General features: G+C 31.5%; 11 protein-coding genes and 6 long non-coding RNA genes across 21 annotated transcripts; 8 read left to right on the top strand and 9 right to left on the bottom strand.

The window, feature by feature from the left end:
- The first annotated feature begins 227,474 nt into the window (after nt 1-227,474).
- On the top strand, nt 227,475-791,898 carry LOC143190579 (muscle M-line assembly protein unc-89-like). Its single transcript, XM_076394969.1, has 7 exons — nt 227,475-227,675; nt 533,386-533,591; nt 556,891-557,026; nt 634,771-634,904; nt 675,045-675,161; nt 695,400-695,532; nt 791,694-791,898. Exons 1-7 carry the CDS (start codon nt 227,621-227,623, stop codon nt 791,762-791,764), a joined length of 852 nt encoding a protein of 283 aa, XP_076251084.1. The 5' UTR covers nt 227,475-227,620; the 3' UTR covers nt 791,765-791,898.
- LOC143190997 (uncharacterized) lies at nt 485,763-486,838 on the bottom strand. Its single transcript, XM_076395630.1, has 2 exons — nt 486,630-486,838; nt 485,763-486,540 (listed from the first exon to the last, which is right to left on the bottom strand). Exons 1-2 carry the CDS (start codon nt 486,646-486,648, stop codon nt 485,894-485,896), a joined length of 666 nt encoding a protein of 221 aa, XP_076251745.1. The 5' UTR covers nt 486,649-486,838; the 3' UTR covers nt 485,763-485,893.
- On the top strand, nt 508,913-509,539 carry LOC143190998 (uncharacterized). 2 transcript variants are annotated; one of them, XR_013004375.1, is made up of 3 exons: nt 508,913-509,093; nt 509,154-509,330; nt 509,396-509,539. It is a non-coding gene; the product is annotated as an uncharacterized LOC143190998 (long non-coding RNA). The 2 variants fall into 2 exon arrangements; XR_013004376.1 differs by lacking the exon at nt 509,396-509,539 and having other exon boundaries at nt 508,949-509,080; nt 509,154-509,277.
- Nucleotides 560,512-565,212, bottom strand: LOC143191799 (uncharacterized). Its single transcript, XR_013004625.1, has 2 exons — nt 565,085-565,212; nt 560,512-560,718 (listed from the first exon to the last, which is right to left on the bottom strand). It is a non-coding gene; the product is annotated as an uncharacterized LOC143191799 (long non-coding RNA).
- LOC143191795 (uncharacterized) lies at nt 723,060-723,738 on the bottom strand. Its single transcript, XR_013004623.1, has 3 exons — nt 723,601-723,738; nt 723,306-723,393; nt 723,060-723,246 (listed from the first exon to the last, which is right to left on the bottom strand). It is a non-coding gene; the product is annotated as an uncharacterized LOC143191795 (long non-coding RNA).
- LOC143191796 (uncharacterized) lies at nt 724,265-724,639 on the bottom strand. The gene is made up of 2 exons (XR_013004624.1): nt 724,499-724,639; nt 724,265-724,442 (listed from the first exon to the last, which is right to left on the bottom strand). It is a non-coding gene; the product is annotated as an uncharacterized LOC143191796 (long non-coding RNA).
- Nucleotides 746,370-746,881, bottom strand: LOC143191986 (S-phase kinase-associated protein 1-like). The gene is made up of 2 exons (XM_076397449.1): nt 746,656-746,881; nt 746,370-746,573 (listed from the first exon to the last, which is right to left on the bottom strand). Exons 1-2 carry the CDS (start codon nt 746,879-746,881, stop codon nt 746,410-746,412), a joined length of 390 nt encoding a protein of 129 aa, XP_076253564.1. The 3' UTR covers nt 746,370-746,409.
- LOC143190580 (uncharacterized) lies at nt 771,361-772,074 on the top strand. 2 transcript variants are annotated; one of them, XR_013004282.1, is made up of 4 exons: nt 771,361-771,536; nt 771,590-771,697; nt 771,771-771,876; nt 771,943-772,074. It is a non-coding gene; the product is annotated as an uncharacterized LOC143190580 (long non-coding RNA). The 2 variants fall into 2 exon arrangements; XR_013004283.1 differs by lacking the exon at nt 771,943-772,074 and having other exon boundaries at nt 771,771-771,888.
- A 17,467-nt stretch (nt 791,899-809,365) lies between the features above and the next one.
- LOC143191794 (uncharacterized) lies at nt 809,366-815,125 on the top strand. The gene is made up of 3 exons (XR_013004622.1): nt 809,366-809,801; nt 809,879-810,323; nt 810,375-815,125. It is a non-coding gene; the product is annotated as an uncharacterized LOC143191794 (long non-coding RNA).
- Nucleotides 815,126-914,626: 99,501 nt separating this feature from the next.
- On the bottom strand, nt 914,627-920,117 carry aqz (aaquetzalli). 2 transcript variants are annotated; one of them, XR_013004281.1, is made up of 2 exons: nt 918,510-920,117; nt 914,627-914,755 (listed from the first exon to the last, which is right to left on the bottom strand). XR_013004281.1 is itself a non-coding variant. In XM_076394968.1 (1 exon), the coding sequence occupies exon 1, from the start codon at nt 918,973-918,975 to the stop codon at nt 918,604-918,606; it is 372 nt and encodes a 123-aa protein (XP_076251083.1). In that variant the 5' UTR covers nt 918,976-920,117; the 3' UTR covers nt 916,510-918,603. The 2 variants fall into 2 exon arrangements, 1 of the variants encoding a protein (XP_076251083.1); XM_076394968.1 differs by lacking the exon at nt 914,627-914,755 and having other exon boundaries at nt 916,510-920,117.
- On the top strand, nt 919,912-926,170 carry LOC143190575 (uncharacterized). Its single transcript, XM_076394964.1, has 11 exons — nt 919,912-920,390; nt 920,446-920,611; nt 920,820-920,944; nt 921,005-921,235; nt 921,296-921,507; nt 921,564-921,704; nt 922,430-922,592; nt 922,679-922,902; nt 922,971-923,222; nt 923,279-923,509; nt 923,571-926,170. Exons 2-11 carry the CDS (start codon nt 920,457-920,459, stop codon nt 923,631-923,633), a joined length of 1,797 nt encoding a protein of 598 aa, XP_076251079.1. The 5' UTR covers nt 919,912-920,390; nt 920,446-920,456; the 3' UTR covers nt 923,634-926,170.
- A 13,731-nt stretch (nt 926,171-939,901) lies between these two features.
- Nucleotides 939,902-968,734, top strand: LOC143190576 (uncharacterized). The gene is made up of 6 exons (XM_076394965.1): nt 939,902-940,099; nt 960,584-960,735; nt 961,122-961,271; nt 967,125-967,298; nt 967,351-967,409; nt 968,528-968,734. The coding sequence occupies exons 1-5, from the start codon at nt 939,958-939,960 to the stop codon at nt 967,402-967,404; spliced, it is 672 nt and encodes a 223-aa protein (XP_076251080.1). The 5' UTR covers nt 939,902-939,957; the 3' UTR covers nt 967,405-967,409; nt 968,528-968,734.
- Nucleotides 968,735-973,735: 5,001 nt separating this feature from the next.
- LOC143190577 (uncharacterized) lies at nt 973,736-986,008 on the bottom strand. Its single transcript, XM_076394967.1, has 7 exons — nt 985,975-986,008; nt 978,445-978,577; nt 975,536-975,672; nt 974,214-974,283; nt 974,064-974,153; nt 973,936-974,001; nt 973,736-973,871 (listed from the first exon to the last, which is right to left on the bottom strand). The coding sequence occupies exons 2-7, from the start codon at nt 978,554-978,556 to the stop codon at nt 973,855-973,857; spliced, it is 492 nt and encodes a 163-aa protein (XP_076251082.1). The 5' UTR covers nt 978,557-978,577; nt 985,975-986,008; the 3' UTR covers nt 973,736-973,854.
- An 82,437-nt stretch (nt 986,009-1,068,445) lies between these two features.
- LOC143190574 (RING finger protein 44-like) lies at nt 1,068,446-1,069,452 on the bottom strand. Its single transcript, XM_076394963.1, has 4 exons — nt 1,069,289-1,069,452; nt 1,068,983-1,069,146; nt 1,068,653-1,068,844; nt 1,068,446-1,068,592 (listed from the first exon to the last, which is right to left on the bottom strand). The coding sequence occupies exons 1-4, from the start codon at nt 1,069,386-1,069,388 to the stop codon at nt 1,068,515-1,068,517; spliced, it is 534 nt and encodes a 177-aa protein (XP_076251078.1). The 5' UTR covers nt 1,069,389-1,069,452; the 3' UTR covers nt 1,068,446-1,068,514.
- A 14,220-nt stretch (nt 1,069,453-1,083,672) lies between these two features.
- Nucleotides 1,083,673-1,097,414, bottom strand: LOC143190573 (uncharacterized). The gene is made up of 6 exons (XM_076394962.1): nt 1,097,284-1,097,414; nt 1,092,458-1,092,621; nt 1,092,217-1,092,399; nt 1,090,063-1,090,296; nt 1,089,955-1,090,004; nt 1,083,673-1,084,437 (listed from the first exon to the last, which is right to left on the bottom strand). Exons 1-6 carry the CDS (start codon nt 1,097,366-1,097,368, stop codon nt 1,084,425-1,084,427), a joined length of 729 nt encoding a protein of 242 aa, XP_076251077.1. The 5' UTR covers nt 1,097,369-1,097,414; the 3' UTR covers nt 1,083,673-1,084,424.
- A 3,640-nt stretch (nt 1,097,415-1,101,054) lies between these two features.
- Nucleotides 1,101,055-1,122,362, top strand: LOC143190572 (uncharacterized). 2 transcript variants are annotated; one of them, XM_076394960.1, is made up of 10 exons: nt 1,101,055-1,101,311; nt 1,103,225-1,103,429; nt 1,103,516-1,103,686; nt 1,111,166-1,111,432; nt 1,111,487-1,111,675; nt 1,111,731-1,111,841; nt 1,116,239-1,116,448; nt 1,116,505-1,116,657; nt 1,121,188-1,121,415; nt 1,121,471-1,122,362. In XM_076394960.1, exons 2-10 carry the CDS (start codon nt 1,103,259-1,103,261, stop codon nt 1,121,552-1,121,554), a joined length of 1,584 nt encoding a protein of 527 aa, XP_076251075.1. In that variant the 5' UTR covers nt 1,101,055-1,101,311; nt 1,103,225-1,103,258; the 3' UTR covers nt 1,121,555-1,122,362. The 2 variants fall into 2 exon arrangements, with proteins under 2 accessions (XP_076251075.1, XP_076251076.1); XM_076394961.1 differs by having other exon boundaries at nt 1,101,065-1,101,153.
- Nucleotides 1,122,363-1,127,436: 5,074 nt separating this feature from the next.
- On the top strand, nt 1,127,437-1,129,936 carry LOC143190825 (uncharacterized). The gene is made up of 3 exons (XM_076395391.1): nt 1,127,437-1,128,232; nt 1,128,517-1,128,656; nt 1,129,933-1,129,936. Exons 1-3 carry the CDS (start codon nt 1,127,732-1,127,734, stop codon nt 1,129,934-1,129,936), a joined length of 645 nt encoding a protein of 214 aa, XP_076251506.1. The 5' UTR covers nt 1,127,437-1,127,731.
- The last annotated feature ends 23,497 nt before the right edge of the window (nt 1,129,937-1,153,433 follow it).

Genomic DNA, 1,153,433 nt, shown 5'->3' with positions numbered 1-1,153,433 from the left:
TAAATAGAATGCACAGCTTTCCAGGGATTCTGCCCTATGTCAGAAATGGCTTTTAGCAATTTTCCAGATATTTGTTTAACATTGCTATCATTACAAGTTTTTATTAGTAGATTATTTTGAGTCACTGGATTGTCCTTTTAAATATTCTACTTTTACAATATATAATGTAAAAACTATAGCAGCATAAATAACGAAAAACTGATGGGAGTCTCTTGTGGGGGCTTAAATAAGAGCAAAAGGGTTTGTAATGTACATTTTACATAGGCTAACAACAAACTACTATACGATACGGTTTCTAGTTGTTGTTTAAATTGTATGTCTTTTATAATTGATTCTAATATGTCGGGACATGTTACTGAGTTGTTGTACTGTTGTAGTACGTTAATAGTAATCAATAATATTTTTTTCCTTTCTTATATACATATATATATATATATATATATATATATATATATATATATATATATATATATATATATATATATATATATATACATCTCCGTCTAGCTTATACGTCTACTTATATATATAGTCTAGCAACTGATGGAAAATATAAGCACATTTAAAATTAACTGCTCCAAGCCGTGTCCCTCCTTTCCTCTCTCGCAATATATACCGGAAATAATTCCTACATCTTGTGTGCATTTGATCTCAAACCGTGCATTTGACTGAAAAGTGTAATTACTATTTTAGTAATTAGTAAATTACTATTTTCAGTCGTTAGTTTTTTAACTATCGACTGTTTCAACTGTTTTCAGTTTATAGTTCCCAATGCTAGAAATAAACAGTGTCATTTGGAGGATTAGCAAAGGAAAACTGAAGAACGAAAGTACAGACAATACTCAACTATATGTTTACAACTAGAAGACTACGACGATATCTCTATATCTAGACAACTAACACGTACATCATTATGGTCTTTTGTTTAGGAGGTAGGTGTTATATCACGCAACTTTTGAGTGAGACATCTAGAGAAAAGCAATTTATTTTATGTTCGAATAGATAAAAACCCTCATTATAGCTTTTGAACAAGTGGCCTCTCCTTCCTTAAATGAAATAGTCTTTCAAGTAAATTAATAGCGTTAGCGTTTAATACTCTACTGATACATAACTTACATGCGTCCCATTATCCACCAATTTTGTCTACTCAAATCCTGCAATTTTATTGATTAGTTAACATACATACAGAGCATTAATAAACTAAAAATTAAGAAATATTTGTATACATGTAAAATGCTGTTTTCATCCAAAATCATTAAATGTAAGGATATATATAAGAATATAGAGGGATTTTAGTAAACATTATTGTTCGGCTTCGAAGAACTGATTCGATTTGTAAATTATGCGCCATTTATTTTTTGTGTCGTTTTTTCTGTCCAATTTCGACTATTCTTTTTAAATCTGGTGCCTATTTCTTTTCCCAAGGCAAGAACAATGGTAAATTGTTCCCGCCTAAATCCCAGCAATCCTTCGGCTTTCGTTCGGCCGTTTCAGACATTTTTTTGCCACCATTAAAAAGCAGTTTCATGCCCGGCTTTGTTCGAATTGGCAAATATAATTACAAGCAATAAATAGTTTGGTTTTTTTCTTGTGTTTCAATTTACAATGGAATGTAGTATTAGCTTATGGCCATTGCTAAAGAGAATTCGCAGTTCTTCTTTACTAAATACAATTAACAATATTAAACAATCAAATTGTTGCTTTGATTAATATTATTTTTATTGTAACTATAGCGCAGGTCAGTGTTATTTCTTATCTTTAACGTTATCATTATTCTTTCGGTTTTATTATGTCAACTGTATTGTTGGTAACCTCAACTTTTCAGATCTTTGCTTAACATTGGTATCATCATAAATTCGTTAGTAGATCATTTTGAGTCACTTGATTGTCATTTTAAATATTCCCCTTAGCCCAACCTATATATTTCAGCAATCCGCGAAAGTGAATAGTGAATTTGACATAACTTCAACCCTTACTTGAGGAGTAGCTCGCGATTTTAATATTTTGGTTTAAACCGCTTGATAAACTTTAATTATTGTCACTAATGTTTTAGAGGATTTTGTGAACATTTGACAGCAGTGTCAAAATTCAGTCAAAGTGAATCGAATTTTATAATGTTATTCAGTTCCCGAAGCATCGGTCAATATATATATATATATATATATATATATATATATATATATATATATATATATATATATATATGTAAAAATATAGGTATCATATCTATATTATATATTATATAATATATATATATATATATATATATATATATATATATATATATATATATATATAATATAGATATGATACCTATATTTTTACATATTATAGGAACAGCATCAAAAAGTTCCAATAATATAAAATATAATATTACTTTATTATTATAACTTAATTATCTCATTAATTAATCAGTTATAATTAATTAATATATGTACACAAAACATATACTGAATTATTTAGTGGATTGAATGGGATACTGTATATGGAGTATAGCTTAATATAATTGAATAGTGAAAATTAAAGACAAATTGTATAATAAATTGTCCTTGGGAGTATTGTCATAATTTTTTTTATTGTAAAAATGTATTTATTAAGAAAAATTAATACAACATGTATTAATCAAAATATTGGCAATATGGCAATGTCATTTTTCAGGAACAATATTGGTTTATCAGATATTCTTCACATCTCAATTCAAGATAATCACTTTGCTGTATTCACAATCAACATTTAGAAACTGTATGCCAGCCAAATCAGGCTGCATTCGATCTGAATAAAATCATGTTGCATTGGAATTATAACGCTGTATTTATTCTTCACAACCCATGCATCGTGTGGCCGAAATTTGTCAGGCAAAAGAATACCTTCGTTCTTCTTACTCGAAATATTTTTTTTGAAATAAAGCGTCATTCAATTTCTTGAATTGATATTGGAAAAGATCTGCAATAAAAGCTTGATGCGGTTTGAGCAATACATCTTACAGATCCTACCGTATTCATATTAAAACTGTATGAATATGAATATTCCGTTTCGGTGTCGATGTAGAGGGCTTCCCTAGGCTTTTACAGATTACTTTTTAATATTTCGATGTTGTTGTAGTATATTAACTTTTCATAATCAGTTACAATACACTATAAAAGTCTCTTTTTGCCTCAAATAGTTCTAATTGACGAAATGATCATTTACCTAGTAGAACGAATCGTTTTGGATAGTGCCCATCGCTTGCAAACATTTGGAACAGTTAATTGGTCAACTGCTAAGAAGACTGAAAGTGTTTTGCGAATTTCAGTTCGGTTTTCATCCGCCAAGTCCTACAGTACATTGTATTCGAATTTTTATTCCGAAAACATTTTTATTCCTATTTATTATTGGCATCAATATCATCACTTTTAAATCGATGAAACCTAAACTGAAAATTGTGATCGACAGAGCAGCATGGCCATAAGTTTCAATTCAACAGCATTAATTAATACTGCCATATTCGCTGAATTTTATTGTATCGTACTTTGATATATTGTCTAAAATCACACACTGCTTTGTTTCGAGTAAATGGGGCAGTAATCTTACTGTAGTATGCTGATCAGCAGATATAATTTCAAACAAAGATATCAAGTAATACTTGATTTAAGCAGAAGTGTTTAGAACAACGGGAGGTAAATGTATAGAAAAATTAAATTTTCTTAACAAATGTTATTGTTTGACTAGTTTTTTTATTATATGACTATTTTAAATCCAACAATAACCTTTCTTAAACAAATATAAATTTTATCTATTTACGTGAATATCTATATGAATAAAATATTGTCAAAACACCTTTTGTACCACTCAGTAATCATATTCAGTTTTTCTTTATCTTTATTTATCTATTTATATTATCACTCTATAGTTGACTTTTTTCATGATTAACATTTAACACATAGGCTCAAAAGTATCGGGCCAAACACACAGATGGCTCTAGTTTTACTGCATATACCGCTTTTTCAATTAGTACTAACATTCAAGAGAAAGCCGTTACAATTTCATGATATTCTACTTACAAGTTTGTAAGTTATTGTGCTAAAAGTGGCACTACTTTTGTTATTTTCTTAAATTTTTTAAAAAAGTTTAAAGGATTAAAAACAATTTCTTGTTTTAATTTTACATTGCCTTTTTATGAAAGAATACAACGTTATATCGAAGCAATCTTTTGGTCATCATTTTTAAAAGTATTATAGGAACTCCAATCCGTCAAAAACAACAATAAAACTTTAGTTTGCTGACTTCAAACGTTGTCGTTGATCCAGAACGCAATGGACGTTCAAATGAGGTGATAACACCAGAAAACATAAAAAATCCACAAAATGAATGATTCCAAAGTTGCCTGAATTAGCTAACACCGTAAGAATGTGAAAAAAATGTGTTAGTTTGAGATGAGATGATTTTTTGTTAGTTTGATGAATGAGAAAGCTCTGTTCAAAGTGAGTGCCGCTTTCGCTCACTGTTGACTCTGAGCAGATTTTGGCCATATTTAAACGTAACAAACCAGATTTTTTGCATCGGTATGTGACAGTAGATGAATTATGGATGCACCACTACACTCCGGAATCAGAACGATCCTCATCTGAGTGGACAGTAACTGGTGACAGGCCTATATTGAGGCAGAAGATAAATCATTCTACAAAAGTGGTACTCAAATGTTAGCGGCGCTGGAGTGATTGTGTGGCTCTTTATGGTTATTACGTTGATTAGCTAATTTGGAGGAAAAATACGCGTTTCTTTGTTAAACCCGGGACTTTTCAACCCATGTGTTATCTGCTGTATACTCCTCTTCTACACCACCGCACCGCGATTGTTTAATTATGATATCCTATTATTTTATTATAATCTGATTTATGAGTGAGTCTGGCAACAACGCAATTTTATTTGGAACAACTACTCGTCCTTGTGTGAGTAACTATATTTAGAATTATTTTCCTTCAGATTTTCAATACGACATGTTCTTGTCTTAGATACTTCACTATCCAATCATGTGCCTAATTTGGTTTCACTCATTTTTTCGAGCTTATAGCAGATAAAAAATCACACTGTTAGAGTCGGTGTTGCCACTACTATTCTTATTTCAGGTTAGAAATAAAAGTAGTTATAAAAATATTTTTAGATTATTTTAATAAATTGCAATATATTTATTTAAATATATATATGTTATTATTAAATTCTATGCCGATTCAACAGAAGCCATGTTCCAATTGAATAAAAAAACACAGAAAAAGAGACCTTGTAATTTGAATACGCGCCTCGCCGGGCCGCGTTCTTTTTCGTTTATTCTTTTTATTCCCGGTATTTATTTCTTTTTTTCGCATTAAAAACAATACGAAATTGTTCTCGTTTAGAACCCACCAATTCTCGGTCTTTTGTTTGGCCGTTCCGGCCGTTTTTTGCCACTAGTAAAAAGCAGTTTTATGTTTGGCTTCGTTAGTATTGACAAATATAATTACAAGCAAACAATGAGGCGGTTTAAACAGTTTAGCCTTAAATTGATTAGGATAATTTATTTTTATTATTTTGCTTTGTACAATCATTTGATTCAGTTCTTAGTTACTGTTCCTTTTACGAATAAACGTAAAAGGAATTACAGTGTATTTGAAGTTTTATTCTAATTAAAATACTGTAATTTTGCACTGCAAGAAAATCCAGGATTATTAGAAGCTTATGTGTATTCCGATAGTTTTTTTAAATTAAAAAAGTCATTTATTGAGAACAATTAGTACATGTATGTTGTATTAAACAAAAGGGAAACTTATTGTACCGAAGTCAGCATTGTTATCTTACATCATATATCATCATTACTATCATCTTCAAAAAATCAATGTTCAATGAAAAACAATCAATGTTCCTCACCTCCAGATCCCCTCAACTTGAAGAAATAAAAATATATTTACTCAGTTAAAAACTCGACTGAAAGAGATACAATCTGGTGTCTATCACAAATTTGATATTTTAATGCGGTTCTACATGCCAAATTTACGGTGTCTTTTACAAGAGTATATTGTACAGTCAAAGTTACAGCCTAGTAGATTGGGGGATATAAAAGGTGCGCTCTGACATGTTTTCAACTCTAATAGTCTCCTAATGTTAATATAAACAAAAAATATTGATTCCTAAGGCCCTCATATATAGTATTTGGTGATGCATTAATAAAATAATTTAAAACAAATATTCAAATATTATTGTAGAACATACATTTGACTTTCGTAATAAACATGAAACTGTAAAATAAATACAAAGACTGACAATCATATATATTACTACTACCGGCCACTGAAACAAGGAACACATATCGTACGATATGCGATAATAGTTTAAAAAACTAACCTATTAACCTATAGTATTAAAGCTCATTTTAAAAACACACCTGCTTTTACACACAACACACAAACTTTTACTTTGCATGTTCCATCAGTGAAAATTAATAGTTGCCAATTTCCCAGATGGAGGATGCTAAATAACTTGTTACGCATCTAGACCAACGCCTAACTTGCAAGAAGCACCTACTAGCTGAACAAACACTATTGAGCTTCAACAAACCCTAAAAAACTATAAAAGACTTACGAAACATAATATCTAACATGTGTTATTAAAATTGAGAATGTCAAATCTAAATATTGTACTACTAAAGCAAGGAAGTAAATATAACATAAACTTAACATAGCCGTTATATCTGTCCTAAAACTCCACGCTAACAGTATTCAAAACAAAAATTCAGTAACAGAATTCAAAAGCAACGCTGCTAATGAAATTCATTGTCCGTCCTCTTCTTGATTTCAATGATCGAAATAAAAAGTGTAGAATACAAATCGGACCTGACAGGGTAATAAAAGTGTCTGTAGGGTCGCGTTTACTCGCCGATCGCGCCTCACGACCTTCTTCCCCCTCTGGCTGATATCCCCTGCCCGATCGTCTTATTGCATACTTCGAATTCCGCTACAGAACACAGTTTTAACTTTTTTCGGAATGGAATGGCGGTCTAATAGGGTCGCGGGGAGGGGGAGGTTTACGGAGTCAGGATGAGCACCGAGGCTGTATTGGAAGAACGACGCTTACGTCGGCTATTTCTCGTGCAGGACTGCAGGAAATTAAACGTCGAAAGAAATTAATCGGGTTTAATAGCGGTCGAGAGGATGAATTTGTGACGACGATTTACAAGCTGAACGGTGACGCCTTCGTTGTTTCATTCTGAAAATAGGTATGGGTTATTTCGTTTCGTAACAGTTACGATTTTGAGACTAAATAATTTTTATAATTAAACCTTTGATTAAAATGTTCATCTACCATATTAGGTACTAACGAGTGTTTTGATCATAAAACGAAGCTGTTAGTACGGGTGACTTTTTTGGTTTTATTGATATTATCAGTTTAGTGTCTCCCTAAATCTTTAACATTGTTAGGGACTATCAATATAGACCAGAAATATTACTGAAAACCGAAGCTTTGTCTCCTCTGTCAGTTGCGCATTTCAAGGAAATAAGGCATAGCCAATCCATATTTATAATGCTTAACATTTAAAAACGATTAAATAAATATATTAAAATATTAATATAGTGTATATATTAATTACATTAATAAATTAAAATGAAGTTATGTGCAGTTTTAAATTATATTTTAAAATAAAGACCGATTTTCTTGACTAAAAAATGTGTACAAGTTTCGAAGCAAGGACACATCCCCCAATGAATAGGGCAAATAATGACTTCTCTTAGCAGTTAATACATCTCTGTATTTCACTAAAAAATGGGGGACTGACAATGGTTCCTTAATATTGGGACATTGAGTTCTCGCAGTTCGATCCATTAGAAAGAAATAGGTAAATTGGTAGCCCGTTTAATTTTACTTGCAAACATCTCTTTCCTAGAGAGGTAAAAGAAGTCCTTTTTAATGGGTTTTGGCTTGTTCTCCTCGTCTAGTATGACCAAGTCAAGTTGCACTAGGCTATCTATTTTATCTCCGAAGGGCTAGCAAGAACGAATAATAAAGGGGAAGTTGCAGTACAAGGACTGCCGCACCCAGCATATCACCAGGCACAGCGCCTTCTGGTTATCACTTGTTTAAATCAAATGGAACACAGTTTCGAAATTTGGAAGAACGGATCGGTGATTGGTTCACTGCCAAATCAACATCGTTGTTCCGATAAAGTATATATGTTGCCATAAAAACATATTTTGATTAATATATATCGTACTAATCCCTCTCGATAATTACAATAGTATATTAGGTTAGTATCAAAATATGATCAGCACCAAACAATTTCATTTTGAAAATTCGGCCGCGTCATCAAAAATGGTTAGGCGTCCATTATTGATTTGATTATAACATATATTCAAACGCCGTTAAACCTTATTCCCGGCTATGGAAAATGGGATTAAACGAGCGACTATTTGGATTCCACCATTTTCTTTTGTTATTACTAATGGGGTATTACGGTCCACAAATCTCAAAATACTGTGTTTATCAAACTACCGAAGACCCTTTTCGAATATGTTTTTAAAATTATTTTTTTTAGTTTTGTTTCAAACCACCGCGGGCTACAGACGTACCTTTCAGAACGCTCTGTTGTAAAAAAAACATATGTGCTACTGTTAGTGTCATAAAAGTGCCGGTCATAAAAAGTGTAAACCTAGTCTCAACCACTATAGATAGACTCTCAGACAGACATTTTATTGTCAAACAGGGTGACGAATACACTGACATACAGCCCATATAATCGAGTGTTCCGCAGGGCAGTGTTATCGGCCCATTGTTTTATCTTATGTATAAAGCTGACCTTCAGATCTCACGCAACACTACTGTTGCAACATATGCTGACGATACAGCGGTTTAATCATCACACGAGAATTCAATATCAGCCACAAAAGCCTCCAACTTAACCTTAACAAAATCGAATTGTGGTTGAAAACGTGGCGTATCAAAGAGAATGAGACAAAATCTACCCATATGACATTCACCCTTTGCAGAAGAACGTGTCCCACAGTAAAATTGAATAATCATAAACTTCCGCAAGCAGAGAGCGTTAAATACTTGGGAATGCATTTTGATCGACGTCTGACTTGGAAAAAACATATATTGACAAAACGCAAACAGCTTGGGCTTAAACAAAACCAAATATATTGGCTAATAGGGCGTAAATCTAAATTAACATTAGATAACAAGGTTTTGCTGTATAAGTCAATACTTAGACCCATCTGGACCTATGGTATTGAACTGTGGGGTACTACTAGCAAATCAAACATAGATTTCCCCTAGAGGTTCCAGAATAAAGTGTTGCGAGTCATCGTCGATGCCCCATATTACGTGTCCAACAAACTGATTCAACGCGATATCCCCATAGAACCCATAACGAGTGTGATTCAAAGTGCTAGTGCGAAGTACTCTGAAAGACTATTAGTGCATGCTAATGCACTCGCCAAATAGTTAAATGTGCGCGATGACAGTGAAGTGCGTAGGCTCAAACGCAAACTGTCATACGAACTGGTTAATAGACATATAGAATGAAATTTAATAATTTCTAGATTACGTTAAAATAGTCATTAGAATAATTTAGGATAGACTTTGAAATAAGTTAGAATAGTATCTAGAATAAGATTTAGATTGTAAATTGTACGGCAGATCTCTTACTGAAGTGATCTTTCATATGTTAGGAAAGTTATATTATATAACAGAAATCAAACAATAATACCTATTGCCCACGAGCAGATTGTTGACGTTCCAAGAAATTAATTAAAAAAAAAGAATTTTTGAAAATTTAAATTATTTTCGGAGATATAGCTGTTTTAGTAGCGCAGCTTTAATAAATGACATGTTAAACGCGGTTTCCTTGAAACTACTTTTTTTTGAAATGGTTGACATATCTCAAGTTCTTTTTTATCACTTATTTGGTCTGAGCCCTCTCTCTGCATTCTTCTAAGTATTACTGTACCAAAAATGTAAATCTGCAAATTTTGGTTAAAAAAAATGGTAAAAATTAGTTAGTTAGTTTAAAAATTAATCTTAAAAAAAAGCCTTAATTTGTGTAAAAAAATTGTAACATTGTGTTAAATATAAACGTTATTAATTTTGTATGAATTTATGATAGCTCTCACAGAAATTTTCTAGTTTCTCCTATCCAGTAGTTTTTTACAGCTATTTTTCGACACTATTATTTATGTAACATCCTTAAAGTAATATTTTTATATAGCGAACCACTCGGAAATTTAAGAATTCTGTTATTATGTTTATCAAACAAAAAAATAACAGTTGCAATCTTGCAAACATTTTTTAAACATATGGATCATAAATATTTTGTTTGTTTTTTAATTCTTTTGGAAGATACCTAATTAAGTGAATTCCTCTAGACTAATATATCTCCTTAATTAAATTATTTTATAAAGAAAAACAAGCATATACAAATCAGCAGTCCGTTTTTTAAAATCGGTTCTAGTATTTCAAATATTAAAAAAAATCATTATTTTACAATTTTTTCAATTGAGTCTTTTATACCGCTTGGGATCTATTTCACGCATTGGGGCCCAACACTAATGACTCGTCATATTTTCATCCCAATATCTTTCGTGTCACCTCTCGATTTTTGCTATATCATGATGTAACCGCTCTCCTTGCCAGTCGCTTGTGTCGCCCAAGTTTTGTGGAAAAAATATCAAGCTGCAGAAAATGTATTTAGAGAGATATTTGAACTCCAACCAAATTTTGCAACAAATTGCCGGTTACGTTCTTATAATTCGGTGATTTGTGACAAACGATCCCCATTATGCTGTTTTATCAGGCAACATTGTAATAGCCATTACTTTTCAAATTTCTGTTGATCGCCGGCGATGAAGACGAGTTGAAGGAATTGTTTGCACTTATACCTCGATATATTTGATGATATTTAACTTATTAATTCGAAAATTAGAACTAGAAAACTAGAATGTTGATACACGCATTGAAGATATGAGTCCATTATATCAAACAAAATTAAGAATCATTCTCATCAATCCAGAGGTTACTGAAAATTAACGAAATTATGTAAATAGTCGTAATAAGTATAATTAATATTGAAAAATTATTGAATTTGTCTTTATATCACGATGAATTTTAAGAAATACTTTACTAGCTTAAGTTTTATTATTATTTCAGTGCCAGCCAAGCAACTTGAGAGATATTAAAACAAAAGAAATCCAGGTTACCTAAACGACAAGTGTATTGCTAACATTTTCTATTTAATTGTTCTCGACTTTTGTACAGTCCTGCCCTCATAAGTATCTGATAACAAAGGGCCAACATCAAAGGACACCTCTTATTACTTCAAACCATACGCCAGTAACTTTTATATTACATCTTGTTAAATTGATTTTTCCCTCATCTTCGGTTTCATATCGAAACAATAAATGTTCGTTCTCTGGGCGAACAAAAAAATATTTTGCCCGGATCAGCTCGAAAAAAAGGGACCCCGCCACGGACATCCTTAATTTGAAAGGACCCCCGACTTCGGAAACCAGCGGCAATAATTTAAAAATCTCCTCTTTCGGGTTTTATTAAGTGCCCTTTATTACGTTTCTTTCCTTTCTTTTTCCCCAAGGTCTTCGTCTCGCTCGCTCTCTCTCTCCCTGCCGTTCGCTGCCTCGCTCCTCGTCGTTCCGGGTTGCCTACTTTTTTCCCGCTCCTGTTTCTCTCCATTTCGAGCGACAAAAACGATACGAAAATGTTCCCGTTCTGATAGCCACCGTCGACTTCTATCCGACCCGTCTTCATATATATATTTTTTTGCGAGCATAAAAACTGGTCTTGTGTTAAAAGGCATCGGAAAAATCCGATTAAAAGAAACGTTCAGGAGCGAGTAAATTTTTAAACAATTCGAATATTACAAATATTATTAGTGACGCCAAACTTTTTGTTTAATGATTGTTTATTGTGAATATTTTTAATGAACTAATAGTCTTTATTGATTAGTACATAGCATACACTTTTTTGGGAAATTTTTTACCAACAATTTTTTGATAAACCAAGATAAACTTTTTGCCGAATCTATTTGGAAATTATAATGTTCTCTGAGGCTACTACTTAAGATGCAGCCAAAGAGTATCCTATAAATATTCACGTATAAGAGGTAACTTAGAAAGACCTAAACAAAACTTTCGCCTTGAATGTCTTCGTTGTAAATAACAAATAGCAAGATCTAGAAGTAGAGAAAATTATTATATAGTCTACTCAAAATAACAGTGAACTCACGTCATCAATATATGTAATGTATTGCCTGTCGCAATTTGTTAAACCGTTTTAGAATCAGACAATATTTTCCTTTTCATTTGGCTGTAGTTAAATAGAGACACAGTTATGCCTGATACGTTCGAACATGCAATAAATTATTACATATAAATAAATATTATTTATAATAACTACAGGTTACAAACCAACAAGCGATGTTTAACGCTTTGTTTATTTCCATAAATTTCAAATTGCTGCTTATTATTACTCTGATTGAAAACTCCCAAGTCAGGCAGAACGGATTGTGTCTCTAATCATCTGCTTCGAATAGGAACAAGATAACAAAAGGCCTCCATTTCCCTCTAACCAGTAAAATTTGTTAGAGAGGTAAGCATTTTTAGTGTTAAATAGTAAGTTGCTGCGGCTTTTATTGAAAATATTCTTTAGCGTGTTTCAGCTGAACTGAATATTAGCATGGTTACTGAAATATCTCAAAAATGAAAAACATAATGTTGAATTCATCGAAAAGAAGCCGTTTTTACACGAAGCGGATAACGAATTAAAATCACCTCGATGTTAGCTCTATCAGAGGTCTAATATATGAAATGCATAAGAACAGTGAGAAGTTTTTTGAGTATAAACATATCTTTATATAATTATATTAGAAGAAACTGTTATTCTGAGAAAAATCGAAGAGGTCGAATGGGAGGTATCTGGAGGAGAGGATGATTATTTCAATTTGTATATTTAGGTATGATATTTATTTCAGAATGGTACCAATACATCCAATGGTCACTCATGGCATCATCAAAATAAAAATAGTATTAAGATAGCAAAAGTTGACGGAAAAAAGTAAACATAGAGATAACAATTGATAAGGTTTTATTAATCATAACATTTATTAATAAGTCTTTGTAGATATTTTGTTATTCATGCTGGAATGGTTAATAAGACTTTCGGTTTGGATGAACTAGATCAAACACTTTGAAGAAGAGATTGATAAATGCTGGAATCGTAAACAAACGTTAGATAGATAGCATAGATAAATTAGCAGCTTAGTTATTGATTTGAATTAAGTTTTATGGATATGGAATTATGATTCAGTGCTGACAATTTCCAAAACAGGGCAATAAGAGTGGAAACAATTAAAGGTGAGTATGTAATAAATGTATGATAACTATAAGAAATCTTGTTGTAGAGTCTAAAATATTTATCTGCAAAGATGTGTGTGTAATTGTCCAGAATATACAGGTTAAAATGTATGAGGGTAGCAAGCATAGTAATGGTTTTGCGGATATGGCATATGCATTAGGTAAAATGCTGTGATTAATCCTAGTTTTATTAAGAGATATGTATACAGATAGTAATAGCTCTCCGTAGTTTAGGAAATATAGAGTAATATAAATATGTCTTAACAAGGAAACACTGTACTCGGGGAATTACTTGGATGTACAATTGTTAAATAGGTAGATTGGGATCAATTTCACGCATTAGGGCTCAACAGTAATGACTCGTCATATTTTCGTCCCAATATATTTCCTATCACCTCTCGATTTTCGCTATATCATGACGTAACCGCTCTCTTTGTCAGTCGCTTGTGGCGTCCAAGTATTGTGGAAAAAAATCAAGATGCAGAAAATGTATTTTGAGAGATACTTGAGCTCCAACCAAATTTGGCACCAAATTGTCGGTTACGTTCTTATAATTCGGTGATTTGTGTGAAACGATCCCCATTATACTGCTTCACCAGGCGTTAACTTTGTAATAGCTATTAGTTCTCAAATCTATATTGATCGCCGGCAATGAGGACGTGTTGAAGGAATTGTTTGAACTTATACCTCGATATAAATATATATTTGATGATATTTAACTTATTATATCTTGATTGAATCTTGATACACGAATTGAAGATATGAGTCCATTACATCAAACAAAAATAAGAATCGTTTTTATCAATCCAGAGGTTACTTCAAATTAACAAAATTTTGTAAATAGTCATAATAAGTATAATTAATATTGAAAAATTATTGAATTTGTCTTTATATCACGAAGAATTTTAAGCAATACTTTACTAGCTTAAGTTTTATTATTACTTCAGTGCAAGCCAAGCAATTTGAGAGATGTTAAAACAAAAGAAATGGAGGTTACCTAAATGACAAGTGTATTGCTAACATTTTCTATTTAATTGTTCTCGACTTTTGTACAGTCCTGCCCTCATAAGTATCTGATAACAAAGGGCCGACATCAAAGGACACCTCCTATTACTTCAAACCATACGCCAGTAACTTTTATATTAAATTAATTTGTTAAATTGATTTTTCCGAGATTAGGCCTCCAAGGGATATCACTACATAAAAAACACCCCTATAACTCTAACTCATAGGTGGTATGGAAGAGTTCAATGCAAATGTAATAAAACACAACCCTAACTTACAAACTATTTTAACTGTATAATTAATTAATATATTAATAGTTTTAATTCCTTCGATATTACATGTGTTAAATAGTACATTTACTAAAGTTAAAATAAATTATATTTGATAACAATAATTTTGTTGAGTTATATTCTTTTTATTATGGAACAACTGGGTAAAACATAAGAGCGGCTTAGAGCGAAGAGCGCTACGTATCATTAATGAACAAAATGTGAGCTTAAAAATATTCTAAATTATGAGGTCGTTTTTGAAAAATTTTAAAAAGGGCAAATTGAATTAGAACGATATGTTCTACGTAAATCTATTATAATATAATGTTCGATGGGGAACGACAAATTAAGATTTCCGTCGTATAATTAAGCTATTTTCACAATGACATGTTTTTACAATAATGGCGAGTACAAGTGTATATAATGTCATTTTAAAAGAAAAAGTAAATTGCTAATTATTTATTTTTATATAGAGCTGTTCATATATATAGATGGGAACTAATTTTTAGCATTTTTTAATATAAGTAGTAGGTTTTTTTAATAACAAATCCTTTAAAACTATACAAATTTTGACTAAAGTATTTTGGGTACAAAGAAATACTTACTAAACATATATTGATATAAAGGAATGTTGTCCAGGAAAGTCCAAATATGTAAATATATCAAAGAAAAACGAAATATTTTCGAAAATCAAATTTAGTAGCAATGTTGCATTTGGTTTTGCCAGAACTACTTTTTTTAATGTTCCTATTTAATTAATTGTTTTGACCCGTCTTCATATATATATATATATATATATATATATATATATTTTGCGAGCATAAAAACTGTTCTTGTGTTGGAAGGCGGAGGCATCGGAAAAATCGGATTAAAAGAAACGTCCAGGAGCCAGTTAACTTTTAAATATTTCGAATATTACAAATATTATTAGTCACGTCAATATTTTTGAATAGTTAAATAGAGACACAGTTCTGCCTGATACGTTCGAACATGCAATAAAACTAATATAACTAAATATAAATAAATATTATTTATAATAACAACAGGTTACAAACCTAAAATATCCTATTCCTTTGCTTGAGGTAGAGTTGCACCTGTTAAATAATTTTTTGTAATATTAGCTTGAGTTATATTATTTTTATTATGGAACAACTGGGTAAAACCTAAGAGTGGCTTAGAGCGAAGAGCTCAACGTATCATTAATAAACAAAATGTGAACTTAAAAATATTCTAAATATTGAGGTCGTTTTTGAAAAATTTTAAGGAGGATTGAATTAGAATTATATATTCTACGTAAATATATTATAATATAATGTTCGATGGGGAACGACAAATTAAGATTTCCGTCGGATAATTAAGCTATTTTCACAATGACATATTTTTACAATAATGGAGAGTACAAGTGTATATAATGTCATTGTAAATGAAGAAGTTAAAATTGGTAATTATTTATTATTATATATAGCTGTTCAGATTCATAGATGGGAACTAATTTTTAGCATTTTTTAATATAAGTAGTAGGTTTTTTTAATAAAATATCCTTTAAAACTATATATATTTTGCCTAAAGTATTTTGGGTACAAAGAAATACTTACTAACCATATATTGATATAAAAGAATGTTAATATTATGAAAACGGTCGTTGGCTGTCAACGTAGGCAGAAACTAGAACAAAAAAAACCGGGAGGTACTAGAGGAATTTATATCAAGCAACAGTGAACACCCTTATCTTGACCTATAGAATAAAATCCAATATTTTATAAAAATAATCTCGATAAAAAATTAACATGCAAACGTAATTAAAGTATATGATATAAATATATAAGGAACTTTAGTTAAAAAGATATTTAAAATTGAATTTTAGGAAACATTAAAGCTAATTGAGAGAAATTAACAGGTTTTTTTAACCTTGAAAGTTACTTTCCTAAGTCAAAATTTGTAAATATATTAAAGAAAAACGAAATATCTTTGAAAATCAAATTTAGTAACAATGTTGCATCTGGTTTTGTCAGAACTGCTTTTTTCAATGTTCCTATTTAATTAATGGTTTTGATCTGTTTATTTAAACCGGATCAGTTTAGTGTCTCTAGCACTTTTGTTTCACATATAGCAGTGTTTTAAATTAGAAGTTGTATCGGTGATAAACCATTCTGTTAATGCTATAACTAAGGTATTAAGTCAGATATCACAAATCTTCTTAAAACATATCTGAGCCGACTTAGTTTGATTGCTTTGGCTTTGAGTTTTTATGAGGCATTGACTTAATTTCAAAACTGCTGTCGCTTCTTTAAGATTTTTAATGCCCTCCATACATGAGGTGTTCTGTTGAGATTTGGTTGTATGATATTAAAACATTATAAAAAATATGCAATTGATTATTATTAATTATTCAACTAAATCAAGAGATAAGTTAGGAATAAAACCATTTTATTAAGTGAGATGATATAGAATATTGTAATATTTTTTAACGTCTAAATGCCCAGAAAACGAAATATTTAATTGTAAAATTAAATACGGTTCAGTTTTGACATTTATGCAAATAAAATAACAGATTTCAATTTCCTACTATGAAATATTCAGTACATAGGTAAGCTAATATTGGAATGCTATCTATAATTGTTTATTCGATAACGATTACTTATCATGGCCAATCTAATGCCTAGGCCCCTCAAGCACCTTTAAAACTGACTTATTATCATGACGATCTGTCATATCCCAGTGGTTGATTTCGGTTTCAACGACTAATTGTGGTTCTTTTGGTTAAATAATAAAGAACCGCCTGATGGACCAAAAGGGTCGAAGACAATGAATTACAAGACTTATTGGATGGAAACTAAGCCAAAGCACTTATAGAATTATCAGGCATCTGAGCAGTTGATACATTCAACTATTTCAAAGGTTTCAAATGAGACCTGTAAGATCCAAAAGATAGAAAAATTACTACCACACGAATTGACTGAACCATTTAAAAATTGCGGTCTCACCAATTGATAGATAAGAAAGAGTTTTCGAGATTTTATAGTTTAGTTTAACTGGCGATGAAATGGATATCTACTATAAGATTCTCAAGGGCAAAATGCAATGGGTTTGTCCAGACGAGCCATTTGCGTCGATACCAAACATGAATATTCATTGGTATAAAAACTTGGTGAGTATATCAGGAAGGTGTAGTATATTAGGAACTGCTGGAACTGCTGTAGCTGTTGCTACAGTTGTTTATAGACGTCAGTTGTTACGAAGAAAGCAGCAATAGCCAGTTGACAGTAAGTCGTAATCTTGCTTGACAACACCCATCTATACGTTGTAAGATTTAAATGATGCATTACACAATAGTTGTAACGGTTGGAAAGCCCACATATTCTATATTGCCATACACATCCTAATCACCAGACATGGCGTTCTCTTATTACCACTTATTCAAATCTATGTAGTATGATTTGGCTGACACATAGTGACACACAAAGTGCGAAAATGGGGTGATAATCGGATAATGGTCAAGGTTACATCGTCCTTTTGTAAAAAATATGGTAAATAAAATACAAATATTCAAGAAAACGTAATAATGGTCACTATCTTGATAATATATTCAACGGTAATTACAATAACATTAGGCATCAACTACGTCAACAACATACTCTTCGAGAAACTCCAAGAAACTATATAATTCCAGGTCAAGGCGCCGGCCTTTGTATTCAAAAAAATCACAGCATTTCCATCGCTTGGTCCAGATATATTAAAAATCATCGTGGTCCGGTAGATTGACAATATTGCGCCAGAGCGCGTGTCCCCACTGTTAGAAATATTTCAATTTTCTCATTGCTTAGGACATCATGAGACTATCTTATCTATAACCAAACTTCTGATATCGGCATAGTGTTAGTCTTAAGTAGGTAATCGAGGAGTAAAATATACTCCGTATTAGTTATTTAAATAAAGGGTAGTGTTCATAAGTTTTATATTAAGCTATATATACCATACATATGTATATATAGTAAAAATGACCTTTAAAAATACAATCAGAACATGACATTAATTTACGAAACATTTTAGGAAGTAAAAAGAAAAATAAAGCATAATACTAAATTTTTATATTATAGTCATTTATATATTTTTAAATGTAATATTAATTTTAAATTATAAATTAGAGGATAAAAAACAATGAACTTTAACTATGCCATAAACTATTTACTAAATTACCAAATATTTAAATATACAATACTACTGTATTATATATAAATAAAATTTTACAACAACTTTCTTACAGATACAGTCCTTTACACTTCTCACACTAATTACTAATTATTTATTAGTTGCTTGCCTTTATTGTTTCTAAATAAAGGCAAGGTTAATAGATTTCTTGGAATATATATATATATATATATATATATATATATATATATATTTCATGGAATATATATATATATATATATATATATATATATATATATATATATATTTCATGGAATATATATATATATATATATATATGTGTAGATATATTAAACTATTATCTTTTATTTCTGCTTTTTGCTTCTGTGATATTTTGGCCAATTACTTATCCTTAGCAAGCGATCATACAGCTGTAGCAAGTATGATCCTTTTCTAAATAGCTACCTTTTTAGGATTAATGGTATACAATATTTTCCTGCACTTCTACGATGCCTATAAACTGGACGATTAATTGAAATTACTTAAATATATAATCTTCTATTATCTTGTCAAAATTCTATTGTTGAATATTATTCACCCTAATAACATTTTTAACAAAAAAAAATATATTGCCAGACAAATTAATTTTTTGCCTTTAATTCTTCTTGACTTATCGTACCCTACCTAAAATTCATTCGTAAGATAATAAACATATCGATAGTTTTTTGGAAAATACTATCTTGATGATCATTCCTTATACAGTGGTATATAAGCTTCTTGACTTCTTGTCTCTGAGAACTGCTTTAAGCAATATTTTTTTTTATCATCAAATGACTTTCAACTTTCAAAGCCTTACAAATTCTTAAAACATAAATTATATTAACATCTAAAATATTATACTACTAAGTATCTACTAAAATCATAGATACTAATATCATCTCTAGATACTAAAATCATTAAATTGGAGACACAGAGAAGCAAGCTCATGGTGAAATCTTTCTTTCTTTTGTTACTAAGTATGTCATATTACTAACTTGACATATTAATTTACTTGCACTGCAAAATTTAAGTCATTTAATTATATTATTCTATTTGTAACAACTGAAACTAAAACTACCTTCGACGCTCCATATTTGTAATCATGTTAAAACGCTGAAATGTTAAACTAAAAGGCCTTCTTTTTAAGTAAAAGGAACATCACAATATAATGTCAGAAAGTCTTGTTAAATGTATTGTTTTTCTAAAATGAAATACATCCATAAAGCAAATAATCTAGCTGTAAATTTGGCGACATCGACCTTTAGTATTTGATTGCACCAACGAATATACGAGTAGTTCGGAAATTAGCGGAATCTCAGAACCACGATGATTTTTAATATTTACTGATATTACGTCCTCCACGGTATCGCTGTAGTACCAGATATACAGGAAAAATATTAATATATTATGTCAATAATATTAGTAAATGAAGAGTACATAATAGATTCCCCCAAACTACCATTTATTTCAATCAATGTAGAATTAATTTAATTAAAAAAAAGCTTTGAAGGTCAAAAATTGTCCCAAGGCGTTTATAAGCTGACAAAAAGAATTTTTTAGCAGTGGAGTTATATAAACTGACTGAAACACGACGAGAACTTATAGCTTCTCAGCTGCAATTATTGAAATAAATCCATATTTAATAAAAGACCAGCAAGAACTTTTCCAATAGTTCGAACCGAAACCTAAAACTTTGTAGTCGTTCCCGCAGCGCTTTTTGTCCATCCCATTCAAATATCAGTGCAATATTCCCGAACGCAAAAAGACGTAAATAGCCCAGCAACCTCAAGAAAGGCTGATCGCAATAAAATCTCAATAACAAGTTTCAAGCTCAGTATGTTTGATGTGTTTAGATTTATATTTATACCGCAATGGAAAAACGGCCAAATAAAACCGTATGTAAGCCACAAACGAAATGTCCTATCAGCAAAACGTCCCCCCGACTTCGCAAACGACAACCGATCTCGTTTGGACCGAGGGCCCGTGGAGACGTGGCGGTGTGGCGGGGTGGCGTAAGGGGCGAGTCGTGGGCGTTGGTCGGTGGGGCAATGTTCCCTACATCAAAGTCGTGGTTTTCTTCTTTTTCCGTCTAATCGGAGGACATGGTTTATTGCCGTGGAAATATGAGAAATGTGGGCGCGGAAGGTCTTTAAAGAGACCGCAGGATTGGATATTGACCGGCATATCGAGTAACGATTCGAGAAATCGTCGTATCAAAGTCGGAATTAAAGCAATTTGTAATTTGGCTCCGCTTGTTGTCGGCCGACGACCGACCGTTGACTGCGAAGCGATCGTATGACCAATGATAATGGATTCCTGATAGTTTGGATTATTGTTAGAGGATCAAAGGTTATTGTTTTGTCGATATCAAATATCTTTTTTTATACACATATTGACATTAAGCTACTAAAGGTAATATTTTGATAACATTTTACGTCAACGAGTATGTTCCAAATATAGAATAATCGATAATTACTGATACCTTCCAGGAATAGAAATATTTTTTAATTGTATATAATCATAGAGAGAAAAAACCTAATAACAATACAACAATTTGGGTTTATTAACAAGCATTCAACAATTGACCAGGTCCACAAAGTAACAGATGTTTTCGAAAAAGCCTACGGAATAAAAATATATGCTCAGCTATATTCTTAGAAGTAGCACAACCCTTCTATAAGATTTGGCATGAAGGCCTTGTTCATAAACTACAGAAAATATTACCAAAACAACATACCGAACTAATAAAATCGTACATTACAGATAGAATGTTTAGAGTTAAACAAGAAGCTTACTCTACAATAAGGGAAGCTAAAGCAGATCTACCACAAGGAAGTGTACTGGGGCCAATGCTTTATCTACTCTACACTTGCGATCTACTACAAATGGAGAATATTACGATGGCTATGTTTGCTGATGATTCTGCGATTATAGCTGTCGGAGACAAGAGTGAAGAAGAAACACGAAAATTACAATAGGCACAATATTAATAATTCGACACAAGCTTGGAAAATAAAAATTAACGAGAGTAAATCTGTGAATGTGCAGATCATCTACAACCAGAACGTACAAGTACCAATAGCATTAAATAATACTATCATTCAATATAGCAACAACGCTAAATATCTCGGAATGAATCTTGATGCAAAACTTCGCAGCAAGCAACATATAAAGAAGAAAAGAAAAGAACTGCCACTGAAATATAGGAAAATGTAACATAAGGGCTGATTGGAAGAAAATCACAATTATCAGTACATAATAAATTGTTATTATATAAGCAAATACTAAATCTTTTAGAACAAAATCCTTAGAAGTTTTGCCTAGGCATACAAATACTAGGGCTGATTACCTATATCGAGACCTTCAGATACCCACAGTCAGCCAATAAATGAAGAGACTTGCAACAGGGCTTGAGAAAAGACTCCATTCCTATGAGAATATGGATACCACCAGAGCAGGACACAGGCTCAAAAGAATCAAACCATCTGGTTTTGTGTAGTATTGTATAGTAAGGTGCAGTTAATAAAAAATACAGCAGTGGCATGTATAAACACAGTTTCTGAAATAAAACTTAGAAACTGGTATATATATATATATATATATATATATATATATATATATATATATATATATATGTATATATATATATATACATATATATATATATATATATATATATATATATATATATATATATGTATATATATATATATATATATATATATATATATATATATATATGTATATATATATATATATATATGTATATATAAAAGGGTTATTTATATTTCTAAATTAATATTTCCCATTTTAAAGTGTACTTTGGTTCGTTTATGTCGTTTTTTTGAAAAAGTTTTGAACGATAATGTAAAGGAACTAGTCGGTATTGCCGTCTCTTTTTGATTGTAGAATTTGTCGCTTTTGCGAATACAGAAATAATTGCCATAAATGGCAACATTGTTGATGTTTCTTCGGGGACTGTATTTGCCAGATCTGATATCTTAACATGTCCTAGCGATGTTAGAACTTATGCTCAATCTAACGTATGGCCTTTGAATTTTTCCTTGTACGCATTGCACGTTCTTTATAGCTGGAGCTGGAGAAGTGAGTGCACAATAGAAACAGAATATTGCTTATTTATAGCCCAATCCTAATGAGGCACATTCATCTTATTGTTGGGATCTCGCGCGTTGTCTCCCTTGATCCCATTGCTAGTAAGGCATACTTCATCCTAGTATAGTTTGTCATTGCTATCAGCTACCGTTATTTTCATTTGTATAATGATTGTTCGTCAATGTCATTGAATACTATTGACAAAGATTGTTCTTACAGCCTTGGTTACTCCATTATTGTTAATACCTACAATTGTCGTCGTCTTTTTTTGAGATTGTCCATATCACTTTTTATCAGTATTTGTCGATACATTTATTTGTCGGTAGTATTATTTAACAGTATTATGGTCCGCCACAATAATTAATTACTCATTAGTTACCCGTACGTTTAGCTGCCAGTATTTTAATTGTCAGTACTGTTATATTTCAATATTAACTGACATTAGAAATATCTATACTAATAATCACTGATCATAACTCTGTTATATTTGAAATATATTTTTAGTTCCACTTTCGTCATTAAAAATTGTTTGCTCAGGTACATTTGTATTATGTTTTCAAAACTATCACCCTCGACATCAAGACGCTTTTCGCACGCTTATTTGCTTCATTTATTTTGTTATTTGTTGTGTAAGTAGTTGTTATATCATTTATTTTGATCTCTGCTTTTATTTATTTAAGATGCTATATTTTTTTTAATTGTTTTATCAAATATAATTTTTATTTTACGACCTGGCTTTAAAAATAACTCTAAAATAATAGTTAAGGGTCGTTAAAAAAAATGGAGTTCCATATTCCTCCTGCTCCATTGCTAGCCTGTGCTTATTTTCTGCTTCACTCTTCTCATATTGAGATCTATACCGGAGCATGTTCCTTGATGCTTTACTCTGTAATCTTTCTAATACTACTAGGTTACATAATATTATGTTAACCAATGTACAAACCGGAGTTTGCTGTCGAGTTGTTTCCGTTTACTCTCATTGAACTTAACCATTAAACTTAATAGTTGAGGTAGGATGAGAAAATGTGGTAAAATTTATGTGGACGTCTCTTTTAGTTTTTATATTATTCCATTATGCAAGACTTTGTTAAAGGCTCGACTTATGTCCAAAATGGTAGCAGAGAAGTATATTCAACTTTCCAGGTATCTACTGAAGAGATCCAGAGTATAATGTGTTTGTTATATTGTTCCATGATCCTAAAAATTTACAAATATACATAATTGCAATTACTATATGAACCAAAAGACATTTCACAGCATTGTACAGAAGTACATTAAAATATATGTTTATGAATAAAATTAGCTCATTGGCTACGGAAGTTTTCGCAATTGAGTCCCTATAAACAGAGTAATATATAATTAAGAAATATCCAGAAACGTTGGTATATTTTCTCGTATTGTTAGCTGATTTTTTAAAAATATTGAGTAGTTGTTACTGAATTTTAAAAAGTAAAGTAAATATATTCTTATTTGCGATTAAAGTCATCGACACATCTAAAGGATCGTAGTCGAATTTTATTTACACTTCTAAATTCGAACATTTTACTTCAGGCCTACAATGATGTGAACTTACAAATTATTGGAAGCGCTGACCGATTAGAACTAAACTAGGGCTCGCTACATGTTTCGGTTGTTGAGATAGGTCACTAAGCCGAAAGGTCGTCAAGAGAAACAAAATATAACTATTCAATAGTTTTAAATTATAATATCTGGTAAATCAAAGATGAACAACTAACAATGATGTAATTTATTCTAAAACAAAAATAAAATGTTAATTTTGAGACGGCTTATATTTAGGGTGGTTTATATTGACAACCAATAGTTTAAAATGGGATGGTCAACAATTTACAAAATAAATAACAGCGAAAAGTTAACAGTTGTAACAAATAATTATAATATAACAAATAACGAAATTATTTTAATATATTTTTAAACTCTATAAATTATAATTCATTAATATATTATAACAATTACTAAATATTGTAAGAGATATAATTTAACAAATTTGAGTTAAAATATTTTAATCAGTTAAATAGTTAAGAATGAATACATTCTTATTACGATATAATTAAATCAAAATAATATAAAAAGGTTTTTATTGACATTGTCAGGTTCTAAATTAATTATGTATTTAATTAATGACTTATTTTATATGCAACTTTAATATTCTCTTTTAATAAAAAATATGCTTTAAAATTAATTTACTAATTGTATGTAGCAGTTTTATACTTATTGATTTATATACTGAATAATTCGTTTTCGTTTCTGTTTTATTTTCAGTTTGTACCATATCATGTCATAAAATCTTTTATATTCATAAATTGTAAGTATAAAATTTACTATTATAAGATGGAAATCTGGATGCCAACTATGTTAATTAATCCTAATTTATGTACCACTTATATCAATGATCACTTTTAATAAGATTTAACTTATCTTTAGTAAAAGTTATATGAATTGAAATGATTGTATGAGATACTTGTAAATATTTTTATCAGTTTTTCACCATAAAACGGAATTTATTGAAAATACTGTATAATATATATTAATCAAAATATTTTCATTCATCTTCCTACTTTACAAAATGATAGTGAAACCTATGTCTATCTATGATACTCAGTTTTACAGGAATAATTCTCTATATTTGTACTTTCGGATTCCAACTGTTATTAAGGATATTCAGAGATTCGCAACTAGACATGAGGAAAGACCTACCACTACCATGTTAACGCCGAAGTCCTGCAATTGTTGGACAGCACAGAATTAGATTGCAGGCTCAAGAGAAACAAACTTTGTGAAATTGTTTAGTTGTATAGGAAGTGTACAAAATAGTAAAAAAAACTTTAAAAAAAGTGTTACTAACTTTAATTATTTTAGAGAGCAACTAAGGGCCAATAGGCCCTAATATATAAGTATCTGGTTTTAAATCACTATAGAGATAAGCGACAGGAAATAAGCCCTATATTTGTTGAGTACGTTGGATGCTGCAGCATTCCGCATTTGAGCCACAACGGTGTTTTCTTTACAAATTTAACAAGCGTTGTCATCTAAAAGGACGATCTTGCTTTTATTACTCGCTAGAGCAATTTGTTCCAGTGACATTTATAGATATCTGCAATGATAATTCTGCTTGGTCTTAGCAGCTCGTAATATAATACGCCTTGTTGATGCTCAGTAAGACTGTGTGACCGGAATCAATGGATCTGGATGGCTTTTCTGAATCAACGCATGACTTTTTGTCCTTCGGATTATCGCGGATCCAGTTTTTATCTGCAGAAATAATACGCTAAAGGAAAGTATTATTATTTTTGCCCTTATATATGTTATCTCTTTCATGTTACGTGAATTTCTGGTGACAATTATTCGGTGATTAGCCTCTGTACTCGTATATACCAAATAACTTCATAATACTAAATGAGAAACTCAGTTTATACAGAGAAGTGTTAAAATCCTTTATATTTTATTAATAATTAGATAGAATTACTAAAAGAAGTTAAAATAAATATAATTTTGAGCATTCCATGATTAGCGGCTATATAATAATTGATTAACTCTGAACCTACAGTTTAACGTGGGCTCCGAACCACGGTCTTCGGCATTAAGCCCACCAGCCAGTGACAAACTTAGAAATCATCCCAGAATTCATCCGATCTTACCCTGCCTGCTTAATGGCATGACATCATTTTCCTTGTCGGGTTTTGCATTTTTGCTTAAGGATAATCACAAATGTTAAATAATTACAAACATAAATTTGCGACGATGTCGATCTATCGTAACAGTAAGAGGATTGTCCTGTCGCCTATATAACTGCGCCAACCAAGCCAGCTGTAAAACTATTATTTTGGATAGAAAAAATGTGAAATGCTAAAGCCAATGAATTTAACAGTTAGGTTAGGTCTTTTAAGAGTTGTTGGCATATTTATTTCGTATTTCTGCAAGCAGATATAGTCAAAATAAACACAAGAACCGAACAAATCATTGGAATTTTCAGTTTTCTATAAGAAAAAAAAAAAACAAAAAACAAACGCACGATGTTCAAATTAGGTCATAACTTCAGTGTGTTTTGTACTGAAATATTTTTGTTTAAGGAACACCTTGTTTCGTTCCAACTGCCAGTACGCGGTAGGCGGACGTCGAATATAATGTCAACATCTCTCAATATATTTTGTCTGTTTTGCTGTTCCTCTTGGCCCGAGCGATATTGTGTTTCCTACATAAAAACGACGTCGACAAACTCGCTACTCCCGCTTTAAAATCAACCATGCCTACTTTCATTCGCTACAATCGGAACCTTTATGTTTACTTTCAGCCCGTTCTAGTCTTTTTCTGTGTTCGTTGTGTTTTTTTTTTTCGGCTGTCGTCATCGTCGTTCTCTTCAGCCAGTCATTGTTTTTGCTTCAAGGGTCTGAATTCGTTTGGTAATTGATTGTCTTCTTGTCGAAATGTTATTGTTATGTCAAGTGCCACTGAAAGCGTTTAGTTTTTTCTTAAGCGAGTTACGTTATATTGATATTGTTTCCGATAGAACTACATAAACCTAATATCAAAAACAAGTTAAAAATAATCTTTCATTTTTTTTTCAGTACTATAATAGATTGAAAAAAATGCAGGGTGACTAAAATTAGTTTAATTTAAGTCTATTATAGATATTATCTATAATATAGAGAGAAAAAGCTTACATGCTAATTTGCGAAAATACATTGTTTAATCGGGGAAAATCACAATTATAAATACATAATAAAATGCTACTAACCCAAGCAACTACTGAAGCTCATATGGACATACGGAATTTAATTATGGGTATATTCCGCGGATACTAATATAAGAAAATACAAGTTCTCCAGATCAACGTACTGAGAAGTATTGTAGGTGCACCTAGACACTACAGAACTGAATACTTACTCCGAAACTCAGGATATCAAGATAATTACAAGAGTATATGAGAACAGACTCCATTCCCATATCAATATCGCAGTAATATAACTCTTGGATAACACTAGATTAGGACACAGACCCAAAATAATCAAACCATTTGATCTTGTAATGCGTTAAGTTCATTAAAAATTTGTCATTCTGTAGTCTAGATTTTAAAAAATAGGAAGAATCAAAATGAGCATTGGTGTAGTAAGTTAATATAGATTTGCTATAATATTTCGTAAGTCATTTTCGGATAGGAAACCTAATCTTAGCTGATAGTAAATCTCTAGACTAGCGATAGAATATTCCGATTAGCATATCTTCTTCTATTTTCTCATCATCAGTCATTCTTGGTTTCAAGATCGGTGATCCCTTATTGAATTACTTGATTAATTCATAAAATAATTTTCTGGAATGCTGGTTTAGTAGGATCAACAATAAGTTCGCTTTTGAGATATGTTAGTTTCTGGGTATCTTTATAAATAAATGTAAACTATTTCTTAATTACTTATATTACCTATGAATACAGTTGCAATACAATAGAATAGTATAAATTCCCGTCTTCGGTCGGGAGATGTCGTTTCGGGTTCGGGGTATGATTGTTTTGCGGATAACAGAGACCCTGGGTTACGACTGGCACTATCGTAGTTTGTTTACTACCGAGATTTCTGTGGATGGGTAGGGATTTTATCAAGCTGTTGCCGTGTTCTAATGTTCCTCTGGGCAACCTTACACTGAGCATGTTTATGAAATTTTTCACAAACGGGATGGCTGATTCGAGGTGTGTATTGATGTTACTTATAAACCATGGGGCATTCAGTAACGCGCGGACCTTTTTGGATTGGAACACTTGTAGTAGTTCAAGTTGTCTCTCAGAGACATACCTCTATCACACCTGTGCTCCGTTGAAAGATACTGGACGGACTAGCATTTTATACGCGTCGCTTTCTGTGGGATTCGAAGTTTACTTTTTCTGCAGAGTGTTGGAAATACTAGGCTGTACACGCCATTTCCTTTGCAAATGGGATAGAGACTTTATCGATTTGGAGACGAAAGGCGCGGAACTGCTTCTTGTGGTGGAACAGAATAACCTGAGTTTTGCTCGGGTTTATCTGTGGCCGCCAGAATTTTTACCACGCTCTTGCTTGGTTCAACTGTACTTGGAGTCTCTTACGGATAGCGTCGGAACGGTAACCGGTTGTGAAGAAAGCGGTATCATCTGCACAAAATGATGTGTGGGAAAGTTTGTGGAGCGGGAAATCAGCCATCTAAAGGTTGAATATGGCTGGGGCTAGTGGAGCACCTTGCAGGACTGCTGCGGAAATAGGTTATGAGAGGAGACCGCGTCACCGATCCTCACTTGAAAGGGCGTACCGTGCAAATTTGAATCTATCGGGGATATTGGATCATTCGGTAGACCTAGCTGTTTCGTTTTAAATATGAGATCGTGGTGCCATACTTGATCGAAAGTTTTGGAGACATCTAAGAAGATGGCTCCAGATTTTCGATGTTTTATCAGTGCCTGGTGGATTATTGCTGCGACGCGGGCAGCTTGATGGATACATGAGTGTTTGTCTGAAGTTTTCATTCGGGATTATGTGGTCTGCGTCTGTAAAATCGTTTAAAGTGTTTAATATCGCTTTTTCGGCAAGTTTGGATGCCTGCGAACCTCTTGGTTCGTCCTATTTAAGGTGGTGCGTATCCCACATCCAAACTGAAACTACACGTGGTTCTACGATCACTTTTTCTTGGAACCAATACTCCGCTTATACGGGTTTTTGCTTACCAAAGTAAACTAGAGGCCAGGCCGTGACAATAAAATATTCTGCCAGAGAGATCCAAAATACCGCCATAAAGCTATAAAAGGGCAGATGTTATGAAATGGTATTTTGGGAAACACATATAAGAATTTTATAATATATATAATATATATAATTTTATACACATATATAATTTTATAATATATATATCATTCTAAATAATTTTTCTAATTTATCTCTTTGACGTCCTAAACAGTCCTCTTTCTTGTTAATATCACCACAATAATGAAAGAATATTTTAATTTTAATCTTATATTATATAATTTTCCTCTCAAATACATTGGGTATAAAACAGCTTCTCTTTACACACCAGTTTGTTATTCGGTTTGAAATGCAGGACTTATATATTCATCTATTATATACTCTACATAATGATTCCCAGGTAGCCAGTGTTAAATTATTGTTATAATCCTAACAATACAAACATGTAATCTAAATATTATTGGTTATTCTATTAGGTTCAATAATTTATAACCTTTAAGAGATGAATAATCTTAATGATATTAGATTGTATATATTCTCAGTATAAAAGCTATAAATAAAGAGTGGTTTTAAAAGTTCTCAAATTCTCTAATCACTTTACGTCAAAATGTTTTCTTCCTTAGGTGCTTTCTACTTTAAGGAACCCTAAAATTTTATGTCGTCAAATATTTTGATGTCCGGACTACAATGTAAATAAAAAGTTACATAATTAAACTCAGATATATGAGGACAAAATAAACTTATAGAGTGTTCTAGAAAATATAAAATTTCAGAACAAGATTAACAATAGTAGCTTTGACCTTTTGATAAAGTAATTACTTTTTTCGAGCTTAAAATTTTATTTAAAATATAATTCTTTTTTAATATGAAATATATTTTCGCGTTTATATTTTCTGTAATTTTGAAATGTGGGATATAAGGAAACAATATTAGAAGTGAGTGATCCTTAGTGATCGCTCGTGAATGTCAAAGCAATCAGCGAAATGAAAATTAAAATTTAGTCGCTCATATATTATAAACATATATATTTTGTAATTTCCCGTGCTGAGTGTCAATTGGGATCTTCAGGTCAATATTGTTTTTCTTTAATACATCTCCGTTTAGTCCTTGCTTCTCAAACTCTCTTAACCTGTTTTTTATTCGCTCATTCATTGTAAATTCTCCAACCAAGTGAGCTGTTTCTCTTCTATGTATTTTTTCTGAGGGTTTTTAAGATATTTTGTTAATTTATTGTTACCGATTGTGAAATTAAATGTATAGATCAAGATTGTATTAAGCCTATAAAATGTAATATGTAATTTTAAAAACTATATGAAGGGGGTAGTCCAATTTAAGAATGTCCTCTTAAAAGGTTTTTTAAAATGTTTTGGAAAATAGCTCGTGACGCGGTCTCTAGAAACAAAACTATTTTCGATATATCAAATTCTACCGAGCCATCTCTATCGTATTTGAGAAAGAAAGAAAAAGAAAGAAGAAATTGTTATATCTCTAAACTAAAATAACCCTTTAATAATAAATTTAATATTCATTAAAAAGTACGGATACATTGTTTTTCCATTTCTAGCACTAATTTATTTTCATAGCATCATTTAAATATAATTTCAATTCTCAAACATTTGAATGAATTTACTGGTTCTATCCTTACTTTTTTAGAGTGTATTTTTTTTCTGGATCTGTCATCACCATAACGTTCTATTATGGTTCTATAAAATTCCATGATTCATATTACCAGTATACTGTCGGTAAAAGCTCCTCCTTTCAATCTAAACTAATAATACTCAATTCGTCAAACGGCAAATACAATGGTTCAACACCCATTCAATCCGTACATTTATCAGCGGTAAAGGGTGCTATCCAACGATGCAAAGATTGAAATTGAATTAAATTCTCGAACGTGAAGATATTTTACGGTTACGGAGACGTCGACGGGGATCAGATTGAAATTCCGAGAGGGACGTAAAACTTTATTGGCGCGCAACAAAACGGCATTAGACATTTATAAAATCAACACATCCGGTCCGTGGCCGTATCGCTGCGGCTTGTTTTTCAGGATCCGCGGCAATTTCGGCGCGAAATCAAAATTGAAATATGCATTCGCCAACTATCGCGCCGCGCCTAGCGTCAAAGGGCTCTCACTCCCCCTTTCATATTGAGATTGCCAACTGTTTTTGTAGCAAACAACGTCGGGCCGCCTTATCGTATTAGGAACTCTCCAGCTTTTATACCTTTAAACTATGTTTTCGTAGAATATTGGTATCGCTATATATACGGTTGGTAGGAATATAAAGGAATATTTTCAATAATCGAAGTTTTGTCGTCGCATAAAAATGTTTATGTATCTGAAAGGAAACGTTTCTTCGTGAAATCGGAATATGTATGGAATCAGATATTAGCTAGTTATAACCGTTTTTTAAGGATCAATAATTCTAAATAATACTATTTGTTGGAAATAATTCGTGGAATCTTTTATAAAAAAAAAATTCTGAGCTAAACAATTTTATTTATCCTACTGCTGTATTGATTTTCTTAAAAATCTGTAAAATACTTACAGTCCGCTAATTCTTTACTTAATCAACATAGCTCTCCATGAATTATTTTATTGAGACGCGGGAAGATCTCAGAGGGAGCTAAATCTATTTCGTGATGTTTATATTCATTTACTGTGTCATCTTACAGTGTTGGTTTATCACTTTGGAGTTAATCGAACACAATTTCTTTATTTTATTTCTTATTTCAAGTCTCAGAGGAGCACGACCTTGGACAATTTGAATGTAACCGAATCTACTGATAAAGCGGCGAAGAAACTATTTTAATATTTATTATTTATTATTTAATATTTAATACATTTGCCCATTATTTTGTTCCATAATAGGATATTTTGTTCATCCGTTCAATTAAATGATTGCCTACCATTCCGGATTTTTCAGTAACTTCTGACAATGTAAGAAACATCTTGTTTATGTATATTTATAGCTTTAGAATTAGAAAACTTTTGCAATATGCTTCCATGACTGAGTAGGTTAGAAATTAAAACAAAATTAAAAATATTGTTAAAGGAAATATATTGATTTAGCGCATATTAAATAATTTATAAAGTATACATACAATTAGCTAAAGAAATGATAAATGAGAAAATTTTAACAAACCATATTAAGAAATAGAAAACTCAGTTTGCTGACATATTAATTATTATCATATATATATATATATATATATATATATATATATATATATATATATATATATAATACACAATATATATTTCCAAACGTGCCGTAATTTTGTTAATAATATAATACACCGTAAATTGGATGTTTATATTAATTAAACTTTGCTGAATTCCTCGCCGGTTTCAACCCCAACCCCGAAGATTAATTTATTAATATATAATTAACATTTAAATATGAATTAAAGTGGAATTATTCCGCTCTTTGTCCATGGACGGGCAGGTACGGTTGAAATTAAAGAGTTTATAATTATCTTGGAGGAAATTAAAGGCATTCCGCAAGGCTGTAGTTTGCAAGGTCGTTGGCGGCGAATTAGAGGGCGGGAAAGGGACCGGCTATGAATTCGTCGCTCGATGTTTTTCAGAAACGGTCGACAATTACGGAATATTAAGGGAAAATGCCGACAACTTCCAGCTACATAATAAGTAGTTGCCAGTTAATTGTTCTCCTTTTACACATCGTAGAAAATCGTTCAGGAACTGGAAGTTTCCTTATTTCAAACCGCCTTAACCCACAAAGGAAAAAGTAATTTTACCATAAAGTACTTTCCATTAGTGGTAGTATCTTTAGTTAATTTTTATATTTCAGGATTTTACTAAATAAATAGTTCTACTACTTGTACGTGAATTTTATTCTCCAATATTTAATCCGGTTCAGGGAAACAAAATTGCGGACTCCTATCGATATTGGAGAACCTCTTCGATAGCTCCCTAGTATAAAAGTCTTTGGGACCCTTTTATTTCTTTGTTAGCACATTTTGCCTTGAATGCTCACAGCTGACTATTTCAACTTTACTTGGATGTTGTATTAATTAATTAATTCAACTATTTACAAAGAAGTAAATTAAGACGATGGTTTTAACTTGGGCCTTTCAGTTTTACCTGACGAAAACTTTTCTAGCTTATTATAGAGATTAATTAAAAATTAAATCTCACTCTATATGTCTATTAATTAGTTCGTATGTAGTTTACGTTTGAGTTTATGTACTACACTGTCATCGCGTACATTTAACTGTTTGGCGAGTGCATTGGTATGCACTAATAGTCTTTCAGAATACCTCGAACTAACACCCTCTATCACACTCATTATGGGTTCTATGGAGATATCGCTCAGAATGCGTCATCAACAACTATCATGTTGTTAATAGTAAGAGAAACAGATTTTTTATGTCGGGTAAGAATTTGAACGTAATGTCGCTTATTATTGTGAACTTGAGACTTATGTTCTCTTTAATAGCTAAACTATTGTCTCCCTGATTGGAGCCATTTTAAATGAATAAATCTAGTTCAAATTTCATAACCATTACAGATTAAATCTTCTTGATGGGGCCTTTGATACTGAAGCTCTCCTAATAATGTTATCCTGTTTAAGCAAATATTTATCACCGCGAAGTGATTAACCTATTAAAAACACTGCTTCTTTATGGTCTGTTAGTCAATTAATATACCAGAAGGTTGGATATGTCTTAACGCAGTCTTCCTTGTTGCGATTGTTTTATTCCAGGTGAAATTGAAAGGGAATAGAATTTTGAAGTAGCTGGTCTCTCGACCGGGTGTTGTAGCTAATATCCATCAAGGGTTTCGCAAAGGCTGACTGCGCTGTATATATCGTCGTCCACATCTTACACACATTGATGTATTTGATCTGTGTACTTATTCTCATAGTTTGAGGCTAGCTGTGATACATTTTGTAGTTATTACATTTTGACAAATGGATAATGAATAGCTATAGGATGAAAAATGGAAGAAAAATGCTATCCTAAGCCAAAATAATCGATTCTGAATGCCATATTTTATAGAATCTTCATGGTATCTGAACAAAATCCTTAGAATATTAAAGAAATCGCACCAGAGTTTATTAAGCAAATTGGACTTTACTCACTACACATGTGGTTATCAGATTTGTTTTTGGTGCATTCCAATTTCTATAGAGAGCATGTATTGTGAATCTGAGATCTCCTCGATGACCTTTATATAATATATTAAGATCTGGAGTACTATCGAATATTTTTTCTTGGGAATGAAATTGCTAATATGTTCTCTAAATCATATTTTGATCATATCAGAGAACATAATAAATATATCAGAAGATATCGATAGGTCGATGCGGCTTAGATCTGTGGACAAATTCAGTTAGCTCTCCTAATATGCTATTAAAAAGTTTTGGATTTTGATAAGTAACACTGGACCTTTCGCCATCGCAACACACTGAAAGATTTCATTGAAACTCATTGAAAAAACTACATCAATAACACAGGTCGGTAAGAGAAAAGCTATTGGAGTAATTACAACTGATTTTGGTAGGCTGGAATTTTATGGAATTAAGGATTTTATCCCTCATGGTGCAGATTATCAGTATCCAAGGCTTCTGCGACGTTTGCGGATATTCCAAGTTCTGATGAAGGTGTCGTATAACGTGTCAATTTCTGAATTAGAAGATGACAGTTATAAGTAGTTTTTGCTTGAATCGGGAGTCAAAAGCAAGAATTTTTTCTAGAAAGACTTCGTGAGAAATACTTCTCTCCCTAGCTTACCTAATAGGGTGAATTGGTTTATTGCAATAATATTGAAGGTTTAATGGATGCATTTAATATTAAACACGATACTATAATAATTTTTAAATAATTTCTATGCTTCCATTTCTGTAAGTCATTCTGTACACCTCAAAAAACCTACAAGAAACTATAATTCATTATTCGCAAAATATAATTTGAAGGTCATGACTGTCATGTGTGCTGCTGTTTTAAAATCTCGTGCTTATTTATCGAACAACAAACTGCGTTTCTGTTAATTTTTGTATATGTGGCATAGCAGACACTGTGCCCAAATCACTATACCAAAACTAGTTGATCATCAAAGGAGCTTAAAATCATCCTATGAGAAAAATTATATAATTTTCTAATTCAGCACACCCAAAAAATATAAAGATTACGTCAGAAAACCTAAACAGCCCATAGAATGTTATTTCATACGTGTGTATTCCTATTAATCTCTCCAATATATATCGAAGGTTCACCATATTTGAGGGGAATTTAATAGGGCGAGGGGTATTGATTACACATAATAAATATAAATATAGAAAGAAAAGAAAAGATGTTATGCATTAATATATAAACATCTCTATAGTCACAAGAGTAAAATTATCGCTACTTACTTGCCTTAAAATATCATTGTAATTTCCTCTACGAGAACTTTATTAAGAGAATTGGATGGATAGAAGGCACACAGTTAAATAGCTCTTTATGATGAACATTTCATATCGCCAAGTCAAGAAGCAGCTGAATTTGGGGGATCTTAAAAATTCTGGCAAACTGTTTCAGCATTTAAAGATTATCTTAAAACAGCTTCTCTTTCTGTATATAAATTTTTCTGTTTTAAATAACCGTTATTTGATAAATAGACTAATATAAGTTATGAGTTAAAGAACTGAACCTCAAACGATACTGCAGGCTCAATGCTATTCCAAAATTAAAGAACTCCTCGGTTTAGACAGATTTCTCATCATATTTTCCATTCTAACATAAACACGCCCACTTGATTTTCAAAAACCAGTACCGTATTGGTCGTGCGCTATAATAACATCTTTGCAAATATCGCCTCTACCTTCATCCACCACTTGGATTTTGATGATTTTCTGAATAATGTTTTTATCCAAAGTTCCATGTTATAACCAATGTGGAATAGTTTCTCAAGTTTTGGTGACTCAAAATTCCAACAGTATACATCTGAGCAACTGAACTACTTCAATTCGCCTTAGGTGGCCGTATATTCCGAACTGCAAGCCTCTGTCCAAATTCCAATAGAATATGTCAGATCAGAGCAACTTCGTTCCACTTTTGGAGGCGCTACATCCCCAACTGTGATGGTTGTTCCGGGAAACTATGGACTAGAGGTGAATTTTAAAGCATGTAAGTTTCATAATTATAATAGTTTATAGCTGTGGCACTAAAAGCTCAACTGCAATACAAATACTTAACTTTATCAAAAAATGTTATAGAAATTGTGGAATCATTGCCAGTCCAACGCCAACCTGTCTTTTTTCTTAATTATCTGTTCCTTTTTTTGATATAGTAAGTTGATTCTCCTTAATTGAAAAAATGAAAATTTTAAAAAACATCTTTACGATCTCATTAGAATCCTACCGCCTGAGCCAGTTATAACATCATAAAAAAATCCTTGTTCAAATTACATAAAGCTACGTAAATGACATTCTTGGCCTTTATTGAGGACCATTTCATCGCGCTATTGCGTAAACCCAACAATAATTATAAACAAAACGTAGTTCTCGGAGCCAATGAAGTGATAAACGAGCCGGAGGCGCGAACAGCGCCGCCTAACGGCCGGTTTGTTTTATTGGCGACATTTATTTCCCAGATAAATACCGGTTTACACGAAGAGGTCCCTGTGCATATACATTCGCGTTTATACCGTACCGCCATCGGCTTATTCCGAGGCTGAATAATATAGGCGGCCGTTGAAAGCGAACGACGGTGCTGGCGACGGCACCCATTCATCTTGCCCGTGTGGCAGGAAACGTTGGCCCGCACGAGCCTTTCGTAGTCGGCCTCACCAGGACCTCGTACTAAAAAAAATCTAAATGCCGAAACGGGAATTGCCCTTTATTTTGTTCCTAAAATAGAAAATGTTCGGTCTTCCCTTCAATATAATGAATGACAAGATTTTCTACATAAATGCTGTCAATGATAAGAAACCTTGGGCTTATCATTTGAAATATATAGTTTTTGTTAATTACATCTTACACTTGATATGCTTAGTACTTGCATTAATATAGAAGCAATGCGAGAACGGGTTTAATACTAATTAATACTCAGTATACATTTCCCAAATTAAAATAATACTAAACTGCTTAATGTAAACTAAAAAATTCACTTATACATTATAAAGGTAAATTAATTTATGGTAACTGATGAACGGGAAACTGTTTTGTAATGCAAGGCTTACTGCCGTGTACACAGCAGTGGAGAGTTTCGCATTTTTGGAAGAATGTTAATTGTCGTACAAAAGGGGTCGTGAGAATGGAGGAATACAAAAAAGTACCATATTTTTCAAAAAACAGACCTGTGATGGTGGTCATAAGCCGATATTAATAGCCAACTGGCTAATTGGTACCACGAAGTGAATTGGAGGCGACGTGGTATACCAAAATTATCTCGAATTGAAAGGCGACCATAAAAATTAATTTGAGCGAGTGATTGTAGTGGGGCTAGCATACCTGGGTATTTTCCGAAGGGACAGTCTAAGTGGGATAAAGTCCTCGGTAAACTGTTTCACCGTCGGCGCTCTGGTTACCGGCCTGTTCGAAATTTAGAGCCCGGGTTATTGATTAATTATTGTTTGGCTCGGTATGAAACTAACCGATGAGGCAGGATATTTTCATAGCGAAAGAAGCAAAATCTCTCCTGACTTCCTCGATCGGGGTATCCCTTCTGGTTGCTGGTGGAGATAGCTGGCTGGGTAGTCATTTTCCTCCTTGATTTACCCAGGCGGATGTCTAGGGATCTAGTGCAGGGATAACTCGAGGTTTCTGTCCGTGTCTCTTTGATGGTAGTCGCTTTTCGCACTCTATAAATTTGGCACGGTCTTCCTTTTTGCAATTGCAAAACTTGGCTGGCATTTTTCTGTCGTTTTTACAGGATTTGGATATGGTCAACAAATTAGTATTAAGAGATCTCTTTAAATTTGAAGCTTTTTTTGAAAAATCGATATAATATAAGTTATTCAAAGTATTGTCCATCGATAGCTGCTAAATTTCCCCATCTTTCAGTCTATTTACTGATTCAATCTCGAAAGAACGAGGTCCACGTCCATCTTTTGAAGATATCCACGAATCGACTCATTTTCTGGTAACTTCATAAGAAGTAAAGCGCTGCTCACATAGGCCACGACTCATATGTACGAACAAATAGTAATAAGAAGGAGCAAGGTCTCGAGAATACAGCGGGTGACGTGGCAGCATTACCATATTAGTGTCTGTTAGTATATTTTCCCGGTTTTACGCAGAGCTCGACTCAGATGCATCCATTGTAGTCGATAGCGATCCCAATTGTTGCTTTAATCGGGTAATGTCCGCAAATTCTCGTCTTCAATTTTTTTGGCTGTCCAGAAATCTTCTTACCTTCGTCAAAATCGCAAGTTTTAAAACAACGAAACCAATATTCACATTTTTAAATCGATGGTACCCCTTTGCCTTAAGCTTCAGACAGCATTCGATGACCTTCAACCACCTTTTCCTTCAAATTTCCTTCAAGTAAAAAAGTAACTTGCCTCATTTATTTGTGATTTACTCGGTATGAGTTTATACATTTTCAATGGCCAGATTTTTTTGTTCACACTTCAAATATTGAAAAAATGAAATCTGTCACTAAGGCTTCAACATAAACTTTTTTTTATACAGAATGTCACTATTTGTTGTAAATCCTTTATAATCAAATTTTTAGGGCCATTAAGAACTTTGCCGATAAATTATCATGTTCAGTACCATATAGCAAAACTTTTAAAGATCATGTATTGGTATAAAACATTTGTTTTAATACTCTTTTTCCTTGCCTAAATAATCCTATTCAAATGTATTCCAAACTATATGTACTATATAATTATAACCCAGAGTGAAATATATATAACTAATAAAGTTGATATTATAAAAATGCGTTTTTATTGCAACAACCCATACTGTTGGGTTTTCAATAGGTCCATAAAGGTTTTCTAACAGTTTTGCCATGCTGTTAATTTAGGGCCACCAGAAATGGATTGCCCAGGATCGATTTGTCGATGGTAGCTGTACTGTGTGACTGTAATTTTAAAATAATATTTGGGTTCATACATGATCTATACGTAAATATTGTTTGAAATATTTCTGGTATTAGCTTTTTGTAATCTAGCCATGATGAAATCTTATAGATACTTACGGAAAGCTTGTACTTGATTAACATTTTTCTTTGTGTTTAGTATTGTTGTTTAGTCGAGAACAGCAGTGAATATTCAATGATTTCAGCTAGAAGCCCATTCTTTTCTGTCTTGTTGGCATCCAAATCTTTTTTGAATTTGGTCTGACTTCATGCAGACTTGTAAATCTGAACCCATTACATTAGATTACATTTAATTTTCCATATTATTTGTTAAATGAACATAAGTATAATATTATTAGACACTCATATAAAAAAGACAAAATAAATATGTATTATTTAACTCGATATTAAGTTTGAAAGACTCTTTTATAGGTAGCTAAAATAGTAAATACTTATATTAGAATGCACCTCAGGGTAATAAATTGCCAATGTTCAAGTTACACCGGCTGATTCGCGCATTGCAAAATTGTGTCACTTTTACCAACTTTTTTGTGCCCTTTAATGACAATGCACAATTGGTTTATTGTTTCTACCGATGCATACCTACATTAGGCAGCTTTTACATAATCGATATACATTAGAATATCTAATTGTAATACAACATTATTATAAAATAATTTATAAATAGGGCCTGTATTCATGGAAGCCTCATATAAGTAATCATATGAAATGAAAATTTCAATATAATAAACTCTATAGTGTTCATCCCGTAATATATTGTCAGTTAATATTCAAACTAAAATCGATAGTGTTTTCAATGTTAATGATCATTGATTTTTTATAGGCGCTGAAAAGCTTATGAACACAAAATATACAGACTTAGAATGCGATCTCCCGCGTATAAAATTGTGCCCAAATTATGCTATGCCAAGTCAGCAGAGGTCGCGCAAAACGTGTTTATTTAATAAAGGGGGATTAAAAAATCAGAAGAAAATTTATTTATATTACAGGGGAAATTAAAAAATCAAATTTTAATAAAATATTTTATTTAAGTATTAGTGAAAATTTGTTTAAAATATTTTATAAATACATAAAAAAACAACATTTAATATGATAACTGATAACTTATTCTATAATTGTATATTAATTACTGCCGTAAATATTGTAAAATAAAAATCTATAAAATAAAAAATAATTTGTCGAAACCTCCTTTTCTTTTTTATGTATTTTTTATGTGGTGTTTAATTGGGCCCTATCCATAAGTTATGCGGCCATGCAGAATTTTTCATTTTTTCCATTTGCTATCCTGTTTAATTTTTTCATTCCCTAGAACAAGCAACACTTAATTATTAATGTAATGGTTTTAAAAAAGAGTGTCATTCGCTGGCATAACAATCTATCAACAATTTCCTCTAAATTTTCTTTGGCACATACTTTGGGCAATACATAAAAAAATCTAGAGATGGTTTCAAAAATATATGAATTGAAGCAAGTTCTTGGTACCGTAAGACATTTGTCATACTAGAGAGGTTTAATAAATTCTGCACCGGTATCGCTTTCCCGATAAATAATTTTTGTCCTACAATCTTAACATTTAATTAAATTTACTAATTTTCTGGCAAGGAAACCAGATATATATGTTCTAATATTCCATTCTATTTTATTTTTTTATATGTGTGGGAAGTGTTATGGAAGGCATAGATGATAATGTGTAGGCTGTTGTAGATTGGTTGCCAATTACGTCGCTTGTAAAAAAAATTCGGAAGTTATCTAAACCTCCTTCTGAGTCATCCTCTTCACAGCTAGCTCCTAGTAATCTTTGAAACAAAAAATTGTTGGCAATGACGGTTTTAAACGCCCAGACGAAATGGCCACGTATCAGGGAAACTTCTCTAATCCTGTAGCTTCTAATATTTCCAAAAAAATTTCGAAACTATTCATATAATAAAAAGGTATTAGACACAATTACTTGTACTTTTTGGTGTTGCATTGTCTGGCTCCTGGCTACCTGAAGTTGAAGGCACACGTTTATCTATTTTTATATAATCTATATAGAAACATAATATAATTTTAAGTACAGAGGTATCTCTATTTTGAAAAAAATTGTACTTACTTTTTACACTATTTAGGTTTCAACTGGGAACTGCATCTTTGTTAAGCAGTGGTCTACCATATTTGGGTCTATAATCTTCTGAGAAAAAGAGAATAATAATTATGAGTGCATTTAAGCTATCTTGACAATTGTTGGATCTTTGTTTGTTTAACTTTTTCGACTTCTAAATCTCTCGATGTTTGTTGAAGCCTTTTGAATGTTAAAATTTGTTTTATTCAAGTTTCAACAAATAATAATATTCTTAATAACAAGAGATTCCTTATTAACCATAAATAAAATGATTTTTATATTTAAATAGAGTGTAATGGTTAAATAGTTGATAAAGATTGATTGGGACATCACGATATTAATATTTGGTGGTCATTAGTCCTTTCCACTTCACAATTAAGTCAAATTTATAAAATACAAAAATAATTTTACGTCATTATGTATTACGAAATGAAAATGTAATTTTGAAACAGTTGGTAAAATAAATAAATAAATAAATAGCAATAATCCATTTACTTTAGTATATTATGGCACTGTTACTTTCGGAATGTTAAAATGCGATTAATTATATTTGGTATCATTATTCTTTTCCTCTCTTCTCGCTGTCACATCTGATTCTCAGTCAATAATTCCAAACTATACTAAACCTTATATGAACGGTCAATATAAATTTTGTAAAATCATTTCTAATTTTCCTGACATTTGAAAATAGGTACGGAAAATATATCAACAAATGCGTGTGCGTGTATCAATTTTACTAACACCAACCTCTTGGGGTTTTTAGTGAGTTACAATATATAATAAGTAAATAATAGCTTGTTCTTATTTTACCAGTCGTGTACAAATTTAATAGAAATTGATGGAAATCTTTCAGGTTTCATTGATTTTGTATAAACGAGTATCTCCATATATAGAAATTGTTTACGTATAATTTGAATAAAACGAAAACTGTAACGAGATTAAATTCAATCACACTCATCAAATGACGCTCTATTAATTAATATCCGAACCGTAAATAGAGTTTTCAGCGCTAATAAACAGTAATATTACATTATCTTCAGCGCCTTTGAACGTATTAATATTGATTAACTGCTGAACTTTCTATAGGCTCACGCTCTCCCCAATATAACTGTCTATAATATTTCGCGAAAGTTCCATCACTATATCGTGCGAACTTCCTCCTCCGTTCCGAAGCCCGAGACAATTCTTTGTCAATTTAATTTCTCGCTCTTCCCTCTCTACATAAGAGTACGGCTGTCGAATCCGAAGCACGTCCGAGCGTTTGCCATTACACCTAACCGTTATTAGTTTAACACATTAAGCCGGAGGGCGGATGGTCGCCCACAGGGCCGCCCCCGTCGCCTCAAAGGACGCGTTACCGAACGTAAAGGGCAAATATAGACCATCAATTAGTTAGGCGACCCGGACGGACACTTATTTTGGTTTGGAGCCCGTCGACAAAAACAAAGAGGACCGTGGCGGTGTCGGTCCGACGTCCTGACCCTCCACCGGCGGCCATATTTTACACCCGTGCCATAGCAAATAAACCTGGACCTTTTCGGGTATATAATTGCTGGTTAGAAATTATTGCCGGTCCGATCATTCGGGAGTATTATGTTCTACTGATTCTGTCACCGATTCGTGGAACATAGACAAATGTACGATCTTAATGAGCCGTCGTTAACTTCGATGGCATACGGCATTTCGAATATAATTATTATTAATATTAACTAGCGATAGTCCGGTGGTCAAAATGCGATCACAGTTATTTAGGTGAATCATATTTCTCTCATAGTAGTTCAAAAATAATCATTTTAAATTTATTTTACTTATTATTGACCCACCGGCCTCATAGGCTATTTGGGGTTTATTCCTAGTATATATATATATATATATATATATATATATATATATATATATATATATATATATATATATATATACTATCTCTCCTAACTAGACTTAAAAAAATTAAAATTCGTAAAATTCAAAATCGATTGGTTAATGTTTATGTTATGAATCTGAAAAAGCTGCTTTAGAGAAAAGATATACCTTGTAAATAAAATGATTATAAATTTCTTGTTATCCTAGAATTTTGTTAATCTATTTTAGAATGAAACTTTCGCATGTGTCGTGTATTTATTTCACTGCTGGCCTTTATAAGGTCACACTACTTTCAATTGTCTTTAATCGAAACCTACCATTACTATTTAATGATTCCGACAACACTGTAATAACCAAAAGTAATATAATAGCTTAAACAACAGTGTTCAAAATTAAACGACAAATTCATAATTATCAACAAATTCACCAAAAGATAAATAATTAAAATAAAAGTTCCACCGGTGGCGGCAATAATCAAAGCATCAAAACAAATCATAAATTAGGCCTATAACTAAATGAGACGACAGTAAAAGACCTCTCTGACTGCACGACAGTAAAAGAGACTGCACAAGCGCACAGTTTTCACAACTCGCGTCCTTTTCTGTACGCCTTCCGTACCACAGTCTTAGTTGTGGTTAAATGTCATTTTTAGGTTAATTTTGTATTTACATTTTGTTGAGGTAATATAATTATTTCATAGGCAAAATTAGCAGCAGATAATGCGAAAATAAGTGTATAAGGTATGAATTATTAGTAAAATATTATCTGTGATACATATATTCCGTCTATATTGGATATTCCAAATTATACTGGTTGTGTTATCATTAGTGAAACAAAGTTTGTTCAGAACAACGCAAAAAAGAATTCACCTGTAGATATGTAAATATTGTTTTTTTGTGAGAAAACATTAACGTCAAATAATGCCTTGATAAATTTTATTGGAACTATTCACAAAATTTTATTTTGTTTTATTTTGTAGCGCCACCGATAAGGTGGAAAATAGTGGTCACTGGTCACTGTAAAGGTCTTCTAAAAATTTAAAGAATATTATAAAGGTTAACAAATTTTAAAAACAAGATTGACCATGCATGAAGCGTTTTTCATGTATTATCTAGATGCCTTTTTGGAAAAGAATAATAGATATTTTTTTTACGGCACATCCGAAAACGATGATCAGTTAGCAGCTAGTGGAAGATATTTAAAGCTATAACATTTTCACATGACATTGTCTGTCATAAAAGTACCGCCGAGTATGCTAAAGGCCCAGTTTCTTACAAAAAATTGTTTTTCTTACTTGGCCACTTTAATTATTCACCAGAAACCAAACATAAGCCTAAAAATCTCTCTAACGAAAAAGATAAAATTGTGTCGACCCAAAAATCTCCCATTCCTTTTAACTTTAAATCACCAAGCCAAAAAACGGCCACGAGCAGCAAGCAGCGCTCAAAGAGTCCGAACAACAATTCAGTTCGGCGAAAGATGCACCCAGAAAGATAATGATGCGGAAAAAGCTCATTAAACCCTTATTTTGAACAAAGCCTTGCAATATATATATTTTTGACGACGGTGCTTTTTTCCTCCTAGTTCCCCTACCCCGACTGTCGTCCTTAACTTTATTTTCCCATGGTGCACTTTTAAAGTTCGCTGTACATTAAGAATCGGACGAGTAAGCGAGCGGGAGAACGGTCGGACCGTCTCTCGAGTGCACCATTTTTTTATTCATTTTATATTCTTGTTCTAACGACGCTGATATTAAGTGGAGACAGTTGAAGGAATTGAGATAAAGGACAGTTTCGAACTGGGAAATGTCTGGATTCTGGCACGGCTTTTTCGTTGAAGGAGGAACATTTTAATTTTGTTATATGTTCCCTTTCTTTTCGTTAAATGACTTTAAAAATGATGTTTTACAATTTAAAATCTATATATAGCAAATATAGCCAATAATATACATTTCCTAATAGTTGGTTTCAAAGCTTCGTATGTCATTTATTTACTCAGCCAAACGTCATTGAAAATGTAAATTCCGAAAAGTTATTTTCTCAATATTTTGTTTTTTTTTACGTCCAAAAAGTCAAAAGTGCGGCTCATATACATAATATAGTGGAATATAAAGGTCAAAAAATTGTTTAAATTAAAGTTAAATATTTTTTAAGAATATTGAGTTGCCAAACATCAATAGTAAACTAAAAATAGACCATAAAATAATTTTGAACCATATGTATAAGATATCATATCGAATTATAAAAATAAAAGAATGAAATAAAAATGAATATTTAATAATAATTATTTAAATTAGTTGGTATTATTGATTTTAAACAGAAGAAGTTTCATACCTTCATAATAACACAGGTCTGCAACAAGAAAATTGTTTGATTACTATAAACTGATTTCTATGTCGTTTGGTATGCTAAAAACAAAAATAATACGACAAAAATCAGGATAGCAGAACTTATTTAAGATTCATTACGGAACAGTGAATTCAATTCATTCATAGTTTCATCAGAAGACTAGTCTTAAAGCAACTTGCCCTCTTACAGGAAACCTATAAAATCTTGGAATTGGTTTCTCGCAAATTAAAATATCAAGAACATGGTTAGCGGGTGTGCTGTGATTTTCAAATATTGTACATGCTGCTCGTAAAATAGCTGGGTTTAACAAATTCCATTGCCATTGTGAATTGGGGATCTATGGGATGGTAAAAACCGAGAAAATTACCGTGCAAAAAGAGTTGGCCAACGAGGGAGCTTAAAAGAATTTACAAGAAACATTGGAACCTCCACATAAAATTCTTCTACCACCGCTGCAACTAAAGTTGAAATTGATGAAGCAATTCATAAAATCACTTCACAAAGATGGAGATTACTTCATATATATAGTTCTAAAGTTTGCAGGACTCTCGGAAGCACCAATAAAAAAAGGTGTTTTCGTTGAACCAGATATTGATGGCTTATGACTGCCCACAATTCATAACGACCATGACATATCCTCAACAAGAAGCGCGAATTACTTTTAAGGGGGAAATAGAAACATTTTTAGGCAATCATAAAAACCATAATTATAAATATATCGTCAAGAAAGCATTTCAAGCTGTAGGTTTCCTAATAAGTCTAATACATATTTTCGTGAGATTGAAGAAGACCCGGAAAAAAACGACTACTATCCCGAAAATTTGGAAGATGTTTTGATGGTGAATGATTTGGCTAGTTGATTAAAGAGATGAGAATAGATACAAAGGAAAATGCAGTGTCAAAAATGGATGAAAAGGCTAATACAAAAAGAGGAGCCTTATTGAGCAAAAGAGGAAGTGGAAGGAAAGTGCATGTACAAAGTTTTCAAATGTTTTTTATCTAAAATAATCAGATATTTGTGTATGATGCTATTGCTGAGTTGATGTGACGGAAAATCGAAAGTCGTTCAGTGCAAAAACCATTCCGTCTGCTTTTTAAGCACTAACTATAGCATATAAGACCTCGTAGAAATATTGAACATAAGTGTTTCTGTGGTGTAATTGTTAGAGCGTTTAACTGCCAAACGGAAGTGGCTGGTTCAATTCCCTGCGGGGAAAATAACTGTTAATTGTTGTTTAGTTAGAACATCTGTCAAATCACCTAGGCAAGGTAGCAGAGCCCGGTGCCTGAAGCGCTCCTTATTTTGAAACAATTGTTTCTTTATTCCCCTTTTTCCTTATATAGGCTGAGCCTTTACTTGGCCTACCTATTGTAGTAAATAATGTGTTAAGTAAAATAACCACGTACTTTATTGAGTAAATATCTAAAATATCTAATCCTAAAAGAGGAAAATAAAATATTTTAACAAAAAAATGAACCGACGTCAAAAAATAAATTAAGGAACTCATTAAAAATTAAAAAATAAACAAATTCAGATTTTTAACACAAAAAAAACATTTCAAAATAAAGCATATACATAATAATCGATGTGATAACTACCTAAAAATAAACAAAATTCTTATTTAGCTTATCTACTACATTTATTTTATATTCTACTCTATACACACAATTTAGCTTAATACCTACCTAAATGTATCTATTTACAATATTATTTTAACTTCTACCTGATCAGTAGGTCAAGTCTGTATCGAGCCAAAAAAAACAAGAATAATAATATAATTTTGTGACATATACAAAAATTAAATTACCAACGAAACAAATCTAAATTAATATGACTGTTTCGGTAAGGCACAGACCTAAAAGTAATCGGTTGGTAATAGTTAAAATAATATTACAAATACATAAATGGGTTTAGGTAGGTATTAAGCTAAATTTTGTGTATATAGTAGTATATAAAACAGGTGTAGCAGACAGGTTAAATAAGATTTGTATTTATTTTAATTTAGTTATTACAATTACTAATACGTACATATTTTGTATAGAATTTTTTGTGTTAAAAGTCTTTATTTTTAATATTTAGTGAGTTCCTTATTTGTTTTGGTTCAATATATTTATTAATAATATTTTATATCTTCTACTTTTTGTATGTAAAAAACAAAGCACGACTTCAATACAAAAAGTTAAATGTGAAAAATCCAAAGAAATATTTAGAAACTATATAAACAATTGATGAGGTCCTGTTTTATCTCTATCTCATTGATGACATTCTTCTAACATCTTACTAATTGGTAAAGGGGTTTATAGAAGAGGGGGTCGATTCTGGTCGGCTGAAATTTATGAAAATCACGACTCGAAGCCCTCACTAATCTGGATTTCGAAGTATTAATATTAATTCCATAAATCGGAAAGAAGCAGCACCTTCGTAAACGCTTTGATGTGGCTATTTTTAGAGCTTAGTGGATATTAGAATATCTAAAGGGTTGGGATATTTATTTTGGCGCTCGATGTTACGGTCGATATCTTATACTTGAATAGAATTATATATTCACGGGTTGGTCTTTATAATTCAATATTCTATTTAAGAACTAATATTTCTGCCGTAAAAAATAATATTTAGGCGGTGTCCATATTGAAAATATATTAATATTTTATATATACATACATACATATACATATATATATATATATATATATATATATATATATATATATATATATTCGAACCGGCGATTATTTAAACAGTAAAACGACCATTGTTTGGCACTGCCACTGCGTAAACCAAACCAGCTAAGATATTATTTTTCTATGTGTTATACATATACAAGTTAGATTAATTGTCAGAATAATTTTCCACTTTAAGCTAGGGTATATGGCAATCGTTTTATATTCTCTAGGCGCGTTTAATATATCAATTATTTGAGGCCAAATAAGTGGATTAAGAAGCTCCGTTAAACTAATTCGTGGGATGTCGGGATTTGTATCTACAATTTTAAAGAAAAAACAAAACAATTGACAAGTTTATGATTTAGTTATAGCAGATCCACAGTGTCTTACAAACAACCATTAAACTATTTGATCGACGCTTTTTGTAATTATGAAAAAATAAAGCAAACAAACATCAATAACAAATGGTTACTGTGCGCTATTACTTAGTCCAGAGGTAACTGTTATACCTAAGGAAAAGAATATGCTTTTGATCAGACTATGTCAGAATTGTATATCAGCGTTTTTGTTACAAGTTTATTGATTCCTAAAGCGATTTTGTGATCTTCCTCTCAGATTACGTGGCATACATTCTCCAATATATTATTGCAACTTATTATTAAGCTTCTGTTGTCCATAGATATTGTTCCACATGACTATTAATCTGGATGTATAAGGAACCCTTTTATTATTAGACCTGATATTTACAAGAAAATGGTTAAATGTTATTATTCTTAAGTAATCGGTATTATTGTTGACTAAAATCCTCGAAAAAATGTGGCATGGTTTAATATTCAAGAAATTAGTATATACACTACTAAAATCCTGCATACTTGAAACAATCATATTTGGAAAACCGATGAAAAAAGCCACAACCAAAGTTCCCCATTCCTTCCGATGCTACTCAATATTTTCATGTCTGATATTCTTTTTTTTTATTACTCTTCGTGAGTCCACTATCTGCCCTATGGCAATAAGTATTTCTTATATCTATATTATATATACATGGCATGTAGAAAATCACTTCATTAAGCAATCTTCTGTATAATATATTATCTTAATTAATTAGTCCTATTCTAAAGCTTATTGTAAAGTCTACATATGTCCAGTAATCAGATCAGATGGTGTTAAACGTTTTAGTCTACTCACTTCACTATCACGTCGCATATTTAGCTGATTAGCGAGTACATTGGGATGCACTGACTCTCTTTCGAAGTACTTCACACAAACACGTTGAATTACACTCGTTATAGGTTCTAGAGGAATATCGTGTTGTATCACTTTATGTGAAATATAGTACGGAGCATCAACAATAGCACGCAACATCTTATTTTGGAACCGCTAAATGATGGGTATGTTAGATTTGCTAGCGGTACCCCATAGTTGGATTCCATATGCCCAAATGGGCTTGAGTATAAACTCATACAGCAATACCTTGTTATCTAATGATAACTTGGATTTGCGCCCGATGAGCCAATACATTTGATATAATTTTAGTCCCAGTTGTTTTCGTTTAGAGAGTATGTGCTTCTTCCAGGTTAGGCGTCGATCTAAATGCATACCAAGATATTTAACATGCTCTGCTTGGGAGAGTTGACGATGATTTATATTCATTGGTGGACATGTTCTTCTACGCAGGGTAAACGTTATATGCGTGTATTTTTTTCATTGACTTTAATGCGCCATGTCTTCAACCATAATTGTATTTGCTCCAGATGGGTTTATAGGTTTATTGATACTGTGACTGGATCTTCATGGGTGCTAAGATTGCTGTATCGTCTGCATATGTTGCCACAGTAGTTATTTTTGCGGTGGGCAGATCAGCCGTATACAGAAGCTACAGTACTGGACCCAGTACACTACCTTGCGGAACTCCTGAATATATGGGATTTAATTCGGTATGTTCATCGGTCTGACATTCTTAAAATTAAATAGATTAAACGAAATAAACTCGTCCATACACATAATTCTCAAACTCCAAGCGCAGCTGAAGATAACAATCATATAACTCAAATTTTGGGAACTACAAATTACATTTTACAACAAATTAATCTCTAAAATCCACGAAAGTTTATGATGTATCAGGAGCACTATTTGCCCTTCTATATAGGTAGAGTATACTACCATTCTCAATTAAAATCCTTACTTATTAGGTACATTCCTTTTTTACTATGTAGTTCGCAAGTATGGTCTCAATTTCTGAAACTCACTGAGATAAGAAACTGTTAGAGCAAAAAATAAATCAAACACAACCAAATACATCGAGGAACGGGGGTGAGATTATTCTCTAAGTTCACAAATTCAATCAACCAAAGGTCCATAAAGGGAACTTCCAGCATCAGTAATACGTTAATTTCGGTGTATAAACCATAAAAATAACCATTTTTTGATTAAAAAAGGACTTCATGCAATTGCTAAGCCATCATGTCCAGAAATTGAAAACGACCTTGGCCTTTCTTTATTCTTTCAGAACATGGTTGTATATACGATGGATGTAAGCAAAGATCACTTTCTATCACTCTGTAAAATTCATCATTTCATTGATTTGAAATGCATTCGCAGTTAATTCGTGTGGTAGTCATTTTACCTCTCTTTGTATCTTCCCCGTTACGTGTGGACGTTTGAAAATAGTTAATTAATCAATTTCTAAGCTATTTGGAGATTTTAGTTAGGTTTACATTCAATAGATCTTACAATTCGTCATCTTCAATATCTTTTTGGACTCTAAGCCGTACCTTTTTAATTAAAACTAGAATGTGAAGGAAAAACGTAGCTATACATTTCTGAAAGGATTTGGTGGACTTCAGAACAAACCACAAAAGTGATGGATACAAAACATATCATTTTTAGCATTAGTGCATGATTAGTGCAATTTTAATTATAACTTAATGTATTACTACATTTCATTTTTACTTAGATTAATTCGCAAGCAAGATGAGTTGCGAGATAAATATATCAATATGTAGTTCTCAATTATAAAATATAGTTAGTTGAGTTATACTTTACATTAAAGGTATACACTTTATATATAAGTGCGTATGGTTTGATTCGTTTCAATCTTTTGATTTCCTGCGCGTTGTTCAGTAGTTCTATTGCTTCCACGTTAGTATGATTAAGTAATCTTCTTTCATGTTTCAAGGCCAAATCACACCTATTCAATTCATCATTGAAATGATCGATACAAGATGATACATGAATTTTCACCAGATATTTATCTGATATTTCCCGCTTGTGAACTTTACATAATTGCACTGAAAAATAATACCTGTTTTAAGAGATCACATAATGGAAAAACATTAAAATTATAGAAATCAAATACTGTACATATAATACAAAGATTATTGATGAAGAGAATTGAAGTGAGGTTTAAAATTCAAATTTCCTTTTTGCTTCATTAGTTAAGCCCTCTTGCCGTTAGAATAGTTTGGAAAATTAGTGTAATATATATACTTTATAATGCTACTAATAAATTTTAAATATAGGTTTTACCGTTATAGTCTTAATACTTATCTAACTATTATGTTATAAGTTATAACATGCATTGAGAAAATAATATTAAATAACTGACACATATTATAATGTCAACAGAGTGTCAAAATTTCGAATATAATAGCGAGAATATTTCAAACCTCTTGGATTTAATCTAACAAACATTTAGACTTTCAATTATATAGATTACTTCTCGCAAATAGTTCAAAAATAAAAACTTTCATTTAGCTTCAACGATATTTAACAAAGTTTTATTAAGCTATCGGAAAGATATCATCCTCTTAAGATTTTCATTCAACGCAGAAATACATATCAATCACCTTAAAAGTTTTACGTTTATACGAAACCTTTGAATCGACACCGAAGACCGCGTAAAAACAAGCAAAAGGAAACACGGGAAAAACAAAGAGAGAAACACGGATGGGAACGGGCGAAAAAACAATTCGACGGCTTTACCGGCTCGTTGATAGATTTCGTTTATCTCGAATATCCTTATAAAGACGTATCGGAAACCTAATATCATCTCGAGAAAATATCCAGCTTTAGGAAAACAATAAAGAGGCCGTTTCTAAAGGAAAAAGGCCATTCAATCACCTTCGTCGTGTTTTATAAGTTTAAATCATCATGGTTTGACACGTTTCCGACATCCAAACATCTGCTCGAGCAGACTACAAAGCAATAGCTATCAATATTAATGAAAATATTATATGAATATATTATTGGGCGAAGTCCGTGATATAAAAATTGATAATAAATTACTAACATACTTTAAGAAATTGTTATAATCCAAGATATATTACGTAATTAATTATACAGCTTATAAAGTCTGAACATCAATAGAATTCACTGGTGATACGGGAAGACTTATATCACTAATGTAGTATTTAGTCCGGGTTGCAAAGTAACATATCGACCCAAAAAGTTATGTTTCCATTAAAAGACTTCAAATAGTCCGTGATATAAAAATTGATAATAAATTACTAAAATACTTTAAGAAATTGATATAATCCAAGATATATTATTTAATTAATTACACAGCTTATAAAGTCTGAACATCAATAGTATTCAATAGTGATACGGGAAGACTTATTTCATTAAGTATATATATATATATATATATATATATATATATATATATATATATATATATATATATATATATTATATAATCACTAATGTAGTATTTAGTCCGGGTTGCAAAGTAACATATCGACCCAAAAAGTTATGTTTCCATTAAAAGTGTCCAAATAGGCTAATTTCTGGTTATTATATCAGTAATTCTTAGGAAACGTTAATTGTTTGTAACTTACCTCTTATGGGTAAGTTTTGACTCTTTACTGCTAATTAAACAAAATCTTAGTAAATTAATTCATTCGTTCATGAGGAATAAACTCTAGACATAACAGGTCAATTGAAAAGACCCCTGTCTGGCACATAGATGACGCTACCAGAATCAAACATATTTTTTATATTTTTTAGTTAGCCCTAACCATCAAAAGCTTCGTGTATAAACTTGACAACTGTCGGATCATTAGTTTGTGAATTATAGCATTTTGAGTGAATCAACTATTATTGTGGTTAAAATATTTTTGAAGGGAAAAAATACGGTTGAAGCAAAAATATGGCTTGGTGCCGAATTTCCGGATATTGCCCCAGGAAAATCAACCATCAAGGATTAGTATGCTAAGTTTAGACGTGGTGAAAGCACTCAAAGAAAATAAGCACCGAAGACGGTGAAAGCAGTGGGGGCTCAAAAGAGGTTGTTACCGACGAAAATATAAAAAAATTCACAAAATGATTTTGAATAACCGTATATTGAAACTGAATAAAATAGCACACACTCTAAAGATATCAAGTGAACGTGTACATCATATCATTCACGAATATTTGGGTATGAGAAAACTCTGCGCAAAGTATGTGCCGCGCGAGCTCAGTTTTGACCAAAAACAACGACGAGTTGATGATTTGAAGCAGTGTTTGAAGATGGCCAAGCTTAATAAATCCAAGTTTTTGTATCGATATGTGACTATGGATGAAACATGGCCCCATAATTCACCCTGAAATCCAATCGACAGTCATCGGATTGGACTACATACGATGTACCCACTCCAAAGCGTGGGAAAACGCAACTGTGAACTGGCAAGTTTATGGCGTCTGTATTTTAGGATGCGCATGGAATAGTTTTCATTGACTACCTGGAAAAAGGAAGGACCATCAACAGCGACTATTATTTGGCGTTACTGGACCAGTTGAAGGACAATATCCATATCCTGTTTATCGATATTTTTTCAAAATATTTAAAATTGTTACAACCAGTCGGCGGCAGTAGCAAGATTGGATAAACATAATGAGAGATGCAGCTAGCCTTTCTTAACATCGGTTAAAGAATACTAACGATGTATATTGGATAAATACTGTTTTGCACAGAAGTCTTCCAAATAATATTCAGTTTATTAAAATTTTATGTATATTGTGGATAAATTTAAAATATAATGTTGAAAAATAAGTCTATAATTTTGTACATCAGTTACAGTACGTAACAAGATTTTTAAAATCTATTATATTAAACTGATACATTAATAATATAAAATATAACCCTGGAGTAGGAAACAACGTATTTCAGACCAGCATAAACATCTCTGCAGGGGTTGGAAATATATTCCTGGTACTATCTAGCTTTTTTCATTAGAACCGAGTTTATTCTTGTAAAGCAAGCTGGTTTTTTTTCCAGCGGTATTTTATGGGCGCTAGTGGAAACGTATGTGGCAAGATAATTGCGTTGTGGTTTAAGGTTTAACATGTGTTTTTTTCCTGATATACCACCTGGTGTATTATACTCTTAAGACTCCTGCGAGACCATTAATCGTAATTAAAACGCACACCTCTAGTAGTAAACGCTCAGTAAATATACAGTTAGAATTATTATGCTTTTTTGAGATTAACTGTTTTATTTTTAGTTAAATTGCTGGGATATTATTGCGGTAAACTCATTGGCTAAGGAAATATGCTACTGATGCTAATATTATGGTTTTAGTATGAAAAAGCTAATTTAGGTTTTATTGAATTTTGATTATATTAATATTCATCTGTGTATATGGAAGATAGACAAATTGCCTGTTATCATCTGTTATCATTTGCTACATACTTGCGTTCTATGGTGCTCCTAAATGCTTTGGAATTTAAAGATGTTTTGTTACATTGAATTTAATCTGGGTAAGATATTTTAACGGTGGTTTCTTTATGATACATTTTTTTCATTTATTATCTCCTCGACATATTTCGTTTCAGTTTTCATTCAATGATTCACTGGATTTATAGCTTATCAAGTGTTATTGTAAAAAATTGATGCAAGGCTATTTAATATATTTCAAAAATATAAAAATATATTTCAAAAATAGAAATATCTCAGTTATTTGGCAGAAAATCCAAATTATTTGTATTAAACAAGTTACTAGATATACAAGGGATGGGTATGTTGCGTGAGAAGTAATATTAACATGATATAAGTTGTTCAGAATGAATTGTTGAGCAGCATTATCGATGAGGCCAGATTCTACAGGAACTGTTACTTACACCGAGACATTCGGATTCCAAATTTTGTAGATGTATTTAAAAGGTTCATAACAAATTATGAAGTAAGACCCGTCTCCAAAGTGTTGGAAATCTTAGACAAGACCGAACTAGGATACAGATTCAAAAGAACTACATAATATTATCTTCTGTAGTTGTGAAGTGCACTAAATGACAAAGTCATTGAAGAATACTATTAACCTTTATTTTATTAGAAACTAAGTAGGTCTTCGTAGTTAAGTATCAAGTTGTAAGTTACTGTAGAAAAAAATTGTAACTTAGTCGGCAATGACTACTAATAATATATTAATAAAATTAAAGAAATAAAATACCATGGGAATAATAAATCATAGAAATTGTGATATTATATATTATTCTTAAGCTAATTTTTCAACCTGGAGCGGACCATTTACATGTATCTAGTTATTGCAAGAATCTGAAACTGCGAACTGAAACTTTTGATTTGGTTTGATCACGATAAAGTACGTTCTTCTTTTCCGACTCCATCTTCGTTGGATATCTTGAAAATATAGTTTAGAAATTTCCTAAGCTATATATTTGTTTAATGTTAATTTAGAATTGAATGAATGTTATCCTGAAAGGAAAAATTTGAAGGAGGCAGATTTTGGCAAATAAAACTAATTTGTGTTTTAATTAAAAAAATATGTACCTTTTTAAATCATAGAATGTAGCAATTATAGGATATTTGTATAAACAGATGTTATCAGTTTAAACGCAAGAAATTCATAAAGAAAATCTCGGTTTATTAAAAGTATTATATAAGTTTTAATTTGGAAGTTCATTTTGAATAAAATTTTCAGTACAATGTGAAATTAGCATTTTATGAGCTGAGAGTGAATTATCATTTGATTATGAGTCAGTTGGATTGGAAAAAACAGAAGAGCAATATTACTGAACAAATGCTGGATTATATGAACTGCTCGAAAGCTGTCTTGTTAAATTTCAAGTTCAACGAGCCTATAATTTTCTTTTGTTGGAGGTAGCCAGTTTATAACAATAAGTATTTTTACCTTTGTATTTTATGATATATACATAACTTATAATATTTGATAGGTAAACATTAGCTCTTACTGTAACAATTTATTAAATTAATTGGATTAATTTTATTGGCTTGTTACTACATTGAGGCAAAATTTAGAAATAGACGAGCAACCTCAGAGGAAAATATGTATAAATATATAGAGAACATATATTTTTAAATATTTGTGGGGTTAATATAGACTAATGGAGAAAGTTTCAAACTAAAACAAAAAGAGTTATAAATTTCATCCTAGCACTGTAGTGTTAAAAATAAAACATACTTTTTTGTATCAATATCTAATAAGATCCAAAAAGTTTTTATGGACATATGACACCCGGCTACGACTGTGCTAAAAATAGTAACAGAAAAACAATGCAAATAATTAGAAAAAAAATTAATATCAGAATGTCTTAATATACAAATATTTTTTTTCTAATATCGATTAGGAATTAATTCACATTATTTCTTATATATTCGTACTGTTTCAGTACTTTTGTTTTTAGAGTAATAAAACTACTGTTGCGATAGTCACGGGTTCGAATCCTGCTGGGGCATGTTCCTAAATTTATATTTGTGATTGTCCTTAGGCAAGAGTGTAATATCCGGAAAATGATCCCAGTCAGGCCAGTAACCAGGTTGGTTACTCGCCAGTCGGTTGGCTTAATGCCGAGGACCGTTCGTAGACTACGGAACAACACAAACCCTCGTTGGTATAAAGAGACGATAAAATATTTTAAAATAAATTAAAGAAAAATTCGTAACAGAAATGAAAATCTACGTAAAATATACAAAGTGACACCCAAATTTATTTAAAACCCATTAGAAATGTTAAGAACTTACCCTTCGTCTTATTGTCAGAAAACTTTATGTGAATAATATTAAGGTTGAGAAAGAAGCTATTTTAAAATAATTTAACAACTTTTTATTAATCCATTATACTCGCCAAAATTATTTGAATATATTCTACCATAAATATCTAAAAAAAACAGAAGTACACAATTTTATTCTAAACTTCATGAAATTTAAATAATGTTGTCCAAAAACGCCATTGAAAGAGCTGTTCTCATAATATAACTATTCAAACAAATCAGATTAACCGAGTAATAATTCACATTTTAGGCCCTGTTTAAAACCATTCCTTTCCGCCGCAATATCCTCGGACTCGGCCGGGACGCGGTCTGTTTAATTAAAACAATTTAAAACAGCACAAGAAACAAAACAGGAGCGAGAAAAACATATAATGAAGGGAACGGCGAGGTTAAAAATGTGAGAAAAAGCATCCCCACGGCCCTCATCGTCCGCGTAGCGTCATATTTCTTAACGACTTTCTTTTGCTTTGTTGTTGTGTGATGTTGACTGAAGTTTGTTGACGCGTAAGTTTCGTCTAAAAGAGGTTAGAAATCGACAAAGTATTATAAAATAGAGAGTTTGGTCTCTTTCTTCTGAAAGCAACTTCAATTTTTTTATAGTGGGAACGATAGCTGCCAGACAAACAAGTAAATTATTGTTGTTGTGTTGGAAGTAGTCAATTAATGAGGTTTGTCCATCACGAATAGCAGAAAATAATGTATAGTAACTGATAATAAATAGACATTTATTTTAATCATGATAAATTTTAGTAATCATTAAATTTTTTTTTTTAGAGATGAGTTGTACTAGAACTTATTGAGAATCGAAATATTAAACAATATTTTTCTATTGGCTCTTTGGTTTCCTTTTATACAATGTAAATAATTATACTTCTTACACATATATTGAACTTAGTCTTGCTTGCTAATCATTATATATTTGTTTCTTGGAGTTCATGTTAATATTTTTACTTTGTTTCATTTTATTCATCAGGCCAAATCATCGAAGTACTATAGGATCAGTTTTTCTATATCACGCCTTTTTCCTGCGTATTTCGAATATTGTAACAGATAATTTATCTATATGTTTATCTATATCTATATGTCATCTGAAAAGTCCCCGGCCTACCATACTAAAACAATGTTTTTGGCAAAATTATTTTTTTTATTCAACATAATTCCCTTCAGGGATGATTATAGCGACCCTCCAGCTTATCGATACCATTTTTGTAGTACTATTTGTCCATCGTCTCAAAATAGGCCTTGGTTTCGGCGATCACCTATTCGCTCGACGAAAATTTCTTCCCAGTGAGCAATCTTTTGAGATCTGGGAACAGAAAGTAGTCACTAGGGGCCAGATCTGGACAATACGGTGGATGAGGAGGACGCCATAAAATTGCCAGCCGACCGTTATGTTTTTCCACGCTCTGGTGCGGGTTCATCGTATGCAGTCCACTCGGAAGACTGTCGATTGAACTTCGGAGTGAAACGATGGAGGCATGTTTCATCCATTGTCACATATTGACGCAAAACCTCGGGTTTATTACGCTCCATCATCTTCAAACACTGCTTAGAATCATTAATTCGTCGTTGTTTTTGGTCATAAGTGAGCTCGCGCGGCACCCACTTTGCACAGAGTTTGCTCATATCCAAATATTCATGAATGTTATGATGTATATATAGGTTATATCTTTAGAGTGTCTGCTATTTTATTAAATTTCAATTTACGGCCATTAAAAATCATGTTGTGGATTTTTTTTGTTTTGTCGGTAACAAACTCTTTTTGGCGTCCGCTGGATTCACCGCCTTGGGTGCTCATTTCACCACGTCTAGACTTAGCATACCAATCCTTGATGGTTGATTTTCCTGGGGCAATGTCCAGAAACTCGACATGAAACCAAGTTTTTGCTTCAACTGTATTTTTCTCTTCAAAAAAGATTTTATCAATACGCAAAATTCCTTTCCATCCATTTTTTTCACAATAACAAAAGTTGCTTCACTCAAGATGCTGTAATTCACAAACTGATAATCCGACATCTGTCAAATTTATAGATGCATCTTTTGAGGGCTAGGGCTAACTAAAGAACATATGGATTTAATTTTCGTAGCGCCATCAATGTGTCAGGCCGGGGACTTCTCAATTGACCTGTTACTTTATACAAATCATAATAGTATTTAGTCGAGCTATTTTTTTTATTATTTCAACTGTGTTAGATTTGGCCCAAAATTTGTTCCCAAAATTTGTTTGTAATATATTTTAAACACCATTCATTGTATTTACACATATTTCCTTTAATCGTTTCAATAAAACTTTAAAACTTCTATTACGTTTGCAGATTTGTCTAAGCAACAGAGCAATAGATCAAGTCCAAATAAACCCTGGTAGGTAATAATCAATAAAAAAAATATATAAAAATGATTTTACCATTAATTTTGATACAATATCGAGCCCGACGAAATGTCGAACATCTATTTCTCTAGACTCAAATTCCCTCCTAATCCAGATTTATTTAACATTCCTCGCTGATATCCTCGTATCTTTATTAACTTCGCTATGCCTAAAATCTAAAAGTATTATCTTAACAAGATTAAAAACATCTGTTGAACAAAAGCTGAAGCAGTTCGCTGTAACTCTTTCGCCTGAATAGGATTATGTTGCCTAACAAATAATCCCCGCTTGATCCGTATACAAAAACGACTCTAAAATATCGGACAGAGATGGAAACAGTTAATCTGATTGGTCGTAAAGTAGGAAGATTTGGTAGTTAATAGAGTTCTGGGGCGAATAATTTTTGAAGACGTATATTATTTACGGTTTATACGTAAAAAGTTCGATCGAAAGGCTGTTAATATTCTTCATTCCCCGAATATTAAAATATATCTATAAGGCATTATTCTTGCAAAGTATTATTTAAAATATATTTACTGTTATAGAACCAACTTGTGCTTAATTTACTACAAGGACTCCTGGGTATTGTTGAATTATTTAAAATGGAAAGGATAACTTTGCATAATACAGCTACAAATTATCTGATAAGCCCCCTTTAGGTAATATACAATGTTCTTGAAGTAATGACAAAAAGGTTATTAAGAATATTAAATAATATAGAAGCAGGGGTAGAATCCAGAGGCGTAATGGGCTAAAACGGACTCATTTCATCAAATATAAATGTGTTTGTTTTTAAATTGGTTATATATGAATATTTAACATAAGCTCTACTAAAATTATTCTATATTCTCTTTTGATATATTTTTTTTGTCCATATACCATAAAATATATATCTTTAGCTTAAGTTCAAACTATAATTACATGGTTAATTCTAGTGTTGGGAACTATCGACTGATATTGACTATCAACTGTTTAGTAATTGACTACTTTTACTATCGACTGTTTCAGTCGTACCTTTAGTTACTATTTTTTGATCTACATGTTTGATTCGACTGATTTTTAACGTTCAGGCTCTGTCGTTCTAGCCGCGACCTTGACGAAAATATTCCCAATTTATACTTACATAGACTTATATGTAATGCATATAGCTTTATGATTTTTTGCTACTTTTCTTGTAAATAATATTATAGTGTTGTTACAATATATTAACATTACAGCACTTTGGTACGATATCTTTCAATATTATTAATGTAATAGGGTAAAAAGATTAAAATTGGGATTGATAAATAGTAAAATATTTTGACAGTTTTTATGGCAATAATAGGTAATATTTCGATTACTCTCTCGATTTTTGGTAAAAAATATCTACGTTCAACAATATATAAAGCATTTAAATACAATTCAAATAAAATTATTTCATTCAGATCACTTTTAATTATGTCAAGGATTTTTTTTATATGGTATATGTTTAATTTTTTTTATAGTATTTATGATTATATATATATATATATATATATATATATATATTTATATATATAGATATATAAATAGATAGATATATAAGAAAAGGGGGTTTCGTAATCAAAATTGTAACATGTAATTAATAATAGTAAATTCAAATATTTTTAAATATATTTTGAACAAATTATTTTGTTAATTTTAGTTTTTTATGATATATAAGACAATGTTGAATTAGTTTGTTAGATTAGGTATTGCTTTTTATGTATTTTGAAAATGTTAACTAGCTTAACTAGCTAGCATTTAAATAAACTATTTTATTAAAATTCTAATTTTTTAATTTCCCCTCTAATATTAACTAAAAATAACTTGGCTACAAAGTGATAGTGACAAAGAATTATATAACGCAACAAAATTTAAAAGGTTTACTCTGGTTCACAACTAATAAACACAATAACATAATAATACTAAAAATGGCAATGTAAAATTCTTTTTTCCTTTACATCTCCTGTAATTACTCATAATTGACATTAATTGAAGCCTGATATAATTATTTTAGTGTTTGATATTATGCATATTCTGTTCATATCGTTGTAGTCGTTTAAAAATTATAATTGTATTATATTATATCAATGGTAATTACTATTTTCAGTCACTATTTTTTCTGTTATCGACTGTTTCGACTGTTTTGCGACTATCGACTGTTTTCAGTCGATAGTTCCTAACCTTAGTTATTTCTAATCACGTATTAGGCCTATAAATTAATCATTAAAGGATTTAGAACGGATGGTGTTACTATATACTAAATTGTAGCTGGTTCATTTGTAATCAATTTTAAGTTGAAGTCTAGCTCATAAGCTTCATTTGTCAGTAAGTGTCATTCCGTTGAAGAGTGAAGACATTTTTTTGCCGTTTGAACTTTTTGCAAAAATGGTATTTGCGGGAAGCTTTATTTTTTAATTAACATTGAAGAAAAAAGCGGCTTAAGATCGTAAAATGCTGTGTGAAACATTATGGATTTCAATATGTGAATACTGATTTCGACGTTATAAAAGTGGTGATTTTGATACCGAAGATAAAGATTATTCTAGACATATGTCAGCTTTATATACGATAACAAAAATTTTCGAAACCCATATGTATTAATTCGGGACATTTAGATAAACTCATTTGAAGTGTAACCCAGGAATATGGAGCCGAGCAAGTCACTTGATATGGGGGAAGTGCAGACGGAATACGTTAACATTTCAATACCTACCTCCGAAAGGCCTCCGATGGTTAAAATAACCAGATATATATCGAGAAGCGTATTGATCTTAGAGACCTACGGGAAAGGTGATTCTTGAGAAACTAGTGAATTTCCATTTTGATTTTTAGAATTTCTAATCGGGTTGCGAGATGAAAAGTTAAACTCTAATACTTTTTCAGTACAAGGTACCCAAGAGAAGGGCAATACGAGATAAATTGCGATGTATCCGTTTGATTATACATATTCTTTGCAAAAAATGCACGAACCTTCAAATAGTTGTTAAACGATGTCCACACAACAAATACTACCAACCTACATACAGCCGTGAACATAATTACACATAGTTTCCGCACAGAACATGCAGGTTGACGCACAGCCTTCAGAATCTTCGAACAAATTATATAATCTTCATTAAACGGTTAATGTTCATATTCTTTGCAAAAAATACACGAGCTTTCAAATAGTTGTTAAACGATGTCCACACAACAAATACTACCAACCTACGTACAGCCGTGAACATAATTACACATAGTTTCCGCACAGCACATGCAAGTTGACGCACAGCCTTCAGAATCTTCGAACAAATTATATAATCTTCATTAAACGGTTAATGTTCATATTCTTTGCAAAAAATACACGAGCTTTCAAATAGTTGTTAAACGATGTCCACACAACAAATACTACCAACCTACGTACAGCCGTAAACATAATTACACATAGTTTCCGCACAGCACATGCAAGTTGACGCACAGCCTTCAGAATCTTCGAACAAATTATATAATCTTCATTAAACGGTTAATGTTCATATTCTTTGCAAAAAATACACGAGCTTTCAAATAGTTGTTAAACGATGTCCACACAACAAATACTACCAACCTACGTACAGCCGTGAACATAATTACACATAGTTTCCGCACAGCACATGCAGGTTGACGCACAGCCTTCAGAATTTTCGAACAAATTATATAATCTTCATTAAACGGTTAATGTTCATATTCTTTGCAAAAAATACACGAGCTTTCAAATAGTTGTTAAACGATGTCCACACAACAAATACTACCAACCTACATACAGCCGTGAACATAATTACACATAGTTTCCGCACAGCACATGCAGGTTGACACACAGCCTTCAGAATCTTCGAACAATCATATAATCTTCATTAAACGCTTAATGTTCATATTCTTTGCAAAAAATACACGAGCTTTCAAATAGTTGTTAAACGATGTCCACACAACAAATACTACCAACCTACATACAGCCGTGAACATAATTACACATAGTTTCCGCACAGCACGTGCGGGTTGACGCACAGCCTTCAGAATCTTTGAACAAATCATATAAACTTCATTAAACGGAACATTAACACAGAACATTAAAAAAATGGTGAATGGAGCATACCGTTGGCAACACTTTAACGGTGTGGAGGTTGTCGTAACTAATTGTTTATACCCGTAAAATCTGTTTAATTAACACATTTTATTGCAAATAAAATCGCTTTCAACTTTCTACACGTTTTTCGGTTATAATCGGGAAGATAAAGACGTGCAACATATGGCATTATTCGATGAAATCATCGATAAGAATCGCTACGCCTAAGCCAAACAATCCGTGGAAAATTGCCATAATTTGGGCAAATTACAACATCCCTGAGCATGACAGCTCTTGGCCATATGTTGCAAGACAGATGAAAACTTACTTAGAAGCACTAAAGTGGGAAGTGTAACATATGAGTCGTGACCTATCTGAGCAGCAATAATAATTTAAATAAAAAACGCTGTACCAATTTCTAACAAAGCCGGTTTTGTGGCGCAATACTTTGCTGCTGGGCATGATCGTACAGTTATGTTTGAGATTGTTTAAAATATGCGAATGTTCTAGGCAAGAGTGTAAAATGCGACAAGGAAAATGATAAGTAAGCTGGGTAAGACCGGATGCCTTCTGGGATAATTTCTAAAGTTGGTCACTCGCCAGTCGGTAGGCTTAATGCTGAGGACCGTGGTTCGCAGCCCACGTTAAACTTTAGGCCCAGTCCAGGTAAACCCATAGTTATTTGGATTTATTTCAATATACATTATGTAAGTCAAGGAGCTGGCATGGACTGTATTAGCAAACAATGCATTAGTATGTTAGGTTTTGAAATGTTGTATTAGGAGCTTTGAGTATTAGTTGGAACCTCGGATTCAATAGTAGCAACACTGCTACGTGTTAACGCCACAAATTTCGATAACGCATATAGCATAAAAAAATTTGAATAGACTATACGCTAATTTGTTCCGTATACATTGTATATTATTAAAATTCAGTCCATAATTATTGTACTTCATCAACATCTTTTCCCGACCCCAAAATATCGGAGAGATTCTTAATTAAAATTAATAAATCAAAATTTAATCTCAATTGAAAATTTTCTGGTTTCAATTTATACACACACTGAATCTTATGGAGTTGTCGTATTAAAGTAGTATATTAGACAGAGTTGATCATTAAATATTGTAACTAATACTTTCACATAGCTAAATATAACTTGGTAATAGATAGCAACGTTGTTTTGCCATGTAATTAATTTCTAGTGTAGAAAAAAACTAACCTATTGAAAGTGTGTAAGGATGTCGTATATGGGTGAAAAAGACATGGAGCGCTGTGAACGATGAGGTAGTATAAAAATAACAAAACACTAAACATTAATTTTTTTCATTTATTATAATTTATTTTAAGTAATAATTATTTATATCATTAATTCATTGCATAATATTAATCTCTTAATGCTACAGCGTGAACAATATTTTTTGTTAGTCCGTCTTTAGCTAATAGAAACAAACTTGATGTTTTACCCACTCGAAAGCATGCAACGTATAATTATCCGTGTGAAAAACATGTTGTGCTTAAATCTAATCTAGAAACAAACATTGTTTGGCCTTGGGATTTATTAATGGTCATTGCAAATGCCAATCTAATCAGAAATTGAATACGCTTAAATTGAAATGGTACATCTGTGGGTATAATAGGTATTCGTGGTATTAATATATTTTCACCTCGAAACTTGCCATTTAAAATGGTGGCTTCGATAACGTTTTTCATTAATTTTTTAATGACCAATCGTGTACCGTTACACAGCCGTTGCACATAACTTACCAAGTAATAATAATTGATATTATCGAGCGGGATAAAAAATGATAAAATTATTAAAATGACTATTAAAAAGCAGGGGCTGGTTATAGAAAAGTGAAAACTTAGGGTTGTAAGTATTTTTTAATTCCACAATAATTTTGTTTTTTTAAATTATGAAAAAAAATGGGATGGTTACCTAGGGGTTTGAAAAATAGATAGTAGCCGATTCCCAGACCTATTTAATATGCATAAAAAATTTCATTAGAATCGATCAAGCCGTTTCGGAGGTGTGTGGGAACGAACATTGTGACGAGATATAGTCTATTTTTTTTAGTGATGCATCATGGATATTTGTGACGTCGAAATATTGCAATGTTGCCACATCAACTCTGAGTTTTAGTTCATTTTGGCTTTGACATACAAAAAAATTCTAATCTAAATTAAATAACTGAACAAAAATATTATGAAATATAATTTAATTTAATATTATAATAAATCTAATACATATATTATCGAAGGACTTAAAACTACAATTAAGACACAGCTATAATAGTTTGTATGTTAGATTTGTTTTATTTACATTTAACTCTTTTCCACACCATCCATGAGGTAGAGTTTCAAGGCGCGTTTTTTTATGTAGTGGTATCCCCCGGAGGCCTAATCCACCTTTTTATTATACAATTAACAATCAATTGTATATCTGAGAAACGCATTTTACTTTCACTCGAGAGCATATTTACTTTTTTCGTTTAGTTCTTGTTTGCCTCAATGGACTGTTTACTTGTCAAGTCATCTTGGTATCACTGTATATTTTATTTTTTCTTCTATTATCTGTGTACACCATTCTTCATAAAACTAATCACTAAATTCTGTTTAATGCATTTACCATATCTACAAAACCTAATGTTCATGTTTAATTTTGAACAGTTATTACAATAACAATCACATCTGTACACACAAATCCTTCAGCCATACAACACCATTTTCTACAGTTATATTCAATTAATTATGTGTATACATTTAGTTATTTCCACTCTCATCACTCTGTCTCAAGAATTGCTAGCATTGCACAGCATTATCACATATCCTGAAAGCTTCCTTCAGTTACTTTCACTTTCCCACTCATTGTCCAATTCAATCACTGAACTGCTAATTGCTAATCTGTCTGAAACATGTTCACAATTCCACCATTTATCAGTTACTTCCTCTGTATGTCTAATCGAGTCCATCCAAATCCTAAGTGTTATGGGGACAATGCTTCCTTCCAAATATCCAAACAATTTTGATGGAATATCCTTCTCGACCAAAAATATGTCTGCAATTAATTATTAATAAATATAATGATCAACAAAACTTAAACGAATGCTATTGTAACTTTAACTTTTTTCCATCAATTTTTGTTGTCTATACACTTTTTTTTATACCGTCTTGCCAAGAGTGCCACAATGAACCAATTTGAAATATTCAAGTTTCATCAAGATACACAAATTCAAATAGTTTATCTTCCTTGGTCTTATTTTATGCCTTCAAAAATTTAATTATGTTTATCTTTACACCATTTATACCCTATGCCATGTAAGAGCGTATAAAAGGATGTTTTACATCCCTCAAAAACTGCCTCAAATGTCCCTAATTATTTTGTGTCCACTTTTCAGCCAGACAATTTTTTCTAAAATAATTTTATGAAATTATGTTTATATCGACAAAATAGCTTGTGTACTTACTGTTCTTATACTTTCCGTATATTTGGTCTCGAATAGAGCCAATATCAAGATAGTCAAGATTCGTTACCGACTTTGTATGTAGACGGGTTTTCTTGGGTGAATCTAATTTATTACTCTTCATTTTGTAAGCGATGTTATTCACAGTACTCACAGTACTATTTAGCTCGGCAGAAACCCGCATAAAATTGTAGGGACTTATATTATAATATCAATAATTACCTCTCTAACGGAATTTACCAGCAAAAGGGGGCCTCCATTATCTCATTCCTTTTAGAAAAAACGTATTAAAGCCGCAATCAATTTGTGACCCTGAATATATTACGCAGCGACTTGAATTATCAAAATAATCAATGGGCTAAAATACTGTTTGCCGGTTTATAACCTGCAGTAATTATAACTAATATTTCGAATAATTTAGCGTAACAATTTTGCTGACAACCAGACGGCGACCAGATGTATCTATCTGTCAGATGTATGAAAAAATCTTGAAAGCAATAGTGATCAGAGATTTTAACTCTTACCTATAAATTATTGTGGCTCTATAATTAACTGTAGTTTTTAGATTTACTATAATGTTAAAATAAATTATATTTCATAATGTTTCTGTTCAATTATTTTATTTAGATTAGAATTATTTTGTATACCAAGCCAAACTGAATTAAAACTCAGAGTTAATTCGGCAACATTGCAATATTTTGACATCACAAATATCCATGAAGCATTACTAATAAAACTTTGAATTGACTATATATTAATGAATAGATTAATATTTACTCAAAATTTATTATACCAAGAATTACTCAGCCCGTGTACAGGTTTACTTTAATTAAACTATTCATGTTGGGTATCCGATATACTAGCAAAGTTACGAGAAACGAAAGAAAATAATTTCGGGCAACGCCGCCAATATTTCACGGAAAAAATCGAACGCAAGACGAAAAAAAATGGCAATATAACGAGTTTCATTACCATCGTACGTTTCCTTCATTCTGCTAACGCCAGCTGTCCCAACCCCTCAATTCCCAATTGGATTCTTCAATTTCGAGATGAAAAATCTGCCGGATCGAGGTCAAATCGTTCCTCGCCCACCGTCCCATTAAAAAAAAGAGCGGCGGAGGGCGAGGGGGACGAGGATCCAACCTCAACCGATCTAATTATCCGGCATCCAGGTCTGGTGGCGGCATCAGCAAAAACGGCCGGTTTTAAAGGAAAAGCAGACGGGAGGAGGGAGAAAAAAAAACGTAATAATGTTTTATTAGACTTGGAGATGATGATGACGAGGAGAACGATGACGACGATGATAATAATCCGGAGCACTCTTTCGGTTATCGGCTATTTATGCACTTCGATTCGATCGAGTGCTGGAGGCTGAGAATTTATTAGCGCCGCCACTATATCATTACCATTTTCAATTTGGCGGAGTGCTCCACCGCTGAGGCTCGATCATTCGACCATTATAAAGGCTGCTTCTTCCAGGCGCATTTCGAGACCGGCACCGTAATGGGGTCAAACCGCACCGGGTGGTTTTGCAGGCTCTCCCTCCTCCCCCCTCGAATCTGTCGGTCGGCCTGTTCCCCGCCGGCGCGCACACTTCTTCGCGGGCCCGGCCCAAAAACTTTCCGATCTCATGGAATTTTTATTTTTATCGGTTCGGTACGGTACCGAGCCGTTAAAGCTCTTAAAATTCGGATACGAAATTATGCATATTTTAGGACGGTTTTAAGTGTCGCCGGATGTATGCGGGGGTGTCGAAGGGGGGAGCGGAGAGAGCGAGCTCGTAATCGGAGATGGGTTGTGTGAGCGTCTGCCATCGTCCGGGTGGCGAACAGTAAAATTACTTTTATTGGTGCATTTTAAAACAGCAGAATGTGTATCATACATTGACAAATATTGTATCGGTTATTAATTACTGATATTAATATTAATTATTATACGGTTTGCTTAATAAGATCTACACTATATATAATTACAATGGTTCTATTATATAGCCGTTCCTTACAGGTGACAATGATAGATATTAACAAATGGAGATTTTAAACCCGTAATCTATTATAAACTCGGAGCGGAATTTTTTTTCGTTTTTGACTGTTGTTTTGACAAATTTTTAACTCCTGTATAATATTTGTGATTATTGTACTTATAAATGACAAAGCCATTAAATATTCACAGTTAGGAACCGATTGCGTCTCTAGTCACTTATTTGAAATAGAAACGAAGTAATAGGGGCCACTTCTTGCCAGTAAAATTTGCTAGAGAGCCAAATATTGATCAATTAAATATTAAGCTGCTGCATATTTATCATTAAGCAGGCCACGAACCAAGATCATTTTATTCGAACTCAAATTTTTGATATGTATAAGGAAAATGAGTAGTTTTTTTGTATAAAAATTATATAAGAAAAGTATTTAGAGAAAACTGCTAGTCCTGGAAGTATCCATGGATAGAAAGTAGATATATTAGGAAACATAGGCTTCAAATGGTGTCAAAAAGGTCAAATGAAAAGAAATTGAGACATTAAAAATACCACTTTTAAAGCATAAAGTTAAGCAAATTTATTTACTTGAATTTAAGTATTTAGACGACACTTAAAGATAACGAAAGTTGATGGGAAAACGTAGAGATAGTAATAACTTTGGTCTTGTTACTCATAATGTTTTTTAGTAATTGAATGCAGATATATTATTATTCACAATGAACAAAGGCATGGCTCTATTTCATGAGTGGTGTTAGTGTTTTTTCCGCACCACTGTATAGTTTCAACTGCATCAAGCAGACAGAAAAATAGAATTGCAGAATATTTAACAAGTGTTCAATAGATAGAAAATTATTAATTTGGTAACTGCTTTGAATAATGTTTCTTATAATGAAAATGTTAAGAAACATATTATATCAGGTATAAACTTTTTTCGAGCTCTTGTGGAGATCTATAATAATAATAATATATAGCAGCAACTAAAAATATATATACTTCTTAAAAATATAATACTTCTAATAAAGATACGTAATTTAAATTTAAATACTTTTTTGTATTGGTGTTTAAATTCCTTCTTCAAAATTTACCATTTATTCCAAATACCTCTCTCTGATATATTTTGTACTTAGTATTTCAAATACTTACAGCTTCTAGACTCATTTAGGCATCTCTCCTCTCCAGAAATAGTAACAAATTAGGTAGTTGAAAACAGGTAAAAAATCCGAATTTCTAAACCACTAGATCCAAAACTAAAACTTTCTCGGCCATAGAATAGATTGGCCATACTTGGAGGAACCGTTACCTGAGATAAATGGAGCCATATTGACGTCGTTCTATGTTCTTAGTTGTAAAATGAGTTGGTTGCCAGAAAGCATCACAATAGATGATCTTACAATGCATGCCTTAAAAGAAAATTACAAAAAACCTTAAATAATACCTGTTAGAAACAGGAGTGCTAGTAGTAGTAATAAGAATATGATGATTTTACAGTTTTTTTGGACAGGAACAGTGACCAACCACAGGCATCAAAAATAAAGCTAGAGTTAATGAGCTTCTATTATTCTTCTTCTTCTTCTATATGGCCATATCAAACTGCTTTTCATCCATGACCACTATCCAAATATAAAATAATTGGGACCAGTAGAAATATTTTTCGGCAGATTTGATTAGTTGTGACATCTCTATTTCTTATTGATAGGCTGGCTATTCTATAACATAACTTTGTATTTTGAATTTTATTGTTTCAAAGCAATAATTCACCGTGTTGTCCATCTACTTGATAGTTAATGTATTTTTAATAATTACTTTAGTTTGTGGGCGTAGCTCCCATCTGTCCATACGAATCTGTTGCTGATACTGGGGTGGTATATTTCTTGAGCCTCGCGTGCTCGTGTCTTCCTGCTCCACTCAGCGCCATTGCCAGCTCGATTATATATTGCGCAGGTTCTCTCTCATACTTTTTGTTATAATTTATTATTTCCTGCTTTGTTGGCCGCCCACCGAAATCCAAAAAAATATAGTTGCTACTTATGCTTTGAGAAATATTGAGCATGCTTGTCAAAGCCTTGTTCTGAAACCTTTCCAAAATGTCTATATAGCTGTTACTTTCTGTGTCCCATAATTTAAAGTTGCAGATCCAGATCGGCTTGAGGATGTACTTGTATACCATCACTCGTTGTTTAAATTGAAATATCGACCCGGTAACCAAAACAGACTACGGAGCCCGCTCTCAAGTTTCCACTTGGTCCAGATAATTTTATTGCATAATTTTACCGATGGACAGATTTTTCTTCTTGAAGTATAAGTGACATGAGTGGACTTGGTTTGGTTTGCCTTTATTCTATGTTGGTTAACAGTCATTCTATCCTCACTAGTTGGAAGGTTCTCAGTGTAAATCAGATAGAATACCGATCCAGGACGCTGTCCTATAAGACACTCAAGCGTATTTCGTGCAGAGCAGAATATTCGTCATTACATTTGATCATGAGACTTCTTCGATTAAAGTAGGATAAGAGTATATGAACATATGAATAGGGAAGCGCCTAAATACTTGAGTTATGTCCAAAATGGCAGCAGAGCTCTATAGTCTTTCATGATACTCACGCAATCTAAATTGAATCTCCGGAATTAAATCTCCGTCTTTATGTTTAGAATAAGGTGATTTAAGGAACTCTTCGACTTTGGTTGTGTCTTCCTGATCGGACAAGAATGTCTAAATGCGTTGTCTTCTACAACTTGTTGTGGAGCCTGGAGAACTGAACAAGATATAATCGGAATGTTGTCAAGCAGAAAATATTTAAATATGTTATAAGATTTATTGGTATTTGAAGCTACTAATCTATAAAAAGTCAAGTACACTTATTTCAAAAATTTTTTAATTTTTATTATAGATTCCGTTAGTGTAGTAATTGCTGTCAGATGTGCTAAATATCCCTCTATTAGGCAAATATTATCCGGTGGTTCGATCCAAATCGTTATCCACCAAATTTGTTTTTCAGGTGTGATAACTCAAGGGGGTTTAAATCTAGTAAATAAGCCTGACGTTCAAAAAAATAATTTTATTAACTGGTTTTGCCGTCAATTTATTGAGTATTGCGCGCAATTGCGTTAGTGATCTTGATAAAATCAAACTTTTTCTCCCATAAATCAGTAAATAAAAACAAATTACAGTAACCTTAAAAACTGACGTCCAAGACATGAACTCGGCTCGAGATTCATCAACGTTTTTGTTATCATTGGGTTTCCTGTTTAGATTCTAGATCATGTTAATATATAAAAGCCACATTCATAGTAATGGTATGCTGTATAACATTACTATTTTTAAATTTACATGGGAATGTATTTTTGGGTGTTTGTTTTGCTACATTTTTGAGCCTTGAGTTATACCCTTGTGAGTATCCTCCTGATTTTTTATGTTCATTGAATAAAAGCCTTATTTGGATTTGTACAAAATAACGGCATCCAGCTTCTAGAGTTTATAACTAAATTAATTACATAGTTAGGTTCTATTTGAGCAGAAAACGAAAAAGAAACTCTCTCACACACACCGATTATGTGTTTATGCAACGAGAGGTGACGCTCGCCACAATTAAATTTCGAACAAAGTTGGACAAGCCGACTTGAGACTAATTTTAATGTGCGGCACGTGGATCCGGGAGATGTCTTGGGTTTAGCGAGCGCAGATGCAGGAAACTTTCGGAAATGAATAGTGTAGTTTTCAGAGTGGGCGGCGTGGGTGGCCTTTACACTTAAGCGATAATTGATTAATTCTCCGTCTAGTTTCGGATAGAAAACGAGCTGACGTTACCAGAAAAACCATCTTTTTGGATTCGAACACGACAATTCGCTTATTGAAATCATTAATTTCGACCGGTTGTCAATCTATCAAAATATGGAATGATGAGGGATCCTAATTAATAGTTGTGCTTTGTTAATGTCTCTCTAAAAATACCTTTAACAATTATCTGATTGCCTAATGATATACGTACTTTTAACATACATAACATAACACGGAAGATCATTTGTATATTACTATGCATGAAATAAATAATGAAAATTAAAAATGAATTAACTATCCAAAAAACATTTATATGAAATAAGTGTACATCGGTATATTTTGTGAATGTTGTGTGAATTATTTTGAAATATATATAGGCGATACGGAAAATAATATCAATACCATTCAATATATTAGATCTTGTTGGATGTAGGTAACACTGCTTACGCGTAAATAATGCACCGCGTATATATGGCCAGTTTACATGCAGGTCTTGTGGGTTATGTTTCAGTGTATTATACAATTTACTCTATCATGGTTCAAGCCAGCGATCGGTGAAATATGAGAACCGTTAGACATCGATAGAGGCCAAATCTGGATATTCGGTTAGAGGAGGTGTTTGTGGCGAAATCATTTGAAACAAAAACATAATCCGCGAAGAGGAATAGTGGGTGAAACTCAAAGTAAACCGACAGAGACCGATGCACACTACAAAGGATTGTGGCCAGATAAGATAAAATCACCACGAAACTCAACACTCACTTGAGTAATACAGCTTCCATTACAATACGGCTTGAGTTCTACGAAGTTAACATTGGCGAAGGGGCTACTGTTACGTATACTTTTATAATGGAAGCCAACGCTAAGCCGCGAAAGAGTTGGTGCAACCATAAAACCAGTACACTTGATGATTGGAAGAATGTGGTATGATCCGATGAATCGCCGTTTATATTATTTCCTACAAAAGTCTGGGTTAAGATGATAGTTATGTTACAGTGAAGCATGGAGTAGGTTCCATTATAATTTGGGCCATAATATCGTGGTATTCAGCTAGGCCTCTCATTAACATCATTGTTTGAATTACTGTGAATGAGTATTTCGATATCCCCATTGATGAAATTCTTACCAAAACTAACAAATAGTGCAGCCAAACACTGCCATATTCAAATATGATAATAGTGCCTATGACATGACCAGAAAGGTTCAGTCTGGGTTTGAGTAGAATTAGAATTTCATTAAATATTTTTCCTGGTCAGCAGAATTGCCAGACCTCAACCAACTTGAACCGATATAGAGAGTTTACAGATGAGAGTGAGGAGTAGGGTATAATGGGACAATATTCCGTTGTAAATTAATCAGAAATTCCACGAATTTATTCCGTGAAGGATTGTATCTGTTCTAAAACTAAATTGACGTTCAAAACCTAATTAATAAATAAATACTGTTTATACATTAGGTGATCATATTATTTTGTTCATCTATTTTATCATATCATGAATTGTTCTTAAAATAAATTCACGTAGAAAATATTTTATCCCTCCCGGGATATATAGTAAGAATATACTAAATCTCTGTTAATTTTTTCAGGATCACTAAGCTTGGTTGTGGTCTCGTCATTCCCAGTGATCAATTCTGACCGTTTCTATCTCCTGATACAGTCGCGTGGACGGTAGACAGTCGAATTAATGATTTCACCAGGTTCGAGCAGCTCATGGCGAACATTTCCGTTACAATCCTACCAAACACGTAATAAAATAGTACAATTGTTGGCATTTATGTCGGCGTATATAACAGTTTGTAAATATTCTGCTAGCTTTGGCCACGATTTGGATCCACAGAAACCATTTATCACCGCTTGAAATTATTCATTTCAAAAATAATTCATCAATAAAAACGAAACCTATTTTCAACTATTTCAACAACTTAAACTTTCGTTTTTTTCGTAGTTTAGATGCCTCGTCACTAAAACTGCCATATCTGCGAAAATAATTTAAATTTTGAAAAATCCTCTTATAAGCATTAAAGAGTTAAGCTTTTAAAATATATTTTTTCCGAATTCCTAGACTAGAATGCCTTCTTAAGAATTTTACCGATTTTTTCAGAGGACTGTTAATAAAAATGCCTTACATTTTTTTCACTTTTCCTATGTAAAACATCAGTATCAGTATGAGATATTTGTAATATATTTGTTCTCGATTTGTTCGAACTTGTTTGAATCGGATCGAACTAATTCTTAGTATCAGGCTATTTAATGATATGCTTGTTACTTGTTGATTTAGTTTTTGACTTTAAATTAAAATGCTAAAATTACAATAAAAATTATTTCCACTCATTCGGCGAGAGGAGAACTCTATTTTAAAAGGAATATTCTAATTACTGGTTGTAAGAATTGTTTTTTTAACCTTATAGGAGGCTTTTCCATTTTATAAAATTATTCATTTCCCAAATGTAGTTTTGTATACGGTGTAGGTAGTTCTCGATAGTTAAGGCAAGATGTATGTCTCGTTAATGCTTTCTAATTAACAGTTATAAAACGAGATAAATCCATATGTTTATAGTTAGCCCTAGCACTCAAGAAAACGTATATAAATTTTGACAGCTCTCGGATCATTAGTTTGTGAATTATAGCATTTTGGGTGAATAAATTTTTTGTTATTGTGGAAAATAGATAAAAAGGAGTTTCGCGTGTTGATAAAATATAGTTTTTTGAAGGGAAAAAATACATTTTAAGCAAGAACTTGGCTTGATGTCGAGTTTCCGGACACGGTTCCATGAGAATCAACCATCAAGGATTGGTATGCTAACTTTAGAAGTGGTGAAATGAGCACTGAAGACGGTGAACGCAGTGAACACCCAAAAGAGGTTGTTACCGACGTAAACATTAAAAAGATCCACAAAATGATTTTGAATGACCGTAAATTGAAAGTGAATGAAATAGCAGACACTCTAAGAATATCAACTGAACGTGTGCATCATATTATTCACGAAAATTCGGATATGGGTGCCGCGCGAGCTCACTTCCTACCAAAAACAACGACGAGTTGATGATTCGGAATAATGTTTGAAGATGATCAAGCATAATAAACTCGAGTGTTTGCATCGATATGTGACAATGGATGAAACATCGCTCCATCATTTCACTCCGAAGTCCAATTGACCAATCATCCGTGTGGACTGCGCACGATGAATCCACTCCAAAGCGTGGGAAAACGCAATAGTCGGCTGGCAAGCTTATGGCGTCTGTATTTTGGGATGCGCATAGAATAATTTGCATTAACTACTTTGAAAAAGGAAGAAACATCAACAACGACTATTACATAGCGTTAGTGGACCGTTTCAAAGACGAAATCGCCGAAAAACAGTCGCATTTGAAGAAAAAGAATGTGCTGCTTCAACAAGATATGCACCGTGTCAAAAATCTATGAATTGGGTTTCGAATTGCTTCCTAATCTACCATAGCATGACTGTCGTATATAAATTAAGATGGGTATTATGACGATGCTTGGAATCTTCATTTTTTTAAGTCGGTTTCTTTCTGATCGGAAATCTGCCGAACTTATAGAATAAATTATGAAATTGATAAATTTCAATTATATACATCTGCATAAAATATGCCATAAATCCATGTTTTCGAATAATAATATCAAATTATTTCATTGTGGTTGTATAAAACATATAAACTTGTAGCATGACAACTTCACACATCAGGAATAGCAGGGACAATTTTTATGTACCTCACGTTCCGGCGGCTCATATATTCGGGAATAATGTCCCCCTTTTTATTTTCTGTTATCTCTCAGGCAGTCAAAGATTTGTTATCAGATGAAAACTGTAAATATTTATTATTAAATTTAAATTATTATAATATTATCTGTACCTTTTTAGCCTAAAAGGTTTGATTCATGGCCAAATGAAGTAAACGTTTCAATGTCATGCTATGCGATAACTAATAAAGTTGATATAAATTAACGAAAAAAAAAAGACTTCAAAATTATGGTCCTTAGGAAAATATTAGTGAGACACATAACAAAATCAAGGATGAATTATTATAATAATTTTCATATTTTAATGGGAGACATGGATATTTCAGAATAGTATATTGGGTCATTTATAGCAAAGTCATAATAAATATAGAGTAAAGACAACACAAAATTATTAATTACATTTTATCTAATTAACTTTTTTTAGAAATTAGCCTGAGAAATGATACATGTTAGATCCGATTGCTGAACGTTATGGCCACATATTATTATGTCTTCCTCTCAATCACTGCATATTTAATCCAAGTGGATCGGTACGGTGTATTGCAAAGAATTATTACAATAGACATTCAGGTCAAGAATGATAATCCAACCAGAACTGTGTGTTGTAAACAATATCACCTTCGGTTTGAATGAGCTCAATCAGACACATTCAAAAAGAAATTGGAAAATGGTACAATTGTGAGCAATTTTTCGATAGAGTGTAAACAAACAGCTTAGTTGTTCATTTGAGTAGTGATTCTGAAAGTGACAGTGTTTGGATAAATCTGTATGAATGTTGATTTTAATGTTTCAGCGCTCACAATTACCAAGACATGGTGATGAAAAAAGAAACAACTAATGGTCAGTACTTAATTAATATATTTTAACTGTAAGAAATTGGGTTCTAGATTATGAATGCTGCATATAAAACTTGTGTGTGTGTGTTGTACAGAATATACACTAACATTTAATTAAAATGTATGAAAAGAGTAATAATAATAACTGTTTCACAGATATGGTAAATGCACTAAGGAACTGAACAGACTAAGGAGAATTTCAATAATGTCGAATTGACATTGCAAGGAAACAAATTGCATCAAAGGAAACAAGAACTTAGCGTACAAAGTATAAAATACCTTACACAGATATACAGTTATAAATTAAGTGGACTAGGCCTTCGGGGGATACCGCTACATTAAAAATTTGCGACTAGAACACTACCTATGCTAGGGTGGAAAGAGTTAAATGTAAATATAATAAAACAACTCTAACCTATAAAATATAATGGCTGTATAGTAAATATAGTAAAACTCGAGTTGATGCGACAATATTGTGTCATCAATTCGGATCATGTATATTCACTGCTATTTTGAATAGACTATATGTTATTTTATTCGACTGACAAACATCTTACGTAAAATATCAGCATTATATTTTTTATTTTTTTGAAAATATTTAGTTTTGTACTCGAACATGTACATCTGCGGAACGCATTACTTTTCTTATTTCATAGAAATAAATAAGCTGCTGAAAATCGTCCTTTCTCCGATGATTTCAACTTGTTCAAAGAGTTATTGCATGAAGACTCAACATAAACTAAAAAAGAAATAACGGAAAAATTGAATGTTATCCGAATAGTAATTTAAATTAAATCTTTTTATTAATTGCATCTTACATAGATATACTTGGTACAATCTTAACTTACAAATCAATTTATTACTACTGTTCTGTTGTACTTGCATTAATATTCAAGCAAGGTGAATACGGGATTAATACAACAGTATGTATTTACCAAATTAAATTTCAACTAAGCTACTTAATCTAAAGTTAAGAATATACTTATACACCATAAAAGTAGATTTTTAAAAATTTATGATTCCGAAAGGCCGAGAAATCGTTTTGGGATACGACAGCCTTATGCTGGTTTTTACTGCCGTGTACATAGCAGTGGAAAGTATCCAATTTTTGGAAGAATGCTAATTATTAATAAATATCGTAAGAATATCGAAATATAAATTGGTGTCGAATTTTTGTAGAACATTACCCTGATTTGGAAGATGGCCATAAAAATTTACTTGAGGGATGCCATAAACCTTTTCTGATCACAAAAGGAAATGACTATAATGAAGGGCTTCCGACCTTGGGATTACCAATGGGACAGTCTACCTGTGGTAAAGCCCGTGGTAATCTGTTTCACCGTTGCCGCCCTTGGAACCAGCGTGTTATTAGAGATTGTTACATGAGAGATCGGATTTTGAAGTACGAGAAATTCAGCGCAGATTTTTTAATTGTTTAGCTCGGGATGAAACTGGCGAGAGCAGCAAAACCTCTCCAGATTTCCTCTATCGGCGTCTTTTGTTATTGCTGGTTGATTACAATGTTTATTGTCTCCTCGACCTCAATGTTTATTGCAATAATTCTTTACCATAATATTTAGCAATCGGACCTACCATGTATCTTTTCTCAGGTTTATTTCCAAAAATTAAATAATATAAAGTGCAATTAAATATTTCATTTAAATATATATATATACAAACGGTTTGTTTTTGGTGAACTTAAGGTTATATATTTTTGAGATATTTTAATGACCGTGCCCGTTCTAATATTCATTGCTGCTACAACATGCTAAAAAACAAACCGTTAAAACAAAGTTTGCTGGTTTATAACCCGTAATTATAATATTTTGAAAAAATTTTTAGACGTTAGACAAACGGACTACTTTAGCTGGCTTATTCGGTTACATGTTCGAACTTGCCAAACAGCATTCTATCTTATTCCAAAGATAATAAAATGGAAATGAAAATATAATCTGACTGTGCAATGAATTTACAACTTTCGACAGCCATATATTGATGACGTGCGTCAATACTGTTGTGAATAGACTATATTCTCAATATTTATTTAACATTAAGCTGTTGGGCCACCATTTTCCATTAAATCAATGCTGCAATTCTTCTGGGATTAACTGCGTATAGTGTCTGAATAGATTCCAACGCAGTATGGTCTGTACTATTCTTGTACAAAACATTCACCATTTTCTTCAATGATGTTGAAGATTGTGCTGGCGAGGGAAAATATTTGATGATATTTTTATACTGTTCAAAATATGACTCATCCTTTTTGTAAGTGTGTAACAATATGTCGATTACAGTAAATAGTTGATCACTAAGGATGTCGACGTATCCATTCTCACTAATACGGCCAATAGCTTGAATGAGGGGACCAGTTTAATATCAATACCATATTGGAACTCAAATCATAACGGAACCTCCATTGACTGTAGGAAGCAAGCGGTCCAGATTGTTGTTTTATTTCGGGATTAATGGCACAGAAATCTAGCCGTTTGTAGAAAACAATAAAAATAATGATTCATCGGATCATATCATAATAGGTCAATTGAAAAGTCCCCGACCTGACACATAGATGGCATTACTACAATTAAATCCATATGTTTGTTAGTTAGCCCTAACCATCAAAAGATGCGTGTATAAATTTGACAGTTCTCGGATCATTAGTTTGTGAATCATAGCATTTTGAGTGAAGCAACTTCTGTTATGGTGAAAAAAATGGATAAAAGGAATTTCGCATGTTGATAAAATATTGTTTTTGAAGGGAAAATACAGTTGCAACAATCGATGCCGAGTTTCCCGGTACAGTACCAGGTAAATCAACCATCAAGGATTGGTGTGCTAAGTTTAGACGTGGTGAAATAAGCACCGAAGATGCCCAAAAGAGGTTGTTACCAATAAAATATCTTTAAAAAAATCCACAAAATGATTTTGAATGACCGTAAGTTGAAATTGAATGAAATAGCAGACCCTCTAAAGATGAACGTGTACATTATATCATTCACGAAAATTTGGGTATGAGGAAGCTCTGTACAAACGACGAGTTGATGATCGGAGCAGTGTTGAAGATGATCAAGCGTAATAAACCCGAGTTTTTGCATCGTTATGTGACAATGGACGAAACATAGCCCTATCATTTCACTCCGAAGTTCAATCGACAGTCATCCGAGTGGACTGCACACGATGAACCCGCGCCAAAGCGTGGGAAAACGAGGCAGTCGGCTGGTAAGGTTATGGCGTTTGTATTTTGGGATGCCCATGGAGTAATTTTCATTCACTACCTTGAAAAAGGAAGGACGATCAATAGCGACTATTACACAGCGTTATTGGACCATTTCAAGGGCAAAATCGCCGAAAAACGGTCGCATTTGAATAAAAAGATGGCAAAAAAACATGAATTGGTCCTCTAATTGCTTCTTTATCCACCATATTTCCAGATCTGATCCACAGAGACTATTTCCTGTTCTCAGGTCTCAAAAGAATGCTTGCCGGAAACAAATTTTCGTCGGATGAAGAGGTGATCGACGAAACTGAGGCTTATTTTGAAGGAAAGGACAAATCTTACTACAAAAATGGTATCGAAAAGTTGGAGGGTCGCTGTAATCAGTGTATTACCCTTGACGGGAATTATGTTGAATAAAAAAAAATTGTCAAAAAAAATGTGTTTTACTGTGGTAGGCCGGGGACTTTTCAATTGACCTGTTATTTATTCTATCTTCAAATGGTTAGGTTTTGTGATCATTCACTACTCTTGCAGCTTAATGTAGACGTCCATCATAAAGGGGTTCACAATCGCAGCCCTTTCATGTGTCTTAGCTTTGTAAAATTTGTGTCGTTCATTTTTTTATTGAAACAATAGTATCCAAATAAGCATTGTTTTCCACTGTCCCTTTTATCGCAGTTCTTGTATTGTCTGGTCAAAATTCCCCCTAATTTTCTTAGATCTCCGTTCATTAAGTTTATCTTTCGCACACTGTTTCTCTTCAGCGATGGTTCTTTACTATTGCTTGTATTAATCCTCGCAGAACAAGGCGTATACACTGAAATATGATCTCCAAGAATTGGCATGTGAACTGAGAAATACGTACACTTCTCATTATTTACACAGAAGTAGTTACCTACATGCCATAGTATAAAATTACGGGTGACATTTTTATATCATCATAAAAATGATTATAATTATTAGGTCAACATAGTGTTAAGTCCTTTAGCTTGGAAACAAATTAGAAATATATTTACTAGGAAGTTAACAAACCGAGCAATAACCGTAGATGTTACTTTTGCACTAATAAAGACCCGGTTGTCTCTCAAGTGTGCTAAGGACGTTTGGAACAATATTAAAAGAAACAATTCACTAGATTATGGTCATCGCAGATTCCCTTTAGAAACCGTAGCATTATTAAACAATAATCGTAAAGGAACATGACGATTAAAGCAAAGACGCTGGCCATCATTTCATATAAGTGCAACCAAACGGGCGACTGAACTTGGACAATTAGAGAATGGCGTGCATTTCGACTGTCAACCGGAACGAAGTCGGTATATTTTCAGACCCCATTCCGGTGGCGATTTTGTTGAAAAGTGTACCCTCGAGTGCCGTACAACATAGACGCTTTAGAAATTGCAATATTCTAATGGTTAAATGGATAATTATTGCAATCTAAGGATATAATCATCGACTATTGACTTTAGAGTTTTAATTCTTTGTAATAATTATTATATTCAAATGACTGTGACATATCTGGGTACATAATTTCCTAAATCTATAACTGTATATTGGATATACAGGGTATATTAAAATGAACTGTGGCCAGATAATAAAAAACTACCGCTGCAAAATTAAACACATACAATTGACAATGCAGAATGGAATATCTATGGAAGGGCTGAGATTGAAAAACCTATTATACAGAATCTATGTTACCTAACCAAAAGAATGTATTATGATCCGATGAATCATCGTTTACATTTTTTGTTATAAATGGACAGGTTTATGTATGGAAAATACGAAGAAATCATACGATCCGGGCTGCCTGCTTCTTACTCTTACATGAGCATGGGAAAGGCTCGGTTATGATTTGGGCGGCATTATAGTGGTATACAGCGGATCCATTAGAGATGTTCCCCTTAGGGCTCTTAGTCAGCTCTGCACCAGCTATCAGAAAAGCACTGTTAGGAATTGGATTTAAATGGTGTAAAATTAACTCACGAAGAGATCTAAGGAACTAGAAGAGGAACTTCCAGATATTCCTTTAAAACAATATAATTTTTAAAACCAGTTTCAGTTTAATTTTCTTTAATCTGATTTGAAAATCGGCTCAATCAATTCATTCAAAATAAATAAAATTTTTAAAATTCGATGTTCCAGAATTAAATAATTCAAAATGTTACTTGATAATTATAAATGAAACATTTTCGTTTTCTGCAATTTACTTTTTTAGAAATAGGTTTGACAAATCTCCATCTCCATCGTATGTTCATTCAAATCAAATTATTATAGGATGTGGTAAGACAATACTACCAGCAGATATAAAAAGATATACTAGCCAGAACTGTTTGGATATGAAGAAATATGGATGTTTACAATAACAATATTCAGTAGGTTTAAAATTGACAAACGGTGGGATTGTGAAATACTATTAGATTGGAAATTAGCAGGGTTGCATTTAACCTGAATGGTGGTTTAGATAGTGACACTGACTGAATGAAACTTTCTGAATGTGGGATTATAACTCAATTACCAAAACAGTGCGATGATGGTGGACAGCTAAATGTGAGTATATAATTAATAAAGGATAACTGATGAAAATCATATTATAAAGTGTGAAATATTAAAGTGATATAAAGATTTAAATATGTTATTAATAAATGTAAATTACATTATCTAGTTATGCAATGGTTAATTAGTCCTCCAGGGGATACCATACGAGGTTTGGAAAATAGTTGAATATAAATATAATAAAATAACTCTAACCTGCAAAATATTTATACTGTGTAATTAATTGTAGTTTAAGAGCTTTGATAATATATTCTTTATATATACTATAATGTTAATGAAAATTATATCTTATAATATTTTCGTTTCATTATTTTATTTATATTATAATGTTGTTATATACCAAAGCCAAAATAAAATCAAAATTAAATGGGGCAACACTGCGACGCTTCGACGCCATAAAATTAGACAACTTCAGCTCACTTTTTTATTGGATAGACTGTATATCTGTTTATTATCAATTTAACAAATCACTTTGGCTGCGTTTATTTTTATATAACGACCATTCTCTTTAGTAGCGGTCAACAAGATTTACAAATGGACTAGAGATTGGAAAATACAGCTTAATAGCTCCAGCTCTGTCCGATTTCTCTTTTTCAAACTGGAAACATCATGTCAGACAAGAAGCAGAGTAGATTAGATTCAAAGTCAAGCAGTTGTACTGGCTCAATCAAATAAGCAATCATAAAGCCTATTTGCAAACCAACTAGTAATCCAACGCACCCAAAACGAATTTCTGCGATTAATTACCAATGCGTATCGCTACGTAACCAACGAAGAGCTGCACTCTAACCTCGGAATTAAATGGATATACTAAGTGATCCAAGATTTCGTCCTAAAACAACACGCAAGAAATTAGAAGCGAACCAAACCACACGAACTAGTTTAGTGTATAAGTGTTTCTTTAACTTTAGCTTAAGTAGATTAATTTTATTCTAATTTGGGAAATACATACTGATGTATTTATCCCATACACGCCTTGCTTGTAACAGGTCAACTGAAAAGTCCCCATCCTGACACAGAGATTGCGCTACTAGAATTCAATCCATATATATTTTAGTTAGCCCTAACCCTCAAAAGGTGTGCGTATAAATTTGACAGCTGTCGGATCATTAGTTTGTGAATTATAACATTTTCAGTGAGTTTTGACATCTGTATAAAATATTGCTTTTTATAGGGAAAAATACAGTTGAAGAAATAATTTGGATTGATGCCAAGCTTCCAGATACTGTCCCAAGAAAATCAACCGTTAAGGATTGGTATGCTAAGTTTAGACCTGGTGAAGTGAGCACCGAAGGCGGCGAATGCAGTGGACGCCCAATAGAGGTTGTTACCGACGAAAATATTACATATTAAATATTAAAATATTCAAAAAATCCACAAAATGATTTTGATTTACCGTAAATTGAAATTGAATGAAATAGCAGACACTCCGAAGATATCAACTGAACGTGAACATCATACCATTCACAAATATTTGGGTATGAGAAAACTTTGTGCAAAGTGGCGGCACCCACTGGATAGCCACCTGCTAGCTCACTTTTGACAAAATACAACGACGAGGTGATGATTCGGAGCACTGCTTGAAGATGATCAAGCAAGCACAAATCAGTGAAAACGATGCCAAAAATCCATTACTTGGGTTTCGAAATGCTTCCTCATCCGCCGTGTTCTCCAGATTTGGCCCCCATCAACTATTTCCTATTCTTAGATCTCAAAGGAATGCTCGCTGGGAAGAAATGTTCGTCGAATAAAGAGGTGATCGCCGAAACTGAGGCCTATTTTGAAGCAAAGGACAAATCGTACTACAGAAATGGTATTGAAAAGTTGGAGGGTCGCTATAATCAGTGTAATACCTTTGAAGGGTTGCACAAAAAAACTAATTTTGGCAAAATAACGTGTTTTACTATGGTAGGCCGGGGAATTTTCAATTGACCTGTTATGTTAACGCAAATGCAACGTAAAAGTAGTAATAAGTTAATGCGTAAATTAAAATTGTACTAAGGATATCGAATGTAAGATGTAATAAAAAATAATGATGGATTAAAAAAATATATTGTATGTGTACTTCATATATTTATATATGATATATATTTATATATCATATATTTTAACTAATATTTACTGTTATTTGTTATATCTCATTTAAAGTAGAGTCAGCCAGGGTTCGAGTTACAACGTATCAAAACTATTTTCTAATTAGATCTAGCCGTACGTACGGTTTAAATCGACCTAAGAGATAAACTAAATTCAGTCGTTGAATTAGGGTTGTACACCATTCAATCCTTGTCCGTCGCTTCAGGCCTCCGGCCCCACTAGGGACAAAGGCCTGGGCGGACGGAAAAGTGAGTGGAGAGACATCCACGACTATTCCCTGGAATATAGCTGTCTGGCAGAGATCCCGCTGCAGTGTGAGGTCAAACTAACTGGATTAAAGTCGGGAAGTATTGCGGCGGCGGAGGCTTTTGGGAGTTGTTGTTCACCAAGATCGACATCAAGCACGCCGGCGATATTAGGGATGCGCTCCATCGTTTCGAGATTTTATAGGTTTAAGAAAGTGAGTATCAGTACTGTTATCAGTATGAAACAAACATAGTAGAATAATACAGTTTTGTTGTCAGAAATATGAAGGATTCTCTATGTTTGTTAATGCACTGTGGGATCCGCCAGAAGTCTTATTGGCTTTTCCTTCGACATAAAATTTAATAATAATCAAACACCAAATACTATTATTATAATTATAAATTCACAATATCCAATCTGTGAGTTATACAAATATTAGAAATTTCGTGTTGAACATATGTTTATTTATTTATTATAGTTTATTGCATTCTAGTAAATTGACGCTAATGAGATAATAACTTGTTTTTATCCTAATTTGTTATGCTTGAAAAAATACCAAGCTCTTGTTCGACGACACTTTACTGTTTTTAATGTTCACTCAGATTTACTTATATCCCCACTAAACAGGATCAATAGGCTTTGCTGTCGTTAAACTTCTTACTAAACTATAATTATCTAGGGTTGAAGAACTTCTACGTTGATGTCCTGATGGAGCCAGGTTTACGTCTTTGTGCAGATTGTCTTTAGTAAATGAATATCAACATCAATAATTATATCAATCAACAATAATTCGCGGTACGTTGTTTTAAAATTTTTGCATAAAAGTTCCATTGCTTTGGCTGATAACAAAGACTTATTGATAAAGTAAGACTTTATTTTATTTTGGCAGCGCTGAATACGACGGTCACTATTTATATTTCGGGAAGTCGCAAGACCGTTGTCATGTGAGTCCATCTGACGGTTCCATCATCAAGTTTGACATTTTTGACGATATACGTACTCAGAACATTTTGTCGCACGGAAGCTATTTGTTCATTTTATATTTAGTTGAAATTTTCGTCTCGGCAAAAAATGGAACTGAATCGTAAACATTTCCGTGCGATAATTTTTTACGATTAAGAGTTCATCAATCAACTTAATTTGACATTTGGCGATGAAGCTACATCAAAAACCAACGTGTATCACTGGTTTAGTGAATTCAATCGTAGCTGTATTTCGCCGTTCGACGAGTTTCGTGAAGGTCATCCAAAATCGGCTGTTGTGCCAGAAAACATCGATGCTGTGTGCGAAATGGTTAAGCAAGATCGTCATGTCACCTATTGTGAGATTGAGGCATCCCTAAGCACTAATCTCACCAGCATATATGCCATTTTACATGAACACACACAATTTGACAATCGCTCAAAAAAAAGGCTCGTGTCGGTTGGTGCAAAGAAATGCTTAAGGAATTCAATGTGCTTCGAAAGACGTTTATAAAATCGTGACAGGTGACGAATCATAGATATATTCGTATAAACCCGAAAGTAAGCAGCAGTCGACTGTATGGGTGTTACAAGATGAACCAAATCCAACAAAACTCGTTCGCGCACGAAGCACTTAAAAAAAGGTTTTTCTTCAGGAAAAGGTTCTAGGGTTCTAGAGGACTGTAGAACAGTAAATTCTGCTACAATCCATTCTGGAATGTTTCAAAATTCTGAATCATTCTTGTACACAACCATTTGTTTATTAGAACTTTTCGGTGAAATAAGGAAAATATACAAAAGACGCCGGATTGTTCTTCATCATGACAATGCTACCTCTCCTCACACATCGGCTCAAACAAGAGTCTATTTGAGCAGTTAAAACATCGAATTGATGGGTCCTCCGCCGTACAGCTCTGACTTGGCTCCCAATGACTTCTTTGTGTTCCCATCCGTGAATAATAAACTGCGTGGTCAACAATTTTCATCACCGAAAGAAGCTATTGAAACGTTCGAAAATCATGTTTGAAGATACCTCATTCGGAATGGAATAAATGTTTAGAAAATTGGTTTAAGCGTATGCAAAAGTGTATCTATTATCGTGGCGAGTACTTTGAAAAACAATAAAAATATATTCGCAGCTTAACTATTTATTTACTTTTTTTTATTCCCGAAATATAAATAGTGACCCTCGTGTCTATAGTGTATACAAAGTTACTGTGAACATAGGTCATCAATATTCTTAATATGATCTATATGACTTTGTGGCGAACGCCACGACCCTTTAGGCCACCACGACCGGTGGATTGGTACCATGTATTTCCATGCGATAAAAGACCATCACGACGACGTCTCGTTCTCTTTTGTTTTCTCCATCCCCTTGTAATAGTACCAGTTCCACAGCGCTACCGTACTTCCTCTACCTAACCTAATATCCTGTCAATTCTCCCGTCGACCACATGTATAATTTAATATTAAAATAAACAGTATTTCTTCAACCAGTGTTTTCAGTTCTCGTGCAAATTCCTTCCAAAAATTGTAGTGAGTGTTCTGACAAATAATCGCAGCGGCAGCCACACATTTCGACCGACTGACCGACCCGACGAACATTCCTACAACTTATTTATGATACTTGCTTACAATATAAATAGTTTACTGATTATTGAAAATTCAGGGAATTCTGATTGAATTCAATTCAATATAAATTATGTTGGTGACTGTTAGTTCTTGAGAATAAATTTTGATATGCTTTAATGTACAGGCATACATTATTTTAATTAATGTTATGTACAAAATACATTCATGATCTTATGTTGAAAATACGATAAAATAAGTTTTAGTAATACAGTGTGGTCGATACCGTAGGTAGCAGCTAATAGTCCTTTAAGATCCAATCTGTTTTGCAGCTTGGTCAAGTAAAATATTGAAATGCGATGTATAGTTTGGAGTAATTATTCTACTCCTTTCTTCCACACTTGCCGCTAGTCAATTTAAAATAATAAATACAAATGAACTGATCTATACAATACAGAGAATCAAATCATTATCTCATTGTTTTCCTGTTTGAAAATTAATACGATAAGGAATTCCTACATTTCGGCCTGTTTTTACGAACGTATTCAGTCGATAGCTTTTTGACTATCGATTAGTTCGATAGTTTCGTATGTCGATAGTTGTCGATAGTGTGATAAACGCCGTTGATATTTGCGTGGCTAAAACAAGTAAAGTCATGTAAGTAACTTCGATTTAAGACCAGAGAAATATGGAGAGCGAGAGGTCCAAGGCGAGAAACTGGGAAATGAGAAGGAATCGAACGGTGCACACCCTAATTCGACGCCCGAATTTAATTTAGCAGACCAGTTGGCTCAAACTGGCTGCTTGATCTAATTAGAAAATAGTTTCGATAAATTTGGAAACGGCCCTCGGAATTCGTCCGACCCAGTGACATTTCCTTTTGTAATTACGTTTCGCTGAATTATTCATGGGCTCTCGGAAATCTCTTTGTGATTTTTTCCATTTCCTCTCTTCCTTGTAGTATTTCGAATTTAAAATTTTCGCGGATCGGAATATTTTTAAATATTTTGAAATGATAACCGGTAAAGGATATGTCGAGCAGTTTTTTTGTGGCAGGTCGTCTTACTGCTAAGTTAAACAATTCCCCAAGTATATATATATATATAATAAAAAACAAATTTTAATGGGACAGCCGAGGGGTAACTTATTTTCAAAAATTTATATACAAGCATTTTTATTAGTGTTAGGAACTATCGACTGAAATCGACTATGTATAATTGATTACTTTTTACTATCGACTGTTTCAGTTCAATTTTTGGTGGAACTGATTTTAATACTTTTTATCAGAGACTGTTTCAGTAGCTATATTCGGTTCGACTGATTTTGTTACAATTTACTATCAACTGCTTCAGTCGTGTGCTTTTAGTTACTATTTTTGTTTCTACTAATTTCATTCAACTGATATTTAACGTTCTGACTCTCTAGTCCTAGCCACGAACTTGACAAAAATATACCCAATTTATGCTTACATAGATTTATATTTAATATATATAGTTTCATGATTTTTTTTGGTAGTTTGCTTGAAAATAACAATATATTTTATATTAATATAGCAGAATTTTGGAACCATGTTTTTCAAGACTGTTAATGTAATAGGGAAAAAGATTAAAATTGTCAATGATAATTAGTTCTAATTAGTTAGTTCTGTTTTCTATCATTAGGTATATTTCTAATTTTTATTTAGTATTTATGGTTATTGTCCTTCTTCAGTTTTTAGGTTTTATTTAAGATCTCTTGTACTGTATTATAGTATATTATTCGAAAATAGCAATTAACATATTATAATACGGAAAAACATTTGTGGGGTGAAGAAATATGTACATATCCGTCTCGCTTATATTACCATTGGAAAATATAAGCAAATATAAAAATGACAGCTCCAAGAAATTATTTCCTGTCTCACAATTTATAAAGGAAAGGATTCGTGCAGCTTCGTCTGGCATCACAAATTGAATAAAACAGTCGAATTGTGCATTTCATTGAGAATAATAATTACTATTTTCAGTCGCCAGTTTTTTGACTGTTTCAACTGTTTTGAGTCGATAGTTCCCAATGCTAATTTTAACGAATTTTACTCCATAATTACCTTAGGGAATTACATTAAAATTTACGTGCATTTATTTATTTACTAAATTACATATTTTTAATTTCTAAAATTCAGTTTCAACTACGCGATATTTTAACTTTAAAGTCCTCCTGTGAGACCGCACTGTTAGAAATATTTGAGTATTCTCAGTGTTGGTCGTGACGCTGCGATTGAATTTGTATCTTAATTTTAACCAAATTTCTGATATCGGCATAGTATTAGTCTTCAAAACGTAAAATACACTCTGTATTATTTTTTTAAATTAAATGATATGATATGTTCATAAATTTTTTATTGACCTATATATACCATACAGGTTTATATATAGTAAAAAATGACCTTTAAAAACAGTAAGAAGATGACATTAATATTAAAATGTTAATTATAAAATTAAAGGATATAAAACAATAAGCCTTAACTATGCCGTAAAGCATTTAGTCTACTACGACATATTTGGAAAATACAAATGTATAAATAAAATTTTACAACAACTTCCTTGCATTCCTTATACTTCTCATACTATTAAGTAATTAATTACAATACAATAGAAGTTGCAATAGATAAAATATAATAGAATTTTCCAAATTCCATTCCAAAAAAGGCTAGGTTAATATATTTCATGGAAAAAAGACTTGCCCACTAAAAAAACTACCACCATATTTTATATATGTTTCTTATTAGATCTGCTTTTCTCACCTTTGATATTTTGATAAATTACTCTTCGTTATCAACAAATCATACAGTAGCAACTACAATACCTTTCCAAATAGTTACTTTTTAGAATTAATGGCACGCAATCTTTCTATGCACTCCTGAAATGCCTATAAACCGGACGATTAATTTAAATCACTTAAATATATTATTACCCTATTACCTTGTCAAAATTCAATGCTAATATATTACTCTGTGGCTCATATTGGCTACTTGTACTTGCTTTAGTATTGACTCGAATAACATTTTTAACACAAAAAAATATACATATATAGAGGGGCTCAAATTAATGTTTTGCCCACAACTCTTATTACAGTCTGCCTAAAATTAATTCGTAAGATAATAATGACAACGATACTTTTATGGAAATTACTAACTTAACAATTACTCATTTTAATGTTGTATATTAAGCTTCTTGACTTCTTAAAACTCCTAGTTCTCAGAAAAATTCTTTAAGCAAAAATATTTGTTCTTTATCGTCTTGTGATTTTCAAATTTCAAAGTTTTACAAATTCTTAAAATATAGATTAGATTGTTTAACATTTGTATTATGGATCCGAAAAAAATGCTGCCGAAATTCGTTATGTATTTATACCAAAATCGTCAATCTGAGGACACAGAGGAGGCAGTTTGTCTTATTACAATCTTGATGCACTTACTTTCACTGCAAAATTTAAGTCACTTAATTTATCCTATTTGCACAAACTGAAACTAAACTTACGTTTCACTTTCCATATTATTTTAAATATTATTTTTAAGTAAAAAGGAACGTAAAAAAATAACTTTATTAAACGCTTTAATAGTTAAACAAATAAATGGCCAATATTAAACCAGAGTAATACGGTTTATCGCCATTTCTTTGTTTTGTTGCCAAATCGAGAGGCAAGAACAAGTACTTGTACAAGAACTTGTACCAGTATAATATATTGTACTAAATAGTACAAGTCGTATGTACTCTATTATTATTTTTGGTTCTACAACAAAAATATAAGTTAATTAAATGATTTTTCTAAAATTAATTACATGCTAAAGCAATTAACCTAACAGTAAATTTAGCAACATTAACTTTTAGCATTTCGGCCTCCCTGCTCCCAAGAGGCGCCGACCGATATGCGAATAGTGCCGAAAGTAGCCGAATCTCTGGACCACGATGGTATACTCCGATAGTGCCGCAAAACCGCGGGAGCTTCGGCTTGGTTATTAGTAGCGTTGGGAACTATCGACTGAAAACAGTCGAAACAGTCGATAGTCAAAAAAATTGCGACTGAAAATAGTAATTACTATTTTCAGTCAAATGCACGGTTAGACTGTTTTTTTTTCCATTCGTGATGTCAGACAAAGATGTACGAATTCTTGTCTGTATAAAATGTGAGATAGGACAGGACGGAGATAAATGCTTGGAGCAGTTAATTTTAAATGTCTTTATATTCTCCAATGGTAGTATAAGCGAGACAGAGATGTATATATATTCATACACGTGATAACTTTAAAAAAGAAAAGGAAAAAAAACTAATTTCTATTATCATGTAATAAATATAATTTTAAAAGAAGTAGGATTACTTTTATACTGAATGTTCTGCGGATGTGTAAAAAGGAATAATAGCGCCACAAATGTTTTATTGTGTTTTAATATATTAATTGTTATTTTTAAATAACATAAGTATAATAAATTTAAATAGTACAATACAACTTAAACAAAACCTAAAAATTAAAGATTTTCAATAACCCTAATTACCAAATAAAATGTAAACGCATACCTAATCATTGAAAAGTCTAATCCAAGGTAAACCTAAAAATCGTACAATAACTAACAGACCCTTTTTAAATAAAAGTCTTATTTACTTTTGAACGGAAATATTATTAAATTACTGTGAATATTATTATGTTCAACTTTTCTCCCGTGAGGCGATTTCTTCGATCGTTAATTATCTGCCCAGACTTCGAAAAAACTCTTTCTCAGGGGACAGATGTTGCGGGTATAGAGTAATTTTTACGTGTAACTGATATAATTCAGGTAGTTTCATTTTATGGGTTTGCCAAAAAACCAATGGGTTTTCTAAACTCCCAATAAATGGAATTTCCAAATACTGCTAAATCTGTAAAGTTGTTCCAGTACTTGTATTAATTACTTCTGTCATTCTAGCCATTTTTTTATCAAAATATCTCCAGATGTCAATACATTCTTGGTCACTAGTTTTGTTTTGAATTTCGAGTTGTGGAACTATATTTGTATTTTCTGAAGTTAGAATCGAAGATACCTCTTTTGTAATAACTTTTTGTATCGCCTCAGCATTATTTGCAATACCAAATCCTGCTTTTTTAAATCTAGGATCTAAAAATGTGGATTTCCTGCATATCGTATTCATTTCTAAAATTACCAGTCTTCTATTTATGATATTTAATAAACAATTTTGTCGTTTTTTCCCCATTTACTTATTAAAATCCTAGATTTGATGGAATGTTGCAGTCCTCTTATTAACTGTATAATTAAAGACATCGTTGGGATATCTTTCACCAGATAATTCGCCATTCTGTTGAGATAGTCCATTCGTTAATAGTAAAAACTGTGGTGCTCTTCTTAATAGTCAACAAAATAAATTGCTGAATATTAAAGTAGAATTTTCCGATCAGAAAATGTACTTATTACAATTATTTAATATACTTTATTCACCTCTTTACGGTTAATATTTTTAAAAGAAATTTGACAACTGCTACTGTAAAAAGTTCTTCAAATATTTTGGATCTATACAATTTCTGAAACCTTTGGAACCTAATATTAGTTTTCAAGATTTTAGGAAAAAAGTTTCGACAAACAAGAGGCTTGGACAAAAATTGTGAAAGTTTATCAAAAAGGTATTACCTATTATACCAGTCAAAATTATCTTACAATTTATCATTTAAAATTTAATTTTTTTGCCTTCGAAAACTAGCGTTCCAAAATGCTGCTATATTGATTTACAATATATAGTTATTTACAAGCAAAGTACAAAAAAAACATAAAACCACATAAATTACGTATAAATTCATATAAGCAAAAATTCGGCGCATTACTTTCAAGGTCGCGGTTAGGACGGAAGGCCAGAATGTTAAAAATCAGTCGAATGAACTAGTTGATCCGAGAGTAGTAACTAAAACTAAACGACTGAAACAGTCGATAGTAAATAGTAATAAAATCAGTCGGACCGAAAATAGCGACTGAAAACAGTCGACTGAAAACAGTTACTAGTAAAAACAGTCGAACTAAAATAGGGACTGATATAGTCGATAGTAAAAAGTAGTCAACTATTGAACAGTCGATAGTCGATTTCAGTCGATTGTTCCCAACACTAGTTATTAGTTATAACCTACATTTCTCATAAGAAGACGATTGAATTGTTTGTTATATTGAATTTAACGATTATTTTCATCACGTACAAAATTAAATGCCGATCTAACTAATTCGGTAGAATTTTATTTTTTATTGTATTGAACTATTATTATAATGTGATTGTATAAAATTATATAGTATTAGTAAGTAGTATTAGTGGCGACCATTGAAATTGAGCGGTACATAAAATAGAAATAAAAATTTACATAGTTATCTTCAAAATTGCCTGGTTAATAATAGTAATTTCCATTGTTAAAATTTTTGAATATAAAAAATTTCCATAGCGCTATCCATAACGACCATTTCCATAGCGCTATCCCACTTCCTTTTTGTAACCTAATATACTGTCAATTCTCCCGTCGACCATTTGTATCACTCAGTATCAATCAGTGTTTTCTGTTCTCGTGCGAATTCCTTCCACAAAATAGTAGTGAGTATTTGGACAAACAATCGAATCGACAACCACACATTCCAACCGACCGGACCAAAATCCCTAAACAACTAATTGACGACTATAATCGATATATAAGCCATAATCGATTAACTACACTACAATGTTTTATTACTATATATATTATATATTATATTATATAATATATCATAGTTAGTGAATCAGCTCCAAGACCAAATTTTGCTGAATCCCTATTAAATTGCTTCTGTTTACACCAAATAAGTTTATCCATGCGGACCTTTTGACAAGTAATTCTTTCTAATCATTTTAATGATATAGTCGACGTTTGATTTTCACACAGTAAAGACGTGTTCGGAGAGACGGTGAGTGAAACGAAACAAAAGTGCAACATCTGTATCACAAATGCGGCGTTAAGAAAAAGTCTAACAATAAAATTTTAGACTGGTGAAAAAGTGAAAGTGCGATCGGAAAAAAGGTCAGTACAGTAGGATATAAATGCAAAATGCCATAAAACGTTAAGTGTCGAAAACTCAACATCTAGACCACAAATGCAGCGTAGGATAATTTGAAACATAAAAATAACAGTATTATTTTAACAATACGTAAAAAAATATGTAGAAGAACACTGCACAAAAAAACAAATAAAATGGAAATATCGACGTATCACATATTGCAGTTTTGGATCTAGAGAATACAACTAGAACCCAGAACGAACACTCTACAATGTGTGGATGAATGATAATTTGGCGCGAGAGAGTCTTGAAATTGCATTAACCAATATGCAAAAACAAATAAATGTCCTCCAGCTACAACTAAATAGACAAAGCTCCAAGGGCAAGAACAAAACAACGATAAACCACCAAGCCAACAAAAGTAGTCCAATTGTTATATATGAAACAGATAAAGAAAAATTGCAGAAAGAAATAGGCAGGATAATGGTTAAAAATAAAAAAAGGAAAGCAAATAATTCTCCAGGAACCTCACCACAGCAAATAAAAATAAAACAAAATGATGAACAAAATAAAGAAATTAGAATGCCCAGACCACCCCCAATTATCGTAAGTAATGTGTCCGACTTTGACTTTCTTTACGAAACACTGAGGTCCAAACTACATAGTATTCAAAGCAACGGTACTAAACAATGGACGAATATAACTGAACGCCGAATATCGTACAGCATTCACAAAAACAACAGATTGATTAGAGTCGCTGATGGCACTCTTATGAATACAAACAAACAAGAGACATCAAAGTTATGTCAAGAAGGTTTCCATCAACAGCTAAAATGAAAAAATTATCCCAGAACTAAACAAAAATGGGCTTAAATGCTTAAATGCGACAAATATGGAATTAAAAATCGAACCTCTAATAAAGTCGAACTTGAAACCGCAATGCAAAAGATGCCAATTGCATGGACACACACAGAAATTCCGCTGAAGAGGAACTGGAAGTGTAAAATGTTCAGGTAAACATATCACCAGAGTGTAGAAAACCCAAAGAAGCTAAGCCGAAATGTGTAAACTGCAATGAAGCGCATCCGACAAGTTATAGAGGATGTGTGCTAAAACACTACAAGAGAGGAGAAATAGAGTAGCTAAGTTAAACATCAAGAAACAATGTGCGAAAAGAAACCACCGAAAAAATATAACACCGTTAATGGTAAAATGACTTATGCCCAAAGTATAAGTAAAAATAACCAAAGAGACATAAAGGAAGATGAAGCAACCGCCAACGAATTGCTACTTAAACTAATAGGAAAGCTGGACAGATACGAAAAAATGATCGAATATTTTTTCGAAAGGATTGAACCCTAGAAATGAAAAACTTTAGACCTGTGGCCCAAAAACCCAAAATGGCAAATAAAGATATCCGAATAGCAATTTGGAATGCTAATGGAATCCAGCAACATCAGGCTACCCTACAAGTATTCCTAGATATGCAAAAATATATATTTACCTAATATCAGAAACCCATTTAACAAAAGAATCCTGTATAAAATTTGGAGGATATACATTCTATCATACCATACATCCAGCTAACACCGCAAGAGGAGGAAGTGCAATAATAATAAAAAGGAACATTTCCCACCATCAAGAACCCGGGCTCAGTACAGCAGAAAATCAGGTAACAGCAGTAACTATTAAATCAAGCAGATACAAGGTTACAATAGCGGCAATTTATTGTCCTCCAAAATACAATCAAAAAAGGGAAAATTATTTGAATGTCCTAAGCAACATGGGAGAAAAATTTATAATTGAAGGTGATTTTTTGCATACAAAAAATAAAAGATGGTGATCCAGAATGATAACAACTAAAGGTAATGAACTGCATAAAGCAATCACTGAACCAAGATGTAGTTAAATGTCAGACTAGAAAACCAACTTATTAGCCGACAGATCAAGAGAAAACCCCAGATCTGTTAGATTTCTTCATAGTAAGAAACATAACATCCAACTATATAAAAGTCGAAGAAAATTTTGAGCTAAGTTTAGATCATACGCCAGCCATCAAATATAATAAGAAAAGAAAGAAACCCAACGTTAACAAACAAGAGAACAGGGTAGGAGGGATTTGCTGAAGAATTGAAGCTAAATGTACCCTTCAAGACAACCGAACAATTATATCTTGGAGCAAAAAAATTCGTAGTAGATATTCAACAAGCTGCTTGGAATAACACTCCAGATATTAAGAGTACAACTAAAGGAATTAGTTATCCAAAATAAGTGAAGGACTAAAACACCTAAAAATAAAAATAGTTTAAACAATATAACCCAAAGACTGAAAAGAGCAATATTGGAAATTAAAAAGAAAACTTTAAATGACTATCTGAGAAATTTAACAGATGATAAAGAAACTGATTACTCAGTCTGGAACAACACACCGAACTATTTAAATCATATATTACTACCAGAATATTTGGAGTCAAACAAGAAGAAGCTTACTCTACAATAAAAGGAGCTAAAGCAGGTGTACCACAAGGAAGTGTACTGGGACCAATGCTTACCATGCCAGTCTACTCTACACTTGTAGTATACCACAAATGGAAAATATTACGATGGCTACATTTGCTGATTATACTGCGATTATAGCTGTCGAAGACAATAGTGAAGAAGCCTCACGAAAATTACAACAGGCAACTGACAATATAAATAATTGGACACAAGCTTGGAAAATAAAGATTAATGAAAGTAAATCTGTACATGTGCAGTTCACCTATAAACAGACTGTATAAGCACCAACAACATTAAATAACTCTATCATTCCATATAGCAACAACGCTAAATATCTTGGAATGAATCTCGATCGAAAACTTCACTGGAAGGAACATATAAAGACGAAAAGAAAAGAACTGGTTAATTGGAAGAAAATCACAATTATCAGTACATAATAAATTGCTATTATATAAGCAAATATTGAAACCTCTATGGTCATACGGAGCTCAATTATGAGGATGTTCTGCAAAGAGTAACATAAATAAAATACGAATTTTTCAGAACAAAGTCCTGAGAGGTATTGTGGGTGTACCCAAATACTATAGGACTGATTACCTACATCAATACCTTCAGATACCCACAGTCAGTCAAGAAATCAAGAGAATAGAGCAAGGGGGCATGAGGAAAGACTCCATTCTCAAATGAATATTGAAATATTACAACTTTTGGATACCACCAGAACAGGACACAGACTCAAAAGAATCAAACCATCTCATCTTGTGTAGTGTTGTTTAGTGAGGTGCATATGTTAAAAAATTCAGCAGTGTCATGTATAAACATTATTTCACCTGAGACTGAGATAAGTTATCATAAAAACAAATTGTAGGTTAGTCGGAAAAGACTAGTAACAAAGTAATAATTAAATAATAAAAAATATTATAATTTGATTTGAATTACCTTTTTTCCAGTCGATACATGCATTTTTATAGATCTGTAATACAATGTGGAATCCAAAGAGTATAAATGAATTTTTTGTTACACTCCATCGACAAGTAGAAATCCGGCGGTGTTGCTGTGTTTAGTACATGCTTCAAAGGGATAATAACTTCATTACGATGTAAATTATATTCTTTAGATAGATATTGGTCCGAGGTCATCAGATTTGGATTAATCCAATAATTATAATATCAGTATCATCACAAGTGTAGAGTAGTTGAAGCATTTGCCCCAGTACACTTCTTTCTGGTAAACCTGCTATAGATTCTTTTATTGTAGAGTAAGCTTATTCTTATTTAACTCTAAACATTCTAGCTGTAATATAAGATTTTATTAGTTTGGTGTGTTGTTTTGGTAACATTTTCTGTAGTTTATGAACAGGCCTTCATGCCAAACCTTATCGAAGGCTCGTGCTAATCTAAGAACATGACAGAACATACTCTTTTACTTTAGTAGGGTTATTCAATAACGTCTGTTAAATTACATGACCTATTGTTATTGTTGTATAGGCCAATTCTTGAATGCTTATTAATAAATCTAAACTGGAGTTTTGGTATTAGGTTTTTTCTCTATATGATCGGTTTTATTTTTTTCAACAAAAGTTTTCAAAATCGTTAGATATTACTCGCAACAGTGGTACAGGCTTTTATTTCGTTTGGTGTAGCTCCAGGTTTTGGGATCATTATAATTTCCGCCATCTTCCAAATGCCTAGGTTATGTTTTAATCTAAATACTGTATTGATCAAAATTACAATTATTATTCAATTTATTGGGGTGTAGATGGAGACTAAAACGACATCCAGTATGGTTCTTTTTTTATTGAGTTTTTCAGAAATTGTGGTGTAATTTTTCATGTGCGATATTATTAAATTAAAAAAATAAATAAATATTTATATTATTAATTTGAATTTAATAAGCTTCATAATTCACTTATGCAACTACCACAACCACTGTGAATTAAAGCCTTACTCCTCCCACTCTACAATTTCGATGTCTCTTGAACTATGGACATCAGAGCGGCACACTGGACATACTGTATTGTGCTGTAGTAAAAAAAGACGTTAATATAATTCAACAAATTAAAAGTTAAATTACGTACATTAAGCCACTCCTGGATGCAGCTATCATGAAAACGATGTTGGCACCGTAGCTGCATCACACAGTGTCTTCTCCTAAACTTATCCAAACACACAACGCAAATCTTCTGTCCTCTCGGAAACGTCTTATCCTTTTTAGTATGCTTTACTTTAGGTACGGTGGGCTTAACTGCAGATGGGCCACTTTGACTCGTATGGACGTCATTCGTATTCCTGCTCTGGAAAATCAATTAGCTAAATTGTGTTGTTCCTGCACTAACACGTAGGGAGTACTCACTACAGAGAACTGTGGCAGATGTGGAGGTGGGACATATTCCACTTGAAAATCTGCTAGCCGATAATTAATCGGTAAGTAGATCATTTGTGGTTGTATATATTCCACTTGAGAACTTGAAAGGTATGGAGAGTTCTGGATTGGAAAACTACTGGTGTCACGACGAGGTGTAGGGCGCCGATAATTCTGAAATGGCGGTAGCTGTTGAGGATCATTTATCGCTGAGGGGTTCCTTTGTGGTGGTATATATTCCTCCTGAGAACTTGATAGGTGTGGAAAGTTCTGGATTGGAAAACTGCTGGTGTTACGACGAGGTGTAGGACGTCGATAATTCTGAGATGGCGATGGCTGTTGGGGCTCATTTATCTGTAAGGGGTTATTTTGTGGTGGTATATATTCCTCTTGAGAACTTGATAGGTGTGAAGAGTTCTGGATTGGAAAACTACTGGTGTCACGACGAGGTGTAGGACGCCGATAATTCTGAGATGGCGGTGGCTGTTGAGGCTCATTTATCAGTAAGGGGTTCCTTTGTGGTGGTATATATTCGTCTTGAGAACTTGATAGGTGTGGAGAGTTCTGGATTGGAAAACTACTGATGTCACGACGAGGTCTTGGACGCCGATCATTCTGGGATGGCGATGGCTGTTGAGGCTCATTTATCAGTAAGGGGTTCCTTTGTGGTGGTATATATTCCTCTTGAAAACTTGATAGGTGTCGAGCGTTCTGGATTGGAAAACTACTGGTGTCACGACGAGGTCTAGGACGCCGATCATTCTGGGACGGCAATGGCTGTTGAGGCTCATTTATCAGTAAGGGGTTCCTTTGTGGTGGCATATATTCGTCTTGAGAACTTGATAGGTGTGGAGAGTTCTGGATTGGAAAACTACTGGTGTCACGACGAGGTCTTGGACGCCGATCATTCTGGGATGGCGCTGGCTGCTGAGGCTCATTTATCGGTAAGGGGTTCCTTTGTGGTGGTATATATTCGTCTTGAGAACTTGAAAGGTGTGGAGAGTTCTGGACTGGAAAACTACTGGTGTCACGACGAGGTCTAGGACGCCGATCATTCTGGGATGGCGCTGGCTGCTGAGGCTCATTTATCGGTAAGGGGTTCCTTTGTGGTGGTATATATTCCTCTTGAGAACTTGATAGGTGTGAAGAATTCTGGATTGGAAAACTACTAGTGTCACTACTAGGTGTAGGATGCTGATCATTTTGAGATGGCGGTGGCTGTTGGGGCTCATTTATCGGTGAGGGGTTCCTTTGTTCCGGTATCGTAGCCTCCTATAAAATCGGTTAAATAAGGCATACTCCACTTAAATTGGTGCGTTGTTATTGTTACCGGTTGTTGTCGAGGCAGATGTAGGGGTATTTGTGACAATGTACGTCTCATATCGGATATTGATCTAGGTCTTACAAAATGCATAGCCAAAAGACGCCTCATCTCGAACGGTAAATCCGGTCTCATTTCTGTAATTGTTATAAGTGTTTCGAAGAAGTCTGTACATGGCTAAAAATTAGTAGGAATAAATTTTCATTTGCACTAAAACCATATTTTAAAATCTCTCTAAAGTAGCAGCAAACTTATGTTAAAATGAGTTTTATTTGTCTATATTTTCTCGATATTTTTAAAACACACACTGAGACACGTAACATTCATTATTAAGTATATCATCATTTTACGTCCTGGGTTTATATAAATAACCCTGCACTTAAAATCAATATTAATAACGACCAGACAATAAACCAATAAAACAATTAACCAGACAATAGTTTACACCTTGTTTTATTATAGTTAGAAATAGATACAATACTATCTGATATATTCGAACATAAGACCCAATCAGTCTACAAAAGTCGTTCGGTTGTCAAAAATCAACAATATTCTTCAAAACTTTGGCGATAATAAAAGATTATAAATCCACAAATGTTGTTTTATCTTGTATTCATAAGTTTCAAATCGCTGGTTAATATTTTTTATTACGCTGACTGAAACTACCGAATCGAAATAAATAATCAGAAACAGATTACGTTTGTAGGCAATAACCTCGAACAGGAATAAGACAATGAATGCCCTTTCTTATCAGCGAAAGGCTTTAGAGAGGTAAGTATTGATACTATTAATTATTAAGCTGTTTCATTTTGTTAACTGCCAGTAAGGAAAATATCCAGAGAAAACTTATGGATTTACTGCTGTTCGAGGGATATAAGCCATCATTTCAAAAACTATTAGGTAACACAGTAATTAAATAGTATAAAGACAACCCACGAAGAGGTCCGATTCAACTTTCAGACGTTGCTCTTAAAGAATACAATTTTTAAAAGCATGTAAAAAAATTAACGAAGATTTCTTATTTCTTATAAAATTGAATAATACAAAAGTTAATTGAAGAATAACATTTGATTAGGTTTTGTACATCACAATATTTTTGTCATTGCAAATACCTTGTTGTTTATGCTAGAAACAGGAAACCACAAAAAATATCAAAAGAAGTGGTCAGCAAAGGCTCTAATTAAGGACGTGCTTGCAAAATATAAACACAATTTTGAAGATACCATTTTAAAGAGTGAAATTAATGTCACTTGGTAAATATAAATGAAGTTTATATGTGTTTTTATGTAACTTATAACCTTAGAAATAGGCCTGAAAAGAGAAATTCTGAAGATGGATGAATAATTCAGCCACAGAGTGGCTTCCTCCCTATCTCTGTATATTCATTCAAATCGAGTTGTTACGGGATGTGATCAAGTATTACTAGAGTAGATAGGCAGGCCGAGAAAGATATACAGGTAAGAAATGTTTGGGTACGTTGAAGGGAATGCCTACAATAATATTGTTATTGACTTGAATAATAGCTCAAAAAGTGACATTGGGTAAATAAAACTGGGATCGAGGAAATGGCATCATGATTCAATGCTGTCAATATCAAGACAGGGCGATAAGTTTGGAATCGACTATATAAGAGCATATGGTTAATATAGGATAAATTTATAAATTCATATTGCAGAGTGTCAAAGATTTCTGTGCATAGATATGTGTGTAATTGTTTAGAATATATATGAACTTTTGATTAAATTTTACTCGAAAATAATGAAAATTAATGTTTCGCAGATATAGTAAATGAATAATTTAGAACATCAGTATATTCTAATGAATCAAATTTTATTTAAAAAAATATACACAGGTAGCAACAGAAGAAACTGACTAGAAATACAATGATATCAAAATGGCATAATTAATTATTTCTATTTTGTGACACTTTTGTATTGTCATTGTCTTATTTACATTGTTTTATTTATATTAAAATGTTCTTATATATCGATATTAAAATAAAATAAGATGCGTAAAAGGTCAGCGTTAAATGCAGAATCCTTGTACCGTTTTGATGCCATCAATTGAGATGATGCGAGTTCACTGCTACTCTCGATAAAAAATACTTACGTAATTGGGCTCAACATTAAATCTGCTAGTTCTCTGTGGCGGCGGAGGCTCTGGTTCACTAAACAGCCAAGAAATCACTGAAAGTTGTAAGATGTTATTTTTGTGTATTATTAAAAAAACACTTTAAAGTTTTAGAGATCTTTCCAACCATTTTCAAAATCCAAGATGCGCTATATTTTAATAATAATAAGTTTATGTAAAATGAAGAATCTATCAATAAACCGGCTCACTGCAAAACGAAATGCACCAAAATCGAACAAAGAGGAATTACTGATGGGCCTGTGAGACAAAATAGACGGGGCTGAAACACTGCTAACTCTTACCTGGTAGATTGTGCGTAGATTTTACGGCAGCATTGAAACGTAAGATACCCATTTTTTGTATTTGGAAAGATGATAAAACGATAAGTGAACGAGCTAAAATACAATTAAACGATTTGTTTTGTTGTATTTTAGAGTCTCCTTTTCTCAAACTAGGGTGTACTGTTTAGCAATTTAGACCAGGCCCCATGAGGATACGAACCAGCACTATCACAACGTTAGCAGGGCTGACCTGTCGCCTTGAGCACTACGCCAACCAAGTCCACTATTAAACGATCTGATTTAATTTTAGTAATATTGTTTAAGATTTCGCAACTTTAATTAGTCCTTTATTATTGGAACTATTAAAGCACCTAATAGAGTCGTGGCAAGTTTTCATGAACGATTAAGAATAGTATTATTAGAAAAATTGTGATGCATTTTTAGTAAGGAAAATAAATTAATATGTCGTCGAAACAGTTATCTCAATATAGTTGAACAAAATTCTGTCTTTTTGCTTATACCGTAATATAGTGAAAACCGAACAGCAACAAAAGTTTCGTTTTTGTATATCATTACGGTATATCATTTTACTAGAGGTAATTGTAAAACTGATTAAGATTTTTCTGTATATTTTATTGGAAATAAGTTTTAATTCAATTCAGGTTTGGCAAGTAAATGCATTAGGTAACAAAAGTAAATTAATACATTAGTTTAAGAGATGAAATTAGAAATTAAAAAATATTTTTAACAAAAAAATCATCTTAAAACCTAAATAATCAACTCATAATCAATCATATCATCAAAAATTAAAAACAATCAAACTCATGTTCTTAACACAAAAAAACACCTTTTAAAATAAAATAGGTACATAATAGTCGTTGTAATGACTAAATAAGAATAAACAAAAATCTTATTTAACCTATCTACATTATTTTTTTACTTTTTACCGAGTAGAAGGAACTTTTTTTGGAAGTCGGTTAATTTTTTTAGTTAAAAATATTTTATTTTTATGGTAATGATGCTCTGAATAAGTTGATAATTAATTTTCAACACGACGACACCAGTCTCAGCTATAATCCATGACTTCATTCAACTCAGATTTTATTGCATTTTGGTTACCGATTTGATGGATTTTCATTACATTTATTAACTTATTTTATTTTCGCAATAACATAATAAATTATAGGAAAGACACTTAAGAAGCAAGTTTAGCATTTCTAATGGTTGTGCCTCTATTGGAATGTAAAAATTGATTCATAACTTGATAAATAGTTTTTGTATTATTTTGGGCTCGGCATCGACTGCAAACAGATAGTAGTTAAAATAATATTGTAAATAGATAAATAGGTTTAGGTAGGTATTAAGCTAAGGGGTGGATTTATATATAGTATATATATAGTATATTAGTGGAATATATAATACGTGTAGTAGATAGGTTAAATAAGAATTTTATTTATTCTTGTTTAGTTATTACAACGATTATTATGTACACATTTTTCTTTAAACTTCCTTTAAGTCAGTTCAGCAATAACATCATACACAAATATCTGATTATTTTTGATAAAAAATATGTAAAAATTTTGTACGTGTCTTTGAAATTTGTGGTTTTCCCTCGATTTCCCCTCCTCCCCCAACAGATTCTAATTTGTTTCCAATGGGATCAACTCGGAAGTACACCCGTTCGAATAAAAAAAAGAATTTTAAAAACTGATATATAACGGATAACGGAATATAATAACGGAATGATGGATTTCCATAATTAACGGAAAAATGGACGAATATACATTAAAAAAATATACTATCAAAACGATTATTTAAACGATATTTGCAGTTACTAAATAGCTCTATTACGCTATTTTAAGCTAACTTTAATTTCTCGTTTTTTGAGCAGAGCTATTGGTTCCTATGTAAGACACAGGACAAATCAGAAAAATCGATTAACATTCTTGAGAAGCCGTAGAAGATAAATTAAGAAAGAGCCAGCTGAAAGGGTAATATTTTAGAATATTACATAAAATAATTGCATTTAGTAATAGGAAAAAATATAACAATAAAATGAGACATCTACTGCTTTCAAGGTCCAAGGCTAACAGGCAACTAAAGAACAGTGTAATTTTATATAAAAATTTACGCAAAGGAATTATTCTTTCATCGAATAAGATTATTTTTAAGATATTTAACCAGTAATGCTACCAGACACATAACTATATGATACTTCATTTTCCGAGTGTATTATCTATTATTTCAATTATTTTCTTTTTAAATCTAGGTATTGAATTGAATGAATTGTGTTCCTTACTAGATCATTTTTATTTCATTAATATACTCTAAAATCAAAGAACAATTTCGGAATTATATTATATCTTTGTAATGCATGGTGAGATCCGTTTCTGTTAAATTATGTACAACCCGAAGTACGATTTACAAGGTGGGAACCGAAATTGGAGCTTGGGTTGTAATCCCAATTTTTTTATAACAAAAATGTTGCCGGAGCTTACTTTGTTAGGAGTTTAACATTTATATAGATTTGGGTTCGAAAGTTGACCGTAAGGGGGCCAACCAAAAATATATAGACACCATAAAAGATGAACTTCGATATATGCGGCAACATCGCGCGAAAATATTTCGGCTCGGTAATTAGTCATAGCTTACATTTGATTATTCGTTACATAAAATAATATGAAAGCTTCAAAAGGAGCCGATTGTTTTGTATTATTGATTTGTATCATTCCGTACAGAAATGAATATTGACAAAATCTATTAGGTTGAATTCTGTTTTATATTGTTTTAAACTTTATTATAAGGTGATTATATAATATTATATCTTACCAGTTGTGATCATTGAATTTAAGTGGTATATAAAATAGAATTAATTAACATAGTTGGCATCATTACCAGCTTATAATAGTAATTTCCATACTTGCAATGTTTAAAAATAAAAGATTTTATGATATGGTAAATACAAACTGAAAATAAAACAGAAATGGAAACGAATAATCCAGTATGCAAAACCAACAAGTATAAAACTGTTACATACAATTAGTAGATTAATTTTAGAGCATATTTGTTTGGGACGAGAAAATTAAATTTGCATATAAAATAAGTGTTTAATTAAATAACTTATTAATTTGGAATCTGACGATGTCAATAAAGACCTTTACATATTACTTTGATTTAATTATATCATAATTAAGGATTAAGAATGTATTCATTCTTAACCATTTAACTAATTAAAATATATGAACCCAAATTTGTCAAGGTATTTCTTTTATAATATTTAGTAATTGTTATAATATATTAACGAATTATGATTTATATAGTTTAAAAATATATTAAAATAATTTCATTATTTGTTATATCCTAACTATTACTTATAATTCTTAACATTTCGCTGTTATTTACTTTGATGTTATTTATATGTATCTAAATTTTTGCCTATGTAAATTGTTGACCATCTCAACCAACTATTGCTTGTCAATATAAACCGCCCTAAATATAAGCTGTCTTAAAATTAAAATTTTATTTTTGTTTTAGAATGAATTATATCATTGTTAGTTGTTCATCTTTGATTTACTAGATATTATAACTCAAAACTATTCAATTATTATATTTATGTTTCTCTTTCGGTTTCGCGAGCTATCTCAACAACCGAAACATGTAGCGGGCCCTAGTTTAGTTCTAATCGGTCAGCGCTTCTAATAATTTTTAAGTTCACATCATTATATGTCTGTAGCAAAATGTTCGAATCTAGAAATGTAAACAAAATTCAACTGCGGTCATTTATAAATTAAAGAATGAGAATATATATATATATATATATATATATATATATATATATATATATATATACATAGTATAAAACATAAAAATATATATATATATATATATATATATACATAGTATATAAAGTCGCCTTTTCTGTCCCTATATCCCTATGTGCGCTTAAATCTTTAAAACTACGCAACGGATTTTAATGCGGTTTTTTTCAATAGATAGAGTGATTCAAGAGGAAGGTTTATATGTATAATACATGCATAATATACTAAGGCAACATTGCTAATTTTAGAGGTTTCTAACGTGATGTCGTAAATTAACCTATTTTTTTAGGCTTATTTAGCAATTAGCAAAAACGCTGCCTAACCCTACGAGTTAGATCAAATTAATGTACTACAGTATTGTACACCATAAAAAGGTCTACAAAAAAGTCCCTGATGGTATATGTTTATCTTTTAGGGATAACCCACATTAACCATTTTGTTTACTTTTTACGTGAGAAAATGGCTTATTTACGAAGCTATTTTAAGCAATACGGCATTAATCCTTATCGAATTAAGTACCTTAAATACAATGTGCAATTAATATAGATCAATATGGTTCCTTACAGCATGTAAATCAAACAAATATTTTCGGAGATATTACAAATTTAAAATTTGCGTTTAAAAATGTGTAATGTAATAAAAATTGTATGAATTTAGATATTCCAAAGATAGCAGGAAATCTTCATAGTAAGTATAGAGGAAGAGGAATTGTTTTACTCCAAATTTAATGCGTGCAGGCCAAGGGCAGTAATGAATGAACCAAAAATACTGGTGATATAATGATTATAATAATAATGATTAATATTATAATATAATAATAATAATGATTATAAAATAAGATTCTACAATATGATTTCTTCGAAACAAGTATGCTTATGAAACTAAGAATATTGCCAATTTCTAATAATAACAATAATACAATTTTAAATAATAAAATATTAAGCACAGTCTGCCGCAAAATTAACTTATTTAGTTTAATTATTACGGAAGAGAATTTGAAATTACCACATTATATATATATATATGTATAGATGTATAGAATAAACATTGTTAAAATATTAAGTGAATTATAAATACAGTAACAAAAATATAAATATTAATTTTTTCTATTCAGTCATCGTTTATTAGTCGCTAATTCAAATCTGATAATCTCGAACCGATGTATATTTAAAACATATCATTTACGTCGTAATTAAGCCATTGCCTTTTTGAAGCATTAAAAGAACGATGCATAAATCCGGCAACAGTGCCGGATTTCGACTTGTCGATAGAGTGTCAGAAAAGTTTACTACATACACGTTGGACTCCATCTTGTATTGCAAATGTATGAAAATGTATGTATTTACATTTTTCAAAATAAGTTACTCCTCGGTTTTTCCCTTAAAAGTTGTTCTCTTTTTATTGCTAAAAATCTGATTTACATTTATCATATATATGTGTGTCAATTTACTTATTAAACTTTTCTCAATTGTTCATCAATCATACAATTAACTTTGAAATATTATACCTTTAACATCTTTCTTTCTAAGCCGCAAAACAATGTCTTTTCATGAACTGATTTTAGTAACGTACCATTTTATTTTTAAATTGTTCTCTTTACTCATTTGTGTGATAAAAATTATTATCCAAATAAATCACGGTGGAATTTCAAACGCTCGGCCATCAGCATGAAAGTAGTATGAAAACATGTCAACTGACATTGACATAATACTATCGAAAACTGTTATATTTACTGATGTTTAATATGTTAAATGTCATGTATTATAATTAGCGGTAACTACTGGTAACAATGCAAAGTATTAAGATAAATAATTCTCAGTTATAATGGTACACACATTTCTTTACGTAAAATTACAGTTAATTACAGTTGACAGTTATCATATTGAATCCGTCATAGAATCATTTAGTCAACAAACATAAAACGCCAAATATTGTAGTTTTCTCGTTTATTGATTTTATTGTTAAGCGAGAGCTTAATAAGATAATTAGTATTATATCAATATAGTAATAAAACTGACTTACTTTTGATGGTAACAATTCCTATAGACAACCAGAGAGGATAATCTATGGGCGGCGCCATATTCACTATTTAATTTCAATTCACCGAAGAATATATACCGAAGAAACAACAACATAGAGAGATATAAGACAAACTGTGTACATCTGCGTCCATAAATATATATTTAGAAGCAAACTAGGGATGCAGAAAAAATATCGATATCGATTATATCGATATTTTCTGAAAGAAATATCAATATTTTTTGGCCGATATTTTTCGGCCGATATATCGCTATTATTTTAGCCTATATTTTTCGATATTTTTTCAAAATAAATTAAATATAAAATTTAATAAACCCCTAAAATTGGTTCCAAATTTTTTAAAATATCGATATATCGAAATCTCATTATTATTTTTCGGTGACCAACAGCCCTAAACCAGGCAGTACGAACCATGCCAATAATCCCTAAAAACTTACCTTAACACAATAAAAATGCCTGAGTTTGCAGCAAGTAGTAAAAATATTTGTAATACCCTTATTAAGCGAGTCCCTTCCGTCCCATCTGAAAGAGAGATTCAAGAAAAATAAACTTATATTACTGTTATTGAATTATAAAATTGTTAGTAACATTAATGGAAAATTGTCAATAATCGGTTAGAACTGATTTTTTTCACATATTAGACCCATATCACAGTTTCACATTTTCATATGTCACTAAAATAGCAATATGACTTCTATATTTGTATCTAAAGTACTAGAATAAACCATCAATAAATATAAATTGCGACCTGCCAATAAAATTTTTATTATTATACCTTCCATTTATTTCGGTCCTTTTAATACAATCTGTTTCGGTTTTGTGAAGTCTTATATTTTAAACTTTACCATTATATTTACCTGGCAAATATAATGCAATAACAGTTGATAAGGGAGCCGCTCCAATATAATCGCTCCTACAAAAGGAATTTCCATGAAAACTTGTAGTGTACAAAAGAGTAATGGTTTTTAATAATATAAAAAAGAAAGTTAGTTTTATATATATTTTTACATTATGCATTAATGTTTAACACTTATTTGTTCTTTACTTTATTGATTCTATAACAAAGATAGAAATATTACTCGTTATTTGTTTATTACTATAATTTACATAATTTACTTATTAATATAATTTGCAAAGTTTAGGGGGCCTCTCTAATATAATCGCTCCTACGAAAGGAATTTCCATGAAAACTTGTGTACCAAACGGTAGTATATATGCCTTTTAATAATATAAAAAAGAAAGTTAGTTCTATATATATATTTTTACATTATGCATTAATGTTTAACACTTATTTGTTCTTTACTTTATTGATTCTATAACAAAGATAGAGATATTTCTCGTTATTTGTTTATTATTATAATTTACATAGTTTACTTATTAATATCATTTACAAAGTTTATTATAAAGCACATAATTATATTTAGGGAACCGCTCTAATATAATCGCTCCTAAAAAAGGAATTTCCATGAAAACTTGTAGTGTACAAAAGAGTACTATATATGGTTTTTAATAATATAAAAAAGAAAGTTAGTTTTATATATATTTTTACATAATGCATTAATGTTTAACACTTATTTGTTTTTTTATTTTATTGATTCTATAACAAATATAGAGAGATTACTCGTTATTTGTTTATTACTATAATTTACATAATTTACTTATTAATATAATTTGCAAAGTTTAGGGAGCCGCTCTAATATAATCGCTCCTACAAAAGGAATTTCCCTGAAAACTTGTTGTGTACCAAACGGTAGTATATATGCTTTTTAATAATATAAAAAAGAAAGTTAGTTCTATATATATTTTTACATTATGCATTAATATTTAACACTTATTTGTTCTTTACTTTATTGATTCTATAACAAAGATAGAGATATTTCTCGTTATTTGTTTATTATTATAATTTACATAGTTTACTTATTAATATCATTTACAAAGTTTATTATAAAGCACATATTTATATTAATTATTATTCTTTATATGTGCATTATGTTTATATTTATATATAATACATATAATCTATACATACACATCCATATACATAAATTTTACACATTATTACTGTTATTTATTACATGCAAAAATGTTCGAAGTCAAATTTCCAAGCTAATGCTCCATATAAAAAATAGGATTTTGTCGGTAATTAATCTTTACAGTTATGTGTTCCATATATGCCACTTTATTTTCGTGAAAATTAATATATATATATAAAATTATCGATGGCCACATGTCCTGCAACATTCATATCTTATCTAACTACTCAAACTGAAAAATATTTGATCCCTTCTGATGCTGATTAAAATAGTTAGAGTAAATTTACACAAATTTTACATTTTTTAGAGAGAACAAATTGCTCTCAATTATCGAAAGCTATATATCGTCTATTGTTTTTGTTGACAAGGTATTTAGATTTTCTCAAGCAGCTCTTTTTTAAATTTGATGCCTGGTAAACACAGAACATCTAAGAGAAATTGTTCTTGCCGAAGAACTGATCATTTTACTAGAATTAAATCTAAAGTTTATTAATATTTTTTTGTAAATTGATGTTAGATTTATTCGGAACGAATACATCAAATTTGTAAAAAAATCAGTGACTCAATTATTGCTGAGGTATCTGTTCAGCATACAGGTGGAAAAGATCCCAACAATTTGATCAAAAAAGACTGTAACTAAGGCATGGCTTCAAAACAAATTAATTTTGACAATATCGTGTTAAAAGGTTCAAATAGACATTCTATAAATATTTTTTATTAGTCTCTTAGAAGTGTGAACGTAAGTGCTATTATATATCCTATGGTACTATTATATGTATGATTATAAGTTGTATAACAATTGCTGTACAACTTATAATCTAAATATTATTCTAAGGACTATTCTAACTTATTCCAGATATTCTTATAGAATCAGTTCCTCTAGTAATTGGCGTTTGATACTAATCACTACATTGTCATCGCGCACATTTAACTGTTTGGCGAGTGCTTTGGGATAACACACATTATGGGTTATATGTGGATATCGCGCTGGATCAGCTTGTTGGACATGTAATATAGGGCATCAACGATGACTTTGCTTTGATACGGTACGTTTTCAAACACAATTCGACTTTGTTAAGATGAAGTTGGAGGTTTCTTGTGGCTGATATTGTATCCTTGTGTATTATCATTACACCGCTATATCGTCAGCATATGTTGCAACAGTAGTGATTCTTGAGGTCGGTAGGTTAGCTGTATACTATAGATATAACAATACGCCAAGAACACTTCCCTCCGGAACACCCGAATATATTGGGTATAGGTCAGTGTATTCGTCATTCTGTTTGACAATAAAATGTCTGTCTGTGAGGTATGATTTGAGCAGTTGAAACTGCATATGGGGTAAAAGCTTTCTCATTTTAACATGCTGTCCAGTGTGTCACACTTTGTCGAAGGCCTGATATATATAGAGAAACCTAGCGGAGCAATATTTTTTAGCGTTTAAGTTTTTTTTTGATTTGGTTGACTAATCTATGTATATGTTCTGTTGTTCCGTGTTTACTACGGAAGCCAAATTCATAGTTTGGAATAATATTTCTCTCCTGTGCGATTATGTTGAGTCTCTTAATATATAGTTGCGGATATTTCAGACGGGTACTGATCAAATACTGTTTTTTACTGTTTAGAGAAAACTTCTGCTTCATCTTTATCATTCCTAGCCCAGCTATTCTTATCAATAATAATGGATGGATTATGTTGTTGAGGTTTTTTTATTTTCTTTTGTTACTTTTCAGTGATAAGATTCCGTTGCATCAGTTGGCTTTAAGGTTCCTAAATAGTTTTGAATTCCCTGATTTTGTTCGTTATTTATTAGCTCTTTCAGCTCTTTTGTTTGCCTTGTTGTATTTTCTTTTGTTTTCCATTTCATGGAATACACAGAAGAGGATATCGACAAATGGTAGAATAGTGAACAAGTGTACAATGGATTAGAAATTAAACATTTAGTGATTGACTTTAATGGTGATTCCGACAGTGAAAGTTACAATGATTGTAAAATTTGTGTCCGGTCATACGTAAAAAATATACATGAGAATAGTTTTAAGTAATTAACCAATTGTTTTAGAGGTTATATGAAAAGTACGCAGATAGTAATAGAACAAGCAAATGTGATAAGGAACGTTAAATTGAACACATTATCTATAAAATAGGATATAAAAATGTTAAATAGATAGATTATACCTCCAGATTAGGATTCTTTATAGTACTTTACTGTATAGGTGTCGTGGAATTAAATAAAAAACATAAAAAATATAAAAACAACCCTAAACTACAAAGTATTGTGGGTTTAATAATTAACTGTGGTTAAGTTCCTCGACAATATATACATTAAATGTAATATTAAATATTAATTAGTGAAAATTTAATTCTTTCGTAATGTAACAATTATTGTTTTTAGATGTTAATTTGTTTATTTTATACAAATATAATTTCTGGTGAGTAAATTACATATTTAGTGAAGGATAGTAATTTTTGCTACTTTTATTTGTTAGGCAGGTTCCTATCTAAAACTGAAAGATATTCCTAATTTAAACTATGTAGATATGAATATGAAGAATGTCACTTTTATATTATTTATTATAAGTAAATTTTATAGTATTTTTCTAAGTAATAGGAGTTTTGGTGAGCTTACTCTTTTGTACCTAAACGCTACCTTTATTGAATATTCATAAAATTAACAAACACGGGACAAAATGGAGTCAATACCCATCGTACATGATCGAAAAATTTTGTCCCACCATTACCTACACCTTTTAATAGTTAAATAGTTAACAGGCTTTTACTACAGACGTTACAAAATAATTTATACCTCCAACAAATTTCTCGAATTTAGAAAGAAAATATTTTTGCAAATAACTACTCCTTTCAATTCTTGGATAAAAAAGGACGCAAAATGTTAATTAAAGATTAATAAATCAAAATGTCTAATTCTAGAAAGTTATGTTGCAAAGACATGGCCAATTTAATAAAGAGACACCTTAAAAAAGAAAATTTTGCTTTATTTTCATTTTGTACATCTTAGAGAATTTTAATAATCTTTCATATTTAACAGATATGTAGTATTCGTGTTAATTATTTGTTTCTTTTTGGTAGTTAAAATATGATTTCAATGGTGGAAACCTGACTCAATATTATTAGATTACCAGTAAGTACAACAAACCAGTTATTTTATCAAGTGGCAGCCATGGTTGCAATGGATAGTCCAAAGTAAAAGTACAGCCTAAATAAGGAAAAATAGGAATAAGAAACTATATAATATTTTAAATATATATTATAAAAATATGATATTCTAAATAATATTATAGACAATTGACAACAAGTCGTTCAGTATCGACGCAAATCGCATTTTATAGACTAATTTGGTTACATCTTCAGTCGCGTCAAACAACGGTCTCTCTGCTTTTAACTAAGGTGAAATGAGATGAAAAAAATCCTCTTCAAGTTTGAAACGAATTTGTACTGCCCTAGGAAAATCAACCATCACGGATTGATATGCTAAGTTTATATGTGATGAAATGAGAACAGAAGACGCTGAATGCAGTGGATTCCCAAAAGAGGTTGTTGCCGACGAAAACATTAAAAAATCCATAAAATAATTTTGAATTACTGTAATTTGAAATTGAATGAAATAGCAGACACTCTAAAGATATTAATTGAATGTGTACATCATATCATTCACGAATATTTGGGTATGAGAAAGCTCTGTGCAAAGCGAGCTCACTTTTAACCAAAAACAATAACGAGTTGATGATTCGGAGCAGTGTTTGAAGATGATCAAGTGTAACAAATCCGTGGTTTTGCGTCGATATGTACTGTCACATATGGATGAAACGTGACTACATCATTTCACTCCGAAGTCCAATGGACAGTCATCCGAGTGGACTACACCGGACATCGATGAACCCGGTCCACAGTGTGGGCAAACACAATAGTCGTCTGGAATGATTATGGCGTTTTTATTTTGGGATGGGCATGGAATAATTGTCATTGACTACCTTGAAAAAGGAAGAATCATCAACAGCGACTATTTCATAGCGTTATTGGACCGTTTTAAAGACGAAATAGCCGAAAATCCGCATTAAAAAAACAAATAAAGTGCTGTTTCACCAAGAAAATGCACCATGTGACAAGTCGGCTGAAACAATGGTAAAAATCCATGAATTAGATTTCGAATTATATCCTCATCCACCGTTTTCTCCAGATTTAGCCCGCAGCGTCTATTTCCTATTTTCAAATCTCAAAAGAGTGCTTGCTGGGAAGAAATTTTCGTCGAATGAAGAGTTGATCGCCAAAACTGAGGCCTAATTTGAAGAAAAGGGCAAATCGTACCACAAAAATGATATTGAAAAGTTGGAGGATCGCTATAATCAGTATATTAAAGGGAATTATGTTGAATAAAATAAACTAATTTTGCCAAAAAAATGTGTTTTACTATAGTAGGCCGGGGACTTTTCAATTGTCCTGTTATATCGATATGATTAAAGTTTTTCGTGAAAGCACTTTTATGTGAAATATCATCAGTTCCAGGGGCCTTTCTGTCATATAAGTACTGTTGGAGAGAAACGATTGCAGATACACCTAATTCCTAAATCCATTGGACCAGGCCAGAGTAGTTCTTTCCGCATCTCCGTGGACGTCCTAGCGGCGGGAATCCAGCGACGAGAATTGTAACTAAATATTAATCAAATCATCCGGAGTCACAGATGCCGGGCAAAATTGTCGGGACGTCATAAACAAACTTATATCTGTCAAATTTAATTAAAGTGGGAGAACGTCGGCGAATTCGGATCGCGCATATATCACCAGGCCCGCTTTGGCGTTGTGTCGTGTCGAGCCTGAAGTTTCGACGCCGACGCTTGATTGTGAAGGCGTTACTACGTCCATAAATTGCGACGAACTATCAGCGAACCGTCGCGCAAGACAAACCGACCTTACAACAAATTAGTCCTCGATATCAGATTGCGTCATTAGTGGGTTAGGATTGTTTCTTCGCCTTCGTATAGTGCAGATTTTAAAAAAGTATCGCGCACCAATTAATTAACATTCTTTTAAATTAAATCAGTTCTTATTCTATCGTGCTTGTGAAAGGGAGTGCACTTTCGAGCACTTATTTTGTCAATAATTGTATATCTTTTGGAGATATGACACTGTTATAACCTGACATTTGTAAGCTGAGTATTACATTACTAGATATAGTTTTTTTTACAAATGACGTCATTTAGTGAACTGAAATCAAACCAAGCGGTACGTTAAGTTAAACTACGAACTCAAGTCATCTGAATTGATGACTTTAAAACGTCGCAATGTCATTTTGATTTTGACATTCAACAACATTCTAGTCCACAAAACATTGAAATATAGAATGGGAACTTAAATGGGCAAACCCGTAGCCATGATCTCAGTGTACTGCACACCGCTAGAGGGTCGCCGATAAAAAGATTACAGATTTCCTTCTTCCGGTTTGAATTATAAATGTTATAAAATATAACGTGAGCGTTTGTCAAGTGAAGATCTAAGTTGAAAAATCGATCTAAGTCGATAAAATTTCAATGTTTTGTGGTTCCAATCGTTTTCCCAAGAGTTTTGCATTAAGCCAGAAATGGCTTGATAAGGTAAGAAATGATAAACTTAAGGGGCTCTCTTAGCATTATTTATATATGCATATAAGGGTTTACCCTTTGCATTTTTGAGCAGAAGATTATAGACCCAAATCTGGCAGACTACTGTTTAACAAAGATGCTGACCCCAGTTGCAACCTAAAGTGTGTAAAAAGTAAATACAATTTTTTTCTAAATAGAGGTAACTCAAGACTTAAAGTTATATTATGTCTAAATATAGATCATATAGAAATACAAGAACATGTGCCTTCAACTTTAGGCAGTCAGAAGCCAGATAATACAACACTACAAAGTATAAGTATGTATAACACCCTTTCAATATTTTGTTATTTTTTATAGTTTTTGATTTATAGAATCCAGAGGTCGGATACTATCTGCAGTTAATGTTAGTCAACAACTTATGTTAACTCCAAAAAGCGCAGCATTTATACAAAGTAGTTTCTGCTTCTAAAGAAGTTAATAGAATAGATAGTACATACATAGTACTACAGAAGAGAAAATTCGTAATGATTAGGCCATTTCAGCAGGATAGTTTCGAAATTTTTTTTTTGGAAATATTAGAAGCTAGTGGATTAGAGTGGTTTTTCCGACACCTGACCATTTCGGCTCGGCATTCAAAAGCCTCATTATAAACAATTTTTTGTCTCACAGGTTACCAGGAGTCAACTGTAAAGAGGATATTCAGAAGGAGGTTTGGATAACTTACGAAATTTTTTTACAAGCGATGTGGTAACCGGCAATCTTTCTACAACAGTTTTTACATTATCATCCATGCCTTCCATAAGAGTTCCAGCACATATTAGAACATTACTTTAATATTTAATATTAGAACATTATTGTCTTACTATACCTGGAAATTGTTTCAATTCATATGTTTTTGAAGCCATCTCTAGAATTTTATATATATATATATATATTGCCCAAAGTATATGCAAAAGCAAATTTAAAGGATATTCTTGATGAAATGTTATTTAATATCCAGAAGGGGAAATATAATAAGAAAAGTAATAACTAGGTGTTGCTTTAATATTAGGCTAAAGTAAACAGGATTGCAAAGGAAAGAAATGAAAAATCTTGCATGGCTATATATCTTACGGATAGGGTTCAATTAAGCACCTATAAAAATACATAAAAAAGAAAAGGAGGTTTCGTAATCAAAATTGTGACATATAACTACTATCCTGGACTTATTTTATAGATTTTTATGCTATAATATTTACGGCAATATTTAATATACAATTAGAAAATGTTGTTTTTTATGTATATATAAATTATTCTAAACAAATGTTAACTAGTATTTAAATAAAATATTTTATTAATATTGTATTTTTAATTTCCCCTGTAATATAAATAAACTTTAATCATATTTTTTAATCCCTCCCGTATTAAATAAACCCGTATTGCTCGACATCTGGTGGCATGGCAGATCATAATTTCGAATTGAAGTATGTATATTTTGTGGTCTACTCTAAATAAAATAACTAAACAATATTACTGCTATCAAATATAATATAATTTAACATCATTGTACATCTAATGCATATATTCTCAAAAGACATTAAAAAATAATGAAACTAAAACTTAAATAAAGTATAGAGCAATAACAGTTTATAGGGTGTTTAATTGTATTTACATTGAACTGTTTTCCACATCACCTGTGAGTTAGAATTTTAGGCGCGTTTTCTTTTTGTAGTTATATCCACTGGATGCCTAATCGACTAATTAACATTTGTATATCCAAGTAATAAATACTACTCTAATTATAGAACATATTTGCCTTTTACGCCTAGTTCTTGTTTCCTTCTGTACAGTGTTTCCTTGTAATGTTGTTTTGATATCACTGTATTATTCCTTAGTTTGTTATACTACTACCTGTACACAATTTTCTTGATAAAATTAAATTTAACCACTGCAATCCCCCTTATACATTTGCCATATCTGCAAAACAGTATTAATTCTCTAATCACATATTTTAAGCAAAAGCTCATATATACTAAGAACAATTACAAACATATTTGTGCACATTATATTTCACCCTCTACAATAAGATTTCCTAGTGTTATTATATATTAATTACATACTCACCTTTAGTTGTTTCCACTCTCATTACTATATCTGGAAAATAATCAGAAGAGTATTATAATCCCGTATTCAGGGAGCTAATAACTAAGCAGCTGAATAACTAGCTAAGCTTAATTGTCAATCTGTCTAACATTTGTTCATGATTCCATTATTAATTCTTTTTCAGTATATCCGATTGAGTTCATCCAAGCCTAAGGTGTTATAAAAATTCCTGTTTCCAGCATGAAGAACAATATATCTCGACGACTATTAATTACTGACTATTATATACTAACTATAAATAGAGGGTATGACTAATAAAACCTAATCAACTGCTATTCTCGCATTTACCTTTTGCCATCAACTTTTGTTGTCTTGACGCTATTTTTGTTATCATCTTTCTATAAGTGACCATTGAATATGTTGATCTCATTCGGAAATATCCATGTCCCACGTAAATGCACAGATTGAAATAACAAATCTTCCTTAATTTTGTTATATCCTTTTAGAAATTGTATTCTTTTAAAAACAATACCTGGAAGTAATAAACAATATTAAAAGAGAGAGAGATAAGAGTTAAAAACAATATCAAAACCGCAGCAGCTTAGTACTTAAATGTAAAAATGCTTACCCGTCTAACGAAATTTACTGGCAAGAGGGGGCCTCCAATACCTCGTCCCTGTTCGAAGTAACTGATTAGAGACGGAATCTGAGAGACTTCGGCATTTTGTGTCGGAGTAATAATAAGCGGAAATTTAAAATTTATCAACACAAGCAGAGTTTAAACAACGTTTAATGGTTTCTAACATGTAGTTATTTTTATTAATATTCTGAAGATTTTGCAGACGTTTGACAGCCGAACCACAAGTCCAAAAAATAGCGTTGTCATATATAAAACGTGCTGTCTTCAAAAGATCAAGCTAAGCTGAACCTAATTCCCTTTAAAATACTGTATACAACTGACCACGCGGATATTTACTAACCTAACTCTTTCATGCTATATACTGCGTGTTGCATTATAGATTATGTGTTAATTTACAGTAATACTGTGAATTATGTAATAAAATAAGTTCTGTTTAGTTATATTAGTAAAACTAAAACAACAGTTAATTTAATTTCATTTTTACTTAAAGAGTTACTTATATTTATTTGTTGTGTATTCATTAATTTAAAATATCGAGTCTTCGAGAGCGAACAGGAAAGGCTAATCGACTTATATGCAGAAATAATATATAACTATTGGTTAAATGGGGAAACTCTCGGGGAATAATGTAGATCTAAAAAACCATATTGCAAACATACGTGTCAGTGAAAATCGAAAACAACACAGTGAACGTATTTACGCTAAAAGATATATATAACGAGAGGCAACACGAATATGACATTAAATTAGACTATTCCTAACATGCATAGTCGTCATCAGCAATATGAAAAAAGGCCAATCGACCTGTCATTGCTACACATCAGGAGAAGTCTGTGTAACATTGCCCTGTAACAAATTGGGTATTTGTATCAGTGCCTGATGAAATTTGATTTATGGGTGACAGCCACCTCTCTATGCAAACACATCGAGCTGATGGAGTAGAGATAAAGTGCGGCATGAATTGCAAATATTTGTGACTAATTGTGTTTCTAATAAATTATAAAGCGACAACTACGTTATAATTATTAAACTAAGGAAACTACCATATGAAGGGCATTTAAGAAGTTCAGAATATGTGCCAATCAAACTAATAACATTCAGCGATACCGCCAGCTATTTAATCAATAATTTATTAATATATGTTCAAGATTACAAAGCAAGCGATTATGGTACATTAGGTTTATTGAAGCAAAACTTCCTAATTCTGTCATCTCTCATATAGATGGAATAACTGATATCCATAACATCGATACCGCATGTATTTTTTTATCACCTTGTACTGCGCATTACGTGTCATATACAAGAATTTATTAGAGACACCATGCGTTTTTTGCGTGCATACTCTCTAGCACATCAGTTCCTGACATATATACGTAGTCCAAACCAGGATGAAATAAAAATTTTGTTGTTGTCCGAAATCGTTTATAAATTTAAATATCCACCACTCGGCATGAGAAATGACGGTTGAACAGGACAGCGTTTGTGGAGTCTGCTAGTCTTTCAATAAATACTTAATGGGAAACAAATAATACAAATTAATTGATATGATACTTCTTAATGTATATGATAAATATAATACATTTTAGTATAAATTTTATGAATTAAGATTTAAAATAATTTATAACTACTAATAAACCAAGCAGCGCAATAGCTCTCTTGTATAGATGTGCATATTCCATCGAGTCGGCTTTAAATAGAAGATAGTCAATCAAAATACAAAACGGAATGAAAAAACATTCCTTTGTTCCAATGTATCTGGATGCCCGGGTAGGAAATTCACTTGTTCGCGATTTATGGCCGATGATATCGATACCTCTTTAGAACTGGACGAGGGTGTTAGCTGATCGGTCCAGGGTCGGAAAAAAAGGTCGGAGTGATTTGTTAAGCTTTGTGTAAGCTACAGACGATAAAAATCAGTCAGGTTTGGGTGTTGGGCTACACGATTTTCCTTATTTTATCAACTAAATATAATGTCATAAATCTTCGAACCTTTGGATCATCATAAAGCAGATAGATAAAGGCTATTGTTGACAAAATTATGGTTCTTCATATATATATATACATTTATTTTTATACTTTTATTGGAAATATTTTCAGGGTGTTACAGCTCCACTTAATATTAATATAACCACTGTGGCTAAAACTTCTCAAAATATAAAAAACAATATATCGGTGGTTTCACTGAAGAGAAAGCGATTACAAAGTGGTTGACTAGTCAATATCAACTTAATGTTAGTTCTATTGAGATCAAATATATGATATGTATAAAAAAATTCGGTGGTTTTTCGAATATAAACATAATTTAATAAAATGTTTTGAGAGAAAACTGTTAGTCTGGGATGCATCCAAAACTTAGCTGCATTGTGCTGAATATTCAGGTGTTTGAAGGATGCCAGTCATCCCTTGATATTATGCTAGGAAAAATATGATTTAAATGGCGTAAAGATAATCAAAGATGAAATCTAATACAACATTAGGACATTAAAATTATCCAATTTTTAAAAACATATAATCAAATTATATAATCAAGTGATATCTTATATAATTTCGTATTCCTAGATGAAACCTGAATATTTCAAAATGGAATATTGTGCCACTCATGAGAAGACAATAACAAAAATAGACAACAAAAGTTGATGGAAAAAGGTAAAATGTAGAATAATATTTGATTAGGTTTTATTAATCTTAATATTTATTATAATAACTCTTTGCATATAGTTATATTGTTCGCTATCCAGAGACCCGGAAAGGCTGTATTTAAGGAATGTCTTGTAAAATATAAATTAAAGTAAATTAAGATTTGGGGATATAATTTTGAAAAGTAAACTATTAGAAATTGTTACTCGATAAACGTAAATTAAGCATTTAACTGTTCTATATATTTATTTTTTTCAGAAATAGGCTCGAAATAAAAGAAGAATATGGTCCTAGTCTTCCTCCACTGCACATTCAATCTAATCAAATAAATATGAGGTGCAGCAAAGAAGTGCTACAAGTGATACCTTCAGTCTAGATGGATTCCATTGGACACATAGAAAAGTAAGAGACACGTGGTGGTATTTGAACAAATACTAGATGGTTTTGAAATTAACAATTTAGTTACAGACTTTAAGTAGTAACTCAGAAAGTGACAGAGGCTATTTTACAGATATGGCAAATGTATTAGGGATAGTGTAATGATTTATCTAATTTTGTGAAAGAGCATACACAGATGTAGCAAGTAGAAAAAACTAAGGTGAACCTGATTTGAAAAGAAAACCCTTAAACTAAGGAAACAAGAACTAAACGAAAACTATTAAATAAGCTCTCTAATGAAAGTGAAATACATTAATTAGATAAACAATCGTTAAGTGGGTGGATTCAGCATCCAGGTTTACCACTACATAAAAAATGCACCTTGAACTCTACTTTATATCTGGTGTGGATAATATTTCAATGTAAATATAGCAATTAACTCTAGCCAGCAAACTATAGCATCTTGCCATATAATTAACTGTAGCTCCATTTACCTAGCACCATGATAATATTTTGTATTTTAAACAAATATATTTTTTCTTGCCTGAATATATAACATTGTATACGTGACATGTAGAATATAACAGCAGTAGGTAGTGCTCTGTGTACATATGTGGTCCATTAATTCATCGATTAATTAGATTGAATGGTAGTAAATATTTCAGTCCACGCACTTCCCTGGTATCACTCCCATTTAGTTGATTCGCAAGTCAATTATGGTGCACTGACTCTCTTTAACTTAACACAAATTCCTTAAAGTATACCCGTTATGGGTTCTAGAGCGATATGTTATATCTCGTAGCTCTAAACAGATGACAGTAAAAGACCTCGCACTCCATGCCTATACAAGTTTCTATTGGTTAGGACTGCACATGCGCACTTGTTCTATCTAACCTGACAGTTCTCAAAATTCGCGTCCTTTTCTACCACGCCTTCCGTATCATAGTCTTAGTTGTGGTTAGATGTCATTTTGTTAACTTGAATCAAATTATCAATCAATTATGAAGAAAGAAAGACAATTTGACATTGGATTGGTAACTGTCCAGTAGATCCAAAGAATGCTTCGAACCTTAGTGGAGTATGGTAGAGTTCAGGCATGATAATCCAAGCTAACTTCAGCTTAAGGCCACAAAAGGTGAATTAAAAGTGCTCAAAGGTCACTATCATTAATAATCAAGAAGCATTACATTTGAAGGTGCAAGGTCAACAAAGGCCGAGTGCAATTGCCGTCAACTAACGTAGTCTAGTGGTATTTGCTCGGAAGCTTGCAATTCAATATCAACAAAGGCGGACTGTAGTAGCTTAGTTTCTCAGCCGTAGATTAGTGGAATCTGTAGACACAAAAACTTGGAAACTATTGCCTACGGGATATACTATGGAAATGTGGGTAAAATCAGATCTATTTCGAAGATAGTTAAAGGAAAACTAAGGCAAAAAAATACAGGCGATACACATAAAATACTAAAAAAATTTAGCTATAATGTCTTCATACGAGATAGCGAGCGTGTGTGTGGCCTTGTGGCCACCAACCGGCCCCAATTTTGTCTAATTGAGGTATCTTTGATGATGCTAAGTTTGTTGCGTTGTCTGCATAGATCGATATAGTAGTTATATTTAATAAATCGACAGTATATAAATGACGCAATACTAGACTCAGTACACTGCCTTGTGAATATACTGGATAGTATAGGAGTGTCAGGACATTAAAGTAGTAAAACCCCTTAGTGGAAATCTAAGAGAGAAGATCTATCCCTAATTTTTATGGCGTTCTGTTTATAGTGCTGGTAAATTAACATATTGTCTGGATGAACGCCATCAGACAGGCAGAAAAATAAATAGACAAATGGTGGATTCGTGAAAGTGTTAGAGGTTTGAAATGAACAGTTTAGTTATTGACTTTAAATACTAGCTTAGAAAGTGACAGTGACTGAACTTTTGGAATAGGATATTATGATTTAATGTTGATAATTACCGAGACGGCGTGATGAGAGTAGAAATAACTAAATATCAGTATAAAATTAATGTAAATTGACTGTAAAAAATCGCATTGTAGAATGTGAGAGTGTGCTTGTGAGTCTGTGCATAGGCATGCATGTAATTGTTGAGAATATAAATGAGCGTTGGGTTAGGATTTATGAGGAGAGAACTAATACTAACTTATAATGTATAATTTAATGAAGAGAAATGCACATAGGTAGTAAGAGGAGAATCTAAGGGGAAATAATACTAGAAATAATAGAGAACAATTATGTAAAGATATGTATAATAAATGATATACAGATAGAAATGATACCAAAATGTCTTGACAGAGAAATGCGGGAACGAAGGAAACGTGAACAAATTGTAAAATGGTAAAAATGCTCTCTAATGAAAGTAAAATACATTTCTTGAATACCCAACTGTTAAGTAGGTTGATGAGGCTTTTAGGAGATAATACTATATAAAAAAACGCGTCCTGAATTCTACTTCATAGTTAGTGTAGAAAAGGGTTTAACGTAGATATAACAAATCAACTGTAACTTACCGTATAATACGTCTTATTAACTTATTTTTAGTCGGCTGATACTACTAGATGTAACATAATGTTAAAATAAATTATATTTCAACAAGTTATTTTTGTATCAGCATTTTATTTACATTAATATATTTTATCATAGGCAAAATACATAAAAACCGAAAGGCAGCAACATTGCGACGTGGTGACGTAATGATTTTTAATGACATGTATAGTCTATTTTATTTTAAGACTATACATACTCCACTCTTCACATATCCGTCACCTTTTTGAGTAGTAATCTAGAACTGGTCACCTAATTCATATAGTATCGGATAATTATGATATTTGTAACTATGTTTCTTTGTCTACTTACTACATACTAAATATAATAAATATCCAAGAATGAGAGCAAAATCTTTGTTCATTCAGGCCTGTATTTATTTGGATTGCCAGTCTATGTTGATTTATTTTCGAAAGAGACTAAGGTAGTAAAACTCTATCCTTAATTTTTGTGGCATTCGTTTTATAGTGATAGTTAATTAAATTTTAATAGCAAATCAGTAGTTCCCCTTTTTCAGACCCCAATAATAAATTAACCAGATAAAACCTTTAAGAGAACGGGTTGCTCTTTTAATTTCGAAACCGTATTTTACGAGTATTGTCGTGTTAAAAACAAACGTAAAAGCGTCGGATCTCCAGTCCCGATTCGGTCTATTGTTAGCGCACGAGCGCTGAAAACAGCTCTTCACCAGACGAAAGCGTCGCGAAATCGAGCTCCTTCACCGACGCAGAAGATGAAGCAAAAAAAAACGAAGACTTTAAACTAAGATACATTTATTGGAGTCGAAAAAACGACCAATCCGAAAATTAGAAACGTGGCGCAACAAAGCAGGACGGAAAACAACGGAACGACAAAAGAAATAAACGAGAATCGGCGGGAGCGAGAAAGAAACGGAATGGGTGAAGAAGGGGAGGGGGGAACGACGTAAAGGTTTTTCTAGCCAGGAAATCAGGCTCTATTTAATTTAATTTACTACCTGAACAGTCGGACAAAAGGACAGACGAAAAAAAAAGTCCGGTGAAATAGTGACTGTATCGGGTCTTTCATCCGGAGTGCTTTTGTTCCGGCCAGAAAGCAGCCATGAGCGTTTGTTTTATGGTCCCTTTTGAGGTCGGTGTTCCTTAATGTGAAAAATTACGATGATTAAGGAACAATGAGAGCATCTTCTAGCGAGTCCTTTTTCTTACACAGCTTAATATACAGATTTAACGTCGGTTTATTGTCCGGCTGGGTTGACTGCTTCATTTTCAATTCTTATTAGGTGCAAAGGATGTTTTATCGGCGTCAGATCTTATTTTAAACCCGCGCGGGCTAGAATAATGAATTTTATTTGGGGAATTTATCGCCGTAATTAATAATGAGGCGCGCTATTTCTTTCCGAGTCGGTCTTTTGTTTTATATTTTTTATCGGGACATTTTATTCCTGATAAAAAGTTGAGTGTTTACCGCTTAGAGTATTCTAAGCTAGCTCATTAATATATTTTTAGCATTGGATTCTGGAAGCTTCCTTAATGTGAATTACTGATTTTCAATATATAGTACTTCCAAATCAAAGCCAATCAAAGTAACTCAGCACGTTATCAATATATATATATACGAGGGTCACTGTTTATATTTCGAGAATAGGGAAAAAAGCTGCGAATATACTTTTATTGTTTTTCAAAGTATTCGCCACTATGATCGATATACTTCTGCATACGCTTAAACTAATTTTCAAAGCATTTATTCCATTCCGAATGATGTATCTTCAAAACATGATTTTTGAACGACTCAATAGTTTCTTCAGGCGATCGAAATTGTTGACCACGCAGTTTATTCTTCACGGATGAGAACAAAAAAAGTCATTGAGTGCCAAATCAGAGCTGTACGGCGGATGACTTTTCAATTCGATGTTTTGAGTGCTCAAATAATCTCTTGTTTGAGCCTATGTGTAAAAGCTCGCATTGTCATGATGAAGAACAATTCGGCGTCTCTTGTTTGTTTTCCTTATTTCACCGAAGGCTTCTGGCAAACAAATGGCACTAAACTATTAGCGTCCGTGAGAAAAAATATTTTGAGTACGTTAATCGTCAAAAATGTTAAATGTTACAATGGAACCGACAGGTGGACTCACATGACAACAGTGTTGCCAATTCCCGAAATATAAATAGTGACCTTCGTAATGCAATGTTGCCGCCTTAGATTTAAGTGCTGGTTTATATTGACTCTGACAACAAAATACTGATGTAAATAATGCAAAAGTAACATTATCTAATAAAATTTATTTTAACATTGTAGTATGTCTAACGCGTATATTTCCCCCGGACTTAAGCTGCAGTTAATTTAACAGCCACAATAATGTGTAAGTTAGAGTTGTTTTATCAAATTTGCATTAACTTTTTTTCCACGCCACCTATGAAGTTTAGTTCTAAGCATGCTTTTTTATGCAGTGATATCTCCTGGAGGAGTCTACATAATTAACAATTGTACATCCAAGTAAGGTATTTTACTTTATCTAGAGAGCATATTTTCTTTTTTTATTTAGTCTTTATTTTCTTGGTTCCTGTTTCCTTTTTAAATCATTTTGATATCTCTGAATTTCTCCAGAGTTTCATCCATTACTGTCTGAGTACATTTTCCTTCAAAAAATTAGATTTAATAGCTAAACATAATATCGTTTAGCAAAACAGTTCTTCTGCCCTCTTAAATTTTAGCATAATGCTGAGGTATATTCTAAGCAATTACACAGATATCTATGTACATAAATATTTCACACTTTTCAGCATCATTTTCTTCAGTTATCTTATATTAATTATATACTCAGTTTAAGTTGTTTCTACCATTATCACTCTCTCTCTCTCTTGGTAATTACCAGCATTGGCCATAAGACCTCGACAAAAAAGGTTCATTCAGTCTATTTTACTATGAGAATCACTGGACAAGTATATTTTCACCAAATTGTTAATTTCTAATGTATCACTTTTTCGACTCCATCATCTTTCCATGAAGTTTATCCAAAACGAAGATGTTATAGTAAACAATGCTGTTTCATACAAAAATACCATATTTCAGGCTTATTCCTGAAAAAATTAATTATGTAATATATAAAATAATATATTAAATTAATATTTAATTTATTACTTTATACGCAGCTCCAGCCTATTTCCACCATGAATAATAATATATCTATAATAAATTATTAAAAAACATTTTAAGCAACAAAACCAATTACGTTTAGCCTCTTCGTGGATTATATCTATACTACTTAAATCCTATGTTTTCTAACAGTGTATGAAGGAAGGGATTACTTACATGCCCAACGGAGCTGCATAATCCTAAGTTTTCTACATATAAGTAAACATTTGTATTAAATTATATTTATATCGAAAAGACTACTTACTATTTTTAGATAAATTTAATATCGAATAGGGCTAATATTAAGGAGATCTTGATTCGTCACTCATGATTAGTGCTCATATTAATATTAATTGGGGTTGCAGCACGTTACATTTTCAATTACCATTATCACAGATTTTAAACAACAGTTAGGAATGTAGCAACGCCAAATGAACAAAGAATTCGCAAACAAAATTCGCTCAGAGGTTGACATAAATTTTACGATTTTACTGCATTATTGGAAGAACTATATTAGTGCATTTACGTAGTTAAAATTGTATATAAAATATAATATGAAATATATATAAAATGGAACCAATTATTATTTTTTAAATTTGTTTAATTTACAGGTCATTAATACTAAATTATATTTCACAGAAAATATTTGACAAAAAAATGGAAAAATGGGTTCAGATAGATCCTAGTTGGTAAAGGCTGGAATATATAAAAAAGAATGTATTTAAAATGAAAAAGAAGCTAAAAATAATATTCAAGAGAAGTAAAATATGTCTGAGGAGACAGCCACTCAGACAATAAGAGAACCTAATATAATATGCACAATCCCCTAATTAGGAAGGTACCACTTTATCTGCTATCACCAGCTTATCCCCGCGGTATCAGATTATCTTTTTGTCCTAACCTATTTCACCATGCCTAAATACCCTATTTCAACTAGCGTCCTAGATTCTTGGTACCAATACATCCTTTTTCACTAGCTGACCTAGACGAAGAAAAAATAACACAATGGACCAGTTGAACAATTCAGCTCGTCTACCTACGGTTTTTCAACATAAATATTACAAGCTCTGCATGTTTTTTAATGAAAATGTCTTTATAGTTCTTACGAGTTTTTTTGCGTTACCTTAATCCAATCTTTTTAACACTGTTTCCACTCTGCTGAAGTACCTCCAAAATATTGTTTATTGCGATAGCGATTTCTTTAAGCGCCGAAATATATTGAACTATATATTTCTCATTAATATACGGGAACAAAAAATGTTATTTGGTACCAAATTAGGGTTGTGTGAAGGATCATTTCGACATTTTGGTTAATAAAATAGACAGTTGTTTCAGCAGAGAAAATGTCATGATGAAATATTTTTCATCAATGCCGCTTCTTCCTTCGTGTTTCAAGAAGCACTTTTGATACAAAAAAAATCAAAAACCTAGTTTGTAATCATTAATTATAGTACACCTAAATACTATAGTTAATTTTATAGTCAAAAAAGTTTATAGGTTACAGTTATAAGTTCTTGTCACTATTACTTTCCAGAGTTTTGCATACGTCTGACAACGGGACGACTTTGACAGGCTCATTCGTTTACGCATTCGAACTAATCAGATTGTGTCTTTTTAAATAGAATAAAATGGGAAGGGAAATATTGTCTGATTCTGAAACGAATTTACACCTTGATCACGTATATACAAAAAAATTTTGAATCGACTATAGTATTTTTATTTATTAATGATTTATTCTGGTAGTACATTTGAAATAATATTATATAAAAGTTATATTGCTATTTTAGCGACATATCGATATGTGAAAGTTTGATCTAAAAGTAGTTGGAGAAAAAAATCTATAAGCTCTAAGCCACTATTGACACTTTTCCATTCATAATAATACACTCAATTCTATAAATTCAATAACGGTAATATTAATTTATTTATCTTTAGCTAATTGAACCTTAGGGATTTTCTCAATGAGGGCAATAAAATTATTTTTATTGCTTGTTGTAAATGGAGGCAGTTTTATTGTGTTAAGGTATGTTAAGGTCTGAGGGATATTTGCTAATTTTATACTATCTGGTTATATAAATATGGAAAGAAAGCAGATATACACAGTTCTTCTTAGATCTTCTTAGATTGTTGTTGTTTTGTTTTATATTCTTGAGTGAATTGAAATTAAACAGTGAATATGCCGTCGTTCTTGCCAATCCCTATATGGATTTCTTTTGGACAGTTTGTCATTCGAGGTAAGTCAGTTCCATTGCGTTGTTGATATAAATCTAATTTTATTAATAAGTGCGGGCTTTTAGTAATTTTATTTTGATCACTTTTCAAATAGCACTTGAATGTGACGATGATTGGATCTTTACAAGGTCAACATAGTTCCTTCGACACGGTATCAACACCTGGTCAAAACTCAGGTGTAAAGAGTAAATAACTAAAATAGTAAAAAAACACACAAATACAAATATGTTAGCTTCTATTTGTAGAATTTAAATTTAAAAATCTCTGGTATTTCGCTTTTGCTGACTCATTTTTAATTTCTACAGCTTCTCACGAAAGTTAATCTATTGTTCTAATTTAACTCGTATCACACATAGAAACTAACATTCATCCAACAAATTAAAAAAAGGACTTCTATTGACTGTATCATTATATCATTCATATTAACACTTAAATTAATGTACTTATTACCTGTAATATTCGCAAGAGCTTTGTTACATTAGCGAAACTTAAATTGACTTAATACTTAATAACTATAAAATTTACAGAAAAATCTTAATATCTTTTACAATTACCTCTATCAAATTGATCTACTGTGTCTTCAGAACCATATCAATTACAATCAGTTCTTAAGCAAAAACAATTTTTCTTTTCTGTTCGGTGTTCATCTTACTATTCAAGCAAAGACGACAGACGTTTCTTGTTATTTGCGAAATTTGTTCATAAATATTATGATGGCATGTTCACGGACATACTGATTTGTTGTTTAACAATCTTAATAGTTCCACCAATAAGGAGATAATCAAAAATAATCCAAAATATTAAACAATACTATTAAAATTAACTCAAATTATTTAAATGTCAGCTTGGTTGTCTCAGTCGATGGTGACAGGACGGTCATCCAACTCCTTAATAGCCACGGGTTTGAATCCTGCTGGGGTATGGTCATATATTTTAATGCTAAGCAATATGTCCAGTTCGGATACTAGTTAGCAACTAGGGTTAGTTTTCAAAAATGGATTCTAAGGTACATCTAAAAAATCATTTAATTGAGTTTTAACTCATTCGCTTTTGGTTTTATCATCTCTTCAAATACAAAAGATAGGGATTTGACTTCTTATGTAAAATTGCTCTACCGATATTTTACGGTAGAGTGCTCCCAGATTTTACTCACAACGTAAAACAACATGTCCGTGGTGGATTTACGTAAAACAGAAACAGCGAATAATCTACGGGCTAGAACTGGAGCTGGCAGCGGTTCGTATAGATTCAATGAAAGTAGAATCTAAAGTACTTGTTTACATGGTCTGTCTCAGTTAGTGAACTGTGACTAGTGAGTCCAACAGCTATTCTTGTTTACTTAATTTTGGTGCACTTTGTTTTATTAAAATATATATTGTTTGTGTTTATATGCAGTGAAGTATAAATTTTTCTTCCTACATATAAGCGCGGATAGCCGTCTCCGTATTCGTCAAAATGATTAACAAATATTCAGTGAGCCGATCAGTTTATAGATTCTTCATATTACACGGAGTTCCTCCTATACTAATGGTGATATTTAGAGAAGACTTTATTAAAAATATAAAGCACTTTGTATATTGAAAATGGCTGGAGGCATCTATAAAACTTTTTACAATAATATACAAAATTAACATCTTATACCTTTCAGTGATTCGTAGCCTGTTTCCGTCAATTCCGCTGCCGCTTTTCTCGTATCCGAGGGCAATTGAAAATGGCCCATATGTTACTGAGGTAAATAAAGCATGTATAGTATATCCAAAAAAGCAATGAACTCACGTCAACTCAATTAATATCATTAAAATAGCCAAAAAAGTTGCCGTAAATAACATCGAGATTTTACTTAATTATTTAATTTATTTTAGCTGCGATATATAAAAATGTCATGAAATATAATTTATTTTAATATTACAGTACATCTAATAAATATATTAATGAGTGACTTAAACTACAGTTAATTAAATAGCCACAACATCATATTGTCGGCTTGGTTGGCGCTGTGGTAAAGGCGACAAGACGGTTTTCCTACTGTTGCGATTGTCGCGGATTCGAATCCCGCTGGGGCATGGTCGTAAATTTATGTTTTTAGTTGTTTAGCATTTGTGGTTGTCCTTAGGCAAGAGTGCAAATTTCGACAAGGAAAATGGAAAATCCCAGTCACTTCAGTAACCAGGCTGGGTAAGACCGGATGTCTTCTGGAATGATTTCTAAGTTGGTCACTCGTCACTCCGTAGGCTTAATGCCGAGGACCGTAGTTCGGACCCCACGTTATGTTCAGTATGTTCAGTCCAGATAGACCCTCGTTGGTAAAAGGAAACTAAAATATACAAATAAAAAACAATACCAAAATATTTCGTAGGTTAGAGTTATTTCATTATATTTACGTTTAACTCTTTTCTAAACCCTTTCATTCTCTTTCTGGAGACTTCATCCACTTAATTAATAGTTGTACATCTAATTAATATATTCATTTTCATTTACTTTTTATGTCTAGTTCTTGTTCCTTTCATGCTGTGTTTTCTTGAATCATTCTTATATCACTATTTCTCTTCAAACTTTCGTTACTATCTGTTTACATTTTTCAGATTTGATTTAATCACTGCGTTCTCTTTAACGCATTTGCAATATCGCGAAATCAGTTAGTTTTCATACTTTCCTAGTACATTTTAACTAAAGGACTTATATATTCTGTATAATTACACACTTATCTATAAACATAAATCTTCCACGCTCTACAATACAATTTTCTACAGTTATTCCTATATTAACTATGTACTTTCCTTTAATTTTTTCCACTCTCATCAAACTATCGTGTTATTTCCAGCAATGGATCATAATCTTACATCAAGAAAGATTCAATCACTGTCACTTTCTCAGCTACTATTGAAGTAAATAAGTAAGTATTTCCACCATTTGTCAATTTCTTATTTTGGGTCTCTGATTGAGTGCATCCAGACCGAAGGGTGTCATCGTAGACAATTCTTTCAATATACTCAAACGGTTCTTGACTGCATATCTTCCTCGTCCTACATATCTGCCATAGTAACTCTTTGTCACATACCATTACAATTCGATTTGATTTAATATTCAGAGGTAGGGGAAGCTAATCCGTGGCTACATTATTCATTGTCAGCTGATCTACTATGTATGATCATTCAGGCCCAATTATAAACAAGTACATTATATAAAACAATATAAAATACAATTAAATTTCATTTATATTTTTCAAGTTACAATTATCAAAAATATTATGATATACGAGACCTAATCAAATGTTGTAACTTTTATTTTGTTCCATTAGTTAATTTTCTAATTAGTTGTCTTTTTTATCAGCGTCTTACCAAGGCTTAATGTTCCATTTTCAAATACATATAGGTGTACAAAAAATTAAATAAGAAATGTCCGTCAATTTAATTATATCCTTTTAAAAGCAATGACTGGAAGCATTGGACCTCTTCGTGGGCTATTTATACAAATTAAATTCTATGTTTCCTAACAATATTTGAAATGATGACTTATATCTTTCAAAGAGCAGTATATCCTTAATTATTCTCTGGATATTTTCCATACTCAGAATAATCTAAGAAATAATTTTATTAATTAATGTTTATATTTATAAAACTACTCACCGTTTTACCAGGAGCTTAATATATAATAGTATTAATACTTACGTATCTAACGCATTTTTCTGATAAGAAAGTGACGTAATCTGTTTTTGATAATTTCTTCAAATATATTAAGCCTTTAATTTTATAAAAAAAAACACGCAAAGCGCCAATTTATGACTTCTTAATATCATCAATATTGTGAATAATTTTGCAAATATTTGACAATCGAACGACTTTTGTAGGCTGATTCGGTTTTATCTTCACAGTATTGTGTTAACTATAAGAAAATGAGGAACAAAATATTGGCTTGTATTAAAACGAATCTAACTTCAATAGGTAATTCATTATTCATCTTGATGATGTAAGTTCACTGCTATTTTAGATAGACCATAAAATGGAGTTCTTGTGCGGGAATCAGAAAATTTACTCTAACTAATTTTTAGATACTTCACGAGTACCTACGACACCGTCGAACGATATCACAATTAGCACCGAATTATTCGCCGGAGACACATCATTGTTTGGCAATTTGGTATCTAGGACCTACTTCAATCGATCTCGATTGTTTATTGCCACAAATGAACGCCTTGTGGGCAATTGAATCCCAATATTATCATCAATGGATGAATAGTTGGTACCTTATGCCTTTTATCCCTCTTAATACCAGTACCTTTCCAAACCAGAACACCCCAGACCTACCAAGTCTGCAAATGGAAGATATACCACCTCCACTTCCAACACAACTCTCTGTAGTGAGTATTCTCTACATGTTAGTGCAAGAACAACACAATGTATCTTATTGGTTTTCTAGAGAAGGAATAGGACTGAAGTCCATATGTGTCAAAGTAGCCCATCTGCAGTTTGGCCAACCGTACCTCAGGTAAAGCGAACTCAAAAGGATAAGAAGTTTCCGAGAGGACAGAAGACCTGCGCTGTATGTTTAGCTAAGTTTAGGAGAGAACACTGTGTGACACAACTACGGTGCCAACACCGTTTTCACGATAACTGCATCAAGGAATGGCTTAATGTACGTCATTTAAGTTTTAATTTGTTGACGAATATTAATGTTCTTTTTAACTACAGCAACATACAATATGTCCAGTGTGCCGCTCTGATGTCCATAGTCCAAGAGATGCCGAAATTTTCGGGTAGGAAGATTAACTTTTAATTCATAGAGGCTATCGTGGTTGCAGAATTGAATTTTGGAGATTATGGGTTTCCAAAATTAAAAACGTTTTTAACCTTCAACAATATAGCACCTGAAAAAATACCCCACATTTTCTGACAAACTTAATAAAAACAGTACTTTTCTGGATCTCGTTTTATTTTCCATGCACACCCCTATAAATTGTATCACAAGTTATTTTATTATATTTACATTGAACTGTTTTCCTCCCCACCAATGAGGTAGAGTTCTAGGCGCGTTTTTATGCAGTTAGCCCTATAGGTCTAATCCACTTAATTAACAATTGTATATCTGAGTAATGTATTTTAGTTTCATTAGAGAGCATATTTACCTTTTACGCTTAGTTCTTGTTTCTTTTGATGCAATGTTTCCTTGTAAAGCCATTTTGATATTACTGTATATGTATCTCCTTAGGTTGTTCTGTTACTACCTGTATACATCTTTCTTGATAAAACTTGATTTAATCACTGCGTTCTCCTTAATGCATTTGCTATATCTGCAAAAGAGTTAGTAATATTTCCCTCATACATTTTTTCCGAACATTCGTGCATATTCTGAACGATAACATAAATGCACATAAAACTTCCTCACTCTATGATACAATTTCCCACAGTTAAAGTTTATTAGTTATATATAATATAATTTTCAGCATTGCATCATAAACCAACATTCATAAAGATTTATTCAATCACTGTCACTTTCATAACCACTACTCAAGTGAATAACCAAGCTGTTTATTTCCAATTTATCAAAAACTTACTAAAAATTCGACGATTTGTTAAATTCTTCTTCAATGTATCTGATAGAGCTCATTCAAACTGCAGGTGTTATTGTCGGCAATGCTTCTTTCCATAAATTCAGACTGTTCTGGTTTGAATATCCGTCTCGACTTGAAGGATCTTTGGTCTGGACGTGTGCCCGCCCTGTTAGACACAAAAACCATCGTTCACTCATCGGTTTGTCGCGCTCCTTCGTAAACCTAGGAACAGTAAAAGCTCTTCTAACTACCTTTTACAATGCAAATAAACGCGGGACTAGTGACTGAAAGTATATAATACAACTCTGGCTCTCTCTGTGGCCATTATGTTTCTTTCCTGAGTCTTATTCCCAAAAAAGTAAATTACATTAAATGTAATTAAGTATTTTATTTATATTTACCGAGTAACAATTTCAATAGTTCATTCTTTAACATGGCTTTCTCTAAATTTACTTTATGTACTTTAAGCCATTCCTTAATTGCAGCCTTTGTTGATGCACTTTTGGGATCTTCTACACCAGTGTAATATGATATGGTGCATTATCCATAACACTAACTAATGGTTCCTCCAACTTCTTTAAAAGCTGAATTTCAAACAACTACAAACACAGCACCGCAAAAAACTAATTTTGCACCAGGAATAAAACCATTCCTGTTTGCAGCATGAATAACTACATGTCTGCAATTAATTATTAAAAATTGTTATGACTAACAAAACTTAATCGATAGTAATTAGTTATATTTGAGAACTGTGTTCTTTTAAAAGTAATCTCTGAAAATTCCATTAAATTCATTCGCGGGTTGTGAAGTGGATGAAGGGATGTTATACATCCCTCAAGTATCTCCATATCTTTCAGATTTTTATGGACACTTCCCAGACTAACAATTTTCTCTCATATAGTTGTATTAAATTATATTTCGACAGAAAAAACAACTTACTATTTTTATACATTTCCTATATTTGATCTCTGATACAGCTAACATCAAGTTGATATTAATTCGTCACTCGTTTCGTATAAAAACGGGTTCTATTTGGTTGAATTTAAGGTTATATTGTTTTTTATTTTTTGAGATATTTCAGTGGCAGTGCCCGTACTAATATTCAGCGCAGCTGCAACACGCAAAAAATATCTTACTTCCTTCGGTTGAGAGTTTCTCGAATATCTTTCATCGCCAATGTTTATTCATTATATGACATTAGAAAGTTTCGTTGGCCCAGTATAAATCAGTGTCACCTCGGCGACAAATGAAACAAAGAATCGTCCCGCGTTCATTTGCATTGCAAATGGTAGTTAGACGAGCTTTTGCTGTTCCTAGTTTTACGAAGGAGCGCGACAAACCGATGAGTGAACGATGGTTTTTGTGTCTGATAGGGCGGGCACACGTCCAGACCAAAGTTTTTGCTGTAATTGCTCCGGGGAAAGATTTCAGATAACTTCCGTCGGTTTTTCGTCGCAGCGGATGAAAAACGATGAGCACAATTGCGGAATTTTACGCTTCCTTTTCAATTATGGGCTTTTTTTGTTGAAAATAGATTTTTTTGTCAAATTCAAGTATTTTGGTTAACACCTATATATTTTTATCTTTTATACGTATTTAATTAGCTTTGATGGCATATTTATATACAGCTTTAAGTATATTTGGCTAATAGAAGATTACTCAATTTCTGATAATAATGCACATTTATCTTCTTCTGCTATATATTAAATGGTTTAGCGAAAGTTTGCCCTCGTTTTTGGACGAAAATGGGAGCATCGGAGTGCCTGATTTTGGTACGATGAGAGCTACGGGGGAGGAATTTTTGGGCTTAAAATGTTTGTATAATATGCGCTACAAGTAAGTAAACTCTAAAACAATAAAACGAAATGCATCTAAATCAATCAAACAAGAATATGTATCAGATAGGTGACACAAGATATACAAACAAAATATCTACAGTCAATTTCCGTTGGATTTGACCTACTCATATATATTTTAGATTAATTTTGGGTATTATAGTATTATTGGAACTATGAAAAATTAATGACAAGTTGGGGTACAGACCATATACTATTAATAATTATGTGATAATATAAAGATACATTTTACATTTTTTGTAGGAATAAGTAGCTATATGTATCCGCTTTATGGGAAGGTTATTCAGCTGTGAATGAAAAACATGACATATAAACATTTCATGCTAATATACAGTAAGAAATAGGAGAATAACAAAAATAACATGTCCTGTGTTCTCAAGGGATTTAGATTTTCGCAAACAGCTTTTTGAAATTCGGAATATAGACAGTAATCAATTTAACTTGAATTTTATGAATGTAGATTAATTTGAAATATGAAAAACAGATCAGCTGGAACAATTTATGCTCTCTTAAAGACTCATGGTATGGATCTGGAAATATAGTATATCATTGTACTACAGTTAGTTGTAAAGGTTATTAAGATTGTTTTGTACATTTTGTTAATATCAATTTTTAGATTTCTTTAGGAAATTCATGTCGTATTTAATTATTAGTAAAATGGGTGTTGCAAAAAATATTAACAATTAGATAAATACTTTGTAGTAATTTAATTTCCTTTTTGTAGGTGGATTTAATCAAATATGGCATAGAAATACAAAATAAAGCAGGAAGTATCCGTAAGTGATTGTAATAAGTAAATTTTACTTGCGAAAGGGGATCTGAGAAACTGATGATATAATATAATATAGTCAGTGAATATGATAGGTATTTCGATGAAACTGAAAGTCTGCAATTTTAGGTGATTGTAGGTTATTTGATTTTTATAAATTTCCAAATAAATCATGGTGTATTGGTTTTAAAAGCAAATCTTTATATACTTATTATAATCTTAAAATTTATTTTAGTGAACTAATTAAAGCATACTGAAAAATTAAAGTAAATAATTAGGTAATTTATATTGATGGTCAACAATTGACGTTTAGTTTAAAGAAATTAGGCATTAAAACTGTACTGTTTCTTACTGATTTTAACTACTTGTAGCAACTTTTTATTAATTTTGGTCACATCAGAACTCTGGTTTTATCAAAATTAAAAACCCTATTAGGAGTCAAATTATGCTGGTCATAGACAACTACCATGTTAAAACCTCCAGCCCGCAAGACTGCGGTATTTTCTGTATATGTTATTGGTAATTCAGAATATCTAGCTGTAAACCCTGTTACCAAGTATTTTTCAGGTTCAGCTTTATGAGGGTTGAAAGGGTTAAGTTAATTTTTTCTTACAGTCAACTGGTAAGCCAAACCATTGAAATCTTTGATCGTGACGCCATATAGCCTACTTTCCATAAAGAGTAAATATTCTACTAACTATTGTTCTTCGCGTAATAAATGTCGGTGTCCATGGATCTATCGCACCTGTATCTTTCGTTTCATTGATGTTTTCGTGACATTTTTTCACTTTCCATCTTGTCGGTTGGAATGTATGGTGGTCGACACGATTGCTTATCGAAATACTCACTACTATTTCTGTAGAAGGAATTCGGACAGTAACAGTAAACACCGGCTGAATAAAAATTTGTTTATTTTTTGTGTTAAATACTACATGTGTCCAACAGTAGGCTGGACAAGATCCTAGGTTTGGTAAAGGAAATACGGAAGCGCTAAGTATATGGTATTGTTACAAAAAGTAGAGAGAAAAGAGAAAAAAACGTCGTCGTGGTGGTCTTTTATAGCCAGGAACCGCATGGTACCAATTCACCAGCGTTCCCATCCTTTGAACTTAATGTTAATGTTATGCCTAAGGGATTGTAGCTATCATTACATAGCTTTCCTCCTGGTGTGAAAGTTCTTGAACACACCCGCAATCACGCAATCAATCACCCAGAGACTGCTTATAAGATGGGGATCCAATCTTGGTCAGGAGTTTCACGGGATCAGCTGCCATCGAAGAAGAAGCAGGACGTAGTTTGTCTTGGGGCGTTCCGATTTCATTTGGGTCACCTATAAGTATGGTGCCTTACGTGTCCCGTTTCCTGTTGCAAGGGTGTTCATGCGTTGATGTTATGCATGGTGGGCTTCTGTAGTCTGTGTCCGTCGACCTGGGAAACGTAGACTATGTGATGTTGATTGGTTCCTCGCCCTATCCTTCCATGTATGTGTCGAGCACATGGATACTGTTTTTGATACGGTAGGATCACGTCGGTGTCACCAATTGTAGGAATATTCATTTTGTTTGTCGGAATGTTCGACGGGGGGATGAACAGGATATTTGGTTAAGTAAAGAAAGTACGGAAGCGCTATGGATGTGGTACTGTTACAAGGGGTAGAGAGAAAAGAGAAAGAGTCTGGCGCAAGAACGAACGTGACTAGTCGATTGAAAACTCGTGTGAAGCCTAGTACACCGTCTTAGTCGTCACACCGCATTCCCATTATAATCTGGGTCATGGGTTTTAACAGGTAACGAATCCAATAATGTTGAAAAATAAATTAAAAAAGAATAGTATATGATATTAATACAGTATAATTAATCCGAACCAATGAAGACAAAACACATGAAAAGCAACTGATAATCCTCTGAGCATTACCAACTGAACTATTTAAATATAACACGATAATTTATTCAAGCCTTTCACCATCCCGCGGTTGCATAACAGTAACATTTCCGACCATACTCATATCCGGTCTCGTCAAGAAATTACACTAGCGAAGCTCCGGTAAAAACCTACCTCACAACCGCAGCGCCGCCTTCACAGGAGAAAATTTAATATGCGCCCGGCGTAGAGGGCTTTTAAAAGTGCCCCAGGTGGTGGTGAATGCAGCTCGTCGATTTTCCCAAAGTAACGGACACTTTGCGAGCCTCATCCGGACCGCTGAGTTATCACCGAACGCCAGAAGAGACTTTAGAGGACCAAACGGGGCTAATGTAAAATGAGAAATTTTCATCGCCAGCTTACTTAGGCGGGTTTGGGGTGGAGTTCTCGTTTACTCGATTTTTTACTGTTTTCCTCGTAAATACAGGTGTGTGGGGGAGATCAGGTTATTTATTAAGTGGAAATATAATGAAATTATTCGGTCATAAACTAAATTGGTGAATGCAAACGTAGAGCGGTTCATTAAAAAAATTGAATAAGTAAAATATAAAAATACGGTGTGATATTGGAGATTTATAAGTAGTGATACCAGGGTCAAGCAACTAAGAGATCAATTGAAAAGTCCCCGGCAGTAGTTAAAATTTTTTTTCCTAAATTAGTTTATTTTATTCAACATAATTCCCTTCAAGGATGGTATACTGATTATAGCGACCCTTCAACTTTTCAATGCCATTTTTGTAGTACGATTGGTCTTTTGTTTCAATCAAAATAGGCCTCAGTTTCGGCGATCACCTCTTCATTCGACACACATTTCTTTCCAGCGAGCATTCTTTTGAGATCTGAGAACAGGATATTGTCTCTGGGGCCAGAGCTGGAGAATACTGTGGATGAGGAAGCAATTCGAAGCCCAATTCATAGATTTTTGTCATTATTTTCACTCACTTGTGACACGGTGCATTGTCTTGGTAAAGCAGCGCTTTCTTTTTCTTCAAATGCGGCCGTTTCTCAGCGATTTCGTCCTTCAGCGGTCTAATAACGCTATATGATAGTCGCTGTTGATGGTCCTTCTTTTTTCAAGGTAGTTAATGAAAATTATTCCGTGCGCATCCCAAAATACAGAGGCCATAAGCTGTTGTTGTGTTTTCCCACGCTTTGGAGTGGGTTCATCGTGTGCTGTCCACTCGGATGACTGTCGATTGGACTTCGCAGTGAAATGATGGAGCCATTTTTCATCCATTGTCACATATCGACGCAAAAACTCGGGTTTATTATGCTTAATTATCTTCAAACACTGCACCGAATCATCAACTCGTCGTTGTTTTTGATCAAAAGTGAGCTCGTGCGGCACCCACTTTGCACAGAGCTTCCTCATACCCAAATATTCGTGAATGATATGATGTACACGTTCAGTTGATATCTTCATAGTGTCTGCTATTTCATTTAATTTCGATTTACGAAACGAAAACGAAACGACGTCGAACTTACGTCGAAAGTGGGAAACTAGGCATCAAGGCAAGTTTTCGTTTCAACTGTATTTTTTCCCTTCAAAATGCATTGTTTTCACAATAACAACAGTTGCTTCACTCAAAATGCTATAATTCAGAAACTAATGATCTGATAGTTGGCAAATTCATACACGCACCTTTTGAGGGTCGGGGCTAACTAAAGAACATATGGATTTAATTCTACTAATTAAACGCCATCTATGTGTCAAGCCGGGGACTTTTCTATTGAGCTATTATTACTAAGAACAGAGAAACTAGAGTTAGACAGTTATTAGAGTTATTCGTAAAATAATCTTTAAACAAAACAGCATTTAACAGGATGCTCTTGAGATTGTTATAGAAGGTCCATATTTCAGTCTCAACTAAAATACCTCACTCAAAAATACGTTTTTTTACTTGCCAATCGATGAATCCGTCATATTAAAATGGTTTGATTTGGAATTTTCCTTCAATTCGTGCAGTAGCAATCCCTCTTTTGGATCTTTCCCAACGAGTCTAAAAATTCAATATAGCTTGATTAATGAATCAATGAACTGCCAAACTATAGGAAAGATTCTTGCGAACTTGAGCAAACCAAACCTGCAGTAACTTTTGCAAATCGTTGCCTTCTTTTGGTCCTCCAAATCTTTCCTTGACATTGATTTCCAGATCATCGCTTTGGAATTAGTGAAACCCAACGTGACAATTATCATATGACGGAGCAACCAAAAGTTTTCAAATTTAAAGATTTAACAACAATAATTAATGTAGAATATAAAGCTTTTCATTTTGAGCCAGAGTCAGTTCACGTGTGGAAGTACTGAATAAATAAATAACACTGTTTGTATAATGAGAACCCATTTTTATGCAGAGAAATATCTAAACCATAGAATTTAACAGATGTTTACATTACTAATTTACATTTTCACCTATAGGTGTCGCGGGCTAAAATACATGCAACCACCTAGTACATATGATGTATTAGAAGTTAAAGAGATTAGTAGAGTACAGCGGGTATACCATAAAATCATTACCGGTGTTTTTGGAAAAAAATTACATATTTTTCAAGAAAATAAAAAAATATATTAATATAAAATGTTGGCAATTTTAATCTATACATCTTCTCCAGCTTTCAGACAATTTATTGATGCCATCCTAAAAAAACTATTTTCACTTTAAGCAAAAACAGTAATCGATAATGTGTCCCAACCCAGATTTTATTCAACGCTTCCTTGACCAGTTTTGCCTTATGAGACCGTATTACCCAACCGTTTTTATGAACCCGTTGTGAACATTTTTTGATCAATAAATGGCTCAAATTGATCATTTGTTACCACTATTAACCATTTCACTAGGCTTTAACAGTTTGTAATATACCACGCCTCTCCGGTCCTAGCAAATACAGGGCATTTTCTTCCGACAACAACGATTTGGCCTTGGAGATTTAATGTTAATGCCTTAATGTTTTCAAAATAGATTTGCTTTGCATTACTCATTTGTATTCAATGTTGAAATTGTGTCCGATCATACCCTTGAAGCACTATTTCATAGACGATTTTTCGATTTTTTATTTGCCTGCCCCATCTTCCCAGACTGAGGCTTGCTGTTTCTGGAGCAAGAAAAACAGCAGGCCACCAACGGTCAAACTTGGTGAAGACATCATCCAGGTCACAGATACAATAAAGTTTCTGGGCGTGACAATCGAAAGGAAACAGCAGTATATACAAGCTATTAAGGAGAAAAACTGAAAAGGTGTTGAGCCGGCTTTGGGGAACACTGCGCAAAAGAAGCAACGCCAGGGCATCAGAGGTCATGCGTCAAATATACGACAGGGTTATAAAACCCGCAGTATTATATGGCGCAGAAATATGGGGATACCGAGCCTCGATGGGAGTAGCTAAGATGAGTAAGAGTAAGATGTCCATATGGTGGGCCGAGTACGCAAACGCACAAAACAAGCACATAATGCAAATCGAAACAATCTTGGAGAAGGAGAGATAAGAAGAAGGTGGCAAATATATTGGAAGCAATCCATTAAAGGAAGAACCCTTTACAAATACTGCCAACAAGTAGGGACATGAAACATAGGACTGAGTAGGAAAGCTGCGCAACTGAAAACAGGCCACGCAAATATGCAAACTTACCTGCACAAATTCAAACTGAAGGAAACCGATGGACTGTGCGAGTGTCGTACAGGACCAGAAGACACTACGAATATCTTGGAGACATGCGAAATCGGAAAAGGATAGATGCCCGAAACAGGCATCGGACAGCCGACGGGAACTACCAGTTAAGAAAAGTAGACGGGATAGTCGATGAGGAAGCTGTTACAAGGATCAACGTTTGGGCCGAAACGGTGATTGATTTTGAGGAAAGTGATACCCAAAAAGGCAGCCAAGAGGAGACAAATGCTGGCGCGCAAGAAAGTGGCCAAGCTACAGATCAGGGACTCAACATGACAGAGAACTAAGCGAATAAAAAGCGCAATAACGTCGCGACGGTACCGAACAGGCGCTCGGAGACTTATCCGCGAACCATTTCGGGGATTTATGTAGGAAAGACCAGCTCAGAGCTTTAACAAATACCAGGGCCAAAGACAAATGGTGTACAATTTCAAAATGTCCCATCTTCCCATCTTTTGAATTTTCTTCATTACTCGTAATGGATCGGTAATCGTTCTAGAACTACATTTATTGCTTTTGCAAATTACTTTTTGAGTTTATCTTTTTGATTTTAAAGTTAGAACTGCTGATTGTAAGTTTCTACTAGCAAACGGTGACTTGAAGCTTAATATTAGTAGTATAAAATGTGTCAAACTATATCGTTGCATACTTATTCCTTGTGACATCTGTTAGAAGAACCGGCAATGACTTTCCGGTACACCTGGTAAAAGTATTTATTAGTTATTTAATTGAAATATATTGGTCACAGTGTAAATACAAAATACGTTAAACCATGTAGTTTACTAGAATGCTGGAATAGAACCAAAATAGCTGTATGATTAGTTTATTGTTGACGTGCTGCATTTTTAGATCAGACCAGTGACATTTCGACTTAATTTGGCTATTTTTCTGTTTTGGTTATTCATACATAAATATTTTCATTTCCTACGTAGTGATGTATATAAATATATAAATTATATATATAAATAAAAACTATAACAATATGTTATTTAAAAATAAAAATAACGGTATTTTTCTATCAAAATAACATGAAATCAGAATCATTTTAATTTAAATAATAGACCAGTTCAAAATAGACTATAACATATATAGTCTGTTTTGAACTGGAATAGTCAGAAGATCAAATATTTAAGAAATAAAACAAATATTATTTTAAATATTATTGAATATATTTATGTATAACTGACATATGATTATATTTTTTGTTACATGACATTTTAAATATACACTATGGAGAATGGAGAATAACAGTAGTAAATACTATTTTAGTACACTTTTGAATATTGTGATATCCATGTTCTAATATCATATTACCAGGCATTTTTAACGACTATTACCATTAGAAGGATACTAACACGAAATTATCAACAAACGAGATTTTTGTTTTCTTAGTGACAATTATTAATTAAAACATTATTAGTTGTTTCTGGAACAACAGTTTAGTATCGATATAGAATGATAGTTACATAATATCTTATAATTAATTCAACATATTTCAGTCCAAAGATGAAAAAAATTCCCATTAATATCTCTGTTAAGTCTACACACACAAACATTTAAAAACAGAATATTTAAAGGTATTATTAGGATTGGCAATTATTTTGAATACGCTTAACGTGTATATATTTTTAGTTCATTAAAAAAATACAACAAACAGAATATGACGACAATAATTTCTCATTTTGTTCTTTCAATATGTGGAATCGATCACATCCAAATTCAGGCCACACTAGCAATATATTCAAAAATCAACGTAGGATAATTTTATTTTTTCAGATTTTTCCATTAAAATGGTAATTCCGCAAATTGATATTGCGTTATACGTAAGTAAAATAAGTTTGTTTCGGATATATATTTATGAAATTTTAAGAATATATTACTTTCACATCCTACAATACCATCTTCTACAGTTATATTATTTTAATTATGTACACCTTTAGTTGTTTTCACTCTCATCACTCTGTCTCATGAATTTACAGCGGTATCATATATCCTGAAAGTTTCCTTTTCACTTTCCGGGACACTGTCCGAGGCAGTCACAAAACCTCTGTATGTATTATCGATTTCTAAATAATAACTGGGGTTTCCTCCAGGTTATTTAACAACTGATTCCCTGCATGAGTAACAATATATCTGCAATTACTTATAAATAAATATTATGATCATCAAAACCTAATCAAATGCTATTCTAACTTTTTTACTTTTTTCTATTAATTTTTGTTGCCTTTACACTTTTTTGTTACTGTCTTGCCATAGGTGCCCCAACGAACCATTTTGAAATATCCAAGTTTCATCAAGATACACAAATTAAAATAGTTTATCATCCTTGGCCTTGTTGTGTGCCTTTAAAAATTGAATTCTTTTTAAGGAAAAAATCATATGCCCTGTAACAGTGTATGAAAGGATGTCTTATATCCCTCAAAAAGCAGCCTGTCCCTAACTCTTTTATGTATACTTTCCAGACTTGCAATTTCCCCTAAAATAATTTTATTAAATTATGTGTATATCGATAAAATAGTTTGTGTAATACCCACTGTTCATATATATATATATATATATATATATATATATATATATATATATATATATATATATATATATATGAGTAAGTAACATATTCTTAAAACTTTATAAATATATATCTGACATAACCTTATTTTGCTTACGTATAACGCAATTTCAATTGTATATATGGCCGTTTATAGTATAGAATTAATGTATTCTGTTATATTTTTTTTATTATTACTTTCATTTTATAGGGAGCTTTTGAGTGGAATCCCGTGAAATATATACACATTTCTAACAGGATTTTGATGTAATAGTGCATTTTATTTTGTTGTCAAAATTCAAGATGTTTGGCTCGTCACAAGAGATCTTGGCTTTATTTGGGATATTCGTAGCAAATCGCGTATAGCGTCTGAGATATGAGAGTTTTATATAGTTCTTGTTGGTAGCGATGTATGGTGGATGGGAGCAAGAAAATGAGAAGCCGTTTTTGGCCTGTTATTTAAATTACCATTATTGAAATATATACAATTTATTTATATTGTGTTATTATGATTATTTATTATACAAAGCAACATATCACAAATTGAAACCAGTTAAAAAAAAGATTGAATGTTTTTCTTTATGTAATATTTAATATATTTGCCTTTGATTTGTTACAGTATATCATTTTAATATATTAATTATTTTAAAAGGGCCATACATCAAAGTCAATTTCTTTTTTGGGGATGATAAGAAACTTGATATTAGCATATTTATTGTGTAAATAGGTTGTATCATTTGATACCGATTTTATATTACATAATAACTCTCTGTTATCATCCCGTATCCATGTTTCTGAATCAGACCATTTGCAACTTACAAAGCATCCCAGAATATGTCCAGCCATACGCCTCCTCTTACTGAGATGGTTATATATGCTATAGAACATATTTGCCCTGTATGTTTCTAATCAACGACTATCGCAGCCCCATTCATCTCATGTTTTTGCTTGTTAGCGTAGCCAAATATAATTTCGGTTTTAAAAATTAGAAGTTTTAACACCCATTTCACTAAAAGAAATAAACGTTTTTTAAAAGAAGCTACTCTAAAACTTAGCTTTTAACAAAAGATAAAAACGCTTAACAAGCTATTTAGGCAAGATATAAATAAAGGCATATATAAAGGCAGAAAGCCTTTAGGCAGTAGCTATTTTCAAAATATTTGCAAGTTTTGCCTATCACAACGCTAATATATATAAGGCTATTTATCAATTATATCGCAATATTGTTCATGAAATTTCAAAAAGACTAAGTCGCAATTTCAAATATTTTCTTTTTCAAGCCTTTTGTTTTTTTCTTATTATATAATATAGTCTACTTTTTATTAACGAGGGGTAATCTGCATTGTTTATCTGGATTATATTATTTTGTTGTGTGTGTATTTCTTATAACTCAAATAAGGACATTTTCTAAAATATTAATGAAATTGCTTGAAATGTAATAAGTTGATACAATTATTGTTTTTAAACATTATTTTTAATTTTTCATAATACTTTATACAAATGTTATTTCCTCTTTGTCAATTCCAAGAATATTAATTCTACTTTTGCTACTTTTCTTTGTTAAGCAGGTACCGACCCAAGACGGAAAATTTATACTATATAGGTATGAATTTGGAGAATGTCGCTTTTATATTAGTTATTACAAGATTACTTTGTAACATTTTTCTGAGTACTAGGCATTTTTGTCGAGCTTACCTTATATACCTAAAGGCTGTTTTACTAGCTTTAGGGAATATTTGTTAAAGATTAGCAATCACGAGAGAACGTAGGACCGATATCTGTAGTACCTGATGTAAAGCTTTTGATACCACTACGGACACCTTATTTCATTCAAGCAGTTGACAGGTTTTTATTACAACTACCAAATATATTTGTTGCTCAAAAAATGTTCTTCCCTAACAAATACTAAAATATATTAATAAATTATAATATATAAATAATTATAAATAAATAAGAAATATTGTACCCTAATAAATACCCCTTTTAACGCTTGAATAGAAAGAGACACACAATTTTAATAAGATGTTAGTTGAAAAACCACTAATTCTCGAAGGTTATGTTGGTAATAGATGTCAAATTGTACTACAAAGCATCTTAAAACAGAAAATTATGCATTATTTACATTTTGCACGTTTTAGAGATTTCCAATTATCTTTCGTATGTAGCAAACTGATAATATTAATTGTGTTTGTTCTTCATGAAAGTTGAAATATAACTCCATTGATGGAGATTTAACTCAGCACTACTTAACTTACTTACTTAACATTACCGTCATTAGCATCCAGTCTTATCTAGCCTGATTACTGCCGTGACTGAGATGGTTATTCCTTGTCGGATTTTCCAGTATTGCCTATGACGACATTTACAATTACAAGTGCCAACGTAAAATACATCCACGCCCCAGCAATATTCGAATCCGCGACTATCTCACGGGTAGGAGAATCGTACTGTAGCCTTGACCACTGCTCTAACCAAGTCGGCTTTCTGTTGTTTAACCAGTTTTTCGTTGTATAACCTAATTACTTCAAATATGTCAATTTCAAATAGAAAAACCGGGCGGTACTGTGCTTAGAAAATCAAGTGAATTCAAGAATTCATCGGAAAATTTAGAAATTTAGGTATTTCGTTTACTCTGGTATTATATATCGATTTCAGTAGCTAATCCTATTGACATGACAGTGGTTTCATCTGTGGTTGCTATGACTTAGATATTTTAGCTAGAATAGGAAAAACAAATATAAATTAGCAAAAAATAAAATAAACAATAATATATTTGCATTAGGATTGTCATTTTATCAAGTTTCCTTCTGGAGATTATTGTAATTTGAAATTAGCATATTTATTATGTACGAAGGAAATAAATATAAGAATAATCTTTTGTTTCACTGAATATTTTTAATAGGTATATCTCAATAAATATTATATAGCTCAGAAAGTGTTAATTGCCCCGAAAATATTTCTTTTAATTAATATTTTCATTGATCCAATGAATTAAAAATTATAGTTATTTTCTAACGTTTACTTATATGATATTTGCAATTACAAACACGTATTCATACATCAAAATTGTTACAAAATTAAAAATTCTAGCAAACACTATATTCACTATAAATAAATAAGTTACTTTTCAGGGAAGCTATTCTAAATTTTCACATTTAAATATATGAACAGGAACTAAAGAAAATCCTTTAAACAATAGCTATATTCACTATATTCACAAGTTTCCCCTGTCATAGATCCATAAGGCACTTTATCAATTAAATCATACTATTCATGCAAATATCAAAATAAAACCCCGTTTATTTTGTATTAATGCAATAAATACAAGAAAACACTTTGTGTTACTAACTATTTACGATAAGTGCTTATCATTAGTTATTATATAGGTATAGCTTATGAGATACTTTTTACCTGAAAATTATTGAATGTTCTATTGCTATATGTGAAATAGCTAATATTTCTCTAGTTATTTTCTAGCATTTATTTAATTTAATTTATTTCTAACAAGGTAAATTCTGTTACAAAAGATTTAACTCTTGCTAGTTACTTTAGCTCTTCATATTAGAAACTTTATAATTTACAAAAAGATATCTTTAAATTATTATGTCGATGAGGGAATCAAGGATTCTTTCACCTTTTTTCTTCATTCTTTCTTTGGCCGGGGAAAAACAATTAAGAAAATTAAAACCAGTGTCATTTTGGTCATGCGTATAACGGATTTCAATAAATCAAAACCTAGCGAGTTAAATATCCATATAAGAACCACCAGCAAAATTTCAATGTATACAAGGGTGTGTCTCCATGTGTGAACGTGTGCGTTTCGGGGTATATATGTTTGTTTGTATCTGTTTCTGTTTGTTCTTGAAATAATTGCCTTGCGGTGGAAATGCAAACAGCAGTCCCAACCTCGCCCTTAATCCATCCCTTTCCGCAGGCCTGCTTAATCTAATAACTGCACTGGCGTCGGCCTGATAAATTTTCCTCACGTCAGCTTATTGTGCCCGTCTGGCTATGCATACCGCCATGCGAGATAATTAGCTTGCCTTTTTTCCCATATTTACAACGTTTTAACGGTTTATTAAGTTCGAATGCTACGAGATAAATGCGTTTTTTCATTTTACGACGATTCATATATTTGAATGAAAGTTTCTTTTTGGATGTCAGAAGTGGTATGACCGGTTCACTGTATAAACCCGCAGATAACATGGTTCAGGACAGGAAAATGACCTATAATAAAAGCACTGTGTAAATTAGTTTTACTCAATGGCTTCAATCGCAATAGCAAATTTAAAACTATTATCTTTGATTTACAGTAATTTACGAGTTAGGCGAAAGATACGAATAAATAATAAAACTGAGAAAATAGATAAAGATAAAAGAAAGAGAAGAACTGGATAACTAGACACATAAAAATTAATAACAGAAATTGATAAACGGAGTAAATAGATTAGAATGAAATTATAAAGAGCAAATTGCAATACTCTGTAAACAAACTCAACATTTGATGAAATTCAGGTTGGACTGTACAAAACAGAGTAAAACCAATTGATAAAGAATGACAGAGAATCTGACTATTGGGTCTTCGTCCATGAACTATTATGAAGCTGTAACGTCTCTTGGACATGGTAAGATATAGCAAATTCAACACAGATGTGAACCCACATGACCTGTATAAACATTGCGATGTTGCCTCAGCGAATTTGAGTTTTAGCACATTTTAGCTTTGATGTGTGACACAATTCTAACCTAAATAAAATAATGAAACAAAAATGTTATGTATGAAAATTTATTTTAATTTTAACATATATTATCAAAAAACTCAAAACTATAATTAATTATACAGCCACAATTTTTTATAGGTTAAAGTTGTTTTATAATATTTACATTGAGCTTTTTCCCACACCAGTATGCGTATTTACGCTTAGTTCTTGTTTCCTTCGATGCAATGTTTCCTTGTAAAGTAATTTTGATATTACTATATTTCTCCTTAGTTTGTTCTATTATTACCTGTATACATCTTTCTTGATAAAACTACACTTAATCACTGCATTCTCCTTAATGCATTTGCCATATCTGCAAAACAGTTAGTATTATTCCTCTCCTCAAGCATTTTAACCAAACGTTCATGTATATTCTGAAGAATAACATACATGTTCATAGAGGTTTCACACTCTATAATACAATTTCCTACAGTTAAAGTATATTAATTATATACTGACCTTTAGTTGTTTCCTCTTTCATTACCCTGCCTTGATAATTATCAGCATTGAATCATGAGCCACCATTCATAAAGTTTTATTTAATCACTGTCATTTCGAGAAACACTAATCAACTGAATATCTAAGCCGTTTATTTCCAATCTATCAAAAAGTTGCTAACGATTCTATTATTTGTCAATTTCCTGCTCAAAATATCTGATCGAGCTCATCGAAACCGAACGTGTTATTTTCGACAATGCCTCTTTCCATATATCCAGACAGTTCAGGTTTGTTATCAACAATCAATTGGATTAAATATGCAGTGATAGGGAAGAAGACTCTATGGCCATAACGTTCAACAATCTGATCTACCATGTATGATTCCTCAAGCTTATTTCTAAAAATGTATATTACATAAAATTCAATAAAACATTTCTTTTATATTAACCGAGTAAAAATTTCAAATAGTTTATTTTTAACAGGGTTTCTTCACAACTTATTTTATGTAATTTAAATAATTTCTTAATTGCAACCTTTGTTGATGCATATGTTGGCATCTTCTCCACCAGTGAACTATAATATGGTGCATTGTCCATAACAATAACTGATGGATGTTCCAAGTTCTTTAAAAACTGATTTTCAAGTCACTGCAAAAACATGTTATGGTTCGTCACCTTTGGATTTAAAAAACAGTAATTCTGCACCAAGAATTATTCCTGTTTCCAGCATGAAGAACTCTATGTATGCAATTAATTATTAATAAATGTTATGACTAATATAACCTAATCGTTAGTTATTTCAATGTTTACCTTGTTCCATCAACTTTTGTTGTCTTTACACTATGTTTATTATCATCTTGCCATAAGTGACCAAATTGATATAATTCTTCCTTGATTTTGTTGTATGTTTTTATAAATTGTATCCTCTTGAAAGCATTGTCTGGAAGTCCCATTAAACCTTTTCGTGGGTTATCTTTACACCTCTTAAATCCTGTATTATCCAACAGTGTAAGAAGGGATGTTCTACATCACTCAAATAGGTGCATATCTTTTGGATTTTTATGGATACTTCCCCAACTAACGATTTTCTCTGAAATAATTACATTAAATTATGTTTCGATTGAAAAAACTACTTACTGTTTTCATATATTTGGTACATTTCATCTCTGATACAGCTAATATCAAGCTGATCTTGATTCATCACCTGTTTCACATAAAGACGGTTTCTTTTAGGTGAATTTAAGGTTATATTGTTTTTTATTTTTTGAGGTATTTTAGTGACCGTGTCCGTACTAATACTCAGTGCAGCTGGAACCGGCAAAAATATTTTCAATAAAACAAGCAGCGATTTGGAATTTATTAAAACAAAGCGTTAACACAATGTTTGCCGATTTATAACTCGTTATATTTTATCATATAAACATTATTAATTATTATATTATTTATAATAATATTTTGAAGAATTTTGCAGGCATTTGTCAAACGCACAACATTTGCAGGCTCATTAATTTACATGTTCGAACTTCTGAAAGATCACTATATCTCTTATTAGATAGAATAAAATGAGAAGGAAAATATTTTCTGACTGTAAAACGATTTACTTTCGACCGGCACATATTGATGACGCAATAATGGTCCACAAAAATACAACAATGTTGCCATTTATGGTAGTTAATATATGTTTATATATGTTGTATATATATATATATATATATATATATATATATATATTAATGTATGTTCGTCGATTTTTCCGTCAATTACGGACCGATTTTCTAAATTATTTCCTCGAAAGAGTGCCCTTCCGAGGTGGTCCCATTGGTAGGTCCGAGGTAGTCATTTTGCTTTCTAAGCACTAACCATATTAGATGAGAAATCGTAGAAACACGGTAGGCAACACGGTAAGTGTTTTTAAGGTGTAACAGTTAGAACGTTAAATTCACACGCGGACATCGCGGGTGCGATTCCCGACAGAGCAGGAACTTTCTTTTCTCTAGTTTTATTGGAACATTTACAACTAGGCTATGTAGCGGACACCAAGGCTTAAAGCGCTAATTATTTTCAATCATTGTTTCTTTATTCATAGTTTTCCTCATACGGGCTGCACTTGTACTTGGCGTATCCATTGTAATATTAAATAAAATAAATGCGTAATTTATTGACTAAGTATCTAACATTAAAAAGAGAAAAATAAAATATTTTTACAAAAAGAAATTGAGCGGAATTCAAAAAATAAATATCCTTATATGTACGTAATAATCATTGTAGTAACTAAATAAAAATCAGTTTGAAGTCGGTACCGTGCACAAACAGTTAAATTAAATTAGATTTGTTTTATTCCTTTTTAATTTCGTGTTTATGACATAACTGTATTTTATTATTTTCGTATTGATTGGTTATTACCATTATTACGTAAATATTTTATTTTAAAACGTTTTTTTTGTGTTTAATTCCTACGTTTAATTATTTTTTACATTGTGATGACTTCCTTATTTATTTTTTGAAGTCGGTTAAATTTTTTTTGTAAAAATATTTTATACACTACCTTATACCGATTTCTAAAAGTAAAAGTGTACTTTTTAAAATGGCAAAAATCTAAATAAAACTCATATGATATTTGGGTAGTACAATTTCACAGAATCATATGAATGAATGATCATATATCAAACATCATAGAACGTAAATCAGAGGTATGAATGAACATTGAAGCCTAACCTCATACATATTGATATTTTTGATTAAATTTTCAATCGATTCCCCTAGGTCGCCTAATAATTCTCGACGAAAACATCGACTTTTAATGTAAACAAGTCGTACGCAAAGAAGGCGTTAAAGTTTACGAATTCCATTAATATTTATCAAGCAATTTTTCCCTTCACCCGTAGCATATTTATTAGCGAAGTCACGCTTAGTTAGGCACGAGCCGATAAAGGAATTAACTTTTTCCCCTTTAAATCGGATTCGGAATGGTTAATTTGATTTGCTCAAACGGAATATACAGATTCGGCTACTTTTTTTGGCTGAGGTGTATTGGTCGATATATCTAAAGACCCAGAGCTCAAATCCTTACGTGCATTTGAAGGGGAAAAAATTCTCATTCACTTTTTATTGCATTAGTTAGACTAAATTTTATAAATTATTCAACAATTTTATTTCATAAATAAATTAGTATAAATTTAATCGTACAAATATTCTTGATTATTTTTAAACAGCGCTATAAGTAACTTACGAATGCTGTAGGGAAAGATTTTGACAGGTTTTGCGAACAAATAACGCTTTATTAAGAATATTCCCTTAAAAGGATTTTTCGCAATGGTAGCATGTAAACCACGGCATTTAAAAACAAAACAATCACGTCTTTCGAGTAATTACTGTTTCGACATTTCACTTTTTTTACCAACGAGGCTTTATCTGGTCTGGACCTACTCTTTAACGTGGACTCCTAATCAAGGATATCGGTATTAAGCCCACCAACTGGCCAGTGACCAACTTAGAGACCATCGCAGAAGGCAGCCGGTCTTTCCCAGCCTGGTTACTGGCGTGATTGGGATGGTTATTTTTGTCGGATTTTCTACCATAGTTTATATAATCATTTTCAATTATAATCACAAATATAATGTACATCCACGCCTCAGTAGGATTCGAACCCGCGACTATCGCAACAGTAGCAGGGTCGGCAGTCTAATCTTAGTATGGCGAAAAAGTTATTGGCATATTTTGCGTACAATTTGTGTGTTCTAGTTTGTAGTAGTTTGTAGTTCTGTTTGTTCTAGTAGAAATTTGAAGAAATCAATTTTTTTATTTATCAATAAAATATTGTTTTTTTTCGGATAGCTATAATTTGGTTAAAAAAATTATCTACATTAAGAATTCTCTCTTTTTTTAGGTTTCCTATTACTAAAAATGTTACGAATTTACCAATTCTTCACTTTGTTCTCTTTGTGTACTCTTTGTAACATCTAGTAAAAAATTAATTTTAAAAATAGTGCTAGTCATTTCTATTTCATTTGCAAAAATAAGTACACTTCATGCCACTCTTTTTTTATTTTATTGTAAAATCTTTTTTTTACCAATTAGATTTTATCTCGACTGGAGCTGCTACTTTACTGGTTCTTCGTTGGCTTCTTTTGTCACATTTTACACACCACAACGCGGGGTAAAAGCCTCACTACCAACCCCATTTGAATTACCAATTTCCGCTGAGTGGCGATAATAGAACGATTATTTTCAACATATATTGTTAATATATGTGCTCGTTATTGTGGCGTTTATTTCTCCATAATACAATATGGACGTCTACACAACACAATGGTTAAAGCATAACTGAACTAAACGTCGCATAACCAAGATGACGAGCAATTAAAATGATAGCGGGACTTTTGCCCCACCTAATACAACCACAATAACAACAACAAACAATCACAAACATTTTCTGAGACGCCATAGTAATATAAAGTAGATATTTTTTTACATTGTATAAATGGTGTGAATTAACTAATTCCTTGTCCAATAAATCGTCTTTTCTGATTCGTTATTAAGTAAAAAATCTTATTTTGGTGTTAATATAGTAAGTACTGGAAACTATTCAAGATATTCTGAGGTAAGGATTAAATACTTATACTATATCTTCATCGTCTATCATATATTTAATTTTTCCTTTTTTGTAGCCCTATAATTAGTAAATTGTGTTTAAATCTGTTACGTTTTCATTTGGGTTTTATCTAATTGCTTTTTAATTTTTTTGATGATATGCCTGAGCAAATATGTACAGCGTATTAGATGACCGAACAATATGATTAGATACTATGACCTCCTCCAACTGATTGGATATGTGGAAAAAGGGATTATCTACAATAACACTTTTAGGTGTGAATGAACTCCAAACACATACAAGAAGAAATTATGATTAAAAGCTGATAATTACCAAAACAGGGTAATAAGAGAGGAAACAACTGAAAATAACTTTATAATTAATACTGTATAACTCGTATTATAGAGTTTAAGTATTTATATTGATGTGCATAGATAGGTGTGTAATTGTTCAAAATATGCATGAATATTTGATTAAAATATATACGGGGAGAATAAATACTAACTGTTTGCAATTTCGGCAAATGCATTAGAAATAATGCTGTTATTAAATCTAATTTTAACAAGAAACATGTACACAGATAGTATCAGAAAAATCTGAAGAGAAATACCGTAATACGAGAAAAGTACTAAATATGATAAGGTAATTAGACAACTCTAACATACAAACTATACTGGCTGCATAATTAGCTGTCCTTTAGGCCCTTCGATAATACACATATTAGATGTATTACAATGTTAAAATAAATTATATTTTATAACAGTAAGTCGACGGTAAATGCGGCAACATTGCAGTATTCTGACGTCATAAATTTAGATGACGTTAATTCACTGTTTCGTTGGATCGACTATATCATTTTATATTTGGCAATTTCTTAATTTATACAATATTAGATGTGGCGAGAAAATGGGAGTGCTGCATAAGCAATTTTTCTCAAAATACTAATATATTATCATAACAATATAATAACTTGGTTTGCCATCCCGAAAAAATTAATCCCAAAAATATTACATCTCCTTATCATCTCGAAAGCTTATTCGGGATAATCCCGACCCCCAACGAAACCATCTTGGTGTCGGAGCATTAACCCACCGTCAGCTGTGACCTTGATGAAAACCGCGACCTCTTAAGCCCGGTTCACAACATCCCGATTACTCCGACCCCGTAACGTCGATTGGCCCAATTAGGTCGCCTGTCCGAAATCATTAATCCTCAATAATAACAACGTTGCCATTTGCATACAGTCGCCTAATCTTGGTTCGATTCCGTCGTTAAGTAGTGCCTGCTGACGGGCTGTAACGGCGAATGGTGAAGGGTGGCGACGACGGGGGTAGGTGCCGAGCAATGGGACCGGCAAACGAGGAAGGGGCCAACATTAATATTTATCAAGCCAACGGAGCCAACTTGGATCCCTCGGGACCAAATTTATTAGTCGTCATGAGATTTTGCATTATTAATTTTTGCGGTGAAAATTGAGCAATTTTTTTTCTTGTGCCCAGGCGAAATTGAATATTCGATCGGGGAACAATTGAAAATTGCTGTTTTTATTATTTCTTCGCTGTTTCGTCGTTTATACATTTTTCGTGAGTTCGAGACTTGATGAAAGGTAATTGACATTAATATTGTACGAGCAATAAAACTTATGAGAAACATATGTTTAAATCATTGCATTTTCATGAGTATAATTGGCAATGTTTAATAAAGAATATTCATAAAAAGAAATGGAGAGGGGATGGGTAACATAAAGTGGAACACCTAACGCGTAAACAATACTTATTTGTTAATAAAATGTTGAGTCAACATTTGTCATTAAACCAGCTGACATTTTCTGCAGAATAAATTCGTAGAATACTTGAATAGTTTCTAATGGAATGATATCCCATTTTATGTCGAAATATCCGCCAATTACTTCAGCGATATCGGAGATGAAATCTACTCCTCACTCTCTGCTCTGAAAGTTTTCCTAGTGGTTCAATTATGTTGGAGTCTGCTGGTTGTATCATCAAATCATACTGAAACCTTTTAGCTGCCTGCATGGGTGTATGCTCATTTTGGAATATGGCAGTTTGCTAGTTATTGTAACAATTTCATAATGATTCATAATGGGTCAATTATGTTGTGGTTTGGCATTATCATCTTAGAATATTGAAATATTTCGCATTATTATCAATTATTCATAGGAAGGACCTCATTAAGGAGGTCAATGTGTTCATTCGCAGTAACCTGGGTAGTGATTTGAATAACAGAATCAACTTAATACCGCGATATTGTCGCCCAAGTCATAACAAAACCTCCCCCCATGCTTGACTGCAAGCCCAGTTAGCAGTTAGTCTGGTCATCTTTTTACTGCTTTGGGACCTGGATGAATTATTGCTACTACGATCTACTACTTCCATTTGCTTCTGTTCATTAGCAATCAGTGCTGATATGGAAAACATTTTCTAAAACGAAACGATAAAGACATTTATGTCAGTGTGTGTTATGCTTTTATATCTATTTAATTTAAACTGAATTAGGAATAATATATAACTACATATAATAGTGTACAGGTGTTTATAGTTTTTGAGAGAGAGCTTTCCCTCTAGTGGTATAAAAGTATTTATATTTATTTCTAACTTCCTTCGCTGAACTACTCGCCTTTGTGATCCAAATCTAGTTTATTTCCAATTTGTCTCTACCTTTCACTTATAACAACCACCTCATAAAGAACAACACTAAATATTATTTTATAATTGTAAAAATATGATTTAAACTTCACAGTTTTTGCTAAAAATTTACTAATAGTCGTTCCCTCATAGGCGGTTTTCAAATTGCCATAGGTTTTTAAAACCATGTACCAACTTTTATCAAGCTTCAGAAGTTAATAGAATCTGAAATTAGATTTTGTTAACCAGTTAAATATTAACATATAAATTCATGTTTTTAGAACTTTCTAAAAATATTTAATGTTATTGTCTATTAGGTAAAGGAGCATAGGTCGATACACTCGATGATGATAAAAATGACAGTGAATTAAAAGGAAATCAATCATAAATCGTCTCAATCATCGATAGGGAAGCAGCTCTGATGCCATTTTCTTGAACCACGTGACTCAGAGGGAAAATTCTAACGAAAAACATATTATACAAAGAATGTATTATAAGAACAAAGGCTAATACAAACAAAATAAAACAGGAGCTATTATATTTAGTTCATAAAAGGCATTGCGAAACAATTACAACATTATAGATAAATACCACATTGTTGGTAAGATAATCGGATATCAATTAAAATAGTAGAGACACATGAAAGAGTCATAGCTGAAAAATATTTTATGTAAAAATGGATAAACTTATGAAGACAGCAGTGTTGCCTTTTTCTACGTAAAGATGCTTTTATTATTATATGGTTTATATGGCGAAGGGCAATATTTCTCTCTTCTATGATTTAAATTAGTTCGGTTCGACGTATATATAAGTATTAAAAAATGTGGTAAAGCATCATGTAGTGTACACAAAATATAAATGATATAAGAAATTGAGCGTAATACGTTTAATTAAAATAAGTTATAATAAGTAAATAAGTCCATAAAGAGTTATGAACATTGTTTATTATTTGTTAATGGTAAATAAAATTTATAAAAAAATAAAAATATTAAAAGCAAATGGGTCCTTTGAGCTATACACATATTCAATTCTATATAACATAAATATTTGGTGAGCTAAAATCTCGTGTTAAGAGCCCCAACAAGCATTATACATATATTGCAACAGTAAACCTTCAGAACCTCGATCAGGTTCAATGCTTTTCTTCATATCCGCCAGCTATCTATGAATCTATAAACTATGATTATTTATTTAACTTTGCTTTTTCCGTTTTCCATGTTGATTATGCTAATTATGACCAATGGAATGCGGATGAGAATAAAATACTATAAACATTTTCATTTTCCATTTCCATACAACATTTGACCTTTGACCGCTATAAGCATGCTTCAATTTTATTTGGATTATTTACCTTATATTTCACTTATATTTTCATATTTATTTAAAAAATAGTTTTGTGCAACAGTTTTGTTTATCAAGGCATATACCCTATAGTCTATCCAAAGATTTTGCCGTATCATATTCGAACATTAATTCAGTTTGGCTACGACATACAACAAAATTCTAAATTCTAAATAAAATAATTAGTCATAAATATTGTTATCAAATATAATTTATTTTAAGATTATAGTAGATCAACTGGATATATTATCGAATGACATATTAATAATAGTATTTAGGTTAGGGTTATAATTGATTATACTTACAGTGAAATGTCTTCCATACCACCTTTTCTTCTTCAATGTATCTTATCGAGTTCATCCATACCGAAGGTTAATAACACTAACCATTCCTGTATCCATCACGAAGTACAATATATCTGCAATTAATTATATAAAATGTATGTAATTATATATTATGTATAATAAAACCTTTAATGATGATTAAAATGTTTGCCTTCTTCTATCAAATAACAGAGAAATTTAACAGAAATATCTGGAAGTTGCACTAGACCTTTTACTACTTTACTTACTTTACTAGAGCATGAAAAACAACTCACTATTTTTATACATTTCATAGATTTAATTTCTGATGATGACGTTTTTTTTTTCGGTGAATTCAAATAAATTTCGGCGTTGGAATTTTCAGTCAGTTTAATGATAAACATCGATTCGAAATTTATCAAAACAACGTCTGCCGGTTTCTAACCTCTTACAACTATTGTTTTGTAGAATTTTCCATACGTTTGACAACCGGACGACTTTGACAGGTTGGTTATAATAATAGATTGCATAACTGGAATAAAATAATAAGAAAAATATTGTCTGGTTCTAAAACCAATTTGCAAATTGCGGCATCCAATGCATAAACTATTTTGATGACGTATGTACAAAGCTTCTTTGAATATATTATACCTTTGGCCACAAACCATTCGTCTGAAGCAACCTGTTTGTAACTGAAATAATAATTTAAAAAATAATACTAGAAACTTAGCCGATGTGGTTGGCGCACCACAAGGCGACGGCGCAAGGTGACGGTACTCCTACAGTCACGGGTTTCGAATTCTGCTGGGCATGGTTTGTAAATTTATATTCGTGGTTTTTTATTATTGTGATTGTCCAAAAGGCAAGAGTTCAAAATTAGACAAAGAAAATGTTCCCAATTACAATAGTAACTAACGAGGCTGGGTAAGACCTAAGCCTATCAAAAAAACCTGGTCTTCTGGGATAATCTCCAAGTTGGTCACTCGCTAGTTAGTAAGTTTCATGCCGAGGACGTGGTTCGGAGCCCACGTTAAGCAGTAGGCTCGGTCCAGATAAATTCTGGTTGGTAATTAAGAGACGTTAAAATATAACAAAAAATAACAATCAATTTGAATAAATCTTGTGTATTATTGACGGAATATATTTTAATAATATATTTTAGAATGATCAACATAATATTTTCTACATTACTAAGGAATATCTAAGAGCGTATGTTCGAAATCGAGTGAACCTAAAATTAGTCTCCCAGATACGCTCTTGTAAATCCAGTCTCCGACTGCGCGGCCGCTCTTGGCACGTTTCCTTCGAGAGAACTCGCAAGAGAATTTCATCGGTTCGCGACCGGACGCCGTACGGAAATCGTTTACAATTTGGGAGGCTTCACACTGATTGATTGGCTAATCGAGACCCGTTCGTGATCGGACAACGAAATAAATTTTCGGATGTGGAAATGTAATCCGTGTCGGAGGCCGCTCATTTCATCCGCGGCCTCCGCCAATTTCTCTTCCTCCTCCCCGAGATAGCCAGCCACTCAGTCGATGACGCAACAGATAAATTGTTGAGTTTCAATTAATTAGCGAGCGAGCGAGCGGTAAGGGTACGAAAGACGGAGAGGGGCAGACTGGCGAGCCCTCGACCGGCCTTGATGTGTTTGACGTTTGGATTTTGCGGCTGGTTCGACGTGGACGATGGCCTCGATTTTCGAGAGATGTCTGAGAGCGTTGTAAATATTAGCGCATGTTTTTTTTAGGTCGGAGAAGCACGTTCGCTCTCTGCTCTCAAGTTGATGTACTAGAATGTGGAAGAATTGCCTTAGGCCCGATATATAATTGTGAGGGGTTTTTTCATTCGAGTTCAGTTACTTATAATGAGAAAATATTATTCCTGTCAATTACGGATTTAAAACATGATGTTATTGTGTATTAAATCGCATTGGGTATATTTGTAAACAATTTCATGTTTCAAGTCTCATTTAGAGGTTTTACTGTTCAGTATGTGTCATTTCGTCGTATAAGTATGAACAAAAAAAATTTATGTGCGTTGAAAATATTTGAATTTGCACCGAGTAAATCGCATTTGGGGGAAATTTGCGTTTTTAACTTTAGTTTGAATAAAGGGACGGATGAGAATCATCGAAGATCGTATGGCAACCATGCTTCATTGATTTCAGTACGCGAATACTGATTTCAACGTTTAATTAGTGGTAGTTTTGATATCGAACGCAAAGATGGTTCTGGACAGCCAAAAAAAATGAAGACGAAGGTTTGAAGGAATTACACGCTATCGACGTCTGAGTCGAGCATTTGGCTAAAACCGCAGGAATTTGAATATGTTATAGACTAGTGAAAGCATACTTCAAAAACAAGAATCGGAAGTGACACACCACACGTCGAGTTCTTTAGACATTACCCCTTCTATCTACTACATGTTCTGGCATAAGTCTGGACCTGTCTGCGCAGCGCTTCACTTCTTATCAAAATACTAAAAATAGCCGATTTCTGGATGCTCCCAAAATATATATCGTTCTTTCGAGATGGCATCCTTAAATTAACTGAGAGTTGGAAACATGTAGCGGCTATCTATGGACAATACGTTGAATAAAATATGTTGTACCGATATTTTGCTTATAAAATAAAACTTCACATTATAAAAATATCATTTAAAATTAATTTATAGGACTTATGTTTTACCTTATGTTTTATGAAATATTATTTGTACTCCTTTTACCAGCTAAACCAGCTTACCAGCTTTCTATATAATAAACGCGCTTTAAAGATAACGATATTTGTACAAAGATTGGTTGGAACAAGTCATAGTCAAAAGAAATTACGCTTGATATATTTAGGTTATGCAGCAGGACATTAGATTGAAGTAATTACAATACATTGTTTATTTAAAAATAAGATATATATATAGTCTATTCAAAACAGTATTGACGCACGTCATCAACATGCCTATTATAAGTTGTAAATTCGTTTTACAGTCAGATAATATTTTCCTTTTAGTTTTATTCTATTTAAAAAGACAGACAATGCCGTTTGAACAAGTACCCGAAAGAGCCTGCAAAAGTTGTTCGTTTGTCAACCGCCTGTAAAATTCTTCAGAATATTATAATTACGGGTTGTAAATCGCAAACGTTGTTTTAATAAATTTCAAATCACCGCGGTTTTTATTGAAAATATTTCACGTTTCAGCTGCACTGAATATTATATTGTAACTTCCAGATATTGCCTTATAATAATTTGTATATTTAGATGATACATGAAAATTTCAGAATGGTACATTGGGTCCCTCACGACAAGATGATAATAAAAATGATGATCAACAAAAGATGATGGAAAGAGCATTATTTACAACATTTATTAATAATTCATTACAGATATATAGTTCTTCATGCTGGAAACAGGAATGGTTTTACTCCTGGTGCAGAATAAGTGTTTTCCTCCTAAGTCTAAGGGTAACTAACTTGGAGAAATGAACAATAACTTGTTTTTGCAGTAGATTGAAGTAGATCAGTTATTGTTACGTACAAGGAAGCATATCATAGTACCCTATTGGAGAAGATCGTAACATGCACATCAACAAAGGCTGCGATTAAGGAATCGTTTAAAGTACATAAAACAACTTTCGAAGAATAAACTATCTCAAATTGTTACTCTGTAAATATAAATGAAATATTTAATTGCATTTTATGTAATTTACCTTTTTAGAAATAAGCCTGAGAAAAGATATATGGTAGATCAGATTGCTGGATGTTATGGCCACAGAATATTACGTCTTCCTCTCTATAACTGAATATTTAATCCAATTGAGTTAATATGGAGCAATACAAAGAATTATTACAATGGACATTCAGGTCGAGGACAATATTCAAACTAGAACTGTCTGGATTTATCGATAGAGGCATTGTCGAAAATAACACCTTTAATGAGCCCGATTAGACACATTAAAGAAGAAATTGGGAAATGGTAGAATCGTGAGCAAGTCTGATAAATTTGAAATAAATAGCTTAGTTATTCACTTGTTTAGTGTTTCTGAAAGTGAAACGTGATTGAATAAAACTTTAGCAATGTTTGTTTATGATTCAATACTGACAATTAGCAAGACATGGTGATGAAAGAGGAAAGAACTGAAGGTCAGTATCGAAAGAAATATAGAAAAAGATATTGTATTATAGAGCGTGAAAGCTTTATGAACATGAGTGTTATTGTTTAGAATATACATAAACGTTTAGTTAAAATTTGTGAGGAGAGAAATAATACTAACACTTTTGCAGATATGGCAAATTTATTAGGGAGAATGTAATGGAAAAGGTAGTTTTATCAAGAAAAATGTATACAGGTAGTAACAGAACAAACTAAGAAAACATATACTAATATTAAAATGACTTTACAAGGAGACATCACGTTGAACGAAACAAGAACTAAGCGTAAAAGGTAAAAATGTTCTCTAATGAAAGTAAAATACATTGCTCAGATATACTTTTGTTAATCAGGTGGATTGGACTTTCGGGGGATACCACTACATAAAAAAACACGCCTGGAACTCTACCTATACCAGTCTGGAAAAAGTTCTATGTAAATATAATAAAACAACTCTAACCTATAAATTGTTGTGGCTGTATAATTAATAATAGTTTTAAGCTTTAATACTAAAATAAATTATAATACATAATATTTTTATTTCATTATTTTCTTTAGATTATAATTTTGTTATTTTTATTTGCGACGTTTTAACGGGTCACCTGTGTAAACTGCTGTTTTGAATTGACTATAGATAATTCAGTTTCAATTGTCTACTTTGATCATAATGTTAAGGCGTAGTCATAATTTTAATATCAGTAACAGAAAACAGGTCGGTTGACCAGAATGTTCTCATACTAAATTTGATAGACTTATTGGATGAAAAGTTTAAATGAACATTCGGGTTCCATGGTAAGTTATTAGTCAACTGTTTCCAGATATTTATATGCAACGGAAAAGATGAAAGGACTGGGAAAATGAGTACCAAACGCTTTAACTGAAAATGGTGTTGCAAACCAACCAGAGTCTTCTGTGGCGTATTCTGATTGGCGATGGAAAGCGGTTTTACTGCGCTGTCTAAGTATAAAAAGCCATAATACGGGAGAGCCATTTACATGGATATTTATACAATTCCAATTATATTATTAATTAATGTTTAGTGGATTAATTATTTATTAATTCTTTTAGAGGATTTAAAAGAATTTACAGAAAACAGTGTATGTAATATTTTGGCCAAAAATATGATCTAGCTTAAAAACCCTCTACATAATCATATACAGAAGGAAGTGATATTATACCCACACTCACATAACAAAAGCTAACAAAAGCGATTTTGACAAGTAATTCCTTATCGCTCTGACAAGAATAGGTTTTAGTAGGGCAGGCAAAAGATTTGGTGATAATAATACGAAAACCCAGTTTACAAAGAAGATATAACCGTTGAAGAGGAAATGCAGGTGTCTTAAGAGTGACAGAAGGAATTGGAACAAAGTTAAAGATGTGTTACAGGGAAAGAGGCAAAATGTGAAAACAAAAGGATGAACTGGAACTAAGGGCTACAAAAAGGTACTATTAACTAAATACAATACCTAAGACGGGAAGAAATACTTAATAGGGTATTTGGAGCATCACGACGAAGAATGGATCAAAGCTCCAGATAATAGCTGCTGCCTAATGAGGCATGCGCAGAATATTCAAAATTTAATAAGTAATATCTATTTTTTTCTTGAAAATGCTTATTTTACTGTTCTATATATGCTTTTAAAAAAATTATATTTTTGTATATTGACTTTATTATTATGACTTAAAAAACCTGCATGTTTTAAAATAGTCGCGCTACGTTCTTAAATTTTCTGAAACTAACAGTTCGTCTTTGAGAAAATAAATGATTACAAATGGTCCTATTATACTTTGTCTTATGGATATTGAATTTATTTGGATTTTTTAATTTTTATTTATCACGTAGAAAACTTGTGTTCATTTTCTAATGCAACCTGGTCAAGTTAGAAGTATAGCCCCTTCAATAAAGCAGCGAACTCATGACTTCTGATTTGATGACGTCAAAACGTGGCAATGTTGCCGCATTAAATCTGAGTTTTAAATTATTTTGACCCAAGCTTATTTGATTAATATATTTAAGAATATTGCAAACGTTTGACAATCAAGCAACTTCTTTAGTTTGTTACGTTTGCATGTCCGAACTTAAGAGTTAGTATTATGATTCTTTTTAAGTGAAAACATCTTGATGATATAGGTCACTATTATTTTGAATAGACTATATAACTTTTCTGCATATACCGTTCGATTACATTTGGTATTCTATAAAACATTTTAGTTACGGTAGAAAAGAACATCGATCTCTGATAAAATACATCGTACGTGCACTCAAAAGAATAAAACCGCTAAAAGGTTTGCATTTAACTGGAATCTACTTGAGACATACCGCCTGACAAATATCACGTTCTGTTAGTCAAGCAATATTCATTTACCGTACTATTTCGACGCAGACTTATTATTAATCTCCAATAAATGGACGAAAATTTTCTGACCAAATATTTGCGTTGCTTTCCAATAATGACAGTCTGATTGTCGACATCTTCGCTCTCGCCAAAACATAATTCTGAAAATCTGCACGACACACAGATCGAGAACGAGCGGAACTCAATCCTTCAACTCATCCCGTCTTAATTAATTTTCTCGGCGATTTGTTACGTCATCGACCGGATGCTGAACGGAAAATGACCGATAACGTTAATTGTGATTTGTATAGACATTCGTAAAACTATTCTCGATAATGGTATAAAATATTAAATTAGATCGTCTATTTTGTAAAATGCCGAGCAGTTAGTTAACACCTTGCTTTTTATGATATAAAGTAATATTACTTTTAAAATCACGGTAAAAAGATAAATTTCAGCTTCACTCACTATTCTATTACATCGAAACACAAACTGTTACCAACAAATCGCTAAATTATAGTTTGTTTTGAGAACGGTGTTAAAATAATCGGTTTGTGGAGAATTTTCCAATTTGTGGGAAAGTTCATGTTCGTTCGGGTTTTATTGGGAATGGGTATTATCGATGGTCCGGGTGAGAAGTTCAAAACACTGAACTTATTCACTCTAGTAGGTTTATAATGGAAGTCTTATGTACCTTTAGTGTTATTGAATTTCAATAGTTTGTTTCAATCACAATCAGAAATAATTTGAAAGAGCTTATTGTATAAGAGTTCATATAAAGTTTGGATATAAACGATTCAGGTCACGTAAAGTAATATTTGAAACTTTTTTAGAGAAAACATATTAATTTGTCCGATTTACTGGAAGGTATGAAAATTGATATGATTCTAGAGGCATAGTATTATAATTTTAATCAGATTGGTGTATTTATTATTATTGAAATGTCTAATTTAGATCAACAATTTGGATACAAAATTAGTCTTTATTTTGATTAGACAATAAATGAGGTAACTAAAAGAACCTATATATAGATATTTCCATCCATATAAAGATAGAACATATATGACCTACAGAAGAAACTTTAACAACAGCAAATTTGTAAAATGTGACTATATGATATTTTATTCTTTGAACCTTTTATTAATTATTTTGATTGTTTACGTTACAGACCTGAGGCGATTACGATTTTGAAAATAAACCAACTTTTGATCATCTGTCATTATTCGATGCAGAAATTGCTTTTAATCACATCTCTGAAGCAGCATGTACTTTTGCTTCTCTTGGATTTTCCCTAGTCGTCTTGGTTGGGTGGCTAATTGTCGTTTCTTGAGACTAATTTAACGCTTTTTTGGAATTGTCATTGATTTCTGGATAGGTCCTCAGCCAATAAGTACTTTCGCATATTTACTTCGTTCTTTTTCTTGCACATCGAAATCAACACTTTAGAATTTTTGAAGCCACAGCTAACATATTTTTAAGTTTAAAGCATGCTCATCATAAGTTTCTATCTGCAAACGATGACTTCAAAGAGGATGATGCAATGTGCCTTTGCCAAGTCATCAAAGCTTTTCAGTTAGCCCTAACTATCAAAAGATGCGTGCATAAATTAGACAGCTGTCGGATCATTAATTTGTGGATTATAGCATTTTGAGTGAAGCAAATTTTATTATTATGAAAAAAATGGAAAAAAAATTTCGCGTGTTGATAAAATATTGCTTTTTGAAGGAAAAAATATAGATGAAGCAAAAACTTGGCTTGATTCGGACACTGCCTCAGGAAAATCAACCATCAAGGATTTGTATGCTAAGTGTGGACGTGGTGAAATCAGCACCGAAGACGGTGAATGCAGTGGACTCCCAAAAGAGGTTGTTACCGACGAAACCATTAAAAAAAGTTCACAAAATGATTTTCAGGGACTCTAAATTAAAATTCAATGAAATAGCAGACATTCTAAAGATATTTTGACAAAAAATAACGACGAGTTGATAATTTGGGGCAGTGTTTGAAGATGATGAAGCTTAATAAACCCGAGTATTTGCGTCAATATGTGACAATGGCTGAAACATGGCTCCGTCATTTCACTCCGAAGTCCAATCGACAGTCATCCGAGTTCGATGTCATCCAGCACACGATGAACCCGCTCCAAAGCGTGGGAAAATGCAACAGTCGGTTAGCAAGGTTTTGGCGTCTGTATTTTGGGATTCGCATGAAATAATTTACATTGACTACCTTGAAAATGGAAGGACCATCAAGAGCGACTATTACATAGCGTTATTAGACCGTTTAAAGGACGAAATCGTCGAAAACGGCCGCAATTAAAGAAAAAACAAAATGCTGCTTCATCAAGACAATGCACCGTGTCATAAGTCATTGAAGATGATGGCAAAATCTATGAATTGGGCTCCGAATTGCTTCCTCATCCACCGTATTCTCCAGATTTGGCCGCCAGCGACTATTTCCTGTTCTCAGATCTCAAAAGAATGCTCGCTAAGAGGAAATTTTCATCGAATGGAGGGTTGATCGAAGAATCTGAAACCTAGTTTGAAGCAAAGGACAAATCGTACCACAAAAATTGTATCGAAAAGTTAGAGGGTCGCTATAATCAATATATCACCCTTGAAGGAAATGATGTTGAATAAAAAAAAAAACGGGGCTTTTCAATTCACCTGTTGTGTTAGACTGTTAAAACCGGCAATCACTCTCCGGTACTCCTAGTAAAAGCATTACATCTTTATATTCGTTCAAAGGGAGTTTTTTGTCCGACTCTATATTTCAAGGCACTATGCACATAGCTGGTATATTCTGCCCTCCGATCTTGTCGTTTGAAGAGGCCTTTTGGTGAAAGAGCAATCGAATTTCGTACGGCAATCATTTACAATTAGTGCGGTTTCATGCTGATTAATTAGCTCGTCGAGGCCCCTTCGTGATCGGGAAGCCTAAACAAATTCTCGAATATGGAAATGTAATTGTGCCGACGGGCACTCATCTTGTCCACGCCGCTTGTCGATGCCTCTTTCGCCGAGATAGCCCCCGATCGATAACGCAACAGATAAATCGTCGATAAAATTAATTAGGAAAAGGGAGATGGGTTCAGCGCTATCCGTCCTTGATCTGTTTGTCGTGCAAATTTGCCCAATTGGGTTACAACGGGAACTGGAGTGCTGACGACGGTGCTGGAAATTGGGACAAATATTTGGATAGATTTTTTCTGGCGATTATTTTCAGATTCCGTTAGTTAAAATTTGCAAAATGTGAAGAATAAAACTATGCTGTATATTTAATTAGTTACAATGAATTTCAAATATTTTTTATTAAAACCCTATAACATTTTTATATTCCATTCAATAATTCAGTTTTTTATTCGTTTTTATTTATTACTAATTAACGACGCTACATCCTAACATCCGGGCATTACATAATTCCTTTACAAAAATGTTTTTACCATATTTACAACCATATTTATAGACCAGGTCAATAGAACAGTGAATTCACGTCATCAAAATGAATGATGTCAAAACATTACAATATCGCCCGATCAACTTTGCTGCCTTTGACATGTAACAAAAGTCTGTGTAAATAAAATAATTAATTCAAAATAGTGTTATCAAATATAATGTATTTGAACGTCATAATACACCAATTAATAAATTAAGGATTCTGAAATAATATCAATTTTTTGCGATATATCGATATGTCGATGATGTAGGATTTCTCCCTCTCCACCATTACGTGAATTTTGCGTCATTTGGTATCGACGTTTTTGTTCGATCATGTATCGATATATCTTTATTTTAATGTCGAAATATCGATATATTACTCCAATGCCGGCATTCCTAGAATATATTGCCGAAGACCTTAAACGACAGCTAATTATACGAGTTTTTGCGTCGATAGATGACAATGGATGAAACATGCTCCATTGTTTCAGTCCGAAATCCAATCAATAGTCATCCCAATACGATGTCCTCCAACACACGATTAACCCGCTCCAAAACGTGGGAAAATGCAACAGTCGGTTGGCAAGGTTACGGTGTCTGTATTTTGGCATGCGCATGGAATAATTTTCATTGACTACCTTGTAAAAGGAAGGATCATCAACACATAGCGTTATTTCACCCTTTGAAGGACGAAATTGTTAAAAACTGCCGCATTTGAAAAAGGACATGCTGCTTCACGAAGACAATGTACCGTGTCACAAGTCAGTGAAAACGATGGCAAAAATCCATAACTTGGGCTTCGAGTTGCTTCCTCATCCACCGTATTCCCCAGATCTGGCCCTCAGCGACTATTTCCTGTTCTCCGATCTCAAAAGAATGCTCCCTGGGAAGAAATTTTCGTCGAATGAAGAGGTGATCGCCGAAACTGAGTCCTATTTTGAAGCAAAGCACAAATCGTACTATAAAAATGGTAACGAAAAGTTGGAGGGTCGCTATAATCAGTGTATCACCCTTGAAGGGAATTATGTTGAATAAAAAAAATGTGTTTTACTATGGTATACCGGGGACTTTTCAATTGACCTGTTATTTTAATTTCCAGTGGTAATGAGATTAAAACGTCTTTTGTCCAAATAAAAAAAGACAGATTATCTTAGTGACATGAAAATATTTTCCATATATTTTTAACCAAACTAAATGCATTATTATACAATAAATATAATTATAAAATTATACAACAGTTTTATAAAATATAATAATTAATACGTAATTAATTAGATAATGAAACATTAAAGAAAATAATCTATTTTGTATTGTCTAGATGTTTATTATTACAGTTTCTTTTATGTAATAAAATTTAATTGATTTTTATTATAAATAAAATTCATATCCGAATCGATTTTTTAAATAACATATTGCTCTAATATTATGACATAAATTTTGGAAACATTTGATCGCATCTTTGAGATATTAATCGATTTATCTTGAGGGCTTTTGTGAGTAGTTTGAGGAGAGATTTCGATTGGATTATATTAACGCCGAGTGGCAGCTTGTTGATTTAACCGAGACAAGAAAGGTCTTCAGTGTTTCTCCGTAGTATCCATTGTAATTGCGAAATAATCGAGAGCTTATGACTCATATTGCTATCATAATATTACCAAATAATTAAATATATATAAAGTGTAGATTATATATAAAAAGACCTATAAGCAATATATAAATAGGTTTTTGTTTGTTTATATTTCTGTTTTTATATAAATATTTTAAAGATATGTTTGTATTTTCAAAAACTATTAATAATATTTTACATGGAGTCATTTTTGAATCATTCATTTCAACCTCCCAATGTTTTTGAGGTATGATTAGGCGACTAGTTATATTGATTTGTTTAGTAAAGTTGCTTTTAGCAAAGCTGAATGTAAAAGTCATCTCTGATTTTAGATTTATTAGATCTATTTTGTTTAACGGTTTAGTTTTATAATTTTTCAGTATAATATAGATCTAATAGCTCGATTTTGTTTAAAGGATTATTTTAATTACTCTCTTATGCATACTACAAGTTTGTGAAAAAAAAAATGTAAAATGGATGTATTTTTGAACGTCTCTCCTTTTCGGTATAGTTCATTTTCATATTTCTTATGAAAATGTTATCTTTTCGTTCACTAAAAATTATTGTCAATAAAATAAATTGTTGATGTGTGACAGTGAGATATCAGAATCAGGTGTTAAATTTAAGATAAATATGATGCTGATTCAGATCATACTTTAATCCATGTACTTGTACCAATGGCAACGGGTAGCTGTTGTGAACGAAGTTTGCCATGTGTATCAACTTAATTTTAATTTTAGATATAGTAGTGACACTTTTAGTTCTACCATTGATGAATACACTGCGCTATAGAGTACAAGAAGATTTATCATTTTTGATTCAAAATATGTGTTACATAGCGCGTTAAATAAAAGTATTTTTGCGATTCCATAAAAACTTTCTCGTGTTTTAACTATTTGAATCAATCGGAATATATATGATACAAGATAATGTAGGTTGATGTTGCATCGGCCATCGTTTCGCAATTATTCAAAGCATTCCATGACAAAATTTGTTGTTGTTCCGGTAATGTATTGCAGTTCAAAGTGTAAGGCGACCAAATTCCTATTCCACTAACTATGAGCTATTGGAATTAGGAAACATCCATGCTTTTAAAGACACATGAAAAGAGGAAGAGCGGCTTCTGGTTATTACAAATTAGCCTAATCTGATATTTCTGAACAGTCTACTGGACAGAAGTTTGCAGTTGATGACGTATCTACCAAAGGAAGATTGCATACACCAACTGCTCAGTCGGTGAATATTGAACTATGGGACGATCTTACTTATTTCTTTCATCTTTTTTCAGTTCTAATTCTCCTTAGGAGGGTCCTAAAGACATAAATATTAAGAACATTATGTAGACAATTAAATGAGTGTTTAGTCTTTGCGCACTGTAAATATTGTTTAACAATTGCATAGGCCAGCATATTCAATTCAAAAATGAAAATATATCCACTGAATCTATATCCGTTTTGGCTTTGTAGAGTGAGGTTTTAAAAAGTGTTCCTTCATCGCGGTTAGTTCACCTTATAACTGGCCTATAAGTTTTATTAAAGTTTCTAGAACAGATGCTTTTATTCTGTAAATCATATCACATCCGGTACATTTCTAACTAACTTAGTGTTGAAGCCTCACTGACATGCTTTCCTTTCCAGTACGTGTCATTGCAGCTTAAACAAATGTTACAGTGCATTGAAAATGTTTGAGGCTGTACCGAGCAATTAGCATTTGCGAGATATTTTAATTGTTTACTTCAATTTGAAGAAAATGGTGGTTTCGACGTGCCATTACTGGTTTTGACGTTTTAAGAGAGGTAATTTTGATACAGAAGACTGCCAAATAAAAATTGAAGACGATGATTTGAACGCATTAGGGCTTATTGTAGATGATAGGCATCATAGGGACTTCCTGGTCTTGCATAAAGATTAATGACAAAGACGAATATCCATGGATCCAACCTATTTGGTGGATCAGACTTGTATGGTAGAGTATGAATTACAGTTAACAATCATTTCTTCAATTCAACTAACCATACTTTTTTCAATTCTTCTAACAATATTGTTTCAATGCCATCTTCAATGCTTAATAGTTTTAACTTTAACAATGCTTATTTCAATGATTTATTCAATCAATGCTCATTTCAATTATTTCTTAAATTCTAACAATGCTTTCTTCAATTATTTCCTTATCAATGCTTTTTTTGTTGAGTACATATTTTCAATCAATGCTTCTATCAAAAATGCTGTGAACAATACTCTTCAATACTTTTAATACTGCTGTCTTCAAATTCTTTCTTTCTCGATTCTCATTTCAAGGCTGTCTCGTTTTTTTGGGTCTGATTTACCAGCTGAGAAAGTTTCCTTACTGATGTTAACTCAATTTATGATAGAGGATTGCCCGTGAAGGCGCCTTATTTGGGGTAGGAGAACCTTTGGCGGCTTGGAGAACTGCTTTTGGGGGGATAGTCTTGGGAGTTACCGGACTGGCAACGCATCCGACAGGACAAAACGAACCGTCTTATTTCTGGTATGTCAGTTTCCCGATAAATTTGGGTATCGCTCCGGTCGTCTCTAGTTGTCGATGCAACGTGTTTGATCGTTGAAGATCCTCCCTCGGGTTCTCCCTCTCTCTGGTGATGGACAAGGCTGGTCCAAGAAACTCTTTTCTGTACCCTGATTCGTTCAGAATACCGAGTTGCGAAATATTCTTCCAGCTAGGAACTTCTTACGCCGATAGAACATGTGCGTTTCGGGAATTTTCTTGATATTTATAGTTATAGGCACCATAAGGAGTCCTCTACCAGGTCTACTTCTAACATGTTTCATCTAGCTTCGGTATTTGAACCTCCATTATCCGTAACACTGAACAACAAACCGATGGGATTCCTTTTTGTTGGACACGTGTGTTCTCTTTATTCGGTACCTTTTTTGGTTGGCTTAGTTCACCAGATATTCAATACAATGAGATGTTATATTTTGTCTCAAGTCATAATTCTTTTCCCACGTTATAAATATTACGAAAATCAGTTAAAGGTCTAATGAATTAGACCACTAGATTATACAACAGAAAAAATTCTACAATTAGCATAAACTTAAATTGACACGAATGCCCCAAAAATAAATAATAAAATTGCGTCACAACAACTATTATACAATATACAATAAATCTTTGAGAAAACCTGGCCATTAAGAGGTCACAAAGGACAATCATTAACTTACTGGCACAATCTGAATTCCGATCTCCAATTTGCATTCTGATCGCCGGTGTCAGTATGGCGCCAGCATCGCCGTCCGCTTACTCTGGAAAATAAAATTTCAGAGTCGGTTAAATTGGGATTAAGCGTCCGGCTTGTCGGGAGCGCGACGAACAATGGCGGGAATGACGATTCGCCGACAGCTGTCCACTACATCGACCCATATTCCGACAATATGGCTCGGATGGGGGACACGTCGGAGTGCCGACGGCATTACGTACCCCGACGCCGGCAACACAATTAATACGAATATGGTCGTTTACCCGTTTATTATTTTAAATCAGTCAGCCATTCGGTCTTTGGTCGAGTCCAATTAGTTTGCCAAGTTGAAACAAACTTGATTAGAGGACACTTATATTAAAAATTCGTTCTTTGTGACGCTTTGTTAACTTTATAGATAAGAAATTTTAAAAAATATATAATCTACTCTCAGGTAGAAAGTCCTTCGAAACTATCGAACGAAGAAATGTGTTACCAATGAAGAAACTCTCGATATTATTTCCTTTTTAAATCGAAACATATCTGAACTACTATGCGCCTATTACTGCATATTAAGTTGCATGTTGAAGCCTTACTCACACTTCACTTTTCAGTATATATCATTTCGTCGAAATGCGAACAAAAATGTTTTCAGTGCGTTGAAAATGTCTTAGTTTGTAGTGAGTAAATCGCGTTCCCGGGAAGTTTTTCTTTTTGACAAAGTTTGGCACGACGTCCTAATACACAAAGCCTTCGAAGCAGGTTTACCCGAAGAGCAGATAATTTTACTGCGTTCCTTTTTGTCGGATAGATCCTTTCAAATAAAGATCGGTAATACACTCTCCAGTTCTAAATCAGTCAAAGCAGGAGTCCCCCAAGGTTCCCCATTAGCCCCAGCATTATTCAATCTCTTCATGTCAGACATCCCAATGAAGAAAGATGTGCAAGCCGCCCAATACGTGGACGACACAGCTTTCTTCACAAGTTCCCGTTCTGTAGATGCCGCTCAGAGAAAACTTAAAATTCAATTTAATGCCACAACCCAATGGTTAAACTTCTGAAGGTTGCAAATCAATCCCCAAAAAACCCAGGCCATAACCTTGCACAATCAGAGAGACATCCGCGCCTACTAGCTGAGAGTGGAAAAAGTCTCAATCACGTGGCGACAAAAAGCCACATATCTCGGTCTCATCTTTGACCGTAGATTCCTATGGTCATCACAGATAAATAAAGTAATCTCCAAAGGCTACGGTGTCGCCACAGTGCTTAAATCTCTCATCTGTAGAAAAAGTAAATTGTCTCCGATGATTAAAGTTTTGCTTTACAAAGCTGCTTCTCAAACCCGTCATGTTATATGGATCTAACACTTGGTATCGGTTTATCAGGCCGGAACTAGTGGAAAAGCTTCAGGTAATGCAAAATAAACTTCTCATGCAAACTCTGAACGCGCCATGGTTTGTCAGACATACCCAAATTCATCGGGGAACTGACGCGCAAGAAATAAGGCGGTTCGTTTCCTCATTACTCAAGAAATTCCATGCAACCTCAGCTCTTTCCAACAATTCCCACATTTGATCCCTGTCAGAGACGTTCCCACTCAGGTAACCCCGAAGACTATCCGCCGAAAAACGGTTCTTCATGCCGCCAAAGGTACTTATACCCCAAAATAAAGCGCCTTCACGGGTAATCCTCTCTTATAAATTGAGTTAACTTCAGCAAAAAAAACCTTTTCAGTCGGTAAATCAGGCCCAAAAGAAAAAAAAATCAAGGAATTTTTGGGAATTCCTTAAGAGTCCGAAACGCACATGTTTTATCAGGGTGAGAAATTTCTAGCCGGAAGAATGATTCCCACCCAGATATTCTCAGCGAATTGGGGTACAGGAAAGTGTTCCTTGGAACAGCCTTGCCCACCACCACCAAGAACCCGAGGGAGGAGCTTCAGCGATAAAACACTGTGCATCCACAACGAGAAGAAAGTCTGACAGTAATTTGCATAAACACCGAGGAAAAGAGTGTTATTGAAAATGAGGAGAATAAAGTATTGCTGAGAGAAAGTATTAAATTGTTTGGAGAAGAAAGTATTGAATTGAATGAAGAAGAAATAATTTAATGAGTATTAATTGAAGAAACATTGATGAAATTATTGTATTAATTGAAGTATTATTGAAAGCATAGAATTCCTGTCTACATTAGCCAATCCGCACTTTTGTTAATAATAAGTACGAGCGATTTGAATCATAATTAGTGTTGGGAACAATCGATTGAGATCGACTATCAACTGTTCAGTAATTGACTACTTTTTACTATAGACTATTTCAGTTGCTATTTTTGGTTCCACTGTTTTTACTAGTAACTGTTTTCAGTCGACTGTTTCAGTCGTTTACTTTTAGTTACTATTTTCGGTTCTACTAGTTCATTCCACTGATTTTTAACATTTTGGCCTTCCGACCTAGCCGCAACCTTGAAAGTAATGCGCCGAATTTATGCTTATATATATTTATATGTAATAAATGTGGTTTTATGTTTTTTTTTGCAGTTTGCTTGTGAATAACTATATATTGTAAATTAATATAGCAGCATTTTGGAACGCTAGTTTTCGAAGGCAAAATATTTAATTGTAAATGATAAATAGTACGATACTTTTGACTGGCATAAGGTAATATTTTGGACTAGTATAATAGGTAATACTTTTTGATAAACTTACAGGATTTTTGTCCAAACCTCTTGTTTGTCGAAACATTTTTCTTGAAATCTTGAAAACTAAAATTAGGTTCCAAAAGATTTCAAAAATTTTTTACAGTAGCAGTTGTTAAATTTCTTTTAAAATATTAACCGTAAAAAGGTGAATAAAATATATTAAATATTTGTAATAAATACATTTTCTGATAGAAAACTCTACTTTAATGTTCAACAATTTATTTTGTTGGCTATTAAGAAAAGCACCACAGTTTTTATTTATTAACGAATGGACTATCTTAACAGAATGTGTTCAGCTTTTAAAGCCCATTGAAATAATGATCACCGTGTTATCTGGTGAAAAATATCCCAACGATGTCTTTAATTATACGGTTAATAAGAGAACTGAAACATTCCATCAAATCCAGAATTTTAACAAGTGAATGGGGTAATCAATAAAAGACTGGCAATTTTAGAAACCAATACGATATGCGGGAAATCCACATTTCTAGATCCTAGATTTAAAAAAGCAGGATTTGGTATTGCAAATAATGCGGAGGCGATAAATTATCACAAAAGAGGTATCTTCCATTCTAACTTGAAAAACACAAATATAGTTACACAACTCGAAATTCAAGACAAAACTACTGACCAAGAATGTATTGACATCTGAAGATATTTTGATAAAAAATGGCTAGAATGACAGGAGTAATTCATCCAAGTACTGCAGCAACTTTATAGATTTAGCAGTATTTGGAAATTCCATTTATTAGGCGTTTAGAATGTCCATTGGATTTTTCAGTTACACGTAAAATATTCCTCTATACCCGCAACATCTGTCCCCTGGGATCGAGTTTTTTCAAAATCTGGGCAAATAATTAACGATCGAAGAAATCGCCTCACGGGAGAAAAGTTGAACATGATAATATTTACAGTAATTTAAAAATATTTTCGTTCAAAAATAAATAAAACTTTTATTTAAAAAGGGTCTGGTAGTTATTGTACGATCATTTTTAGGTTCTTCATGGATTAGATTTTTCAATGATTAGGTATATGTTTACATTTTATTTAGTAGTTATGGTTATTGAAAATCTTTAGTTTTTAGGTTTTATTTAAGTTTTACTATTTATATTTGTTATGTTATGTTATTTAAAAATAGCCATTAATATATTAAAACAGGACAAAACATTTGTGGTGTTATTTACTATTCCTTTTTACACATCCACAGAACATTCAGTATAAAAGTAATCCTACTTCCTTTAAAATTATATTTATTACATGATAATATAAATTAGTATTTTTTTTTTCTTTTTTTTAATGTTATCATGGGAATGAATATATATACATCTCTGTCTCGCTTATACTACCATTGGAGAATATAAAGACATTTAAAATTAACTGCTCCAAGCATTTATCTCTGTCCTTTCCTATCTCACATTTTTTACAGATAAGAATTCGTACATCTTCGTCTGTCATCACGAAGAGAAAATAACAGTCGAACCATGCATTTGACTGGAAATAATAATTACTATTTTCAGTAGCTATTTTTTTGACTATCGACTGTTTCGACTTTTTTGCGACTATCGACTGTTTCAACTGCAATCGATAGTTCCCAACGCTAATCATAATACTTTTCCCATGACGTACTAATTAATATCTTTTAAATGTATATATGTATTCTTTATTATCAATTAAATAACTCGTCTGTGGGTATTAATTTACTCAAGGAAGAGAGAAAATAAATTGTATTTAATTTACAACCTATTCTCTCTGGCATGTCAACAGTTAAACCGAGGTCAAAAAAGAGAAGGTTATATGTCCGGCTGTATATTTATTTTTATATATATTCACCGATTTTTTCGTCAATTTTGGACCGATATTCAAAATAATTTTTTTATTCGAAAAAATGTTCTTCCGAGGTACTTCCATTGGAACTAAGTCAGGATCTGATAATAGAATTCGGGAAAATCGAGGGAAACCCTCAAAGTTCAAAGACACGTACAAAGTTTTCACATGTTTTTTTTTTATCTAAAATAATCAGATATTTGTCGATAATGTTATTGTTGAGCTGATGTGATAGAAGACACAATTCCTCATCGGTTAGGAGTTAGAGGATATTTTTAAAATTTTATTGGGACGTACATACGATTAATTGTATACTTTAGAGTTATTTAAGTAAGATGATGATGAGAACAGGGACCGGACCGCTATAGCCTTCAGAGGCTTTTGACGAGTTTTTAGTAAAGGGTTACTTACCAAAGTCCTTCAGTGCAAAAGTCGTTCAGTTTGCTTTTAAGCACTAACTATATCATACGGGAAGTCGTAGAAATATTGCAGGCAACTGCCTCTATGTGTAGTGTAGTGGTCAGCTCATATGCAGAGGTCGGGGGTTCGATTTCCGGCGGGGGCAACGACTCTTTTTGTTGCTCTAGTTTGGGTAAAGTTAGAAGAAACTGTGTTAAAAATCTAAGTTTGATTATTGTTTACTTTTTAGTCAGATCCTTATTGATTTTTTGAAGCCATTTAAATTAAAAAAAATTAAATAATTACTTATTTATATACTATAATTTGATATATTATGTAGTCTAATAGCTGTTTGATAAAAGTGGCCAATCATTTTTCAGTATTCACCCAAACCATCCGAAAATATTTGACAAGCAACATGTATGTCGAGGCCTTGTGACAGGGATTCTATTGATTATAGTGACACTGACACTTTATATGGGAAAACAAAATTGTTGTTTAAACTATTTTCCTTGGAGTTTTTCCATGTATCCTCACCATATAAACCTTCCATGTAGTTCTACACGCACTTCAAGTACAAAATTAATCAAATCGCTCCAGACATTCTCAAATTTTAGCGAACAATCGTGTTAAAAATTAAAACTACCATTGGCGAATAATCAGTTTATTTTGTTACTGAAATATCACTACGGAAATATCTTAGCCGTTAAGTGCCTCGTAGTCGAACCCAGCCTGGCCGATCTCACCGGGGATTCAATAAAAAATTGCCGCCACGGGGCCCCTACTTTTCCCCGGAACGATTCAGAACGCCCAGAATTATCATCCCAATCCCTGAAACTTTATCACCTCGCCGTTATCGGCCCGGTCGTGGGGGCGGCGGGGGTAGTTGAACGCTAACTAATTAAAATTTCCGTATAAATAATCTTCGGGAATACATTTCTTAGAGCGAGAGACGCTAGTTCTTAGGTTGCTAATTTATTAAGGAAGTTCGGGATTTGGGGGCTTAACGGGAAAGATTTGTAGAACGGCACCGAGTGCTTATTTCTTCTGGTGCGGGGGAAACGTGAGCCTGTGGGTCCTAAAAAATTATATTCCCGTAGTAGTTTGTCTGGTTAGAGGTAAAGTTCAATCGTAAATTAGTTGGATAGTATACTTTGGGGACGATCTGTTGATTTATCGACTAAGGTGGAGCTTCTGCGGGTGTCCTACCGGAACTTTAGCAGAAACTATATTGAAATAAAATGGACATTTAGTGGTAATATTTAACAAATTTTCCATTGGTTTGCTCGAATATAGTAATTAAAAATAATTAATTTATAAATAACAAGTTCACGAAAATTCAAATGCAATTACTAAATTATATTAAGCCCTATTTTATTCTAAAATAAAGAAACACCTGACAATGATTAAATAACCGCGAACACCCTAAAGAGTTGTTTGCAGTATAATTTAGAATAGTTTACAAAACGCTGTTCCTTAATATTCCATCCAAAGGCAGTACATTTTTTTTCTTAAGTTTAATAAAGTAGTAAAATAATTTTGGCATTTCACATTATTTTTAAAATTTTAGTCTTTTTTCTAGCAACTAGACTTATTATTATCTATAAATTTAGGTATAAGCTTTTTTGCATTCAAAAAAAAAACATTTTCTAGCATTCAGAATATCTCAGAGGAGATAATATACATACAAATAAACGAAGTTCATCAAATATAAATATAGTTAAGTGGTAATTAATGTGCGCCACATTTAAAGAGCATTTTTAAAAACAAAGAGAAGTATCTCTTATAGAAACACATCTATTAGTAACATTTTTGAAGATTTTTGTTTGAATGAAAATCGATTTTTTTGCTAGACAATATAACAGCATAAATAACAACATAAATTACAATAAGTCGTATAAGTAGTAATATATCTACAATTATAAATTCAGATTTAAAATATTAAAGATGATATAAAACAACAGTATTAATTGCTTGGATGTGGTGAGACATGTTTATTGCTGAAAGCGTGAAATATATAGTCTATTCAAAGTTTTTTTACTAATGCGTCGTGGATATTTGTGACGTCGAAACATTACAATGTTGCCGCATCAACTCTGAGTTTTAATTCAGTTTGGCTTTGACATAAAACAAAATTCTGATCTAAATAAAATAATTGAACAAAAATATCATCGAACATAAATTATTTTAACATTATAGTATATCTAATACATATATTATTGAAGGACTTAAAACTACAATTAAGAACACAGGTATAATAGTTTGTAGGTTAGATTTGTTTTGTTTACATTGAACTCTTATCCACGCCATCCATGAGGTAGATGTTCTAGGCGCGTTTTTTTGTATAGTGTTGTCCCCTGGAGGCCTAATCCACCTAATTAACAATTGTATATCTGAGAAACGTATTTTACTTTCATTCGAGAGCATATTTACTTTTTACGTTTAGTTACTGTTTCCTTCAGTGGTGAGTTTACTTGGCAAGTCTTGGTATCACTGTATTTTTATTTCTTCTACTACTACCTGTGTACATTCTTGAAATAATTAATCACTGAATTATGCCTAATGATTTATCATATCTACAAAAGAGTTAGTGTTTATTCTCTCCTCATACATTCTAACCTAATGCTTATGTTTAATTTTGAACAGTTACAATCATATCTGTAAATATAAATCTTTAACGCCCTACAATACCATTTTCTACAGTTATATTCAGTTAATTATATGCATACCATTAGTTGTTCCCACTCCCATCACTCTGTGTCAGGAATTTCCAGCATTATCACATATTCTGAAAGTATCCTTCAGTCAATTGCACTTCACAACTCACTGTCCAATTCAATTACTAAACTGTTCATTTCTAATCTGTCTAAACGATGTTCACGATTCCACAATTTATCAATTACTTCCTTTGTATCGGGTTCATCCAACCGAGGGTGTTATGGTTGACAATGTTTCCTTCCACATATCCAAACAGTTTTTTATGAAATATCCGCTATCAAACAATTATTCGTGGAGACGCTGCTACATGATATCTCAATTATCCATTATGACTTATTATTTCAATGACTAAAAAAGTGTAAAAAAAAAGAAAAAAAAATTTGATGCCGATGACAAAGAAGAATGGTCTAGTAATTCGACTAAACCTGGCAGTTTTCTAAACAAATAAATTTAATTTCTTAAGTTCTAATTATTAAATGACAGATGGAACTGTTGTATTTAAAACAACTGTCAGTCCTAAAACAAAGAAAAGAGATATATTAAAAAATCAATTCTTAGTATTCACTGACACAGTAACTAAATAATCGTAAATACATTCAATTCCTGTTTTCTTACAATACTTCCTAATTTACATTATACTGATTCTTAACCTTCCATCTAAAAGGGATAAAATTCAATAATAAATAAATATTAAAACAATTTATTTTGGTGATTTGGTGGTTCTTTTATTGGTATAACTGTAATATAATAATGTATAATTCTTATATTGGTAATAATATAATAACGGTTATACTTGAATGTTGTTTTACTCTGATTTTTTTAAAAATATTTTAAATTCTCCTTTTTACCAACGACGGTTTATCTGGACTGGATCTACTGTTTAACGTGGGCTCTGAACCACGGTCCTCGGCATTAAGCCTACCGACTGGCGAGTGATCAACTTAGAAATCATCCCAGAAAACCTCCGGTCTTCCTCAGCCTGGCTACTGGCGAGACTGGGATCATTTTCCTTGTCGGATTTTACACTCTTGCCTAGGACAATCAAACATAAATTTACGACCGTGCCCCAGTAGGATTCGAACCCGCGACTATCGCAACAGTAGGAGGACAGTTCTGTCGCCCTTACCACTGCGCCAACCAAGTCAGCTGAATATTTTTTAATATATAATTTTATTGAACAATTTTGCTGTAATTATTGAAATATAGTTTTGAAAATTTATATTTTGAAATTGAATTACGCAAGATATTTTGCATATACTTTAACATACACCTCTATGCACTCAATTCAGAAAGCCTGTAATACCTTCAAAAGATATAATATCATCTAGAGCCACAGACATACAAATCCAGTTAATGATCTATATGTATTTTATTTGATATATGGTGCACCCAAAGAGAATTTTCAGTTTTTTATGTTATAGATGAGAATTAATTATTTTGACATTTCTTATATCAGTTTTCTCTTAGTGTTATTGTGTTATTAGTAATATATTATCTTCCTATATAATAATGATAGAACGCTCAAAATTGCTCTTTCTGCATTCAATAATTTTGTATTTTTATTCGAAATAATCTCCTGCCGAATCCCATCAAACAATTCCAGACACTTTTTCAAACTAGAATGTATATTCGCATAGAAGATTAAGTGAATAAGGAAACTTGCAGACATTAGATCACTAATCCAAAACTGATATCTCAGTTATTTAGAATTTTGTAGATTTCCATCCAACACACTATAATATTTTAAGATTAATTATTTTAAGATAGATATATTAGTAAGAATTGTGTCAAATATGAGAAGTTATTATATATATCCCTGAAGACATGCGGTCTTACCCAGCCTGGTTACTGGCGTGACTAGGATCATTTTCCTAGTCGGATTTTACACTCTTGCCTAGGAAAATCACAAATTTTAAACAATTACAAACATAAATTTACGACCATATCTCAGTGGGATTCGAACCTGCGGCTATCGCAACAGTAGGAGGACCGTCCCATCGCCTTTACCCCTGCGCCATCAAGCCTGCCCGGAGAAGTTTTGCCAGAAAATCTGTAAATTTAAAGCAATAAAAGTCTTATACTAACTGTACACAGTAGTAAAAGTACAACAAACTAAATACAGTACCTTTACTTTTTCTATTCTAGCTTAACAAACATCCTATATTTTCGACATTCAATTTATTTCATTTCTTACATCACTTCCTTTATATATTAAGATATCAAATGCAGACTGCAGATTTCTCCTCTGATTTTTTTAAAAGTTATATTTTTATGTTTTCTTTAGTGTAGTTGTTAACTCAGCGAACCAAATTTTATTATTAGCAACAGCATAGATATCTGAATGTTTGCATTAGATAAATATATAAATATTTTTATCGACCTGAGTACTACTACTCGGATATTTTCTCTACTTCTTTAATTCTATATGCTATGTCGACATAATTCTTTATCGAAATCTATAAACATTTCTTCGATATGCAATTCGATATAGATAACTTCAAATATAGTAGTATTACATATTTGCATCATTTAGTATCTAATATGACCTGAAAAAAGAAGTATCATAATATAGTTAGTGAAACATTTTTACATTGACATCGTAGGTAAATTAATATAAGGAGAAATTAACAGATAAAATTACATCAAATTCAAGGCTAAAGCATAAATATGTTGAATGTAATAAAATATTCTGCATATATCTCAGAGGGCAGCTCTAATATTTTGTTTTTCTTATTAAAAATTATTGCCATATCTTAATTGGAGAAATACATATCTCTTTATTTTATAAACTATAGTTTTTAAATTTAGTAGATGTAATAAAAGTCACATATATCATAAAATTAATTTAAAAAATATATATAAAAATTTGATTATTTTAGAACAAAACAACGAATTGACAACAAATGAATAGATAATTTTACTTATATCAACACACAGTCGGGCATCATTAAACTTTAATTATGTACCATATACAACGGTATTAATATTTGTGCGTTAATTAAGTTTGATGAATGCATTGCAAATGAAATGGGATACAGTTATAAATAACCTGTAAACAGTGACACCTGATGTATGGCCATTTTCAATCGACGGATCGACCTGTGAATTAATTTAAATTCGATAAATTTGCATTCCATCAAGGGAATGATTACATGTTTTATGAAACAATAAATGTATTTAACACTGTTTTATTTTTGTTACCACTGTAACAAGTATTATAACAGAATGCTTATTATAACAGAAATAAACAGAATGGAAAAAAAGAGGACCAGAAACATTCAGTGGATGTTAGAGAATTAATGTTAACTGGATATAAATGGATTTGTTGATAAAAATATATCAAGGTAATTAATACTGTTATTAAAACGGCAAGTTGTTCTTGTGTAGTATTTAAAATACAATCGAAGAACATAATTTCTCAGGATATATGTATTGTGATTGGAGATATATTAATATAAATGGAACATTGTTTGTCCTGTAAATAAAGAAACATATATATACAAGTAAAATAATATCTTAACAGTTTATCATTTAAGTTTATCTGTTGAAAAAATCGGTAGTTGATCATAAAGTCTCCTTGACGAAATCAAGGGGAATATCATGTTGTATTGTTTTATTGAAATAATATTTTAAAAAAATATTTAAAACATAAATACTAAGATTTTTGGTGCCGACATTTTGATATGTGTAACTATTAATAAAAGTGCATGCTTTATTACAAAATCTTTCAAAACTATCAATAGGTCAACCTTTACCTAAATAGGTGATATTGTTATAAGGTAGTAGTCTATGTAATAGGTCTTCGTCTACAAATAGTTCAGCTCACTGGATGGTGAAGGTATAATATTACCTCTAAGATGCATGGAAGAAGGCTATAAAAACTATATTGAATATCTCTGTATTTTCGACAATCATTACTTATTTTCTTGTTGTTATTGATCCAATTTAGCCAATGGTGGAGCTTTCACTTTTTCATTTTAAGATTACATTAACGGCAGGATAAAGGAGGAAGTTGGCTAAGGTTAAGCTTATAATGGTAATTAAAAGAAAATAATAAATATAAAAAGATGTAGATGTTTACATAATCGCTTTACATATTGTCAATCTATCCATCATGTTTTTACCTGGCATAAGCGAGTAAGGCTCAGTTTGCCTCCTCAAGAGGATCGCAATTCAGAAAGGTAACGGGATAACAATCCTTCTGAATTCGCTCATCAGCAATACTGCAGGGTACTTTCACCAATCAAGTAATCATTATATACAGTGTTAATTCGATTGATTCAAGTTATTCCATATTTTATCACAGCTTTATAAATAAAACAACTTCAAGTGTTACTAAAGAAGTGTCCCCAGAATTATCTTTAAAGCTGAGCACTTAATCATAAGTGGAAAGATATATATTTCACAACTTTTATAAACTCTAAATTCTCTGTCACTTTTCTCTTCCGCTTGGTTTCCACTAGAATAGGTTTATGGTAACAGCTATATGGTAACGCTTGTCGCCTTCAATAGAATCAAATGTCAGCAATGATAAAAGCACGTGTTGAAGTGAAATAGAGTCCTGCATAACCCTGTCCAACCTGCTAAAAAATGATGAAAAAATCTAGTTCCTACAGATAATCAAATAGGCAGTATGCCATGGTTACAATTGTCGGCCTGGATATAATCTAAAGTTGCAAGAATTAGTTTCAATACCAAAATGAATAACTACTGGTATACTATTCAATTCAAAATAAAATTGTCATCCTGCTATATGTTGTAATGGTTTCTGGTAAGCAATGTATTTTGCAAATAGGTTGGTATGGCTCGTTTTATGTCAAGTGACTTATAAAACCTTCTTCCTAAGCACTCTTTTAGTTATGATACAGTAAGAGTAAAATGGGGAAAATTGCAATACTGCAGTGGAAAAAATCTAGTTCCTACAGAGAGTAAAATAGGCAGTTTACCATAGTTACAATTGTCGACCTGGATATAATCTAAAGTTGCAACAATTTGTTTCAATACCACAATGAATAACTACTGGTATTCTTATTCTATAACCGATACATTGTTAGTCTTACCTTGGATCTAATGGATCAGAACGTAACCAACGTAACCGATTGGAGAATATTTCTGAAGAGGGAAAGGTACTTAAATATGGTGCTACTTCATAGATGAAGAGGTACGTTATTAAAATAAATGTAAAATATGCGCAATATTATAACGCAGTCGCATTAATCTTTTAATAGCATCTACTGGAGAAATTTTTTGATATTGAGTTGGAACTACGACAATATTTCATCCTTTGATTTCTGCAGGTTTATTGCCTACAAATCATTTTCTGTTATTTACTAAACAGGTCGTAAATACAACTTTTATATAAATTAATCAACTACCTTGAATAAAGATGAGTTAGGACATATACAGACATATACATCAACAAACAATAAAGATGTAATGTAACGATTATATTAAGCGGTCGCTATATTGCTATCAAGCTTCAAAAACCCTAGGTTTTCAATATTGATATTTTACTAGGCAACTAAGAGCTCGATACTCCCATTCACAAACATCGATACCTCTTTTAAAAATATATCCACACTTATCGGCCCAAAAAACATCGACATATCAGACAAATACATAGGCGAAAAATTTCCTTATCCTTATCAAAAAATGTCAATATATCGATATTTTTTCGACATCCTTATTCAAAGGTTTCTTGACATGAACAAGTATATGAAACACTAAATACAAAGTATATTAGCCTAAGGTATTTGTAATAATTTATATTTTTAAGAAGTAATACTAATAAAAGATATGTATTTGTATTTCAGTAACTTATTTTATTTCCAAGCAATTTAGTTAAACAATAGACAATATTATCAAAGTTAATTTAGTTAATTTTTTTGTATGTATCGTATTAAATGCAATTGTGGAAAAAAATTGGATATTGAATATTAAAGCTAATACAATGTGGTATTATCACCGTTCATATCCATCCAACTAAATGGATATGTTATTATTATTTACACCCGGGAGTTTTTTATAAAATGAAAGCATAATACGTCGAATTAGATTTCACCAAAAAAGGGTTGAACGTTAACGCGACATTTTCTTTTACCCATAATCCCATTAACATTTGTCGGTTGGGCGCCAGACTCGGTACGACGTCAGGTTTTTATGAATTTTTTAAGCCAATTTCCATTTTTTTCTCGCACCCTCGACGCCGAAAAAAAAACTAATTAAGAAGACTGTTTCGTCGCGGTGAATTTCGGTGGCGCGATGAATGGCGAGCCAGGCCTGTCTCGACGATTCCGACCTATTAAACGTTATTTATAAAATTAGATGAGCGCAAGCATGTCGCTTAATTTCACAATTAAACGGGTGGATAGTCGTAATGGGGTTATAAACAGTAATGTTGATTGTGCGGCGACTTTAGAAATTGCTTACTTACTCTTCAGCCTTGCCGTTAAATTACTTTGGCTTTGCCAAATCTTCAAGGTAGTTTGATTAGTTAGTGCGCCTTAATGGAAACAGATCAATATTGTAGGTTTAAAGTTTGAAACGTCGGCATAAAATTCCTCTGTCTAGGCAAATAATTTTGATTATTGATTCCGAACCGAAAAATATCGGCCAATAATTCGTCTTTTTATGTCTGCTAACATGTGTAATATAGTCTATCCAAAATGACAGTGAACTTGCGTCATCACTATGAACACTGTGTTGCCTATCCCAATTTGTAAATTCGTCTTAATATCACGCAATATTTTCCTTCTTATTTTATTCTCTTTAAAGGAGACACAGTCCTGTCAACTATAAAATTAATCGGTGTTGTGGCGCTTGACTTATTATGATACACTTCAAACCACCGCTTAATATTTGCAATTACTTTGATTGAAAATGCCCAAGAAAATAAAACGTCAGCCAGAACAAGATTACATTTCTAATCAAAAACTTCGAATGGGGGCTCGTTCTTAGCAGTGAAATGCTTTAGAGAGGTGATTATTAGTTCTATTAAATATTAAATTGCTGGGTTTATTAGTGGAAATGATTTTATTATGTTGTGCGCTGATTATTAGCATGGATACTGGGACTAAAATTTCTCAAGAAAATAAAAACTATATTGCGAAACTACATTAATATTACTTTGGTTCTATTCAATTCAAAATAACATTGTCACCCTGTTATATGTTGTAATGGTTTCTGGTAAGCAATGTATTTTGTAAATAGGTTGACATGGCTCGTTTTATGTCATGTGACTTATAAAATCTTCTTCCCAACCACTCTTTTAGTTATGATACACTAACAATAAAATGGGGGAAATTGCGATACTGCAATGGAAAATATCTAGTTTCTACAGATAGTAAAATAGGCAGTTTACCATAGTTACAATTGTCGGCCTGGATATAAACTAAAGATGCAACACTTAGTTTCAATAACAAAATGAATAACTACTGGTATTCTTATTCTATAACTGATAAATTGTTAGTCTTACCTTGGATATAATGGATCAGAACGTAACCAACGTAACCGATTGGAGAATAATTCTGAAGAGGGAAAGATACTTAAATATGGTGCTGCTTCATAGATGGAGAGGTACGCTATTGAAAAAAAAGTAAAATCCGCGAAATATTATAACGCAGCCCTATTAATCTTTTAATAGCATATGATCATCTAGTTGAGAAATTTCTTGATATCGAGTTGGAACTACGACAATATTTCATTCATTGATTTTTGCATTATGTCTGCTAACATGTGTAATATCGTCTATACAAAATGACAGTGAACTTGCGTCATCACTATGAACACTGTGTTGTCTATCCCAATTTGTAAATTCGTCTTAATATCAGGTAATATTTTCCTTCTTATTTTATTCTAGTTAAAGGAGACACAGTCCAGTCAACTATAAAATTAATATACTTCATCGTCTGCAAAATCATACAAAACATTGGTGATTAATTAAACATAAAAAGTTATGAACCGGAACCGATTTTGTGGCGCTTGACTTATTTTGATACATTTCAAACCGCCGCTTAATATTTGCAATTACTCTGATTGAAAATGCCCAAGAAAATAAAAAGTCATCCAGAACAAGATTACATTTCTAATCAATAACTTCGAATGGGGGCTCGTTCTTAGCAGAAAAATGCTTTAGAGAGGTGATTATTAGTTCTATTAAATACTAAATTGCTGGGTTTATTAGTGGAAATGTTTTTATTATGTTGTGCGCTGATTATTAGCACGGATACTGGGTCTAAAATTACTCAAGAAAATAAAAACTATATTGCGAAACTACATTAATATTACTTTGATTCGAGATTTGTAACAAAATATCGAGAGAAATTTATAAAATTCATAAAAACAGTGAGTAGTTTTTTTCAATATAAACATAATTTAATATAATTATTTCAGAGATAACTTACTGTTAAGTGTTTACGTACCGCTAGTTTGAAAAACGTCTATAAAATACTAGGGTATATGCAGCTCTTTGGGGGTTATTAGTCATCTCTTCATAGGCTGTTAGGAAACATAGTATTTCAATAGTGCAAAAGTAACCCACGAAGAAGTCTAATAGAACTTCCAGATATTGCTAAAGCTTTTATTTCAATTGGTATACATATAAATATTTCAAAATTCACATTAGGCTTAACTTAGAATACTAATAAATAATAAAAATAACATAATATAATTAAATAATATAATAATAAGACTGTTCTAAGAGTATCTAATCAAGATGTTGTAACAGAAAATGCTAATTATATACGCAAAGTCATCATCGTGACACATTACAAGAGTTTTGAAGGATCTATCGCTGTACTTCGCCACTAAACTAACTTAATGCATTCGACACGGCGATATTGACAGAAAAATTGGTAGAAAGTTATATAAAATATTTTGAATAATATTTATTCAATCACTTCATCTAAATAAATGACCTTGTAAAGTGAAAAAAGCCGGCTTGGTGGAGCAGTGGTAAAGGCGATAGGATGGTTCTCCTACTCTTGCGATAGCCGCGGGTTCGAATCCTGCTCGGGCATGGTAGTAAATTTATGTTTGTGATTGTTTAAAATATGTGATTGTCCTAGGCAAGAGTGTAAACTCCGACAAGGAAAATGATCCCAGTCACGCTAGTAACGAGGCTGAGTAAGATCGGATGTCTTCTGGGATGATTTCTAAAGTTGGTCACTCGCCAGTCGGTAGGCTTAATGAGGCTGAGGACCGTGGTTTGGAGCCCACGTAAAAACTGTAGGTCCAGTCCAGATAAACCCATAATTGGTAAAAGAAGACTTTAAAACATATTTTAAAAAAAGTGAAAACATTGCGATTTTTTAATGAACCGGCCTTATCAAAATTTAAAAAGATATTAACATGGAATTCAATTCCCTGCACTTTTACTAAATTACCCAGAGTAACTGAAGCTTTTACTACACTGACAATCTGTCAATAGTTCCAGAAATGATTGACAACAAGGAGTTGCTTAGACACGCTTTCGTGGATATCAAATGATTTCAGTTGAAAAATCATGATTCAAAAATAAAATATTTATAACTAAGTTAAATTGTTTACCTACGTTACCTTAATTTAGTTACGTTAAATTTTGTTACCTAAGTTATTTAGGATATAATTTGCAACAAAACCAGCTAATTAAGAGTTTTTTTGAGAAAGCGGGCCGATACTAACACGAAATTAAAAAAACTGTGTATGATGTGTCAAATATCTGAGTAGTTACGTACGGAATGTTCTTGTACCAAAACATCCACCAATTGCTTCAGTTGTGTGGTAAATTGACTCCTCATTCTCTACTCTAAAACTCTCCATAACGATTCAACTGTGTGGAGATCTAGCGGTTTTGCCGATGAGAGATGTTAATGCTATTCTGATGCTCCTCAAGCAAAAATTAACTTTCTTAGATGTCTGAATCGGCGCGTTATTATCTTGTAAGATAGCGGTATTTAGCAACATATGAAGAACTTCATAAAGTTTATATTAACCTCTTGATTATCTAGAAGCAAACAATCCGAAATGTAGGCTAATTTTAGAGTATTCCGTAGAGAAACCCCACGGATTGTAGAAAATGAAGTAAACGATGATTCATAGAACCATATCATATTTCCCAATAATCAATTGTTCCGGTTTTAAAATAGTTGAACCTATTCTGTCGTAGCCCAACACTGGCTCCGTTATAAAGGCTTTCACAATCACGCATTTTCATGAATTTTTTCTTGTGTTAGCTTTTACCGAATCAGCATTATTCAAGGAAGAGATTTGCTCTCACTTTTTGAGCGGTGGTTTTGTGTTATCTGCCACAGTCCTTTTTACCTTGCCTTTTATACGATGTTATTACTATGGATACTATAGATCCTTAATAAATATTTGAGATAATAGACATTTCACCGACCGTTTGTAAATACCATAAATTGAAAATAAAGGAGATAGACGATACTTGTTTTTCACGTATATTGTTAATTTATACACTTTTTTCTTTTACAGCTGTATGTACCTTCTGATAAAGCTTGCATTAATTTGTTCCCTCTTCAACAGATGTAAAATGTAACTTTACATCTGCATACTACTTTTAATAGTTTTCTACCGGAACTTGCCAATTCTTTAATAATAAAATATCATTCTTCAATAATTCCAACAATATAGGAATAAAGAAAGTAACACAAAATCTTAAACAACCCAACTTAAAATTAAATAATTTCGACTAATAATATTTAACATACCCATTTTCCGTTTAGCTAGCTCTTCAAATATAAAATTTAGAGATGCATTTTCCTAGTTGAGATTGCTCTGCCGGCATTTCAGTTACGGCGCTGCCAGATTTTGATTTTAAAATTATGCATTGCTGGTTTTAGGTACCCATGTTTTCATCAGAAAGAGAGGCAAACATTTCTTCTGTAATCCGATTAATATACAGATAATACTCTAAAATATAATCTATACGATTTGACATGCACAAAAGTGCAAAAAATGTACTATATTGCCTGGTGATTAAGTTTTATCTTGCGTATCCCCTATATAACAACGTGCTTTAGGGTAAGTTATATGGGTCGGTGAATGGAGGTAAAACGAAACGAAACAGTGGTGTTTACATTATGTGACCGTTATTTATTGAAATAATATAAAAATGTAAAAATATAAATGATAAAACGGATGACAGAGGGTTACCTGGAGACGAGGCTTGGGTAGTTGGTAGCGGCACGTCTAAACCAAACGATGGTCGAGTACTGAATGATTGGAAATACCCTTCAATCACATCCTAGATAAACGTCTCGGGGTTGCCAGCTATTCGTTATCGGATTCTAGTTGGCGCCGCTGGCACCCGCCCGTGTTCAACATCTGGGATTATATTTCTGGGTATTTTGTAGACCGTTATTCCACGATGTAAAATTCGACATGCCTCCAGGTCGCTACAGTGCTATTAAATTATGTAACCCAATTGACTGAATTAACTGGATAACAAACAACAGGTTGAAGACACGCCACCGAAGCGGCACTATCGTTAGAGTCCGTTGACATCGAACCGCATATAAAAGTTCAATTAATGTCATTTTGTTCAATTTTTTCTTCATTAGTCACTAATGTTTGACGGCACGTCATAATCGCATTAAATGTTTATTTTTGGGCAAAAATGGCACGCAATATAATATCAGTTTGTCATTATTTACATAAATCTTTATTCGTTATACCATTAAAATTAGGCCTACCTGATTGCATTAAAAAATAGTTCCTGTCCCTTTAGGTTTAACTAGTTTTGAAGAATTCAAAAAACCATTTTTTTAAAATTTTATTAAATAATACAATATGCCTAGAATTTTCCAAAATTTTAAATTGATTAGAATAAAATTTTAGAGAGAGAGACTATTCGAAATTTCTGCCTATCAGGTCATGTTAGCTTAGCTACATTAACTTTTTACCAATTGTTCCCTGCCTTTCTTGCTTGCCCTCAGTTTACAAGGGCGACTAGTACTAAATATTTTAATTGATTACTGCTTCTTGAACAACGAGATTTCTTTGAGGTCCTAAGTGTTTACGTATATTTACCGAGATTTTAATTCATTTATTTACATATTAAATGAGCAAAGTTATTAAATCTGATCGAGCAACGGGTGGCCAGATAAAAGACAGACCGTGAATATTTCGCAAGCACGTCAGTGAAAACACCTCAAATTCAAGAAAAGGAACGCGTGACAGAGGACGGTACTCAACAATTTTCCATTATAGACATTATTTATTTTGTGACATTACACTTTTGTGAAGTGTTTTCATATAGCAAATAGAAATGAAGTCATACATGACGTCCAATCTACCACCAAAGTCACTTTCTAAAAATTTAAAATTCGTTTTACACTCTGAGCCGACTTTTCCTTCTGATTATACTAATCAGCATTACTCTAGTTATAGAGTAATGCTGATTAAGAGACAGAAAGCTATCTGATGTGTCAGAATATTTAACCGAATCAGTATATAAATTTTTTTTTTGTGGTAGCGGGCGATAGTGTTAATCAAAACACTAATAATCATAATTATATTAATTTCTTACACTGTGATGAAATATTGGATTTAAATTGTATAAATATTGTCCACTAAAATGTCCAATGAAACTTTAAGACACTGCCTTTAAAAAAATACAATTTTTAAAAACATATAATAAAATTATTAATGATTTGTACCGTTTCAGAATCGATGTGGATTCAACTTACGCAGAATAATAATACAAAATAGCCTGACTAGTGAGTCAGTTATGATACAAGTACATATTTTGTATGTCCAGGAATATATTTTCAATTAATTCATAAGTTTGGAACATACATGTGTGACGTGAAATTATTTGTTGCATAAATAGAACGTTTGGACTTTTAACATAGCGCCACCTTTTGGGTTCTTATTCAATCAAGCTGATAAATTACCTTAAATCGCCATCTGTTAGGATCTTACGAACTCATAGATTAGGCTAGAAATACAAAATTTAAATTTGATATCGCAACACAACTTCCTACAGTTATGCTATATTAATTATATACCCAACAACTAGACAGTTAATTTTCAATCTTTTTTCAATTTATTCCTCAGTGGGTGTGATCCCAACTGAAGGAGTTATTAATCATTCCAGCTCAACAATTCCAAGAAGAACAAGAACAATATATCGGCAACTATTAATAAATATTATGACTAATAATACTTAATCAGTTGTACTGTGTTATTGACTTAACACTTTTTATTATTTGAACTTGACTTGACATGAGTGAATCAGTTCATCTACCTACGCAAATTGAAATAATGAATCCTCTATGATTTCATGATATACTTTTAAAGATTGTATTTTTTAAAAAAGTAATGTCTGGAAGTTCCATTTGATCCCTCGTAGGTTATTTTGACACCATTTAAATCCTTTATTACCAATAGTATACGAAGGAATATTCTACATGCCTCAAAGACCATATGCCATAGTTTTAGACTATTTATGGATTCTTCTCAGAGAGTTCCCTCTGAAATAATTTTATTAACTTATGTTAATATTATAAAAACTACACTGTTTTTATTCATTTCATATATTTGATCTCTGAGAGAGTTAACTTCAAGCTGATCTTGATTCGTATGACTACTGTTTCTTTTCAGTGAATCCAAGATTATATTTCTTAGTTTTTTCCAGATATTTCAATGACCATTCCCATACTAATATTTAGTGCAGCTGCAACTAAATATTTAACCGCTAAAAATACTTAATTTTAAAATATATATTACATTATTAATACTCTTTCAGGACATTGTTAATATATTATTAATACAAAATGTTAATAACAAAAAAAAAACATTTTGCAATTTACAATGTAACGGTAAAAATGTTTACCTCTAACGAATTTTACCGACAAGAGCGGGCCTTCATTATATTGTTCCTGGTCCTCGAAGTAACTGATTAGATTAGATTAAAGATGCAATTCAATGTTATAACGACTCTTGCAGGCTCCATCGTTTACGAGTTCGAACGTATCAGAGAGCATTGTATCTCTCTTTAGCTAGAATAAAATGAGAAGGAAAATATTGTCTGATGTTATAACCAATTTACAAATTGCGGCAGGCAATGCATTAAACATACTGATGACGTATATTTACAGCAACTTTGGATAGACTGTAATACATTCACCGCCTGGACAGCCATTGGCCGCACAGGGTCACGTCACTGTTTTCCTGGCGGCCGGTTGATTAAAGATCCACCGCCGCTTATAATTGGAGTCGGACGCACGCCGCCACACCGGTAATAATTAAAATTCCCGCCCTATATCGAGGTGGAAATTTCAATTAGGCCCGTCACTCGATGCTTCAAATCGCTCGCCCGACCAACAAAGGGTCCTCGACCATACATCGGCGGCCAATTATTCAGTTTTATCGACTGGATGCGGTGTGTTGCCGCTGACAGACGATCCTTCCGGTCGTCGTCGCCGCACGACACGGACACACATACACACGGGCGAACGTCGCGAGAACGGGACGCAAAAAACCGTTATTTTTATACGGATGGTAATTATCCACTTCATTTGTTAAGTGCCACTTTGCGCGGTGGATTTTCGCGATTTGACCAATTTGTCCTGGGATTTTTTTTCGTTTTGTTTGACGCGATTCGTTTGTTTGAACCCGTCACGTACTGCGGCGATCTGATCCTGACAGACGCAGAAAACCGATCGGCTTCATTTTTATTCATCGGGGTTATTTGGTTAAAAAGACACCCTATGACAGGACATGAATTGGCAATTAAATAATGATCTAAATTTCGTATTTTATGGGATAAGAGTAGGGAGCTAGTAATATTTTATGTTATAATAACATTTTAATAATGTGTTTGGGTTTCATTATAGCATAATAGCATAACAATACCAAAAATATTAACTCCTATTATTAACTCCTGGGTAATAATCCAAGTTCAATCCATCTGATTATAGGCCCATCAGCCTGATTAGTTCACTTTCCAAACATGCCAAAAAAGCGATATTACACGCTTTAAATTACATTTACAACATAAACCCGACCGAACAATTCAGTTTCCGTGCCAAACACTCAATCAAACTGCTCGCGTCGCAGCAACAATTGACCAGACATTAGAAAAAGGTCGAAAAGCTTGAGCCATCTTTTTAGATGTTTCCAAAGGTTTCGACCAATTTTGGCACGACTGTTTAATTTTCAAAGCAAAAAAGCTTGGTCTACCGAATGACCTAATCTCCCTGATAGATTCATACTTGGATTGTAGGTTATTTCAAGTGAGATGACGCAGTCTCTTTTCGAAAACAAATCTCCGCAAGAGATCCGCAAGGTGTTCCATTAGCCTATGCCTTGTTCAACCTGTACATGGCTGATTTCCTACTCCAGAAAGATCCCCACACATCATTTTATGCAGATAACACGGCCTTCTTTACTACCGGATACAATCTCGACGCTAACCGCGACTTACTCCAAGTCCAACTGAACCAGGCGATTGCGTGGTACAAATTCTGGTGGCTGCAGATTAACCCGAGCAAAACTCAGGCTATTTTGTTCCACCACAAGAAGTTCCGCGCCTACTGCCTCCAAATCGATAAAGTTCCTATCCCCTTTCTCCAGATGGTATCATACATCGGTCTTCAGTTCGACCGCAGTTTCAAATGGTCAACACAAATCCAGCGCGCTATCTGCAAAAGCAATGGCGTGTATAGTCTTCTCTTCCTACTCCTCTGCAGAAAAACTCTCAATACCTCAGACAACTTGCACTACTTCAAGTGTTACAATCCAAAAAAGTCCACGCCTTACTCAATGCCCCATTGTTTATGAGGAACGTCAACAATCACCTCCAAGCAGGCATGCCGTTCGTGAAGAATTTCCTGATCAGCGGGTGCAATAACAGTAGCGATCCATAGGGATCAACTGTGAGGCAGTTTCGGTTTAGTGAGTTGGTGTTGATCTCGGTAGAAAAATTTACGTATATATCTATATTTATATGCAAGACTTGTTCTTTTAATAATATCAGGAGAAAGAAAAAGAGAAAACATACTAGGAAAGCCGAGCATTTATTAAAATATTAAATGTAAAAATTAACAATTTATTTAGTCTGTCATTCCACAACGTGTCGGAATTCAAATCAAATAATTCAATTGTAATAAATAAAGGTTGTCGGCGACGGAACGAAAATAAAAATTTTACGATGCCGATCTCCGGTGGTAGTTCGGCGGGCGTAAAACTTTCCCCATTATTGCTCTACGTATTTCTATTCGGCCATGCCGCCCCTCGTACTCGTACTGAGCAAAATTACCCGTTTATCTCCTGCACACAATAAACGGAACGAACGAAAAGAAAACCGGGACGTAACAAGAGAGGGAGGGGAACAAGCGGAATTCTCTCGAATCCGAGATGTCGCGGCGCCCCCGCCAAAACGTAAAAACTTCCCAATAAAGGAAGTTCGTTAATAGTTTCCGGATCTCCATTGCAAACAAGATATTTTCCGGGGCAGCGCCGATGTCGACGTTGGTGATTAGAATTTGCCGGGTTATTAATTAAACTTGATACAATATTGGCGCGGACGTTCGAACTTGGGTACGGTGGGTATTGGATTTCTACCGTTGATTATATAACAGCTGATGGCGACGGGCAAGTTGCTATAGTTGCATGGTTCTGACAATTATGAATGCGCTCATTGTGCGGCGGGATTTCGGAGATATGCGGAATATTTCGAAGATAATTGTTATCCAAATCGTTCAGCTAACGTTATTGGTGCAGAATTTTTTTTAAGTTATAGGACTGATATTAACATACTGTTATGTTGCTATTTGAGTAGAACCTCTTATTACCAATATTAATGACTTAAATATAATTGTATCAGATATGACTATTTTTTATACAGTTCATATTTTTATATTAATAAATAGAAAATATTAATCGGTATTACTTTCGAATTTTAATGTACGTTAACATTAAATAAATTATTTGAATAGATATAATAAACATCCAGAATTCAAGCTGCTAAGTACCTCATGATCAAAGTTAATATATTTACCAATGTTTATTAATGTCAATGTAATGATGGCTCAATCATAAGATGAAAGAGAATAAAACCTTTTGTTATAGCTTAGGGAAGTTATTACTCAGCGCACAATAAAAACGGCGACATATAGCCTATTCAATTTTTTTTGGTAATGCATCATGGATATTTGTGATGTCGAAAAATTGCAATGTTGCCGTATTAACTCTGAGTTTTAGTTCCGTTTGGCTTTGACATACAAAAAAAATTCTCACCTAAACAAAATAATTGAACAAAAATATTATGAAATATAATTTATTATAACATTATAGTAAATATAAAAACTACAGTTAATTATACAGCCCCAATAACTTATAGGTAAGAGTTAAAATATATTATCACTATTGCTTTCAAGAATTTTTCATACATCTAACTGCCGGTGGCCGTCTGGTTGTCAGATGTACGCTAAATTATTCAAAATATTGGTTATAATTATTACAGGTTATAAACCGGCAAATATTATTTTAGCCTTTTGATTATTTTGATAATTTAAGTGGCTGCGTAATATATCATATCACTTTGTTTGAAAATGTCGAAAACAATAGATATCCAGGTTCACAAATTGACTGCAGCTTTAATAGGTTATTTCGAAAAGGTACGAGATAATGGAGGTCCCCTTTTGCTGATAAATCCGTTAGAGAAGTAATTATTAATGATATTATGTAATGTAAATCCCTACGATTTCATTGAAAATGCTTTTTTTAAAGAAAATATACAATGATACCAAGATGACTGGACAAGTAAACACACCATTGAAGGAAACAAACTAAACGAAAAAAGTAAATATGCTCTCGAATGGAAATAAAATACGTTTCTCAGATATACAATTGTTAATTAGGTGGATTAGGCCTCTAGGCGGATACCACTATATAAAAAACGCGCCTAGAAACTCTTCCTCATGGATGGCGTGGAAAAGAGTCAAATGTAAATAAAACAATCTAACCTACAAACTATTATAGCTGTGTCTTAATTGCAGTTTTAAGTCCTTTGATAATATATTTAATAGATTTACTATTGTGTTAAAATAAATTATATTTCATAATATTTTTGTTCAATTATTTTATTAAGATTTAATTTTTCTTGTATGTCAAAGCCAAAGTTAACTAAAACTCAGAGTTAATTCGGCAACATTGCAATATTTCGACGTCATAAATATCCATGATGCATTACTAAAAAACTTTGTATAGACTATATATATTAAACACAAAGTGTCTATCGCAGAGTAAGCACTTTGTAATTTTAAAACGGTAGCAAATACATAATAATAAAACTAAACATTAAAAAACCCGTACACATTCTAAATATAGACCAAGATAATCGATAAATATACCTGAGAGGAAGTGTTCAATATAATTATTGCCTAAACTATTTCAGAAAGTTAAATCACTTTTTTACTATACACCTATAAATATTATGATTTATACCGATTAAGACACCAAATAATCCATCAAATTCTAAGCCGCTGTTCTTCCAATAAGACCTTGTCTCTCCACTGTTTTCCAACATGGTAGTGGTTACAATAATGCGAAAAGTTTTTAAAAAACAATGACGTCATTAATGTAGATTTTCAAACCAAAGAAAGTAACTATATGCAAAAAGAAGTTCACATATGCATCGATGCAACTGTGTTTGCTGTTTTTAATAGTTTTTTAAAAACCTATAAATCAAGGTAAAAATCGAAACATTAGTTATAACTGCCTAAATTTTAAAGCCGACTAAAGTAATAGTATATCGTAATATCCTAAATAAACATTGCTAGTAATTATAAAATAACTCTGAAATATGTTTTAGTAACAGGGCTAAGAGTATGAACTGGTATAATAGACAAGAGCTTGGGGATTTATCACACTTGTCCATACAATAATGCTATCGACATATTGATATCTTACTTTGATATATGGCTATAAGATATTGTGACTAGATATATATAGTAATAAACTGGCCTTTAGATAATCTTAACATTTATTTAACTAAAATTAATATTATTTTCACTAATAGTTACATAATTTATTATTTTAATAGAAAAATATATAACATAGCTAATGCGTTCAATTTCACATTGCAGTATGACAAAAGCAAAAAGTGAATTGATCGATTTAGATGTTGGGCTAATTTCGTATAGCCAGTCATAAAAGTGTAAAAGTGCAATAAAGTGGTACAAGCTGAAGACCAAGCTACTTTTAATAGAATTAGTAATCAGACGAATCAAAATATCAAAGTTATAGTCTTTGATATTTTGATTCAGAATTTCTTTCAAAAATATGTAAGTGAATTAAGCTCAGAAGCAGACAAAGAGTATTCGCCATGGAAAGCAACTCGAAAATTTAAGAGATCAATTATTGGAGTACCGCCAATTAAAAATAATCGAAATGAATGGGTTTAACGAAACGGTGAAAAAGCTGAATTGTTCACACAATACTTAGCTAACATATTTCAACCTAATGATATATAATCTACCATGGATACATCTCCTGTCAACATGATGTACATCTAAATCTAATTTTTCTATTGCAAGTTGCCACTGAACATTTCACCTGGATTATTGAAAGAACTGCCACGAAAAGAAATAATCATGTTAACATGTTAACATATATATTTAATGCCTGTTTAAGACTGAAGCATGTTCGGAATGCTTTAAGATGACACAAATAATTATGCTTAAAAAACCTGACAAACCTGCAGAACAAGTTCAATCTTACAGGCCTATTGGGCTGCTACCTGAAATATTAAAACCATTTGAGAAACTAATATTTAAACGTGTTAAAAATTTTGTAATAATACCAGATTTCCAGTATGGTTTTCGAAATCACCATTCAACAAATCAAATGCACAGAGTAACTGCGGCTATTGCAAACGCGTTTGAGGAAAAGAAATACTACCCTGCAGTATTCCTGGTTGTCTCGCAAGCTTTTGATCGGGTTTGGCATTTGGTATTAATCTGTAAGATGAGCAAATTTTTATCGCGTAATTATTGTCAGCTGCTGGAGTCATATCTTTTCGGAAGTAAATTTAAGGTAACGCACGAAATGGCGTCCTCTACATATAAAACTATTTCGGCTGGAGTTCCACAAGGTAGCGTCTTAAGACCTCTCCTATATCTACTCTACACTGCTGAAATTCCAATAACAAAAGAAGCACTACTTGGAACCTTTGCTGGCGATACAATTATTATGGCAAACGACATATCTTTGCCTAGGGCAGTAGAAAATCAAGAAAATCTACAAATGGACCAAATATTGGAAAATTCAACTTAATAGCTCCAGATCTGTCCACGTTAATTTTGAATTGCGGCGAAATAACAAAAATTCAATCTCACTCAACAATCACTCAATGAAAGCTCAAACTCAAATCATCTTAAATTATTTAAATTGGAAACAGATTAAATTGGAAACATCACGTTAGATCAAAAACAAAACACATCAGAACTAAAACAAAACAACTCTACTGGTTAGTCGGAAGATACTCTCAACTTGATCTAAAATCAAAGAGGCTGATTTATAAGACAATTATAAAGCCAATCTGGACCTTTGAGTTGCAAATTTGGGGCTGCAGTAAAAATTCAGATAAACTAGTCATACAACGCTGTCAAAAGAAGGTTATTCGATTGATTACCAAAGCCTATCGCTACGTAACCAATGAAGAACTGCACGATGACCTGGAAATCAAATAAATTTGCGAAGTTATCCAAGATTTCGCATTGAAGCACGAAAGAAATTTACTAAATCATATTAATGGATGCTGGACAGCACGAAGGATGTCAGGAGATTGAAGCTAACCAAACCATACGAACTTGTATAAAATGTATACCTTTAGTGTAAACTATAGCTGGAAGTTATTATAATTTTATAATTGAGGAATACATATTGATGCACTTTCTCGCACTCGTCTTGCTTGTGAATTAATCCAAGTACAAATGAGTAGTAGTAAAGAATTAATTTTTAATTAATATTATACCAAGCGCATCTAATAGAGATGTTATAAAAAAATGGTGGCAACTGATAGATAATAGTTTCGTAAGTAATAAAATTGTTTAATTGGTTATCTGACTTCGTAAGAAAAAAACTGTTTTAAAAATTGAAATATACTACAAATTATATTTTGTTATTAGGGCATTCCGCTTGAATTTCAATTCACTTGTACTATACCCATAAATTGTTTATATAGATTATTAGTGGTTCAATGTTGATTCGAACTTAGTCATATACTTTACTCAATTTAACGTTATAGAAAAAAACATAATACTATTAGCAACATAACTTAAATTGGTGATGGAGTAACTAAATAGATCTACGAGGGTTTCGATTAAAATTTTCAGTTATTTAATGAAGAATTGCCTTATTATCCTTGGATTTTGATCAGTCAAGTAGGTGGGTATTTCAGTCTATATGTAAGAGTATATATAAGCTTGAATTATCATGATAATGTATTATCCCTCGTTATCTTTTCGAATTTCTCAAAGCACGAAGCACTTCTGCCAAACAAGTGGTTGCGACCATTCAAAATTCACCTTTCTACGTAGCTACGTACCTCATGAGTTATTAGATGTCCAGATATTCCTAATAAACAGGTGACGATTTGCTTCTAAATGTCTCGAGCATGAACAACTGTTGTTGGATTTGTCTCTTAAAAGACCCATAGAGTCTTTTGTGAATATATTTTGCACAGATTTTGATGCACCGCGATTGTATTTATTGACAATTTCTCCACACCTATTGACACAAGCATATGACGAGCTTTAAACATAATTTGCTTTCTTGCACATGATTATTGGAAGACCTTCAGGATTTTGTCTCTGAGCAAGCTGCAGCCACGGTGAAACTCGTTATACCAATTGTTTCTCAATCCAGTTTCTTTTTAAATAATTCTCGAATAAGAAAGTGATTATTTTGTATAAAAAAATCTTAAAAATTATGTTATAGAAAATCGAAATTATAATAGCTTAATGAAAAATTATATTTAAATAAATTATATAAAACATATATGTAATAAATAAATTACATGGTTGTACCCTCATTTAAGGATCTAACATAACATTTAGACAACGCCCTTAACAAAAGACAAAAGACAAAAAAAGGATAGGCGAGAGTTCAAGATGACGTCAAAATCGGACGGCAAGGCAAATTTAAAAAGTTTTTAATAAAGGAAGTTCGTTAATAGTTTCCGGATCTCCATTGCAAACAAGATGCTTTCCGGAGTGAGCCGGTGCCAAAGGGTGATTAGAATTTACCAGCTTAATAATTAAGCTTGATACAATATTGGCGCGGATGTTCAAACTTGTAACTGTTCCTGAATATCTTAATTATGTGTAGAATGAAACAGCAGCATAACAATGGGAGCTAATTTCAAACGGTTATGTTACAGCGGACCCAATAAATGTTAAAATATATCGTTATATTTGTCGAATAAAGTATAACAATGCTTACATTATTGGAAATTTATACAAAAAAATTAAACTAATTTAAATACATTTTAAAAATTTTGTTACTCATATTTTATATATAATTTATTATATTATTATATAAGTAATATGTTAATGCTTGTGTTTTTTATTATGATTTTATATTTTTAATTTACTTTATTTTGTGATTTTGTATTATAGTCTTTCTTTACCATCATGATATCAAACATATGTATATGTCATGTATTTATACTATATATCATCCTATATTTGTAATAGTGCGACATATGACTTATATAAAAAAGCAATTTAATTAATTTTTTTATCTATAAAAATATATGGATAATAATAACAACACAAATACTATACTATAGCAATTAAATACTAAATAAATTGACGTTTAACAACTATGGAATATTTTTTATTAGGCCCATATTTTTTTATGTTCGAATATTTGAAGCCATTAACATTTGTCTCGTCACTGACCAAACTTTCACCATTCGTTCAATTACCGGGTACCCGGGTACCCACCTATAGCGTCCATTATTCCACCAGCAATGGCTGTATCAAAAACACGAGAAGAATTATCCACTGTGTTTGGCTTTCATGAAAAAGTTACCCTATGTAGCTAAGGGACAAAAAAAACAAGGTAGTAATTATGCTATCATCAATGTATCATGAAGCTAAAATTAGTGATAGTGCAAAGAAACAACCCGAAATTATTTAATTTTATAACTGGTCTAAAGCCAGAGTAGACAAGATGGATAAAATGCTTGGTAGATATACTACAAAAAGATAAACTCAAAGGTGGCCTATAGCATTTTTTTACAATATCCTCGATATTGCCTGCCTTGCATCATATATTCTCTATTATGAATATAATAAAATGACGACTATTTTATTGGCAATTGGGCAGAGAACTATTTACTCTACTCGTTTAAAGTCGTTCGAATAATGCACAAATTGTGAGGCATTTCTCAACGAAAGTGGCGATTGAATCTCTTCTTGGTCGAGCTATCAATCCGAATGCGCATCAGCGAACATCATCTGTATCATTGACACCTCAGACGCAACTCGATACAACTGGGAGGAAAAAGAATACTGGTGTATGTTATGAATGTCTCCAAAGTGAATTTAAAAAACGTCGCAAAACTAGAAAAATATGTTCGGTATGTGAGAACCCTAACGAACACTATATTACAACCACGACATGTGAAGGATGTACGAAATAATTTAGTGTACTTCAATTTTTATATAGCACTGTATCATAATAAATAAAATAATGTAAATAAATAAATAGTAAAAGAATGGAAAACGATATTAATAAAATAAAATAAAACGGAGTTATGCATTTCTTACTTACTATTTTTGTTATTGTTTGTAATAAGAATTATTGTTTAATTATTGTTTAAATTAAAAAAAATACAAACTGTATTGTCTATTATCAATTTAAAAGTCAAATGAACTAAATACTTTAACAATTAAAATTAGTGGATACCCGGGTACCTGGATATTGAACGGGCGGGGTCCCAAGTTTAATAGTTAATAACTTTTATTAATTAATTGATTGTTAAAAAATTCGACGAAAAATGGGTGTCAAATTACTTCAATTTTGGGGATCCACACAGCCATGAAAAAAATTAAGGAGAAGTTGATATATTTTACCTGCGGATTGAAATGGATACCCGGGTGCCCGGTCATTGACCGGATGGTTAAATATTACATGTCAATAATATAATCTTCAGCTAATGCTCATAAAAATCTATTTTCCATGTCCATTTTTTTGTACATTTGATATGAATATATTTAATTTGGTTGGATCAAATTAAACCAAATTGGAACATAGTTAACTAAACATAGAACATAATAATATATTATTCAACGTAATTGTTTCTCTGGCCCTTTTGTTCTTTATTATATATTTCTTGAACGCTCTCAATCAAATTAGATTTTGTAATGCAAATTTTGCTACAAAATATTGTTGCTCTTTGAAGATCTATTGACACTTTTCATCCACCAAAACAAGAACACCTAAATATTATTGGTCTTATAACAGTGTCCTGTTCAGCAGGGTCTTCAATTTATTGCATTAAATGTGTATAGTCGCTGGTAAGAAATAACAATAAACATTTCATCTCAATTAAAACATCAGAAATTACTTCCTTAAGACATAATTCAACCAATTTCTTGATTCTTTGATATTTTGCTGCATATTCCTTGTTTGATACAAGTCGTAGATGCTTTTAAACATATTTGTGGATATGATTTTATTTTTAAGATTTTAATATGGAGAGCATTTGGAAGATTTTGATAAAGGACTTGGCGCAATGCTTTCATTTACATTCGATAAAGGATCCGTAAATAAACAGAGCCTGTGTAAATCAGTTCAATATACATAGACTGTAAGTCTCATTATTTAAACTATTATTTAAGCATTACTATTCTACACCTGGGTCTATACTCTGTCTATAGTAACAATGAAGAGACTATGTAACAAGCACGAGTTTATTAAGAGAAACTGCAGAATCATTCGTAAACAACTAAAATGAATAAACACTACAAAATATCTTAAAATTATAAGAAAAACTAATGTTGGGAATGATCTTCAATTAAATCTCCAACCAAAGTATAGTAGCAATAAAGAATAAATCTGTTATTTCTTTTCAACCAGGTTGTTGAGCTAGTACCAAGTTAGGTTATTGTGAATGACAGAGACCCTGGGGTCGACACGAACCGGATATGAATCGTGAGAAAATAGCTGATTGGACAGCTGTAAGGTACCAAGGGAGATACTTACACTGAACATATCCGTAAGGCTTTTCTCGAATGGAATGCCTGTCTCGAGATGGGTGTTCACGTGCTCCATAAATTACTGTGCATCGAGTGACGCGCGGTTTTTGTTGGACTGGCACATCTGGAGTTGTGTAAGTTGTCTCTCAGAGACAGGATCGCTGGAGGACTGGAAAGAGGAAGTTGAATTTGAGGTATGTGACTTTCTGGAGACAAGGAATATGGATGATCGCCAGGTTAAGTTGGACTTGAAGTCTGTTTCAGATGGCATCGGTACAGTATCCGGTGGTGAAAAACGCGATGCTGTCGATACTCTGTTCGATTGCTTCGGGAGAGAGAAAGTTAAATCTGTTAACCGTGCCAACTTTTATACTTCCAGCCCTCTGGTGTTTTTGAATAATATAAAAACATGGCCCAAAATCGAGTTTTAGAGACAACTAGGGGATACTTCTTGGAAATTATTTCCATATAATCGAAGTGTTAAAGAGTGAACTGTAAAATGAAATTATTGTAATATCAGAAATACATTTGAAATTTTCCACAAACCTTGAAATAAAATAAGTAAATTATATAAATAGGAATGTGGAATAAATGAACATTTGATTTTATTAAAGAGGTAGGGTTATTTTATACTCATAATATACATCGATATTACATCAATATTATCAATAACAATAAGGGTAATGTGAGATGATCGATCCGAAATCGATTAGTTTACAGGCTAAATATATGCCAGTAATAATAGCTAATGGTGTTATAGACTGCAATCAAACAACAGGAACAGTGTAAGCGTTTCCTCCAGTCAAAAATCGATTTGAATTAAATTTGATACGACGGGATATGACCAGGGCGCTATGAACATGGCTATCCTAATTAATTTAGGCTGACATCTAGACACACAACGTTGACCTGATACGTTTATTTTGTAGTAAAATTAGTAGCTTTGCTAAAAATTAACGACATTTTCAATTGTTCATGTTTTATTAAAAGTATGTACTATTATACCTAAATATTAACTTTAATAATTTAATTATGGCGTCGTGTTATCTGTCCATATATTTTCATAGTTCTTCTGTAGATCTAGAGTTATATTAAAAAAATAGGTGACAACTATATAGTCCCCTTTTTTTATTCCTTAATTTCTGTTTGATGGTGGAAGTTCATTATATCGACCTCTGATAACTCTATTGATCTATATATGGATGGTACTATTGTTGTTTTTAAATTTTTAAAACAAATATTAATAGTCATTTAGGGTAAATGATGTGGCTCGGTGAATGGAGGTAAAATGAAATGAAACAGTGGTTTACATTATGTGACCGTTACTTATTGAACTCATATAAAAATGTAAAAATACAAATGATAAAACGGATGGCAGTGGTGTTACCTGGAGACGAGGCTTGGGCAGTCGATGGCGGCACGTCTAAACCAAATGATGGTCGAGTACAGAATGATTGTAAATACCCTTCAATAACATCCCAGATAAACGTCTAGGGGTTGCCAGCTATTCGTTATCGGGTTCTAGTTGGCGCTGCTGGCACTCCGCCCGTGTTCAACATCTGGGATTATATTTCTGGGTATTTTGTAGACCGTTATTCCACTATGTAAAATTCGACATGCCTCAAGGTTGCTACAGTCAAAATTCTAATTTCGTTATATCTTTACTTTAATATGATATAAAATATTCATGACACTAAGGTTCACATCAAATTTCAAGTAAATAGGTTCAGTAGAACTACAGATCATGATCAACCACCTCAAAAATAGCAATTTTGAAAAAACAAACGCAATTATTATTTGAGATAAAATTACCGACTGTCTAATCCATACAAATGTACTTTATGTTTATATTTTTTCAAACTGCGACTCCTGCTTCATACATTGGGTCCTCCTCTACTCCAAGAAAATGTTTTTCCGAACTATTCCCTTCCAGGCAAGCGAATCTGGTCAGCTTTGAAGCCTTAGAAACAAATAGATTTTTTAAATATCTGTACTAGAATACCCCAATAGACTAGAAATAAACAAGTTCCATGACGAGGAAGAATAATGTTGAAATAGAACAATACCGAAACCTGTGGAAATTAATCGTTAGGAAGATTACCCATTATTGACTGGGGCACAGAATTGAAAAATGTTTCAAATATGAATCACTATGCTAAGAGAAGTCGACAAAATGGTTTTACTAACCGCAAAAACTTCCGATATTTTAAAAAATATTGTTGCTATATATTAAGTAGTGCTGCTTATATTTAAGTAAGTTGCATACATAGGTATACAATATAGATTACTACCAATAGTAACAATTAATCGACGATTTAGAGATCTGTTTAGAGTTACACAATGTTATGTTCCAATATTCTATTAATAGGTTCTCACATCTACATTACTGCCCTAAATCATATTTAGAACATATCAGAAAGCGAACTAATATCAGAGTCAGAGTAGCGTTAGAATGAGGGCATTGTTATTAAATAAAGATATATTGATGAACAAAAACAAATGGTAAATATTAAAATAAATACTTATTTACAATAAATAAATATACTAATATAATAACTAAACATTATAATAAATACTATAAAAATACTTTACTATGTGGGGTTACTACGCAGCATTTTTATATCAGTAAATTCCAAGAGCAACAAACATAGCCGTCCGTTAATTAGTTAAATCAAGCAGCAACATTTAACATCACAAATTCTTCCGAAAGTGTTAGAAAACAGCAGACATAACTCATATTAAAATATATCAGTCTTGTATTTTATAATAGTCAATCACACATATAAACAAATTTTAGCGATAAAGCGTTTAGTTTGAATAATTATATGTTTTTGTATATCTATTATACCTATATACAAATTTCTTACGAGACAGATAGTTCTATGTCTCTCAAAAACGTTAGAACCTGAATACAATCTGATTTACTATATAATCTTTAATATACAACAACATCTGGAACTCTATCCAAAATTCTGAAACAAGTGATGGTTAGGAGTCCAGGTTATCAAGTAGATAATATGGATCCTTTAGTGATGATTTAGATATCCTACGATAATTCAAGGATTCAGAGATGGCTTCACCTCCTTAAGAACGGTGTCCCTCAGGTCTCCGTACTCGGTCTCATCCTCCTTAATATAAAAATTAATTAAATGTTGATCTTCTATGTCCTAGCCCCCATATAAGTTTGTTTGCAGATGAGAACTTGGCCTACTTCTCGGCCCGTGAAATAAAATTGCCTTCGAAACCTCTCAAAACACGAAGTCATGCACAAGAAATGTAGAAATTATAACTATTCCAGGATTTATCCATTCTCTTTAAATACAAATCTTTTAAATACATTTGATAAGCATTTCGCATGGAAACGAATATAGACTTAAATATATCAAAATCTGTCTCATAGGTCTTATGGACTCTACCATAACATAATCGTAGATCTGTATAAATCTATTATCAAATCCATATAGAAGTAAATAAATCCAAGTAGATCCAAATGGACGTTTCACGTACAGTAATACCGGCCCTCCGGACCCTTGCTCCTTGGAAACCTTCCAAAATACTGCCTGTAAAATTGCTCTGGAGGGCTTCTAACCCAATCTCCAACGTTTCGCCTCAGTTGAATGTCTCATCTAGCAACAGAATTTTGACATAGATTTTTGAAAATTAAATTTAAATTATCTCCTTTCAGCTTAAACCCCTAGCCAATATTGTACACCGATGCATATTCCTTAACTTTCGCCTCTTTGAAACAAATCGCAATTTTCACTGTAGAGCTGTTTACCATTTGGAAATCACTTGAAGGTCCCTCAGAAAGCCCTTGCAAGAAAGAAAATTATGAATATTTTTTTTAAAGAAAGAATACTTTTTTCGACAAATTAGTTCGGCAATTTTTTTAAAATAGTAAGAACTTGACTGTTGACACTTTGATACGATACGATGTATAGAGGAGAGACTCGCAAAATTTCTATTTAAAACAGCAGTGCTCATCATTATGTGCATGTTGAAAATTGTAAATTCGTTTTAAAATCAGACCATATCTTCGTTCTCATTTTATTCTATTTAAAAAGGGTCAAAACGTCTGCAAAATTCTTCAAAATATTAATTATAATAACTACAGGTTATAAACCATAAAATACAAAAAAAATCCTTTTTAATTTACACAAACAGTATTAAGTATTCTCTGGATGTAAACCGGCAAATGTTATATGAACGCTTTGCTTGTTTTAATAAATGTTATACCCTTGCTTATTATTACTCTGATTCAAAGTGCTGAAGCCAGGCATAACAGATTGCGTTTTTAATCAGTTACTTCTACGAAGAACGAGATAATGGAGTAAAAAATTGCCAATTAAATTATTTAAATAGGTAAGCATTTTTACTGTTAGCTCCTGTGCTTTTTATTGAAATTATAAATTTTTTATAGAAAAAGAGCGTGTTGCAGCTGCACTGAGTAGTAAGGACTGTAATGAAATTGAAATATTGAAAAATTAAAATATCTCAAAAAATGAAAAATATAGTCTTAGATTCACCGAAAAGAGACCAATCAATATGCACAACTCATGATAATGATAATAAAAAATAGTGTTAAGGCAACAACAGTTAAACGTTGGAAAAAATTCGTTGTAGATTATTGGTCTTCATGGTGCAAACGGGAACGGTTAATAACACTTTCGGTTTGGGTGAAGATAGAAGATATTGACAAATAATGGAATTGTGAACAAACGTTAAATATATTGGAAACTAACAGCTCAGTTATTCACTTGAATGAAACTTTCCGAATATGGGATTATGATTCAATGCTGCAAATTTCCAAGACTGCGCCATGAGAGTGAAAATAATTAAAAGTGAGATGTAATTAATAAACAATAACTGTGCGAAAGCTTATTGTATAGTATGAAGGTTTTATGTGTACAAATATGTAAGTAATTTTTTGTTCCACAGTATATATGAGCATTTGGTTAAAAAGTGAGATATAATTAATAAACAATAACTGTGGGAAAACTTATTGTATAGTATAAAAGTTTTATATGCACAAATATGTAAGTAATTTGTTTCCCAGTATATATGAGCATTTGGTTAGAATGTGTGAGCAGAGAGAGAATACTAACTGTTTTTCAGATATGGCAAATGTAGTAGTTTTATCATGAAAGATGTTTACAGGTAGTAACATAACAAACTAAGGAAAAATATAGTGATATCAAAATGATTTTACAAGGAAACACTATACCGAAGGAAATGAGAACTACATGAAAAAGGTAAAAATAATCTCTAATGAAAGTAAAACATATTACTTGGATATATAATTGTTAGTTAGGTGGATTCGGTATCCAGAGCATACCACTACATAAAAAAACGCGTCTGGAACTCTAGCTCATGGCTGGTAAAGAAAAAAATATCAATGTAAATATAATAAAACACAACCCTAACCTACAAAATGTTATAACTGTATAATTAATTGTAGTTTTAAATCCTTTGATAATATATGCACTAAATATAGTGTAATGTTAATATAAATTATATTTTATAACAGTATCTGTTATGTTACAACTTTTTGATCAAATATTAAAACTTTGTATTTTTAACAGTTTAATTATTTTATTTGTATTAGAATTTTGTTGTTTGTTAAAGCCAAAATGAACTAAAAGTCAGCGCAGATGCGACAACATTTCGACGTTTTGATGTCATCAATTCAGATGACATGACTTCACTTCAGATTTGAGTAGATTATAGATAGTTTCAGTAGGTATTCAGTGGTCCTCAAAAGTGTGTCGAAAAAGGCAGTTTAGAGAAAAACGCATTTAAAATGTTTCGTTTTTAAATGCCGAATTAGATTTAGATTTTAAATATCTATATCTCCGAAATAAATCAGCTTTGAAAAATCTTTTAACGTTTAAATGGTTAAACATTCACATCTAGCCTAAAATACCCATTGAATGCTGTCGAAAGTAACAGTTGATGACGTTTTCGTTTAATAATTCGCCCCCGATGTTAAAAATACAGCTATTTTAAAAGTAAATAAATTCATTAATATTAGGCCAGGAGTAGCAGGATCACTATATTAAAAGAGAGATCAGATTATAATTCCTAACCGTTAATAAAACATATTTAATATCGTTAAATATAATTTTCCTTTTGAATCGTTTAAAATTCTTATCGCGACACGAAATTAAATCTTCCCCGTATAATACAATCATCTCTCGTTCCCGCCAAGAGCAGGAATTCGTTGCAGGAAAGAGGAAAAATGAAAAATAGCATTGTGTTTCGACGGTCGACCGTAAATATCACCATACCTCACTTTCAAAAACCCCGACACCCAATTACTCATCTCCCCGTCGCTCTCGCTCGCTCTCGTTCACCGGCGCCACCGCCTCCGCCATTCGGCTCGCCCCCACCTCGAAAAAAACTTTGACAATGTAATTTAAAAGAAATTAAAACTCTTTCTCGCAAAGCCGGTAAGAAGTTGATATTATGGCGCGCGGATTTTTTCCATAATAAAATGATTCCCTTCTCTTGAGTCACGCGAACGGAATAAAACCTGGCGCGATGGAGAGAAGAAGAAGAAAAAAACGGTTGATTTTTAACTCGCTCAGGAAACATCTCCCGTTCGTCGTCGAGTCATAAAGGGAGGGGAGTGAATAATATTTAGCATTCAGTAATGCTTCTTAAAAGTTTTACGTTTTCGTTTGTTTACTATTGTGACGTTAAGGCGCGATTTAATTTTATTGTGCACGTCAGTACGCTGAGTAAATAACGTCCGGAGTAGCGGACGCTTTTGATTGTAGCTGTAGAATTTTTTACAACACATTATTTTGGATGACATCTACCCCAAAATTTTCTTAAAGAACATTGGAAAATAATTTATCGTTTTAATAAACATAATTAATATTAAATTACCAGTCTATTAAAGACGTCATTAGCTCAAGTATTCAAAAATTGGATATATATTTTTTTAAATTATTTACATCTGACATTAAATATGCTTAAAAAAAACTTAATTTGCAAAATAATTTATTCCTACTGTTCTGTTTTACTTACAGTATTACAAAAGCATGGCGGGTACGGGATTAATATATCAGTATATAGTTCCCAAGTTAAAATGAAACTAAAATATTTAAACTAAAGTTAAAAATATACTTATACCTTTAACAAGTTCGTGTGATTTGGTTCGCTTCAATCCTTTAATTTTCTACGTGTTGTCCAGTAGCTGTATTGCTTTCACGTGACTGTGATTTAGCAACCTTATTTCACGTGTCAATGAGAAATCTTAGATCAATTTCTAAATCTATTTGATTTCTACGTCATTGTGTCGCTGTCGCTTGTCGCTGGTTGCATATCAATAAAAAGTATAGGTAATTAATCGTAAAACTTTGTTTGGTCACGTTTGATTACTGGTTGGTTTAATGTCTTAATGTAAATACATAGCCCCAAATTGATTTTATGATTGACTGATAAACAATCTCTTTGATTTTATATCAAGTTGAGCGTATCTTCTGACTAAACAGAATAGTTATATAACGTTAAGCCTAAGCTTTTCTGCTTTTTGTCTAACATGATAACATATTGCAAGATATTTAGCTGACGCTGTTTAAGGAATCGGTCATCCGTCAAGTGATATAATCAAGATTTTGTCATTTTGCCGTTTTCGTTTCGCAAGATTTCGCCAACGCAAAATTAACATAGACAGATTTTGAGTTATTAAGCTGTCTTTTCCAGTTTCTAGTCCTAGGCTCCTCTAGTAGCCAGCCTCCAGCCTTTAGCCTGGTCCTGTGTAGATCTTGTCGACCTCTACATATACTTTTTCTACAGCGTTAGATAGAGATACTATACAAAGCATTATCATACTAGACAGAATATAATTTGCCATGATCAGCGTCGTCGGCAGATTTTCCAAGTACTGTTTTTGTTGTTGTTGGGTTATCAGCAGTATAGAGCTGATACAGGTGTGCTCCCAAGCCACTACCCTGTGAAATTCCATTCGAAGTAGGTTTGAATATTGAGAATGCCCCTTCATGCGAGATTGTAAATTTTCTCTCGAAAAGATATGATTCCAACAGTTGAAGTAATTCCGCGGTAGAAATGTTATCATTTTATAGATTAATTCCAAATGCTATACCCGATCAAAAGCTTGTTATAAATGCAGGGATATTGCAGGGCAGTATCCCCTTTCTTGGAATAGCTTTTCAACAACCGCAGTTACCATGTGTACTTGATCAATAAAATAAAGAGGGCTATAAACCGATATCGGTAGTTATCGGATTTAAATCATGAAGAATCGCCATAGTGTACCATTATATCCATGTATCTTTCATTGGTTCTTCGCTTTTTCATCAATAACTCATCAGATAGTTGTACTGTCTTGTTCTATTGATTTACATTAAGTGGCCAAATTATTAGGGACATTATTCGTATTTTTGTAATTTATTGACTGATATATATTGATTACAATAAATGTTGTTTTTAAGGGTTATTTTATCTTAAATAGGTACTGGTACTATTATTATAGTGAAGCGTCAACACAATATACGTGCTTTATTTTTCAATACTGTGACGATTCGTCTCATTCGGTCATTTTCAATTAAGCACGGTTGATGTCTTTTCTAGTTATTCTAATCACCTTTAGCCGACTTTAGTATCTAAAAACATCAAAATCAATCAAAAGGTAAATAGTGCTGTGTACGAATTTATATTTCATTAATGTTACAACCCGTTTACATCAAATTTTCAACATTAAGATGGGTAACGCTTTGGTCTTCAAGAAAATGTAGAGAGCTATAAGCGTTGTAAGTTGCATCCCAACTATTCCCAAAGAGAGATAGCAGCTATTGCTGGAGTTTCAAAGTCTATATATCGTCCATTAAAATAAAAATAGAATTGATAATAGGAAACCTATAGAAAACCTCTTCTAAAGCTAATCGTATTGGTAAATATGACAGAAAATTAATTACCACACCTCGTACCAGATCGAAAAACCAGAAACGTCTGCATCGAAAATCGTAGAGAGCGTTGCTCATTTAATTAGGGTAACAAACGGCGACCGTGTAAAGTTTTCGAAGATGACAATGTTGGCATTTGCTTTCAGATTATCTGACCGGACGGTGGCCTTCCAAAAAATAAGGCTTAACACAAGTTATTTTGCCAGGCGACGTCCTGATGAATGATTACACGCCAATTGCCTTGTAGAGTGAGTTAAACACCTGGTTATTGCCATGGTGTAGTCTGTTAGCTCAACCAAGGACAATGAAACTGGACCAATACAAGCGGGTATTACCTAGTTACTAACGCAAATCAATGAATTATTTTCTGATAATTATAACTATATTTTTAATCATGATGCGACACTGTGTCACAAAACCAGAAGTTTCATTGCATATGTGGAAGAAAAAAATCACTGTTTTGAATCCCATGGAAAGAAAATGGGTACTCGCAGAAGGGTGATTTCAAAAGACCTGATTACCACCAAACGGCACTTAATTTAAACTATCATCAGAGAAATTCATCACATCAGACTCCAGTAAGTTGCGAAAACATGTACTGCGGGCATGCCCCAAGGCATAGAAGTGCTTATTGCAGCAAAGAGTGGCATTTGTGGATATTAATATTAATTAAAATCTTCAATAACATTACAATTACTAAAACGGAGATTATAAAACTTTTTTCTAGTTTTCATGATCCCAATGATTACATACAAAAATAACAAATATATTGGAGATCCCCAAAAATCATTTGACACTCACTGTACTTTCATCAGCCTTCTGGCCATTCAGTTAATTGAGAAAATCACCGCAAGTTCAACAGCAGTCTTAAAAATATATCCAATGAGGATTTTTTGAGAGTCTTCAGATGCATATTATGAAATAAAGGACCTGTTTGTGTTTCTTTTCAAATGCCTTATGATCTTTTGATCACAGTAACACTAGTCATCAAAACTAGCTCTTATTTGTTATAACGGCCTTATTATATTCTAAAATATATAATACATTTTAATATTCTAATAACACTAATAAATATGTTATTTTAATTGTTTAAATGTTTATTTGGATAACAAGAAATATGTATATATTGTTATATCAAAAAACATTAATCTTTCAGAGATTTTTAGCCAATGGAAAAAAAGCAGTTACAAAAATTTTACAGATAGAAAAAGTAAAGAATCGGGCTGAGAAGTTTTACAATTATAATGTAATTTAAACTTTTTTCTAGTATATTATTACGTATTTTTGTCTTAGCCAAACTTTCGATATCACTTTATTCTGGAAAAGTAATGAACAATAAGCAAACGCTAGGTTGTAGGATGAAATTTGTCAAAATTTCAAATAGTTTAATTTTTGTACAATACCATTTAAATGTTTTCTGTTCATTCTTACAAATTCCTCTATTCGAAAATATAAAATTATAAAGCGTACCAGATTTTGGAGACTTTGGACTGTAACAACTTTACTTTTGGACGCCACGTACGTAATCCTTTTGAATTATTTAAGGTACGATGTTTGTAATTTTGCTTATTTACATTTGCTATTTTACTTGAATTAGAGCTCAGTGTAAGTAAATTTGTGGTGTGGTGGAATTGAACAATTTTATTTATAATTAAAGGAATCGTCGATTTTAAGTGAACTTGGAATATCTGAATGTTACTTAAATAACGACTTGGATCGGTAGCAATTAAAAGAAACATTTGATCTATGTTTCGTTTCATTGAAAGAAAAGCCGCAGGTAATTGTGATTTATTTTTGGTGAAGCTTTGGATGAGTTTCTTAATTGTGAAATTTTATACTGAATACAAAATATCCAGGAGCAACAAGTCACAGAATGAAAGTGACAAATCAAGTATGTAATCATCCCAGTCACGCAGGCAAACAGGATGGGTACAGGCGGATATACTGGAAATGAACAAAATAATATGAACACCTTAACACCTATATTTATTTTTTAATCAGGTATTAAGCCATCATTTGCTTTTAAAACAGCTGCAATCGTTCGCTGAATTTATTTGTAAAATATATTAATTATTTTCAACGGAGTGTTGTCCCATTCCTGACCAAGGCAGGCTGAGAAGTTCATCATTGGATAGTGGATCAGAAGACTAACTGAATACCGCAATATTGCTGCTCAAAGCATCACCGAACCTCCCTCATGCTTCAGCAGAAGCAAGCAGCCCGGATGCGATAGTAATACACTATTTAAACGATGATTCATTCACATACCACATTATTCCAATCATCAGGTATCCAGTTTTATAATCGTTGCACAATTTTTTTCCCAGCTTAATTTTAGCTTCCGCTATAAATGTTTAAGCATTCACAGCGCTCCCATGAATATTAGTTATGTGGAGCTTGTGCCGTATTGTTTACAAAGAAACAGCATATGTGTTTCCATATATGCTGCTATTTCCATGGATACTGTCGCTTGTGAAAAATCCAACAACTCAGCTGTTTTGATCACAGATTCTCCTGCTGACTGTGCACCAACTATTTAGCTTCTTTCGAAGTCAAATATCACACATTTCCTCGATTAGTTGTTTTAAATATAACCTAAAAGGCTAAGCATCTGAGCAGAGCAATATATACATGTTATTTATATTGAAACAATGTTACCAGCACAGAACAAGTTGTACCATACTGCATGTTGTCTATCCGCCTTACGTTGTCGTTGGTCATTAGTCAGTCGGAGCGCTTAATGCTGATGAGCCAGATTCAATCCAGATAAACACTACAATGTAATATAATTTATAAATAAATATATATATATATATATATATATATAACAGATCAACGTCGGGTTTGATAAAACACTAATAACTCGAGAATGTCTGGACCGATTTTCATTATTTTTCACTATTATATTTGTCTACACCCCAAATAGCAGAATAAATATTAAAATCATTGGAAAAATAACAAAAAAATTGAATAAAAGAAAAAACATTTTCCCATACAAAATTTTTGTGGATTTCGTACCTGTCAGACTTTTAATGTTTATCCTGTCGATATGGTAAACTCGCCCCTCAAATTAAAGAACGTATTTAAATATAAGTACATTCATAAAAGATATGGAATAGTGTTAGTTTCAAAAGGATTAAGATATTTATTGCTTGACAATTATATGTGTACAATTTTTTTTGATAACTTCTTTATTAGGTATGCTTAGTAAAATTTTAATTATGATTTAATTTATTACTACATTTCATTTGTACTTGGATTAATTTACAAGCAAGACAAGTGCGAAATAAATACATCAATATGTATTCCTTGATTATAAATTTATAAAATTATAGTTACTTAAGCTATAGTACACATTAAAGGTAAACACTTTTTATAAGTTCGTATGGTGTGGTTCGCATCAATCTTCTGATTTCCTGCGCGTTGTCCATTAATTGTATTGTCCCACGTTGGTATGATTTATTCATCTTCTTTCGAGTTTTAAGACGAAATCTTAAATAACTCTGTAAATCCATTTGATTTCCAGGTCACCTTGGTCATTAATAGAAGAATTTTGTTTTGTCTTGACTATTTGATTTAAATTTCTATTGTAACCCCATATTTGCACAACATAGGTCGAAATTGTCTGATAATCAATCTCTTTCATTTTAAATCAAATTGAGAGCATTTTCCCACTAACCAGTATAATTGGTTTATTTTGGTTCTAATGTATGTTTTGTATTATGTCTAACATGCTGTTTCCAATTTAATTTACCATCAGGACGGATGTCGAGGTATTTAGCTGATTCTGCTCGTGGAATCGGGCCTGCATTCAGTGATATAATTAGGTTTTTATTATTTCGCCTCAATGCAAAATTAACATGAACAGATTTGGAGCTATTAAGTTCAATTGTCCACTTTCTACTGGCTTAAGTCCAAATATGTCGTTTGTAAAGAAAATTGTGTCATCAGCAAAGGTTCCAAATGGTGTTTGATCGTTGTTGGGAGATCAGCAGTGTAGAGCAGATACAGGACAGGTTCCAACCTTGTGGAACTCCAGCCGAAATAGTTTTAAATATCGAGAACGTGCTTTGAACGATTCGTGCGAGACTAAATTTTCTTTCGAGAAGATATTACTCAAGCAGTTGACAATAGTTACGCGGTAATAATTTACTGATCTTGCAGATTAATCCCAAATGCTAAACCCGATCAAAAGCTTGCGAGATATCTGAGAAAAATGCAGGGCCGTATTTATTTCCCTCAAACGCCTTTTCAATAGCCGCAGTTACTCTGTGCACTTAATCGATAGTTAAGTGGTAATATCGAAAACCAAACTGGAAGGCTGGTATTATTACAAAATGTTCAACTGATTTAAATATCAGTTTCTCAAATAGTTTTGATATTGCAGGTTTGTCAGGTTTTTTGAGCACAATTATTTGTGCTACATTAAAGCATTCCAGAACATGCTTCAGTCTTAACAGGCCTTAAATATATATATCAACATGATTATTGCTTTTCGTGACAGTTCTCTCAATAATAAAGTTGAAGTGTCATCTATTCCAGGTGCCAATTGAGGATTGAGGTTATTAATTTCAGTGGCAAATTTTAATGGATACATTAGATTTATATCTACATCGGGTTTATAAAAAGGAGATGTATCCATTGTAGATTCTATATCTTTTGGTTGATATATGTGTAAAAATAACTTTAAAAATTTTAAAATCCGGTTATCATTTATTTTGGCCACTGTTCGTGCGAGATCCGAAATATCAGTTGCTTATCCTGGAATAGTGAAACATTGCTAGATAGGAAATTGCTGTTAAATCTACAATCATCATCTGGGACGAATGCACAATGGTGCACGAACGCCCATTGAAAGTTCTTGATTGAACCTAAAAGATCTGCGTAATAACTCGATAATTTTTGACACCGCAATTTTACTATCTGGTGATTTACGCCAAACACTTCCAGTCATTCCAAGATCGATTTCTGATGAAATAAATGCTTGCCTCAAATCACAGGGTCTATGGTAAAGAAACTTCAGCTGACATAAAACATGAAAGTTGCATTGTTATTATCGGTAATCAAGCGGATTCATTTAATTTTCTTAGAATGTTTGCAATTTTGTCTCATCTAAAGAAGAGCTCATCACCAAAATATTTCTGAGAATCACTGCTAACCACAAAAATAACAGATGGTTAAGTGAGGGAGCAACTTTAGCGAGAATCAAATCTTTGGTACTTTGCATTCCTTCAAATCTATTGACTGTGTAATAAACGAAGGCGAAGCCACTAATTATCCAAATAAATTTTTAAACTCCTTGGGTATCATTGTCTCTTTCTGGTCTTAACTTGAAAATTCATGTTTTCTTATGTTCAGTTGTACGAGCATACGATCACATGTCGGTAAACCATCCCCTCTAATTGTTCTTGTGCTTAATAAAAATACAAACAAAAGTATATCATAAACTGCTTCAACAGAGATAATTAAAACGATTGATATTTGAACGAGTTGATTTTTGCAGTTATATTGTACTTAATAATGTACTGAACTTAATATTTATTTTATATTCATTGTATTACTTCCATAAAATCATAAATTTAGTTCAGCTAATAAGTAACCCTAGATTGGTTTACTCTTAGGCGGTACGAAGTATGTCGGGTCAGCTAGTTTTATATATAAATGATGCACCCAGGTTTACGGGTCACCAATATTGAACGAAGAGCCATGACACTAAGAATCCGATTAATAATCCAAAAAATTACACTGTACACCACTAGGATCAAAAAATACCATAAACTAGCAGCTGCATAAATAAAGAACAATTTCCGCAATGTCCGGACCCTTTTTTCCAGCTTCCACCCGCGCCTTCACCACCCACCCTACCCCTAACCTCGCTGCCCCATCGTCGACCGTCGCTGGTTTTCTTTACGTCCTTGGAAAAGGCAAACATATTAGGGAGTTTTATTGTGGACCATTATGCCGCAATAAAAATCGCCATTTGCATGTTTTTCCTTCGGATCGAGCTGGTGCGGGTTTTTCCTGGAGGAGAGCGTTCACGGGGTCGAAAGGCCGGGCCCCAACCGACGTAATTCAGTGTAACCGGTCTCGAAAGAGTGATGGCACGGCTTTAATTTGATGTAGGAGAGTGTTTCTGATTTCTCCCTCCGTTTTTATTTAAACGTTCGGCCTCGTTTTAATGGGTTGATTTGGACGCGACCCTCGCCTGCGACTGGCAAATATTTGCTTACTTTGTTTATTTTTAAATAACATTTTACCACTTTATGTGTCCTAAACGTTTTTTTCTAAACAAGAGGTATTGAAGAAATGAAATAAAACTTCATAGAATTAGTTGAAAGATAAATCAAGCAAAAATATATGTATGTAAATTTATGTATTGCACTTTTATACGTATCATCTAAATATTTAAAAAGGAATTGCTATTCTCTAGTCTCATTAAAACTCGAGAAGAGCTTGACCTGTGATCCTGAAATTAGCAGTATACCGCTTCTATACGGAAATGGATTTTTTTGCCAACAACCCTCAGTTATAACTGGGTAATGATAATCGTTGTCTATATTTTAAGGCATTAAAATTATCACAATCGTTTCCACTACCAAATCCAATATACCTATTAGTTTTTGGGATAGGAAATGATGCTAGCAACTTCTTGGCCAACATTCAAAGTATAACAAACTTTTAATAATTATTTCCAAATGACGTTGCTTGACGAGACGCATATTGACCAGGAACATATCATAAATGTTTTTTGGTAACATTCAAATTTGTATCAGAAATACGTTATAACGATATATTAAACAACTGCTAGTACAATAATACATTACCACTATCAGATGCATATTATCAATCCTTAGAAATTTGTTTTATCGACAATCCGAATACGGAAATTGACAGGCATTATGCTAACCAACCAGCAATGAGGCAACCGTCTAAGACTGAACAACGTCTAAGTATTGCAAGCGATCTATCGCCAGAACATCACCCGATCAAAATTTCCACCTTCTGCATCGGCTTTTGTTACTGTCGGAAAAAACTTGCAGATAGTTGATACGATGTTCACTCGGAAGTTCGGGGGTTCGAGTCGGTATTCTTATATATTTAAGAAAGCTTTTAATGGACTGACGGGTATTACGTTTTGTAAATACATATTTATTGCATAGCGCACATTTTTAGGATATATTTTCCTGCCGTCACCTTGCTCATTTATAACATGGAAATATTATGGCAGATTGAGTGATTATTGACACTATTTGTACACCCGTTGATAGGGTAAGATTCTTGAAAATTTTAATATATCGACTTAAAGGTTTTCTCAAACATCCTTTAGTTTTCAACAGTCTCTTTCTTGGCAGTACCGAGATTAGAAGAAGTTCCGAAATCAAATTAAAACTTTCATTTTCCGAACAACATTGGAAACCGCGATTACCACATCAGAGGTAGACTCATAGTCCGTTATATGAAAGACAGCTTTCCAGTTTATGCACTTAAGAGGTCAAATGAAATGTCCCCGGCCTGATAAATAAATGGCGTTAGTGGATGCCGCGCGAGCTCACTTTGGACCAAAAACAAAGACGAGTTAATGATTCGGAGCAGTGTTTGAAGATGAACAAGAGTAATAAACTCGAGTTTTTCATCTATATGTGACAATGGCTCCATCATTTCACTCCGAAATCCAGTCGACAGTCATCCGAGTGGACAGCGCACGATGAACCCGCTCTAAAGCGTGGGAAAACGCAACAGTCTGCTGGTAAGGTTATGACGTCTGTATTTTGGTATGCGCATGGAATAATTTTTATTGACTACCTTCAAAAAGGAAGGACCATAAACAGCTACTATTAGAAAGCGTTATTGGACCGTTTAAAAAATGAAATCGCCAAAAAAAAAGGCTGCATTTGAAGAAAAATAAAGTGCCGCTTCATCAAGACAATGCACCGTGTCACAAGTCAGTGAAAACGATAGCAAAAATCCATGAATTGGACTTCGAATTGCTTCGTTATCCACCGTATTCTCCAGATCTGACCCCTAGCGACTATTTCCTGTTCTGAATCTATTTCAAAAGAATGCTCGCTGGGAAGAAATTTTCGTCGAGTGGCCTACTTTGAAGCAAAGGACAAATCATACTATAAACATGGTATCGAAGGGTTGCTATAATCAGTGCATCACCTTTAAAAGGAATTATGTTGAATAATAAAAACTGACTTTGTCAAAAAAATTTATTTTATAATGGTAGGTGTGAAAAGTTTACGCTCTAATAGATAGGGATGTTTCTCATCATTATCATAAGTACGTAGATCAAGTCACTGTACAAATTGTAAACACACAATTGTAAATTGGTCTGCAACGACTACTAATAATATATTAATAAATTAAACTTTTGCTTCTACAAAAACTCTTTATATTAGTGCTCAGTTCAAAAGTATCAATTTAAATCAATTTGTTTATGATTTTAAAATACCAAAATTTGTATTCATCCATGATTATCGGTGGAGTATATTACCATATATATATTCGGAAAGCGTTTCCATTCAGTAACATCCCGCTCTCATTTAAACAGAAAAATTAAGTTTTTCTTTAAAATCCTCTATGAAAATATTTGAATTTTGGAGTAACTTGTCTAGAGACGATTTTTATGTAGTCATATTTTATGTTTTTATGTGGTTATTGTAACATTGGGTGACTCTTTATATCTCCGCTTCGGTGTTCTAAATAATTCTGGTCATAATCACTGCAATTTGAGAGCAATGCGGGAGCAGTACAATATAAATTGAACAGAATGACGATTTTAAATATTTTATGCAATGTACTGAATAGCGACATATAAAAAAGAAAATTCGATATGTTAAAAGTTTTCGCAGAACGTAGATTTCCGCCATCGGTTCGATGCACAGCAATCAGGCTCATTCTTCGCGAATCGGTATTCCGTAGGTGGTCCTGGTCGGACCCCGAGCCCGTCGACGCCGGCGAGGTGCGCCGATACCGCAAAACACATCTCCAGAAATCTATTTAGCGACTTCTGAATGCGACTCATTATTAGTTTACAATCGAAACAACTGCGTGATCTGCATATCGGGACGTCGGCGAGCGCCTTCGGCCCCGAACGCCAGACAGAGAGGGAAGGAGACGCGAGTCTGGCAACGACGCCGAGCAAGGCAATCGGCGGCCGGTGGGAGTGGCGTCCCAAACAGCTAGACGGCGCGTCGTGACGCAGATCGCAAGCGACCGCGATCCGCGAAGCAGGCGTCCGAAAGCGAAACCGACCCCGCGATCGTCGGATGCTGTACGCGATTAACGCGAGCCGCTGGTGAGCGTCGATTCTTCCGCGTCCTCCGCGTTGATACAAGTGGTGGCTGGTTCAGTGCGCGAAATGGGCACTTTCCGAGGTGGTCTCGTGTTGTTTGTGTTGGTCGCTCTCTTCTCTGGTAAGTTCTGCCAGAAGAGTCTTGTTCAGTGTTCACCCTTATGTCGGCAACTTTGTTGCGAAACTTAAACAGGAATAAATATTAAACATCAATTCTCCCCTACATCGGATCGAAACTGGATTAAAATATGGTTATATAAAATATGTAACTAACCCATAATTATTTTTTCAACTACCATGCAAATCATAATTTAAAGAACTATGATACACATATTATAATTCTTATATAATTAACTTATCTCCAAATAATGTTTTTATCAACAGTACAATAAAAGTAGCCTAAAATAGTTCATACACTAATAAAAAGAGTTATGTACAACGTATTAAAGTTTATTTTGTATAAGAATTGCAATTACTAACTAAATATAGAAAATATGTTATAATTTCAAGAGATTAAAGAAATATGATACATATATTGTATTATGACTAGGTACGTGCAATTATTTCTTAAATTCTAAAATAATTGCTACTTATTAGCATATGCAACTAAATGGTTCATGAATAATACAATACAGTTGCCTAAAATTGTTTGTGAACTAATAAATAATATATAATATAATATATTAATGTATACTTTTCAAAGCAGTATAAGTTATTTGTGAAATATACGAAGTAAGTTATAATTTCGAGAGTTACGATGCACTAGTTATTTTGCAAATAAAATTACTTTTTTTTTAAAATTTATATATATATATATATATATATATATATTAATATAATATCTAATATATAAATATATGTTTATTTCTTAAGTGCCAGGTGAATTATAATTTAGTGAGAAATGATTGGCATATTGTATTATGATACAATATATAGAATAATTTTTTATTTTTTTCTTAAATAGTACTTGTTGGTATATTTGTAACTAAATAATTTATTAGTAGTGCAATAGAAGTTGAGTAAATTATTTTTAACTATTGAAAATAAATCACTTATAATATATTAAAATATTTAAATTTTAATTTCATGGGATATTATACTCTGGTTGTTAATCAAGTGAACTTTTTTATTTTTAGACCTAATTCAATTGTCTTTGTATATTAATGCGAATTAAGCACTTGGATCTAAGTTAAGGATGGAGCAAGTTTTAAATGACAATCGCGTGTACACATATCCGTTTAGCTCATCATTCTCACATACTGAATTTTATAGTTTATATATAAGTCGTTATTTTTTCCACAACTTATGAAAATTTTTATAAAGATATTGATTTTATAAAACGATTCATATATGTAATTATTAATGAAACTATATGTTGAGATGAAATCCGATATTATATATTTAAATTTAGATTTTAATTAATATCTCTACTTGATAAATTCTACTTTACAAAATATGTTTATACAATTTCAACAGTTTAAAACGTTGATGGTTCTCAAGACATTTTGATATATGAACAATATTTGAGTTATAGTCGTTGCCTTATAACATAAAATCAAAATAAAATGAGTAACATATTTTGCTTCTTCAATGACCCAAAATGCATAAATCGTTACTTTGAAATATATGGTAATAAAAATATACGTCTACAAATCTCCTCAAAAATTACTTAAATATTTTGAAAGCTCTCAAAAGCACATTAGTCCTGCTTATTTTAACCTATTCTCAAAGTCTTATTAACATAAAATCAAAATAAAATAAGTAACATCTTTTGCTCCTTCAATGACCCAAAATGCATATATCGTTACTTTGAAATATATGGTAATGAAAATAATCGTCTACAAATCTCCTAAAAAATAGCTTAAATATGTTGAAAGCTCCCAAAAGCACATTGTTATTGTTGGATAAATATACTAGGAAATCTATGAATTATATGTTTCCTTGTACTAGTTTTCTTTATTTTATTGTTTGCTGAAAAATAGACTTGTTTAATGTATTGCCTTTCAGATAATTTTTAAATAATAAATATACTAAAAAACATTTTTACTACCAAAATTAGACATGTTGAAAGCAGGTTCATTTAAAATTATTCTATATTTAGTGACATCTACAAATTTCTGCTGAAATTGCTCGTCCCTTTCCGCCGCAAAAGTTATAGACCATAACAACACTGACTAGAGACGATTATCCCAAAGTTTGCACCAACTGTTTTAGAACCTGTTTTGGCCAATTTTATAACAACAGATTAAAGTTATAATCAAAATATAAGCATTACATAACTTGTTCGAATATACGAAGTAAGTTATAATATAAACATTGGCTACAATAGTAGGCAAGTCAACTAACTGATAACCAAGAACTGAATGCTTATTTTTTCAATAAGGAAATAGATAGAAGTATGTATTACAAGTTAATGTACACGTAATTTAAAGACATATGAAACACGTTATACAACATATACATTGGAAAAAATATAATATTTGTATATCAATGATGAAGTTAATTTGTATTAGATACATTTATGTATTTTATCTCTCATCAGAATCTCAGTCAACTCTCTCTTGCCAGTACCATTTATGCTACACTTGTACATATTAACCAAAAAATTTAAATCTATACCATAAAAAGGCAATTCATAACAAGTTAACATGTTAACATGTACTGATGTAATAATGCTGATGGTGTCTTTTAATAATGTTTGTTGGGTTTTCATAAAATCATTTGTACATTGCTTATCTGTCGATATTGATGCATGAACACTGATTACAGTTTAGCGAGTAATACTTGCGGTAATAACTGATCAATCTTCTATGTTATATAATAATTATTATTAGGTATACTCTGGTTCAAGCTACTTACTTCCTGTTAAAATACAGAACAGTCATTGTTGAAATATAATTCTAAAGTATAGATTTACAGAACTATATAATCAATAATAATAGTCGGGTAAATAGTAACTTCACTTAGAGGTGCTAAGAACAGATTATTGTTAATGGAAACTTACCATCTATATATGGTACTATTATTTATTAATTATTATTATAACCAGCTCTATATCTTTAACAGAACCAATTATAAAGTTTATTTGGCTTTATATAAGTTTATTATATTGAATTTTGCTCACTTTTTTGCTACTTCCTACCTGGGAACTGATAACGTAGGTTTTGATATTTTCAACAGTCTACAACGACGACCGTTTTAAAATATTTTAATATAGGAGTACAATTTGATTTATTTATAGTTACTGTGTGAAATTAAATTAGGAATATTTTCTCTACTCTTCTGAGTTGAAATAATTGCTCGGAGTAGGTTGACCGAATAAGTTACTTGCAATAACCGTTTATCATTTGTATTCACAATATGAGTTCAGCATCGTGTTAATGAATTATACATTTCTGTTAGATAGTGATCTATGTTACTTAATACTATTCCATGATTATATTGTAATACATTGCCTCATATATCAATTGAAAGAGGTAATTATCTCGGGAAAACATATCTGTTTAATCCAAAATAACTTTTTTCGAAATGAATCCGCAGTGAATAATTGTTACGTTATAGAACGGCTATATTTTCATGTTTTTTTTTGTTTCTCGATGTTTCTGTTTTTAACCTCATTTAAGTACAATTAAGGTGCTTTGTTATTGATTATAATTTTCACTTCTAAATATGTCTGAATAATTCTTAATGGCAGAGTATTTACATTTTTTAAATAAACAAAGCTTTAAATAAATAATTTAAAGCACTTTACAAAGAATGTTCTTCACACTCTAACAAGTCTATCAGCTCAATACATTGGCTAAAGAGTAAATAAAATAATTAATCATTTCATCAATAAATATTCACTGCCTTATAAAATTCAAAAGACAATGAGAAACGTTTTTTACTATTTCAAGGATACAAAAATTATGAAACTTATAAATGATTGCTCTGATAATTATAACAATAAATATATTCACAATATTGGTAAAAACACAAAAAGACGCTAGTCCTGATTCATGCATTCTTTTCTCTAGAACACAGCCCATTTAACTTGTTATAATGACCTGTTATGATCTGTGCCACCTACAAAGCGTGGATCATCTTATAAAATTTGAGAAAATATATAAAATCATGATTCCCAAGATTGAACAAATTTTCTGATGTAGTATTTCTTTAAAAACGAGAAATATCATGGTTATAATATAAATAAATTTAAAAATGTGCTATTTTAATCGTCAATGAATAAACAAATTTCGTGTTGTTGAAGATGTGTTGACACAAAGTGGTATTTTTATTATACATATTTCATAATAACTGAATCCAACATATATATTAATGAAATGAAAACTTTGAAACTAACTTATAAAATAAAATTAGATTATTAACTATTCAGTAATTAACTGAGAACTACAGACTATTTACGCAGAGAGTAAATGAGAGCAAATAAAAAGGAAGGGATAACAACAGTTGTATAATCATCAAATTAATCTTCGAAAGATAAATGATTTATATGTTCACCACCACTAGAACTGATATAGTAAAATTAAATAAAGACTTGGATACTTAAACTTTTATAAAATATTTCATAATATCATAAGATAGTTTAATTAGTTTGTAAAGACATTTTTTTAATAAAAAAAATAGATTCAGTTATTTATTACGCACAAGTTAATAATACACAAGTACGTTAAAGTATATTAAAATAATTTTTGGATTGGTTTTTAATGGAAACTAATTAATAATAATAATTAATAATTATTATTATAAATTTATCAAATATGTGAGTAAAAATAAAATACTAGGGAGTCGTTAGGAAGGTCTTGCCAATACCATTAACGGCATATATATATTAGCTGAGATCTGAAGTTAAACTTTGAACAGGCGATTCATAACTTATTAACCATACTTGTATGTAATCTTGTTATGATATTGGATGATGATGATAATAATGTCTTATAATGATGCTGGTCTTATTTTGTAAAATGATATGTACAACCTTTACTTATATTATTATATATATATTGGTGATGTACTAGCGAAATAAAACGTATGATAAATATACCCTATCGATATTAATGTATCTATGAGCAATTTGCTATCTTGTATAATAACCATTATCAGTAATATATCAATGAAAATTTTCAAGCTTTCCACTTAGTTTTAAAATAGAAAATGGTGGTTATTGAGTAATAAGTCTAAAATAAAAGTTTAGAGAATTAGGTTATCTGCGAACAATAACCGAAAAGATAGTAACATCACTAAAAATTGCTAATAAAAGGTTATTGTTTATAAACAAAAATTTACACTTTTGGTAGATATAGGATACCTTTCATGTGTGGTATTATTATTTTTTTATTATAATTAGTCCTATATAAGTAAGATGATTACTTTATATATTTCGGAATTAGGCTAAATTATAACTTATATGGCAACGAACAACATATATTTATACAATTTCAACAGTTTAAAACGTTGATGGTTTCCAAGAGATTTTGATATATGAACAATATTTGAGTTATAGTCGTTGCCTTATAACATAAAATTAAAATAAAGTGAGTAACATGTTTTGCTTCTTCAATGACCCAAAATGCATAAGTCGTTACTTTGAAATATATGGTAATAAAAATATACTTCTACAAATCTCCTCAAAAATTGCTTAAATATTTTGAAAGCTCTCAAAAGCACATTAGTCCTGCTTATTTTAACCTATTCTCAAAGTCTTATTAACATAAAATCAAAATAAAATAAGTAACATCTTTTGCTCCTTCAATGACCCAAAATGCATATATCGTTACTTTGAAATATATGGTAATGAAAATAATCGTCTACAAATCTCCTAAAAAATAGCTTAAATATGTTGAAAGCTCCCAAAAGCACATTGTTATTGTTGGATAAATATACTAGGAAATCTATGAATTATATGTTTCCTTGTACTAGTTTTCTTTATTTTATTGTTTGCTGAAAAATAGACTTGTATAATGTATTGCCTTTCAGACAATCTTTAAATAATAAATATACTAAAAAACAGCTTTTACTACCAAAATTAGACATGTTGAAAGCAGGTTCATTTAAAACTATTCTATATTTAGTGACATCTACAAATTTCTGCTGAAATTGCTCGTCCCTTTCCGCCGCAAAAGTTATAGACCATAACAACACTGACTAGAGACGATTATCCCAAAGTTTGCACCAACTGTTTTAGAACCTGTTTTGGCCAATTTTATAACAACAGATTAAACTTATAATCAAAATATAAGCATTACATAACTTGTTCGGTACTACAGTATATTAAACATTAATTCACGAGTACATTATGTACATATTTATTTCATCGTAAAGTAATAATTACAAGTTTTATTGTAATTAAAACGGGATATTTGTATTTGACTGTTCTTCAAACTTTTCGCTTCGCGTAACAACACAGAGGAGATGTTTGCCTTAACGTACTGTTATTGTTTTATTTGCGTCGTATTCGCTGATATCGGCCCCAATTTGGAATAAAGAACATCTCCCCGAGCGGTTTTCGCCTCGGCATATAGTTTAATTAGAATAATTAATTATTTATCTTAGCCGGCGATATTTGAAGTTTCGTTTCGCAAGAAGTGTGGCTTACATTATTCATTATTCGGGTGGGCGGACTCGTTATTTTCCTTTGTGTTTTAGAATAATAATTATATATTTCGGTACAATTAAGGTATTATCTGACAAATTAAGTTAGCATTAATTAGGAATTTGCTCGTTACTTATTTTACGTCGGCCCACATTTATTTTGCGTATTTCAACACCATATCATTTATGTGATCAGTCGCCATATACAGGATGTAATAAAATACATTTTATTAGGTGACCCGCCGTAATTCCTTCGGCCTTAGAATCAATTAATGTGGCGTTGCCATATACCAGTATTTATTTCTATTATTAATCGTTAATTTTTTTAGTTTCTATTATCTTAGACGAATGCCAGAGACAGTGTTGCATGCGCAAAATATATATTTTTTTTAAATTACTCTTCGTGAGTCCACAATCTGCCCTATTGGCAATAAGTATTTCTTCTGTTTATATTATATATACATGGCATGTAGAAAATCACTTCATTAAGCAATCTTCTGTATAAAATATTATCTTAATTAATTTGACTTATTCTAATACTTATTCTAAACTCTACATATGTCCAGTAATCAGATCAGGTGGTGTTAAACGTTTTAGTCTACGCACTTCACTATCACGTCGCATATTTAGCTGATTAGCGAGTACATTGGGATGCACTGACACTCTTTCGAAGTACTTCACACAAACACGTTGGATTACACTCGTTATAGGTTCTAGAGGAATATCGCGTTGTATCACTTTATTTGAAATATAGTACGAAGCATCAACAATGGCACGCAACACCTTATTTTGGAACCGTTGAATGATGGATATATTAGATTTGCTAGCGGTACCCCATAGTTGAATTCCATATGTCCAAATGGGCTTGAGTATAGACTCATACAGCAATACCTTGTTATCTAATGATAACTTGGATTTGCGCCCAATGAGCCAATACATTTGATATAATTTTAGTCCTAGTTGTTTCCGTTTAGAGAGTATGTGCTTCTTCCAGGTTAGGCGTCGATCTAAATGCATACCAAGATATTTAACATGCTCTGCTTGGGGGAGTTGACGATGATTGATATTTACTGGTGGACATGTTCTTCTACGCAGGGTAAACGTTATATGCGTGGATTTTGATTCATTGGCTTTAATGCGCCATGTCTTCAACCATAATTGTATTTGCTCCAGGTGGGTTTGTAGGTTTATTGATGCTGTGACTGGATCTTCATGGGATGCTAAGATTGCTGTATCGTCTGCATATGTTGCCACAGTAGTTATTTTTGTGGTGGGCAGATCAGCCGTATACAGAAGATACAGTACTGGACCCAGTACACTACCTTGCGGAACTCCTGAATATATAGGATTTAATTCGGTATGTTCATCGCCTTGATTTACAATAAAATGTCTGTCAGTGAGATACGATTTCAGTAGCTGATAGTCCGGATGAGGGAGAAGTTTCTTTAGTTTAACCTGCAAGCCCGTATGCCATACTTTGTCAAAAGCCTGAGATATGTCTAGGAAAGCAGCCGAACAATATCTTTTGGCATTTAGGTCAGCGTTTATTTGGTTTACAAGTCTATGCACTTGTTCTATAGTCCCATGCTTATTGCGAAAGCCAAACTGATGTTCTGGAATAATTTTTCTTTTTTCTATTATATAGTTTAGTTTTTTTAGGTATAATTTCTCGAAAACTTTCGAGATTATTGGTAATAAACTTATAGGTCAGTAGGAGGTCACATCTTCTGGTATTTTTCCTGGTTTAAGTATCATTAATATTTTAGCTACTTTCCAGATACTAGGGAAGTAATTAATTCGTAGCATAGCATTAAATATATATGTTAATAGTTTTATAGCCTTTTCTGATAGTTCTTTTAAAATTTTGCCAGTAATTAAGTCATAACCAGGAGCTTTTTTAATATTAATCTCTCTCATTATTGTATGTTTAACTTTTTTGACCGTTAATTTCTCGTGCGGTAAATCCATTTGAAATGGCGAAACTAGAAAGCTAGTAATTTTATTTTCGTCATCTTTATGTAGCTGAGACTGGAAAGGTTTAAAAACATTTTTTAAGTGTTTTGAGAAAATGTCGGCCTTCTCTTTATTGCTTCTCGCCCAATTATTTTCGCTTGTTTTAATAGGTGAGTTATGCTGCTGGGATCTCCTAAGCTTTTTTGTTGCTTTCCACAACGAATAGTCTGTAGCCTCAGTTGATGTCAAGTTTTCTAGGTATTCTTGAATGCCTTGGTTTTGTTCAATTTGAATTAGATCTCTCAGCTCTTTTATGGCCCTATTAAATTTTCTTTTATTCTCTTCAGTCCTTTGCTGTTGCCAATTTCGTCGTAACTTTCTTTTTTCTGCTATCTTTTTCTGTATTGTACATGATATATGTGTATTTTTTCTTGGAAATGTTTCACTGTTGGGAGTCGCGGAATATGCTGCCTCCTGTATATTTTTTGTAAGATTTATTGCTGCTGTTTCTATGTCCATTTCAGTTTGTAACGGTAAGTTTAGAGAGATATTTTGGTCTAAGTTTTCTCTAAATGAGGGCCAGTTAGTTCTTTTATTGCACAGAGAAGGGGGTTTATCTTTGATGGTAATTTTTGAAGAAATTGTTACTATTATTGGTGAATGATCAGAAGACAGGTCGAAACATGATTCTGCCTGACACTTTTTTGGATCAATATTTTTTGTAATACAGAAATCTATTGTATCTGGTTTTTTATTTCTGTCTGAAGGCCAATATGTTGGTTCACCAGTAGAGATATGTTGTAAGTTATCTTTCCTTATGGCTTTGAGCAGTTCTCTACCTTTTGAGGTTATTATTCTTGAACCCCACATTAAATGTTTTGCATTATAATCTCCTCCTGCTATAAATCTATTACCTAGCGTACTGAAGAATTCTTGAAATTGTTCTGCCTTGTTGTTATGTTTGGGTGGGCAATAAATCGCAGAAATTGTTAATGGTCCATGGGCTTCCTCTATGGTTATACTGGTGGCTTGCAGGTAGTCTTTGCGGAATTTTTCTTTTTCGAAATGCTTTATATCATCTCGAATTATTATAGCTGTACCTCTATGTGCTTTATCATCAGGGTGATTTGTATGATAAAGCTTATATTTAGGAACTTTCAGATAATTCTTGTCCGTAAAGTGTGTTTCGGAAACCATCATAATGTCAATATTTTGTTCATTTACGAACATTTTTAGTTCCCTGGCGTGTTGTTGGAGCCCAGTGGCATTCCAGACGGCGATTTTGTAACTATTGGTTTCAGGCATTAGGCAAGTTTGCTTACGACGGTTGTGAGTAGACCAAGCATCGTACTCATTTGATCCATTAGTTTGGCCATCATATTTTCTAATCTTGAGATGTTGCTAGTTTCAGTAGGTTGAGATATTGTCTCTCGTTTTTGTGCTGAACCATTTTCAACTATTTGGGCATAAGTTATGTCTGGTTGACTTGTTCTGGTGGGTAGTGGTAGATTGGTAGTAGTGGATTGTTTTTGTTGATGCCTTTTTTCCCTTAAGGCAGAATAGAGTTTCTGCTGTAGTTGCTTGTGAACTGCGCAACCCTTGTAGTTCGCTGGATGATTTCCGTTACAGTTAACACATTTCACTTTTTCATCGCGAACTTTACGAGTACAATATCCTGTCTTATGTTCTCCTGCACATTTTACGCATCTATATGATTTGCGACAGTAAGTCTTTGTGTGCCCGTGCGCTTGACACCTTGTGCATTGTGGTATAATTCTTTTTATATGTGGTGGTTCGCATTTAATAATATTATTTTCCAATTTGGTGATTTCATACACCGCCTTATTATTTCCATTAGGCTTTATGTCTATATAAAACATAGGCAGAGGTTTTTTTGTCGTGTGATGTCGTATATTGTGAATATTTACGACCTTTTTCAGCTAGTGCTACCTTGATGGTGTTAAAGTCCGTCCCGTGATGTAATCCTTTTAATACGAATTTAAATGTTCTCTCGGATTTTGGCCTGAATGTATGGTATTGGGTGTTTCTTTCATCTAATTCTTTTATAAGAACTTTAAAGTGATCCGCTTCGAACAATTGGATTTTAATTGTTTCATAGCTCACTGTTTTAATTGTGTAGTTCGTAGTAATGGTTTTCAATAAGTCATGGATGTTTTTTATTATTCCTACCTTATAGACTGTTATTGGTGGTGGTTTGGGAACAACTTTTTCAGGGCTTGGTTGTATGTTCCCTTCAATTTCTTCCGACAGGTTGCTAAAACTGTTTTTTGTCTCTATCGGTTTCTGCAACCAATAGTCACTGATTCTTGTTTGTTTCCTCGCGATTTCTTCTTCTGGACTTCTCAATCGTTTTTTGTTAATGACTGTAGTCCATTCTGATGGTGGAGTTTGCGTTATTGCTGTTTGTTCTAATCTTATATCAAAGTGTGCAGGTGATTTGGTTGAATCGATATGGTTTGCCATTTTTTAATATTTTAATATTTTATTTAATTTACTTTCAGAGGATAAAAAAATTAAAATAAATACATTGTTTATTTCACGCACTTCATTTTTCACTTACGTTATTTTAGCACTAGTTTTTTACTATAAATACTATAAATGAATTTCAAAAGGACTGTTGTAAAATAAGATGAAATAATTTTAAACACTAATAAAAATGAGATGCAGTCCTTTTGTCTGGTCACGTAAACACATATTCACTACACTTTAGGTCCACTCGCGCAAAATATATGAGAAAAGAAACTTTCATTAGCATTTGTAGTCGTTTGTCTACCATGTGTTTGTTTTCCAGTAGTTTCGTTTTGTATGTTGAGTCACTACTCGCTTAAAGTCAGCGGCATGTGTTCTGGCATATGAAATTCGTATTCTGGTTTCGTCCGAATACTGTGCTTTTATTCAATATCCGTTACGCATACCCGGCTGTAATTTCGACGCCTCAACTGCCTCGACGATGGCGTTTTATAACACAAAACACACAAACAAAGTTTTGCTTGATCTTGGATTGCAAAAAAAACTGGTAATTGTAATTGAATATGAAAGAATCAACCCAAAGTGTTTTTTAATAGATATAAAATCCACTAGTGCTCTAAACGGTTTATGTCAAGTTAAAGAAACGGTATAAAATAATCATTTCGTGGAGTATCTCAGTAAACTGGCGTACATTTTGCTAAAAGATTCTTTGAAATTTCGACAATACAGAAAGATACTTTTTACTGAATTATATCACTTTCCTTGAATAATACATGGTATATGCGCTAAAATCATAACAGAACTTATTTGTTTTTTTGTTCATTTAGGCGTTATCTCATGTTAATTTGTTTATTAAATACAACTAGTGACTGCCCAATGGTCGCAATTCCATCAATGTTTATAAGTAAAGAGAATAATTTAAAAATGATATGATATGATATGTTACTAAGACTTGTTTTTATAAGATTTCCAACTTAACACCAGAAATATATATGATATATAAAATTAACTAAAGTAATACATATCTGTATATTAAAACATATTAATATATATCTTAACTATATCAAGTGCTAAAAGTCAATAACATTTTTTATATTCTTAATTACATTTAATTTCCATTAAGTTTCAATAATCAACAAAGTATTGATAAGTTGAAATTACTACACCGCTTCACATTAGAATAAAATTATCATAAATTAAGTCAGATTTTTTTTTAAACTGTGATAACAACTTCAGAGCATCAAATATAAGTATATATGGTATTTCTTAACTTTTATGTTATAAGTGTTAATATGGAACAACAATTTTCAAATTGATACTTTAGCATGTATATTAAAACAATGACATTTATGTGTTCATATAATCTTTATCTTTATCTATATTACCCACTTAATATATTATATAATACTATATATTATAAAATATATATATTACAAACAAAAAACCCGAAATTATTGAGTTTTATAACTGGTCTAAAGCTGGAGTAGACACGATAGATAAAATGCTTGTTAGATATACTACAAAAGGTGGCCTCTAGCATTTTTTTACAATATTCTCGATATTGCCTGCCTTGCATCATATATTCTGTATTATGAGAATAATAAAATGGTTATTAAAAAATCGTATGAACGACGATTATTTTATCGGCAATTAGGCAGAGAGCTATGTACTCCATTCGTTGAAATTCGTTCGACCTAGTCAAAATATTTTACTATTTATCATTCCCAATTTTAATCTTTATAATTTAAATCACAGTTAATTATTCTGCCACAATAATTTATACGTTATAGTTGTTTTAATATATTTACTAGTGTTTGGAACTATCGACTGAAATAGACTATCCACTTTAGCAATTGACCTAGTCAAAATATTTTACTACTTATCATTCCCAATTTTAATCTTTTTACCCCATTACATTAACAATCCTATAAAATATTCTACCAAAATGCTATTATATTAATATACAATATACTGTTATTTGAAAATAAACTACCAAAAACATCATAAAACTACATATATTACATATACAATCTATGTAAGCATAAACTGGGTACATTTTTGTCAAGGTCGCAGCTAGCATGACCGAGCTAGAACATTAAAAACCAATCGAATCAAACTAGTAGAACCAAAAATAGTAACTAAAAGTACGACTGAACCAGTCGACTGAAACATTTACTCGTAAAAACTATTAAAATCAGATTAACCAAAAATAGCGACTGAAACAATCGATAGTAAAAAGTAGTCAATTACTAAACAGTCGATAGTCAATTTCAGTCGATCGTTCCCAACACTAGTAAGAGGAATACGGTACAACAATTGGTATGTTGAAATTTGTTTGCCTGCTCTGTTGGATAAAGTTATTGGATTGATTAATTTAGGAGGCTTGGAATAATAATTCTTCTCTATTTATCTGGAAGCGAACGTCAAGCGTAGAATATTTTCTTTACTCATCAGATCACCCAGCAATAACTGTTGTCAAACTTAAAAATATTTATGAAGTTATCGGTTCCCATATGAAGCAGAGTATATTTATATTTGTACTGGCAGCTAGCTGAACAAAGCTTTTAAATTAAAAGTGAAGGGAAAGGTTAATTGTGTGAACAGCAATTTCCTTGAACCTATTTAAAGTACAAATTGTGTAAACTTATACCAGTCTTATTATTCCCAATATATTGTAACTTGAGTCCCGTGTTTATATAAACAAAACGCCAATATGTAATTTAATTGTCGATTCTTTATTTCAATAATAAATGATGTATTTAAACTCTTACCAATACACAAGAGCAAAGAAACAGTATCAATTACTTTGATTGATTTAGGAGGCTCGGAATAATAATTGTTCTCTATTTATCTGGAACTGAACGTCAAGTGTAGAATATTTTCTTTACTCATCAGACCACCCAACAATAACCGATGTCAAACTTAAAAATATTTATGAAGTTATCGGTTCCCATATGAAGCGGAGTATATGTATATTTGTACTGGCAGCTAGCTGAACAAAGCTTTTAAATTAAAAGTGAAGGGAAAGGTTAATTGTGTGAACAGCAATTTCCTTCAACCTATTTAAAGTACAAATTGTGTAAACTTATACCAGTCTTATTATTCCCAATATATTGTAACTTGAGTCCCGTGTTTATATAAACAAAACGCCAATATGTAATTTAATTGTCGATTCTTTATTTAAATAATAAATGGTGTATTTAAACTCTTACCGATACACAAGAGCAAAGAAACAATATCAATTACTTTGATTGATTTAAGAGGCTTGGAATAATAATTATTCTCTATTTGTCTGGAAGTGAACCTCAAGAGTAGAATATTTTCTTTACTCATCAGACCACCCAGCAATTACCGTTCTCAAACTTAAAAATATTTATGAAGTTATCGGTTCCCATATGAAGCAGAGTATATGTATATTTGTACTGGCAGCTAGCTGAACAAAGCTTTTAAATTAAAAGTGAAGGGACAGATTAATTGTGTGAACAGCAGTTTCCTTCAACCTATTTAAAGTACAAATTGTGTAAACTTATACCAGTCTTATTATAACCAATATATCGTAACTTAACTCCCGTGTTTATACAAACAAAACGCCAATATGTAATTTAATTGTCGATTCTTTATTTAAATAGTAAATGATGTATTTAAACTCTTACCAATACACAAGAGCAAAGAATCAGTATCAATTACTTTGATTGATTTAAGAGGCTTGGAATAATAATTATTCTCTATTTGTCTGGAAGTGAACCTCAAGTGTAGAATATTTTCTTTACTCATCAGACCACCCAGCAATTACCGTTCTCAAACTTAAAAATATTTATGAAGTTATCGGTTCCCATATGAAGCAGAGTATATGTATATTTGTACTGGCAGCTAGCTGAACAAAGCTTTTAAATTAAAAGTGAAGGGACAGATTAATTGTGTGAACAGCAGTTTCCTTCAACCTATTTAAAGTACAAATTGTGTAAACTTATACCAGTCTTATTATAACCAATATATCGTAACTTAACTCCCGTGTTTATACAAACAAAACGCCAATATGTAATTTAATTGTCGATTCTTTATTTAAATAATAAATGATGTATTTAAACTCTTACCAATACACAAGAGCAAAGAATCAGTATCAATTACTTTGATTGATTTAAGAGGCTTGGAATAATAATTATTCTCTATTTGTCTGGAAGTGAACCTCAAGAGTAGAATATTTTCTTTACTCATCAGACCACCCAGCAATTACCGTTCTCAAACTTAAAAATATTTATGAAGTTATCGGTTCCCATATGAAGCAGAGTATATGTATATTTGTACTGGCAGCTAGCTGAACAAAGCTTTTAAATTAAAAGTGAAGGGACAGATTAATTGTGTGAACAGCAGTTTCCTTCAACCTATTTAAAGTACAAATTGTGTAAACTTATACCAGTCTTATTATAACCAATATATCGTAACTTAACTCCCGTGTTTATACAAACAAAACGCCAATATGTAATTTAATTGTCGATTCTTTATTTAAATAATAAATGATGTATTTAAACTCTTACCAATACACAAGAGCAAAGAATCAGTATCAATTACTTTGATTGATTTAAGAGGCTTGGAATAATAATTATTCTCTATTTGTCTGGAAGTGAACCTCAAGAGTAGAATATTTTCTTTACTCATCAGACCACCCAGCAATTACCGTTCTCAAACTTAAAAATATTTATGAAGTTATCGGTTCCCATATGAAGCAGAGTATATGTATATTTGTACTGGCAGCTAGCTGAACAAAGCTTTTAAATTAAAAGTGAAGGGACAGATTAATTGTGTGAACAGCAGTTTCCTTCAACCTATTTAAAGTACAAATTGTGTAAACTTATACCAGTCTTATTATAACCAATATATCGTAACTTAACTCCCGTGTATATATAAACAAAACGCCAATATGTAATTTAATTGTCGATTCTTTATTTCAATAATAAATGATGTATTTAAACTCTTACCAATACACAATAGCAAAGAAACAGTATTAATTATTTTGATTGATTTAGGAGGCTTGGAATAATAATTGTTCTCTATTTGTCTGGAAGTGAACCTCAAGTGTAGAGTATTTTCTTTACTCATCAGACCACCCAGCAATTACCGTTCTCAAACTTAAAAATATTTATGAAGTTATCGGTTCCCATATGAAGCAGAGTATATGTATATTTGTACTGGCAGCTAGCTGAACAAAGCTTTTAAATTAAAAGTGAAGGGACAGATTAATTGTGTGAACAGCAGTTTCCTTCAACCTATTTAAAGTACAAATTGTGTAAACTTATACCAGTCTTATTATAACCAATATATCGTAACTTAATTCCCGTGTTTATATAAACAAAACGCCAATATGTAATTTAATTGTCGATTCTTTATTTAAATAATAAATGATGTATTTAAACTCTTACCAATACACAAGAGCAAAGAATCAGTATCAATTACTTTGATTGATTTAAGAGGCTTGGAATAATAATTATTCTCTATTTGTCTGGAAGTGAACCTCAAGTGCAGAATATTTTCTTTACTCATCAGACCACTCAGCAATTACCGTTCTCAAACTTAAAAATATTTATGAAGTTTTCGGTTCCCATATGAAGCAGAGTATATGTATATTTGTACTGGCAGCTAGCTGAACAAAGCTTTTAAATTAAAAGTGAAGGGACAGATTAATTGTGTGAACAGCAGTTTCCTTCAACCTATTTAAAGTACAAATTGTGTAAACTTATACCAGTCTTATTATAACCAATATATCGTAACTGAACTCCCGTGTATATATAAACAAAACGCCAATATGTAATTTAATTGTCGATTCTTTATTTCAATAATAAATGATGTATTTAAACTCTTACCAATACACAATAGCAAAGAAACAGTATTAATTATTTTGATTGATTTAGGAGGCTTGGAATAATAATTGTTCTCTATTTGTCTGGAAGTGAACCTCAAGTGTAGAATATTTTCTTTACTCATCAGACCACCCAGCAATTACCGTTCTCAAACTTAAAAATATTTATGAAGTTATCGGTTCCCATATGAAGCAGAGTATATGTATATTTGTACTGGCAGCTAGCTGAACAAAGCTTTTAAATTAAAAGTGAAGGGACAGATTAATTGTGTGAACAGCAATTTCCTTCAACCTATTTAAAGTACAAATTGTGTAAACTTATACCAGTCTTATTATAACCAATATATCGTAACTTAACTCCCGTGTATATATAAACAAAACGCCAATATGTAATTTAATTGTCGATTCTTTATTTCAATAATAAATGATGTATTTAAACTCTTACCAATACACAATAGCAAAGAAACAGTATTAATTATTTTGATTGATTTAGGAGGCTTGGAATAATAATTGTTCTCTATTTGTCTGGAAGTGAACCTCAAGTGTAGAATATTTTCTTTACTCATCAGACCACCCAGCAATTACCGTTCTCAAACTTAAAAATATTTATGAAGTTATCGGTTCCCATATGAAGCAGAGTATATGTATATTTGTACTGGCAGCTAGCTGAACAAAGCTTTTAAATTAAAAGTGAAGGGACAGATTAATTGTGTGAACAGCAGTTTCCTTCAACCTATTTAAAGTACAAATTGTGTAAACTTATACCAGTCTTATTATAACCAATATATCGTAACTTAACTCCCGTGTATATATAAACAAAACGCCAATATGTAATTTAATTGTCGATTCTTTATTTCAATAATAAATGATGTATTTAAACTCTTACCAATACACAATAGCAAAGAAACAGTATTAATTATTTTGATTGATTTAGGAGGCTTGGAATAATAATTGTTCTCTATTTGTCTGGAAGTGAACCTCAAGTGTAGAATATTTTCTTTACTCATCAGACCACCCAGCAATTACCGTTCTCAAACTTAAAAATATTTATGAAGTTATCGGTTCCCATATGAAGCAGAGTATATGTATATTTGTACTGGCAGCTAGCTGAACAAAGCTTTTAAATTAAAAGTGAAGGGACAGATTAATTGTGTGAACAGCAGTTTCCTTCAACCTATTTAAAGTACAAATTGTGTAAACTTATACCAGTCTTATTATAACCAATATATCGTAACTTAACTCCCGTGTATATATAAACAAAACGCCAATATGTAATTTAATTGTCGATTCTTTATTTCAATAATAAATGATGTATTTAAACTCTTACCAATACACAATAGCAAAGAAACAGTATTAATTATTTTGATTGATTTAGGAGGCTTGGAATAATAATTGTTCTCTATTTGTCTGGAAGTGAACCTCAAGTGTAGAATATTTTCTTTACTCATCAGACCACCCAGCAATTACCGTTCTCAAACTTAAAAATATTTATGAAGTTATCGGTTCCCATATGAAGCAGAGTATATGTATATTTGTACTGGCAGCTAGCTGAACAAAGCTTTTAAATTAAAAGTGAAGGGACAGATTAATTGTGTGAACAGCAGTTTCCTTCAACCTATTTAAAGTACAAATTGTGTAAACTTATACCAGTCTTATTATAACCAATATATCGTAACTTAACTCCCGTGTATATATAAACAAAACGCCAATATGTAATTTAATTGTCTATTCTTTATTTCAATAATAAATGATGTATTTAAACTCTTACCAATACACAATAGCAAAGAAACAGTATTAATTATTTTGATTGATTTAGGAGGCTTGGAATAATAATTGTTCTCTATTTGTCTGGAAGTGAACCTCAAGTGTAGAATATTTTCTTTACTCATCAGACCACCCAGCAATTACCGTTCTCAAACTTAAAAATATTTATGAAGTTATCGGTTCCCATATCAAGCAGAGTATATGTATAATTGTACTGGCAGCTAGCTGAACAAAGCTTTTAAATTAAAAGTGAAGGGACAGATTAATTGTGTGAACAGCAATTTCCTTCAACCTATTTAAAGTACAAATTGTGTAAACTTATACCAGTCTTATTATAACCAATATATCGTAACTTAACTCCCGTGTTTATACAAACAAAACGCCAATATGTAATTTAATTGTCGATTCTTTATTTAAATAATAAATGATGTATTTAAACTCTTACCAATACACAAGAGCAAAGAATCAGTATCAATTACTTTGATTGATTTAAGAGGCTTGGAATAATAATTATTCTCTATTTGTCTGGAAGTGAACCTCAAGAGTAGAATATTTTCTTTACTCATCAGACCACCCAGCAATTACCGTTCTCAAACTTAAAAATATTTATGAAGTTATCGGTTCCCATATGAAGCAGAGTATATGTATATTTGTACTGGCAGCTAGCTGAACAAAGCTTTTAAATTAAAAGTGAAGGGACAGATTAATTGTGTGAACAGCAGTTTCCTTCAACATATTTAAAGTACAAATTGTGTAAACTTATACCAGTCTTATTATAACCAATATATCGTAACTTAACTCCCGTGTTTATATAAACAAAACGCCAATATGTAATTTAATTGTCGATTCTTTATTTAAATAATAAATGATGTATTTAAACTCTTACCAATACACAAGAGCAAAGAATCAGTATCAATTACTTTGATTGATTTAAGAGGCTTGGAATAATAATTATTCTCTATTTGTCTGGAAGTGAACGTCAAGTGTAGAATATTTTCTTTACTCATCAGACCACCCAGCAATTACCGTTCTCAAACTTAAAAATATTTATGAAGTTATCGGTTCCCATATGAAGCAGAGTATATGTATATTTGTACTGGCAGCTAGCTGAACAAAGCTTTTAAATTAAAAGTGAAGGGACAGATTAATTGTGTGAACAGCAGTTTCCTTCAACCTATTTAAAGTACAAATTGTGTAAACTTATACCAGTCTTATTATAACCAATATATCGTAACTTAATTCCCGTGTTTATATAAACAAAACGCCAATATGTAATTTAATTGTCGATTCTTTATTTCAATAATAAATGATGTATTTAAACTCTTACCAATACACAATAGCAAAGAAACAGTATTAATTATTTTGATTGATTTAGGAGGCTTGGAATAATAATTGTTCTCTATTTGTCTGGAAGTGAACCTCAAGTGTAGAATATTTTCTTTACTCATCAGACCACCCAGCAATTACCGTTCTCAAACTTAAAAATATTTATGAAGTTATCGGTTCCCATATGAAGCAGAGTATATGTATATTTGTACTGGCAGCTAGCTGAACAAAGCTTTTAAATTAAAAGTGAAGGGACAGATTAATTGTGTGAACAGCAGTTTCCTTCAACCTATTTAAAGTACAAATTGTGTAAACTTATACCAGTCTTATTATAACCAATATATCGTAACTTAATTCCCGTGTTTATATAAACAAAACGCCAATATGTAATTTAATTGTCGATTCTTTATTTAAATAATAAATGATGTATTTAAACTCTTACCAATACACAAGAGCAAAGAATCAGTATCAATTACTTTGATTGATTTAAGAGGCTTGGAATAATAATTATTCTCTATTTGTCTGGAAGTGAACCTCAAGTGCAGAATATTTTCTTTACTCATCAGACCACTCAGCAATTACCGTTCTCAAACTTAAAAATATTTATGAAGTTTTCGGTTCCCATATGAAGCAGAGTATATGTATATTTGTACTGGCAGCTAGCTGAACAAAGCTTTTAAATTAAAAGTGAAGGGACAGATTAATTGTGTGAACAGCAGTTTCCTTCAACCTATTTAAAGTACAAATTGTGTAAACTTATACCAGTCTTATTATAACCAATATATCGTAACTTAACTCCCGTGTATATATAAACAAAACGCCAATATGTAATTTAATTGTCGATTCTTTATTTCAATAATAAATGATGTATTTAAACTCTTACCAATACACAATAGCAAAGAAACAGTATTAATTATTTTGATTGATTTAGGAGGCTTGGAATAATAATTGTTCTCTATTTGTCTGGAAGTGAACCTCAAGTGTAGAATATTTTCTTTACTCATCAGACCACCCAGCAATTACCGTTCTCAAACTTAAAAATATTTATGAAGTTATCGGTTCCCATATGAAGCAGAGTATATGTATATTTGTACTGGCAGCTAGCTGAACAAAGCTTTTAAATTAAAAGTGAAGGGACAGATTAATTGTGTGAACAGCAGTTTCCTTCAACCTATTTAAAGTACAAATTGTGTAAACTTATACCAGTCTTATTATAACCAATATATCGTAACTTAATTCCCGTGTTTATATAAACAAAACGCCAATATGTAATTTAATTGTCGATTCTTTATTTAAATAATAAATGATGTATTTAAACTCTTACCAATACACAAGAGCAAAGAATCAGTATCAATTACTTTGATTGATTTAAGAGGCTTGGAATAATAATTATTCTCTATTTGTCTGGAAGTGAACCTCAAGTGCAGAATATTTTCTTTACTCATCAGACCACCCAGCAATTACCGTTCTCAAACTTAAAAATATTTATGAAGTTATCGGTTTCCATATGAAGCGGAGTATATGTATATTTGTACTGGCAGCTAGCTGAACAAAGCTTTTAAATTAAAAGTGAAGGGAAATATTAATTGTGTGAACAGCAATTTCCTTGAACCTATTTAAAGTACACATTGTGTAAACTTATACCAGTCTTATTATTCCCAATATATTGTAACTTGAGTCCCGTGTTTATATAAACAAAACGCCAATATGTAATTTAATTGTCGATTCTTTATTTAAATAATAAATGATGTATTTAAACTCTTACCAATACACAAGAGCAAAGAATCAGTATCAATTACTTTGATTGATTTAAGAGGCTTGGAATAATAATTATTCTCTATTTGTCTGGAAGTGAACCTCAAGTGCAGAATATTTTCTTTACTCATCAGACCACTCAGCAATTACCGTTCTCAAACTTAAAAATATTTATGAAGTTTTCGGTTCCCATATGAAGCAGAGTATATGTATATTTGTACTGGCAGCTAGCTGAACAAAGCTTTTAAATTAAAAGTGAAGGGACAGATTAATTGTGTGAACAGCAGTTTCCTTCAACCTATTTAAAGTACAAATTGTGTAAACTTATACCAGTCTTATTATAACCAATATATCGTAACTTAACTCCCGTGTATATATAAACAAAACGCCAATATGTAATTTAATTGTCGATTCTTTATTTCAATAATAAATGATGTATTTAAACTCTTACCAATACACAATAGCAAAGAAACAGTATTAATTATTTTGATTGATTTAGGAGGCTTGGAATAATAATTGTTCTCTATTTGTCTGGAAGTGAACGTCAAGTGTAGAATATTTTCTTTACTCATCAGACCACCCAGCAATTACCGTTCTCAAACTTAAAAATATTTATGAAGTTATCGGTTCCCATATGAAGCAGAGTATATGTATATTTGTACTGGCAACCAGCTGAACACAGTTTTTAAATTAAAAGTGAAGGGACAGATTAATTGTGTGAACAGCAGTTTCCTTCAACCTATTTAAAGTACAAATTGTGTAAACTTATACCAGTCTTATTATAACCAATATATCGTAACTTAATTCCCGTGTTTATATAAACAAAACGCCAATATGTAATTTAATTGTCGATTCTTTATTTAAATAATAAATGATGTATTTAAACTCTTACCAATACACAAGAGCAAAGAAACAGTATCAATTACTTTGATTGATATAGGAGGCTAGGAATAATAATTGTTCTCTATTTATCTGGGAGCGAACGTCAAGTGTAGAATATTTTCTTTAGTCATCAGACCACCCAGCAATTACCGTTCTCAAACTTAAAAATATTTATGAAGTTATCGGTTCCCATATGAAGCAGAGTATATGTATATTTGTACTGGCAGCTAGCTGAACAAAGCTTTTAAATTAAAAGTGAAGGGAAAGGTTAATTGTGTGAACAGCAATTTCCTTGAACCTATTTAAAGTACACATTGTGTAAACTTATACCAGTCTTATTATTCCCAATATATTGTAACTTGACTCCCGTGTTTATATAAACAAAATGTCAATATGTAATTTAATTGTCGATTCTTTATTTAAATAATAAATTCTGTATTTAAACTCTTACCAATACACAAGAGAAAAGAAACAATATCAATTATGTAAAAATAAAGGAGGTCTAAAAATACAAACCTTATATTAGCCCTTGGAGCAATCTGGCATCCACTGTATAATTAAATACCACGTAATATTAACAAGCATTAGCCAAAGGTTTAACTCAAATCGCCACACTTCCATAAAATCCCATTAATATTTAATTGAATAATTCCCATTTGTGTTAAGGTCTTTTAATATCAGCTTAAACCTATTCGTAGATTACCGTTTCGTTTCTGTCTGATTTTAATACCCTTTCGGTGAATTTGGTTTAATTTTAAACACTATAAACGAGAATACACCCCCATATTATTGGAATTAATTTAATGACACGTAAAGAAAGATTAGCTTCGATTCGATTAGCATAGCGTTTCCATTGGCCAAAGCTTATTTTATGTTTAGAGCTCCATATTATCATATTCGGCTCTAGTATAGCTTTTTAACTAAATACTTTCTGGGAATGATGTGATTAAGTCTAATAGTAAGTGTTATTGTTAAATGATCATTAAGTTCTATTTACTGTATATATATTTACTTATTAGGTACGGTGTAAGGTATAACTCAATTAGAAACAATTATTATTTATAATCACAAATAACTTAATTTAACTGTTTTACTTCTATATATTTTGTTCTTGTATTAGCCGTTGCAATTTCTCTGTTCTATTTTTCTAAAAATGGATGCACTCCGGTGGCTCATTTGAAGCTTAAAAGCTTCATTATATTTGAATCAAAAAACATTTTTATAATGGTGAATATACTATCTAACAGATCAATTGAAAAGTCCTCGGCCTACCATAGTAAAACATATTTTTTTGGCAAAATTAGTGTTTTTTATTCAAAATAATTCCCTTCAAGGGTGATACACTGATTACAGCGACACTCCAGCTTCCTCATTCGACGAAAATTTCTTTCCAGCGAGCATTCCATTAAGATCTGAGAACAAAAAATAGTCGCTGGGGGCCAGATCTGGAGAATGCGGTGGACGAGGAAGCAATTCGATGCCCAATTCATGGATTTTTGCCATCGTTTTCACTGACATGTGACACGGTGCATTGCCTTGGTGAAGCAGCACTTCCTTTTTCTTCAAATGCGGCCGTTTATCGGCGATTTCGGCTTTCAAACGGTCCATTAACTATATGTAATAGTCGCTGTTGATGGTCCTTCCCTTTTCAAGGTAGTCTATTGGACTTCGGAGTGAAATGGTGGAGCCATGTTTCATCTATTGTCACATAGCGATGCAAACACTCGGGTTTATTATGCTTGATCATCTTCAAACACTGCTCCGAATCATCAACTCGTCGTTGTTTTTGGTCAAAAGCGAGCTCGTCACCCATTTTGCACAGAGTTTTCTCATACCCTAATATTCGTGAATGATATGATGTACATGTTCAGTTGATTTTTAGGGTGTCCACTATTTCATTTAATTTCTATTTATGGTCATTCAAAATCATTTTGTGGATTTTTTAAATGGTTTCGTCGGTAACAACCTCTTTTGAGCGTCCTCTGCATTCACCGCCTTCGGTGCTCATTTCTTCACGTCTAAACTTAGCACACCAATCCTTGATGGTTGATTTTTTTGGGTCAGTGTCCGCAAACTCGGCATCAAGCCAACTTTTTGCTTCAACTCTGTTTTTTGCCTTCAAAAAGCAATATTTTAACAACAGGCGAAATTCCTTTTTATCCATTTTTTTCACAATAACAAAAGTTGCTTCAGTCAAAATGCTATAATACACAAACTAATAATCTGACAGCTGTCAAATTTATACACGCATCTTTTGAAGGTCAGTGTTAACTAAAAACATATGGATTTAATTCAAGTAGCGCCATCTATGTGTCAGGCCGGAGACTTCTCAATTGACCTATTAAATAGTTATTATGTGATTATCTATTGATTACGACTAGAGGCAAAACATTCTAGTCAAGTGCTTCTAATCCAATAAAATTACGAACATTGTAATGTGTTTTAGAAAAGTCTTTTGAAACATTGTTAAAATTTGGGGTAGCAGTTTAACTACGGATAATACAGAATACTTTTGCCATAAAACATACATTTGTCAAAAGTATACATAGAGTTTTGGAACATAATAATGTTTCTGACTCTTTTTTTCTGCAAGACTGCCGTATCGAAATGGACTCTGCATCTTCGAATATTTCAATATGAAAATAGTGAAGTATCCAAATGTTTTAGACAGCATATTGAATGGCAGTATTTTATGTATTTACTATTAGAGTGATATTCTTGTTTGTTGTTTTCTTTAACTTATGTGGCATTGCTTCCTGCTGAATATTGAGTATATTTTTTAAATGCCAGTAAATTGTTGTGTCAACCCAATTTTTATAATTTCAGTTCCCCTTCTGAAGTATTTTTATCTATTAACGTAGCAACTCTATTTTTAGTGGAATATATGACCATTTTTGTTAGATATATTAATTTAATATAATTATTATAATATATTAATTTCATTTATGATAATATTGGTGATAAACAATAAAAAATAAATAAAATGGTAGGAAACAAACATGAAAAGATTATTGCATTACAAGTACTCTTAATATATAGATTAACGTTCTTGTAGCATAACCAAGTGGTTCTTGTTACCTCTTAGCTTCCACTAACTTTTAAGCAAAATATAAAGCATTCTATACCTTATTTAGAAAAAAAGAAGAAACAAGTTGATTCATATGTTTAAAAAAATAGCAATGGCCAATATGAGCTTTTGTCTATATATTCTAGTATTTGGTTTAATTTATATGAATTTAAAAGCTATTACATTTTAATTCACTTCTTATTGGGGAAGTATGGTTATTTGTTTCTTTTTTCCGAACTAGCGTAAATATCATTATTAGCTGATGACAATGATGTAATGACAATGTTTTCTGAATGTTCTAGCCGCAAGGTCCATTTCGACACAGAAGTGCCTGAGGAATTCATTTATTTTCCCTTCACCAGACATGTCCAAATTATTGTAATGAATATTTGAATTTATTCCTTAAATGGGCACCTATTGTTGCATTTTAATTGAATGACTTCACTTCTTACATAACCCTGGGGAATGTTACACAAACATGTGGAATTTGAAGTATAGATATACTGTTTTATTAGACATATAAATTATTATTATTTTATATTACAGTAGTTTAAAAATAACCTACTCAAAAAAAATGTAAGAAGTATACCGTTGTTGTGTTTACCAGACGTCAACTTCGTGTTCACGTACTTGTTACTTTTGCGGAATATTATTAAGATCAACATTAAGATTAACGAACAAAAAAATGCAGACAGAAAAATTAGAGGGATTTAGCTCGGCAATTTAGAGAACGAATTACGTGGATTATTAATTAATGAGGGAGATTCATAATTACAGAGTAAGGCTGCGGCCGGCTGGCCCGACAAGCCGAATTATATAGCCGCGGAACTTAATTTACTTTCAAGTTTTCTAATTTTCTATTGTCAAACAGTTCCGATTTAGTGAAGCGTAACAAATTTTCAACTTCGGTATTATACAGTCGAGGTTAATTCGTTCTATTCTAAGACATCTCGATCGTTTCTCTGTATTAATTAGTATAGCGCTTTTTGTCAGCAAATTATCAAGAATATTTTTGTATTTGTTTAAAATATGGTTTACCAGCATAAAATATAAACGTAATAATTCGGAATAATTTGCACTTGGGAACAATGAGTTCAATCAATTATTCGTCATTTTCGATGTTTTCCTATATTTCTGTAGTAAAACGTGGGGTAAAACTCCCGCTATCATTTTGATAGCATATGACTCTACTCAAAGAAAAGATAAGTAAGTTTGGTTTTCATAAAAAGTTTATTTGTTTTTTTTGTTATGATTGAAAAATTATATCGGCTAAATGGTGAGCGCGATTCGCTATGAAACTTTCGGCTATCTTTAAAGCTTTTTTCATGACCAATATTATCTTTAAGATGTTGAATCGTTTGGGACTTATTCACTTAAACTTTTGATTTTAAAAAACGCCATAAATTGTCTGATGCTGTTAAATCCGGAGATCTGGCTGGCCATGCTAAATCGCCACTTCGCGAAATTAGTCTTCATGGAAAAACGTTATTCAATAATTGAATTATTGAACGAGGTATGTTTGCTGTGGCCCCATCTTGCTGAAACTATATGCCCTCTAGTCCTTGGACTTCCATGTCGGGTACAAGAAAATTTCGTATCATGTCTTGGTACCGTTCAGCAGCAACAGTAACTGCAACACCTTGATCATTTTCAAAAAAATAAGGACCAGTATGTTCCCAGCATGAAAACCACATCATACAGTTGTTTTTAGTGATTGCTATGATGTTTGATGAATTATTTGAGGATGCTGTGTTCCCCAAAACCGACTGTTCTGCTTATTGACGTGGCCACTGAAAGGAAAATTCAATTTTACCTGACAGCCTTAGGATTGATTTATTGTACTCAATTTATTGATCAGGACCTTTTGGTAGCAATTTTTCGACTAAAAGAATTTTGTACGGGAACATTTCCAAATCAGTTTTCATAATTGGCCTTAAATTGCGTGCAGAAATGTGTAACTGGGAACAAGGTGCCCGAATTGATGTTTCTGGAGACTCTGCAACACTATCGCGCACCAGATATACATTTTCAGCGTTACAAGACTTTGGTTGCCTTACAGAACGAGGCCTGTCTGCTGTCGTACCGTAGTGTCGAAAATTCGCATGCAAATGATAAATTGTGGTTTTGTGAGGCACTGGACGATTAGCATAGTTTTGACACAATTTCCGCTGAGTGGCAATAATGGAACGATCATTTTCAATAAATATTGTCACTATTTTTGCTTGTTCTTGTTTCTTGTTCTTGTTCTTGTTTCATAATAAAACTTGGACGTCTACACAATACAACGGTTAAAGCAAAACTGAGCATACAAGTACATAATACATACATAAGTACATAATTAAGATGGCGCCCAATCAAAATAGTAGCTGAACTTTTGCCCGACCTGTTATATCGATAGAAGAATTATCATCATTATCAATAAATAGTCGGCGGTCGGAGAGATGCTCTACTTTTCAACCAATGTTTTGCGGCAGATCGAAAAATCTTCACTAGATTCGGCTACTGTGGGCAATCCATTTTTTTATGGAGCTGTTCGTTGTGTCTTCCACCAAAATATTCTATTTCGCCAAAGAAGTATGTGACGAAATCTTTCATTCTTCACTCGACAGACATGTAACCATTGTAATCCATGTCTCTGAATTTATTCCTCAACTGTGTTCTGCTTGTCGCATGTTAAACGAATAATTTTCAAAGACTGTAAAAGAGCGTATCAGCGAATATATCAGATCGGTTAAGAAGTTTACAGCATCATATTGAAGGCTGTGACAGTTTTTAAAAACTTGCATCAACTGGCTATAGCATTCCTCTGATAGATTTTTTTTTATTAAAAGCGTTTAAATTACATTGGTTCACCTGTTTCTATTTTAGTACCTTGTTAATACCAGTAAATATAGTCTGTAAATATAATGGGACTAAATGTACTTTTATATAATGGATTTTATATATGGACTTTTATCTGTAATTTTTTCGGTAATAAATTATCAATTATAACAGTAATTTAGCATTTAACTATTTCACCTTATGTAAAATATAAAGATTATATAAAGTTAGAAAATATGTAGTGTGTTTAAACCGCATAGCTTCATAACTGTTTTGGTTTTGGTTCATTCTTGGAACTCTTCCTTCTCTAACTCAACTAAACGAAAATTTTTATAGATAATAATCTTAAATACAGAGAGAGAAGTTAGATGATATTCTTAAGAATCGATTTCAAAATGTGTGAATTTATGATCGGTCACTGCTGTCCCAATCTGCAATTTATACAACATACCATCACGATTAAATGACAAGACGTTTTAAAATTAGTTGTTTCGTTAAGAAGCATCATTGCTATTAAGGGCTTACATTTATTCTGACCATCATCTCCCTTTAAAAATATAATACAATATATATTTATGACTGCGGTGACAGATGAGGTCATTTCAGCTTGGAAAAAGGGGAGGTTAGCGGTGATGCGGTGCTAAATTCTCAGCATGTCGACAAGCTCGCGAATAACCGCGTTTTCAGAAGAACTTGAGCTACGTCATTGTTTGTGGAAGGATTGAGATATGAAGTGCTAGATTTCTGGTGTATCAGTTTCTCTCTGAATTCGATTATATCTGATAATACATGGAGCATTTGAGCACTCCGAGGAGCTTATTTTGGAAAACTTGAAGCCGTTCCTCCTGGTAGTTCTAACAAACTTGAAGTAGACATTATATCCGTAGAGGAATAAGGACCGAATAAAAATTTTGTAAAATAAGCATTTTATGGAGATAGGAAGTCGCTAGACGGGCGCATCAGAGAATATAGCAGGTCTGCTATCCTTGAAATTTTCAGGATTGCTTTCTGTCTTTGAGAATTGCTTTCTGGTTTTGGAACCGTCGGTCGAAGTGGAGACAGTAGGTCCGTGACGTTATCCAGCCATGGAATTGTTGCGGTGTCGATTTTAAGTTGCGAGACACGCAGTGCGTAACGCTTCTTATGGAAAATGATGATTTGGGTTTTCAGGGGGTTAATTTGCAACCCCCGAGAATTTGAACCAGTTGACCGCACGATTAAGCTGCTTCTAAAAATGTTCTTGAATACTAACCTCCAGGCTAGAGGCAGTGAAGAAACAAGGGTCGTCAGCGTAATAATCGACGTCAATGTGCTCTTTTTCGGTAGATCTGAAATATACAGGTTAAATAAGGTTGGGGCCAGCGGGGTACCTCGAGGTACCCCAGCGTGGATTTGTTTTCGACTGAAAAGTGTTTTCCTGATCATGACATGGAAAGATCTGTCCTATAGATAGGATTTGATGAGAGTGGTTAGGTCTTCTGGGATACCTGCGGTTAGCACGCATTTTGCGATTAAGCCGTCGTGCCAGACCTTGTCGAAAGCTTTGGTTAGGTCCAGGAGGACCGCTCCAAGCTTCTTTACGTTGGTCAAGACCGTGATGGATGTCTGCGGCCAGACGGGTGGCTTGATGGACGTATGAATGGTAAGTGCAAAAGCAGGATTGTTAGTCAGGAATGATATTGTTTTCCTTTGTAAAAGCGTTGAAAGCGTAGAATGGAAGGTGTAGAATAGAAGCGAGATGGAGTAGTGAGATGGAGATGATTTTACTCATTTATTGGGAATTACTGCTATTTGTGCATATTTCCAAGACGCCGGGAAATGTTGCAGCTTCAGACGGAACTAATGATGTTTGCCAATTCCGCGATCTGCTCTTATACGGGAGATTTTTTTGTGCGATGCGACCATAGTCTGTAGAGACTTTGGAGACACGAAATAGTTGAGAAGAATGGTTGGGGTGTCCGGTCTTTTGATGGAGTGAGATCGTGCCGAAGGAACGATGTTAGTTTGGCAATAGTTAATCAAACCATGCTAAATCGAAGTAACAATTGAGAGGCATTTTGATGATGAGTACGTATGAGCTATATGCAGTAGCCTTTCATTTGTGATACATCAGCTACAATAGTATGTTGCTCATTCAATTTATTTTATTCGCTTCAACGGGCATTTGCTCCAAAACTTTCATTCGGTTTTGAATCTCGTGACACACTATACCTTACTGATCACGCCACATGCACAGTAAGACTCTATGATAGCTCTCCTGAACTAACCCATGACGTTTTGTGTTTGGAATTCTCAACCATAGTAGAGAATCTCAGTTCTCTGAGTAGATCTTGTTGTCATCGCTTGTGGACAATACGCTAGGAAAAATTGTTCTTTTTACCTGGCAAGTATCGAAACCGCGATGTTGAACGTTCCTTTATATTGATAGTTCGCCTTTTCACTAATAGATATCGCCTATCAAAATACACGGTAGCATCATTAAGTAGCATGTATTCGACCCAGTTAGTCACTTGCATGTGGCATTCCCTGAAATCGCAAACCTGGAAGAAACCATTATCTTCTTAATATCGATAAGCAACAATCAATCAATGCCCATAAAGTCAACAGTACCTCGGTGATCGCTATAATTTTCTAAATTTATGACACAAAAACAACGATTTACAAAGATTCAGCCCCTGGTCTTTTTCTTGATAGCTACAATTGATGTTGAATTCTTAAGATGATCATCTTATGATCAACATTGTGACTATTGTTTTGTTCACATTATTTAATTACAATATTTCGACTTGTCCATTTATGTTTCCTTATATTTCTATATATATATATATATATATATATATATATATATATATATATATATATATATATATTGCGTTATCTTTGCAATAGATATCTTCATATTTCAACATAATGTTTTAGAGGAATTTCTTTATTCAGTCGAAAATTAGTCTACTCGTAATGTCTTTCATAATATTTTTACTACTCGTAATATTTTTGACATTACGATAATAAATACATTAATATAACTGAATATAAATACAATATTTTATGACGTAATACTGCGTCTATTAAAATATCTAAAATTAACACTCCGATCTTAGTATAATTTAATAATATTTGCCAAAAAGTCTATAATTTATACACCAACCGAAAATTAGTTTCCGTATGAAGTCTGAATACTTCTTTCGTCGTCTTCGAGGCGACATCGTCGAAATCACTGCTTATTACATTTAATGAATTTACTCTGCCTCACTGTTGTTTCGTATTTGCGCGTATTATTCTGATGCTAATGCTCCGGATGAGGCTGACTTCTTAAGGACGTCGAAAAGTTTTCATATAGTTTCACGTCCAAAATAGAATTGTGCCCTTTGAATTTCTATCACGAAGCAAGGAAGGTAGAAAACTGGATGTATGAAGTTAAGCTAAGTAGATTTAGGAAAGTATGGAGACTGTCTCCATATTCGGTTAATAAACAAAGTTGTCTGGCGTCAAATAATTTCAAATATGCTTTGTGTCTTCTCGGAATCAAACAATTAATAACAAATAAATGCAGATACGGGAAATATAATTGGTAGTTAGTCTAAATAATTCCTGTAAAATTAATTAATGTGAAATGTAATGTAAAAAAAACACACACAAATATAAAAGTGCAACAAAGCCCACTGATGCCTATTCCAGAAGAAAGTATTGATGCCGAAATTGGATCAATCTTAAATAAAACAGAAATCATAATAACAAGTACGTGAACTTAAAATATATTTATAGTTATTACAATAGTACTTGATAATTATGTTTTAATATTCTAACCCGACCTTTGCCTATCATAAGTAAGTAATTCTATTTTTCCAGACAAAGTGAATATATCATCTTACACAATATACACATTATAGTCTACTCAATATTTATGCATCCATTCGAAACATTTGATTGATTTTATGTATTTTTCTTCCATTTTGTCATGGAGAATATCTGAGGAGCTGAATAACTGAATAACTTTAGCACTATCTATTTTCGCCAGTGTATCGCTATCAGATGTTTCTGGTGTTGAGCTGATCGAGCAGTTTTTTGACAGACATTATTTTTCTTATTTCCTGCTGTTTCAGTTTTTTACACTTCTGTCCTTTTTTTCTTGCTACACTTTCATATTTCTCATTCTGCTTCTTCTCGGCATCTATAGTTTCTTGTTTATGCCGTGATGTCCTGACTGTCATGGTTTTGCTCCATCTAGTCGTTGTTAAAGGTGCTCATTAATTGGAATATAAATTAATTGACTAAATGGGGATAGACGGTTTTCTGATCGCGATTGTGGATCGTAGTTGGATTGCGGATTGTAGTTGGTCTTTCCCTGTCTGTGGAGTTCGGAGATGATAACATGACATTTATTAAAAGTGTTGAGAAAATGTTTTCATTAAGTGAATATATTACTACTTTTCAAAATCCATTTTCTTCTGTATTATAACTTATGTTTCGATAACCCAAATTTATAAATAATTCATAAAATTAAAGAATATTTTACTTAAAAGCTCAAGTTAATATTTTTTTCTTTTTTTAGATAAATTTGTTGTAGGAGCGTCACTTCATCTCCATTTTTTTCATGACCGACTAATACCGACTTTTGTTTCGGTATTAGATCAGAACTAGTGGTAATTAGCTGAGAATATACGTCAGGGGACGAAATTTGAAGAGTGTAACTGAAACTCAAAAGATACTGAAGAAACTAAATGCAGAATTAAACTGTTTTCGAAAATTAAGAATAACAAAATTGGCACTTAAATTATAATGTTGTTATAATATTGGATATTTCTAAGCAGATATCCGTTTCAATCCCTACAGCCTATGTACATAAATTATATAATATATAACAGCAAAACTAAATTGTAATAGAGCATTAACCAATTAACATAATTTGTACTAATGTATAAGTTCAAAATAATTTTCAGACCCATCATAACACACAAGTGTGTTATGAAGTGTGCAATTATGAAACAGATCCTGGGTAAAGTTAGAAGAAAATTTACAAACTATTATCACCAACTGATGCGACTGAAATAGGCCATTAAAAAGACGACCGGATAAATAAGAAAGGTGGCTATCACAACCCATATATTATTATATTTATATATAATTATTGTTACTTATATTTCCATATATTTCGCCCCACCACCACTCAATTCGGTCTCTGTAAAACTGTCATAATAGGGTAAAACTGTCTTAATAGGGGTTTAAGAAGAAAAAGAGGCTGAAGAAAAGTATTTGGTTTAGTTTCTTTAGTTTCAGATTTTGGGTTCCAAGAAAGATTAGAATTACTACTAGGACTGGATTATGATTATAGCAAAAAGTGGCAGCTTTTTCCGCTCAAAATCTCTCAAGATATTATTTGATGTCTTTTGTTGATATTTAAAATACGCTTGGATATATTTATTTTAAACAATATAAAAAACAGACTACTACATCTATTAACTACTATTAACATAAATGTAAAAAATTTACTTAAGAAATCTTGGCTAAAAAATGGCTAAAATCATATTAACAAAAAAGAGAAACAAACAGAGATATATACAAAGAGAGAAATTATAAATTTACATGGAAATAAAATAATACAAAATTGTTGAAAATTGCTTATAAAATACACACCTGTCATAATTGTATACCATAACTAAAAATAGCCAAATATTTTTAATTGTTAAATAATTATATATTTATTACTAGGAAATTACTTTTCACACTAGGAAGCAATTATAATTCCGAATCACTCCATAATTAATACAAATTGCCTTCGCATCATATTAGCTATACTTAATGACTAAAAAATAAGAGTCCTTGTTATAAGAGCAGTTTTAGCAGTTTCACATTCCTTTTAGTTATTATATTGTCTATGCACATTTAGAGCTTCGTTCATGTATTTGAAACATATAGCTATCCCCTAATTTTAAATCTATAATATAATTTATGATCTGGTTTTAAAAATTAGCTCAGATATATCTGTAGAATCAATGACGCAACACAATATTCTCTTAAAAATGATTACTTTTCCCTTCAGGAGGAACTTCTCTGTAAAAAATGTATAAAAATGGTAGTGGCGAAGGGAACAGGACGGCCATCCTAGTGTTGCGATAGTGGCAGGTTCGAATACTGCTAATACATGGTCTTATGTTTATTTTTGTGATTGTTTATAAATGATATTATCAGGGATGATATAGAAGTTGGTCGCTCGCAAACCTAGTTGGTTAAAATTTAACTAAGATATCAAAAAAAAACTTAAATGCTTTCTCGAATGAAAATTTGTTAAGAGTTCAAAGCAATTTATAAAAACTTCGAATTATATTGATTTTATGCAAAGGAACATTTACATGTTAAACATCAATAGATAGAAAAGCGGGAAACATTTTTCAATATATTCATTAAATTAAACCTTTGCCAAGTTTGATTTCTCTTTTAGTGTACCTATATTTAATGATATGTATTACAAATTTGAATATTGCTTCACAAAATACAGTTTGTTTAATCTTCTGTAAAATTACGTTTTAAGCATTTTTACGATTGAGAAAAACTAGAACACTCGAAAATTATTTACCCAAGAATTTTCATACTCCCATACATTTTGTTTGAATACAAATCATGGAATCCTAACAAGCAAAAATCTACTTTTACATTTCCTTTAGCGTTTTCCACTCGAGACGCCATTCAACAATAATATTTTATCGGTAGATGTAATACTCAATTTTCGTCGAGATACTTTTCAAATAAAACTTTTACGGTCGTATAACGATAGGAATATCAGTTCGTTTGGCTGTAAGAGAAAAATTCTAGTTTTCTGTTTGAATAAAAAGACGAGGGCCAGCGAAAAATTTCGAAAGAAGAAAAAGTTTACGGTTTTCGTACTGTTCATTCAAAGTTTGATATATACAGAATTTTATTAAATATTTATAAGAAGAATAAATACTCTGTTGTTAAGAACCTGCTAAGTATTAACTATGTTAATTAAATTACTACTCTGGAGCTAATAACTGCTTTGAATTTTAATAAAATAATTAAAAAAGCTCAATTTTGACACTTTTTTTCTCCTTTTTGGATACAATGCATTTGTACTGAATAGCACTTGCCACTGTAAAATATTTTTTGATTTCACTGTGATATTTTCACTGAACTCGAAACGATGTATTTATACAAATTAGATAAGGCTTCTTATATATTAATTAGTCTGCAGTTTATTTATGAAAGGTTTACTTATGTAGGAATAAATTAGTACAGTTGATAATAAATATATTACATTATCTGGGACTACACATATACTCGATACGCATTTTCTTGTGAAAGCAGATTGTGTAAAAAAATAGATGTGAAATTTGGAGCATTTGAAATAGCGCAAGGCATTCGATACAACGAGAGTGCACATGCCAAGAACCAGACGAAAACTTTGACCTTTTAAGTTGATCTATTGAACATGTCTGATTGTATAAATAATCAGATAAATATTGAGAAGCGTGTTAAAGGTGAATATCAGTGTACTTATGGGCGTATATAATATATTATGACAAGGAAATCACCAATGGATGGGTCTTACCCTTCTTAGAAATGATTACTAAACAGGCTGCTAGTTAATTGTTAAGGAGAGAGAAATAATACAAAAATTGTTAGGTCAACCTACCTTATCCCCGATGCTTGTGCCTGGGGTACCTAGGACAATAGGATAAAATACGCTGTATTCATCTAATTAGTCAGGAGTTTTAAAGTAAATGTTTGTTTCTGCAATTCAAGTTTAGTTAAATAAAACAGTTTTTTAAATTCAAATTTGGTCGCAAAATGGCAGAAATGCGCAACAATATTTGAAGTAGAGAATAGAGTCCTATGCAGATAAATTATGTGAACAAGAATGTAAATTCATTGATATATTACCCTGATATATTGTTGATTCAAAATATATTACGGAGGACTAATGCTGGGTAAGTTAGTATACATTACTTCTTTTCATTTATTTTGAAAGTAAGTTTAATTTGTGGGAGAATAACTGCTGAGTAAAGAAAACCTACATAGATTTTCGTAGCTAGATTACCCGTTATGGTTTCAATCAAGCATTTTGTCACTATAATATAATATTTTTCGTTAGAAGAATAGCGATACAAGTACGAGGGTCTTAAATATATTTTAATCCGCGATATTTACTGGCGAAAATGCAAAGTATAAATGTAAACTACCATAAAAGAACCTAACTTAACTATTAAATCCTATGGTTTTGACATTTTCCTGCATAAAATAACAGTTTTACATTTAATGCTACCCACTTATTCAATATATACAGACCCTAATCTTGAAACTCTCAAAATCGCATTTTCAACCTTCTCAATTTGTGTTGTTTAACTTGATGGCATTTGCTGCCGAAAGCCGTGCTATTCCATCATATCCCAATTGTCGGTTTTGGTATCGTAATTTTGGTATGTGGTAAATAAAATTTAGTAGATTTTTTTCTTCTTTGAGTAAATTAATGGACAAAAAAGATTTTATTTATTTAAACGTATAATTTAACAAATTTATGAAAACAAATGAAACAGAAATGTATTCAAATCGATACGTATGAAGAACAGAATTATGAAATTAATTTAAATGAGTAACTAAATCGAATACCTGGTTTGCTAAGGCCGATTCCGTCCACGTACCCAACTTTTGATTATATAAATAACTGATAAGAACTCTGTTCGTTTTAATATGTGTTTGTTCCCTTTATTCTGACTGATATGTTTCTTGACAATTAACTATACTGTTTCAGTACTTAATACAAGTGCTGAAAAATCCCGGGCGTAACAAAGAAAGTGCGGTTTCTTTTTGTTCAAAACTGGCTTTATTAATCATCGTAATCTCCATCAAGACCAACACAATCATTCCAACGCCGCTCTAACATTTCAGTACCACTCTACGATCACGTTTGAAGTCAGCAAACCAAAGTTTTACTGTTGTTCCTGATGGAGCCCTTATAACACATTTCAAGCTACTGCTTCGTTTTCACGGAATCTTCTCCCGTCAAGAAGCAGTGTAAAATAAAAGCCCGAAATTGTTTTTGATCCATTGTTTTGAAAGTAACAAAATTAGTGTCGCTCTTAGTACAATAACTCACGTACTTATAATCAGAATATCATAATATTTTGAAAGCTTTCTTCTGAAAGTTAGTACTAACTGAAAAAGTGAATAAAATAAATTTAGCGCCATCTACAGGTTAGACCCAAGCCCATATATCATTATTGTTGTTGACCCATACTTCACTGATGATGGACCATGTTTTATCGCTGACACTCCTCCCTCGAATTCTTGATGGTGACTGAGAATGCTGGTTGAAGAAACCCTTTTCTGTATTTCCATTAGTTCTAAATATTGAGGAGGGAAAGAATTCTGCTGCTAGGAATTTCTCACGCGAAAGTAATATGTGCGTTAAGGATTGTTAAAAATGCTCGAATATTCAACGGTCTAGTGTCTTCTTGAGATTTACGGGTATAGCCACCATAAATGGTCTTCTATCAGGTCTAACTTCTTACGCGCTTCACCTAGCCCCGCCACCTGCACCCCGCTATCCAGAACATTCGACCACGAACCGATACGACATACTTTTGGCTAGCCATGTGTTTCTCTATGCGGTGCCTTTCCTACTATAACTTGGCCCCACCATTGACCCAAGTCAAAATTATTTTCCATTCTACTTCATAAAACTTGTCAATAAACAACAATAAAAAAATTAATTTATTCTTAAACTAAATAATTAAAAAATAAAAGAGTTGCAACAAATGGTCTGGAAGATAAAATCGTAAAGCTTATTGGGCGGAAATCTAGCCCAAACTCTTTAGACGACTTAATAGTTGACAAATCATTTAGATCCATACCATGTGATGCTACATGTGATGAGATGGCTTCAACCGGAGCGAAAATACGTACCACACGAATTGATTGAATGTGTTATTTCGATTCATTTCAATATCGCGGGTGCTTACCAATCGAAAATGAAGAGTTTTCTATCGCAAGAAAAGTGGAAAGTATTCCAATTGCGAAAAATCATAGATTAGTCCAGGATGGGCATATACATCTACTCCGAAACGGAATATTAATGACCATAAAATTTTTCTATGCACATTGAGGGGTGGGCAAGATGTAACTTATTACGAGCTAATAACATCGAATTAAACTATAACCAGAGATATCTACCGACGGCAATTGAGTAACTCGAATGAAGATTGTTACAAAAAGACTATGAATAGCGAAGCACAGATGCAAAAGTCTATCATGACAACACTCGGTCAAACGTTACAATAATTGTAATGTTTAAACTGTAGGAGACATCTCAAATGGAAGGTTCATCCGCGCCCAATGTACTCGCCATACATATGGCACTCTGATTTCCACCTGCTCATATCGATGCAACATAACTTGCCTAATAAAGTGTTTTAAAATTGCTTCCAAACGAACATCGGTCTTTGAATATGTTGCTCGAAGAGGTGAAAGAAGGTGTAGAAATTGATGAAAAATATTTTGGTATATATAAATTGTACGAATTGTTCTTAATACATTTTCTTTCACAGTAAAAGCATGATCAGAATAATATTCATAATAATAAAAACATAATTAATAATAATATTAAATAATAATTAACAATAATAAATAAGGTTTTATATTGTAGTTCAAACACATGTTACTTTTATTAACAAATTTAATATACATATTAAATTACCATAGCAGAAGTACAACAAATATATTAAAAATAAAAATGCTTTCATATTCTCCTGGCAGGCTATCTCAGTCAGAATTAATAAAGTTGATAAAATCAGGCGAGTTAATAAAGTGACTTATTAAGTATGACAAATAAGAAAGTAAAGCATACAATTAGAACAAAAACCGGACTGAAATATTTCGGTTATTTAATCATGTGGAAACCACAGAGCTCCGGTACTTTTTTCTTCTCGACATTTTCATCTTTTTCTTCGTCGGAATGATGGAGGCTTTCCTCTCGGGCAGTTTCCCCATCGGCTTTGGCAAATTAATTGAAAGTTTTCTTGACAAACAACTTTTTTCCGCACGAGAGAGAAAAAAAGAACGATTTTTTTCGACGATTACGCTATTTGTGTATCAAGCACCGACGCGCCGCCGAACTTTCCTCCAGAAGCCGCCCGAATGGAATTTAATCGGTTTTAACTTTGTAACGAAGTGAACCGGAAGATTTTTTGTTGTTTTTGTTCCTTCGCGATTTTTGTTTGCCCCCCTTGGGGACACGGGAAATATGAGATCATTTCCGGTTTCGGGAGTAATTTGTAGACAGCAAAATTCTTCGGAATTCGTCTTGTTCTGCCAGTTACCACAGATATACGTTTTGTATTTCAGGATTACGATAACGCATTGTTATATCTTCCATACTATTTTATATATCAAGGGTTAGTGAAAATTTTGCCTACTTTATTAAATTTAAATTTTTAAATAATTTTAGCCGGCTTGGTGGCGCAGTGGTAAAGGCGGCAGGGCGATACTGTTGCGATGGTCGCGGGGTCGAATCCTGCTGGGGCATGGTCGTAAATTTATGTTTGTGTTTGTTTAATAAGTGTGATTTTTCTAGGCAAGAGTGTACAATCTTCTGGGACGACTTCCAAAGTAGGTCACTCGCCAGTCGGTAGGCTTAATACCGAGGACCGTGGTTCGAAGCCCACGTTAAGCTGTAGGTCCAGTCACTAAAAAATCCAAGAGGTTCACGTGACTAAAAACAATATAACATTTAACAGCCTTAAATATCTTTAGGACTAAACTTTTTGTTCTATATGCGATAAAAACAAGTAAATTTCAATAAAACGAAATACGCCCAAATCAAGGAATCATAAATACTCATCAGATTGGTGAACAAATATTTTAAAATCTAGTTTCATTGGGTATAGTCGACACGCTGCCAGCTCCAACACTTTTAAGGAGCAATTTTGCATAGGACATCTTATATTTGAAATGACATTAAAACGGAAAGAGATTAATTTTAAGATTAACATTTTGTTTTAATTTTGGTTATTCTCGTATTGTTGGAACCATTAAGGAGCTATGGTAAGTTTGAATAAAAAGCAATTAATAATAGCATGATCGTGTTAAATTACATTTTACATGTTTTCTAGAAAAAACAAATTAATGTGACCGATTTGTCGGAAGGTTTACATAAAGCAGCTGTAAAATAATGAAATAATTCATTCTAACATAAATTAACAAATATTTGAGAATAACAAGAATTGGTTGTTCTCTTTGTTTACAAAACATTTAGATTTTCGATGTCTAGTAAACAGAGACCAGCAAAGAAAGTGTTTCTTCAGGTTATGAGCTGATAACAATTGATATGATTCTGGAGGCATAGTATATAATTGGAACAATAATATTAAATACGTTAGGCATCAAGGGTTAAAATGAATGTTGCAAAAAACAATTATATAGTAGTTCCATAGAATATTAATTCCTCATTTGTTTGTGGGTTCTTAGTTCCCACGTGGGACATAAGATAAACTAGAGAGCAACGAGCGCCATAGGTGATAAATTAAAAATGAGCTACCTGCAAGGCGATATTCAAGATTTACATAAAACCAATAAAATAACAGATTTAAACGAGTACATCTACTGACAAGGAAAAGTTTAAAGATCGAAGTGTAGAATAAATAAACAAGGATACAATTATATTTAAAATATAGGTAAAAAAATTAATATTTTAATCTTCCGGGTGTGTTTTCTGTTTCAAGATTATATGTATCAGATAATGAAAGTATGCAGTAATTAAAATAAAACTGTTTAATGATAGTACTAAATTAGAAAATGTACGAGAAATGAACGAGTATATCAAGTTTTACTCAAACTTGAGAAAATTATTACTAACTAGCTGACCCGGCCAACTTCGTACTGCCAATGGATATTGAATATAGAATATTCCTCTGATCGAAGCTGGTGTTGGTTCAAACGGATCTCTGTCAATCGTTCAGTCTCAATTTTGACATACATGTCGACTGCAAACTGATGAAAAAGTTGTCGACACATCCAAGTATGATTTACTTCGCCTTCACGGATCATGAGTCTGTATGAATAGAAACTCATAGCACTAACTTTTTTGTTAGTTTCAGCACCTGCAATCAAGAATGATAATTTTTTTATTTATTACTTAGACGAACTGAATTTAAAAATATTATTTAATCATGTTCAATCTAGTTACCTGTTACTTGATTTACCATTTTTATATTAAAATGGTATTCATCTTCCCCCTGCCAGAAGATCAAAGGATATTGTAACGTATCATAAGTCTTGTGTGTTTCAGATACACGTCTTAAATCAATACTCCGAACGATGAAGCACAATATCTCTAGATTGTCAATTTTCTCCCACAATAACGACAGCCACTTCGTTAATGGTGGGTGAATTAAACCTCCATAAGATCCAATGCTATTTTGAACATGTTTACTAAATTGTTGTTGTGATGAAGAAACATTTATAATTCTTGGACAATGGTTCTCTTCACTGTTGGATTATGAGCACAACGCTTATCAACTTCCGCATCTGAATTGCCCATAAAATAAATTTGTAAAAATAGATCATCTGCATCTAGTAGTGGTAACAGCGCCCCCAGTAAGTGATAAATTTGTCCCTGTCTCTGTAATTTTTAAAGATATGTCCAGTAATTATATCTGATATATATTTTAATAGAAATTTTAATATTATAAAAAATTTTTTGTAATACTTTATTGTATATTAATAAGTAACAAAGATAAGAAGATACATAGTAAATAAGATAAAATGTTATTGTATATCTTGAAAGTGGACATGAAATTACCCTGTATAACATGTGTAGCGCCAAATGATGTCATCTAGAAACAGCTGTTATATTTATGAATGTTGGCCAAGAAGTGCTTGGAATCATTTCCAATCCCAGAAACTAAAGGACGTAAAGGATCTGGTAGTGGATCCAATTGTGGCAATTTTACATTGCCTCCAGCACAGCATGATTCAGTAGTTTCACCACTGTATTTTAACGCCTTGCAATATTTACAAATTATTGTCATTTCCCCAATTGTTACCAATTTGTCGGCACAATAATCTATTGTCGCATCACAATGGAAGGCAGCTCGTTCCAGGATCACAGGAGCAATGTGTCTGCAGAATCGCTCAATTTCATTATGTCGTGCTCGCTGTTGTATTTGATGTGCACGAATTCGTTGCATTCTAAGTCTATCTACTTCATTGTCACTCTCTAAAGAACGCAATTCTGATATAGCAATACGACTAAATAGTCGAAGAAAATCTTGATCTGTCTCTCTCTGGTCATCAGTGCGGTTAGCACGTGAGGTAGCTCTTCGCACATTTGATTGACTGCGACGACCTAAGTCAGATCGTCTTCTCCTCGGTATCGTTAATTGTAATTAATCAAAGTGAGAAAAGTTCTCGCGCACTTAGCAGTAAAATGTCACTATCACAAAAAATCAACAAAAAAAAGAGCAAATAATTTTAAATGTCACTATTACAAAGGATCACCGAAGTTAAGAAAATTCTCACTCACATAGCGGTAATCGTCACTCAATAAGATAGAAGGATGCACTCTGTGTCTGAGGTATCAATCGACATAGAAGACGAATCGACATATTAGTTGGTTTTCAAATATCAAATATTATGGTAGTGGTTAGAAATTTTATTTATGACCAAAAGACATATTAGTTGGTTGTCAAATGTCAAATATTTTGTTTGCATTCAGGAATTTAATTTGTGACAAAATTTAAGATTTATCAATATATATATAAAATAATATGATATATAGTTAACAACTGTAATTAACTAAAATTAAGTTTATTTTTTACCTCCTGAGAATAAAGGTATTCTACTTAGTTATTCACTTTAAACTATTATTTCTATTTGATTTCTGAACGACGGGGGATACATCAATTAAAAGACAAAATTGTTTTTATTTAATTTCGAGCATTTTTCATATTTATTCACCTTTTAAACCTTCCATGGATTTCCAAAAATGAGTCAAGACCAAAAATTATCCAAATCGGTCCAGGCGTTCTCGAGTTTTAGCGAGACTAACGAACAACGATTCATATATATTTTTATATATATAGATTTGTTTTTTGTAGAAAAATGTTTATCCAGTTGTGTGTTACATGGTTATACAGAAACATTACGGGAGTCAATTTTGTATATGTATTTGAATTTGCCTCTTTGAGAGTCTGAATGTCACCAACTTAGGTCACAGAAATATACGAGGAAATGAATTTGACGAGCGACATGAAGCGCGAAGTGAAGTTCACAAGAATCGACGAAATCAAAATGAATAACGTAGAATTATAGAATTTAATCTCCATCGAGATTCATTCAATTATAAAGTGGCAATTAATTACATTTCACAGGAAATCCTTATTATTGGATAAATAGACGTTATGAGTCTATATTGTAAGGCATTAAAAATTAAAGATGAAGCCCGGATTGCGTTAAGCCTGTGGCTAAGTGAAATTTGAGCTACCAGCTGTATGTAACCTGATTTTCAGAAAGAAAACCTCGCGGTGTCTAAAGTACTTTCATTTCATTTGCTGAATTTAGTTCCATGTAATTTCTGTTTTCACATATGAAAATCGTGTTTATCCAACACTGAATAAAAAACACCTACGGAGAGATTCTCAACAATCTTCAGAAATTTCACAATAGAAATAGAGTCACTAAAGAAGGATATAATTTTTTTGTAATATGCTTTAATACTAATTACATTAATGTCAAATAGCAGATTTCTTATCAAACAACAAAACTTATTGAACAACGTAATCTATTACGAATTATCTCTGGTTATATCTGATGTACCGGAAAGTATTTACCGGTTTTTCTAACAGATATTTCTAGGTTTAAATATCCAATGCTATGTTATACTGACATCATGATTCACAAATATACATCTTATATTTTTCAAATGTAACACCACTATAAATTTATACCTTTTTGAAAATATCAAGTTTTGTGCCTGAAAACGTGCATTTGTAAAGCATGCTGTGAAATTCTTCTACAAAGTTGTGATCGGAATTCATTACTTCATCGAATAGTGATGGGTGATGAAAAGTGGATTTATTTTGAAAACTATAAACGTAAAAAAATCATGGTTATCACCTGGTAGAGTCGGCCGATCGAATTCAAAGCCAAATTGTAAGACCTGTATTTGGAGGTACCTGAATGCCGTGGTGCATTACGAAATATAAAACCTGGTGAAACAGCTAATAGTAATCGCTACCGACAACGATGGGCCGAATGGGCCCGAAAACACAGCAAAGTGATTTTAGAGCAGGATAACTGGTCATCTTATAAACTCAAAACCGATGGAGGAAGCTCTTGTATGAGACATAATATCGCACGCGTCGTACACTCTAGACCTTATCCTACTTGACTATCAACGTCAGTTGAGAAAAGCGGCAATGACTTCCCGGTACACCTAGTATATAAAAAATACTTATTTTGGACTAAAATTGCAGCATTCCTAAATTTGATTAATAGACACTAAACAGATTTATTTTAACCTTTCTCCATGTTTACCGAATGCTTAATAGTACACGTCTTCATCAAAACATCAGCACGAGAAACAAAGCGCACATAACACGACACTGCAAATACGTTTTCGAAATGAACAGAGCAAACGTCATTGTTAACATCTCAACTCGGGACCTTCATGGCGGAACCGTTGATAGAGCCATGACGTTTTCGGGAATTCGGGCGATAATGCACCATCCCGATGAATATTTCACGAGAATAGACTATTTGCGAAGGAGGCCCTTAATCCGAGCGACCTAATGATAAAATTATCCGAAAATGCGCCTACGCTATCGACGAATGTGCCCGTTGCACAAGGCGCTAATCCAATCGTCCTTTCGGGTCCTTCCCGGAGAAATCCGCTTAATTATTGATGGCGGTTTTGTCGCCGTACGTTGCCGTGCAAAATCTAAAATTAACGATCGCGCCGATAAACGTAAACCATCGTAACGCCGCATTTAATGCACTCTAACTTATTATTACGTTAAGCAATTACGGTATTAATAATATTGGGGCAATAAACCATGCAATGGTTTACGATAATAACACTAAATAAATAAATAAATACACTAAATGGCTTAGGTTGATGTTAAATCTTCAATAGATCAAATTTACTATTTATATCTTGAGTCTAAATATATGAATACGTAAAATAAAATAAAATAATATAACATCGTAATAATTAAACCAAAGTACTAATATGTCGGTAAATCTCTAATAAATAGATCAGCTTAGCGAAAATTTTGCAGGGTGGCTTGATATTTGGCAACGTTAAAATTTATACCGAGGAAGAATTGGGAGGCCTAATGTTTTTGTATAATATGCGCTATAAATAAATATATTCGAATAAAATGAGACACGCCGAAATTAGGCAACCACGAATATTAATCAGATCGGTGGCGCCAGTATTTTAAATAAACCCAGCGGTCGCGGACAAGAAGGTCCTAGGAACGAATCTGGCTGGTGCGAAATTTTTAAAATAAAATAAAGGATATGCTTTGTTGAAATTAAGTGATAGTTTGAAGTCGCTAAATAATATTAATATAAATAAATAAATTTAATATATAAAAATTAATAAATTATATATATATATATATATATATATATATATATATATATATATATATATATATATATATATATTTAAACAGTTCCGGTCAACGCGCTCCCAGCTCCAACTTTTATACATAGATTATTCGTTGTTTCTGTTATAAGTAAATTAGCCACCGACACACAATTTTTAAACAAAAATCTGGCAACATCGTACCGCAAAATGCCGGCGAGCAATTTCGAAAACAAATCCTTAAATTTTACATTTTAAACGATGATTAAACAGAAAAATAGTGATTAAAACATTATTAAACGAAGTTATTTAATTTTAGACAGTGTTATTTAAGATTTTGTATTTCCTTACATTATACCAGTATTTTTGAAATTATTAAAGAGTTATGGCAAGTTTTATGCAAATAAACTATTAAGGATAGTATGGCCATGTAGAGTTATATTTTATATTTTTTGCAGACCAAACAAATTAATATATACGCTTTATCAGAAGGTATATACAAAATTTCATTCCAACATAGATTAACAAAATTCGAAAATAACAAGCATCGTCAGGTTTCTTTGCTCACAAGACATTTAGATCTTTGAAATCAGCTTTTGATTTAATTGTGATGTTAGATGAAGAAAAAGAAAAAAAAACAAAAAAAAGTTATTGCTTGAGAATTGTTATTAATAAATATGGTTCTGGAGACAATGTCATTGTAATATGTTAGATACAATTTTAAAGATAGTTAAGAATTTTCTGTATATTTTAGTGGTATAAGCTTCTGGTTAATTTTCATTTTCGGTGTCATTAGTAAATGGATTTCTTCATTAAATAGTTTCGTCTTTCGTCTCATAAAATATTAGCCGTTCTAAAATAGTTTTATAGAAATGTAATTTCGCATTAGTTGGTGAGTGAGTTGTTAGTTCCAACGTGAGACATAAAACAATGTAGAAAGCAACAGATAAGTGAAAGCCATAGAAGACAAACTAAAGATTTCGGCATTAAAGAGTAAAGTAAATAAGCAAAGAACAATGTAATATTATATAAAAAAGAAATTCTTTGCCTAAGAAATTATTTTAATCAGTCTGATGTATTTATTGTTTTTGTAATATAAATTCTACGTAACAAATATGAATAAAATATAGACCATAAAATATCAATCAAACATTTATTACTGCATTTATTATTCCATATTTATTTTTATAACATGAAAGTAAAGAAATATGATGTATACTTTGATGCGCTAAAGTTATTACAGATAATTTGTTATAATGATCACTGGTGTAGTAATGTACACTTATTAATATATGTTAAATGTTAGTAATGTAGTTTTTTGAATTTCATAAAATATTATATAAATAATCAGTGTCAATGAGGTTTGGCCAATTAACTTTCACTAAATTTAGATAAATACGATCAGCTTTAGCTTTAAAAAATCTGGCGCCAAACCTCCTATAGGGAAGTAAGTTAATAAATATCTTGATAATACCTATTTCAAAATTACAATAAACTGTTACATGTAAATTTCTCACAAACTAGTATTATTTTTACAGTGAGGTATGTTTCTTATCATCATCATTCTATAGCCACGCCGAAAGAGTTAATTAGAGCTATTAAAACTGACATTAACCCCAGGAAATCACCAGGCTACGATATAATAACCGGATAATTACTGCAAAAGCTACCAAGAAACGGAATTACAAAAGTCACCAATTTGATCAATACAGCATTTGGATTAAAACATGTCCCAGACATTTGGAAGATGGCGGAAATTATAATGATCCCAAAACCTGGGAAGTCACCAAACAAAATAAAATCCTATAGACTTATATCACTGCTGCCAGTAATACCAGAGGTTTCTGTAAAATTCCTGTTGAAAACAATAAAACCGATCATAGAGAGAGAAAACTTTAATACCAACACACCAGTTTGGATTTATTAACAAGCACTCAACAATTAATCAGGTCCACAGAATTTTTCAATAACAGATGTAAAAAGGTATACTCAGCTATATTCTTTGATGTAGCACAAGCATTCGATAAGGTTTGGCATGAAGGCCTTGCTCATAAACTACAAAAAATGCTACCAATACAACACACCGAACTGTTAAAACCATACATTACAACCAGATTGTTTAGAGTCAAACAAGAAGAAGCTTACTCTACAATAAAAGAAGCTAAAGCAGGTGTACCACAAGGAAGTGTACTGGGATCAATGTTTTATCTACTTTACACTTATGATATACTACAAATAGAAAATATTATGATCGCTACATTTGCTGATGATACTGCGATTATGGCTATCGGAGACAATAGTGAAGAAGCCTCACGAAAAATACGATAGGTTAGTAACAATATAAATAATTGGACACAAGCTTGGAAAATTAGAATTAATGAAAGTAAATCTGTACATGTGCAGTTCACGTATAAACAGACCGTACAAGCACTAATAACATTAAATAATACTATCATTCCATATCCATTCCAACAACGCTAAATATATCGGAATGAATCTTGATGCAAAACTTCTCTGGAAGGAACATATAAAGAAAAAAAGAAAAGAACTGGAATTGAAATGTTATGTCATGTCAAAGTCAAATGTTATGGAGGTGACAGTATGCCAATTATGTTCTATATTTATACTAAGTATTTATACTATAAGTATTGTATCATTTCGTTGAAGGATATTGCTAATGTAATTTTATATAAAGTAGTTTTAAGAAATTTATTCTTCCAGAGAGAAAGAGAGCGAATAAAAATTAAAATAATATTTTTATTTAATTTGAGTGAAAGCTCGGTATAAATTAAGCCAGTTTTAATTAAACATATAGAAGGGTTTAATCAACTACATTCCTCAAACATGAGAAAACCATAGAAAATTGTAATCGGTTGCAATGAATGCTTGTGGTTTCGAAATTGGCAAAAGATACAAATTAAAACAGGACTTTGCATGTTCCTTTCAAGATATTGGATAAAATATTACTGAAACTATTGAAAAGTTAACAGACTGTTTCACAGGTGAAAATCAAACGCTACTGAAAACATAAGGAAAATTTATAAATAAAATAACAAAATATGTAGCATAGTAAGTAATTTTTTCTTATCCAAATTTTTTATTTGCCCACTTAATTCTACAAAATTTTAAAGTTAAATTGCAGAATTCATCAAAAATATTGATATTATTTTTTTTAAATTTCCGACATTATTTAAAATTTTTCATTCTGTTTCATTTTTGATCGAAATTTAATGTCATGTCATCAGCGATACCGGCGACTGATTAACCTGATTAATTCCGCATATTTCACCCTCGACGTGCAGCCCACCACCACCTGATGTAGCGATGATCGATGATGTCAGCGCGTAGCATCAAAAACAAATCATATGCAAACGAAATCAGTGTCCGTAGCGTCATCCGGTCGGTATCAAAAAGGCCACCCTGCCGCCGCGCCGCACCTCCGCCCAGTTTCCTGCGGGTTTCATCACCCGCCCCCGCTCCGCTCTCAACATCGTCCACAATTAAAACGGCAACGCCGCTCTGGTTATTAAAAATGGCGCGAATTCATTATACGGCGAATATTTTACTGCCGTTCGTTTGTCGGGACACGATGCTCACCTTTTTTTTTCGTTGTGGCGGCGTGATGCGGGCGAAGGAGAGCGCTCGGCAATTTATAGATCAGAAGGTTAGAGGGGGCGAGAGGGGTTGTACGTGCGAAATTTTAATTTGGACATCATCCATATTCCCACCTGTCGAGCTGGTAGGGGCCATCGACGGTGGCGCCGCAACAATTGAATTACTCTAATTTCTGATGGAGGTGTTTTTTTATGCGCGCCCACAGCGGTCGTGAGGTGAGGAGGGAATTACGAAGGCAAATGGGGATTCTTTGAATATTATATAATCTCTTCGGTGAAAGCTTAACGCTAATTGCGCAATTTCGTACTTGCGAGAAGAGATCTAATTAAATATTGTATCGTATAGAGTGCTTTTGGAGTTTTTAAGTACAGGCCTATAAATTAATTTTAGCGGATTACAATACGTGGAATTACTGTATATTAGTCGCTTCGGATACATTTGTAACTAACTTCGTGTTAAAGCCTCACTGACAGGCTTCACTTTTCCTTTCCATCATTTAGTCGCAATGTGAACTATTTTTTTTTTCACTCTGTTGAAGATTTTTGGATTTGTATGAAAAATTTTGAGTTTGATTTTTTCAGTTTGATGAAAAAGGCTACTAAAAGTCATCGAATGCTGTGCGAATCTTATGGCCGCCATACTATATCGGTTTCGACGTATAATTACTGGTTAAAAGTGGAAATTTTGACACCGAAGACAAAGAACTACCCGAATATGAACAAAGGCAAAACAATGTTATTCTTCAACATGACAACGCTGGACAATAGCGGGTTTGCAATAAACCAGTGAAAACATACTTGGGAAGATTGATATGGGAAGTGCCCGCTGAATTTTTCAGACTTTGTTCCTTCTGATTACTACTTTCTCCTACATATCAGTTGTGACCTGTCTATGCAGCACTCCTTATGAAAATACCAAAAAAATGTCTCGATTCGTGGACAGCCCCAAAATACATCGTTCTTTAGAGATGAAATCAGTATATTACCTAAAAGTTGTGAAAAATTAGAGGCTGTCGATGGACAAAATTTATATAAAATGCATTGTACCATTGTTTGTTTCACAACAAACAATCGTTTGAAATTAATATATAGGCTTAAAAAATAATTCTTTTAAGAAAGTTTAGGGTTTCGGTGAATGGAGGTAAAACGAAATGAAATAGTGGTGTTTACATTATGTGACCGTTATTTATTGAAGTAATATAAAATATGTGCAAAATACCAAATAGATAAAACGGATGGTAGCGGTGTTACCTGGAGACGAGCATTGGGCAGTCGATGGTGGAACGTCTAAACCAAACGATGGTCGAGTACTGAATGAATGGAAATACCCTTCAATAATATCCCAGATAAACGTCTCGGGGTTGCCAGCTACTCGTTATCGGGTTCTAGTTGGCGCTGCTGGCACCCCGCCCGTGTTCAACATCTGGGATTAGATTTCTGGGTATTTTGTAGACCGTTATTCCACGATTTAAAATTCGACATGCCTTAAGCTCGCTACAGAAGTTTTAAGAAACATATTTATTAAAAGCGAAAGTGGAAATCGAAACGTAAATGTAGTTTTAATACAATAACGTAATGTAGTACATTAAAGTTGTATAGCGTAATTTTTTGTTAATTTCAAAAGTATTGTTATTGCTGCTTACAAAAAAGTTTAAAACCCAAATGAGTTGTTATAAATTTAATCACGCAAATATAATTCGGTCGATTATGTATACTAGAGTAACGAAACTGAGATATTGATAGCTTATTATATTCGATCAAAATTAATATGTTTAAAAACATTGGCTAACAACAGTCTATAAAATTAAAATACAAGCTGATTTTTTTTGGTATTAAGAAATACTTTCATTTAAAGGTTCTCAGTCCAACTACTATCAGCTCGCTCTAGATTGCTACTTTGTTACAATAGTAAAATATTTTGTGCTTATATGCGGCTATTTCTTATCGTCATTTTTATATTTTTGATTTTCCTTTTTATCAAACAATGTTTAGTTGAATTAAAGGCTGTTTGCTAAATATAATATTGACTCCGAATTACGATCTTCCTAGAGTCTTATCCAATGTAATTACTGCTTTGGTTAGGGTGTATCTTCCATGTCGAAATTTACTTTCTTGTCTATGGATAATAATGGTTTTCTACGGCACGATGTGATTGTCAACTGAACTTTGATTCGATTTATATTGCGAAGATCAATTTCGTAACAGTCAACCAAATATCATGACCATGTCGAATGACGGCAAAATCTACAAAAAATGTCGTATCATGTATTTATTAGGAAAATAAAAGAAATACGAATCAGCAATGTAAGAGAGGATTCATTGATTAGTTATAATGGTTTTCTAAATCAACCAACTAAATTCGGAATTTCTGCAGATGTAGTTTGAAATCTAATTTTATAAATATACTTTGGAGATCAAAATGAAATAAATAAATATTTTTACGTGATTTACAAGTTTGCTTTACAATTTCAGAGGTCTTACGTAGGATTACCAATTTGATAATAACGCTCCAACTAATGATGAGCTACGTGTTGAATGTCTGGCTATCTGTTCTGATAAAAAAATAAGAATATAGGTTATAGATAGTATTTAAACAAGAAGAAAATTGAACCCACACAAATCACAATAAAAAAAACAAATCTGTATCATCAAAATGGCTATAACAATACAAAGAACAAGTGGTCTGAAAGAGCAAGGTCTGGAGAATACGGCGGGTGGGACACCTTCCCATTTTAATGTTTCTAGGTATGTTTTCACTGGTTTTGCAGCATGTAGTCGAACGCTGTCATGCCGAAAAATAACACTGTTGTGGTTTTGCGATTGTGCTCAGCTTAAAGGTATCATTTGTAATCGATAGCGATCCCCATTGATGGTTACATTAGGGTTTAGCAGGTCACAATTTAGCACAACAAGCTAATGCCACCAAACACAGGGCATTAACTTGGAGCCATAGATATTCGGATTTGCCTTTAATGTTGATGATTTACCAGATAGTCCCCATGATATTATTTGCTGCCCATTATAGTAATGTACCTGCTTTTGCCGTTGAAGCAGCATATCACACCTGACTAAACGTGCTTCAATGGCTCTTGTCTTCCATTAGCACAGCAGAAAATATTCAAGCTTGTATATCATTCCCATGATGTTCAAGCGATTTTAAATAGTTTTTTGGGTGACTCTCAACAATATTGCACATTATTCCTGAGTTTTACACATATTTTACATAATCGTGTAAGGCCATCAACTCCACCTCTTTTTTTTTTCGATAAAATTTTTTGTCTGTCAATGAAATTTGTCGGTCTTTGGTGTCACAATCACAACTTTTAAACGTTGAAACTAGTATTCACACATTCAGATCGATGGAATATAATTGCGTTAAGATTCACATAGCATTCGATGATATTCAACTGCTTTTTCTTCATATTAATTTAAAAATGAAGAAATTCTCACAAATGCAACTCAGTGATGATGAGGCCGGTTAATGAGGCTTTAACATGAAAGAGGTTACAAATATACCCAATACGATTTAATAAACAGTAACACCATTTTTTGAAAATCCTTTAAAATTAACTTATAGGACAATTTTTTTAAATAATGTCAAAAATGACATTCCTGAAAATGATGTTCTTTAATTTTTTCTCATAAAATGTTGGCAAAAAGTTATTCTTTCTAATAAATACTACTTTGATGGACAAATATATATTTTGAAGGGCTTTAAGATGTTTCGTAAGAAAACAACTACATTCTTTAAGTAAAAAAGTAACTAGATATAAACCAGATTACTGGATCAGTATGATCCTCCTTTCTGTCCCTTACATACCGTCTTGTTATTTTCAAGCACCTTTTTTGTACAGTAAGCTTGGCTAAATTTTAATTTGGAAAACATATATTTTCACCTGTCGAGACCATTGTTGCAAAAAACGGAATTACACGTTTTTGACGAGAACTTCTTTAGGCCTGTCCAATATTAGAACCGAAGAATGAGGAGGTGAAGGCAGAAAACGAGAACTTTCATCTTATTAAGTAATTATTTTGGCTTGGAAAATAAAAGACCGATGGAACTTTAATCGCCTAATTTCGTTTCCATTTAATGAAAATGTACCAGCATAGAAGATCGATCTATATATATGAGGTGTGAGAAACAAAAACCAAAGTTTTCATATTATGTACAGTCGCCAGGGCAAGACCAACGTTAGAGGGAAAATGCATCAAGATTTCTCAGTCTATACCTCTCGATATTCACCAAATTAATAAAGATGTACTTTTACTTTTGTAAAGATATAGGTTTAACTTTATCAGTAGGAATATCTAAGCTATTGACAACTCTTGTCCATTTAGACTCCTACTTCAATCGCTACACCAATTCAATCAATAATTGTTGATATAATAGAAAGTAGGTTTATGATGTCGAGTAATGGTCATGGTTTTCGAGTATATCATGATGAAACATATTTGAATCCCATCAAGTACAGAGAGTCATATTCCTTGAGCTTTGCAATTGTAAAGTTTCCTCAGACCTAATTTGGATCACAATCAACAATTTACAAATGAAAAATCGATCCATTACATTTTTCCCTTATTAATATATGTATAGATCTGCTGATAATATCAGGTCTTATATAAATGTTTAAAAGGGGTATCATGAGATATCATATGTCGCTATAACTTGATGCTAAATGACTTTTCCGACGATTAGCCGGCAATGGCAAAGTTTATAATTAATATTAAACTTCCAGGGATAAAAACTAGTAGACTAATTCTAATCCTTCGTCAATACAAACCAGTAGTAATTTTCGATAAGCTTGAGCTCTATTTTTCTGTTCTCTAAAGTAAAAGAGAAAAGCCGTTTTCAAAAGCTTCATCGAATATTTAACTAAACTTTTCTATTTAGAAGATTCTGTGGAGTGTCACTTATCAAATGTTTTATACTACAGATTCATTTAATCATTATTACTAGATATAGGTGAATTTAAAGACAGCTACTTGGGAAAATATTAGGTACCAATATAAGAATACGCAACGGTAGCATGTGTCTTCATAAGAAGCAAAAGAAAATGAAAGTATTACGTGAAAGTACTACCGATTGCAACTCAAACATATTAGATTGTTATAAATGACAAATATGTTGTTGGTTTACATACTGCAAAAAAAATCTAAAGGCTGTTTAAATTTTGTAACGTAATCTTTATGTTTTTCGGTATGCTGAATCCGAAAATGTGAAATGGTGAAATCTCTAGCCTTATTCTTTATACTATCTCCTAAATTTCCCAACAACAGACAAGGAATATAATGTTTATATTTTATAAATCTATGAAAAGGCGCCTTTGTGCTGCATCATATTGGATGATATAATTGGGTGCAAACTGCTTCGAAAATTAATATACATGATTTAATGCTTAGTTTGATCTGAATATTCTAAAAATTATGCTAAACAAGCTCTTTCTATTCGAAACCTTAGTTGCAACTGCCAGATCTTGTGGAATGCATTAATCCTCCTATTAAATGTTTTGAGTTTAAAAGTCATCACGTCAAAAAAGCATAGCACATTAGAACCAAAATAAAACTATACTGGTTAGTCGGAAGATACCCTCAACTTGATCTAAAATCAAAGAGATTGATTTATCAGAGAATATTAAAGCCAATTTGGACGTATGGGTTGCATTACAAATTCAAATCAACTAGTCATGCAATGCTGCCAAAACAAAATTCGTCGATTAATTACCAATGCCTATCGCTACGTAACCAAGGAAGAACTGCACGATGAATTGGAAATCACGTGGATTTGAAAAGTTATCCAAGATTTCTCCTTAAAACACGAAAGAAGATTACTAATGCATACTAACGCGGAAGCAATACAACTACCGGAGTACGCGCAGGCGATAAGGAGATTGAAGCGACACAAACCATACGAACTTATATAAAATGTATAGCTTTAGTGTAAACTATAGCTTAAGTTAAGGCTTAAAGTAAGGTTATCTTTAAGTTAAGGTTATCTAAAATTTGTAAATTATGCTAATTATACCTATTTTTAACCAAATTTATTATATTTCTAGTGTCATGATATATGAGAATTGTATATACAATCCAACCCTTGCAGTAACCGAAAGCTCTGTTTTCGCTCGAGCATCAATATATTTGACGAAATAACCACTTAATATGATCCCGTGGCAATAAAGGCCTTATTTTCCACGAAATCCTCGTACAAATTGACGGACGATGTACTGTTACTCCGCCTCCATAAAAGGCCAAACCCGAACCAAAACTGGATAAAAAAAAATAAAAGCGGCATTCGGCCATTTTTTATCCCTGAAATATGACCTCGTTGCTCCCCCATCCTCCCTCATCCGTCGTCTGTCCGCTCGTATATCTAAACCTACTTTGCTTCCACTCGGCCGTCGTATTATACCATAAAAAATAAGTGCGTGCATATATCAGAGACTCGGAGTACGGGAAGGCACCTGCATCAAGTCGGTTTAGGAGTCGTGAAGCCGACGTGAAAGCCGAACAGTGAATGACGTGGGATAACTATAGATCATTCGTGGGGATGGCGACAAAAAATCTGTCGAAAATAACGTTGTGCTGGAGAATAATTATTTAACATGATTACAAGGAAACATACAAAGAGATTATAACTAAAATATGTGTTGCTGTTGCAAAAAAAAAGTTTAATATTTGATCTCGTTTAATAATTAATCACGATTGATCTAATGTATATATTATAGAGGGACTTAAACTGGAGTTAATCATATAGCCATAATAACCTACAAAATCTGGAGTTGTTTTATTTTATTTGCGTAAAACTTTTTCTGACATAACCTAGGAGGTAGAATTCTAAGCGTATTTTTTATGTATTAGTAGTCCCTGGAGCTCTAATCTACATAATTAACAATTGCATATCCAAGCATTGTATATTACTTTAATTAGAGAGCATGTATTACTTTAATTACTTTTGGCTTCCCCTTTGTTTCTTTTATTACTACCTGTGTATTGATAAAGTTATTTTTCGTAGTACAACGTAGATATAGGGATCACAGACATAGAGAGGATATATAAAATAAAAAATTGTAATATCACAAACAGGGTGGGATAAAAGTATAAATAGTGTATATGTGATTTAAAAATCAAGACAAATACAAGTCAACAAACACGACCATTACGAAATAGAGACTCTATAGAGACAGCACATATTAGCGGCCATACCCAAGTGGTAATGGTTATTTGGTCAGCGACATCTATTTCAGCATAGGCTAGACTCTATGAAGATAATATATTTCTCGTAAAAAACCCGGGAGTCTGTCATCATTTTCTCCAGTTGAGGAATTTCTAAAGCTTTGCCACCCGTTTATAGTTCTAACCTGGTTGAATCGTGGACAGTCGTCCATTATGTATTAGATTGAAGTAAGAGCAACTTGACAAAAATCACAGTGATCAGACGGGCTCGAAGTTATCAAAGGACCGTGACCCAATAACAGTCGATTCAGAGCTTCTGCATGGTGACCAAGGGAAGGAACGTGAAGGGAGGAGAAAACATGAAAATAACAATATATTCATAAAGGTGGTAGTGTAGGTCCAAGGAGGAAAATTGAGGTAGTTGTATGATAAAGCTAGATTATTATTTATATATTTATTACAGTTATTATATATTATATATTACAGTTAGTATTAATTCTTGATCTCTTGATTCATTCTAGCTGAATGCTGATGCAAATTCTAAACAATTTCACACACAACTTTCCCACACTAAAACAGACTTATCTACAATTATTCTATATAAACTGTATACTCATCTGTAGCTGTGTCCATTCTCATCACCCACCCTTTCTTGGTAATTTTCAGCATTGAATCAATCCCGAAGAATATCCCGCAAGTTTCAATTTTAACCGTCACTTTCTGTATACCTACATATAGTTAAATAATAAATACACCTTAATCAACTGAACGTGTACATCATATCATTCACGAATATTTGGGTATGAGAAAGTTCTGTGCAAGGTGCTTGCCGCGCGAGCTCACTTTCGACCAAAAACAACGACAAGTTGATGATTCGGACAGGTGTTTGAAGATGATCAAGGGTAATAAACCCGAAAGTTCAATCGACAGTCATCCGAGTAAACTGTATACGATGAACCCGCTGCAAATCGTGGGAAAACGCAATAGTCGGCTAGCATGGTTATGGCGTCTGTATTTTGGGATGCGCATGCAATAATTTTCACTGACTACCTTGAGAAAGGAAGGACTATCAACAGGACTATTACATAGCGTTATTGGACCGTTTGAAAGAAGAAATCTCCGAAAACGGCCCCATTTGAAGAAAAAGAAAGTGCTTCTTCACCAAGATAGTGCACCGTGTCACAAGTCAGTGAAAACGATGGCAAAAATACATGAATTGGGCTTCGAATTGCTTCCTCATCCACCGTATTCTCCAGATCTAGCTCCCAGCGACTATTTTTTTTCTCAGATCTCAAAAGAATGCTCGCTGGGAAGAAATTTTCGTCGAATAAAGAGGTGATCACCGAAACTGACGCCTATTTTGAAGCAAAGGGTAAATCGTACTACAAAAATGGTATCGAAGTGTTAGAGGGTCGCTATAATTAGTGTATCAACCTTGAAGGGAGTTATGTTGAATAAAAAAAGACTAATTTTGCCTAAAAATATGTTTTACTATGGTAGGCCGGGGAATTTTGATTTGACCTGTTACGTCATGAAGGATCAAATGACGAATTTAATAATATATATTTTTAGTTCTGCTGGTGACAAATAGATGATGCTCTATGTACATATTGACTATATGAACTATATGAATTCGTTAATCCCTCTTTTTCCCAGAATTTCAATGCAATAATTGTCTTTTCACGATTTCATGATTCACATTTCACGATCGATTTAACGATTTACAGATGTAAACTCAGTCAATAATATGATACCGTGAGATGAAATATTGCGGTTTATATTGATATTTTTAAGAATTCCATCGATTTCTTATACGGTTGGCTCACCAAGAATAGATTCATCTCTAACATCTAAATTTATGTAACGAAATCTATCATTTTGACTTTGGATTTTACTAAAGCGCTCATCACCACACAGAATGCTAGAAATATGCGAGTTTAAAGCCATCTAATAAAAAAAAAACGATATTACTTTTTCCTCGTCCTTATGTATCGAAATATTTTTTGCTAGAGGAACTTTTTGCTGTAGATACGAACAAAAACGAATATTTCAACCGTTAATTCAAAAACAATCGCCACCGAAAAGTAACCCGAAAGTGGAAAACTTCCGTCGAATAATCCGAAACATTCGACGGCCTAACCCTCGACAAATTTCTCCTTTGACGCCGCCAGATTCTTTATCGAATATTTTCATTGCCTCCCGTTTTCGTTCTCATTTGCCGCCAGCCGGGCTCATCCACATGGCGAAGCCATTAAATGACTGGGATCCCGACCGACTTGATGCAGGTGCTTTCTTGTGCGCCCTGAATATGTGATGTATCCACGCGCTTATTTTTTATGGCATAATATGATAAAAGAGAAGTTAAAGTGGGTTTATGTAGCTTGACGACTTTAAAGTGAAAGGACGAGATGGTGGTAAGGAGACAATATCTTATTTTTCAAAAAATATCGATTTAAATTATAGACCATTAAAAGGATGACCATGTCTTCCAAATTCACTCTTACCCTCCAATGTGATGGCGTGTGAATTCCAACAGTACAGCAAAAGCGAATTATTATTCTAAGAGCATAATAATGTATCGATAGACACCCCCATTGACTACTCCTTTCAAAGGATGTTGATTGAGAAGATTGATTATAAGAGCTCTAAACAGAGAATAAATCGGGGTAGATCGAATGGCTAAAGATCTTAAGCTTAAATAAAGAGGAAGGCAATATTACCTAAATAAAAGCAGTAATGCGAAGTGACTCCGCAGGGCAATGGATGGAAAGAACTTGCCATGTTTTGAATGTTTTTTCTTTATTTATTTATTTAAAACAACCATTAGGGATTCTTTAATTACATTAAAATTGGATCTTTTTAATAAATCAATTAGCAAATTTCCAAATTAAATTAATATGTGATACTTAACAAGTCAATTGAAAAGTTCCCGGCCTACCATAGTAAAACACATTTTTTGACTAAATTAGTTTTTTTTTATTTAATATAATTCCCTTCCAGAGTGATACACTGATTATAGCGACCCTCCAACTTTTCGATACCATTTTTGTAGTACGATTTGTCCTTTGCTTGAAAATAGGCCTCAGTTTCGGCGATTACCTCTTCATTCGACGAAAATTTCTTCCCAGCGAGCATTCTATTGAGATTTGAGAACAGGAAATAGTCGCTGGGGGCCAGATCTAGGGAATACAGTGGATGAGGAAGCAATTCGAAGCACAATTCATGGATTTTTGCCTGACTGACTTGTGACACGGTGTATTGTCTTCGTGAAACAGCACTTTCTTTTTCTTAAAATGCGGCCAACACTATGTAATTGTGGTTGTTGATTATCCTTCATCCAAAATACAGACGCCATAACCTTGCCAGCCGACTGTTGCGTTTTTCCACGCTTTGGAGCGGGTTCATCGTGTCGGATGACCGTTGATTGGACTTCGGAGTGAAATGATGGAGCCATGTTTCATCCATTGTCGCATATCGATGCTAAAACTCGGCTTTATTAGACTTGATAATTTTCAAAACAAAAGTGAGCTCGAAATCACGTTCAGTTCATATATCATATGTTCATATATCTTTATAGTGTGTGCTATTTCACTTAATTTCAATTTACGGTCATTCAAAATCATTTTATAGATTTTTTATAGATGTTTTCGTCGGTAACAACCTCATTTGGTCGTCCACTGCGTTCACCGTCTTCGGTGCTCATTTCACCACATCTAAACTTAGCATACCAATCCTTGATGGTTGATTTTCCTGGGGTAGTCTCCGTAAACTCGGCATTAAGCCAAGTTTTGCTTGAAGTGTATTCAAAAAATCAAACCCTTCATAAGCAATATTTTATCACACGCGAATCTTTTTATCCATTTTTTCATAATAACAAAAGTTACTTCACTCAAAATGCGATAATTCACAAACTAATGATCCGACAGCTGTCAAATGTATGCATACATCTTTTGGTTAGGGCTAGCTAAAAAACATATGGATTTCATTCTAGTAGCGCCATCTATGCGTCTAGTCGAAGACTTTTCAATTGATCTGTTACACTAAGATCTTTACTCACAATTTGGCCCTGTATTCTAGTAAATTAACTGCACTAAAGTTAACATGTTATGCACAACCCATACATAATTCTGCTTTGCATTAATACTGTTTCACTAAACCTATATGCTTCATCTTGAACCTTCTTGTTAGGTATAGCATGAACAAGAGTTGGATAGCCTTCATGTCCACATGGTTGAACAATCTTTATTCGGGATTATTGGAAAATTTGGCGATAGTTGGGTCGACAGTAGTCATTTGACGGTCTCTATGGATAACTCTGTTTCGTCAGTACCAGGTTGCATCAACGATATTCGTCAGTGCTCTATTCCGGAAAAGCTGGATCACTTGGTTATAGCTCTTTCTAGCATAACCGTAAAATTGAATGCGATAAATTCAAAATGGTTTCAGGATTTGCAAATATAGGAGCGGTTTATTATATATGAACAGCTTGGAGATTCCTCCAAGTATCTACTGCATATTCTTCAGTTTGATGTAGCTCTTCTCAATTTTTTAACATGAACGTTAAAAGAGTTTAGCCTAAGGTCCAAGATACTTAGCTGAGTCACACTGTGAATCTAGGTATCATTTATTATATTAAGTAATTACCGATTTAATTTATTAGTAAAATATATCTGTACACATTTTAAGTAAGTTTATACTTACTTTCGTTTGTCCTGTTACACCAATTTTTAGTCAAATTGTTAATGCTCTCAACGGAGGTTTGGAATTTCTCAACAGACTCTTTTTGATACTTTCCTATGATAACTAGTGGCCTTCAGTGTTGTAAGCAAAAGTTCTGATTATTTCAAATTCATGCTGATTTCAAAGAGTTAATTGAATATAACTTTTAGTACAGTACCTTGTGGTGCTCTTGCTCTAATTACTTTTATTTCGGAAGAAACAACTACTCAATTCAAGTATTCTTCTTATAAGCAAAATTGTAGAAGTTTTAGTATTATTGTGGTAGATTCAAGTTCAGTTTGTAAAACAAACCTTCGTGTCACACATTGTTATTAGAATATATTATTAGAATCAAAACGGTGATAGTAACAACGATATAGATTCATATGATGGTAAATACTGAGGTTTATCTGGTTTGGGAATCATTATTACCACAGCAACTTTCCACAATATAGGAACATTCTTCAATCCTAAGGATGTGATCATAAAGTTGTTTTAAAATTTTATTTGAATACGATTAATTATGGCAAAGCAAGGAATCCCATATGAAAACATCCTCCATTGCTTGGATAGATGAATCAGCTCTAATGAATTCGACAAAAAAATTAATAAAACCATTCCAACAGAATTATTTCACTCTATATCAAATATTTTCCGTTTTTATGAGGAATTTTTATTCCATTTTATTTCAGTTCTCATCTCCATACGAAATAATGATTATGCGAATCTCGATCTTTCATTAAAACGAAAATAATTTTTTTAAAAATCCGTATTGTTACCGTTACCTTTATAATACGTAACGTGTATTTTTTTTTGTTCGTTTAAATCGTATTAGGCATCGAACAACAGAGTTTAATTAATGGAGATTTGCCAGGGAGAGAAAAAAAACGCGATATATGAGGGAGAGTTAATTTCTGCGTATTGGAGGGACTTTCACCGACAAAAGTATGTAAATAAAATTTGTGGCTTGGAAATTTGTATTTACCAATCTACACATTAAATGGGGGTTTTCGACGTTTCACGTGTTGATTAGGGCGCCACAAAAAAAACGGCTAGCCTGCGGTTTTATTAAAAATAAAATACGGGAGGGATACGTTTTTAACAATGGTTTTATATCGGTCGGCCGTCTTTAGTCTTTCAGACCCACCGGCTATTGTTGGCAAATGTGTTGATTCGGTAAAAAAAAACTTTTTGAAAACCCGTACATAATTCAATCTTCCGACTTCATTCGTTTGCTATTAAAGATACAGAGCAAAAAGTCTGTTAAACTGTTAAAATGTTTTGCGCAAAATATATAATAGGGGTCAAATAATTAATACCTATTTTGTGAAAATAATTATTACACAAGTTTAATCACGTCATATTTGAAGAAAGAATCAGACAGTTCTCTGTCCCAAAATAAAACAAAAATTTGATACTTATATATACTTATATTAAAAAAATACTTATATCAGTTACGAGAGTTGATTTGGATTTTTTAAAATTTAGTACACTAATAATGATAAGTAATTCAGTAATAAAAAATAGTGGATTTTTCAACACTGTTACGTTGAGGAAAAGATTACTACTCAGAATTACAACAAATTTTGGGCTCTATATAGTGAAAGTACCGCAATAACATGTAGGTATTCACACACTTTCATTCATTATTATAATGTGGAATATATGTCATGCTCTAGTACTGAAAATGATAGCGTTCAAAATAAAAAGTTCAAAAATATCAGCAGTGACGGTATTAATATGTATCCAAATCATTACGTTTGATCATTTTTGTATATTCGTTGTTGGTCGTTTAAGTATTCCTAAACCGTTTATCCAACTGTGACGATATTTTGGTGCGTTGTTTCGCGTACATCCGCGGAGGTAGCTGATCCAAATAATATGTATGAATAAAAATTATTTTGAGTTTATATTTTGTATCATGGATACAGAAATTGCTAATTTTACGATTGCATTATACTAATTATGTATATGCAATTATGACTATGTGGTTGCGACTTAGGAGCTGTAATAAATATGACTAAGAATCTTGTATATCTCTAAATATATATAAAACACAATCACGAGGCTTCAATATAACTGAATCGTTAAGGGCTGTTATCACCGCAATTTTGAAAGTGCTTAATCACCACTTTTAAAATGTTGAAATCAGTCTATTTACTCAGTAAAAACACCATTTAGTACCTATTAGTGGTGTAGGTTCAATATATTTATTATATATTCTTTCCATCTCCATGTATTTTAGAGCATAGATTGGGGAATATATTTCCGTCTCCAGCATCATTGAAGTAGTAGGCTTTTCATTGAATTTTCCATTGAAAAATATTCAGATACTTTACGAATCTGTTCCGCGAAGGATTGCAGAAATTTTAAAGCAAAAGGCGATTCAGCACCTTATTCATGAATAGGTATTGTTTTTATGAAATTTGTTTAAATTATGTTATATTTCCTGCGGATCCAAAGAAGAATTGACTACTTTTTAATCCACCATTATCAAAAACTTTTAAATATACTGTCGTAATCATATAACATATAACAACTTATAACATTGTTGTATAACTTATAGTCTATTCAAAAGAGTAGTGACATGGGAAACATTGTTTTTATTTTAACATGATAGTACATCTAATACATATATTATCGAAGAACTTACAAATAATTATACAGCCACAATAATTTATAGGTTAGAGTTGTTTTATTATATAAACATTGAACTTTTTTCCACACTAGTATAAGTAGTGTTCTGGCGCGATTTTTATCTACAGGTATCCCCCGAAAGCCTAGTACACCTAATTAGCAATTGTATATCTTAGTAATGTATTTTACTTTCAATAGAGAGCATATTTATGTTTTACGCTCAGTTCTTGTTACTTTCTATGCAATGTATCCTTGTGAAGTCATTATAATATTACTATATTTTTCTTTAGTTTGTCCTACCTGCTATGCTACATGTATACATCTTTCTTGTTAAAACTACATTTAATCACTGCATTCTCCTTAATGCATTTGCCATATCTGCAAAACAGTTAATATTATTTTTCTCCTCATATATGGTAACCATATATTTATGTATATTCTGAATAATAACACACATGCTCATAAAGCTTTCACTCTATATAATACAATTTACTACAATTAAAGTATATTAATTGCATACTACCTTTAGTTGTTTTCTCTTTCATTAAGTTTAATTCAATCATTGTTACTTTCAGAAACACTAATCAAGTTAATAAGTAAGCTGTTTATTTTCAATCTATCAAAAACTTGCTCAAGATTCTACCATGTGTCAATTTCGTCTTCAATGTGTTTGATCGAGCTCACACAAACCGAAGGTGTTATTTTCGACAATGCCTCTTTCCACAAATCCAGACAGTTCTGGTTTGAATATCCTTCTCAACCTAAATATCTATTGCAATATCCCATATCAACTCAAGTGGATTAAATATGCAGTGACAGGGAGGAAGATATTATACTCTATGGCCATAACGTTCAGTCATCTGATCTACCATGTATCTTTTCTCAGGTTAATTTCTAAAAAAGTAGATTACATTAAATGCAATTAAATATTTCATATATTATAATGAAACAAAAATGTTATGTACTATAATTTATCGAGTAAAGATTTTAAATAGTTCATACTTTAAGATGATTTCCTCGAAACTTACTTTATGTACTTCAAGCCTTTCCTTAATTGCAGTCTTTGTTGATGCATTAGTTGGGATTTTCTTCACAACTCTACTATATATATAGTAGTTATGGTGCATTGTACATAACAATAACTGTTTTTTATGTTTCCTTCAAGTTCCTTAAAAGCTGATTTTCAAACCACTGCAAAAACCAGTTATGGCTCATTTCCTCATTTTAGTCGCCTTTGGAATTTTTTTTAGTCCAGCATGAAGAACTACATAACTACAATGAATTATTAATAAATGTTATGACTAACAAAACCTAATCGATAGTTATTCCACTGTTTACATTTTCCCGTCAACTTTTGTTGTCTTTACACTATATTTATTATCTTCTTGCCATGAGCGACCCAATGTACCATTCTGAAATATTTATGTCTGAAATTGTATTCTTTTAGAAGCAATCTCTGGAACTTCCATTAAACCCCTTCGTGGGTTATATTTACACTACTTAAATCCTGTATTACCCAACATTGTATGAAGGGATTTTCTACATCCCTCAAATAGCCGTATATGATTTGATTTTTTATGGATACTTTTCAGACTAACAATTTTCTCTGAAATAATTGTAATAAATTATGTTTCTATTGAAAAAACTTACTTACTATTTTATACATTTCGTATATTTGATATCTAATACAGCTAAAAACAAGCTGATCTTGATTCGTCACCTATTTTGCATAAAGACAGTTTTGGTGAATTTAAGATTATATTGTTTTTTATTTTTTGAGACATTTTAGTGACCGTGTCCGTACTAACAATCAGTGCAGCTACAACGCGCAAAAAATATCGTCAATAAAAACCCCGGTGATTTGCAATTTATTAAAACAATGTTTGCCGGTTTATCTTTTGGTTACATGGTCGAAGTTCTCTAACAATATTCTATCCCTTTTTAAATAGAATAAAGTGAGAAGGATAATATTGTCTGAGTGTAAAATTAATTTACAACTTTAGACAGACACATATTGACACACGTGTCACTAGTGATTTGAACCGACTATATGTAATGACACACGTAAGTTCTGAAATTGGTTAATTTACTACAACATGAATCAAACATTAATTACTACCCCACAAAATCACGATTAACTTTATTATCGAACCTACTTTTCCATCATTCTAATCACCGGCGAACCGATAAACTCCAACAAAACAACACTCGTTACGTATTCGCTCCGAACCCATTACGCTAAAAGTACGTACGTAATATTCTATTTTCCCATTTCTTTCGCTCCCCTCGCGTCCCGCTCTTCGTTAAATCGACGCCACGTCTCTCGGCGAAATAATTCCGAGGCATTTTCCGCCTCTCGAACCCCCTCGCCTCATCTCCGGGGGTCATGCGGCGGATTTTTACGATTATTGAATCTGGAGAGTATTGCCATTCGAGGTCGGAAAAATCCGAAACCGAACGGGGCGGGGGAACGCGAGAGGGAAAAAGAAAAAACAAACAACACTACAAGTCCGGTTTATATTTTTATTATTATTTACTTACGACATCGGGGCCCGATACCGATACGTCTCGGAATGAAATTCGGTACGTGTGTATCGGCGGGATCACGTATTTACGTTTAAAATGTTGTTTGTTATTGTGTCGCGCGGATTATTTGAAAAGTTCGCGAAAGAAGCACCGAAAACAGTAACAGCTTCGATGCCGTCCGTACGTTTTTCTTTTTCCTTTTGGTTCGGAGAAAATATTGCCTCCATTAACGGTGCTAGCCTGTTTCGGTGGAGGGAGAGGGGAAGGAAAACGAAACGTCAAAATTGTTTCGCGCGTTGCTTTTTTATTTCCTTATTTTTTCGGTCTTATTAGGTATTATAATAACGCCCACAAATCGGAATAACAGGAAGAGATTGTGAGAAATGCTGTTGTTATCTAAAAATCAATATTTAAATTTTTCCTAAGTCTCTAATATTTTTTACCCTGGTATTAATGTGTCAAGCTACAATTGAATAGAAAAGCTATTAGAAGTTCTCAATTTTTGAATATTAATCTAAATTATATAACATTTGCTTTTCACCTAGCTGCGCTACCAAGCCAGCTTGACCTTTTTTATTTGAACTAGATTTACTGCTCGACGAAGGATCCGAAACACAGTTTTCGACATTTTGCTTAAAACCTATTATAGAAGGTATACGGTCTCACCAAGCCTGTTGCACTGATTGTCCGATTTTGCACTGTACTTTAGATAACAATTAAAACTATAAATGCGAACGTCACGTTTAACATATCTATATTGTAGCGGAATTTTAACTTACGAACCTGAGATTACAACAGCAGTAAACATGTACTGTCGCTTTAAAAATTCTCACTACCAAATGGGCTTAAAGATTTTTTAATCACTTAATCTGTTTACTGTTTCCTGTTTTTGAAAAAGAACTATATCAAATACTTGCATGTATTCTGATGATTTGGCTACTTTAAAAATGCGTTTATTGCGAAAAATTGATACAATACATATTAAAACAATATTTTCATATAATTTCTACAACTTTCTCCCATCTTTCTCACATCTGGCTATACCATGTCGTAAGAACGATATTGGTTTCATAGTTTTTTAGAATTTCGCAACCGTGTGCCAGCTAAATCATGTTGCATCGATCTGAACAACTAATTATTAGAAAGTGCTATATCAGGTAAGTATGCTGGGTACAACAGACTTCCCATCCGAGCTGTAACCTATAGCCGAGAGTTATTACGTAAGAGGATGACTTTGCTATATGATGACTCGTTTTGCAACGATGCTCCGTACTATGTTCTAGATGAAGTTATACAACGCTATATTCCTCTAGAACCAAAAACGAGTGTAATTCAACTTGTTTGTGTGAAGTATTCGAAGGAGTGTGGATGTATCCCAATGAATTCGCTAATCATCCAAATGTGCGAGGTGACAATGAAATGCTTAAACTAAAACGTCTAACGCCATCCGGTCTGATTTTATATAGGAGATCACTTCATGAAGAGATTTTCTACATGTATATATAATATAAACATTACAAATACTTATTGCCCTCTGGACAGAATGTGAAACCACTAAGAGTAATAAAAAAAGTTTACTTTGTTTCGATTTATCTGCGTTCTTTTACTAGCCCAAGACTCGTAACGTAATCACTACATAGTATAAAACAAAGTCGCCTTTTCTGTCCCTATATCCCTATGTGCGCTTAAATCTTAAAACTACGCAACGGATTTTGATGCGGTTTTTTTCAATAGATAGAGTGATTCAAGAGGAAGGTTTATATGTATAATACATGCATAATATACTAAGGCAACATTGCTAATTTTAGAGGTTTCTAACGTGATGTCGTAAATTAACCTATTTTTTTAGGCTTATTTAGCAATTAGCAAAAACGCTGCCTAACCCTACGAGTTAGATCAAATTAATGTACTACAGTATTGTACACCATAAAAAGGTCTACAAAAAAGTCCGCGATGGTATATGTTTATCTTTTAGGGATAACCCACCTTAACCATTTTTATTGTTTACTTTTTACGTGAGAAAATGGCTTATTTACGAAGCTATTTTAAGCAATACGGCATTAATCCTTATCGAATTAAGTACCTTAAATACAGTGTGCAATTAATATAGATCAATATGGTTCCTTACAGCATGTACATTAAACAAATATTTTCGGAGATATTACAAATTTAAAATTTGCGTTTAAAAATGTGTAATGTAATAAAAATTGTATGAATTTAGATATTCCAAAGATAGCAGGAAATCTTCATAGTAAGTATAGGGGAAGAGGAATTGTTTTACTCCAAATTTAATGCGTGCAGGCCAAGGGCAGTAATGAATGAACCAAAAATACTGGATCGATTTTAATCATGTTTTCATTGAGTGACATAGGCATATATATTTTATGCCCGTGCAAAGTCGGAGCGGGCCGCTATATTTTTATATACAACGTTCATATTTTTTCTGTAGTGCATTGCACCCGTGCGAAGCCGGGGCAGGTCGCTAGTTATATAATAAGGTTAAATGCCTGTCATAAATCAGCTTTTAATTTGCCTTCTCTATTTGGTGATAGGGGACAGATTCTGTTCAAAATTACACTCATTTCTATTATACATATATTAATGTTGTAGCGACCTGGAGGTATGTCGCATTTTACATCGTGGTATAACGGTCAACAAAGTACCCAGAAATATAATCCCAGATGTTGAACACGGGCGGGGTGCCAGCAGCGCCAACTAGAATAAGATAACGAATAGCTGGCAACCCCGAGACGTTTATTTGGGATGTTATTAAAGGGTACTTCGATCATTCAGTAACCGACCATCGTTTGGTTTAGACGTGCCACCATCGACTGCCCAAGCCTCGTCTCCAGGTACCACCGCTGCTATCCGCTTTTTCTATTTTGTATTTTCTACATATTTTTAATTGCCAGTAAATAACGGTCACATAATGTAGACAACACTATTTCATTTCGTTTTACCTCAATTCCCCGAGCCATATCAATTTACCATAAAATATTATTGTTTAAGAAACTTTACACTCTATCAATTATATTTACATTTATTGAAACCTTCATATAAACAATAAACACACAACTTTATAAATAACAATATTTGGGCTTGTATCATTTCCTCACGAATCTTTCACCATTTTTGAATCAAGTGTGTTCTGTCGTGTTGAGATATAAATTAATATAAATGTTTAAAAAAGTTAATACGTCTGACATAATCATTAATATTAAACAATAACCAGAATAAACAAACTCCAACAAAACGAAACAGATGTCAGACCGTAGTCAATGCCGTCACGAAAAAATACAGCCTCACTTTATTATCCGTTTTGCGCCGGAGAATTATTATTCCAGAGATTTCTCTATAAATACAGAGGAATTTTCTTCAGAAACTGTACAGCGTCCCATCGCTCACTCCCGGCATGATACATTTCAGACCCTTTCGACGTCAGCGACAGAAGCCTTCTGCCTCAACAAATAATCTGAAATATGGCGATAAATCAGTGAGAACGGGGCCAAACGTGGCGCTAGAGCAGGGCAGGAGGGGGGCGGACGAGAAGGAGGACGAGGAGAAAAAATGATTCACGGAGGGCATTAAAAAATGCTTTTCGATAAATAAAAGTGAAGGGTCGGCTGTCGGACGGCCTAGTAACAACAATGAAAAACAAAGCGACGTATAAGGAGGTGTCAGGGCGGTTTTCTATTCGAATAAATGAAAAATTGTTGGAAATCTAAAACTTGGTTATATAAAAACTTCAATTCGAAGTTAGCCCTTCACTGCTCTTGCGATTTTTATGAAGCTTTGCAATTTTATTATAATTTTTTTATGACGTAAAGTGAGTCTCGCTTGATGTAAATGTTAGAGTTTTAGAATTTAATAGTAGATGATTAATGGAATTGATACATAATTTTGTGAGCCTGTGCTTCTTATTATACCTCAGGATGTTTCAATTTTACGATTTCACTTAAAATCAGTTCATTAGCATCAAGTTTTACCACAGCAACAACGGCTTTTAAAAGAGTCATATTCATATAATTAAAATAAGGCATGGTTAAATTTAAAATGTTTCGATAAATAATATTCGTAGAATTCAACACCACCACACAACATTTTTTTTAAGCGAATTTAGATTGAGAAATGGTCTCTAAAAGTCACTGAAAAAATAGTTCAAATGGTTAATAAAATATATGAAGGTTATTTTATACAATTAATTTGAATTCACAAAGAGTTATTAAGGATAAATCAAATTCACGGGTTGACCAAAAAGTTTTAATATATTGAAAATTATTTTTTACAATTTTCGTCACATATACTGTAAAAAAGACAAATTCTTTAAGGTGTAACTTTCCTAGAGAGTTCTAGTAAAGTGTAATGGGTATAAAATTACAAGAATCAATATTGGAAATTTGATTTCCTTTACTTATAGTAATTTTTGTTGTTGTTGGGTTTTAATTTTGTTATTTCCGAACAAATAAGACTAAAAAAAATCGTAATGTTTTTATTTATATAAAGTCATGTTTTCAAAAGGTGGGAATTTTTATATACACTGATATTCTTTGGTAGAATTTTATTAAAATCGATTAATTCTATGAATCGATTAGTATATAAAATTTAAAATAAGTAATCCTTAATATATATGCGTTATTCTGGAATTAATTGGGCTTCACAAAGAATTATTAAAGAAAAATCAAATTAAGGGGAATGCCATTACTGGTTTTTTAGTAGATGTCACTAGGCAAGTATGTAATATTATGATTTGACACATATGTAATTTGTTCGATTAACATCGAGTTTCAATGTTATATATGTTTAATTTTGCCAAAGTAATACCGTCAAAGATTTATACCTCTGCATTTGCAGAATTTTAAAAATCAGTCGAACGAAATTAGTAAAACCAAAAATAGTAACTAAAAGTACACGACTGAAACAGTCGATAGTAAATAGTAAAAAAACCAGGCGGCCCGAAAATAGCAAATGAAAACATTCCAGGTAAAAAGTAGAAAAATCAGTTGAACCAGAAATAGTGACTGGAACAGTCGATAGTAAAAATTAGTCCTTTACTAAATAGTCGATAATCGTTTTCATTAGTAAACTTAAATATATTTTCAAACGCCCTATATATGCTCCTATTCTCAAAGACTCAGTTAATGTCCTTGTAAAAGTCAATAATCCAAAATGTAAATCTGTATATAAACCTCATTAATAAATGTATGTATTTAATTTTAATTATCGTAAATGCTAACACAGTTTCTGTCATAAGGATATGATATCAATATAATAGATCCATTATTTGTTTACTTTATAACAGACTCAAAAGAAAATAGCTGCACCGGTTAGTCGGAAGATACCCCCAAGAACTAAAATCAAAGAGATTGGGGCATATGGAGCTCAAATATTGAGTTGCTCTAAAACGTTAAACTAGCCATAGTAATAAGTAAGTAAAACCAGAGTTGTTAAAACAACATTTTTGGGCTCACTGACAATGCAATAACCCAAGAGGCTGATGGGCTGTAAGAACAAATAACAAAAAATAATGCAATAACAATAATAACCTCGAAATCAAATCGATTTACGAAGTTATGTAAAATTTAGCTTTAAACATGAAATAAAATTATTAAATTACAGCCACGTAGAAAGCAATAAAGGTACTGGACAACTGGCGAGAAATCAGAAGACTGAAGCGAACCAAACCATCCGAACTTATATAGTATATAAATGTTTAATTTTAGCTTTAGTTTATGTCGCTCAATTAAATTTTAGTTTGAGAATACATACTAATATACTTATTTCACACTCGTCGTGTTCGTAGATTTGTGCAAGAGAACAATAGTACAGCAGTATAAATTAAGTTTGTAATAAACATATTCAATGGAAGATGCAATTTTTTAATAAATTCGGTCAGATTAGTCATGAGAATTGGTTATAATAGGATATTCTGTTTTAAGCTGAAATACCTACAGTTTTATCAGCTGCTGAAACTCATTAAAACGAGCATCGCAGAAAAAAAGCCCTTTACAGAACAAGAGACAAATTTTTCTTTGAATTGCTAGCGTTCGCTTACATGTTGCGAAATCGTTTATAAGTACTAAAAACCTAATTTATTTGAATTTTTTACGTCCGCCATATTCAGCATAATACACTTTTATTAAATATATATTATTATCTTTGATAGCATATGGCACATTTATTAAACCTTTCTACACAGCAGTGAGATAATAGTTCTCCCAATTTTATTTAAACAAACATTATTTTCTAGTTAAAAAAAAAGGAACAAAAAATGACAAAACGTAATCAAGAAAATTACAAGAAATCAAGGATTAAAATTATGAAAAATTCTAATAAATTACCGGAAGAAAATTCCGGACGATTTTCCGACGGCGTTTTCGTTAAAGCGGCTCCGTTCCAGTCGGCTGCCCTCTATTTTTGTAATTTTGTTTTTTAATAATGCGTCGCGGACGACGTTAGTTTTCCGAGCGCGGCTCGGGGACGGCCACGGCAACCATCTAATTTGTCGCCGGCAAGTGGCTTGCTTAGTCCGGAAAAATTGTTAAAATAATTTAATTAGAGACCAACGGAGCCGGCATACGAAACAACGAATGTAATTAAAGGATTTTAATGGAGGCTGCGGACAGATTAGGAGTCTAATTATAGGGAAAGGAAATCAAATTTCCAACATCGATTCTTGATATTTTAAACTAATTACACTTTACGAAAACCCTCTAGAAATATTAAACCTTAAACAGGTGTATTGGAAAAGTCATGACCCCTTTTTTTTTTAAAGAAACTACCTAATTTTCAAGGAAAAGGAAAATGTTATTTATTCATAGTATTGGCCACTTAATTCTATATAGTTTGCTTATCTTTCAAACAATTTATGAACGTCATCCAAAATAAACTGTTTGTTCTTGAGCAAAACCATTCATCGAACAATTTTCTAACATCCTCGAAATTGGTGAAGTGCTGATCTACAAGCGCGATGGGAGATGTGATTAAATATCAAGAAGTATTGTTTCAACATAAGATTAAATATCTGATGAACAATTCAGCTTTCGCGCTCACCACTCATCTGTCCATCAGGCTACCCACGGCTCTTGATGGTTCGGTTGGCATTCCAAAAACCAGAAGGCAATCCAGCAAGTTTCAGGGATAGGAAACCTGATATCTTCTCTGATCTGTCCTTCTAGCAGACTTCCCATCTCCATCAAATGGTTATTTTACAAGATGTTAATTCGGTCCGTACTCCTCTATAGATCTAATATCTACTTCAAGTTTGTTACACCCAACCAGGGGAAACGGTTTCAATTTTTCCAAAATAACCTACTCAGGAGAATATTAAACGCTCCATGGTTTGTCAGAAATAATCAAATTCATAGGGAAATTGACACTCCAAAAATCATAAAAACACTTCATATCTCATTCATTCCACAAACAACAACTCAGCTCTTCTGAAAACGTAACTTCCCTCTTTTTGCGCGCTTGTTTGCGAGCTGGTCGAAATGTTGGGAGCTGAGTACCGCATCACCACTAACCTTCTCCCCTTTTCCAGGCTAAAACGACCTTATCCGTCGCTGGAGTCATAACTTTTGCCCCCATACGACAGTATCCAGTCGTGTGTTAACTGAAGTTCGCGAATCAATAGAATCGCCGGGTCCTCGTGCCCAATAACGGCTGTCTGATCAGGAGATGCCATATTCCCAAATTTAATGCAGTAGCAATAGCGATCCACATGAGTCAACTGTGAGACGGTTTCGGTTTAGTGTATTGGTAAGCCCAGAGTCAGTCCCATATAACCCGGTCCAACTTTTCACTCCAGGGCAAATCTCCGCGACCAGGTATGCGTCATATATTCCACCGCCTGGTTTTAGGCCAGAACAAAAAAAAGACAGAAGATTAAACAGATGGGGAAAATGTATCAAGGAAAATGTGGAAGAGTGTCTGAATGATATTAGATTACACTTGGACTTTTCAGTGAGACCTTAATCTTTCATATTGTTCCCACCAGAAAATATACAAAGTAAATACTCAGTTCGAAAAAGAAGAGGTTTAACATAGTATATTGAACGAATAGTTACGCATTTAAGATCTCTTTAATTTTAATATAATAATTAGTTTAACATAGTTACCCAAATTAGCAAGGAACGTTTCACTCTATATCATAAATTTTACGTCACAAAACGTAAAAAGTTCTTACATTTGGTTGCAGTCCTCTATTATCTATGGCAGAAAATATATAACAAATAATATATTAAAAAATAAAATATTTAAATGCAAATCACCATTTTCCAAATATATATTGGTTAAAACTTAACTGTCATATGTGTCAAAAACCATAGCGGAGTTCGTTTATATTCGCTTAAGAATATGGGTGCGTTATTGGCGTCACATATTCGAATATGACAAAGAGATCATTTGGTGATCATGCTTTCTCTAGAGCAAGTGTTTTGCTTGCATGGGTTGTTGTGTAGGGAAAAAAGGGTGAAGGATGATAAACATCCTGATCTCCCTTTAATAACTACCTATAAAAGTTACTCCAAACATTGGTGGATAAAGAATTTACTGCTCAAATCCCATACATTGACAAAAGTCTTTTTGACTTTTGCCTATTTCGATCAATTCAATTAATTTAAAGACAACCTCGCCTTTTGTACTAGATGTGTATCATAATACCAACAAGTTTATCTCGATGAATGACGAAGGTGATGGCAGTTCTCTTCCATTATAATCAATGTTTGGAAATTCTTTTAATTTTTTCTGAAGTTACTGACGATCCTAATATACGAGTGGTTCGTAATAATTTTAAACAGGTTAACTATAAAGAGATGTGTTGAAATGTCGACTAACATGATAAATCATATCAATAATGCGGAACTAATATTTAGCCGCTTCCCATTGGCCCAATAAAATGAATTAATCAACCGTTCGTATATTTATCTGAATTGGTGTTAACGGACAAGCCCCGTTCTCTCCGGGGCCGTAATGAAGGCGGTCTATAGGGCAGGCCATGCCGCCCTTTTCCAATATCTGCCTGCAAATTGGACGATAAAATGACGGAACTGACGTTAATTACGAAGTACATAATTGCGGACAAAAGGAAATTCGACTCGACACATAATGTTCGATTAATAACAAAAGTAACACTGGGGGGGTGGGGGTTGTCTCTTTCCGCTGTTTGCCGCCCGTTCGCGTTATGCAGATTCGTTTCGGCCGATTAAATCGATTTGGTTAGCGACGGCCGTAACCCCAATGAAAAGAACGGGCTCTATAATTATTGTTTGTCAATGTTGGTTTCTATTTGTTGCCGACCCGTCGGCAAATTTACATAGTCATCATTACCGTTAAGCAGAAATTGCAGCTGAACCATTGTGCTAGTTCTCTTGTTTGTTTTAATAACAAGGTCAATTAGTTTACAAAGATTAGCTTGTTTGTGAACCCGAAGATTTTTAAAAATAAAATTCGGGTTTTATATTTATGTTTGGCCTTTGAAACTATTTACGCTATGCACGGCGTTAGTTTAGGATCACTAGTGATAAGTATTATAGGATCGCTAGTGTAAGAGATATTTTTAATTCTTCGTAAATAAAATACAAATATTTAATAAAATATTATATTGATTAATGTCTTGACATTTTAGAAGGTACTATAGTAGTGACTACAACAAAACCCATATATAAACTGAGTCAACAAGGATATTCTTTGAAAGGAAAAATCTGCGATTGGCGAAAAACGGCGATATCCCATATATAAAGTGGCTTCGAAACCACTAGATATCGCTACAAGGAGGGATATGTAGAGCGGGAAATTAAAAAATATATATTATAATTATTATTTTATAAAAGTACTGCTATTTACATTTCTACGGCCTGGTTCTTATATGTTCTAATTTAAAGGTTCAGATTCGATTATTTTGAAAGCAGCTGTAGAGAAATATATATTATAATTTGTTGTTTCCAGATCTCCGAAATTATTTACAAATATGGTTTAAAAAAATTTACTTATTTCTAATTATTTTTTGAGATTTTAATGTGGACTGAACAAATTCTGCTGATTCCAATATTGAACTGATATGATTTTTTTCTTGATATATTAAAGTAAAGGATTTTTTATTAAACGCTAGTTAGGCACTTTAATTGAATTATGTACATAAAGTATAATGAAAGACTTAATATATAAATAAATTCAAATTAGGAATTTCAACTTCATCCGGTCTGAACTGAAAAAAAAACATTATTTACATTATACAAACAAAAAAATTCACGACCTTTTAACAATCGTATCGGAAAACACAACACTTTTTTTTTGTTAGTCAATTAGCCAACATGGTTGTCGCAGTGATCAATGCGACAGAACAGCCCTTCTACTGCTGAAATGTATGTTCAAAATTGTTTATAATTATGTAGGCAATAAATCCAGTCCAGACAAACCGTAAGTCGTAAGAAGGAGACTCAAAAATATAACAAAAATACATACAAATAGGGATACAAAATATTTAATCTATAAGATAAACAAAAATATATCCTAAAAATTTAAAATCAAATGGAATAAGTACTTAAATCTATTATATCTGCATTTTAAGCGCACATAAACTTGGTCACCAGGCCTCCCAGTTAAGTCATCCTTCTAAATCTTATTTTTTGCCTTACTTATCATTCCCAGTCACGGCGCCTGTCTTTGTATCCAAATAGTGCATACCTCGGAATTACCATCAACCGGTCCCGATACCTCCTCCTCTCCGATTAGCGAATAGAACATGAAAATTTATTTTCTACTGCTTTAAAATGTCTGGCTAAACTGTCAACAAAGAATAGTTTTTGCAAATTCTCAATTTGCCATGAAAGTGCAATGAATCGAATATTAAATAACCAGAGAGGTATAGAAATGACTGTTTGAATGAAGTACAACTTTTTTGAACAGTTTTTTAATGGTTTGTCCATTGACATAAATTATTATTGTGCATACGGTGGGATCAGCAAGATCTAAATCACTAGTTAGATACTTATGCTATCCCATTATATTACAATTTTCAGGTTTGAGTTCAAAGATTTTAAAGTGACTTTTAAGTGAATGGCAAAGAATGGCTTGAAGGACCAACAAAGTTTCAAGACAGCGCATTGTATATCTTATTGAACAAACACCAGCTCAAACTGTTAAAGAACTTTCAGACAGCTTAACTGTTGATGAGTCGACCGTTTCCGGACCTTCATATCCTATAGGAAAGATACAAGGTATAGAAATGGCTACCACACGAATTGTTTCTACATCGCGAGTTCAATGCTTATTGTGACTGGTGATAAAAAAAGATTGATCTATTACAGCAATCTCAAGCGTAAATAATCTGTTGCAACTTGAATATGAAATTCTGCGTCACCCACCGTACTCACCACACATGAGACCATATGCTTAACACTTGTTCAGATCGAAGCAGCATAGTTTGGCTAACACACGGTTCAAAAATGTTGAAGTAATGGGAAATTGATCGAACCATCACAATGGGGAGAAATTTTACAAAAAATTATGGAAAATTCCAATTTTCGAGTTCGTCTGATGGTGTAACATTAAGCATCATTTGGAACTTATTTTTCTGCTGTAATTAACTTACTTACCCCTCGGCTTTCCCATTAAAAGTTATTTTTTACTATATATATACAGTAGAAGATAAGTACCATGTCATAACTATGGCAAGTCGAGATGCACTCGATTCAATAACAATAATTTGATTTATTTTAGCTTTTTCGTAATAAAAAAAAACTTTTGATGAGAAAGCCTACTTAAAATATAAAATAAAATAAAATAAAATATTTTGGCTTTCGCTTTATTTGTAGTTTTTAGAAGCTTAAAAATAGATAATTACATTTGATTACTAAATCCTCGCAAATTGTTCATTGCTGCTTTAATTTTAACTCTCGAAATCGACCAAAAGGAGGACTTCCATTTCCAAGCAACTCGAACCAATCGGGAAAATAAATTTGTTTGTTTTTCCTAGAGCGAGATAGCCGTAGATACTGACGTCGCTCCAACCACGGGAGCGATATATCACGATGGGCGTATTTTCCTCCGCAGCCCGGGAGAACTGTACAAGGTGAACAATTTTAATTTAACACTTATTTTCGCCTGTCGCCAGCGTACATCACCGCCGCCGTAGCCGCCACCGAGATAAATTGAAGTTAACATATTTCCGACGTCGTCACCGCGAGAGACGCCGAAGAAATTCTTAAATCAATTCAACACCTGTTCTCTGGAATTGATGTATTTTTCGTGGAGGAGTTTTTTCCGTACGGGAACGTCTCGAAAGGGGACGGCAGATTGGAATGGCGGGGGATGGAGGTGGCGATGGTTCGACCGGGTGGAGGAAAACGACTTTTTCAACGTTCATATTAAAATTGAAACGAACAAGAAAGAACGTTTGGAAATGATGGCGTTCCGATTTAAGTTTTATTCAACTTGATACTAAATTGCCGTGTCACTCTTGAGAAGGGAACGTCGTTTTTTTGATGACATTTCGTTTCACTCAATATTCAATTAAGATACAGGATATTATTAGGTAACAGGTTAATTGAAAAGTCCTCGGTCTCACACATGTTTTTTAGTTAGCACTAGCTCTCAAAAGATGCATATATAAATTTGACAGCTGTCGTATCATTAGTTTGTAAATTATAGCATTTTGAGTGAAGCAACTCTTGTTATTGTGAAAAAAATAGATAAAAGGGAATTTCGCGCGAAATGTCGAATTCTGAAGCAAAAACTTGGATTGATGCCGAGTTTCCAACAATCAAGGATTTGTATGCTAAGTTTAGACGTGGTGAAATGAGCACCGAAAACGGTGAACGCAGTGGACGTCCAAAAGAGGTGTTACTGACGAAAATATTTAGAAAATCCACAAAGTGATTTTGAATTACCGTAGGTGCCGCGCGAGCTCACTTTTGATCAAAAACAAGGACGAGCTGATGATTCGAACTAGTGTTTGAGGATAATCAAGCGTAATAAACCCGAATTTTTGGGTCGATATGTGACAATGGGTAAAACGTAGCTCCATCGTTTCACTCCGAAGTCCAATCGACAGTCAACCGAGTGGATTGCGCACGATGAACCCGCTCCAAAGTGTGGGAAAGCGCAACGGTCGGCTGGCAAGGTTATGGCATCTGTATTTTGGGACGCGCATGGAATAATTTTCATTGATTACCCTGAAAATGGAAGGACCATTAACAGGGACTATTACATAGTGTTATTGGACCGTTTGAAGGCCGAAAAGCGGCCGCATTTGAAGAAAAGGAAAGTGCCAGTTCACCAAGATAATTCACCGTGTCACAAGTCAGTGAAAACGATGGCAAAAGTCCATGAATTGGGCTTCGAATTGCTTCCTCATCCACCGTATTCTCCAGATCTGGCCCCCAGCGACTATTTCCTGTTCTCAAATTTCAAGAGAATGCTCGCTTGGAAGACATTTTCGTCGATTGAAGAGGTGATCGCCGAAACTGAGGCCTATTTTGAAGCAAAGACAAATCGTACTACAAAACTGGTATCGAAATGTTGGAGAATCGCTATAATCAGTGTATCACCCTTGAAGGGAATTATATTGAATTAAAAAAAATGCCAATAAAATGTTTTATTATAGAAGGCCGGGGAGTTTTCAATTGCCCTAGTATTGTCACAATTGAAACATAATTCAGAAAATTTCATTCACTCACTATCACATTCTGAGACACTATTCAAATCAATAACTAACTTGCTAATTTCTAATCTGAAACTAGTTCACAATCCCATCATTTGTCAGTTTTATCTTCTGTGTTTGATCAAGTTCATTCACAACAAACACTAGTTATTGTATAATCCTTTCCACATATCCGAACAGGTCTTGTTTGTATACTTTCCTCGACCTGCAAGTCTATTGTGGTTGTTCTCTGCCACATCGAATAACACTTAGATGTAACCGAATATGCAGTGCAGTAACGATATCTCCTGTGGCCATATCATTGAGACATCTGAACTATTATGTATTTTGTTGAGGCCTATCACTAAAGAAGTTAATTACATAAAACATAATTCTACATTATTTAGCAAATAATAATATGAAACACTTTATTCTTTAATATGGTATCTTGAAAATATAATTTATGTTTTACAAGCTATTCATTAATTACAGCCTTTGTCAACAACTTGTTGGAATTTCTGTTTCTAAATATTGTTCTGACTGTTGCTTCTTTTAGTTAATTTTGTTTTCTTTACACTTTTTTAGTAGCCTGGGGTGGCGTAATGTACCACTTTGAAATACATATATATTCCTACTGTATTCCTTCCTGCACACAAATAGAAATAACAAGTCTCCTTCCGTTTTATTATATGATTTTAAAATTGTATTCTTTTAAAAGCAACGACTGGAAGTTATATTGGACCTCTTTGTGGATTAGTTTTATACTATTTAAATCCTATATTTACCGCACGATTGATGTTGTTCTTACTGTTGCCTCTTTCAGTTAATTTTTATTTTCTTTGCACTTTTTTAGTAGTCTAGTGTGGCCTAATGTACCATTTTGAAATTCATATGTATTCCTGCTGTATTCCTTCCTGCACACAAATTGAAATAACAAGTCTCCTTCCGTTTTATTATATGATTTTAAAATTGTATTCTTTTAAAAGCAATGACTGGAAGTTATATTGGACCTCTTTGTGGATTAGTTTTATACTATTTAAATCCTATATTTACCGCACGATTGATGTTGTTCTTACTGTTGCCCCTTTCAGTTAATTTTTGTATTCTTTACACTTTTTTAGTAGCCTAGTGTGGCCTAATGTACCATTTTGAAATACATATGTATTCCTGCTGTATTCCTTCCTGCACACAAATTGAAATAACAAGTCTCCCTCCGATTATATGATTTTAGAAATTGTACTCTTTTAAAAGCAATGACTGGAAGTTGTATAGGACCTCTTTGTGGATTAGTTTTATACTATTTAAAACCTATATTTACGTCACGATTGATGTTCTTACTGTTGCCTTTTTCAGTTAATTTTTGTTTTCTTTGCACTGTTTTAGTAGTCTAGTGTGGCCTAATGTACCATTTTGAAATTCAAATGTATTCCTGCTGTATTCCTTCCTGCACACAAATTGAAACAACAAGTCTTCCTCCGTTTTATTATATGATTTTAAAAATTGTACTCTTTATATTTTTTTGTTTTATACTATTTAAAACCTATATTTACGGCACGATTGTGTTTGACTTATTTTCCATTAAGAGCTCCAAATCTGTTTTCTGTGTTCAAAAGTTTTCTGTCGATACTTTCCATAATAACAGTTATCTATGAAATAATTGTATTAAATTATGTTTATATTAAAAAAAACTACTTACTGTCTTCATACATATCCCAAAAGTAATCCTGACTAGAACTAACATTAAGGTATGTACATTTTCTTTTCGGTGAATCCAAAGTTATATTATTTTTCTCTTTTTGAGAGAGTTTTAATCATAGTGTCCATACTAATACTCAATATAGCTCTACCATAATTAAAATATTTCCAGTAAACAAGCATAATGCATTTTATTAAGACACAATCGGTTTTTGACTAACTATTTATTAGGCCTAATCTAGAGTAATCACAAATATTAAGCAGCGATTTGAAATATATCATAAGAAACAAACTTCTAAAAGAACAATACTGAGTTTCACCTCTTATCATTAATGTTTGAAAAATTGATATGAATTTCAGATGTGACAACCGGACGACTTTTGCAGGCTGGTTCAGTTACATGTTCGAACTTATCAGACAGCATTGTGTCTCTTTTTAACTACAATAAAATCAAAAAGGAAAGTATTGTCAGATTCTAAAAAGACACAACACAACACAAATTTCGGCAGGCAATACATTAAACATATTTATGACGTCAGATCGCTCTTATTTTGAATATGTTATGTAATACGGCCCAAATTATCCGGCCATCTCTATAAAAACTACCTGCATGAACGACTACCTAAATTAATGACTGGGTCGTTGGAGTCTGTTTTCAATTGAGAACCCACACTATTTTGAATTGCCGTTCGATCAGTCGCTTCTTTTTTTCGTTAAATAAAATAATATTTTCAAGTATATTAATATCTTTTCTGTTCTAAACCACTCTCCATAACTGGAGCAGCCAGTAGGACTCCGGGGTGATCGTAAAGCTGTTCTCTTTAGAAATAATTCAATTTACTGGAATCAAATTAATTATTAGAAAAAAACAGGATGACGTTGAATTGGTAATCATACCGCAATTACTAGAAGCATTTTTTGGTGTAGTGTAGTTAACTGGGGTTCAAACAAAGTTCTCGCAGCTGAAACTGTAAGGTCACAAAAGTTGGATTGAAGGTGCTCAACGACCCCTAGCTAATAACTATTCCAAGTAAAAAAGACACAAGCTTAAAAAAGAGCCCTAGTCTGTGGATTCCCAGCACATATATCACAGTTCAAGAGGTGTAAGACTTCTAAAGGAGGACTGAAGTTGCTGTGGGTTAACGTAGTTTACTGGAACATGAACAGAAGCTTACAGTTTAAGATGACTGACCACCAAAGGTGGATGGCATTAGGTGACTATCTTAGCTGCAGACTATTGGAATCTAGTATCACCAAAGCTGGGAAACCATTCTATATGGGCATGCCATGGAAATTTGGGCAGAAACATGGCCATTTCGAAGGTCTTCAAAGGCAAAATGGCGGACGGAGTTGCATGCGATACTCAAGAATATTATTGCAATAATTATAAGCTGTCTAGACGGGACAATGGCCATGCCTGTCCTTGTAGTCTTTGGTTTAGGAGGTAGGTGTTAAATTGTGCGACTAGTATTACACTGCGATCTGAAGGGACCATCAGATTGTGTTAATAGACGTCGGGATTGGTCCTACCAGTTTTACCCTCAGTATCCATAAAATAAAAGTTAATGATAATAGTTTTTTTGTTTAATTCCCATTCACAAAATATAACTTCTACATATACGTATTATTATAAATATATATTGAATATTGCATGTGTTATTGTATATTCTATAAAACGTGATACATATCTGAACATTTTTTGCTATTAAAATAAACACGAGCCAACTGACATTTTCTATAATCGAATATCGCGATATATTTATTTAATATTCGTCAGTATTGTATTTGAATATAATGTTTCTGTTGTCGGCCACCGTTTCGAAGTCGATTTTATTCCGGGTATTTCGTTTTCCATTTTTCCTGCGCCTATCGAACCGAATAAAAACGAAAAACAACGGCCGCGCAAACAAACAAAAAATCACACGAAACCAATCGGAAATAGAGAGATTGGAGCAAAATGGAGGTATTATTCTGACGTTTGGTCTTTGAACCGTACTCGTCGTCTTTGTTTTTAAATTGGTTCGCGACCAGACCGTTTGATATTTGAAATAAAAGCCGCTTCCTTGATGTATACGTCGATGAACTACAACAGTTTTGGCATACATGGTTTTCAAGTTATTTATATCAGTCCAAACTTTTAAATATCTATCAGCGTATAGATGCTTTTATGTATAATATGTATGTGTGTGGATTTGTCACATCAATTTCTTGGATTTTTTAGTGATCAAATCTATTGCTTAACGTGGCCTATCGATTGGCGATTGACCAACTTGGTCAATTCCTTATCGGATTTCAAACTCTTGCCTAAGAACAATAATAAATATTAAACAATCACAAACATACATTTACGATCATGTCACAGCAGGATTCGACCCCGCGACTGTCGAAGCAGTAGAACTAATATCCTGTCTCCTATACTGCTTCGCCAATCAAGCCGGTAAATAAGGGTATAATAAGGATGGTAAACTAATTTAGTCTAAAGTATTAGCACCATAAGATGCTAATGTATGAAAACCTGAAGATATGCTGTGTCCTTTTCAGAGTAGTTACTACAGCAAAAGTTTTCATAAAAGCGGCACGTGGATGGAAACTTCGTATAAACAATAATATCCTCTAAATGTGAAATTGGTTAAATTATTGTGCAAAAATGTTGTTATATAAGAACAGCATCCTTCAACGGCAAAAATCAGCAAAAGGTACAGCGTTTAGACGAGCATTGTCATGTAAAGGTATTGCTGGCCTTCTCGGCAAAACATTATTAAATTTATTTATTTGACATCGATAGAGATCCACAATTACAGTTTCGTTCCATTTTAACAGCTCATAACTCGCTAACTATTAATTACATTAATACAATTAGTGCGGTGGTCCTCTTTTAGAGCTGAGTTTTCGTCTACTGAGTTTTCCAATTCAATTTCTTCGAACTTATTTTGTACTCCAGAACATCCTTTGTCATATCAACCAAAATTGAAAACTACCGGCATCACCATAACTTTATAAACAAACTTTTTAGCTTCGGTAGCAGAAAAATTTCTTGAAAACAAACAAATGTTATTATTACGGAAAATAGAATTTTGAATATTCTATGATTATCGTCTGAACAATTCCTTATTGAATAACTCTCAGAAACATTAAGAAGAAAACTATTATTTCATATAGAAACGTGTCAATGTCATTTTTCAGTCAAATTAGTTATTTTGCCTTTGTTTACCATTATTCTTTGTATTTTTTTATATTTTCCCAATAGATGTCGCTGAACAAAATACTTGCAAATACCTAATATGTGTTTTCATACAATATAATTGATTACCATGCTCTTCATGGATTTGATTACTAAAGCGAGCATTTTTCAAACAAGGGAAGAGCAGACATTCTAGGATTTTTTACGTAGACCCACATAAGGGTGTAGAGCAAAATATATCTGTTAATTTTGCTGCTATCTCTTATAACGATGCAATATTTGGGCACCCTACGTAACTCGTTGTTACTCTGACCAACTAAGACCAACTTTGAACAATATACAGAGAGAAGACATTAACATGTAACATGAAACTCTTTAACATGATCTTTTATTGAACAGGACCACTTTGAACATTTTAACACAAGCCTCGAAAAAATGTATATATAATAATATATTTAGATGGTGATGTGACAAGGGATAAAATAAGGGAACAAGATGTGGCACTAAAACATATCAAATTTCCCAGTACATAGCTTAAAAATGCTCATCAAAAATTAAAAAAAAAACGTAAATTGTGCAGTAAAAATTGATAATAGCACAAACGCCATTTAGTATTAAAAGAAATTTGCATTGATTTATTTTGAAATTTTCTAATAAATATATTTTTAAACAAACTGTACAGAATATTGCCAAAGTTATAATATCTATTTATCTATTTTATTCCAACTCACATTCATCGTATCTGAAAAACAAAAGAGAAAAATTAGTTAAAAATGTTTCAGGATAACAATAGTCTCTTTATAAAACTGTATAGACTGGTATACAGTTTTATAGCATATGTCTATATTATGAAGTGAAAATAAATTTGTTGTTCGTTAAAAAATTGTTTGTCCGAATATAATATAACAATGAAATTACTTTATTGTCCTTTTTATATCAACATAGAACCCCTTTCATTTAATTTCTATTAAACCGGACGCTAAAACGACAGGACCGACATAAATTAGAAACTATATGATAACGGACAAGGGAAAATTATACATCAGTTTAATGTTTTAATTAGTATCAACGATAATAGGATACTTAAAGCGTTTAGTATATCAAACTATCTACTAAACGTTTACTGTCTCCAAATAAAATTTTCTTATTCATATAATTTAGATATTACATTTTTTTAAAATTAATTATTACATAGTTAGTAGTCATTTTTGACTAACCTACAATTTGTCTTTATGATGACTTAAATCTAGGTATATAACTAGGAGGATCCATCGGCCCTAACTCAGTCTCTGGTGAAATAATGTTTATACATGTTACTGCTGTATTTTTTATTATATGCACCCCACTACACAACACTACACAAGATCAGTCAGTTTGACCCTTTTGAGTCTGTGTCCTGTTCTAGTGGTATCCAAAAGCTTCAATACTTCAATATTCTCATGAGAATGGAGTTTTTCCTCATGCCCCTTGCAATTCCCTTGATTTCGTGACTGACTGTGGGTATCTGAAGGTTTCGATGTAGGTAATCAGTCCTATAGTAATTAATTGCGCCCACAATACCCTTCAGGACTTTGTTTTGTATTTTGTTTATGTTACTCTTTGCAGAACATCCCGATAATTGAACTCCATATGTCCATATAGGTTTCAGTATTTGCTTACATAATAGCAGTATATTTTCCTATATTTCAATTCCAGCTCTTTTGAGTTCTTCTTTATATGTTCCTTCCAGTGTAGTTTTGTATTCATTCCAAGATATTCAGCGTTGATGCTATATGGAACTGCACATGCACAGATTTCCTTTCATTAATTTTTATTTTACTAGCTTGTGTCCAATTATTTATATTGTCACTTGGCTGTTGTAATTTTCGTGAGGCTTCTTCACTATTATCTCCGACAGCTATAATCGCAGTATTATCAGCAAATGTAGCCATCGTAATATTCTCCAATTGCAGTATCACAAGTGTAGAGTAGATAAAGCATTGGCTCCATTACCCTTCATTGTAGTTCTTGTTTGACTCTAAACATTCTGGTTATAATATAAGATTTTAATAGTTCGGAATCTTGTTTTGGTACCTTTTTCTGAAGTTTATGAATGAGGCCTTAATACCAAACCTAATTGAAGGCTTGCGCTACGTCTAAGAATAAAGCTGATCATACTTTTTTACTTTCGTAGGTTTTTTCAATAACATCTGTTATTTTGTTGACCTGGTCAATTGTAGAATGCTTGTTAATAAACCCAAACTGGTATGTTGGCATTTGTTTTCTTCTCTCTATGATCGGTTTTATTCTTCTCAACAGGATTTTCCCAAAAACCTTATATATTACAGGCATCAGTAATATAAGTATATATACTTTTATTTCGTTTCGTTCCTTCCCAGGTTTTGGGATCATTATAATTTTCGCCATCTTCCAAATGTGTGGGATTATCTAAAATAATGAAGACACTGCTTATGATGGTATTTATATAATAGAATCGACATTTTTAATCAGTTATATCATTACATTTTAATGCTTTCAACGTAGAAAATACTTTTTAGTAATTTTGCGGTCTTAAATTATTACTATATTAACTTTCGAACGCCACTAGAAAACCCTGTTCAATTTTCAGTTAAAACTATGGACCATAATTCGAGTTCTATGAACTCAAATATCCACAAGCTACCTATAAAAGAAAAATAATAGTACACTAGTTCTACTATAATTATATTGTAGATAATTAAATTTATTTATAACCTCTTCCATAACGAGAGCTAACACTTAACGTCTATATGAAAACGTAATAATGGCAAATTATAAAGCACTTTTAAAAGCTTCAAATTTCCAGTTTTCAGTCGAAGCTCTAAAATATTAGCGTATATAGAAATTTTTCTCTTTGACTGAAATGTGTAAAATGTTCAAGCTAATCCATTTGTAATTTTCAGAGATTTGTGAATACAACCATACGAAAGCTGATTTCGTAATCAATCCGTTTTTTGAGCAACATAATGATAGCAGGTTAAAAACTTCATATGTACTCGATTTGCAGAACATCATATATTTGTAATCGTCTACATCAAAAAATGAGAAATTATATAAATATGATGCTAAAACAAATATATTTAATAATGGTGATCTCTATTTTTTAATTGAATTAGTGATTAGTAACTAAATCCTATGAAAAAAAAACTATCTATGATTACATAAATTAAATATAATCAATAAAAAACGAAAATGAAGACTTATTGGACACAAATTTGGTAATGTGCTACCAGAAGAAGATACTTTTATCAGCAAATCTGTGAACAATGACTCATAATTTACATTTAAATATCGACGGAAAACAAATTCGTTACAATACTTATTGTGCAGGTAAAAAATCAATTGAAAAGAATCTTCTTAGTTAATTCAGCAAACATTTATAATATTAAACATAGCGTGTTATACTTGAATGAATAGGAAATAAAGATATTGATTTCTTTAATATATTATCTAGAGTTCAGTTAGGTTAAAATAAATGTATTATATATTAGATTAGAATAACAATTTCTCAGGAAATCAAAACAAAAATATGAGGAGAGGCTCCGCTCTCATGAGGCACACTCAAAAGTATAAACCATCTGATCTTGGATGAGTGTATTTAACAGAAGAGAACATAGCATCATTAAGATTAGTTGCCTAGGAAATCACCAAGCTACGATTTAATAACAGGAGAATTACTACAAAAACTACCAAGAAATGGAATTATAATACTCACCAACATGATCTTTGAACAGGCTTCAAAAATAATAAATAAGGAATTCAAATTAAAAAGTAAAAAATAATCAAACAGATTTTTAACTATATATTAAACTATATTAAATAATAACTATATATTAAAGATATTAAATATATATATATATATATATATATATATATATATAATAATCGTTGTAATCATCAAATAAAAATAAACAAAAACCTCATTTAACCTATCTCCTACACGTATTTTATATTCTACTATATACACACTATTTAGCTTAATACCTACCTAAACCAATTTATTTCTTTACAATATTATCTTAACTACTACCAACTGCTAACTTTCAAATTGGTGTCGAACCCAAATAGTTATATTAAACTAGATTCATTTGTTCGTAATTTAATTTTATGTATATGTCACAAAATTATATTATTATTTTTGTATTGAATGGGCTCGGCATCGACTTCAAACTGATCGGATGGTAGTACAATTTTTAAAAGTTAAGTTTAAGTTTGATTATTTTTTACTTATTAGCGGCTTTCTTATTTACTTCTTGAAATTTTCTTTAATATCTTATATTTTTAATGTTAGATTTTTACTCAGTAAATTACACAGTTATTTTATAAAGTACTTTAATGGGTAGGTCTAGTAAAGGTGCAGCCCTTATTAGGAAAAATTGGAATAAAAAAACAATGATTGAGAATAAAGAACGATTAGAGCAAAAATAGCAAGACTAGCACAAAAATTTAAAACCGTTGAACATATATAAAAAGAATATATAATCGGACATAGAACTTCTTCCTTTTTTGAAGTCAGTTAATATATTAATAATGATTTTTAGTTCCTTAATAGTAACTTGTTCTAAAATCCTACTATATAAATAGATGAGTGTATCACCTAAAATACATTCTAAGATAGCTGAGCGTATTATGTATTCTCATTCACAGCAACCAATTTAATAGAAAAGAGCCCGTGTTCTATCGCATTGCCGATCTACAACAAATATCTCAATTTAAAATATGCAAAGGACATTAGCATTTTGCGCTCTGCGTGCGCCATTACTTCTCACTATTTCTCCGGATCTGTTTACCGAATGCCTCCATCTTTATACACCCGTAAGCAGAAAGACCGTATCCATGTAGACATTAACATTTTATGCGGTGGGTTACAATGTTGTTTTTAAATTTTCCTCGAATGCAAATGACGTGAACTGGATTACAAAGGAAAAAATCTGCTTAAAAAAACGTGAGTGGGAAAGGGAGTGCGAGAGGGAGGGACTGGGACCAGTGATAATGGAAAAATTTAAATATTCATAGAATTTCTGATTGTTCCTGAGTATACGAGTACGAAATCTGTCTAGTGTCGTCTGACCAGCAGCTGATATTTTGTAATGGACAAGCTGTTTTGTTTTGTTTCAATGTATTACACAAATATTTTTGACAGGTTTTTGACAAGCATTGTCGTGTTGAAAATTTAATCTGAATTTATATAAAACATGTTTACATATCTCTGCAAAACAATGCTATAACTTTTATTATATTTTATATGTAATAATAATAAGAATAATTACAATTAATGTAATTAATGTAATACAAGATGAGCTCCATGTCATAACTATGACAACCCGAGATCCTCCCCATCCGGTAACAATAACTTGATTTTAATTAGCTTTTCAGCAATAAAAAGAGGACAACTTTTAAGGAGAAAACCGAAGGGTAAGTTATTTTCGAAAATTAATATACACGCATTTTTATATATTTGCAATAGAAGCTGGGGTCTAACGTGCATATACTACATTTTTCTGACACTCTATTGACAAGTCGGAATCCGGCAGTGTTGCCGGGTTTATGCATAGTTCTGTTTATACTTCAAAGGGGCAATGACTTAATTACGACGTAAACGATATGTTTTTAATATACATCGGTTCGAGATTATCAGATTTAAATTGACGCCTAATAAGCGCTAATTAAATAAAATATTTTAATTTTTATATTTTTGTTTCTTTAATTATTTATTACCTTAATATTTTAACAACATCTATTCTATATATAATGTAGTAATTTCAAATTCTCCTCAGTAATAGTTAACATAAATAAGTTAATTCTACGGCAAACTGTGCTTAATATTTTATAATTAAAAATTTCGTTATTCTTATTGTTAAAAATTGGCAATATTTTTTTTTTTTCGAGGAAACCATATTGTAGAATCTTATTTTATAATCATCCCATTCTTAATTATTAACTTAATATTCTTATATGATGGTAAATAGTTACAAGTGACATTTTATATATTTTTTTTAAACAATTAAGAGGTTTTACATTATATGTATGTAGTTAAATTAAGTTAATTATAAATTATATAACATTTTAATTTTTAATTTTCACCATTTAGGTAAAAGTAAGGAAAAGAAGTAGGAAAAAATAAACGTAATAACTATGCATTATGGGCATTTAATTTTTGTCTTAAAAAATATGATTGAAGTGCGTTGAAATAATTAGTTGCCGAAAGGAATATATTGACAAACTTATTTGGTGCAAATAAAAGCAGGGATTCGGCAGAACTAATTCTTGGAATATATAATAACATTAATTTATAATATAAAATATGATATAATTAGTATTAAAATATTATAGTACTGTTGGTGGAAAACATAAATAATATATTTTGTATATTACATATTCCTAATATATTATGGCAATAATTAATTTTAATTTGTATATAATTACGCAGGCTTAAAAATATTACAATCTGTGGTTTTGCAGTTATGTAAATTAATCGTTGGTCTAGAAGGAAACAAAAATTACTTACGGTATAAAATTTAAGCATATCTCACTGAATATCAGTCAAGAATTAAAGGTCATTTAAAATTCTATTCTATTCTATCTCGCCATTTAAAATTAATCAACAAATTAGAGGTTACTAACGTTTTTAACGTTCGGTAAATAGGTTTTTCTCATTGTCAATTGCTTGTCTTTTTAATTTTTGCTAATAGCCTAATATAAAAATTTACAAATATACATAATTGTAATTACTTTATGAATCGAAAGACATTTTATGGCATTGTACAGAATTAAAATATATGTATATGATAAAAATAGCTCATTGGCTATGGAGGTGTTCGCTATTGACTCCCTATAAACACGGTAATATATAATTAAGAAAAATCCAAAAACGTTGGTATATTTTCTCCTGCTGTTAACTGATTTCTTTAAAATATTGCGCAGTTGTTAATGAATTTTAAAAAGTAACAATATATAAATTAGTAAATAAATAAATGCATGAAAAGTGAAATTCGTTAAAATATATTCTTATTTGTGTTTAAGGTCATCGACACATATAAAGGACCGCAGTCGAATTTTGTTTACACTTCTAGGTTCGAACATTTTACTTCAGACTTATAATGATGAGAACTTTTATGGAAGCGCTGACAGATCAGAACTAATCTAGGGCTCGCTACATATAGTCAATGAAAATTATTCCACGCGCATTCCAAAATACAGACGCCATAACCTTGCCAACCGACTGCTGGGTTTTCCCATATTTTGGAGGGGGTTCATCGTGTGCACTCCACTCGGATGACTGCCGATTGGATTTCGGAGTGAAATAATGGAGCCACATTTCATTGTCACATATCGACGCAAAAACTCGGGTTTGTTATCATCTTCAAACACTGCTCCGAATCATCAACTCGTTGTTGTATTTGGTCAAAAGTGAGCTCGCGCGGCACCCATTTTGCACAGAGCTTGCTCATACCCAAATATTCGTGAATTATATGATGTACAGGCCCAGTTGATAACTTTAGAGTGTCTGGTTTCATTCAATTTCAATTAACGGCCATTCAAAATCATTTTGTGAATTTTTTTAATGTTTTCATCGGTAACAACCTCTTTTGGACATCCACTGCGTTCACCGATTTTGGTACTTATTTCACCAGATCCAAACTTAGCATACCAATCCTTGATGGTTGATTTTCCTGGGACTTCAACTGTATTTTTGCCCTTCAGAAAGAAATATTTTATTAACACGCGAAATTCCTTTTTATCCACTTTTTCACAATAACCAAAGTTGATTCACTCAAAATTCTATAATCACAAACTAATGATCCGACAGCTGTCAAATTTATACACACATCTTTTGAGGGTTAGGGCTAACTAAAAAACATTTGAATTTAATTTTAGTAGCGCCATCTATGGGTCAGGCCGGGGACTTTTGAATTGACCTGTTAATGAAATACAAGTAACCAAGGAGTTTTTAAATACAGACACAGTCTTCAATATGACGTTAAAATCTTTGTGTCTCATTAGCTCTGTGATAACGCTCACTATTTTCTCTGAAACTGATGTGGGAGTTTCTAGAAATCTTCTTTAAGTAGTTGGTATTATAGGGCCATATGGCTTGAGAGTTAATAAACAAAAGACCAAAGTATTGAGAATCTCCTGCTGTTACAAATCTCAACAGCATCTAGTTAGGGTAACTGCAAGTGTTAAGGTATTTGGTATAACTAATAGGAGATGAATATGCCATCTTCTATTAAGGTAATAGACCGAATCGGTCAAGCTGCAGGAGATTTTGCTTTTCCACGATGGAGCATATCGAGGAGAGAAAACATTACAACCAAAATTAAAATTCGGTCTTTTTTGGACACCTATCTCGCCATTGCTTCTATATGGCTTCGACAGTCTTTCAAGAGATGTTTTAACTTAATTCTACATATTTCTCTCCGAGATCGCATTAAAGGTGAAGTTATTCATTTAAGATCCGACAATTAGTTCACAGTTAAAAAACAAAGTCAGATACATGGATTGCAATGGTTTAGTAATGATTATCATATGAAAGGTGAAGGAATACCTTGACCTCTAACTGTGGCGAGATTCAGTGAAAAATAAAAGTCCTGCGGCATTAATAGCAGTGTATTGGTTGAGAATAAATATTATCAATGCATATGATATAAGATTCAAATAGAATTTAAAATCACAAAGCAAGTTTTTGTCAATGCTTAGTGGATATTTATAGATGTTTTGTGTCTGATTAAATATACTACTAAGTTTGAGCTTGTAATTTTTTTAGTTCTTTCTCAAAACTTATAAAACTGCATTAAAATAACTCTTATGGAGGACTTAGATTTATAAAATAATACAGCATATTGTTAAAATAATCCATACTCATTACCATACATTACCATTTCTTTAGCCTTCGATAAAATAACCTATTTGAAGTGGGAGTATGAAGGAAAACTGAAAAGAATAATAATAAATATTCATTCTCCATTTAACGACCAATGACTAAATAATGCTATATCGAAATAGTTATTATAGAGTACAATACTAATGCTCCTAGGTAGTATTACTAGGTAGTATTATATTTTGACCCAAAATCTTGAAACAGTAAGATTCCATGGAGAATATGTGACTAAAAATAATAGAGTCAATTAATTTATTCAAAAGAATAGTGGGTACTGAAACTGTTGTAGCTTGTATTTGTAAACATATATTATATAACAAAATATAACAGATATTATGAAGAAGATGTGTTGACCGTAGTAAAAGACTGATAAACTAATGAAATCTGAATTAATCCCGTAATCGTAGTTTGTTTTCTTAAATTTATATACGAGGGTAGTTCAAATATGATCGAGACAAATACTCTGACGCGTTTTTTTACTCTTGAAAAAAATTATAAAACTTTACAGTTTTTCTAGGTAGTTCCCCTCACTAGTTACGCATTTTGTCCTTTTCTCCGGAAGTTTTTTTTTGATGCCGGTATCGCAGAATTGCTTGGGCAACTCGGACAGCTATGTGCGCACGAACGTCATCGGTGTCGAATCTTTGACCTCCGAGGGCTTCTTTCAGTGATCCAAACATGTGGTAGTCGCAAGGTGATAAATTCGGACTGTAGGGGGATGTTATTACCCTCCACCCTAATTCCGATATTGTATCAAACGTGAGATGCGCGGTATGAGGGCACGCGATACCCTGGAGAAAATTCGCACTTCATGCTGGAATGCTTCTTTGCTTCGAACTATGAGCGGGTTTCACTAATGGTACGTTGAGTGGGTAGTAAATCGACGTAGAGCACGCACCGCCTGTCCCAGAACACCGTACACCGAACCTTACTCGCTAACTAGATTGTCTTTGTTTTGACTCCTTCCTCCTTCTTTCACCGCTCTTTAGACGACATCTTGCTTTCGGTAGTGTAATGGTGTACCCATGTCTCTTTTGTAGTGAATATTGGCGTAAAAAAATGTCCCCCTCCGCCTCGAATCGCATCAGCAAGCTGCAAAAAACTTTCAACCGCGTAAATTTTTGCTCGAAGTTCAACGGTTTCACGGAAATCCTTGAATGTTTTGACCCATTTAAATACGGCAGCCCTACTCAAGCACCCACTACCAAACTGAATTCGCAAACGCAGAAAAATTTTCGTCTTTTTAACGCCTACTCCCACTAAAAAACGAATGACAATACATTGCTCTACGGCGGTCAGCACTTGACATTCACTCATGGCCATAGCACGCGCGTGAAACATGCGTTCCCAGGGAAACTATGCTACACTGTTCATAATGGAGATATTTTTGTAAATTGTGTAATTAATATTCACATGATATTAAATTGTAAAATTATCTTACTACTCAATGTCAGATTATGTATTAGTTAGTGTTAAATGAAATTGCGAATAATTGAAAGCAATTCTATATATTGCGTTCACATTATTTTGCAGATATTTTTTCTTAATGTCTGCTTATAAATATATTAATATCTCAACATCTCTCTCCCTACCACATGTTTTGATCAAAACGCAAAACCTATAAGATAGATTACTCCAATTTTAATGTTAAGTTTTAATTTTTATGGATATCTTAAAACCCTGTAATATCCCCAATAAGAAATAATTTCATTAAAATTTGCAAAAATATTCTTAATGTAATATTTTATTCAACTGAACAACATTTGACGGAATAAATAAAAAGCGAAACGAAGTTTCGACGTATTTAAGATGGAAAATCTTGCGTCAACACGAACATAATTTAATACTGAGGCCGGTTCAGTGAACCGGCAGATTTTCAGACGACGAAAAAGGCACGAAATTGACAAAATCTCCCCCAGTCGGGGGAATATTTTATTTTCCCTTTTCGCGCGAGTTAATTGAAAGAAACTAAAAGCTGTCAGAACATTGGCCTTCGTCAGTTCGCGCTTGACAAGCTGCGACAAAAAAGAAACGGGACCGACGAGCTCAAATCAGTCGGAATATGTTGTTGGATTGTTCCTGAAAGTTTGGTAGGCCTGATTCAATTAAGAGAATGAAATATTTTGATTTACTTTCTTGTCAGCTGTTTATCCGTCATTTATTTTATTTTAAATCCTATTTTAGTCGCTTGTTTTTATTCATAGAGTATGCACAGGGTATAGAAAATATAATATATAGACTTGATATATACACAACATTTATTTGTCAATAAGGGGTTGAGGCAATATTTGCATTTATAAAAACTAAAATTCTTAACGGAGTAGATTCGTAGAGAGTCTGAATAGTTTCCAATGGAATGTTGTCCAATAAAGTTGGAGTGGCGATTGTGCAGGCTAGAGATGTTTAGCGATATTCTGGCGATTTTAAAATAAGACTGAACCTTTTTTGACGTATTTATTGGATAATCATACATACAAAATTATTGGATATTGGGATATTCGTCCGCAGTAATCCGATCTTGATTGCCACGATATTACCGCTTAAATCATAGCGGAACTTCCCCATGATTGACGGTAATCACTTGCAGCCCTTCACAAAGCACATTACCTTTTGGATCTCCCTCGTACACTATTTTCATCAAAACAGTATTAATCAAGTGAATGCTAAACTATGATGACATTTTTGCTACGGTAGATTAATGTTGTCTTGCCAAATTTTTTAAAAAATATTCTTCGATTTCTGTGATCATTCAGATAACTTCTCTTTTGAAACTTTAAGCAATTGAACTATTTTAGTCACAGATGCTCTCGTTAACCCAACATCAACCATTTGCTTTTCTTCAAAATCTGAGAGATTACAACAATGTATAAGTCTTGGCATTGCATTCTTTACACGATGTGTTAAGAATATGTACTGTATTGCAAATGTACTCCAAACAGATTACAAAATAAATTCGCGGAGGATTATCTATCCATTTGGATTTACGAATAGATTCGTTGTTTTCGAGTTGTTTATTTCTCTCAATAATCTCACTGGGGAGCGTCCATTGAAGATAATCTAATATGCCGGATTTATATGTAGAAGCTAAAATTCTATTCCAAGATAAAATACTGTCTAAAAATTAGAAATACAACAGTTAAAAACAAATTAAAGCAAGTTTAATTTTCTTCCGAGATAATTCTGAGACAATAAATTAATAGAATTATTCTATCCCGATTTTATTAAAGCCGATTGAATGCAAAATTTAACAGAAAACTCCTTCTGCAAGAGATGTTAAAATAACATGTTATTTCTATTCAATTTAGGGGATGCCACTTCTTTGATGTTGAGACACCACCCGAAATTATCCAAAATATAGCAGATTCTCAAAAAGCTTTCTCTACTTTTTGAAAACTATGAGCGCTGCTTGATATTCTAGGCGGTTCGTGCTTTTGATTGGTGGGCGAATAAACAATCATGAAAACACTTAAGTTGTCATCCTAGGTCAACATCTTCAAATGGCCAGTTTTTCTTTCTTGATGGCTCTGGTGCCAAATTCGTGCGTCTACTGACATGTTAAATGATTTTTCCACGTTAAATAAAAGCTTGCATGTCCCAATATGCTTGCAGAATGTTTCAAATAATATGTTTATGTAACATTTAGCTTACATCCTTCAATTTTTCTATATGCATTTTGAATTAGGTGTGTTACAGACATAGTCTAACAACTTTAAAATTTATTATTGTTATCGTTTGCTTTTGTTATTATGTATCGTATGTATTATCTACTCGAAAAAAGATCCTTTGAGTATTTCCACAAATTCAAAAATATAATTAGGCGAGGATTTGTTCTATGATAATCTACAAATTTGTGTTAAAAAAGTAATACATTGTACACCTAATTGAATTATGCTAGCAAACTAATTTAAGAATAATGTATATGTAGTATTATTTTTAAACGCCTCACGGATATTGGGTACTGGATAAACATAAAATCGACAATCTATGGGGTGATAGTCACTGTAGGCATATGTCATCTCTTGGGTACTTCGGAATATCGATTCTATCACATTCTTCAAGTGCTTACGCATTATTTTTAGTCTGCTCTCATTGCATAAATTATCAACTAGCCTAGCCTGTTAAATATATCAAATCTTAGACTTAATTTAGTAACTTAATTTAATAGTAGCATATAATTATTTTATTCTATTTTTACAGGTAAGTCACTTCCACGGCCTCTACAATTCGTGCTAAGCCATTTACCTACGTTTTCATTTAAAACATAGCTGGTAAGTTTTTTAACAAAAATTGATCATATAGAAGAATATGTCATGGCTGCGCTAGGTTAAAATTTTAGAAAAAAAAGAGATTATATGTATTTAGTTTTATTTTTATTTTTTAGGTTATTTTTAATTTTCAAAGTTATTTTTAGCAAGCAAGCAAAGGCAAATTATTTTCAGATTACCCCAAAAATGTTTTCCTATTTTTATGTTTCCTATATATGATTAATTTTAATACCGTTAATGTTTAAGTTTATGTTTAAATATATTTTATTTATTATGAATATTTGCCGTAAAATATTTGCCTAACGCGTTACACACTATTGAAATTCAATGTGTTGTTATAGTGAGCATTTTGAACGAAGGGTTTTTGTCGGTTTTAAAAATTATAACCTTATGGGAGTAACAATTGGTCCAGAAACTCGTGCGTTCGCTGTTAAAAGTAACTACGGCCGGATTGGGCGATGTGAAATACGAGCTTCTGATATTTCACAAGGAGCTGGAATTACTCGTATAGCAAACTGAATATCGGATATTTCTTGTTTTCAAGCGAAAGAAGACTTGCTATATCGAGCAAGAATTGTTGAAAAAAACATATGAATGCCATTGAATGGAATCACCATACGATTTAAATTACCTGAAAGTTTGAACACAATTTTCAAGTTCTGCTGAACGAAAATGTTTGAATTTTTTTATAAATAAACTGATGAATATAACTTTTTCATATCCGATAACTGGAAAGGTAGGAATCATATCAACCAGACTACAATATTAAAAAAACCTTTTGACTGTTGATGACAATGAAAGCCCAAACTAGAAATGTCAATAAAATTAGAAGTTAATGAAGAAGTTGTTTGAAATTGTTTTTTAAAAAGTAGACATGTTTAAACTAAATTAACATGATGTATTACAAAGTGTATAGTGGAGGATATTCTGAATATTTCAAAAATATGTTAGAATAAAATTGTAGATATCTGAAATAGGAATAAAAATAAGAAAATCGAGTATTTTAATTTGGAACATTACTGTTCGTTTTTTACATAAATTAGAAAAAAAATTAAATAACACTAATTTTTATATTTTAAATTTTTTAAAAGGTTTAAGGAGGAAAAAAAAACAAAAAATTGAAAGTTAATCTTGCCTATTTTATATGAATATAATTTTTGCAGTAACTGTAAAATACTAGTCCAATCTGTAAATCAAATTTTCAACAATTTCTGCAATATTTGTGGTAGGTTATCGGTAATAATCAATCATTTTTTGGTTTGGTTTGGTAAAATAATCTGGCGATGTTAAATAGAAGAATAACAATGACCTGGCGACCACTTCACAGAATTAAAATGCCAAAAATCATGCGACCTCTAAGCAGTGAATCGATTGTGATAGGAGTTTAGGAGGACAGGAATGTTAGAATGTCTTGTTAAAATCACATCTCCGCGTCGAAGTGATTAAATTCAAGAATAAAGAATCACGGCTACATAGCAATAATTGTAATGTGTTGAAATTTATCACTAAGTAATATTTTCTTATGAATATAAAGGATCAAACTTGATACGGGCTTGTTCACAGAGCTTGTGTCTTTTCCTGTGATAATTTCTAAAATTCTAGTGATACTTTCCAGTATTTACTCCAGAATAATCGAATGGGTATACATAACTAATGTGGTATGCGTGGGTGCTACTTTCTGTACCTTTATACAACGCCTATAACTTCTTCTCTTATCTTTGTATACATGTTACTGTTGTAGCGACATTGAGGTATGTCAATTTTACATCGTGGAATAACGCTCTACAAAATACCCAGAAATATAATCCCAGATGTTGAACACGGGCGGACTGCTAGCAGCGCCAACTATGAAACGATGACGATTATCTGGCACCCCCGAGACGTTATATGGGATGTATTTGTATTGAAGGGTACTTTCGATCATTCAGTAACCGACCATCACGTGTCACCATCGACTGCCCAAGCCTCGTTAACAGCTAAACCCAGCGCCGATAACTTTCATTTAGTTGTATTTCCTTAATATTTTATATCGTCAATAAACAACGGTCACATAATGTAAACATCACTCTCTCCTTTTGTTTTACCTCCATTCACTGAGCCATATAATTTACCCTAAACTGTTGTTAGTGTAAATGTAATATGAAAATATTCTCTGGCTAATTATCATAATGGGGATTATTCAAACACATGTCTGTCCATGATGAAATGGCCAGCCTAACTAAACATAAATCATGTGATATCCTAAACGTCTATATCCCTAAAAAACATCCTTTATTTCGTAAATGATGATCGCGTCTAAATAAACTGCAATTGTTAAGTTGATAGGGTACAAAATATGATTATTAAGCTTGTAATCAATCGCGGGATATCGCAACTACCCTACAACTATCAAATAGCAATTTTCTTATAAAAATTTTCAGCCAATCAACTCGCGCTGTTATCATTTCAAGCCACCCGCGGAAACCCGACGTTCTAAATGAAATTTATTGTTTACTCTCACTCGGCAAGTACGACCACATCCACCGAACAACGTCGACGCCGCGCACTGGATCCTCGCATCCTTGTCGCTCACGGCTCACGCAAATTATCTTCGGTCCTATGCAAAGCGGAAAATAGCACGCGGAACGACGACGAAGTGAAATATCAAGCGGCCGAGTCCCGTCGTCGATGTGAGGTAAAAGTATTTCCAACGTAAACATTTTATTTGCATTTAGAGTCGGTCTTTTCTGTTCGCGTATTGAAACATATTTGCTTTTTAATCAGCGCTAACGATGTAACGTCGCGTTCCGTTTAGTTTTTGTTTTTAAATAAAAGCCCGGATGCAGTTTTCCGTCATTTTAATTCACTTTGAAGCAGTAAACATCATGAATAGGATGCGCTTATTTATTTAAAAATAGTCCTTGTTGGTTAATATTCTCTTTTTATCGATTTGTACTTTATTTATGGGGAATTGTCGAAGTCACTGTTTCACAATGTTATGCCTCATAACACTGATATATACGTCCGTGCATAACAGTGAGCTCAGGTCATTATGACATATGACGTCACAATATTGCAATGTTGTCGCATCACCTTTAACTTTTGTGTATTTATCATCATCTTCGACTACTAGTTTTAGTTACTTCGACATTTGACGACACAAAATTTGAATGCAAATAAAACAATTAAAAAATAATAAAGCTATCAAATATAATTTATATTAACATTAAAATTCATATTATATTACAGTACATTATACGATTATTCATACAGCCACAATAGTTAATAGGTCAGGGTTGTTTTGTTATATTTACCCTGGACTTTTTCCTATACTACCTATGAGGTAGATTTATATAGATATATTTTGTCTACATTAAAGACCATACTTTTCTTTATCATATCGTTCTTGTTTCCTTCGATGGTGTATTTACTTGGCAAGTCATCTTGGTATAACTGTATTTTTATTTCTTCTGCTACTACCTGTGTACACCATTCTTGATAAAATTATTCACTGACTTCTGTCTAATGCATTTACCATATCTCCAAAACTCTTATTATTCATTATCTCCTCAAATGTTCCAACCAGGAATTTCCAAAATTGTACAGCATTATCACATATCCTGAAAGTTTCCTTTAGTCATTTTCACTTTATAACTCACTGTCCAATTCAATCCCTAAACTGTTAATTTCTAATCTGTCTAAAACATGTTCACAGTTCCACCATTTACCAATTACTTCTTTTGTATGGCTTAGAGAGTTCATCCAAACCGAAGGTGTTATGGTTGACAATGCTTCCTTCCACATATCCAAACAGTTTTTGGTGGAATATCCTTTTCAACCAGCAATATATCTACAATTAACTATTAATAAATATAATGACCAATAAAACTGCCGAGAGTGCTGCAATGAACCATTTTGAAATATTCAAGTTTCATGAAAATGCGCAAATTTAAATAGTATGTTGGTCTTATTTTTATTCCTTTTTGGTCTTATTTTATGCCTTTAAAAATTAAATTCTTTTTAAAGTACAGTCTGAAAGTTCCATTAAACCTCTCCGAAGGTTAACAATTTCTTATTTACAAGCTTTGTGGATCATCTTTTTGGGATCCTTTCCACCAGTATACTATATTGGGATGTGTTGTCCAAAATAACAACTCAAGGTTCCTTCAAGTTCTTTAACAGCTGTTTTTTAAACTTTGATTGGGACTTATTTGTAACCTATATGCAAATATTACCATTTTTTCAGAAGGATGACCTACCTCTGCAATATGACATATAATGGTATTAATAATTACCTCCTTAACGAATTTAACTGGCAAGAGGGGCTCCTCGTTATCTCGGTTTCTGTTATAACTTATTAGAGATACCAAGCCTATTTCTGACTGTGACTACTTATTGGCTTTGGCATTTTCAGTCAGATTAATCACCAAAATTAAGCAGCGTTTTAGTATGTATCGAAACAAACCAAAACAATATGTGCCAATGTAGAATCTCTAATTATTATCACTGTCGATGATATCACTATGTCCAAGAGTTACTAAGGAAACCAAAATCGCATCGAATAATCCCACGGCCAAAAATCTAACTATTTCAAATACTTGGTATAATTTGGTATAGATGCTGTAATTTTAAAGTATTAAGCTAACCATTAAGTCAAATGTGAAGTGTCAATATAAAGATATATCAATTAAATCAACTTATCTATCAAGTTTGATGGTTTAGGCATTTTTCTACATAAATTTAAACCTTTCCATTTAGTATTATTGAGTCATTTGTTATACAGAGATGGTAATCAAGAAACATTAAAATGTATTAATTTGAAGACATTAAAAACGAACGGTCTAGAAAGCAAAACAAGCTTTATAAGAAATTAGATACAGTTTAATTTATAAAATTAAATTAGCATTTAATTCGTCAAATAGTTCGTTAAAATATTTTTACACAATAAGATAAAAATCGTCACTGTTAAATTGAATTTAATAGCAATCAGTTGAATCTAATAGCGATAATTAGTATGTGACGTCGCACCATCATCGTAATATTTTTGAAAGTATTTTATGGGCTTCATCAGCCAATATCTTCATATCAAACAACAACTCAATAGCGGTCTGTATGTCTCTATATCTGTGTACTTTCAACTCAGTATTACGAAATAGAAAATTGCTATTTTATATAAAACATTTCTATGGAACTATCGAATTTAATAGTTAGGTTAGGTTGTTCAACATTTCTATATCGGTTCTTTAATAATAGATCTCAGATATATATATAATAAATGCGAGAACGTAATTTTTAAAAATATACAGAAGGAAACGGATTATAGGCTAATGTAGTGGGAAGCAAGTAGTAGAAGCAAGTGGTAGTTGGAAAGTTTCTATATGACAAAAATTTATGTGCAAATGATAATTATTTCGCACACTATTCTGACCGGATTGTAACATTATTATATAACAATACGATAATTATAAATTTAAAAGGTTTTTGAGGAATCATGAATTAAAATTCCGAATAGAAAGCCCAAATTTCTAGCGCAAATGCAACCTCTTCATTAAACATTGTTCCTATCCAACTATTTAATGTTCAATCATACTTCATAAATACGACACGCTATGATTTAATTGGTTCCATCAGGAGATGGCTTATTTTTTAATTATAAAATACAGTAATATATTCAATATTCTATAAGTAATGCTTTGCGAGTTCAAGTCATTGCGATATATGTGAGTATTATTTTCATTGACCAAGATTTATCACCTACACTGGAATTACAGTTTTCGATATTAAAATAACCATTGGCTACATACCACCTTAAAGGCTATCTAGGAAAACATCCGGTCTTATTCAACCTAGTTACTGATAAAGATAAAAAAATTCTTGTCTATGGACAATCAAAATTATAAACTATCATAAGTATTACATTACAGCGATCCGATTACAGCAAGGGAACCATTCCGTAGTCCTAGGCATGTTGGTTTCCATGCCAGTGGACAATTCATATAATTGAATTGTTTAATAAAAGAAAATACTTAATAACATAAACCGTAGCTTGGAAATTTAAAACTCTATGTTGTACTAAACTTAAATTTCCATAAAATTCTGCTAACCCAGGCAATCTAATCAAAACTGAAAAACCAACTAATCTTTCGAACGATGACTTTAACATCAGCCTTAGCGCTCAATGACATCACATCAGAAACAGAGAAAAAAACACCGGAAAGGAATAATGTGGTCGTAGAGAAGGAAGTCTCCTGGCCCTCTAGGCTAACCAAAGAATTTAAATTTAAATCGGTTCTAGATAGAAAAATTAATTCCGCAAATCCGCTTCCCTGGTATTCCGGCCTGGACCGACGCCAGCGTACGACCCAGAAAAGTCAAGGGCCTACGCTAGAGTGTCGACACGGAATTCGATTACGGAAAGGCCGGGTTCGAGGGCGGGCAGGAGGCGGCGGAGGCGGGAAAACGATGATTAATGGAGTGACTCAGGCTAGAGTTTTAAAGTGAATCTGATATGGAGCATTTCCCTCTGGCGAATCTTTTCCAGCGCTCTGGTTTGGCACGATTTATTCGCTAATTACCGGGACAAAATGAAACTGCAATTTTTCTCTACTTTTTTAGTGACAATTCCGAATATCGATCTAAGTCTTCTGGAATGAAAGGGTGAAGTAGAAAATTGCGATCATCATATTCCATCGTTCAATCCATTAAATTAAAAATAGACGCTCTCATTCCGTGGATATTTGTTTTTTAATAGCTGTAGTTGGAAAAGGTTTCTTCCTAAAGGCCGGTCAGTGTTTGTTTGTCAGTTTAACCTATAACTTATTATACGACCACAGTCAAAAATCATCATGGCTGCTATTGAACAAAAAGCTCAAATGATATACTATATTATCAAAGCATTCTTTGTTAGAATCCCAGCATTGTGTGTAAATGGCAAGGGTGTCTGTAAGCAACATTCACCAGATTTTCACTAGATAGTAATACAATCAACCAAAACTACTGTTTGAACGACTCAGCAGTCCAGAAATGCAGTTTCATATATTTAGAGTTGTCTGCTTGCTGCAGTTCATGATTATTCAATTTTTCTGAGGGGCATTTTCTTCTACAAACGGTGAATGTCACATGGGTCATGTCATTTTGGCTTTGATACGCCACGTTTTCAACCACTATTCGACTTTGTTAAGATGATCTTGGAGGTTTCTTGTGGCTAATATTAGATTCTCGTGTGATGATTAAACCGCTGTACCGTCAGCATATGTTACAACACTAATGTTTCTTGAGGTCGGTAGGTCAGCTGTATAAAGTAGATATAACAATGGGCCAATAACACTGCCCAGCTGAACACCCGAATATATTGGGTGTAGGTCTGTGTATTCGTCACCCTGTTTGACAATAAAATGTCTGCCTGTGAGGTATAATTTCAGCAGTTAAAAGTGCGTATGGGGAATCAATTTTTTTAATTTTAATTCTTCCTTAGAAAGAAATTTCGTATCAAGTTTCTTTCCAGGTATTTAGCATTATTACTGTATGGGATAATAGTATATATTATATTTTTTGGTATATGTTTGGTAATAGTTAGATTACAAATGAATTCAATACGCTCTGATTTACTTCTGTTGGCACATATTCTCCATGTATGAGTCGCTGATTCCTTATTGTCTACAATAGCAAGTTTCCCAGTGTCAGAAAATGAAGCCATACTAGCAATTTCTATTTTTGGTATGTTACATATAAAGTACAGAAAAGAAAACATTTTCTTGATGCACACCTGCTTTTGTTTTTTCTTGGTTTTTACATTCTTCTTCTTGCTTATCATGAAACTTCATTGCCAAGATGAAGGAGTTTAACTCGAGTCCCTTTTACCAGACTTTTCAAGGTCAAGAACATAGCCGAGCAAACTTTTCTTTAGTAGATTCATTCAATATTGTTCTTTATTCTCTGGACCTAATCAATTGCTGAGTGTTTGTTCATATAGATAAAGTGATATGCAGATATTAGATATATCTATCTATATAAGTTTTTAACAGGAGACTTTCAAACACTTTGGATATTAGTGATGGCAGTGAAGCTGGTCTATAAGATAAGATAATTTAATTAACAAATTGGAAGTTTTTATATTCTTAATTACTTCTGTCATTTTCCAAACATCCGGGGCATATTTTAATCGGAATAGTGCAAGTTGAATTAAGTTAGTGGTTTTTATATTTGCTTTTGTTTTTGGTAGGTCTTTCAAGACTTATCCGGTTATTAAGTCAGTCCGTTGTTTTTTTTGGATCCCACTCTTCTGCATAGAACAACCCATAGAAAACGATAAATTATATTTCCTTCCTTTTTAAATGGCGATACTTTATTGTGGAGTCGATCGGTAGAGTCAATCAAGTCAAAACAACAAAAAAATCTAGAATATTCAGATTCTGTGTTATATTAATAGTTCTATACTAATGATAATCAAATTTATATGTTATTTTTGGTGCTTTAACATACATTTGTTCTAAAATATGGAAGAACATGTGTAAGGGCAAAATGAAAGGTTTCATTTTTAAACGTTATAAAATCGAAACAACATCAATTTTATTTATAGTGAGATTGTAAGCTGCCAATTTTGTAACAGATTATTTTCAACGACATCGCATATGTATCAATATATTCCAAAATTTAATGATAACAAGAACAGCGAATATAATGATTTTTGTTTTCTTGGAAGTAGACAAGTCATTGATGAAGTTTGTCCATCAAGAATAGTATCAAAAATTGTAGTAACTGGTAATAATTAAACATTTATTTTAAACATAATATATTTCAGTAGTGATTTAAATTTTATTTTATAGGTAAGATGTAGCTATGGTTTGTTGAGAGTGAAAGCCAAAGAATGTGAAATTCGTAGAATCACAGGAGAAGCAATTAGACAGCATTTTGCTAAGATATAAGAACAGTGTACAGTGATACTATGAAATAGTTAAATTTGCTAACAAAAGTAGATGAAAGAAGAAAACGATGATCAAATAAACAAAATATAAAACTATCAACGACACCCTAATGATCTAATAACATGGAAAATATAATGCATTATTATATAAGAGTATAAGTAAATAAATTATTGTTTTGTAAAAATAATGATGAATTGTTGCAGCTCAAAAGTACGATAATCCATTCATTTTAGGCTAGTAAATATACAATATGTTAATTGAAAGCTCGAGGTAGTCAATTCATTAATGGGGTGTGTGGATAAAGTATAGTAGCGATCATAGTTGATCATATTTGGAGATTTTTAGAAGAATATCACTGCTTTCATATATAGTGGTGGCTTTTTCATTTGATTTTTAACTATATTGGCTGGGTTTGATATAAACTATTTTGGTTTTTTTATGGTAATATTTATTTATATGGTTCTTGGAGTTCTTGTTAATTGGTCAAATATGCAAATTAATTTAAATATGTCGTTTTTATAATAATAGGAAGGACTATAAAAATTACTTTTTATTATTTCGTTTTATTCAATACTTTTTTTGAACAAAATGTGTTATTTCCAAAATTTTATCACTTTTATTTACGTCTTGAACCTATTTGCCTGCTTATATATATTTTCGACATTAAATCTAATAATCACGATAAAAAAATGTAAGTAAATAAAGCTCTATGTACGCTTGCCCCAAACTCGGATTATTCTCTGTTTTAAAATTATTTGAAGCTCAATACGCGCATGCGCCAAATCCGGAGATATTTGTAGATTAATGTATCCAACTGAGATTGACCGGTATTCCGGCCGCGCAACCTTCATCGTACGCCTATTCCAGCATACGCTACGTCTCCGCGGCCTTCGCCCGACAAACAATACTCTCGCGAAATTGGATTAGAGGAAGACGCGAGGAACCCGCCGCCAGAAGCGTCGAGTTGAGGGTGTGCGCGACGTGCAACGGGCGATTCGCTAGCAATGCGCGAACGAAACGATGATTAATTGAACGAGTTTGGTTGTTGGAGTTTTAAAGCGAATCCGATAGGGTATATATTTCCGGATCGGGAATCCTTTCTTGAGCGCTACCGACGCCGCCGCCCGCGTCGCCTCCGTCTCCGACACCGATTTATCCGCTAATTACGGAGCGTGAAGAAAATAAAAATGTTCCCGTTATTAATGATCGTCTTTATTATGCGCCTTTGTTAGCCGGCTACGATTCGGAAGGGGCTTATTCGAGTTTTAGAGGCTAATGAAAATGCAAAATGATGTACGGATTAGTCGAGTGAATTAAACGTACCCCTTTTCCCATGGAAATCCTTCTGGACATATTTTAACATTGAAGGGACACTGAAACTTAGTACCTACATTATTTAGCACCTTACATACATATGTTAGAAAAATGAACTAAATAATGAACTAAATTTTGTAAAATTTACTGAATATACTAAGTAATATATATTCTTCTTCAACCACAAGAAACCTCTAACTTCATCTAGAAAATGTCGAATTTTGGTTGAAAACATTCCGTAGAAGATTTGTAGAAGGATTTAAATTTTTACCCCAGTGGAAATGAATAATTATGTACTCCCGCAAGCAGACAATATTAAATATCTGGCAATGCATTTGGATCGACGTTTAACATGAAAAAACATATAGTGACATAACGCAAACAGCTTGGGCTTAAACTAAACCAAATTTATTGGCCGATCATTATTACCATTGGGCCACAATGTTTTGCTGCCCATTTGAACTTTTGGTATTGAACTGTGGGGTACTACTAGCAAATCAAACAAAGATATTCTTGGGAAGTTCCGGAATAAGGGTTTGCGGGCCATCCCATATTACGTCTCCAACAGGATGATTTAGCGAGATATTCCCTTAGAACCCATAACAAATGCGATTCAAAGTGTTAGTAACAAGAACTTTGAAAGACTCTTGGTGCATCCCAAGACACTCGCCAAACAGTTAAGTTTCCGCGATGACAGTGAAGTGTGTAGCCACATATAATGAGATATTAGAATTTCTAAAACAAGTTGTAATAGTTTTTAGAATAAGTTAGGATATACTTTAGAATAAGTCAAAATATACTTTATAATAAGTTAAGACATACTTTAGAATAAGTTAAGATATACTTTAGAATAAGTTATAATAATCTCTAGAATAAGAGTTAGATCATAATTTTGTACAGCGGATCATTTACTGTAGCAATCTTCTACATGTCAGTACAATATAACTGTATAACGTAAATCATAAAAAACTACTTATTACCCACGGATAGATTGCTGAAAATCCGAGAGCTTAATTTTAACAAAAATCCTTCTATATTTTAATCGGCTTAGCGAGCATTTTGTCTTTCTGTTTGCGGAAAAGAGCCACAAGGATATATATAAAATTTGGCATGTTTCAAGCTTATATGCTCCAAGTAATTTGTATCTAAAATTTTTGTGTAATACGTGCTATAAATAAATAAATTTCAATAAAATGAAATAGGCCCAAATCAAGGAGTCGCCGTCAGATCTGTGACACAAAATTATAAATAGCCTAATACAATTTTAATTCCTCATTTGTTGATGAGTTGTTAGTTCCTGCTTGCAGTTCCTACTATTAGTAAATCTACCAAGCAGTAAATTAATGAAAGCCATAGAAGGTAAATTAAAGATGAAATGCTTGCATAAAATACATTGAATAAAATAACAGCTTGAAGTAAATACATCTACTGACAGGAAAAAATTATAGCTGCAGTTTTAAAGAAGATTGGAATAAATAAGTAAAGAACAATGCTATTTAATTTCAAAATTTAGGTAAAGAAATTATTCTATTAATCAGCCTAGAGTATTTATTGTTTGTTAATTTATATTGTAGGTGAGAAATATGGATAAAAGATAAATATTACATGAACACATAAATGAAGTAATGACAATACGCAGCAATTAAAATGAAACTATATATATAATTTGCATATATGGAATACATAGGTCATAAAAGACAATAAAGGAAATTATGAATCATTAGCAGTAATTTTGTCAACATTTTAAAGCACTGATAAATATTAATATATTTAACGATTAATTTAATGTTTATTCTTTGAGCCTTGTATTGTTACTATTTACTTCATAGACCTACATTTTGAAAAGTCAATAGCTCATTTAATAATTGTAAATATATTCCTTTATTATAAGTCGTAAAAATTTAATTACTTGATATTTTTTCGTAATTGCTTTAATGAAGATGCTAAAATCAAATATCAATTTTAAAATGTTTTTATTAAATATTTCGTGTTTTAATATACAAACGTATGTTACTTCATATATTTTTCCATATTTATATTAATGAAATAACAGTAACGAAATATTATATTTGATGCTCCGAAGTTGTTGCAGTTCTGAAAATTATTTTATTTGTGATACATTTTTAGTAAACTTATCAATACTCTAATATATTGATTATTGAAATTAATGAATTGAATGTTAGTTTTTGAGATAGTTTCCATATATTTTAATATGTTTTAATATACAGACATTACTTTAGTTAATACTATATATCAAATAAATTTCTGATTTTATGTTGAAAATATTATAGAAACAATATAACTTTTATGTTATATTCTTTACTCTGTTATCTGAGAATTTACTTAATATATCGTACTAGACTACTCAAGACTACTTTTACCAATGGGGGACCAGTGGTATGTATTAATGTTTATTATAGGGATTTCGTTTACATTAGAATACAATTGAACAGAATATCGCTGATTATGCCCTATCCTGCTTTTTCTTCTAATAATAATATATGCTTGCTGATTATTTTTTCTCTTCAATTCATGACGTGTTGTAGATATTTTCCTTCCTTTTGGACATTTTGCAAAACATCTGTATAAAATAAAAAACGGCTGAAAAGTTCAAGAGTTCAAGAGATTGCGTTGTTAGGTTGTCCTCCATTAAGTCTTGCAATTCATTATCTTCGGGTTCTTTCAACATTCACCACGTTCTCTGTCATTGATATCAACATCACCACTTTTAAACCATTGAAGCTAGAACTTACACCGTTAACATAAGTTTATAAAAGTATTTTATAAGTTTTACCAACAGATTTAACAGATCTTTGGATTGATATTTCGTATGTTCGCCAAGAGTACAACCCAATACTGTAGAAATTATAACTTAAAATATTTTGACTTAATTTTCAAGCATAGGAATAGTCGATATATTCGAACCAAAAAGTATGGCTGATTATGAATTATTTTCACTATGCTAAAGTGCAAATAATACGATAATAATAGTAAATAAACGATATCATGTCAATATTATTATACTAGACATGATACAACTTCAGCTTCAGGTATCTGGCCATTTTCTCAATTTCCGGCAACGTTCTGTTATTTTTATAATAACGGGGTATATAAACAGTAATAATGTTGAAATGCAATCAGAGAAATTAAAACTTGTATAAATTCGCGTGGTCCAGTTATTTCACAACCCCATTAGCATAATACAAATGCATGCACACGAAAATATATAATATATAGTTTTAATTTAACTGCAATACATTTTGGCAAACGTTTTATATTATTTGTATCTGCATAAATATGCATTTAAATATTATATGCCTATTTATATGTACGTCCTTTTATAATTAAAATAATGATTGCCTTAATTTGCTTATCTTTTTTAATGTTTTCTAGTAAAAGGGGATAAGGCAAATATTTGAATGAATATTTGAGGTAATATTTGGCAAGTTCGAAATCAGCGTAGATCAATTTCTATCTTATACAGAAACGGCAAAACACCAGAGATAGAAACAAAACACCATTTTGTTTTAAATAAAATATTATAGCAAAGCTATTATCTATAGCGGGCCATTTTTAGCTTTAGAGTCAGTACCCTCTAAGGCTTCCGGAAACCCTGGGATATTTCTGAGTAATTAGAATGTAACTTTTATGTTATATCGCACTAATCATTCTAATCAAAATCTCAAAATCAAAATCATCTCGAAATCATTCTAGCGCGCACCTTACTTTTCGCTTTTTTTCTGTTTCCCTTTTTAGAATAGGTAAGTATTAAAACTTATTTCGTATTTAAATATTATTTTTACTATACTAGTGTTGGGAACTATCGACTGAAAACAGTTCAAACGGTCGATAGTGGCAAAACAGTCGAAAGAGTCTATAGTCGAAAAACTAGTTAAAAGCACGGTTCGACGTTTTGTTTTTTAATTTGTGATGTTAGACGAAGATGTAAGAACCCTTTCCTGTATAAATTGTGAGAGAGAAAAGGATGGAGATAATTGCTTGGAGCCCTTTTATATATGCTAATATTTTTCAACTGTAGTATAAATTAGACGGAGATGTATATATTCCTCCACAAACTAACTTTAAAAAAGAAAAGGAAAAAAATAATTACTGAATACCACTGACATGCAATTAATATCATTTTAAATGCAGTAGAGTTACTTTTATATTTGAATGTTCTGTGAATCTGCAAAAAGGAATGTAATTTTTCTGTGGAGTGGAATAATACCCCACATATAGTTTATGGTATTTTAATATGTTAATTGATATTTTTAAATAATATACTATTATATATATAGACAATACGATAGAACTTAAACAAAACCTAAAAGCTAAAAATGTACAATGACCATAAATATTTAATAAAAATTAATCATATAGCTAAGTATATAAAAAAAAAATGAATCCATAACATAACTAAAAATGCTCACACAGTAACTACTAGTGCTCTTTTAGATAAAGTAAATGCTTTATTTATTATTGAAAGGAAATGCTTTTCAGCCAAAATCAAAAGGGCAATCGAAATATTACCTACTATTTCCATAAAACAGTCAAAACTATATTACTACTAATTATTCACAATGTTAAACTTTTTACCCAATTAATTAACAATCGAAAATAATGAAAATGAAAAAACAAGAAATGAAAATTATTGTTCCAAAATGCTGCTATATTAATATATTACAAGCAAACTACCAAAAAAATCATAAAATTATATATATTAGAAAAAAATCTATGTAAGCATAAATTGGGTACATTTTTGTCAATGTCGCGGCTAGGACGACAGAGCCAGAACGTCAAAAAATCAGTGGAATGGAATTAGTAAAACCAAAAATAGTAACTAAAAGTACACGACTGAAACAGTGACTGAATACAGTCCACTGAAACACTGACTGGTAAAAAGTACTAAAACCAGTCGAACCAAAAATAGCGACTGAAACTGTAAAAAGTAGTTATTTATTAAACAGTCGATAGTCGTTTTCAGTCGATAGTTCCCAACGCTGGTTATAACCTTCAAACTGAAGTAATTTAGAAAAAGGCTACAAGTTTATTCTCTAAGAAATGTGGTTCGGTTGAACATGTAATGCTTCACCATCTAAAGAATTCAGTACGGACTATCTTTAAGTTAGGTGATATTGTGACGTAGTCTGAAGGTATCTATCAGTATATGGGCCTGTGTATTATAAATTCTTGATAGGTGAACAAATTCCTAGGTTCATGCTTGGATCCGCTTTCATCGAATTCTATTTAAAATGCATGTTTCCATTTTTAAGAAGAGAACATAAATCTTAATTTTTTTAGGAGATGCTATTTTATATAATAATTTAATATTTGTATCATACCCTATTACATAAATTTAACTAAATCATGTATTAATTTTTATTAACAATAATAAAGTTTAAGCTATTTTTACCCAATGTCCGAAAATTATTTAGTTGTAAGCTATACATTAAAACAAAAGGGGCACCTTTAAGTTTCAATACGCATAGTGTGTTTTAATTGTCGAAATATTTGCATTAATAATTAAACTTAATATAATTTAACAAAACATAACAAAATTTTTCATCCATATCCAGGTGAGATTTAAACTTTCCATTACATCGAGGAGGCTATTCAAAGAACAGTAGAATTACATATTTCAAACAAAACAAAACAAATTTATTTTGTTATGCGACTATATCCACTGTTTAGCATGGGCTACAAATCATGGTTTTCGATATTAAGCCTACCTGCAGGCCAGTGACCAACTTTGATACCATCCCAGAAGACATCCTGACTTACGTATCCAGATTATTACAGTGACTTTTCCATTAAGACCATTCCGCAACAGAATTCAGACCCACGACTATTGCAGTAATAGGAAATATAAATATTAGTATAAAATTTCTTAGTCTGGATGTCGATATAAATTTAAATTTATGATGGTTTATACCTGCTATTACTAATGTACAAGACCATTAATCACCTAAGGTATACTAGAAAAAGGTGATACAAACATATATTTAAAAATATACGATAAATAATATTTGACATCTCCAAATATATGTATAGACAAATTATCTTAAAATGTAAAATATAAAAGGATATTCCGTAAACACTTACATTTCTGATCTTTTCTACGTTGAATGAAAATCATGAATTTGCGCCCTTTACCTCCATCCAAAACGCGAAATATTAACGGTTCAAGTACCGCACCAAACAAAACCGACAAAAAAAGCGGCATTTTCCCTTCTCTCCGATTCTCGCGTTCTTATGAGCCTTCTCGCTGGCTCCCATTTCCATATTACTAACCTGGAAAATATACCCCACCCGAATTTGTTTGCCTACAGGATGCATTTACTTTTGAAGAAGAACGAAGGATTTTTCAATGTGAATTCGTTTTTACCCTTCATACTTTTGGCCAGAATGGACAAAGCGAATTCGGATGAGGGGTAAGAAGGGACTAAATGGAAGTGAAGTGGGTTTCCTTAAGTTACCTTGGACATTAAGATGAATTAACTTTATTTATTTTTGGATAAATAGGCACTTATATCAACAAATATATCCCAATAAAATTCAATTCAATAAATTCAAATAGTTAATCAAATGAAATGTCTTATATTAATATTAATTAATATGTTGGTTTCAATATGGCCAATTCAATATAACAGTGTTGAGCTTAAGCGATATTATTTTTAATGCATCTAATTACGTGGTTATAGTTTTTGATAAATGATTACTATCAACTAGGTGTTTGATGCATATTTTAAATAACATTTTCATTGTATAAATTAAATCCTTTTAGAAGCTCAATTTCTAAAAATCCAGTACTAAGCCTTCATTGTTATTGTTTTATATAATATATATTCGTATATTAACATTTTAATAAATAACCGATAAAATTTAACAAAAGTTTTGTAATGGTCAATAATGATACATCGGTAACAGCTAAATGCTCGAGTAAGTGACTCCACGGCGAACATATTGTTTAAAATATTAATATTTCACAACAGTAAAGCGGCGTGATATTACCGATGTCATAATAATAAACCATTAAAAAATAAAGCCTTTACAGCGAAGCTAATAATATTTATCAATATATATAAAAGTCAATTATATATAGCCGGCTTGGTTGGCGCAGTAGTAAAGGCGACAGGACATCCCTCCTGCTGAGCCATGGTGGCAGTGTGTTTTTGATTCAAGTTTGTGATTATTTAACATTTGTGATTGTCCTTAGGCAAGAGTGTAAAATTCGACAAGAGAAATGATGCCAGTCACGCCAGTAACCATGCTGGGTAATTCTTCTGGGATGACCTCCAAGTTGGTAACTTACCAGTCGGTAGGTTTAATACTGAAAACCATGGTTCGGATCCTATGTTGAACAGTAGGATCTGTTCAGATAAATTATAGTTGGTAAAAAGGAGATCCTAAAATATACACAAAAAATGATATTCCTAGATACCAATACCAAAAATTATTACCAAGATGCTTTGTTGGCCACAGTCTGATTAAGATGTTAGCTTGAAGTCAAATGGTATATATAGTAAAATTTTTAATTAGTCTTTAGTCTAGTTAGTCTCTTACTTAGTATTATCTATAGGTAGGTCATAGGGCATTAAAACTATAAATATGTATGTTATTATAATAGTTACTCTTTAGAATATTTGACGTTAATGCTCCTGCTTATTGTTATAGTGGTCATTTAAATTTCTGTAAATAATTCAAATGCGATATTCACATGCATTATTTAATTTCGAGTCTCATATTCAGTTGCTGTTTGTAACTTTATTAAGCATATGAAGACTGACTATATTTTTGTTTCATATATATTAAAAAACAACCCTGCCTGATACAAGTTAAAGTGTCCGTATTTTTTAAAATCAGTTCTGCAAAGATTTCACATTAGAAGACTTCAGTATGTTTTCTAGTTCACAAACTATAATACCAACTCTCCAGTGTAATTTCATAGGTTTTCATATCAATAAAAAATGTAAAAAAATATAATCTAAATAAAAAAGATGTATCTATATCTTAACATTTTAAATCAATATTATATACTTGCGTATCTTGTCAACGGAAAAAGCAAAAAAAACAACACAGGGCAACAGGAAGATGAAGGTAAAATTGTTGGCTTGGTTGGAGGAATCGTCAAGGCGTCAATACTATCTTACTGTTGTGACAGTCGTCTAAATTTGTGATTGTCGTTGTTATAATTGTGCTAATTCTAAAAGGCAAAAGTACAAAAATGATCAAGGTCGCTCCAGCAACAAATTTGGGTGAAACCGAATGTTTTATCTCAAAATCGCTACTCATATCTTAGAAATTTATTGGCTAGATTTTATACTTGATCAAATATTGGAAAAATGCATATCTTTAAAACACTCTCTACTAAAATTGACTACAGACTAGATTTGGTCGAAACATTATCAATGTATTAAATGCTTCCTCTGAGAACCCAGTGGGAATGAAAACCCGAAGAAATAACTCAACTTATGTCTGTGCCTTTTTAACCGAATAGGTGAATTATCAAATAATACAAGTTTGAAAAAACATTAATTTCAGTTTTTCTCACTAGATTACTAACGTTAATTATCAATAGAAGTAGTCATTATAAATAGAAGGATTTGGGATGAACAGTTATTGAAACCTTTGATTTACCTTTGCGTCAATCCACTAAAAAACATAAAATAATCACGTTTTTTTGGAATTATATTCAAGTAAACAATTTGCTTCAATGAGAAAATATGCTTATATATATCTTAATAAGATGTTTTTAAAAGCGCCTTCGCCATAACTTAAAATCAATTTCTTGTTTATCTGTTTTGTATTACTTTTGTGTTTTACTAATTAAAATGCAATTTCTATTATTTCGCAAATAACTTCCTTGGTATATAACACAATTCCAAGATGACACTACAGCAATACATAGACAAAGTTTTCTTTCGAATCGCTTCCACCAAAACGAGAAAGTCCATTAAACTTTTCTTTTCTCCCGGTCAAAACAATAAAATACGTCTCGTAAGTGAAGATGTTTCTCACATAATAATTCACCGCCAGGCACTTCGAAATACAGTCGTTGTTCCTCCTCGGGCCGTCGCGTTTAATCAAGCCGAAGTGCCGAGGCAATAAAAAGAGCCCACTCAAAATCCTAGCGCCGCCACCATTACCGCCCCGATATCTCCGCCACGTCCCCTACGGGGTATGTTTTAATTGTAGGCGATTAAATGTATTTCATTAGTGGATCTTCCGGGCGGAGACGACGACGTCGTCGAGCCCGAGAGGTTCGGGGATGATGATGCGCCAGCTGGGAGGAAGGAGGAGGCTGGCAAAGGAGACCGGATTTCGGCGGGATCAAAGAAATTCCTTCACTTTTAGTGCTTGAGGCCGGTCGGCTATATACGCGCCATTAAGAAAATTACACATACTGTTAAGCGCTCTGCTGTTATTGGCGGATAATGGCGAGAAATTCGATTACTTAGAGTTTTCGGATCTCATTTCCGGAACGGTTTTTTTCTCGGTAAGAATGATACGCTAAGATGTGCAATTAACGAAATTAAACGATGCCGTAGCAACTGGAAAGGTGAAGATCAGATTGTTGGTTTTATTATGCAAAGCAAATTAACGTTGCTTTTTAATTTAGATATGCGAAAAGTGAATTTTTATTGAGATCATAAAGTAAACATTCTTAAATTTTTTATTTTTATGCAAGCAGGTGTGTCACAGTCATCAATCTTAAGGTTCTCCTGATTCTAGATAATGATGGCTTAGTCAGAAAATTTTAGACAGTAAAACTATTTGATCTGGTTCAGTGAAGTTATAAGTAAAACTCAATGAGTATTAAAAAGAGTGGCATAGGTGTTAAACCCATAGTGTTTATCGTAGAATAAGTACATTTTTATTTTAAAACCGTAGCACATTAGGATAAAAACACATAGCTCATAAGTGTTAATTTACTAGATTGGTATGATAAACAAAAAATAAATGATTTTACATATATTTATATATTTATTAAGCTCTTGTTGGGATTAAACCAGGAAGAAATTACTCAGTACCATACTGGGGAATCAGATCATTAATCACTAACATTAATTTTTTTTAACCGACTTCAAAAAAGGAGGATGTTGTATTGTTCGGATTTATATATTTTTTTAATGTACGATCGCCGAATTATCCGTCTATTGTGGGCCGATTTTCAAAATTCTTTTTTTATTCGAAAGAGTGCACTTCCGAGGGGATCTCAATGGAACCAAGTTAGGATCTGTAGGGGGAAAGGCGGTAAATTGATGGAAAACCTCAAATTTCTAAATCATTCATCAGATCAGTGTACAATGTTATTTCCGAACTAATGTGACGGAAAATCGGAAGTAGTTCAGTGTAAAAGTTCAGTTTGTTTTTTAATCACTAACCACAACATATGAGAAGTTGTAGAATTATTGCGGGCAACTGCTTCTATGGTGTAATAGTTAGAGCATTCAACTCTTACGCGGAGGTCACAGGTTTTATTCCCGACGGGGGCAACGACTTTTTGTTATTCCAGTTTGGTTACAACATTTGTCAAATCACCTAGACTATTTAGCGAACCCCGGGGCTTGAACCGTTCCTTAGTTTCAATCATCGTTTCTTTATTCCTATTTTTCCTCATACGGGTTGGAACTTTTCTTGGCCTGACCATTGTAATACTTATAATAAATATCTAACACCAAATAAAGATAAATAATTATTTTTAACAAAAAATTGAACAGGCTTCAAAAAATAAGTAAGGAATTCAGAAAAAAGTTTAAAAGAAAATCAAAAATCTAAAGATATCAAATGAACGTGTACATCATACCATTCACGAATATTTGGGTATGAGAAAGCTCTGTGTAAAATGGGTGCCGCGCGAGCTCACTTTTGACCAAAACAACGACGAGTTGATGATTCGAAACAGTGTTTGAAGATGATAAAACGTAATAAATCCGAGATTTTGTGTCGATGTGTGGTAATGGATGAAACCTGGCTCTATTATTTCACTCCGAAGTCCAATCGACAGTCATCCGAGTGGACTGCACACGGCGAACCCGCTTCAAAGCGTGGAAAAACTCAACAGTCGGCTGGCAAGTTTATGGCGTCTGTATTTTGGGATGCGTATGGAAAAATTTTCATTGACTACCTTGAAAAAGGAAGGACCATCAACAGCAACCGGACCGTTTGAACGACGAAATCGCCGAGAAATGGCATTTCAAGAAAAGAAAATGCTGCTTCACCAAGACTATGCATCGTGTCACAAGTCAGTGAAAACGATGGCAAAAATCCATGAATTGGGCTACGAATTGCTTCCTCATCCACCGTATTCTCCAGATTCTGGCCCCCAGCGACTACTTCCGGTTTTCAGATCTCAAAAGAATGCTCGCTGGGAATAAATTTTCGTCGTGTGAAGAGGTTATCGCCAAAACTGGGGCCTATTTTGAAGCAAAGGACAACTCGTACTACAAAAATTGTATTGAAAAGTTGGGGGGTAGTTATAATCAGTATATCACCCTTGAAGGGAATTATGTTAAATAAAAAAAGCTAATTTTGCCAAAAAATACTTATATAATATATACTTATATAATATAATTATATAATATTATAATATTTTGCTATGGTAGGTCGGGGACTTTTCAAAAGATTTGTTATGATGCATTATCAATTGGCATTTTTATTATCACTGTCATGTTAAGAACAAAAATTTTAAAATCTATTATCCTAAAATGATTTAATTATATAAACTTACTACAACATATATTCTAAGAAAATACAGAACGGCATTATTCACGAATTACGTATAGGACACCTTATGATCACTAATCAAGGCGGACGTGGTATTTGGACCGGGCGATGGAAATGCTGAGATAGATTTTGGATATAAAAGCCGGTATCTAGAGTGGAAATCATATAGTTTATTAGAGAAGTCTTTCGAAGAGTATCTTGTTGTTTTTTATAGACGAATGTTATGGTAATCACCGTTGTAATAGCCTGTATATTATGAAGGCAGTTACCGTTATAATGTTTTATTAAATATGTTTTATTTGCATAGAAATCAAAGTATCTCTTACAATATGCTAAATAATTGCTCATAATAAAATTATTCTAATTTCCGTTTAATGTAAATTCCGTGTGCCATTTAAAACTTTTATTCGACGTCGTTTTTAACGCAAATGACTATTATTCAACTGTTGAATGTCGTGCCTCTCAGGCATAACTATAATTATAGCTTCGGTTCGTCGAAATAAATCAAACTTTGACTAAAATATCGCACATTAAACGCATTATATTCAGACATTATTCTAAGCAATAACCTCGGCCCTCGACAAACAACGTTACGACCGCACCGTCATCGGGGCTACAAAGTTATCTACCAAAACGGACTGAACGCTCCATAAATTTTATTGCACCTTCGTGACTTTTCGCAATCTCATCGGAAAATTATCATCTGCTAATAGAGTTTTGAACTGTCACGCAATATCTTTTTCTCGCTCGTCCTATCTCTCTCGCTCCCCGTTAACCGTAACCTCCCTGCTCCCCCTCGTATCTCTGCTCCCCCTTTTGGTTCCCACCGCTTTCGCTTTTACCACTGTCGCCGTCGATGTTCCCCTCACCCCGTCGGGCTGTCCCCCACGGTCTATCGATGGTGACTGGTCCCTCAGCGGGTCCCACTTTTTCTGTCTATTCGCATTTGTTTTCGGGTTAAACATTAATCGATTCGGCCATTAAAGCGTTTTACTTTTTTTTGTTCCATTGTAATTGATTGGGCTAAATGTACCGTACATACAATTTACTTTATATAGGCAGAAATGCCTTCATTTTATTTATTTATCAATATTTTTATTTGACAACTTGTCGAATAGGCAGTGATGTGTCGGCCCATAGCCTGACATATATGTTTCTACAAGTCAGTACTAACTATAATCGCTTCGGAGTGAACATAAATATAGCAAATATAGAGCTTTCGATAAGGACGCAGATTGATTGTGTGTCAGTTAGTAACGAAATTTTTTATTACTTAGGATTGTATATCGATAGTGACCGATCCCTAGGCGAGGCCCTCTTTTTCTGTCTATTCGCATTTGTTTTCGGGTTAAACATTAACCGACACGGACATTAAAGTGTTTTTATTGTTTTTCTATATTCAATTGTAATTAATTTGGGGCAAATGTAGCGTAGATACAATTTTCTTTTTGTTTGGCAACTTGTCAAATAGGCAGTGATGTGGCAGTCGCATTACGTAACATATTTGTTTCTGCAAATCAGTAGAACTACAATTATTTCGATCTTAAAACACAGAATGAAACACAGATGGACAAACTATTTGTGAGTTATTAACGAAATTCTTTATTATTTGAAGTTGTAAGCTATTATTTTTGAAATATATCCAGTGAATCTTAATCAACAAATTTTCAAATCACTTGAAAGTAGGGACTACTACACGAATTGCGGAAAACTCGATTTTGAAGCATTTCAGAATAGAGTGTCACTGTAGTTAGAAAGTTTTCTTTACGGTGTAATGAAACTTACGATGACAAGTGGTTCTACTAATTGGATTGTTCAGAAAAGTCATCTATTTTATACCGTCGCGGAATATTCCTGAATCCGTGAACTTCAGTAAATCGTAGTGTTTTACGAGTCACTAAAACCGATTTAAACTAATATTGCAGATGTTTACCGACGTCAATTGAACAAATTGAACACATTAGTGAGGTGACCTCATGCAAACTGATCCTCTTGCACGGCAACTCTCTGCCCCACATTGCAAGAGTTGTAAAAGGTACATATCAGCCAAATATAGCACCTTTTCAATACAACTTGTTTTCAATGTAGGTTCGGCTGGCACACGGTTTCAAAAATTCCGAACTAAAGCGAGAATATTTTGATTAATATATGTTGTACAAATTTTTCTCAATAAATATCTTTTCAAAGCAAAAAAGACGTGTATACTAGTACCCAATACAAACAAAATTGTGCTTGTTTTATATTGAATCATCATCGGAACTAAAAACAATATCGGAAAACTCTCAAATGAATAACATGGCCTGTTTCAATATTGTCCTCGAGAAACTTTTTTTATCGGGTACGGATTTCTTTAATTTATTACGCCTTAATACAGGACCGTATCCGAAAGTAAATTAGGTCGCTAATAAAGGCCCTTTCTCGGTCCACTGTTCGGCTAACTCGTCCCTTACGCCCCCTCGGTCCGATACCCTCTCTATTTGGGGGGAGTTCGAGACCGTGCAGGCGGCTTACCATTCGAAAAAAGAGGGAAGATAAATCGTCAGGGTAACCGTAACCGAAATTAATTAAAAGTTGAATTAAATTACACGTTCTTGATTTGCTTTCTTTCTTCTTTGATTCCGATGTCATGTGGAAAAGTTTTCGCAAAAAGAACCAAAAAAAATCTCCTACTTTTTCTTTTCAGCTTTCGATAAGTTCTTGGGGGATATTTGAGACTCCATAAAATTAAATTAAAACCATTTATATTGTTTATTTTGGAAAGCAACTTAATTTTATAATCAAATTTATTAGGAAAAGTAACACAACTAGAAAGTTCATTAAAATGCATTATATTTATCGTGTGATTATAATCATCCACTCACCCGGTGATCACAGGCTAGGTCATCACGTCAAATAAAATACTAACAAACTTGCTTAATGGCTGAAAATAGAAAGTTCATATTTGCCGTCTGGAATGCCAATAGCCTCCAATAAAATGCCAGGGAAGTAAAAATACTCTTAATTGAACTCAATATTAATACTATGATGGTTTCCGACGCATTTCAAAGATAAAACTATCTGAAAATTCCTAAATATAAGCTTTATCATACAAAACACCCAGATGAATACGCATATCCAGGCATAGCCATAAAAATTCGAGAGCATGTAAAACATTTTGGAAGAGAAATATTTAACAAAGATTGCCTACAAGCATCCAGCATAACTTTATAAGGACCCCATGGACTGACAACCTAAACATAAATTACAAACTGGAACATTTTCAAGCCTTCTTTAGTACGCTAGGTTTATTGCCGGAAGAGATTATAACGCCAAACATCAAGGATAGTTACCTCAAAAGACAGAGAGCTCCTGAAAGCAATGAAAACAGATAACTTACAACATACCTCTACTGGAGAATCAAAATATTCGTCATCAGACAGAAATAAGTGATACAAGAAAGTGTCGGGCAGAATCATGTTTGGATTTTTCTTCTGATAATTCACCAATAATAGTTTATTAAAAAATTATCTTCATATATTAACTTCCTTCTCGGTATAATAATATAATTAACTGGCAGCTATTTCGGGAAAAATCAGACACGACCATCTCATTAAACTTACTGTTACAAATCGAAATTGATATAGAAACCGCAGAAATTAATATTACAAAACATATACTGGAAACAGCATATTTCGCGACTCTTAAGCGTGAAACTTTTCAAAAAAAAAGCATATTCACATTAAGCATATTTCGGGAAAAAAATTTCAGAAAAAAGAAAATTGCGAAAGAAATGGCAACAGCCAAGAACTGAAGAAAATAAAAGAAAATTTAATAAAGCAATAAGAGAGCTGAAAGAGTTGAATCAAAATGAACAAAACCAAGTTATTCAGGTATACTTAGAAAATCTGACACCAACTAAAACTACAGATTATTCATTATGGAAGGCAAAGTTCAAAAAGCCCCAGCAGCATCACCTTCCTATTAAAATAGATGGAAATAATTGGGCTAGAAGCAATAAAGAAAAGGCAGACGTCTTTGCAAAGTATTTAAAAAATATCTTTTAACCCTTCCCGTCTAAACAAAAATTAAATTACTAGCTTCCTATATTCGCCTTTTTGAATGAATTTCCGTTCTACCTACAACAAAAATAACCACTGTGGCAACATACGCATACGACACGGCAGTCTTAGCCCCTCATGAAGATCTTGCTATAGCATCAATTAACCTACAAACACACATAAATCAAATACAAATGTGGCTGGAAACATGGCTTATAAAAGTCAACGAAACCAAATACAGACATATAACTTTTACGCTCCAAAGAAGAAAATGTCCACTAGTTTATATTAATAATTGTCAACTACCGAAAGCAGAGGATGCTAAATATCTTGGTATTCACTTAGATCGACGCCTAACTTGGAGTAGGCAAACATTCGCCAAACGGAAACAATTTAGACTGAAAGACAAGATATTATTATATGAATCTTGAAAGAACTCTTAGATATCTAATTAAGGCAATGAAGAACTAATCGTCTGCAAGTTGTCTTGGTTCGCTTCGATGTTATATTATATAAAGAACTGTAAATAATTATAATAATATAAGTATTAAAATATACAGTTTCTTTAATTTACAACGGAGTTATTTGTGTCAATTTGGTGATTAGGAATCGAGACGGCGATAAGGATAACAGATATCCTACTATAAGAGACTCAGTCAATCTCTGACGTCGAATTTAACTTGTTCGTTAATCGTACGAACCAATGCATCAAGTTATGTACAATTTCGGAACCTGAGAATTTTACATGGTCTTACGAGCCGAATTTTGGGTAAAGTATTTGGTCATATGGAATCTAACAATGTGGAACCACTAGAATGTCTGATGGATTTATCATCATTCAACGATTCCAAAATAAAGTGTTGCGTGCCATTGTCGATGCTCCCTACTGTATTTCAAATGAAGTGGTACAACGTGATGTTCCTCTAAAACCAATAATGGGTGTAATTCAACGTGTTTTTGTATGAAGTACTCCGAAAGAGTGCCGGTTCATCCCAATTAACTAGCTAATCGCCTAAATATGCGAACTAACAGTGAAGTGCTTAAGCTAAAAAGTCTAACATCATCCGATCAGATTATTGGACATATATAGACTCTATAATAAGCTTTAAAATAAGACTAATTAACTAAAATAGAATTTTTGTACAGGAGATCACTTAATGAAGTGAATGAACTCATACCTCAAAATGTAATCTCACTACCTGTGCAGTACTCTTAATTACTTTTCACTTTATCTATCTTAATATAGAACATATAGAAGAAGGAATATTATAACAGCATACACACGATGAAACAGAATACCAAATCAACTCATTTTGAATATTCATTTATGATTAGTATGGGAAGAATAGAATTATAACTTGCAAGGGTAATATAAAGATAGTATTGAAGGTAGTTGCTTTTTTGTCAGTAAGGTAGATTGGAGTATTATATAATCATTTCAATACATAAAATGTTAAACAATATATTACTTAGTAACTAAAGATAATTAATAGGGATTAACAGGTCATGTATGAGAACACAATGGCACTAACTTGAAAACTATTTAACACAAGAAAAATATATGGGGGATCCTGAACCTATGATGATTCTGCCAAGACTATAATTATAAAAAACATACCTTTGGTTTATCTTGAATGACTTACACAATAAACTTCTCTTTTGCCTCCGGCTCCAGGTACCTCATTCGTCATGTGTGTAAATGTCACAGATAGCTTTTCATCTACTTGACCATATTTATTGCTAACACTTTCTCGCATCAACCAATATTTTCATTACATTTAAAAACTCCTAAAAAAAAAGGAAAGAAGTAAAATGTTTATTATCCATATACGATATAGTATATTTTATTTATTACAAATTTTCTCCGAGAATCACAATTGTCACTTTGACGATTGTCGATGGATCAAACCTCCTCCTTTGCCACCTGACGGTATTTTATCAGGTCTGATGACAATGTTGCGTCTCTTAGATGGTATAAAATTCAATGTTATTTTGAATATTTTGACTAAATCGTTATACTGATCAAAAAAATTTTCGAAGTTCTTGGCCAATAGTGCGCTTCACTGCTGAATTGTGTTCCTCATCCGACTGATCCATAATTATATTGGTAAGATTCATGATCTTCATCCGGGAGTAATAACAACGCTCCTAGTAAATGGTAAATATCTTCTTCTTGTATCTACAATTGTTTGAGGTTTTGTTAAATTATTTCTGATACAAATTTGAACATTTCCAAAAACTTTAATGGTATAATATATTGATAATGGGCATAAATGTATCCTCTACAATATACGTTGCACCAAAAGACAACAATTATATTAGAAACAACTATTATAATTTTTTATGGAGGCCAAGAAACATTACCTATGCCAGAAATTAATGAGCGTGGATCTGGTGGTGAAAGTTTACTTATCCGCCAGCATAATGCAACTCTGTATTTGAATGCCTTACAATATTAACAGTTATTATTTGATGTACACGAATATTCTAAACCTATGCACTTCATTTCCAGTCTCACTCGAACTCAACTGTAATATACCAATACAAGTATTATCATTTTCCGTCTTTCAATCGTCAGCAGTGTTAGCACGTGAGATATCTCGTCGCACATTTAATTTACTTCGAGGACCTAGGACCGGTTTTCTTCTTCTTGGTATTGTTAATAATTAATTTTAAGTTAATTATTTATATGGTTAGTTAATCTTTAATTAAAAAATTTTAAAATTGTATTGAAGAATGTTGATGAACAAGTTTGTTAGAATGTTGAGGTTAACCTTATCTTTATAGCAGTTATGAACTAATTTAGTCGTAAACATAACTTATTGATACTGATCAAAATTGGTAAAATTAAATATAAGTAAATCAAAATCAAAATCAAAACAGTGAATTTGAGGGTGATGGCAAAAGTAACATCTTAATGTGATTTTATTTAAGTGTTTTTAATTTAGACATTGAACAACATGAATTGAAGTGTATTAAAGCAATATGTATGTTTACTTGATTGTTATTTTAACTAAATAATGATATATACACTTTTTATAGTTTACAAGGCTAGAATTACAAAAGTAAATGAATAACAAGGATAAAAACACATATTGAATTGTAAGATTTTATTCGGATTTAGCAAATATTCATGGAGTGTTTTATAGTAACACACAAAAAATTATGGAATTGGAAAAGTTGTTTTCAATTTGCTTGTTAGAATTACCCTACGAATCTTTTTAGTTGTATCTAATCTATAAAAGTAGTTAAATTATTAGTCAAGACATCACTGTACAAAACATGAACTCATTACCTATTTTATTTTAAATAGAAAGGCTCTTTGTTCCGCTTTTCTATCTTTAGAGTAGTAGCTGTTAGATCATTACGGTGTCGTTAACAACTAATATTGTGTTTTTATAAAACGATTTGTCAAATGCAATTTTTGCTATTATTATTGAAGGACAAACTCCATTAACGAATTGACTACCTCTAGCTGGAGGCTGACATACTGTAGATGTATTCTCATAACGTTAGTTTAAATAATGGATTATACCCAGGAATGTTTTCTTGCAGAATTGACACACTAAATTCTGTCTATAAATGTAATATTTATTTTAATACGTTTATTCAAAATAATTTAAATAAAGTGAAAGGATACTTACTTTTGGACTTTCCTTTCGTTTTTAAAACAAACTATTATGGCTTTTATTATTAAAAATATGCTCTCGGCGATCTATCCCACTCGCAAGCAGCCATAGAAAAACAGGCAGCGTCAAAAATGGTGATAGCCCGGCGATTATTCCCGATGGCAAATTACGAGTTTACCCGAACGCACAGGGTCTACAGTTTAACGAATACTTGTGACAACATACAAGAATGTTGATACTTTGCAACAATGAAACTACTATTTCTTGTATTACGATTTTCTTCGCGACTAATTCATACTGTCTCACTTTGTAACCCTTCCCTGAAGTTCGATAATACACTAAAATATAAATCAAAATAATCATTAGTTATAGTAAATTAGTAATAATAATTAATAATAAACTGAATACTATTTATATTAATTAAAAGTATCGTTTTGTAAATATAACGAAATTATTAATAGCAGAGATAATCAACCCAAAACATTGTAAACAAATAAAAACCCGAATTCATATATAAACGACATTAACAATCGGTTTCGCCTCGTCTAACCCTTGTTCCGTCGAATATTAAATATCAATATGAAAACAAACACGGATATAACCCGAAATCCTTCACCGCGTCAATATCAAGATCGAAAAGGGAAAAACAAAAAACACGGCAACATGTAATTTAATTCATTAAACTTTTAATTAATTTCATTGCGGGAAAGCTTGCGATTTATCTTGCTCTTTTTGGGATGGGAACCTTTTTCCTGAAGGGAAAAAGGTACAGTGTTGCCGTGAGGTTGTGGGATGGAGGGGGGGCATCGGTTGGAAACGGGAAGGGGGTTCGGTGTTGGCCGGGTGAACGCTATTAGTGACGCAATTTACTTTGTGACGTGGACTTGAATTAAGGAATAATAAATTAGCGGAATTCTGATTGCGAAGACGATTACCGTCTGTCGCAAAAAAATAAGTTTAATTGCTTTTTAATCTATATTCGATGTGGGTTAATGAGTGTAGTCTGTTTCTGAAGTTTGCTGCAAGATTTTTATGGATACTGCAACAATAAACTCTTTTTTACAAAAAAATGCTACAGTCGTTATTAAATACCCGTCGAAAATTTTAATTGATTTTATTGATATATTTTTAATTTTATTAGGCTCTCAAAGATTATACATGTTTTGGACATCGAACATTTTCAAACTATCAAATACAACTATGTGTACTCCTCCGGAATAAGAAGCAATCCAAAGAGTAATGAAGTAATAGTTGTTCTATGAGTGATATTACACAGTTCTAAATGATTACAAAAAAGGCATGTTGAAAATTTTTTTAGTGATCTGTTTATGCCTAACTTCACAGCTGAGCCTTTTGAGCTGTCAAAAGGTTTAGTCCCGTTGAATCGTCCTGTCCTATCTCTGCCTTTGTATGATATATGCGGACTGCTTTAATATTGATTGATGAAGACTTGACAAATAGATTCCGAGCCAGTTTTTTAACGGCCTGGTTCATGGTGTCCATTTCTAAATTTCAATGGAGATCAATTTTAGATCATTATGGGGCAGCACCAACAGCACTTTTTAATATAATGCTTGGTTCTGAAACAGCTAAATTATTCCCAGCTCGCTCTACTTGATACAACCGGATATCTAAGTGTCATATCTCCATATGGGCCATAAGGATTTGCTTATTCAGCGATAATTTATTATATGGTGACATGGCGAAGTTTCTCGCAAATAGCCAATACATTCTTCCAAGTTTAATATCTAGTTTTTTCTTATTTGCTCTTCGTTACTGATACAAACTGATTATTAATTGCTTTGCAATTGTTATTGTTTCACTGACATGTGCAATTTCATTGCACCAGCATACGAAATAAGCTAAATAATTGGTGCCAACGCATTGCCCTGGGACACTCCCTGTTTTATTTCTTTCAATTCCGAATAGGAGTCGTGATATTTAACAATTTTAACATTGTTACCCAAAATATAAGACTTTAACAATTCTGAAAACTGCCTGGGTTACCTTCATTAATTTAAAATTAGGTTTTTCATGTCACACTTTATCAAAAATCTGCTCCATATCTGTAAAAACATAAGAACTATCTAAAAGATAGTTAAAATAGAATAATTTCTAGGAGGGTGCCATATTAAGAGGTGCCCTATCATTAATATATTACAGAATCTTTTTCAGTTCATCTGTGCAATACAAAATAGTATGTGGTAGTCGAGCAGGCCCTAGTTTAATACTTCTAATAACAACAGATCTGGTAGCTTCTAGGTTCTAATAGAATTGTTGACGTTTCCACAGTACATCACTTGGTAGTTATTTTTTTACTCGAGATGCCCATATATGAGAGGACTTTTACCTACCGAGTGAAGAGTTTATAGAATTTAGTTATTTTAAGATCCTTGTTGAGGTTTCCAAAGATTATGGGTAACGAAAATATGGATAGATATGTATATTGTCCCTACTAGAACATATTATGTCTAAGTATCAGCAAGAAAATTCGAAGAAAATATGTACAGAGGTATGTTAGAAAAATATAGTTTTCTCATCATATTATTTAATTTCGAAATAGTATTATAATTTTTCGATTCACCGAAATTATAATGCTGTATTATATATTTCTAAGTCACAGAAAAGCTTAGCGCCAGCCTATTTCTGCTGATTTAATCCTACGATGTACTATTTTAAGACCAAATATAGTTTAACTAAACTACTTAGATACTGAATTAAAAAAATTTTTGTACATACAATTACTATTGTCATTTCGATATTATCCTATGTGACTAGTGTACTGTAGGCCAGAAGAAATATTTTAAAGATTTTGTGTGAAATTGTTACTGGTGGTTATGTATGTATGGTATATTAATGGTTACTCTTCCTTGTAAGCGATAATGATTAGGATATTTTATTGAAATTTTATTATGTAACTTTATTTTGATGGGTTGTAGGCTCCATTTCTTTTACCTGAGACTAAGGGTTAACTAAAGACAGATGTCAACAAAAACTGGTGTGTTAACTGAATGGTTGGTTGGCTAGATACCATTGAAGAGTGTTGTCCAAGACTGGTCTTTTTATCACTTGGTTAATCACCTGGTTGACAGCAGGCTGATTAAGACTGATTTCGATTAAGACTAGTCGGTTTACAAAATAGTGGTTTTACATATATTTTGTAGTGTACGAATTTACTTTTAAATACCACTGAAATTTCAATATCAGCGAAATATTAGACGCAATGAAATAAGTTTTGGTTAGTATACCATATTCTACACTCAATTCAACTGAAGCTTTCTTAATATACAATTTTTCGCAGTCTGATTATTTTAACATAAATATAATATATTTATATTTTAGCATATAGATATAATGAGCAGCAAAGATGATATTGTATGCAAATAAATTTGAAACAAGAATTGTTGTAAATCTTTTTCAACATATTTCAACATATTTTTTCAGTATATTTATGTGAAAATACTTATTTTTGTAAAAATAATAATGTTTATAGCAAATTGCAAAATTACTTGTAGAATTTTTATGTGTAGCATAAATATTGTTCTAGATAATATTTGCTTTTAAAGAGTGATATCGTCAATTTAAATATACAATTGGTGTATCTACCAAAATATTCAACATAGGTTTTCATTAAAAAATTGTATTTCTTTTTAAGTAATAACCTAATAACTAATTTAAATGTGAAGAACATATTTCCATTATATCATTTTGCTGTCAGTAAACAACTTCATTAAAAAAAATTCATTATTTCTATCATTATAATCTATAATATATTTGCACAATGATGTGAGAGGGTCTTGTTTTCATTTTAACAGTGAGTATCTAATTTAGACTTTTATCTGTTCAGCACATCTAACAGCGCCATTTAAAGGTAGGACATATATTAAAGAATAAAAACAATATCTTAATGGTGTGTAGAAGTAACATATAAAGAATAAACATACAAGAACAATTTGAGTAACTTTTAATTAAATAAGTCTAGATGAAAATCGTCCCATTATTAGGTTCTATTGTGGGTATGTGTAAATTAGATCGTAAAATCATATTAAAAGTTTGATAGCTGCGGGAACATGGGAATTACGGTTGGAGCCCTATGGAATTTAGTTACGGATATTAATCTCCGTACCTTGTATAGGAAATCAGAGATATCACCCATCAACTGGCACGACATCCATATGAAAGTGTCATTAACAGGTTTACAATCTCGCCGAAACTAGACCCTAAAACATCCATTACTTCGCCATTATACCGCGCTATCATACAGCGTACACTAGTATGTCTCTAACGTCCTCCGAAACCCCTACAACCGCCCCCTCGCACGCAAAACCGAATCCCCACCGCCACGTTCTTACTTTAGATTCCGGTGTTGTACATCCGCCCCCCTGCGTTCCGGCCGATCGAATTTGTAGATGCTTTTTAATGCTGTTTAAATATTCATAAACTGATAAAATTTGTACGTGGCTGCGGCTAGAGTTAAGCGCATCGACGAATAAAGCGCGGATAATCAGATTGCTGCTTCGCACAAACCAAAACGTGCGGCTGAAACAAATGTTTAAATAAAAAATATATATTTGCGATGTGTGTAGGTTCTACGAATGTTCTGTGGTTGTGGTTTCCAATCGCAATGAAAAGGAAACTCGGTTAAAATGGAACGAAAAGTGAATAATTATGTCAAGTATTTGAATTTTTGACACGTTATCTGTTTTACACCGTTTTATAATGACTAGGCGTACAATTATTTGACATGGGCTGCGAACGATTTTTTGTAGTTAATCTTGATTTGCCTTTTATGGATTATTTATTTTTTCAGAACAAAGTTCTGATACCGACTGTTACCCAGGATCAATATCTTGGTAATATAACTCTTGGATAACACCAGAAGAAGACAAAAACTCAAAATAATCAAACCATATGATTTTGTATAGTGTATTTTTTAAAAATATTTTTTAAAGTCTCCTTTTTGTTAACGAGGTTTTATCTAGACTGGATCTACAGTTTAACGGGGGCTTCGAACCATGGTCCTCGGCATTAAGCCTACCGACATCCGGTCTTACCCAGCCTGATTAGTGGCGTGAGTGGGATCATTTTCCTTGTAGGACAATCACAAATATACATTTACGAACATGCACAGCAGGATTCGAACCCGCGACTATCGCAACAATAGGTAGACCATCCTGTTGCCTTTACCACTGCGCCAACCAAGCCGACCTTGTACAGTGTGGTTTGGTGAAGTGCATTTAAAAGAAAAACTGCAGTGTTAATACATAAACATTATTAGATCAGAGACTCAGATAGACTATGGGTCCTTCTAGATATATTCCTAGAGTTAAGTTCTTGTAAAGATAAAGTCCCAGTGTAGCAAATAAATAAAATATTTTCAATAATTGGTGAAGCTTACTCATTAGCTAGTAACGAATTATTCTTTAGAGTGACTCTCATTAATTCTGTCCGTCAATCATCAAGAATGTGCTCCATATCTATGCATGAAAATGTCATTATTTTTAAGGCTATCCAAGATTCAAGTTATTTCTTTCTTCGTAAGTACCAAACTGCTGCTTAGCAGGGCCGTAAGATATCTAACGAAATAGGCTGGGTTCATGTAGGTTGGCGGTGGTTTGTCAAAAATGACTGGCTAATAAACTTGTGCAAAAGTTTGACACTAAAACATAAGTTAACGTTTATATGAAAGTGATTATGTTTTAAGCAAAATTGTGCTAAAAGAATATAGGAAGTCTTCTGAAGCAGCGTGGAACAAACAATAAACCGATTGAAACTATCATAGATTGATATAGACAGCAATTGCTGTAGATACATAACAAAATTTTATTTGAACATATCAAAGGTTGCTTGAAATCATTTCAGAAATTCATGAAATTCTACAACAAAACATACTAAACACAATATATTGTTCCTTTTCTGGTTTTAGATACTAACGATGGACAACACCATGAAAAAAGCTGGTTTGGTTTGCACTGTGGTCAAAGCGACAGAACGGTCCTCCTACTTTTAGTATAGCCGCCGGTTCGAATCCTGCTGGGGCCTGGTCGTAAATTTATGTTCGTTAGATCACAACTTAAAAAATGTGTGAAATCTTGGTCGGAAAATGATCCCAGTCACGCCTGTAACCAGTTTTAGTAAGACCAAATGTCTTCTGGGATGCTTTCATGCTTTGGATTGTCACACGGCAATCGGCCTGAGGCTTAATGCTGACCATGGTCAGAGCTCACGTTGGGCAACAGGTCTAGTCCAAATACTAGTACCAGTGTACTGCTAGTTTGTGTGAAACTGCGTATTACTATATATTAATTAAAATTAACAAACTTCTATATATATATATATATATATATATATATATATATATATATGTATATATATATATATATATGTATATATAGAAGATAATAAATGGTATTTGTCTTTGAACTATCTTAAGAGACACTGAATTAAAAATACTTTAATGACGTATCAGAATAAATGACAATCTGGGGTCAAAATAATGTATATATATATACATATATATATATATATATATATATATATATATATATATATATATATATATATATATATATATTAAATAGGGAGGTTTTTATTACGAGAGAGACAATATAAATTAAACCCTATATTATAATGTATGTAGTGTTTTTCAATAAAGGTTGGCTCGATGTTAGCATTATTCAATCTCTGATGCCAAATCACCATTGTAAGTTACGTGTTTAAGAACTGCGTATTACTATATATTAATTAAAATTAACCAATTGAAATTTTGTAGCAAATAATTTTCCTATACAGTTACTCAGGCTTGTGCATTTAATATCAAAAAGCCCAAAACACTACCAGAACTGAATTAACTTAAATAACGAGAAAGAAATTTGCTCCATAAAATTACAAGTCGAAATACACCTAAAATCATATTTTTTCCCCTATTATGTTTCATATGAAGACAAATATTTAGCAATCGTAATTTATGTTAGCAGAAACATATACAACACAACGCAAAGTGATATTACTGTTAATATAATGAACGTACTCTAACAGAATCGTAACAAGAACTTTATTCTGTACATGCAACAAGCATTTGTTTTAGGTAATTAGGTTTGCTGCGCATTTCATTTTAATTAAGTTCACTTTATTCAAAATTGTGTTAAGGGACTGAATTCTATATTAACTCAAATAATAGTTGACGAATTAAAGATACATAAACAATATAAAATATTAATTAAACTCTATGTAACTTAAACAACATAAGTTAAATTGTTTAATTGAAATATTAATTTGGCTCAAATTTAATTTAAACATTCCCTTAACATTGACATGACATTGAAAACATGACACCGATTGATACGGATTATAATTATGTTATAATGATCATAAAATTCGATAAACTAACTAAAGGTGAAATTTGTAAAAAATAGTTGCTATTTATGATAACATTTGATTTTACGTTTATTTCTGGTTTGATATTAGGTGTTTGCATGTATTTTTATCGACAGTGATAGGTATTTGTGAAACTGCGAAATACCAATCTATATAAACAAGGGTTTTGACATTTCTCCAAATAAAATAATATTCTTCCATTTAGTGTTGTAATTTATTCACTGTACACAAATGCAAATCTTGAAGCGCTAATAATTGCATTTTACACATTCCCTACTTTTATGGATTAATTTTAATTTCAATCCCAACTAGTATACCAATTATCGGTTTTCGTTTCAAAGATTTTAACTTATGTGATTTTATTATAAATAACAATATCCAATATCATGGAGTTTCAAAAAATGTCGAAGTTATTAAATTGCTAAAATTGTTGAATGAAAATTCAGTTGAACATCTCAACAAACTCTTAGACAGCGTAGCAGCTCATGAATTACATGTTTCCAGATATTTACTACGCGCAATGGATTTAATAGTAGTTTTACTATTACGGTTTCATTTCTTGTCAGCCAAAAAGAAAGAAGCATTTTGTGACGCAGTGTGCTGTGTGGTGCTACATGGTGGTATCAGAAAGGCGTAGTGTATTACCGAATGAAACTGTTATTTCATATATCTCTCTACATGAATTGAACAAACTGATAAGGTCTAGTGTATGACGAGACAAACAATGGCAGGTGTTGCCTGATAACGCTCGGTCATACGTTACAATGTCTGTGAAGAACACACTATTCCCACTTGAATAGAAAGTTCTACTGCAACCAATATAATCTTTAGATATAAGGACTTATGATTATCACTTAACCAAATCGAAGCATGGCTTGACTAGTAGACGGTTTCGAAATCTTGAAGAAGTGCGGATATGGATCGATGATTGGATCGCTGTCACACTGTTTTTGCAACACGGTATTGTCAAGTCTCTAAAAAGATAAGGCATAATTCTGGAAAACAACATAACGTATTGATTAGTGTATATTGTACCTATTTTATAATAAAATATTATAAATGCGATTTTAGAGTGCAAAAATGCATGAGTAATCAATTTTAGTATTTTATGTTCCATAAGAACTTAACTAAAATCCTATGAATAAAATGAATTTTGTTTCATTTAAAGAATTCTTTTTATTTTCAAGTAATAAAAAGTATTGAATGTGTTTTAAAAATATTGTTTCTAGTGCGGAAAATATTATTGAAGCCATATGGTGGCTTGATAAGCGTTATGATGAAAGTCTACTATGAATATATATGGCCTTTCAATCCGTGACTATCGAAACAGTAGAAATACCATCCTAACGCCTCGGTATTGCCAAAAGAGTAAGGTTCATTTTGAAATGAAACATTAATTCCAGATTCGTTTTAAATAAACATCTTGCGGTTATATTTGAGCAATGATAAACTTTTTCAATTAGTGTCACAAACTAATAATTTGTTTTAATAATATTTATATTCATTATAATCCTAAACATTATTTTAAAAAAATGTATGTTATAATTCATTATACATCCAATCTAAATAGAACCATGCTACTTATATCAAATTGCACTATTATGAATATATTATAACGCTATATTTATTTTACATTATAGTTATTCTAAATCCTTCTCTCAAAATTATCTCAAAGTTAACAATAAGTTTCTAGATATGGTTCCAATGGTAGCACATTCTCAATACCTATACGATCAGACACTTTCAGGTCATCTCTTTACCCTTTTCTATTTTTTTACTTTTTATGTATACAGTATCCTTATTCCAGAACATCAGTTTGCACTTCGCAATAAGCATGGGACTATAAAGCAAGTTCACAGACTTGCAAACAAAATAAACACTGACCTAAATGCTAAAAGATATTGTTCGGCTGCTTTTCTAGATATATCTCAGGATTTTGACAAAGTATGGGATACGGGATTGCAGGTTAAATTAAAGAAACTTTTCCCTCATCCAGACTCTCAGTTACTAAAATCGTATCTCACCGATAGACATTTTATTGTAAATCAAGGCGATGAACATACCGAATTAAATTCCATATATTCAGGAGTTCCGCAAGGTAGTATACTGGGTCCATTACTGCATCTTCTGTATACGGCCGATCTTGCCACCACAAAAATAACTACTGTGGCAACATGCGCAGACGACACAGCAATCTTGTCATCCCATGAAGATCCGGTCACAGCATCAATATACCTATAAACCCACCCGTATCAAATACAATTATGGTTGAAAACATGGCGCATTAAAGTCAATGAAACAAAATCCACCCATGTAACGTTTTCCCTGCGTAAAAGAACATGTCTACCAGTGAATATCAATCATCGTCAACTCCCCAGCAGAGCAAGTTAAATATCTTGGTTTGTATTTACATCGACGCCTAACCTGGAAGAAGCACATACGCTATAAACGAAAACAACATCGGCAGAAATTATATACCGCTGGCAAATCTAATATATCCATCATTCAATGGTTCCAAAATAAAGTATTGCGTGCCATTGTTGATGCTGCGTACTATATTTCAAATAAAGGGATACAACGCGATATTCCTCTAGAACCTATAACGAGTGTAATTCAACGTGTTTGTGTGAAGTACTTCGAAACAGTGTCCCAATGTACTCGCTAATTAGCTAAATATGCGAAGTGATAGTGAAGTGCGTAGACTAAAACGTTTAACACCACCTGATCTGTTTACTGGACATATGTAAACTTTAGAATAAGCTTTAGAGTAAGTCTAATTAATTAAGATAATATTTTATACAGAAGATCGCTTAATGAAGTTGTTTTGTGCATGCCATGTAAATATAATATGGACATAAGAAATACTTATTGCCTATATGGCAGATTGTGGAATCGCAAAGAGTAAAAAAAAGTATCCTTATAATAATTTATTATATCACATTTTGACATTTACTGAGGTTCTGATTCTCCTGACCATTTTTATAAATTCATATACAATATACACCGAAGAGTGAAAATATTGAATATTATATACTTGTTAAGATTATTGTACCATTTTGGCTAGGACATTCCATTTTACCTGCAGTATTAATGATTGTTCGGGCCCATTCCACTATTAGATATTTATCAAGCGATAAAATTATTAAAAGTCATTAAAAAATAGCTGCTTATCTTGAAATGTGTAATTATTTTGGCGAGTTTCTAGAATATAAATAAAAATAGTACATAATGCTACTTATAGCTAAAAAAATTTATATAACATAATGACTATCGAAGTAGTAGGAGTACAATCATGTCGCCTCCACCTCTGTTCCTACCAAACCAGCAAAATGCATTTTGAAACGGCACAGAAGGGAGCGAAATAGATGAGACAGTAGGCATCTCAAAAGACCGCTTTGGTGAAATTTCGGACATGAGAAAGCTGTCTGCTCACTTACAGCAACAAGCGCAACCGTGAGACCGCTTCAAAGCAGTGTTAAACGCTATTTAAGCACAATCCAAAGAAGTTTCTTACCGGACTTTACCCGGGGAGTGTGCTTGATTGATTCTGATTTTGATGTGTGATTCGATTCTGAATTCAAGATAGAACGGCCTCATATAACGAAGAAAAATGTGCTCTTCCACCATGATAACGCACGGGCTCACAACTCTCGCCAAGGCCAAATTGGTCTAATCGGGCTACGGATTGCTGCTCATACACCGTATTCTCCAGATTTGGTATCGCGCGACTATTTTTTCTTTGTAAACTTGAAAAAGTCACTCGCCTAGCAGAAATTTGAGTCAAATGAGGTTATCGCCGCCACGGAGGCTCTCTTTGCAGACCTCCAGGAAACGTAATTTTCAGGCGGGTTGGTTTCAGGGCAATTGGATCATTGCTGGGTCAAGTGTATCGAAATGAGCGGAGACTATGTTGGGAAATAAATCGATATTTCTCCAAAATTTTGATAATATAATAATTTTTAGTATATGATAATTGATAAACATTTTAGCTTCTATTTGAAATAAATTAATAATCGCTTTCTAATTATAGACTATTCGGATAAAATTTCGCGAGAGTAAGGCGTCCTAGTATTCCTAACTTAATAATAATGATCACCGAACGAGCTCCAAGTTTCACGTTTCGAACGGAAGGGGCCCCCGTCGAAGAAAGGGGCCCTAATGCATCGGACATTAACAAAAGAACGTTCGACTAGAGAGAAAAAGGGACCGTATTTTCAGCCCTTAACGACCGCGTAACGTCGTGACCCGTCTTAAATTGGTCCGCATATAAATTGAGCACAGTGTGGCGGCACCGGGGGGTATGGTAGGAGGGGATCCGATCTGGACGGACGATTGTTTGCAGAATCATCTGGGCCCGATAACAACGGATGCGGGAAGGTTGCCATGTAACGGACCGTGTTCCTGCCCCGGGACCAGGAGTCTTTTTTCCATCTGGATGAGCTACGAACATCGATGCTACAAGAAGTTAATCAATCCTTTGAATTACTCTTTACAGGTTTATCGTGATTCGGAACGTGATTGTTCCATTTACATTAAATTCAAACAATTACCATTTTTATGCAGGAATTAATACTAAATTTGATTTTAATCACCTTTATTTACTTCCTGTTCTTACTTTGTCATTGCATAGCTGCTGAATGGATATATATATATACATAGCTTGTTGAATCTTTAACTTTTTAGATACTATCGATTCTCTTATATTTAACGTATGATGATATTCCGTGTTGGAACGTTGCAATGACATTATTATTACTACTGGACACTCAATATTTACAAATGCTTTAAATATGTTGGCTCAATATATTTATATCACAACCTAAAACCTTCAGCCTTGTGTTTATACTCTGACAAAAATCACTATTCGGTTTTGGCTGATTCTTTACAATTAGTTATTCTGCTTCTGTTCTTGATAACCATTTTTAACCTTTTTCTTTCTTCTTAATTATGATGATTGTTTCTGTTCTAACTGCTCTGTGGCCAATTCCGATTCTCACTCTGATTCACAATATGGAACCATCGTATTTTATCGCTGAAGCTTCTCCATCGGGTTCTTGGTAGTGGCTGATAAAGCAAGTTCAAGAAATCCTTTTCTGAATGCCGATTTGTTCAGAATTTAGGAGAGGGAAAGTTCCTTCCATCTAGAAACTTCTCATGCAGATGGAACAAGTTACAGTTATTCCACGATCTCGAGTTTATCGTTATAGCCACCATAAGGACCCACCAGGTCTAATTTCTTACATGCTTCGTCTAGCCCTGGCACTTACACCCCATTATCCGGAACACTCGACAACGATACGATCAGACACCCTTTTTACTAGCCATCTGTTTTTTTTTTCGGCGACTTTCCTATCTTGGCCTGGCTTCACCAAACATTCAATACAATATGATATTTTATATTTTCAAGTCATTTAAATTTTTTAAGTCATAATTCTTCTCCTATGTCACAAATAATAAAACATATTAATGACCTAATAAATTAGACCCTTAAAATGTATCAAATAATTTGCTAAACTTAAAATAAACATATATATTAAAAGTAGATAAAATATCAGTAGGTCAGCTATCTTTTGAGATTTCTGGCAGTAAATGTGAAAACTTTGACGTTTGCGAACCTCTTTTGAAGCCATCTTTACACCATTAAGAGGTGATCGGCAAGTACCGAGCTATTCTATACATTTTTACCTCCACATATGATACACATCTCCACATATAATGTGTGTGTATCAGAAGGACTTTATTTCCATTGGCGGACATTGGAAGACATTATCCTCCTTGGCGTGAATTCTTTTCTTCCAGGATTCTCCCGTCCTCGACCAGTATCTTTTTTTCAGATTATCTATCATTTCTGCATTAATTGTTTTATTAATTGATGAGGCAAGATTTTGATAAAAAAAATGTCGGTTTCCCCCGATTTTTATTAAAAGAATAACATCGTATTTAATATCCAGCTAACAAAGTTTAATATAGGCGTTCACTTAAGACATTGCCACCATAAGTTTCTACTACGTTTTGATGACCCCGTGTTATTTGATTGACTCAACTGAGAACGCTAAAGCAGATTGTTACTATTAAAACCCGATACATTGTAGCTTAATTGAATACATATCACTAGAGATATGCGACTTTACCATCATTTATGAACAACCAAAATTAATTGTACCTCAACCCAATATAATATTGTATTATGCCAATATTGAAAAAGAATATAAAATAAAACGAAAACTTGAAATTATGTAATGCATAACGTAATAATTTGGTATTTCAATTTCCTTACATTTACCCAATACAATAGCAGTGAATAAGTGAAGTCATTAAGGTCCGCTATTTAGCTCACGGAGAAATACTTGAAAACTTCGGTCTATCGAATAGCTGAGCGATAATATTGCCACGTAATCTCGTCGAATTTACTTTATAATAAACTGGATTTCGACGGCAGAATGGCACGACAAATGAAGGACCCAGTACCAGTTCAACACGTAGCGCTTACGCAATAAATCCTAAGCCGTTGAATTATCGATAGATTTGGCAATGCCACTTATTTGTGATTGTTCTGGCGCGACCTCTACAGAAAACGAACGAAAATTAGAAAATAAATCTTAGTCTTGGGCCATAAATGGCAAGCGGTATATCTCGTTCATCAATATATGTTCAGATTAAATATTTATACTTTTTAGCGCTAATATTTTCAATGTATAATGTTAAGTAACATAAGTAAGTTTTTAATATTGTATCATAAATTTGTTAATACGTTTTACCTTCGACAGGTGATTCATTGTTGTTAATTATTATGAAACATGCGCGGAATTAGAAACAAAATACATTTGAATTATTTATTTGATATAAGATTCACATGGTCGATGGGAATGAATGTTAATGATACTCAAGGAATAGGAATAGGAAAAACAGAGATATTTCGTTATTCTGGCCTTTCATATTATCGGAGGGCATGACACCATATCCCATAATCACTATCACCATATTAAATTAATTACAGTTATATTTATATTATATTCAATCTTAATTTTTTTTAAAATAATTAAAAAATTATTTGAACTTTAAAAGCTCTAAGCATCTCGCAACCTTAATAAATGATTTATTTGTTCTTTAAATATTATCTTTTTAAACTTCAAAATATTTTTTATGTATTTTTATATTCAATTTTAATGTTGAGGAATTACTCTGTATGATCAACGAGCTGTGATTTTGATAAGGTATGTTCACATAAATCATATCCTGTTATATTTCTATGAACTTTTACTGTTTCATCATCAGTTGTTTAGTTTATAATATTTATAATACATTAATTTAGTACATATAATTGAATACAATTTGCAATATGATAATAAACATTAAATAGAAACGCACCTGGATGGAATGTTCTCATATATCTTATTACGAAATGTTTTCTACGCTATTCATAAATCAGTTATTTGTCGATTACTGCCAACTATTTATAATCAAATTACAACAAAGTACAACAAGAAATGAGCTATGAATAGATATGAACAATCAAGAGCTAGAGAGTTATAGTAGAGCTATAGATATAGTCTATTCAAAATAGCAGTGAACACACGTGATATGAATTGATGACGTCAATGTCGGCGTATCAACTCTGAGTTTTGGTACATTTTGACTTCGACATATAGCTAGAGTTGTAGGCGCGCGTTTTTTATATAGTGTTATCCCCAGAAGGCCTAATCCACCATATTACGTTATTAGTAATTTATATTGATTAGAGCACATATTTACCCTTGATGATTAGTTCTTGTTTCCTTCGATGCAATGTTTCCTTGTAATGTCATTGTGATATTACTGAATTTCTCCTTCATTTGTTCCGTTACTGCATGTATACATCTTTTTTGATTAAACTAGATCTAATCACGATATTTTTCTTAATGCATTTGCCATATCTGCAAAACAGTATTATTTTTCTCTTCATATATCAGGTTCTTCATTCCTAAGGTTAGTGTATATCCTGAACAATAACACGCATGCACATAAACCTCTTACACTTTTTAATACAGTTTCCTACAGCTGAAGTATATTTATTATATACTGACCTTTAGTTGTTTCCTCTTTCCTCATCCTCTCTTGGTAATTGATAGCATTGAATCTTAAAACAACATAAAGTTTAATCAATCACTGTTATTTTCAAAATTACTACCCAAGCGAATAACTAAGCTGTTTATTTACAATCTATCTTGCTTGTTCTATGTCTGGGTGTCTGATCGAGCTCATCCTAACTGAAGGTGTTTTTGTCGACAATGTTTCTTTCCATAAATCCAGATAGTTCTGGTTTGAACATCCTTCTCGACCTCAATATCTATTGTAATAATTCTTTGCAATACCCCATATCGACTCAATTGAATTAAATGTGCTTTGATAGGGAGAAAAACATAATATTCTGTGGCTATAACGTTCAGCTATCCGACCTACCACGTACGTTTTCTCTTATTTAAATAGCTCATTCTTTACAATGGTTTCTTCAAAACTTATAACAGATAACTGAAGCTGATTTGCCACTGCAAAATAAGTTATGATTAATATCCCCAGGATAGTCATCCTTGGAGGAAAACACTAAATCTGCTCCAGGAATAAAACCATTCCTGTTTCCAGCATGAAGAACCATATGTCTGTAATTAATTATTAATAAATTTTATGACTAACAAAACCCAATTGATAGTTATTTCAACGTTTACCTTTTTCTATCAAGTTTTGTTGCCTTTACACTATATATGTTATCATCTTGACATGAGTGACCCAATGTGCCATTCCGAAATATCCATGTCTCATCTAAATATAAAAATTGATATAGTAATTCTTCCTTGACGTTTTTAAAATTCCTTTATTCCTTTAAAAGCAATGTCTGGTTCCTAGTATAAACTAAAAGTTCCACTAAATTATTTTTACTTTTAAACTAGCTTTATTTTTTAGTTATCTTTACATAACTTAAATCCTATATTACAGACATAACAGTGTATGAAGGGATATTCCAAATCCCTCAAGTAGCTGCATATCTGTCGGCTTTTATGTATGCTTTTAGACTAACAATTATCTCTGAAATAATTGTGTTAAATTATGTTTCGACTGAAAAATTTACTTACTGTTTTTATACATTTGTAGTATAGTATATTTGTTCTTGGATATACCGCTTACAACAAGTTAATCTTAATTCGTTGCCCGTTTTGCTTAAAGACGGTGTCTTTTTGTAGAACTTAAGATTATATTATTTCTATTATTTGAGATATTTTAGCGACGGCGTGCATTTTAATATGGAATTGCAGCACGCTAAAAAATATTTTCAATAAAAACCGGGGTTTTTCGGGTTTTTATTTTGCAGGCTCATTCGGTTACAAGTTCGAGCATGTCAAACAGCATTCTATCTCTTTTAAAATAGAATAAAATTAAAAAGAAATTATAGTATTTCTGTAAAACTTATGTAAAACCTTCAACAGGAACATATTGATGACGTGTGTTCACTGCTGTTTTGAATAGACTATAGATACTCACTATTTGTAGGAACAATACCCATTGTATTCTGCCTCTCTTGCAAATAGAAAACCGTCGAAGTTTATCGAATATCAGTTGGAACCATCTAAAAATAGCCATTACTGGATCAGTCCACGTGAACCATCCAAATTGACACCAAAGCATTAATTCGTGGGCATAAAGTCCCGCTGTATTGCGACAATATGTAGTATATTACAAGCAGCTAATATCAAATTAAACTGTTTTTATTCTTTTAATTAAATAAAAATAAAGTAATATAAATGAACGTCATATAAATCATAGCTTTTAATTATATTCAAAAGTATTCTGTATTAAACGAGATTTAATTATATCAGACATTTGCTGTACACTTTGATAAAAAAATAAATATGGAATTATGTTTCACGCGCCGGATTGTTAATGGGCCGCCGAAAATTCGGTTTTATTCTAATGTACATTTAATCAAAGCGTTAATTTAATGGAGAGAATAAAATATGAGCGAATATTTGCACTGACCCAGAAAAAATTTCGAATACGCTGTCGCTCGAGTATTCGCATCTCATCTCTCGATTTGAAAAAATTTCCTCGATTTTTTTAAGGTTTTCTCCAGCGTTCAGATACGCGTGCGAAAGATTCTATTAAATTTATATCGCATCTTTCGCAAAATTAGTCCTTGAAGCAGAAGGTCGACAGAAATTATGAAGGGTTTTATTATCGTTGCTAAGTCGAAAGGCTTAATTAATTCTGTTTTTAGTGTATTAAAATTGGTACTTTTTGATTGATGGTATAAGGCACCCATAAGAAACTCTCGATCAGGGTTATTCTTTGTGCAAATTTGGAAAATTAGTATTGTTATAGTATTTTGAGATATAACCAAACCAAATCGTTAGCGTATTCTGCAACACATCATGTGATTGTCACAGGTGTCATTGGTTTTGCTTCTTCACATCTTCCCACTAATAATACAAACCTCATATCTATATGTTAATTGGTTGCTAAGCCGATTCATTACTAAGTTCATTAAATATATATAATTTTGCCTCCATTTTTAAAGAAAATGGGGAACCTGAAGTTGTAAATTTTACAACTTGATGAAAGCTTATTTCGAGGAAGAATATTTAGGCCTATTTTTTTGTGTAATATGCGCTCAAGCAACCAGGAATAACTGTCATATCGGTGATACAAGATATTTAAACAAAGCCAGCGGTGCGGGCTAAGAGCCCCTTAAAATAACATTCTAGGATTGCATCTCGCTGGCGCTAAAGGCTGCCTTCGAAATTTTATAATAAAAAATAAAGTGCTTTTTAAAGTTGGAGATTGTCATAGTAGATTTAACATTCATTGCTAGTCACAATACATCATAACATTTTTTTTTGCCTGACAAGCAATGAAATAGCGGTGTTGAAGTGGTTCTAAATGGCATTTTAAGCCAATTCGTGCAGTAGCCATTTCCGCCTCTTTTGAATCGTACCCATCACATGTCTACGTCTGGAAATATGTTGTGTATAAATAATCAAATGTAAAGTTTTGTAATTTAAGTTGTTTGAGAGCTGTCTCACAGTTCACTGTCCTCTAACTTTCTTCTTTCTACAAACCGTTAATTTAAACTAAAACCGACAATTAGTAGTCAACATTACCATGTATTTCTAAAAAAAATATATTACAATTCGGTAGCAGATTTCTTTAAATTAAACAACAAAAGTTGTTTAAAAATGAATGGTTCAAAATGCTACTTTGAGTGTTCAGTTTAATGTAGCTATCATTAGCGTCTGTTTACTAAATCGAACTATGGGAGATCGAAAAATATATATTAGAAATAGAAATTATGTAGAGAATTAATTGTTTAATTAATGTTTAAATTGGTATATTTAATAACTAATTATATTTATGAGTGAATCCAATTTTACCAATAGATATAATGATTGATGATTAATGATGATTAAAATACATTCAAGTACTTAATACTGTTTTTTAAACTTTCTATCATTATTGAATGTGTATTTAAATTTTTACTATTATTATAAAGTATGTATTTTGAAAGTGTTAAGGAACAGAAAAGTAACTAGTACATGAAACTACTTTACACATTCGCACATAAGCGCATCCAGTAAGAGGAAGACGTCGGTTTTTATTTAATATCTGCGGGAGAGTGTGCCAAACAACCACTAAAACTTTTAAAAAGCAACTGAGCTCTATGGGAAGTTGCCAACCTTTTAACCAGGAGAGACTTCGCCTAACAACTGAAAGCAAGTTGGATTGGATGGGTCGACAATAAAATATTAACTTTGAACGAGCAGATGGCTCGGTTATTAAATTTGTTTTTGTTTCAGTTCGGTTGGTATGGGCGGTCTGGTAGGTGTGTTATTTTCAACTTTGTTGTCTTCAAGTTCTCCTTGAGAACAATATAGCGAATGTGCAAAAAGGATCATAATATATTATACGAATGTACTTATATTACAAAATGTATCAAATGATTAATGTTGTTATAAAATATACAAGGACCTTTAAACTTAATTCATTTGATTAGTAGCACCTAAACTGATATCTGTGTTTGATTTAAAGATTTCAGTGGTTAATGACAAGATTAATTATTCAACGAGAACTATAAAAAGCAAATAAGAGATATGCTCAATCTATAAATAAGTATATTAATATATGTGATTAATCTTAGAGAATACATATATACATAATAAATTTTATAAATAAAGTAAATGGTTAAAATAATAAAAGTTTCAGAGAATAACATATCGTGTAGTTACATATTTTATCGAATTAATAGTAACTTTAAAATGTATCAACGGTTTACTGCGAATTGTTCATAATCTATTTTACTTGTCTTATATGTACCACCTATATAAATTATGTAGTTTTTTTTTCTGAAAATTTTCATTAATTAATTCATATATTCTAATTATTAATTATTAATTAACAATCATAATCCCGTAATTTGTACCTTTTTGTGTATATATTTGACTAAAAAATACACTAAAAGACAATAAATATACTAACAGGTCACAAGAAAAGTCGCCGGTCTGGCACATAGATGGCGCTACTAGAATTAAAAACCATATATTATTTTATTTAAACCCATATGTTATTTAGTTAGCCCTAATCCTCAAAAGATGCGTGTATAAATTTGAGAACCGTCGGATTATTAGTTTGTTATAATTCACAATTGCACTCTGAGTGAAGCACCTTTTGTTATTGTGAAGAAAATGGATAAAAAGAAATTTCGCGAGTTGGTCGAATATTTCTTTTTGAAGGGAAAAAAATTAAGTTGAAGCAAAAACTTGGCCTGTTTCCGAGTTTCTGAACACTGACCCAGGAAAATCAACCATCAAGGATTAGTATGCTAAGTTTAGACGTGGTGAAATGAGCACCGAAAACGGTCAACGCAGTGGACGCCCAAAAGAGGTTGTTACCGACGAAAACATTAAAAAAATCCACAAAATGATTTCGAATGGCCGTAAATTGAAATTGAATGAAATAGCGGACATTCTAATGATATCAATTGAACATACACATCATATCATTCACGATTTTTTTGAGTTTTTGTGTCTATATGTGAAAATAGATGAGACATGGTACCATTATTTCACTCCGAAATCCAATCGACAGTCATCCGAGTGTAGTGCACACGATGAACCCACCCCAAAGCGTGGAAAAGCGCGACAGTCAGCTGGCAAGGTTATGGCGTCTGTATTTTCGGATGTGTATGGAATAATTTTCATTGAGTACCTTGAAATAGGAAGGACCATCAACAGCGACTATTATATGCGCTATTGGACTGTTTGAAGGACGAAATCGCCGAAAAACGGCCCCATTTGAAGAAAAGAATAGAAAAGTGCTGCTTCATCAAGACAATGCACCGTGTCACAATGCAAGTGTGTGACAATGCAAGTCAGTAAAAGTGATGCCAAAAATCCAAAAATTGAATTGATTCCTCACCACCGTATTCACCATTTATCTCCTGATTTCACCCTTCAAGGGATTTATGTTGCATAAAAAAAACTAATATTGCCAAAATAATGTGTTTTACTATGGTAGGCCGGGGACTTTTCAATTGAAATGTTATGTATATTTTATAAAAGACTAATTTGATTTTATTGTTATACTGTTTCCTGTGAATAAATGTATATACTTCGAACTACTATGTTATGAAATACAATGGAATGTCTTTCTTTCAGTTAGCTCATTTTTATTATGACTCATTTAGCTTTCATTCACCTATAAGTTTCTAGTAACCTCCAACTCACCAACAAATGATGGATTAAAATTCTATGAAGCTATTTCGTAATTGTTAATATTGTTTCCAGCATTCATTTTAACTTTTGATGTACCAATTAATGTATTTATTACCTGCAATGTTCGGTTAGTGCATTCTTAAAAAATGTATTTACTAAAGAAACTTGAAGTGAATCAAAAGCTAATAACATTAACACGTATAGAAAAGTGTTAATAATCTTGACAGTTACGTCAATGATACTATGTTTTCACAACTGTATCAATCACTTTCTATTTTAATATCATTTCAAATAGGAAACGAAATATTCTCCTTCCGATTTAAAGTTGCTTTGCCGACACTTTGAGGTACAGCGCTGCGAAATTCTGCGACATAACGTCAAACTATACGTCCGTGGTCAGTTTACGCATAACAGAAACTTCAATAATCTACCGCTAAAGAGCGGCCACATCGAATTCGGTTAAAACCACTGAATATAGAAACAAACATTTTGTTTATATATTTTATGTCACCGATCTGAGAGCTATTCCTAATCGCTTGATTCGTTTTATTATAATTTATTTATTTGTAGCCAATATAACACTAAAATTTTAAGTTTACAAATTTTTTCTCCGTATAAGCTTTAACCTTGCCAAATTTCATCCCCACCGGTGCCTCTGTTTTCTTCAAATAAGGAGGCAAAATTTTTGCTAATTTGATAAATAACATATATAGAGATTTAAATCATACTTATAAAGATACCTATATTTTAGGACGTATACATTTTGAACGCAACAGAAAATATTTGGTTAAAATTTAGTTGTAATACCTTAACTTAAATAGGATAATTTAAAACAATATTTATCTACTATTTTCAATTCTATAAAACGCCCAATTAAAAAATAGAATCATCAAATGCATACTATTCTAAACGAAACAATAGCATAACGTTAATATTTTCATACCTTTGTTTAATTAATATTTGTGGAAATATTTGGGAATGTGCAACTAAATATATTATAGTTCAAATAAATAGATTCTATATAATTTACACCGATTTTTTGGTGTTAACATTGTAGTGATTTTTGAACGTGTCTGAACAATATCGAATAAAAATTAAACATATTTGTCCAATTAATTTTGTTTAAATAGTATCATTCTAAGTTTTTAGTAGTGTCAGTAATAATGAATGTAAGGTCATCTAATGACGAATTTTATTAATAATAGTACACTAAATTGTTCGTTGTTCTGACCAGTACTGATTCTGGACAGTTCACCTATAGTAACTGATATAAAAGCTAAACCCACCATCTTTTTTATCACGAAATTATCCTTCAATGCTAGTCGTCATTCAATGTTATATGATTTTTATCAAAAATTTGCAAATATGTCTTAAATATGTGATGTTGACCTTTACTCAGAAAATCTGATTGGTTTTTAACAATTATTTTATTATTTCTAGGAAAGAAATAATAACATTTCAATTTACATCATTAGTCAATAAAGTTTAAGCGTATCTAATGCAAATTATAATTTAATGGATAATTACATGTGATCTCAAATACTGAAATACGACTTTATGTCGTATAAAATATTCATAAATACTTTATTAGAAGAGATATGTACAATCAGTGGTCTATAAATAAGCAACTATTAAGATATCTCATAATTTCCTCAATACCGTATGCCAATGAATGACAGGGAATAACTAAAAATCCCACTGTAAATAAATTGACTGTCAAGGTTTCTTCATTCACAACGCTTAAGAGAAGATGTTTTTTTTGTTGTTATAATTAGCTATATAAAATATAACAATATAACAGCAGAAACATTGCAACTACAAGTATCCAATTGGCTCATGGTCGGTATTTGGCGCAATCAACCACAAGTGAAATGTTGTGAGCTAGAAAAATCGATTAATAAAATCACTTTAAAGCTTTTTGAAGCCAACTGAATAATTGTATGAGAAAAGCCAGCCACAGGGAAGGTAAATGCTATCCTCTTCACATCAACAATTCTTAACCGTTTTGTAAGGGGTGTAATAAATACAGTGATGAAAATCTTTTGTGAATTTTTCTCCCATTCAGTGTTCTGAAGTTTAATATTTTTAATTATCACTTGGCTCGTATATGCTTCCAAAATTCGAAATTTCGTAAATGTATAGATGAAGCAACCGATATTAAAGACAGTAAGCTGATCGAATCTGTGTTACCTTGTGAACCTTCGATACCTACCTTATATTACCTTTTGTTATTAACTTGTCCAATTAAAAAATAATTAATCTCTGATTCAGATGCAGTATATACAGTGCATCCAATTCGAAAGCTCAAATATTAAGTTTATTACAAATACGATAAAAGTAATTGTAGATAAGTATTTTTACATTAAAATATCCTCCGGATGTTCTACGTCCTTTCTTAGACACTAATCGAATAACGCATTTTCTGAATTAGTCCTACCCTAACATCTAAAGTTTGTTCATTTACTTAAATTTCTAAATGAAAGTGATTGATTGATATTATTAGTTTAGTTTGGTCTCCCCAACGCTTTAGCATCTTTTAGAGACTATTAACAAAGACCAATGCTAAGTACCCTCCGATAGTTGCGTATTTTAAAGAATTTTAAACCAATAAGCTAACTAACAGTTACAATGTATAGAATTAAAAAAAAATACAATATAGATCAACAACCAAGCCTACACAACAAACCTCGGGCAGAACAAATATCTATTCAGTACAAGTATATATTCTTTAAAGGGGTTACAGGTTTTCCTCTTTTAACAAGTTCCACTTAAGTTGCACTATCTACTATTTTGTTTAGTTAGCACTAGTTTATTTAGTTGCTATCTATAAATATATAAAGATCCTTATAATATAAATAAATTAAAGTGAATCTTGCCACTGAAGATTAGGTTATTTTGTATAGGCTGTCTATGAAAAACTTCCAATAGCCTTTCGCAGATTCAAGTTATTTTTTGAAACAAAAACGTTTTCCTTTACAGCTTGATGTTACTGTGTTACGTAAAAATGGAAATATATTTTTTCTTCGTAATTATGTGAAGAATAGATTTAGAAATATCCTACACAGTTCGATGTTTCAACCGCCACTATTAATCTGATTTTGCTATGTCCTTCAATTGCAAAATCTATTTATCGCAATACGTTACGAGTTGATCAAGATTCCTCCCGACTCATATCGTTCTCATTAAACACTCTGTATATAAATCGGGATCAATTAAATGTTCTTCGCTGTTCAATAAAACTAGGTATTTTTTTAATAATCTATTATTAATAACAGAGCTGTTATATCTTTCGACACGTCCATAGACAACAGAAACTAGAATCATCTTTGAGACGGATATTCTCGAATAATAAACGGAATGTTAATTACCAGGCGACCGTTTCAGTAAAAGGTAGGCTCGTATAGTCACGAATCAATTTCGCTGTGAAGTATATTTGGAAGAGGGTGAGGCAAGTGTGGGGAAAGGATAGGGTAAGGTATTTTTCCTTCGGGCCCCGATCTCCCCTTATCGTGGGGCGTCATGGAGAGGAGAGACGCGTTTCCACGCATTTCATAAATAAAATTTGATTCCCTAATTTCGATCGATGCCGCCTCTTACAAATAACGATATCCTTGCGGGATGCCTGCATATAAGTAGGTGTCAACTTGACGAGACGACTTCCTGTATGGGAGGGAGGCTTGTTATCGCCGGGCTGTTAGACGTTAATTGAGCGCTTTTGAGATTTAACAAGCGGCGTAGGTTTTTTTTTATTCCACTAGATTAACATATCGAATTTTAATGATAAAAATACTTGTTTTGATGTAATGGGTTGTTTAGTAAGTTAGCAGAAATTAAATGGTAATTTCCGCTAATGGATATAAAAAACCTGATCTATATTTACAAAACCTACATTATTTTTCAGTATAAGTTCCTCGACTTCAATGTACTTATTATGTCCAGAAAAGAAATAATAACATTTCAATTTACATCATTGGTCAATAAGTTAAGGGTATCTAATGTCAAATCTAATTTAATCGATCTCAAAAAAAAACCTTGTGACCTCAAACACCGAAATATTTAAATAAACCTACAATCTACAATCGGTGGTCTATATGTTAGCAACCATTATGATATATCATAAATTCCTTAATGCTATATGACAATGAATGACAGGTAATTATCAACTTTAGAAATTGACTGAAAATCCCACTGTAAATAGACTGACTGTCAAGGTTCCTTCATTCACTACGCTTAACACAATATGTTTCTTTTGGTTATTATAACTAGCTCTATATAAAATATAAAAGTAAGAGCAGCAACATGGCAACTGCGAGTATCCAATTGGCCCATGATCGGCATTTGGCACAATCAAACACAGGTGAAATGTTGTGAGTTAGAAAAATCCATTAACACAATTACTTTGAAGCTTTTGTGAAGTCAACTGAATGATAATTTACGCAAATGGATATGAAAAACCTGATTTATATTTACAAAACCTACGTTATTTTTCAATATAAGTTCCTCGACTTCAATGTACTTATTAGAACATTTGGTAAATTACAACATAATTTTATTAAAATTTAAATTCAATTTTATTAAAGAAAATTATTGATATTTAAAAAGAACCAGCTGAGAATTCAGATGCGACTAAATCTGACAAACAAACTGAATAATTCGTATTTTAGTTCACTGATATTAACGATGATATCTTGGCCAGTTTAATCAGAGGCGTCTTCTGAATGAATAAAAATTTTTATCTTTTATATTTGCCTTACTTTTCGAATTACTTGCATCCTTTATAACTCTGAAAGACAACGATAACAATCTAAATGTGTGTGTTTGTTTTTGTCAAAAAGAGAGTCAAAATCTTCCCCAATCCGATTAATATATAGAGATTTAAATTATAATTAGAAACCCGCTTGGTAGGTGCAGGGGTAAAGGCGACAGGAGGGTCCACCAACTCTTCCGATAGTCGCGGATTCGAATAACGCTGGGGTATGGCCGTAAATTTATATTTGTGATATATTTAATATTTCTGATTGTACTAGACCAGAGTTTAAAATCCGACAAGCTTTGGTAATTAATCGTAGAACTTTGTTTTGTAGCCATTGGCTTACCAGTTGGTGTGATGTTTTAGTGGAATCTTATATTTGCACCTCATAGGTCCAAATTGGCTTTATGATCGAATGAAAAGCCAATCTCTTTGAATTTAGGTCTAGTTGTGAGTATTTTCCGACTAACCAGTAGAGCTTTATGGGTCTGATCTGCTTATGGTCTAACATAATATCTTGGAACAATAATACATCATTTGTTTTTAGGGATGCATAATTTTACATATATTGGGTAACTTCACACGATCCACAAATGTTAGAATGTAATTATATCACAAAATAATTAAAATATTATATATAAATAAGACTAAGCTACCCAAAGGGGACAACGATTACATATATATTTCGATATTTGGTCGCTTTTTTGGGAATTCATTGTAATATAAACGCAACTCTTACACCACTAAATATGCTAGGAGATCGATATAGTCTTCTGAGAGAACTATTGCAATGACGGTGTAGTCTGAATCGTCTGTTCAAGAAGACTCAACTTCTTTAATATTTATATATGTTAAGAAAAAATAGTTTCAAGTATATTAATAATTCTTATTTTAAACTCTACATATTTGATGACATCTAGATAGTAATTAATTTTCTTGAAATAAAACCATTGACTATTGAAACACTACGTTTTCATTCCAAAACAATTAATAAACTATATTTTGTACGAAGTTAATTTAATCGATGGTTAAATTCGACTGTGGCTAATAGTAAGGCGAAACGACCAAAATTCGCAAGTTTAGTTTTTGTGAGGCTTTAGTGAGGCCGATGCCAATCGATAGAGAATCGCCGCGGACCACCGCGTCTGCCTCGCCCCCGGCCCCGCGGACCTCTCCGCACCACCCCCGAGGCCGAAACTTTGGCAATTAATATTACATACGGGATAACCGTTTTCAAGCGGCTTAGAATAGTTTGCTGACATAAATTTTCACCGCAAGCGAAATAACTGCGGACCAGTGGACGTTGATAAAGGCGGGGCGGAGGGGGTCGGTCTCGGGCCGCTACTAATGACCTTCGGAAATGACCGGGGATGCTTAACGGGAAATGGGGAAGGACCCGAACACCTATGCGGTCGCTTTGGTCTGGACGGGCCCATTTCCGATAGCTCCGAATTAACTTTGTTGTGGAAAATGACGGGAACGAATTTACTATTATTTTTCTCCTGTTAGAGGCTACTTAAAATTTTAGCATAGTAAATTTAAATTCGTATATATATTCGGGCGATAAAGACAGATAATTTACAACATATCTCTACTGGTGAACCAACATATTGGCCTTCAGATAGAAATAAAAAACTAGATACTATAGATTTCTGTATTACAAAAAATATTGATACAAAACAGTATCACGCAGAATCATGTTCCGACCTGTCTTCTGATCATTCAACAATAATAGTAACAATTTCTTCAAGAATTAACATCAAAGATAAACCTCTTACTCTGTGCAAGAATAGAACAAACTGGCCGTTATTTAGAGAAAAATTACACCGAAACATATCTCTAAACTTACCGCTAAAAACTGTAAAGGATATAGAAATAGTAGCAATAAACCTTCCAAAAATGTACAGGAGGCAGCATATTCCGCGACTCCTAACAGTGAAAGATTTCCAGGAAAAAATACACATATATCATGTACAACACAGAAAAAGATAGCAGAAAAGAGAAAATTACAATGGAATTGGCAACAGCAAAGGACTGAGGAGAATAAATGAAAATTTAATAGGGCAATAAAAGAGCTGAAAGAACTAATACAAATTGAACAAAACCAAGGCATTCAAGAATACCTAGAAAACTTGACACCAACCGAGGCTATAGACTATTTGTTGTAGAAAACAACAAAAAAGCTTAGGAGATCCCAGCAGCATAACCCACCTATTAAAACAAACGAAAATAATTGGGCTAGAAGCGGCCGACATAGAATAAAGAAACGGCCGACATTTTCTCAAATCACTTAAAAAATGTTTTTAAACCTTTCCAGTCTCAGCTATATAAAGATGAGGAAAACAAAATTACTAGCTTTCTAGATTTGCCATTTCAAATAGACTTGCTGCACGAGAAATTAACGGTCAAAAAAATTAAACAAACAATAATGAGAGAGATTAATATCAAAAAGCTCCTGGTTATAACTTAATTACTGTTAAAAGTTTAAAAGAACTATCAGAAAAGGGTATAAAACTATTAACATTTTATATTTAATGCTATGCTACGAATTAATGGCTTCCCTAGCATCTGAAAAGTAGCTAAAATATTAATGATTCTTAAACCAGGAAAAATACTAGAAGATGTGACCTCCTACCGGCCTATAAGTTTATTACCGATAATCTTGAAAGTTTTCGAGAAATTATATATAAAAAAGTAAAACTATATAATAGAAAAAAGAAAAATTATTCCAGACCATCAGTTTGGCTTTCTCAGTAATCATGGGACTATAGAACAAGTGCATATACTTGTGAACAAAATAAACACTGACCTAAATGCCAAAAGATGTTATTCGGTCGCTTTTCTAGACATATCTCAGGCTTTTGACAAAATATGGCATACGGGCTAGCAGGCTAAACTAAAGAAACTTCTCCGTTTCAGTTGCTAAAGTCGTATCGCACTGATAAACATTTTATTGTAAATCAAGGCGATGAACATGCCGAATTAAACCCCATATATTCAGGAGTTCCGTAAGGTAATGTACCAGTACTGTATTTTCTGTATAAGGCCGATCTGCTCACCACAAAAATAACTACTGTGGCAACATACGCAGATGACATAACAATCTTAGCATCCCATGAAGATCCAGTCACAGCATCAAAAACCTACAAACCCACCTGGAGCCAATAAAATTATGGTTGAAGACATGGCGCATTAAAGCCAATGAAACAAAATCCACGCATATAACGTTTACCCTGCGTAGAAGAACATGTCCACCAGTGAATATCAATCATTGTCAAATCCCCCAAGCAGAGCATGTTATATATCTTGGTATGCACTTAGATCGACGCCTAACCTGGAAGAAGCACATACTTTCTAAACGGAAACAACTTGGACTTAAATTGTATCAAATATCAAATGTATTGGCTCATCGGGCGCAAATCCAAGTTATCATTAGATAACAAGGTATTGCTGTGTGAGTCTATACTCAAGCCCATTTGGTCATATGGAATCCAACTCTGGGTAGCGCTAGCAAATCTAATATATCCATCATTCAACGGTTCCAAAATAAGTGCTGCGTGCCATTGTTGATGCCCAGTACTATATTTCAAATAAAGTGATACAACGCTGTATTCCTCTAGAGCCTATAATGAGTGTAATTCCACGTGTTTGTGTGAAGTACTTCGAAAGAGTGTCGGTGCATCCCAATATACTCGCTAATCAGCTAAATATGCGACGTGATAGTGAAGTGCGTAGACTAAAACGTTTAACACTACCTGATCTGATTACTGGACATATGTAAACTTTATGTTAAGTTTTAGAATAAGACTAATTAATTAAGATAATATTTTATACAGAATATTGCTTAATGAAGTGATTTTCTACATGCCATGTATATATAATATAGTCATAAGAAATACTTATTGCCATAGGGCAGATTGTGCAATCACAAAGAGTAATAAAAATATATATATATATTCGGGCGTAATCTTTATAAAATCTAAATTTTTTATACCCCTAAATTTTTATTTGTATCTTTTCATCGTGTAGCATTAAAAACTACATACAAACCTAAATTTTTACCGTTCCAACAACAACCCCTATTTTTTAACAGAGATATTACTAATTTTAATTTTTTTAACCCTGGTCCATAACCGATAGGTATCTACCGATTTCAGATGACAATAAAAGGCGAAAGCACTGCGGGCTGCTCATGCACATTCATTCGAAGCTAGCTTAACAAATTTCACAGCTACGCGTTGTTTACAGACTAGAATGGTTGCTAGGATGCATGTTTTAGGTTAATTAAATGGTAACAAAAAGTTATTAAAATTAAATAATTCTTTATTATTTAGTAGAGAAAACCGGCAGCAATCATTACGAAAACAAGAGTATGTTGCAGCATTCAGGTAAAATTGAAGTAAAATATCAAAATATAATAAAATATACAATGTAAATAAATATCAAATTTGTGTAAACTTGTGTAAAAAAGGTATATTGCAGAGTATGAAACATTTGTGTATGTCTGCAGTTATCTATAGTATACTCCTGTGTGAGCAAATATGACTTATTGATTAAATCGTAAGACAAGGAAGAAATGAAAAGAGTATTTCAAGAAAATATATACATAGGGAGTAGTGGAAGAAGCAACTGAGAACGGTGATTGAATTGATTGTACTGATTGTACTGTACTGAATTGATATATATATATATATATATATATATATATATTGAAGGCCCCTTTTTTACTAACGGGGTTTCATCTGGACTGGACCTTCTGCTCGTGAACGTGACCAACTTAGATATCATCCAGTTTCACCCAGCTTAGTTACTGGAGTGACTGAGATCATTTTTCTTGTTGGATTTTACACTTTTGCCTAGAACAATCACAAATATTAAACAATCACATACATAAATTTACGACCATGCCTCAGCTGGATTCAAACCCACGACTATCGCAAAAGTAGGTGAACTCTACTAGATCTTATAACTTGAATGCATCATAAAATTATTGACATTTTATTTAAGCATGTTCTTTTTGGTAATTTATTGAAATATCTGCAAAATCAAAAAGTTTTATGTATAACATATATATAAATGACAATTGTTTTGCATTCTTATCTTTACTACAGCCTTTAAACAAATGCTGCTTGCAGGTTATTTAACATAAATATACCTTTGTTCCATAGCTATTTATAAAATTAGTGCTAACAAATTGGAATAATTTATTGATAATCCATACTTTATACACTTATTTATTCTATATTTTACTTTCTACCTTACTGCACGGTGTAAGAATGAGACCGAAGCCGGTCTCTCTAGCACAATGAGCCTTCTTTCACTCCCTGTATACTTTTCGGGCATAATTATTGTTTGGGCATCGTCAAGATACAAGAAACAACGACAGACTATTTAGTCGTACTATGTTACTCCTTTCGAATGATTTCAAACACTTCTCATCATTTTACATTCGACGTACGCCGGCGCTTGCTCGAAATCCTCGCCACCATGGTGTAATGTTAAAAAAGTGTAACTGATAGTGAATAGGCCCATTTAAAGTTCAATATCGGCCCGCTGAAACATTCTCATATCAACTGTAAGATATCGGCGGCGCAAAAGATACTGTAGATGAAACCGGATGCATAAATTTACCGACCAACTTCTGCACAATCATTAATTCGCAAGATGCTTTAATTGACGAGATATTTCCGAATGTACACACACAATACATTAATCATGAGTGAATGGATGAAATAACAAATCCAACAGCAGATAATGTGGTTGTCAACAAATTGAATCTCAAGATACAACAGTTATTGCCAGGGGACTTGGTGTCATACCCATCTATTGATACATTGCGATGCCAATGAGGCCGTGAATTATCCAACAGCATAATTAAAATCTGAAGCATTTTTTTTAGAAGAAATCTTGGGTCTGAAATTTTTGTGAAATATGTACTACAAAAAAACAAATCCCTCTAAATCGAAATGCGCCCAAATCAAGCAACTCAGTATAGCTTCCAGATCGGTGGCATAAAAAATAAACAAATATTTTACGCTCTATTTTTCTTGGATATGGCTGACTTGCTGCTAGCTTCAATTCTAAAACATTTTTCGTCTTTTCTGTTGTACGTAAATTGACCACGGACGTGTAATTCTACGTAGTGACTGGTAAATTTGGTAGTGCGGTACCGTAAAATGCCGGTAGAGCGATTTTAAATAGGTGTGACTTAACATATTATCAAATTATTTTTATAAATATTAAGCAGTGTTGATTAAAATTTTGTATTACTTGTGATTATTGCCAAAACATATTATAGTAGTTATGATTTACCGATTAAGAAAAGTAAGATGATGATGCAAACCTATATTTTACATTACTTGCAGAGACAGCAAATTAATGTGTCCATTTGTATCGCCTGGTATATTCAGCTGTAAAAGAAAAAGGCGACATATGGGAAAATTTCATTATAATATAAATTAATAAAATTCTAGAATAACAAAAAACGTCTGTGCTCTATTTTCAAGGTATTTAGATTTTCGTAAGCGGCTTTTTGAGATTTATAGTACATAAAATAATTATTTTAAGAATTCCAATTTACTTGTTATCTGGTGAACTCAGGACAGTCAAGAAAAATTATTCTTGCTTAAGAACCAGTAGTAATTGATTAGGTTCTTGAGATATAGCATATCATTTTATTAGAAGTAATTGTAAGATTTATTAAGAATTTTCTGTATATTTTATTGGTATTAATTTCTAATCCATTTCAGATTTCATTAGAAATGTATTCCATGAGAAAGTCATAACCAAATATTCCATGTAATAAATATACTAACTTGCGCACTAAAAGTAAAAATAGATGTTTTAATTTCTCATTTGTTGGTGAGTTTTCAGTCATCATGTGGGACAGTAGTCAGAGGCAAAGTAGAAGGCAGTAACGAAAGCCATAGAAGACAAATTAAAGATGAGCGATCTGTAATGGTAAGATTCAAGAAAATTATATAAACTGATGAAAAAAATATGACAGCTACTTTTTTAAAGATTGAGTAATGGAATAAATAAATAAAGAACGATGCTATTTGATTAAAAAATGTAGATAAAGAAATTATTCCTTCATCAGATAAGCCAAGAATTTAATTATATTTATTATTTATCTATATATTTTTTTGTTGTGAAAAATATGTAAAAAATAAAAATTATATTAACACATAAATGAAGTGATGAATATATGTAGATAAAGTGAAACTAACTTCATAATTTCCCTAGATGGAACACATGAAACCAATAGAAAGTATTATGAATTAATAACAGTAATTTGTTAGTTATTTTAAACCGCTAATAAATATTAAGATATTTAATGACTAATGCAATAAAATATGTAACCACATGACAATTAATTCCTTGAAACTTTTATAAATTATTTTAGATATTTACTTTAAAGACTTAGGTTTTGATAAGTCATTAGTTCGTTTAATGATTAATTAGTTCTCTGAATTCTTCATTAAGAACATGTCAATAAAATTACATGTAAAAAAACCGTAAAAAAAAATTTTTGGCGCCGTGAGTGCCGATTTTCACTGTGTGCCACTGTTTCACTGAGTGCCACTTCAATACAGTGTTTGACACTGTTTAGACACAATCCGAAGGAGTTTCTGGATCGTTTTGTCACTATTGTCGAAACATTTATCCACTGGTACAAGGTACGCACCAAGGAACAAGGAAGATTCGAAACAAATTTATTTAAAATATTTTAAAATATATGTTATAATGAAGTATAGAATATTCAATATAATAGATAACACAGCTCTGCCCGAACATTGGCTTTACATTTAAAAGGAGCACAAAATAGTTCACAAAGATATCCAATTAGTGCATATCACAAATATTACGGATTTTAGGTATCTCAAGACAAAATATTTGGTCAATGGTTAACATTTAAATACTATATATGAAAAAATATACATGTTTTACTAAACACTAATTTTGTTAGAAATTATTCATGATTAAATATAACAACTAATTATTAAGCTAAAAGTTATCGAACAAGCCAATAACATTCACCAAACATTTATCAGTAACGATCACATAAAAAGAAATCAATTAATATCATTAATCCGGGACAATCTCGTAGAATCCAGAGACGTGTTAATTAGAAAGGAAACGAAATAAAAGTAACCAGAAAGTCGGCCAAACCTTTTCGGACTTTCTTAATTGGAATTAATGATTGAGCTGGTTGGTAAAACTCGCCCCTTTTGCCGTTAAAACGTTAAAACATCCCGTTTCAAGGTCGGACGCTGACAGCGCCCGCCCTCACCATCTTTCAGCTTCGCTAACCGACCCCGCTCAGCGTCCTACACCACCCCCCTCGACCCGCGGACCATTCGCAGTCCGTGCCCGAAAACGAAACGGACAAAAGAGATTAATTATTTTTGCTTGTCAGGTGATCCGTTTAATGTTGGCTTGTTGGTCTTTCGCTGGCTCTAACTAACGAATTTTCACTTTACTTCTGCCTCTGTCTATTCGATCATCTCTCTTTTTACCATCTCGAACTGGTTTCTGTGGGTAAAAGAATAATAAGACTCCTTTCCTTCAGATTCCGTATTTACGAGTTCAGCGATTTTGAAGATAAGCAGTTTGAAGAACCGATCAGAAATAATTTAATAATGGATTGAATTGTAATGTTTAGTTAGTTCAGCTCAATTATTATGAGCAATATATACAGGATATAGACAAAATATTATGAATAAAATATAATATAGTACATTTTGTTGCATGTTAATAACACTGCTTACATATAAATAATATCGATGCGCCTGTATTGCTCAATTTTCATGAAAAACCCTAAAGCAATCCTGTGATACGGACTTCCTTCTTACCACAGTCAAGCATGGAGAAGATTCCGTTATAATGTGAGCGGCTATATCGCGGTATTCAAATACCGTCATTCATATTACTGGAAGGATTTCTGCGAATGAGTACCTTAATATCCTCCTTTATGAAGTTATTACTATAACTATCATATTTATGGCAATCACTTCCATATTCCAAGATGAGAATGCGAACAAACCTCTTCACTGGCCATAAAAATCAATATACCTTAACATTATTGAGCCGTCTTGCGGAATTTTAGATCGGAGAGTGAGGAGTGGTTTTCCTGGAGATGGAACATTCCTCATTATGAAGCAATTAACGGATGTTTTGATACAAGAATAGAACATAATTCCATTGGAAATATCTTAAGCAATGTGCTATGAAGAATTGCAGATATTACTTTATTTTTATATGATACTGTTATTTTGAGAGTTTTACTATTGTTTGATATATATATATATATATATATATATATATATATATATATATATATATATTTAAATCAGTAATAGAATAAATCACTTAAACTTAATTTAATAACTCCTATTTAATTTATAATTGATTTAATCCTTTGATTTTGAATTGAATTGAATTGAATTGTCAATTGAATCAGTAAAATTACCTTTAAATATCGTTGAATTTATAAGTTTACTAATCTAATTAAAATTAGTTCTCTACTAATCTAAATAAATTTGGTCTATTAATATGTTACCTATATATAATATATGTATAATATTGATTTTAGTTTTATTTTATAATGCATTTTAATATCTATGCTCTTGCAATAACTAAATAGTACTTGTTGAATCAAAAAGCTATAACTGGGAAGATCATTTTGAACGATTTAGAACATAGACTGGATTTTATTTAAAAAAGAATTCATGTGGCGTTTGGCATCATAAATTGGAAAAATAATGGAAAAATTGTTAAAAAAATTAAATAAATTGTTATAACCCTGTTATAACCATGTGATTGTAACCATAATTGATCCATTTTTCATACGTATCAGTAACAATACGATACAGATTCTTTCTTTGAAATACTTCACACATGATCAAATGCCTTTCAGTGCCTCTTGGCTTCAACTCATATGACACAAAATATACATATTGGGTCATTCGAATTGGAAATGGTTTATTGTGTGACTTCCAACAATTCTACATTCTTCTTTCATTTTATGTGGATGTCACTTGGACGAAATGACACATGCTGAAAAGTGAAGCTTGTCACTGTTGAGTATGAAATTGGTTACTAATGTACACTATCCCATTTAATACCCTGTTACATCAGGATTTACTGAAGGATTTGCTGTTAACTAAAATTAACTAAAAATCTATGCCATACCAAATATTTATTATATCGAAATTATATCGACCTTTAAATATATAGCCTTGTAATTTATTAACAGAGATTACACTATATAATAACGAATATGTCAAGATTACTACACCGACAGGGAAATTTATCTCACCTGTTTCGAACACGATAAATTTCAATCATCGATCGCCCTAAAGAAGATCGACTGCGCTCCTCTTTCCGCTTCAGGTAGGCGTCTGAGTTATCTCGAACGTCGAATAGATCCTCATATTTGGAAATTTGTTTCGCCCAAACGAAAATACAACGCAATAAGTATAACATCACCTGTTATGTTCGTGTTCCTTTGTCTTCTTCGACGTGACGCTGCCGAGATTTTATATTGGCACGAGCGTCGTTTCCATTTTATTGCAGCCGTAAAATGTGCATGATACGAACTTTTAATATTTGAAAATACGCGCCGAACGATGCGACTTAACAGGTTCGAGAAATCGAGCTACGATACGAGTGTGTTTCTTTTATGTCGAATTTTTAATTTGCTACCGTTAGAAGCTAACGAAACTGACAATATTCTGAAGCAAAAACGGAAATTGTGTTCGAATTAAAGCTTACAAAAAGAGGATATAATTTCGTAAGTTCATTTTAGGACCAGAATTTGTTCAGAAATAGTCAACCTATAGTCATAGAGTAATATAGAGAAAAATTCTCGAGAAAAGTTTCGCTGCGTCCAATATCTAGATGTGGTTGTTACCGCCCAATCAAGTAATTTAATGGATCAGTTGAAATCTATATTATAGGATTTTGCAAATAAAATATTTTGCTTGAAAACATTTCATTACACGGCCCTATGCATAGCACCCAAGTCTTATAAAATGAAAAACTACTAAGGCAAATACAATTCAAAATTTTCTCCTCCGTCATTTTCATTTTTCATATTTATTTAGTGCTATCAAATAATAGTTCTATCTTCGACTTTTAAAAAATTCACACTTGTTTGTTGATATATGTATATTTATAAATCCATGAGCTCCAATAGATCCAAAAAACAGTTTCCAAACTATCTTGATTCAGTAACTTTAAGACAATATATTTATAAGGATACTTACTCAAGATATTTCTCTTCCAAGAACTGGACCTCCACAAAATAGTAATTACATTTTTCAGTTGACGGCACTTTATCAAATAAAATTTTATATTATTTAAGTACTGAATCGTTTTGCACCAAAATTGCTCTCAGAGTATTGAACTTACTGTTAATCATCCATAAAATGTTTGCATTCGGAAGTTATTCTTTTAGCGAAGCTGCAGTTACCATTAGTTTCTCAAATAGTTGATCCAAGAATAGAAGTGTATCTCCGATTGCCTAAATTTGTTTAATAGCTGTTTCGGAAGGGGATTAATCAAATTAATTAAAACAATCTCTTTTTTAGTCATTATCACGTTACGTCACGTTAGGCATGTAACAGAGAAGATCAGACTCAAAATCAACGAACTGTACGGGTTAGTCGGAAGATACTCCCAACTTATACTGCCTGGAATTTACCCAGGACAAATCAAAGTTCTTCGCTAAATTACCAATGCTTACCACTACATAACTGACGAAGAACTACCCGATGGCTTCTAAATCAAATGCATTTACGTATATATCCGAGATATCGCATTAAAACATAAAATCTAAAAGGTCACTAAATCTCATCAATATAGAAGCAGTATCGGACTGGACATCGCACAGGAAACAAAAGACTGAAAAGAACCAAGCTGCATGTTTTTGTATAGTGTAAAAATGTTTCATCTGAATTTTGGCATAATTAGTCTATTTTTTTTTGGGAAATATATATTGTATTATAAATTTATCCCAATAAACATAAGTTGAAACAATAAACCTAAGTTATTTATCATTCATATAATAATATTTCTCAAAGATAAACATAAGTTATTAGATGTCCTTCATTTTGTTTTATTTGACGTCGATATATATCTGCATTAAAATTTTCATTTAGATTTAGTAACTTTGAAAATTATACCTTACCGGCCCCCCCATATACACTGTAGAATTTTAAAGCCATGAATACTCCTCTTTGGAGTCCATGTGGATGGTTCTCCTGTAGTGACATATGACTTTTTCTACTTGGGATTGCCCACGTAGATCCACTGTTCATCGGCAGACACAATCCAATACACGAAGCAATAAAACCTAGATGTTAAAAATATATAATAAAATAGCCACTTTCTCTCGTTCTGTGTCGTTTCTATCGCAGGTAAATACCTCCATACACAGTTAATTCCTACTGCTGATGTTGTTTCAATGTTTTTGAGAATATGAGCAGAATTTAAAATATATAATCATCAATAACTCTAGCGTTTCTTAACCATCTGTATCAATCAAAATCTTAACTAACAGCAGAAGTTTCTAAAACTATTTCGTGCTTTTCAGCAGTAGATTTCTTAAAATCAAGCAACAAAGTAATTAATTCCAAATGCAATTTTGAGCATACCATGATTATCCTTGGTAAATATTTTGTAACTAACTTATATATATATGAATAGATGATATAGATAGAATGATTTTATTTTATGAGAATAAATTTCAAAACCATCGAATTTCACAATTGTTTACATCAATATTCTCGCATTTTCACCCATACATATCGCTTATAAAAATAGCGCCTAAATAATATTAGCCTTGCTGAAAACCACTACAGTGATTGGACCCATTTGGAAAATAATTGAAATAAATAATTTAAAGTTAAGAAAAATTATAGTTAAAAGCGAAGTAATTTCCTATTAAGAAGCTATTGTATCAACAGAAATGCAATATTTTCTTTATTGCTACCAAAAATATCTATTTAAGAATATCTAAAATTGCTGCATATTTTAAAGAACGCCTTAAGTATCCTAAATAACTGGATTATGCACTAATGCAAGTTTTCTTCCCTTAACTCAACGATGCAGATGCCGGCGCTGAATGTCGAACCGGTTTCACCGAAACCCCTATCAATTTCCATAAAATATAATGTTGAGGATACTTCGTGGTCGTCGAGGTAATTATAAAATTACCGAACGTCCACAGATTATGAACTCCCACTCTTAAGATATGCCCGCCAGCTTGATTGGTGCAGTGACCACAGCGACAAGATATTTGTTGGCGTTGCCTGAATATAAAATCATGCCAATCACACAAATAACGAGGCGGAGTAATACCAGATGATTTCTGGGATGATCTCTGAAGTTGGTCAGTTAGCATCCTGCTGGAACATGGATGTACTTTATGTTTGTAATTGTAATTGCGAATATCTTTATAGGCAACAGTGGAAAATCCAACAAGGAATGAACACCCCAGTCATGCCAGTATCCAGGCTGGGTAAGTACGGATGTCTTCTAGGATGGTCTCTAAGTTGGTCACTGGTCAGTCGGCTTGACGCGGAAAGCCGTGGTTCGGAGCCAACGTTAAACAGTAGGTCTTGTCTAGATGAACCATCGTTGGCAAAAAGGAAACTTTAAAATATAATAGGTCGAGTCCAACAGAAGCTTAGTTGGTAAAAAGATATGTGACCTAATGACAAAAGTTTGTCTACTAAAATATTGAATACACACACTGCGTACTTCAATCGAAATTTTTCCCCACTACCGCAATACATAAATTTTTCCATGAGTACTATGAAGATTTCCAATAGGCACCCTGTGTTATAAATTATAAAGTAATATGTTATTCGCCAGTTTTATTCCTGCCGGATAATTACTGAAATAACTGTTTCAGTTATTTCATTAAATTATAAAAGTGTTTTTATGGTCTCACGTATTAAAACCGCTCTCGGTGCGCTCTTGCCACCCGTATGAATTTTGTATAAAACAAAAATTATGTGCCACCGAAATCGAATATCAATAAAGCCGGTGAGCACTTCCTCACTGAAAAATGGCCCCTTTTTGAATTGTTTATGGCGGTCTTAGAGGAATCAACTTTGGTTTATTGGACAGGAATGTGGAAGCCCATCCCGATGTGAAATATCGACTGCATGGGCTGTTCTTCAGGCTACTACTCAGGTTTTTTATTGCGGAAACCTCGGTTATTTCCTTGGGACTTTTTCGACATTTTCTCACAGATTTATGAGGATATGCGCGGCGCAAATCGAAACTTAGAATCTGGGTATCAGTTCATTTCATTAGCCATAATTTATTTGAGATGTTTAGTTATATATGAAGTATTCGATTATAGTGGCATTTCTTTCAAAATATTTTGTTTAATCCTTCGAAGGTTGATTAGATAAATTTTAAATAGATATTTAAAAAAAGTAATGTCAGATTAGATTAAAATAAGTGACAAATCCATAAATCGCTTTTGTCTTCATCTAACTAAGGAAAATCAATTAGCGGCCCTGTACATATTCCGCCATGTATAAGCAGATCACAAAACCTAGTCTAAGTAGCCTTAAGTTTACAAGTATTGCTATTTTAGATAGTAGATCTGCTGTATTTTATGGAAATTTTTGTCAATAACTTCGAAAGTCAAAACTTCCGTACGTTCATTTGCAATAAATTGTAATACATAAAGAAATTATAACAGATCAGAGCACCAACAGATAAACTTGTGACGGACAAGTATTGCAAAATATTAAATATTTTTTTAAATTTTCTAAACGGAGTAATGAGTTGATCAAGAAACCTATTATGATTCTTGAAAGGGGTTTATTAGAACAAAGCCAGCAAAATTAATGATCAAAATGAGAGTGTCCAAAACAGAGCAGCAGAACATATTTTTGCAACCATACTCTGTTCACAGATATAAAGTCTTACCTATTCCAAATACATGGGACGATTACAGTTATTTTCAGAGTCGGTGGGAATAATTAGTCGGGTGTACCAAAAGGTAGTGTCCTTGGACCAATATTGTACTTATACTAATGATATACCTAACTAAGAAGGAGTAACAACTCGCTACAAGTAACAACTGTATGCAATTCAGCAAAATACTTTAGAATGACACTGAATGCCAAACTGAAATAAACAGAGTATTTTAAGGATAAACATGGAAATTTTGTATGAGAGTCAAAAAAATGTGGAGGCTACTTTCACCTAACAGCAAATTATTACTGTTTACAAAAATTTGACGTAGACATACGATATGATTCCAATTATCAAAACAAATGGGCATTATAAATAATCTATGGTATATTATAAATGAGGACATCTAAGAATACCTATGGCAATCAAAGAAATAATCGTTTTGAGGAAAAAAAAACACCAAGGGAAATTGCATGAACATAAAAACGCCGAGATACTACATAAATGAACATAAACGGACTTATACGGAGGTTGAAGACACAATAACCCTTTGAAAGATTATGGTTAAGCTATATATGAGAATGTTCTGTTTTTTAAGCTAATATGAATTACATTATTACTATTATACCCATCCAAATTAAGTTTGTATCTGAAATTTTAAACCTTAAATCTCGATATTTAAAGAAACTTAACCGTTAAGAAAATAAATTATTAATAATAATTAAGTATATTTTTTAAAATCTATTTATTAATATATTATTACTAGTCTTTGCTGACTAGTTTACAATTAGTCTTTACAGTAACTTAAAGCTAGATACTTATCCAGGAAAACCCATTGGCTCTTACTTAGACTCTAATAAAGGTTAGTAGCACTTTTCAGTATTCTTACCATTTAGCATACTTCACCACGGTAAGATCCCACGCTTTCGTTCTGTTGAGTCTACATCCTAGTTCAGTGTTATTCAAGAGTTGCAATACTTCAGTGTTAACATGGAAGTTGATTCTTTAGACAGTAAGAGAGTACGTCTTGCTAGTTCTAAAATTTATTCTCTCTGTTTTAAATAGAAAAATGTTTTACCAATAAATTCTCTAATTTTAGGAATCAATTATATTTCAGTTTATTCAAAGTCTAGTTTGCTTCGAGTATATTAGGATTACTTTAAGTATATCTTCACTTATTGCTCTATTTATTATTTGTTGTCCCTTAAAACATTGTCCCGAGGAAGAATATTGAAGACAAAAAAATAGTCAATATATGATTACTAAAACATACTAAAATAGAGGTAATATATAGTAAAATATGATGAATAATGAACTTATGCTTAAAATGTTATTTTTATTGGATAATCTGAACCCAAACATTAGTTAGTTTTTAGTTATTTTAGATATTAATTACTAGTTCAACGGTTAGGCCAAATACCAAATTCAATAGATTATATACACTATGAAGGAAATGTATAGAAATCGAACCCAATAATATAACACGCACATTATTTAACGGTGACAGTTCCTTAACTGGTCGCCGCTTTCGGTGGCCGATTATCGAGGTCATTAATGTCAATCATCTACAAAACATACATAATGCAAAAGTATAATCAGTTTACCCTCAGGTCGGGATTAACAGGGGCCGCTAAATTTGACACGTTGCGTAAGAAATGAGGTCTGCTAGGTGCGGTTTCCATCGGATTAATAATTCCGTTTACTTTGGGAGTTTTGGAGTTGTGTTGACGGGCCCACGACAGATCCCGACCGAATAAATTGATGGCGCTTGATAAACGGTAGGAAAGGTGGAAGAGCCGTTTCGATGGGGGAGGACTTGTTTTATGTGTAATAAAGTTTTCCTTAATTAATCAAACAATTCCAACGGAACATAAATATTAAATGTTTCCCGGGGTTTGAAAAATGTTACTTGAGAGCGCTGCTGGAGGTATTAATATATATACCTCGATGTGTTATAAGTATTTTGTACACACAGTGTCAAACAACGAATAAAGTTAGAGGGAACGAAATATGGTAAATGAAATTGATATTAAAAATCATGGGAACCTTTTTATTTCTTTAATTTTTTAAAATTATTACTCTGAGTAGTTCTACAATCTGACCAGACGGCAATAAGTATTTGTTTTGTTTATATAATATATACAAAGAATGTAGAAAATCATTTAGTGATCTCTTGTACAAAATACTATTTTAATTAATTAGTCTTATTTTAAAGCTTAAGTCTATATATGTCCAATACTCAGATCGCATGTCACTTCGCACTCGAGTACGTTGGGATGCACTCACACTCGTTATTGGTTCTAAAGGAATATCGAGTTGTATCACTTCATTTGAAACATAGTACGGAGCATCAACAACGGCATGCAACATTTTGGAACCGTTGTATGATGGATATATTAGAATTGCTAGCGGTTCCCCACAGTTGGATTCCAAATGACTAATTAGGCTTGACTATAGATTTATACAAAAATTTTTTCGCTATCTAATGATAACTTGGATTTGCGCCCGATAAGCCAATACATTTGGTAGAGTTTAATACCAACTTGTTTCCGTTTTGCGATTATGTGCTTCTTCCAAGTTAGGTGTCGATCTAAGCGCACACCAAGATATGTAGTCTCTGCTTGCAGGAATTGACAATTATTGATATAAGCTGGTGGGCATGTTCTTCAAAGGAGCGTAAAATTTCTATGACTGGATTTTGTTTCGTTGGCTTTTATACGCTATTATTTCAGATATATTTATATTTGATTTAGGTGTGTTTGTAAGTTAATTGATGCTAAGGCTGGATCCTCATGAGAGGCCAAGACTGCCGAGTCGTCTGCATATCTTGCCATAGTGGTTATTCTTGTTGTAGGTTGATCGGCTGTGTACAGAAGATGAAGAAGATGTTTTTTGTAGATTATTATATCAAACTGATTAGTTATAATAATTAACTACAACACCTTCTTGATGATAGCTTGACATTTACGAATCCTTAACAATCTTATCTTAGCACATTGTCACTGTTAGATTGTGGATGGTGAAAGTCAAATAATTGCAATTAATATTTTCTAAATTAAAACAATTATATCCATATTGTTTATTGTTAGCTGCATATTGTTAATGGGTGGATAAGTGTTATGATGCTGAATTTGTCGCGTCTCTTAGAATATATTAGCGATAATGTAATTGTTTCAGACATATCCCTTTACCTACTGTCGATAAGTAAATTGCTAGAGTTTTACATAATTCTTGAAGTTGTCAATCCCAGTATTCGTTAACCAATTCCTCTGCCTCGTTCCTCGCGTGTCTTCTTTGTTTAGTACAAATGTGTCATTTGATTGGCACAATCATACTAAGATAAGTTTGGGCAATATATATTTTCATTTAAATTTAAATTAGTAAACTAAACCTCTCGCAAAAACATTTTATTTGTGTCAATAGTTTGATGTAATTGATAAAGTGTAAGTTTTGAAACAAAATAATTTTTATTGGTTTATAGAGCAGAATTTACAAATTTTAAGTTGACAGAGATATAAGTAAAATTAGATTTAGTATTATACTGTCCATATCAGAAAATGCAATTGTGTAAGCAATATTGTAGTCAAAATTTCATTAGAAAACGTTTTAAATTGAATTCATGAATAAATTGTTTTATGGTGTCACCTTTAATAACCCTTGATTCTGAATAAAAATCTGTTATGATTAACAGAGTTAGAGAGGTTTTCAATAATTTATCTCAAACCAAAAAACCAATTAGCTTGGAAAACTTGCTGTGTTTCTTTTCTATGTAGAAATATGTAGTATTAATTTAAACTTATTATTTTCGCAGGAATGGAATATGCTCTCACAATAATACTGTAGACATTTGGCATCCTATTTTGTTTTAGGGCAATTCTTAATAAAAATTAAAGAAACAATAAACTACGATTAAAGACGGCTAGCTATTGTGATCATGTAAATACTACATTAATATAGCCATTGTTTATTTATGTTTGTACATAAAATCATTCCGCTCAAATGACGCGATAAGAATGTAGCACAGTTAAGTAAAGAAAGAACTGATCAATATTTTTTTTACTCCAGTAATCGGAGAGACCCACCTTTTTTTCACTTAAATCAATCGGTCTCTGGCTTTAATATAGGTTTTTAATATAATCTTAATCTTATCTAATATTGAATAATATTATTTAGTTATTCAACACCGTGAGATATTTTGCCAGTGTACAACATGTGCCAGATTATTTCAAAAATGTTCAATAGTATTCATATCAGCGAAACGCTCTAGTTACCTTAAATTTTAAACGCTGCGTTCTGAAATTAATATTTAAAAAATTTCACAGTATGAACCTCAACATTTTCTTGCGGAAAAATATAATACCGACCGAATTTGTCTTTGTTAATTAATGATAAATTATGATAAATTTAAAATAATTGAAATCCTATAGCAGTCCAACCCATAATATATCCCCCTCCCAACTGTCTACTACATGAAATCATATGATCATTTCTTAAATCATGATTGTAAACATTGAAACGTAATATTTTTAATATAATGAATATATTATATACATATAAATACATCATTCACGTCTATATATTAAGTGAATTTAACTGAATATATACTGTTAACCCATATGAAGGCGGGCGATATAGCCCTTAATTCATTCAGATCAGATTACAAGTTATAATTGGTGCTAATTCTGAACACAACAGAAACTACATAAATCCGAGTCGTCTTACAAGGAACTTGAGATAAACAGCGTTGCATCTCGATCCATTGTTGTCCTGACGCTAAGAAAATAATAGTGACCCTTTCAACAATGTAACTTCTCAAACTAATGTTTGAAGACTTAAGCATGATGAAATACCAGATGAGATAGGTCGTTTGTTTGAAGCTTTAACTAGTCTTTTACAAATAAACAAACATGTTAATAGGTTTATAAAATAGATAGAAAATAAAAAAAATGTTATATTATAAGGTTCCGTTCAGATTTCGTTAGAAAAACAAATCAGATATTGTTAGAGCCTCGATGGATCGAAAAACAAATCAATAATATTGTTAGAGCCTCGATGGATCCAACAAATCGCTTTTCATTCTTGAGATAACATTATTTAATTGACATCGTAATGTTTACCTTAAAAAGGCATTTATTAACTTTTCAATCTTTACTTTATTTAGTTGGTATACAACAATTGGTACAATACATTACACCTAGCTGATCTCACCATATGCACAGTGAGATTGTATATTCAAAATTTACTATTATATTTATGGCTATGAATCTACATTTGTGTCGATGTAGATAACTGCTCTGGTGTAACTCATGAATTTCTGTGTTTAGGGGTTCGTAATAATGTATTTTTCATTAACAGTCACAATATGTCGTCAATTACGTTCTCTTGGGATCTTTTTAATCTCATGTAGGCATCTTGAAATAGTGGGTTTATCAACTAGGAATCTGTTTGAAAGTTTTGTGTGAGATTGTGCTGGGTTTTAAAAATCGTCTAATAACGATTCTAATAAATGTCGTCTTACCGTTTACATACAAATCACCAAATTTTATAACTGAAACTAAAGCCGACAATTGGAATATGACGGAGCAACATCACCTCCAGTTCCTAGAAGTTTTTAATGCGCTTCGATGGTAGATTTCCTCAACAACAACAACAAAAGATTGAGAGTCTAGATTAGCGTCTGCATACACCTAATAAACCGATAATATAGAAGGAAAAACTATTATTTCATGTAGAAAACTGTCAAAATTGAAGCATATAATAGATAAGCAGATGCTTGATGCATTTTCACTAATAAATTCTGCTGAAACAATAACATGCAAGGACTTAATATTTAATTTTCAATTTATAAAATTATTAGGATATTCTATATTTATAGAATATCCGTCACTGCCCTGGATATTGCGGCTATATCCAAGGGCCTTCACTTTTAAGGCTAGCTTAATGGTGAAGGAGTGGCTTAGATCTGTTTTCTAATAGATAAAAACCCTCAGTGACGATTTCGGTCGCCGTTTCACAAGTCGCCTCTTCTCTCCTAAATTAAAATAGTTAATTAATAGTTTATGTATTTAAAACCCTTTTTTATATAGTTATGTAGAAACTTGTACGCTTCCATAATGCTAACTTTTTTCAATATCGGCTGAAATACAAAAAAACTTTTAATATACAATGACTTTAATGCTTTAAATAATATTATAATTTTATGTCTAATGTTTAATATTAACTGGTCAATTGAAAAGTGCCCGGCCTGACACATAGATGGCGCTAATAGAATTAAATCCATATATTTCATAGTTAGCCCTAACCCTCAAAAGATGCGTGTATAAATTTGATAGCTGTCGGATCATTAGTTTGTGAATTATAGCATTTAGAATGAAGCAACTTTTGCTATTGTGAAAACAATGGATAAAAAGGAATTTCGCGTGTTGATAAAAAATTGCTTTTTGAAGGGAACACAATACAGTTGAAGCAAAAACTTGACTTGATGCCGAGCTTCAGGACACTGCCCCAGGAAAATCAAACATCAAGTATAGGTATGATAAGTTTAGGCATGGTGAAATAAGCACCGAAGTTGGTGAACACAGTGGACGCCGAAAAGGGGTTGTTACTGACGAAAATATTAAAACATTACACAAAATGATTTTGAATGGCCGTAAATTGAAATTAAATGAAACAGCAGACACTCTAAAATTATAATTTGAACTTTTACCTCATATCATTCACGAATATTTGGATATGAGAAAGCTTTGTGCAAAGTGGGTGCCGCGCGAGCTCATTTTTAACCAAAAACAACGACGAGTTGATGATTCGGAGCAGTGTTTGAAGATGATCTAGCGTAATAAACCTTTTGTTTAACGAGTTTTTACATCGATGTGTGACAATAAATGAAATATAGCTCCATCATTTCACTCCGAAGTCCAATCGACAATCATACGAGTGGACTGCATTTTCTATCTGTGTTTTGGGATTCGTATGAAATAATTTTCACTGAATACCTTAAAAAAGGAAGAACCATTAACAGCGACTATTACATAGCGTTATTGGACCGTTTGAAGCACGAAATTGCCGAAAAACGGCCGCAGGTGAAGAAAAAGAAAGTGCTGCTTGCTATACCAAGACAATGCACCATGTCACAAGTCAGTGAAACGATGGAAAAAATCCAGCGACTATTTCCTGTTCTCAGATCTCAAAAAAATGCTCGATGGGTAGAAATTTTCGTCGAATAAAGAGGTGATCGCCGCAGCGAGGGCCTATTTTGAAGCAAAGGACAAATCGTACTACAAAAATGGTGTCAAAAAGTTGGAGGGTCGCTACAGTCAGTGTATCACCCTTGAAGGGTGTTATGTTGAATAAAACAAACTAGTTTTGGCAAAAAAAAGTGTTTTTCTATGGGGACCGGAGACTTTTCATTTGACTTGTTATATTTAATAAATATATTATATTATGTTTAATATCATATGTATTAGCACACCATTAATAAATAAGAGAATAACATTTGGCAATTAAAGTACCATAAAGAGTAAGAATAATACCCTAAAATGGCCACAATAACAATGTAAGTGTGGCGCAAAGCCATAAGCAATTAAATTGTCGTAGTTCCTAAAGAATAGCTGCAAGGAAAAGATTTCTGGAATAAATGCTAATAGGCAAATAGTGGAAAAGATAGTTTTCCGTCGCTTTCCCGAATTTCCTACGCGCCAGTTCCATTAAAACTTTAGTTCAAGACAAAGAATGCATTTACAAACAAATTGAAATTTGAAAATAGCATTTAAGTGTCTTTAAATGTAATATCAACTGGGGATTTTCGAGGTCATCAGGATATTAGAGAGGACGTGACCGAATCAGGTCTATTTTGTTGAACACAACAGCCATGACCAATTCATTGATATGGAATTGTTATTAAGTAAATACAGAAAATAAAATTTTGCTCAAATGCGGAGTATGTCGATATAATAAAAAATTGAACATTATTAAGCTGTACCCTACCGGAAGTTGATGAAAATAATATTTTTCCCAAATTCTTATGAGGTTATTTTAAAATATCCCATTTCTGGTTGGGCTGCCTTTAGTAAATAGTAGTAGCTTTATTGTTTTTCAAGATATTCTCCATGAATATCAATACACTTTTGTATACGATTGAGTGTGTATTTAAGTCTTTTTTTATATTTCGATAGAGGAATTACAAATGTTTTGAACGCAACAAATAAACAATTTTGAAATGTATTCTTATACGGAAATAAAACAAGTTACTTGATAAGAAATAGGAATTATGTAAGTGAGCCGTCAAGTTCACTGGATTGATCCAGTTCACTGTCGCAAACATTTATCCGTACTTGTGCTTGGATAGTCCTATTTCATCGAAAATTATTTTAAAGGAAATTAATATTTCAGGTTGCCATACGAGTGTGATTCTAGGGAAGCTGAAAAAGGCAACCAGTTTCTATTAAGTATTTCATGTTAAATATTTTTTTATGTATTTATCTCTAAAAGAAATAGCCTAAATTAATCAACTACAAATAATTTTCTTAAATAGACAAATTCATTAATAAGGCAATTTCTGATTGAATATTGTATATATAGTGGCTCAGTTAAAGGCTAAAGAAATCATACGAGGGTGATTCTAAGGAAGCTAAAAAAGGCAACCAGTTTCTATTAAGTATTTCATGTTAAATATTTTTTATGTATTTATCTCTAAAAGAAATAGCCTAAATTAATCAACTACAAATAATTTTCTTTAAATACCATATAGAGATACTCGTCTATTTTAAGCAAGTGTAACTTGTAGATTTAAGATAGACAAATTCATTAATAAGGCAATTTCTGATTGAATATTATATATATATATATATATATATATATATATATATATATATATATATAGTGGCTCAGTTAAAGGCTAAAGATATCGCTATACCACAACATGCATATTGCTGGATATTAGTAACTATGCGTCCGTAACTATAGTTCGCGTACCTGTTGGTTATATATTTGTCTACCCAAAGTTATACTGTAAATACATCATCTAAATTTTTGACGTCAAAAAGTCGCAACGTTGCTGTATTAACTCTGAGCTTGAGTTTATACAACAAAATTCCAATCTAAATAAAATAATTAAATAAAAATACTGTTATCAAATATAATTTATTTTAACACTATAGTAAATCTCATGCATACATTATCGAAGGACTTAAAACTACAATTAAGTACACAGTCTTAATAATTTGTAGGTTAGGGTTGTATTTTTGATTATATTTACATTGAACTCTTTTCCATACCATCTATGTGTAAGAGTTCTAGGCGCATTATTTATATAGTTGTATTCCCTGGAGCAATTAACCATTGTATATCCAAGTAATGTATTTTACCCTCATTAGAGAACTTATTTACGTTTTACGTTTTATTCTTATGTACTTCAGTACAGTGTTTCCATGTAAAAGCGTTTTGATATCACTATATTTCTCCTCCATTTGTTCTAATAATACCTGTATTCATCTTTCTTGATAAAACTATATTTAATCACGGCATTCTCATTAATGCATTAGACACATCTGCAAATCAGTTACTATTCTCTCTCTCGTAATACATTTCAACCATATGGTCACGTATATTACAAACAATTACACACATATCTGTGTATATAAATATTCTACACTCTACAATGACATTTCCTACAGTTATATATTAATTATATACTCACCTTTAGTTGTTTCCACTCTCATTCCACTCTGTCTTGGTATTGTCAGCATTGAATCATAATTCCATAATCATAAAATTTGGTTCAAGTGAATAACTAAGCTGTTCATTTTCAATCTATCTAACATTTGTTCACAATTCCATCATTTGTCATTTTCTTCATCAAGGTGCCTGATCGAGTTCATCTAAACCGAAGGAGTTATTAAAAATTCCTGGTTCCAGCTTGAAATACAATATATCTGCAATTAATTTTCCATCAACTTGTGTTATTATAACACTATTTTTTAACATCGTGCCATGAGGGATCATTGGTTCCCCTTTTACACTTAGTACAAGCCTTCAAAAGAAAGCTGTTAAAATTTTATGATATTCTACTCACAAGTTTGTGAGTTATTATGCTAAAAGTGACATTACTTTTGCAATTTTCAAAACAATGGATCAAAAACAATTTCGTGCTTTCATTTTACACTGTTTCTTGATGGGAAAAAATGTCATTCAAGCGAAGCAGTGGCTTGAAAAGTGTTATAAGGATTTTGATCCATCAGAAACAGTAAAACGTTGGTTTGCCGACTTCAAACGTACTCGTAGAGACACCGATGATGAAAAATTCAGTGTACGTCCAAATGAGGTGGTAACACCAGAAAATATCAAAGAAATTCACAAAATCGTTTTGAGTGATCGACATATGAAGTTGCGTTTCGTAAAAACCGGAATTTTTGCGTCGATATGTGACAATGTATGAAACATAGATTCATCGCTTAACTCCGGAATCAAAACGATCGGCATCTGAACAACTGATGAACCTTGTCCAAAGCACCCGATATCTCAACAAGCGGCTGGAAATTGAATGGAAAGTCAATATTATGTATGAATGGAGCATTTGAAGGCCAAATTTTAGAGAGACGATCGACAAATTTAGTTTCATCAAGACAACGCACCATGTCACTAGTCAATCGAAGCAATGGCAAAACTACATGAACTAAACTTCCAATTGATCCCTTGATTGAACACATCCAACGTGCCCGCTAGATTTGACTCCCAGCGACTAGTGAGGAAGCGAATGAAGAGGATGCCACTGATACTAAGGCTTACTTTGAAGCAAAAGATAAATCCTTCTACAAAAGCGGTGTTGCAATGTTAGAGAGGTGCTGAAATTACTGTGTTCCCCTTAATTAATCTGGTTTCTCCAATGGAAGTTGTTATAGATATTAACAACTATCTCAACTTTATAAAGCTAATCGATGTATTTTACCGGAATTATTGAAAGAACTACCAGGAAAATCCAATATTCATGTACATATATTTATCTGATAAACCAGCAGAGCAAATTGTTTGAGAATTTAATGTTAAAACATGTAAAACATTTGCGTATGACAAGCGCATTCTCAACATTCAAATCTGTTTCGGCTGGATTTACTCAGGGTAGTGTCTAAGGTCTGATAGATACTAGAAGTGCAGCTTAATATAACGAAATTAAATGGCAAAGACGGAAACGTCATAGATTCCACCTATCAGTAATAATAGTGGTAATATTATCACTTGAGGGATGCCCAGCCAAGTATTTCGGTGTCCATCGTAAAGTAAATTGAAAACCTCATGTGGCTTAAAAGCACGAAAAGACGAGACACAATATTAAACAAATGTACTGGTTAGTAGGATTGTTAGTGGGATATTCCCATCTTGACTTAAACACCTTGATTGCTTAGTTGATTGATTGATATACTAATGTATCAGTCCATTGAAAATCCCAGTCCAAATATGGAATTGCGACCATCATTTAACGCTAGCCTAGTAAATTTCCATAATTAATTTTCAGTGCTTATCGCTAGTTAACCAAAGGAGAACTGCATGATGGTCATAAAATTACTCAATATTTTTACATAATTAAAAGCACATTACTAAATCGCGCTAATATATAAAAATTACAACTATTAGATAATTCTTAATCCAAATAGTTCAGTTAGTTGATCACTGAAAAGGCTAGTCAACTAGTTAAGTCATGAGATTCACTGAACACTTCTACGTTAATCTTTTGTCTTGTTTTAAAGTCCGTTTAATCACAACTAGAGACAAACGAAAATAAAAAAGAAGGAAACAACAAGAATATCACAGTATATATAACCTGTTATAATATATCACATAATATTGCTTGTTTAATTTTGAGAGATACAATTCTCAAGAGCAATAATAAACCAGAAACTTATTATACTGACTAATAATTCGGCGGCAAAATACATGCTGATAGACGGGCGCTCTGCAAAGATCTTCTCTGGCACTTTGCTGAACGAACGACCGTCGAGCAATATCAATTAAAACTTTACGCGAGACAAAGAATGCATTTACAGATAAATTGAAATTCGAAAATTGCATTTAAGAATCCTTAATGTAATATTAAAAGGAGATTTCGAGCTGCGATTCGATTTATTTCCGCTACGGATGGGAAACTTTACCGAAGAAAACGCGTCGATTTATTGACATACGAATCAGTAACTCTAGAATAATCGTAAAGTTACGGTTTGTTAATAAAAGATACTTTAACACAAGTAAAAGTTAGTTTTCTGGCGGATGATTTTGTTTGACGGTTGAATATTCTGAGTAAATGAGAAAAACTAGTTTGTTTTGAGAAACTTATTCTACGAGAGTGAAAAAATAAGCTCCTACCTGAAGTAAAGATGCCATTATAATATTTATAACATCTATCGACTTTGTGCAATACGTTTCTATACAGATAGTTACCCATACATTTCAGATATTTTCACTTATTCACCTAGCACACAAGGTAAATCTAATAGTAGTAACTTTTCTTTTATATTGATCATAAAGTCCTGATCTAAAATTTTAAACCTAGACTTAATTAGTACTTGATGGATATACTCCCACTAGCGTACTCAACGTAGTAACACTGCATAGTTTTCACGCAACAATTGTTCAAAGGTTTTTCTCTCTGTTTTACCGCGTGGGCAAGTCCATTTTTGTTGAGAGGTTCTATGTGGCCAATTATGGAGTAAATCTAATGTTGGCGTAATGACACTACCTTGAGTTATACCCGCATAGATGGGTTTCAAATCAAAATATTGTCTGAAATCTGAAATCACTGTATTTTATTCTGAAGTGAGGATTAGAATAGATAATTTGTTTGCTAACTTGTAACCCGAGGATTGGGGTTAAATATGTCTCAACAACCTTCTCATTTGCATTTGTAGTACGATATGCCTGATGAATTTCTCAATACGTGTTTCTAAACCCAAACTGGTGATGATGATACGATGGTAGATATGATTGGTAACTGTGATATTGCTCGATATGATCTTTTATAGTTGGGGAATTTATCAGGTTTGGTGTATTTGTAGTTTTATTTTGCACTCCCTTGGCGGCTATTTAAGCACTTAACTATTCATTAAATCATACCCTGAACCTTTTTTGGCATAGACTTGTTTTTGAATGACGTTGGCGATTTTCTTTTCTATTATAGGCTACTGGTTTGTTGATTTTTATTCTTATTTGAATTAGGTAAGGTATCACATCCATCAAGAGAGTAAAGCTGGAAAGTATTTATTAAGAACTTAGCAAACAATGGCGCCTTCTTCCCATCTTTTTGTCCATTCGTCATTTCCTTTACGGATGATTTTGTAATTTTGACAACTGTCAATTTTTTCTTTCGCGGATAATATTCGGACTCTTGATAATGTGCTAAGTTGTTGATAAATTCAGAAATTTCAGAATAAATAAAATTTTGAAATTTGTCATTTTGGTTTTCTCCTTTGAAAGGAAGATATGTCAGGCAAACATGGAACTTATCACAGACGTTCATCGGAAGATATTTAATGCATTTTAAATGATTAAACAATTGCTTATAACTACTATAATATCAATGAATAATTATTACTCCCTGAAAAGGTTCATATTATATCATCACAATAAGTTTTATAGTTGATACATTTTCGTCTTTTTTGAACCCTATTCATTAAAATTTAGCTTATTTCATCGTTCACCGATGTTCGGTATTTAATTAGATTTATATTGCATACTTTTAGACGTGAATTAAAGTTACATAGAATATCGAATAATTGTTTAGGAAAAATTTTCATCAAAAAATCAAAAATTTGGTCAATCCAGCTATTGCCGTTGATTGCAAGCATATTTCTATGAATAGCATTTAATTTATCTCTTATTGCGGTCTTCCCTTAAATAATAAAGCAAAGAACATAAAATGTTAGACACAATATACAAATTAATATTAGAATATATTGAGATTTTAAAAAACTACAGAAGAAGAAAGACTTAGCAAAAGACTAAAGAAGGAGTCACACGTAATATTTTCACAAAGATATTACTCCTATAAGGAATAAAAAGAACACTCTTAACTAGTGGAATGTTTATAGAAATGAATTTAATGTTTGCTTTTGGTATAGCGCGATATTTGTCGCCTCGACAGGCATTGTTCTTATTAAACACTTGCTTATTATAGGTATGCCAAGAAAATATCGATATTTTTTGAAAAATATATCGACATTTTTGGCCGGTATTTTTTTGACCGATATACGGATTTAACTATTTATTAAACTATTTAATTTTGTACTTAACTTTAAAATGCACTTGTACTTTAATACTTAATTGTAAAGGTTTATTATACCCGTTATATCGATATAAATAGTTTTTTTTTAATATCGAAAAGGATATATCGATATATATTTTAAAATATCGAAAACCATATATCGATGTTTTTTAAAATATTGATATATCGAAATATCGATATTTTTCTCGGTGGCCGACAATTTAGTAGTGCGGGACTAATCAAAAGACATTTGAAAATCAGTAATATTAAATTTTCCAACTAAAAATTAATTAATCAGAATCTGCAATTCACAATATTGTATTACTATTTCCATTCCAAAGATTTTTCTGTAACACCCTTAGTTCCAAGGTGCTTAGAAAGAGGGCTTTACCACCAAAGTTACTACAACTTTCAAATAACTGTAAATAACATAAATTTCGTATAAACCACAAATTCTGAAGAATACTGCAGCTAAAAACTGCCACTAGATACTTGAATTAACATCGGATAACCCTTTCACCAAAGCTCCAAGCATCGTTGTGTTTTAATTTCGTAATAACATATTTAGTAAAATATTACCAGTTTTTTGAAATACATTGCAGAACATGCCAACAATTTCAAATAGTCTTCTCATAATTTTCCGATATAGATTGAGCCCCTTTCGAAAGACTAGAATAAATTGACATTCTAAGAAAAATGCCCTCAAATTTGAAATAAGATACCAACCCAACCCAACCCATATTTTATTGAAATTTTTAGTATTCCCATATGATAATGTTGAAACAGTTGCTAATTGCAAATGCTTGTTGTTAAAATTTCAATATATATATAATAAAGTTATCATTATTTAAATATAAGAAATAATATAGTAATGTTATTTACATTTCTTTTGATGGATGTCCTGCTCTGTTCCATTAGACTCGATCGTTAATAATCGGTGTCATCTCGTGTTTGCATGCGATGGTGCGTTGACACCTGAATGTGTTTGATTATCGCGAACGTGACCAAATAGAAAAACTAGCGATTTCAAATAGCAGCTAATAGAGATTTTATTCAGTGGTATGACAACATATTTTTTCAAATTTTTTATCAGTTCATACAGCCTTAAAAAACTTAAACATTTTTTAATAATCTGAAATAGTTATTAATGTGGTTTCACTCACAATAACTCATCTTTTTTTAACAGGACTAGAAAATATAAAAAGAAATATTCAAACGATATTTTAAGCATAAAAATTCTTTTAATATGACGCAATTCTTCTATGATTATTTCTTTGGGTTTTTGGAACATTTTTTTAGAATTTTTGGTAATATCTACTTAGTATTATTCTTTTTTTATGATTACTTCTTAAACTAAGACTATATTACATATGAAATAAAACTGGTGAAATCTTTAGTAAACAAATAAATACAAGCCGGCTTGGTGGCGCAGTGGTAAAGGCGATGGGACGGTCCTCCTACTGTTGCGATAGCCGTGTGTTCGAATCCTACTGGGGCATGGTCGTAAATTTATGTTTGTGATTGTTTAAAATTTGTGAATGTTCTAGGCAAGAATGTAAAATCCGACAAGGAAAATGATCCCAGTCACGCCAGTAACCAGGCTGAGTAAGACCGGATGACTGCTGGGATGATTTCTAAAGTTGGTCACTCGCCAGTCGGTAGGCTTAATAGTGAGGACCGTGGTTCGGAGCCCAGTAGGTCCAGTCCAGATAAACCCATAGTTGGTAAAAGGAGACTTTAAAATATATATAAAAAAATAAAATAAAATAAATACAAATTAATAATATTTTAATAGACAGTTTTCGCTATTAATATTATAATAAATGTTGAGAGTTGCTAAGTGATGCATTGATCTCCAACGTTAATCATTACAGATTGTGAACAAAAATTGCTTTTAATTCTTTTAACATAATTGTTGAAAAATTTTCACAGTATATTTTTGACTCCATTGAGTTCTAATAGATCGAATAAAACCCAAAATTCACTATTGATTAAGTGGCCTTAAAGCCACACCTTAGTGAGTTGGAGACTTTGGATATTTTGGAATTGTTCTCTAAATTAACCATTTAAAAATAGAAGTTGACTTAATAAGCATCTTTTTAAAAGGCAAGATAATCTCACGCTATTTCGTGGCAAAAATATTCCTATAGCATAGTCACACTTACCTACATACATTTGACATTGGCTCATAACTGGACATAACTGGATACTGTATACTGTAAACTGAAAGAAGTAATTTCAGTTTAGCACATGCGTGTTTTCTTTTATTTCAATAAATAATCTGAGTGAAGGAATGCTATCGTGGCAGGCTCTACGCAAGCGCACATACCTTGTTTTGTAACTGGTGTTTAAAATTTTACTCAACTACTTACTAATACTGAACTTAATTACTTAAACTCAACTTACTTACTGCTTAAAAATATTTTTTCTTTATATATCGATGCGTGACTGAGAAATTTGGCCCTGTGAAATTCGAAAGCAATAATCATGCATGTAACAATTGAAAAGGGAGTGCTGGGGAAATTGTGTTCTAATTTAGTTAACCGATTAAATAAAAATTGGGAACCATTTGAAAATAAAAACTCATGTTCTATTAGAAAATTTTATTACAAATGTTGAATAAAAACGGAGTGGAAAACCCCATATTCATATAGAGATATTATTGATATGATATAATGTATATGATTGATATGTTTACATTAAGTCCATGCACCATATTTACATAAAGACATCATATTGAAACATTCTTAGACATAAATACTTGATATTATCTAATATTATTTAATATTATTAATCTAATATTATATACAAAAATTGCAGAAACCATATTTGTATATGTAATTCATCGATCACAAAGCAATATCTTCATCTTGCCCATCATCGCATATTTAAAAAAGATATTATTTTTTTCCTTATTTGTGTCACTCCCCCACCTTCAGAGTAGTAGTTATTAGATCGTTAGGGTGTCATTGATGATTAATGTTATATTTTTTGTTTATTCAATTCAGGTCAACTTTTACTGGTAAATTTGACCTTTTCAAAGTATCGTCCTCTACTACTTTTGCATCCTTTAAGATCCTATCCAATTTTTTCTATTATTCAAATTTCAAATTCATCAGCCTTGCCTCAACAACTTCTAGCAACTTCACCTGTAAAAGAAAAATTAAATCGTTACTAAAATATATCATGATTGAAGTAAATGTCTAATTTTTATCAGTTATCGCAATTTTTACTACATTTTTTGATGAACAAACACCAATAATGAATCGACTACTGAACTGGTTATCTTTTGATTGAGGTGTTGTATATTTAGTAACCTAAAACTAATGGATGGTTAATTACAACAAAATGTGTATAAAGTTATAATTACCTTTAATTTTACTTATAGTACAATTGCATAATTTTTCTCCCATACCCTTTTCAACATTGTTATTTGAACAAAAAAAATTGTCCTATGAACAAAATTGAGGCTGTTTGGACATTTTAACGTTATAAAACTTAACCTTACATTCCATACTTAACTTTGTTCTTCCATTTTTTAAATCGAACGTATGTTGCAATACTAAGAATAACACAATAATTTAATTATTATTGTTATAAACTTATTAATGCACCACAATTTTTTTTAAACCTAAATATTCTAATTTATTTAATTTCACTCGATGAACGGTTAATTCTACAATGGCCAAAGGGACAATACATTGTAAGTGGGAAAAGAGTGACCGCAAATAGCCGATTGTGTGCATGCAGCAATTCCATCAATCCCTGCAGTTTAGCGTATTCTATATCTGTTACATACGAGGTAAAAACAAAGCTGAGTCGCACACCACACTTGCTTAATCTAGATAATTTGAGTTTGTTAATATGGCCTACCTATTTTTTAAATTGAGTCGGAATGTTGGAAGGAAAACGATGTCTCATATTTTTGCTTTCTGTACTCCAGTTTGTATTTTTTTATCAGAACCAATATGCAGTATAACCAACTAATTTTGATCGTAAAAACCTAGAAAAATTCTAAGAGTACTCTCTTCATGCCTTGCATATATAAAATGAAAAAAAAACACACCACATAAACGAAATAACCCTATCGAATACCTTGACGTTTCTTACCACAGCGCGTTAAACAAGCGAATTAAATGCATAGAAATGACGGATTATAATATCATCTAGATATTGACTATCCTAAAACACTTTTTCAAAGTTGCCTATATGGTGCCTCTATTGTGTACATGATTACTACAATGCTAGACAAACCCGTCTTCTCTGATTCGAAAATGGAAAGAGATTAGCTGAAATTTTGATGTATCCCAAACATTGCCTCGTTCGATTGCTTTTTGTTTCGGGCTCGGAAAAACTACTTTAATAGAGTAAGACTGACTTTAAGAGAGTCTTAAGAAAGTCACTTGATTCAGCTTTTCGACCAGAAATATCAGAAATTCTACTGTGACTCGGAAAAGTGATAAAATAATTTTTGAGATAATTTCTGTAGCTTCTGATAAATATTTAAATCACTGTATTATTTATAATACATTTCTTATGAGAACGCTAAATAATATAACAAAAATAGTCAAACGCTTTTCCCGTTGTTAAATTATCTAACTTTCCCTCCCTCGTTTATCTCCATTTTCTGGTATTCTTTTATTATATTTCTGGTTTATTTATCGATTATAGTTGGTCTCCGAAGTGTGAGACTATTTCCAAGTTAGGACGGAAAGTGGAATTAAATTAGGTGAACGTTTCTCGAGGGCAAATATTTTTTTCTCTCTCCTTTGACCAAGGCTCCTTTTATTAGGACGGTTGCCATAAAAACTAAAAACAAAATCAAAATAAATGGCGCTTTTCCCGGCTCTCGTATCGCTTTAAGAGCTTTTACAGTTTATTATCGCCGCCGGGCGTTTATAGGTCAATAATTCCCATAACATGGCATTATGTACCTTCATGAGCGGGAACAAATACGTTCTGAAGAACCGTCGTAAAACTAACTACATTGTTTCCGATGTTGGAATAGTAAAAGATTGGCTGATCTCGGGTAAATTCCGGTCTCTTGGTTCCTTTTAGTTCTTTTAATGTCTTGTAAAAGTTCTTAGTTTACATTCAAATAAAAAGAAAAATTATGCTATTATTTTAGATCTGTAATATACCATTAGAGTCAAAAAATAGTAGGTCGTGAATATTGTGATATTATTCATTATGAATTCCTTTTATTGAACAAAACCGTGAACAAAGAATATTATTTACGGATTATGCGAGGTTTGATTAAACCCAAGAGTTTAGACTTCTGGATCAATAAAATATTTATAGTTTTCATTATAACATGCCTTATCACACACAAGTGATTTTTCACTATTTTTACAACCAATATTCTCCTTATGTAGTTTGGTTCATTCAATAAATTTTTTTTGTTGGAAACTGTTTTAAGCCGATCTAGGAGAAATCGAATTAAAGAAGGTTCTAAGAACCATTCTGTAAATCGATAAAATGAGAAAATATTAGCATAAATGACATATTTTTCATAAAGGATTACTTCAAATGACAATTACAGTTTAGGGAAAGAACTAAAATATTCGGTATTAAATTTTAGTCGTACTTTTTTGGTTGCTGTAGTATATAATATTATTTATAAACTGTGATTATCTGTAACTGTTGTGAAGATAGAACTGAAACTTAAAACAAGCAATTGTGTTATTTATTCATTGGACGTATTTAAAAACCTATAAATTTACGTAATTTTTACCGACCATCTACTCACTCACCTCGCTCATCAATGTGGAATCATTAATATGTTCCATTTAAGAGAATTTCTTCTATTGTACAATATTTCTTATAAAGAACTTTCGTATTAGTTTAATCACCATGAATAAGACTGTTGAGCCATTTAACCAGCCATTTTGGTTTACCAAACATAAAACCATTCAGAGATTAACCAAGTGCGTCAGGCTCGAAGAACCAAATTACTTTTAATGTATTACTTAGTTTTACCAAACAGTAAACAATGTTTTTAACTATTTATGGACATTATTCACTCTTTTTTCTTATTACATGTTATGCTAGACGACTTATATTCTTATTTTGTACACACTAATACTTTCTTTAACGCATTTCTTAATACCCTATTTTACCGTAACATTTCTCTATAGACATATTTCAAGCTTTACATCTAACCATATCGAGGCCTTCTGTAAACTACTGTGAAACCGTAGAAGAAAGAAATATTGGCTCTTCCCGTATAAGCTACAAATAATGAAATCATCTTTAAATATAATGACGCAACAAAAATTAGCACACATTATGTCACAAGGCTCTTTGTGATTCACAAGTGAATTTTCAATTTAGAATATTTTTTTAAGATTGGGGTTCTTCAAACATTTCTGTCATCAAACTGGTGAATTTTTAATCTCAGATTACTATTGAAAATTTTTATACGTAAAGATGGCTTGTATGCAAAAAAATTATACCTTTTCAATATTTGACAAAAAAAAATTACATTGTAATTGAATCATATAATATATGAGTTTTTGCAAAATTTATTTCATTCGCCAGATTTCGTTCCATCTTATTTCTGGGTGTAATCACACATATATCAAAAGTTGGAAATAATGAATTGCTATGAAACCCAACTCAAACTTTCAAAGGGCGTTCAGACAACTTAGCAGTTAATGAATAAAACTTTTTTCCAATCGTTTACATACAGTGGGTACGATCCAAAAGAAGAAATTTTGAACAGATTCTATAACACAGTTGATGATTTTCAGGAAAAGAAAGAAGAGTTTACTGTAACAATAAAATGTGTATCTACTATGACACTACGAAGTCGAAAAATTCATGGATCACTGGAAGACGGCTATCCACATCGACCATAACTTAAAAGGAATATACTTAAGGTTTTGCGCGAGCGCATAATTGCAGTCAGTAATACGTTAGACCTCGTTGACTTCTAAAATTTGCTAAATCTAAATGAAACTGCTACTGCAGATGTCGATCGACAAATTGAATGACTTATTATTGCAATAATGGTTAGCAATAATATACACCCACTGTTGCAGTATGAAGAGTGAGAATGCTGCAGCACCCAGCATACTCAACAGATGTAGCTACTTTCGATTGTTACTTGTTCAGATCTATACAAGCTGGCTTTGCTGTCAATGGCTTTCTTGAAGTTCTCAAAAAGTACGTCAAGTCAAAAAAGAAAATTGGTCGAAATTAATTAAATAGTTGCCAAAACAACATGATTTCTTTGACATGTTGCCGAAAACTTGAGAAAATTCATTGAAACAGTTGGTACCAATTTTGTCCAATAAAGATGTTTTTATAGCGAAAAAGGTATCAGAAACCAAGTAAGCACCTACTATCCTTAACATATATAAGTATTATAATATATATTTCCACAATATATAAGGTGGGGCAAAAATCCCGCTACCATTGGTTAAAGCGAAACTGTGCTAAAGGTCACGTAGCCAAGATGGCGCTCAATGAAAATGATAGCGCCACTTTTGCCCCACCTTAGTGTCAAATCAAAATGGTAGCGAGACTTTTACCCCGCCCCACCTTATATGTAATGTTAGGGTACACATATAAAATATATGTAATTATTAACGCAGTAATACGACTTGTAATTTATTTTGTTATTAAATTATACTATCATGAAAACAATTATAAAGCAAAACCGTATGATATCGATATAAAAAATATTCTCAGATGGTTTCGCTAAAGGACCCTTCAGTAACACGATGCGATCGAAAAATAATATCGTAACCGCTATTGATCAAATTAAGGGTCAATTATGTGACCACTTATTGGACAAGTGGGTAAAGCGAGCAAGGGTCGTGGGACAGGGACGAAAGGGTCTCACGAACGACATTGACTTCCCTAATTGATGGCCCAAAATTAAGTGTCCAAACGAAAAATGTGATACATGCGAAACAAGACAGTCAATTAAAAGATTACCGTATGAAGCAGCATGTAAAGAGGGTTGATTTTGCTCGATTTAATAGAATTTTAAACCCTAAAACATTAATTCAGTCCAAAGCATTTATTAGGTTGTAATTTTAATAATAGTGATGATCCGAAAATGGTTGAGATTAGCGCAAAGTTCATTAAGATATTTTCTTGTAAAAGAAGGCTTTCTTTAGACATACTAGGATACTAAAGCTGCTAAAATAAAAATACAGTTGAAACATTTTACTTTATTATATAAAAAGATTGCTTAAAAAACAAAACACATGAAGGCTTAATCACAAATATATTAAGTAATATAAATTATCATGAATCACCGCACTGTTTTTGAACTACCAAATCAATCATAATTTTAGCAAGAATCGTAAGGCGAGACCAAATTAATTCAAATTATCCCGATAAAAAACGAAACTCTCTAAAATATAAGAAATATTATCTGCTCTACACTGCTGACATTCCAACAACAAAAGAAACACTTTTTGGGACCTTTGCTGATGGCACAATTATTATGGCAAAAGATATATCTCTGCCTAGGGCAATAGAAAAAGTACAAGTGGCAGGCAACAAAATCTACAAATGGACGAAAGATTGGAAAATTACAACTTAATAGCTCCAAATCAGAAATAATAAAAACTTAATTATATCACTCAATGGGTGCCCGATTCCTCAAGCAGAATCAGCTAAATACCTTGGAATCCACCTTGACGATAGATTAAATTGGAAGCATTATATTAGATAAAAACAAAACACATTAGAACCAAAATAAAACAACTATACTGGTTAGTCGGAAGATACTCTCAACTTGATCTAAAATCAAATATAAGACAATCATAAAGCCAATTTGGACCTATGGGGTGCAAATATGGGGTTGAACTAAAAATTCAAATCAAGTTCGTTCTTCGATTGATTACCAATGCCTATCGCTATGTAACCAACGAAGAACTGCACGATGACCTGGAAGTCAAATGGATTTGCGAAGTTATCCAAGATTTCGCCTTGAAACACGAAAGAAGATTTCTAAGTCAAACTAACGTGGAAGCAATACAACTGCTGGACAGAGCGCAGGATGTCAGGAGATTGAAGCGAACAAAACCATACGAACTTATATAAAGTGTATACAGTTAGTGTAAACTATAGCTATAAGTTAATAATTAGTAAATAATTATAATTTTATAATTGTGGAATATGTATTGATGTATTTTCTCGCACTCGTCTTGCTTGTTAATTAATCCAAGTACATAGGAAAAGTAGTAATAAATTAATTGTAAATTAAGATTTTCCTAAGCGTATGTAATAAAGATGTTATACAAAAATTCTTAGTATCTAGTTTATACAATTCCCAAAAGCCATATATTAAAAAAAACACCCAAAAGCGTGCCCTATACAAATATGTTTCTTGTAAGAACTTTTTACGGAATGTTCCGCATTTTAGGTTGCACAGAAAATAAACATAACACTCACTAAAACATTAATGAAGTCTTAATGAAACGAATATTAACACTTTTCAAATTACGTCACAACAAACATTTCAGGGAAGCGGGAGAGAATCAATGACAAATAATTTCGTTTTAATTATTTTTAGTTATTTCCAATAGACACAAAAAATCGGTTTTATAACATAGTATTTGGTAAATAACTAAAATATTAAGTGACAAAATATTGAATTGAAAAATAAAATGAATAAATAATACATCATATTAGCACATATTTTATTACATCACTTAAAAAGCAGCTTGAAAATTATCTAAATTTTTATCAATACAAATTGCGAGGTTTGTTCAATATCATTCAATTTGTAGTTACTTGCAGACGTGGTGATTATAAACATAGCCATTTTTTAGAAAATGTGATTCGTCGCTAAAGATGATTTGATATGTCAGTGGAGACATTTGGATATTAAAGATTTTAAATGCAGTTAAAACACCATGTTGTAACTGTACCACCATCGTAGTACCGAAGGGTCATTTATGCGATAATACACAACAAATTGAACAGGTGCCACCAAAAGAACATGATCACAATAGGCGAACAGTATAAAAACGGGACGGTGAGATGACGGATAACTGATATTGAGAGGCTGGCTTGACAATGACACGTATTGGAATATTGCTGGAGTAATATAAAACATAGCTGATAGCGGTAATATATTGTGAAATGTTTCAAATATTTTTTTAAAAGTGTATTACATACCTAGATATAATAGGAAGCATTTTTTCAATTCATTCATATGCCATAACAGACCGTACCAAAATCAGTGTTCTTTTTTATTTATATTCCTCTAATGGTTCTAAATTGAGATTTTATTCTTATATCTGCTTTTAATCCTATCTATCTTTGTGACTATTCTTACTGTTTTAAAATATCTTATTTTCGCTATTTGGATTTCCATTGGTTGGTCTAGTGGTCTGGTAGGTCCATTTTTGGCTTGTTTGATATCTCTTTTTTTGCTACTTACCGCTCTTGGTGGAGAATAAATTCATAAATACTGCAATTCTCCCATTAATTTCTCCTGGTTTCCGTCATATTCATTATATATTCCTAAATATATAAATGAATTTTTGTTTAACTTTTGTAAAATTTAATTACATATTCCCTCAATGTCATTTTACATATATTTAGGATTTCTTGTAATTGATCTGGACCATTTATACTCTTATATTTCGAAATCCATCATATATTTACTTTTAGCTGAATTTACTCTCTCATGTTTTTTTAACTCAAACGTAGTTTACCTTTTCGGAATCCGCTTTATGATTTTGATAATATTTATTGATTTGGGCGATATTTTATTATTTATTTATAGATTTTCCTAACCGCATATCCCAGAGTAATACTTCAATAACAATTGCCACTGCAATTCAATAACAATAATAATAATAATCCGTAGCATAATTTCATAGAAATATGTGAAGTTGCTAATCATGTTGTAAAAATATCGTTTAAAGATGCACATTATAGTCTTAATTAATTACTTATTCTAGACAACGTTGACATATATAACTGGTTGGAATAAAAAGTTAGGGGTAAATAATATGCTAATAATGTACGGTCATTAATAATAATTCAACCAGCATAAATAATGTTGAGAGAAGTTCAATATGGGTATAAAATAAAAAATAGTACTTTTAAAGAATATGCGTATATAATCCAGTTTCATAAAATAAAAAATATAAAAAAACAAAATTTAATATACTTACAAATAACAATGAAGTGACTAAACTTAAATTAAACTTATTGAAATAGTCGGGCGACAGATTTAAAATGAATACAAAAAAGAACCTGAGGAAGTAATTTGCGAGAATAAGGGTAGAATATAGAGACTACAGAATATAGAGAATATAGAATGTAATAATTGATGTTTATAAAATAGTTGTAATCTATATATACAATTGCAACTTTATGGCTATTTTCTTTGATTTACAGTTATTAGAGGACTATGAGTGATACCAATAATTAAATAAATATTGAGGAGAATGATGGAGAATAACATATAAATAAATAATTAAATGAATGGATCAATTATCCATAGGAAAATAAATAGAATTAAAATAAAAAGAAAACTGGAATATTCTATTGACTACACTACCTTATAAACTGATGAACTCAGTTTGTGCAGCACAAAACGACGAAAAAAAAGTAGTGATTTTGAGCGCCGCGTCCGCATAAATGAACTCTCATGGAGATGGACCACATCTGGCAAATACGGCCTGTGGAGAAAGGACCAAACGCGTTTGCAATTTTAGCAATTGTTTTTGTTGCTGGGTATCTGCAAAGGTGGCAGATACCGATAAGGCAGATGTGGCAGTCTCTCTTTTCTTATCGTTATTACAATTTGCCCAAAAAATTACCCTTAAGATATTTTCGATGATTTTTGGTTAACGTAAACTTTCTAACGGTTCGTTTTTTACGGACTAATTTTTAAAATAATGTTAAAATAGCTTACTAAAATAAGAGGAATATTTTTACATACGGTATATTAGTTTTACAGAGAAAAGTTAGAAAAAGCCTTCCATAGCCTTCCATTTCCTTCTAGCTAGATAAGTTTTGAATAGTTGCAGACCATTGACACATTGTGGGCGTACCTTAAAAATCTACAAATTCTTACATCATCATGTTAACACGACATAATAGATCCGAGTAGGATTTCCTAATGCGAAAACCAATTAACAGCTAATACTTAAAAAGCGAGTTGAGTCGAGTTTCTCGCCGTTTATCTCCATTTTATTATTTCTTTCTCGCTGGCGAAACAATGTGACCGGTTTAACAAATCCCCCCTGCGAATGTTTTGGTTCGGTTTTAACTCTGTTCACGGTCTTAAACGTAAAGTTATCGGAATTATTGACCCATAAAAGCCGAACGACGATAATAAAGTGTAAGAGCTCTTAAGGAACAGAACGAGCCACCATTTATTTTAAATTTGCTTCTTAGTTTTTAGCCGCTTCCCTGCTTTTTCTCTTCGACTCTAATGCGTCGATTTTCAAGCGAAGAAAAATTATCTACCGCGGAAGGAATTCTCATACAATTTTCAACTTCCCTCTGTACTTGGTTACTGTAGTTCCAGTAATTATGGCTGGATATATGGATTACATTACCAAAGATATTAAACAAATTTGTTTCTTATTATATGTATTGCAAATTTTCCAAACGCCATATTCCATTATGTTTTAACGCCATTTATGTTTCCTAATACCTGAAATAATACCTGAATAATTTACTCTCTAAAGAAACCAAAATTTTATTTAGTATAAAAGAGAGTAAAGAAGTTCTCTATACTAATATCCATATTTAAAAAAGATCGCTCTGATTGATACTCTATTTTGTTGCAAATTATAACAAAGATAAACAAGATTGATCAACAAGATAGATAGCGTTGTCTTTTTCACGATAATGGTAATTTAGACCGCTCTAAAAAAAGATATAGCTACATGCATAATAAAACAAGTCGTCCTAGTTGAGATAGAGTTAAATAACCGTACATTACAATAACAATACATATCTACTTTAAGTAAAATATATTGTGACAGAATTGATTTTTTAATGCAATATATCCCAATATAGTTAGTACATGGGAAACATTTTTTCAACAAAAATTTTATATTAAATGCTCTGTTTCTTCTGTCGAAATACATAATATTCCCCAGCAGATAATCAATGATTATCTGCTTGGAAATAGTGGTTAATAGTGGATGGTGTTCATCATAAAGAATACTACAACATGAAGTAGCAAAACGTTTATGATTAAGTGTTGTTACTCTATACTTGTATTATTTAGGTTAAGGAAAAAGTATGTTTTTCCTTGTAATTGGCTTTTAGGTCGCATATACCTAGTATTACTTATTCAATGAAGTAGCACACGTATATAGGAAGGTAATATTCCAAGAAACATTCCAGATATAAAGATAGCTCTATTTGTTCACTCAATCAAAAACTATTGCGTCTTGAAAATGGGGATTCCAGAAAGCAAAGTTCAAGTCAAAATCATATTTTGATTATAATCCGAAAAGGAAAATTGACATGATAATCGCAAATAGTGTGATCGTTAAGATCAGTGAAAGTTATTTTCAGAATTCGTTTGCCGACTTTCTTATAAAATGGAAATATCTACATAAGACAGAATACTGCAAAAGCCTCAAAATTCGATTCCACATAAATTGATTGTGAAACATTTAGAGGACCGAGTTTCCATTTGTAAACTGTTGTTGAAATGAAACTAAGTTAATATTAAACCGAATGATTACGTGCGATGTAAGCTAGATCACCCTTGAGAATATTTGTTAGTAGAGGACAAAGAAGGTGAGTAGAGCTATTTGAATCTAGTCAAACTATTAATTCATAACTTTACTCACTAAAAAAATTACCAGAATTGATCAAAAACCGTCATGATAACGTTAAACCCCATATATATTTAGCGATTGAAAAATTAAGAGAGATTGGTTGAAACATTTTTATGCATCCAATGTATTGCCCAACCCTCTTCCATCTGGCTATCTTTTGTCTCAGTCTCTGCAAAACTCTCTTAATGGTTTAAAGCTGGCTTCAGAGAAGGCTTGTAGGTTCGTATAGATGATTCGTATAGATGTTCGTTAGATGTCACAGAAGTTCACTATGTTGTAGTGGCGGTATTATGACTTGTCCAGGAAGCTGGAAAAAAACTATTAACAAAAGTGATACATATAATAATTATTAGAATTTTATTCATTGGTATTCAAAATTATATACGAAATCTGAAAAAGCCTGATATGCCCTATACATAAAAGTAGTTTGAACTAATAGCGTTTGGCAAGCGTGTGTTAAAGCGTAGTATAGAGAATTTCTTAGATTTATTTATTAATTGTAGATGTCATACTTATGTATAGTTAGAATTAAAGGAATGTGGAAAAATTCTACGAAAAGTATTACTTTTCTAGGTATAATATGTCAAGTTTGTAACTCATTCATCAGGAAAAATTAAATATTCCACTTTATTTAATTTTCCTTAACATGGGCGAACTCAACATTATAAAAAACAATGTAGTATACATATAGCCAATTTGCTAGGTTATAATGAACAAAATCTTGAATATAATCTTAAGTGATATTGAATCCTGAAATGACTTTGATAAAAATTATTTCAGACATAAAATGGATAAAAATTAGACAACATTTCCTCAAATTATCCAACTCCAGAAAGCATCCTGCTATATATTTTTACGATCGGCATCATTGAATATCGTGTTATTAATATAGTATATAGTATCGATCTGTGTCAATTAGTAAAAAAATCAAAACATATTATTACTAATTTTTTGTACTTTTTAAAATTTTATGAATGTATATACGATAAAGATTTAAAATATACGTAATTCATCGAAACATATTTTATTTGACCTATAATATTGACGTTCTTTTGTCATCTATGCAGGTTTACTTTGTGGTAGTTTAATCTTCTTTCGACCGATGAAATCAGCTTGAAAACAATTAGTAACAACTTAGAAACTTGCTCAAAAGACACTTTATATTTGAACCTGAGTTCCGTAGTAAATCAGAACTTAATGAATGCATCGTCTACCTCAGGAATATCGGGGCATACTTGATAATTGTAATTTTTTTAGATCCTTTGATGTCGTTGCATAATAACAGTAGTTTTAAGAGAATATCTTAATATACTTCTGAAATTGATCACTATCACTTAAAAGCATCACTTTATATCCAACTCAATCTGCGAAAGAAGAAGATTATGTTTAGTTTTTAATATTATTATTAAATAATCTTAAATAAGTACTAGTAAAACAGTCCGAAGAAATAATCAAAAGACTGCTTTATATTTACTAGTAGTGATATAAGTTACATTTATCTGTATTCTATCTCTATCCATATCGTAGTTTTTTAGTGACAACAGGCATATTTTTTATCGAAAAGTGATAATAAAAGTGATTTAATTTAAGAAATGAACAATAGAGATAAAAAAATATACATATTACACTTTTGCTCGTATATTTAAAGGAAAATAATCACTTTAATTCTAATATTGATCAAAGTTATCACATTCAATGATACTCAAAAGAATCCCGTCTTAATCGAAAGGAACCCTCGAGCATTCTTAGATGTTCGCGAAGAACCAGATCAACATCACTACTTTTAAACCATTGAAATCTAATTCTAAGCATAAAATAATGTTGTACAGCCGAAACATTATATTCAACTAGGTTATTAAGATTTACATATTTCACACAAAGCCCAGTAGAGAACATGGCTCTGTTCGGTTTCGATAAGGGATATTCTCCCGTAATATAAAATCCAATTATCCGCCGTTAATATCGCAACAATTTCATAAACGCCCTTACAACACCCCCTGTTCAGGAATAATTAATCAACAATTTAGAATATGTGCTATTAATAACGTCAATAAAACTTTTATCAGTTACGCAGGTAATTACAAAAGTTTTATATTGCGAGAAACATATATTTTCATTGTAGTCAGCGGATTTCTAAATTATATTTAATGCGTCATGACGTTGGAAGGATATTAGTCAAATTTTAGGTCGGATTTGGCCATATTATGAGAAAAAAATATCAGATATTTTTTATAATTTTGTACGTTTATTTAAGCACGAGTTATTATAGTAGATTTATTTTAATTATTACAATAACATAAACATGGATATAATCTATTTAGTGTTTCGATAAGGATTAAGTTGTGGCAGTTATAGAATGTTTCTATAGAGGACACACAAAATAATATAAGCACCTTGTGCATCAACACTACTTCCGAGTAAATAATACGACCAGTATGTATTGCTAATTTTTCATGTCATGATTTATAGGTTATGTTTCAGTCTTTGTTCTGAAGAAACTAAAATAAACGATCTTTATAAAGAAAGAAAGTTTTATACAACTATTATAACAAGGAATAACAACCATTATTCCTAATAAAAATTGTAACCTAATGAAATTACGCTTTTTAGTTGTATTTTATAAGGAAAAGTTAATCATATCCTTATAAATTATGTTTTAAGATAAATTGTGATATAAAAAATTAACGCGTGTTTTACGATAAGGTAACTTGTAAATATTATATATTCAATTATAAATTAAATTTATAATCATAAATATTTATAAATTCATTTACGATTTTCGAAAAATGCATTATTTTGTTATAAATTCAAAAAAAAGCGTATTTAGGAATTGTTTTATGCCGTAAGAACAAGTACCGTTGAGAGTGTTAATGTATAAATAGATATTCTAGTATATAGACATGCATTTGAAGTACTTTTAAATTAAAATAATAAACAAAAACAATATTTTTACTATTAATTTTTTACTGGTTATTTCTTAAGGTTTAAAGAATACATAAAAGAAGTCTCAAATGTCGCCCCTTTTTGGGAGCTTCCACCTTTCTTAGTAATAGGAACTAATAAGGAAAAAATCCTTAGTTGCTATCGTGCAAAGCATAAAAAGGCCAAAAAAATATTTCCAAATTATGACTGTTTAAAAAAAATACGAAATATTTTTTACCATATTTTTAATACCGTATTACATAATATTTTAAAAATATTTAAGAAAAACAATAAATTTGATAGAAACATCGATAGAAAAGACTAATACCTAATTTCAAGTTTATCGCTTCAGTAGAACTTAAGATATTATATCAATCGCCTCTAAAAGAATAGTTAAAAAAAAAACACGTCTGAAATTTCATTTTTAGATACCGTGTCCTGAAAAAATATCCGAAGATAATTTCAATTTTAAAAAATCCTTTAAAATGTAAGTATATATAATCTATTCAAAACAGAAGTGACACACGTGACCTGTCAAAACGTCGAAATGTTGCCGCAGCACCTCTTGAGTTTTAGTACATTTTGACAGATTATAGAAGAATTTAAAACTATAATTAATTATACAGCCATATTAATTTATAGGTTAGAGTTGTTTTATTATATACATACTGAACTTTTTTTCACGCTAGTTTAGCCAGAGTTCTATAGTATTTTACTTTCATTACAGGTCATATTTATGTTTTACGCTTAGTTCTTATTTCCTTCGATGCAATGTTTCCTTGTAAAGTCATGCTGATTTTACTATTTGCTAATTCTCCTTAATACATTTGCCATATCTGTAAAACAGTGAGTATTGTTGCTCTCCTAATACATAATAACCAAACGTTCATGTATATTCTGAACAACAACACACATGTAACGCAATGTCCTACAATTAAAGCATAATAATTTTATACTGACTTTAGTTGTTTCCAGTTTCATCACCATGTCTTGGTAACTGTCAGCATTGAATCATAAACCAACAGTCATAAAGTTTAGTCAATCTCTGTCACGTTCAGAAACACTGATCAAGTTAATAACTAACTGTTTATTACCAATCTATCAAAAACTTGCTCAAGATTCTACCATTCGTCAATTACTTCTTCAATGTGTCTGATCGAGCCCACACAAATCGAAGGTGTTATTTTCGACAATGCCTCTTTTTATAAATCCAGACAGTTCTGGTTTAAACATCCCCCTCGACCTGAATGTATATTATAATTATTCTTTGCAATACCCCATATCATCTCAATTGGATTAAATATGATGAATTGATGATAGATAGGAAGACTTATTTCAGGCTTATTTCTATAAAAGTAAATTACATAAAATGTAATTAAATATTTCATTTATATTTACCGAGAAACAATTTGAAATAGCTCATTTTTTAACATGATTTCCTCGAAATTTATTTTACGTACTTTAAGCCTTCCCTTCATTGCAGCCTTTGTTGATGCATTTGTTGGGATTTTCTCCACCAGTGTAGTAATATATATAACATAACAAAGTTCCATAAGAGCTGATATTCAAACTATTTCAAAAACAAGCTATGGTTCATTTATCCATGTTATGACTGACAAAACCTAATCGATAGTTATTCCAAAGTTTACCTTTTTCCATCAACTTCTGTTTTCTTTACACTATATTATCTTGCCATGATCGACCCAATGTACCATTCTGAAATATTCATGTCTCATTGAAATATATAAATTTATATAATAATTCTTCCTTGATTTTGTTATCTTGATTATGATTATGATTATGTTTTTAAAAACTATATTATTTTAAAAGCAAACTCTGGAAGTTCCATTATTCAATCAAACCCCATCGTGGGTTATTTTTACAGCACTTAAATTGTATATTATGCAACAGTGTATAAAGGGATCGTCTACATCCTTCAAATAGCTATATATCTTTTGGCTTTTTCTGGGAACTTCCCAGACTAACAATTTTCTCTGAAATAATTGTATTAAATTATGTTTCGATTGAAAAAACTACTTGCTGTGTCTATACATTTCGTATATATGATCTCTGATACAGCTAACATCAAGCTGGTCTTGATTCCTTACCTGTTTCGCATAAATACGATTTCCTTTTGGTAAATTTAAGGTTATATTTTTTTCATTTTTTGAGATATCGAATTCGATTTGAAATTTATTAAAACAAAGCCTTAAAGCAACGCTTGCTGGTTTATAATCAGTCATTATAATATTTTGTAAAATTTTGCAGACGATTAACAGGCGAACAAATTTAGCAGGCTCATTCGGTTACATGTTCGAACTTCTCGCTCAGCATTCTATCTCTTTTTAAATCAAATAAAATGAGAAGGAAAATATTGTCTGTTTTGAATAGATTATATATAGAAGATTAAATATAGATTAAACTTTGAAAATACAAAAAAATTAGAAATAGATTTTCATCAAAATGTATAGACTAAACTATCGCTTTAACTGTATCAATATTGAAAAATAATACAATAAATATATTTTGCAACACGAGAGTGCGCTATTGTCAAAGCGAGACCGCCATATATAAACCTAATACTACAATAACATCGTATCTTAAAATTATTCCATTCGAAATATATTTTATTTTTCAACCTTAAGAAGAAACCTCAATCTGTTTTCAATATAAATACATTAATCATATACTAATAAATTATTCATAATATACGTTGCTATGTTGAATCTATTATCTCGTTTTTTCCTTTCGGATTTTCGCCCTCGCATATCGTCGTCGCTCAACAATAATTTCTGACTAGAATAATTTCCACTGTGTTTGCACCGAGCTTTTATATTAACGAAATTGGTCCGTATGATGATTAACTAATCGATAGATTTGGGTCAGGTTTTATTAGCTGACGAGCGAATTTCTTCGGTGCTCGTTTTTAATTTCGAGATTGTTCGATGGTCGTTCTTTGGATTAATTGAATTGCTTTATCGTTTGCTGGTTTAAGCTGTAGATATTGTAATAAAATAAAATTATATTCTAAATATGTTCTGCTTTAGACATAATGAAGACCAATTTCCAAATTTAGAAGTCCAAAAATATATATTCGATTATATAAAAATTGTTACCTTCTAAAAATATTGTTTGGTGTCTTTTTCACAATATGATTCCAAATATCAAACTAATTCTGTTAAACTACATGTACCAGGTGTACCAGAAAGTCATTACCGAATTTTTCGAAAAACAATAAAATACTCGAGAATGTAGAAAAAGTTTCTTATACAAAATATTGGCCATTTAATTCTACATATTTTTCCTATCTTTTAGACAATTCATGGATACCATCCTAAAAAAATATTTGTCCTTTGAGCAAAATCATTCATCGACACATGTTCTAACTTATTCCAAATTGGCAAAGTGCTGCTCTGCAACCGCGTGTATCATTGATGCAAAAAGTTGAGGTGCGGACGGGGCAAAGTCTGGAGAATACGGCGAGTGAGATAGTATGTCTCATCTAAATCCTTTCAACGCTTCCTCGCCCGGTTTTGTTTTATGAGACGGCGCTTTACAGTTCTGTAAAGTCACTTTACCGTGTCTTCGGGCCCATTCTAGAGGTTTTTCGATATATGCATGGTTAAAATTATTTGAGAGTTAGATTATTTGTTGTTAATAGTAATCACTATTAACTTTTTCACCAGTTTTCAATAGCTCGTGGTTCACCATGCCCCTCTGGTTCCACCAAATACTGAACATTGTATATATTGTGATCCAAAGGAATTCGCCCATGATTTTTGCGCCTATGAGTTTTCAACATAAATTGACTTTTTGTCACCTCTCACTATTCGATGCAGAAATGATTTCCGATCGCACCTTTGAAGCAGCATTTCGCAAACGATTTTTCGATTTTCCAATTGCCTGTCATTCAATTCATGTGGCAGCCATCTATCCTTTTTTTTGATTTTCTCCATTGCTTGTAATCGGTCGCTAATCGTTTCTTAGGCCTCATTAAATGCTTCTGCCAATTGTCCTTGAGTTTAGATTGGCTCTTCATCCTCTTGTAACTCATGCAATTTCGGATCTTTAAACTTTTTCTGTCTACCAGGATGTTCTTCGTCCTGCACTTCGAAATCATCAATTTTGAATTTTTTAAACCGCACCTCACATGTTTTTAAGGGCATGGTCACTGTAAGTTTCCTCCGACAAACAATGACTTTCAGCGACTTTTTCCTTTTAACTAAGATGTAAGAGGTCTCGGGTATGAAATTTTCAAAGAGATATAAATCTATGACGGTGTTTCTTTTGCAAAAAACATTGCATAATTAAGCCTAGCGATATCTCTTAGAAAAACCGGTAATGGTTTTCCGGTATACCTGGTATTTTCTAGCCGATATTAGGGATCCTCGTCTTGCAATAACTTCAGTTCCAATAGGATGCACAATGCACTACCCTAGTTACGAACATTTCAGTTCACAACAAAAATTTGACGTTAGTAGGCTATATTTAAGGGGGGTGCTTTAAAACCCAATAATGTCAATAATGCCCTAAGAAGTAATATTTTTCATGAGGCTCAGAAAATCGACAATGCAAGATCTTACATGTATTTTTCAACATCAACCGCTCGTCCATCAAAACCAAGCATTTAACAAAAATGTACTTATAAAGAACGGGAATTTTATTTTATTAGCTTTACAAAAGAGATTTTGGATATAGTCGTTCAACTACCTTAGGACACGAAAAAGGAAATTGAAAAACAAACTATATTAAGTACCTTATATATTTATAAAATAAAGAAGTAGCAAGAATTTTTCATGACTTCCAAGAGACTAAATATTACTGTTATACGAATACCAATTTCGTTAAATAATATAGTAACTTGTTCATATGGTCCCAAATTGCGAATGAGAGATTTACAATAACAAAAATAACATAATATTGCTAATTGTTTCAATTTATTTACTTACTTTAATTTTCGAAAATTATCTTCTTTACTGTACAAGTATAAATATCTCGTCTTGCAAGAGTTTTCTGAACACGATCAACTTATTAACATACAAGCAATAAACTCAAATTTAAATGTAAAATATTTTTCCAGTACATATAAGCTTAAATAAAACCATATAATCATTATTAAGTCGTCTTGGATTCTATATTTCGCACAGAACTAGCTGCTGCTAATTAATTTCAACTCAATATTCCTTCAATGTAATATCATTCCTTATTATCACGCAAGTGAATCTACGACTTAATTTTATCAGGAATATACACTATCAATTAGTAACACTTACATTAAACTGCACGACTGAGTCATAATTGTACACAAATTGTGAAATAAGAACCCGAAATATGATATTATAATACAACAAACTTATCAGGAACCAAACTGATAATTATTATTTATAATTAAACGACAATATGAAACGTTTCAAATAATGAAAAAATATTTTAAATACATTTTAAAAATTTACAATTATCAAGCTATAAATAAAACATCTATTATTTATTAAAAAAAGGATACATTCGTCATATGCATTAAATAAAACTAATACAAGCGTATATTTATAATATTAATTAAAGGCATTCTTTTGACTATTGCGGCATTTATAATGATCTCTACAAATAACACGACATATATATGTTTCAAAATAACGTTTTCGGAAAAATCAACATAATTCCACAAAAATATTTAATTAAACATAGTTTTCAAGCAATACGCAATGCGAATTATTACTCTAATAACAGTTAAACAAATACTGGGTTTTACATTTTAATTACTAATAGATGAAAATACAAACAAGGCCGCTTTTATTTATATTATTATAAATGTCGGTTTTATTAAAATGTGGATATTTATTAAAATAGGATGGTATATATATACGTTATATATACAAATATATAAATATATATCATCTCTAATAATAAAGACGTTTAAGTTCGATATACAATTCAATGGAATTAAATTATGCTTGTTAGAGGTATTTTATAAAGAATCGATGAACAATATACCTACAAATTATGCCTTAAAATAAGTTGTGGTAAACTTCCATTTAAGCTGTTATCTACTCATTATTTAATTAGAGTCAAAATTAAATTCAGTATCAATAATGGGAACAAAATATTATAATTTCGAAAAAAGGGATAAGAGTTTATTTTGCACTTGCACGCTGATATAAATCCGATTCAAAATATATAGTGTCTAGTATAGTGGAAATTACTCAATTACTAAGTTTTGATGGAAGATTTGACTTGGGACTTGGAACTTATCAACTAAAATAATATTTCAATACATTTATACATTGACTAAAAAATATTACATAACAAGTAGAAACATATGGAAAATCGAAATTACGATCAAAGATCGGTTGGTATAATTTAATCGTAAAATATATTTTCAGCAAACATTAATTTAAATAAATCTGTATAATCATTTCAAATCATCCTGGATTTTATATTTCATACAAATCCAGATGCAGCTAGTTAATTTCAACTCAACATTCCTTGGATGCGGGTTCGATAGGGTTATATTATCATGCAAGTAAATCTACGACTTAATTTCAACCAAATTGGATATTGCAGCCGTGTTGTAACCCCTAACATTGTATGGAGGGTATATTAAGGGGTTATTTTAGTTAGTTGGTTATAAAACTAAGAAAATGTATCTTTACTATTTCATTTCATTTAATATATTTTTTTTATTAATCTCATAACTTCAACCAGCTGCCCGTGGGCAATAAATATTATTGTATGATTTCCGTTACACAATATAACTAGCCTGACACGTAGAAGATCGCTTCAGTAGGTGATATGCTATACAAACTTATAAACTAAATATTGTTCTAGATACTATTCTAACTTATTCTAAAGTCTATCCTAACTTATTCTAAAGAATATTCTAACTTAGTTTACAGATCTATTATGCCTCACTATATGTGTCTATTAATCAGTTCGTGTGGCAGTTTGCCTTTGAGCCTACGCACTTCACTGTCATCGCACACATTTAACTATTTGGCGATTGAATTGGGATGCACACTTTGAATCAGACTCGTTATAGTTTCCACGGGGATATCGCGCAGAATCAGTTTATTGCAGACGTAATAGGGTGCATCGACGATGACTGCCAACACATTATTCTAGAATCTCTGGAGGATATTTATGTTAGATTTGCTTGTAGTACCCGACAGTTCAATACCATGGATTCAAATGGGCCTAAGTATTGACTTATAGAGCAAACCTTGTTATCTAAGAATAATGTAGATTTCATCAATATAGATCAATGTAGAGCAGCCCATACATTTGGTTTAGTTTAAGCTTAAGCTGTTTGAGTTTTGTCATTTGAAATATGTTTTTCCCTGTCAATAGTCGATCAAAATGCATTCTCAGATATTTAAAGTTATCTGCTTGTGGCTGAAAGTCACATGGGTAGATTTTGTCTCATTTGCTTTGATGCATGATGTTTTCAACCACAATTATACTTTGTTAAGATGACCTAGGTGTGCAGTCCAGTGTGCCACACCTTGTCGAAGTTCGAAATACACCTTTAACCAATACCTCTCAAAAAAGTTATTTCGACGTGGTCAGTGAAAATTGAAGTTTTTGGTACAGTTGTGAAGAAAAAGGCTCATTTTTAAGTATATTTTGAACACGTACTTCCTGGTAAAATAAGTTGCGATTAAAAAAAATTTCTTTGAAGCGCTTAGTCGTCATTTTGAAGAAGTATGCTAAATTTGAACAATATTTGGTAATGACTTTGTGAGAAATTTAATTTGAGAAGGAAGTTGATTTTTTATGTTTTAATTTGAAATAAGATATATAAATATTTTCAACCTATATCATCGATTCTGGCTCTATGAACTGGAGAACTAGCTGCTGATGGATATTGATGCTGAACATCCTCTTGCTCTTGCTTGCGACAATTTCTTGCTTCACAGTTCTCCTTTTTTTTCTTCTATATATATTGTTTCATCTTCTCCCAGTATAGGAACTAGAATTGAAGAACTAAAACTGTATTTCCGGTACAATCTCAGAGGAAAACATATAGAACTTGCCTTAAGCATCGCTTTTGAAAGACTTCAATCACTTCTCTTCACATGTTTTGCAACAGAGGCCAGTTGTTGGATTCTAATACCTCTTTCCTTCGGGGTGGATCATTTTGGAGTAATAAAGTTAATGCACCTAGGTCGATTCGGTTTATTAATTCCGCCGCAAATACCACATTTCCTTCTATGTTAGTGATTTCAAGTAATAGAAATCTTGCATTTGCTTTAACTGGATCTCGTTCAGATTTTCAATAGCTGACGATCCATCAGTTGTCAAGACTTTAGTTTTTTCTTCATTAACTCTCAAACCATATGGTTCTGCAGAGCAAATTATATAATGAAGAATGCTACCAGCCTCAACAACTGTGTGAGTGAATTAATGAATATAATCATCAACTTTGGTAACTTTTAAGCGAGCATATTTGGCTTCCGAGGCTCCCAAAAGTGACGACTATAGTAGTATACATAGTCGAAAGCAAAGTCAAAGTGTCATTGAGAGCACAATCAAATCATAAGCTTTCCATACATTCCTACATTCCTCCATCAGTTGGAGTAAGGCTTATCTACACAAACTAGATTAGATTTAAATCCTGTCGGCTTGTTGCCTTGTGAGCTCTTTAAAGTCTCGTTTATATAATCTTCAATCATAAAGAGAAAAAACCTAATAACAACACACCAGTTTGGGTTTATTAACCAACATTCATTTGAGCAGGTTCACAGAATAACAGATGTTATTGAAAAAGCCTACGAAAGTAAAAAATATGCTCAGTGATATTCTTAGATGTAGCACAAGCCTTCCATAAGGTTTGGCATGAAGACCTTGTTCATAAACTACAGAAAATTATACCAAAAGAACACAAGGAACTACTTAAATCGTACGTTGCGGCCAGTGTGTTTAGAATTAAACAGGAAAAAGCTTACTCTACAATAAAAGAGGCGAAAGCAAGTGTACCATGAGTTAGTGAACTTTGGCCAATGCTTTATCTACTCTACATTTTTGATATACCACAAATGGAGAATATTATTATGGTTATATTTGCTGGTGATACTGCTGTTATAGCTGTCGGAGACAATAGTGAAGAAGCCATTCGAAAATTACAACAAGCAAGTGACAATTTAAATAATTGGACACAAGCTTGGAATATAAAAATTACACGAAAGGAAAGTTAATCCGTGCATATGCAGTTCATCTACAATCAAACCGTACAAGCACCTATAACATTAAATCATACTATCATTCCATATACCAACATAAATACATTAAATATCTCGAAATGAATCTTTATGCAAAACTTCGCTGGAAGGAGCATATAAAGAAGAAATGAAAAGAATTGCAAATGAAATATAAGAAAATGTATTGGCTAATTGGAAGAAAATTACAATTATCAGTACCTAATAAATTGCTATTATATATATAAGCAAACAGTGAAACCCGTATGGACATTCGGAGTTCAATTATGGGGATATTCTGTAAATAGTAACATAAACAAAATACAGATTTTTGAGAAGAATGTCCTGAGAAGTATTTTGGGCGCCTCAATATACTACAAGTCTGACTACCTACACCTACCCTAGACTATCAGATACACACACTCAGTCAAGAAATCAAGAGAATTGCAAGGGCCCATGAGGAAAACTCCACTCTCATGAGAATATTGAAGTATTGCAACTTTGGGATACCACCAGAGCAGGATACAGGCTCAAGAGAATCAAATCATCTGAACTTATGTAATGTTATGTAGTGAGGTGCATATAATAAAGTAATACTGCTGTGACATATATAAACATTATTTCACCTGAGACTGAGATAGGGCCGATGGGTCCTCGTAGTTATATACCTAGATTTAAGTTATCATAAATACAAATTGTAGGTTAGTCGGAAACGACTAGTAACAAAGTAATAATTAAATAATTTAATATATAGATATATATATATATATATATATATATATATATATATATATATATATATATATATATATATATATATATATAAACTTCATAACCACCTTCCCAACAATTGATAAAAGACCTATTTAGGAGCCTACTACAATCTTTTTTCATTACAGGAAAAATTATAGCTTTTTATTACTAAAGTTATTTATATATATATATATATATATATATATATATATATATATATATATATATATATAGTATATATATATATATAAACTTCATAACCACCTTCCCAACAATTGATAAAAGACCTATTTAGGACCCTACTACAATCTTTTTTCATTACAGTAAAAATTATAGCTTTTTATTACTAAAGTTTTCTAATTTTATACTAAAGGACGATCGTCATATTTGGATAAATATCATGTGAAGTCGTTCAAATACAGTTTTCCTACCGGCCATGAATATTTCTGGAGCGACTTGGTCGACTCTAGCTCTCCTCACACACTTTCATGATTTTATTGCTATTTGTGGTCGTCCGTTGTGGGCTTATTATCAGAGGAAAAAAATTCTGGTAAAATAATTACTAGCCGAATTGCTTGTTCCTGTGGTGAGTTGATTTTAGAGCTGTACGAGGACTCCCTTCATCCTGCCAACATTTAAAACAAAAAATTACATATTTTATCTGTTAAATATCAAAATGAAGACTAGGATTTACACGTCTCGAAATATCTAAATTTATCCAAATCAAAAATGTAGCCCAGAGTGGCTAAAAATATCACATAACCAGGAGAAAACTACAGAAAATCGAAATTACGATCAAAGAACTGTTACTCTCCATTGTCGACCGTTGACTCTAATTCATTTTTAACGAACCATTGGCTTTTATTATTTCACGATCAGTCAATGACGGGCCGAGATGGAGCACCAGCAAAAGATACCGGCCGATTACTTTAATCGAATTTCGACTTTCTTTCAGATTTTCGCGCGTTAAATAAATGGCGGAATGATTATTTGAGTTATTTCCCCAGTCATCTCGATGATTTATTACTTTGCAGGCATAAAAAATGACCCTGCACGTCTCGGTCCCATATTGTCGGTGGTCGGTTCAGGATACTCGTTTAGTTTTTCGTTATTAGACGATCTCTATGTAGTAAATCAAATAAGTTCTTTGAGGATATAAATTACGGTGACGGGCGAATAGTTTAGAGATACTTTTTGATTTTTTTGCAATTGAGCAGGCAACCAACGACCAAGATTCTTATGTCGAAAATAAATTGACCGAAATATATTATTACAAGTTATTGTGATATGTCAACAATATCATCTTTAATTATTATCGAATTTACATTAGCAGTAAAATTGTTTCATTAAAAATTTTAAGCTGAATAACAGTTCAATTGAAAAGTCCCCGGCCTACCATAGTAAAACACATTTTATTGGAAAAATTAGTTTTTTCTATTCAACACAATTCCCTTCAAGGGTGAAACACTGATTATAGCGACCCTTCAACTTTTCAATGCCATTTTTAGTACGATTTGTCCTTTTCTTCAAAATAGGCCTCCGTTTCTGCGTTCACCTCTTCATTGGACGAAAATTTCTTCCCAGCGAGCATTCTTTTGAGATATAAGAACAGGAAATAGTTGGTGGGGCCAGAGATCTGGAGAATACGGTGGATAAGGAAGCAATTCGAAGCCCAATTCTTGGATTTTTGCCATCATTTTCACTGACTTGTGACATGGTGTATTGTCTTGGTGAAACAGCACTTTCTTTTTCTTCAAATGCGGCCGTCTTGTCGGTCGCTATCGGTCCAATAACGCTATGTATTAGTCGCTGTTGATGGTCCTTATTTTTTCAAGGTAGTCATTGAAAATTATTACATGCGCATCCCAAAATACAGACGGCATAACCTTGCCAGCCGACTGTTGCGTTTTCCCACGCTTTGGAGCGGGTTCATCGTGTGCAGTGCTTTCAGATGACTGTCAACTGGACTTCGGAGTGAAATGATGGAGCCATGTTTCATCCGTTCTTATTAAGTTATTATTTTTTTAAGTTTTCTTAGCCATTTTTCCATTATATTTTCACATCTTTGAAAGTAACTGAAATTAAAGTTTGTAGAAATTAACTCGACATATTGGCTCCCAGATTTCTGGTAATAACTGAACATAAATTGACCTAATTATTACAAGTTGAGTTGTTCACGAAGTCTAGAAAACATGATTATTGTGATATATGATTTCCAATATGATTCCTCTTTATTAATTGAAAGCAATGAATCTCTTCAATCTCTTCATGAAGGATTATGATCAACTCACGAGCCAATTACTTCTCATACATTAACTCGTCGATTATTCAAAATATTGTAGTGTATGATAAAATAATCTCAATAGTAGTCACTCCTACGAAGCAGCAAACTTATTTTTCTAATTATAAAAAGTTGCAAACATAGAAAAAGATATGTTATGGGTTCATTCTAAAACAGCTTATATATTTTCTACTCTCGCTAAAGCTGGTCTGAACCGGGTTAGCTAATTTTGGTTTTAAAATATCTTAGAAAATCTAGGGAAGGTTTATGGAGTGAAAATAGGGAATAATTGCGAGGAAAGTAATAAAGTAACAATTTTGCTTTAGCAGATAATGCTACTATTAGATAGTTTGATATAGCATGATATTTCATACTAACGTAGGTATTTTTGATAGGTATATGGATTCGATAAATCAAGTGCAAAAAAATTTCATTCATTCATTTTTGTTATTAACAATTCTAAGAATTCAATTCTCAATCTGAAAATGTGCGACGAGCTATTTTATGTGCTAACGGCGCTGATGATTAACGAGATACAGATAATGATAATTCTTCTTAATGTCACAATAGACTTTGAAAGGGATTAGAAATAAGTAGATGCGCTTAATAAATGCAAAATATTCAGATATTCAGCGGTGAATCTAATGAGTGTTGTTGATAAATATGCGTATGCAAATGGGAAGCGATTTTAAGCACTTCGTTGCCAATATTCAAAAATATGAGGATTATTTTCAAATAACGACGTTTGGCGGACATCATATTGTGCAACACAATTTCGTGTCCAAGTATTATATCATAATTTTTTTTTGGAAACATTTAAATTTGCCTCAGAGCTAAGTTAACAAAGTCTTACAAATATTACAATTCTTACAAATATATTTCAAAAGCAATGAGGATGCGGAATTTATAGTTATTGTGCTTACAATTTTACAATGAAGTGACTATTGTTGAAGAACTACAAACGCTTCTTCATCAAGATTTGGTCAAAAAGTTTAAAATAGCATTGAATCGGATGCCATCTGATAGCCGTAATGTCATCATCAGACCTGATAAAACACATGGTAACTACACAACAAGTGCCTATTATTATTGGGAAAAACATGTTTAAAAGATAGATGCAAGTAGGCACAAAATTCACTGCGTTGTCTAGTCCATAATGAGAAGCAAATGATGGATAAAATTGACAGATATCTACTGAGTCACGCTGCGCGCTGGGAACAAACCAACCTTAATATTACGAGAGCTGTCTACTAAATGTTCTAAAGATCTGAATAACCTTCGTAATTTGCAATGAGATTTTTTATGTTTATTTTAAAGTCCGTTGTTCCACCAATAGTCAGCAGTTTTAATATGTTAGAAACAAAGTAACCATTCACAAACAGAAAGACTTTGTCATGACGAGAAAAAATTAAACGAAACTCGAATCCTTGAAAAGTTTACTCGGCATATTAAAAATACATAATGCCGAGGAGTCGGAAAAGTTATTGACCTACAAACGTCAAGCGACAAGAACGAAATATAAGAATCATGAGCGGGATGGGCGCGAGGGAGAACGAGGAGGAGCGGCGCGCGTACCTCGAATTACGTTTCAGACTTTGTTCTTTTATTTAACAGAAATTGTTTGTTCTAGAAAAAGATCGACGTAATTAAATGTCCGTCCGTCTTTGTGCCGGTTCTCCAGTATGACCTTAAACTCTGAAAATAAAGTTGGGTGTTGCGTTTATTAACATAAAGGGCCGCATCGACTTCGTAAATATGACGTTGAAGGCTCCGTTCTCTGTACTTGTCCTGCTATTTCGCGTATTTATTCGGATTTAATTTGATTTCGGACTGAACTTGTCACGGCCTTGGCTCCGATGAATTGTGCCTCGGAAAATATCGTTTCGACATTTTATTCGGTTTATTATTTTCGGCGATGTTTGGATATTACTTTCTGTTATTAAAGTATTATTTGTGAAAGGGAATTAACGAAGCGAAAGACTTTCTAATTTTAAACGATTTAGGGTTAATGAGAGTGTGCAAACAATGGAAAAAATAAATTCATGGGGCACTCATTCGTTGTAAATAAAATGCTAATTTCATATTTAACAATAATAAAAACTTGAAACAGCAAATAGCATTTAATTTTATATATATTTCAAGATTATCAAAGAATATGAAATATCTTTCAAGTTAGCAAGTATGAAAGGAGGAAGGAGAGGTGAAAACACTTTCCAAACTACCAAGAACGACAGCTGGGATCAAATTATACTAAAAATAACCTGTCTTCTGATCTAATAGGCTATTTATATCCTCAATGTTGATTATTATCTCTCATTCAGTTATATACGAATTATGACAATGTTTGCTAGTAGTTCTTTATTGGAAAAGACCCAGCGAGCCAAAACTTTTAAATCGGCTAAAATAAACTATATAATTTGCATTATGATAAATAGAATTTGCCTTAAGCATTGCTTTTAAAAGACTTCAGTCTTATTCTCTTCACATGTTTTGCAACAGAGGCCAGTTGTCGGATTGTAATACCTCTTCCCTTCGAGGTGCATCATTTTGGAGAAGTAAAGTTACTGCACCTAAGTCGATTCAGTTTATTAATTCGACGGCAATTACCAAATTTCCTCCTAGGTTACTGATCTCAAGTAACTGAACTCTTGCATTTGCTTTAACTGGATCTCGTTCAGATTTTCAATAGCTGACGATCCATTAGTTGTCAAGACTTTAGTATTTTCTTCATTAACTCTCAAACCATATGGTTCTGCAGAGCAAATTATATAATGAAAAATGCTAGAAGCCTCAACCACTGTATGAGTGAATTAATGAATATAATCATCAACTTTGGTAACTTTTAGGGTGAGAATACTTGGCTTCCGAAGCTCCCAAAAGTGACGACTATATCGTATACATAGTCGAAAGCAAAGTTAAAGTGTCAGTAAGAGCACAATCATACGCTTTTCATACCTACGTTCCTCTATCAGTTGGACTACACAAACTCGACTAGATATAATTACACTAAAAATAATCTGTCCTCTGATCTACTAGGCGATTTATATCCTCAATGTTTATTGTTATCTCTCATTCAGATATGTACGAATTATGATAATGTTTGCTACTAGTTCTTTGTTGGAAAAGATCCAGCGAGCTAAAACTGTTAAATCGGCTAAAACAAACTATATAATTTACATTATTATAAATAGTGTACTACAGTTTGGGTATATATTGATCGATGCCATCAATCGCTTGGTATTTTGGAAACGCACTGGAACTATCTGACCATCGGTCAGTCCCGAAGATGTGTAGTCCCCTACAATTCGTTCAAGTTCTCTGTCATAAAATAAAAATCAATAATAAAAAAAAATTATGTAAAAACTGGTTATTGCATCGACGAACACAGACACATATGCATTTTCTGAAATAACTACGCTTTAGTGCACCAATAGATTTCATTATTAGGTTATTATTAAAATTAGTTTGTCATTAAACGTCATGTGAAGATATCCAGCAACTGGCACATTTAGGATATATTAAAAATCATCTTAGTTTGGTAGAGTGAAAGTATTAAATTAAACATTGTTGTTTGTTTTGATGTGGTTTATTTTCTGTCATATTTGTAATCTAACTTGTATTGACATTTATATAGTATTAAATTATCTTCAAAGCGTAAAGTATACCCTGTATTATTCTTAAAATTACTACCCTTATTATTTACCTACCCTTATTTACCCTACCTAAAATTCATTCACAAGATAATAATCGCATCGATACTTTTACAAAAATTACTTACTTGCCAATTACTCCTTATACAGCTGTATGTTAAACTTCTACCATTTTTTCCTGAAGGATTCTTTCCAAAGTTGAGGACATTATTAATTTACTTTCGCTGCAAAATTTAAGTCAATTAATTAATTTATTTAATTTTAAGTTTTAAATAAAAACGAATGTAAAATAATAACTTCAAAAATATCTGTAGCAAACGCTTTAATGATTAAATAGATACTCATATATAGCCAATAGCCATCACAGTACTCTGCAGTGTTGCCAAATCCAACTATTTATTATGTACTATATAATAAAAATACTTATATATCCTATTACTCTTTTTTAATCTAGAACCAAATGTCTGTTAATTTCAGAATGTCTTGTTAAATAAATTAGATTTGTAAAATAAATTATATCCGTAAAATAAGTAGTCTAGCGGTAAATTTGTCAACATCGACTTCCATAATTTTGGTTTGCCGCAAAATATGTTGCTCCGACCAATACACGAATAGTACCCGAATCTCTGAACCACGATGGTTTTTAATGTAGCCCGCCAATTTTTATGAAGACCTTGAGTCCAGTATAGCCATGTCTTATTTATTCTTCCTGATTGGGAGTTAAGGAGAAGTCAATCATCACACGTAGCAAAGTAAGCATCATAATGTGGCTTTATATGTATCGCCTCTTTCCTCCTGTTCCTACTGAACATTGTATCTTGTACAAAATATATATTTTTCTTGTTTTTCTACTACTTTTTGTGACATTAATATCGTTTCGACAATTTAAATACGTGCACAAATACTTGACAATTTACGCTATATTATACGCGGTAATAAAAATATTGACCGATCAAACTACCAAACGATATGACCGTGTCATAGATTTGTAGTGTTGTACAGGTTGAGAGATAATGCCACAGATTATGCAATTAAAGTTTATGCGTAATTACGTATTAAAATTAGTATTGAATCTGTCTAGAACAAGCTTTAGCTTAAAACTAGTCTAATGCATATATAATGAAAGATTTTATTCGTTTAAAATAAGTTAATATTTGAAATCACTAAATAATGTAATTGTATTGGAGAGACTATAAAAAATAATGGAACGATTTAAGTACACGAAGTGCATTTTCGCTTCCCTTCCCATTAAATAGGTTTAATATAATCACTAAAATATCTTTATATTTTATTTTTCTACGAAAAAATTGTAGAAGTATATCAAATAAATTTGCATCAGCTTATCATAATTTCCAAATTTTCCTGAATATTCTGACCTAAGGTTAACAGATATTCCCACTTGCCCAATAGTCATCACAGTACAAATATCATCTCTCAGTAAATGAGATATTAAAGAAATATTCTGGACCCAATCGCAGATAAATTTTAGAACCAATATATAGATTCTAGTTAGATATTTCACCTGTCACTCAAGAGACAAAGTACTCCAAATATAATATCTACAAATTGTATTTCAATAGTTCTAATTGTCAGTAATTTGGTGTAACCAATAAGAAACACTTCGTTAACTCAATTCCTTTCAATTAATTTCCAATTAATTGAATATAACTGAAAAATACTAACGACATCCATTAAAAACTTCCAGTTTTATACTTTCTACCATGCTTTTGAATAATTGCTAAAAATCAATGGCTTCGTAAGGAACCATCGAAACATTACTTGATATAAACTCAGCTGATTTACGTGAACAACTGCAAAACTTTGCCGTCCTCAATTATGCTATAAACAGGGTGATAAACTGTCGCAGAAAAAAAAGCAGCAATAGCAGGCTCCGTGTCATCCTCTTGCAGGGCAATGCTCAGTTACATGTAATAAAAGTTTAAAGAAAATATGTCACAGAACCCGCATACTTAACAGGACTAACTGTACCTTGTTACATGTTCAAATACACGATATAAAATTATTATGAGAAATGGATAAATATATAGCTTTAAAACAAGACAAAAATCCGTAAAATTTTTTTTTACCAATTTTGCAGAGATAATTATTTTAACATAAATTTTCTTCAACCACCGCAACTATAAAGGGACGACTATAATCTGTCGAGAACAGATCTGAATTTAGAAACTGACATAAAATTAGTATGCAAATCCGATAATATTTTGACAGATCCTTATGGTCCATCTTATAACTAAAATTAAATTCAATTCGGGCTGGGGGGTCGAGGATTTATGAATTTAAACGTTATTGTTACAATTAGACATTACACTTATATAACTATTTCTAATATCTTAGATTTAATTTTATTTCAATTATGTTATTTATATAATTTTCTTTTCCTTTTCAGGTAAGATAATCGACAACAAAGGATTCGTGCATTTCCAGAATGGATTGGTAAATAATGTAATATTGTATGTAATTTTACATTAGCCTGTAAACAAATCTTTTTAATCTTCAAGATCAGGTATTAAAATCAATATTTATTGGTCAAAATAAGATAAAATATTATGAAGAGTATTAGCAAATTAGGATGTAAGCAAATGCAAAAATATTAAAACTTTAGGAATATTTGGAAATTAAGAGTAAAATGTATGACACTGATCCACAAATCAATAAGATAAATAGTTCATATTCGAAATGCTCCCTTCAGAAAAACATTGATCACATATTCACTGATATATGAATATAATATTGAAGCTTTTTAAGAGTATTTTGAAACTAAGTTTAAAACGTATGAAACTGGCAAACAAATCAGTTCAGTTAATCAGTTAGTTAATTAAATTCGATTAAATGCTCCCTTCTGTTAAAAATTAATCAATGATTTTATTACGTAATCGTTCTCAAAATGTTAAGAGACCACAAACATCGAATAATTATGTTATATAAAGATTTTTATATATATATCAAGATACTATGATTATCTAATTTTTGTCCGCTATATGAAATATAATTTAAACAAACTTATACTACTCTTGTAAAACATTAAACACTTAAGACTCAATAACAGGAATGCTATTTTCATTATTCGCAATAATAGAACAATATTAAGGATAATTATGAACAACAGCAAATTATTATATTTTTAGAATTTTCAATAAGGCTTAAACATGCTACAACAGACTAAATTCAGTCGTAAATATGCAGGCGAATTTCAAGAAAATGACACGCCGTTGAGTGTTGGTTAAGTTAATAATATCACTACTCGTCCAAAAAACTGTGCTAAAATAAATGTACGCCTTAGCTTTCCCGCAATCAACATGGATTCAATGCTACTTCAATGTTTGGGCAATAACTAAACTTCGCCAAGAACCATATTAAATACACCACATTTTAATGCATTGTTCAAAGTATCTATTGCCATATTATTACAAAATTAGAAATATATAAGTATAATAACAAATAGACAAAAAAAAGGTATACAAACAAGACCATATTTCATTCGTACCTTTTCTATAATCTTCAAATAAGTTCTGTTTCCATATTATTTAACATAAAGCATATACTGCTTTGTTCCACAACCATCTGCAAAATTAGCATTATAAAATGATATTTTACTAATAACTCATACCTTATATACTTATTTTCGCATTAATTGTCGCTAATTTTGCTAATGAATTATATTACCTCAACAAAATGTAAATACAAAATTAATCTAAAAATAACTTATAGCTACAACTGTGGTAAAAAACAAGGCGTATATAGGAAAGGACGCGTACTTGTGAAAACTCAGGCTAGATTAGAACAAGTGCGTATGTGCAGTTCTAGCTAATCGAAATTTTTATAGGCATGGATGTGTAGGTTTTTCACTGTCGTCTGTAGTGTTTCTAGCATCCCTAATATATGTACAACAGTCTGTATTTGCGTATTATAGAAGCATAACGTATTTTAGATATTTTTTACCACTTCAAAATGAAATCAAGAGTATGTAAAGGAGACGCCGACTCCTTTTGCTATATTAGCGGTGAATTTATTAAGCAATAGAAATAAAGTACGATCTAAGTACAAATTTGAAGATCTATGGAGCCTATCAAACTAACTTCAAATTACTTGTTAAAAGTCAAGACAAAAGTGGGCTCCACATTTGTCATGTAACTCTTGTTGATATGTTCTCGAGAGTGAGTTCATTTTCTTTTCTTTTTTTATTATATGGAAACATTCACTAAGTTATATGTTGCGTCTTATAGTCGGCTGGTATAGAGGTAAAAAAAGAGCAGTGGAGTTTGCAGTGCCAATAATTTAGAGCGAATGAAATGACCATCACACATATTGTATTTTTACATTGTACATCCACTTAAAGGTAAAAATTCAAAAAAAAACATCTTATCCTGATCTACCATCGGCGTCCGCTCCAATACTTCATAGAGAAGAATATCCTGTACCTGTTCCTCCTGTATTAGATAATCAACTAATCTCTTAAGGTAGCCATCCATCACGGAGTTCACCTGTATCCATATATTCCGAACTTGGTATTGATTATGAACCAAATATGCCACATCTTCCCATATCTGAATATCTCAATGATTTAATACGAGACATAAATCTTAAAAAAAAGAGTTATTGTTATTTACTAATTTTATGTATTTTTATTGAAATGATTTTTAGCATTTTTTACACACATAAAATCAAATGTAGAACTATTTCTTGTTCGTAGGTATAAAAGCAAAAAAAATTTGGAAAACATGTCCCACGTGCAAACATGCTACAGACCGGTGTTATCACACCCATATAGATTGTAGAATTTCACCCTATTTCGTGTCTCTTCATAAAACCTAAATTCCCACGTGTTTAACGGTGTCCTTCCAACATTTACCGCCCGGACACTTTGCATAACTCCGGATCTCCAGTGTCAAAATTAAACACATCCGGAAGTAGCCCCGAAGATCCCCCGTTATTTCGTAATTTAATCGCACGGAAACATCCTCAAGATCTCAATTATAACGGTCAGCATCAGCTCTTATCGTCGCTCACACATAAACCGGTTGGCCGTCCTGCTATCATAACGATTCTCCGCGTACGAGCTTCGCTACTTTCGGGCCGCCAGTTGAAATTGAACGACCTCAACGCCAACACGCTGCGATCCGCACGTCGTTTTCTGGTCGTTTCACATTTAATTTAACCGATACTGAGGTTGACGAAAGTCCGTTAATGTTCGCTTCCTAATGTGGAATTGTCACCGTGAGTCGGCATTATCATATAAATAGAATGGCTCGGTTGAGCAAATTTGTTTACATCTTTGAGAACGACATTCGGAACTGATATAGCAACACATTGGAGAAATCGAGTGCCATATTTTAGGTGCTTAAGTATATACGATTTAATAAACTTGAACATTAACGTGTTTCCTTCACTGTAAGATAAACTCAGGGTCTTATAAGGTCGAGTAGTTGCCGAAATTTCAGCGTAATTCATTAAGTGGATAACACTTATTTTATAAATATTTAGTATTCAATGAATATATATTTTTTATATTTAACCTATTGTCTTAGCTGCCTTATGCACTGACAGCACATTGGGCGTATCTACTCCTACAATACTTAGCTGGCTATTTGTGGGTTTAGTTACTAAATCTATATGGATAATATAACCTATATCAATATATCTATAATTTTTGAAATATCGATATTTTTCAGCCGATATTTTTCGATATTTTTTTTAATATAAAGATATTTCTTAAACATATTTTTTTAATTTGTACTTAATTTTAATGGTTTAGTGTATTTTGGCACTTAATTTTTAACTTTAAATCGAAATAAGTAATAAGAAATTTCTCGTTTTATGGAAAGAGGCAACAAATGATACTGCTTATTTTTCACTCACAAAACTTCCACATATGAATAAACTTTTCAAAATAACGGGCACATTATTTTTTTGTTTCACCATATTTGAAATAGTCTCTTGAAAGAACTTGCCTTCGTTATTTAATCGTTACAGTAATATTAAAAGCTTGGTTGGTGCAGTGGTAAAAGCGACAGGGCGGTCCTCCAGCTGTTGCAATAGTCGGGGATTCGAATCCCGCTGGAGCATGGTCGTTATGTTTATGATTGTCCTTAGGCAAGTTAAGTAAGAGTACAAAATCCGACAAGAAAAATGATCCTAATCACGCCAGTAACCAGGCTGGGCAAAACTGGATATCTTCTAGAATGGTCTCCATGTTGGTCAGTCGCCAGTCAGTATGCTTAGTGCCGAGAAGAGTCATTCGGAGTCCACGTTAAACAGTAGGTTCCGTCCAGATAAACCATAGTTTATGGAAAGTATAATAGTAAAACAAAAAGTTATTTTTATTGTATGAAGACTATAAAATATATTAAAAAAGAATAACAGTAATACTAAAGTAATCATTAATTTTACAAAAAGCTTAAACCGTTTCATTTTTTATTAAATAGTATTGTTTAAAAATAAACAAAATAATTTAATAATAATAGTTTCACTCTCTCACTTGTCATATCAATTGCTTACATTTTACGTTAGTATTCTAACTAATTTCAAAAATTACACCTTGAGAGCCCATATATAAGTAACAAACTTTTAAACTACTGTATATAATAAATTGGAGCCGGCAATACCGCTTATTTCTATAGAGTTACTTCGCTAAATAAGCCGAATTGGATGATTGCTTCTCGACATGTGCTTTATATTCTATTTGATTATGCGTATGTCTACTACATTTTGAATATAAGCTCTATGCATTCCTACATACAATCAATCATAATGCCTATTTGGACCTTTGGTGTGCAAATATGTGGTTGCACTAAAACATCAAACAAGTAACAAGTAACAAGTAACGTAAACTAGTAATTCAACAAACCCAAAACAAAATTCTACGATTAATTACCAATGCTTATCGCTACATAATCAACGAAGAGCTGGATACAAATGGATTGGAAGAAGTGGATACTCGAAGTGGTCGAAGATTTAAATATGAAACAAGGTTGCTAAATCACAGCAACGTGGAAGCAATAAAACTACTGGACAACACGCAAGAAATCAGAATATTGAAGCGAACCAAACCACACGAACTAGTACGACAGAATAGTAGAAATAAACTAAATTGTAAATTAAGACTGTATTAAACATATCGAATCTAAGATGTATTTAATAAAAATAAACTTCTCTATATACTCTCATATACTTCATAAACTATGTCAAACCTCACACTCTTTCGTGAAATTTATTTATTTTGAAAGAACAGAAAACGGAATTAGGGTAACCTAACTTGGTAAGTCACAATTTGACTTTAAATATATGAAACTCAATAACCAAATACCATACCAACTCAATACTTGATACAATTAACCTATATTAGTGTGAGATATTTTATCTAGGAATGGCCATTGTTTTCTTATTGTCAATGCTGTTGCTCAGTTTTGAAACACATTGACTTTGATTCCTTTTCACAATTCGTTTATTTTCTCCAATATTTTTTTTAGGTACTTAAAATTAATTAGCATGTCTTTATAGCGTACCCCATATATTTTGGTGCGGTATTATCATTTTAAAAAGCAGGATTTCTCAAGGCCCCTGTGAATACTTATATAACTTTCTTATAGTATTTCTCTACCATTACCTTTGAGTTAAATAAATTGTAAATACAAACGTTTTATTTGTTTTTATGTAATGTGTATTTAATCTATATTTTTAGGTGTCAAGCGATAGTTTTGTCGGTATCAAAATAGGATTGATTGCCCAAAAAATCTAAATATATTTTTATAGAATCTGATATTTCAGTCTTTATCTATATATACCTCTACTGTCCTTAATACCGTTCTCTGTCATTCCTTCCCTCCATCTCCAATTTTCAATTCAAATACTCCGAGGAAGTATCTAATCTGAGATTGGGACTGATAAGCTGAGACTAGTATTATCGCAACCCCACTCGCAGTGGATAGATTATGGACCATATCCTCTTTTCTTTCTGGTCTGTTTTCTACTTTATTCTCCCAAGATTACAGTAAACGAAATAACCTTAATACTCACCTTTTAGTGAATTACTATATTTAATGCTATTTATTTAAATCTCTTTGCTCTTATCTTAGAAGGCTCCACATTTTTACATAAACATATTTTGAAAAACCGATTTTACTTATAATAAACACAAAATGCACCAACAATGTTTTCTGTGATAATCTTTAAGTTGGTCGCTCGCCAGTTGTTAAGCTAAATGCAAAGTACCCTGATTCTGGATCTACTTTCAATAGGCAGCGCTTTTAATAGCTCAAAAATTAATATTCCCTACATTTTTCGAAAAGAAAACTAAAATTATCGAAAATATACTGATGTCAAAAGCAACAATTTATGCTTTCGATTATTCCATTACTTAGAAAAGGTCGGCATAGTATTGCCTGACTATACAGCTAATAAGTCCTGCTGTAAGTCCCAATTTAAAGGCTATTAATATAGAGGATTGTTTCAAACTCTTATGGTGCTCCATTCTGTATTTACTGCAAATCCATTTAAGTTAATTACAAAGAAATTGCAGCTCACGGATATCAAACTAAACTAAAGTTTATATGAATAAGATATTAATAATATTATCATATATGCAAAAAGTAATAATACATTTTATTTGACACTGTTTATTATATTAAATATAAAAGAAATTGATTAAATAAAATGTCTTTTCAATTAATGAAGTAAGACTTTGTTTTACCTCTATATAAGGAAACATATTTTTACAAAAGATACCGCTCAATAACCATTTTTCTATCAAGTGGTAACATTTTTCTAATATTTGTAAAAATATAGATATACACACCTTCAAAATTGTATTAAATCTAAAACCCTCTTATCCTGATTGTTTCCAAGTAATGTATACTTTAAAATAAAGAAAAATATTTCTATATATAGGAATATAAAATGTGTCATGAATAAATACGTCATAAAATGGTTTCGTTTATGTTTCTTGTACGTATATAGAGCTTTCCTATATCCTTTTTAAACCTACTTGTAATTTGTTGATAATGTATGTATGAATTTCTACGCAAACTTACCCTCCGGCTCATACATATAAATATTGCGAGGGGGCTTGCCAACTTATGTGCTATAAAATCATAGCGAATTAAGTTGTTTAGGGTTGTCTGGAGATCCCTATGACATGGTTATGTCGCCAATTATTTTCAAGGAAATATTCAAATATATTGTCATACTGTATATATATTAAATACCGCATATTTTTTGTACAACACTTACAGTGTGATTTACTTTTATTGGTAAATATAGTGAAGACTTAGTAACTTAATAGAATATTGAGCATAACATAATATGAATAAGTCTCAACATGTATTTTAAAATAGGGATCACTTCTAAATTATGACAAAGAGTTTATAATTCAACACAAAATCAACGACATATTTTAAACTAGATTAATTTATACAATCTGCCAGTTCTGAATATGTCTAATTTTCTAATTATTATTCAAGAATTCTATTTCCAAACATTAAATGAGAGAAGTTTCATATCATCCTCTCAACAAAAATATATGTTCGAATGCAGTTGAGCACATAGGGCGCAGACAATTCAACCTTTATGAATATAATTATAGAACATCAGAATTTAATCCTAAACGGAGTAACACAGTTTCAATATAACTTTGACTGAGTCTCTAAAGACGTGCGATTGTTGTGTATTTATTATATGCCTTTATTGATAAATTCTATTTTTTTTTAAACCTGATCCAAACACTAGAGTCATGACGAATGAATACCTTCATATATAGAATATGTTATGGATGCATTCATTTAACAAACATTACTAGATATATGAAAATTTAAAGGAAGCCTTTAGAAAATTTCAAATTTAATTTTTCCCTAACCTAATATAATAAATATTAAATATTTATTAAATTTATTTATAGAAATATTTTCTTATAAAAAGTATTTATAAAATATATTTATAAAAAGTTATAATATATTACAAAAAATGCTATATTGATTGGCGCCATATAAAATGGTATATAAATATATATAAGAGTTTTACATATATTTAAATATAAACGGGAAAAAGAGTATACAGCTTAAGATTACATCGTCAATTACCTAAAAGTTATTCAAAATATTCCTTGGACTAATCTACTACAATGTATTATTAAACACTAGTGTTGGGAACAATGGACTGAAATTGACTATCGACTGTTCAGTAATTGACCACTTTTTACTATCGACTATTTCGGTCTCTATTTTTGGTTCGACTATTTTTACTAGTAAGTGTTTTCAGTCGCTATTTTCGGTCCGACTGATTTTATTACTATTTACTATCGACTGTTGTTTCAGTCGCTTACCTTTAGTTACTATTTTCGGTTCTACTAGTTCATTCGACTGATTTTTAACATTCTGGCCTTCCGTCCTAGCCGCGACCTTGAAAGTAATGCGCCGAATTTATGCTTATATAGACTTATATGTAATATATGTGCTTTTATGTTTTCTATTGTAGTTTGCTTGTGAATAACTATATATTGTAAATAAATATAGCAGCAGTTTGGAACGCTAGTTTTCGAGAACAAAATTAAATTGTAAATGATAAACAGTAAGATACTTTTGACTGGCATAATAGGTAATTCTTTGGACTAGTATAATACGTAATACTTTTTTGATAAACTTTCACGATTTTTGTCCAAGCCTTTTGTTTGTCGAAACTTTCTTCCTAAAATCTTGAAAACTAATATTAGGTTCCAAAGGTTTCAGAAATTGCATAGATCCAAAAGATTTGAAGAATTTTTCATAGCAGCAGTTGTTAAATTTCGTTTAAAAATATTAACCGTAAAGAGGTGAATAAAGCATATTAAATAATTGTAGTAAATACATTTCCTGATAGGAAAACTCTACCTTAATATTCAAGAATTTGTTCTGCTGGCTATTAAGAAGAACACCACAGTTTTTATTTGTTAACGAATGGACTATCTTAACACAATGTGTTCAACTTTTAAAGCCCATTGAAATAATGACCACAGAGTTATCTGTTGAAAGATATCCCAACGATGTCTTTAACTATACGGCTAATAAGAGGACTGCAACATTCCATCAAATCCAGGATTTTAACAAGTGAATGGAGAAAAAAATTACAAAATTCTGTATTAGATGTAAACAATAAAAGACTGGAAATTTTAGAAATGAATGCGATGTGCGGGAAACTCACATTTTTAGGTACTAGATTTAAAAAAGCAGGATTTGCAAAAATATTTGCAGGCGATGCAAAAAGTTATTACAAAAGAGGTATCTTCCATTCTAACTTCAAAAAATGCAAATATAGTTCCACAACTCGAAATTCAAGACAAAATTACTGACCTAGAATGTATTGACATCTGGAGATATTTTGATAAAAAAATGGCTAGAATAAAAGAATTAATTAGTCCAAATACTGCAAGAAATTTACAGATTTAGCAATATTTGGAAATTCCATTTATTGGGCGTTTAGAAAACCCATTGGATTTTTGGCAAACCCATAAAATTAAACTACCTGAAGTATGTCAGTTACACGTAATATTTTCCTCTATACCCGCAACATCTGTCCCCTGGGGACGAGTTTTTTCAAAATCTGGGTAAATAATTAACGATCGAGGAAATCGCCTCACGAGAGAAAAGTTGAACATGATAATATTCAGAGTAATCTAAAAATATTTCCGTTCAAAAATAAATAAAACTTCTATTCAAAATGGGTGTGGTAGTTATTGTACGATCATTTTTATTTTCATCATGGATTAGATTTTTCAATGATTAGGTATATGTTTACATTTTATTTAGTAGTTATGGTTATTGAAAATCTTTAATTTTCAGGTTTTATTTAAGTTGTTTGGTGCTATTTATATTTATTTTGCTATATTATTTAAAAATAGCAATTAATATTGTAATGCAGGATAAAACATTTGTGGTGTTATTATTCCATTCCTTTTTACAGATCCACAGAACTTTCAGTATAAACGTAATCAAACATCCTTTAAAATTATATTGTTTATTACATGATAATAAAAATTAGTTATTTCTTCCTTTTCTTTTTTAAAGTTATCACGTGAATGAATATATATATATATCATTGTCTCGCTTATACCACCATTGGAGAATATAAGGACATTTAAAATTTACTGCTCTAAGCATTTATCTCCATCTTTTCCTATCTCACATTTTATACAGACAAGAATTCGTACATCTTCGTCTGACATCACGAATGAAAAAAAAAACAGTGGGACCATGCATTTGACTGAAAATAGTAATTACTATTTTCAGTCGCTATTTTTTTGTCTATCGACTGTTTTAACTGTTTTGGAACTATCGACTGTTTCGACTGTTTCCAGTCGATAGTTCCCAACGCTATTAAATACAAACTGCCGAGCTATGGCAAAATCGATACTTAGAAATAATTTTGTTAATGGTGAAAGCTGCTCAAGCTAGAATCGTTTTTTTTTTCGTATCCCATTGCGTGTAACATATTTTAGTTCTAATTCTTGTTTGTTTGATTTAGAATATAATGAGTCAAGTCACTATATTTCAGTAATCGGAAGTATCTTTTGTGCAGATTTCGATTGAACAAATCGCCACATCATTATCTTCAAATAATATATTTTAACTAAACTAACTGTTTCTGTATCTGTGCATATTAAACATTGTTTGGAGCTGAGCAATTACTGAAATGTATTATCAACAAACTGAAAATATTCCAAAAGTAAATTTTAAATATATGGACCCAGCCGAGAGCGATCATTGAAAATATGCAAATACAGAAGTTTTCTCTTATCATTCGGGTAGACTTTCTGAATGATTATAATCATTTAAAAAGGAATCAGAATCACGACTCTGCGGATATAACAATGAATGCAGATAACATTGACGGTGAATATTATTTTATATAACGCGTATTTTAGCCCTATATATATATATATATATATATATATATATATATATATATATATATATATATATATAAACTATCCTGGAAATCTGCACTAAATTTATTATTTCATGCACATATCTCAGCTATAGAATCTCTTCTTACAAACAGATAGTTTATATATAATAAAATGATAAACACAAACTATATACAATATAATCAGGAGTTCCACAAGGTAGTATGGATCCAATTTTATATCTCCTGTATACTGCTGATTTAGCGACCATAAATATTACTATTGGGGCAAGATATGCAGACAAGACGGCTGTAAGTTACACGAAATTTGTAGTCTGATTCGGTTACATCTTCAGATATATCAAACCGCACTCTATCTCTTTTTAACTAGTACAAAATTAATAATAAAAGCAGTTTCTCAATTTAAAACGAATTTATAAATTGCGATATTCAGAACATTCGCTATCATGATGACGTAATTATATTCTTATTTTGTATGCACTATATGACCAAAAACCACTAAAACAAAAGATACTTTGTTTAATTACTTATCTAATACTATATGACCAAAAATTTGGCGTTTTGAACCCACTAAAACAAAATATACCTTGTTTAAATACTTATCTAATACTATATGAACAAAAACTTGGCGTTTTAAAGCTACTAAAGCAAAATATACCTTTCTTAATTATTTATCTTGCTTAAGTGAATATACCCACCAGTGAATATTAAAAATAAGCAACTGCCTGCAGAGGATGGTAACTTAAATAAGCAAATACTTGCTTTTATTCTTATGAGATACTTCTAGCAAGTCTAATAGAGCAAGAAATTAACGGTCCCAAAACATAGTGATATTTCCTAAACTCGATGCTCTGTACAAAATTTCTAATGAGGTATCACTGCGTGATTTCCATCTAGAGTCGAAAGTATTGGTATTAGTGCTTCGAAATAATCTTGATGCACCCCAACGGTCTATCTTTAGGCACAATTATAGACCTAAAATAAGATATTTCTTCAGATCAGAACAAGATTTAAGATGCCCAGTTATTTTACAATGGGATTACTAATACATATAACCTATTCAGTTTTTCGCACATGCGTCATCAAGATGTTTAATAGATTGCCTGTCGCAATTTGTAAATTCGTTTAAGAATCGGACAGTATTTTCCTTCTCATTTTTCTAGTTAAAAAAGACATAATGCTGTCTGATTAGTTCGAACAAAGTCGTCCGGTTGTCAGATGTATGGGAAATTCTCGAGAGCAATAGTGATAAGAGGTTATAACTCTAACCTATAAACTACTGTGGTTGTATAATTAACTGTAGTTTTAAATGCACTGTAATGTAATAAATTATATTTGATGATATTTTTGTTGTATGTCAACGCCAAACTGAACTAAAACTCTGAGTTGATGCGGCAACATTGCAGCTTTTTAACGTCTCAACTTTGAATAGACTATATAGTCATATCATTAGTATAACAATTATCAAAGGAAATTGGAACTGGACAGAATGTTAGACCATTAAGGATAATAACAAATAATATTGAGTAATTTATCGTCAAACAACAACTACATATTGTAAATTAATATAGCACCATTTTGGAACGCTAGTTTTCGAGGGCAAAAAAATTAAACTGTAAATGATAAATAGTAAGATACTTTTGACTGGCATAATAGGTAATACTTTGGACTGGCATAACAGGTAAACCTTTTTTGATAAACTTTCACGATTTTTGTCCAAGCCTCTTGTTTGTCGAAACTTTTTTCCTAAAATCTTGAAAATTAAAATTAGGTTAGGTTTCAGAAATTGCATAGATCCATAAGATTTGAAGAATTTTTCACAGCAGCAGTTATAATATTGAGAAATAATATTGAGTAATTTATCGTCAAACAACAGTCAGAAGTTGAACGACGAACGTGATATCACTTGAAGCAGAGCTACTTACTGAGTTATTTCCATATATGAGGCGACTATCTGTCAAAGCAATTTAGAATTAACCTTCATACAGACATCCGTTTTATTTCGCCAGCTTCCACATAACGACAGTAGTGGGCTCTCGGCATAATTCGTAACTATTGCTATAAACAACCCGGCGTCTCGTTTAAATTTGCACGCAGTCCAATTTCGTTCAAGAAGCGTTAATAATATGATTTAATAAATTTTAATTGTTCGCCATTCGCAGCCGAGACAAGCTAGTTTGAGATTAGCTGAAACGTTCCGAGACGCTCCGTTTCGCAAAGAACTCGTCTCGTTACATTACGACCAGTTTTGCCTCATTTTACTTATTATTACTTTATTTTATTTCGCCCAGCCTTTTAATTAAAACATCCTTTCAGACTTGTTGAAATATTAAGACTGGTTTTTTCTTCTCCTTTAGAATGGTTCTCATAAAAGGAATGTTGATTTAAACCGAAAATAATTAAGACGTATACAACAATTTCAAACAATTTTAACTGAAAATTGAAGTAATTATAATATAAAATGTTATAACATGAATCAGCTGGTTATCGTTCATATGATTAAATAAAATTTTCTCCCAATATTTTATGTAGCTCTTCAACGTTTACAAAATTTATATATAAAAATAAGGAATAAGTTTTAAAGTAACTAAGCTAACACCTTTTCTAACCTTTTCAAAAATATCAAATAATAAATTATGAATTTTAGTAAAAAAAACACATAAATCAATATTTAAAACAATCGACCATGTTAATACTATTCCCATTAATTAAGAGCAAAAAATAAAAGATTCACTTTCACTGCTTCAGAAATAAAAAATGCATCTTTAGATATTTTATACAATTGAAAAAATTTAGCAAGTAACCTCCTACACCTCTGAAATGATTGAAATATACTGTAAATCCAGCACGTTTATTCTTGGTTGCTAAAACTTGTTTAAAGAAATTAATGTGCCATTAACATTCAAAATATCAAGCAAACCAATTGTGTGTAAAAAAATTGTCAACTGACAACTAAAGTTAATGTACTTGAAATTATATATTAGCCCTGTTAAAATATTCTCCCATCAAAGTAGTTTACTGGGTACAGTACTGAATCTTCTGTATATAATTCTAAAACTACCAAATGAAAATATTGTTTTAATTGAATTAAGTAGATTTAAAGCAGGTATTAATAATAATTATATGAATAATAATAATTATATATTTATATATATATATATATATATATATATAATTATTATTATTATTATTATTATTATTATTATTATTATTATTATTATTATTATTATTATTATTATTCAAAATCAAAACTTGCATATTATTGTTGCATTTGGAAACTGCCTAGATGACATTAAATAAAAGGTCAGACATCTGTCTATATATAATATAATATTATATATAATGTATACTATATATAACAAATCGGCCGGTATAATTACAAATCAGGATTTAATGAAAATTTTACGATATTTAATCGTATTTTATATATCTATGGATATAGTTGGATTAAAATATAAATACTAAATATTATTTAATGCCAAAAATACCTAACATTAAATTAACAGAGTTAATATTAAAAACTATTTTTATCAATATTATTTAATTATTTACAGAGGCTTTATATAATGTGGACTTGAAGAATAAATTCTACGAAGAAGATCCAAATTTTCTAAAATAAAGTTTTTCGCAGCATTGCTAACGCCCCATGGTATATTTGAAGTCCAGTGACTAAACTGTAGGCGAAAAACACCAAGTAATAATCCATGGATATAAAAGCATCGAAGTACTATAACAGCTCGTCAACAGTAGAGTTACTTAGAGTTTGATGAGATAAAAATCCTTTGAGGTAATAATAAAACTAGGTGTGGAAACTATTCCGTGATTTTAAACTATGTAGTATGCGCCAGTGCTAGAATATTCATAAAAACCTAACTAAATTTATGGTATATTAGATCTTGACTTTAAAAGCAAAATAAATGGAAAGCTACTAGATAGCTGTAGTTAATAATTAGTTCTATAATTAGTTAATAATTAGTAATAAGTACCATATTTGTATTAATATTTTACACAAGAAAATAACAATCTCAAATTCCATCCATATCGAATCAGTTGTCAATATGAGGAAATATTTTTTTAATTTTGGACTTTTAGAGTTTTTAGAGCTCTTTTTCATTCTACAAATACGAATTTATTGTTCAATATTTTTGAAGAATTATACCAGCATATAATAACTATTGTACCGTAAACTATCAATGATATTGACTAATTCACATGAGTCCGGAATTTATGTGCGTGGTGAGACGACGATATCAAAAGTTACGAGTGCTGCAATAGAATTTAATCAACTGGAACTAGTTCCATGGCACTATATATATTTGACGTTAACTAGAACGGATGTTCCAGACTAGAAGTATCTAAAGTTGGTCTTAATCTTTTTAAATTTAAAACTAAACTAAACTAAACTAAAACTAAACTTACTGACCGGAAATCTGAAATTAATATATAAGAAAGACATTTTGACCAAGAATGTGATGTTAACTTAATACAGTTCTCGATCGATTAATGACTTTGTAATAAGTTTAATTGTTAAACATAGTATTTACAAGGTTTCCTGAGGTGTACTGTATTTTTGGATATTTTATCTTATTTCTGAGCCACATCAGGTATAATTACAGAATTATTTATCAATATTGAATTTCAACATTGAATAGTCTTACGCTTTTGTATATTATTCAAACTTTATTTACTATTTTAGCTATATTCTCATAAGAACCACAACAGCTTTCTATAAACCTAAAATCAAGACAATTTGGCTAGGAGGCATTACTGCATCCAACGTAGAGCTTCCGTCTTTTTAAAAACGTTTATGTCTGCCTATTATCTTATTATTACTGCCAGATATTATTTTTGTTGTATCTATGGATATAAAATAAAACAGAAAAGATATATCACAAGCTATAATCGCAAACCAAGCGAACATATTTATAAAATAAAATTTTAAATCAAATAAACTAAATAAATTAAAAATAAATATATAATAAATATAATAAAAATAAATTTAATTATTTATAAAGTTTAAATGAAACATCTTAAAAAAATCATTATCTAATCTGGCTGAAAAAAAAATTATTAACACAAGAATTTAATTTTAAATCACAATATACTCTGAAATTTTTATTCCTTAACACTATTAAATATAATATATGAATATAGTCTAACCAATAAAACACTGATGTTACGTTATCCAAATTTATGACGTCAAAACGCCGTAATGTTGCTGCACATAACTTTGACTTTAAATTTATTTTTGTTTTGATATATTCCAATATTCTAATGTAAATAGAACTATTACACAACTATACTTAATTAAACAGCCACAATAGTTTCTAGGTTTGGGTTTTTTATATTTAAATTGAATTAGTTTCCAAACTTCCTATATATCACCTGCAGGCGTAGTCCATCTAATTAACAGTTGCATATAGTGATCAAAAGGTCTGGACGAGGGACCACAGAAACGAAGAGAATATCAACTAAACGTAAAAGGGTAAATATGTTCTTAGTTGATAGTTCTTCATTATATACTTCTACATAAAAAGCACCTAGATCTCTACCTCATAAGTGGTGTGAGAAGTTCTTTATAACTATGATAAAATAAGCCAAACCTACAAACTATTGTGCTCTTTAATTAATTGTAGTTTAAGTCAATGATGTATCTATTAAATGTACTATAGTGTTAAAATAAATTACAAATTTTAACGTTATTTTTATTTCGTTGGGGATGGCTAATTATGTTAAAAATATTAGCATTCACTGAGTTGAACTATAGAAATTTTTGTAAAATTACGTGTTACATATTATTATATTATTATGCTGTATAAAGCTTTGGTAAAATATACTTATTTCTTAGTTTTCTGGTCTTGTACTGTCTGATTCCTTCCTGCATGAAGTTGAAGGTGCGGATTAGCCTGTTTCAAAAAATTCTGCTAAGAAATATGTCTAAGAATTATCGGTTTCAAGCATGGTCATTTACTTCATTTAAATAAAAAATTATATTTGTACATTAATTTTGATACATCCCTATAAAAACCGTAGGTTCTCATTAGCGATATTTTAATTTTGGTAACTCAAATTTCACGAATTCATGAAAAATTCACGACCCAAAAAACAACTCTTATTTTGTTCTTGCGTGTTATTAAAATGACGTTATAATAACAAATATCCTTTTTATGGTAAAAAATATTTAATGTTAAATAATTTTACATAAAATGTAAAAAGCCAAATCTAACCTAAGATCTTCGGAGGAAAAATTTCAGATGAAAGAGCAGAAGCAAAAAAAAATCACTTATATTTTCTATAATGCACCTCACTTCACTATATTAGACAAGATCAAATGATTTAATTCTTTTGAGACTGTGTCCTATTCTGGTGTTATTCAAGAGATGTATTACTTCGATATTGACATGAGAATGGAGTCTGTCCACATGTCGCCTTGATTTGCAACTGTCGTGATTTCCTGGGTGACTGTCGGTATCTGAAAATCTTGATATAAGTAATCAGTCCTGTAGCATCTTGGTGAACCTACAATACTTCTCAATACTTTCTTATGGAAAACTTTTTTATATTAGTTCTTGCGGAACATCCATATAATTGTACACTGTACGTCCATATAGGTTTCAATATTTGCTTATATAATAGCAATTTATTATATATTGAAAATTGTGATTTTCTTCCAATTAGACAATGCATTTTCCTATATTTCAAATTGAGAGATATAAAACAGTTACAATTCAATGTACCGACCACCTATACAAAAGGCATTTGAGATATCCTTCCGGTCGTAAATTATCAGTATGAAACAAATGGGCGTTGTAAAAATTCGAAAAACTATTCGAAGCGGCTTAAAAATGACCACACGCCCGCCATATTAATAGCAAAAGTTTAACGGGATGGTTTTTTTGGCGAACTGGCGAAGAGCGAGGCACAAAAGGCGCTAATGTGGGCCGTCTGGCGGAACGAGATGGGGGTGAAGGTGGTATCCGTGGTGGCGGTGGCGGGGGCGTTAAAAAGCGGCCTCGGCCAAAAACCGCGAGTTTCGAGGATCGATTTCGAAAGAGAAACAAAAAGCGTCGCCCGCGAATTACTTTCCGAACTTGCTCGGATAGTTTTAATGTTTTGGGTTATGGAGTTTCGATCCGTAGCCGGATTATGTATTTTGCAACGCTTAAGTAATATGGAAGGTCGGATGAAAATTAGTTTTAGCGGCTGCAAGTTTATTACTTATTTATTAGAGCTATATGTACTTTATATGATCTATAGGTAATTAAACTTATTTATATTCAAGAAAATTGTCTTATTTTAATTTTACGAAAATTATAATGTTTTATCTTTTAATTATAATATATATTTTAATTAAATATCTTTATAATTTCTGTGGTTTGGGGATCGAATTAATTAGATGTTTTAAGTGTTTTTTTTGTAATATTTGTAACACTAAAAATAATTATGACTTCAGACATTACAGAATATCGGATTATTCGAATGTCTGGTTAAAGCTAGGCCAAGATAAGAAAGAAACCGATCCCCGACCTACAGGATGGAAGATACCACTCATGAAGGTTTACAAAAGTAGCTCGTTTAAGCGGTCAAGTGGTTCAAATTCTGGAGGTTGAAAATCAACCTCCTGAAGAGCCAGATCCGTTTTCCATAAAAAGTGTTTCGCATTGTTCGTCTCACAATTAAATATCGACACCGAAACAATTCCATAACTGGATAACATCACGTACTTAGGTATCCACCTCGACCGACGGTTTGGTTGTTATTCGCACATCCAGAAAGCAATTCGGAAAGGTTCTGGGATAGCAAATCTGCTATCTCCTCTAATCTGATCTTCTAGCAAACTACCCATCTCCATAAAATAATTATTTTACGTTAACGTACGTATGTCACGTTTGTTAATCCGTTCCGTACTCTTAGTATCTACTTCAAGTTTGTTACGCTCAACCAGGTGAAAGAGCTTCAAGGTTTCCAAGAAAACTACTAGGAGAATCTTTTTATAACCAGGACTAACTTGTTACCCCATGGCAAGTCTCCGCGATCAGGTATGCGTAATGTATTCAACCGCCTGTTTTGAGACCAGAAGAAAAAGGCACCGAGGAAACACGTGGTTAGCAGAAAGTATATCTCATCGGCTCGTTATTGAGTGTTCTAGATATTAGGGTTTAGGTACCGGATCTAGATGAGACGTGTCAGTACTTAGAGAGAACGTGGACAACTAGTAAAGTACTCTTTATGGTGGTTATAACCATATATTTAAAGAAGGCCCGATATCGTGGAATATTCCAGCATTTTTAAGAATCCATAACGTACGTGTTCAATCCGCATTTGTTCCTAGCTGGAAGAGTCGTTTCCTCCCCGAAATTTTGAACGAATCGGGATGCAGAAAGGATTTCTAGAACCCTCTTTCTCAGCCATCACCAATAACGCGAGGGAGGCAGTTCAGCGAAAAGAACACGATGCATCCAGAATGAAATTCAGAATTAAAGAATTACAGAGCATACGTAAAAGGACAGTATAGAAAACAGAACAAAAATAAATTCGCAAAACAATAATCTGAATAGATTTACAGAATTAGTCAGAACAGATCAAGGTCAAGAAGTAAGGAGTAAAAAAACATAAATGTGAGAGGCGAGAATTAGTGCATGACCATGAATTAAGAAACAGTCAAGTGTTGGGAACAAAAACAGAATAGTTAATTACAAAGAACAGTAAATTTCTTATATGTCATGTGTATAATTATCAGTAGGAAATCAGTATTAACCAAACCAGGCATACGATTTAGAAAGTCATTTTAATTCACTTCATAATTCTTTTTACAATTACGTGTCGATTTACATTATCTCTTTATATAATTTTTACAAAACAAACTCGTCATTGTGAAAAAGATAAGAAAATATTTTTTTGTTTACTCCATTGTCCCGTCTCCTTAACAACTCAACATTATAAGTTATTAGCCGATTTGGTGGCGCAGTGGTGAAGGCAATAGAGCGGTCCTCCTACTGTTGCGATAGCTGCGGGTTCGAATCCTGCTGGGGCATGGTCGTAAATTTATGTTTCAGATTGTTTAATATTTGTGATTGTTCTAGACAAGAGTTATCCCATTCAGGCCAGTAACCGGGTTGGGTAAGACCGAATGTCTTCTGGGATGATTTCTAAAGTTGGTCACTCGCCAGTCGGTAGGCTTAATGCCGAGGACCGTGGTTCGAAGGCCACGTTAAACTGTAGGGCCACTCCAGATAAATTATATTAATATAAAACAAAAAATTATTATATATATATATAAAACTATTAATTATATTTAAAGAGTTATTTTTTTATTTTCATCATTCTCATGTCATTCAATTAGGAAATTGGTTCTTATATTACTCCGAACAATAAACTAGATTAATGAAACAAAGTATCATAAAAAATATGTTATTATATACCATAGAGGTATTATTAAAAATAGTGATCGCGTAGTAGTCGAAATTAGACTACAGTTTATTAAGTTTATCGTGTTTTTCAGATAACAGAGTAAAAACATATTTTATGCTACTAAAACTTATTCTGACAATATTTTCAACATAAATTCGGAAACATATTTGACATATAATAATAATTACAGTAATATATATATGTATATTAAAACACATTAAAATATATGCAAATTATCAATGCAAATCAAGAACTAACACTAACTAAACTTTTTAAATATCATTTCGTTGCATCTAATTTCCATTAATGTCCTATCACTATTGATAAGTTTAAATTACTACACAACTGAATATTATTAAAAAATTATCTTGAGTAAGATTATTTTCAGAAATTTAATAATTTCAGTGCATCAAATATAAGTTTGTATGATCTTGCTTTGTTTGATCTTTGTATATTAAAACAAGGAATGTATGAATAAAACAAAAAAAATTATATTGATATTTTACTTTAGAAATGTATACCAAAGGTATTTATTTACTATTATTAATTATTAACTATTATTAATTATTAACTATTATTAACTATTGTTAAATTATTTTCATTATGCATCGAAAAGACCCTACTTTTAGTTATTAATTAGACGAACTATAGATTTTTTAGTGGGGATGCCTATAATGTAAATAATATCATATCTTATTACATTAGTGGTTACATACAGCTTAATATTTACCAGTGCATTAAAATGGCTACAAATTGACTGTTAATAATTCAAAATTAATGTTATTTGTCTTTTGCGTTCCATATATATGAATTATAATCTTAGTTTAATTTCAATTGCTGCATATTTTAATTATTTCATTTATGTATTCATACACATTTATCTTTTATCCATATTTCTCATCGTTTAAAAATTTAGGCCTATAAATTAAATACTAATTATAAAATAAATACCTTTATACAAGGTTTAAACAGGTGAACACATTTCAGATTCACAGGTTCATGTAAAATAAAAATAAAACTGTAATATAAATATACCAAATACAAATACATGCATAATCATTCTTTCACGTTCTTAATCCCCCTTCAAATAAGAGCTTAATTGAAAAGTACCCGGCCTGACACATACACTAGCCGATGCTAGATTATGCCAGAGACAGATGCCGGATTAGTTTGTGAATTATAACATTTTGAGTGAAGCAACTTTTGTTATTGTGAAAAAAATAGATAAAATGGGTTTTTTGAATAGAACAAATACAGTTAAAGTAAAAACTTGGCTTGTACCGAAGTCGGTGAACGCAGTAGGCGCCCAAAAGAGGTTGTTACCGACGAAAACATTTAAAAAATTGACAAAATGATTTCTAATGACTGTAAATTGAAACTAAGTGAAATAGCACGCACTCTAAGGATATCAACTGAATCAGTACATCATAGCATTCATGAAAATTTGGGTATGAGAAAGCTCTGTGCAAAGTGGGTGCCCCGCGAGCTCACTTTTGACAAAAACAACGACGAGTTAAAGATTCGGAGCAGTGTTTGAAGATGATCAAGCGGAATAAACCAGAGTTTTTGCGTCGATATGTGACAATGGATGAAACGCGGCTCCATCATTTCACTCCAAAGTCCAATCGACAGTCATCTGAGTGGACTGCACACTATGAACCCGCTCCAAAGCGTGGAAAAACGCAACGGTTGGTTGGCAATGTTATGGCGTCTGTATTTTGGGATGCGCATGGAATAATTTTCACTGACTACCTTGAAGGAGGAAGGACCATCAACAGCGACTATTACATAGCGTTATTGGGCGGTTTGAGGGACGAATTCGTCGAAAATCGGCCATCTTCGAAGAAAAAAGTGCTGCTTCACAAAGAAATTGCACCGTGTGACAAGTCAGTGAAAACAATGGCAAAAATCCATTAATTGGGCTTCGAATTGCTTCCTCATCCACAATATTTGGCCCCCAGCGACTATTTCCTGTTCTCAGATCTTAAAAAAAATACGCGCAGGGAAGAAATGTTCGTCGAATGAAGAGGTGATCGCCAAAAATGGCATCGAAAAGTTGGAGGGTCGCTATAATCAGCGTATCACCTTTGAAGGGAATTATGTCGAATAAAAAAAAACTAATTTTTCAAAAAAAAAAAAGATGTTTTACTATGTTAGGCCGGGGACTTTTCAATTGATATGTTATGCTTTGCATTCCATTTCGTAACTCATATTTTCAGCCAAAATATATGAGACCGAATTATGATGAGACGCCTTCTGCTTCAATTAATTATCTCAGTTATCGGCAATTCGATAATTAATCAAAACATAACACGACAGATATAATAGTGCCATTTCATATCTAACAAACGGCGTATTGAACAACTTATTATACTATAATAATTCATAATTAGTTCAGTTTTTAGTACCGACTCTGGTAACGTGGTAATTGTTTAAGATATTTGATATTAATAAAGAAAATAAATTAATAGAATCAAGTCGTAAAGAAATATAAACAGAGAATGAAATAATACCTTTATATTTCTAAAAGAAAGAATGTCAAAAATTAAACTAATGAGAGTTAAAATAGTAAAATGTCTTTTGGTTGAATTAATGTATTATTTTAGTATGTGCATCTAATCAATTATTCTTTTTTGATCCTAAGAAAATGTATTCAGATAATTTTGCTTGTGAATAACCGAAATTGAATTCAATTTTATTACACATCATTGTTGGCTTTGTTTTATTAGCATTTCGGTTTTTTTATTAATCGACGCATGCTAATTTAAAAAGATCTTTTAAAACAATAAAAATAGTTTTTTCACTTACAAATCTGTTTTTCTTCTTCCATCCCAAAAAGAAGGTAAACAAAAAAATTAGTTAACACATTCGTTTAGTAGAAATCTATTTTTTTTTTTGAAATGAACCAAATGTTTATCTTGAACTTGATCAACAAAAATTACTTTGTAACCAAAATTGACACATTAAAGAGTTAACGTGCTTATTTTAAAAACATCTTTCAAAATACTTATAATGAATTATTATGTATACAAATATATCAATAAAACAGGCGAATCAACGAAAAACTTCAAAATCAATAACTCGCTACCTTCGAGCAAAATATTCTACGTCTGGCTTTATTTTGTTTAGGATTTACCAGTTTTTACACATGGGAAATAAATACCTATAAATCAATTTACAAGATATAACGGAAAAGAAAAAAAACTATAAATTCTGCTCTATAACAATACTTGTATTCGAAGTGGGCAGCATAAATGCAGAAGTGAAAATTCTATTCTGTGATTTATATTCTATTAATTTTTTTTCTTTAGTTTCCTTATATTATATAATATGAAAATAAACGAGAAATATAATTTATTTTAACAGCTATATACGCATTTTAGATACGTTTAATAATGCTTATTGATGATGATTATTTGGGTTTGTAGTTTTGCTTCAATTTTTGCAAACAATAGTCTAGTTGACTATTTTTGAAAATACACTTTATTACCGAGAATTTTACGTATTTACTTTATTCGGAATAAAACTAATTACTGCAAAAAAATATATCTGCAAGAAAAATTGACGTTTGAAATAATGATATTTTAAATGCGCGCTCTAACACTCCAATTCTGGGCGAGACGTAGGTAGTTGTTTTGGTCACTCTGAACAGTTTTTATGGGTTCAGGTCTTATACATTATTATATTAATAATTTTGTATTATAATTATATATTATATCGTGTATCAATGGTCATAGGGTACCCTAAAGTAATTACATCGCTAAAAATTCCAAAGAGAATGCGTATTTACGTTTCAAGATTGCAAGGTGAGAACTTATAGTTTAAACAACGCTAATTTATTCACAGCAATGATATCATTCTAATATAAGTATTTCCTAATTTAAGTACCTTTAGTTATATCTAAAACGCAATTAATGTAATGTCAAGTTAAATAAGAACTACTATTGAGATTAGGCTTAACATTTGAGGTTAAGCCTCATTTGTTTTGTTTGTCGTGTATATGAATCCCTAGTAATATTATTCTTTTTCCAGTTCCAAGATGATATACAAATTTATATTCAATATAATGTGAATGGTTTGTACAAATGTGCAAGAAGTCAGTATATGTTTCTACAAAACTCAAATGCCAACTAGATAGAAGAAAACAACCTTCTAACCGAACTCACTGAACATTCACTATTGTTCACTATTGGCCATGTATTCCAAAACCACAAAGAAAAATGTTTAAATTAATTCAATCTGCCAATAAGCGTCAATCAAATCTCATCATTGTCAGACTACAAAAGATAAAAAATATTAAATATCGAGTTTCTTGTAAATCAAATAGTTCTATGAATTATATTTCACCGGGTAAGTGACATATATTTGATTGAACAATACAATTTTATCAAACTTTTACAACCTGGTATGTATGTTATGACAAACAGGTATTTAAAATATACTTACAATACGTACATACTGACAACGTTTGAACCAAATTTTGTTCCTAAACTCAAGTAAAGTACAGGAAATTAAGCAGATATCTGTTGAAGAATTCTTGAAGGAAAACTTGATATATTAAAACTAATCTAAATATGGATTTTGAAAAGTACTTGATACCTCTTCTAGTTGCACATGCTTAATGAAGATTGTTAGGCTGATGAACTTCAAAATGACATTTTTTACATTTTATTTGCCCATCATGAAAAGTATATGATTAAAAAAAATATGTTGGATTAAATAACACTCTTGATAATATTTGAGGTTGGGCCTCATTTACTTTGTTTATTGTATTTATGAGACCCTAATAATTTTGTGAAACTATGTAAAATAAATATTTTGGTTGCCCTGTCAAATATATTTGCATTATTAACTTATTAAAGTATCAACTTAAAGTAGTAACTTAAAAAATTATCATCATAACGTTCTTCTTATCACTTTTTTGATTTGTCTTAACAAACATAGAACATTTGAGTTTAAGAATAATGTTCTCACAGTTCCCAGATGACGATTGTGCTATTATTGCCAAATCTTTATCGTTATTACCTGTACTTATAAATGTTCTAGTTTACCATATTTCATAGTTACTACGTCTGGAATACTCACTTATTTAACTCGATAAAAGTTCTAGTATTCTTTTTAAAATTATTACTTTAGGTACAGTCACCATCGACGAATAGATTCAGAAAATTTAGGTTATTTGCCTCGATACATACCGGTTTAATTTTACATTTTTATATCTTCCTTCCGTTGGTTGCACAAAACAATTTTTTAACTGTGAAATATAAGATGAATAATCAAAATGATATCGAAGCGCGTTAAATAGTTAAAATTTTAGATTGTAAAAAATGATGGTTAAGAAACGGTAAGTGACGTCAATGTTTCGTAGCGCTTGTGATAGTTATTTGATTTAAAATAGCGAATTTTAATTTAAAATTATTATATTGTTACTAATCTATCTATAATATATTATTATTATAAATCAATATTTTTGTGATTCTTTATTACATTCATCTACCCCCTTGGTCTGTCCCAAGCTTTTTACCGTTATTAACATTATATTCTTATGTTCCTAGATATTTTCAAAAGTTTTATCAACTTATTTTTGTAAGTATAAGATAACAACTATTTATCATATTGAAATTACGAGAATAAAAGAGATTATGTCATTTCCGAGAATATCGAGAAGTTGCTTTACTTTCGAAGTGTCATAGTTGGAGCATCTGATGGTGTCGCTGCTATCTGCGACTGAGTAATTTTCAACAGTTTTCTTATAACCATTATTAGTCTTATTTTGAACACAATTGCGGTATGATTAACATCCGAAATTAACTGATATTTATATTATTTGCTAACGTTGGTCTATGAGTAGTTAGCTCCAGAAATTACGAGAATGAAAGATAGTGAGTCATTTTCGAGAATATTAACAAGTTGCTTTATGTTCGAAGTGTCATATTTCCAACAAGCCTCTGATGGTATCGCTGCTATCTGTTTTTCTATCCGCGACTGAGTAATTTCCAATTATTTTCTTATAACCTTTATTAGTTTTATTTTAAACACATTTACGGTATGACTAACATCTGAAATTATCTCATAATTAATTTAGTTCTTGACGTTGGCCTTTAAGTAGTTAGCTCTAATCAGTCATGTCCAATACAATCCAAGACTGTGAATTAATTTGATTAGCTCGAAGAGGGTACTTAATTATTTTTATGGGCGCTAAAACCAAAGGAACGGCGAATGGCACTACACCAAAATCCGATTACATTTTTAGGGCTACTTTATTATCCTTCGTTGGAGTTTTAATTGGTCCAGAAATGCCGGCCCCTCACCTCGACCAAACAGCCTCATCATTTTAATTTAATTAAAAATCAATGAGAGGAATTACTTAAGGGGTGCTTCTTTTAATGAATGGACCGATATAAAAAAAAGAAGATCGGCTTTAATTAGAGCGTGGGTTGGGAGCTAGACGCGTGGGCTACTTTACCAAAGGGATTATTTTCATCAATGTGTGTGCGTATGTACCTTTTGTGTCTCGCCGTAGGATGTCGGCGAAAAAATTGGCCATTTACAAATCTGTTGTTTAACGAATATTCTAAATTTGCTAAATTAAATAACTGCCTTCCTCGCTAAGTTTATTATAAAACAGCATAGTACACGACAGAATAACTCTATTACAAATACATATAAAAGGCAAACAAAAATAGTTTGTGAACTGTTAAAGTAAGTATTATTTTAGACGTGTTAAAACAGTTGAAAAGTGACAAAAATGATGAATGTAGCCCCTATAAAACTAAGGAGATTTTATAGACTATGAAATTTTCGTTTTGGTTAAAATCTATCAAATGTAGTATTTATGTATAACAGTTGTTAAAGAACCTAATTTAACTGATAAATGCGATACTAATTATGAATCATCATGAAACACTTAAAGTTGAATTTTGGACATTTATTACTGTTGTTGTTTGATTTGAAAAAATATACAGCCGAAAACCCATAAAACCTTTTAGAAACATATGCCGATCGTCATATATCAGCGTTCTGTCATATCCCATTTGGCGACTTTCATTGTTTGCCTTTCCAAACCGTTTCAATATCGCGGTTTCATTGCTTACCAAGCAAAAAGAATGGATTTTTCAACGACGATTTGGTATTGGCCATGAGAAATGGATATACTAAAATAATCCCAATAAGTCAGCAAGCTATAATGTATTACGAGTCTACTGTTGCCTCATGACGTGTAAATAACCTGAACGTCATGTGGTTGCAAATAAAACCAGCAATAACGAGTAGCTTGTGCAATCACAGTTTGAATAGCCTTTTGCTTACCTGCTGATTCTGATTCTGATTACCTACTGATTAGAAGTGCAAAACCAACATGGGTTTTTTCGTCGTCTTGCTAGAAATGTGGGAGGAAATTGCAAATTATATTTTGTTATATAATGAAGAAGTTATATATAATATTTTGCTTGATATTTGTTTTATCAATGATTCTGCTAAAGGCATTATTAAAATTTTTTATTTATAATTATATTATCACTAATATTTCCAATAGTGAATTAAAATAGGTATTTATCTAGGAAGATCCATCGGACCATTCGGACTAGTCTCTAAGAAAAATAAAGTTTCAAAAAGCACCCTAGTTTACTAATATCCTAAAATTGCTACACTCGATATTAACATAGACGTGAAGTCCTTCGTCATGTCTTCTTATTAAAGTTAAGAAAAGCAAGCAGGTGTCTACAATTTTCTATTTTGACGTTAAATTAAAATAGAAAATGATATTCCAACAGTACACCTGAACGTTTTGTATAGCCGTTCAAAATGTCACATCTTCATTCTTTGAATTAAACAGTTTTTAAAGTAAATTAATATTTTTGTGTTCAAATCCCTTTTACATTTTATAACTGTTGCTGCTGGTAGGATTACGAGAAGATAATCAAACCGTTCTCTTTTGAATTAATTCAACTACCAAGAAAAGAAGACAAGTTGACGTTGGACTGGCAATCATTCAGCGGATACTCCCAGCATTCTTTGATGTAGCTAAGCGCAGTTCGAGCAAAAGTGTCGCAGTTAAAGCTGTAAAGTCATAAAAGGTACTCAAAAACCCCTAACCATAAACCGTTAAATATGAAAAACGTGCAAGCCTTGAATATGCCCTTAGTACGTGAATTTCCGTCACATGCATCAAAGTTCAAGATGTAAGGCCAGCAAAGGCGGACTGAGGTTACCTTAAATTAACTTAGTCTACTGGAATTTCTACAGAAGCTTGCAGTTTATGGTAAACGGTCTCCAGATGTGGATTCTAGTTGCTCAGTCTCTAATCCGAAACTTGGAAACATACAAATTTAGATAGAAACAGTGCCATTTCGAAGATTCAGACGCAAACTAGAATAGAAAGATACTCACGGTCCAAATGTCGCAATGTTGCCACAGCAACTCTGAGCTTTAGTACATTTTGACTTTGATATAACAAAATTCGTATCTAAATAAAATAATTAAACAAAAATACTGTTTTGAAACTTATTTTAACATTAAAATGCATATATTATCGAATAATACTGCTATACCCCGAAGGCCTAATATACCTAATTAACAATTCTATATCTGAGTAATATATTTTACTTTAATTAGAGTGCATATTTACCTTTTATACATAGTTCTTGTTTGCTTCGATGCAAAGCTTTCTTGTAAAGTCATTTTGATATTATTATATTTCTCTTAAGTGTGTTCTGTTATTACTTGTATACGCATTCTCTTTAATGCATTTGCCATATCCGCAAAAGAATTAACATTATTTCTCTCTTCATACATTTTAACCCAACGTTCATGTATATACTGAGCAATACCATACATGCTCACAGAACTTTCACATAATATACTGACCTCTAGTTGTTTCCTCTTTCATCACCCTGTCTTGGTAATTGTCAACGTAATCATAAACCAACATTCATAAAGCTTTATTCAATCACTGTCACTTTCACAAACACTATTCAAACCAATAACTAAGCTGCTTATCTCCAATCTATCAAACCCTTGCTCACGATTCTACCATTTGTCAATTTCTTCTTCAATATGTCTGATCGAGCTCATCCAAACCGAAGGTGTTATTTTCGACAATGCCTCTTTAAGTAAATCCAGACACTTCTGATTTGAATATCCTCCTGGACCTGAATGTCTATTGTAATAATTCTTTGCAAAGCCCCATATCAACCCAGTTGCATTAAATATGCAGTGATAGGGAGGAAAACATAATACTCTGTGGCCATAACGCTATGCAATCTGATCTGCCATGTACCTTTTCTCAGGCTTATTTTTAAAAAAGTAAATTACATAAAATACTATTAAATATTTCATTTATATTTACCGAGTAACAATTTAAAGTATTTCATTCTTAAACATGGTTTCTTTGAAACTTAATTTATGTACTTTAACCATTGCTTAATTGTAGCCTTTGTTGCTGTTGATGCACTTGTTGGGATCTTCTCCACCAGTGTACTATGTTATGATATGCTGAATTGTACATAACAATAACTGATGGGTCCTCCAAGTTCTTTAAAAGCTGATTTTCAAACTATTGCAAAAACAAGTTATGGTTCATTTCTCCATAATAGTCACTCCTGGCGTACCACGGATAGATGAAAACAGTAATTCTGCTTTTGCAGTAAAACCATTCCTGTTTCCAGCATGAAGAACAATATGTGTAATGAACTATATGTCTGCAATGAACCATTAATGAATGTTATGACTAACAAAACCTAATCGATAGTTATTCCAACATTTACCTTTATCTATCAGTGTACCATTCTGAAATATTCATGTCTCATCTAAATGTACAAATTGATACTTCTAATAATACTTCTTCCTTGATTTTGTTAAATGAATTACAAAAAATTTATTATTTTAAAAGCGATGTCTGGAAATTCCATTAAACCCCTTGTGATTTAACTTTACACCACTTAAATCCTATTTTACCAAACAGTGTATGAAGGGTTGTTCTACTTGAACATCTCTCAAATAGCTGCATATCTTTTTTATGAATATTTTTAAAACCAACAATTTTCTCTGAAATAATATTAAATTATGTTTCGATTGAAAAAACGACTTGATCATGATTCGTCACCTGTTTAGCATAAAGATGGTTTCTTTATGCCACAATTTCCACAATTTCTGGTTCATTCTTTTATGATCGCATCTATAATTTTGTTATTCCTCCAAAAACATTTCTGAAAATACAATTCGTTTTCCATATATTATTTGTAATGTATCTTGATATCGGCACATAACATTTCAATACACAATTTCTTATTTCCAGTAACCAACCAGCACCGTGCAAAAATAAAAACGAATCTTTCCCAGAATTGCCTTACACATCAAAGACATTTACGAAATCAACGGGAAAGATCTACATTGGCTTTTATTAAATTTTCGAAATATCGATTGAAAATATGGCGGCAGTTACGAGCTCCGTCCCGATCTTCGTCCCCTCAACCTCCTCTCTCTGGCCCCCTTCGCGGTCCCTTCCACGTCGACGTACTCAATTCGTCAACCTTTACATTATTAATTTCTGACGAAAATTCGACTAACCCTCAAAATCCGGAGCAGTAGCTAAACGAGTCGAAAAGATAAAAGATATTCCGGGCGTCTGCTTCTGTTGGATCCCTAATTAATATCTATGCTAATGATGGCTAATTTGCTAGGCTTATTAAAAACGAGATTAATTTTCAATAACGTCAATGACGGCGAAGAGGAAGAAAAAGATGACCGATCCTAGAAAGAAAAAGACTGAGAGGGTGAATGGCGTGGAAAGTGGGGTGGCGGGAGAGCGAGTTTGGGTAAAGAATTGTTTCTAGAGTAATTTGAAATGTTCTGAGGAGGTGAGGGGATTGGTTGTTTTTTCTCCTTCGAGATGAAAGTCAATAAATTAGCTAATAAAGAGGGGTTGGATAAAATGTCAGAACGCTGCTTTTCTTGATAAAAGGCTTTCCAATAAGAATCAATCTGCATTATAATAGGATTTTACTGATTTACGATAAATTATATCTGAATATGGGAATAAATATAAAAGCAGTATTATCACAATCTACGACTGGCAATCTGGTAAAGTATTTATTCCCCAAATAACTCGTTACTAAACTCATACTCTATAATTACTTCTCACGTTTTATTAGTCTAATCATTGTACCATTATACCGTACATAAAATTCGTATGTGTGAAAAATCTTTGGTGATTTGGCTTTTCTTCTTTTAATAAACATGTCATACCATCAATGTGTTCTTCAACTACACATTAATGAACACATATTGATAAAATAACTTTATTTATAAAATGAACTCGGGGCAACATTTAGGAATTTAGAATATATTGAGATATGTTTTGTCCAATTCTTAAATAAATGTTTGAAGATGCACGTGATGCATTTTTCATAACCTGTAATCATTCGCTTGAAAAATGGCGTGAATTTCTTTAGTTTTAACAACCATTCACAGACGAAAACTCGGTTAAATTTAATTTTTCACCATTAGGTCATGAACATTTCAAACGAGCTACTGAAATAAGAAATATACATTTAATGGGTCCACACTATTAGAGATTTATGACTAAAGCCATTCAAGATCTTGTCTTATTCCTTCGGTTGTTGGTGCATCTTTTTATTAATTGCATCTTACATTAGATATGCTTAGTCTTAATTTTCAAATTAATTTATTACTACTGTGTTGTTATATATGCATTAATACACAAGCAAGGCGAGTACGGGATTAATACATCACTATGTATTTTACAATGTTGGTACATATGACCTAAGCCTTATTCCCCAATAACTAGTAACTTTATTCGTTATGATAATTTTTTATTCAAGATAATAAAATATATTACAATAAGTTATGTGGGTGAAGTAGGACATAAATTCGTTACTATATTTACACTTCATAGAAATAGTTCACACTATTAGCCATATCAAACTTCAACTATTTCAGTAAAAAGTAACAGTAAAAAAATTAATGGTATTTTTTAAAATAAATATGAATTTGTAATTATCTAATGCATCATTATTATTAAAGATGCTTTAATACGTAAAAGAACGGTAAATCTACAACATAATATGTACAAATGCTATTATTTTTGTAGCCTTAAACGAACGTTCCTGTTTTGTTTGTAGTATAAATACTAGTAAATAAAAAATATCCTATGTTCCTAAAAAGTACTTAATGATAAGACTATTGAGAATTAGATAGACACCTCATTGTCGGTCACAAAATAAGTGGATTTTTACTCATGAAATCATTCATTTTCATTTAAGTCCCGAAAAATAAACAAGAAAATATCTATAGACTTATTCACAAAAGCCGTACTATAGTATATTTAAAGATAACAACTCATAGAACGTCCTAGATATAAAGGTAACATTATTCTTAGCACTTTGTTGAAACTAGTTACGTCTTAAAAATTAGTATCCCAGAGGGTTATTTTTGTCATATTTAACTCATTTACTTGAAAAACTATGTGGCGTTTGTGTTGACGAATGCCTCAATGAACGCAACAAAGATATAAGCAGAAGCTCGTCCTGGTAAGCCCCTCTATCGATATGAACCTGAAGATTAATCATAGAATAGTGTTGAACCACTCTAAACGAATTTGATGTATTTCAAATGAAACTAGATATTTGAATTTCTCTTAAAATAACAGTGAAAGGTTTAATCGGCCGATTTTATAATACAAAATCGCTAGTGACACAAAGGTGTTTGAAACAAAATTATTCCATCACAACAACGTTAGATCACACATATTCTTAGTAAAATGCCAAAAATTAACAAGGATTAACTGGTATAATTGGATGAATACTGGGATTCTGAAAATTACTTCGATCAATTTTTGGCCCAGAAATCTTAGAAATTATACATTTTAAGCAAATGCTAGTGAATATTCTGAAAAATTATACACATGCCAGTGCACATAAATCTTTCACACTATAAATAAAATTTACTAGAGTTACTGTTTATTAATTATATACTCACCTTTAGTTGCATCCTGTCTCATAATCCAAACCGAAGGTGTCATTAACAATTCCTGTATCCAGCTTGAAGAATAATATATAATAAATAGTTAAGTATAATAAATAAAAACCTAATGAATTATTATTCCACAGCTTACCTTTTCCCATCAACTCTTGTTCTCTTAACACTGTTTTTATTATCATCTTGCAATCAGTAACCATTCGGTATATTGGTCCCATTTTAAATATCAATGCCTCATCTAAATACACAAATTGAAATAAGACTTCCTTGAATTTATTATAAGCTTTTAAACACTTGTATTTTCTTAAAACCAATGTCTGGAGTTTCCATTAGACCTCTTCGTGGGTTACCTTTACACAATTTAAATCCTACAAAACTCAACCGCATATGAAGGCAGACTGGTCGTTTCCTCTGAAATAATTGTATTAAATTATGTTTATATTGAAAAATCTACTTACTGTTTGTGCGTATCCCATATATTTGATATCTGATAGAGCTAAGATCAAGCTGATTTTGATTAGTCCCCAGCTTCGTTTGAAGATAAGAGATGATTTGTGTATAGATTTGAGTAACAATATTAGTCCTAGGATAGCCGAACTCGCACAGAGAATGCAAGATGCAAGGAAATCACATTAATACAAAATTATAGAAGTTTATCCTAAATATATTTTTTAAGTAATTTCCTACTGAGTTATTAATTAAAGTTTCAGTTTGGTTATTACAGTTTATTATTATTATACCCACATAATAGTCGCTGCTAACAGGAATTATATAAAAATGATCGCTGACCAAGGAAAGGTTGGGAACCCCTAGTATAAAAGGATTTATCACATTTTCTAATTCTCCTCAAGATTTTTTTCAATTACAGTAGGCTATGAAAATCACTGCGGAGAAAAAGCGCAACATATCGATTACCCTCCCTCGTACCCCAAGCGTCCCAGAAGACCGCGCGTAACTTTCCAATATTTAAAAAGCTAATGGACCGAAAGGAAATATTTACGTTCGCCTCTGGCGAGAACGTCGCAGGATGTTCAGTTTGACGGCTTCAATTTATCAGAAACGATTAGTTTCTGTCCGAACTGTCGTAAAAGTTGTAAGTTATGTACGGATTTTTTCGTCGTCGGACGCGGCTCGCACGTCACGAGATTGACGACGAATCGAAAACCGAAGGTCACGGGGGCGAATCCGTCGTCGAGAATCGATCGTTCTGGTCCATTTTCCACGATCGGTTTTGATTTGTCCCCGTTCCGTGTCAGTCGGTTGTTGGATTCGAGCGTGGTTTTATTAGCTGAAGGCGGTAGGAATGTGGGTTTTTCCCCGCCAGTTCTTTCAATTCATATGCAAATGTCGTCAATTTGTGATGATATTTTTGTATATCAGCTAGAGGAAATATTTATATAAGAACTCTCACGCAGTTCTCTCGATGTCGTAACTTATCGTTAATATTAGATTTTGATGACTTTCTAATGCTATTTTTTCAATCAAAACAATATATATAGCCGGCTTTGTTGACGCAATGATAAAAGAGACAGGATGGTCCTCCTACTGTTGCGATAGTGGCGAGTTAGAATCCTGCTGTGGCATGGTCGTAAATTTATGTTTGTGATTGTTTAACATTTGTGAATATAATATCCGACAAAGAAAATGATAGCAGGCACGCACTGATTACTGATGATCAGGCTGGGTATGAGTGGAGGTCTTCTGGTATTATTTCTAAGTTGGTCACTCGCCGGTCGGTAGGCTTAATACCGAGGACTGTGGTTCTGAGCGTACGTTAAACTGAAGGTTCGGTCCAGATAAGACCTTGTTGGTAAAAGGAGACTTTAATATATATATTGAAATTAAGAAATAAATATTTAAAGTATTTTCTGGCATGTTATACGATTAATGTTTCGTTAGAAAGGCTAATTCAGAAAAATTGATACAATATATATTAATCAAAATATTTTACATCACTTTATACATATTTTCCTACCCTTCTGGAATTATAGATATCTTGTCGAAAGAATGATTTTAGCTTCACAACGATCCAATCATCCTTCTTACTTCTTCAATATTTCGAAACCTTACGCTGGCCAATCCATGGCGTATCGATGCGAAGAATTTATTTCTTCATGCCGTCTTCAGAACCGTTAGAAGGTTTATTGAGTACGCTGCTGCGAAGTGAGAAGAATTATCCATTCGAGCTGTAACAGTGTATCCTTAACAATTATTATAACGCACGCGTCTATTATAACGTTATTTTGTATTTATTTTTATTTGTTATTGTTGGTCTTCTTAGCAACAACACGTTGTTCAATTTATTCAATTAGCATCGGTGGACTTTAACAATTCCACAGACATATACACTACAACTTCGCAATAATATGTGGGCAGCGATATAATAGAAATTAATCTTCCGCTTCGATGTCAATGAGGATAGTTTTCGTGGAACTAACCCCTCACTATTTGCATTTGGAATTGTTATAGTATACACACTTTTCATTATTAACTACAATACGCCACGGAATGTGTTTTTGTCTGGCACCCATAATTGTTATTCCATAAAATAATTTAAATAGTAACACATCAGTCTATAGGTTCATCGGCCTACTTAGTTTAATTTCCAAAATTTCCTTTTTTCCAATTTTTTTTAAGGATGAGATAAGCAAAAAAGACTTTCTAGTCACAAAATAGTCAAAGAAGGTGTTTCCCACGGTTTCCTACCAGCCCCAATCATTTTCAATCTGCTCATGCCAGACATTCCAATGAAAATGGACGTAGAAATATACAAAGATACAAGACATAACAAGACAAAGAAAATCGTTCGTTCCGAAGATATCGCTCAAAGGGAATTACAGAATTTGATGATTGTTGTGTTATTCTTAGTACTGTAACATAACATAAATTGGTTTTAAAATGTGGAAGAACAAAGGTAAGTACGGAATGTAAGGTTAAATTTTATAATGTTAAAATATCCAAACAGCATCAATTTTGTTTATTTAGTTAGACAACTCGTGTAAAGAAAGCAAATTAATAAAGGCATGCAAATTATCTTTGCCTAGTGACTTTTTTGTGTAAAATTCTTGTCAAAGGCAATCGTAAAATAAGTTGATACAAAAATTCAAATAAAACCACATTAAATAAAATAATAATAGGTTGAAGTTTTCATTTCATTAATAGTGATTTTTCTTCTAAAATTCCTACTAGAAAATATTACAAAATTGGTGCTACTGTATAACTGAAAGAGCAAACTAATAAATAAGAGTTAAAAAAGCCCAATATCGGGTATTTTCCTGTGTAGTTCATATCATATAGAATTATTTCTAATTTCTATGTATTATGTTAGGTAACCTATAAATAGGAACAAACTAGTAAATAAAATGAAAGTAAATAAATTAAAATGTTAAATATCAGATGTATTCCTTTTTTTACATATGGTGAACTGGACCTACAGTTGTGTTGAGTGACCAACTTAGAAATCATCCCAGAAGACATTCGGTCTTAGCCAGCCTGGTTACTGGCGTGACTGGGATAATTTTCTTTGTCGGATTATACATTCTTGCCTAGAACAATCACAAATATAAATTTACGACCATGCCCCAACAGGATTCGAAACCACGGCTATCGCAAAGGTAGGAGGACCGTCCTGTTGCCTTTATCACTGTGCCACCAAGCCGGCGACATGTATTTCTGTAAAATCTTCCTGGGATATTAATTATTTACAATTTGGTCAATAATATATTAAACGTACCAAGTACGTACGTATCTATATATAGTACGTATATATATATATATATATATATATATATATATATATATTTAAACAATATATATATATATATACAAAAACAATACAATAGGAAATTTAACAAAAACTGATCTTCAGAACTTCAGGTCAATTATATTGATTTGCAGTATTAGATAAATAAAATCCATATCTTGAAATGTTAAAGCAAGAAGAGTTAACGTGATTCTAAATCGTGACGCCTTATTTTCTTAATAGAAACGAATTTAATTCCCGATATCAATTACAGTAACGTACAAAATCAACTTACAGAAAACGGCTCATATCGATTACCGATCCTCTTGGCCGGGAGACCGCCATCAAACCATCCAATATTTAAGAAGCTAATGGAGCGAACGAAAATATTTACGTTGGATGGCGGCGTGAGCGTCGCAGGGTCTTCACATTGACGGCTTCAATTTATCAGAAACGATTAGTTTCTGTCCGAGCTGTCGTAAAAGTTATATGTTATATACGATTTTTTCCCCTCACGCATGGTCGAATATAAACGAATGAATCGACAACCGGAAGGTAACATGGGAAAATCCGTTCCAACAACTTGACTTGTTGTTATTTTGGATCGTTGAGGATGTCGAACGCGATACGTTTGCTAACCGATGAAATTCATCTCAATTTTGGAATCGTATGAAATCACATTTATAGATATACTAGCTGACCCGACAGACTTTGTCCTGTTAAAAAGATTTGTAATGTGGCAGTTTTTGTGCCTAGGTATTTTAAAAAATTCTCCTGAACAGAACCATCACCCTGGTGATAGGGCGTTGTGAATAAAAAATAATTAAATAAAACATATATAAGGATTTAAAAGTAAGTAATCGCTTTATTGTTAATCATGTGAATCATAATTATTATTATTATTATCATTGTAGTGCTTTGTGGTATACCATGTTTTTTGTTTGATTACCTGGCGCATAGATAAACAAATCTGATGGTTTTCCAACACGGGAACAGGCAACATACAATTGACCATGTGAGAAACATGGGTTTTCTAGATTAATACCACAAACACTTAATGATTGCCCCTGGGACTTGTTTATAGTCATAGCAAAAGCAAGCCGCACTGGAAACTGTAGTCGTTTAAACTCAAATGGCACATCAGTCGGAATCATTGGGATGCGCGGTATGAGAACATCTTCTCCTTTATACTTACCTTTGAGTATAGTTGCTTCTATCACATTGTTTAGTAATTTTTTTATCGCTAACCGTGTACCGTTGCAAAGACGTGGTTGGTTGATATTTCGCAACATTATAACCACCGATCCAACCTTTAATTGAAGATTGTGAGGTGGCAATCCTGGCAAATCCAGCGAGTTTAAAAATTCCGGTGGATAGTTGACTACATCATCTTGATTAGTAGCCGAATCAACTGATTTATATATCCTCAATTCGCCTGTAATTTGTTCTTGAATTTTGAAATTTAATTCATTTACATCTATGTTTTTTGCAGCCAGTATAGCTCGTTCGCTCAACCAATCATGGTTTCTGTAATTTTGAGAAATATCTGGAAACACCTTCTGAATAAGTTCGTCTTTTGATCGAGTTAACTGACAAAAACTTTGAGGAAAGTTAATGCAGCCAGTCAACATGTCTATAGGAAATTTGCCATTACCAATGTCAATGAGTTGTTTAGAGAATATGTTTCCAGATTGGTCATTTTGCAACTCGACACGCGTATTCTTGCTTAAATGAAGTACTTTGACATGTTTCCACAAATTGGAGGACTTTAGACATGCATTGAGTTCATCAGCTGGCGTTGATCGTGGAATCACTGGCAATGTTTGACGAAAATCTCCTGCTAATAAAATCATTGCAACACCAAATCGGTTATTATTGCTACGTAGATCTTTTAAGGTTCTGTCTAAAGCCTCCACAGATTTTTTATGTGCCATCGTGCATTCATCCCAAACAATCAATTTACATTGCTGCAAAACCTTTGCCATTGCAGAGTTCTTCGAAACGTTGCAGGTTGGAGTTTCATTGCTTTGCATATTAAATGGCAATTTTAGTGCTGAATGGGCTGTTCGACCACCTTCAAGCAAAGTTGCTGCGATTCCCGACGAAGCGAGTGCAAGTGCAATTTTATTTTGTGAGCGAATTGTTGCTAATATTAATGAAATCAAAAAAGCTTTTCCTGTACCACCAGGTGCATCTAAGAAGTAAATCCCTCCAGTTTCATCATTTGTTACTTTCATAAGAGTTTCAAATACATACTTCTGTTGTTCATTTGACAGTGGAAGATTTGTATGAATTAATTCTTTCAAAGCGTTGAGATCATACAGTCTTTCTCGATGCAACTCTTGGTTAAAAGCGTCATGCATTGGACGATTGGGCGCGGTCAGGCCTAATTGAATTAATAGTTTGTTTGGCATTATCAAGCACATGTCCTCAATTGAAATCAATGCTTCATTGTAAATTTCTTGACTGATTTGTATATTTGGATTTCCCATTCTATTCCGTATTTGATACAAATTATCATCAAACATATAATCTTTGTACTTCATCCACAAATCAATTGGGTTTGATGGGAAGCATGTAGATATGATTATAGAAAACAATGTTCGTATTTGATGAGCGTGTGATGATATTACAGCATCATTGAGAGTTTGATCCCAATGAGCGTCATTTTCAAGCAATTGCAAACGTTGAAAGGCTTCTCTGTAGGATCCACACAATTCACCATCAACAGTTCGTAACTGTTGGAATGATGTTGGGCCACGTACATTGACTAATAGCAGTCGTAAATAAAAACATTCATCATTGCTTGGATGTACTGAATAAATCCGGCCAATCGCATCGGTGGAATATACATCTGTATATCCTGGAACTGGTTTTCCTTGTTTCCGTCGTATAAATCTCCTTGAGGATTGATTCCAGGTATAATATTTTGGCATTTCAGAATATAGCAATGTTTGTGCGAAATCATCGTTTTGGCATGTCTCAAAAAAACTGGTTAATGTAGTAGATGGTGGCTGAGCAGCTCTTTGTACTGCGTTCTGTGCTGTAAAATACACTCTTTGTCCATTTTCTAAATGCACAGCTAAGTGAACAACAGAAGGGTGTCTCTCATGAATAGGAAAAGAAAATATTCGCCAAACTGCTTCATTACTACTGACATAGCGGCCCATTTGGTATTGGGTAACTTCATCATTAGAATTCTCTGCACCAATTCCAATCACAGCCATATCACTCCCTTTGGTTACATATTTGCAAATGTATTTAGTCGAATTCACTGAATGGCAAGATTCAACGTTGATGTGTGCTTTGAATGTCTTTGATAAAATGGGTGAATATGGAACAATCCAACGATTATCTATTTCAATATCTTGTTGATTTAATTTGACAATTGTTGATTTTCCATTGTCTGCTGTCGATCTGCGACGATACAATGGATAACCGTCATTACCAGTAATTGTTTCCGATATTAATGTCCGTGGATATCGTTTTGAACATTTACCATCCATCATACACAGTGAATTTTGATTAAGAGTTCCACAGGGACCATGTATCATGTTTTTGATAACTACCTCATGCAATCCAGGATCTACTTATACATTAGGGATTTCAGCTGATATCACTGCATCAACTTCATTTGGCCTTATCTTTTCAACCAACCAAATCAAAATGTGTGCATGTGGCAATCCTCGTTTCTGCCACTCCACAGAATACATCCAGCAGCGTGTCTCACCAAACACATTATGTTTTACGATGAAATTCATTAAAGATTTCAACTTTTGTCTAAAGACTCTGGCTGTAATATCATGACGATCAATGGGTGATTGCCCAGGGAATAACTCCTGCTTAATTTCTATCCATTGCGGATTGCATGTAAATGTGATGAACAAATCTGCTGTACCATAATGACGAACATACGACATGGCATCTTGAGCATATTCGTGCATATGCCGAGGGCTTCCGATGTATGTTGCTGGAAGAATAGTCATCCGACCGACATTCTGTGCATTTCCATCAGTATTAATCGCATCTCGAAGGTGAATATACTCTTCAGATCGGAGTTTGGTTTGATTCAACCTGATGAATGTTAATCTCTCCGTTTCAATTTTAACATACATGTCAACAACATATTTGTGATATAATCGTCGACATTTCAATATGTGATTATCTTCATTTTCCCGAATCATTAGGCGGTATGAATAATAGTTCATTGAACTGACTTTTTTGTTGGTTTCAGAACCTGTAAACAGATTTTGTTTTAATAACATTCAAATACATAATATAGTGACTGAGATATTATCGCCATAGCTAAACTAATATTTTAGTTACCTGTAATGGGATTTATCATTTTTATTGATAAATCGTAGCCATCTTCACCTTGCCAAAATATAATGGGATATTGCAGTGCATCATATGAGCGGTGTGTTTCCTTTATACGTTGTAATTGATCATTCCGACGATGTAAAACAATATCACGGGATTCCAAATTTTCTCCAACTACAACGATAGCAACTTCATCAATAGTTGGTGCATTAAAACGTCTTGTATGTTGACCTGCAGGTGTTTAATCAGCTCTGATTACAATTTTGTGATTATCGGATGGCATCAGATCCAGGGCAGTTTTAAACAATATAATCAATTGATTGTGTTGATGAAATAAAGTTTGTAATTGTTCTACAATAGACCTCTTTACTAAATTGTTATGTGCACAACGCAGATCAATTTCTTGTGGTGAATTGCCCATAAAATAAATTTGCAGGAATTTGTTGTCGCTATCTGACACTGGTAACAGTGAACCTGCTCTGTGATATATTTGCCCTTGTATCTGTAAATAAAAAAAATATTATGGTGTGGTATAAATTAATGGATTGTCAGTGATCAAACTTAAATAATATTTGATCTTAAAAAGTATATATTTAGTTTTAACTAATATCTATCAAATATAAAATATAATAAAAGTGTCACTGAAACTGAATCACCATATAATATGATGACTAAGTGATATATTTCGTAATGATTAAGAAATTGAAAATTAGTAACACATCTTAACTTTGGTGACAGAAAATTTTGTTCGCTAAAATAATTATGAGTAACTGCTATAATACATACCTTGAAAGTTGGCATAAAATTTTCCCGAACTGCATTTGTTGCCCCAAATGAAGTCATTTGAAAGCAATTGTTATATTGTTGGATATGTGTCAAAAAGTGTATAGAATCTGTTCCTATTCCTGAAACCAATGAGTACAATGGTTCTGGTGGTGGATCCAATGGTATCAATTTCACTTTACCATTTGCGCAACACAATCCATTGGCTTCGTATTTGTATTTTAATGCCTTACAGTGTGAGCAAACCAAGTTCATAGAACCAACAACAACACATTGGTAGTTACTGTAGTCAATTGACACATCGTAACTGAAAGCAGCTCGATTAAAACTTGCGCGATTATTAGTTGAATGTCGCGCTCGCGCTTCACGCGTTTGTGATATCCGAATTCTTTCACGTTCATTTCCGTCGTCACGTTCTTGTGCAGTACGATTAGATCGGTAATTAGCTTGGTTTATAGCATTTCTGGTTCTTCTACCTAAATTGCTTCGTCTTATAGGAGGCATATCAAATATAAATTATTTTTTCACTAATCACGAACTAAACAAACAGTAACTAACTAAACACTCTGCACAAAACACGATATACGAATTTGTTTCGTGTATCAGTTGACAATTCATCTGTCATCTGTCAAAAGTCATCTGTAACAGACAACTTTTTTTTAAAATTTTAGATGACTTGAACTCAAATCCTTTTAAGCCGTACGAATTGTTTTATTTATTTAAAATTTGGATATTAAAAATAATAAAACACTGTTGGTAACGCGATTTTTGTTTGACTGATGTAATGACGTGGAAACTGATGCATTTTATCTCGCATGCCGAAACTAATACAAAAGAAACGCGAGTTTCGGAACGCGACATTAAACTCCTCCAACTATGTATTCTGTGCTCCAACGCACACACGCACATTGTTTTGATAGATATGATCTTTGACGTTAGGAACACACCTACATTGCTTAGACAACAGTGAGTGCTTGTAATTTAATATGAACTTTATACCATAGCAATAAAGCTCAAATTGACTACGTTTTAGTTACAAATCATTTGTATTTGAAAAAGAAAAGGGCTATTTTTAGGGTTTTTCCAGCAATAATTCTAATTTTTCTCGCCGTAAAAACCATCCTTGAACTTCAACGAACATTTTAAAAAAAGATTTGGCCAAATTGGTCCAGGCGTTGTTGAGTTATGCGCTTACCAACACATTTTGCGATTCATTTTTATATATAAGATTATCCTATCACGGACATGTTAAAACAGTTATATGATCGTTGCACGTCATCAAAATTTATAATGCATCGTTGCCTAACCAAATTTAAGTTTTAAATTATTTTGACTCCTGTGACTACAACATACTAATGTAAATAAAATAATCAAATAAAAATAACTTCAAACATAAACTAGACTATAATTTATTTTAACATTGTAACACACTACACATATAACAGATGACAACGGTGTTGATTAGTACCAAACACATGTAAAATTTTATAGACCGGTTTGGTTACATTTTCGGTCGCAATATAATTCATTCTATCACTTTTTGGACAGAATAATGCTAATTAGTAAGATGAGAAAGAAAAATGATCCGAGTATAAAAGGGATTTTACGTTGTTAGAAACTGAATTTGGCAATATGTTAGACAGTCTTGATGACGTGCACTGGCTGTTTTATTGGAAGGACTATAGATCAACTTAAAATTAGAACAACAGATGATTTATCTTCAAAGTGTCAAGTATCCCCCACAGTTTCAATATATAACTATACAGAGTGTCCAGTAGGAAAATTCAATTTCCAGTGTTATATTTGAAATATTTTCGCGCCTTTTAATTACACTGTTATTGTTTATTAAACATCAACAAGCTTATAAGTTCACTTATAATTAATGTATGTATATGTTATTGGATATATCAATTGATACTAAATATTAATTTTAACCTGTCAAAAAAACTAGCGACTGAATATAGTAATTACTATTTCAGCAATATGCGTGCTTCTACTGTTTTACTGAGTAGTGATCCCAAGTATGTTTAATAGTATTTTTATATTTATAAAGTAAGAATGGCATAATATAATAAAAGTTTTATTTCTGTCGTTCAAAGGCGTGTTTACCTTTTTTTTTCAGCTCAGTCATAACTGAAACGGAAATGTACGTATTACTTCTCCAACTTTCATTAGGAAACAAAATAAATGATGTACATTTTAATTGATTGTAAAGAAGAATGGAGTAATGACAATTAAATATTTTTATAGTGTTTTCTCAATCAATCGTTATCAACTATTTTACCATCGCATTCTTTCTAAATACAATAGTAATTTTATTTTTCGTTAGTGAGAAATATTTAAAAATTATTATTAGTTGAAATTTCATTGGAAGAAATCGAAATATTCGTAAAGTTTGAAGAAAATCATGAAACTTAGACTTAAAATTCAATAAAAAAAAGGCCTAATAGTTGCCAAAATGTTGTTATATTAGTGTACAATATATAGTTATTTAGAATCATACTACTAATTGAATATAAAACCATATATATTACATATGAATCTATATACCGGTACATCATAAACCTGTCGAACGAAGATGGTTGGACCGAAAATAGCGACTGAAAGTTATTAACCAGGGATGCCGAAAAAATATCGATAGATATTTTTAGTCGATATATTTTGGCCAATATATCGATACTTTTGTTAATCGAAATTTTACGATATTTTTTCAGAAAAATTAAATATAATTCTTAATGATTATAAAACAATCATATTTTGTATTTTGCTATTTAATTTTTAAGGTTTGATATAAATTTCAATATTTCTTTTCTCCGATATATCGATATTTTTCTTAACGGCCGACACCCCTATTATACATGCAACAATGGATAGTTAAAAGTTGTAATTTACTCACATAGTCGGTAGTCGTCTTCGGTTGATAGTTCTTCGTCCCAGCACCACTATTAATCATCGTCATCACTAGCATTTCATAATAAACTTCTCACCGATACGATGTTGTTAGTGCCACATGACCAAATCTCATGACAAACGGCCAAAATCATTTTGGGCTCGGAACAAAGTTTGGAAATGATAGGGAACAATTGGCTAAACAAACATATGAAAAAGCAAAAAATTTTAGAGTTTAGTCTTAATTGTATTGTTTCTTCTAGGGGCTCTTCTCTTTCTAACTTTAGTTTTTGTCTGAAATCTCTATTCAATTTAAGATATGTTCTCTTCAGTCGAGGAATATTGCATGTTCTCATTCTTCTAGCAGCTGTATTAATTCGTCCGGCTATCCCTAGTTAATATGAAGGGTTCTGTATTGTATTGATTGTCCACTAGCATAATTTGGTTGCTCGCTCAACAGTTGTTGTTTCAGATATTTGATTTTCTATTGGGTCAATAATTTTTACATTTGGCGTTTCAAGTGCTTACATTGTATTTGTCAATTTGAAATCCCTTCTAATATTTTGGCTTCCGCAAATAGTTCGCAGTAGTCTGGCCATCGAACGAAATTAAATATCAATCATGATATGATCTAAAATAGCTATTGTGAATACAATGTTAACAACGACAAAATTACTAAATCAGGAAAATAACAATGGCCATAAACGATTGTCATTAATTTCTCTCTAGCTAAAATGTCTTGTAGCGAAAATGGATTAATACATTACTGGAATATATAAGCACTTAACGTTTATTATAAAAGTCATGTTTGGCAACATCTGATCTTGTTTAAGTAAGCGCAGTCATCTGACTGATATGTTCAGATATTTTTTAGGACAAATATTTATAATATATGAAAAAGCCAAAATATTCTATATGACTGTATTCTGAAGCTTTATGCCATATTATTGTTTCATGGTTTTGTTTAAATTATATCGTCACCATACAAGTCTGTTTTATAAATCAATTCGTTCCAACAAGGTAATTAATTCACAAATATCTGAAAGGATAGGTAACTAGGATTTTTAAATATTTGAGCAAACCAGCTATCTTATTTTATCTATTTATTTTATCAACGCATTTACATCTGAAAACTATTTCCTTAAGATAAATTGCAGTCGAATAAGCAATCAAAATTGCTGGTAATTATCTATTCATATACAGTCGTATCAACTAAAAATAAGATTAATATAATCATAAAAGAAAAAAAGCTCTATATAGTGTATTTTTAATTTAATTTTTTAATTTTATTTAACTATTTAGAAGTCAGTATAACCTGTTGCTTAACACGTTAATGTTTAGACACTAGGTTCAACAAGCACCAACAGCATACCCCAACATTGAATTTTGATGTCCTACCTTGATATTTATATAGATGGCATAACTGATTTGGGGGGCTATAAATATATGAAAAAAATCTTTTTTTTTGTACCCTTTGAGGTTCCACAATCTGCCCTATAGGCAATAAGTATTTCTTATGTCTATATTATATTTACATGGCATGCAGAAAATCACTTCATTAAGCGATCTTCTGTATAAAGTATTATCTTAATTAATTAGTCTTATTCTAAAGTTTATATATGTCCAGTAATCAGATCAGGTGGTGTTAAACATTTTAGTCTACGCACTTCACTATCACTTCGCATATTGAGCTGATTAGCGAGTACATTGGGATGCACCGACACTCTTTCGAAGTACTTCACACAAACACGTTGAATTACACTCGTTATAGGTTCTAGAAGAATATCGCGTTGTATCACTTTATTTAAAATATAGTAGGGAGCATTAACAATGGCACGCAACACTTTATTTTAGAACCGTTGAATGATGGATATATTAGATTTGCTAGCGGTACCCTATAGTTGGATTCCCTATGACCAAATAGGCTTGAATATAGACTCGTACAGCAACACCTTGTTATCTAACGATAACTTGTATTTGCGCCCGATGAGCCCAATACATTTGATATAATTTCAGACGAAGTTGTTTTCGTTTATAGAGTATGTGCTTCCTCCAGGTTAGGCGTCGATCTAAGTACAGATCAAGATATTTAAATTACTCTGCTTGGGGGAGTTGACGATGATTGATATGCATTGGTGGACATGTTCTTCTACGCAGGGTAAACGTTACATGGGTGGATTTTAATTAATTGACTTTAATGCGCCATGTCTTCAACCACAATTGTATTTGATTCAGGTAAGTTTGTAGGTATATTGATGCTGTGACCGGATCTTCATGGGATGCCAATATTGCTGTGTCGTCTGCGTATGTTGCCACAGTAGTTATTTTTGTGGTGGGAAGATCGGCCGTATACAGAAGATACAGTACTAGACCCAGTACACTACCTTGCGGAACTACTGAATATATGGGATTTAATTCGGTATGTTCATCGCCTTGATGTACAATAAAATGTCTATCAAGGAATACATTTTTAAAAAAATTAAAAATAAAATTATAATTAAAATATTAGAAAATGAAAAGAACTACACTGAAATATGAAAAAATATCATGATTAGCTTCAACATCCCTATCAAAGAATATAGCGTTATAATCAGCGAACATCAGGTGTACCGAAAAGTCATCACCGATGTTTTCGTATTACGTTTTACGTAAAACTACATAATTTTCAAGAAGATGGAAAAATTAATTTACTAAAAGTATTGGCCCTTTGATTTTAGACCTCTCGTCCATCTCTCAGACAATTTATGGATGTCATCCGAAAACTTTTGTTTGTTTGTTTGTTTGTTCTTTAAGCAAAACCGTTCATCGAGTCATTTTCGAGTTAGGATTAGGACTTTATCCAATAATTTTTGCAGTTTCGCATCTTGAAACACTTTCGGTCTATCAGAACGTCATTTGTCCTACACATCAAAATCAACACTTTTTAATTTTCGAAATCACGCCTCACATTTCTTTAATTTTAAAGCATGTTCACCGCAAATGTCTACAAGCACACAACGACGCAAATGCAGGTTTGCAGGCATGAAACTTGACAGTCTCAGAACCATATATCTATGATGACGTTACTTACGCATTATATAACATGTATAGCTTTGCAACGTGATGTCAGTAGAATAAAATGAGATATGTCATTGTAATAACTTTTCGGTACGCCTGGTATACTACGCATAGTAATTTTAATAGTACTAATTAATTAATAAATAAAACTGTTTAAAATTTAAGGAAATTAATAATATTATTAACTCCATATATTAGCAGACAAAAGTTTTAATATACTTCTGTGACATTTTCATATGAATAAAACTTGCTAAAAATATAGCTTATTACAACTTTCCAATATAAATATAGTTTATTGACAAATTCGGCCGATATTAATAATTATACATGGGAGAGAAAATGCACATACACAACGTAATCTTAACGCCAATAGTTCCTGTTTAATATTCCTTCATGGCGATGGGGAAATTATCCACCAAAAATCCGATTACCGACCTCTATTTACCAAACAAACATACCGAACCGACAAACAACTAAATTTGCACGTTACCACCTTCTCCAAGGCTTTTCAGCTTCCCGCTTATTTCGGTTTATTTGCTAGCGGTAATTGTACGCTGGTTATAGTTAAAGCGACATTTAATTGTATAATAATTCCAAGGAATTAAATAAAATCGTGTTTTTGTTGCGTATAATTATGTTATTGTTAGATAAGAATATATATATATATATATATATATATATATATATATATATATATATATATATATATATATCGAGGATCGACCTAAAAATAGGCAATGAATTGGACAGAAAATGTGAAAATATTAGATTTTTATTTCTTAATACTACTGTGGTTAACATTATTTATTATTATACCACAACTTTCTGATACCACCATGTTCAGGGCAGGATTTTTCTTTTGGAATTTGAGCTGTTTCTTCAAACATTAAGTGTTGCAAGTTATTGTTGTCAGACTGCTTTGATACTCAAGGTCGTTCTTTGTCACTGACTTTCAAATTATTAAATATTACATAAAATTATTAATAAAATTTTCTACATTTATGTTATTTGATGGACTTCGGTGTAACATTTCTTCAAACCAAATAACAAAGGTAATGAATGCAATTTTGAGCGGTCTCTATGCAAGACAATAGCAAATGGCAAACTGTTTTTATGTAGTGAAATATCAAAACCACAGAACTTAGGAGCTGTTTACGTTAATTTCTCCGACTTTTACAAACATATGATCAAAATAATACAAAGTGGTAAAGCCGACAGAGTGGTTCAGCTACTGTTGCGATGGTCGCAGGTTCGAATCCGGCTGGGGCATGAACATAAATGTATGTTTGTGATTGTTTAACATTTGCGATTGTCCTTAGGTAAGAGTGCAAAAGTCGAAAAGGAAGTGATCCCAGTCACGTTACGTCATGATGTCTTCTGGGATGATTTCTAAGTTGGTCACTCTCCAGTCGATAGGCTTAATGCCGAGGACCGTGGTTCGTAGCCCACGTCAAACTGTAGGTCCAGTCCAGGTAAATCCTCGTTGGTAAAAGGAGACTTTAAAATACACAGAAAAAAATAATACATGCAAACGCCTAATAGAATAAGATGTTATGTAAAGGACTTAAAGCTGTACTATAGAAAAAGTTAAAAATCTTAACATAACAACGAAACCCAATAAACAGTTCAAACTGAATCGAAAGTCACATAAAATGGCATAATACAGAAGAATAAGATTTTATAGATAAAATAAGCTGTAATGTTTTATGAACACGAGTATATAAATAGAAACAAAATTAAATTATTCTCTGAGAATATTAATATTTCTTGAAGAATCGATAAGTCTTCCTGTTATTTAACATAACCATTTAATCGTTGTCTAACAAAAATTGTGTATTTACTGTGAAAAAAGAAACCCTATTCAAAATACTATTAGTGTTGTTAATCTGTAACCACTACCTCTTTTTGACTTTTTAATAGTATACCGTGAATATGTTAGGTGGAGTGATGTCAGAGAGATGCCATCTTTGGTATTTTCTTTATAACTTTAAAGTTCTTTCAGACTTAGATTTAATTGGTGTTAGTTGATTTCAATAAATTTTGAGAACAACCGATTAAAATACTCATTGAAGATTAAGGAAGGTTTATATGGTGATGAAATCTGGGTTAATTGGGAAAAAGTAGTAAAAACAACAATTATAGTTTTCCATACAAAATGTCACTGTCATCAATAATTTCTCTATTACAAAAGATCGACATTTGTGATGCATAGGGATGCCTAAAAATATTCATATATCGATCTTCTTTTCAAAAAATACCGATATACTTAGCCGATATTTTTGGCCGATATATCGATTTTTTTGTAAGCCGCTATAATTCGATAATTTTCAAAAAAAAATATATTTCTTAAACATTATAAATAACCATTTAATTACTTATATAAATTAATTAACTAACTTTAAAGTTTTTGTATTTTTTTGTCCTTAATTATAAGGGTTATATCAAAAATATCGATATTATTTTCTCTGATATATTGAAATATCTCGGTGGTCTCTAGTGCTGCGTTTGAAAATTATTATTAGTTAGTTAGTTATTGTGTGGCTAAAAATAGTGAATAATGGGTAATACTACCGCGTTTAGATTATCTTTTTTTTTCTTACTATTTAATTATTACATTATTACTAGTCGTTTCTGGCTAAACTATAATTTGTCTTTATGATAAATTAAATCTAGATTAATTTAGTTACATAGGAGGATTTACCGGCCCTATCTCAGTCTTTGGTGAAATATTGTTTATAGATGACACTATACTGTACTCAACACTACACAAGATCAGATTGTTTGATTCTTTTGAGTCTGTGTCCTGCTCTGGTGGTATCCAAAAGTTGCAGTATTTCAACATTCTGGTAAGAATGAGTTCCTCATGCCCTTGCAATTCTGTTGATTTCTTGTCTGACTGGGTATCTGGAGGTCTCGATGTAGGTAGTCAGTCGTGTAGTATTTGGATGTGCCCACAGTACTTCTCAGGACTTTGTTCTGAGTCATTTTTATTTTGTTTATGTTTAGGATTCAATATTTGTTTATATAATAGCAATTTATTATGTACTGATAATTGTGATTTTTTTCCAATTAGCCAATATATTTTCCTATATTTCAAATCCAGTTCTTTTCTTTTCTTCGTTATATGCCCTTCCAGCGAAGTTTTGCATCAAGATTCATTCCGAGATATATCGTGTTATTGCTATATAGAATGATAGTATTATTTAATGTTATTGTTGCTTGTAGAGTCTGACTGTAGGTAAACTGCACATGGGCAGATTTACTTTCGTTAATTTTTAGTTCCCAAGCTTCTGTCCAGTTATTTATATTGTCACTTTCGTCGCCTGTTGTAATTTTCGTGTGTCTTCTTCACTATTGTTTCCGACAACTAAAATCACAGTATCATCAGCAAATGTAGTCATCGTAATATTCTCCATTTCTGGTATATCACAAGTGTAGTGTAAATAAAGATTGATTAAGAAATAATAAAAGAAAAGATATAATAAAGAAATATATGATTGTTTTTGATAAAGCATATCTTGTAAGCGTATTTTACATTTTTTATTATAGTCATATTTACAGCGTAAATATTTAATATAAAAATGGCATCGAAAAGTTAGAGGCTCTCTATAATCAGTGTATCAACCTTGAAGGGGATTATGTTGAATTAAAGAAACTAATTTTGCCAAAAATATATGTTTTACTATGGTTGGCCGGGTACTTTTCAATTGACCTTTTATTATCAACTGCTAAGTGCATATTGATGGGCATTATGCAAAAACAGTAAACACATCTTCATCAGAACAACGATTTAGTCAGATCCAAAATAGCACTGAATATGACAGCCATAATCAGACCTGACAAAATGCCTACCGAAAGACCGAAAAAAAGAAGAGGTTTAGTTGACCGATCAGACCTGCAGTATATTTTTAAACGTTATTTGGTTGATACCTTTCTGCTAAAAATAGCATTTTTAATGTTCTACTTAAGAGCATCTTTTACAAAATACGGGAATCTCCCACGGGTTCCCTCAGTTCAAATTTTCAATGTTACCTTTTCATACACTTCCATCTGCTATGGCTCTTTCCTCTAAGTTAAATTAATTATTTCAAAACCTTTGAAATCACTCTACATTAATTCTGTTATTTAAATTTGCTTTGAAAAATTGTATTATAATATCGCTGATATTTGAATTAGTCTTAGGATATAACCTACTTTTTTGGGGTTATTTGTTTGTTCGATGAGAAAATTTATTGGTACACTTAATAGAGTAAAATTTTCCTTACGGATCTAGTTAATTTTGTATTATAAAAAGAAAATCAGTCAGAAAAGAGATTATTGTTAAGCCATAAAATGACCATCAAGAAATTACTGAAATATGTTTTGCAACTTTTCTGTAATTCAATCATAATTACCATCCCCGATCTCCATTATTATCACACTCCAGGTCCCCACCGATAAATGGCGGCCCTAAAAGCCCAGTTAATCCGGGAAAAAGTTCCGATCCGCGCTTTGACATGAAGTCGCCGGCTAATTTGAAATGTGCGGCAATAAGCGCCACCTGCTAATGAATTTAGCCGACACGCGCAATAAATCTCGATACGAAACTTTCGCAGTTTGAAGTTTTGTATTTGCGCGAAGGCGACACGGACGCCGCCGCCGCCACTCCCTCTACCTCACCCCACCTTCTTCCTCCTCTGCACGAAAATTAATCGCCGGATAAGTTTTCCGGGGGTCCCGGTCAGAATATGCGACTTGTTTCTGTTCGCCAGGCGCCGACTTTAATCGACCCCCCCCCCTCTCGCCACCAACAGATCCCTCCAGTCCGCCCCGATTCTACCGCACTAATGGAACGAACGACGGTATCCCGCCCGTACGCCCCGCTCGCTTGTCCTAACCGTTTCGTGGATAGGCGAGAGGGGTGGTAGAGACGGAATTGGGGAAGGGGGGGTTACGGTCAGGACCAGAAAGGCGATAAAGAATTAGCGCGATATTTCGGAAAGGTTGTAAATTTTGTAGTCCCGCTACAGTTCGGTAGCGTAATGTCGCCAATAAGAAAAAGAGCTTGAAACTTCTTTTCCAATGATAAATTGGGTTGTTGGTTGTTGAAAATTATTGCTAAATGGTCAACGTACTTTATATATTTCAGAACTCATAATAAATTAAGAAATAACATTGTTTTAAAACATATATTAAGATCATGAGCTTAAAGAAAAATTATCCGAAACAATATATTTAAAAAGGTTTTACCCAGCCTGGTTACTGGCGTGAGTGGTATCATTTTCCTGTCGGATTTTGCACTCTTGCCTAGGACAATCACAAACATAAAATTACGACAATGCCTCCCGCCAGGACTCGAACCCGCAACTATCGCAACAGCAGGTGGTTGGTCCTGTCGCCTTTACCACTGTGCCAACCAAGCCGACTATTAAATATATTATACTAGATAGTCTGGTAAACTTCGTTTCACCTACATCTATAATGTAAATTCTTCAGTTCAGCGGTTATCGGTAAATTAAACCTCCTCGCGTGTTCACCAGCAGGTATTTTGAGAAGTTTGATATCAATATTATAACTGTCAGATGGCATCGCATATGACTATTTTGAACATTCTTATTAAATTGTTGTTCTGATGAAGAAACGCTTATAGTTCTTGGAAAATATTTCGCTTCACTATTGGATTGTGAACACACAACTATGCCAATTTCCTCATCCGGATTTCCCATAAAGTAAATTTGTAAGAATTGATCATATACACTACATATAATTATTTAATAATTTTAACTTATATAATTAATTTTTGAATTTGAATTGATTATGATGCATGTTTGATTGTAAACAAAAAACGTTTATGGCTTAATGCCGTAAAATGGACGTGAAACTGTCCTGTACAATATGCGTTGTACCATGTCATCAATTGGAGACAACTATTAGATTTTTGAATTTTGGCCAATAATTGGTTATTTCTCTCAGAAACTATTGAGCGTAGTAGATCAAGCGATGAGACCAATTGTGACAATTGTGGTTTTAGAAAATTCTTGTGTACTAAATGTGACTAAATAATAATAAATATAATTTAAATTAGAAAGTAGTATATATTTCAGCTGCATTCTTGGTAAATATTTACTCAACGGCAATTTGGATACGATTTGAAAGTACTTTTAGCATATAATTATATTTGATAAATATATCATTATTTGCCACTTTATTTTCACGTCATGTCTTGATGAATCCGAATATCGATGTACCTATCAGGTAGTAACTACCTTTATGTGTAATATAAATCATTTATATGCGTAATATCGCGGTAAATATAATATATATACGAATACACTTGAATGCAATTGTTTTAAAATTTAATTGTTGAGTTGCTATAACGATTTTGATTTTATATACCAATCAAGTTATTATATTGTTAATATTTCCATATAGTCTGATTCTGTTAAGAATTTTTTTTCTTCCTATTTTTTCAAAATTTCGTCTATAAAACGACTAGTATTTCACAAACTTCAGTAAGTAAAACTATATGCCGAATATTGCACTATGGGGCTAAACGTTTCGCTCCTACTAATTCTAGTACAATAAAATAGCGTTCAATATACTGTGATATCATACCCATTAATAAACAAACTTGTAAAATAATAAAAGAAACGTATAAGATGTTAGACTAATTATACTAATTATGGATCAATATTGATAGTAAATTATGGGTTTTGATTAGTGTAGTTAAGTATCAAATAAATTAGGTCAGAACAGAATCATAACTGTAAAAATAAACGCTCCAATTGATCTTCAAATTTCTAGAAAAGAAATTAGAAAAAAAAAGCTCTGCTCTGCTCTAAATGATTAGTGATAGCCATATCAAAAATTAAGGTAATATAAGAAAATAGAAAAATATTTCAAATTGAGAAAAGCTTAGCCTATAAATATATGCCTATATTTTGTATACTTACAGTGTATTTTGGATATCTATAATATGGATATATTTGCTATATATAAATGTAGCAAGAAATGGCAAAAAAAGCAAAAATATATCCTGTTTAGAGTTCTAGACCTAGTTTCCTTCAAGTTAATGATATTAAATTTAGCTATATATGTGGAGAATTTTCTATTTTTAAATGCATAATATATCCATTACTCTCTTTCATTTCGATTTACATAGCTGAACATTAATATTTATTTCTTCTAAATTACCTCTCACGAACTCTTCAACTTTTTAAAACAATTTATTTTAAATCGTTAAATCTTAATTTTATGGCAATATTATATAATTGGATATTTGGATACAGGAATTTAATGCCTTGATGCTAAATTCGATTTAAATAAGAACAGATATTCGTAATCGTATTCTTATTTGGTCTTAGTATTAAAATTAACAACTCTCTATTATGTTCTTCATTTTCATTTAAAAATTTCATTATCAAAAATGTTTGAATTCATTTCTCGGATATTTGCGGTTGACAATAGCGTGCAAATTTCAGAAAAGAGAAAAAAATATTAATTATTCAGTCTGAACAATTTTCAACCGTAGGGTAAATTATATAGATTGGTAAACTATATTTATTTGCATTTGATATTCTTCTGCATTGTCTCTAACCAAATTTGCATTCTATTGCATCTACAGAATAATTGCCTAAGAATAAACGAACTGTCTCCAAATTCATATAGTCTACAACAATTGAGGTACCGCGTTTGGTTACCTTACACCATGAATTGCTAGTGTCTGTTCAATTTCTGGTAAGTGATACTAGTTCACAGCAAATTTAGCTCGTCTTTAGTGCATATGCACCCTAAACTGAATGATTCCTAATTCTAATAATATAGGGCTGTGATGATTTCTAAGTTCTCGCCAGTCGGTAGGTTTAATGCCGAGGACCGTAGTTTGGAGCCCACGTTAAATGGTAGGTCCAGTCCGGATAAACCGAATCAAAAGTTGGTAAAAGGAGACTTTAAAATATGTAATTTTTTTTTGTATATAGAAGATTATTTAATTTGCGACTCTAGATATTTCCTTATTATTAACGAACAAAATTGTTTAGTTTTGCATTAGGTATTTTTACATACCACTATACCTAGCGAGGTTTGATCCTAGTACTATATTATCAGCAAACGGGCTATTCGACACTCAACACACGCAAATTATAGGTAAATAACAAAAATTAAAAGGAGTTGTTTAACCTATTTGCCTAAGATTGGATTATGGGGCTAAAGGTTTTACTTCTGCTAATTCGAGTACTATGCAATCCAATCCTTTTCATAGGAACTACCAAAATAAGTATTCTAGATTTTCCCTAGAAAAATATATTAGACAATCATAAAACTAATAAATTTAAAATTAACTGAGTGGTTATCAAATGGCACGTCATTTAGAGTAAATTACCGACATCAGTCTAACCTACAGCTACAATTTTCCCCTTTTCGTCAGAAACTACAACCATTACTAACCCCTAACCACAGTAATTTCGCCGATCTCAATTATTATAAATCATAACGAAAACTCAATACATTTTTAACTCGATGTTTTTCACCTGAAAATTGAACCTCGATCCAAATCAAAACCATCACTCACCCAGCACCGTAATTTCCAACCATATTTTCCTATCAGAACGCCCGCCATCTGCTAGCTCACCCGTTTCCATAACGGTCAGACCCCCCGCCCTCTCACGCTCCGCTCCTACCTAACCCGGTTAAAGCTTCATCGTAATTACGCTCAGGGCTTTAATGGCGAGATTGCTTCGAATAAAACAATAAAAGAATGGTAATATCTGGGAAATTATTCCAGGTTGGTCAACTACGACAGGAGATTATAATAGAGAGCCATTGGCCAATATAGCTAAAATAAATCTCAATACATTGCATAAACCTAATTTAAGTAGCAAAACTAATTACGTACGCTTAAATCCCATTTATTTAAAAATAATTTATTTGTAAAACGTACGATTTATACGGAGGACATACTACTGTGACCAAAAAATTATGATACTTTTTTTTAATAAAACGCTACCTGGATTTCAATAGTTTACCCTTTTTTCACCTCTGATGTAATTTCCCATCGATATCTTCGGTACTACAAACAGAACTTTTCGTAAAAATTTCCACGGAGCTGAATCAAGCAATTTAGGTTACGTGAGAATATGCATAACTGATAAAATACTAGGTACCATGATGGAACTTCTAAGAGTTATCTGCCCATTCATTATTAACAGTTTGATTCGGCAGAACGTTCACATCTTACTATTTTTATCACAATAAAGCTTTAATAGATACAAATTTAAGCATTATCCATAATAAAAATTAAAAATAATTGCATTTAAATACAATTAAAAAAAATAAATGGTTGTAAAATACTTATTTTTAAAAAACTTCAAACTAGGCTTTTTAAAGTTTATATAATTTGTTTGTACATTTGTTATTAATCAATAAATATTTAATTAATAAATTCTCGCTAAATAGTAGACAATGCATGTCAACGCCATGGATTGGTACCTACAACCTCTATACCACAACTACAAACCCATGATTTATTGTACGATAGTTCACCATAATTTTTATGGCCTGAAATATATCACAAGTTCATTTTCTTATTCAATATAATTTCCCTGCACTATTTTGTATTTCCACGGAGTCAAATTTCTGCATTCAGTAAAAATTTTGATGTTACCGATTATTTAATATCTTGTCTTGATTATTTAATATCTCTTAATGCTGAAATTAGTCGATATGAATAAAACACTTGTTTAGTTGTGTTAAATAAGTGGCCATATAGATACATAAATTATAAAAGTTTTCGTACGATCTTAAGCCAGATAAACCTACTCAGGAAGTATCTCTAGACCTATATCATTGTTAAATGTTATGTATAAATCACATGAAAAATATTTTCTTTAAAATACTATTAAAATTTATTAAAATTATTACTATTATAAAACTACATGCAGCAACATACGACAACAACAACATACCAACATCGAGAAGACCTTAACATCAAACTTAAGAAAATATATTGGCTACTTGGAAGAGATTGTAAAATATAACAAACTTCTCCGAGATAAGCAAATCTTGCAACCGGTCTTGACTTACTTCGGGATCTTCAAATGGATACTCTAGACATATAAACCAACCAAATTTGCAAGTAGACACGAACAAAGGTTACTCAATCATGTGAGCGTCGAGGCTACAGGAGTACAGCCCTTGGACAACACAAAGCCAGTAAGAAGACTCAGGAGGATTTACCTTCATGAGTTAACGAAATAGTGCCAGCTATGAATAGAATTAGCACTAGATGTTAACTTTGCTATAGTTAGTTTACTAGAACACCGGACGAACTGATGAATAAAGACTTAGTTTAGCGATTACATATTAATTTAAATAAGAAAAAAGATGTTCATCGATCTTCACAAAAGATGAATTATTTTGAGTTATTAAAAAAAGATAAATATGGAAGTTTCCCAAAAAACTGGAAATGCATACATTGCAACACATACAACATTGCAAACATACAATACATGGAAACATTGTCTGAGTTATTGTAATTAGTTGATCATGGTATAGTATAGTAATAACATGAAGAGATATATTAATATAAAAGAGAAACAATCTTACTTCTCGAATATGCAAATAACTTTACTTATGTACGTGTACTTATGATATTATTTCATTTGTTGAATTATTGCTGATTTTATTGTAATAAAATATGCGTTCTTATTAAATTTATGTATAATGTTTCAAAATGTTCAATATGTTCCTCATATACTTCCTTAGTGTATTACTAACCAAAATAAAATCAAGAAATGTTAAAAAAATGCGGGAGGTACTGTACTGTGGGAAAAACGCTGCTATACCAAGAAGGGCATGACGAAATATTTTACATGACAATGTCCGTCCGCATGTGGCTCAAACACTAAAAACTTGTCTTGAAAATTTTCTAAACCTGGCATCCTAGTAATCGGCATATTCACAAGATATTGCCCCTTGGGATTATGATCTATTTTGGACCATGCATGGAAGAGCAACAGTTGTGTTCTTTCAAAGATATTCGAAGTTGGGTCTATTCTAAGAAGACATCAGTTGAATATACACAAACAGTTTGTTTATTGTAGACCTGTATAATAGTTGTTCTGTAATGAAGCCCTAAACTTCAAAAATAACAATAAATTTCAATATACAGACCTACTGATAACCACAAAAAAACATTTAACTGAAATAAAATTCGACAATGTGATTTTCTGCCTACAAGTTAAAAAATTCGTTTCAAACAAAAACTCATCGTGCAACAGAACATTTATTTCCTTCCATATTTTTTATCAGATCTGTCCGCCGTCTGGTATTGGCCTCCGTAACGATCAGTCCACTCCGCAGGCTAACCAGGTTATGGCTTCATCACAATTACGCGTCGAGTTTTAACGCGGAGATTGCTTCGAATAAAACAATAAAAGAACGTTAATAACGCGGCCGTAGGGGGAGCAAATCATTCTCGGTTAACCCTCAATGACGTCGGGTTGTAATGGAGGGTTGAGGGAGCGGGCCGGGAGGTCGGGGGCTTTATTAAAACTCAATATCTTGTAAAATACCGTTTGCGTAATTTCCTGGAGTAGAGGGTGACAAAGAAAAGTTCATTTCGCTCGAAATGGGGGGGAATGACCTGGTTCTTTGATGCTCCCGTAGTTGGTATAATGATGAAATGTTATTAGAAAGAATCTATCTATTTTTATTTGTTATGGAAAATGCATTTAATATTATTTTTCATCTCCTCAAATTGTAAGTATATTTTAAATTATAAATACGGGTGTGCTAGTGTTAATCTCTTTTATTTTAATGCAATAACGCTTTTAATATAGTTACCTAAATTGTCAAGAAACGTGTTATCCTATGACAAAAAGGATTTTCGCAAACATTATTTTCGGATTCAGCACTCCAGCCACAAGGCCTAAACAGCTGTTTTCGACCTAATTTTTTAAAATATTTTTTTAAATAGCTGCACCTATCTTCATTGTAAAATAATATGTGTCTTTATAATATAATAAGTTTCTTAATTACGAACACTTGAGGTTGGTATCCTGTGGTGATCACGAACCTATTATTATTCTGTCACTAATGATCAAATGGCGTTAACAAGTTACGCGAATGAGCTACACTTCTAAATAGTGCAAAGTTTTATAAAAATTGTATTTAATATTGCTCTCAACATTTGGTAGCCAAATTCAAGAAAGCTAATTAGGTAAATAATGAGTGAATATTAAGAGACACCAGGACGCAAGGAAATTTAATCTTTTCCAGATTTCAACTTCAGCAGGTTTTTTCAAGTACATTTTTTATCGGTATTTGGCCCAGCACTTGCAATATATCTAACTGACTCAGGAGTCCAAGAATGCAGTCCACTGATGTCAGCCGTAAAGGCTACCATAGGATAATAACTAGCGTTATAAAAAACAGTGAAAACAGTCGATAGTCGAAAAACTAGTGACTGAAAATAGTAATTAATATTTTCAGTCAAAAGCACGGTTCGGCTATTTCTTTTAATTCGTGATGTCAGACGAAGATGTACGAATACGAGTCAATTTTATACGTGGTTATATTTTCCAACGGTAGTATAAGCGAGACGGAGATATATATATATATATATATATATATATATATATATATATATATATATATATATAAAAAGAGAAGAAAAAAATAATTACTGAATAATATTATAATAATTATACATAACATGCAATTTATAATTTAATTTTAAACGAAGTAGAATTATTTTTACATTCGAATGTTCTGTAGATCTGTAAAAAGGAATGGAATTTTTCTATTGAATGAAATAATACCCCACACATATTTTGTTGTATTCTGATGTGTTAATTGCTATTTTTAAATAATACACTATAATAAATATAGACAATACAAGAGAACTTAAACAAAACCTAAAAACTAAAGATGTACAACAACCAAAAATACTATATAAAAATTAAAAATATACCTAATCATAGAAAAAAAACTAATCCATGACATAATTAAAAATGATCTAAATGAAATGATATAAATGCTTTATTTATTATTGAACGAAAACATTTTTTAATAAAATTCGAGTAATAGAAATATTACCTATTATTGCCATAAAAACAGTCAAAATATTTTACTATTTATTATTCCCAATTTATATATTTTTACCCTATTAGATTAACAATCTTGAAATATATCGTACCAAATTGCTATAATATTAATATATATTATATTGTTATTTACAAGCAAACTACTAAAAAAATCATAAATCTACATAAATATATCCATTTTTGTCAAGGTTGTGGCCAGAATGACCAAGCTAGAATGTTAAAAAGTAGTCGAATGAAACTAGTAGAACCAAAAATAGTAACAAAATCAGTCGGCCCGAAAATAGCGACTGAAAACAGTTGAATGAAATAGCCACTGGTAAAAAGTGGTAAAATCAGTGGAACCAAAAATAGCGACTGAAACAGTTGATAGTAAAAAGTAGTCAATTACTAAACAGTCGATTTCAGTCGATCCCCTTCAGGCGTCTTTTGTGTTTTTTTCTACGTATGGGTAGCATTATATCGGTTAATAGATATCGGTTATTAAGGATTAAATCACTAAAATCAATGGAATTTGTTCCATTTAAACATCGATACCTCCTCATTGAAAACGTTAGCTTTGCATTTCATTTTCATAAAAATTGTCTGCTATCTCAATATCCATTAATTTATAATTTCTCGTATATTACCAATATCATAATTTTTATGGAATCAGAATTACTACCAATATCTAAAATAGTAACAATTTTCATACATCCCGTTTCAGTGCTTTCCACATAAAAAAGGAAGAGAGTTTTATGTGTCCCATTCTCGCCGACATTGAAAACTGTTTAGATTATGACTATACCAAGTACATAAAGTCGTGTGTTAATCCAGAAAACCCATCCAGGTCGAAACTGAAAGAAAATATTCATGATTCAAATGCCTACCGACCTATTGTTGCAAAATGTCTACCAATCAGCGAGTAACAGGTTCAAAGTTATTCTATTGCGTACCAACCTTCCACCAAACGCTCTAAAGTTGTGAATAATACACTGTTGTAACTGGAATGGGATGTTCTGCTGCTAACAGCGTACCTGCAACCAGGATCGCTTCCAAACCGACATCACTATTTCGAAACGGTATGTTACTTGAAAAATGGCAAAAATGTATAGAACATGTTTTGGTTAATTACTATGGCATTAGTTCCTCCCAATATGTACATTTTTACACCCTTTTCATTACAAATCAATTGCAATCCTATATATATATATATATATATATATATATATATATATATATATATATATATATATATATGTATGTACGTATGTATGTATAAAGATTATAAGAAATATACTACTTCATTAAAAAATTATAGCTTTCTTAAGACTAAATTTTTCATGCTCGGATTTTCCGACCAGATTTATAGAGGGGGGTAACTTTTTAAGTGATTTTTTTCTAAACGTCAAGTGTAACGTTACCGGAAGTCAACAGGGAGATTGATGATGACTAATACGCCTGGCAGCAATGAAACCACGTACCAAACGGACACTCGTCGACCTTTATCGAAAATAAGATGCGCCTAATGGATGAAATACAACGAAGCCTTGAAAAAATTACTGGTAAACCTATTCAAGATAAGAAGGAGATCGTTGCAGGTTTATGCGTAAATGTATTAATATAGTAAAAGAAAATAAAGCGAGTTTGATATTCAGATAGTGAAGGTTCCCTTTTAACAGTGTGTTATATAATAGGACATAAGCTTTCTATAACTTTTTTTTATATTGGTTCTAAGTGGTTGAATATAGAGGAATAAATCACTATTATTGGCGTCTAGTATTTTATGACCAATTTATGGAACGGGGTTATAGAGTTTTTCCAAGTTATGGCTAAAATATTGATATTAAAGTGTTTTTTATTTTTGGTTTGGATCGAATTACCGAATTTTGAAAACCTCTTTCAAAAATTGAATTTAAATAAAGCCAATAGAAGAATTATTGAATATGATATATAGCGGCATTTTGAAGTTTTCGCCTCATCGTCCTACCGATGATATTGTTAAGATATCTGCGGAAGATTTATTTACATTTACTTACATATTAATGTTTATATTATTTTTTCTTTATATTGAATAAACAATAACATAATATTTCAATGGATTCTTGGCGAATATATCTATAATTTATATACCTTAATGGTGGTAAGTAGTAAGTAAGATAATATTATTGTTAGATAATATTATTGCTAAAGATAGTAATATTATTTAGGAATAATGACAAATATAATCAGTATTAAGTTAAACTAATATTTACTGCTAGAATATAAGAAGAACCATTTCAGTTATAAGTTAATTTTTTCCTCATATTTATCTGGGAATATTGTACATTTTAAAACTCTTTTTTTATTATTAATCTGTAGTACGATTATTAGAGTATTACTAGAGTCGATCCTAAATCCCCACATCTCCGGATTTAGCACATGCGCACTCTCCTGCATAGAATAAGGCACAGAAAAGAATAAACTATATGAAACTATATTGTCTTCCGTTTCTAACGGCGGTCGATTCTTTTTGAGTGGATCGGTACGGTCGATCATATCAAAACAACAAAAATTCTAGAATATTTAGATATTGTGTTACATTAATAATTCTATAGTAATAATCATTAAATTGTTGTATTATTCTTGGTGGTCTAACATATGTTGGTTTCAAAATATGGAAAGACAAGGGTAAGTGCAGAATGTAAGGTTAAATTTTTAAAAGTTATAAAATCCATTTTAACAGCATCAATTTTATTTATAGTGGGAATTTTAGCTGCCGAATGTAACACATTATTTTCAACGACCTGGAAGAGGTATCAACGTATACCAAAATTTAACGATAACAACAGAGAAGAAAATAATTCTTGTTTTGTTGGAAGTATTCAAGTCATTAATGAGGTTTGGCCATCAAGAATAGTAGCAAAAACTGTAGTAACTGGTAATAATTGGACATTTATTTTAAACAAAATATATTTTATTAATGATTTAAATTTTGTTTTATAGTTAAGATATAGCTAGAATTTGTTGAGAGTAAAAGTTGAAGAATGTGAAATTCAGAGAAACGCAGAATAAATTGAACAGCATTTTGCTGAGATATAGAACAGTGTACCATGATACTTTGAAATAATTAGATTTGTTAAAAAAATATCAACGACACCCTAGTGATCTAATGACAAGGAAAGTATAATGCATTATTATATAAAAGTATAGGTAAATAAATTATTGTTTTGTGAATATAATGATGTATTGACTGAGATGTCTTTCAGATTTAAAATACGATCATCCATTCGTTTTAGGCCAGTAAATGTACAATATGTTAATCGAAAGCTCGAGGTAGTCAATTAATTAATGGTTTTTGTGGATCAAGAATAGTAGCGATAATATTTGGAGATTTTTAAGAATATTTTACTGCTTTCATATATAGTGGTGGCTTTTTCGTTTGGTTTTAACTATATTGGATGTGTTGTGTTTGATATAAACGATATTGGTCTTTTTTATGGTAATGTTTATTTATATGATTATTTGACTTCTTGTTAATTGTTCAAACAAGCAAATTTATTTAAATATGGTGTTTTTATAAAAATAGAAAGGCAAATAAAAATTATTTTTGTAATTTAATTTTATTCAATATTTTTTTAAATAAAATATGTTATTTTTAATTTTTATATCTCTCCTTATATCAATCAATTATTTGTCATATTTGTGTATTTTTATTTATAAATAATAATTGTAATGTGTAATATGAAGCTTTTATAAAAATAGAATGCTTGGACATACATTAATTATATTTTTATTATCTCGTTTTATTCAATACTTTTTTAAATAAAATGCGTTATTTCCAAAATTTGACCTCCTGAACCTATTTACCTGCTTAATATATTCGACATTAAATCTGATTATCACGATAAAAAAATAAGTAAATAAAGCTGTATATACGCATGCGCCAAACTCAACTCTAAATCAAAAAATTAAATGGAGATGTTGCGAAATAATATATCCTAGAGTCCATTCGACTGTCGAAACGATAAACACATAATCTGTGGCGTTGTCGTTCAACCAATTGTGCGACGTGGGATGTTCATTTGGGGAACGGAAGGCACACCAAGCAATCTATAGTAAGGCAAGTTGTACAATCCGGATCGATTCAACCGTCAAGACGATAAATGATAACCTTGTAGCTTTATCCTTCCAACTAACCGTACGACGCGGTCGAATTGTTCGCAAGTTTATCCGATCAAAATATTTATTGTACAATATATAGTATAGTTTATTTGCTATGAAAATAAAGACGTTAAATTCACTATTTATTAACATTCTTGTGACTGAATTTGAGGTTTAAAAGTGTCTAATATTCGAGCTTCTTCGCTTTCTGTTAGTGTTGATTCAATTTATGAATCTGGTTCATGATTTGGTGGATGGCGGATTTGTAAAATATTTATATTTTGAAAATAGTTTCTAATCTACCTCTGAGAAACGGCATTATATCATTACAATTTCTAAGGAAAATGAAAATAGATATAAAATCTATCTGACTTTGGATATAAATGTCCATTCCTGTGATCTGTGAATGATCTACTACATAAGCTTATAAGATCAAAATTAAAAGATGATAAGATGGTAATAACAAGATATGAAAACGAAAAAATATGCAGACCAATAAGCAGAGAAAGTAAGATGGAAGAAATTATGAATTGTACAATTATAGAATGTACTAAGATACTAAAACAGAACTGAAAGATATCGAGCGAAGATGAAATAATATTGGAAATATTTAATATATATATATATATATATATATATATATATGTGTATATATATATATATATATATATATATATATATATATATATATATATATACCAAATTGCACCCATTGTTCCAGTATATATAAATAACACCGAAGACAAAGAAACTGCAATTATTATTGACAGATTAATCTACTGCACATGGCTGTGAAAAGCTATGAACAAATAATAGAAAACAGAATTAGTTAACAAAAAAATGAGCATATGGAAGAGATAATACAGGCTAAAAGAGTCTTGAAAGCAGAGACTGAAAGGAGAAAGATCAGAGCCAACCCATACCAACCTGGGACAAAGGTGTTAGGAAGATACTGTACAACTCAGCACCAAATTGGATACTTCTTTTCTAATTTTGTTCGTTATTGTCAGTGCCAAGATCGTATGAAAAAGAATTTTAAAACTTACGAAAAAGTATTTTATATTTTTATCACATAATGGCATAAAAATTGCACAAAAGACAATTGACAAAACATTGATAAATTGATGTTTTTTAAGTGGCCTTCAAGTAAAAAAATACTCATTAAACCATCTATAAGTTTGTTAGATTAAATAATTCTATTAACCAAACTGTCTTGGTCGATAATTGTTGGTCCAAATATCTCTACGAATCACGAAAATGATGACTAAAAAATGGATTAATATGAATATTGTGGTTTTAAACTGTAATTTGAGTTAGACGGCTTGGTGACGCGGTGTAAAGGCGATGGGACAGTCCTCCTACTGTTCTGATAGCCGCGGTTTCGAATCCTGCTGCGGCATGGTCGTAAATTTATGTTTGTTATTGTCTCAAATTTGTGAATGCTCTAAGCTAAAGTGTAAAATCCGACAAGGAAAATGATCCCAGTTACGCCAGTAACCAGGCTGGGTAAGACCGGATGTCTTACTGTCTTGGATTCTGGGATGATTTCTAAAGTTGGTCACTCGCCAGTCGGTAGGCCTAATGCTGAGGACCGTGGTTAGGTGCCCACGTTAAACCGTAGGCCCAGTCCAGACAAACCCATAGTTGGTAAAAGGAGACTTTAAAATATATTAAAAAAACTGTAATTTGTGTTAAACAATATTGAATATTGATTTAATCGATAAAAATTGTGTTGAAATGGTATGATATGCTTTTCTGTAGAAACAAATTAGATATATAACATATTTTGAGCAAATCTAGTCTCTTTTAAGTATAAGAAAAATTTCGGTACAAAAAATAATTTTTATATAAAGCTAAGTCCCATCTGACTTAATTTTTCTTTTCCTCTTCCTCGTATAAAACAGTTATAGAACACAGAAAACCTCTCCGGGTTTGATTTAACTCCCCTCCGACTCCCATTATATAAAAAGAACAGATTTTTTCTTATTATCCACACGATGGATTGTATTCATGTCCCAGAACGGGAAAAAAGCCCGCACATGAATATATTTATGCAGAGCGTCGACACCAATCACGCCTCTATCCTGAATAATTCACCGGCCATTCCGATTTTTTTTATTCAGTTTTGCGTATTTCTTCCATTAACCGCATTTCATCGACGATAAGGGTCCGAGTTCGTGGAGCGAACCCTATTAGTCATCTTCAATTTCCCCGATGATTTGCGGTTGTTCGACATCTCATGTTTTGCCCAAGAAAAAAAGTTCTTAAATATTTTTAAGTAAATTGATGGGGAGATTGATGGTGTCGAACAGCGAATATTATTTATGGAAATATATCTGATTTGCCGTGTTGGAGATAATCAGGCCTGATAAGATTATCTTGATAGATTGCCACAGTCGTATTTAGGTGTTGACAATGGAGATCTGAATCGATGGTTTAACCAGCTGGTAACACCACATTATAAACAATATCCTTCTAATCCTGTCATTGTCATTGATTAATTGATTGATTTGAAAAAATCAGAATACATTTTAGATGCATAATATACATATATACTACAGGTATCTTTACTACAGTTACATATAGTCATTCCGAAGTTACTTTATACATGCGTCATGTAAATTTGTGAGGTCAAAATGTCGTAATGTTGCTGTATCAGCTCTGAGTTTTAGTTCAGTTTAGCTTTGACATACAACAAAATTCTAATCTAAATAAAATAACTAAACAAAAATAGTGTTATCAAATATAATTTATTTTAACATTATATTATATCTAATTTCTTCGTTTGTTCTGTTAATACCTGTATACATCTATCTTGATAAAACTAGATTTAATCACACTTAAAGTATTTGCCATATCTGCAAAATATATACTATTTTTGCTGTCCTGATACATATTAACTAAATGCTCATGTATATTCTGAACAATTAGACACATATCTGCCCACATAGATCTTTTACACTCTACAATAACATTTCCTACAGTTATGATATATTAACTATATACTCACTTTTAGTTGTTCATCACTCCTATCTTGGTATTGTCAGCATTGAATCATAATCCAATATTAATAAAGTTTCACTCAAGTGAATAACTAAGCTGTTCATTTCCAATTTATCTAACATTTGTTCGCAATGTCATCATTTGTTAATTTCTTCTTCATTGTATCTGATTGAGTTCATCCAAACCGAAGGTGTTATTAAACATTCATCATTCCAGCATAAAGTACAATATATCTGCTATGAATTATTAATAAAGGTTATGAGTAATTAAACATCATCAATTGTTATTCCAACGTTTACCATTCTAGACATTCGTATACCATGTCTGAATTTTCCTATAATAATTATCAGAAGGCCCCTGTTTCTTACCAACCGTTTTAATCGTTGTTGAAGAAAATTCAAATATTCCGAAGAAAATTAATATACTTGATAAATTCATAGTGTTCAAACAACATAACTAGAGATAAATATGGAGACCTATATTATTTACCAGACGGAATATTGTGGCAAATCGCTTAGACGTTACGGTAACAGAGCGGAAACACATTGAATTAAACTATTATTCATGCTGGAAGTTCCTTCTTTGAACTACTTGTGTTAAGAAGAAACTAATCTTGCCCCTGTTTTGGATATATTTAGTTACTTCTGGCGTACTATAGTCCATAATCATCTTCCATTCAACTCATCTTATGACAATCATCCTTTCCCTCATAACTTACTACTTACTCAATTAATAGTTGTACTTTCTTGTACATTCTTACATTGGTATCGAGGAATACCGTTTTTATTATAACTGTAAATTTATAACTTTGTAATAGTATGTTTGAGTTACTTTAGTAAATTGAGTCTTCATACATAAATATCCTTCAACAATCACCACTATATTTTACAGTCTCCAATTGCTCTCACCAATATTCGATAGTCTTCACACAGTCGTCACAAGTCTACAAAAACAATCGAACATCTACTAAGGCCAGTTGGTGTAACTAGAAGGTGTAACTAGTTGGTGTGAATATCGTAATTAATCATTCATAATACCTGTCAATTCCTTGAAAAATTTAGTTAAGTATTTTAAATAAAGTAGTTTTAACATCCCTCATTTGCATTCGAGAGGAAAAAAAAACACTCAACGATTGGTTTAAAGAACTTTTGCTTAATGAAGGGCACTACTGGTTGATACACAATATTTTTAATTAAGACTAGTAGTTTAACCTAGGGGTGTGGACCATTGCAAAAAATATCGATATTTCGACATATCAATATTTTTAAAAATTTCGATATACCGTTTTTGATATTTTATTAAAAAAATATTAAATTAAGGACCAATTTTAAAAGTTTATTCAAACTATATTTAATTAATTGAAAATAAAATCTATACATCGATATATATGAGCACATAATTCATTTAGTTTTGACTGAATACTGGATGGATAATGGCCATAACATTCAAGTGGATGAAGTTGAAGTTATAGTCAGTAAAGGGCTATTTGAATAAAAACAAACATCTAAAAAATTCAAGTTCGATATAATACTACTTTAACAACTTTTTAACAACTTTATCTGGTATCCCATCCATAAAAAAGCAGAGCCCTTATTCAGTAAGTGAAGTGTATTAAATAGAAAGCCTGATCAGGAAAGCTTCAACATTATAATTTCCAAAAATGCGATCTAAAATCTTCCGAAACCTTTACTGGATTTAGTCAATAAACGCGGATCCATTCCGGATAAACAACAGTTCAGGTATGAGCAATCCGATTCTGACCTAGTGATGCTGGATCGTAATTTTAGTATAAAAAATATAGTAATCTCTGATGAGTAGTAAATCCTACAGAGAAGCAAAATGTCTTTCTTGAAAAGGTCAGTAAATATTTTATAACCAGCAGCTTAATCAAGGCAGGCAGACAAGTTTGTGATGGAAGTTTTTACACCTTGCAGTATTGGTGACGTTCCCTTCATCCGACAGACCTTTCTTCATATTTTTATATTGCTTTAAGTATGCATGTATGATTTGAGTATATTTAAAGGCATTGCCCATGAACAATCCTGAAGCTGAACAAAATGGGCAGTAGCAACGTAAATATAGGAACTCTTAATGGAGGATATTCCCTTATTTCTCTTAACTTATTATATAGGAAAACAGGCGATAGAGATGACAATGTTCTAATATGACTACAATGATAACTAAGTCAAGTATTTTCAAGATACTACACAAACAAGATATATATAAACCCCATTTTGAAGGTTATAAATAAAATTATATTCCAAATGAGAATAATATTAAATATTTACATTCAAAAAAACAAGGAATAGGAAAATATATTATTTTTTGTTTAATTCCCTAGCAATCCACTCGTTTTTTCAACAAAGGATAGGCCCCATGGGAAAGATGCTAAAGAAACGCAACATCGTAGTAATATTCAAACCACATATCCTAACTCCACAGCTTAAAGAGTTAAAAAACGATAAAATATATTTACAACAGAAAGTGAAACTGAAAGGATCAAAAATTCACTTAAAAAAATTAAATAACAATATGTGAGATATGAGCAGATAATCCACTTAGTTTTGAATGGATACTAGATTCCACTAAAGGTCTATTTGGATAAAACAATTTCTAAAGGGTATTGAGTATTATAAACACCTAAATAATCTATAAAATTCAAGTTCTGTAACAACAACCTTATCTGGTATCCCATCCATGAAAAAGCAGAGTCCTTATTCAGTGAGTGAAGTGGATTAAATAAGAAAGCCCGATCAGAAAACTTCAATGTTATAATTTCCAAAGATGCGATCCCAAAATTCCGAAACATTTACTAGATTTAGTTTATAAACGCCGCTCCATTTCGGAACCAACAAGTTCAGGCATGAGCAACCCGATTCTGACTTGGTAATGCTGGATCGTAATATTGGGCTTAATAGTAAGTTCTATTGACACTATTAGCTCTAGTGAGTTTGTGAAAGTTTTACTTTCTAAATGAGCGAGTTCAAGAAATCATTAGAGCTGACTCGAGTAAAATCGAGTAAAAATTCCCTTAATGGGTATTAATAGCTGTTACTTTTAGATAAAATATAGTAAACTCCTATCAGTAGTATATGTCACAAAGAAGTAAAATGTCTTTCCTGTTATTGCTTTATACACTGAAAAGGATTTATACTGAAAAAAAGGAAACGCTGCCATACAAATAAGAACTAATGTTGAAAGTTGTGAAAATGAAACGATCCCCTTTTACGAAACGGATACAGTTCGAAAAAACAAACCCCTTCCCCCTTCCTCCTAGCCCGCACAAAAACAAAGTTACTTTACGAACGGTCCAATATGTAAAAATGTTTGTGACGTTTCCATTTCCGTACAAAAACTGATACAGTATAACCGTTTCCCTGACGCGCCCCAAAAAACTACGGCAGTTAACCTAATGCGTTTTAACCGGGTCCTGGGGCGGTGTTACCGGCCGGCCGGGGCGAGGAGGAGGAAATCGCGCGGTGGGCGGTCATGTGGGAACGGAAAAAGCCAACCTAAAAGTTGAAACTTTTTAATAAAATATTTTATTACCACATGGGACCGGCGAGACTAACCGTATCTCTGGCAACAAAATAAAAGAAACTTATTATCTAACTTTCTCTGAATAATTCTTCACTTGAGGGGTCGCCGGTTTTTTTTTTTTCGTTTCGGTGTCGGGAATCCGTCGGTCCTTCCGCGAACTTCTTGATAAAAATGTTGACGAAAACAGAACAAGGGTGTATAAATAAAAGAAACTTTGCGAAGGACTTTGATCCGGGGAAGTTTTTAATGTTATTTCGGCAGTCGAGGAATTTTTATAACTTTCCTTTTAGAGTACCCTTCTTTTATCTTGTCGGCGGAGCAGTTTTCGAGCACACTGTTTTGGTTGTTCTCGAACTCGAACTTCAACTAGTCTGGCGAAGTGCTCTTTTGCCGGTTCGATAACATTCTTACGCCTTGAATCGACATTTTTCGATTTACTTGCGTACAAATAGCGCTGGTTTTATTTTGTAGTTTCTTTCCTTTTGCTCGCTATTAAGATTATTTGATTGATTGTACAATGAGTTTTGTGGTCGATGCGAAGTGATGGCTATCAGACTTGTCGTTTTGTTGTGCACCGCATTAATGGATCATCGATTAACCAAAACGGATTTAGCAGGACCACCAGCGCTCGGGCAGAGTCTCGACTTACCAAGCAATACGTTGGTATTGTTGTCGCAGGACTTCGAACACTCTTCACTAAAACTCGTCACAGTTGGTGATCGCTCGCAGCTGTTCTTGCCTCGGATAACATTTGTCTCCTATTTCTTAAATCGTTTTCAATTATCTTGATCCATATTTCTCTTGGAGCAGCTTGCTGTCTCTTCCGTCCAAAAGGACCATACAACTTTTCATTCAACAAACATTTTTAAACCATTATAATCTGTAACCATTATTACTGTCAGTTCTGTTTTTACATATACAACAAAATTTTAAATTATTCTTATGAATTACAGATTTTCTTCCAATTCATACACTAAGTAATATTCGGCATGCTTATTACGTAATCGTTCGCCAAATAGATATATTTATTATAGTTTCCGAGATATATGAATTACGGATTTTGTTCAAATTCGGCAATTTGAATAATCTTTTGTAGTTTCAGTGTTATAAGCTCTCTGAATTTATTCCACAACTGTGTCCTGATTGTCGCATCTTAAATTAATTACTTCATTTCTCACACAATCTCGGAGAGAAACATTAAGAATCTACCTTAGATATCGGATTTTAAATAGCTCAAGCTTACAGATGTCAGACGGTAACTCTATCCAAGTCTAGGAGCCATGTAGAAGAATTGACAAAATAAGCAAGAGATGTGGATTTTAGCCTTAATTGTAATACTTTCTCTTTTCCACATGCATCATAGTAGAGAAGCATAAGCTCCAGAAAATTGGGCGGTTGGGCTTATTACTTCAACGGTGGATGCCACTTTCTTATTATGAATTACTGATTCCAAGTATACTATACTATACTATACTTTCTCTAACTGGTTCCCCTTGATAGTGACAATAGCAGTCATCAGTAGTTAATACTTTGGTCTTTAATCATTGATTCTCAAGATATATAATAATGCAGTGCGAACTATATATATAGAGGAATCTCCGTTTTGTCAGTCACCTACAAAATTATCTCAAAATGTCTCCTTGACCGAACACATCAACAACTTCAATGAAAATTTGGTGAATATCAAGCAGGTTTCAGATTAGGCAGATATTGTTCAGAATATTAAAGAAAATTAATTTTAAAAGAAATATTAATTTTAAAATTAATACTCAGACACTCAGACTCATACACAGAAAGTGGTCTGAATATTTTTAGGCTACAAAAAACCTATGGCTATGTAGACCGTGAATTTATTTTACAAATTATGTAAGAATAGGATCTAGATTTGACAACCAATGTAATTATCAGACAAACACTGACTGGTACACAATCAAAGGTAAAATTTTAGGGAGTAATATCGGAACCCTTGGAAACTAAACCAAGAGTGAGGCAAAGAATTGACAAACCATTCGAATTAGGTGACTCTAACTCAGAGCACACAAACAGCTAAAGATCAAATAGAGATTTTAAGAGAAACAGTGGAAAAGCAATTTTTCAAAAGTCAAAGTCAGCCAAAGTTTCTTCAATTGAGAAAACAGTGTATATGACTGGCAATCAATTAACATCAGCATTTTTAGAAACTAAAGAGGGCAAAATCTAAAGAAATTTTCATTTAAAATACTTGGTCGAAACTATTCAAAAAACTGGAGAAGAGAAGTCCAGCAGGTCCGGTAGAAGCCTCATTATCTGTCTCAGGGAATATAGTGTTATTATCATCGACCATCAGCAGGGTCAGGGAGGTTGTTATGTTAAACTTCATGTCTGTTTTTAAAAACTCTTTGCATAATGGCAGGTACTAGTATATTGAAAATCAATGGAAAGATTGCATATCCTCGGCGATCACCAGCTCAAGAATCAAACAAATTTATTCAACGAATTTGATAAATTATTTCGCAATCGCACACAACTAATGGAACCATCGTAAATCAGAACGAAATGATATGATGTTGCATGATTTGCAGCAGGATACAGATTGGTAATTAAGTGAGGTCTTCATAGTCAGGTTTTCAGAAGTCCAAAAGATGGGACGCGCCAAAATTAATTCGTCATCGTCATTAAGCACTGAAAGAATTATTAAGTAACACGAGACCATTGAATGCTTTACCTAGATAATATAATAATAAGAAAAAATAATATAATAGATATACATCTACATATATCATCTACATAATCATCGACATTTTCTAATCAGATGTACAAATGTGTGGGCACAAATCGTTTTGCGAAGACAGGTGCAACTCAAGATACAACAAGACAGAATCAAATACAATGAACGGAAGGTGTGAGCTTTAAGCACTTACATGTAGTTTTTCTTCTTTTATCTAGGAATTGTTGATATCTACTCAAGCTGAGGATCAAAATTGATATAAATTTTTGTATTTTTTTAATACAAATTCTATATTTCTTGCACATCCGTTAAATTAAACATAACGTTAATAACGTTAATAAATAAACACACCCATATTATATAAACATATCACTGGTCAGTCAAATAACAGTACAAGGTACCAGATCCAACATTTAAGAATATAAAGTGCTGTGTTAATCGCGCTATCTAACACTTCCTGCTGAAGAAACGACCTATATATATATATATATATATATATATATATATATATATATATATATAGTATTTATAAAACAATTTCTAATCCAATGCCGACCTGTATTCTTTTCTTGTAAAGTATGTTGATTCTCATTAATTGAATAAATTCAAAAGATCTGCCAACTGTTCCACTTATGAAACGTGTATGTATGATAAAAACGTTTAATTTAATTGAAATATATTCCTAGTTTAATTCCCTAAGATAGCTGAACCCCTTAATTCTAAAATGTTAAATAGATTGGAAAAAAACAGCTCAGTTATTGACTCGAATGAAACTTTCTGAATATGGGATTATGATTCTATGCTGACAATTTCCAAGACTGGGAAGTGGAACACTGAAAGTGGAAACAATTAGTAGTGAGACTTATATATTATTACTGTAGGAAAATTTATTGTAGAGTGTGAAAGATTTATTTGTGTGCATAGATATGTGAGTAATTATTCAGAATATACATGAGCACTTGGTTAAAATATATGAGAGGATAATGAATACTAACTTATTTGCAAATATAGCGCATGCGTTAGGGATAATGCAGTGATGAAATCTACTTTTATCAAGAAGGATGTATACATTTAGTATCCGAAGAAACCAAGGAGAAATACAGTGATATATTCGTACTTGACTTTATAATGACTTTACGAGGATGGATCACTGCACCGAAGGAAACTAAAACTAAACGTAAAAGGTAAGTATGCTCCCTAATTGAACATAAAGCATATTACTTGGATATATAATTTTTAATTACACATAAGTAGTATGGAAAAGAGTTCAATGTAAACATAACAAAACACAACCCTAACCTACAAACTATTATGACTCTATAATTAACTGTAGCTTAAGTCCAAAATGAACAAAAATTCGGTGTTAATGTGGCAAGATTGAGACGTTTCGGCGTCATCACTTTATACGGCGTGATTCCACTGTTTTATTGAATGGGCCATATACAAAGCGATCATCTAATATATAAGCGATATTTGGTTCTACTAAAGTTCAGAAAAGTAAATACTAAGATATGTAAATAATAATATGTTACATATTATATTACATACAGTGACTGGAGATCCAAACCAAACCCGCATTGTTTGTTGAACAAAAAATAACTATTGCAAATCGATAAAAATATATCACTGTTAATATTAAATGAATATATCCGCAATAAAGGAAATATATAAAAAGAGGAGTCCTGAAGCGAAATAAAGAAACCAAACGAATGAAAGCCAACCAATTCCTACTATATTACCCGCGAAGTATCCATGTTCGTCCGCCTCCATAACGCCCACTATTAAATAAATCGTTCCCGCTTATTCATCGCAAACAAAAAGAAAACAGAAACAACTGATCACTATCAACCGACACGTCTCGCGGCCAAACAAAGGATGGAACAACGGTAGCGAGAAAAAATCAGGCAAAAACGTCGAAAGTAGAGGAAACGAACGAGAAATAAGAAAAGAATCGTCGGCGGGCGCCTACGGACTCTGGTCGTCCGATGCGTTCCGCTCATTCAATCAAAAGCGTTTCTTTAAACTAAGCACATTTGTCAACGACGTCGAGATTACACGGGGGCCAAGCCGCCGAAGAGCCGAAACCCGTCATCCATCAAACCGGCGACGAAATAAAATTGCAATAATGGAAGTTGGTAAAGTTTACGGACGGCCTCTGACAAGCGATTCTTTATTTAGGGCGAGGACGACGAACGGGAGAACGAAAGGGCGCTGCGTGGTCCACGGCAGCAACCAGATTAAAAATTCACCAGCTCCCTGCGAGGTTACAAATCGAATCTCGACCGAAATAAATCTTTCAGCTGGTCGGAAAAATGCGGACAGAGTATAAAAGAACGGAATAAGAAAAATGCGAACTCTAACTAAATTGCCCATTACATTCAACTCGAATGAATGTTTAACGAACAGCGGAAAAAAGAGCAGGGGCCTAAAAAGTCATATGTAAACATAGAGTGCAATGAAAAAGTATCAACTCAAACTATGACGTTAATGTTTTAAACAATTCAGTTGAAATAACCTAAAATATAACTTAGTGTTAAAAATTATATTATTCCTTTCCTATCTGTCAATGAATGAGCGATGATAGTTGGCATTGTAATAATTACACTAGGGATCACACAGGGTTTATTGATTTTATCGCTATTTATTAAGCTAATCATGTTAATCACCTAAGATAATAATTTGAAAATAATGTTAGCTTACTAAAACTTGTTTTGCCACATTCAACATCAGAAATATATTTGATGTATAAAGTTAATTAAAGTAATATATGTCTTGGTAGGCGCAGTGGTAAAGACGGCAGGATGGTCCTCATACTCATAATAATACTCATACTCGATAATCGCGGGTTCGAATGCTGCTGTGGCATGGTCGTAAATTTATGTTTGTGATTGTTTAACATTTAGTGATATAGTCAGTTCAAAACAGTAGTGAAACACGTGACCTATCAAAACGTCGCAATGTTGCCGCAGCAACAATAATTTACAGGTTAGAGTTGTTTTATTATATATATATATATATATATATATATATATATATATACATATATATATATATATATATATATATATATATATATATATATATATATATATATATATATATATATATATATATATATTGAACTTTTTCCATACTAGTATAGGTAAATTTCTAGGCGCTTTTTTTATGTAGTGGTATCACCCGAAGGTCTAATCCACCCAGTTAACAATTGTATATCTGAGTGATATATTCTACTGTCATTAGAAAGCATATTTGTGTTATACGCTTAGTTCTTGTTTCCTTCCATGCAATGTTGCCTTGTAAAGTCATTTTGGTATTACTATGTTTCTCCTTAGTTTGTCCGTTTATTACCTGTATACATCTTTCTTGATAAAACTACATTAAGATATTTGCAAAACAGTTAGTATTATTTTTCTCCCCATACATTTTAAACAAATGTTTATATATTCCGAATAACAACACACAGTTTTCACACTCTATAATACAATTTCCTACAATTAAAGTATATTAATTGTATACTGACCTTTAGTTGTTCCCTCTTTCATCACCCTGTCTTGGTAATTGTCAGCATTGAACTATAAACCAACATTTATAAAATTTTATTCACTGGTACTTTCAGTAACACAAATCAAGTTAATAACTAAGCTGTTTATTTCCAATGTATCAAAAACGATAATACTTCAAAGTCATATCAAGATAAGATCTAATAAGCATTTAAATCATATCTTCTTCTGTCCCTGTGTATGTCAATGAACTTCTAAGTGATTGGACCGATTTTAATAAACTTTTGTGTCGGTTTATGTGGATATATGAACGGTTTAAATTCTCAAAACTTTTCAATTATAACAACAGGTCACAACAAAATCACTAATTCAATGTTATTTTAATTAAAAGTTCGAATGAAAAGTCCCCGGCCTGACACATATATGGCGCTACTAGAATTATATCCATATGTTTTTAGCTAGCTATAATTCTCAAAATATGGGTGTATAAATTTGACAGCAGTCAGATCATTATTTTGTGAATTATAGCATTATAGCATTAGTATATCAATATGTGGCAAACATGGCTCAAATATGTCATAAGATGGCTCCATCATTTCACGTCGACAGTCATTCGAGTGGACTGCACACGATGAACCCGCTCCTAAGCGTGGAAAACGCAAGAGTCGGCTGGCAAGGTTAAGGCGTCTGTATTTTGGGATGCGCATGGAATAATTTTCATTGACCTTAAAAAAGGAAAGACTAAAAAAGGAAACAGCGACTATTACATAACGTTATTGAATCGTTTGTAAGACGAAATCGCCGAAAAACAGCTTATTTGAAGAAAAAGAAAGTGCTGCTTCACGAAGACAATGCATCGTGTCAAAATGCGAATTGGGTTGCGAATTGTTTCCTCACCCATCGTATTTTCAAGATCTGGTCACCAGCGACTATTTCCTGTTCTCAGATCTCAAAAGAATGCTCGCGGGGAAGAAAAACTTAACCGAAACTGAGGCCTATTTTAAAGCAAAGGACAAATCGTACTACAAAAATGGTATCGAAAAGTTGGAGGGTCGTTATCATCAGTGTATTACCCTTGAAGGGAGTCATGTTGAATGAAAAAAACTAATTTTGTCAGAAAATGTGTTTTACTATTATGGTAGGCCGGGGACATTTTAATTGGCATTTTATCTTATGATATTTGTTATATTGTCAAAATAAATTATGTTATTCCATCCAAACAAAACGCCAATATTCAGGAAGTAAAAAGGTCCTTGAAATGAAAAACAATTTTAAATCAAAATAATACCAGTAAAATTGTATTAAAATAATCTAAAGACACGTAATTTCAGAAAATAATTATATATTAAATTGTTCGTTACACCGGCGCATTTTATTGTTCCGTTCCCACATTCTTCTTTAATTGAGCGCATAAGAACATAAATATATAAACCAAGTTTTCTTAACTCACAAATAACAATTTGCTCATTCTACTTTTAAAAAGATGTTTTCCTTTTAAGTTAGTTCTGGCCTAATGCACAGAGTTTTGATTGTTTATATAAACTTTTAAATGAAAATATTTATTGCTTTTGCAATTTTCTCATAGATTTGTAAATTATGGTCGTACATTAAAGTAAACGAAATTATTAGGCCTATAAATTAGTTTTAAAAGATTTCCTTTGATTTAAAGTTTTATTGTGAATATTTATTATCGGTATAATGTACTTTTTACTCTTTGTCGCACTTTTTATTCAAATTATTGTCCATCTATAGAGGATACTTTTCCATATTCCAGGAAATATAGTGATTCTATCTACAAAGCGATCCATTTTTGGCATCTTAATAAGTGAAGCCGTTCTAATATAGGTTACGAGTCATATGTCGAAACAATTAGTAATCTGAAAGAGCGAGCCAGGGAATTCGGCGGACGGAGTAGTACTTATTTTGATGATTCTAAGATTATTTTCGTAGTCATACTGAGGAATATTGCGCTTTTGTTGATTGCAAGCGTATCAATAAAAGTCAATAATAAACCCCATAGATAGATTGATAGTTTGATTAGGTTTTGACTGTTCATGGTATAGCACACTAAACTGATCCCACCAAATATGGAACACTGGCATTGGAGCCACAATAACCCAATATATATATATATATATATATATATATATATATATATATATATATATATATATATATATCAATTCGATATCAGCAATCCATAGCCAGCGCTTGGGGAGGGCGTCAACTTCTCAATCAAAATGCTGCCGTTAGTGCTGCAGGACTATAACTTTGCAAGAATATTCTTCACCAAATCTCGTCAAAATTGGCTATCGGTCGCAGCTATTTTGTCCTCAGATCACATTAGTCTCCTTTTTATCCAATCATATTTGATAACCTGGATCCATCCATGTCTTTTTCGGAACTGTTCGCTGTCTCTTTCACCTAAAAGTTGAATTCGCCACAGAAGTTTGTAAGAAAATCTTTTATTCCATAGATATCTCCAAATCATTACAATCTGCATCTCTGATTTGCTCCTCAACTTTGTTCTGATTGTCGCATTTTAACTGAATGGCTTCTTTTCTAATAAGATTTCGAACAGAAACATATAAAATTAGCCATCGTATTTGAAGGAACTTAATCTTACATATGTCGGACAGTAACCAAGTCCAAGTCTCGAACCGATGCAGAAGAATTGGCCAGACAGGCGTTCGAAAGAGGCACATTTTAGTCTTGATTGTAATGCTTCTTCTCTTCCTCCAGCATAGTAAAGTATATGTCTATAAATTTGTAATGTGATACATAATCAAACATAGTAATTACTATTTTCAGTCAAATGCACGGTTCGACTGTTTTTTTCCAATTTATGATGTCAGACTAAGATGTATGAATCCTTTCTTGTATAAATTGTGAGAAAGGAAGGGATGGAGATAATTATTTGGGGCAGTTAATTTTATACGTGGTTATATTTTCCAACGGTAGTATAAGACGAATATATATAAGTTCCTTCACGAACTAACTTTAAAAAAGAGAAGGAAAAAAATAATTACTACTATACTATTATATAATACTATTATAATAATTAGACATACTACGCAATTTATAATTTAATTTTAAACAAAGCAGAATTACCTTTGTATTTGAATGTTCTGTGGATTTGAAAAAGAATGAATGTATTGTATTTTAATTGTTAATTGCTAATCATAGAAAGAAAAGCTAATCTACGACATAATTAAAAATTTTTTGAATGATATGATAAATGCTTTATGTATTATTAAACAGAAATATTTTTTAACAAACATCGAGAGAATAATCGAAATATTACCTATTATTGCCATAAAAAAAGTCAAAATATTTTACTATTTATCATTCCCAATTTCAATCATTTTACCATATTGCATTAACAATCTTGAAAAATATCGTACCAAAATGCTATAATATTAATATATAATATATTGTTAATTACAAGCAAACTACCAAAAAAATCATAAAACCAGTTCGCGGCTAGGACGGCAGAGCCAGAATATTAAAAATCAGTCGAATGAAACATGTAGGATCAAAAATAGTAACTAAAAGTACGACTGAAATAGTCGATAGTAAATTGTAACAAAATCAGTCGGGCCGAAAATAGCGACTGAAACAGTCGATAGTAAAAAGTAGTCAATTAGTAAACAGTCGATATATACTTTATTTTATATGTATAATAAAAAATAAATTACAAATATTATCAGATCAAACAATCGGATAATCCTTGACAAACATGTGATAATGTCAACGCTATTGTTCATACCTTTTTGACTTAATTTATCTTGTCTGTTTCCCAATTTCTGTACAGCTGCCACACAAATAAGCAGGTTCAGATAGCAGCGCAGTTTAAAACAGAATGGATTCTCGTAAATTGTCGAGGCATTGTGGTCGAGTTGCCAGATGATGGCCAACACTAAAGCCAGAGGATATGAGATTAACTGGTTCAATCTCCAGCAATCAAGAGCTTAATATGAAACCAGATTAGACATTGGGGTTAATCTTTTGTAATCAGCAGACAGTTGCCTCGTAAATATTTTTTAAGGAAAATTTGTACAATAAAATGTATTTATTTTTGTATTATCGATAGTTAGTACATATTTTATTAAACATTACCTGAATTTAAAAATATTACTAGCAATAATATGTCAGTTTGGTTTAATTAGTTTTATCAGTTTGGTTATTCGCGCAATTTACGGTGGTTTCTTTAGTTGCGTGCAAACGAAATAATTGATTAAATTAATTTGAAAACCGAGGCGGTATACTAGGAAGATGTATTATACGAATAGCTTTTAAAGACTAATATTGAGATCAAACATATTCCTTGCTCAATCTGATCTTCATTGATGAAAATGTTATGTTCGCTGATAGAGATATTGAGTCTTCTAGTTCTCATGTCTCTCTCATGAGACATGTTATAATTCGCACATATGCGGTGAGAATGAATTAAGGAAATGACATAGTAGATGCTATTGCTATGCTAGAGCTCTTCAATCGTAGATCACAACGAGATCAAATTAGAGTAAGTATAGGAGATCCAAAAAAACCTAGGAGAAGAAAGTGGCAGCTACTGCTGAAGTCATAAGCGAAATCGGCCAAGTTTTCGATTTATAATCAATCAAAACTCTCCGAGACCATCTTAATATTGAAATCATTCGTTTAAAATACGAGAATCAGTGCACAGTTGAAGAGCAAATTCAGAATTGCAAATTAGAATAATTTGAACATAGCTTTCAAATGAAAGTTGGACGAACTTCTCACAGGTATTTACGACGAAATCGAGCTTTCGTGAAGCAGCGACCTATAACACACGCGGATACATTAATAATATTCTCATCTGCAATCTTTAGGTCCTGCTTCCTCTTTTTCTAGTTTTCCTTACACGAACTGAACTGATCTCATTTTTTTTTCTGGTCTAATACGAGAAGGTGAAATGCATGACGCATACCCGGCATGGAAACTCGCCATAGAGTGACGAGTTGGACTCCCTCTGGGCTGAAAGTACTGAACCTAAACCGCCTCGAGGTTGATCACTTTGGTGACATGGCACATGGCACACTAAAAAATTCTTATATTTTTCTCGCAATATACTGTTTTTATAATATCGGCTTTTTTATATAGCTTTCAGACGCCATTTTGGGCCTCTTCTTTAGATTTATTGATGCTGCCTGATCTCTAGATTACTTTGAAAAGGAAAAACCCTTCTAAGTGGACTATTGGTTCCAAGAATACAGTATACTCAGTTATCAGGTATAATATTCAGATTCAGTATTCAGATACTGTATTCAGATACAGTATTCAGGTACAATATATTTTCAGAGTGGGTGTGCATAGCTTAAATAAGGTGAACCAAGAGGTTGGCGAGCAGCTAATTTCATTAATTCCGTCTTGAGGTTAAAATATCTTCCGAAAAATTGGAAACATGCCCTTGTCGCTGTTATCCCCAAGAGAAAAGCCAAGTCAAATCCTTCAGAATACAGGCCCATCAGTCTGATTAGTTCAGTCTCTAAACAGTTTCATTGATGCACACCACATAATCCGTGACGAACCATTCGCCTCCAATACATACCGCCTCCAAATTGAAAAAGTCTCTATCCCCTTGCTCCTGAAGGTATTACACCTCTGCCTTCAATTTCACCGTATGTTTCAATGATCAGCCCAAATTCAGCACGCAATTTGAAAAGACAATGGCTTGCACAGCCAACTATTTCCACTCCTCTGAAAAAAAATCCCAATCCTCCAGAAAGAGACCTGGTACAAAATGCTTGTCCGTTCAGTCTACCTCTACGGAGCACAGATAAGGTATAGGTCCAAGAGACAACTTGCACTACTCCAAATGTTCCATGGTTTATAACGAACGCGAATACACACATCCCGTTCGTGAAAGGCTTCACGAACTTGTACAAAGTGAGGTTCTCTCTAGGCGTCTTAGAACACGAATACAATCTGATAAAATCCCTACCGATACGTAAATCCCGATAGTTAAACCAAATACGAGAATCCCAGTCGTACCCCGGGGCTTCTCGCCCGCGAAATTTCACTCCTAAACCCAAACTCACATCAGAAAAATACCATTGGGTTCTAGTTGGTCATTCTGGAAAGAGAACAAAAGATTCGTGAGCATTCACGATAAGTTTATATTCACAACTAGTTATTAGTCATGTTAATTTTGTAAAATAAGATAGATCCGTATGATTGAAGATAGTTCGGGTATTTTATAGTGTTTTATTGTATTGCAACTGTAAACATACGTATAAGTAATTAAGAAACGGTTTACTTTTATTTAAAATAAATACAAAGAATACCCTGGAACTAATGAATGTTAGTTTCGTGAATCACTGGCATCGTCAAGAAAATATTTGTTGACTTGAACTAGCGTTTCAAAAATTATGTGGTGAATTATACTAATTGAGTAATTGAACAGCACCCGTCACTCGGACAGCCGATATTGGGCACAAGGACCCAACGAAAGAATAAGCAGTGAAACTAACTATTGATTCGCGTAATTTAAGAATTACTTTGTACAGTTCACGCGATTTTTCGCAAAAAAATCAGCACACATAACTAATTTCCATAATTGATACGATGTATTCTAGGTAATTTTATGTCTAAATGATCTTTATTAAGACGAGGACTAATTTAATGTTGCCATAAATTTGGGAAATCATGATGTACACATAACTCTCACAATAAAGTTTTACGTTTACAAAACACATAATGAAATTCAATCCTTTAAGTACAAAATTTTAATGTAATACGAAAATTAGCAAACCATTAGCACGAGCAAATCAAAAAACAATCTCGTAGGAAATCACCATCATCGGAGCAAAATATTCAAATCTCTTAAATCCACTCGGTTTTCTTGTACTCGATCCCATTAATTGCCAAACTTTTCCAATCACACAGGTCCATCGTTATAACGACCGTCGACCGAAGACCGACCGCCCTTCACCCTGTCGTTCCTCGCCAAAAATCCGCCTCAAAATTGCCCAAACAACTTTTAATTGATTCTCTTGTTTAGTGGTTTGCAGCTTTTTGAAATTCAAATTTTACGACTTCGGATTGTCGTTAGCGACAAATTTAATTTAATACCTTTAATTACGGCAATAAAAGAGATTCGAACGAAGTTCGGGGCGGTCTCGCGCTTGAGTCGAAATGGAATATTAAAAATTACGTCCAAAAATTTGGAGATATTGAGTTCGAAATTAAGTGATGTTTCGATTTTGTTGCATGATTTTCATTTGTTTTTGTTGTCTCGGCTTTACTTTTACAAACAAAACAGTAAAAATTTAATAATTTAATTACTACCTAATTTTTAATATTAGGCTTTTAAGCAAGCATTTAAGGAATTTTTTTAAATTTCAAGCTTTATTTTGAAATATCGGTACAATGTATTTTATTCAAGGTATTGTCCATTCTGTAAGCTACCCACGAATAAACTCATTTTTGTTATCCTCATAAAAAGTGAAGAGCTGCTCATCCAGTGCCATTTTCTTTAGCTTCAACAATTTCTATATGGCCCTGGAGGCCATATTGTATAAACAAGTAATATGTTTTACTTTCATTAGTGAGTATATTTACCTATTACGCTTAGTTATTATTTCCTTCGGTACAAGTGCATACCTTATTAAGTAATTTTGATATCACTGCATTTCTTCTTAGTTTATTCTGTTACTACCTGTATACATCTTTCTTGATAAAAGTAGACTTAATCGCGACATTATCGCTGATGCATTTGTGATATCTGCAAAACAGTTAGAATTCGTTCTCTCATCACACATTTTAACCAAAAGCTCATATATATTCTGACCACATATCTGTGCACATAAGTCTTTTATACTCCACAATAAGATTTTCTACAGTTATCGTATGTGAATAATATATTAACCTCAGACTTTCTCACACTTGGACATTTCCAGCATTTAATCATAATCCCATACTCAGAAAGTTGCACTCAGATAAATAACTAAGCTGTTAATTTCCAACCTATCTTAAATTTGTTCATGATTCCATCATTTCTCAAGTTCATCTTCAAGTGTCTGATCGAGCTCCTCCAAACCGAAGGGGTTATTATCCATCCCTGTTTCTAGCATGCAGAACAATATATTTGCAATTAATTATTAATAAATGTTGTGACTAATAAACCCTAATCGATTGCTATTCCAACGTTTAATTTTCCCATGAACTTTTATTGTCTTAACACTATTTTTATTATCATTTTTCCATGAGGGAACATTGGGTAGATCGGTCCCATTCTGAAATATTCATATCTCATCTAAATACACATATTGAAATAATAAGCCTCCCTTGATTTTATTACATGCTTTTTAAAATTGTATTCTTTTAAAAGCATTATCTGAAAGTTCCCTTAGCCCCCTACCTATGTTACCTTTACACTATTACCTAACAGTCTATGAAAGAATGCTCTACATCCCCCTGCTTGCATATAACTAAGCTTTCTAGGGATATTTTTCAGATAATCAGTTTGTTCTGAAATAGTTGTATCAAATTCCATTTATATTGAAAACACTACTCACTATTTTTATTTATTTCATATATTTAATGTCTGATAGAACTAACATCAAGCTGATCTAAATTCGTCGCCTCCTTCATAAAAGGACGATCGCTTCTCGATAAACCTAAGGTTATATTCTTCCTATTTTGAGATATTTCAGTGACCGTACCCATGCTAATATTCAGTACAGGTGCAACACACTAAAAATTATTTTTAATTAAAACTGCAGCAACTTAATTTTTAACAGTAAAATTGCTTACTTCTCTAACGAATTTTACTAGCAAGATGGGGCCTCCATTATCTCGTTTATAGTAACTGATTAGAGACGCAATCTGTATTATCTGGCTTCTGAATTTTCAAACAGAGTAATAATAAGCAGCGATATAAAATGTATCAGAACAAGCAAAGTGTTAAAATAACGTTTACCTGTTTATGATCTGTAGTTATTATCATTAATATATTGAAAAATTTGGTACACGTTTGACAACCGACGACTTTTGCAGACTGATGACTGATTCGGTTAGATGTTCGAACTAATCAAATGACATCCCATATCTTTTTAAATTGAATAAAACGAGAAGGAAAATATTGTCTTACTCTAAAAGGAATTTACAAATTGCGACAGGCAAAAAATTAAACATATTGATGACGTAAATTCTCTTTTATTTTGAATAGGCTACATATGCAAATACCTAACAAAAACAGGTGTTGCAGGGCATTATACATCTGCTTAGAATCACATGTATCACACAGACTATGCAAATATTTTATATAATCAACTGATTATTGAAATTCTATTTTAATTCATGTAAGATTATTATTATGCACAATAATATTAATAAATAAAACATTTATAATATGATCAAAAACAATACTAAATATCACAAGAGATAAAAGAAAAATAAATTAAGTATTAATTAGAAAAAGGGGAAATAAATCTAGAATGTGTCCACTAATAGGAATTTATAATTAATTGAATATTATGGTAATACATCACCTTGTTTTTTCTAAATAAAATCTTCCTTCTTTTCTTCTCTTTTTTCAATTCGTGGCCATATTAAGTGCTAACAATGATAAGCAAATGTTTTTAAAATATTGAAAATATAGAATTTTAACGTGGATCTTATAATATTATAGTAATATAAGGTTATATGTTTAATTGTTGTGTACGATAATAAGATTATTAGAATCTATATATAACGTCTAAATAAATTGGTACTATTTTCATGACTTAACTTGATATATTCAAATTTATCTCATATTCATGTTTTCTCTACATTATGTGAAGAAAGCATGCAACCCAAAAAATAATAACTTATAATTTGATAACTCCATAGGCTCATTATAAACTAAATTTTATCGTCACGAACTGTCAGTAAATACAATTTTTGAGAATTATATAAGAGCGTGCTTCATTTATATTTCCTTTGAATTATATCAGTTTCATTCCTTAAAATGGAAACGCAGACGTTATTCGAAGGCAGATATACATATAGGAAAATACTTTTGATATCGATCGCGTGTAAACTACCGCTAACAGTGTGACTTTTTCCTCTTGCAGGTCTGAATTGTCTGAAGGATATCGAGGTGGTGATACCTTTGGCGGTACGGATCGAAGACACCGTTACTTTACAATGCAAATACGATCTTGAAGGTGATCCTTTGTACACCGTAAAATGGTACAAGGGCTCTAAGGAATTTTATAGATTCATCCCGAAGGAATTACCCAACACTGTTATTTTCCCATTGCCCGGGATCAACGTGGATGTAAGTATAATTTACATGTAATACATTTATAGCAACACATTTGCGTTGGCTTATTTATAAAATAGGAATGTGAATAAAACAACACCACATAAATTATTAGTGGTGCTTTAAGGGGAACAATGGAATTGGTAGTTGAAATTGTAACAATGCGGAAATAAAATGCTCAGCCTGTTTCTCTATAATAAACTGGTACCGATATAATATTAAATAATTTGTATATAAATAATTATATGTGTTATAATTATCAGTTTTCAAAATTCTCAATTTAGTTATTTTGAAAAAATCAATTTCTAATTCCTTTCCTGCCCTCTGGTGGTTACGATTTATTTTTATGTTTTGTGTCTTTTTCCAATTGCTGTCAACTCAGCTGATGATCTTCTTGATTCAGAAGCCATGCATTAACAGATCCATGTTTCACCCATCGGTAAAAAGATCTTGTATACATGTAGAGCTCCAGATGTAATATTTTATATATATTTATAAAATTGTAAAATGTACGGTGACAACCACTTTTTGGCTTATGCTAACAATAAACTGCAATTGGCATCATTGCTTTCTTTCCAATTAATATATTTTGCATCAAAATATTATTTATCAATTATTATATTATATTATCAATATTAATGTTTTAAAAATAATTTAACATAATTATTGTAATATGTAAATTTTATGTTGCTGAATTGCAAAATATAATTGTGAACTTTCTTATTCTACGATTGAATATAAAAAAGAACTAAAAATATGAATTATAGGCACTACTGAAAGATTAATATTTTATGGATTAGTTCGTATTTCCTTGATTAATATGTACTGCAATTTGGTAGGGCCGTGAGTTGACCCAATGGCTTAGTTGTAATTAATGCTTTTATATTAACGACATACTGACTTGATATTCTGTAGAACGTAAGTTCGTAGAACGTAGGTTCATCTTAAATTTTACTCTTGTTCAAAATTAATATATGACTCGCTACAAAAATTCATTAATATTAGTTGTACCCAAATTCAATTCCAAGTTAAAAAAAACAATCTTAGAAATTTAAGTACCCTTTAATTTTCAAAAAAAATGCCTGAACGTCAGTAACACTTATTACAATGATCATCCAATTTATAGATTCCATCGCTGAAGAGAGGTTACAGAAATCGTAAGATTCTGTAGTACAATGACGAAACAGCTTCTCCTTAATCACGTTGAATATTTCTTTGAATATTATTTTACAATTTCTTCATCAACATTCATATACTTTAGCTCCAATATTTCTCTAAAAGTAAAATATTTATTATTATACAAAAGTACATTTAAATTATTGAATAAATTGACGGCTATACTAAATTTAACACATTTTAGAGAAATAAAATGGGTTAAAAATTAATGGATTGAATTTATAAAAAAAAATATTAGAAAAACATAAAATCACATTAAGCGAATATTTCCTTTCAAATACCTTTATCTTTTTGCTCAATAGTAATACATTACAATTTTATACCATATAAACCTCAAGCATAATCAATATTCTTAACATAAATAATTCTTAACTAATTTTAAAATTAATTACGTATTTACGGAAAAAAATGTGCCTTAACACACGGAAAGCATAAAACATAATTTATGTATATTTTAAGTGTATGTCAATCTTCAGAGAAATAAAGAGAAATTCTACAAATGACATTACATTTTTTTACTTTACTTTATCATTATATAATTACTACGTAAGTATATCTTTATGAATTCGTTATAACATTCATCAGTTTTATCTAAATAAATCTACAATTATTGAGATTAGAAAAATGTAATTCATTATATAAAACTATTTTTTCTTTCGGTTATTTGCTAAAGAAGTTTGTAATCCTAGCTGTATTTTCTAGATGATGCATATTATTCGGTAAATATGGTATATATATATATATATATATATATATATATATTATATACTGTAGTGTCTTGTAGTGGTACCAAACAGCAGATTGATTATACACTAGAAAAGACAAAAATCAAAAAATATTTGAAAAGCGAACTGTGTTTAGAAAACAAATGTTAGTAGTGCTGTTAGATATTATTTTGATAGCATTCCTAAAACCATCTGACAGATTGTACTAAATGTGATGGTTGGACACTAGTTAGGTCTACTAAATAATAGTATACTCGTGAATAATTTTTTATATATTTTAAGATTTCCTTTTATCAACTCGGTGTTTATCTGGACAGGACCTACAGTTTAACGTGGGCTCCTAACCATGGTCCTCGGCATTAAGACTACCGATTAGCGAGTGACCAACTTAGAAATCATCCCAGAAAACATCCGGTCTTACCCAGCCTGGTTACTGGCGTGGCTGGGATCTTTTTCCTTATCGGATTTTGCACTCTTGCCTAGGACAATCACAAATATTAAACAATCACAAACATAAATTTACGACCATGCCCCAGCAGGATTCGAACCCGCGACTATCGGAAGAGTAGGTGGACTGTTCTATCACTTTTACCACTGCGTCAACCAAGCCGGCATGAATAAATTGTAAATTTTAACTAATCATTACCAAAATACATATTATTGAAATATAACAATAAATAAACAATAAAAGTGTTATATGTTATAAGTATTTTATGTTCTTTATTCTACAGTTGCTAACATTTTTATTTGAAAATAACCTCAACAAATAGCAATGTGAAATGCAACTTTATCGGGAAAGTTCCAAAATAACTGAACACAACAATATCGTGGCTGAAATCACGTGGAGTTCGCAAATTTACCATGGGCCAGACGTAAGCATGAATAGTCAATTCAAAAGCAGCGTATATATGTCACGGTATCTATATAAAGATTTTTCCAAGTTTCGTGTTATAGAAAAAGAAGTTGCACAAAAGTTATTCGACTTGTTCAGTGTTCCTGTTTCTGACTCGTATCTTATGTGGAATTTATTGTTAAAGCTTCAATAAAATTGTTCTGTTTTATATTTTACATTTTAAAGAATAGATATACAACTTGTTCTGCAATACACAGCAAAAGCTAAAAAGTGGGGTTGCTCGAAATAAAATAAAGAGGTAATTAAAATTGATTCAAATAGATGTTTAATATTTAATAATTCTTTTTTCCAATAATTCCTCAGTAGTAATATACAGGAAAATGTCGCTCTGTCTCCAGAATAGATTAATATCTCTCATATTTCTCCACAATCAATTCAATGTATCAAGTTGTTTTTTGTGTTTTAAATACCTGTTTTCACTTAGTTGGGAATGACTTGTTACGTATAGATTTTAACATTCATGTATAAGAGGTATAAAAATGTCCCCTATTTCTGTAAGATTGGTCATAATCGACATATTTTAATATTGTTGTATTTTTGAATAACCGAACTATAATACGCTAGCCTCTGTTATATTAAAACTACTGGAAATATATAAAGAGAATATCGATATATTTCGAAACACCTTTAGGTTTATAGGTTGTCCTTGTATAACTAAACATAATTACAAGCTCACATATATACACCTATACATATAGTTCATGTAGGCTGCCAAGTATAATTCAATTCTTTGAGAAGAAAGAATATTGAAATGGATTGAAATAAGCGATGTGTGATATCACCGAAGTTATATTATTACTTATTTTGAAACTATATATGAAATCAGGTATGGAATATAACATTAAAATTCTATAATGTGACTAAATTTAATGTTGTGCTTGCTCTATTTTATGGTATTCTTTGAGTTTCTCTGTAGGTACATAAATACTAGGACACATAGACTGTTAATAACAAATAAATAAGCAAAATAGTAACTGACGAGTAATAAGCATCATTAATGCACGTCTTGAATGAAGAAATAAGGAGTTAACTTCCTTATTTTAAAGGAAAAAGTTTAAAGTGCACATATCACAACTACTTTTTCTTTACCGGATTTACTACTTAGTGTCTCCTTGTTATGCGCTAAATCAAATAAATTAACGTCAACTGAGAAAGAGAATATTCACACCAGACCCTTAAACTTATTCTTACGGCAACAGCTTAAAAGAAGAGAGCCGCTAGAAAATATATATAGGACTAAAGGAAAATTCAAGTATAACTACTAGGTATGTCGGTAACTACTTTCCAGTTTTTGTGACAGATTTCTCTAGCCATAACTATGCAATTTTATGACTTAAGATTTTAAGTGCGATATATATGAAAGCAAGTTATTTCTGCCTGGATGGTCGTCACCTGGCGAAGCCCCGACTACAAAGTCAAGTTGCTTCATTCAACAACCATGCACTGTGTATGATGGCACCATATTATGAACTGTTCAAACCTAAAGAAACTGATTCCTGTCGACAACAAAATATCATATTGAATTGTGCATTTATTGAAAAACGTGTACAATGCATTTAAGGACATAAGCAAAATGGAATTTTGGAATGACATCCATAAATTACCTAAGAGATGAGCATGAAATGTATTGTTATTGTGGTGAAATGACCAATACAGTGAATACATAAATTTGAACTATCCATTGAAATATCATATTTTCTTTAGTAAGGAAAGAAGAAATAATATACCGACAAAGGATCTTCTATATAAAAAATCTCCTTCTTCTCTATAAAAAAGCTTCTTTCTATATATAACCCGTTATTATGTTATTGTAGTGAAATGACCAATACAGTGAATACATAAATTTGAACAATCCATTGAAATACCATGTTTCCTTTAATAAGAAAAGAAGAAATAATATACCGACAAAGGATCTTCTATATAAAGGATCTCCTTCTTCTCTATAAAAAGGCTTCTTTCTATATATACAACATAACATACAACAAAATAGTATTAATCTACATGTACATGTGTAAACTATAACTATTTAATATAATAACGGGTTATTCATATAGCAGGCCTTATAAATTAGTACCAAAATTGGTGTAAAATACTTATATACAACAAAATATTTTGCATATTCTCTAGACAAACCGGGAATTTTAAATATTTATGTGACTCACTACTTATATGACACTTTGAATTTTTAGTTGTCTGATAAATACCAATTTTAAATAAATATATAAATATGAAAATACGAAATTACAAAAGTAAGGCAACAGTGAAAAATTTGAAAAGGAATAAATATCCCACTCACGCCAGTAACCAAGCTGGGTAAGACCGGATATATTCAGGGGTGGTCTCTGGTCAGTCGGTAGAATTAATGTCAACGACTGTGGTTCGGTACCCACGTTAATCTGAACCTACTGGACGTACACAGTCCAGGTAAAGCCTTGCTGGTAAAAAGGAGACTTTAAAATATAAATATAAAAAATATAAATATGCATAATTGTAGTTTTCATTTTTTTAAAGTTATTAACAAAAGTTTGAAACAATAAATGAAGTAATACATGATTGCATATTAATAAACAATTTTGAAAAGGGTATTTGATTATATTTAACTATATATTTAACTAATGAATTTCCAAAATTATGTCTATAAATTAAATAATCAAAATCATCAAAATAACATAGAGTTGCATATCTTAATACATTAATCATCAAACACCTCAATATTTATCAATGCTTTGATATGTTTATAAATGGACTGTTAATAATTCCTAATTAATTATATCTGTCCTATGTGGCCTATATATGCAAGTTATATAGTTAAGATCTTTTTAACTACTGCATATATTAATTATTTCATGTATATATTTATATAGTATTTATCTTTTAACCATATTTCTCACCTAAATATATATTACAAAAACAATAAATGCACCAGACCGATTGAAAGAATAATTTCTTTACCTAGATTTTTAAATAAAATTGCATTTTTCGTTTATTATTTGGAGTGAAATATACTCCTCCATATCGCCTTTGTAGATAGCATATATTTAGTTTGTCTTCTATGGATTTCATTTACCTATTGTTGACATTTATCTATATATATATATATATATATATATATATATATATATATATATATATATATATATTACGAATTATAACACTTAACAAAATACTTAAAACTAATGAATCTTAAAGTTAATCGCAAGTTAATAGCACTAAAATTTACAGAAACGTCTTATCAACCTTAGCATTACCTCTAGTACAATGATACAATATGTCTCCAGAATCATATCAATTCATAACAGTCCATAAGCAAGAACAATTTTTCTTTTTTTCGTTTCCTTCACGAGACATCAAATTAAAAGTGTTGATTTTGAAAATCTAATATCTTGAGAGCTATGTAAAAGATCGTTCTTGTTATTCTCGCAATTTGTATCTAATATTTGGATGAAATTTTAACATATGTCGGATTCTTCCGATAAAGCGGACACAGTAATTTGTTTTCTCTGCAAAAAAATATATAAAACTCTAAGTTTTGAATCCTAACTTGCCATAACTCTTTAATAATTTTATCAATACGAGAATAACCGAAAGTAACAAAAAAACTTCAATAACGCTGCTTAAAGTTAAATAATTTTGTTTAATAATATTTTATCCACTCATTTTGCCTGTTAATATTGTTTCAAAAGTAAAATTTACGAATTTCTCTTCCGATTCAAAGTTGGCTTCCGGCATTTTGCGGCAGCACGTTGCCATATTTTGATTTTAACAATTACGCGTCCGTTGTTGACACGTACCGTACAATAGAAACGCCCGTATAAGAGCCCGTATTTTTTTAATAAATGTATTTTTTATAGTTTCCCCAGCGCAGTTGTATTATTTAGGGACTTCACTCAGTTAATTTTAACGACCACTATTCTTAATTTTATTTTATTGACTTACAAAAAACACTTTAGCCGCAGGGAGACTCGATCTTAGTACGTTATTGTCAGCGAGCACAGAGCAGAACTGTTAGCCTATTTTAGTATAGTTTAACCTCTGGGTTTGTTTATATATTTTGTGTCGCCGTTCTGACAACTATTTCTGGTTGCTTAATTTGGACGTTTTCCATTTTATTAGAATATATTTATTTGTAGCTTATATTACACAAAAAGATTAGGCCTAAAATGTATCCTCGATCTAAGCTTTAACCGTGCCAAATTTCACAACTCCGGGTGCCCCCGTTTTGTTTTTCAAAAAATGAAGCTAAGCCGATAAATATATAGATTGTACAACGAATATATTTGAAATATTAAACCTAATTATTTTAAAAAATGAGCTATATTGAGATATCGTCACACTATCTAAAATATCATGAAGCTTCCGTTCTCTGTTTGCATGTTTACCACGAATAATTTAACAAAAGCATGAATATAAGCCAAATTTTAGTTCTGTTTAAAAAACAATATTGAGTTAATAATGACCTCAAGAATTTAGCTAATATAGTCAATAATTATAAAACTTTATTATTAACCATGTTGTTTGAATGGGCTCGAGGCTAAATTTAGAATTATTTCGTGTTACAATGGAACTTTTCAAGCCGACAACGCCCATTGCAATATTTACAATAAACTCTGAGCAGATATTGTGTACGTAGTTGAAATGTGAAATAACCGAATATTGCCTGGATTGAACTTTTCGACGGTACAAAATGAAAACTTCAGCAACATCGCGAGCTGAACAATATTAATTCGAGTGCAATTCGAATAGTTTGGCTTTGGCCCCAATTGCTTTTGACGAAACGTGAACCATTCAAGTAGAAAATATAATGATTCGCGATGGCAGACTAATACTAATTTCGAATAATCAGACATGGAATATTATTTTACCCGAGATCTCGATTAAGTTGGAAGCTGGAAAAGGCGGAGAATAAGTAATATGATAAAGGGTTTTTCTAATTAAGCGATAAAGGTTCTTTTTAAGTAAATAAAATCTAATATACATTTGTAGGACACGGTTGGGAAATAGGATCATGCAACAAAATTATATATATGTTTTTCAATATGGTAATTTTTAAATGTTTGCGTTTGCGTTTCTTCAATTTCTTCGAATTCTCTTCTATCCAGGATTTAATAGATTGTCTCATCTCATAGTCAGAGTCATCTCACATCATTTTTACTCGGTACAATTTTTTCTAAGGTACTGCATTTACAGTATCTCAATTAATTAATTCTGAACATATTTAAATAATTTATTATGATTTGACCATAATAATTTATTGCTTCCATTTGATATGCATCGCAATATATCCATCGTCCATTCTTCAGATATTTGAAAACTGGGATACATTATTCCCCAACATCTCCGAATTTGGCGCATGCTCATATTATAGATTAAAATAGCCCATATTGGCTCTATTTAATATGGATACAGAGAATAATCCGAGTTTGGCGCATGCGTATATACATTTTTATTTACTTATTTTTTTATCGTGATTATTGGACTTAGAGACTCAGTAAGCAGGTAAATAGGCTCGGGAGGTAAATAAAAATAGCAAAATTTTGGAAATAACATATTTTATTTAAAAAAGTATTGAATAAAACGAAATAATAACAATATAATTAATGTAACTATATAATTAATGTCCAACTATTCTATTTTTATAAAAACATCATATTACACATTATCATAATTTTTTATAAATAAAAATACAGAAATATGATAAATAACTGAATTTTTTTACATATTTTAAAGTCTACTTTTACCAACTATTGGTTTATCTGGACTAGACCTACTATTTAACGTGGCCTCCGAATCACGGTCCACGGCATTAAGCCTACCGACTGGCGAGTGGCCAACTTAGAAATCATCCCAGAAGACATCCGGTCTTACCCAGCCTGGTTACTGGCGTGCCTGAGATCATTTTCCTTGTCGGATTTTACACTCTTGCCTAGGATAATCACAAATATTGAACAAACATAAATTTACGGCCATGTCGCGGCTATCGCAACAGTAGGAGGATCGTCCTGTTGCCTTTACCACTGCGCCACCAGGCCGGCTAATAATTGATTTAATGTTGAAACTAAAGATAAACATTGGAAATTTTTTGAAATAACATATTTTATTTAAAAAATTATTGAATAAAGTGAAATAATAAAAATTATATTTATATGCCTTTCTATTTTTATAAAAACACAATATTAAATAACTTTACATATTTGCACCATTAACAAGAACTCCAAGAACCATATAAATAAACATTACCATAAAAAAGACCAAAATCCTTTAGATCAAATACAGCAAATATAGTTAAAATGAAGCGAAAAAACACCACTATATATGAAAGCAGTAAAATATTCTTAAAAACCTCCAAATATTATCGCTACTATTCTTGATCCACAATAATATCCACAATATATACACCCTATTAATAAATTCACTAAGTCGAGCCTTCGATTAACATATTGTAGATTTACTTGTCTAAAACAAATGGATGATGGTACTTTAAAGCTGATAAAATATATAATATTAATGCTTATATAATAAAGCATTGTATTTTCCTTGTCATTAGATCACTAGGTTGATAGTTGATAGTTTTATCTTTTGGTTATTTGATCCAGGTGTACTTTTGTGAGCAAATTTAATTATAATTAAAGTAGCACGGTACACTGTTCTATATCTTAGCAAAATGCTGTCGAATTTATTCTCTCTTATTTTAAACTATCTGTTGTATACTATATGCTGCACGGCAGATGAAGTATCTTAAATAATCAAGCAATAGTTGACTTATATATAAAATACTCATATATAGCTTGACACATATCTTGCGCCAAGCTATAATATTAAATTAGCTTTCATTCATATTAAGCTATCTCAAACAGGTTCTTTCTTTTATTTTTTATAGACCCTTTCATAATCTGTAATTGTAATTTCAATCATTAATAATGTCTAACAGACTCAGTAACTTGAAAAAAATAATTTTGCGAATAAGAAATTTACAAAAGGTGGAATTGTGATCTCAGAATGTGACAATGAGTGGAAGAAATTTTCTGGGTTACGACTCAATACTGTACACAATACAGTATGAAGCTGACAATACAGGGTGATGAGAGTGGAAAACATGAAATGTTAACAGGTCAATTGAAAAGTACCCGGCCTGACACAAAGATGGCGCCACTAGAATTAAATTCATATGTTTTTTAGTTAGCCCTAACCGTCAGAATATACGTGTATACCTTTGACAGCTGTCGGATCATTAGTTTGTGAATTGTAACATTCTGCGTGAAACAACATTTGTTAGAGTGAAAAAAATGGATAAAAGGGAATCTCGCGCGTTGATCAACAGGAAAATCAACCATCAGGGATTGGTATGCTAAGTTTAGATGTGGTGAAATCAGCACCGAAGACGGTGAACGCAGTGGATGCCCAAAAGTGGTTGTTACCGATGAAAACATCATCAAAAATCCACAAAATTATTTTGAAAACTCTGAACAAAGTGGGTGGCGCGCAAGCTCACTTTTGACCAAAACAACGACAAGTTGATGATTCGGAGATTATCTATATGATTTGAAGATGATCAAGAGTAATAAACCCCAGTTTTTGCCTCGATATGTGACAATAGATGAAACATGGCTCCATCATTTCACTTCGAAGTCGAAGCAAGGGTCATCCGAGTGTACTGCACACGATGAACCCGCTCCAAAGCGTGGGAAAACGCAACACTCGGCTCGGAAGATTATGGCGTCTGTATTTTGGGATGCGCATGGAATAATTTTCTTGGACTACCTTGACAAAAGGAGGAGTATCAACAGCGACAATTACATGGTGTTATTGAACCGTTTGAAGGAGAAAATCGCCGAAAAACGGCCGGATTTGAAGAAAAAGCAAGTGCTGATTCTCCAAAACAATACAACGTGTGATAAGTCAGTGAAAACGATGTTAAAAATCCATGAATTGGTCTTCGAATTGCCTCGTCGTCCACCGTATTCTCCGGATCTAGACACTAGCGACTATTTCTTGTTCTCAGATCTCAAAACAATGCTTGCTGGGATGAAATTTTCGTCGAATGAACAGGTGATCGCCGAAACTGAGGGCTATTTTGAATCACAGGAAAAATCGTACTACAAAAAAGTATCGAACAGTTGGAGGGTCGCTATAATTAAAGTGTTTTACTATTAATTGTGTTTTACTATGGCAGGCCTTATTCTTAATAAGACGGAATCCTTTCACAATAAGTGCCTTGATCTATTAACTTCTTGCCAAGCCACTGGCGGAACTAATTTGTATTCCCAATAATACCGGTTATATTCTCCAGGAACATAACATAGTTGTATGTACCTGCGAATATATTAATGATGCTGCCGGTACGCCCATGATCTGCTATCATTAAATCCATAAAAGGTTGTTTAAAGTGCTCGTTCCAAGTTCCATCGCCAATATATATTAAACATATCTAATCCTGAACTGATCCATAAACATGCTCGAACCTGGAAACATTCTTCACTGCCGCCTTATCGCGAAATAAATTGCTAAGCTCGAACAACTTCTGACAATAAACAAGTTCGCGTCGGGCGGATCCCGCCCGGATTCATTTTCCCTCCTTATAACGAGGAATTTATGGAAAATAAGAAACGATTCCTCCGGCGTTTTATTCTACTTTAACTTTAAACCTCGAATGCTGCCTCGTTTTGATTGAAAACCGAGACTCGGAACAGATACATCGTCAACAACCATTGACGTGCCATCGTCTCTCTTTTCCTCTATTATTGTCTTTTTTCGGTAAATCTTATCGTTGGAAGAGAAAATCATGATATTATGATTTTCAAGAAAATTTCTTATTCATTATAATATTTATAAATGAATTTCAATATATTTTTCCAATTATCTTCCAATGTATGAATTCCACTACTGCATTAAGAATTGAAAACACCTTTCCATTATGAGTACAGGTTTGGTATTACCTCTTCTTTCTATGAATATCACTTTTCGTGCATAAATATTTTATTAGATGTGTATAAAACAACAAATTTTGCAGTTTATCCTCCCATTATACCCCCTTTCGCTTTGTGAATACAAAATTTGATTAAGAGTAATTTTATTAGAGTTAAAATTACGGTATTACGGTATTTACAGTTTATTTTTTTTAATATTATTATGATAAACTTTGTTATTATTTCACCCATGTGTCATCTTACTTGATGTGAAAAAACCCGAGATATTTTGCAATTTGTAGACAAGGTCGAACATCTGTTCATAGATACATACTATTGTCTACTTCATATCTACTATTTTAGAATTGTGGACCATATTAAATAAATAAAACTAATTTGATTCTCAAGAGATAGCAACAGGAATTTTAATAATCGGTGATACAAAATATTCAAAAATAAACTCCGGGCAGCCGTGCGTGTTAAGAGTTTAGCTCGACGTCTATAACGTACTAGAATCGAGAGCCTAAAATATTAATATCAAATATATATATATGTATATATATATATATATATATATATATATATATATATATTTGTATATATATATATATATATATATATATATATATATATATATATATATATTTGTATATATATATATATATATATATATATATATATATATATATATATTATAAATATATATATATATATATATATATATATATATATATATATATTTTAAAGTCTCCTTTTACCAACTATGGGTTGGGCCTATAGTTTAACGTCGTCTCCGAACCACAGTCCCCAGCATCAAGCCTACCGACTGGCGAGTGACCAACTTTCGAAATCACCCCAGAAGACATCCGGTCTTACTCAACCTGGTTACTGGCGTGACTGGGATCATTTTCCTTGTCGGATTTTACATTTTTGCCTAGAACATTCACAAATTTTAAACAATCACAAACACAAATTTACGACCATGCCCTAACAGGATTTGAACACGGGACTATCGCAACAGTAGTAGGAGTCCCATCGCCTTTACCACTGCACCACCAAGCCAGCTGGTAGATTATTTGTCATTTCTGTTGTACGTATATCAACAACGGACGAGTAATTTTTAAAATCAAAGATTGGCAACGTTATACCGCAAAATGCCGGCAGGAATATTGAATCGGAAGACAAATCCTTATATTTTATTTTTGAAACGATGTTTAAACGAAATACGGAGTGGTAAAAACGTAATTAAACGATGTTGTTTAATTTGAAACAGTATTATTTAAGATTTTATGTTATTTTCGGCTACGTATTATTGAAATTATTAAAGATTTATGACAAGTTTGGATAAAAAACGATTACAAATATATGGTCACGTAAAGTTTTATTTTAAATTTTTTGCAGAGAAAACAAATTAAAATCTGTCCGCTTTATCGGAAAGTAGCTGGAGAAAACTCAACACAGATGAAAATGTCATCCCAATATCTAGTATGTCAATCTATATATTTTTCCATCTTCTAATGTATGAATACAATTTCTGAAATAAGATGCGGGAAACCCTTGAATTATGACTACATGATTGTTTTTACCTCATATTTCTATGAATATTGCTTTCCACGCATGAATATATAATGAGATAAGCAAAAAGCAGAATTTTAAAATTATCTTTCACCTGATTCTCAAACAAAATTTCGAGGCATCTCCACTCTATCGCTGGTTTGGTGCAACTGCTCGTCTATCCAGCTCTTGTAGTTTATGTTTGTTCTTGTAAATGTAAAGGTCGCTATGCGCAACAGTGGAAAATCCGACAAGAAATAACTATCCCAGTCACGCCAGTAACCACGCTATATAAGACCGGATGACTATTGCGGTTTTCGCAAAGTTGGTCACTGGCCGGCCGGTAGACTTAGTGTTGAAAACCGTGGTTCGGAGCCTACGTTATGCAACTGCTTACTGGTCCAATCCAGACAAACCTACATTGGTAAAAAATAGCTTCTAAAATATAACAAAAAAAGGCCCCACTAATATCTGTAAGTTTCGGTAGCTGATTTTGCCGAAATAACGGATGTCCACTTCTGTCTGCTTAAAATTATTTTATCGGTTTTTCTGGAAATGATGTTTTATCTAGACGGCAATATTAATTATGTTAGAACGACTAAAATAGAGAAAAAATATATTAAATTGCTAATTCTTTATTATTTGTTGTCTGAAATAGCATTTAATTAATATAAATAAAATAATGAAACAAAAATAATAAACATATAGGATGTCATTAATATCTACTAAATATTTAAGGGCTTACACTAGACTTAATTACACACTCATAATAGTTGTGAGGGTTTTGTTATTATGTCTACATTAAACTCTTCTCTACACCATCTAGGAAATAGAGTTTGAGATGCTTTTTTATGTGGTGAGGTCTCCTAACGGCCTAATGCATATTGTTAACTACTTTTAATAATTTGGTTTTAATAATATCAATATATATACAAATTTAAAATAACTTCTTCATTTCCTCCGAACATATAAGTTAGAAAAGCAATGAATAATGAAATAATGTATTTTCTTTTAGGCATATTTACCTTTTCGCTATATTTACAACGCTAGAAAAAGCGTTGTTATATTTCCATATTTTTCGTTTCCTTGCCAAGTTATTTTCGATATCCACGGTATATTATCAATGGAATGGATTTGGGTTGAGATTCAAGGATATTCTACATATATAGTCTACTTAGATATTGTATTATTCCTCTATATTTATTCCGTCATTTACTATCTGTGCTGATTTGTCTCATTTTCTGATTTTCTCACTGCACAATCACTTATTATATAATTTTCATCAGAGTTAGTCTTCATGCATCTTAACATGATTGTTTTTATCTTATATTTCTATGAATATTGCTTTCCACGCATGAATATATAACGAGATAAGCAAAAAGCAGAATTTTAAAATTATCTTTCACCAGATTCTCAAACAAAATTTCGAGGCATCTCCACTCTATCGCTGGTTTGATGCAACTGCTCATCGATCCAGCTCTTGTAGTTTATGTTTGTTCTTGTAAATGTAAAGGTCGTTATGCGCAACACTGGAAAATCCGACAAGAAATAACTATCCCAGTCACGCCAGTAACCACGCTGTATAAGCCCGGATGACTATTGCGGTGGTCGCAAAGTTGGCTACTGGCCGGTCGGTAGAATTAGTGCTGAAAACCGTGGTTCGGAGCCTACGCTATGCAACTGCTTACTGGTCCAACTCAGATAAACCTACATTGGTAAAAAAGAGCTTCTAAAATATAACAAAAAAAGACCCCACTAATATCTGCAAGTTTCGGTAGCTGATTTTGCCGAAATAACGGATGCCCACTTCTGCCTGCTTAAAATTATTTTATCGGGTTTTTTGGAAATGATGTTTTATCTAGACGGCAATATTAATTATATTAGAATGACTAAAATAGAGAAAAAATATATTAAATTGCTAATTCTTTATTATTTGTTGTTTGAAATGGTATTTAATTAATATAAATAAAATAATCAAACAAATATAATAAACATATAGGATGTCATTAATATCTACTAAATATTTAAGGGCTTACACTAGACTTAATTACACACTCATAATAGTTGTGAGGGTTTTGTTATTATATCTACATTAAACTCTTCTCTACACCACCTAGGAAATAGAGTTTGAGATGCTTTTTTATATGGTGATGTCTCCTAAGGGCTTAATGCATTTAATTAACTACTTTTTATAATTTGGTCTAAATAATATCAATATATATATAAATTTAAAATAATTTCAAAATTATTCATTTCCTCCGAACATGTAAGTTAGAAAAGCAATGAATAATGAAATAATGTATTGTCTTTTAGGCATATTTACCTTTTCGCTTTTAACTAGTGAAAGCGTTGTTATATTTCCATATTTTTCGTTTCCTTGCCAAGTCATTTTCGATATCCACGATATATTATCAACGTAATAGTCTTGGGTTGAGATTCAAGGATATTCTATATATATATATATATAGTCCACATAGATATTATATTATTTCTCTATATTTATTCCATCTTTTACTACTCTAAGAAATTAAGAAACCTCAATGCTCACAAATCCTCCAGGCAACTTTTAATATTTTCTCATATATAATCTAAATATTCAGTTTCGCTAGCTTCTTATGACATCACCATGTTTTCGAAAAGTTGACTGTCTATGATTTTTAACGACATCTAATAGACGAGAATTTAAATCCCTTCACCCATCCATTAAATTACTTCCCATTTAAGCCGAAACACGCCAACTTTCCAAGTCCCACAATTAAGACTAAACCGCCTCGGCCGTATTATTGTTGCTCTTTGTACTTCTTCAGGCCCATCTCGATCCTTTATGAAATACATTTACACCACTTTAGAATCCTTTTGTGCATTCCGCGGTTCTTGTTAGAATACTTAACCAGTTTGTTCGCGAAACCTCCCTCATTAGGCGGGAGTTGATGCGACTTTTCCAAAACGAGTTGTCACAAACGAAGGCGATTAAAAACGACTTTAAAAGATTTCTATATCATATTCAAATGTTTGAATATGTTTAATTACTAGATTATTCAATAACTTCACGTTATATCAAACATTCATTATATGGAATTAAAAATTCGACTATATTATGCGATAGCATACTTATAAGGATTCTAAAAATTGATCTCTACGCTAAATATTAACCAACACTACCTCCTTCACTATTTCCGTACTTCTTCTTTCTTGCATGTAGCATCGATATAAAAGACTATTGTTGATGTTACTTGAAACGGTACGTTATTGAGTTTGTTACATGGGCACCAGTAGACATCTCTAATAAAATTTTTGTTCGGTTTTAGCAGCTCGTAATAGAGTACATCTTGCTGATCATACCACATGCACAGCAAGCCTATATGGTCGCGAGTATTTCACTTTGAGGTCGATGTGAATAGCCCCCAGGGCTAATCTGTTAATCTTTGCTCTTAGAATTATCATAGTGATCGACTTTTCATCGCCAGTCACAAGATGCTACAGAAAACTTTTCTTTTTTTTTCTGGCAAATAATGGAACTGTGATGTTGAAACGGCTCGAAATGATCATATTCAGTTAATTTGTGTAGTAGACATTTTCCCTCTTTTTATAATTTCCCGCCTATATGTAAATATCTGGAAAAATTTGATATCTCGACGTCTGAAGATTATTTGGAAGTGGTCAAATCATCACTTCTAAACCGCTGAAATCACAAGCGATAATTGGAATATGACAAAACAGCATCAACATAAGTTTATAAAAATACTTAATGAGCTTCAGCAGCAGATTTCTTCATACAAAAATTTGAACTAACTTTGGGCGTTCCATAATTTAGAATCTGTATGTAATGAAAAACTCATTAGAATTATATCGAAAACTATTATTTTACGTAAGGATATTTGGAACTTAATCATTTTTTTTTTTTTCGTAAACCTGAGTAGTCGTTAAATTATAGTATCATTATAGGGTATTATTGCCTGGGGACTTATTTGGCACAGATTAAGTGAGTGAGATTTCACATCATAACAAATAAAAGCAAAAAAAGATTGTTTATCAGAAAAAATAATTGGCTTAGCCCAATTGTTAGTTTCGTTTACTAACGCTTGTAACTACATTACTTAACATCCTTACCACCACGACCGGTCCCAACATACTACTAAAGCCACTCCTGCTTATATTTATTTCAATGCCGAATGTTCGTCTTTATACCTTACCCTAAGATTTTATCCAACATATACGAATTTAATTTAGAATAAAGTCGTTAGTGCTATACCTTATCACATATGCGTCATATTAAGAAAGACGTGAAATCATATTATTATTTCCGCACATGAACATTCAACTATATCCGAAAATATTTGAAAAATCATTTAAAAAGTGATTTAATCGGTCAAATAAAAAATTGGCAATTAGTCAATTGGCAAAATTATTTTTTTTTACTCAACATAATTACCTTCCGACCCTCCAACTTTTCGATACTATTATTTTAGTACGATTTATCCCTTGATTCAAAGTAGGCCCCAGTTTCGGCGATCACCTCTTCATTCGAAGAAAATTTCTTCTCAACAAGTATTCTTTTGAGATCTGAGAACAGGAAATAATCGGCGGAGGACAGATCTGGAGAATACGGTAGATGGGGAAGCAATTCGAAGCTTAATTCATGGACTTTTGACACGGTCTAATATCTTGGGGAAGCACCACTTTCTTTTTCTTCAAATGCGCTGTTTTTCCGCGATTTCATCCTTCAAACGGTCCAATAATGCTATATAATAGTCGTTGTTGATGGTCCTTCCTTTTTCAAGGTAGTCAATGAAAATTGTTCCATGCGCATCCCAAAATACAGACGCCATAACTTTGCCAGCCGTCTGTTGCGTTTTCCCACGGTTTGGAGCCGGTTCATCGTGTGAAGTCCACTCGGATGACTATCGATTGGACTTCGGAGTGAAATGACGGAGCCATGTTTCACCCATTGTCACATATCGACGCAAAAACTCGGGTTAGTTATGCTTGATCATCTTGAAACACTGCTCCGAATCATCAACTCGTCGTTGTTTTTGGTCAAAAGTGAGCTCGTGCGGCACCAACTTTGCCACAGAGCTTTCTCATACCCAAATATTCATGAACACGTTCGTACACGTTTATTTGATATCTTTATCTTTAAATTGTCTGCTATTTCATTCGGTTTCAATTTACGGTCATTCAAAATAATTTTGTGGATTTTTTTTATGTTTTCTTCGTTAAAAACCTCTTTTGGGCGTCCGCTACGTTCACCGTCTTAAGTGCTCATTTCACCACGTCTAAACTTAGTATACCAATACTTGATGATTGATTTTCCTGGGGCAGTGTCCAAACTCTCGGCATGAAGCCAAGTTTTTGCTTCAGCTGTATTTTTTTCCCTTTAGGAAGCAATATTTTATCAACGAGCGAAATTCCTGTTTATCTATTTTTTTCACAATAACAAAAGTTGCTTCTCTCAAAATGCCATAATTCGCAAACTAATGATACGACAGCTGTCAAGTTTATACGGAAGGCGAGGATATTGCTAAATAAAAACGCATGCATTTAATTCTAGTAGAGCCATCTGTGTCAGGCCGGGGACGTTTCAATTGACCTGTTACATTATATTTGTTATGAACATTAATTCTTGTAGGTTGTTTTAATTATATAACAAATATATTGTATGAAATAATTTTTGTGCTATGTTTGCAATGAGAAAGAAAGACCCTGTAACTTTTGAATAGCAATGAACTCGAATAACAAACAAACTGAAATCTTATATAGTTGTGGAGTGAAGTGTACTAAATAGGTGAAACACGGAAAAGTGCTACAAATTTGACGTCATTTTATTTTATTAGAGATTATGGGTTTCCTTAGATAAACACCTCATTTTAAATTACTGTATAGATAAACATAAATTAATGGGTAACGACTAGTAATAATTTATTAGAAGTAAAAATTACATTATAAAAAGAGTTGATCAGATTATCGGAAGCTACTCTGGGATGTTTTTTTTGTAATGTAACTTTGTTATTGATTACTGAACAAGAATGAATATACACTGGAATGATATCTTATCAATAGATAAGCTTACTACAGATAAAGTTTAATTGGTACAAAGAAGGCTATAAAATATAATTTTAAAAGTATATTGTATATAAAGATGCCTTTATAATAATTAGAGTAACCAAAGTATGTAATAGCACTTTTTTGCTAAAGAGTATTTTTAAAATAAGAAAATATTTTTCGATAAAAAATGTTAAATTTACAACGAAACTTTACACAGACCTAAACCTCCAAGTACCCAGGCTGAAATCGGGAATGTTTTTTAAAAAGTTTTTTATTTATAATGCCCGAATGAGGCATACATTCTGAAGCACTATCCTAGAAAAAATATCTTCAGACAGAAAGTTTTTCTGTTTAAAATGAGCTCTCTTACATTTCGCAAACAAGCTGAAAATATTCAAACGAAACCGTTTCTCTTTGGAGCAAGTTCATTCGCTATTATTATGCCGTTTTTGTGGTTAAACCCTATTTTATTATTTTCCTTTATATAACCGAAAAACATTGTTTGTAGCGAAATGGAAAATATAAAGCTGAATCATATAAAATGAATAAAAATCAATGCTGTTGCTTGAAATAAATAGTATAATTGTAAAAATCATTAAAAACAACATCATTCATGAAAGGATATATTTTAATAATATTTTTAATTAATTAAACTGCAGAGAAATTAAACCATATACATATTTTAGTGATAATAATAATAATCATAAGTGATTTTTTTTCAAAATAGGTTTGATTTTCTTAATTATAATTTTAAGTTTTTCAATAGACGACTTACCATTTTATTTCATCCAGCCGTGTATTGATATAATTTCAATTAAGCAGTTCTCAAGCAGTCATGTAAACAGTTTTATATTTTGATATATTTCTGACAAGAAACTTACAAACTCATTCTCCTACTCGTTCATTCATTTATTTCCCTAGAATGCGAGGGCGGTTTACATATGATGGAGACAAACGCCGTAGATGTCAAGCATGTTTGTTTTGAAGGTCGTGGCTTCAGTATGTGATAGCTGGATCCCTTATGAACAGTGTGACATAATTTTCATCGGGAGCGCACTTTTCACGCGCGAGCTACGACCATGAGGGAACGTCAAATGCCGACCGCCGTAGCGCAGCGTCATTCGTTTTTTAGTGTGGGAGGGCGTTAAAAAGACGGAATTTTTTCTACGTTTGCGAAATCAGTTCGGTAGTGAGTGGCTAAGTAGGACTGCTGCGTTTCAGTGGGCCAAATCATTCAAGGATGGCCGCGAAACCGTTGACCGAGACAACATTCGCCGCGTAGAACAATTCGTTTTGGCGGACCGTAGGATGAGCGTTCCAGACATTTCTGCTGAACTCGACATCAGTATTAATAGTTTAGAGTCTATCATCCAGGAACACATTTAATTCAATATCGCAAAATAGCGGTGCGATGGATTCCTAAACTGTTGAACTTCGAGTAAAAATTTAGGTGACTGAATGTTTGTCGCCGCTTGCTGACGCGATACAAGGCGGAGGGGTACGGTTTTTAACGCAAATCTCCACTATAGACGAGACATGGGTACACTATTACACTCCCGAAAGCAAGATATCTTCTAAAGTGTAAAGGAAGAAGGAGGAAGGGACACCAGTCAAAGCGAAGACAACCAGGTCCGCGGGTAAGGTTCTGTGTACGGTGCCCTTGGACCGGCGGTGCGTGCTGTACGTCGATTTTCTCTGCACCCAACGAGCCTAATATAATGCTGAATACTACTATAACCTTCTGAAAACACACGTAAAACTCCCTTATCGCTCGAAGCGGAGGATCATTCCAGCACGAAGTGCGATTCTTCTCCAGGATAACGCGTGCCATAATACCGCTCGTCTCACGCTCGATACAATATGGGATTTAAGGTGGGAGGTACTGGAACACCCCCCCCCCCTTCAGTTCGGATTTGCCACCTTGCGATTATCACATGTTTGGACCACCGAAAGAAGCCCTCGGAGGTCAAAAATTCAACACCGACGACGAGGTAGAGGAGTTCGTGCGCACATGGCTGTCCGAGTTGCACAAAGAATTCTTTGATACCGGCATCAAAAAACTTAGAAATAAATATAGAAAAAATACCTGGAAAAACCGTAAATTTTTGTAAACTTTTTCAATAGTAAATAAACAGAGTATTTGTCTCGATCATATTTGAACCACCCTCGTATTATTAAAATAGTGAAAAACTATACGTTTTTTGAAAAATTGGGAATAAACTAGATTAATCCAAAATATCCGTTTTATGGTTAAAACGTGTTTTATTGGTTTCCTTTATACAACCGAAAAATATTGTTTGTGACGAGATAGAAAATATAAATCCAAAAATAAATAAAAATCAATGTAATTCCTTTGTAAACCTTCCATTTAGTTTCTACTACGATCAAAAAATAACGAAACTTAATTCATCAATTATTTCTTTACAACGTTATTCAAGAATGTTTTTCATATAACAATATGTCTAAATAATTAACCCACAGCCATATATATAAGCACCTTATATTCATATTTAATTCATTTAATAATAATAATCAAACAGAAAAAATGTAGTTTCATCAAAGTAATTTTGATTATTTATTTTTTTCAATAAACGGCTTGGTATTTATTCCTGTAAATATTCAATTAAGCAGTTATTTGGGCAATTTCTTCAGAGAAATTTAATTATTCGAGTCACGTTTAGTACATCGTGTAGCTAAAATTTTGTTTCACCCAAAGTCATACATTTGACGGTAAATTGGGAATAGACGAAAATATAATTCAAAATATTTAGTTACTTATTACAGTATATTAAAATTTATTTAATATTGCGTAAAAAACTTTATTTCTGTTTGTTCCATTAATAAATATATTTAATAATAGCAGGATTGTATATTATTTGAATTAAATTATTTTTCTAAAATGCAAAACAAAATGTACGCTTTTACATTCAGTTTAATACTTTTTAGTTAATTTTAGTTAACTTTTAAGTTATGTTTTATTTATGACCAAAATATCTAGTTTTAACCAGAAAGTTGTATAAACAAAAAAACCATATGAAATATTGCTTAATTATTCAAGTAAAACCATTTTCATTAATTTATAAAACATTATTATTTAAACATTTTTATTCCTTGATTCTGTTATAATAAATATTACATCTAAATATTTAAAAATAATAGGAATTTTAGTAAATAGCCCGATTCGTTTAATTTTTATTGAATTTAGCAAGTTGATTTTGTTGGTTTTTAGAGTCTCCTTTTGACCAATTAGAGTATATCTGGACTGGACCTACTGCTTCAAGTGGGCTCCGAACCATGGTCCTTGGAATTAAGCCTATCGACTGGCGAGTGGTCCAACTTTCACAGATAATATCCGGTCATACCCAGCGTGGCATGGTTACTGGCGTAACTGAGATAATTTTCATCGTCTGATTTTAAACTCTTACTATTTGGATTAAAAAATATACATTTAGAGTCATGCCTCAGCAGGATTCGAAGCCGCAACGGTAGAACGAGAGTCCGGTCGCTTTGACCACTGCGCACCCAAGCCGGCAAATGGCTTTCGTGTTTTTTTTTTGTTAGTGGCTACATTCCTGTGAGCAGTCAAAACAGCATACCTGTTAAACTTTTTACACAGCAAAACCATTTGGTTATATTCTTACCCATCTAATAAAAAAGTGTGAACTGCTACTAAGAACAATTTGTAGGAAGTGAAATCTATAAATCCAATATAAATACATATACATCCATAAGACCATAAATATCTTAAATAAACTATTTCCAAACGGAAAATATAAATTCGATATCGAGAGCACAGTATAATTTATGTTTTGCTGTCAAATTATAAATGAAAAGCAAATACGGAACATGCATCCCATTTTCATTGTTCTATTTTCTGCATGAACTGAAGTCAAAGTTAATCAAGTCGGCGACCGAAACCCGTTTCCGTATCCAATTAATCGACGTCCCCTATGTGCCAGCACTCCATTCAAATATCGCTCCTCTCTGGTTTGTTTCAGTTGAGTAAGAGCACGCCCAACGAAGTGGTATTGAGGAATGTTCAACCGGAAGTGACCGGCAAATACAAATGCGAAGTGTCCTCTGACGCTCCCAACTTCTACACCAAGATGATGGCTGGCTTCATGTATGTTATTGGTAAGTAGATTTTATTCATTAGTATGGCCAGCTAATAATTACCAAACGGATTAATTTAGAAATTGAAACTTTTGAAATAGATGTAATTTTATGTTTTATATTATTTATTATGATATTGCCTATTTCCTTAAAATAAACCAAATGACTTTTTGGGTTCACTAAGTGATTAGCATAGTTTTACCATGAAACAGTTCAATTGAAAAGTCCCCGGCCTGATACATAGATGGCCTACTATAATTAAATCCACATGTTTATTAGTTAGCCCTAACCGTCAAAAGATGCCTGTATAAATTTGACAGCTGTCGGATCATTCGTTTGTGAATTATAACACATTTTATACATTTTGAGTGAAGCAACTTTTGTTATTGTGAAAAAAAATTGATAAAAAGGAATTTCGCGTCTTGTAAAAATATTTCTTTCTGAAGAGAGAAGAAGTTTCCGAACACTGCACCAGGAAAATCAACCATCAAAGATTGGTATGCCAAATTTAGACGTGATGAAATGAGCACCGAAAACCGTGAACGCCTAAAAGACGTTGTTACCGACGAAAGCATTAAAAACAATTAACAAAATTTTTTGAGTGACCGTAAATTCAAATTGAATGAAATGGCAGACATTTTGAAGATATCAACTGATCGTGTATATCATATCAGTCGCGAATATTTGGGTATGAGAAAGCTGTGTGCAAAGGGTGCCGCGCGAGCTCACTTTTGACCAAAAAACCAGGACGAGTTGATGATTCGGAGCAGTGTTTGAAGATCATAAAACATGGCTCCATCATTTCACAACAACAGTCGGTTGGCAAGGTTACGGTGACTCTATTTCGGGATGGGCAAGGAATAATTTTCATTGATTACCTTGCAAAAAGAAAGGACCATCAACAGAGACTATTACATAGCGTTATTGGACCGTTTGAAGGACGAATTCGCCGAAAAACAGCCGCATTTGAAGAAAAAGAAAATTCTGCTTCACCAAGACGGTGCGCCGTGTCACAAGTCAGTGAAACTATAGCAAAATTCCATGAATTGGGCTTCGAATTGCTTCCTCATCCACCCTATTCTCCAGATCTGGGCGACTATTGCCTTATCTCAGATCTCAAAAGAATGCGCGCTGAGAAGAAATTTTCGTCGAATGAAGAGGTGATCGACGAAACTGAGGCCTACTTTGAAGCAAAGAATAAATCGTACTACAAAAATGGTATCAAAAAGTTGGAGGGTCGCTATAATCAGTGTATCACCCTTGAAGGGAATTATGTTGAACAAAAAAAATAATTTTGCGAAAAAATGTGTTTTACTAGGGTAGGCCGTAAACTTTTCAATTGACCTGTTAATTTACCAGCTGTATCCGACTAGATGTTACCATTCTCCATTCTGGTTGAATGGAAACATAAAGAACCGCTAATTCTTTCCTAATGTGATAATTCCATAATTTTTGTGAGTATATATTCCCATGTCTATGCACTTGTTAATATAATCTGCACTATATCATGTACATATACTAGCGAATTTGATAACAAATCTTTGTTTAGATCAAAATCTCACTATAAACGTCTTTTAACATTACTTTGGGTACATATCTGCCAATCATTTAGTATTTTTCGTTATAAATTCTAAACCAATGCTCATGTATATTCTGAACTACTTATATATCTTTCAAACTCTACAATACTATTTTCTACAGTTATCATGTATTAATTATATAATCATCAAATATCAAGTTTAAGTTATATAATCAAGTTTGTCTCCTCTTATCACTCATTCATCATAAAAACGTTTTATTTGGTCCCTCTCACTATCAGAATCACAAGTGAGTTACCAAATTGTTAATTTCTAATCTATGGAATTGTGAACAAGGGCACAATTCCACCATATCTGAATTTCTTCTTCTGCCTATCTGATAGAATCCTTCCAAACCGAGGATATTATTTTAGAGAATACTTCTTTCTACAGAGTATCTTTTTCAGGCTTGCTTCTAAAAAAGAGCAAATTACTCAAAAACTAAAATAAATAAAAATTAAAATAAATCAATGCCTGTTTCTATCATGAACAATAATATATATTCAATAAATTATTAAAAAATATTATGACTAACAAAAACTAATAAAACGTTATTTTAACTTTTATCCTTGTCCATGAACTTCTTGTTGTCGTTATACTCTTTATTATCGTTTATCCAAGAGTGGTCGAATGTTAATACCCATGTCTAGTTTAGATGCTTTAGAAATATGTTTTTGACTGGTATTCTTTTAAAAGCAATGCTTTATAGTTCTATTAGTCCTTTTCGTAGATTATATTTACACCATTTAAATCCTATGTTTAGTAACAGTGTATGAAGTTATGAGTTACATCTCCCAAAGAGTTTCATATCCCTAATCTTCTTATGGATGCTTTCCAGACTAACAATTTCCTCTGAAATAATTATGTAACTAAAAAACTACTCAAAGTTCTTATATATTTCATAACTTTGACTTCGACTACTGCTAACACGAAGGTAATCTTCATTTATCATCCGTATTGTATTGTCTCTGTTTGTATTCACCTCTCTTAGTGCTTGTAATAATATTAAGTGCAGTTGCAAAAGGATAAAAACACTGTCCAATAAAGCTGTAACAACTTAATATTTAATGATATCAATACTCACCACCCTAACGCAATTTATTAACAATCATGGCGGTCTCATTATGTGGCTTTTGTTCGAAGTAGCTGATTAGAGCCGCGATCAATTGCAGACTCTAACTATTTTATATTGCCAATTGTTCAGATGCAGGAACACGGTTATGAAATGCTGAAAAAACGATAATTTGAAAGAAACACATAGATGATTTTCATGATGGTTGCTGCTAAACCGACATAGTTCCTTCAGCTGGGTGTCGTCAGGTTGCCAGAAATACATCATTTTGTCTTAAATAAATATATCATAAATCTGATAAGTACCTAACATTTAGCAATAATATAAGTTGGATTGACACTCGGAGAAGTTTTTTTTTGTTCAGTCAGATTTATTTTTGTACAGATTTTATTCCAGTAACAGTGATTTACTTTAACCTTGAGGGTAGGTTTTCTTTCAAAAGATTGTAAGTGTTGCTGTCAGCTAGTAGATTGTCCCATTTTTGGATGAGATGCTTGTCCAGTACGACCATTAACTCTGCTCTAATAGCTGGTATTTCATCAACCATTTGCCTATATACAAATGTTATTTTAAATTAGTATTTTAATATCATTGATTGAGTTTTTTACATTTAAGCTACTGCTGAGATCAAAATAATATAATAAGAGGTAACAATTGTAATTTTGCTTTGTGTTATTAATGTTTTTCAGTAAAAAATATTATTCTAATGTTATATAATAAAAATGTAAAGTTATTCAACTTAAAATGTTCGACATTACAACACAGTTATTTCCATTATCTTTTCATATAACATTATAACAATTTTAAAATAAATCAAAATCAGTTCATAATAGGTAATAAATAAAACAACATAAACATACACAACATATTTCATATATTCTATATCATTCTAGATATTATCCTATAAGAGTCACAGGTATATTAAAAAATTTTTCCAAAATCTTTGTTATAAAATACAGCAACTTTTGAAATAGACGAATTAAAATACCTTCGGTTTCTATAGCCATCAAAGTAACTATTACCATTAATAAAATGACCTTACTAAAATGTACTCCACCCATAATCTGAAACAAACAAAAAAAAATTATATATTTGTATATATGTATATATGTATATATATATATATGTATATATGTATATATGTATATATGTATATATGTATATATGTATATATGTATATATGTATATATGTATATATGTATATATGTATATATGTATATATGTATATATGTATATATGTATATATGTATATATGTATATATGTATATATGTATATATGTATATATGTATATATGTATATATGTATATATGTATATATGTATATATGTATATATGTATATATGTATATATGTATATATGTATATATGTAGATTTGTTTAATGAATTCCCCCAAAATAATTTATAACACGTTAACTTAGGAAGTGAGGAATCGATTGTCACAGCTAGTGTATCATATTACTCCTTGTAATTACAAGCAAATTGCGTCCGACTAACATATTAATTGGTAACAGCATAACATTAGTTAGTTTTCAAAAGATGTAAGGTCCGCCAGTAACACCATCCTAAAACATAAACCAAGTCTTTCCAGGATTTTAAGATATTTTACAATACTGTATGTTTAATGAACTCAAAACCAGATTTTATTTGATTTTAGTTGAGAAAAGTTTGTTCAAAATATTAATTAACTCCCAATATGATCTCTCGGCTCTTGTAGATAATTTCTCATATTTTATCGTATCGTTTGTTAGAATAAAATTATTAGTTCCTTAGGCTTTGAGAGAAGATTTCGTATGGACTTAAAAAATTAACATGCTCTACATAAATAGTAAAATTTAAAGTACAAAATTTTGTACATTTATTAATTTTAGGCAAAGCAAATATGTTATTATTTATACAACTAACTATTATAAAGTACAGAAATTGGAAGCTCATTTATTTAAAGAATATATAGTCCAAATGCAAGCCTTACTTATGGATCTTCAAATAAACAAGAGCACTAGTTCCTTGTACCAACGTAAAACCTTATTCCCGTCAATTAGACTTTTCTGATGCTTGTCATTCGGATTCATGGCTTGGGTGACCATATTTTGCTTAAATACGTGTCTATTAAGATAAATATCGTTGATAAAATATGTTGAAAATCGCATCATTATACAGTTTACAAAGTCAAATTCCTGACTGGTACCCTGGAATTTTAATTTTTGCATGAATATAATTTTGTAGGAACGCAACTTTAAAGCATTTGCACGTTTCTTATGTGAAAAGTTTATTAAAGGAAGACTGGTTAACAGTTCTTGTACCTCCTCATGCTCTTGCACACTTACATTTTGATTATTTCTAGTATTGTACTGACCTGTAAATATTTTTGACAAATACTGTGGCTCACCACTTAAGTGAAAAATCTAATCTCTCTATGGCTCCTATTACTTTGTAACATATTCTGAACAATTATAAACTTTACTTTGAGATACTTTGTGAAAACTAAATCTCATAAATCTTAATTAAAATAACAGAGCTGAAATTTTGAATAGCAATAAATTAGTGTTAATAAAATGTCTTTCCTTGTATTTCTTATAACGCTTTGCAAAGCACGTTATCATTGTTGCTGTTGGTAGTGCAAGAACCGCATTAGAAGCAAAATAAAAACCTTTAAAATCATATCGCACTCACAGGCATATTGTTTATATATAGTTTAGTTCTTGACGAGAAGTTATTCACAAAGGACAATGCACAAAAACAATAAAAAATAAGCCAACAGAAATATACCTTTTTTTCGGAAAAAGAAAATAAATGAAATTAGAACGGAATTGTCACTTCATAACTGACCGATAATGGCCAAATAAATAACCAGAAGGTAAAGGAAGGTGAAATTTTACAGAAATTTACATACATATTACCATATATATGTCATATTTTATCATATAGTGCATGTAATTACTGTATAATGCATTTGCTCGTCTAACAGCTCAAAAATTATGGAGAAATATTAGTTAACACACGAAATATTTATTATTCGAAACCCTCTACAACGATCGAATCCATAAACTAAGCGATTATTAGCTTAAGCGTATTGAAATTGGGGAATACTATAATTAAAAACAATTACGAATTCTTTCATTTCTGTTAACGGAAATATCTCTTTCTTTTCGACGAACTTGTCTAATATAGATCTTAATCTGTTATTTAAATCGCTATTGTAGAAAACCTGAAATAAATGAAAAACATACTTCCATCTTCAACTATTTTTCTTCATTCTGTAACAGAGTTGAAATAGAAAAGTCCCCGGCCTACCATAGTAAAACACATATTTTTGCCATAATTATTTTTTTTATTCAACATAATTCCCTTCAGGGGTGATACACTAATTATAGCGGCCCTCCAATTTTTTCTTCAAATGCAGCCATTTTTCGGCTATATCGTCCTTCAAATGGTCCAATAACGCTATGTAATAGTCGCTGTCCTCTTTTCTCAAGGTAGTTAGTGAAAATTATTCCATGCGTATCCCAAAATACAGACGTCATAACCTTGCCAGCCGACTGTATCATTTTTTCACGCATTGCAGCGGGTTCTTTATGTACTTTATGACACTTGGATGACTGTCGATTGGACTTCGGAGTTAAATGACGGAACCATGTTTCATCCATTGTCACATATCGGTGCAAATACTCGGGCTTATTATTAAAATCATCTTTAAACACTGCTGCGAATCATCAACCCGTCGTTAATTTTTGTCAAAAGTCAGCTCGGGAGGCACCTTCTTTGAACAGAGCTTTCTCATACCCAAATATTCCTGAATGATATGATGTACACGTTCAGTTGATATCTTTAGAGTGGCTGCTATTCCATTCAATTATAATTTATGGTTATTCAAAATAATTTTGTGTATTTTTTAATGTTTTCGTCGATAACAACCTCTTTTGGCTTTCCACGCCGTTCACCATCTTCTGTACTTATTTCACCACGTCTAGGCTTAGCATACCAATACTTGATGGTTGATATTCCTGGGGCAGTGTCCGCAAACTCGGCATCAAGCCAAGTTTTTGCTTCAAATGTATTTTTTCCTTTCAAAAGCAATATTTTATCAACAAGTGAATTTCCTTTTTATCCTTTTTTTTTAATAAAAGTTGCTTAAAATGCTCAACATGCTATAATTCACAAACTAATGATCCGATAGCTTTTTAACATTTTTAACATTTATCAAGTTATTCAGAGTATACAGACGCCAGTCGTGAAATCAAAATTATATTTTCGAGATACATTACTTTTCTTATTAAGAAATCTGCTGCCAAAGTTGTTGTCAATTCCGATTGCTGGTTTAAGTTTCAACCTTTTAAAAGTGTCGATTTTGATCTTAATTATAAATAATCGCTGATATGACCAAAAGGTTCGCAGTCAATGAATTGCAACAATTATTTGATGAGGTTTCTCCTACAATTTTCGCATTGTAGTCAAAACATTTACAATGCGTCATATCTCTGTCTAACTGAAAATGCTTGAAGCGTTTCAACATTATTATTGTAGCTGAAGACGATGAAGCGGAGGAGGTATTGGATTATTTCAGGAGAGTTATGACTCCACATGGGCATCGACACCGAAAATCTTGATATACTATGGTGGAATCGGCAAGGTGTAATATTTAACGAGTTGTTAAAATGGAATAAAACTATTACTAGATGTAGCTGCCGACGTTATATGAATCATTTAAACAACTTATTGTAATAAAGAAAAACATAAAAAAAACAGCTGAATGTATCAGAGGCAAAGTCATCCTCTTGAGTAACAATATTCGGTCACATATTGTAAAAATGATGAACGATACATGTTTAGATCGATCAACATCACACTTTCGACTCGGTATCACCATATTGCCAGAAAAATGGAGAGTTTTATTAAATGATGCAAAATTATATAATTAATTATATCAGTTTTTGTCAGTAAAGAGCTCTTTAAATTGAAAACATGATCACAATACAGGCAAGCAACTAATACTTTTTTTGGACAAATTTTATTCAAGCAACCAAATAATTTACAACCTAATAAATTTAAAAACGACCAACTGTCCTATAAATTTAAATGGTCTAATTTCTATACGTAAAACCTTTGTAGTCTTAATTTTTATAATGCTTCTGATTGTCGCTCATCAAAACTTTAACGTGTAACTATAATCTACTATAACAGCAATAATGCGAGCATTTGCAGGTATTTCAGCAGTTTATAACGCCAAAAATAGACACACCTATATTAACATAGTATCATAAAGTTTTGATATTAGCCCTTGGGTAAGTTCCGACCCGACGCTCATCCCTTATACGAGACAATATTTGACAATTTACGAGGAAACACGAACGGTGAACTTCTTTTGTCCCGCTGCTCTCAACCCGACTATAGCTCGTATATTACCGCAAGATTAGAAAACGTTCTAAACTTTACCTGACAAAACGAAACGGTAAACTCGACAGTAGCAAATTCAGTTTCGTGTGCAGGTATACACACAGACACATACAGGTAAGGTTTCAACTAACAGAAAAGTTTACCGCGCGCTTTATTATTAATATACCGTAATTAGTTGCGTCTAGTTAGTATACCGATTATCAGTAGTGACGCTCTAACTTTAAATGGACCTGCGAGATATCGGAAACAATTAACCGAAAGCTGACTCATTATGATAAAATTGCTGCTACTGCGTAACAATATTTATAGCTTAAACTTTATAAATGAAAATGTGAATGTTTATTTGTACAAGGTTGCAAAACTCTAACAATTTAACACCCACTGCAATGAAATGTTTATATCACTGGACTGGTAAAAATACGTTCTTTTCTTCAGCTTCATAAACCAAATTATACATCACAAATTGTATACTTCCAAAGATATTCCAACGCCGCCATGTTTTCATTAAAAAAAATCAAACAGCTAACCATGAATTCGAATTTAAGGCGGTAACCTTTCTTCTCACACAATCTACTATGGAAAATAAATATTTAGATAAGCGCTATGGTGTTGTAGCCTACCCTTCTTCATCAATTATTTGTGGATGATAATGGGGCTAATGGGAGGGTATAACATCTCAAGTCCCCAGCCTGACACATAGATGGCGCCACTAGAATTACATCCATATATTTTTTAGTTAGTCCTAAACATCAAAAGATGCCTGACAAATAGATGGCGCTACTAGAATTAAATCCATATGTTTTTTACTTAGCCCTAACCCTCAAAAGATGCATCTATAAATTTGACAGCTGTCGCATCATTAGTTTGTGAATTATAGCATTTTAAGTGAAGCAACTTTTATTATTGTAAGAAAATGGATAAAAAGGAATTTCGCGTGTTGATGAAATATTGCTTTTTGAAGGGAAAAAAATACAGTTTACCAAAAACTCGGCTTGATGCCGAATTTCCGGATACTGCCCCAGGAAAATCAACCATCACTGATTGGTATGCTAAGTTTAGACGTGGTGAAATCAGCACCGAAGTCGGCGAACGCAGTGGATGACAAGAGAGGTTGTTGCCGACGAAAACATTTAAAAAATCCACAAAATGATTTTGAATGACCGTAAATTGAAATTTAATGAAATAGCAGTCACTCTAAAGATATCAACTGAATGTGGCAGGTGCCGCGCGAGCTCACTTTTAACCAATACCAACGACGAGTAGAAAATTCAGGGCAGTATTTGAAGATGATTAAGCGTAACAAACAGGAATTTTTGCGTTGATATGTGACAATGGATGAAACATGGCTATCATTTCATTCCAAAGTCCAATCGACAGTCGTCCGAGTGGACTGCACACGATGAACCCGCTCCAAAGCGCGGGAAAACGCAACAGTCGGCTGGCAAGTTTATGGCGTCTGTTCTTTGGGATGTGCATGGAATAATTTTCATTGACTACCTTGAAAAAGGAATGACAATCAACAGGGTAATTGGACCGTTTCAATGACAAAATCCCCGAAAAACGGCTGCATTTGAAGAAAAAGGAACCTCACCAAGACAATGCACCGTGTCACAAGTCAACGATGAAAACGATGGCAAAAATCCTTAAATTGAGCTTCGAATTGTTTCCTCATCCACCGTATTCTCCAGATCTGGCCCCCAGCGACTATTTCCTGTTCTCAGATCTCAAAGGAATGCTCGCTGGGAAGAAATTTTCGTCGAATGAAGAGGTAATCGCCGAAACTTAGGCCTATTTTGAAGCAAAGGACAAATCGTACTACAAAAATGGCATCGAACATTTGGAGGGTTGCTATAATCAGTGTACCATCCTTGAAGGGAATTATGCTGAATAAAAAAAATGATTTTGCCAAAAAAATGTGTTTTACTATGATGAGCCGGGGGCTTTTCAATTGATCTGTTACATGTTACATAGGAGGGGAAACTCCAGAATGCTAGAGAAGTATTTGATGATGGAACATTTGTTGCTTAACACTAGAAATTAAGGCAATATAAAAGGATATTACCCAAAAATAACAATGTAAGTTAATAATGCAGATCCCTATAAAATGGATGAAGATGCTATGAACAGACAAAATTATATATTTCTCAAAGATTAAAAGAACTATTCAACTTTTCAACATCGATATAACCGGGAAATATTCATTTGATAGTATTTACAAGCTGATCGTCTGTCAGTTAAAACGCCTCTTAAAAAATATCCTGATTTTTGGAGTTCCCGATAGTAAGGATCCTTGAAGTTCCAGAATAATTTTAATTAAAATTAAGACGGAATTAAAATTTGGCATTTGACTAACAAATAGCTTTAAAATAAAAATATTCACATTACTTACTTCTTATTTAGCAGTACCCTTAGTTAATGTATAGCAATAAACGATAAAATTTTATAGACATATATTTTGCCGCACATAACCATTTTTGGCTAGTAATTACACTAATGTTGAAAGTAATACAAATATATAACGTACCACGTAACGCCGATTTATATTAATAATCAAATATATTGAATTACGACATAACATAACCAACAAGCTAGGAACAAGAAGGAAAGGCTTTAAACTAAACGGAAAAAGCATGTAGTACTGGTTTGTCGAAAAATGATAAGTGACAAATCTTGAACAAAGCGCGGGAGGTGACTATAATGTCGTGAAGCAATAAACTAAAAAAACCTGCAATTTTAAAACTTCTTCTGTACTAAGTTTACAAACCTACTGACCTTCCAGGAACAACCAGTTTTTAAAACAGGCAACCAAACTATCAAATATAACAGACAATTACATTATTTATAAAATTCCACAAAGTACATACACTATAGCTACACACAAAATCAATAACTCTATAACTGGTAAATTTTCATTTGTCATTTGTTCAGCGTCGATGTTGCCTTATCATGTTTTTATCCCAGTCACAGCTCTATTTTCCTTGATTTTAAATCAACAGTTCCTAAGAAAATTTTGTGTTTAATTTCATAAGGCATTAATTTCATCATGGCTTTAATTGTAAATCATTACCATAAATTTTAGATGTAATGAAACTCCTTGGTGCATATTTCCCAATCGTTCTAGAAACTTGTCTTGTATTTAACATGAAACTTCATTATATAATGCTTCTAGTTTCTTATCTTTCAATATTTTTTTAAAAACAAAGCTCATCATGAATACTAGAATCACTATTCTTGAAACCTCAGAATAATATCTTGCATGATATAACACTTAGAGTATTATGACCATAAATCATAGTAAAAGGCAAAAGCTTTGATATAAAACTAAAAACAATATAAATTGAATACTTGAAGCGCTCATAATAATGTTAAAAGTTAACCGAACTTATTTATAGGCACAGTATTATCAAAAAGTAACACAAAATAAATTTATTTATTTTTTTAAATATATTTTAAAGTCTCCTTTTACCAACTATGGGTTTATCTGAACTGGGCCTAAAGTTTAACGTGGGCTACGAACTACGGTCCTCAACAGTCCTCAACATTAAGACTACCGACTGGCGAGTGACCAACTTTAGAAATCATCCCAGAAAACATCCGGTCTTACCCAGCCTGTTTACTGGCGTAACTGGGATCATTTTCCATGTCGGATTTTACACTGCTGCCTAGAACATTCACAAATTTTAAACAATCACAAACATAAATTTACGACCATGCCCCAGTAGGATTCGAACAGTAGGAGGATCGTCCCATCGCCTTTACCACTGCACCACCAAGCCGGCTATAAAGTAAATGTATCTAACAGAACAATAGAAATATGTCATTATTATGATAAATTAAACAAAATGCATTAAAACCAACATTTTCGTTTACATGTTCGTTATTCCAGCTAATCGAAAGAAAATGGAACGTAATTTATTACGGTAATTTCAGAAAATATTGGACTAAATCACGATGTAACACATCGATAGTGTTACCGATGAAAAACCACTCTAAATAGTATTCTGGCCTGTTTATTACCAAACTTTAATTATGGGTATAACTACAGCGGCCATTACGATTGAATAGGCGCCGGAATAGACAATTATCGATATTTACCATCGATTTGATAAAATTGTTCGGAAAAACAGGCAGTAACGTCGATAGGAATTGCCTTGTTAATAAAATTTGACGATTTAGGTGCAGTGCCAACTGCGATAGCGACCGAATAGGGCCATCGATCATTATAGTCCCATAAAAAAAGATAATTTCTGTTTACGACTAAAAACAGTTGCAATATTTGGAGGAAAATAAAAGTTTGTTTTAATAATCCAGTGGATTATATTTATTATTTTTTACTAATCTTTATATTTTGTTATGATTTATTTGTTGATATATTTTCTGTAACTTTGAAACTATATTTAAAAACATTTATTTTGAAAGTCTTTTGTGGTTTTTAAAATTCTCAAGGTTTCAGAACACCACAGTTTATAATTACATCTGAGTATAATTTATCTAATAAAACGGTAAATTCATATCACCAAAATTTGTAACTTCGAAATGTTGAAGCATAAACATTTAGTTTTAGATTATATTCTATCCAAAATACCATACATACAATACAATTTTCGATCAACTTGCACTACACTCTTGTTCCCTTATCTCAAAAAATTAAAATATGACCTTCCGTGATATAACTACTTTCAAAAAGCAATAACTTTGATACTAAGTAATTAATTGACTTTAAACCAACCAGGAAGAATTAAGTTCAATTACTTATTTTCCAAACCAATATGCTTCGGAAGTACTAAGAACATACAAGAATTCGCATTTACCTTACTTTAGCCATCGTTACATTCTAATTTTCATACACAGTAATGGGATCAATGGGAACAATCAGATACACAATAAACTATTTTCAACAAAAAAATTTAACCGACTTCAAAAAATAAATAAGCGACTCAATAAAAAGTAATAAACTATCAAACTTAGAATTTTAACACAAAAAAACGTTTTAAAATAAAATATATCCATAACAATCGTTGTAATAACCAAATAAAGCCGGCTTGGTGGCGCAGTGGTAAAGGCGACAGAACAGGTCCACCTACTGTTGCGATAGTCGCGGGTTCGAATCCTGCAGGGGCTGGGGTCGTAAATTTATGTTTGTGATTGTTTTATATTTGTGATTTTTCTAGGTAAGAGTGCAAAATCCGACAAGGGAAATGATCCCAGTCACACCAGTAATCAGGCTGGGTAAGACCTGGGTTGGGATGTCGTCTGGGATGATTTCTAAGTTGGTCACTCGTCAGTCGGTAGGCTTAATGCCGAGAACCGCGGTTCGGAGCCCATGTCAAACTGTAGGTCCAGTCTAGATAGACCCCTAGTTGGTAAAAGGAGACTTTAAGAAAATATACATAAAAAAATAACTAAATAAAAATAAACGAAAATTTTATTTAACCTTTATTTAGTCTACTACACGTATTTTATATTCTACTATATATAGATACAATTTAGCTTAATACTAAACCTATTTATTTATTTACAATATTATTTTAACTACTACCAACTGAACATTTTGAAGTCGGTATGGGCAACAAATTACCATTACCAACGAACTGACATATTTTTGAAGCCAGTTCAATTTTTTTGCTCAAAATATTATATTTTCTCTTTTTAGTATTACATTACTTATTACTTAATAAATTACTCAATAAATTACCGACCTATTTTATTAGATATTACAATGGGTAGTCCAAGTAGAAAATAGTAATAAAGAAAGAAAGAAACAATAATTGAAACTAATAAACGGTTCAATCGCCGGCATCCGCTACCTAGCGTAGGTGGTTTGCGAAACGTTCTAACCAATCTAAAACAACAAAAAATTGTCGCCCCCATCGAGAATCGAACCCACTATCTCCACGTGTAAGCTGAAAGCTCTAACAATTTCACCATAGAAGCAGTTGTCTGTAATATCCTCATACGATACAGTTAGTGTTTAAAAAACAAACTGAATGACTTTTACCATGAACTATTTCCGATTTTCCGTCACTTAAGTTCAGCAATAACATTATAAAAAAATATCTGATTATTTTAGGTTTAAGAAATTTTGAGGGTTTCCCTCGATTTTCCCGGATTCCGCCATAATATCCTTACTTGGTTACAATGGGATCACCTCGAAAGTGCACTCTGCAAAAATATACTGAAAATCGCCCTATAATTGACCAAGAAATCGGTGAACATACATTAAAAGAATATATATACAACCGAACATACAACCTCCTCCTTTTTTAATAACCGACTTTAAAGCAATTCGTCGATCAAATCGTTAGTTCACGTAATATTCAGCAAGGATTTGAAAGACAAATAAATATGCAGTATATTCCGTTGAAAACATTTAAAACGTGAATTACTTATCAAAGCGAATAATCAATTAAATACTAGAGTATCTTGATTGACTATTTATTCATTTGTAACTGGAATTGCCTATGTTGATATTGCGACGCATCCTCTTTTATTTAGATGTATATTAAAGCAAATCATCTATAAACTTGTTTATTTTGACTTGTTTATTGGCAAACTAATTACTGCTACTGCTGCAGTTTGCATTTGGTTCGAATTTCGAGGAATTGCGGGGGCGGTGTAGACTAATTATTTATTTATAATATGCTCTGACTGATTTCATTAAAAAATTCCAATAGTAATTCCAACTAAAAACACACAGTAAAAATATTAGGTGTTTGCTTGTATTTTAATCAGCGATATGTGTTGGTAAAAATGTAAACTATCAATGCAGACAACTGTTAAGTAAACTACCATAACTTAAACTCGATGGTTTAACGCTTCTCTATATGAAATAACAGTCTTCCTTTTAGTATTATTGAGTTATCTATTGTATACGCCTAGATCATGGAGGGCTGCAAGTTTGCTGCAAAGTTTTCGTCACTTATCACTTTTGTTGTTTGATATGATGAAATCTGCTACCAAGCTCTTCAAACACGTTTAGCAACTTATATCGTATCCCAACAGTAAATTTCATTTCAATAGAGTTAAAAGGATAAAGAACGATGTGAATGATAGAAAAACTTCATTGGAAAGCAATAACAGCGAATTGGATTAAAACGCAGTTAACCTTTCAAAAAATTTCTTCACTATGTTTAAAAATTCATGAATCATCTGTTTCTAAAAGAACCGAAAACAAAGGGGGCGAAATAGCTACCATACAAATTGAATAAAAGTGTCTTTCGAACCTTTTCGATATCGCGGTTCTGTTTATGTGGCGTATCGTGAATGGTAATGAAAAAAGTTAAGAGTTCCACCAGCCCTGGTCCGGGAGCTTCTATCCACATCGGCATCACAGTGGAACATTAATGGGCATAAAGTATTTGCTGTGCTGATGAAATCAGCAAAGTATAGTCTAATACAAGGTGCCGAAAACGAATGAAACTCTTACTAGAGCTATCCACTGACGATTTATTTTTTTATAAATTTTATATTTCTTACTTGTATTTTTACCCATTTATAAAAATGTTTGTACCACATAATTTTATTCATTATTTCAATACTGATAACAAAACCGTAACATTACAAACAAAATTATATTATACAAGTATTACAAGAAATTATTAAGAATTTAACCAGCATCTAATAATGTTGATGACACAAAACAGAAGCGGCAGACGTAACTGCTCACCTATCAGAAGCAACCATTAAGCTCAAAATTATCAGGAAGATAATTAATCTTATAATTCCCAGTTATAAAATAAGTATTTTCCATACTTACATATTCCATACTCGATATCAAAATAGTTTTCACGGAAACAAATTACCGATGCAAATGATTTAACTGATGATACATATTACTATACATAACAATAACTCATAATTATTAAAATAATGTACCAGTAAAACCAATATGATATATAAAGGGTTTAAGACAACAAAAACATTTATTTTACTTCAAGAACATTTTATTTCATTAGAAGAAGTGGTTAGTTCACTTGTTGAACAGCGATTCAAATGCAATAAAACATTAACCAAACCACTAATTCTAAATTGATATATTCCCCTTCAAATGGATAGTTTTCATAGCCAGGAATTATCAAGTGCCCGTGTTAATTATAGCCTCCTAAAAAAAAGACTAAATAGTTGCATTACAATTATTTTTAACTATTGCCTGTATCATCGAGATAGTGCTGTTTTGTCTAATTGTTAATAGTATATTTGTATGGAATAGTTTCCCAAGATTTGGTAACTTCTAATTCTGATAGTGTATGGTTGAGGAAGTGAGCTACTGCAATCTGCCTTTGGTAGCCTTATAACCGTAACTGTAAGCTGCTATTCAAATTCCAGAAGTTTTATTTTAGCAAGCATTTTACACAGCAACCTCTGTCTTGCCTCTGATGTCCTTACACCCTGAGCTTTGATGCTTCAATATACAATTAGAATAGATTATATCTAGCGATATTGGAGCACCTTTAATTCACATTTTCTGACCTTACAGCTGTGATAATTGCCTGAACCCCACTTAACTACTCCTGCTTAACGGAACTCTAAACGTTAACGAATTATTGCAGAACAATTGCTAATCTAACGTCAATTTGTCTTCCTTTCTTGATAATTAATTTGACTTCAGTTAATTGCATGAATTGAAAAGATGACAGCTTTATTATTTCCCCGAAATCCTACCGACTGCCCCAGTCATAATAGGTGAAGAGTTAACAACAAATATATACACACATTGTTAATTCGTTGAAAATAGTCGATAGTCGCAAAACAGTCGATAAACCAAAAATTAGCGACTCAAAAGAGTAATTGCTATTTTCAGTATATGCAGGGTTAAACTGTTTTTTTCTATTCGTAATATCAGACGAAGATATACGAACCCTTTACTGTATAAATTGTGAGAGAGGAAAGGACGGAGATAATTGCTTGGACCAGTTAATTTTATATTTGTTTATATTTTCCAACGGTAGTATAAACGAGACGGAGATGTACATATTCCTTTACGTACTTTACGTAAAAAGGAAAGAAAAATATTACTGAATATTATAGATGATATATAAATATGATACTATTAAAAATGATCGCACAATAACTACTGGAACTTTTTTAAATAAAGTTGTAGGAATGTTCGTCTGGTCGGTCGAAATGTGTGGCTGTCAATGCGATTGTTTGTCCGAATACTCAATACTATTTTTGGAAGGAATTTGAACTTGAACTAAAAACACTGATTGAAGAAATACTTGTTTATTACGATATTAAACAATACATGTGGTCGACGGGAGAATTGACAGGATGTTAGGTTAGGTAAAAGAAGTACGGTAGCGCTGTGGAAGTGGTACTGTTATGAGGGGTAGAGAAAAGAAAAGAGGGCGAGACGTCGTCGTGGTGGTCTTTTATAGCCGGGAACTGCATAGTACCAATCCACCGGCGTTACCAACCTTTGAACTTGCTGTAGGTGAATGCGTGGTGGCCTAAAGGGTCTTAGCGGTCGCTACAAATTAAATGCTTTATTTATTATTGAAGGGAAATATTTTTTAACAAAAATGGAGAGTAATCGAAATATTATCTATTATTGCCATAAAAACAGTCAATAGTATTTTACTGTTTATCATTAACAATTTTAATCTTTTTACCCTATTACATTAACAATCTTGAAAAATATCGTTCCAAAATGCTACTATATTAATATACAGTATATTGTTATTTACAAGCAAAATACCAAAAAAATCATAAAACTATATATATTACATATAAATCTATGTAAGCATAAATTGGGTATATTTTTGTCAAGGCTAGGACGAAAGAGTCAGAATGTTAAAAATCAGTCGAATGAAACTAGTAGAACCAAAAATAGTAACTAAAAGTACACGACTGAAACAGTCCAGAGTAAATAGTAGTCAATTAGTAAACAGTCGATAATAAAAAGTAGTCAAACAGTCGATAGTCGTTTTCAGTCGATAGTTCCCAACGCTAGTTTAAATCTATTTAACATAGACTTATCTTACTCGTCACATAATTCAGTTTTAGCATAAACACATGTCCGTCTGCCTTCTAATATACAGAATTCTTCGAAATCCGGACCTCAATAGAGGAACGGTTTAACAAAAATAGAGGCCAAATGCTAGCAAGCTCTTATATTAACACCGAAACAAAATAATTGCGGATTTGTATTAATATTATCTATTTGTTTTTTGATGCGCCTCTATCCTAGATAAGTATAAATAAATTTAAATCATCATTTAATAGTATTTCTGTCAAATATTATAATATAAATATACTCTTTTTTATTTCATAAGAAAAATATGCTACATGATATAAAAAATCGGCTCACACATAACTTATATAAAAACAGTATCATTGATTTAGATATTTTAATTTTAGAGCCAACTAGATATGTCCTGAGATTAAAGGACAATCTCACTGAACAAACCGATTTCACTTAACTACTGCTATAATCACAATTACCACGCGCACAAACCACCTTTTTCTAAAGCGAAATAAATTTGTAAATAATTTATTTGAACAATGTCTTCTTTCATTTTGTTACATCATAACTATAGCTGAATTGTCAATTTCTATTAACAAGACAATTTTATGAAAACTGACGTTGTTTTTCAGGTTTGTTTTATCAAATTCATGGCAAATAACCCTAATTGCACCGTCCATTCATTCGTAATGGAAATTGCCGCAGCGCTAATAATTAAAGCTGTCTAATAAACATGCCATAACCGGGACAAAAATGCACATTTTCATTTCAATATTCGCTAATATTTCGGTTTAATTTTCAATTATATTCGCATGCGTTGAATTACTGTGTTATACGAGTATTGTCGTAAAAAATATATATTCGATAATCCTATATATGCAATAATCCCAAAAAATGTGTTTGTTTCCTCGAATATATTTTTCTTGTATTTTTTATTGATCACCCTATTGGTTATCTTAAAAGTCATAATGACTGGTAATTTTATTAAATATTTTTGGTATATTAAATACAGATGAGAAAGTATCTGTAAAAAGATGAGATCATCAATTTACCAATGTATAATTAATTTTATAGCTGACAGCTTATTTTACTTCAAGAACATTTTATTTCATTAGAAGAAGTGGTCACTTGTTGAACAGCGATTCAAATACATTGCAGCACAAACCAAACCACTAGTTCTAGATTGTCATATTCCTTCAAATGGATAGTATTCATAGCCAGGAATTATCAAGTGCCCGTATTAATTATTGCCTCCTAAAAAAACCAAATTGTTGTATTACAATTATTCTTGACTATTGCCTGTATCATCGATATAGTTCTGTTTTGCCTAATTATTAATAGTATACTTGCATGGAATAGTTTCCCAAGATTTGGTAACTTCTAATTCTGATAGTGTATGGCTGAGGAAGTGACCTACTACAATCTGTCTTTGGTGGCCTTATAACCGTAACTGTAAGCTGCTATACAAATTCCAGAAGTTTTATTTTAGTTCACAGCAACCTCTTTCTTGTCTCTGATGTCCTTACACCCTGAGCTTTGATGCTTCAATATTCAATTAGAATAGATTATCTTTATTTCACATTTTCTGATCTTACAGCTGCAATAATTGCCCGAACTCCACTTAACTACTCCTGCTTAACGTAACTCTAAACGTTGCAAGACAATTGCCAATCTAACGTCAATTTGTCTTCTTTTCTTGATATCTAATTTGACTTCAGTTAATTGCATGAATTGAAAAGACGACAGCTTTATTATTTCCCCGAAATCCTACCGACTGCCCCTGTTATGATAGGTGCAGAGTTAACAACAAATATATACAAACATTGTTAATTCGTTGAAAACAGCGTTCGCATGCGTTGAATTACTGTATTATACGAGTACTGTCGTAAAAATATATATGTTCGATAACCCTATATATGCAATAATCCCAAAAAATTTGTTTCTCTCCTCATATATATTTTAGTTGTATTTTTTATTGAACACTCTATTGGTTATCTTAAAAGTCATAAAGACTGGCAATTTTATTAAATATTTTTGGTATATTAAATACAGATAAGAAAGTGTATGTAAAAAGATAAAATCTTCAATTTACCAATGTATAATTAATTTTATAGCTGACAGGTCGGCCCTTCTACTGTTGCAACGATAACTGGCCATTTTGCCAAATATATACAAAATTATTCAAAATTTAGTGATAATAACAAGAGGTTATAGGCCGGCGAATGTTGCAAACCAATGTTGTCAAATTTGATGCAGCAATATTGTGATACGTTGCTTCATACATTTTAATGACGTTTAGCGGTTGTTTTATTGGATAGGCTATAATCATATATATTACAACATAATCATCTACATAACATTCATGTGATATTATGTAAGTAGTTGAATAATTTGGTTTATACTATTAATGGAAATTATATTTATCGATTATTGCTTTTTATGAATTTTATACTCATCTGTTATTGAGAACTGAGGTTAAATAATTTATTTTAATAATATCCAATTTCAAAAAATATAGAAAAGGCTAAAGAAGAAGTAATTAAGGATTTGCTATGTTTTATTTTAAAATGAAATCATTAACATACATTCTAAACGCCATTCAATGATATATGTTCCCTTGTGATCGATAATGTTTTAAAACTTATTTGGCAAAACCATATTTCCTCCACTATACACGTAACACGGTGAAGTAATTGTCACATGTCAATATTTTTCATGTCATCATCAAGTTAATTTGTCTGGCAATGTGTTTGTGTAGCACACAATTATTTAAGCGTTATAAATTTTGCTACGGGTTATTTTTAGCCTTGGAAACTATCGACTGAAGATAGTCGAAACAATGGATAGTCGCAAAAGAGTCGAAACAGTCGATAGTCAAAAAACTAGCGATTCAAAATAGTAATTACAATTTTCAGCCAAATGCGCGCTTCGACTCTTTTTTCCATTCGTGATATTAGACGAAGATGTACGGCTTCCTGCCTGTATAAATTGTGAGAAAGGAAAGGACGGAGCTAGTAATTTGGAGTTCCTTATAAATTTGAGTAATTGAGCAATTGGGAATTTATGAAAAAGGAATGAAATAATTATCCCAAATACATTTCATGGTATTTAATACTTGGTTGTTATATTTTGTTAGAATGAGCATATGTTTTCCATCCGTACGATAAGTGAGAAGATGTACATATTCCTTATTGTAGTAATTTATTATTTTCTTGTATTTTTAATGGCCATGGAAATAAATTGTTGGATATTAAAGAAAAGTTTTCTTATCAGAAAACATATTTATGAGAAATATTTAGTATGAATACTAAATATGGTTATAATTCCTTTACCGTTAATATTTTTTTACGAAATTTAAATAACTGTTACTGTTAACAACTTCTAGAAATCGTTTGGAATCGATGAAATTTAGGGTAATTTTCGAATCTAAATTTAGTTTTCAATTTCAATTTCATTTTAAGAAAGATGTTTTGACTTAAACAAAAAGATTTAGAGAGTTACTACGAGACAATTATAGATTATAGATTATATAGTTATTACGAGAGAGTTAGATCGAAACCTGAAAGTCAATCAAGAAAAATATTACCTATTATTGCCATTAAAACAGTAAAAAATATTTTACTATTTATCACTGCCAATTCTTTTTGCCCGATTACATTAATAATCTTGAAAAGTAGCGTTTCAAAATTCACATATATTACATAATATCTAAGTAAGCATAAATTCGACATACTTTTTTCAATATCGCGGCTAGAACGACAGAGCCAGAACGTTAAGAATCAGTCCAATGAAACTAATAGAACCGAAAATAGTAACTAAAGGTACACGACTGAAACAGTCGATAGTAAAGAGTAGTAAAGTCAGTCGGACTGAAAATAGCGATTGAAAGTAGTCGACTGAAACAGTCACTAGTAAAAAATAGTAAAATCAGTTTAACCGGTAAAAATAACCTAGTAAAAAGTAGTCAATTACTAAACAGTCGATAGTCGTTTTCAGTCGATAGTTCTCAAATCAGAGTTATTTTGATGAATCAGAGCAAGTTCCATAGCAAAGAAAAAAAAACAGTAAGGAAAAAAAGGAATCTTTTATTTTCTCTAGTTGTAGATAATATAGTAAAAGATGAAAATCAAACTCTGAATTCAAATTCATGATCACCTATTTGTTGTACAACCCTTTATCATCTAAAATATGACCCAATTAAATATGTTTGAGGACCCTACATTACAAAATTTTGTAGTAGAACTTAAAAGAGTATTTGTCACAAAGATACTTTCTATTAATAAAATTTTGGAAGCTAGAAGATTTTATATAAATGATACTTTGAATTTATTTACCTAGATTTGTATCTATTTATTTGCTATATGTGAACTTTGACGTCTTTTAATCAGCTTTTCCTTTATAATAATAATTCTAAAAGAGGAACAGGTATTTCATATATTATGACAGAAACGAATGTACAACTAAATAATACCTTTCATAAATACATATGTATTACCTGTTACTCCAACTAACTGCTATAATGAACAGTAATCTTTCAAAGTCAAAATATATGTCTATAAACAAAATGTATAATATGGAAGTTCACCTCATTATAATATAAAAAAGGTATTTTTATTATTACCAACGATATAATGGCTATTAAAATCTCGAACAATGAAAACAAATAAAATATATTAATATATAATCATTTATGTTAACAAAATGGACGTTTTTATTATACCAAAAATGTATTATTTTTATTATAGTGTTTTTTATCCATTTTAATTAGATTCAGCACCAATGGAAAAGAGCATTTTATGCACACCAATGAACGCTATTTAATGACATTTTATTTTGTTAAAGCATTAACAAAAATATATGTATATAACGCCATAAATAATTATTGCTGAGCCTCAACCTATTTATTTTGTTGGAGCTTTATAATTTTTTAATTATTATTGCATTGTTGTTACAAATAGAATACCGCTAGTGTTCTAAAATTATTATATTGGAATGTTTTTTAGGAGCACGTTAAATGGTAGTTTTCAGAGTACATTTTGTTAATGATTGATTTTTTAAAATTAAAATTTATTAATATATACCTGGTTATACATTATTTTAAAACTAATAAAATAATGTTCCGTAGCACTTTTCAGTATTTTTTCTAGTTACTTAGTGCACTTCACTACACAAGATCACAAGATCACAATTTGGTTTGGTGCTCTTGAGTCTGCGTTTTAGTTTAGTATTCTTCAGGAGTTGCCGCACTTTGGTGTTTACATGCAAAAGGTGTCTTTCCTTATGTCCTGTAAAATTTTTATATTTTATTTATGAAGACATAAATTACTATAATTGTCTAAAAAGGTGTTACATGATCTTGAACCATAAACACATAAACACTAATGCATTTTCTGTAAAACCAAATTATATATAAAAAAAGGGATTAAACGAGGCCTATTTGTCATAGGGAATGATGCTAGATATAAGGAGAGTGCAGACGCCAAGAAATAGACGGGATGCAATGACATTTCAATCCCTTAAAAAATCTCCTATAGTGTAGATAATCAAATCAAATAAATATCGAGAAAGTTGTTGACTTTGGAAACGTGTGGGGAAAGGGTAATATCAGAGCACTTATGGGCGTATATCTTTTATTGAAATAAGGAACTCACCATTGGAGAGATCTTTCCTCCGTATTGATCATTACTAAACAGTCTGCAATTAAAATAGTTAAACCTACTTTATTTGTGCAAGATACCCAAGGGAGGATTATCGGGGATAAAATGTGATGTATCTTTCCAATTATATCACCTTATAGTGTAGAAAATTTTCGTCATTTAGTATACCCATCTATTTTAATAGTTTAAGCTTAGTTAAATAAACTAGTTTTTAGCTTTGACAGTTTTTCTCTTTACATCCGTGATGAAAAAGTCACCTAACATATAGGTTTAAGTACATGCTTGTGCAGCAATAACTTAAGATGTACGGGTAGTTTCCATATTCTTCCAAATAACACTTTTTTTATGTTATAACTCTAGTTCTTTTCTTTTCTTTTCGGTATGATTCTTCCAACAGAGTTTTGCGTCAATTGCGTCATTCATTCCAAGGTACTTAATATTGTTACTGTACGGCATAATAATATTATTCATATTTTTTGGTAAATAAAAGGTTTGGTTGTAGGTGTATTCAAAATAAACTGATTTAGTCACGTTGATTTTTAATCTCTATGCCTTTGCTCTTTCTCTATTTTCATTTGAGGAACTACGTTTGTAATCAGAAAATGTATTATATTTCATTTAATATTTTAATTAAGTCTTTTAAATATCGGCAGTATGTTTTGGTGATAGTGTAACAATTGATATCCCCTACAGAAAACCCTAAAAAATGAGACACGTCACTAAGCGAATGCAGAACAATACTAAAGAAAAACAAATTGAATGTTATAGTGATGGGAGGGCAATAAAAAATAAATATCCAAATTCAACATATAATAATAAAAAAGTAAATTCCTTTAAATAACTTGGAACATATTCTTATAGGAAGTCTAACCGTCGGTTGCAAGACATGACTATCAAAACAAAATCAAAATCCAAGAAGCTGAATTGAAATATCTTATAAGACAGGAAATAAACAAGACGTATAATACCACTATAAGGGTACATAAAAATAGACATCTTAGTTGTACTAGGCTGAACGTGAAAAGCTGAGAACGTTAGGTACAATTACATATGATGAGAATAAAAATTTATAAATTCCTGTTTATCATTTTCATGGGAATCGTTTAGGTATTTCTAATGATTGATTGAATGTATCTTTAAAAAAACCCTGATACATTACTTCACAAATATCTTCAGATTTGGCGCCTGCACCCTAACCCGCATAGAGAACCATTTTTTTCCTTGTTCCAAGATAACCAGCTAGAACCAAATGGTCTTTTGCGGGCGACAGAACGCCTGAGTTACTAGTGGGATTATAGTGGGTAGGGATTTCACCAAGGTGTTTTCGTGTTCTAAGGCGCCTAGGGAGAACCTTACACTGAGCATGTTCGTGAAACTCTTCACGAACGAGATGCCTGATTCGAGGTGAGTGTTGACGTTCCTCATAAATTATGAGGCATTGAGTAACGCGCATACTTTTTGGATTGGAGCACTTGGAGTAGTTCAAGTTGCCTGTCAGAGACAAAAAAACCATAGAAAAGAATAAACTATATATATTGTCTTCCTTTTCTAATGGCAGTACATTCTTTTCGAGTTGGTCCATTCATTGTCGAGGCAGTAAAACAATAAAAAAAATTTGGAATATTTAGATTCTGTGTTATTCTTGGTGGTATACACTGAATGTAAGGTAAATTTATAAAATCCAAACAGCATCAGTGATATTTATAGTCGGAATGTGAGCTGACAAATTTATAACAAATCATTTTGAACGACATCAAATAGGAATCAAAATATGCCAGAATTTCTGCCCGATTTGCAACAGATTTCAAAACAACAACAGAGAAGAAAATGATTCTTGTTGTGTTAGAAGTAGTCAAGTCATTAATCAGGTTTGTTCATCAAGAATAGTAGCAAAAATTGTAGTAACTGATAATAATTAGACATTTATTTTAAACATGATATATTTTAGTAACAATTTATTTTTTATTATGTTGGCGATATGTAGCTAGAATTTGTTGAAGAGAAGAAGAATTAGATAGGATTTTGCTAGGACGCAAGAACAGTGAAGAGAACTATAAAATAATTAAATTTTCTAACAAAAGTAGACGTGACAAAAGTGGATCAAATTAACAAAATATTAAACTATCAATGACAACCTAATGATTTAATGACAAACAAAGAAAAGGGGACGCATTTTTATATAAGATTATAGGTAAATCAATTATTGTTTTATAAAAACAATATGTATAATACAAAATAATATAAAAAATAATATAAAAATTATAAAAATATGTATTTTAGGCTAGTAAATGTACAATATGTTAAGCGAGAGCTCGAGGTAGTCAAGTCATTAATGGGGTTTGTGGATCACGATTAATAGAAAAAATTATAGTAGAGATCATAGTTGATCATATTAGGAGGTTTTTAGGACAATTTCACTGCTTTCATATACAATGGTGTTGGTGGATTTTTCATTCGGTTTTAATTAACTGGATTTGGACAGTAAAATGGACAGTCATATGGCGACAAACCAGACAGACAATCCGTATGACATGGGAAATTAAATAAAAAAACAATATTGTGTACCAAACAGAATTAGGTGAAATAAGATATCACTTTTCTATAAAGGCAGCTTTAAAAATACATTAAACAATTAAACCTAAAAGCAAAAATGTCATCTTGATTCTAAAAATAAGTATGACCTACACAGAATGACTAACGATGATCATGACTACTTTAACGACAATTAAAATATTGAGAAAATCGAAATATTTTTATCCGATAAAAATTGTACTAAAAGTGAAGTGATTTGCTTAAGATTCGACGAATCGTTCGCAATTAAAGGTCAAATTCAGAGACGCTATGGTTTAGAATGTCTGTCGAATGAAAAGTGAGCGAATGCCTCACAGACCTCTGTAGGGAATCGCTATTTGAATGCAAAATACAGCAAACAGCTCCGAATAATAGAACTAAGATCATAGAAAGTGATCTGAAAATTAGGAGGCTAACCGAAGCCCGAACAGCTGCAGCCCACCATCAACTGTGGCGAGATTTAGTGAAACATGTTCGAAGTCCCGCGGCACTAATAAGATAATGTTAGTTTGACAGATTATGATGATTAAAATTGCATGTTATTCAGGAAAAGAGAGATGAATGATCTTAATGCGGTTATAGAGACGTTTTCCAAATATTAAAATTTAAAACCTTTGTCTTTCTTTTTACTCAAGGATATTTTAAATCTTAAATGTACAAATAAATATAGAACTTTAATAGATCGATTTTCTAATGTTTTTCAGTATATCCAGCAAACTTTATTACATCTACGAAAACTTAAAACATATATCTCAAACTCCATATGTAAACAAACTGCTGAACCGTAAAAGTTGTCCCTTTCTAGTTGCATTTTATGCATTCTCTACGTTATCGCCTTTATTTTCTTCGGCTATGTCCGCATCTCGATCCGGAGAAATATTGCAACCCTAACTTGTTCGTATTCCACGTTTGTATCTGTCCCATTTAACCTATATAAATTCATTATTTTTGACGCTCCCTATACATAGTTTTATGATACTTTTATGCCTCGCTATGGGCTCGGCATTACATATATATTTACCTCGCTATTCTTGATCCTAGTAATGGAGCTATAAAAACGTTACGTAACCTGATTCCGCTTCAAGTTAAATTGTCGATGGTCCATAGTAAATGTTTGTAGGAAATATATTTGATATAAAATGCCGCGGTAAATGTAACCGCCGGACATATTTTTATTTTCCTTAGCTTGTCAATAATATTGCCTGAAAATGTATAGCTTTCATTTATATCTCCATCTCCATTATATTCAAATATGGCAAACCTATTAACTATTTCTAATAAATTTATGAAAAACAAATAAATGTATTAAGAGAAGAGAAGTCAAGCTTTAGGTCATATATGTAATAATATTTATAAGAAAAAATCTACAGCCAGTGAATAGTAGTGTGAGCTAACAATTTAGCTTGAATGCAATAAAACGTACTTAGGAACGAATCTAGCTGGGTCTACCTAGTATTAATTAAAAAGCCTTCAGTATGTAGTTCTTAACTTTAAGTCGTTAAGCAACGCAACCGTGTTAACGCGTTTATAATTTTTAGATATCCTGTATATTAATTTAAAATAAACTCATAGATAGCATGTATTTGTTTGTATTTGTATTTGTTATATATCATACCAAGCAAAATGCCTCAAAATGTATAACTTTCCTCAATTTCATATATTTGTGCTTAATTGAATTTTTATGTTTTCTTATCAAATAATTCTGATATATAAAATAATTTCTCCTCAATTTCTTTTTTAAGTTGATAAAATTAGATTTAGTTTTGATAAAATGCAGTGATTTTCCCTAATAAATTTTCCATATCTGCAAAACAGTTATAATTCATACTGTCCTCCTACATTTTAACCTCATATATATTCTGAAAAATTACACATGTATTTATGCAAATAAATGTTTCACACTCTACAAAACGATTTTCTACAGTTATTCTATAATAATTATATACTCATCTTTAGTTGTTTCCACTCGCAGGGTGCCTTGGTATTGTCAGCATTGAATCATAATTCCACATTTAGAATATTTCATTCACTCACTTTCACATTTTTACACACTATTGATGTCAATAACTAAACGGCTAATATTTTATCTAACACTAGTTCACAATTCCATAATTTATCAATTTATTCTTCTGTGTGCCTGCTGGAATTCATACAAACCGATGAGTGTTTTTGTAAACAACCCTTTCCACATATCCAAAGAGCTTTTGCTTGTATATTTTTCTCGACCTGCATATCTTTTATAGTTATTCCTTATCACATCTCATAAAAATTCGAACTGAACTACAGTGTATCTTTTTTCAGCCCTATTACTAAAAAACACAATTAAACATTTATTTTTTTTCCCTCTATATCTTTAACATGGTGTCTTCAAAACTTAATTTATGTTTTGCAAGCCATTCCATAATTACAGCTTTTGCCGACCACTTGTTGGGGTCTCATCAAATACCTACGTCTGTATACAGATTGAAATAACCAGCCTGCTTTAATTTTATTATATGATTTTAAAAATTGTATTATTTTAAAAGCAACGTATGAATGTTGCATTGGACAACTTTGTGGTTATCTTTATATTTTTTAAATCCTATGTTCCCTAACAGTTTTTGAAATGATGATTTATATCCATCAAACATTAGCATATCCATAACATATTCTATATAAACTTTCCATTCCAAGAGTTATCTCTAAAATAATTGTACTAAATTATGTTTCTATTGAAAAATATTCACCGTTTTTATATATTTCATAAATCTAAACTTGAATTACTACATTTCTCTTTAGTTTGTCCTGTTACTACCTGTATACATCTTTCTTGATAAAATTACATTTAATCACTGCATTCTCCTTAATACATTTGCCATATCTGTAAAACATCATGTATATTCATGTATATTCTGAACAATAACACACATGTTCATAAAGCTTTCACACTCTATAATACCTACAATTAAAGTATATTAAATGTATAATGACCTTTAGTAGTATCCTCTTTCATCACCCTGTCTTGGTAATCGTCAGCAGTGAATCATGAACCAACATTCATAAAGTTTTATACAGTCACAGTCACTTTCAGAAATACTAGTCAAGTTAATAACGAAGCTGCTTATTTCCAATCTGTTAAAAAGTTATTTTCGACAATGCCTCTTTCCATGAATCCAGACAGTTCTGGTTTGAATATCCTCCTCGACCTGAATATCTATTTTAATAATCCTTTGCAATACCCCATGTCAACTCAATTTGATTAAAAATGCAGTAATAGAAAGGGAAACATAATAATCTGTGGCCATAACATTCAGTAATCTGATCTACTATGTATCTTTTCTCAGGCTTAATTCTAGAAAAGTAAATTACATAAAATGTAATTAAATATTCCATTTACATTTACCAAGTAATAATTTGAAATAGTTAATTCTTTAACATGATTTCCTCGAAACTTATTTTATGTACTTTAAGCCATTCCTTAATTGCTTTGTTGATGAATTTGTTAGGATATGTCTACAATGCATAAATGTTATGACTAAAAAACCTAATCGATAGTTATTCCTACGTTTATCTTTTTCCATGAACCTTTATTGTCTTTATATTTATATTTATGATCATATTGCCATGCAACCAATGTACCATTCTAAGATATTCATGGCTCTTTTAAATATATAAATTGATATAATTCTTCCTTGATTTTTTAAAAATTGTATTCTTTTAAAAGCAATCTATAGAAGTTCCATTAAACCCCTTCGTGGGTTATCTTTACACCACTTACAATCCTAGATTATCCAATAATGTGTGAACGGATGTTCTACATCTCTCAAATAGCTGTATATCTTTTGGATATTTGTGGACACCTTCCAGACTGACAATTTTCTCTGAAATAATTGTATTAAATTATGTTTCGATTGAAAAAACTACTTACTGTTTTATACATTTCGTATATTTGATCTATAAAACTCCTAGTTCGATCTTGATTCGTTACCTGATTCACATAAACACGGTTTCTTTTTGTGGAATTTAAGGTTGTATTGTTTTTTATTTTTTGAGATATTTTAGTGACCGTGTCCGTACTAATATAAAGCGCAGGTGCAAGGCGCAAAAAATATTTTCAATAATAACCGCGGCGATTTCAAATTTATACAAACAAAGCGTTAAAACAACGTTTGTCCGTTCATAACCGGTAATTATAATATTTTAAATAATTTTCAGAATTTTGGAAACGGACTACTTTTGCAGGCCCATTCCGCTACATGTGCGAACTTCTCTAACAGCATTCTATCTCTTTTTAAATATACTAAAATAACAAGGATTGTTTGACTGTGAAAGGAATTTACAACTTTAGACAGACATATATTGACACCCGTATCACTGCTATTTTGAAATGACTATAGATACTTTCTTTTCGGTGAATGCAAAATTATTTTGTTTTTTTTTTCTTTTTTGAAAAATTTTGGTCTTAGTGTCCTTTCTAATATACAGTGTAACTGTTACGTAATAAAAATATTTCCAATAAAACTCCACTAGCTTAATATTAAATAGTATCAATACTTACGTTGCTAATGCGTTTTACTGAAAATAATGGGCCGTATTCACCCGAGTATTCACAAATAGTAAGCAGTGACTTGAAATTTGTAAAAACAAGCAAAGCGCTAAAAAATTTGAAGGTTTGTAACTTCTTATTATCACTAATGCCTTGAGGAATTCTGAAGTCATTTTACAAACGAAGGACTTTCTCATGCCTATTAGGTTACATGTTCGAACCTTTTAGACATGTATGTCTTTTTAACTGGAATAAAATGAAAAATATTTTGTGATATTAAAACGAATTTACAAACTGCAATAAGCATACCGCATACATTATACATCTTGATGAAGTTATATCACTGCTACTTTGGATAGACTATATACTCGGTATGTCTATGTGTGTGGGTAAAATCTAGATAAAAGGACATGAATCTGAAGTAAGTTTTTCGGTATCTATAAAAATGCCATAAAGTTCCGCTGCGGAGGACGTCAAAAATAATGAAGAACTATCCGCTAAATTTCCGTAAGGATAACCCACCTGTACGAGAGGCGAATAGAGAGACCGTACACCCCCGAAATTGCCTGGGGGTAAGTGTTCGACGGGATTCGGTACGGCGATAGGCGAGAAGAAATCAAGACGACGCAGTAAAAGGCGTAAAATTGCGGTTTTTATCGGCCAAAACGTATTATTTAATTTTGGTTTCAGCGATAAATTGTTGATCCATTTTTAGAGTCGGGCTTTCCGCGAGAAGGGATATTGAAATATTTATGTATCACAGTTATTAATCTCCGCCAGAAATGCTTCTTGACGGTAGTTCAAGCGCTCAAGTTAATGACTAGATTGTCTAGAGAATATTGTTTCAAATTGTGGTTTATATTAGGAAATACAATCAAATAAATTCAAATTCTATATAAGAGTTTATAGAAATAGGATTCTAATTAAATATGGAACGAAATTAGCAGTTTAAAATTAAAATTTTTAATTCATTTACAAACTTCTTTATTTTATCGGAAAGAAAGGGCGACTTATTATGGAGACTGTAGAGAATAATACCGGCGGGATATTCCTATATTGAAATAAATGAAGCTTTAGTTACAAAAACCTCATTATGATGTATATGGTCGTGGCCCGGTCAGGACAACTCATATTTATATTAAAATAATTTGGATTATTTTCTATTGATGAGCAGTATCAATAACGCTAATATAGTCCAGTATAATAGATTATATTTGTCATTTTGCGCACACCATATCAAATGTATCTATAACATTCCATAATATGTAATACAAAACTTTGTATGGTAAAGTTCACAAACTAATTGTGTAGAGGAGCTTAACAAACAGGTTTTGACCAGAAAAAAGGCTATATTCTCTTTTTGAAAGTTTCTAAAAGACCAAGAGTACCTGAAAATCATTGCCGTTTTTTTTTTCGAAATAAATACATAATTCTCGAGAAAATGGAAACAATTATTTATCCCTATAGTTTGTCCCTTGTACAAAACCATTCATCATAACTTCTTTAAAATTCCTTACTGCGAAGTTCTGCTCTGCAAGCGCGTGTCCCATTAATACCAAAAATGTTATTATCGGTTTAAGTTTATTGTTAGCCTGTAAGTGTTATCTAGTCTTCCTTGACAGCTTTTGCATTATCAGACGACTCGTTATCGTGCTGTAAAATCACTTTACCGTCTCTTCGGGCCTATTCTGGAGTTTTTTCAATAAATGCATGGTTCATATTGATTGTTATTTAATTTGTTATCGGTAGCGATCACTATTAACAATTTCATCAGTTCTTAATGTACTACGCCACTGTGGCCCCACTAAACACAGAGCATTGTCTTGCGCCAAAATGATTTGGCCATGGTGTCGATCGCCCAGTTGCGCCAGGTGATAACCATGATTTTTGCGCTTAAGGTCTTGAAAAATAAAATCAGTTATGTGGCACCCATCTTTTGAATTTTCCTCATTGCTCGAAATCGATGGATAATTATTTCTTGGGCCACAATTAACGCTTTCGCCAATTGTTTTTAGTTTGGGTTGGGTCATCATCCAATAACCCTTGCAGTTTCGTCCACGATAACGTTCCTTATTCTGCATACCGAAATCATTGCTATACATTTTTTGAAACATCGCTACACTGGTTATTCACAAATGCACGTTTTCAGGCGCGAAACTTTTCGGCATTTTCAAAGAAGTATGATTCTATTGCAGTATTACTTTCGCAAAATATAGCCTGTATAGTTTTGAAGCTTGATGTCAGTAGAATAAAATGACATACGTGTCAAACCATTACATTGCATACTTAAGCTTAACAATAACTGATAGTAAAACCCGCAATAGCTTTCTAGCACACCTGGTAGAAATGAAACTACTTGTTACTATTTCAATATTTTGTTCAGTTGATGTATAAGACTTATTCTAAGGTACCTGAATATTATAATCGATTACGATCAGTGAACTGAAATAGGTGATTAAAAGTTTGCCAACACTTCATATTCACAAAAGATAATTAACAACATCCGACACCAAGGGAAATCTTACATAAATATATAAATATTAGTTTTATTGTAACTCATTGCCCTTTGTTCATTCATCCCTCATACAGCTTATTTCGAAGCAATTTAATCGATAGTTGTACATTATTTTAGAAATATCGTAAAAACAGCTTTATGCTATTTTTATGGTGCCTAGAACGGTGAACTTTATGCACGCCTCTCTTTCTAGATTCAAATCGGATTGCCGTAAAGATATTATCTTTGCAGCGACCGAATAAAGGCAATCCATAATATCGAAGGATATTGAGATATTTCACTGAATTTTATTATCTTAACTATCTAGATATTATTTTACGCTTTCGTAGTCAATCTAATATGTAAAAATGTTTATTACATTATATATATATGTATATATATATATATATATATATATATATATATATATATATTAATAATAGAGTTTTTCAGACTCCTTATAGTCTACATGTTAAGATACCCAACAAATTCATGGGACACATTCTATTTAAATATTTCATTCTTACAAAAAAGCAAGATTGCGTAAAAATAAAACCCAAAAGCATAAAGGTCATCCTGATTCAAAAAAAAAGAATGACCTACACAGAGTGACTAACTACGATCATGACTACTTGAACAATTAAAATACTGAGAAAATCAAGATATTTTTATCGTATAAAATCCGTACTAAAAGTGAAGTGATTCGCGTAAGATGCGAAAAACTTCAGAGACGCTATGGTTTGGACGTGTCTGTCGAATGAAAGATGAGCGAATGCCTCATAGACCTCTGTAGGGAAATCGATGTTTGGATGCAAAATAGCTCCGAAAAATAGATGAACTAAGATCATAGAAAGTGATCTGAAAATTAGGAGGCTAACCGAAGCCCGAACAGCTCCAGCCCACCGTCAACTGTGGCGAGATTTAGTGAAAAATGCTCGAAGTCCCGTGGCACTAACAAGAGCATCATTGACAGATGATGATGATTAAAATTGTATTGCTATTCGTAAAAATAGAGGTGAATTATCTTAATGCGGTTATAAAAAGCTTTCCAAATATTAAAACTTTTGGCTTTCTTTTTGCTCAAAGATATTTTTAATTTTAAATGTACAAATAAATATCGAACTTTAATACATCGATTTTCTAATGTTTTTCAGTATGTCCAGCAAACTTATTGTATTATTACATCTACGAAAGCTTGAAATTCAACTTCAAATATAAGTCGAAGTTTCCGGAAAGGTAAAAACGTCGAGGTAGACACCGTTTGAACGTTTGCTTTATGAGAAATAGAAAAGCCATGTATTAAAAAAACGGTGTCGGGTTTTGGACTTTTCTGAAGTTAACCAGTTGAAGTACTTTCTTGATACTAGTTAAGTTTGGATCTGAAACCTTAAATCTAAACTTGAAGAATAATATTGTAATAACTTTAAGAAAAACCACTATATAGTGAAAACTAGATCTTGTGCTTTTCAAACTTGACAAAACCTTTTATAGTACATATTCTAAATAAACTGGTCAAAACAAAACAACCTAAAACAATTTTGGGTTCCAAGAAAATAAGAAAAAAAATTAGCTTCGGTTTTTAGAATGCTAAAGAAACTTGATCCCAGAAGGGCTACCTTCGTAAGGGACATTTCAAGATACTTCAGCTCTGATCGGCTCCATATATGATATTATTATATAACTAATTCAAGCTTATGGAAATTTCCAAAAAACTGGATGAAACACTTCGATCAATGTATGGTTGATTACAATAAAATAAAATATAAGATTTATCTATACGGTTTGTTGAGCCTATAATTCAACGTGAAGCATCTACATAACTACGACAGCATGTAATCTTCACATAATATATTAAATTGTGTTTCTATAGGAAGATGTACTGGAAAGTTATTACCGGTATTTAAGGCGAAATTCATCGCAGGAACTTACGGTCTGATCTTAAAAATATGCGTTGGGTGGTTTTGAAAATTCAAATGTGTCGATATGTAATATAAAGAATTTCTGGTTAACCGAAAATGTTTAAAGTTGAAAGAAATATTGGATGAAAACCCAACCGAAACTCAACAACAATTGGCAAAAGCGTTAAATGTGGCCCTAGAAACGATTAGCGACCGACTACGAACAATGGGGATAATCCAAAAGATGGGAACAAGAGTGTCACATCAGACAGGTGAATGGGAAATCGAGAAATGATCAGTGAAATGCTTCTTCAAATGTATGATTGAAAGTGACTTCTGCATCGAATAGTGACGGGTGATTAAAAGTAGATATATTTTGAAAACCCTAAGAGCAAGAAATGGCGAATACGGTCGATCGACTCCAAGGCCGAAAGCCAAATCTTTCTGGTCGCCAGAATTCCCCTACTGTCTGCTTTTTGTGGGACCAGAGTGGCACGGTGTGTTACGAACTATGGAAAATATGGAAACCTAAATCACTTAGTAGTCATAGCTATGAACAACAAGTGATTAATTTGAACTATGCATTCATCGGAAAACGTCCAAACTCGAAGACAGAATAAAGTAATTTTACAGCATGATATTGTACCGTCTCATAAAGCAAAATGGGTTAAGCAAAAAAAGTAAGTTGGAAACATGTGGATTAGACATATCGCACCACTCGTACTCTGCAGCCCGCCCGACTATCATTTTTCGCATCAATGGGACACGTGCTTGCGGGGCAGCACTTCGGCAGTTTCGAAGAAGTTAAGAAATGTCTCGATTAATGGTTTTAATGGTTTTAAACCAAACCAAACAGTTTATTTGCAATGGCAACATTAAATTGCCTGAATCAAGTGGCCAATACTTTGAATAAATAAATTCTTCAATTTTCTTGAAATATAGCTCCTTATCCGAATAGACCGGGAACCTTTCCGGTACACCTCGTATTCACATTCCAAGACAAGATATTTCCCCTTAATAATACTATAAGAAATCATCTTTACAGCAATATTATCATCATTTGTAAACATAATAACGCTGAATTGCTGTAGGTACGTAGGTACGTTATTACTGAAAGTAAATTTCTCATAACCTATATTATTAAAATATACAATTTACAAAATATAAAAAACAATTTTCAATAGAAAAAATAGACCTGCTTCTCACAAAACTCTGTACAATATTCATCAATTAGTAGAGATAACGTATACTTGCCATTAGGAGATATTTTATAGGCCTTCCAAAATTCACTACTATATCGATCTAATCCCTAAATTTAAAGATTGTTCGAGCAATACATTTACTCATTAATTTATGTTTATATTTAATAATCTTAAGAGAAATGCGTATAAAGTCAGATATAGACTATATCTTTGTTGTATCACTTCCATTTTCAGAAATCGCTCTCTCTACGCATACATATCGAACAATCTATCAGTGAAAAATTACTGCCTAGAAACTTACCATCATGCAATAATGTTTCGACCAATATGCAAGCGCTGAAACTGAAAAAAGAAAAACTGTAGGAACGAAATTATGTCCCTATGAAATATATTTATTATTTGATGAATGTCATTAGTTTTATTGTTTCATAAATTCCCCAGAACTTATAGTCCACATAGATAGATTTAAGACTATAAACTCTCGTATATTTCCATTATTTCTTACGAGCTATCTTTATGCTTCTTCTCGATCCAGAACCATCTCTTTGTTCACCTACACCGTAGGTATAATATTCCAAGAATACAATCGATAGTTGTTCATTATTTTTGACGTCTCCTAAACGCGAGTTTATGCGATTTTTATGACGGCCATAACGACGACTTTATGTGCGCTCCCCCTTTGCGATTCAGATTGAGAATCCCTAAGGATATTATGTTGACACACAGACGGAATAAAATCAATGTATGAATAAGTGCTTGTAACTATCTGTTTGGATGAGTATCACTCTCTGGTATGTCAAGAAGAGACGGGATCTTATCATATTTTCATAACATAAACATCTCTTGACAGAAAACGTCACGGAATATAGTAGATGGTGAATAATAATAATATCTTGAATAGAATCTCGACACGTATATGTATATAGGTAAATATATGAGTTCTTAGCTAACTTTTAGTGAATACAATTAAGGTTAAAATACATTTACCTGGATGTCTCATCAGATTTCTAGTTGGCTTTTGTTTTCCGGTATAATAATTTAAGTACTGAATTGGAAAAGATTACGTATTTATTGATTCAAAAAGGGTTTAAAATATGTATTACTAAATAATGGAAATCGATCCGCACCAAAACCAACTGAAGTAATTAATTCTGCAATTTTTTATAATTTAGTGTCTCTTTTTTTACCAATTAAAGTATATCTAGACTAGATATCTACTGCTTGACGTGGTCTTAACGGTCCTCGGCATTAAACCTACCGACCGGCCTATCAGAAGAAATCCGGTCTTACCCAGACTGGTTATTGGGGTGACTGGGACGATTTCCTTTTCGGATTTTACACTTTTAAGGGCAGCAAGAAGCATCCGTCCCGTGACCTTAAAACTGTGCCAAAAAATTAACTAATATTACCTTATACATTTACATTTGTATACATTTACATAATTGCCGGTTTATGTTGATTTAAAATTTTTAATTGGCTCGTAAAATGGATACACAAAATAACCAATAGCCATATTTGTCTACAGGATGGTAGAACAGAACAAGTTCACTGGGAATAAAATTTTTATCAGTTGAGAACAACCTTAATGTTTCCACCACTACATATTAAGTTACGTATGTTGAAGAAGTCCGATTCCGAAAACAAAACTTCGAGATGTTTTAATAGAAGAGGAAATTATACAGACATTTTACAGATACTCCAAAAATTTAAGAACAAACTTGAGCATAAAGTTACACATTCTCCTTAGATTCTCTGAAATTTTGAGAAATTATGGTGAGGTACAGAGAAGAAGAACTTCCATCAAGATCTAAAAGTGATGGAAATGTGTGTTTGTTGTGGGTAGCGGAAGATTATAAATGAGACCGTCACTTGATGGCAGCTGTATATACAGATATTTTGCTGTATGTACATGTATCGTGGTTGTTCTCAGAAAATATATATGTAAAAGAAAAGCTTTAAAATATGTATGCAAGATGATTAGTAGTAATTTTCAATAAAAAAGTTATTTAAGAGTACACTTTTATTTCTTTCTTATACCTGCCGTTCTTTTGGTATAAAAGTTTAAATAAATATTAAAAACAACAGAACCAATATTCGAATACCATTCATTATTTCACGAATAGCTGGCATGAAAGTATTCGAAATATTATGATCAATTCAATATTTGTAAACCACTGTTAAATAGCATAAATATTAGTTGACAAGATAAATGTATCTAATACTAAATCACATTATATTAAATATAGGACAGACGAAAAACAGGTCACATGGTCTAACAGAAAGAAGTTTGAAATGGTGTTTCCAATGCTTAAAGCACTAATTTTAAATCAAAAAAGTGTTTTGGTTATATTGAATATGAAAGTGGATGAATAAATATATTTCGTTCAACAAATATGACGCCACCAGTTCCTGTAAAACTGCATTTTAAAATACATTATTATAAAACTAAGCATTCCAATATTAGTGTTTTTGTATCGGTACTACAATGTTTCCTTCTCCAAAAAACATTTTGTTTACAAATAGTAGCGCACTTTCCAAATTACTCTCGTAAAAATACGATTATTTTCCTGCGATATTTCAGAAATTCAGAAGTTTAATTTAAAATAAATGACACTTTCATGGTCATTATGTGGATTTCCGAAACAGCTATATATAAAACTAAGCTGTGAATGGATGCCAAAAGGAGTTATATGCGAGGAGCGTCAAAACTAATGAATTTATATCGACTAAATAATACTGAACTGCTTTTTATATATAGAAAGACATACACAGAATACAGAAGAGTTCATGAAATGTTTTCTAGATAAAATATAAACATAAGGTCTGTTTGTAGAGAAAATAAAAAGAATATATTTCTGTATAACTGTACTACAGTAAGTTTGATAATAACATAACATAATATTAAAAATATCCAAGTTGTTATATGGTAAATACACGGCCATGAAATAAATCTTTTTAGATGAAAAGTACATTTTATTCTCGATACGATTGATACGTAGAGAATCCATGTTTTTCTCGTTTATCATATGATGCAGAAATTCATTTTATTTACCCATATTCATTTTATGCTGTTACTAAAAACTTGATATTTTCCAATCAAATTTAAATATACTACCTTCTGAAAACTGTATGGAATCAGCCATTTCACGCAACCCAACTTTATTGTACAATTGGTACTACTGTACCAAGATCAAATTCACCCTAAAGCTTATCTATACATCAAAAAGTTATATTTAATCAACCCATAACATCAGCTATATCCATTGTTTTGAATATAAATAGGATATCATAACTTGGTGGTATTCCCTTAAGAAAATGGATGAAAAGATTTTTAAACGCTATATATTATTAAAACATTATGCATCCATTCAATATAACTATCCATATTCGCAGCAACTTTATGTAATTTCTCACTGAAATCGATTCCTTTTAAGAGATTTGGAAACAGTTAAACACCTCCATGTGCTATATGCAAATATAATTTCCATATTCTCCGTTCCTATTTTTCCCTCAATTTTTATTATATATCTACTAGCATCCTAAAGAAGACTCCTTTCAATAAATCACAAATAATAATTTATTAACATATATATAGACACATTATCTAACTGTTGTATTAATTAAATACTCAATAATTGAGGTTATTTATGATATTGACTTGAATTATATTTTTTGTACCTAGAATACTGTAATTTAATAATTAAACCACGCATATATTTTATTATACAGAATATAATCTATTTATACTAAAACCAAATTCTAATTTAAAGCCAATTGACTAGTTTAACATCCCATTATATCTAACCATATTTATTGTAATTAATTTTTAATCAAAATTACTTTCATAAAAGCCATTACAGAAACAAACAGCATAGGTATTAATTTATATAGACCATCAAATAAAGATAATTTCATAGATTTTTTGTTATGGCTAGTATGATTATGTCAACGTTTTTCCCTTTTCGCGATTCGAAATACTGGTCGTAAAAATATTATCGTTACAGATATCGAATAAAATCGATGGAGTAGATTGCAGATTATTGAAATATATGACAGTGCTTTATCATCTGAAGCGCATTCAATGATATTGCATTTAATAATGGCATCAAAGCATATTGATTTCGTCCGAACAGAAAGCCAGTGTCACTGAATTTAATCAGATAGTAGGCTTTGGGAATCAAAAAGAACAATATATTTAGACAATAGTAATTATCATTCCTTAAGTCTCCGATTAGAATAGAAACAATATTTTTTTTAGAGATTCGGTTTAATTAACCAACTCACTTCCCTACGCAAATGGTAGATTTATTCTAACACTCCTCTACATTTTTCAAAAATTTAAAATTTAAATTTAAAATAAATCCAAAACATCTAGAAATAATACAGATCTGTTAAAAGTGATTCAATCAATGTGTCAGATACTATATTTTATATTAAAGCTTAAATCCATGTGATGATGAGTATTTACCAGATTGACATGTCTACCCCTACCTCCATTGCCCTTCAAATTTTCTTTAATTAAGCACTAAGCTGCCCAAATATAAACTTTGTCGGCTTGGTTGGCGCAGTGGTAAAGGCGACAGGACGGTCATCCTACTGTTGCAATAGTCACGGGTTGGAATCCTGATGGGGCATGTTCGTAAATTTATGTTTGTTATTGTTTAATATTTGTGATTGCCCTTAAGCAACAGTGTAAAATCCGATAAGGAAAATGATCCGAGTCACGCCAGTAAGCAAGCTGGGTAAGACCGCATGTTTTCTGAAATTATTTCTAAGTTGGTCACCCACCAGAAGGTAGGCTTAATGCCGAGGACCGTGGTTCGGAGCTCACGTTAAACTGTAGGTCGAGTCCAGATAAGCACTCGTTGGTAAAAGGAGGCTTTAAAATACACAAAAAGAAATATATAAACTTTCTTGAGATACCTTATATGTAAAGGTCAATCTCAACTTGTTTAAGATATATATTGAAACCAACAAACCGGGCCGGGCGTTGCTGTGACTAAAAAATACGTTAAATTATATTATTGTAAACTATTAAATGCAGTGAAATTATTATTTACGAATAAAGATGAAAATGTTATATCTGGTATTAAAATCCACGGGATTGAAATTGGAACTTGAGGTTCTAATTTCAAAAGGATTGATAAACATTTTGTTTTATTATTTTATTAAAACAAATTTTATTTTATTAATCTTATACTCAGGTTTGTAACAAACATTTAACTATATAAATGAGGTAGGTTTCAGAAGAGCGTTTTCAGACGAACTTGAGCTGAGTTGTTTGTTTGTGGAATGATTGAGATATGAAGTGCTTGATTTCTGGAGTGTCAGTTTCCCTATGAATTGATTATTTCTAACAAACCATGGAGCGTTTAATATTCTCCTGGAGAGCTTATTTTGGAAAACTTGAAGCCATTTGACGTGATCGGGTGTAACGAACTTGAAGTAGACATAAGATCCTTAGAGGAGACCCAATTAACATGTTGCAAAATAAGCATTTGATGGATATGGGACGTCTGCTAGAAGGGCAGATTAGAGGAGATAGCAGGTTTGCTATATTCGAACCTTCCTGAATTGCTTTCTGGATTTGGGAATGCCAACCAAACTGTCGGTTGAAGTGTAGGCCTAGGTACGTGACGTTATCCAGCCAAGGAATTATTGCGGTGTCGATCTTAAGTTGCAATTGATGTTGCACACGATCGCTTCGCCAGCACATGATTCTATGGTATGCTGAAAAAGTGCTAAAAAGATTAGAAGCGTCGTCTAACCAGCAGTGTTCATCAAAATTTTATGAGCATATTGCCAGAAAAATGTTGTAAGAATTAGCTGACGAAAATATTTATATTAATAGGTATTACAATATGTTCTCAATAAATGCCTTTTTGAAGTGAAAAAAATGATCAGAATATATAAATGTATGCAATTCTTCTAATATTATGTTATTTACCCCTTTTCGTTAGCTAAAATAACAATTGATTATTTTAGAAAAGTCATTTTAAAAAATACATAGACCGATAAAAAATAGTGACATTAACAATGTCCTCCTAAAGGACAATAAGGAACATAAGAAAAGTGTTATACATAAAAAACATATTACAATAAATGCATGTACGAATATATACCAAGGTGTTCTAGCTAAAGAAACTATTTCTATAATTAGCACATGAAAATACAATGTGTTTTAGCATTCGATTTATTATCTAGATTTAGCTTCCTTCAACTTTCCTATCGCATTCTTTTTACTTTCGTAAACTTATTGAATAATTACTAAGGTTTTTTCTTATAATCTAACTTACACTTTTGTAATAACTGGGATACCAATTATATCAAATATAAAGCTAATTGATTATTTATGACAAATATTCCTTTAGGAAAACATTATACTAAGGACTAAAAAGAATAAACAAGTGACCGTTTTTTTTTAAACTTAATTAGACTTCATTCTGTTATATTAAATTCAAAGCTTTCTGGTAATTCGCCTTTATTATACTTCATAATTTCATGTATTTATTTTTTGTTTAGTTCCGTCCCGTGAATAATGACGTTTTATTTTTATCTTTTATTTATTTTCACTGGGCTACGGCTCAAAACATCAATTTCTTTAAAATGAATCCATTAAGAAAATGTTTTCGGTCTCCTTTATTTCCAACATTTTCTGGTGAGTCTTTGAACGCTTTTTATTTGTTTTGATATTGCAATAGAGAAAATAATAACAACAATAATAATGAAATATTGAATGGGTTATGATTAATAGGGTAATTTAAAATAATATTTATGTAGTTTGGACGAGAAAATGAGGTATTTATAAATATAATCTTTTATTTGAAAGCATAAAGGATTCTGAAATATCTATAAAAAAGATTAATGCTTTGGAAGTTTTCTTTAATGGTAATAGTAATCGGGAGTTAGGGGTTGAAATATATTGTTGATGATACTAATCATAAATGTGTACCGTAGTAAAACACATCTTTTGTCAAATTTTTTTTCTTCAACATAATTCCCTTCAAGGGTGATACACTGATTATACCGACCCTCCAACTTTTCGAAACCATTTTTGTAGCACAGTTCCCAGCGAGCATTCTTTTGAGATCTGAGAACAGGAAATAGTCGCTAGGGGCCAGATCTGGAGAATACGGTGGATGAGGAAGCAATTCGAAAACCAATTCATGGATTTTTGACAAGGTGCATTGTCTTGGCGAAGCAGTTTCCATGCTTTGGAGTGGGTTCATCGTTTGCAGACTGCGTGTTGGAAGACTGTCGATTCGATTTCCGAGTGAAATGATCTAGCCATGTTTCATCCGTTGTCACATATCGACGTAAAAACTCGGGTTTATTACGCCTGATCATCTTCAAACACTGCTCCGAATCATCAACTCGTCGTTGTTTTTGGACAAAAGTAAGCTCGCGTGACACCCACTGCATAGAGCTTTCTCATACCCAAATATTCGTCAATGATATGATGTACACGTTCAGTTGATATCTTTACAGTGTCTGCTATTTCATTCAGTTTCAATTTACGGTAATTCACTTTGTGTCATTTTGTGTCAAAATCATTTTATGGATTTTTTAAATGTTTGCGTCGGTAAAAACCTCTTTTGAACGTCCACTCTGTTCGGCGTCTTCAGTGCTCTTTTCACCACGTCTAAACTTAGCATACCAATCCTTAGTTGATTTTCCTGGGGCATCCTACGGCATCAAACCAAGTTTTTGCTTCAACTCTGTTTTTTCATTTCAGAAAGCAATATTTTATCGAAATTTCTCTTTATCTATTTTTTTTCACAATAACAAACTAATGATCCGACAGCTGTCAAACTTATATACGCATCTTTTGAGGCTTAGAGCTAACTAACAAACATATGGATCTACATCGTTATTATTATTTATAGTTTATTATCTACCTTAAATTATCACTATTATGTTAGTAATTACATTATATACCAGAAAAAAAGTATTTTAGTTTCAGTGTTATAAATATGTTAAGTATTTTTTCATGTCCCTTTATGAGTTAGGTTGATTAGTTTTTTAAGTTTAGGTTTCTGATTTTTTAATTACGAAGGGACCACGAATCCCACAACTATTAAAATATATTTCTAACACCAAAGCGCTTTTCAATTATATCACGCGATTTGAATCATGAAATCATGAATTTTTAACTGTGCAATAATCGAGAAAGGTCCATTATCATGACATCGCGCTGCCTCGTACAGCAAAACCAGTTAAAGGAGTGTTGAAATCTTTTGGATAGGAAATTTTATCGCACCTTCCATGCTTCTATCTATCTCCATTCATCAATCATCTTTTGGCTTCGGTGGGGCACGCATTTGCAAAGTACCACGTCTCCATTTTCCGCAATAGTTAAAAAATTAGTCGATTAATAGTTTATCTCAAAGGTGAAACTGTTTTTTTGGTATTGTGTAAATTGCCTGATAGATGGGTAAAATGCGATGGGCGGTGGGTTAGTTACCAGAAATAATCAGAACGTTCAAATAATTATTCATAAGCACGTATGTGTGATGATCTTGGCTGTGTGATGCTTAACCTAGTTTCGCTTTAACCATTGTGTTGTGTAGACGTCAAAATTTTATTTTGGATAAATATGCCACAAGAACGACTAGAAATAGTAACAATGTTTAACAAAAATAACAGTTCCATTATTGCCACTCCACTTATTGTGGAAATTGCGTCGATGGTAGCGGGACTTTTGCCATATATTGACTAATTGTGGTATATTTTCTGTATTTCCTTAATATTTACATAGCGTTTGCGTTTTTAAACTACTCACAGGCTTTTTTTATTATATCTATACACCTTAATTTTAAAATTTGTTAACAAATGTTTTGTAATGTAACTATTGTTTCCTCTGTACAGGATGTTATTTCAATTTCTTGTTGCCAATATTCAATAAAACAAAATTAATGATGGTGAAATATTGAATTAATATCGTTTAGGTAAGGTTTCAAGGCTGTCCTGATTTAATTAATTGATGATTTAATGAAAGGATTTTGCCAAACGAAATTAAAGTTCAAGAGCTTTGTTTATGCGACCTATAATGAAAAACATATATAACGAAAAAACTGTTTTAAATATATATCCAATATGTAGCTATATAAATTTATTTTTGGAACGCCCAACCATATTTACAATAGCGTACTAACTCAATAGAAACCATAAACGTCTTATTAGGTCAGAAAACTAGAATTACTGTTTATTTATTATATTTAATTATTATTATTTAATTAATTTTTTATTTTATTTTATTATTATCATTATTATTTATTATAATTTTTGTTTTAATTAATGTTTTATTATAATTTTTGTAATGTTTTATGCAATAAAATATATCTTATATCAGCTATATATACTAATATTTTCAATTATCAGTTAAGAACAACTGTTAATCAACAACCCTTAACTAATTGAGAATATCTAGTAGATTATTATATATAGAAAAATTATGAATATTATGCTAAAAATTGTCTAACAAATCGGAATAATAGAAATATTTTATGAAATGATGTTAATATTAGTTTTTGAAAGCCATTTTACTCAACAATGGTAACAAGCACGCATCAGTGACCCTCGCATATTCAACAAATATGAAAGGAAATTATGGAAATATGAGAGTATACTTTATTTTTATATTAATATACAAGATAATAATTCTCAACATCTACGGAATATTTGCCTAGTTCTAATAGTTATATTTAAAGAGTCGTAAGGATTACATGGTAAATGTTGTTGTTTTTTATACGAAGATATAAACAATACTTAGTAAAAAACTGACCACAACGAACAAGCTTTAGTGCCATGTGACAACAATGTTGAGGCTTTTAACCCGCTATTTCGGTTCACCAAATATTTAGCTATAAAGAAGTTAACACGTGCATCATTATTTTGAAGGACCAATTCGTTTTTAACGTGCTATTTAGCTTTACCAAATAAAAAACAATGTTCTAAACAGTTTATGAATTTTATTCACTCTGTTTAATTATCACATATTATGCTAGATGATTTATATTTCTTGTTTTGATCACACTGCTTGTTTGTTTAACACATTTCTTAATAAGCTATTTTTAATCTAACTTCTATTTATACATGTCAAGACATCTGAACTACTTTGAAACCATAGAAGAAAGAAATGTAACACATTGACCTATATACGACAAATAATAACAGCGTCTTTTAATATAAAAGACACAACAAACATTGAAACACTTATATAAAAAAGTGCTATATATATATAATATATATATATATACATATATATATATATATATATATATATATATATATATATATATATATATATATATATATATAAAATTAAATTAAATTTCTGATTAGGAGCACAGGAAATAATGAGGAGGTTGTTTTGCAGAGCAGTGTTATCGCTGGTAATCGCTGTTTAATTACTTATTTATTAATAATTACTTATTATTATTATTGCTAATTAATTAATAAGATAGAATTAGCTAGCTAGCAGATTAATATACAAATATAGACAATAACTGGAACTGTTTTCACTTCTTATATGCTAGTCTAATGAAAAACCTTTACTGAACACAATTAGTCTGAGTTTCTTGTTTTTTCATACAAAGGTCTATCTGACAGGCCATTATCATTGATCTAGAATAATCACGTGAAGGTGCAAACTTCCTTCCTATTTGAATTGCAACAGTATATACCTTTGAAATGATATGTTACATTATTTTTTGTTCGACTTAACAGCTTATGAGGAACATATTCGTAAAATTGCGAGCCAGAAGTTGTGTCTCTGTATATACCGTTGTGATTGTGGTGTACATAATTTCTAGAACTAACGTTGTTTTTAGTTATTACAGCAGATCTAGTTTCCATCGCTAATAACAATACGTAAACTCTATAGAAAACTCCTGTTCTTTCTAGCACCCAGAGAAATTATATTTAGAATCTTATATTTAGACACTTTTCCAAGCCGCTTTCAATTCCAATACCAACCGTTCTCCAAATCAAAAATAATATATCTAACAACATATATACAGGGATTACTAATAATTTTATTGTCATTATGATTTCCAGTCATCGTTATTATTATTTCCCAACTTTCTAACAACCTTTGGAAAATATCATAATTTTCTCGATACTTCTCGATTTTTATTCGTTTTCCTTACATTTCCTCATTAATCATTTTACTTGTATTTATTAAACACGTCTTAAAAAAACGAACTGATTTGAATCCATTAGGCCAATAATCCCAATCTCCCGTCTACTCAATCTTGTTTGTTTTCTGCCTGTTCTCTGTTTGTTTCTAATATTCGATACAGGGAAGTTAATGAAGAAATATTATACTGATTATGTTTTTATTGATATTTGATATTTATTCGATTATATTATATCTTTTTTGAAATGAATTATTCTGAGTTGTTTTTAATTTTTTTTATATTAATATTTTATATGTGGTTAAAATGATTAGAATGGATAATTATTATATTATTAATTTTATAACTTTTTTCCGGCTTGATAGACAACTAAAACCGATCCTCTGTTAGTGAAAATAGCACCAAGTTAATTATTTCGCCAATATTTATATATATATATAATCAGGCAATAATTAAACCTTAGGTTAAGGGAACGAAAGGAAATATAGCACGTCCAATAAAACAGCTAATGCACGTCATCAATGACGCCGAATATATAGCCAATTGCAGCTTGTAGAAGGGTAAAATTCGTTTTATATCCGGAGTATAGTTCTTTTCCTCATTTTATCTTAATTAAAAAAAAAATAAAAAGAGATAGAATACTAAGTGGTGCGTTGAAATACTGAAACGAACCTAATCGGCCTATAAAAATCCATTTGGGTTGTTACTTGTGGACCATGTCGCTAAGTACCTGCAAATCCTTTAAAATATTAGAAAAAATAATTGGAGGTTATACACTCACAAAGCTTATAAATCATAATTCTAAGGTGATGTGGCAACATTGCGACTTACTGAAGTCATATATTTTTATGACGTATAATTGGCTGTGTAATTCGACTAGCTATATATCAAGTTTTCTTCTACGATATTCTTATAGATAGATCTTATATCACTACATAGTGAAGGTTTGTGATTCAGCTGTAGCTGTATATTTATGAATCTCTACTAGAATTAATCTCTCTCATAATTCACTATTCACCTTTTGTTGCTTTTTATCATAACACTAAATTCTATGAAATTGAAATTTATTTAATATTATCCTATTAAACATCATTTTAACAAAAGTTGGCATTCAATATAATCATGATTGTTGAACAATAACATGATATTATTCTGTTAAATAAAAATTCTGAGGGCACCCAACTAAAAAAAGCATATTCTTGAAACACTGGTAATAATTATTAACTCAGAATAAAAAGTATCGAAAGCCTAATCAATAGGACGATTTGTCGCAGTCGTGCAATTAATCCAGAAATCTAGGTTACAATGATAAAAAATGTTCATCGAGTAAACAATCAATGGCTTTCTCACACATTTTTATCACGAAGTTGATGTGTTCGGTACAGAAGGTACAAAGATCATCTACAGAGAGTTAAGCTACAAAATGTTCTATTACATCGTTTTCTTGTTAATTAAGAAGTAAAAACTATTACCTATACCAGCCCATACCGAAGATAAATTATGATGTATTTCCCTATGTTTGTTTTATAAAGGATATTACATTTGCACAATAAGATTTCAAAAAAAAAAAAGAAATGTCTGATTGGATTCGAGCACTGATTTTTTATTTGTAGTTGAATCCAATGGAATCAATTATAAAAAGCAAACAAACAGATATTCACTCCGTAATGGAAGCACGCATTCCCACTAAAACATTTTGTGTTAAGTCAATTTTATTGAATGTAACTGGATCTAGAATACAATTGAGCTAATGGATATTTTCAGAATATTGAATGAAATCGACATGATATTATGTGTATTTATCAATAGGTATGTATGTTATTTATGTGAGCTTTCAGTTTATATCGATTATAATAGTTTAATTTTGTTGTAAGAAAATCATTGTTTCTAATTTCCGCCTTGGGAGTATTTAAAATTAAAAATGAGTACAACTAACAATAAATAGCAGACAAATAAATATAGTTTACTTACAAATTAATGAATAATAAATTCAGAATGATCTATATTAGTTATGATATGTGAAGGGGCTTGAGTCAAAAAAAGTTTAATTTACTTCTAAATGTTATTTCATTTTAATAAAAAAAGTGTCGAGGTCTATTTTTAAACACTTGACTCGTTACACCATTTGATATTAACACACACACTTATACAGGGCCACGTGTCTAGACACAACCAAAAGGCACATGGCCGTTGTTTCTTTGTTCTTCTTCTTAGTTGTTAACACCTTATTGGTAGCCGTATGCCTTGAACTATAAACTTTTGTCCAAAATCCAGTAGACTATATTAGTTCAAAGTAATTGCTGCTCGCCTTTGGTGCTGGGAATCCATGGACTATGGATATTTTGCTTGCTGTTTCTAACATTGTTGCTTGCTTGAATGTTTCTTACCTGTAATAGTTTGTTGGTATTTGAATACCCATAAACCACCTTTTGTTACTTCACAGCTTCAGTCTGAATATTTTGCCCAAACTCGACTTAAATTCACCAAGGAGTACTTCGAGTAACTGCTGAACGATTATCAATCCAACGTCAACCTGTTTTTTTTTCCTTGAAAATTAATTTGGTTTTGATTTATTGAATTAATTAAAAAGAGATTTACTTAAAAATACTATTTTATATTAAAGAAATAAGAGACGACTTGTTCATCGGCGATATAAAATGATAATGGGGGTTTTAACCTGAGAACTTGAAAATGAAACCCTCGTTGCATAGGCAAATATTAAAAAAGCTAATTTAGCTATATAATATTGACGGGATGCATGGCACAAAGTCTGTAAAAATCTTCATGAAAATATAAGGGGAATTCCAACAAAATATTTATTCCAAACAATGCCTACCCGTCTGAGCAACCATTAGAAATTATCCGACTAATTCATGACTACAATAAAAAAATTATTCACAATATACTGTATATTTTACAAAAAATTTATTTAAACCTAATTCAATATATATGATTTCCAACCAAGGCGTTCAAGTCTCGATTGTGCTAAAGATGGTTTAAAAATGCATATATTATAAAATAAAAAATAGTGTGTTAAAATTGAAAGCCTTTGAAGTCGCTATGTAACAGAAGTATATTGGAGTGACTATAAATAAATAAATTTTAAAAAAGCAGTCCGTTTTAAATGTTTTCCTAAAACACTGATTTTCCAATCTCATCTCGACACTACCATCGCCAAGAATATAAATCTAAGCAACCGATATATAAGAAATATCCAAAATTAATGAATTTCTGAAGTATTCAAACCAATTCCTTACAGTTAATAATACAAACATAAACAAAATGAACCTGAGTAAGACCCTAACAGCCTTATTTATGCCAACAACCTCTCTATCCAATCAAAGAATCTCAATAAGGTTCCAGATATCCTTAGAATAATATTTCGATCATTAATTTTCTTGTATTACAGATTCTGTATTCACGAAATGTTCGAACAAATTAAACAGCGATGATCCAATACATTTTCTTAATGGATTTATTCAAATCGAATCGGCATTGAGGAACGCCCTTAATAAATATACAAAATAAAATGATTAATGAGCGAAATAGAAATAGAATCGCGGGAAAAAGTATATTGAGTTATTGGCCAATGAAATATAATGGTAGTCTTTTGGATACAACTTTCTCGAATAAAATCAGCGTGGAACTTCGATAATAAAAAGGTTTATTATGTAAAAATAGTATTATAAATATAAAAGATTTAAAGGTGATAAATTATTTTAACTAGAGCTATTGGGTCTTTGAATAAGGGTTCATTGAAATTAATTTGACATGAAACAAACTGAGGTGGTGATTATTGAAATTATTTTTTATATTCATGTATGCCCATTAGTGGTCAGGTACAGCCGCCTGTGTCATTCCTGTTTTAGAAAAGGGAGAGCCATTCTGTCCGAAATCAAACTGACAAATCTGTACCAAACTGTAAGTTTTTGTGGATCCATTGTTACGACATAGGGAATCTCGTGTATATTGGCGTCATTCTATATATAGCAATTGTGTTTGTTTATTCAAAAATGTGGTTATGGTTATCAACTCTGAACTCCTCCAATGACTAGATCAGTTGAATCTTGTATAGGTTCACCAATCCTGTGCTGGACAAGTAGTTAGCAACCTCAGGTTCTCCTACACGCTATCACCAACTAGAAGTTACCTTTTAGTAACATTAGTCAAAGTGGATTCCCATTTTAAATATTTTATAAATATTTTTGAGGCTTGTACTTTTGATCTATGATCTAGTTATGAAATATTTGAATTATCTAGATATATAAGAGAATACTAGGTGTTATTTATACCAATTACAGTTAAGCACATTATTCTATTCTACCAAATAAATAGACTGAATTTCGGTGAACTGATGTCGGTGAACAAACCAAGCTTGGTCCAAGACTTTTTACGTTTTGGATTCTTGTATCAGATCAATTTTCCTACACCGGCAGTTGGCCTATGCCGAAATCCGTCGTATCTCGTGTCATCGTGGAATTGTTTTCGGCCATGTAAATTAAAATCAATACTTTTAAAGCACACAAGATATTTTGTTAGCTAAAGGATGACTTACGACTATCAATAACATTTTTTTAATACTTAAATAATGTGTAATATCTAAAGTGATTGCTCTTTGCTCTATTGCCTTAATTACTTAAATCAAAATTATAGTCGATTTTATGAAGTACAAAATTATCTAAAACTTATTTTTCTTTGTTATATATGAGCGCCTCCTATTTACCATCCCGGGTTTATCTGAAATAAGCCTACTGCTTAACGTGGGATACGAATGAACGTATTCGGCACTAAGTCTAACCGAGTGGCAAATGATCAACTTGGAAATAATCCCAGAAAATATCCGGTATTCCTCTTCTTGGTTACTGGCGTGGTTGGGATCATTTTTATTGTTAGAATTTACACTCTTGCGTTTTAGAAAACCACAATAATAAACAATAGGAGGTATAAAGATAGAGCCACGCCCCAAACAAAAATCCTTTAAAAAATCTTCGCTTAAGCATTGGCATTTTATTTATAGTTGGTGTTGTAGACACCCTTGCATTTTGTCTTAAAAGTGCTTCGTACCTAGCATTAATATTTTTACCAATTTATTTTTAGCCCAATAAACTGAAATTAAACTGCTGGCATTTCTTAATTAAGGAAAAAGCAAGAAATTTATTAGTATTACATTTTGTTACAAAGTGAATTCAAATGATAACTACCATTAAACTTAATTGCATTTTTATCCTTAGCAAAAACATGTATTATTGTTTCTAATTTTATTTTTACATTTAGTGTTTATAGAGAAATATATTTATACAGAAAATAATCTATTAGCTAGGAGTTGATTACTGAAGATTAATCATTTAATTTAGAAATCCATCGGTAAACAATTTTAACCTGTGGCAAAATTAGTATCATATTACAGGTACATCAAAATTTACAATATGGTCAAAATTAAATAAATTCCACTTAATTATATTAATGTATTAATATTAATAATATAAGTATACTAATAATAATGTATATAATTTATAATAATATCGAGTTTAATAAAATACATTAGTATGTATCCAGGTATGCGTTCCAGGGCAGTATATCCCAAAATATCTAAATAAAAAATTAATATATTTTAATAATCAATTCTGACTATTTAGAATTATGGAGATTATAATATTTTTTATTATTAATAACATTAAATGAAGACGAAATTGTAATTTTGCTACAGAGCATTTTCATATACATTGATTGAGCTATGAAAAAGTAATTTGAGATTAGGGCTTAGTGCGATATTAGGTATAAAATTAATAATTAATTGTGGCCCTGTAATCTTCTTTCAATGCGCCGCTCCACAGTACCAAAGGAATTAGTAGAGCCAAATATCTATATTTTAGAATCGATATCTTAGATATAGAATATAGAATCACTGTTAACATTAACCATATTTCGAATAAACTCATCGTTTCCCAAAATATATCTGAATTTTCTTTATTGAATTAACAATAAGAAACTGTATGATATTAATAAAATAAATATAAATACCAATCTATATCGATATCCCTTCCAGATATTCCTTTCAGTCAGCATCAATTTTGTGCAGAAATAAAATAACGGAACGGAAATACAATATACCCGAGTGGAAATAGCCAATATCTTTCCACAAAGTTCCTTAGCGATATTCATTTGTGAAAACCGTTTCTTGGATTTTTCTTATTTTACCTATCAGCGCTTGATTAAAATATTGAAAGAAATTAAACTTATCTGTCTAATATTACATAAATCTATTTCAATTAAAGTAGTTGTGTTATTTAAAATTTAATCATATTTCAAAATAATATACTTTTGGGTTCGATATGATAATTATCTTATCAGATTTTAGTTAATAGTTATTTAGATTTTCCAAACTATTTCTACCAAATTTTAATTAACGCATCATTGCTGTGTAATAAGGATGATAACTGTCATGAAGAATCATAATAATATTGATTTATATTAATAACAGACATATTCTAAAAATATATTTCTTTTCTTTTTTTTATATATACAAGTATTATTCTTACCAACCAGAATTTATCTGGATTACACATGGCTTAACGTGGGCTCCGAACCAAGGTCCGCGACTGGCCAGTGACCTACTTCGATCGATCTTACCCAGTCAGTGGTGTGAATGGGATGGTTAGTCCTTGTACGATTTTTCACTGTTGCACACTACGTAACAGTGAATAAATACTACTACTAATGCTACTATCGCAACAGTAGGGCGACCGTCTTGTCGCTCTAACCACTGTGGGCCAGCCGTCAGATTTCTTTTCAAATTATAAGTGTGAATATTAACATTTTAGTAGAAAAAATGACCATATTGAGTTAAAAACTGATCAGAAGTGTTAGAAACATTAACACAACTTCAGTTTAGTTTTATTATTCAGAATTTTATTTTTATTATTATTATTTTATTTATTCAGAATAGTTTTAGAAATAATATTAGAATTGTTATAGAATTAAAGTGCGTAAATACTCAAGCAGACGTCATGACATATGGCAAACAATTGAACAAAGTAAAAATCAGCATAACATTTGACAAGAAAATTAATAAATGCAAATAATAAGTCTAAAGAGTAGCCAATATTTATCTGTCCTAATAGTTTTATTGAAATCAAGAGTTATAAAGCAAATTAAAATATATGAATGCAAATATAATGAAGAAGGCTAACAAAATGTTAATTTCACATAGTAAATACAACATAAAAAAACTTAAGTAATTCTCGGATGATGGATGTTTCAGTTAAACTTTTGAAACTTCTGTGGAATGAAACTACATCTGGCATTGTATCAAATTCCATTTTAATATTTGGGTAAATTAATTACACAAATTGTACTTTCAAAGTTTAATTTTATAACATCCTAGCAAACGTATGAACATATACAACTGCAATACTTCATCAAGTACCGAATGTCTTCTGGGATGATCCGAACAGTTGATCACTGGCTAGTTGGTAGGCTTAATGCCGGCCCGATAAACTATTGTTAAATAAAAAGGAAAGAATAATGTATAAATAATGACATAAATAAAAAAATTGGAAATAGAAGTGAATGCTCGGTGATTTTAATTAGAATTTTTATCAACAGTGTTATTTTCCTGGGCATTACGCTTACGAAATATTTTATTTAAGATAGTTAAAATAGTATATTTTTACATTAGAATATTCTTCACAGCAATAAATCACCGATGTTTAACTTTTTTGGGTTTGAAACGAAAATACACAATTTTTAAAGTTTTTATTTATGTATAATTACATTATGAAAGTTCGCTCCAAACGAAAATAATGCATAAATAAGACCTGTAGCCATACAAATCTTCCAGTGCGGCCAAAAAAACATCATCATGCACAAGTTTGGAGCGATTTAGCGCCCATTTAAAATTACGGTCTACAATTAATTTCAAAGGTATTTTTTTCTTTCAAATCCATATATTGCAGAACTAACTTTAATTCCGGATAAATACGTAAAATTATCGCAAAATCAGTCATCATGCATATTCGGTCAGCATTCAGTCAGCAGATTACATATTATCACGATTAATAAAATTTCAACGTAAAATTTCATCTAATTTTCAACCCTCCGGTATAGAATATCTTAATCGTCCAAATGGACGGAGCAATAATTTATTGCATATATACAGAACCTGAAGTAATGTTGATTGGAACAAGTAAAATGGGGTCTAGGAATTAAAATAATTAATTTTAACAAGGAAATTACCATTTTCAGTTTAGCATTAAAAATAAGGAACTAGAAGTAATAACGCGTATTCAATGTTAAACAGTACTTCAAAAATACTGAAAGCCTCTGGAGCAAAATAATCTTAAACGATGAAGCTCATTTCACCTTGTTATCTCGTTGAATTTCGGCTAAGATTGCTAAAATAATCCTATGTTATATAGGTTTCAGAGATCTAATACATAGCTTTTGATCGAATAAAAACATCAATATCGTGTCATTTCTGCAAATTTTATGCTATGTCAACTTTTACTTTATACTATCAATTATCAATTTTTATCCAATTTTATCAGAACATTACTAAATGTTTTATAGCCCTTGATGCAATAACTGCATAAGATAGTTACTGATTGTATATTCTCTGGTTTCAAAAATTGAGTTCACATTTTATATCATGGGATTTAACACTACTTTTCTCTTTGTGCAATTATTTAAAGCCAAAGGTTCTCATGCCAACAACATTTCAATCACTCATGTGCTGAACGACGAGTCCATCTACAAACTGCAGCCACATTTATACAAAGTGACAACATAAATCGTGAAGTACAGAATTCATATCTCAACCAATAATTCTGCTGTTCCTGCAATATCTCGAATATTCTTCACTAAATTTTACCACAGTTTACGATAAGCATAACATTTATTACAAAGATCCCGATGTCAGTCTGTAAAAGTGTAGAAGACTGAAATGCGTATGCGAGACTGTAAAAGTATCGGAGTCATTCAAAAGCAGTGACAAAATAATCGCTGGAGAAAGGTGGCTATTAATTTTCAAGACGCATAGCCCTGTTATACGAAGGTCCAGAATATGTATGGGCGAATATAGCGCTATCATCAGGGACCATCAGGTCAATCAAGAATTCCATATTGAAAGTCATGTCTGTAATTGTATTAAACATATTTTCGCATAATAACATCCGCTACTATGTTGAAATACAGAATCGATTATCATATAAATTTGTCAGATCAATCAAGATACGCAACTAACGGAAGCATCATAAGATGCCTGAGGGCTCGATAGTTTTTAGTTTTTGCTATGTCATCTTTTAAATTACCGCTACTTTTAAACTATATATATTCTAAAGTCGTTGAGAAAATGTTTCCCCAGCAATCTTGCTTATTTCTTGATCCAACGACACTTTGATGATTTTATTTCTGCCTGTAATTCGTCGACTGTAGGCTCGTCATGAGGAAGAGTAATTAATGTTAAGTGCAGAATTACTATTTTACACCCATATAATTGATTTCGAATTCTAATCAAAATTTCGACTAGACAGTTCCTTAATATCTTTTCATTCACTACTTTCGCACAAATTACCCAAATCGATTCGACGTTGTATCATAAAATTTGATGTATCAGAGATAGAGAAGGAATAAAAACAAGGAGCCCCCGCCAATACGTAATAAAATAAAGGAAGAAAAGTTTGAAACGTTCGAACGTTTCGTTCTTAATGGGTTTATTCAAATGGAATCGGTCCTCTTAGGCCAGTTAATAAACAGAAATAAAATGATTAATGGCACAAAGTGAAGTAAAAAAGACAAAAATAAATGCCCCTCGGTTGATGATCGGAACATTCGCCGACGAGTATAATAATGGAAATCAGAGAAACGGTTTTCTCGAGCGAAAATCGATATCTTTGCGGGTAGATATTGGCCGTTTCCATCGTGAGGCACTATATTTCCGTTTATTTATTTTATTTTTACGAATATTGATAAGACCGAGGAATAACTCGTGGGGTTATTATAGATATGGCTTGGTTAGAATTGATGATTATCTTATTACCATACGAATATTAGGCTACGAACAAGTATCGTCGGACAACAAAACGATTCTTTTTTTATTCTGAAACCTGACCTGATCCTCGTTTTCACATGCTGATAGATCAACTGCTTGACGTGGATTTTGAAGCACTGTCCCCGGTATTGAGCCTGCCAATTTGAAAGTGTCCAACTAAGAAACATCATGTCGCATTCAGCATTCTTATCAGGGTAATTAATCATTGTTAAATTTTACACTCTTGTCTGTATACAGATATTGTAATTACAGTAACAAAAAAAAGATACACTAATAAACTAACGATATGTAACTATTGCTAGAGGGCAAGAACCATATATGACTCATATTTGACTGGACTATTTCTTGATAAACTCCCCACGTGCAGTCTAAAGTAAGTTCTCCACCGAGGTTGTTTCTCTATTAATATTTCATTCAACGTATAACAACTCATTAAGGATATTAGGTAATTGTAGTATCCAGGTTTGCCATACTACTGACATTCTACTGTGTTCTATCTTTACTGCGATAATTATTACGTTCGTTCTTATGCTATGTTATTCTCTTCATTCATATTATTTATGACTATTACTATTATTATTTTCATATACATCCCACAATAAATATCCCAGATCACTAGGTACGTACCAGGTTTACCGGAAAGTCATTAACGGTTTTTTTAAGCCACATAATTTTCAAGAAAATGGAAAATTTTATTTATTCAATTTTGATTTATTCAATTCAATTGGCCATTTGATAATATACATCTTGTGCATCTTTTATGAATCATCAAGCAATTTATGAATGCCATACCAAAAAAACTGTTTGTTCTTTGAGCGAAACTATTCATCGAGCATTTATCTATTTTCTAACTTCTTCGAAAGTGGCGAAGTGCCGTTTTGCAGGCGTTTGTCCCATTGATGTAGAAAGTTGATATTTAACTGGCGGGTGTCACAATATGTCCCATCCAGGTGATTTCTATGCTTCGTTGGCTGGTTTTGTTTTATGATACGGTGCGTTGACGTGCTGCAAAATCACTTTATTATGTCTTCCGACCCATTCTGTATATTTTTCAATCAATACTCGTTTTGATTATTGAAATTAATTATTTGTTGTTCGTAGCGATCACAATTAATTGCGTCACCAAGTTTCAACGTAATACACCACGCTACTCTGGTTCCACTGAACACAGAATATTGTCTTGCGACCTAAATTATTTGGACTTGTAGTCGATCGGCCGCCTTCGCCAGGTGATAACTATATTCACACATATATTATTTAACTACATTCATTGATAAAACTATTCGATGCAGAAATGACCTCTGAACCTGTAACGCAGCATTTCATCACCTCATAGGATTTTCTTTTAAAAATTTATATATTATTATTGTTGTAATCGTTTGGGTCCTGCAGGTCCACGCAAAGTACAACAGAAGGTCATTTCGGTCGTTTTTCTTCTTTCGGTCGATATTGCGTTCGTTATCTCGGAATGGGCTTTTTCTGGTTCATCTGGCCACCTGTTTCCATATTTCCTTGGTTTCCTTATCTTCTCAAAAAACCCTTTCCCTCCTGCATTTCCTATTGTTTTATTTTGGCTCCTTTCATAGCCTCCTTAATTGCAGAGACCCATTTCATTATATCTACCTTGGCCTTACTTCGACCTTCATAAAATTCCACCACCGCTCCAGTGAATCTGCTTGGTTCCATTCACTTAATAGGCCGATAAAACTTTAGCCTGCGTTTTTCTAAAATCCGAATATATATTGCTAAACTTTTCCAATTTCTTATTTACCCTTCTTCAGTGTGTTTAGGCATTTTTCTAATAATTTTTATTTCTGCTATGTACTCAACGCTATTAGTTCAAAATGACAGCTTCAGCACCGTAAAGTCACTCCAGCTTGATCATAGTGCTGTCATGTCTCAGTTATTTATATTTAGAGATTCATTTTTTGTCGTGGATGTCTTTTCTGGGTCCAAAAAGTATATCCATTTTTTAATCGAATCTTAGCGAATCTTAATAGCGATCCTCTCCAGTACAGTGCTTTGAATAATTTAGCTCAAATATTTAAATGAGAATAACTTTGCATTTTGCCGTATTTAGCTTCAAAAATTGTTGGTGCTAATATGTTACCACGCATAAATACTCTTCTCTCAAATGAAATTTGAAGACCTTCTATTCTGCTGTTACTTTTAGAATCTCTATTTGTTTTTGAGCTGTTTGAATATCCCGAGTTAGAATCGCCAACTTAAGCTTCAAGCCACTGCTCAGCGATCCTCTTCACGGTCGAGAAGCTGTTCACTGTTGAGCAATCGCACAACCACCAAAATAACAGGAGCTAGACCTTTGAGGCTCCCGACATGTCGACCATCATCGAATATAGCAAAAATCCGCAGTCCATCATAGACTGGAGCGGAATTTCCGCCAGCAGCAAGATCCCCTGATTTCTGTGAATGAAGGAGTCAAAATCATCAATAATTCAAGCTCAACAGCACTCCGGGGGTGCTACAAGTGGGATGTGGAAAGAATGGCCTCCCCACTCGCTGGATTTCAACCCGATGGACTTCAACATGTATTCTATTTTAAAGGCCAGGATTTATTGGAAAAATTTGGAGTTGCTGAAGCAATCGCTGCATCTGCTGAGCTAATTAGGACCGATTATCGCTAGAGGACATGCGGCCCATTGCCGAAAATTTCTAGTCACGTTTATATATGTATTGACGTGGGAGGAGGTCACTTAGAAGCCTACTAAATATATTATTAACAGGTCCATGAAGTCCCCGGCCTGACACATATATAGCGCTACTAGTAATCCATATGTTTTTTAGTTAGCCCTAGCCCTCAAAGTATGCATGTCTAAATTTGACAGCTCTCGGATCATTAGTTTGTGAATTATAGCATTTTGAGTGAAGCAATTTTTGTTATGAAAAAATGAAAAATAGAGTTGAAACAAAAACTTGGGTTAGTGCCGAGTTTTCGGACGCCAGGAAAATCAACCATCAAGGATTGGTATGCTAAGTTTAGGCGTGGTGAAATGAGCACCGAAGACGGCGAACGCAGTGGATGCACAAAAGAGGTTGTTACCGACGAAAACATTAAAAAAAAACACAAAATGATTTTGAATGACTATAAATTGAAACTGAATAAAATATCAGACACTATAAAGATATCAACTGAACGGATGAGAAAGCTCTGTAGATTCGAAGCGGTGTTTGAAGATGATCAAGCGTAATAAACTCGAGTTTTTGCGTCGATATGTGACAATGGATGAAAAATGGCTCCATCATTTCACTTCGATGGCCGATCGACAGTCATCCGAGTGGACTGCACACAATGAACCCGCTCCATAGCTTGGGAAAAGGCAACAGTTGGCTGGCAAGTTTATGGCGTCTGTAATTTAGGATGCGCATAGAACAATTTTCATTAACTACCTTGAAAAAGGAAGTAACATCAATATTAGCGACTATTACATAGCGTTATTGGACCGTTTGAAGAACGAAATCGTAAATAACAGCCGCATTTGAAGAAAAAGAAAGTGCTGCTTCACCAATATAATGCACCATGTCACAAGTTAGTGAAAACGATGGCAAAAATCCATGAATAGGGCTTCCAATTGCTTCCTCATCCACCGTATTCCCCAGATCTGCCCCCCAGCGACCATTTACTGTTATCAGATCTCAAAAGAATGCTCGCTAGGAAGAAATTTTCGTCGAATGAAGAGGTGATCATCGAAATTAAAGCCTATTTTGAAGCAAAGGACAAATCGTAGTACAAAAATGGTATCGAAAATTTAGAGGGTCGTTATAATCAGTGGATAGCCCTTGAAGGGAATTATATTGAATAAAAAAAACAAATTTTGCCATAAAAATGCGTTTTACTATGGTACGCCGAGGACTTTTCAGTTGACCTGTTACTAAATGTCTATGTTATAATTATTCATCGTTGTTTTCATTCGCCGAATTTATCTCATTTAATAAAATTAGCACTTAAAATGTTTCATGCAGTTTTTTTTGGAACAACAGAAAACAATCAGAAAATGAAGAAATGACATTTCATAATTTCATAATAATATCACTCTAATAAAGTAAAAGCAATATGAATTAGCCTTGGTGAAAAAAATTTCAACATATCGAAATATCGATATTTTTAAATATATATATATCGTTATGTTTGACTTATATTTATAAATATGTTTTTAAATGCGTGTAATGTAATGCAATATAAAAAGATTCATTATTTTTTTCTTCAGAATATCGACATTTTTTCACATAACATGGAAGAAGTATTTAAACCGATATTTTTCCAACATCCCTTATATTTTACCAAACAATGATATTTTTTAGTCGAAAAAATAACAAACCTAAAAAATATATATATGTTTTTCCCGAAATTTTAACATATTTTCAACATCCTTTTTTATATTCTAGAGATCATGATAATTGCTATTAATGACCTTTTTTCGCATAACTAGAAAATGTTTGTATTTACAAATCGATTATCTGTTTTGCTCTTGACAAATCTAGTTAATTTCTAGAAAATCGTTAAGAAATGTTCGTAAATACCGCAAAAAGGAATAAATTAGATATGTTGAACTAAAATTATTGAACAAATCAATGAAAAACACCATGAATATACAACATTTCTGTCCAGCAAATTACGTAATATTAATGGTTTAATTTCTTCGTCACTATTTAATGCAGTTTTAGTTAAATTAAAATGCTTTTGGTGTTTTCACGAAAGCCGTTACTATGTACTTAAGTTTACGACTCAATTTACTGCTAATAAACTTTTGAGCTTTCGAAGAGTAAATTTCTTCCGACATCACAGCAAAAACCAAAAAAGTTTAAATAAAAGTCTAAGTGAAAATAGATGTTCTTTGTTTTATAGAGAGCCTAACTAGTAAATTAAGATATTATATTATAGTTCGTTGGGTGTTATTAAATAGAAGTATTAAAGGGATAATTAGGTAGAAGTTTATGAAGCTTTTAGAACTTTTGATTATTTCTCTTTTTACTAATTTTTGTTTATACTTTGTTATGATCTTAATAGGCTGAAATTATTTCAATATTAAAAATCCGTGAATATCTTGACTGATAACTGATCGCAATTTATTTTCTAAAAGTAGTATTGTTGGAAATATCCCTATTCAGATTCTAAATCTCTAGTAATTTTCAGAAATTTTAATAAGAAGCGCTGTTCTACAATTCAAGTCGTATTAAAAAAGGTGACTCAGTTCACTTAGACATTTCTAGGTCAATTATTTTATCCAGCGTCATACCTTTTTCCTTCAATAATAAGCAAAATATCCGAATTTCAAAGAGGAAGGTGCATTCCGTCTTTTGTTATCTTACACTAAGCCAATATCAGCTAAATTTTTCTTGAAAATTAAGTTGATTCCACTTAATTGCACGATAGAACGATAGAATTGCCTAACCATCTATTTGAGACACTATCGACTGCGTTAGTTATGAATCATGTAGGGTTAAAATAAATATGTTTAATTTGCTCTGAAATAACCTCGACTAAATAGACCATTTTTTTCGAACAACCAAACCTCTATCAATAATTTACCAGAGATCAAATTTGCGGTCTTATTGATAATATCATGAAATGTTATATTAAAACTTTAATGAAGTGATCAACCAGTAACAAAGAGTCATAGCAAATATATCAGTCATTCCAACTACTAGATGTTTTTTAAATTAGTTACATATTACATTAGATATCCTTAGTATAATCTTAATTTACACATTAATTTATTACTATAGTAATAGAGTACTTTGGGTGCATTGGATTACAAATAGATTTTATGTTTAAGTGCAACCCATATTTACACCCCATAGGTCCTAATTGGCTTTATGATTTACTGGTAAACCGAGATATTTTAGGTTAAGTTGAGAGTATCTTCCGACTAACCAGTACAATTAAAAGTCTTGAGGAATCGAACATACGTCAAGTGATATAATTAGGTTTTGCAACGCAAAATTAATAAGAACAGATTTGAAGCTACTAAGGTGTATTTTCTATTCTCTAATCCATTTTTAGATCTTGTTGGCTGCTACTTGTAGTTTTTCTACAGCCTTAGGCAGAGATAGATATATTTTGCTATGACAACTGTGTCGTCGGCAAATGTTCCAAGTACTGTTTCTTCTGTTGTTGGGATATCAGTGTAGAGCAGATACGCGACATCTAGATTATGATGGCATCAATCAGAATATTAAAGATAATAAAACTATTTGATATAGTTCAGTGAGATTAAAAGTAAAAATCAGTGCTCATTAAAAATAGTGACATAGATGTTAAGCCCAAAATGTGTATCCTAAAATAGGTACTTTGTAATATTAAAACCGTAGCAAATTAGGATAAAAACAATTAGCTTATTGGTGTTTACTTACTAGTTTGCTATAACAATTTTTTTTAAATATCTTTACAATACCACTAAGAAAGCTGTCTAAATCTTGTCACGCCGGATTTCTAACAGATCGATGTTCCTAAAGAATATACCAAATTAGTCCTGCGAATTTTCCGACTACGATCCTTCTTAATGTGAACCGGCAAATCGACACGACGAAGGGACCTCTTAATAACCAGGTCACGTGATGCCGCGCCAGGGCCGTAATCGCTCGCTGAAACAATGACAATAAATCAAGCCGCTGACAATATACCGTATTGCTATCGGGAGATTGATCGGTCGTTCCGGCACGTCGTTCTGGGACGCGAACTTTTTTTTGCCGCTGTCGTCGTCGGAGGCGTCGAAGACGGCTGTGACAAATGTCCAACGGTATGTTGTTGAGCGTTAGAGGGGCGAGGATGACGTTAGACACGTATTCCGAACCAATAGCTTATACGTAAAGGTAAATATATATGTAGTCGTCTTGTTTTAGTTTAATAACCAAAAGCGAGGGTCCGCTCTTATATTAGATACATATTAAGTCGAGTAAAACAAAAGTTTTGGAAAAAGATTAGTCCGAGTCACATCGCGTAAACTACGTAGTGGGATGAGTTTTCAGTCAAAAATTCGCTTACATTAATAAATAAATAGAGTGCAATTCAATATAACAATACTGAAAGGAATAGGCTAGTTAATTGTAATAAAGAACCATAAAATATTTGGCGTTCCTTTAACTAAGTTATACGCTAAGTAAAGGCGAAACCATTATAGCTGGTATTAAAATCTACCGGATTGAGATTTGAATTTGACATTAAATTTTGGAAACGATTTATAAAATTTCAACTAATTTATAAAAATTTGAATTTTCAGTTCAATTTATAAACTCTAAAATATTGAATTTTATATTTTTTTGATATTATATACAAGTTTGTAACAAACGACTAAATTACAAAGTTGTTAATTAGTAACATGAGAAGAAGAAGGAAATTCATACCTGTAAATTTAATAGAGATATTTATATTAAAAATGTATTTATGGTGCTTACTTTTTGGTGGAGATAAAGCTAGTGCGGAAATAGATGTAAAAGACCTAAAGCAACTAAGTGCTCATTTAGATTCCTCGTATTATAAATATAGACAGACATAATGAAAATGTGTAAATCAATAAGTATATTTTATCAAAAATCTTAAATTGCATTGAATTTTGAAGAGCATTTGAATTGGCTCTTCAGGGACTTGATGAGCGACACTATCTAGAGCGATACTTCCCCGAATCTGGGGATATTTTGTAGTTTTTTCGGCTGAACTAGATTGATTCAGTATATAAAGCACCTCCAAAGAAATAGAGAACGATCTGTTACAATAAATGCTTGAAATTTGTTATGAAGGAAATACTTGAGGAAATTAATAAATTTTCATTTATGGCGATCAAGGTGGACTAAACAAATGATGTTGTTGAAAAATCTCAACTGGTAATCATTTTTAGATATGTTCGCGATGGTGAGTTAATTGAGCTTTTATGGAACTACTTGATTCCTGAAAATCGTGACGCAGAAACACTTAGTAAAACAATATAATGTGATATAGATACTTTAATTCAAAATTCACCCAACAAACTGATCATACAAAGTTATCATGGAGCAGCGGTGATGAGCGGCCAACGCGCAAGTGCTCAAACATTAATTTAAAAACAGTATCCTTTTGCTCACTATATAAATGAATGAAATTTCATTATACCTAAAGCTGCATCCAAAAATAAGCAACTACCTCTATTTTTTGGCAATCTATAAGTCATTCCTGATTTTTTAATAACTCGCCCAACGAGTAGAAGTATTCAACAAAATTGCAAACAAATCCTTCCCCACGGCGCTCCAACCCTTTTGGAATTTTAATATACGGATTATTAATGTAGTGTACGAAAATAGAAACCATCTCACTGAATGTATGGATGAAACAGAAGATTGCACATTATGTAGTGCAGCACCCTTTATTTGTCGTACATTAAATGATCCGATCTTCAATGGTTGGCTAACTTTTCTCCATCATATGAAGCCCCGCGTAAATATCCTTTTTAACCAACTGCCACAGAGAGAAATCGAACCTATTGAAAAAAGAGAAGCTATAGATATTTTGAACGCACTACTATTCAAGTTCGCGATATTATTGATAACATCATTAGTTAAGCATCAGATATAATAAGTTATAAGCAGGAGAAAACGAAACGCAACCGTCCAGGCCACAGTAGATTTGATCATCGAATTTCTGCTTTAGAACTGTGCATCTAGTAGTTCTATTACTTTTTTTTCGGAATACTTTGAAGAGTATTGCAGTAAACTTCCTGATGATAAGCCTATGTTGCTTGGGTATGTTCCTTTTATCCCCATTTAACAGAGAAGGATTACGAACTGAACTGCCAATTATTTATTCAAGAAATGACTGCAGACCATTAAATGGTGCACTACTTGTTCTAAATTATTTAATAGCAAACAATTTAAGAGACACGTTAAAGGAGACTAGACCATTATTAGAAATCGTGTTAACAACTCCCATGACAACATCAGAGGCCGAAAGATGTTTCTCAACACTAAAGCGCATGAAAACGTTTCTCAAAAAAGCAATGTTCGAATATCGTTTAACAGCTATTTCTATGCTATCTATTGAAAAACAGTTTATCTCCAAAATAGACAATTTTAATGACATTTTTTTAATTACCAAATTTGCGAACAGACAACAACGTATCATGGACTTAATTTATAAAAATTAGGAAAGTTTTTTTACAAAAACTGCAGAACACTAAAATTTTTATCACGAGCCGCCACTGACATAAGCTATAATATTGTAAACTAAAAAAACATAGTATTTTAGCACGGACTAATTAACGGTTTAATCCTATATTTTTAATATTCTGAAGGGTGATTAGAATTTACGGCTCAGTCATTTATGAATTCTAAAAGTTTTAATATCGATAATAAACGGTATCCATTTTTACGTCACTACTTACGGCCCATTTTGCCCCAATTTTGACGTCTCTTCTGTTTTATGAAGTATTTTATTATTAACAGTAACGATTACGATCTAGATTTACTACAATAAAAACTTTATTTTAGGAAACTCTATTTTAGTTTATAAAATGATTTTTTCACGAGATGGTAGATATTGAAATTAATTTGGAGGGCTTTAAACACGGCTGCATCCTAAACGTCTTACTAAGCATCGTGTTTAATACAATTTTTTAAGATAAATAGAAAATGACAATATTCTAGTATACACTGGATCAATTATTTTTTAACTTATAGTTATGATTTAATTAAGAGTAAATACTTGAAACAAAAAGAAGTTTATGTTAAAAAGATGGTGAAGAGCATCTCAACGAACCAACTCTGGGACAGCAAGGAAACCTTCATTGTGTATATAATTTAGTTATGTATATTCGAAATTCGATCGATACTCCTTCATGAACTGTTAAGCTTTATATTCCAGGTGTTCATTTATTGTCCTCCTAATAGAAAACTAACAACTAGTATGTCAAGTGTTATATAACCAAGAACTACTTATATAACTTAATTAAAGCATTAATTGCAATTTATTTATTAAAGTGTTCAAGACACCCACAGTTTTTTATTTTTCCGTCTTATAATTACATAAATAATTAAACTTTCCTGACTCGTGAGCACCTACGATTATCCTTGTGGAAAACATGTATTTTCATATAAGTATATAAGTTTAGTCCGCATAGATTGATTGTGTCTGCGCCATGTCGATGGTAATTGTGAATACGATACATGCAGGTAACTAAGTATTTGAACACGAATGGCACATTCATCTGAATCTTTAAGACATTTTAAGACAGAATCATCAACACAACATGTTTCCCTTTAATGTTCCTTTTACTTGTAACCTCCATGACATTGTTTTCCATCGTTTTCACTAAATATCTGAAGCTGTTTTGAATCACAAAACCGTGATGGATTGATATTTCTAAGAAGAGTGATAAACATGCCCATTTTTAATGTCAAAATTTATAACGGTATGTTATTAAGTTCATTCAAGAAAACAGTCGCCCAGGTATTACAATTTTAATGCTATAATTTGTTACATTGACTAAGCCCTAATAACAGTGATAATAAGTCACTTGTATAAGCATTTTGTTCAATTTTTATGCATATAAACGTGAATATAATTATTTGAAGAGAATAATGAGAAGATACGTTAGAGAAAGACTTATTAAATTTAAAAAAAACTGGTATTGTGTATAATATATATCGAAAATCACACCTTGATCTTAATATTTGTATTTCGTTCAAAACACTTTTGTACACTGTAGGTTATTGTTTCTTTCTTGAACACTTAAGTGTTATTCTTCTTATTGTTATATCCAGTTGGGGATGCTCCAAATAATCAATTATATTAAGAATACTGGCACTTTCTGACATAAAATATGATTCAGAGCTTTAATTAAATTAAGTCTTATACATAATTATAGTAATTAATAAAGAATCAAGATATAGCCTATTAGTAATTCACTAAAGAGTTAAAAAATAATGACACCATCCATGGCACATGATAACAATATCAGAATAATTAAAATATATTTAATATTTCTTACTCTCAATATTACCACGTGTACACTTAGTCCTTAGACTTTTTGGCATTGTACCGTCTGGTTGTTTTCTGCATAAACTTATTCGTTTGTTTCAATAGGATGCGAAGATATACATGTCATTATTTCGGGTTTTAAAACCTTTCAATTTAGTTCCTTTGGAAATAGCATTATATTTTCATTTACTTCTAATAATTTTTGAGAATTCTAATATGTGCTGCTGATTCCAATATTGAACTGTGAATCTTTGAAAAGAATCTGTGAATTATATGTATATAATATAATTCAATTCAATTGTATTTAAACCTCAATATCCTGAAAAACAACAGATTTGTACCGTTTTTGCTTTTATATCCTATAAAAATGATAGCGTAACCACAAATTTATACACAAAATTATATACAAAGATTAAAAAGAAAACCAATATAACCTAAGTTGTCCTATATGTCCAGTTGTTCTCGCATTCATAACTCCAGCCCTCTATTGACTCAAACACATAGTAAAAACATGGTTATGAAACATGCAACTTCTCATTCTATATTTCCATATGTTGTGTCACAGTCAAAATACAAAGAAAAAATACAAATATAAAGCAAAGTAAATACAATACAAAAAAAAGGTGTAGTCTTTGGTTTTGGAACCTTCGAGGAAAACATCAATTTTTATATATTCTATGTTAAAAAAAATACACAAATAGCTACTTCATATTGTATGTTTTACACCTTAAATTAAAATTTGTGATTACCTAAAATTGTAATATTACAGCTACATAACTAACACAATCAAAACTTCAGGAAACACATACATATTCCAAATAATTTCATCGATATCAATTATTCGATGACGCCGAAAGAGAACCTCACTTTTACACACGAGGGCAAATGTTTAATAAATGTTAATGGCACCATAAATTAGCTACGGTCCCAGTAAAATGTTCGGCTTTAATTAAAATGCGTGATCGGTTGGTAATGAGATACACGATTCTCGTTTGTCTTTTTCGATGATGTTTTGATTCGAATTTGGGTCTCGCTATTCCACCGCCGCTCAAAATGAGCCCAATAAATCCTGGTAATTTTAATATTCGTTCCCTTCTACGCGGGGTCCCAGTATGCGGTCCACTTTCTTTCCCATATTTCAACGATTGTTCCTGACATTGTCGGTGAAATTTATTGTTACGATCTATTGTCGGGTATTATACCAGTCAAAATTGCCAGGAAAATAACGCTCGAATCAATTAGTTTATCTGTTGATAATAGAATTTTTGTATGAGCGGTTGATTATGATATTAATTAAAATGAATAGCAGACCATTTCTGCTGCTAATCTAAATTATATGTCAGCTAACTGCTACTGTTCATGCTATGATGAAAATGTAGAATTCTCTCTGAAGCATAGGAATATGTAATCGATTCAGCCAATAAAATTCAATTTGACGGCAAACGAAAAACAGTAAAGTGGATTGTAAACAAAAACTTTAACTCAATGAGGGAATACCACGACCAACAGACGCCATAATGGCATGATGTTGATGTTTGTTTTGGGGAAGTTTTGTTCAGAAAGTGAACACAATCTTATTGAAAATACATTTTACTATTACATAGTATCTGGGAGTGCAGCTTTACAGCCGACACAAGTATTTGACCTAGTAAGCATACTTACTTCGCTGATAGTTCAGTTCAATTCAGCTCATATAACGAGAAGTAAAGAACAAAGAAATAAAACCTCTAGGTGGCAGACGAAATTCTACCGAAACGTCATCAAGACATTAAAGACTCCACATAAATGGAAGCTGACAAGGCTACAGCAATATGTAACACCACTCCCGGAAAGGAAATCAAACACCCCTTATGTTCTTTAAAATAAGTACCAAGATCAGCGCTTCCAGCTGCCAGTAGTGTGTTTTTAAAAAGATTTTGAGATAAAAGTTGATTCTTATAACGCTTGTGTATATATCAAATATAGTTTGTATATACATCAAAACATTGCAGTGTTAACTCACTTAACTTTAACTTTTAGTTTATTTTGGTTTTGATCTGATGACAGCATTCTAATATAAATTAAATAGTGAAACAAACTTTTTATAAAATATGATTTATTTTAACATTACAGTACATTCTAATGCATATATTGTTGAAGAGCTTAATTTACAGCTAATTATACAGTCACAATAGTTACCTATGGGTCTAGACCACCTATGCTATCCCCTGGAGGCCTAATCCAACTAATTAAGAATTGCATATCCAAGTGATGTATATTACTTTAATTAAAGAGCATATTTACCTTTTTATGTATAATTCTTGTTTCCTTCATAGCTGTGCTTCTTTGTGAAGTCATTCTGATACCACTGTATTTTGCCTTAGTTTCTTTTGTTACTATTTGCTTACATTTTTCTTAATTAAATAAGCCATATCATATCATATCAGCAAAACAGTTAGTATTCATGCTCTCCTTGTATATTTTAACTAAATGCTCATCCATATTCTGAAAAATTACACACATATATATGCACATAAATATTTCACACTTTACAGTACAATTTTCTACTCGTAAACTTTATTAATGGTATGTAACCCACCTTTAGTTGGTTTCCTTCTCATCGCCTTATTTTAATATTTACACAAGCTTATTTTAATATTCAGACAAGTTTCACCAGTTATTGTCACTTTCTGAACCACTATTCAATTCAATAATTAAACTATTAATTCTAATCTAACACTAGTTTGGAAATTAACCTTTTTTCAATTTATTCTTCTATGTGTCCGGTGAAAGTCGTCCAAACTGAAGGGTGTTATTGTAGATAATCCTTCTTTTAGTATATCCAAACAATTGTTGCTCATGTATCTTTCTCAACCTAAATGTCTATTGTAGTTATTCTTCGCCATATCCCAAAACGATTCGATTTGATTTGAAATACAGTAATAGGAAGGAAGGAATAAGGAGGAAGTTTGTGGCCATATTAACCAAATAGCAATTTAAACTACTTCACTCTTTAACATGATATTTTCAAAACTTAATTTATGCAATACAAGCCTTTTTTTAATTGTGGCCTTTGCCGATCCATTAGTTCCGATATTTCCCATCAGAGTGCTATGATATGGTGCATTGTCCATAACAATAACTGATCATTCCTCCTAGTTATTTAACAGCTGATTTTATTTATCCGTAACGGTTGCTCTTGAACTTAAGAAAAATACTAACACTGGTGAAGGAATAAGACTATTCTAGTTCTAGCAAAAAAAAACAAAATATCTGCAAACATTTATTAAAAATGGTTATGTAAGTAAACTTTCATATTATCCGTCAACTTTGGTTATATTTACGCACTTTTTGTTAGCGCTTTTTCAAGGGTATATATCTATGTCTAAATACAAATTGAAATAAGCAATATTTCTCAATTGTATTCTATGCTTTTGGAAATTGTATTTTAAAAGCAATGCTTGAATGTTCCCGTTAGACCTCCTCGACCTATATCCCTCAATAAACTGCATATCTAGGTACAGAACTGCTAAGAGTTATCACTGAAATAATTGTATTAAAATATGGTTATATTGAAAAGGCTATTCACTGTTAATTAAGGTATGTACACTCTTTCGTGTCAATGAATCCAACATAATATCGTTTTTCTTTTTTCGAGAGATTCTAGTCACAATATCGGCACTAATGTGTAAAGTGCAACTACAACGCAATAAATTATTTCCAATAAAAACCTCAGCGACTTATTATTTAATCGCATCAATATTTACTAGCACATTCTATAGCATTTTATTGGTAAGCAGGTATTACCTCGTCGATGTTCGAATATATTTATTAGAGACCTAATCTATTTCTGACTGACTTTAGTTTCGACAATTTCAACTAAAGTAATCACAAATATTAAGCAGCGATTGGACATTTATCAAAACAATGTTATATTTCATTTTCCAATGTGTGTGTGTGTGTGTGTGAAAGTGTATATATAAATAATATCTATTGAAGTCTCAGCTTAACTTACCAATGGAACTAGTATTGCAAATGTAATATTTGGAAAGTTTTGTGTGGCAGTTGAGAATTTGACCAAATCATTTACGTTTTAGACATTCATTTAAAAAATTTTTAACAAATAGACAGATTATAACATAAAGACAGAAACAGTTTTACAATCAGAAAAATGATAGAAAACAACCAAAGGAATGGTATAAGGGGATACTAAATCTTAATCATGTTATTACCATTTCATCTTTAGTAATATTAGTAAACGTATTTTTATAAACATATAATTAATGTACACCGCAAATTATTTAATACAGAACGTGAGAAAACATTATATATCATCCGAACTCTAATATCAACATAATTGAAATTTCACATGAAACAATTAACGAATTCCCTAATAATTAAATCTAAACGGCATCCTCATTTAGATCGTTAATTATGAGTTAAAACTTGTTAATTATTTATTAGTTTTGATGAAAGGTTTCGTTTTAATTAATTCTTGCTAATTATTGTTTGATAGTGCCTGGAATGAACCGTTATTAATACGTTAACGCTTAAATAGTTTTGGATTAATTAAATAAATATATATTAAAATATTTTATAATTAAATTGATAATAATTAAATTATTGTGTATTAAAAATAACTGCAAAATTAAATGATTTTTAGTTGTGTATTACAGAGTTTAAATGTGTTTTATATAATTTTAATTCAAGTAATTATTCATTAATATACAACGCGGAACTGAACTAATAGAATTTTTTATTAAGTGTTTCCGAAGTACTTAAAATATCTGTTGGCTCATTAATTGGTGATGTCAAGAGTTAGAAGAATCTACACCTACATGAAATTATATTGATAACTGAAAATCTAGACTAGCACTAATGTTGATGCGTCTTTCAATGAATGTAAGACATTTATTTAAAGTGGATAAAGCTGCCAAAGCTGGCTAACTATTTCGGTCGATTGTTCTTACAGTTGTTGTATTCTTTTAGTCTTCTTTCTACAGTTTATCTTCTTATAGCAATTTTAATGATTGTGAAATTGGCTTGAAAGTAAATTTATCAGGAATATGAACACAGACAATGTTATAGGTCGTTGATTTAAAATACGTATGGTAAAATTTTTAGTGGTTTTATATAATTTTGATGCAATAAAATAATTGTATCAACAATAACTACAGTAATTTGCAATAAGTTAAACCTCATGGCAATGTTAGTAGGATTCCGTGAGATAATAAGGCAATTCTTTTTTGAATTTATTAAAAAATCATCCTAACTATTTTCATTTCATCTTCATTGTTCATTTCTATAAAGACTTAGTATTATGAATAAGTATATGGTTTGATAGTATGATTTAAGGATACTTAATCAATATAATTTGAAAACATTTTTAGTATCTATTAGAGCTCATGGTTACAGAAATATATATCACCCAACAAACATGTGTGAAAAATCCTTTAAAAGGCTTATCCTTAGGCAATTTTTTTACAAAAATGGGTTTTGGGTGTTCGCCTTTCGAAAAAATAAATTAATCTTAAATTTTTTTTGCATTCAATTATGAGCAATTCAGTAGATCTACAAGGTGAGACCCATTATGAGGGGGAAAGGCAATATATTATGTCAGAGATCCCAACAAAATTCTTTCATTATACTGTTAGTAGGTCTTTGAGTTATCTTTTATTTTATGCCACGATATTGCCACGTCGATAATATAACACATTTTTGTCGGATATCAAAAAGTATATTTAAAACCTTTTAATTGCTCAATACATTATCATGCACTTAAAGTATTTAAAATAATAAGGGAACGACTTAAAGTTTATTTTCAATATAAGAAAACAAAAGGATAAAGAAATATGAAAAAGGGAAAATACAGAAGACAAAATTTTTAATTACATTTTCCATGCACCTAAATTTTCTTTTGTATATATGTATAATAATTTTCTTTTCTGAAATTGAATTGCTTTTAATTTAAATTTCTTTGGAAAATGAAATGTGACAGCAAGGCAGTGACGTGCCGTACCTGCATGGCAAACGTTATCAAAAAACCAATCAAATATCTTCATAGCAAAATATGTTCTTTACAGATGTCTATAACGGAGATTTAACTGACCAATTAAATCATTGGGACGGGCGATTATAGCCCCATGTAGATGTTGGGCGTAACGAAACTTTCCTCTAGAGTCCCCTTTTGACTCTTCTCTCTATTACTCTATGGCCTATACTTTCGAAGAGATGTGTTCATTATATTCATGTGCAATCCAGATTGGTGTGAAATTAAGTTTTTTTGTTGCCAGGTCCAACATTAAAATCGTAGATTAAACATCACTCGGTATGAAAAATGAAGAATTTGAGGAATTTAATTAAACTTGCCATTATTTTTATTCCTGCTTGTTTGTTTAAAATGGAAACTTTTGCGTTCGGTAAGACTCACTTAGTTTATGCTAACTTAATATTTTTCAATTCAAATATTTATCGCTCCTAGGGATAGATAATGCATTAAAAAGTATCGGAATATTTCAAAAAAAATTTCTAACCGTCATGCTGTTTATATAGCTCAAAGGTCCAACACAAAGCCATAAATTCGGCCAACGTGATGTTAACCGGTGGCGTTGAAGAAGACCGTCCATCCCCAGAGCCCCGGTCTGCCGCCGCCGCCATTTCTTTTCCTGCGCGTTTTAGCGAAATTAGTTCGCAAATTGAGTTTACGGTTACGCGTTAGCGTGATAAATTCGACTGGATTAGCGACTTTTCGCTTGGCCGAGCGGGCCTTCTTTTGCTACGGTCGTCGTAAATAATTCGAAATATCTAATGGAATCGACCTCGCAATTTGGCAAAATGATAACTTGCCACACTTAACGCTAGGACCGGCGGCCCTGAATAATGGCGGCTCCCGATGGCTGGGAAGTGAGAGAGCCGCAGAAAGTGTTACCATTAATTATGCGGGTCTGGCGTGGTGATCTGTGGTCTGGTGGTAGTGGCGGCGCCGAATTGAAAAGGTTATTATATTCTGCCAAAATCGTGGTATTGAAATTGAGATGTCATATTTTGTATCACAGCCGAGATATGAGTCAACCTTAACAATATTTTTATCAGAAGATTAATTTTGTTACTATCAGATGCCCTTTGTACCTCAGTTATTTTTCCTGTGCGCAATTGAAAATACTGAACTTTACGAAATATATGAGTAAGGAGAAGAATACGTCACTTGAAATAAAAACCCAGGTTTAAAAATAATTCTTAATAGCTGCTTAGGTCTTGTGACATAACCTTCATGTTTTCGAGTATGCTGAATCAAAAATGATTTCCTTTTTGTCATAAGATGACATATTCCTTGACAATTTTGAAGACAACGTTAAACAAGTAAATATATTAAAATAAAATAGAACACACTTGAAGAAATATATTATTTTATTCACAAACCATAAGTATATATAGTCTATTCAAAACAGCAGTAAACACACGCGATCTGAATTGACATCGCAATATTGCCGCATCAACCCTGGGTTTTAGTACATTTTGACTTTGACATATAACAAAGTTCTGATCTAAATAAAATAATGAAACAAAAATCTTGTTTAATATAATTTATTTTAAAATTATAGTACATCTAATGAATATCTTATCGAAGAACTTAAAAATACAATTAAATATACAGCTGCAATAATGTATAGGTTAAAGTTGTTTTATTATATTTACATTGAACTGTTTTTCACACTAGTATAGGCGCGTTTTTTTATGTAGTGGTATCTCCCGAACGCCTAATACACAATTAATAATTGTATATCTAAGTAATGTCTTCTACTTTCATTAGAGAGCATGACTACCTTATATGCATAGTTCTGATTTCCTTCGATGCAATCTTTCCTTATAAAGTAATTTTGATATTACTGTATCTCTCCTTGGTTTGTTCTGTTACTACCTGCATACATCTTTCTTGACAAAACTAGACTGGATCACTGCATTCACCTTAATGCATTTTCCATATCTGCAAAACACTTAGTATTATTTCTCTCCTCATACATTTTAAACATTCATGTATATTCTGAATAATGACACACATGCACATAAATACAAGCTTCCACACTCTATAATAAAATTACCTACAGTTGAACTATATTAACTATATACCGACCTTTACTTGTTTCCTCTTTCATCACCCTGTATTCGGCACCGACATCAAACTGTTCAGTTGGTAGTGGTTAAAATTATATTGTATATAGAAAAATAGGTTTAGGTCGGTACTAAGCTAAATTGTGTGTATATAGTAAAATATAAAATACGAGTAGTAGATGTGTTAAATAAGTTCTTCGTTTAATTTTATTTAGTTATTACAACCATTTTAGGTACATATTTTATTTTAAAAGTTTTTTTGTGTTGAAAATCTGAATTTTATTATATTTTACATTCTGTTTTTTTTTTTGTTAAAAACAGTTTGTTTTTCTCTTTTTTATGTGTTAGATATTTAGTTAATAAATTACGCAGTCAGTCTATTAGATATATAGGAGATTTGAAAAATGTTCCAATCTAACTAAACCAAAAAAGTTGCTGCCCTGTCGAGAATCAAATCCACGACCTCCAAGTGTGGGCTCAACGTTATAACCATTACACTATAGAAACAGTTGCCTACAATGTTTCTACAACATCTCTTATGATATGGTTAGTGTTGAAACAATAGACATCATCACATCAGTTCACCAATAATATTTTACACTAATATCTGTTTATTTCAGATAAAAAATATGTAAAAACATTGTAATTCGTTTTAAATTTGAGGTTCTCCCGCGATTTTCTCCCTTTCCCCATCAGATCCTAATTTGGTTCCAACGGGAATAAAAAAAATTTGTGAAAATCGGTCCGCAAGTGACTGAGAAACCGGCGAACATAGAACGTCCTTTTTCGAAATCGGTTAATAAAACAATCAGAAACCAACACAAATTACAACATGTTCATGGCTTAGACTTGGCTCACACAGGACCGTCCTTATTCGTAAGGTAATAGTTTTTACGTTTCTGAAACTGTAAAAGCATTAATGATGCTGTATTTATCATCTGCGTATTCTGGCTGAAAGTTAGTTTAAAATAATACACCTTATTTTTATAATAATTTTGCATTTTGCAAAAAATTCCCACGTCTTGGATATTTTATCATAGTTTTCTAATCTATTTTTATATGAAACAAGCCCCTATGTTTAGACAGTCAATTGATCATACCATAGTTTTAATATAGTAGTGATTTTCAAAACTATGACGTATCTGTGAAGAAATTACATATTTCTTTTTGCTTTCAGATACCCCTACAGATGATCCTGTACTCCATATAGAAAGAGATTCTCTCGATAAAGGCGATACAATTAAAGGAAACTGTACCGCGCCACCATCGTATCCTGCAACGAACATCAGTTGGTATCTCAACGGAAAGCGGGTAAGTTGTAAATTTCAAGCCAATTTTGCATTGAAATAAACAGATATATATAGGCTATTCAAAGTCTTTTGATATATATGCGTCATCGAAATTTGTAACTTTCATTCGAGAGCATATTTAGTTTTTACATTTAGTTCTTGTTTCCCTCAATGGTGTGTTTACTTGTCCAGTCATCTTGATATCACTGTATTTTTGATTTCATCTGCTACTACCTGTGTACAGGATTCTTGATAAAATTAATCACGAAATTCTGCCTAATGCATTCACCATATTTACAAAACTGTTAGTATTCATACAATTACAAACATATTTGTGCACAAAAATCTTTCACGCCCTACAATTCCATTTTCTACAGTTATATTTTATTAATTAGATGCATACCTTTAGTTGCTTCCACTCTCATCACTACAGGAATCACTATCTCAGGAATTTACAGCATTATCATATATCCTGAAAGTTTCCTTTAGTCACTTTCACTTTCCAAGTCCCTGTCCAAAACAATCACTAAAGTGTTAATTACCAGTCTGTATAAAGCATGTTTACGATCCACCATTTATCAATTACTTCCTCTGTTTCTCTTATCGAGTTCAAAATGATAACTGATGGGTCCTGCAGGATTTTCAACAATTGATTTTCAAACCATAACAAGAACATGTTATGGTTTATTTCTCCATGGTAGTGTAGCAATTGTGTACCAGGAATATAACCATTCTTATTCCCTGCGTGAATAACAATATATGTATATATAAATCCTATGCCCTGTAATCGTGTATTAAGGGATGTCTTATATCCCTCAAAAAGCTGCCCTAACAACCGGACGGCGTCCAGCGGTCAGAAGTATGAAAAATTCTTGAAAGCAATAGTGATAAGAGATTTTAACTCTTACCTATAAATTATTCTGGCTGTATAATTAACTGTAGTTCTTAGATATACTATAATATTAAAATAAATATTATAAATATATTGATAGCATTTTTGTTCAATTATTTTATTAATCTTAGATTTTTTTGTATATTAAAGCCAAACTGAACAAAAACTTCGAGTTGATGCGGTAACATTGCGACTTTTTGATGTCACAAATTTCGATGAAGCATATATAAAAGACACTTTGAATAGACTATAACAGATTTCCTCAACACCATAATTCCAAATTTATTATTTCAAAAACCAATATATAAATAGTGATATACAGCATTGGATAATATCATATATATTACCGCATATTGTGGTTATCAATATTTGATTTTGGTTAACCAATCAACGTTTCATTATCCGAAAATTCAATACCTTCATTTGTTTTATTAAATTATAATAACAAGTTAGGTCGAAATTAATGTTAATATCCATGAAATAGCTTTTCAAAAGGCTAAATAGAAGTTATACCTTACAAATAAAAAAACTATTTTTTTAATATATTACAGCAAATAATAGTCTATCCAAAGTTATTTTGTATATATATCATCTAAATTTGTGAGGTCAAAAAGTCACAATGTGCTGTAACAACTCATAGTTATAGAGTTATAGTCATAGAAAAAATAGAAATTTCACGGTATAGGCGACCTTGGGGAAATGTTTTGTTTAGTTCAATCAACTGTAGCTCTGCGATCGCAAATTGTGATTGGCAGTTTAAATTCCAGGTGCCGCCACTAACATGAAATGTGATTGGTCGATTAAATTGTGTGAAATCAGCATTTTCTATGGGAGTCCATTTTTATGTTTGTTGTTTGTAGGTTATGGTTTTTGTTTAGATCACGAAATTTTCGTTTTACATTGTGCATATTTTCTGTTTTACATTAATTATTATGGGATAATAATATAAAAAATGATGACAATACGTCAGTGTAGTAAAAGATGTAGTGTACCGGGGTAAAATTCTACTACGGAAATTAGACATCGTTTCCCAAAGAATGATCTCGCTCCTTTCCAAAAATGGGTTGATCAAATTGTAGCGACCTTGAGCATGTCGAATTTTACATCGTGGAATAACGGTCTACAAAATACCCAGAAATATAATCCCAGATGTTGAACACGGGCGGGGTGCCAACTGAAACCCGACAACGAATAGCTGGCGGCAACCCCGAGACGTTTATCTGGGATATTAGTGAAGGGTATATCGGTCATTCAGTGCTCAACCCTCGTTTGGTTAAGAAGTGCCACCATCGACTGCCCAAGCCTCGTCTTCAGGTAACTCCGCTGCCATCCGTTTTATTTATTTGTATTTTCACATTTTTTATTTTGCCAATAATTAACGGTCAGATTATGTAAACACCACTGTTTCATTTCGATTTACCTCCATTCACCGAGCCACATCATTTTACCCTAAAAAATAAATAGTAGTAAGTTACTTGGATAAACTACAATGCAAATATATCAACGTCATGGTGTTTGTTATGGACATATTAGTGAAAAATTTAGAATTATCCTTCCTTCACGAGCAGGTATTTGGGTAAATGCATATCCATCATTGGTTTTATCAGGTACATATAAAATTATCTATCTACTACATGTCTGTTTATATATTGTTTGTCTACAGAAATTCAAAAACTTATGAAGATGTTAGTAGTAATAAAATTCAATTAATCTACCAAGTTGTGCGTATGTTGTCAGTGTGATGTCTCTACATAAAGAAGTCTTACAAGAAGGTAATAATTAATATAACTGGATAATTAGTAGTAATAAATACTACTTTTAATTGTAAAATACCCCTAAAATATTTGCAATACTTTAACTTTTTAGAACAATCAATGTTCAATCATTTTATAGTAGAGGAATTATATATTTAAATTTGATCGCCTTGTTAAGAAAATATTTATTATGGTGCCATCAATTAAAAATTTAATTGCTACTTTTAGGGGATTTATTAACTTAAAGAAATCTATTTTGTCTGAATTTACAAATAACTACATTTGTTTAACAAATCTTAACCAAAATTGCTTAAAGATTTTTGTTGGATCTATTAGAGGTCATAGAGGCAAAAACAGCATCCTTCTCCTAGTATGTTCGAGAAATTTTTAAAAGGGCTCATCATTTCAATTTTTTCACATCATTCTCCCGGAGAAAATTGTGAAGAAGATGAACATGTTAGATAACTTATATTCTTTTTTAACGGGAGATCTAGTACCACTTGAGGTTGCTAAATCACCAGTTGAGTCTATATTTTCAGTTCCAGAGAATTTTGCTCTGAGAAAAACAAAAGTCTAATATTGTATTTTAGTCTTATTTCAGGCTATTTAACAAAACTTCTGAAAAAGAGACAACATGCAATATTTGTCTATATTCTATATTAAGTAGTTCCACAGATTAAATAGTCTAAAATCTAAATATTTTTAAAAAACACATACATTTTTAGTGTTTCGACAGTCCAATCCATAATGATTTTCAAGACAAAATTTTAAGTTATTCTGAGGTTTGATTGTATTTTTGGTTTAATGAAGTTAATGTAATATCAACAGGAAAGGATTTCAAGTTTACCTTCAATATGTCAAGATAAGTTAGAACTCTAATAGATCCCATAAAATTGATGGCACTAAACATATATGGGAAGGCCTTATAGAAGAATTATAGATATTTTAATATTGCCTTGAACAGAGTTCATAATTGTTTTTTTTTGCTTTTTGTTTATATATATATTTATATTATTTACACTTATGTATATTTGTATAGGATTTTATTTTAATAAATTAATTTTAAAATATAAATTTGATTTTTATTTAAATACTATTGGCCAATAAATGTGACGTCACAAAATAATCTGGGGAAATGGCAGACCAATCAAAGCAAAGTATTTTCCTTACAGGTTTCTACATAACTATTTTAAACTAACGAATCAAATTCGCGTTATCAGCGCCACCAATGATTGAACTAAGCGAAACTTTGCCCCACTACTTACCATTGCAGTTGCACAACCCTGGTTATAGTTCAGTTTGACGTTGACATATGACAAAATTCTAATTTAAATAAAATAATTTTACAAAAATAATGTTATCAAATATAATTTGTTTTAAAATTATAGTAAATACCCAGATATAAAGTTTATAGATTAGGGTCGTGTTACAGTTATAAACGCGTTTGTAGTTGTATCCTCTGGAGGCCTCGTCCATCTAATTAACAATTATATATCCAGGTAATATATTTTACCTTAATTAGGGAACATATTTACTGTTATTCAGTGTTTCCTTGTAAAGACAATAACACTGTATGTCTCCTTCAGTTGTTCTGTTAATACGTTTATACGTATTTCTTGATAAAACTATATTTAATCACTGCATTCTCCTTAATGCATTTGCAAAATCTGCAAAACAGTTACTATTCTTTCTCTCCTGAGATATTTTAACCAAATGCTCATGTATATTCTAAACAATTACACACATAGCTCTGAACATAAATCTTTTACACACCACAATAAGATTTCCTACATTTATTAATCATATACTCACCTTCACTTGTTTAAATTATTATCAACCTGTCCTAAAAATTGACAGCACTGAATCATATCATATTCAGAAAGTTTCATTCAACTGAATAACTAACTAGCATCTGAACTACGTTCAAACCATAACGATAAAAATATTGTCCACTAACATGTACACCATAAATAATAAAAGGGTCTTTAAATATAAGACTCAACAGTATCAAACCTTATAGTCTAAGAGCAAGCAACGTTTATGAGAGAGAATTTCAGGTAAGCTGATCTTTTAACATATTTCTCCCACTCTCTCAGTCGGCATCCAACCCATTTGTCTGGCGGCAGGGGATACATTTGCCAGTGCTCATCGTAACTATACAGGTAATATAAATCTTAAATCAATTAACAATCTTAATAATATCTCAATTCTTAAATTAATTAAGAATGGATACATTTTTTATTGACTTTTGATAGGCTTACCATCGATGTATTTGGATATTTGTAGCCGATATTTTTTCGATCCATATATCGATATATCGATATATTTGTTAGCCGAGATTTTTCGATACTTTCTCAAAAAAATTAAACACAAAAATTAACATTTTTAAAACCATATAATTACTCTTAATAAATCTTTTAAATTGGTACGTTATATTAAATATTTAGTGTATTTTAGAACTCAATTTTAAAGGTTTGGTGTAATTTTGGTACTTATTTGTGAGGGTTTGTTACATTATCCGCGTATTTTGCAAAAAAAATAATAATATTTTTTTTCTCCGAAATCAACCATTAAGGATTGGTAACTTTAGACGTGGTGAAAAAATCCACAAAATGATTTTGAATGACCGTAATTTGAAATTGGATGAAACCGCAGACACTCTAAAGATATCAACTGAAAGTGTACATCATATGATCCACGAATATTTAGGTATGAGAAAGCTCTGTACAAAGTGGGTGCCGCGCGAGCTCACTTTTGACCAAAAACAACGACCAGTTGATGATTCGGAGCACCGCTTGAAGATGACAAAGCGTAATAAACCAGAGTTTTTGCGTCGATATGTGACAACGGAAACATGGCTCCGTCATTTCACCCTGAAGTCTAATTGACAGTCATCCGTAAAGAGTGCACAAGATGAACCCGCTCCAAAGCGTAGGAAAACGCAACAGTCGGCTGGCAATGTTATAGCGTCTGTATTTTGGAATGCGCATGGAATAATTTTCATTGACTACCTTGAAAAATGAAGAACCATCAGCACCGACTATTACATAGCTTTATTGGACCGTTTGAGGACGATATAGCCGAAAAACAGCCGCATTTGAAGAAAAAGAAAGTGCTGCTTCAACAAAACGTTGCACCGTGTTACAAGTCAGTAAAAAAATAGCAAAAATCCATGAATTGGGTTTCGAATTGCTTCCTCATCCACCGTATTCTCCAAATCTGGCCACCAGCGACTATTTCCTCTTCACACATCTCAAAAGAATGCGCGCTGAGAAGAAATTTTCGTGAATGAAGAGGTGATCGCCGAAACTGAGGCCTATTTTGAAGCAAATATCGTACTACAAAAATGATATCGAAAAATTGGAGAGTCGCTATAATCAGTGCATCACCCTTGAATGGAGTTATGTTGAATAAAAAAACTAATTTTGCCAGAAAATGTGTTTTACTGTGGAGGCCGGGGACTTTTCGATTGACCTGTTAATATCATATAAATATTACAGCCATACTGAAATAATTTAATTTTTTTTTGATAAATAAAAAATAGCGTTTGGTACGTTATAAACAATCATAAAGATGTCTGGTAATGAATTAAATATTTTTGTTAAGCTTATCAAAAACCACGAAAAATAATTATCCATTCTTAGTTAATTTAAATATGGAGTATTTTACCTGTATAGATACGATACGCACTGACAGGCGCAACCGAAAGTGTGAATAAGATCAAATGTCAAAATTTAGCTTACCTGTAATTCTTGTTTTCTCTACGTTGCTAGCTCCCGTACTATTATAAAATCAACGTTAAAACAATTAGTTAAATATTTCCATGAATTAAAAAACACACCGTTCTCTTTGAAAATGTCTATACATATTTGTATTAGGGTATTAAGATGTGGATTTTTTACACCTTTTAGATTGCTTTTTTAGAACGTACTTTTCGAACCTATAAACATGAAAAAAAAATCGGTAAATGTAAAAATCGTAAAATGAAGTATGGGGAAAATTGATGTCGGAATATAATTTATTAAACGTGTTTATGTTGGCTTTTTTCTGGTCCGGATTTAAGATGTATAAAATAAAAAGTAAATTTAGCGTTTATACGTCGTTTTTTATTTTGATTTTTATGTGAAGCGGAAAAAGTTTCGAACAGATGTCGGAAAGGTAATTTTATTAATACATTAAAAAACGCGAAGGTGAGTTAGGAAGAAATATTTACCTGAGAAGTTCGTTTTTTTTTAACGCAAACCTAAATTTTATTTTATATAAGGCACATTCTGGAAATTATTAAGTATTTCTTTATTTTAGTGACGTAATAAAATTAACAGCTTTTTAAACCTTGGATTTGTGTTATTCTTTATATTTTCATAAAAAGGTATTTGGAAGCACATGGCACTTTTTGTATATATTCGTAAATTAAATATGTTGCTTAAAGGATTCTTATTCAATATAAATAGTATGTATGATAAATATTTGACAACACCTGGACAATATGCGATTTCACTTTAAAAAAACCGGAAATTAGTTCAGAAAAACCAACTTAAAGACTTTTTCATGCTACTGGACGTACTTCTTTTTTATTTTTATCCTTATCATTTTCAAAGCTGCTCCTACTGTTGGAATAGTAACGGGTTCGAATGCTGCTGGAGCATGGATGTACTTTATGTTTGCAATTGTAATTGTAAATATCTTTATAGGCGGCAGTGTAAAATCCGACAAGGTGTAACCATCCCAGTTACTCCAGTAACCAGGCTGTGTAAGATCGGATGTTTTCTTGGATGGTCTCTAAGTTGGTCACGGGCCACTCAGTAGGTTTAATGCCGAGGACAGTGATTCGGTACCCATGTTAAATAGATCCAGTTCAGATAAACCCTCATTAATTGAGTTGATAGAATTTGATTTATTTTAGTTAGAGTATATTTTAGAAGAAGTAATGCAATACAAAAATAAATATTTATTATAATTGATATTATAAACTATATGAAACTATATAAATTTTTGGACTAGAATCTTAATATTGAATAAACTATTTTATTTTCTAATATCTCAGTACTATTCAAATTAAGATATTCATATATTTAGTCAACTTTTTAACTGACTTCGAAGAAGAAGGAGGTTTTATGATCGGCTGAATATATTTTTTAATGTATGTTCGCCGATTTCTCCGTCAATTGAGGGCGGATTTTCAAAAATTTTTTTTATTCGAAAGAATGTACTTCCGAGGTGGTGCCATTGGAAACAAATCACGATCTGTTGGATTTCAAAGGCACGTACGAAGTTTTCACAAATTTTTTATCTAAAATACTCAGATATTTGGGAATAATGTTATTGCTGAGCTGATGTGAGGGAAAATCAGAATTCGTTCAGTGTAAAAGCCATTCAGTTTGCTTTTTAAGCACTAACTATAGCTTATAAGACCTCGTAGAAATATTGTAGATAACTGCTTCTATGATGTAATGGTAAGAGTTTAGATCCCAAACGGAGTTTGCAGGTTCGTTTCCCGGCGATAACTTTTTCTTATTGTTTAGTTAAAACATTTGTCAAATCACCCAAATTAGGTATCGGATATCGGAGCCTAAACGCTCCTTATTTTCAATCCTCGTTTCATTATTCTTATTTTTACTAATACGGGCGGCACCTTTACTTGGCCTACCCATTGTAATATTAAACAAAATAACTGCCGGCTTAGTTGGCGCAGTGGTAAAGGCGACAAGACGGTCCACCTACTGTTGCGATAGTCACGGGTTCCAATCTTTCTGGGGCATGGTCGTAAATGTATGTTTGTGCTTGTTTAATATTTGTCATTGTCCTAGGCAAGAGTGCAAAATCCGACAAGGAATATGATCCAAGTCACGCCAGTAACCAGGCTGGATAAGATCGGATGTCTTCTCGAAGGATTTCTAAGTTGGTCACTCGCCAGTCGGTAGGCTTAATGCCGAAGACCGTGGTTCAGAATCCACGTTAAACTGTAGGTCCAGTCTAGATAAACCCCCAGTTAGTAAAAGGAGATTTTAAAATAAATATAAAAAAAATTAAAAACAAAATAACTGCCTAATTTATTGAGTAAACATCTAACACTAAAAAGAGAAAAATAAAATATTTTTAACAAAAAAAAATGAACCGTCTTGAAAAAATAAATGAGGAAAGGAGCTCACTAAAAATTAAAAATTAATCAAACTTAGATTTTTAAGACAAAAAAAATTATATCAAATATGTACATAATAATCGTTGTAATGAATATATAAAAATATACAAATACCTTATAATTTTATAACACACAATTGCAAGTTAGGAAATATTTATATTCGTAATATAAATTTACTTAATATATATATTTATATTCGTTTTATTAATTTATATTAAGTATAAATTAATATAACAAAGTTTTCAAAAAAGAAAAATATATATGTACATTATTACGAAAATCGCTGATTACTTTTATATTAGATTTGTGCTAATTTAGCTTCGAGATTGAAAAATTAACAAAATTAAACTTCACGAACAGAGCTGTTTGAGATTTTCCATTATGAAACTTGAAACAAAAACTTTTATCTCAATTTTTTGTGCATGTTTTTTGTTTTTTTTTCAGTTCAAAATATTCACTTATATGTGTTCTTATTTTAAATTGTATATACAAGAGTTATGAAATGTGAAATGGTTTAATATAAACAAAATTATTATTTTACTTAAAAAAAACTGTTCTATAGTATGGAAAGAAGAGGCGACTTATTGAGCGGCGATATAAAACGACACTGAAGGTTTTTATATGGCTACTGATATAATATTTCAGCGATGTAACACCTCCCTCCAGACAAAAATGACTGAATTGGTCGTTGGTCCATCTGGCCGACTTATAGTTGCAATAAAATTATTTTTGATTATGGCCTGTGCATTTTTTCGCCTTTATCCCTGTGCGGAATGGTTCCGATGTTATAGTGATTTTAAATTCTAATAGTCCATAGATTACAAAACTGACTACAGCAATCCGCCTTTGGTGGCCGTTCACCATGAACTGCAACCTTCCTTTAGATTCCAGTAGCCTGTGTTAGTTCACAGCAACTTCAGTCCGTCTTTGGTGGCCTTGTGCCCTGATCACAGTTCACCAGAAATCCGTAATATAGTCTTCAGAGGAATTTTCAAAGCTTCAGTGTTTCCTAATTGGAATAGTTTATAACTAAAGGTCTTTGAGCACCTTTTTTTTATTAATCTCCTAGAGCATCAACAATCTGCCCGTGACCAATAAATATTATTATATGACATGTAGATCATTTCAGTAAGTCTTCTGTACAAATTATAATATAAATTCTATTCTAGATACTATTCTCACTTATTCTAAAGTCTATCCTAACGTATAATTTATTCTAAAAACTATTCTAGCTTATTCTAGAGATTATTAAATCTCACTCTATGTATCTATTATTAGTTGGTAGTTTGCGTTTGTGCCTATGCACTACACTGTCATCGCGCACATTTAACTGTTTGGCGAGTGCATTGAGATGCACTAATAGTATTTCAGAGTACTCGCACTAACACTCCGAATCACACTCGATATGGATTCTATCGCGCTGAATCAGTTTATTGGACACGTAATATGGGGCATCGACGATGACTCGCAACACTTTATTCTAGAACCTCTGGAGGATATCCATGTTAGATTTGCTAGTAGTACCCCACAGTTCAAATACCATAGGTTTAAATGGAACTAAGTATTGACTTATAGAGCAAAACCTTATTATCTAATGATAATTTAGATTTACACCCTGTCAGCCAGTACATTTGGTTCAGTTTAACCCCAAGCTGTTTGCGTTTTGTCACTATATGTTTTTTCCATGTCAAACGTCGATCGAAATGCATTCCCAGATATTTAACGTTGTCTGCTTTCGGAAATTCATGATTATTGAATATTACTGAGGGACATGATCTTCTACAAAGGGTGAATATCACATGGGTAGATTTTGTCTCATTTGCTTTGATACGCCACCTTTTCAACCACAATTCGACTTTGTTAAGATGAAGTTGGAGGTTTCTTGTGGCTGATATTGGATCCTCGTGTGATGATAAAACCGCTGTATCGTCAACATATGTTGCAACAGTAGTGTTTCTTGCGTTCGGTAGGTGAGCTGCATACAATTGATATAACAATGGGCCAGGAACACTGCCCTGCATAACACCCGAATATATTGGGTGTAGGTCAGTGTATTCGTCACCCTGTTTGACAATAAAATGTCTTTGAGGTACAATTTTAACAATTGAAAGTACGTATGTAAGCTTTTTCAATTTAACATGCACTCCAGCGTGCCACACCTTGTCGAAGGCCTGAGAAATATCGAGAAATGCAGCGGAGCTATATTTTTTTATCGTATAAGTTTTTGTTAATTTGGTTGACTAATCTATGTATTTGTTCCATTACTCCGTGTTTATTACGGAAACCAAGTTTATGGCCTGGAATAATATTGTTCTCCTGTGCGATTATTTTGAGTCTCTTAATGTATAGTTTTTCGAATAGTTTAGAGATCACAAGTAACAGGCGATCACAGGTCACAGGAGACGTCTTCTGATTTTTTAGGTTTAAGAATCATTATGATATATTTCTTCAAACATTAAAAAAACCATTTAATTAGTGTTAAAAATTCTTTGAAATTGGTATTTAATTTTAGTTTGGTGTATTTTGGTACATAATTATAAATATTTATTACAAATATCAATATATATTGATATTTATTGATATTTTTTTATTGTATTTTTTTATTATAATATTGATATATTTTTTTTAAATTTCGAAATCAATATTTCGATGTTTTTCTCGGCGACCGACACCTGTTACACCTTATTGAAAAATAAAAGGTAAATGTCAATCAAATTTTTAAATGAGGATCATACAATGCGTGAGAGTTAGATCAAAAGAACCAAAAACATTAACTTTATTTTTCGACATATTTTAAATACCAAAAAAATATTCCAATCCAAATTAGCTGAAGTATTTTTAAAGCTCCACGTCGAAGTAATTGGTATTTATATTTTTTTATAATTTTTCCTCTCCTAAAATTTACATTTTTATTTAGGATCCCTCCTCTTTAAGGGGGAAGTCCACATGCTTGAAAAAATGAAATACACAAATGTATGTTTATTCAGATTACTGTTTACGTACCCCTGCTTGATTACTTTTGTTTCCATTTTTTCTTTAAATTAAATTCATGGGGGAGGATAATGGAGTAACATTGCGCCTAAGGACTGAGTTATAAATTTAAGCTTTTCCATTATAAAGTTTAAACTGTTTATTAAAGGTCTTTTATATATATATATATTTAACTATATAAATAGTAATATGTAAGCGCAATATCCTAATTCCAATAAAAAAAAGTTCCAGGCATTTAAATTATTGAAAGAGACCTATATTAATGAACCAAAACAATAAATGTTTGTTGACAGCGCTAGTCTCTGTCAATAGTCCTCAAAATATCAGCTCACCAGCTCTGGGTATATCTGAATGTCCACTATTGGAAAAACAATCAATCAGAATTAATCAACTTCCAGAAATACTGAAAATTATTTATCACACTGTAAAAAAATATATTTTATTTTATATTTATATATACAAATACGATTTTTTCTTAAATCGGTGGAAAGGCTTTTCTGTAATTATAAGTTCATATGTTTTTGATATTTGAAGCATAACCAACTTTCATTCTGATTTTTTTTTACCATGGAAGGAAAAAATAAAAGTAAATGTTTCTAATAGCTGGAATATTTATTCATAACAAAATATTTTAAAAACAAATATGGTAATATTTTGATACATAATTAATAAAATATTTGAAATATATTAAATATCTGTTTACCTGAGTATATTCATTAAAAATAAATTTCTTATAACGTACAAATATTACCGAACTGAACTGTGAACTTTAACAGCTTAACGATGTTCTAGAATATTACGAAATATGTTAGAGACATAAGACATTCGAAGTAAATGAAACCCTCGCGCGGGTTTACATTTTTATTACTTTACATTATTTTTGCTAATTAATTAAATCAATTGTTTTGCAAATACGAAGTTACTTTCCATCTTGACAACATTTAGTCGTATTGTAAACTCCATAGAAATAGACCTGAAAATGGCTTAATGGACAGTCCTGCCTCAATCACCATAATCACCATTATCATTTTATACAGATATTACCATATGCCAATAAAATCATTAGACATGGCTTGTTTCATGATCTTTCTGAGATCTGCGACCTAATTTCAAACACAATTCTGACTATTCCTTTGTCGTCTAGTCTACTAATGTACTCCTTTACAATTCTTTCTTCTACTTCGTACTCACTGAGTAACAATTTCTACTTTGCATTGTTCACTTCTTTGTTTCTTTATTTGTTCAATAGCGCTTTGGCAGTTGTTGTAATAATTACACTCATAGAGTTTGTCTCGACAATATTTGTCTCCTTTCCAATAAATCATGTCGAATTTCTTGTGTGTTATAATAAACAGCGTTGGATACATGAAAACGACTATCAAATATTTTTTAATTGACTAATTTTTAGTATTTAATAAAACATTCGCACATTTGTCTCGGACAATGTTAGCCTCTTGTGGCTCCGATCGCTATATAGATTCATGATTTTCTCAGAGACATACCCAAACCATTGTCTCTGAAATTGTTTCTCAATACATCGTACTGATTGTCGCATCTTAAACGAATGAAAAACATGTAGAATTTACCTTCGCATCGTATTTTCTATAACTCAAGCTTACCAACGTGAAACTGTAACAGTGACCAAGTCTTGAAAACCATAAGAAGGATTAGAAAGATACCTCAACTCCTGCACTTGCTCTAACTGGATTATCCAATGAATTTAGCATGCGGTCCGTCATTTGTTAATATTTTGATCTTTTTTTCGTTTTTTCGTTTTCTCAAGACTCACTCTAAGGTGCAACTATATCATGAAGAATGCTAAAGTTCTCAACATCTCTATCAAGAAACATAGTACTAATATCATCGGTCGAGTGTTTTGTAATATAATATTGAACACCATATTTGTTAAAAACGACTTTTCGCATATTTTTATCCCCTACTGTGTTGAAAAGAGACGACATATCCTTGATGAACATTGACTCGGATCTCAAATAGCATGAACCTCAAAAGGAATTTCACACTCGCATAAATAGCAACTAATATAACCATCGTAAGAGACTTGAAGATGTTTGTATTATAAGTGTAAATAATAATATAATTTATATAGTAATAAAGAAAGACATATTTGAATATGATATATTAAAATATATTCCCTAAAATAGATGCGATGATTAAGTTTATATTAAAGAGGAACTGTTATATTAATATTTATGATCTAGAATTTATTTTACTTTCCTTTCAGTTTTTTATTATAACATTTACTACAAAAATATATTTGTAAAACAATTATTGCCCTCAGACAAATAAGTAAAATATAATAAATATATCATTGTGACTTCTTTGTACGCTTAATTTAAAAGCAAATTGTATTTTGGGTTGAAGCTAATATCTATTTTCGAGTCCAACTATTAGAAATTTAACATAGGTACTAAAAATTACCATAGATTCCTCGAACTGTTTTAATCATTAGTTAGAAATACATTACCTCAATGTTTCTCACAGTGATTTGATTTTCTTTAAAGCCTCCAGATGGCAGCGGCCGCATTATTTTATCTCCTACTGTGTTGAAAAGAGATGACATATCCTTGATGAGCATTGACTCCGACCTCAAATAGCATGAACCTCAAAAGGAATTTCACACTCGCATAAATAGCAACTAATATAATCATCGTAAGAGACTTGAAGATGTTTGTATTATAAATGTAAATAATAATACAATTTATATAGTAATAAAGAAAGACATATTTGAATATGATATATTAAAATATATTCCCTAAAATAGATGCGATGATTAAATTTATATTAAAGAGGAACTGTTATATTAATATTTATGATCTAGAATTTATTTTACTTTCCTTTCAATTTTTTATTATAATATTTACTACAAAAATATATTTGTAAAACAATTATTGCCCTCAGACAAATAAGTAAAATATAATAAATATATCATTGTGACTTCTTTGTACGCTTAATTTAAAAGCAAATTGTATTTTCGGTTGAAGCTAATATCTATTTTCGAGTCCAACTATTAGAAATTTAACATAGGTACTAAAAATTACCATAGATTCCTCGAACTATTTTAATCATTAGTTATAAACACATTACCCCTATGTTTCTCGCATTGATTTGATTTCGTTTAAAGCCTCCAGATGGCAGCGGCCGCATTGATCTTGTCGACATCTCGACGATCCAAAGAAACGAGACAAATTATTACAATCAAGGAAAATGTATTCCCCCTGTTTACGTCAATTCAGATTTATTGGTCTATTTCATCCAAGTTATATCACGGGAGTGTCACTAGCAGAATAGAAAATTACGCGGGTCCCGCTTACGCCCGGGGAACGCTTTAGAAAATTGCCGCGTTTGAATTGAAAAATTTCTACGTATTATTTATAATTAAATGATCTAGATACAACGTAGATATATATAAAAATAGTGTTAAATTGTTTCAATTTGAAATACATATTTTATCTTTTATTTCTTACTTATCTGGAATTTTCGTTAAATGTTATCTATCTTATTTAATCTAATTTTTGAAAGAGAATTTTTGAGAAAATATGTCGTATAATGTAAACTAATCAAAATATTGTGCATAATTTTCTATAACTTTTTCCCAGCTTTCTTGTAATATGGCAACATTGGTATGGCAGCAATAATCGATCCATTTTCATACTTCTACAGCATTTCGAAACCTTGTGCCATCCAAACCAAGCTGCATCGATCTGAATGAGTGATAAGGCGCTACATCTGATGAGTATATTGGGTGGGACAGAGCTTGTCATTCCGGGTAGAATTGTAGCGAGCACTGAACCCTTTCCATATAATACGCTAAACTGCAGAACATGATGGAATTGGCACATACACACAATATTTATGCTCCCCCACCTACAGTGTAAACAGGGGTATGCAACTCCAATGGTAAATAGTGGGGCAAAGTTTTGCTTAGTTCAATCATTGGCGGCGCTGACAATGTGAATTTGATTGGTTAGTTTAAAATAGTTATGTAGAAATCTGTAAGGAAAACACTTTGCTTTGATTGGTCTGCCATTTCGCCTGATTACTTTGTGACGTCACATTTATTGGCCAATAGTATTTAAAATGAAAATCAAATTTAATTTTTAAAACTAATTTATTAAAACAAAATCCTATACAAATACACATAAGTGTAAATAATATAAATATATATAAACAAAAAGCCAAAAAAAACAATTATGAACTCTATTCTAGGCAAAATTGAAATATCTATAATTCTTCTATAACGCCTTCCCATATTTGTTTAGTGCCATCACTTTTATGGGATCAATTAGAGTTCTAACTTATCTTGATATATTGAAGGTAAACTTTAAATCCTTTCCTGGTGATATTGAATTAGCTTCATTAAACCAAAAATGCAATCATACCTTATAATAACTTTTATAATTTGGTTTTGAAAATCACTATGGATTGGACAGTTGAAACACTAAAAATTTATCTGTTTTTTTAAGGATATTTAGATTTTAGAGTATTTAATCTGTGAAACTACTTAATATAGAATGCAGACAAATATTGCATGTTGTTTTTTTTCAGAAGTTTTGTTAAAGAGCCTGAAATAAGACTAAAATATAATATTAGACTCATGTTTTTCTCAGAGCAAAGTTCTCTGGAACTGAAAATATAGACTCAACTGGTGATTTAACAACCTAAAGTGGTACTAGATCTCCCTTTAAAAAAGAATATTAGTTAGAATAGAAGTTATCTAACATATTCATAAAAAATTGAAGTGATGATGTGCCCTTTTAAAGATTTCTCAAACGTTCTAGGTGAAGGATGCTGTTTCTACCTCCATGACCTCTAATAGATCCACAAAATTTTTTATTTCTTGGTTAAGATTTGTTAAACAAATGTAGTTATTTGTAAATTTAGACAAAATAGATTTCTTTTTTTTTTCTTTATGCAGAGACATCACACTGACAGCATACGAACAACTTGGTAGATTAAATGAATTTTATTACAACTAACATCTTCATAAGTAGGTTTTGATTTTCTGTAAACAAAAAATATATAAACAAACATGTAGTAGTAATTTTATATGTACCTGATAAAAACAATGTTGGATATGTATTTACTCTAATACCTGTTCGTGAAGGAAGGGTAATTCTAAATATTTCACTAAAATGTCCGTGACAGACACCATGACGTTGATATATTTGCATTGTGGTTTATACAGGTACTATTTACTTGATCAACCCATTTTTGGAAAGGAGCGAGATCATTCTTTGGGAAACGATGTTCTAATTTCCGTAGTAGATTTTTACCCCGGTACACTACATCTTTTACTACACTGACGCATTGTCATCAATTTTTATATTATTACTCCATAATAATTAATGCAAAACAGAAAATATGCACAACGTAAAATGAAGATTTCTTGATGTAAACAAAAACCAACACCTTCAAACAACAAACTTAAAAATAGACGCCCATAGAAAATGCTGACTTCACACAATTTGATCGACCAATCACGTTCCGTGTTAGTGGCGGCACCAGGAATTTAAACTAGCCAATCACAATTTGCGATCGCAGCGCTACCGTTCATTGAACTAAACAAAATATTTCCCCATGATCGCCTTACCGTGAAATTTCTATTTTTTCTATGAGTGTAAAATCGGCCATTTTAAAATTAACCGTTGGTCGAGTGATAACAAATAACCTAGAATATTTACATTAAAAAAAATGATTAAATTAAAATTTTGTGTTGCACTAACAAGGTTATAACAATAGTAATTAAATTCTTGTTTTATTCTTAGTATTGTGAGATGCATTGGGTTTAAAATATGGAAGAACAAATATATGTACCGAATGTAAGGTTATGTTTTATAATGTCAAATATCCAAACAGGATCGATTTCGTTTATAGTGATAATACTAAACGCAAAACTTGTAACTAAACATTTTGGACGTCAAATAGAATTCAACATATGCCAACATTTCACCCAGATATAGTTACAGATTTCGAACGATAACAATAAGCAAAGAAGACAATTATTCTTTTTATTGAAGTAAAATCGTTGCAAAGAGTATGAGATAAATAAAATATATAATTGTATTGGAATTAATATTAATGGAAATTATAACTTTTTTACACATTTTCTTGTAATTAACCATCTATTCGTTTTAGGTTAGTAAATGTTCAATACGACAATTATAATCAGTTCAGTAGTCGATTCATTAATAGCGGTTTTCCATCAAAAATAGTAGCAAAAATTGCGGTAACTGATAAAATTGTCTATACTAATGTAACAAGTTAATTTTTATTTTATAGGTGAAGTTGTTAGTAGTGGTCGAGGCAAAGCTGATGAAATTTAAATTTGAAAATAGCAGAAAATAGATAGGATTTTGCAGGATGCAAGAGTAGTGGAGACCGATACTTTGAAAAAGTCCAATTTACCAGTAGGAGTTGACCTAAATTGAATAAACAAAACAAACAAAACAATAATCACCAATGACACCCTAATGATCTAATGACTACTACGCTGAAGATGGAGGAGTGAAACAAACAAGGAAAAAAGAATATATTTTTACAAAAAAGCATAGCTAAATATATTATTGTTTTGTAAAAATAATGATCTATTGACTGGTGACTTCCTTCAGGTGAAAAGTACGATGGTGTGTAAGATGAACATTTTGTTTTGAGATAGATGAATTACATATACAAATATGTTTTCTGTACTTTTTGTACATAATATTGGATTAATAATATTAAATAATATTAAATTCTATCAAGTATTTGTGTTAATATGGTTTATGGAGAACATATTAATCACATATATAATATCACATCAATATATATGGTCTTTTTCACTCCGTTTTAAAGATTTGTAATAAAATTTTCTAATAGAATATAAATTTCTATTTTCAAACGGTTCCCAATTTTTATTTACTCGGTAAACAAAGTTATAACAGTCAATTATTAAAATGTGCATTTTCATTAGCATTTAATTCAAAATATTTCATTAAAAATGAATAATAATTTTCATGTTACTATATTTACAAATCACTAGATGAGTTCCCAGCATTTCCTTTACTATTGTAACATGTTTGATTATTGTTTTTTAATTTCATAGGGCTAAATTTCTCCGTCGCAGAATGATATACAAAAAAATATATATTAGAGTAAAATTGTAAACGCCATTTACAAGACAAGTTATATGCGCTCGTGTAGAGTTGCCTACGAGAGCACTTGTTCACTCTGACTATTAATTCAAACAAATGAAAATGCGCATATGCTAAACTGAAACTACCTTCAGTTTACGGTAACCTATCCTCCATAGCCTTTGCAACCCGTGGCCAAACGCTATCTTCCAAGAAGATACCCTTGCACATATTATTCGCTATTGCTATTTCTTGCAGTACATCAGTATCATCTTCAACAGTACTTTAATTTGTTACAGTCATTTAATTTATTATTTTGGTATGAGTAGATATCTGCACTAATAGTTTTATTCAGCAGCTCACAAAAACTATAAAGGCTCCCTTGGAATTAGAATGTAATTTTTCAAATAATATACCACCAATATATCAAGTCAGATGTTGATTTGAATGTCTATATTCATAGACTCTAGAGATAATTTACTCTAAATCACGCCGTTAAAAATGTAATACAATTACAATATACAATATTGTGAACTATAGCAGTAACGCAAATGGTATTGGCATTGTTCCATCCGTATTGTTGATATATTATTAGGTAGTTTAGTTAAAAAAAATAAAAAGCACTTTTAAAACTCACTTCAAGATCAAAGTCTATCGGTTATAAAAAAATAGATAAAGGTTTTAATATACATACAATATTCAGAACCAGTAATAATGGGAGATAATATTTTCATTTCAAACATTTGAAAATTATAGCTTTCTTCATTCGGTTTATAGTTGGTCATCATCATATTCAAAAATTCTCCGTCTTGTCCCAAATATGAAGAATTGTAATAATTAAATTAATTTAATAATATTTCCTTATTCTCCCTCTATCGCTGTTGACTTCGCCCATTTACACCCTAAGACGAGTTGTGCTTCTTTCCTCTACACCTATATACCATAACCTTCCCGTCAACGATTCTAACCACAACTTTTTAAATCTTATAATAGCATAGGCTTTTGTTTTTTGAGTAACCACAATAGCATTTCTTACAAATTCCTTGAATATGCTTCGAGATCTGTTTCCGGCGACAAAACTGATTGATATTAATTGATAATCGTTAAGCGATCGACCTTGCATCTTAATATCTAGCGACGCTTCATTCCCTCCCTTCTTTCAGCTTTTAAGTCTCCTTAAGTTGGATTCCTTCCCACATGGGGATATCGGTTAACGAGCAAGATATCATACGCGATATATTCTCCGCCATGCAGATCTCATCTCCAGAATTCTAGAATATATTAACAACACCTTTCAACACGTCATCATGGAAAACAAAGTCCATATTATTTGTCATGATCAATAGACTCTCAAGATCATCTATAAACATAGAGAGTCAACAATATAATAATACAACAGTATAACCAAATAACATAATAGTGGTGAAGTAACTTAAATTACAAGTATAATAAATAGAAAGATATTTTTATTAAAAAATTTCTGCGAATTAATTCTGACTGAAAATTAAAAATTACGGATACATTAAAAGCTGAAAAACGGCCTTAAAATAGATGTGTCTTTACATATACCTACACATTTTGACTAAATTTTATTCGCAAATTAATTTATAAATTTCAAAAAGAACATCCGAACAAACAGAGAGAAATAAAATGGACCGACTATATTGAACTGATGTATTAATAATCCAATATTGTCAAATGGATATACAATGTCCATATCCTGACATAGAAATTGATGAATTTTTACAACATTTTTTCAAATAATCCATTCTGTTTTTAAATCAATTTTAGTATCACACAAAACAGGCATGTTTTTGTCTAAAACAAATTATTTTCGGATATTTTTATAGTTATAAGATTTTTTAATGATACTCTAAGTAATAACTCATGATATGTTCCCTTGGTTATCTTGCTTCGATAAAACTTTATTTCATATATATTTGATTATATATATTTGCTTTCAGAAATTAGAAAAGTGTATTCATTAAAGAAACAGTTTTAGATTATTTATTTAAAAATCAAATTCAATTAAGTTATTGATAAACATTTAGGGGTTACGACGAGTTAGAAGATGAAGAAGTGATTGCTCCATCCATAAAATAGCACTGTAAAATATCAACATTTATTTAAATTAATGCAAATAAACTGAACAGCCGTATCTTGTTGAACTAAATGATCCATCCAAATATCGGGCAAGATCTGTGATATCGCCAATTGGTTTATTCATTCCGCTGAAAAATATTTTACCTTTTTCTCAACCCCCTTTCAGGTAAGTGATGAGATTTTTTGCAGTTAACAATACACACATACATTTGTCAACTAGTATAATCAACATAAGCTGACAATCTGCTGATAAAACAATAATTGGTCTAACCATTCCATTGATCAAAAGACAATTGAAGCACTAAATTTTCTGCAATATAATTATGTCCATCAAATATAAGATAATTTTTCGGCGACATAGTTCACACCTATTTATTTAAAAAAATAGAAAAACTTATCAGGGATAACTATATTGACTTGGTTTCAAAATTGTCCGTCATAAGAAAATGCATTATTATAAAATTTAAAATGTATTGTTATATTAAAACAAAGAACACATTATGTATAATTATGTATAATTATAATGCATCAATAATAACATTATGTATAATAATAATGCATCTACCACACTCTAGACCTACTTTAGAAAAATTAAAAAGGCTGTTGTTTACGATAATATTTTTAATATTATCAATAGGTAATACTTAGTATAATGAATCGACACAATTGTTTTTCAAAGTATTTTAGTACAGTATCAGGTTAGTTCTAGTAAGGCCACCTTCCATATTTTCAAAGCAATGCTAACAAAAAAGTCGCAACAAATTAAAAAAATTTTTTTTAATGAAAATATACCAAAAAACAAACTTCAAATTTATTGGTCAATTTCAACATTGTTGCTGTAAATAATTGACAATTGGTAGGAATTGTATAAAACAAAATATAAAAATGAAATACTGTAAGAATCGTAGTCGTAAAAATAACAAAAATATTTTGATTGAATTCAGTGAACGTTTTGTAGACTGAAAAACCGTTCCTCTGCTCATATACATTACATTTCACAGGATAAATCTTCTAGGATTAGTAGCTTTATTTCAGGTTTCACTATATTTTTATATATTTTATATGTTCTACTATATTATTTGATGTACCAAGCCTTCGATAAGATATGGCATGATGGCTTACTCATAGGCTACAGAAAATACTGTTACCGCATCAATAGATGTAGCTATTAAAATATTACATTATAGCGAAAATGTTTAAGTGTATGTTTATGTGTAAATGTATTAGGGTCAATTCTTTACCTACTCTACACATGTGATATACCACAAATGGGATTTATATACATTCGCTGATGATATTGCGATTTTTGATGTCGGAAACCATAACGAAGAAGCCACATGAATATTACAACAGGCAAGTGACAGTATAAATAATTAGACCTAAATCAGGAAAATAAGAATTATCATAACCAAATATATGCACGTACAGTTCATATATAATCAGACCGAAGAGCACCAATATCAATAAATAGTACTGCCATTCCTTATAGGCACAATCTTGGAATTAATCTTCAAGCAAAACCTCGCTGGAAAGAATATGTAAAGAAGAAAAGGAAAGAAGTAATGTTCGAATGTAGGAAAATATATTGATTAATTGGATGAAAAAAAAATGCTATTAATTGACATACAGGATTCAATTTTGGGGATGTTCCATGAAAAGTAATATAAATACAACAAAGCTTTTCTAAGATAAAATTCTGAGAAATATCATAGGTGCGCCCAAATATTGCAGGACTGATAAGTTATGCCTGGATATTCAGATACCGATTCCAATCAAGAGAAAATCGAGAAAATTCCATAGATATATGGGGAGAGACTAAATTATCATATAGAGGTATTACAACTCTTGGACACCAGAAGAGGACACAAACTCCAAAGAATCAAACTATTTGATCTTATGTAGTTTAAACAATTTAAATAAATAAAAGTTTAAATTACATAAACATTATTACACCAGGGACTAAGATAAAACCAGTGGGTCCTCCTTGATATATACCTAAATTTAAATTATTGCAAAGACAAACTGCAGGTTAGTCGGCAACTATTAGCAAAAATATAATAATATAATATAATAATAAAAATATAATATATATATATATATATATATATATATATATATATATATATATATATATACTACGTTTAGATAGGAATAGAAGTGAAACCTTTAGAAATACTGTTATCGAGCAATTTCTTAAAATGGCCTCTGCTAATGCGAGGCCAAAAGTGGATCCCGTGATTCTGTCCCCAACTGTACCCGGCACCGGGAGGTCTAAATTTCTAACCGTTGTCGTTTTCCTGCTGCGGAATCGTTTCGTTTAAGGCTTTTTCGAAATTTGCAGCACCGTAAGGGAAAGCTGACGATTTTCTTTGTTGCGAGTACGGTTTTTAAGGGTTACCACAGTAATATCGGGGCGGTAAAACCCCCGTTTAGGTGTTTTTAATGGACCGACATGAATTGGATGCTTTGCACTTTCTTAAATAACTCCGCGAGTGATTCTCTTTTACGTGTTCACTATTACAAAATTAAGAGTTTTGTAGCAGCATTTAGTATTATACGTTTATTTATTTCTAATTTATAGTTACTGCAATATATATAGTAATTATAATTAAATGTAAGAAAATGTCTGTTGTTCCCTAGGACGTATATACCAAGCATCGCCATTATCTATAATGTGCTATTACTGTTCTGGTGCTAGGGACTATGGAGGGGCTATTCTAGCCTAGAAATTGAAAAACAAAATCGTTTTTGTCTCATATTTTAAAGCTTAAATCTTTAAGAATTTGTCCTTAAGGGTATTTTTTTAAATTTAAATTATTTTCGGATATATAGCTGTTTTAATAACGTACCATCTAAAAACGAAACTTAACTCGAAACTACCTTCTTCGACATGGTTTATGTGATATCTCAAGTTCCTCTGAATCGACTTACTTGAAATTTGATTAAAATAAAACTACAACAAAACTTATATTTTAATAACTTATTATAACTTATTAAACAATAGCAAAAATAACAAAAATTATTTTAAATACTTATTACTTTAAAAAAATCTATAAAAATGGTAAAAAAACTACTCGTTTTTTAACAGCCGTAATTATTCTATAGAATATATGAAAAAGATCGATTTTTTATATTACTATACTAACGAATATCTAAAAGAATAACTTTTAAGTAAATTTAATGCTCTATCAGTAAAACAACTATATCCCTGAAAATAATGAAAATTTTTAAAAATCCTGTTAGGCGCATTTTCTTAAATGAAATGAAAATGTAAATGAAGAATACTTCCTTAAAATTATGTTCTTTAAATTGACCTTTATCATTTTAGTATTTTTTTAAAGCTGATGAACTTGGCCACAGAAGCCCATATGTTTATTTCTTATCCAAGAAACACTCACTACACATGTTATCAAGGACGCATTTTTTTTCAGTTATTATATAATAAACTAAGAAATAGTATTATTCTAGTTTAGCTTTAGGTTTTCTAATTAAAAAAATTTAGTCTATTAACTTACCTAACTAAAATATGTAATATATATATATACATTATATGTTTTTTCGAGTAATATTGTATTACGTTTCCCAGCAATCTTTACAATTTTAGTTAGGTAAGTTAATAGACTAAATTTTTTTAAGTAGAAAACCTAAAGCTAAACTAGAATAATACTATTTCTCTAATACTTTCTCTAACATATAATAATATATTTCCACGCCAAAAAGTAAATAAATACACCCGGAAATAGAGGAAACAGTTAGTGCTGAATGCCTATATGTATATATATATATATATATATATATATATATATATATATATATATATATACATACATATGTATAAAAAGCAATATTTCGGGCCTAATTGAAAGTAAGACCTATATGCATTGGAGGATAGGTTTTAGATATTTACCAAATCATCTCACCACTATTGACGATCGGCTGCAACCACTCTAGTCTTGGACAATGTTAGTCTCCTATTTTCATATTCTTTTGTGAAGCCTCTGGTTCATTTGACAGCCAGTTCATGTCCAAACCATTGTAATTTGTGTCCCTGGTTATCTTCAACTCTCTACTAATTTTTGCATTTTACTCAGAGAGCTTTATTTGTATGCGATCTCTTGGAAAATCATAATATAATATCTTGTGAAATTTAAATTAAGCATCTAGTTTGAAAGACTTGAAGCTTACATATATTATACTATAACAACGCAGATGTCGCCGAGCCACACAGAAGTATTTGCAAAACAAACGTTCTCATAATAAGAATATTTCCTCTTTTCTACAAATCATCTTACAGAATCAATAAAAATGAAATTCTTACTTCAAAATTAATCAGCCGTTCACTGAATAGAAAACTGATCACCAATGCTTAAAATACTACGCTTAATCTAACTGGATAGCGTAGAAATTTACAATAACAGGCGATGGATCAGACGTCAATACTTTGGTATTTTCTTCATTAAATAAGTAGCAGGGAACTGACGTCATCTCAATTTATGACGTCAAAACGTTACAATATTGCATCTTTGACATTTTAGTTTATCTTATTGTTAGCTTGTTAGTTTTTATTGTTAGTTTAATTTTATTGCTTTATTATTAGTTTTAAGTTAGCTTTGATATATAGCGACATTATAATATAAATAAAATACTGAGACAAAAATATGAAATATAATTTATCTTAACATTATAGTACCTCTAATGCATCTAATGTATATAACTAATGCAATATAATCGAAGGATATTTTTATATAGGCATTTTTCTTAATAAAATTAGATTTAGTCACTGCATACCCTAATGTTTTTACGATTTCTGAAAAACAGTTAGTATTCATTCCGTCCTCTTAACCAAATGCTCATATATATTCTGAACAATCATAAATATTTCACACTTTACGATACGATTTTCTACAGTTATGCTATATTAATTATTCACCTTTAGTTGTTTCCACTCTCATCACCCTGTCCTGGTATTGTCAGCATTGAGTGTTCATTCACTCACTGTCACATTCTGACCCACTATTCAAGTCAATATCTAATCTGTTAATTTCCAATCACAATTTACTTATTCACATCATTTGTCAAATTCCACAATTTGTCTTCACACAATTCTTCTTCTGTGTGTCTGATGGAGTTCATGCAAACTAAAAGATGTTGCTATTGTAGACAATCCTTTCCACATATCCAAACAGTTCATGCTTGTATATTTTTCTCGACCATTGTAGTTATTACCATTGTATACCATTACATACCGATTGTAGTTATTCTTTGTCTTACGTTAACATTTTTCAACAACCATTGTATACCATTACATACCGATTGTAGTTATTCTTTGTCATACGTTAACATTTTTCAACAACATCGATTCGGTTAAATCCTGCCTGGGCGGGGAATGATCCAGATGTTTTTTTATCACGAACATCAAGCAATATCAATATGAACCAAAATCCGTTCGGATCTAGCTGATCATCGTAGCGCAATAAAAAAAACCAGCTTCTGCTTGAGGCAGAAATGTCTAACATAATTCCGCGGTTTAGTGACTTATACTGTGTTAACAATTTCATTAATAATTTCTCAGAAAAACATTTGTGTTAGTTGAATTAACGATTTTTTTTTACCAGCGTGCCTTTGTACCACTTTATAAAAATAACTAGCGACCCGCCCCGGCTTCGCACGGGTGCAATGCTGATACTAAATTAAATACACTACAGAAAAAATATGAACGTTGTATATAAAAACATAGCGGCCCTCTCCGACTTTGCACGGGCATAAAATATATATGCCTATGTCACTCAATGAAAACATGATTAAAATCGATCCAGTATTTTTGGTTCATTCATTACTGCCCTTGGCCTGCAGGCATTAAATTTGGAGTAAAACAGTTCCTCTTCCCCTATACTTACTATGAGAAGATTTCCTGCTATCTTTGGAATATCTAAATTCATACAATTTTTATTACATTACACATTTTTAAACGCAAATTTTAAATTTGTAATATCTCCGAAAATATTTGTTTAATTTACATGAAGTAAGAAACCATATTGATCTATATTAATTGCACACTGTATTTAAGGTACTTAATTCGATAAAGATTAATACCGTATTGCTTAAAATAGCTTCGTAAATAAGCCATTTTCTCACGTAAAAAGTAAACAATAAAAATGGTTAATGTGGGTTATCCCTAAAAGATAAACATATACCATCGCGGACTTTTTTGTAGACCTTTTTATGGTGTACAATACTGTAGTACATTAATTTGATCTAACTCGTAGGGTTAGGCAGCGTTTTTGCTAATTGCTAAATAAGCCTAAAAAAATAGGTTAATTTACGACATCACGTTAGGAACCTCTAAAATTAGCAATGTTGCCTTAGTATATTATGCATGTATTATACATATAAACCTTCCTCTTGAATCACTCTATCTATTGAAAAAAAAACCGCATCAAAATCCGTTGCGTAGTGTTAAAGATTTAAGCGCACATAGGGATATAGGGACAGAAAAGGAGACTTTGTTTTATACTATGTAGTGAAGCCGATATCCTATTTCAACGAAACCGCCACAAGTTCTCATCGTCAACCTAAAGCAATCTAACCGTTCCCATTCACTTTTAATTTGTTTATGGGCCACACAGGCGCGGGAATTTCTCATTATCTTTCTTCATCCAGCCGCTTTGGCTCTCCCCTCTTTTTTCGGCCGTCGTATAACTTTTTAAAAATCTGCGAATTAAATCTTAATAGACACGACAGGGACGAGAATTAGGCGGCGACGCCTTTCTGACTCATTTAATTTTATTGTTTCGTTTTATTTTCTTTTTTGTTCGTCGAGTCGACACTCGGATACGTTTTAATAAGTCTTTATCTTCGCTATGCGAAAACAATTCGAATTCTAATCGAGTTTAAAATAAGAAATTGGCCAAATAATTAGGCGGGCGGTTGAGATATGGTCGGGTTTTGTCTTTTATAGTTAATCAAGTTGTTTAATTGACTAGAAAAATCGATATTATTTTATAGATTATTTTGAAGTCTGTATAATACTTCCAGTAAAACAGCCAATACATAGCCAAATGCCGTTTATAAAAATGTAAAATTCGTTTTAAACTCGGAGCGGATTTTTCCTTCTCATTTTACCTCAGATAATAAGAGACAGAATGCTCTCTGATTTATCAGAACATATAACCGAGCCAGTCTATATAATTCGATTTGTATTGGTCCTGGTCGACATTATTGTCAAATGGCTACAAAATTCTTAGTGAAAATAATTGATTAGTTACAAGGTGGAAAACATTATAAACCAAAATTTTAGGTTAATATGGTCACATGACGACGTGCTGACGTCATAAATTTCAATTGCATTGGCTGTTTTATTGGGTATTGGTATGTTCTAATTCCTTTCGCTTGTTGATAGAAAAGGTTTGCAACCAATTTTCGAACAATTTCTCTTGAGTATAGTAATATTCTCCATGTGACATCCTTCTAGTTAGAAAAACAAGAAATATGTAAATTTAAATTTATAATATCAAAATAAGGGATTTTACTACTATAATCGATAGTGACTTGAAAAGTAAAAGTAGTTAAAAATCAATCATCATTGATTATTTTCAACATTTTATTTACCTAATTTTTAACAACTACACTTACCACTAAAACTAAACCAGAGATAAAATAAATATATAAACCTAAACAAAATAGTAAAAATCTAAATAAATATTTCAATTTTTATTAACACACCGATATTTAATATCTACTTTTAATGCATTATTTCACTTAGACAGCCATTGGAAGCAAAAAACTCAGAATTTTAATAGAAATTGGAACACTTATTTCCCTGCACTGATTATTACCAACAACTGCAAATTACCAACACTCAAAAATGAAACGTTTCATTGCCTAAAAGTTATAGTCACGCCATCAATCATGGAATCATAAAATACAAGGAAAGATATTGAACGATCGCAGAATGAAAATATGTGAAGTGAATGAGGCTGTAGGCACCTGTGTGCTGTGAGAGGTTAAGTTTAAAAAGCTGTCTACCAAGACCAGAAACGTAATCGTGTTACCTCATCAAAAGAGTGCATGGTCATATACAGGTGCAATCTGAACAAGTTTTTGCTGCGCTAATTTTACTTTGCGCCCGTACGCTAAAAACTATTTTCAATAAAAACCGCGGCGATTTGGATTTTATTAAAGCAAAGCACTAAAACAACGTTTGCCGGTTTATAACCCGTAATTATAATACTTTGAATAATTTTGCGTACGTTTGACAACGTACGACTTTGATAGGCTAGTTCCTTTACGTGTTCGAACTTATCACGCAGCATTGTATCTCTTTTTAACTAAAATAAAACGAGAAGGAAAATATTTTCTGATTCTAAAACGAATATCGGTAGGCAAGATGTTAAATATATTGATGAAGTATATTCACAGCAACTTTGCATAGACTGTACTTCCCAGGGATAATGAGTATTTACTGGGGACATTTATAAATCCGTTGATGGGGTAAAATTTTTGAAAAATATAATATAGCCTCAAGGTGGGTTTGTATACACACCACGTCACAATGCAGCTAAAGAGTGTCGTATGAAATATTCAAGTTCAGAAGGTTTAGTTGAAAAGACATAGAATAACCATCGCCTTGATACATTTCAGAGTAAATAGTTAATTAATAAATTTACAGTAAGTACAGTGCGTGCCTAATTCTTTACATTTCTGTCTAGCTGAAATCGTCAGCTGTGAGCAATCAAGACAAATTGAAGTTAGCGTCAGTCTGTGAATCACTGTTACCACTTTTAAACATTGACGTCAAAATTGTGGTCAAATGTATTGAAGTTTTCAGTTTGGTTAAGTTGTTTACAGCAATGCTTTTTATTTTAGTTAATACAATCGCTGGAAAAATACATTTTTGGCTTGAATCATTATTTTTTAAATAACAGTTTTAAGTAACAGTAAAGTCCCTAGCCTAATACATAGATAGCGCTACTAGAATTAAATTCATATGTTTTTTAGTTGGCCCGAACAACCGTTATAAATTTGACAGCCGTCAGATCATTAGTTTGTGAATTATAGAATTTTGACTGAAGCTACTTTTATTATTGTGAAATTGTGAAAAAAAAAACGGATAATAAGAAATTTGGCCTGTTGATGAAATATTGCTTTTTGAAAGGTAAAATACAGTTTAAGCAAAACTTGGCTTGATGCCGAGTTTCCGAACATTGCCCCAGGAAAATCAACCATCAAGGAAGACTGTGGACGGAGTGGATGCCCAAAAGAGGTTGTTACCGACGGAAACATTTAAAAAATCCACAAAATGATTTTGAATTACCGTAAATTGATATTGAATGAAATAAGAGACACTCTCAAGATATCAACTGAACGTGTACATCATATCATTAACAAATATTTGGGTATAAGAAAGCTCTGTGCAAAGTGAGTGCCGCGCGAGCTCACTTTTGACCAAAAACAGCGCGAATTAATGATTCGGAGCAGTGTTTGAAGATGATCAAGCGTAATAAACCCCAGTTTTTGCATCGATATGTAACATGGATCCATCAGTTCACTCCGAAGACCTATTTTTGAAGAAAAAGAAAGTGCTGCTTCACCAAGACCATGCACCGTGTCACAAGTCAGTGAAAACGGTGACAAAAATCCATGAATTGCGCTTCAAATTGCTCCTCATCCACCGTATTCTCCAGATCTGGCCCCAGTGACTATTTCCTGTTCTCGGATCTCAACAAAATGCTCACCGGGAAGAAATGTTCGTCTAATGAAGAAGTTATCGCTGAAACTGAGGCCTATTTTGAAGCAAAGGGTAAATCGTACTACAAATATGGTATCGAAAAGTTGGAGGGTCGCTATAATCAATGTATCACCCTTGAAGGGAATTATGTTGAATAAAAAAAAACTAATTTTGCCATAAATGTGTTTTACTATGGTAGGCCGGAGACTTTTCAATGAAATATTAATGAAATATTCACGTTGAAGAGGTCCAATTGAGAAGACATAGTAATACCATCGCCTTGATTCATTTCAATGTAAATAGTTAACTAATAAATTAATAGCAAGTACAGTGAATGCTTTATTGTTTACAAGAGAAGATTTTCAATCAAGACAAATTGAAATTAACGTCAGTCTGTGAATCACTGGTGCTACCAATACAAACAAATAAAAGGGCTCCAAAGGCAGTTTACTAGGCGATCTATCGAAAAACTTCTCCAACGACGACGAGAGTACAAGTTTCATTAACCGCATTCTTTGATATTGTGAACTGTGTTTTCATCCTGTAAGTTTTACAATTCATTCTTTTTCGTTTCCCTTCAAAATCACCACTTTTAATCACTGACCCTCATCAGTGAATAGTTATTCACATCAATACTTTGCATTTTCGGTAATGCAATCGCTGGAAAAAGACCTTTTTGACTTCAATCATTACTTTTTATATAAAAACAAAAATTCTGTGAACGGCAAAACTCTTAAAAAAAACTGATAAAAGGCAACCAAACAAATTGAAAATATGTAATGTAATACATCCAACCAAACCAAATATTGTCTTCTTTGAGTAAGCTTGCTTATGTATATAATATTAATAATAATTAATGCATCACTTTTCGAGATGTCCCCGTATAAGTCCCTGATAAAACATGCAAATAACTTTCAATTTGCGAAATGGCGCGCCTGCATGTTCCGAAATCTCGGCTTTAATTTCATTTTTGGCTGCCGCCGGTGGTGCCGCTGCTCGAAGAGGCGCCCTCTACGTGACTTCATTATCGGCATATCCGAGAAGGAGCGCGAGTAAGTCGGTCGAGGAGCCGACGGGCCGGGACGCGACGGAGGTAACCGTGGTTTGGGGGGGTGGTGCCTTCGAGGAGGAAGGGGGAACCGTTCTCCACCGAGTTGGGGTTGTCGGAATGATATTCGCGCCACATGTCGAACACCGTGCTACCATTCGCCGATGGTAATGGCTTCTTGGGAGTTTTTCCTCTCTCCCGGTTCCTTTTTTCCTCGTCTCCTCTCTCTCTCCGCTCTTCTCCTTCTCTCCGTTAAGGTGTGTAAAATATAGGAACACGTTTTTACAATAGGTTAACATTAGGAGCGGCAGCTGGATCTACGTGATCCCCATGCTTCCCGCCAAATTGCTTTTTTTCCCCGCCTCAATTATCAATTTTGATTCCGGCAATCGTTTCTTGTCCTTTGCCGGTTCGCAGCTGAATGTTGAAAAGTGGTTTTACTGCTTGGAGGTTGCAGTGTTATTTGCGGTTCTCTGGAGTTATAACTTTACGGGTTAAGTTGCTATATGAATATTTTCTTTCAGTGACTCAAATATTATCACCACTAGCACATCTGAAACAAAACAATATCCATCAACTCCTTCAACAAAACAATAAACATCAACTCTATATTTGCTGTTTAATGCTATTAAAGAGTGTAATAAACTAATAGCACATCAAGTTGCGGTGGTAGAATAAATCAAACATATGCGACTTTAAAAGAGTGCAGCCTATCATAAGATTAACATGATATCATCAACAACTAAACAGAAAGTTGCACAAAAAAAAAGAACAAACTGCGACAAACCTGGCAACAAGCAAGAAAAGAACAAAACAAGAAAAATTTCAGTAAGGCAACAAATGCACTGAAAATAGTTAATGAATAATGAACAGAACCAAGGAATTTATGATTATTCAGAAAAGTCAACGCCAACTACATAATATATCCCTTAAACATAGACAATTAAACATACTTGTACTGAAATCGTTAAAAAGTTTAAAGTTTTCTGTAAATATCTAAAAATAATATAATGATATAATTAACTTTCTTAACACTTAATTTCAAATGGATCTGGTACATGAGAAATTTAGAAAGAAAAACGAAGAATGATGAAAGAAATCAATGTTTAAACATCTCGAATTTTATCTAATAACTGAAAAAATCTTACAAATTGCGTTTTACCGTTTATAAGTTTACCGTTTTATAAGTTACCTTTATAATAATTAACCAAATTAATACCAGAAACCACAAAGAACCATAAAACCAGAATAATTAACCAAATAAATAAAAAACTTAAAAAAATAGAAAATATTGCTCAGCTTCATTGCGCGATATATGTATCAAACTTTTCATAAGATGAGATACATTGCAAGTTAACCTAAGCTTAAACAGACCTACAATTTACTGTGAAGCGTGGAGGCAAATACACTAAACTACATCCCATAGATCCAAATGTTTCGCAGGGCATGTAACCTTAGCCCATTATTATATTCCTGTAAGTTAGCGTCCTCAACTTCATTTCTATAAAATCAATTTGCGCACGTGACATTCATCCAGTATATATTAATCATGAACTTTCACAAACAGGGATGTTTACATATCAGTGAAAACTTTTGGATCAACGCTTAAGTTGGAAGAAATATATATTAATAAAACGTAGACAACTTGAAATTAAACTAAACCAGATAAGCTTGATAGTCAGATGGCTTATAGGACGCAAATTTAAATTATCCTTTTACAAGAAAAATTGCTATGTAATTCAATTCTTAAGCCTATTTGAACGCCCTTCAGAGGTTCCAAAAGAAAGTATTACTTCTGTAAAAAACCAATTTAGCACAATAATATCCCCCTGGAACTCATAACGAAAGCGGTTCAAAGTGACAGTCCAGTAATATTAATCACATGAGATACTTATTGCCCATTAGGCAGATTTTTGATTAGTAGGAAAACAAAATATGACTCTGAAAATCATTAAACTATAATATGACTCAAGCGTGCAGCGACTAAAACTAAATTATTAATAGAATATATCAATTTTCACATAGAGCCTAAAATGAATATTCCTGTATATTTCAAAAATTCCTCTCTTTCTATCGCCACTATTGGAAAGAGATACTGACTACTAAAACTTAATAATAACAAAGTTAAAATATCACAAAACATTCCCTGGAATATTTACTAATTTTCTTCACATATCTTAATAAAATATATTGTTATTGTTCATTGATTGATAACATTGCTTAACGATGAAAATATTTCGAACATATTTAATAATCTGTTAGTATTCTGTATATCATATTATGTACCCAGAAATTATCATAAAATGTTCCGATTAACTACAGTTTTAGAGTCACATGGACATTTTATATTTTTCGCAATCTTCATTTGGTCGGAAATACTGGGACGGCTGTCAATAAATAAATATTTAATTTAAATGCTTGAGCCCTTAAAAAGCCCTTAAAAAGAGAAGAGGTTATGGAAATGTACCAAATCAGTCAATTTATGTTACGTTTATGAAGAAATAACGTTTTCCTTGCACAAACGTAATTTAACATCTCTTACAAACTGCATACTGACATTTTGTCTACAATTTGATATTAAGGTATGGAACTCATGTGCTACATATATGTTGTAACTCATGTTCATATAAACAAATGTCTCTTCTTAGTGCCATAGTTTAGTGAGAATATATAAACAGTATAGATTACTGCTATTTTTGATTCAATTCACTTATAATAATTTCTCTTTTCTCAATAATTTCTGTCAATATTCTATATTTAGATAGTTATTTTATTCTGTCATTATTGAGTTAATTATATTTGATACATATCATTCGAAATGTTGACTCACTGGGATTTTAGGGTCTATATTTTAGCAATGTAATCTTTTGGAATGATGATAGGAATGTAAATGAGATTTGTTTCATTGTTTTGATAACAAATCGTGAAGATCACTCATGAAGTGACGGAAATTTTATTTAATTTTTTTATTTTGTTGGGCAATGTAGAAATACATTTGGACAGTATGAATCCTTGGTATATTCTAAACGAGATTATTTATACTTCCATTATTTCCTCTTATCCAGAGTATTTCCCAAATGTTCATTAACTCTTTTTACATCTATTTATATTTCACAATATATCATAATAATCTCGAATTTTACCGAAAACATTATTCAATTGAATTCCTTACCCATTCCACGAATTTTCCAGTGAAGCGTAAATTTCGAGAGATGGTAATATATAATAATAATCGAGAGAGAGGATGTAATTATCAATCATAAAATTGTGTGAACTTTGAAATAAATGATAATTATTGGAGCTTAAAATTCAATATGTATTGTTTTGATGTAGAAACATCTTTAATAGCATTCAAGATATCAAGTTTCCTATCAGAAAAAGGTATTTTTATGGAAAACTGGATAACCAGGTCTTCTAATATATGTATATGAACTTCTTATCACCTACATATGTCTCTAACACTTAGAATATAGTCGGATGATTTTGGTAAATTATTTATTTAATTTGTTTCAAGTAATCTGAATATGAAATGAATATTATAATTTATATAGTGGCACTGGTATATTTACGGTTCATCTCCTCTCTTCTTCTCGGTCGTTCCTTCTTTCTCTCAACCGCTTTTTTTCTATCGTTTCTCCGTTATTTATCTGATGGATATCCGATTTTTAATAAAAATGTTTGCCTACGCAATATTCCGATTGCCATGGCGGATTCCTATAAAGGAAACGGGGGCTAGGCGGTTTGAGTTACAACAAACTTCCTCACCAACCGCTACCGAGAACTCTCTCCCCACCGCCTCCCCTGTCCGACCGCTGTTAAACATACGTCCGTATCGGGAAGGAGGGAAAAATATGCGATTTACGGAAAGATGAATGATTCCTTTATACTACGGATTTCGATTATTGGAATTGGAGGAGGGAAATTAAGAAAAAATTGATGGCGATGGAAATTCGACGGTATTCGAAGTCTACAGTGGATGATGTTAAGTTAAATCTTGTTCTTAGTGGAGAGAGGTTTTTTCTTATTGTTAGCTTTATTGGATATAACATTTTTTTGGTTTATTTTCAATGAATATTTTAAGCTTTGATTATCTCATCAATTGATTATAATGAAATACGTATTAACACTTAATGAGAGTCAAGACCTATATTTTAACAGCCATTTTTAACCGACTTCAAAAAAGGAGGAGGTTCTATGTATGTATGTTTGCCGATTTCTCCCTCAATTGTGGACCGATTTTCAAACTTATTTTTATTCGAAAGAGTGCCCATCCGAGGTGGTCCTATTGGATGTCAAGATCTGATAGGGGAAAGGGGGTAAATCGAGGAAAACCGTCAAATTTCAAAGACGGTTTCAAGATTTTCACATGTTTTTTACCTAAAATAATTAGGTATTTGGTTACAGTGTTATTTCTGAGCAGATATAGTGAAAAATCAAAGGTTGTTCAGTGAAAAAGCCATTCAGTTTGCTTTTTAAGCACTAACTATACCGTAAAAGATTTTGTTAGAAATTTTGTTTACAAGTACTTTTATGACGTAATGGTTAGAGCGTTCAGCTCTCAAACGGAGATCGCGGGTTCGATTCCCGGCGGAGACAATAAAATTTTGTTATTCTAGCTTAATTAAAACAATTGTCAAATCACCCAGGTTATGTAGCGGACTCTGGGGCCAGAAGCATTCGTTATTTTCAATAATTGTTTCTATATTTCTATTTTTTTCTCTAACGGGCTGCTCCTTTACATAGCTTACCCATTATAATACTTAATAAAATAACTGAGTAATTTATTGAGTAAATATCTAACGCTAAAAAGAGTAAAATAAAATATTTCAACAAATAAATTGAACCGACTTCAAAATATAAATAAATAACTCACTCAAAGTAAATAATAATCAAACTTAACTAAATCAAATCCTTAATTAAGCTATCTTGTTATTACATGTATTTTATATTCTAATATATACACACAATTTAGCTTAATACCTACCTAAACCTATTCATTTATTTACAAATTAATGCCGGTGACGAGCCCAACAATACAAAAATAATAGTATAATTTTGTAACATGCAATAAAATAAATTACGAAAAAAACAAATCCAATTTCTTGCTCGTACCGACTTCAAAGTGATCAGTTGGTAGTATTTAACATAATATTGTAAATAGATGAATAGGTTTGGTAGGTATTAGTAAATTGTGTGTAGATATTAGAATATAAAATACGCGTAGTAGATAAGGGTTAAACGAGGATTTCGCTTGTTTTATATAGTTATTATAACGATTATTATTTACATATTTTATTTTAATACGTTTTTTTTCGTGTTAAAAATCTAAGTGTGATTATCTTTTACTTTCTAGTGAGTTCCTTATTTATTTTATGAAGCCGGTTCAATTTTTTTTGTTAAAAGTATTTTATTTAGCATTTTAATTTAATTTTCTGTAAGTTATCTCCAAGTGAAATAGATTATTCTGAATCTTGTAGTAAAGTCTATATCTACGTTAACATATACTGGATGCATATCATTGCTATGATTCACATTTAACTGATTGGTAAGTTAATCAGGGTGTACTGACGTTCTTTTAAGGTACTTAACACTAACACAAGATACTTCTAGAGGCATATCATGCTGCGTCAATTCGTCACTTATCATAGATTATAGCAAACCACACTGTTTTAGATTAACAGCTATACTTGATGACGTCTGCGGTCTCTTTCATGGTATCATATGACCATATCGTCTGAGTATTTTGTCACAGTAATGACTTTTGTGATCGGTAGATCAGCGTACATCTATACAGAAGATACAATAGCGAGCTCGGTACACTACCTTGAGCAATTCTTTAATATATTAAGCCGAAGTGTTCTTCGTTTTGTTTTATATTAAAGTGTCTGATAGCCGTAAGATAATATTTCAGTAACTGAAAAAATGTTAATCTAGTGATTAGTTGAATGTCCGATAAATTAACAAGTTTTAAAAAATGTTAGAGAAACTAGCGCTGATATATTATTAGAAGATATAAAAATAAAAAAAATAGAATATCGAAATTTGTACTAGGAATACCTAAAATTATTATAGGCTTCAAAATTAAACCTTTAGTACGTTGTACGTTTTCAGTTAAAGGAATGTACAGGAATGAATGGAAAATATTTTGAGGGTATTTTGTACAAAAATCAAAAATTTGCTGGAATTGTAGAGAGTTTGATATATTTTAATTGTTTATTTTTGGAAGTTGTGATATTATTTCTACATTATTCTAGAGCGGCATCATCTACATAATAACAATTGTTTATTACAAAAAATAAAATGTTTGTTATTGTATAAATAATATATGATACTTAATCTATGATAAAATTATTAGTCCACATATTTCCAGTTGCTTACGTTTATTTTTTAACAATTTTTTACTTCTTATTGTACATTTTTACTTATTCTGATTTTTAAATAATGAAAATAGTGCAGACTTACGCTGCAATATTTGAAATAATTATATTTATCCTATATGCATGGATTATATTATAACATTGCCTGTTTTCTACGCTTTGTTTCTTTACAACTATAACAATAGTTTTCTTCTAAAAGACAAACTCAGTCATCAAAAAGCTACTGTATTAACATCTAACAAAATTCTTAAACTTTTTAATCCGCATGTGACATTTTTTTTATAATTTTTTAAAACTTCACCTATAGTGAACCTCATAGTCCGAAACCTAATATTTACTGTTAAGATTTTTATATTGAACCAATTTGTTTTGGTCTATAAAATGGTAACAATATAAATCAATCATGTAATAATTCAATAATGAATTATATATCTTGACTGTGACAGAATGTCCGCTATGTATATTGCTAAAAATTATATTATTTCCAGATCAGGGCAGTCTCAGGGATTCATACCAGTAGCTATCAACAACATTAAAATGTGTCTCCATACAGCCTCAACTAAGGACACGTAGAGAGAATAACAGTAATTTAGAGTTCAAGTGCTTTTAGAGTTCAATGGATTTAGATTTATTCAGCTTACAATCTTAATATTTATATAAACATTATAAAAAATGTAAAATGTCGGAGAGTCAGATTATGCAATCAAATACCTCCAAATTGTTGTAACCTACTTCTTGCCTCTTAGAACTACTTATCTTCCTGGATGTTCAAACTTTCTTGTTAACTGCTTTAACTAATATTGCCTCTGATTTAAATTTCTCTATGCATAAATAATTTTAATTAGTAAATAGTACTAATTTTCCTATAGCCTAATCAATAAAGTAGTGAACTCACGTTATCAAAATATATGACATTGCTGCAATGTTGCCGCATCAACTTTAACATTTAGTTTATGTTGGCTTTCACATATAAGAAAATTCTAATTTAAGTAAAATAATGAAAGAGAAATAATGTTTTAAAATATAATTTATATTAACATTATATTATATTTAGTACGCATATTATCGTAGGACTTTATTTATTATCTCCATCATACATATTAGTCAAATGCTGACCTCTATTTGAACAATTACATACATATCAATGCACAAAAATCTTTCACTCTCTACAATACGATTTTCCAGTTATCTTATATTAATCATCACCCTGTCTTGGTAATTACCAGCATTAATCATAATCCCAAGTCCTGAAAAATTGTCATTCAGCCACTGCCAAGGTGTTAATTTCCGATCGATTCACGATTCCACCATTTGTCAACTTCTTTCCACATATCCAAACAGTTCTTACTTGTATATACTTCTCAACTTACATGTCTATGGTAGTATTTAGTAGCCACACCTCATATTAATTAGACTAGAATAAATATGCTGTAGAGGAGACATTATATTCTGTGGTCAATTTGTTGACAAATCTGATCTACTACTGTCTTTTTCAGGCCCATTTCTAAAAAAGCAAATTACATAAAAAGAAATTAAACATTTCATTCATATTTACCGAGTAAGGATATTTGAAGGCCATTCTTTAATTACTGCCTTTGTCGGTCCACTTTTTGGGATTCTTTCCACCAGTGTGCTATGATATAGTGGCATTGTCCTTAACAATAACTTATGGTTCCTCCAAGGTGTTTAACAGTTTATTTTAAAACTAGAGCAAAAACATATTATGGTTCATTTATCCCTGGTAATTTTGGAGTTGGAACATAAATTAATCAAATGTTACCCTGACTTTTACCTTTATATTTTTATTAATACATAGATGAACTAAAATAGCTACAACTAATTGCCAAAACTTTATTTGAACGCTTCCTAAAACTAAAAATTTTTACAATAGAAACTATAAATATTAAACTTTTAATTTTTATTATTATTTTATATTATTTTATTAAATATTTCAATAAGTAATATATCATGTAAGTATAACGTCTGTGTTATTTATTTCAGATTCCAGAGAGTTATACAAGAAAACTAGAGATGGACGCTGATCAATCAGTCATCCAGCGTCGACTGTTCATAACAAGTTCAGGCCTAGATCTTCAAATCAACGACGATACATTCCAGGTAATTATAATAGGTTGAAAAAGAAATAAATTCAAATATTTTCAAAACGAATTTATGTATATATAATTTATAAACACTAAGCAATGATATGCTGTTTTGATCGATGACTTATTGCCATTTTACTGATTAAAACCTAATTAAGTCAGTGTAGAACTTTTGAGACTTCTTTCGAAGCTGGCTTTATGCCACTAAGAGAGTTTGTTAGTTGCAGAGGCTGGTAAGGTCCGCGTTTTACAGTATACATTACTTAACAAATATCTCCGGATTTGGCGCATGCATTTGTTTTTGAAATAGAGATTAATTAAAAAGTTTGGCGCATTTATAAATATATATACACAAATTTGATAAATACTTTATTTGATGTTGAAACTATATATAAGGAGGAAAATAAAAATTGAAAAATGTTTGATATTTTTCATTTTACATTTTTTTTAAAAAAATTGTGTAAAATGAAATAATAAAAAAATAATTACTATATGTCCAACCTTTCTATTTTTATAAAAGCACCATATTTAAATTAATTTACATATTTGAATAATTAACGTGAAGTCCAAGAACTATATACATAAATATTACCATAACCAAGACCAAAATAGTTTAGATCAAATCCTGCCAATATTGTAAAAACCTAAAAAAAAGTCCTAAAAATCTCTAAATATTATTAACTATGATCCCTACAACAATTTTTGCTACTATTCTTTCGGTTCACATATTGTACATTTAATAGCCTAATACTAATGGATGATCGTGCTTTGAACTGAAAGAAATATCGAGTCTTTACATCATTATTTTTACCAAAAATAATTTATTTACCTATAATCTTATATGAAAATACATTCTCTTTTCCTTGCTTGTCGTTAGAATGTCAGGATGTCGCTGATAGTTTTATATTTTGTTTTGATCCAGGTCTACTTTTGTTAGCAATATAAATTATTTCATAGTATCACTCTCCACTGTTCTTGCATCCTAACAAAATTCTGTTTAAGTTATTCTTCTCTGATTCTCTGAATTTTACAAATATTCTACGACTATAACTATCAACGAGTGCTAGCTACATCGCACCTATAAAACAAAAATTAAATCGTTACTTAAATATATTATTAATTATTATCAGTTACTGCAAATTTTGCTACCATTCTTGATGAACAAACCGCATTAATGAATTGATTACTTCCAACACAACAAGAATCATTTTCTTCTCTGTTCTTGTTATCATTAAATTCTGACGAATGTTGATATCTATTCGATTTCATTGAAAATGATATTATAACATATTTGGCAGCTAACATTCCACTATGAATAAAATTGATGGTCTTTGAACTTCTAAAAATTTAACCCTACATTGTTCTGTCATATTTTAAAACCAACGTGTGTTTAATCACCAATAATAATACAATTTAATTAATATTCCTATAGAATTATATACCAAAATCGGAATACCAAATCCGGAAATAGTTGTTAAGTAATGTATCCTGTGTTTTGCAGAGGATGATTTATTTTTTATTTAAATTTATTTTTCAGATATAGTAAAGTACTTTGTTTGATATTTCCTATTAATTGATTGTGATTGTCTTTTTGGTATGTTACTTCAATTACTTTAGTTGTTAATAATAGAGATTTGACTTGATGGTCTCTCCAGATTCGAGCAGCTCATGATGAATACTTCCTTTCCAATCCCACCATCTACTTATCATCGCCTTTATCGGTGTCAATTCAAGTATTATTTACTGAGTGTGAAACCTTTTCTTTCGAAGCTCAACCACAATCTTCCTCACTTTTTTTAATCCTTGCCAAAATGACTCACGCTCGCCTCCTTTATGCAGCATAAATAGAAGCTAGGCCCACTAATTTTTTCGCTATTAACTCGTATGAAACCCGTAATGTTTAATCGGATACCAGAGATATCGGGAGATATCAGGATACCAGACGTTTCTCTGGTATCCTGTCATATTTTAAATGTTACTATACGGCTATTTTAAAGTTCCTTTAATGATACTAAATTGTCTCATTCGCCATCTTCAACGATAAGAACACGAGCAAACTTAACGGAATTCACAACAACTGCCCCTCACCATAAACAAAAGGTAATTTTCAATAAGACCAGTCCTTTATTGTTTAATCGAATTATTTATCAAACTAATAAAGCAAAGTATGATGAAAATGAACTTTTCAAGTTTGCATTTCCGCATTTGCAATATCAAGTGCAACAAATATAATATGAAAACGCAATCTTTATATCTTCTATCATCTTTCTAAAGCTCTATAGTATGGCTTTGTAGGAATGTTCGTCTGGTCGGTCGGTCGGAATTTGTAGCTGTCGATGCGATTGTTTGTCCGAACACTCACTATTATTTGTGGAAGGTATAAAACTAAAAACACTGGGTGAAGAAATACTTGTTTATTGTGATGTTAAATTGATACATGTGGTCGACGGGAGAATGAACAGGGAATTAGGTTAGGTAAAGGAAGTATGGTAGCGCTGTGGAAGTGGTACTGTTACAAGGGGGTAGAGAAAAGAAAAGAGAGCGAGACATCGTCGTGGTGGTCCTCTATAACAGGGAACCGCATGGTACCAATCCACCGGCGTTGCCAACCTTTAAACTTGGTGTAGATGAATGCGTGGTGGCCTAAACGGTCGTAGCGGCCGCCACAGCTTCATTTAATAAATATTAATGCCTTCTATTAGAAAAGGCCGAAATAATTTTACTTACTACTAACTTCTAATACAGTTTCTTGTTGTAAGTCTCCAAATAAAAAAGGCGTTTAAATTTGAAGGACATTTCTTTTCTTTCAAACTAAATTACAAACATACCGAAAAAGATATATGTTACTCGTTTTTTCCCATCGTTATTTGATTTAAATACATATACATCAAGACTTTCTCTCACTAACTGAAAAACGATGAAAAGCAGAGGAACAAAAAATACATTTGTATGAAAAAATTAAAAGAAAATATGAAGGGCCAAGTACATATATAAAAACTCATTACAAGCCGGCATATACATCGTTCAAAAATATGGTTTCATATTATTGAAACACAAAGTTACCCGTGCGTATAATTTAGTAACAAATGTAAAGTAGCGCCATGTAAATAAAAATAAAGATTGCATATACTGTAATTTCGTTTCTTTCGCCTCATAAATTCTCGCCTTACTACATGACAGCAAGAACTTTTATTGGTCTTTGAATAAGATCTAGATGTCTTCTAATAGAAAAGTTTATTAAAATTCCATAGCAAAGCTATTGCATAGAATTGTCATACGTGAGTACAGTGTTAGTAAAACCTAAGTGGGTCATCCTTTTTGAGACTTATAATATTATATAGGTATATTTATAAGGTATTATCTCAACTGAACAAAATGATTTTTTTTAAATGATTCAAATTCCCATTTTCATTAAATTGTTAATTTCTAATCTATCAAACATTTGTTTACGGTTGTACCAATTGTTCATTTCTTTTTCATTTTTTTTTATTTAAGGAAGGAGGCGAAATGCTCCTTGATTATATTATTCTGCCCCCCGATTTACTGTGTATCTTTTTGAGCCTTATTTCAAAAAGAAGCAAATTGCATAAAAAACCTTTAAAAAAATAAAGAACCTTTGATTTATATTTGCAAAGTAACAATTTGAAATAGTTCGTCCTGAGAGAGCTGTATAATTCTGAGTTTTATGATAATACTTCCCAAATTAACAGTATCTTACATTATGATTATATCGAGAAGACATCTAAAAAATATTTTTAACAAAAAAGTTAAAAGGACTTCAAAAAATAAATAACGAACTCACTAAAAATTAAAAAATAGTCACACTTGGATTTTTAACCCAAGAAAAACATTTTAAAATAAGATACATATACGTATATATTACATGTATTTTATATTCTACTAAATACACACAATTTAACTTAATACCTACCTAACTTATTTATCTGTTTACAGTATTACTTTTATCACTTTCAAATCACTTTGAAGTTGGTGCCGAACCCATGCAATTATATTAATTTAGATTTATTTGATGGTCATTTAATTTTTTGTATGTCACACAATTATATTTATATTATTATTATATTTATTTTTACTTAATTATTACAACGCTTATTAAACCTGAACAGTGGAAAGTTATTGCCCCCGCTACCCACGACATCCATTTGGGAGCTAACGCTTTAACCATTACACCATAGAAGCAGTCGTGTCCAATATTTATACGAGGTCTTATATGATATAGTTATTGCCTAGAAAGCAAACTGATCAGCTTTTGAACTGAACGACTTTCGATTTTCAGTCACATCAATTCAATAATAATATTATACACAAATATGTAATAATTTTAGATAAAAAATATGTGAAAACTTTGTACGCTTGAAATTTGAGTGTTCCCTCAATTTCTCCCCCCCTTACCCCATCAGATCTGGACTTGCTTCCAATGGGACGACCTCGGAAGTGCATTCTTTCAAATAAAAACGAATTTTAAAAATCGGTTCACAATTGAGGGAACAATCGGCGAACATACAAAAAAAAATACAGCAGAACATAGAACCTCGCTTTCGAAATCGGTTAAAAATTACTCTATTTTTTAATAAACTTCATATATTTGATTCCCAATAGAATCACCATCATGCGATCTTGATTTGTCACCCGTTTCTCATGTGGAATGTTTGCTAATGTAGTGAATCTAGTATTACATTGCTCATTATTTTTCGAAAGATTATTATACACAGTTCCCATTATAATGTTTAGAGCAACTGCAACATGCTAAAAAACAGCACCGACTTCATATGCTTAAGTATTAATACTTATCGCTCTAACGTACTTTGCTGACAAGAGTTTGACTGGTACCATTTTTGTTCTCACTCAAGTTACTGATTAGGATGCCGTTCCTGGCGGTGGCTATTTATTGGCCACTTTATCTTCAAGCAGAATAATTACAAATATTAAGTAGCACATCAGTACTCACTCTTATAATTCAGAGGAAAACACTAACTCTACGACAGGAATGAAACAATTCCTGTTTCCAGCATGTAGAACAATATATCTGCAAAAAATTATTAATAAATGTTATGACTAACAAAACCTGATCAATTGTCAGTACAGCTGCAACATGCTAAAAGATATTTTGAACGAAAACGGCAGCAACTTAGTATTTAACAATGATATGCTTACCTCTCTAAAGCATTTTACTGACAAGAGGGGCCTCCATTATCTGGGTCCTGTTCGAAGTAACTGAGTAGAGACGCAATCAGTTTCTGACTCTGACTATCTAATGGCGTCACCATTTTCAACCAAAATAATAAAAATGATGTAAAATATATCAAAACAAGCAAAGCGTTAAAACTACGTTTGCCGGTTTATAACTATTATATATTTATAATTATTTTGAAGAATTTTGCAGACTTTTACAGCCGGACGGCTTTTTTAGGATAATGTTTTAGTTACATGTTCCAACGTATCACACAGCGTTGCATCTCTTTCTAACTAGAATAAAATGAGAAGGAAAATATTGTCTAATTATTAATTTAAGCATCTTGATAACGTAAGTTCACTCTTATTTTGAAAAATCAATTCAGAATATAATTTATGTGAAATATGTGAAACCTAATTTTCTTAAATCCTATGGTTGGATATAAAACCAGATTACAGATACTACATAAGATTTTTTTCTCCACTTCATTGACATAGGTAAGTTGCCGACATCTTGATTAGAAGTTGCATCAGTGCTTAAGCATCTCATGGGTCATACGTATGTAGTTTGAATGCTGGCAGCAGGCCAATAAACTCGAACGCCGAGCAGACAGCTTTTGTACTTGTCTTTTTTTTCTTGTCGTTCGCCTAACGCTGACATACTGACCCGATACTTAGATAAACTATACTTCGTTGTGTTTTGGCCAATATTCCGGGCACGTCGTGTTCGCTTTCTTAAATCCATCTGTTTTGTTCCGACTCCCCGAAGCATCAGGAACGAAATTACACGAGTAATATATGGTATCGGTTATCCGTCTTGCGCCGTTATTTTCTGCGAAATATCGTATGAATGATTGTAACGGTATGGGCAAAAATGATGTCGGCCAATAGACATGATTAATCAGTGATACAAATCCTTAAATTTATTTTCTGATATTTGTGAAGAATATGAATAACATACCAGGTGTACCGAAAAGTCAACACCGGTTTTTTTTCGATAAATATTACGTATAAATATATAGTTTTCAAGAAAATTGATAAAAATATATACATATATATATATATATACATATATATATATATACATATATATACATATATATATATATATATATATACATATATATATATATATATATATATATATATATATATATATATATATATATATATATATATCTCCGTCGAACTTTTTTTCCCTTTGCTCCGTCGAACTTTCAACTTTTCGCATCAATGGGACGCCCGCTTCCAGAACCGCCCATTCGCCAATTTCGAATAATCTAGAAAATGTCTCAATGGAAGGTTTTGCCCAAAAGATAAACTATAAACTGCCTGAAAGATGGGTTAGATGTATAGAATCAAATGGCCAATACTTCTATATATATATATATATATATATATATATATATATATATATATATATATATATATATATATATATAGAAAAAGTTGAAAGCGAAAAGTTGAAAGTTCGACGGAGCAAAATCAGGAGAGTACGACAGGTGCGATAATATTTCCCATATAAGTACTTTCAACACTTTCCTGACCGGTTTTACCTTTGGCCTTTTCTCTATAAATGCATGGTTCAAGTTTGCCAGATGATAACTATGATTTATTGCGTTTTGCTTCTCAAAATAAATCCACTTTTCATTACTCATTCGATGCGGAAATGACTTCCGAATATACCTTTCAAGCAGCATTTCACAGATGATTTTTTGATATTCCATTGGTTTGTCATTGATGTGGCACCCATCTTCCCATGTTTTGGGCTTTTCCCATTGCTCTTAATCGGTTGCTAATCTTTTTTGGGCCACATTGAACACCTCTGCCAATTGTTTTTGAGATTGTGTTTGATTTTCATCCAATAACTTTTTTCTTTTAATTAATTAAGCAAAGTAATACTTGTCGCAAATGCACGTTTTCGAGCAAAAAAAATTTATTTTCAAAGAGGTACAAATCTATGAAGCTGTTACTTTTACAAAATATAACATGTAGAGTTTTGAAGCCTGATGTCAGTAGAATAAAATAACATATCCGTCACTTTTTTTGTTCAACCACCTCATTTTTTTCATTTCCTATAAATAAAATAATGTTTGTTGCTTTAGTCAAAAAAAAATTTAAACTATACGTAACTAAATGTAGCAGGTATGTAATTATAAATTCCTTGACAACCCCCAATCACCAACCATGTTCAATGCTAGTACTATATAGGCCAATATTTGTTTCTGCTTGAACTATTTAAGTATTAGTAAGAGATTTAAACATTATATATCAAGAAAGCATTTATCTCGGTAATGTTGAACAGTAATTTAAAAACATCAGTAAGAAATTTTATAATTTTAACCGTGCTTATGAACATTTTGACTTAGTGAGGTTTATACGAAAACACAAAACTGATATATGTATGACATTTTTTCATTTGCTATCTTCACACTTTACGTAATCATATTTTTTTTTTGAAAAACTAAACTTGACTTATTTATTTAATTGATTTATTTGTTAATATTATTTGACTGACCTTTAAAAATATACGTTACGTTCTCTATCCAAAAATATTGCTCCAATAAAGACTATGTAAACTGAAGTTACTATAATATCATTGATAGTATAGGTGTTTAAAATAAAGGAAGTTAAGTGCATACACAATGGTGTATTCAACTGTAACTTGTATCAGTACACAAGCATGTATTTCCCAAACTAAAATAAAATTAAATTACTATACTTAACACTTTATAAAAGTTCGGGGAATTTGGCTCGCTTCATTATTCTCATTTTCTGTGTTTTGTCCAATAGCTGTATTGCTTCCACGTTGCTGTTATTTACTAACATTATTTCACATTTTAAAGCATAATATTGAATAACTCCATAAATCCATTTGATTTCAGATCATCGTATAGATCTTCCTTGATTACGTAGCGATAAGTATTGGTAATTAATCGTAGAAATTTGTTTTGCCAGCGTTGAATTACCAGATGATTTGATGTTGCAATCCCATATTTGCATACTTAGGCCCAAACTGGCTTTATAATTGACTAATAACCAATCATTAAAATAAAAGGTCAAGTTGAGAGTATCTTCTCAGTAAATTGTACAGTTGCTTGTTTAAGTCTGATGTACTCTGATTTTTGTCGAACATGATGTTTTTAATTTAAGCTCTCATTGCCATGACATCGGTCAAGCGATATAATTAGGTTTTTGTCATTTCGCAACACAAAATTAACATTTGGAGCTATTAAGCTATATTGTCCACTCTCTAGTCCATTTGTAAATCTTGTTAATTTCCACTTGTACTTTCTCTACAGTCGTAGACAGATAATTCTTAAACATACATTCTTTTGTCATAATAACTGTGTCGTCGGTAAATGTTCAATTACAGTATTCAATCGTGAAAACATGTTTGTTTTTGTTACGAATCAATCGAATAAAAGATAAGAAGTTATATCTGATGAAATATAAAAAACAGTTTGTAGACAACAAAAATTAATAAAAACATGCATTGTTCCGCCACAAAGGAGAAACTTCTAACGATCTCGAAACAAGGTGCTTCAAAGAACGAAAAGTTCGACTTTTATCAAGGAAATAAGAAGCAACAATCGCTATATTATTACCATAACATCCGCGGAGAATATCGTGTTAATGCCGGGAAGGTGTCGTTCCGTGACCTTGACAACGCTAAAGAAATTTCAGGCAGCTTTTGTCGAGCAGCTCGACAAATTCCCCGAACAATCTAAATGGAGGCGTTTCGCGTGATTTTCCGCCGTGGAAACGGCATCCGCTCTAATATAACTTCCTAGAATCTTAGAATTAAATCTTAATTGATGCGCAGCAAGGAAATTTAGAAGATATTTATTTCCGACCAATTTATTTCTCCTCTCTGCCTCTTCTCAGACTCTCCAACACTCCTAATTATTTATTTTCAATAAGTATCTATATATTATTATGTTGAGAATTAACTGGGAGAATAATAGGGAATGGGTAGAAAAATAACAGATCTAATAATAAAAATAAAAAGGTTTTTCACAAGCACCATATGCCACAAACTTTTTCTTGCCTGACAAGTATAGAAACCACGACGTCAAAATGGTTCAAAATAAAATTTCCAAGATATTTCATATGGTAACCATTTTTCTCCCTTTTGTATCTTTTCTATGGCTTTTAAACTTTTAGAAAATGTTGCTTCATCAAGCACTATGCTGTCTTAAAGTTCAGTGAGAATGTGAGCTGTTTTTCGTCCAATAAGATTTGCATTTTTTGATCTTCATGAACATCACCAAATTTAAAATCACGATTTTTAAATATTTGAAACAAGAACCGATAATTGGAATATCGCTAAGCAGGGGCACCATAAGTTTCTAAAGTTATTTTATGACATTCAGCCATAGATTCCTTCAAATCAAACCACAAAATAATGAATACCAAAAATGCAATTTTGAGCGTTTAATGACTAGTTTAATGTTTAATACACGCTGGATAACGCAATAATACTAAATGAAAGTCTGTTATATTATGTAGAGAAATATTAAAAATAACAAATTTATTTGATACTCAACGATACAAAAATGTCTATTTATTGTGCTTAAAATGTACATAACAAAATCACCTAAACGGTTATATTTGGCACAATGTAACAATATAACAAATAACATATAACGTATTGAAATATAACAATTTGTGGAAACGGTTTTATAGTAAATCATATATTATAAGTAAAATCAGGAATCAGAACCTACTAATAATAGAGAATGACTTTTGATCACTAAAAATTCAACTTTCGATCACTCAGAAATGTTTTATCTTGGAATTATAAAATACTAATCTTTAATTTTCCACTTTCTTTTATCTTCCATTTTCCAGATATGATCTCATCGGAACATATAAAACCTAGTCTCTTCTATCTCTGACTTATCTGTACACAGGCGAAAAATTACCTTTCATAGATTATCTGTTTTAATTCGTAAAGCCCTCATTAAGTTGCTTGTAAATAATTCCCAATAATTTCTTTAATTATTCTTCTTTGAACTTTAGCTATCCATGTTTTATCTGTTGAGACTATTCGATGCCCTTGAATGGTGCTGGAAAAAACTGGAAGTAGAGGAAAACTGTTGAAACGGAGCAGTCGTTTATAAATTTCAAAATATTGCTGACAGATTGAAGGAACCAAACAAATTTGTCGCTCAGCGACCAGGGACCAGTATAATAATTTTAACAAATTATTCAAACAATTCATTATTATTATATATGACTTCTCTTAACTATCCTTGATATATGTGTAGAGCACATGTAGTCTAATGATGAGGCCTAAAGGTTGGCTGAAAATTGGATTGCTTTAAATAGTATTAGAAGTTGAATTTTGGATTTTGATCCAAATATAATCTAAAGCGCATATAAAACTTATAAGTCTATATAAGAATTTAGATATAATACATTACACTTTTACTCGCCTTTCCAGAAGATTTCAGGAGATTCCATAAGATTATCATAGTCATATTTTATTTTATTTACTGCTAGAATGAGTTTCCACTTATTAACCGCTATTGAAACGAATCTAAATTACAATCTAATGGTTAAGAGAACCATGGTTACAGAAATTGTTTTGTAACGCGTGCAGAACAAAACTCTATAAGAAGTATCAATATTACCCAGAGAACAAAAATCATGTAGATGATTGATACTTTTGCATAATTAATATCGTCTATATAAATGCAGAAAAAAAAGCACAATATAAATATCATTATGTATCATCAGTGTCGAAACCTATTCCACATACGGACAACAATCTATTGCCAATTTCTCCAGATAAGATTGCAAGAAATGAATTAAGAACTTCGTCTTCTTTACCGTCGAGAAATGAAAGGGATTTCATTCAAAGGAGGAAAAAATATTTTTAACAAAAAAATTGATCTGACTTAATATCTGAATCATATAATCCGAATAATAATACAATTTTGTGTATAACAATCTAAGTTTGATTATTTTTTACTTTTTATTAAGGTCCTCATTTATTTTAATAAAGTAAATACGATACAGTAAATAAATTACGTAGTTATTTTATCTATTAATATAATTTTAAGTATTACAATGGGTAGGCCAAGTAATGGTACCCGTATGAGGAAAAATAGGAATGAAGAAACAATGATTGAAAATAAGGAACTCTTCAGGCACCGGGATATGCTACCTAGCCTAGGTGATTTGACAAATGTTACAACCAAACTAGAACAACAAAAATCGTTCTCCCGCCGGGAATCGAACCCACAACACCATATAAGCAGTTGCAGGAATACTACGGCTACGGCTGAAAAAATATGGAAAACTTTTTACGGGCCTTTGGAAAAAAATACAGTCGAACATAGAACCTCCTCCTTTTTTGAAGTCGGTTAAAAACAAATGGCTAACGCTAGGTATATAAAATATTTGATGCCTGATGAATCAGCAGCATGAACATCATGTCAAAATATTGTTCATAACTTTCTCAGTAACCACAAATCACCGGATTACAAACACATAAACGACATTTTGTTGCAATATTACCACAAAATTGGAGATCAAACGTCTCTGAAAATACATTTTCTGCAATCACATCTTGATTTTTTTTTCAAAAGTTAGGCGACATGACTGACGAGCAAAAAGAGCTGCTACACCAAAGCAATATATATCTGGTTACATCTAACTTATACTTTTTGATTCAATAAATAGCCGTTCATGGTCAAAGATAGTAAAATAATGAATTTATTGAATATTTCGAAACTAGAACCAATTTAATGATTCTTATTTGTATCTCTCTACTCTACTATTATTCTACTCTGAAAATATAGATCGCTATTTTCTATCAAACCAATATCTATCTAAAGATTATTATTACAATACTTCCTATTTCATCTAATCGATATTTTGGTTTCCATTTTACGGTTTAATTATAGTTTTCAACGAAGGAAACCTAGGTATCGACTGGCGACAAGCGGAAGTTACTCGGCACACAAATCAAGCCTCGCAACGACATCATAAAAGCAAGACTGAGTTCAGACGTCTCCGATTCTGGCGAACTTCGTTTATCACAAATGCTGTTACGAACTAAACAACCTCCATTAGTCCGACGCCTGGTGTAGTAACCCGATTCTTTATCGATCATCTCGTGTATTTCTCGACTTCTTGTCTTGGGTGCTGAATTTCTTGTTGAAAGTTCTAATCGATAAGAATCAAATAATGTTAATATAACATTGTTATTACCAAATTGTTGTGTAGATAATAACACAACTTTTACAACAAGACACTATAAATTTTAATAATTTTCGGTGCTTTATTTAAGAGATTAGATGAACTTCAAAGACAAAACTAAGTGTATTTAAAAAAATTTATATATGAACTTTTGTATTACTATTAATTACATATTACATTAGATATGCTTAGTGCAATTTTAATTTACAATATATATCATATATATATAATATATAAATATATTAATATATATATAAATATAATTAATTTATTACTACTATTCTGTTTTACTTGCATTTATACACAAGCTAGGCAATAATGGGATTAATACATCAGTATGTATGTCCAAATTAAAATAGAACTAAACTACTTTAGCTAAAATTAAGAATACAGTTATACACTAAACAAGTTCGTGTCATTTAGTTCGCTTCGATCTTCTGATTTCCTACCTTATGTCCAGTAGCTGTATTGCTTCCACGTTGCTTCCAAGTTGCTGTGATTTAGTAACTTGATTTCATATTTTATGGCGAAATCTTTAATCACTTCGCGTATCCATATGATTCCGAGATCATGGTGCAGCTCTTCTTTGGTTACGTAGCGATAAGCATTGGTAAATAATCGTAGAATTTCGTTTTTCGGGTGCATTGGATTATTAGTTGGTTTGATATTTTACTGCAACAATTTATACCTTATAGGTCCAAATTGGCTTTATGATTTACATCTTTCTACTAACCAGTCAAGTTACCCGGTTTTGAGTCTAAACTGCTCTGCTGTCTAAGCTCTGCTTTTTATCAAATACCATATTTGCAATTTAGCCTACCATCAAGATGTATGTCGAGGTATTTAGCTGATTCTGTTCGAGGAATCGAGCATCCGTCAAGTGATATAATGACAAAAACCTAGTCATTTTGTCTCAACGCAATAGTTACAAGGACAGATTTGGCGCTATTTAATTGTATTTTCCAATCTCTAGTCCATTTTCAGATCTTATTGACTACTACTTGTACTTTTTCTACAGCCTTAGGCAGAGATATATATTTTGCCCTTATAACTGTGTTATCGGTAAATATTCCAAGTCCTGTTTCTTTTGTTGTTTGGATATCAGCAGTATAGAACAGGTACAGGAGTGACCTCAAGGCACTATCCTGTGGAACTCCAGCTGAAATAGGTGTAAGTGTTGAGAGTGTCCCTTCATGCGAGCCTATAATATTTATTTCGAAAAGATATGATTCCAGCACTCGACAATAATTCCGCGGTATCAATTTGCTCATTTTTTAGGTTATTTTCAAATGCTGTGCACAGTTTAAAGTTCGTGAGACGTAGGGGAATATTGGAGGGCAGTATTTCTTTCTTGCTAATGCTTTTTCAACAACCGCTGTTACCTTGTGCACTTGGTCAATTGTCGATTGCTGATTTCGAAATCCAAACTGGAAATCTGGTATTTCTATAATTGTTTTTTATAATATAATACTATAATAATACTTTTTAATAGCAGTTTCTCAAATTCTTTGGAGTTCTCTCAAAAAATTTTGATATTGCAGGAAGCAGCGAAATAAGCCTGTAAAATCTAATTTATTCAGGATTCTTACACATAATTATTCCAGCAACCCTAAGACATTCCGAAATATGCTTCACTCTCAAACAGACATTGAATATGTATGTCAATATGATGGTTGGTTTTCGTAACAGTTCTTTCATTAACCATTACCTATACACTTCAAGTACTAATCGATGATACATCAGACATGTCTAGTTTTAATCCATTACTTCCGTTGTCACCTTTCTGATGAAATATTTTCATCGATCTCGTCACTGTAAAACTTTTGAGATTTCTAAGCACTTTAGTTAAATTAATGTACAATATTCTTCTCAAATACTTTTTAAAAACACAGCATATCCACAGTTTAATCCTACAACTCCATTATTTCTGACAAACATTGAATTATTTTGTACTAGCTAACTGTGAATAAAGTTTCACAATTACAAAAAACTCAAAACTTACTTAACTACATTTTTAAAGAGAAACATGGGCACTGTTGTGTTTTTAATTTATTTTGTCGGATCAATAGCCGAGTGAACTTTAGTACATGGTCAATACTTTGGAATTATTTGTATTGTTCTTTAACGTAATATTACGCTAATGCCATAATTGGTAATTTAATGCTTCATTAGTAGTAAATTCTAAAACCCTTTCTACATTGTGTAATTGGGTGGAAACGATGAACTGGGCCTTTATACTAATTACCTTGGGAAACTGGTTATGTTATATGCATAATGGTTAGTAGTGCTGTTTAAACTCAATCTGATGAAATATGACTGCCATATTTATGCGATATATGGTAATTAAATTAATGGAACTGGGAGATACACAAACAAAATGATTCTCATTCAATAGTAGTTCGTTAAAAATACGGTACTTATGAAATATGTCTTGCGTTATAAATCAATCCTGTCATAAATAGGTAAATTCTTCAATAACACTGACATAATACTTGTTTTAATGTACATATTTTTCTATTTAAGCGTAACTTTTTAATTATATGTTTTACTAGTTTTATGTAATATAGCATGGAAACGAACATAACACCAAATCTAGAATCGTTACTATTTTTATCAGAAACATCATTCAATTTTATTAATATCTGAACTTCACTTTATAGAATATAACATAATAAATTGATTTAAAACTACATGTAACGTTCAGTTCTTTAGTGTTCAGTTTTCTGTACCTACGGGAACTAAGTTTTAACGTTTCTAATAATACTTGTCAATCATATTCTTCAGATATTCGTCAACAAATTTCTACTACTGTTGTTGAGTTTACCTGGTCCAGCCTCAGAAATTTATAATTGACCGTCCTCTGATACCTCATGATATCTGACCTATATATTTTCTAAAACAGATCGTTATAATAATGTTTCTATATTTCATATATTCGTTATACGTTCTTTCTTCAACAAACATGTCCACAAAATTACAGTCTATATTTATATTATTAATGATGTATATCAGCTGTTTTGTTGGAATCAATATTTTTCTATTAAATAGTATCTCAATTATATTATTGGATATCGAGTCTCTATAGAGATCACGATTTCTAATGTAATTCTCTTTCTCGTGACGTTAACAACTTTATTCTGAAACTACCGTATTATGTTCACATTGCTCTTTTTGGCACAAGCCAATCATATTTGTAGGTATTTATTTATAAAAGAGTGCGTTATTTCAATTTAACATAGTTAACAGAATTTCTTCCAAGTGTCGAGTGTACTCTCCTAAATAGCTAATTCTTCTTTCTATGTGGCTGAAACTGCGCTGAAAGCGTATGTAAACGCTTTTCAGCACAGTTTCTCGTCCAATTTAATTATTTCTCTTAATTGTGAACGTGAATTCCAATTGTCAGCTTTGTTCACTTACATTGGCGCAATTTTTAGGATTGCTTTACCAACAGGCTGCGTTAATATACCTGAGGTAATCAAGTGAAATTCAGAAACTTATTTCGAAAAATGTTAAAGCCAGTGTTTTATTTTATTTTTGATGAAATTTCTTTTGCAATAGTAAGTTTAATATCCCCATCTTTTAAGACAATATTCTTATTAAATATATTTAAGCCATTATTCGATTGGAAAATATTTTCGAGATGATAACCGTTTTGGATGCCCCTTGTGTTCATAATAATTAATTAGGAATCTAGTTTAATGCCATATTGTTCTGAGATTCAGCTTTTCGGTAATACGAGTACACATTTCTGTAAGATAATTATAAATTTTGGTCCATTAAATAATAATGAAGTTATAAATTGGATTATTGTATTCTGATAACATCTGCATACATAACAACAGTTTTCTGTTTCCTCAACGCCAGATCAGCGATCACATCAACTATATATACAGAAAATATATCAGTAATAACATTTGTTTCTTATCAGCTATGTAGGAAAATATTTTCGGTTCTAACCATTGTAATAATCTTAATAATAAATGGTTCTGAATGATTAATATCTATTGAAACGCCACAAAATATGTTTTATGAGTTAAAATATAAATCCACAAGCCCAAAGATAATTTTAAAATCTTTTTTTAGACATATCCCACTCCGAACCATTAATTTAAATTTTAAAAAACCCTATTAAACCGCTTTTGTTCTCATAAATGAAATTCGCTTTGAGGGTGGCGTAAAGATGACGGAGGAAAAAATGTTGAAAGTTTTACCGAACTGAACCAGATGCATTAAAATGATAACAGAGACATAAAAACAACGTTTTTGTTATGTCGAGTTGAATGGCGGTTATTTTAATAAAATAAGCCTTATCAAAATTAAACTCGGCTATATGGAACGACGTGTACAAATACGCTCGCAAGCTTTATCGTGATTTTTATTCTATTTGGTTTTTTAGGATGTAGTTCAAATTGAAACAAACAAGCTCTAAAGTACTGATAACTTGTCAATAAATATGCTTTCAGTCGAGAGCTTTATAAATAGTCGGATAAATCTATGGATTACATGACCATTATTTTTCCCGATTTTTTATTTGTTGGTGTTTGGCAGTCAAGTATTTATTACTCAAGTAGTTATAATTTAAAATAATATAATATTGCTTAGTATCAATTATGATTTATCTCCATCATAGTTATCAATTCCTAAACAACGAATACAAGACTTTATTTAAAATGTTGGATGTTTGCATGTATATTGATCATTTTTTTATGACAAAAAGGTTTTACTGAGGAAAATTTGTACATTCTGGTAACACAGCGATGACTTGTCAGAAGGACAATGTTGAATTTATAGCAATCCAATCATCGATTCAGTTTCAGCACTTTATACTGCATCGATCTGAAGAAATAGTAAATAGCAGGTGCTATGTCTAACATAGTTCTCATTCAACCTGCAACCAAAAAATATCCAAAGTGTGGCCAAGCCCAGCAATAGAAGAGGATAATATTTTACTCATACAGATATCGACAATAACCGTTTAATTCGATTTTAGCATCGTAATACATTACACCTAGCTAATCCCACCATATACACAGCAGGAGTTTACAGCCGCTTCGGTGTCAGCGTATTCACTCCTAGACTAATCAATGGCTTTTTTTCTCTTGGGATTCATTACAATATACCAGAGGAAGCTATGACACCGTGATAGTGAAGCACTTCGAAATGACATCTTCAGTCAATTCGTGCTGTAGTCAGGGGTACTTCCTGTGGCATGTATAAGTCTAAAAAGAGTTAACTCAAAAACTGCCAAGCTCTCTGAAAAGTCTATTAGAGCTTGAGATGCGTTTTCGTCCAAAAAGTCTTGAAATTCATCTTTTTGCACCTGTTCTTCATATTTATATCAAAATTCACCATTTTTAAGTCGTTGGAACCAAAACGAAATTTGGAATATGATGGAGCAGCAAAAAAATCCAAAACCGCTTATGAGCTTAGGCAGCAAATGTCTTCAAATTATATAACAAAAGTAATTAATGTCGATTTTAAGCATTCTATGATTAGAGTCTGTATATACAATGAATAATTCAAAATGGAAAAGTGTTATTTTAGGCTAAATTTTATGTGACTCGGTGAATGGAGGTAAAACAAAATGAAACAGTGGTGTTTACATTATGTAACCGTTATTTATTGAAGTAACATAAAAATATAAAAATACAAATGACAAAACGGATGGCAGCGGTGTTACCTGGTGACGAGGCTTGGATAGTCGATGGTGGCACGTCTAAACCAAACGATGGTCGAGTACTGAATGAATGGAAACACCCTTCAATAACATCCTAGATAAACGTCTCGGGGTTGCCAGCTATTCATTATCGCATTCTAGTTGGCGCTGCTGGCACCCCGCCCGTGTTCAACATCTGGGATTATATTTCTGGGTACTTTGTAGACCGTCATTCCACGATGTAATATTCGACATGCCTCAAGGTCGCTACACTATCAATATATGCTTTCAATAAGTTCATTGTACCAAAAATCCCAACCAGTTTGCATTCGACTTGAAATTTTGTCCTTATCATTTTTAACAATCCAGCTAATATTATGCATATTAATTCATCTATTAACTAGAACAACAGGTTTAGAAATTATTTCCAATATCGATGAAACAGTACTATTTGAAGAATATATCTTTAAAGTATGTGCCCATACTATTCAACTAATTATTGAAATTTTCTGTATGATATAATAGACCACGCACCTCTAAAACAAAATTAAAAACAGTAGGTAATGGAGCATGTACAAATACTATCAAGAACACTGACATAATAGTCGTTTCAATGTACATATTTTTCTATTCAAGCGTAACTTTTTAATTATATGTTTTATTAGTTTTATATAATATATCACGTAAAAGAAAATAACACCAAACCTAGAATCGTTTACTAGCGGAAACATCACTCAATTTTATTAATATCTGAACTTCACTTTATAGGATATAAAATATTAAATTGATTTAAAACTTCATGTAACGTTCAGTTCTTTAGTGTTCAGTTTTCAGTACCTATAGGAACTAAGCTTTAACGTTCCTAATAATATTTGTCAATCAATTAAATCTGTATGTAGTAATAAGTTATTCTTCACATATTCATCAACAATTTTTTACTACTGTTGTTGGGTGTACCTGGTCCAGCCCCAGAAATTGATAATTGACTGTTCTCTGATACTTCATGGTAATATCGACCTATGTGTTTTCTAAAACAGATCGTTATAATAATGTTTCTATATTTCATATATTCATTATGAGTACTTTCTTCAATATACATGTAAACAAAATTACAGTCAATGTTTATATTTTTAATGACGTATATTAACTGTTTTGTTGGAACCAATATTTTTCTATTAAATAGTATTCAAATTATAAAATTGGATATAGAGTCTCTATAGAGATCACTATCTCTAATGGGTCTCATGACATTAACAGCTATCAAAAATCGCAACCAGTTTGTATTCGAATTGAAATTTTGGCCTCTTCATTTTTAGCAATCCAGCTAATGTTATCTATTAACTAGAACAACAGGTTTAGAAATTATTTCCAATATCTATCAAACAGTACTATTTGAATAATATATCTTTAAATTATGTGCCCATACTATTCAACTAATTATTGTAATTATTTTCTATATAATATAATGGACCACGCACCTGTAAAACAAAATTAAAAAGAGTAGGTAATGGAGCATCTACACGTATAAATCCATTCAATAACACTGACATAATACTTGTTTTAATACATATTTTTCTATTCAAGCGTAACTTTTTAATTATATGTTTTATTAGTTTTATATAATATATCACGTAAAAGAAAATAACACCAAACCTAGAATCGTTTACTAGCGGAAACATCACTCAATTTTATTAATATCTGAACTTCACTTTATAGGATATAAAATATTAAATTGATTTAAAACTTCATGTAACGTTCAGTTCTTTAGTGTTCAGTTTTCAGTACCTATAGGAACTAAGCTTTAACGTTCCTAATAATATTTGTCAATCAATTAAATCTGTATGTAGTAATAAGTTATTCTTCAGATACTCGTCAACAAATTTCTGTTGTTGGGTTTACCTGGTCCAGCCCCAGAAATTGATAATTTGGGTAAAATGGGTTTCATCGTTTAGAATGATTTTGTCCGAACAATAATGAGCCATTTTGAAACAATTACTGAAGACCAATACTGAAAACACAATGCTATTTCCTTTTATAATCAATTTTAAATAACCGTAAATTCTCAACTTATTTTTTGTTGTAAGCAACCGTATATTTTACATTTGTAAAAGGCATCAATATTTGCGAAAATCTATCTGTGAAATTAGTAAAATCAAAAATGAAACCTATATCTAATTATTAATTTATTTCCAGAGTGGAAAAGCTGTTCTGAGCTGCGTATCAACCCTCTTCAACATATACAGGGGAGAGAAAAAGGAGATCCTGGAAGAAGCAAAAGAAAAACCAATTCCCTCGTCTGTACTGGGTCCCACAGACGAAACATCAGGTAACATTTATCATAAGTTAATTAAATTTACGCTAATTTAATAAATAATTAACGAAACCGTCAAATATACACCACAGCTGTCTTTGAAAATAATGTATCAATAGTTAGCTGGTACTTTATTCCGTCTTTCTGCGGGCATCAGAATCCCGCATCGGAGAAATGACACCACCTCGTGAATGAAGATGTTTAAAAATCGATGTACTTCAGATACCGTAAAAAAATTAAGATGATGATGAACATCAAATATCACGTGGAATAAATAATAATATTAATATGCTATCTTTGAAAATAATCTTGAGGCGTCTGTATTTATGAATAATTTTTCTTTCAACTCTCGTTTTAAGTGTATCAGTTCTAAATTAATTCTAATAATTCAATTTTAAAACTCAGCACCTCAGAAAAATCGCCCCTTCTAATGTGTTTAGTGCTAATACTATTGTCTACTCCTTGTGAAACGCTAATAGATATTCTTTATCCTTCATATTGCCAACTGCCCGGTTTCCTATGGATAAATACGTGATTACCTATCCTGATAATGATGCCAGCTGCTAACAAGTACATATTTCACATCAGTTAGATGTTAAAGACAACTAGTACAATTGTTCCAGCTAACATTAGCATTTTTTCGAAAATAAGATATTCGTTTATGACTTTTTATTAGGTATTTACATATATACTGATTATTTTTTCACTACAAAAAGGTCCTTATTGAGAAAAATTTATACAATATATATTAATCAATGTTTTCAACAGTCAATCAAAAAACTATCACAAAATACCGCTTCGAAAGAACGATGTTGGGAGGAGCGATCCAAACATGATAGCATTTGAATAGATTTTCAGACAATTGATGAATTTTTGCTCTTGGTATTGTTGTAGGAAATTCGCTCTTCATCGCCAGTCACAATACACCACAAAATAACTTTCTTCCTTGCGTGGCAAGTAATGAAACCCGATGTTTAAATAGTTCGAAATGATATTTCGAAATGTCAAATTGTACGGTAACCATTTTAACTCTTTCTGAATCCTTTCCATAACACGTGAACGTTTGGAGGCCGTTGAGTTATCAGCTACTATGATAGATGATGACTGACTCGAAGAAATGTAAAACAGCTAAACACAGCAATAGCACTGTGAAAAGTTTAATGCATTTTCTAGATATATAGGCTATATTACTTTTTATTAAGTGTTTACATATATTCTGACCAGTTTTTCGCTTTAAAAATGTAATTATTGAGAAAATATACAATATATATTAACCTAATTTTTCAAGAATTTTGAAGAATTTCTAGAATGGTGGTTCGGGAGCGATCCAATCAATTATCGATCAATTTTCGCACTTTGTTAGCATTTCAAAACCATATGCCATTAATATGTAAGCCATATTGTATCAATTTGACCACATAACAATGAGAAAGCGTTATGTTTGGTGAGTACGCTGGCTGTGGTAGAGCCTCTCATTTGAGCTGCAACACTGCATACTTTACTGCTCACTATTTATTTGCACTTTGTTTATTCCATGTTATGCATAGAAAGGCTTTATGTCTTGTGTTAACATTTGAATAGATTCTCAAAACATTTATGAATTTTTGTGCTTGGTATTATACTAAATTCGCTCTTCATCGCCAATCACATTACCCCACCAAATTTTTTAATGAGCTCCATAAGAACATTTCTACAAATCATCCAAAAAAAAGTAGTAATGAATGTCGAAAGTACAATTTTATGCGTTCCATAATTCGCATCTATTTACAGTGAATAATTCTAGTTAGATTATGTTATTTAATTATAACCAAATTATATTGATTATTAACCTTTTCACCAATATCTATAACTGATCAAAATATATGCAAACACCTGATATAAAATTAAAATAATTTATCATTTTCAGTTTATTAATTCTGTAATATCTATAATATATTTCAATCCTATTAACGAATTCAATCACAAATAAATTTGTAATTTATGAATTTTATAGAAATCCATTAGTTACAATTAATAAAACAATATGAACGAACAGAAATTAATCCGACTTTTGCCAATAATATAGATTTAAGTTTCGTTCGACGTGCCGTCGCTTTTTGGAATAAAATTAATTATTTTTAAAAGCACAATTCGGAATTAAATTTCCCTTAAATGGAAGCCGGAATACGTTTTTAATTAAAAAATACTTATCGATTAGCGTCCGTGGAATACGAAAAAAAATAAACAAATTCAATTCGAAAGCAACTTTTAATATTGCCGTGGAATAAAAACGGGAATGCAACGATTGGTTGGGTCCCTCCTCGTGTTCGCGGCCGTATCGGACGCGGACATTTTTGGCGTGGGCACTTTTTAAAATGAAAATAACATCCTCGACAATTATTCTCGGTTTCAGATATTGGAAATATTCTACGGTTGATTTTAATCACTTGGACAATCCGAAATATTCATTTGCTTTGTGTTGAATGTTAGGCAGAAAAAACAATGTTGTAATAAAATATAATTTATTTGCTCTCGTTTTTGGGTAAATGATGCGCAAGAATTTTATTTATTTAAATAATAAATAATAATAAATGTATAACAGAAAAAGAAGATAAGTATGGTGAAGAGGATTATCAAATGAGTTTAGATTCCCTAAATCGGATGCCTGATTTTGGTGAGTATTATTTATTAATGACGATTCTGTCCTCGGACCCAACTGCTTGTTGAACTTGCCAAATAATTTTAGATTTTGCGCATGCGTACATTAAGCTCCGTTTATGTTGGAAACAGACAATAATTCTGCTACATTTTTATATATACATATTTTTTATAAAAACATATATATATATATATATATATATAAATTTAATAAATATTCTATCTAATGTTGAAACAATATATAAAGAGGAAAATAAAAATTGGAAACATTTTGAAATAATTTATATTTTATTTAAAAAAGTATTGCGTAAAATGAAATAATAAATATATAATTACTGTATGTCCAGCCTTTCAATTTTTACTCACTTATTAGTACCATATTTAAATTAATTTACACATTTGAACAATGAACATCAAACTCTAAAAATCATATACATAAATATGACCATAAAGAAAACCAAGCATAATGAAAGGAATGAAAATATCCTAAAAATCTACAAATATGATCATCTATGATCTCTACTGCAAATTCTTCTACTATACTTAATCGACAAACCCCATTAATGAATTAACTACATCCATCCAATACATCATTACATCTACAAAACAATAATTTATTTAGCTATAATCTTATATAAAAATACGATCTAGTTTTCTAGTTTGTCATTAGATCATGGTCGATCGTTGATAGAGTTATATTTTGTTTATTTGATCCAGGCCTACTCTTGTTAGCAAATTTAATTTTTTCATAATATCACTCTCCACTATTTTTGCATACTAATAAAATCCTGTCTAATTTCTTCTTCTCTTATTCTAATTTCACGTTCATCTACTATCGCTTTCAACAAATTCTAGCTGCATCTCACTTATAAACTAAAAATTAAATCATTGCTAAAATATATCATAGTTAAAATAAATGTCTAATTATTACCGGTTATTACAGTTTTTGCTACTATTCTTGATGGACAAACCTCATTAATGAATTGACCACTTTCAACACAACAAAAATAATTTTCTTCTCTGTTCATATTAACCTTTGGAATCTTCTGCTATTTTTGAGAGAAATTTTATTCCTATTTGATATCATTGAAAATAATTTGTTATAAATTGGATAGCTAATATTCCCACTATAAATACAACTGATGAATGCTTTGACTTCAATGACAAAATAAGTCATCTAAGTAAGATACTGAAACAAAAAATATAAATAAAATATTTATTTTAACACAACATGCTTTAACATATTTTTAGCGTTTTGTCCTGATATTTCACTTCAAATTTCCTTAAAACGTAAAACTGTATGGATTATATCATTATCTTTTATGAGTTCTTATGGACTCTGATAATTATTCTATTCTGATAGTTATTAGCATTTAATCGTTCAATATCAAAAGTCTAGTTTTCCAACTATTGCCATATCATTGTTTTTAAACGACTGTCCAAGCAATGTATTGCCATATTTGTGTTGATTCCAGGGTTTTTCAGAAGCAATGAGCCCATATGTATATTTTGTCTTCATTTTACAAGTAGTACCTGCAAAAATAATATAACCATAAAGTAATTGTTTATACAGTAGTAGTAAAACATTCTTGTACAAATAATGTAATAATTCAACCTAGCATAAATTTGGTTTCGCCCGTTTCATTAATAATATTTCTCACTTCTTATTTTATTTGCGCTCTAAGTTCCAGATTTTTATTTTCCTTTTGCCTTGTACTTTATAGCATGCCATGAATATAAGAGCTATTGTGGTCTAGTTACCATAACTTCTATTTAGCTTAAACTACAATTTAACAAAAACATAACATTCTACTAATACCGTATACACTTATTTTCGCATTGTTTGCCATTAATTTTCTATATTAAATGATAAATAATTATATTACCTTAACAAAATTTTGTAAAAATAAAATTAACCTAAAAATTAATTCTTAAACTCTTGTAAACAACAGCACGTGAAGTTTATAGGCTGTGTAGTTTAGAATAAATACGTACGAGCAGCTCTCACGGGTTCTATCGCTGAGGTCATATTTTTTCTCCTTTTCTTTTGGTAACCATTATTTTCACGCCTTTTCTGGAATGATATTATCTCAAAGCATAATTATTTAACCATGTCACAGGTTACACTAAATTTATTTAAATGATAACATAAATCTTTATTATTTGTTTAGACATATCTATATAATGAAATTTTTTTAGGGGATAATTTTTAATAAATATAAATAAGATAGGTAATTATTTACTTGTTACTTAATTTTACTGTGAAAAATCTGGCAACAAATCAGAACAGAAGAAAACAAGATTAAATTCAACAAGACCACAAAGGAGTTGAAAGAGATAATTAATAAGGAAGAGAATCAAGGAATTAAAAGCTATTTATAAAACTTAACGTTAACTGATGCAAACAAATATTCTCTGTGAAAAGTAACAAAAAAGATTAAAACACCTCAACAACATAATCCACCAATTAAAATTGACAACAATACCTGGGCTAGTAATGATAAAGATAAAGCGGAAGTTTTCTCTAAATACTTAAAAACCGTATTAAATCCGTACCCATCTGAAATACCCGCAACAAAAGAAAATAACATAATTGACATTCTTAACACTCCGTTTCAAATGGATCTGCCACATAAGAAATTTACAGTTAAGGAAGTAAAACAAACATTAGTTAAAGAAATTAATGATAAAAAGCTCCCAGTTTTGGCTTAATTATTTTCCTAGCACTTGTAAAGTGGCTCAAATCATTATGATTCTTAAACATGGGAAAAATTCAGAAGACGTCTCCTCTTATCGTCCTATAAGCCTATTACCTGTCATCTCAAAACTTTTCGAAAAACTATAAATTAAGAGATTAAAATTAATCGCACAGAAGAGAAATATTATTCCGGACCATCAATTTGTCTTCGATAATAAACACAGAACAACAGAACAAATACATAGATTAGTCAACCGAATTAACAAAAACTTAAACGATTAAAAATATTGCTCCGCTGCATTTCCCGACATTTCTCAGGCCTTCGACAAGGTGTGGCACACTGGACTGCACGTTAAATTGAAAAAGCTTTTCCCCATACGCACTTTCAATTGCTGAAATCGTACCTCTCAGACAGACATTTTATTGTCAAACAGGGTGACGAATACACTGACCTACACCCAATATATTCGGGTGATCCGCAGGGCCGTGTTCTCGGCCAATTGTTATATCTTGTGTATACAGCTGACCTACCGAACTCAAGAAACACTACTGTTGCAACATATGCTGATAATACAGCGGTTTTATCATCACACGAGGATCCAATATCAGCCACAAAAAACCTCCATCTTCATCTTAACAAAGTCGAATTGTGGTTGAAAACGTGGCGTATCAAAGCAAATACTTAGACCCATCTGGACCTAAAGTATTAAAACTGTGGGCTACTACTAGCAAATCTTACATAGATAACCTCCAGAGGTTCCAGAATAAAGTGTTGCGAGTCATCGTGGATTCCCCATATTAGGTGTCCAACAAACTGATTCAACGCGATATCCATATAGAACCCATAATGAGTGTGATTCGAAGTGCTAGTGTGAAATACTCTGAAAGACTATTAGTGCATCCTGATACACCCGCCTAATAGTTAAATGTGCGGGATGACAGTGAAGTGCGTAGGCTCAAACGCAAACTACCATATCTGTTTACGTTCATACAATTTCTCACAATAGATATCAATGACCAAAAAAACATTAAATTCGCTGGTAAAACTGAAAATAAAAAAATAACTGAATATTCGAATATTTGTTTCCGAAACATCAATATTCCATATTGATTCTTATTATACTTCCTAGGATATGCAATTATATACAGTATTATTACAGGAATATTAGTATATAGTAATGTATTAGTTTTTTAATAATGTAGGTTTAGCTACAACTCATATTCTTCAATGTATAAACATTATTCAATATTCTGAGACTTACACTATGCAGGAAATATCTCAAAGTTTCTTCCAGGAATTTGTTTTAGTTTATTGGTCCTTGCAATCAATTTTCGAAATTAAATCAAATACGAGTATTTAAGAATATTTCATTCTTGTTTTAAATGGCACTTAAGGGTCATGAATCTATTAATTTACTATAAGTAACCTTATCGCACATTTAAGTGAATTTAGAGCTAATAAACCCATCAGGTTTTACATTATGTTTTTAACAATATTGAGGATGACAATCCTATATATCATATTTTCTCAGATATATTTGTTTAACTGACGAAAATGTTTATCTCCATTCTCTTTAGGTTCAACTCACTCAGCAGCTGTCTTACTTTCATAATGAACAAAATTGTAAATAGTTGCAAGCTTTTGACATTATAAACTATTTGCATCTATATATACTCTATATAAAATTTCTTTAACTTATTATTATAATTCTTGAAATATTCATACAAATCTAGTAAACTAACGTAAGAATTATTATATTAACAGCTCTTTTGAATATATCCTTACTGTTTAACAGGATATACAGAAGTGATATACGGTAATGAACTGGAAATATCACTCCAATAAGGTTGTAGTAAAATATTTAAAAATTTTAACTGCTATATAAGCACTTTTAGGTATCTACATAAATATTACATAACAATATGTACATATAATCAGTATATGTAAAAGAACAATCCTTCTAACAAATATATTAAATTGTATCCAACAGTATATAAAATAATTAGGTAGTAAACAAAAGAGATAATTCATGTAGGTATACAGGTCAAATATGTATAATTAATAATTATAACATTCGCTCAACCCCAAATATAAATCACGTCGATATAGCCAATAAACCGCACCATTCAACCCTTCTTTTTTCACATACGTTTGGTTTTAATTATCCGAAAATTCGCATGCTCAATAATTCAGCTCATATAGCATTGGTTTTAGGTGTACTGTCAAGATTAACTGGTTTAATTAAAACATTAATTATTTGTTAGGAATTAAGCTTCCAATCTGCCATACTAATTAGTTAAGGCTTGTTGATATTTAAAATGTTGTAGCTGCAAAACGAATAAATTGTTTATAAATTTTGTTATAATTTTTACGGTTTTTTGCCATGGTTACTAATTGATGCTGATACATCCGATATTTAATTAACTTTTTAGTTTAGATAAAGTCAATGAAATTAGTTAAAATATTAAGGTAATCCAACGTATTTAAATTCGCAATATCGCTACGATACTAAACGTTAATCAACAATTTTGAACAATTTTTATAAGTCAGGATATGAAATGAAAGTATACATCGATCCACCGTATACACCGGGCCTTGCGCCATTTGACTACCATTTGTCCGGTCGCTGTAAAATATTAATGGAGTTTTATTGGTAAAAAAAGAAACATATAGCATTGATTAATTTTTGAAATTCGTATGAATAAACTTGTTTTGAATAACATAAAAAAAGAAATTACTTTTCGTCAAATATTTAAAATTAAAGTATTTTTAACTAAAAATAACATCGAAAAAATCCTGGAGTGGGATACTAATTTTTATGTTTATCGTTTTTTGTTGGGGCAATTTTAATTAAATCTTGAAATTGCTAATTAAGAACTTTCATCAAATCGTACGCCATCTGAACATCCAAAAATATCCAAATTAATCATTTTTTATAGAACGCAAAGGTCACAAAGGACGAAAATATAGATTTTGATACATAAATAATTTATACTTATGAATATTAAAATACTTATAATTTTTCCATGTAATAGAATATATACGATGTAAGTAGTGAAGCAGCAAACTTATAAATCTACCATGTTATTCTTAATAATATTACTAATCTCCTATCGAAAATACACAAGCATGTAGGTAGAACTTTTATATTTATATAGAACTTTTAACAAATCAATGAGAATTTGTAGCAATATTAATTGTTAATTGAGAGAACAAAGGTTAAGAGCCATCATACAAAGATAATCGTTTTTCTATTATAACTGCTGCCAAATACATCATTTCTTACAAGACAGCGGGTGATTGTAGAAATTCCCAATATAACTGAAATAAAAGTAACCTTCAAATCCCAAACAATAAATATATAAAATAAAAACTCTTAACAAAACAAATTAAATCGCAATATCAATGTTTGTATGAGTTTTCGTCAAGTGTTTGTATTTTGGTTCAACTATATCAATAATTTAATTATATTATACTAAGAAGTATTACGTATATATTTTCCACGATTAACTAGACTTTTTCGAAATAATAACATAGATATCTCTAGTAAAAGTTCATAGTAACTCGCATTGCCATAACCGTTGCTGATATATGAAAATATATCAAGCACACCCTCTGCACATCAACTTTGCAAGACTTTATAGAATATGAATATTAAGCTTTGATATCGATGTAGATCAGGTAATGGTTTATATAGCCTCCTAGATTCACTACTCTGAAGAAAAAGTAAACTTCCAATCTCCCAGAAAGCTACCCTGTCTAAAACGCAGGTCCTATCAGTCCATCTTATTGGAGCACAGGTTTGTTAGAAGTACGTCTCTTAGAGACAACTTGCATAACTCCAAGGGTTTTAATCCAAAAAAGTCCGCGCATTACTCAGTGCTTCATGGTTTGTGAGGAACGTGAACACCCATCAGAATCAGAGGTAATTAAAATACGTCAGTCGTATTCCCGGGTATCTGCTGTCTACAAAACTAAACCTCCAGAACCCGAAACGACATCAACAATAGACCAACTAGCTCTAGATGGTCATCATGCCCACGCCAAAAAAATCGATTCAGATGGCTCTCCTGGGCTAAACCATAACTTTCTGCGCTTGGGATTGTCGCAATAAATCTGCATTTCGCAAGTCGCAATAAGTTACAGCAAACTCTTGACAAACAATGAAACCGGGATCTTTCAAAATGACATATTCAGTAAATATAGTCTACTCAATGTTTTCTTATACGTAAGTCGTCAAGCTGTTTAATATATTGCCTGACGCAAATTGTAAATTCGTTTCAGAATCAGTCGATATTTTCCTTCTCATTTTACTCTTGTTAAAAAGAGACACAATTCTGTCTGATTAGTTCTAACACGTAAACAAATGAGCCATTCGAAGTCGTCCGTTTGTTAGACGTATGCAATATTCTTGAAAGCTATACTGATAAGAGGTTATAATTCTAACCTATAAAGTATTGTGGCTGTATAATTAACTGTAGTTTTTAGATGTACTATAATGTTGACATAAGTTATATTTGATAGTATTTTTGCTTGATTATTTTATTAGATTAGAATTTTGTTGTATATCAAAGCACAAGTCACAGTTTTGCCCAAGTTTTGACGTCACAAATTTAAGTGACGTATGTACATAATAACTTTAAATAGACCATGTGTTGTTTTCTAACTTCATTGGCACTCTAGAAGGTCTTTAAAATCAAAATCACTGCTTTTAAATCGTTGATTCCAAAACCGACAATTGAGATATGACGACGTAGTATCACCATGGATTTTTAATAGTGTTTTAATGTAAAAAACCTCGAAGACTATTTTGAGCATTCTGTGATTAGCGCTATTCCATATAATAAATAACTTAATAATACTAAACAGAAAGTATTTTATGTATAGAAATGTTAAATAAACTTATATCGCTGACATTAAGCATTTTTACTGACCGGTGCATTTACCTGATTTAGCACCGTGTGATTTCTAGTTATTTGAATAAAAAAGTTTTTACTAAAAAAACTAGTTTTATCAAATTTTACACCAGCATCTGTATTTTCAAAAAATTACGCATATATTGAAATGCATTTCAATAAACGTATTAAAAATGATCTTTTCGTAATATTTCTTGTTTAGAAATAGTTCATTTTAGTTCGAAAAGCGCCTAATATACAAATTTTCCTCTTAAACAACCCCACGGCACGATTGAAGGAAAAAAAATCATTAAATTTAACAGTGCTTCAATTTCATATCGCATAATGAAATAAAATATTTTACGACGTTTGCTGAGCCCCAATAAAATTTTCTCTTTCTCCTCATCTCAGAATTCGGCTCTTATTTTCTTTTTTATTATTTTGGTATAAATTATGGCCAATTTATTTTTTTCCGCTCGCGTAATGAAGGTGTTTTATTTTATAATATTGACAAAGTAAATGGGAAACAGTAAAATAAGACGGTAAAATAAAACGGTAAAAATGTATTCAAACATTCTGTGATTTGAATTCAACCGCGTCGGCAAGTTTGAGACGTAGAGGATTTTATACGTGACATAAACTGGAGACTAACTAAAATAAAAATAAAATTTCAACAATGGGAATTACTTTTTATGGTGTCAATTTTAATTTCAGGAAATTTTGTATTATCTTATGTCTGGACAGTTAAATATGCATATAATATAACTAAAATCAGGTACTTACGTATCTTGATCAGCAATATATCAGTAAACATATTTTTAATAAAAACAATGAACCGACTTCAAAAAATAAATAAGAAACTCACTAAAAATTAAAAAATAATCAAAATGAGATTTTTAACACAAATAAATATTTAAAATAAAATATGTACATAATAATCGTTGTAATAACTAAATAAAAATAATCAAAAACCTTATTTAACCTATCTGCTACATGTATTTTATCCTCTACTATATACACATAATTTACCTTAATACCTGCCTAAACCTGTTTATCTATTTACAATATTATTTTAACTACTACCAACTGACTACTTTAAAGTCGGTGCCTGGTTTTAACCTCCTAAAGCTTGTTGTTTTCTGTTAGATCTCATCTGAGTTGGACTAGATGTCTAAAGATTCTAATAGAGTGGTGCTTCATATCTCTACTTCAAAAAAGGAAATTTTAAGTAAATAATCCCTCCCTCTTTTTGGCTAAGTAATCTGCTCTTTCATTTTCAATGATCCCAGAGTAAAAATGTGATCCTTTCTAATTTAGAGGTTAATTCACGGATAAGCACTCCCAGCGGGTGTAGAGATAGATATGGTTGGGGGCATTTTAAGGAACTGGGAGGCGATAACTATTCGTTTGTCTTGTACATCTTGTATTGAGATCAGGGCTCTATACATGGCAAACAGTGCAGCCGTCAATACACTCGATGAAACGAGGAGCTTGAAGTGTCCCTCCGACGTATTTGGTAACTAAATAATTTCCTGACCTATATTTTTAAATAAAATTGCTTCACTTGTTTATTCCACTATTCAATCTTTAATAGATTGGTGATCATATTTTTCATATTCGAAAATGTATTTATTTTAAACTAACATTTTATATAACACTCTGGAATACCATCATTACAGATATCTCATCTTTAATTTGTCCTCTAGGCCTTTCATTAACCCACTGCTTTCTGCTTTGCCATGTGTCCCACACGAGGTCTAAAAACTTACCACCAAATAAGAAATTAAAGCCTTCATTTTAACTCTTGATGCACAACTTAATGTATTTATTACTTCAGTATTTGGTTACGGCTTTGTTACGAAATAAATTTACTAATGAAACCTACAATGGATTAGAAATTACCTTATACCTTAATTAATACCTTACCCTAATACCTTAACAAATTTTAAAGTTAAATTGTAACTAGCTTAATTCTTCAATAGTTCCAAAAATGTGGAAAGTAACACAAGTTCCATCCAAGTTGTACAAATAAATTTAAGACTAGGATTTTCTACGCAATCTTCATTGAAACGAAATTCTTCATTTCAGCGTCATTATTTTCGCTTTCTTTTGGATCAATTGAGACTAATATGGGTCATTATCAGATGTGTCCTCGTCAAAGTACTGTTTCTATTGTGCTTGCCTTTATTTTAATTGTTTCCTGCTTTGTCAGCTTGCTTATATTTCAACCTTCTCGCTCCTCTTCTTTTTTGCATCCATAATTTCTTGTCAAGTCGTAACTGTCGTGACGTTGACGCGTCTAGTTGAGATTGAAGTTCAATAAATGAAATATGTTGCACATGGCGAGTCCGAATGTGACGAGACGTCATTAACTTCTTCGAGACTTCTTCAACTTGGTAGGTGGCCCTGTATGATTTATCCATTGCTCATTAAATATAGGCACAATGGGATATTCTTTAGATCGTTTTGATCACACACGTCATTTTTGGGACATTTTTTATTAAATATTAGTATCATCTTATTTAAATATTATGTAAATTATTCTCCCCCTGATCATAGATAGACACCAAGACTCATGTCAGGCCACAACGCATTTGAATTCTATTGTCGTAACTAATAACAAATATTATGCCCGAACAGTAGAAAATCTATATTTGAATAACCCAAAAAGTATCTAAATAAACAGAGAATCTCCATAAATATACCATTCATACAAAGTTCTCATATATTTTCGTAAAAATATAAAGTCGATTATAACGAAAGAAAGAGAAGGATTAATCCAGCAGCTCCGACATCGCAACAAACAATTTAAAAATAATTTTCTCCTTTCTAAACAACTTTTAATCATAATGTTAGAAAATGAGACGTTGTTTTGAACCGTATGATTTAAAAGCAGCCGCGTGGAATTTTATTAAATACGAAATGTGGTTGGGCTTCCAAAAATAGAACTCTCATTTTTCATTATCTTCATTCCATTTTAAATTGCTTTCTTTATATATATATATATATATATATATATATATATATATATATATATATACTATACATACCTCATAAAACACTTTGATCATCATATTAATGGCTTTCCAAGTCGTCCAAGCTTTTCTAATCGTTCATCAAAAACCATTTTGTTTACTGAAAAGCCCAATATTTTATTACTATTACTAAACATGTCTGGTTTTATTTCTTGTTAGTCTTTTTCCTTATTCTTTAAATATTCGCCGAATATTGTCCCTTCTGATCATCGCTTATTTCCTACTATACCCACATGAGGTTAGTGTATAGCATCACAATATGAAGTGGTTAGCTACTGATATTATTTTGATCGATATAAAATTCGAACACTGAAAACAAGCCTATGTAAGTTACATAACCTTCCATAATAACAAAATTAACGCGACAATGGTAAACACTTTAACGAGGAAAAAGTGATTATGCAATATGGAAATTAATTTGTGGTATTGTTGGTGTTAGCTTTATGTCTTACTAATTCAATTCGATTTTCAATAAACTTGATTTTATGGATGAAAATGAACCAGTAGCCACCCAAAGATATTTCCTATTAAATTGGAAACTTGGCAGATATGTTAACCAGATTGATCGAAGCCCCTGATGGGAAAATGTCATTTAGTGCAAAAGTAAGCATACAAGCAAGTCATAAGTCTTGAATTTGGGTTGGTCGTGTTACTTAAATTCTCTTGGGAAAAAAAGTTTCAAGATGAAGAGGAATAATCACCATCCAATTACGATTTTAATCAAGCTTTTCGATAAATAAAAAATTCAAGAGATGATGTGTATAAATAAACTGATAATTTTACCGCCAAAGAGCATTTTCTTAGCGATATTATTCGCTTGTTACACGATTAAGATTATGATGTTAAGTTCGCTGTTATCTGTATGCTTCATGGAATTAATTGACTAATATTCAACCACTAGGTTTACGAAAAGAACATAAACAATTCGCTACTATCAGAAATATTAATATAGGTAACAGGACTTAGATTCAATGCTAGAAAGCTACCATTAATTATTTCCAATGAACTAATGACTCAAGTCTAAAATTGAGAAAAACCAGTGAAACATGATGTACAAATGGTGACATCGAAAGATCATAACTTGAAGCAGCGAAAATCGTAAGAAATGATTATATATTAATGATTATGATAATATATATATATATATATATATATATATATATATATAACTCTAAAAAGATGCGTATAAATTTGACAGCTGTCGGATCATTAGTTTGCGAATTATAGCATTTTGCATGAAGCAAGCATTTTGCTAATGTGAAAAAAAAATTAAAGTTATTTCGCGTGTTGTTAAAACATTTTACATTTTGGAGTATTTTGAAGGGAAAAATACAGTTGAAGCAAAAACTTGGCTTGCCGAGTTTCCAGCCACAGCCCCAGGAAAATCAACCATCAAGGATTGGTATGCTAAGTTTAGACGTGGTGAAATGAGCACCGAAGATGGTGAACGCGGTGGACGCCCAAAAGAGGTTGTTACCGACGAAAACATTAAAAAATCCACAAAATGATTTTGAATGACAGTAAATTGAAATTGAATGAAATAGCAGATACTCTAAAGAAATCAACTGAACGTGTAAGTCATATCATTCATGAATATTTGGGTATGAGCAAGCTCTATGCAAAGTGGGTGCCGCGCGAGCTCACTTTCGACCAAAAACAGCGACAAGTTGATGATTCAGAGCAGTGTTTGAAGATTATCAAGCATAACAAACCCGAGTTTTTGCATCGATATGTGACAATGGATGAAACATGGCTTCATCATTTCACTCCAAAGTTCATCGACAGCCATCCGAGTGGACTGCACACGATGAACCCGCCCCTAAGAGTGGGAAAACGCGACAGTCAGCTGGCAAGGTTATGGCCTCTGTATTTTGGGATGCGCATGGAATAATTTTCATTGACTACCTTGATAAAGGAAGGACCATCAACAGCGACCGCGTTATTGGACCGTATGAAGGACGAAATCGTCGAAAAACGGCCGCATTTTAAGAAAAAGAAAGTGTTGTTTTACGAAGACTATGCACTGTGTCACAAGTCAGTGAATACGATGGCAAGAATCCATGAATTGGGCTTCGAATTGCTTCCTCATCCACCATATTCTCCAGATCTGACCCCCAGCGACGAGTTCCATTTCCTGTTCTCAGATCTCAAAAGAATGCTAGCTGGAAAGAAATTTTCCTCGAATAAAGAGGTGATCACCAAAAATATTATAGAAAAGTTGAAGGGTTGCTATAATTAGTGTATCACTTGAAGGGAATTATGTTGAATAAAAACAAACTAATTTTGCCAAACAAAATGCTGTTATTTGTTTTGCTTATATTATTTGATTGTTGGTGTTGTCTGTCTGTAATTCAGACAAGTAATCTAAGTAAATAATGAAATAACTTATGTATCAATTAAAGATCTCTAATAAAACATGTTTTTTAAACTTTCTCCAAGTAATAATCATGATTCTGAATCGAAACAAATCAAGTAATATAACACGATAAATGAAGTGTAAAACGCGAAAACTCGATACTTCATTAAAACATGTTTTACTTCGAATTCCACCTACTAATTGCAAACCAAAAACCGACGCAAACGGGGATTTTCACAATGCTAAAGGTCTCCCAAATATTAATGTTTAAATTTAATAAAGCAATTTTGTTGTGCGAGAAAACAATTTTAATTAAATGCGGCGCAGAGTGTATAAATTCGAACAATTAAAACGGCGTGTGAGCAAGATTTTAATTTAGGAGAGGGTGAGCGAGCGAGAGGGATAGAGAAGCGAGCGAAGATGAGGGCCGAGAGGAACGAAGAGAGAGGATCTTGAACATGTTGTGTCGTTATTAAAAATTGTTTATTAATTTTAGACATTTTCGGGGACGTAATGTATCTCAGGTCTGGAGTAGAATAATCCTAGCGATGTATTATTTTAAATAATAGCGACGTTTGCCAAAGAATGAACAGTTTATGAAAATCACGTGGAGAATGCGACAGAAAGGCAATATATATAGAACTATCACAGTTATGTATTCTGTAAAATATTTTCAATATTTACCTATTTATTTACCTATATTGCTTAATTATAAATAATTCCTATTACTAATTGATATAAATAAATATACAGTGGATGGACAATATACTGTTTACTGTTGGGTTGTTTTTAACCATCAAACATCTTAAATATATAAAAATAAAGATCAAAATAAATGATATAACAACTACTTACACAATAACTGGCAAAATAAATAATGCAAATAAGCGGGCGAGATCTTGATGTCGAGGTGATCGGGTGATAATTCCGCAAACATAATGAAAAGGTTCCCGAGCAACCACTTTTCAATAACAGGGATGAAATAACAATATAATTGAAATATTACATAGATAGATATTGTTAAGTAATTAAAATATACCGCTACTGGCAACAAAAATTCTGGCAGCTATAATAATATCAATAACAATAGTATCGATAAATGAATATATCGACAAACACTGGTAATGGATGGTAGTGATAATCTCAATAAAAGACGATTACAATGGTAGGCAATAAAATGATATAGTAACCAGGATGGTTAGCAAAAATCTTAGTTCATAGTACTCAATAAATGACGGACAATCATTATAAAACAGACAATAACGGTAACTCATAGTTACAACAAACAACATATAAGAGATAATAATTATAACAGCGATAGATAGCGTTGATAAACTGCTGCCACTACAGTTAATAGGCCTCGCTAGGATTAAGCAAAATTTTAAAAATAAATAAATAAATGAACAGTACTGTTACTAGTGCACTCACTTCTCCAGCTCTAGCTATAATTGATGAGGAAGATAAAAGCCACCCGCTATATACCATGTCACCAAGAGCCAGTAGAAACCACTTTCGGTGGCGTTTATATATGCTTCAAGACTCTCCATAGATCATAAAATATCATACACTATTAATACCATATATTTCTTCGATTTGCCACGATTTGGAGAAATAATAAAATAGATTAGAATAAAATATATAACGATGGATGGATAAATAAATAAATAAGTAGAGCATAATGAATACAAATGAAGAATAACAAGTGGAAAATATGAGAAATGAACGCTAATAATTATAATATAGTAATTAGGACATAATAAATCGAAATTTAATAAATAATAAATGGTAAATAAAAAGAGAAAACAGGATGAAACTCAGCTAGGACGACACAAAACATAGTAAAATAAATTGAGTAGGAAGAATGTAGTGACTCTAACCGTCACGGCTTTAGAAATAGACTTTTATAAAGTTTTAAAATCCCTAACACGTGATCACTTCTGGCAAATACAATCCCGGAAGAAAAATCAGCCATGTTGCCATTCATGCTAATTATTTCTGTTAATAATTATTCACAACGGTGACAAATCATACAATTAAAAAGAAGCGTCAATCCCGCCTAGTTCCTTTACATTATCGTTCAAGCCTTTTTTAGAAAATACCAAAAATTAAAAGGTCTAAAATATACAACTACGATATGGAATTTTAAGTATCATAGATATTGGGACAATTTATGATTTCATATCTCACATGTGTCTCACATGTCTCACTTCACAGATCTCTGTCTGTGCTTCAGAAAAAAAAATAATAACGATAAAATATAAACAAATAAAACTTTCTTTTACCAATTTCAATTAAATTTATTCAATAGATATATAGTTATAGAGTTCAATCAGTTAATTGCAAAATATACTAGAAGACTAAAATTATCGATCAGTATCGCAGGAAAAGATTTAAAAAATTAAAGATCAATGAAAAGTTAAAGTTAAATTTTTTTTAGTATTATAATAAAAATAAATAATCCTATTATTATTATAAGATTCTTTTTAAAGAATATTTCTTCTTAAACGACATAAACTGTGGTCTCACCAAAATAGTGTAAATTGTACTAAACCTGAAAATCGCAATATTACCCAAAACCCAAAACTACAGCAATTAAAAGGCAATATCTTTTTCGGAGACAAAATGGCCCCGAAACGACAGAACTTTGCACAAAACAAAATCAGTTAAAATGAGAATTTCCTGCTATTTTTGTCGCCAGTTCGCGTGGGAGATTCGAACTTTTACGTTGCCTGTTTATGTCTCCCTTTGCGTCAGAAAATGACTTCGCTTCAAGGGAAATGTTGGAACTTTCATGTGTTTTTTTACGCCAGTGCAGAATCATCACCAATGAATGTTGTTTTTAGGTCACTCTATTTCGAAAATATTTCCGGGGAGCAGATACGTTATAAAACGAAACCAAATACAGTGGTTTTAAATGTGGTAGCTTTATTAAAAAATTACATGTCAACTCCTTTTTTTAGCTTATTCATTACATTGTTACTAGATATTGCCGACTAACCTATAATTTGTCATTACATTGATGTTTGAGTCGTCAGTCGTCTGATTATAGGTGAACTGTACATACACAGATTAGCTTTCTTTAATCTAGTTATATATCTAGGAGGACCCATCAGCCCCCTATATTAGTCTTTGGAGTAACAATGTATATGCATTAACACTACTATTTTTCTATTAAATGAACCTCAGTATACTATACTACAAAGATCAAATGGTTTGTCTCTTTTGAGTTTGTGTTCTGTTCTGATGTTATCCAAGATTTGTGTTACTTCGATATTGATATAAGAATAGAATCTGCCCTCATCTCTCCTTGCAATTCTCTTAATTTCCTGGGCCATAGTCGATATCTGTAGTGCTCGATATAAGTAATCAGTCCTGTAGTGTATCGGCGTACCTACTTGTTCTGAAAGACTAGTTTTTTATTTATATTAGCTTTTGCAGAACATTCCCATAATGGTATTCCGTATGTCCATATAGGTTTCAATGTTTGCTTATATAATAGTAATTTATCATGTATGGATATTTGTGATGTTCTTCCAATTAACCAATACATTTTTCCACATTCTGACTCTGGTTCTTTGTCTTTTTAACATGTTCCTTCCAGCGATGTTGTGCATTCCGAGATATTTAGCGTTGTTGCTATATGGAATAATATTATTAATTATTGTTATTGGTGTTTGAGTCGTCGGATTTATACGTGAACTGAACATACACAGGTTTATTTTCGTTAATGTATATCTTTCCAATCGGTTATACTGGCTATACATGCCTGTTATAATTTTCGTGTGGCATCTCCGTTATTATTTCCGACAACAAGAATCGCACTATCGTCAGCAAATGTAGCCATGGTAATATTTTCCATTTATGGTATATCACATATATAGAGTAGGTAAAGAATTGGCCCCAATACACTTCCCTGTAATACACCTGCTTTAACTTATTTCGGTATTTTAAATATTATTTCGGTAACATTTTGTATAGCTTATGCACAAGGCTACCTATCTTGAGTCACATCTAACAAATAATATAGCTGAACATACCTTTTTAACTCCGCAGATTTTTTCAATTACTTCTGTTATTCTATACACCTGATCAACCGTCGAATTTCTGTAAACAAACCCGAACCAATACGTAGGTATTACGTTTTTTCTCTCTACTATAGGTTTTATACTTTTCAACAGGAGTTTTTCAAATACCTTAGATATTACTAGTAACAGCGAGATAGGTGTATAGGCTTTTGTTTCATTTCATTTCATTTGGTGATTTTCTCCATTTTGGGAGCATGATAATTTCCGCCATCTTCAAAACATCTGGGACATTCTTAATTAAAATACTACATTGATCAAGTTGGTAAGTTTTATAATAGCATTTCTTGCTAACTTTTGCAGCAATTTTCCTGTTATTAAGTCATAACATGGTGATGTATTTGGATTAATGTAACAGATCAATTAAAAATTCCCCGGACTGACACATAGATGGCGCTACTAGAATTAAATCCATATGTTTTTAGTTAGCCCAAAAAATACCTAAGATAATGAAGTGTCTCAATGATATTAGAATATTGCTTCAGAGCGGCCTTCCAGATTCTTCCGACAAGCAAGAATGTTTAAAGAGGAGTTTCATTGCTCTGCAGTTTTAATATGTACTATTGAATGTCAGGTCAATTAACAAGTCCCCGTCCTGACATATAGATGACGCCTCTAGAATTAAATCCATATGTTTTTTAGTTAACCCTAACCTAATCAAAAGATACATGTATAAATTTGAGAGCTGTCGGATCATTAGTTTGTGAATTATAGCATTTTGAGTGAAGCAACTTTTGTTATTGTGAAAAAAATGGATAAAAAGAAATTTCGCGTGTTGATAAAGTACTGTTTTTGAAAGGAAAAAATACAATTGAAGCCAAAAAATTCCAGAAACTGCCCAAAAAAATCAAACATCAAGGATTGTTATGTTAAGTTTAGAGGTGGTGAAATGAACACCGAAGACGGTAAACGCAGCGGACGCCCAAAAGAGGTTGTTACCTACGAAAACATTTTAAAAATCCACAAAATGATTTTAAGTGACCGCAAATTGAAATTGCATGAAATAGCGGGCACTCTAAAGATATCAACTAAACGTGTAGATCATATCATTCATAAATATTTGGGCATGAGAAAGCTCTGTGCAAAATAGGTGCCGCGCAAGCCCACTTTTGGCCAAAAACAACAAGAGTTGATGATTCGAAGCAGTGTTTGAAGATGGTTAAGCATAATAAACCCCAGTTTTTGCGTCGATATGTGACATTGTATGAAACATGGCTCCATTATTTCAATCCGATGTCCAATCGACAGTCATCCGAGTGGATTGAAAACGACGAACACGCTCCAAAGCATGGGAAAACACAACAGTCGGCTAGCAAGTTTATGGCGTCTGTATTTTAGGATGTGCATGGAATAATTTTCATTGACTACCTTTAAAAAGGAAGGACCATCAACAGTGACTATTACATAGCGTTATTGGGCCGTTTGAAGGACGAAACCGCCAAAAAAAACAGCCGCATTTGAAGAAAAAGGAAGTGCTGCTTCACCAAGACAATACACCGTGTCACAAGTCAATGAAAACGATGGCAAAAATGCATTCATCCACCGTATTCTCCAGATCTGGCCCCCAGCGACCATTTCCTGTTCTCAGGTCTCAAGACAATGCTCGCTGGAAAGAAATATTTGTCGAATGAAGAGGTGATCGCCGAAACTGAGACCTATTTTGAAGTAAAAGACAAATCGTTCTATAAAAATGGTATCGAAAAGTTGGAGGATCGTCATAATCAGTGTATTAACCTTGTAGGGAATAATGTCCAATAAAAAAGTAATTTTGCAAAAAAATGTTTTTTACTATTGTAGGCCAGAGACTTTTCAATTGATATGTCAAACCTTTATAATTTTGGTTACATCTTTCGGCGTCACTAGTTATTCAATATCAGTTTCGTTTGGTTTGAAAGTTTCTTCTAGATGGTCAGCAAATGTTTCAGCTTTTTCTTGATTGCTGCATGCCCAATATCCATATAAGTTTCTTTCTTACAGATTGAGTGTGTAGACATAATCATCCTAGATGTTTGGTGGCTTTCCAGAGCGAATAATCTGTTTAGATTTCTCAGATAATTATTTATGGATTTATTTTTAATTTGCAGTTTGCAGTTCTAAAATGAAGTTTTCTGCTTCAAAATTTAATTGTTCGACTGTCTAAAGGGGTACTTTTAATTGAATTTGCTTATTCATTTCTTCAACAAATCTTTCTAACCTGTTGTCTTGTTTGTAAACATAACGGTTACATAACTGCTCTAATGATACTTCGACAAAATGTAGTTTTCGAAACAAACAGTAACAATCAATTATACAAGTAAATAAATTCTGAAAAATATATTACCAATTAATGATCCTGGGTGACACATTGCTCCCAATTAACATTACATAAATACCACTAATTTTAATTGGATTTTCTATAACGCTTGGATCAAAACATAATATATTTATAATATAACGTCAACATTGGAGGTGAATTAGAATCGGTGTCGAATTATTGGGTAAATTAATGAAAATAAATCCAAATATTATTAATTATTTGACATAATATTAATATATATGCGGATGGCTCGACTAATTATCGTTGAATAGCCAACTAAAGCTTTTTTATCATCATGAATATATTAAACTCGGTAAATATATATATTTGATATGCATGTCTTATGAAGATAATGGTTTTTAATGCGACTAAATCAATTTCTACGAGTTGTTGTCATCAAAGTATCAAATACTTGTCATATATCTTTTAGCCTATATATTCCCAAAATAATTGAAAAAATAATCGTTCATTAAAACTGTAATTTTAAACGAAATATTATCTTTATCGACGAAATACATTTTATGGATGAATAGTTTAGAAACATAAGTGACGTAGGTAACAGATCAATTGAAAAGTCCTCGGCCTGACACATAGATGGCGCCACTATAATTAAATCCATATGTTTTTTTAGTTACCCCTAAACCGCAAAAGGTGCGTGTATAAATTTGACAGCTGTCCGATCATTAGTTCGTACATTATAGGATTTTGAGTGAAGCAACTTTGTTATTGTGAAGAAAATGGATAAAAAGGAATTTCGCTTGTTGATAAAATATTGCTTTTTAAAGGGAAAAAATACAGTTGAACCAAAAACTTGGCTTGATGCCGAGTTTCCGGACACTGTGCCAGGAACATCAACCATCAAGGATTGGTAAGCTTAGTTTAGACTTGGTGAAATGAGCACCGAGGACGTTGAAAGCAGTGGACGCCCAAAAGAGGTTGTAATTGAAGAAAACACTAATAAATCCACAAAATGATACTGAATGATCGTAAATTGTAATTGGATGAAATAGCAGATATTCTAAAGATATTACTTGTACATCATATAATTCATAAATATTTGGGTATGAGAAAACTCTATGTAAAGTGGATGCCGCGCGAGTATCCTTTTGATCAATAACGACGAGTTGACGATTCGGACCAGTGCTAGAAGATTATCAAGCGTAATAACCCCGAGTTTTTGCCTCGATATGTGACAATGGATGAAATATGGCTCCATCATTTCACCCCGAAATGTCCAATCGACGGTCATCCTAGTAGAGTGAATACGATGAACCCGCTCCAAAACGTGGAAAAAGGCAACAGTCGGCTGGCAAGGTTATAGCGTCTGTATTTTGGGATGCGCATGGAATAATTTTCATCGACTACTTTGAAAAAGCACGGACCATCAACAGCGACTATTACATAGCGTTATGGCCGTATTTGAAGAAAAAGGAAATGCTGCTTCATGATTATATATCCGTATTCTCCAGATCTGACCCTCAGTAACTATTTCCTGTTCTCAGGTCTCAAAAGAATGCTCGCTGGGAAGAAATTTTCGTCAAATGAAGAAATTATCGCCGAAACTGAACCCTATTTTGGACAAATAAAGGACAAATCGTACTACTAAAATGATATCTAAAAGTCGAAGTGTCGCTGTAATCAATGTATCACACTTGAAGGGAATTATGTTGAATAACAAAAACTAATTTTGCCAAAAAAAATATGTTTTACTATGGTAGGCCGTGGACTTATCAATTGACCTGTTAGACATTTTAGAGCGGGAAAACTTCCGATTGTTGTCTTTACTGATTTTCGTTTTACTGTCGACTGTATACACTGGCATTTACATTGGGCAGCTTCGGAAGTTGAGCATGCCCTCAGGCATCACATGGTGCTTCCGTTAGTTGCGTGCCTGATTGATCTGTCAAATTCATTTGATAATAGATTCTACATTTCAACATAGTAGCGGATGTAATTATGCGAAAATATGTTTAATACAATAACAGACATGACTTTCAAAATGGAGCTATAAGATTCTTGATAGACCTGATGGTCGCTGGTGATAGCGCTGTATTCGCTCATACAGATTCTGGACCTTCGTATAGCAGGGCTATGCGTCTTGAGAATTAATGCCCACCTTTTCCGAGCGATTATTTTATCACTCCTTTCGAATGGCTCCAAGACTTTTAAATCTGACATCCGCATTTCAGTCTTCTACACTTTTATAGACTGACATCGGAGTCTTTCTAATAAATGCTGTGCTTATCGTAAACTGTGGTAAAATTTAGTGAAGAATGTTCGAACTTAATGGTCGTTTTTCGTTTTTGGAAATCGTCGTTGTAGAAAACGTTACCGTCAACAGACCTATTCACCTTGTTCAAATGTAACCTACCAACCAGATCCATTTACAGAGCTTATTTCATTCAATTTCAGTATTGACGCGCCCTTCTTGAAAACCTATATATAATTTTGTATGCTGTATAATACTGTATGAAATTTTAAAACTTTCCCTTTTGTTATCAAGGCCGAACAGACCTCACAAAAAATGTCTAAACCTAATAAAAGAGCTTCTATTTATAAACGATTTTATGAAAAAGACCGGAGTAGCGTTATGAAAATAGCATAAAGTTGAAACTCGAACAATTAAATCGTAATAAATTTCTTTTTAACGAATGTCCTGGAGCGGGAATTTATGGCAAACAAAATCAAATGAAATGAGAATTTTGAGTTATTTTTATCGGCGCTTCTATAGGCGTTGCCTGGAAGTTGGAATATTGATTAAAAGAAAAGGTGAATCGAAAGTTGTTCTGGCGTTATTAATAAATATACCCATTTTGTTCATATAATTAATTTGTATTTAAATATTAACTCTAGTGTTGGAACACTGTGTCCTCGATAGTCCTACAATACTATATTGGTTTGGTTTGAAACTTTGATTTGTAACGTGATCTTATATTCAATCAAAAACTAAGCAGGCAGACCAGAATTACAGATATTGTATAAAATAACATAAAATAACAAAATTAAAATGAATTTGAGCCAAAGAAGTCGACGGAGAGGTAGATGAATGAGAAGACTGCGTAACGACTTTTAGTAGTCGATGACTTTTGAATGAAAGATTTTTTTTTCAAAGAGAAAGTGTTTTAATTCTCAACATAATTTCTTTTCAACTCAATGCCATTTACATCAATACCTCGATAAAGTTCCTCAAAGACACTCAAAAGACAATTTTGACGATGACATCTTCTTTTGACGCACATCTCTTCAAATTTGAAAGAGGAATAGTCACAGGGTGTGCGTCCATGCATTGTCTTAAGTGCACAATACTCTTTTCTTTGCCAAGTGTGGTCCTTTTCCTTAAAATCTACATATGTCCAAAAGCTCTCATTACTCATTTCAATATAATCAAATTTGAAAGAGGAATAGTCACAGGGTGTGCGTCCATGCATTGTCTTAAGTGCACAATACTCTTTTCTTTGCCAAGTGTGGTCCTTTTCCTTAAAATCTACATATGTCCAAAAGCTCTCATTACTCATTTCAATATAATCAATTTGAGTGAAACCGCACGCACCCCAGAGACAAAACTTGGCCTCCCTTGATACACATTGTTCTGGTGAAACCCACTGTTTTGATTGTTCCTTGGTCTCTGGTGTTTTGTGATGTATCCATGTTTCGAAACGGCGTAAGAGCTCGTTCGACTTGCGGCTGAACATTGTCCTTTGAAGATATCATACATTTGAGTTTATATTTAAGTGTGAACAATAGCGCAGAGGTCGTTTTTTAATACAAATATTCATGTCATGTATGACGTAGTGACTCAGTTGAGATACTTATAACCTCAGTTACCTCACTTACTTTCGTCCTACAATCTTTCAATATCAGTTCACAGATTATATCGAGGATATCTGACAGGACGACCTCTTTTGGGCGACTTAGACTTTCGGAACCCTTTATGTAGTACGACCATGATGAAATGGACAATGGCTGTCAAGTATAAACTAAATAAGGCAGCTTACTGCATATCTATGATTATGACTGCGCGGGAAATCAAAGGTCACTAATAGAAAAATATGTCCTCATAGCTGCTAGAGGAACTCCAAATATCTACATAATTATTTGAAAATGTGTTTAGGTTACTTATGGTGAACAACCCTCAATACCATATTTATATTCTATAAAATATTATTTATCATTGATACATTTTTTGAAATTAAATTAAACTAAAAATAAAAATTTAAATTTTAAACACGATTTTATTATGTTATTAACAGATATATTTAGTTATAATAATTATATTATAATGGCAATCGATAATAAAATTACACTTTAGCACATCATTTTCATTTCAATATTATGAAAAATGTTTGGAGAATTTGTAAATTACGGTAATGAAAAGTTCGAAAAAGATGAAAATATACCTCGCGGTGTTATTGCAGATTTCTATAAAACATACCAATAATTTTATATTACATTGACGTCAGACATTACCAAGCGATTTGATTGCAGTGATACTTTATTTTCTTTCTTATCCGTTATAAATCCATCAGAAACTCAAGAGATATAACTTAAAATTAATGGTGCCATTGCTAAAACAATTTCCAATTATTCATAAATGTGTGACAAGACAGATATTAGATGATTAGTGACGACCTCATATTATGCTTGATTTTAATCAACATGGGCTTGAAGTTCAACATGTATTTTCAACACAACAACCCAAACATAAAAATTGTGATGTCGTTACTGCTGATACTGCCATTTTCGAAAGCATCAATCCAGCCAAAATATAGTGTAACGAAAATATAAAAAATATTTTTAGCAAATAAACTGAATTCAAAAAATAAATAAGGAATTCACTAAAAAGTAAAAAATAAATAAACTTAAATTAAAAAAAAAAGATTTATACAGGTTTTTAAGTCAAAAAAAAGTTTTAAAATAAAATATGTACGTAATAATCGTTATAGTAACTAAATAAAGTCGGTTTGAAGTCGGGGTACCGTTCCTAAACAGTTATATTACATTAGATTTGTTTTGTTCCTAATTTAATTGATGTTTGACATAAAATTATATTATTATTTTTGTATTGTTTAAAGGATCATTTGATTGGTTTAACTTTCTTGGTAAAAATATTTCATTTTTCTCTTTATAGTGTTAGATCTTTACTCAGTAAATTACGCAATTATTTTTATTAAGATTGCAATGGATAGCCCAAGTAACAATAAAAAAGTTTTAAAATAAAATGTAGACATAATAATCGTTGTAATAACTAAATAAATGTAAACAAAAACCTTATTTAACCTATCTACTATACGTATTTTATGGTCCACTATATGCACACAATTTGTGTACTCTTTGGAATAAAGAAATAATTTTTAATATCGGTCCATAAATGACGGAGAAATCAGAGAATATATAGTCCATTCAAGGTTTTTTTTTAGTTTTGCGTCTTGGATATTTCTCACGTCGAAACATTACAATGTTGCCGCATCAACTCTGAGTTTTAGTTCATTTTGGCTTTGACATACAAGAAAATTCTAAACTAAATAAAATAATTGAACAAAAATATTATCAAATATATTTTATTTTAACATTGTAGTACATCTAATACATATATTATCAAAGGACTTAAAACTTAGTTTGTACGTTAGATTTGTTTTATTTACATTGAACTCTTTTCCACACCATCCATGAGGTAGTTTCTACGCGCGTTTTTTTTTATGTAGTGTTATCCCCCTGGAGGCCTAATTCACCTAATCAGCAATTGTATATCAGAGAAATGTATTTTACTTCTATTCAAGAGCATATTTACTTTTTATATTCAGTTCTTGTTTCCTTTGATGGTGTGTACATGGCAAGTCATCTTGGTACCACAGCATTTTAATTTCTTCTGCTACTACCTGTGTACACAATTCTTGATAAAATTAATCACTAAATTCTGTCTAATGCATTTACTATATCTACAAAACAGTTAATATTCATTCTCTCCTCATACGTTGTAACCTAATGTTTAATTTTGAACAATTACAATCATATCCGTGCACACAAATGTTTCACGCCCTACGATACCATTTTCTATAGTTCTATTCAATGAATTATGTGTATACCTTTAGTTGTTTCCACTCTCATCACTCTGTCTCAGAAATTTCCAGCATTGCACAGCATTATCACATATACTGAAAGTATCCTTCATTCACTTTCACTTTACGACTCACTGTCCAATTCAATCACTAAACTGTTAATTTCTAATCTATCGAAAACATGTTCATGATTCCACCATTTATCAATTACTTCCTTAGTATGGCTTATCGAGTTCATCAAAACCGAAGATCTTACGGTTGATCTATTGATCTGATGAGTATATTATCTTCGTTCCACATATCCAAACAGTTTTTGATGGAATATCCTCCTCAATCAGCAATATATCTGCATTTAACTATTAACACTTAATTTTATAATTAACTTTTTTTTGTTACGGTCTTGCCAAGAGTGCCACAATGAACCATTTTAAAATATTTTAAATATTAAGTTTCTTATATTATTTTATGCCTTTAATAGAATTATTTTTAAGGCAGTTCCTTTAAACCTCTCCGAGCGTTATATTTACACCATTTAAACCCTATGCCCTGTAAGAGTGTATTAAAGGATGTCTTATATCCCTCAAAAAGCTGCATGTCCCTAATTCTTTTATGTATACTTTCCAGAGAGAATTTTCTCTAAAATAATTTTATCCAATTATGTTTATATCGATGAAATAGTTTGTGTACTTACTATTCTTATACATTTCCAATATTTGGTCTTGAATAGAGCCTGTATCAAGATTGTCAAGATTCGTCACCCACTTTGTATGTAGACCGGTTTTCTTGGGCGAATTTAAGGTATTATTCTTCATTTTGTAAGCGATGTTATTCACAGTACCCACAGTAAAATTTAGCACGGCAGCAACCTGCTAAAAAACATTTTCAATAAAATTGTAGGGACTTATTTAATATCATCAATAATTACCTCTCCGTTATCTCGTTCTTTTTCGAAATAACCTATTAAAGCCGCAATCAATTTCTGATCCTAAATATCTATTGTTTTCGGCATTTTCACACAAAGTAATATGATATATTACAGAGCGACTTAAAATTTATCAAAATAAAGGGCTAAAATAATGTTTGCCGGTTTATAACCTGTAATAATCATAACTAATATTTTGAGTAGCGTAGCGTAAATATAGCGTATATCTGACAACCGGACGGCGACCAGCTGTCAGACGTATGCAAAATTCTTGATAAATAGCAATAGTGATAAGAGGTTTTTAAGTCTTACCTATTAATTATTGTGGCTGTATAATTAACTGTAGTATTTAGATATAGTATAATGTTAAAGTAAAATATATTTGGTAACATTTTTGTTCAATTATTTTATTTAGATTAGAATTTTTTTGTCAAAGCCAAACTGAATTAAAACTCGGAGTTGATGCGGCAACACTGTAATGTTTCGTTCTCACAAATATCCGCGACGCATCACTAAAAAAAATTTGAATTGACCATAGAAAAAATAGAAATTTCACGGTATAGGCGACCTTGGGGAAATGTTTTGTTTAGTTCAATCAACTGTAGCGCTGTGATCGCAAATTGTGATTGGCAGTTTAAATTGCAGGTGCCGCCACTAACATGAAATGTGATTGGTCGATCAAATTGTGTGAAATCAGCATTTTCTATAGGCGTCCATTTTTATGTTTGTTGTTTGTAGGTTATGGTTTTTGTTTAGATCACGAAATTTTCGTTTTACGTTGTGCATATTTTCTGTTTTACATTAATTATTATGGGATAATAATATAAAAATTGATGACAATACGTCAGTGTAGTAAAAGATGTAGTGTACCGGGGTAAAATTCTACTACGGAAATTAGACATCGTTTCCCAAAGAATGATCTCGATACTTTCCAAAAATGGGTTGATCAAGTAAATAATAGTAAGTTACCTGGATAAACCACAATGCAAATATATCAACGTCATGGTGTTTGTTATGGACATATTAGTGAAAAATTTAGAATTATCCTTCCTCCACGAACAGGTATTTGGGTAAATGCATATCCATCATTGGTTTTATCAGGTACATATAAAATTATCTATCTACTACATGTCTGTTTATATATTGTTTGTTTACAGAAACTCAAAAACTTATGAAGATGTTAGTAGTAATAAAATTCAATTAATCTACCAAGTTGTGCGTATGTTGTCAATGTGATGTCTCTACATAAAGAAGTCTTACAAGAAGGTAATAATTAATATAACTGGATAATTAGTAGTAATAAATACTACTTTTAATTGTAAAATATCCCTAAAATATTTGCAATACTTTAACTTTTTAGAACAATCAGTGTTCAATCATTTTATAGTAGAGGAATTATATATTTAAATTTGATTGCCTTGTTAAGAAAATATTTGTTATGGTGCCATCAATTAAAAATTTAATTGCTACTTTTAGGGGATTTATTAACTTAAAGAAATCTATTTTGTCTAAATTTACAAATAACTACATTTGTTTAACAAATCTTAACCAAGATTGCTTAAAGATTTTTGTTGGATCTATTAGAGGTCATAGAGGTAGAAACAGCATCCTTCCCCTAGTATGTTCGAGAAATTTCTAAAAGGGCTCATCATTTCATTTCTTTCACATCATTCGCCTGGAGCAAATTGTGAAGAAGATGAACATGTTGGCGCTTTAGATAACTTACATTATTTTTTAACTGGAGATATAGCATCACCAGAGGTTGTAGAATCACCAGTTGAGTCTATATTTTCAGTTCCAGAGAACTTTGCTCTGAGGAAAACAAGAGTGGAACGTTGCACGTTAGTCTATATTTCAGGCTATTTGATAAAACTTCTGAGAAAAAAGACAACGTGCAATATCTGTCTACATTCTACATTAAGTAGTTCCACAGATCAAAAACTCGATACTGATTTTATAGAAGCGATGCAGCCGCGTAGACCCAAATTAACAACTCCATCAAGACTGTTTTACTATACTGTTTGTAGATCTTTAAGCTATCTCTTTTATTTAATACCTAGATTTTGTCATAAAAATAGCATATCTGTTATTCTGAGAGATGTCTTAAAAAAACACATAAATTTTAAATGTTTCAACTGCCCAGTCCATAGCGATTTTGAAGACCACATTTTAAATCTTATTGTCAAATGTTCATTGTATTTTTGGGTTAAACAAGTTAATTCAATATTAACAGGGAAGGACTTAAAGTTTACCTTCAGTATAGCACAAATACAAGATAGAACTCTAATAGATCCTATAAAATTGATGGCACTAAACAAATACGAAAAAGGGAGCAGGCGTTATAGAAGAGTATTTTAATTATTTTGTCTGGAGTATGGGGCTTTTAATTTTTTTTATTTACATTTTTGTAGTTTATTTATTTTTGCTTTTTGCAATTATGTATATTTCTGTTGTTTTTTATTATTATTTATATTATTTACATTTATGTATATTTGTATAGGATTTTATTTTAATAAATTAGTTTTTTAAATTAAATTCGATTTTCATTCAAATATTATTGGCCAGCAAATGTGACGTCATAAAATAGTCACGTGAAATGGCTGACCAATCAAAGCAAATTATTTTCCTTACAGGATTCTATATAATATTTTTAAACTAACCAATCAAATTCACGTTGTCAGCGCCACCAATGATTGGACTAAACAAGATTTTGCCCCACCACTTAGCATTGTAGTTGCACACCCCTGGAATTGACTAGAGAATAGAAAAATATACATACAGTCGAACATAGAACCTCTCCCTTTTAAGTCGGTTAATGAAAGAATGGAAGACGAACTATTATTATTCCGGACTCTTAAAACTAATAAAAATCGAGAGAAAACACAAATTATATTCCTTATCAACAATTTAACCTAACGGTAGGAATTCATAATGGACAATAGTACGGTTTGAACCATACCCGATTACAACATCCTGAAATTTAATAAATATTTTAATTTGTACGCGTAAAGTTCGGTAAACGCTGGCGCCCGATTGTTTCGAATAACTCAAGTTTAATTATGCCTTTGAAATAAAGCCGGAACTAATTAAAAAGTGATTTTTTCGAGCCTAGAACTCCTCCGGAGGCAATAAAATGCAGGATTTTATTAGGATACAAACTGTAAAAAGCTCCGAAATTCAACAACGCCGTTATGGGCCTCGCTCAACCGGGGAAAATTACAAGTCTCGGCGGATAACTCCCTTATTTTCTGGGCGATTTTTTTAGCGTACCGCCGAGAGAAATGTCGATCAGCGTTTGGGTCGGGTGATGTCGAGACCACTTTTAAAGGCAAGCTGATTTAATTAGCAGGTGGGGAATTTAAGCCTTGTTATGCATAGCGCCCTGATTATAATTAAATGGCAGCTTAATTATAATATAATTGTGAAGTGTGTTTTCCTGAAAAACCACAGTGTTATTATATTAGTTGAAGAAGGTAAATTTCAACTATATCTGCCTATTCAGGTCTTGCTTCGCTTTGTTCTACTTCTCATTACAAGAGCTGAACTGGTCTCCTGCGCTGAATAGTGCGGGCAAGATATCTTAATATAATTAAGCCTGATCACGTCTCAATGCATTCCAATATGTTGGCAGACATGGTGTATCGTCTCTAGTAATTAGGTTATTTTTATGTGATCTAATACCATCACATAGTTATGCGCCGTATTAACTATTGTATTGTTTTTGTATTTCTTTTGTATTCTTGAATGTTTTTATTAACTGCCCTTGTTTATTTTTTATATGTAAACACTTTCACAGTTTGAACAGTAAATTTGGTTTCTATGGTTTATCCCTAAACATAAAATATGTCTTATTGTCTCCTCTGATATATTGTATTTCTTTTGTATGTTGTTTATCGCTTCTTCTGTAGGTACGTTGGTGAAACAAGATCAAAACTTCTAGCAGATGTCTTGATTCCATAGTGATATTTTCTGTGCTTGGGGGACTCTTATTAATGGAAATTACTTTAATTTTAAAATAATTTTGCAGTTAGTATACTTATTATATTCTTGAATGTTTTTAGCTTCTCAACGATAAACAAGTTCCTCAATAAATATATTTATCGGATAGTTTATGTTATGTGTATTTCACTCAGTTCAAGACTTGCGTTGTTTACATGCTAAGTAATAAAATAAAAAATATCCTTTACTATAAAGCCTTATCATTAACGAAAATATCATTCAACACAATATCATATGGTATAGGAGTTTCAGAAAACCAAATGTTGTGTTATTGTTTATAATTATGATATTTTAAAGTTTCCTTTTTACCAACGACGATTTATCTGGACTAACCACGGGTCTTGTCGTGGATTATGGATTAGCATGGATTACCAGTAACCACTTTAGAGACCATCCCAATATCCACTCTTACCTAGCTTAATTACTGGCGTGACTTAGATGGTTATTCATTATCAGATTTTACAATATTGTCTTACTTAAACATATAATATGTCATATTGTCTGTTCTGATATATTGTATTTATTTGTTTGTTGTTTATCGACTCTTCTCTAAGTATATTGGTAAAGAGTGATACCACATCAAAATTTCTAGTAAATGTCCTGATTCCGTAATAATATTTTCTTTGCGTTCGATGAAGTGCCTTGAGTTCTTAACAAAATAATCTATTCGGCATAGGATTGTTGTTGTTTTGCGAGGTATCTAGTTAAATGTTAAATGAAGGTCCGATATAGCTTACGGTTGTTCTCAATGGGAAATCCTTCTTGTACTTCTTTGGGAGGCTCTTATTAATGGCAATTGTTTTTGCCCTTTTTAATTTTCTCCAGGAATCTGTTGGGATAATCTGGTATGCTGGATTATTTATAAATGTTTCCATTCGTAGCCTTTTCTGCCCATTAGTATAACTAGGTTTCTTGGACAATAACGATGTCTAAGACAATTAGTGCTTTTATTATACCTCTATTGTTCAGCTCGTGTAACGAGAAGTAGAGTAAAACGAAGATAAACCTGAGGATGACAGAAAAGATTCCGTCAAAGCATCATCTAGAGTCTTGGTTTGCGTAGACATAAAAATACATTTAAATTTTCATAAATATATTGCTATTTCACAAATTATATTTTCTACAACGATATGAATTTTATTGTTTAATTATTGAATTGAATTAATTTTTTAACAAAACAAACGTTTAATTTAATATAAATAACATTTTCTTATGTCCTTTTTAGTATCAATTCGTCATTAAATTGATCTTGAGTTATTTGTAGATAATAATTCCTAAAACTACTATTTTCATATTGTGCCTCTATTATATTAACTATACACACATCAGTTCTACTCTGCTTATATACAATCTATAATCAAATTTTGCACAATTTTGTTATTATACTGTCAGGGGCTTCTAGAAAGTAGCTATACATTTTCAAACTTTCAACCAAGTGTCTTAGAAATATTAAATATTGCTTTCGTTGAATCGAATATAGGTAAAGCAAGAATTAACCAGTGGCATAAACATTTTTTAAAATAGACGTGATATATAACATACTGAAATCACCGGAATTTGTGGAATGTTGGCTATTGCAATAAAGCATATTTTTATACTCCTACTAACATTGCACAGCTTGCTTGTAAATTTTTATCAAAGCACCACCATAAGCCTCAAGAAGTGCCAAGCGTAGCCCCACAAATTTTTTCCCAAAAATTTAAACTTTGAAACTTTGAAGGGTCTTCGTTTTCAATCATAAATTAGTTTAAAAGTTAATCGCTGAAACATATTTATTCGCAACACAGTCCTAATAAATTACCGGGTCTACCAGAAAGTAGTTACAGGTTTTCCTACAAGATGTTATTAGGCGTAAGTATACAACGGTTTGATTTCAAACATATGTCATGTAATTCTACTGATATCAGGTTCAAAACTATATATGTGATATTTTGCGAAAAAAAACACCATGCATCGATTTGAATCATGCATTGATGTAAAAACAACCAGAGTGGGTCCTATGACACGATAAAATGATTTTACAGTATGATAACGTCCCGCCTCATAATGTAAATCCGGTCAAGAAAGCGTTGAAAACACTTCTCCACTCTCTCCATGTCCTAGACCATGTTCCGTCCGATTATCAACTTTTCACATCAATGGGACATGCGCTTGCAGAATAGCACATCTGCAATTTCTAAAAAGTGAGAAAATTATTCAATGAATTGTTTTTGCTTAAAAATTATAATTAAACCAAAAGAGAGACATCTAGGTTTATGACGGATACACAGGCATACGGATTTACTTTTTGGTGGGTAAGAATAGATGGAATACAATTTTAAAGTATCTGTTAGTGTTTATATTAATATTTTTAATATTATATGTGATTTCAAGTAACTCGGCCTATCATAGTAAATCACATTTTTTGGCAATTTTTTTTTATTCAACATAATTCCCTTCAAAAGTGATACACTGATTATAGAGACCCTCCAGCTTTTCGATACCATTTTTGTAGTACGATTTGTCCTTTGTTTCAAAATAGGCCTCAGTTTCGGCGATCACCTCTTCATTCGACGAAAATTTCTTCCCAGCGAGCATTCTTTGGAGGTCTGAGAACAGGAAATAGTCGCTGGGGTCAGATCTGGAGAACACGGTGGATGAGAAAGCAATTCGAAGCCCAATTCATGGATTTTTGAGATAGTGCATTGTCTTGGTGAAGCAACACTTTCTTTTTCTTCAAATGCGGCGGTTTTTCGGCGATTTCGTCCTTCAAACGGTCCAATAGCGCTATGTAATAATCGCTGTTGATGGTTCTTCCTTTTTCATGGTAGCTAATGAAAATTATTCCATGCGCGTCCCAAGATACAGACGCCATAATCTTGCCAGCCAACTGTTGCGTTTTCCCACGCTTTGGAGCGGGTTCATCGTGTGCAGTCCATTCGGATAACTGTCGATAGGACTTCGTAGTGAAATGATATAGCCATGTTTCATCCATTGTCATATATCGACGCAAAATCTCGGGTTTTCAACGTTTGATCATTTTCAAACTCTGCTCCGAATCATCAACTCGTCGTTGTTTTTGGTCAAAGGTGAGCTCACACGGTACCCACTTTGCACAGGGCTTTCTCATACCCAAATATTCGTGAATAATATGATGTACACGTTCAGTTGATATCTTTAGAGTGTCTACTATTTCATTCAAGTTCAATTTACGGAAACTCGGCATCAAGTCAGGTTTTTGCTTCAACTATATTTTTTCCCTTCAAAAAACAATATTTTATCAACATGCGAAATTCCTTTTATCCATTTTTACGCACTAACAAAAGGTGTTTCACTCCAAATGCTATAATTCACGAACTAATGATCCGACAGCTGTTAAATTTATACACGCATCTTTTGAGGGTTAGAGCTAACTAAAAAGCATATGGATTTAATTCGAGTAGCGGCATCTATATGTCAGGCCGGGGACTTTTCAATTGAACTGTTATTAGAAAGATACCTTTTTACGTCTGCACTTCTCAACTGTTATTAGTTTAAAAGGACATGCGACGACCGAGTATTTGACAGAACAATATCGAACTGATATTCGGCCCTTCGATCAAGATCCAATGGATATTTGTTCGGATATCGTTGCACAAACCGAACGTTATTTGAATACGAGACACAGTGCCGAATTTAAATATTTACCCTCTGTGGGCGAACAAGAACCCTTTTTTGTCGGAGCTCCGAACGAACCGAATAGTCCGTGCAATTTCATCTCTTTCATCTTGTTTTATTCGATTTATAGCGCGGGATACGTTACTCATTTCGAACACAAGAGACCGCTTTATGTACCATTTGTTTTAAATCGTCTAAACGCTTTCTATTTTCGAGTAACTGAATGAAAGTTTTCGCACGTGTTCATTTATTTCTTGAATGTTATATTGATTTTGTTCGTGGCAAATTGTTAACATATAAGTTTGTAAATTCACAGGCTGTTATTTTGTGTACGTTTACAAAAAGCTTAGACTACAAATTAGAACAACGAGTTCAGATTGATTCTTTCAATGATACAATAGCAGATTCAAGATTCTGGTTTTAGGCTGAGTTGCTTATTACAGGAGCTCACGAAGAAAGTTGTGGTACAAATTAGTAAATTTAATTTAAAAATATTACCAATTGAAAATTACCAGAGAATTGTCAGAAAATACAAACCAAAACATTTGCTATTTGGGAAATAAATATATTTTTAGTATGTAAGTTCCACAAGAAATTTTCGTAACTATGTAACCAGATTATTGACAAAAAGTCTTGCAAATTATCGGCAAACATAGAAAAATAATTTTGCTTCATTTTCACATATGTTTTATTCCAAGGCGCTAGCTTAGGCTTACTAATTAATAATATATCATTTACTTTGAATTATCGCTTTTGGTTTCTGAGATATGTGGCATTAAAATTTGAAAATTTTTAAAAATTGGGAAAGTTGACGAGACGTCATGTACAAAAGACCATATTAGATAGAAAGTGGGATCATTTACATTCTCTACTATTCTCTTTAGTTTAATTCCATTTGCGGGTTTTTTGCCTTTTTGGAAATTAAGAATATGGCTTATAATTTTGCTTGATCTCTTTTAATTGTCGAGATACGAACCATGAAAATTGAAGATTTTTAAAAACCGATAGATTTTGTAACGCTAAAATTCGACTATTTGAAAATGTTGTTTCCTTTGACGTCTTTCACTGGTGAATGCAAAAATAAATTGCTAATTTTCACATATTTTGTACTCTAAGGTAGAGTTATTAAAAGTACGAGTTCATTTTTATTTAAATTCTTTTAGTTTATGAGAATGAAATTTGAAGATTTTTTAAAGTCGCTAAACATTCAAACTTTTATCCTTTGCACAAAACTTATAATAGAGAGGAAGTTGTAGTTTTCGCCAAAAGATTCGCTGCTTTTTCTCCCATCTATCTTCAGTTTATTTCATTTCAACGGTTCAAAAAATTATCTATCGCCATTACTTATTCCATTAATTGATTAGGTAGTTATATAAGAAAAATAAATAACAGCTGAGAGTTTTCATTTTCTCAAACAACTTCTTAATAACAAACAAATCACAAACAAATCTTCTTAATATAAGGAAAAATAATTTTAATAATAAAACATATGGGTGTAAATAAATGTATAACTTTATTTTAAATTACTATGGCTTGTCTTGCCTCCTTTCTTAATTACTCCAATGCTTTTCACCGGAACTACTCATAAGGGTTCGAAGTAGTTTGCTGTAATTATTCAATATAATATTTTGCTTACTCGATCTAAAATCGATTTTTGATTCATTTAGTTGCCCTTTCGTTTTGTTGAAATAGAGCAAAAGAGATTTAAACCATAATATAAAGGGAGAGAACTAAAATTTAAATAGTAAATATATGATAATAAGCTCAACATTTACGTTAATGTAACTTCTTGGATACATTAGTATTTTTAACAATTTCTGTTTCTACGATATACAGGTTAAATTTGACATTTCTTCAATGGATTCTCAATATACGTATTATTTTCTTGGTTGTTTTTCGCTCTTGAATCGATAAACAAGTTTCTCAATAAATATATTTGATTGAATGGTTTATTTTATGTGTATTTATACTCAGTAGTTCAAGGTTTACTGTATTTGCACGCTAGGTAATCAAAAAAATAATATCGTATACTATAGAGCATTATCATTAACAGAAAAATAATTTAACACAATATTATAAATTATAGCAGTGTAAAAAAAAAATTAATTGTTGAAATCGCAGATATTTTATAGTCAATAAACAACGCCACACATAAATACTTTTATTTTTATTATTTTGTATAAATTGCAAATTTTTTACCATATATTAGCATAAACTTATTGGTTCTGGCAAATATGGCTGAAAGCTGATGATGATATCACGATGTACAAACTTGATTAGCTAACACCATTCCATAACCTGAACGGACAAGATAATTGGACAAGTATATATGACTACCACATTCGAACCATACATCATTAGCTTTTAACAGAACGAAATATGTCGGTTCAGCTAATCTACAATAAAAATGAAATCATGTCGTGTGTATAATTGTAGTCTTCTTGACGGATTTGACTACAAGGAATAAAGGAGGGTACAGATCAGAAGTAGTGGTCAAGTGTTATCTACAAAAATACAACAAGTGCCAGAAATGTAAAGAAACACCAAGATGGACTGAAAGTTTATACACCCTAGAGCAGCTGTTCCCAACCTTTTCTTGATCAGGGAACACTTTTATATTATTCTTGTTTGCAAGGACTATTATGTAGGTATAATCAAAATAAAGTGTAATAATCAAGTTTCAGTTTAATCACTGAATATGAAATTACATAAAAAGAAATTATATTTTTAGAATAAATTCCTCTACTTTTATATTAATGTGATTTCTAGCTTGCATCTCCTGTGCGAATTCGGTTATCCTAGGACAAACTATTACTCAAAGCTACAACACGCAAATCATAACTTATTTTCAAATGATTCCTTGCCTTGTTTTTATCAATGAACAATGCATAAATAAGTTGTTGAGAAAACCATAAAATAACGTAAGGCGACATCTCTAAGCTTAGTATAAGAAATTGAAAGTTTATCTTCAAAGTTGCATATTCATTATATTTAAGTGTATGAAAATATCCGCAAAGTAAGCTAAATTCATCTCACATGCCAGATTAGTAAACTGTTTCAACAAATCGTCCATTATTTCGTCAACGAGAAAAATCGTAACCTCTGCTCCCAGTTCATACAATCTTCCCAACATATTACCTTTCGATAGCCACCGAACTTCTTTGTGAAAAGTGCCTCATGGTCAGAGTTCATTTCAGTGCACAATTTTTTACAGAGACGTTTATTTAATGCGCTATTTTGATAACATTTACAACTTTTATGGTCAGTTGCAGTGTATGATTAATGCATCCAGGAAATCTTAGAAGCTAACGCCTTGCGATATATGATACAGTGCGCTGTTCTTACCTTAGAATGTTTCTATTTAACTAATATTGGTAGCCCAGAACGTGAACCCGACATTGCCGGGGCACCATCAGCACCATCATCAGTTTATCCCACATAAGATTATGTTTCTCAAAATATTCTATTATTGAGTTCATGATGTCGATACTTTTTGATGTTGTTTCTAGTTAACGTAAAATAAATAATTCTTTTTTAATCATGTTGTCGTCGTCTAAATAGCGAATAAATACAAATATTGATGATATTGATGATCGCATTGACAACAATGCGAAATGTCGGTCGACTCATCAAATTGCAAACCTGTTGCACTTTTACATCATTTGACAAAAATTCGAGGTTTGACCGTGTTATGGACAGAAGTATATCTTATATTTTTTTCTTGGCCTCTAATCCCAAAACTTCTTCAAAACCTTTTTGATCAAACACAGCTTCACGAGTGTTTCTACGACTGTATGAGGTTTTTTAGATTGTGCTATTAATTTAGATATCCCAAACGACGCTACTAATAATTTTTTTAAGGTTCTCTAATTTTCTTTCGAAGAATTCTAGCGAACGGTAAGACAAATTTGGATGTACCGTTTCTAAGTGGTGTTTTAATTTCGCTAGTTTTATCGCGTCATTTGCGAGAATGGTTACGCATATAACGCAACGTGGTTTTAATTCTCCGTTAATTTCTATCGAAATAAATCCATATTTTATATAACTATTGTTGTATTTTCTATTTTCGCTTAGGCACATGCTATGGTTGAAAATAAGATACAAAAAATTAAACCGAATACACACCACAAAAATTAGAAAATATAATATGATTGTGTAAGCTAGCTTTAAAACAAATATTTATTCTTGAAATAATATCCGAAGTAGTTTTAGTTTACAAATAATATACGAGTACGACAACTAACGGCTCACCGTACGAATCACTGTTTGCGAAACCATTGCCCTAGCGCTTCCAATTCACACGCGTTATGCAAGTACGCTACGCGCTAAGTACCGTCAATATTTTACTCCTATCTGGTAAATCTAGTGAGATTCTCAGATATTTACTAAGAATAAAATATTTAAAAAAAAATTTAACCAATTTCAGGAAATAAATAAGGAATTCACTAAAAAGTAAAAAATAATCAATCTTAGATTTTAACACAAGAAAAACGTATGTGAAATATCTAAAAATAAAAAAACCCTTATTTGTTCAACCGTTGTTTGTTGTTGACTTCAAACAGTTATATTAAATTAAATTTGTTTTGTTCGTAATTTAATGTTGTGTGTATGACACAGAATTATATAATTATTTTTGTATTGTGCAATATTTGTAAGGTTTCCCATATGGTATGATTAGTGCTTAAAAAACAAACTGAAAGGCGTTTGTACTGAACAAGCTTGGTAAGCAAACCCTTACTAAAAACCCCTCCTCTGTAAGTCAGAGAAGTTCTGTCACTGCTTTCATCATCAGCTTACTTAAGTAACTTCAAAGTATACAAATAGTTATATGTATATTCCCATGATATTTAACGAAAAAAACTTTAACTCCTAACCATTGAGCAGTTGTGTCTTCCGTCACATCAGCTCAGCAATAACATTATATCCAATTATCTTATTATATTAAAAAAAATGTGAAAATATTTTACGTGACTTTGGGGAAACTTGACTTTTTGAAATTTTGGGGTTTTCCTCGATTTCCCCGTATTTCACCATCAGATCCTGACTTGCTACCAATGGAACCACTTTGGAAGCGCACTCTTTTGAATAAAAAAAGAATTTTTTGAATTTTGAAAGAAAGAATTTTTTTCTTGAAAGAATTTTGAAAATCTGTCGACAATTGACGGAGAAATCGGTGAACATACAACAAAAATATATATAGTGGCGAACATAGAACCTCCTCTTTTTTGAAGTCGATTAAAAATAATTGTCGATGCTATGAGCATCATATCTTGGATGGCCTATAAACGACTTTCTTTATGTGCGAAAGTTCAACTCAACCAAAATTAACTTCATCTATGAAAAAATATACGTAATGAACTATCGCCTATTACGAGTAATCTAACGCCCATTGCATTTTTGATTTCGATTATCGAACAAAATCCTTTGAGTTTTATGTTTCTATTGTGAGGTACTAACATAATAAACGTCAGTTCGCGTATCAATACCTTTTCGATTTTAAAGCACGACATTTAAATCGCATAACCAAACAACGGACATCAAAGAGATTATTTAACGAATCGTGGAACGTAATGAAAACGGAACAATGACAGGAAAAAAAACGAAAAATCCATCGATGCAATCGTATCGATCAACGTAAGTGCACCAACAATGTTGTGGATTGCGTTTGCACGTTCATATAGAGCCGACAGTGAACTAATATAGGAACGAGTGCCGATACTTCGCTGGGATCGATCGGATCGCTGGATATTTGTTTGATTGTGGTTACGCGAGCGCACGCTATTTGAATAAAGGCAGCCGGCCCCCAGTTTAAACATTTACTTATTGCTAGTAAATGATTCGCGAGAAAAATAAGCTTCTTGGTCTGACATCGTACCAGTACTGATCTAAAAATATGATATTCTTTACAAAGTAATCTTTTATCATAAATTGTCAACAACTTATCTTATTATTATTACTAGTACAACGTATTAAATTAATAATGTTTCTCTCATAATAAAGTAAAAGGAGTAATTCAAAAATAATAAATAATAATAGTTATTAAAAAGTGTTTTACAGCATTTTCAATATAAGATCAGAAATGTATTTGATACATAACATTAATTAATATAACAAATGCCACTACATTAAAATATATATAAACTATCTCAAGTACTAATACTCATTTTTTAACTTGCACTTGACTAAAAATAATTTCCATTAACTTTATATAATCAACAAAGTATTAATAATTGTAAATTACTACGCCACTGAACATTATAACAGAGTATAATAAGTAAGAATATATCCAGAACTGTAACGATTTCAGAGCATCAAATTTAAGCATACATGATCTTTCTTTACTTTTATATTATAAACATAAATATGGAATATTAAAGGAAATAATACATATATACATATATATATATATATATGTATGTGTATATATATATATATATATATATATATATATATATATATATATATAAATATATATATATATTTATATATATATATATATATATATATATATATATATATATATATAAATATATATATATATTTATATATATATATATATATATATATATATAAATATATATATATATTTATATATATATATATATATATATATATATATATAAATATATATATTTTTTTGTTTTGTTTCAGATTATGGGTGAAGTACATTTTAGTAAGGTCATTTTATTAATGGTAATAGTTACTTTGATGGCTATAGAAACCGAAGGTATTCTAATTCGTCTATTTCAAAAGTTGCTGTATTTTATAACAAAGATTTTGGAAAAGTTTTTTAATATACCTGTGAGTTTTATAGGATAACATCTAGAATGATATAGAATATATGAAATATTTTGTGTATGTTTATGTTGTTTTATTTATTACCTAGTATGAACTGATCGATTTATTTTAAAATTGTTATAATGTTATATGAAAAGATAAAGGTAATAACTATGTTGTAATGTCGAATATTTTAAGTTGAATAACTTTACATTTTTATTACGTAACATTAAAATTATATTTCTTACTGAAAAAAATTAATAACACAAAACAAAATTACGATTTTTACCTCTTATTATATTATTTTGATCTCAGCAGTACCTTAAATGTAAAAAACTCAATCAATGATATTGAAATACTAATTTAAAATAACATTTGTATATAAGCAAATGGTTGATGAAATACCAGCTATTGGAGCAGAGTTAATGGTCGTACTGGACAAGCATCTCATCCAAAAATGGGACAATCTACTAGCTGAGCAAGAGAAATCTCAAAACCAAGTAAATGTTACAAACAAACAAACAAAATATCTATTCAAGTAAATTGAAAATTCAATAGAAATAAATGAACGACCATAAGAAATAAAATAAATAAAAACCCTGTTCAGGTAAATCATAAGAGGTCTCTCATGACTAATTTTAGCGCAGTCTGAACAGTAACCAGGATATCCAAGACATGCACTGTATACATAAATAGTGCCTTTTCTGTTTTTTTTGTAAATAACAATTTTTACGTTGCTTTCTCATTACGTTTCCTGCTTCCTTCCCCTCTGGTATTTTCAAAACATGTTTGCTGATAATCGCTCTGGAAGTAGACTTGGACTGAGCCTTTAGTAACCTTTTCATGACAGATAAAGGAAATTCATAAATTGGAATACGATCGCTTGAATATTAATAGTAAAGTTATGGCACGTTTCATATCAGTTTTTCTATTTTTAGGACGAGAGGGCCCTAACATATCGATATTTTTTCCCGCCATATGCAATTCTATAATACAGATCGATCAAACAAGAAAAATCGAAACCAAGCACGTAAATGACTCAACAATAGTCTTCAGAGAAAGCTGATACAACAGTACGGCACACTGATAATGCCGAACTAAATACAAGGCTTAGAATGAACATCGCACATCTAACGCACTGGAGCGTAATTGGCGTCCAATGAAAGCTTCACATTATACTATAGCGCGTTATTAGCAGCGAACTTGTTAACGAGGACAAAAGTCTAGTTTTATGACAAACAACATATATTACGTTAGTGACAGTAATTAGAATCATAAACGATGATCATAATATATGGTTGGACGTATGGTTCTTAATGTACATATAGCTAATCTTGAACAATTAAAAATATAACCATTGTAACTCAAGCCAACACTAAACAAAGGTAAACGCAATTTCCGTTTCTATCCCTATTTCTTGTTAAATAGCACCGATCTTATATCATAACATCATCCCTTCTATATATTAGCATTATAGGCTCATTATTTGCTTTCAATTAGATCACAATACAAATAATGGTTGATATTGTATACGCTAGCGCTTGTCGCATCTCAAGCACATTTAATTTAGCATAATTTATACATCTGTTGACAATAATTAATAACACTTATATTTGATTAATGCAATATATACAGTATTATAGACCGTTACAATTAATCCACCTTCTGTGTCAAGTACAAACTGTTTACAGACGCAATATATCCGAGTATAATAGGACGTAAAACTAACATTTGTAAGTAATATAACATCTTAAATTAGATAGCATGTATTCTACTCTAAATCATTTATTCTCATTTATTGTACTATTTTCAGCAGTTTAATTGTATGAATAATTTAAATGATAAAGTTATTACATTATCATAGAGTTTATTTTTTGCTGACGTTTCATAATTATTCTCTTTAATGCTAATAATATAAATTGAATGAAGCATGTGATAGTTAATTTGTAAAAACATTCCTTTCTTCCTTCACTTGTCATCTAAGTACTAACATAATTGAAAATACATTTATACACTGCTGGTAATCTCATATATTGTCTAAAACTCCATTATTCTATCATTAAGAGATGAAACATAGCAATTCCTGGTCATTATAAATGAAAAATGTTTTTCTTCTTTTCGCAAATTTATGATATTAATAATATAAGTTTTATTAAGTCGAATTGAATAGAAATAAAACAATGAGATACCATAAAGCAAATATTGATGGCGCATTGTAGCCCTAAGACCTTTGATAATATTTGTAGTAGATGGATTGTAGTGTCAAAATAACTTATATTTTATAACAGTAGTTTTTAATTTAATAATATAATTTTTTATTTATAACAGTTTATATTGTTTTTATTTATAATTATTTTATTTAGATTAGAATTTTGTTATACGTCATAATCAAAATAAACTAAAACTCACAGTTAATGCGGCAACATTGCCACGTTTTGACGTCCTCAATACAGATGACGTTAGTTCATTTCTGGTTTGAATAGAATACATATTATTGGCATACCCATAACTATAGATACGTAATTAAATCGATATCCATATATCAGTCTAGGGCATCGATAAATCGTTATATATTTTTAAGCGTAAATAAATCCAAAACGTCATTTTAATTGTTTCAAGAATGATCAATTATGTAATTTCATATCTGTAAATGATCAATAAATTATATTACAAAATAAACAAAACCATTTTTCTTTTTGGCTGGACATGGCATTGACATCGGCTTTTTGTCACGCATCAAGTTTCTTAAAATATTGGTCTTTGAAACGATGGTCTAGCAATATCAAAACTGTTAACAACATATTATATACAAGCTGGCCAAAACTATTCACTATTTCTATTAATAACTCTTTCATCATGGTTTAGAATGATCGCATAACATAACATCTTTTAGTAAATGTCTAAATTTTTGGCGTCGATATGTCGATAATTATCGGTTATACAATATATCTTTGCATCACTAAATGTACACTATAGTAAATAGTAGATAAATTGAATTAATCATATATAATACGAACGAAAATTAGACAATGAACATTTTTATTGGACATTATCAGGTTCATATCATTATTCAAAACGTTGCTCGGATTTTCCTTCAGTTTTAAATGTAAGTATCGTATCGAAGTCCTATCGACTTACACTAGCTGACATTAGCTGATATTGCGTACAAAAAATATTTATCACTTTTCTGAAGTGTTGGCTTGCTTTTGTTTGAAATTACGTCAAACATCATCAAAGAGAAGATACGCTATATTTTAGGTGTTTCTTCGATAAAGGTGAAAACACAAACCAAGATGCTGAAATATTTTGTTTGTATCGTTCTGATACTGTCTGTAACGGCCAATCAAGCACAGAAAATTGCAGAAAATATGGATAAAATCACCTAGATCTAAAGATTGCACACAAAACCGTGTGGAATTATTTAAAAAATCGAACTGGTTGTAAAACATCAATGTCAACTTTAGCCACTGGACGTGCCCTCAAAACATCGTCAGGACACATATATTGAAAGCGAGCCTCAAGAGGTTCCAAAAGTTGTTGCTGTTGCAGCTATTTAGGTCCATGATGAACTATATTACCTAAATAATTTTGACCTACATTTAACCTAATTAATTATATTAAATAAATCCTTCAATTTCATGAAGAAAATGTGTATTACTTTTTAGAGCTTATTATGATTTAATAAAGGGCTAAAAATTTAATTTTTAAATTTAAAAGCAAAAAAGCCTCATATTATTTACCTTATAAAATCCAAATATTAAAGACTCTTTATTTCATGTCCTTTCTTTACTTTTTATTGGAAGCCACACAAAGCCCCTCAAAAGCCCTCAAAATACGATTTTATTTAAAAAGTACTTTTGCTTTATTGCATCATGGAAAAACAAAAAATGATAAATAATAAATATCCATAAACCTGTGACATTTAGTTTTTATGTCAAAATAGATAGGAATTTGAATATACTGCAATATTCTTATGAATAGGAGTGTAATTAGATCAAATTAACAAAATATAAGCATGAAATTAAATAAACTAAAAAACTTAACAAGATTGTTTATTACTGAAAGACAGCCATGGCTATGTTAAAGAAACAAAACACTAAAACAAAGCTAAACTTAACTACGAAATATTAACCACCTACACTGCTCATATAATTGTACAGAACACAGGCTGTAATATTCACCAAACCCTTTACATCCAAACTATGTACAGCCAATACCAATTCAGAGAAAAATTCATAATCCATTTGTAGGAATTGTGCATCCCATGTACTTATCATGATCACTGAAGAATCTAAAATAAAACATACTGAATTTATTCGCATGCCTCACCATAACCTTATTTAACTTTATTGACCTCCATCGTCATCGTTAGCAATTGGATCATTTTGATAATAAGTACACCAATCCAAAATCTTACGTAAAACAGCTGAATTGGCATAGGAAATATGCATAATCCTTTCCGCAGCACTGCTTGTCTGCGGAGCGTCAAAGAAATCTCTGATTTTACTAGAGGGCTTGATTATTTCAAAGTCAACTTCGAATATCTCATTATCTGAAGATTGTATTTTTACTAGGCGCATGATTTCGATTCAACTATAGCAAGAGTCTTCTATATATCTCTCAAATAAATCACTACTACTTTGATCTGATAAACATATAGAGGAACGGCCTTATATAAACTCGTTAATAATGTCACCGGTGAGGTTAAGTTTTCATTCTACAACTTTAAAAACATATTTAACAAGTCGTATGTAGCAAACTGTATCAATAGTTCACCCGCATGTTACAAAATTCGATAGTTTTAATACTTCTTTACAAAAACAGCTATGTTTTACATTTGATATCACTGAGTTATTCAGAGTATACAGATCAAATGCAATATGCAAATCATGAAATATTACATTTGTTGTTTGTATTGACGAAATCTAGTTCCGAACTACTTCAAACATTTTTAGAGACGTATGCAGATGCTGCTTCGTCATATTCCAATGGTCGCTTTCTATTTCAGCTCTTTGGAAGTGGTGATTGCAGGAGCAAAACAGTTCGTAGACGATGAATTGAAAGAGCTATTAGACGAAAATCCAACTCAAATTCTCAAAAATCATTCAGACAGCTTAGCATGATGCAGTTGATGCATAAACTATTTCTAGATAATTAGATGTGAAACTACCATTTCCTACTATTTTATGATCACAGCTTCATTGCCTGCTAGATAAGCAATAAATAGCTTTCTGTGATTTGTATGAATTGTGTGTTATGGCTGCTGGGGAAAAAGAAATATATTACAACAATCCCAAGTGCAAATAGCCTTGGGGTAGTCGGAGTCCTATCCATATCGATATCGAAGCGGAATATTCATAGCCTTAAGAACTGCTGTACATATGACAGGATCAGCAAGTTATAGTTTATTACAAACTGCTAAAACCGAACGAAACTGTAACTACAGATATCTAGCGACACCATTTGAATAAATTTAAGCACGCACAATTGAAAAAAAAACAATAGCGAGTAATAAGTGCAAAATAATCCTCCTATATAACGCGTGTTACAAGAATTATGCTACCCAACGCACTCTCCTGACACAGAGCGTTCTAGTTACGATACCAGTAAGTCAATGTAGCAGAGATATGCTGAAGAAGCACAGAAATTGATCGATGATTGGATCGCTGTCAATATAACATAGTTCTTTCAGGAAAGTTGTAGGAAATAGTAAGAAGTAGTAATTCTTTTGGTATTCATTCTTACGTATAACGTTAAAACCATTTTAAGGTCGATATTTAGTTCAGTAGCAATATCACGAAATGAAAGATGTTAGCTTAGCACAATATTTTAAAGAATTTCATCAAATGTTGCAATGATCGATCAGGACGTTCATCTTTAACAACTAAATTTGCTAAATGAAAACGAACACTATATACGAGTATCCGATTACTTTTCACAGACTAAAAGCTTCTTCTATATCTAGAATATTCTATTACTATAACATGGCTATGACATATCCGGACCTCATATAATATATGGTCATCCTAATGACAACTTAACTTTGCTTACTTTAAGCCTTTGCGGCTACATTAAGATCAAATCGTCTGGAGTGTAACCACAATAAACATTTAATCAGAAATAATTTATTGTTTAAAAAAATAGGTCCCTAGCATATCAATAACGCCTTAAAAGTAATAATCTCTAAATGAAAGCAGAAAACCCCAAATCTATTTTTATGCTCGACTGTGTATTTTTTTAATGTGTATTCACCAATCTATCCGTTAATTGTGGACCAATCTTGAACATTTTTTATTCGAAAGAGCGCACTTCCGAGGTGGCCCCATTGAAGCCAAGTCAGGATCTGATGCTGGAATCCGAGGAAATCGAGGGAAACCTTCAAATTTCAAAGGCACATACAATGTTCACATGGAAGGAATATTTCTTTAAATATTATGGGGACGTACAGACAACTAATTTTATACTTTGTCGTTATTTAGGTAAGCTGATGATGAAAGCACGGGCCGCTATACCCTTCAGGGGTTTTTGAGGAGTTTTTAGTAAGGACATTCCAAAGTTGTTCAGTGCAAAAGCCGTTGTTTTCTTTTTAAACACTAATCATCATATGAATCATATCATATGAAAAGCCGTAGAAACATAAAACATTACAGACAAATTCCTCTATGGTGTAGTGGTTACAGCGTTCAGTACACACACGGGAATCGCGGGCACGATTTCCGGCGAGGGCAACAACATTTTGTTGTTGTTCTAGTTTGGTTAGAACAGGTAGCGGGCCCCGGGGCCTGAAGAGATACTTATTTTCAATCATTGTTTCTTTATTCCTATTTTTCCTTATTCGGACTGCACCTTTACTTGACATCCAATGTAATATCCAATGTATTAATAAAATAACTACCTAATTTACTGAGTATACATTTAACAAACAAGTAAAAAGAGAACAATAATAATAACAACACAAAAATAATAAAATAATTTTGTGTTATATACACAAAATTAAATTAGGAACAACACAAATCTCATTTAATATAACTGTTTGGCTTCGGCACCTACTTTAAAGTGATCAGTTGGTAGTAATTAAAATAATATTAATACTAGATAAATAGGTTTAGGTAGATATTAAGCTGAACTGTCTATATATATCAGAATATAAACTACGTGTAGTAGATAGGTCAAAAGGTTTTGGTTTATTACAATTATTACAACAATTCTTAGGAACATATTTTATATTTAAACGTTATTTTTTGGGTTTGTTTTTGGTGATTTATTATCTCAAACTGTTCCGTTCTAATAAGAAATGATTTTATCAAAAATAAGTTCTTACTTATCTTTATAATTCTCACTTAAACTAGACAGAAAAATACATCCCTTGCTAAATAAGTTATTGCTATTTATTAGAACATCAAAACTATAAAAAAAACTGTAAAACTAATTAAATACAAACTTTTATCTAGTGTTTCTTAACTTATTAATATATGATAAAGAATGAAGAGGCACCCTTAACCTCACAACCCCCTTACAGTTGTTGTTACATAACCTTTACGGGCAACTGTACGAGCTATCATGTTGAATAGGCCCTTTATTTTAAGCAGATAAGCAACATTGGTTAGCCATACTATGGTATGTGGATCATCGTTTAAAAACCCAACATCCCATTCGGATAAGTCATCTAAAACATATAAAATACATAAAAAGTAATTTTTTTTTAATTATAGCTACATAATTAATATTAGAACTAAACTAAAACTCACCTTCACAATATACAGCGGGTTCCGGGTCATTTATATGGAAAGTGCACCATTCCAAAATCTTACCTAGAAGATTTGCATCGGCATAGATAATATGCATGATACGTTCTTCGGCATCATTAGTGTTTTCAGATTCGAAGAAATCCTTAATTTTAGTAGAACATTTAACAACATCAAAATCGATTTCAAAAATCACGCCATCACATGACTTTAATTTAATTAAACGCATTTTTCGAAAAATTTTATGCGAAACTACAAAGTATTATAGAACTGTATAAGTAACAGTAATCAAGATGGCTGAAAAACTAATTTTTGACAGTTATATTTTCCTGTATTACCAACCGAGCATATAAATATATTGGTCTAGTTACTAGTTTATTGAAGTGAATTAAAATTACACAAAAAAATTTAATAAAATCATTTGAGAATACAATTTTTTTCTTTTCCTAACCATGTATAAAATACTATATAGTCATTCAAATAAAACGGCCAATGCACGTTATCAAAATGTATTACGTCAGCAAGCAATGTTGCCACATTAGAATATTTTCAAGCATTTTATAGGCAATGTCCGTTACATGTTCCGCCACATCAAACAAAATTCTGTTTCTTTTTAACTGGGGTAAAATGAGAAAGAAAAATCCGTTCCGAGCTTAAAATAAATTTTATCTTTTCATAAACTGGATTTAGCAGTATTTTCGAACTAATATATGACATGCATTGGCTGTTTTATTCAAAGGCTATATATATATATTTCACCAATTACTTCGTTGTTATTAGTCTTATTTTCAGTTCCAATAATACAAAGGATTCAGATATAGTCTAAACAAACTAGCAATGTCGACGTCGTCTTAACTAATGACGCCAAAAATGTTGCGGCATGTAACGTTGACATTTTTCCCATTTTAGTTTATTTTAGCTTTGATATAAAACAACATTCTAATTTAATTAAAATACTGAAACAAAAATATGAAATATAATTTATTTTAACGTTATAATACATCTAATGCAAATATTATCGAAAGATCCAAATTACAGTTAACTAAACAGCCACAATAGTTTGTAGGTTAGAGTTATTTTATTATGTTTACATTGAACTCTTTTCTAAACCACCTATGGTACACACTGGATGATTAATCCACCTAATTAATCGAACCTTTTAACCAAATGCTCATATATATTCTAAACAATTACACACATATCCCACAAAAGTCTTCTCATCACCCCATGTTATTATTATTAACACTGACTTATATAATAATACCACACCCGGAAAGTCTCATTCATTATCAAATTCTGAGCTACTATTCAAGTCAACAACCAAGCTGTTAGAGTTAATTCAAGCCAATGAGTGTTATTGTAGATAATTCTTTCCACATATCCAAAAAGTTCTTTCTTGTATATCTTTCTCGACCTGCATATCTACTCTATTAATGTTTCCCACATCCCATAACAATTCGATTTTGATTGAATATGCCATCTGATCTATTATCTATCTTTTTCATTCATAAGTCTAAAAAAGTAAATTGCGTAAAACACAATTAATCATTTCATTTATATTTACAATGTGACAATTTGAAATAGTTCATTCTTTAACATGGTACCTTCCAAACGTAATGTATGCTTTGCAAGTCATTCTTTAATTACAGGTATTTCCAACTACTTGTTGAAATCTTTTTGTTAGATTCCTGTTTCTAGCATGAAGAACAATATATCTACAATTAACTATTAAAATATTTTATGATTTACTAAACCTAATAAAAAGTTATTCTAACTTTTACCTTTTCCATCAACTTTTGTTTTCTTTTCACACTTTTTATTAATGTTTTGTCAAGGGTGGTCTAATGTTCCTTTTTACCTATGTCTGTACATAAAAACTTATGTCTGTACATAAATTGAAATAGCATGTATCCTTTATTTTACTGTATGCTTATTACAATTGTATTATTTTAAAAGCAATGTCTGAAAGTTGCGTTAGTCATCTGCGAGGGTTATCTTTATACTATTTAAATCCTGTATTTGAAATAATGACTTGTATCAATCAAAGAACTATATATCCCTAAGTTTTCTATGGATACTTTTTGTACTAACAGTTATATCTGAAATAAATGTATTAAATTATGTTTGTATTTAAAAAACTATTCACCGTTTTTACACATTTTATAAATTACAGTTACAGTGTATATACTAATATTCAATGCAACTGCAACACAATAAAATATTTCCAATGAAAACTCTAGTAGCTTAATATTTAATTATACTTAAATTTATTTAAGAATGGACCCCCATGACCTCGTTCATTTTTAAAGTTCGTGATTAGAGACATAATCTGTTTTCTGATTGACTATTTCACAAGGTAATCACAAATATTATGCAGCAATGTGAATTAAAACGAGCAAAGCGTCAAAACAACGTTTGCCGGTTTATAACCTCTTATCACTAATTTTTTAAAGAATTTTGCAGACATTTTACAACCGAATGAATTTTGCATTATACATCTTGATGACCTGAGTTTACTGCTACTTTGGATAGACTATATGTAGAAGGAATATAAATCTGAATAAACATCCGACTGATTTTTGCTTCAATGGTCAATAATCAGTCTGCGAATGAGAGTGAGAGATGAGAATGACATTTCTAAAGGCTCAAGCAAAGTATTATATATTACTGCTTGTTGGTTTTATTTAAATTTATATTCCTAAATTAATAATATTAATATGTGGATATGTTAACCTAAGATATCTAATAATCGATTTTCTAAAATTGTCTAATTGCTTGTCTAAACGTATATGTGAGGTTACCCTGATAGAAATAACTATGCTATACTTAATGTTAAATAACTTAAAAAACTCTGTTAAATAAACAAAGGAAGGATTAATATAAAATACAAATAATGTATCAATACCAAAACCGTTTAATCACAAAATGAAAACCAAATAATATTTCATTAACTAACCTAGCAGTTTCGACATAGTTATTTTAATGTATCATTACAATTGACAACAAATCTAACAATCCTTTTATTTCTAAATAATAAGCGACAAGAAATAAATCTAACAATGTGCTTAGATCTACATTTATGAATGCAGCATCCCATGGAGATATATATTGCAAGGTTCCAACTAAAGTGAAAAAAACTGATTAACCTGAATACATTAAAATATTTTAATTATATATACCTTCATAATGAGGACAAGCCACGGAATCATCCTCGTGATAGACAATCCATTCCAAAACCCTACCTAGAATTGATGATGTCGCATAAGGAAGATACAGCGTTTCGTTGGTATTATTTGAGACTTGAGACCAAAAATGCCTCATTATTTTAGCGGAACATCTAACAGTATTGATATGAACACAAAATATATAATTATCGGATGACCGAATTCTAATAATACACATTTTTGTAAGCTATACAAATATATAAGTAAATATAACCAAACTTTTCCTATTTAGTGACAGCTGTCAAATAAATCCAATATTAATAAGAGTGTCTCATAATTAATAACAAAATATGTTAATCGGCTTGGCGAAAATTTTGCATCCATTTTTGAGGAAAAAATTAAATTTGGCACGATTACAGTTTATATCGAGGAAGAATATTTAGGCCTTCAATTTTTGTGTAATATGCACTAGAAATAAACATGTCCCAATAAAATGAAAAACGCCCAAATCAAGCAGCCAGGTATAGCTGTCAGATCAGTGACATAATAAATATAAACAAATATTAAAGGCACTCTGTGGGTAACCGCGCGGACTACGAGCTTCACTCGCCGATAATAACGTCCTAGGATTGAATCTCGTTGGGGGTAAAGCACGTTTAAAAACATTTATAACACTAAATAATGATCCTAAAAATTAAATGAGTGTTTAAAGCGTTACGAATTACTAATGATTCGGGACGGAATTAATTCACCACTTATGGCCTTGGAACAAAAGAAAAACTTTATTTTGATCCCTGGTAATTCATACCCACTCGATACAAGTCACAGCGCCCTCTATTAACTTTCCTTCCTGTTTTCTATACCGGCTCTCGTATCGAGACAAGTCATATATTTAACACCCCCCTTCAATTTAAATGTACTAAATAACTTAACCTAACTAGGATTGTAAACAAAAATTACAAAAGTACTTTTAAATTGCCAGAACAAAACTATTACATTGTACGTACAAATTTGTTTTAACTTGGGACTATTCTATTTTTACATAATCAGAAATTAATTTTAATTAATAATTTAATCAAATAAATTTACACAATTATGTGATAAATAAAGGTAACAGTCAATTTTCTATTTAAAGAAGCAATTCTCTCTTTGTTCTTATTATATAGTTTGTTCTTTGGCTGCCAAACATACGCATGTATTTCTCTTCGAATGAATTTCTTCCATGCCTCTGGGTTGCTTTTATCAAATGGTATGAATCCATTAAAACTTCCTAGTTGGTTACCATACCAGTCTTTATAACTTGCTCCTTCAAGTCCACTTCCGCCTTACATTAGTCCATGGTCTTCTGGTGTCACTGAGGTATCATACTAATTGGTCACCACTGCAGTCTTCTTAACTTGCTCCTTCAAGTCCACTTCTTATTAATGGTGTTCAGTTTGTTTTTTTTTTTCTTTTAACATTCTTCATAGTTCACATCCTGCTATTCTTATTTTCGTCTAGACCAGATTCATCAGAATCAATTCCTAATATGTATGTTATTTCCATTACTATCAGATTCATTATCACTCCATTTCCAACTCGAAATCAGAATATTTTTAATATAACCCAGAACTGTCTAAGTGCTGCTCGTCTTTATCATATTTTAAATATTTTTGCTTTCTTATTCGTATTCGGATGATAAAGCTAAATAATCAGGTTCTTGATCCATTACTTTATTTAACTTTCTCTTATCATTGACTTGTTTTTACGAAAACATATCACCTTCGACTGTTGGTGTCTTTTCTGTTGAAATAAGCAGACAATAGGCGACATATAGCTCATAGTCGTCTAATTTCCTTGGTCTCGAGGTTTTTCTTCCATTGGTTTCTTCCAACTTATATAAGATAGGTTCGTTTTTCATCAGGTTCGCCATCACTGTCTGTTAACTGCTCTTGAATGCTTTTTTTTGATCATCACTCACGTTCTTGATTTCTTTTTCTTGTTGTACAACTGTCTGCATCGGTTTACTCACAGATTCTTCTTTGGAATTTTCTATGCTCCCCTTATATTTGTGTCTCTATATATTTTCTAAACGGTATATCTTTAATTATTTCTTCACTATTACCATTATTATACATTATTATATTGAAGTTGACTTCCACTGGCTTACCAAATTGATCTGTTAAGATGCGATCTTCTAACTAACGAAACTTATATAAAACTGCCTTTTAATCTTCTATATAGTACCATTTAAATTATAACTAAATTATTTTCCACTTTTGTTGGTGTTAATATTAATTTCAATTAGTGTAACAATCTTCTATGTATTCCTCAAACAGTCGTTAAATTATATGTTTTTGATGAATCTTTAATTTCTACTATTTTCGCTCTTTCCATTCCAATAAAGTGTTTGACTTCATAATTTGTTCTTCATGTCCTCATTTCGTGTTCGAACCTTTAGGTGAATTTCTCAGTCGATACCATGTTCAATTAAATTCATAGTATCTTGTTTCAGTAATTAAATCCTCCAATTTCCTGATATAGATATCTAGCTCTATTTTTCCATTTATAATATGATATTCAAAATTGTTTTATTCATATATCCTCTGTTTTATATACAAGCATGTATTACCTCATTTATTATTTCATATATATGTTTATAAAATAAAAGTAAAGAAAGATCATATAAACTTATATTTGATGCTCTGAAGTTGTTACAGTTCTGAAAATAATCTTACTTATGATACTTTGTTATAATGTTCAGTGGTATAGTAATGTAAACTTATCAGTACTTTATTGATTATTACAATTTAATGGAAATTAGATTTAATTAAATGACAGTTTAATTTACTCTAATATAAAGGAAAGATGATTAATTTAATAAATTGTGATTGAATTTCGCCGTCACTAGCAAAGATAAATTGCTGAGATATCCCTTCCCAAGTTTCAACCAAGTATTACGTATTTTAAGAACCAGTGGAAACCAAGCATGGATATTTATATCTGGACATTTTAAATAAGGATTTAAATATTATCAAATAAGCATTATTCAAAATGAATAGTTAAATATTAATTGAGATTTGAGAACTGAGACGAAAATTGAGATGTATTATATTTCATAATCAATTAAAATAGATACCTGGTACCATTAAAAACCATTTAGATAATATAACATAATAACAATAGCAGAATCATAACAAGTCATTTAATATTACTTCCTACCTGTACGAAATTGAATGTACATATTTGAACAATGTGGTGCTCTGCTCATTTGTTCACTTTAAAACGGTATTCTTTGCAAAAAGTTTACCGATATGCGTTAATCGACACATTTTCCATCATTTCCTGTAACTTTTTCACATCTTTGTGATAATATGGTGATACCTATCATTGATCAATTTTCCACTTCTTCAGCATTTCCAAACTGACGCCAGCTCAATTATTATAAGGGTAATTATAAGGGCATGTGCCTAATGAATACGCTAGTTGTAGCGGAAATTTCCATTCATACTCAGTCAAAGTTTGTCATGGAAGAGCATGGCTTTTACTCATTATTGCTGGTCTTTTGACAATAATGTTCACTTAACGTAGATAGATTTTTACGATAGTTTCATTTAGTTTTAGCAGTGCCCGACAATACTTTAGAGTCATGAATAATCATCATGACTCTGAAACTATGATAATCATCATGATTCATCAACTTCTAATCTATTTTTTTTTAGTTTTAAATGTTTTTTCTTCCAATAAGTCTTACAATTGGAGCTTCGTTGGTCCTACAATTAATTCAATGACATGGCATCAAAATCAACAATTTTAAATTGGTAATATAACGGAGTAGCATTATTATCATTTCATAACATGGTTATCATTTATCCTTTTGATAATGAATCTCATTTTCAGCGTTCCATGATTGGCAAATATATTAAATGAATAATTCAATAATACTAAATGGAAAACTGTTATTTTTTAAAGATAATGCCAAGAAGTGAACAATTAGGTTGTGCCGTTCAATAATTTTTTGCTTTGATACTCCACATTTTGATCAATAAATATATTTAATCAAAATACATGGAAGTAATGTAATCCAAGTAAATATATTAGATATCTAAAGATGATAATATTGTCAGCATTTTTCATACAGCCTTGAGTTTACAAAAAAATACTGTTTCGCCAGATTTCAACGGTTCGTAATACACCATGCCACCCACTGGTCCCACCGAACACAGAGTTTTTTTTTGGAGCCTGATTTATCAGCTGAAAAAGTTACCTTACTGATGTTAACTCAATTTATAAGAGAGGATTGCCCGTGAAGGCGCTTTATTTTGGGGTATGAGAACCTTTGGTGGCATAAAGAACCGCTTTTGGGGAGATAGTCTTCGGGGTTACTTGATTGGGAACGCCTCTGACAGGAATCTGATGTGGGAATTGTTGGAGAGAGCTGGGGTTGCATGGAATTTCTTGTATAAGGAGAAAACGAACCGTCTTATTTCTGGTGTGTTAGTTTCTCGATGAATTTGGGTATTTCTGACAAACCATGGCGCGTTCAGAGTTTGCCTGAGAAACTTATTTTGCATTACTTGAAGTTTTTCCACCAGTTCCTGCCTGATAAACCGATACCAAGTGTTAGATCCATATAACATGATAGGTCTGATAAGTAGCTTGTAAAGCAAAACTTTAATAATAGAAGACAATTATTTTTTTCTACAGATGAGAGGGTTAAGCATTGTGGCGACACCGTAGCCTTTGGAGATTGCTGTATTTATCTGTGATGACCATAGGAATCTACGGTCAAAGATGAGGCCAAGATATGTGGCTTTTTGTCGCCACGGGATTGAGACTTTTTCCACTCTCAGCTGGTAAGCGCAGATGTCTCTCTGATTGTGAAAGATTGTGGCCTGGGTTTTTGGGGGTTGATTTGCAACCTCCAGAAAATTAACCATTGAACTGTGGCATTTAATTGAATTTGAAGTTTTCTCCGAGCGGCATCTACCAAACGGGAACTGGTGAAGAAATTTATGTCATCCACGTATTGGGCGGTTTCCACATCTATCTTCATTAGGATGTCTGACATGAAGAGGTTGAATAATGCTGGTGCTAATGGGGAACCTTGGGGGACTTCTGCTTTGTCTGATTTAGAACAGGAGAGTGTATTCCCGATCTTTACTTGAAAGGATCTATCCGACAAAAAGGAACGCAGTAAAATTATCAGGTCTTCGGGTAAACCTACTTCGATGGCTTTGTGTATTAGGCCGTCGTGCCAAACTTTATCAAACGCTTTTGTTGGGTCCAAAAAAAACTGCGCAGACATTGTGCTTTTTCTTCATAGCGAAGTGAATGTCTGCGGCCAATCTAGTGATCTGATGTGCACATGAATGTTTGGCTCTGAGCCAGTGTTGTTCATCTGGTATGATATGGTTCTGCTCAGTGAACCGGTTGAGTGCAAAAAGGATCGCTCTTTCAGCAATCTTGTACATTGAACTAAGCAGGCTGATGGAAGCAGCTTTTCTGGAATCACGACTATGTGTGCATGTTTTCAAATTTTTGGGAAGTGTTGCAGCTGCATGTTGGAACTTACGATGTTGGTTAATTCCGAGAGCTGTTTGTGTGGGAGCTTTTTCAGTTGGAATGCCTTTCTGGGTTTAAGATTGCTGATCATTTTTTATAACAACTTTGGTGAAACTAGATGGTTTTGGAGATAGTTTGGAGGCGCTATTTTCCCTAGATTGTTGGCCTCTCTGATGACTTTTTTGTTCCGAGAGGCGCTACTTCCCTTTTTAAAACGTAGGCATTCCATTTGTTTTTCAAACGATTCGGCCAGGAGCTCGACTTTTTCGCTGACTGAGACTGCGAAGTTACATGACCCTTCAGATTTCAGGGGGGGACGATATTATCCATATGTCTGCGGGCGCGTCAAGTCTTTGATTGAAGAGAGGTGAGTCCCACTTCTTCTCTCTCCAGACTTTGACTATCTCACGGACTTTTCTGGATGCCTCGTTGATCTTCCTTTTATCGTCAGGGTCTAAGAACCGAAAACAGAGCATTATCTTGCGACCAAAGCTTAGAATTTTTAAAATAAATCCAGTTTTCATCACCCGCCACTGTTCGATACATAAATAACCTCCGATCATATCTCATCATCATTCAGTTGATGTGGCATCAATCTACCCATCTTTTGGATTTTCCCCATTGCTCGTGTTCAGCCTTTAACTTAACTTTTTTATTCAACCAGTGTTTTCAGTTCTCGTGTGAATTCCTTCCACAAAATAGTAGTGAGTGTTCAGACAAACAATCGCATCGACCGCCACACATTCCGACCGACCGACCTGACGAACATTCCTACACAGTCTACCAGAACATTCTTTGTATCGCACATCAAAATCACTACTGTTGTATTTTTGAAACCAAACCTCATGTTTTTAAGCATGTTCACCCTAAGTTTCTACTAACAAACGATGACTTTCAGCGGCATTTTTCTTTGGATTAAATAAGAAAAGTAATGAAAATGCACGTTTTCTGACAGGAAACTTGACATTTTCAAATGACATATATGTCAAATTGTAACATTGCATATTTAAGCTTAGAAACATCTCCTAGAAAAACCGTTAGTGACTTTCTCGTGCGTCTGGTACGTGAAGGAACATATTCAGTTCTAAACAAATAAATACACCACTTAACCTAACTACTGCTTACCTATATTGCTTAATATTAATAAAAGGGTTTTACGTTGAACTAAGTGGAGATATGAATGACTGTTATAAAATAGGCGACACATGCACATATAGGAGTAAAAGTTTAATCAAAAAGTGCAGTAGCAACGATAAAATAAGTATAAAGAAATTGTGACATGCCATGCTCGCGAAATGTCTTATTGTTGGGGCTGTGGCAATAAAATTTTACCCATGCACGTCTCGCGAGAACGTTCTGATGCAGACATGCAATTTAAAGCTTTGTAGGTTCTGATTTCATTTGGTTGTGCGTCGATGGGAATATCAAGATGAATTATTTGGTGTATAACTTACGAGTTCTATTACAGTTTCAAATTTTTTTTAATAAAAATAGATAATTAAAAAACTGTCTGTTCTTTATGGTTTTATGGAACGGAATTTTAGAGTTTTTATGTGGCTCCGTGAATGGAAGTGAAACGAAATGAAACAGTGGTGTTTACATGATGTGACAGTTATTTATTGACAATATAAAATATTAAAGAAATACAAATAAATGAAATACGGTATCGGCGCTCGGTTTACCTGCTGACGAGGTTTGGGCAGTCGATGGTAGGTTACTGAATCATCCAAAGTACCCTTCAATAACTTCCCAGATAAACGCCTCGGGATTGCCAACTATTCATTATCGTGTTCTAGTTAGCGCTGCTGACACCCCGCCCGTGTTCCACATATTGGATTATATTTCTGGGTATTGTGTAGACCGTTATTCCACGATGTAAAATTCGACATACCTCAAGGTCGTTAATAGTCTTCTTTTAGCTTGATACACTTGACCCAGCAGTGCTCCAATTTCCTGAAAAATACGTAATCCTCTACGAGATCTGCAAAGTGGGCCTCCGTAACGGCGATGACATCCTCATTTAACTCAAATTTCAGACCTACGAGTGACTTTTTCAAGTTTATAAACAAACAGAAGTTGCACGGTTCGAAATCTGGAGAATACGGTGGATGGGTCAGTAGATCGTAGCCAAATTCAACCAATTTGGCCTTGGCGAGTGCGGAGGTGTGAGCCGGTGCGTTGTCATGGTGGACGAGCATTTTTCCTTTACTTACTTATTATTTAAACAGAACACACTCTTCATATTTTAGTAAAATATCTAAATACTATTTAACATTTGAATAAAACATTTTCGAAGCACTATATAATCTGACAATTGATATATTTGACAAATATTAACAATTTTTCATTAGCGCAAAAAGGCTCTAACTAATTTAATTTTATTAAAAAGCACTGTCAATTGCTGGTATAAAATATGATTGCGGTTTTTGCTTAAATTAGTTTATATATATATATATATATATATATATATATATATATATATATATATATATATATATAACAGTCAATTCACGCCATAGATGACGCCGAATGTACTGCCAAATGTAGTTTATAAAAATTTTAAAATTTATTTTATATTCGGAACGGTTTCTTCCTTCTCATTTTACTCTAGTTAAAAACATAGAGAATGAGATCTGATACATGATGAACATGTAGACGAAAGTTCGATTTATGTTGGTACTAGTCGACATTGTACTAAATATTTAAAAAATTTGTCATAACATTAATTATAATAATTAAAGGTTACAAACCGGCAAACGCTGCAAAGTAAAAATCTAAGTTAATGCGGCAAAATTGCGACATCTGGCATCATAAATTTTGATGGCATGTATTGAAACTATTGAAAGTGAGTTAAGATATTTCTAAATGCTTTTATTTCAATTTAAGCAGTGTTGTTTAATATATTGTATTACTATATTCATTATATATTCAGCTGTGAAAGAAAAACACGTTATATGCGAAAATTTCATTCTAATATAGATTAACAAATTTCTAGAATAACAAAAACTGTCTGTGCTCTGTTTACAAGGTAGTTTGCAATCAGCTTTTTCAAATTCATGAAAAAAACCTCAATCAGTCCATTTTTAATTCTAATTATTTAAATTGATTTGATATCTGGTGAACACAGAAGAGCTAAGAAAAATTGTTCTTGCATAAGAACTGGTAGCAATTGTAAATCCTATTAAGATTTTTCTCTAAATTGTATTGATAATAACTTCTAATGAATTCTGGGTTTCGTTAGAAAATAAATTTTGTAACAAAGGTGTAACTAAACATTGTAGGTAATGAATGCATTCATTTGTGCATCAAAAGTTGAAATGAATGTTTTAGTTTTTTATATGTTAGTGAATTTTTGTCCTCATATGGGACACAAGACGTAGTAGGGATGCCGAATAAATATCGATATATTTATATATAGATATATTTTTTGAAAAAAATGGAGATATTTTTGGCCGATATTTTTTGCCCGATATATCGATATCGACATTTTTGTAAGCTGATATTTTTCAATATTTTTTTCAAAATAATTAAATATATTTTTTAAACATTATAATAAACCATTTAATAATGTTTAATGAGCCGGCTTGGTTGGCGTAGTGATAAAGGCGACGAATGGTCGCCCTAATGTTGCGATGGTCGCGGGTTCGAATCCTGCTGGGAAATGGTCCATTTATGTTTGTGATTGTCCTCAGGCAAAAGTGCAAAATCCGACAAGGAAAATGATCCCAGTCACGCCAGTAACCAGGCTTGGTAGGACCGGTTGTCTTCTGGGATGATTTCTAAATTGGTCACTCTCCAGTCGGTAGGCTTAGTGCCGAGGGCCGTGGTTCGGAGCCCACGTTAAACTGTTAAAAGTACTTAATTGTAAGGCTTTAGTAAAAGTATCAATATACATTGCAAAAAAATCCATTTTTTTTCCTCCGATATATCGATATATCGATATTTTTTAAAATTACCGAAAAAGATATGTCTATATTTTAGAAATATCGATATTTTTCTCGGTGGCCGACACCCGTAAGGCAAAGTAAAAACAGGCAAAGTAACTCTAAAAAAGTCTCTAACTAATATGACACCATTACGTGCTATTATTGTTAAAGGTCTCCTCTTCTGGAATACTCCAGAAGATAGACATCAGAAAAGTGCCGTTAATATCAATTTTAACACAAAATAAAAAACATGTTTCCGATGCGAAATTTTAACTGTATCCGCCGGGAGTCGATTTTAAAACGCTTATCGAACGATATCGCTGGGGATCATTATTTTCCAGCCGTGCAACGGTCTCTTTTTTGCTGCAATAAAAGACCAACAAGGCGAGAAAAAAACAAAACAAATATGTCGCAGCGCAGATTGATCTTCGTGGGAACACCGACGAATTTTCGCGTCTGGAATGCGAGACGGATTGTATCGAACAAACTGAATTTGAAAGCTATTTGTAATTTTGCAACGCTATTCTTAGATTCTGGATGCCAAGCTGGCGAAAAATATCACGGGAAATTTAAATTTCATACTTGGAGAAATTTTGTGATATTATAATCAATTCGAACGGAAGGAATTTAGCACTTCTATTGTAGAACTTTAACTAGTGTTGGGCATAATCGATATTATCAAAACTAATTTAAATTATAGAATGATAATTAATTTATTGCGATTATATTATTAGCTTGTATGTATTTCGTCACTCTTGTATTTTACCAGGTGTACCGGAAAGTTATTACCGTTTTTTTTTTCATGAAAGGAATATAAATGTATCAACTGCTAAACCAACTAAAAGTTCCATTATAATTTAAACTGAGTTTTCGCCGTATAATTTTTGAAATTCATTATCTTGGAATTTCTTTAGGTTGTTTCTCATTGATATTAAAATCATAACATTCCAAAACAAATACCGACAACTGAGATATCGCTGAACAGTATCACAATAAGGTTCCAAAAGGGTTTGATTAGCTCCGCTAGCAGATTTCTGCAAATGAAACATAAAGGTAATTAATGTCGAAACTGTGATTTTGAGCGTTCCATGATTGGATTTTTAATAGTTGTTGTATTGACCGTAGTAGTTTTAACGGTTTAGATACAAATATTGTCGATAAATACGAGTTCTATTTGTGTAATTTTAATATTCATCAACAGTATTGATAAAGATAGACAAATTAGCAAGTATATTTGTTTATTTCATATAGAGACCTTTCCTCATTTCCATAGTTTTCATAGAAAATATCTACATTGCTTATGTATATTACTTCAGCCTTGCTTAAACTTCATTTACAAATTACAATTAAAAGATCACTACTAGCAACTCTAACATAGATATCTCCAGAGATTCAAGAATAAAGTGTTACGAGTCATTCTCGATGCATCATATTACGTTTCCAACAAACTGATTTAGCGCGATATCCCCATAGAACCCATAACGAGTATGATTCGGAGTGTTAGTGCGAAATACTCTGAAAGACTGAGTAGTGCATCCCAATGCCAAACAGTTAAATGTATGCGATGGCAGTGTAGGTTCAAACGCAAACTACCATACGAACTAATTGATAGACACCTAGAGTGAGATTTAATAATCTATAGAATAAGCTACAATAGTTTTTAGGATAAGTTAGGATAGACTTTAAAATAAGTTAGAATAGTATCTAGAATAAAATTTAGATTATAAGTTGTATAGCAGATCACTTACTGAAGTGATCTTCTACATGTTAAAAGATCGATGAAAAAGAATAGGTAAATGTATGTATAAACAGTCAATATTTTCAATAATGATTTTTTATTACTTTTAAATAAACTATTATATTAATATATATATATATATATATATATATATATATATATATATATATATATATATATATATATATATATATATATATAGTTATACAGTTAGAAGAATTTATTAAAACAAGTGACGACAGAGATAGGAAAGATGCCTATTCACTAGTATTTTAAAGTAAATATTACGATATAAACATTAGTCGACAGTCCGCACTTAAGAAGCCAAGGCCTAGGTACGATTCTCAATGTCCCTTATAATTATCCGAGTGTACTGCACACGATGAACCCACTCCACTACGCAACAGTCGGCGGCAAGGTGATGGCGTCTGTATTTTGGGACGCGCATGGAATAATTTTCATTGACTATCTTGAAAAAGGAAGGACCATCAATAACAACTATTACATAGCGTTATTGGACCGTTTGAAGGACGAAATCGCCGAAAAACGTCCGCATTTGTAGTAAACAAAAGTGTTACTTCACCAAGACGATGCACCGTGTCACAAGTCGGTGAAAACGATGGTCGCTATAATCAGTGTATCACCCTTCAAGGGAAATATGTTGAATAAATAAAAGTAATTTTGCCAAAAAATGTGTTTTACTATGGTAGGCCGGGGACTTTTCAATTGACCTGTTACTATGACTAGCATAGTCTTGTCAGCCACTGCCATATTCCAGGATGATCATGCTCTTATACACACAACCAAAAATCTGTAGTCTTGCTTTGAGAAGCATCATAATATCATAGAACATTTAGGATCAAGATTGAGAAGTAGATTTCCATCTCCCCCAGCATTGAACAGGTTTTGAATTATGAGATGGCGCGTTATCGTGTCTTCGGGTCCATTCTGAACATTTTTTGGCCAATGCGATGTTCAAATTAATCATTTGTTTTCGGTAGCGATCGCCAGGTTTCAACAGTTCGTAATACATTATGCGACTCCGGTCCCAGCAAACACAGAGCATTGTCTGGCAGTCAATCTTCGGAGTCAATCGGCCAGCTTCGCCATGGCCATGATTGTTTGTGCTTAGGGTTTTCAATATAAATCTACTTTTAATCACCCTCACTATTCGATACAAAAATGACTTCCGACCATACCTTTGAAGCAGCATTTCACAGAAAATTTTTCGATTTCCTATTTGGTCATTAAATTGAGATGGCACCCATCTTCCCATCTTTTGGATTTTCCTCATGACTCGTAATCGGTCGTTACTTCCAATATTTTTTTGGAGTTTAAGGTGACTTTCAGCAACTTTTTCCTTTTGATTAAATTAGAGAAGTAATACGTGCCGCAAATTCACGCCGACAAACTCAAGAAACTTGACATTTTCAAAGATGTCAATGATGAAATCAATGATGGTGTTGCTTTCGCAAAATATAGGATACATAGCTTTGAATACATAGCTCAAGTCATAACATTACATACTTGAGCCTAGTGACATCTCTTAGAAAAACCTGCAATGACTTTCCGGTACACCTGGTAAATAAATATTGTGTATATATTAGGTGTTCACATTATTTTAGTCTCCTGTATTTCAGCTACAATCCAACAAGCTAAAGTCAAGCATTCCACGACAAACAGCTATTCTAATTAATTTAGCAAACAAAAGATTAAATTTTATCGGCCGATATAATTAAAGACCATCATAAATTGCGTTGTTAATACCATTAGCAAGAAATAAACAGAAAATCTAATAATGTTTGGTATTTGCGATAATTTTATATGGAATAACAATGGCGCGGTAACGACTCCGAGCGACCGTTATTTGGGTAAATCGTTTCCAGAAGCACCAATTCGGATCGACGAAAAGGAAACCGAAAGGCATCTTTCGGCTGTTTGATGGCATCATTTCCTGCCCGAATCCGAACTATCGCAATGACTTTCACAATATACAGGAACAAACAACAGTATATACTGCTCGGACGTAACTGGTCTCTTTGTTATTTAGCTTGTACTAAAGACCAAACGATCGTTATTCCATTCTGGTTAGGTTTCATCGGGTATTATGTGTGTTTTTACCTCATCACATTTTTATTTATTTACATTAATTTCGATTTATTTCCACTTTTGACTTACGTTGCTTCTAATATATTAAGGTACGTAATTATAAAGATTTTAATAGGGGATGTTACTGATAATTAGTATTTAGTGAATGTTTCCTTTGTAGTTTAAATATTCACGAAAAATCATTATTGAAACGAAATTGCGTGGCAACAGAAAACAGTAGTTGTTTATCCAAGTTTTCCCCTTAAAACATCAAATACGATTAGTAAATTGCAGCAATAGGCAGGAAATCAGAATACTGAAACGAACCAAATCAGATGATATATTAGAATGAATACCTTTATTTTAGCTTAAGTAGTCCAATCTAATTTTCATTGGAAAGATACATACGGATGTATTTATCCTACAACACGTTCTGATTATATACTGATGCAAGCACAGCAGAACAAACAATAATAATAAAATAATTTTATGAATTGAGATTGTTTAGCCATCTTATATAATTTAAAAAAAAGGTGAAGGTATATCCGGAAATATTAAAAGAAATAGAGGGAAATAAAGTTGTAGCACAATACCAATCCTCTCATATTGCCTTCCGTGGCTTTTTGTGTAGCTGTTTATCATGGCCTAACGTAATCTCTCCGGATGGAGCTTCTTTAGAACATGGCTTTAAATGATTGTGACCACGGAATCAATATTCCAAAGATTGTTTAAGATAATTTGTATTCGATCTTAAAGGAAGTTTTTAAAGGTTTCGGTAATCTTTAGAAAGGCAAGGAGTAGTATATCTTAGAGCCTTCCATGACCTCAGAACCTGTAAGTTTGAAAGTTTACTACTTTTACATATTCATTTCGCGAAGGTACGTTTCTAATCGACGATGGGATGAACAGAGCCGTTAAATGGTTTCACAAATGTTAAAGGAAAAACAGAGAGAGCAAAAGTTTTATGTTACCCTCTACATTTTCCCGGCCTAGTTTCATTCAACTATCACCTTTTCGCATCGATTGCAGAGCGATTTAGAAGAAATTAAAGAGTGGTTCAATTAATGGTTTAGCTCGAAGAAGAGACAGGTTTTTTCCAGTTGCATCCATAAATTGTTTTATAAATAAAGGCGATGATGTAGTCCTAAAGACCAGAAGGCCAGATCTGGAGAACACGGTGATGAGGATGATGAAGGTGAATGAGTTGCGACACGGTGCATTGTCTTGGTGAAGCAACACTTTCTTTTTCTTTAAATGCGGACGTTTTTCGGCGATTTCGTCACTCAAACGGTCTAATAACGCTATGTAATAGTCGCTGTTGATGGTCCTTCCTTCTTCAAGGTAGTTAATGAAAATTTTTCCATGCTCATCCCAAAATACAGACGCCATAACCTTGCCAGCCGACTGTTGTGTTTTCCCACGCTTTGAAGCAGGTTCATCGTGCGCAGTCCACTCGGATGACTGTCGATTGGACTTCGGAGTGAAATGATGGAGCCATGTTTTATCCATTGTCACATATCGATGCAAAAACTCAGGTTTATTACGCTTGATCATCTTCAAACACTGCTCCGAATCATCAACTCGTCGTTGTTTTTGGTCAAAAGTGAGCTCGCGCGGCACCCACTTTGCACAGGGCTTTCTCATAAACAATTATTCGTGAATGATACGAATGATATGTACACGTTTATTTCTTATCTTTAGAGTGCAGTAATAAAAGTTGCTTCACTCAAAATGCTATAATTCACACACTTATGGTCCGACAGCTGTCAAATTTATACACGCATCTTTTGAGGGTTAGGGCAAACTAAAAAAATATTGATTTAATTCTAGTAGTTCTTAATTCTGTTACTGGTTTTCTTTTCATTAAAACATCCGTCATTAATTTCTACAGTACCACTTTCATAGAAACATTTTTTTCTTATCAGTTTACGGATCTTAAGCCAAAATATTTTTTATTGCAGCCAACTTCCTAAAAAATTTCTTTATGCTATTTTTCTTGCTGAAATTAGACAAGCAGATTTACAATTTAACCGAACCCTCGAGATTAAAATGCTTGGTAGTAGTATATAATAAAATAGTTAGGCCCTTCAAAAAATATATAAGGAAATTAAAGAATGACTTTAAACGCGATCACTCCCTTCGTTTGTCGGTATTTATGCTCGTTCCATTTAACAAAAAACAACTTTGTCTCAAGCACAATTACACCCTCGACACAACTCACCCCGGAGCGCTATATTTTCATCCCGTCCGACATCCGCACTTAATTAAAAACAAAAGATAAGAACGGTGAGTGCCGTCATCTGGTAGCCGTCCTTAAACACCTGTTTACGTTCGAAATGGGCCGATAACGTTCAACGGTCGCCTCCACCAGTAAATAAACGAACCGCCCCGCCTCTCCCCGAGCCCCCCGGCTGACCCGGTTAATGGCCGGGGTGGGAGATAGGGCCGTTCGTTTTTAAGACCATCGGCTTTATCGGCGATTAAGACTGGGTCCGGTCTTTTTCCGGCCTGAAATGTATGGTCTACGGGTCCGGGTTGGTTCCAGCTAACTGTTCAGTGCTAGAACGAAAAACCAGTTGGTGGTGATGGCAATTATTATTTTGTGTAGTATTGGCAGTATACAAGTTGTACGAGTTAATATTGACATTTAAGAGCAATGCAACTATAATCATGTCAAAGTTATGTTATTAGTTTTACTTGTCGTTATTTTAACCTTCCCTCAGGCGCGACTGTCAGGTTGATACATTATTCATACATACATACATACATACATATATATATATATATATATGTTATTTATATATATATATATATATATATATATATATATATATATATATATATATATATGTAAAGTTTGATACATTCATACAAGTCAGGTTGATACATTATTCATACATACATACATACATACATATATACATACATACATACATACATACATATATATATATATATATATATATATATATATATATATATACATATATATATATATATATATATATATATATATATATATCAAAATTACTGCTGTGCTCTTATCATGGAAAAAACAATTAACAATATAATAAAATAATCATGAGATTATCTACCAAATTAGTCACAACTTGTTAGTCTACAGATTGTGTTATTTTATTTTGTATTAATGTATTTTTTTAAAATAAATTTGCTGAATTTGGTCTTCTGTACAATTTGGGCACATTTTGGGTTTAAACTCTGGATAACATATTGATATTGATCAATGCATTTTTTAAACTAAAGCTTTAAATTTCTTCCAAGAAATATGTCTCAGTTTTTTACTTGTGTGTATACATTGAATACACAATACTTTTGAGACTGAAGATAGATTATAATTAAATATTGGTGATGAATAATAATGATGAGTCACTCCACTCTATGTCAAGCACACAAAAATGGCATAAATAAACTGAACCAAACAATCGCCTTAGAGAAATAAGCTAATCAAATTCCTTTGTGGGGCAGTATTGTAAGTACTTGTTGATACTATTAAATATTCGGTTGTTCTGGTTTTATTAGAAATATTTTTAGTGTGTCGCAGGTGCACTTAATAATAATATAAGTACTGAGTATAGATCTATTCAAGATTAAAATTTAAGAAACGTATAAAAACAGTGACTAATTTTTTGTATATCAGCATAATTTAATACAATTATTTTAGATAAAACTGTTGGTCTGTGAAGTTTCCATAGAAATCTTAGGGATATGCACCTCTTTTCTTCAGCCCTTCATACACTGTAATGAACTAGTGCGGCTGTTTAATTAAGTGTATAGATTAGATGTGCTATATTATTGAAATAAACTATACATTATAAATTTTTTTTAAATTATTTTTTCTACATTAATATTTTATAGTCAAAGTCAAAATAAACTAAAACTTAAATTTGATGCGGTAACATTGCGACATTGTGACGTCCTAAATTTTGATAGGATGCATGTGTGCTATTTTATGGAACAGAGTATAAATAATATTTGCTAAAAAGACTAAATTACACGTGACTTTCTGGCAAATAAAAGTAGAGCTGTGAATAATAGCTTTTCGATTTCCAAAAAAAACATGTATTTTGGTTTCTTGCATTTTTAGAAAAAGAAAATGCGTGACTAAGGCTTCAAGTTTACATGTAGATAACCCTATTAGTTAACTAAATATTAGATAACTAATTTAACCTACCATCGAGATGGGTATTGAGGTATTTAGCTGATTCTACTTGAATCGGGTATACGCTATTTTTGTAACTCATATTTTTTAATAAAAGTTAGATAATTTAGTCCATTTTAATTAGGTAATCCATTAATTTTTAAATTAATTATTTATATTTCATGTATTCTAATAGTTTTTAAAAGGCAGAATATACTTAGGAAATCATTAACTATCCAATATGCATAAAATTAAAATTTATTGTAGTTGGTTACAATAAGTATTCGAGAATAACAGACGCGTTTGATCTGATTTTGATCCATGGCGTACGATTTTATTGATTTTATGACCGCTCCCGAGGGAAGGTTAATTATATATCTATACATTGCTAAACACATATAAAGCAAGATTGTATCTGGCTTATCTCCGAAAATTTTTAAAATCGATATTAGGGAAGAAATATGAGGTAGCATTACATTATGAAACCGACTAATAATAAAATGGTGACAAAATAAAGTTCTTCGATTAATAACGAAAAAATAATTGGATAATCAGATAGAAATCAAATATTTTATCGATGATTTCACCTTATAACAGGTCAATTGAAAAGTTCTCGGGCCGACACATAGGTGACGCTACTAGAATTAAATCCATATACTTTTAGTTAGCCCTAACCCTCAAAAGATGCGTGCATAAATCTGACAGCTGTCGGATCATTAGTTTGTGAATTATGGCATTTTGAGTGAAGCAACTTTTGTTATTGTGAAAAAAAATAGATAAAAAAATAGGAATTTCGCTTATTGATAAAATATTGCTTCTTGAAGGGAAAAATACAGATGAAGCAAAAACATGCTGGCTTGATGCCGAGTTTCCGGACACTGCCGCAGGAAAATCAACCATCAAGGATTGGTATGCTAAGTTTAGACGTGGTGAAATGAGCACCGAAGACGGTGAACACAGTGGACGCCCAAAAGAGGTTGTTACCGACGAAAACATTTAAAAAATCCACAAAATGATTTTGAATGACTGTAAATTGAAATTGAATGAAATAGCAGACACTCTAAAGATATCAACTGAACGTAGACATCATATCACTCCCGAATATTTGGGTGTGAGAAAGTTCTGTGCAAAGTGCCGCGCGAGCTCACCTTTGACCAAAAACAATGACTACCTTACAAAAGGAAGGACCATCAACAGCGACTATTACATAGCGTTATAGGACCATTTGAAGGACAAAATCGCCGAAAGACGGCCGCATTTGAAGAAAAAGAAAGTGCTGCTTCACCAAGACAATGCACCGTATCACAAGTCAGTCAAAACGATGTCAAAAATCCATCCATCCACCCTATTCTCCAGATCTAGCCCCCAGCGACTAACGTATTTCCTAATTCCATAACATAATTTTCGTCGAATGAAGAGGTGATCGCCGAAACTGAGGCCTATTTTGAAACAAATGACAAATCGTACTACACAAATGATATCGAAAAGTTGGAGAGTCACTATAATCAGTGTATCACTCTTGAAGGAAATTATGTTGAATAAAAAAAACTAATTTTGCCAAAAAAATGTGTTTTATTATGGTAGGCCGGGAACTTTTCATTTGACCAGTTAATCATCTTGTATGTATTAACTAAATAAAACCAAATAAAACCTTATTTAAGTAATTTACTACACGTATTTTATATTCTACTATATACACACAATTTAGCCTAATACATACCTAAACCTATTTATCTATTTATAATTTTATGTTAACTACTTCTAATTGATCAGTTTGAAGTGGGTGCCGAACCCAAACAATACAAAAATATTAATATAATTTTGTGTCATATACACAAAATTAAATTATAAACAAAATAAATCTGATTTGTTTTGCTCGTATACTATAAATTCCACTTAATTAAATTTAAGAAAATGATTTGCTTTGGTATTATGCTAATGGCTTTTAAATTTCGATAAGTGTTTATTAGCAAAATTTAGTGGTCTTATAGAATGTTCTTCCGTTTGTCATAAATTTTCAGCCAAAAATACCTACAATTCTTTATCTTCAAACCACGACATTTCTTAAACAAGATAAATGTCAAACGGCGAGATTTTATACCTAGGTATTATATTAAGAAATGTATTAAAACTTGTCAAAACAATTAAATTATTTGAATTATTTTAAACCAATATATTGCCCAGGTTTCGAAAATAAATCTGTTGTTTGATAACGGTTTCAGCGAGTTATTTCTTTTACCTGATTTATTGATTTGGACCGGTGCCGTTGTTCACCAACGCCCGATACCATTCACTCGGTATATCGAGAGTTTCAATAAAGGAACGCCAGACATAATTTATATGCTCGCCTGTCTTCCACCAACCAGGAAGGCAAACACAGGAATAAACCAGCGCGAGTCGTTTTTATTTATTCCTCCTGCAAATGCAACATGCACTAAAATATCAGCCGGTGGCATTTACATATTATTTTATTTCCTCGGATAGTCGACATGTCTGTCCATGATCGTGAGAGTATTCATATATTTGCAACTGTATGATATATCGGGATATAGCTCGTTTAATATGTACAATAAAAATGTCGATATTGAATTTATATTACGGTTTTTTTACTCGGTAGTGATATAGAGCAGATTTATTTCAAAACAAAATATTTAATTTATTATTATCCGGAGTTTTAAATCTGTTATATTTTTAATATAGCAGATATTAGATTATTTAATATAGTCTACCCAAAGCAGCAGTGAACTTACGTCATCTCAATGACGTGAAAACGGTGTAATATTACTACATTTAATCTTAACATTTTATCTATTTTAGTTTATTTTAGCATCGATATATATTTTTCATTTATTATTTAATTATTACATTGTTACTAGTCGTTTCCGTCTAACCTACAATTTGTCTTTTTATAGCAAACTGTCTATTTACAAGATAAGATTTCAGTAGCTGAAAATTTATATGAGGGAGAAGCTGAATTTAACGATAAGTTTGTATGCAATTTCTTATCAAAAGCTGACCAATATATTTTAGCATTTAGGTCTACATGTATTTGTTTTACCACTTTATGTATTTAGTCTATAAATATGCACTTCCAAATTGATATTCTGGAATAACATTTCCATTTTCCATTATTCATTAACTTATAGGTCGAAAGATGGTAATTTCTGGTTTCTTCGGGATACTATTGCATTAAATTTTATACAATATATGTTAAATGCCACATAAATCTTTGTTTCTGTTTTTTTTTGCCAAATTTCAAATTAAAAACTTCATTTAAATAGATTTTTTGGTCTGAGAACCTTGGCTGTGACAATCAGAACCAACCATCAAAGTTTCAGCGCAACTGTATCAACGATTTAGGCACGCATTGTAGACAAAATACTTTTATTTTTATACATTAGATTTATTTCGTTAGTTGAATACCTTGCAGTGACAACTTTCGGTAACGATTTTAATAAACGATCAAAATTGCTGATAATCTGATGATGCTTTCATAATTCAACTAAATAGTAAAATTACCATAAGGATAGCTTTCCAAACCCAAGTTCGAATTCAAGAAAAAAACTATTAAACAACTACTGAAAACCGTTATTTAACTTTTACTAAAATGAATTACACAATTACATTATCACTATTAATATGTAATTTTAAAAAATCAATATAATTTTCTATATTATATATTAATGAGCTTAGCGATAATTGGGTCATCAGGAGTCGTGATAGACTCTACATATAAGTAATTTATAAATATTATATAAAAATAAATATTGCAAGATAACGAAACACACGGTAATCATGCTACCAGGAATTGCCGTCAGATCGGTGACACAAAGTATGCCAACAAATATTTTATTGGACTTCATTGGACCTGTCCGACCTGCTGCCAGCTCTAATTCTAGACGGTAGATTAATAGCCGTTTCTGTTGTATGTAAATCGAGTACGTATGTATAATTTTACGTTTTAGCGTAAATTTGGCAGCGTTGTACTGCAAAATGCCGGCAGGGCAATTTTAAATCAGACCAGTCCTTACATTTTAAACACAGAACGTCGAAGTGCCTGTCTGTTTTGTGGATTTGTATTTGAAGCGATATTAAAACGGACAGTGAGTTAAGACATTATTAAACGGTTTTATTTCATTTCAAGCAGTGTTGTTTAAGATTTTGTACTACTTGCGATTATTCCCATATTGTTGGAACTATTAAGTGGTTGTGGTAGTTGATTTAACGATGACAATTAAAAATTCGGAAAAGTGTGATCATATAAAGTTAAATTTTATATTATTTGAAGGGACAACAAGTTAATGTGTCCGTTTTATAGAATGGTATATTCAGCCGTGAAAGAAAGCTATGACGTCCGAAAATATCATCTTAATGTAGATGAACAAAATTCCAGAATAACAAGAATCGTCTATTCCCAGTTTACAAGGTATTTAGATTTTCGCAAACACTTCTTTCAGATTCATAATATAAACATCAATCAATCCATTTTCAATTTTAAGAATTTTAATTAATTTGTTATCTGGTGAACAGCTAAAAGTTGTCCTTGCTTAAAAATTGGTAGTAATTGATAAGGTTCTGGAGACGTAGTATATCATTGTATTAGAGGTAATTGTAAAGTTTATTAATTTTTTTCTGTAAATTTTATTGGTATCAACTTCTGATCCATTTTAGGTTTCATTAGTAAATGCATATCATAACAAAGCGAAAAAAAGTAACCAAATATTGAAGGTAATAAATACATTAATTTGTGCACCAAGAGTTAAAGTGAATATTGTAAAGAATATTAGCAATTATAAAATAGTTTATAAAATTTTAATTCCTCATTTATTGGTGAGATTTTAATTCCCATGAGGAACACAAGTCAAAGTAGAAAGCAGTAGATTGACGACAGCCATAGAAGACAAATTAAAGATGAGCTATCTGTAACATAAAGATTCCAGAATATTACATAAAATGATAGCTCGAAATAAATAAATTAACAGGAAAAATATGACAGCTACTCTTTTAAAGACCGGATATGTAAAGAATGATGCAATTTTATTTAAAAATGTATTATTATATCAAATATGCCTGGTTTTTTATTCAATTTATTGTTTGTTAATATATATTTTAGGTGAAAAGATATGTACAAAAGGTAAAAAGTATATTAACACATCAATGAACTAATGACAATATGTAGATAACATGAAACTACATAATTTACCTAGACGTAACACATGGGACAAGTAGATGAAATTATGAGTTATTAATGATAATTTGGTATATATTTCAAACCACTGATAAATATTAAGATATTGAAAACTATATGAGAATGTCTTCTTTGAACCTTTTATCAATTATTTTACTAATTTACTTTGTACACCTAAGATTTAAGAAGTCGATAGTTTATTTATTAAGATTATTTTTGAAGTTTATTGTCTTAATTAATATACAGATATGTATTACTTCATCTAATATTCTATGTTTATGTTTATAACACAAAAGAAAATAAAAATTATATAATTATATGTGATAATCTGAAGTTGTTCTGAAAGTAATTTTATTCATGATACTTCTTTTATAATTATCAGTGGTGTAATAATTTGAACTTCTTAACACTTGTTGATTATTAAAACTCAATGGAACTTAGATTTAATTAAATGCCATTAAGAAAAGTTATTGTTAGTTTTTCGAGATAGTTTGCCTATATTTTAACATACAGGCATTTATTTCTGTAACTAACGTTATATATCAAATATATATCTGACCTTATATTGGAAGTATTGTCAAAACAAATTTTATTAATATTAACATCAATATATTAAGAATCGCTTTATCTTTATTATCTGTAGCATTCACCATTTCGTCTGCAATATCGTTGAGATTCTAATACTAATAAAAATCTGTCCGAAGACCGAAAAGAGAACGCAGTCTATTTATAAGAAACAGAGATGTGTTTTAATGCCGAAAATCTAAGGAAACGCGCGAAAACGGAACAAAAACCCTTTACAAAAAACGAACCCAAGAGTCCCGAAAGAATTTTTCTTATCCCTTCGCTACGCGATATTGTTTACCTGGTCCATATCTGGATATCACTCTATTTACAGTACAAATAACGGTGAGAGTGACGATTTAGGCGACGTGGCCTCCTCCGGCTGCCCCCAGGGCCGCAACGGCACGACCGTCACCTCGCTCCCCTTGGAAGCAAACAGAAACGAAACTGCCGGGACTCGTTTAACGTCATCGAGAAACTTTCTTTTTGCGTCGATGTTGCTGTTGATCCGGGAGATTTGGCCGAAGGCACGAGAAAATCCAATGGGCCGGAAAAGATATTTTAGGACGCATTTTCCCGATTTGAATTTAAAAGATCGGCTTAAGGATTATTGTTTTTATCATATTATCATTTTCTGTGTAATTAATTCTAAACTGTCTGACCACATTATCGTATACTAGTCGAATATAAACATTTGAACTGGTAACTAATTTTCGGAAAACGCAATTATAATTATATTATAACGCATTTTTAAATTCCGTTTTAAAACTAATATGTAATGACAATGACAAAATGGCGAATGCGCTGCTGAATTACACTATTTTTTATAATTACACCCTAGTTCCCGGGATTTCGTCATTGTCAGTCTGTGAATTTTTTTCTTGCTAGACCTCAACTCAAAGTTAATATCGCGTATATACCAGGTGTACCGGAATGTCATTACCGTTTTTTTTTTCGGAAAAAACTACGTGAACTTGAAGAAAATGGAAAAATTTATTTATTTAAAGTATTGGCCATTTAATTCTATAGATCTTGCCCATCTTTTAGGCAATTTGTGGATGCCATTCCAAAAAAACTGTTTGTCCTTTGAACAAAGCTATTCTCGAGCCATTTTGTAACATCTTCGAATTAGGTGAACTGCTGTTCTGCAAGCGTGTGTCCGTCCCATTGATACGAAAAGTTGAAAGTTGGTCGGGGAAAGGTCTGGAGAGTACAGCGGGTGTGATAATTTTTCCCATCCATAATGTATCGCAAGTGTTTTCAATGCTTCCTTGACCGGTTTTGCATTATGAGACTGCGCGTTATCGTGCTGTAAAATCCGTGTTTACCGTGTCTTCGGGTCCATTCCGGACGTTTTTCAATCAATGCATGGTTCCAATTGATCATTTGTTGTCGGTAGCGAGTACTATTTTGTTTCACCAAGTTTCAGCAGTTCATAATATTCCACGCCACTTTGGTCCCACAAAACACAGAGCATTGTCTTGCGACCAAAACGATTTGGCTTTGTAATCGATCGGCTTCGCTAAATCATGGCGGTTAGTATTTTCAAAATAAAATAATTTTTCTTCATCCATCACTATTCAATGCAGAAATTACCTCCGATCATACCTTTGAAGCAGCATTTCACGGATGATTTTTCTCCTTTCCATTTTCCTGGCGTTGAATTGATGTGGCACCCATCTTCTCATCTTTTGGATTTTCCCCATTGCTCGTAATCAATTATCCACATTTAGCGCTTCTATCATTTGTTTTTCAGTTTGGGTTAGGTCCTCATCCAATAATTCTAAAAGTTTCGAATCTTCAAACTTTTTCGGTCTACCAGAACATTATCTGTCTTGCACATCGAAATTACCACTTTTGAATTTTCGAAACCACGTTTGACATGTTTTTAAGCTTAGAACATGCTCACCGGAAGTTTCTACCAACAAACGATGCTTTTCAACGGCTTTTTTCTTTTGATTTAATGAGAGATGTAATGCGTGCCGCAAATGCACATTTTCAGGCTCGAAACTTGACATTTCCAAAGAGATATAAATTTACGACGGCGTTTCTTTCGCAAAATATCACATGTATAGCTTTGAAGCCTGATATCAGTAGAATTAGATGACATATTTCTGACATATGACATATGAAAAAACTGGTAATGACTTTTCAGTACGCCTAGTACCCCAAGGTCTATTCAGGGCTTTAGGTAACACCTTTCCTGGTGCAATCCTTCTGTTGTGTGGCAACAATTAATATGCATTCACATTTTTCCATTTTAATTTTACATCTGATCCACAATGTTTTACCTTTAGGTACTATTTTTGTGATTTCTTTAGGTTAGTTGCCAATATTTGGTCCAATCTGTTATTTCATTACTGTCTGCCTGAAATCTCTGCTTCGTACAACTGTTATAACATCCGTGAATATAGCTATCGTAATTCTTATTACTATTATAAGCTGGGTTGGTGACATAATTGTGCAAATACATAACCGTTAGAAGAAACCAATTTGCATTCTGTCATGAATTAGTTCAGTAATTATATTATCTCTTGAAATTTAAATATTCTATTTGAGAGTATACACAATATTTATTAACATGGTATTGAATATTAATTTTAGACAGACGCAAATTGATAATATAAAACGATTGAATTTAAATATAAATGTTGTTTATAGACCAATAGAGTACCAAACATCTTAATTACAATACTAAAACTTAGATTATTTGGAAATAACTTCCTCCCGGTAAAATCAGTAGAAATATCATAATTCGCAACAAAAAGCATTCTTGCCTGATGTTGGTATAGGGAATGGAATTTATTTTAAAGAAGAAGAAAGATAAAATGGTGGGTATTTTCGAATACAACCGACAAGGTCTGTTGAAATTCGCAAAGCAACAATGAATAGAAACTGTAACAAATAGACAAACAATTATGGCGGCATGAATCAGTTCCAAATATACAAAATAAATGTTATGTGGTACTGATACACTAAGACCATCTCTAGTCATAGAATAAAACCGGCTATAAAAATTTAATCAATTGCCGAAGCTATCTTAAATGGCACGACCATATCTTATTCTGAGATTGGTAACAAAGGATTTGCCATTGGTCTAGACATTTCAATAAAATTTCAGTGACGGAAAGTGTAAAAATAGAATAACCTATGGATAATTAACGTGTATAACGTGTAAGTATGAAAAATTAGAGCTAATAAATGTACAAACCAACGCGATTTATTAATCGCGTTGTTGTAGGCTTGGAACGAAATTCGCAATATTAAGTTTGAATTATTTACAACAACCGTTGTTAATGATCAATCTCGTTCCTACCAATAACCAAGCTGGATAAGGATCTGAAATGATTTTTACGTTGTTCACTTGTCCATTTGCCGATAGAGTTTATGAATTTTTAAAGATCAAATATCATATATAAAATTGGTATTCGCAATTTCTATTTTGAAGACCACATTAAACAATAAACCCAGTCATAAAAAAATTAAAGACATTTAGGAATTACCTTTAAATTATAAATTGCGATTGGTTTTTTCGTAGTAAGTTAAAAATAGCTGATGTGAGTAAAATTAATATACAACACATGATAAATCTCTTTATTATATACCTGTCACACTTTTTAGTAGTATCTTTACATACATAATGGTCCTATTATATTTTTTAACATTACACAGAGATGAATCATCTGAAACCCTTATAAAACTCTATGAATAAAAATCTTTATGACCCATAATGGCAATAATGTGGTCTGTTTTTTTGTTGATAGATTTACGGATGCGCCGTAATACGAAAGTTAATATTTATATATGTAGTCTTGGCAGCACCAAATATCGTTAGATGCCATTTAACGATGTCACTGTAAATTTTTGACATGGATGAATGCAATCTTTTTCAGCACAATTTGAAAATTAGGAAATTTTTTTCCGCCCAAAAATTAAATTCACCCGTGTACATTTTTGTCTGATTATTATTTATAAACATGTCGATCAAGTATGACGAACTTCATTCTTACTTCTTTCTTCACACTGGTATAATGAATACAATCGTGACTGATACATGTTCCAGGATGTATGTATTAGTAGAATGAGTAGAGTTTAAATCAAAAGATTTATTAAACGTGAAGACTATGTTATTTTAACAGAAAGAAGTGTCGGGTTCTTTATCCGGCCCCATTGCTAATGCAACCTAATGTAAAGGAAATCCTTATGAGATAAAAACATCATGTCATCAGACAAAATATCGATTTCTTAGGAGTCTTAAAGCCGTATTAGTCCCGCTATATCACATGTTTGATTAATTATTTTAAAAAATCAAATCAAAGAAGCATCTTTTCTTGACTTTTTGATGTAAGGTGATAATACTCTATAATTTAGACTTGCAATTACACAGGTCTGCTTGATTTTTCAACTGATTTGCATGCACTTTGATACGCAAACTTTTCGCAAATTAAAATATGAAGACAGGTATACAGGTCTACGGCGACTTCAACATTTTGTTCATTTACTAACTTCCCTTGCTTTTGCTGTCTATGGAATAGCAGAGACCGAGCAAATCATTGAACCAAAACAAGTTGGCCGCCAAGGGAGCTTAATGTTGATATAGAAAGTCATCCATCCGGCTTGGTTGGCGTAGCGGTCAAGGCTACAGGATGGTCCTCCTACTGTTGCGATAGCCACGGGTTCGAATGTTGTTAAGGCATGGATGTGCTTTATGTTTGTGATTGTAATTATAGGCAACAGTGGAAAATCCGAAACGAAATAACCATCCAAGTCACTACAATAACCAGGCTGGGTAATACCGGATATCTTCTGGGACGGTCTCTAAGTTGATCACTGGCCAGTCGGCATAATGCCGAGGGGCGTAGTTCATAGACCATGTTAAACAGTAGGTCCAATGTCCAAAAATATGTATCGTTAATGGTTTGTAAATAAGATAATATGTTTTCATTACGTCTATTCTCGTTTATTTTATTGTAATAATAACTGGTTTAATACAGTTACGCAAATGACCAAAAAATGTGTCGCCCTATAACAAGAAGGATGTCATTCCCGGATTCAGCACGCCCAAATATATGAAGATTAAGTTACAAAAGCTAAGCAGCTCTTAATTTTTTTTTGTAGATTTGTGTAATTTTATTATTATTATTCATTATATATTTTTATTGTATTTATTATTATTTTTTGATATATTAAGGTAATTTTGAAGTAACTTAATAACATTCTATATATATTGTTATTTATTTATATAATGTATTCTATACATATATGTATTTTCACTAAATTATCTAAAAAGGGTATAATGCATCACATTGCATTCAATTAAATTCAATTAATAAAACAAACATACAATGAACATTGATTTTATCGACGAAACAAAAACATTGATCCATTATTTGGGTTTACCTCAAGCACACTAGTAAAAATGTTATTGTTACCCGTTTAATTTCTAGACAGTGTGTCGAAATTCCTTCGGAGAACAAACGCGTAAAGTTCTGATTCCACAGAACTGCTTATCTTATATAAACAGTTTACCACCATATGTCGAAAATAAATACCCCGGAAGCCATAAATGAGGGTTATAAAGCGTTAAGATTAACTGCCTGTGCCTCATGTTACATAGGAAAGATTCTGACTCATTACCATGCTTCTAATTAACTATTTTTAAAGTATAGATCTAGTATTGTATCTTTTCAAGCGAAATAAAAAATATATCTGTACTATCCGTTTTTACTACGTAAGTATTAATATTTTAAGATAAAAATCCAAAAAGTTACAGGCTGATAAAGTGGGGGTCTCAATAAAATGGAATAAAATAAGTGCACTCGTTGGCCCGATTGCTATCTATTAATCTGAAACCTAAAATAATTAAAAAATTCTTAATCTAGGGAAATGCCGGTATCATACAAAAGTCAAACAACATTTTTTACAAAATTGTGGCTGTTCAAAAAAAAAACTGTTTGAAATGAAATGTTTCTATCATTTTCTGATATTTCCGAACTTTTTTTTAAATAATAAACATCCAGATATTATAGTTATGCTTTGATACGATAAAATAATGTATAGAATACCTTCTTAATACAATATTTTAATGCTACTGAACTGACTATTTCGTCTTGTTTATAATTAATATTACTATTTCAATATAAGTAATATTTAAAATGTAATATTTGTGAGTATTGTACGTCATTGTGAATATTAAAACTGTTAAAACTAAATAAAGATAATGTCTCAAATGGCATTTCAAAATCCGGTGAAAGTATATCAGATATAAAAGTCTTAGAAATTAAAAGTTTGAAAGGCTGGAAAAATATTTTTGGGTACACTTAACTAAATCTAATGGGAATCAAATGCATTTTGTAAAAATTAACAAATTATTTGGACTAATTTTACAATTTTTTAACCACAATAAAATATTTATAAAGTGATTCTCAAAAATTATTAATACGAATATGGAAATAATATAAAAAGAACAAAGTAATGTATTAAGTTGATATTTACGTTATCTATTATTATTATTATTATCTATACATGTTTGATATAAAAATATTTAGATGTGATGACGCCAATTCCATGTAACATTACGTAAACGAAATATTTTGATGCCAATAAATACATGTCATAAAGTTGTGATATCAATTTCCTTTTTAGTGACTTATTTCCGTTGGCTTCTCGATAATTTTAGATGTTAGCTTATTTGACTTGAACTATCACCTATACTTATCTGATTTTCATGTTTGAATGTAATTCTGCTGTATTTATCTTTCGATTTCTAGAATTTCTAGAAATTTCAACCAACAAACGATGGCTTGGTGGTATTTTTCGTTTATTTAAATTACATTTGTAACTCTTTCGCAAATTATAGCCTTCTAGGAATGTAATGGGGGTTTATTATTAAATAACGAATCTTGATTTAGATCTTCTATCATGTATTTTGAATGCCAATTGCCAATTAATCTAATTACTAATCAGTAAATCAATACATTTTAGCAAAATCAATAAACTTCAGTTAAAGTATCAATTCAATAAAGTATATTATTGCTAGAAAATATCGGTTCAACACCACCAGACACTATTGCTAAATATCAACTCGACAGTTTCAATCAACCTTGTTAGCAAGACCTTCTTAAAGATTGCCTAATGAATATTGGTAAGGTATTGTCTGTCGTAACAATTAGTATTAAAATGTTACTCGAGTCTGTTACTGTATATCTGTAACAAGTGAAATGATTTCTTCAGACCACAAGGGGTAGAAGAGGAATGCTAATTCTTTTACGTTAATTACAATCATATATTAAAAAACTTAGTGGCTTAATGACTTTGAGTAAAAGCTTCGATATAAAAGTATAAATGGAATGAGAAAAAAACATGTAAAGCCTCGTACTGAATAGGAAATTAGGTTTCCAACTTTTATACATTTTGGCCTGATGAAGATGAATTATTATTATTGTTACATTTAAATTATTAATCATCAATCTATAATTTCAATATTTTTTTAATATAACAGCTTTTATTCAAAACAAAATAATATTAATTATACATTAGCTTTTTATTTCAAGATTAATTCACAACAAAAGATAAACTATAGTCTATTCAAAGTTTTTTTAATAATGCGTCGTGGATAGTTGTGACGTCGAAATATTACAATGTTGCCGCATCAACTCTGAATTTTAGTTCAGTTTGGCTTTGACATATAAGAAAATTCTAATCTAAATAAAAAAAATTTGAACAAAAATGTTATCAAATAAAATTTATTTTAACATTATAGTACATCTAATACATATATTATCGAAGGACTTAAAGCTACAATTAAGAACTCATGTATAAAAGTTTGTAGGTTAGATTTGTTTTGTTTACATTGAGCTCTTTTCCACGCCATCCATGAGGTAGAGTTTCTAGGCGCGTTTTTTATGTAGTGTTATTCCCCTGGAGGCCTAATCCACCTATTTAACAATTTCTTAGATATATAAGAAACGTATTTTACTTTCATTCGAGAGCATATTTACTTTTTACGTTTGGTTCTTATTTCCTTCGACGGTGTGTAAAATGGTGATAAAGACGGTGATAAAATTAATCACTGAATTTTGTCTAATGCATTTACCATATCTAAAAAACAGTTAGTATTCATTCTCTCCCCATACATTCTAACCTAATGCTTATGTTTAATTTTGAACAATTATAATCATATCTGTGCACACAAATCGTTCACGCCCTACAATACCATTTTCTATAGTTATATTCAATTAATTATGTGCATATCTTTAGTTGTTTCCACTCTGTCTCAGGAATTTCCAGCATTGCATAACATTATCACATATCCTGAAAGTTTACTTCAGTCACTTTCACTTTACTACTCACTGTCCAATTCAATCACTAAAATGTTAATTTCTAATCTGTCTAAAATATGTTTGTATCAATTACTTCTATCGAGTTCATCCAAACCGAAGGTGTTATGGTTGACAATGCTTCCATCCACATATCGAAACAGTTTTTGATGGAATATCCTTCTCAACAAGCAATGTATCTGCAATTGACTATTAATAAATATAATAACCAACAAAACCCAATTGAATGCTATTTTAACTTTTACCTTTTTCCATCAATTTTTATTACCTTTATATATTTTTGTTACTGTCTTGCCAAGAGTGCCACAATGAACCATTTTCAAATATTCAAGATTCTTATATTATTTTATGCCTTTAATTGAATTCTTTTTAAGTAATGTCTGGAGGTTCCATTAAACCTCTCCGAGGGTTATCTTTACACCATTTAAACACTATGCCCTGTAGGAATGTACGAAAGGATGTCTTACATCCCTCAAAAAGCTGCATGTCCCTAATTCTTTTATGTATACTTTCCAGAGAGGCATTTTTCTCTGAAATAATTTTATTAAATTATGTTTATATCGATAAAATAGTTTGTGTACTTACTGTTCTTATACATTTCGTATATTTGGTCTTGAATAGAGCCAATATCAAGATGGTCAAGATTCGTCACCCACTTTGTATGTAGACGGGTTTTCTTGGGTGAATCTAACGTATTATTCTTCATTTTATAAGCGATGTTATTCACAGTATCCACAATAATATTTAGCATGGCAGCAACCCGCTAAAAACATTTTCAATAAAATTGTAGGGACTTATATTATTTAATATCATCAATAATTACCTATCTAACAGAATTTGCCGGCAAAAGGGGTCCTCCGTTATATCGTTCCTTTTCGAAATAACCTATTAAATCCGCAATCAATTTGTGACCCTGAATATCTACTGTTTTAACTCTTACCTATAAGTTATCGTGGCTGTATAATTAATTTACTGTAGTTTTTAGATATACTATAATGTTAAAATAAATTATATTTGACAACATTTTTGTTCAATTATTTTATTTAGATTAAATTTTTTTTGTATGTCGAAGCCAAACTGAATTAAAACTTAGGGTTGATGCGGCAACATTGCAATTTTTCAACGTCACAAATATCCATGAACGTATCACTAAAAAAACTTTGAATAGACTATATGTTAAAATCAATATTAACACTTATTTCTCTTCACTGTTTACGTGGCATTGGCAATTAACCTTGTTTTGACCACGTTGAATTACTAGTCGGTTTAATGACTTAGTAGAACCTCATAGAAGTCCAAATAGATTTTATTGCGGATTAATAATTAATCATTTTGGTTTCGTTCTTAGATTCACGTTGGAGTACCTTCTAGCTAACCAGTATAGTTGTTTAATTTTGAGTTTCTGTAATTTAAATTGGTTTCCAATTTAATTTACCATCGAAACGGATACGAAGGTATTAACACTGATTCTACTAAATCAATTGGGTTCTCCTCAAGCGTTATATTATAATTACGTTTCTGTGTTTTCATTCTAAAGCAAAAATTGACATGAAGATTTCTTCTTTCTTCAATTGAAAATAAACACAAAATTAAATCAACCATTAAACCTAGATTAAAAGAACAACTTTTTAAAAACATGTTAGTAATAGAACTTAATTTAACAAAATATATTTTAAAAATACATTGAATACTTTTGCAAGTAGTTTTCAAGCGTTGTAATTATTATATACTAACCAAGTATTAAAAACATTCAAATTTAATCTAACCATACGTATTCAAACGTGTAATATTAATACGACATAGTATTTCGTCAACCATGATATGTTCTAGATTTAATGTGGCACAACTTTCTGTTTATAATTGTACAACACTTAAAAATTAACAGTTACAAACGGAGTCCCATCATCGTTGAGAAATTTCATATAAAATTTGAGAATTTTTTAAAATATGACATAAAGTAATGTAACCTAAGAAGAATTTCGTCTATAGATATTAGGTATGTGGAAAAGTACTAACTTCTATTTTTATAAGTACATTATCTAAGGCTATTTTGTTACAATAATATATTTTTTGTTACAACAATACTTTTTGTATTAATTTTTCTAAGATGCGGTATATCTTACAGTAATTTCATTATGAACCAACTTCATAGACTAATTTTATTGATTAACAGTTGGATTTCGTAAAAATGGGACGCTTGCAGATGTTTTTTATTCTCTCGTAACTTAACAAAACAGAGAATAAAAACTCGTATACACGCCTACTTAGAAACACTTTAAAGTTATTACTGCTGACTGCAAGATGATTTGTAGTGATATATATTAGAACTACTGGGTAATTGCGTCAAAAGTGTCGTACTGTCTTTTATATAACTATTATATTAATTGCTTTAATGTAAAAAAATTAAGAAAAAACAAATTAAAATTTTGAAGGTTGAAGTAGTTATATAGAAATCTATCATATGATCATAGAATTATCTTATCTTGTTAAAATTTTATGTTATCCTTAGTAGACCTGCTTCATTAAAGAAATATGCAAGAGAAAAATACATTCCTCATGTGTTAAATATTTAGAAAATCATTAGAATTTAGTTGTTTGAATTTATTCTTCAAGTGCATGATTGTTTGATCAAATAATTGTATTCCATGGATAGTTTCAAAACATAAAGAATATTTCGAGCTTAAAGGGTTTAAAAATGTTTTTTTTTTGTGTATTTTAAAATCTCCTTTTACCAACGATGGTTTATCTGAACTGGACCTATAGTTTAACGTGGGCTCCGAACCACGATCCTCGTCATTAAGCCTATCGACTGGCAAGTGACCACCTTAGAAATCATCCCAGAAGACATCTAGTCTTGCCCAGCCTGGTTACTGGCATGACTGAGGTCATTTTCCTTGTCGGATTTTGCACACTTGCCTAAGGACAACCACAGATGTTAAACAATCACAAACATAAATGTATAATCTGCACTGCACTAATCAGTTCGGTGTTTAAAAATGTTAATAATGATATATAATAATAGGCATTCAAAGGGATTAATAAAATTAACATATGGAAAAACCAGATATTAATAATAAGTCTTATATTTCTGTACTTTTTTTAATACTTCAATTTTTTTTAAAGTTTCATTATTTTTTTAACTTTATATCTAATACTTGATCTGGAAAATGTTGATGTTATTTCTCTATTGTTAGGTCTTTGATATGTTTTATTTGATGTAAACCATAACATGACTATATTCACTCTATCGTGAACAATCAATCTTCAACATGTGTATCTGTAAATATAGAACAGCCGCCATTGAGATTCAAGTTGGCTTAGGAATTAGAGTCGTCATACTGGAGCATATCTTTAGATACCCTTTAAGAATTTTTTGAATCCTCATACTATTGCCGTCGGTTTTTTGGGATGCAAAAGGATCCTCGAAACTAGTAAAACAATCCAGCTTATTCACCAGATTTAATTCCCCTTGACTGCTGATTCTTTTCAGACTTCAACAATTCTTTCGTCGAGAAATATACATTGAAGATTGATAGATATTAAGTTAATAAATATATTGAAATGGTACTGAAAAATTAAGTTTCAAAAACAAGGTTTTGATTGTCCTTCTCTATTTACAGTTAATGACGTAAAGTATACTTTTAAAAAGATTATTGAACCTAGTCTACAGCAATAAATTATATATAAGTTTGGTCCGATTGTACTGTTATAAAAAAAAAACAATTAAACACAGTCTGGGCAAGAAATGCATAACATTGACCGAAGTTTCACGACCCAGTTTACATAAATCCCAAAATTATATTCTCGCCAAGTTAATAGTTGGTAATTTAATGGAAATAGGTATGGTCAATATGAAGGTTAGGTACACCATCATTTAAACTCACCCAAACGTCACCAGTTTTGATAAACAGTCCCAGGGTCGTTCTTGATGTAATTACTATTTACTTTAAACATACAGCATTTTTTATCCCTGTTTTAAAAATTTGCAGAATAATCGATTATTTAACACAATTTAATCGGTGGTATGGTAGGTATATATCGATTATTTTGGTTTATAATCGGAACTATTAAATAATATATTAATGTGACAGATAAAAATAACAGTTCAGTTGACATACTAATAAATAATTTTAATATGTAAGAGTAGGAAATATTTCTTTATACAATGAAAGTCAAGGTCAGCCCATCTCAAAAGTGAAAGTGATGAAGTAAATTGCGAAACCTTGAGAATACTAAATATCAGATATGTCTAGAAAGCAAACAATGTTTTATCCGAAACCACTAAAGAAACAAACTGTTGACAATGTTTATATCATTTTATTAAGAGTCCTTATCAAATTAAACTTTTAGAGCACGAATAACTTAGAACTTCAACTGTTTTTCTCTTCGTGATAACTGGCGGAGATGCACGAATTTCTTCCCAGATTAATTTTGTGAGAGGGAAGGACGTAATAATTGTTTGATTCTCTGTTCTGTACACATCAGTTCATTTTAAAATGGCAAGAGGCAGTTTGAAAAAAGGAATGGAATAATTATCTCAAATATGTTTAATATCAAAATAAAATAAAATATAAAAGTAATTGGTTTATTTCTATTTCATTCCAAGGTGTGCTTGGTGATGTTTTTTTTTAACTATGTTGTAACTGAGACGGAGATGTACATAATCCTTCACGAACTTACTTTGGGAAAGAAAAGGAAAGAAATAATTACTAGATTATATTACGTTCAAAAGAGCAGTTTCTTTTGAGTTATGTAATATTATTTTTATATTTTATATCTATTCATAAAATACGGAGTAGTACTTATACTGTCTATATATTGGCCTCGATTGTAATCATATTTTCAATCAACTACTTAACTATCGCATCTTTTTTAAATACAACATTAATTTTATAACTAATATAACAATAATTTTTACAGATTTTTCTTAATAAAAATTGATGGAAAATGGTTTATATAAAAATAATAGTTAATAAAAAAATAAAAATAGTTAATGATTTTGAAAAAAAAACAAACAAACAAAACAAAACATAAAATCATATATATTACATATCAATCTATATAAGCATATATTCGATACATTGGACAAATAGGCTTAGGACAAAAGGCTTCTTTGTTAGAAATTGTATGTACATAATTATTTCAAAAATAGTGTTTAGCTGAAACCAATATATAGTATATTACACCACAAGGGCCGAAAATTCAACTTTCGGTCCTTGTGGTGTATACGACTTTTTTCATAGCCGGTCGAAAGTACGTTATTAACAACATTCAAAACAACGTTGATGATTATTTTTAAGAGGTTAGAGGTAGGCAACGTTAATGACAGCGGTAAACAATATGTTGCAGCGACAGAATAAATAGTCCCTAGTTACGAGTATAAATAAGAAATTCTTTCCTCCCGCCGTTATAGAGGTGTACTTCTCACAGGGAGTAAATGTTTAACTTTCTTCCCTGTTAGGGACGAAAATTCATACTTTCGACCGAGGTATGAAAAAAACAAAAATTATAATATTACAAGAACTATACGCCCTAGGTTTCCAGTTACTTTCGGGTATCACCATAGAATCATGGAAAACATGATTATAAGAGTCTAATTCTGAAGAATTTTCGCACAAGCATTTGAATTTTCAACGTTGTCAGTTTGCAAATTAACCAAATATTTTCGTTGAAGGACGGAAAGGACATCGAATCATATTTATCTGTACTTTTACTTTGGGAGGGTCAACTATGTTTAAAATATATTGAATTTTCCATAGAATTGAATCGATTGAATGATATAAAATTAGTACAAAAATTGAATAGATACGCACCAGGAGGTAATGGTCTCATATGTCGTTTCATATTAGAATTGTTATAAAAGCTATTTTAACAATATTCACAACTCAATGATATATTCATTACTGCCTACCATTTATAATCAAAATATGAATAATACAAGAAGAAATAAACTATAAACAACAAAATTCTTAAGCTTAAATAACAGACATATACCACTGTTAGCCTAACCCAAAATTTATTATCGTTGTAGTTCGTTGGATTCTGCCTCTCGATTGCTTGCAAACGGCAACGTCGCAAAATCAGGTGGAAATTGCCCCGAAGTTTACCGAAAGCCGGTTATAATTTTCTAAAATTAGCCACTACTAAGAAGATTAACAGAAGGGGATAATGTCTGATGAATGTGATATATTTATATATTTTATTATAACTTTTTTCTCAATTTCAGTTCAATTTCTTACTTATATATCAATATCTTGGATCTTGGATCAATATTCTTTGCCAATTTACCATGTTATTTTCATGATGTGTGAATTTTTAATGCATCATCATCAGTTAAAAAATATATCAAATATAAAAATAATTAATATAAAAAATTATTTATTTAATAAAATATTAATATGACATGTGATTTCAATTAGTAGTAACAACAAAATTTACAATTTGGGATAGAACCCTGAATATCCGACCTTTTAAGAAATTCGAAACTTTTCTTAAAAATCAACCTTTAATTATTTTTGAAAGAGAAGGTCCCTTAATTAATTTGTAGCAGTAAATACTAATTGTTTTTTCGCAACTTAAACATATGCACATATTATTATAGCTTATTATAATTGTTATAAAACATTCACTGGTTCGAACATATCGAAGCAGTATCGTGTTTACTTACGGTCTAAATATTTTGTAAACGTTGTATGTTTATAAATAGAAAACCTAAATAAATAAACACAACCGGACAAAAGCAATACTGGAATATACTACGTAGTTCTTTTAATTTTTTTATTACGTCTTACTCAGATATGCTTAATACAAAATTCATTTACAAATTAGTTTAAGACGAAATAAAACGATGGTTGATCATGTGACCATTATTTATTGACATATAAAGTTATAAAAAATGTCGTTATTATTTCCATATTTGTAAAAATAAGGAAATTCAACAGATAAAACAGGAACAGAGCGGAGCAGTGTTACCTGAAGAGGACACTTGGGCAGTCGATGGTGGTCATGTCTAAACTGAACGATGGCCAGTGACTGAATGATCCAAAGTATCCTTCAATGATATCCAAGATCCACGTCTCGGGGTTGTTAGACCTCCGTTATCACTTACTGGATGTCGTTGCTGACACCCCGCATGTGTTCACCACGTGGGATAATATTTTCTGGATATTTTGCATGCCGCTATTCTAAAATGTAAAATTCGACATTAAACATAACTAAACATATTTCTTTATATAATATACATAAAAATTTCAGTTCCAAACGGCACATTCGATTATATAGAAGCGATAAATGCTTAGTGATTATTTTGTAGAGCTGATATAGTTTTTCTTTTATTTAGTACATCTAGAAAAATGTTACTAAAAGCAATAACTAATGAGGATCGCAAACAAATAAATGAGTTAATCAAATACAGATGTAATGAATCAAAGAGTACAGTATGTAATCACGGAGGTAAATGTATTATTATAAAATAGAACATTTACATTTCCAAAAATTAATTAATAAATGTTTACATTAGTTTGATAATCCAACGTTAGCATAAAACAGTGTAAACGTAACTTTAGTTACGTTTACACTTAGCAAATTTGTCTTGGCTTACGTCCAGGACAACTTGTGGCATAAGCTTAATCCAGCTCACAAATCAATTGCAGTGAAAATGTTTTTTTATTCATGCAATACTAATTAATATGAATGCGAATGGGCCAAAAATAGTTTCTTCTACGTGACCATGCTACTGTGTCAAAACTGAAAGACCAATAGAAGTACTAAGGTCTGCTGCAAGTAGTAATTCACAAAACGTAAGATTTAAACATCTATTATGTCAAGAGTCTATAAGGGGACATCAGATGCATGTGATGACTTTACAGCTTAATATATATCTTTATTAATGCACTGCGAGTAGTAGCAGTCTTGTAGGCAAAATAATTATCCAATATTTACAGCAGGAGTTCGCATCTTCTACACGAGTTCAGCTATCCTAGCAAGCCTATTTATTTAAGCTTGGTATAAGAAATGTTTTTTTACATCAAAACGACTCAAGTGAGTGCAATTCAAAAGCATCCTTGCAATTTCTGCCATTTTAGACTTCAATGAGTTATTCCTGCATTCCTTCAGTAATTTCACCAACGCTCGTGCTAAAAGGGTTACGAATTCGTTTTTGATCAACTCTAACTCCTTCGGGATATTCTGGAAAGTAACGATTGAATTCAACAATCAACATTTGTAAATGAGCCTTGATGTTTTCTTGTATATTTACTTTACTAGCGTCATAATTTTTATGTTCCACAAGTGTTTCTGTTAATAAAATCGCAAAGTTTATCTTCAAAAATTAATATATTTACGACGTTTTCTAAATCTTTATTTCCTATATATAATATTTATTCTTTTCAATTTATTACTTAGTGTGTAAATATCCATAAGGTAAACCAAATTCATCTCACATGGCGGATTTGTAAACTGTTTCAACAAATCGTACATTATTTTGTCAATCAGAAAAACCTCACCTTCTGCTCCCAGTTCATATAATCTTCTTAAGATATTATCTCTCGATAGCCGTCGAACTTCTCTCTAAAAAGGCATGTATTTAAAGCGGTACTTTTACATTTACAACTTTTATTGCCATTTGTAATCTATAGTTAATACGTCCAAGAAGAGTAGTAGAAGCTAACGGCTGGAGATGTATGATACAGTGCGTTGTGCGTTGTACCTTTAGGATTTTTCTGTTTTACTAACGCCGCTAGCGCGGAACGTGATCTCAACATTGCCGGTGCACCATCAGCTCAGAGGGCAACGGGTTTATCCCAGATAAGATTATGTTTCTCAAAATATTGATGACGTCAATACCTTCTGATATTGTTTCCAGTTACCGTGAAACCAATAATTTTTCTTTAATTATATTGGTGTCGTCTAAATAGCGAACAAATACAAGTAAGAAAGCAAGAAATGGCGACTTTTTAATTTGATTGAAACAAGTTGCTTCTCTACATAGTTTGACATAAATTAATGGAGCTTTGACCGTGTTATTGGACAGAGGTAGATCTTATATATTTTTCTTGGCCTCTACTGCCAAAGCTTCTTGGATGGCTTTGATCAAATACGGTTTCACGAATGTCTCTCCGACTGCGTGAGGTCTTTACCATTACTAACAATCAAATTTGACAAATGACAGCGCAACAAAATTCGTTTACATTCGCTGAATTACCCTTCTAACGTGCTCCTGGGAAGCTGTTTTGTCAGATCTGATGATATGATCAGGCTTTTTGATGGCATACGATCTTATACTATAGTGATCATTTTGACTAAATCGTTGGTCTGATATAGAAACGTTCTCGGCAATAGTTCATTTCATTCAGAAAGAAAGTTTATACTTCTGGATGTTAGTCAAGAAGTGGTTAGAATAATTTCCCGTCTTAGAAACTAATAAAGCGTAATAGATTTGGTGGTAAGTATTCATTGCTTTATTCAAATATAACCGATTTGTTGGTACTAAAATCCTTTTCCGGATCGCAATGGAATGCTGTTTGTTCCTGGAGCACAGCGACTGCGGAATCGGTCAATTTCATTATGTCCTCAAACTTGTTACATTCTAAGCATATCCACTTCATTTCCAGTCGTCGAATGCAGCAACATACCAATATGACGCCGTCTCGAGCTGGTCATCAGTGCGGTTAGTACGTGAAGTAACTCGTCTCACATTTGAATGACTTTCTTCTCATTGGCATTGTAAAATACATTTACAAAGTATGGTTTACAATAAACAGTTATTATATATTTCAACTCTGTTATTAATAAATTTTATATTATCTTTATCTTCAATACTTAATACATTATATTCTAGTCGCGATTTACTTAGTATTCAACATTTTTAGTGACAAAGTAAATTTTGGAACCTACCCCTAAATATTTGACAACCAACTACAATTTTGATCCTTTGTGAGAGTGAAACTGTTAATGACTGTAACAGTGTCATTTTGCATTAGAACATAAAATTGTTTTTGTCACAATTATTCCATATTTCCTCACAACAAAAAAAACATTTCCTAGATTTCGACAAATATTTTAAATGTATATTAATCAAATCGGTCCAACCGTTCTCGAGATCTGTCGAGAGTAACTAACAACAAATTATTTTTATTTACATAGAAGCCAAGCAGTAATAAATTTTGACCAGTACTATAGACATATATCGTTTTTTGATTGCAGAATATTATTTATTTTATACAAATTTAAATTTACGTTTGTGAGGATCGGATTTCATGACTAAATTATATCTAATGTTGCTCTAAAATTAATTTATACAATGTATTAATACATATATTTTTTTGTTTCAGATGGACGAAGACCAGTGGCTTCAATTTTCAGTATCATCACGGTTCTCTTAATCATAGGAGCCAGACGGTAACACAGCCGCTTCCACGAAGAATAAATCGTAGATATAAAAGGGCGAACAAGGGGACAGCAGGGATCTTACTAGTAAGAAATGGGATGTGTGGCGAGATACCGACGAATTCGACGCAAACTTCACCACACAGCCTCTGTAACAAAATGACGTATTAGTGCACGCTCGAGAAGAACGCAACCCGCTAGCTATAAATAAAAAAATATATATTAAAAAAAACGGAAAAAGTGGGTGTCGTTTTTCTGGAACCAAAATCACTGGAATGCAATCAAACTTGTAAATAATGTTGTATATAGCGACGTAGATGGCAAACTAATAAATAATATTGTTGAAAAGGAGGTTACTAATACGAATTGCATAAGTGACATTGTCGATTTTGAGATTTTTGGAATTCCCCTATGTCTTTAATCCCATAGTTTTTTAACATTAGTGTAAATCTCTATTAGTTTGTTCACGAATGATATCAAAAAATAAATCAATAAAATCAAAATAGGTATAATCAAAAAATACATTAAATAATAACTTAATGGGACCTTATTTATTAATATTTTATAATCTTATTTATGTATATTACTTCCTTTATAGTCTAATAATTGTATCGACTCTAAGTAATAAACCTAAAATAACAACAAATGATCTGAGTAAACATGCTCCAGTGAACTCCAACATATTACTGAAACAATAATTTTATAATTTAATTAACTAACATGCATGGAACAGAACAAATTCCATTTTAGTTCGGTCTAGTTATAAGACTAGTGGATCCACCTTAACTCCTTGTTTTAACTCCTTTTGCTATATATACTAGTATTATATCCAAATAATGTGCGTTCCGACAATACTGAGGCTTGAATTATTTCAAAATGGCTTTACAAATGCCTTTTCGATATATAGCACGTAAAAATGTGCCTTTGTATTGTTACTGTTTCTTAAGCCAGTTTAAAATATTTCGATTATTCTTCATCTAAATAATGCATAAGATGGAAGTACTGTAGGGTCGTTTGTATATGTTGATATTATTGTGATTAATTATATAAATTACTGATGATATAGTCAGCTTTATCCTGATTTCTAATTTGTTTATATGATAGCTAAATAGAAAATTAATCCAGATTTATAGAGCAATTTTTACAGGATGTAAAACCACAAATCTAAATAACTTCTCTAGTGCTTGTTTTAGGGAGGGATAAGTCCACGATAAAAGAAAAATATATGTATAAGAATGGATATTTAACAAGAAATAGAATTAAAAAAAAATAGATCATTAAAATAACAAGACAAAAAAACATTAAGTAATATAGGTACTATACGAACTGGCTTTCTTATTTGCCTCATCTGGATTAAGAATTGATACTTACTGGTACAAAATATCTTTTGTTTTTGCAATATCTTCATTTAAACGCATATCAGATCAACTAAATCAAGATGTAATAAACAGAGCAATTATTCCAATTTTCCTTGATTTTGATAATTGAAGTGTGACCATATCATCACCATACGCGTTTTTGTCCTTTTCTATAATTTTATCAATCATAAAAACCTGATATCGATTAAAGAGCTCATAATTGTATTATAAAGGATGAATTTAATTCAAATATTCAAAACATTTTCCAAAAATCTCAAAACTACTGAAAGATCAATTTATACATAGTTCATTGTGAAATGATGACCTATAATAGATGTGGTGTAGAATAAAAAACATTGTTTTCTAGAATATATATATATAAAAATATGAAAAGAACTCCTCCATTGTAAAACTAATTGTATTCAATGACGTATTCCCATACGTTTCTGACTATTCCCTGAAAACATTCCCTTCGGGATTGTACTATTTATATCTTGTTAATTATTTTGTATTTTTTATGAAGCATTTTGTTAAAGACTTATACGATGTTAATAAATAATTTTTTTATAATGTAAAGGCTATCATTTATTTATTTTAATTAAATACCTCATGTCAACACTAATCCCATTTTTCTTCATTTAAAACGGACAAAATGCAAATTTACAATTTTTATCAAGTCACTGAAGTAAAAATAATATCGAATCATTATTTAGGAGATGTTTTACTATTCTAGAGTGCTGTTGGAAATTTATGTTGAAAAGACTAGATGGAGCAAAATATATATGAAACACTTTGATCAATTCGGAAAGTTGAAAAGGATGAATTTGACATTTAAACCGAACAAAACCATAATGTAGGTAGCAATATGGATATAAAATTGACTGTTAGAGAGACAGAAAATCAATAAAGCGATTTATGGCTACTAAGGTATTAAAAATGCTATAAAATATGGAAAAAATAATTGTTAGGGATGGATATTACTTTTAACATATATACAGTGTTTCAAGATAAAGCCCAGAAATTTACTCACGATTACTGGAGAAACTAGATATGACAAAATATAAGAAATGATGGAGGCATGGAGGTTAAGTATAACAATATTGATCAAGTAACAAACTAAATCTAGAGCGTGCTAATTAAATTGTGTGTGAATATATATATATATATATATATATATATATATATATATATATATATATAAATATATATATATATATATATATATAAATATATATATATATATATATATATATATATATATATATATATATATATATATATATATATATATATATATATATATATATATATATATATATATATATATATAAATATATATATATATATATATATATATATATATAGAACGCTGTCTGATACGCCTGAAGATGTAACCGAATCAGTGTTTAAAATTCGATTTGTGTTGGTACTGGTCGACCTGTTCCTAATATCTGCAAAATTCTTCAAAACATTAGTGATAATAATAGTGGGTTTGTCAGGTCAGATTTGACCAGTAGGTATTACGGATCAAAATGCAATGCACACTTAAAAAAAGTCAAATAATAATGCTCTGGAATCAATAGCAATGATAAATAACAGTTTTCATTTATTAATAGTACGTACCACTGTTTATCTGACGGTAGCATATTTAATGTGCAATTTGCATCAGATGCCACGTCTCCAATAAAATCGAGAATTCAATAGGTATCAGATAATCCAGGTAGGTAGTAGGCAGGTATTAAAATATTCAAAAATTCTGTTGGTTCTGACGAGACTGGGAATAAATGGTGACAATCAAACTTTAGTCCCTTAAATTTATCCATCACTAGTTGACCTTGAAACCTAACTAGAGCCTTCTATAAATTGTTAAAATTGAAACCAGAATACCTCACCAAATTCAAAGACAGCAAATTAGGACCATAATAAACAAATAAATAAAATGTAACTTGTTAAAAAAAACTACTAAATAAAAGTGGAAAAAGTAGTAATTTTTATAAAAGCCCTTCTAATGTCAAAACTCACAAAAAATTGATTTTTATTTTGATTCTTAAAATTTGAAGTCTATATATATAAATAACTAGCAGACCCGGCAGACTTCGTACTGCCTCAATCGATAAATAAAAGACCTAATATTTTTCAGTTTCAATTAGATATTTACAGAAACACACAGTTATGATACAGTTTGTTAATAATTTAAATCTTTCTGATAAACTATATTTTTTGACACGCGAACACGCGACGTGTAATTAATTGTCCATGAGCGAAACAGGGAAACTCCAAACCTGTTACTTGATTTATTACGATTTTTATATTAAAATGGTATCCATCTTCTCCCTGCCAGAAGATCAAAGGATATTGTAACACTATTACTCCGACGATGAAGCAAAATATCTCTAGATTGTAAATTTTCTTTCACAATAACAACAGCCACTTCATCAATGGTGCGTGAATTAAACCTCCTTGTGTGTTACCGGCAGGTGCTCGATCAGCTCGAATGAAAATATTATGGCTGTCAGATGGCATCCGATCCAATGCTATTTTGAACATATTTACTAAGTTGTTGTTCTGATGAAGAAACATTTGGACAATTCTTGGACAATAGTTCTCTTCACTGTTGGATTATGAGCAGAACAACAACTTCCGCATCTGAATTGCCCATAAAATAAATTGTAAAAATTGATGATCTGCATCTGGTAGTGGTAACAGCGCCCCACTAAGTGATAAATTTGTATCTCTATTTTTTAAAGATTTGTCCAATAATTATTTGTGATATATATTTTAATACAAACGAATATTATAAACAAATGTTTGTAATACTTTATTGTACATCAATAAGCAACAAAGATATGAAGATACATAGTAAATAAGATAAAATGTTATGGTATACCTTGAAAGTGGGCATAAAATTGTCTGAATGAATTCTGAATGTTGGCCCAGAAGTGCTTAGAATCATTTCCAATTCCAGAAACCAAAGAGCGTCAAGGATCTGTTGGTGGGACCAATTGTGGCAATTTTACTTTGCTTCCAGCACAACATAATCCAGTAGATTCACCACTGTATTTTAACGCCTTGCATTATTTACAAATTATTGTCATTTCCCTAATTGTTACCGATTTGTCGGCACAATAATTTTTTGCCACATCATAGTGGAAAATAAATAATGGAATTTGGAATATAAATTAATACCACATACCAAAAGACATATTAGTTGGTTGTCAAATGTCAAATATTATGGTTGCGTTCAGAACTTTAATTTGTGACAAAACTTAAGATTTATCAATCTATATAAAAATAATATGATAGTTAACAACTGTAGTTAGCTAAGATTAAGTTTATTTTTTACCTCCTGAGGATAAAGATATAAAAATTCTAATTAGTTACTCATTTAAAACTATTCTTTCTATTTGATTTCTGAACGACAGAGGATACATCAAAGAAAAAACAAAATTGTTGTTTTTATTTAATTTACCTAAACCTGTCCTAAACTTCCACAAATAATTAAAGACCAAAATTATCCAAATCGGTCCAGCCGTTCTCGAATTTTAGCGAGACTAACGAATAACGATTCATTTATATATATATATATATATATATATATATATATATATATATATATATATATATATATATATATATATATATATATATTGGTCTGAATATTTTTAACGAATAATTCGTTAAGAATCATTAGTATTTCTTTTTATTGGCAATAAATGTTATAGTGGTTTAGGCTAATTTTTTTATAACTCAACTCGAAAGGACTAGTTTGCCAGTATGACGCTCGGATTTGTAGTGCCCGTCTGTATTTGTTAATTAACTTTTTTGCTAAATAACCAGTGCCTGCTGTCAGTACTTGTTGGTACACAAAAGGGTTCATTAGATAAATTTGAATTCTCATGTTTTTTTAAATATGTTTAATTATGATTCTAAATTCTTGTATCTAGCGAATATGTAGGATTGATTTGAGGCAGTTCGTATATCGTCTAATTAATTTAAAATTAACATTCTACTAAGCGTATCTAATAAAGATGTTAGAAAAAAATTAGTTAATTTAATGATTATCAATAAATTATTTCAACATAATTAGATATTGTAAAAAATAAAGTGCCTAATGGTGTCCGTTATTGTTTTAATTAATTTATATATATGTATTACTTTATTTGATATACCATGTTTATGATTAAAATATAAAAGTAAATAAAAATCATACATTTATTTGATATTCTGAAATTGTTTCAGATAGTTTTGTCATAATGTTCAGTGATGTAATAACTTAAATTTATTAATACTTTGTTAATTATTAAAACTTAATTGAAATTAGATTTAAATAAATTTCATTTAAAAAAAATTAGTGAGTGTTAGTACTTGAGATAGTTTCTATGTATTTTAAAATACAGATATATGTTAGTGTAATTAATGTTATATATCAAATATTTTTCAGATATTATATTGAAAATATTGTCAAAACAAGTTTTAGTAACATTAACATTTCTTCTTTAGCCTATTTTGAGTAGTGTTGGGAGCAATCGACTGAAATCGACTATCGACTGTTTAGTAATTGACTACTTACTATCGAATGTTTCAGTCGTTTACTTTTAGTTACCATTTTCGGTTCTACTAGTTTATTCGACTGATTTTTAACGTTCTGGCCTTGTCGTCCTATTTATGCTTGTATATATTTATATGTAATATATGTGGTTTTATGTTTTTTTATAGTTTGCTTGTCAATAACTATATATTGTAAATTAATATAGCAGCATTTTGGAACGCTATTTTTCGAGGGCAAAAAAATAAAATTGTAAATGATAAATAGTAAGATACTTTTGATTGGCATAATAGGTAATACTTTGGGCTGGTATAATGAGTAATACTTTTTTGATAAACTTTCACGATTTTTGTTTAAGCCTTTTATTTGTCAAAACGTTTTTCCTAAAATCTTGAAAACTATAATTAGGCTCCAAAGGTTTCAGAAATTGCATCGATTCCAAAAGATTTGAATATTTTTTTTGCAGTAGCAGTTGTTAAATTTCTTTTAAAAATATTAACGGTAAAGAGGTGAATAAAGGTTATTAATATTTGTAATAAATACATGTTCTGATAGGAAAACTCTACTTTACTATTCAACAATTTATTTTGATGGCTATTAAGAAGAGCACCACAGTTTTTATTTGTTGAGGGCGACGAAATCTTAACAGAATGAGTTCAACTTTTAAAACTCATTGAAATAATGACCATCGAATTATTTGGTGAAAGATATCCCACGATGTCTTTAATTATACCGTTAATTAGAGGACTGCAACATTCCATCAAATCCAGGATTTTAACAAGTGAATGGGGAAAAAAATACAAAATTGTCTATTAGATATCATCAATAAAAGACTGACAATTTTAGAAATAAATGCGATATGCGGGAAATCCATATTTTTAGATACTAGATTTAAAAAAGCAGGATTTGGAATTGCCAATAATGCGCAGGCGATACAAAAAGTTATCACAAAATCTTCCATTCTAACTTCAAAAAATACAAATATAGTACCACAACTCAAAATTCAAGACACAACTACTGACCAAAAATTTATCAACATCTGGAGATATTTTGATTAAAAAAAATGACTAGAATGAAAGAAGCAAGTACTGCAACAACTTTATAGATTAAGCAGTATTTGGAAATGCCATTTCTTGGGCGTTTAGAAAACCATTTGGATTTCTGGCAAGCCCATAAAATGACACTACCTGAATTATATCAGTTATACGTAAAATATTCCTCTATTCTCGCAACATCTGTCCCCAGGGAACGAGTTTTTTCAAAATCTGGGCAAATAGTTAACGATCGAAGAAATCGCCTCACGGGAGAAAAGTTGAACATGATAATATTCACAATAATTTAAAAATATTTCCGTTAAAAAATAAATAAAACTTTTATTTAAAAAGGGTCTGGTAGTTATTGTACGATCATTTTTAGGTTCATCATGGATTAGATTTTTCAATTATTAGGTATACGTTTACATTTTATTTAGTAGTTATGGTTATGGAACATCTTTAGTTTTTAGGTTTTGTTTAAGTTGTATTGTACTATTTATAGTTATTATGCTATGTAATTTAGAAATAGCAATTAATATATTAAAACACGATAAAACATTTGTGTGTTATTATTCCATTCCTTTTTACAAATCCACAGAACATTCAGTATAAAAGTAATCCTACTTTCTTTAAAATTATATTATTTATTACATGTTAATAGAAATTAGTAATTTTTTTTTCCTATCTCACAATTTATACAGACAAGAATTCCTACATCTTCGCCCGACATCACGAATGGAAAAAAACAGTCTAACCGTGCATTTGACTGAAAATAGTAATTACTATTTTAAGTAATTACTATTTTCAGTCGCTATTTTTTTGACTATCGACTGTTTTGCGACTATCGCCTGTTTTCAGTCGATAGTTCCCAACGCTAATTTTGAGAGAAACATGATTAACTTTATAAATTGTGATCGAATTTCGACCACAGGCCGATCACTAGTATTGATAGAAAAACAACATTTATGTTCATATTCAGAGAACTTTCTCATCGCGCGGAACGAAAAGAGAGGAAAAGAAAATCGTTCTTTCTGGGGCGGAATCGAGATCGCTATCGATGACGATCGGTCGCGCGAAGCAATAACGAAAAATAATTCGGACCCTTGTTGACACTTAATAAAGACTTCGTTATTAAGAGCGCGCCCTCCCGCCGTTATTTGCACAAATTAAAAGTACGACCCTGCACTTAATGGGAAACGGATTAGGGACAGGAAAAATGTTTAACTTTGCCGGTCGGACGGGGGCCCCAGCCCGCCGTTTGCTTAAAAACTTTTAATTGAAACGAAAACGACGAGGGGGGTCGGGAGGGGAGCAGCGGGACGCGGCGCAATACCTTCTAGAAAGCCGCGTCGAAGGTTTAACGTTTTTTCTAGTTTTTTTTAGGAAATTGTATTGGGAACGCCATGCAATTTTAATGAGTCCGAGTCTTTTTGTTGACAAAGTATTACATATAGTCTATTCAAAGTTATTTTAGAAATGCGTCGTGGATATTTGTGACGTCGAAACATTACAATGTTGCCGCATCAACTCTGAGTTTTAGTTTAGTTTGGCTTTGACATACAAAAAAATTCTAATCTAAGTAAAATAATTGAACAAAAATGTTATCAATTATAATTTATTTTAATATTATAGTATATCTAATACACATATTATCGAAGGACTTAAAACTACAATTAAGAACACAGATATAATAGTTTGTAGATTAGAATTATTTTCTTTACATTGAACTCTTCTGTAGAGTTTCTAAGCACGTTTTTTTATGTAGTAATATCCCCCTGGAGGCCCAATCCACCTAATTAACAATTATATATCTAAGAAAAGTATTTTGCTTTCATTTGAGAGCATATTTACCTTTTTACGTTTAGTGCTTGTTTCCTTCGATGGTGTGTTTACTTGTAAGTCATCTTGGTATCACTATATTTTTATTTCTTCTGCTACTATATGTGTACATCATCCTTCATAAAATTAGTCACTGAATTATGTCTAATGCATTTACCATATCTACAAAACAGTTGGTATTCATTCTCTCCTCATGCGTTCTAACGGAATGCTCATGTTTAGTTTTGAACAATTACAATCACATCTGTGCTAACAAATCTATATAATATCAATTATATATATAATTATCAATTAATTATGTGTAAATCTTTAGTTGTTTACACTCTCATCATTCTGTCTCAGGAATTTCCAGCATTGCGCAGCATTATCACATATCCTGAAAGTTTCCTTCAGTTACTTTCACTTTCCGACTCACAGTCCAATTCAATCACTAAACTATTAATTTCTAATCTGTCTAGAACATGTTCACAATTCCACCATTTATCAATTACTTCCTCTTATCGAGTTCGTACAAACCGAAGGTGTTATGGTTGACAATGCTTCCCTCCACATAACCAAACAGTTTTTGATGGAATAGCCTTCTGGACCAGCAATACATTTACAATTAACTATTAATAAATATAATGACCAACAAAACCTATTTGTAACTTTTACCTTTTTCCATCAATTTTTGTTGTTTTTTATCCACAACATACACAAATTCAAATAGTTTATCTTCCTTGGTCTTATTATATGCCTTTAAAAATTTAATTCTTTTTAAGGCAATGTCTGGAAGTTGTATTAAACTTCTCTGAGGGTTATATTTATACCATTTAAACCCTATGCCCTGTAAGAGTGTATGAAAGGATGTCTTCTTACATCCCTCAAATAGCTGCATGTCCCTAACCCTTTTATGTATACTTTCCAGACAGACAATTTTCTCTAAAATCATTTTATTAAATTATGTTTATATCGATAAAATAGTTTGTGTACTTACTGTTCTTATACATTTCATATATTTGGTCTCCAATTGAGCCAATATCAAGATGGTCAATATTCGTCGCCAACTTTGTATGTAGACGGGTTTTCTTGGGTGAAACTATCGTATTATTCTTCATTTTGTAAGCGATGTTATTCACAGTACCCACAGTAATATTTAGCGAGGCAGCAACCAACCAAAAAAACATTTTCAATAAAATTGTAGGGACTTATATTATTTAATACCTTCAATAATTACCTCTCTAACAGACTTTACCGACAAAAGGACCTATTAAAGCCGCAATCAATTTATGACCCTGAATATCTATTGTTTTTGGCATTTTAAAACAAAGTGATATGATATATTACGGAGTGACTTAAAATTTATCAATGTTTGCCGGTTTATAATCTGTAATAATTATAACTAATATTTTGAATAATTTAGTGTACATCTGACAACGGCTACCAGCTGTTAGACGCACGCAAAATTCTTGAAAGCAATAGTGATAAGAAGTTTTAACTCTTACCTATAAATTATTTTGGCTGTATAATTAACTGTAGTATTTAGATATACTAATTTATTTAGATTAGAATTTTTTTGTGTGTCAAAGCCAAACCGAACTAAAACTCAAATTTGATGCGGCAACATTGTAATGTTTCGACGTCAGAAATATCCACGACGTATTTCTAAATAAACTTTGAATAGACTATAGAGTCCATCAAACTAAGACCTAAGGAGACTGAGGAAGAAACTGAGGGGACATACAGTGATATCAGAATGATTTGACAAGAAAACACAACAACGAAGGAAATTATAAAAAAGTAAATATGTTTCCTAATGAAAATAAAATACATTACTTGGATGTAGATATTGCACCTGATAAACATTTTAAAATGTTCTGCAATCTTTGCAAAAAAACACTTTTTTATAAGTCCATTCTACGTTTGGTCTGTTCGCAAATTCGATAATCACCTTGTCATTAAATTTTTGTATTTCGAACATAAACATTTTTTAAGTAGATAACATGGAAAGAGCTGTTAAACGATCTTCTGTCTTTGAATTTCTAAGAAACGTTTTGATGCTCTTTAATGTTAGGAAACACCTTTCGGCCTTTGATGTTGTCATGGGAGTTGTTATCACTATTTCTAATAATTGTCTAGTCTCCTTTAACGTGTCTCCTAGATTGTACGCTATCAAAAATTTTAGTGGAGTGGTATTTAATGTTATGCAATCCTTTCCTGAATAAATAACTGACAGTTCAGTTTTGTAATCGTTCTTTATCAAGTGCCGTATAAAAGGAACATACAAAACCGTTCTCATGAAATTTACCGCAATACTCTCCAAAGTATTCCGAAAGAAAAAGTAATGCAACAGCTAGATGCTCTTTAAAATGAACTCGATCTTTTCGAAATCGATGAGATCCATCACAAACAATAATCGTTGTAATAACTAAATAAAAATAATCAAAAACCTTATTTAACCTATCTACTACACGTATTTTATATTTTAATATATACATACAATTTAGTCTAATACCTACCTAAACCAATTTATCTATTTACAATATTGTTTTAACTACTACCAACGGATTACTTTGAAGTCGGCAATACTTGTTTATTTTCGTTGAAGTCTTATAAGTATCATCATATATCATCATCATCATATCCTCTTATACAAATTACACAGAACAATATTCTTATTTAATATAATACTATCTAACTTTTATAGTTATTATATGGTTTATGTTCCTGAACCGAATTGATATTGTAGTGACATCTGTGGAAATCGCAACTAACTACTTAAAATATCCCCCACAATATTGATTAAAATCCCCAACCTGTTGTATACGAAAAACAGAAACCGCCTTAATAATCAATACTTGAAGGTTCAATGCTTCAGATACTGATTATAGAAATACATTCTGTAAACTGATTATTACAAAACGAGTTATAAAATGTGTGGGTCGCTTCTTTCCGTGCAAAAAAGTAGTTTTTGAAGTAAAATGAAGGTTTTTGTTTCAAATCTTATTTCAATCAATAGATTTTTTTATAAACCTATGATAATATCGTATTTCAATAATAAAACTGAATAAAAACGTAAGGACTTTTAGTAAGTCGGGTTACATTGAAATAGAGTAAAAGTGCGAAATGCCTTTTATTTAAAAAGTTCGGTATTGCGTATTGTTACATAAGGTCGTTCAAATATCAGTAACCGTTGTTATTTTATGAATTGTAGGGCTGACTTGCGATGGGTAAGTATCTCGGTCTATTGAAGATTATTGATATAGACTTACGAGTTGATAAAATCACACATCGCGCACAGTTAGATCTTATGCAATTCGTTTTCATAGAATGTCTGTTGTGTATTTCACTCTATGGCACGTAACGTAAGCTTACTAGAATCATATGTCATCTACCATCCTTCGAAAGTGTTCGAGGAAGGCAGAATGAAAAGGGAGTAACTAATGACGTCACTGGAACAAAATCTGTATCAAATAGCCTCACCTGGTAAACCTCGCATTGATTGATGTCGTTCTATATGCGGAAATTATTAAGTGATTACCGTTTTTTTAGAAAAATTCTACATAATTTTCAGGAGAATGGAAAACTATATTTATTCAAAGTATTGACTATTTGTTTCTATATATTTTGTCGATTTTTCAGGCAGTTTATGCTTGCCATTCCAAAAAAACTGTTTTTCCTTTGAGCAAAGCTAATATATCTCTTCTTCTTTGAAATTGGCGGAATGTTGCTCTGCAACCGCATATTCCATTGATCCGAAAAGTTGATAGACGGATGCGGCAAGGTCTGTAGAGTACGTCGTGTGTGATAATATGTCCCATCCAAGTGTTTCCGTGACTATTTTTTCTTTATAAGAACGCACGTTATAATGCTGCAAAATCACTTTGCCGTTTCTTCGGACCCCTTTCTGGACGTCTTTCGGTCAATACATGGTTCAAATCGATTACTGTCGATCACTATTAACTGTTTCACCATGTTTCAACAGTTCATAATGCACCACACCACTCTGGTCCCACCAAACACAGAGCATCTATCTTTCCACCAAAACGATTTGGCCTTGGAGTCGATCGGCCGACTTCGCCAGTTGATAACAATAATTTTTTGTGCTTAGGTTTTCAAAATAAATCCACTTTTCATCACCCGTTACTATTCGAAACAGAAATTACTTCCGATTATACATTTGAAGCAGCTGTACATTTATATACAGTCTTATATAGCATATTGGATACTTAATGCACCTTTTTAAAAGGTATTCATTGGTTGCAATATTTTAATTTTAATATAATCACATTCGTCTAATTCAGTAAGTGCACAGAGGAACAGTGGTTGTTAAAGAGACTCATCAAGAAAAGAAATACTGCCCTGAAATATTTCTGGATGTTCTCACAAGCTTCTAACTGGGTATAGCATTTAAGATTAATCTAGGAGATGAGCAAATTATTTTCGCGGAGCTATTGTCAACTGCTGGAAATATATATTTTCGAGAGAATATTTAGACTTTCGCACGAAAGGATATTCTCAACACTTAAATCTATTTCGACTGGAGTTCCCCAAAGTAGTGTCTGGAGACCTCTTCCCTACTAGTTCTTCTATCAGAATCCGCTCTATACTATTGATATCTAATGTCTGATATATATTGACCTACAAATGGACTAGGGATTAGAAAATATAGCTCCAAATTTGTCCATATTAATTTGGCCGACTTCTCAAGCAGATCAGCTAAATACCTCAGGGCCAATCTTAATAGTAGGTTAAAATGAAAACATCATGAAAAAAAATCAGTCATAGAAAAAAAGCAGAGTAGAATAGATTCAAACTCAACAAACTTGACTGATTAGTCCGAAAATACTCTCAACTTAACCCCAAATCACAGGCTTGACTATTATCTAACGCTGTCAAAACACATCAAGTTCTACGTTTAATTAAACTTGGAGCAATATAGCTACTGGAAAATATGCGGGACATCAGAAGATTGAAGACCAAACCACACGAACTTGTATAGTGTACAAGTCTAAGGGAATTTGTACTTATTTTAGCTTAATTAGTTTAGTTTTATTTTAATTTGGGAAATACGGACTGATATATTAATCCCGTACTCGCCTTGCTTGTGTATTAATGCAAGTCTAACAGAACAGTAGTAATAAATTAATTTGTAAATTAAGATTATACTAAGAATATCTAAGGTAAGATGTAATTGATAAAAAAATACTGTTTGCTCACATATCTTAACATAACTTAAAGGCTGAAAACAGTCAGCCACATGAGATATTGTCAAAAATTAACTGGTGCAATCTGTGAGCAAAATATCCGTCGACATAAAATCGCTATTGTCGAAATCGTGATACATTGCCGTTGGTTTCGTTAAAATTTTATTGTGCTCCATTCACCGCTCCGTTTCCGGCATCCATCCAGCTAAATCTTAAAATAGGATGATGGAGAAGCCGGCGCGGTAAAAAAAGAAACGGACGGGGTCGCGGTCGTGTTATATCTTGTTTTTCTCAGCGCTCCGGGCCATTACCCATCCCATCTCGTCGACACATTAGGTTTAGGATTAATAAAGAAAAACGCGAGTTTCCCGACCACCATAAATCTCTATTTGGTCGTGTGGCTGTTTCTTAATGCGCCCAGACACGCCGCCCACCTGCCCCCCTCAGGCCTTAATAGTAATTTAATGCCGACGTCTGTCGGTTGGCCTTTTCCTTATCGGAAATGGTTTTTGTGTTACCCGCCCTGGAACTCCACCGGTGCTTTGCGGAAATTGCTCTGGACGCAGACGAATTTTCTTATATTATTAATCTCCCGACATCGTCCTACAATATACGTTGAATAAAAATTAATCATTTGTCACTATGAAGCATATTGAAAGAACGAAAATAACTTGAATTAAAATACAAACAAATGAATTCGTTATTTTAAATAACAGGTGTAGTGTAAGTAGCATCTTAAATAAATAAAAACAGATATTAGAATAAATGATAACAGGTCAATTAAAAACCAACTAACCAACCCTAATTAAGGGGTTAACCCTAACCATCAAAAGATGTGTGTATAAATTTGACAACTGTCGGATTATTAGTTTGTGAATTATAGCATTTTCAGTGAAGCAACTTTTGTTATTGTTAAAAAAATGCATAAAAAGGAATTTTGCGTTTGGAAAAAATACAGTTGAAGCAAAAAGTTGGCTTGATGCCGAGTTTCTTCTGGACACTGCCCTGGGAAAATCAACCATTAAGGATTCTAAGTTTAGACGTGGTGAAATAAGCACCGAAAACGGTGAACGCAGTGGACGCCCAAAAGAGGTTGTTACCGACGAAAACATCTAAAAAATCCACAAAATGAGTTAAAATGACCGTAAATTGAAATTGAATGAAATAGTAGACGCTCTAAATATATCAACTGAACTTGTACATCATATCATTCACGAATATTTGGGTATGAAAAGCTCTGTGTAAAGTGGGTGCCGCGCGAGCTCACTATTGACCAAAAACAACGACGAGTTGGTGATTCGGAATCAATGGATGAAACATGGCTCCATCGTTTCACTCCGAAGTCCAATCGAGTCATCCGAGTGTACTACACACGATGAACCCGCTCCAAAGCGTGGGAAAATGCAACAGTCGGCTGGCAAATTTATGGCGTATTTTGGGATGTGCATGGAATAATTTTCATTGATTACCTTGAAATTGGAAGGACCATCCACAGCGACTATTACATAGCCTTATTGGACCGTTTGAAGGACGAAATTGCCGAAAAACGGCCACATTTGAAGAAAAAGAAAAATTGTTGTTTCACCAAGACAATGCACGTTGTAAAAAATCCATGAATTGGGTTTCGAATTGCTTCCTCATTCACTATATTCTCCAGATCTGGCCCCCACCGACTATTTCCTGTTCTCAGATCTCAAAAAAATGCTTGTTGGGAATACATTTTCGTCGAACGAAGAGGTGATCGAGGAAACTGAGGCCTATTTTGAAGCAAGGGGCAAATTGTACAATAAAAAGGGTATCGAAAAGTTGGAGGGTCGCTATAATCAGTATATAACCCTTGAACGGAATTATGTTGAATGAAAAAAACTAATTTTGCTAAAAAAAGTGTTTTACTCTGGCAGGCCAGGGACTTTTCAATTCACTTGTTTTATAACTACTTACTCAAAAAAGGCAAAATAAATAAAGCAAATAAGCATGCGATACCTTGATGTTGAGGTGATCGGGTAACAGTTTCGAAAATATAATAATAGCGGATCTGAGCAATCAATTTCCAATAACAAGAGTGAAATTAAAAATATATACGAAACATAACACGGTTATGATTGGTGATTATTACGATACATACTTCTAATGTCAGGTAATTGAAATATAATGGTGCTGAAAGTTAATATACTGGCAGCTAAATGTATCGGTAATTAATTATGCTTGCAGATTATATTACTGATAACTAATAGTATCGATAAATAAATGAATCGACAAATACTGATAATGGATGCTATTGATAATCTCAATAAAAAACGATGTCAATGATAATCAATAGAAGTGATGGAATAATATGATGATTAACAACAATCTTAGTCCATAGTAGTCAATCTCATTGGCAGACAATCATAATACAACCGAAAAATAACGATAGCTGATAGCAATGATAAACGATGCTAGGATAAAATATATGGTATGAAGGGAAAGTAACGCACGACGTATCAGCTTATACCCTGACACTAACAATAATGGATGTGCAATGAGAACAAAGGAGCCAACGCACGATATTCTCCCACTAAGGTTAGTAGGCCTCACTAGGATTAAGCTAAACTCTCAAATAAATAAATAAGCAATACCCTGTTGCTATTGTGCACTCAGTTCTCTAGTTTCAGATGATGAACCTGTAATGCGTGCAAGGGAAAAAGGCCACACCGTAGATACGCTGCCATCAAGAGCCGGCAGAAACAACTTTCGGTGTCGTTTATGCATCCTTCAAGTTATCCATAGATCCTAACTACACATCATACATCAGTAACTTTGGTAACTAAGTTTTAACGTCCCTTGGACATGTTAAAATATCACATCTGGCAAACACAGCCACCGAACAAACACCAACAATATTGCCATTTATGGTAATTATTTCAGTATTGGCAAAGGCGATAAATTCTACGATTAAAAAAGGCGGCAATTCCACTTAGTTTCTGTACGTTATCGTTCAAATTTTGTTTAAAAAAAACATCAACCACCCAAAATTAAAAGGTCTAAAATATCGAACTACAATATGGAATTCTAAGTACCATAGATATTCGGAACAATTTATGATTTCCTTGAATGGTACATGTTTTTGTCTGTGTTTTAAGAAAAAAAATCGAGTAAATATAAACAAATAAAACTCGCTTTAACATAAGTTGCTGCTATACATAAAATATTATATGGATCTATGGAACTCAATATGATATGATCTATCAACATGATACAAGTATTTCAAAATAGAGAGTCTCCAAGTCCTGAGAAATATTTTAGATGCATATAGATACTCGGATTTCAGTAGTCATAAAGGAGATATTCGGAAAAAGATACGGAAAACTCCATTTCGGTTAAAACCGAAGTGCTGTAACTTTTAGATATTACTAAACTAGGACACAGACTCAAAATAATGAAATGTCTATGGTCAATATATTCCTTCTCATTTTATTCTATTTAAAAAGAGATACAATTCTGCCTGATATGCTCGAACATGTAACCCATTTAGCCCGCCAAAAATCCTTCAGTTGTCAAATATATAAAATCTTTAAAACGTTAGTGACAATAGGAAGTTATGCCGGCTTGGTTGGCAAAGTGGTAAAGGCGACAGGATGGCCCATCTACTGTTCGGATAGTCGCGGGTTCGAATCCTGCTCGGGCATGGTTGTAAATATATGTTTGTGATTGTTCTAAATTCGACAAAGAAAATGATCTCAGTCACGCCAGTAACTGGAAAAAGGCTATAACAGTCTGGATAATACCGGATGACTACTAGGATGATTTCTAAGTTTTTCACTCCCCAGTCGATAGGCTTAATGCCGAGGCTCGTGGTTTGGAGCCCACGTTAAACAGTATGTTCAGTCCAGATAAACCCTCGTTGGTAAAAAGGAGACTCTAAAATATAAAAAATAGGAGGTTATAAACCGGCAAACGTTGTTTTGGCACTTTTTCTGTTTTGATACATTTTAAATCCCTTTTCATATTTGTAATTACTCTGGATGAAAATACAGACACCCAATAAATAGTCAGTCAGAAGGAACAAGGTAATGGGAGCCCGTTCTTACCAGTAAAATACGTTATAGGGGTAAGTATTGATACTATTATACTATTAAATATTAAGCTGCTGGGGTTTTTATTGGAAATATTTTTATTGTGTTGCAGCTGCACTTAATATTAGTACGGACACCATGACTAAAATCTTTCAAAATAAGAAATACAATACAATTTTGGACTTGCTGAAATGTGTCTACATACATGTACAACCCCAAGAAAAGGTCGAATTCGACTTCTCGGCATCACTTTTAAAAGAATACAATTTTTAAAACCACATAATAAAATTAAAGCAGACTTGTTGATTTTTCTCTTTCAATCAAGATGCTACTAAAGAGTGTGTAAAGATAACAAAAGTTGATGAATAAATATAAAAGTTAGAATAACATTTGATTAGGATTTATATTTTTTAATAATTCATTGCAGATATATTGTTCCTCATGCTAGAAACAGAAACCCAAGAAAAAGATCTCAGCTCTCAAAGAATGGCTTACAAAACATAGATTAATTTTTGAAGATACCACGTTAAAGAGTGAAGTATTTGAAATTATTACTGGTAAATATAAATGAAATGTTTAATTGTGTTTTATGTATTTTACTATTTCAGAGATAGGCCTGAAAAGAGCATAGTAATTCATATGGCCACAGAAAGTAACGTCTTCCGCCCTATCACTATATAGAATACCTATATACGAGAGACATGCAGGTGAGAAAAATATACAAATAAGAACTGTTTGGATATGTGGAAAGGATTGTCTAAAATAGTTTTCTTCGGTTTCGATGAGCTCCTTCAAGCACAGAAGAAGAAATTGACAAGTGACGAAATTGTGAACTAGTATTATATTGAAAATTAACATCTTTGTTAACTTGAGTAGTGGCTCTGAATATGACAGTGAGTGAATAAAAACTTCTGAATGTTGGATTATTATTCAATGCTAACAATGCGAAGACAGGGTGATTAGAGTGAAAACAACTAAGATGAGTATATATTTAATACGGAATAAATGTAGAAAATCGTATTATAGTGTGTGAAATATTTATGTGCATAGATGTAAGTGTAATCTTTTGGAATAAATATGAGCATTTGGTTACACTATACGAGTGAGAATGTATACTAACTGTTTTTCAAATATGCCATATGCATAAGAAATCTAATTTTATTATATTATCTATAAAAATATATACAGGTAGTTACAGAAGAAACTAACGGGAAATACAGTGTTCCAAGAATCATTTAACAAGAACAACTAAACATAAAAACATAAATATGTTCTCTAATGTTTTTATTTAAGGATTAAGCTTCTCGGGGATAGTATAAGTGGTTTGGAAAATAGTTCAATGTAAATATAATAAAACACAACCCTATCATACAAACTATCGGGACTGTTTAATTAAGTGTAGTTCAAGTCCATTGATAATAATAAAATTAAATACAAATAATATAAGAATCAATGTAAAGTAATCACAGTTACTCATGTTTAATGCGGTTCCATAAATTACGAACATCCATATCCTTGAACGGTTGTGTAGTGTAACCAGTGGTTTGTGAAACTGACTGTGAAATACTAACCTCCTGAAAAAATACCTGAAACTTTTAATATTTCTTACATTTTATTTTCAATTTAATTATTAATATTACTTGTGCTTAAAGTTACCACAGTATTAAAGTATAATTTGTTATAATACGTTGATACAGCAGATTGTTGTTTGGAAATATTGAACTGACAAAACTTTCTTAAAAAAAAATCTTTCTATACGTATTTCTATACAGATTTCAGTTTATTACAAATTAAATAATTCGGATATTGTACAATGGAATGGTCCAAAATATAACCTTGAAAAATAATCTAAAAACATACGATACATATTCCCATATATATTATACATACTTAATATTAAAATAAAACTTTCACAAAGTAATTATCATAATTCTAATGTGGTTTTTTACCGCAATTTTATTCAATTATAGATGATGACAAATGTGTGGTAAAATACTGCGTAAAAATTATACGTGATTTCGTATAAAACCCTGCGGAATGTTCAGATTGAGAAGTCGGGTTTTTGATAGCCGTATTGAATAGATAATCTTCGATATGGTGACGCAAAAACATTATATGTATTTATCAAGATCTTTAATAGGAACTTGTTGTTGATATCTACAGTTATTAAAAAATAAGAGTTCTACTCTATGTATGATTCATGTCAAAATTTAATATTAATCATTATATTCCTGGTACTCGTAATAGAAACATAAAAAAATCTAAAATTTATATTCAATATAAGTGAGCAAAAACATAATGATAAAATACTGATTAGATATTGAGAAATTACCTGCATCAAGGATGCCCGGAAGTGGGAAAATATTTTAAAACAATTCACCTATGTGTGATCGCAAGCACTTTATTTCAACGATATGATTGTTAGTTAAATATGATTATTTCACCATGGATTTCTATATTCTAAATATTATCATAATGTATACTCACATATACTCATCAAATCCACTCAGATGACTGTCAATTGGACTTCGGAGTGAAATAATAGAGCCATGTTTCATCCATTGTCACATATCGACGCAAAAACTCGGGTTTATTATACTTGATCATCTTTAAACACTGCTCAGAATCATCAACTCGTCATTGTTTTTGGTTAAAAGTGATCTCGCGCGGCACCCACTTTGCACAGAGTTTCCTCATACCCAAATATTCGTGAATGATATGGTGTACACGTTCAGTTGATATCTTTAGAGTGTCTGATATTTCATTCGATTTCAATTTACGTTCATTTGAAATCATTTTGTGGATTTTTTAAATGTTTTCGTCGGTAACAACCTCTCTTGGGCATCCACTGCGTTCACCGTCTTCGGTGCTCATTTCACCACGTCTAAACTTAGCATACCAATCCTTGATGCTTGATTTTCCTGGGGCAGCGTCCGGAAACTCGGCATCAAGCCAAGTTTTTGCCTCAACTGTATTTTTTTCTTTCAAAGAACAATATTTTATCAACATGCGAAATTCCTTTTATCCATTTTTTTCACAATAACAAAAGTTGCTTTACTTAAAATGCTATAATTCACAAACTAATTATTTGACAGCTGTCAAATTTATACACGTATCTTTTATCGTATCCTTTTGAGGAGTTAGGGCTAACTAAAAAACATGGATATAATTCTAGGCGGTGGCGCTACATCTTTGTGTCAGGGCGGGGACTTTCCAATTGACGTGAATGTGTGATCACAAGATTGATTTCAACGATACGATTGTTCGTGAAATACAATTATTTCACAATGGATTTCCATTCTAGATATGGTTTTGTTAAATAATAACTTTTCAGGTGTATTCTAATGTAAAAATTCAGAATAAATTGATATTTTAAGATATTTTCATTCTTTAGGAATATACCTTTAAGAGTTTTTTTCCACAATTAAACTATTTTTTGATATAACTTTTAGTGATGTAGGATCGACTATCTCAGTGACGATCGTCTGAGATCTCAGTGACTCGATGTTTATGGTTAGAAAACCAAAATAACAATCAATCTCTAAATATTGATATGAAATTGATATGATTGAAACTCAGATGATTGAAATTGCAACTTCTACAGCTAGCATACTACTTTTTTAATTAAGGTTTTATTTCCATTTAGGGAATTATGACTCTTAAGGGAATACACTATTGGTCCAGAAGCCTAGGCGCTCACCATTAAACGTGATAATACCTAGATTGAACTCTCATAAATAAGAACTTCTAACTCTCTAAAGGATGTCAGCACCATTCAGCTGAAAGAAAAAGTTCAGAGTTCTCTTTTTGGACAGAGGGAGGCCTAATGTATAGAGCCGGAATCGCAGATTGAAAAAATGTACTTTTGTCGGTACGGTTGACATGATATTTCAAGTTTTACTACACTGATTCACTTAAAATTTGGTGCGAGTCTACTATATTCTACTACTTTTCTACTATTCTGTTACACAAAGTCGAACTATAACAATATTTGTATTTTTACTATTTTTTAAAATATCAGAAATGTTAAAAAACTGCAAAAAAATCCTATCAAAGCAGACGTAATTTTGGGGAACAGTATTTTATGTAACTTTTGTACGATAAGAATTTTGTCTTTTGTTTGGTTTCAGATTATTAGGAATGTCGCAATAATGTTAAGGATGGTTCGCCATTTATTGACACCCCCATTTCATCAGCCTATAATTTTTTCGACTTTTATTTTTTTTACACCCTGTTCATTATAGCATTGTTTAAATATTAATAAACATCTTGTAAAAAATAGACAGTAAAAATATTGTTTTTTATTTGACTTGAAAATATACATTGAAAATATAAAATTCAGGCTTCTAGACTAGAATACCTCCTTCATAATCTGAACATATCTGGATTTCTTTCTTGTCATTTTTTATATACTAAGATGAGGACAAAATATTTTTTTTATTTTATTAATGTTTCAATGAGATTTTATTTATATGAATTTTGAAATGTTTTATATATTATTGTCCGGACGTACGATATATTTTTCGTTGCTCCCTATAATTCATTACAAAATTAGGCCGACTTCATTTCGATTCAGCAACGATTCATAAATCGAATCTCGATCCATTGAATTTTTCACTGTTAACTAATATGGAACCTAAGTAATGAACTTCTTTAGACATCCAGTTTTATGAAAGTTTCTTATGTATTGTTTGAGAAATTCCATCTCGATCGATCCCGATAGGTTATAGGATTTCATCCACTTTTTTCACGATTTGCCAACCTAGTCGCACCAGGTCTTACACTAGCGAATAGTTAAGAATGCATACACATACATAAAAACTACAGAATTATCGATTAGTCTGAGTTGCATTTTTCACTTTTATTATTCAAAAATTATTCAAAGAGCTGTTACAAAAAACAGTCATCATGTTGACCTACGCACTTAATGTCTGCTGAGACTGAAGCATGTTCTGGAATATTTCAAAGTAGCATAAATAATTATGCTTAAAAAACTGACAAACTGGTAGAACAAATCGGATCTATTTCGCGGCTACTTGCGATATCAAAATTATTTGAGAAACTGCTATTAATTTCAGTTTGGATTTTGAAATCACCTCTCAAGCGATCAAGTTTATACAGTAACGGCAGTTATTGAAAAGATATTTATAGAAAAGAAGTATGGGACTAATTCATAAAATGAACAAATTGTTACCCCGGAATTATTCTCAATGACTCTATTCTACACTGCTGATATCCCAACAACAACAAAAACAATACTTGGAACACTTACCGACGACACAATTATTATTGTAAAAGTTATATCCCTGCCTAAAGCTATAGAAAAATTACAAGTGACAGTCAACAAGGTCTCTAAATGGATAAGAGATTAGAAAATACAGCTTAATATCTCCAAATCTCTCCATGTTAATTTTGCGTTACGGCGAAATGAAAAAAACCTAATATCACTTGACGGATACCTGGTTTGTCAAGATGAATCAGCTAAATATGTTTTAGAAGTATCATGTTAGACAAAAAGCAAAGCAGGTCAGACTCAAAATCAATCAACTGTACCGGGTAGTCGGAAGATATTGTCAACTTGACCTAAAATTAAAGAGATTTATTTATCAATGAATCACAAAGCCAATTTGGATCGAGGGGATGCACATGTGGAGTTGCTCAAAAACATCAAACCATTTAATAACCCAACTCTGCCAAAACAAACTTCTTGATTTAATTACTCTCTTTGGTAACTAATTACTCCCTTTGGTCACGATGACAGCGAAACCAAATGAATTTACGAAATTATCCAAGATTTTCAATTAAAGCATAACATCAGGTTAATAAATCACAGCAACATGAAAGCAATACAACTACTTGACGACGGGCAGGAAATCAGAGGACTGAAGCAAACCTAACAACATAATACATACTTACTCTATTATACTCGTTGTTATACTATTGTATAAAATTGGGAATAGACCCTAAATTGCCGAGGAGGCTGATGGGTTACTAATAAATAATAAGTTGTCTTGCTTATGTATTGATTGAAGTACAACAAAATAGTAGTTATTAGTTTTTTATTAGTTTATATTAGGTTATTAATTTTTTTAAAATCATTCTTCGGAAGTAGTAAAAAAATATAATAAAAAATAGGACAAAATAACCTAGAATTTTATACTACCATTATATCTAGAATGTCACATGGACTATTACAGTTAAAAAGTTATAGTGTAGCATAATTCAATAACAATTATTAGAGATAGGCCATTTTAAAGCCATCCATTAGGAAAAACATAACTTACCTTTTCCCCAACCAAATATCTTGAATCATTTACTGATGCATTCCTTATATGATGTTGTTGTAGATAAATAATTATATTTGTTATTGCCACTTCAGGTATACTATTTATACAGATGCTACATGAAGTATATATTTACGTTTTCGAAAACTGTTGTACGCCTTAATGTCTTAGAGTCATGACTCGGTTTCTTTTCTGAGTCACCTTCAGCTTTATTTAGTTTATGTTGGCCTTTACTCTTCGTTATTTCTGTACCAAGCTAACGGTGAAACCTGGTTATTATTAAAATGTTAAACATTCTAAAAATACTTAAATAATCAATTAAAATTAAGGAGCTTTAAAATATAGTACGTAATGTTACCAAATTATGTTTCTCTTACCTGTAATTTTGTTGAAATATGAATATCAATAGCTATGGTGAATTAGAATTAGTCACTTGTTGCGACATCAATATGTCATCCTCATCGATGTCCCATCCCTAGTCTGACTGAACATAGTTTTTATGAAGATACAAGTGAGTGGGATATGTGACTTGGAATCTAAACACGATAGGGACAGAAAAAGCGAATGAAATGTTTCATAAAATAGTAACGTATCATATTTCCATAGTAAAGTTATGTTAATATTACACATTTTAAAGGAATATTTTATATTATATTGCAATATCTGCAAATGTGACTCTCGTTCTAGTTCTAGTAAAGAAATTGAATATCGGTGATTATTCTATTATAAAGAACAATGAGCTTTAAAACTGTGTATATGACCTCATTCTTAAATGATGAAACATAACCATTAATGCCAATAACTATTCAAAATATAATAAATAGCATATGTGTCCATAAAACTCATTCATTGTTATAAGTGTAATTCATTAATTCAAACATTTCAAAAACTACATTAGAGCTCACCAGTTAACTCGGCTGTATACTTATTTAATTATAAATGCTTGTCCATTGAATAGTTTTACAAAAAAAACTAAAATAGCTTCTTATTTGTCAGTTGGTAAAATTTCCAAACTTGCTAAAACTTATCGATTGCAAATTGTTTAAATAAGAAAATATGGTGCACGCTACCTTTATTAGAGACCATAGTTGGTAGGTTACAAATAATACCTCTTTGTTGCCCTTTTTGGTTTTACTAAAGCTATTTGATGAAATGAGCCAATGCCCCAGCCAGAATTACTTATATATTCGAAACCACAGCGAAATTTATTATTAAGTTTTTTTATTTAAGTTTTAATTTGTAAGTGTTTTGTGGCAAAAATAAATTATTTTAAACAAACTATCAGTCACATTGAACAATTCAGAATTATTTATTGTTTATATAGAAACTAGCGTTGGGAACTATCGACTGAAAATCGAAACAGTCAATAGTTAAAAAACTAGCAACTGAAAATAGTAATTACTATGCACGGTTCGACTGTTTTTTCTATTCGTGATATCAGACAAAGATGTACGAATTCCTTCCTGTATAAATTGTGAGAGAGGAAAGGACGGAGCTAATTGCTTGGGTCAGTTCATTTTCAATCAATTTAAATGGGTAAAAAGGAATGGAGTAATTATCCCAAATACGTTTCATGGTATTTAATTTTAATATTTGTTATATTTTATTAGAATGAACCATGAATGAATTTATTTATATAAGTGAGACGAATATTAACATATTCCTCCTCGTACTAATTTAAAAAAAGAAAAGGAAGAATGACTGAATACTATTACTTTACAATGAATAATTTCGTTTTAAATTACATCTGATTCTTCTGTGGATCTGTAAATAAGAATATAATAAAGACACCCCAAATATTTTATCGTATTTTAATGATACATTAATTGCTATTTTTAAATAATAAACTATAATAAACATACATAATACAATAGGGCTTACAAAAAACTTTAAAAATAAAGATCTACAATAATCGTAAATACTAAATAAAAACTAAACATATAAAAATTACTATTCAGTTGTTGCATTTGTATCTTGAATTTCGAGTTGCGGAACTGTATGTATGTTTTAGAATTTTTTTGTAATACATTTTTGTATCACCTTAGTATTATTTTTTAATATCAAATCCTGTTTCTTTAGACCTAGGATCTAAAAATAGGTATTGTCTTTTACTGATGATATCTAATTGCGGATAGTAGAAGTTGAGGATTCTCTCTCAAAATATTCCCAAACGCTTAACGCGTTATCATTCTACTTAAAAGTTATAAAATAATAAAAATAAATTATAAAAAAAGATTTCTCTCTTACCTACTTATAAAATAAGTCCTAACAATTAGTGTCGCGAACAATGCGAATATTATCTTGTATTTTGTAATAGCCATGGAAATAAATTTTTGAATATTAAAAAAGTTTTCCAGAAAATATATTTATTAGAAATATTTAGTATAAATATTGATATACAGTTTATCACCTCTTTTGCTTTTGTAAAAATTTCCTCAAATCGTTTGGAACCGATGCAATTTATGGAACCTTCCTATCATTATGGTATCTAAATTTAGTTTCCAAGATATTAGAAAAGATCGAGATGAAAAAGTTAATCAAGAAAAATATTATTTATTATTGCCATAAGAATAGTTAAAAGTATTTTATCATTTAACATTCCCAATATTATTCTTTTTGCCATTTTACATTCATAATCTTGAAAAATAGTTTCCAAAATGCTGCTATATTAATGTACAATATATTGTTATTCACAAACAAACCATATATATTACTTATAAATCTATATAAGCATAAATTCGGCACATCAAGATCACATTTCAAGATCGCGGCTAGGACGACCGAGCCAGAATGTTAAAAATCATTCGAATGAAACTAGTAGAATCGAAAATAGTAATTAAACGTACACGACTGAAACAGTCACTAGCAAAAAATAGTAAAATTAGTCGAACCGAAAGTAGCGACTGAAACAGTCGATAGTAAAATGTAGTAAATTACTAAACAGCCGATAATTCCCAACGCTAATAGAAACCGCTGCCGAAGTCTCTGTTTTTAGTGAATACTTTTGAAAACCCTGCTTAATCTGAAATCAGTGGTAGAAACTTATTTTGACATTTGAAGAACAGTAATATGTTGAACCGAAAGGGGTTTCAGGACCTTCCGACTAAGACAAAAACAATAATAAAGAATTGGAAACGGTACTGGGTGAATATATATGCTAAGATCAGGAAAAATTTCCAGTAGATCATTAAATATTGATTACTTAACGATCAAAAAAGTATTTTACATGAAATTGTTATTTTAATAAAATGATATTTTTAATTTTAATCTAAAGCGAAAAAATGTTATCTCAAGCCTGGTGCGACAACAAAATCAACGATAAGAAATTTTATCGAAAATTAGTTATATATTGAAGTAAGTATTAAATAAAAAACGACTAGATGGCGACAAGTTAAATATCTGCGAGAACATATGTATTCTTCCATATTTTAAGGAGAGTCTACTTAGCTCGTCTTATGGTCTAAATCCAACCCTCACTGACAAGACATACTTATTGCGATAGCTTTACCGGAATATGTTTTACTTTATTTGAATGAATCACAATCAAAATTGTTATGCTTTCATGTACTCTGATTATTCTGTCACTTTAAAAGAGCCTGTATTCAAAAAAATAGGTACGATATATAATAATCAACATTTTGATCCGTTTTTACACCTTCGAAACTGTACCAGATAAGCCATGCTGCATCTGTCTCAATTGGTGATCAAAGGAGGCTAGGTCTATATTAGGTAAGTACGTTGGGTGTGGCAGAACTTACTATTGCACCAATGAGCGCCAATCCTTCTCAACGTATAGCCGACCGTCGACATATAAGAGATTTTTGGTCTGTTACTCACTGTCGCCGTTTTTTCCACAATATGTCGTTCATTTTGTTCAATTATCTTACGCAGAAATCTGCAGTAACACTTTATCTCATTCGATTTTAATAGCTAGATGGGACTTATTCCACTATATGCACAGCAAGATTTCAATATGGCTGGCTTTCCTGGATTAATTAATTCCTTTTTGCGCTTAGGATTGATCCACGTATATCTACCTTTTATCGCCAGTCACAGTATGTGACAGATAATCCATCTTTCTGTCAGGCAAACAGTGAAATCACGATGTTGAAAGGATTAGAAACAGTATTTTCTGTCAATTCATGTGGTAGCAATTAATGTTCTTTTTGATCGTTCTGTAGGAATGTTCGTCTGGTCGATCGGTCGGAATGTGTAGCTGTCGATGCAATTGTTTGTCCGAACACTCATTACTATTTGTGGAAGGAATTTTGCACGAGAACTAAAAACACTGATTGAATACTTGTTTATTTCTATTTAAACTAACACATGTGGTCGACGGGAGAATGGACAGGATATTAGGTTAGGTAGAGGAAGTACGATAGCACTGTGGAAGTAGTACTGTTACAAACGGGTAGAGAAAAGAAAAAACAGCGAGACGTCGTCGTCGTGGTCTTTTATAGCCGGGAACCGCATGGTACTAATCCACCGGCGTTGCCAACCTTTGAACTTGCTGTAGGTGAATGTGTGGTGGCCTAAAGGGTCGTAGCGGTCGCTATAATTCCAAATACAGCAACTGATAAATTTTGAACATTTGAACTGGGTTTTCATCCAATACATCTTCTATTTCAGAACTAATTTTGAAGCTTTTTTGGAATATGATGGAACAACATCATTATGAGCATATAAGTACCTGAAAGTACTCTATAGTATCGACAATGCAATCGTCTGTGTAGATTAAGTAACTCAATAACTCTAAACAGGAAACTGTTATTTTATGTAGAGATGTATGTACATACTATGCAATTTATAGTATGTTGAGAAGAGAAGAAGTTGTACAACCGTCGAACCGATAAATGAAATAAACGATTTTAAATTCCGACCGTTGATTTTTAAACAGTAAATATTTATTAAATATATCAAATAATATACAAAGTGAAAAATAATTTTATCGATATTTATCACCAACAAATCTGCTTGTGAAATATGAGATCTAAAACTTTTTAAATAAACATAATTCAGGTTATGACATTTTGTTGCAAAAACTAAAGAACAAATGTAAATGCAAGTGTTGAGGTTTAACAGATTTATTAACATGCTAACCTACAATATATATATATATATATATATATATATATATATATATATATATATATATATATATATATATATATATACTACACTACACATGATAAAATGGTTTAATTAATATCCTATTCTAGTGTTATCCCAGAATTTTCTATAGCATGATAATTAAATCGCCTCCTTGCAATTCTCTTGATCTCCTGAGTGACAGTCGGTATCTAAATATTTCGATGTAATTAATCACTCCTGTATCTCGGTACACCTAAAATATTTCTGAGGCCTTCCAGAACAATAATAACTCTTTCAGTGTCCCATAATTTTAAAGCAAATATGAAAACATGTGTTGAACATGTAATAAGAGGAAAAAGACTAAAGCTATCGAAATAAAGAAACAGAAATTAATAGATCTAGCCCATAAAACACTGATAAACAACAGATACATACAAGCATATACAGTCTATCCAAAGTAGAAGTGAAATCACGTAATTTCAATTTATGACGTCAAATCGTAAATATGACGTTCATATTTCGTAATCTGTTTCTAACTGATTATTTATTTGGCCTCGGCATTTTCAATCACAGTGAACATAAAATATTTTAACAAAAAAATTGAACCGATTTGAAAAAATAAATAGGGACCTCACTAAAAATTAAAAATAATTAAACTTTATCTTCTAATACAAAAAAATATACTTTAAAATAAACTAAGTACATAAAAATAGTTATAATAACTAAATGGAAATAATCAAAAACCTTTAATCTATCTACTACACGTATTTTATATTCTAGTATATACATACTATTTTGCTTAATACCTACCTAAACTAATTTATCTATTTACAATATTATTTAACTATATAACTACTTCTAACTAATCACTTTGAAGTTGGTGCCGAGCAACAAATTGGATTTGTTTTGTTCGTAATTTAAATTTTTGTATATGTCACAAAATGGTTTGGGCGTTTATACTGTTCCTTATTTATTTTCTGAAGTCGGTTCAATATTTTTGTTAAAAATATTTAATTTTTCTCTTTTTAGTATTAGATATTTACTCAATAAATTACGCGGTTATTTTATTTAATATTACAATGGGTAAAAAATAAAAGAATAAAGGAACAATGATTTAAGATAAGGAGCGTTTCAGGTCTCGGGGTCCATTACCAAGATTTGACAAATGTTTTAACTAAACTAGAACAACAAAAACTTATTGTCCGCGCCGCGAATCGAACGCGCTACCTCCATTTGGGAGCTAAACACTTTAACCATTACATCATAGAAGCAGTTGTCTGCAATATTTCTATGAGGTCTTATATGCTATAGTTAGTGCTTAAATAACAAACTGAATGGCTTTTGAACATATGAAAACATTTGTAGGTTATTTTGAAATTTGAGCGCTTCCCTCGATTTCCCCCCTTCCCCCATCAGACCCTGCAGACAGATATTTTAACTACAATAAAATGAAAAGGAAAGTATTGTCTGGTATTAAAACGAATTTACAAATGGCAGTAGAAAATACATTATATATTTTGATGACATTAGTTCACTGCTACATTGGATAAAATATATATTTCTTCGGAATTCTCAACCAGAATTGTTAAACAGAAAAAATGTACTATTGAATAAATAATAAATTCTTACTATTTCAACTTAATTCATTACCGGTATATAGAGAATATAAGTAATACACAACATGATTTTTATCAAAATTTCAATAAAATGATAAACGAAAATAAACATTGCTATCATTTAAGGAGACTTCTATTCTGCAAATATTTATAATTCGTACGTCATCAAAATTTTTAGTAAATTCAAATGAATATTCTCGGAGCTCGGGTAGTTATTTCCGATAATCGGTCTTATCGATCATTAAAATTGAATGAGCGAAACAGATAGTATTAACTGTACAGTTCGAGAACAATAGCCTAATACGTTGAGCGACTAAACAACCGAATCATATGGAAAAACACGACGCTATCTAAACGTTTCAAAACAACGGAGTGGCGTACGTGACGTTAGTGCGCAGGTTAAAAATAACAAAATCGTCGTGAATATTTGCATTTAATTTTTGCAATACTTTTCACATCTCAAGGCAAACTGGATAATTTTAATAAACATATTATAGTCCAGTCGTATTGAATCCCTTTATATGTAAATGTTTTCAAAATATCTTTATCACTGTTATTTTTTTCTGCCATGTTTTTAATTTTTCATAATGTATTACGGAGCTTCTAGAGTAAATTATATGTCGTTTTTAAATTCTTAAAATAGAATAACGAAAATTGATTATAACCCACATCATTTTACCCAAATTTGTGGCGGAAATTTTATGAGTCATTGTTTAAAGTGATTTTTTATTACGTAAATACTTAACATTAAAAAATTTACAGTTTGAATTTTTTTCGCAAGCGGTTCAGTTTTATAGGTCTTGATTAAGATTAAGAATTTTTTTACCACAATATAAGTTATATCCTGCTTTTTTTTTCAACAGTTCTTTTAATAAAACAGTGACTCACGTCATCAAAACTGATGATGTCAAAACGTCTCAAAAATAACTGTAATAATTGTAATGTAATATATATGGTTTTATGTTTTTTTTTTGTAGTTTGCTTGTGAATAACTATTGTAAATTAATATAGCAGCATTTTGGAACACTATATTTCGAGAGCAAAAAAATAAAATTGTAAATGATAAATAGTAAGAAACTTTTGACTAGCATAATAGGTAATACTTTTTTGATAAACTTTCATGATGTTTGTTCAAGCCTTTTGTTTCTCAAAACTTTTTTCCTAAAATCTTGAAAACTCAAATTAGGTTCCAAAGGTTTCAGAAATTGCATCGATTTTAAACGATTTCAAGAATTGCAGTAGCAGTTGTTAAATTTATTTTAAAAATATTAACGGTAAAGAGGTGTTCTCATATCTGTAAAACAGTTTTCCTCTTTTATATTTATTTCTAAACAGTTATTCTTTCTCTCCTCATATATTTTAACCAAATGCTCATGTATATTCTTAAAAATTACACATATATTTATGCACAAAAATATTTCACTCACTAAAATACGATTTTGTGTAGTTGTCCTATATTAACTATATACTCGCCTTTAGTTGGTTTCACTTCCACACCCTGTCGTGCTAATTGTCAGCAATATATCTAATACTTGCTCAAAATTACACCATTTGTGTGGACCACCATTTGTTCTACAAATTTTTTTGTCAATGTGTCTGATCGAATTCCTCTAAACTGTATGTCTTTTTGTAAACAATGCTTCTTTCCACATATCGGGATACTTCTTGCTTGTATATCCTTGTCGACCTGAATATCTATTATAATAATTTTTTGCTACACCCCATATCAATTCAACCGAATTGAATATGTAATGATAGAGAGGAAGATGTAATACTCTGTGGCCATTTTGTTCAGCAAACTAATCTATTACATACCTTTTTTTAGGCCTCTTTCTAAAAAAGTAAATTTGATTTCATTATTTATTATTATTCCTTATTTCATTCATTTTTTACCGAATAACAATTTGAAATAGTTTCTTGAACATGGTTTATTCAAAACTTATTTTATATACTAAAAGTCATTTTTTAATTGCAGACTTGCAATTAACTGCAATTAGCAATTACTTGTCGATGCATTTCCGAACCAAGGGTATGGTGCATTGTCAATAACAATAACTGATGGTTCCTCAAAATTCTTTAAGAGCTAATTTTTAAACCACAGCGAAAAGTTTGTAGGAAAACACTAAGTCATCGCCGGGAATAAAACCATTCCTATTTCCAGCATAAAGAACAATATATCTGTAATGACCTTAGTAGGTAGTAGTAGTAGACCTTGCAATAACCTGTAGTTTCTATAATTATTATTTTAATGAATTTTGTAGACAGTTGTATCAACTATGCATTTTTTTGCGCTTGATGTTGTTACAGTAGGTCTACTTTCTTTGCCAGTTACAAAACATCACAGAAAATTCCCGAATTTGTCAGGCAAGTAATGAAATCCCGCGTAGAAGCCATCCGAAATGGAATTTTGAATTAATTCGTGCGATAACTTTCTCTCCTTTTGAATCTTTCGAATCGTATGTAAATATGCGGTTGACACATAATACACAGTTGACTAATAAAGTATTAATCTATCCGAAAGCTTCTTTGATATTTTGTGCTGGGTTTTCGTCAATTAAGCCATCAACTTTTTTTATTCTTCGCGCTGTATAAATTGAATAACTCAATAATAGTAAATAGAAAGTTGCTATTTTATGTAGAGAAATTTTAAAGCCATCAAATATTACAGTTAATTTAGATTATTTAAGAGTTATTTACACTTACACTGTACATTTTACCAATAGATATCGGTGATCAATATACATGCAAGCACCTAATATTTCAATAATTTTATATGTTAAACCCACTCGTCCGCAACCTTCAACGTGTATATTGGATTTCCTCATTTAAATTTGATCGAGCAATCATTCCTGACTAGCGTATTTACCACTGTAACTATTTGCGTAATACAGGAATTTATAACATAATAAAAATACGTCGGTTCTACTGCTGTAATATCTGCGAATAACCAGGTTCAACAAACTGGACTTCTTAGTCATTTACCGATGGCGTTGTTCAAAATATAATTTCGTTTTTGTTCGATTAGATATGTACCGTTATAAATTAAAAAAAAACATACTGGTGCTGATAAATCGCTTACTGTGGACTGGAAAAGAACATGTTGGTGGAACAAAATGATTGGTGTGTGTGTGTGTGTGTATCAGAACATATTTAGATAATGAGTTTAAGATATAGAAAGGAGCATTACATATTGGCAATATCTACCAAGCAATGTTTTTTTCATTCTTATTATAGAATTGTTATTAATAACTTTTATAGTCGTGCAATTTTTTGACGTTAAGGATTATCGAGGCAGGCCAAGTTCTGATATATTTTCAGTTTAACATAAAAATATCTATCCTTTTATCGTTGATGTAAAAGAAGTTAATACCTAAACAGCTCCTAAGAAAGGGCATAGTTTTTGCACATCTATTCACGCTACCCTGTGATAAAAATATATGTAGTGGAAGATTGCGGAACTTCTTATAATCTCTTAACCAGGTATATCGTTCAACGATAAAACGTCATATCGACCAACATCACCGTTATATTGTTCACCACTTCTGTTTTTAAAACGCATCAAAACAATTATTGAAGGAAGCAACTTCTTCCATCTCACCAATTTGGATTTAAAAAACGACAAATAATCATGTACACCGTAAGGAAGACGACACCAACTTATTAATAAACTAATGTAATATTTGAACCCTGTCCATGCTGGTATACCACAAATCACTGTCTTTGGACCAATATTATATTTGTTTTATACCAGATATATCTCGAAATTTTAAGAAGTTTCAATGTTCGCATGTGCTTATGATGCTTATGATACTGCCTTGTTCAAGTAACAATCTTGAAACAGCTGTTAATAATATTACTGAGGGGACTAAGAAGTTAATACCTACCAGTGTTAAGTATTTCAAGAATTATTAGGTATGAGAACAACAGTGGCGGAAGGTGCATAAGCAATACAGTGCTGTAGAGTTAAAAAGAAGAATTTCCCAAAAAATTATTTTGTGATCTCACTAAATTACTAAAATATTTTCTATTACTTACCAAAAAGCAAGTTCCACTTAGCATTTGCGAATTCTTGTTGTAATAAATGAAAAAACAGTAACGGATGTAACGTGGACCAGAGAAATAACCTACCGTCGTTAGGCTACCAACTCACGCCATCCCTATCGCTATTGCTAATTTTAAGCATTATAGGCAGCTTAATTCACCCTATCCAACAAACTGATCGCACAAGGCTATGACTGAGCACCGGTGATGAGCAGACGATATGCAGGCGTTCAAGTATTAATTTTAAAAGAGTATCCCTCTGCTCACTATGTACACTATTATGGGCCAATTAAATTTGATTATGTCTAAAGCTGCTTCCACAAATAAGCAAGTATTTGTATTTTTTACTAGTCTACAAGATATTCCTCGCCTTTTAAATAATTCACCCCAACGATTAGAAGTATTTAAACAACGTTGTGAACCGAAGGATCCCCAACGGCACTCCAAGCCGTTTGAACTTTAATATACGGACTATTAACGTTGTGTACGAAAATAGAAACCATTTCATTGAATGTATGGATGAAAAAGAAGACCAATTCTCCAGCAACACAGTCGGTAGTACAGCAGCCTCCATTCGCCGTACATAATTTTGAACGCAGTATCATACAAGTTCGAAATAATATTGATAATATCAATAGTGAAGCCTCAAATATAATACGTCATGAGCTACCCTCCAGGCAACACTAAATTTGATCACGGAATTTCTGCTTTAGAAGTGTGTGATGTTACAACAAATTGTGTTAAGGATCGATTTCATTTTAAAGAATATCTAGTAGTTGCATCACTTTTCTTTTCAAAATACTTTGGAGAGTATGCGGTAAATTTCCTGGGGATAAACCCACTTCCGTATGTTCCTTTTATCCCACGATTAATAAAGAACGATTACGGACTGAACTGTCAGTTATGTGTTCAAGAAAGTTTTGCAGAACATTAAATGGTGTACTACCTCTTTTAAAGTTTTTAATAAGCAGGCACATTGAAGGATACTATACAATTATTAGATATCGTGGTAACAATTCTAACGACGACATCAGAGGCTGAAAGGTGTTCCTCAACACTAAAGCGTATCAAAATGTTTCTGTGAGTCTCAATGGCCGAAGGCAGTATCTCTGAAATAGACAATTTTAATGACAAAATGATTACCAGAATAATAAGAATTATACATGATGTTCCAAAATATGATAACTACTTTTACGACAATCCGAATTATCACTTCAAGCTGTTGTTCTATAAACAAATTTGGCAGCTGATGTGGACTTACGGTTTATTACTATGAGGTTGCACTAAGAAATGCTATGTCAAAATGATGTAGTAGTGAAGGACCACAACTATTCGGCAGCAATGGATAATATCCGGAGGTTGAAGAGAAAAAAAACTTTTAAAAAGATGGTACATTTATAAAAGGTTGATTAAGTTTAGCTTTGAAATCTTACATCTGAACTTTATAGTGACTAGTTATAATGAGTATGCCATATGCTTTTAAAATTAAAGAAGCTAAATATTTTTTGTATTTCCATCTAACAGACCATATGGTATATATATTATGTACCTAATATACGATATAATGATGTAAGAGGGTTACTATTTATATGTTCAACACTAAATGTTATCAGACATAATATGACGTTTTCGTTGGAAACTTGGCATTGTTGAACAAATGTATGTTGTTTATTAACTCGTGAACGTTTTTGTATAATTATTTGTGTTACTTTCAACGCTTTTATTACGTTGGTTTCTTTGATTTTATTTATGAAATTGTTCTTATTTACGTAAGTTATATGTAATATTAAGTTATTTTACGTTTTGAAGCGCGTAAAATACTAGTAATAACAAATTATACAATAATATTAAATTAACTAATATTATAAATACATTAATAACAAATAATAAATTAATTTACTTCTACTAAATTATTATTATTTTTAGTCTATAAGCAGGTTTTTTGGGTTATAATTTAAAGTCACCTTTTTAGCAACTAGGAATTATCTGAACTACTGCTTAACTTGTGCTCCGAACCATGGTTGTCGACATTAAAAGACTAACCAATTAGGAGAATATCCGGTCTTACCCAGTCTGGTTAATGATACCATTATAAACCAACTTGATCGAATTTTTGTTCCAAAATATTTATGCAAATAATATACGTAGGACACAACTGGCTGTTAACAACAACTAAAACTAGGTATTAAAATATTCAAAAATATTTACGCTAAAGCCGCTTATTAAACCATAATGATGAATATGTTAAAAATTATATAACTCAGGTCCTATTCACGAACTTGCATTAATTAACAGAGATACAATAAAGATTTTAGAACTAGAGTTACTGTTTTATGTAACCAATACGTGACATTTAAAATTGTCGAAAAAAATTGATAGTTTGGTAGCAAAGGTTGCTTTTTTTTATTAAGTTTATCGCATTAATATTGAACTTTATATTAAAGAGAAATGTAGTAATTCGTTATAAATGATGAAATTCGACTAAAACTTAAATATTCGTTACGTTAACACATTACATGATAACATAGGAACTAATAGAACTTGAACTATTTTACATTTACGTTTACATAGTAATATTTCCTAATGGAAATAATCAGAGAGCAATAATAGCTTAAACGAAATGTCATTTGTGGTGAAATATTATCATTTTGATTCAAATCAAACATATTTCTGAGAAATTAATGTGTGGGCAGTTCTCCCAGGCATATATCTACTGTTTTGTGGTATACTTACTGTAGCAAAACTTATATGAGGTGTTTCAATAAGCACGGGTAAATGTTGGAAACTTGTGGATGCTGGGCTGCTTTGGTTGCGTCTGTTAAACCCTTCTCTGTTCTGCGTCATGGCAATAAAGTTTCAGAATAGTAAGCCTTCTCCTTATGCTAAACTGTATTGTTGTAGCTTTATATTGAGATATTTTCAATCCATGAGCACAACTCCCAGCTGTTTCGTCTGTTGATTTTACGATATTGTAGTTATGTGTCCCATAATTGAATTTCATATATTCTTATCACAAAACGTCGAAATACAAAATGCGAACTGAAATGGGCACACCTGTAACCATGATCTTAGTTTTGGCCAAGTCGCTAGATGGCCGGAGATAAAAGGATTACAGGTTTCTTTCTTTCGACTTGAAGTATTATAAATTTGAGAGATTTCTTCCTTTGAAGTATAAATTTTATAAAATATTGTATGTAGTATTAATTAGTTAAAATTACTATAAAAGAGAAATGTCGCAATGATCGCCATTTCAGCAAGAAATTTTTTTGGAAACATTAGAAGCTACGGGTTTAGAGCAGTTTCTGTGACATGACGGCCATTGCGTCTTAACATTCAAAAGCCTGTCAAAGCAGATAAGGAGATAAGGAACGCAAAATTTTTACAACTGAAGGGGAGAATGGCAACAAATCTACAACAAACTTCACTTTATCATCCATGCTTTCCATAACAGTTCTTACATATATCCTTAATTATTATTTAAAAAATAATACAGTATTAAAATATAATATTAAATTATAATAAAATAATATTAAAATATATATCAGGTTTCATTGGCAGAAAGTTATTAAAGTTAATTAATTGTGAAGGTTGTAGTGCAAAAATTCTGTATCGGGAAAGCAATACCTATACAGAATTTATTAAAGCTCGCCAATATGACAAATGTTATCTTATCATATTAGGAACTTATTTCAATTCATGTGTTTTTTAATCTCTAGATTTTTTATGTATTGCCAAAAGTATGTGGCAAAGCAAATTTAAAGAAAATTATTGATAAAATGTTAAGCCAGATTTGCCGGTGTTGCTCGTTCTGGTCGATGAAAAAAATAAATAGGATTGCAAAGAGCAAAAATGAAAAATTTGTCATGGTTGCATATCATATGGATGAGGTCCTATGGACAAGTTGTTATATTGGATGTTGTTGTTTTATGTATTTAACTAGTATTTAAATAAAATATGTTATTCAACATTCTGTTTTTTAATCATTTTACTCTCATTACTTAAGAGGAAGGGGCGACATGTTACCCATTTGTTGTTCAGTTGTTTACGTTTGGTATTATAACATGTTCCTCCTGTGGCATGTTTTCGTTAAATAATTTTACCAACGGACCTGGTTTCACTTTTCAAAGTGTAAGTAACTTGGGTAGTCTTGGTTTGGTTTTACCTTTACTCGGGATCATCTTTACTAGGGACTAAGGATTTTTTAGTTAAATGGATATGTTGACAAGCCAATCCACACGATATCTCAGGTAGTTCAATTTGCATCCAATAATAATTTTTTTACAGATTTTGAATCAACGGTAATTTGGGAGCAATAATTGTGCGATGTGAAATCATGGACTTGGGGAACGTCAGCCTCCCTGTGAATTTGGGAGTTTCTGATGAACCAGAGGCCATTGAGAATTCTCCTAAGAAATTAATTTGGGTAAACCTAATAATAGTAGTTCCAGCTGGTGAGGTGTAACGTACATGAAATAAACAGTGGAATCATACTGAACAACGGAGCGAATCAGAATCTTGTACAGGAAATGGAGAGAGGCAGCTTGCCGGTACTGTTTATAAGTGGTACCCTTTTGATATATTTTTGGATTTGAAGATTCCACCTAAATTTCGGGTCGAAGGGAAGACCGAGATGGCCTGTAAGGCGGGAAATGCCAGGCGCAAAGCACTTCCTGTGTTAGGTGATCTGAATTTTTTGGGAATTGATTGATTGGCAACCTACAAAATGTCCATCAGGCCGCCTCGTCGAGCTGTTTCTTAAGTCTGCCCTGGATGAATTCTACATTTCTCGAACAAGTGAAAAACATACTGATTCATTGGTTCTTGCTTTATCGCCCATGCATTGAGTTTGTCATAACCCTTCAGAAACTAACCAAACTCTTGACCCTGGACAAGTGTTCAAGAAATTGCTCAAGATTCCTTTTGACTCTAATTCAAAAATAGGTTTAGTTAATAAGAAAATTACTGAAAACTGCTAATATTTTACACCCTAGTACATATTTACATTTTATATTAATTTATTGTAATAAATTTTACTAATTCTAACATATGTGCGTAAATATATAGTCAAGTGCAATCTGCCTATGGAATACTTTTTGTCTGTCTTATACAACATTTAAAAAGACAATAATAAATAATTTCATTGGACCAACAATTATAAATAAACACTGATTTACTAAAGGATATCTACAAGAGAAGTAGCAAGAAAATATTTCTTTATATTGACCATTTAATGTATTAAAATATAAGTTTAATAATAAGCCGGCTTGGTGGTGCAGTGGTAAAGGCGATGGGACGGTACTCCTACTGTTGCGATAGGGTACTCCACTTTTTCTGCAGAGGAGTGGAAATAGTAGGCTGTACACGCCATTTCCTTTGCAAATGGCGTGCTGTATTTGGTCTGACTATTGAAATCTGCGGTCGAACTAGAGACCAATGTATAAAACTGGAGTCAGGGGATATTGGGGCGATGGAAATACTGAGGTGTACACTTTTTGCCTACAAAGGCCGGCACCTTGACTGGCAATCATATAGTTCCTTAGAGGCTCTCAAAGAGTATCTTGCTGACGTAGTTGATAGACGATTGTTATTGTAATCACCGTTGTAATTCCTTGTATAGTCATATTCAAAGTTCTGTTAGTAACTCTAGTTCTGTTCTAAACTCTTAGTTTTAGTTCAGTTTGGCTTTGACATACAAAAATATTCTAATCTAAATAAAATTGCAATGTTTCGACGTCACAAATATCCATGACGCATTACTAAAAAACTTTGAATAGACTATATATTATCCAGAGAGTGGACAATATAATGTTTTGTTGAACATTTGTATTTTATTTACCAAGAAATAAAAGTATTTCTTACAATTTTCTAAAAGCTACTTTCTACTGATAGAAAATTGGTGCCTTAAAACATATTTGTACGCTTTAAGTACCATTATTAATGTCAGTTATTCACAGATGATTTCAAACTGACCGGCACATATGAATCAGAGAGCCAGATTTTTCGCTTTACCTATTCAAGAAAAATCTATTTATAATTAGATATTTTGATTCAATGTTTATCCAGACAGTAAAGAGTCGTGCCAGCCAAGCGCCAACACTTTCTACCAAAACACGACGCTATAAATAAATGGTATACTCAATAAACGATAAGATTATACCATCTACGCGTCGCTTTTTTTTTTGGCAAACCGTTACATCCAAATATTTTTAATCGAACCCGAACAGCACTTGCTGTTTATAAACAATGCGAGCGCTGGCAAAAATACGTATTTTTATTTTGTTTCGATGGAGAATTATCTGCTGTCCGTGTTAACGTATGAATTATTTTTCAATTGAGCAATAATTATTAATGAGACTTGACGTTTTTAATTGCGAACAACTCCAGATAACCCCTACCGAATCGAGTTGCCGGAGATCGTTATCGGTCTTAAACTGGATTTGTTTGATTGTCTATAAATAAAGGCATAATCTACGGTTTGCGACCTTTCTGACATCGTAATCTGTAAATATTTATTGTGGTGGAACTGTAGCATCTTAATATATTGTTTAATGTTTGTTTTCGTTAGTTAATGGCTTGGCAGGAAAATGGCTTTGGTGTTGTAATGTGACATGAGACTTATCGATATATTTTACATATGTTATACAACAAATAAATTTAGCCTGGTAGTACGACGATTGGAGTCGCTAATTCGCTCATTTAATCGTTGGGCGTCGCAATATCGAATTCGTTGAGGTACCGATATTTATACTTGTATGGAATTGTATAATATCACAGTATATTCATATCTGTATGGAAGTGTAAACTTTACTCAAATAAGAACCTACAGTCTCTTCAAACTTATATTATATACGCGTTATGGAAATTTGTTACGTCAAAACATCACAATATTGCCACATCAACTCTGAGTTTTAGTTCAGTCCGGCTTTGACATACAAGAAAATTTTAATCTAAATAAAATAATTGAAAGAAAATGTTATCAAATATATTTTATTTTAGCATTGTACTACACCTAATACATATATTATCGAAGTACTTAAAACTACAATTAACACAGGTATAATAGTTTGTAGGTTAGAGTTGTTTTATTTACATTGAATTCTTTTCCACACCACCCATGAGGTAGAGTTTCTAGGCCCGTTTTTTTTTATGTAGTGGTATACCCCTAGAGGCCGGTTCCACCTAATTAACGATTATATATAAAAGTAATTTGTTTTACTTTCATTCGAGAGCATATTTACCTTTTTACGTTTAGTTCTTGTTTCCTTCGATGGTATGATTACTTGTCAAGTCATCTTGGTATCACTGTAAGTCTATTACTTCTGCTACTATCTGTGTACATCATTCTTCATAAAATTAATAACTGAATTCTGTCTAATGCATTTACCATATCAACAAGACCGTTAGTATTCATTCTCTCCCTATACATTCTAACCTAATGCTCATATTTAATTCTGAACAATTACAATCCTATCTGTGCACACAAATTTTCACGCCCTACTAACCATTTTCTACAGTTATATTCTATTAATTATGTGCTATTCTATTATATATTATTATATAATTATTCTATTAAAATAACTTTAGTTGTTTCCACCTTCATTACTCTGTCTCAGGAATTTCCAGCATTGCACAGCATTATCACATATCTTGAAAGTTTCCTTTAATCCCTTTCACTTTCCATTTTACTCACTGTCCAATTTAATCACTAAACTTTTAAAATCTAATCTGTCTAAAACATGTTCACGATTCCACCATTTATCAATTACTTCCTCTGTATGTCTTATTGAGTTCACCCAAACCGAAGGTGTTATGGTTGACAATGCTTCCTTCCACATATCCAAACAGTCCTTGATGGAGTATACTTCTCGACCAGCATGTCTATTATTATACTTCTACCTTTACTAGTTTATTGATGCAAGTACAAAATTTCTTTTTTTTCCAGGATAACTAGCTGGAACCATTTGTTTTTTGCTGATATCGCTCCGGGTTCAGAATAGTTATGTTTTGCGGGAGACAGCGACGCGGGGTTACGGCTGGGAGGGCCGCGTGTACAAGAGAACTTGTTGAGAATGTGTACTACAGTTCTTAAATATCATATATTTCACCAGCTTAAGTATGTAGAAAATGAATGAATATAACATATGTCCAACATTAAGATCGCCGAAACGAAGATCTAGTTATATCGTTACTCATCACACGCACTTTTATGGATACCCTTCATCAAGCAAACTTCTCCAAAAAAAAAATGTATACGTTTAATATTCTGAACTGTTTAAAATATTTAAACAAAGTAAATTGAATAATTAACATTAATGAATGAATAATATAGTTAACAATCAATATTTAATTTATTAGTTTAGTAATGAGGAATAATTTTTTATTTTGGCGTGAAGTTTTAGAAGAAATTTGGCACGGTTTTAGGCCTAATATTTTTATGTAATATGCGCTACAAATAAATATATTCCAGTAGAACGAAATACGTCCTAATCAAACAAACAGGAATATCTCTTAGTTCGTTGGCTCAAAATATACATAGAGAAACACAGCGGGTAGCCTAAGTATTTAGCTCGTCGACAATAACGTATTAAGATCCAATCTCGCTGGTACTGAAGTTTTTTAAAGCTTGTAAAATAAAATAAAGTGTTCGTTAAAATTAAATCTGTGTTTGGAAATCGCTAAAGAGCACAACTGTGTTTGGACGACTGTAAATAAATTAAATTAAATTAAAGTAAAGATAAATTAATTTTAAGCTCATCTTTTACCAACGGGTATTTATCTGGACTGGTCTACTGTTCAAATCATCCTAGAAGACATCCGGTCTTACTCAGCCTGATTACTAGCATGATAGGGATCATGTTCCTTGTCGGATTTTGTACTCTTGCCTAGGGCAATCACAAATATTAAACAATTCCAAACACAAATATACGACTATCGCCCAGGAAGATTTGAACACGCGAGTATCGCAACAGTAGGTAGACCATTCTGTCACCTTTACAACTGCACCAACCAAGTCATGAAACATTGTAATGTTATCGCATCAACTCTTAGTTTCAGTTCAGTTTGGCTTTGACATAAAAGGAAATTCTAATATAAATAAAATAATTGAACGAAAATGTTATCAAATATAACTTATTTTAACACATATTATATCTAAAAATTACAGTTAATTATACAGCCTCAATAATTTATAGGTAAAAGTTAAAATCTATTATCACTTTTGCGTTAAAGAATTTTGAATACGTTTGACAAACAGAGCCCAGACGGTTGTGAGACGTATGCCCAATTATTTAAAATATTAGTTATTATTATTACAGATTAAAAACCTATCAATGTTATTTTAGCTCTTTGATTATTTTAATAAATTTTAGATCGCTCCGTAATATATATCATTTCGTTTGAAAATTCCTAAAACAATATATAGGGTCACAATTTGATTGCGGCTTTAATAAAATATTTCGAAAGGGAACGAGATAATGGAGACCTCCTTTTGCCTATAATTGATGATATTAAATAATGAGTCTCTACAATTTTATTGAAAATGTTTTTAGCGGGTTGCTGCCGCACTAAATTTTAGTATGGATACTGTGAATAACATCACTTACAAATTGAAGAATAATATATTACATTCAAACAAAAAAACCCTTCTACATACAAAGTGGGTGACGAATGTTAACCATCTTGATACTGGCTCTATTCGAAACCAAATATACGAAATGTATAGGAACAACAATTTTATCAATATAAACATAATTTAATAAAATTATTTTAGAGAATATTGTCTGTCTGGAAAATATACATAAAAGAGTTAGGAACATGCAGCTTTTTGAGGGATGTAAGACGATGAAGTAAAGAAAACCCTCGGAAAAGTTTAATGGAACTTCCAGACATTGCCTTAAAAAGAATTCAGTTTTTAAAGGCATAAAATAAGACCAATGAAGACAAATTATTTGAATTTGATCTTGATGAAACTTGAATATTTAACAATGGTTTATTGTGACACTCTTGGCAAAAGTGTAAAAAAACTTGATGGAAAAAGGTAAACGTTTCAATAGCATTCGATTAGGTTTTATTGGTCATTATATTTATAAATAATTAATTGCAGATATATTGCTGGTCGATAAAGATATTCCATCAAAAACTGTTTGGATATGTGGAAGGAAGCATTGTCAACCACAACACCTTCGGTTTGAATGTTTTAGTCAGATTAGAAATTAACAGTTGAGTGATTGAATTGGACAGTAAGTCGGAAAGTGAAAATGACTGAAGGAAAGTTTCAGGACATGTGATAATGCTTTGCAATGTTGGAAATTCCCCGGACAGAGTTATGAGACTGGAAACAACTAAAGGTATGCACATAATTAATTGAATGTAACTGTAGAAACTGGTATTGTACACAGATAGTAGCAGAAGAAACATACAGTGATACCAAGATGAGTTGACAAGTAAACACATCATCGAAGGAAATAAGAACTAAACGTAAAAAGGTAAATATAATCTCGAATGATAGAAAAATACGTTTCCCAGATATACAGCTGTTAATTAGGTGGATTAGGCCTCCTGGGGTATACCACTACATAAAAAAAAACGCACTCAGAAACTCTACTTCGTGGGTGGTGTGGAAAAAGAGTTCAACGTAAAAAAACAAATCTAACATACACACTACTATACCTGTGTTCTTAATTGTAGTTTTAAGTCCTTCGATAATATATGTATTAGATGTACTATAATGTTAAAATAAATTATATTTGATAACATTTTTGTTCAATTATTTTATTTAGATTAGAATATTGTTGTATGTCAAAGTCAAACTTAACTAAAACTCAGGGTTGATGCGGCAACATTGTAATAATTTGACGACACAAATATCCACGTCGCATTACTAAAAAAAAAAAGTTGTAAAGAATCAATAGTTAATTTAACGATTGCTATAACAAGTACTAGCTCTTTATAGTGATATCTAAATCAAATTTAAAAAAGATTTTGCCATTAAAAAAATTTAATTAATTATAATTTGGTTGTATATCTGTATGTGTTTAGGTAAGATTAGTGATCAATATATACATGATACATGATATACATGATGCAATTACTAAAAAGTATAGAAAGTTTGCCTTTTGATTGTTATACGTAGTTTTATTGCCTACTACTATGTATTAGATGTACTATAATGTTAAAATAAATTATATTTGATAACATTTTATTTAGTTTAGAATTTTGTTGTATGTCAAAGTCAAACTGAACTAAAACTCAGGGTTGATGCGGCAACATTGTAATATTTTGACGACACAAATATCCATGCCGCATTACTAAAAAAACTTTAAATAAACTATATATAAGTTGTAAAGAATCAATAGTTAATTTAACGATTGTAAATATATTCCTTTAATATACATTTGCAAATTCTAAATTTACTGTTAATAATCGTAGGAATAAGGCATGTAAATTAAGAAAATTGAATAATATAATTTTTCCTCGATGTCCGAAAGCACTTCAGGTGTTGCATTATTTGTCATGTGTTACATTGCAATGTCCCTGAGGAAGAATAGTGAAATCAATGTCAAAATAGTTTTATTTATGTATTTTCAGTTTTAATGTACAACCATGTATTACTTCATTTATCATTCCATACTTATGTTTATATCATAAGAGTAAAGGAAGATTAAGTATATTTATATTTGATACTCTGAAGTTAATACAATACTGAAAATAGCCTTACTTATGATACTTTGTTATAATGTTCAGTGGCGTAGTAATTTATACTTAATAATACTTTGTTGATTATTGAAAGTTAATGGATTAGATTTGATTAAATACAATTTAAAAAATTTGTGTCTGTTAGTTTGCAATGTTATGTATCAAATACATTTCTGATTTTATACTGAAAATACCGTGAAAACAAGTTTTAGAGACATATCAGTTTTAAATTAGTCCTTTTGTCTTGTGTTCAAATTTAGGCCACAAGGGGATCACTAGTTAATAATGATATCCTCCATGTTCACAAATTATTTGCGTTCTTGCGGTTGGTGTATTCAAGGTGTTCTAGGAAGACACCGAATTTCTCTATGATTACGATAGCAATAAAATAAATTTTTAAAATTATTACGTCGAAAACGAATTATATTTTAAAATCGTTTATTCTCGCATATTTTTACGGGTAAAATTGACAATTTTATTGAAACACACTATACAGGTAGTGCCATATTTTGGATTCCCGAGTTGTTAGTGCAGTAAAATTTATATTGCAATATAAAAACTCCTTACATCTAGGTACCGCTACTAAGGTACATTAGAGTTAGTTTACTAATATTTTTATATTTATATTTACATTTTAGACATTTTATAATATTCAGGTAGAAGATTTCAAAAATTTTTAATGATTATTTTCGTGAGTAAGGTGTATATAATATTTAAAGGCCCTGTCCTGTAAAAGTTGATACAGTCTTCTGCAGAATTTGCCGGTAATACTACATAAATATATAAGGCGAAAAATGAATCCTCGAGTTTCAACAAGTTGTAAAGATCAGAAGTACGCCGTGCATTCTGTTACTCCTTCTAAACCAGAGCCCACTAGATATATTATGATGTACCGAAAGATTTTCAAAGAGCCTCCGCCTCCGTCAGCTGTGCCCATGCCCCCTAGTCATTGGCTGAAGAGCAGAGATATGGCGAAGAAATCTACTGGAACTCCTGACGCAAGAAAACTAAGTTGCGTTATCATGTAACTAGTGTTGCTACTCTGAATATAAACACATGCAAGGACATGAAGACAAGTGCGATTTGCCTAAGAAATACTTTTTAGGCCTAAAGGTACACATAACATTTAGGAAACACTTTTGTTTCAAACGATAAGCTGTTTTACTAAAATACAGCACTATTGTTATTTATATAATTATAACTAAGCTATTATTATCATATACTAAAATAATTTTTATTGACTATTAATATATTAAAATGTATGTCTAATGATTTTTATAATCCTTATAAATAAAAATTATTGTAAAAAATTAAGTTTGTTTTAATGTTATTACCAACACACTACATGTAACAAATTTATAATTTCTTCTAAGACATTCTAATAGTTGATTTATTGATTTTGTTTACCTAATATTGGTAGATAATTTTTAAACGGTGACAGTGAAATATTATTTACAATATTTATGTGTTTGTAATTTTGTTTCTGTTTAAAAATCTTAAGATATCTAAAAATAATTCTTTTGCCAAATGAGGGTTTATAACAACACAGAATTGTATGTATGTAATTTTGGATATTTGATTAAATATACGTATATTTCTGGAGATACTTATAACAATATATAAAATAATATTTATTTTTTGTATCAATTTTGCTACAGTCTGTTTCTCCGATTATAAAACCTTTTATGTGTTATTTTTAATTGAAAATGTAATGTACATTTATTTAATACATTATTTACATCATCAGCTTATTCTATATTTATGTAAAATTGAATAATGTTACAGTTATTTTTACAATTGTCAACAATTACAATTTAATAGGGTGTTTGGTGTGTTTCTAGTCTAGAGGAATGAAATTTAGGTATGTTTTCAAGTAAAATTAAAAAACAATTTTGCCGACCTTTACTAATTATTTATTAATAAGAATATATTAAGAACAATACCTTCCTGGTAATAACTGAATAAAAAATTAAAATTGTTAATCTAGGGAAATAGTTCTATCGTACAAAGTAACAGAAGCAAATAATTTTTTCGCTACACGATCAGCTTATTCTATATTTATTTAAAATTGAATAATGTTACCTAAATATTAAAATTGGGTATGGAATTTAATTCTTCTTATCCCTCAACAACATTAAAACAATTACAATTATTATTACAATTGTCAACAATTACAATTTAATAGGGTGTTGGGTGTGTTTCTAGTCTAGAGGAGTGAAATTTAGGTAAATTCAATGTTCTAGAAAGAAACTAGACAGTTTAATATCACTAAATTTACCTCTCAAAACTGAAAGAGATATAGAAATAGCAGCAATAAATATAACAAAAATATACAGGATACCGCATGGGTCCTAAATCCTAATATCTAAAATGTAATTATATATGATCCACAATTAAACAAATAATGACTGGAAAGAGAAAACTGCGAAAAACCGGACAAGTTAGGACAGAAGGAAACAAGATAAAATTCAACAAGGTAACAAAAATAATTAAACTTAATGTCAACTGATGCAACAGAATATTCTCTCTGGAAAGTAACAAAAAGACGAAAAACTTAACAACATAATCCACCGCTTAAAATTGGTAACAATACCTGGGCTTGGAATAGTAAAGATAAAACGGAAGTTTTCCTTAAAAAATTATAAAAAGTATTTAATCCGATCCGTCTGGAATATTTGCAACAGAAGAAAATGACATAGTTGACTTTCTTAACACTCCGTTTCAAATGGATCTGCCACATGAGAAATTTACTGTTAAGGGAGTAAAACTAACAATAATCATCAACTCGTCGTTGTTTTTGGTCAAAAATGAGCTCGCGCTGCACCCACTTTGCACAGAGCTTTCTCATACTAAAATATTCGTGAATAATATGATGTACACATTCAGTTGATATCTTTAGAGTATCTGCTATTTTATTCATTTTCAATTTACGGTCATTCAAAATCATTTTGTGGATTTTGTAAATGTTTTCGTCGGTAAGAACCTCTTTTGCGCGTCCACTGTGTTCACCGCGTTCGGTTTTAATTTCACCACCTGTAAACTTAGCATACCAATCCTTGATGGTTGATTTTCCTGGGACAGTGTCCGGAAACTTGGCATCAAACCAAGTTTTTGCTTTAACTGTATTTTTTCCCTTCAAAAAGCAATATTTCTTAAGCGAAATTCCTTTTTATCCATTTTTTTCACAATAACAAAAGTTTCTTCATTCAAAATGCTATAATTCATGATCCGACAGCTGTCACATTTTTGCACGCAACTTTTGAGGGTTAGGGCTAACTAAAAAACATATGGATTTAATTCTAGTAGCGCCATCTATGCGTCAGGCCGGGGACTTTTTAATTGATAGGATTTGGATTAGGATAGACTTTAGAATAAGTCAGACTCGTTTATAGAATAAGATTTAGATAATAAGATTGTACAGCAGATAACTTACTGAAGCGATTTTCTTCACATCAATATTATATATTGTAAACCGCAAATCATAAAATTCTATATCATCTCATTACTATATCTATTGTAGACAGCTGACCTACGGACTTCAAGAAACACGATTGTTGCAACATATGCTGACAACGATAGAGTAGTTCTATCATCACACGACGATCCAATATTAGCCACAAGAAACCTCCAACGTCATCTTAACACAGTTGAATTGTGGTTGAAAACGTGGCGTATCAAAGCAAATGAAACAAAATCTACCCATGTAAAATTCAACCTTTGTAGAAGAACATGTCTCTCAGTAAAATAATCATGAACTTCAGACAACGTTAAATATCTGGGAATGTATTTCAATCGACGTTTGACATGGAAAAAACATATAGTGACAAAACGCAAACAGCTAGGTGTTAAACTAAACCAAATGTACTGGCTGATAGGGCGTAAATCTAAATTACTATTAGACAACAAGGTTTTGCTGTATAAGTTAATACTTAGGCCCATTTGGATCTATGGTATTGAACTATGAGTACTACTAGCATATCCAACATAGGTATCCTCCAAGGTTCCAGAAGAAAGTCGTCGTCGATGCGTCATATTACGTGTCCAACAAATTGATTCAGCGCGATATCCTCATAGAACCCATAACGAGTGTAATTCGCAGTGTTACTGCTAAGTGCTCTGAAGTACTATTAATGCATCCCAATACACTCGAGAAACAGTTAAATGTGCGCGATGATGGTGAAGTGCGTGGGCTCACACGCAAACTACCATACGAACTGATTAATAGACACCTAGAGTGAGATTTAATATTCTCTAGAATTAGCTAGAATAGTTTTTAGAATAAGTTAGGATATACTTAAAAATAACTTAGAATAGTATCTGGAATAAGCCCTTTTTATATTAAAATTTAGGTCTATCGATTTTGGTGTTTTTTATATATAAAAATTGGTATAAAAAATTAACGACTTTGTTTTTTACCAAAACACTAACTAAAATAATTTTTTTTAAGATTTGATTTATCGATTATTTTACCTAATACAATTGGCAGATAATTATTAGATCTATTATCTATTTGTAACAGCTTTGTTTCTGCTTAAAAATCTTATGCGATTTCAATATGGTCATTAAATAAGGCAAGTAATTTTCGATATTCGTTGAATGACACACAATATCTGAAGATATTTGGAAGATTGAAACATTATATAAAATAATATGTATTTATTGTATATCTATGAATTTCCATTTGAAGAAAAAATTTTTTCTACAGTATGTTACTCGAAGAATCTCCTTTATCTTTTAATTAAATATGTATTATTTTTAATTAAAAGCGAAAGATACATTTTAGGAAAACATTATTAATATTGCTAGCTTATTCTCTACTTATATGAAGTTGACTGATCTTGTCTAAATATTTAAATTCGGTATGGAATTTAATTTCAAAGAATGATTGTAAAATGTTTTTTTTCTAAGAAATTAATACAAATATTATTCCACTATCATCGTTCTGTCAACAACTAGCTATGAAGGTGAAAGTGACCCTACAGAATATGTAGAAATATAAACATTACAAAATATCTAAACCAACATAGAGGTTAAATAGTTATTTCCCAGGTATCTATAGACTTATTCAATAAAACGTCGTACCTAACATCATTAAGGTAAGATTATTATTAGGTAAAATTGCCTACCGAAAAAAAATATTGATATATCGTCTTCTATATTTTTTAAAAAATATCGATATCGGTATCGACTAAAATATCGAAAACGATATATCGGACAAAAAAATATCGATATTTTTTGCAATAAGTATAAAAAATAAAAATAGTTAAGTATTAGGCTAAAAAATACATATTATTTCAAAATTTCTTAAAAATTAGAAATATTTTTCATAAATCTTTAAAATTAAGTACTAATTTTAAAGGTTCATTAAAAATTATATTTAATTTATTCTAAAAAAACATCGAAAAATACCATTCTGAATCGGCTGCATTCTAAAACCGTGTGTTTTTGTTTCGTTTCCTATCACTTACCGGGCTATATACTCTTTACGCTTTCATAAAGATATTAAGTTTAGATTCCACCGAAACTTATTCAATTTTTTACTTGCAATCGAATCATCTTTTATCAGACAACAGAACAAAAATGACAAAAACCAATACATATTTAAAAAATTAATAAAAATTGTATTATCGTACTTGTCAAAATTGTTCCTAATTGAAAAAACTGTAGTTTATACCACTATTATGTTACCACCAAAATTTCTCATTTTGTATTTTTATAACTTACATATTGTCTTGGTTTTGATATTATATTTTAATTTTTTTGATTTTAATCAAATTATTAGCAATAACAATGATTAAAGAGGTAACAAGCAATTCCAATTATGTTTAACAGATCATACCGATTGATATTTTATTATTTTTACTATTAGAAAGTTGTATGTGCAGACAGCAACATTGTTTGCTCATAAATTTTTTTTATAATGTATTCATAATAATCAAAATATAAAAATATTATATCTTTTCAGTCAAATGCACGGTTCGACAGTTTTTTTAAAAATTCGTGATGTCAAACGAAGATGTACCAACCCTTTCCTGTACAAATTGTGAGAGCGGAAAGGACGGAGATAATTGCATAATTGCAGTTAATTTAAATGTGCTTATATTTTCCAATGGTATAAGCGAGACACAGATGTACATATTCCTTCACGTACTAACTTTATGAAATGAATGAAAGTGAATCTGAAAAAAAGAATGGAATTTTCTATGGAATGGCATAATACCACATAAATGTTTTATCGTATTTTAATATGTTAATTGCTATTTTTAAATAATTTACTATGATATATATAGAAAATACAATAGAACTTAAACAAAACCTAAACACTAAAGATGTACAATAACCATAAATACCGCAAAATATTGAGAATTGTGTTTATGTTGCTCTGTGTTTTGTATAAACGTATACCTAATCATAAAAAAAAATTCATCAAATAATTAAAAATTATACTAAAGCAATAACTACTAAAGTTTTTTTACTTTATTTAAAGTAAGTAATTTATTTATTATTGAAGGGAAATATTAACAAAAATCGAGAGAGTAATCGAAATATTACATATTATTATCATAAAAACAATCAAAAGTATTTTGCTATTGATCATTCACAATTTTAATATTTTTATCCTATTACATTAACAATCTTGAAAAATACCGTTCCATATTGTAATTTACAAGCAAACTGCCAAAAATACATAAAACTAATGGAACCAAAAATAGTAACTAAAAGTAAGCGACTGAAACAGTCGATTGTAAATAGTAACAAAATCAGTCGGACCGAAAATAGTGACTGAAAACAGTCACTGGTAAAAAGTAGTAAAATCAGTCGAACAAAAACTAGCGACTGAAACAGCCGATAGTTAAAAATAGTCAATTACTAAACAGTCTGTTTCAGTCGATAGTTCTTAAATGTAAAATCCGATAAGGAAAATTATCCCAGTCACGACAGTAACCAGGCTGGGTAAGACCGGATGTCTTCTGGGATGATTTCTAAAGTTGGTCACTCGCCAGTCGGTAGGCTTTAATGCTAAGGACCGTGGTTCGGAGACCACGTTAAACTGTAGGTCCGGTCCAGATAAACCCATAGTTGGTAAAAGGAGACTTTAAAATATATGAAAAAAAAACAGAATGACCGAATTTTCGGAAAAACATTTAAAACTATTGTTTAAATTTATCTGGAACATTTTTATGGTGAAGCAATGAAATAACAGAATTTATATAAATTTTATTGAAAGTATTACCTTTGCAATACTTGAAATCGTTTTAACGTAAATAGACAAATATTTAAATATTTAAACTTTCAATAACCGATCGGATTAATATATTATATAAGGAGTATTTTCTTGAGTGGAACTCATTAACTTTATAAACTTCATTTTAATTAATTTTTTACTTGCTCAAAGTGGTTACTGGCACTCCTGATCAGTATAAATACAAATTAAATTATTTTAATTTTTTTCTAAAAACTTTTTTCTCTCTATTGTCCCCATTTATCCCAAACAAGTTTAAATTATATGAAAACGGAGCATTTTAAAAATAAATTACTTTAAACAATATTTAACCAGTTTTTTTTTATTAAAACCAAAACCTTAAATAATTATTGCTACTAGGTTTATTGAGATTATTTTTCGTTATATTAAAATTTTCTTAGAAATGCATATAAATTCTAATTAATTTCACTATCTGGTTTATGTAACATCAATTAACTAGTTATGTTATACTAATTAACTAACTATTAACTAGCCGATTTATGCTTTACTAATTACCCCAATAACTAAGACTAGTTTACTTTACTAAATGAAATTCTCATTAAGAGTCAAGCAAACTAATACATTGAGACTGGAGTTCTGAGTGGTACTATCGTGAAACTATTCATGTATCTGCTCTAAACTACTGAGAAAACAATAACGAAAGAAACGGTCCTTGGATTATTTGTCGGCAACATAGTGGTTATGACAAAAGACATATATCCATCTAGAGTTGTATAAAAAGTGCAAGTGATAGTTAACAAGATCCATAAATATACCAGAGACTGGAAAATACAACATAGTAGGCTCCATATTTTTCTATCTCAAATTTGCGTTGCGGCTAAACAACCAAATTTAATTATATCCTTTGGCGGATGTCTAATTCCTCAAGCAAAATTAGCAAAACACATCAGCATTCTCTTCAATAGTAGGTTAAATTGGAAATACCACGATACAGAAAAAGCAAAACACATTAGGTTCAAAACAAAAAATCTACTGATTAGGTGGAAGATACTCAAAATTCGATAAAGGACTAAAGATATTAGTTTATCAATTAATCTTAAAACCAATTTGGACGCATGAGTTGCTAATATGGGTTTGCACTAATACACCGTAAAAGTGATACAGCTAATAGCCAACACAGAAACTCAAAAGTTTTAAGCCACATGGACTTAAAGCGTATACTCTTTATTTTAGATTTAGTAATATAACTTGATTGTAATTTACGAAATACTTTCTGATATATTCCTGTGGTACTCGTCTTGCTGGCGTATATGCAAATACAACAGAACTTATAACTATATATATATATATATATATATATATATATATATATATATATATTTAGATATTAAAAATGTCACTAACTTCGAAACTAATGCTTAATCTACTCTGTAAATATAGTTTTCATCCTTAGCTCGTAAATATAGTATATTTAATCAGCTTAAGTACGTAAGTAAAATAAATCAGTCATATACGTCCATTTTAAGGTCATCGTAACAAAAATCTTGTTATGTTATTAATCATCAATCTCCCCTTTAGTGATTTCGCTCATAAAACAAACTTACCCAAATAAAATATGTATATGATTAATATTCTGAACTGTTTGAAATATTTAAACAAAGTAAATGGGGTTATTAAATTAACTTAATTAATTTGTATTAATCAGAAACACTCTAGGTACATCAATGAGGAATCAAGTTATGAGGAATACTTTTTATTTTCGCATAAAGCTCCTATCAATAATAATATCCAATTGGTTGTAAAACAAAGCAAATTGCTTTTATGGTTGTTAGTGTTTTCAGGGTGTTCAAGGAAGACACAGAATTTCTCTGTTATTACGACCGCAATAAAAGACATTTTTTATATTGTAAATTTTTCTTCAAGGCTTTCCATATATTTCTTCGAAACCATAGAATTACATTCGAAAACCATTTAATATCGCTAATTTTTATAGGTATAATTATCAATTTTGAATAAGTATCAACAAACTATACAGGTAGTTCCATATTTTCCATACTTTCGCAATGTAACAAACCCTTTTATCTAGGTACCGCCATTACAGTATATTAGAGTTAGTTTTATAAAATTTAGGTAAAAGGTTTTAAAATGCCTTAATATTTTTTTTTCGGGAATACGGTTATATAAATGAACATAACGTAATTTAATTATACTTAAATATTTACCACGGTTTTCTTGTATTTAAAGCTCTGTCTTATAGAAGTTGATTCAGTTTGTGGCAAAACGTTCCACTGATATTATACATAATATATAGAACGAGAAATGAATTCGGAAGTCTCAACAAATTGTAAAAATGGGAGACACAATTTTTTCAAATACCCCAAGATTTACCAAACGCCACATCCTTCATCTCTGCCCATGCCCCCTAGCCATTGGCTGAAAAGCGGAAAAATTGTGAAAAAGTCTACTGGAGATACTGACACAAAGAAACAGTGACCATTGCATAGTGTTGCGACCTGCGGAAGATTATTTATTTTAACATATTTAATAAATACAAAGACAAGTGCGTTTTGCCTAAAAAATATTTTTAGGTCTATAGCTTTTGTTTAAAACGTTAAGCTGTTTTACTAAAAGCCAGCACTCTTACTATGTATATAAATATATATAAAATGTTATATACTAAAAGCATTTTAATTTTCTATTTTTGTATTAATATTTAAGTTTAATGATTTTTATAATTTGTATAAATAAAAATTATATAATAAGATAAAGAGTATGTTTTAATTTTGTTACCAAAGCATTACCTGTAACTACTTTATAATTTCTTATATGAAATTATAATAGTTGATTTATTAATTTTATTTACCTAATATTGGTAGATATTTTTTAGAAGTTACGCTGAGTGAAATTTTATTTAAAATATTTGTTTGTGTGTAACAACTTTGTATCTGTTTAAAAATCGTAAGAATCGTATAGAAAACAATGCTCGTGAAATAAATATGAAATTTTGGATATTTGAGTTAGGATATAAATAATAATGAAGACATATAGAATCTTAATTATTTAATTCCTACAGGTAATACATACATTGAACAATACATAAAATAATATTTTTTGTATAATATTCTATGAATTGTCATTCAAAAAAAAATTGCAATCAGTTTATACAAGTATAAAGTTACTTAATAAAATATGTATTATTTTTAATTGAAAATGTAATATATAAACAAGTATTTACATTTTTTACGTTGCTAGATTATTCTGTATATTCTCTGTATTGGTTCTGTCTACAACTAACTTTTAAAGTGATTTCCCAGGTATCTAAATAAATATTCAATAAAATATCGTACCTAACATTATTTTACATAATACAGAAATTGACTATTATAAATTTTATTTTTACAAGAATAATAAATCACCAAAATAAAATGACTCTAACCAATTTTCGGAAACACCTTATAAAATTGTTACTTAAGTTTTTCTGAAAAATTTATACGAACTAAGCATTGAAGTAACAGAGTAAAAGTTAAATATAATGATAAATTAAAGTTTCAATCAAGTGTATTAATAACTTAATGCCTTAAATTATCAATAGTCATTGAATAATTATTTTAAATTTATATTAATGCTCTTGAAGGGGTGTTCATATTATATATTTAACATAAAGCTTCCAAAAACATACGCACATGTTTCTGTTGCACATTTCACAAAATGCTCCTAAATGTAATAATCAAGAAGTTTGTTATATATATCTGCTGATCCCACCGTATGCAGAGAAATGCAATTATTCTGGGCAAATTTATGATTTTTTCGCGTGGAATTATCCTAGTATATCCGCACTTGATTACCAACCCAATACGCCATACAAAGCCTACTAGCATTTCAACTGCACAATTGAAATGGTTCCGAATAGCATTTTCATTAAATTCGTTTAGTAGCGATTTTTACCGATACATCCATTAAATTACTATTGGATAAATACCACCATCTTAATAAACAATCAAGAAGTATTAACTTTTTGATGATCACCTGCATCATCGGCTCTACCTTTACGACCCATTAACTGGCTCCAAGGTTTCCTTTTTGTTTATATATATATATGTATATATATATATATATATATATATATATATATATATATATATATATATATATATATATATATATATATATATTGAAACTAAACAAAGGTACTGGCTATGTTCTCCTAGCTAACGAGAGTATTGGAGTTTTATTCTCATTTCGAAAGTTGCGATGATTATGCCTGCAATGATGCCTAGCACTAGATTTCTGTCATTGGTTCTGTTTGTTTACCTCGTCGTTCTTTTTAATTAAGTAATAAAAAGTTAAACAATTCCAGAATAATCACTTAGCGGTAAACCATAAATGTGCAGAAATAATTAAATAACTGTTCACTAGCCACATAATTATTGGTACCGAATTCCACACACGCCAAACTTCAACTTGTCAACAAATAGATAAACTTCCCTTACTCCTTTATAATTGGCTTCTTCTTAAATAGTAGTTGGTGGGGCTATAAATACTATTCCAGGTGGGGCACAAAGTTAATATTCCTTAATAAAAATTTAATTTTTTTAATACAACATATCACAGAATATTATAATATCACAATCTAAGTTATTGCTAGTTAAAACAGTATTGCCAAAATCTGTAATACATAAAATTAGTTCATATTTCTAAGGCGCATAATATATAAAAGTAAGCACCCATTTTATATATTACGTCAAACTAGGTTTTAATCTTGAGTAATATTTTGAGTTGTACAATATCAATTTGTTGACGAATGTTAGGTGATTGAGTAAGAGATTGATTTGTTCGCAACCATTGCATTGGCGGCAAGGGCAATGTCGAACTTGAGGGAGGTGCAGTGAATTTGCAACAACCGTAGTTACCCTCTAATACGCCCAATGGTGCTTTGCTAGATGAATCGCTTCCACTGTCTGGTTTCCTGTCTCTCGAATATCTATTATGGACTGGAGGCTCTCATTGACTTGGTCTGGGATAGTTACTGATTGATTTGGCTTTCTTAGTGCCAATGTTGCTCCTTTTGATCATTGCGATGACGTGAAAGCAGTTGCAGTATTAACAATTAATTTAATTACCGTTATTTTTGAGTTGGTTCAGAATGTAATACAATTGCTTCTACTTTTATAAAACGAATAAGCAAAAATAAACATTTGATACATTTAATTTCTTATAATTTATGTATTCGTTTTCGTCCTAGTTTTACTGGAGATGGTTTTGTAGTTGAGTTTCGGCAACTGGTGTCTTATACATATAAAAATTTCATTACCATTTCTCAGAAGTATCAAAATTACTGGATTATAGATAAATTGATTTACTACCACTCTCCTACAAACATTTTTATTGCATTTACAGTAACAACTAGTAATGCTTATTATCAGGATAATGACTAATATTGTAAACGCAATCTACCATATTTTAATGTTACTACCATTATTTAAATATGTATGATATATACATATATATATATATATATATATATATATATATATATATATTGAAAATATTTGAAACCTCATTTTGCCAACAAAACTATTATATTTTTCTGAGCACAGAATTAGATTTAAAAAATTATAATACATTTTTTAGGAATAACATATATGAATTATGTTTGTCGGTCGCGAATAAAAATATCGATATTTAAAAAAAATATATTATGACTTTTAAACAAAAATTGTGCATACTTATTTTTACCATTATATATATATATATATATATATATATATATATTTATATCATACATATTTAAATAATAGCAATAACATTAAATTATTAAACCTTAAATTCTAGATTGTGTTTAAAATATTAGTCATTATCCGGATAATCGGCATTACTAGTTGTTACTGTAAATGCAATAAAAATGTTTGTAGGGTAGTGGTAGTAAATAAATTTATCTACAATCCAGTAATTTTGATACTTCTGAGAATTGGTAATAAAGCCCTTCAAAATTTGTATATTTATAATACTCGACTTGCCAAAACTCAACTAGTAGTGTTCAAACCATCTCCAGTAAAACTAGGACGAAAACGAATACATAAATTATAAGAAATTAAATGTGTCAAATGTTTATTTTTGCTTATTCGTTTTATAAAAGTAGAAGCAATTGTATTCCATTCTGACCCAACTCAAAAATAACGGTAATTAAATTAATTGTTAATACTGCAACTGCCTTCACGTCATCGCAATGATCAAAAGGAGCAATATTGGCACTAAGAGAGCCAAATCAATCCATAACTATCAAAGACCAAGTCAACGAGGGCCTCCAGACCATAACAGACTTTCGATAGACAGGAAACCAGACAATGGAAGCGATTCATCTAGTAAAGCACCATTGGGCGTATTAGAAGGTCACTACGCTGGTTGCAAGTTCAGTGCACCTCCCTCATGTTCGACATTGCCCTTGCCGCCAATGCAATGGTTGCGAACGAATCAATCTATTACTCAATCACCTAACATTTGTCAACAGATTTATATTGTACAACTCAAAATATTACTCAAGATTAAAACCTAATTTGACTTAATATTGAAAATATGTGTTTACTTTTATATATTATGCGGCTTAGAAATATGAACTAACTGTATGTATTACTCATTTTGGTAATACTGTTTTAACAAGCAATAACTTTAAATGTGATATTATAATATTCTGTGATATGTTGTATTAAAAAAAATAAATAAATAAAACTGTTGTCGAATGTGACATTTTTATTAAGGAATATTAACTTTGTGCCCCACCTATAATAGTATTTAAGGCCCACCAACTAGTATTTAAGAAGAAGCCAATTATAAAGGAGTAAGGGAAGTTTATCTATTTGTTGACAAGTTGAAGTTTAGCGTGTGTGGAATTCGGTACCAATAGTTATGTGGCTGGTGAACAGTTATTTATTTACTTTTGCTCATTTATGGTTTCCCGCTAAGTGATTATTCTTGAATTGTTTAACTTTTTATTACTTAATTAAAAAGAACGACGAGGAAAACAAACAGAACCAGTGACAAGGTTTCCAAAGCTAAATCTAATACTAGGCATCATTGCAGGCATAATCATCGCAACTTTTTGCAACCAAATACAAATTCGTACAGTCTCCTGCATCATCGGCTCTAATTTTACCACCCATGAACAGGCTCCAGGGTTTCCTTTCAGTAACGCAACCGCCGCTGCTGGTTCAGCTTATTATATTAACCATGCTCTTGACTACTCTACTACCTCTATCCACGGACATAAACAAATATATTTTACTCTTTTATCTTTCATCTTTATTTGAAACACTACGTAAAAAAATATGGAGAAGAACACTGCACGAAAAACAGATAACATGGAAATATCGACATCAGGCGTATCACATATTGCAGTTTTGAATCTAGAGAATATATTTAGAACCCAGAACCTCTACAATGCGTGGATGAACGAAAAGTAGGCGCGGGAGAGCCTTGAAATTTCATTAGCCAATATGTAAAAGCAGATAAATGCCCTCCAGCTACAATTAAATAAACAAAGCTCCGAGGGCAAGGACAAAAGAATGATAAACCACCAAGCCAACAAAAGCAGTCCAATTCTAACATATGAAGCAGATGAAGAAGAACTGCAGAAAGAATTAGGCTGGATAACGGTTAAAAATAAAAAAAATTAAAGCAAATAATTCCCCAGGATCGTCACCGCAGCAATTAAAAATATAACAAAAAAATGAACAAAATAAAGAAATTAGAATGCCCCGGCCAATTACCATAAGTAATGTTACCGATTTTGGCTTGCTTTACGAAACACTGAGGTCCCTCTTTATAGTATTCAAAGCAACGGTACTAAACAATGGGCAAATAAAATTTAACCAGAAAACTAGATTGTCAAGAAATGCTGAAGCTGTAATGGCACTCTTATGAAGACAAACAACCAGAGACATCAATGTTATGGCAAGAGGTCTTCCATCAACAGCTAAAACTGAAAAAATTATCGCAGAACTAAACCAAAATGGGCTTAAATGCGACAATATATATATATATATATATATATATATATATATATATATATATATATATATATATATATATATATATATATATATATATATATATATATATATATATATTATATTTCATATATATATATATATGAAAACTATCGGAGACAAACTAAATATGAGCTCTTTGCAAGAGCGAGATTGAAGAGTGAAATAAACAAAAACAATGTCATTTTAGTGAGAAAAGTCGATGAATAAATAATTCTTTTAATACGCCTGGTGTATTTATTTTTTAGCCAATATATATTTAAGGTATTGATATATGTATTAAAATTTGGATAAAAATAAGAAATATGAATACATGAATGAAGTAATGAAAGTATGCAGAAGCTAAAATGAAACTAACTATATAATAATTTTCATAGGTGGAACTAGAATAGAAGGTATGTTAACATGAAGGTATATTAACAGTATATATGTATATAATTATTCATATATTGAGGCGTTTAATTATTAATGCAATAAGATATGTAATTACAAAATATTTGCTTATTTGAACCTGGTATCAATTATTTTGTTTATTTATTTTATAGACCTAAATTGTGGAAAGTCAATGATTGCAAAAACGTATCATTTAATATATATTTCCAAATTGTAATAAATAAATCCCTAATTGTGTTCGTTATTGCTTTAACATTTTCAGTTTCACTTGCAGTAAAGAAACATCCTTCTGTATATATGTCCGTTGAGAGTGCCAACGGTTGAAAAATGTACTTTTACTATTAATAATCTTAGAAACAAAGCATATAAAGTAAGAAAATAGAATAACATAATTTTTTCTAGAGAAAATGACAGAAATTTACTTCAGAGGTACAGGGAAAAAACTGAATTAAATGTTTGTTGATAAGCTGATTGCATCATTAATTTTTTATAAAAAACAATGAAAAATAAGTAATTTGTAGATTATATCATACATAAAATGTATATTTGGGAAGTGCTAATTATATATAAAGTGTCTAGTACTTTCAAGCAAAAATAGAAAAAATTATATTAAAACGCCAATAATAAATGAATTACCTCACAGATAGACAGTTTAGTGTCATTTTCGATGAGCATTTCGGTAATTTATATAAGATATACCAGTCAAAAATACTCATATATTAATCTATTTCATGTTTATAATAATTTAACACTATATAATAACATAATAATTTAGATTAAACAAAACGAAAGAAAATACTTTCAATTAAGCCCAGATAGGATTGAGCATAGAGCAAGTTTGAATCTAATAAGATTTCAAACCATTAATGCTTTAAGAGTTTTGCTATTGTTTTTTATTGTTCGTGAGTTTATTGTAAATCTTCGAATGTTTCAAATGTTGTTAATGAGAATTTGTCAACTGTGTCAATGTCGCCATACACAAGAATTCAACTTTAAATTATTTTAGAAAGAATATAATAATAATTAAAATAAATTTATAATTATATATTACATACATCCTACTTCTAATTGGTATATTACAAACAGCATTTTTCAAAAAGTCACCTTTTTATTAACGTTCACCACAACTTCAAAAGATTTTAAAGCTTTCATGAATTGCAAATAATAAACTTCACCGATCTCACCGTTTTCTTAGTATAAATATATGTGTGATTAATAAGTATGTTTGTATTTTTTCATCAAAGTTTCATCCACTCATTCATTTATTAAAATGTTTCCCGAAAAATAGACTTAATGAAATAAAAATGTGGTAAATAACATGAATGAAGAAAACATAGGTCAAACATATTGATTTAACATTGTGTCTAATGTAAAAATATACGGTGAAAAGAGAGCAGTATAAGCATATACCAATAACAAGAATAAAATTAATTATTTAAAAATGAGAAGTATTTATTAATATTAACAATTTGTTTTTCTTAAAATTTAAGTTTAATAATGTTCGATAATGTTGAAATCTGAATATGAACCATTTTCTTAAATTATTCTAGATATATTGTACAAAATTATAGTGAAATATATTTATTGAATTAAATTAATATTATGGACAATTATTAAACTTTTGAAAGCAGAACTTAATAATCGTGTTAATTAATTTGTGTATAAAATGTAATATAAGGAACTAATAAATCAGAATATATTCTTTATTTTCTCCACATTCATTTTAACGAAACATATATTATATTAATACAAAAACATTAAAAAATAAAAAACAGTGTAATAAGAAATATAACATATTATTTCAATATAATAAATTTAATATTCATTACATTTTTAGTATTATTAATTTTCTTGATAACAATTATTGTAAATATAACAAAGATACATTCCAACTGTATATAGTTTCCAATACAAACGAAGCAATGAAAAAATCTGCTATTCACTATTTTCAATAAAAGTTTTTTTGAGTAAATAGTAATTTATATAGACTACAAAAACAGTATATTTACAACATATATCATATCAGTTTTCATACTCCAACCAGTATTTAAGAAGAAGTCAATAAGAAAGGACTAAGTGAATATTATCTACTTGCTTGTTAAACATCAAGTAGAAGTTTAGTGGGAGTCGAATTCGGTACCAAGAACTAAGTGACTGGTGAACAGTTATTTAATTATTTTTGCTTATTTTTGGTTTCCCTCTAAGTGATTGTTCTCGACTTGTGTAACTCCTTATTATAGAATCGAAGAGAATGATGAGGCGAAAAAACGACACCAGTGACAAGGTTTCGAAATCCAAGCCCTGGACTAGGCATCATTGCAGGCCTAATCATCTCAACCTTTTAGTTGAGAAAGCAACACTACGACAGTTTCCTGCTAGGAGAAATGCACATCGCCACGATAGTGTAGCCGGATTCGGTAGCAACAAATTCGCACAGTCTCCTGCGCAATAATCTAATATAGCTACTGGTTCAGCTTATTATACTAACCAAGTCATTTTTAATCTAAAACTAAATTGGATTACTTTAACGAAGAAGCTACTGAAAACCATATCTAAAGACATATATACATACATTTTCCTATTTCAACATATAACGTATAACATTTTAAGATAACATATAACATTTAAGAAACGTTTTTGTTTAACGCTTAAGCTGTTTTACTATTAAGACAGTACTATTACTATTTACGTGCTTGAAACATTTGTCGACGACACAGTCGTTATAACAAAAGACAAATCTCTATCAAGAGCTGTATAAAAAGTGCAAGTGATGGTTAACAATATCCATAAATATACCAGAGACTGGAAAATACAACATAATAGGTTCCATATTTTTCTATTTCAATTTTGTGTTGCGGCTAAATAACCAAAACTTAATCATTTGATGGATATCCAATTCCTTATACTATTTGATGTCCAATTCCTCAAGCAAAATTACCAAAATGAGGTGCTAATATGGGTTAGCACTAATACACCGTAAAGGAGATACAGCACAGGTCAACACACAGAAACTCAAAAGGTTAAAGCCACATGGACTTAAAGTGTACACAAGTACACTTAACTTTAGATTCAATAGCACAATTTTATTATAATTTAGGAAATACATTCTGATATATTCATGTCGTACTCGTCTTGCTAGCGTATTGATGAAAATACAACAGAAGTTACAGCTCATTCATGTAGCATATTTAGATAATAAAAATGTCAAACACGCATAACCAAATCCGTAAATAAAGTTTTCGTGCTCGGTTCGTCAATTCTAAGATCATAGTAACAAAAATCTAGTTATGTCATTACTCATCAAACGCCCTTTTAGTGATTCTCCTCATAAAGCAAACTTACCGAAATAAAATATGTATATGTTTAATATTCTGAATTGTTCGAAATATTTTAACAAAGTAAATGGTGTTATTAAAATAACTTAAATAATTTGTTTTAATTAAAAACACTCTAGTTAGATCAATGAATCAATAAAATAGTCAACAATGAATATTTAATTAATTAGTTAAGTTGTGAGGATTTTTTTCCCTTAAAGCTTATATCAATAATAATAACCATTAAGTTAAAAATTGTACGGTTGTTAGTGTTTTTAGGCTGTTCAATGAATTTCTCTATTATTACGACCGCAATAAAAGAAATTTTTAGAACTGGAAATATTTCTTCAAACCTTTCATGTATTTCTTAGAAAACGTAGAATTATATTCGAAAATCATTTAATCTCCCTTATTTTTATAGGTATACTTAAAAATTTTGAACCTGTATCAACAAACTATACAGGTTCTATAATTAATTCTATATTTTTCATTTGAGTTATTGGTGCAATAAAATGTTTTTGCAATCTAAGAACCCCTTGTATCTAGGTACCGCTATTACAGTATATTAGAGATAAATTATAATATTTACGTAAAAGTACAATACATTTTAGTATAGTACTAAAATTTTCTTATATATAAAGCTCTGTCTTGCAAAACTTGATTCAGTTTGAGCCAAAACTTTCCACTAAAATTATATACAAAATACAAGACGAGAGATGAATTCACCAGATTTGAAAGATGAGAGGTACAACTATCTCAAATACCGCAAGATTTACCAACCTCCACATCCGTCAACTGTGCCCATGCCCCCTAGTCATTGGCTGAAAAGTGCTGAATCGGCGAAAAAGTCTACTGGATCTACTGACGCAAAGAAACAGTGACCATAGCATAGTGTTGCTACCCGTGGAACATTATATTATTTCAACATATTTAATAAACATGAAGACAAGTGCGTTTTGCCTAAGAAATATTACTTGGGCCTATAGGTAACAACACATAACATTTTAGAAAAGCTTATGTTTCAAACGTTAAGCTTTTTACTAAAAGTCAGCACTCTTACTATGTACATAAATATATGCAAACTATTATCGGAGTATACTTTAATTTGCTATTTTTTATATTAATATTTAAGTCTAATGATTGTTGTGATTTTTATAAATAAAAATTACTCTTAAAAACTAAAGAGTTTGTTTTAATTTTATTACCAAAATATTACCTGCAACTGAATTGTAATTTCTTATATGAAATTATAATAGTTGATTTATTGATTTTATTAACCTATTATTGGTAAACAATTTTTAGGAAGTTTTGGTGAGTGAAATATTATTTAAAATATTTGTTTATTTGTAACAACTTTGTCTCTGTTTAAGAAATTTAAGATATTTCAAAATTATTATTTTGCCATCCATAATCCAAATGAGTATGACAACGTAAAAAACAATGATCGTCAAATAAATATGAAATTTTGGATATCTGATTAAGGATTCACATAATTCTGACGACATCTAATATTTAATTCCTGCAGGTAATACATACATTGAACAATATATCAAATAATATTTTTTATATAGATATCTTGGAATTGTCATTTAAATAAAAACATTTTTTTACTTTTTGTTTTTTCAAGTATAAAGTTCCTTAATAAAACATGTATTATTTTTTAATCGAAAATGTAATATAAAATCAAGTATTACATTATTTACAATGCCATCTTATTCTCTATATTCTCTATACTCTTTCTGTCAACAATTAACTGAAAGCGAACCTACAAAAAGTATAGGAATATAAACATTACAAAATATATAAACCAACATAGAAGATAAGTGGTAATTTCCCAGTTATTAAAAAAAATGTCCAATAAAACGTCGTACCTAACATAATTTTACATAAAAGGCAGAAACTGACTATAGGTATTATAAATTTTATTTTTACAACAATGATAACAGACTTCAATATAAAATGAATCTGACGCCAGTTTATGGAAAAACATTATAAAATGGTTACTTAAATGTTCCTAAGAGTAAAAATTAATATTATGATAAATTAAGGTTTCAATTAAGTGTATTAATAATTTAAGATCTTAAATTATCAATACTGTGAATCATTATTCTAAATTTATATTAACGCTCTTGAAACGGTGTTCATATTATATATTTAACATAAAGCTTCCAAAAAATACCCACATGTGTCTGTTTCACATTTCACTAAATTTTCCTAAAAGAAATATACTAAGCAAGAATTAATATCAAGAATAATACTATAATACTATAATCAAGAATTTTATTGTCGTCACATATATCTGCTGATCCTATCGTATGCAGAGAAATGCAATCCTGGGCTAATGTATGATTTTCTCGTATGGAATTATCTGAGTATATCCGCTCTTGATTACCAAGAAAATACACCATAAGAAAACATTTTTTTAGCATTTAAACTGCACAATTGAACTGGTTCTAAATGGCATTTTCATTTAATTCGTTTCATCTTTCATTTCATATCATCATTAATACCACCATCACCACCATCTTCATAAACAATGGCGACATGATATATATATTTGATTGTTTCAGGTGTTTTGAATGAAATTGAATGAGAAAACACCTGAAACAATCAATTAATACTGTACCTACTTCACCCGCTCAATACATCAAACAGTGTTCTTTTACTATCACGTACCTGGCTATATAGTATTTACGCTTATATAAAGCTATTAAGTTTAGATTGCACCGAAACATATTCTTTTTAACTTGCGACTGAAACATCTTTTATCAGAAAAATGGCAGAAGTTCCAATATTTATTTAACAATTTAATAAAATTTATATTGCCCTATGTAAAAATTTTTCTTGAATATAAAAACTGTAATTTTTACGTTTATTATCATATATTATTTGCTAATTTCTTTTTTTATACCATACATATTGTAATATCTTGGAACAATAAACATATAGGTACTATAAGTTGATAATTGCTTGCTCATAAAACATTTCTTAAAATGTATTCAACAAAATCAAAATATAATTTAATTATTATATGTTAATAAATTATTTGCTATAACAAATACTAGCTCTTTACAGTGTTATCTAAAACATAATATAAAATACATATAACATAAAACATAATATACATATATATTATATATATGTATACATATAATTGCGGAAATGAAAAGAAAAGTACGTCTTATTTTTTCAAACAGCCGTAATTTAGCGAAAAAAAATTTACCTTTGTTAGTTTGTATGTGGTAATATTTACCTAGATTAACCATTTTCTTTTTTTCGACTTTTTCATTTATTTATTCTTACTAATAACTAGTAAGCTAGTAACCAGTAAAAAACGGGCGAGAAAAGTATAACTTGTTTATTTATTTGAAAAATAACTAAAATTCATTCCACTAGATGAGAATATACCCTTTTAAATGGTTTTAAAATATAGCTGATAGAATTTCTTATATATTTATATATTATTTCATGTGTAAATGATACAAGACAAAATTGGTAGATGTAATAATTATTTTTAATAAAACAAAATGCAATGAAATCAGTATATAAAAAAGCAGATCATATTGGTAAAAATGAGAATCGACATTTTTTGTTTAAAACTGATTTTTTTTTTAAATATCGAAATTTTTGTTCGCGGCCTGCAGACCCGATTCATATGTATTATTTCTTAAAATTGTATTATAAAATTCCAATTCTAATTCCTTGCTCGCGAAAATATATTACTTTTTTTTGGCAAAATGTAGTTTGAGATTTTTTTATCGATTATATAATATTTATATATTTTCAAAATTCCTAGAATGCAAACGTCATTTTGTTCCATTTATCCGCTTTCTGTTTTATTTTTATATACCTCTTATTTTAAGATTCGTAATTAACAATTAATGATAAATGATCTTCTTTTAGTCAAATATCATTTTACTAACTAACGTCATTTACTTTGTTATTTACTTTTTATTACTGGTGAGAAATTTAGCGTGAATTTAAATAATATAAAATTAAATAAATTATTAAATTAAATTAAATTATTAAATATAAAAAACGTTTTATTTTTGACAAGCTATATTTTATATTGCAGAAATAATACATATTTAAATAATAGTGAGTACAATAAAATATTGCAGACTGCTTTTCCAAAATAAGCCATTATCTTAATAAGTTATACTAGCTTTTAATGTTATTACAATAAACATGTTTATAGGGTAGTGGTAGTAAATCAATTTATATGCAACCCTATAATTTTAATACTTCTGAGCATTGGTAAATGAAGCCCTTCAAAATATTTGTATTTATAAGACCCGAGTTGCCGAAACTCAACTAGTAGAGTTCAAACGATCTCCAGTAGAACTAGGAGGGAATACATAAATTATAACAAGTTAAATGTGTCAACTGTTTATTTTTGCTTATTCGTTTTATAAAAGTAGAAGCACTTGTATTCCATTTTGACCAAAATCAAAAATAACGCTAATTAAAGGAATTGTTAATATTGCAACTGCCACCACGTCATCGCAATGACAAAAAGGAGCATCGCTGGCACTAAGAGAGCCATATCAATCAAAAACCATCCCAGACCAAGTCAACGAGAGCCTATAGTCCGTAATAGATTTTCAAGAGACAGAAAACCAGACAGTAGAAGCGATTCATCTAGTAAAGCACCATTGGGCTTATTAGAAGGTCACTACGCTGGTTGCAAGTTCACTACACCTCCCTCAAGCTCGACATTGCCCTTGCCTCCAATTCAATGGTTGCGAACGAATCTGTCTGTTACTCAATCACCTAATATTTGTCAACAAATTGATATTGTACAACTCAAAAAATTACTCAAGATTAAAAGCTAATTTCAGGTAATATATGAAATATGTGTTTACTTTTATATATTAGGTGCCAGAAATATAAACTAATTTTATGTATTGATTTTGGTAATACTGCTTTAACTTGTAATAACTTAAATTGTGATATTTTGTGATATGTTGTACTAAAAAAAATAATAAATAAGACTAATGTTCAATGTGACTTTTTTATTAAGGAATATTAACTTTGTGCCCCACCTGGAATAGGAATTTCATCCTGGAATGATGCCTAGCCATGGATTGGTACTGAAAATAAACAGACCACTAAATCAAACAAAACCGCTTATTGCTTCAGTCTGTCGCATCAGCGTATTTGATAAAATCTTATGAAAATGTTGAACGGTGAAGAGAGCTCTTCAATCATAGGTATAGCCTGATACAGCGGGGATTAACAAACATATTTAACTGATTGTGTGCAAGTATATAAATGTACAAAATCTGCATTGACGAATTCAACTAATCCTAACACTCCTAACAACTAAACAATCTAGTCATCTGACAAATAATACAAAATCTGCACCAATGACAAGGTTTCAAAAGCTAAATCTAGTACTAGGCATCATTGCAGTCATAATCACCGCAACTTTTCAGTTGAGAACAAAACTCCATTATAGTAGTCAGCTAGAAAAGCATCGTCATAATTTTGCAACCGAATGCAAATTGGCATAGTCTCCTGCTTCATCGGTTCTACCTTTACCACTCAAGAACTGGCTCCAAGGTTGCTCTTCAGTACCGAAACCGCCACTGCTGTTTCAGCTGATTGCACTAACCTATCCTTTGACCTAGCTTAAGTGTTGAACAAAGTGCACCAAATTGCTTTTCAGTTGGAATCCCTATTGGATATTTTAACAAGAAAACAACTGAAAACTCTATCAAGGACATATACACATATATTTTGCTATTCTATCATATGTCCTTAATAAACATAAAGACAAGTGCGATTTGCCTATGAAATACTCTTCAAGGCTTAAAGTTAGCAATTATTACAAATGTTATGCTCTTCTACTAAAAAGCACTGTTCATATTTACCTAAATATATCTAACATTTTATTATCATATTATAAAAAAGCTTTTTTATTGAACATTTTTTATATTAAAATTTAGGTCTAATGGTTTCTATGATTTTTACAAATATTTTTAATCGATATCATCATTAATACCATCATATAACAACATAATATATACATATAATAAATAACCATTGAATGAAAAACCACCTGAAACAATCATTTGACATTGTACCTGCTTCACACGCTCAATTCATCAAACAGTGTTATTTCTTTCGTTTACTATTACGTACCTGCCTATATTAGGTAGGGTATTTGGTATTAGGTTAAAATTGTACCGAAACATATTCTTTTTAACTTTTCATTACTAGTAATCTTTTTTTTTTATTTATTCATTGTTGTAGTTTATTCAATTCATCAAACAGTGTTGTTTTTTTCGTTTATTTTAAAATAAATTATATATTATAAAAAAGCTTCTTCATTGACCATTTCTGACATCAAAATGTAGGTCTAATGATTTCTATAATTTTTATAAATAAAACATAAAAAATTAACGAATTTGTTTTAATTTTATTACCATAATACTACCGGCAGCTGTTTTATAATTTGAGATTGAGAAATTATAATAGTTAATTTATTGATTTTTTAAGATAATATTCTTTATTCAATTGCCATTGGATAAAATTAATTTTTCTACAGTCTGTATATAGTCCAAGTATAAAGTCCTTTAATTAATAATAATTAGTATCAAAAAAACGGGGCTGAAATAAATATTGGCGCTATATATTGTCCACCAAGACATAAAATGACACAACGACAATATAAAGATATCTTTTCAAAATTAGGCCCAAGGTTTATTATTGGTAGAGATTTTAATGTTAAACATACAGCTTGGGGTTCACGAATAATAACACCTGGAAAAGGAAACGAATTACTCAAAGCCATTAACCTTACAAATTGTAATTATCATTCAGGGCGCGAACCCATTTTCTGGCCCACAGACAGTAATAAATTTCCAGACCTGCTGGATTTCTACATTACAAAAGGAATCTCATTAAATCAAATTAGTACAGAAAGCTTGTGCTATCTAACATCTGATCACACTCCAGTATTGTTAACACTGGGCGCGACAATCCTAAGAAAAGCAAAAAAGCCTAATCTTACCAACAAATATACTGACGGGGACAAATTCAGATTAATACTGCAGGAACAAATCAGTTTCAAAGTAAGACTTAAAACTATAGATGATCTTGAGCAACAGACCAAACATATAACTGAACAAATTCGGTCAGTTGCAAAAGATGTTACCACAATAGCAAGAGAGAAATCAGAATATGAAGTACTTTACCCCCTCGAAATTAGAGAAATGATAAAAGGAAGGCGAAGAGCTAGAAGAGTATGACACAGAACCAGAAAGGCTGCTGGCAAAACTACTTTTAATAGAGTTAGTAATTAGTCGAATCAAAAGATCAAAGAATATAAACAGAATTGCTTTCAAAAGTATATAAGTGAATTAAGCCCACAAGCAGACAAAGTTTATTCGCTATGGAAAGCAACTCGAAAATTTAAAAGACCAATTATTCGAGTACCGCCAATTAAAAATTATCGAAATGGATGGGTTCGACCCGACAATGAAAAAGCTGAATTGTTCGCACAATACTTAGCTAACATATTTCGACCTAATGATATAGAATCTACCATGGATACATCTCCTGTTTATCAACCCGATGGAGATCTAAATCTAATTTCTCCACTGGAAGTTGCCACTGAAATTGATAACCTCAATCCTAAAAAGGCACCTGGTATAGATGACATTTCACCTGGATTATTGAAAGAACTGCCACGAAAAACAATCATCATGTTGACATATATATTTAATGCCTGTTTAAGGCTGAAGCATGTCCCGGAATGCTTTAAAGTTGCACAAATATTTATACAAAAACAGTATATTTACAACATATATCATATCAGTTTTCATACTCTAACCAGTATTTAAGAAGAAGTCAATAAGAAAGGACTAAGTGAATATTATCTACTTGCTTGTTAAACATCAAGTAGAAGTTTAGTGGGTGTGGAATTCGGTACCAAGAACTAAGTGACTGGTGAACAGTTATTTAATTATTTTTGCTTATTTTTGGTTTCCCGCTAAGTGATTGTTCTCGACTTGTGTAACTCCTTATTATAGAATCGAAGAGAATGATGAGGCGAAAAAACGACACCAGTGACAAGGTTTCGAAATCCAAGCCCTGGACTAGGCATCATTGCAGGCCTAATCATCTCAACCTTTTAGTTGAGAAAGCAACACTACGACAGTTTCCTGCTAGGAGAAATGCACATCGCCACGATAGTGTAGCCGGATTCGGTAGCAACAAATTCGCACAGTCTCCTGCGCAATAATCTAGTATTGTTACTGGTTCAGCTTATTATACTAACCAATTCATTTTTAATCTAAAACTAAACTGGATTACTTTAACGAGGAAGCTACTGAAAACCATATCTAAAGACATATATACATACATTTTCCAATTTCAACATATAACGTATAACATTTTAAGATAACATATAACATTTAAGAAACGTTTTTGTTTAACGCTTAAGCTGTTTTACTATTAAGACAGTACTGTTACTATTTACATTAATATATGTAAACTGTTATTGTCATATACTAAAAGATTTTAATTGTACATTTTTTATATTGATATTTAGGTCTAATGATTTGTATGATATTTATAAATAAAAATTATTATAAAAAATTAAACAGCTTGTTTTAATTTTATTACCAAAACATTACCTGTAACTGCTCTATAATTTCTTATATGAAATAATAGTTGATATAGATGATTCAGTTGTAATACCTGATTTATTGATTTTTTTAAATAAGATTGGTAGATACATTTACGACAGAAATTTACGACAGAGAAATATATTTAATATTTGTTTGTTTGTAACTAACTTCATCTGTGTTTAAAAATTTTAAGACATTTCAAGATAATTATTTTGCCTACCATAATCCAAATAATATGTATTTTTGGATATTTTATTAAGGATACATATATTTCTGAAGTCATTTAAAATATTAATGATTTAATTCCTACATGTAAGTACTGTTACTATTTACATAATTATGTGTAAACTATTATTGTGACATAATAAAGGCATATTTCATTTCTCATTTTTATATTAATATTTATGTCTAATAATTTTTAAGATTTTTTAACTTCCTTTCTCTTTAAAAATCTTAAGACATTTCAAATTAATTATTCTGCAAACCATAAAAACAAATGAGGGATATAATAATACAGATAACAATGGTCGTGAAATAAGCTATAACATTTTGTATATTTTTTAATGAAACATAATTTCAAAAAATATTTGGAAGATATTGAAACATTATATAAAATAATATTTATTTAATGTATATCTATGAATTCCCATTCGATAAAAAATCTGAAATCTATTTCTACAAGAATAGAGTCCTTTAATTAAATATGTATTATTTTTAATAAAAAATAAAAGATACCTTTAAGTAATACTTTATTTATATTTTTTTATATATTTTAAAGCCTCCTTTTACCAACTATGGGTTTATCTAGACTGGACCTTTAACGTGGGCTCCGAGCCACGACCTTCAGCATTAAGCCTACCGACTGGCGAGTGACCAACTTTAGAAATCATCCCAGAAGACATCTGGTCTTACCCAGCCTGGTTACTGACGTGACTGGTAGATTTTGCCTAGAACTATCACAAATTCTGAACAACTACAAACATAAATTTACGACCATGCCCCAGAAGGATTCGAACCCGCGGCTATCGCAACAGTAGGAGGACTGTCCCATCGCCTTTACCACTGCGCCACCAAGCCGGCACTTTATTTACATTGCTAGCTTATTCTCTAATTACGTAAAATTGAATGATGTTATCAAAATATTTAAATTCAGTATGAAACTTAATTTTAAATAATTGTTTTAAGATGTTTTTAAGTAACCATTAAGTTAATACAACTATTATTCCTAGTCATCGTTCTGTCAATAATTAGCCAGTAAGGTGAACGGGGACAGAGATTTTATAAACATAAACATTAGAAAATATATAACACTGAGGATAAATAGTCATTTTTCCAGGTTTCTAACGACTTATTATAAATATTTTAATAATAATTTTAAATAAAAGGCGGAAACAGGCCATACACTTTATGAATTGTATTGGCACAACCAAAATATCATAATAAAAAATGGAATGAGTCTGAAAAATAGTCGAATCTTCGGCAAAATATTTTAAAAATTATTGTTTAAATTTATCTGGAAGATTTCTATGCTAAATCAATGAAATAATAGAATTTGAATTAATTATATTGAAATAATTATTTTTGTGATACTTGAAGTCATTTTAATGTAAATAAGCAAATACTTAAAGTAAACCTTTCAACAAGTGATGGGAATAACATATTATATAAGTGTTTGGTTGAGTCGATCTGATTAACTTTATAAACTTATTTTAATTATCTTTATTTTATTTAATTTTCTACTTGCTCAAGCTGGTTACTGGCATTCCTGATCAAAATAAAAACGAATTAAATTTTTAAAAATTTCTCGAAACTTTGTTGTAACTTTTTTCTCTCTATTGTCCCCGTTTAACCCAAAAATGTTTAAATTATATTAATATGTCGCATTAAAATAGAAACTTTTACAAATAAATTGTTTTAAAAATATTTAACGAGTTTTATTTAGTTTTCTTGCATTAAATCCAAAACCTTAAATTATTATTGGTACTACGTTCATTGGGATTATCCTTCATTATATTAAAGTTTTGTTAGAAATTGACTTAATTTCTAACTATATTCTCTTTCGGTTTTATGTTACATTATTTGACTAGTTATGTTAACCCAATAATAAAGACATTTTACTTTACTAAATAAAATTATCATTAAGATAAGCTTGGTAGCAATTAAGCGGACTAATCCAGTGCGACTGGAATTCTGCGTGGTCTTATCTTGTATTCCTGTATTTGCTCTAAACTACTGATATAACAATTACAAAAGACAGTCCTTGAAACATTTGTCGACGACACAGTCGTTATAACAAAAGACATATCTGTATCAAGAGCTGTATAAAAAGTGCAAGTGATGGTTAACAATATCCATAAATATACCAGAGACTGGAAAATACAACATAATAGGCTCCATATTTTTCTATTTCAATTTTGTGTTGCGGCTAAATAACCAAAACTTAATCATTTGATGGATATCCAATTCCTTATATTATTTGATGTCCAATTCCTCAAGCAAAATTACCAAAATGAGGTGCTAATATGGGTTAGCACTAATACACCGTAAAGGAGATACAGCACTGGTCAACACACAGAAACTCAAAAGATTAAAGCCACATGGACTTAAAGTGTACACAAATACACTTAACTTTAGATTCAATAGCACAATTTTATTATAATTTAGGAAATACATTCTGATATATTCATGTCGTACTCGTCTTGCTGGGGTATTGATGAAAATACAATAGAAGTTACAGCTAATTCATGTAGTATATTTAGATAATAAAAATGTCAAACACGCATAACCAACTCCGTAAATAAAGTTTTCGTGCTCGGTTCGTCAATTCTAGGATCATAGTAACAAAAATCTAGTTATGTCATTACTCATCAAACGCCCTTTTAGTGATTCTCCTCTCCTCAAACTTACCGAAATAAAATATGTATATATTTAATATTCTGAACTGTTCGAAATATTTTAACAAAGTAAATGGTGTTATTAAAATAACTTAAATAATTTGTTTTAATTAGAAACACTCTAGTTAGATCAATGAGTCAATAAAATAGTCAACAATCAATATTTAATTAATTAGTTAAGTTGTGAGGATTTTTTTTCGCTTAAAGCTTACATCAATAATAATACCCATTAAGTTAAAAATTGTACGGTTGTTAGTGTTTTTAGGCTGTTCAATGAATTTCTCTATTATTACGACCGCAATAAAAGAAATTTTTAGAACTGGAAATATTTCTTCAAACCTTTCATGTATTTCTTAGAAAACGTAGAATTATATTCGAAAATCATTTAATCTCCCTTATTTTTATAGGTATACTTAAAAATTTTGAACCTGTATCAACAAACTATACAGGTTCTATAATTAATTCTATATTTTTGCATTTGAGTTATTGGTGCAATAAAATGTTTTTGCAATCTAAGAACCCTTGTATCTAGGTACCGCTATTACAGTATATTAGAGATAAATTATAATATTTACGTAAAAGTACAATACATTTTAGTATAGTACTAAAATTTTCTTATATATAAAGCCCTGTCTTGCAAAACTTGATTCAGTTTGAGCCAAAACTTTCCACTAAAATTATATACAAAATACAAGACGAGAGATGAATTCACCAGATTTGAAAGATGAGAGGTACAACTATCTCAAATACCGCAAGATTTACCAACCTCCACATCCGTCAACTGTGCCCATGCCCCCTAGTCATTGGCTGAAAAGTGCTGAATCGGCGAAAAAGTCTACTGGATCTACTGACGCAAAGAAACAGTGACCATAGCATAGTGTTGCTACCCGTGGAACATTATATTATTTCAACATATTTAATAAACATGAAGACAAGTGCGTTTTGCCTAAGAAATATTACTTGGGCCTATAGGTAACAACACATAACATTTTAGAAAAGCTTATGTTTCAAACGTTAAGCTTTTTACTAAAAGTCAGCACTCTTACTATGTACATAAATATATGCAAACTATTATCGGAGTATACTTTAATTTGCTATTTTTTATATTAATATTTAAGTCTAATGATTGTTGTGATTTTTATAAATAAAAATTACTCTTAAAAACTAAAGAGTTTGTTTTAATTTTATTACCAAAATATTACCTGCAACTGAATTGTAATTTCTTATATGAAATTATAATAGTTGATTTATTGATTTTATTAACCTATTATTGGTAAACAATTTTTAGGAAGTTTTGGTGAGTGAAATATTATTTAAAATATTTGTTTATTTGTAACAACTTTGTCTCTGTTTAAGAAATTTAAGATATTTCAAAATTATTATTTTGCCATCCATAATCCAAATGAGTATGACAACGTAAAAAACAATGATCGTCAAATAAATATGAAATTTTGGATATCTGATTAAGGATTCACATAATTCTGACGACATCTAATATTTAATTCCTGCAGGTAATACATACATTGAACAATATATCAAATAATATTTTTTATATAGATATCTTGGAATTGTCATTTAAATAAAAACATTTTTTTACTTTTTGTTTTTTCAAGTATAAAGTTCCTTAATAAAACATGTATTATTTTTTAATCGAAAATGTAATATAAAATCAAGTATTACATTATTTACAATGCCATCTTATTCTCTATATTCTCTATACTCTTTCTGTCAACAATTAACTGAAAGCGAACCTACAAAAAGTATAGGAATATAAACATTACAAAATATATAAACCAACATAGAAGATAAGTGGTAATTTCCCAGTTGTTAAAAAAAATGTCCAATAAAACGTCGTACCTAACATAATTTTACATAAAAGGCAGAAACTGACTATAGGTATTATAAATTTTATTTTTACAACAATGATAACAGACTTCAATATAAAATGAATCTGACGCCAGTTTATGGAAAAACATTATAAAATGGTTACTTAAATGTTCCTAAGAGTAAAAATTAAATATTATGATAAATTAATGTTTCAATTAAGAGTATTAATAATTTAAGATCTTAAATTATCAATACTGTGAATCATTATTCTAAATTTATATTAACGCTCTTGAAACGGTGTTCATATTATATATTTAACATAAAGCTTCCAAAAAATACCCACATGTGTCTGTTTCACATTTCACTAAATTTTCCTAAAAGAAATATACTAAGCAAGAATCAATATCAAGAATAATACTATAATACTATAATCAAGAATTTTATTGTCATCACATATATCTGCTGATCCTATCGTATGCAGAGAAATGCAATCCTGGGCTAATGTATGATTTTCTCGTATGGAATTATCTGAGTATATCCGCTCTTGATTACCAAAACAATACATCATAAGAAAACATTTTTTTAGCATTTAAACTGCACAATTGAACTGGTTCTAAATGGCATTTTCATTTAATTCGTTTCATCTTTCATTTCATATCATCATTAATACCACCATCACCACCATCTTCATAAACAATGGCGACATGATATATATATTTGATTGTTTCAGGTGTTTTGAATGAAATTGAATGAGAAAACACCTGAAACAATCAATTAATACTGTACCTACTTCACCCGCTCAATACATCAAACAGTGTTCTTTTACTATCACGTACCTGGCTATATAGTATTTACGCTTATATAAAGCTATTAAGTTTAGATTGCACCGAAACATATTCTTTTTAACTTGCGATTGAAACATCTTTTATCAGAAAAATGGCAGAAGTTCCAATATTTATTTAACAATTTAATAAAATTTATATTGCCCTATGTAAAAATTTTTCTTGAATATAAAAACTGTAATTTTTACGTTTATTATCATATATTATTTGCTAATTTCTTTTTTTATACCATACATATTGTAATATCTTGGAACAATAAACATATAGGTACTATAAGTTGATAATTGCTTGCTCATAAAACATTTCTTAAAATGTATTCAACAAAATCAAAATATAATTTAATTATTATATGTTAATAAATTATTTGCTATAACAAATATTAGCTCTTTACAGTGTTATCTAAAACATAATATAAAATACATATAACATAAAACATAATATACATATATATTATATATATGTATACATATAATTGCGGAAATGCCAAGAAAAGTACGTCTTATTTTTTCAAACAGCCGTAATTTGGCGAAAAAAAATTTACCTTTGTTAGTTTGTATGTGGCAATATTTACCTAGATTAACCATTTTCTTTTTTTCAACTTTTTCATTTATTTATTCTTACTTATGACTAGTAAGCTAGTAACTAGTAAAAAACGGGCGAGAAAAGTATAACTTGCTTATTTATTTGAAAAATAACTAAAATTCATTCCACTAGATGAGAATATACCCTTTTAAATGGTTTTAAAATATAGCTGATAGAATTTCTTATATATTTATATATTATTTCATGTGTAAATGATACAAGACAAAATTGGTAGATGTAATAATTATTTTTAATAAAACAAAATGCAATGAAATCAGTATATAAAAAAGCAGATCATATTGGTAAAAATGAGAATCGACATTTTTTGTTTAAAACTGATATTTTTTTTTAAATATCGAAATTTTTGTTCGCGGCCTGCAGACCCGATTCATATGTATTATTTCTTAAAATTGTATTATAAAATTCCAATTCTAATTCCTTGCTCGCGAAAATATATTACTTTTTTTTGGCAAAATGTAGTTTGAGATTTTTTCATCGATTATATAATATTTATATATTTTCAAAATTCCTAGAATGCAAACGTCATTTTGTTCCATTTATCCGCTTTCTGTTTTATTTTTATATACCTCTTATTTTAAGATTCGTAATTAACAATTAATGATAAATGATCTTCTTTTAGTCAAATATCATTTTACTAACTAACGTCATTTACTTTGTTATTTACTTTTTATTACTGGTGAGAAATTTAGCGTGAATTTAAATAATATAAAATTAAATAAATTATTAAATTAAATTAAATTATTAAATATAAAAAACGTTTTATTTTTGACAAGCTATATTTTATATTGCAGAAATAATACATATTTAAATAATAGTGAGTACAATAAAATATTGCAGACTGCTTTTCCAAAATAAGCCATTATCTTAATAAGTTATACTAGCTTTTAATGTTATTACAATAAAAATGTTTATAGGGTAGTGGTAGTAAATCAATTTATATGCAACCCTGTAATTTTAATACTTCTGAGCATTGGTAAATGAAGCCCTTCAAAATGTTTGTATTTATAAGACCCGAGTTGCCGAAACTCAACTAGTAGAGTTCAAACGATCTCCAGTAGAACTAGGAGGGAATACATAAATTATAACAAGTTAAATGTGTCAACTGTTTATTTTTGCTTATTCGTTTTATAAAAGTAGAAGCACTTGTATTCCATTTTGACCAAAATCAAAAATAACGCTAATTAAAGGAATTGTTAATATTGCAACTGCCACCACGTCATCGCAATGACAAAAAGGAGCATCGCTGGCACTAAGAGAGCCAAATCAATCAAAAACCATCCCAGACCAAGTCAACGAGAGCCTATAGTCCGTAATAGATTTTCAAGAGACAGAAAACCAGACAGTAGAAGCGATTCATCTAGTAAAGCACCATTGGGCTTATTAGAAGGTCACTACGCTGGTTGCAAGTTCACTACACCTCCCTCAAGCTCGACATTGCCCTTGCCTCCAATTCAATGGTTGCGAACGAATCTGTCTGTTACTCAATCACCTAATATTTGTCAACAAATTGATATTGTACAACTCAAAAAATTACTCAAGATTAAAAGCTAATTTCAGGTAATATATGAAATATGTGTTTACTTTTATATATTAGGTGCCAGAAATATAAACTAATTTTATGTATTGATTTTGGTAATACTGCTTTAACTTGTAATAGCTTAAATTGTGATATTTTGTGATATGTTGTACTAAAAAAAATAATAAATAAGACTAATGTTCAATGTGACTTTTTTATTAAGGAATATTAACTTTGTGCCCCACCTGGAATAGGAATTTCATCCTGGAATGATGCCTAGCCATGGATTGGTACTGAAAATAAACAGACCACTAAATCAAACAAAACCGCTTATTGCTACAGTCTGTCGCATCAGCGTATTTGATAAAATCTTATGAAAATGTTGAACGGTGAAGAGAGCTCTTCAATCATAGGTATAGCCTGATACAGCGGGGATTAACAAACATATTTAACTGATTGTGTGCAAGTATATAAATGTACAAAATCTGCATTGACGAATTCAACTAATCCTAACACTCCTAACAACTAAACAATCTAGTCATCTGACAAATAATACAAAATCTGCACCAATGACAAGGTTTCAAAAGCTAAATCTAGTACTAGGCATCATTGCAGTCATAATCACCGCAACTTTTCAGTTGAGAACAAAACTCCATTATAGTAGTCAGCTAGAAAAGCATCGTCATAATTTTGCAACCGAATGCAAATTGGCACAGTCTCCTGCTTCATCGGTTCTACCTTTACCACTCAAGAACTGGCTCCAAGGTTGCTCTTCAGTACCGAAACCGCCACTGCTGTTTCAGCTGATTGCACTAACCTATCCTTTGACCTAGCTCAAGTGTTGAACAAAGTGCACCAAATTGCTTTTCATTTGGAATCCCTATTTTTTGCTTTTTAAAACTCTATCAAGGACATATACACATATATTTTGCTATTCTATCATATGTCCTTAATAAACATAAAGACAAGTGCGATTTGTCTATGAAATACTCTTCAAGGCTTAAAGTTAGCACTTATTACAAATGTTATGCTCTTCTACTAAAAAGCACTGTTCATATTTACCTAAATATATCTAACATTTTATTATCATATTATAAAAAAGCTTTTTTATTGAACATTTTTTACATTAAAATTTAGGTCTAATGGTTTCTATGATTTTTACAAATATTTTTAATCGATATCATCATTAATACCATCATATAACAACATAATATATACATATAATAACTAACCATTGAATGAAGAACCACCTGAAACAATCATTTAACATTGTACCTACTTCACACGCTCAATTCATCAAACAGTTTTATTTCTTTCGTTTACTATCACGTACCTGCCTATATTAGGTAGGGTATTTGGTATTAGGTTAAAATTGTACCAAAACATATTCTTTTTAACTTTTCATTACTAGTAATCTTTTTTTTATTTATTTATTGTTGTAGTTTATTCAATTCATCAAACAGTGTTGTTTTTTTCGTTTATTTTAAAATAAATTATATATTATAAAAAAGCTTCTTCATTGACCATTTCTGACATCAAAATGTAGGTCTAATGATTTCTATAATTTTTATAAATAAAACATAAAAAATTAACGAATTTGTATTAATTTTATTACCATAATACTACCGGCAGCTGTTTTATAATTTTAGATTGAGAAATTATAATAGTTAATTTATTGATTTTTTTGCCTAGTAGAATTGGTATATAATTTTTAGAAATCTACGGTGACATTGAATTATTCTTTTAAATATTGGCTTGCTTGTAACAATCTTGCTTCCGTTTAAGAATATCAAGAAAATTCAAAAGTATTATTTTGCAAAGATAATATTCTTTATTCAATTGCCATTGGATAAAATTAATTTTTCTACAATCTGTATATATTCCGAGAATTAAGTCCTTTAATTAATAATAATTAGTATCAAAAAAACGGGGCTGAAATAAATATTGGCGCTATATATTGTCCACCAAGACATAAAATGACACAACAACAATATAAAGATATCTTTTCAAAATTAGGCCCAAGGTTTATTATTGGTAGAGATTTTAATGTTAAACATACAGCTTGGGGTTCACGAATAATAACACCTGGAAAAGGAAACGAATTACTCAAAGCCATTAACCTTACAAATTTTAATTATCATTCAGGGCGCGAACCCACTTTCTGGCCCACAGACAGTAATAAACTTCCAGACCTGCTGGATTTCTACATTACAAAAGGAATCTCATTAAATCAAATTAGTACAGAAAGCTTGTGCTATCTAACATCTGATCACACTCCAGTATTGTTAACACTGGGCGCGACAATCCTAAGAAAAGCAAAAAAGCCTAATCTTACCAACAAATATACTGACGGGGACAAATTCAGATTAATACTGCAGGAACAAATCAGTTTAAAAATAAGACTTAAAACTATAGATGATCTTGAGCAACAGACCAAACATATAACTGAACAAATTCGGTCAGTTGCAAAAGATGTTACCACAATAGCAAGAGAGAAATCAGAATATGAAGTACTTTACCCCCTCGAAATTAGAGAAATGATAAAAGGAAGGCGAAGAGCTAGAAGAGTATGGCACAGAACCAGAAAGGCTGCTGACAAAACTACTTTTAATAGAGTTAGTAATTAGTCGAATCAAAAGATCAAAGAATATAAACAGAATTGGTTTCAAAAGTATATAAGTGAATTAAGCCCACAAGCAGACAAAGTTTATTCGCTATGGAAAGCAACTCGAAAATTTAAAAGACCAATTATTCGAGTACCGCCAATTAAAAATTATCGAAATGGATGGGTTCGACCCGACAATGAAAAAGCTGAATTGTTCGCACAATACTTAGCTAACATATTTCGACCTAATGATATAGAATCTACCATGGATACATCTCCTGTTTATCAACCCGATATAGATCTAAATCTAATTTCTCCACTGGAAGTTGCCACTGAAATTGATAACCTCAATCCTAAAAAGGCACCTGGTAAGATGACATAGATAACATTTCACCTGGATTATTGAAAGAACTGCCACGAAAAACAATCATCATGTTCACATATATATTTAATGCCTGTTTAAGGCTGAAGCATGTCCCGGAATGCTTTAAAGTTGCACAAATATTTATACAAAAACAGTATATTTACAACATATATCATATCAGTTTTCATACTCCAACCAGTATTTAAGAAGAAGTCAATAAGAAAGGACTAAGTGAATATAATTTCTACTTGCTTGTTAAACATCAAGTAGAAGTTTAGTGGGTGTGGAATTCGGTACCAAGAACTAAGTGACTGGTGAACAGTTATTTAATTATTTTTGCTTATTTTTGGTTTCCCGCTAAGTGATTGTTCTCGACTTGTGTAACTCCTTATTATAGAATCGAAGAGAATGATGAGGCGAAAAAACGACACCAGTGACAAGGTTTCGAAATCTAAGCCCTGGACTTGCAGGCCTAATCATCTCAACCTTTTAGTTAAGAAAGCAACACTACGACAGTTTCCTGCTAGGAGAAATGCACATCGCCACGATAGTGTAGCCGGATTCGGTAGCAACAAATTCGCACAGTCTCCTGCGCAATAATCTAGTATTGTTACTGGTTCAGCTTATTATACTAACCAATTCATTTTTAATCTAAAACTAAACTGGATTACTTTAACGAGGAAGCTACTGAAAACCATATCTAAAGACATATATACATACATTTTCCAATTTCAACATATAACGTATAACATTTTAAGATAACATATAACATTTAAGAAACGTTTTTGTTTAACGCTTAAGCTGTTTTACTATTAAGACAGTACTGTTACTGTTTACATTAATATATGTAAACTATTATTGTCATATACTAAAGATTTTAATTGGATATTTTTTATATTGATATTTAGGTCTAATGATTTGTATGATATTTATAAATAAAAATTATTATAAAAAATTAAACAGCTTGTTTTAATTTTATTACCAAAACATTACCTGTAACTGCTCTATAATTTCTTATATGAAATAATAGTTGATATAGATGATTCAGTTGTAATACCTGATTTATTGATTTTTTTAAATAAGATTGGTAGATACATTTACGACAGAAATTTACGACAGCGAAATATATTTAATATTTGTTTGTTTGTAACTAACTTCATCGGTGTTTAAAAATTTTAAGACATTTCAAGATAATTATTTTGCCTACCATAATCCAAATAATATGTATTTTTGGATATTTTATTAAGGATACATATATTTCTGAAGTCATTTAAAATATTAATGATTTAATTCCTACAGGTAAGTACTGTTACTATTTACATAATTATGTGTAAACTATTATTGTGACATAATAAAGGCATATTTCATTTCTCATTTTTATATTAATATTTTTGTCTAATAATTTTTAAGATTTTTTAACTTCCTTTCTCTTTAAAAATTTTAAGACATTTCAAATTAATTATTCTGCAAGCCATGAAAACAAATGAGGGATATAATAATACAGATAACAATGGTCGTGAAATAAGCTATAACATTTTGTATATTTTTTAATGAAACATAATTTCAAAAAATATTTGGAAGATATTGAAACATTATATAAAATAATATTTATTTAATGTATTTCTATGAATTCCCATTCGATAAAAAATCTGAAATCTATTTCTACAAGAATAGGGTCCTTTAATTAAATATGTATTATTTTTAATAAAAAATAAAAGATACCTTTAAGTAATACTATATTTATATTTTTTTATATATTTTAAAGCCTCCTTTTACCAACTATGGGTTTATCTAGACTGGACCTTTAACGTGGGCTCCGAACCACGACCTTCAGCATTAAGCCTACCGACTGGCGAGTGACCAACTTAAGGCTAAGTACTAAGGTATTATAAGGGACTACTAAGGACTAGGTATTATAAATTTTATTTTTACAACAATGATAACAGACTTCAATATAAAATGAATCTGACGCCAGTTTATGGAAAAACATTATAAAATGGTTACTTAAATGTTCCTAAGAGTAAAAATTAAATATTATGATAAATTAAGGTTTCAATTAAGTGTATTAATAATTTAAGATCTTAAATTATCAATACTGTGAATCATTATTCTAAATTTATATTAACGCTCTTTAAACGGTGTTCATATTATATATATAACATAAAGCTTCCAAAAAATACCCACATGTGTCTGTTTCACATTTCACTAAATTTTCCTAAAAGAAATATACTAAGCAAGAATTAATATCAAGAATAATACTATAATACTATAATCAAGAATTTTATTGTCATCACATATATCTGCTGATCCTATCGTATGCAGAGAAATGCAATCCTGGGCTAATATATGATTTTCTCGTATGGAATTATCTGAGTATATCCGCTCTTGATTACCAAAACAATACATCATAAGAAAACATTTTTTTAGCATTTAAACTGCACAATTGAACTGGTTCTAAATGGCATTTTCATTTAATTCGTTTCATCTTTCATTTCATATCATCATTAGTACCACCATCACCACCATCTTAATAAACAATGGCGACATGATATATATATATTTGATTGTTTCAGGTGTTTTGAATGAAATTGAATGAGAAAACACCTGAAACAATCAATTAACACTGTACCTACTTCACCCGCTCAATACATCAAACAGTGTTGTTTTTTTCTTTTACTATCACGTACCTGGCTATATTTTATTTACGCTTATATAAAGCTATTAAGTTTAGATTGCACCGAAACATATTCTTTTTAACTTGCGACTGAAACATCTTTTATCAGAAAAATGGCAGAAGTTCCAATATTTATTTAACAATTTAATAAAATTTATATTGCCCTATGTAAAAATTTTTCTTGAATATAAAAACTGTAATTTTTACGTTTATTATCATATATTATTTGCTAACTTCTTTTTTTATACCATACATATTGTAATATCTTGGAACAATAAACATGTAGGTACTATAAGTTGATAATTGCTTGCCCATAAAACATTTCTTAAAATGTATTCAACAAAATCAAAATATAATTTAATTATTATATGTTAATAAATTATTTGCTATAACAAATACTAGCTCTTTACAGTGTTATCTAAAACATAATATAAAATACATATAACATAAAACATAATATACATATATATTATATATATGTATACATATAATTGCGGAAATGCCAAGAAAAGTACGTCTTATTTTTTCAAACAGCCGTAATTTGGCGAAAAAAAATTTACCTTTGTTAGTTTGTATGTGGCAATATTTACCTAGATTAACCATTTTCTTTTTTTCAACTTTTTCATTTATTTATTCTTACTTATAACTAGTAAGCTAGTAACTAGTAAAAAACGGGCGAGAAAAGTATAACTTGCTTATTTATTTGAAAAATAACTAAAATTCATTCCACTAGATGAGAATATACCCTTTTAAATGGTTTTAAAATATAGCTGATAGAATTTCTTATATATTTATATATTATTTCATGTGTAAATGATACAAGACAAAATTGGTAGATGTAATAATTATTTTTAATAAAACAAAATGCAATGAAATCAGTATATAAAAAAGCAGAGTTGATGTGAAGAAATATCCATATTGGTAAAAATGAGAATCGACATTTTTTGTTTAAAACTGATATTTATTTTTTTTTAAATATCGAAATTTTTGTTCGCGGCCTGCAGACCCGATTCATATGTATTATTTCTTAAAATTGTATTATAAAATTCCAATTCTAATTCCTTGCTCGCGAAAATATATTACTTTTTTTTGGCAAAATGTAGTTTGAGATTTTTTCATCGATTATATAATATTTATATATTTTCAAAATTCCTAGAATGCAAACGTCATTTTGTTCCCTTTATCCGCTTTCTGTTTTATTTTTATATACCTCTTATTTTAAGATTCGTAATTAACAATTAATGATAAATGATCTTCTTTTAGTCAAATATCATTTTACTAACTAACGTCATTTACTTTGTTATTTATTTTTTATTACTGGTGAGAAATTTAGCGTGAATTTAAATAATATAAAATTAAATAAATTATTAAATTAAATTAAATTAAATTATTAAATATAAAAAACGTTTTATTTTTGACAAGCTATATTTTATATTGCAGAAATAATACATATTTAAATAATAGTGAGTACAATAAAATATTGCAGACTGCTTTTCCAAAATAAGCTATTATCTTAATAAGTTATACTAGCTTTTAATGTTATTACAATAAAAATGTTTATAGGGTAGTGGTAGTAAATCAATTTATATGCAACCCTGTAATTTTAATACTTCTGAGCATTGGTAAATGAAGCCCTTCAAAATGTTTGTATTTATAAGACCCGAGTTGCCGAAACTCAACTAGTAGAGTTCAAACGATCTCCAGTAGAACTAGGAGGGAATACATAAATTATAACAAGTTAAATGTGTCAACTGTTTATTTTTGCTTATTCGTTTTATAAAAGTAGAAGCACTTGTATTCCATTTTGACCAAAATCAAAAATAACGCTAATTAAAGGATTTCTTAATATTGCAACTGCCACCACGTCATCGCAATGACAAAAAGGAGCATCGCTGGCACTAAGAGAGCCAAATCAATCAAAAACCATCCCAGACCAAGTCAACGAGAGCCTATAGTCCGAAATAGATTTTCAAGAGACAGAAAACCAGACAGTGGAAGCGATTCATCTAGTAAAGCACCATTGGGCTTATTAGAAGGTCACTACGCTGGTTGCAAGTTCACTACACCTCCCTCAAGCTCGACATTGCCCTTGACTCCAATTCAATGGTTGCGAACGAATCTGTCTGTTACTCAATCACCTAATATTTGTCAACAAATTGATATTGTACAACTCAAAAAATTACTCAAGATTAAAAGCTAATTTCAGGTAATATATAAAATATGAGTTTACTTTTATATATTAGGTGCCAGAAATACAAACTAATTTTATGTATTGATTTTGGTAATACTGCTTTAACTTGTAATAACTTAAATTGTGATATTTTGTGATATGTTGTACTAAAAAAAATAATAAATAAGACTAATGTTCAATGTGACTTTTTTATTAAGGAATATTAACTTTGTGCCCCACCTGGAATAGGAATTTCATCCTGGAATGTTGCCTAGCCATGGATTGGTACTGAAAATAAACAGACCACTAAATCAAACAAAACCGCTTATTGCTTCAGTCTGTCGCATCAGCGTATTTGATAAAATCTTATGAAAATGTTGAACGGTGAAGAGAGCTCTTCAATCATAGGTATAGCCTGATACAGCGGGGATTAACAAACATATTTAACTGATTGTGTGCAAGTATATAAATGTACAAAATCTGCATTGACAAATTCAACTAATCCTAACACTCTTAACAACTAAACAATCTAGTCATCTGACAAATAGTACAAAATCTGCACCAATGACAAAGTTTCAAAAGCTATATCTAGTACTAGGCATCATTGCAGTCATAATCACCGCAACTTTTCAGTTGAGAACAAGACTCCATTATAGTAGTCAGCTAGAAAAACATCGTCATAATTTTGCAACCGAATGCAAATTGGCACGGTCTCCTGCTTCATCGGTTCTACCTTTACCACTCAAGAACTGGCTCCAAGGTTGCTCTTCAGTACCGAAACCGCCACTGCTGTTTCAGCTGATTGCACTAACCTATCCTTTGACCTAGCTCAAGTGTTGAACAAAGTGCACCAAATTGCTTTTCAGTTGGAATCCCTATTAGATATTTTAACAAGAAAACAACTGAAAACTCTATCAAGGACATATACACATATATTTTGCTATTCTATCATATATCCTTAATAAACATAAAGACAAGTGCGATTTGCCTATGAAATACTCTTCAAGGCTTAAAGTTAGCACTCATTACAAATGTTATGCTCTTCTACTAAAAAGCACTGTTCATATTTACCTAAATATATCTAACATTTTATTATCATATTATAAAAAAGCTTTTTTATTGAACATTTTTTACATTAAAATTTAGGTCTAATGGTTTCTATGATTTTTACAAATATTTTTAATCGATATCATCATTAATACCATCATATAACAACATAATATATACATATAATAACTAACCATTGAATGAAAAACCACCTGAAACAATCATTTAACATTGTACCTACTTCACACGCTCAATTCATCAAACAGTGTTATTTCTTTCGTTTACTATCACGTACCTGCCTATATTAGGTAGGGTATTTGGTATTAGGTTAAAATTGTACCAAAACATATTCTTTTTAACTTTTCATTACTAGTAATCTTTTTTTTTTATTTATTTATTGTTGTTATTCAATAGTTTATTCAATTCATCAAACAGTGTTGTTTTTTTCGTTTATTTTAAAATAAATTATATATTATAAAAAAGCTTCTTCATTGACCATTTCTGACATCAAAATTTAGGTCTAATGATTTCTATAATTTTTATAAATAAAACATACAAAATTAGCGAATTTGTTTTAATTTTATTACCATAATACTACCGGCAGCTGTTTTATAATTTTAGATTGAGAAATTATAATAGTTGCTTTATTGTTTTTTGCCTAGTAGAATTGGTATATAATTTTTAGAAATCTACGGTGACATTGAATTATTCTTTAAATATTGGCTTGCTTGTAACAATCTTGCTTCTGTTTAAGAATATCAAGGAATTTCAAAAGTATTATTTTGCAAAGATAATATTCTTTAGTCAATTGCCATTGGACAAAATTAATTTTTAACAAAATTAAACAAAAATAATATGTTTTATTTTTATTTACATTGGCAGTTTTTTCTCTATATAAAATTAAATAATCTAAAACAATTAATATAAGTATAATTCTATATATTATATATGTATATATTTGTACATTATATAATTTTAAATCAAACGGAGAAATTGACGAAGTACGAGAAAAATAAGTCGCTAATTAACAATGTTGAGGCAACCATAAATAAAAAATCTAGAAAACATATATTTTTGTGCCGGTAAACATCACACAACTCAGTGCAGAAAACAACGCAATAGTATAGCGACATGCGTGTTGTGCAATGAAAAAGGTCACCCCGCCAATTATAAAGGATGTGCAGTATATTAAAAAAAAACTCCAGCCAAAGTAAATTACAGCATAACAACGCTTAAGACAAATTGACAAAGCCAAAAACTCTGAAACAATATCTACCGTTGAAAATTAAAAAAAACCCATGAAACCGTAAGACCATCGGTCAAAAATATAAACTCCACCAAAATATCAAATGATAAACAAATAGATACGAAACCGCAGAAAGCTGCGGCCAATGAGCCAGCTATCGTCGACATAATGAAAGTGCTTAAAGAATTCCAGACTGAAATGAGACAGAAATTCAGTCAGTTAACAGACAGGGTGGAAAAATTGGAGAAAACTATCCAAAACAACCTAAAGAAAAATAAAAATGAGTAATTCGTTTTTAAGAATTATAACTTGGAACGCAAACGGACTAAATCAAAGAGTCCGGGAACTAGAATTATTCTTAAAAACAAATAACATAGATATAGCTTTCATATCGGAAACACATTTAAAAAAAAACTACATTAAAATACGGGGTTATGATGCTTACTGGACACTACACCCCAGTGAACGGGCTCGAAGCGGAACATCTTTAATAATTAAACGAAATATACAACATTTCGAACAAGAAGAGATTTAAAACGAAGAAGTACAAGCTACGATAATTAGTATCAAAAAAACGGGGCCGAAAAAAATATTGGCGCTATATACTGTCCATCAAGACATAAAATGACACAACAACAATATAAAGATATCTTTTCAAAATTAGGCCCAAGGTTTATTATTGGTGGAGACTTTAATGTTAAACATAGAGGTTGGGGTTCACGAATAATAACACCTGGAAAAGGAAACGAATTATTCAAAGCCATTAACCTTACAAATTGTAGTTATCATTCAGGGCGCGAACCCACTTTCTGGCCCACACACAGTAATAAACTTCCAGACCTGCTGGATTTCTACATTACAAAAGGAATCTCATTAAATCAAATTAGTACAGAAAGCTTATGCTATCTAACATCTGATCACACTCCAGTATTGTTAACACTGGGCGCGACAATCCTAAGAAAAGCAAAAAAGCCTAATCTTACCAACAAATATACTGACGGGGACAAATTCAGATTAATACTGCAGGAACAAATCAGTTTAAAAGTAAGACTTAAAACTATAGATGATCTTGAGCAACAGACCAAACATATAACTGAACAAATTCGATCAGTTGCAAAAGATGTTACCCCAATAGCAAGAGAGAAATCAGAATATGAAGTACTTTACCCCCTCGAAAATAGAGAAATGATAAAAGGAAGGCGAAAAGCTAGAAGAGCACAGAACCAGAAAGGCTGGTGACAAAACTACTTTTAATAGAATTAGTAATTAGTCGAATCAAAAAATCAAAGAATATAAACAGAATTGCTTTCAAAAGTATATAAGTGAATTAAGCCCACAAGCAGACAAAGTTTATTCGCTATGGAAAGCAACTCGAAAATTTAAAAGACCAATTATTCGAGTACCGCCAACTAAAATTTATCGAAATGAATGGGTTTGACCCGACAATGAAAAAGCTGAATTATTCGCACAATACTTAGCTAACACATTTCGACCTAATGATATAGAATCTACCATGGATACATCTCCTGTTTATCAACCCGATGTAGATCTAAATCTAATTTCTCCACTGGAAGTTGCCACTGAAATTGATACCCTCAATCCTAAAAAGGCACCTGGTAAGATGACATAGATAACATTTCACCTGGATTATTGAAAGAACTGCCACGAAAAACAATCAACATGTTGACATATATATGTAATGCCTATTTAAGGCTGAAGCATGTCCCGGAATTCTTTAAAGTTGCACAAATAATTATGATCAAAAAACCTGACAAACCTGCAGAACAAGTCGAATCTTATAGGCCTATTTCGCTACTACCTGCAATATCAAAGCTATTTGAGAAACTGATATTTAAACGTGTCAAACATTTGGTTACAATACCAGATTTCCAGTTTGGTTTTCGAAATCACCATTCAACAATCGATCAAGTGCACAGAGTAACTGCGGCTATTGAAAATGCGTTTGAAGAAAAGAAATACTGCTTTGCAATATTCCTGGATGTCTCACAAGCTTTTGATCGGGTTTGGTATTTGGGATTAATCTGTAAAATGAGCAAATTGTTACCGCGTAACTATTGTCAATTTCTGGAGTCATATTTATTCGGAAGAAAATTTAGAGTATCGCATGAAATGGCGTTCTCGACATTTAAAAATATCTCGGCTGGAGTTCTACAAGGTAGCGTCTTAGGACCTCTTCTGTATCTGCTCTACACTGCTGACATTCCAACAACAAAAGAAACACTTCTTGGAACCTTTGCTTACGACACAATTATTATGGCAAAAGATATATCTCTGCCTAGGGCAATAGAAAAATTGCAAGTGGCAGTCAACAAAATCTACAAATGGACGAAAGATAGGAAAATTCAACTTAATAGCTCCAAATCTCTATACGTTAATTTTGCATTGAGGCGAAGCAATAAAAACTTAATTATATCACTCAATGGATGCTCGATTCCTCAAGCAGAAGCAGCTAAATACCTTGGAATCCATTTTGACGATAGATTAAATTGGAAGCATTACGTTAGACAAAAAGCAAAACACATTAGAACCAAAATAAAACAACTATACTGGTTAGTCGGAAGATACACTCAACTTGATCTAATATCAAAGAGGTTGATCTATAATACAATTATAAATGCAATTTGGACCTATGGGGTGCAAATATGGGGTTGCACTAAAAATTCAAATCAACGAGTCATACAACTCTGTCAAAACAAGGTTCTTCGATTTATTAACAATGCCTATCGCTATATAACCAATGAAGAACTGCACGATGACCTGGAAATCAAATGGATTGGCGAATTTATCCAAGATTTCGCCTTGAGACACGAAAGAAGAATAATCACTAAATCATACTAACGTGGAAGCAATACAACTGCTGGACAGCGAGCAGGATGTCAAGAAATTGAAGCGAAGAAAACGATACCTAATAAACCATAAACCATAAACTATTAAAGGGTTGTGGCAAGTATGTTTTATTTGCAATTGTTGTACATATAACAAAGATACATTGCTACTGTATATAGTTCCCAATACAAACGAAGCAATGAGAAAATCTGCTATTCACTATTTTCAATGAAAAAGTTTAGGAGTAAATAGTAATATATAAATTACTACAGAAACAGTATATTTACAACATATGTCTTATCAGTTTTCATACTCCAACCAGTATTTAAAAAGAAATCAATAAGAAAGGACTAAGTGAATATTATCTACTTGCTGTCAAATTGAAGTTTGGCGGGTGTGGAATTCGGCACCAATAATTAATTATTTTTGCTCATTTTTGGTTTCCCGTAAATGATTGTTCTCGACTTGTGTAACTCTTCATTATAGAATTGAAGGGAACTATGAGAACAAACGCCACCAGTGACAAGGTTCCGAAATCTAAGGCCTGGGCCTAATCCTGGCCTAGGCATCATTGCAGGTCTAATCATCCCAACGTTTCAGTTGAGAATACAAAACTACGACAGGAGAAATGCACATCACTACGATACTGTAGCCGGATTCTGTAGCAACAAATTCACACAATATCTTGCACCATCGTCTAATGTTGCTGCTGGCTCAGCTTATTATACTTGTAACCAAAAAATTAAGCAAACCACATCAACTTGTTGACCCACCACAAGTATTGAAGAAATTGCCCAAAATTAATTTTCAATCTGAAAGCAAACAAGGAAGCTACTGAAAACCATATCGAAGAACATATATACATTCATTTTTCTATTTCAACATATAACATTTTAAGATAACATATAACACTTAAGAAACGCTTTTGTTTCAAACGTTAAGCTGTGTTACTATTAAGACTTATTACTAAGACAATACTGTTACTATTTACAATGATATATGTGTTACTATTTACAATGATATAACTATTGTTGTTATATACTAAAAGAATTTTAATTGGATATTTTTTATATTGATATCTAGGTCTAATTTTTATGATATTTATGAATAAAAATTGTTATAAAAAATTAAAGAATTTGTTTTAATTTGATGTGATTTAGTTGTAATAGTTGATTTATTGATTTTTTTAACCTAATATTGGTAGATAAATTTTTGAAATTTACGGTGACAGTGAAATATTATTTAAAATATGTGTTTGTTTGTAACAACTTCGTCTGTCTTTAAAAATTTTAAGACATTTCAAGATAATTATTTTGCCAACCATAATCCAAATGAGGAGTATAACAACATGATCGAGAAATAAATATGTAATTTTGAATATTTCATTAAGGATACATATAATTCTGTAGCCATTTAGAATATTAATGATTTAATTCCTACAGGTAAGTATTGTTACTATTTACATAAACACAATAAATGCATATCTCATTTTCCATTTTTTATATTAATATTTAGGTCTAATAATTTTTAAGATTTTTTAACTTGTACGGTAGTCTTATCAGTATTTTCAAGGAAGGCACAGAATTTCTCTATTATTATGACCGCAATAAAAAACCTTTTTAAAATTGGAAATGTTGCTTCAAAGCTTTCCATAAATTTCTTAGAAAACGAAGACTTACATTCGAAAATCGTTTAATCTCGCATATTTTTATAGGTATAATTAAAAATATTGAACTAGTATCAACAAACTATACAGGTAGTTCCATATTGTTGGAATCCCGAGTTATTAGTGCACTAAAATGTCTTTTGCAATCTAAGAACAACTTCTATCTAGGTACTGCCATTGTAGTATATTAGAGTTAGTTTTATAATATTTAAATAAAAGGTTTAAACATTTCTTAATATTTTTTTTCGGGAAAACGGTTATAAAAATAAGCATAACGGAATTTAATTTTACTTAAAAATTTACAACGTTTTTCAGATATTTAAAGCTCTGCCTTGTAAAAGTTTATTCAGTCTGCGGCAAATCTTTGCACTAACATTATATACAATATACAAGACGAGATATGGATTCATCAATTTCAACAGATGAGAGGCACGATCTTCTCAAATACCGCAAGATCTGTAAAAAAAGAGCCTCCACATCCCTCAACTGTTCCCATGCCTCCTAGTCAATGGCTGAAAAGCTGCCATGGCCTGCCTGCAAAAGCTGAAATGGCGAAAAAGTCAACTGAATCTACTGAAGCTACTAACGCAAAGACATAGCGACCATAGCATAGTGTTGCTATCTGCGAAACATTATACTACTTCAATATATTTAATAAACATACAGACAAGTGCGTTGTGCCTAAGAAATATTTTTAGGCCTATAAGTAAAACAACATTTAAAAAAAGCTTTTGTTTTAAACGATAAGCTGTTCAGCCCTTTAGGTAGGTAGTAACCTAAATATGTAAACTATTATATTAACATACTAAAAACATTTTAATTTGCTATGTTTTATATTAATATTTAAGTCTAATGATTTTTAGGATATTTATAAATAAAAATTACTCTTAAAAACTAAAGAGTTTATTTTAATTTTATTACCAAACCATTACCTGTAACTGATTTACAATTTCCTATATGAAATTATAATAGTTGATTTATTGATTTTGTTTACCAATAACAGGTGAACAATTTTTAGAAACATTCGGTGACTCTGAAATATTATTTAAAATATTTGTTTGTTTGTAACAACTTCGTCTGTGTTTAAAAATCTTAAGATATTTGAAAATAATTATTTTGCCAACCATAGTCCAAATGAGTAGTATAACAACATAGAAAACAATGTTCGTAAATAAATATGTAATTTAGGATATTTAATTAAGGGTACATATAATTCTGAAAAAATTTAGAATGTTAATGATTTAAGTCCTATAGGTAATATATATATATATATATATATATATATATATATATATATATATATATATATATTGAACAATATATAAAATAATATTTATTTACAATATATCTATGAATTGTCATTTAAAAAAAAATATTTTTTACAGGCTGTTTTTACAAATATAAAGTTCTTTTATAAAATAGGTATTATTTTTATTTATTTTTTATAACATCTTTAATAGATACGTTTAGTACAATCTTAATTTACAATTAATTTATTACTACTTTTCATTTGTACTTGGATTAATTCACAAGTAAGACGAGTGCGAAAAAATACATCAATATGTATTCCTCAATTATAAAGTTATAATAACTTATAGTTACAGTTATAAAAGCTAAAAGTATACTCTTTATATAAGTTCGTAAGGTTTGGTTTGCTTCAATTTCCTGACATCCAGCAGTTGTATTGCTTCCACGTTGGTATGATTAGTAATCTTTTTTCGTATTTCAAGGCGAAATCTTGGATAGCTTCTCAAATCCATTTGATTTCCAAGTCATCATGTAATTCTTCGTTGGTTACGTAGCGATAGGCATTGATGATCAATCGAAGAACCTTGTTTTGACAGCGTTGGATGACTAATTGATTTGAATTTTTAGTGCAACCCAATGTTTGCACCACATAGGTCCAAGTTGATTTATAATTGTCTTATAAATCAACCTCTTTGATTTTAGATCAAGTTGAGAGTATCTTCCGACTAACAACTATAGCTGTTTTATTTTGGTTATAATGTGTTTTGCTTTTTTTCTAACATGATGTTATTATTTTTAAATGAATATGTAATATACATTCAATTACATTATATACATTGTCAGCTTATTCTCTATATTTTTTCCAAAAAAGTAAGACCAATATAATTGTATTGTCATCGTCCTCTCAAAAACTAACTGTTAAGTTAAGTTAAGTGAAAACAGACCAACAAAAATTATAGAAATATAAACATTACAAAATGTCTAAACCAACATAGAAGATAAATGGTAATTTCCCAGGTATCTAAAGAAATATTCAATAAAACGTCGTACCAAATATTATTGAACATAAAAGACAGAAACCGACTATAGGCATTATAAATTTTATTTTTACAAGAATAATAACAGACCTCAAAATAATATAACTCTGACCCCAGTTATCCGAAAAAAAAAATAGAATGGTTAGTTAAGTGTTTCTGGAAGATTTATATATATTAAGCAACGAAATAACAGAGTCAAAATTAAATATTATGATAAATTAAAATAATTAATTGTTTTAGTTAATTAATATCAATAAATTATCAATCTTTAAATCAATATTTTAAATTTATATTAATGCTCTTGAAGGGGTGTTCATACTATTAAACTTTAAAATCAACAAATTGTTATTAAAGATTATATTAAAGAATAATAAATTTGCTTTCTTCTTATTTTCGAATCTTAACCCTTTAATATATATGAATTAGGTAAGTTTATCATTACTAGTAAAATTACTAGGGAAATATTATTTAAAATATTTGTTTGTAACAACTTTGTATCTGTTTGAAAATATTAAAACATTTCAAACTGGTTATTTTGCCAACCATAATCCGAATGAGAAGTATAACAACATAGAGAACAACGAACGTGAAATATATGTAATTTTGGATATTTGATTAAGGATACATATATTTCTGAAGACATTTAGAATATTCATGATTTAATTAGGATTAATTACATTGGACAATATATAAAATAATATTTATTTATTATATATCTATGAATTGTCATTTAAAAAAATATATTTTTTGCAGTCGAGTTTTACAAGTATAAAGTTCCTTAATAAGGGATGTATTATTTTTAATTGAAAATGTAATATACATTCAAGTAATACATTATTTATTTTGCCAGCTTATTATCTATATTTTTTTCCAAAAAAGTAATGCAAGAATAATTGCATTCTCATCGTTCTGTCATCAACTAACTGTTAAAGTGAAAGCGGATATATCAAAATTATAGAAATATAAAAATTACAAAATGTCTAAACCAACATAGAAGATAAATGGTAATTTCCCAGGTATCTAAAGAAATATTCAATAAAACGTCGTACCAAATATTATTGAACATAAAAGACAGAAACTGACTATAGGCATTATAAATTTTATTTTTACAAGAATAATAACAGACCTCAAAATAATATAACTCTGACCCCAGTTATCCGAAAAAAAAAATAGAATGGTTAGTTAAGTGTTTCTGGAAGATTTATATATATTAAGCAACGAAATAACAGAGTCAGAATTAAATATTATGATAAATTAAGATAATTAATTGTTTTAGTTAATTAATATCAATAAATTATCAATGCTCTTTAAATCAATATTTTAAATTTATATTAATGCTCTTGAAGGGGTGTTCATACTATTAAACTTTAAAATCAACAAATTGATATTAAAGATTATATTAAAGAATATTTGCTTTCTTCTTATTTTCGAATCTTAACCCTTTAATATATCTGAATTAGGTAAGTTTATCATTACTAGTAAAATGACTAGTGAAATATTATTTAAAATTAATTTGTTTGTAACAACTTTGTATCTGTTTGAAAATATTAAAACATTTCAAACTGGTTATTTTGCCAACCATAATCCGAATGAGAAGTATAACAACATAGAAAACAACGAACGTGAAATATATGTAATTTTGGATATTTGATTAAGGATACATATATTTCTGAAGACATTTAGAATATTCATGATTTAATTAGGATTAATTACATTGGACAATATATAAAATAATATTTATTTATTATATATCTATGAATTGTCATTTAAAAAAATATATTTTTTGCAGTCGAGTTTTACAAGTATAAAGTTCCTTAATAAGGGATGTATTATTTTTAATTGAAAATGTAATATACATTCAAGTAATACATTATTTACTTTGCCAGCTTATTATCTATATTTTTTTCCAAAAAAGTAATGCAAGAATAATTGCATTCTCATCGTTCGGTCATCAACTAACTGTTAAAGTGAAAGCGGACATATCAAAATTATAAAAATATAAATATTACAAAATGCCTAAATTAACATAGAAGATAAATGGTAATTTCCTAGGTATGTAAACAAATATTCAATAAAACGTCGCACCTAACATTATTTTACATAAAAGGCAGAAACTGACTATAGGCATTATACATTTTATTTTTACAAGAATATTAACAGACTTCAAAATAAAATTGCTCTGACCCCAGTTTTTCGAAAAACATAAAATTGTTACTTAAGTATTCTGGAAGATATTATGCATTTTATATGCATTAAGAGATGAAATAACATAGTCAAAATTAAACATAATTATTTTAAAATTATATTAATGCTCTTTAAGACGTCTTAATATTATGTATTTAGCATTAAGCTTCCAGAAACATGTGCACAAGTCTGCGTTTCACATTTCACCAAACTCCTAAAAAAATCTATCTTTAGTAGCTATTTTTACCGATAGATCGATTAAGTTATTAGTGAATTTTAATAAATACAGAATATTTACTTTATTCTTATTTTTGAAACTGGACCCTTTAAAAATATACCCTTAAAGTTTTTTACAAATTATTAAGATATAACTATTTTAGATTTTAGGAGATAAAACTGTTTTAGTGATGAGGCATCTAAAAAGTAAATTTTAAAGTAAGTTTTATCGAAACTACTTTTTCCTAGTCAATTGTGTAATAAGTCAAGTTCTACTTGATCAGAAATTTGGTTTACCCTTCTTTATACGAGTTTTGTATCAAGTAAAGCTATAAGATAATTTAGATTTTTACTATTTTTTAAAAATTGTGAAAATGCCAATAAAACTCTGTCTTGTTTTTTCAAAGCCGTTATTTGGCAAAAAAAATATTTTTGTTACTTTGTACGGTAGCTGTATTTACCTAGATTTTTTTCTTATCAATATTTTCATTACTAGGAAAGGAAAGTTTGTTTTAATTTATTCTTAATTCTAACTATTAGTATAGTAACTAGTAGTAGTTTGGCTAGTTAAAAATGAATGGGAAAAATATTATTTGTTTATTTATTTGAAAAAATACCTAAATTCACTCCAATAAATGAAAATATCCCTTTTAAATGGTTTGAAAGTATTAACTGATAGAATTTGTTATCTATTTACCTAGTATTTGATATATAAATGATACAAGACAAAATTGGTAAATGTAATATTTTTTTGTAATAAAGCTAAATGCAATTAAGTAAGAAATCACGAAGTATTATTAATAATAATAAGCGTTAAAAATATAAATATAACCGTATTAAAGATACCGAAATAATATTAATATATATTTGGCCGATATATCCATATTTTTAGCCGATATTTTCTTCAAGGAAGTATCAGATTTCAGTTTTCACTTGGACATTAAAATATCGATATTATAAATCTAAGAATTTTCGAAGAAATCTATGGACTTTTTTTGAGATTTTTTCCCTCCCCGAGTCCTCAAGTGAATTTTGTGTGAAAAAATACAGTTAAAGTGAAAAAATATCCATATCGGTAAAAATAAGTATCGACATTTTTTGTCTAAAACTGATGATATTTTTTTTTAATATCGATATTTTTGTTCGCGGCCGACAGACCTAATCCATGTGTGTTATTTCTAAAAAATGTATTCTAAATGATGTCTATTTTAAATGCCTAGAATGTAACCGACATTTTGTTCCATATATCCGCTTTCTGTTTTTTTTTTGTTTTTGTATATACCTGTTACTTTAAAATACAAAATTAGCAATTATGATGATTTTTATCTAGTCGAATTTTATTTTACTAACGTCATTTACTTTTTAGTTTACCTCTTGTTACTGGAGATAGCTTTAGCCCAAATTTAAATACTAAAATAGAGAAAGCGTTTTACTTTTTAGATGACAGGCTATATTTTATATTGCAGAAATAACACATATTTAAATAATAGTGAGTACAATAAAATATTGCAGACTGTTTTTAAAAAATTAGCCATTACCTCTATAATAAGCTATACTAACTTTTAATGTTATTACAATGAAAATGTTTATAGGGTAGTGGTTGTAAATCAATTTATCTACAACCCTGTAATTTTGATACTTCTGAGAATTGGTAAATGAAGCCCGTATTTATAAGGCCCCAGTTGTCGAAACTCAACTAGTAGAGTTCAAACCATCTCCAGTAGAACTAGGAGGGAATACGGGAATTATAAAAAATTAAATGTGTCAAATGTTTATTTTTGCTCATTCGCTTTAAAAAAGTATTCTATTGTATTCTGTTCAGACCAAACTCAAAAATAACGGTAATTAAATTAATTGTTAATTTTGCAACAGCCACCACGTCATCGCAATGACAAAAAGGAGCAATATTGGCACTAAGAGGGCCAAATCAATCAATGGCTACCCCAGACCAAGTCAACGACAGCCTCCACTCCATAATAGATTTTCGAGAGATAGCAAACCAGACAGAGGAAGCGATTCATTTAGTAAAGCACCAATGAGCGTACCAGAAGGTCATTACGCTGGTTGCAAGTTCACCGCACCTCCCTCATGTTCGACATTGCCCTTGCCGCCAATGCAATGGTTGCAAACAAATCAATCTGTTATTCAATTACCTAACATTTATGAGCAAATTAATATCGTGCAACACCTCAAAATATTACTCAAGATTAATAAAAGCTAATTAGAGGTAATATAGAAAGTATATGTTTACTTTTATATATAAAGTACCCCAGAAATATCAACTAATTTTATATTATTGATAAGTGATTTTGGTAAGACTGTTTTAAGTTGCAATGACTTAAATTGTGCTATTAAAAAATAATGTGATATGTAGTATAAAAAAATAAAACTATTATCGAATGGGACTATTTTTATTAAGATATATACATTTTATGCCTGGAATAGAATACAATTTCTTCCTAGAATGATGTTTAGCCATAGAACGATGCTAAAAATAAACAGACCACCAAAACAAACAAAACCTCTTATTGTTTAAGTCTGTCGTATCAGCGTGTTTTACAAAAAATTATGAAAATTTCGAAAGGAATGGTGAAGTATCAGATTTCAGTTTTGGGTTGGAAGTTTCTTCATTCATCGATATAACATAATACAGCTGGGATTAATAATGATACTAACAATTGACTGATTGAAATAGAGAAAGTCGCGGATTTGAATCCAACCAAATCGAATCGCAATCATCTCTTAAACTCACGAACTACTAAATCATCTAGTCACCTCCCAATAATAAATAATCCGAAAACTGATGGTGTGTATATATAGTCTATTCATAGTTTTTTTAGTAATGGGTCGTGGATATTTGTGACGTCTAAACAATGCAATGTTGCCGCATCAACCCTGAGTTTTAATTCAGTTTGGCTTTGACATACAACAAAATTCTAATCTAAATAAAATAATTAAACAAAAATGTTATGAAATATAATTTATTTTAACATTTTAGTACATCTAATACATATATTATCGAAGGACTTAAAACTACAATTAAGAACACAGGTATAATAGTTTGTTGGTTAGATTTATTTTGTTTACATTAAAATATTTTTAGCACCATCTATGGGGTAGAGTTTCTAGGCGCGTTTTTTTATGTAATGGTATTCCCCTGAAGGCCCAATCCACCTAATTAACAATTGTATATCTGAGAATCTTTTTTTTTTCAATCGAGAGAATATTTATGGAAGTGTGTTTACTTCTCAAGTCATCTTGGTATCACCATATCTACAAAACAGTTAATATTCATTCTCTCCTATTTGTTCTAAACTAATGCTTATGTTTAATTTTGAACAATTACAATCATATTTGTGCACACAAACCTTTCACGCCCTACAATATCATTTTCTACAGTTATATTCAAGTAATTATGTGCATACCTGTAGTTGTATCCAATCTCATCACTCTGTGTCAGGGATTTCTAGCATTATCACATATCCTGAAAGTTTCCTTCAGTCTCTTTCACTTTATGACACACTGTCCAATTCAATCACTAAACTGTTAATTTCTAATCTGTCTAAAACATGTCCACGATTCCAAAATGTATTAATTGCTTCCTTTGTATGTCTTATCGAGTTCATCCAAACCGAAGGTGTTATGGTTGACAATGCTTCCTTCCACATATCCAAACAGTTTTGGACGGAATATTCTTCTCGACCAGCAATATATCTGCAATTAATTATTATTAAATATAATGACCAACAAAACCCAATTGGATGATATTATAACTTTTACCTTTTTCCATTAATTTTTATTGTCTTCACACTTTTTTGTTACTGTCTTGCCAAGAAGAATGCCACAATGAACCATTTTGAGATATTCATGTTTCTTATATTATTTTATGCCTTTAATTGAATTCTTTTAAAGGTAATGTCTGGAAGTTCCATTAAACTTCTCCGAGGGTTATCTTTATACCATTTAAACCCTATGCCCTGTAAGAGTGTATGAAAGGATCTCTTACAGCCCTCAAAAAGCTGCATGTTCCTTATTCTGTTATGTATACTTTCCAGAGAGACCATTTTCTCTAAAATAATTTTATTAAATTATGTTAATATCGATGAAATAGTTTGTATACTTACTGTTCTTATACATTTCGTATATTTTTTCTCGAATAGAGTCAATATCAAGATGGTCAAGATTCGTCACCCACTTTGTATGTAGACTAGATCTTGGGTGAATCTAACGTATTATACTTCACTTTGTAAGCGATCTTATTCACAGTACCCACAGTAATATAATAATAGCACAGCAGAAACCAACTAAAAACATTTTCAACAAAATTGTAGGGACTTTTTATCTCGTGCGTTTTCGAAATGACCTATTAAAGTCACAATCAATTTGTGACACTGAATTTCTATTGTTTTCGGCATTTTCAAACAAAGTAATATGATATATTACGGAGCGGATATAATAATTATTACTAATATTTTGAATAATTTAGCGTACATCTGATAACCGGACGGCGACCAGCAGTCAGACGTATTCAAAATTCTTGATAGTAATAGTGATAAGAGGATTTAACTCTTACCTATAAATTATTTTGGCTGTATAATTAACTGTAGTTTTTAGTATAGTAGTTTTAGTTTAGTTTTTAGTATAATGTTAAAACAAATTATTTATATTTGGTAACATTTTTGTTTAATTGTTTTATTTAAATTAGAATTTTTTTGGATGTCAAAGTCAACTGAATTAAAACTCAGAGTTGAGGCGGCAACATTGTAATGTTTGGACGTCACAAATATCAACGACGCATTACTAAAAAAAATTTGGATAGATTATAATTAATATTCGATAATTGTAGGAAATCATATTCTAGAGTGTGAAAGTGTCATGTCCATTAGATATGTGTTTAATTGTCCAGAATATACATTTCTCATGTCTCTCTCTCTTGATTAAAATGTGTGAGGAGAGTAATTATACTAACTTTTTTGCAGATATGGCAAATGCATTAGAATACAGTGATTAAATTGAGTTTTATCATGTAAGATGTTTATACAGATAGTAAACGAACAAACTAAGGAGATGCAGTGATATCCAAATAACTTTACAAGGAAACAACGTACCGAAGGAAACAAAAACTAAGCGTAAAATATATTACTTGGATATACAATTATTAATTAAGTGGATTAGATTTACCGGAAATACCGCTACATAAGAAATGCGTCTAGAATTCGTAACTCTTATGTAGTGTGGAAAAGAGTATAATTTCAATATAATAAAACACAACCCAAACCAAAATATTATAACTACCGTTGGGAACTATAGACTGAAAATAGTCGAAACAGTCGATAGTCACAAAACAGACGATAGTCAAAAAACTAGCGACTGAAAATATTAATTACTGTAATAGTAATTACAAATTTCAGTAAAATGTACGGTTCGATTGTTTTTTTCCATTTGTCATATCAGACGAAGATGTACGAATTCTTTCTTCTATAAATTGTGAGAGAGGAAAGGAGGTAGATAATTGCTTGGATTAGTTTATTTAAAATTAGATTATTTTTTCCAACCGTAAGGTCAGTGAGAAGGAGATGTACACAATTTTTCTCGCACTAATTTAAAAAAAAAGCAAAGGAAAGAAATAATTGCTGAACATAATTACATTGCAATGAATAATTTCCTTTTTAATGAAGTAGAATTATTTTTATATTTGAATGTTCTGTGGATTTGTAAAAAGGAATGGAATAATGACACCCGTATATTTTATCGTATTTTAATAATATGTTAATTGCTCTTTTTACACAACACACTATAATATTAAATATAGATAGACAATAAAACTTAAAAACCTAAATTCTAAAGTTGTACAATAAACATAAATACCTATCAAAAGCTAAACATATACTGAATCTTAGAAAAAACTAATCCATGATATAAATAATAACGTTCTTACAATACCTACCATAGCATTTTTAAATAAAATAAAAGTTTCATTTATTATTGAAAGGAGGTATCTTTAAATTGCTATTCAAAAATACAATTATGTTCAGCTTTTCTCCCAAAAAACTCCGATGTTCCGATGTTGCGGGCATAGCAGAATATTTTAAATGTAACTGACATAATTCAGGTAATATCACTTCATGCAAAAATTGAAATAGATTTTCTAAAGGCCCAATAAGTGGCATTTCCAAATACTACTTAATGAGTAAAGTTGTTGTAGTACCTGGGGTAATCATATGTTTCATTCTAGCTAGTTTTTTTTATCAAAATATCTTCAGATCTAATGAAATCTTTGTCAGTAGTTGTGTGTTGAATTTCGAAATGCGGAACTGCATTTCACTTCTTGAACTTAAATTGGAAGATACCTCTTTTATGATAATTATTTTTATCACCTCAGCATTATTCCTAATACTAAATCCTGCTTTTTAAAATCGAGGATCTAAAAATATGGACTGTCTTTTATTGATTACATCTAATTCCAGATAGCAGAAGTTGAGGATTCTCTTTCAAAATATTCTCATAGAATGTTTCGCTGAATGCATAATTCTATTGAAGAGTTATAAAATAATAAAAATTAATCATAAGAAAGATATATCTGTCGTATCTGTTGATAAAATAAATCTTAACCGAAAAGTGTCGCGACCATCATTATTTTCTTATTTTTTCTAATTGCCAATAAAATAAATTGTTGAATATTAAAGAGTTTTTTTTATCAGAAAATTTATTTATTATAAGTATTTAGTACAAATATTGAATGTAGTTTATCACCTGTTTACCGTTATTTTTTTTGTGAAACTTAACAAATGATACTGCAAAAACTTCTTTAAATCGTTTCGAATAGATGCGTTTCTAGAACCTTTCGAATATAAATTTAGTTTTCAAGATTTTAGGAAAGAAGTTTTGACAATCAAGTCTTGAACAAAAATCGGGAGAGTTCGAAAAGAAAAATTTAATAAACAAAAATTACCTATTATTGCCATAAGAACAATCAAAAGTATTTTACTATTTATCGTTCATAATTTTAATTTCATAATTTATTTATATATATATATATATATATATATATATATATATATATATATATTATATATATATATAGATCTATGTAAACATAAATAACGCATTTTTTTCAATGCGGCTAGGGCGACAGAGCCAGAATATTAAAAATCAGTCTAATGAAACTAGTAGAACTAAAAATAGTAACTAAACGTACGTCTGAAACAGTCGATAATAAAAAGTAGTTAATTACTAAACAGTAGTTTAGTAAGACAAAGAATAAAGTAGTAGAGAAGTGAAAACTACCAGGTCGAGATCGAAGAGTGAAATAAATAAGCAAAGAACCCTGTTATTTTATTTAAAATTTCAGGTAAAGATATTATTCCTTTAATCAGCCTTGTATATTTATCAGTCGATTGAGGTTGATTTATCAGGTCATTTTTATGTCAATATGTATATATTTCAGGTGAGAGATATAGATATAAGATACACTACTATATACGAAGTACTATATGAATACATAAATGAACTAATGACAATATGCAGGAGTTAAAATGAAACTAACTACATAATTTGCATATACGTTAGAACATTTAGAAGAAATAGAACAAATTAAGAATAATTAACAGTAAATTTGTTTTAATTATTTTAAAGCATTGATAAATATTAAGGTGTTAATAACGATTAGTATGATCAGATTTATTACTATATGACATTTTTTTCTTTGGAATTATTAATATTCTTGTATCTATTATTTTGATTCATTAGTTTATAGACCTAAATTTTGAAAAATCAATAGTTAATTTAATTACTGTAAATACATTCCTTTAATATACATTTCCAAATTATAAAAAATTAATTACCTAATTATGTTCGTTATTATTTTAACATACACATTGTAATTTAATTACTTCATCTATTATTTCATACTTATATTTATAGCATACTATATTTGGTGCTGTTCTGAAAAAATCTTACTTATTATACTATTGTTAAAATGTTCAGTCTAGTAATTTACACGTATTAATACGTTTTATGATTTTTGAAATTAAATGTAAATAAATATCATTTCAAAAAGGTTAATGAGTGGTGACTCTGGAGATAGTTTGCGTATTATTTAACGTTTAATTATACAAACATTTATTAAAAAAATACTGTGAAAACAAGTTTTAGAAAAATATCATTTCTAAATTAGTCATTTTACTATATTATGATAGAAATATGATTAACTTAATAAATTTCGACCACAGGTAGTCACTAGTACATATAATATCACATCCGTACAATAATACAATTACAAGCCCAATGGTGAAAATAAGTAACTGAAAAATAATTAATTATTAATGACCATTACACTGAAATCTGACTGAAAAGCAAATAATTGAACTGATTGATAATAGGATACTCCCAACTTGACATAAGATCAAAAAGATTGGTTTACCAGTATTTTACAGTCTATTTGAACTTATGGCGTTCAAATATGGGATTGTGTTAAAATATCAAACCGCTATCCAACGCGCTGCCAAAACAAAGTTCTTAGAATAATTACCAATCCCTAATGCGCAACCAGTATAGAACTATTCCGTGACCTGGAAATTAAAAGGATTTATAAGTTAAGTTAGCTAAATTGTCCAAGATTTGGCTTTAAAACGAGAAATCCGGTTACCAAATCATAGGCACGTAAAAGTAATACCACTACTCTACAACGCGCAGGAAATAAGGACATTCAACCAAACTACACGAACTTGTATAGTGTATAAGTGTCACTCTTATGTTTAGCTTAACACGTTCACTGCCAGCCGAGGTAGGCCGCATATTCCTCTAACCCTTTTCAAAAAAATACCCTTTGTTACACGCCTGTAAACGACTACAGCCGCATCTCAAGCGCCAGCAATTTAACAAGCGTTTAAACGAGTTACAAATGCTAGCGCTAATACGTGAATTCGTATCCTGTACGGTGAATGCGTTAAGAAGATTAATTTAATTTGGGAAATACAGGTCAATTGAAAAGTCCCCGGCCTACTATAGTAAAACAATTTTTTTGGCAAAATTAGTTTTTTTTTATTCAACATAATTCCCTTCAAGGGTGATACATTGATTATAGCGACCCTTCAAGTTTTCGATAACATTCTTGTAGTATGATTTTTCCTTTGCTTCAAGACAGGCCTCAGTTCCGGCGATCATCTCTTCATTCGACGAAAATTTCTTCCAGCAAGCAATCTTTTGAGATCTGAGAACAGGAAATAGCTGGGGGCCAAATCTGGAGAATACGGTGGATGAGGAAACAATTCGAAGCCCAATTCATGGAATTTTGCCATCGTTTTCACTGACTTGTGACACGATGCATTGTCTTGATGAAGTAGCACTTTCTTCAAATGCGGGCGTTTTTCCGCGATTTTGTCTTTCAAACAGTCCAATAACGCTATGTAATAGTCGCTGTTGATGGTCCTTCCTTTTTTGAATGAAAATAATTCCATGCGCATCCCAAAATACAGACGCCATAACCTTGTCAGCTGACTATTGCGTTTTCCCACGATTTGGAGCGAGTTTATCGTATGCAGTCCACTCGGATGACAGTCGATTGGAATTCGGAGTGAAATGATGGAGCCATGTTTCATCCACTGTCACATATCAAAGCAAAAACTCGGGTTTATTGCGCTTGATCATCTTCAAACTCTGCTCCGAATCATCAACTCATCGTTGTTTTTGGTCAATAGTGAGCTCGCGTGGCACCCACTTTGTACAGAGCGTTCTCGTACATAAATATTCGTGAATGATATGATGTACACGTTCAGTTGACATCTTTAGAGTATCTGCTTTTTCCTTCAATTTCATTTTACGGTCATTCAAAATAATTTTGTGGATTTTTTAAATGTTTTCGTCGGTAACAACCTCTTTTGGGCGTCCACTGTGTTCACCGTCTTCGGTGCTAATTTCACCACGTCTGAAATTAGCGTACCAATAATTGATGTTTGATTTTCCTGGGACAGTGTGTTAATTTTTGGCTTCAACTGTATTTTTGCTCTTCAAAAAGCAATATTTTATCAACACTCCAAATTCCTTTTTATCCATTTTTTTCACAATAGCAAATGTTGCTTCACTCAAAATGCTATAATTCACAAACTAATAATCCGACAACTGTCAAACCTATACACTAACTAAAAAACATATGGATTTAATTGTAGTAGCGCCATCTATGTATCAGGCCGGGGACTTTTCAATTGACTTGTTAAATATGTATATATCCTACTCATCTTGCTTGTGTATTGATGCAAATTCAACGAAACAATAAACACAACTCTTCCAAGTTACAACAGGTAAGTTGAGGCGTTCCACTACACTGTATCCACAAGGATAATATGAAAACTCAACTGATATGATCAACGTGATCATGGATTTGTAAATAACTGCATTAAAGCGTGATAAGGAAACGCTTAAGAAACTGTGAACGCATAATTAAATCTACTGACAAAAACGCCAAAAAAGCGGCCGATATTTTTGAACATTTTAAACTACTTCTTCTATATAGTGTCAGCAATGAAGACAGTGTTGGAAACATTTGTATTAAGAAATAAACCCAAATTACAGATATCAACCGTTTTTTAATGACCTAAGAAATAAAAGCACCTTCGACACCATATATCAAATTCATCTGAAGTTTGAACCTAACTCGCCACGAATATGTCGTATCTCCACTACTCTTCTATATTGTAGCAGATTCAATAATGAGAAAAGTGTTAGGAGCTTATATGTATTTTAATTACGCAAATATTCGAAGTATTAATGTAAACAACTAATAGCTATAACCTAATCTAACGGTTAAGCTCGATGGTTATAACATTTTTCTACATAACAATTTTTCATTTATTAATAAACTATCTGCAGACAAAACTACTTTTAATAGAATTAGTAATCAGACGAATCAAAAGATCAAATAATATAAACAGAGTTGCTTAGAGAAATATGTAACTGAATTAAGCCCGAAAGCAAACAAAGATCACTCGAGCATCGAATCTTCTAGATCGGAATTACGTGCTAAGCTAAATAGTAAAATTATCGTTTATATTTGATTCCCCCTCGTATACTGAATGACTTTACACTAAAACTTTTCATGTAGTACCCCATTTAGACACATTTTGTGTTTAAACTGTGTGCAATATTTGATTTTTTAATTTATATTCCTGTAAAAAACAATATACAAATTCTCTATATGAATTATTGTATACGTACCCGGTACAAACAATATTAAGTCACAAGTAATCAGAGGTAACCTAGATGTTTCTTCCAAGAAAAACGACGTCTCATTTTTTTATTTCCGCACGTACACTGGATAAACAACTCTATGAGATATTATATACATTATAATTAAATAATGGTGATTACAATTTAGTTACAAAAATGCAGAACGTATTCTATATCAGGCACAGAAAAATGGCGTCATAAACAAACCATAGAAACAAACAATCGCGTTATAGAAATGAGCCAATCAAAAATGCCTTTGTAGAACAAACCAAACGAAACAATCAAGTAAGTGGTCTCAGTGCCTGCATTGGTGTACAGCGCAAAAGATTTCCTCGGTTGGACCAATTTATGTTAAACCTCTATATAATTGCTATGGGCCACATTTTGCAAAAATACACTGTGTCAACAAGAACCGGGATTTTTGCCGCACCCATCAGACATAGCGCCTTCTGGTTACCATTTATTCAGATTATGACTTGATTGCCATATGGTTTCGAAATTTTGAAGATGTGTGAAAATTGATCGATTAATGGATTGCTCCCAAATCGAAACGATATTGCCTAGTTGCCAACAATCTGGAAAAAATTATGGAAAATACTTTAACTGATATATATCAATCACCTAATATTTAGTAATATAAAACCCAGAAAGTTGATAAATACTTAGTTGATTAGGGATGATCATAATGATAGCATTTTTCATTCTACAAATCGGAATAGAGAGTAAAATATAGGTACTATATAACAACCAATCTCCTGCCTCTCTACATATTTGAAAATAGGTGTTATTAATAGTAAATAGGTGGTATTAGGAAGTTATTCGACGATGGTTCAAAATGTAGCGATTCTATTAATTACTATTTTTTAGAATAACTTGTATGTAAAATCAGAATTTATATTTTACAAAATTTTTTGAAGAATAAAATACAATGTAAAAAATGTTAACCCTTTTATTTTGTATTGACTGTATTAACCAACACTAATAAACTATTCTATTATTCACTATTACATACTGTATTAAATAATATGTTAATACGCTAAAACTACTGTTTCTCAATAATTACATTAAAAAACCCACGGAAATTGTTTTCTACCAAATAAAATAAATATCATACACTCCTTGGTGATTATGAATTACCACGTTCATATTAATACATCTTTTATAACAGACAAGCACGAAAATACATCTGCGGATAAGTGGCGTATAAAGGTCGTTTCTCTCGCTACGAGTTTATTTTTGTCATCAGTATGTCCGTAATTATTTCATACGTCGATATACAGCTGCGTTAGATGAAATATAATATGCAGTCAGTACTAATTTCTGTTTTTTTTAGTAGTACAAAGAATGAGCATTTATATATGGGTTATATAGAGCGATTGATACGCCACTGGACGTGTAAATAGTAATTCACAGGATAACTCAAGCGACTCAGACGAAAATAACGCAGTTCAAGCAGTGAGGTGGATTGAATGCGATCCTCAAGTCTTCTAGTTTTAAACTATTAAAATCAGATAACATCTATGCTTTGAAAAATACCTCTAGTCCTCGACAATTCACGACAAATATTCATTTACAAGGGCCTCATTTACCTAATATAATAGATATAAACTAATTTTAAACGAAAATAAAAATGATTCTTTATAAACACTACGCCTTTTGTAACTTACCCAACACTATACGAGAGCGGTCCGATAAGAACTTAGCCTCAATACCCGATGACACCGATAATGGTGAAAGAAATTTACTCTCATGCAGTATATTCTCGTGGACAACTACAGCATACATTAATAGCAAATAATTTCGAATTTTGGCGCATGCGCCCTGTATTGTAACAGGTCAATTGAAAAGTATCCGGCTTGACGAATAGATGGCGCTATTAGAATTAATTCCATATGTTATTTAGTTAGCCCTAACCCTCAAAAGATGCGTGTATAAATTTGACAGCTGTCGAACCTTCAGTTTGTTATTGTGAAAAAAAATGGATAAAAAGGAATTTTGCGTGTTGATAAAATATTGCTTTTTGAAGGGAAAAAATACAGTTGAAGCAAAAACTTGGCTTGATGCCGGAGGAAAATCAGCCATCAAGGATTGGTATGTTAAGTTTAGACGTGGTGAAATGAACACCGAAGACGGTGAACGCCCAAAAGAAGTTGTTATCGATGAAAACACTTAAAAATTCACAAAATGATTTTGAATTACCGTAAACTGAAACTGAATGAAATAGCAGACATTCTAAAGATATCAACTGAACGTGTACATCATATCATGCACGAATATTTGGGTATGAGAAAGCTCTGTGCAAAGCATGTACGGCGCGAGCTCACATCTGACTAAAAACAACGACGAGTTGATAATTCGGAGCAGTGTTTGAAGATGATAAAGAGTAATAAACCCGAGTTTTTGCGTCGATATGTGACAATGGATGAAACATGGCTCCATCATTTCACTCCGAAGTCCAATCGACAGTCATCCGAGTGGACGGCACACGATGAACCCGCTCCAAAACGTGAGAAAACGCAACAATCGGCTGGCAAGATTATGGCATCTGTATTGTATAGCGTTATTGGACCGTTTGAAGGACCCAATCGCCGAAAAACGGCCGAATTTGAAGAAAGAGAAAGTGCCGCTTCACCAAAACAATGCACCGTGTCAAAAATCCATGAACTGGGCTTCAAATTGCTTCCTCATCCACCGTATTCTCCATATTTGCCCCCCAGCGACTATTTCTTGTTCTCAGATCTCAAAAGAATGCTCGCTGGGAAGAAATTTGCGTCGAATGAAGAGGTGATCGAGGAAACTGATTTTGAAGCAAAGGACAAATCGTAGTACAAAAATGGTATCGAAAAATTGGAGGGTCCCTATAATCGGTGTATCATCCTTGAAGGGAATTATGTTAAATAAAAAAAAACTAATCATGCCAAAAAATATGTACTATGGTAGGCTGGGGACTTTTCAATTGACCTATTATAGATTAAACTATAGAAACGAATAAACTATCTTCAACTATATTGTCCTCCTTTCCTAATGGCGGTATGTTCTTTTCGAATAGATGGGGTGACAACAACAAAGAAATCTAGAATATTTAGATTTTGTACAACATTAATAATTCTATAGGAATAATAATTAAATTGTATCGTTCTAGGTAGTTTAACAAACATTGGTTTTAAAATGCGGAAGAACAAAGACAAGTACAGAGTGTAAGGTTACATTTTATATGGTTATATTTTATGAGTTATAAAATCTAAAATGCATCAATTTTATTTATAGTGGGAATTTTAGCTGCAAAATTTATAACAAATCTTTTTCAACAATATTAAATAGGAAACAATATGTGCTAAAATTGTATTCCCAATTAGAAGCATATTTTAAGACGATCACAAGAACAGAGGAAAATGTTGTGTTAGAAGCAGTCGATTCATTAATGAAGTTTGTCCATCAGGAATAGTGTAGTAACTGGTAATAATTAGACCTATATTTTAATTAATTTAATTTAATGATATATTTTAGGATTTACAACATTTTTATTTTATATGATGTAACTAGAATTTGTTGAGAATGAAAGTCGAAGAAAGTTAAATTAGAATAGGAGAAGAAATTAGGCAGCATTTGGTCAGGATGAAAAAATAGTGGAGAGTGATACTTCGAAAAGATTAATGACACCCCAATGATCTAACCGCTAGTTCTCTGAACTAGCTCTAGTGGAAGGCAGGAAGAAACAAGAAAACGAGAAAGCATTTTTGTATCACAAAAATAAAAAAATGTATCATAAAAATAATGGTGTATTGACTGGACACTTCTTTTAGCTGATAAATGTGATTATCGATTCGTTTCAGGCTAGTAAATGTACACTATGTCAACCAAAGCTGGAGGTAGTCAATTCATTAATGGGGTTAGTCCATCAAGAATAGTAGCAAACATTGCAGTGGGAATCCTATTTGTCCACATTTGGGTATTTGGCTTGGACATCAGGTAATATACAATGTAAATGTTGGTAATATTTATGTATATGGTTCTTGGAGTTCATGTTAACTGGTTAAATATGTTTAGGGTAAATTATATGGCTCGGTGAATAGAGATAAAACGAAATGAAACAGTGGTGTTTATATTATGTGACCGTTATTTATTGGCTATAAAAAAAATGTGAAAAATACAATTAGATAAAACGGATGACAGCGGTGTTAATAACATCCCAGATAAACGTCTCGGGGTTGCCGCCAGCTATTCGTTATCGGGTCCTAGTTAGCGCTGCTGGCACCCCGCCCGTGTTCAACATCTGGGATTATATCTCTGGGTATTTTGTAGACCGTTATTCCACTATGTAAAATTCGACATGCTTCAAGGTCGCTACAATACTCCCCTGCCATTATTTTACATACAATTACACCAATCAATAAAAATACAAAAATGTATGAAAAAATATCAAATACAAAAAAAAATTATATACCAAACAAAATGTGCTGCATGAAAAGGGCTTTGAAAAATATGATAAATCTAAACAGTTGTGGTTGGTACGGTTGCGATCTCGTACGGCTCTTGATATCTTCCGGTCCTACAGATACCGTTGCTTCATCGTCGCTTTGGCACTTGATTGTGGTCCATCGACGACGCTGAGAACAAGCTATTTTTCGGACAGGGCTCCCGTAATCGACGCTGTGGGAGGATCGATTGTTCGACGACGTGGTGGCTTATTTTCTTCGACGACGAGACGTTGGCAATTCTGGTACCTCCGCAAAGACATGACGAATCTACGGCGACTACAATCGGTACTTAGCTTCTGGAGCTGCTCTGTGACTAATCCGTAGTCACATACGTTACTGTAATTCAGAAAAAAACAAATAACGATGGTATCCGACCGAAACTGCCCAAAGCCTTTCAAATCAAAATGTCTGCCATAATGACTGAGACTGCGAGCAAAGGAAGACATTATGATTTAAACATAGCGCCGAAAGAAATGTTAATAGAGACGCTGATAATTAAGCAGTGATGTAAAAATATCTATGAGTTCAAAAGATTGTGAAAGAAAATTTTGACAAAAAATTTAAAAAAAATTAATTGGAGATAATGAAATGAAATTTAAGCTTCATTGTTCCACCACTAAAATAAAATTTAATGAGGAACAAATGTCTGAATGAATGTAATATAGAAGGAATTTGAAAAGGAATAGGAATAAAATGAAAAGGAATATTGAAGGTAAAATCGAAAACGAATCGAATTAAAAATATTAAAAATTTTGAAACAAAAAATATAACGGCCACGTAAAATACACCATGTTGCACGTACCCTCCATTCCCAGTCCAAACCCAATTTTGCGAAAGATCACGTCGGGGTCACCACTTTAGAGTAAATGATGTGGCTTGGTGAATGGAGGTAAAACGAAATGAAACAGTGTTGTTTACATTATGTGACCGTTATTTATTGGCAATATAAAAAAATGTGAAAAATACAATTAGATAAAACGGATGGCAGCGGTGTTACCTGAAGACGAAGCTCGGGCAGTCGACGGTGGCACGTCTAAACCAAACGATGGTTGAGCACTGAATGAATCAAAATACCCTTCAATAACATCCCAGATAAACGTCTCGGGGTTGCCGCCACCTATTCGTTATCGGGTCCTAGTTAGCGCTGCTGGCACCCCGCCCGTGTTCAACATCTGGGATTATATTTCTGGTTATTTCGTAGACCGTTATTCCACTATGTAAAATTCGACATGCCTCAAGGTCGCTACATATGTAAATTAATTTAAATATTTATGAAAACACTAAAAATAGAAAAGCTGGATGTATATTAATTATATATTTATTATTTAATTTTATTCAATAATATTTAAATAAAATGTTACTTCAAAAATTAAATGAAATAATTAGTGCTGGGAACAATCGACTGAAATCGACTATCGACTATTTCAGTCGCTATTCTTGGTTCGATTGTTATTACTAGTAACTGTTCTCAGTCGCTATTTTCGGTCCGACTGATTTTATTACTATTTACTATGGACTGTTTCGGTCGTTTGCTTTTAGTTATTATTTTCTTTATATTTATTATATTTATATTTATATTTATTTTATTATTTAATTTAATTTTATTAGTTATTATTTTCTTATTATCTATATATTATTTCTTTCTTTATTTTAGTTTGCTTGTGAATAACTATATATTGTAAATTAATATAGCAGCATTTTGGAACGCTAGTTTTCGAGGGCAGTATTGTAATTGTAAACGATAAATAGTAATATAATTTTGACTGGCATAATAGGTAATACTTTTTTGAATAAACTTTCACGATTTTTGTCAAAGCGTCTTGTTTGTTGGAATTTTTTTCCTAAAATCTTGAAAACTAAAGTTAGGTTCCAAAGGTTTCAGAAATTGCATCAGTCAAAAAGATTTGAAGAATTTTTTGCAGTAAGTTTTTAAATTTCTTTTTAAAATATTAACGGTAAAGAGGTGAATAAAGTATATTAAATATTTGTAATAAATACATTTTCTGATAGGAAAACTCTACCTTAATATTCAACAGTTTATTTTGTTGGCTAATAAGAAGAGCACCACAGTGTTTATTTGTTAACGAATGGACTATCTCAACAGAATGTGTTCAACTTTTAAATCTCATTGAAATAACGACCACCGATTTATCTGGTGAAAGATATCTCAACGATGTCTTTAAATATACGGTTCATAAGAGGACTGCAACATTCCATCAAATCCAGGATTTTAACAAGTGAATGGGAAAAAAATGGCAAAATTGTTCATTAGATGTCATCAATAAAAGACTCGCAATTTTAGAAATAAATACGATATGTGGGAAATCCACATTTTTAGATCCTAGATTTAAAAAAAGCAGGATTTGGTATTGCAAATAATTGCTGAGGCGGTACAAAAAGTTATCACAAAAGAGGTATCTTCCATTCTAACCTCAAAAAATACAAATATACTCCACAACTCGAAATTCAAGACAAAACTATTGACCAAGAATGTATTGACATCTGGAGATATTTTGATAAAAAAAAATGGCTAGAATGAAAGAAGTAATTACTCCAAGTACTGCAGCAACTTAACAGATTTAGCAGTACTTGGAAATTCCATTCATTGGGCGTTTAGAAAACCTATTGGATTTTTAGCAAACCCATAAAATTAAACTACCTGAATTATATCAGTTAGACGTAAAATATTCCTCTATACCTGCAACATCTGTCCCCTGGGAACGAGTTTTTTCAAAATCTGGGCAAATAATTAACGATTGAAGAAATAGCCTCACGGGAGAAAAGTTAAACATGATAATATTCACAGTAATTTAAAAATATTTCCGTTCAAAAATAAATAAAATTTTTATTTAAAAAGGGTTTGGTAGGTATTGTACGATCATTTTTAGGTTTATCATGGATTTGATTTTTCAATGATTAGGTATACGTTTACATTTTATTTAGTAGTTATGGTTATTGAAAATCTTTAGTTTTTAGGTTTTATTTAAGTTGTATTGTACTATTTATATTTATTATGCTGTTATTTAAAAATAGCAATTAATATATTAAAACACGATAAAACATTTGTGGTGTTATTATTCCATTCCTTTTTACACATCCACAGAACATTCAGTATAAAAGTAATCCTACTTCCTTTAAAATTATATTATTTATTACATGATAATAGAAATTAGTAATTTTTTTCCTTTTCTTTTTTAAAGTTATCACGTGAATGAATATATATACATATATACATATATATACATCTCTGTCTTAAAATTCACTGTTCTAAGTATTTATCTCCATCCTTTCCTATCTCACATTTTATACAGACAAGAATTCGTACGTCTTCGTCTGACATCACGAATAGAAAAAAACAGTGAACCGTGCATTTGACTGAAAATAGTAATTACTATTTTCAGTTGCTATTTTTTTGACTATCGACTATTTCGACTGTTTTCAGTCGATAGTTCCCAACGCTACAAATTACAGCAAATTATAAAGTTTTTGATTCCTACACATTATAAAGGCATTAATCACATTCAAGCATTACATAAGATCTACTTTACACGATTAACATTATTGATTCAGTGCTTCGATTGACAATTAAATACTTAATGATAATGATATCTTCTAGTTATAATGTATGCGATTTATTGTCTACATAAAAACAAGAACAAGCCAGAACAAGCTTTGTTTAGTTCGTTACAGATTTATTGTCGGCTGAGCTTACAATGCTAACATTTCACTTAAGACTAATAACATCAAAAAGTGGAGAACTTGTTAAAACGACAAAGAAGATAATTTACAACATATCTCGACTGGCGAACAAACTCATTGGCCATCATATAGAAACAAACAACCCGACTAGACACATTGACTCTACTATAGACTTTTGTCTATATTACAGAAAATATTTATACAAAATATCATCAAAGATAAAGCCCTGTATAATCTAATCTCTGTATAAATGTAAAACCAATTGATTAATATTTAGAGAAAAAGTAGACAGCATCATTTCACTAAATTTACCTTTAGAACTGAAATTGATATAGAAGTAGTGGCAATAAACACGACGACTTTAGCACCTCTACGAAAAAAACTATGTATCATCTATAATTCAAAAAAACCGCGGATAAAAGGAAGCCCCGAAACAATCTGAGACAATTAAGAACTGAAAAAAATAAAATAAAATTCAACAAAGCAATAAAAGAGCCGAAAAAGTTAATCGAAATCTATCAAAACTAAGGAAATCAAGAATACTTGCGAGTATCTAACTGAGGATACAGGTCAACAAGAAAGGTCAAGACTACAGCAGCATAAGCCACCCATTAAAAACCATAACAATAGTTAGGTTAGAAACAAAAAAGAAAAGGAAAACAAGTACAACAGAACACTATAATAATAGAAAAAATTAATATTATAAATTAAGATTGTACTAAGCATATGTAATGTATGACGTAATTTTTTAAAAATTATATTTTTGCAACTACGGGCTGCCACTAAGATCTATCTTCTTCACATAACCGAAATCCCAATCGATCTTATAGAAAATCCTCATTCTTACACTTAACTCAAAAAATCGTTTGAAATATTTGGTTCAAATAAAGAAATCATAACTGAAAATAAATGCCTATTTGAAGGAAAAGAAATATCGAATTTATTGTATTTATTTATGTATCCATCAATAAAATCGTATTTGTTAAGAATAGGTGTTTTTTATTGACTTAGCCCTGAAATTTTTCTCGAAACTAACAACAACAATAAAACAGTAAATACCAGTATTTAGATAAGAAATGAATTAAAATGCGACTCATTAAAACTCTGTAAGATAAAATATATAACTCTCTATGCAGTGTTTAAAATTACGAACATATGAATGACAAAACAAATGACCGTCGGTTCCAATTTGAGAAAAGTTATTATTCAACAGTGTTTCCAAGGTCCTTTGTTCGAGATAGATGCGTACATAATTTAGTTGCATATATATGACTTATATAAAATGCTTTCTTACCCAGAAATATGTTTGAGCGAGATAATTTTCTCAATTAAAATTGGAAGCTGCTCAAGAAGAAATATGAACTCTGTACAAGTTTTGTAAATAATTAGATTACCTATATTTTTAGTGTTATATGATCAAGATATACCCATTACAATCAAATATATCAAATATAAAATGCAGTAAATATCTATTATATATATTGTGAATTACTTTTTGTAAATAGTTTAATATATTTTAATATTGTTTGATATAGTCATTTTATATACGTAGGTTCAAGCATTTAATATATAATGTTCTTTAGAAGTAAAAGAAAATAGAAATTCCTACTCTAACCGCTGTATTCATGTGGCTATTCTTGGACAGATAATACTTCAAGTTACAATAAAAATCTCCGAACTTATTTCTACACACCATTAAAACTACCATATCAATGGGTTAAAAAGCTGTAGAAAATATGGAAAATTAATAGATATAAAAAAAGCATTTAAACCGAACAATATACTTTTATTTTAGAAATCGATAGATTTATTTAGATCAATAATCTATAAAATAAACAACAAAGTGTTATTAAATATGTAAAAATTATAAAAAATCAATATTTAATATTTATAACTCATATTATGTAAATGTTTTCTAAAATTAAAAGTAAAATTTAATTTTAGAAGGTAAAATCGCCCATACCATTATGCTTCACAGGTTTACTGAAAGAGCTAGAAAAATTTACAAATTAACTTTTTTGAAATCGCAAATTCTTTAGCTTCTAAGTTAAAATTGACGGTACTTACCATTTACAATAGAAACACATTAAAACTGTAGTTTTCGGTAAATAAATAACTAGCTACTAGACGCTACAAACATAACAGCTTCCTCAAGTATCCCGTGACAGATAGATGATAGCCGTTATTTATGACCTTTCAGGCTCATGGGTTTTTAGAAATTACTCTATAAATCATCGTTTTCAAATCTCACAATAGTATCAAATATCTCGTCGGGTCTTTAAAATCTGAAAAGAAGTCAGCATCAATAAAAGTACCTGAAAAAGAAAATATATGAAATCGATAATTACAAAAAAAACTTGGGCGCACAATAATGAAAAACACATTCGAACAGGATTTATTAAATTGATTTTAACCGTGGTTCCATCACCACAGAAAAGACTTGGATGATGACTCACAACCATGATCGAAACCAGTGTGACCCAGTTCCAAAATTCACAAGAAAATGCCTTACCGAAGAAAAAAAATTATCAAAACATGTCCTCCCACACAGCCTAATCCATTGGCTAAAACCATGGCAAAAAAACAGTCACTTAAAATAAGAATTGTTGCAATATCCGCTTTATTTGCCAGATCTTTTCTCACATTTCAATATATTAATATGTGGAAAATTTTCAACTACATGAACATATTAGATGCATGAATTAAAATATCACTGGAACGAGTATGTTGAAATCAATCATTAGAGATTGTAATTAATCAAAAAACATTTCAAAGCTGGCTTTTACAAAACAAAACCTTTTGGACAACCTGAGGTATATAAGAAATTATGCTAACAGAGTAATTAGGCTACAATATGAAAATAAGACGCCGAAAAAATATTTACATGATTAAAAAATAAACTATGGTCCACGACATGAAATCTCTCAAAAAAAAAGACTTTGTCTCAAAAATGTATGTATGCTTAATACACATAATAATTGAAAATGAAACAAATCGCAACTTATAATTTTTATATTTGTTTCAATTAATTGTTGCTTCAAACATGACTTGTACAAAAATATAATGACCAATATAAAATTTGCTTAACTACTTTATAAGAATTGTAAGAAACAATATATATATATAGCAATTGAAAACTAATATGTGTATATATGATAGCATAGAGATAACAGTAAGAAATGAAAAACCCAGAATTACATAACATGATAGAAATTTACATTAACTTATGAGGAAGAAAAACATTGAATATTCGACAGTAATATTAACGTCAACACTTAATTACGAATTGGATAATCAAAAACATGAAAATTATTAATAAGCTTAACTGGTTTTATTTGTTTTTGAAATGTTTTTGTTCGGATAAATACCAAGAACTAATAAAAAATACAATAATAACTGGTGAAGTTATGTTCCCTCTAAAATATCTAACTGATAATATTCCGATTAAATATGCATAAATAACAGACATTGATATCCCTTCATGATAATCCTTTGAAAAAAAAAAAACACTCGTACTTTTCTTCTGCAATGAATTACAATTTTCTATATACAAATTAACCCAGAATAATAAATATCAATTTTTTGACTTGAAAGGTGGAATACAAATTTAGAAAAATAAAAACACTAATAAACAGCTTCTTTCAGTTTACTGAAATCAAAAAACAAACTATCCTTAAAAAAACTTCTGTGAAGAAATGATGAATACCAAAGACAAGGTATTCTTTCTTGCTTTACATATGTTTAGATGGTAGACCAGCCCCAAGACAATAGGAATTTCACGAATGGAATCATGAAATAATCACTGCATTACAAACAACATATGATGACTGAATTCTGAGGGAAACAAACATCAAATATGGGCAAGTGATTTAATAGATATGGCGGATGGGTAAAGGCCCCCAATCAACAAGGAATTTAAAGGAGTCATGATTAGATATGAGTATACTATACTACTATGACCAACAACAAACAAAAGTACCTAAAACAAAGAAAAATATTATATTATAAAAGATAACATCAGTTTAACTGAAGTCAAGCATTTCTTTCTTTTTTCGAATATATTTGGGTGGGGTAGGAGCCCCGGAACAACAAGGAATTAAGGAAGGGAATCAAAGGATTATCACTGCATTAAATGCAGTACCTCTACTAGGAGATAAGGAACAATATTCATTGTTACAATGCTTTAACAGAAGTTAAGATTTTTTTAAAACAATTGGTTGGGGTAGGAGCCCCGGAGAGAAAGGAATAGAAGGAAAGGATTCAAGGATTATCACGGACTAAAATTTGCAGATCAACAAATAACCATTAAACATCTTAAAAACAATACAAATAAATGATATTTTTGTTGATATACAAATATAGTTCTTACATATACAAGAGGGAATTTGGGAACAATATAAAGGAAAAAAATGAGAAATAAATCTGGTATCACAGATATAACACAGAGCTGGGACAAACAAATCAAAGATGTCGAACCGACTGGAAAATCAACTGAAAAATAATTTCTAAAAATGATATTGCCGCAAAAAAAAACACTAAAACCTATGAAATAACTATCAGAGTTCCTAAATTAATCATCAAATATTGATATGTATTAAAATAATTGATATTTATATATATATATAGAGGAAAGAAATTTATCTGTTTCAATAAAAAGAACATATTTTTTAATAGACTGAACTGGGTTTGCGAGCTCAAGAAAAAACTAGGAAAGGAGGGCAAATAATATTGCCAAGACAATAAGACATTTCATATTAGCACAATTACCAGTAAATGAAAAAGAAAAAAAATTACTGTATGTATATATCTGCCTAATTATGCTTATAAGAAAAGTTTCAATATTATTGTTGGAAAATATCAAGGAAATGTGGAGAAGGAACAGGATTCAAGGTATCACAGATAAGAGGATGGAGATGACAGAATATTACAACAAATTTTGAACAGACTATCGATAAGTTGACAATGTGAGATCTGAGATTCTAAAAATCTTTCCTTACAATAACGAATTATTAGAGATCCTAATAACCCAAATAAAAAAAGCACTAATTTTGACAAAATAGAAAAAAGTAAACTAAAACGAGTAATTGCTTTCATAAAGCGGAATCAAAAAACATGTAAAAATTGAACAAAATTAGAACCTCTAATAATCAAATAAAAAATATACATAGTCTTTATGCGTACATCGGAGTTTAAAAATAAAATATTGCACTTCACACAACGTTCGTCGTGATCCGCTTAAGGAACTCCAACAAAATAATAATTAAAGCTCGACTGGTTTCGATAATTTTGGCTATACCGAAAAAAAATACAATATCATGAATGTCAAAAATGATACAGATTTGTACTTCATCTTAACAAAAATATGCGTCGTAATTGACGATTTTTTAGATATATTTACGGTCACAGTCGAGCAGTCTCCCGTTACGTTTGTACTGTAAAATTAACTTGAGTCGATACCGATGGAGAATGCAATAATACCTATATTACACTAATGCTAGTTAAAGCTCAATTTTGGACCACTATCGGACCACCTCAGTGTTTCCCCCTAATAAATCAGTACTTGCCCAAAAATTAGGCTAGGGCGAAACACGGAGGGGGTCCTCAGAGGCATAAAAAGGGAGAATGCTGGGCTATGACGTCAAGATCATAACCACTAACATGTATCACACACTGATTTGAGCGTTGCTCGATTTACAAAACTCAAATGTTATTATACCTTTTACAAGTTGTATCTTTCTCAACAATAAAAACAAAAAAATCACATTTAGAAATAGACTAAATTATTCTTTTTAAACACTACATGCTAAGATCCTAAAATCTATTGCAGAGACAAGTTGCACTTGCCTCTGCATTTATCACAGGGCGGCTGAACAGGACAATGCAATAGAATTTATAAAAGACCTTAAAACAACTATTAGGCCTCCGAAACATATTGGTTTCAAACAAACGGACTTCATTATTACATATCTGTATGTTTTTACATTTACTTGACAGTATTGTCGTGTTCACTCGCTACCAACAGTACCTAAAATTACTTACATGATTTCTCAGTGGTTCACTCATCATAAAAATATATAATATATATATAAAGATAAATGTCTTTTTTTCTGTGTTTTGTTTGTCGCACCCCAAATCAAGCCTGAACCTTGAGCAACAGTTTGAGCTGTTGTGTAAAGTCAAGATGTTGATTCATAGCCGAGGGCACACTGGTGGCAGCATTAAAAGGCAACATCACAGATTTTTTGGCTTGCATCCAGTGCAAGGGGGGCAAGGGCACAGCCGAAGCTGAAGGAGGCTCGGTGAATTTGCAGCCCGCGTAATGACCCGCTAATACCCCCAATGGAGACCTACGGCTAGACTCGGTTCCCCTGACTGGCGATTGTCTTGGGGATTTATTATGGACTGGGGAGTCCTGGGGAGTTGGCTTCGAAGGGTACTTGGTTGCTTTGGCCTTAGCCTGCGATACTATCTTGCCACCGATGTCGCTTCTCTTTGTCATCGCCATAGTAATGTTTTGACCAGAGCGCAAATGTAAACAGATCGATGGTAGTTTTAGCTTTAAAGTCCACAGTTACCCTTGATAACTTATATTGTTTTTGTCTGATTTGATCAAAAGCCAAAAACATGAATTTTGCGCCTAAAAACTCCCAAGTTCAGGTACGGCGCAGATTTTGCTTTCACAAAATGGACGCAACTGGGATTCAAAACAAAGGACGATCTCTCTCCGCCATATGCAATGCCTTAACGGCTATTATGGACATAAATTTGCTCTTCTTCGTCCAACAGTTGGCACAGATAATCGAACAAAGCACACCCGACTTAAATAACTGCTTTTAAACGCAAAATTCACAATAAACCACTATCAACACAACTTTACTACTCTTTACTTAATCGTTTCTCATCCATCTCTGCATGAAAACTAGCTTGATTCCGAATAAAAATACGTGAAATTCGTCACGTTGACGTCAGCGATCGATACATAATTACATTATGTTCTTTAACCAATCCAACCTCAACAGCCTCCGAACTTCCACGAACCCCTGCGATATTTATCCGAATAGAGCTCCCACTTTCTAAAAATTCTTAATCCCTTTATATACCTCTTGCGACATCTACCGTTAGAAATGTGGAATATAAATAAAAATTTTACATTCCTGTATTTTTTATGTGAAAGAACAATTATTTTTAAATTTAAGACTTATGTTTGTGATGGAAACCTATAGTACGAGAAATCTAATACAATATATAAAATATAAACATCTAGGTGTAATGAATATTTATTTACTTTATTATATTATTTATTTTCTTGTTAATATGAATATCATAAAATCTCCTAAACTATATTTTAAAACGATAGTTGAAGTATAATGTATGTTTAAAAAAAGCTTAATGGTTAATTATTTTTTATTTGACCGAACCCATATTAGTGAATACATTTCCAGGTTGGTACCCATGCGTCACCTACGTTCACTCCAAACATAAGTGTTTGGTGGAGAAGTGATTGTTTTTTTCATTAAAAGGACTAATTTATAATTGTATATTAATGTTTTTCAATCATCCATTAATGAAAAGGCGATAGTAGTTTTAATTTAACAAGTGCAATAAGTTTAAAAGCGAATACAAGTACATTTCAAGATTCTGTACGTCAAAGTAGTGGGTGGTGTTTGTGGCTGATTTCACAACAATAGTTGTGTAGCCTGTCTAAAAAATATTAGTAGAAATTCTTGCTTTACTTTGGATATTTCTTGTAAAATAATGTGTGCTAGTGTGCAATCTACGCTATTTTACCTAGTGTATTAGTTGATTATTCCAAGAACTTTCAATTCGCTGTATTATGCCTCATGTGGATCAATAGTGTAGATCAAATAATAAAATTACTCATTTTCTTGCTCAATAGTGATTGTGTACGTTTGCCACAAGGTTGTTGAGTTATTTGCAGCAATAATTGTATCGTTAAAGTGACTTTACATTGTAGATATTTAAGTTATGAATTCTAATAATCACAATCAACCTCGAAAGAATTCATCTAACTTTAATAGACATGCAAATAATCACTCAAATCGCCCTAATCACCCCCAACGTTGGCCAAACAGATATGCCAAGGATTACAATAGAGAATATGAAAATAATTTTAACAGAGGGTAAGTTTTTACATTATTGCTATTAAGCACTCTTATTTATTTTTAATTAACACAATTGATTATGTTTTTGTTTGTCTATACTTGAAAGCTATATGGTTTCTAAACCAAAAGTAGATATCTCTTTTACTTATCTACTTTAAATTATCTGTTGGAATAATATAATTTTAATGTCTAGCAATTTTCTTCATATTTATAATATTTGTTGCAGGGAGTGCTCTTTAGCATCTAATGGTAGTCAAAAGGAACAAAACTATGTTCATGGTTATCCTAAAAATTCTCAATTAAGTCCTGTTTCTCGTAATAATCATATTCATTATTCCAATGAAGCTTCAGGTTAGTACATCTGCTGTTGCATTATTTTTTGTAATTTAATGTTTAATTAAAAATGTTTAGGTCATCAACATCCAGATAGGAGACACAACCTAAGTAGTCCCCAAGAAAGGAGACATACAATTGCCCAAACATACCATAATGTTACAGATAGGAGACTTATGCCTGGACTCGCTGATAGAAGACACATTTCTCCACCTCTACACATAAACGTATGTGAAAACAATAATAATCCCAATGAGAACATACACCCTAGAGGCATGATGGATTTTTCCCAAAGGAGACCTGCTCGAGGTAGAATTTTGTTGTTGTTATTCATGAATTTTAAAATTCATATGCCTTTTAAATTTCCAGATGTCATTGTTTCACCTGTACATTTCCAACAACCTTCACCTCAATACTTTAGACAAGCTAGCGATGAGAGCATCAAAAGTGAGAGTCCTTCTCGTAAACGAAGGAGACTATCTAGGTCTGGACATCACTTGGATATGCAACCTGGTGGGCCACCTTCACCTCCACGTAGATCTCCCAGGCAACATCCTCCATCAACACCCCATCAGGTACAGGTAAGTATGTAAAACTTAATTTTGTTTCTTGACATACAATTCATTCAAATTATTAGGGCAGTCCACCTTTAAGGAGGCCTAGGTACAGAGACAGGAATGATTTCAATCATTCACATCATCAACAGTTTCTCCCTAGTCCACCTCCGGTGACACATGCACATCCTCATCAAAACACAGTTATGCTTGATCTGAATCAAGTAAGTAAATTTATACATACACATATATATTTGTAACATAATATACCAATTGTTATCATACTTAGGCATAGTGAATTCTTCAGAGGTAAACAATTATGTATATAACACAGGCATTGTTTATAACAAGCAATTAATTGACCTGAATATAAACAATAAGTAATGATCATTATGTTAATTTACATTGTAAATAATTTTATATATTTTTTGTATATTTCTAATATTAACTTTCACCGGCTATTACAAAAAGGTTCTGCTATTTTCGATACTACGTTTTAATAATTAGGAAGAAAATTTACATGTGGAGAACCGCGCGAGGGCTGTTAATAATTTAGTCATATATCTCTGAACCAAAAGTGATCTTGCCCTCCTGAGAAATTTCAAAAATGGCTATTCGACAATCAACGTACATAAAAGAGGGGGGAAGAACATTCTTATTTGAAAATCTGTCTATCCTTTCAAAGAAATCGATAAACACTGGGAAAGTCAATATTAGGCGACTAAGATCATCCAGAACGGTAAAAACCGTGACCTGTTCGTGACGACCGGAAGATCGCAAGCGTTTATTATAAATATTTGAATTGTCATAGGCTCAGGGAGGATGTACAAGAAAGGTGATAAGAATCCGCCTCCCTTTAGTGCAGATTTATCTTCTATGAACTTTTTCCTAAGAGGGACTAAATACTATCATGATATTGGCAATAATTATATATAATTTATAAATATAGGTACCTGTTACAATTCCAATGAATCATCACCATCATCACCATGAAGGACCACCTGCAGCTGTTTGGAGTTTTCCCACAGGAGCTCCTCATATATCTTTGTGTGCAGCAACAGCAAGAGCACCGCCCCATCTCCATTCTTGTCATGTAAATGGACATGTATACAGTATGTATAGACACTCAATTACTAATCAGAATAGAACTCTCCTTATGATTTGTGTGATGTTCTTTCTGTGATTTGTTACTTTTTAGGTGCTCCATTGGTGCCGCAGGTACCACCACTGGCTGGTTGCTTGGCTCCACCGCCCTTTGCCGCAGCTCCAACTCCCGTTGCCGTTCCTCCCGGTCATCACCAACATTACAGTCTAGGGACGCGGCCCGACCACATTCCCGAATTGGAATTATTACAGCATCGTGGTGATACCCATCAGCCTCATTTGGCTCCCCATTCATCATTGCATGTACCTCCCTTACAAGTAAGTGTTCTAAAACGCCTATACCAATAATTACAGTACATTTCTATTATAACATTCATACCGTTCAGGTCCCAGCATCGTCATTATTTATATCTGAAACCCGCGGGGCAACATTGGATTTGTTGCGACAACGCAGCGCCCCTCATCATGGCGCACGACTCGCCCCTCCACGAGCACATCGCTGGCATCACAGCGCACCCATAATGACTCCTGCTCGGTATTCCGGTTTCTTATTCCATTTCCTAGCGATGTTCTCAAATCCGCCAATGTCTCCCTTCAGCCAAACAGATCTGAGCAGCTCAGACAGCACAGAAACAGAAGTATGTTGTTGAATGTTAATCTTAAACAAAAGCTATTAAAATTAAATGATTTGTAGAATTATGAAGCTTTATTAAACTTGGCAGAGCAACTGGGCGAAGCTAAGCCAAGAGGGCTGGCTAAACTTGAAATAGAGCAGTTAGTAAGCTACAAATATAACGCCGACACACATGAGGGCGATCAGACATCATGTGTTGTGTGCATGTGTGATTTTGAGGCCAGGCAAACTTTGAGGGTTCTACCTTGTTCACACGAATTTCACGCTAAGTGCATCGATAAGTGGCTCAGGGTAAGTTATTCATGCTACTTCTGATTGACCATTGACTTTAATTTGTCGTTCTTATTTGCAGTCCAATAGAACTTGCCCTATATGTCGTGGTAATGCATCGGATTATTTTAACAATAACGAATAAGGATAACCTAAGTAAAACCTAACCATGTAAATCTTCAGGTGCCATTTTAGTTGTCGCTGTTGCCAGTAACTTAGAATGTAACCATTTTGAAAAAAACGTTAAGTGGAAAAGGACCTTTTCTCCTTGCCCGTTACACTTGCATCTCTCGCGCGAGGCGGTATACTAGCTGATCCAGAATTATTTGTTCAGTTCAGTATAAACAGATACGAAAATTGAGTGGTATTTAGTAGTGGTAATATTGATATCAAATTAAAACGTCGTACTTATTTAGTTACAGAACTGGTCCACATAAGAGTTTCATTTGTAGTTTGTATCGGGACCAAAACCCCTACGTTTTTTTAGGTAATCATTGGTTAGAAGATGATTCAAGATCACCTATAGCCGTCTCCCTTTATCGTGAACTGTATAATACTGCGCTGGAAAAGCCTTGCAATTGGTGTTTTTCACATTCGTACCTTTGAATAGTGTTATTTTCTGTTTTAATCCAGAGCAGCTATACCTAGATACTCGTAGCTCCTTCATCCTAAAGCTAGTTTTAAGATATCGTTAGTGGTAAATTCGTGCTCAAAAAATAATTGGCCTCCTTCATCAAACTCATTCCCTCTCGATCCATAGGTTCGTCGAGAATTTGGTAAATCTTCAAATAATAATCAAGAATCTTCGACGCGCCAGTTTCGACAGCATAAGCTTCAAAGGTCGAATCCATTGTTTCGTGAGTGTCGATGTTTTTTTTTTGTATATTGTCATTCGCTTTGTTATTAACTACCTCTAACACGGTCAAGGCTGCAAATAACGACTGTTGGCCCGCAGAAGTGTTCTTAGCAGCGACCCGAACGGCTTTCACCATACACTACACACACAAGCCAAGAATACTGATTGATCTCATTTACTTTTACAGTTAAGGATTAGTTATCGTAACAAACCAAAGCACATGGAAAAATCAGAATATTGACATTCCTTCCCTTATAACGTAGAAATAATTTATATCGCTTCCATGTCAGATTTATTCGTGTTGCTGCTCCTCATCTTTGCTTTGATGGTCTGAAATCTCAATCCGGTAGCGAATATTACAAAGCCTTCTAAGAACAAGTCGGCGGGCATCCTGGTTAGTTTTTAGGAAATAATTAGTAGGTCTCTCATTTTTTGTTTAATTTAAATAACTTCACTTGATAATACTGTGATGGAGCATACATTGATGCAGTATATCAGCTGAAGTAATCCACCCCGCAACCCTACTATTCGTATTATTTGTTAAATTTTTTTGTTATTAACATAAAAGATAAGTTAGCATATTTCATATTTGTTATAAGTGTTTGTTAGGAACTCCCTTAAACTATAAGTAGTCTTATACACCTAGCACAATATATGGGAAACCATCTCGCCTACAGCGGAGGAAGATGAATGAATGCACTGAACATCTTAAAGCCCTCCTTCATCATTATTGTTGTTGTTTTCTTTGTCACAAGTTGTTAACTGAACGCAATAAGTCAAGTGCAATTAGTCGGTTTTAAGGTTTTCAGAGGCTCGTTTCGTCGACCAGGCGCCAAGTAACTCTGCACTATTTCCAAAATTCTAGTTCATACATATATATTTTGTTTTAGTTACTGCTCGTTTTTGTTTTTTTTTTAACTGTTTAAGGAAAAAGCATCCCTTCCTCTCCAATCGCCCTATTATCCACGGAAGATAAACAGAGATCTTCGCCTCCACTAAACTATGTTTCTATTGAATTAGACAGGGGACTCAAGTAACAAGTCATTCCAGCTTCTTTTCAGAAAATGATGTTCAACATTCGGGAATGGTTCAGATGTATCTGAATGTTTTTTTGGTTCAATATATTAGTTACTCAGGCAGAAACCAATAGACATTGAGGTATTCTGAATCTATGTGTTGCCCATTGTTCCCAATCTTTTCGCTGTACGTATGGAAGCTTCTAGCTTCTGCTCCCTCCTCAAAATTGCACATTGTACAGTAAGAGAAAAATATATATTATTAACAACTATGTAATAGGTGTGCCTTTCGATTGTACAATTTATTTGTGTTAATTCACATTTCCAAAAAAAATTAAATTATATATATATATATATATGATGAGGTATGTATGTTGGATTGTAATAAAAGAAAAGCTCGGTTTTATGAAGGGACTTTGTTTACACCCTTAAAAAAATGTTAGAATGTCATTTCGCTTGTTTATTTTTCCTTTTTTATGAAATTAATTATTTATTTATATTTAACCACCATCCAAAGTTGTTGATGTTTTTGTTTGATTTTTTTTGAGGGTGCAATTTTAATGTATACATATCCGATTGTTCATTATTGTGCTGTCAAATTGAGCAATACAATTCTGATCGTGTAGTTTATTGTATTGCGAAACATAGTTCACCATTACAATCAAAAAAAGTTTTTTTCTACGTGGTTGTATTTTTGTGAATGTGAATAAGTGATATTTTGCTTTTAGTGGATTTTTAACACAATATGTAATAAATAGATGCTTATAATAGTGCTATTCGAGCTCTTATTTCAATAAAATTTAAATAGTATATTCGTTGGTTTTATTTTCATCCATTTTAAGACCCATAATATTTACCTTCGTATAAAGAGAATATTTTGACAAAATCGTAAATATTATTTTCTGATAACAAAGCTTAATGGATTATTGATATATCATACGGTAATTAATTTACTTTAGTGCCGATTTCGTTCGACCTTCAATGATATGACCAATATGATATTTGCTGATGATAACGCTTATTCTCTGTAACAGATGTTGAAACTTCTAGCATTCTTCATGATATAGTAATCGGATGAAGATTATAGAACTGAAAAGTAGGAGGCTCACTTTGTCCGAGGCTATAGTAGCTGCGACCGACCGTCAACCTGACGAGATTTAGTGAAGAATGTTCTGAAGCAGCATTGTTGAGAAGCAGACACTCTCCCTATGCGCTATCTATGATTTAATGATCTTAATTTCATTTACCCAATCTTGTCTGTGGCGACTATTCGTTACATCAAGGTTATCTAAATTTAACACATGTTATTCTAAAGTTAGTTTAGCTGTAGCGACTTCGCATTGAACAAAGATTTCTAGTATATCAATTGTTAATAAATCATCGTAGGAAATCACATATTAGTATTGCAACGATAAAATATCGTCCAGACACTGTATAACACTGAATATGTGGCTCTTATCAATGATTCTCTATCCTAGAAATCGCTAAATGGAGAAACTCACAATTTATTTAAAATTTATTTATTTACAGTTTTTATGTTATTATAAATGTATACAGACTATAGAATTCAGTTTAGATCATATATTAATACCAAGAACTAAACACAATTTGTTATTGACGCATAATAACTTTGGATGTGTTTTTATTCTATTACAAACTACAATAAATTATTATAACTAAGTATTTCTGTTATAAACTGTATCTGATAAGATTCTTAGCAGAATCTTAACTTAGAACTAGTAATTATTATCTCTCTATGAGTATATTCAAATAGAGTTAATATTGTTAAAAAAACTATGGGTTATCCGTTGGAATATAAGAGTTAGTGGTTAACTAAAGTTATTAAGATTAACGAGGTATTAAGAGTCTAGATAAGAAATGAGTAATGTCTGAATATTATTTACTATCATTCCTAGGTGGCGCTATTAAAAGAGGGTTAAATAACTAATGGATAGAATGCTTACCAAAAGATAAAATTAGCTAATCGTTTCTAATTTGTATTTATTGTAAATAGACAATATCGATAACAACTTGATTGACATGGCAGACATTATTCCAGCTTTTTTGATTTTATACATACATTTAGATGGATGTAATTGTACACGTTGTCGTAAACTCGTTCACTTGACGTGATTATTTCAGAAAGTAATTTAAAAGTTGATCTTTGAGCTTACAGAACAAACAGTTTCTAGTTACCAAAGGAATGCGTTGGTAATATTTTACATCAAAATTTGATTCTATTTTTTAGTAATGCTTAGAGAAGGGCGGGGCAATACAGAGAAGCTAAGGTTAAAAACATAAGAAATCAAAGGCTTGCATAGTTTCATAGACATATTTATTATTAAAATTATCATGGTAGTCCGATACCAATGGAAGACAACTCATAATATTACGACAAGTAACAATAGGCATATCTCTGGCCACCGAAAAAAATATTGACATATCGGAGAAAAAAATATATCGATATTTCTAAGAAAAAATAAAAATAGTGAAATATTAGCCTGAAAAGATATATATTTTTTCTATCAAAAGTTCAGGTACTTGAAGCATTGTTACTACCATTACTGGATTGGTACAGAGCCCTGTCGAAAGAGTTTGGTCATAATATTACAACGACAAATTGGCGGCTTGCTCAGTTGGATCTTGCTTCGTTTATTAATTTTAAATACTTTGTGTGTGTACTATATGTCATCTATCAAGTAGTAATAGTAGCAGGCTATCACATGTCGCACGGCTAAATTTAACAAACTGCCTAAACCACTCCAAGAATCGCTCAGATATCATCCACCCAGAGTCACTACATACGCCCTAAGGTCTTTATGGAGAATTTCATATTAACTCTGGATTAATTTTTTTCCTGAAAAGAAAACAACATTGGTGGCATATTGTGCCCGGTAGCACTAAAACATATTTCGACTGTATAACAGTCATTCCTCTTTCAGAGGAAACTATTGCACCTACTTTACTGCCTTTTTGGCTAATATTTTTGATTTGGTTTTAGGCACAACGGACATTCCTACTTGATTCCAATTAAAATCTCGATTGGGAGTCAAATTATGTTCGTAATAGACCTTCCCCAAAAAAATAAAACTTACCCTGTTACAAAACCTGCAGTCAGCGCAGCTGGCGTATTTTCTGGATTTCTTATACATAATTCAGCATGTCTAGCCAAAAAACCTGTGACTCAATCTTTCCCAGCTTCAGATTTATCAGTAAGTAAATAGTTTACTAGCTCTTGTTCTTCATCGTGTGAAAATACCGGTGTCTGAGGATCCAACGGCACCTTCTGTTAAATATATGACTTGTTTCGATAACCGAGCCAGTATAGAAAAGAGGAAGGAAAGTTAATAGAGGGCGCTGTGACAAACAAAACAAATTCTTCGATTTTTCGATTTTCCATTTACCTGTCATTCAAGTGATGTGACATCAATCTTTTGGATTTTGTCCATTGCTCGTAATCGATCGCTAATCGTTTTTTGGACTACATTTAAAGTTTCTGCTAATTGTATCGCATATTAAAACTTTTTTTGCTCTACCAGTATGTCCTTTGTCTTGCACATCGAAATTACCACTTTTGATTTCTCTAAACGCCTCATAAGTTAGAGCATGCTCACTGTAAGCTTCTACTAGCAAACGATGCCTTTAGGTGGTTCTTTCTTTAAATCAAATAAGATAATAAATTGACATTTTCAAGGAGGTATAAATCCATGATGGTTTTACTAATCGTCTAAACGTCTAAACGCCTAAATCAAGTAACTTGGAATAACCGTCAGATCGGTCACCCAGCCGGTTCGGTTGGCGCAGTGGTAAAGGCGACAGGATGGTCTTCCTACTGTTGCTCTAGTCGCGGATTCGAATACTGCTAGGGCATGGTCGTAAATTCATGTTTGTGATTGTCTGACATTTGCGATTGTCTTTAGGTAAGAGTGCAAAATCCGACAAGGAAAATGATCCCAGTCACGCCAGTCTGGGTAAGACCGGATGTCTTCTGGGATTATTTCTAAGTTGGTCACTTGCCAGTAGGTAGGCTTAATGCCGAGGACCGTGGTCTAACAGTACGTTCAATCCAGATAAATCCTCGTTGGTATATATATATATATATATATATATATATATATATATATATATATATATATATATAATATATATATATATATATATATATATATATATATATATATAGTATATATATATATATATATATATATATATATATATATATATATATATATATATATATATATATATATATATATATTATTACAGAGTTATGGCAAATTTAGATAAGGAACAATTAAGAAAAGTATCACTACTTGAAATTTTATTTGACGTTTTTTATATATCCGCTTTATCGGAAGGTATGTACAACTGTAAAAGAAAATCCCAACATATGTAAACATTTCATCCCAACAAACATTAACCACATTTGAGAATAACAAGAATCGTTTGTCCTCTTTTGTTTACAAGACATTTAGGTATTAAGATTTTTCTGTAAATTTTAGTAATATTAACTTCTTATTTCTTTTTTAGAAAATACATTTCTTATCAAAGTATTAACCGAATATTACAGGTAATAAATACATTTTGAATCAAGACTTAAAATAAATCTCGTAAGATTATTAATAAATATACAATAGCTTCAAAGAAATTTAATTTTTTATTTGTTGGTGAGTTATTAATTCCCATGTTGAACAGAAGACAAAGTAGAAAACAGTAAATAAACGAAAGCATAGAAGGCAAATTAAAAATGAGCTATTTGCAAGTTTGTGATCGAAGAGCGCAATAATAATGATACAATAAATGCAGGTAATAAGTCTAAAGATAACCCAATGATAACGTAATCGCCACTTGGGAACTGTGAGGATAGAGTTATTAAAATCAAATGCCCTATATTTGCAAGAATATTTGTGTAAAGACAAATCAACGTTGTGTCGATGGCAAACTTACTGAAAAATATTATGATTATAATTGGAAGATACAGATGCAAATAAAGTTGAGTTACCAAAATATTTATTTTGCATTGTTGTTAACTATTATAACACTACTATAAACTGAATATGACACAAAAGAAGGTTTAAATTATATACATTTGATGATAGATGTTTCATTTTCTTAAACTCTTAGCAGCCCTGTGGAATGAAAAGCGTATTCAATACTGTATCATAGTAACCCTCCAATTTTTAAATACCATTTTTATAGTACGATTTGTCCTTTGCTTCAAAATAGGCCTCAATTTTGGCGATCACCTTCTCATTCGACAAAAATTTGTTCCCAGCGAGCATAATTTTGAGATCTGGGAACAGGAAATAGTTGCTGGGGGCCAGATCTGGATAATATGGTCGACAAGGAAGCAAGTCGAAGCCCAATTCATGAACTTTCGGGATCGTTTTCACTGACATGTGACAAGGTGCATTGTCCTGGTGAAGGAGCACTTTATTTTTCTTCAAATGCGGCCGTTTTTCGGCGATTTCGTCCTTCAAACGATCCAATAACGCTATGTAATAGTTGCTGTTGATGGTCCTTCCTTTTTCAAGGTAGCCAATGAAAGTTATTCCATATGCATCTCAAAATACTGAGAGTATTAGTATATTTGGGTATGACCTTTCTCATACCCAAATATTCGTAAATGATATGATGTACACGTTCATTCAATTTCAATTTATGGTCATTCAAAATAATTTTGTAGATTTTTTAATGTTTTCGTCGGTAACAACCTCTTTTGGGTGTCCACTGCATTTACCCTTGATGGTTAATTTTCCTGGGGCGGTGTCCGGAAACGCCAAGTTTTTGCTTTAACTGTATTTTTTCTCTTCAAAAAGCAATATATTATCAATACGCGAAATTCCCTTTTATCCATTTTTTTTCAGAGTAACAAAAGTTATTTCACTCAAAATGCTATAATTCACAAACTAATGACCAGACAGCTGTAAAATTTATACACGCATCTTTTGAAGGTTAAGGCTAACTAAAAAACATATGGATTTAATTCTAGTATCGCCATCTATGTGTTAGGCGTCAGACTTTTTGATTGACCTGTTAATTCCACCTTTTATTTCACAAAAAACTCTATTTCACTACACAAAGGAATGTCTTGAGTAACTGCGGAACAAATGCCAATCAAATGTCAACCTGTCTCCTTTTCTTGATAATTCATTTGATTCCATTTATCCGAATTAATTAAAAAGAAAATAACCATATGGTTTCCTCCAACTCTTACCGACAACGCCAGTTCTGAAATTTGCAGGGTTTAAAATAATAGAAACGAAAACATTTGATGAGCAAGAGAAAATTATCGTCAGGGTTTAAATCTATTCAAACATAAACCTGATCTCTATATATAGACGTCTCACTCATCGCATTATTCAACGTTAACATAAACATTCTTTTTTTTTTTGGTCTGGAACCGGTAGGGGGAATCCTGTTACGGATACCTGGTCGGGAAGACGCGCAGGAATAAGCGAGTTGGACTGGTTATGTGGAGACTGTCTCTGGGCTACCCACTAAACCCCACCCGATCATCTGATCCAATGATCGTAACCGGTAATACCGTTAATAGGCGCAAGGGCCAGGCAAGGACGTGGCGTCGTTATCACAAAACGCAGCTTGCGGTACATGGGTTAATTGCTCGCCGCAGAAGGTAGAGACAATTTGGAGTTAGAGCACGACGGGTAAGTGTCGACTGTGATAGAATAAGGCCACGAAGAGCCAAATGAGTTATTGACCTGAAATATCGGCCAGCTCGGTAATACATCTATTGTCCGAGAGACAAAGGGTGGAGAAATATCTCGAGTAGAGCTCGGAAATAAAATTGTGACCTTGGGGGACGCCTGTTTCTCTATGAATTTGACTGTTCTTGACGAACCAGGGGGCATTGATTGTTCTCCTGAGAATTTTGTTTTGAAAGACTTGAGGAACGTTCCACCTGGCTAGGTGAGACGTATTTTAGATAGACACTGGAGCTGAAACGACTGATAGAACCAGCATCTTGTACAGGAAAGATTTTATTGAGAGAGGAAGCCTGCTGGCCCAGTTGATAAGCGGGAACAGCAAATTAACAATACCTTGACCTTTATGGAGGGACCTTTGAATGTGAGAAGTCTATCTAAACTTGCGATCGAAGACAAGACCGAGATAGGTGACTTCTTCTGACCATGGGAGTTCGGCGTTCTTGATTTTAAGACGCGAAATGCTCGGTGCAAAACGCTTCTTGTGGAAGAAGATGGCCTGCGTTTTCTGTGGGTTGACCTGCAACCTTCAGAAATGTAACCACTGGACCGTCTCATCGAGTTGTTTTTGGAGTTTGTTTCGGATGTGCAGTGCTACTCTTGAAGAAGCAAAGGAAGCATTGTCGTCTGCGTAAAAAGCTGCCTCAACTTGTGGTCTCCTAGCAATATCTGAAAGAAAAATATTAAATAAAGGGGGAGCCATGGTGGAGCCATGTGGAACACCTACGTCGATGGTTTTCCGGCTACAGACAATATCTCTAATCTTCACCTGGAACCATCGTCCTGACAGAAATGATTTGATAAGAGCTGTTAGGTCATCCGATAGACGTAATCGGATGCATTTCGCCACTAAGCCTTCATGCCAAACATTGTCAAAGGCTTTGGTTGAGTCCAAGAAGACCGCTCCAAGTCGGTTAAAAGCACAGTTGATTTTTGCGGCCAACCGATGGGCCTGATGAACGGCTGAGTGTTTGGCGCGGAACCCGAATTGCTCATCTGGAATGATATTGTTTGTCTTCGTAAAATCATTAAGAGCATAAAGAATTGCTCTTTCAGCAAGCTTGAAAATGGAACTTAGATGGCTGATAGGTCTGTAGTCAGAAGGTGATAACTTAGCTCCTTTTTGGGGGATAACTGCGATGAATGCATGTTTCCATATGGATGGAAACTGTTGCAGCTTCAGAATGGCGTTGATGATATTACTTAGTTTGGCGAACTGCTTGTAGGGAATATTTTTGAGTTGGGCTATCGAAATATTATCGAAACTCGGAGCCTTCTTTTTTCGAATCTTGCTGATCATTTGAGTGAGTATTTTAGGAGTGACTAGATGGTTTAAAAGATAACTCGGAGGCACTTGAGAATGATCGGAGTTGGTTTTCCTAATAATTCCGTCGTTCTTGGCAACGTTTATATTTGTAGCATACAGCTTTGTGTTTTTGAGGGCATGAGAGAGTGTTTATATAGTCTATCCAGTAAACCCAAAAAGGTTACTGTGAACATACGTCGTCAATATATTTAATGTCATACAGCGCATCTGTAAGCGCCCTCACACGGGGAGTGCGAGCGTAACTTAGAACCAATTTTAACATAGGAGATGCGCTTCTAAGTTTTTTTATTCTATGCCCAAGCAGCCGGTCAACGTCGTCTAGTTGTCAAACTAGTTGTATATAAAATCCTTCAAAATAATAGAGATAGGAGGTTATAAACCGACAAACGTTGTGCTAACGCGTTTGTCGTTGTTTTAAAACGTTGTTGCTTTGCTTGTTTTAATAAATTTCAAGTCTCTGCTTATTATTACTCTGATTGAAAATTTCGAAGCCAGACAGAACAGATTGCATCTCTAATTAATTACGTTGAACAGGGACGAGATAATTCATTAGAGAAGTAAGCATTTTTACTCTTAAATATTAATTTGCTGCGGTTTTTATTGAAAATATTTTTTAGCGTTTTACAGCTGCGCTAAATATTAGTATGGAAATACTGCAGAGACTGAAACACTGAAATCAAAAACGGAAAAAAATAAAAAATTAAAACACTGAAATATTTCAAAAAATGATAAATATAATTTTGAATTCACCGAAAAAATCGCCCTCATACGAAGCGGGTGACGAATCAAGATCAGCTGGATGTTAGCTATATCAGAGATTAAATATATGAAATTTATAAAGACAGTGAGTAGTTCTTCAATACAAACATAATTTAATACAGTTATTTCAAAGGAAACTGTTAGTCTGAAAAGTATCAAAGAGATCTAATGGAACTTCCGGATATTGCTTTTAAAATAATACAATTTTGTGTATTTTTGTATGAATTTAGATGAGACATGGATATTTTAGAGTGGGATCAATATATTTAATGCTCATTCATGACAGGATGATAGTAAAAATAGTGTTATGACAACAAAAGTTAATGGAAAAAGGTAAACGTTGAAACAACAATTGATTAGGTTTTATTAGTCATAATATTTATTAACAATTCATTGCAGATATATTGTACTTTATGCTAGAAACAGGAATAGTTTGGATGAACTCGATCAAACACATTGATGAAGAAATTGACAAATGATGGGATTGGGAACAAACGTTAGATATATTGGAAATTAACAGCTTAGTTATTCACTTGAATGAAACTTTCTGAATATGATATGATCCAATGCTGCCAATTTCTAAGACAGGGTGACAAGAATGGAAAGTGAAGGTGAGTATATAATTAATATATGATAACTGAAGGAAATGTCACTGTACGGTGTAAAAGATAATGTGTTCAGATATGTGTATAATTGTTTAGAATATATATGAGTAATTGGTTAAAATGTGTCAGTAACTGTTTTGCACATATGGCAAATGGATTAAGGAGTTAAATTTATAGTTATCACGAAAGATGTATACAGGTATTAATAGAGCAAATTAAGGAGAAATACAGTGATATCAAAAATTTTTTATAAGGAAACACTACTGAAAGACACATGAATTAAGTGTAAAAGGTAAATATGTTTTCTAATGAACGTAAAATATATCATATGAATATATAAGTGTTAATTAGGTGGTGGTAGTGGAGATGGACTCCAGAGGATACAACAACATAAAAAACGTAAAAAACAAACCATTATAACTGCTTACTTAATTGCAGTTTTAAGTCCTTCGATAATATTAGCATTAATCTACTATAATGTTAAATTTTATTTTATTACTATTCATGAGTCCACAATCTGCCCTATTGGCAATAAATATTTCTTATATCTATATTATATATACATGGCATGTAGAAAATCACTTCATTAAGCAATCTTCTGTATAAAATATTATCTTAATTAATTAGTCTTATTCTAAAGTCTACATATGTCCAGTAATCAGATCAGGTAGTGTTAAACATTTTAGTCTACGCACTTCACTATCACGTCGCATATTTAGCTGATTAGCGAGTACATTGGGATGCACTGACACGCTTTCGAAGTACTTCGCACAAACACGTTGAATTACACTCGTTATAGGTTCTAGAGGAATATCGCGTTGTATCACTTTATTTGAAATATAGTACGGAGCATCAACAATGGCGCGCAACCCTTATTATTAGATTTGCTAGCGGTACCCCATAGTTGGATTCCATATGTCCAAATGGGCTTGAGTATAGACTCATACAGCAATACCTTGTTATCTAATGATAACTTGGATTTGCCCCCGATGAGCCAATACATTTGATATAATTTTAGTCTCAGTTGTTTCCGTTTAGAGAGTATGTGCTTCTTCCAGGTTAGGCGTCGATCCAAGATATTTAAGTGCATACCAAGATATTTAACATGCTCTGCTTGGGGGAGTTGACGATGATTGATATTCACTGGTGGACATGTTCTTCTACGCAGGGCAAACGTTATATGCGTGGATTTTGTTTCATTGACTTTAATGTGCCATGTCTTCAACCATAATTGTATTTGCTCCAGTTGGGTTTGTAGGTTTATTGATGCTGTGACTGGATGTTCATGGGATGCTAAGATTGCTGTATCGTCTGCATATGTTGCCACAGTAGTTATTTTTGTGGTGGGCAGATCAGCCGTATACAGAAGATACAGTACTGGACCTAGTACACTACCTTGCGGAACTCTTGAATATATGGGATTTAATTCGGTATGTTCACCGCCTTGATTTACAATAAAATGTCTGTCATTGAGATATGATTTTAGTAACTGATAGTCCGGATGAGGGAGAAGTTTCTTTAGTTTAACCTGCACACCGGTATGCCATACTTTGTCAAAAGCCTGAGATATGTCCAGAAAAGCAACCGAACAATATCTTTTGGCATTTAGGTCAGCGTTTATTTTGTTTACAAGTCTATGCACTTGTTCTATAGTCCCATGCTTATTGCAAAAGCCAAGCTGATGTTCTGGAATAATTTTTCTTTTTTCTATTATATAGTTTAGCTTTTTATGTAAAATTTCTCGAAAACTTTCGAGATTATCGGTAATAAACTTATAGGTCGGTAGGAGGTCACATCTTCTGGTATTTTTACTGGTTTAAGAATCATTAATATTTTAGCTACTTTCCAGATACTAGGGAAGTAATTAATTCGTAGCATAGCATTAAATATAAATGTTAATAGTTTTATACACTTTTCTGATAGTTCTTTTAAAATTTTGCCAGTAATTAAGTCATAACCAGGAGCTTTTTTAATATTAATCTCTCTCATTATTGTATGTTTAACTTTTTTGACCGTTAATTTCTCGTGCGGTAAATCCATTTGAAATGGCGAATCTAGAAAACTAGTAATTTTATTTTCCTCATCTTTATGTAGCTGAGACTGGAAAGGTTTAAAAACATTTTTTAAGTGTTTTGAGAAAATGTCGGCCTTCCCTTTATTGCTTCTCGCCCAATTATTTTCGTTTGTTTTAATAGGTGGGTTATGTTGCTGGGATCTCCTAAACTTTTTTGTTGCTTTCCACAACGAATAGTCTGTAGCCTCAGTTGATGTCAAGTTTTGTAGGTATTCTTGAATGCCTTGGTTTTGTTCAATTTGGATTAGTTCTTTCAGCTCTTTTATTGCCCTATTAAATTTTCTTTTATTCTCTTCAGTCCTTTGCTGTTGCCAATTTCGTCTTAACTTTCTTGTTTCTGCTATCATTTTCTGTATTGTACATGATATATGTGTATTATTTCTTGGAAATGTTTCTCTGTTATGAGTCGCGTAATATGCTGCCTCCTGTATATTTTTTTGTAAGATTTATTGCTGCTATTTCTATATCCATTTCAGTTTGTAACGGTAAGTTTAGAGAGATGTTTTGGTCTAAGTTTTTTCTAAATGAGGGCCAGTTAGTTCTATTATTGCACAGAGAAGGGGGTTTATCTTTGAAGGTAATTTTTGAAGAAATTGTTACTATTATTGGTGAATGATCAGGAGACATGATTCATGGCCGAAACATGATTCTGCCTGACACTTTTTTGCATCAATATTTTTTGTATAGAATAGAGAAATCTATTGTATCTGGTTTTTTATTTCTGTCTGAAGGCCAATGTGTTGGTTCACCAGTTGAGATATGTTGTAAGTTATCTGTCCTTATGGATTTTAACAGTTCTCTACCTTTTGAGGTTATTATTCTTGAACCCCACATTAAATGTTTTGCATTATAATCTCCTTCTGCTATAAATCTATTACCTAGCGTACTGAAGAAATCTTGAAATTGTTCTGCCTTGTTATGTTTGCAATAAGTCGCAGAAATTGTTAATGGCCCATGGGCTTCCTCTATGGTTATACTGGTGGCCTGCAGGTAGTCTCTGCGGAATTTTTCTCTTTCGAAATGCTTTATATCATCTCGAATTATTATGGCTGTGCCTCCATGTGTTTTATCATCAGGGTGATTTGTATGATAAAGTTTATATTTAGGAATTTTCAAATAGTTTGTCCGTAAAGTGTGTTTCGGAAACCATCATAACGTCAATATTTTGTTCAGTTACGAACATTTAGTTCCCTGGCGTGTTGTTGGAGCCCATTGGCATTCCAGACGGCGATTTTGTAGCTATTGGTTTCAGGCATTAGGCAAGTTTGCTGACGACGGTTGTGAGTAGACCAAGCATTGTACTCATTTGATCCATTAGTTTGGCCATCATGTTTTCTAATCTAGAGATGTTGCTAGTTTCAGTAGGTTGAGATGTCGTCTCTCGATTTTGTGCTGAACCATTTTCAACCATTTGGGCATAAGTTATGTGTGGTTGACTTGGTCTGGTGGGTAGACTGGTAAGTGTGGATTGCTTTTGTTGCTGTTGATGCCTTTTTTCCCTTAAGGCAGGATAGAGTTTCTGTTGTAGTTGCTTGTGAACTGCGCAACCCCTGTAGTTCCCTGGATGATTTCCGTTACCGTTAGCACATTTCACTTTTTCATCGCGAACTTTACGAGTACAATCTCCTGTTTTATGTTCTCCTGCACATTTTACGCATCTATATGATTTACGACACTAAGTCTTTGTGTGCCCGTGCGCTTGACAACTTTTGCATTGTGGTATAATTCTTTTTATATGTGGTGGTTCACATTTAATAATATTATTTTCCAATTTGGTGATTTCATACACCGCTTTATTATTTCCATTAGGTTTTATATCTATATAAAACATAGGCAGATATTTTTTTATCGTGCGATGTCGTATATTGTGAACATTTACGACCTCGTGGCCTTTTTCAGCTAGTGCTACCTTGATGGTGTTAAAGTCTGTCCGGTGATGTAATCCTTTTAACACGAATTTAAATGTTCTCTCGGATTTTTTCCTGAATGTATGGTATTGGGTGTTTCTTTCATCTAATTCTTTTACAAGAACTTTAAAGTGACCGCTTCGAACAATTGGATTTTAATTTTTCATAGCTCACTGTTTTAATTGTGTAGTTCGTAGTAATGGTTTTCAATAGGTCGTGGATGTGTTTTATTACTCATACCTTATAGACTGTTATTGGTGGTGGTTTGGGAATAACTTTTTCAGGGCTTGGTTGTATATTCTCTTCAATTTCTTCCGACAGGTTGCTAAAGCTGTTTTTTGTTCTATTGGTTCACTGATTCTTGTTTGTTTCCTCGCGATTTCTTCTTCTGGACTCAATAGTTTTTTGTTAATGACTGTAGTCCATTCTGATGGTGGAGTTTGCGTTATTGCTGATTGTTCTAATCTTATATGAAAGTGTGCAGATGATTTGGTTGAATTGCTGTGGTTTGCCATTTTTAGATTTTTAATGATTTATTTAATTTACTTCCAGAGGATAAAAAAATAAATTAAATACATTGTTTATTTCACGCACTCCATTTTTCACTTACGTTATTTTTTGCACTAGTTTTTGACCAAAAATATTATAAATGAATTTCAAAAGTACTGTTGTAAAATAAGGGGAAATAATTTTAAAACACTAAAAAAAATGAGATGCAGTCTTTTTGTCTGGTCACGTAAACACGTATTCACTACACTTTAGGTCTGCTGAGAGACGGATAGCCGCATCTGTTATGCGTTTTTAACACTCTATTAAATAACCGTAATAAAATACTGGGTTTTTTTTTAAGAAAGGTATCTTTCCAGAGCTTGGAGCGTATTGAAAATACGTCTTCACACTACGAAGGTTGGAAGTGAACTAATGTTAAAATAAATTATATTTGGTAACAGTATTTCTGTTACGTATGTTCGAAACTTCATTGGATAGATTTTAAGTGGTTCACGTAATTTTATCTAAACTTTTTATATTATTTTATAAAATGTGTAAAATATGTCCTGTATCTGTGAAATGTCATTTGATAACAAAAAGGAGATAAATGTTTTATGATTTGTTTTCGGTGAATTTTATAATTAGTATAGCAGTGGTATCAGTGCAAGTTAGATCGTTCGTCATAAATTTATAACAATTGACAATTTTTTAATGAAGTCAAGCGTTATGATAGATCACTTCGGCATTGAAGGAACAACAAGAAAGACGTGGTGTTGTGTTCACGGCACATATCGTATAGATCATAATTCTTTGGTTTATTATCACGACTGTCCCGAGCATGGATTAGTAAATGGTAAAATGTTTGATTTCTCAGTTTTGTTTAATTTTAAGCTCAGTTTTAATGCAAATATTTTAGAGTCCTGTTGTCTCAGTTAATATATAATATTTTCCACCAATTATTATGATTCTCTCATTATATTTAAGTTTTAGTTTTTTTTTAAATCATTTTGGTCTTCTCAGGATTATGTTATGATAAAAAATAAATCGCTACGTTAAGTCTTGTAAGCCTCAAGAGTCATCCTGTTTAGATTGCTGTGGATATTATAGTTATTTGAAAATAGTCGTGGTTTGACTTTCGTATAGTAAAGAAGGAGTTCGGAAAGACAATGAGTGAAACGAAATAAGAGTGCAATCTCTATGTCACAAATGCGGTGTTAGAAAAAACTTACAATAATAACAATATTGTGTTGAAATTAAAAGTGAAAGTGCGATAGGACGATAAGGTCAGTCAATTTTTTTTATTAACTATATCATACATTAGATATGCTAAGTAAAATATTAATTTACAATTATATAGATTACAATATTACTTTTCTATAGTACTTGTGTTAATAGACGAGCACGGAGAGTACGAGTTTAGTACATCCGTATTTCCAAACTTAAAATAAAAATAAATTACTTAAACTAAAATTATAAAAGAATACAATTCGTTCTTGTTCGAACAAGTTTGTGTGGTTTCGTTCTCCTTGATATACTGCGCGTTGTCCGTAGCTGTGTTGCTATGACGTTGCTGTGATTTTTTGGTTACGTAGCGATAAGCATTTGTAATTAACCATGGAACATTGTTTTGGGTGCCTTGGATTACTAGTTGATTTGATGTTTTGGGGCTACCCCATATTTGCACACACATTTGTTTTAATAGTTTCTCAAATAATTTTGTTAGAGGAAATAGTAGCGAACAACATATATAATAAAACAAGGCACTATTTGTTCTACCGGTTTGTTAAGTCTTTTGAGCATAATTATTCGAGCAACCTTAAAAAATTTCGGAACATACAACGTGAATACAACGGGAAAAGTCCCGCTACTATTTTGATTGATTATAACTTTGCTCAAAGAAAATGTAAGTAAGTTTGGTTTTCATAAAGAGTTTATTTAGTCCTTACATTTTTTTTTTGTTATGATTGAAGAATTATATCGGCGAAATAGTGACCGCGATTCGTTATGCAACTTTCGGCTCTTTTTAAGGCATTTTTCATGACATCCTGCAACAATTAAGGCTGAATTTATTCAATTTCTTGACGAATATTGTCTTTAAGATATTAAATAGTTTGGGGCTCATTCACATTAACTTTTGATTTTTAAAAACCCCATAAGAGAAGGTCTGGTGCTGTTAAATCCGGAGATCTGGCTAGCCATGCTGAATCGCCACTTCACGAAATTAGTCTTCGTAGAAAAACTTCATTCAGTAATTGAATTGTTGAACGAGCTGTGTGTATTATGGCCCCATCTTGCTGAAGCCACATGTCGTCTAGTCCTTGCTCTTCCATTTCAGGCACAAAAAAATTTCGAGTCATGTCTTGGTACCGTTCAGCAGTAACAGTAACGGCAACATCTTGGCCATTTTCAAAAGAATACCAATAATGTTTCCAGCATTAATACCACACTATTCAGTTGTTTTTAGTGGATGCAATGATGTTTAATGAATTAATTGAGGATTATGTGTCCCCCAATACTGACTGTTCTGTTTATTGACGTGGCCGTTGAGAAAAAAATGGGTTTCATCGCTCATTATCAATTTGGACGAAAAATTTTCAGTTTCACTAGACAGTCTTAGGATTACATTACTGTAGTCAACTCGTTGATCAGTATCTCTCAGTAGTAAATTTTGGACTAATTGAATTTTTGTAGAAAGGGTGATACTGGCTGAATGAATACAAAACTTTACCATTACCTTCTGGAGTTTGTTCAAATGTCGATGATACTTGCTTCGAACACCCTGGTAATGGGCCTGGATTGATGGAAATAGGCACTACAATAAAGTAGGACAGATTAGAAATTAACGAGAATGCATTTCAACTGCCGACTTGTATATACTAATAAAATAAAATAATAATTATTTTATATAATAATTCTTTAATAATATGTATCTTATAAAATTCTAACCACATTGTTTTCTATATGGGGCACATTGAAAATGGTGTACAAAATAAACAAACCGTAGAACGAAATGAACCAATCAGATCCCGGCGCGGATCTTAGCATAGCGAATAAAACAAGTAATATGTTAACTGTAGCGCATTTATATGTTGGACGTTGCGAAACATTTCGCCAAAATTTCCTGTGAAGTTTCCTATTTTCCTAAAATCAGTATTTCTCTATGGTTAAAGCGGAACTGAGCAAAAGGTCACATAACCAAGAGGGTGTGCAATCAAAATGGTAGTGGCACTTTTATCCCACCTGTTATTAAATCAACGTAAAATAGTGGGAGGCATAGTGGCGAAATGCATCCGATTAGGTCTACCTGATGACCTAGCAGCTCTTATCAAATCATTTCTGTCAGGACGATCGTTCCAGGTGAAGATTAAAGATATTCGCTCTAGCCGGAAAACCATCGACGCAGGAGTTCCACAAGGCTCTCCCCTGGCACCCGCTCTATTTAATATTTTTCTTTCAGATAACTCTAGGAGACCATAAGTTGAGGCAGCATTTTACGCAGACGACACTGCTTACTTTGCTTCTTCAAGAGTAGCACCGCACATCCGAAGCAGACTTCAAAAACAACTCGATGAGACTGTCCAGTGGTTACATTTCTAGAGGTTGCAGGTCAACCTACAGAAAACTCAGGTCATCTTCTTCCAAAGAAAGCGTTTTGCACCGAGCATTTTGCGTCTTAAAATCAAGAACGCCGAACTCCCATGGTCAGAAGAAGTCACCTATCTCGGTCTTGTCTTCGATCGCAAATTTAGGTGGAATTCCCACATTCAAAAGTCTTTCCATAAATGTCAAGGTATTGTTAATTTGTTATTCCCGCTTATCAACCGGGCCAGCAGGCTTCCTCTCTCTATAAAATCTCTCCTGTACAATATGCTGGTTCGATCAGTCGTTCTATACGGCTTCAGTGTCTATCTAAAATACGTCTCATCTAGCCAGGTGGAACGTCTTCAAGTCTTTCAAAACAAAATTCTCAGGAGAATAATCAATACCTCCTGATTCGTCAGGAACAATCAAATTTATAGAGAAACATACGTCCCCCAAGTTCACGATTTTTTATCCGAGGTTTACTCGAGATATTTCTCCACTCTTCGTCTCTCGGACAATAGATGTATTACTCATTCAATAACTCATTCGGCTCTTCGTAGCCTTATTCTATCACAGCCGACACTAACCCGTCGTGCTCTAACTCCAAATTGTCTCGACCTTCTCCGGCGAGCGATTAACTCATGTACCGCAAGCTGCGTGGTGTGATGACGACGCCACATCCTGGCCTGGCCATTGTGCCACTTAACTGTGTTACCGATTACGGGCACCCTCCTTACTAACAGTAAGAAGTATGTAAGGGTCATTGGATCAGCTGATAGGGTGGGGTTTAGTGGGTAGCCCAGAGGTAGTCTCCACATAATCAGTCCAACTCGCTTATTCCTGCGTATCTTCCCGACCAGGTATCTGTAACAGGATACCCTTACCCGGTTCCAGGCCAAAAAAAAAAAAATAAAATAGTGGGAAGTTCTTCGCCATTTAAACTTGTTGTCTTTTTCGCTATGAGCGTAACGATTTCGGTTTCATGTCCGTGAGCCTCTAGTGTGTTTTTTATATCGTCCTGACTGGTTGTTGACGGTGTGGAATCCGAGTTTACTGAATGTATTATCCATTTTCTTGTTTCACCCGAATGATAGCCTCTTTATATTTCTATAATATATCCTGTTTGTTCAAGTAACGTTAATGTAATTATTTTAGAGAGTTTTGAATGGTAGTTAGTGCCTGCTTCTTTTATCTGTGTTCTGTATAGATTAATATTACCAATACTGCTTACCTTAATTGAGAAAATGCTAAACACGTTCTTCGTTATACTCTGCACTGACAAAATGGCGCCCAAAAAGAGCGATTCAAACAAATGGATTCAAAAACGATTGTGTTGTCATCTAGATATTGGACAATGTGAAACATTTCTCCAAAACTACCTAACTTTAGTTAAATCTCTAGGAGTGTTTGCGTATTCGATTCGTTAACGAATTAAAAATGTTTGTTTTGAAACGCTACACGTTTGGTAACTAGATTGATCCATTCAAATAAAAAAAAATAAATTGAAAAACCATATATAATATACCCACTATAATTTTGATAATTAATATATATGACTATAACTTCGATAAGTAATGTAAAATAATACTGCATATTCTAGAACTTTCTTAAATAAACAAGTAAAATATAGAAAATACATAATTATTATACTGATATAACTTTACATGTAAGATAAAAGATTATATATCTTATTGTTTTTTGTGGAGCAAGAGGGTCGTTATCTTACAATTGCGTAATTTTATAAATACGTAATTTTATAAAAAATTGTCACAATATCGCGCTGTTAACGGTACTGATGCGACCATTTTTAGAAAAACATTTAAATTTAGTAAAAATGTGCAATTAACTTCATAACAGTGTAAATTATCGGTGGTCTTATGGATACGCCTTTCATCTTAGAGAAAACAACGATAAATACCATAGAGTAATATATAGAGTGTTAACTTAATACAAATAATTTCAGAATTGTTTTGCGTGGTCTCAGCAGGAAGGCGCTGAGAACGCCATTTCCCTTAATTTCATTGGTGAGTTTAAATTTCCATTACACGCACTTGTAAAGAAGATATTATAATAGGAAAGCCTTTAATTGGTCGACGACTTCATACACATCACGTGACCAACCTCTGATGTCACATTCTACTGATGAATTAAATTTGAAATAAAACCCAAATGTAATTTTTTAAAATAATTTATTCAAATAAAATTCTATATAAATACAAATATTATAAAATATCATAAAGCAAAAAAGTAAATATAAGTATATAATGAATATAAATAAAGAATAATTAAATGAGAATATAAGAAAGGCTGCAATTTAATTGAATATATAAGGTATCTGCTGACAAATATAATCAAAATTGTCTATTGCGCGTTTTCACATTTCTTTAGTGCTATCAATTTAAATAATATGTATTAAATTTTCTATTTTTGTGTTCCATCATTCTCAAAGCAGAATTAAAAGTCTGTGTCTGTTAATATTTTACATACTTGTAAAACACAAAAATATATTGAGTCAAGTTATAATCATTTCTACAATGTTATTGTGAAAATTATGTAACGGATCATTAAAACCGTGTGATATACGTCAGAATGGAGAAAACACACCAAGAAGTAATACTTTAAAGAACAGCGACAAAAAAAAATTAAATGAATCCCATCAAAATAATTAAGTTTTTAATTGATGGCACTTTACAAGCAACTTTTTAAAAGGAAACAAATTTTTCATGTAGTATAATCACATTTACCTTCAATGTAATTTTACCACCGCTCAATTTGGACAAATTTTGGTTTTAAAGGGTAGGTAATCTTTTCATAATTTCTTCTGTTATATTCCTAGAAATAACAATATATATGAATACAAATGCTGTATATAATAATTGTGCAAGTACTAGGTAAAAGCAATGCTGAGTCACACATCCGTAATATAGCTAACTTGGGTTGTTTCTTCGTAGGAAAACTACGTTTGGTTTTTTATTTTTGCACATACACTGGATACACAACACTTTTGAGGATGAAGATACATTATAATCAAATAATAGTGATTATATTTAAGACACAAAAATGCTTATTGTATTTTATGTCAGACACACAAAAATGGCGCCCTAGCAAATCAGCATTGGTTGGACCACGCAAAACATTTCCTCGATTAAGCCTATTTAAATAAAGTAGTAAAAATTGTAACAAATACTTTTATTTCTTGGTAAATAAAATACAAATGTTCAACAAAACATTATATTGGTCACTATCTTGATAATTTACAAGGTATTACAACGGTGATTGCAACTACAATGGTAAGTGGTGGGGGTAATGTTTCGCTTAGTCCAATCATTGGTTGCACTGACAACGTGAATTTGATTAGTTAGTTTAAAAATATTATGTAGAAACCTGTAAGGAAAATAATTTGCTTTGATTGGTCTGCCATTTCACGTGATTATTTTATGATGTCACATTTATTAGTCAATAGTATTTGAATGAAAACCAAATTTAATTTTCAAAAATAATTTAATAAAATAAAATTCTATACCTATATATAAAAATAAAGAAACTATAAAAATGTAAATTAAAAAAAATTAAAATCTCATACTCCAGACAAAATAATTAAAATACTCTTCTATAACGCCTTCTCCCTTTTTCAAATTTGTTTAGTGCCATCAATTTTATAGGTTCTATTAGAGTTTTATCTTGTACTTTTGCTATACTGAAGGTAAACTTTAAGCCATTCACTGTTAATATTGCATTAACTTGTTTAACCCAAAAATACAATGAACATCTGACAATAAGTTTTAAAATTTGGTCTTCAAAATCACTATGGACTGGACAGTTGATATGTTTAAAATTTATGTGTTTTTTAAAGACATCTCTCAAAATAACTATATGTTGTTTTTATGGCAAAAGTTAGGTATCAAATAAAAGAGACGGCTTAAAGATCTACAAACAGTATAGTAAAACGGTCTTGATGGAGTTGTTAATTTGGGTCTACGCTGCTGCATTGCTTTTATAAAATCACTATCGAGTTTTTGATCTGTGGAAAGTGATGATAAGCGCTTTAACAGATTTCTCAAACATACTCGGTGAAGGATATATGTTTCTTTCTTTAACTCCACGACCTCTAATAGATCCAAAAAAAAATTCTCTAAGGAATCTTGGTTAAGACTCAAAGTTAACTTTTTAAATTTGCACAAAATTGATTTCTTTAAGGAAATAAATGCCCTTAAAGTAGCAATTAAGTTTTTGATTGATGGCACCGTAACAAATACTTTCTTAACAGGGCAATAAAATATGGCACTTTTATTTCCTGTGATATGTTTATAACACGTTATTACTTTTTTATAAATATCTTTAGCTTCGTCTGACAAATATGTTTGACGAGAGGAACCAAGTTTCCTTATAAGGCCACTGTAGCTTCTACGTGCTAAAACAAAAGCCCTTTTAGTATTAACTATACGAATTATGTATCAAAAGTATTACCTTTTCGGTTAGTTTCTTTTATTGAAAATTGCGGTTGTTGTTTAAAAAAATTAAAGATATATATAAGAATTACAAATATTTTAAAAATATTCTACAATTAAAAATGGTCTTTATTAGTACCTTCTTGCAAGACTTCTTTATATGGATACATCACGTTGACAGCATTCGAACAAAGATTAATGAAGAAAGGGTAATTCTAAATTCTTGACTAAAATTGATTTAGATTAACTTGATCGACCAATTTTTAGAAAATAGCGGGATCATTCTTTGGGAAACGATATCTGGTTTCAGTAGAAGATTTATACCCAGGTACACTACATCTTTTACTACACGGATGCATTGTAATAAACTTTTATATTACTCAATAACAATTAATGTAAAACAGAATATATACACAACGTAAAACGAAGATATCTTGACTTTAACAAACACCAAAACTTTCAAACAACAATGCCTGAAAATGATGGCTTCGCACAATTTGACCGAACCAATCACATTCCATTTTAGTGGCAGTTCCAGCAATTGAAATTTTTTTATCTAAATTGATAATGAGCGATGAAACCCATTTTCTTCTCAGTGGCCACGATAATAAACAGAACAGTCGGTTTTGTGGAACACAGAATCCTCGATTAATTCATGAAACATCATTACATCCGGTAAAAACAACTGTGTGATATTGTTTCGTGTGTATGTTGGAAACATCATTAGTCCCTATTTTTTTGAAAGTGACCAAGGTGTTGTAATTATTGTTACTGCTGAATGGTACCAAGACATGATTCGAAACTTTTTTATGCCTGAAATGGAAGAGCAAGGACCAAAGGAAATGTGGTTTCATCAAGATGATTCACAGCACACATATCTCGTTGAACCATTAAATTATTGAATAAATTTTTTTCACGAACATTAATTTCGTGAAATGGCGATTTAGCGTGTCCAGCCAGATAATCGAATTTAACAGCACCAGACTTTCTCTTAAGGGGTTTTTTAAAATCAAAAGTTTATGTGAATAAGCACCAAACGATTCAACATCTTAAATATTTAACAATATTTGTCACGAAAATGAAGAAATTCAGCCTCAAATGTTGCAGGATGTCATGAAAAATGCCTTAAAAAGAGCCGAAAGTTTCATAACGAATCGCGGTCACCATTTAGGCGATATAATTTTTCAACCATAACGAAAAAAAAATGTAAAGACAAAATAAACTTTTTCTGACAACCAAATTTACTTATCTTTTCTTTTAACAAAGTTATAGACAGTCAAAATGGTAGCGGGACTTTCGCCCCACCTGTTAGAAAAATAGAGATCAAAATAAATAAATGATATAACAACTAGTCACTCAATAAATGGCAAAATAAATAATGCAAATAAACGCATAAGTTTTTGATGTCGAGGTGGTCGGATGATAGTTCTGTAAACATAATAAAAACGTACCTGAGCAACCAATTTTCAATGACAAGGGTGAAATTAAAATATAATTCAAATTATATTACTTATACGTATACTTCTATTGTCAGGTCATTTTGAAATAAAATGTTACAGGCAGTTTAAATACTGGCATCTATATTAGTATCGATAAATACTGTTAATGGATGGTATTGATAAGACGATGACAATGGTAGGGCATAAATGATAGATTAAGCAGGATGGTTAGCAATAATCTTAGTCCATAGTATTTAATAATTGACGGCCAATCATTATAAAACAGACAATAACGGTAACTGATAGCAATGATAAACCGTGCTTGGATGAAGTATGACATGTGCATACGGTACGAAGGGAAAGTAACGCACAACGTACCGGCTTATGTCCTAACACTAACAATAATGGCGTACAAGAGATCAAGGAAAGCAACGCGCGAGATCTGCTGCTACTAAGATTAGTGAGCCAGGCTAGCATTATGCTAAATTCTCAAATAAATAAACAAATGAACAGTACTATTACTAGTGCAGTCACTACTCTAGCTCCAGCTATGATAGGCGTGCAATGTGTACAAGGGAGAAGGCTAAAAGCCACACGCTAGATACGCTGGCACCAAGAGCCAGCAGAAATCATTTTCGGTGACCTTTATGTATGTTTCAAATTATCCATAGATCGTCACTACGCATTAGTAACTTTAGTCACTTTGATGATAGTTTCTGGATTATAAAATATTTATAATTTATATTTACAATTGCAACCATAAAACTATTATCTTTGATTTTTTTGAATTTAAGAATTATGGGGAATATACGATGATTCGACAACATAATAAAGTAGAGTAGAATAAAGAATATAACTATAGATAGATAAAAAATAAATAAGTAGAGCACAATGAATAGAGAATAATAAGTATAAAATAATAGAAGCAGCAATCAATAGTTCCATTAGACTATCGTTCAAACCTTTTTTAAAAAACGCTTGAACGATCTAAAAATTATAAGGTCTAAAATACCTAACTACGAGATGAATTCTAAGTACCATAGATATTCGGGACGATTAATGTTTTCTTTTAATGGTACATGTCTCTGTGTTTTAGGAAAAAAATATCGAGAAAAAAATAAATAAATAAAACTGTTAAAAAGGCTACTTAATCAAGATTGAGTGAATTTTTACGGATCTATTAGAATGCTTGGAGTGAAGAAAATATATATCTTAACAATAATGTTGAAGAAAATATTATTATATAGTAAAAATATTTTTTTAGAATATCTGTTTAAGAGCAACAGGAAACATCGTAATTTAGATTATTTTAGATTTTTTAAAAATTAATACATTGTCATTATCAATGAAACCAGAAGACTAAGAACTAGTAAGAAAATCAATGGATATTTTACTTAATATCTTCAATTATAATGTTCATACATTAATTCATGTACAGTCGTAGTACACCAGATCAATTTTTTATTCTTTTCAGTGTGTCCTGCTTGAGTTTTATCCAAGAGTTGCAATACTTCGGTATTCGGTCTCGATGTAGAGTGTCATCTACATGCGATCGTAAAAACTATCAATTCTGATTCTGAACAGCTGAAAATTTAAACTTTGCAAGGTCAGAAAGGTCAAATTTTGTCAAACAGTGTAAAGCATCGGTGATATTATGAATACCTATTTCAACTTAGAGGAAACAACGATAAAGACTTAGAGACATCAAATAAAGATAGTCTAAACCAATACAGTGATGATATGTTCGAACTTGTTAATAGCAAATTCGAGAACATTAAGTGGTCTAAATTTAATATAAATATCTGAAGGTATTACTCATTATGTGATTCATTGATAAATACTTATTTATCATTTTTTTCAATTCATTGATAATTTTATAGTTGATGTTTTAAGGTTTTATTATATGGGCTCGGTGCATAGGAGAGGTAAGACGAAATTCAGCGTAGTTGTTTACATGGTAGCAAAACGGATGGCACCGATGTTACCTGAAGGGTTTTGGGTAGTCGATGGTGGCACTTCTGAACTGAACGATAGTCAGACATGGAATAGCGCACTTGATCTGATCTAACCTGAAAGTTTTCACAATTACGCGTCCTTTTCTATATACGCCTTGTTGTTAGAAGTCATATTTAGGTTAATTTTGTACTTACATTTTGTTGAGGTAATATAATTATTTCATAAGCAAAATTAGCGGCAGATAATGCGAAAATAAGTGTATAAGGTATGAATTATTAGTAAAATATTATCATTTTATAACACTAATTTTGTAGATTGTTATGGAACAAAGGATATAATTTTTATGTTAAATAATATGGAAACAGAACTTATTTGAAGATTACAGCAAATGTAAGAATGAAATATGGTCATCTTTGTATACATTTTCTGTTTATTTATTATTATACTTATATCTTTCTGATTTTACAGATATTTTAAAAGATATTTCGAATTAATACAAATATGGCAATAGAATCTATGAACAATTTATTTAAAAAAAACACTAAGAAGGAGTGCTAGAGTGTCAGTTGAAAAACTATTAGATTCGTTAAATGATCTAGTATATTTGATAATTTTAAAAAGGATTTTGAACATTGAAAGACCAAACGCTAGTATCTATCAGGATCGTATAATTAGTAGGGTTCATAGGAGAGCAGAACATACAAAAAATAAGTATAAAATACATACAGTTCAACAAAATTCAGGCAAATTTGAAGTCAAATATTACAACACAATATATAATGTAAATATTAATCAAATCTGTGAGAATATTTGTAAAGCGTTCAAGTACTTCTTATATTTACACTATGCTAAAAATTCATGACACTTCGTTTAAACATTTAGCTTTTTTCTTCTTTTCAAATACCTGTAAAGTCAGAAAGATATAAGTTTGATAACAAATACACAGAAAAGGTATACAAACATGACCATATTTCATTTTTACCTTTACCATAATCTTCAAATAAGTTCTGTTTCCATTTTATTTAACATAAAAATATATCCTTTGTTCTATAACAATCTACAATATTAGTGTTATAAAATGATATTATTTTACTAACAATTCATATCTTATACACTTATTTTCGCATTATCTGTCGCTAATCTTGCCTATGAAATAATTATATCACCTCAACAAAATGTAAATACAAAATTTACCTAAAAATTACTTCTAACCACAACTGTAGTAAACAACAAGCTGTATATAGGAAAGGACGCGTAGCTCTGAAAACTCTCAGGTTAGATTAGATCAAGTGCGCATGTGCAGTGCTAGCCAATGGAAACTTTTTTTTACTGTCGTCTCTTTTAATAATCTTCCAAATAAACGTCTCGGGGTTGCCAGATATTCGTTATCGTCTACAAGTTGGCGCTGCAGGCACCTCGCCCGTGTTAAACATCTGGGATTACATTTCTGGGTATATTTGTAGACGGTTGTTCCACGATGTAAAATTCAACATGCTTCAAGGTCGCTACAATGTTATTCACAATCTGCCATTGTTGTAGAGTCATCAAGACATTAATTTATTTGGTTAAGAGAACATTGATCTTGTGAATTTAATGTTACAAATTTAGTGGTATTATATATAAACAACTGCAAAAAAATCGATGTTTTTCCTTTAATATTTCTAAAGCTTGATCCCTTAAAATGATTAAGAGTATTTTTAAACATTCAAATTATTTTCGGTGATATAATTATTTTAGTGTTGAGGCATTTGAACCAGTTTGTGATAAATCCGACACTTTAGCAGTATTCTATATAATAAGGTTAATCATATAAAAATATGCAGTTAAGAGGATTTTTTAAAATATATAGTTTCGGCGATATTTTAGTAATGCTGCATTCAAACAAACCGGAGAAAATATTGATATAACTTCATAAGCAATCAATGTTACAATTTTGATTGCGAAACCTCCTTTTCTCTCTCACATATTTTTTGTAGGAACTTAATAAGATATTATCCATATTATATGTAGCCATGCAACATTTTTTTATACTGCCCTTTGCAATCCTATTATCCACCAGAATATTTTATCTACCAGAATAAGCAACACCTAATTATTATTTTTCTTACCACAACGTATTTGTTCAGGATGTACACAATTAACAATTTTAAAAAAGGATCACCATTTGTCGATATAATACCTGAATGAGAGTTTTCGTTAAATTTGGTTTAGCAGATTGTTGTGTCAATACGAAATAAAATAGGTTTCTAATACAGTTAAATAACGTTTAAGTAATATAACGTAATAGCAGAATTGCAAAAAACATATGTAACAATTCTTGCTTGCCGTATTTCCATATATATACTTAGTTCTTAGTATTTTGGTGTTATACTGTCTAGTTTTATCAGTAGTATCTGCAGAGAAGCATGTGTTATGGTATTCAGTTTTTAACTTTCCTATTTATCTCATTTGAGAAAATATTATGTGTGTACTTACTTCTAATTATTTTTGAAAATTCTAATGTGGGTTCAGTCTGTTGATTCCTTTATTTAACCTGTAGTCATATTTTTTTTGAATAGGTTAAAAGAAATGGTCTATGAATATACACATATTACGTATTTCAATTTAATTATCGATGTAAATTTTTAATGAAATACTTACTAATAAAATTACACTTAGAAATTGCATCTTGGTTAAGCAAGGATCTTCCACACTTGGGTCCATAATCATCTAGTCTGCAAATAGTCTCGTTCTAAATTATGGTATGAGAGATCATAGGAGATTTTCTGAAGTATATTACTGTTTGCTTTAAAAAACCGTTTCTGCGCTACTGCAGAATCCTCTAGAAATAATTAGTTCTATTCGAACCCCCACATAGTGAAAATAAACAGTCGTATTGACACAAAAATGACATTTCTGTGTTGATTCATCGTAAAATAAAATAAGAGCTCCCGAAGAAAAATAATAGTCTGAAAAATAATAGCTGTTGCCCAATGCACAACAGCTTGTGTATACTAAAAATATCTGCAGTAGGGAACCTAGATGTGTCCAGTGTCCTAGTAAAAATCACATATATCAATGCAGAAAACAATTGAATATCGTAGCAACATGTGCAATTTTAGCCAAATAAAATGATAGCAGTACAACGATTAAGACAATTCGACAAAGCTCAAAACTCTGCGAAGCAATCTGCCATTGAAAAATTTGAAGAAACAGCACTTCCAACGGTAAAAAATATATGCGACAAAAATCTAGCGACAAACAAATTAAAATAAAAATGTAGAAAACTATAACCAACGAGCCAATCATCGTCCACATGATGAAACTGCTTGAAAAGGAAACGAATTACTCGAAGCAATTAATATTAGAAATTGTAACCGTTCAGGGTGCCAATACACTTACTGATCTACCTACAATAATAAAGTGCCAGATCTAATAGATTTTTACATTTGGAAAGGCGTCACATCAAATCAAATACAAATCGAAAGCTTGCGCTAACTTGAATCTGATCAAATTCCAATATTGTTAACGCTTACTCAGATTAAACGTAAGACTCAAAAATATAGACGATCTTGACCACCAAACCCGAAATATAATGCAAAAGAAGCTACACCGAATCGAGAAATATCAGAATATGCGGCAAATTTCGTCCATGAAATTATGGAATTGATAAAAGAAGGACGAAAAGCTAAAAAAGTATGGCACAGAACCAGAAATGATGTAGACAAAACAATATTTAACAGAATTAGTAATTACACAAATAAAAACATTGAAGAATATAAACAGAGTTGTTTCGAAAGGTATCTAAGTGAATTAAGCCCTGAAGAGACAAAGATTACTGGATATGAAAAGGAACTCGGAGATTTAAAAGAGCAATCATTAGAGTGCCGCCTGTTAAAAATGACCGAAATGAATGGGTTCGACGCAACGATGAAAAAGCTGAATGAATCGCAGAACATTTGGCTAATATAATCTAACCGAAATAGATACGAATATTGGCTAAGGCTGTAGAAAAAATACAAATAGCAGTCAACAAAATCTATAAATGGACTGGAGACTGGAAAATACAATTTAACAGCTCCAAATCGGTCTATGTTAATTCCATGCATTTCGACGAAATGACAAAAATCTAATTATATCATTTGACGGATGCCCGATTCTTTAAGCCGAATTCGCTAAACACCCTGGTATATATCTCGATGGTAGGTTAAATTAGAAACACCATATCAGACAAAAAGTAGATTAGACTCAAGTAAAGTAACTGTACTGGTCAGTTGGAAGTTACTAACGAAAATGACCTCGAAATCAAATGGATATACGAAGTGATACAAAATTACAGTTGCTAGATAACAAGCAGGAAATTAGAAGTTTTAAGCGAACCAAGCAACACGAACATGTTTAGCGTATAAGTGTATTCTAGCAGTGTAGAAGTGAACTCACGTGATCCCAATTTATGGCGTCAAAACGGTGTAACGTTGCGGCATTTAACGTTGAAATTTTACCCATTTTAGCACTCCATGTCTCTTCGATATATAACAATATTCCAATACAAATAAAATCATGAAATAAAAATGTTATAAAATATCATTTATTTTAATATTATAGTATATCTAAAGTATATATGATCGAAGGTCTTAAACTACAATTAATTAAATAGCCATAATAGTTTGTAGTTAGTTATTTTATTAGATTTACATTGAACTCTTTAAGAACTTTACATCTAATTAATAGTTGTATATCCATTGTATTTTATTTTCATTAGAGAACGTATTTACCTTTTTATCTTTAGTTTTGGTTTCCTGCATTACCGTGTTTCGCATAATTATTTAGATATCACTGCATTGCTCTTTAGTTTCTTCTTTTATTGCTAGTGCATTTGCCATGTCTGCAAAAAGGTTAGTATTGACTTTCTTCTCGTACATTTTTAACCAATTGCTCATCTATATTCCGAACAATTACACATATATCTATGCTCATAAATCTTCTATATTAATTATATACTCACTTTTAGGATTCTTGATTTTAGAACACTTGTTCAGGATTCCACTATTTGTCAATTTCTTATTCTGTTTATCTCATGGAGTTCATCCAAACCACAGGGTGTTATTGTAGAAGACAATGCTTTCCACATAGTTATAGTTTTTGTCTGTATATCATTTTCACTGTAGCAATTCTTTGCCATATGCCATATCAGTTCGATTAGATTGAACACTGTCGCCATATTATTCAGCCATCTAATCTACTGTGTATCTTTTTTCAGCCCTTTTTTTAAAAAAATAAATTACATAAAAGACAATTAAACATTATATTTACCAAGTGAAAATATGAAATATTTCACTTTCTAACATGGTATCTTCAAAATATAATTGATGGTTTATAAGCCAATCCTTAATTACAGCCTTTGCCGACCACTGCCGGGGATTTTTTTCTTGGATTTCTATATCTAGCATGAAGAACAACATATTTGTAATGAATTATTAAAAAATATTATGATTTACAAAATCTAATCAACTATTACAACTTTTACATTTTTCCGTCAACTATTGTTTTTTTTACACTCTTTTTATTAGCGTCTTGTCAGGGGCGGCTTAATGTCCCATTTTGAAATATCTATGCCGGTACAAAAATTATTCTAAAATAAGTAATTTATTTGTCTTCAGTGACTGGAGTTTTCATTAAACCTCTTCGTTTGTATTTCTATACTATGTCCTATCTAAATCTTATGTTTCCTTGCAGTGTTTGAAGTGATGACATATAACCCTCAGAAAGCTGCATATTATCCCTATATTTTCTATGGGTGCTTTCCAAACGAATAGTTTTCTCTGAAATAATTGTTTTAAATTATTATTATATTGAAAAAACCACTCACGTTTTTAATCATTTCATAAATTTAATTTTGAGTAGGGCTTATATCAAAATTATATGGGTTTTTATTAATTTGAGAGATTTTAGTTATGTTGCCCACACTAATAATCAGTGCAACTGCAATTAAAAAGGATTAAAACTAATTTACAAACTGCAATAGGCAATACATTATACATACTGATGATACGAGTTCACTATCCCTTTGGATAGAAAACCTAATTATATCAATTGACGGATGTCAAAGTAATGATAGTTTAAACTGAAAACATCATGTTAGACAAAAATCAACTTGATTTTTATTTTAGAGATTGGTTTATCAGTTAATTACAAAGCAAATTTGAACTAATTCGGTGCAAAAATGGGATTACACGAAAACATCAAATGAACTAGCAATACAACGCGGCAAAACAAAGTTCTACGATTAATAACTAATGTTTATCACTGCCTAACACACGAAGAGCAAAATAGTGATTTCGAAATCAAATGGATTTACGCAGTTATTCAAGATTTTGCCTTAAAACTTGAAATAAGATTACTAAATCACAGCATCGTAGAAGCAACAGACCTACTGGACAGAAGTTTGAGCAAAATCACACAAATTTGTATATTGTAAAATGTTAAGTATTGTAGTATTTTATTGTTTTATGTTATTTTAATTTAGGAAGTACATGCCGATGTATCAAATTCGTACCGACCTTGCTTGTCTATTAATGTAAGTACAGTAGAACAGTATTAATGAATTAATTTGTAAATTGAGATTATACTAAGCAGATCTAACGTAGGATGTAGTTAACAAAAAAACATTTAGACAAAAATGTTTTTTTGGGTCATGTTTTAAAACATTTTCTTTCATAGATACCAAACAATTATATACTCATCAATAAATCAACATGTCATATGTGACTAATAAAACGAGGTGGGGTGCTTTTGTGACTGAATGGTAGTAACGAATGAGACGTCTCGACATAAACAGTGCTTGGTTTATGTTCGAATACCATTAACAATTTCTGCGATTTATTGCCCACACAAACATAACAACAAAGTAGAACAATTTCAAGAATTCTTCAGTACGCTAGGTATTAGATTTATAGCTGGAGGAAATTATAATGCAAAACATTTAATGTGGGGTTCAAGAATAATAATCTCAAAAGGTAGAGAACTGCTAAAAGCAATAAAGACAGATAACTTACAACATATCTCTACCGGCGAACCAATATATTGGCCTTCAGACAGAAATGAAAAACCAGATACAATAGATTTCTGTATTACAAAAAATATTGATTCAAAAAAGTGTCAGGCAGAATCATGTTTCGACCTGTCTTCTGATGATTCACCGACAATAGTAACAATTTCTTCAAAAATTACCACCAAAGATAAACCCCCTTCTCTGTGCAATAATGGAACTAACTGGCCCCCATTTAGAGAAAACTTAGACAGAAGCATCTCTCTAAACTTACCATTACAAACTGAAATGGATATAGAAAAAGCAGCAATAAATCTTACAAAAATTATACAGGAGGCAGCATATTCTGCGACTCCTAACAGTGAAACATTTCCAAGAAAAAATACACATATATTATGTACAATACAGACAAAGATAGCAGAAAAAAGACAGTTACGACGAAATTGGCCACAGCAAATGACTGAAGAGAATAAAAGAAAATTTAATATGGCAATAAAAGAGCTGAAAGAACTGAACAACTAATCCAAATCCTAATCCAAACTGAACAAAACCAAGGCATTCAAGAAAAGCTAGAAAACTTGACATCAACTGAGGCTACAGACTATTCGTTGTGGAAGGCAACAAAAAAGCTTAGGAGATCCCAGCAGCATAACCCACCTATTAAAATAAACGAAAATAATTGGGCGAGAAGCAATAAAGAGAAGGCCGACATATTCTCAAAACACTTAAAAAATGTTTTTAAACCTTTCCAGTCTGAGCTACATAAAGATGAGGAAAATAAAATTACTAGTTTTCTAGATTCGCCATTTCAAATGGATTTACCGCACGAGAAATTAACGGTCAAAAAAGTTAAACAAACAATAATGAGAGAGATTAATATTAATAAAGCTCCTGGTTATGATTTAATTACTGGCAAAATTTTGAAAGAACTATCAGAAAAGGGTATAAAACTATTAACATTTATATTTAATGCTATGCTACGAATTAATTACTTCCCTAGTGTCTGGAAAGTAGCTAAAATATTAATGATTCTTAAACCAGGAAAAATACCAGAAGATGTGACCTCCTACCGACCTATAAGTTTATTACCGATAATCTCGAAAGCTTTCGAGAAATTATACATAAAAAGCTAAACTATATAATAGAAAAAAGAAAATTTATTCCAGAACATCAGTTTGGCTTTCGCAATAAGCATGGGGCTATAGAACAAGTGCATATACTTGTAAACAAAATAAACACTGACTTAAATGCCAAAAGATATTGTTCGGCTGCTTTTTTAAACATATCTCAGGCTTTTGACAAAGTATGGCATACGGGCTTGCAGGTTAAACTAAAGAAACTTCTCTCTCATCCGGACTTATCAGTTACTAAAATCGTATCTCACTGATAGACATTTTATTGTAAATCAAGGCGATGAACATACCGAATTAAATCTAATATATCCATCATTCAATGGTTTCAAAATAAGATGTTGCGTGCCATTGTTGATGCTCCGTACTATATTTCAAATAAAGTGATACAACATGATATTCCTCTAGAACCTATAACGAATGTAATTCAACGTGTTTGTTTGAAGTACTTCGAAAGAGTGTCACTGCATCCAAATGTACTCGCTAACCAGCTAAATATGCGACGTGATAGTGAAGTGCGTAGACTAAAACGTTTAACACCACCTGATTTGATTACTGGACATATGTAGACTTTAGAATAAGCTTTAGAATAAGAATAATTAATTAAGATAATATTTTATACCGAAGATTGCTTAATGAAGTGATTTTCTACATGCCATGTATATACAATATAGACATAAGAAATACTTATTGTCAATAGGGCAGATTGTGGACTCACGAAGAGTATAAAAAAATGTTCGAATAGACTTGAATAACGTTAGGAATTATCGACTGATTAGTAAATGACTACTTTTTACTATCGACAGTTTTAGTCACTACTATCAATTGTGACTAATCCATTCGACTTCTCTTAGGATACATTACTCAACAAATATCTATGGATTTGGCGAATACGCTTACATTTAAACGCACACGATCCATTTTTTTTTAGAAACAGATTATAATTAAAATTTGGCGCGTGCTTATATACAGCTTCGTTTACTTACTTCTTTTTTATATATAAATTACCGATCGACTCCAAAAGAAAATACCGCACTCAGAAAATTAAGGCTATATAGTCTGTTCTTTTTTATGGGTTTCTATGCAGGATACAATGTATTCTATTACTCTCTATATTCTTGTTTTGTCGTTCTTTGATGTTTTGTTTGTATTATAACAATGTTTATGTTTCCCTGGAAACTATTAGGTCTTTTTTTTCATAGAATTCTTCAATTTTCTAAGTGTTCCGATCTTTGTTCAAGCCTTTTGATCTTTGTTCAAGCAAACTTCATTCATGGACGTTTCAATGAAGAATAATCTTAATTATAATCTGATTAATGATTAATAAAATTATTATTTTATTTAAAGAGTTTGCAGTAGTAAATAGTTGATAAATATTGATTGAGAAAATACACTATTTACTATTACACAAACATATCATTCAAAAAGAAACTGTTCTTTTGAACATATTATAATCCAGCAATTATCTCTTTCTTTGTCTTTCCGAAAGAAAGTTCGAGAAGGACTACGCACATCTCCGTCTGACTTACGACACGGTAAAAAGAAAACATTCACAAGACCACATTGGAATGACAAAAACATATTTGGGATCATTATTCAATTTGCTTTTCATTCAGAAAATAAAACAATTATTGCCATCCTTTCTTGTTACAAAATTAATATTCTAAGGAATTCGTTCTGTTATCACGAATAAAACACAGTCGAAGCGTCCATTTGGCTGAAATACTAATTATAATTTATATATTTAAATTGTAGGTCCTTTGAAACTACCTCAACTATTGAAAGTACCAGCCATCGCCAAACTTTTACTAGCCCCATCATTCGTCTCAGCTATGGAATTAATTCAAACAAAGGAAAAGGAAATCTATCAGGCTGAAAACAATTTTCCTTTGGATTTTGATGAACTTGTAATAAAAATTTTTTATCGCCAGTGAAATTGAAAAGCAGACTATATGTGAAAAAGTATTTGGGTTTTTTTTATCCACAGTTTTCGAAGTAAAGTTGAGCGATATTAAAATTAAGCGAAGTTTTAAAAAATACATAAATTTGAACTATTGATTTAGGAGCTCCAGTCATGAATATGAAATGATAGGAGACTATGTAATAACTGAGAAACGTCGACTGATTTTAGACCATAGACCGGATGCCAATATTTCAAATAAGAGCGTCTGCGTAAGTTTCAAGTCTTTTCGTAAATTCTTGCTTCAAATTCCTAAATTTTCTGATAAAAAATCCACAAATACTTTTTTTGCACTGACGTTAATAACAAGTCAAGTTTTGAGTTTCCTTTCAGACCACAGACATCATTTCAGACGACAAAGAAGAAAATGATACAGGAGGAGCTCTACATGAAAGAGCCGAATCTTGTTTGGCTATCATAAGTGGATTTAGATTCTCTCTAACTGAATCACAGATGAATTATATAAAGTCCTTAAATATAAAGGTTCGTATAGTCTAAAAATTAAGTTAACAATTAAGTAAGTTTATTAATATCGTTGAAAAAAACTAATGTCCCTAATGGGTCCACTAATGCCCCTGAGTAATTAATGAGTAATTTTACCATCTTCACAAATTGTATTCGTTTATTCCGGATTATGTATTGAGAAGAAGTTCATATTTGCTTATCCACTAGTGGGCGTAAGAGTTGCTAAATATAAATACTGGGAATTATAAATATTTTTTTAACATCTTTATTAGATACGCTTAGTACAATCTTAATCTACAATTAATGTATTATTACTTTTCCTATATACTTGGATTAATTAACAAGCAAGACGAGTGCGAGAAAATACATCAGTATGTATTCCTCAATTATAAAATTATAATTATTTATTAATTATTAACTTATAGCTACAGTTTACACTAATAATACACACTAAATGTTTACACAAGTTCGTATGGTTTTGTTCGTTTCAATCTCCTGACATCCTGCGCGCTGTCCAGCAGTTGTATTGCTTCCACGTTAGTATGATTTAGTAATCTTCTTTCGTGTTTCAAGGCGAAATCCTGCACAACTTCGCAAATCCATTTGATTTCCAGGTCATCGTGCAGTTCTTCATTGGTTACATAGCGATAGGCATTGGTAATCAATCGAAGAAACTTGTTTTGGCAGCGCTTTATGACTAACTGATTTGAATTTTTAATGCAACTCCATATTTGCACCCCATAGGTCCAAATTGGCTTTATAATTGTATTGTAGATCAACCTCTTTGATTTTAGATCAAGTTGATAGTATCTTCCGACTAACCAGTATAGTTGTTTTATGTTGGTTCTAATGTGTTCTGCTTTTTGTCTAACGTAATGCTTCCAATTTAATCTACCGTAAAGACGGATTCCAAGGTATTTTGCTGATTTTGTTTGAGGAATCGGGCATCCATTGAGTGATATAATTAAGTTTTTATTATTTCGCCTTAATGCAAAATTAACGTGGACAGATTTGGGGCTATTAAGTTGAATTTTCCAATTTTTTGTCCATTTATAGATTTTGTTGACTGCCACTTGCACATTTTCTATTGCCCTAGATAGAGATATATCTTTTACCATAATAACTGTGTCGTCAGCAAAGTTTCCAAGAAGTGTTTCCTTTGTTGTTGGAATGTCAGCAGTGTAGAGCAGATACAGGAGAGGTCCTAAGACGCTACCTTGTGGAACTCCAGCGGAGATATTTTTAAATGTCGAGAACGCCATTTCGTACGATACTCTACATTTTCTTCCGAATAAATATGACTCAAGCATTTGACAATAGTTACGCGGTAAAAATTTACCCATCTTACATATTAATCCCAAATGCCAAACCCGATCAAAAGCTTCTGAGACATCCAGGAATATTGCAGGGCAGTATTTTTTTTCTTCAAACGTTCTTTCAATAGCCGCAGTTACTCTGTGCACTTGATCGATAGTTGAATGGTGATTTCGAAAACCGAACTGGAAATCTGGTATTGTTACCAAATGTTTAACATGTTTAAATATTAGTTTCTCAAATAGCTTTGATATTTCAGGTAGTAGCGAAATAGGCCTGTAAAATTCGACTTGTTCTGCAGGTTTGTCGGGTTCTTTGAGCATAATTATTTGTGCAACTTTAAAGCATTCCGGGACATGCGTCAGCCTTAAACAAGCGTTAAATATATATGTCAACATGATGATTACTTTTCGTATTATAAATATAATAATAAAACAATTTATTTAAATATGTTAAGATTTTGAGCAAACATTTAGAAAATATATGAAAAAATACTATATAATTTCATAATTTTTATATATTAATTTTTTTTGATAGCATCTGTATTAGTACAATCTTAATTATAAATTAATTTATTACTAAATTTCATTTGTGCTTGAATTAATTCACAAGCAAAACATATGTATTCCTCAATTATAAAATTATAATAACTTAGAGCTATAGTTTATACTAAAGGTATCCACTTTATATAAGTTTGTATGGTTTGGTTCGCTTCAATTTTCGGATATCCTGCGCGTTGTCTGGTGGTTGTATTGCTTCCGCATTAGTATGATTCGCAAATCCATTTGATTTTCCGGTCATCGTGCAGTTCCTTGTTGGTTACGTAGCGATATACATTGGTAATTAATCGAAGAAAGTTGTTTTGACAGCGTTGGATGACTAGTTGATTAGAATGTTTAGTGCTACCCCATATATACACCCCATAGGTTCAAATCGGCTTTATGATTGTCTAACAAATCAATCTCTTTGATTTTAGATCAAGTTGAGAATATATTCCAACTAATCAGTATAGTTGTTTTATTTTGGTTCTAATTAATCTATCGTCAATATGGATGCCGAGGTATTTAGCTGATTCTGATTGAGGAATCGGGCATCTATTGAGTAATTAAAAATTTGAAACACAAAACAAATTACAAGTAGGAGTATCATTTTAAAGGCATTTGTAGAATTTTCCAGTTTAATTGACATTAAACAAAATGGTATATAAACCAATTCCCTTACATTGAACGTTAGTGAAGTATTTGATATTTCTGCAATAACATTACTTACGAAAATATGAAAATCTTTCCATCATACCGATAAATTTGAATAAGGCCTTTACAAATTATGTCTATACTCCCTTACTTTGGTCTTTTTATATATTCCCGTTTTACTAATAGACAGGATGATTTTTATACGCTAATACTAATCCATACTTTCCTTTCCGATGGGTATTATAAGTATTAAAAATAATCTATGAGTAATAATATATTTTGTATTTAAATTAGTTATATACGTTTACCGTAATACAAGTTTACCAAGTACGAACTGCATGTTAAACAATGATTTGTTCATATGGTTTTATCTATCTGTGACTCTGTCTAAAATAATATATAATAATGTTCTTAGTCTTCTTGTCACTTGTCATTGACATAAATATCCACTGTTAAATCGATCTAAGTAGAATCGACAGTTTTTTTCGTTCTTCGATGGCGAATTTCTTCAGATAACACATTAATTTTAAGTACTCGAAGAAATGCCTTTGTATACACTCAATAACTATCGAAAAACTGCTATTTTATATATAGAAATGAAGAATAAGAAGCAAAAGAAGAAATATGTATTAATAATCATATAGGACTTTACCTATTTGTTCGGATCTGAAAGAGACCAAACCAAGTAGCGAGTGAAAGATATGATAAATAAAAAAAAAACAAACGGAAAGCATGTGAAACACTAACTGAAACTGAAAAGAACTAGAGAGAAACAAGAAAACATCTGACAACATTTATACTGGCATAACAAAAAAAGGAAAATATAGAAATAATAATAATCAATGATATTATAAAACATAGGAAGATGAGAGAAGAAAATGAAAATGACCAAAAAGTTATGGCGAAATGAAACATGATATTTAAAAAATAAGTAAAAATGCAAAGAATTTACAGAGTACACCATTACCAAAAAAAAAACAGAAGACTCCGTGAATAAAACAAAAGAGTACAACAAAAAAGTAAAAGAGAAAAAAATTGAACAAAAAACAATTTTAAATTACTTTTTTTAAAATTATTAAACACTGTAAGCATAGATAATCAAACAAGTATCTCAACGTTGATACTAGAAGAAATTCGTACATCTTCACCTATTATCGCGAATATAATAACTGTGAAAGCATGCAGTTTACTGAAATATTAATTATTATTTTATACTATTATTTATATATTTAATTTTTATAGTTATACTATATTAATAATAAAAATTAGATGAAAAATCTCAACACTGAAATCGAAAAAGCAATTAAAAGGATAAACAACTGATGAATGGTGACGAGAGACATGATGAGATCAATATGAAAAAAAATATATAAAAATACAAATTAATTTTGCTAAAATATCAATTTTGAGTCACTTCGTTGACTCCAGACGTAAGATGGTTTCAAGTTCCTATTTAACACTGGGATCTCCATTAAACATTATTTACAGATTTCCTGAATAAAATTAAACACTTATAGCGTGTTTAATAATTTGTATTGTTATGCCCTTACTGATACTTCTTCGACGTTTTCTAAAGATATTGTGCCCAAAATTGCTATGTTTTAAAACTTTCAAATTAAATACCATATAGTCACTACAGAAAAGAAGGAGTTTCGTTCACTGACTAGGGTATATCACTGTCAAATTATTTTGACCCATTAGACCCCAAAAGTCTCCAAATCTAAACTTGCCAATTGCATTGCCAATAAAGGATATTCTCATTAGCGATTGTTGGATTTAGATATGAATTAACATGAAAGTAGGGTCTTCCCTCATATCATTTGGTCTTTTGAGTAACAGTATGCATCTGAAGGTATTTGTGTAGATAATAGTATGTAAATTCATCTACAAATCTTCTTACAACTTCGTCTTCGAAGTTCTGATCAAAATGCGTCTTTTACTATACAATGCGGGGCAAAACCATCATTTTGATTGCCTATAACTTTGTTAAAAGAAAAGACAGGTAACTTTAATTCTTATGAAAAGTTTATTTGGTCTTTACATTTTTTATCGATTGAAATATTATTTCGGCATAGGCTTCATGACATCCTGCAACATATGAGGCTGAATTTCTTCAATATCATGACAAATATCGACTTTAAGATGTTGAATAATTTGGATAAACTTTTGATTTTAGAAAACCTCATAAGAAGTCTGGTGCTTTTAAATCCGAAGATATGGCAGGCCATGCTAAATTGCCACTTTGCGAAATAATTCTTAGTGGAAAAACGTCATTCAGTAATTGAATTGTTGAATGAGCTGTGTGTGCTGTGACCTATCTTGCTGAAACCACATAGTCTTTGGTCTTTCATTTCAGGCGCAAGAAAATTTCGAATCAGGTCTTGGTACCATTCGGCAGTAACAGTAACACCTTGGTTACTTAAAAAAAAATTGTGACCAATGGTGTTTCCAGCATGAATATCACACTATAAAATTATATTTAGTGGATGCAATGGATACCCTGTTTATTGACGTGGCTACTGAGAAGAACTACTGATCAGAATGTCTAGGTAGCAATTTTTCGGCTAATTGAATTTTGTACGGGAACATTTTCAAATAAGTTTTCAAAATTCGCCTTAAACTTGTAAGAAATGTGTAATTGGGAACCACGTCTGTGAATTGATGTTTCTGGAGACTCTGTAACGCTATCGCATACCAGAGACGCATTTTCAGTATTACGAGACATCCATTGTCTTCCAGAACGAAGGCTGCTTGCTGTCGTACCGTACTGTCGATAATTCGAATGAAAATGATAAATTTTGGTTTTGTGAGGCATTGGACGATCAGTTTGTTGATTATGTTTGACAGAATTTCTGGTGAGTGGAAATAATGGAACAAATATTTTCAATAAATATTTTCACTATTTCTGTTCGTTCTTGTGGAGTATATTTATCCATAATAAAATTTGGACGTCTACACAACACAGTAGTTAAAGCTAGACGTCACACAACCAAGATGACGCGCAATCAAAATAGTAGCGGTACTTGTGCTATTTGTTATAATTAATATATATATATATATATATATATATATATATATAAGAACGTATTGCGGGATATAAATATTAGGCTTTCCTAAACATAAATAACAATTTAACTGATTTATCTCGGTGATATACTGAAGAAGTATTTTCTTCACACCATTTATGTGCCATCAATATGCAGTCTTGACAATTCAAATAAATAAAAAACTTCCTATACTAATGTAAGGACTATTACCCTTATAGGAGGAGCTTCTTTATCTATGTATAATGATATATTAGGTTAATTAAAAATCGAATTATTGGGAAATGCTCAGATAGCTTTAAAAAATTTTATCTCTTTAGTCTTTTAAATCCCTGGACCGGACACTAAAGTGGTTACAAGAATCATATAACAAAGCAAGATCTGACGATAAACCTTATCACTGCGTAATTTGTCTCAATGATATTGAAGAATCACAAATGATTATTCCATGCTCACATCCATTCCACTCAAGCTGTATAAACAAATGGATTAAGGTAAACCCTTATTAATTTTTTGGATATTTTATTATGTTTGTTCTTGTTGCAGATTAATGAGTCGTGTCCCCTCTGTCGAGAGCCCTGCCTGGTCCAATTGAATTAAGAAAGGTCTATATTTAAATTAATTTCTTTTATTGTTTGTTAATTACATTAGTCATGCATTTGACATAGATACACATTGATTGATATAGTACATTAGATATGCTTAATAGACGAGTACGGGATTAATAAATCAGTATTTCCCAAATGTAAATAAAACTAAACTATTTAAGTTAAAGTTAAGCATACGCTAGTATACAAACAAGTTCGTGTGGTTTGGTTCGCTTCAATCTTCTAATTTTCTGAGTGTAGTAGCTGTATTGCTTCCACGTTGCTGTGATTTAGCAACATAATTTCATGTTTTTAGATGAAATTTTGGATCGCCTCCTATAATCATTTGATTTCGAGGTCATCGTGCAGCTCTTCGTAGGTTACGTAGCGATTAGCACTGGTAGAACGTTATTTTGGGTGCATTGAATTACTAGACGGTTTGATGTTTTAGTGCAACTCCATATTTGCACTCCACAGGGCCAAATTGGCTTTATTATTGACTAATAAACCAATCTCTTTCGTCTAAGGTTAAGTTGAGAGTATTTTCCGACTAACCAGTACAGTTGCTTGACTTTGGTTCAAATTTGCTCTGCTCTTTGGTTTAACCCACCATCGTGATGTTTGCTTAGGTATCTAGCTGATTCAGCTTGAGAAGCTCATTGTGGTATCAAACTCATTCATTTAGATAATTTTTAATGGCCGGTACTTTGATAATTGGTCTTTTAAATCCTCTTTTTTAATTTTAAATCCGAATTGTTTTCTATAGCAAGCAAACTTTGTCAGCCTCTGGGCTTAATTCGCTTACATATTTGAGAAGCAACTCTGTTTATGTTATTTAATATTTTGAATTGTCTTATTACTAATTCTATTAAATATTGTATTGTCTCCATCATTTACGGTTCGGTGCTATACTCCTCGAGCTTTTCGTCTTTTTTTAATCAATTTCCTAATTTAAAAGGGGTAATTTACCTCATATTCTAATTATCTTTTGATTTTGGAGTAACTTCTTTTGCAGTAGGCTGAATTTGTTCAATTATATTTTGGATTAATCGCTCAAGATCGACTATACTTTTGAATCTTATGTTTATATTGATTTGTTCCTGCATTATAAATTTAAACCTGTTCCTTTTTTTCAGAATTGTCCCATTTATTGTACTGTAACAGCGCTTCCCCATTAGGATTTCAGTGGTCAGATTACGTGGTTGCAATTGTACCATTTTTGAACCATTCCTATATTGATCAGCCTGTAACTTTTTGGATTTTTAATTTTTTCATTGTGTTATTTATTATTTAAATATTAATAAATATTACTAGACATTAATATAAACATTTAATAGTAAAAATATTTTTTATTCTTTTTGGATTTTTAATTTTTTCATTTTGTTATTTATTTTTTAAATATTAATAAATATTACTAGACATTAATATAAACATTTAATAGTAAAAATAATTTTTTATTCCACCTAAAAAACATTGCTGCACCCTCTTGAGATGCCGGAAATGATCACCATAACATCAGCATCGAGGTCACTCATGTTCTGTCAGGCCTAAAAATAATTTACTTTTTAGGAACATAAATATTTGTGATAGGACAGTAATACTCTAAGAAAAAAGTATTAATCAAATTAACCAGCATATAAACTAATAAGGTAATCCTGCTTCCGTATTTATTCAATTCCTTGCGCCATGCAGCTTCAGTTATAAGTTATTGTCGGTAACATTTACTTTTCAAAGAGAATGGAATACACTCTTAAACAAAAAAAATTTACTAAAAGAAATTGATACTACTCTAATATTAATATCTTATCCTAACAAACTACCTCCAATAGCTCTTTATAATGTAGTAGTCTATCTATTTAAATAATAAACTCACGTTATTTAAAATTCTGATATCAAAACGTTACAATGTTGCCGCATCGACTTTGAGTTTTAGTTTATTTTGGCTTTGACATATAAGAAAATTCTAAAATAAATACAATAATATAAAAAAATAATGTTATCAAATATAATTTATTTTAACATTTTAGTACATCTAATTCACATGTTATCAAAGGACTTAAAGGAAATTTACCTTTTAACGTTTTATCGTTTTCTTCGTTGATGTATATCTGTAAAAATGTAATGTAAAAATCTCGCTTTTCTATTACTATCTGTCTAAATTTGATACAATTATATTTGATCATTGCATTGTCCCTAATGCTTTCTCTATATCTGCAAAACAGTATTCAATTTCTTCTTATACATTCTAACTAAATGCTCGCATATATTAAGAACTAGTACGCATATATATCTACACACAGTTATATTATTATATGTTATATCAAGCTTTAGCTGTTTCCACTCTTAATTATCTAATTATCTTCGTAATTGTCAGTAGTATATAAGTGTACATAGAATAAAGCATTGGGCCATAAAACCACACTCTAAAAGGTATTGTCATTTCCATTAAGTAGCCGGCTTGGTGGCGCAGTTGGTAAAGACGATAGGACGGTCCTCCTACTGTTGCGATAGCCGCGGGTTCGAATCCTGCTGGGGTATGATCGTAAATTTATGTTTGTGATTGTTTAAAATTGGTGATTGTCCTAGGGAAGACTGTAAAATCCGACGAGGAAAATGATCCTAGTCACGCCAGTAACCAGGCTGGTTAAGACCGGATGTCTTCTGGGATGATTTTCTAAAGTTGGTCACTCGCCAGTCGGTAGGCTTAATGTAGGTCTAGTCCAGATAAACACATAGTTGGTAAAAGGAGGATTTAAAATATATTTTAGAAAAATTTCATTAAGTTACTGTTCAAATCTATAGAGTAATAGAGAAAAAAATTAATAGGGGTCTCTGGAGAAACATTTTGCTTTTTGCAACATCCAGATGGGGTGATAATCGGACATTTCAGTAATTTGATTGACCAATTTAAATCTACATTATAGACACATAAAAAATATATTGCTGTGAAAACATTTGATTGGCTCTTGGATAAAATATAGTAGGTGACCATCTTGATGTCACGTTTAATTGAGCAATAAAATTAAAAAAAAAACAATTTAATTTATAAAATAAATTTAATGAATGAAATATATATAATCTGTAAAATAAAATATTTTTTCATATTATTTGGTGCAATCATTTTAATAGGATCTGTTACAGTTCTGCCTTTTTGTTTACTTATAGTGAATTTTGGGTTTCTTAAAATTCTGTTTTTATGTTTTATCCAAAAGTATATAGCCACTTTTGATATGTTATATTACATATTATTTACAAAAAATTCTTTTGAACTTTGCTAAGCAAGTACTCGACTTTTCAACAGCAACTTGATAAAGAAGTAAGTGTAACAAAAACGGTGCAGAGAAAAATTGTATGCCGCAGCCACATCAAAATGTTATCATAATGTACAACTACACACTTATAAATAGTATATAGCAAAGGAAAAGAGAAGGGGTATTAATTAATATGTGTAATACTTAAATTAGTATATTATTTTTTTATACATTTTACTTTTAGTAAAGTACAAAAATAGTTTTAAAGGTGGTTTTGTTAGATAGCACCAACTTTTAACATGAGCCATACACTTCTTTGTGCTACTTTTACTGGAAAGTTGTTTCTGACTCCCCGAGTGCCAGCCCAAACGCAAATATCTTATTTGGAGTTGGTGTGAAAATTTTAGTGTAATATATTTTTCTTTCTACATTGTTATGCGACGGAGAAATTTTGGCCCGTATAATTAAAATGATATAATCAAACATTTGTCACAATAGTAAAGGAAGTGCAGGGAACTCTTTTAAAGACTAGAAAAGAACTAATATGAAAATTTATCATAATATTTTATGAAATATTCTAAAATAAATACTAAACGTGCAATTTACATTTCAGTAAATAAAAGTGTTAATTCTTAAAATTTAAGTCAGGCTGTAATTTTGTTTAACGAAAAAATAAAAATTGGGAAACGTTTGAAATAAAAAGTCATTTTCTATTAGAAAATTTTATTGCAAATCTCAAAAAGAAGGAGTAAAAAATACCATAGTTATATAGAGATCCATCTCAAACAAAATATTCATCGTACTTTTCACCTGAAATAAGTCTCTAATAATGATGTATTGCATTATTTTTACAAAACATTCATTTATTTGCCTATGCTCTTTCATAAAAATACATTCCTTACTCCTTGTTTGTTTCACTACATTTCAGAGCAGTAGTGGTTAGATCTTTAGGGTGTCAATGATGATAAATATAATATTTTTTGTTTGTTTGATTCATTATCGCCCTCTATTATTCCTGTATCTTACAAAATCCTATCTAATTTCATCTATTTTAACAATATATATATTATTTTAAAAAGTCAATTGAAAAGTCCCCGGCATAACATAGTACATACTACATAGTAATACACATTTTTTTGGCAAAATTATTTTTGTTTATTCAACATAATTCCCTTCAAGGATAATACACTGATTATGGCGACCCTCCAACTTTTCGATACAATTTTTGTTGTACGATTTGTCCTTTGCTTCAAAATAAGCCTCAGTTTCGGCGATCACCTCTTCATTCGATGAACATTTCTTAACAGCGAGAATTACTTTGAGATCTGGTAACAGGAAGTAGTCGCTGGGGGCCAGATCTGAAGAATACGGTGAACGAAGTAATTCGAAGCCCAATTCATGGATTTTTGCCATCGTTTTCACTAACTTGTGACACAGTGCATTGTCTTGGTGAAGCAGCACTTTCTTTTTCTTCAAACGCGACCGTTTTTCTATGTAACAGTCGCTGTGAATGGTCTTTCCGTTTTCAAGGTAGTCAATAAAAATGATTCCATGCGCATCCGAAAATACAGACGTCATAAACTTATCAGCTGACTGTTGTGTTTTCCCACGCTTTGGAGCGGGTTCATCATGTGTAGTTCACTCGGATGACTGTCGATTGGACTTCGGAGTGAAATGATTGAGTCATGTTTTATCCATAGTCACATATCGACGCAAAAACTCGGATTTATTAGGCTTGATCATTTTCAAACACTGCTCCGAGTCATCACCTCGTCGTTGTTTTTGGTCAAAAGTGAGCTCGCGCGGCACCCACTTTGCACAGAGTTTTCTCATACCCAAATATTCGTGAATGACATAATGTACAGCTTCAGTTGAAATCCTTAAAGTGTCTGCTATTTCATTCAATTTCAATTTACGGTCATTCAAAATCATTTTGTGGATTTTTTAAGTGTTTTCGTCGGTAACAACCTCTTTTGGTCGTTTACTGCGTTCACAGAATTCGGTGCTCATTTCATCACGTCTAAACTTAGCATACTAATCCTTGATGGTTGATTTTCCTGGGGCAGTGTCCGGAAACTCGACATCATGCCAATTTTTTGCTTCAACTGTTTTTTTCTCTTCAAGAAGCAATATTTTATCAACTTGCGAAATTCCTCTTTATCCATTTTTTCATAATAATAAAAGTTGCTTCACTCAAAATGCTATAATTCACAAACTAATGATCCGACCATTGTCAAATTTATACACTTATCTTTTGACGGTTAGGGCTAACAAAAACATACGGATTTGATTATAGTAGCGCCATCTATGTGTCAGACCTTAGACTTTTCAGTTGATTTGTTAAATTATCTTTCTTCAGCTTTTGTTCAAGAAATTCCAGCAACTATAAAAGAAAAATGAAATCGTTACTAAAATCATGATATAATTAAAGTGATTGTCTCATTTTTCTGAGTTACTGCAATTTTTGTTATAATTTTTGATGGAAAAACCCTAATAATGAATTGACTACTGAGCTGACTCTCTAGCTATTGGTTGACATACTGCTTATTTAGTAACCTAAAATGAATGGATGGTTAATTACAACAAAAGGTGTATAAAAGTGATAGTTACCCTTAATATTACTTTTAGTACATATCATTTCTTTCATACCCTTTGCAACATTTTTATTTGAATCAAAATAATAATTTTTTCTTTGCTTCTTGTAATTGTTTTCAAGTTTGAAGCTATATCGGAGTGAAATAATACAACAATTTAATTATTAATGTTATATTTAATTATTACATTGTTAATTCATCATAAAATCTAAGTATTCCAGATTATTTGTTTTCACTCGATCAATGGTTGATTTTATAATGGCTGATTATAACCTGTAGGTAGAAAATGAGCGAGCATAATATAGCCGATTATGCGTCTGCGTCAGTTCTAACATTCCCTTCCATTTATCCAATTCTCCCAGAGCCGGCTATGGATTCATGATGAATACATGCTTTACGCGGACATATAGTGAACCAATTTTTCAAAAGTAGTAATCACATCCGTTAGGAAAAATAAGTTATGAAGCAGGGTGTTTGGACAATATTAAAATAACTAGCATACGAAAAAAATTAGCTGATATATTTTTATTCCTTAACCATTATATAATAGGGATATAAAGATTAATTAATTGTTTATTCGTAATCTTCAACTTCTTGTATCCCCTTCAATAACCGCGTTTAATTCTTGTTTAAATCTAATAAAACAAAAAATATTAATGTTTTTTTAACCAAATAAGTGAAAATCAGTGCTATTATTACCGCTGGTGGCCAATACGACTGATGTATTGTCATAACCTTCAATGATCGCGTTTAATTGTATTACATCTAATGAAACAAAAAAAATTTGTTTTTTTAACAAAATAAAGGAAAATCACTAAATGACATACCAAAATATTCTATTTCAGGTCTAAAAACGCTGGTGTCAATTACGAACGATGTAGTATCCTCTTCAATAATGGCGTCGAATTCTTTTAAATCTAATAAAACAAAAAATATTAATGTTTCTTTTTACCAAACGAAAATCAATAATGACATACCCAAACGTTGTGTTTCAAGGGATGGTTTTGGTGCTAGCGCTGATATCCAGTTAATAGAATATCTCCAATTCTAGAATAAATAAATGTTTATTAGAATGAAATATTGAAAACACATTAGCTTTCTTACTATAAGTATTATATGATGAGTATGTTGGATTTTGCAACGTACTACCCAGCGTACTCAAACCTAAATATAACTTGACCGCATTAGTTCTTGATCTTTGTTCAAACCACTATATTAAAACACGACAATTTCAATATATAGACTATCCAAAGTTATTTTATTCATGTTTAATGTATTGCCTACCGCAATTTGTAAATTCGTTTGGGAATTAGACAATGTTTTCCTTTTCATTGTATTCTAGTTAAAAAGAGGCACAATGTTGTCTGATAAGTACGAACGTGTAACCGAACTAGCCTACCAAAGTCGTCCGGTTGTCAAACATATGTAATATTCTTCAAAACAATAGTGATAAGAGGTTAGAAACCGGTCAACGTTATTTTAATGTTTTACTTATTTTGATAAATTTCAATCGTTGCTTATTATTACTCTGAATGAAAATTCGGAAGCCAGACAGGACATATTGCGTCTCTAATAAGTTACTTTGAACAGGAACGAGATAATGGAGACCCCTTTTTGCCACTAAACTTCGTTAGAGAGGTAAGAATTTTTACTGTTTTTATTGAAAATATTTTAATTTTTTTTTAATGAATATATTATTATGGACACGGTCACTGAAAAATCAAAAAATTAGAAATATAATCAAGGCCAGCTTGATGTTAGCTTTAGATTTCAAAATAAACTTATTCTAATGGAACTTCCGGATATTCAATGTTTAAAAGCATGTAATAGAGTGAAGAAAGAATTATATCAAGATTATATCAATGTATTTGGATGAGACATGGATATTTCAGAATGAGACCCATGTACCCAATGGTCACTCATAGCAGATGATAATAAAAATAATATTATGACAACAAAAGGTATTGGAGGAAGGTAAACGTTGGAGTAACAGCTGACAGAATATATATGAGCATTTGATTAAATTGCGTGAGGAGAGAAAGAATACTAACTGTTTTACAGATATGGTAAATGCAGTAGAGATAATGCAGTGATTATGAATAGACTCTTTTACCAATGAACTCTTGGTAGCTGAAAAAAAACTGCGAAGGAAAAGGCCAAAGGGAACTATAAAACTAAAAAATCGAATAGCCCCGAGCATCATCAAAGTATGACTCCATCATTAACATAATTAATAAAAAGCAGTCAATTACATTATTCGTCTATGATATGACAATATAGGAGAATACAACATACATACTTCTTCATCATCGTAATTGTCATCCGCTGGGAGACTAAGATCGATCAATATTCCGTAGATCTTCAGGCGCTTTTGTCTTTTGAAGTCATAATTCAAAAGGTCTAGTTCTAGATATGTTTGGCACACAGGCAAAATGACTGAAAAAAAATCATACAAAACTTGAGATATGAATGGACTATATTCATTCAAAATAACAGTGAATTTAAGCCATCACGACGTAGAATGTATTGCCTATTGCATTTTGTAAAATCATTTTAAAATCGGACTCAATTTTTCCTTCTCATGGTATTCTATTTAAAAAGAGATAGAATGGTGTTTGAGGCGCTCGAGCATGTAATCGAATGAGCCTATAAAATTGGCCTGGTTCTCAAACGGCTTGAAAAACCTCTAAATAATGTTGATTGTTATTCCGATTGAAAACTCCTTAGCAAATAATAACAGGAACGATATAATGAAAACAAGAGGACAAACAGTTATCGGCAAAAAGGGAGGGAATGTTAGAATTACAAAAGAGAAACCGTCCACATGCGAAACTGGTGACATTTTGCAAAAAAGGCCTGAGAAGAGACACAGTTTGGATGGCGGAGGAATAAGCTCACGGAGTGTTATGCTTTCATTTCAATCACTTCATGTTTAATTAAATATAATTGATATGGGGTGACAAATACTTATTATAATAGACATGTTGGATCAAGGAGAAATGTTCGGACTTTGAGAAGAAGCGTTGTGTATAACACCGGTTCCCAATTTTTTCTTGGTCAGGAACTACTTTATATTATTCTTTTATGCTTGGAGCACTATTTAGGTATAATAAAAATAAACGGTAATAATACAAATGAAAATTTATTTAATAACGCAATAGGAAATTACATAAGAAGAAATATTAATATTTTTAGGATAATCTCTAATTTTATATTAATGTGATTTATTATTATGACTAATGTGAGTTCGGTTATCATAAGACTAATATTGTTACTTAAAACTACACGCAAGTCGCCGCTTATTTTTAAACAATTTTTTTAAAATTACCAACAAAGCAGAAAATCCTTGTGCAAATAAATAAGTCGCTGAGAAAACCATAAAAAAGCGTACAGCTATATCTCTAAGCTAAATATAAAAAATTCCTTTTTTTACACTAAAACGACTCAAGTGAATTCGAGTCAAAAGCATGCTTGAGCTTTCTGTTATTTTAGAATTTATTGAGTTCTTTGCGTTAGTAGCTTTACCAGCGTCCGTGCTAAAAGGGCTATGAATTAGTTTTTGATCAACTTTAGCTTCTTGGGTATATTCTGGAAAGTAACAATTGTATTCATCAATCAACATTTGTAAATGAGTCATAATGCTTTCTTATATACACTTTTTGTCTTTCACAAGTGCTTTTAATGTCGCAAATGTCGCAGAATAATTATTTCCTTCAATTTTATGTAACCACAACTGAAGTTTGCATAAATGACGTTTTCTAATTGTTTCTAATATGTGTGGGAAAATATCCACAAATTAATCCAGTAAGCCAAATTAATATAACATGCCGAATTTATAAAATTTTTCAACAAATCGTTGATTTCTTTGTCAACCAGAGAAATCTCAGCCTCTACTCATAGTTCATATAATCTTCCCAACATATTACCCTTCGCCAGCCATCGAATTTCTTTGTGAAAGAGAAGTCCTCGTGAGTCCTTTTCAGGTCGTAACTATTTAAAAATCTGTGTTTTTAATGTACTGCATTTGATAACATTTGCAACTTTTATGGACACTTGCAGCGTATGATTAATGCATCCAGGAAATGTCTTAGAAGCTAATGCCTCGCGATGATTTCTAACGTCGCCAGCGCGGAACATGATCCCAGGTAAGATTGCATTTCTCAAAATATTCATCACGTTAGCACCTTTTGATGTTGTTTCCAGTTACCGTGAATTCAATAAAGTTCACAGTTACCGTGAATTCCTTATTATGATGTCGTTGTCTACAGCGAACAAATACAAGTAGTTGAGAACAATTCGAAATATCGACCAATACTACAAAGCGAGAAATGGCAACTTTTGATTCTTGAAACAAGTTGCTTCTCTAGATATTTTGACATAAGTTCAATTAGAGCTTTGACTTGTTATATCTTGTATTTTTTCTTGGCCTCTAATCCCAAAACTTCTTTGATGGCTTTGATCAAACACTGTTTTAGGAGTAATTCTACGACTGTGTGAGGCTTTTTAAACTGTGCTATTCATTTAGAAATTTCAAACGCTCTTCTTTACCTCTTCTTGTTCACTGCACGGCGATCAACGGCTCACCGTCCGCTAAGATGATTCAGGAACCATATTTTGACACCTATGGACCAGGTGTTTAACGAACGACTGGTTTGGAACCATTGGTCTACAATAACACCTTCAGTTTGGATAAATTCCGTCAAACACATATAGAAATAAATTGACAAATGGTGGAATCGTGAACAAGTGTTTGATGGATTAAAAATTAACAATTTAATGAATCTAATTTAAGTTACAATAGGCTATAATAGTTTATAACTAATTAATTGTAGTCCTGCGATAATATATGCATTAGATATATTATAATGTTAAAATCAATATATTTCATATCATTATTAGTGTTTCATTACTTTATTTATATTAGAATCTTGCCATGTTATAATCAAAATAAACAAAAGTAAAAGTTAATGCGGCAATATTTCGGCGATATAAATTTGGATGACGTAAGTTCACTGTTATTTCGGACTGACCATATTAGTGAAGTTAATGCACGTTATTTCCTATAAGTAAAATATATTAAGTTCTTAATTATATTTGGTATTAATCTATAATAGTTTAAATAAAACTAAAAAATGATATTCTAAGTAAAGAACCTTTCTAAAAGGTTCTAAAATACTTGTTACTAACAAAAGATCCTATCTTACTTACTTTTCAAAAATATACAGTAAAAGTAAAATACCATTTGAGAGCTTAATATATCAATTATATCCCAGACTAGTATGACAATCCATTTGTCACTTGTAAATGCATCGGACTTCATAATGAATTAACCTTAGAAGATCTGAAACACACAGATGCTTTAGTATCGCCCTTCTATTGATGGCTAACTTCAATAACTAAATAATTAAATACAATAACTACAATTTGGTTGCACCTATCAATTTAGATTTAAATGTAACTGATAGTAATTTTAAAGTAAATTTAAAGTAATTTACCTCCGATAAGTACTATTTTCACAAAAATATATTAATTGTACAAGTTAATGCAGAGGAATGTGTTTTCGACATCTAAAAAAAGGTCTTCTTGGGATATACACACAAGAAGACTGGCCCCTGCTAGATTCTCCTTGATGTACATAGCGCCAGTGCACTTTTGAATTTCACTTAAATTTGGTAGGTCGGGAACAGGTGATAGTCACGTGATTGGAATAGTCACTTAGTATCATTTACAATTGTATTGTGTGATAATTGTTTTAATAATAATGGAAAGGTTAAAATAGATACAACTATGAATCTTATAATATGGATAATATAGCTTTTATAGCAGGGATAATTTTGATATAAGCCATACAATGAAACAGTCAATGCACGTCATAAATGATGTCAAATGCATTGGTAATTTCAGTTTGTAGGAATATAAAATTCGTTTTAAACCTCGAGAGGATTTTTCCTCTCATTCTGATGAGATCATTTTTTCCTCTCACCCTCATTATTTGATGCGTCGGAACAAGTAACCAATAACCAAATCAGCCTATAGAATTCAATTTGAGTTGGTACTAGTGCAGCATGTTTCCAAGTTAATGTGGCAACATTGCAACGGTCTGACATCACAAATTAATTACGTGCATTCGCTGTTTTATTGAAAGAGCTATGTATACTATTAGAATAACTTACTAGTAGCAATATAAAAAAATACTGAACAGGTCTGAGGCCTATTAGTAAAGTTTCACAAAAATATAACTTGCTAAAAAGTCACAATTAAGGTAATATTTAACAATTGTGTATGTAATGTAATTGTAATGTATAAATTGTAATGTAAATAAGTATGTCGATGTGCTTGTATTGTAATGTGATGTATACTCTAAACTTTTTTGTTAGCAAGTCTATATATTATGTATGATGTTTTATATAATTTGGCTTCCGTAATAAACATGAAACAACAGAACAAATACATAGAATAGTCAACCAAATTAACAAAAATTTAAACGATAAAAAATATTGCTCCGCTGCATTTCTCGATATTTCTCAGGCCTTCGACAAGGTGTGGCATACTGGACTGCACGTTATAATGAAAAAGCTTTTGTCCCATACGCACTCTCAATTGCTGAAATCGTACGTCTCAGACAGACATTTTATTGTCAAACAGGGTGACGAATACACTGACCTACAGCCGATATATTCGGGTGTTCCGCAGGGCAGTGTTCCCGGCCCAGTGTTATATCTTATGTACACAGCTGACCTATCGACCTCACGAAACACTACTGTTGCAACATATGCTGACGATACAGCGGTTTTATCATCACACGAGGATCCAATATCAGCCACAAAAAACCTCCAACTTCATTTTAACAAAGTCGAATTGTGCTTGAAAACGTAGCGTATCAAAGCAAATGAGACAAAATATACCCAGATGACATTCACCCTTTGTAGAAGAACATGTCCCTCAGTAAAATTGAATAATCTGGGAATGCATTTTGATCAACGTCTGACTTGGAAAGAACATACAGCGACAAAACGCAAACAGCTTGGGCTTAAACTAAACCAAATATATTGGCTAATAGGGCGCAAATCTAAATTATCATTAGATAACAAGGTTTTACTGTATAAGTCAATACTTAGGCCTATCTGGACCTATGGTATTGAACTGTGGGGTACTACTAGCAAATCTAACATAGATATCCTCCAGAGGTTCCAGAATAAAGTGTTGCGAGTCATCGCCGATACCCCATATTACGTGTCCAATAAACTGATTCAACGCGATATCCCCATAGAATCCATAACGAGTGTGATTCGAAGTGCTAGTGCGAAGTACTCTGAAAGACTATTAGTGCATCCTAATGCAATCGTCAAACAGTTAAATGTGCGCGATGACAGTGAAGTGCGTAGGCTCAAACGCAAACTACCATACAAACTGCGTAATAGAAACATAGAGTGAAATTTAATAATGTCTTGAATAAGTTAGAATAGTCATTAGAATAAGTTAGGATAGACTTTAAAATAAGTTAGAATAGTATCTAGAATATGATTTAGATTATAAATTGTACAGTAGATCACTTACTGAAATGATTTTCTACATGTTAGGATGGTTATATTATATAACAGAAATCAAACAATAATACTTATTGCCCACGGGCAGGTTGTTGACGTTCCAAGGGATTAATAAAAACATGTGCTTGTATTGTAATGTGATGTATACTCTAAACTTTTCTGTTAGCAAGTCCCTATTAGACTATTTTATGTATGCTGTTAAAAGAGAATATAAGTAAATAAGAATCTTAATACTACTATTTATAAATTTATAATATAAAATTTATAAATAGTAGTATTTATAAAATAAAATGCATTATTATACACTGAAGGTAATCAGTCATAGTAATCAGCAAGACCATTAGCATAACTGATATCATTCAATAATATATTATCTTAACTATCAATTAATACACAAGATATATAATAATTACGTCATATCTCTGTTTTGTTGAATGAACCACGTTAATTTTTCTGGTTCTATTAGATTTAAAGGAATGTTGATGAAGAGCGCTTGGGCAGTGTAAACCAATGATATTCTGCAAGACCGAATTTTCATTTACATAGAAAAAAATGTTTAGGCTCTGTACATCCACGGTATATATTGCTCCTTTTCTCTAACAGATTTATGCTTAGTTTTTGTCAGGTAAAAATATGAAACATTTTAAATTGGACTAATAATATAATTTTTACAGGAGATATTTTGAAATGTTTATCATATATATAAATCCCAAACATTCATAAACAAAGAGAATGTTTTCATTTCCGCAATAACATTTAATATAAAAATAAATTCTTTTTTTGGGAACATTTCCTATGTATATATTTTTATGGTGTTACATATAATGCAATAAAAACATTTTATTGAAGTACTAGCTTCTTAATGTAATATTTCGAAAACAAATTAAAAATTCAATGTACTCTTTATTTTTTACACACATATTACCTGAAATTGGAATATACTCATTTAAATAATATGTATTAAATATTTTAATTTTCATTAAGTGTATAATTGGATATTAGCCATGTTATATTCAGATTTAGTGACGCAATTTTCTATTTTCGCACCTTGAATTTGATCTTCCGATTGTTTTCTATATTTTGTAGAGCCTGTCAAAAAACGTGCAGAACCTAGCGATTTAAAACGTTGTATTTTAGTGGCATTAACTTTTTTTTAAGGATCCTTTAGTAAATGGATTTCTTAATCAAGCACTAACTGTCTATTGCAGGTAATAAATATATAAATTTATGTATCAAGAGTTAAAATTAATGTTTTAAAGAATGTTATCAATTATAAAATAGCTTTATACAATTCTAATTCCTCATTTCTTGGTGAGTTGATGATTCCTACGTGGGACATAAGAGAAACTAGAAAGCAGTAGATAAACGAAATAAGGCAAATTAAAAATGACCTCTCTGTAAGGGTGAGATCGAGGAATGGAATAAATTAGCAAAGAACCATGCAATTTTATTTACAAACATAGGTAAATAAATTAGTCTTTTAATCAGTCTAGTGTATTTATTGTTTTTGCAATACATATTTTAGGTGAGAACTATTGATAAAAGGTAAAGACTATATGAATACATAAATGAAGTACCGACAATTTGCTGAAGTTAAAATAAAACTAACTACATTATTACATAGATGGACCACACATGAAAAACAAATTTAAAATAGAAATTTCAAATTACTAACAGTAAATTTGTAAACATTTTACAGCACTGAAAAATATTAATATATTTAAGGATTAATTTAGTAAGTTATGTGACTATATAACATTCCTTGAAATTGTATGATTATTGGTTATTAGATTTATTATCTTTATAGGCCTGTTTTAAAAAATCAATAGATAATTTTATGATTGTAAATATATTCCTTAAATGTGCATTTTTCAATGGTAAAAGATATATAGTCAATTTAAAGTTTTTGAAGTAATGCGTCGTAGATATTTGTGACGTTTAAGCATTACAATGTTACCGCATCAACTCTGAGAGTTAATTCAGTTTGGTTTTAACAAACAAAAAAATCTAATCTAAATAAATTAATTGAACAAAAATGTTACCAAATATAATTTATTTGAACATTATACTATATCTAAAAACTACAGTTAATTACATTGTCACAATAATTTATAGGTAAGAGTTAAAACCTCCTGTCACTATTGTTTTTAAGAATATTGCATACATCTGACAGCTGCTCGCCGTCCGGTTGTCAGATGTATGCTAAATTATTCGAAATATTAGCTATAATTATTACAGGTTATAAATCGGCGGACATTATTTTAGCTTCTTATTTTGATAAATTTTAAGTCGCACCGTAATATATCATATTCCTTTGTTTGAAGATGCCGAAAACAACAGACATTCAGGGTCACAAATTGATTGCGGCTTTAGTAGGTTATTTCGAAAAGGAACACATTAACGGAGGCCCCCTTTTGCCAGCAAATTCCGTTAGTGAGGTAATTATTGATGATAATAAATAATATAAGTCTCTACAATTTTATTGAAAATGTTTTTAGCGGGTTGCTGCCGTGCTAAATATTACTATGGGTACTGTGAATAACATCTCTTACAAAATAAATAATAATACATTAGAATCAACCAAAAAAACCCGTCTACATACAAAGTGAGTGACGAATCTTGACCATCTTGATATTGGCTCAATTCGAGACCAAATGTATGAAATGTATAAGAACAGTAAGTACACAAACTATTTTATCGATATAAACATAATTTAATAAAATTATTTTAGAGAAAATTGTCTCTCTGGAAAGTATACATAAAAGAAATAAGGACATTCAGCTCCTTGAGGGATGTAAGAGATCCTTTCATACACTCTTACAGGGTATAGGGTTTAAATGATGTAATGATAACCCTCGGAGAGGTTTAATGAAACTTCCAGACATGACCTTAAAAAAATTCGATTAAAGGCATTATATAATATATAAAACTTGAATATTTCAAAATGTTTCTTTGTGGCACTCTTGGCAAGACAGTAACAAAAAAAGTGTAAGACAATAAAAATTGATAGAAACAGGTAAAAGTTACAACAGCATTCAATTGAGTTTTGTTGGTTATTATATTTATTAATAGTTAATTGCAGATATATTGCTGCTTCAGAAAGATATTCAATCAAAATCTGTTTAAATATGTGGAAGGAAGCATTGTCAATCATAGCACCTTCCGTTTGGATGAACTCAATAAGACATACAAAGGAAGTAATTGATAAATGGTGGAATCGTGAAAATGTTTTAGACAGATTAGAAAATGACTGAACGAAACTTTCAATATATGTGATAATGCTGGAAATTCCTGACACAGTGTGATGAGAGTGGAAATAAATAAAGGTATGCACATAATTAATTGAATATAAATGTAGAAAATGGTACTGTAGGATTTGAAAGATTTGTGTGCACAGATATGATTGTAATTGTTCCAAATTAAACATAAGGATTAGATTAGAACGTATGAAGGGAGAATGAATACTAACTGCTTTGTTGATATGGTAAATTCATTAAACAGAATTCAGTGATTAATTTTATCAAGAATAATGTACACAGGTAGTAGCAGAAGAAATAAAAATATAGTGTTACCAAGATGGCTTGCCAAGTAAACACACCATCGAAGGAAACAAGAACTAAACATAAAAAGTAAATATGCTCTTGAAGTAAAATACGATTCTCAGATATATAATTGTTAATTAGGTAGATTAGGCCTGCAGGGGGATAACACTACATAAAAGAACACGCCTAGAAACTCTACCCAACGGATGGTGAGGAAAAGAGTTCAATGTAATCAAAATAAATCTAACCATAGGTATACCATCAAGGTATAATAGTTTGTACCTGTGTTCTTAATTGCAGTTTTAAGTCTTTCGATAATATCTGTATAATATGTACTATAATGGTAAAATAAATTATATTTGTTAATATTTTTGTTCAATTATTTTATTTAGATTAGAATTTTCTTGTATGTCAAAGCCACACTGAACTAAAACTCAGAGTTGATGAGGCAACATTGTAATGTTTCGACGTCACAAATATCCACGACGCATTACTAAAAAAACTTTGAATAGACTATATTATATAATTCGTTATATTCGTTGTTCGTATAATTTTCAAAAATGTCTTATTCATATATTATCTCTTTTCATATGCAAACATATATTTCATTTATGCATATATATGTACTTCATTTATTATTCCATATTCCATATTAATAACATAAAAGTAAAAACGACACTACATGTATAATTATATTTGATGCTCTAAAGTTATTAGAGTTCTGAAAATAATCTCACTTATGACACTCTATTATAATATTGAGAGGTGTAATCACTTAAACTTATCAATACTTTGCTGATTATTGAAAGATAATGGAAATTAGATTTTATTAAATTCCATTTTAAAATTGCTAATGAGTGTTAGTTTTGGAGATAGTTATTCTAATATGTTATGTATAATATATGATTTTTAAATAATGAGAGAAATGAAAGAAGAGATGAGAGAAAGATGGTTAACTTAATATTGTGATCGAATTTCGACAACAGGGTCCTCATTAGTATAAATAAATCAAATATAAAAAAGGGCTTATTATATTATTTCTATTTTATTTATGGATGGAAATTTATATTTTACAGATAATAAACAAAGCAAATCTAGGAAACCTACAAAAACGTCTGTACGCGCTTGTAAATTCTCAAAAGGTATAGGGGTTTAAGAGCAGCATACTTTCTCAATGACTCTATTTGTTATTACATCAGGTGATTTCCTTTTATTAAATTGCGAAGGGTATCGACTTTTTCTCGAAAAAATTTCTCGTATGACCTCTATTGTTGTGTTTATTACCTTATTATATTTATTACAAAACAAAACAAACGGAGGGGCTTATCAAGCAAACAAAATATTTAAGAAGCTAAATTTACAAAATAACGGTCTTTCTATTTAAAAAATATCAATCGTTAAACATGCAACAGATGTAGAAATGCCGGAAAATGATTTTCGCATAAATTATAAGTTATAATTCATTATAAGAGTAAATCTTGTTTGAATAACTTGTCACTTGCTTGTAACTTGAATCACTTTTATATTTGTTTGTTAAATTAAATAATATTTAAATGCTAATTTTAAAACTTTGTACATGTCCTGAATGACAACATCTAAGGGCTTAAATAGTAAACAATGGTTTTAATCAATACACAGATACCACTTACAGTTTCTCGATGAACGCACCAATATTATTTGAACTAGCAAGCTGTAAAAATCTATATTGTCGAGTTATTCTATGCGCATACTCCAATCTACGACATGACTGTTCCTTCCTAGTCAGTCAGAGCAATCTGGCACGTGCTATTGTTTGTAAGCAAAGGTTAAAGTGGATTCTTTAGGTTTTTATTGTTTTTAAGAAATGTATCAGCAAATATGAAAATACCTTGAGCAATTTAAAGAAGTATAAGTTATACGTATTTAATAATTTTGTTGACTAATCAGGTAATTATTAGGTATTAACATAATTATGAAAATAAAATAAAATATTCCAGACTATAAAATATTACGGACTATATAATATAATTTATTATTTATTCAGGATAACAGAATACATAATATTTAAGGAGCCAGTGTATGAAAACAGAATACTTTTTTAGTTGTGTTCGAAAAGAAAACAAGGGAAATTACAACAAAATTAAACAAAAGCACAATAGAAAAGCATGCCAATCGAATGCACATGGTATTAATAACCCAATTTCAAAATTAACTGATGATGATGCCTAATAATTTTGATTAGATTTTAGTCGGGGTAAGATCTATTGAGCCGGAAATATTTCAAATAAACAAGATATAATAAAAAAATATTTGTCGAATTATGTAATTTGTTGCAATGAAATTTGTATTGTTTAAAAATTACATTTTATATTAGAAATGCTTATTACAATCTCAACATACATAAAATATGTTTAACAAAGAAATTGAACCCACTTCAAAAACTAAATAAGGAACTCAATAAAAATTAAAAAATGGACAAAATTAGATTTTTAACTCAAACAGTTATATTTATTTAGATTTGTTTTGTTGTTAATTTAATTTTTTGTATATGTCACATTATATTTTTATTTTTGTATTATTTGAGCTCGGAACCGACTTCAAAGAGTTAGTAGTAGTTAAAATACTATTGTAAGTATATAAATAGGTTTAGGTATTAAGCTAAATTGTGTGTATATAGTAGAATATAAAATACGTGTAGTAGATAGGTGATATAAGGTTTTTGTTTATTTTTATCTTATTATTACAACGATTATTAGATACATATATTATTTTAAATCGTTTTTTTTGTATTAAAAATCTAAGTTTGATTACTTTTTAAATTTTTAGTGAGTTCCTAAATTATTTTTTGAAGTCGGTTCAATTTTTTTGTTAAAATTATTTCATTTTTCTCTTTTTAGTGTTAGATATTTACTCAATAAATTACGCACTTATTTTAATAAGTATTAGAATGGGTAAGACAAGTAAAGGTGCAGCCCGTACGAGGAAAAATAGGAATAAAGAAACAGCGATTGAAAATAAGGAACGCTACAGGCCCCGGGGTCCCCTAACTTAACCTAGGTGATTTAACAAATGTTCTAACCAAACTAGAACAACAACAAAAAGTATTTGCTCCCGCCGGGAATCGAACTACCTACCTCTAACCACTACACTATATAAGCTATTGTCTGCGGTATTTCTACGGCTTCTCATATGATATGGTTAGTGTTTAAAAAGCAAACTGAACGACTTTTACTGTAAACTTCCGATTTTCCGTCACATCACTTCAGCAATAACATACATAGATATCTGATTATTTTAAATAAAAAATATGTGAAAGCTTTCCCCATCTGATCCTGACTTGGTTCCCTCGGGGAACGACGGGATCACCTCAGAAGTCCACTCTTTCGAATAAATAAGGAATAATGAAAATCGGTCCATTATTGACGGAGAAATCGGCGAACATACATTACGTATTTTATTAATTTTCCCCATTACGCTTTTGGCGGCACGTTACACGTCATAAGGAGCAGTGGGTTTGCCTAGACTTTGAAGAAATGGTTTCCATTTGCTCTCATTTCAGGCTTTTACCCTGTCCCTGACATCCCTTATTACGCACTGCTCTATTCGTTTATCCTCAGAATCCAGTGTGGCACGAGCTCTTCTCGCTAATCGATTCTTGTACTTAATTAGTTCTTCAATTTCTCTCGGACAGTTAAATAGAATGGCTTCAGAGTGTAGGTTTTTGTGACTCTGTCTGCGGCTGATTTTATATCTAGAGTGGGCTTGGAAACTGCTCTCTCTGAATCGTCTGCGTTGAACTCACTTCAAAAGATTTTGGGGGTACTTCCTCGAAATAGACTTTTATAGTATTACACCACAAGTGCCGAAAGTAGAATTTTTTGAGATTTCAACATTTGGGCTGTGTGATGTATACGATTTTTTTTCATAGCCGGCCAAAAGTACGTTACGTTAGCTAGGTGTCTTCCTCGTCTGTGGATTCATTATATGATAATGTATTGTTAATTTTTTCTGGATTTTTGAATCGAGTGACGACAAAACAACATTGATGATTATTTTTAAGGTTATAGGTAGCAACGTTAATGGCAGCGGTAAACAATTTGCGACAGAATAAATAGTCCCTAGTTACGAGTATAAATACGTATAAAAAATTATTTCCTCCCGCCGTTATAGAGGGCGCGGGTGTACTTCACACAGGGAGTAAATGTTTAACTTTATTCCTTGTTATTAGGGACGAAAATACGTACTTTCGACCGAAGTATGAAAAAAAAATATGTTTCATTAAATCCACAGAAAAAATGTATCGCTTTCCTCTAGATACGACCACTTGTACTTCCACGCGGTAGTCGCCTGCAGTCGGTGGATAGAATAACAAGTCAATTGAAAAGTCTCCGGCCTAACACGTAGATGACGCTACTAGAATTAAATTCATATGTTTTTTAGTTAGTCTTAGCTCTCAAAGATGAGTATATAAATTTGACAGCTGTCGAATCATTAGTTTGTGAATTAGAGCATTTTGAGAGAAGCAACTTTGATTATTGTGAAACAAATGGATAAAGGGAATTTCGCTTGTTGATAAAATATTGCTTTTCGAAAGGAAAAAATACAGTTGAAGCAAAAACTTGGCTTGATGCCGACTTTCTGGACACTGCCCCAGGAAAATCAGCCATCAAGGATTGGTATGCTAAGTTTAGACGTGGTGAAAGGAGCATAACGACGAGTTGATGATTCGGAGCAGTGTTTGAAGACGATCAAACGTATTAAACTCGAGTTTTGCATCGATATATGACAAAGGATGAAACATGGCTCTATCATTTCACTCTGAAGTCCAATCGAGAGTCATCCGAGTGGACTGCACACGATGAACCCGCTCCAAATCGTGAGAAAAGGCAGAACAGTCGGTTGGCAAGGTTATGACGTCTGTATTTTGGGATGCGCATGACATAGTTTTCATTGACTACCTTGAAAAATGAAAGACCATCAACAGCGACTACTAAATAGCGTTATTGGACCGTTTGAAGGACGAAATCGCCGAAAAACAGCCGCATTAGAAACAGAATATACTGCTTCACGAAGACAATGCACCGTGTCACAAGTTAGTGAAATCGATGGCAAAATTAGACTTCGAATTGCTTCCTTATCTACCGTCTTCTCCAGATCTGGCCCCCAATGGCTATTTCCTGTTCTCAGATCTCAAAAGAATGCTCGCTGAGAAAAAAAAATTCTTCGAATGAAGAGCTGATCGCCGAAACTGAGGCCTATTTTGAAGCAAAGGGCAAATGGTACTACAAAAATGGTATCGAAAAGTTGGAGGGTCGCTATAATCAGTGCACCATGCTTGAAGGAAATTATGTTGAATAAAAAAAATTATTTTACCAAAAAAAAATGTGTTTTACTATGGTAGGCCGGGGACTTTTCAATTGAACTATTACGACTCCTTTGGGTTTTGTTTGGGTAGATCCAAATTGGACACCTTGGAGAATTAAAATGCGAATGAGCTCCATGTATGCGTGTTTATCGTTAAGAACACTCGGCGGTACACGGCCCTTGTAACTAACTTGAGTCGGAATGAATTGGGTTGGAATTATGATTACTAATTAAGTAAGCGTTCGATGTGGTATGAGTATTTAGTTCATCAACTTGATTCGTGTTATCTAATCGCGGAGAAGCAGAAGAGAAGGGTCGGAAGCTTCGCCATAATTACTATTTTCCAAAGAGTTCAAAACAAATTCACCCCTATCTGAGTATTCTGCAGCTGGTTTCTTGGTCTGTTGTTTGCTTGCTGGTAATGCCGAAGAATCTTCTTCGGATGGTGACTTCTGAATTGACTTAAATCTTTTTGTCCTTCTTTTCTACGGCGGACTGGTTTAAATTCGCGTTCGCCATGATTTTCACTGCTCGCTTCCATAATGATCGAGGTTTCGTTTTTGTCATTAACGACGTCATTGTTCCTTTTGCCACTTTATACTCGGTCTACTAATTGAGAGACTTGCTTCTGTAAAATTTATATTTGTGCCTCTAGATGACGAATTTTATCATCTCTCTGAAAAATCATTGCATTATACGAGTGTTTCTTGTCGGCTATTTGTTATGCCGAGGTTTGCGTATTTGGCGACGACTGCTTGTTTGACTGCGCTACGCCAATTGACCGGTCATTTTTGCGGCGTTTTTGTACTTGGTCTTTGCGCTTGTTACACGGTGATATAAAAATACACTTTCTCTCCAGCAAAGAGTACCGACACCAAAATGTTTAGTAAACGTTTCTTTTTTATCTATTTTATTATATTTTTCGATTTACTTTATCTATGTTGTTGCTCTTTTATACCCTTTTAAACAGCTCCTCGAGCGAGTTTAAAACGCCATCTATTAGCTCATTCCGACATATTAAAAATGGGTTCTATTATCGATATTAACAGATATTTAAAAAACTTCCCGATTATTAAAAATATGGAATTAAAACTAAATAGAGTATTTACATATATTTATTCTTAATACTTTACAGTTATATATTTTATTTAAGCTCAAATGAGCTACATTACATAATAATATAAAGTCAAGTACAAGTTCAACTATTACGAATAGAAGAGTCAGCAAAATTGTATATAAGAAGAGTTAGCAATATATATATATATATATATATATATATATATATATATATATATATATATATATATATATATATATATATATATATATATATTAAAACTAAATAGAATATTTACATATATTTATTCTTAATACTTTACAGTTATATATTTTATTTAAGCTCAAATGAGCTACATTACATAATGTACACATACATTACATAATATAAAGTCAAGTACAAGTTCAACTATTACGAATAGAAGAGTCAGCAAAATTGTATATAAGAAGAGTTAACAATATATATATATATATATATATATATATATATATATATATATATATGTATATATATATATATATAAACTAAATAGAATATTTACACATATTTATTCTTAATACTTTACAGTTATATATTTTATTTAAGCTCAAATGAGCTACATTACATAATAATATAAAGTCAAATACAAGTTCAACTATTACGAATAGAAGAGTCAGCAAAATTGTATATAAGAAGAGTTAACAATATATATATATATATATATATATATATATATATATATATATATATATATATATATATAGGTAATAAAATGTATGTATACGTATATGTAATAAAATATATGTATATGTATACGTTATGTAATGTATATATATATATTTGTATATATAATATGTATATGTACATGTATATATAATAAATATATATACACTCCATATTGTAAACTGTGTCTATATTTTTTAATTCTAATTAATGTATCTTCGACACAATGGGCAAACTGGCCTCGACTGTAAAGAAAATATTATTAATATTTATATAACTAAATAATTAAGTACTTAAATAACATACCTTCAACCACGTATATATACAAGCAACATGATATCTGTGTGTACACGGTAGAACTTTTAACAGTTCTGCCTCGATAAATTCCTCTAAGCATATTACGCATGAGGTCTCTCCTTTAGATCTGCTATCAAATATCATAATAGGTATCTGCTCCAACTGGCTATCAGTTAACCCGTCGTCCTGAATCTACAACAAATAAATTTAAAATTTAATTTTACATGTATATAACTTTTATAATTAAGTCTTTATATACAGAAAATTTGTGCTAAATATCCACCCAAGAATCGCGATCTCCTATTGAAACATGTAGAATTTGCTTAAGGTTTCTCTTTTGAAATACCTGGAGCTTGGGGAATCAAATTGTGTTCAAACTGTGTTCAGGCCAGACTTATAGTCAAGCGTTTGAAGGAGACAGATTATATTCCTGAATATAACAATTTTTCTCTTTCAGACGTACCCTCTTAGAGAAGCAAGAACTTTTTTCAAATTACAGAAAGATTCAGCTTATTGCATCGGAAGAATATGATACTTTCTTATTTTCCATTACTGATCACAAATACTTGAAATCCTGCACTTATTCTAACTGAATCCCTTTGAGATTCCCAAGCCATATGGCAGTGCGAAAAATATCATTTTGGTTGATACACATGCAATGAGTAGTATTACTCTAACGTTTACGGTTAAGTCATGGATTTCTTCAAATCACACAAAAAATGTCCAAACGGCTAGTGAAACTATGAATAAATACAGTAAAATATCAGATTGTACACATTCCCTTTAGAAAATTGAAACAAACAATCTGTGGTTGGCGATTAATGATTTTAAATGGTGCGTTAGTGATCAGCACAAAAAAATATTTTTCTTGCGAAAAACGTTTAAATTATGTAATATACATGTGCAAAAATCTAAACAAAAAACACAAAAGAGACACACACTCGTCATATTGTCATATTTCACAGGCATTAAACCTTCTCATTGTTATACATTTTGATTGAGTTCCATGTTTCCCATATGGTGAAAAGGTCTACCGATTGGCAATATTTTACATAAATGGTGCTTAATGTTAGTCATAATATAACTAAGTTCGATAATATTTCACCGTTTCTTAATTATCTGAACAATTAAACCAACGTGTGTTGATGATTCAATAATATATATGAAAATCGATTGTGTATATCATCAACTACACAAGTAACGAAATATGCAAACCAATTACCTTCGTATCTTCAGTAATTGGAAGTAATACATACCTCTATTGAGTTAACGTCCACCGGAGGCTGCCGTGGCATTGGTCCATAATTCTGCCTTCTTCGCGAAGTTGACGGGGCTTCATGATGATTATCTATTTGTGGCGGTGGCATAAACACCCTCTGGAAATTCAATTATGTCCATTAATTTCTCGCCGTGTCGTAATCATCCGAACAATTAAATCATCATGTGTTGATGATTCAGTAATAGATATGAGAATTGATTGTGCACATTATCAACTACACAACTAATGAAATGTGCAAACCAGCTACATTCGTATCTTTAATAGTCGGAAATAATACATACCTCTATTGGGTTATTGACCACCGAAGGTTGCAGTGGCATTGGTCGATAATGCCCTATTTGAGAATTCGATGGATATTGACGACGTTGTCCTATTTGTAACGGTGGTATAAACGCGCCCTAGAAATTCAATTATGTCCTTTAATATCCGGTTCCTAATTGATTGAAGGTTCAGTATGGAATGCAAAATATGAAAGTTCAATGGACAAAGAAATATGTATCGAAATCGATGGCATAATGCGAACAATTTACCACCTGAACCTACGTTACTAACGAAATGTGCAAATCAAATGTACTCATATCTTTAATAGTTGGAAATAATACATACTTGAACCGAATAGCTTACGGCCATATACGAGTTGGTATGTAGCCTCGGAATTGGAATATGTGTATAACTCCAAGCGTGAGACCTCCGTGAACCTCTCTCTCGTCTCCGACCCGGTCGATATCTCCTTTGTGATACTGGTATAGGCTCCTCCTGCAAAATTAATAAAGTCCGTTATTATTTAACCATTTACTAACTGTCTGAACAGTTAAGCGAACATCATTTGATGAGGGAGTATCAAATGTAAAATCGAAGATGCATCTTATTAATTTCGTGAAAGTATGTATTAACGAAATGTGTAAACAAACTACCTTTGCCCCTTCACTACATCGAAACGATACATACCTCTACTGGGTTATTGACCACCGGAGAGGGCTGTCGCACCGATCTATGATTACGGCCAATTTGAGGATTCGGTAGGTCGTGAGGATGACGTCTTATTTGTCGCGGTGGTAGAATCTCCTGGAAATTTAAATTCTCCGTTAATATTTAATTGTTTCGTAACTGTCTGAACAGTTAATCCAAAATCATTTGATGAATGAGTATCAAAAGCATAATCGAAGGTGCATCTTGTTAATTACCTGAAACTCTGTACTAACGAAATGAACAAACTAACTACGCTTGCATCTTCACTAAATGGAAATAATACATACCTCTACTGGGTTATTGACCACCGCAAAAGACTGTGGCACTGATCTATAATTACTGCCACTTTGAGAATTCGGTAGGCCCTGAGGATGTCTTATTTGTTGTTGCGGTGGTAACATCTCCTGGAAATTTAAATTGCCCGTTAATATTTAACCGTTCTATAATTGTCTGAACAGTTAATCCAACATAATTTAATGAATAAATATCAAAAGCATAATCGAATGTGCATCTGATTAATTACCTGAAACTCTGTACTAGCGAAATATACCAACTACCCTTGTACCTTTACTACATGGAAATAATACATACCTCTATTGGGTTATTGACCACCGGAGAGGCCTGTGGTACTGATCTATAATTACGGCCAATTTGATAATTCGATAAGTCCTGAGGATGATGTGTTATTTGTCGGGGTGGTAAAATCTCCTGAAAATTTAAATTGCTCGTTAATATTTAACCGTTTCATAATTGCCTGAACAGTTAATCCAACATTATTTGATGAATAAGTATCAAAAGCATAATCGAATGTGCATCTTATTAATTACCTGAAACTTTGTACTAACGAAATTTACAAACTAAATACCGTTCACTACATGGAAATAATACATACCTCTACTGGGTTATTGACCACCGCAAAAGGCTGTGGCACTGATCTATAATTACTGCCACTTTGAGAATTCGGTAGGCCCTGAGCATCATGTCTTATTTGTTGCGGTGGTAACATCTCCTGGAAATTTAAATTGCCCGTTAATATTTAACCGTTTTATAATTGTCTGAACAGTTGATCCAACATCATGTGATAAATAAGTATCAAAAGCATAATCGAATGTGCATCTTATTAATTACCTGAAACTCTGTACTAACGAAATTTACAAACTACCCTTGTACCTTTACTACATGGAAATAATACATACCTCTACTGGGTTATTAGCCACCGGAGAAGGCTGTGGCACTGATCTATAATTACGGTCAACATGAGAATTCGGCAGGCCTTGAGAATGATGTTCAATTTGTCGCGGTGCTATTATCTCCTCCTGGAAAATCAAATTGTCCGTTAATATTTAACCGTTTACAATTATGGTCTGAACAATTAAATCAACATCACTTAATGATTGAGTACAAAATCCAAAATAAAATAATTTAATGAACGATAAATATACATATTCCACATATTCAGAAAATGAAAATGATACATACCACGGGTATCTCAATAATATCTATGATCATCAGAGAGGAGCTTATGTTTGGTGGTTGCAAAGGTGCATAATATGGCAGAAATTGAGACATCGATGGACCACGATATCTACGAGTTCGCTGGAAAATTAATAAAATTAAATCACGTTCCTAAATAAATATATTAACATATTTACCCTTGGTTGATGCGACGATTGTGCAGGTGGATATGCATCTATATGCCTCACCTGAGAAGTTGCTGGCATAGAATAATCCTGTGGTTGTAAATCTATCCCTCTCTCTAGGAAATTTAACATATTTAATGTATACAATATTTCAAATATAGGTTATATTAGAAATAACTCTGGCTTAATATATAAAGTAAGTCATATTTACTTCTAGAAATAGCTGAAAACTAGACAGCCGTTTGAAATAAATTGATTAATAATAACTAAATTGAAAATCTCCTTCTACCACAAACTGTATGCTACAAATGCTGAAATTCAATATAAATTGCAAATCTTTTATCCCCTCTTTTGAAAATTTAAATTTTAGGACAATATTCCCCTAAATTTTCATATTTTATAGATAACTGGAAAAATATAGTATGAAAGATGTAATTTTCTAAAATTAGTTAGTAGTGTTAATTTTACCGAATATGCCACATTATACATGTTACATCTAGATATCACAAAAAGCAAAAATATAATATATGAATATTACCTCCACTGTTAGAATTTCCGTTGATATTCTCATCCATTTCGACTTACTTATGCTTTTACTAAATTTTTAAAGTAAATATCACAACTTAATTTTTAATATTAATTTAAGTTCACAGGCTGAAGGCTCTAGAGAAACTGATGCTTTATTCTGACTTTTAGGCAACAAGTATACTATTTATATATTTTATAAATTATATAAATTAATTACTGTTAATGCACCAATTAATAAATGTTTGCTATAAAGATACTGCTGTAAAATGGTCACTAAAAGCCTATTCAATTTTGTTTATTGTACCTCTCCTTAATAACTTCATGACATTATTTTGTAACATCAAAGAAAAGAGTATCTAAATAGAAACATTAAGCTAAAATTAAAACACAATATCTATAGAAAGAGGTATAGTAGTATGTTAGGAATTATAGTTAGTTATTATGTTAGTATTATGTTTGTTAGTATTTTGTAATAAACTTGAGTGAAACCGAAATAAAATTCTTATAAATTTATATAGTGCTTCTGTTAGTGTGTATTTATTTGAACTCCTAAACGGTTGGTCATTATGATATTTGGTTCTATGTAGAATATATTAAAAATTATATTATATTGACATATTATATGTAATATTAATAGTAAAACTTTATGTCCATGACAGATCAAGTTAATCTGAGATTACTGGTAAACTGATTCCCATAACAATAATGTTTTTAACCGACCTTGCAGATGTTTGCATATAGTGGGATAATTTGCAGTAATATATTATATAATAATAATAATAACATTGTTAACTTATGATAATATTATGCAATATTGTAATTGTCAGCTTCAGTATGTTTATTTATAAACTTCCTAATATGTTTATTTATATTAGTGAAATTTCTTACGATTAGACTGATGGATGTTTGGCTTGAAACCCATGTTGTTTAAAGCAAATCGAATCGCTTTGTCGGCAATCTTCAGAAATCAAGGGGTATAAAGTAATAGATATAATGGGCCATTCAAGTAATTTGATTGGTCAATTTAAATCTCCATTATAGACACCTGCAAGAAAAACGTCTTACTGTGATGACATTTGATTGGCTCACTAGTTTTGTTTGGTTTTGTTAGTTTGGCATGTGATACCCTTGATGTCATGTTTAATTGACCAATGAAATTTAAATAAAAGAATACTATTTTTCTGAAATAAATTTATTAAGTAAAATATAAATTCAATTCAATTATTTTATATTATTTATATTCAATTTAATATATAATTCAATCAAATATAAATATAATCTATAAAAGTAAATATAATTATATAATGTAAATTTAATTACAAAATATAAATATAATATAAAAATAAATATATCTATAACATATAAATATTTTATACATATATATAAAACCATATGCAAAAAACTTTGGTGCATTGCAAATCAAAATTATCTCTTCCGTCTTTTTGCTTTTTCATATTTGTTTAGTGCCATCAATTTAATAGGATCTATCTGTCTTTTTGTTATCTTATGCTGAAAGAAAATTTTGAGTCTTTTCCTCTTAATATTTTGTTCACCTATTTTACTCAAAAGTATATAGCACACCCTGTTAGTACTTTTAATATTCTATCCAAAAGATTATTATGGAATGTACAATTGAAGGGCCTTTTTAAAACTCTTTTAAACATTTGACAAACATTTTGTTATACTATCGACGTGGCAAAATCACTAAATAAAATGAGACCTACTAACAATATAATAAAACAATTTTGTTAGAGTCTGGAGCACGAAATATTATTTTACCTCTGACTGATTTTGACTGATTCTATAGTCTCAATTTGTGGATCTATTGATTTATTCAGAATTCTATGTAAACAAAAATCACATTTTATTTTTTAAAAAGTTTTACTAAATAACCTGAGATGTACACTACGGTATAACGTAAAACTGTGTTTGCTTTTATAGGAACATCTGGACTGAAGTTCTGTAGTCAAATAATTAACGGTAAGAATGACCAGAAAGGGGGATATTATATTGGCTGAATGAATACAAATTTTAGCACTACCTTCGGGAGTTTGTTCAATTGTCGGTGATACTTGCTTCGAACACTCTGGTAGTGGGCCTGGAATTATGGAAATATGCACTACAAATATAATAAGACAGTTCAGAAATTACAATGGTAACAATTATGAACAGAAATGTGACTGACTCCTTCAATTTACCTTTGATATCATTTTGATTTTGATCCAGTTCCATTTGTACATATTCTGAGCTCGTGGTGTTATTCTAGCTATCACTAAATTTTTAAGAACTTAAAGGAAGGTTTAAATGTACCACAAAAATGTCTGACATGGTAACGATCATAAATCTGTTTCATGTTTAATCAAACCAGTTTAAGATTTTAGATCCGGCGATCTTAAAAGGCCGGGCACTTTTTAACGGAAAATGATGATGCTTTTCCTCACTATCTGGACACACAACACTTTCTAGAACGAGAATGCATTTCAACTACCGATTTGTATATACTAACAAAATAAAATAATAATTTAACGTAGAAACATTATAAAAAGATAATCACTTTCTTTTTATATAGGACACATTGAAAGTGGCAAAAAAAACAAACTATAGAACGAATTGAACCAATCAGATCCCGTTGTGGCTCTTAGCATAGAAATAAAAAAGTAATATATTAAAGGTTGCGCCATCTACATGTCAGATGTCGCGAAACAATACCCCAAAATTTATTACGAAGTTAAATCTCTATTTCTCTATAAGGAGTTAGATCCTTTTCCAGAATCACTAAGATACGTGCGTGTCTCCAGATTTTGGGAAAATGTTGCGGTCATATAAGTTATTTAATTATGTTGGTTAAATCAGAGAGATGATTGTGTGGTAGCTTTTTAGATTTGAGACTATTTGATTTGAGAAACTTTTGGGAAAACTAATTTGAGTAAGTTTCGGCGCGCTATATTCTCTAGATTTTCGCCTTTCTGATAATTTTTTTTATTATTGACCGAGCCGCATCAATCTTGAAGGGGTTGGCATGCCATCTGGTTTTGAAAGGATCTAGCCCGGATCCTCCGACCTTCGTTTCCGCCTGCGAAAGAAGGGAATGTCTTTTTTAATATTTCCTGATTATCCATAAAATTTCGGGAATATTAAAGTATTTGATTAAAGGCACTGATAGTATCTCCCTAGGTTATATTTTTTTCATTGAGATTCGGTTTTAGTACGTTATTGTTAGCTAGTCTCGCGAGCGAACTCTTAACAGAGTCCTTAAAATATTTTCAAGCCATTGTTTGCTTGAACGGTATTTTTTCCTATCAAGAAGAAAGTAAAATTAAAACAAGAAATTATTTTTGGTCAATTTATTTGAAAGTAACAAAAGTAGTGTCACTCTTAGTGTCACAATAACTGAAAAAGCAGTGAATGCAGTAAAACGAGTGTCATTTATGAGTTAGGCGCGGGATTTTTCAGCCCATGTGGAATTTAGTGAACTAGATTTATCCTGGCATTTCGGCAATAAGTAACGTACTAGCCGGCTTGGTGACGCAATGATAAAGGCGATAGGACGGTCCTCCAATTGTTGCGATAGCCGCGGGTTTGAATCCTGCTGGGGCATGGTCGTAAATTTATGTCTGTGGTTGTTTCAAATTTGTGATTGTTCTAGGCAAGACTGTAAAATCCGCCAAGGAAAATGATCCCAGTCACACAAGTAACCAGGTTGGGTAAGGCCGGATGTCTTCTGGGATGATTTCTAAAGTTGGTCACTCGCCAGTCGGTAGGGTTAATGCTGAAGACCGTAGTTCGGAGCCCACGTTAAACTGTAGGTCCAATCCAGATAAACACATAGTTGGTAAAAGGAGACTTTAAAATATATTCAAAACAGTAAAGTATTAAAGTATTTTATTTACAATTATGTATTTTAAGTTATTTTATAACCATATACTTCTACAATAAAAGAATAACAAACACAAAGATGAAAAAAACAAACAATTTATTTACTTTTCCGAATTGGCTTTCTACGAATTTCTTTAAAATTTTTAAAAGAAGGTAGATATCTAGTAATTGAATAAAGTTTATTATTTATTAAATTAATGCAGAACGAATTTTATTTTATTATGTGGTAAATAAAAAATATATATTATTTTTAAAGGATATTTGTTTAGTCACAAGAAAATATATACACAATAAAACAAACAACATATAAAGTACTTACAATCAACAATAAATCAATTAAACTAAAAGTAACTGGTGGTAAATATCTATTGAGGAAATAGTCGGGCGACACTTCTGAAAGAGGTAAAAAAGTACTTGAGCAACCAATTTTCGAGAATAACATTAAGATGTAAAGAACTTTAAATCAGCCGAATAATTGCTAAAGGAATTATCGGTCAGGTAGATTAACAACGGTGATGATACTGATAATTAAGGCTAATTAACTGGTAGTTGAATTTGTACGTCGGTCTGTTGAGTTTTCAATGCCAATAATAAAGTGATAAAGCTAAAAGCCACACGCTAGATACGCTGCCATCAAGAGCCAGTAGAAACCACATTTGGTGGCGTTTATGTATGGTTCAAATTATGCATAGATCATAACTATACATTAGAAACATTGGCAACTATGGCATTAGCTTATGGTTTATGAGATTTATACAATTTATATTTACCTTTCCAACCATAAAACTATTTTTAATGATTTATAGTGATTATGAGTTATAATAATTAATTAAATAAATAGCGCAGAATGTTCAGAATAAATTGATAACTGAATAAATAAATAAATAGGTAACTGGATAGATAAATGAATCGATAACTGAATAGACAAATGAATAGATAAATAAATAAATAAATGAACGGATAACTAAATAGATAAATGAATAGGTAAATAAATAGTTAAACGAATAGAATTAAAATAGAAAGAAAACTGGAATACTCTATGAAAAACTCACCAATTTGAAAACTTACATAAATTCTTCGCTCGCTTTGTGCCGCATAAAACACTGTATAATCGACACGATCGAAAAACGTAGTTACTCTGACGTTCGCGGCTGCATAAATAAACTCCTATAGAGCTCGAAAAGCCATTGGGCACGTTAAGTTATCACAATTGGCAAATGCAGTTCGAGGAACAGGCTAAACATATTGGCAATTATGGCAATAGTTTTTGGTGCTGGGTGTCTGCAAGGGTGGCAGATACCAATCGAGCAGAGATGACAACCTCGCTATTTCAGTTTCTTTACCGGTATCTCAATTTTCCCAGAGACATAAAACACACCAATAAAATATCAAATTACCCTTAAAATATGATCGATGTTTTACCGTTAACGTAAACTTTCTAACGGTTGATTCTGGAATTTCCAACTCCTCGAACCACAAGTGTTTCTTTTTTGTTCGTTTTTTTAGAGATGAATTTAAAAAAGTATATTAAAAAATAATTCACTTTTACATTAATTAAACATTAAATAATATCAGAATAGTTTTCGGGAATGATTTTTAAACTGTCTCCGATTTGATTTTCTTTCATCATCAAACACAGCAATATCAGCAGTAAGCACATACCTACATTTATGTGTAGAAACAAATATTGCCTGGTAGTAGATTTAATTTGTAGTTACTTAGCTTTTGATGAATTTGCCGGATATAAGAAATAGAATCGATGATATCAAATCGTTTAATAAGATCTGACAGCAATGTGATATGTAATTATAAGCATGTTCTATAGATATCTTCAGTATTAACGAGAGTTACATTTTCATTTATTTTCCAATTTTCCGTACTTTCTTCTTTATAACATATATTTATTTGAAAACGATATATATTTTGTTTAAACCTAAAACATACGTTAAATTCCTAAAGTCAACATAGGACTTGAAGCAGTTCATTTTCATGAAGTCTGCTACAGCGTTTTCAAAATTGTTTCTGCTTCTGGTTTCGATTTGTAAAGATGAGATGTTTCTGAATGAAACAATGCATTCAAATGTAATAACGGTGAAATATCGATATTATATTTACGACGAGAAATTATGATCTCCGCATTTCCTCAGTATAATAGTAATTCTCTTTAAATCAACATAAGATTGTTCGCAACACTGTTAACAAGCTATATATTAGCAGCTTGCACATATTTTGATTGGCGATCTCTATTGTCGAAAACTGGATACATCAATGTACATGTTTTTAGGAATACGTACATATACCACTTTTAAAAGAACTTTGTTAGAATCAGATAAAACTGAATGATTGAAAAATATATCCTCGTTCGTACGATAACAGAATTTGAGTTGTGGGCATTTTGAATTTCTTGAGTGCGTCTAATGACTGCTTCCTCGATTTGTTCGCGGTTTTGAATATTGGAGATTGGCCCTGATTTCAGTAAAATCTCTTGAAAACTTCCGGCTAGTCTTTAAGATTCGTATTGCTTCAGCAGCAGAATAATTGGACAGTAATCGGAGTCTATTTCGTCCAGGACTCGTGCGTCGACAGAATTCTGAATGTTGGGTTTTACTTCATATATTCTAACTTATTGTAATTTGTATTTGAATTTTTAATTTTCGTGGCCAATTAATGCGCTGCCGCCATCGAAAGAAGCTTAAGAAGACAAGGGTACTGTTTGTAGCATCGGTAATATATGTACTATAGATTGTATTTGCCTATTACAGGGGCATAACGTGTTATACATATGTTTTATCGGTTCAAAATGACTTCGAGCGATTGTAAACGAGATGCTGCCTCGTATTGCTATGTTTACGGTGAACTTATTAAAGTTAGAGAAAGCAAGTGCGTAAATGCAGAACTATTTCTTATTCTGGCCTAAAACCAGGCGGTGGAATTCATGACACATACCTGGTCGCGGAGACTTGCCCTGGAGTGACAAGTTGGACAGGGTTATGTGGGACTGCTTCTGGGCTTACCAATACACTAAACCGAAACCGCCTCACAGAGGACCCCTGTGGATTGCTACTGCTACTGCATTAAATTTGGGAATATGGCACCCGCTGATCGGGCAGCCGTTATTGGGCACGAGGACCCGGCGATTCTATAGATTCGCGCGCTTGAGTTAACATACGATTGGATACTGTCATATGGGGGCAAAAATTATGACTGCAGCGACGGATGAGGTCGTTTCAGTCTGGAAAAAGGGGGGAGGTTTAGGGGGGAGTTATTTTATTCAATCTCAAATAAATTAAGAGGTCAATTGAAAAGACCCGGGTCTACGGTAGTAAAACACATTTGTTCGTTCGACGAAAAATGTTTCCCAGCGAGCATTCTTTTGAGATCTGAGAACAGGAAATAGCCATTGGGGGCCAGATCTGGAGAAGACGGTAGATAAGGAAGCAATTCGAAGTTCAATTTTGCCATCGATTTCACTAACTTGTGACACGGTGCATTGTCTTCGTGAAGCAGTATTTTCATTTCCTAATGCGGCTGTTTTTCGGCGATTTCGTCCTTCAAACGGTCCAATAACGCTATTTAGTAGTCGCTGTTGATGGTCTTTCATTTTTCAAGGTAGTCAATCAAAACTATGTCATGCACATCCCAAAATATAGACGCCTTAATCTTGCCAGCCCACTATTGCGTTTTCCCACGTTTTGGAGCGGGTTCATCGTGTGTAGTCCACTCGGATGACTGTCGATTAGACTTCGGAGTGAAATGATAGAGCCATATTTCATCCTTTGTTACATATTGACGCAAAAACTTTGGTTAATTATGCTTGATCAACTTCAAACACTGCTCCGAATCATCAACTCGTCATTGTTTTTGGTTAAAAGTAAGCTCGCGCGACACCCACATTGCACAGAGCTTTCTCGCACCCAAATATTCGTGAATTATATGATGTACACATTCAGTTGATTTTTTTTTCACAATAACAAAAGTTGTTTCACTCAAAATGCTTTAATTCACAAAGTAATGATCCGACAGTGTAATTCGATCCAGACCTTCATAGAGCCAAGGAGTGTTTTTTTCCTTCCCGAAAATGAGTTTCTGTAAATATCAAATAAAAATACATCTATATTTTTTTTACGGTCAACTTCGGTTAACGGTTACAAACGATAACAAAAAGGCAGAAGACTACTACACTGAAGAAGAAGGTGAAGAAGAACTAGCATTAGAGGTAGGGGAACTGTCTGATTAGACCGAAGTAAGAAACAAGAAGCTCCAAATAAAGCTCTGAATGCAAGGACAAAACAACGATAACTCAACACCAACTCAACAAAAGCAGTCCAGTTCTAATATATGAAACAAATGAAGTAGAATTGCAGAAAGAAGTAGGCTGGATAACGGTTTAAAATAAAAAAATATTAAATTAATTATTAATTAAGGCAAATCATTGCCCAGGATCTTCACCGCAGCAATTAAATATAAAACAAAACAAAGAACAAAATAAAGAAGAAGAAGAAGTAATGTTTACGGCTTTACCTTGCTTTACGAAACACTGAGGTCTAACTATATAGTATTCAAAGCAACGGTACTAAACAATGGACAAATAAAATTGAATGCCGAATGTCGTACAATATTTATGAAAATAATAGATTGTCTACAATTGCTGAAACTGCAATGGCAATCTTATGAAGACAAACAAACCAGGGACATCAAGTTATGGCAAGAGGCCCTCCATCAACAGCTAAAACTGAAAAAATTAAAACTAAAACAGAGTTAATGGTGAAATGACTTATGTCCAAAGTATCAGTCAAAGTAACCAAAGAGACACAAGGGAAGATGAAGCAACCACCAATGAATTGCTACTTAAACTGTGAGGAAAGCTAGACAGACAGGAAAAAATGATCGAATATTTTTCCGAAAGAATTGAAAAACATTATGTGAAAGGATTATCTGAATGTCATAAGCAACCGGGGAGAAAAATTTATAATTGGAGATGGTTTTAATGCAAAAAACACAAATAAAGATCTAGAATGACAACAACTAAAGGCAATGAACTGCATAAAGCAGCTGCTGAACTAAGATGTAGTTACATGTTAACTGGAAAACCAACTTATTGGCTGACTTATCAAGAGAAAACTCCAGACCTGTTAGATTTCTTCATAGTAAGAAACATAACATCTAACCATATAAAAGTCGAAGAAAATTTTGAGCTAAGTTCAGATCATACGCCAGTGATTCTGACGTTGAGCGTAAATATAATAAGGAAAGAAAGAAACCCAACCTTAACAAACAAGAGAACAGACTGGGAAGAATTTGCTGAAGAATTGACAAACGAATTCAACTAAATGTACCCCTCAAGACAACTGAACAACTAACTTTTGAAGCAGAAAAATTCGTAGTAGATATTCAACAAGCTGCCTTTAATAATACTCCAAAAATTAAGAGTACATTTAAAGGAACTAATTATCCAAAAGAAGCGAAGGAAATGGTAGCTGCAAAACACCTGAAAATAAAAATATTTTAAACAATATAACCCAAAGACAAACAAAACCATAAATGACTATCTGAGAAATTTAATAGATGATAGAGAAACTGATTATTCACTCTGGAAAGCCACAAAATATCTAAAGCGCTCATGTCTACACATTCCACCTATAAGAGACCGATGTGGGAAATGGGCATATGACAATCACCAAAAAGCAGAAGCATTTGCTGAATATCTAGAAAAACCTTCCAAACCAAACGAAATCAATATTGAATATAATTTGGCGGACACAGAAATTGAAAATTCGATGATTGAATTTGTCACGCCGAAAGATCTAACCAAAGTTATTAAAACTGACATTAACCCCAGAAAATCAAAAGGCTACGATTTTACAACAGGAGAATTACCGCAAAATCTACCAAGAAAGGGAGTTATAAAACTGACCAACTTGATCAATACAGCATGTAGATTAAAACATGTCCCAGGCATTTGGAAGATGGTGGAAATTATAATGATCCCAAAATCTGGGAAGTCACCAAACGAAATAAAAGCCTACAAACTTATATCAGTACTGCCAGTAATATATAAGGTTTTTGAAAAACTGTTGAAATGAATAAAACCGATCGTAGAGAGAAAAAACCTAATAGGAACACACCTGTTTGGGTTTATTAAAAAGCATTCAACAATTGAGCAGGTCCACAGAATAACAGATATTATTTAAAAAGCCTACAAAAGTAAAAAAGTATGCTCAGCTATATTTTTATATGTAGCACAAGTCTTCGATAAAGTTTGGCATGAAGGCCTTGTTCATAAACAACAGAAAAAAGCCTACTGACTGGCGAGTGATCAACTTAGAAGTCATCCCAGAAGACATCCGGTCTAACCTATCCTGGTTACTGGCGTCATTGGGATCATTTTCCTTGTCGGATTATACACTCTTGCATGGGAGAATCACAAATATTAAACAATCACAAACATAAATTTACGACCATGGTCCAGCAGGATTCGAACCCGGCTATCGCTACAGTAGCAGGACCGTCCTGTTGCCTTTACCGCTGCGCCACCATGCAAGCTTAACTAAATATTGGAGTAACAAGAGTTTCAAAATAGTTTTCGGGAATGACCTTTATATAGTCTCCGATTCCAATTTCTTCAATTATCGAACACGGCAGTATTAGCAGTACACACTCTCAATACCGCCTTTGAAACCAAAAACAGTATAGATCGCGTTAATATTGCGAAACGTTATGTAGTTTATTTTTATCAATATAATATTATGCAATCCATCAAGGTATAATGCTGCAGGAAATATAAGAGCAATATCAAAAACTTCTAATAAAACATTTAGATTTAGAATAATTTTAATTATACAAAAAAAAAGAACATTGAACAATGATGTAATGGGGAATGTAGTAAAACTAGTGCCACATATGTGTTAACCCTATGTGATATTTAGTGAACTAGATTCACACTGGCAGTTCAGCAATAAGTAAAGTATTAAATTAATTAAAAACCCCTTAGATGATAATATATTTAGGTCCTGTAAAAGATTTATTAGTCCCTATTATATACAATAATGTTCAAACTTTAATAATAAGTTTTTAATAGTTTTTCAAATATAATAATGTGGTGTTAACCGTCCGTCATCAAACACTGCAATATCAGAAATAAGGACATCTCTTTATTTATGTTTGGAAACATATATTCTCCTGTAGCGTTTTTAAAGTGACTTTATCTCAGAGGCAATTGCCATGAATGTTATATTCATGATATCAAGATATCGTAATATCAAGCCGGTGTTGATCAAAATCTCTCACTCCTGTGATTTAATTTGTAGCTTAGGTTTTAATTGATTTACTGCAGATATCAAATTGCCGAATAATGTCAATGTAATATGTAATTATTGGCATGTTCTATAGATATTTGCTGTAGTAACGAGAGTTTCATTTTCATGTCTTTTCAAATTTTACATGCTTTCTTCTTTATAACATATATTTATTTGAACACGTTATATATTTCGTTTAAACGTAGAAAATACGTTGAATTCTTAAAGTCAGCGTATAAAGTATTAACACAGGATTTTCATTAGTTAAATTTTATGAAGTTAGCAGACAGCATTTTCAAAATAGTTTCTGCCTCTGGTTTCGATTTGTAAATATTGAATGTTTCTAATTGAAACAATGCATTGAAATGCAACAACGGTGAAATAAGATTGTTTAACATAAACTGTCTATATACCTATAAAAGAACTATCCTATAAAAGGACGTTTTTAGAATCAGATAAAAATGGATCACAGAAAAATCTGTCTTCGTTCATACGAAAATAGATTTTCAATTATCACCATTTTGAGTTTTGGGCAAGCTGTACAACCAATTCTGTACAGATTATTATCCCAATACCCATTTCAGAGCTTAAAGGATACTTTCCCCTCTATGATTAGTTCGTAGACTACCCCATATTGGGTTTGTACGTTGAAGTGCCGCCAATCGTTTTGGCTACATTTCTGCCGAACAGCGACGATCTTGAATTCTAACACTGATTTATAAAAGAAAACAAATCTCTTGCCCAGTTCATATATTCCAACATATAGTCCTTTGTGTTTGTATTTTTTTATTTTCGTGTCTAATTAAAGTCGCTTTTGTGCACTGTCGCTGTCGAAAGAGAACTAAGAAGGCGGGGGTACAGTTTCTAGCATTGCTAATATGTGTACAACAGCTTGTAATTGCCTATTAAAGAGGTATAAGGTTTTATATATATTTTTTACCAGTTCAAAGTGGCTTCGAGAGTTTGCAAATGAGACGCTGTTACATATTGCAATATTTTCGATGAACTTATTAAAGGAAGAAAAATAAAGTACGATTTCAGTACAAATTTAAAGACTTTCAAAACACATCAAGCTTACCTCAATATACGCGTTAAAAGTCGTGACAAAAAATGGGCTCCACATGCGTCATCTAACTCTTGTAGACTGGAGGTGATTTTATTTTCCTTACTTTTCTGGTATTGAGGTGAAAAATGAGCAAGTTTGTAGCCCAAGATGACTTAATATAATATTAATTTCGCAAAAAATAAAGCAGATTTATTGGCATCGTGATTAAAACAATGGAATTGATTTAATTCTGATATTCAAATATGCAGTACATTGAAAATATGATGGAACATTATATTTGCGGATTATATTTGAAGATAAGATAAGATACTTCTGTTGAACCTGACAGGAATAGTAAAACAATTCATTTTTAAATATTTGGGCTCTATTTTAAGACAATTAATTTATAAATAGAAGTTCCTTATACTTTAATACATAATTTTTATGTATATTTTTGAGCTTCTTCACACAAAAATTCAAATGCAGAACTGTTTCTTGTTCTTATTCATATTTCTAGGTATAAAAGTAAAAAAAATTAGGTATATATGTCCCATGCGCGAAAATGGTGTAGACCAGTGTAATTCGTTCTAATTTATGCATTTCAAATATATTGGCGTAATTTTGACTGGCCAGTTAAATATTGATATGGAGGCTGATTCGACGATATAAGTTGAGGTTTTAGTTTGAACCGTATGGAGGACCGGATGAATGTTTTCTAGAGCAGAATTAAGTCAATGTTGCGACTGGTAGGTTTCTCTTTCTTAAGCATTCTAAGACTTGAGGTTTATGAGACCGAGTAATGCCCATTCATGAGTATTGACTTGGAGTTTAGTTGTGACACCGCTGAAGATGGATTGCTTTAATTCATCAAGCTAGACGTGAGCAATCCAAATTTGAGCTGACTGTGTCGTCTGGTCCGGGCTTTACTTTATTTACTTTGCTGATTTTTATGCCCTTTTCAACAGCCACCCTGTATAAGTTAAACTTCTCCTTCATATGTATGAAGAATGGATTCATTTTCATATGTATCCTTCATATCTATGGAGGATGGGTACTTTTATTAATAAAATGGGATTAAAACAAAATAGAATATATTTAGGAATATTTATTTTTAAAAATTTACAATCTCTATTAGTGTAAAATTAAATTAAAACTTAAAGTAAACCTAAATGGAAATTATTGTAAACAGTTTTCAATTATAATTAATGCACCTTCGACATAATGGGCACACTGTGTTCGACTGTAAAGAAAATATTATTAATAGTTCATTTAATTAAAAACTTGCTTAAATAGCATACCTGCAACCACGTATTTATACAAGCAACATGATATATGTGATGACAAGATAGAACTTTTAGCAGTTGTTTTTCACTAAAGTGTTCTAAGCATATTACGCAAGAGGTCTCTCTTTTAGGCGATCTGCTATCAAATGTTATAGTAGGTATCTGCTCCAACTGTCTAGAAGTTAACCCTCCAGTCTGAATCTGTAAAATATAAATTTAAAATTAAACCTCATATTTATATAACTTTTATAATTAAATCTTTATATGTAGAAAAAATGAGCAAAATATCCACCCAAGAATGACGATCTAGGATTGAAACATGTAGAATTTGTATGAGATATCGATATTGAAAGGTCTGAAGCTTGTGGATATCAGACAGTAACTGTATCCAAGTTCAAGTCGATAGCTGCTTTTGTTTAAGTTAAGTAACGTAAGTTAAGTTTTTGTAAAGTTAAATAACAATGAATTCGACTCTTAGATCAAATAAATCATCCTTGCAAATTTATACTTATATATATATATATACATATATATATATATATATATATATATATATACTTATTTTGATCGTAGTTAATAAGCTTAAACCCTGTATTAAAATTACACCATTTCGGTTAGAACAAACTTGTAATTACGACTGAATTATATAAAATAAAAGTAATAAATACGAAAGGCTGCGGATAAAACGACTCCTTATATTCTTCGGACGTCGTTGCTTCTGACCTTTAAGTTTTCTTAGGATTTTGAGAGAAAGAGAATGATTTTCCCTAGTAGCTTCTCATTATAATACATAAAAGAATAATTAGACGAGAGACGAAAAAATATCTTAGCGATTGTCAGTATAATTTAAATATAAGACTTACCATATAATGGTAACACTTAATGATAAAAGTCCATCCATATTCAATCATTATATTTTAAATGAGAATTTAATCAACATCAATTTATGATGGACTACTAAGTGTAAAAATGGGATTGAACAATAAAAAATAGGTATGAGAATCTATGATGCATATTATCAACTAGCTTCACGTCTTCAATATGTGGAAATAATACGTACGTGTACCGGGTTATTACCCCTTAGATAGGGATTAATGTTGGGCTCTGGCGGGGATGTAAGGAATTGAAAAGTTACTGGTTGAGGCCTCAATGATCTCCGTCTGTGATGTCTTACTTCTGGCGGTGGCATAGACATTCTCTGAAAAGTCATATAACTCCGTTAATATTTAAACATTTAGTAATTGTCTGAACAAATATACCAACATGCACTGATTATTAGTGTGAAATAGCAAATAAGGGAATAAAGAGGACAACAAATAAAAAAAAATCGACATCAGGATTGAAGATGCATCTTATCAACTAACTTCATATCTTCATTATATGGAAATAAAACGTACCTGTACTGGGTTATTACTCCTCAAATACGGATTGATATTTGGCCTATATACACTATATCTCCAAGTTTGAAACCTCAATGGATCTGGTCCATAAGAATCAGTCATCTTGGAAATTATTAAATTAAATCTTGTCCCTAACTGAACATATTAATATACTTACTCTAGGTCGACGGGGCGGTGGTGGAGGCATTTGTCCTGTTGTATTTCCTACATTAACGGGTAGTGGCGTAGAATCATACTGCGGTTGTAATGGCCTATCTAGTTCTATAAATTATGTTAAATTTATAAGTTTAATATATTAAATTACATAAAATCTGTTACATATAAACAAATATCATAAAACATTAATTAAACTTAAGTTAATAAAGTATTTTTTGCTATATGGCTGTTATTTAAAAAAACGCAAAGAACTGACAAAGGGAGGTGGCATTATTGCAATGAAAGATTTATTAGAAATTATTTATAACGAAAATCACGCGTGATATTGAAATAACATTCTCTATTGTTAGTTTAATTTGGTAAAAGCGATTCAGATTGGTTTGGTACAAACATATCACCCGTTTCAATTTTTGAGTAATATATTTAAGCAAGTCAGCCAAGAAATTATTATCATTATTATTAAAAAACTTTAAAAAATGCAAATAGTGTCTTCTGGGCTGAAATATATATTTCAACACAATTATATAACCGTATGCTATGCATCCTAATAAATTCTTGTATAATATAATATATAATACAAACTGGAAAAATATCTGGTACATTTCGAATGATTGTAAATCTCAAAAATTAATGTAACATTGATTTTATAAAATATGCCACATAATACAAATACTCTAAAAGCAAAATATACATATATAAAAGAATATTACCTTGACCGTTTAAATTACCATTAATATTCCCGTTCATTTCGATTTAGTTAAGCTTACACTAAATTTTTAAACTTAATTTCACAAGTTAGTTTTTAGTATTGGTTCACAAGTCGAAGACCCTGAAGCCACTGATGATTTACTCTGGCATTTAGGCAATAAATATACATTTTACTACAATAAATTAATTAGGTGTTTGCAGTTATTAATCTTGCTTTTATTATTGCAATACTGTATTATTGTAAAATCGGCAGGTAGTGCTTAGACCCAATTAAAAAATAATGTACCTGTTCTTAATATTTTTATCACATTTTTTGTAACAAAGTATTTTTTGTACAAAGTGTCTAAAGTAAGGTACTGTCATAAATAGTGTATCTAAATAAAAACACTAAACTTATGTCACAAAGTAAATACAAAATATGTTTTAAAATATTTTATATCTAGTTCTATGAATTATATTAAATTTATAAGTCTAATATTTTAAATTACTTAAAATCTGTTAAATATAAACAGATATCATAAAACATTAATTAAACTTAAACTTAGCTACGTATCTTTCAATATAATGTAAGTTAACAAAAGTATTTTTTGTCATATGGCTGTTATTAAAAAAAAACGCAAAGAACTGAAAAAAGGAAGAGGTATTATTGCAATGAAATATTTATTAGAAACTATTCCACAAATCACCATTCATATAGAAAATTACGCGTGATATTGAAATAACATTCTCTATTGTTAGTTTGATTTGGTAGAAGCAGTTCAGATTGGTTTGGTAACACATATTTAACCATTACACCTTTTGATCACAGTAACATATTTATGGAAGTCAGTCAGTAATTAAAAAATGCAAAGTGTGTTTTTTGGACGAAAATATATATATATGAATATAATTATATAACCGTATGATATGCATTCTAATAAACTTTTGCATAAGAGGGATATATATAACCAGGTAAGACCGGATGCCTTCTGGGATGATTTCTAAAGCTAGTCACTCGCCAGTCGGTACGCTTTAATGCTGAGGACCGTGGTTCGGAGCCCACGTTAAACTGTAGGTCCAGTCCAGATAAACCCATAGTTAGTATAAGGAGACTTTAAAATATATAAAAAAAGAGGGATATGTAAACTTGAAAAATATATGATACATTTTACATGATTGTAAATTTTGAAAATTACTGTAACATTAATTTTATAAAATATGCCACATATTACAAAATTTCTAAAAGCAAAAATATACATATATAAGCGAATATTACCTTGACCGTTTAAATTACCATTGATATTCCCGTCCATTTTGATTTAGCTAAGTTTACACTGAATTTTAATTTCACAAGTTCACAAATTTTTAGTATTAACTTCACAAGCTGGCTTCAGGGTGCCACTGATAATTTACTCTTGTATTTAGGCAACAAGTATACCTTTTACTACATTAAATTAATTAGGTGTTTGCAGCTATTAATCTTGTTTTTATTAGTGCAGTAGTGCTTAGACCCAATTAAAAAAGAATGTACCTATTTTTAGTATTTTTATCATATCAAAGTATCTAAAGTAAGGTAGAGTCATAAAGCAATGCATCTAAATAAAAATATGTTTTAGAGTATTTTAAATAGTTTCGGTCTACAAATATAATAATGAATAGTATTTTGATATGAATTTGTAACAATGAACTTATATAAAACAAAAATAGACTTCCTAAACGGCTGGACTAATTTTTACGAAATTTTGTGAGTTTATTTATGTGCATTTGACAATAGTTTATAATCATAATTAGACTCGGTAGGTGGCTGCAATAAAGTTCCAGGGAATTTTAAAAATATTTTGAATTCAACTGGCAGAGTTACATTTTCATTATAACCGCCGCAATAATAGCGGTTGATATATGTAAAATATATTAAATATTATATTATATTAATATAGTATTTGCAATATTGAAAGTCGTGTTGTTATAAATCGTGTTGTTCTCGACAAATCAAGTTAATCTGAACTTATTGATAAACAGATTTCTATAAACGCATGGCTTTAACAGGCTTAGCAAATCTTTGTTAACTTTCGTACAAAATGTTTTTTCAAGGGATCTAGTACCTTAATTTAAGTAGCTTATTGCAAAATAATAATAAAATTGTAAATAAATGGTAATACCATGAACTATAGTAATTGTCAATTTTATTCATAATCATTGAAATTTCGTCTAAAAGATTCAGCGATTTAGAGCTAATAGACTGAAACAAAGAGAGGCTCGTCACGTTCGAATATGATGCCAAAATAGACTATTTATCAGATGCACAAAATACCCGAAAAAAATTCGAAATAATTATCAAGTATACTACCAGAATAATTAAATATATTACTAGATTGAAGCAACATCTCAATCGTAATTGTTTTTACGTAAAATTCGTAAATCTAAACCTTGTGTTATTAAACCCTACATTATTTGGATCAGAAAAAATCTTATGTGGACACATTATTTTTGCAAATCTATTTTGTGGATAACACGCTGTCTATTCAACAACATCGAGCAGATGGAGGAAAGATTGTCATAATTTCTGGCAAATTTGGGAACTTTTTTGCAAAATTATGACAAACTCTTACAGTTGCTCAACACTGTTTCCAGTATATTGCAAAATAAAACTATGTTAATTAATACCGGACCAACTCTTAATGAAGTTGTAATTGTCATAACTATAGAACAAATTAAATAATGCCGGGAAAATGTATAAACTAGTTGGATGTGATATGACAGTATCATTTGGCGATTGCTTTAGAGCAAAAAATAATAATAAATAATTTTAATTTAAGATCAAGATTATATTTTTTTAACTTCTTGTGCTCAAACAAATCCAAGTATATTCTCCGAAAAGTATAACAAATAACTTGAGAGGTTTTTTTTGTTTTGAGACAAAAACTTCTTGGACAAATTTGTCAAATGCTTTTGTTAGCTCTAAAAGACCGCTCAAATATTACCATTTCTGTGTCCATATGAATGGATTGATGGAAGTTTGCCTCGAAAACCACTTTGTTTAGAGCGAACCGAATCGATTTCAGAAACCTTTGGGGTACATATTTTGAATAAGTCTTGAAGCGCTATATTCTCAAGCTTTTCGATTTTTCATGGGATTTTTTGGTGGAGTTGCATCCTTCCTAAAAGGGTTGGTATTCCATTAATTTTTGAAAAGACCCGGCTCGGATCTTGACTTTTTGCCGACCTTTGCTTCCGGCAGTGAAAGTTTTCATTCGATTGTAATGTGCTTTTTAACTTTTCCTGATTTTCTATAGCACTTCGGAATTATTAAGTTTTTGACTGAAGACTCTGACAGCCTCTGCCTTTATCGTTCTAAATTAGGGTAGTTCAAGCTCTTCTGTGTAAGCTATTATAATGCCGATCGTTTTCCTAAACTCTAGTAACAAAGAAACGTTGCAGTTTTTTTGTGAGCCTGGGATACAAACAAGGGCCTTATTTTAAATATTGAAGAAATTTTTGCTAATGTCAATATATAAATAAAGTTATAATCGCCTTATAAGTCCATTTTATTGGTTCGTTTGAATCGAGTCAAAGAAGTAATTGATTTATTAATTTTATTTCTGTATGTTAATATGTTTTCAGGAAGTGAAGCTATTTTGCACCTTGTTATCAGCAAATATTTTCATACGACGCAATGTCAAAATTATTAAAGTAGATCTAATTACACTGCAAGAAGATTTGTATCGCAAAGTCAAACAATATTTGATTAGTGACAAATTTTACTGCCCTTTAAACAGATACTTGTTGAAAGAAAATCAATATTTTAAGCAATTAGTTTATTTAAAGAAGTATATATTGTCTAAATATTCAAATCAATATATTGTGGCTTAAGGGTATTACACCACGATAGCTTGATTTTTTCTATTAGCTCTATCTTCCAGATATATCATATTGAAAGCTATTTTTTTCATTCTTAAAATTTTATTTACAGGCTGACTCAAAAACATAAAGTATCTAGCAATAATTTGTATGAATTTATCTTGAAAATAATTATGGATTGGACAATTAAAACGTTACAACTGTATATGCTTATTTAATCTCACATAACTAATATGTAATTAATATACTAAAATCTAGGGTTGAAATAAAACTATATCTTAAATAACTATAAAGATTATAACAAGACAACTTTGGTGAAGTTGACGGCTTCGTTGCAGCAATGCTTCTATATAACCAGCTTCGAATTTTTGCAGATCTACTTAGAGAATATACGTTGTCCACCTTCTAGAAGTTTTGACAATCACCCTGAAATATAGACGTTCAGCTTTTTTGTCCCTCAGAGAAATGTTCTCTGCAAGTGATATGACAGAGTCAACTGGCGATTACTTAAAAAAAAAGGTTCGCAGCGCTACCTTTGATTGGACTTGATTTATATTATGCCTCACCTACTGAGTTACGCCATCAAGTGATATAAATCAGTAATTAAATTAGTGTGATGTTAAACATAAACTAAATAATTTACGATTAAAAATATTTTGAGAACCCTTCCAAATTTGAAAGCATTTGAAGATTGTTAAAGAAATTATATACTATAGAATATATATATATATATATATATATATATATATATATATATATATATATATATATACATACACTTAAAATATCATTATCGATAATTTCTAATAATATTTTCAAATTTCCAAGAATCTAAGGACTGTACTAAATTCAGACAATTAATCTCGCTCCATTATTTAAGCCATATTTATCAGAATTAATTGAAGACGCCGCAGGGGACTTCGTATTATTCTGTAATTTTCGTCATAAATTCTGTAAAAATATTAATATATGAACAGAAAGATATATTTAAATGGCATACCACAATCTACCTATCTATACAACCCTCATGGTATTCGTGCTTCCATTAAGAGTAAATTTAGCTATAAAATTACTCAAGTATAATGAGCATAATGCCCCCCCCCCCTCGATATATTTCAATCAAATAATTTCGTAAGTAGTCTGTTTGTTGTATGGTTAATCTCTGATCATCCTCTAAAAACTGAAAACGGTAAATATATATTGATTAGAATTCCCACTATAAATGTTATTTGGTGAATACACCGGATTTTAAATCCAAGAATACCATCAAGTAAGAAATTGACAGATCAATATTCTGAAAATAATATAGTAAACTCTACACTAAATAAATATTAAACTTCCTTGTGTTAGATATAAAGAGATTACACAAAACCCCTTTTAATGTTATCAATTATTTATTATTTTATTACCTTTATTGGACGTTCAGTTTAAAGCCTTGACTGGAAACAGAAAACAGTTATAATAAAAAGAAACTATTTACAGACATAAAATAAAATTACTATAATATAAATTAAATAGAAATAAAGGTTTATTTATAATTAAAGCTATATTTCATATTAAAACCATTTAAAAATATATTAATATATATTTTTTACAACATATTTCATAAGCTTAGTACAACTTCAATTTAACACTAACTTATTACTACTTCTCCTAGATTAAATACCATCATTTTAGAATTTTGATGGGCTAATAGTCTAATAGATAATCGCACCACGAATTTGGTAGTTATTTAATTATTACTCTATACGGCCTCTTTATTTAATAAAATAATTACTCATATCATAATTAAATTGGATCATAAATAATCAAATATGACTCAGCAGCCAATTTGTGTTAATCTTTATATTTTTTCGGAATCAATGAGCCAATAATTAAAGTACACACATGTAAAAAAAATGTAAATGCTCAGTTTCATCAACTGTTTGTTTTATCAGTTGTTGTAACTACCACCAAGTGTTATATCCTTATGCTCATTATAACTAGCGAACAGATACTAAAATATTTTGGGACATCAACATCGCTCATAAAACAATGCATTTCGAGCTCTTGTTGAATCCTTTTTTAATTTCATGTAAAAGACATAATATTTGATGTTAGTAATTACTCTGTATTACTCTATACAAAGTCAAAACAGCGAACTTACGTTATCACTATGTTTAATGTATTGCCTGCAACAATATTTTCCTTATCATTTTATTCTACTTAAAAAGAGACATAATACGGTCTGATAAGTTCGAAAACGTCACGGAAAACTCAAACAACTGCAGGTTAAAAACCGGCAAACGTTATTTTAACGATTTCCTTGTTTTGGTAAATTTCAAAATTTTGCGTATTATTATTCTGATTGAAAATGCTTAAGTCAGAATATATTGCGTCTCTGATAAGTAATTTCGAACAAAAACGAGGTAATGGAGATCCACTCATGGACACACATGACAATGGTTACTGTGAAATATAGAGTTGCTGCCATTTTTATTGAAAATATCTTTAGCGTGTTGCAGCGGCACTCAATATTAGTGTGGATACGATCACTGAAATATCTCAACAAATTAAAAATATAATCTTATATTAAGCGAAAAGGAACCGTCCTCATATGAAGAGGGTCATGAATCAAGATCACCTTGATGTTAGCTCTATCAGAGATCAAATATATGAAATTTATAGAAACACTGAGTAGTTTATTCAATCTAGGCATAATTTAATACAATTATTTCATATGTAATTGTCAATTAACATAGGAATATACAGCTATTTACAGTTAGTTTGAAAAGTATCGAAGTGGTTTAAAGGAAGTTTCAGACATTTCTTTTAAAAGATCACAAATTTTAAAAGCATATAATAAAATTAAAGAACATTTATTTTATCAATTTGTGTATTTAGATGGGTCATGGTTATTTCTGAAATGGACCAATACACCAATGCAAGCTGGTAATAAAAATATTATTAAGGCAACAAAATTCGATAGAAAAATGTAAAGGCTGAAATAACAGTTGATTAAGTTTTATTAGTCATAACATTTATTAATAATTCAATGGAGATATATTGTATCTCATGCTAGAAAAAGGAACGGTTAATAACACTTTCGATTTGTCCGAACTCGATCAGACATATATATTGAAGAAGAAATTGACAAATTATAATATCTTTAACAAATGTTGGATAGATTATAAATTAACAGTTTAGGTTATTCACTTAATTTAAAATTTCTGAATCTGATGTGAGTGGAAGAACATAAAGGTGGGTATATAATTAATATATGATAACTGCAGGATATCCTATTGCAGAGTGTGAAATATTTATGTGCAGATATATATGTGTAACTATTCAAAATATGCATGAAAATTTGGTTAAAATGCGTGAGCAGAGAAAGAATACTAACAGTTTTGTAGATATGGCAAAGGCATTAATTAAATCTAATGTCAAGAGATATTACATGTATAAATAAACTAAGGAGAAATACTGCGATATCAAATAAACTTTACATGGAAACACTGTACCGAAATAAAAACAAGAACCAAACCTAAAAAGTAAATAGCTACTTAATAAAAGTATAATACATTACTTGGGTAAACAATTGTAAATTAGGTGGATTAGGCATCCAATGAATACCTTTACAAAAAAAAATGCCTAGAACAGTACCATAAGTGGGTTGGAAAAGAGTTTAATGTAAATATAATAGAACACAATCCACAGACTACTATAGCCCTTCGATAATATATATATTAGATGTACTATAATTTTAAAATAACTTATATTATGATTTTATCAGTATTATGCTTTTACTAACAGTAGCAAAAAGTTGTGGATCGAGACGACCTAGATATAATTGTTTAGTAGTGTGAAAACTATAGGATCAATTTATATCTCAAAGACATAGAAAGATAAACCTGTATTAGTTTCGTATTATTTTAATCAAATCAATATTCTTTGAATGAAGGTATATAAGCAATATACTATGTTGATGTAACAAAAATGCAATCTTAACTTCGGTATTATTATTATATGTGACAATAGATGAAACATGGTTCCATCATTTCACTCGAAGTCATCCGAGTTAACTGAATGAGCACACAACAATGAACCAGATCGATAGCGTGGTAAAACGCAACAGTCGGCTGGCAATGTTACGGGGTCTGTATTTTGGGATGCGCATGGGATATTTTTCATTGACTACCTTAAAAAAGGAAGGATCATCAACAGCGACTATTACATAGCGTTATTGGACCGTTTGAAGGACGAAATCGCCACAATATCACAAGTCAGTGAAAACGATGACAAAAATCCATGAAATGGACTTCGAATTGTTTCCTCGTCCACCGTGTTCGCCAGACCTGGCCCTCAGCGACTATTTCCTGTTCTCAGATCTCAAAAGGATGCTCGCTGGGAAGACATTTTTGTCGAATGAAAATGTGATCGCCGAAATTGAGGCCCATTTTGAAGCAAAGGACAAATCGTTCTACAAAAATTGTATCGAAAAGTTGGAGGCCCGCTATAATCAGTCTATCAACCTTGAAGGGAGTTATGTTGAATAAAAAAACTAATATTGCCAAAAAATGCGTTTTACTATGGTAGGCCGGGGACTTTTCAATTGACCTGTTATTGCCTGAAGAATGTGCAAATTATATAGCATCAAATTGCTAATATTTTGAATAAATGTTTCTTTCAATATTTTTAAATATTTTGTAGTTATTTTCAGAAAAAAAACAATAATGACTTTCCTATACACATGGTATAATATTCAATGGTATTCTATAGTTTTAATTTTTCAGCCTTTCAACCAAAAACAGTATAGATCGCGTTAATATTGCGAAACGTTATATAGTTTATTTTTATCAATATAATATTATGCAATTCATTAAGGTATAATGCTGCAGGAAATATAAGAGCAATATCAAAAACTTCTAATTAAACATTTAGATTTAGAATAATTTTAATTATAGAAAAAAAAGAACATTGAACAATGATTTAATGGGGAATGCAATAAAACTAGTTCCACATATGCCACATATGTGTTAAGCCTATGTGATATTTAGTGAACTAGATTCACATTGGCAGTTCAGCAATAAGTAAAGTATTAAATTAATTAAAAACCTCTTAGATGATAATATATTTAGGTCTTATAAAAGATTTATTGTCCCTATTATATACAATATTGTTCAAACTTTAATAATAAGTTTTTAATGTTTTTTCAAATAAAATAATGTGGTGTTAATACAATTACAAATATACTGCTATAATGTTTGTCCTCTTTAAAATATTTAAAACAAGTAAATATCTAGTAATTGAATAAAGTTTATTAACATTAAAAAAATTTTTAAATAATTTTCGGGAATGATTTTTAATCTCCTCTCTTTTAGTATGCTATGCGATTTTCTTCCGTCATCAAACACGGCAATATCAGACTTCCCTTTATTTACGTTTGGAAACATATATTCTCCTATAGCGTTTTTAAAGTGACTTTATCTCAGAGGCAATTGCCAAGAATGTTATATTCGTGATATCAAGATATCATAATATCAAGCCCGTGTTGATCAAAATCTCTCACTTCCTGTGATTTAACTTGTAGCTTAGGTTTTAATTGATTTACCGCAGATATATGAAATATAATCGATGATATCAAATTGCCTAATAATGTCAATGTAATATGTAATTATTGGCATGTTACGTGCTTTCTTCTTTATAACATTTATTTATTTGAACACGTTATATATTTCGTTGAAACGTAGAAAAAACGTTGAATTCTTAAAGTCAGCGTATAAAGTATTAACAAAGGGTTTATCAGTGAAATTTCATGAAGTTAGCAGACAGCGTTTTCAAAACAGTTTCTGCCTCCGGTTTCGATTTGTAAATATTGGATGTTTCTAATTGAAACAATGCATTGAAATGCAACAACGGCCAAATAAGGTTGTTTAACATAAACTGTCTATATACCTATAAGAGAACTATGCTATAAAAGGACGTTTTTAGAATCAGATAAAAATGGATCATAGAAAAATCTGTCTTCGTTCATACGAAAATAGAATTTCAATTATGACCATTTTGAGTTTTGCGCATTGGTCCTGATCTCCGTAAAATCACTTGACAAACTTCCAGTTAGTATTTAAGATTTGCATTGCATCATCAACAGAATAATCGGACAGTGATCGGAGTGCACGCAAGCTGTATAACCAATTCTGTACAGATTATTATCCCAATACCCATTTCAGAGCTCAGAGGATACTTTCCCCACTATGACTAGTTCGTAGACTACCATATTGGGTTTGTACGCTGAACTCGCCGCCAATTGAATTCTAACACTGATTTATAAAAGAAAACAAATATCTTGCCCAGTTCATATATTCCAACATATTGTCTTTTGTATTTGTATTTTTTATTTTCGTGCCCAATTAAAGTCGCTTTTGTGCGCTGTCGCTGTCGAAAGAGAACTAAGAAGGCGGGGGTACAGTTTCTAGCATTGCTAATATATGTAGAACGAACCTAATATGTGTACAACAGCTTGTAATTGCCTATTTCAGAGGCATAAGGTTTTATACATATTTTTTACCAGTTAAAAATGGCTTCAAGAGTTTGTAAATGAGATGCTGTTACATATTGCAATATTTGCGATGAACTTATTAAAGGAAGAAAAATAAAGTACGATTTCAGTACAATTTTAAAGACTTTCGAAACATATCAAGCTTACTTCAATATACGTGTTAAAAGTCGTGACAAAAAATGGGCTCCACATGCGTCAATGCGTCATCTAACTCTTGTAGATCTGGAGGTGATTTTATTTTCCTTATTTTTCTGGTATTGAGGTGAAAAATGAGCAAGTTTGTAGCCCAAGATGACTTAATAGAATATTAATTTCGCTAAGAATAAAGCAGATTTATTGGCATCGTGATTAAAACAATGGAATTGATTTAATTCTGATATTTAAATATGCAGTACATTGAAAATATGATGGGACATTATATTTGCGGATTATATTTGAAGATAAGATAAGATACTTCTGTTGAACCTGACAGGAATAGTAAAACAATTCATTTTTAAAAATTTGGGCTCTATTTTAAGACAATTAATTTATAAATGGAAGTTCCTTATACTTTAATATATAATTTTTATGTATATTTTTGAGCTTCTTCACACAAAAATTCAAATGCAGAACTTTCTTATTCTTATTCATATTTCTAGGTATAAAAGCAAAAAAAAATTAGGTATATATGTCCCATGCACGAAAATGGTGTAGATTACTGTAATTCGTTCTAATTTGCGCATTTCAAATATATTGGCGATATTTTGACTGGCCAGCTAAATATTGATATGGAGGCTGATTCGACGATATAAGTTGAGGTTTTAGTTTGAACCGTATGGAGGACCGGATGAATGTTTCCTGGAGCAGAATTAAGTCGATGTTGCGACTGGTAGGTTCCTCTTTTTTAAGGCGCACTTATTGAGCATTCTAAGACTTGAGGTTTATGGGACCGAGGAATGCCCATTCATGAGTATTGACTTGGAGTTTAGTTGTGACACCGCTGAAGATGGATTGCTTTAATTCATCAAGCTAGACGTGAGCAATCCAAATTTGAGCTGACTGTGTCGTCTGGTCCGGGCTTTACTTTATTTACTTTGCTGATTTTTATGCCCTTTTCAACAGCCACCCTGTATAAGTTAAACTTCTCCTTCATATGTATGAAGAATGGATTCATTTTCATATGTATCCTTCATATCTATGGAGGATGGGTACTTTTATTAATAAAATGGGATTAAAACAAAATAGAATATATTTAGGAATATTTATTTTTAAAAATTTACAATCTCTATTAGTGTAAAATTAAATTAAAACTTAAAGTAAACCTAAATGGAAATTATTGTAAACAGTTTTCAATTATAATTAATGCACCTTCGACATAATGGGCACACTGTGTTCGACTGTAAAGAAAATATTATTATTAGTTCATTTAATTAAAAACTTGCTTAAATAGCATACCTGCAACCACGTATCTATACAAGCAACATGATATATGTGATGACAAGATAGAACCTTTAGCAGTTGCTTCTCGCTAAAGTGTTCTAAGCATATTACGCAAGAGGTCTCTCTTTTAGGCGATCTGCTATCAAATGTTATAGTAGGTATCTGCTCCAACTGTCTAGAAGTTAACCCTCCAGTCTGAATCTGTAAAATATAAATTTAAAATTAAACCTCATATTTATATAACTTTTATAATTAAATCTTTATATGTAGAAAAAATGAGCAAAATATCCACCCAAGAATGACGATCTAGGATTGAAACATGTAGAATTTGTATGAGATATCGATATTGAAAGGTCTGAAGCTTGTGGATATCAGACAGTAACTGTATCCAAGTATATATCCAATTTATACTTATATATAATTATATATATATATATATATATATATATATATATATATATATATATATATATATATATATATATATATATATATATATATATATATATATATATATATATATATACTTATTTTGATCGTAGTTAATAAGCTTATACCCTGTATTAAAATTACACCATTTCGGTTAGAACAAACTTGTAATTACGACTGAATTATATAAAATAAAAGTAATAAATATGAAAGGCTGCGGATAAAACGACTCCTTATATTCTTCGGACGTCGTTCCTTCTGACTTTTAAGTTTTCTTAGGATTTTGAGAGAAAGTGAATGATTTTCCCTAGTAGCTTCTCATTATAATACATAAAAGAATAATTAGACGAGAGACGAAAAAATATCTTAGCGATTGTCAGTATAATTAAAATATAAGACTTTACCATATAATGGTAACACTTAATGATAAAAGTCCATCCATATTCAATCATTATATTTTAATTGAGAATTTAATCAACATCAATTTATGATGGACTACTAAGTGTAAAAATGGGATTGAACAATAAAAAATAGGTATGAGAATTTATGATGCATATTATCAATTAGCTTCACGTCTTCAGTATGTGGAAATAATACGTACGTGTACCGGGTTATTACCCCTTAGATAGGGATTAATGTTGGGCTCTGGCGGGGATGTAAGGAATTGAAAATTTACTGGTTGAGGCCTCAATGATCTCCGTCTGTGATGTCTTACTTCTGGCGGTGGCATAGACATTCTCTGAAAAGTCATATAACTCCGTTAATATTTAAACATTTAGTAATTGTCTGAACAAATATACCAACATGCACTGATTATTAGTGTGAAATAGCAAATAAGGGAATAAAGAGGACAACAAATAAAAAAAAATCGACATCAGGATTGAAGATGCATCTTATCAACTAACTTCATATCTTCATTATATGGAAATAAAACGTACCTGTACTGGGTTATTACTCCTCAAATACGGATTGATATTTGGCCTATATACACTATATCTCCAAGTTTGAAACCTCAATGGATCTGGTCCATTAGAATCAGTCATCTTGGAAATTATTAAATTAAATATTGTCCCTAACTGAACATATTAATATACTTACTCTAGGTCGACGGGGCGGTGGTGGAGGCATTTGTCCTGTTGAATTTCCTACATTAACGGGTAGTGGCGTAGAATCATACTGCGGTTGTAATGGCCTATCTAGTTCTATAAATTATGTTAAATTTATAAGTTTAATATATTAAATTACATAAAATCTGTTATATATAAACAAATATCATAAAACATTAATTAAACTTAAGTTAATAAAGTATTTTTTGCTATATGGCTGTTATTTAAAAAAACGCAAAGAACTGACAAATCGAAGTGGCATTATTGCAATGAGAGATTTATTAGAAATTATTTATAACGAAAATCACGCGTGATATTGAAATAACATTCTCTATTGTTAGTTTAATTTGGTAAAAGCGATTCAGATTGGTTTGGTACAAACATATCACCCGTTTCAATTTTTGAGTAATATATTTAAGCAAGTCAGCCAAGAAATTATTATCATTATTATTAAAAAACTTTAAAAAATGCAAATAGTGCCTTCCGGGCTGAAATATATATTTGAACACAATTATATAACCGTATGCTATGCATCCTAATAAATTCTTGTATAATATAATATATAATACAAAGTGGAAAAATATCTGGTACATTTCGAATGATTGTAAATCTCAAAAATTAATGTAACATTGATTTTATAAAATATGCCACAGAATACAAATACTCTAAAAGCAAAATATACATATATAAAAGAATATTACCTTGACCGTTTAAATTACCATTAATATTCCCGTTCATTTCGATTTAGTTAAACTTACACTAAATTTTTAAACTTAATTTCACAAGTTGATTTTTAGTATTGGTTCACAAGTCGAAGACCCTGAAGCCACTGATGATTTACTCTGGCATTTAGGCAACAAATATACATTTTACTACAATAAATTAATTAGGTGTTTGCAGTTATTAATCTTGCTTTTATTATTGCAATACTGTATTATTGTAAAATCGGCAGGTAGTGCTTAGACCCAATTAAAAAAGAATGTACCTGTTCTTAATATTTTTATCACATTTTTTGTAACAAAGTATTTTTTGTACAAAGTGTCTAAAGTAAGGTACTGTCATAAATAGTGTATCTAAATAAAAACACTAAACTTATGTCACAAAGTAAATACAAAATATGTTTTAAAGTATTTTATATCTAGTTCTATGAATTATATTAAATTTATAAGTCTAATATTTTAAATTACATAAAATCTGTTAAATATAAACAGATATCATAAAACATTAATTAAACTTAAACTTAGTTACGTATCTTTCAATATAATGTAAGTTAACAAAAGTATTTTTTGTCATATGGCTGTTATTAAAAAAAAACGCAAAGAACTGAAAAAGGGAAGGGGTATTATTGCAATGAAATATTTATTAGAAATTATTTATAACGAAAATCACGCGTGATATTGAAATAACATGAAATTCTCTATTGTGAGTTTAATTTGGTAGAAGCGATTCAGATTGCATTAAAAAATGCAAATAGTGTCTTCCGGGCTGAAATATATATTTGAACACAATTATATAACCGTATGCTATGCATCCTAATAAATTCTTGTATAATATAATATATAATACAAACTGGAAAAATATCTGGTACATTTCGAATGATTGTAAATCTCAAAAATTAATGTAACATTGATTTTATAAAATATGCCACATAATACAAATACTCTAAAAGCAAAATATACATCTATAAAAGAATATTACCTTGACCGTTTAAATTACCATTAATATTCCCGTTCATTTCGATTTAGTTAAGCTTACACTAAATTTTTAAACTTAATTTCACAAGTTAATTTTTAGTATTGGTTCACAAGTCGAAGACCCTGAAGCCACTGATGATTTACTCTGACATTTAGGCAACAAATATACATTTTACTACAATAAATTAATTAGGTGTTTGCAGTTATTAATCTTGCTTTTATTATTGCAATACTGTATTATTGTAAAATCGGCAGGTAGTGCTTAGACCCAATTAAAAAAGAATGTACCTGTTCTTAATATTTTTATCACATTTTTTGTAACAAAGTATTTTTTGTACAAAGTGTCTAAAGAAAGGTACTGTCATAAATAATGTTTCTAAATAAAAACACTAAACTTATATCACAAAGTAAATACAAAATATGTTTTAAAGTATTTTATATCTAGTTCTATGAATTATATTAAATTTATAAGTCTAATATTTTAAATTACATAAAATCTGTTAAATATAAACAGATATCATAAAACATTAATTAAACTTAAACTTAGCTACGTATCTTTCAATATAATGTAAGTTAACAAAAGTATTTTTGTCATATGGCTGTTATTAAAAAAAAACGCAAAGAACTGACAAAGGGAAGGGGTATTATTGCAATGAAATATTTATTAGAAATTATTCCACAAATCAACATTCATATAGATAATCACGCGTGATATTGAAATAACATTCTCTATTGTTAGTTTGATTTGGTAGAAGCAGTTCAGATTGGTTTGGTAACACATATTTAACCATTACAACTTTTGATCACAGTAACATATTTATGGAAGTCAGTCAGTAATTAAAAAATGCAAAGTGTGTTTTTTGGACGAATATATATATATATATATATATATATATATATATATATATATATATATATATATATATGAATATAATTATATAACCGTATGATATGCATTCTAATAAACTCTTGCATAAGAGGGATATATATAACCAAGTAAGACCGGATGCCTTCTGGGATGATTTCTAAAGCTAGTCACTCGCCAGTCGGTACGCTTTAATGCTGAGGACCGTGGTTCGGAGCCCACGTTAAACTGTAGGTCCAGTCCAGATAAACCCATAGTTAGTATAAGGAGACTTTAAAATATATAAAAAAAGAGGGATATGTAAACTTGAAAAATATATGATACATTTTACATGATTGTAAATTTTGAAAATTACTGTAACATTAATTTTATAAAATATGCCACATATTACAAAATTTCTAAAAGCAAAAATATACATATATAAGCGAATATTACCTTGACCGTTTAAATTACCATTGATATTCCCGTCCATTTTGATTTAGCTAAGTTTACACTGAATTTTAATTTCACAAGTTCACAAATTTTTAGTATTAACTTCACAAGCTGGCTTCAGGGTGCCACTGATAATTTACTCTTGTATTTAGGCAACAAGTATACCTTTTACTACAATAAATTAATTAGGTGTTTGCAGCTATTAATCTTGTTTTTATTAGTGCAGTAGTGCTTAGACCCAATTAAAGAATGTACCTGATCTTAATATTTTTATCACATCAAAGTATCTAAAGTAAGGTAGAGTCATAAAGCAATGCATCTAAATAAAAATACTAGAAAATATGTTTTAGAGTATTTTAAATAGTTTTGTTCTACAAATATAATAATATAATTGATAATGAATAGTATTTTGATATGAATTTGTAACAATAAACCTAAATAAAACAAAAATAGATTTCCTAAACGGCTGGACTAATTTTTACGAAATTTTGTAAGTTTATTTATGTAAATTTGACAAACGTTTATATTCATAATTAGACTCGGTAGGTGGCTGCAATAAAGTTCCAGGGAATTTTTAAAATATTTTGAATTCAACTGGCAGAGTTACATTTTCATTATAACCGCCGCAATAATAGCGGTTGATATTGTAAAATATACTAAATATTATATTATATTGATATAGTATTTGCAATATTGAAAGTAAATCGTGTTGTTCTCGACAAATCAAGCTAATCTGAACTTATTGATAAATAGATTTCTATAAACGCATGGGTTTAACAGGCTTAGCAAATGTTTGTTAACTTTCGTACAAAATGTTTTTTCAAGGGATATAGAATCTTAATTTAAGTAGCTTATTGTATAATAATAATAAAATTGTAAATATATGGTAATACCCTGAACTATAGTAATTGTCAATTTTATTCTTAATCAGTGAAATTTCGTCTAAAAGATTCAGCGATTAGAGCTAATAGACTGAAACAAAGAGAGGCTCGTCACGTTCAAATATGATGCCAAAATAGACTATTTATCAGATGCACAAGATACCAGAAAAAAATTCGCATTAATTATCAAGTATACCACCAGAATAATTAAAAATATTACTAGATCGAAGCAACATCTCAATCGTAATTGTTTTTACGTAAAATTCGTAAATTTAAACCTAGTATTATTAAACCCTACGTTATTTGGATCAGAAAAAATCTTATGTGGACACATTATTTTTGCAAATCTATTTTGTGGATAACACGCCGTCTATTCAACAACATCGAGCAGATGGAGGATAGATTGTCATAATTTCTGGCAAATTTGAGAACTTTTTTGCAAAATTATGACAAACTGTTACAGTTGCTCAACACTGTTTCCAGTATATTGCAAAATAAAACTATGTTAATTAATACCGGACCAACTGTTAATGAAGTTGTAATTGTCATAACTTTAGAACAAATCAAATAATGGCGGGAAAATGTATAAACTAGTTATGTGTGATATGACAGTGTCATCTGGCGTTTGCTTTAGAGCAAAAAATAATAATAAATAATTTTAATTTAAGATCAAGAATATATTTTTTAACTTCTTGTGCTCAAACACATCCAAGTATATTCTCCGAAAAGTATAACAAATAACTTGAGAGGATTTTTTCGATATTTACCAGAAATCAGATCTTAACAAAAACGATTAGACAAAAACTTCTTGGACAAAGTTGTCAAATGCTTTTGTTAGCTCTAAAAGACCGCTCAAATCTTACCATTTCTGTGTCCATATGAGTGGATTGATGGAAGTTTGCCTCGAAAACCACCTTGTTTAGAGCGAACCGAATCGCTTTGTCGGTAATCTTGGACATTGAACTAAGCAGCAGAACTGAGTCAATAATCCTTGATTGATCCTTTTCCGGAATCACCCGATAAGAGATTTCAGATTTAGGGAAAGTGTTACAGTCACATAAGTTAATTAATTATATTGGTTAATTGGGCAAGCAGTTTGTTTGGAGCCTTTTTAGATTTCATTTGAGATGATTTCAGAAAACTTTGGGGTACATATTTTGAATAAGTCTTGAAGCGCTATATTCTCAAGCTTTTCGACTTTTCATGCGATTTTTTTGGTGGAGTTGCATCCTTCCTAAAAGGGTTGGTATTCCATTAATTTTTGAAAAGACCCGGCTCGGATCTTAACTTTTTGCCGACCTTTGCTTCCGGCAGAGAAAGTTTTCATTCGATTGGAATGTGCTTTTTAACTTTTCCTGATATTCCATAGTACTTCGGAATTATTAAGTTTTTGACTGAAGACTCTGACAGCCTCTCCCTTTATCGTTCTAAATTAGGGTAGTTCAAGCTCTTCTGTGTAAGCTATTATAATGCCGATCGTTTTCCTAAAGTCTTATAACATAGAAATGTTGCAGTTTCTTGGTGAGCATGGGATACAAACAAGAGCATTATTTTAAATATTGAAGAAATATTTGCTAATGTCAATATATAAATAAAGCTATATTCGCCTTATACGTCCATTTTATTGCTTCATTTGAATCGAATCGAAGAAGTAATTGATTTATTCATTTCATTTCTGTATTTTAATATGTTTTCAGGAAGTGAAGCTATTTTGCACCTTGTTATCAGCAAATATTTTCATACGATGCAATGTCAAAATTATTAAAGTAGATCTAATTACACCGCAAGAAGATTTTTATCGCAAAGTCAAACAATATTTGATTAGTGACAAATTTTACTGCCCTTTAAACAGATACTTGTTGAAAGAAAACCAATATTTTAAGCAAATAGTTTATTTGAAGAAGTATATATTGTCTAAATATTCAAATCAATATATTGTGGCTTAAGGGTATTTCACCACAATAGCTTGATTTTTTCTATTAGTTCTATCTTCCAGATATATCATATTGAAAGCTAATTTTTTCATCTTTAAAATTGTATTTACAGGCTGACCCAAAAACATAAAGTATCTAGCAATAGTTTGTATGAATTTATCTTGAAAATAATTATGGATTGGACAATTATTTAATATAACTCTTAACATAACAAATATGTAATTGATATATTAAAATCTAGGGTTGAAATAAAACTATATCTTAAATAACTACAAAGATTATAACAAGACAACTTTGATGAAGTTGACGGCTTCGTTGCAGCATTGCTTCTATATAACCAGCTTTTTGCAGATCTACTTAGAGAATATACGTTGTCCACCTTCTAGAAGTTTTGACAATCACCCTGAAATATAGACGTTCAGCTTTTCTGTGTACCTCAGAGAAATGTTCTCTGCAAGTGATATGACAGAGTCAACTGGCGATTACTTAAAAAAAAGGTTCGCAGCGCTACCTTTGATTGGACTTGCTTTATACTATGCCTCACCTACTGAGTTACGTCATCAAGTGATATGAATCAGTAATTAAATAATAGTAAGTGTATTTTGTTACTTAAAATGTAAAATTTTGTGAGGGGTCTTCGATTTTACATGATTTATATTAAATAAAATATTTTTAATTAGTGTGATGTTAAACATAAACTAAATAATTTACGATTAAAAATATTTTGAGAACCCTTCCAAATTTGAAAGCATTTGAAGATTGTTAAACAAATTGTATACTATAGGATATATATATATATATATATATATATATATATATACATATATATATATATATATATATACTTATATATATATATATATATATATATATCCTATAGTATACATACTACATACTAATACTGTACTAAATTCAAACAATTAATCTCGCTCCATTATTTAAGCCACATTTATCAGAATTAATTGAAGACGTCGCAGGGGACGTCATATTATTCTGTAATAAGAATAAAAATATTAATATATGAACAGAAAGATATATTTAAATTATATACCACAATCTACCGATCTATACACCCCTCATGGTATTCGTGCTTCCATTAAGAGTAAGTTTAGCTATAAAATTACTCAAGTATAATCAGCATAATGCCCCCCCCCCTTCAGAAATATATTTCAATCAAATAATTTCGTGATTTGTTAATCTCTGATCATCCTCTAAAAACTGAAAACAGTAAATATATATTGATTAGAATTCCTACTATATATGTTATTTGGTGAATACACCGGATTTTAAATCCAAAAATACCATCAAGTAAGAAATTGACAGATCAACATTCTTAAAATAACATAGTGAACTCTACACTAAATAAATATTAAATTTTCTTGTGTTAGATATAAATAGTATATGGCAAATACACCGAATTTGGAATACAAGAATATAACCAACTAAGAGATGGGTTATCGGTAAATAATAAAGTAATTGAAATAGAATAAAAACTGCATCAATAAATTTTATCCTACATCCAAATTGCTATAATAATGTCGTCCTATATACAATTACTATATAGTATATTCAGAAGAAAATTCGCCTTAGATTGAATTACACAAAACCTCTTTTAATGTTTAATGTTACCAATTATTTATTATGTTATTATCCTTGTTAGGACGTTCAGCTTAAAACCTTGACTGGAAACAGAAAGCAGTTATAATAAAAAGAAACTATTTACAGACATAAAATATAATTACTATAATATAAATTAAATAGAAACAAAGGTTTATTTATAATTAAAGCTATGTTTCATATTAAAACCATTTAAAAATATATTAATATATGTTTTTTACAACATATTTCATAAGCTTAGTACAACTTCAATTTAACATTAACTTACTACTTACTACTTATTTACCACATTACTACTTCTCCTAGATTAAATACCATAATTTTAGAATTTTGATGGGCTAATAGTCTAATAGATAATCGCACCACAAATTCGGTAGTTTTTTAATTATTACTCTATACTGCCTCTTTATTTAATAAAATAATTACTCATATCATGATTAAATTGGATCATAAATAATCAAATATGACTCAGCAGCCAATTTGTGTTAATCTTTATATTTTTTCGGAATCAATGAGCCAATAATTAAAGTACACACATGTAAAAAAAATGTAAATGCTCAGTTTCATCAACTGTTTGTTTTATCAGTTGTTGTAACTACCACCAAGTGTTATATCCTTATGCTCATTATAACTAGCGAACAGATACTAAAATATTTTGGGACATCAACATCGCTCATAAAACAATGCATTTCGAGCTCTTGTTGGATCCTTTTTTAATTTCATGTAAAAGACATAATATTTGATGTTAGTAATTACTCTGTATTACTTTATACAAAGTCAAAATAACAGCGAACTTACGTTATCACTATGTTTAATGTATTGCCTGCAACAATATTTTCCTTATCATTTTATTCTACTTAAAAAGAGACATAATACGGTCTGATAAGTTCGAAAACGTCACGGAAAACTCAAACAACTGCAGGTTAAAAACCGGCAAACGTTATTTTAACGATTTCCTTGTTTTGGTAAATTTCAAAATTTTGCGTATTATTATTCTGATTGAAAATGCTTAAGTCAGAATATATTGCGTCTCTAATAAGTAATTTCGAACAAAAACGAGGTAATGGAGATCCACTCATGGACACACATGACAATGTTTACTGTGAAATATAGAGTTGCTGCGATTTTTATTGAAAATATCTTTAGCGTGTTGCAGCGGCACTCAATATTAGTGTGGATACGGTCACTGAAATATCTCAACAAATTAAAAATATAATCTTGGATTACACGAAAAGGAACCGTCCTCATACGAAGAGGGTCATGAATCAAGATTACCTTGATGTTAGCTCTATCAGAGATCAAATATATGAAATTTATAGAAACACTGAGTAGTTTATTCAATCTAAGCATAATTTAATACAATTATTTCATATGTAATTGTGAATTAACATAGGAATATACAGCTATTTACAGTTAGTTTGAAAAGTATCGAAGTGGTTTAAAGGAAGTTTCAGACATTTCTTTTAAAAGATCACAAATTTTAAAAGCATATAATAAAATTAAAGAACATTTATTTTATCAATTTGTGTATTTAGATGGGTCATGGTTATTTCTGAAATGGACCAATACACCAATGCAAGCTGGTAATAAAAATATTATTAAGGCAACAAAATTCGATAGAAAAATGTAAAGGCTGAAATAACAGTTGATTAAGTTTTATTAGTCATAACATTTATTAATAATTCAATGGAGATATATTGTATCTCATGCTAGAAAAAGGAATGGTTAATAACACTTTCAGTTTGTCCGAACTCGATCAGACATATATATTGAAGAAGAAATTGACAAATTATAATATCTTTAACAAATGTTGGATAGATTATAAATTAACAGTTTAGGTTATTCACTTGATTTAAAATTTCTGAATCTGATGTGAGTGGAAGAACCTAAAGGTGGGTATATAATTAATATATGATAACTGCAGGATATCCTATTGCAGAGTGTGAAATATTTATGTGCAGATATATATGTGTAACTATTCAAAATATGCATGAAAATTTGGTTAAAATGCGTGAGCAGAGAAAGAATACTAACAGTTTTGTAGATATGGCAAATGCATTAATTAAATCTAATGTCAAGAGATATTACATGTATAAATAAACTAAGAAGAAATACTGTGATATCAAATAGACTTTACATGGAAACACTGTACCGAAATAAAAACAAGAACCAAACCTAAAAAGTAAATAGCTACATAATAAAAGTATAATACATTACTTGGGTAAACAATTGTAAATTAGGTGGATTAGTATAGTAATTTCCTAATATTACCGCATTAAAATGGAATGTTGAATAATTTTGGTTCAGACATATAACAAAATACTAATGTGAATAAAATAATGTTGCCAAATATTAAATTAAAATTAATTTTAAACATTAAGATATATGCATGCATATTAATGTAATGCATATTAAAATAACATGTAAAACATTATAATACATATATGCATATATTATCAAAGGACATCAAATAACAGTTAATTATACAACATATATAGTATAGTTTAGTTATTATATAGTTTAGCGATATTTAATTACATTTGTACTGAATTATTTTCCACATCACCTGTGAGGAAGAGTTTTACACAAGTTTTTCTTATTCAGTTAATTTCTGATATATGAAATTAATGATATTGAAAATCGTTACGAAGGTTTTTATCAACAAAATATAATATAATATAATGTTATGGAATCCAGCAATATGTAATGCTTCAGGCAATATACTAAGAGCAATATCAAGAACTTCTAATGAAACATTTAAATTTAAAATAATTTTATTTATACAAAAATGTACATTGAACGATGATGCAATGGGGAATGTAATAAAACTAGTGCCCTATGTGTTGGGCCCGGGAATTTACAACCGATGTGGTAGTCAACTAGATTCGTCCTGGCATTTCGACAATAAGTAAAGTAATATATTAATTTATTTAAAATTATTTATTTGAAATTGTATTTTTTGAAATTATTTATTTATAATTATAACTATAGAAAGCATAAATTATAATATATTATAGAAAAATCTCTTAGATGATTATATATGTAGGTTCTATAATATATTTATTGTATATATTATATAATAATTCAATTCAAATGCAATTAATTTTCTGTAAAAAAAAACAATTTAAACATGTAATAGCTATATATAATTAGGAAAACATTGTTGGATAGGCATTTATCATAAAAGCTCTTTATGAAAGAAAGGTATATACGATGATAAACTTGTATTGTGCATAATTCAGATAATTTAGTTTTATATAATTTATCACCCCATTTTTTTGAAAAAGAACGGGATTATTCTTTAGGAAACGATATATCCTTTTGGTATTGGTTGTACATATATGTACATAACACATTTTATTATTAGATTGATTTAATATAATTAATGTAACAGAAAATATGCACTTCAAATATAAATTAAATAATTTTCTATTAAAGATATTTTGAAAACCTTTCCAAGTTTGAAATCATTGTAAGATAGGAATGTTTTCTACATAGTGACGAAATTATGATTTTATCAGTATTATGTGATTACCAACAGTAGCAAAAAGTTGTCTAATTGGTTAATATTGTGAAAATTATAGGAATTTATCTCTCAAAGACATGAAAAGATAAAACTAATTTTTCTTAAAATAATTTTCTCAAGCCCATGTTCTTTGAATGAGGTAATATGTCATTGCTTGTTAATCTATCAAAAATGCAGTCTTATATAGATAAAAACATACCGAACATAGGTTCGGTATTATTATTGTTGAATTATATTATAACTTTGGCTCGCTGTAAAATGTTAATTAATTTGAAAAAAGCGTTTTGGATATTATTAAAACAAATTGTATACGATATATGCAAGCCCCGAGAAAACAAAAACTCCTTTCCAAAATGCAGCATTCTCTGTTTTACCAATGATTAGAAATGAATTGCAAATATCCAGTCATTTTTCAGTTTTTAATATAATATAGTATTTTTACATTTTTATAGGTCTGTGGCCTATAAAATTTTTTTTTTAATTTCCACTTGATTTAATTGAAACAATAGAGTTCTGCTTGAAAGGGAGATCTGCGATATGCAAATCTCAAAGATATTTTTACCGATTTCCATGAGAAGCAACAGAAAACACCGATCCATAAGTTTTTATTTTCACAAGCATCTCCGATTGGGACACTAAAATCTTAAACTTTAAAGATAATCACTTTTTATTATGCTTACCGCAACTCTAAATAAAGAAATAATAATCATTTGGCCAAATCGGAAAGCGATGTCTATATCGCAGAATTTTTATATTAGATATATGTTTACTTATTTAGAACAAACTGTGTCTGTTAAAGATATCTGAATTAAAATAATACATAATTACAAAAACAAAATTCCATATTTTCAACACATTTATTAAATTTTTAACACTTACAATACTAGATGAAAAATCACTTTGTTATGTTATTGTAAAAGGTACGTATACGTAACTGAGACGTGACGTATTATAATCGTTATATCCATTACAATTAACTGACAATCATCATTTGATATTTTATTTCTCGAATATAGAAAATGGGAGGCAACTTAGCTTTTAGTGAGAAATATAATCATAGCAAAACTAAAATTTTTTATTTCGGAAGCTTGGCGTAAACTGGTGTAATTTAAGATAGTTTGAAACACCGAAGTGTGATTCAACCGTAGACTGATTACACGTTTACCCGTCAGGTTGCTGTCTACCCATAAGCCAAAGATTTATGTCGCTTCGACAAAGAGGACAAGTTCCATTAATCTGTAATGCGATAAATATTAATACGCATTTCAATATAAAATCCTTAAAATCTATACCTTAAGCCAGTGATCGATACAATTTATATGAAATGTATGGTTACAAGGCAATTTTTTTATGGTTTCATGCTCCCTAAAATCTTCCAAGCATATTACGCAAGACATCTGACCGTCCGAAGAGTTCTTGTCAAATAAAAGAGTTTCCAAAGAGTCCAACTCATCTCGCAGTACTAAATCAAAAGCTTCATCATCCTGAAACAAATAAATAAAAATTAGATTTTCGATTTAAGATACAATACTCTATAGAAAATAGAATTGTTCAATTCTAAATTTTGGTTCTCTTATAGAGGAATAAGACATATCTGGCACCCTTGGTGACATAGATACACATTGCAAATTTAATTAAAATACAGTCCGTTTATAAATAAACATATTGTCTTACTTACTTCTAATAGTTCCATATAATCGACACTCATGTCCTGTAGGAAATTGTTACCATCAAAACTTTCAGCATTAGCGAGTACTGAAAAAACTTCATATTCTATTCCTGACCATTCAGATAACACATGCAAAGTATCATCATTTAGTAGAGCAGGGCTAACCCCAGGATGCAACAACCGAGATATTCTCCCGGAGGCTTGTGTCCCTTCCATAGCTGATGTATTAGCTAAAGAGCGGTCTAAATATTTGGTATAAACTAACAAATATATTAGAATTAGAAAACGCACATAGACTGTAAATAATACAGTAAATAATACGAACAGTAAATAATACTACTCCTACATTATGTATAATGTATATGATGTTTACTCTACAATAGTTAAAAAATAGTAAGTATTTGGAAACAAGGGCAAAAAAACAATAAGCATATGAATATGAGTGTGCATATGAATGAGATGGAAAAATTATTAGATGCGGAGATAATTCCAACAGATACTTACTCCTACGTATTCTTCTTAAAGTCCATAAGGTGGTCGAAACAAGCTGTTGACTATCCGTTTTAACTTGATTTAATTTAAGAAGAAAACTTTCACAACTTCTCGAGAACAACTAAGGAAGCAGCAAAGAAGAAACTTATCTTAGGGTCACTAATGCTTCTCTGCTCTCTATCAAATGCGTGCTCAGATGCCTCTCGATCATAATGTACTAATACTATTTTCAACCATAAAATAATTTATTTAGTCCAATAAAATTGTTTTTAAAATTAGAAGAAAAGAATACTTAGGGCCTATAAAAATTGCTTTATTTTACCTGTTTCTAACAATTTAATGATGTTTACTTGTACCATCAATATACGATAGAATATAAAGGATATGGGTTTTACAAATATAATAAAATAGTTGGTGGATAATAACAATGTTTTATTAGAAACTTTTAATAACAAACTTAAATAAAACGAAAATAATCTTCCAGACAGTACCGTCCATTTATATAATTTTTACTTTATATCATTTAAGATAAAGGGATAATATACATTTTAATGTATAAAATAATAATGTGGTGCTAATAGTATTACAAATATACTACCACAATAACGGAGTAACAAATACAATGGTAGAAAAAAAACTAAACTATTTATACCTTTTCCCAGTTGGTTTAGTTCTCTTTAAAATATTCAAAACAAAGTAAATATCTGATAATTGAAAAGAGATTATTATTAATTGAATTATTTAAATATTAAAGTAATAAAAGTTGCAAAACAGTTTTCGAGAATGACATTTGAACTTTCTCCGATTCGATTTTATTTCATCATCGAACACGGCAGTACTAGCAGTAGGGGCATTCCAATATTAATGTTTGTTCACAAAAGTATTCTGCTGTAGCGTTTTTAAAACGACACTTTATCTCAGTTTCATTCACCACCAATTTTATGTTGTCATGCTGATCAAAAATCAACATAGCGTGAGCTAGCCAATCGATAGCTAATTTTTGTGTTTTTCGTTATTTTAGAATGACAAGCTAGAACCAAATGGTCTTTTGCTGATGTCGCTTCGGGTTCCGGATAGAGAAATGTTTTGCGGGCGACCGAGGCCTTGGATCACGATTGGGCTTATCGCAGTTGGATATCTTCCGGGGCTTGTGAATGACTAGGGATTTTACCAAGTTGTTATCGTGTTCTAAGGCGCCTAGGGAGAAACTTACACTGAACATGTTCGGGAAACTCTTCACGAACAGGATGTCTGATTCGAGGTAAGTGTTTAACGTTCCACGTAAGCCACGAGGCATTGAGTAACGCGCGGACTTTTTTAAATTGGAACACTTGAAATAGTTCAAGTTTTCTCTGAGCGACGTACCTGTACGACACTTACGCTCCCAAAAGACAGACTGGACGGACTAGCATTCAATACAGAGTTGCCTTCTGAAAAATTGGGAATTTGCTTTTCTGCAGAGGAATGGGAATAGTAGACTGTACACGTCATTGCCTTTGTAGATAGAGTGCTGGATTTGGGCTGACCATTGGAACCTGTGGTCGAACTACTAATAAAATACCTTATTATAATTATATACTAATAAATTCCTTCTGGAGTCAGGGTATACTGACTTTATTGATTTGGAAGTGATACGCGCGGAACTCCTTCTTGGACTGTAACAGAATAACATGAGTTTTGCTAGGGTTTATCTGCAGCCGCCAGAACTTGTACCACTCAATCGCCTGGTTCAATTGGACTTGAAATATGTGGCGGATAGCGTCGGGACTTTAACCAGTGGCCAAGAAAACACTATCATCTGTATAAAATGCTGTGCAGGAATGTCTGTGGAGTGGGAAATTAGCCAAATGAAGGTTGAATCTATTTTCGAGAAAAGACTGCATCACCGGTCCTCACTTGAAAGGATCTGCCTTCAGGGATATTAGTTCATTCGGTAGACCAAGTTGGTTCGCTTTGAAGATTATACCATTGTGCCATACTTGATTGAAAGCATTGAAAACATCTAAAAAGATGGTCCAGTTTTGCGACCTTTTTTAATGTCTGTTGGATGGTTGCTGCGACGCGAGCAACTTGATGAAAGCTTGAGTATTTTGTACGGAAACCGATTATGTGGCGTGTGTCTGTGAAACTATTTAAAGCGTGTAATATCGCTTTTTCGCCAAGTTTGAAAAATGAACTAATCAGGCTGATAGGCCTATAGTAAGATGAACTGGACATTTTATGCTATATCTGGTGATTTAATTTGTAGCTACTGAGCTGTTGATTGATTTATAGATGATATAAAAAATAGACGCGATGAAACCAAATCGCTTACTAATGAATGACATCAACGTACTATGAAATTCTTGGAATTTTCTATAAATATTTTCAGTAGCAGCAGAGGTACTTTTTCATCTATTTCCAAATATTCCGTACTTTCCTCTTTACATATTTATTTGAGTGCGATGCATATTTCGTCTAAACCTAATAAATATGTTGAATTGTTAAAGTTAGGATTTAAAATATTAGCACAGGACTTGAAGTATTCAATTTTAGACAATAAAATCTCATCCTGTTTAAATATATTATAGCTCTATCGGGAATTCTTCTTAGTAGTATCGTTAATGATTATTCTAATTAACTATTGCCTTTTTTGAGGGCATCTTTATACGATAATATCAACATGAATAACATATCATCTCTCGAATAGCTGGATAGACTTCTAAAATATAAGTTCAGTAATATAATATTCAATATTCATTACTATCACTTATGCCTTGAGAAGGAGTAGGTTAATTTTCTGTAAAAAAATCAATTTAAATATGTAATAATCGTATATAATTAGGAAAAACAATATTGGATAGGCATTTAACCTAAAAGCTGTTCATGAAGGAAGGGTATTTCTGAATTTAACGATTTCTGAGTATACTCCAGATAATTTAGTTTTATATAATTTATCACCCCATTTTTTGAAGAAGAACGGAATTAATATTTAGGAAACGATATATCTTTTTGGTATTGGTTTTACATATATGTACATAACACTTTTTATTATTAGATTGATTTAATAATAATTAATATAACAGAAAATATGCACTTCAAACATCAACTAAATAATTTTCGATTAAACATATTTTGAAAAGCTCTCCTAGTTTGAAATTATTCGAAAATAAGAATGTCTTCTACTAACATAGTGACGAAATTATTTTATCAGTATTATGTGATTACCAATAGTAGCAAAAAGTGGTGGAATTATTGTTAGTATTATTGTAGAATTGTAGTTAGTATTGTGAAAATTATAGGATAAATTTATATCTCAAAGATAAAACTAATTTTTTTTAAAATTATTTTCCCTAAATCAATGTCCTTTGAATGAGGAAATATAAGTCATAGCTTGTTGATTGCTGATCTATCAAAAAACCTGCCTTATCTATGTTAGCATTCAACTTCGGTATTATTATTGTTGAATTATATTATAACAATGGTTCGCTGTAAAATGTTTGCTGAATTATTTTGAAAAAAGCTTTTTAAAAAAGAAAAAAGATATTATTAAAACAAATTGTATACGATATATGAAACCCCGAGAAAAAAAAGCTCCTTTCCAAAATGCAGCATTTTCTGTTTTACCAATGATTAGAAATGAATTGCAAATATTAATTAATTTTTCAGTTTTTAATAAATTATAGTATTTTTTAATTGTTTATATTTTTTAAATTTTAGAAGTCTGCAGCTAATTTTTGGCTTTAATTTTACTTGATTTAATTGATACAATAGAGTTCTGTCTGAAAATCAGATCTGCAATATATAAGTCTCAAAGGGATTTTTACCGATTTCCATGAAAAGCAGCAGAAAACAACGATCCACAGGTTTTCATTTTCACAAGGATCTCTGTTTAAGACATTAAATTCTTAAACTTTAAAAATAATCATTTTTATCATGCTTACCGTAACTCTAAATAACGAAATAATAATCATTTGGTCTGCTTTCGTTTAAATCGGAAAGCGATGTCATTACCGCAGAATTTTTATAGTACACGTTTATTTATTCAATAAGAACATATTGTGTCTGTTTAGGATCTCGAAATTAAAATAATACCTAATGAAAAAACAAAATTCCATATTTTCAACACATTTATTAAATTAGTAACACTTGCAATACTAGCTAAAAAATCACTTTGTTACATATTATAATCGTTATATCCATTACAATTAACTGAAAATCATAACTTAATATTTTGTTTCTCGAATATAGAGACTGGAACGCAACGTACCTACTACTGAGAAATATAATCATCGCAAGAATAAAATTTTCTATTTCGGAAGCTTGGCGTAAACTTGTGTAATTTAAGATACTTTGTAACACTGAAGTGTGATTGAACCGTACACTGATTACACGCTTACCGGCCAGGATTTAGTCTACTCATAAGACAAAGAATTATACTTAATTATTATAAAAATATATGGATTATTATAAAAATACTTAAACTCTATACCTTATCCCGGTGATCGATACAACTTATATGAAAGTTATGGTTACAAGGCATTTTTTTTCATGCTTCCTAAAATCTTCCAAATATGCTACGCTTTATATCTCACTGTCCTGACTGAAGAGTTATTCTAAGATAAAACAGTTTCCAAATAGTTGAACTCACCTCGCGTTACTACATCAAAAGCTTATCATCCTGAAACAAATAAATGTAAATTGGATTTTCGATTTAAGATATTATACTGTATACAAAATAGAATTATACAATTATAAATTTTGGTTCTCGGATAAAGGAATACGAAATAGAGGCAATGGTTTAGGGAATTTCTAACAAAGACATACCTGGCACAATTGGTGGAATAGAACCTCATTGCAAAATTCATTAAAATACTTCGTTTATAAATAGAATGACAACCGAGATGTCCTCCCGGAAGCGGCTGTCCCTTCCATAGCTGATGTATTAGATAAAGAGCGGTCTAAAAATTTGGTATAACAAATATATTAGAACTAGAAAACATACATGGACTAACAGTAAATAATACTACTCCTACATAATGTATAATGTATATGATATTGACTCTATAAATGCGCAAACAAACAATAAGCATATGAATACGAGTGTGCATATAAATGAAATGGAAAAATGATATTAGATGCGGAGATAATTCCTACACTTACTTACTCCTACGTACTCTTCTTAAAGTCCATGAGGTGGTCGGGACGTACTGTTGATTATCCATTTTAACTTGATTTAGTTTAAGAAGAAATCTCACACAACTTCTTGAATTAAGGAAGCAACAAAGAAGAAAGTTGTTAATCTTAGGCTCACTAACGCTTTTCTGATGCCTCTCGAACAAAATGTACTAATTAATTCTATTTTCAATCATAAAATAAAATTTATGAACAAGGGTATATTTGTTTTAAATAATATGAAAACATAAGTTATTTGAAGATTATAATAAAGGTAAGAATGAAAAATGGTCATACTTGTATACGTTTTTTGTTTATTTGTTGTTATACTTATATCTTTCTGATTTTACGGATATTTCAAAAGATGAAAAATGCTAAATCTTTAAATGAAGTGTCATGAATTTTCAGAATAGTGTGAATATAAAAATGTTATTGTAACAAATGAATTTTCTTACCTTTACTATATTCTTTAAATAAGCTCTGTTTCCATGTTATTTAACATAAAATTGTACCCTTTGTGCCATAGCGATCAAAGCACCAAATTTAGTGTAAAATAGTAACATTTTATTAATACTTCATGCCTTGTACACTTATTTTCGCATTATCTGTCGCTAAATTTCTCTGTGAAATAATAAATAAATATATTACCTTAACAATATATAAAGGTAAAATTAACTTAAAAATGACTTCAAACCACAACCCTCATAAACAATAAGGCATATATATGTATAAGAGTATGCGTATTTGTGAATTCTTTAGATTTAGACAAATGCGCATGTGCAGTTCTGGCCAATCAACACTTATTGTCGAATCGTTTTACTCTCGTCTTAGTGTCTAATCGCCCATTTCAAATTTAACCGTTGATCTAAACTAAATTGAAAAAAACTAAACAAAGTGCATGCGCTATTACGATTTTGAACAAGTTTTGAAACTTGTTCGGCACGGATATTCATCGAAATCAGTTCTGCTCTTGACGTATATGTACCCACAATAATATGTGACAGCCGAACCGAAAACGCTGGTATGGAAAATGTCCCCAATAAAGGTACAACAATATTAATCGCATACGCAAGAACATTCAATTTGTTGAATTTATCATCTCGTAATACACTTTAATAATTATTATTAAATAATCATTCCGAACTCTTCGAGGCAGATATGGAGATCTGTTTTGGGCTACCCCTTGACATTTTGTGAGTAGATATGTTATGGTAGATATAGAGAAAAAATTCCTTTTTTGTCTTACAACAGTAAAACCTGCATCACCTTAGACAACAGCTTAGGAGGGTTAGAGAAGATTAGAGTCAAAATGAAAAACGCTCTCTAAGATCAAGGAAACTGGAAAGGAAAGTTGTTTATTAAGTTTAGTCATTTATATGTATAAAGCCTGTTTAGATTTATGGAGTTGTATAAAGATATCAAGCCAACAATCTATCAACTATCAAGATATTGTAAATTCGACGCCGTCAAAGCAAAGTTACAAGATTAATTATCAATGCTTCGTAAGTTAGATATCCCACATAACACATGATGAAAAGTCTCGGGCGTAACAAAAAAAAACGCGTCTTTTGTCTAGTCCCTATTATTAAGAGCCATACAATAATTCCAACGCCGCTCTAACATTTGAGAACTATATATGTAGAGCGATTTATCTTTTGCCTCAAAATAGTAATTAAGTAAAAAAGTAATTGTTTTTAATCCATTGTTATGAAAATAAAAACTGCAGTGTTACTGTTAGCAAAATAACTAACAAACATATGAGTAGAATATATTCATATTTTAATAGCTTTCTTAGGAAGGTTAATACTAACAAAGACAGTGACTGCAATAAAACTAGCGTCATCTATACATTAGGCGCGGGATTTTTCAGTCTTTATTTTAGCAAGATGACCAGGAAATTAAATGAATCTACGATTTATACATTCATACACCGAAAGCAATATAGATACTGGAAAACGCGCACACAATCAATAGATTAAAGTTTTATGCAGTCTAGTTTAATTTCAATTTAGAAAATACATATTGATGTATTTACTACCTATTTGTTTTGCTGTTGTATTGATTTCCACAAATTTGTTAAAATTTTTGATTGGTTTCGGTAATAAATTTCTTTAAACTAAACTAATAAGTAATAAATGCAATTTTGAGCGTTCCTCCATTAGTGCGTGAGTACTAAATATAAAATTCGAAACCGTTATTTCATCTAAGTGATAAAACTATAAAACTTAACAAAACCTGTAGTTTTTTTACAATGATGCCTCGCATATTCACCAAACATAATGTCGTTGATGAATATAGATGCAAGCATCGAGAAAACAAAGCTTCTTTTGAAAATTGTCTGTTGTCTGTTTTACCAATGATAAGAAACGAATTACAAATATTCATTCATTTTAGAGTTTTTAATGTGATATAGTATTTTTGATCTTCAGTCAAATTTTGGCTCTAATTTTTCACTTGATTTAACTAAACAATGGCTTTCTGCTTGAAAGTGAGATCTGCGATATCCAAGTCCCAAACAGATTTTTACCGATTTCCATGAACAACAACAACAGCAAAAAACACCGATCCATAGGTTTTCAATTTCTCGAATACCATAAGAGATTAAGGTCTTAAATTCTAAAAATAAACACATTCTGTCATGCTTACCGCATATCTAAATAAAGAAATGATAATCATTTGGCCTGCTCTCATCTAAATGGGAAAAAGGCAAGCGATGTCTATATCACAGAATTTTTATATTTGATATTTATTTAATTAGAACAGACTGTGTCTGATTAGGATATCTGAATTAAAACAATACAAAATCATAAAAACAAAATTCCATATTTTCAACAAATTTATTATTTTATTAACACTTACAAAACTAGCTAAAAAAAATCACCTACTTTAGTGTAAAAGGTAGGCATACATAACTAAAATGTGACATATTATAATCGTTATATTCATTACAATTAATTAACAATCATCATTCGATATGTTATTCTCGAATATAGATGCTGGGACGCAACGTACATTTTACTGAAAAATATAATCATCACAAGACTAAAGTTTTCTCTTTCGGAGGCTTGGTGTAAACTGGTATTTAAGATAGTTTGGAGCACCAAAGTGTGATTCAATCGTAGACTGATTTTCACGTTTACCCGTCAGGTTTCAGTCTACCCATAAGCCAAATATTTATGTCGCTTCGACAAAGAGGACAAGTTCCATTAATCTGTAATGAGATAAACATTAATACGCATTTCAACATAAAATCCTTAAAATCTATACCTTAAGCCAGTGATCGATACAACTTATATGAAATTTATGGTTACAAGGCAATTTTTTTATGGTTTCGTCCTTCTGAAAATCTTCCAAGCATACTACGCATGACATCTGACCGTCCGAAGAGCTACTGTCAAATAAAACAGTTTCCAAATAGTTCAGATCATCTCGCGTTACTGGTGGAACTTCATATTCTATTCTTAATCGTTCAGATAACACATGCAAAATATTTATTGGATCAGGTCTAACTCCAAGATGTAACACCCTAGACGACCTCCTGGAGGCGGCTGTTCCCCCCATAGCTGACGTATTAGCTAAAGAGCGGTCTAAAAATGTAATATAACAAATATATTAGAATTAGAAAATATACCTGAATTAACAATAAATATTACTACTTCTGCATAATGTATATATGATTCTATAAGAGTTAAACAATAGCAAGTATTTGGTAACGAGAGCAAATAAATAATAAGCTTATTAATGTGTATATGAATGAAATGGAAAAATTATTAGATGCCGAGATAATTCCTACAGACACTTACTCCTACGCCTTCTTCTTAAAGCCCACAAGGTGGTCGAGACTTGTTGATTAACCATTTTAACTTGACTTAGTTTAAGAAGGAAACTCACACAACTTAAGTAACTTGTTAATCTTAGGCTCACTAACTCTTTTCTGCTCTCTATCGAATGCGTGCTCGGATGCCTCTCGATCAAAATATACTAATAATTACTATTTTCAACCATAAAATAATTTATTTACTGTAATAAAATTATTTTTAAAATTAGAAGGAAATGTAGGTCAGGTAGAAAAGTATAACAAAACTAAATTGCCACCTATATAAATGTCTAAAAGTTTTATAGCATCCTCTAATCAATGAAAATATATTTTTATTAGCATTAACAGTTCAAAAGCCTGCCCTTTTGACAATAAATATTTTTAAGATAAATTTATAATTGTATATTGTACGGTCAAACTGATAGATGTATGTATGTATATATATATATATATATATATATATATATATATATATATATATATATATATATATATATATATATGTATATATATATATATATATATATATATATATGTATATATATATATATATATATATATATATATATATATATATATGTATATGTATATTGAAGCGTATATTATAGCGAACGTTAAGTATTAGAAAAACCCATTCAAAATCTAATCGCTGGAGAGTTATACGTTATAGTTTATTCTTCATCATTCATAATATCATTCAACCACACACAATCGTAAAGTACATAACATTATTGAAGGAAAAAATAAGATAACATTCAAGTATTTAATTTTTAACGTATTTATTAGATATATTTAGGACAAACTTAATTTTATGAATTTAAATGTCGTATGCTTTGGTTTGCTTAAATAAATATATCAATTGGCCCTCCAATAAAGTAGACAATACATGTCATCAAACTTTATGACGTCGGCACGATGCAATTTTATGGCATTATTTTATTTTCACCATTTGCTCTCTCGTACAACAAATTAGTAAAGTCAATAAAATAATAATACCAAATATAATTTATTTTAAACACTACAATACATACAATTCATATATCATCAAAGGATGTTAAATAATAATAGTACAACCAATATAGTTTGTAGTTTGGGATTGTTTTATTATATTTACATTTACCACACCGCCTAAGAGAAGGAGGTCTAAAGGCATGTTAATAAAAATTAAAGTTCCATTTTCTTTTGTTCGGATATTTCCTGGAGGCCTAATACATCTAACAGCTGTACCGAAAAGACCTTACCGGTTTTTACCAGAACAGAACTTATGCTGGGATTAAATATGTATTGTTATGGTTTGCCACATATATCATTTTATTTTACTGACATAAATCTTTAAAGCTAAACATAGTAAATTTTACGAAAATAACAACGTCATAGTTTATTATATTTTGTATTTGCGGCACCCATTAAAATGTTTAATCAAAAGAAAGAAGCCGCTCAAAGTCATAGTCTGCCAGTAAAAAGTTAGGCATTACGCAGTTGAGCATGCTTTAAGCATGTGAGGCGTGATTTTAATTTTAAAATTCAAAAGTGGTAATAGGATGAAAACCCTAGAAACGATTAACGACCCATTAAGAATAATGGATTAAATCCAAAATTTGGACAGTTCGGTGTTATATCAATTGAATAGCAAGCATTTGGAATATCGAAATATCGTCTGCAAAATTCTGTGATCGAAATATATATGATCGAAAGTCATTTTTGCATCGATTAACGGGCGATGAAAAGTGCATAACATGGATTATAGAAGGAAAAAATAAGATAACATTCAAGTATTTAATTTTTAACGTATCTATTAGATATATTTAGAACAACCTTAATTTTATGAATTTAAATGTCGTATGCTTTGGTTTGCTTAAATAAATATATCAATTGGCCGTCCTATAAATTAAACAATACATGTCATCAAACTTTATGACGTCGGCACGATGCAATTTTATGGCATTACTTTATTTTCATCATTTGCTCTCTCGTATAACAAATTATTAAAGTCAATAAAATAATAATACTAAATATAATTTATTTTAAACATTACAATACATACAATTCATATTTCATCAAAGGATGTTAAATAATAATAATACAACCAATATAGTTTGTAGTTTTGACTTGTTTTATTATATTTACATTTACCACACCGCATAAGAGAAGGAGTTCTAAAGGCATGTTATTAAAAATTAAAGTTCCATTTTCTTTTGTTGAGATATTTTCTGAAGACCTAATACATCTAACAACTGTACCGAAAAGACCTTACCGGTTTTTACCAGAACTGATGCTGGGATTAAATATGTATTGTTATGGTTTGCCACATATGTCATTTTATTTTACTGACATATACCTTTAAAGCTATACATGGTAAATTTTACGAAAATAACAACGTCATAGTTTATTATATTTTGTATTTGCGGCACCCATTAAAATGTTTCATCAAAAGAAAGAAGCTGCTCAAAGTCATAGTCTTCCAGTAAAAGTAAGGCATTACGCAGTTGAGCATGCTTTAAGCATGTGAGGCGTGATTTTAATTTTAAAATTCAAGTGATGATTTCGATTTATAAGACAAATAACATTCTGGTGGAGTAAATTAATTTCAAAGATTGCAACTGCAATAGTAATAGGATGAAAACCCTAGAAACGATTAACGACCGATTAAGAATAATGGATTAAATGCAAAATTTGGGCAGTTCGGTGTTACATCAATTGAATGGCAAGCATTTGGAATATCGAAATATCGTCTGTTAAACTCTGTTCTATATTGATTTAAAACATAATGGATATAACAAGACGGTGTATGAAATCACCAAATTGGAAAATAATATTATTAAATGCGAACCACCACAAATAAAATTTTACATAAAAATATACCAGAACGCACGAGGTGTCAAGCGCACGGGCACACAAAGACTTACTGTCGCAAATCATATAGATGGGTAAAATGAGCAGGAGAACACAAAACAGGAGATTGTACTCGTAAATTTCGCGATGAAAAAGTGAAATGTGCTAACGGTAATGGAAATCATCCAGCAAACTACACTCTGCGCAGTTCACAAGCAACTACAGAAGAAAGTTTATCCTGCCTTAAGAGAAAAGAGGCATCAACAGCAACAAAAACAATCCACACCTGCCGATCTACCCACCAGACCATGTCAACCAGACATAACTTATGCCCAAATGGTTGAAAATGGTTCAGTACAAAATCGAGAAACCACATCACAACCTACTGAAACTAGCAACAACATTTCTAGATTAGAGAACATGATGGCCAAACTAATCGATCAAATGAGTACGATGCTTGGTCTATTCACAATCTTCGTCAGCAAACTTTCCTAATGCCTGAAACCTTAGCTATAAAATCACCATCTAGAATGCCAATGGGCTCCAACAACACGCCAAGGAACTAAAAATATTAACGTAAATGAACAAAATATTGACGTTATGATTTTTGTAAAATGAGTTTCCGAAACACATTTTACGGACAAACATTACTTGAAAATTTCCAAATATAAACTTTATTATACAAATCACCTCGATGATAAAGCACATGGAGGTACAGCCATAATCATTCGAGATGATATAAAGCATTTCGAAAAAAATGTTCTGCAAAAACTGCCTGCAAGCTACCAGTATAACCATAGAGGAAGTCCTTGGACCTTTAACAATGTCTGCGATTTATTTCCCACCCAAACATAACAACAAGGCAGAACACTTTCAAGAATTCTTCAGTACGCTAGGTAACAGATTTATAGCCGGAGGAAATTACAATACAAAACATTTAATGTGGGGTTCAAGAATAATAACCTCAAAAGGTATAGAACTAATAAAAGCAATAAAGACAGAAAATTTACAGCATATCTGTACTGGTGAACCAACATATTGGCCTTCAGACAGAAATAAAAAACCAGATACTATAGATTTCTGTATTACAAAAAATATTGATACAAAAAAGTATCATGCAGAATCATGTTTCGACCTGTCTTCTGATCATTCACCAATAATAGTAACAATTTCTTCAAAAATTGCCTTCAAAGATAAACTCCCTCCTCTGTGCAATAATAGAACTAACTGGCCCTCATTTAGACAAAACTTAGACCGAAACATCTGTGTAAACTTACCGTTACAAACTGAAATGGATTTAAAAAGACAAGCAAAAAACCCTACAAAAAATATACAGGAGGCAGCATATTCTGCGACTCCTAACAGTGAAACATTTTCTATAAAAAATACACATATATCATGTACAATACAGAAAAAGATAGCAGAAAAAAAGTTACGACAAAATTGGCAACAGCAAAGGACTGAAGAGAATAAAATAAAATTTAATAGGGCAATAAAAGAGCTGAAAGGACTAATCCAAATTAAAAAAAGCCAAGGCATTCAAGAAAACCTAGAAAACTTGACATCAACTGAGGCTACAGACTATTCGTTGTGGAAAGCAACAAAAAAGCTTAGGAGATATCAGCAGCATAACTCACCTATTAAAACAAACGAAAATAATTGGACTAGAAGCAATAAAGAGAAGGCCGACATTTTCTCAAAACACTTAAAAAATATTTTTAAACCCTTCCAGTCTCAGCTACATAAAGATGAGGAAAAAAAATTACTAGATTTCTAGATTCGGTCGGTCAAAAAACAAACAATAATTAGAGAGATTACTGGTAAACTTTTAAAAGAACTATCAGAAAAGGGTATAAAATTATTAACATTTATATTTAATGCTATGCTACGAATTAATTACTTCCCTAGTATCTGGAAAGTAGCTAAAATATTAATGATTCTTAAACCACGAAAAATACCAGAAAATGTGACCACCTACCGACCTATAAGTTTATTACCGATAATGTCGAAAGTTTTCCAGAAATTATACATAAAGAAGCTAAACTATATAATAGAAAAAAGGAAAATTATTTCAGAACATCAGTTTGGCTTTCGCAATAAGCATGGGACTATAGAACAAGTTTAACGAAGCTAAAAGCTAACAAAGTATCATGAATTTTCGGCATAGTGTAAATATAAGGTGTATTTAATAGAAAGTGGTTGGAACAAATTAATAGCATAGTATTTGAAGCTTTGTGATTTATTATTTCTTTTGGTTTATATTACTCCTCGGAGCAGATAAATAATAACAACATATTACAAAAGGAAGAATATATATTAAAGGAACCATAACAAAAAAGATAGCAGGTTATTTGTTTGTACATTTTATTATATTTACAATGAACTTTTCTCTACACCACCTATGAGGTAGAATTTCAGATACGTTTCTTTTTATTTTGTGGTGGTGTCCCCCAATCCACCTTTCCAAGTATTCATTAATATTCCTGACATATTTACTACTAAAAGAAAAACAATGAAATAATGCATTGCCCTTTTAGTAAAATATATTTACACTTTTACGTTTGGGTGCTGGAAAGTATTGCTGTATTTCCTTCTTTCATTTTCCTTTTAAATCACTTTTTTTTGTTGAAATCTCTGAAACATAACCTCTATGTTCTTAAGTATTTGGCTTTGTTGTTGTTGATCGATTGATTTCAAAGTGTTAATTATACTGAAAACTATGCTGTCAAAGTCATTTTCTGTCATTGCTTCTTCCGCTTTTCCCTGTATATATTTTTCTTGCAAGAATTTTCTAGTTTCTTCTTTGTCCTGCGATTTAATTACTGACTGCTCTCCTAGAGCATTCCCTACATTATCTGCAAAATAATTACTGCCCATTTTCCCCTCGTACATAAATACTAAATGGACATGCTTGCACAGAGTATTCTTTATCGTATAATCTGGACAGCTACAGACATACGGCTGCTAATTTTGCCCATGAAATAATTATATCACCTCAACAAAATGTAAATACTAGCGTTGGGAACTATCGAATTAAAACAGTCGAAACAGTCGATAGTCAAAAATATAGCGACTGAAAATAGTAATTACTATTTTCAGTCAAATGCACGGTTCTACTGTTTTTTTTTCCATTTCTATGTCAAACGAAGATGAACGAATTCATGTCTGTATAAAATGTGAGATAGGAAAGGACGGAGTTAAATGCTTGGAACAGTTAATTTTAAATGTCTTCAATGTTCTCCAATGGTACTATAAGCAAGACAGAGATGTATATTTTATTCATTCACGTGATAACCTTAAAAAAGAAAAGGAAAACAAAATTACTAATTTCGTAATTTCTATTATCATGTAATAAATAAAATAAATTTAAAAGACGTAGGATTACTTTTATATTGAATGTTCTGTGGATGTGTAAAAAGGTATGGAATAATGACACCACAAATGTTTGATCGTGTTTTAATATATTAATTGCTATTTTAAAATAACAGCATAATAAATATAAATAGTACAATACAACTTAAATAAACCATAAAAACTAAAGATTTTCCATAACCATAACTACTAAATAAAATGTAAACGTATACCTAATCATTAAAAAATCTAATATATGATGAACCTAAAAAAGATCGTACAATAACTACCACACCCTTTTTAAATAAAAGTTTAATTTACTTTTGAACGAAAATATTTTTAAATTACTGTGTATTATCATGTTGTTTTCTCCCGTGAGGTGATTTCTTCGATCTTTAATAATTTGCCCAGATTTAAAAAAAAAACTTGTTCCCAGGGGACGGATTTTGCAGGTATAGAAGAATATTTTACGTGTAACTGATATAATTCAGATAGTTTCATTTTATGGGTTTGCCAAAAAACCAATGTGTTTTCTAAACGCCTAATAAATGGAATTTCCAAATACTGCTAAATCTGTAAAGTTGCTGCAGTACTTGGAGTAATTACTTCTTTTATTCTAGCCATTTTTTATCAAAATATCTCCAGATGTTAATACATGCTTGGTCAGTAGTTTTGTCTTGAATTTCGAGTTGTGGAACTATATTTGTATTTTTTGAAGTTAGAATGGAAGATACCTACCTATTATACCAATCCAAAGTGTTACCTACTATGCCAGTCAAAAGTATCTTACGTAATCATAAATCATAATCATCGTTAAGTATCAATATCATCTATCATTTACAATTTAATTTTTTTGCCCTCAAAAACTAGCGTTCCAAAATGCTGCTATATTAATTTACAATATATAGTTATTCACTAGCAAACTACAAAAAAACATAAAACCACATATATTACATATAAATCTATATAAGCATAAATTCGGTGCATTACTTTCAAGGTCGCGGCTAGAATGGAAGACCAGAACGTTAAATTCAGTCGAATGAACTAGTAGAACCGAAAATAGTAACTAAAAGTAAACGACTGAAACAGTCGATAGCAAATAGTAATAAAATCAGTCGGACCGAAAATAGGGACTGAAAACAGTCGACTGAAAACAGTTACCAGTAAAAACAGTCGAACCAAAAATAGCGACTGAAATAGTCGATAGTATAAAATAGTCAGTTACTGAACAGTCGATAGTCGATTTCAGTCGATTGTTCCCAACACTAGCAAATACAAAAAGCCTAAACATGACATCTAACCACAACTAAGACTGTGGTACGAAATGCGTGGTAGAAAAGGACGCGAGTTGTAAAAAACTGTCAGGTTAGATTGTAACAAGAGCGCATGTGCAGTTCTAGGCAATAGAAACTTATATAAGCATGTATGGCGAGGTCTTTCACTGTCGTCTCGCAAGTTATGCCGCGAATACTACAACCAAAGAAAGTGCATGCGTACTACGATTTTAAGATAATTTTGAAACTTGTTCGGCACGGATGTTCGTGCGCATTATTCTCTGGAAATTCGCCTCGAATGCTCAGGTTTGTACCCACAATAGCATTTGCCAGCCGAACCATAGCAGTACGCTGTTACGGAAAAATTCACCAATCAAGGTGCAACAATATAACTATTCTACGAAATAACATTCTATTTGCTGAATTAACATCTCGTGATACATGAGACCTTATTGATCTGACCATGAGAGCAAGACCTTGTTATTATATAATGATCATGCCGAACTCTTACGTGTATATATGGAGACCTTTCCTTAATAATAGATTAGGAGGGTTAGAGCAGATTGGAGTCAAAATGTAAAACGGGATCTAAGGTTAAGGAGACTGGAGAAGTCAGTCATTTATTAGGGTTAGTCATTTATAGATATAAAGTCTATTTAGATTCATGGAATTCTACAAAAATATCAAATCAACTTATAAATTCGACGCCGTCAAATCAAAGTTACTAGATCAATTCTCAATGCTTCCTAAGTTAGATACCCCACATAACACATGATGAAAAGTCTCGGGCGTAACAAAGCAAACACCTTTTCGTGTTGAAAATTGGCTTTGTTCCTCAACATAATCTCTATCAAGAGACACACAATAACTCCAGCGACGCTCTAACATTTCAATACCATATCTGTAGGGCGATTTATCTTTCACCTCAAAATAGGCTTCATCCGTTTCGTACATGGTCACACATCGACGCAAAAATTTCGGTTTGTTATATTTAAAAATGGCCAAACACTTCTCATAATCATCAAAACGCTCTTGATTTTGCAACGGTGAGCAAACGCGACTTTGAACAAAACTCTCTCATAGTCAAATGCTTATACTAAACCAACACGTTCTATTGATACATTTACGGTGTTAGTTAACTCACGCAACTTCGCTTTTCGATCAATCCAAACGATTCTGTGATTCTTTTTTGTTTTCTGATGTTATAAACTCTAAAACTCTGTTAAAAACTATGTTTGAAGTCAGTAAACTAACACTTTATGATTGTTTCTGGTGGAGCGCTGTCCTTATAACACTTTTGAAGCCATTATTTTACTTGAACTGTATTTTTACCATAAAGGCGCAGTGTAACAAAAAAGGAATTGTTTTTGGTCCATTGTTTTGAAAATAATATTATTAGTGTCACTCTTAGCAAAATAATTCACAAACTTATAAGTAGAATATCCTCATATTTTAATAGCTTTCTTAAAAAGGTTAGTGCTAACTAAGACGATGAGTATAATAAAACTAGCGCCATCTATGCATTAGGCCTGGGATTTTTCTGCCTATGTGTTAGCACGATGACCAGGAAATTAAATGAATCTACGACTTAACGCGTGAAAAAAGACTCTGACCATAATAACATGGAAGTAATATAGATACTGGAAAACGCGCACAGAGTCAATGGATTAAAAATGTCTAAACTACAGGTATTTGTATTTGTTTATAAAATAAATTAGTCTACTTTAAGTTTAATCTGGAAAATACACATTCATGTATTTACCACCCATTTGATTTGCTGCTGTATTGATCACCACAAGTTTGTTAAAGTATTTGATTGGTTTCGATAATAAATTTGTTCAAATTAAACCAAAAAGTAATTAATGCAATTTTGAGCATTCGTCGATTAGTGCGTGCATATTAAATTCAAAACTATTATTTTATCCAAGTGACAAAACCATGAAAATTAGCAGAAATTATAATTTTTACAAAGATACCTCACATTTTCACCAATATAATGTCGCTGATGAAGATATGCAAGCTCCGAGAAAACATAAGTTTCTTTCAAAGATGCAGCATTCTCTGTTTTACCAATAATTAGAAACGAATTAAACATATTCTTTCATTATTGAGTTTTTAATATAAGTATTTTAAATCTGCAGGCAATTTTGGGCTCTAATATTCATTTGATTTAATTGAAACCGTAGCCTTCTGCGTTAAAGTATGACCTGCGATATGCAAGTCTCATATAGATTTTTACCGATTTCCATGAACAACAGCAGAAAACACCGACCCATGGGTTTTTAATTTCTAAAGCACCTCTGATTAAGAGATTAAAGTTTTCAATTTTAAAAATAATCACTTTTTATCATGCTTACCGCATATCTAAATAAACAAATGATGATCATTCGGCCTACTCTCATCTAAATGGGAAATCGGCAAGCGATGTCTATATAACACAATTTTTATAAATGATGTGTATTCAATAGGAACAGACTGTGTCTGTTTAGGATATTTGAATTAAAATAATACAAAACAATAAAAACAAAATTCCATATTTTCAAAATATTTATTTTTATTAACACTTACAATACTAGCTAAAAAAATCACCTACTTTATCGTAAAAGGTACGTCTATATAACTGAGACGTATAATCGTTATATCCGTTACAATTAATTGACAATCATTATTTAGAACTGGAACGTAACGTACCTTTTACTGAGAAATATAATCACAAGACTAAAATTTTCCATTTCGGAAGTTTGGTGTAAACTGGTATTTAAAATTATTTGGAACGCCGAAGTGTGATTCAACCGTAGACTGATTACACGTTTACCCGTCAGGTTTCAGTTATCCATAAGCCAAAGATTTATGTCGCTTCGACAAAGAGGACAAGTTCCATTAATCTGTAGTGTGATAAATATTAATACGTATTTCAACATAAAATCCTTAAAATATATACCTTAAGCCAGTGATCGATACAACTTATATGAAATGTATGGTTACAAGGCAATTTTTTTATGGTTTCGTCCTTCTGAAAATCTTCCAAGCATACTACGCATGACATCTGACCGTCCGTAGAGCTGTTGTCAAATAAAACAGTTTCCAAAGAGTTCAGCTCATCTAGCGTTACTAAATCCAAAGGTTCATCATCCTGAAATATATAAATACAAAAATAAGATTTTTGATTTGAGATATAATACTGTATTCAAATTAGAATTATTTAATAATTATATCTAATAATATTCAATAATTAGAAATTTTGGTTCTCGGATAGGGGAATACGATATAGAAGCAACGCTTTAGAGAAAGTCTAACAAAGACATACCTGGCACCTTTGGTGGAATAGATACTCAAGGTAAAATTCATTAAAATATACTTCGTTTATAAAAAAATATATTGTTATACTTACTTCTGATAGTTCCATATCCTCAAAATTAAAGTCATCTAGTAAATTATCACCATTGAACGTTCCAGAATCAAAGAGTATTGATAAAATTTCATATTCAATTCCTAACTGTTGAGATAACTCATGCAAAGTATTATCATTTAGTGGAGCAAGGCTAGACCCAGGATGCAACAGTAAAGATGTCGTCCCGGAGGCGGCTGTCTCTTCCATAGCTGACGTATTAGCTAAACAGCGGTCTAAAAATCTATACAGACAACAAATATATTAGAATTAAAAAATATACTTAAATTAACAGTAAATAATACTACTCCTGCATAATGTATATGATGTTGACTCCATAAACGTTAAGAAAGAGCAAGTATTTGGAAAAAAGAGCAAACAAACAATAAGCATATGAATATGAGTGTGCATATGAACGAAATGGAAAAATTATTAGATGCGGTGATAATTCCTACCAATACTTACTCCTACGTATTCTTCTTAAAGCCCATAAAGCGGTCGAGACTTGATTATCCCTTTTAACTTGATTTAGTTTAAGAAGAAAACTCACACAACTTCTCGAAACAACAACGAATCAACAAAGAAACTTGTTAATCTTAGGCTCACTAACGCTTTTCTAATGCCTCTCAATCAAAATGTACTATTTAATACTATTTTCAATCATAAAATGATTTATTTACTCCTATAAAATTGCTTTTAAAATTAAAAAAAAAAGTTAGGTCAGGTCAGGTAGAAAAGTATTACAAAACTAAATTGCCACCTATAAAATGTCTAAAAGTTTTATAGCATCCTTTTATCAATGAAAATATATTTTTATTGCATTAACAGTTCAAAATTTGCCCTTTTAGCAATAAATATTTGAAAGAAAAATGGAATTAATATTTTTGTTTTAATTACATGCTATATTAAGTATACTTAATCTTAGTTCATAAAATTAATTTGTTACTATTATATTTTTATGTTGTACTTTGATCAATATATCAATTCAATTGGAACTTATATACCAAATTAAATTTAAAATAAACTACTAGGCCAGAGTTAGGATTTAGCACTTATCTTTGTTCCTCACAAAGGTACAAAATATACAAAGATATTTTACTACATAATCACATATACGATTGAAATTTATTAGACGTTAATATGTTTTATTTGATGTCCATGTGAACTAAATTGTCCATATTTGTCGATGAAGAAGCCTACATTTTATGATCTATCTTGGGGCTTACTTCAAATTTGCTGCATGCAAACTAATTATACAGTCATCTACAGACCTTTTATCCTTTTGATTGGCTAACAGTCACCATATATTCCTAATTGCCAACAAACAATCCAACGAATTTATTCAACGAACATGTGACCTCTTACCGATCTATAAGTTTATTACCGATAATGCCGAAAGTTTTCCAGAAATTATACATAAAGAAGCTAAACTATATAATAGAAAAAAGAAAAATTATTCCAGAAGTTTGGCTTTCGCAATAAGCATGGAACTATAGAACAAGTTTAACGAAGCTAAAAGCTAACATAGTATCATGAATTTTCGGCATAGTGTAAATATAAGGTGTATTTAATAGAAAGTGGTTTAAATAAATTAATAGCATAGTATTTGAAGCTTTGTGATTTATTATTTCTTTTGGTTTATATTACTCCTCGGAGCAGATAAATAATAACAACATATTACAAAAGGAAGAATATATATTAAAGGAACCATAACAAACAAGATAGCAGGTTATTTGTTTGTACACTTTATTATATTTACATTGAACTTTTCTCCACACCACCTATGAGGTAGAATTCCAGACACGTTTCTTTTTATTTTGTGGTGGTGTCCCCCAATCCACCTTTCCAAATATTCATTAATATTCCTGACATATTTACTACTAAAAGAAAAACAATGAAATAATGCATTGCCCTTTTAGTAAAATATAGTTACACTTTTACGTTTGGGTGCTGGAAAGTATTTCTGTGTTTCCTTCTTTTATTTTCCCTTTAAATCACTTTTTTTTTGTTGAAATTTCTGAAACATAACCCCTATGTTCTTAATTATTTGGCTTTGTTGTTGTTGATCGATTGATTTCAAAGTGTTAATTATACTGAAAACTATGCTGTCAAAGTCATTTTCCGTCATTGCTTTTCCCTGTATATATTTTTTTTGCAAGATTTTTCTAGTTTCTTCTTTGTCCTGCGATTCACTGACCTTCACTGACCACTCTCCTAGAGCATTTCCTACATTATCTGCAAAAGAATTACTGCCCATTTTCTCCTCGTACATAAATACTACATAGACATGCTTGCACAGAGTATTCTTTATCGTATACTCTGGACAGCTACAGACATACGGCTGCTAATGTTGCCCATGAAATAATTATATCACCTCAACAACATATAAATACTAGCGTTGGGAACTATCGAATGAAAACAGTCGAAACAGTCGATAGTCAAAAATATAGCGATTGCACGGTTCGACTGTTTTTTTCCATTTCTATGTCAGACGAAGATGAACAAATTCTTGTCTATATACAATGTGAGATAGGAAAGGACGGAGATAAATGCTTGGAACAGTTAATCTTAAATGTCTTCAATGTTCTCCAATGGTACTATAGGCAAGACAGAGATGTATATATATTCATTCATATGATAAATGACCTTAAAAAAGAAAAGGAAAACAAAATTACTAATTTCGTAATTTCTATTATCATGTAATAAATAAAATAAATTTAAAGGACGTAAGATTACTTTTATACTGAATATTCTGTGGATGTGTAAAAAGGTATGGAATAATGACATCACAAATGTTTGATCGTGTTTTAATATATTAATTGCTATTTTTAAATAATAGCATAATAAATATAAATAGTACAATACAACTTAAATAAACCATAAAAACTAAAGATTTTTCATAACCATAACTACTAAATAAAATGTAAACGTATACCTAATCATTAAAAAATTTAATCCATGATGAACCTAAAAAAGATCGTACAATAACTACCACACCCTTTTTAAATAAAAGTTTAATTTACTTTTGAACTGAAATATTTTTAAATTACTGTGTATTATCATGTTGTTTTCTCCCGTGAGGTGATTTCTTCGATCTTTAATGATTTGCCCAGATATTGAAAAAACTCGTTCCCAGGGGACGGATTTTGCAAGTATAGAAGAATATTTTACGTGTAACTGATATGCTTCAGATAGTTTCAATTTATAGGTTTGCCAAAAATCCAATGTGTTTTCCAAACGCCTAATAAATGGAATTTCCAAATACTGCTAAATCTGTAAAGTTGCTGCAGTACTTAGAGAAATTACTTCTTTCATTCTAGCCATTTTTTTATCAAAATATCTCCAGATGTCAATACATCCTTGGTCAGTAGTTTTGTATTGAATTTCGAGTTGTGGAACCATATTTGTATTTTTGAAGTTAGAATGGAAGATACCTCTTTTGTGATACCTTATTGTACCGCCACAGCATTATTTGCAATACTTCCTGCTTTTTTAAATCTGGGATATAAAAATGTGAATTTCTAGCATATCTTGTTCATTTCTAAAATTGCCAGTCTTTTATTGATGACATCTAATAGACAATTTTGTAATTTTTTCTCCATCCACTTGCTAAAATCCTGGATTTGATGGAATGTTGTAGTCCTCTTATTAACCGTATAATTAAAGACATCGTTGGGATATCTTTCTCCAGATAACTCGGTGGTCATTATTTCAATGGGATTTAAAATTTGAAAACATTCTGTTAATATAGTCCATTCGTTAACAAATAAAAACTGTGGTGCTCTTCTTAATATCCAACAAAATAAATTGTTAAATATTAAAGTAGAATTTTCCTATCAGAAAATGTATTTATTACAAATATTTAATATACTTTATTCACCTCTTTAGAGTTAATATTTTTAAAAGAAATTTAACAACTGCTACAGTAAAAAAATTTTCAAATCTTTTGGATCTATGCAATTTCTGAAACCTTTGGAACCTAATTTTAGTTCTCAAGATTTTAGGAAAAAAGTTTCGACAAACAAGAGGCTTGGACAAAAATCGTGAAAGTTTATCAAAAAAGTATTACCTATTATACCAATCCAAAGTATTACCTACTATGCCAGTCAAAAGTATCTTACGTAATCATAAATCATAATCATCGGTAAGTATCAATATCATCTATCATTTACAATTTAATTTTTTTGCTCTCAAAAACTAGCGTTCTAAAATGCTGCTATATTAATTTGCAATATATAGTTATTCACTAGCAAACTACAAAAAAAACATAAAACCACATATATTACATATAAATCTATATAAGCATAAATTCGGTGCATTACTTTCAATGTCGCGGCTAGAATGGAAGGCCAGAACGTTAATCAGTCGAATGAACTAGTAGAACCGAAAATAGTAACTAATAGTAAACGACTGAAACAGTCGATAGTAAATAGTAATAAAATCAATCGGACCGAAAATAGCGACTGAAAGCAGTCGACTGAAAACAGTTACCAGTAAAAACAGTCGAACCAAAAATAGCGACTGAAATAGTCGATAGTATAAAATAATCAGTTACTGAATAGTCGATAGTAGATTTCAGTCGATTGTTCCCAACACTACCAAATACAAAAAGCCTAAACATGACATCTAACCACAACTAAGACTGTGGTACGAAATGCGTGGTAGAAAAGGACGCGAGTTGTAAAAAACTGTCATGTTAGATTGTAGCAAGTGCGCATGTGCAGTTCTAGGCAATAGAAACTTGTATAAGCATGTATGGCGAGGTCTTTCACTGTCGTCTCGCAAGTTATGCCGCGAATACTACAACCAAAGAAAGTGCATGCGTACTACGATTTTAAGATAATTTTGAAACTTGTTCGGCACGGATGTTCGTGCGCATTATTCTCTGGAAATTCGCCTCGAATGCTCAGGTTTGTACCCACAATAGCATTTGCCAGCCGAACCATAGCAGTACGCTGTTACGGAAAAATTCACCAATCAAGGTGCAACAATGTAACTATTCTACGAAATAACATTCAGTTTGCTGAATTAACATCTCGTGATACATGAGACCTTATTGATCTGACCATGAGAGCAAGGCCTTGTTATTATATAATGATCATGCCGAACTCTTACGTGCATATATGGAGACCTTTCCTTAATAATAGATTAGGAAGGTTAGAGCAGATTGGAGTCAAAATGTAAAACGGGATCTAAGGTTAAGGAGACTGGAGAAGTCAGTCATTTATTAGGGTTAGTCATTTATAGATATAAAGCCTATTTAGATTCATGGAATTCTACAAAAATATCAAATCAACTTGTAAATTCGACGTCGTCAAATCAAAGTTACATGATGAAAAGTCTCGGGTGTGACAAAGGAAACACCTTTTTGTGTTGGAAATTGGCTTTGTTCCTCAACATAATCTCTATCAAGAGACACACAATAACTCCAGCGCCGCTCTAACATTTCAATACCATATCTGTAGAGCGATTTATCTTTCCCCTCAAAATAGGCTTCATCCGTTTCGACATGGTCACACATCGACGCAAAAATTTCGGTTTGTTATATTTAAAAATGGCCAAACACTTCTCAGAATCATCAAAACGCTCTTGATTTTGGTCAACGGTGAGCAAACGCGACTTTGAACAGAACTCTCTCATAGTCAAATGCTCATACTAAACCAACACGTTCTATTGATACATTTACGGTGTTAGTTAACTCACGCAACTTCGCTTTTCGATCAATCCAAACGATTCTGTGAATTTTTTTTGTTTTCTGATGTTATAAGCTCTAAAACTCTGTTAAAAACTATGTTTGAAGTCAGTAAACTAACACTTTATGATTGTTTCTGGTGGAGCGCTGTCCTTATAACACTTTTGAAGCCATTATTTTACTTGAACTGTATTTTTACCATAAAGGCGCAGTGTAACAAAAAAGGAATTGTTTTTGGTCTATTGTTTTGAAAATAATATTATTAGTGTCACTCTTAGCAAATTAATTCACAAACTTATAATAGAATATCCTCATATTTTAATAGCTTTCTTAAAAAGGTTAGTGCTAACTAAGACGATGAGTATAATAAAACTAGCGCCATCTATGTATTAAGCCTGGGATTTTTCTGCCTATGTGTTAGCACGATGACCAGGAAATTAAATGAATCTACGACTTAACGCGTGAAAAAAGACTCTGACCATAATAACATGGAAGTAATATAGATACTGGAAAACGCGCACAGAGTCAATGAATTAAAAATGTCTAAACTACAGGTATTTGTATTTGTTTATAAAATAAATTAGTTTACTTTAAGTTTAATTTGGAAAATACACATTCATGTATTTACCACCCATTTGATTTGCTGCTGTATTGATCACCACAAGTTTGTTAAAGTATTTGATTGGTTTCGATAATAAATTTGTTCAAATTAAACCAAAAAGTAATTAATGCAATTTTGAGCATTCGTCGATTAGTGCGTGCATATTAAATTCAAAACTATTATTTTATCCAAGTGACAAAACCATGAAAATTAGCAGAAATTATAATTTTTACAAATATACCTCACATTTTCACCAATATAATGTCGCTGATGAGGATATGCAAGCTCCGAGAAAACATAAGTTTCTTTCAAAGGTGCAGCATTCTCTGTTTTACCAATAATTAGAAACGAATTAAACATATTCTTTCATTATTGAGTTTTTAATATAAGTATTTTAAATCTGCAGGCAATTTTGGGCTCTAATATTCATTTGATTTAATTGAAACCGTAGCCTTCTGCGTTAAAGTATGACCTGCGATATACAAGTCTCATATAGATTTTTACCGATTTCCATGAACAGCAGCAGAAAACACCGACCCATAGGTTTTTAATTTCTAAAGCACCTCTGATTAAGAGATTAAAGTTTTCAATTTTAAAAATAATCACTTTTTATCATGCTTACCGCATATCTAAATAAACAAATGATAATCATTCGGCCTGCTCTCATCTAAATGGGAAATCGGCAAGCGATGTCTATATAACACAATTTTTATAAATGATGTGTATTCAATAAGAACAGACTGTGTCTGTTTAGGATATTTGAATTAAAATAATACAAAACAATAAAAACAAAATTCCGTATTTTCAAAACATTTATTTTTATTAACACTTACAATACTAGCTAAAAAAATCACCTACTTTATCGTAAAAGGTACGTCTATATAACTGAGACGTATAATCGTTATATCCGTTACAATTAATTGACAATCATTATTTAGAACTGGAACGTAACGTACCTTTTACTGAGAAATATAATCACAAGACTAAAATTTTCCATTTCGGAAGTTTGGTGTAAACTGGTATTTAAAATTATTTGGAACGCCGAAGTGTGATTCAACCGTAGACTGATTACACGTTTACCCGTCAGGTTTCAGTTATCCATAAGCCAAAGATTTATGTCGCTTCGACAACGAGGACAAGTTCCATTAATCTGTAGTGTGATAAATATTAATACGTATTTCAACATAAAATCCTTAAAATATATATCTTAAGCCAGTGATCGATACAACTTATATGAAATTTATGGTTACAAGGCAATTTTTTTATGGTTTCGTCCTTCTGAAAATCTTCCAAGCATACTACGCATGACATCTGACCGTCCGTAGAGCTGTTGTCAAATAAAACAGTTTCCAAAGAGTTCAGCTCATCTAGCGTTACTAAATCCAAAGGTTCATCATCCTGAAATATATAAATACAAAAATAAGATTTTTGATTTGAGATATAATACTGTATTCAAATTAGAATTATTTAATAATTATATCTAATAATATTCAATAATTAGAAATTTTGTTTCTCTGATAGGGGAATACGATATAGAAGCAACGCTTTAGAGAAAGTCTAACAAAGACATACCTGGCACCTTTGGTGGAATAGATACTCAAGGTAAAATTCATTAAAATATATTTCGTTTATAAAAAATATATTGTTATACTTACTTCTGATAGTTCCATATCCTCAAAATTAAAGTCCTCTAGTAAATTATCACCATTGAACGTTACAGAATCAAAGAGTATTGATAAAAATTCATATTCAATTCCTAACTGTTGAGATAACTCATGCAAAGTATTATCATTTAGTGGAGCAAGGCTAGACCCAGGATGCAACAGTAGAGATGTCGTCCCGGAGGCGGCTGTCTCTTCCATAGCTGACGTATTAGCTAAACAGCGGTCTAAAAATCTATACAGACAACAAATATATTAGAATTAGAAAATATACTTAAATTAACAGTAAATAATACTACTCCTGCATAATGTATATGATGTTGACTCCATAAACGTTAAGAAATAGCAAGTATTTGGAAAAAAGAGCAAACAAACAATAAGCATATGAATATGAGTGTGCATATGAACGAAATGGAAAAATTATTAGATGCGGTGATAATTCCTACAAATACTTACTCCTACGTATTCTTCTTAAAGCCCATAAAGCGGTCGAGACTTGTTGATTATCCCTTTTAACTTGATTTAGTTTAAGAAGAAAACTCACACAACTTCTTGAAACAACAACGAAGCAACAAAGAAACTTGTTAATCTTAGGCTCACTCACGCTTTTCTAATGCCTCTCAATCAAAATGTACTATTTAATACTATTTTGAATCATAAAATAATTTATTTACTCCTATAAAATTGCTTTTAAAATTAAAAAAAAAAGTTAGGTCAGGTCAGGTAGAAAAGTATTACAAAACTAAATTGCCACCTATAAAATGTCTAAAAGTTTTATAGCATCCTTTTATCAATAAAAAAATATTTTTATTGCATTAACAGTTCAAAATTTGCCCTCTTAGTAATAAATATTTTAAAGAAAAATGGTATTAATATTTTTGTTTTAATTACATGCTATATTAAGTATACTTAATCTTAGTTCATAAAATTAATTTGTTACTATTATATTTTTATGTTGTAATTTGATCAATATATCAATTCAATCGGAACTTATATACCAAATTAAATTTAAAATAAACTACTAGAGCCAGAGTTAGCATTTAGCACTTATCTTTGTTCATCACAAAGGTACAAAATATACAAAGATATTTTACTACATAATCACATATACGATTGAAATTTATTAGACGTTAATATGTTTTATTTGATGTCCATGTGAACTAAATTGTCCATATTTGTCGATGAAGAAGCCTACATTTTATGATCTATCTTGGGGCTTACTTCAAATTTGCTGAATGCAAACTAATTATACAGTTATCTACAGACCTTTTATCCTTTTGATTGGCTAACAGTCACCATATATTCCTAATTGCCAACAAACAATCCAACGAATTTATTTAACGAGTAATTTTTCATTTGTCAAAGAAATTATTCATATAACTAACAAATATGATTACAACTAATAAAATATGATTTAGCCGCTATGTTTGTGTGATCCTTGCATTTTTTCGAAACCAATGAACCCCATCTTTATGTATTGCTATTAAAAATTTTAAATTATATACATGTATAGATAATCTAAAAATTGAGTTTCATCAACTTCTTGTTACACCAAGTCTTATAATAACCACCAGGTGTTACACAATTATGGCTTCTGTAACTTTGAGACAGGTTTTAAAATATTTTTGGGCCGCATAGCCCACAAAGTGCTGAATTTCGAGCGCTTGTGTCAAAAGATAATAGTTTATGTTAAAAATTATGGGTGCCGTCAATGTATATAATATATGATATTTCTAAAGTATTTTTTCAATGACTGAGTTTATTAGACACACCGTAAAATATTTTCTACCAATGAGAAATTTACACATGTTATATTCCACAACTGTTACAATGTTGTTCAACAACTCGCCTCTTCTGTCCATAAAATAAAATAGTTTTAAAAGTAATGTAAAATATGTGAGTTTATATGTACAAATATTTGTGTCTCCTGTATAATTTAAAACCCACATATATATGATTTTATGATACTACCTTTCGTTACGAACAAACTTTCTAAAATATCACATAAAGAAATCAGCTATTCCTTGCAGTCATTGTATAAAAATAACCGAAATTTGTATATCCCAACCTTGCCAATGCTCGCTAAAAAAGCCATTTTCTTGAAAGCGTATATACAACTCATATTAAGTATATTACATGGAGGTTTGTGTGTTATTATTCAGTTTTAATAATATTATTATTATTATTGAATTACAATATTACTTTGATTTCAGATTTAGCAAACAGGACATCAAACTTCGCATGTTTTTTGGGTATTATTAAAACAATTTGTGAGCGGTACAGTGAAACTGATATATATTTTTCATATAATTAACTAAGGAAAGCAAGTAATAATAATTTAACTAATAACATCTTCAATTTGCTGGGAATCTACGTCCTCATATAATATCAAACATTTAATTCTAATGTTCTTCATCTTCTTCTTGATCGTCGATTATTCGCCGTAAATCAAACCGACATAAAGGGCAAGTCCGATTGTTCTATAATAAAAGCAATATTAGTAATAATTTTTAATACAGAGGAATCTTTAAATGACATACGCTAAGCCAACGGTCTATACAGCTGTTATGGTATTCATGATTGCACGGCAACACCTTTAGAATCTCTTTATCTTCAAAGTTATTCAAACATACTGTACACGCTGCCACGTTCCTCGATGTATTACTAATAAATACTTTCGTCAAAAGTTGATCTAGTTGCTGCCTGGCTATTCCTCGTCCACTTTCTGATGTCTAAAACAAATAAATATTCTTTAGAAATTTTACCATAAATATAATTTGGTGAGTAGGGGGATTTTAAGAACAGGAATATCACTAAGCCCGGAATTCAAAACTCATCTATGATATAAAATAATGGAATAAAATACGCACCTCATTTCTTCCATAATGTATTCTGGCGATGGTTAAGTATTGAAAAAAGCCATCCAAATCGTCAAAATCTAACTGCTGGAGCGGTTGTTGAAGTGCTCGTAGAGAATTATACGTTCTAGTTTGTTCTTCATCACTTACAATATCATTCAACCATACACTCACAACTGTAAAGTACAATATATGGATTATATGAAACAAAAATAAGATAATATTCAAGTATTTAATTAATATATAACAAATATTCGATATTAAATCTATTTAAAATAAGATCAAATCTATTTAAAGATTGTAGAAAATTAATCATACCATTAAAGATGATTCGTCCCAAGAAATTAAAAAATTCTAAGGCAGCTATAGTGTATATCAATACCCATGGAGAAATCGTATAGTTCTGAGAATCCATCATGTAAAAGTAGATGAGGCTTAAAGATAACTTAAAATATCTAAAGCAGACTGAGTACTGAGGGCTTTCCATCGGCGATAAACTTATATAAGGGAAGATCTGCAATAATATAATTTGTTTACACCAATCAATTTCTAAATGCACCAATAATATAACTATAGTTCTACCTTCTACCTGCTACTATTTATTGTATTATCCCATTTTACTAGGGTTAAATTAAAAATATATCAAAGAAACGATTTTAATAAAAAGGAATTACAGCTATAAAATAATGTTGATATAATATGAAGAAAAACATAGAGTAAGGTTTTTATATAATTATACCCATATTCCATTCACTATTGATAATGAAAATCAAAACGTATTTTCTATTAAAAAATATTTATATTAATGTATTTTCTAATTTTTTAAGATATATTTAAGATAACCTTAATTTTATGAATTCAAATTTCGTATGATTTGGTTTGCTTAAATTAATATATCAATTGGCCGTCCTATAAATTAGACAATACATGTCATCAAACTTTATGACGTCGGCACGATGCAATTTTATGGCATTATTTTGTTTTCATCATTTGCTCTCTCGCATAACATAATACAAATGTCAATAAAATGTTACCAAATATAATGTATTTTAAACATTACAATACATACAATTCATATATCATCAAAGAATTTAAATAACACATAATTATTCAACCAATGTAGTTTGTAGATTAGGTTTGTTTTATTATATTTACATCGTATTATTTTCCGTACTGCCTAAAAGGAGAAATTATAAACTCATTTTCTTTATGTTGTAACATCCTCTGGAGGCCTAATACGTTTAACAGCTATACCGGAAATACCTTACCGCTTTCTCCCGGTACAAAACTGATGCTATGATTTGCCACATATATCATTTTATTCTACTGGCATAAAGCCTTAAAGCTATACATATTATTTTCTACGAAAAGATCGCCATTATATTGTATTGAATTTTTTATTTACGACACCCCTTTTTTGAATCAAAAGGAAAGAGCCGCTGAAAGTTATAGTTTGCTAGTAGAAACTTCAATGAGCATGTTCTAAACATGTGAGGCGTGATTTCAAAAATTTAAAAGTTTTCCATTTCGATGTGCAAGACATAACATTTTGGTAGACCAAACAAGTTTAACAATGCGAAACTGCAAAAGTAATAAGATGAATACCCAAAAAATGATTAACGACCGATTGAGAATAATGGAGTAAATCAAAAAGACGGACAGATTAGCACCTATCAATTGAATCGTCTGTAATATGCAGAGCCAAAGCTATAAATCTTTCAACTTTCGTAAAAATGTTGTAGATTTTTTTAAAGAAACCCGCTAGTCTAAATTATTGTAACAAAGAATCACAAAAGTATCATTTTATAATAATAATAATTTAAAATGTAAAAAAACATTATTAAAAACATATTTATTTTGAAATTAACAGTGGAATTACTAATATTTTACCAGAAGTAAAAACACAACATTTCAAAATTCGCTACGTTCACTCAAACACATCTTAAGAACCGATACGAAATACTGACGTCGCTTACTGTTTCCTTACAATCATATTCGTATTGAAACATTTTAACATTCAATTATTTATATCACATTTAAATTTAAAATTGAGTTTCAAAAAACAAGAAGGAAGGTTAATGAAAGGTAAATAATCAAAATTTTTGCAGAATCGATTCGTCAATATTGATTATACTATATTACCATAACTGAAATAATAATTTTAAAATGTTTCTTTAATTTTTTTCATTATTTAATTAATACATTGTTACTAGTCGTTTCCGTCTAACCTACAATTTGTCTTTATGAGAACTTAAATCTAGGTATATAACTAGGAGGACCCATCGGCCCTATCTCAGTCTCTGGTGAAATAATGTTTATACATGTCACTGCTGAATTTTTTAATATATGCACCTCACTACACAACACTACACAAGACCAGATGGTTTGATTCTATTGAGTCTGTATCCTATTCTGGTGGTATACAAAAGTTGCAATATTTCAATATTCGTATGAGAATGGAGTCTTTCCTCATGCCCCCTTGCAATTCTCTTGATTTCTTGACTGACTGTGGGTATCTGAAGGTCTCGATGTATGTAAACAGTCCTATAGTACTTGGGTGCACCCACAATACCCCTTAAGACTTTGTTCTGAAAAAATTGTATTTTATTTATGTTACTCTTTGTAGAACATCCCCATAATTGAACTCCGTATGTCCATATAGGTTTCAATATTTGCTTATATAATAACAATTTATTATGTACTGATAATTGTGATTTTCTTCCAATTAGCCAGTACATTTTCCTATATTTCAATTCCATTTCTTTTCTTTTCTTTATATGTTCCTTCCAGCGAAGTTTTCATCAAGATTCATTCTGAGATATTTAACGTTGTTGCTATGTTAGATGATGGCGATATTTAATGTTATTGGTGCTTGTACGATCTGTTTATAGATGAAATGCACATGTACAGATTTACTTTCATTAATTCTTATTTTTCAAGCTTGTGTCCAATTATTTATATTGTCACTTGCCTGTTGTAATTTTCGTGAGGTTTCTTCACTATTGTCTACGACAGCTATCGCAGTATCATCAGCAAATGTAGCCATCGTGATATTTTCCATTTGTGGTATATCACAAGTCTGGAGTATATAAAGCATTGATCCCAGTACACTTTCTTGTGGTATACCTACTTTAGCTTCTTTTATTGTAGTATAAGCTTTTTCTTGTTTGACTCTAAAGGTTCTGGTTGTAATGTATGATTTTAATAGTTCGGAGTGTTGTTTTGGTAGCATTTTCTGTAGTTTATGAACAAGGCCTTCATGCCAAACCTTATCGAAGGTTTGTGCTATATCTAAGAATATAGCTGAGAATACTTTTTGACTTGTCTAGGCTTTTTCAATAACATCTGTTATTCTGTGGACCTGGTCAATTGTTGAGTGCTTGTTATAAACCCAAACTGGTGTGTTGGTATTAGGTTTTTTTCTCTGTGATATAAAACCGATTCTTTTCAGCAGATATTCTTCAAAAACCTTAGATATTACTGGCAGCAATGATATAGATCTATTATATTATTTTATTTCGTTTGGTGATTTCCCAGATTATACTTATCTTATATAACGTTTATCATAGGTTAGTTCACTTTTTTTTGATAAATTATTTTATGATAAATTTACGTATTTGATTGAAAAATTGCCTTTTGAAATAGAGAAATTAGAATAGTAAAAGCTCAAAACAGGTTTGTGGAAAACAATAACAACAAAGTATTAAGCAGTCAATACAGTTTGAACATCGGCTATTTCTGCACAATAATAAGATCAATATTATGTCAGTATTTATTATTTTAAGTACATTTAACTATTTCTAAAGAGTATCTAAAGTGGTATCTGGGTAAATAACACTACTAAAATAGTAATATAAAGAGTATAAGTCAAATGCACGGTTCGACTCTTTTTTTTCCATTCGTAATATCAGACGTAGGTATACGAATTCTTTCCTGTATAGATTGTGATAGAGGGGAGGACGGAGATAATTGCTTGGGGCAGTTAATTTTATATGTGGTTATATTATTCAACAATATTATAAACGAGACGGAGATATATACAATCCTTCACGAAGTAACTTTAAGAAAGAAAAGGAAATACAATTACTGAATACTATTATAATAATAACACATAACATGCAATTTATAATTTAATTTTAAACGAAGTAGAATTACTTTTACATTTGAATGTTCTGTGGATCTGTAAAAAGGAATGGAATTTTTCTATGAAATGGAATAATACCCTACAAATGCTTTATTGTATTTTAATGTATTAATTGCTATTTTTAAATAATATAATGTAAAAAATATACACAATAGAACTTAAACAAATCCTAAAATCTAAAAATATACAATAACCATAAATACTATATAAAAATTAAACATATACCTAATCATAGAAGAAAACCATGACATAACTAAAATGATCTGAATGAAAAAATATAAATGCTTTATTTATTATAATCCAAATATTATCTATTATTGCCATAAAAATAGTCACAAGTATTTTACGATTGATTATTCACTTTACTATTACATTAACAATCTTGAAAAAATATTGTAACAAAATGGCTATAATATTAAAAAATAATAAATGGTTATAATTATTTAACTACCAAAAAAAATCATAAAACTAAATATATTACATATATTACATATAACTAAGTAAGCATAAATTGGGTACATTTTTGTCAAGGTCGCGGCTAGGGCAACAAAGCCAGAAGGTTAAAAATCAGTCGCATGAAACAAGTAGAACCAAAAATAGTAATTAAATATACGACTGAAACAGTCGATAGTAAATAGTAACAAAATAAGTCGGACTGAAAATAGCGACTGAAAACAGTCAGTGGTAAAAACTAGTAAATTCAGTCGAACCAAAAATAGCATCTGAAACAGTCGATATTTCCCAACATTAGTTATTTCTATAATACAGTTAAGTGTAGTAAGATATTAAAATTAAATTCTAATACATAATGTTGGAATAGAAAGCACATATTTGTTGTAACAAGTCTCTTTGCAACTGCATTATTACCTTTACCTGTAGAATAATTCTGAAATATTTCTTTAAATCCAGATAACATTTTAATATTACATTGTTGCTTTTCCATAAAATAGATAATCCAACGTGCTTCAAAAAAATGCACGAACTACCTCGACACTGAGAATAATAAAATTTAATTAGGCACATGCGGAAAATTGACCAGATTGACAACTAAATACGACAACAATATCTGCTAAATTAAATGTTTCTCATTTCCTCTGGACTAGCAATTCTGTCGTTTGACTCCATCCATGAGCTGGATTCGTAAAATATGCAAAACTGATACAATTCAATGTACAATACGATAATATAGATATAGATGGGAATGAATATTCCTTTTCATTATAAGTAGCCTAATATATATTGTATGAAAATTTAGGTAGTTGCGTACAGTGTTGAAAAGATGATATTGGTGCGACAGCAATCCAATCCCATCCACTTTCGTACTTCTTCAGCATTTTGAAACCGTGCGCTAGTCAAACCATACTTAAGGGCTGATCTGTCCTGGACTAACCCTTAACATTAGATGAGTGAATAGAGTTGACATGGCAAATATTCAAAAAAGTCTTCCTTTCGTCTTACAATAATAAACCTTACATTACGGTAGACAGTGGATTAGAGAACTGAGAGCAGATAAGAATCAAATTAAAAAACTTGAGATAAGATCAAATAGGCTAAAAAGGTGAGTCCTTCATGAAGTCCAAGAAAGAAATCTCCGCCTCACAGAGTAGACTGTCAATTGGACTTGTATAGAATTCTTCTAGAGCAATCTCTAGTACTGTGTTCTGAATTAAATTTAATCTCTTTATATATAAGGAGTAGATCATAGTCTAGCTTACTCAACGTCAGTGCTCTATAAATGTTCAAAAAAGTGGTTCTATGAACATGCCATCTGTTTTTATATGTTTGATGTGTAGAAGCCAGCTGAGAGATGAGTCAAATATAATTCCCAGTAATTTATGCTCAAGTTTGTTGTTTATGTTATTGCCATCGATAGACAGAACTGTAATTTATGACTATTAGACTTATAAGGAGAGAATCGAAAACGATTTGTTTTTGCCCAAGAAGGTAGAGTATCGAAGCATTTTTGCAGAATTTTTTGATTTCTTTTGTGATCCTGAGGAGCATCATAAATGACAATGTCTTCGGCGAAAAATCATGCTTTAATTTGCCCAATTATGTATTCTCTGATAGAGTCAAACACAATTAATAATAGGGTTGGACTTATGCTGAAGCCCTGAGGTACACCATCTATTTGTAGAAAGGATGTCTTTAGCTTACCATTGATTATAACCCTGAAAGTTCGATCCCTTAAGAAACATGAAACAAATTTATCATATTTATCTTCATAATTTTAATATCAATAATAGACAAGAAAGTCTATTATTGATTATGTGTTCCAAGTGAACTGCAATGAGATCTGTAATATTTAAGTCTCAAACAGACTTTTACCTATATCAGATCTTAAGAACAGGATAAAATACCGATTCATATATTTTTAATTTCCCGATCATCTGATTAAGATTAATACTTTAAATATAATCATTTTTATCATGTTTACCACATTTCTAAATAAACAATTAAGAATAATTTGGCCTGCTGTCATTTAAGTGAGAAAGCAGCAGGCGATCTAAACTTAGTTTATCTCAGTATTTTTATATTTGTTGTTTATTCAATAAGTGAATTAAAATAATACAAAATAATTAAACCAAAATTCTATATTTTCAATACATTTATTCATTTACTAACACTTGCAATACCAGATAAAAACTCACTTGGTTTCTTGTAACAGGTTATAATACAATTAATATAAACTTGTAATACAATTATAATCATCATAATTAATTAGCAATTATTATGTGACATTTTGTTTCTAGACTAGAGAAACTGGGACGCAACGTACCTTTTACTGAGAAATATAATCATCACAAAGCTAAAACCCTCTTTTTGTGTTAATTTGGTACTATTTGGACCTTTGAGGTGTGGTTCGACTGGAGACTGAATGAGCATTCATGTGAAGTGGGCATTTACAGATTTACCAGTCAATGGGTCATGCCGCTTCGACAAAGGGGACAAGTTATTTTAATCTGTAAAGGAATAAACATAAATACGTATTTCAACATAAAAAATCTTTAAATTCTATACCTTCAGCCAGTGATCAATACAACTTATATGAAAAGAATGATGACATGGTAATTTTTTAATGGTTTCACGCTCCTTAAAATCATCCAAGCATATTACGCATGTCGTCTGACCGGCCGAAGAGCTACTGTCAAATAAAACTATTTCTAAAGTTTTCAACCTATCTGACATTACTAAACTAAAATCTTCATTATCCTGAAATAAGTAAATATAATTTTTTTTCGATTTAAAATATAATAAAGTGTAATAAAATTTTGGTTATCGTATAGAGGAATGCGAAATAGAGACAACACTTTAGAGAAGATCTAACAAAGACATTCCTGGCACCCTTGATGGAATGAATATATACTCGTAAAGTTCACTAAAATACATTTAGTTTATAAATAAACGTATTGTTATACTTACTTCTGATATTTCCATATAGTCAACGTTCATGTCCCGTAAGAAACTGTTACCATTAAACGTTACAGAATTAGCACGTGCTAATAACTCTTCATATTCCAATCGTATCCATTGAGATGACATACGCATTATATTACTATTCGGCGAAATTAGGTTAGTTCCACGATACAATAGGGGAGATATAAACCAAGAGGTCGCTGGCCTTTCCATAACTGATGTAGTTGTTACAAAGGGGCCTACATCTTTAGTAATAATGAGTAAATGATATTGATTCTATAATAGTTAGAAATAGCTCTTGAAACAAGAGACAAACGGATAAATTAATTTTTTAAATTTGTTTCGTTCCCTTCAAAGCATTTCCACATGCGCATAATAAAGCATATGAATATGAAGTGGCAGAAAATATTGAAAGACGTGGTGTTAATTCCAACAGATATAATATTTAATAAAATTGCACTTACTTCGACGTACTCTTCTTAAACCCCATAGGCCTGTCGAGAATTGTTGAGCATACATTTTAACTTGATTTTTAAGAAGAAAACTCACACAATTTATAAAAAATAATTAAACGAAACGAAACTAACTAACGAAAAAGCGAAGAATCTTATAAATGTTAGGCTCACTAACGCTTTAGTGATGCCTCTCGATCAAGATGTACTATTTAATAGTCTTTTCAATCATAAAATAATTGAATTGCTCCATTAAAATTAGTTTTAAGTTTATCAGGTAAAAAAATATGAAAAACCTGAATAACCTAAATAAATATATCAAAGTTTTATTATATATTTTATTTTAAAAAAATTATTTTAAAATATATTTTGTATTCTCCTTTATAGTTCAAAAAACAGTCCGTTAGACAATAATTGTATATATTAAACTCTTGTTTTTACCAACGAGGGTTGATCTGGAGGATTGACTAACGTGGGCCTAAGAACCACAGTTCTCGACAGAAGATATCCAATGTAGCTACTAGCATGACAGGGATCATTTTGCTTGTCAGATTTTACAGTCTTGCCTAGGACAATCACACAGTTAAATTTACGATCGTTCCCCAGCAGGATTCGAACCCGCGACTATCGCAACAGTAGTGGGTTGGTTTGTATGTAATATAACATAAATATAGCAACAACAAACATAACTAAAGGTTTACTTCACAGCTGCATTAACCATTTGTCGTCTTTGAAGTCTCAGATATCACCGTTTCGCCGATCACTTTACGTAATCATTATGGAGCAAAGAATATAATAAACTAAAATACAGCCTACAAGACTTGGTATGTAAATTCTGCAAAATATATGCATCGCATTATTTACCCGTAAACATAGTTGCCAATGTCCAACAAGACGTACCATAGTGCATATAATTTGTGTTATTTTTTCTCCTTTATTATGCGAGTGTACAATAAGTTTTAAAAAAAATAACTAGCATACACCTATCTTTCTGTATACACCTAAATGTTTGGTCAAAAACAATACTTAATATGCTTATAAAACTCATCAGGACATCAAACAACCAAGTAAAAATACTTCTAAGGATCAATTTCAGTTAGTTTGTGTTCATATTTCAGGCAACTATTTGTGTTTAAAGTTAGCTTTTATTGTATGTCCTTCCCTTAAACCCTGTTGTGTTGCCGTTTGTTTTATTATTATTTATCATTTATTTGTGATTTTTTTTAATTACTAAAGTGCAACCTAATAAATTATGATGACTAAATTATAAATGTTTATTACCAAATATCCCATTTTCAACTACAATAAACAAATATATATATACTACAATAAAGCGTTGTAAACAAATAAATAATCAATAGTAGGAAATTACTCCTTAGATCCTAATTACTAGCTAATCCGACTTTTAATTGAATTCTCTGTTTGTTAATCTTAATTCAAGTTTTTATAAGGTTATAATAGGAGTAATTTCCTCCTGATTATTGTCTAACGGACTGATTTTTGAACTATAAAGGAGAATACAAAATATATTTTTCTATTGATGATAAGTTGATGCTAAAAACTTTGATATATTTATTTAGGTTATTCAGGTTTTTCATATTTTTTTACCTGATAAACTTAAAACTAATTTTAATGAAGCAATTCAATTATTTTATGATTGAAAAGACTATTAAATAGTACATCTTGATCGAGAGGCATCAGTAAAGCGTTAGTGAGCCTAACATTTAGAAGATTCTTCGCTTTTTCGTTAGTTAGTTTAGTTTCGTTTAGTCATTTTTTATAAGTTGTCTGAGTTTTCTTCTTCAAAATCAAGTTAAAATGTATGCTCAACAATTCTCGACAGGCCTATGGGGTTTAAGAAGAGTACGTCCAAGTAAGTGCAATTTTATTAAATACTATATCTGTTGGAATTAACACCACGTCTTTCAATATTTTCTGCCACTTCATATTCATATGCTATGAACGAAACAAATTTAAAAAATTAATTTATTCGTTTGTCTCTTGTTTCAAGAGCTATTTCTAACTATTATAGAATCAATATCATTTACTCATTATTACTAAAGATTTTGGCACCCTTGTAACAACTACATCAGTTATGGAAAGGCCGGCGATCTCCTGGTTTATATCTCCCCCGTTGTATCCTGGAACTAACCTAATTTCGCCGAATAATAATGCAATGCGTATATCATCTCAGTGGAATTCAATGCGTATATCATCTCAGTGGATACCATTGGAATATGAAGAGTTATTAGCAGGTGCTAATTCTGTAACGTTTAATGGTAACAGTTTCTTACGGGACATGAATGTTGACTATATGGAAATATCAGAAGTAAGTATAACAATACGTTTATTTATAAACTAAATGTATTTTAGTGAATTTTACGAGTATATATTCATTCCATCAAGGGTGCCAGGAATGTCTTTGTTAGATCTTCTCTAAAGTGTTGCCTCTATTTCGCATTCCTCTATAGGATAACCAAAATTTTATTATACTTTATTATATTTTAGATCGAAAAAAAATTATATTTATTTATTTCAGGATAATGAAGATTTTAGTTTAGTAATGTCAGATAGGTTGAAAACTTTAGAAACAGTTTTATTTGACAGTAGCTCTTCGGCCGGTCAGACGACATGCGTAATATGCTTGGATGATTTTAAGGAGCGTGAAACCATAAAAAAATTACCATGTCATCATTATTTTCATATAAGTTGTATTGATCACTGGCTGAAGGTATAGAATTTAAAGATTTTTTATGTTGAAATACGCATTTATATTTATTTCTTTACAGATTAAAATAACTTGTCCCCTTTGTCGAAGCGACATGACCCATTGACTGGTAAATCTGTAAATGCCCACTTCACATGAATGCTCATTCAGTTTCCAGTCGAACCACACATCGAAGGTCCAAATAGTACCATATTAATACAAAAAGAAAGTTTTAGCTTTGTGATGATTATATTTCTCAGTAAAAGGTACCTTGCGTACCAGTTTCTCTAGTCTAGAAACAAAATGTCACATAATGATTGCTAATTAATTATGATGATTACAATTATATTACAAGTTTATATTAATTGTATTATAACCTGTTACAAGAAACCAAGTGAGTTTTTATCTGGTATTGCAAGTGTTACTAAATGAATATATGTATTGAAAATATAGAATTTTGGTTTAATTGTTTTGTATTATATTAACTCACTTATTGAATAAACAACAAATATAAAAATACTGAGATAAACTAAATTTAGATCGCCTGCCGCTTTCTCACTTAAACGACAGCAGGCCAAATTATTCTTAGTTGTTTATTTAGAAATGTGGTAAACATGATAAAAATGATTATATTTAAAGTATTAATCTTAATCAGATGATCGGGAAATTAAAAATATATGAATCGGTATTTTATCCTGTTCTTAAGATCTGATAGAGGTAAAAGTCTGTTTGAGACTTAAATATTACAGATCTCATTGCAGTTCACTTGGAACATATAATCAATAATAGACTTTCCTGTCCATTATTGATATTAAAATTATGAAGATAAATATAATAAATTTGTTTCATGTTTCTTAAGGGATCGAACTTTCAGGGTTAGAGTTAATGGTAAGCTATCGACATCCTTTCTATAAATAGATGGTGTACCTCAGGGCTCCAGCATAAGTCCAACCCTATTATTAATTGTGTTTGACTCTATCAGAGAATACATAACTGGGCAAATTAAAGCACGATTTTTCGCCGATGACATTGTCATTTATGATGCTCGTCAGGATCACAAAAGAGTCAAGAAATTCTTCAAAAATGCTTCGATACCTTCTTGGACAGAAGCAAATTGTTTTCGATTCTCTCCTGATAAGTCTAATGGTCATAAATGACAGTTCTGTCTATCGATGGCAATAACATAAACAACAAACCTGAGCATAAATTCCTGGGAATTATATTTGACTCATCTCTCAGCTGGCTTCTACACATCAAACATATAAAAACAGATGGCATGTTCATAGAACCACTTTTTTGAACATTTATAGAGCACTGATAATGTCTATATGTTAAAACGTATTAACATATATTCAAATTACCTGAAGAACAATCATTAACCATTTTTAAAGAAAGTTTAAGTAATCAACAAAGTATTGATAAATTTAAATTACAACACCATTGAGCATTCTAACAAAATTTAATAAGTAAGATTATTTTCGGAACTGCAACAACTTCAGTAAGTTGTTACAGTTATAAACATAACTGTGGAATAACAAATGAACTAATATCTATTAGTGTATTAAAACAAAGCATATAAGAATAAAACAACTTTGAAAACCATAAAACTAAAAAATTATAAAAGTATATTAAAGGTACTAAATTGATTACAATTAATAATGGAACTATTGGTTATTCAAAACTTAGGTCTATAGAGTAAATAACCAAAATAGATTATACAAAATGTCTTATTATAATAATCGTTAAACACATTAAATTTTATTAATGTTTAAAATGTTTTACTCAAATATCTCACCTAAAATATATATTTCAAAAACAATAAATGTGTTAGGCTGATTAAAAGAACAATATATTTATCTAAATTTTTAAATAAAATTGCATAGTTCTTTATTTATTTATTCGACTCCTCGGTCTCACTCTTACAGATAGCTCATCTTAGTGCTTCAAACCTGAAGTTAATACTACCAAACTTTAGAGAAAACTATTAAAACCTTTAGATTTACCTCTAATATAATGATATAAAGTCTTTAGGGCATATCAGTTACTCATAAATTAATCTATTCCGTCTTAATCGGGAACAATTTTTCTCATCTGCTGTCTGTTCCGCAGACATCAATTAAATAATTCGTTAATCTATGTTGGCATGAAATATTCGCAAATGTCTTTCACAGCTATTCAATGCTCTCAATGCTACGATAAAGCCGATACATTATTATTATTATTTATATATTAATTGGTTTATCGATAATTTTGCCTCATTTTTGAAGAAAAACGGGGCCCTAAGGCATAAAACTTGGAAGTGTTAAAACTTATATCGAGGAAAAAATTTTAGGTCTAACATTTTTGTATAATATGCCTTACAAATAAATATATTCCAAAAAAATCAAAAACGGTCAAATAAAGCAACCAGGAATAGCCCTTAGATCGGTAACACAATATATATATATATATATATATATATATATATATATATATATATATATATATATATAAACAAATCCAGCGAGTAGTCCTGCGGGCTAAGAGTTTGGCTCGCCGACAATAACGCACTAGGATAGAGTATCGCTGGGGGTAAATGTTATTTTAAAAGTTTATATAATAAAAGAAATCATAGTGTTCGCTAAAATTAGATGAATAATTGTTTATTACATTTAAAACTATTTTAAAACAGAAATCGAGTGATTAAAATATTATTAACGAAGTTATTTAATTTTACTTTTTTTGTGTTACTTGCAGTTATTCCCGTATTGTTGGAATTATTTAAGAGGTATGGAAAGTTTGTATAAAATCCGATTAAGAATAGTATGGTTATGTAAAGTTATCATTTACATATTTTCAGAAAAAACATATTAATGTGTCCGCTTTGTCGGAAGGTAAGATCTTTTTCAGAAGTGTAAGCTGTGAAAGAAGAACACAACATGTGTGAAAATTTTATCCCAACAGAGCCATTAACATAATTAGAAAACACCAAGTATTCTCTATTTTTTTCGCTTACAAAATATTTAGATTTTCGAAATCTTAATAAAAAATTAATTTGAGTCTGCCTATATAAGTTTTTTTTTGTTAAGAATGTTATAAGACTCAATGTTGAAGCAAATACAAGTAGCCAATATGAATCCCAGAATAATATTCAACAATTGCATTTTGACAAGGTAATAGGGAATTATATATTTAAGTAATTTCAATTAATCGTCGAGTTTATAGGCATTGCAGAAGTGCAGGAAATATTTCATACCATTAATCTTGAAAGGGTTGCTATTTAGAAAAGGATCGTACTTACTACAGCTGTATGATTTGTTGATAAGTAATATGGAAAAGTAATCTGCCAAAATATCATAGAAGAGAAAAGCAGAATTAAAAGAAAATTATTGAAAAGTATATATATATATATATATATATATATATATATATATATACATATATATATACATATATATATATATAAATATTTGAGTCCTTTATTTCATTAATTATGGTGGTGTTTTTTAGACGGTAAGCCCTTTTTCCATGAAATATATTAACCTTGCCTTTATTTGGAAAAAAATTGTATTGCAACTTTTATTGTATTGTAATTAATTAGTAATTAGTGTGAGAAGTACAAAGGAGTGTATCTACAAGAAAGTACTAAAGTAAATAACCAAAATAATTCATACAAAATGTCTTATTATATTAATCGTTAACCGCCTTATTTTTTTTTAGGTTGCATCACTCCACAAAATCTCCGTATTTAACGCATCCGCATATTGGATCCATTTAATTTTAAAACATAAAATAATCCGAGTTTGGCGCATGCGTATACACAGCTTCATCGAATATATTAAGCTGGTAAATTGGTTCAGGAAGTAAATAAAAAATTTTTGGAAATAACCCATTTTATTTAAAAAAGTATTGAATAAAGCAAATTAATAAAAATATAATTAATATATGTCCAGCTATTCTATTTTTATAAAAATATATATATTTATAAATTCCACATGGTGCACTTACATATTCTGAACAATAACACACACTCCCATAAAGCTTTCACACTCTATATCACATTTTTCTAGAGTTAAAGTATATTAATTATGTACTAACTTGCTCATGATTCCACCTTTTGTTAATTTTTTCTTCAATGTATCAAGTTCTGCTTTGAATATCCTTTACGACCTGAATTTCTATTGATTATTATTAATGAATTAATGATGAATTATTATTGTCTATAATAATAATATGGTTTCTCCAAGTTCTTTAAAAACTGATCTTAAGAAACTGCAAAAACACGTTATGGTTCATTTCTCCACAGTAGTCACCCTTGGGCTTAGAGAAAAATACTAATTCTACACTAGAAATTAACCATTCCTGTTTCCAGAATGAAGAACTATATGTCTACAATGAATTATTAATTAATGTTATGAGCAACAAAACCTAATGTATAGATATTCCAACGTTTACCTTTTTCCATCAACTTTTGTTGTCTTTACACTATATTTATTATCATTTTGGTATGAGTGACCCATAATACCATTCTGACACATCCATGTCTCATATAAACATACGAAATGATATAATAATTATTCCTTGATTTTATTATGTTTTTAGAAACTATATTATTTTAAAAGCAATGTCTGAAAGTTCTATTAAACCTCTTCGTGGGATATCTTTACACCACTTAAATCCTATGTTACCCAACAAGATGTTCTACATCCTTCAAATAGCTGCATATATTTCAGCTTTTTATGGATACTTTCAAGACTAATAATTCTTCCTGAAATAATTGTAATAAATTATGTTTCGATTGAAAAAACTACTTAATGTTTTCATACACTTCTTATATGTGAATACTGACACAGCTAACATCAAGCTGACAAACGGACGATATATTCGAAGTTATCAAACTTATTAAAGCATTCTATTAAAATACAATAAAATGAGAAGGGAAATATCTGACTGTAGAATGAATTTACAACTTTCGACAGCCACATGTTGATAACATGCGTCATTACTGTTTTAAATATACTATGATTAGTAAAATAAGAAGGAAAACTCCTTTCGGAGTATAAAAAAATATGGTTTTACAAACTGAATTTGATAAGCATTGCTGACGTGCATTGACTGTTCTATTGGGAATGATATATGTTATAATTTCGTTTGAGAAAGACTGGAAATGAAACGGAATAGGCTTAGAATACAACGAGCTATTAAGTTGAGCGAGTCCGTAGATGCACTGCCCCTGTGAACCAGGAACGAACACCATTCCACCACAGTCCAGAAACAGATTATAGATGTACTTACAAATCAAGCATTCATTCAGTGAATTCAAAATTCAGCGATGAATCCGTTGTACCGGTGGAAAAGTAAAATTGCCGCAACTGGTCAACATTCAAAAATATAATAGCTGTTTCAAAACAGCGTCGTTTGGCGCACGGTAAGGACAATATTATGTCCGCTTTCAATTAAACGGAATAGGCTTAGAATGCAACGAGCAATGAAATTGAGCGAGTCCGTCCGAAGATTTGCTATTCATTGAAACCCTTTGAAATTCACATCACCTACATCTACATCTGATGACGATATTATGGCTGCCACATCGCATCCGACCCTATTCTATTTGGAACATATTGACCAAGTCGTTGTTGTTGCACATTTTTATGACTTTATTTACATTAAACATATACTAAAAAAGAACAGGCATGTATAACGATAACTAATGAAAACCTTCACATTATCAAAGTGGTACCAACTGTGCGCTCGTTTGAGCGATTATTTTAAATACATCCATACCTCACTACACGGCCGCCCTTTATAGGGCATTTCGGTATAATCGTAGTCTTCAACTAAGGCACGTTTTCGATATACGGCCTAAAAGGTTTCGCTATAACGATCAAAAAACTTTTTTTCAATGTCGATATATCTACATGTTGACAATTTGCGCTATCTCGATACACTTATTTCAATTTCCTCTTGTTTACTAGCGTTATTCAGTATGCGCTAATAAAGCCGCTGATTTAGACTTTGGTATGTAAGTACATATGTATGTAATACTAGCTGACCCGGCAGACTTCGTACTGCCTCAATCGATAAATATAAGACCTAATAATACGTAATTACCAAAAAAAAGCTCGGTATGATGAATGAATTTTTATTATTATTTTCGATTAATTACACATGATGTTTCATACTTAAAAAACAGAGTTTTCCTGAAATTAGGAATTGGCTATTTATTAGGCTTCAATTAAATATTTGCAGTCACACACTGTAATGATACACTTTGTTAATCAATTTAAAGCTTTCTGATAAACTATAATTTGTTTTGTTTTGTGGTTCGTACATAAACAAAAATAACGGTTTTCCGACGCGCAAACATCGGCGTATAATTGTCCATGCGCGAACTAGATAAACTCCAAGTTGATTCCGCAAACTTCCAACGAGTGGCCTTGAGATTTATTTATGGTCATCGCAAAGGCCAGACGTACTGGAAATTGTAAACGTTTAAAATCAAATGATAAATCTGTTGGAATCATCGGTATGCGCGGGATCAAGACATCCTCTCCTTTGCATTTTCCCCTTATGATTGTTACCTCAAAGACGTTATTCATCTTGTTCTATTGCACAGTCGAGGTGTTAAGCAGCATAATAACAACTGATCCTACTTTTAACTTCAAATTGTGAGGTGGCAAGATATTCCTAGAAGTGTATTTACCTTGTAAACCCGTGGTAAATGTGCATTCCAGGGAATATAAGGGCATATTGTTCACTAAAATGAGAGAATCATCATTGAATAGGTCTTTTCCTACCTAGATATAACTATCGTAATATAGAGTCTCGTAATATAGAATACACGAATACTTCGCTTTACAGCCTAGATACGTTCAATGAAACTTGGCGAGTAAAGCGAAAAGCCATATACGGAATCAATTATTCAAATAAAAATTCATACAAATTCAATGGGATCGGTTCCAAATTTGTTAAATATGTAACATGGTTTACCGTTTAAAAATCATTATCTTTTATCATCATTTTTCGCTAGTAATGACGGGCCTGACTTAAAAAATTGTTCCAATTTGCTTGTCTTGTCTTCATGTCTATTTCGTTCTTCACTGATTTATAACAGCTAGTGGCCTGATTTATAAATGCTTTCGACAATTTTTTTGAAGTTAGCTGTTTGGATGCAACAGCCTCTTTTCGTTCAAAATGTTCATCACGTTCGTTCAAACCTTCAAAGCCGAGATCATGTGCTAGATCCAAAATAATTTGCCTAATATCAGGAAGGAAATTAACTTCTGCATGAGTACTTTTTACACATTCTGGTCATATTTTTTTCCAAACGTGGTTCATTATCTTTAATTTTAATTATTTCTTCAATGATGCTGCCAATAGCATCCTGGATGTTATAGAATTTCCAAAATGTTTTAATTAAAGATTTCCCAACGGTTTCTTTCATAAGTTGTCGGAGAGTTCGGATTAGGTATTATGCCTTAAAACTGGCTATTGTACCATGATCCATTGGTTGGATCAAAACGGTTGTGTTTTTCGAAAGGTACTCAATCTCTTGATAGATTCAGATAGTTCGGATGAATTATTAAGATGCCCTGGTGCATTATACAGAATTAGCAAGGCCTTGTTACTTAAGTTATTGCCTCGCAAATATTTTTTCATTTATGTACAAGAATGATTTTTGAACCAATACTCAAAAGTAGCTTGTAGTAATCCAAGCTTTCTTGTTGGATTTGCATATGGGTAATTGAGCATTTTAAGAGGCCTTCGATTTTCAGATAAATATGTTAAAAGCGGTTTCAGCTTAAAATCAGCTGCGACATTTGCACCAAGTAGCAAAGTTAATAGTTCTTTAAACACGTTATAACCAGGCACGGATTTTTTGATTTTTGAAATACGTACGATCAAGCATTCGCTTCCAATAAAATCCTATATCGTTTACGTTAAACACTTGATCAGGTTTATAATCACCTCTTTCAAAAATTAACGTAATAATTCTGGTGTAGTTCTTATCCTGGCTGTTTGTTCAACTCTTTTTATTAGACTCCGAAGTCGATAATCGTTTGGGTGGCATTTTGTCTAAAAAATAACAGAATCATAAAATAAGTTCAATACAAATCATATTCAAAATTTTTAATTTACACATAACAGGTCAATTGAAAAGTCCCCGGCCTATCATAGTAAAACATATTTCTTTGGCAATTTCTTTTTATTCAACATAACTCCCTTCAAGGTTGATACACTGATTATAGCAACCCTCCAAATTTTCGTTACCATTTTTATAGTACGATTTGTCCTTTGCTTGAAAATAGACCTCAGTTTCGACGATCACTCCTTAATTCGACCAAAATTTCTTCCAAGCGAGCATTCTTTTGAGATCTCAGAACAGGAAATAGTCGTTGGAGGCAGATCTGAAGAACACGGTGGATGAGGAAGCAATCCGAAGCCCAATTCATCGATTTCTGACACGGTACATTGTCTTGGCGAAGCAGCGCTTTTTTATTCTTCAAATGTGGCTGTTTTTTTAGCGATTTCGTCCTTCAAACGGTCCAATAACACTATGTAATAATCGCTGTTGATGGTCCTTCCTTTCCCAAGGTAATCAATAAAAATTATTCGCATCCCAAAATACAGACGCTATAAATTCGCCTTGCCAGCCGACTGTTTTTGGAGCGGGTTCATCGGATGACTGTCGATTCGACTTCGGAGTGAAATGATGGAGCCATGTGTCATCCATTGTCACACATCGAAGCAAAAACTCGGGTTTATTACGCTTTTATACTGCTCCAAATCATCAACTCGTCATTGTTTTTGGTCAAAAGAGAGCTCGCGCGGCACCCACTTTGCAAAGAGCTTTCTCATACCCAAATATTCGTGAATTATATGATGTACACGTTCAGTTGATATCTTTAGAGTGTGTGCTATTTCATCAAATTTCAATTTAGGGTCATTCAAAATCATTTTGTGGATTTTTTTATGTTTTCGTCGGTAACAATTTTTTGGGTGTCCTATGCGTTCACCGTCTTCGGTTCTCAGACCACCACGTCTAAGCTTGGCATACCAACCTTTGATAGTTGATTTTCATGGGGCAATGTCTGGAAACTCAGCATCAAACCAAGTTTTTGCTTAAACTGTTTTCCCTTCAAAAAGCAATATTGTATCAACACGCGAAATTAATTTTTATCCATTTTTTCACAATATTAAGATTTGCTTCACTCAAAATGCTATAATTCCCAAACTAATGATCCGGCAGCTGTCAAATTTATACACGCCTATTTTGAGGGTCAGGGCTAACTAAAAAACATATGGATTTAATTCTAGTCGCACCATCTATGAGTCAGGCCGGGGCTTTTCAATTGACCTGTTACATATATATGTACTTACGTATCAAAAACGTCCTTAATTGTTTCGAATTCTTCAACTTAATGTGCAACAATCAGTAATAAATATATATATAAAACACTCACAGATAAATCTAAACCAGCTGCTTTATTAGCGCACCCTGAATAACGCTCGTAAACAAGAGGAAATAGAAAATAGTGCATCGAGATTGCGCAAATTATCATCTAGAAATATCGACATCGAAAAAAAGTTTTTTGGTCGTTATAGCGAAACTCTTTAGGCCGTATATTGAAAATCTACCTTAATTGAAGAGGACCGTTATAGGGAAATGCCGTATAAAGAGCGGCCGTCTAGCGAGGTATGGATGTATTTAAAATAATCGCTCAAACGAGCGCACAGTTGGTGCCACTTTGATAATGTGAAGGTTTTCATTAGTTATCGTTATACACGCCTATTCTATTGCAGTCTAATTTTAATGTAAATAATGCCATAAAAATGTGCAACAACATCGACTTGGTAAATATGTTCAAAATAGCATTAGACCGGATGCGATGTGAGCCATGATATCGTCATCATATGTGGAGGTAGGTGATATGAAGCTCAAAGGGTTTCAATAAATATTTGTTAAATATACTGCCATAACCATGTATAAATATGCCCAAATTTTATGTTCCGTTTATAACACTGTATGTTCGAAAACCAATTTACAAACTAATACATTTCAAAGTTTATTTTCTGGACCACCCTGTATATTGAAATTTGACTTTTAATAAAGAGGAATAGCGAAAATAATGATATATTTTATAAATAGTATGAATTACAATATTACATAACTAAACTATAGACTTATTCATTTAATTGTCTTCTTTGAAAACAGGTGAAAAAAAAATAGGTAATAAAACTTATGTTATTTGAATTTTTGAAGTTAATAAATTATCCAACTCACTCAAACATTTTGGTTAGGTCGTATCGGCATAATGGACAATTTCCTTTTGTCTGTAATAAAATAAAAAACATTAACACACTTTAACCAAGAATTCATTTAACAACAGACCTGAAACCATTGATCAACGCATTCCGCATGATACATATGCTTGCAGGGCAATATTCTCAACAGTTCTTGCCCAGCAAACTCGTACATACATACTACGCACACCTGTCCTGCAGGACAACCGCTGTCATATAGAGATGTAGTCAGCTGCTCAATCTGTGCCTCGGTTAGACCTTTAGATGTTGTTCGCTGTAGATTTGGGTAAGCATCCGACAAGTCTAGGGCAGCTTCAAGTCTCTGAAATAAATGAGTAAAAAATTAAGCTACATAATATTTATCAATAACTAAATCGACGTAAATGTTGTGGTGGTGATTATAAACTATTATAAAACTATCAATAAAATATATAATATTAAACTTTTATATTTTCTTATAACTTGGGACTAAAAAGTCCCGAGCCTAACACATATATGGCAGTAGTTTTATTGCATCCACTACTTTTTCAGTTAGTACTAACCTTCAAAAGAAAGCTGTTAAAATTTCATGATATTCTACTCATAAGTTTTGTGAGTTATTATACAAAGAGTGGCACTAATTATTTTTGAGAACAATTGATCGAAAACAATTTCGTGCTTTAATTTTACACTGCCTCTTGATACGAGAGATACCGTTCATGTGAAGTAAGAGCTTGAAAATTATTCCGCTCCATCAGAATCAACAATAAAGGCAAGAACGTATTGGTGTCATATAACACGACGTTTAACTATGAGAAAGATCTGTTAAAATAACAAACAACGTATTGATTATTCTGAGCAGTGTTTGGTAATGTTTAAATATAACAAACCAACATTTTTGCATCAACATATAACAATGGATGAAACATGAATTCATCACTTCACTTCGGAATCAAAATCATCGTCATCTGAGTGGAGAGCTACTGGTAAACCTCGTCCAAAAGCGCCCGAAAGAACCACAATATTCATCGACAATCTTGAAAAGGGAAATATCATCAACAGTGAATGTTATAGAGCGTTATTGGAGTCTAGCGGTTGTCAAAAAAATGCAAATATCTTCAAAACAGTAGTGATGGGGGTTATAAACTGGTAAACAATATTTGTGCTTACTTGCTTTACTTGCTTCGATAAAATTCAAATCGCTGCTTATTATTACTCAATTACTTTGAAGACGAAGGAGATAACGGAGGCCTCCTCTTGCTAGTAAATTTAACGCATTTTTGCAATTTTACAATAGTTTTAGCGTGTTGCGTGGTGTGTTGCAGCTGCACTCAATAACAACTTGATGTTAGCTCTGTCAGAGATTAAATATACGAAATGTATAAAAACAGGCAATAGTTTTTTAATACAAAGGTAATTCAATACAATTATTTCAAAGGAAAATCTCTAAAAGTCTGAAAAGTAGTGAAGAGATCTACTAGAACATCCGGATATTGCTCTTAAAAGAATAAAATTTGAAAAGCATATAATAAAATGAAGGAACACTTATTATTTTAACTTACGTATTTAGATGAAACATGGATATTTCAGAATAGGATCAGCTCAGATATTTACTTGAATGAAACTTTCTGAATATGATATGATTCAATGCTGCCAATTTCTAAGACAGCTTGACGAGAGTGGAAACAAGTAAAGGTGAGTGTATAATATATATTTAGTAATTGCTGTAATAATATATGTAACTGTTGCTAATATATATGAGCATTTGAATTAATGTAAATCAAGTTTTAGTTATACAATTGTTGATTAGGTGGATTAGGCCTCCAGGGGACACAACTACATATGGGTGGTGTGGAAAAGTTTAAATATAAATATAATCAAACACAACCCTAACCCACAAACTTCTGTGTAATTGTAGTTTATAATATTTGATAACAGTATTTTTGTTTAATTTTTTTTGTTTAAATTAAAATTTTGTTGTATGTCGAGGCCAAGCTGAACAAAGACTCAGAGTTAATACAGCAATATTGCGAAGTTTTGACGTCACGAATTTAAATGTACCAATAATATGTACCAAACTTCTTTGGATAGATTATATGTGCTTTAACAATAAGGCGTCTGTAAGACTACTTGGAAAATTCTCAAGCCCACAAATGGAGAAACTGAACGGAAAAATGAGTCAAAAAGGACGATGTTGGTATCCGTTTTTCGCGTACTTCGTTGGCTACAACGCTACAGTGAAATAAGAGAATATGGTACATACGTCACTATCTTCTCCTGCCATAAAAATGTGTCGTGCGTATACTTCATTTCGAAGCCTGATTATGTTATGATTCACGTCTCTTTGGTTATATGCATGCCGCCAGGGTGAAGGGGCAATAGGCACAATAGGATTATTCACCGATCTCGGGGTCTGGTTCGATGCAGCTCGAAAGCTAGATGCCTGCTGGAGAAACATAAAAATAAATAAATATCTGAATAAAAGCTTACTAAAAGCTACTTACTGCTACATGTCCTGATTGGGACGTTGCTTGTGGTGCTTGTTGTGTGCTAGTTTGCGTTACTGCTGGTCTAGGTTCTGGAGGAGATGGGTAGCGGGTCGCTGTTTGAGGACAGGCTAGTGGCGGGATATGTAGCGTGCTGACAAATACTGGTGGTTGAGGCAACGCTACAGACAGTAAATTTTTTAAAATCATATAATAATAAAATCGCCATTAATTGAGTGATTTAAAATTTTAGTGATTATGGAATAAACATTACTGTAATCAATTACAGCAAATATTGTTGCAGTTTGAATATTGCAACAGTGTCACTAAAGTTAGTTGTTAATATATCCTAAAATGAAGTTTAATACTTACAAATCAATGTAAATTATAAACGAAAAATATTCCGCGTAGTGTAAACATGACTACCTTAATATTGTAAGATACATATCTTTTCTGTGGTAGGGTCTTCTCAGCTTGTGTCTATTATGGTACTATAATTTATTCAAATTCAAGTCAATTCAAATCAGCAAAAAATACAGTAATCTGGAAATCTATGTATATTGTGCTTGCAACAGCATAAATTTAGCAAAAAGCACTGTTTGGTGCACTAAACAGTATACATTTTAAAGGCATCGAAAACATCAATTTTATTTTAACGTAGATATTAAATGGAATCTATTGAATTCATGTCTACTAAGTCTTATATGTTACATTAAGTTTAAAAATTATTAAAAATGCATATATTTTCATACAAGAATAATAACATCTATAGCTAATACAAAATCTTTACTAAGAACAGAATATACATTTTATGACTACTGTTTTATATATTTATGAATTGAGGTTAATATAAATGTTTAAATAAAGTATATGTTGTACTATCACATTACGGATGATGAAATTATTTCTAAATATAACAAAGTTTAATTACAAATGTAAAAAACATACATACAAATATATAAGAGAAGATACAAAAAATAAAAAAACATCTAAACTGCAATTGGGATGATTGCTAATTTAAAAAAAGTATTCTATAATATTCTAATGTAGTTAGTATTTATTAAAACCATTAAATCTGCAGGAACTAATTATTTTCAAAAAAATAAATAATTTAATCAATTTTTAATTTAATTTAATTTAATTTAATTATTTTATGAAATGTTGAAATTTTATGAAATGTTTATGTTTATGTTGAAATAAAGTATATGTTATATTATCACACTACTTATAACAAAATACATATTTCTTCGCACTAAATCTTATTTTATTGCTGGAATAATGACATTAACAATTTTTTTCTTCAAATTTAATTTTTATTGACAATCGTTTGAAATTTTAGAGCTTTTGACATCACTGCCACTATATTCACTATCCAAGCATTACCATTTCGAAAAGACATTTCTTTCGGCGCTATGTTTAAATCAGAATATCTTCCCCCGCTCGCAGTTTCAGTCATATTGGCAGACAATTTGGTTTGAAAGGCTTTGAGCGGCTTCGGTCGGATACCGTCGTTATTTATTTTTCTCGATTACCATAACATATGTGGCTACAGATTAGTCACAAAGCAGCTCCAGAATCTAGGTACCATAGACTCGTCATGTCTTCGTCGCGGTACCAGAATTGTCAACGTCTTGTCAAAGAAAATAAGCTACCACGTCATTGAACTATCAAATCCTCCACAGCGTTGATTACGGAAGCCCTGTTCAAAAATTAGTTTGTTTTTAACGTCGTTCGTAGACCATATTCATCAATGATATCAACAGCCGGACCAGCGCACAACCGTACCAATATACACACGTCAATATATATTCCGTTGGTTCTATAACCCAGGCCATCTTCCACAAGAAGCGTTTCGCACCGAGAATTTCGCGTCTTAAAATCGAGAACGCCGAAATCCTATGATCAAAAGAAGCCACCTATCTCGGTCTTGTCTTCGATCTCAAGTTTAGGTGGAATTCCCAGATTCAAAGGTCCCTCCATAAAGATCAAGGTATTGTTAATTTGCTATTCCCGCTTATCAACCGAGCCAGCAGACTTCCTCTCTCAATAAAATCTCTCCTGTACAAGATGCTGGTTCGATCAGTCGTTTCAGCTCCAGTGTCTATCTAAAATACGTTTCACCTAGCCAGATGAAACGTCTTCAAGTCTTTCAAAACAAAATTCTCAAGAGAATAATCAATGCCTCCTCGGTCGTCACGAATAATTAAATTCATAGAGAAATAGACGTCCCGCAAGTTCCAGATTTTATATCCGAGCTCTACTCGAGATATTTCTCCACTCTTCGTCTCTCGGACAATAGATATATTACCGAAATGGCCGATATTTAAGGCCAATAATTCATTCGGCTCTGTGAGGCCTTATTCTATTACAGCCGACACTACCCCGTCGTGCTCTAACTCCAAATTGTCTCGACCTTCTCCAGCGAGCGATTAACTCGAGCCCAGAGGTAGTCTCCACATAACCAGTCCAACTCGCTTATTCCTGCGGGTCTCCCCGACCAGGTATTCGTTTCCTTCCCGGTTTCAGGCAAAAAAAATTCCGTTGGTTCAACCTTATAAATCAATTGTGTTCTTTATTTCATAACCGTGTTTTAAAGTTCTCCTTGCGTATCATGATATCTGTATATTTTAGTTAGTATTTGATCGGATAATTTTTTTGTATTTGTTAACAATCGTATGTAAAATTCTTGCAGGGGAGTATCGTAGTGTTCTTGGGGCTTGTCGATTTTTACATAATGGAATAACGGTCTACAAAATAGATGATGATATCCCATAAATATAAAGCAGATGTTGAACACTTGCGGACAGATAAAAGTGCCAACTAGTACACGATAACGAATATCTGGCAACTCCGAGACATATCTGGCAAACCTCGTCAACAGGTAAACCTAACCGCCGCTTCCATCTATCTATTTGTATTTTCTACATTTTATATAACATCAATAAATAACGGTCACAATATGTAAACATCCACTGTTTAATTCTTAGTCCTACGTCCATTTACCGAGCCATATAAATAAACCCTAACATTCCACTGTAATTACTATTTATTAAAAATATATAATTCATTCAATTTTAAAATTTATATTTTATGATGTACTATTTTATATATTAATGAATTCAGCTTAATATAAATGTTCAAATAAAGTGTTTGTTTTATTATCGGACTACGGATGATGAAATTGTTTCTAAAAATAGAACAAAATAAAATTATTTATCTATAAAAATAGAAGATATAACAAATGGAAAAAATCTAAATTGCAATTGAGATGTTTACGTATTTTAAAAAAGCATTCTATGATTTAGACTATCATATAGATTTACCATAAATATGTTATCGCTGCAGGAAATAATTGTTTTCAAAATAAATAATTAATTCAATTTAAAATTTATACTTTATGATGTACTATTTTATATATTAATGAATTCAGGTTAATATAAATGTTCAAATAAAGTGTATATTACATTATCAGACTACGGATGATGAAATTGTTTCCAGATATAAAAATATGAAATTATATCTAAAATGCAATTGCGATGATTGTTAATTTTAAAGAAGCATTCTGTAATATGCTAATGTATTTGCTATTTATTAAAAATATATTAATTCTGCAGGATGTAAATGTTTTCATAAAAAGTCTTTTTTTTAATTTGAGGATCAAAATAAGCCTCAGAACGTCCGCCATATGCAACGTCATATTATTGTAAATTTTATTTGAAGAAAATTATATAGCAACTTCTCGAGATTTTTCGAGCAGATATTGGTGGATATATTGGAAAAAAATATAGCAATATTTAGGAACACTTGCTTAATTCCAAATTTGTCTTGATTAACATATAATTTTATCACGACATACTTCTTTATTTGCTGACTATATTTCACGAAAACTCAACACAAATATAAAAATACATTTACATTTAAAAATCCATTATTTATTTCAATGCTTTGTGATCTTTACTGTCATCATTCCTATTCTAAAAGCAAAAGTGCATTTTCAATGTTAACTCATTCGAAATGTGTATAATATCCTAGTTATACCTTTTTAGTATACAACAGATCGAATTTTACAAATAAAAATATAGAATATACTGACAAGGGTATATCTGAACTGTACAAATCTGAACTATTAATAAACAATAACGATAAAATGTATATTATTACCACTCATTACAAAATATAACACGACGGGCATAATGCAATATATGTAAAATAATATTTAATTTTTTTATGTTTAAAATTCTCATTTTTACCAACGGCACTCTTGCCTTATGGAGAAACAGAAATAGAAACAATGACAAACTTACAACTAGAGATGTCGGCCGCGGAGAGAAATATCAATATATCGAAAATTTAGATTACATGGATATACAGTTTTTCAACAGAGGGGCACATATCGATATTTTTCAAAAAAAATATCGTTAAACTAAAATATAGATATATTGATTCAAAAATATGGATGTTTTTCACGACCGATCTTTTCTGTATTACTTTTATATATGCAAGCTATATATTTACAGCATATCGATATTTATTTACTCCAGCCCTATTTTAAATTATCTTGACGCGAGGAGAATTTTTAAAAAAGCTTTGCTATCGCCCTTCAAAAATCGACGAGGTATCGATCAATTAAAATATCGATATATCCGGCATCCCTCCCTACCATGACAATAATACGTACAAAAGTAAAATGCATTAATTTAGCCACAGCCGCAGCAGGATTATAACCCACGAATATCGTTAAAACAGGGAGGACCGTCCCGTCGCCCAAACCGCTACGCCAACTAAGCTGGTATATTTAAAATTTAAATCAATTTATATTGAATAAAAAGCAGATTCTACTTTACCTCTGGGTTGTAAACGGTTCACATGGGATTCGCCACTGAATACCTCTCCATTTTCACCATTATTTGTAGACTGATCTGAATCCATTTCGAAATTAAGTTTTGTAGAACGTAAAATGAATTACAAACTCTTAAGAGCGAGTTAGCACAGCTAGCAACTGTTCGGACGCCGGAAATGTACTGACTACAACTTGCAGCTTTTCCGCAAATGGTAAACTGTACTATCATAAACTAATTCACTTGGGCTAAGTAAATTTGCAGTATTGAAAGTATAGACAGGTATAACAAAATTAAAGTTTAAATATTTTGAAATATTTAGGTCCATTAGTTTTCATGGAAAACCCGTTTTAATTTACCTACAATATCTTTCGTACCCTTTTATATAGCCTCTAATTCAACACTGAACAAACAGTATCTTTGAAATCTATAGCCATTTTATAACTTCATTTTATTAGACCTACAAAAAGTAATTATATTTTGGTGCGAATTTGAAATAAATTACAGGATACTAAGTTTACTATGGGTACCACTGTAAAATATACTAAAAGGAAATTAAATGTACACAAATACAATAACTCACAAAAGAGGTATTACTTAATGAAATTTTAATAGTTTCTTGATAGTTTCATGGACACGGGTTTAATTTTCAATGACTGGTTAACAGCCTACATTTATACACAATATACAGAATTTACAAAGTAAAAAAATCAGAACGCTCCTGAATATCGGAAACATAATCACTACATAGTATAAAACAAAGTCGCCTTTTCTGTCCCTATATCCCTATGTGCGCTTAAATCTTTAAAACTACGCAACGGATTTTGATGCGGCTTTTATTATTTTCAATAGATAGAGTGATTCAAGAGGAAGGTTTGTATGTATAACACATGCATAATATACTAAGGCAACATTGCTAATTTTAGAGGTTTCTAACGTGAGTCGTAAATTAACCTATTTTTTTAGGCTTATTTAGCAATTAGCAAAAACGCTGCCTAACCCTACGAGTTAGATCAAATTAATGTACTACAGTATTGTACACCATAAAAAGGTCTACAAAAAAGTCCGCGATGGTATATGTTTATCTTTTAGGGATAACCCACATTAACCATTTTTATTGTTTACTTTTTACGTGAGAAAATGACTTATTTACGAAGCTATTTTAAACAATACGGCATTAATCCTTATCGAATTAATTACCTTAAATACAGTGTGCAATTAATATAGATCAATATGGTTCCTTACAGCATGTAAATTAAACAAATATTTTCGGAGATATTACAAATTTAAAATTTTCGTTTAAAAATGTGTAATGTAATAAAAATTGTATGAATTTAGATATTCCAAAGATAGCAGGAAATCTTCATAGTAAGTATAGGGGAAGAGGAATTGTTTTACTCCAAATTTAATGTGTGCAGGCCAAGGGCAGTAATGAATGAACCAAAAATACTGGATCGATTTTAATCATGTTTTCATTGAGTGACATAGGCATATATATTTTATGCCCGTGCAAAGTCGGAGCGGGCCGCTATATTTTTATATACAACGTTCATATTTTTTTCTGTAGTGTATTTAATTTAGTATCAGCATTGCACCCGTGCGAAGCCGGTGCGGGTCGCTAGTAAATTTATAATTTGAAATTCAAATTAATTGCTAAATTAATAAATTTTACTTTTGTACGAATTATTGTTACAAAACCACTCCCAAAAAACGCTAGGGTATCAGCGAGATGCCTTAATTTAAATAACCTGCTGCAACATTAATAGAAATTATGTCAACTGCTGCCGGACGTGCTACTAAAAGTTATTTACCACATTTAAAAATGTGTGGTCAAATATCCTTCATTAATAAAGGCGTAGAATCATATAAAGGACAGTTAGGTCGAATACATATGTCCAAAAACTAAGAATTGCGCGCCCAAACCAAAAGAAACGGTACTTCCCAGTGGCTTTCGAATTTCAAACATATTAATTGGTTCTCATTAATTAAAAAAAACAAGAGCAAAGTTTTAGGCGAACCAAGATGTGTTCATAAGGACACGCATCAGTTTGGACTCGAGACAGAACAATCTAGCCAACAATTAGCGGGTTCATCGTGTGCAATCCACTCGAATGACTGTCGATTAGACTTCGGAGTGAAATGATGGAGCAATGTTTCATCAATTGCCAGATATCGACGCAAAAACTCGGGTTTATTACGCTTGATCGTCTTCAAACACTGCTCCGAATCATTAACTCGTTATCGTTGTTTTTGGTCAAAAGTAAGCTCGCGCGACATCCACTTTGCACAGAGATTTCTCATACCCAAATATTCGTGAATTATACGATGTACAGGTTCAATTAATATCTTTAGAGTGTCTGCTATTTCACTCAATTTCAATTTCCGTTCAATCAAAATCATTTTGTGGATTTTCTTAATGCTTTCGTCGGTAAAAACCTATTTTGGGCGTCCACTGCGTTCACAGTCTTCATTACACGCACCTTACTTACACCGTGCTCATTTCACCATGTCTAAACTTAGCATACTTATCTTTGATGGTTGATTTTCCTGGAGAAGTGTCCGGAAAATAGGCATCAAGGCAAGTTTTTGGTTCAACTGTATTTTTTCCTTTCAAAAGGCAATATTTTATCAACACGCGAAATACTTTTTATCCATTTTTTTTTCACAATAACAAAAGTTTACTCAAAATGCTATAATTCACAAACTAACAATCCGACAGCTGTCAAATTTACACACGCACCTTTTGAGGGTTAGGGCTAACTATAAAAATATATGAATTTAAATCTAGTAGCGCTATCATGTGTCAGGCTGGGGACTTTTTAATTGACCTGTTAGGTTTCATGTACTTATACCTACGTATAATATAAGGCAAACGATCTAATTACTTGCTGATATATCTTATATTTAGCCCTCTTCAATATTGATGACAATTATACCCTATCAATTATATTTTTACTATAAGCCAGAAATTAATTAAGATGCCTTATTTGCATCGAGTTCTATATGAAGGCTAATATATAAGCAGTAGAGATATTTCATCTCTCTTCATCGACTTGACCAGTTCTATCCTTTAATAATAGTCGGCTTGTTGTCGCAAAGGTAAAGACGATAGGACGGTCCTCCTCCTGATGCGATAGTCGCGAGTTCGAATCTTTTGGGGGCATGGTCGCAAATTTATGTTTGTGATTGTTTAATATTTGTGATTGGCCCAGGCAAGAGTGTCATAAACCGACAAAAAAATGATCCCAGTCACGCCAGTAACCAGACTGGGTAAGTCTTATGGAGATAACACTCTTAGTAAAGTTGATCACTCGCCAGTCGGTAGACTTAATACGGCGGACCGTGATTCGGAACCCATGTTAAGCTATATGGCATTTAACATTTTATTTCAATAATAAATCTATTACTTAGCGTATTAAAGAAGGATTGGAAATGTCTCACCGTACTTAATGTAATTATGTTTAGGTGGGCAATAAATCGCAGACATTCTTACTAGCCCATGAAATTCATCTATGGTTGCACTGGTTGCTCCTAAGCCATTTTTGCTAACTCTTTCCCTTTCGCATTGGACAAAAATGTTGAAGGAAGGAATTTTTATTTGAATGTTGCTGCCATCTTCTGTAAATAGCCTCCAATGCCCCTTCAGATATTTTTCAGATTTTAGTTTGCTAGTAAAAGTATAATGTAAAGAATCCAACGCCGATTTTTTTCATTTTTAAAGATTTTGTGTGGTATGCGGCCGCTTGACATTCCTTAGCTGCAAAACCTAGTCGTAGGCCATGATAAGAAAGTCAATCCCCTACGGTCAAGCAGGTTTTGGTTGAAGAACACACGAATATTGATTAAACGAACACTAGACAACATTGAATTAATCAGGTAATAGGACATTTGATCATGTACAAATGTTCTAGGTCCTTCCTTATTGCTTAAGTGTCATCGTTAGCCAATAATTCGGTGCCATCTTTATTTGCCGTTGCCCTTGTTTGAGACGTTCACGACAACGTCGTGTTTATTTGAATAAAAAAGACGGACAAGTAAGTAATTTTGTTCTATTTAATAGATACCTCTGATTTATGATATTTATGGTGTATAATAATTTTTACCGGAGACGTGCAAGGAAACATAACTGGTGATATACGATCAAAAATGCCTAAAAATATTTTCATATCGGCACTACAAAGTGTAATTGGGGCAAAACAGGTTCAAAAACAATTTTAATTTTTTGTGTTATTGTATGTCGTGTGCGTCATTATTAACACAACATATATGTGACAAACAACGAAATCATCCAACAGCAACTTGATATAACACAAAAAGTTTAAATTTGTTGCAACACGTAATAATCGCAGAGGAGGGAAATATTATTCCCGACCATTAATTTGGCTTCCGTAATAAACACGGAAAAATAGAACAAATACAGATTAGTCAAGCAAATTAACAAAAACTTAAACGATAAAAAATATTGCTCCGCTGTATTTCTCGATATTTTTCACGCCTTCGACAAGGTGTGGCACACTTGACTGCATGTTAAACTGAAAAAGCTTTTGTCTCATACGATACATAAGTTCGAATATTATCTAGAATTAGATTTATATTATAAGTTGTACAGCAGATCACTTACTAAAATGATGTTCTATTATTCTATTCTACATGCCAGGATGATTATATGGTTATATTATATACAAGAATATTTATTGTCCACGGGCAGATTGTTGACGTTCTTAGATTAATTTAAAAAATTGATGTATTAATATAGTCCTTGCCATTTATACATAATTCCCACCAAAAATATGTATTACAAAAACATAGTTGATAGCTCATCTTTATTTTATCTTCTATGGTTTCCATTTATCTTTTTCTTTTTGTCTTAAGTCCCACGCCCAACTAACAGTTCACTAACAAATGAGGAATTAAAATTTTATGAAACTATTTTATAACTGTTAATATTCTTGCCTGAGGACTTCATTGATACATTTTGTGCCGCCAAATAAAGGTACTATTCTTAATTTAAGGTTTTATTATGTCTATCTCAAGTGAAATTTACACATATACATTCTATTCTCTTGAGACAAAATATATTTCCTGGTGATGTTGGATCATTTTGTAATCGTTAGAAAAGTGCAAATATTTAAAATCTCTTCCCGATTTTATAAACAGAATACTAAAGCCATATAAACATAAGAGTTTTATGTTATATTCTTACCTTAAACTTCAAACCAGTTTAATTTCAATATTATTCGTATTTTCTTCCGTATCATAACTTTGTTTGTTATGTTACCGGCCATAGTTACAATAATTTGATACTCTTTTTAAAATTATTAGACGGTACATATTATTTTAGCAATAAACATTTCTTTTTAAGAAAAGAACACTACACTAACCTTAGAAAAATTATTCGCAAGACATTTCATATTAGCCATACATATCATTGTGAAAAGTATGGTTATAAACAAAATAATATAAGGTTCCGAACCAAACGATGAAAAGCATCAAGTGATTTTTGGAGACCGAAACCTTCCGAGAAGGTCCGAATGTTCCACGAATTGATTTCGTTTACCGCGAACGGAGAGGTTTTCGCCGAATCCATGCCGAATCTTCAGGCAGGTTCTCGCACAGAGCCCGAACATTCGCTTCGTTCAACTCTGTACTCACCATATGAACCCATTTTGAAACCTGTTCGGCACAAATAATAGCCAAATTTTGTTCTGCTCATGCGCATTTTATATTTTCTCTCGAAATTCACCCCGATAGCTGAAACCCGTACCCGCCATAATATGCATTTAGTAAAACAAAAAAATTAATTGACTTTTCAGTAGTAAAACTAAAATATTAAAATGGCGTCGAAAATGGCGAGTTCTCCACAATCCAATTAAACGATCGAATATGGATTTAAAATGAATGAAATCGCTGACTATGACGCCATTCACTCGCTTTTATTATTTTCTAGGTGGTAGATTCAATAGGAATCCGTAAAAGCTCTTATGATGAAAGCCAAGGAAGAAGAACAAGAACCGGCTACATCAACTAGACGAAGCCATTTAGTTTCGCGAGCCCTCCAATATTTTATTAGGATACGTCAGTCTCCAACTCCACATAACCAAAACTGCCCAGATCAACATCAAGCAATTAATAGCCGTGTCAACGGATCGGAGGTACATATATTCCACTTTGTATAGTATAATATATTTATCAACATCTGGCGAAATATTGACTAACATCTGATCACTCCTATCATCAGGGAATAATTCATAATGTATGCCCCCATCAACCAACGCCTCTCCATCGTAGACGAAATGGCCCAAAACGTTACGTGCCGGCCAGCCCATCATACGACTTCTACAGAGTTATCGACTTCATTGTAGATGATGCGCTAAATTCCTTTACTTTCATCTGCAACGCCATCAGGGAGGTTAGTACTATATTAATTCTACACAATATTCTAAATTCAATATTCGGAACATTCGACTGCAATCGATTATCGACGGTTTAATAATTGATTATTACTTTTTACTATCGACTGTTTCAGTCTCCATTTTTGGTTCGAGTGATTTTACTACTTTTTACTAATGACTGTTTCATTCGACTACTGTCAATGGCTATTTTCAGTCCGACTGATTATATTATTATTTACTACCCACTATTTCAATCGTGTACTTTCAATTATTATTTTCGGTTCTACTAGTTTCATTCGACTGATTTTTAACATTCTAGCTCTGTCGTCCTTGACAAAAATGTGCGGTATTTAGGATACATAAATGTATATTAATATATATAGTTTTATGATTTGTTTGGTAGTTTGCTTGTAACTAACAATATATTGTATATCATTATAGCACCATTTTGGAGCCATATTTTTCAATATTATTAATGTAATAGGAAAAAAGATTAAAATTTTGAATTATAAATGGTAAAATACTTTTGACTGTTTTTAAGCAATATTAATTTTTTTTATTTACTTTTTCGCTGCGATTTATCTCTCGATTTTTGATTAAGTCTTTTGATTCTTAAAACTTCTTTCCTAAAATCTTGAAAACTAAACTTGGATTCGAAGGGTTCCAGACATTAAAACCATAGAATACAGATACTGTATCTAGGATGTTTCTGTGTTCTATGATTACATCGATTCGAAACAATTTGAAGAAATGTTTACAGTAGCAGTTAAATTTCGTAAAAAAAAATTAACCGAGGTGAGAGGTAATGTAGTATATTCAATATATATACTAAATATTTTTAATAAATGCGTTTTCTCATAGGAAAATTCTCTTTTAACATTCAACAATTTCTTTTCTTGGCTATTAAAAAATACAAAAAAATAATGATGGTCCCGACACTTTTGGCAGAGAAATCTTTTTTTACAATCTATTTTAATTATTTTATAACTTTTCAGTATTCACAATCGAATAACATCATAGGAAAATAGCTGAAATGATTATATTTTTGAAGAGTAATTAAAAACACATTTATTTTATTTCAAAATGATCTGGTAGTTATTGTGCGACAATTTTTAGTTATATCATAGATTAGTTTTTTTTATGGTTAGATATATGTTTAATCTTTATTTAGTAATTGTAGTTAATGTACACTTTTAGTTTTTAGGTATTGTTTATAACATTGCTGTTAAATTATCTATATTTATTATAGTATGTTATTTAAAAATAACAATTTAGATATTATTAAAATATCATAAAATATTTGTGGGATTATTATTCCATTCATTTTTACAGATCCACAGAACATTCAAATATAAAATGAATTCTATTTCTTTTAAAATGAGATAATTCACTGCGTTGAAATATTATTCAGTAATTATTACTTTCCTTTTCTTTTTTAAAGTTAGTACGTGAAGGATTATGTACATTTCCGTCTCGCTTATACTATGATTGGAAAAAATAAGGACAATTAAAATAATCTTCCCGAAGCAATTATCTACGTCGTTTCCTCCCTCACAATTTATATAAGAAAGAATTCGTACATCTTCGTCTGATGTGACGAATGGAAAAAAACAATATAGTAAGTAAGTAAAATAGTAATTTCTATTTTCAGTCGCTAATTTTTTGACTATCGACTGTTTTGACTGTTTTGCGACTGTTTCAACTGTTTCGACTATTTTCAGTCGATATTTCCCAACGCTAGTTTTTATGTAACCGAGATAATTTTGAAATGATATGAAAATATTACGTAAGTCGTTTGATTTTTATCAAGTACATATATACGTAATTTTGAAAATATTATCAATATGCTAAATCACTGTTTCTGCAAAACTACTTTATATCAATTCTACGTATTTAATTTGCCCGAAATAAAAATTATTTATTTTTGAAATAGATAAATATTAAATGCCTCCTAAAATGCTCCAACTCTGTCCGTGGCGTAATTGTTTTAATCGCACCAAATATTTTGTATAGTTACAGGTCTTATTTATACATTATTGTAATAATATTGTGTTATAATTAACGTGTTTTAATATAATTATACATAAGTAAATATAATCAAATACCATCACGGTTAGGTTAAAAAAGCCCATATCAAATAACTTCTTGTACATCAAATGGTTTGACGGGCTCTACTAGATACTGGCTACACCTAATTAAGGGTAAATGATACATATCTAAATGAACAATATGACTATATTAAGTTTTTACAGCCTACTATGTGTGTTATGGCAAACAGATATTTCAAAATTTTCTAACACTTGCTACATACATTGCATGAACCTTATGTTGTCATTGAAGTCCAGTAAAGTAAAAAAGTAGTAAACTAAGCAGAGATCTAGTTTAAGAATTCATAGGATAACTTGATATGTTAAAGCATCTCTAAACACAGATTACTTAAAGTACTTAATACCTAGACTTCAAAATTAAAATGTTTGCATGATATCTACCTAAATATTACAGGGTAATTTGATATATATATATATATATATATATATATATATATATATATATATATATATATATATATATATATATATATATATATATATATATATATATATATATATATATATATATATATATATATAGATATAGATTTGCCATCGAGAGAATTTTGGCTTATCTTACTAAATATAGGGCACTTAATATCAATTAGCGTTGGGAACTATCTACTAAAAATAGTCGAAACAGTCAATAGTTGCAAAACAATCGAAACAGTGAATAATCAGAAAACTAGCCAGTTATTCCAAATATAAGACCTAATATAACAAATGTAATTGGTTACTATATTTTATTAGCATGTGCTTATTTTTTCCACCCGTACTATAAGTGAGACTGAAATGTTAAAAAAAAGAGGAAGTGAATAATTGCGGGCTACTATTACGTCAGAATGAATAATTTCAAAGAGCTTCTATTTCTATTCAAATTTATATGGTACCGCTCTCTGGAACGGGTTTCCAAGTTTTTGTAAATCCCAGTAGTCTATGTCTAAGAAATTAAGTTACTAAAATCCGACTTAGGTGACATTAAATCTTAAACAGTAATATGCATCACTGTTATGCGCTGGGAATCCACCGACTAGGGATGTTTTTCAATACTTGAATGATTTTACTTGGAATTATATATGGCTAGGGACCTTTGAGCACCTTCAATTCATCCTTCTTATAGCCCCAGCTGTTTTTTAAACGAATAATATGTGAATTTAATGTATTTAAAAGGGAACAGCATTGTGATATCTTCGAAATTCTATCGACTGTGCCAGTTATAAAAGAGGAAAGGATTTTAAAAATAGGAAAACTATTACATTACTTGAAAAACTACTTAAAAAAAGAACAGGTGGCTTATTCAACGACGATACGAAGCGGCACTGAGGGTTTTTATCCATTAGAAAACAGAGTAACCCGTCCCACTCGCTTACCATTCAGGCACTTTAAAAATAGATTATCCTATCACATGGCCGCGATAGTAAAAGTCATATCATTATATATCACAACGAAACGTTAAGCATTTAGTAGATTATCAATACATCAATATATTTCATGATTTTGTTTTTTGATGATGCCCCACATCCCATACCAAAAAACAATCAAAGTGAAAACGAACTTCTATGCTTTGCTCGTTTTGTTCGAATCGGCTAGTCATAATACTATCTGACTTATTCTGCCTAACTTATTCCAAAGACTATTCTAACTTATTCCAGTGTATGTTAATCAGTTCGTATGGAAGTATGTATTTGAGCCTACGCACTTCGCTGTAATCGCGCATATTTAACTGTCTGGCGAGTGCAATAGAATGCACTAACAGTCTTTCAGAGTAGTTTACACTAACACTCTGAATCACAGTCGTTACGGGCTCTAAGGGGATATCTCGTTGAATTAGACTATTGGAGATATAATATGGGGAATCGACCATTGCTCGCAACACTTTATTCTGGAAGATCTGATAAATTTGAAGGTTAGATTTGCTAGCAATACCCCATAACTCAATTGTACGAAAGTAATGACTTATACAGCAAAACCATGTTATCAAAGGATAATTTAGATTTACACCCTATCAGCCAATACATTTTATTTAGTTTAAGCTCAAGCTGTTAGCGCTTTGTCACTATAGTTGTTTTCAGGGTGTCACATGTTTTGCGTGTGCAATCATTCGCCGCATGCTCTAATGCGCATTTTACATATCGATATAACTTGCGATAATACATTTTATGTATGCACATAGGCCTCGGCATCTAGCGCATTATGGGCGTTTTTACATCTGCTGGCACCGACACGACACCGATATCAGTGGACCAGTAATTTTTTTTATAACATCTTTATTAGATACGCTTAGTGCAATCTTAATTATTATTATTATTACAATTAATTTATTACTACTTTTCCTATGTGCTTGGATTAATTAACAAGCAAGACGAGTACGAGAAAATACATCAGTATGTATTCCTCAATTATAAAATTATAATTATTTATTAATGATTAACTTATAGCTATAGTTTACACTAATAATACACACTAAATGTTCACACAAGTTCATATGGTTTTGTTCGTTTCAATATTCTGACATCCTGTGCGCTGTCCAGCAGTTGTATTGCTTCCACGTTAGAATGATTTAGTAATCTTCTTTCGTGTTTCAAGGCGAAATCCTGAACAACTTCGCAAATCCATTTTATTTCCAGGCCTTCGTGCAGTTCTTCATTAGTTACATAGCAATAGGCATTGGTAATCAATCGAAGAATCTTGTTTTGACAGCGCTGTATGACTAACTGATTTGAATTTTTAGTGCAACCCCATATTTGCACCCCATAGGTCCAAAGTGGCTTTGTAATTGTATTATAGATCAACCTCTTTGATTTTAGATCAAGTTGAGAGTATCTTCCGACTAACCAGTATAGTTGTTTTATTTTGGTTCTAATGTGTTTTGCTTTTTGTCTAACGTGATGCTTCCAATTTAATCTACCGTCAAGATGGATTCCAAGGTATTTTGCTGATTCTGCTTGAGGAATCGGGCATCCATTGAGTGATATAATTAAGTTTTTATTATTTCGCCTTAATGCAAAATTAACGTGGACAGATTTGTAGCTATTAAGTTGAATTTTCCAATCTTTTGTCCATTTGTAGATTTTGTTGACTGCCACTTGCACTTTTTCTATTGCCCTAGGCAGAGATATATCTTTTGCCATAATAACTGTGTCATCAGCAAAGGTTCCAAGAAGTGTTTCTTTTTTTGTTGGAATGTCAGCAGTGTAGAGCAGATACAGGAGAGATCCTAAGACGCTACCTTGTGGAACTCCAGCCGAGATATTTTTAAATGTCGAGAACGTCATTTCGTGCGATACTCTAAATTTTCTTCCGAATAAATATGACTCCAGCAATTGACAATAGTTACGCGGTAACAATTTGCTCATCTTACAGATTAATCCCAAATACCAAACCCGATCAAGAGCCTGTGAGACATCCAGGAATATTGCAGGGCAGTATTTCTTTTCTTCAAACGCTCTTTCAATAGCCGCAGTTACTCTGTGCATTTGATCGATAGTTGAATGGTGATTCGAAAACCAAACTGGAAATCTGGTATTTTTACCAAATGTTTAACACGTTTATATATCAGCTTCTCAAATAGCTTTGATATTGCAGGTAGTAGCGAAATAGTCCTGTAAGATTCGACTGGTTCTGCAGATTTGTCAGGTTTTTTGAGCATAATTATTTGTGCAACTTTAAAGCATTCCAGGACATGCTTCAGCCTTAAACAGGCATTAAATATATATATGTCAACATGATGATTGTTTTTCGTGGCAGTTCTTTCAATAATCCAGGTGAAATGTCATCTATACCAGGTGCCTTTTTAGGATTGAGGTTATCAATTTCAGTGGCAACTTCCAGTGGAGAAATTAGATTTAGATCTACATCGGGTTGATAAATAGGAGATGTATCCATGGTAGATTCTATATCATTAATCCAAAAAATGTTAGCTAAGTATTGTGCGAACAATTCAGCTTTTTCATTGTCACGTCGAACCCATTCATTTCAATCATTTTTAATTGGCGGTACTCGAGTAATTGGTCTTTTAAATCTTCGAGTTGCTTTCCATAGCGAATAATCTTTGTCTGCTTGTGGGCTTAATTCACTTAAGTACTTTTGAAAGCAATTCTGTTTATATTCTTTGATCTTTTGATTCGTCTGATTACTAATTCTATTAAACGTAGTTTTATCAGCAGCATTTCTGGTCCTGTGCCATACTCTTCTAGCTTTTCACCTTTCTTTTATCATTTCTCTAATTTCGAGGGGGTAAAGTACTTCATATTCTAGTGGACCCGTAATGACAAGTAAACAAATAGAGCCCTTTCACATTCGCCGATATATCGGTATCGTGTCCGTAGCCGGCACCAGCATTTCGCCGGGAAATATCATGTCGGTGCCGATTTTTGTTGTATACAGAGAAATTTTTAAGCTTAAAAGAGGAAAATGTCCAGCTTTAAATATGATATTGTAACACTAATTGAATTAGTAGAATCAAAGTCTTGTATATGGGACAAGACTAATGAAAATGATAAAAACAAAATACGTGCTGTGTCGGGGTCGTGTCGGAGTCGTGTCGATGATTATTTTTTGTAGGATATTTCACATCTAAAAACATTGTAACATTAGGTAGTTTTATTATTTTCTTTAGACTTCAAGTCAATATAAAACATTGGCAATTTTGTTGCATACATATTTACAACTTTATGGCCTTGTTCAGCGAGGGCGGATTTGATTGTGTTTGTGGCGAGATATAGTCATTCTATGACGAATTTCAATAATATTTCGGACTTTGGTCTAAAAGTATTGTTTTGCGTATTCCTGTTTCTGAATTTCTTCATTAACTCTTTAAAGCCTTCAGAGTGAAATATTTGAATCTTCATTGTTTCAAAGCCGGTTGTTTTATTTCCATTCCGTGATATTGAGAAGGTCAAGCAGATATTTAATAACATCCACCTTATATATCATTACTTGATTTAAGGGGTTTCAGTTAATAAGAATTGATCATTTCTCCGAAGAACGGGTGATTCCATTGATAAATCGGCAGAAAGCTATTATGAGTCAGTCAGAGTTTTAAAGTATTAATTCAACCGCACTCAATTACTTAATTGCCAATTATATAAATAAATTTTAACGTGTGCGCTTCATATTTCAGTCGCTCAAATTACCGTTCCGAAATTAAGAAAGAAATTTCTTAAAATATAGAACCTTGTTTGTAAATAAATAAATTATAAATTTTGGAACGAGCTTTGTATTGAAACACGTATTCGCTACACTTAGATAGAGATTTAGCTATTTTAGGTATTGCAATAAACATTTAAAAAAAACAACGCTCTCGTCCTATAGTTGAGACTGACTCTCACTTCTTATGACCGGTAATTTTTACGACACCAATAATAACACCGGTGGTTTGAACAGAACACTTATTTTCATTTTCAGATTCCAAATGGTCCAATATTAACACCAATAATGGTATCAGATATCATATTTCAATCTGTTTGCTACAGTTATTCAATTTTCAAAACACTGGGTCTACATGGAAGATTAACTGAAGAACATTTACCAGCCCTACCGCCCCAACCGTTTTTTCCATTCACAAGGCCATTAATGTTTTTGCCAATGCTTAATGATATTTTAGAAGCTTTAGGAGATGTCGATATACTTCAAGAGATTCAGAATGTTCTTTATAATAACGCTGCGATGGAGGTCTGCATATTCAATGAAATTCTTGACTTACCTTCTCTAGTCATGTTTTTGTAGATATCACTTCGCTCCCGCCGCTTATCATTACCACCGTATTGGCCATGGTATACGCCAGGGCGTCCTGAAGACAAAAAAATTCCCTTTGTAAGCCGAGCCAATAAAATCCAAATGATGGATGACATTTGGAATATTGCTGACCTTCATACGGAAAGAGTAAGGTCAAATAATACAAGGATTAGTTCAAGGGTATGTATAAGTTATTCAGCATTAAAAGACAATCTACCTATATGCCACTGGATAGCAAGCTGGAAACCTAGACGTACCGAGGCAAAATGAGGCCAGTTCCCCAACAGCGGCTCCAGCAATACCATCTACATTGGGTCTTCCGAGCACTCATAATCAGATCATGCAAGTAAATAAAATATCAATAATCCATTCAAAATAGCGGTGAACCCACGTTATCCATGAATTGATGACGTTAAAATGCGGCAATGTTGTCGCATTAACTATGAGCTTTAGTTCATTTTGGCTATAACGTATAACAAAATTTTATTCCAAATAAATTAATCAAAGTGTTATAAATTAAATAATAAAAAATTATATTATTAAACTAAAAATTACTGTTATGAAATATAATTTTTTTGACATTACAGTACATATAATGATTATATTATGCACTTAAGTCTACAATTAATTATACACTTATAATAGTTTGGGAGTTGGGGTTGTTTTATTATATTTGCATATTTTTTTCCATACCACCTATGAGTTTCAGGCACGTTGTCATATGTAGTGCTGTCCCCTGGAAGCCGAATCCGCCTAATAAACAATTATATATCCAAGTTATATGTTTTACTTTCATTAGAAATCAGATTCACTTTTAACGCTTAGTTATTATTCTCTTCGACACAGTATTTCAACGTAAAGACATTTTGGTATCACTGCATTTCCCCTTAGTTTGTTATAATACTACCTGATAAATCTTTCTAGACAAAACTAGATTTAATTTCTGCATTCTCACTAATGCCTTTGCCATATTAGGTATATTAGTCCCACCCTAGTTATCCTGAAATATCCATCATCAGTCTCATCTAAATACACAAATTGAAATAATAAGTTTATAGATTTATAACCGACTTCGAAAAAGGGGGAGGTTCTATGTTCGGCTATATATATATATATATATATATATATATATATATATATATATATATAAATTTTTTAATGTACGTACGATATCACCGCAAATAATAGGCCGATTTTCAAAATTCTTCTTTTATTCGAAAGAGTGAACTTCCGTGATGATCCCATTGGGACCAAATCAGAATCTGTTGGGGAAATGTTCTAATTTTAAAGACACGTACAAAGTACTAATCAGACATATGTGCATAATATTATTGCTGAGCTAATGTGACGGAAAATCAGAAGTCGTTCAGTGCAGAAGCCATTTAGTATGCTTTTAAGCATTAATTATAGCACATATGATCCCGTAGAAATATTGTCGACAACTACTTCTATGGTGTAATGGTTAAGCGTTTATATCCCAAATTCTCGGCGGAGACAATAACTTTTTCTTGTTGTTTAGTTAGAACATTTGCCAAATCACCTAGGCTAGATAGCGAACGTCGGGACCCAAAGCGCTCCATTTTCAATCAATGTTTCTTTATTGCTATTTTTCCTCATACGGACTGCAGCTTTACTACCTAGCGCCTATCTAGCTAGACCTACCCATTGTGATGTTAAATAAAATAACTAAAATAAACTATTTTTAACAAAAAAAATTGAATGGACTTCAAAAAATAAATCGACAAATCGAAATATCGATATTTTTCTAGGCATCCGACTCCCCTAATTTACTCAATAAATTACGCAGTTATTTTTTTAAGTATTTCAATAGATAGGTAAAATAAAGGTGCAGCCCGTTTGAAGAAAAACGGAATTAAAGAAACAATTATTGAAAATAAAGAACGATTAGAGGTGATATGACAAATGTTCTAACAAAATTAGAAGAACTAAAATTCGTTGCCCCTGTCGGGAATTGAACCTGCGGCTTCCACGAATGAGATGAACGATCCTACTGGATTCTTCCTTTGTTCTGGAACCTCTGAAGGATATCTATGTTAGATTTGCTAGTAATACCCCACAGTACAATACCATAAGTCCAAATGGGCCTAAGTACTACCTTATACAGGAAAACCTTGTTATCTAATAATAATTTAGATTTACGCCCTGTCAGCCACTACATTTGGTTTAGTATAACCTCAAGCTGTTTGCGTTTTGTCACTTTATGTTTTTTCCATGTCAAACGTCGATTAAAATGCATTCCCAGATATTTATTTAACGTTGTCGGCTTGCGGAAATTCATGATTATTCTTTCATGTCATTAAGCTAGCTCTATAAATTTACCCATGATTTCCTCCAATTTACTAATAATACTTACAGTTTCAGTGGTGATTGGAGTTGTCTGCGTGTTAGGTTGGATCTGACTGTTGGTTACTGCCTGTGCGTATGATATATGAGGATGTTGTATTGGTGCTTTAGGCGAGTTAAATGGTATGGGCTGTTTTGGTGGCTATAAGCTTCTTTTTTCTCTCAGTGTTGGATAAAATTTTTGTTGCAACGCTTTATTAACTAGGAATCCCCTATAATTTGCAGGATGGTCACCGTTACAGTTGAGGCATTTTATTTTATCGTCACGTGTTTTGTGCGTGCAATCATTGGTCGCATACTCTCCTGCGCATTTCATACATCTGCGCAACTTGCGAGAGCATGTCTTGGTACGCCCATATGCTTGGTATCTGGAGCATTGTGGGATTATTCTTTTTGTGTATGGTGGTTCACATTTAATGACATTGTGGTCCAAATACTTAATCTCGTAAACATGTTTATTATTTTCTTTTGGCTTCAAGTCAATATAAACATTGGCAGTGGCTCCTTTGTTGCATGATGTTCAATATTGTGTATATTTACAACTTCGTGGCCTTATTCAGCTAGGGCTCTTTTAATTATGTTGAATCGGTGGCGTGATGTAGTCCTTTTCTGACAAATTTAAAAGTTTTTTCGGACTTTGGTGGAAAAGTATAGTATTGCGTGTTTCTATTGTTCAATTCTCTTATTAAAACTTAGAAATGTTCAGGATCGACATTTAAGTCTTCATTGCTTCAGATCCGATTGTTTTTATTGAGTAATTATCACATGTTTTATTGAGCAAGTCATGCAGATGTTTAACAACACCTACCTTTTATTGTTATTGGGTTGGTCTGGAAATTACTTTTGGTTGATTTTCTTTGTTGTTCTGGTTTTCTTCTGTCTCTTTTGTCAGGGCATTGAAACTCTTATATGTTTCTATGGGTTTTTGAAGCACCTGAGGTTCCATTCATGCTCCTGAGGGGCTTCAATTATTGGCAGTTGACTGTTATTTCAATTAGCGGGTGATTCAATTAATCATATGTCAATGAATGTCTGTGAATATGTGAATGTGATGTCAATAAATCGACAGAAAGGTGTTGTGGATTAGCCATTATGTATTGAAATTAACCGTACAGGTCGCTTAATAATTATTACATATTTAATTTTTAAGAAATTTACGCTCGTCATATTCTAGTCACTCGAAAAAATAAGTTTTAAATTTCACGTTCAATATTTCACGTTTTAAATCACATTCTCACCCTACAATGGCTGAGACTAGATTTGCACTTTTTATGACCGACACTTTTGTGACACCAATAGTAATTCAGATTTTTTTTTATTTCCCACAATGGTTTCTTTATACAGAAATATATATAATTTTTCTGTTACAGAATATTTTTTATTATCCTAACAGATTTTCTTAAATCACTTCAATATAAAAGTTGTCTGTACGTCTGCATAATATTTAAAAAATATCCTCCTAACTGAAAAACTCCTAACCGTTGAGGAATTCTGTCTTCAGTTACACCAGCTCAACAATAACATTATACAAAAATATCTGATTATTTTAGATAAAAATATGTGACAACATTGTACGTGCCTTCGAAATTTGAGGGTTTTCCTGGATTTCCCTGGATTCCACCATCAGATCCTGGTCTTGGTTCCAATGGGACCACCTTGATAGTGAACTATTTGAAATAAAAAAAGAATTTTTAAAATTGGTTTGTAATTGATGGAGAAATACAGAAATGCATACATTAAAATATCAGGCCTATAAGTTAATTTTAAAGTATCTGCAACACACAGTATTAATGTGTATGAAATCGCATCTGGTACATTTATAACATCTTCATATTAAAACCTCACTAATATGACAGTCTTATTTTGTCGAAGTGTGGACTAGTGGGCTGCTAAAACCTAATGAATCCATCAATCAGTATATCGATCGACTACGACTGCAATAAAGACAGCCGAGCGAAGAGAGAGCAATGTTTTTTTTCAGAATAACAACATTCGAGCATATGGTATAACACCAGTAAAAACATACTAAAATCATTAAATTGAGAAGTATGGCCCCGTCTGCCAATTTCACCAGATCGTGCTCTACTTCTCATTACAACTTGTCTAGCTACTGTAAACGACTGCCTGTTGACTGCTTTTAAAGATACCAAAGAAATGATTCGATTCATGGACAGCCTCAAGAGATACATCGTTGTTTTGAGATAGATTCCGTAAATTGCATGAACTGTAGAAATATAGGAAGTTGCGGCAATTGATCGCCCATATTTTGAATAAAATACATTGTACCAATTTTTCACTTAAAAGGTCAAATTAAAAAATCCTTTAAAACTAATTTATAGGCCTGATAGATTTTTACCTTCTGCCTTTATATTTTTATAGGTACTAGCCATTTCCGCATCTGAGATTACCATTAATACTAGGAGAAGTCTTAATCAAAGTGCACTTCCAAATTTAACACAACCTAATATAGTAGTTACATCAGCAACGACTGTGCCTCATATAATTGAATCCCTTTGGACCGAGTTTGATGATATGAATGAAAATATAAGTAATGGACGTAGAAGACTCCCAGGTGTGGAGGTAGTGCAGGTCCGTATAACTATTTCATTGCTAAAAGAAGGATGACTTACTTTCTGCTTAAACAGTTTCTTGGAGGTGGAAATATGCCTTCAGGCGCAGTGGCTATACGTCAAAGTATCGGAGCGACGGAAAGAAGTCCCCTGAGATTACGCATGCTTACATACTTTTTTACATCTCCACCAATTCCCACCACCCCAGTTTTAAATTTTAACAATGCGGTATGTTATCTATCTATTTATCTATCTTTTATCTAGCTATGACTATGTATATATCGACTATATAAGTATCGAACAAAGAGATAGATGTGGTTGTCGTTCTGTCAGGATAGTTTATAGTGTTAATAAAATTATTTTAGAGTATCGCCCGCAATTTCGACCGCCAATCTGCCTTTGTTGATCTGTTAAGTGACACTGTTTCTACCCAAATCTCAATAGTATGGAGTGACCGTGTTTTGATGACCCCAAATTCCATTATCATCAAATTGTGGTGTCTGATGGAGTTCATCCAAACAAAAACAGTTATTAACCATTCCTGTTTCCAGCATGAAAGACAATATATCCGCAATGAATTATTAATAAACGTCATCACTAACAAAACCTAAAAAATTGTTACTCCGGAATTTACGTTTTCCATAAAGTTTTGTTGTCTTACACTATTTTTATTATCATCATGCCATGAGTTACGATTGGGTATTTTGATTCCAATTCTGAAAATTTTTATGTCACAATTATACCCTTTCGTGGGTTATCTTTACACCATTTTAAACTCTATAGACTATTCAAAGTTTTTCAGTAATGCCTCATGGATATTTGTGACGTCGAAAAATTTCAATGTTGCCGCATCAACTCTGAGTTTTAGTTCACTTTTTGATATACAAGAAAATTCTAATCTAAGTAAAATAATGAAACAATAATGTTTTCAAATACAACTGATGTTAGCATTATAATACATCTAATACATATATTATCGAAGGACTTAAGACTACAATTAAGAACTCAGGTATAAAACTTTGTAGGTAAGATTGGTTTTGTTTACACTGAACTCTTCCATACTACCCATAAGATAGAGTTTCTAGGCGCGCTTTTTTATGTAGTGGTATCACCCTGGAGGCCTAATCCACCTAATAAACAATTGTATATCTGAGCAATATATTTTACTTTCATTCGAGAGCATATTTACAATTTTACGTTTATTTCCTTCGATTGTTTACTTATCAAGTAATCTTGGTATGTATAATTTATTTCTTCTGCTATTATCTGTGTACACCATTCTTCATAAAATTAATCACTGAATTATGTCTAATGCATTTACCATATCTACAAAACACGTAGTATTCATTTTTTCCTCATACGTTCTAATCTAATGCTCGTGTTTAATTTTGAACAATTACAATTATACCTCTGCACACAAATCTTTCACGCCCTAGAATACAATTTTCTACGGTTATATTCAATTAATTATGTGCATACTTTTAACATAAGATACACAAATTCAAATAGTTTATCTTCTTTGATCTTATTTTATGCCTTTAAAAATTGAATTCTTTTTAAGGTAATGTCTGGAAGTTCCATTAAACCTCTCCGAGGGTTATCTTTACACCATTTAAACCCTATGCCTTGTAAGAGTATATGAAATGTCCTACAGCCCTCAAACAGCTGCATGTCCCCAATTCTTTTATGTATACTTTCCAGAGAGAAAATTTTCTCTAAAATAATTCTATTAAATTATGTTTATATTAATAAAGTTGTTTGTGTACTTGCTGTTCTTATAAATTTCGTATATTTGGTCTCGAATAAAGTCAATATCAAGATAGTCAAGATTCATCACCCACTTTGTATGTAGATAGGTTTTCTTGAGTGAATCTAACGTATTATTCTTCATTTTGCAAACGATGTTATTCACAGTATCCACTCTAATATTTAGCGCACCAACAACCCACTAAAAACATTTTCAATAAAATTGGCTGGACTTATATTATTTAATATCATCAATAATTATCTGTCTAGCGGAATTTACCGACAAAAGGGGGCCTCCATTATCGCGTTCCTTTTAGAAATAACCTATTAAAGTCGCAACCAATTTGTGACCATGATTATCTATTGTTTTCGGCATTTTCAAACAAAGGCATTTCAAAATAATCAAAGTTCTAAAATAATGTTTGCCGGTTTATAACCTGTAGTAATTATAACTAATATTTATTCTTGAAAGTAATAGTGATAAGAAGTTTTAACTCTTACCTATAAATTATTGGTGGTTAAATAATTAATTGTTTCGACGTCACAAATATCCATTATGCATTACTATATTTATTTTGAATAGGCTATATATTTGCTGATACATATATTAAAACTTCTAGCATTCTTCAAGTTATGGTTGAAAATTAATGAAGAAAATATCAAAGTTCTAACAACTGACGGATTGCCTGTTATTGTAATTAATTACGCAAATACAGAAGTTGAAGTACTTGAAATCAGTGTCACAGGAGAAAAACGAGCGTCTCCCGCCGAAATAATAAGCCGAATAGGCTAAGTTGCAATAGCTTTTGGTACTCTAAGATGGCGTATCTGAAAGAGAAGAAGCATTACAATCAAGATTAAGACGGACGGATCCGATACCTGGACTTTGTTGACATATGTAAACTTCAACTGGGAGTTGCCTATTAATAACACCTGGAAAAGGGAACGAATTATTCACAGTAGTTAATATTTCGAATTGTAATTATCATTCAAAACGCGAATCCACTGACTGACCACCGATAGTATTAAAGTACCAGACCTAGTATATTTTTATAATTCGAGGCACCACATCAAATCAAATAAAAATCGATGGCTTATGAGAACTAGCTCAGCTAATAATATTCCACTACTGTCAACATTAGGTGCAACAATTCTAAAAAAAAACAAAGAATCCCAACAAATTTCCTATCTGGGACACGTTTAGACTTATAATACAGGAATACACATAATACACAAGACTTTGACCGGATATGGCAAAGCGGATTAATCTGCAAATTAAGCAAATTGCTGCCCCAAAGTTACCGTCTGCTGGAACCATATCTGTTCGAAAAAAAATTATAATCTCGCATGAAGTATTGAATAGAATTGTCAATATTTAAACCTGTTTCACCTGGAGCCCGGAGGAATTCGGCCCTCCAGGGGGGAAGTCTTATGGCGACGCTAAAATCTGCTTTACACTAGTGATATCGCAACAATAAGACTGTAAATCGGTTAAATATCTTGTAATACATCTCGATAGTAGGTTTCAGCATATGCTATAAGAAAAAAACCTGCGAATTAAAAAATTGCAGAGCAGTATTAAAATGCTTAATAGCCTATGATGACCACCTTACGCATAATGGAGTAAAACAATAACGAATTAATCAAGGCAAACTACAAACAATTATGTAAATAGAAAATATAGATATATGTTTTATATCAAAGATACGCCCTATTAAAGACTCTTTCATCTCGAAACACCAAAATCCAATTCTGGTTAATAAACACCCAACATGAAATTACGTCAATTATTTGTTAAAACTGGATATTTATCGGAAATTATAGATTAGAACAACAAAATAACTGGAAAAGGAAATTTAAAAGGAAAAGGAAAGTTATTTTTATCACCGTCATCCAAGAGTGTACATGGAGATAGTATAGATTTATTATTCAACGAACACTAAATGGTTTAAATATTAGACGGAAGAATTACCAAAAATACGTAAACTTAAACCCTCCTAATGAATTGTAATGATTCCATATATATATATATATATATATATATTAGAAAACTCGATAGGAGATGGGTCCGAAATTAGTAAACTTAAACCCTCCTAATGAATTGTAATGATTCCATATATATATATATATATATATATATATATATATATATATATATATATATATATATATATATATTCCTAAGGAAGTCTCTGAATAAATTAACCACCAGACTACGACCTTGTGAATGCATAGAAAACCCTTGGTTAAATTAACCAACTTATTTAATACTTGAATTTAGTAGCTAACCTATGTTCCAGATGCACAGGAAACTACTTAAGTTATAATAATACCAAAATCAATCAAGTATATCGTGTTACAGGTGTAAATGAGAAATTTCTAGAGAAGAAAGATGTATGGTGTGCTGTCTCTCTTGATGCTGCAGAAATTTTTATCGGCATAAAGACCCATTATAGCACATGGGCTGGAAAGTATCGGGCACTATAAAGAAAACGCTATTTTTTATCCAAAATTGGCTTAATTCATCAACATAATTTCCATCAACAATAAGTTCTAACTCTTCAATATCACTTTGTAGAATAATTTTATTTTTGCTTCACAATAGCCGTGTCACCAGTTGCTGTCCACTTAGATGACGATCGTTTTGTTTCCAAAGTGAAATGATAGATCCATATTTCATCCATTGTCACATATCCTTATAAAGGTTTTGGTTTGTTATGTTTAAACATCGCCAAACACTGCTCAGAATCATCAAGACGTTCTTGATTTTGGTCAACGGTGAGCAAACGCAACAGCTACTTTGAACAGAACTTCCCCATAGCCAAATGCTCATACAATAAAAAACCAACAGGTTCTTTTGATATCTTCATGAAGTTACCTAACTCGCGCAACTTCACTAGGTTGTTCTAGGTATTTGTTAGTATATTAAGACATGGAAAAATTAATCATTAGTGGTACACTAGTTTTAGTAAATAGTATTTTACACAATAATTAACACCAGTTAATACTTAGATTACAGCAATGCAACTTTTATTGACTTTCGTCCGGCCACGGCTAGGATTGAATAGCAATCAAATTAATCAAATAACCAGCTATAAATACAGGAGATCCATCGATAGAACTAAGGACTCACAGACATCATGTACAATATGTTTAAATTCTTTTCAAAGAGATCAGATTTTAAAGGCCCTTCCCTGCACGCATCAATACCACAGTAAATGTATTGACAAGTGGCTATCGGTAAATAAATTTTGAATTGAATATTTGCAATATATAACTATTATTTAAATCATAGAATCACACAACGTGCCCAGTATGTCGCTGTGACCTTTCTGCTACTCTTAATCGTCGATCTATAAGACGTGCCAACAATTCGTGAGAGTTTGGGATTAACTGATAGAAATTATGTAACAAATACCCTGTGCCGTTATTTTTATTTTGTAATAATTTGTAACCTACTGTATATTAATTATTTAATTTCTCATCAATTTCTAATACCTGTAAGTACAAGTTTGTAAAAATGTGTTTTTTATGTGAAATTATTAATTCTCAACAATTCCAGTCAACATTGTTTTGGTTTCAATTTTTTTACATTAATTAACGTTTCAACAACAAAACCACAAATTTTCTAAGATACATCTCAAAATTTATATGCTTTGTTAAATGTTACTAAACATATTTTAGTACATTTTTTAACTTCTTCGAGAATATTAGTAAAATATTAATTCGTATATATGTTTTGTAATGTTTTAATCTAATTATAATGTACTGTATATTAATTATTTAATTTCTCAACAAATTTTAATACTTGACTAACCGTTGAATATGAAATAACAGTAGGTAACATAAACTGGTTTAAGGTTAATATATCAAGGCTTATTTTTAAATATTATATTTATCAATATTAAACAACATGAACAACATGCTGTCATGGAATAGTTACTAATCATGTTTCCTGTAATAAATTATACAATCAATCTAATCAATTTGTAAAACCGTGGTCATTAAATTATTCTAGAGTTGTAAATAAGAATGCATTGATATAACCTAAAACCAAGATTAAATACGCATAAATGTGTTTTTTTTTGTGAAAATATCCACACTTATCAATTCAAGTCATCATTGTTGTCGTTTCACTTTTTTCACATTTATTAATGGTTCACCAATAAAAATTTAACATCATAAAACATATGTCGTTGTTTCTATGCTTTGTAAAATGTTACAAGACATATTTAAATTGTTAAAACGATTCTCAAACATAAATAGCCTTTTTTAACTTCTTCAAGAATTTTAATAACATATTAATCCATGTATGTTCTGTAACATTTTAGTCTAATTATAACCTACCGTATATTAATAATATAATTTCTCAACAAATTTTATTACTTAACTAGTCGTTGAAAACGAAATAACTGTAAATAATATAACCCGGTTTGATGCTAATACATCAAGACTTATTTTTAAATATTATATTTATCACTATTAAACAACATGAACAACATGTTGTCATGGAATGGTCACTAAGCATGTTTCCTGTAATAAATTAAACAATCAATCTAATCATTTATAAAACCGTGGTCATTAAATTCTGCTACAGTTGTATATAAGAATGCATTGATATAACCTAAAACCAAGATTAAATAGGCATAAATGTGTTTTTTTTTTGTGAAAATTTCCACTCTTATCAATTCAAGTCATTATTGTTGCCGTTTCACCTTTGTCACATTTATTAATGGTTCACCAATAAGAATTTAACATCATAAAATATACTTCGTTGTTTATATGCTTTGTAAAATGTTACAAGACATATTTAAATTGTTAAAACGATTCGCTAGCATAAATAGCCTTTTTTAACTTCTTCAAGAATTTTAATAAAATATTAATCCATATATGTTCTGTAACATTTTAATCTAATTATAACCTACCGTATATTAATAATATAATTTCTCAACAAATTTTATTACTTTACTAGTCGTTGAAAGCGAAATAACTGTAAGTAGTATAACCCGGTTTGAGCCTAATACATCTAGACTTATTTTTAAATATTATATTTATCACTATTAAACAACATGAACAACATGTCATCATGGAATGGTCATTAATCATGTTTCATGTAATAAATTAAAAAATCAATCTAATCAATATTTAAAACCGTGGTCATTAAATCTTGCTGCAGTTACAAATAAGTAAATTGACATTAAAGTATAATTTCAACTTTATGTTAATTATTGTTATAAGGTGTCACATAATAGGACACTATTGGCATATTTTGAAAGGAAATCATAAATTTACATATTGTTTTATTATACTATATTAAAATGCCTTTAAATAACCCAGAACCAATTTCAACTATCGATAAAAGTGTTTTTCTTTTGCGAGAATATCCGTTTATTTCAATACAAGTCATCGTTGCTGCCGATTCACTTTCTCACCTTTAAAAATAGTTCAAAGTAAAAATTACACTTCGTAAGATCTCATAATTTATATGCTTTGTAAAATTTTACTAAACATATTTTAATTATTAAAACCATTTTCCACCATAGGTTGTCTTTTTTTTTCATGTAACAAGATATAATCAAAATGATTAATTACACAGATATACACGGTTTTGGACCTGAGCAACTAAAAGCTGTTTGTAAGGTAAATTGGAGGGCTGACTACAAATTAGCGGCCAGTTTTTTTTAAACTGGCTCTAGTTTTCGAAATATTCAATAAATATATTATTTTTAACTATTAACGGCCATTTATTGAATTAATAAGGATAAATTAAGAATGGACAGGGACTTCGTCGGATTAATATTCAACAATCATCGGTTATTATTATTACTTTCAATTTTCGTTTTATCTTGGTGTAGACGCTCTCCTAGCTCGTCGCTTGTGTCTCCACGATTTGTAGGATAAATCAAGATGTAAATATAAAAAATGTATTTTGAAAGACATTCGAGCTTCAATATTACGGTAGTTTTACTACAAATTGTTTATCAAATTGTACAAATTGTAATCACATGAGTTGAGGTTACCCACAAAGTTGTGAACAACACTTTGAAACTATATAAAAAATACCTATGCTGCTACTTTCACAGGCATGACACATTTTACAAATTTTACGTCAACTATTAGATTTTAGAATATGTACGACAGTTTTTAGAAAAAAAATTGATGAAGTACTGTACAGAGAACACAGTTTTGTTGTCTTGGCTTATTATTATTATTATATATTGGGATTAACTGCACGGCAGACACGAGAGAGACTGTCCCACAGACACAAAAAAAACCAGCAACATTTCGTGAATTGTTCCATGATTGCATTCCAACTAATAGACTAAGAAATTGTAATGAAAATGTAAGTCAATTAATATTTCGATATTAAATATAATTAATTTATTTCTCAAACTTTAGATCACAAAAAATTTTCCATTGATGATCACTGGATTTGATCTTGGCAAAAGCTCTACGTATTGTGTCATAGCAAATAAAGCCTTGATATCATTACAGAAATACATTTAATCTTCTTTTTTGAAAATCTGCAGAATAGCATGATTTCTATTCCTACATAAAGAAACTTGTGTTTTAAGATGAACATATTTTCATTCCTCCACCCATGTCGCAAGCAACTCTGCTTTTTTTCGATAAAATCGAATCACGGATCAAATCATGCAGTACACTTTGTAAATTTAAATGCTTTCCTTTCATAACGAAATCATTTTCATTACTCGCCGAAGATGAAGACAAAGACCTTGAGATATTCTTTACACTTGTACCTGGACTATTATTTATATCTGCTATTTTTTTGCATTTTTGCCAATCGATATTCTTCAAGAAAAAGTAGTCATAATCTACATGCATCTTCTGTTAGGGTGTCCACTTTATAGTTTTGATATACATGCCTTACAACACAATTTAGGTACCCATGGCTTATCAGTGTTTATACAGCAAAACCAATGTACTGCAAATACGCATCTTACCACATCACGAGTGCACTTGAATCTAATTTGCAACGTTGTTTCTGCATTTTCGCACGTTCCAAAACATAATCACGACACAAAAACAATCATGCCCAAGCTCGGAAACTAGAACCAATCTTGACACATGGATCGAAGATTTAAGTTCAACGAATCAAATAAAGTTAAGGATTATTCTTATATGTTTGGGTCCAAAAGTTGATTTGTAACCTTGTATTGTTCTCTTGTTTTATGAGAATTCGAGGGTCACTATTCATATTTTGGGAATTGGGAACACTGCTGTCATGTGAGTCAATAATTTGGATATAAATGTAAAGAAGAATTAGTTACCCAGCATTTTAAAATCAGTTCTAACTTAACTGTTATAGCGTTCGTTTCATTTATATACAAAATATCTTCATAGTCGAAAATGTTGTAGTACTAGGCCTCATAAAAAATCCTATCACGGAAATTGGTATACAAATTTGCACTCAAATAACTATAATGAAAATGAAGAAGGAGAAAAAAAGAAGGAAGAGAATGAAAAGAAAAAAGTGAAAATGAAGGAAATGAAAGTTTATCGAGAGATGATTTAGCCGATAAATGTTTAGGCAGTCATACTCAAAATGCAAATGAAAGATTCAATTGAATAGTTTGGCGATTGGCTACAAAACATTTGCATTCTGTTTTAAAAATCGTTGAGGTCTCGGCGTATTTGGCTATGTGCTTATTTAATGATGGAACTTCCAGCATTTTAATCATTCTGAATCAGCTTACAATTTCTGTTTGTAGCATAAGCTTCAATTATGCCGAAAATGTTGATAATCAACGCACAATCCGACAAAATCGACGCAGATACTGAACAGTAAAGAAACTCGAAAGCTCGAAAAGGACAGCAGAAAACCGAAAATGACATATAGTCTGTTCAATGTTTTTTTAGAAATGCGTAGTGGATATTTGTGACGTCGAAACATTACAATGTTGCCGCATCAACTCTGAGTTTTAGTTAAGTTTGGCTTTGACATACAACAAAATTCTAATCTGGATAAAATACTTAAACAAAAATGTTATCAAATATAATTTATTTTAATATTATAGTACATCTAATACATATATTATCGAAGGACTTAAAACTACAATAAAGAACACAGGTGTAATGTAGGTTAGATTTGTTCTGTTTACATTGAACTCTTTTCCACACCATCCATGAGGTAGAGTTGCTAGGTGCGTCTTTATCCCCGCAGTGTTATCCCCCGGGAAGATTAAATTCCACCTAATTAACAATTTTATATCTGAAAAACATATTTTACTTTCATTCGAGAGTATATTTACTTTTTACTTTTAGTTCCTGTTTCCTTCGATAGTGTGTTTACTTGGAAAGTCATCTTGGTATCACCGTACTTTTATTTCTTCTGCTATATAGGTAGTGCACCATTCTTGATAAAATTAATCACCGAATTCTGTCTAATACATTTACCATATCTACAAAACAGTTAGTATTCATTCTCTCTTTATATGTTCCAACCTAATGCTTACGTTTAATTTTGAACAATTACTATCGTATATGGGCACACAAATCTTTCACGCCCTAGAATACCATTTTCTACAGTTATATTCAATTAATTATGTGCATACCTTTTGTTGTTTCCACTCTTATTACTCTGTCTCAGAAATTTACAGCATTGTAGAGTATTATCACATATCGACAAAGTTTCCTTCGGTCACTTTCACTTTACGACTCGCTGCCTAATTCAATCACTAAACGGTTAATTTCTAATCTGTCTAAAACATCCAAACCGAAAGTGTTTTGGTTGACAATGATTCCTTCCACATATCCAAACAGTTGTTGATGAATATCCTTCTCAACCAGCAATATATCTGCAATTAATCTTGTATATAAAAATGAATCGCAAAATGTGTTGGTAAGCGCATAACTCAACAACGCCTGGACCAATTTGGCCAAATCTTTTTTTAAAATGTTCGTTGAAGTTCAAGGATGGTTTTTACGGCGAGAAAAATTAGAATTATTGCTGGAAAAATCCTAAAAATAGCCCTTTTCTTTTTCCCATAAAAATGATTTGTAACTAAAACGTAGTCAATTTGAGCTTTATTGCTATGGTATAAAGTTCATATTAAATTACAAGCACTCACTGTTGTCTAAGCAATGTAGGTGTGTTCCTAACGTCAAAGATCATATCTATCAAAACAATGTGCGTGTGTGCGTTGGAGCACAGAATACATAGTTGGAGGAGTTTAATGTCGCGTTCCGAAACTCGCGTTTCTTTTGTATTAGTTTCGGCACGCGAGATAAAATGCATCAGTTTCCACGTCATTACATCAGTCAAACAAAAATCGCGTTACCAACAGTGTTTTATTATTTTTAATATCCATATTTTAAATAAATAAAACAATTCGTACGGCTTAAAAGGATTTGAGTTCAAGTCATATCAAATTAAAAAAAAAAAAGTTGTCTGTTACAGATGACTTTTGACAGATGACAGATGAATTGTCAACTGATACACGAAACAAATTCGTATATCGTGTTTTGTGCAGAGTGTTTAGTTAGTTAGTGTTTGTTTAGTTCGTGATTAGTGAAAAAATAATTTATATTTGATATGCCTCCTATAAGACGAAGCAATTTAGGTAGAAGAACCAGAAATGCTATAAACCAAGCTAATTACCGATCTAATCGTACTGCACAAGAACGTGACGACGGAAATGAACGTGAAACAATTCGGATATCACAAACGCGTGAAGCGCGAGCGCGACATTCAACTAATAATCGCGCAAGTTTGAATCGAGCTGCTTTCAGTTACGATGTGTCAATTGACTACAGTAACTACCAATGTGTTGTTATTGGTTCTATGAACTTGGTTTGCTCACACTGTAAGGCATTAAAATACAAAAACGAAGCCAATGGATTGTGTTGCGCAAATGGTAAAGTGAAATTGATACCATTGGATCCACCACCAGAACCATTGTACTCATTGGTTTCAGGAATAGGAACAGATTCTATACACTTTTTGACACATATCCAACAATATAACAATTGCTTTCAAATGACTTCATTTGGGGCAATAAATGCAGTTCGGGAAAATTTTATGCCAACTTTCAAGGTATGTATTACAGCAGTTACTCATAATTATTTTAGCGAACAAAATTTTCTGTCACCAAAGTTAAGATGTGTTACTAATCTTCAATTTCTTAATCATTACGAAATATATCACTTAGTCATCATATTATATGGTGATTCAGTTTCAGTGACACTTTTATTATATTTTATATTTGATAGATATTAGTTAAAACTAAATATATACTTTTTAAGATCAAATATTATTTAAGTTTGATCACTGACAATCCATTAATTTATACCACACCATAATATTTTTTTTATTTACAGATACAAGGGCAAATATATCACAGAGCAGGTTCACTGTTACCAGTGTCAGATAGCGACAACAAATTCCTGCAAATTTATTTTATGGGCATTTCACCACAAGAAATTGATCTGCGTTGTGCACATAACAATTTAGTAAAGAGGTCTATTGTAGAACAATTACAAACTTTATTTCATCAACACAATCAATTGATTATATTGTTTAAAACTGCCCTGGATCTGATGCCATCCGATAATCACAAAATTGTAATCAGAGCTGATAAAACACCTGCAGGTCAACATACAAGACGTTTTAATGCACCAACTATTGATGAAGTTGCTATCGTTGTAGTTGGAGAAAATTTGGAATCCCGTGATATTGTTTTACATCGTCGGAATGATCAATTACAACGTATAAAGGAAACACACCGCTCATATGATGCACTGCAATATCCCATTATATTTTGGCAAGGTGAAGATGGCTACGATTTATCAATAAAAATGATAAATCCCATTACAGGTAACTAAAATATTAGTTTAGCTGTGGCGATAATATCTCAGTCACTATATTATGTATTTGAATGTTATTAAAACAAAATCTGTTCACAGGTTCTGAAACCAACAAAAAAGTCAGTTCAATGAACTATTATTCATACCGCCTAATGATTCGGGAAAATGAAGATAATGACATATTGAGATGTCGGCGATTATATCACAAATATGTTGTTGACATGTATGTTAAAATTGAAACGGAGAGATTAACATTCATCAGGTTGAATCAAACCAAACTCCGATCTGAAGAGTATATTCACCTTCGAGATGCGATTAATACTGATGGAAATGCACAGAATGTCGGTTGGATGACTATTCTTCCAGCAACATACATCGGAAGCCCTCGGCATATGCACGAATATGCTCAAGATGCCATGTCGTATGTTCGTCAATATGGTACAGCAGATTTGTTCATCACATTTACATGCAATCCGCAATGGATAGAAATTAAGCAGGAGTTATTCCCTGGGCAATCACACATTGATCGTCATGATATTACAGCCAGAGTCTTTAGACAAAAGTTGAAATCTTTAATGAATTTCATCGTAAAACATAATGTGAGAGACGGACATTTGGTGAGACACGCTGCTGGATGTATTCTGTGGAGTGGCAGAAACGAGGATTGCCACATGCACACATTTTGATTTGGTTGGTTGAAAAGATAAGGCCAAATGAAGTTGATGCAGTGATATCAGCTGAAATCCCTAATGTACAAGTAGATCCTGGATTGCATGAGGTAGTTATCAAAAACATGATACATGGTCCCTGTGGAACTCTTAATCAAAATTCACCGTGTATGATGGATGGTAAATGTTCAAAACGATATCCACGGACATTAATATCGGAAACAATTACTGGTAATGACGGTTATCCATTGTATCGTCGCAGATAGACAGCAGACAATGGCAAATCAACAAATGTCAAATTAAATCAACAAGATATTGAAATAGATAATCGTTGGATTGTTCCATATTCACCCATTTTATCAAAGACATTCAAAGCACACATCAACGTTGAATCTTGCCATTCAGTGAAATCGATTAAATACATTTGCAAATATGTAACCAAAGGGAGTAATATGGCTGTGATTGGAATTGGTGCAGAGAATTCTAATGATGAAGTTACCCAATACCAAATGGGCCGCTATGTCAGTAGTAATGAAGCAGTTTGGCGAATATTTTCTTTTCCTATTCATGAGAGACACCCTTCTGTTGTTCACTTAGCTGTGCATTTAGAAAATGGACAAAGAGTGTATTTTACAGCACAGAACGCAGTACAAAGAGCTGCTCAGCCACCATCTACTACATTAACCAGTTTTTTTGAAACATGCCAAAACGATGATTTCGCACAAACATTGCTATATTCTGAAATGCCAAAATATTATACCTGGAATCAATCCTCAAGGAGATTTATACGACGGAAACAAGGAAAACCAGTTCCAGGATATACAGATGTATATTCCACCGATGCGATTGGCCGGATTTATTCAGTACATCCAAGCAATGATGAATGTTTTTATTTACGACTGCTATTAGTCAATGTACGTGGCCCAACATCATTCCAACAGTTACGAACTGTTGATGGTGAATTGTGTGGATCCTACAGAGAAGCCTGTCAACGTTTGCAATTACTTGAAAATGACGCTCATTGGGATCAAACTCTCAATGATGCTGTAATATCATCACACGCTCATCAAATACGAACATTGTTTTCTATAATCATATCTACATGCTTCCCATCAAACCCAATTGATTTGTGGATGAAGTACAAAGATTATATGTGTGATGATATTTTGTATCAAATACGGAATAGAATGGGAAATCCAAATATACAAATCAGTGAAGAAATTTACAATGAAGCATTGATTTCAATTGAGGACATGTGCTTGATAATGTCAAACAAACTATTAATACAATTAGGCCTGACCGCGCCCAATCGTCCAATGCATGACGCTTTTAACCAAGAGTTGCATCGAGAAAGACTGTATGATCTCAACGCTTTGAAAGAATTAATTCAAACAAATCTTCCACTGTTAAATGAACAACAGAAGTATGTATTTGAAACTCTTATGAAAGTAACAAATGATGAAACTGGAGGGATTTACTTCTTAGATGCACCTGGTGGTACAGGAAAAACTTTTTTGATTTCATTAATATTAGCAACAATTCGCTCACAAAATAAAATTGCACTTGCACTCGCTTCGTCGGGAATCGCAGCAACTTTGCTTGAAGGTGGTCGAACAGCCCATTCAGCACTAAAATTGCCATTAAATATGCAAAGCAATGAAACTCCAACCTGCAACGTTTCGAAGAACTCTGCAATGGCAAAGGTTTTGCAGCAATGTAAATTGATTGTTTGGGATGAATGCACGATGGCACATAAAAAATCTTTGGAGGCTTTAGACAGAACCTTAAAAGATCTACGTAGCAATAATAACCGATTTGGTGGTGCAATGATTTTATTAGCAGGAGATTTTCGTCAAACATTGCCAGTGATTCCACGATCAACGCCAGCTGATGAACTCAATGCATGTCTAAAGTCCTCCAATTTGTGGAAACATGTTAAAGTACTTCATTTAAGCAAGAATATGCGTGTCGAGTTGCAAAATGACCAATCTGGAAACATATTCTCTAAACAACTCATTGACATTGGTAATGGCAAATTTCCTATAGACATGTTGACTGGCTGCATTAACTTTCCTCAAAGTTTTTGTCAGTTAAGTCGATCAAAAAAACTCGAACTTATTCAGAAGGTGTTTCCAGATGTTTCTCAAAATTACAGAAACCATGATTGGTTGAGCGAACGAGCTATACTGGCTGCAAAAAACATAGATGTAAATGAATTAAATTTCAAAATTCAAGAACAAATTACAGGCGAATTGAGGATATATAAATCAGTTGATTCGGCTACTAATCAAGATGATGTAGTCAACTATCCACCGGAATTTTTAAACTCGCTGGATTTGCCAGGATTGCCACCTCACAATCTTACAAAGGAAAGTATAAAGGAGAAGATGTTCTCATACCGCGCATCCCAATGATTCCGACTGATGTGCCATTTGAGTTTACACGACTACAGTTTCCAGTGCGCTTGCTTTTGCTATGACTATAAACAAGTCCCAGGGGCAACCATTAAGTGTTTGTGGTATTAATCTAGAAAACCCATGTTTCTCACATGGTCAATTGTATGTTGCCTGACCCCGTGTTGGAAAACCATCAGATTTGTTTATCTATGCGCCAGGTAATCAAACAAAAAACATCGTATACCACAAAGCACTACTATGATAATAATAATAATAATTATAATTCACATGATTAACAATAAAGCGATTACTTACTTTTCAATCCTTATATATGTTTTATTTAATTATTTTTTATTCACAACGCCCTATCACCAGGGTGATGGTTCTGTTCAGGAGAATTTTTTAAAATACGTAGGCACAAAAACTGCCACATTACAAATCTTTTTGACAGGACGAAGTCTGTCGGGTCAGCTAGTATATATATATATTAAGTAAATATTTAATTTAGTATTTCCAGTCTCCATTTCATATTTACTAGAATTACTTAATAATGCTAATTTGGTTTCAATTTATTAATTTTAGTTAAGAAATTCAATTTAACTGATTGTTTCTCCTTAGCAGCTTAATATTTATCAAGATTTAGTAGTATCAATATTTACCTGTCTAACGAATTTTACTGCTAAGAACGAGCCCCGATTACTTGGTTCCTGTCCGAAATTAGTGATTAGAGACGTAATCTGTTCTTGACTAGGGATGTTCGATATTCATCGATGGTGAATATATATCGATATTTAGCTGAGAAACATCAATGTTTTGACATCAATATGATGTGATGACTTCAATATCATCGAAAAATCGATGTTATAAGAATAAAATATCGAAACGTCAATTATTCTTAATTTGGCAGAAGTTTCTGAGATTTTACGATACAGAAATAGAAATAACTACTGGAAATATATGCGTTGAAAAATATGTATCCTGTAGTAAAGCAATACCACTTAGCAGATTATCTATTAACAAAAAATACTGGGAATGTTCATATTTTTATAATATCGATTATTTCTGTTTCTGACTAACTATCTATTACTTCGGCATTTTAAACCAGAGTATAACCCAGAGAATAATAAAGAAGAGAATAATAAACAGTAATTTAAAATTTATTAAAAGAATCAAAACACTAAAACAACCATTTTGTTACCTGTAGTTATAACTGCAACTAATGTTTTGAACAATTTTCCAAACGTTTAACAACCAGACGACTTTTATAGGCTGATTAGGATACTTGTTCAAACATATCTAATACCGCTGTATCCCTTTCTAACTAGAATAAAATGGAAAGGAAAATATTGTCTGATTTTAAAACGAATTTACAAACTGCAATAGGCAATACATTATACATTGATGGCGTAATTTCACTGCTACTATGGATGGATTATAAATCACATATTAATATTTAGTTAACAGTTATTTAAATTATACACAATAATCTGCCCCTAATCTGTTTCATTCGATGTCTTTTTCAGAATAGTTTCTCGGAGGAAAGACAAACAGGTCTGCCCAGAGAGTTACTTCAAAAATTAGACAATGAAAGGTACAAAGTTAACGATGAAGAGGAAGTTAGTTCTTGTGTCATATGCCTGGAATGTTACAAAAGGCTACAAAAACTAATCATTTTTCCATGCGGGCACCGTTTCCATAAAACCTGCGGTGAGCGATGGCTCAAAGTAATGCCCTTTGAATTAGATACAATATTCCGTACAGATTGAACAAAAATTTTTATTTTCAGAACAATACGACCTGCCCGGTGTGCCGTGATGACGTTATCACACATATGATCCGTAATATTAGAGCCAAAATGTATAATTTCTGAATTATATTGTTGTTATTAGTTATTTATATTAATTGAACATAATAAAATATTTTTAAAAATCCGTAAACCGAAATCCTTATTCTATATCTATAACTGTTATGGCTAACTCCATAAACAACCAAGACAAAAAACATACATACATATTCGCTATATTGTATGTAACAAGATTTTTTTAAATTAATCTCCTAGAATGTCAGCAATCTGCCCATGGGTAACAAGTATTATTATATGATTTCAGTTATGCAATATAACTATCCTGATATGTAGTAAATCACTTCAGTAAGTGATCTACTGTACAACTTATAATCTAAATCTTGTTCTAGATACTATTCTAACTTATTTTAAAGTAGGTCCTAACTTATTCTAAAAACTATTCTAGCTTATTCTAGAGATTATTAAATCTCAGTCTATGTGCTATTAATTAGTTCGTATGGCAGTTTGCGTTTGAGCCCACGCACTCCACTATCATCGCGCACATTGAACTGTTGGGCGAGTGCATTGGGATGCACAAATTGTCTTTCTTCTCAATAACACTCCGAATCACACTCGATACGGGTTCTATAGGGATATCGATGAATCAGTTTGTTGGACACGTAATATGGGGCATCGACGATGACTCGCAACACTTTATTCTCGAACCTCTGGAGGATATCTATGTTAGATTTGCTAGTAGTACCCCACAGTTCAATACCATAGATCCAAATGGGCTTAAGTATTGACTTATACAGCAAATCCTTATTATCTAATGATAATTTAGATTTACGCCCTATCAGCCAATACATTTGGTCTAGTTTAATCCCAAGTTGTTTGCGTTTTGTAACCATATGCTTTACCATGTCAGAGGTCGATCGAAATGCATTCCCAGATATTTAACGTTGTCCGCTTGCGAAAGTTGTTGATTATTCAATTTTACTGAGAGACATGTTCCTCTAAAAGGGATAAATGTCACATGGATAGATATTGTCTCATTTGCTTTGATACGTCATATTTTCAACCACAATTCGACTTTGTTAAGATGAAGTTGGAGGTTTCTTGTGACTGATATTAGATCCTCGTGTGATTAAAAACCGCTGTATCGTCAGTATATCTTGCAACAATAGTGTTTCTTGAGGTAGGTAGGTCAGCTGTATACATAAGATATAAAAATGGGCCAAGAACTCTGCCCTGCGGAACACACGAATATACGGGCTGTAGCACCCTGTTTGACAATAAAATGTGTGTCTGTGAGGTACGATTTCAGCAATTAAAAGTGCGTATGGGGCAAAAGCTTTTTCAATTTAACATGCAGTCAAGTGTGCCACACCTTGTCGAAGGCCTGTGAAATATCGAGAAATGCAGCAGAGCAATATTTTTTATCGTTCAATTTTTTGTTAATTTGGTTGACTAATGTATGTATTTGTTCTGTTGTTCCGTATTTATTACGGAAGCCAAATTGATGGTCTGGAATAATATCTATCTCCTCTGCGATTATTCGAAGGCTCTTAATGTATAATTTTTCGAATAATTTGGAGATCACAGGTAACAGGCTTATAGGACGATAAGAGGAGACGTCTACTGATTTTTTCCTAGGTTTAAGAATCATAATGATTTGAGTCATTTTCCAAATGCTAGGAAAGTAATTAAGTCTTAGCATGCCATTAAATATGAAGGTTATTAATTTGATACACTTTCCTGGCAATTCTTTTAAGATTCTTCCAATTATTAGGTCAAAACCAGCAGCTTTTTTAGAATAGATTTCTTTATGTATTGTTTGTTTTACTTGTTTAACAGTAAATTTCTCATGTGGCAGATCCATTTGAAATGGAGTGCTAAGAAAGTCAACTATGTTATTTTCTTCTGTTGCGGATAATTTCAGACGGGTACGCATTAAATACTGTCTTCAGATATTTAGAGTAAACTTCCGCTTTATCTTTATCATTCCTAGCGTAGGTATTGTTGTCAATTTTAATGGGAGGATTATGTTGTTGAGGTTTTTTAATTTTTTTTTTGTTAGTTTCCAGAGAAAATATTCCGTTGCATCACTTGCCGTTAAGTTTTCTAAATAGTTTTGAATTCCTTGATTTTTTTCCTTATTTATTAGCTCTTTCAGCTCTTTTGTTGTCTTGTTGAATTTTCTCTTGTTTTCTTCTGTTCTCGTTTGATTTCTCGCAAGTTTCTCTTTTCAGCAATTTTATATTCAATCATAGATGAAACATAATTAAACTTTTGATATGTAGCTCTATTAGGTGTTGCGTACCATGCGGCCTCTTGTATACTTTTTGTTATATCTTTTGGTGCTATTTCTGTATCTTTTTCTGTTTTGAGAGGTAAATTTAAAGATTCACACTCTAATTTCTCTCTAAATAATGACCATTTGGTTTTGGTGTTATGCAAAAAGGTAGTTTTTTTTGTTGAGAATATTTGAGTTCACTGTTATAATAACTGGTAAGTGATCAGATGATAGATCGAAGCATGATTCAGCTTTGCACGTTTTTGTGTCAATATTTTTTGTAACACAACAGTCTATGGTATCGGGAATTTTATTTCTATCTGACGGCCAATATGTTGGCTCACCAGTAGAGATATAATCCCCTCCGGCCATGAATTTATTACCCAGGGTGTTAAAGAAACCGTGATATTGTTTTGCCTTGTTGTTGTGTTTAGGTGGACAATAGATAGCACTCATTGTTAATGGCCAGTGTACTTCTTCAGTGGTTTCACTGGTGGCTTGTAAATTTTCCTCGCTGAATTTCTCTCTTTTTCAGTGTTTAATGTTTTCAAGAATAATTATAGATATTCCTCCATGTGCTTTATCATTTGGATGTTTTGGGTGATACAGTTTGTATTTCGAACCCATCATTACCCATCATTTCCTCTAATTTACTAATAGTACTTACAGGTTCAGTGGTGATTGGCTTTGTATGCGTGTTAGGTTGGGTCTGACTATTGGTTACTGCATCTGCCTATGATATATGAGGGTGTTGTATTGATGCTTTAGGCGAATTAAATGGTATGGACTGTTTTGGTGGCTGTAAGTTTCTTTTTTCTCTCTGTGCTGGATAAAATTTTTGCTAAAAAATTTGCAGGATGGTCACCGTCACAGTTGACGCATTTTGTCGCGTTGTTGTCGCATGCTCTCCTGCGCGTTTCACAGATCTATACAACTTGCGACAGTATGTTTTGGTATGTCCATATGCTTGGTATCTGGCGCATTATGGGATGATGCTTTTTATGTATGGTGGCTCGCATTTAATGACATTGTGGTCTAAGTAGTCCCATAATCTCGTAATCGTGTTTATTATTTTCTCTTGGTTTAAAATCATTGATGTTTAATATTATGTATATTTACAACTTCGTGGCCTTGTTCATCTATTGATGTTTTGATTGTATTTGAATCGGTGGCGTGATGTAGTCCTTTTATGGCAAAATTAAAAGTTTATTCGGACTTTGTTCGAAAAGTATGGTACTGCGTGCTTCTATTGTCCAATTCTCTTATTGAAACTCTGAAATGTTCAGAGTCAAGCACTTGAATTTTCATTGTTTAAGATCCGATTGTTTTTATTGTTTAGTTATTACATATTGTATTGAGCAAGTCATGCAGATGTTAAACAACACCTACCTTATATATTGTTATTGAAGGTGGTCTGGGAATTGCTTTTGGTTGTTTTTTTTTTGTTGTTATAGTTTTCTTCCGTCTCTTCTGTCAGGACACTGGAACTGTTGTAACAGTGTTCTATTCGTGCATTTGAGGCGTTTCAGTTATTGGCAGTTGATCGTTATTTCGAATAGCGGGTGGTTCATTTGATAAATCGACAGAAAGATGTTGTGGATTAGCCATTATATATTGAAATTAACCGTACAGATCACTTAATAGTTATTAAATGTTTAATTTACATTTTTTTACGCGGGTCATATTTTGCTCGCTCAATTTACCCTTCCGAAAATAAGAAAGAAAATTCCTGGAAGGTAGAGCCTTGCTTATAAAAAATTAATTTAAATTTCACGTTCAATATTTCCCGGTTTAAATCACGTTCTCACCCTACAATTGTTGAGACTAAGTTTACACTTTTTATGACCGGCACTTTTATGACGCCAACAGTAACACATATGTTTGTTTGTTTTGTGAGTATAACAAGATGAGATTAAGTTTATTGAGGAAAGACAATACCCCCACTTATTAACTCCGTCATAATTTTTATTACACTGTGTCTACACTATTTTACTGACCTCTGTAGTTCTCTACTGCTAGTGCATTAAATTTGAGGATACGGCACACGCCAACCGGAGAGCCGTTATTGGGCAAGAAAATTCCGCAAAAGAACAGCTAGTAAAACTGGATGTTAATTCCCGATTAAACCGTTAACACACGACTGGGCAACGTGGCACATATGAAGTGCATAATTTTTGGAGTATCAGTTTCTCTGTGAATTTAATTATTTCTGAAAAACCATGGAGCGTCTTAACCTATATTCCAGTTTTGTTAATCCTTGACAATAATTTTTAAAACTTTATCTTGAAAACCGTTATGGATTGGATAATTAAAATGCTGAAAATTTGTGTTTTTAAAAATATCACTCATAATACGAGGGTCACCATTTATATTTCGGGAGTAGGAAAAAAAAAGTTAAACTGCGAATATATTTTTACAGTTTCTCAAAGTACTCGCCACGATGATCGGTACACTTTTGCATACGCTTAAACCAATTTTCAAAGCATGGAATGGAATAAATTCCGAATGAGGTATCTTCAAAATATGATTTTTGAACGCTTCAGTAACTTCTTCGGGCGATGAAAATCGTTGACCACGCAGTTTATTCTTCACGGATGGCAAATCAGTGCTGTATGATGAATGACCCATCAATTCGATGTTTTGAGTGCTCAAATAGTCTCTTGTTTGAGCCGATATGTGAGAGCTTGCATTGGCATTATGAAGGAACAATCCGGCGTCTCTTCTTTGTTTTTCTTATTTCACCGAAGACTTCTGGCAAACAAATGGTTGTGTACCAATCAGAATTTACTGTTCTATGATCCTCTAGAGGCACTGTTCCAGTAAGACCAGTTCTCCCGAAGAGACAGGCCACGATTTTCTTTGAAGTGCTTCGTGCGCGAACAACTTTTGTTCGATTTGGTTCGTCTTGGAACACACACAGTCGACTGCTGCTTACTTTCGGGCTTTGTGTGGGATCCACGCGAACATAACTTTCGCACAGCTAAGTGTTCATGTAATATCGCATATATGCTGGTGGAACTCGTCGGACAGCGAACTATGACCACGATTGAATTAACAAAACCAGCGATACACGGTGGTTTTTGATGGAGCTTCATCGCCAAAAGTCAAATTAAGTTGACTGATGCACTCTTGTTGTGATAATCCACGTCGAAAATCGTAAAAAATCATCGCACGAAAATGTTCACGATTCAGTTCCATTTTTGCCGAGACGAAACTTTCAACAAAATATAAAATATATAAATATACTATAAAATAAATATATAGATATATAAAATATATCGTCAAAATTGTCAAACTTTACGATGGAACCGTCAGATGGACTCACATGACAATAATCTTGCCAATTCCTGAAATATAAATAGTGACCCTAGTAACTGATACATTCATTACGATACGATTATTATGGCAAAATATAGGGATTAAATAAAAAAGAGATAGCTTAGAGACCTACAAAAAGTATAATAAAGGAACAGATAATGATATGAAGAAAATGCATTGATGAATTTTGAATGATTTATGAAATATACCAACTGAAGGATGTATATTTCCGACACCATGTACTCTAATAGACCCAAAAAAATTCTCCAATATGTATTGGTTGGTGCCTTAAACAGATGTATTAAGTTGGAAACTCGAACAAAATAGATTTATTTAAGAAAATAAATCCGCTTAAAATAACAATTGCATTTTTAGTTGACAACACTGTAACAAATATTTTATATTTTTTTCTAATGATCTAAATCAATCTTAATTAACTATTACCTTCTATTGCCCTTTGTTCTAACTGTTTAAATCACACATTGCAAAACATTTCCCCAAGGTCGCTTATACAGTCGAATTTCAATTTTTTTTTATGTTCAACCGTTGCAATAAGCTCTGGGTAAATGTGTCGGCTGGTCCAATCATGGAGGGAGCTGAAAACGCAACATTTGATCGGTTAATTTCTATTGGTCATATAAAAACCTGCAGAGAAAATATTTTGCTTTGATTGGTCCTTAATTTCACGTGACTTGCCTGCTACCATACGACTATCCTATGACGCCACTTTTATTTGTTAATATTATTTAAATGAAAACCATATTTTGTTATTAAAATAAAATTCGTTTTATTTTTACCCAACCTGGTTACTGGTGTGACTGGGATCATTTTCCTTGTCGGATTTTACTGTTTTGCCTAAGACAATCACAAATATTAAATAATCACAAACATAAATTTACCGCCATGCCCCAGCAGGATTCTAACCTGCGGCTATAGCAACAATAGGAGGACCATCCTGTCGCCTACACCACTGCGCCACAAAGACGGCCCATTTTTATTTTTATTTAGTACCATCCGGCAACTACCATACCATACCATTATGGCATCTGTTATAGTACTTCTAGTTTTCTTATAGTGAAAGAAAACTTTTTGTGTTTCCCTGTAAATATTGCATATATTTGTTTGAAGCAAAAATATAATGAACACCTAACAATAATATTTGAAATTTTATCTTGAAAATCATTATGAATTGGACAATTAAAATGATGACATTATAAAATGCCTCTGGTGATAAATGTAGAATTAAAAAGGGAATGTAAGTTATTTAGAGCCTGGTTTATATTAGTTTCGTTCCCTTAAACAAATTTAATAAGTTGTACAGTCAGCCAAAGATTTCTTTAAGGAAATAGATCTCCTTAAAGTAACAATTAAATTTTAAATTGATGGCACTATAAAAAATATTTTATAATTACTTAAATCCATCTCTATTACCTTTTACACATAAAATATCATAAATATCGAACAACCGGGTAAACTATTCAAATTAATATTTTCACCACTATAACTCATTAGATTATGTAATGTCCAAAACGTCAAAGCAATATTAACAGATATATTTTCAGAAATGTAAATTTTACCACTTCATTGTATGATACGTAACGAACTTCACAATAAAAACTTATAAATATTATATTAAGATGAATGATAAGATGCATAATATATTTTTAGGCTACAGAAGTTATTAAAATTATAATACAGAAACATTTATAATTTGTTTTCAATATACAAAAACAACATGATAGATCCTACTAAACTAAAGACACTAAAGGAATTTGGAATACAGCAAAGCTTTGGTATTATTTTGTACCATTTTATGTTTATTAGTAATCGCCCTGTGGTCAAAATTCGACCACAATGTATTAAATTAATAATTAGTCTCTCAAAATAGAGTAAAAGGACTAATTAAAAAATCTATGGGTGACAGTATTTTCAATATAAGATGAAAAATGTATTTGATACTAATAAATAATAAATGTCTGTATATTAAAACAAATTAAAATGTATGCAAACTATCTCAAGAACTAACTCTCACTAACATTTTTGAATGGCATTTAATTACATCTAATTTCTATTAACTTCAATAATCAACAAAGTAATTAATAAGTGTAAGTTACTACGCTACTGAACATAATAACAAAGTATAATAAGTAAGATTATCTTCACAACTGTAACATATTCAGAGCATCATATAATAGGTCAATTGAAAAGTCCCGACCTGACACATAAAATTTCTTCCTGAATATAAGCTTTAACCGTGTCAATTTTACGCCTTCAGGTGCTCCCATTTTCCTCAAAAATAGAGGCAAGGTTTTCGTTAAACCGATTAATATATAGATTGAACAACATATGATAATATTTATATTTTTAAATATTGTCATTGTCAAATTTACTCCCAATAATCTAGTTATATTAATGAAATGTCATTTACATTCCTGTCAAAATTAACTTAGAAAGTTCTTTATCTTTAAATGTTGTTTACTTATTTAAACAAAATGCCACATTTTCGGTAACGAACAGAAAATGTTGGTCGACGTACATATAATGCGGGAATAGTCTGTAACTATCCGTTAAATAAAACTACAAAAGAACGTTTTAGAGATAATGTAAATTTAAAGAGACCAGGTTGCAAGCATACGTATAAATGAAAGTGTGAGCAACGCAATGTCTGTGTTCAGGCTAATCGATTGAGACAACAAGAGGTACATCACGTTCGAATATGATGTTGAGATAAACTATTCGTCACATACACAAGTCGTCATAGGCAATAAGGGAAAAATACAAATATTGTCATACATTTAAGTACAAAATTGATTCTGAAGATCTCTCCTGCGCATCAGGAAAAGTTTCCATTATTAAATATGCCACCATAAACTATGAAAACTCTATTAAAGAACACAAATATTATATATATGAAGCCACATCTCAATTGAAATTGCTTATGTATAGAATTCCTAAATTCAACTCTTGCTTCCAAGTAATTTTGAATCATTGAGTCATAATGTTGATTCAACATCAAGATTCAGGACCAAGTCTAACTTCAAATTAATTGTTTATTGATTCTTCAGTGACTGCTGCCGATCCTAATCCATTTTGCTAGGCGACTTAATGATGCAGAGGAGAAAGACATTGTGGCAACTTTAGGAACGTTTTTACAAACACCATTTTCAATTGATTATAAAACAACAACTATTATCATTATATCAGTACCAGATATAAGAAACATAATAAAATAATGGTTATTCTACGACATATTTCTATCGATTTATCAATTAAATCACCCGCTATTCGAAATAACAATCAATTGTTAATAACTGAATCCCATCAAATGCACGAATGGAATACGGTTACAAACAAAAAACGCTTAAGAAGTCCCGAAGAACAAATAGTCCGAAAACAGACGAAAATCAGCGACTATTGGCTTCAAAAACCGCTCCCAACCTACAACAGTTTCAGTACCCTGGCAGAAGAGACAGAGGAAAACCAGAATAACAAAGAAAACCAACCAAAAGCAATTCCCAGACCACCCCCAATAACAATATAAAAGGTAGGTATTGTTAAACATCTGTTATAATTGTTAATCTGTATTTTTAACATGTTTACGAGATTAAGCATTAAGGACCACACTGTCATTAAATATGAGCCACCATACACAAAAGATTCATCCCAAAATGCGCTATATGTAACCATATGAGCATACCAAAACATATTGTCGTTAGTTATATAGATGCGTGGACTACGCAGGAGAGCATGCGACTAATGATTGCACGGACATTGAAATTCACGGAGAGAAATTATTTACGAATGCCGAAATACAAGCTGTTTCACACAAAACACCCCGATGATAAAACACATCGAGCAATATTTATAATTATCTGTGAAAACATAAGATACTGTGAAAGAGAGAAATTCAGCGAGGAATATTTACCAGCCACCAATGTAACCATTGAAGAAGTGCATGGGCCATTAACAATTAGTGCTATATATTGCTCGCCTAGACCAAACCACAAGGCAGAACAATACCACGGTTTCTTTAACACGCTGGGTTCATTGTCAAATTCATTGCCAGAGGAGACTACAATGTAAAAACATGTTATGTGGGGTTCTAGACTAAAAACACCAAAAGGCAGAAAATTGGTCAAAACAATGAAGGCACATAATTTACAGCATATTTCTACTGGTGAATCAACATATTGGCCGTCAGATAGAAATAAAATTCCCGATACCATAGACTTTTGTGTTATTTAAAAAAATATTGATTCCAAAACGTGCAAAACTGAATCATGCTCATCAATTATTATAACAGTGAACTCAAATATTCTCAACAAAACAAAATTACCTTCTTTGCATAACACCAAAACCAACTGGCCATTATTTAGAGAAAAAATAGACCGTTTATTATCACTAAATTTACCTCTCAAAACAGAAAAAGATACAGAAATAGCACCAAAAGATATAACAAAAAATATACAAGAAACCTGGCAACAAATCAGAATAGAATAAGACAAGAGAAAATTCAGCAAGGCCACAAAAGAGCTGAAAATTCTAATAAATAAGGAACAAAATCAAGGAAATCAAAACTAATTAGAAAACTTAACGCCAATTAATGCAACGGAATATTCTCTCTGAAAAGTAACAAAAAGATTAAAAAAATCAACGACATAATCCACCCATTAAAATTTACCATAATACATGGGCTAGGAATGATAAAGATAAAGCGGAAGTTTCTCTAAACACTTAAAAACAGTATTGAATCCTTACCCGTCTGAAATATTCGCAACAGAAGAAAATAACATAATTGACTTTCTTAACACTCTGTTTCAAATGAATCTGCCACATAAAAAATTTACTGATAAGGTAGTAAAACAAACACTAGTTAAAGAAATCAATGGTAAAAAAGCTGGAAATGCATTTTGATCGACGTCTGACATGGAAGAAACATATAGAAAACATATAAGGAACAAAACACAAACAGCTTGGACTTAGACTTAGTAAATCTAAATTATCATTAGATAACAAGGTTTTGCTGTATAAGTTTATGCACTCGCCAAAGAGTTAAATGTGCACGATGACAGTGAAGTGCGTCAAAAGAGCCTTCAAACGCAAACTACCATACGAACTGATTAATAGACACATAGAGTGAAATTTAATTATTTTTAGAATAAGTTAGAATAGTCATTAGAATAACATAGGATAGACTTTAAAATAAGCTAGAATAGTACCTAGAGTAAAATTTAGATTATAAGTTGTACAGCAGATGACTTACTGAAGTGATCTACTACATGTTAGGATGATTATATTATATGACGGAAATCATACAATAATGCTTATTGCCCACGGGCAGATTTTTGACGTTCTACAAGATTAATTAAAAAAATGTTTCTATTGAAAACCTACTCACTGTTTTTATACATTTCATATATTTAATCTCTGATAGAGCTAACATCAAGCTGATCTTGATTGAACACCAGCTTCGTATGAGGACGGTTTCTTTCGATCGAATTCAAGATTATATTTTTCATTTTTGAGATATTTCTGTGACCGACTATATATTTTCAATAAAAATCGCAGTAAATTAATATTCAACAGTATAAATACTTACTACTCTCTAACGAATTTTACTGCCAAGAGGGTGCCTCCATCCTCCCTCTATATCTCGTTCCTGCTCAAAATAACTTATTAGAAACGCAATGTGTTCTCTCTGGCATCGGAATTTTCCATCAGAGTAAAAAATAAACGGCGATTTGAAATTTATTAAAACAAGCAAAGCAATAAAACAACATTTATCGGTTGATCGGTTTATACTTCTTAACACTATTGTTTTGAAGAATTTTTTGTGTACATTTGCAACCGGACGACTTTGGCAGGCTAGTTCGGTTACATGTTCGAACTTATAAGACAGCATTGTGTCTATTTTTAAGTCGAATAAAGGCAATACATCAAACATCTTGATGATATAACTTCAAAACTTATTTGGATAGACTACATTATTTTATTTCTATTCTTTTATACAAATAATTTCTTTGTATATTATTTATATTTTTATTACTCAGATGGAGCAGATTCCTTTTTGCTGCTGGAGTAGTAACCCTTAATTTCGGCCGTTAATGCTTTCAGTTTATAAACTTGACTGAATAGACGGAACTGCAGTTGTCATATATTACCAAATGTACCTCAGTTTAGGTAGGTTTTTAATTTAGTTTAAATTTAAAAGGTTTATTTTAAAAGGCTAGATTCTAAAAAATAAAACAACACAACTATTAATAGTTATATCATCTTATCTTAATGTTGGTTTTAAATATTAGAGAGAAGATAGCATTAGTCTTTATAGTCAAGGTAATATAATTATAATATTGCAATAAAATATCTTCAAATAGATTTATATTTTGATCTTCCAGTAAATTTATAAAAAAAATTAATTTTTTTTTAATTTTTTAAATTATTCAAATTCTGAAAGAAAATTCTGAAGATGTACATATAAAGATCTTTTACAAAATATGCCTAGAAAATCAAAAATACTAATATGTTTTGAAATAAGTAAAAATATGTTATTACTCTACCATTTTTGTTGTTATTTCAATTAAATGCTATAACAAGACTAATTATAATTTTCTGGCACCATCAAGAATATAATACATTTTTGTAATTAATTTTCCATTCTCTATATTTACCGGAGGTAAAAATAAATAGATTTTAGAAAAAGATACAGTCAGACATAATACAGAATAGATAATCAGTCGAACTACGCAGGTAATAATAAGTTCCAATAATTTACAGAAACAGTTGGAGAGGTGCAAACTAATTAATGAATTGCAATACCTTATTATTGTTGTAGCTTGGACATCTTTCAACTGTTCAATTATACCAATAAAACTAATGGATAATTAATTTTCAATGAAGGCGTTTGGCCAATTTTGCAGTGTAAAATTTATCGGTAAGAATCCCAAAAGATGAATGAATGGCTTTTTTTTTATTGCTAGACAATACTACTCTTGGAATGGCATGAAGACTTTTTTATTCGTATTATTTCGTATTAAATAAATATATATATATATATATATATATATATATATATATATATATATACATATATATATATATATATATATATATATATATATATATATATATATATATATATGTAAACATCGATATATTAAAAACATCGATAGACATCGATTTTTTCCGCATCGCTAGTGCATAATTTAAAATTATTAAAAGATCCAGTGAATTGTAATATTAGTTCTTAATTTTAAAAGCTTATTAAAATTCATAGTTACAAACCGTAAGTCCACACTGGTTTTAAAAATTTGTTTATGGTCTATCCAAAATAGAAGTTAACTCACATCATCTTAACTTATAACATCAAAACATCGCGATATACCGCATTTAACTTTAATTGTTAGTATCGCATAATTCTTCTGCCACGTCATAGATTAAAAATAGTTTCAATATATGCAGTAAATCTTTCAATATGTTGTGTTTCAGTGTTTTGTTTGCCCGACTTTTGTTTCATTAAGTTACATCTTTTTTTTGTATTTTTTATTTCATATATTTTTCACAGACTACTTTTTTTCTTCGGCTAAGCTTTCCACCTTCTAACCACGCAAATACAGGCATTCCGTTCTTCAGCATTTACAATGTTATCATAACACAATGACAAAGAAATGGTTCGCCTTTCAACCAGGAAAATAACTACCAATACCGATTTTCCGAATAAGACTTCACCCAATTATCTGGTTATTCTAGATAAAAAATATGTATGTGCTGTATATATATATATATATATATATATATATATATATACAAAACTTAATAAAATAACTACATAATTTATTTAGTAACTATCTAACACTAAAAAGAGAAAAATTATATATTTTTAACATAAAAATGAACCCACTTTAAATAAAAAATAAGGAACTGACCAAAAACACATACATATATATTTTATTTTCAATCGTTTTTGTATTAAAAATGTAAGTTTGATTGTTTTTTACTTTTTAGTAAGTTTCTTATTAATCCTTATTTCATTACCTTTTATTATACTTTTGATCTATTGATTTTTTAAACATTAATAAAAATAAAAATGTACACATATTTGTAATGTGTTTACTCTGAAATACGATAATATAGCTATAACTTAGAGTAGGAAAACACCTTAAAAATTCGAATGCAAATTATACAAATAACAAATAAATACTGACCTAAGATATATTGATATTTACACAACAATTAACAGATTGTTTCATAGTAAAAAAAAATCAAGAATAAAGACAGCCTTAGTAGTCCAACCTTAATAGTTGACAAAAAAAAACAGCCTTAGTAGTCCAACCTTAGTAGTTGACAAAAACACTAAAATATAAAAGAGATAAATCATATATTATGTTGTTGTTAATCAGATATATTGTTTTCTAAATAAACGTATATTTCTAATGACAAAATAAAAGATATTTGTCCTCTATATTAATTTACAAAACTTGTGAATCAATAAAATTGGTCAACAAGACATTATAATAATTACAAATAATTAAAATGTTAAAAAACAATTTAGTTTGTAAAACAGAACTATCTCAGGTAGTTTTTTCCTCAATTATATTTGTAATATAAAAGCTCTACTAGATAAAATTCCATACAGTTTTCACTAAGCATCAGTTCTATCAAGAAGAAGAAAAAATATTGAATAGCATATAATATATACATAATTTGCAATGGAAGGCAACCATTTACATACACTTCAAGAGCTATCACGATATATGTATTTAAACATAATATGCCCTGTGCACAGAAACACACCTTGTAAGTTGAACCTTCATGCTTATTAACCTAGATACAGAATTTAAGATAATTATTAAAAGAAAAATATGTATTTGCCATAGGCCCCAGATTGCCATTAGGGGCAAATGCCGCAACGGTTGCAATGGCAGGAGAACAAAGATGTATTATGGCTCAGAGCACCAACTTTGGTGCTGCTCCACTTCAAACTTATAATCCTTCTGCAGCTCCAGATACCGATTCAACTACAAATGAGCATCCTAATTCAACAAGTGCTGCTTCAACAAGTACCGCTTCAACAAGTGTCGCTTCAATCAATAATTCATCAGCAAGTGTCGCTTCAACAAGTGCCGTTTCAATAAGTGCCATTTCAATAAGTGCTTCAATAAACGTCACATCAATAAGGGTTGTTTCAGTAAGTGCTATTTCAGCGAGTGGTGCTTCAACAAGTAGCGCGTCGGGAAATGCTGCTTCAACAAATCGGGCTTCAACAAGTAGCGCGTCGGGAAATGCTGCTTCAACAAGTAGCGCGTCGGGAAATGGTGCTTCAACAAGTAGCGCGTCGGGAAATGCTGCTTCAACAAGTCGGGCTTCAACAAGTAGCGCGTCGGGAAATGCTGCTTCAACAAGTGCTGATTCAATAAGTGTTGCTTCCACAAGTTCTGCTTCCACAAGTGCTGCTTCCACAAGTGCTGCTTCAACATTAGCAATTCCACCTCAAGCAATTCCATTTGCACAATATGATCCACGTATACACACACTAAGCAGGAACCAGGAATATTTTGTGAATCGTGAACTTTTTGTAATCTACAGAAATTTAGTTCTAACGGAAGTACAGGTTAGTCACTTTTAAGTTTAACGGAAACCTGCAATTTCTATCAATATCTATGAAAAGCAAGAATATAAATATTACGGATATATCGATATTCTTTAAACAAAATATCGATATTTTTGGTCCATATATCGATACTTTTTTCAACCGATTTTTTTTTTAAATTGGTGCATCATAGGGGTGATGGCCGCCGAAAACAAAATTGATATTTCGATATTTAAAAATATCGATATACCTTTAAAAACATCGATAGACATCGATTTTTTCCGCATCGCTAGTGCATAATTTAAAATTATTAAAAGATCCATTGAATTGTAATATTAGTACTTAATTTTAAAAGTTTATTAAAATTACTCTTTTTTCTTCCTTCGATATTTTTTCAAACATGGTATATCGATATTTTTTGGCCAACCGACACCCCTCATTTATATATTATTTGTATCAAATTTGCATTATTTTGATATTGCCTGTCTTAATCCAAAGTCATAGTTACAAACCGTAAGTCCACACTGGTTTTAAAAATTTGTTTATGGTCTATCCAAAATAGAAGTTAACTCACATCATCTTAACTTATAACATCAAAACATCGCGATATACCGCATTTAACTTTAATTGTTAGTATCGCATAATTCTTCTGCCACGTCATAGATTAAAAATAGTTTCAATATATGCAGTAAATCTTTCAATATGTTGTGTTTCATTGTTTTGTTTGCCCGACTTTTGTTTCATTAAGTTACATCTTTTTTGTATTTTTTATTTCATATATTTTTCACAGACTACTTTTTTCTTCGGCTAAGCTTTCCACCTTCTAACCACGTAAATACAGGCATTCCGTTCTTCAGCATTTACAATGTTATCATAACACAATGACAAAGAAATGGTTCGCCTTTCAACCAGGAAAATAACTACCAATATATTTTTCTGTCACACTTTACCACTCCAATCACATTACATCTCTTTCCTTTTTTATTTTTTTTTCACATCAACATTTTTCTTTCTTTAACTACGTCAATAATTTTTCCTCACATCTATCTTTTCTTTTTTTTTTTTCACATCAGTTTTTTTTTTGGCTAACACTGGTAAAGGGGTCCAACTTTTAATATTTGCAATAACATAACACTCTGCTTGCAACCACCAAAATATTTTTTTCTGCGCCATCCAACTATCTAAATACAAAACACAGCGGCTTTCGACACCATACTTCTATAACCACTCTCCGTATAACCTAAACAAAGCCTGACACACACATTAGGTTCTAAGTATTTCAGCAATACAATAAAAAGTTGTGCAAATTACAGAATAAGTAGAACACTAGGGTCTTCAACATACTTTTCTTTAAAATAATATTTCAGAAATCAAATTAAACTTAAATGAATTATAATTTAACCATTTATCTATATATTATTCAACCAGTAATCATTTAATTATACTAAATTCTTCCATTTTTATTAAATGATGATATTTTTAGATTCCTAAAAAATCTTTTAAAATTATAACAGGTTTTATATCTTTAAAACAACACCAATTCTTTTTGATAGGTTTTATTACCCAACTACCCATTCTACATTTGATTCTAGAATTTGTTATATAGTGTTCCTCCATTTGTTATATGGTGCCTCAATATTGTATGCTCACCAGGCCTATATATTCGAATATACCTACAGGATTTAGTTACTTTTCTGGTTATATTTAATCATTAGAACTCCTTTTTTTATTACAATCGCTGATGTAATGTTGTCTAAAAATGTCTGTCAATGTATTCTAAAAATTATAATTCTGTAAAATTTCAGCTTTAGAATCAATGGATAAAAATATCATATCGTAATCACCATAACTACAGATCAAGACTCAGGAAAACCAAATCATGTTGATTGATTGAACTACGGATTAGAAATCTGATTCCAATTCTATTTTACTAATGATGTCCATTTTATTGTAACTTAATAAGTCTATGGTATATCAATGTCGTGATGAGTATTATCATTTTTATTCTTCGGCTATTCTGCCAACAAGTTTGCAGTTTTAGTTACAAAGTATCAAATTAATTAATTATGGCGCTCTCAAAACATCGGAATAGTCTGGAAATCTACAATGTAAATTTCCGAGTAATCAAGTCACTTTTTGATATTGATATATTTTTTATTTGTTTCAGTTATAAATCCATATTGTTTTCATTTATTGTAAAAATTATTGCTATTATAACAATTTCTTTTGACTCAACTAACAATCACATTAGATAATTTAATTTACCATAATATTTAGCAATACAAAGTTTTCATATGGAAGCGAAAAACAAAATGAGCAATTAATAGAAAATCATAGATAGCTACTTACCTTATTTGTAAGAGTAATAAATCTTTTTTTTTCTGACGAATATTTCAAAAAAGTAAAAAGTCTTACAACATTTTAAATGATGATAAAAAATGTCTTCTAATAAGAATATTAATTTCTTAGGAATTTTAAATGTATTATTAGAGAAATATTATTTCAGGTTACTATTAGACAGATTTATTTATAATTAGGGTATCCACTGAAACCTTTCCTCAACGAAATAAGGGGATACGATAAATATGAAATTTTCCAAAAATCAAAAAAATTGTAAGTAACCTTATTTAAAATTCTCTCGTTACTGCAATGATAACAAATTTGAATAACATGTACATAGTTACTGCATGCGCTTATAATAAATTGTTACATATGAAATATCCAAACAATTCGATTTAATTTAATTCAATTTGTTTTAATAATCATCAATAATACAGCTCTGTACAGAAATATTTAATTACTTGATTATTGTGTGCAAATATGAAACATATTTTCTTATTAACATCCTTATTAGATACGCTTAGTACAATCTTAATTTACAATTAATTTATTACTACTTTTCATTTGTTGATTAATTCACAAGCAAGATGAGTGCGAGAAAATACATCTATATGTATTCCTTAATTATAAAATTATAATAAGTTATAGCTATAGTTTACACTAAATGTACACACTTTATATGAGTTTGTATGGTTTTGTTCGCTTCAATCTCCTGACATCCTGCGCGCTGTCCAGCAGTTGTATTGCTTTCACGTTAGTACGGTTTAGTAATCTTCCTTTGCGTTTCAAGGCGAAATCTTGGATAACTTCGCAAATCCATTTGATTTCCAGGTCACCGTGCAGTTCTTCGTTGGTTACGTAGCAATAGGCATTGGTAATCAATCGAAGAACCTTGTTTTGATAGCGTGGTATGACTAGTTGATTTGAATTTTTAGTGCAACCTCATATTTGCACCCCATAGGTCCAAAATGGTTTTATAATTGTATTAGAGATCAACCTCTTTGATTTTAGGTCAAGTTGGGAGTATTTTTCGACTAACCAGTATAGATGTTTTATTTTGGTTCTAATGTGCATTGCTTTTTGTCTAACATATTAAAATATTTGCAAACTGTAATTTATTTTGTTGACCTGTCTATTAAAATAGGTCGATTTCATATAATTCTTTAGAATTATAGAAGACATATAAATAGTAAAACCGTGTTTTCTTAAGGAATACTTTTAGGAAACTAGCGGATATTATAAATTTTTACTGAACAAAATTTGATCGATCTGTTTATATTACTTTTATTGCAGCGACGAAGGTAATTTTATATGTGTGCTTAAATGTGCCCAGTTTCAGAAATTTATTAATTGTGTAATTCCAATCAATTTCCATGTTTTCTTGAACAGCCCTCATTATCTTAATTTGACAAAGATTTACTTCTCCAGGCAACTCAGGATCTTACCCGATCCTCTAAACTATTATTTTTAAACGAAAATTCTAAACTATTTATTTAATACGATATATAAGCATAAGCAATATTAGTGATAATAGCTAATAAATTATATAATAAATTATTTTTATCGATTTCTACAGAAACTAGAGAAATTATCATTATTATTAGTTAAATTAATAACAAATTAACTAAAATGAGTAAAAAGAATAACAATTGTACTAGGGACTCACATGTTCCATAATGTTCCATAATGTCAAAATAAATCATGACTTCATTAACTCATTTAATCTGAATTGTTGAATTATTTCGGTGTGAAATTTACTGAGGAGTTTTAAATCATAATAATAATTATATTTAATTTGGAATAGAATTTTTTTGAATTAATTTAATTAATATGTTATGTTCAATATATATCGCTTGGAGAGTATGCAAATCTTTATAATAATAAATATATATAGAATATAGAATAGAAATATAGAATAATTTTTTTTTCAAGTTTATGTTTGACATAGATTTGATGGAAATATCTTGACACTTTTTAAGGAAAATAAGATCTATAAAAATAAGAACTGTTGCGATAGCCGCGGGTTCGAATCCTGCTGGGGCAT

The sequence above is a fragment of the Rhynchophorus ferrugineus genome, unplaced genomic scaffold (assembly GCF_030347505.1).
Source record: "Rhynchophorus ferrugineus isolate W39M unplaced genomic scaffold, kcgeb_rfMv2 rfM2, whole genome shotgun sequence".
Classification (NCBI taxonomy): Eukaryota; Metazoa; Arthropoda; class Insecta; order Coleoptera; family Curculionidae; genus Rhynchophorus; species Rhynchophorus ferrugineus.
Note: the sequence above shows the minus strand (reverse complement) of the source record. Positions and strands in the feature narration are given on the sequence as shown.

Bases quoted from the DNA above. Each gene is read 5' to 3' on its own strand.
- LOC143190825 (XM_076395391.1), top strand. From the start codon at position 1,127,732: ATGCCTCCTATAAGACGAAGCAATTTAGGTAGAAGAACCAGAAATGCT. The intron at 1,128,233-1,128,516 runs GTATGTATTACA...TTTTATTTACAG, and splicing joins ATTTTATGCCAACTTTCAAG to ATACAAGGGCAAATATATCA.
- LOC143190575 (XM_076394964.1), top strand. From the start codon at position 920,457: ATGAATTCTAATAATCACAATCAACCTCGAAAGAATTCATCTAACTTT. The intron at 920,612-920,819 runs GTAAGTTTTTAC...TATTTGTTGCAG, and splicing joins GAAAATAATTTTAACAGAGG to GGAGTGCTCTTTAGCATCTA. The intron at 923,510-923,570 runs GTAAGTTATTCA...TCTTATTTGCAG, and splicing joins GCATCGATAAGTGGCTCAGG to TCCAATAGAACTTGCCCTAT.
- LOC143190574 (XM_076394963.1), bottom strand. From the start codon at position 1,069,388: ATGATGGATTCTCAGAACTATACGATTTCTCCATGGGTATTGATATAC. The intron at 1,068,845-1,068,982 runs GTGCGTATTTTA...TATTTGTTTTAG, and splicing joins TACATTATGGAAGAAATGAG to ACATCAGAAAGTGGACGAGG. The intron at 1,068,593-1,068,652 runs GTATGTCATTTA...CTTTTATTATAG, and splicing joins GTATAGACCGTTGGCTTAGC to AACAATCGGACTTGCCCTTT.
- LOC143190576 (XM_076394965.1), top strand. From the start codon at position 939,958: ATGAAGTCAAGCGTTATGATAGATCACTTCGGCATTGAAGGAACAACA. The intron at 940,100-960,583 runs GTAAAATGTTTG...TTTAAATTGTAG, and splicing joins CGAGCATGGATTAGTAAATG to GTCCTTTGAAACTACCTCAA. The intron at 961,272-967,124 runs GTTCGTATAGTC...TTATCTCTTTAG, and splicing joins TAAAGTCCTTAAATATAAAG to TCTTTTAAATCCCTGGACCG.
- LOC143190579 (XM_076394969.1), top strand. From the start codon at position 227,621: ATGGGCACTTTCCGAGGTGGTCTCGTGTTGTTTGTGTTGGTCGCTCTC. The intron at 533,592-556,890 runs GTAAGTATAATT...GGTTTGTTTCAG, and splicing joins TGCCCGGGATCAACGTGGAT to TTGAGTAAGAGCACGCCCAA. The intron at 557,027-634,770 runs GTAAGTAGATTT...TTTTGCTTTCAG, and splicing joins TGGCTTCATGTATGTTATTG to ATACCCCTACAGATGATCCT.
- LOC143191986 (XM_076397449.1), bottom strand. From the start codon at position 746,881: ATGCGTTTAATTAAATTAAAGTCATGTGATGGCGTGATTTTTGAAATC. The intron at 746,574-746,655 runs GTGAGTTTTAGT...TATATGTTTTAG, and splicing joins ACCCGCTGTATATTGTGAAG to ATGACTTATCCGAATGGGAT.
- LOC143190573 (XM_076394962.1), bottom strand. From the start codon at position 1,097,368: ATGGATTCAGATCAGTCTACAAATAATGGTGAAAATGGAGAGGTATTC. The intron at 1,092,622-1,097,283 runs GTAAAGTAGAAT...TACTGTCTGTAG, and splicing joins GAACCGTTTACAACCCAGAG to CGTTGCCTCAACCACCAGTA. The intron at 1,090,297-1,092,216 runs GTATGTACCATA...CATTTATTTCAG, and splicing joins TGGCAGGAGAAGATAGTGAC to AGACTTGAAGCTGCCCTAGA.
- aqz (XM_076394968.1), bottom strand. From the start codon at position 918,975: ATGGCGATGACAAAGAGAAGCGACATCGGTGGCAAGATAGTATCGCAG.
- LOC143190577 (XM_076394967.1), bottom strand. From the start codon at position 978,556: ATGAAGTCCGATGCATTTACAAGTGACAAATGGATTGTCATACTAGTC. The intron at 975,673-978,444 runs GTAAGTAAGATA...ATTTTTTTTCAG, and splicing joins TTACTGTATATTTTTGAAAA to TCATTTTGCCTGTGTGCCAA. The intron at 974,002-974,063 runs GTATGTCATTTA...TTGTTTCATTAG, and splicing joins ACCTGAAATAGAATATTTTG to ATGTAATACAATTAAACGCG.
- LOC143190572 (XM_076394960.1), top strand. From the start codon at position 1,103,259: ATGATGAAAGCCAAGGAAGAAGAACAAGAACCGGCTACATCAACTAGA. The intron at 1,111,433-1,111,486 runs GTCTGCATATTC...ATGTTTTTGTAG, and splicing joins ATAATAACGCTGCGATGGAG to ATATCACTTCGCTCCCGCCG. The intron at 1,116,449-1,116,504 runs GTCCGTATAACT...CTGCTTAAACAG, and splicing joins CAGGTGTGGAGGTAGTGCAG to TTTCTTGGAGGTGGAAATAT.